Here is a 1,153,433-nt window from a genome sequence, read left to right on the forward strand (position 1 = left end):
TTCAGGTCAAAAAGAAACATTTTTTAAAAAAGGTAAAAATGATCTAAAGGTACCTTAAAGATCAACTTGCATCAATTAATTCTAATACCCTTGAATTTCTAATTAAGTTCGGTTTAAAATAGGTACATATACAAAAATATAGCTTGAAGATAAACTTGTATATTATGATAGCAAAATATAGTACATTTTCTTCCAGTTTTTCAAAGTCATTTCTTTTCTTTTCTTCAACTTTTATTTGAAGTTCAGGGTTAAATGTGCAGGATGTGCAGGTTTGTAACATAGGTAAATGTGTGCCATGGTGGTTTGCTGCACAGATCATCCCATCACCTAGGTATTAAGTGCAGCATCCATTAGGTATTCTTCCTAATGCTTTCCCTACCCCTGCCCCATGCCCCCAATAGGCCCCTGTGTGTGTTGTTCCCCACCACGTGTCCATGTGTTCTCATCATTCAGCTCCCACTTACAAATAAGAACATGCAGTGTTTGGTTTTTCTGTTCCTATGTTAGTTTGCTGAGGATAATGGCTTCCAACATCATCCACGTCCCTGCAAAGGACAAGATTTTGTTCTTTTTTTATGGCTGCACAGTATTCCACGGTGTATATGTACCAGATTTTCTTTATCCAGTCTTTCACTGATGGGCATTTAAGCTGATTCCATGTCTTTGCTATTGTGAATTGTGCTGCAATGAACCTATGTGTGCATGTATCTTTATAATAATTTATATTCCTTTGGGTATATACTCAGTAATGGGATTGCTGGGTCAAATGGTATTTCTGCCTCTAGGTCTTTGAGAAATTGCCACACCGTATTCAACAATGGTTGAACTAATTTACACTCTCACCAACAGTGTAAAAGCATTCCTTTTTCTCCACAACCTTGCCAGCATCTCTTGTTTTTTGACTTTTTAATAATAACCATTCTGAATGGCATGAGATGGTATTTCACTGTGGTTTTGATTTGCATTTCTCTAATGATCAATGATGTTGAGCTTTTTTACATATGTTTGTTGGCTGCATGTATGCCTTCTTTTGATAAGTGTCTGCTCATGTCCTTTGCCCACTTTTTAATGGGGTTATTTCCTGTAAATTTAAGTTCCTTGTAGAGTCTGTATATTAGGCCTTTGCCAGATGAATAGATTGCAAAAATTTTCTCCCATTCTGTAGGTTGTCTGTTTACTTTGTTGATAGTTTTTTTATTTTTTATTTTATTTTATTTTTCTGCTATGCTCTTTAGTTTAATTAGATCCCATTTGTCAATTTTTGCTTTTGGTATCTTTGTCATAAAATCTTTGCCCATGCCTATGCCCTGAATGATACGCCTAGGTTTTCTTCAAGGGTTTTTATAGTTTCGGGTTTTGCATTTAAGTCATTAATCCATCTTGAGTTAGTTTTTGTACACGGTATAAGGAAGGGGTCCAGTTTCAATTTTCTGCATATGGCTAGCCAGTTCTCCCAGGATCATTTATTAAATAGGGAATGCTTTCCACATTGCTTGTTTTTGTCAAAGATCAGATGGTTGTATGTGTGCAGTCTTATTTCTGAGTTCTCTGTTCAATTCCACTGGTCTATGTGTCTGTTCTTGTACCAGTCCCATGCTGTTTTGGTTACTGTGGTCTTGTAGTATAGTTGGAAGTTGTATAGCACAATGCCTCCAGCTTTGTTCTTTTTGCTTATGATTGTCTTGGCTCTTTGGCCTCTTTTTTGGTTCCATATGAATTTTTAAATAGTTTCTTCTAATTCTGTGAAGAATGTCAATGGTAGTTTAATGGGAATAGCATTGAATCTATAAATTACTTTGGGTAGTATGACCAGTTCATGATATTGATTCTTCCTATCCATGAGCACTGAATCTTTATCCATTTGTGTCCTCTGATTTCTTTGAGCAGTAGTTTCTAGTTCTTCTTGAAGAGATTCCTCACTTCCCTTGCTAGCTGTATTTCTAGGTATTTTATTCTTTTTGTAGCAATTGTGAATGGGAGTTCATTCAAGATTTAGCTCTCTGCTTGCCCGTTGTTGGTGTATAGGAATGTCAGCAATTTTTGCACACTGATTTTATATCCTAAGACTTTGCTGAAGTTGCTTATCAGCTTAAGAAGCTTTTGGGCTGAGATGATGGGGTTTTCTAGATATAGGATTATGTCATCTGCAAACAAAGATAATTTGACTTCTTCTCTTCCTATTTGAATACCCTTTAATTCTTTCTCTACCTGATTTCCCTGGCCAGAACTTTCAATACTATGTTGAACAGGAGTGGTGAGACAGGGCATCATTGTGTTATGCTGGTTTTTACAGGGAATGCTTCCAGCTTTTGCCCATTCAATATGATATTGGTTGTGGGTTTATCATGTATGACTCATTATTATTTTGAGGTATATTCCTTCAATACCTAGTTGATGGGAGTTTTCAACATGAAGAGATGTTGAATTTTATTGAAAGCCCCTTTTGTACCTATTGAGATAATCATGTGGTTTTGTCTTTAGTTCTGTTTATGTGATAAATCACATTTACTGATTTGTATGTGTTAAATCAAACTTGCATCCTGGGATGAAGCCAACTTGATCATGGTGGATAAACTTTTGATGTGCTGCTGGATTTGGGTTGCCAGTATTTAACTGAGGATTTTTGCATTGATGTTCATCAAGGATATTGGCCTGAGGTTTTTGTTGTTATTGTATCTCTGTCAGGTTTTGGTATCAGGATGACGCTGACCTCACAGAATGAGTTAGAAAGGAGACCCTCCTTTTCAATTTTTTGGAATAGTTTCAGCAGAAATGGTATCAGCTCTTCTTTGTACCTCTGGTAGAATTCAGCTGTGAATTCATCTGGACATGGGATTTTTTGGCTTGGTAGGCTACTTATTACTGCCTTAATTTCAAAACTCATTATTGGTCTATTCACAGAATCAATTTTTTTTCTGGTTCAGTTTTGGAAGGGTGTATGTGTTCAGGAATTTATCCATTTCTTCCAGATTTTCTAGTTTATGTTCATAGAGGTATTTATATTATTCTCTGATGGTTGTTTATATTTCTGTGGGGTGAGTGGTGATATCCCCCTTATCATTTCTGATTTTGTTTCATTCTTCTTTCTTTTCTTCTTTATTAGTCTAGCTAGTGATCTAAATATTTTACTAATTAAAAAAACATCTTCTAGATTCATTGATTTTTTTGAAGGGTTTTGTGTCTCTGTCTCCTTCAGTTAAGCTCTGATTTTAGTTATTTCTTGTCTTCTGCTAGCTTCGGGGTTTGTTTGCACTTGATTCTCTTTTTTTTTGTTGTTGTGATGTTAGGTTGTTAACCTGAGATCTTTCTAGCTTTTTGATGTAGGCATTTAGTGCTATAATATAAATTTCCGACAGGAACAGCTCCAGTCTACAGTTCCCAGTGTGAGCGACACAGAAGACGGGTGATTTCTGCATTTCCAACTGAGGTACCGGGTTCATCTCACTGGGGAGTGTTGGAAAGTGGGTGCAGGACAGTGGGTGCAGTGCACCGAGCGTGAGCTGAAGCAGGGTGAGGCATCGCCTCACCTGGGAAGCACAAGGGGTCAGGGAATTCCCTTTCATAGCCAAGCAAAGCTGTGACAGAAGGCACCTGGAAAATCGGGTCACTCCCACCCTAATACTGCGCTTTTCCAATGGTCTTAGCAAATGGCACACCAGGAGATTATATCCTGAGCGTGGCTCGGAGGGTCCCATGCCCACAGAGCCTCACTCATTGCTAGCACAGCAGTCTGAGATCAAACTGCAAGGCAGAAGAGAGGCTGGGGGAGGAGCGCCTGCCATTGCTGAGGCTTGAGTAGGTAAACAAAGCGGCCGGGAAGCTCGAACTGACTGGAGCCCACCACAGCTCAAGAAGGCCTGCCTGCCTCTGTAGACCCTACCTTTGGGGGAACGGCATAGCCAAACAAAAGGCAGCAGAAACCTCTGCAGACTTAAATGTCCCTGTCTGACAGCTTTGAAGAGAGTGGTGGTTCTCCCAGCATGGAGTTTGAGATCTGAAAACAGACAGACTGCCTCCTCAAGTGGGTCCCTGACCCCTGAGTAGCGTATCTGGGAGGCATGCCCCAGTAGGGGCAGACTGACACCTCACACCGCCGGGTACTCCTCTGAGACGAAACCTCCAGAGGAATGATCAGACAGCAACATTTGCTGTTCAGCAATATTCGCTGTTCTGCAGCCTCCACTGCTGATACCCAGGCAAACAAGGTCTGGAGTGGACCTCCAGCAAACTCCAACAGACCTGCAGCTGAGGGTCCTGACTGTTAAGAGGAAAATTAACAAACAGAAAGGACATCCACACCAAAACCCCATCTGTACGTCACCATCATAAAAGATCAAAGGCAGATAAAACCACAAAGATGGGGAAAAACCAGAGCAGAAAAACTGAAAATTCTAAAAATCAGACCGCCTCTCCTCCTCCAAAGGAATGCAGCTCCTCACCAGCAACGGAACAAAGCTGGATGGAGAATGACTTTGAAGAGTGGAGAGAAGAAGGCTTCAGAAGATCAAACTACTCTGAGCTAAAGGAGGAAGTTTGAACCCATCGCGAAGAAGTTAAAAACCTTGAAAAAAGATTACACGAATGGCTAACTAGAATAATCAATGAAGAGAAGTCCTTAAAGGACCTGATGGAGCTGAAAACCATGGCACAAGAACTACGTGACGAATGCACAACCTTCAGTAGCCGATTCGATCAACTGGAAGAAAGGGTATCAGTGATGGAAGATCAAATGAATGAAATGAAGTGAGAAGAGAAGTTTAGAGAAAAAAGAATGAAAAGAAATGAACAAAGCCTCCAAGAAATATGGGACTATGTGAAAAGACCAAATCTTCGTCTGATTGGTGTACCTGAAAGTGACGGGGAGAATGGAATCAAGTTGGAAAACAGTCTGCAGGATATTATCCAGGAGAACTTCCCCAGTCTAGCAAGGCAGGCCAACATTCAAATTCAGGAAATACAGAGAATGTCACAAAGACACTCCTTGAGAAGAGCAACTCCAAGACACATAATTGTCAGACTCACCAAAGTTGAAATGAAGGAAAAAATGTTAAGGGCAGCCAGAGAGAAAGGTTGGGTTACCCACAAGGGGAAGCACATCAGACTAACAGCTGATCTCTCGGCAGAAACTCTACAAGCCAGAAGAGAGTGGGGGCAGATATTCAACATTCTTAAAGAAAAGAATTTTCAACCCAGAATTTCATATCCAGCTAAACTAAACTTTATAAGTGAAGGAGAAATAAAATCCTTTAGAGACAAGCAAAGGCTGAGAGATTTTGTCACCACCAGGCCTGCCTTAAAAGAGCTCCTGAAGGAAGCACTAAACATGGAAAGGAACAACCGGTACCAGCCACTGCAAAAACATGCCAAATTGTAAAGACCATCCAGGCTAGGAAGAAACTGCATCAACTAACGAGCAAAATAACCAGCTAACATCATAATGTCAGGATCAAATACACACATAACAATATTAATCTTAAATGTAAATGGGCTAAATGCTCCAATGAAAAGACACAGACTGGAAAATTGGATAAAGAGTCAAAACCCATCAGGGCGCTATATTCAGGAAACCCATCTCATGTGCTGAGACACACATAGGCTCAAAATAAACGGATGGAGGAAGATCTACCAAGCAAATGGAAAACAAGAAAAGGCAGGGGTTGCAATCCTAGTCTCTGATAAAACAGACTTTAAACCAACAAAGATCAAAAGAGACAAAGAAGGCCATTACAGAATGGTAAAGGGATGCATTCAACAAGAAGAGCTAACTATCCTAAATATATATGCACCCAATACAGGAGCACCCAGATTCATAAAGCAAGTCCTTAGAGACCTTCAAAGAGACTTAGACTCCCCTACAATAATAATGGGAGACTTCAAAACCTCACTGTCAACATTAGATGGATCAACGAGACAGAAAGTTAACAAGGATATCCAGGAATTGAATTCAGCTCTGCACCAAGCAGAACTAACAGACATCTACAGAACTCTCCACCCCAAGTCAACAGAATATACATTCTTCTCAGCACCACACCACACCTATTCCAAAATTGACCACATAGTTGGAAGTAAAGCACTCCTCAGCAAATGTAAAAGAACAGAAATTATAACAAACTGTCTCTCAGACCACAGTGCAATCAAACTAGAACTCAGGATTAAGAAACTCACTCAAAACCGCTCAACCGCATGGAAACTGAACAACCTGCTTCTGAATGACTACTGGGTACATAACGAAATGAAGGCAGAAATAAAGATGTTCTTTGAAACCAACGAGAACAAAGACCCAACATACCAGAATCTCTGGGACACATTCAAAGCAGTGTGTAGAGGGAAATTTATAGCACTAAATGGCCACAAGAGAAAGCAGGAAAGATCTAAAATTGACACCCTAACATCACAATTAAAAGAGCTAGAGAAGCAACAGCAAACACATTCAAAAGCTAGCAGAAGGCAAGAAATAACTAAGATCAGAGCAGAACTGAAGGAAATAGAGACACAAAAAACCCTTCGAAAAAATCAATGAATCCAGGAGGTGGTTTTTTGAAAAGATCAACAAAATTGATAGACTGCTAGCAAGACTAATAAAGAAGAAAAGAGAGAAGAATCAAATAGACGCAATATTGATTTCGTATCCTGAGACTTTGCTGAAGTTGCTTATCAGCTTAAGGAGATTTTGGGCTGAGACAATGGGGTTTTCTAGATATACAATCATGTCGTCTGCAATCAGGGACAATTTGACTTCCTCTTTTGCTAATTGAATACCCTTTATTTCCTTCTCCTGTCTAATTGCCCTGGCCAGAACTTCCAACACTATGTTGAATAGGAGTGGTGAGAGAGGGCATCCCTGTCTTGTGCCAGTTTTCAAAGGGAATGCTTCCAGTTTTTGCCCATTCAGTATGATATTGGCTGTGGGTTTGTCATAGATAGCTCTTATTATTTTGAGATATGTCCCATCAATACCTAATTTATTGAGAGTTTTTAGCATGAAGGGTTGTTGAATTTTGTCAAAGGCCTGTTCTGCATCTATTGAGATAATCATGTGGCTTTTGTCTTTGATTCTGTTTATATGCTGGATTACATTTATTGATTTGCGTATATTGAAACAGCCTTGCATCCCAGGGATGAAGCCCACTTGATCATGGTGGATAAGCTTTTTGATGTGCTGCTGGATTCGGTTTGCCAGTATTTTATTGAGGATTTTTGCATCAATGTTCATCAAGGATATTGGTCTAAAATTCTCTTTTTTGGTTGTGTCTCTGCCTGGCTTTGGTATCAGGATGATGCTGGCCTCATAAAATGAGTTAGGGAGGATTTCCTCTTTTTCTATTGATTGGAATAGTTTCAGTGGAATGGTACCAGTTCCTCCTTGTACCTCTGGTAGAATTCGGCTGTGAATCCATCTGGTCCTGGGCTCTTTTTGGTTGGTAAGCTATTGATTATTGCCACAATTTCAGATCCTGTTATTGGTCTATTCAGAGATTCAACTTCTTGCCGGTTTAGTCTTGGGAGAGTGTATGTGTCCAGGAATTTATCGATTTCTTTTTGATTTTCTAGTTTATTTGCATAGAGGTGTTTGTAGTATTCTTTGATGGTGGTTTGTATTTCTGTGGGAACGGTGGTGATATCCCCTTTATCATTTTTTATTGCGTCTATTTGATTCTTCTCTCTTTTTTTCTTTATTAGTCTTGCTAGTGGTCTATCATTCTTATACACCAATAAAAGACAAACAGAGAGCCAAATCATGAGTGAACTCCCATTCACAATGGCTTCAAAGAGAATAAAATACCTAGGAATCCAACTTACAAGGGATGTGAAGGACCTCTTCAAAGAGAACTACAAACCACTGCTCAAGGAAATAAAAGAGGATACAAACAAATGGAAGAATATTCCATGCTCATGGGTAGGAAGAATCAATATCGTGAAAATGGCCATACTGTCCAAGGTAATTTATAGATTCAATGCCATCCCCATCAAGCTACCAATGACTTTCTTCACAGAATTGGAAAAAACTACTTTAAAGTTCATGTGGAACCAAAAAAGAGCCCGCATCGCCAAGTGAATCCGAAGCCAAAAGAACAAAGCTGGAGGCATCACACTACCTGACTTCAAACTATACTACAAGGCTACAGTAACCAAAACAGCATGCTACTGGTACCAAAACAGAGATATAGATCAATGGAACAGAACAGAGCCCTCAGAAATAACGCCACGTATCTACAACTATCTGATTTTTGACAAATCTGACAAAAACAAGCAATGGGGAAAGGATTCCCTATTTAATAAATGCTGTTGGGAAAACTGGCTAGCCATTGTAGAAAGCTGAAACTGGATCCCTTCCTTACACCTTACACAAAAATTAATTCAAGATGGATTAAAGACTTAAACGTTAGACCCAAAACCATAAAAACCCTAGAAGAAAACCTAGGCATTACCATTCAGGACACAGGCATGGGCAAGGACTTCATGTCTAAAACACCAAAAGCAATGGCAACAAAAGCCAAAACTGACGAATGGGATCTAATTAAACTAAAGAGCTTCTGCACAGCAAAAGAAACTACCATCAGAGTGAACAGGCAACCTACAAAATGGGAGAAAATTTTCGCAACCTACTCATCTGACAAAGGGCTAATATCCAGAATCTACAATGAACCCAAACAAATTTACAACAAAAAAACAAACAACCCCATCAAAAAGTGGGTGAAGGATATGAACAGACGCTTCTCAAAAGAAGACATTTATGCAGCCAAAAAACAGATGAAAGAATGCTCACCATCACTGGCCATCAGAGAAATGCAAATCAAAACCACAATGAAATACCATCTCACACCAGTTAGAATGGCAATCATTAAAAAGTCAGGAAACAACAGGTGCTGGAGAGGATGTGGAGAAATAGGAACACTTTTACACTATTGGTGGGACTGTAAACTAGTTCAACCATTGTGGAAGTCAGTGTGGCGATTCCTCAGGGATCTAGAACTAGAAATACCATTTGACCCAGCCATCCCATTACTGGGTATATACCCAAAGGATTATAAATCATGCTGCTATAAAGACACATGCACACATATGTTTATTGCGGCACTATTCACAATAGCAAAGACTTGGAACCAATCCAAATGTGCAACAATGATAGACTGGATTAAGAAAATGTGGCACATATACACCATGGAATACTATGCAGCCATAAAAAATGATGAGTTCATGTCCTTTATAGGGACACGGATGAAGCTGGAAACCATCATTCTCAGCAAACTATCACAAGGACGAAAAACCAAACACTGCATGTTCTCACTCATAGGTGGGAATCGAACAATGAGAACACTTGGACACAGGAAGGGGAACATCACACACTGGGGCCTGTTGTGGGGTGGGGGTAGCGGGGGGGGATAGCATTAGGAGTTACACCTAATGTAAATGACGAGTTAATGGGTGCAGCACAGCAACATGGCACATGCATACATATGTAACAAAGTTGCACGTTGTGCATATGTACCCTAGAACTTAAAGTATAATAAAAAATACATACATAAATAAATATATAAATTTCCCTCTTAACACTGTTTTTAGCTGCATCCCAGAGATTCTGATACATTGTCTCTTTGTTCTCATTAGTTTCAAAGAACTTCATTTCTGCCTTAATTTCATTATTATTATTATTGTTATTATTATTATTTGAGATGGAGTTTCACTCTGTAACCCAGGCTGGAGTGCAGTGGCGTGATCTCGACTCACTGCAACCTCTGCCTCCTGGATTCCAGCAATTCTCCTGCTTCAGCCTCCCGAGTAGCTGGGATTATAGGCATGTGCCACCACACCTGGCTAATTTTTGTGTTTTTAGTAGAAACAGAGTTTCATCATGTTGGCCAGGCTGGTCTCGAACTCCTAACTTCAGGTCATCTGCCTGCCTTGACCTCCCAAAGTGCTAGGATTACAGGTGTGAGTCACCATGTCCAGCCTAATTTCATTACTTATCCAAGAGTCATTCAGGAGCAGGTTGTGCAATATCCATGTAGTTTTGTGCGGTTTTGAGTAAATTTCTTAATCCCAAATTCTAATTTGATTGTGCTGTGGTTGGAGAGACTGTTTTTTATGACTTAGTTCTTTTGAATTTGCTGAGGGGTGTTTTACTTCCGATTATGTGATCAACTTTAGAGTAAGTGTTGTATGGTGATAAGATGTACATTCTGTTGTTTTTAGGTGAAGAGTTTTGTAGATATCTATCAAGTCCACTTAGTCCACAGCTGAGTTCAGGTCCTGGATATCATTGTTAATTTTCTGTCTCAGTGATCTGTGTAATATTGTCAGTGGGGTGTTAAAGTCTCCCACTATTATTGTGTGGGAGTCTGTCTCTCTGAGGTCTCTAATAAATTGCTTTATGAATCTGGATGCCCCTTTGTTGGGTGCATATATGTTTAGCAGTTAGATTTTCTCGTTGAATCAAGCCCTTTACCATTATGTAATGCCCTTCTTTGTGTTTTTTGATCTTTGTTGGTTTAAAGTCTGTTTTGTTAGAAACTAGGATTGCAACCCCTGAGTTTTTTGGTTTTCCATTTACTCGGTAAATTTTCCTCCATTCCTTTATTTTGAGCCTATTTGTGTTTTTGTAGGCGAGATGGATCTCTTGAAGACAGCACATTGATGGGTCTTGGCTGTTTGTCCAACTTGCCATTCTGTGTCTTTAAATTAGGGTATTTAGCCCATTTACATTTAAAGTTAGTATTGTTATGTATGAATTTGATCCTGTCATCATGAAGCTAGCTGGTTATTTTGCAGGCTTGTTTATGTGGTTGCTTCATAGTGTCACTAGTCTGTGTACTTCAGTGTGTTTTTGTAGTGGCTGGTAACAGTTTTTTCTTTCTGTATTTAATACATCCTTCAGGAGCTCTTGCAAGGCAAACCTGGTAATGACAAATTCCCTCAGGATGTGTTTGTCTGAAAAGAATCTTATTTCTCCTTTGCTTATGAAGCTTAGTTTGGCTGGATATAAAATTCTGGGTTGCAAATTCTTTTCTTTAAGAATGTTGAATATTCGCCCCAATCTCTTCTGGCTTGTGGGGTTTCTACTGAGAGGTCTGCTGTCAGTTTGATGGGTTTCCCTTTGTAGGTGACCTGGCCTTTCTCTCTGGCTGCCCTTGACATTTTTTCTTTCATTTTGAACTTCGAGAATCTGATGATTATGTGTCTTGGGATTGATCTTCTCATGGAGTATCTTACTGTGGTTCTCTGCATTTCCTGAATTTGAATGTTGGCCTGTCTTACTAGGTTGGGGAAGTTCTCCCGGAGGATATTCTGAAGTATATTTTCCACCTAGGTTCCATTCTCCCTGTCTTTTATGGGTACCCCGATCAATAGTTTGGTCTCTTAAGATAATTCCATAATTCTTGGAGGTTTTGTTCATTCCTTTTTATTCTTTTTTCTCTATTCTTATCTGCCTGTGTGATTTCAGAAAGATGGTCTTCAAACTCTGAGATTCTTTCCTCCGCTCAGTCTATTCTGCTATTGATACTTGTGATTGCATTGTGTAGTTCTCATGTTGTTTTTCAGCTCCATCAAGTTGGTTATGTTCCTCTCCAGAATGGCTATTCTGGCTATCAGCTCCTGTATTGTTTTTTCATTATTCTTAGAAATGAAAGAATATTTCATGCTCTTTTAGCTCAGTTAAGTTCACTATTACCCACCTTCTGAAGCCTACTTCTATTAATTCAGCTATCTCAGCCTCAGCCCAGTTCTGTGCCCTTGCTGGAGTGGTGTTGCAGTCATTTGGAGAAGAGGTCCTCTGGCATTTTTAGTTTTCAGTGTTTTTGCATTGATTCTTTCTCATCTTTGTGGGCTTATTTTCCTTTGATCTTTGAGGTTGCTGATGTTTGAATGGTGTTTTTATTGGGTCTTTTTTGTTGATGTTGTTTTTTCTGTTTGTTTTTCTTTTAACGGTCAGGCTACTCTTCCACAGAGCTGCTGTGGTTTGCTGGGGATCCACTCCAGACCCTAGTTGCCTCGTTTTTCTTGTGCCTGGAGGCATCACCAGTGAAGGCTGAGAAACAGTAAAGCTGTCAGCCTGCTCCTTCCTCTGAAAGCTCTGTCCCAGGGGGGTACTGACCTCTTGCTGTTCCAAACACGCTTGTAGGAGGTGGCTGGAGATCCCTTTTGGGAGGTCTCACCCAGTCAGTAGGAACAGGATCAGGGACCTGCTTAAAGAAGCAGCCTGGCTGCTTTTTGGCAGAGCAGGTGTGCTGCATTGGGGGGCACCCTTCCTCATCTGGACCATTTGTATTCTCCAAAGCCAGCAGGCTGGAATGGCTGAGTGGACCAAACTGCAGAGATGGTAGCTGCCCCTCCCCACAGGAACTCGGTCCCATCTCAGGCAGACTCCAGCCTGTTGCCATTGACTGGCTGGAATTCCAAGCCAGTGAGTCTTAACTTGTGAGGTGCTGTGGAAGTGGGGCCCTCAGAATGATGCTGCTTGGCTCCCTGGATTCACCCTCTTCCTAGGGATATGTATGGATGGATCTCTTGCTTTGCTGGAGATCCCGGGACCAGAATATGTATAATTCCTGGTTCTCTGTATGTGCCTGAGTGGCTGCTCTGCCAAGACTTCACACAGTTCTGTGTATCAGACGCAAGTCTCCGGTAGTGTGGGCTCACAAGGAGATCTCCTGATCTATGGGTTGCAAAGATCCATGAGAGAAGTGTGGTTTCCTGGGCAGGGCCACACAATCACTCACTGCTTCCCTTGGCTAGGGGTGGCAGTTCCTTTGGCTCCATGCTGCTCCTGGGTGGGCTGTTGTCCCACCCTGCTTTTCTTCGTTCTCTGTAGGTTGAGTTGTTTTCTTAGTCAGTCCCAATGCAAGAACCTGGATATTTCAGTTGAAGGTGCTAAATTCACTCAAAGCTTTCATTCCTCTCTGATAGTGCCACGGACTGCAGCTGCTTCTAATTGGCCATGTTGGCCCCTCCAAAGTGGTTTCTAAGTGGGTTTTAAACTGGATTTTCATATCAAAACATAGTGTTGTTATTATATGGGTTTTCATAATAAGAAGATTAGAAAAAATGTTCAATATTTTCCTGTAAAACTAGCCAATAATTTAGAGAATTTAGAAAACTAAGGTAATTAATTCATCTTCATCAGGTCTGTTTTTCTTTATAATTTTAAGAGGAGGTTCATTAATTCATGGGTTATCTGATTTTATTCTTTAAGATATCATCAAATGAGAACTCAGCTCTCTGTAGTAGTCCTGAACCTGGCTTTAATAACGATCAGTTCAAAGCTATTCTTTCTCATCTATACTTTCACCCACTTCTTCTTACACTCACTGTGATTGTATTGAAGCAAATTCCAGATTTCATAGCATTTCATCCATATATATTTCAGTAAGTAAAGCTAGGGAACTCTATTTCTTTTTGAATATACCTAGAATACCACTGTCACACTTAAAAATAATAATTCCTTAATATTATCAACTATCTAGTCAATGTTCACATAAATATTAGATGAAATACAACAAAATGTAAGATATCTTAACAAATAATACATTGCCAAGGCAAAACTCATATCTTATCTGTATTTGTGCCTTAATTCTTAAAATACATTTTTGTAATGAATTGAATATTGTTTTCATTTAAATTATTACCAGGTAAAGTTCTTAAATATCCAATATTATTTTATTTAAAATCCCTACTAAGCAATTCAGAATGATTTTGACTTTATGATTCCACATTCACCCATGAGTTATCTCTAGTATGTTCACTTTATTCTTAAATAATCACCCTAATGTATAGTTAGGGCGCATAGTTACATATACACACAAAGTAAAAAGAGATGATGTTGCTTCTATGAATACCACACAAAAGTCCATGATGTCTTTCTAGGTACATCATTGTCTTATTTCCTATTATATATTGCCTCATGATTCCGTAACTACTTTATAAATGTGGCAATGAATAGACTACTTTAGAAGATGATTCTTAGATAAATAATTTATCCTTTAACAAGTTTAAAGGCTAACTTAACAAATATTTATTGAGTGCCTACTAAATGTTGGATTTGGTGACATTGTATACACTGTACTGTTAGCAGTCAATAAGAGAAAAATAATCTCTCATTAACTTTATAATGTAGTCTTGTAGAAAAACTGTAAAAATATGCCAAACAAGGCCCAAGTAAATCTAATTAAAAATCAGGAAATATGATATTTAAAGCACTATGTAACATTTGTTTCACATGTGAAAATATGATTTTACTAGGAAAAAAATGAGGAAGGCAGGAAGCTTTGCACAAAGGAGGCCACTCAACTAACATCAGTGGGACTAAACTGATTGATCTAGGTTTTCTTTGGATAAGCATTTATTACCCTTCATGTTTAATAACAGTTATGTGTCTTTAAGGCAAGTTAAACAACTTGTAATTAAACCTGAAGTAGTCAATTAAGATAAGTTTGAAACATCAAGTCTATGTTTTATTAAAAAATGTCTTTCTTTTTCAGAAGTTTATGATTACCACTGATGATAAAGAGAAGCCAGACTAGAAAGAAAAAGGATTGGCAGGACATACATTAAGTTCAAAGAGGAAATGTGAATTGCTGATCCTAAATCCATTTAAAAATGTTCTCTGTCTTTAGAAAAATATTTGTTCCAAGCTGAAAGCCCCATTATACACAATAGAGCTGACCCTTAGTTTATAATCAGGCTTGGGTCAAAAGTCTTAACCAAAAAATTCAAAATATACATAAATATATGACCTGAATAAGGAAAGTCTCCAGTTAAGTGCAAGCTGGGTTTAAAAAGCTCTCAGGAAAGACTCAATTACTATCCCCTGTTCTTTTAGGAAACCATTCAGGAGAGACTTAAAAGGATGTTACAAAAAATGCTAGATTCCAAAAGGATTTTATATTCTCTCATTAGATCTTCAGTTAAATGACCAAATGACAGATATAAAATTGAATAAAAAAAGAGTAAAGTAGCATATGATATAATACATTGTATTTCCATGTTTGTGGACCACGGTTTAAATTATAAACAAAATAAGAAGTAGGTAACTGGACTCCATACTCTGTCTAACTGAATAACTTTATTCAGCTACAATGAAGGTAGAAAATTCTTTATTTATATATTAGGCCACAGTTAAAGAATGTGCAAAAAATATAAGCAAATACTAGTTCTTGTCTTAAACTGAATTTGAACTACCTTTGGACCTAATCCTGGGGAATTACTTTTAAAACACTGGGAATCATTTCTAAAATGACTTTAATCCTCTTTGCCTTTGGGAAACTATTAGAGAAGACAGCCATTTTGGGGAGGAAAATGTTTTTTATGGTTGACTAGGAAAAAATATGGCATATATGTTAAAATACAGAATACAATTAATCAAAGATGTTAAAATATGGAAAAAATAAAATCAGTAGAATATAGTATTATCATCCATATTTTATAGATGAGTGAACTAAGACAATAGAAGTTAGAAGATATGCCCAAAGTCACTCGACATGAAAGTGGAAGGCAGCCTCATTCACTTTCTATTTCTTGCTGCACACAGATAAAATTAATTTGTAAATTAACCTTGTATCCAGAAACCTTATCGATCTCAGTATTAATTCTAAGAACATCTCTGTAGATTTGTTTTTGCACTATTTATAGAGTCATAACTGCAAATAATGATAGTTTTATTTCTTCCTTTCCCTAATTTATACATTTATTTATTTTTCTTGCCCATTCCACTGGTTGAATACAAGCGGTCATTTCCATCATCTTTATTTTGTCTCTAAACTCAAATGAAAAGCTTTACCATCATTTTCCACCGAAGCATAATGTTTGTTGTTATCTATTGCACATGATTATGTGTGGTTGTCTGTATTATTCTGTTAATATGGTAAGGTAATTGACTAATTTTCATGTGTTAAGTTAATCTTGCATCCCTAGAATAACCTAATTTGGATATATTATTCATGTTATATATCACCAGATACTACTTGATAATTTTTTAAGATTTTTGAATCTATGTTCATGAATGAGACTGATTTATAATGTTCCTATTTCTTCCTGGCATGATCAGGTTTTATTATTTACAAGTATATTTTTAAAACTTAGAAACATGACTCTAATGCAAATATAGATTGAACATATATTCAACATCAGTAAAGATTGATCTCACCCACTGAGTAAAGCTGGTCCAAGACAATGTGAGAGAAGATATATATGTAATGAAATAACTCTAGAATAAGATTGATGAATTAATGCCCTACAGGGTGATAAAATTATAACTTTTGGGGTTATCTTTTCTACTTGACATAAAATATTTACATCCTTACTTGACAAAATCTATATATTCATAAGTAACTTCACAGAGTGTAGGCTATAATCAGTAAATAGTAAGTGAAATGAAAGTGCATCTCCTAGAGAATTAAATATTTGTTGAGTGGCCCTGTTCAACAATACTGTAGAATAACATTGAAAAGACATGCAGTCATCTTTTCCAAAACATTTCCAACAGAAATGCTGGTTATACTTAACAGAATCTAGATTATATAGGGACCTCATTGAGTCCCCCTTCTGTTTTCTGGGAGAAATGTCTACAAAACCAGCAATTTGCCCCTAAAATGTTTGGTAAAATGTGTAAGTGAAGTCATCTACTCTTGGAAGTGTGTGAAGGTACTTAGTAATAGATTTAACTTCTTTAATAAATATAGGACTATTCAGATTTATCATATTTTTTGATATTGCAGTGTTTTAGAAATTTTTCCATTTCACCTAAGTTTTCAAGTTTATTGGCAGAGAGTAGTTGGCAGTACTACCATCAGAAGGAATTACTTGATGTCTTTAATATTTCTTGTGCTGATTATTTTTACCTCCTCTCTTTATATCTCAATCAGTATTGCCAGAGGTTGAGGAAGTTTAGGTATTTTCAGGTACTGAATGTGGACTTCCATGACTTCTCTATTGTGTGTTTATATTCGACTTAATTTCTTATTTTAACCTTTTTATTTCCTTATCTGTTTCTTATTGTTAAATTGTTGTTGTTTACCTACCTTCTTAAGAGGAATGCTTAGGTCACTGATTTTCAGCCTTCCCGTTTATCCAGTGTATACATTTGAGGCTATAAATATCTAGTGCTTTAACATTACTTCAGAATTTTGATATGTGAATTTTTTCATTAGCTTATGAAAAAATGGTTCCAAAATTATTAATTTCTCTTTATATTTATTCCTTGTTCCATATATTTAGATATTTATTGCTTTTAATTCTCACATATTTTAAGATTTTCTAGCTAGCTTTTTTATTGTGGTAAAAAATGCACAATAAAATTTACCCTTTAAAAAAATTTTTTTTGTTACCCTCCCCTCTCAGGTGTCTTGTTATAGCATAAAATTTACAATCTTGAGTATTTTTAAGTGTACAGTACAGTACTATTAATTACAGGCATCTTGTTGTGCAACAAATCTTTAAAACTTCCTTTTGCAAAACTGAAACTCTAAACCCATTGAACTCTCCTTTTCCCCTTCCACACAGCCCCTGACAAACACTATTCTACTATATAGTTCTAAGGTTTTGACTACTATAGATACCACATATAATTGGAATCATTCCATATTTGTCTTTTTGTAACTGGCTTTTCACTTAGCATAATGTTCTCAAGGTTTATTCATGTTGTCATATATGACAGAATTGCCTGTTTGTTTGTTTGTAGAGATGGGGTGTCACTTTGTTGCTCAGGCTGGCTCAAACTCCCGGGTTTAAGTGATCCTCCTGCCTACGCCTCCCAAAGTGCTGGAATTATAAGTGTGAGCCACCACACCCAGGCTCCTTCTTTTTTTTTATGAAGACTGAATAACACTCCACTGTATGGATATACTATACTTTCTTTAACCATTCATCTGTTGATAGACATTTAGGTTGCTTCCACATCTTGGCTATTCTGAAAAATACTGCAATAAACTTGGAGTCCAAATATCTCTTCAATATCTGATTTCAATTCTTTTGGATACATACCCAGAAGTGGGATTGTGGTATAATATGGTAGCTGTAATTTGTTGAGGAACCGCCATACTATTTTCCATATTGGCTGTATTCCATATTGGTGAGAATGTAAAATGTATTTTACATTCTCACCAAAGTGCATGAGGGTTCCAATTTCTCCTCATCTTCAAGAACACTTGTTAGTTTTCTGTGTTTTTGTTGATTACCATCCCAATAGATATGAGGTAATATCATTGTTGTTTTGATTTGCATTTCCCTGATAATTAGTGATGTTGAGCATCTTTTTATATGTTTGTAGGCTGTTGTATTTCATCTTTGGAAAAATGTCTGTTCAAGTCCTTTGACCATTTTAAAATTAGATTATTATTATTTTCTTGGGTATTGAGTTATAGAAATTCTTGATATATTCTGGATATTAACCCCTTTACCAACATATAGTTTGCAAATACCTTCTGTATTTGGTTTCCCAAACTTTTCATTCTGTTGATTATTTCATTTGCTGCACCAAAGTTTTAAAGTTGGATGTAGTCCCATTCATCTATGTTTACTTTTGTTGTCTGTGCCTTTGTTGTCATGTCCAGTAAAACAAAGCCAAATCCAATGTCATGAACATTTCCTTCTATGTTTTCTACCAGAAGTTTTGTAGTTTAAAGTATTACATTTAGAAATTTAATCCATTTTTAATTACTTTTTGTATATGGTGTAAGAGTGGGTCCAACTTCATTGTTTTGCATGTGGATATCCAGCTTTCCCAACATCTTTTGTTGAAGAGACTATTTTCCATTGTGTACTTTTGACATCTTTGCTGAAAATCATTTCACCATACACATAAAGATTTCTCTGGGCTCTTTGTTCTGTTACACGGGCCTATAGGTCTATTTTTATGTTAGTATCATACCATTTTCACTACTGTATATTTGTAATATGTTTTGAAATCAGCAAGTGTGATATCTACAGCTTTGTTTTTGTTATTGAAATAGGAAGTTGAGATTTTTTGGCTAGTCATGGTCTTTTGAGATACCACATGAACTTTAGGATAGTCTTTTTTACTTCTGAAAAAAAGCCTTTGGAATTTTAATAGAGATTTCAAGGAATCTGTAGATTACAGTACAAATATTTTAACACTATTAAGTCTTTCAACCCATGATCACGGGATGTCTTTCCCTTTATTTGTGTCTTGTTTAATTTTTTTCAGCAATGTTTTAGAATTCTCAGTGTACACGTTTTTTTCCTCCTGGAGCAACTATAAGTATGCTATTCTTTTTGATATCATTGTAAATTATATTTGTTTTCTTAATAATTTCCTTTTCAGGTATTTCGCTGATAATGTACAGAAATGCAACTAATTTTTGTGTGTCAATTTTGTATCCTGAAATTTATGAATTCATTTACTAGTTTTAACAGTTTTTGGGTTTTGTGTATCACATCTCTAGGGTTTTCTATATATAAGATTATGTCATTTGTGAACAGAGTTAATTTTACTTCTTCCTTTCGGATTTAGATCTCTTTTATTTCTTTTTCTTGCCTAATTAATCTGGAATTCCAACACTACGTTGAATAGAAGTGGTGAGAGAGGGCATCCTTCCCTTGTTACCAATCTTAGAGGAAAAGCTTACAGTTTTTCACTTGTTACTGAGAAAAATAATAGCTATAAGCTTTTCATATATGGCCTTTACCATATTGAGGTAATTTCCTACTATTTCTAGTTTGTTTAGTAGTTTCATCATGAAAAGGTATTGCATTTTGTCAAATGCCTTCCTTGGCATCAATTGAGATTACTATGTGCATTGTTTGTTTTTTCGTTTTGTTTTGTTTTTTTGAGACAAGGTCTCCCCCTCTGTCACCCAGGCTGGAGTGCAGTGGAGTGATTTCGGCTTACTGCAACTTCTGCCTTCTGGGTTCAAGCAATTCTTGTGCCTCAGCCACTGGAGTAGCTATTACTGGCGTGTGTCACCACACCTGGCTAATTTTTGTTATTTTTAGTAGAGATAGGGTTTCACCATGTTGGCCAAGCTGGTCTTGAACTCCTGACCTCAAGTGATCTGCCCACCTCGGGCTCCCAAAGTACTGGAACTACAGGCATGAGCCACTGCCCCTGGCCTATGTGGTTTTTGTCCATTATTTTGTTAATGTGATGTCTTAATCTGATTTTCATATATTGAACCATCTTCTTGCATTCTAAAAGTAATTTGTGTAACTCTTAATGTGTTGTTGAATTAAGCGTGCTAGTGTTTTGCTGAAGATTTTTGCATCGACATTCATCAGGGATATTGGTTTGTAGTTTTCGTTTCTTAAAGTATCTGCCTGATTTTGGTATCAGGGTAATGCTGGACTTCTGAAATGAATTTGGAGGTTTGTTCTAAATTTTTTGCAAGAGTTTGAGAAGGATTTTTTTAGTTCTTTAAATGGTTGCAAGAATTCTTCAGTGAAGTCATTGGTCCTAAGCTTTCCTTTGTTGGGACCTGTTTGATTACAGATTATGTCTCCTTACTAGTTATTGGTCTACAAAGAATTTTTATTTCTTCATGAGTCAGGCTTGGTAAATTTCTAGGAATTTATCCATTGCTTCGAGGTTGTCAAATTTTATTATTATATAGTTGTTTCTAGAAATCTCTTGTGATCATTTGTATTTCTGTATCATCAGTTGCAATGTCTTCTTTCATTTCTGATTTTTATTATTGGAGTCTGGTTTCTTTTTTTCTTAGTCTAGCTAAGGGTTTGTTGCTTTTATTGATCTTTTCAAAAAACCAATTTAGTTTTGTTAATTTTTAAAATTGTTTTTATTCTCTGCTTCATTACTTTCTGCTCTAATATTTGTTATTTTCTTCCTTCTATTAACTTTGAGTTTAGTTTGTTCTGACTTTTGTAGTTCTTTGAGATATAATGTTAGCATTTTTATTTGACATATTTTCTCTTTTTAAAGGTAGGCATTTACTACTCCAAATTTCCCTCTTAGAACTGCTTTTGCTGCATCCAATAAGTTTGGCTATGTTCTGTTTTCATTTTCACTTGACCTAAGATATTTTCGCATTTCTCTTGTGATTTCTTCTTTGACTCATTCATCATTCAAGAGTGTATTAATTTCCACATATTTAGGAATTTTCAAGTGTTCCTTTTGCTATTGATTTCTAGTTTAATTCCACTGTGGTTAGAGAAGATAGATGGTATGATTTCAATTTTCTTAAATTTGTTAAGACCTGTTTTGTGGCCTAACATGTAATCTTTAGAAACATTCTGTGGGCATTTTAGAAGAATGTGTATTCTGCTGTTGTTGGGTGGAGTGCTCTGCATTTATCTATAAAGACCAATTTGTCTAGAGTGTTGTTCAAGTCTTCTATTTCTTTACTTATCTTTTCTCTGGCTGATCTATATGTTATTGAAATTGGAATATTAAAATCTCTATCATTATTGTGTTACTATCTAATTATCCCTGCAATTCTTTCAATTCTTCATGCTTGCTGTATATATTCACCTAATATATATAAAATTACATCTTTCTGGGAACTGACTTTTTAAATCCTTATATGTCCTTCTTTGCCTCTTGTGACAATTTTTGACTTAAAGTTTATTTTGACTGGTATATCAACCCCTGCTGTCATTTGGTTACCATTAGTATGACATTTATTTCTCATCCTTTCACTTTCAGTCTATGTGTGTTGTTAAATTTAAAGTGAGTCTCTCATAGATAGCATATAGTTGGATTGTGTTTTTTTTATTTTTCCATTTAGCCACTGTATATATTTTGACTTGGGAAATTAGTACAGTTATATTTAAAGTAATTATTGATAGGTTAGGACTTACTCTTGCCATTTGGTTAATTTTTTCTTTCTGTTTTGTTCTCTTGCTCCTCTCTTCTTCTCATGTTGACTTGTGATTTGATGATTTTTCACGGTGATGTGCTTTTATTATTTTCTCTCTATCTTTTGTGTATCCACTTTACATTATTTTTGTGGTTACCATGGAGATCACATAAAATATTTTATGGTTACATCAGTCTGTTTTAAGCTCATAACCACTGATCTTAGATTACACAAGTTACTCTATACTTTACTCCTCCCCAACACACATTTTATGTAATTGATGTCAGACTTTACTTCTTTTTTTTTTTTTTGAGAGACAAGGTGTCACTCTGTCACCCAGGTTGGAGTGCAGTGGTGCAATTATGGCTCACTGCAGCACTGAACTCTTGGGATCAAGGGATCCTCTCTACTTAACTTCCTGAGTAGCTAGGACCACTGGTGCTCACCAGCACACTTGGCTAATTAAAAAAATTAATAGAGATGAGCTTTCCCTATGTTGCCCATACTGGTCTCAAACTCCTGGGCTCAAGCAGTCCTCCCATCTCAGCCTCCCAAAGTGCTGGCATTATAGCTGTGAGTCACCTCACACAGCCAGATATTGTTTCTTTCTATATTATGTTTAAATTGAAAAATATTTGTGGATACGGTTATTCTGACTACTTCTGTTTTCTAATTTATGTAAGTATTAAATGTTAAGGTGTATGATTACAGTATTACAATTTTCTGAGTTTGTCTTTATGTTTAGCTTTCATACTACACTTTATACTTTCATATGCATTTGTATTATTGCTTAGCTTTTTTTTGTTTCAACTTTAAAACTCTTGTAAAGCAGTCCTAGTGATAATGAACTCCTTCAATTTTTTTTATTATACTTTAAGTTTTAGGGTACATGTGCACAACATGCAGGTTTGTTACATATGTATACATGTGCCATGTTGGTGTGCTGCACCCATTAACTCGACCTTTAACATTAGGTATACCTCCTAATGCTATCCCTCCCCACTACCCCCACCCCACAACAGGCCCCGGTGTGTGATGTTCCCCTTCCTGTGTCCATGTGTTCTCATTGTTCAATTCCCACCTATGAGTGAGAACATGTGATGTTTGGTTTTTTGTCCTTGTGATAGTTTGCTGAGAATGATGGTTTCCAGCTTCATCCGTGTCCCTACAGAGGACATGAACTCATCATTTTTTATGGCTGCATAGTATTCCATGGTGTATATGTGCTACATTTTCTTAATCCAGTCTATCATTGTTGCACATTTGGATTGGTTCCAAGTCTTTGCTATTGTGAATAGTGCCACAATAAACATATGTGTGCATGTGTCTTTATAGCAGCATGATTTATAATCCTTTGGGTATATACCCAGTAATGGGATGGCTGGGTCAAATGATATTTCTAGTTCTAGATTCCTGAGGAATCGCCACACTGACTTCCACAGTGGTTGAACTAGTTTACAGTCCCACCAATAGTGTAAAAGTGTTCCTATTTCTCCACATCCTCTCCAGCACCTGTTGTTTCCTGATTTTTCAATGATCGCCATTCTAACTGGTGTGAGATGGTATCTCATTGTGGTTTTGATTTGCATTTCTCTGATGGCCAGTGATGATGAGCAATTTTTCATGTCTTTTGGCTGCATAAATGTCTTCTTTTGAGAAGTCTCTGTTCATATCCTTTGCCCATTTTTTGATGGGGTTGTTTGTTTTTCTCTTGTAAATTTGTTTGAGTTCATTGTAGATTCTAGATATTAGCCCTTTGTCAGATGAGTACATTGCAAAAATTTTCTCCCATTCTGTAGGCTGCCTGTTTACTCTGATGGTAGTTTCTTGTGCTGTGCAGAAGCTCTTTAGTTTAATTAGATCCCATTTGTCAATTTTGGCTTTTGTTGCCATTGCTTTTGGTGTTTTAGACATGAAGTCCTTGCCCATGCCTATGTCCTGAATGGTATTGCCTAGGTTTTCTTCTAGGGTTTTTATGGTTTTAAGTCTAACATTCAAGTCTTTAATCCATCTTGAATTAATTTTTGTATAAGGTGTAAGGAAGGGATCCAGTTTCAGCTTTCTACATATGGCTAGCCAGTTTTCCCAGCACCATTTTTTAAATAGGGAATCCTTTCCCCATTTCTTGTTTTTATCAGATTTGTCAAAGATCAGATAGTTGTAGATATGTGGCATTATTTCTGAGGGCTCTGTTCTGTTCCATTGGTCTATATCTCTGTTTTGGTACCAGTAGCATGCTGTTTTGGTTACTGTAGCCTTGTAGTATAGTTTGAAGACAGGTAGCGTGATGCCTCCAGCTTTGTTCTTTTGGCTTCGGATTGACTTGGCGATGTGGGCTCTTTTTTGGTTCCATATGAACTTTAAAGTAGTTTTTTCCAACTCTGTGAAGAAAGTCATTGGTAGCTTGATGGGGATGGCATTGAATCTATAAATTACCTTGGGCAGTATAGCCATTTTCACGATATTGATTCTTCCTATCCATGAGCATGCAATGTTCTTCCATTTATTTGTGTCCTCTTTTATTTTGTTGAGGAGCGGTTTGTAGTTCTCCTTGAAGAGGTCCCTCACATCGCTTATAAGTTGGATTCCTAGGTATTTTATTCTGTTTGAAGCAATTGTGAATGGGAGTTCACTCATGATTTGGCTCTCTGTTTGTCTATTATTGGTGTACAAGAATGCTTGTGATTTTTGCACATTGATTTTGTATCCTGAGACTTTGCTGAAGTTGCTTATCAGCTTAAGGAGATTTTGGGCTGACACGATGGGGCTTCCTAGATATACAATCATGTCATCTGCAAACAGGGACAATTTGACTTCCTCTTTTCCTAATTGGATACCCTTTATTTCCTTCTCCTGCCTGATTGCCCTGGCCAGAACTTCCAACACTATGTCGAATAGGGGTGGTGAGAGAGAGCATCCCTGTCTTGTGCCAGTTTTCAAAGGGAATGCTTCCAGTTTTTGCCCATTCAGTATGATATTGGCTGTGGGTTTGTCATAGATAGCTCTTATTATTTTGAGATATGTTCCATCAATATGAAATTTATTGAGAGTTTTTAGCATGAAGCGTTGTTGAATTTTGTCAAAGGCCTTTTCTGCATCTATTGAGATAATCATGTGGTTTTTGTCTTTGGCTCTGTTTATATGCTGGAGTATGTTTATTGATTTGCCTATGTTGAACCAGCCTTGCATCCCAGGGATGAAGCCCACTTGATCATGGTGGATAAGCTTTTTGATGTGCTGCTGGATTCGGTTTGCCAGTATTTTATTTAGAATTTTTGCATTGATGTTCATCAGGGATATTGGTCTAAAATTCTTTTTTTTGTTGTGTCTCTGCAGGCTTTGCTATCAGGATAATGCTGGCCTCATAAAATAAGTTAGGGAGGATTTCCTCTTTTTCTATTGATTGGAATAGTTTCAGAAGGAATGGTACCAGCTCCTCCTTGTATCTCTGGTAGAATTTGGCTGTGAATCCGTCTTGTCCTGGACTTTTTTTGGTTGGTAAGCTATTGATTATTGCCTCAATTTCAGAGCCTGTTATTGGTCTATTCAGAGATTCAACGTCTTCCTGGTTTAGTCTTGGGAGAGTGTATGTGTCCAGGAATTTATCCATTTCTTCTAGATTTTCTAGTTTATTTGAGTAGAGTGTTTATAGTATTCTCTGATGGTAGTCTGTATTTCTGTGGGATCGGTGGTGATATCCCCTTTATCATTTTTTATTGTGTCTATTTGATTCTTCTTTCTTTTCTTCTTTATTAGTCTTGCTAGCGGTCTATCAATTTTGTTGATCTTTTCAAAAAACCACCTCCTGGATTCATCGATTTTTTTAAGGATTTTTTTGTGTCTCTATTTCCTTCAGTTCTGCTCTGATCTTAGTTATTTCTTGCCTTCTGCTAGCTTTTGAATGTGTTTGCTGTTGCTTCTCTAGTTCTTTTAATTGTGATGTTAGGGTGTCAATTTTAGATCTTTCCTACTTTCTCTTGTGGGCATTTAGTGGTATAAATTTCCCTCTATACACTGCTTTGAATGTGTCCCAGAGATTCTGGTATGTTGTGTCTTTGTTCTCATTGGTTTCAAAGAACGTCTTTATTTCTGCCTTCATTTTGTTATGTACCCAGTAGTCATTCAGGAGCAGGTTGTTCAGTTTCCATTTAGTTGAGTGGTTTTGAGTGAGTTTCTCAATCCTGAGTTCTAGTTTGATTGCACTGTGGTCTGAGAAACAGTTTGTTATAATTTCTGTTCTTTTACATTTGCTGAGGAGTGCTTTAATTCCAACGATGTGGTCAATTTTGGAATAGGTGTGGTGTGGTGTTGAGAAGAATGTATATTCTGTTGATTTGGGGTGGAGAGTTCTGTAGATGTCTATTAGGTCTGCTTGGTGCAGAGCTAAGTTCAATTCCTGGATATCCTTGTTAACTTTCTCTCTTGTTGATCTGTCTAATATTGACAGTGAGGTGTTAAAGTCTCCCATTATTATTGTGTGGGAATCTAAGTCTCTTCGTAGGTCTCTAAGGACTTGCTTTATGCATCTGGGTGCTCCTGTATTGGGTGCATACATATTTAGGATAGTTAGTTCTTCTTGTTGAATTGATCCCTTTACCATTACGTAATGGCCTTGTCTCCTTTGATATTTGTTGGTTTAAAGTCTGTTTTATCATAGACTAGGATTGCAACCCTTGCCGTTTTTTGTTTTCCATTTGCTTGGTAGATCTTCCTCCATCCGTTTATTTTGAGCCTATGTGTGTCTCTGCATGTGAGATGGGTTTCCTGAATACAGCACACTGATGGGTCTTGACTCTTTATCCAATTTGCCAGTCTGTGTCTTCTAATTGGAGCATTTAGCCCATTTACATTTAAGACTAATATTGTTATGTGTGAATTTGATCCTGTCATTATGATGTTAGGTAATAATTTTGCTCGTTATTTGATGCAGTTTCTTCCTAGCCTCGATGGTCTTTACAATTTGGCATTTTTTTTGCAGTGGCCAATACCGCTTGTTCCTTTCCATGTTTAGTGCTTCCTTCAGGAGCTCTTTTAGGGCAGGCCTGGTGGTGACAAAATCTCTCAGCCTTTGCTTGTCTCTAAAGGATTTTATTTCTCCTTCACTTATGAAGTTTAGTTTAGCTGGATATGAAATTCTGGGTTGAAAATTCTTTTCTTTAAGAATGTTGAATATCTGCCCCCACTCTCTTCTGGCTTGTAGAGTTTCTGTCGAGAGATCAGCTGTTAGTCTGATGCGCTTCCCCTTGTGGGTAACCCAACCTTTCTCTCTGGCTTCTCTTAACATTTTTTCCTTCATTTCAACTTTGGTGAGTCTGACGATTATGTGTCTTGGAGTTGCTCTTCTCAAGGAGTGTCTTTGTGGCATTCTCTGTATTTCCTGAATTTGAATGTTGGCCTGCCTTGCTAGATTGGGGAAGTTCTCCTGGATAATATCCTGCAGAGTGTTTTCCAACTTGGTTCCATTCTCCCCGTCACTTTCAGGTACACCAACCAGAGGTAGATTTGGTCTTTTCACATAGTCCCATATTTCTTGGAGGCTTTGTTCATTTCTTTTTATTCTTTTTTCTCTAAACTTCTTTTCTCACTTCATTTCATTCGTTTGATCTTCCATCACTGATACCCTTTCTTCCAGTTGATCGAATCGGTATTGAAGCTTGTGCATTCGTCACATAGTTCTCGTGCCATAGTTTTCAGCTCCATCAGGTCATTTAAGGATGTCTCTGCATTGGTTATTCTAGTTAGTCAGTCGTGTAATCTTTTCTCAAGGTTTTTAACGTCTTTGCCATGGGTTTGAACTTCCTCCCTTAGCTCGGAGTAGTTTGATCATCTGAAGACTTCTTCTCTCAACTTGTCAAAGTCATTCTCCGTCCAGCTTTGTCCTGTTGCTGGTCAGGAGCTGCATTCCTTTGGAGGAGGAGAGGTGCTTTGATTTTTAGAGTTTCCAGTTTTTCTCCTCTGGTTTTTCCCCAACTTTGTGGTTTTATCTACCTTTGGTCTTTGATGATGGTGACGTACAGATGGGTTTTTGGTGTGGATGTCCTTTCTTTTTGTTAGTTTTCCTTTTAACAGTCAGGACCCTCAGCTGCAGGTCTGTTGGAGTTTGCTGGAGGTCCACTCCAGACTCTGTTTGCCTGGGTATCAGCAGTGGAGCCTGCAGAGCAGCGGATATTGGTGAATGGCAAATGTTGCTGCCTGATCATTCCTCTGCAAGTTTTGTCTCAGAGGAGCACCTGGCCATGTGAGGTGTCAGTCTGCCCCTACTGTGAGGTGCCTCCCAGTTAGCCTACTCGGGGGTCAGGGACCCACTTGAGGAGGCAGTCTGTCCATTCTCAGATCTCAAGCTGCATGCTGGGAGAACCACTACTCTCTTCAAATCTGTCAGACAGGGACATTTCAATCTGCAGAGGTTTCTGCTGCCTTTTGTTTGGCTATGCCCTGCCCCCAGAGGTGGAGTCTACAGAGCCAGGCAGGCCTCCTTGAGCTGCAGTGGGCTCCACCCAGTTCGAGCTTCCCGGCCACTTTGTTTACCTACTCAAGCCTCGGCAATGGCGGGTGCCTCTCCCCCAGCCTCTCTGCCGCCTTGCAGTTTGATCTCAGACTGCTGTGCTAGCAATGAGCGAGGCTCCGTGGGCATAGGACTCTCCTAGCCATGTGCGGGATATAATCTCCTGGTGTGCCGTTTGCTAAGACTGTTGGAAAAGGGCAGTATTAGCGTGGGAGTGACCCAATTTTCTAGGTCCCGTCTATCACCGCTTTCTTTGACTAGCAAAGGGAATTCCCTGACCCCTTGTGCTTCCCAGGTGAGGCGATGCCTCGCCCTGCTTCAGCTCACACTCGGTGTGCTGCACCCACTGTCTTGCACCACTGTCCGACACTCCCAAGTGAGATGAACCCAGTATCCCAGCTGAATGCAGAAATCACCCATCTTCTGCGTTGCTCACACTGTGAGCTGTAGACTGGAGCTATTCCTATTTGGCCATCTTGGCTCCCTCTGTGTATTTTATTTTTGTTTTTGCTTTTTAACTTGTATTTTGTTTATAGGTTCTGTGTGATTTAGCATTAAAGAGGTTCTTTCTTGTTGTGTTTTCAGGATTTATTTCAAGATTGAAAGCTCCTTTTAGTTCTTGTAGTGGTGGCTTGGTAATGGTGAATTCTGTCAGCATTTGTTTGTCTGAAAATGACTGTATCTTTCCTTCATATATGATGCTTAGTTTCACTGGATACAAAATTCTTGGCTGATAATTGTTTTGTTTGAGGAGACCAAAGATATGGCCCCAATCACTTTTCGCTTGTAGAGTTTCTGCTGAGAAATCTGCTGTTAATCTGATAGGTTTATAGGTTTATACGTTACCTGGTGCTTCTGTCTCACAGCTCTTAAGATTCTTTCCTTTGTCTTAACTTTGGATGACCTGATGACAATGTGCATAGGTGAAGATCTCTTTGTGATGAATTTCCCAGGTGTTCTTTGTGATTCTTGTATTTGGATATCTGGGTCTCTAGCAAGGCTGAGGAAGCTTTCCTTGATTGTTCCCCCAAATATGTTTTCCAAGCTTTTAGAATTCTCTTCTTCCTCAGGAACATGAATTATTCTTAGGTTTGGTTGTTTAATGTAATCCCAGGCTTCTTGGAGGCTTTGTTCATATTATTCTTTTTTCTGTGTCTTTGTTGGATTGGTTGAATACTTTGTCTTTGAGCTCTGAATTTCTTTCTTCTACTTGTTCAATTATATTGCTGAGACTTTCCAGAGTATTTCACACTTCTAACAGTGTGTCTAAAGTTTTCTGAATTTTTGATTTTTTTTTCTTTAAGCTGTCTATTTCCTTGAATATTTCTCCCTTCATTTCTTGTATCATATTCTGGATTTCCTTGCATTGGGCTTTGCCTTTCTCTGGTCCCTCTGTGATTAGTTTAGTAACTAACCTCCTGAATTCTTTTAAGGTAAATCAGGGATTTCTTCTTCATTTGGAGCCATTGCTGGTTAAACTAGTATGATTTTTTTGGAGGCATTGAAGAGCCTTGTTTTGTCATATTACCAGGGTTGGTTTTCTGGTTGCTTCTCATTTGGGTAGCCTCTGTCAGAGGGAAGTTCTAGGGCTGAAGGCTGTTGTTCAGATTCTTTTGTCCCATGGGGTGTTCCTTTGATGTAGTACTCTCCCCCTTTTCCTATGGATGTAGCTTCCTGTGATCCAAACTGCGGTGATTGTTGTCTCTCTTCTGGGTCTTGCCACAAAGCAAGTCTACCTGGCTCTGGGCTGGTATTGGGGGTTGTCTGCACCGAGTCCTGTGATGTGAACCATCTATGGATCTCTCAGCCAGAGATACCAACACCTGTTCTGGTGGAGGTGGCGGGGGATGCAATAGACACCATGAGGATTCTTAGCTTTGGTGGTTTAATGTTCTATTTTTGTGTTGGTTGGCCTCCTGCCAGGAGGTGGCACTTTCCAGAGAGCATCAGCTGTGGTATTATGAGGAGGAACTGGTGGTGGGTAGGGCCCTAGAACTCCCAAGATTATATATCCTTTGTCTTCCGCTACCAGGTTGGGTAGGGAAGGACCATTAGGTGAGGGTGGGGCTAGGTGTGTGTGAGCCCAGACTCTCCTTGAGTGTGTCTTGCTGTGGCTGCTGTTGGGGATGGGGGTGAGATTCTCAGGTCACTGGAGTTGTGTACCTAGGAGGATTATCGCTGCCTCTGCTGAGTCATGCAGGTTGTCAGACAGGTGGGGGAAAGCTGGCAGTCACAGGCCTCACCCTGCTCCCAGCAAACCCAAGGGCCGGTCTCACTCCCACCATGTCCCCTCAACACCCCCCAGACTGTTTCTAGGCAGAGAGCAATACAGGCTTGAAAATCCACTGCAGGCTGTCTGACCCCAAGCTGCGAAAGAAAAGGGCTTGGTTCTTCCCCTGCCTGTGGAGTCTGCACACCAGATCTGCGCCCTTCCCCAAGTTCTGGACAGAAGGCTTCTCACTCTGTTCAAATTGTTACAAAGTTCAGCTAGAGATTTGCTTCTCCCTGTGTAGTTTTACTCCTTGCTTCTCTCCCATTGGATCCCTGTGGTGCCAGGCAGGAATGGCCTGCTAGAGGACCCAGTGAGCTCCCAGGGCCTTTCTGCTGCTTCCTCCACCCCTGTATTTTGCTTGGCTCTCCAAATTGACTCAGCTCCAGCTAAAGTCGGAAACTTCTCTCATAAACAGACCTTCAGTTTAGCCAGTGGGTGCATGTTTGGGAGAGGAAGGTCTCCCTTTGCCACTTCTGCAGTTGGGGCACTCACAGTTTTGGGCGGGGGGACTCCTGGGTCCTGCAGGAGCAGTCCACTTCCTTCAGAGGGTCTCATTGTGTCTGTTTTTGGAGTCATCTTCTAAGTTTTTCAGTTCAGCCATTGTATTCTTCAGTTCCAGGATTTCCATCTGGTTCTTTTTTTAAGGTTTCTATATTTTTTTCAAAATTAAACTAACCATTTTATTCATGTATTGTCTTCCTGGCTTCATTAGTTGTCTATCTTTGTCCTCTTATAGCTTATTAAACTTCTTTAAAATGGTTATTCTGAATTCTTTGTCAAGCAGTTCATGCATTTCCATTTCTTTAGGGCTGGTTATTGGAGCTTTATTCATTTCCTTTGGTTATGTTTGGTTGATTTTTTGCACCATTTAGCCTTGCATTGTTGTTCTATGCATCTGAAAGAGCAAACACCTTTTCCAGTCTTTACAGACTGATTTTTGCAGGTAAAAAACTTCTCCTGCTGGGTCCCCAGATTGATAGGGCTGCCTCCAAGATCACGATTAACTGGGGCTAGAGCTGTGTCACATGGATGCAGCTGGGTCTGTAGTCAGGTACACAGTTGAAGGGCCTGTTACTGCGGGCACAGGTGGGCACAATTCCTGCCTGGTACCAATCAGATGGGACTACCTCTGGAACCATGGTCAAGCAAGGTTGGAGGCGGGTCACAAGAGGACTTCTGGGTCTGCAGATGGCAGGCCCATTAGCAGGGTCTTAATAGGCATGGCTCCTACTAGACACCCATTAACCACAATAGATGGGGGATAGAGTCAAGTCACAGGGCTGCTTCAGCACTGAGGTAGGGTATGAGTTCAGCAGGCCTGTTACCAGGGCTACGGATAGATGTGTCTTTTGAAGGTAACATATGTGGGTAGCACTGCCCCCAGGCCACAGCAGAGTGGAAATGGAATTAAGTCACAGGACCAGTTCAAGGTCTATAGCCAGATACCTCAATGGTGTGCCTGCTATTGGGGGCATAGATGGGTGTATCTCCCAGAGGGTCCCTGGGATGGCAGGACTGTCTCTGGGCTAAGGTAGATTGGGGGCATAGATGGGTGTGTCTCCCAGAGGTCCCTGGGTTGGCAGGACTGTCTCTGGGCTATGGTAGATAGGGGCTAGAGCCCAGTTAAGGGCCACTTTAGTGTACACAATTGGGTGTGAGGTCAGCAGGCCTGCCACTGGAGGAATGAACAGGCATATCTCCTACCAGGTCCTTGGGTAGGCAGGACTTCTCCCTACAGCAAAGCAGGGCTGTAGCTGAGTCACAGGTCTCAGGATCCACAGCCGGGACTAAGTTTGTTGGCCTTCTAATGAAGGTATGAGCCAACCTGATTCCTCCCATGTGCCCTGACAAATGGGATCATGGGCAGAACAGAGACCATGCGTGTCCGGAACTGAGACTACGGGAGAATAGGGCTGTTATTGACATGCAGCTGAGGCCACTGTCAGCTAGCCTGCCACTGGGGCATAGGCTAGTCTTCTCAAAGTGGCCCTCCAAAGTCTTGGGCATCACTGAGGTTCTGCATCCTCCTACCTGGATCTCAATACTCCCACAAGAGCATTTTTGTCTGTGAATGTTTGCCAAGTTATTGTTAATATTGAGGGATATGAGCTGGGGAACCTCATTTTCCACCATCTTGCCTATGTCACTCTCTAACTTTCAACAGTTTGATTGTAATGTATCTCAGTGCAGGCCTTTTTAGGTTTGTCTTATTTTTAGTCCTTTGATCTTGAATTTGGATATCTACATCATTTCTCAGATTTGGGAAATTTTCAGCCATTCTTTAAATAACCTCTCTTTTTTTTCCCTCTCTTATCCTTCTTTTACCCTCATACTGTATAGATTGGTCTGCTTGATCATGTCCCATAAGTTCTTTAGGCTTTCTTCACTCTTCTTTCTTTTTTTCTCCCTTTTTTATACTCTGACTCAAAAAATTCAAATGACCTGACTTCAAGTTTCCTGATTCCTTCTTCTGCTTGATAAAATCTGCTGTTGAACCTCTCCAGTGAATTTTTTGGTTCAGTTATTATATTCTTTGGTTCCAGATTTTCTATTTCCTTTTCACAGTTTCTATTCCTTTGTTGGTTTTCTCATTTTGTTTATGCATCATTTTCCTGATTTCATTTAGTTGTTTATTTATGTTTTCTTACAGCACATTGAGCTTTGTAATGATTACTTTGAATTCTTTGTCAAGTAATTCATATTAATAGATTTTCATTTTTTCAGAGCCAGTTTCTGAAGATCTATTTTGGGCCTCCGATTGGGTCATGTTTCCCTGTTTCTTTATGTGTCTTATTTGTTACATTTTTTGCATATGAAAAAGCAAATGTCTTTTCCAATCTTTATAAAGTGGCTTCACACAGGGGAAGACCTTCACCAGTCAACCCAGTTAGAAATTTTGGGTCCTCTTAAAGCTTTTCTGGGGATGCCTCTTTCCTGGGTTTGTGCATGTAATTTCACAAGGAGAGAAGTTTGCCAGTTTCCTTTTCAGAAGCTTGTGATCTCTTACTCTGTAGAGTGTCTGTCTGCAGTGCTACAGGTTCTCTGGAACCATTACAAGCCACTGAGCTCTCTTTGCGGCTTTCTTTTCTGTTCTCTGTGGCCCTCAGGAATCCAAAACATGTCAGTTCTGTCAGCACTCCAAGTCAGGAGAGACAGTAACCAGACACTTGGGTAGCCATCTGAAAATCTGGAATACTGGACACATGTTCTGCCCTTCTCTTACCCTCCTGTGGGAGAAACCGAGTTGGTCACTTTAACCCAAATGTGGCAAGCTCTGCTGGCCTCCATCTTTATTATTGCCAGTTTTCTGGCATTGTAATAAGCTTCTAAACTCTCTTTTTTTCTTTGTAACTTGTAGGCATCCAACGTATGTCAGGACCCTGTCTGCACTCCAAGTCTGATGAGACACAAACCAGTCCCTTTAGTCATTGCCCCAAAGAGTTGGAATGTACCTTTAACATTCCACTATTCTTTTCTCCTCCCAAGGGAGAAGCCATGATCTTTCTGATCACACCGAGTTCTGCTGTTTTTGGGGAGGGGGCATCACAGTTGACACAAGATGGCTTTTCTTACCCAATGTGGTTGTTTTTGACTCTGAGATTGTCTGGGGTAGTGTGACTTTACTGGTTTCTAGAGTTCTCATAAAGGCTCTTTGAAGGATATACTGTTGTCCCCACGGGGAAATAGGGTCGGTCACTTCCCACTCTGCTATCTTACTAGTATATTTCTTTCTAGCCATCTTTTTTTTATTACTGATTTTTAGCATAATCTTATTGTAATATAACATTCCCTGTATACTTTCATTCCTATGACATTTGTAGACTTGTATAATGGCCCTGGGTATAACTAACTTTTGTATAATTTCTAGTTTCCTTGAAAATAATATGTGTACTGCACTTGTTGGGCATTGTGTTTCTATGTTTGTAGGGTCACGTTTGCTAATTGTGTTATTTTAATTTTCCATATCCTTGATGATTTTGCCTGTTTTTAAAATCAATACTTGAAAGAAGCATGCAAAAATCTTGAATTATGACTACAAATTTGTCATAAGGAAATCCCCTACTGTCAATTTCTGTTACATATTTTAAGATGGTAATTATATATATACACAAATTAAGAACTGTTATATCTTCCTGAAGAATTGACCATTTTAACATATTGCAGTGTACTTTACAATAATGCTTTTCATTTATTTTGTCTTCTATTAAAAGACATCTACATAAACTCTCTTTTGCCTAGCTTTTGCATGGCACATGTTTTCACACTCTTACTTTCATTCTTTCTGTGCCCTTATTTTTAGTGGTGTCTCTTTCAAAGAGCATAGACTTTGGGTTTGCCTTCTAGTCAATCTAATATTTTTTGTCTTTAAGTGAAACAGTGGTACAATTATATTTAATGTAATTATTGATATATTTGCACTTAAATATATAATCTTACCCCATGATTTGCTTCTGCTAGTTGCTCTATGTTTATTTTACCTTACTGTTTTGCCTTTTTTCTTTTTCTATTGCCTTTTAAAAATTATTTTTCATTATTCTATTTTTTCCTACTTCATTAGATTATATTATACTCATTTATATTATTTTAGTGGTTATCCTAGAATTTATGACATGTTATCTACATCTATGAGGGTTATTATGAATCTCAACATTTGCCTTTTTTTATACACAATGCAAAAACTTTAACCATTTAACTCCACTTCTCTAACACGCTTAGTTATGTGCACTGCTTTTCATTTAATTCTATGTAGATTTTAAACTCAGAGACATCATGTTATTCTTACATACAGTTAATATCTGCTTATATTTTCTCATGTTTACTCTTTTCATTTCTCGTTGATCTCTTTCCTGCATCTCTGATATTCTATCTGGAATAATTTCCTTCTGCCTTAATATCCTTTACTATCCTTTGGTGTGGATATTTTCTGGAAACAAATTTTCTCAGTTTTTGTTTGAAAAATCTTTAGTTTCATGTTTTTTCCCAACATTTTTTGAGGAAAAAATTTATATGTATGTGGAAAAGCCTAAAGGATTTTACAATGACCACCTATATATCCACTACCTACACTCTACAATTAGCACTTTGTTCTATTTATCACATACCTATCATTTGCCATCAATCCATTTCATATTTTTAATGCATTTCCCAGTAAGTTGCATACATTACTCTTTATTTAGACTGTGTCATGCATGTTATTAACTAGAGTTAAGTATTTATATCTTCAGAGAAAAATTACATACAGCAAAATGGATAAACCACAACTGAACTATTAAATAAATTTTGACAAACAGATTACTGTCATCCTGGAAATTCCTCCACTTTTATTCTTGAAGGATGTTATTGCTGGGTACAGAATTCTAGGATGGCATTTTCATTTAGCACTATAAAAATTTGATTTCATTGACTACTGTCTTCAATATTTCTATTCTAATTGTTGCTTCTTTGAAAGTAGCCTGTTTTTAACCCACTTTGGCTGTTTTCAATTTTTTTTTCTTTTTCTTTTGTTTCCAGCAGTTTTACCATCATGTGCCTGAATATCTACTTTTATTTTGTTTGGGGTTCATAAGACTTCTTGAATCTATACTTTGGTGTGTTTTGTTAATTTTGGGAGGCTCTTAGCTACTATGCTTTTAAACATTGCATCTTCCCCATTCTCCCTCTAGTCTTTCTGACACTCTAATTACATATATTTTTGAGCTTCTCACTATTTCTATGCCTCTTAATTATTTTATGTGTATTTTCTATCTTTGTTTCTCTTCATGTTTCATTCTGAATATTTTCTTCTGACCTTTTTCCAGTTCACTGAATTGCTCTTTGGCTATATCTACAAGATATTGGAAAGACCTTAACCCCTTTTCTCAAACACAACTCAAACAAAACTCACAGCTAACATCTGCCAATGTGACCAAAAGGACTGGTAATATGACCCTCAACCTGGGCTTAAATCTATCATTATAAGTACTTCAGGATTCCTAGATCACGCTTATTCCCTAAAACCCAATCACCAAATCCATGGTCAGTGAGGCAACTTTCTCATGAACACCTCTAATGTATTTTTATTTACTTTTCTATCTGTCTCACTCCATAGAATACAAGCTCCATGAAAGCAATATTTTTAAACTGTTCAGTTCACTATTGTACGCCCAATGTCTAAACAGTGCCATGCATATAAGAATAAGCAGTCAATAAATGTGTTCTGAATGAATAAATCGTATGAGGATTATCTTTTATTACAAATCACCAAACTGGAACTTTATGAAAACAGCAATCAGAAATTTTATTTCTTAAAACAACAACAACAGCAACAGTAAAAAGCTGAATTGGTTAGCATAACAACTAAGTAAATATAAAAGCTAAAAAAGACAGTCAATTGGAGTTTGGAAGCATTGATTGTTACTTTTATTATTATCCTCTCCCAAACTGATAAGTCTTCCATAGATTTAGGCTTCAAAAACACTCTTGCATTGCCAGTTTGATTCCCAACACAAATGATATCATCACGGTATGGCGTTGCTACTACCAAAGTCCATTTACTCGAGACAGAAATGAGTCAAGTAGTCCTTTAAATGCGGGTGAAACTGATCCTTGATTTATTAATCTGCTCCAGTGACCATTTATAGCAACAGTGACCCAGCAGTACCTACAGCCCAGCACCCATTCAAGCCCCAAGTTGTCTCCTTTAGTTTTACAGCATTAGGTTTTAGACTGGTAAATACCTTGCTCCATCTTGCCAAATCACTTTTCTGCTCCTTAGCCTAAGGGCAAAGGTGGGGAGAGACAGGGTAGGAAAGTTGTGCTGAACCAAATGTTGGCAAATAAAAGTCATCATTTATCTTCTTACTTTCTTTGTCCTATTTGTAAGGAAATATTTTGTAGGTTGTATAGAGGCAGTGGCAGCATACCTCCATGGATGGGATCCTTGAGTTGATACACGTTACTATGAGTGATGACAGCAAATTCCCGTGCACAACATACTCAAGAGGCCTACCATCCCAACACTTTTAGTCATCTTGTGTGTGTGTGTGTGTGTGTGTGTGTGTGTGTGTGTATACATATAAAATTTTCTGAAGGGGTCTTTTTTTAGACTTAACTATAGGATCAACTAGATTTCAATCCCCCATTGTGAGTAATGTTTTCACCTGAGTTCAATGGAAAGTTTTAAAGGCCCTACTGTCTCTTTCTACCAAGACTAGTGAAATGTTGAAGAATAACATTTAAGTGTTTATTTAGCACTGAAACTCACTATACTGCTCTCTCTTAATTTTCTTAATCAGATATTTAAAAAAATTAAAAATACATGCTCATTGTAAGAAGCCACAGATTACAGATATATAAAGAATTAAGCTTTTCTGTTTACTCCCTTCCTGCTCCCTTCCCCAAAGAATCCAATACGATCAGTCTGGTGATTATATGCCATCTCTTACTATCCTCATTCATACATAAATAAACATATAAGCTCCCGGCCTCCACCACCATTTTGAGAAAAACAGGATCATAACTCACACATCACCATTTACCATGAACCAACAACATATTATGGCCATAACATCAGTTCAGGTTAGCAAAACTAGAGTTATCTGTCAATGTAATCATAACATTGGGAATAATGATTACAGTGGTACCTTCATTTTAACATTAAGACTAGAATTACTCTGTAATTTACCTATATTTATAGTAGATTCCACGTCGACCTAGTAGTTTTTTAAACAGAGTAGATATTCAAGATACATGCTGGATAGAAGAGAAAAATAAAAACACAGAGATGGCTAAACATTATAAAGTTTTTCAAGGCATTTGATGATATATCTCAAATAAAGCAAAATAAAATGAAAGAGCCAAGAATGGGCTGTAAGACTGATGATGTTTTTAAAAGTGACAACTTTTAAAAGTGTGTGCTTTTATTATTATATAAAATACATAATTGTCCCAGGAAATTATTTCAACAAAAAATAAACAAGTGCTGATTATAGGATACATTAGTACTTAGGAAATTATTTTAACAAGAGCACAATTAAATACTAAGTGAAAGTAGGGAACATTAATAAAATTGAGGTTAAATTCCTGTGAACTTTGTCTTTCTATAAATACAATTGCTTTGCTAATAATTAATTTAAAATACTATTTTCCATAAAGCCGTTAGAAAATCTAAAACTACCTCATAAGGAAGAAAGAGCCTTCTGAGTAGTTGCAAGTAAAAGTCTGATTTTTCTGTTAAAGGTTATACATTTTAATATGATTTTCTGATTGATTTATGTAAAGCTTTGGATTTTTCATTTTCTCAAGCCTGTCACTGCAGTGATGCACGGTATATTTTACTATCAAGTTTGCCATAAGCAATAAAGTTGGGGCCCCAAAGAAATTTTAATATATTTCTCCGTTTTTATCTCACAGCTTTCTATTATTTGGTTATTTTGTTTAGAATCCCATGTTTAGTTGATATCATTTTTACACTCATATAAATAATTTAAAATTTTAACTTAAAGGTAAAATTTAAGTAGATTAATTATTTAATAGAAAAGTTTAAGGGTCATCATATGTAAAGTGAAAGTCTAAATGATAAACCAAAATTTACACTAACAACATTTTTAAATGTTTTATTTTACATTCTAGTTGCTTAAAGCATTTTTCTCTAACAAGATAAATGGAAAAAAAAATAGAACTCATTAAATGGCATATAATGTGAAATGGAGACACACCTGTAAGATTCTTTATGAAAAAAAATAAAATATGAAAATAACAACCAATTAAATTAAAAAGTTCTTATTAGAACTAATAGCTGTTACAGAATTTATGAAGATGAAAATGGAACAGTAGTCAAGACATCTGTATGTAACCTAGTAGAAAGAATAAGTCCTTAAACAACTAAACATAAAGCAGAATAAATAAGGTTATTTGCAACAAGAAAGGAAGAGAAACAAATTGACAGGGCAGTTCATCTCTTGTGCCTAAAGGTATAAGAGTATTTGAGTTCAATCTTGCATAGTCTGTAGGATTAAGTAGTTAAAAAGAGAAGAAGAAAGTAAAGCCGGTAAGACAGAATAAGGCAAGGAAGGAGAGAAGCAGAAGGCATAATCAGGGAGTGGCCATTGGTTCAGTATCACTAGAGCAAAGTGGACAGGCAGGGGAATCCTAGGAGCAAGACTGAAAAAGGATGCTATGGCCATATGTCAAATAGCCTTCCATTCATGGCTAATAATTTTATTCACTTAGAAAATAATGAAGTACTATTGTGGAATTTTGTGCAGGGAGTCATACACTAGAAAGAAAATCTATATGGCAGTGAAACTGACTATAGAGAATATGAAAGCAAGGATTCGAATTAGTTGTATCTTGTCCAAGAGTTGGGCAAGATATAAATTTAATGAGAGATAAGCATGGGGATGGAAATATGTGCATATTAGGACTAGAATATAAAAGATTGGATAATCAATTGAATATTCATAGTAAATGAGAGGATAGCTTAAGAGATGATTCCAAGATTCTGTGGTTGAGTTACTATTAGGAGAACAGTTGTGTTAAATAACAAAAATAGGGAATAAAGACACTTTGAGGGGAAAATGAGTTCAAGTTTTGTACATAATGAGAATGACATGTATTGGTAGCCATGTGCAGCAGCCAGTCAGAAATAAGAACCTAGAGTTAAGGAGAAAGTAGATGTCAGTAGAAAGACTAGAAAGAGAGTGACTTTAGAATCATCTGGATAAAGAGGTGAAAAGTAAACTTGTGGAAAATACATAATTCCAGAAAAAGAAAATATTGAAAAAGAAAAGAATGGACCTATAAAAAGAACTTGCAGCATATGTGCATGTTGAAGGTAAAAAGAAGAGAAGCTACTGAAGAAGATAGGAGAAATCTAAAGAAAGGCAGAAAAGTCAGACTAGTACAGAGGCATATGACCATTATAGGGGAAATTTTCAAAGAGATGGTGGCCAATATTATCAAGGAAAGGCATTAAGGATTATGAAGAATGAAAAAAGGCCAACAGCAGTTCATCAAAGTAATTAAGGTCAAGCTAGATTGCAAATGTGTTATAAAGCAAATGAAAACTGATGGAATTTAGAAAACAGATTGATTTTCAGAGTGGTATTCAGGGTACTACATTCTAGATATTACTAATATTTGGGGTGGAATGTTAATTCATTAAAATGCGTCTGAAATACAATGTGATTTTGATAAAATATGTAGAAGAGTACCTGACATTTTTGTTCTCCAGCATTTATTCATCTTTCTTTTGGTAATCATACTTCATTTTCTGTCTAAAGAATTCCTTCTCTACCATGTGGGTTAGTTTAGGAGTAAAGCTGGCAACATGTGAAAGTTTAGCCCTGGACCCTGTGACTGAGAGGCATATCAAATAACTCTGAATTCACACCAAGAATACCACCTTAAAGCCTGTTATATGAAAAAAAAAAAAAAGAAAAATCCCAGATAGTCCTAATTGAGCCAACATGTAACATATTAAGCTATAACAATGAAGAGAAAAAAGATGTCTAAACAAAATTCCAATGAATGAAATCAAAGAACTAAACAAAGAGATATTGCACGTTCATGGATAAAAAGACTCAATATCGTCATGATCTCAATTCTTCCCAAATTGATCTTCAATCCCAGTCAAAATCCAAGCAAGTTTTTTTGTGGATATGGAAAAACTGATTGTGAGGTTTTTATGAAGAGACAAAAAACCCAAAATGGTCAATACAATACGGAAGAGGAAAAAAGTTGGAAGACGAACACTATCTGACTTGAATATTTACTGCGAAGCTATAGTAATCAAGACTGTGGTATTTGCAAAAGAGACAAATCCATCAGTGGAACAGACTGGAGAGCCCAGAAATAGACCACACAAACATACAAAAGAACAAGGCAATATGATGGAGAAAAGATAGTCTTTTCAAGAAATGGTGCTGGAACAACTGAATAACTACATTTTTAAAAACGAATCCATATATAGATGTTATGTCCTTTACAAAAATGAATTCAGAATGTATCACAAACATAAACATAAAGCACAAAGCTATCAAACTTCAACAAGATAATCCAGATGACCTTGGATTTTGCAATGATTTTACAGATAGATATAACATTAAAAGCATAATACTAGAAAAAAAGAATTGATAAGCTGGAGTTCCTTAAAATTAAAAACTTGTGCTTTGTAAAAGACACTGTTAAGAGAATGAAAAGACAAAACATAGAATGGTAGAACATATTTGCAAATACATATCTGATAAAGAACTGTTATCCAAAATACGCAAAGAACTCTTAAAACTCAATAATAAGACAAAAACCCCAATTAAAAATAGTCAAAAGATTTGAAGAGACATCTCACCAAAGGAGATACACAGATGGCAAACAAACATGAAAAGATGTTCAACATTACATATCTTTAGGGAGTTGCAAACTAAAACAACAATGAGAGAACACTTCAGACCTACTAGAATGGCAAAAGTCCAAAATCCCTACAATGCTCAATGCTGGTCAGGAGGTGGAACAACAGAAACTCTCATTCATTGTTGGTGGGAATACAAAATAGTACAACTACTTTCGAAAACAGTGTGGCAGTTTTTTTTACAAAGCTAAACATAATCTTACCATATGATCCAGTAATTGTGCTCCTTGGTATTTATACACCTGAAAAAAACTTATCTTCACACAAAAACCTGTTCATGGATGTTTATAGTCACTTTATTCATAATCGCCAAAACATGGAAGCAACTGAGATATTCTTCAATAGGTGCATGGACAAATGAAATGTGGTAGAACCAGACAATAAAATTTTATTCTACACTAAAAAAAAAATGAGCTACATATACATGACAAGATATAGAGAAACCTAAATGCAAATTAATACATGAAAGAAGCCAATCTGAAAAGCTATATACTGTATGATTTCAACTACATTACATTCTGGTAAAAGCAAAACTATGTACACAGTGAAAGATCAGTTGCTAAGGGTTAAAGGAGAGGGAGGGATGAATAAGTAAAACACAGAGGATTTTTTAAGGCAGTGAAATTATTCTGTATAATACTATAACGGTTGACAAATGTCATTACACATTTGTCAAAACCCATATTATGTACAACACCAAGAGTGAACCCTCATGTAAACTATGGACTTTGGGTGATAATAATGTGTCAATGTAGGTTCATCAGTTGTAACAAATGTACCACTCTATTATAAGACATTGACGGTAGGGGAGGCTGTGAATGTGTGGAGGTAGAGGGTATATGGGAAATCTCTGCATTTTCTGTTCTATTTTTGCTGTGAACCTAAAACTGTTCTAAAACATAAAGTCTATTTTTTGTAAAAGTTTTCTAAGGTCAACATAGTTAATGCTGAAAAACAGCATTTTAAAAATCAGCTATAAAATAACTTGTAAGAGTTAAGGACATTCTTCCTAATTGTCCAATAATGTTGAAACACTTCAACCATGAATATATTTAAAATAAAAATGATAAATCGCTTTGGCGACACCCAGTAGAATAAGCTTGACTGGCTAAATAAAGTGACCATCTTTTCATCTTCATTTTCAAATGCCTCTGCATCATGACATTATTGGTAGGGATTGGAGCAAGAAAGAGAGAAGGAGGAAAAGAAACTAGTGTGATAAAAAAAGAAATGCTACAGAAATGGGGTTTATAGATGAAATAAAAGAAAAAAAAGGTCATAGGGAAGATGTGTTAACAAAAGAGAAAGAGTGAATTCCAAGAAAGTTGGCACTATTAATGAACATGCCGTTGACATTTTCCCAATTAATAAATGGTTCCACTAACCTCTTCTAATGAAAGTATGTTTCTCTAAAAAAAAAGAGTCATGAGAAAAAAATAAACTAGTCATAGTAACTGAGAAAATACTGTGCAATTTTTTTGTATAGAAATGGTGGTTTAATGAACAATGTTCCAAAACACTTTTCAAAAATTATATATATAATTAGATGTTCTGTAGTTGTCAGGCACTGAGGACACCTAAAAAAAAAAAAAGAAGGAAAATGCACCATATTTATTCAGTGTCAGTGAATATGACACTTCAAAGATGTAATACTGTTATCTGAAATACTGTTATCTTCACAGCCTATTTCAGGTAACAGTATTGCTTCTTTGAGGTGTCATACTGAAGACCAATCAAATACCAAAACAACGAGGTGAACAGTGAGCTATTCGGGTAGAGCTGAACATAGAATGGCTGGAGTGTCTACACATGAATTCAGTGCTTTTGACTTTGTGTGTGCGTACATGGTAGCAAAAGTAGCAGAAAACTACAAGTTAGGGGTTCAAGTAAATCTGAAAAACATTTGGATAGTGTAACTTAATTCTTGTGGGGGTTGCCAGCTTTTTGATAAAAGGTCACCAATAGTCATCATCCAGCCCAATTCCACAACCTATTTTTAATCCTGCCCATTGTCATTCTTCTGGAGAACTAGCACCAATAATTATCCTCACCTGTAGAAACCCTCTCATCTTGAGATTTTTGGCATTACCACTCTTTTCCTACTTTTGCCGAATTCTTGTTAATCCTCTTACTCCTTCAGATTTCCTATGATGTAAAATATGTAACTGTGGGTGTGCCTCAAGACTTGGGGGAAAGAACACTAAATATACATAAGACATTTTCTAATCCTTTTCTGTCACTACACTCATTTCTTCACATAATTTCAGCTATCATTTTTATGGTAACTAATATAAAGCAACATCTGAAGGATGAGACCTCTCAATCAAGGAATCTAATCCAGAACTTTATTCCACAAGATATCTTTAAATTAAAATTTTACCGTATCTTGACAGTGTATTTAAAATAAAACTCTTTATTGTAATTTTGCTTCACTTTCCATCTTCCATTTTTACTTCTTCTCTTTTCCTGGATATTTTTGTAAAGGTTTTATTTCTTCTTTTCCTCTCTTAAGCTTTGAATAATGACGATCCAATTTATTCTCAAACCCTTCCCTTAATGCTTATGTATAGTAACTTAAATGTGATCCTGCTAGATGATTTAATATTTGATTTTATATTGTCCTCTCATTGTTTAATGTATATACTATTCCCTTTTTAACTGACTTGCAAACTTTTCCTAAATGTAGTATCTTTTGTATCATATATAACTCAAAACTATAAGCATTTGTAAAATTCTTAGTTATTGACTGAGGAGCTGAAAAAAAACACTAATGATAAAAATCAATTTTCTTTTTCCTGTCATCTGTTGTTACAGAATTATATATGCAAAGCCAATGTATATATCTCAAATTTCTATTGAAATCACTGTGAATCTTAGATTTACTTGCCTTGTCCTCCAAGTGCAATTCTAAAAAGCGTAGATAAGCCACAGGTGCAAATGCATCAGCTGAATGTATGACTACTTCTGATGAATCCCTGAAATACAAAAATTTTACAATACATTTATATGCTACAAAAATTGTGACAAATCATTCCTCCTACTGACTAGAAGAGACTGAACATTCTTGTTTTATATTTATCTCTATTGGTATACAACATGTAGTGATTAATAAATATTTTTAATAACCCAGTATTTAATTGGGAAAAGGTTCAAGTATACTAAGCTTTTAAGAAAAAACAATGAGGCTTTCTATCTTCATAAGAACATAAGAGTTCAACTTTCAGGTTCACTCAAAGCTCTCTGAACAATTTTAAGACTTAAATTCCTGTTCAATTTCATTTTCACATATTTGCTTGGTATAGGCTAAGCATTAAACATTAGTGCTTTATCTTCATTATTCTTTTCATTTTCAAGAGGTAATTCATTCAATGTTTCACACAAAATCTCAATTATCCTTCACAAAAGCAGTACTGGTGATGATTTTAAGCTCTAGATGAACTCTTCACACTGCAGTATCATTGCTATTAAAATTGATTGTCTGACATAGTAATTACCACATTCAGGTAAAATGGTATGAACTGCATGCTGGCACCATATGGATACATGTAAATTAACTCAACTTTTATCAAAGATACCCTGTAAAGCACATATGAATAACTAAGATTATGTGTAAAGTTCTAATAATGAATTATTTTTTATTGTTTATTAAAAGAGTAATAATGTTTTGAATTTCAACTGAAAATTTAAAGATAGAAATTCCTCATATCATTTTAGTGCCTTGGGAAGTACTTCTATTGTTTATATTAATAGTTAGCATTTTGACCATTGTAGTACAGTAAAATAAATCCTGACACTGACATTTTGTCACTAATGTAAAAATATTTTTGAATCGACTTGTATCGTGCAAAGTTACTCGGTGGCAATAGAAGAAATCTCAAAATATTTGGCTCCAAATTATTAAACTTTCATAAGCAAAATGTTTACTTCCCACTTGAAAGATCAAGAAAAAAGTACGTTTGATGATTTAAAAACCCCAATTATCATTCATGAACCTTTAGTATCAAATATGTATCTTTCTAATGCTTAGAAAAAAATAACATTAAAAAGGCTTCCATGACATTAAAAGGAAAGCAACTTATAACAGACATAGAATCATTCAAGATTCAGCATCCTGATGGAAACATATAATTTGCCTTCACAGTCTACATCAACCAAAGATGCCACCAGGTATGATGAGGAGCAGCAGCAGAAAGAGAAAGTACAGAGGAGGCCCTCCTGCTTGCTACCACCTGTCCCTCTGGCTTGACCCCAACTTGGTTTGTTAGCCCTAATCTTACTGTTTTTCCATTTCCTCCACAGTTGCCTGCTCTGGTCCTATCTTGGCTCTTTAATCAAACCTCAATTCCTATTATACAATCTTACTCTTACATTAAATGTCAATATATCTGTTCCAGACTTTAGCCTTGGACACTGACCCTGAGCCTTAACTATGTCTAATTCAGGCAGCTTGGTTTTGATATTCTTGACAATGGGGTGCGCCAAAACTATAATTAACCTGAACTAATATTATCTCAGTAGAAAGGATTTTAGGTCCTCCCTTCTCATGTCAGTTATCCCCACTAGAAACAGAGGGATGACAGCAAATAGCTTAAATGATCTGAATCAAGATTATTATCCAGAGAGAATATATGACATTCTGAGCACTAAATGAAGAAGACTACAGTTTTTATAAATTCTATTAAATTCATAATTTCTAATTGACTAACATAATTTCATTCACTTATACAAAGGAAGAGTCAACTGGGAGAGACTAGATTTCAAATGAACAGCTTTTAGTTTCAAGCAGAATAATACCACTCACTATTGCTCTTCTCTCTCATATACTATCACAGTGACACTCAAATTTCAAGGAACTCTGGTCTCTGCTTCATGGATTTCTCTGAATCCTGAAAGCAGAATCTGTCAGAATATCCTCAGATTAATCCAGAAAACTAAGACAATTGTGCCACAGCAAAAATGCTCCCCAGCTGGCTGTCCTCCTTTCCTTTCTCCATTAATCAGTGTAGCAGTTACCACCTGTCATATAGCTAGGTCTTTTCCACAGCCAAGAGCATGCCCATGTTCTCTTTCATTACTACACTAGGCTCACCCCTACTTAACAACATCAAATGGGCAGCTGGGTTTGGTTTGGGCCTCTCTTCCTTGATACCAGCCTCCTGAGGTGTTGGGGTCAGGCCCTACCTCTCACCTCAAAAACAAAAAAAATGGTATTCCCTCTTGAGACTCAGCCATGGTGTTCGTCCCCACCTCTCCTCTAAAAGGACAACTACGCTAGGCTGGGACTGAACCAGTGTTTACCTCTCTTGCTCAAACATACGGTTTCTGTATTCACTAAAAGGTATACAGATATTCCCCACAGACTCACACTTATCTTCACAGACATCTCAAATGTTATTTCCATGAAGCCTTCCCTGACACCCTCAGACAGTACTAGTTTTCTCCTTTATGTGCTTCAGTATTACATTTATAGCCCTTTCATAACACATCCACTACATTATAATTATGTGTTTGTGTGCCTTTCTTCTGAGAGAGGAACCAGTTTTGTTCATCTTTGTCTGCCTGTCCCCGTTCTACCCCACCCTGAGCTCTGTATAAAGTACATTGCCTAATATTCATTAGATATTTGTTGAATAAATGAATGTACAGTTAAACTTTGTTAAGTATCCTCACAATTACACACTAATTAGTGAAACTATTAGAAACTCACAGTGATTTTTCAATTACCTATCTTCATGTGAATATAGTCACGTGCCACATTAATGCTATTTTTGGTTAAAGGCTGACTGGGTATTACGGTGGTGCCATAAGATCATAATGGAGCTGAAAAATTCCTATCACCTAGTGACATCATAGCTGTCATAATGTTGTAGCACAATTTTATTTTAAAAATGAATTTAGTGTAGCCTAAGTGTACAGTGCTTTTAAAGTCTACAGTAGTGTACAGTAATGTCCCAGGCCTTCCATTCACTCACCACTCACTCACCGACTCACCCAGAGCAACTTTCAGTCCTGTAAGCTTCATTCATGTTAAGTGCCCTGTACAGGTGTACCATTTAAAAAATTTTTTATATCACATTTTTACTGTACCTTTTCTATGCTTAGATACATTTAGATATATGAATATTTACCACTGTGTTACAGTTATTCAGTCTCCAGTACAGTAATATGGTGTCCAGGTTTATAGCCTAGGAGCATATAGCCTAGGTATGTAGTAGGCTATACCATCTATATTTGTATAAGTATACTCTGGTGCTTGCAAAATGACAAAATTGCCTAACAATGCATTTCTCAGAATGTTTCCACATTAAGTGACTCATGACTGTACACACTTTCTCATACACGCATATTGCATATATAAACATATTCATATATGCACATATATATACACCAATAACACTATATGATATCTCTACCATAATAAAAATAAAGATTAGTAGGTCTGAAAATTTAAATATAAGGAAAATAGCTCATAAATTTAAATAAATTCTCAGATGATACAGAATCAATGTAAGAAGGCAAATAAGATAAAGTACTTGCTTTATACTCATTTTGAAACACGGCATTACGGTGTTCTGTATTGAGTTATGCCTTAAGTGGGCAGAAAATATGAGTAGGTGGGGATGAAAATGAGGATAAAGTGTTTTAACCATAGGATTTGGTTCTTCCTTTCTTCTTTTTTCACTCTTATTCTTCCGTCCACCCATCCATCCATCCATCCATCCATCATCTATCCATCCCATATGTGGCAACTTTGTAGCAGTAATACAGTGATATTGATGATTAAAACAGAACTACAGAACTGTCTCAAATACTGACATAAAAATGTATACATGAAGAGAGAGAAGAAAATGACTACTTTCATTAACACTACCTTAAGATTTTAGTTATGAATATACATATATATGTAAAATAAGTAATAAGAGAGCAGGTTTCTAATTTGAGGACCTACAATTATCCTTTTCTCTTAAAAGCTAGGCTATAATTCTTCTCAGGAGGGCTTCTCAGGGAAAAAACTCATTTTCTCATCTCAAAATTTCTATCTAGAGGTGAACGACTTCATCTGTCAATAGACACGAAAAGTGAATTGTAAACTGTTCTAGGTAGAAATATAAAAAATTATTTCCAGACAAAGCCTGTTACACTAGTTTTTCCTAAAAACATTTTAAAATGTTAATTGGAATTTGGGCAAAAGGTATCTCATAATAAACTTCTACTTATTTATTATTTTTTATTATTGTTATTCATATTGTTTTTTTTTTTAGAGACAGGGTCTTGCAATGTTGCCCAGGTTGGAGTTCTGTGGTGCAATTATAGATGACTGCAGTCTCAAACTCCTGGCCTCAAGTGATCTTCTTGCCCTGCCCTCCCAAAGTGTTGTGATTACAGGCGTGAGCCACTGCACCTGGCATAATAAACTTCTAGAACCACACTGATCTCTCTAAATTACTTCATTATACAAAAAAGATTCAATCGTGGAATCTACAAAGAACTTAAAATTTACAAGAAAAAAACAAACAACCCCATCAAAAAGTGGGCAAAGGATATAAACAGACACTTCTCAAAAGAAGACATTTATGCAGCCAACAGACATATGAAAAAATGCTCATCATCACTTGTCATTAGAGAAATGCAAATCAAAACCACAATGAGATACCATCTCACACCAGTTAGACTGGCGATCATTAAAAAGTCAGGAAACAACACATGCTGGAGAGGATGTGGAGAAATAGGAACACTTTTACATTGTTGGTGGCAGTGTAAATTAGTTCAACCATTATGGAAGACAGTGTGGCGATTCCTCAAGGATCTAGACCTAGAAATACCATTTGACCCAGCAATCCCATTACTAGGTATATACCCAAAGGATTATAAATCACTCTACTATAAAGACACATGCACATGTATGTTTATTGTGGCACTATTCACACAGCAAAGACTTGGAACCAACCTAAATGTCCATCAACAATAGACTGGATAAAGAAAATGTGGCACATATACATCACGGAATACTATGCAGCCAGAAAAAAGGATGAGTTCATGTCCTTTCAGGGACAAGGATGAATCTGAAAATCATCATTCTCATCAAACTATCACAAAAACAGAAAACCAAACACTGCATGTTCTCACTCACAAGTGGGAGTTGAACAATAACACATGGACACAGGGAGGGGAACATCACGCACCGGGGCCTGTCAGGGGTGGGGGGCTGGGGGAAGCATAACATTAGGAGAAATACCTAATGTAGGTTATGGGTTGATGGTTGCAGCAAACCACCATGGCACATGTATACCTACGTAACAAACATGCACATTCTTCACATGTACCCTAGAACTTAAAAGTATAATTTAAAAACAAACAAACAAACAAACCCCCAAGGTATTGGTACAACTGCATTCTCTCTTGGGACTTTAGAGGAGAATCTGTTCCTTGCTTTTTCTAGCTTGTAGAAGCTTCCCACATTTCTTGGCTCATGGCTCCATGTCACTCTAGTCTACTTCCGTTGTTACATCCCGTTCTCTGACTCGGACCCTTCTGCCTCTTTCTTCTAAGGATCCTCATGATTACACTGGCCCACCTGGCCCCTCCCCCGCCTCAAAAAAGATATCTAATTATAATCAAATAAGTCTGCATGTAAAATTTATTTTTTCTCGCCTTAGAGGTAGTCTTCTTTTTTTGTAAAAAATAAAATGTCATTTGAATCAGACATTTAAAGTAGGATTCCTAATAAATGATTAGTGGCATGCTAATAGTGGCAGACAATTATTACATCAAATATAACAGAAGTTATAAAATCTGTCCCCAAAATGAATTCTAAATGATTGGATCCAGAATTATTAATACTCACTTGTTAAAAAACAGTTACAGGAACTAAGCTCATCTTTTAATTGTATTATATGGAAGATTATATCTAAATAATATAACTTTCATTTACATACAGTTTTAGAATGCACAAAACATGTTCACTCACATCTTCGCATTTATTGTATATCAGGCAGGTATGCTTAGGACATTTCAATTTTAAAGAGGAGGGGAGATTTTGTTTATATTAAGTGATATCCTTTTTCTGCCAAATGAGGATATTTCCCAACCTATAACTTCAAGTTATAACCTAACAAAGAAATACATAAAAGTATGTGAAACACCATATATAAACAAAAATAAACAACAACAAATTACAAATTAGTCCAACAGTATTTAGCAAATAGCCTAATGTATGCTCTGGTAAGTATGAGAACAAGCACTGGAGGCAATGGCAGCCAAAGCATATAAAAATGAAAGGTTTAGCAAAGTGGTCAGAAATGAGAAGGCAATCTAGAGAAAAGGTATCACAAAAGAAAGTATGAAGCTGAAGTGAGGCATAGCCTATGAAGAAAAAAAAAAAAGCAAAGAATATGCTTAAGCATCAGAATTAGATTGGTGATTAACTCATAAATGAGTAACAATGAAAAGACAGGGCTTCCTTTGTGTTTACAAGGTACATACCTGCGTGGTAGCACCTATCAGTTATTGTTGATTTGCCTGTCCATCTCTTTGGTTACAGGAAGAACTCCTACAGAGCAGGGCAGCAACTTGCAGAGTTCTACTCACACTTTGCACTGAACAGCTCATTTTAGCACTAGAGGGTTCTAACCACCTTCCCTGACATCTTCTCTTTAACAGCATGAGTAATTCCCTTCATGCCACTGTCTCTGTCAGGCTTAGGTTTCCTTGTCTACAAAATGAGGAGTTTGAAAAGGATTCACATTCTAGGTCTAAAATACTGTGATAAACATATCCTCTGGTTATGTAGAGTAAAGCAGTACATGTCTTGTAATTCCATGTTGTCCATAAAGACTTCCAGGTGCTCTGGGACCTCAATTTTTCTAGCAAATAGAGAAAGTATTATTCTTTGGCATGTTTTCCACTTATTGCTGTGCTTTTTTTTTCTAATTTGGTTAGTCCTATATTAATAAGTAAATATATCCTAAATTTTCTACTATAATTTCACACTAGCTTGCAAATGTTTTTCTTGAATAATATAACAGTATTATTTCATAGAAGTAATAACTTATCAATAGTTGACTCATTAATTGTTTTGGGATCATCATGGGCAAAAGAAATATGTCCTCTCCCATAAATAAACTTACGACTTATTTTTTACCACCTTTTATCGTAATTACACACAGATGTCTTTTTCTACCCCTTTGAAGGCAGAAACTATTTGAACATCAGTGGTGCCCAGAACACTTTGGATGTAATAGGTACTTGATGAGTATTTGTCAAATAAATAATGATTATGTTGATTATTAATGGAAAAGAAATTAGAAGAATATGAAAGCAAGACTGCATGAATATTGCATATGGTAATGGAAATGTCTTGTCATATTTTACAAAATAATTGCATTTTTTAAGAAAATCCACCTAGAGTTGTTGTCTTAATTTTCTTAGATCACTCCTTCCCTCATTATTAATATGCACAAACAGGTTAAGTCTTAGTGTTAGAAATATTGAAGCCTTCCATTCAATCAAGCATAACTCTGACAATCTTTTCCATGATGCATACAGGCTTAAGAAAAGCAGATAGTGTTCTCTTAGCATATAAAGAGAGCAACATAAATTAGAGCATGGATAATAAGGTAACAAACTGAAGAAAGTTTCTGTTTTTCACTACACTAATTTTAACAATTTATGGCAAAGAAATCACACTACTCACCATCAACTAAATTCATTTAAAAACAAAGTTTATGTGTAAAAATAACCCCAAATAACTGAAGAGAAATGTTTAGCATTACCATTCTGAGTTGTTAAAGCCAAGAAAACGAAAAAAGAGGAAGGAGTTAATGGAACCCACAGGCTACTGATGTGGCAGTTTATCAAATGTAGCTGTAATGAAAGATAAATAATACAGGCAATTCACACTTCATGAAAGGATAAAAGTGTCAGTGTGTAGGTACCAGTTTTACTGCAGGCCATAATCAGCAAGTAAACGAAAGTGCAATGTCTAAAAAGTTTATAGCCTTCTATGAAGGCCTCGTCTTGTCAGGTATTGATTTAGGTATTCAGATAACTTCACTGGTATTAAACAAATTGAGTGTTTGTGAACTTAGAGGACATGTTCTATTTTTCCCAACAAAAGTTGCCTCAAGCTTAATGTTCAGTTGCTTCCATCACTTAAATTTATGGGAAAAAAAGAAAATGCTGAAATGATATCTTACACAATTATTTTCTTCTTAAATAGAGGGCAATCCAAAGTGAAAGTTTCATACTCTCCACCTTCTCCACAAACATGTACTCCATACTTCTTAGAAAGCTGAAAATAGGAAAACACAAAAAACAAGAAAGAAGTTTAAAATTAGACAGCATAAATGCTCTCTTATCTTATCTGGTACCAAAAATTCCATACAAAAAACTTTAATTCCAAAATAGTTTGCAAGGTAAGGAAAACTAATTATATTTCTGCTTAAAACATGTTTAAAGCCATTTCAAAAATGTTATCATAAGGCATAGGATCCCTAAGAATGCCAAAACTCTTGAAAAAAAATAACATTAAGAGGCCAGGTGTGTTGGCTCACGCCTGTAATCCCAGCACTTTGGGAGACCGAGGTGGGCGGATCACAAGGTCAGGAGATCGAGACCATCCTGGCTAACATGGTGAAACACCGTCTCTACTAAAAATACAAAAAAATTAGCCGGGCATGGTGGTGGGCACCTGCAGTCCCAGCTACTCGGGAGGCTGAGGCGGAAGAATGGCGTAAACCCGGGAGACGGAGCTCAGCCGAGTTTGCAGTGAGCTGAGATCAGCCTGGGCGACAGAGCGAGACTCCGTCAAAAATAAAAACGAAAAACAAAACACACACACACACACACACACACACACACACACACACACACACACACACAATTAAGATTATTGTAAATTTGGGGAATGACACTAGCCTCAGATTCAAAGCTAGATTCAGTCACAATGTAATAAACAAAAATATATGCAGCCAAATTGGGCTCCCCCAACTCTTTGCCTTTAAGTGGAAGGCAATGAAAACGCTGTGTTTAGTGAATTTCTCAAGGATACAGAAAAAGCAATATAAGGCCTTTCCTTAGGCCCATGAACAAAAAGAAGTCACACACATGTTTATTATGCTTGCAGTCGTTATTAGGAAAGTTCCAAGGGCACTGAGAACTAGTAAAGTTCCAAAGCTGCAGACAAGCCTTAAGAAGGTCCAACTACAAGAAAGGTTGGGTAACTTACAAATTTGTCTAATCAAACCTGAAATTAAAAAAAAGAAAAAAAAAACCAAGCAGCAAAACACAAAAAAACCGATGATTTGCACTAAATATAAGCCATACCATTTAAATAGTCTTGATATTGAGAGTAAAAAATCTCCTATCTGGTTGGCATATGTCTGGCATCAGTGCTGGGGAGCACTCTCCTTTCTACTCTGTGCTATTCACCCTTTCTAACAACTTTCCACCAAATGAACTTTCTAATTACACCTTTATAACTTATGACCACTCTCTTTATGTGGGGAGTATACCTTATCATTTATTAGCATTCTTTTATTAGAAAATGTTTTACTGAAGTTCTGTGTAATTTCTGTAATCCACCACCAAAGAATAACTACATTTTTAAATTAAATTTGGCATGGTTATTCTCCTATAGAAGTGGTTCTCTTAGTCCCTAGTAAAATAATATAAGCTGCTATGTTAAACCAAAATATTACCATTATAAAAGACTCATATATTCAACAGGAGACTTTAAAATCTGAATGTACCCAGTGATATTTTCAATTCACATAAAATATTTCTATCACATTCATTCGTTCAGTCAGTTCTTCGACAAACACTTTTTGAAAAATAGTTATTAGCCAGGCCTTGCTAGATGATGAAGTTTCAAAAGTAAACAAGATAACGAGACAACCTTCTTGGTCTCTTGAAGCTTATCAAATATACTGTACTCTGTATTTTAACATCACACACTAATGACGCAACAGCGATATTGCCTCTATAAATGAATAGGCACAATGTCTTCTCCCTTTCTATTACTGATTCACCAGTATTGACACATAGGTTCCAAGTCAAGAAATTGGGATAAAGAACCCAGTGGTTTCTATGGCTGAGGAACCAGGAAATAGTATGACTAAATCCTTACAATATCTTCTGTGGCCTCTCTAAATTCTACAAGCTTCAAGCTCTAATAGACACAAGTACTCAGAGAAAAATTCAGCTTTGCTGGATTACTTTTAGCCAGCTCAAAGGCCCTTTGATGTCTTGAGAGAACCTCCTCAAGAAGTAGAGCCTATGCCAGCCACTTTCTTTAATGAATCTTCTAAGACACAGCACCTTATTAAAAAGCAGAATCTTTGTAGCACAAAAGCATGACGTATGCATGTGATAGAAAGGTCAGTTTAGGTATGTGAAGCATCCAGATGTGCACATTCCAGACACTTATTTATGGTGTACAACCTTTCTATTTACCTTTCTAAAAGTTAGTATTACTAATATTTACACTGTTCATAGAAAACAGCAACTTTATTCCTAACCTATCTCAGGTCTGTCTCTGGCTTCGACTCAAAATTGGGATTATTGTATCCTAGCACTTAATCATTCCAAATGCAATTTTTGCCATTCTCTTTGATAAGTTTCTCTATCAGTATCATTGTAATGAAAAATACTAAATCATTAATAGATTTTTGAAAAGTTTAATTTCTCAATGAATTTTCATGATTCTTTTCATAATTTAAGTACACAAAAATAACAAACTACATTGAAAAACACATAGTTTTCATGCCATCTATTCTTTCACTAAGTTATTCTTATACGGATGTATTTAAAGCTATGACATTTGATAAGTTCATTAAGAGAAGTATAGAGAGAACTTCAAGGCCGAGGCCAGGAACTAGATGCTAATAGCCTTCAAAGTCATGACAATCAAAAATGTCTGCAGACATTGCCAGGTGTCATTTGTGGAAAAAAAATCCCAGCTACTCAGGAGGCTGAGGCAGGAGAATCGCTTGAACCCAGGAGGCGGAGGTTGCAGTGAGCCGAGATCGCACCATTGCACTCCAGCCTGAGGGTCAAGAGTGAAACTCCGTCTCAAAAAAATAAAAACAAAAATAAAAAATCACCCCTCATTGAGAACCACTGGCATAGTTGTTACCACCCCTATGCATGCAGGGATGAGGAGAAGGAACAGCTACAAATGGGACCTAATTAAACTAGAGAGCTTCTGCACAGCAAAAGAAACTATCATCAGAGTGAACAGGCAACCTACAGAATGGGAGAAAATTTTTGCAAGTTACCCATCTGGCAAAGGGCTAATATCCAGAATCTACAAGGAACTTAAACAAATTTACAAGAAAAAAAACAAACAACCCCATCAAACAGTAGGTGAAGGATATGAACAGACACTTCACAAAAGAAGACATTTATGCGGCCAACAAACATATGAAAAAAAGCTCATCATCACTGGTCATTAGAGAAATGCAAATCAAAACTACAATGAGATACCATCTCATGCCAGTTAGATTGGCGATCATTAACAAGTCAGGAAACAACAGATGCTGGAGAGGATGTGGAAAAATAGGAACACTTTTACACTGTTGGTGGGAGTATAAATTAGTTCAACCATTGTGGAAGACAGTGTGGCGATTCCTCAAGGATCTATAACTAGAAATACCATTAGACCCAGCCATCCCATTACCGGATATATACCCAAAGGATTATAAATCATTCTACTATAAAGACACATGAACACGTATGTTTACTGCAGCACGGTCACAATAGCAAAGACTTGCAACCAACCCAAATGTCCATCAATAACAGACTGGATAAAGAAAATGTGGCACATATACAGCATGGAGTACTATGCAGCCATAAAAAAGGATGAGTTCATGGCCTTTGCAGGGACATGGATGAAGCTGGAAACCATTCTCAGCAAACTAACACAGGAACAGAAAACCAAACACTGCATGTTCTCACTCATAAGTGGGAGTTGAACAATGAGAACACATGGATACAGGGAGGGGAACATCATACACCAGAGCCTGTCAGGGGGTTGGGGGCTAGGGGAGGGATAGCATTAGGAGAAATACCTAATGTAGATAACAGGTTGATGGTTGCAGCAAACCACCATGGCACGTGTATACCTATGTAACAAACCTGCACATTCTGCACATGTATCCCAGAACTTAAAGTATAATAATAATAAAAAAGGCAATATGATTTCTTCAAAAACTTATTTTATATAATTTTCATTTGTATAAAAGTGTGTTTATTGTTTCACATTTTTTTTATTATTATACTTTAAGTTTTAGGGTACATGTGCACAACATGCAGGTTTGTTACATATGTATACATGTGCCATGTTGGTGTGCTGCACCCATTAACTCATTTAGCATTAGGTATATCTTCTAATGCTATCCCTCCCTGCTACCCCCACCCCACAACAGGCCCCAGTGTGTGATGTTCCCCTTCCTGTGTCCATGTGTTCTCTTTGTTCAATTCCCACCTATGGGGTGAGAACATATGGTGTTTGGTTTTTTGTCCTTGCGATAGTTTGCTGAGAATGATGGTTTCCAGCTTCATCCATGTCCCTACAAAGGACATGAACTCATCATTTTTTATGGCTGCATAGTATTCCATGGTGTATATATGCCACATTTTCTTAATCCAGTCTATCATTGTTGGACATCTGGGTTGGTTTCAAGTCTTTGCTATTGTGAATAGTGCTGCAATAAACATATGTGTGCATGTGTCTTTATAGCAGCATGATTTATAATCCTTTGGGTATATACCCAGTAATGGGATGGCTGGGTCAAATGGTATTTCTAGTTCTAGATCCCTGAGGAGTTGCCACACCAACTTCCACAATGGTTGAACTAGTTTACAGTCCCACCAATAGTGTAAAAGTGTTCCTATTTCTCCACATCCTCTCCAGCACCTGTTGTTTCCTGACTTTTTAATGATTGCCATTCCAACTGGTGTGAGATGGTATCTCATTGTGGTTTTGATTTGCATTTCTCTGATGGCCAGTGATGATGAGCATTTTTTCATGTGTTTTTTGACTGCATAAATGTCTTCTTTTGAGAAGTGTCTGTTCATATTCTTTGCCCATTTTTTGATGGGGTTGTTTTTTTCTTGTAAATTTGTTTGGGTTCATTGTAGATTCTGGATATTAGCCCTTTGTCAGATGAGTAGGTTGCGAAAATTTTCTCCCATTTTGTAGGTTGCCTGTTCACACTGATGGTGGTTTCTTTTGCTGTGCAGAAGCTCTTTAGTTTAATTAGATCCCATTTGTCAATTTTGGCTTTTGTTGCCATTGCTTTTGGTGTTTTAGACACGAAGTCCTTGCCCATGCCTATGTCCTGAATGGTATTGCCTAGGTTTTCTTCTAGGGTTTTTATGGTTTTAGGTCTAACATGTAAGTCTTTAATCCATCTTGAATTAATTTTTGTATAAGGTGTAAGGAAGGGATCCAGTTTCAGCTTTCTACATGTAGCTAGCCAGTTTTCCCAGCACCATTTATTAAATAGGGAATCCTTTCCCCATTGCTTGTTTTTGTCAGGTTTGTCAAAGATTGGATAGTTGTAGATATGCGGCATTATATCTGAAGGCTCTGTTTTGTTCCATTGGTCTATATCTCTGTTTTGGTACCAGTAGCATGCTGTTTTGGTTACTGTAGCCTTGTAGTATAGTTTGAAGTCAGGTAGCATGATGCCTCCAGCTTTGTTCTATTGGCTTAGGATTGACTTGGCGACGCGGGCTCTTTTTTGGTTCCATATGAACTTTAAAGTAGTTTTTTCCAATTCTGTGAAGAAAGTCACTGGTAGCTTGATGGGGATGGCACTGAATCTATAAATTACCTTGGGCACTATGGCCATTTTCACGATATTGATTCTGCCTACCCATGAGCATGGAATGTTCTTCCATTTGTTTGTATCCTCTTTTATTTCATTGAGCAGTGGTTTGTAGTTCTCCTTGAAAAGGTCCTTCACATCCCTTGTAAGTTGGATTCCTAGGTATTTTATTCTGTTTGAAGCAATTGTGAATGGGAGTTCACTCATGATTTGGCTCTCTGTTTGTCTGTTATTGGTGTATAAGAATGCTTGTGATTTTTGCACATTGATTTTGTATCCTGAGACTTTGCTGAAGTTGCTTATCAGCTTAAGGAGATTTTGGGCTGAAACGATGGGGTTTTCTAGATATACAATCACGTCGTCTGCAAACAGGGACAATCTGACTTCTTCTTTTCCTAATTGAATACCCTTTACTTCCTTCTCCTGCCTGATTGCCCTGGCCAGAACTTCCAACACTATGTTGAATAGGAGTGGTGAGAGAGGGCATCCCTGTCTTGTGCCAGTTTTCAAAGGGAATGCTTCCAGTTTTTGCCCATTCAGTATGATATTGGCTGTGGGTTTGTCACAGATAGCTCTTATTATTTTGAGATACGTCCCATCAATGCCTAATTTATTGAGAGTTTTTAGCATGAAGGGTTGTTGAATTTTGTCAAAGACCTTTTCTGCGTCTATTGAAATAATCATGTGCTTATTGTCTTTGGTTCTGTTTATATGCTGGATTACGTTTATTGATTTTCATATGTTGAACCAGCCTTGCATCCCAGGGATGAAGCCCACTTGATCATGGTGAATAAGCTTTTTGATGTGCTGCTGGATTCGGTTTGCCAGTATTTTATTGAGGATTTTTGCATCAGTGTTCATCAGGGATATTGGTCTAAAATTCTCTTTTTTTGTGGTGTCTCTGCCTGGCTTTGGTATCAGGATGATGCTGGCCTCATCAAATGAGTTACGGAGGATTTCCTCTTTTTCTATTGATTGGAATAGTTTCAGAAGGAATGGTATCAGCTCCTCCTTGTACCTCTGGTAGAATTCAGCTGTGAATCCATGTGGTCCTGGACTGTTTTTATTGGTAAGCTATTAATTATTGCCTCAATTTCAGATCCTGTTATTGGTCTATTCAGAGATTCAACTTGTTCCTGGTTTAGTCTTGGGAGAGTGTATGTGTCCAGGAATTTATCCATTTCTTCTAGATTTTCTAGTTTATTTGCATAGAGGTGTTTATAGTATTCTCTGATGGTAGTTTGTATTTCTGTGGGATCAGTGGTGATATCCCCTTTGTCATTTTTTATTGCATCTATTTGATTCTTCTCTCTTTTCTTCTTTATTCGTCTTGCTAGCAGTCTATCAATTTTGTTGATCTTTTCAAAAAACCACCTCCTGGATTCATTGATTTTTTCGAAGGGTTTTTTGTGTCTCTATTTCCTTCAGTTCTGCTCTGATCTTAGTTATTTCTTGCCTTCTGCTAGCTTTTGAATGTGTTTGCTGTTGCTTCTCTAGTTCTTTTAATTGTGATGTTAGGGTGTCAATTTTAGATCTTTCCTACTTTCTCTTGTGGGCATTTAGTGCTATAAATTTCCCTCTACACACTGCTTTGAATGTGTCCCAGAGATTCTGGTATGTTGGGTCTTTGTTCTCGTTGGTTTCAAAGAACATCTTTATTTCTGCCTTCATTTCGTTATGTACCCAGTAGACATTCAGGAGCAGGTTGTTCAGTTTCCATGTAGTTGAGCGGTTTTGAGTGAGTTTCTCAATCCTGAGTTCTAGTTTGATGGCACTGTGGTCTGAGAGACAGTTTGTTATAATTTCTGTTCTTTTACATTTGCTGAGGAGTGCTTTACTTCCAACTATGTGGTCAATTTTGGAATAGGTGTGGTGTGGTGCTGAAAAGAATGTATATTCTGTTGATTTGGGGTGCAGCGTTCTGTAGATGTCTATTAGGTCTGCTTGGTGCAGAGCTGAGTTCAATTCCTGGATATCCTTGTTAACTTTCTGTCTCATTGATCTGTCTAATGTTGACAGTGGGGTGTTAACGTCTCCCATTATTATTGTGTGGGAGTCTAAGTTTCTTTGTAGGTCACTAAGGACTTGCTTTATGAATCTGGGTGCTCCTGTATTGGGTGCATATGTATTTAGGATAGTTAGCTCTTCTGGTTGAATTCATCTGTTTACCATTCTCTAATGGCCTTCTTTGTGTCTTTTGATCTTTGTTGGTTTAAAGTCTGTTTTATCAGAGACTAGGATTGCAACCCCTGCCTTTTTTTGTTTTCCATTTGCTTGGTAGATCTTCCTCCATCCCTTTATTTTGAGCCTGTGTGTGTCTCTGCACGTGAGACTGGTTTCCTGAATACAGCACACTGATGGGTCTTGACTCTTTATCCAATTTGCCAGTCTGTGCCTTTTAATTGGAGCATTTAGCCCATTTACATTTAAGATTAGTGTTGTTATGTGTGAATTTTATCCTGTCATTATGATGTTAGCTGGTTATTTTGCTCATTATTTGATGCAGTTTCTTCCTATCCTCGATGGTCTTTACAATTTGTCATGTTTTTGCAGTGGCTAATACCGCTTGTTCCTTTCCATATTTAGTGCTTCCTTCAGGAGCTCTTTTAGGGCAGGCCTGGTGGTGACAAAAATCTCTCAGCATTTGGTTGTCTGTAAAGGATTTTATTTCTCCTTCACTTACGAAGCTTAGTTTGGCTGGATATGAAATTCTTGGTTGAAAATTCTTTTCTTTAAGAATGTTGAATATTGGTCCCCACTCTCTTCTGGCTTGTAGAATTCTGTCGAGATATCAGCTGCTAGTCTGATAGGCTTCCCTTTGTGGGTAACCCGAGCTTTCTCTCTGGCTGCCCTTGACATTTTTTCCTTCATTTCAACTTTGGTGAATCTGACAATTATGTGTCTTGGAGTTGCTCTTCTTGAGGAGTATCTTTGTGGTGTTCTCTGTATTTCCTTAATTTGAATGTTCACCTGCCTTGCTAGATTGGGGAAGTTCTCCTGGATAATATCCTGCAGAGTGTTTTCCAACTTGGTTCCATTCTCCCCAGGACTTTCAGGTACACCAATTAGACGTAGATTTGGTCTTTTCACATAGTCCCATATTTCTTGGAGGCTTTGTTCATTTCTTTTCATTCTTTTTTCTCTAAACTTCTCTTCTCACTTCATTTCATTCATTTCGTCTTCCATCGCTGATACCTTTTCTTCCAGTTGATCGCATCAGTTACTGAGGCTTGTGCATTCATCACGTAGTTCTCATGCCATAGTTTTCAGCTCCATCAGGTCCTTTAAGGACTTCTCTGCATTGGTTATTCTAGTTATCGATTTGTCTAATTTTTTTCAAAGTTTTTAACTTCTTTGCCATTGGTTCGAACTTCCTCCTTTAGCTCGGAGTAGTTTGATCTTCTGAAGCCTTCCTCTCTCAGCTCATCAAAGTGATTCTCCGTCCAGCTTTGTTCCATTGCTGGTGAGGAGCTGTGTTCCTTTGGAGGAGGAGAGGCACTCTGATTTTTAGAGTTTCCAGTTTTTCTGCTCTGTTTTCTCCCCATCTTTGTGGTTTTGTCTACCTTTGGTCTTTGATGATGGTGATGTACAGATGGGCTTTTGGTGTGGATGTCCTTTCTTTTTGTTAGTTTTCCTTCTAATAGTCAGGACCCTCAGCTGCAGGTCTGTTGGACTTTACTGGAGGTCCACTCCAGACCCTATTTGCCTGGGTATCAGCAGCGGAGGCTGCAGAACAGTGGATATTGGTGAGCCGCAAATGCTGCTGCCTGATCGGTCCTCTGGAAGTTTTTTCTCAGAGGAGTACCCGGCCGTCCAAGGTGTCAGTCCGCCCCTACTCGGGGTGCCTCCCAGTTAGGCTACTCGGGGGTCAGGGACCCACTTGAGGAGGCAGTCTGTCCATTCTCAGATCTCAAGCTGCGTGCTGGGAGAACCACTACTCTCTTCAAAGCTGTCAGACAGGGACATTTAAGTCTGCAGAGGTTATTGCTGTCTTTTGTTTGTCTGTGCCCTGCCCCCAGAGGTGGAGCCTACAGAGGCAGGCAGGCCTCCTGGAGCTGTGGTGGGCTCCACTCAGTTCGAGCTTCCTAGCTGCTTTGTTTACCTACTCAAGCCTGAGCAATGGCGGGCGCCCCTCCCCCAGCCTTGCTGCCACCTTGCAGTTTGATCTCAGACTGCTGTGCTAGCAGTGAGCGAGGCTCCGTGGGCGTAGGACCCTCCGAACCAGGTGTGGGATATAATCTCCTGGTGTGCAGTTTGTTAAGCCTGTTGGAAAAGCGCAGTATTAGGGTGGGAGTGACCCGATTTTCCAGGTGCCGTCTGTCACCCCTTTCTTTGACTAGGAAAGGGAATTCCCTGACCCCTTGCGCTTCCCAGGTGAGGCAATGCCTCGCCCTGCTTTGGCTCATGCACGGTGCACTGCACCCACTGTCCTGCACCCACTGTCCGGCACTCCCCAGTGAGAGGAACCCGGTACCTCATTTGGAAATGCAGAAATCACCCGTCTTCTGCGTCACTGACACTGGGAGCTGTAGGCTGGAGCTGTTCCTATTCAGCCATCTTGATCCCAACCACAATCTCACATATAGCTAAAGTGTGCTGTGTTCTCTTTTAGAGAAGGTGAAAATTGGGTTGCCATCTAATTACTGTTAGGGTAAGCTTTTGAAAACATTTGAACAGATGTGGCTAACTTGGGTGATTTCATGGTTTGTAAGAATGCCTTGGAGTTTCAGCATTTTAAAAATGAATTCCTAGTAAATTAAAAAGAAATTACTTACATGAATCTATTTTCTTTCTGGCACACTTATTTATATAGATAAATATTCATATTCATGGTAGCTCCATTGGAATACTGCTGATTATTGAACTGAATGGCTAAGGGCGTCATGATTTCCCTAAGATTGTAATAATCATAATTGTTGAATTTCTTATTAAATCAAACTTTTTCTTCTTTTAAATCAGTCTCACTTATCTGTTAGTCATTTTAAAATGGAAAAAAAAAAAAAAAAGCCAAACTCATACTTCTTCACCTTCCACATCCACCTAGAGGAAACAATGAGGTTTACAAAAATCACAATTTCATTTTATAAACGGCATTCTTAACATAGAAGATAATTCATTCATAACACTTATTAAGGATGTATTTACTGAATATCTACTCTAGGTTTAGTATTGTTTTAGGTACTAGGGATAAAAATGGGAGCAGCCATGTATCCTGCATAAAACAGCTTATTGTCTTGTATAGACCAAAAGTTAAATAAGCAATTACAATATAGGGTAGTGATTATTTTGGCAGATGCATGAAATGCTGTGACAGTATAAAGCAGGGTACCAATCTAAAAGGAAGCTAAAAGTCTTCTCAAAGTAAATAAAACTTAAGCTGAGTTCTAAAGGATTAAGTTAACCCCAAAAGATGGAAGGGGGAAGAGAGAAGGTAAGAGAGAAGGAACGAGTATTCTAGAAGAAACTGCATGTGTTAAATCCCAGAGCACATGATAGGTACTAGAAATTTAAATGAGTTTGGCATAGCTGGGGCATAACTGGATGAGTAATGGCAGTGAGACAAGGCTGAAAGTCTAGACAGAGGACAGGTCTTACACGGCTTCATAAGCCATGCTAAGTCATTATCCTAAGGTCAGAGAGAACCCACGGAGAGGTTTTAAGCAAAAAACTGACCTGACTGCATCTGCATTTTAGAAACATCATTTTGGATGAATGATGGAGAAGGGGCCTGGATGTAAGTCTAGAAGCAAAAAGAACTGAGCAGTTGCTGGAGGAATCTAGGCAGGAGGTGAAGGTTTCCCAAGCTGGCAAGTAGCAATGGGGATGGAGAGGAGAGAGTAGATATTTTGAGAGATTTTCTTTGGAGGCTGAAACTGTAGGAGAGAAAATGTAGTATCTCTTCCTCTTCCATCATAAGGTTCATGGTTGAGGAACTTATGACAAACAATGAATTAGAAAAGAAAAGCAGAAAAGCATACAAATTTATTTAATAAGTTTTATATGACATGAGAAGACTTCATAATGGAATGAAGATCCAAAGAAACAGGAAATGGTTTTTTTGTTTGTTTGTTTTTAGAGTTGTGCAGAAGTATGAATGGAGGACGAAAGGGTATGATCTAATGGCAATAAACTGGGGTGGAACTCAGCAAGGCCAATTAGTTCAGATTCTTTTCTGTATCCTTGTGTAACATTCCTTTCCTCTGGGTGTAGAGAGGATGGCTCCCGAATGAAGGTCTTATGACTTTAAGGGAAAGTCAAAGGATTCTTTTATGGCCCACTTCAGGGCCATAAAAAGAATGGAGGGAGGTCAGAAAGTGACCTTCCTGCTTCTGCTGTTTTCTCGAATGTCAAGGTGGCATATTTTGGGGTAGTGTCCTGAACTCCATCAAAATTAACAATTAATTGAATGGAGGATTGAGGAAAGTTAAAAAAGAAATTTAGGAAAATTCTCAACTTTCTGCATTTGGAAAGTGGATAGATGGTAGTTCTGTTTACTGATATAGAGAACTTAGTATGAGTAGTAGTTTTCTGGGAGAGTCCAGAGGCCTTATCCTTTTCCAATTTATGTGGCATATAATACCACTTACGTCTCAAATCTTTCGATTATCTTCCTCAGGCTTCCACATTACTATATTTTCTAAGTTACTGTTACGCTTCTCTGACTCCTTTCCTTCCTGCTGTTCCTAAGTTATAAATATCCCTCACTGTTTTCTCTAGAATATGTTCTTCTCTCTTAATGCATTCCCTATAACAGCACCATGCACTCCATGGCTTCAACCATCACCTTTATGCTATTCTGCTGCTGCTAATACTATCACTACTAATTAAAGACTATTTGGTTTATGACTTAAGGTTAAGATAATTATATTATCATCTTATTTAATACTCAAAATGACTTTTAAAAATAAAAAAGAGCACAGGCTTGAAATCAGATAAACTTAACCATAAATTCCAGTTTTGCTACTTCCCAGCTGGGCAATGGAAATACTCACCCCATGAGTGATTCCTCATTGTAAATAATAGTACTGATCTCATAGATGATTAAATAAAATAATGCATAAAAAGCACTTAGCACAGTGTACAGCACTTAGTAAGCACTTAATAAAAACACAACTTAATTCTAAGAGTGGGTACAGTGCATGTTGTAATGAGGCACAGTGAAAGCAGCATTGCATCATCAGTTAAAAGCACTGGCTTTGGAGACAGACAGTTCTTGGTTCATTCAAATCCTGGCTGTCACTTTCTAGCTACATGATCTTAGGTTATGTAAGTGCTTTCTCTGAGCCTTGAACTTGTGATCTGTAAAATGGAGATGACAATAGTACCAACCTCATAGTATAACTGTTTTCAGGAATAAAACCACATGAATGGAATGCCAAAAGTGCCGTCCAGCACATAACATATACTCAATAAAGGGGCTGCTAATTTTATTTTTTACTCTTTTCCAGAGGTAAAAACTAGCTTGATTTGCAAAAGTTATCAGCTTAGAACCAAACAAAACCAGGACTTAAAGTTATGTTTGACTCTTTGTAATATCCTGATAGATAACAAACCTTAGTCTTTAGCCTGAACATGTCAATTGTGCTCCAATCTGATAGGTTAAAAGACATATGCCTTTGGTTTATATGTTATAATCTAAAATTAAATATGTGTAAGGTCAAGCTTATCATGTTCTTTCTCAACCCTGTTCTCTGCAGAAATAAATGCTTCCAGTTCTCCCAATCATTATGTGTGGATTAATCTTCAATTTTTTCTTTTCTAGCTCCTGGCAATTTGGTACTAATTTCTTTTTCAATCTTCCATAAAAATCTTTCTTTCAGCTTTGTTCCATCTCTCCATCCCTACTGTCAATGGTTAAATACTGTGAGCTCTCACACCTGTTTCCCATAACAGCATCTTACACTCCTTTTCATTTCCATCTTCTACTCCTAACCCATGAATACTGCTGCCAGATTAAATCTCCTGAGATTTCTTTCAGTAATATAAATTTTGGTTGGAGAGAATTCTAAATTTTATTTCTTACCCCAAATCACTTGGCCTATCTCTCAAGCCTCTTCACGAATGGGCCTTACATTCCCACATAACGTATTCTTACTGATCTACCAACACCAGCTCTTAGTTTCATTTAGACCAAATTTCTTTGTTGTCCTTGAATGCCTTCTTGCCAAAGAGTCTTCATTCATATTGATTCACTTTGTTGCCACCACCCATGTAGATTTCACCCATCCTTCAAATCAGTTCTAACCCTTTCCTCAGCTACTCCAGGTCATGTGGGCATCTTCCATCTTTTAGCTCCCAAGTGCTTTTATAGTAAGTATCAGTTTGACTTTACCTAGTTAAATTTATTAGGGATTTACCCCCCTCACGTTCGATACTCTACATTCCATGGCAAATGCCAAGTCTTTGATTTATTTTGTAGTTCTTATAGCAGTTAGCATAGAACTGGACACAGAAGTCCTTACACATAGCAGTTAGCATAGAACTGGGTATAGAAGTTCTTACACATACTTATCATTCAATTCTATCAGTACCACATGACATTATCAACTAACAGCTCATCTACAACATGCTTTCAGAGAAATGTGAGGGTCATATTGGAATAGCCACTAACTGCCGAGGACCCACACCTCTTTTTGTCAAATACCACTAAAAATCTCAATAGATACTACTGCCAGTTACACTACTTAAAACACACCTTTGAGAATCCCACTCTCTTCCTTTAAAACCTTCATTTACTCCTCATTGTTTACATAATTGAATCCTCCTCCAGTCTTCAAAATCTCTCACAATATGGCTGCAAATTCCTTTGTCAGCTTTATCAATTTATATATACTTATCACAATGCAAGAATTCCTCTGGCCGCTCCTACCATCATGACCTCTGGCCATAATATGATTTATCTCCACGCTGGCAGAAACTAACCAAGCCCCATTCGACCTAACAGAAAGGGAAGCAGTTAGTCTTGGGCTTTAACGTTGAATATGCTGCAGGCCCATTTGCCCTTCAATACTCAAAATATATTCTAAATAAGTGAGACTAACTTCTGAAAATACATTGTGTTTCCCCTTCCCCATGTGTTGATACAAACTGTTCTCTTACCTATAACAATCCTGCCAGTCAAAAATCCTATCTATCCTTCAAGCTCATTAGGACTATCAATTTATCTCTGAAGTTGCTCTGAATTCTCTCACGACATGTAATTTTTTTCCTTGAAATTCTGTGATACATGATTTTTACTCTCATTTTAATATATTTTATAATTTTTATTTATAATAGCCATTGGATGTCTCAATCATAAAGTTATACGAAGTTCTATATATCCTTCAAACTTGGTTATGTTCAAAATTCAAAATCTTCTTTCAAAGATGTTCCAAACCCTTTTGACTTCCAAGGTCAGTTAAAGGCATTTTTTTCCATAAAGTCACTCTGCAGGGAACAAGTCTTAAAATTCTGTCTTTCTCACCCACAACATCAAATCAATTTTCATGAACTTTTCTTTCCATTTTGTTTTTTAAGTAATAGGTAACTGGGACTGCAAGTTGTGCTTTTGTCAAACCTATAAGGAAGACAAGTTAACTTCTATAGAAAAGTGAGAAGAAAATTTGTCAATTAACAAGAACTGGATCTAATCTTTTATGAGGTAGGGAATAATTTAGGAAAGGAAGTCTGTATTTTTAAATATGTGTCTTTCTTGTTAAAAATGAATACATGCCCTAACAACCTTTAAGCTTGAAATCTAAGTTGCATTTATCCAGGTTTAGCTCTTACAGCACCCAGCAGAGTGGTACGCTTCTTAAGTAGTCAATACATTTCTGTTTACCTTTGACTCAAGGCTGGAGGCCAGATTTCCCAATTCTTTTACAGCTGGCTTAGAAAGAGCAACTAAACCTATACACTCACAATTTTTAAAAATATAATTTTGCTCTTCCATCTAGCACATGACTTTTACTTAGATGATCATAAGAAATCTCAAAGAATAACTGCTACTGGTAAAGATGGTAGATTGAACCTATGCATCTACTTCCACTCCCTTTTAAAATGTTACTGGGAAATATTTCATAAAATGGCATAAACCCACAGAGATGGAGAACACAGGAGAGGAGGTGACATCATTAACCAATTTATCAGGACCAAGAACACTGAGCCTGTGGCCAGCAATGGGGAATGCTGAGGACCAATCTGATTTACACAATAGAATAACCAAAAGGGTAAGGAGCTAGTGACACCAGGTACCTCTGGAAGTGAGAGGGAAAGAAAAAGGGCACTAATTAACAAGCAGTCAGATTCTTAGGTCCCTCTCTAGGCTGGCTACTGCTTCTCTTCTACCCTGGCAGAATGCTGGAGGTTTATTCCCTATAGCAGATAAACAGAGGAACTGGCCTGGGAGAAATGAGACATAGTTAAGGACACAGGTATATAATAAAAATAGATGGAATCAATTTATACACACACACACACACACACACACACACACACACAAGATTCTGAGACCTCTAGCTATTTTTCCCAATCAACTCCTAGAAAAAAGCAAATTAGAGCATGCTACCACCTTCAAGACAGGAGAATGGAGAATCCTTTGCTTTGGAATATGAACAGCTCAGATTAAGTAGTCTTGCTATACTTTCTGTGATACTGTGAAATGGTAAGAAATAAATACCTGTTCTCTGCCCCTGGTTCCCAAGATGGAGCTCCTAATACTCTTGTAGATAGGAGTGCCAGGAGAATCTTTTGTTCTAACATTTGGTCTTTGACCCCAGTTCCAGAGACAGAGCTCCTAAGACCTTTGTAATTTCCTGAGTGACAGAAACATTTTTTGTTCTAATGAGGTGACCCTTGGTGGGCTCCTGGATAGCCTTGGGATGGGCAATGGTTGCCAGGGAAACCAGCCTTGTGATTAGAGGGTTGGAACTTATAGCCCTATCCCCTAGCTACTTGGAAATGGAAAAGTGCTGAAAGTTTAGTTGCTCACCAATGGCCAATGACATAATCAATCACACCTACATAATGAAGCCTCCATGAAAACCCGAACGGACAGGTTCAGAGAGCTTCCAGATCGCTGATCACATGGAGCCGCCTGGAGGATGGTGCGCTGAGAGACAGCCTGGAAGCTCTGTGCCGCCTTCCTACATACATTGCCCTATGCATCTCTGCATCTGGCTGTTCATCTGTATCCTAAACTATATCCTTTATGAATAAACCAGTAAATGTAAGTAAAGTGTTTCCCAGAGTCTGTGAGCTGTTCTAGCAAATTAACAGAACCCAAGAAAAAGGTCGTGGGAATGCTTGATTTATGGCCAGTTAGTCAGAAGTATAGGTAACAACCTACTACTTGTGGTTGGCATCTGAAGTGGTGGCAGTCTTGTGGGACTGAACCTTTAATCTGTGGTATCAGAATTAAATTGAATAGTAAGACAGACAGTTGGTGTCTGCTGGAGAACTGCTTGGTGTGTGGGAAAAACCTCACACATCTGGTGTCACAAGTGTTGTGTTGAGTGGTGTGCAAGCATAGAGAAAAAAATAGTTTATTTTTTCTTCAGATTCCCCTATAGTAAAACTCAGGGTCAAAAAGCCCCATCCACATACCTAGTGCTTACAATCAAATTCTTAGGCTCCCTGCTCTTAAATATTAGCATAATAACACAGATTACAAGAAATCTGAGGAACATTTCTAAAATGAAAGTTAGAGACCAAAACAAACAGTGAGGAAAATAGACTATGCATGGGAGAAGAAAATCAAAACAAACAAAAGCTATCAATATTCTTAGGGAGATTAGAGAATATATTACATTAAGGATGGGGTATTATAGCTTTAAATAAAAACATTTAAAGAACAAAAAAAAGCTTTTAAACATTAAAAATGACATAAAAACAAGATTAGAAGCAAAATTGAGAAATTCTAGAAAGAACAAAATGAATTAAATCAAAATGAGGAGACAAAAGTTAAAAGTTAAGGAACATTTAAATAACAGAAATAAAGAAGAATTTACAGAATAACAGAAATTCTAAAAGCAAAGCCAGAGGGGAGGTACACTAATCAAATAATTCAAGACAACTTTCCACAACTCAAATTTCCAAACTGAATATTATTCCTGTTCCAGCACAGTGGATACAAACATACACACCCAAGATACACCTAAGAGTCACAATTCTAGGGGCAAAAAGAATATCCTATACACTTCCAAAGAAGAAATGGAGACATATGGAGAAAGTCATCACATACATTTAGTCAGGAATCAGAATGGCTTTGGGCTTTTCAACAGTACACCAAGCTACAAGGCAATGAAGCAATACTATCAACATCCAGAAGGAAAATCATTCCCAAAACAGAATTCTATGACCAGTTACAGAATCAATCAAATGTGAGGAAAGATTGAAGACATTTTCAGGTATGCAGAGTCTTCAAAAATTTATGCCCATGGGTTCTTTCTTAGAAATCTCTTGGAGAATGTGCTTCACAAAAATAAGAGTTAACAAAGGAAAACACTGGATCCAGGCAACAAGGACTCCCAACACAGAAAGAAGGTAAAGGGAACCCCAGTATTATGAGCACATGCTCGAATGTTAGCCTTATGATAGGCATAGCGAGAACCTGGTTCAGATTAGATCAAGTCAGAAGGCTCTGGAAAATACTTCTTCAGGAGGAAACTGATAAAATACTTCATAGGTCTGAACATCTGGTTAAGAGATTAGAAAACTGGCAATGAGTGTAGCGCTGAATTTGTGATAAGTACAGAGACTACTAAATAAATGAAACAAGACAATTATTCACTCGAGAAAAAATAAAAGTTGTACAGGAAAAGAAAGGTTTATTACCAGAGTTTATTACCTGACTTAGCTGTGTATTGGGTTTTTACAGTTATTATAATATAAACACTGGATATTGATCCAATCAGAATTGCAATATAACAATATAGGAAGATGGAAGGAGGGAAAGAGAACATATATGTAATGGAGGGAAAGGGAGTAAACACAGTGAAATCTGCATATTCCAGAGTGGAAAGTCAATAAATAATGCAAATATTAGTGGTGGTGGCAGTGAATCATGAAGTAGTAATGCAAACATACAATCAGAGACATAGAGGTAAATATTAAAAACAACATGGAAGGCTGTTTCTGCGTCAAAGACTGAAGAACCATTTGAGAATATAAACCCTGACTAACATTTAAAAATATTACAAAATTAGCCTTTCTGCCAGTGGATGCCACCGAGGAAGCATCATTAAAGTCTCTCTTCCCCCTGCCATCATGTCTAAGTCAGAGTCTCCAATAGGGCCTGAACAGCTGAGGAAGCTCTTATTGGAGGGTTGAGCTTGGAAACAACCGATGAGAGCCCAAGGATCCATTCTGAGCAATGGGGAATGCTCACGGACTGTGTGATAAATGAGAGATCCAAACACCAAACATTCCAGGGGCTTTGGGTTTGTCTCATATGCCACTGTGGAGGAGGTGGATGCAGCCATGAATGCAAGGCCACACAAGGTGGATGAAGAGTTGTGGAACCAAAGAGAGCTGTCTAAGAAGATTCTCAAAGACCAGGTGCCCACTCAACTGTGAAAAAGACATTTGTTGCCGGCATTAAAGAAGACACAGAAGAACATCACCTAAGAAATTATTTTCAACAGTACAGAAAAATTGAAGGGGCTTTGCCTTTGTAACCTTTGATGACCGTGACTTTGTGGATAAGACCGTCATTCAGAAACACCATACTGTGAATGGCCACAACTGTGAAGTTAGGAAAGCCCTGTCAAAGCAAGAGATGGCTAGTGCTTCATCCAGCCAAAGAGGACAAAGTGGTTCTGGAAACTTTGGTGGTGGTTGTGGAGACAGTTTCGGTGGGAATGACAACTTTGGTAGTGGAGGAAACTTCAGTGATCATGGTGGCTTTGGTGGCAGCTGTGGTGCTGATGGGTATGGCGGCAGTGGGAATGGCTATAATGGATTTGGTAATGATGGTGGTTATGGAGGAAGCAGCCCTGGTTACTCTGGAGGAAGCAGGGGCTATGGAAGTGGTGGACAGGGTTATGGAAACCAGGGCAGTGGCTATGGCAGGAGTGACAGCTATGACAGCTATAACAATGGAGGCAGAGGTGGCTTTGGTGGTGGTAGTGGAAGCAATTTTGGAGGTGGTGGAAGCTACAATGATTTTGGCAATTACAACAATCAATCTTCGAATTTTGGAACCATGAAGGTAGGAAACTTTGGAGGCAGAAACTCTGGCTCCTATGGTGTTGGAAGCCAATACTTTGCCAAACCACGACACCAAGGTGGCTATGGTGGTTCCAGTAGCAGCAGTAGCTACGACAGTGGCAGAAGATATTAATTACTGCCAGGAAACAAAGCTTACAGGAGAGGAGAGCCAGAGAAGTTGACAGGGAAACTACAGGTTATAACAGATTTGTGAACTCAGTCAAGCACAGTGGTGGCAGGGCCTAGCTACTACAAAGAAGACATGCTTTAGACAAATACTCATGTGTATGGGCAAAAGACTCAAGGACTGTATTTGTGATGAGTTTTATAACAGGTCATTTTAGTTTCTCTTCTGTGGAAAGTGTAAAGCATTCCAACAAAGGGTATTAATGTAGATTTTTTTTTTGTGCCCATGCTGTTGATTGCTAAATGTAATAGTCTAATTGTCACGCTGAATAAATGTGTCTTTTTAAAAAACGTGTTGTGTAGTTAGTCTACTCTGAAGCCATCTTGGTAAATTTCCCCAACAGTGTGAAGTTAGAATTCCTTCAGGGTGATGCCAGGTTCTATTTGGAATTTATATACAACCTGCTTGTGTGGAGAAGCCATTGTCTTCAGAAACCTTTGTGTAGTTGAACTGATAGTTACTGTTGTGACCTGAAGTTCACCATGAAAAGGGATTACCCAAGCAAAATCATGGAATTATTGGTTATAAAAATGATTGTTGGCACATCCTATGCAATATACCTAAATTGAATAATGGTACCAGATAAAATTATAGATGGGACTGAAGCTTGTATATCATCCATTATCATGTGTAATCAATAAACTAATTCTCTTGAAAAAAATTACACAATTAGAATACTATTAATAAACAAGGAAGCTGTTCAAAGAATAGTTCTAAAGCTTTAATAGTGCAATTTGTATTAAAATTTACCTTCTCTTTGGAAAATGAGAAAATGGTCTTAGGACATAAAGCCCCACAAAACATAAAACCATTATATAATCCATTATTCACTTATAAGATTATAATTTAAAAATTCTACAGAAGTTTAAGAAACAATGGCTAAAATTATTTCATGGAGTAGTTAGTGTATAAGCTTTAAAGTTTTGTATTCTTTAACCCAGAAATTATATTCCTAGGAACTTAAGAAAACAATAACCAGAAATGTGCATGAAGATTTATTAGAAAAGATGACAATCATAATGTTATTTTTAATGATTTAGAAAAACCAATCTTTCCAACAACAGATAACTTACAATATCTTATATAATTATTTCATTATGCATATATCATAAGTAAATAATGATACCTTCATATGTAAAATACAAATATGATTAAAATCTACCCAGCCACTAATTAATGTCTTTTCAAAGTATACTTAATTATGTAGGAAAATGAACATGGCATGTTAGAAGAAAAAGGAGGCAAAATTGTATGTATAGTTGAATCCCATTATGTAAATAAAATATACACAAGTGTTTAACTACATAACCTTGTATATAAAACAAATTCTCAGGAAATAAATCATGAGGGAATATACCAATATGTGGATCATGTACACCATGGGGCAAGAAAGGTACGGTTTTTACTTGCTTTCTTACACTTTATTATATTTTGAATTTTCAGCAATAGCTATTTTTATTTTTCTGCTGTTTTGTTTTTAAATTTTGCATTAAAAATTGTTTAATTTTATGGGTACATAGTAGGTATATATATATTTATGGAGTATCAGTATCCATCTGCTCAAGTATTTATCCTTTATGTTAGAATCAGTCCAATTACACTTTTTTAGTTATTTAAAAATGTAAAATTAAATTATTATTGACTATAGGCCCCCTGTTGTGCTATCAAACACTAGGTCTTATTCATCCTTTCTTTATTTTTATTTTTTTGAGACAGGGTCTTACTCTGTCACCCAGGGTGGAGTATGGTGACACAATCATGGCTCATGGCAGCCTCGACTTCCTGGACTCAGGTGATCCTCCCACCTCAGCCTCCTAAGTAGCTGGGATAGGCATGTGCCACCATGCTTGGCTAGTTTTTTCATATTTTTTGTAGTCGACAGTTTGCCACATTGCCCAGGCTGGTCTTGAACTCCTGGACTGAAGTGATTCACTCACCTTGGCCTCTCAAAAGTGCTGACATTAAAGGCATAAGCCATCCTGCTCAGCTTATTCATTCATTCCTTTTTTTTCTTTTTGTACCCATTAACCATCTCCAACTCCCTGGTGGTCCCCCACTACCATTTCCAGCCTCTGGTAACCATCCTTTTAGTTTCTATTTCCATGAATTCAATTGTTTTGATTTTTAGATCCCACAAATAAGTGACAATGTGTGATGTTTGTATTTCTGTGCCTGGCTTATTTCACTTAACATAATCACCTCCAGTTCCATCCATGTTGTTGCAAATGACAGAATCTCATTCTTTTTAATGGCTGAACAGTACTCCATAGTGTGTAAGTAGCACATTTTCTTTATCCATTCATATGTTGATGGACACTTGGGTTGCTTCCAAATCTTGGCTATTGTGAACAGTGTTGCAACAAACATGGGAGTGCAGATATACCTTTGATACCCTGATTTCCTTTCTTTTGGGTATATATCTAGCAGTGAGATTGCTGGATCATATAGTAGCTCTATTTTTTAGTTTTTTGAGGAGCCTCCAAACACTTCTCCAGAGTAGTTGTACTAATTTACATTCCCATAGACAGCATATGAGGGTTCCCTTTTCTCCACATCCTCATCAATATTTATTGCCTATCTTTTGGATAAAAGCCATTTTAACTGGTGTGAGAGATATCTCATTGTAGTTTTGATTTGCATTTCTCTGGTGATCAATGATGTTGAACACCTTTTCCTATGTCTGACATTTGTATGTCTTCTTTTGAGAACTGTCCATTCAATTCTTTTGCCCATTTTTGAATTGGATCATTAGATTTTTTTCCTATAGAGTTGTATAAGCTCCTTCTATATTCTAGCTATAAATCTTTTATCAGATGTGTAGTCTGCAAATATTTTGTCCCATTCTGTGGGTTGTCTCTGCACTTTTTTTATTGTTTCCTTCGCTGTGCAGCGTTTTAACTTGATGCAATCCCATCTGTCCACTTTTGCTTTGGTTGCCTGGTTGCGGGGTGGTATTACTCAAGAAGTCTTTGCCCAGACCCGTGTCCTGGAGAAGTTCCCCAATGTGTTCTTATAGGAGTTTCGTAATTTGAGGTGTTAGATTTAAGTCTTTAATCCATTTTGATTTGACTGTTGTATAAGGTGAGAGAGAGGGATCAAGTTTTATTTTTCTGCATATAGATGTCTAGTTTTCCCTACATAATTTATTGAAGAGATTGTTTTTCCCCAATGTATGTTCTTGGCATCTTTGTCAAAAATGAATTTGTTACAGGTGTGTGGATTTGTTTCTGGGTTCTCTATCCTGTTCCATTGGTCTGTGTGTCTGTTTTTAGGCCAGTACCATGCTATTTTGGTTACTATAGCTCTGTAGCAGAGTTTGAAGTCAGGTAATGCAATTCCTCCAGTTTTGTTCTTTTTGCTATTTTGGGTCTTTTGGGATTCCATATAAATTTTAGGATTTTTTTTTTTTTACTATTTTTGTGAAAAATGTCATTGGTATTTTGATAGAGATTGCAGTGAATCTGCAGATTGCTTTAGGTAGTATGGACATTTTAATAACATTGATTCTTCCAATCCATGAACATAGAATGTCTTCATTTTTTAATGTCCACTTCAATTTTTTCATCAGTGTTTTATAGTTTTCTTTGTAGACATCTTTCATTTCTTTGGTCAATTCCTAGGTATTTAATTTTATTTGTGGCTATTGTAAATGGGGTTACTTTTTTGATTTCTTTTTCAGATTGTTCACTGTTGGCATGCTATTGATTTTTGTTTGTTGATTTTCTGTCCCACAACTTTACTGAACTTGTTTATCAGTTCTAATAGTTTTTTGTTGGTCTCTTTAGGTTTTTTGAAATATAAAATCATATCCTAAGCAAGCAAGGATAATTTGACTTCTTCTTTTCCAATTTGGATGCTCTATATCTTTCTCTTGTCTGATTGCTCTAGCTAAGACTTCCAGTACTATGTTGAATAACAGTGGTGAAATGGGCATCTTTGTCATGTTCCAGATCTAAGAGGAAAAGCTTTCAGTTTTTCCCCATTCAGTATGATACTCGCTGTGGATCTGTCATATAAGGCTTTTATTATGTTGAGGTATGTTCTTTCTATACCCAGTTTTTTGAGGGTTTTTATCATGAAGGGATGTTGAACTTTATCAAATGTTGAGGTATGTTCTTTCTATACTAGGAGCTTGGTGTCACTGGAAGACTTTTCATTATTTTATTGTGTTGAATTTACTTTTCACGTATCGCATGTTTTAATTTTATATTTAATACACACTATTTAAAAGAAAAAATAGTATGATAAATATTACATGCCATGAGGCAAGAGAAAAATGGCAGCTCAAAGAAAGCTTATTTAAGCAAGAAAACCTTACAGTAGTGAGCTTTGAATTGAGATTTTAAAGAGAGATTTAGCTGAGTGACAAAGGGATAATGCATGCAGAGAGGGAAGGATAACATGGAGGTAGGAGGAGATATTCACTCTAGGGAAACCATCGATAGTTCAAAATTGATGAAGCATAGGGAGTACTCCATTGACTACCTATCTTATAAGCCTCATTTTCCCCCAAGGACAGATTGTGTCAGGGTAAGCAGTTTAAATTTTATTTTGAAGCATGGGGAGCAACTCCAAAGTTCACAAGGAAAGTGTAATATGATATGATTAGCTTTGCATTTCACATATATCATGATGGTACTGTGGACAATTGACTGACAAGGGGCAAGTCAGGGAGGAGATACTTGTGCTAGACGACTGCTGCAATAATCTACAGCAGATGCTAATGTGGTGACTGTGAGGATAAAAGGGAGGAAATAGTAAGATATTAAGAAGGTAGAACTAAAAGGACTTAGGTTCTTAGGAACAAAGGAGTATATGAAATTATTTATTACAATTCATTTTTTTGGCTTGAACAACTGAGCAGACAATGGGGCCAGCCCTTCAGTGTCAGGAAACATAAAAATGGCACAGATAAGTTAAGAAAGAAATGCTTAGTTCTGCTGTTGAGGTTGAGGGGCTTGGGGACATTTAATAGATGACAGTGTGGAGGTACAGCTGAATACATATACATGTCTGAAACACAGGAAAATGTTGGAGAAATAGACTTAGTTGTTACAAGAATAAAACTGGTAGTTGAAGTCGTGGGACTATTTCAGATCACCACAGGAGGAAGGCTATGGAGGGAACCACAATATATAAAAGGCGGAGTATACGTGGAAAGCCCCAAAGGAAAGCTAAGGAAGTACTCAGAAAGATTTCAGGAGTGAGTAGCCTCACAGAAGCCAATGGATGACAGTTTCAAGAAGCAACACACTCTTTCAGAGAAATCTAGAAAGACAGGAGCTGAAACGTGTCAGTGGTATTGAGAAACTAGAAGATTACATACTATATTAATGTGACAGAATTACCTCGTGCTTGTTTAAAGGTCAGATTTCTGGTCCCTCTGAGCGGAAATTTGTGGGGATGGAAAAAGAATTTATGCATTTTTTTAAAGAAGGTTTCCAGTGAATTTCACCCTCAGGTCTGAAAACAACTATAGCAAATTGTAAACTCTTCAAGAACAAGTACCTTGTTTGTTTAACTCATCATGTATACTTAGTGTTCACCATAGCATCTGTCACATAATAGACCCTCAACAAATATTCAATAATTTAAAAATGAGATGAATGAATAGATGGAGAGATGAAAAGCTACTGAATGAAAGAACTAAAGAACTAACATCTGCCAAAATCTTGGCAAGATTATTGGAGCTTACATTGTAATGGTACAGGGTAGGTAATACACATGTAAACAGATGAACAAATAAAATAATTTGCAGAGATCTGCTTTAGCTAGGGTAGTCAGGGAAAGCTTCTTTGAGGAGGTAGCATTTGAGTTATCATTTAAATAATGAGAAGGTATTAACCAGTGATAGACTGTGGACAAAACATTTCAGGCAGGGGAAGGTCCTAATGAGAAAAAGGGAGAATAAAGTGTATTTAAGTAATAAAGAGACCTACGTGGCTACAGCTAAGGGAATGAGACAGAGAATAGGAGAACGGTAGAAGATGAGCCTGAAAAGGTGGATAGGATGCTGATCGTACAGGGTCTCACAAGTTGTGACCTCATAGCTGTTTGGATGTTATTCTAATTGCAACAAGAACCCACTTACATTTTAAACAAAGTAGGGGTATGATAGGATTTACACTTTAAAAATACCATTCTGACATCTATATAAATAACGGATCATGGCAGGGCAATGGTGGAAGTAAGCAGACCAGTTAGGGGTTGAGGTAGTATTCCAGACAAAAGGTGATTATGGTATGGTGGTAGTAGTAGAGACAGTGAGAAGTGCTTGGATTTATAATAGAATATATTCTGGAAATAGAGCAGACAAGATCATGTTAATGAGTTAGATATAGTAGGTGAGGCAAAGAGGAGTCTAAAGAATTCGGATTTTTGCCTGTAGGCAATGAGGACTCAAAGTTTTGACTGGGTGACACAAATACAGTAGAATATATTAGCATAATTATCTTGAGGCAAGAAGCAAAAGGAATTCTTTGGGAAATAAAATAGAAGGTAGAGGCAAATTTGGAGGTGTCAGTAATATTCTAGGCCTGAAGTAACACACATCTGAATTAAGGTGATGGCAAAGAGAATGGCAAAAAATGATGGATATCAAGGCTACCATCGAGTAAGTAGAGATTGAATTTGTGGTATCTGTGGGCACTGAAGCTTAGCTGATAAATATGGACCAGAAAGACTTGGGAGTCATCAGAATATAGCTAATAGTTAAAGTCAAGTGAGCGACTGAGATTACCTAGAAAAAGTTTCTAGAGGGAAAATGGAGCCTAAACTAGGAGTCAGAAAAAGAGTAGGACTATCCAGAATGAAAGGAGAAAAACTAGGAGAGTGTGGTTCCATGAATGTAAGTAGAAACATTTCAAGAAGATGTGTTTGTAACTGGTAAATAAGGACTAAGAAGTATCTATTGTGTTTGGTAAAATGGGTATCGTGAGTGATTTTGGTCAGCACTGTATCCGTTTAGAGGCAGAATGAGAAGACATATTCCAGGTACTTGAGGCATCTCAGACATGAAGTAGTACTGACAACGAATACAGATAACACTTCTAAATATTTTGGTTTTGAAGCAAAGAAGAAAGAGAGGTAGTTAGAGAAAAACTAGGGTGGAGAAAGGGGGTCTTTAGGATGGGACAGTCTGTATTATGTTTTGATATTGATATGAAGGAGACAAAGAGAGCGAGAATAAAGACAGTCGAGGGGGTAGGTTGACTGCAAGATCTCTGAGAAGGCAGGTGTGAATGAGATCCAAGCACAGGTAGGGCCTTAGCCATATAAAGAGGAAAGAACACTTCTCCCAGTTACAGTAAGCAAGGATAGGTGTAGGTAGAGGGAAATTAGTAGGGGTGGTGCTGGGGTTGGGAGGGAGGCAGGGCGATTTCCTATATCATGGCTTCTATTTCCTCTGTGAAGGAAGATGCATCATCCACTTAAAGTAAGGGGGAAGGTGAAGGGATTTTAAATTTGAGGAGAATGGAGAAGGAATAAAATTACCATTATGGAAAATGGGAGGAAAATAATTCTAGGGAAATATAAGATTGCCAGACCAAGTTGAGGAACTTGCTGAAGAATCATTGAATAAAATGATTTCTGCATTTTGTGTTTAAACATCCTATGATAATACCCAGGTTAACTCATAATCAACATCGTGGTGCTTCTCAAAACCTTACTTGCCTTTTCTACAAATAGCAACACACTTAAAATCTAAACTTATGACTTCAAATTTCGGAAATAGCTCTTTTGGCCAATAACTTTGGCTAATGCCATAGTCTCTCACTTCTGAATTTCTCTTTCATTTCCATAAATTTATACAATGTTTTGGTAGAAGCTAAATTTAGTCTGATGGCAGTGAACAGATGTAAACATGATATAATGGAGCTACAGAACAAGTCGCTGTGAGAAAAGTCCTATCACATAAGCATAGAAAGCAACCATGTTCCATAAATTGACTTAAATAAATGACATCAAATTATCTAGAAACCAAATATAATTTGTCACAATTACATAATCATTTCATTTTTCTTTTAATCTTTACTATCTGCCTGGAATATACTAGATGCTTAATAATAATTATTAAGGAATTAACACTATGAAAAAAATAACATTTCAGAGATTTCTAGGCATTTGGTACATATTGATTCATAAACCATAAAATAATCAATTACAAATAACTCCCCAAAAAAGGTAAAACCCATGAAGTTATTGAAAAGTGTAACTGCTAAGAGTTCATATCACAGCAATGGTATTAACAAAGCCTAGAGACAATACTGATGAATTAAGAGCATGGGACAAGAAAATGATGACTTGTTAAAAGAGATAGGTTCTTTCATAGGAGATTTTCTTTTTTCCATCATCATGGTAGAATATAAATACTCCACATAGTGTAATAATTAAACATTCTAGTTAATGATGCATTGCCAGACTAAACATAACATTTGTTCTAAAACTCTAATAAAATATAGTACATTTAATAGAAAGAGTAAATGAAAACAACTGAATAATGTTTAGAACATGTTTAGGGTTTCACAATGAGAAGTTAAGTAGAGTAATTTGAAATCTTGGGATAATTTTTTTTACTATGCTGCAAGTTAATTTCCTAATTGGTAAAAGAGAAGGGGTTACATTAATCTCTAAAGAAAGTTTCTACTCCTGTTTCTGATGGCAAAGCATGTGATCACAGAAACTATCAGATACTTTAATAGTATAGCACATTTTATATAGAATACAGTGCTCATTTTAATAAAAATAGACTTTATGACAGACTAATTTCTTCTTAGGTATAACTGTGTCATATTTGGGTTAACAAGTTGGTAATTAATTTTTATAATTTTAAACATTTTCATTTCCATTTGAAGTTTAATTTTTTCACAAATATATTATGAATGTATTTGATTTTTACTAAAATAAAAGAAATTTTTTAATCATTGTATCACAGCATTATTTTGTTTTCTCCTTTAGATGGCTACATTTTGAGATCTAGCATAAATTCTTACCTCTATGAGATAAGGCTCCATTTGATCCAGGGTTTTCCCAAGATGCTTATCAGGATCTAAGCCTGCCAAGAAAGGTTACATTTTTTAAAGATAACTATCAGATAGGAACTTTAAAGACACATTCCCCTTCCCTTGGCCCCTCCTCGCCTAGAAAAGCAGTGTGTATATATTTTGAATTGCTTTGATCATAAAGTAAAATGTACTTTGCTAGTATTTACTTTTCTATTCCCCTTGGGTAACTGGTTTTATTGCTTCTGAAAAGTAAGTTTCCACTTATTTCAATTGCACTGTGTCAACTACCAGATGCACTGTTTCAATTCCTTTATCCATTTTGAGGAGCAGTAATTAGGATAGAAAAAAAGTATCATTTCAATTACATGAAATTTTAATTCTTTATATTTTAATGGTTATGATTTATTTTACTGATGGACAACAGCATTAATTTTCTGATTTATCCCTGTTTTATTTAAACTTCAAACTTCTTAGACAATAAGAGTAGAAAATAGCAGTAGACTGTTATGCTTATGTAATTAATTCACTTAACAGTGGCATATGGGCACAAATAATTGCATTATTAAATTAAATGACATTTCATTTCAATGACTCCTTCGCAACACTGTATTTTTCAAGTAAAGATAGAGACAACTCTGAAAAATCATTACTGTGCCAATAGCGTGTGCATAACCTTTAATAAAGATTCAACTGACATAACAGTAGAGTTTATATAGGTAATGGGGTGTGGGAGACAAGTGTGAGCAATATGAATGCTTTCCATACACCAAGACTAACCAGCTAGGAAAAAAAAATCACATGTCACAAGTGGGCTATGAAATAAATGAATTCATTTTGGATATTTACATTCATATTTACATATATTGGCATAGTTTCATTTACAAAAGTTAATGTAATGAAAGGCAATACTATAGAGCAAAGACAGTTTTGTCAACAAATGGTGTGAAATAACTGGATATCCACATGCAAAAAAATGGATCTAGACACAGACTTTACACTCTTCACAAAATTAACTTAAAACAGATTGTAGACATAAAGGTAAAATGCAAAATTATACAACTCCTATAACAGGAAAAAAATCTAGATGGCCCTGGGTATGGTGATGACTTCTAAGATACCTCACCAAAAGCACAATCCATTAAGGAAACAATTAATAAGCTGACTTCATTAAAATTAAAAAACCTCTGCTCTGTGAAAGATAATGTAAAGAGAGTAAGAAGAAAAGCCACAGACTGGGAGAAAATATGTGCAAAGAACATCTGATAAAGGACTATTATCTAATATATACAAAGAACTCTTAAAACTCAACAATAAGCAAACAACAATCCAATTTAAAAATGGGCAAAAGACCTTAACAGACACCTCGCTGAAGACATATATATAAGCATATGAAAAGATCCTCCACATCATATGTCACCAGAGAAATGCAAAAAAACAAGAAGAAGATACCACTACACACCTATTATAGTGGCCAAAATCTGGAGAACTTACAACACCAAAAGCTGGCAAGGATGTAGAGCAATACTATTGCTGATTGGAATGCAAAATGGTACAGTCACTTTGTAAGACAGTTGGGAGGTTCTTACAAAACTGAACATATTCTTACTATACGATCCAACTGTGGTGTTCCTTGGTGTTTACCCAAAGGTATTAAAAACACTTTTCTGCACAAAAACCTGCACATGGATATTTATAGCAGTTTTATTCATAATTGTCAAAATCTGGAGCACCAAAATGTATTTCAGTAGGTGAACGACTAAGTAAATTGTGTATATCCAGACAATGAAATATTATTCAGTGCTAAAAAGAAAGCAGCTATCAAGCCATGAAAATACATGGAGGAAATGTAAATGTATATTACTAACTGACAAAAGCCAATTTGAAAACGCTACATATGGTATGATTCCAACTATATGATATTCTGGAAAAGATAAAACTATGAAGATAGTAGAAAGGCCAGTGATTGCCAGGGGTTTTGGGTAGGGGGCAGACAAGGTTAAATAGGCAGAACACAGAAGATTTGTAGGGTAGAAAAATACTCTGCATGATACTATAATGATGAATACATGTTATTATACATTTGTCGAAACCCATAGAATGTACATCACCAGCAGTGAACCTTAATGTAAACTATGAACTTTGGGTGATTATGATGTGTCATTGTAAGTTCAACAATTTTAACAAATGTACTACTCTAGCAGGGGAGGTTGATAATGGGGGAGGTCATGCGGTATGGGGTCAGGGTAAATGGAAAATCTCTGTACATTTCTCTTAATTTGCTGTGAACCTATAACTGCTTTAACAAAATAAAATAAAAAAAATTTGGTAAAGTTTCCTTGTGGTCTAAAGCATGATCAAATTTCATAAATGCTCCATTTCTGCTCGAATGAAAGTATGTTTTCTATCTGTTGAAAGCAAGATTATGTACCTAAACACATAAAATCATGATCATACTTGTTAATTTTGTTGTTCAAATCTTTTATGGCCTTAAAAATTTTTGATCTCCATGAACCATCAGTTTCTAATAATAAGATTTAAAAAACACCCATTATAATTTTGGTTTTAATAATCTCTTCTTACAATTCTGTCATTTTTCCTTAATATATTTGAAAGCTATGTTGTTATATGTGCACAAACTCATAATTTCTATAACTTTTTGATGGAATTATTCTGCTTATCAAGAAGTAGTGATTATTTCATCTCCATCAGATTTTTATCTTGTAATCTATGTGTCTTCTATGAACACTGTGACACCAGCTTTCTTTTGCTAATATCTTTCTTATATATATTTTCCATTATTTATTCTCAAATTTTTTGTATTGTTTTTGTTTTAGATGCCCACATATAATTGGATTTCTTTTGTTCCACCCAATCTTATAAATATGACTCCAAAGAATTGAGTTTAATCATTTTATATTATATGGCTGGACCTGTTTCTACCATCTGAGTATAAATTTTCTGTACATTAAGCTTTATATATTTTTCTTTTATTTTTTTCTGCCTCATACTGAATTGAAAATTATTTTAATGTTTTACTCTGCTGATTAGAATGCTATAGAGTGAATTTCTACTTTTCGGATAATCATCTGTGATTTTTTACATACATTCAAAACCATATTTTTAAAGTCTTAATGTATTAAGTATCTTTAGCATCCTTTAGACCAGAACTTAGTATGTTTTAACTAGGCACTAAACAGGCTTCATCATTACTATTATTATTGTGTTGAATTTTTGTTCCATTATTTTTAGCAAGAAAAATTAAGGTTATCAACATATTTTACAATGTTTATGCTCACTATTGTTTCTCATTCATTTCTCCTTGAATCAAACTATTTCTAACTGAAATTTGTTCTTTATTCTTTCACTGACGATCTGTGAGTGGTATACTCTCCCAGTTTTTATAGGTCTCATAATGTCTCTATGTTACTCTCACAATAGTTTAGTTGCAATATATTACTTTTGGCATTTGTTGTTCCTAATGAAAATTATGATGTCAGTCTGATAGTGGCTCCCATATAAGGAATCTTTATTTTCTATATGCTAGACTGTACAATTTTCATTGTACCTATGACACAATTTTCAACATACTTAGTACATTTTGCAATCTTAATTCAATATGTCTAGGCACACGTTTATTTTAATTAGTACTGGACAGCATCTAATGCGTACTTTTAATCCAAAAACTCATGTCTTTCTTCAAATCTAGAGCATTTTCAGCTATTACATCTGCTTTTCTGCCTTCTATTTTTTCCTTGAAACACCTATCATACAAATATTTCAATTTCCCAATCTAGCCTCCATGTTCATGTTTTAATTGCATTTTCTATTTTTTTCCTCTCTCTGTGGCTTTTTCTATTTTTTTCCTCTCTCTATGCCTTCTTGGTGAATTACTTTTTCTCTTTTTTTTCTGCTGCACTCATTCTCCCTTTGACGTGACTAGCATTTATTCTGCCCACTGAGGTTTTTTTTCATGACTATGTTTCATTTCTAAAATTTCTAATTGGTTTTCACATCACTCTGTTACTGTTTCATTCCAGGCAATTTATTTTTCTAATAATTACTTTTTTAAACAAATAGATTTTATATTTTTCTTGATCTCTTTGAGGTTCTCCCTCTTGTAGGGCACTTCCCATTTCTGTTTCCCAACAGGACATGATCTTCCAACTGCTTTTGCCTGCTTCCTGGATCCCTACATTACAGCACACAACTTCAGTCCTGTTCACTACTTTTTGTCTTTTCATTTCTAGCTAACAGAGATGTTTACAATGTTTTCCAGTACAATTACGTTTTTCACATTTTTCCTTCTTATATTCATCTATGACTGCCATGGGTTTGGGAAATATGTTAAAATCCAAAGCATGACTATACAAGGTCAGCATGGCTGGAAGTCACTTTTTAGCATTCCCTCCAACTGTGTGTGTGTGTGTGTGTGTGTGTGTGTGTGTGTAACAACACATACATATAACACAGTCAGCATTAGGGCATCATTTAAAAAGTCTCCCATGATTGAATCTGAGAATTTGTGTTTTGCATTCTATGTACGAGGCTGGAAGTAAATATATGCAAATATATGCCTATAAGGCATGAAAGGGAATTTAAAAGCACAGAGCTTTACACAGGTAGGCACCATAAGATCTCATTTTTCTTGCAGTCTTTTAATTCATTGCAGAGTATCAAGCCCCAGTTCAGAATTGTTAGAATATAGAAACAGCAGTTACATCTCATTTCAGAGATGGCTGTATTCCACAGTGGATAAAGTCATTTGGGTTGCCTTTAAATATGAGTCAGTAAATAATGTAAATATAAAACACACTGGGCACACTTTCCATATGAACCTGTGATCTTCACACAGGTATACCTTGGTAAAAATTAGTTGGCCATTTAAACACTTTTCTGTATTCATGAAAGTATTTTCAATTTAGTTATTCTTGGGCTAAGCACTAAAAATTCTATGAAGCTAAAATCACTGAAGTAAATAACATTTAAAACATTAGAGAATAATTTTCAACCATTTTCCTGAGACATATTAGAGATCATTTCACTACAAAAGGAGATTATTGTAAAACTAGAAAATACCTAAAATATTTAAGAGCCAAATTTCTTTTCTCTCAGAGTTAATAATAAAATAAGCTTCATGTGTACCTACAGGTTTGGTAATGGGGTCTGTGTAAAGTTTAGTGAGGGTGTATATGCTGCTATGATTCATGGGCCTGATGTTTTAGACCATGGGTATCCAATCTTTTGGCTCCCCTGGGCCACACTGGAAGAAGAATTGTCTTGGGCCACATATGAAATATACTCACACTAACGATAGCTTATTAGCTGGAAAAAAATCAAAAAAATCTCATAGTGTTAGAGAGTTTATAAATTTGCGTTGGGCCGCATTCAAAGCCGTCCTGGGTCGCAGGTTGAATAAGCTTGTTTCAGACATTTCACACAGGGCAGAACAATAGAATCAACATTTCACATACATGAAAGATGGTTTCAAAGGATATCTAAAACCGAGGAACTAGCAGGATGTAAGAAATAAACAATTTTAAAACATATTTTTCAGAGGTTATGTCAGGTGATTTAGGTAGGGTTTTTTTGGCATGAACAATGATTTAGGTGTTCCTACATCATGAGGTGATACTATTTAAACAGACTATAATTCTTTTCCATAAAATGTCCAGGTTTTAGTAATGAAACTACTTGTTTAAATTCAATATAATAGCCTGCAGACTCTTCTGAATGGATTTTTATACTTTAATTCAACACAGCATATAATATTTACTTCTATCAGGCTAACATGTTCCACTGTACTTGATTATAATAACTACATATGTCTTTATCTCCTGATGCCTTGCTGGTTACTTTATCTGAATATCTGAATACTTTATCTGAGCACAGTCTGCCTTTGCTTCAATTTTTCTGTTCATTAGAAAGTGACAAGTCATTGGGGACCTCATGATCACTGTCCATATGCCATGTACTGCAGACTGTTCATAGAATATATTTTCTTGGATAAAATCCAGAGATTTCTAGCAATTCCAGCTACCATCCTTGCAAAAGCAATGGCCTGCCTGATCTTTGAGATCTCTTCTAAATCATCTGAAACTATTATGCACTGGGTGATATTAGGGATGTTAGGGATGTTGTAGGAAGATTATTCATCCTACTCCAGAATATATTCAGATACAGAAGTTTCCTCAAGAAATTCTTTAATGCTTAGCATACCAATGATTCCATAAATATCAAACTATTAATACATGAAAACAAAACTCATAGTAATTGTTTTTGTAAGTATAATTAAAGATTGAATACTTAATTTTCTTACACTTCCACATGTTCCACAAGTTTCCTCATTTACTAACATCTAAGCATTGTATGTACAGCGTTTATAATATTTACTTTCATTTCCCTAAATGGAATAAGGTAATTATTAAAATAATTTTAAAACAAAGGTCTGAAAAAACAGATCTTCTTAGTGTGAAAAATTGTTAGGTTATCTATAATTATGAAGCTCTAAGATTTTAGTTTTTTATTTTATGTATTTTGGTTTTAGTATTTTCTAACTAGATGATAACACACAAAGATTTCTGAATGATCCTTCTTAATTGAGAATGGAAGGTCAGGGTCATATTAGCATCAATAAAATATATTTCTCAATAGACTTACTTTAGATTTTTGTTTTAAATGGTTCAGAGAGAAACATTTAAAAAAAGTCAATGTCTGAGTTAAATTTTCACACAAAAGCTAGACATCACAGCATCTCTATTTACTTTACCAACAAGAAGAACCCACTTATGTTTCTAAGCACAACTGAAGAATGATGCTAATATACCAATATATTTGCACTGAAATAATTCTATCCTATAAAATCATTTTAAAGTATATGAATATATAATAATATCTCAGTAAATTTAAAATCCATCTTACATATCCATTCCATTTTCAATTTCTAAGCAGTAGCCATTTAACTGGTAAATGCAGCTGGTCCAAAAGGCACAATTTTCTTTTTCTTTAAATAAACCCTAGTATCTAGGCCCAATACAATTTCAGTATGCTTTAAAAATCTCTCTCTTAATCTTTGTAATATCATCATTCTCATTTTATTTTACATAAAACTGCATTACATTAAAACCTTTGGAGGAGCTATTAAAAGCCTCTGAAAAAGCCACAACAGCTCATGGGCTTTTTCAATGCAATTCAACTTTATCTAAAAGCTTCAATTTACGTCAGTCCTTGGAAAAGATTTTTCTTTTTTAAATTTATTCAATTTAGGTGTCTCTTTTCTAGTAAAGCTTCGGTCATGAACAGACACAAACTGTGCTTCACCAGAATCCCAGCGGTCAGTACAATTTACCTCTTGAGCCAGTTAATTATGGAATGTGAGTCTTTATGTATATATCTCCCTATAAAAACCTTTATAATCACTGAGACAATTACATTAGTTAATGTTGACATAAATATCAATATCAAGAAATATCAATATTAATGAAGATTATAATCCATAGGATCCATGATGATGTTAAAGTACATTTTAACTCTAATACATGAATATATATATTACTTTGAGTTACTAACGATATTTTTGCCAAAGTGCAGAAAAAATTTACTGTAAACTCTGACACCTAGCCATTTCATAATGTCATACAGACATTCCTTGATGGAAGCTGGGTGGATGAATAAACTCACAACAAGACCTAGGCACTGATAACTCCATGCAGAATTAAGAAATTAATTAGGAGGAAGAACCATAATTTGCAGAGCTGACATCTATTTTACTTTACTTGCATGTATCAATGGGAAGCAATTACAATTCAATTAAAATATTCAATTTTATTACTTTACTTACTGACCTTGAAGTTAATGCCTGTTTTATTTAATTGCATCATCTATGAATAAATGTTAACCCTACAATGTTATGCTCCATTATTTTCAATGCATTTTTAAACTTCTCAGCTGAATTATATCAATTTATTATCTATGTCATGAAAGCAAGTGGAGGTTTATCTCTTCAGTACAGCCCAATATATGAAGAGAGAGACATCACAAAATGGTTGACAATGCTATTTTTAAGAGTCAAGCAAAGTGAATTGTGTTCTCATCTCAACCTTTGTAGCCTAGAGTTTTACTGTAATATCAGTAGGTGATATTAGAAAAGGTATAATCACTCTGAGAAGCCATTTCTAGTCTGTCTATAATTCTTGATAAATCCATTGAATACAAGAACTGAATACCTCATGTACCTTTCAAACTAAAATACACACACACACACACACACACACACTCTTGAAATCTCTTCCTATCTCTACCAGGCTTACTGGCTAACAGAACAAGTAGATACCATTTTTAAAACTTGAATTGTTTTGTGCGTAAATATAATTTTTATTTGTTCCCAGATTCCCACTGAACACACCATTATTCTATAATTATTTTTAGAAATAAAATGACAGAATTTTTATTTAAAAGAACAGATAAGAAGACTGGTCATATAATCTCTAAAAAAATGAACTTACATATATGAAAGTGACTATCTCAGGAAGGACCTTATTTCAATTTTTCAGATTTTCCATTTCTACAGTTAGACTTAAATGCTTACAGCTCTTAGAGGTTGTGTTATGAGTTATCTCAACACGTGACTTCTTTGCTTTGAAGGTAAATGTTTTAAATTCTCCAATCAAAAATATAGAGAGGCAGAATGGATGAAAAAGTGAGCACCAAACTATATGCTGCCTACAAGAGACTCAGTTCACCTTAAAACACCCTTATAGACTAAAGGAATAATAATAATAAAAAAGATATTCCATGCAAATAGAAACAAAAAGAGCAAAGATAGCTATACTAACCTTAGACAGAATAGGTTTTAGGTCTAAAACTGTAAAAAGGACAATAAAGGTCATAATATAGTGATTAAGAATCCAATTCATCAAGAGGATAAAACAATGGTAAATATATATGCACCCAACATTGCAGCACATAAATACATAAAGCAAACAAGTCTGAAGAGGCATAGACTGCAACACAATAATAGCAGGAAATTCAATACCCCACTATCAACATTGGATAAAACTTCCAGACAGAAAATCAATAAGGAAACATTGGGCTTGAACTACTTTAGGCCAAAGGAACCTAATAGATATTTACAGAACATTCCTTTCGACAGCAACAGAAGAGAAATTCTTCTCAAGTGCACGTGAAACATTCTCCAGGATAGATCATATGTTTGGCCACAAAAAAGTCTTAACACATTTAAGGTTAAAATCATGTCAAGTATCTTTTTCAACCACAATGCTATGAAAACTAGGTATCAATAAAAGGAAGAATCATGGAAAATTAAGAAGTGTGTGAAAATTAAACAATATGCTCCTGAAGGAGCATATGACCCTATCTTACTGGGTCAAAGAAGAAATTAAAGGAGAAATTAAAAAACATCTTGAGACAAAAAAAATGGGAACACAATATCCCAAAATTTATGGGATGCAGCAAAAGCAGTTCTAAGAGGGAAGTTTGTAGCAATAAATGCCTACATCAAAAAGGAAGAAGGATCTCAAATAAACAACCTAACATTATAGCTCAAAGGATTAGAAAAAGAAGACAAGCCCAAAGATAGCAGAATAAAGGACATAACAAAGATTAGGGGATAAATAAATAAAATTGAGCCTGGCAAAACAATGCAAAAATCAATAAAACAGAGTTTTATTTTATTTTAATTATTTTATTTTTTAGACAGTCTCGCTCTGTTGCCTGGGCTGGAGTGCAGTGGCACGACCTCAGCCCACTGCAACCTCCGCCTCCTGGGATCAAGCATTCTCCTGCCTCAGCATCCTGAGTAGCCAGGACTACAGGCATGTGTCACTATGCCTGGCTAATTTTTCTATTTTTTAATAGAGACAGGGTTTCACCGTATTGGCCAGGCTGGTCGCGAACTCCTAACCTTGTGATCTGCCAACCTCGGCCTCCCAAAGTGCTGGGATTACAGCGTGAGCCACCATGCCTGGCCTAAAACTGAGCTGTTTTGAAAAGCTAAACAAAACTGTCAAACCCTTAGCTAGACTAAGAAAAACAGGGACAGGACTCAAATAAATAAAATCAGAAATGGAAGGGGAGACATTATAACTGGTAACACGGAAATACAAAGGATCATAAGACACTACTTATAAACAACTGTATTATTAACAACAGTTAAATACAGTTAAACTGTATTTAACAACAAATTGGGCAATCTAGACAAAATGGATACATTCCTAGAAACCTATAACCTACCAAGACTGAATCACAAAGAAGCTGGAAATCTGAACAAACCAATAATAACTATTGAGATTGAATCAGTCATTAAAAGTCTCCCATCAGACAAATGCCCAGGATCAGACAGCTTCATGGCTGAATTCTACCAAAAATTTAAAGAGCTAATAGCAATGTTTCTCAAACTCTTTCAAGAAAACTAACATTGAAGAAGAGGGAATACTTCTAAACTAATTTTACAAGGCCAGAAACATTCTAAAATCTATGAGCTGATATTTTACTTCTGTGTAACACAAAGTAGACTTAGATATTTTATAGATTCACTTTTAAGATCAATGGCATACATGAAATAAATGACCAATAAATAATATTAAGTATAGTTATGCAGTTAATGATAATAACTGCTGGTGATAGCTCAAATACCCCTTTTTTGTACATTAAAAATTACTATAAAGTTTTTGGGGTGTACAGAACAAATAATAAGTGAAAGATGTGTGGAACACAGAGAATTTTTTTTAGAAGAAGCGATTTGAAATATTTATTCCTGAAACATTTTCCTAATCTTTCTTATCAGTTTTCAAGATGATGAGTACTGGAAACTGAAAGAAGCTCGAGTAGAGAGTGTCTGAAGGTGGAAGAGTTGAAGCTAAAAATGTAAACAAAAGCCAGGTCCTATATAGCCTTCTGTTTCATTTTAAGGAGTTTATGCTTGAAAGTAAGGTCACAAAGAATACTGAGAAATTCAAACAAAACAATGATATGATCCAATTTGACTTCTGAAAAGATCATTCCAGCTTCAGTCAAGTTCCTTGGTAGAAAATAAGACTGAAGGTAAGAAGGCAAATAAACAAGGTGCTGCAATAGACTAGATGAGAGAGGATATAATAGACAAAGCATTAGTATAGAAGAGAACAGATTTTAGAGCAGCATATGGTAGGTAAGATATATCATACCGCTGAATTGGATGTGGGGAATACAGGAGACAGAAAAGGGAAGAATGAGTCTCAGGTTTTTGGCTTTGAGCAAATTAAAAAATGGTGGCACCAAGTGTTATTCCTTCAAATATATATATATATAAATCAAATAGATGAAGGTTTGGGAAGGACAATAAAGGGTGAATTCAATATTAATTGTGTTAAAATTGACATGTATTTAAGTTTCCCATGAATCATCAGAGAAGAGTTATCTAATCAGATTTTGGTATATAGAAACAGAAGCCATGAAGTGAAATCTCAAGGAGAATAGATGAAATGAGAAGAGAAGATACAGGAAAAAACCTTGAGGAATACCAAATTCTAATGAACTTATAGTAATAATGAAATGTTCAAAATGCAAATCTGGTCTAGTCATTTTCTTTCCCCATTAGCTTTATTGAGATATAGTTGAGAATTAAAAATTGTACATATTTAAGGTGTATAACTTGATGACTTTATATATGTAAACACTGTAAAATAATCACCACAATCAAGCAAATTAACACACCCATCTCCTCACACAGTTACCATTTGTGTGTGTGTTGTGAGAACACTTAAGATCCTCTTAGCAAATTTCAAGTATACAACACAATGTTGTTAACTATAGACACACTGTTGTACATTAGATCTCCAGAACTTGTTTATCTTGCATAACTAACTCTGTACCCCTTAACGAACATCTTCCCAAATCCTCCTCTCCATCCTCTGGTAACTACCGTTCTATTCTTTATTTCTTAAGTTTGACATTTTTAGATCACACATATAAGTGATACGATGCAGTATTTGTCTTTCTGTATCTGGCTTATTTTACATAGTATAAGGTCCTCCAGGTTCATCCGTGTTGTTGCAAATGGTTAGATTTCCTTTTTAAAGGTTGAATAATACTTCATTGTATAAATATACCACATTTTCTTTAGCCATTCATCTATTGACATACATTTAGGCTGTTTTCGTATCTTAGTGATTGTGAATAATGCTAAAATAAACATGTGAGTGCAGATATCTCTTGGAGATATTGATTTAATTTCCCTTGGATATATACTCAGAAGTGTGATTGCCGGATCATACAGTAGTTATATTTTTAAAATTTTGAGGAATCTCCATACTGTTTTCCATAATGGCTGTACCAATTTACATTCCCACCAACAGTATACAAGGGTTCCCTTTTCTCCAACACTTATCTTTCACTTTTCTGATACTCATTCTAACAGGTGTGACGTGATACCTCATTGTGGTTTTGATTGGCATTTCCCTGATGATTAGTGAAATTTAGTACTTTTTCTTATACCTGTTTGTCATTTGTATGTCTCATGTGGAGAAATGTCCATTCAAGTCCTTTGCCCTTTTTTAAATAAAGTTATTTGTCTTTTTGCTATGAAGTTGCCTGAGTTCCTTATATATTTTAAATGTTAACTCCTTAACAGATATAGGATTTGTAAATATTGTTTTTCACTCCCAGGTTGCCTTTTCACTCTGCTCTTTCCTTTGCTGTGCAGAAGCTTTTTAGTTTGATGTAATCCTATATGTCTATTTTAGCTTTTCTTGCCTGTGTTTTTGGTGTCATATAAAAAAAAATCATTGTCCAGTCCAATGACAAGATTTTTTCCTTTGTTTTCTTCAAGTAGTTTTACATTTTTGGGTCTTGCATTAAAGTTTTAAATCCATTTTGAATTGAATATGGTGTGAGATAAGGGTCCACTTCTTCCACATATAGATATGGATAATTTTCCTGGCACCATTTATTGAAAAGACTATCCATTCCCATTGTATGTTTTGGCACCCCTGTGGAAGATCAGTTGACCATAGATGTGTACATTTATTTCTAGGCTCTCTATTCTATTCCATTGGTCTCTATACTTGTTTTTATGCCAGTGCCATTCTGTTTTCATTACCCTAGCTTTATAATATGTTTAGAAATCAGAAACTGATTCCTTTGTTCTTCTTCCTGAAGATTAATTTGGCTACTTGTGGTCTTTTGTGGTTCCATACGAATTTTGGGATTTTTTTTCTATTTTTATAAAGAATGCCATTGAGAATTTGATAAGGATTACATTGAATCTGTAGATCACTTGGGGTAATATGAACATTTTAACATATTAATTCTTTCAATCCAAGAATATGGCTGTATTTCCATTAATGTTTGACTTTTTAAATTTCCTTCAGCAATATTTTACAATTTTCAGTGTGCAAGACTTTCACTTCTTGGTTAAGATTATTCCTAATTATTTTATTCTTCTTGTTGCTATTGTGAATGTGACTGTTTTCTTGATTTCCTTTTCAGATAGTTTGTTATTTGCATATAGAAATGCTACTGATTGTTGTATGCTGATTTTATATTCTGCAACTTTACTGAATTTATGTATTAGTTCTAACAGGATTTTTTTTTTTGCCAAGTCTTTAGGATTTTCAATATGTATGATATTATCTGTAAGTAGAAATAATTTTGCTTTCTTCTAATTTGAATGTCTTTTGTTTCTTTTTCTTGCTTAATTTCTCTGGCTAGGATTTCTAGTACAATGTTTAATATAAGTGGCAAGAGTGGGCATCCTTGCCTCGTACTGTAATCTGATAATTTTCTATTTCAAAATACTTCAATAATACTTCTGGGCAAGATGGTTATATAAGCACTGGCATCTAATTCTTTCCTTTTCTTCTCTTCCCCATTGAAAACACCACTGAAAAGATTACTGAATAAAGGAGAAGAATGTATCAGGACTGAAAAACTGGGAAAGAATACTATGAATATACCTAGGACTTGAACTTAATTCTGCTTGAGTGAAGATGGAATCAAATTAATAGAAAAAGCTGTCCTATGACTTCTCCAGTACAAGAATAACTTGCTAGAAAAGAAAGTACAGGAAACTTTGGAGAACCCTGATTACAACCTCCTTCAGACCCTGTGTTGTGAGATAGAATTCCTTATCTGGTTCTCAAGTAAAATTAAACTGAATGTGACCTACGTACATTTCTGCAAATGTACTCACATATAGTTGAGACAGCAACCAATACAAGTAGTATTTTCTATAAGACAATTCACTGGAGGACAAGCCCTGCAAATGTTATAACATACCCTTGCTCCAAGAAGTTTTAATACATAAATGTTGGGCTCTCAGCTAAGATAGTATGTCTCACTTTCCAATCATGCCAAATAAGAAATGGTATTTGTATTAAGGTACAAATATCCTCCTGGACAGTACAGCCATTAAATATTCTGACTACTACATAGAGAAACAGAAAAACACTTGCTGGTTTACCTTTTCAGAAGGAGTTTTTAATTAACTGTTACATATTATCATGAAAGCTATTATAGTGTAAGCTGCCTGACAGAGCCATATGTTTTACTACAGACGGTTAACTTTCATACTAGCATTCATTAAAATAGAATCTTCTCCTATTTATTTGTAAATATTACAATTAACGTATTTTTTATTTTTAAAGATCAGAAGAAATTGGAGCCATTGGTTGAGATACAGGTGGAAAGACAAATTTTAGAATTACGATATAGCACATATTTCTTGGCAGGTAATATATATGTATAAAACATACCTATATACATATGTAATGTACATACATATCCATATATAAGATATATATGGAAGTGTGTGTGTGTGTGTGTGTGTATGGGTGTGTGTACAAAGTAGCTTTGGGATGGATAGACTCAATCTATTCCAAAATTCAAGAAAGACATCCTTTCCATATATATCATATCATATATATATATATCATATATCCATATATATCCTATCCATATAACCAGCACCAAAAAGTTATATGCCTAAGTTACTTTTAGGACAGCCTGCCTTACCCAGTGAAGAAAATGATATGCTAGCAATAAAATAAGCAAAATCAGCATTTCCTTCCCCTGCTGTTATAATCTGTTACTCCCCTTTATAAACTGAGCAAATAGAGACTCTCTTCAGGTGGCTGTGTGACTAGTGGTATTTGTATTTGAAACTTAAGGAAAGACTGTATCACATATACAGTACTTGAAATTTGTATTTAACTCTTTTATTTTCTTAAGTTGAAAATGGTAGATAATTTACAACACATTTTGGAAGTTTTGAAAGTTTCAACTTTCGATGTTTCAATACTTCAGTTATAAAACTCAAAAATTCTCTGCTAAAGTACTTTGCATAAAGGTAGAAATATATTCAAATCACAATTAACTCTACTTGAAAGCACATTAAGTAACCTTTTTTAAACAAAATAATTATTTGAACAAAGTTCAGGTGTAAAAATGTTATGTTAACTATAGAATATAAAAGAATAATACAAATTGCTTTTAACCTTTACTGTTCAGCATTCTTTTCTAAGAAGGTTATTGCAATGAATGATTTTAATTATGTCCATTATTAGCCAAATAAATGACAGAAGAACACGATGTGTAGAAGCATTAATTAACATACCTTATCTTGGCTTATTGGGGCAGGTATGAAAAAGGAATAAGATTAATGTAAAATATAGGAATTACCACAGGTGAGTATGTGTAGGAGTAGAACTCAGAAATTGGGAAGGCTGCACAATTAAAGCTCATGTTCTAATTGGTATGGGCATCTCTTAATGTTAACCCAAAAGGTGAGACTTCAAAAAGTATACGTTAAAAATATGAAGAAAAAATCTGGTTAGCAGCCCTCTGAGAGAAAAGTAAAAAGTTTAAAAAACCATCCAGGTTTCTAGGAAGACATATAAGGACACTGGCCATGAGAGATATATATACTGTGACATTATCTGAAAGGTCAAAAGAGAAATTTGTGGATGGTCTAAAAAAAAAAAAAACAACCTGGAAACAATTCCATAGAGACATTTATGAACACGTTGAAAATATCTAAAACATCTTATAACATGACATTTTTCCCCCTGAATTAAATACCAAAAATGTACTGTCAGGGGAAGAAAGAATCTAAAAAAAAAAAAAGATAAAAAAAAGACAAAAGGAAACACAAGGACTAAATAGACACCATGAGTGGTAGGACTAATGGCTGAGATTCTCCTCTGGTAATGAGGACAGCAAGTAAAGAGGATGTGAAGTTTAGAGGATGTAAGAAGCAGAGAAGTTTAGTTTAGTTTTATTTTGCATTGACCTCTGCTGTACAGGATAGTGAGGAAACGACTATTCCAAGGGCACTTTCTGAGAAAAATAGTGGGGTAGTAGTAGAGAGCAATCTCCTAGGAGGAAATAATAGAGCAACTTGAGAAATTCCACAGCAATAAATCACCATGACCAGAGGGTATTCAACTGAGAGTTTCTGAAGGAAATAAAGTGTGAAATGGCTGAGCTACAGATGAGGATACGCAATGTATTTGGAAAACAAGCAAGTATTTCCAAATATTGCGATTTTGCTAATATGAAGCTTTTCTTTCAGAAAGAAAAATAATCGAATTAAGATTTATGGAATTACAGACCAGAGGCTCTCTTGGTGATAATGGAGAAATTGATAGAGTCTAATTAAGAATAGCTTCCTTCAACATCAGGATAAGGTTAACCTGCTAAGGTCAAATTGCCCACTGAGTCTATAAAGAGAACACTGTTTCTCTCCATCCTATTAAACTTATCTGGAAATGTCAATAAAATACTAGATAGAAGTAAACCAGTAAATGTAATTTATTTGGGAATTACATGAAGCTTTTAACAAGGTCACATGAGAGTATTGGGGAAAATAAATAAGCACAGTCTTTGGAAGGAAAGGCCACAGGAGAAACTTCTGTCATTAATTGTAAAACTTGCTAAGTAATGAAAACAAAGTTTCAGGGAAAATTTCTCTTTCTTTTCTTCCCTACAATGGGGTTACCTCTTCCAGAAGCATAGATCACCTTCAAATTAAAAAAAAGAAAAAACACACAAAAAAGGAATTTCACTACAGACAAGAGGCAGCCTAAGAATATGGAAGGGAAGATGAGCTCCCAAACCAAGAAGGAAAGTAGACCAGGAGGCAATGGCATAATAAGCATGCAGCAAGATTTTTATGTATCAAATAGAATCGGAAAGCCACACATGAGTTTAATTTTCTCATCACTGTCTGTGTAAGCATCAAATTTTAATGAAAACTAACAAGTGATAAAGTAATAAGACAGATTTTTTTATGTATTTAAATGAGGGCTGTCTCCTTTGAAGTTGTCACCTTTGAATACTATATGCTTATCCAATAGTATATAGCTTATCCAATAGTTTGATGCCCTGGATCAAACTACTTCTAAAAATTTTTCTATAAAACTGTCTTCAGAGCCAGTTGCATATTGTTCTGAAATTATCTAATGGAGGCAAATCTTCATCCTTTAAGGGTGGAGCCAGAAGCCATCAAGGAAGAATGGAATTTCTCTCCAAAAAGCAAACTTAGTCTATAGCTAAAACAGTTCTACACACTCCAATTAACTCTTCTGTCAAAGAAGCAGTATTATACAGGAAAAAAACAAGGGACATGCAGTAGAATCTTGAAGAAATCTACCCATGGGCCTGGGGCAATCTCCTGGGTCACGATTTGGGAGCTCCAAATGTTAGAAAGTTCCTATGCCACACACGCTAAGACCTGTTTCACTGTATAACTTCCACTTGCTCTTTGAATTGTCCTCTGAAGCCAAAGAAAGTACCAGTGGACTTTCAAACATTGTGAATTGCTATAAAAATCCTCATTCTCCTTGGCCCAGTAACCTGCTGCCTTTACTTCAGGCTAAATATATAGCTCCTTTAAATAGCCCTCATATGGCACCACTGCTTGTCCTTTCATTGTTCTGGTCACTCTCTACTCACCGAATTACATTTGTTTCTGTGTCCCACTTTTATGCAATCTTTCCCTTTTACAAAAAGCAATTTCTGTTAATTGTAGGAAATATAGAAAAACATAAAAAAGCAAATTTAAGTTTTTCATATTAAAAAATTTCTGAAGATATGTTGCTAATACATTATCATTTTAGTTTTCAAGATTTTTTCTATGAATGCCTTTTGCACAGAATTGAGATCCAATTGTTTACAGAATACTGCCTTTTCCTTAAATTACTACAGCCACAACCTTCTTAAATGAAGGTACCTATAACAAAACACAATGTTCCACATTAACTCTGTTAATAGAACCCCTTAGATCTCCTTAGCTGCTTTGGCAGCCACAATGTACCATGGACACATACTAAGCATACTGTCATAAAACCTCTATGACTTTTCTCTTCAGTGCTATTGTTTAGTAATATCTCTCCCATTTGATTTTACAATGTTGGTTTTAGGGACTGAAATTCAGAACTGTTTATATTTACCTCTATTTTGTTTTACCTGGTCATTTTTAGTCCCTAATTCCAATCATTTAATATGAATCTGAATTCTGATTCTATTATTCAAAGTATTAGCTATTTCAGTAACAACTGTGTCACTTGCAAATTTCATCAGCATGCCCTTCAAGTGCTCATTCAAATAGCTGTTTAAAAGAGTGAAAAGTGTTGAATAAAGAAATAATGATATAATACGTCAGTAGGGTCCTTTTCCCATGTTGATACTGACCTACTATCAACTTCATATTAGGTCCATTTGTTTAAGTAATTATGGGTTAATTATTAAGTCATTTGTTTTATCTTACCGCCCTTACATACACACATTTTTATAGATATACAGAATATGATATCTTTCCTCAAGAGATGTGTCTCTGAAAAACTATATAAGGGAATTAAATTACATTTTAAATATCAAACAGAATTCAATATTGAAAGGATATCTGTAATGAAAAAATCTGTTCCTAATATCAACAATATTTTGTTAACGCTGTTTTATCTTAGCTGTTACTTTGGTGTGTAATATTTACGAGTTAGAGTTGCAAAATCAAAACACTGATTGAACAGAAGCTGGATCCTAGAAGATTGTGGATAGAAGACCGAAATCCAGTCTGTGGGGGAAAAGAACAAGAAAAAAATTCATTTGTTAATGTGGATCTGGATCTTGCAGTAAGTTAACCTTGCTAATTTATTTGTAAAGGCTGAATTTAAAAAGAAATCATCAAAAATGATATTGACCTGTTCAAATATATGTTAAGTGAACCTTAAAGTTTTCCAGTGAAAGTAAATTGAATGAAGGGGAAAAAGGACAGAAGCAGTTTGAAGTCATGTGAATGCTAATGAAGGAGGGACACAGAAATAATAATTGCACACTATCAGCAGCATTTTCTTCTCCTGACTGGAGTTTATTATTTGTTAATGCATTCATTGCTACTCAGTTTATAAAGTACCTATGGTTATTTAACTGAAAGATAAATAGGCAACTTGTACTTTAACTTTTTTTTTTGCCACTTGATATGTTAAACAACCTTCATACTGAAAAAAAAAATGCAATTATTGAAGCACAGCTGAATGGCCCCAGAGCACACAGGCTCCATTAAATTTGCTTACATCTAATGACTCCTGCCCAAGGCAGGTGAGAAATTTATTCTGATAAGATCTTTTCTTTATCCTGTAGCCAAAAAAATAAAATGAAATAAAACCAGTGATTTTTAATCTAATCATTATCTAAAACTATTTGTGGTATTTGTTCTTTAAGACCCTATAAAGCTGGGCTTTGTGTAATAACCATTATAATTATGTTTTCAACTGCTTAATACAAACATTTCCTTCCAGAAAAATTAGTGTAAGTCATCATCAATGTCAACTATAAATGCATTTCCTGTAATTTTCAAGTTAAATGTTTTAAGGTCAGTTAAAAAAATTATTATTTAGAAATTGTGACACTGCTCCAGTTTCCTAAAACCCATAGCTATATCTTATCTGAAATATCTTTAATGTGACAAAGCAAATAAAAATGTGAAATTACAAGTACAGTATAGGAAGCCAAAAGACCCAAGATTTACACAGTTTAGACAGTGACTTTTATGAGCCTGTCAAAAACAAAAACAAAAACAAAACCTCCTACTTCCAGTTCCATTGAAAACCATAGACTTTACTTTTCTTGCCTATATTCCATCTGTTGTGTGAAAAACTCTCAATAATTTTTAAAGGTGGAGAAAAGAAAGAGAGGTAATTGAATTTATGTTGCAGCACAGTTATATAACACCCAAGATTCTTCTTTGTCAAACAGAAAAACAAAGCGGCAAACGAAGGATATGAAAAAAGCTTAACCAATGAATTCACTTGTTCACATATGTCAAAAGTCATTCATAATTACCCCTATACCTATCTAGCAGTAATAATGTGTGTAATATGTTAAACTGTTCAAGAAACTTTTGTACATATGGCCCAATTTTAGTAGTAAATCTTCAGGATAAGTGGTAAAACAATTGTTTTACTGATAAAAGGGAGGTTATGAAAATGGAGGCTCTGGGGTGAAGTGAATTCTCCAGGTTTCAAGGTTAACGAGTGATTACATCAGGAAAAAAAATGTACAGATTTTGACTTTGAGTCCAGTACTCTTTCCTGAAAATCAAGTTAAGCCATAATCAAATAAAGAAGTGCTCCTTAAGCTAAGGCACATAAACAGCAGGGTGCCAGAGGCTATAAAGACCCAAATTAACTAGGTATACTTTCCTGGAACAACAATTTTGTTACAAGAATTAGAGGAAAAAATCCATAAGAAAGGAATCCATAAGAAAGAAATATAATGGGGACAAGCATGTTGATGTTAGACATAAATTGAAAAGTCTAAGGAGAAATCACAGTTAATTATCATAAAAAGCAGAGAGTAGTCCTAAATCTTGGCTGCCCCTTAGAACTAATCACTTGGCAAAGTTTTTTTTTTTTGGAGATGGAGTCTCGCTCTGTCGCCCAGGCTGGAGTGCAGTGACGCAATCTCGGCTCACTGCAAGCTCCGCATCCCAGGTTCACACCATTCTCCTGCCTCAGCCTCTGGAGTAGCGGGGACTACAGGCGCCGGCCACAACACCCAGCTAATTTCACTTGGCAAACTTTTGACAAATACCAATCAATACTTACTATGACTCATCCCAGAATGACCAAATCCAACTATGTGGGATTGGGGCTGCATATAATAAATATGTATTCAAAGGCTCCTCAGGAGATTCTAATGTGCAGCCATGGTAGAGAACCACTGATGTAATGCTATAAAGGTGGATGAAGAAAATATGGATAAGAGTCTTCCAGATAAACATAAAGCGTAGAGGTATATGAAATTAGAGGAATATAAAAGAAGAAAAAAATCTATATGATGTTTAAAATGGGTAAAAATGTGAACTATTTCATGGAAGAGTACATTATTGCTTTACACTCCTGAAAGAGGTGCTAGTCTTCCTCTTTGGTAGTGTTTGCTGCAGTGGGGTTTTCTGTCATCATTCACTATCCTCCTGGATACGTTTTTTAGATTCACATCTGTAATAGAGTTCTTAGCCATGCACAGTTCCTACCAGAAATTAACCCAATGAGCACAACCAGAAAAAGAAAGAAGAGCTTTATTATGGCAGTTGGGATGACAGAAATATCAAACTGAAAGCATTTCCTACATCCCAGGGAGGGCAGAAACAGGTATATTCATAGAAAACAGAATTATCAACAACAAAAAAATACACACATAAGACAAACAAAGAAGTTTTCAGGCAAATTACTTACAAAAGGGGAAAACTCAAATTATCCATCAATGTGTTAGCTTTCTTATGTTAACACAAAAGAAAGATAATTGGGGCTGAGAGGAAGAAATGAAAATATATACAATTCTTGAGAAAGGTACTGAAGACATATTCCACCTGAATGAATTAAGAAGAAAATAAAGGGTTCAATAGGGAAGTCATATTGCGTACACATGGACACAAAGAGGGGAACAATAGAAACTGAGGCCTACTTGAGGGTAGAGGTTAGGAGGAGGGTGAGGGTCAAAAAACTGTCAGGTACTGAGCTCACTATCTGGGCGTAAATGACTAATGACTAAATCATTTAAACACCAAACCCAAGTGACATAAAATTTACCCATGTAACAAACCTGCACATGTACCCACTAAACCTAAAATAAAAGTTGAAAAAAAAGAATAGGGAAGTTGTGACATAGTGGCAAATGCCAAAACCCAGTCACATATATAATTGTGTCAAAGAAGTTTTGCAAATCAAAGTATTAAATACAAATGTCAAATTCATTGTTTAAAGAGAAGCAATATATATAACTAATAATAATTAACTATAAAGTCAGTAATAATATGGGTTCAAACTTCACAAATCAGAAAAGGTAGAAAAATGGATTGGAAAAATTAAAGGATGATAGCAATTGATATACACACCAACAAGTATAGGCAAGGATACAAACTTGCTTTCGTTTGTTAGAATAAACAAAAAACTTAACTTTATGAAGATAGCTTTTCAAAGCAGGAGAAGTAGTGGCATTCTCTTAGCAGAAAGCCAAGACTCCAGGCCTTAAAATTCCCTTGAAGACATCTGGCTAATAATGAAACTGCAGAGTTATAGTAAAAATCCCGTTGAGTCTCTCTACACTGGGGTTGGCAAGTATGTTCCATAAAAGGTAAATATTTTAGGTTTTGTGGGCAAAATTGGTTCTTTCACAATTATTAAATTCTTCCATTGTAGCATGAAAACAGCCATAGACAATAATAAATATACATGTTGTGTTCCTATAAAACTCTATTTCCATATATAGGCAGTGAATCAGATTTCACCCTAGTTTAATGACTTCTGCACTAGATCAGTAGTTCTCTTCCTTGGATTCATATTAAAATCAATTAATATTGAAGCTCTAAAAAACTGCATGTATCTGGGTCCCATCCCCAGATATTCTAATTTAATTGGTCTGGAGTGCAGTTTGGTCACTGAGATGTTTAAAAGCTCAACAGGCTACAATGATGTGCAGCCACAGTTGAAAACCATTGTTCTAAGAACTTGATTTGGGCCCTTAATATATGTGTCTGTGGAAAAGAGAAGGGAGGTAGAGACGTCTTTATGTGGTTGTGACATTCCCAAATGTACTGTACAAGGCTGCCCTCTACAATATATAAATCAACTGTCAGGGTACCAAAGCATCTTGCCGTGAAAATGTTTATATCCATCTCTACTATCAGCTTATAAACTAGTACAAATCAGACCCAAAACAGCAGATACATTTCTGAAAAAAATACAGCAGGCCAGTTTGAGTCAAAGGTCAGTCGTTTCTATCTCTGGGAGGTAAGGATACCTAATAGGACTAGGTCTCTGGTCCACTTATAGGCCTAGTCTCTTCAATTCCTTATATTGATTAGGAAGTGATAAAAAGGGACTATTACAACTTTGATGTTGATATTTTAAAAATTATAATTAAAAAACACCTTTGAAAAGATTAAAGCTAATTATTAATAGAATGCATTACTGCCAAAACAACAGAGGGCACTAAAATATTCCATATAGCAAAACGTAGAAAATAAAGGGAAAAGCAGTAAAACAAAAAATTGATGACATAAAATGAATAAGTAGAAAAATTAAGAAATAATTAATTGATTATATCAGTAAAAACAGTTAAACTTTTTAAGACAAAGATTGGGTCAATAATAAAATCCAATGTTACGCCAATTATAAAACCCATCTAAAAGTATATGCACGCACACACACATAGAAAAGTTAAAATGAAAGAACAGGCAACAATGTATCAGGCAAATGTAAAGAAAGGTTGCAGTGGTCCTATCATTAACATCAAAACAAAATTCAAAGCAATAAAGATGAAAAAAGATATAATTAAGAAACATAAATTACTACTAAGGCTTTTTTTGTTTGTTTGTTTTGTTTTCTTTTTCAGACAGAGTCTCACTCTTGTCGCCCAGGCTGGAGTGCAGTGGCATGATCTCGGCTCACTGCAACCTCCGGCTCCCAGGCTCAAGTGATCCTCCAACTGCAGCCTCCCAGGTAGCTGGGACTACAGGTATATGCCACCATGCCCAGCTATTTTTTTTTTGCACAGACAGGGTTTCACCATGTTGCCCAAGCTGATCTTGAACTCCTAAGCTCAAGCCATTTGCCCACCTGAGCCTCCCAAAGAACTGGAATTACAGGTGTGAGCCACTATGCCTGGTCACTAATGAGTTTTGGTGAGTTAAGTAATACCGTATTGTTAGAAATAAAGTAAAAAACTTCCTTCCCCAGTAGAATGGTCGATTATCTACATGACCCTTCCACAAAAATACACCTGGGTGGTGCATAACATTAAATCAAGTTTAGTCTAAAGCTGCCTCCTTACATATTTTAAGTTTGACCTAAAGGTTTCTCTGTACATTGTGAAATACAACAAGTAGAGGTGTAAACACACCATAGCCTACACTTGTGACAATTACTGAGTTTTGGACAATCAAATGTAGACAACTGTTCGAACTGGCTTCAAAAAAGGCAAACATTGAGCAGTAATTGATAGATGCAGGAGGCAGAAAAGGGAACCTGCACAGGGTTTTGGCTGGGCATGCCTGCAACAGACTGGGGGTCTGCATGAGCACTGGGAGAATGGGGTGGAGCCACCAGGAATTCATGCCTAATGCAGGGGGAGGAGTCAGGCCTCTTCAGCTCATGTGTGGTGGCCTGGTATTCAATCTGTGACGTGGGTGCATGTTGGCAGGACCCCCTCTTTCTTTTCTGAGAGCATTCTTTTTGCCTAATAAATCTGTCCTCCTCACCCTTCCATGTGTCTGTATGCCTAATTTTTCTTGGTTGTGAGACAAGAACCCAGATTTTAGCTGAAGGAGCAAAAAATCTTGCATCATTTTGGTGGTCCATACGGGCATATGAGGAGGGGTGAGTAAAATGTGGACCAAAAAATCTCTTTTCCTTTTGTTTCTGAGCCTTCTTGTCCTTGGACTTCTTCTGAGGGTAGAGGAAACTGTGGTCCCTTCATCGCTCTCGGGGTTTGGGAATGTCAGCCTTGGTCCAAACCAGCCTTTTCTATGGCATTTTCCTTCTTTTTTTTGGGACCGTAATGGCACCTATCTTTTCTTTTACTATAGCAGTCATCCACCTCCACCCCAATGGCTGTAGGTGCACATATGGCCATAGCTGCTGCCCTGGCCCCAGGGCAGTCTCAGAGGCCAGAGGCCCTGCACGTCCAGCTGAGCAGCATACCTCGCGACACCTCCATGGAGTCCCCTCATTCCCTGGCCGAGGGGTCTAGCTCAGTCTGACAGCAATTGAAGCTTCTCTCCTGCTGGGCGCGGTGGCTCACGCCTGTAATCCCAGCACTTTGGGAGGCCGAGGTGGGCGGATCACGAGGTCAGGAGATCAAGACCATCTTGGCTAACATGGTGAAACCCCGTCTCTACTAAAAATACAAAAAATTAGCCGGGCGTGGTGGTGGGCGCCTGTACTCCCAGCTACTCGGAAGGCTGAGGCAGGAGAATGGCGTGAACCAGGGAGGTAGAGCTTGCAATGAGCCGAGATGGCACCACTGCGCTCCAGCCTGGGAGACAGAGTGAGACTCCGTCTCAAAGAAAAAAAAAAAAAAAAAAAAGGTTCTCTCCCTGTTCGTCACTGCACTCCAGCCTGGGTGACAGAAAGAGACTCCATCTCATAAAAGAAAAAGTTTCTCTCCTGTTGGAGAAATCCATTTGCATAAGAATAAGAGGTGTCTTGCTCAGGCATCTTTTTCTTTCCTCCACCCTGTCAGCAGTGAATACAGCTTTGCATTTAAGTTTTTTTTGTTTTTCTCCATCCTGTCTCAGTTAACACAGCCCTGCCTTTAAGTTTTTTTTTTTTTTTTCTTTTCTCCACCAGGTCAGGAGTTAACTTTTATGCAAGAGGCTTTTTTTTCCTCCCCCTTTTAGAGGACATTTTACTAGGCCAGGACACCCTTTTCTCTCCCTTGTTGGAGGACTCAATTCCACAGCTTCTCCTTAGCATTTGGCTGATGATAAGGAGTCCATGCAACCCCCGAGACACATTTTTGTCCCAAACTCAATTCCAAGTTTCGGAGCTCGAAGGCTACTAACAGCAGGGGAGACAGGGTGTACGTGGGTAACAGCAGATAATCCCACTCCCTAGGCACCCATGTTTACATGGGTGAAAGCCACTTTGACGCCCATGGTGGCACCCTGTCACAGTTGCTGGGCCTCAGGGATACTCAGACAAAAGAAAGAGGGATGCCTCACTTTCTCTCCCTCACATATCCACGGTATTCACTAGGAAGAAAATGGAACCAGGAACACCTTGCTCCCCTCTTTCTAGATGAGTAGCCATTCATCTTCATTGTGAACCTCTTTTGAATGCACCCTGAGTCCTGGGGCTCCTTTGAAAAAAATATCTTCTTTTTCTTTTTTCCTCCTCTGTCCTTTCTTCACAGGTGAGTAATTGGGTCCCCCTACAGGACAGTCCTCTTGGATGTATGCTCCAAACTGGGAAAGGTTAACTTCCCAAACCTTAAACTGGTTGGCTTGGGACTGAGCTTGGAGGAAGGGAACCCCGGAGCCTGACATGCAGGCAAAAGAGTAAACTTTTTTCTTACCAGTTGGGCTTTTGGCCTCCCTCTCCTGGTGCAAACCGGTAAAGGGAATGGTAAGGATCACTGTTTATATTTTCTGTAAAGTTTTAACTATGAAAAAGGATTTATGAGGCTGGTCTTAAGCTATAGCCAAACTGGTGTGCTTTGCATGTCACTCTGCACTGTTCTGTCAGAAAGAGGGGTACCTTAGGATGGGATACAGGCCTAGTACTCCACAGGCCTGTTGTTCAACCCAGGCCAGCAAACCAGTCAGTGGCAAACTTTGCTGCAGGCCTCTATCTTGTTTTATGTCCTTGGAAGCATGACCTGTAACCATGTGGCAGTGCTTTGTTCTAGCCTCTGCCATTTTACAATGGCAGCCTAGGTTCAGTCCTGGCTTAGGGAATGAGTTCTTTCTGGTTTGATATTTGCATGACCTTTACCATTTGTTGATTCTCTTCCCCTCCACGAATCACCTTGAATTTTCCTTCCTCTGAGTCCCTGGGAGGTTACCTTGGTAAAGTTTGAAAGCCAAAATACTGGCCACTTGGCATGGTTAAAGTTGGATAATAAGGGATTTAAATGGATTTTCATAAACAGCGCTGAGCTAAATTAAAAATGGATACCCAAGTCATAGGTATATTTAAAGGCCTTTATATTTTTCTCTTCTTGTATCTTGTTTTTCTGGAAAAAGTTTTTTTCTCAGTTGACTAAATTCTTTTCTCCATTTTGTCTTGCCACCCTTAATACACACATGAGAGGCCCTAAGATCATTTCTTTTCTTTCTTTTTTTTTTTTTTTGAGATGGAGTCTCTCTCTTTCGTCCAGGCTGGAGTGCAGTGGTGCGATCTCAGCTTACTGCAACCTCCATGTCCCTGGTTCAAGTGATGGCCTGTGATTACTTGGGAAAAACAGAAAAGGTGCCACAGATTCCATTTTGGGAGAAGCCTCCGTTTTCCTCGTGGAGCCCCAGGAATTAGAGGCGGATGTATCTTTCTCAAAATTTGTTTTTGTCTTCCAGCTTTACCTGTTTATTAGGTCCTAGAAACTGCATGCTTTCCTAGCCCTACTCTTAAAGGGCCCCATTTGGAGGCCAATAGCTCAGTTAGGAGATTGGCAAACAGAATATCCTATAACTATTGGATCTGCTTCTGTTTGTCTGTGTGGTTATATATGTGTTGTGTGTGATGTCTAAAAAAAGAGAGCTCTTATTAATTGGCCTAAAGGAAAATAAGCACCTAGATCAAATATCTTTTAAAGGGAAGATAAAAAGTGTGGTGCCCCTTTTAGTTCATGTGACTTTAGTCTTTGAGAAATGGAAACAGCCTTGGAGATTACTGGTAAAATGCAAATGCCATCAAAATGTAATTTTTTACCTAGGTTTATAGGATTATTTTAAATTAGGTAAAATAAAGCCAAAGGTTTAAACAAGTTGTGGAAGGTTTCTAAAAATTAATCTTGCAAAAGAAATTCTGTGTGTGAACACTGACTAGATTCAAAAGGGTATTATATGGTTTTTCTGTAAATTGAGCATTGAAATAAAAGCACAACAAAGTTTTCCTAAGGTACTAATCTGCTTTTTAGCAAAATTTATAAAGAGTTATAAAAAGTTTATAACGATCTCACCTCATGGTCAAACTGGTTAAGATTGGATAGAATTGTCTTTAAGATTTCATTAGAAAATTAGGGTTGATATTAATAGCTGAAATGTTGATGAATATCAAACAGAACACGAGTTAATGGAATGGACTGAACTAATGAAAAACTGAGCAAGCTTTTTAAACTTTTCTTTAAAACACTGCTGATACTTATTTTGTTTTCAGAGTCAAGGCAACTTATTTTGAGCTATTTATAGCCTTTAATAGAGTGGGGTATACTCCTGTGAACAAAATTTGGAGCATATTTGTTTCTCTCTGCCTGGCTTCTCTAGTATTTGGACACTGTCAGCATTCTTAACTTATGACAATATGGTTATTTGCATCAGTGCAATAAGAATCCATTTTCTCTTGCAACAGGATGCAATCGGAGAAACTGGTTGTTTTATCAAGGCTTTGACTGGAAGGGTATGCTTCCTTTTAAGGAATCAAGCTCAACTTGCAGATCCAATAAAAACCACTTGGGAAAACTGTCTATAGTAGATACCCTGTCTACATAGTCCCTGTACAAAGTTCCTAACCTGTGGTGAGTAAAGAATGTCACTTTCTAACAGGTCCAGGAGCCCATGTTCTTGGGACCTCAAGAAGAGAGGAGTTCACCCAACTCATAGTCATTAAAGTATACAAACCCATGGCGGGGCTTGGCTTTAAAAAAGGAAAAAAAAAAAAGTACTATCTGAGATTCCTTGTGGAATAGAGTTCCATCAAATCCAATTTAAAAAGCCAATGTAGAAATAATTATTCTTGCTCCACATTACGCAAATAATCAGGCCAAGTATGAGACTAAAGTTATTTTGCAAACAACTCAGTCCTATTATGCTTTGTTTTTAACAAAAATGAGGACTGGAGAGAAATTATGTTTCAAAACTTACATATTTATCATTAAATTCCAGACTGATTAGTTGTTTTTTAAGTTCTTGCCTACATTTTAGGCTTACACTGCTTATTCCTGTGAACCAACCAGCAATCTCTGGCTGCAGCTCAGAAGGAACAAAAGGGATGAGTAATGTAAAAATCTGGTTCAATATTTTAATTCTGAGCAATTATCCTGAAAATCCTGCCAGGTGATGGTAGTAAATAAGGTGCCCATAACCTGGAGGTTTCCTTTTTGGGAAAATAAGACAAAGAGGGCTAACCAAAGCCAAGCCCCATGCACCCAAATCTTAGCAACCCTGACTATAGTCACCAGTTATCTAGGCATGTCAACAGCCTTGGGATTTAAAAACTGTCCTTACCCACCCCTTTTTGTTTCGTTTTGACATGTTTTCTAATAACCAGGTTTGTCTCCTCCTGCCTTCAGGCCATCGAACTCCAAACAGTCATGCAACTGGAGCCTCAAACAATGGCCCCCTTTAAGCGGGGAACCTTAAATAGGCCTCTGAGGGAGATCTGATTCTGTCTTCCCAAAACAGTACCCCCTCTGTCAGCAGTATGCAGTAAAGATCAGTCTTTATCCTTATCCCTATCCTTATCCTAATGGCAGTTATATGTCCTTCTTTAGAAGGGGGAATGATAGAGGCAGGAGGCAGATAAGGGAACCCGCACAGGGTCTTGCCTGGGCATGCCTGCAACAGACTGGGGGTCTGCATGCGCACTGGGAGAATGGGGAGGAGCCACCAGGAATATGTGCCTTATGCACCAAAAGCAATGGCAACAAAAGCCAACATTGACAAATGGGATCTAATTAAACTAAAGAGCTTCTGCACAGCAAAAGAAACTATCATCAGAGTGAACAGGCAACCTACAGAATGGGAGAAAATTTTTGCAATCTATCCATCTGACAAAGGACAAATATCCAGAATCTACAAGGAACTTAAACAAATTTACAAGAAAAAACAAACAACCCAATCAAAAAGTGGGTGAAGGATATGAACAGACACTTCTCAAAAGAAGACATTTATGCGGCCAACAAACATATATATGAAAAAAAGCTCATCATCACTGGTCATTAGAGAAATGCAAATCAAAACCACAATGAGATACCATCTCATGCCAGTTAGAATGGTGATCTTTAAAAAGTCTGGAATCAACAGTTGCTGGAGAGGATGTGAAGAAATAGGAATGCTTTTACACTGTTGGTGGGAGTGTAAATTAGTTCAACCATGGTGGAAGACAATGTGGCAATTCCTCAAGGATCTAGAACCAGAAATACCATTTGACCCAGCAATCCCATTACTAGGTATATACCCAAAGGATTATAAATCATTCTACTATAAAGACACATGCACATGTATGTTTACTGCAGCACTATTCACAGTAACAAAGACTTGGAATCAATCCAAATGTCCATCAAAGATAGATTGGATAAAGAAAATGTGGCACATATACAGCATGGAGTACTATGCAGCCATAAAAAAGGATGAGTTCATGGCCTTTGCAGGGACATGGATGAAGCTGGAAACCATCATCCTCAGCAAACTAACACAGCAACAGAAAATCAAATACCACATGTTCTCACTCATAAGTGGGAGCTGAACAATGAGAACACTTGGATACAGGGAGGGGAACATCACACACCAGGCCCTGCTGGCGGGTTGGGGGCTAGGGGAGGGATAACATTAGGAGAAATATCTAATGTAGATGATGGGTTGATGGGTGCAGCAAACCACCATGGTACATGTATACCTATTTAATAAACCTGCATGTTCTGCATGTGTATCCAAGAACTTAAAGTATAATTTAAAAAAATGATGAGCTCATATATGTACGTGTGTGTGTATACATATATATACAAACACAGTGGGAGAAGGACAGAACCAGGAAATCACATACCTAAATGTAAGAGCTAAAAGTATAAAACTCTTAGAAGAAAACACAGGAGTAAATCTCATGACATCAAGTTAGGCAATGATTTCTTAGAAATAACATCAAAAGAACATGTAATCAAAACAAAAAATGATAAATTGGACTACGTCAAAACTAAAAATGCTTATGCTTCAAAGGACACCACCCAGAAGTAAAGAAAAAACCCACAAAATGGGAGAAAATATTTAAAATCACACATTTGATAAGAGACTTATACTCAGAATATATATTAAAGAAAACCTACAATGCACTAAAGACAAATAACTCAATTAAAATATAGGCAAAGGATTTTAATTGACATTTCTCTAAAGAAGATATACAAAGGGCCAATAAATGCATGAGAAGATGGTCAACATCATTAGCCATTAGAGAAATGCAAAATAAAACCACAATGAGATACAACTTTACATTCACCACGATAGCTATAAGAAAGACAGAAAATAATTAACTGTTGGCTAGGATGTGAAAACCTGGAACCCTCATTCATTGCTAGTGGGAATGTAAAGTGGTACAGCCACTTTAGAAATCAGTTTGGTGGTTGCTCAAAATGTTAAACATAGAATTATCATATGACACAGAAATTCCACTCCTAGGTATATACCCAAGAGAAATGAATACATAGGTCCAAAGAAAAACTTGTACACAAATGTTCATAGAAGCATTATTCATAATAAACAAAAAATGGAAATGACTCAAATGTCCATGGACTGATGAATGGCTAAATAAACGTATCTTTGTAACAGAATATTATATGGCAACAAAAAGAACTCAATTATATATGCTATAATTTGGATGATTCTTGAAAACATTATTCTAAGTGAAAGAAGCCAGTCACAGTGACCACATATTGTAGGATTCCAATTACATGAAATATCCAGAATAGGCAAATCTATAAAGATATGAAGACACAAAGTCCTCATGGTGCTTAAAACTGGGAGCAGTGGGGCAGGGATTGGAGGCAACTTGAGAATGATTACTAATGAGCATGGGATTCCTTTTTGGGGAACACAAATTCTAAAACTAGACTGTGGTGATGATTGCACAACCTGTGAATACACTAAAAAAATTGAATTGTACATTTTAAGTGGGTGACATGCATAGTGTATTAATTACATTTCCATAAAACTTAAAAATAAGGAATGTATAGTCATAGTAGCTATATGCTCAGACAATACAGATAAAAAGATCTCTTAAAAATGAGAGGGGAAATTCATAAAAGCACATACAAAAAATTTTTTTAACTGTTCTCAGAAATTATATCATCAGTAGTGGTATTAGCATTGTTATTCTGAAATTGTCTCATATATTGTTACCATTTTAATATAATATCTATATCTATTGGTATGCTGAGTCCCAACAAGAGTTCCCTGGAGCAGAACACATTATTATTTTTATTACTTACAAAGAATAAGTAAATAATACTGTTCTGACTTTTCTCTGCCCCAGCTCTTACTCCAGGAGCAAGGTGATGAGAAAGAGATATAATCTTGCAAGTAATTTCATCTACCACAGGCAAGGGGTCTGGAAAAATAAATCTGAGTACTGATTTAGGAAAAAAGAGGCAGCTGTTGTCCCTTCCCTTCTGAGAGTTTCCTTGGAAAAGTAAAGGGAAGGATATGTGCTTTCACACTTTGGAATGTAAATAAATCTTCCTGAGGGGAAAAACTAGTGTCTCCAGCTTTACTACCCAAGAGATGTCTCCAAGGTCCTGGTCTAAACCCTTCCTTTGAAATGTAAACAGATACCTCTAGAAAGGTAAGTCTCTCTGGAGTTTTCGCTTATCTGTTCAGTCATAAATTAAGTTCTAAAGCTCGTCTTTTAGCCTAGGTCTCAAGTTTCTGTAAAATTTGCTCAGAAAGTCCTAACTGAGCAGAAACATAAGGATATGTTCTCTACAGCCCCACATACAATGTGATATTTATTTTATAGTGTAATACAAAATAAATATGAAGTTGAGTTAAACCAAGGTAATAGCTTGTCAAATCAGACTCAAACAAATTGGACACCTTACCCAGTTTCAACCTTTTCTGATAATTTCAAGAAGAGAAGTAATCAGGCAGCCTAACAAATAAGGTAGAGTTCCAAGACCATAAGAACAGCTCTCCAGGTCCTTCACTGCTATACTCTGGCCCAGATTAGCACATGAGGTCAACTAGAATCACAGTACCATTCTCTGTTTCTTCCCAACAAAAACAACCTTTTTAAATGCACATTCATAGTCACAGTGACTAGGTTAGTGACTAGAGATTATCGTTCCATAAATTCGGGATTCCATTTGGCTTGAGGATATAATTATATATAGCATAGTATAGGTTTTAAAAGTTATTGGCTTCCAGATGTCATTATGCAACAAGCTCCCTTCAGGATAACATAATGTCATTCCTTTATCCTTCCAATTCTAATCAGTGTAGCATGAGAAAGACAAATTCCCTTTTTATCTGTGATACTTAGGCCATTGGAGAACAAATATAAAGGCCACACTGTTCAGCAATGTCCCACAATTTAGGCTAACCATAGTGTTCCCATAAGTGGGCATCCTTAGCTTGGCTACTAGAACTGCTGGTCATTGATCTTTAAAAACAACTTCCATAGCAATTGGAATATTCAAGAGTCTTTCTTCAATATTAGCTTGGCTACTAGAACTGCTGGCAATGAATCTTTAAAAACAACAACTTCCATAGCAATTGGAATATTTAAAAGTCTTTCCTACATAAGAGTATAAGCCCTCTTCTTGCACTGTTGACCAATATGATGTTCCATTAAATACTCTATGAGTCCAGTCATTTAAAGCTTTCTTGTCCCTCTAGGGCCATTTCCAGATGCAGCCAGTCTCCTGGAAGAGAGCTCCCTCTAGTGTCTCTATTTGGATTAGCAAATCCTTTTCATCACGAGCTTTCAGGAACATTATTTTGGTCTGATTTGGTATGATATTAGTAATGGTCCTCAACACCATTACAAAAATGCCTTCAGAATATCAAGACAGCAGAGACAATACTCATCAAGCAACAACATGGGTTATTACTGTGGTACATCAGTAAAATTTGTACAATTTAGAAAAATAGTTTGCACACACACAAAAAAGTCCCATGAGATTGTCATTTGGTATATTATGTATCAAATACAGCTCTCTCTGGGTGTGTCATAGGCTTTTCACAAACATACTCTGCGTAACTCCAGAGAGGAGTTGTTAGTAACATTTATTCATTACATTACATCCAAATCCATCTCCCTCAAGGTGGTCTTCCAATTCCCTTAAATGAATTCCATTCACATTCACATATTCTATATTAGAAGGAAATCAAGCTGTAACAGGCAGTAGAAATCTGCTCTCCATTATACCTAGGTAGATGTCTTAGCAACATATTGTCTTGATTTATGTCCACAAGGAGTGCAAAAGTCCTACTGTTCCGAATCCTCCATCTGTGTACTTTAATTAGTAATAGTCAAATCATCATCATCAAAAAAAAAAAAAAAAAAAAGAGATCTGCATGGTAAATAGTTGACCCTTGAACATCATGAATATGAACTCCCTGGATCCACTTATATATGGATTTTTTTTTCAATACGTATATTTGGAGAGATGTGTGACAATTTGAAAAAACTCAACATATGAACCATGTAGCCTAGAAATACTGAAAAAATTAAGAGAAAGGTATGTCATGCATGCATGAAATACATGTAGCTGTTCATGTATTTTATCATTTACTACCATAAAATATATACAAATCTATTATAAAAGGTTGAAATTTATCAAAACACGCACATATCATTCACAGGTGAGAGAAAGGTAAACAAAGATGCAGCATTAAATCATAACTGCATAAAATTCACTATTATTATCTATTGTTACTACTGTATTAATTTTGTAGCCAACTTACGTTGCCATTGCGGTGAGCTCAAGTGTTGCTAGTGTCTGCTTAAAATACTATGTGATGCTAATCATCTCTGCATGAGCAGAGCAGTTTCTGTCTCCAGTAAATTGTGTATCACAGTAAAAAGTGATCTCTAGTGGTTCTTGCATATATTTCATTGTGTTTAGCATAAATACTGTAAACCTCGAGTAACAACATGGGACCCATACGAACTGCCACTAGTGATGCCGGATGTGTTCTCAAGACGCAGAGAAAAGTCATGACATTATAAGAAAAAGTTGATGTTCTGTAGATCAAGATCTGCAGCTGTGGTTGCCTGCAATTTCAGACAATGATTCATTTTGTAAACAGATGACATAAATTTACAGTATTGATAAATACAGTACAGTACTATAAGTCTATTTTCCCTTATTTTTTTTTTCCTTTTTTTTTTTTCTGAGACAGGGTCTTGCTCTTCACCCAGGTTGGAGTGCAGAGGTGCAAAGACAGCTCACTGAGGCCTTGACTTCCCAGGCTCAAGTGATTTTCCCGCCTCAGCCTCCCAAGTAGCTGGGATTACAGGCACACACCACCATGCCCAGCTAATTTTTAAACTTTTTATAGGCATAGGTCTCCCTATGTTGCCCAGGCTGGTCTCACTCCTGATTCAAGTGATCCTGGGCTCCTAAAGTCCTGGGAATACAGGCATGAGCCACTGTACCTGGCCTCTCTTCCTTATAATTGTCTTAGTAACATTTTCTTTTCTCCAGCTTATTTTATTGTAAGAATATAGTATGTAATACATACAACATGAAAAAGGGGTTAATGGACTGTTAAGTTTTTGGTAAGGCTTCTGGTCAACAGCAGGCTATTAGTAGTTAAATTTTTGGGGTGTCAAAAGTTTTACGTGGCTTTTTAACTGTGCAGGGGGTTGGTGCTCCTAACCACCTTGTAGTTCAAGGGACAACTGGATAGCCTATAAACCAAGAAATGAGTGGTAACTGTAGTGAACTGCTCCTACATTGAGTCATCAAGGGGCACTCTGCCATTTTATTCCTCTAGATTACATAGGTGGAATCTTTTTTTTTTTTTTTTTCTGAGACGGAGTCTTGCTCTGTCGCCCAGGCTGGAGTGCAGTGGCGTGATCTCGGCTCATTGCAACCTCTGCCTCCTGGGTTCATGCCACTCTCCTGCCTCAGCCTCCTGAGTAGCTGGGACTACAGGCACCTACCACCACGCATGGCTAATTTTTTTGTATTTTCAGTAGAGATGGGGTTTCACCGTGTTAGCCACAATGGTCTCGATCTCCGGACCTCGTGATCCACCCGCCTCGGCCTCCCAAAGTGCTGGGATTACAGGCCATAGGTGGAATCTTTAAGTAGAGCTATACATCACCAATTTCCCTTCTCTCCAGAAAACACATCCAGAGCGTTCTCTCAACACCAGTCAGGTTAGCATCAAATTTGAGAGAGATATCCAAGACAACAACTCAACTTCAGCAAGAATGGAGTAGCTTGGTATTTACCAAGGAGAGATACCAAATACCTTATTATTTTCTAGCCCTGAGGCTCTGCCATTGAAGGTCACATGGTTACATCTCTCCACAGAACTTGAACTCACTTATAATGCCTTTCTATCTCTTATACGTTCCCCCCCGCCATTTCCATCTATTTTACCTGTTTTGACCCACACCCTTTTCCCCATGATTGGGCTAACTGGCTCAACGGTTGTATTATAAACCCACAGGGACAGTAAAACAGCATCCTTGTTAGCACTTCTCCTTGGCAGATATTACAGGATTTGACAGATAAGAATCACAAGACACTTGGCTTGTGTTTATGGACAGGCCCTAATTTGCCTACACAGAGTGAAGTTATCCATACCCCTAAAGGCCTTTAAGAATATGCACTGCCAATGTAATGTATTGATATTGTGTTTTGTGCATTGACAACACTTTCCTTTGTTATGTGCAACTTTAAACTCGGGCCTAGGACCATTGGATCAGGCAAAACTAACAAAAAAAAAATCTATGAAATGGGAAAGATATATAGTTGTGTACTTGCCTCCTCCCCCATCATCTCATTCCTATATCACAGTCCTAGAAACCTTATAAGTAGAGTCCCAGCATTATTTCCTTTCATAGTCAATGTTACTACACCATCATTTAACTGAACAAACTAAGCCTTAAACCAGTATAGTTTTTCTAGTGATCAATTTAGTTACTTTGCAAACAAATATATCTTTCAAGAAACACGAGGTTTTCCAGTAATAGGTAAAAGTGGTCTCATGTTTTTCCTTTATTTCTCTCTCTTTTTTAGCAACTAGATGTATCCTGCTAAAAGCAGTCCAAAGATACTCTTCCCCTCTAGTAAATACCATTAGTGATTTTTTGTTTCTTTGTGTGTTTTTTGCCATGAGGTCTATAATTATATGTTTATAGAAAGATTATAGAAGTTCTTTCTTCTTTCTTTCCAGGAAGCCTACCCCAGTTACTGGAAAGAATGGATAATAGATCTGCTATTTGGTCTTTTTGTTCCCAAAAATTATGGGATTTTCTAATAAATAATATCTCTTGTGACCTTGATAATCAAGATTCACTGTGGAAGAAAGAGGGCAGTGATGGAATACAGAATTATGATAATCCTTATGTTATCTTGAATTTGATTGTGAAATATCATGAACTCATGAGTCATTAGATATACCACATACAGACATATATCATTTCACATTCAAAGAAATCAGGGCTTCCTGAAAAAAAGGATGTTCTAGGTCTGGGACAGAAAATGTGTAAGATGACCACTTCGTGGCAGCACTGTTTATCACAGTGCCAAACTGGATACTACCTATATGTCATCAATAATAGAATGTACAATTAAATTGTGGTGTTAATTAAATTTAATTAAATTACAGTCTCCCACAAGGGAACACTATACTACAATAAAAATAAATACACTATTGCTTCATTCAATAATATGGATGAGTCCCTTAAAACATTATAATGAAACAAAGAAGCCAGAAATTTTATGAGTTCATTGATGCCTACAAGACATAAAGGTTACGTACCATAATTATAAAAAATATATTTGTATGCATTCATGTAGAACTGACCTTTTTCTATTATAAGACCATTTCATAGAAAAATGGTCCACAAAATTTTACTGATCCCTCTCCCCCAGAGAAAGGTCTTATTGTCTCATTTTTTTTTTTTTTTGCTTAAATCCAAAAAAAGTCCCTTTTTTTTGGGCTTAAATCCATTTAAAATTGTTCTGACAATTTTAAATGGGAGGAAAAAGGCTTAGCAACCTATATTGCATCATTTATATGTTTCTATGTCTTCAGAAGTACTGTGCCATTTAATAAACCTTTCTTTAATATTATTCTAAAGAATAACTTTCATCTTTGCACACCTATAGGCAGTCAGCACACAGGCAGTGCTGTAAATGTTAAAATCAGATCTATATTTTCGTTACTGAGATGCCAAAGACAAATCAGCTCAGTTTTTACATTTTACCCAAAGGCTTGATAAAGCTAATTCCCCATCTCTAATCCCTACAGAGAGGCACAGATAGAAATGAAAGAACACACAATATCGGTTATATACTATTAAAAGATGGCAATAAGGTCAAATTCTTTGACTATCTTTTCAATAAGGGAGGTCTCTCTGGGTCCTAATCCAGTCTTTTATCTATCGGGCAGTAAAAGGAATAGTATGTGTACCTTTCAGTGAGATGTCACGTGAACTTCATTATGGAATTATGTAATCTTAGAAAATTCAAAGAGAGAGTGAGAGACAAAGAAAAAGCAAGAGGGAATACTCTGTACAGAGTCACATAGAAATTCATATGACAAATATAACAACGTTAATCATGAGAGCTGCTCAGCAACCTTTTCTCAGAAATAAAAACATAATATCACTCAATCTTTCTTGTTTTAACAGCTAAGGAGATCAACTACAGATTCACTAAATAAAGGCTTCAACTGAAGACAACACCTCAACTTCAGAAAGAATAGAGTAGCTTGGTATTTACCATGGAGAAACATTATGGGGTCTGTACTATTTCTCTTAATTTTATTTAAAAACTGAATGTATCTGTAAAATCTTCTACAGCTCAAGACCTTGTTATTTCAGAGATCCGCAAGGTAAACACTCTCAAATGAGGTACATGATTTAGGCTTTGGGAACTCTCAGGCTTCAGGGCATTTTCTATCACAGGTTCACGAAATGAACAGACTGGGCTCAAACCCTACGGTTTCTCAAAAATGAATATAATTATAGAAATTCCAAATAAATTAAATGTGTTCATATGTAATGTCCATACTTGAATCAGATTACCACCTGCCTGCTGTGTCTATGCTAACTAATCAGATAACATTTTCTCAAACATGATTTTCTCACCATCCCCAACAAAAACCAGTACCCTATTTATTTTTTATAACAAAAACAAAACCATCATTCTATTTTAGCATTATTCAAAATATGTTAAAAAATACAAGGAAAATATGTTTTGTGTCAAATACATATTATAAGAAGCTTCCAAAAAACCTCAAAACAAAACAAAAATAACCCTTGTATTTCCTGTTTCCTACAAGCCTAAATTCCAAACGCTAAAAAAAAAAGAACTTAAAATGAAGGACTATATAATACAATATCAGTTTTAGAACCTGTTATATGTTAAAAAAAAAAAAAAAGCCTTACTAGTAATCACTTCGGCAAATGGTCAAAAGACCACTTTAAAACTTCCCTTTCTTTATGCAAGGAAGGTGCTTACTCAATTTCTTCAGCGGTGACTCCACATTTTTATATTCTAAATCAGTTTTCTTTGTTCATTTTAACTACTTATTAGTGAACTGAGATCATCTATGTGGCAACAAACAGCTCCCTTGATAGTTTGGCTGCATACCCAAAGCTGCTACTTTGATGATCATTGCTTGAATGTTAGATGATATCATCTCTCTGAGCAAATCTTCCTGGTTTCTCTGCCAAAGGTAAGCTAAAGGCTGGAGATTAAGCCTTTTACACCTACAAAAGAAAAAGAAAAAGAAAGTCAGATGATCTCTTAATGTTTTATACTTGGATCCACAGCAATTACTTTGATTTGAAACATAATGCTTCGTTCAAGGATTTTAGCATTGAAAATGCTTTTAAAAACATATTTTGCATAATGTTTATATATACAACATAAACATATTTAATTTCCACGGGTTATGCATAAACTGATAAAAATGAAATTTCCAGGCACACTAGAAATATTAATTTTAGTAAGACTCTTAGTTTAGAAATCTATGTAAAAGAGTTTACAAATGCCAGTATACTCTCATTTTTAAAACTTTCATGGGTATCAAAATTTTGAAGCATATGTAAAGTGGGCCAATAATTTATCCTAATAAAATAGCCACATATTTATTAAATTAACAATAGCTACAGTTATGTGAACTATTCTTATCTACTAACTGAATTTTTTTTTAAAGAATTTGAATAAAAAGAAAATAGTAAGAAAAAAAGTACAATGCTGCAGGCACTGTACTAGATATTTTCCATTATTGGTAAAGTAGAAAAAATATAGGTTTTGGAGTGAAGACACATCTGAATTTAAAACCTCATTTTGTACTCTAGCTGCATGGCTTTTGAAGTCAAGTAAAATCTAAGTCCTTGTGCTTAGTTTCCTAGTTCATAAGTAAGGGCAAAAATAGTTCCTTTCAAAGTTCTTAAGAGGATTAAAAAATGTGAAATGAAATCATCCTTTCCTTTTCTTCGCATTCCACATCCAATCTACCACAATGCAGAATGTGATCATTCCTCACTAATACCACTGCTAACAACCTCGTTTGAGCCACCATTCTCTCTCATGTCTACATCCTAATTTCCTTCCCTGCTTCCACCCTCACCCTTTTAAAATCCATTTTCAACACAGCAGCCAATGTGATCCTTTTAAGACATAAAATAGGACAGGCGCAGTGACTCACGACTGTAATCCCAGCACTTTGGAAGGCCAAGGCGGGTGGATCAGGAGGTCAAGAAATCGAGACCATCCTGGCTAACACGGTGAAACCCCGTCTCTACTAAAAATACAAAAAATTAGCCGGGCGTGGTGGCGGGCGCCTGTAGTCCCAGCTACTCGGGAGGCTGAGGCAGGAGAATGGCGTGAACCTGGGAGGCGGAGCTTGCCGTAAGCCGAGATTGCGCCACTGCACTCCAGCCTGGGTGACAGAGCAAGACTCTGTCTCAAAAAAAAAAAAAAAAAGAAGACATAAAATAGATCATAGGATTCCTCTGCTCAAAACCCTCCAGTGGCTCCCCATCACTCCATGGATCTCACCCTGTTTAGTTCCTGCACTTTATTTCCTACTACTTATTCTCTTCTCACTCCATCCTACCACTGCTGCCTGCTCATTCTTGCCTATTACACTAGTTTCATGCCTTTGCTTAAATGTCACTTTCTCAGAGAGGACTATAATTGTTTAATGAATTAAAGGTAATATAGATAATGTAGTACAATGCCTGGATAAAATAGGTATTCAATAAATGATAGTCAAAGCCAAGTGACTTGCCCAAGTCATACACTAACTGGCTGAGATCAGATTTCAAACCAAGAATATAGCTCTAAAACCCAGTGTCTATAAGGTTTATAAGTAAAACCCAGCGTCCCTAGCATCTGTAAGGCTGCTTGGCCGACTACTCTGGCCTATACTGATCTCTCTCTCTCTCTCTCTCTCAGAGATCCCAATACTTATTAAATGTACCATGTTTGGTCATTTACTCATACATGGCCTTAAAAATATCACTATTTTTTTTCATTTACATATACCCTGACTTTCAAAAAACCAAAACCTTCCTCATTGCAGAGATTGTTGCATGTAATTTTCCCTTTTAAAATGTCTCAGAACATCTAAAGCAATGCTGAAGCAGTTAATAAATACAAAAATAATAAAATGTGAGCTACCCATGTAATACAAACATAATTGCAGAATGTAAAGTGTTTAATAGATGTCACAAGTTCAAATCAGCAGTGATTTACAGAGTAAGTTTATTTGAGCCATGATATTTTGAACTGTTAAAGAACTTAAATAGGTTAAAAAATTTTACTTAAGTCTATAGTCAAGAGATTTTGAGGAATTTCAAAGCAACAACCACGATTTTTACGATAAGGACAGGAAGAAAAAACTTTTTGTCCATAAAAAAATAAATCTTAGTTTAAAAAGGTAGAGAGGCTGTTTTGATTAGTAGGCATTAAACACTGGGTGAGAGGACAGCAAGAACTAGTAATAAAACAACACAAACTAAAATTTGGGCATAGGCTAATTCAAAATTGAGTTTGTGGACCAATGGACTCCCAGTAACATTACTTTTGAAGTTTCAAGGATAAAATAATTGCAGATATGCTTTATAATATAAAGTCTGTTCATCTGTTCAACCGTGTGTTGAAGTGTACCAGTGACTGTGTTTTGAGAAAGTCTCTACCCATGGGCATGACATGTGCCCTTCTTCCATATATATATACACATATATGTAATGGGCAGCCTCCTAATCAGGAGCACATTTTTATTTGGCTTTTTAACTTTCATAAACAGATGTCATCCCTATCTCCAGTTTGGCTACCCATTAAAGCCTGTGGGTTTGAACTTCTTAAAAAACACTAATTTTTAAACTAAATAATTCTCAGAGAATATGATCTAAAACTTGATGACAATACTATTATTTCTAATATCTGGCTTAAGGGATATGCAATTCATCTCCATCTGCAGATCAGTTGTTCTCAACGGTAGATCTACATCTAGGTAGAATGTAAGGAAAAGTTTCTCAAAATACACATGACCTCCTTCCCCACTCCACCATCATCATCCATCGTCCAGAGATTCTGATACACCTCTAAAATGTAAGATCATATTTCTCTTCACTTAACTATGCTTTACCTTGCTTTCCCTTCATTCACTCTTAAAATTCTGTATTTTTTTAACTGCCCTAAATCCACCATGGAATTAGAGAGAAAATAAATAAAATAAAAATGAAACTTAAGTTTTCAAATCTATTAATATGTAGGTTTTAAATGAGATAGTAAATAGGAATGTTTCTTTATCAAGAATACAAAAATATTATATAAATACAGCCATTATCTTATTCTATTTATCCTTTTGACTAGCAAAATCACTTATTTGTAGGTCAAATTGTGCTTAAGAAAAATAATGCAGTCCAATTTTTTTGTTAATATAATTATGCCCAGAATCTCTATAAAATATTATATTTATCTAGATAAATTAAAAATGAAAAGTAAATTCATTCAGGTGGTGTCTTGCCAGGCGAACATTAAATAACCAATATTATCATTTAACCTCATGATTTTTGAATAGATCAATAGAATTGACCGTTTTGGTATGTGCAGTTACAGACTAAATGCTTCACTAGTGCTCCCTCCCTTAGGGGAGTAGAGAGGGGCTAGGACGAGGGGAGGAACATCCTAAAAATTCCCTGAAAGTTGAATGGCTTTATATGTAAGTATTTCAATCATATAAATATTTTTAGACAAGAACTGAATTATATGAACCAAAGAGGAGAGGACTCCTTAGTAAACATTTTTTCTTTAAAATATTACTGTATTCCTTTTATTATCTCTTGATTTTTATTACAAATGATGAGTTAAAAGAGATTAACAGGATATACTAAAGCAAATAAGAAAAAAGTGAAGAGAATACTTCTCACTAAAAAATCTGTCTCAATTCTATTATAGATTATTTTTCCTTACACTAAATAAGTTAAGTTTCCTCATGTGAGATATAAGGATAGAAAAAAGGAAAAGCATGACTTTTGTTACATAGGTAAATACACACATTTAGTTCCATGGAGCACGTAGACTACCATACCTATTTATAATTTGAATACGATTATTGATTTTTCACTTATTCACATTCTTAAAACACATACACTTTTAAAACTAACAAATTAATGTTTTCTTACACATTTTCCACTCGAATACGCTGATAGTCAGAAAGTATAGCACCTACTGATATCCCCTCTACTTCTTCTTTTTCCTGAAAATAAAGAAAAAAACCATAACTTTAAAAATAAAGTAACAAATGGCTCCACATCATGCTCTGAAAATTATAAATGAACTATGTCTCATCTAGAAAACTACCTCAAACCAGAGTAATTTACTGAAAATATAATCGACATTCAGAAAAATTTGCATATATTTAAATCATTCTCTCAGCTGTGAGAAAAATAATTATGGTTTTACTTAAAATTTAAATAACTGAGATCCCTTTCCATGGAGAAAGCAAAGACTTAGGCAGCACTTCCAAAATGTTTCACACTTAACGTATTTTTAAAGACTCACTGATGTTCGATGGAAACTTTTGAGAAATTGCTATTTAAGGACAATATTTTCCCAGATTGAGTAACTTCTTTTAAAAATTAAGCAATGGCATAAATAGATAAGGGAGCACAATAATTTTTCTGTAAATCTTAGAAAAAAAATGATTGAAATAGGAGTATCCAGAAAGCAGAGATGGTAGAGGCATTGCCTGGATAACAGTATAGCACTGTAGATAAAGAATTCTGTCATGGGAAGGAAGCAATGAATTATTATCAACATAGTTGCAACTGAGAGCATCCAGCAGTATATACAGCATGGTCCCACAGGAATGACAACTATCCTGTCTAGCATACTCATTAATGAGCTGGAGGAGAATGTAAATTCAAGTATGATCAAGTTTGCAGAGGATACAAAGCTAGAATGGATTAAAAAGAAAACAAAACAAGATCAATCAAGTACATGGATGGATTATGGACAACTTGGGGATTTGAAAGGACAGGTCCAAGATGAGATTTAATGTAAAGAGTATAAGATAATACACTTAGGGAAGAATAATACACAATATGGGTGTAAACTAGGGAACTGTTATCTAGAAAACAGATATGAAGAAAGTGACTAGGGGGTGATTACTAATAACAAACTGAATAGAAATTCTCTGAATAGATGTAAAAGAAATCCATCCTAGCCTGTGGATGTACAAAAGAAACTACTTCAGAGAGATCGCTTCATCATGAATACTCTGGTCTGGCCAAACTTGGACAACTAGAAAGAAAAACAAGTGTTTCACATCAAACAAAAGTTAATATTTCAAATCATACTGAAATAACCCTGTGTACTTAAAAGGATGACATAATAAATAAACAAAAATGCAAAAAAGGAATTTTTTATGTCTTTAAAGTCGATTTAAAATTTGCCCTCCAAAATGATAGAGAAATACCTGCCCAAATCACCCCAAAATAAAACGATTATTTTTATCAGATAAGGTGTCAGGAAAAGAGCTATTTCCTTTACTTTCCTATTTCAGCAACTTTGTGAGAACATTTGCTTATAACCTTTCCCTAACCTTCCTAGCCATTTTTGTTTTCATGAAAGTCTTTGTATTCATTAGAAAAAGTCATGACATAGAGTTCCTTATTAAATGTAAATACAGTATAGATCAGAGTTGTTGAATAATGTTATCAAAATTTTAGTTACATTCCTATATCATATAGATGTTTACCTGAAGTTCTGCTATAAAAATAATGAAGTACTAAATATTATAGATATATAGGAGTGTGTGTATTTCTCTAGAGATCATGGAAACAAAGACAAAAGCCACTGGTGTTTTCTTCCTTAACTAAGTCAAATTACCATATATATATATATATATTTATTTATTTATTTATTTATTTATTTATTTTTGAGATGGAGTTTTGCTCTGCCACCCAGGCTGGAGTGCAGTGGCACGATCTCAGCTCACTGCAACCTCCGCCTCCAGGGTTCAAGCGATTCTTCTGCCTCAGCCTCCCGACTAGCTGGGACTACAGGTGTGTGCCACCACGCCCAGCTAAGTTTTGTATTTTTAGTAGAGACGGGGTTTCACCACATTGGCCAGGCTGGTCTCGAACTCCTAACCTGGTGATCCACCTGCCTCGGCCTCCCAAAGTGCTGGGATTACAGGCGTGAGCCACTGCGCCTGGCTGTCAAATTACTATTAAAATAATAATTGGAATTTATTATCCATTTGCCATTCACTAGTGTGCTATGATTTTTAGTTAATGCTCATCACAACCCTAAAACAATTTCTTCTTTGTATACATGCATTCTCTGGAATTATCTTCTACTCCCATCTATTTCATTTTATTTCATGTATTTTTAATTTTTATTTATTTACTTATTTAGAGACAGAGTCTCACTCCCTCTGCTGCCCAGGGTGGAGTGCAGTGGGATGATCTCAGCTCCAGGGTTCAAGCGATTCTTCTGCCTCAGCCTCCAGAGTAACTGGGACTACAGACGTGTACCACCATGCCGAGCTATTTTTTTCTATTTTTAGTAGAGATGGGGTTTCACTGTGTTGCCCAGGCTGGTCTCGAACTCCTGGACTCAACTGATCTGCCCGCCTTGGCCTCCCAAAGTGCTGGGATGACAAGCTTGAGCCACCGTGCCTGGCCCCATTTATTTTATTTTTTATTTGATAACACTTAACTCTAAGTAAACTCTGACTATTCTTCAACACTGAGCCTATATACAGACCATTAGTTGTATTTGTTCAATAATTTTTTTTTGAGGCCTCCTGGGTTCAAGTGATTCTTGTGCCTCAGCCTCCTGAGGAGCTGGGATTACAGGCATGTGTTGTGTCAGCAAGCCCAGCTAATTTTTGTATTTTAGTAGAGACAAGATTTTGCCATGTTGCCCAGGCTGGTCTTGAACTCCTGACCTTAAGTGATCTGCCTGCCTTGGCCTCCCAAATTGCTGAGATTACAGGTGTGAGCCACCACACCTGGCCCAATAACTGTAATTACTACTGCCTGGTAGAAATCCAGCCCTGTTACTAGCTCTGTGATTTTGAATGTTACTGAATTTCTCTGTGTCTGTTTCCTCATCTATAAAGTGAGGATAAAAAATATCAATTCCTATTTTCCAAGGTTACTGTGGAGATTGAATAAAATAATTCAGGTAAATAACACAGTATCCAGCACCTGGTAAGCATTCAGCAAATATTTTCTTCTTTCATTATTATGATCTTTACTATTCCTATTACTTCTATAACTACCTGTGTTACTACTTCTACTATTACTACTACTGACTACTACTACAGTCATCTCTCATTATCAGTGGGGGATTGTTTCCAGAAATCCCCCTCAAATCAAAATCCACAGATTCTCAAGTCCATTAATATAAGATAGTATAGTATTTGCATATAACCAATGCATATCCTTGCATAAACTTTAGTCTCCAGATTACTTATAATACCCAAATACAAGGTAAATGCTACGTAAATAGCTGCCATACTGTATTTTTAAAATTTGTATTTTTATTTTTGTATTCTTATTTTTTATTGGTTCTTCCTCATAATATTTTTTATCTACAGTGGGTTGAATCTGTGGATGTGAATCTGTGGATACAGAGGGCTGACCGTACTGCTACTACTGGATAAAAACCTAACTCTTTCATTTTGATGGACAAAGCCCTTCACTCATGGGTTTTAACACTCTTTCTCATTACGACTTCTCAAGACTAGCCTACTGACCCTTGACACGCAACTCTGGGTAGAGTTGCAACACAGTTTTCCAGCACAGTGAGACCTGAATAACCCAGGGATAAGAATGACTTCTGCTGATTCCTTAATCATTTTGAACGCAACTGCAAACTTCAAATAAAGGGCAAAATAGATATTTAAAAGATAAAGATCTACCACATAGTCAATTTACGCCTTAGAAAAGACATAGCTAGGTTCAGGTCCTGATCCCTGACCCATATCATTTGGGAGAAAAAGTCAGTAAATAAACAATAGCAATGGAAGTGTCAGCAGAGAAAAAAAGAGAATGGCTACTACCATAAAAGATGTACTGAGACAGCACAAAGACAGCCAAATGAATCACCTTGTGTCATAGCTGAAATAAAACCAAGGATGCTACAGGAAATTAGTAATATAGACTCTGGGACCCTATCCTTACAAATTTTTTAAACCAACTCAACTGAGGTATAATCATGTACAATCAACTGCATACAGTTAGAATACATAATGCAATCATTTTGGATCGAAACCAGTGAAACTGGTACCGTAATCAAGATAGACATCATTTCAGTTATTCCCAAACAGTTCCTGTGCCCCTTGCAGCCCAATTCTCCCTTCAAACCTGGAGAGAGATAAGGAGAGAACCTAAAGAATGGGACCAATGTTTCTACCTTAAATGACTATTAACTGAGAAAGAAAATATATACATGTTTTAAAAGAAAATACTCTATTTAGTTTTGCATATGTTGTATTCAATTTGTTTGCTAGGTATCTTTGTGCGGCTCATACTGTCACAACAAAATACCATGTAGACTGGGTTGCTTAAACAACAGAAATTTACTTTCTCACAGTTATGGAGGCCAGAAGTTTAAGCTCAAGATGCCAGCATGAATTCTCTGGTACTCTCTTAAGGCTTCTCTTCCTGCCTTGTAGATGGTCGTCATCTTGCTGTGTCTTCACATGGTTCCAGGGGTGGCAGGGAGAAAGTGCAAACTCCTTTCTGGTGTCTTTTCTTACAAGGATACTAATTCTATCATGAGGGCCTCACTTTCATAACCTCATCTAAACCTAATTATCTCCCAAAGGAGATCCAAATACCATCCAAATACATCTCCAAATACCATCACATGTGAGGCTAGGGCTTCAATATATGAATTTGGGTTGGGGGGCATAATTAGTTTATAGCACTATCCAAATAGATAAGACTGTTAGGTACACTGAATACAACTCTGGTGCTCAAGACAGTATAGGAATATATGTGGGTGTTGTCAGTATATACTTGAAGCCACAGGAGCAAACAAGAACCTCAAGAAATAGGATATAGGGTAAGAAGAGGGCTGAGTGGAAGACGCCGGGGGTACACCAACATATAAGGAGAGGTAAGAGAAGGAAAACCCAGTGAAGACGTTCGAAAAGAGTGGTCATAATGACAGAAGATATAATCAGGATAAAGTAACTGTGTGCACAAATATACAGAAAATTTTGATGAAAAGGCAAGGACAAAGTAACAACATTACCAAGTACCCAGTAGGCACTAAGATTTATGTTAGGTACTTTGTATATCTTATTTCAGTTATTCCTCATAACAATCCAAAATACTATTAAACTGATTTCATATGTGAAAAAACCAAGGTGATTAACCCATTCAAGTTAACAAAGCTGGTAAATAAAACACCAAGCCTTTAAATTAAGGACCATCTACCAACCACAGCTGTGCTCTTTCTTACTGACATAGTACCATATGCTATAGAAACTTCAACAAAACCATTGTATTTTACCATTAGGGGGTTGATTATGACCATTTAGGAGAAAGCTGCAGTCATGATTAACAGAAAAAAGAATAAACATTTGAAGGAAAGACACATACACTGCCAGTTCTTCAAAGAATGAATTTCAGATCCTCAGAGGAAAAAAAAGTATAATTAATCAGTGAATGAATATCTATTACTAAATTTAATAGAATTTGGAGATTTTAATTCATATTAAATTACATTCTTGTCATGAAGATAACCAAAAGCTAATCAAGTAGTAGAGACCAAACGGGAAGAAAATAGAAATTAAAGATAATAATGCTAGTAACTGAGAAGTTAGAGACAAAGACTGGACCCTAAATAGGCTGGCACATTGCTAAACCACAGGGGCTCTCCGACACAAGTGAAACTATTCCGCTTAGGCCATTATCACTATAAATGATGATATATAAGTTCATCTCAGGAAATAAAGTCAGCAGTAGCATCACTGAGTATTAGAAACAGCAGTGCATAATGTCATTAAACATTTATATTAGTTACTACTCTCAACAACGCTCTGAGGTAGATTATCATTATCTTCCTCACTTTGTAAATATGGGACATTAACAGATTCTTACAAAGTTAACTATGACCAAATTAGACAAGCAGGCATCACAGGCCCATTTGTTGCTTAGAATACTTCTCCTCTCCAATCTCTGTCAATATGAATCACACCTGCAGGATTACTGGGAAGCTAGTCCAGGCAGCTGTCTGATCTATGTCGACAATTTTAACAATAGAGACGGCACTTCCTAAAGCAAAGAGATACTCACAAACTGGTAAAAAAAAAAAAAAAAAAAAAAAAAAAAAAAGGTTCATTACTAGAACTATTTCCACACCTATCTGTAGGCAAAAGAACGGTTATACCAAGAATTTATTCAGAAAGAGCCAATAAATATATCAATACAATGTTTAAGAATCCAAGAGCTGAATCTAGATGATCAACCATGGTTCTCAGAATAATTATTTATTTATTCATTTATTTATTTATTTGAGATGGAGTCTCGCTCTGTCGCCCAGGCTGGAATGCAGTGGCGTGATCTTGGCTCACTGCAACCTCCGCCTGCCGGGTTCAAGCAATTCTCCTGCCTCAGCCTTCGAATAGCTGGGACTACAGGCGCGTGCCACCATACCCTTAATTTTTTTGTACTTTTAGTAGAGATGGGGTTTCACCATGCTGGCCTCAAACTCCAGACCTTGTGATCCTCCTGCCTTGGCCTCCCAAAGTGCTGGGATTACAGGCATGAGCTACTGTACCCAGCCAGAATACATTTTTGTTAATGTACAAAGAAAAGCCACAGCAATCTTCAAGTTCCTCCACTGAGGCTGGGAAGCACTATGTAGTAAACACTTGATTTTTGCAACTGGGAGTGCATGGGAGTATGCATGCACATGCACATACATGCTGTATATGTATCAGTCAAGTGCAGCCTGTGGTCTGTTAAATACAATGAAAGAAATTCTTAGTTGTGATCTTTTTTTTTTTTTAAGGAAAGAAGGACCAAGTCTTCTTTTGGAAGTATACATGGCACACTGCTAATAATGATGATACCCTGGAGAGTGGGAATGGGTGGAGAATGAAGGATGGGGGTACGGACTTCCACTTTTTACTTTATATACTCTTGTATTTCTTAAACATTTCTTTAAACCAAGAATATGTCAAAGGAAGCTTTAAAAAATTTAGGTTGAAAAAGAAAAAACAGGGTAATGTTCTTCAAAGAACCACTTACTCTCTTCTATGTAGAAGGAAAGCTATATTTTCCCCCTAAAATTCCAGCATTTGGATATCCTAGGTAAAACACTTTTGAATTCTGAGTTAGGCTGCAGATTCAACAAAGCTCTTGATCCAGCACATATATCCATCCCACACAGAAATCCTCCCTATTGCTCCTCATTTTAGGAAATGGCACAACATGTATATTGTTATTCAGGCCAAAAACTTCAGATTCACTCATGATTTCTCTTTTCTTTATGACATGCATCCTATCAATCAGTAGTTCTGTTAGCTTCACCTTCCAAAAATATCCCAGATTCCAACCACTTCTCATCACCTCCACTACTACCACTCTAGTCCTAATGACCACCACCCCTTAATTTGACTATTACCATAGCTTCCTAACTGGCCTCCCTAAGTCCACTCTTCCTCCCTACAGTCTATCTCCACAAACAGAGTGATCTTTCTAAACACAAGCCATGGCATGAAGCTTCCCCAATTCAAAATCCTTCAGTGACTTCCCATTCTATTTAAGAACAAAATCCAAGCTCCTTGCAGATAGCCTTAAAGGTATTTATGCCTGGACTCTGCCAACCTCTCTGACATCACCACCAACTACTGCACTCCCAAGTATACTCCACTGATGTGCACTGCAGTCCTTACTGCTCCTCAAACACCTATGCTTGTTTCCACCTCAAGGTCTCTGGGCTTACCTTTGCCTGTGCCTGTAAAACACCTTCCCTAGAATTTATGTGGCTTATTCCCTCACTTCTTCCAGGTCTCTGTGAAAATATCTCAGAGAGGACTTCTCTTTCTAAAATATCCCTCCTATCCTTTCACCATCACTTTCTATATCCTTGCTCTGGCTTTATTTTCTTCACAGTACTACCTAAAATTATATCATTTTTTAAAAATTAAATATTTATGTTTAAAATGTCTGTCTCAGCTCCATGATGGTACCTGGTCCCATTCCCACTGTAATCTCAGCTCTAGAAAAGTACCTGGTACAATATTAAATAAATATTTATAACTGAATGATGTGGACTACATAAAATTACAGTATTTCTGTACTTAAACAATGACCTAAAACAAAGGCAATAAATAGAAATAAAATTACCATTTGGTAATATACATAACAAAGGGTATCTCTGTCTTTCAAATCAATATGGGATGAATTAACACACCAGTAGTAAAAATGAGGAAAGGATATTAATAGGCAATTTTTAAGAGAATAAATACAAATAACTAATTTCAACCTGTTAAAAAAACAAAGAAAATATAAGCTAAAATTAGATACTTTTTGTCAAACAGGTATATACGAGTATGTGTGTGTGTGTGTAAAATTTGATAAATACTCAGATTAAAAGTTGATGAGTGTATGGGGAATTGCATAATCTCATATGCCACCAATGGGGCTGTTATCAGTGCATCCTTTCTGAAAAATAATTTTGTAGTATGTATCATGAACCTTCATGATGTTTATTCTCATAGTCCCAGAAATTTCAAATTTATATCCAGAAATGCAGTCTATAAAAATAATTGTAAATGTGCACAAGTTTATAAGTAAAAATATTTATCATATTTATATTCTACATGTAAGTGAAATAAAAATTAGAAAACCCTAAAATCCTAAACAAAAGGATGATTCAATGAACTGTGGTACATTTGGAAGAGGGAAAACAAAGCAGTCATTAAAAGACATATTTTCAAAGGACATGAAATACAAGGAACTACTAATGATATAAGGCTAAGCGAAGCAAATGTTCACAAAGTACATACTAAAATATGTATTTTCTGAAATAGCCCTAAGTGTAGAAAGAGGACCAAAAATAGACCAAAGTGTAATAATTCTTATTTTTGAGTAGTATTTCATTTTTGCTATTTTATTTCCAACTTTATATTTTAAGTATTTTTACAGCCCATGTATTACTTTCTTAATTAGAGGGAAATGATATTAAAAATATACCTATGGATATATATATATATATATATACATTCCTCTCTTATCCCATGTGCTGGTAAGCTGTCAGACACAATCATTCATATATTTATCAAACAGTAATTTTAAAAGCCCCACTTTGTGACAGGTTCTATACTAGGAAAGTTAAAACACATTAGAAAACAGCACAGTCGATGTTCTTAAAAAATTAAAATCTAGTGATAAGAAATGCAGAGGAATGGACACATAAAGAAATAAGTCAAATGGCTGGGCATGGTGGCTCACACATGTAATCTCAGCACTTTGGGAGGCCGAGGCAGGCGGATCACAAGGTCAGGAGTTCGAGACCATCCTGGCCAACATAGTAAAACCCCGTCTCTACTAAAAATACAAAAATTATCTGGGCTTGGTGGCACGTGCCTGTAATCCCAGCTACTTGGGAGGCTGAGGCAGGAGAATCACTTGAACCAGGGAGTCAGAGGTTGCAGTGAGCCGAGATCGTGCTACAGTACTCCAGCCTGGCAATAGGGCAAGACTTTGTCTCAAAAAAAAAAAAAAAAAAAAGAAAAAGAAATAAGGCAAATATGTGACATAAGTCTATATACATTATAACAGACCACAAGGGAGACAATTCTCACCTATAGGATAACATTAGGAAATACTTTTTAAAAAAATTATACTCCAGATACTAAACAGTCAGAAATGCTGATTCTTTGTCCTTCTAGATGATAAGAAAATAGATTCATGGCAGATAACAGCTCCTACTGATGTCTTCCGACATCTTCCCTAACATAGCATTTATGTATAAAATCTGACAAATATTTTTTTCAAAGAAACAAATCTGGTTCTAAAAAGAAATATAAATAATTTATCTGTCAACAAATCCTCACAATCCTAACTGTTGGTCTCCATTTGGTAGCTGACTGTGTGCTTGAATCTTCTATTAAACAACCCATCAATAAGGGCCTAATATGTCATAGTCCTATTCTAATCACCAAAACGTAAACCTGTCTGTAAGAGTTTATAACCTAGTCCTAAAGATTTGTTAATGACTACTCTCAAAACCAGTGCACTAAGATGTCAAGAGCATACACACATGAGGATGGAAATGGACTTCTACTATAAAATGTACCCCATGTTGTGTTATTCATATGCAAATTTCTACTATATTACATACAGCTAAAAGGCAACCAATACAGAGTTTGAGATGAGGAAGACATTCAGCCATATGGTCATAGTGATGATCACAAGTTTAGCAGAAGGAATTAAAGGTAGAAATCTAGACACAAATTAGACTGTTGACTCAATATCCACTTGTCTCAATACTGAAATGTTGGCTCACAGAGCCAACAAGGTAAATTGAAAACAAGCGGTCCTTTCTTATAAATGAAAACTCAGCCTACTTATTACAAAGATAAGAAGATATGCAGCTTGCATTTATCGGGGATATAATTTTCTTTGAAAAATGCCTCAGTTACCAGTTTTATTCTGTTAATGAGTTCCTGCCTGTTGAGAAAAAAAAGATCTTCTGAATTCAAAGTGTTTTTCATCTGAAAGGCATTCTAACATTTTTAATACGAACCAGTCATTGAAGCACACTTGCATTATAGCTCTGAGTGGCAATATTTGGACTTCTGGTAACACAACATTATTAAATAAACATTTGTGAATGCCAACGATGTTCTAGGGCCTGGATAACTAAGCGAGAAATTTATATGGCAAGTATAGCATTAGATGCTTTTTCCTTAAACTTCAAATTTTTCACTTTGGTAGAATTACACAAGTCTAGGCTAATAAAAATAACCAGAGAAATGAGTATTATCTTAAATAAAATGATTCTGAAAGTGACACTTAGAATTCCAAGCAATATATTCAGGAATCTAATTAAAATATTGCTGGACTAGTTAAAAAATCTTTTGTTTTTTTCTTAAAATCATCAATATAAAAAAATTTCTAAAATGGAAAATGATCACCATCTGGAGCTCCCCCATTAAACAGTGAGCTCATGACAGAATATTAGGTCACTAATTTGTAGTATTATTATCTCCCATCGTGGGCTTTCATTAAATAGGGGAAAAAGTTGTTAAGGCTGAAAATAAAATGACAAAGAAATTGCAGAAGAGCATAATAATTTGTCAGTTATATCCATTTAAAACAGTGTTATTTTACTTCTAAGTCTCCATCTTAGTTGCAACAGTATGAAGTCATCCCAGATCAAATTCAACCTACATGTGAAACTAAATGGAAGTCTAGCACTACAGTTGTTTATTTTCCTTGAGTTTCTGAAGCAATCTTTTTGCTAAAAAGATAAGGTGGGGCCAGGCATGGTGGCTCACACCTTTACACCCAGCTACTCTGGAGGCTGTGGTGGTAGGACTGCCTGAGCCTGGGAGACTGAGGCTGTTCAGTGATCCTGCCACTGGACCTCCAACCTGGGCAACAGAACAAGGTTCTGTCTCAAAAAAATAAAAATTAATTAAAAATAATTAAATACATAAAATATAAGGTGATATTCTGAGGACTTCTGTGAAATGCCTAAACAACAGCAAGCAACAAAAATAAATAAAGAAAAAAGTATATGGTTCAATCCTTTATTCTCCTAATTGCTTATTGGGAGAATAAAATAACACATTCAAGAAATATTCATTTCTAAGCACCTCAGTTTGGTAGGGTTTAACCTGTTCAGAAGCTGCTTTCTGAACTCATTCTCTAAGCTGTCCTTTGATTAGTTTGAGATAACTAAAATGAAACTTACATAAACAGGAGTATAATATTCTAAAATCTACACTTAAACCACTACTACCAAGAAAAAAATCATTTATGTAAAATTTCATTTGCAGTAATAGGACCATATTGAAATGTATACAGTTGTAAGATATTTAACAATGGGCATACATTCTAAGGAATGAGTCATTATGCAGTTTCATCATATGAACATCATAGAGTGTATTTATATAAATGTAGACGGTAATAGCCTACTACATACCTCAGCTATATGGTATAGCCTATCGCTCCTAGGCTATAAACCTGTATAGCATATTACTATACTGAATACTGTAGGGAATTGTAACAATGCTAAATATTTGGGTATCTAAACATATCTAACCATAGAAAAAGTACAGTAAAAATACAATTAAAAAGATACAAATGATACACCTTTAAAGTGCACTTAGCATGGTTGGAGCTTACAGGACTGGAAGTTGTTTTGGGTGAATCAGTGAGTGAATGTTGAGTGAATACGAAGGCCTAGGACATTACTGTACACTACTGTACATTATAAACGTGGTATGTTTTAGCTGTACTAAATTTATAAAAAAAATTCTTCCTTAAATAATAAATTAAACAGCTTACTGTAACTTTTTTACTTTATTACTAATTAACTTTTTAATCTGTTTTTTACTCTTTGTAATAACACTTGGATTAAAACATAAATAAATTGTACAAAATATTTTCTTTATGTCCTTATTCTGTAAACTTTTTTCTATTTTCAAAACATTTTATTTTTTACTATTTAAGCTTTTTTGTTAAAAACTAAGACCCAAGACTGGATGTGGTGGCTCATGCCTGTAATCCCAGCACTTTGGGAGGCCAAGGCAGGCAGATCACTTGAGGTCAGGAGTTTGAGACCAGCCTGGCCAACATGGTGAAACCCCCATCTCTACTAAAAATACAAAAATTAGCTGGGCATGGTGGTGCGTGCCTGTAATCCCAGCTACTCGGGAGGCTGAGGCAGGAGAATCGCCTGAACCTGGGAGGCGGAGGTTGCAGTGAGCTGAGATCGCACCACGGCACTCCAGCCTTGGCAACAGGGTGAGACTCCATCTCGAACAAACAAAGAAACAAAACAAACAAAAAAAACTAAGACACAAGCACATGCATTAGCCTAACAGGGTCAAGGTTATCAGTAACACTGTCTTCCTCCTCTACATATCATCCCACCAGAAGGTCTTCAGGAGTAATGACTGGCATGGAGCTGTCATTCCTATAATAACAAGGCCTTCTTGCGGAATACCTCGGAGGGACTGGCCTGAGGCTGTTTTACACTTAATCTTTTTTTATAAGTAGGAGTACACTCAAAAATAACAATAAACAGTCATTGTAGCAGATTTGTTTACACCAGTATCACCACAAACACATGAGTAAAATGTTGTGCTATGACATTAAGATGGCTGTGATGTCAATAGGAGATTGGAATTTTTCAGTTCCATTATAATCTTAACGGAAACAACACCGTATACGTGGTCCTTTGTTAACCAAAACATTGTTAAGTGGCACAGGCTGTCTAAATAAATATCAAATAAATTTCATAGTTCATAAAACTGAATTTCTTGAAGAATATTTCATTGGATACAAGTAAGGCTATTTCTCAAATTTCAATCTGCTTCAACATTCACTCACCCAAACTGAATCTACCAAGAAACTATCTGCAAAGCATTGTGCTTATCTCTTTACTCTATGCATTATCTCATTTTATCATCCTAACGATCCTTCAAGAGAGCTTTTATTAATTTCATTTTACAGAAGAGAAAGAGGTGAAGAATAGCTGCATAACTTGCCCCAGATTTCTCAATAATAAATGAGATGTAGAATTAAACACCAGGTGAATATCTGTGCAGGGAACAATCACTGAGCTGTCTATCCACTCCAAGTGAGTCACAGACCGTCCCAGCCTCTGCCTCATAGTGCTTCTTCCATGTTCTTAAGCTAACTGTCTTGCCTGCTCAAAACCCTCTAAGTCATATCTCACTCAAAATAAGACAGATACCCCATTATCTCTCTATCCTCATCTACCATTCTCCCTTTCACGGTAGGAGCAAGGGAAATCTCTGGGGTGGGGGTCAAAACTAAGGAGCTAAACCTGAACATAGTCATAAACAAAGAGACTTAAGAGACCAAATCTGTAACCCCAATGGACAGGATTATCAGAGGTTATGGGGCACGTAACAGAAAAAGCAAGAAGGGGAAAAAAACCTGGTAAGAATGATGGGAAGTTTAAGGGTGGTGAAAAGGGGACAGTTAGCAGGAGATGAGACTAAAAGGCCAGGCAGAGGCTGGGCACGGTGGCTCATGCCAGTAATCCCAGCACTTTGGGAGGCTGAGGCAGGTGGATCAACAGGTGTTAGGAGTTCAAGACAAACCTGGCCAACATGGTGAAACCCTGTCTCTACTAAAAGTACAAAATTTAGCTGGGCATGATGGCAGGTGCCTGTAATCCCAGTTACTTGGGAGGCAGAGTCAGGAGAATCGCTTGAATCCGGGAGGCGGAGGTTGCAGTGAGCCAAGACCCCACACCATTGCACTCCAGCCTGGGCAACAAGAGCAAAACTCTGCTTCAAAACAACAGCAACAACAACAACAACAACAAGAAGCCAGGCAGAAACCACAGCATGAACAGCATTATGTACCACACTTTGTAGGCCACGGTAAAGAATTTAGATTACATTCTGACAAGGAAGGAAAGGAAGATTTACTGAGACAAGCATGATAACATAAATATTGGATTTACTTTTCTTATTGCTAAAATATACATAACATAATATTTACAATTTTAACCATTTTTAAGTGTAAAGTTCAGTGGCATTAAGTATATTGACATTGTTGTATAGCTGAACTCATATTTTTAAAAGGTTGTACAGGAGTAGTGATCAGAAAAGTTAAAAGCAAGTTAAAGTCAAAAGCAAGGAACCCTAAAGAAATCTAAGTAAGAAATGATAAAGGTCTAAACTAAGGCAGTAGTTATGACAAGAAGAGGGCAGATTCATAAGTTTATAAGGAATGAGTAATAGATTCTGGTGTTATATGGCCGAGAAAGGAACCCAGAATGCTCCCAAGTGTTTGGCTTGGTCACTTGATAGAGAGCAATCACACTGACTGATAGGAAATGCACAGACATGGGGAAGATGTTGAGTGCCAATTGGACACTGAATCTTACGTGCCTTTAGGTCATTCAATGCAAGGTATCCAGTAGACAGTTGGTTATGGAGTTCAAAAAACAGGTATAATCAGGTAACATAAATGTGTATACCAGTGGTAGCTGAAGCCATGTGAAGAGATATGATAAAACAGTGAAAACATATAAACTGAAAGAAGAGGGTGAAGAATGAAGCCCCGAGAACATACATTTACAAAGTGGGCAGGGAAAGAAGAGTCTTAAAAGAAAACTAGGCCAGGCATAAAACTAGGCTCACACCTGTAATCACAGCACTTTGGGAGGCTGAGGAGGGCAGATCACCTGAGGTCAGGAGTTTGAGACCAGCCTGGCCAACATGGCGAAACCCTGTCTCTACTAAAAATACAAAAATTAGCCAGGCATGGTGGTGTGTGCCTGTAATCCCAGCTACTCAGGAGGCTGAGGCAGGAGAATTGCTTGAACCCGGGAGGCAGAGGTTGCAGTGAGCCGAGATCGCACCACTACACTTCCAGCCTGGGTGAGAAAGCAAGACTGTGTCTCAAAAAAACTAAATAAGTAAATAAATAACAAACAAATAAATAAAAACTAAGAAGAGAGGGATAGACAGAAAAGCCAAAAGAAAGGGCTATCACAGACGCCAAGGTCAAAGAGGTTTTAAAGGGCAGAGTCTATAGTGCCAAGTATCACAAAGAGGTCGAGGAATGAAAAAAATGGGGATTTAAAAAAAATAAAAAAGTTCACTGGATTTGGTCATTACTGACCTTGACAAGAGAAGTTTTAATAAATTGATGTTGATGGGAACTGAACTGAAACAGGATAAGAAAAGGGGAGATGAGAAAGAAAATAAGTATTTCAAAAAGACTTGTGAAGAGATGGTGCAATTGCTAGAAAAGAACGTGGGATCAAGGAGAAAGGTAACACGTTTGGTCCTAAGTCAAAAGTAAGTAGCGTGACTTACACAGGTTCACAAAACGCGTTGGCAGCACCACTATGGACAGAATTTGATAGGCCATTTCCCAATCCAGTCTTACTTCTGCTAACAAAGAGAAACATTATCCACTTCAAGAATAACAAAGCCATGAGAAAATGTATCCGGCTTCATAGTCTTTAAAAGTATGGAGTGAACTTAGAACAAAACAAAACAAAAACTCCTATCTTTAATTATACATACTAACTGTACTTTTTAAAGAAAAACTTTTTAAAAACTGTATAACTTGTCTTCAAAAATACCTCCAAAATTAAATGTATCTTAATTACTATAGGAGATGTAATTTGTGGTCACAAGAATACATAACTTAAAGTGAATTATTAGAAAAAAAAATAGAGAAATAGAAGACCTGAGTTAAAAAGCTCAGCTTTACAACATACACATTAACAAAATCTTGTACGAATTTCTTAACTCTCATCAACTCAGTTCCCTCATAAAATACAGATAATATCTAGTTCATAGGGTTGTGTGAGGCAACTAATGTAACATGTGAAGGTGCTCAATCATAAAGAGCAATACAAATACTATTTATTTCTCCCTTACCCTTCTGTGCTTCCTCATTTCTCTATTTCTGCCACTAGCATCACCCAGGCTTAAGATGTACAGGTAACATAAGACTCTCTCCACTCTCTCTGGGTGCTTATCTGATGCCAGAGAGATGTTGGAACTACAGATTCCCCAAATCCTGTCACAAAGTACTAAAAATCAAGCATTTTCACTGCAGTGCTCCTAAATCAGATCCTCTCAGCTCTCCCTAGAATAATGTCAACGAAGCCATCACTGCTTTCTCCACTTCTAATTACTTCTCCCTCCAATTGATACAACTATTAGATTTACCTTCTCAAAATCAATCCCTCCACACCTCCCTACCTACCAGATAAATTTTTCTCTCTAATCTACCTTTATTTTCATTAAATCCTTTTCATTACCATCTACTATTTGGCTGAACACACTAATTTCTTACTTTGTTCTTACTCTTCGTTCAACCCTTTGTTCTTACTCTTCTCTCCATTTGGAATTTTCTATCCATCTTCTGCAACCAATTTCCACCTACTGTAATCCTACTCATTCTTCACAACCTATGAAACCATATTTGATCTTACTGATCAGAAGTAAGCTCTCTCTCACTTAAATCCTTTGTATCTCTTACTCTGTACATTTCTTGATATACTTTACACATGTTATTTTCTATACATGTTCTAAGTTCTATTAGATTCTGTCAGCATCCACATAGTGTGCAGTATAATGCCTTATCTTCAATGAAAAAAAGTGCATGAGAAGAATTCAGTTCTTTGTGTGGGCCCTACAATAATAAATGTAAAGCATGACCATTTATTTTAATTTATCATTTTGTGAAAACAACGTTGTGCTTTAGCTGCGTTGTGCTACAATCATGCCCGTGAATAGCCACTGCACTCCAGCCTGGGCAACATAGCGAGTCCTTATCTCTAAAAAATAGATAAATAAAAAAAAATAAAGTTGAACTTTATAAGATTAGGACTTCAATGACTATATCAATCAGGGTCCAACAGAAAAATAAAATACTCTAAATATTTTCTTAAAGGACAGGGAATTGATTACACAGGTGACAGAACTGAGAAACCAAAGAGGGACAGTGAAGGAACACACGGATTAATAATAGCAGAAGCAGTTACTATCCTTTGCCTGCTGGGACAAAGAGTTTACTAGAACCCAGGAACCAGGTACCATTGTAGAAGGAAGCTCAGTGGACCTGTCCAATAGGAGCTGGAGAAAGTGGCAGGTCAGCAACAGCAATGACTCTACCCAGGCAGAGAGAGAGGGAAGAACCAGTTTTCCCCTCCTTGTGCCCTCCAATCTCCCCAGTACCTCCAACTGGCCAAATCCATAGCCAGCTAATGACAGTACAGACATTTAAGCTGACTAAGCCCTCCTGGACACCAAACAGTACCTGCAAGGGGCTAACAATGAGTATGAAGGCAAAAAGGTGGCAAAAAGGCCCAAGATGAGCATAAAAACTTTAACAGTATGTAATCATTTAAGGAAAATTGAAAGATAAAATAAAATAGACAAAATTAGCCAAGGTAAAATGTCTAAAAATCAGCAAGAGACAAGTCCCAACAGACTATTTTTTCACTCAGCAAATTATTCAACAAATATTTGAGTTCCTATATGCTCTGCATTCCAGATAGAGCAAAACACAGGAGACATCATCCCTACCTTCATGGAGCTTAACACCTAGCAAAGACGTTCCAGAATACATAATCCTTAACAAACAAGATGTAGTTTAAAAAAAAAAAAAGATGTAGTAAATACATCATAAAATTCAGTGGTATCCAGTATCACCACATGCAGGGTTAGTAATTGAGGGCTACCACCTCAACTTAAAAGTTTCTTTTGATTCTCTTAGGAATAAATCTGGAAAGTAATAGAAGCAACTTCAATGCCTATACTCAATATGAAAACTCAGTGGGAGCAATCTCTAAGATGCTCGGTTTCAAACTATGAAACACTTTGCTAGGAGCCAGGGATAACAACAGAATCCAAGTTTATATAAACCTAATTAACAAATGCTATGGATATTATTCAATAAATAGGAATTGTCTCATTTTTATATAAAGCCCACAACGATCCCGGGAAAGAAAAAAAGTTCTGGTACCAGCTTTAAAGATGAAGCAAGTACTGTGATTTGCATTCATTTACCAAATAAATCAGAGGCATCATTATTAGGAAAAGGACTCCAATCCACATCATTCAATTATGTGTTCCTTTCATTAAGGGAATGAAAGTAAAAGCCTAGATCAGAAATAACATAACTATGTTAAAACCTATCCAGCTTCATTCTCCTTATAAACATAAATATCTCTTCAAAAAACTGCCCAATTATCTCAATAATTTTAAAAAATTCATTAATTTCATGAAAAACCAGACTGTCCTTTTCACAGAGCATTAAGGAGGGTAGAAAGGTATATATATTGGTACGCATATACCAATATGTGTACCTGGACTAGGGTTATCACAATTATTTATTAAAATTGCAAATGCTACTCTCTTAGGCCCAGAAATTCCACCTAAAAACTTATAGATATATTCACACACATGAAACAAAATATGTACCAGGATATTCAGGGTAATAGCAAAAGATTGGGTACAACCTAAATGCTCCTCAGTAGGGCAGTGGTTAAATAAATAATATATACATATAATGGACTACACAACAATTAAAAATGAGAAAGCTCTTTATTAAAAATGAAATGACCTTCAGGATACATTATACAAAAAAGGCAAGGGATAGCACACTGTGCACAGTGTGTGCGTGTGTGTGTGTGTGTGTGTGTGTGCGCGCGCGCGCGCGAGCTTTTGTAGACATAAAGTATTTCTAGAAGGATACATAAGAAATTGACAATATTGGTTGGGTTGGAGGGGGAAGGAAACTGAGTAGGATAGGAAGAGGATATACCTATGAACATTGTGAATTTTGAACCAAGTGACTGTGTTGCCCATTCAATAAACAAAAATTAACATCAACATCAACAATGGCAAAATCCTCTAAATCTTTGCCCTTAGCAAGTTTGGCAGGAAACTGCTTTCTAAACCAAGTTAAATTTTTCCCCTCTTTAAGAGAGAGGAAAAATACAAGAGAAAAATTCTAATTAGCCCTGATCTACATATTACTGCCTGAAGTGCTGTTATAACTAGAATCACGAGGTTTCAAAACTAGCAAAATACTGCCACATAAACATATGGAATTACACAAAAGAGAAACAAATACTGAGGACCAGTTACATTCTTCACTCTTTTTTGCCCTTGATAAACTTAAATAAAAAACACCAATAGCCATAACAGCAAGTTTAAAGGCAGACTCTAGTTTCCAGAATTCTTTTAAGGGTAACCTGCACATGGTTAGGTTAATCAAGTTAAAAAACAGATCTATTTGCCAGTTTTTCTTCATAGATCATCTTTTGGCTATTCATTTTAGGAACCATGAGAAAAAGAAATTGCTGACCAACAGCATGTCTTTCAAAGTATATTTAAACACTACGTAAATGTAAAAAATTAAAAGAAGAATTTTAAAAATGTTTATTAGTCATCAATAAGTCAGCATTACTTAGTAAGTATCAGCCCCACAACTGCTCTGAAAAGTAGTAAATACATGAAATGTGTACATTCAGAAGATCTTTAATATTAAGAGTTGGGATATAAAAGCCAGTCCTAGGAAGGAAATAGTTAGAATACCGTACCTTGTGCTACCTGCAAAGTATCACACCTGGGAGATAATTTTAAAAGTCATTAATTTAAGAAATCAATAATAAAAAACTTGGATACAATCACATTTGGGATTAAGAAAAAAAAAAAAAGAAAAAACTGTTGGAAAAAAAAGCTTAAACAACTACCACTATTCTTGATTTGATCCCTCCTCAGACTTCACCCCTGCATCTGAATAATGAAGCACTGAACCACCGCAGACATAGTAAAGTATATTTAATTGAAATACACAGCTTTCCGGGTTCCAGGTGATAAACATTAAATATTTTCTTAAATAGAGAGAGGAAGGAGAGTAAGAGTTAAACAACACATGGAGATGGTCTTTTATAGGTCTTACTTATTTCCATGTATTAAACTGCATGTATATCCAAGAGATTGCTGATGTGATTTTCTAGTTTAATGGTCACATATCAGCTGTAAGGCAGATCTAGAAATAAATGCAAACACCAGAAGTGGTTTTGAAATCTGTAGACATCAATGTTTATTTAGCTTCTCTGAACTATCTCTACAATCAAAATCTGAAATCATAAAATTGAGAACCTAATCAGAGCCAGGATTCTAAATTTGCTAAAGTCTTTCCAGATGAAGCATGGAATAAGATGACCGACCAACTATCCGGTGACCATTAAAGAAACTGCTATGCTATTGTGGAAACATTGGTTAAAATGAATTATATATTTCTTTGGTCATGGATTTAATATTTTATGGTCAATTACAGAAAAGTAGACTTTTCTGATGTTGTTGCTAAAGAAATTGAAAATTATGATGTTACTCTGAAATATTTCCTATTCTGATAGTTGTATTACATTAATAGTTTAATATCCTTAATTTCCCAATTTAAAGCACCAGAGGGACCGGAAAGTAACGTTAAAAAGAATGAATTAAAAAAAGCAGTCAAGCAAAGAGGTAAGAGTGGCCGAGCAAAAATAATAATAGTAAATATAAACAAAAAATTAAACTGAGAAGAATATTAAAAAGCGATATAAGCCACAGTCTCTGCCCTCAAGAAGCTTATATATAGCTGGAGAAAAGATACATGAATAGAGAATTAATAATACAAAACAGTAAATGAAAAGAACAAAAATATTTTTACAGAACAAAACATTAAGACATCACTCTGAGTAGCTCTACAAACAGTACAGAAGAAAAGAAAATATTTTGGAAAGAGAAGGCTAATTTATAAAAATTTTTAAAAATGTATGGCCATTTCAAATTATAAAAACCATTTGTTGATCTATACAAGTAAGAAATATTCCTAGCTGATCGAGATCTCATCATAAAAAATGCATCTTACTAGGCATGTATTTCTAACAATGACTAGCTGTGGGATTTTAAACAAGATTCCTAATTTCTCTGGATCTCAGTTCCCTCATTAGTAAATAAGAGATTGAGACTTCTTTGCATGCCTATTTTTCCAAAACTGAGCTCTTGGGATGTGGCTGTGCCTAAAGTTAGGATAATGGAAAAACAGAAGAACTGAGAAGGTTCAGTTTGACTCCATCCTGCTGTGTTAAATAAATGAAATATGGTCTCACTTTTTATAAAGTAGGTTATTAAAGAAATCACTATAAATAAAAGCTAGAAATGACCTTTAATTCTGAAATACCAGAAAATTAGAAAACTATCAGTTAAACATAAAGTTTTTAAAAAATCCACACAAAAGCACAAATATTCTATTTTTTTCTTCTTGACCATTTTAGTTTGTTGCTGCTACATTATAGTCAATGTACAGAAGAAAAAAAAATTACACTGAAACTTCATGATTACAAACTCATCAAGATCTATTCTGACATTAGTTAGAGGTGAAACTTCCTTAAAAAAAGGTCCTATGATTAATTAGGTGCAAGACAAAGTGACTTGAGATTGAATTCCACTTGCCAGTAACAAAGTGTATTATAAATAACAATGCATTTATTCAGTTGTCAAACATTCATCAAATACAAAGTTATAGAATAGTAAATGTTAAGAAAAATAATCTATGAAAAATAGGCAGTAAAACACTGGCTTTTCTTTTCATTTTTATAATATTTTCTTTCCGTGGAAACCACTAACATTTTCTGCTCTAAAAATGAATACAACATGAGACTTTCAAAAATAAAACAAAAACAAATACATTGGCAAATTATGACAATAGACATTTAGCAGTAGCATACTTTATTATATCTACAAAGACAAGACTTCTTAATTATGGGTTTTATTTTTCATACAAGCTGAAATGATTATTTTAGTTTTTACTATACCCTATGCATATCATTAATGAAAGTGGAGGGAAAAAACCCTAGAGGTTTACTGCTAGATTAAAATGTACAATTAATACAATAACTATATATCAAAGTATAACATTTATTATCTGAATTACATAAAATTTCAAATAAATCATTTTTTAGATTTTTTTGCTGTTGTTTTCTTAATGAATATTTGAGGGGAGTGGATTTTCTCTTAAATATTAACTTGGAGTTGTTGCACTTTGTTATACAACATGAAATATTTTTTGAAGTAAAAAAATGAATTATAATACAAAGTGTTAAGAGGTATACTACAAACATAGGTACTGCAAAGCCTGCATGGTATCAGTGTACTCCATCAACACAGCATATTCATTCATTAGAGTGGTGCCATCATACACATGGATAGTATGATGCATTGGTTCCTGGTAGATGTATTACTTTTATAGGTCAGACCAGTGTAATATCTTAAAAACCTACAGTACCCAGTGATTTCATTCATTTACAGATTTCATTTCCTTGTCACAGCCTAAAATTAGTTCTTCTAAACATGCATAGTGATTCATTTTCTATCTCTAAAATGTTTTCACTGGCCAACTAACCGTTTCAATTGGTGTGACTACATGGATTTTCTTCAATTTCACATTCTCACTTCTTATCCAGCCATCGTAGGGTTCAGCAAGAAGAAAATTAGTGATAATGCTTTCAATTTAATTAGTATATTACATGCACTGTAATTATTAGCGGGAAATGTTATATTAATGAATGTAAAAGTTAGCAGTAAATTACCTTGTAGCTATTATCAATTTCCCAAGCTACTGCTCCTTAAGATAACCCTCTCCCTATGGTCCTTCCGGTAATTTTTCTTTGCCTGATAAACATGATGATTAAATAGCACACAGAGCAAACCTCTGATACTTTTAAAATTAAATCCATGCCCAGCCTAAGGGCTGTGTCTGATTTCAACTAAATGTGTCAGTTAATCAGATAAAAAATTATCAGTAACTCAAAGAAACAGCAGCCTTAGGCTTCATCAGTGCCACAGAAAGCTGAACAAAATAAGACATTCAGACAGTATCACATTATGTGTAAAGGTTACTGATAAGCCTATAACTAAACACAACTGCTTACCACTGTAACAATGTTTAGGAAGAAATGCTATATTCAACATTCGAATTACCTTTAAAATTTTAAAGAAAAAAATGTAAAGAAAACACTAGGAATACTTTACCCATACACACATACCCACACATACACACACACACACACATAAAGATTGTAAAAATATGCAGTGGATTTGGGAAATGGAATTCTTAAAGCTATATTCTCAGTGAGGTTTTATTGAAAAGAACTTAATACTATCAACACTATTTCTAATAGAATACTTCAACAATTATATAAAGTAAGCCATATATTTAATGGTTTGTTAAGAGAAGGTATGTATGAATTCAATATCATTAATCTGCACAGTCCTACCTAGGGTCTCAGAGGAACTCAATGCAATTTCATCCGTTAAAACAAAATCTGGGGTAGTCTAAAACTATAACAAGATACTAAATTAATTAAGAAAGGAGATCATTTTTAACCTGCAACAATGAGCACCAATAGTCATTTGCAATATTACCAGTTAACATAATACATATTATCAAGTGCCTGATTATTTTAATAAGAGGATTTAAAAGCTCCTACAATTATTAGATAGATAGGCTGGCAACCCCTTAAACTTTAAGAGCATATTATGATTTTCAAAGCATTCTCAGATTCCTAATTAAGATTGCTTTAACTACAGAAGAAGGCTATTTTATAAACTGATATATTAGTAACAACTGCAAGAAAGAAACTAAATCTGAAAAGAACAGAAAATTATCTTTGAAAGACATAATGGGCAGTAGCTATGAAAAATCCATTTATAAAGCAGAACAGGAGTCTCAAACCTTCTGACAAAGAAAATTTCAAATTAACACTCCATCATCTTTATTCTTCTCTTCTACTGTGACCAGATAATGTATTCAACTGTAACAAGATTCTCATTCTTTTTCACTGAGTGCAACTTTTCAATAAGTAGACCTGTGTGACCAGAGGAAAACTGGGCCAATTCTATACGAATATAAGCTAAATATCACAGACCCATATAAATTAAAGGAGTCCAACAATTTAAAATTTACTGTCTACCTAAGAGTATAGGATCATCCCACTGAATCTTAAAGTTTTGATTCTCGACACATTGAAAAGTGTATTGTAGACCCTCTGAAATAACTATTTTTAGTCAAGAATTAATCTGAAGTGCAGAGAAGTGGTTTTGCTTTTCCAGCTTGCTACAAGCAGCAACATGTACCTTTTAGGAAATGCTTTTGATGATAAGAATCCATCAAGCACTAACCCTGGTTAAAGTTAGGTTAAGACTCCTCCTCCAAGACTTCTACAAATTTCAGAGTTCACCAAAGAGCAACTACAAAATATCATAGGGTTACAGGATGAAATTCAAACTGGTCACCAAGAGGTGACTTAATCTAGCTGCCTCTTGCGATCCCCAGGGCTTTCTGGTCTCCTCTCACATCACAGGGTTTAATTGTTAATGCCTGCTCCCTTTGACCCCTACAGGTCTCATGTTAATGATCACTACACACTCTCTCTTAACTCTTTACAACTTCAAATCTATGCAAGACTGTTAACAGATTATTTAAATAAAAAGCATGATTTACACATATTAAAAATTCTAATTGAAAAGAACATTATCAAAAGCATTTCGATTAGACAGTATAATTACAATACTAGGACCCATTCTCTAGGTTAACTAAAAAGAAAACAAGAATGTAAGTTATTTGTTTAAAAATATATTTATTATTGAATTACAATTACAATTTACTATATTTTCAAGTGTATCTTTCTGAGTAGTGAAAACATTATGCTTTGTTTAAAAAAGTACTATAATAATACAATTTATTTTGGCATGCATTAACTGAAGTAAGTCAATATTAAACTTTGAAAAAAAACAAAATACAAGTTTATATTGAAAAACTTTCTGATTTTATAGTACTAATCTAATTTTTCCCCTGGGATGGGTTTGAGACACAAGAAAACTTTATAATCACAACAGTTAAATAAAAATTCTAACATTAGGTAGATGATTATTTGCAGCCAAATATATAAGCACTTTACAAGCTCAAATATTTATAAAACAGTTGCCTACAGACAATTCTTTAGGAAAATCCTATGTAAGGATGACCTTCATCAGAGACCTGATGATGATTTTTAAAACTGAATTTGACCAAAACAAGCTTTCCAATATTTAATAAACTAATGTTAGCTCTCATGCAGTGATGAAGTATAAACATCCACAATTAAATCTTAAGGCTATGTAGGTTTCTATCCCATACCAGCTATATAAATAGGAATTAGATTTGTGGGCTTTTACACAGAATGGCCTTTAAAACACAGTAGTTTAACATTTTTATCCATGAATAAAATGTTTGCTATTTAAAACAAGCTCAATAATATTTTACATAAAGCATACTAATATTTAATTTAATAATTCCACTAACATAATTTAGTAGCAGAAATTAAATCATCTTATTATAATTAAGGTTGGGTATATAGTCTTTAAAAATATAATTTTTAAGTAAGAAAAGAATTAAGAATTTATCCTGTCTTTCTCATATAAACTTATTTTGGGTAACCACTGAGTAACCAGATAATAGGAAGAGCATCTCTTTTTATGGAATATTTCAGCTAATAAATGAAACAGGAATGATAGAATTGTAATATCACCATTTACAAAAAAGATAATCAGAAATATAAATAGTATATGTCTCCTGATGGAAGAACATACAACCATATGTGGGGTATTCTTTAAAAAAAAAATCAAACCTGAATTTGATCAAACTTCCAGATCTGTGTTGTCCAACAGAACTTTTTGTAATGATGGAAATGCTCTATCTGTGTTATGTAACAAGATAACTACTACCCACATGTGACTACTGAACATTTGAAATGTGGCTAGTTAGACTGAGGAACTAATTTTTAAATGTTATTTAATTTTAACAAATTAGAATTTAAATTTATATAACAGTATGTGGCTAGTGGCTACCGCATTCTACAGCAGAGCTTTAGATCCAACTACCAAGTTACAGGAAATCATAAAGAACAAAGCAACACATTGCCCTGCACTGTGGGGATTTCAACAGTCTGTCAAAAACTCTACTGGACAAGTAACCTGTTTTATTGAAAAAGGATTTTAGAAGAAGGAAAGAGGAAGAGAAAAGATTACAGAAGATTATAGATTACAAAAGACTTGAAAGACATATTAACCAACTGCAATACATGAAACTTCTTTGGATCTTGATTCAAACAAAAAAATTGTAAAAACAAAAACAAACAAAACAATGTGAGACATCTCTAAAACAATTTAAAATTTGAATATTGACTGGATATGTAATGAAGAGATTACTGTAAATTGTTTTAATGCATGATTATGGTGTAATTATTATGTAAAAAAAGGAAATCTTATCACTTAGAGATAGATGCTGAAATATTTGCAAATGAAATATAAGACCTGGGATTTGCTTCGAAAGAATAATAGAAGGAGGGAAGTAAATGGATACATATATGAAACAAGATGGGTTATAACTTAATTGTCGCTGGCTAATAAGTACGTGGGGGCTATTTTATTAACCTTCTTTTAAAAATGTTTATAACTTTTTAAAATACTAAAATCAAATAATAAAAGGCTATAAAAGAAAATAAGGCAGGATTTCAATACGGTAGATTTATTATTTGGCAAATCCTAAATTCCCTAAAGCAATGATAAACCTGGATAAACAACTATCTCAAGGATCTGGAAACTGACCAAAGGTATAAACCAAATTAAGAAGTTATTAATGAAAAATGACTGAGCTTTGAGAGTCTGTGGCATCCTTGCCTGGAGCCACTCCCATAACAAGGTGGAGCAAGCTGTGAAAAATAGCAGTTTTACTGCCAGAGAGGGTTGACTAGATTTGAAGTGGGACCAGAAAAATCCCCACACCCAGCAGCGTTGTCTGTAACAACTGTGATCTCCTGGCAAACGAACTGAAAAAACCAGTGACTCAGCTAGCCTGAGTCTGCAGTACTAGCTGGGTGAAGCAATATATCTTCAGACTATACAAGAATTTAACAGGTAGGCTGAAAAATGAGATAGCATAAAATAAGTTGATAACCACCACATACATTATGTTGGAGTCACCAGAAAGGTCAAGCTAGCCTCAAATCCTCCCTGACCTGAGGCTGTGCAGAGAAGACACAAGAGAGTAAAGTGGGAAAACTTATACTACTTGATTAATAAACATTCTAAATTTACTATAAAACCACAATAATAAAAATAGTAGTACTGAAGTAAGACTAGGCATATAAGTCAATAAGACAGAATTTAAAGTCTAGAAATAAATCTAGAAATAAAGTATTTACATTTATGGCCAATTGATTTTGACAAAGGTTCCAAGGCAATTCAATGGGGAAAGGATAGTTTTTCAACAAAAGTATAGATACAACTGAGTATTCAGATGCAAAATGATAAATTTAAACCCTTACCTCACACCACATACAAAAAATAACTAAAAAATTGTAGACGTAAAGGTAAGAGCTAAAACTACAACATATTTAGAACACACTGTTAGTAGTCCCAGCTTAGAAACACCAAAAGCACGAACCATAAAAGAAAAAAACGGACAAATTAGACTTCATCAAAATTTTAAAATTTTGCGCTTTAAAAAACATCATCAAGAAAATGAAAAGATAAGCCATGAACTGAAACAGTTTGCAAATCATACATCTGATAAAATGCTTTTTTACACAGGATATAATAAAAATTAAATATTATTTAAAATTTTAAAATTATAAAATTACCTATTAATTGTATATTCAAATTTCTAACAACTGAATAATAAGAATCTAAATCACTAAAAATGAGCAAAAGATTTCACTAGACGCTCCACCAAAAAATACAGATGAATGGCCAATAAGTACATAAAAAGATGCTCAGCATCTTTAGTAATCAGGAAATGGAAATTAAAACCACAATGAGGCTGGGTGCGGTGGTTCATGCCTGTAATCCCAGCACTTTGGAGTACTGAGGCGGGTGGATCATGAGGTCAGGAGTTCGAGACCAGCCTAACCAACATGGTGAAACCCCGTCTCTACTAAAAATACAAAGATTGGCCGAGTGTGGTGGTGTGCACCTGTAATCCCAGCTACTCAAGAGGCTGAAGCAGGAGAATTGCTTAAACCCAGGAGGCAGAGGTTGCAGTGAGCTGAGATCGCACCATTGCATTCCAGCCTGGGCAACAGAGCGAGACTCTGTCTCAAAAAAAACCAAAAAAACAAAACCAAAAAAACCATAATGAGATACCAATATAAACTCACTAGAATGTGTATAATCAAAAAGGTAGACAATAACGAATAGTGAAGATAATGGGAAGAAACATTTATCCATTGCAGGTGGAAATTTAATATGGTACAGTCATGTTTGAAAACAGCTTGGTAGTTTGAAAGTACAAATTAAACACACAACCCAGCAACTTCATTTCTGATATCTACTCATGAGAAATGAAAACACATGTCCACATAACTTATATGTGAACATTCACAGCAGCATTACATATACTAGCCAAAAATGGAAACAATTCAATTTTCGATTAATTTGTGAATAAGCAAAATATAACATATTGGTATAATAGAATACTATTCAGCAATAAAAAGAAATGAAGTACTGATGTGTACAACGTCAATGAACCTCAAAAACATGTTAAATGAATGCAGCCAGCTAAACAGACTACATATTGGATGATTTCATTTACATGAAATGTTCAAAAGAGGCAAATCTACAGACTTATAGAAAGCAGATTAGTGGCTGGCTGGCATTGAGATACGTGAACAAGAGTGACTGCAAATTGGCAATGTGACGGTGATTGAGGACATGATGGCACAACTCTAAAAACTAAATTATTGAATTGTACACTTATAATAGGTGAATTTTAGAGCATGCTTCAAAGTATGCCTCAGTGAATCTATAAAAATAAATAACAATGAATAAGAGGTAGGGAAATAGTGATGGAACAAGTTTAGCAATATATTGATAATTTTTACATCTGAGTATATTAGCAACCTATTGCTGCATAAGAAACTACGCTAAAATGTATTAGCTTTAAACAAATACTTATTAATTCACAGATTCTGTGCTTTAGGAATCCAAGTGCAGTGTAGCTGGATATCTCTGGTGCAAGACTCTCATGAAGTTGCAGTCATGCTGTCAGCCAGGGCAATGATCTCATCTGAAGATTCAACTGGGATAAGATGCACTTCTAATGTCATTTATACGGCCGTTGGCAGAATTCAGTTCCTTGTGGTCTGTTGGAATGAGGATGCTCAGTGGCAGTTAGCCAGAGGTCTCCCTCAGTTTCTTGCCATGTGGACCCCTCCGTCGGGAAGCTTACAATATGGCAGCTATTTCCCTCAAGGTGAGTGGGCAAGAGAGCAGGAGAGAATGCATGCAAGACAAAGAAACACTTTTTTGTAACCTAATCTCAGAGTGGAATTTCATCACATCTGCTGTAAGTCTCGGGTCTAGCCCACATGCAAAGGGAAATTACAAAAGGGCATGAATACCAGGAAGCAGAGATCACTAGGGACCAACTTAGAAGCCACCTATCACAACTGGATTAGTTATATTATTCCTTCCACTTTTGTGTATATTTGAAACCTTTCATAATAAAATGTTTAAATAGAAAGAGAAAATACTATTCTATTTGCAGAAACTAAAAGCAAGAAAGCATTTCTTACATTTAACAAAATTTAGCAAGCTTTTTTAGAAAGCAGCAAAATAATAAAAATGTCATTAAATGAAAAAAAAATTAACATTTATTGACTACTTATCACATCCCAGATACTGTTCTAAACATTTAACATGTTTAATTAATGTAATTTAATTCTTCCAACAATTATCTGTGGTAGATACCACTATTATCCTAATTTTAAAAATGAGAAAACTGAGGCATGGATAGGTAAAATTGTCCAGGATCACACAGCTAGTAAATAGCAGAGCCAAAAAGTTCCATGGGTGGTAGAGAGAGAAGTGAGAGTTAGAAGACACATGGGGAATACATCAGAAATTTAGAATGAGAAAACCTTTGTGAAGGTGATTGAGATCTTTTGTGTTGCCATGTGTTGTTTTATTAATGTTTAAATCATTACTACACAAATTGTATGTGAGGATATGTTATCATGTCAAAATAACTAAATTGACTCACTTTCCTTTGCCAAGATAGGGTCATTAGAAAGTCAAGTTTATTCTACGGTTCACCCCTTGCTCAAAACATCAGCATGGATTAGCTTCTGATATGAGCAATCTTTAACAGCTAATCTAATTTTCTCATTGATATATATCATAAATGTAGCCAGCTGTTTGTTTCAATTATCCATTGTTCTTCCACCAAATCACATGCCTTCATTAGTCGCTGATCAGTTGGCAAGGTAAAACTTCCTTGCCCATGCTTTATTTTCCCTGTGTCAAAGTTAAATGCTGAAAAATAACTTGTTTGGATATAATACTTTGAGTTTATATTCTCACATACATTACCTCATTTGCTCCTTCCCACAATGAGCCTGTGACAAGCTTGACAGTTTACCATTGTATGCAATATTTGGATTATGGTGATATGATGAGTATGCGGTAAACTCAAAGCTCACACCCAAACTTCTGCTTCTTAATCCAGGACTCTTCCTTCCCTGTACCCACTATCTTCCTCCAAATGGGTTCTGGACTTTAGAATGCCAGAAATTACTAACTAGCTTAAGTAGTTGTATTAGTCCATTTTCACACTGCTATAAAGAACTACCTGAGATTGGGTGTATTAGTCCATTCTCATGCTGCTATAAAGAAATACCTGAGACTTGGTAATTTATAAAGGAAAGAGGTTTAATTGACTTACAGTTCCACTTTGTTGGGAAAGCCTCAGGAAACCTACAATTATGGCAGAAGGCAAAGGAGAAGCAGGCAGGATGGAATGAGTGCAAGCAGGGGAAATGCCAGACACTTATAAAACCATCAGACCTCATGAGACTCGCTATCACAAGAACAGCATGGGGGAAACCTCTCCCATGATCCAATTATCTCCACCTGATCCCGCCCTTGACACATGGGGATTATGGAGATTACAAATCAAGGTGAGATTTTGGGTGGCGACACAGCCAACCCATATCACTGGGTGATTTATGAAGAAAAAAGGTTTAACTGATTCACAGTTCTGCATGGCTGGGTAGGCCTCAGAAAACTTACAAACATGGCAGAAGGCAAAGGGGAAGCAAGGCACATCTTACATGGCAGCAGACAGAAAGCAAGAAGGGAAGTGCCACACTTTTAAACCATCAGATCTCAAGAGAACTCATGTACTATCATGAGAACAGCATGGGGAGAAATTGTCCCCATGATACAATTACCTCCCACCAAGTCCCTCTCCTGACACATGGGGATTATAATTCCAGATGAGATTTGGGTGGGGACACAGAGCCAAACAATATCATTCTGCCCCTGACCCTCCCAAATCTCATGTCCTTCTCACATTTCAAAACCAATCATGCATTTCCAACAGTTCCCCAAAGTCTTAACTAATTAACCCAAAAGTCCAAGTCCAAAGTCTCATCTGAGACAAAGCAAGTCCCTTCTGCCTATGAGCCTGTAAAATAAAATACAAATTAGTTACTTACAAGATACAATGGGGATACAGGCATTGGGTAAATGCTCCCATTCGGAATGGGAGAAATTGGCGCAAACCAAGGGCCTACAAGCCCCATGCAAGTCTGAAACCCGGCAGGGCAGCCATTAAATCTTGAAACTCCAAAATCTCCTTTGACTCCACGTCTTACATGCAGGGCACGCTGATGCAAGACATGGGCTCCCAAGGCCTTGGGCAGCTCTACCCCTATGGATCTGTAGGGTTAAAGCTCCTGCAGCTGCTTTCATGGGCTGGTGTTGAGTGCCTGTGGCTTTTCCAGGCACACAGTGCAAGCTCCCAGGGGATCTACCATTCTGGGGTTTCGAGAATGGTGGCCCTCTTCTCACAGCTCCACTAGGCAGTGCCCCAGCGGGAACTCTGGGTGGGGGTTTCAACCCCACATTTCCCCTCTGCATTGCCCTAGCAGAGGTTCTTCATGAGGGCTCTGCCCCCGCAGCAGACTTCTGCCTGGACATCGAGGCATTTCCATACATCCTTTGAAATCTAGGTGGAGGTTCCCAAAGCTCAACTCTTGTCTTCTTTGCACCTGCAGGCCCAACACCATGTGGAAGCCACCAAGGCTTGGGGCTCATACCCTCTGAAGCAATAGCCTGAGCTGTACCTTGGCCCCTTTTAGCCATGACTGGAGCTGAAGCAGCTGGGATGCAGGATGCCATGTTGTGAGGCTGCACAGAGCAGTGGGGCAGTAGGCCTGGCCCACAAAACCATTTTTCCCTCCTCGGCCTCCAGGCCTGTGATGGGAGGGGCTGCTGTGAAGATCTCTGACATGCCCTGGAAACATTTTCCCCATTGTTTTGGCATTAACATTCAGCTTCTCCTTACTTATGCAAATTTCTGCAGCTGGCAGCTTGAATTTCTCCCCAGAAAGTGGGTTTTTATTTTCTATCACATGGTGAGACTGCAAATTTTCCCAACCTTTACACTCTGCTTCCCTTTTAAACATAAGTTTCAATTTCAGACTATCTCTGTGAACACATATGAGCATACAATTTTAGAAACAGCCAGGTCACATCTTGAATGCTTTGTTGCTTAGAAATTTCTTCTGCCAGATACCCTCAATCATCTCTCTCAAGTTCAATGTTCCACAGATTTCTAGGGCAGGGGCAAAATGCTGCCGGTCTCTTTGTAAAGCATAGTAAGAATGACCTTTGCTCCAGTTCCCAGTAAGGTCCTCATCTCCATCTCAGACCACCTCAGCCCAGACTTCATTGTCCATATCACTATTTTTGATCATATCAGCATTTTGATCAAAACCATTCAAAATGTCTCTAGAAAGTTCCAAACTTTCCCACATCTTCCTGTCTTCTTCTGAGCTCTCCAAATTGTTCCAACCTCTGCCCATTATCCAGTTCCAAGCTACTTCCACATTTTCAGTTATCTTTCTAGCAGTGCCCCAAACTCCAGGTACCCATTTTCTCTATTTGTCTGTTTTCACACTGCTATGAAAAACTACATAAGACATAGTAATTTATGAAGAAAAAAGGTTTAACTGACTCTCATTTCCACTTGGCTGGGAGGTCTCAAAACTTAGAATCACAGTGGAAGGCAAAGGAGAAGCAAGGCACATCTTACATGGCAGCAGGAGAGCGAGTGAGCAAGAAATGCCACACTTTTAAACCATCAGATCTCATGAGAACTCACTCAGTATTACGAGAATAGCATGGGGGAAATCACCCCCATGATCCAAACACCTCCCACCAGGTCCCTCCTCTGACACATGGGGATTACAATTTGAGATGAGATTTGGGTGGGGACAGAGACAAACCATATCAGTAGTTAAATATAATTTTGAAAAAGAAAACAGGAATTGTACATTATGTAAAATAAAGTTCTATGAGGCTATAAAAGAGACAAAAATGATGAGGAAAGGAAATTATAATCAGTAAAACAGAATTATGAAATATGACTGAGAGATATAGACACTGTAATTCAGAGATAAAGAGACTTGTATTTTACTAAGTTCCCCCAAAATACACAATTAATACTGCAAGTTTGTGCACAGCAAACCATAAAGTCACCTAGAAGCTTTCACTTTCAGTCAATGAATGTAGTAAATACATTTTTGCCAGGAAAAAAAAATGCTGAACAGATAACTCCTTATCTATTTACCAATCACCATCTATGTGGCACCCAGAGACTTTTTTTGTAAGATGATGTCCCTCTGTCAATAACTAATTGGTTTAATACTGGGTGCCCCAAGCTGGTTCAATAGTGGGTATTCTGTTTCTCAGAAATTTGAAATTGGAACTAAAGGATTTCAATTTCAGGCTAAAATGGACACTTCAACAGACAGATATAATCTTGGAAACCACAGAGCAGCCATATTTTTTACCATGTGATCTGGGGATCTGAGAAAACCTGTCTATTCAAAGAAAATGGAAAGGATAAGCCAAGAGAAGCAGTGATGAGAAATAAGAATTTTTTGAAAGTGCTCCAATCCCTGGTCCCAGTTTCATTAAATTTTTTTCTGTCCTTGAAACTTTTTGAATCTTAAACTAGCTTAACTTTGTTTCTGTCATTTGTAGCCCAAGACTCAATTAATATATTACTCGAAGGCATATTAGGCATATAATAAATATGAACTAGAATTATAGCCAGAACTTATTTTCATAATCTTTGGCAGGGATGAGTCTATATCTTTCTCATGTTTAAATTTTTCTGAATAATCATAAAAAATACCTACCCAAGAGCAAATATTTAGAAAGTTCTCTGCAACATAACGTTAAGTAAAAAAATACCCTAAGGCATACAACAGTGTATACAGAATAAGATCTCTTTTGTCTAATAATAAAAGATTAGATATTAAACCATTTTTTCTGGAACAGTATACAGAAACTATAAAGTATTTTGCTTTAGGAGGATAGAGAACAAAATTCTCTACCTTCATGTGCCGTTTTATTTGTCTAATAACGTACTTTTAAAAGGAATATTAATAAGAGTTACCTGGATTATACATTTTTTAATGTTTTATACATTTTTCTGTACTAAAAATCTATAATGATTACTTTTTAAAAGTATCAAAAAGAAACTATTTTTAACAAACAGCTAAACAAAACTATTTAATATGCATAAGTCCAGAAGAAAACCCTTTATGTAGAAGAGGCACCCAAATGTAAAGAAAACACCCCAAGGCTACAAGACTATTTGAGCAATTATCTTCTTACTTGGCCTAATCTCTTCCAGGCTCACTAGCTCTTTTTCAACTGCACTTCAATCATTGGGTTAATTTGTACTTCACTTACACAGTACTCAGACAGTAAAGTCTGAGATTCCTGTGGCTCTTTCTTACTCTTTCTAAAGGAAGAAAGGAAGGAAGGAAAGAAAAGAAAGAAAAACAAATAAGACAGGCTGAATTGTCAGTCATAAAGAGAGGTTTGTAGTAGACCAAATGAATGTGAGTAACTAATACATGAACTATACTCCACCAATATAAAACATAATACCTTCAGTCTATTTGACCAAAAAATGAACAGTTATGAATTGCTATGTTTTTAAGCCATATGTGTGTGACCACATAAAGCCATATAATGACAGCAATCTGCTGTGCCAAATTTCTTTAGGTCCATGATTATACAAAAGAATATTTTCTTGCAGTAAATTCATGTGTGCGATTCATTCATGCTATTTTACTTAGAATTTCTCTTTTCTGAGATAGCCTCCTGGGACATGCATCTCATTTTCATGAGGGTCCCTGAGAGACTTGAGCATACAGTATTTACTTCACTACAATATCAACAACATATTGCAGAACATTTCATCTAAAATAATAATAGAAAATGTTGAGCCATCTTTCCGTTTGGAAAATTATATCTGGAAGAATGTGATGTCTGACGAAAGCCACATTGCTTAAACACATTGTGCCATCTCAGCTTGCTTTGGGAATTGTCTTAGTCCGTTTTCTGCTGCTATAAGAGAATATCACAGACTGGGTAATTTATAAAGAACAGAAGTTTATTCAGCTCAAGGTTCTGGAGTCTGAGAAGTCCAAGAGCATGGTGCTGGAATCTGGTGAGGGTCATCTCATGGCAGAAGACACCACGTGGCAAGGAAATACATGAGAAACAGAGAGAAAATGGGGACTAAACTTACCCTTTTATCACAAGTCTATTCCCATGATAATAGCATTAATCCATTCTTGAGGGCAGAGCCCTCACGATATAATCACCTCTTAAAGGCCTCACCTCCCAATATCATTACATTGGCAATTAAACCTCAACATGAGTTTTGGAGAGGACATTCAAACACTAGCAGAAATTTAAAGAGAAATACACACACACACACACACACACACACACACATATAACATAAATAATGTTAAATAATGGATGGAAGGATAAAGACAAGTAAAAAATTATACAATAAGGACAAAAAAGTTAATGAACACCTACATACAGTACCTGGCACAGAGTAAACACGAGCACCATCAAGTTAGCTGGCAACCTGGCTTGGCCAACAATAAAACGACTGGATTTGTATATAAGGAAAAATTTTCTACAATGGAGACTGTTAGTGAAATCACTGTCATAAACCAAATTCTGTTAAGTTCTTCTCATAAATACTTCCTTAGTGGCACTGTCGGTTAATCATCTGACCTGCCATGGTTAACACAAATATAAGGTTATATTATTCAGGTTCTCCAGAGAATCAGAACCAATAGGTGTACACACACACACACACACACACACACACACACACATTCTCTCTCTCGATATATATATCGATATATAGATTTGTCTATATAGATCTCATATATAGATCTATAGATCTAAAAAGAGATTTATGTGTATGTATATACACACATATAAATATCTTTATATATGTAGATATATATTATATCTAGCTATATTAATTTATATGTATGTATACACATATAAATATCTTTAGACATATTTTTATATATAACTGTCTATTTATATGTGTGTATAAAGATATATGTATCTATATATCATATATTACTATAAATCTATTTATATGTATATGTGTGTGTATATATATACACGTACATATATATATCTCTTATATGTATCTATAGATCTATAGCTCTAAAAAGAAACAGAGAGAGAGAGGAAGAGATTTATTATAAGGTATTGGCTCATGTAATTATGAAAGCTGAGAAGTCCCATAATCTGCTGTCTGCAAGCTGGAGACCCAAGAAAGCAAGTGGATTAGTTTGAAGGCTTAAGAGCCAGAGAGCCAGTGGTGTAGATTCCAGTCCAAGTCTCAATGCCTGAGAATTAGGAGTGCTGAGGGCAGGAGAAGATTTATGTTCCAGCTCCAGCAGACAGGCAGAGAGGAGGAATTCTGCTTTCACATTTTTGTTCTATTAAGGCCTCCAACACATTGTGGGGAGGGCGATGTGCTTTACTCTGTTTACAAATTCAAATGCTAATCTCTTCTGGAAACACTCTCACGGACACACCCAGAAATAATGTTTAACTAGATATACGGGCATGAAATTCACTATCACAGAGGACAATGAAGGAAGATTATTCATTTACCTGTTATGTGATTCATGTTTTTCATTCAGCCATGAGAATATCTACCAGCTAACAGATGAAAACTATATATCATATAAGTGCTAGAAGGTAATCCATAAAGCTTCACTGGTAATTGGTAATAATAATCTATAGGAATAAGAGTGTCTAAAATTCAGAAACATTTTCCTTTCCCAAAGGATTATTTTCACTGGCCACCACGGACTGAGATTTTCAAGTTTGGAAGCATTATAACCATGATTGAGCTGTTAAATAAATGCATGCTCTCTGCCAGGTATTTAACATGTTTATCTTATTTAATCTTCACTATAACTTCATAAGGTATGCTTTTCTATTTTTTATTCCTATTTTGATTTTTGATTTTACAAATAAGAAATCTTGAGTACAGAGAGATTAAATAACTTGTTCAAGAACACAGAACTACTAAGTGCCATATGGCACCAGGGTCAGAACTCTGGCAGGTTAGCTCCAGAGTCTGGGCTTGTAACTGCTACACTAAAACATCAGAGCAAAGGTATAGAAAAAAAAAGAAAAATAAGTTCCACTATTTTGGTTTACTAGACACAAGACAGAATGTTACAAATATACAGCCAAATGTACAAATTACTTTGATTTGATTTTTATTGCTATCTTTTACATTTAAAAAAGATAGTGCCATTTCCTACCATAAAAAGGCCACTATCTTTAAACTATTTGTCCAAGGGTAGTACATTCATGCTAATCCGCCAACATTCTCTCATTTGCAATCAAAATAAAGCACATTTGAGATGGTTCTCCTTGGTCAGAAATTGAATTTATAGTCACAAACAAAAGCTAATTGGATCATTTATTGTTTCTAAATAAGTTAAACTGTCACAAATATTAAATGAGTGTATTGTATGAAGTGTGTAAGCAAACGTCCACCCACAAAAGAATTATACTTTCACAAATCTATTACAACTGATGGTTAGATTCCGTAGGCTAACTACTGAGCTAGTGAGATACCTTTACATATGCTTGTAATGAAAAAGAGCAGAAAGCAGTAGTTAAAATCTTAGTAATGAAACAACAATAACAAAAATAATTGCATTTAAAATGAGCAGAAAAAGCTTTTATCTCAAATACATAATACTTGAAGAAAAAGAGGTTTAACAGGAGAAAGATGAGGAAGTAGAATGGGACATTCAGAGATACCAGAATGGTCATTTCAGGCATTTTTAAGAATCTTGAAGATTAGGTTCAACCATTCTGTAATTTTAGAGATTAACGAATTCAACTCTGTTTATTAATATGGAAACTGAGGGTCATGATTCTTCATTATATCTAATTTCACTTCCAAACAATGTGTTGCTATCAAGAGCATGTGAACTGGTTTGGTGTAGGAAGAGGATTGTTGGGATGGGGGTCAGAATAATGGTTTAGGAATGACAGCAGGGAGAGCGACTATGCACCTAGCATATAAACGGGGGCAAATAACAAAGTCATATTGTGGAAAACTAATTTTTGTTGCTCCTGCTGTATTTTTTGAGTCTGGGATAAAAATGTACTATTCTTCATTTAATCTTCTATTTTAAAATTAAAGACTTATATCCCAGCACGTACAATATAGCCTTCCAGAGCAGACTCTGGAACCAACTCCCCAGACTCAAATCATGATTCCACCATTTATTAGCTATGTGGCCTTTATCTTCCTAGTTATCTTTCTGTATCTTACTTAGTCTCCTTATCTGTAAAAGAGTGGGATAAAATAGTATTATGAGAATTATTTTAAGGACTGTGTTAACACATATAAATCACTTGCAATAGCACCTACAATATTTTAATTGCTTAAAAAATTGCCTTTAGTTATTATTACTATTTAATATTACTGCCATTAATACTACCATATGACTAGTCCTAACCATCTATCATCTGAGACATACTTTCTAATGATTCTGAATAGCTCCAAATAACACTTTGTGTAATCCACAGTTTAACTTTTTGTACATACTCACTGTTTTCAAGTATCAAACTTCAAAATATCAAAGCAAAGTATCTAGAGGAGTTATTTCTATTATTAACTGAAAACAAATTAGACAACAATAACCTGCCTACTTGGCAAAAATTAAAGAAATAAAGATTACATTAAAATTACTCAAGTGCTGATGATTATAAACACCTGGATCTTTAGAATATTAGGTGGCTGAATTTTTTACTTTTTCAATGAAATTCACCCTTCAAAGTAATTTTCCCAGTTTTCTCTAAATCATTCCTTTCAAATTTCATAGAAACTAAGAAACAACACAAAACTTTAATTTCCTATGAACAAAATTTTTATTTTCCACTATTTACTATATCAAAACTATCAATCAATACATCCTATCAACTTTTCTCCATGGTTAACACTTAAACTGTGTGTGAATTTCAAAGTCTACTCATGATTTTTTTAAAAAAAAAAAAACTGCTTAACAAATGAACAATAAATGAGTTACCTCAATTTGGAAAAAGGGTTTATAAAAAGCCTACAGCAAGTACCATACTTATTGGTAAAATATTACAGGCTTTCACCCTAAAATCAGGAAAAAAAAGTCATTATTCACTGGTGATGTGATCATGTGTGTAGAAAAGCCAAAACAATTAATAGATACACTTTTAAAAGTAATAAGTGAAGTAGCAAGGCCACTGTATACAAGGTCAAGATTCAAAATTAAAATTGTATTCCTATATGTCACCAATATAATTTGATAGTATTATGTTACAGGTTCTACTGTGTCCCCTCAAAATTCATATGTTGAAGTTCTAAACTCCAGTACCTCAGATGGTGACTGTATTTGGAGATAAGACTTTTAAGGGGTATTTATGTAAAATTAAGTCACATGTGTGGGCTCTTATCCAATATGTCTGGTATCCTTATAATTATGAAGAGGAGATTATAACACAGACATGTTCACAGATACAAAGGAACACTGTTTAAAGACTTAGGGAGAAGAGGGTTATCTACAAGTTAAGAAGAGAGGCCTCAGAATGAAACCAATCCTACAGAAAACTTGATCTTGGACCCTCCAGAAGTGTGAGGAAATAAATTTGTTATCTGAGCCACTCAGCTTGTGGTACTTTGTTATGGTAGCCCTAGCAAATAACACATACCGGCACTAGCATCAAAAAACACTCAGACATAATTTTAAAGACACATGTGCATGACTTCTACACAGGAAATGCCAAAATATTATACAAAGGAAATAAAGAAGGCCCAAATAAATGGAGGAATGTACTAGATTCACAGACAGAAGACTCAATATTCTGATGATGTCAATTCTCAAATGAATCTATAGATTCAGTATAATCCCGCTCAAAATCCCAGCAGATTATTTTTGTAGAAACTGGCAACTTGATCCTAATAGTTATGGCACTCTTAAAAAGGAATTAAATTGGAGAAATTATACTACCAGACAGCAAGATTTATTATAAAGCTGCACTAATTTAAAAAGTTTTCTAATGGCCCAAGAAGAAACAAATTAACTTATGGAATAGAATAAAGAGTTCAGAAACAGATCCACACATATATAGTAACTTGATTTATGACAAAGATGAGAACATGGTATAGTGGAATCTCTTCAATATATGATACTGAGACAAATGGATATCCCTATGGGGAAAAAAATGAATCCTTACTCTTAACTCACATCATACACAAATCAATTTCAAGTATATATCAAATGTGTAAGTAAACAATAGCTTCTAAAAGATAGTACAGGAGAGTATCTTCATGACTTTGTGATACAAAAAGATTCCTTAAACACGGTATAAAATGCCTTATCTAATTACTTAGAAAAAATTGATAACTTGAATTTATTTTTCTAACCAAAATAAAAGATATTTACAATACACGTATCTGAAAAAGGACTTGTATTAAAAACATAAAAATCTGGCCAGGCATAGTGACTAACGCCTATAATCCCAGCACTTTGGGAGGCTGAGGCGGGTGAATCACCTGAGGTCAGGAGTTTGAGGCCAGCTTGACCAACATGGTGGAACCTGTTTCTACTAAAAATAGAAAAAATTAGCCAGGCATGGTGGCGGGCACCTGCAATCCCAGCTACTTGGGAGGTTGAGGCAGGAGAATCACTAGAACCCGGGAGGCGGAGGTTGCAGTGAGCTGAAATTGGGCTATTGCACTCTGGCCTAGGCAACAAGACCAAAGTTCCATCTCAAAAAAAAAATATATATATATATTTATATATATACACACATATATATATATACACACATATATATATATACACACATATATATATACACACACACACACACACATATATATATATATATCCTCTACCAATGAATATGAGAGAGATAAAGAGAACCAAATACAAAAATGAGCAACAGACTTGACCAGGGATGACTCAGAAAAAATATGAAAATGGTCAGTAAACATGTGAAAAAAATTTTCAATCTCATCAGAGAAATGCAACTTAAAACCACAATGCATAACAGTACATAACACCAGAAGGACTTACTTCCTACTTCTCCAGCCATTCACATAACCACTCTCAACTTTTACTCTGGGCACTGCAGCAACACTGGCTTTCTCTCAGCCTAATACTACCCACCAAGCTGCTCTCCCACCTGCCAGAGGTCTTTGCTTATGACTGTCTCTCAGACTGAAACTCTTTCTGGAACTTATTCAGATGCTGCCTGTTTGGAGAAACCTCTTACACTGCAGCCCCTCTTTAAGAAAGGCTTTCCTAATCTTTAATCAGTTTAAATTCATTGTCATGGCCTCCTGTACTTTTCCTTTAGAGCATATTTCATAGCTGCAATTTTATGTTTTAGATAGTTTATTTGATTAATGTCTGTAGATACTAATAGCTAATTATATAATTAATTAGTAATTATCAGACTAATTACTACGCTCCAAGCAGATGCTCACAAACAGTGCATCTCTTTTTGCTCCCCATTACATTCTTAGAAATGGTCATTGGGCCTGTCAAACAATAAGTAGTCAACAAATATTTGTTAAATAAATTAATATGAGAAATGGATATTAGTGAACTTATTTTTAAAGTGAAATTTTTATTTGTCATATTGCTCAAGAATAAATTCCTAACTAGTTACCCATTCTGGAAACCAGCTTTAACACCAACATATAAAGTTATACAGCAGAGTTAGAATTGGCTCTGTTCTCTAAAATGTGTTCCTTTTTCATACAACAAGTTTCCTTGCCCTAAAAGGGTTAACCATAAGTTTTTTAAAATAGCCATATCCATAGTCGGAAGTTGAGAAAGCAAGAGTTCTATAACATGGTTGATTCACGACAAGTAAAAATATACCCTCTTTTAATCAGTCTCTGTATTATTGGGGAAGAAAAGGAAAAGAAAAAGACCACTTACTCTGTGAATCAATAAAAATTTCAAACAACCCTCAGGAAAATGGAGAGAAAAGAGGATGGTCCAAAATCATAGCTAAAAGTAATAAAACCAAGACACAAAAATAATCTAATTCAAATTTGTTTAGTTATTATCCAATGTCATTCCAAAACCATCTCCTAAAAGCAACAGATACTTACAAGACAATATTCTACTAACATTATCCAACAGTGTAAAAATAATGTAAGTACAAAAGTTTAGAAACACCAAATACATGAATTGATGATAACAAACCGAAAGATTCCATCTGTTAAAATAGTCGGTTATTGTTGACTCTTATTGAGCTACACTCTTCTTTTTTCAATACTAGAAGGAAGACTATGCAATATTAGTTAATCTGCAAGCCATCCCCTTTACTTTCAATAGGTTGAGCAGACTATTATGCACAGCACTATGCAAGTTCATATTTTAATAGTTGGCACCTTCTCTCCATTGAGTATAGAGACTTCCGTCAGTTCTGAAATTAAAAAACCCACAACCTTAATACTATCTCAAATGTTTCTCACCATGTCCCTGAGTGCCAGCCCTCAGAAAGGCTTGCCGTTAAACAGATCTAGAATGATAAAATGCTTAAAAACAACAACAGTATAATATTTCAGGTCCCTTGTTTATAACAAGTCATCAGCTTATACTGGTACTAGTTCTTACTCCCCTATCTCTCCTTCACTGTTTCCTCCTTACTGTCAGTTTTAAAATTTAAATCACTTCTTGGGACAGAAAAATAAAGAATTCTCTTGTTCCTTTATTACCATAAAAAACAGATTTTTGCACAGATCATCATGTGGTTATCAAAGCATAATGTTAAGGATATCCAGGATTCTTCCACCTCTTCCCCTCAGCCCATCCCACACACCTCCCCCACTTCTCAGGAAGTTAAGAAATGGCCACCAGTGAGAAGTGTACATGCGTCCTTGTTGATGGGAATGGGAATAGACATATGATCCTTACTGATTCAAATATAATTCTAAACAACAGTCATGACCTTATATATTGTAACTTCTGCACAATGCCAAGTCTAATTACATTTTACCAATCCAAATAATGCAGCCCAAGTTATAAGTATTTCCTTTTAGTCTCTATTCATATAGCTTTTTTTACGTAGATGCCGTCAAAGTGTATATATAATTTTGTATCTTAAACCGGGTGCAGCTGCTCAAGTCTGTAATCCCAGCTACTTGGGAGGCTGAGGTAGGAGAATTACTTGATGCCAGGACTTCGAGAACAGCCTGAGCAACAGAGCAAGGCCTCATCTCTTAAAAAAAAAAAAAAAAAAAAAAGTATCCCGTTATATATGCTAATATATAGGCTTTAGAATGTACTTAAGACTCCACAAGATTCCTTTTAATGGGATAATTAGCCATTCCCACCATACCGCAACCTCCTAGAGTAGTGAGTTCCAGTAGCTGTTACTCCTTGAGAAAGCCAGTCTATACTTTTCCATTTTTCTAAATTTGTCTCTTGACTGGTCTAGAACACCAGATATTAAATAAACTTGTCCCTACTACTTATGTTTCTTTCCACTTCCCTTTGCTCTTGACAAAGTTTCACTTGAGAATTTATGACTAGAACCAAATACATTATTCTAAGGTCAGGACTTTCAGAGCTTCAGAAAGGAAGGATTCTTCCTTCCTTCTTTCCCCCCAGGTTCTTTTTCTGATGATTATGAGAGTTAATTAATCTTTTGGTTACAAATGCATTATTGGGCTGGTATTTGTATCTCCTCTGTCCCAGTCTACCAAATTTGGGGCAAGTACGAATTTTATTCATCACACAGAATACAGAAATATCTCCATTCCCTATCCCACTCCTATGGAAATCTGGGGAAAGGTTTAGGCATGAAACAGGAATTTTTCCACTGTGTGTTGGGGAAAGGAGGAAGATAATGAGGGAAGAATTAAGAAAGATGGTTCCCTAGCTATTGCTATAGAGGGTCCAAGCCCCTAATGTCAACAGCATGCTTGTTATAACCAAAATCATTAGCACACCAACAAATAAACTTAAGTATTAAGGGAAATACTAGTTCCAGCAGCTACGAGAAATAAGATTCATGGATCTATCAGACACTTACTTTATCACTTTCTGGCCACTGTGTTTGGCAGGTCTGCCAGTTGGGAATAGGTAGAGGTATCATGCTGGCAAGCTTCCCATTTAACTCAGGAAGTAACTTGCTAATAGTGCAGCCAGGCCAGTAGAAGCAAGAATGAGGTTCCTGGCAGTACCATTCCCGTAACAACCAGTTTGCTAAAGAAATCATCCAGTCTTCCAGGTGTCGACACAGACTGTGTTGATGTGGTTTTTCACAGTGCAAAGAGGTCAAGAAGTTGATGAGGTAAGAGGTGCAGCTTATCATCTTAAAGGAGGTGTCATATTTTTCTAAGTTTACTCCTATCATGAATGAGGAATATTTTGGTCCAAACCTTTAAGTAAGCCCTCCATTTATCCAAGATAATAAATATATCAGTCCATGCTACAATATAATCAGTATCATAATCACTCTATATAATATTGATAGGATCTCACTTCAGGGAAATAGTGATGGGCTCTCCTTTGATCAGAAGCTTCCTGTTCTAAGTCTTGAACCTTATACTTTTCACAAGCGGAATCATGCTGATACAGTCAATGAATGGGTTGTTGATGACTATACTCTCGCCTTGCAAATGTTTTCAGCAGACTAACAAGGAGCTCAATATGATCCAAGTCAATTTAATTTGACATTCACTACCTTTTCTCAGAACTGCATCTGCCTGGTGATCAAGGAGAATGAGAGCAGTAGGGCTATTTTTAAAAACAAGTATACATTGACTCAAGAATCCTTTTTGTGATTTAAATAATAACACAACCTATATTTCTACAAGCAGTATGGGTTATTTTACCATATACTTGTTGACATGAAAGCTAAACTACTTTTTTGTTCACTGGCATTTATTTATTCATTTAACAAATAACAGGGCTACCCAAATATGGGCAAGACAACATGGCCACTCACGTGATATCTTTCATAATTTTGTTTCTATTAGAAACAAACTACAAGTCAGCAGATTTTAGTATGTGTTCCCTTTTTGTGATAATTATTCTGTTTTGTTGCTGCTGTTGTTGTTTTTGAGATAGAATCTCACTCTGTCGCAGTGGCATGATCTTGGCTCACTGCAACCTCCGCCTCCCGGGTTCTCCCTCCTGAGTAGCTGGGATTACAGGCACCTGCCACCACGCCCAGCTAATTTTTGTATTTTTAGTAGAGATGGGGTTTCACCATGTTGGCTAGGCTGGTCTTGAATTCCTGACCTCAGATGATCTACCCACCTCAGCCTCCCAAAGTGCTGGGACTACAGGCGTGAGCCACCGTGCCCAGCCAATAATTAATTTTTAACATTAAAAGAATGGAACTATTTGATTACATATTTTATGAATTTCTCATTTCAGAAGATTGTTCATTTACTTCTTCCCTTTCTCCCATCTCATCGAACTTTCTCTTTTCACAATATATTTCCCCTAATATCATAATGACAATCAGTAATAATAATAAGATAAAGAAAAACATTAGAGACTTACTTTCACATTTATAGCACTTTCTATTAAAAATAATCTCTCTTATTAATATCTTGTTTCTTTCCTCTTTAGCAAAGTGATGCTCATGAATACCAGAGCAGTCCTCTTGTTAGATGAGTTTAGCTTAGTCAGACATTCAAGTAGTTCCCCAGACTGCCGACATGGGATCAACTTCTGACAAGTATAACTTTTTCTAGGAATCTTCATTATGTTTCCATAAAAGATGAAAACCACAGAAAAACTAATTGCATATTACAACTTTTCTTCAACTTCCTGGTAATAAAGGCTTGGTCTCTGTTATACAAAGAACTTAAAGAAAAATTTTAGGAGTCATTGAGTTTATTTGAGTATTGGAAAGTCAGTATAGTTATTTGTTTCTTTGTTTTTTAATAAGTAGGGCAAATATGTTACTAAAAAGTTAACCATAAAACAAAAATCTGGTCATATTTTTGTTCATTAAGAAACTTCAGAAACTTAAAATATGATATTTAATAATTATTACCTTTCTAGAGAAAATGTAGAGGGTCATTCTGATTTTCATTTTGTTCATGTACTTTTAAGTGTGGCTATATTTTAAAATGGTTCCCACAGTTTTTCTAAGCAGGGTAAAAACGACTACTTAATGGATCAGAGCAGTTCTCAACCCTGATCTTAACTCATCCAATTTAAGTTTAGGACATACCATTCCCAAGGGAAGTTCAATTTTTATCACCTAGGTAGTAGATGTAAGCAACTTGACTTAAATCTCTGTGATAAATGACCTAGAATTATGATGCTTTAGTTTTCCTAACTGGAAAACAATAAAATTGATGGCTTAAAAATGCTCAGAATATGGGGAAAAATAAAACTTATTTCTTCAACATCTGTATATACAAGTTGATCCTTAATTTTTACTGCTATTCTGGACTTCTCTATATTTATAATTAAGATGTGGCCATTATTACATCGGCACCCAGACATCACAGGAATATGTACATTGTAAATGAAGTACTCTGAGTTGAAAATTTTTGAAGTTGGGAGATGGCTACTGAGGATTCATAATGCTATTCTCCTTTTATAAGTGTTAAAATTTTCTCAAAGGCTAAAAAAAGAAAAACGAAAGAAAGAAAAAATAAGCAAAGTGAGATAAAACAAAACAAAATACCACAAGAATCACTACATTACTACTGCCAACCACTGTTGCCCCATTGACAAATAATCTCCCATTCAGAGTTGTTTGTTTTATATTGATGAATCTAAACTATAAGCATTCCACTTCTCATCAATTAAAGAATAGTAAGTAGTTAACACTGGAGCATTTATTAATGCTTTGTAATATATATTAACATGAACCAAGTAGTAGTATTTTAAAGATTATTCTTAATAATTAAAACAGAAAATAGCTTTTTAAATTACATACAGAAAAACACTTAAAGAGGAATATTTGAAAAATCTAAAAAAGCTAACTGGAGTAATTCTTGAAGCAACTTACATGCAATAAAGAAAAATTGCAACAATATGTTACACAGTTATTTAACTTATTTGTTAAGATCTCACTTTGTTTTCAATCCATTTAAGTAGGAATCTAGATGCTTACTTCTACTTAGCACAATTATTAATACTAGAGTGGGAGGACTATTGGATTCTATGTATTGTTTTCTGGCATGATATTTTTTCATCACTGATTATATATATTTATATACAATTATATATATAAATATATATATACACACACACATACACACACACCAGTGTGCCTGGCCTCACTGATATATTTAAGTGACCATCATAAAGTGACTGCATCATTTGTTATTTCTTGTCCAGAAAAAATAGTCCTTGAACAGCTGTATTTATTTAAATTCATATTAATTTTGTGTCCTCCCCTCTGAAATATGGAAGGTTAGTTCTTACAGAAATTTAATTTAGCAACTGTTGCCTGCTATGATTCCTAGAATGCTTTATTTATATATTCCATAATAAAATATACTGTTATATACCTTTGTTATAAGTAAATAGGTAATCTGCTTCCTAAAAAGTGATCTCACCTACCAAACATAATTACTTTACATTTCAATTTAACTGAAGTTAAATTTTAAAAAGACCATCCCCTTTTCACATTTCTGATTTCTAACCACACCTGGACTCAGGGCAGTTTGACAATCCTCAGTCCCCTTTTCCTTGCTCTTAAAAGAGCAGTCTGAATATTTAAAATTCTCCTCAAAGCACTTCATTACTTCCCTCACCTCCAAACATATGACGCAAATGATCTTGCCTCCAAGACCACGGAGAAAAACAGCAGCTGTAAGATTAACAGTCCTTTATCATTCCATTTCTCATTTTTAAACATACCCATATTCTTCTATTCAGAGCTGACCTACTGTGCTCTTCATCCCATCATTTCCAAATCTTCCTGGATCTTGTTCAATTGATTGTTCCTTTTCTAACCTGTATCTTCAATAACTTTTTCTATTTCTTAATTTATACACATATCTAAATGTCTCTCATCTTGAAACACTATATGACAAGAACACTAAATTGACTCATTCAATCTCACAGCAATTCTACGAGGTAGGCTATTTTTATCTCCATTTTATAGAAGAGGAAACAAAGGCACAGAGAGGTAAAGTAACTTGTCCAAAGTTACAAAGCTAGTAAGTGGCAGCTGGGGAACCAGGTGCCAGAAAGCAAGTTATTTTCCACTACGAAATACTTAATCCCCAGGAAAGCTTTTCACACGACTTTGATTATTAATTATATGCTGATGATCTCTACCATCAATTTATCCAGTCTTGATTTAACCCTTTTTAGTGTCACTATCTTCTATTCTGAGATAACTTAATCTCAAGATCTCAAAAGACCTAGCCCCATCTCTCCTCTCTCTGTACCTCCTATACAGTACTACAAAATACAAATCTATCCATTTTGCTTCTTTACTTTCAAACCTTCAAAAACTCCCCATTACTTACAGAATGGGGTCTCCAAACTCCTCAGCAAGGCACACAAGGCTCTTCACAACCTGCCCCCAAATTACCTTCTCACTCCTACCTCCTGCCACTACTTATATATATCATCTAGTCACACCAAATTATGAGAGGTATGTGCCATGTTTTGTCCCATCAATATATTCCATATAGAATGTTCTCTCAGTTTGGAAAGTCATCTTCTCACTCTTGATGAATCATCATTCATCTGTTTCTACAACTGCCCATCCTGCTCCATCCCCAGGTAAAACTGATCTCTTTCTCTTCTTCTATATTTTCACAACATTTGTTTAAAAAAAAAAACCTCTATCATAACAATATAATACTGTACTGTTACTCATAATCTAGACTATGAGCTCTAATAAATCTGGGTCATTCTTTTATTGATAGTTATATCCCATACCCAGAACAGGGCACTGACTCAGAACACATTTGATGAATGAATGGATGCAGCTCTTCTTTAATATTCAAAATCAACATGCCCTGGAAATGGAAAGATAAATTAATGCATCACAGGAGACATCATAATCTTAATTAATCACTGTTTGCCTATGAAATGCCTCAACACTTAGCAATATACAAAGATATTTCTGTTTAAATATTAGTACAAGTATAGATCCTCTTTCTTGAAGTGCCAGTGAACAAAGAACTCTAGCCTACACAAGCAATCTTTGAGGAAATAATAAAACATACCAAAGTAAAAAAAGGTCCGAAATATTAGGCCTACTACCAAGCCACAAGACTTAAGCATGAATAGCCATCAAATTATAAATATTACCAGGTATCCACATGAACCAAACAGTGAAGTGCCAATCTGAATAGTTTCCCCAGCTACATTAATTCCTACATGTATAAAATATTTGGCACTGGTATGACATAGCCATTTACCAAATGGTTTATCAAATTACATTTACAAAGCACAAAGGCATCAGCTTGCATGTTCAACTGCGTATAAGTGTTAGGTGGATTGAAGCTGTTTCAGCTTCAAGTGTGGGAAGTGCATTGCTCAGTTTTGCTTGTAAGTGTAAAGATAAACTGGATTAACTAGATCTTTAAAGAAAAATGCAACCAGAAAGCAGTGTGATTTCTACTATGCTTTAAATGGTTGTTTCCTTTGCAGGCACTTCCTCTTAACTCTATTGAGAAAAAAAAAAAATACACACGTTACAAAATAAGATGAGAGGAATGCAAAGCAGCACAGAAGAGAGTAATGATGAAATACCCCAGCAGTTTGGTTACTTAAGCTACAATAAGGTCAATTAAATTTGTCTTATTTCTTTAAAAACTGTTGAATGTCTCATTGAAAGTTTTTTTTCTAATTTATATTAAACTCCTCATATCAACATTCTCTGGTTGCATTTAATAATGTGAGTGGCCTTGAGTGATTCTGATCCTGAAGTTACCGCCTTGCTCATACTCTAAGTTCACACACGGGCTGGTCTAAAGTTCAGGGTTGAAAATAATTCAACTTTTAATACGTGTAATGAAAAATTACACCTAAGTCAGTCACCAGAACACAAAAGCAACATTAATATTGCTGTTGTAGACTAAACAAAAGCAGGAGTCATCAGTCTTTAAAACTTTTACTGTTTTTCTAGCCTCAAACAGGAAAAGCATTTTGGAAATATAGGGCTCATTAAAGAAGCCCTTTAAACTACTGTTGAAAATCAAGATTTTTTGCCTTATAGGTGGAACTCTAAGCAGAGAGATTTAATGACCATTTTTATTTACACTTGTCAGTATTTTAAAATTTTATACTCTAAAGAGAACAGCTGACATCTGACATTGCAAAGTTTGACACTGCAAAGTTCACACACAGTATGTCAAATCACTGGCAAGCCCAAGACACAAAAAGAGAAATGAAACTTTGATTTGTTAAGGAAAAAACTTATCATGTAAAGTTTACTTTTCTTCCTGCATCATCAAGTTTATATCTTTATCTTATTTAGGAACCATGGCCTAAAACTAAAATGAATTAAAACTAATTAATTAAAAATAACACAAATATTAAATCACCAAAATAGATAAACAAAAGCAAATCTCTAGGAATGTTTTTTTAAAAAAAACTCTGGAGCTTGAAAAAGAGCTATTTACATGCTTTCCTGCATTAACAAGAGGGCAGTAATAATGATGGCTTGTATGACAATATTGTCTTTGTTAGTTTTGCCCCAACAGAACTAAAGATTTCCTGATTACAACTTTGTAATTTAAGTCAACTGTAAAGATTTCTGGGGAAAGGAAACAAAGAAGAGTCTGAGTGCCAGCATTTAAGTGGACTACATTACCTGAGTTTACTCTTCGGCATGGGACAGTGTAAATAAGAGGGGTTCCTACTTCTACAGCCCACGCTAGGTCACGACCTGAACTCACTGTACTGGTATAAAAGAGAAAGTTGTGCTGGAATCTCCAATTTACATGCTTCTCTGCTTCACCTTCAGGATCCTATAATCACATAGGGCCTTACAATGAAGTGTTCACTCTGTACTGTAGCTCATTGTCATGATTTTTAAACAGTTGCTTTTTTATTGTAATGAACCAATTATGAGCCAGTCACTCAAGCAGTCATTAACAATAGATTTTTTAAATTGCATTTTTAATGAATTTTATTTTGGATAAAAGCCCTTAAAAGTACCTATGGCAAAGGGTAATCATACATTGAATTAACAGCAAAATCTGTTTAATAATGACTTGTCTTTTATTTACTACAACAAAATAAATTCTAGTGACAGTGTTAAAAAATATGACAGTGTCAGAGAAAAAAAAGGTTGGGGTGGGAGAAACTTGTATCCTACACTGCTAAAATAATTTAAATGAAAACATACCTTTTTTGCATTTAGTCATCTCCTTGCTTTTCTTAATTTTAAAGTACAAACAAAATACTTTCTTATGAATATAGACTTTGATCTATATTTAGAAAATAATCAGACAGTAATATCTATATTTAGAAAATAATCAGACACTAATATTTGATCTATAAGCTATTAATAATGTCAAATATAATAAAACAAGCTAAACTGAAAAGAGAAAACACACAAATTTAATGCATTCATTCTAAAGATGAATATACAAGATATGTTAAAAGTATTTTTTAAGCAAAATACTATAATATAAAAATTTTATTTCTCTCACAATAATTTCTATGTATGTATGAATAGAAATGTCCTTGCTGAAAATAAACAGTAATTTTAATGAAAATTTGAATGAGCATAGTTGTGATTAGTCAGATATATAAATGTATCTTTTCTAGTTGACTGTTGAAACCTCATATATTTATAAGTGCAGGTTTGAATTTTAAGTGTATGTGAATATTTCCAATAACAGTGAAATAAAAATTAACATTAAAATTTTACCCCATAAACAAAACAATTTTTCATTAAAATTTCAAAGTAAAAAGAACTAAATTAAAACACGTATCTGTTAATACAGTACAATTCTGAACTGCCTAAATTAATTTGCTACTATTAAATCATAATTAAGAACTTGCTATCCAGCGTGATTTAGTAAATCATTAATTAGAAATATTAAAGAATGCACAATGATACTAGAAAAATTCTCTCTGGAGGTTAGACTGTCATACTCTGGTTGGGTTTTCAACTCTTTAATCTGTTAAAATCACTCACTCATGCAAAGATAAAAATTATATACATATATATTCATACAAACATATATATAACCCATATATATACAACTATATATACATATACATGTATATGTATAGACATAGGTATGTGTGAGAGCAAGACTATTCCTAGAAAATTGTCAGTATACACTCTGATTTTGTTAAGAGAAAAAACTTTTTTGAATGTTCCAGGCTTTTAAACCCTTGTATTTTCTGCCTCAAGAATGCACTGACTGAAAGTAAGAGGCTCGGCAGGAGGACTGTGCAGCCCCTGGTTAATTAATCTGCCGGCTGAATGACAGTGTGCCTAGGGGCATGGTGCTGGCATCTCACACCAGGTCCCAATATGCTTTAAGCCTTGGATAGCTACATTCTGCACGCCAAGACTTTGCCCAACAAATAGCAAAAAGGCCTTCAGAGCCTTCTTTCTTCTGCCTGAGACATTCCATTTAATTAATGTAACCCCTTTTTATCTTAAAGTTTTAATAAATTTTGATGCAGAGGCATAATAAACACATCTATGCCCCTGAATGCAGTAACTAGTTGCTCTAACGATTTTCTTATATATCCAAAAGGCTTCTTTATGAGGCATAAAGAAAATGAATGCAAAACATGTTACAACATGTTCAGAAATTCTCAAACATGCTACTTCATCTATTCAAAAGACCATATTTGTACAACCTGATGTTTAATGACTCTGGCAATTTCCATTTCACTGGGCTTAAAGTTTTCTTATATCATAAAAATACAAATCATATGCCTACCCCAAAACACTTTAAAAATTACTAATACCTAATCTTGAGCAAGGTAAGGCTATTTTTTAGCAATAGGATACACATGACATTCTCCTAATCCCTTTTACTGCCGAACAAAACATCTTTCAAATCAAGATAAAATCGCTAAATCATGAATGTTAATATCATTCTGAGAAAAATAATACCTTATGACTAGAAAAGACCATCCCTTTAGGGAGAAATATTGTGTTAAAGTAGATTATTCTTTTAGTAGTGTAACAGAATGGCTTCTACCCAGTCCCAGATGGAAAATCAAAATCTGCATTTAAATGGAAATATTTTTAAACATATAGGACAAAAGGCTAAAAACCATAAGGAATATCTACTTCCTTTCATTTTAAAAATTCAAAACCCCATGTGAGAACTTTTAGGGAAGGCTTTGGCTTTCAGATTTTGTTTGTATGTTTGTTTCATTTTTATGAAGAGCTTGCTACACAATGTAATTTCACAGTTTTGTGATTAACACATAGTATTTGTGCCTATTATATCAAATTCACAAGTCAGATAAAAAAGCTGTGCTATACAATTTTTACTATTACAAGAAACAGATTTATGATTTAGGCTTAGGAAGAGTTAAGAATGAGTCCTCTATTTTCTTCCCATTTTTAACCATCCTGTTTTATATGTAATTCTTACAAGGCAAGAGCAGTTTGTTGAAATAAAATAAAACCTAAATTTCTTCAGCATTGACTCAAATCACCACTATGGTTAGAGAAAAAAGAAAGCAAAATGCTCGGCAATATTATAACTACTGCTCTTTGCGACCTGAAAGATTATTTTCAGTTCTTCAATAGTTAGAGCAATTTTCTTAAATCCTGAAGGAGCCTGACAGCACTGCACATTTCTTAATGCTTGCATTTACTTTTACATTATAAAACAATAAAACAGCAGGATAATGTTCATGCAGTTTAGAGACTTGTAACATTATCACAAATAATTCTACTGTATTATGGCAAAACATAAGCTTTTTAAACGTAGGCTGACTAAAGAAAGGGCAATCTGTATTTATTGAAAGTACACAGACAAATAAGATTGGAAATATAACTTAAATGTTGTACCTAGATTTAAAATAATGTTTGAAAAGGTTTGAAAAAACAAAATCTATGCTTAATATTTTTTTGTCCTAAATTAAAATACAATTAATTTTCAAGCATAGTGCTTAAGCTAGGGGAAAGCCTTCTCACTTATCTTTCTTTGGAGTATGTGACTTCTTTTGCTACCTCAGGAACCAGCCACATTAGGTAATTTAATCATTTTTCCTCAGCAATGTTGTAAACCAAGAAACTTTACAACTACCAGCTTTAAAGATTCAGGTAGCTGGGCATGGAGGCTCATCCCTATTGTCCCAGCACTTTGGGATGCCAAGGCAGGAGGACTGCTTGAGGCCACAAGTTTGAGACCAGCCTGAGCAACATAGCACGACCCTGTCTCTACAAAAAATTAAAAAATTAGCTGGGAATGGTTACGTGTTCCTGTAGTACCAGCTACTCAGGATGCTGTGGTGGGAGGATCTGAGCTCAGTAGGTTGAGGCTGCAGTGAACTGTGATGGTGCCACCACACTCCAGCCTAGGTAACAGAAGGAAATCCTGACTCTAAAAACAAAAACAAAAAACAGGTGTTTTGATGACGGTCACATTTGACTACTGTATTACAAATAATGGGCCAGCCTGCAGAACTTTGTCGTATCATCTCCTTTCTGAAACCAGTCCACCTTCTAATCACTATGCAGGTTCTGACATACATCTTTATTGCTGGAAGCTCTGTCCATTTTTGTATAGGAAATTGTGGATTTCTTTATTTAAAAGACATAAAAGACATCTTATTTAAAAGCATAACTGGAACAACTCCTGCATACGTATCAGGTAATTTTCCTACATTCAATAAGTAATTCATTTCAATTCAGTTGTCCATGATTCTTCTAGTGGTAACCATAGGGATGAGGAAGGATAAAAGCATTTTGATGCAGTAACCTGTTTCTCAGATTTATCCTGGGTACTCCATCCCTGCTCCCAACTCCCCACCCTTCACCTTGAACTCCAAAATTCCCAGCAGAAAATTTTTTGAACCATCATTTGGAGATAATATACCATAAAATTAAATCACCAAAAACCCTGATACATGTAATCATTAGTCTACACTAAGTAGCAAACTAAATTAGGGAAGCTATATGTGAGACCATCACAGAAGATCCCAAACTCACAAATCTTTTAAACTCTTATGCCTTAAAATTGCCTAAATCAAAGAAAAGTGAGGAAACATGACAAATTAGGTTTTAAAAGAAAATATATGTCCCATGCTTGTGTATACTGGACTCAGAGCTAATGTATGAAGAAACTGACTTTGAATCCCAAATATTCCTGTTCTAAATAAATGATACTCTTTTGCAAGAAACCAGAGTCTAAAACCTGACTACTCAAAATGCAACCTCAGACCAGCCGCCTCAGCATCACCTGGGTACTTGTTAGAAAAATCTCAGGCTCCATCCAGACCAACTATATCAGAACCTGAATTTTTAATAAGATCCCCAAATGATCTGTTTGCATATTCAAGTTTAAGACTTTCTAATCTAAGAGTTTATCTGGTTTCACAGCTTATTTTTCACCAAGAGACATAAAACAGTGAAGGGACAGAACAACCAGTGCTCATAAAAAGACATAAATATTACAGATGACCATAATCTAATGAAGGAGGGAAAAAAAGAGAAAATTTAACTTAAGCGTTTAAATTGGATCTAGATCTCTGTCTGCAATCTTTGTTTTTAACACCTGAAAATTCATTTACATGTGTATGTGCATGCATACACACATGTGAGATGAAAGAGAAAAAGGAGAGGAAAAAGGTAGAATGCGAATGAGAGGAAAAAGAATAGGGGGAGAATGGAACCATGAAACTGTACATAGTGTGAATATGTACATGTGTTTATAGCTGAAAAGTAGAAGAAACAAAGTAACCCAGCAGCTTGGAAAAGAGCAGCGATACTCCTCTCAACAACACTTGCACACACTCCTACTTATCCCCATGCTCAAGTCGGTGTAATAGCAGCGTTTTCATATCACTGACAAGAAACTACCAAGAGATTACCATTAAAAAAAAAAAAGTGTCACAGAAGGAAATATTCCCTAACTGCATCAAAAGTACAAACAAAAATAGAGAGAATTAGGTCTAAGAAACTAAAATGACCAAAAGAGAAAGGTATCATAATTCCAAGATGGTGATATATTATTTTGCAAAGTCTAAATAATGATTTAGTAATAATTACCACAAAATAAACATTATTTTATTCTTACAAATGAGCTATTATAATATTTAATCCAGTAACTAGGTTTAAAATAGTAGCACTATAGTTTTGTTTTGTTTTTAATGCCATAATAGAAATTGTCAACATTAATAATAAAAGTTCATAAAAAAGGGGAAGCATAAAGTATTTTCTATGGGATATTTAGTGAACATAAAGTATTTTCTATGGGATATTAATAGGATAAAGTAGTGGTTTAAACCTGCAGTAATAATTTGTATAAAGTGAAATATACCTAAAATCTTACATGTTTCATATAAAAAATATGCCCAAAATGATTAAACTATTTTTACTAAGCCAATATTCTACCACCATTGATTCACTCACAGAAAATCAGAAATCATTTTTAAATGTTGCCAAACTTAATGATGCCAATAGAAAATAAGTCACTTAATACCCAGGAGCAGAAGAGTGTGGCTAGTTGGAAAACAGAACCTAGTAGAAAAAACAAGTTAAAATTAGCATTACATCTGTAACTGTTTAAAAAATAACATCTATGAATGTCTATACCTATATCTGTGTTCATCCACATGGCACATTTTTAGTATAAAGTATACTAAAATCTAGCACACGAGGCCACTGGTCATCGATCTACTTTAGCCCCCTTAAATCCCTGGAAACCGACTTCTCACAATAAGGGGAAAAAGTCACCTTATGCCTTGTATTACATGACTGAATTGCCCTAACATATATTTCTTTGGTTTTGTTCCAAGAAGAAAATGCAGTCAAAAGATGGGCAGAATGCTATTCCCACCTTGAGTTCACGAAATGCCAGGAATTATAAAAACAATTCCAAGTCAAGGTTTCAGATACATTAAAAAAGACTTTGAATTTTAAAATATAAATAATGAATTCAGAAGCAGGTGTATTATTTATAGAAATCAACTAGCCAATATGTTTCAATGGCCTTAAAAATAATCATATACTTTGATCCATTAATTCTGCATCTGGAAATGCATCCTAAGGAATTAACTTTTTAAAATGTAGACAATAATTTATGGATCACATCAAAGTGCTATTATTTACAGTTAAAATTAGGTTCTACCTAATTTACAAAATTAGAGAATCATTAAAAAATTATTATACAGGCACATGATAGAATATTAAGTAATCATTAAATTATCTTACTGAAGAGATTTTCACGGCATAGAAAAATGTTTCTGATAACTTTAAGTTTAAAAAAAGGAATGTACAAAGTACAGCAATACCACACACAGGTGTGTGCATCTATGTGTGTGTTAAATATATGTGCATGTATAAAAATACATCAAAATGTTAACTTGAAATGGTTGAATTTTGAGCAACATCTTCATATTTTTATACTTTTGTGTATTTTTTAAATTTAAAACATAATTTTTCTAAGTATCAAAGAAAATTAACAAAGAATTTAGACTATAAAAAACAAGGCAGGAAGAACATGGGTGAGTACCCTGTAAGGTTACCAAGATACAATTCCACTGAATAAAGGAAGCATGTGCACCTATAAGAGGAGTACTAAAAACCCAGTTCCAGAAGAAAGAGCCAACTCTCTAAGAGGTAGAAGACAGATGAACATCAAAAATTAAAATAAAATAATGTAGGGAAGTCAGCTCTATTATAGTAACTAGAAAGCAAAAAGGATATCATCTAATGCCAATGTTATTTTTACTATGCAAAAGTATCAAATACCTGCGGTAAATAATTTAAGAAAATAAATTACAACACCACTTAGTCTTAGGAGGCTTATTCCAAATCTTAACTATAAGGAAAGAAACTGGTTACTTTATCAAATCATAACAAAACAAACTTTATAGATCCTAACTTTGTTTTCTACAAAGTTGACAGATACAGAGACTACTATTTTCTCTTCCCAAACATAATTAAAGCATATCTTTAAAATGTCCAGATAATGAACATTATAACACTCGAATATATATATAATTGACAAGCTAAAAATCTTTTTATAAAACAATATTTTAGTTATTACGTTAATAAGTAACTTATAACTTACATTTTTCCCTTAAATTTTCATAAAAGTCTTTTTCTTGGTTGCTAATGCTTCATAATCATTTCCATTTCAGACTGCTTGACTGATCAATTGATTCTAAGTCAATAACAACACGGAGTAAAGGGTTGGAAACTTTATAGTCACACTAAATTTGTTATATAAAACCAGGAATCCAGCTAATAGCTGTGATTTGCATACATAGTAGGGACTCAGTAATTCTCAATTAACCATAAAGAAGAAAGCATCGATATAAGTTTGGCATCTTATAACTATGTAAATAAAATCTTATAACTATGTAGAATCCTCACAAAGTTAGTTTTACCTATTATATAACATTGTTTTATTTAAAATATTTGCAAGTAACAGTTTGAGAAGATGTATCACGCAAAATAGCATAAAGGAGCCATTTAAAGCTAAAGACAAAATTTCTACATAAGTATAAATGCTCAAGAACATCTGAAAACAAGCCCCTTGATATTAGCCTAAAATTAAAATTTACAGAATGTTATCTAATCTTTGACAGAACCTAGTCAATGATAGCCCTAAAGAATATCTGATAAATAAGATGATGCTTCCTTAAATAAGGAGGGATGTCTCACTTTCCAAAGCAATTAATTTAAAAGAGGAAATAGTTTCTGATCCATGATCTCAGGATACATTGAATTGGAAGTTTGATTTAATTTTAGTTCTGAATCATACGACTTCACTATGGCAAATACCATATAGTGTTACTTTGGTGGAAGCACTAAAAAAAACTATGTTTATATGTAATTATCTGCTCTCTATTGGGGAAGACCAGGGGAGAGAAACTTATCTCTGAAAAAATCCTATAAACTCTAACCCTGAACTGATAAACTGATAAATTATTTCAAGATATTAATCAAAATTATAAGCTAAGTGAAGAATTATAAGTCCCCAACAGGCCCAGAAAGAGCAATACTGAGCCTTCAAAAAGACAGCATTTTTTGGAGAAACTTAGTAATACTGGCCAGACAAAGAAGGGCAGATGCCAAGTCATGAACAAGTAAGAAAAATATAGGGAATGTGGAATATTTTCAGAAAAGCAAAGAATTCATCAAAAATAATTATGACTAATACATAGCAGTAACTTCCTGCCCTAAAACTCAGTGTTAAGTCTTTAAGACAGACACTGTGCTTTAATCACCTACATCTGTTGCCTTCATCAGCTACATCTTTAGCACTTAGAAAAATGCCTGAAACACACTAAGGTTAAAAAAAAAAAAAAAAGCTAATGTATCTTAACATTCTACAACTTACACAGCATGTGTAAACATTATAAATAATAGTTATATATTATAGCATGTGACTTCTTTTCCTCTCTTTCATTCATCATTTTACTGACGCTCAAAGGAAAAAGCATATAGAACAAAATCATCTGAAAAAGTTCATAGGGGCTGGGTATGGCGGGTCATACCTATAATTCCAGAACTTTGGGTGGCTGTGGTGGGAGGACTCCTTGAGGCCAGAGGTTCGTGACCAGCCTGGGTAACACAGCAAGATGCCCATCTTTACAAAAATTAAGGCCGGGTGCGGTGGCTCACGCCTGTAATCCCAGCACTTTGGGAGGCTGAGGTGGGTGGATCACAAGGTCAGGAGATCAAGACCATCATGGCTAACATGGTGAAACCCCATCTCTACTAAAAATATAAAAAATTAGCCGGGCACGGTGGCGGGCGCCTGTAGTCCCAGCTACTCAGGAGGCTGAGGCAGGAGAATGGCGTGAACCCGGAAGGCAGAGCTTGCAGTGAGCCGAGATCGTGCCACTGCACTCTGGCCTGGGCGACAGAGCGAGACTCCGTCTCAGAAGAAAAAAAAAAAAAAAAAAAAAAATTAGCCAGGTTGTGGTGGCACTCACCTGCAGTTCCAGCTACTCAAGAAGCTGAAGGCGGAAGATCGTTTGAGCTCAGAATTTTGAGGCTGCAGTGAATTATGCTTGTAGCACTGCACTCCAACCTGGACAACAAAGTGAGACCTTGTTTTCTCATACAAACTTTTTAAATTCTTGGTGATACGTCCATTTTGTGCCCACAAAACTTTCCTAGTTAAGAAGTTTTTAATAGGTGGTCACTCAAAAGACCCTTTAGAAAAATTAAGCCCTGGAAAATATTTAATTAATTCTTACCTCGTATCAAGCTAAAGCAAAGCCCAAAGCAGACATACTGAAATGCACAAACTTTGAGATCATATTCATCACTGCCAAAGCAGCTGATACATTAAGTACTAAAAAGAAACACAATTAAAGACAAAACAAGGAGTAGTAGAATTTCCACCACACAATACCCCTAAAGAGACAGAGGAGCACAGCTAAATTCTCTAAGAACCAGATCAACAGAGAAACCATGACAGATAACAATGATCTTATGAAGTTAGTTAAATATGAGCAATGCTCTATGGCCCCAATGAAAGAGAAAGTGTTTTTCTAGTGACAAATAAGTATGTAATAGTTAATATTTATTGATGCTTCCTATATGATCTATTCTACATGGATTATCCCATTAAATGTTCATAATGACCCTATGTTGTAGGTACTACTACTAGTCTTACTTTACAAATATGAAAGCCAAGGTACAGAGAAGTTAACTAAACTAAGATCATACCATGCAGTGGAACCTAGAACAAAGTGGAGTCGAACCCTAGAGTCCCCACTTATCCCTCAAAGGCAAAAAACCCACCAACATTTCTTGGTAAACATAATATTGGTTTTCTAAACTCTATTTAATTATGAATATATCATTGATCATCATTAAAGGATAAAAACATACAGTGTAACAGATTTTCAACCACTTTTTTGGTCTCCAGGCAATCATTTTTTTGGTCTCACTCACTCACATGCCACATAGTAACCCTAATCACAACTCAGTGACGGAGATGAAGAGGAAATAGCATGGAGCTGATTCTAATATACTCCTAGGAGGTGTCTGCCTCACCTTAAGAATTCCAGAGCATACATACCTACACCTTTATTTGTAAGCAGTACTACTACTGACTCCTCCCAAATTTTGCTTGTGGTTCCAAAAGATTTTTTTTAATGTATATTATTCAAGGATTTTGCCACACATTTCTTTCATGCAAGACTCACATGAAAAAATATACAGACATCATCACATACTTCAATATTAACTCATAATAAAGAAAACAGAATTAATAAAATATAATAGCTTGCTATTTTTTTCAGGTTTAATCTGTTTCATTCAGCAGCAGTAATGATCTCATCTCATATTCTACCACCTTGGAAAAATTTAAAGAAGAATTTTTTTTGAAGGACTGCTAATAAAATTATCATTGACATTTTAATTAAAAAAAGAAATGTATGTAGAATAAACAGGATGCTTCCTGAACAGTCTGCAGTGGCTGCTCCATTGCTTCTTTGTACAGTCTTGGTAAATTATGCAGGCTCTCAGTAGATAGAGCAGCTGTATTTCACTGTCTTCGGTAATGTAATCTACATTTATCACTATTTTAATTAAGTGGATTCTTAATTTGGTATTCTCATTGCAAAGAAAAAATACCTTATTCCATTTTTTTCTTTGGTAGACAGCATCTTGTCAGTCTTGTAAGCCAGAATGTAATTTTAAACATATTTCTTACTGTAACTGGTCATTATTTTAAGAGGAACTACCATATTTGGTTATTGAGAATTTGTACCTTTTCATTTTATCAGCTTAAAATATTGGTTCCTTCTTTATAGTGATAAAAGGATACTTTCACAGTTCTCAGTTTTAACCCAAGTGATATACAAAAAACAATAGGTGGTTTATTATAATATTATGTTCAAGATTACTCAAAAGCAATACAAAACATAAATAAGAACTTTACAAGAAAAACAACAACTTACTGAATATTGAGAACATTCAATTCCAAAGTTCATTGTGTAAGATTATTTTTTATCATCAGGTCATTTGAAATGTCTGAATCTAAACCAATCATTGTGGTATATAACAGCTTTTAATTATACTGAAGACACATTCTGAATACTTCTTATTCATTTCCTATAATTATTTGTAATTAAAACAATGTTTTACTTTAAAAAAATTAAATTGATGAATTATGCCAGAAGTATGTTTGTTTTAATTGGTTCACAGAGAAACAATTACTTTACTATTAGATGGCTTCATAAAGTTGCACTTTTATGCATGAGGTGTTTGAAATCAATAAGGGAAGGCCTGGTGTTCAAAGAATTCTGTATTCAGCACACATTAACTGAACATCTTTTATGTGCCAGGTACAGAATTAGGCACTACGAATTCAAACCAAAGTAAGACAAAGCCCTTACACAAAAGGAGTGTATGTACACACACGTACATAAACTGTAAGGACCAAGTGGCTTTTAAACTCTGTTGCTTTGAAAGAGAGGGACTCTAGGTCCCCATCTCCATTTCAACCAAAAAAGCTCCATTTTCATCTATTTTACACACCAGTCTTCTTCGTAGCTGGTGGAGAAAACAAAAGCTGTATAGCTAGAAAACACAAATAAGGGCTCTAGACTATTATTACTAAGAACCCAGATAATTGAAAAAGTATCCTAAGTATTTTCAGATACACTAAAGGGGAAAAATTTTAAACTCCTGTTTTGTTTTGTTTTTTTGAGTTTTATCATCAGTTTTCACACATTGCTAAATACTGGTTTGTGGGTAAATTTCTACTAAAATAAAGATTCCAAAGACAGCTTATTTTAAAAGTTTGGGAATGAGGTGTGTAGGGAGTTGAGACTGAATGCACATCTCATTATGTTAGTTCACATTACCAAGAAATGCTATCCCAACTTTCAGATTCACATAAATCCAGAAACTGCCAGATAGGACTTTTAAAATCCAAAGTGCATTAAATGTGTTCTAGATTCTACATTAAAAACTTCCTCAGATAAAAGCCATTTACTTTCCCACTGTGGTTCTGGAAATAAAGTTACCATTTGAGCATCTCTAATGACCTGGCCAACTTAAATATATTATCTCTAACACCTCACAAAAACATCAAAGGATAAGGTGTTTTTACTCCCATTTTATAGAAGAGAAAGCAGCTGCAGGGGTTAAGACGTGTTCAATACTACATAGTGAATACATGAAGAAACCAGGACTTGGGCCCGTGATCTTTTTATTAAAACACTTTCAGAAGCAAAATAAACTTAATCCATAACATTTTTCTCTTCTAATCATATCTAAATATGATTCCTGCTTTTATTATCCATAACTTCACATCTAGTTGCATTTTACAATGAAAAACTTAGCTATCAATATATACAATCAAAAAGGTAACCAAAAAGAGAGAAAAGGAAATCTAAAATTTAAATCAATGCTAATGAATGACAAACACTTTAGTCACTGTGTAACTCCCTTGGTTTGAATTTAAATAATGTCATATATAACGACTGGGTTTCACAATTCAGGAATAAATAGAAGTCAAATTTTAGGCAGCCCACTCAGATTCTAATTAAATAGAAAAAACAAGTACAAAGGAACTAAATTATTTTTTAAAAATACTCCTATCAGAGTTCAACTTCAAAAAGATATTTCATGAACAGACAGTACAGCCTGTAAGATTCCATCTTTCTCAAATTACTCTGATGAATGTCTGATAAAACTTGAGATTTACCAAGGGATAAAAAGAAGCAGCAGCCAATAATTCTAAATGAAAACTCAGAATGATCTTTTGTTCTCTTTGTTTAAAGTAAAGCCACTAGTGAAAAACAAGAATGTCTACTTAGGAAAAAGGGGTCTCTTGTTTGAACAAAAATTAAATTTAAATGTCCTGTTTCTTACCTGAACATTTGAAACCATCTACATCTGTCTAATGTTCACTAAAAGACTATAGAGGGCACTGTTGCATCAGCTTTGAAGCTTTACAATAGAGGCTGAGAAAAAGAAAACTGTCTATAACGTGTAATTTCTCTAAAGGGTCAAATGCATGGAAATCTACTAAGCCTGATATAAAGGGGAAAAAACTAAAATGTATGTTTTTCTAAAATAGGCCAGACTTCAATGGGGGAAAAAACTTAACAAAAACAACTGTCAAATACAGAAGACTGCACTGCACACATTTTGCATTTCCCTTTGTAGTGCTTTCATGAGAAAGGTAACTAATCATAGCACCTCCTTATCCATTGGAAACAGCACCCCACTGCAGAATCCTCTTTACAATCAATAGGAAACTGAATGTGGCACCTCATGCAATCCTTCCATAATTCTATCAACAGAAAGAATGCAGTCTGTTTGCATACTTTTGTCTAAAAGGCCAATTCCATTTGTCCCTTCTTGGATAAAATGACAGCTACAGATCAATCACTCTCACGTGAAAGTAAACATGCTACAAAAAAAAAAAAAAAAGAAGAAGAAGAATCAAAACTGAAATCCTCGCCTATTTTAAGCATAATTTTATTACACATAAAAACTCAAAGCAAAATAGAAAAAGCAAGTTTTTCCTCATAGACATGCATTTTGTGCTATTATACAACAGTATCAGGATGTAAAATAAATAAGTTACATCAAACAATAGTCATGAATCTTACCTTTACATATGGACAGCACTTAATTAAGTTCCATATATTTTCTATTCTCTCACATCATTCCTGTTACAATTCTTTGAAATTAAATCCAATTAAGTAGAGTGTCAAAGGTACTTTCAGTACATATATACAATAAGACTAGTATACACAGCATAAAGCTTCTTATAATACTACCATTTAATTTTTTTCCACTAAAAATAATGCAAAAGTAAAAGGGAGTTAAATTATCTCATTTTGGTAATTTGAAAATAATATCCTGAATTGCTGAACCTCTGTAGAAACATGGACATTAGCTGTGAGAATTATAATATCATGATCAAACCAAGTAGAATATGTACAATGAAAAAAAAATCCTCCATTAATGTATATCTAATCACACCACCATATCACATATTGGATAAATCCACATTAATACAGGTACCATAATAAAACTATGGCCTCTAATAAAGGAACCCAAATTCCCTGGAAAAACAGTATACAACTCATTTTGTCACTCTCAAAATTCCAGAGAGATTAGCACCTTCTCTGAAATCAAAGTGCAGAACTGTGAAAGTGTTACAAATTCTCCAGTAATATGTCAACCTACTCATAAATCAAAAGGAGGGGAAGGGGCTTTAGATGGTATGTAGATTTCATTTTATTACAAAAGCTCCAGTTTAACAAGTTATTTTCAGCCAATAAAAGTCAAAAAGTAAAGCATTGTTAAAGTGGCTAGTACTGACTCTGAGGCTTTACTTTTTAACTGAAATGCTACTTTGAGTATTGCTCCCTTAAATTATTAATTTATGGGTTTTGCTTAGTTTCCTCCTAAGGCAAGGCAGTTCTAGTCACAGGTACATTGAATGCATGTAAATAAACAGAAAGCTTTTATAATGGTCCTGTAATTCACTAAACATAATAAACAACCCTTTTTAATGAATGTTGAATGTACAATCCTATGAACCAACTTTATATAAATAGACTATATCATTTAAAGAATCTGTAAGATCCTCTAGGAAATAAATGAACAAATTCAGAAAAATTAAACATAGGCTGATTACTTTTCATTGATCTAACAAAATTAATGCTTACAACAGAATCAAAGTGCTGACAGGACTATGAAGAGTTGTGTTCAATTTTGAAGAAATCTAAGAGAAAGTGTCATGAACTGTGAGAAAATGTATTTGCAATATTGCTTTTCATCTACTACAGGATGACTACAAAAAAAATCAGGTAATGTATTTTTAATATGCAGGATATTTAACTAGATATTTTAGTTTACTATTGAAGAAGAGCAGCATATTAAAATCAATTTTAGTCAACTTTAATTTATGCAAAGCTTGATTGTGAGCAATAGCTGCTAAAAGGATGCAACATTGTTGATTCATATACAAGCATTTTACTTAACTACATTGGATAATAGCAGTGCTCCTAAAGGAGTATAAAAAGCAAAGTGATTAGCAGTCATTAATGTTAATTAGTGTTCACATTACATTCCTTGGGATGAATCTCCTTTAAGTTGAATACATGGAAAGTTTATTTTTGAAGGTTTGCCAAATCTTGCCTAGGTAAGTACTGAACTAAGCCGTCAACTACCAGCAAGCAGAATGAAAAACAGGGACAGATCAGCATCCAATTAGTATGTCTAAGTTTTTAAACAGGAAAAGGGTTGAGGGGAATGAGTAAAACTGGAAACTCATACTTCACATTTTGCAATCTCACTGATAAAAGGAGGAAATGTGTGTTTATCAAACTTGCTGTGAGTGCACAGTTCATTTGGAGTCCTGTAAACAATCGCCTGGCTGCCCACTTCCAAATGCATGTGAAAATCTTGGAGATTCAGAGCATCATATTCAGCAAGCAAGGTCATTCTAGTGATGCCCTGGAAATGGGAAATTAGGAAAACGTGGCAATCAGAGGTTTAGGATTGACCAGAAAAAGCCCTGAGGCTGGATTACCATCTTTCACCACCAGTCAGGCTGTCTCTGCTTATGCAGTATTAATACAACAGGACTGCAAGTGAATGAAAATAACTCAATGCACCTAACTGGGACACTGGCTTTCTCGTTTAGAAAACAATAGACATTTGTCACAGCAAAAAAATTAAGTAAAATAAAATAAAATAATAAAATCTCTCACATACAAGCTTTCAAGAACCAACCCTGAAAGAAAAACAGGCTCCTCATGAACCTTCAAAAAAGGACCTGGGGAATGGCTGACATCCTGTTGATTTGATAATCAATAGGAAATATTTCCTTTCCCCCAATACCATTCAGTGCATTTTTAAGTAGATGCCAAATCTTCAACAAGGAAGCTTCAAAAGCAATATATCCTCATTAGAGAAAAACACCGAAAAATTAAATGTGCAAAAATTATACTCTTAATTCTGCCCACAGACTTAAAATATATCCTACAGATAATTTTTCTATGCATGTACTTACACAAATGCATTGTAGAAAAATGTTATTATACCATACAGAGCATTCCCTAATCTGTTTCCTTCTCTTAAAAATATATACAGATGTATTTCTGCAAGTTCATTTTTAATGCTATACAGCATCCCACTGTATAGATATGTCATAATTTACATTGTCAATGATTTCTAAATTTTCAACTATATTTTAAATTATATCCTTAGTTATAAATTCCCCAAAGTGGAATTGCTTATTACAGGAGTGTATTTTTTTGTGTTTGATGAGTTTTGCCAAATTACCATCCAGAAATATTGAACCAATTTACAGGGCTGCTAGCAGTACATAAGGGTATCTGTTTCTTCAAAACCATTATTATTTCTTATTTGTGTCAAAGTGTAGCTGCATTTTTGAGTTAGTGAAGTTACACTTTTTTTTTTTTTTTTTTTTTGGTCATTTGAATGTACTTCTCTGTGAAATGCCTGTTCATATCCTTAGCCCATATCTCTATTTGGAGACATGCTTTTTATAATAATATCCAAAAATTAGTGAGGAATTCCCCATTGAATACTAATCCCACCAATAAGAGATTATTTTAAAGAAGAGATGTTTACTGTATGGACATTAAAAGATCCTATTAAGGTTGGTAGCTTTACATGAACCTATTTTATAACATTATATTATAGAACAAGACTTCCCAACTTATCCAAAAAGAAAAAGAAAAATTAAAAACTGAACAGGGATTGCAAATATATCTCTGAAGCTACCCTTTGCTTTCCATAAATGGAAAAACTTATGATACTAAGCTGGCATCATCAGCAATGTTCTGTTGTTCTTTTTACTGTTCTGTTATTCCAAGGAACAATTATAAGCATACTAAAATTGGAATCACTTTATTAGCTACTATGATAAGTCAAGAAAGGAGACTATAACTATGGATGACAGACAAGTTCCTCATGCTATTATCTTGAATCAAGAATTTAATTAAAATGTGTCACTTTTGAGAAAAGCACTAAGTGTAAGACAAAAATGAAAAATGTCCCCCTCCACCCATCCAAATCAATTCAATTTAGGGCCTCTTCTCACAGAACCATGAAAGCGGCCAATACCCAAATTACTAATTCCTAATACATCTTCAGAAACAGGCTTAGATTAAAATGCAATTTCAAACCACAGATCGTGTTTTTTTTTTCTTTTTCAAACAAACCAGTTTAAAAACTTGCAAAGCTATTACCTAAAACAGTGCTTCTCAAACTGTGTTATAAACCACTTTTTTTTTTACATTTCCAACCCTTCAAAGATAGAAACTTGTAAAATACAACAAAATGAATTAAAAGATTAAAATTTTTAAAAGATACAAAATACAAGGTCAAATTTTTATTATTAGATTCAAAAGAAACAAAATTACTCTTTCATATTACTATAAAAGTTTCTAAATGCTTATTTTCAATTTCTCTGTATATCTTGTCCTGAGCAAAACACTTCATGGACTAGCACCAGGCTAATCCCTAGACCACACTTTGAGTAGTAATTATTTAAAATTATTCTGAGAGCTCTGAAACAAGATCAGACACAGACAGATCACTTTGATCCCTGACTTAATAACCCTAACCCCTTATCAAACCATATGCCTTCCCCTCCGCCTCATTGTCAATTTACACATACCTTATTGGTTTATGTATGCACTATATATGTACTGTAATATAGTAATATCTGCATGAATTAACACAAATGCAATTCTGGGAGGCAGTAGAACATAGTGAATAAAAGTACATGTTCTACCACTTTTTAGCTGTGTAACCTTGGATGAGTTACTTAACCTCTCTGTATCTCAGTTTACTTATCTGCAAAGGGTTGATGTAAGGATTAAATTAGAATATATGTGTATAGAGCTTATAGCAGTATCTAGAAGATAGTGCTACATAAATTGCAATTATAATTACAATAAGTCACAGAAAACTGAAAGAAAATCACATGGCTCTGGGTTTTCCAGCAATCAATATAAAGAGGAAACTTTAAGTTGCATGATTTACAGCGTTCATGCAATAAAAACTATCAAATAGTTATGTTAAGGCTAAACTATTACACATACTACGTCCTGAGAGAAATTTCTTCCTTGGATTGCCATAAAGTTGACTATTTGATATAAAAATCCTTCACATAATCCCTGGAGGAAATACACAACAAAAAATTTGAATACTTCTTATGGACAGGGCACCATGATGAGCACTGAAGAGTATCCAAATTTGAAAAACATTCAGTTCCTACCCTCATGAGGTTATAAACTAACAGGGAGAATATATTACAAATGCAAATAATTATATAAAACAAGTCATAATAAGTACCCACAAAAGTAAATAATGCAATAGAAATTTTTAAAACAAAAGCTACACTTGAGGAAATCAAGAGCAATGCCTTGATTACATCCCTATTCTTCTCTCCTTCAACATAAAATCCAAAGGCTATTTAGAACAAGCCATGTCCCCAAGCCTATTGTCCCATCCCTGGCCCCCATCACTTCTTACCTGAAATTTAAGATGCTTTATACTCCCTTCTCTTTTAGATCTTAATGTCTTCCTTGAGAAATGCACAGCATACTCGTCTGCTCTCAGGATCTACCTCATGTGACTCTTCACTCTTTGGAAGCCCCAGAAGACCCAACTGATCTCATAGCACATAGCATAGCATGTGTTACAAGCTCAGGGGACAATTAATTATTGAGTATTCATGAATACTCCCAGGCTACAAGGCTTTCTGAAAGTGATGGTTAAAATAGTAGCTGTTAAACTTTTGAAAAGAACATAGTAAGACTATGACAAAAATTTGGCCACCCTGGGCAACATGGTGAAACCTCACCTCTACAAAAAAATACAAAAATTAGCCAGCCATGGTTGCATGCACCTGTAGTCCCAGATATGTAGGACGCTGAGGCAGGAAGATGAACTGAGCCTGGGAGTTCAAGGGTGCAGTGAGCCACGATAGCTCCACTGCACCCCAGCCTGGGTGACAGAATAAGACCCTATCTCAAAAAACATTTTTCCTCTCCCAGAAAAATTTACACCTACAAAACATTTGCATAAAATTTCAGAGTTCAAGAATACCTCTCCCTTCCAGATTAATAAATCCTATCTTAAAGTAGTGCATTATCCTAGATGAAATCTACTAGTCTGATCCTTATTATAATGCTTTCTGTAATCACGTCCAGGATATATGACCACTGAAAATCAGAAGAACTTGGATAAGGGTTAAAGATGTCACAAAAAATGGCTATCAGGCCAATAAAAATGTTTTAAAGAGATAAACCATGAAAGGCTCAAAGGGAAGATCATGGGTTATTTATCAAATGATCATTGTTCTCCCTCCCTTCCCACCTCCCTGCAAAATTACTACCTAGCAAAGAATCCGTAAGAGAACTGGTCTTAAAATAGACCATGGGGCATTTCAATGGCTCCAAAACCAATCTTATAGTAGGGAGCACAGAAGAATCAGCAAATTCTGCACAAGAAAGACAAATAAATGTCTGATAGTGTCTGCCTTTTCTGATTGTCAATGTCTTTTGAAAGATATCTATGGGGATCAATATTAGCATAATTTTGTCAAAGTTAGATAGGCTTAATTTTGGTAAGTTTAACAATTGCTCATCGAGCATCCACTGTGTACGAGTACACAAAGTGACCACATGGCTCAGCACTGTATACAAATAAGTATGGCATAATTCTGCTGGTGTTGAGAGTTAATTGCTTTTACATAAAGGAGCACAAGTGATGGCCCCATTCTACTGCCTCTGAAGAAAGAACTGTTTTTTAAATCTTTTAATTCATATACTCCAAAAAGTCTGAATTTTCTAAACTTGGTTCACCTAACTTTCACACTTAAGTCCTTGCTTGAGGCTTTCTACAAATGAGTTCATACAAAATATACTGCTTAGATTTTAAAGACAAGCATGGAGTTAAATTCTAAAAGAACATGCCAAAATAAATTTTAATGGAAAAAAATCACCTATTAGAACCACTGATATCTTTAGGTTAACCCTCTTTATCTCCTTTTGAAATGGCCCATGCCTCAGTTAACTCACATAGGAAACTACAAAGCATTAATTCTACATGTCTCTTGGAAGGCTGAATTATCTGACTGAAGAAGTCTAAAACAGGCTAAGGATAGCCCAAAATTATAGGCACCAAATGTAGAAGGATCAATTCAATCCAATCTATAATATAAATTTACCCCCACTAAAACCTCTTTCACAATTGAACGTTTATCATTCGTTTTCTTCTCTGCATTAACTTACTAATAAAGTCAAGAAAATTACACTCATCTCAATGCCCACTTGTAGCTACCACTTAATATTAATATACTAATGGAATGCTGTATGCAATGAAAAAAAATGACTTTACTAGATTATTCTGGAAGCTAGAGAATGAAGGAGAAGACCTGAGGCTAAAATGAGGATGACAGGCTCTCAAATATATTCTCATTTGTTTTCAAAACAGATAAATAAGAAAAGAAGAAAGAGATACCCACATTTTATAGATGGAGCAACTGAATTCCAGAGGAGTAGAGTTTAACACAATGCCTATTATAGTCTAGGAGCTGTATGGAGTCTCATAGGAAATAAAAATAATGAAATATAATCCCTATTCCTCAAGTTACTTACAATCTTTAAACAAAACAAAACCCACAAGATAGATTTTCTTAAAATCTTAGCTTTGTGTATTAAACTAGACTAAGTACTACAAGAGAGTTAAAATGTGACATGAGGGTTTAAGGAAGGAAGATATTATATTCAGTGGGGTGAACTGAGGAGGACATCAGGAAAGAGATATCATGCAAAAGAAGGAGTTGGAAAGGAGAAGTTATTTCTGACTAAAACGCAGCACTATTCAGGAAAGGCATGGACCGTATGGGGAAGAATGAGTTCTGACAATAGTCTAGTTTAGATGGCATGTAGCTTACATGTAGGAGAATCTGAGAAAAGACAAAAAATAAACTGAAGTCATACTGCAGTGCACCTAGCAGAACGATGCTAAGCAATGAATGTCTGATGGAAAGAGAAATGTGATTAAATCTACACTTTAGAAAGATTCCTCTCTCACAGGAGTTTAAAGGATAAATTATAGGGGATGAGAGACTGGAGAAAGACCAGAAGTAAACTTTAAGGGGTCAATTAATTTATAGGCCTAAAGCCAGGTTCAATCTGTTATGATGCCCAAAAGGCTATAGAATCTATTAAGACTATATTTTGCTTGATTTACTGGCATATGTGTAATCGCATATCAAAAATAATGCAATAATTTGAATTTCATCTATATAAATTATTTAAAAAGATACTAATATCATCGTTTTGCTTACTTCTGTGAATCCACACTAGGTGCTTTTAAGAAATAAGGATAAACTATTTCAGTTGATACAACCAAGACCAAAATATATTAAGAATTGATTCTGATTAAATGAACCCATATTGATATGAAGCATCTTCTATTCAATCCTTTACCAGATTAAAGAGATGACAATGACAGGATGCTATAAAATATAGGATCATAATATTTATAATATATAGCTATCATAATTCATTTTGATTACCAATATCGCTCAGTAAAACTATATAAATTAGCTGTGGAATTGTCAGTTTACAAGGTACCTTATATAGACTTTTTGTCACTATTTATTTAAATACCATTATCAAGTCCAATCAATCTCTCTAGAATGTCCCCTTTTCACCTCTCCCCTTGGCATTCCCCAAGTTCAGGCTCTCAAAACCTTTCAGATACCTAGTATCTTAGTTTTTAATTTGAACTCACCTACAGAGTTGCCTATCTCTAATCCATTTCTTGTATTATATTAGTAGTTCACCCTGATGACCACAAGAATTTGTTGAACAGTAAGAAATATACAATGTAATAGCCTAGCATACACATATGTGCCTGTACATATCTATCACATTACATAAAACAATAATTAACCTATTACAATGCACATTGATATTATCTATTATATTCTAGGCTCTTGCATTTTTTATAAAAATAGTTGTCACTCATTAAATTGAGTTTAGAAAATACCACCTCAGGGGCTTTCCACCATCTGAACAATCCTTGACCTAAAATTTAAGACACTCTCTTTTTTGGTATTAATCAACCTTTACAGACTTATTTTCCACCACTCCTCAAACTTTAAACCCTAAATCAAACTGAACCACTCTATTTCCCTAATACATTTCATAATTTCCTGCTTACAAGACTTTGGCTAAGAACTTCCGGTAATTTTTAACATTCTCTTAGCCAACCTCCAATGTCTGTCATCTGTCAAAATCCAAATAATCTTCAAGGATATTGTATTAGTCTGTTCTCGCACTGCTACCTGAGGCTGGGTAGTTTTTAAAGAAAAGAGGTTTAATCAGCTCAGGTTTGCAGGCTGTACAGGCTTCTGCTTCTAGGGAGGCCTCAGGAAACTTACAATCATGGCAGAAGTCGAAAGAAAAGCAAGTACATCTTCACATGGCCAGCAGGAGAGAGTGAAGAGTGAGGTGCTAAACACTTTCAAACAACAAGATCTCAGGAGAACTCTATCATGAGAACAGCAAGGGGGAATCCCACCCCACGATTTGATCACCTCTCACCAGGCCCCTACTCCAACACTGGGAATCACAACTTGACATGAGATATGGGTGGGGACACAGAGCCAAACCCTATCAGATATCAAATGTAACTTGCCCATAAGGCCCTTCTGATCCCCCAAATGGGATTTTTTCACCCTCTGAACTCCCATAACCCTTTAATTGCATGCTCTAATGGCAACTGTACCTTGCATTAATTTCTCTGTATAAGTGTCTTATCCTTTCAGGGTCTGTGAGGGCAAAGACTATGTCTCATACATGTTTTTACTTTCCAATACTGGTACATTATAAGCATTGAATTAATTTTTGACAAATGAAAGAATAAGAGGATTAAGAAAAATAGTAGTAGCATACATTAAAATCAACACGAATGTCAAGGTCAACTAAGACATTTATTCAACTCCTCTTTATTCACTCAATATTTTCCCACATCAGCACATCACAGAACAAGCTCCTATTAAACCATTTCTTACCAAAAATAAAAAATAAAAAAAACCACTAAGTATTTATCGATAATATCATTTTTTTTTGACGATTTAATGATTTAGGCACGACAAATATGCTGACTGAAGATGTTCCCAATTTAAAAGGTAAAGTTGTTATAAAAAAATCAGTTCAGGACCTATTATTGTGTGACCACAAATAAAGTCATGTGCTTAAAAAATATACAACAATAAAGAAATAAAGCAATTTATGCTTATCAATCTGGATAATGTATTCTCAGTCATTTAATAAGAATATGGCAAAGACAAGATAAACTACAGGCCTAGAAATGAAGTAGAAGACTATAGGACAGAGACCTACACCTAGCATCCCAGACAACACAACTCCAGAAGGAGACATCTACAAAAGGTTTCTTTAAAAATAAATGGTAGCATAGGAAAAACAAAACAAAAACAAACAAACAAAAAAACCCAACCAGTCAACAGGATACAGACACTAGAGATTGAAAATATAAAGAAAGATATTTGAAAGAAAAGTCAAAAATACTCAACACAATGTAAGATATATAGAGTAGACGATAAGACAGGAAGAAATCCATAGTTTGTAGAAGAAAGGAATATAGGATATAAAAATAAGTCAGTTGATAAATTTATAGAGAGGCACTGACTCTGGGAAAAGATAAATACAAAGGGTATATATGTGCATGTGGAATATATACACACAATCACTGATACCAAGTGGAGAAAAGTTCAAGGTTGAAGAGACAGAATGATGCCAAAATGAGGGAGTCACATTTTCTAGGCTTTAGGGGGAATTTGTAGATGAAGGCTTTGAACCTGTGATAAGTTTAGGAACTATAGTAATTGACAAATATGGTACAACATTTTATTTCCAGACAGATCTTCCTTCATGTACTTCCTCATGCACGCTTGACTTTATCATCTGAAATGACCAGATGTGGCACAGCCTCAATAAAGCTGCACCTGGGAGTGAAAATGACACTGGTCTGTTCCAATGCCAATTCTTCCTGTTTAGAGTCCAGAGTCAATACTAGAAAAGCATTTCTTATGCCAAGGGACCAGGTTTAATATTCAAAATCCTGGGAACTGAAAGGGCTTGAGGCAAGCTGTGCAATTCTGAGGAGCCAGGAGCAATTTGTACAGGGCTGTGTGCCTGTTTAACTAATGCTATGTCTGCATCCTCCCTGAAAATCTTAAGTCCATCTTATATGTTTCTCCCACTCCAAACCCTTCAGATTTGCCTCAGAGCCACCCAACAATCTCAGGTTTTTCCCTCATGAAGTGAAGTGAAAAGAGATTCACAAAGTAATTTTCCACCATAATCAGGTTTTCTAAAATGCATATACTAAAACTAATTAGAAAGAGTTTCTGTTCAGCATTTTCATAAAGTAGTGTGCAGAAGGAAACTATTCTTGGTACAGTTAGTGGTTACACTGATAGGATGCCTTAGTTTGAAAACTTCCACTATGATGCCCATTCCATTTAAGCTTCTAAATAGGAAAACAAAAGACAAAATGAATTTGCCAATGGTTTTATATCACATATCATAGTAACATGGCTCCCCTGTATTAGATAATTACATTAAAAATTTTTTTTTTGAGGCAGAGTCTCACTCTGTCGCCCAGGCTGTGGAGTATAGTGGTGTGATCTCAGCTCACTGCAACCTCTGCCTTCCAAGTTCAAACAATTCTCTCACCTCAGCCTCCTGAATAGCTGGGATTACAGGCACGCACCACCACTCCCAGCTAATTTTTGTATTTTAGTACAGACGAGGTTTCAATATGTTGGCCAGGCTGGTCTTGAACTCCTGAAAGTGGTCTGCCCGCCTTGGCCTCCTAAAGTGCTGATATTACAAGGCAGGAGCCACTGTGCCCAGCCTAGGTTGGAATAATTTGATACATTTTTTTACTAAACTTATTCTTTTAATATTCAATATTCTTTTAAGAGCCTCCATATGTCAGGAACTCTGCTAGGACAGATACAAAAATGAACAGCACTATCGTGTTTTTGAGGTCTCACAATCTAGCAAAAGCGACAGCCACAAAAACAAGCCTAATAATGCAATGAGACCCACAGTAGAGTTATAGACAAGCTGCCATGGAACAGAAAGGAGGAAGGTAAATTAGGGCAGGTTTCACAAAAGAATATGAGGTGAGAAGAGGTTCTTCAGGAGGACAAAGAGATAAGCATAAAGAAAAGCACAGCCGAAGACTCAGACATGAAAAGCAATCTCCTAGAAACTAATTAGTTCATTATAACTTGATCCCAGAGGTGCTTGTGTGGGAATAGCAGGATCAGACTAGTAGGATTGCCAGGCCCTCTTCTTAAAGAGCCTTCTGTGTTAGCCTAATGTGTTTGGACTATATCTTAATCATGGGTCATTTAAGCATTTATACAGATCAGCTGCCAACAACTTTGTAGAAGAGGTGGATGGAGCATAGGGCAATACTGAAGGCAAGTTGATTAGGAGGCTCTCGCATAGTACAGATGAAAAACCAGTAGTGGTGAGAATGAAGTCAAGGGGTCAGATTTTAGAAGTCATACCAGCGTTATCAATAGGTGCTGGAGCTATAATGGTGATGGTTGAGGGGGATGGAGTGGAGAAAGGGACTGAGAAAAAATGGAAGTCTCACAGTAGGGCCTAGGTTTTGACTTAGATGATGAGGTAAATGATGATGCTTTTAATTAAGGAAATTCAGAATATGGAACAAGTTTGTGTAGGAAGATAACAAACAAGTTTTGAATTTGTTTAGTTTACCATGCCAGTGGAATATTAAGGTGGAAATATCATGAGCAACTGAATATACAGGTCCTTAACTATAAGCTCACTGCTTTAGCCCCAGTGTCCAACTGTTTTTTAAAGAGGAGGAGAAAGGAAAAAAGGGAAGAAGGGAGGGAGGGAAGAGAGAAGAGATTAAAAAAGAAGAATTGGCTGGGCACGGTGGCTCACACTTGTAGTCTCAGCACTTTGGGAGGCCGAGGCAGGCAGATCACCTGAAGTCAGGAGTTTGAGAACAGCCTGGTCAACATGGCAAAACCCCGTCTCTACTAAAAAGACAAAAAAAATTAGCCAGGTGTGATTGCGGGCAACTGTAATCCCAGCTACTCAGGAGGCTGAAGCAGGAGAACTGCTCGAACCTAGGAGGCGGAGGTTGCAGTGAGCTGAGATCGTGCCATTGCGCTCCAGCCTGGGTGACAAGAGCGACACTCGGTCTCGAAAAAAAAAAAATCATCTAGGATGGCTTCCAAGTTGAAACCCACACATTTTTAGAAAACGTGTTACTCTTTGTCCCCACTGCCACAGTTCACCCTTCTACCAGCAACAGCCTGATTTATATTTGGAGATTCACCCTTCCTTTACTCCTAGTAAACATATTCCCAGTAGTCATGATTCCATCTCTTAGTTTAGGATGACAAACAATGTAGGCCTACCAAATGAAAGTCATCTTCTCCCAACCACAACTGACTCATGAATATGTACACGTCAGATCAATTAAGATTCCCCTTTAAGCTATTTGAAATGAAAACTGGAGCTTTTCCTACTGCATTTTAACCAAGAAGAATACAACTGGGAGCCATCCTCTAATTACAAGGTCCTGACTGAGAAGAGAGTCTACAGAAAGTAGAGGTAAGAGAGAAACAGAAAACAAAACAAAACAAAAAAATCTTGACTTTGATTATAAAATTTGGGTCCTATATCTAGTTATCTTGAATCTAGTTATCTTTAGATTGCTGTCAATAATAAAAAATAATTTTTGTTATTTTTATTATTAAATTTATTATTTATGTATTTAATATTTATTATTAAAATTTTAATCCCTCAATTATTACTGTCAATAATAATAAACAGAAGGAAAGAACCAATGAAAAAAGGATTTCAATTAATTTATTAAGTTAGAAAGCAGATAAAGAAGGAACCATGACTGATCAGTCAGCACAGACAGCCATAATCTACTGTTTGCATGGAAGAGAACAGAGCCAAGAAAGGAACCAAACTAGGCCACACTATCCTGAACTCCAGGAATAACAAGTGTGAGATGTGAGGTTGGGAAAATTCTAGAGTCAAAAGCATTCATAGTCAGCTTTCCTCTTGTATTATTCTTGGATATGAAAAGGCAACCAAAACATCAGAGAAAAGCTTATAACATGAAAGAGAAGAAAACTAAGAAAAAAAAAATCTCAAAGAAAACACCAATATTGGCCGGGAGCGGTGGCTCACGCCTGTAATCCCAACACTTAGGGAGGCCGAGGTGGACAGAGCACCTGAGGTTGGGAGTTTGAGACCAGCCTGACCAACATGGAGAAACCCCGTCTCAACTAAAAATACAAAATTAGCCGGGCATGGTGGCGCATGCCTGTAATCCCAGCTACTCAGGAGGCTGAGGCAGGAGAACTGCTTGAACCCTGGAGGCAGAGGTTGTGGTGAGCCAAGATTGTGCCATTGCTCTCCAGCCTGGGCAACAAGAGCGTAACTCTGTCTCAAAAAAAAAAAAAAAAAAAAAAAACAAAAAGAAAAGAAAACACCAGTATTTCAGGAAACGAAAGACAATGTTTAAAATCTCTGTATTTTAAGAGGATATAGGGATGTTACATCTATAGAAAGAAAAATAAGTTGTTATTAAAAAACAATGGACAAACAAGAAAAGTTCTTGACTACTGAAAACATGATGGTTAAAATTTAGAAAAATTTAACAAGAAAGTAGGGAAATTTAAAAAGGAAATCTCACAGAATATACAACAAAAAGACACTGAGATAGAAAATACATTTTAAAAAAAAGATACATGAAGAGTCAGTCTAGAAGGTTTCATATGTGACTAGTGAGAGTGTCAGCAAAAGGGAACAGAGAAAATCAAAAGGAACAAATTATCAAACAACTAGTGGAAGAACCATCCTTACACTGCAATTCTATTGGCTTTGCAATATTTTGTGTATCAGATTTGACATCAAGTTTTCTCCCGTCAAAAGAATAAAAATGGCTATGGCAGTTTTAGGTCTCACATCCACACATCTCTCTGCACAGAAGGAGAAGAGCTTATCTTCTGCCAACTACCCAACATTCTAGGCTTCATTCTATTAGGACAAACATAGGTTAACAAAACCATCTCTGATCCAATCACTATGGCCAGAATAATGCCACGTTCTGACTGGCTATCACCTGGATTACATGCCTATCCCCAAACCATCAATCGGAGAAAGAGGACGAGGGATGTGTCACTACTCAACAGGAATTTAGGGAAGCGATGCAGGAGAAACAACACTCAATACAGCATTACTGTGACATTTCAGTACACCAAGCATAAAGACACATCGTAAAAGTTAACAGAGAAGAAAAACAGGCCACCTAAAAAGGAACAACAATCACACCAGTATCAGCAAAAGGCTAGAGAACCATGGAGCAATGCTGTCAATGATCTGAGGAAAAATGACTTTCAATTTAAAGTCCTAAATTCAACCAAATCAATAAAATATGAGAGCAGAATAGGAACATTTTCAAAATGGAAAGATTCCAAAGTCCCCTAAGGCAGTTTCTTAAATATAGATTATACTGAAACTAAGGAATAAACCAAGAAAAAGGAAGACATCAGATCCAGAAAGTAGTTCCAACCCAGCAGAACAGAGAGAATATAATCCCTACATATATTTCCTATAGAGATATAGTGCTTATATGTATCTTTCTGTAACTATGACACTGCTCATGTGACTTAAAAAGAAAACAAACAATTGGAAATTACTGTATTTTCAGGAAATAATACAGTTATCCATTAAACTAAACTAGATAAGAACAGAAGTTACATTTTAACAGTAAAGAAATTCTAAAGAATAAAAGATTAGCCACATGAAAAATCTTTTGCAAACAGCTTGAGATACATACCTCTAGCTGTCAGAGTCACCTGCTAATTTATGAGACAAAGGCTTATTACATTTCTATTAGGTGTCATAATTTCTACAAAATAGTTATGAAACTTATAACTCTACAAGTTCCTCCAAGTCTTTCCTACTTCTTTTCAGCAATTAGTAAATTAAACTCTTTGCAAAAAGGAACATCTATTCAAAAATTAGTTTTAATATTTGTGGGGAAAATGTTACAAAAACAAGACTTATGTGTGAAAGTTGCAAAGCTGTAACCTGTTATAAATAAATGTTTATAGTGAAAATAAATCTAAATGCTTTCCATACTCCATTAATACTCAAAGGATTAAAAAATGCAGTTCTTTCTTTTTCTTAGAACAAGTAAAGACTAACTTGAAAAATTATAGCTTTTCTAGATTCGTTTTTTTTCGTAATTACTCAGTTATTCATTAGAATATGTAAGACCTCCACTGGAATCTTTGCACCAGTGTTTCATAAATGAATTTAACTATAAAAGCCTAGTTATACAATCACTTCCATAAAAGCAATATATTTCTGATATTTATGTCCTTAAAATATCCTATAGTAAAATTAATATTTCTACACAGGAAAAGAAGGAACTATTTAGTCCCAGACAACTTGATAACATATCTTTCAACTATAATTATCATGTACAAACTTCCAAAGCATAAGTTGTCAAGAATTTAACATTAGCATTAATTTATGTCATAACTGATGGTTAGCATAAAGATAATAATGGCAAAGCATCCATTTCTCCAAAGACAGCATGGATGGAAAAGAAAATTTCTTCTTAATTATTGCTAATCTGCCCATTTTTAATTAAATTTATTATTAATTGTAATTTATTATCTCTCTTTCTTGGAGGGCTGTTATTATCATGGAGTTTTTCCAAAGTGATCAAGTTTGTGATTTTTAAGCAACCCACAATGATGAGTGTGAGTCTCACACAAATGATGAATGTGAGTCTCATCATTTTATAATATTGGTTTATATAAAAACTTAACGCCCAAATTCTTTGTACCATGAGAAAGAAATTTTGAAAATGCAGGATTTACACTCAGTATTTCACACTTCAAAGTGAAAACTGTCAAGATCATAACTGCACCCTTTTGGAGATATGACCACTAAAAGTAGGATTCTTTTAAGCCTTCTACCTTGTTTGATAATCAAAATGTTTATTAGCATGTATCTTCCCAGAGGGAAGAAAGCAGGTCCTTGTGATTTCCTTTCAAAAGTATCTACTTCTTATGCTATCTATAACTAAGCAGAAAATTTTGGAACTACTCTAAGGGTTTTTCTTATCAGTTTCTTTTTAGAATAAAATAAAATGTTCTGACATACAAAATAAGAACTATTTTAGTCAAACAAATTTTAAAAGAATTTCAGTGCTTCATATATTTTTCAAATCAAAATCCTTAATTAACTTTTGATTTGTATGAAACTCAAAGTATGTCATTTAAGTAGCTACTTGAAACTAGAAAATTTTCATGACAGAAGTTCATGAGGTAACTTCTGAAAAAACTGAACTTCTCTGAAGAGTGAGAAAGTGAAATGCAATGTCCCTTTGTAGAGGAAGGGACAGAAATCTTCTTTCCTTCCCCTTGTGAAAAATGGCAAGACATCAAGAAATACTGGCTTGAATTCCCCACTTCATCAAATCTGCCTTATATGAATCGATTGTAACGGACTGAATAAAAATTCATACTTAGAAGAATAACTGAACTGTATTCAAATAGTTGGCTATCAATAAAAATGAAAAGATAATTGCTTAATATAAAATCATCCTTATTAATTACCATTTACTGAGTATAGTAACTATTAGATATATGAGCCCAAATATACGCTCCTAGAAATTAATCAGTGCAAAATGGCTGCCAAACTCTTACATTCTGTGACTTATGCATTAAATTCATACCTATTCCAACAGATTTAAGCAAGGCTCAGTCTCTCATTTTCTTTACATCTACTTGTTACCTTATCAGAAATGTCTTGCTTGACAACCATACATAGCACCACCTCCACAGCTATGCCCTGCCATCATGTGCAATCTGATTCTGCTTCATTTTTCCTCATAGTACTCTTCACTATCAAGCATGCTATTTATTGTTTATTGTCTGTCCTCTTCCACTAGAAAGTGAGCTCCATTAGAATAAGCCTTTAACGTATGCGTCCACCATTCTATCCCGTGTCTAGCACTATATGCCAGGCATATAGTAGGCATTCAAAAAATATTTGTTAATAAAGAGATTAAATGGCCATCAGCTCTAATCTTTCTTTTCCTTAGGAACAGAAAATTTATTTTAATATCATTTGATAATCCTGGAGGCCAAACTATACAAAACGTCTTATTTTTAAATATCATTTAATATAAAGGCATACTAATCATTTGCAGTTTTTTTCTAACCAAAAAAAGACAAAATCCTTTTAAAGAATAGTTGGGCTACTAACAATTGCAAATTACGGATTACTAAATAATTCGGCAAATGTAATTTGTTAAATTACACACTAAATCCAATATACTTAATTGGTTACTCTGCATACCTTAACAAGTTTCAAAAGCTCATAGAGATCTTCAACCTCATCACCTTCACATTTGGTGTACACTTGTCTTGTATCCAAGCTCCTTCCTCTTATGGTTCGGCGATAGAGGGGAAGAGCCATTGCTTCTGCATACAAGTCAATGGCATGGTGCCCCACTGTCTGATACATGTAGCTATCCAGTTCATCAGACCCCACTGCAACAATTAAAATGGAAATAATTATCAAAAGAGAGTGAAAAAGAAAGCAGATTTGAAAGCCCATCCAGGTTTTACTGCTTGAATAGTCGACACAGAACTTGAAAGCTTGCTATACTATGTTTCTCTGCATTTATGTAGTAAAATAAAAACATAAGAATTGCACATTTGTCTGTAGTTGCATCTAGTTCATATCACCCCTAATAATCTCTACTACTAATTACAAATACAAATGTATTAATACATAAATTTGTTGTACCATATATGGCAAACATTTAAAGAGAAGAGTAATGTATCCAATAAATTTTGATTAGTTTATTCAGTTAAATATTTTTATTACATAAATGTTTTTACAAATCATTCAAGGTTATTCATGAAGTCATCTAGACTTGTAGAAAAAAAACCTTTCTTAATTAAAGATCTACCTAGTTAATAAGAGACAAATATTGGTAAGAAAAATTTCAGATCATTTTGGTATATTTAATATTCAGATATTCAGGACCTTATAATAAAACATGTAAATAGATATAAATTCAATATTGTTAGAGCATTAGAGCAGTTACAAATGTGCACAGAAATATGATATCTTAAGCTAATCAATAATATAATCAGTGGTTGTCACAAGATTCCACAAATATCAATATGGGTAAAATATACAAAACAGATGAGTCACATCAGAGCTCTGGGTGATATAAATGAACTTAGAAATATACTGGAATAGACCTTTAGATCTCGTAACCTTACTTTTTAGAAAAAGAATCATGAATATATACAAAGATTATTTGCAAAGATACTTATCATATTATTTATAATACACTAGAAATTATAGTATATTCATATAATAAAGTACTATGCAGCCATTAATATAATGTTGAAGAACATTTTCTAAAGTATGTTCTGTGGAATACAAATCCCATAAGACATTAATAGGTATGGGATGATAAAAAGATTTAAGGTTAAAGAAGTTTATAAAACATGGGGATAAAAAGTGTTAAATGGATGTCTGTGGTGTAAATCTTCCTAAGCTAATATGCTTTCAGGTACTCCAATAAGAGCAGAGAATATGAACTATCTCTCAAATTTATCTACCCACAGAACACTTAAATTTAATGGGGGTATTTGTGTTCTAAAGACATATGGGAAATGCTATCGTAGAATAATATTTAATGACATGGAAAATGTTCACAAAATGCTATTAAAAAATTACAAAATAGTTATTTTGACATATACCTATGTGTGTATGTATGAATAGAAGCCAAACAGGTCCAGGCTTTCCATTAAATGTGAAAACTTCCTATCAAAAGGAATGAAAAGTGATAGTGCAACGGCCCCTTCAACAGTCAAAATCATCAAAATCTGCTACCCCATTTTGGCTCACAGGTTTCTGAACTCACACATTATTAGATTGGCTTCCTTCAGAATATTACTCACATTGTTACTATAAATGTTTCCACTCCTGGTCCCAGTAGGAAGTAGAGAACACAGCCAAAGTTACCTAAAAACCTTTCTGCCTTCTCTCGTCTCAAAATTAGACTGGATCTTTAAATATATTCATTTTAAAGGATATTGATACAATCAAACCAATTTACTCAAAGAAATTTGGGCTTCTTGGCAAGAAACATTCTGATGTTAGCATAATAAGTAAAACATCTCACTGGCTTCAAAAACCTAGAAGATAATTTTCTTTAAGGCTCCATTTAGTCCTAACCACATTGTAACTTTGATTAATGGAAGCTACAGAGCAACAATAGTGTGAGATCAAATAAAACCAAAGGCTCCCCTGTTGCCTGAAGCAACTCAATTAACATGCCACAAAAGTTCCTACTACAAATCTAAAGAGACGGTTTTGTGAATTTTATGACAAGTTTGCATCATCCTCATTGATGGGAATAAATTCCTTTTCAGACCACCCATTGAAAACACGTAACTTTGCTAGACATTGGAGTCATCTCTACCAGTCATTCCTCACTAAGGTTTCTTTCATAACACTTGTAGGAAAATAAGTCATTCAGCGAATTGTTCAATAATTCCCAGTGTCCTGCTGATTTTCATCAAGATGAGCTAAACCATCTCCACGTACCAACCCACAGCCATCTGTTTTCTTCTACAATTACTATTGTTTTGACTGCCTTTTCCAGGCTTTTTACTTCAGAATATTCTAATTCCATTTACTATCAAATTTTTTCTCACTAACAATATTCTAAATAAGTGTCTCTATTCTACTGAGAGGTATAATTTAAAAATATACTTTGCTTGTCATTTTACCACCCTGCTGGTGAACCATGAACACAAGGAAGATTATATATTAATGGTTCTGTACTAGGTAAGTAAAATAATTCATGTGAAAGCTGAAAACAAGATAGAAACTCCAGTGATGAAATTATAATATACCATGTATGTATTATATACTATATAAACATCTGCTTTTTAACTTCACAAGATAGCGTGAAAGTCCCAGTTGCCTCCCCCTGGCCACAAGGGATAAGGGAGTTTCTCTCTTTTGGTAAACCTAACAGGAGATTCTGCTGCTTCTTTTATAATACAGAAGTTAGAGTGCAGTTCCTACTCATCCTCAAAGAATTTTCTCTTTCTTAAAGTTGGAACTCTTTCAAAAAACATCACTTCTAAAAAACCATCTGTTACTCATCAATTGCAGCACAAAATCCAAACATGTGCATTTACCTCTGACTCTCTGTGGGACCTTTCCATTTCTTCCTATAAAATATTTCTAAACTCTGTCTTTCCACACGACATCCAGCATTACTTACATCTTAATCACAGAAGGAAAGAAGATTCAAATATCTGACTGAAATAACTGCTCACTATTCCAGGGCTAATCCAAATTAGTTCGTTATACACCTGTCCACCAATCAACCTTGCGTGAACTACTACCAGAGGCATAGAGCCGGCCCAAGTGATGAGGAGCAATAAAAGGAAGATAGAAGATATGATCTCTCTTCTCAAGAAGCTTATAATCAATCTATTTAAAGATATAAAACAAGTATTTAGCTAGATTCCAATTCAGCTACATTTACAGAATGCCTACTTCATGACAGGAACTACGACCGATGTTCTCACATATACCACTCATTTAATTAGTCTTAAAATAACAGTGCAAAAACATGGAGCCTGGAAAGAAGTAAAAGAGAGAATAAAAAGATCTTACTAGAAAAGTCCTGTGAGAAGCAGTAATACAAAAGTCACAAAAGTGCTAATCTTTTTTCCCTCTTACATTTTAGCAGTTAATATCTGTAGTTTCACAGGTATAACACAATAGCATTAAAAAGCAAATTGGTGAATATATTTCTTTTTTCAAAAGCTATAATTGGGGATATTTCATTGGAGAAAAAAATGAAAAAAGTAGCCAATATGAGTCTGTGAATTATATGTGGATGCCCTTGTTACTACAGACAAATGAAAAGTGGGAATGCATTGCTTTATGCTTCTCTCAAGTCTCACATTTCTGGCTTACATCTAAAATAGGTAAACCGTATCCTTTTAATAATAAAATTAATATATCGTTTATCAATATGTGTCTTACTTCTCAAGCTCCTTGAGGCCTGAGACTGTATGTTATCTACCTCTATGCTGCCTACAGTACTTTGGAATGTGGCGGGGTAAAATGGTAGCGTACTTTGAAGTAAGAAGGTTCAAGTCTTAACTCTACAAGTTTGTGCTAGTTTACTTCAGACAAACTCTAAGCTTCAGGATCCCTGTCTATTAAGATTAATAGTGCATCTCTATAGAAGTTGGTTATGAGAATTAAAAAATAAGTAAGTGAAAACACTCAATGCTAAGTTCTAGGTGGAAACTAGCATCTAATGGGTGCTTAATATATATTGGTTCTTTTTTTCTTCATCTTTGTACGGTATACCTGTACAATGTAATAATGAAGTTGGAATTTCATTCATTTAGGCAACTTCCCAATAAAGGCATGTACTTACCTTGGTTTTCAGCTGGTCTTAGATTTGCTAAAGCAACGATCTGATGCCCAGCAGCAATGCACTGCATCATATTATAGCAGCTGTCCTTCCCACCACTAAACAATAAATCAAGAGAGAGACAAATATCATGGTACTGACCATTATTCAACATAAAATCACTAGATATCAAAACAGAACATATCATTTACTTGACTCTTCAGAATATATTACAATGCAAAAAAACCCATTAATTTCTAAATCATAAACAAACTGAGCAACCGAATCTGAATGTCTAGGGCTGCTACTCACAGGAGCTTAAGAAACTATATATATATAAGAATATTCTAAACAAAATATGGTAACTTTTTGCTTTGTGATAGCAAATATATTTGAAGTGATTTGCAAATAGAAAATGATTTCAATTTACATCCCAGCTAAACATTTATTATATAATTATATATGAAATATATATATTCTACCTAAGGAATATATATAATAATATATATTATTCCACTTAGAGAATATATATATAAAATAATTTCATAGAAATTATTGAAAAAGTAAAAAAAAAACTATTCTCCATGAGAAAGTAAAAAAAAAACAAATTCTGCTCCACCATAAGAAATCTAACAAATGGCTACCATCAGCAATTAAAGGATCAAATTAAAGATTTGAGTACCCAGCTAATGACAAAGTTTGACACACTTGGTGGGTTCAAATTCTGCAGAGATAAAAAACAAGATGCTGACTTACACTGATGATGTGAAACATCAGCACTATCAGCACTTCCGCCATCACCACACATACATACAGTATACACACACACATTATATATATATATATATATATATATATATATATATATATGATGGCAGCAGAACTAGGCTTGAGCTATAAATGTAGTAACACATTGAAAGGAACTTCTAAATTCTGGTTCTAAATCTACCTAAGGCAGACGCATATCACTTAGTAAAGACAAGCAGTAGCTCATCTATAATATGGCTGAATGGCAATCTATATGCTATTGTGATTTAATATTCTCCTAATTCCCACTATCATTTATCATTGCCTCTCTCCCTTTTACATTTCTTTTTCCTCCTGCTTCCCTTCTTTCCAATATTTGCTTAAGGCCTGCAAATCCCCAGGCAATGTTTAGACCTCTTCATAGCTCAAGAAACTGAGCACCTCAGAAACTGGACTTGTTGCCTTTTATCTTAGTTTTCAACATTTCTGCCTCTTCCACCCTCCCATCAATAACAACTCTCATTCCAAAACTTCTCAAGTGGAAGGAGAGCGCAAGGGCCAAAGTGAAGTTTTAAAAAGTCCATTCTTCCTCTCTTAAGGTTCGGTATCCCCATAAGTAGGTCTTCCACAACTTCCCGTATCGAACCTTACTGCTCTGATTCCCCAGGATAAAAAGATATGACTAATTGTTTCAGATATTAAAGACTGAAGGGTGTGCATCCAGAATCAGAACTGAGTCTGACAATTTATTTTGAAATATGCCAACATTTCAAATATGGTTTTAAGCAGTATTTACCAAACTGTGTTCTGTGGAACACTGGTGTCCAACAAAATACTAACCAATTACTCTAACAAAAGGTTTTGAATATCAGACAAGCTTGGGAAATGCAGAGTACCTTACTGTCCTCTTAGAACTCCATTAAGTACACATGTATGTTAGGTGAGAGGTCTCACAGCTCTATTTTAGTTTCCAACTCTGGGATACTAAGCTAAGTTATTCAATGTGCTTGGGTTTGCATACTTCATTGCAAATTAATGAATGGTCTGCCTGGATGATCCTCAAAATAACATTCAACTATAAAATTCAAAGACTCATTTATTTTTTAGAAAAATAATGCTCTATGAGAGCATATGGACACAGGGAGGGAAACATCACACACTGGGGCCTGTGGGGGTTTGGGGGTTAGGGGAGGGATAACATTAGGAGAAATACCTAATGTAGGTGATGGATTGATGGGTGCAGCAAACCACCGTGGCACGTGTATACCTATGTAAAAAAACTGCACGTTCTGCACATGTAACCCAGAACTTAAAGTATAATGAAAAAAAATAAATTTAAAAAAGGAAAATAATCTTCTTAGAAAGATATGTAAGAATCCCAGTTTCACTTATTCACTTATAATACATAATTATATATAATGCATATATATAGAATACATAGGCATCTGTATCATAAGCATACAGGTAAATGCTTATGTATTCATACTTACAGCATATGTCCTTTCAGCTCTTACGCTTCAGCAAGAATTTTCCAACATTGCTTTTTTAGCAAAATTTTTTTATTATAAAGCAACATATGCACATTACAGGTTATTTAGTGTAACTGACTCTACCAATCTTCTCTCCTCCCCTCCAATACTTCTAAGTCTTTGTTTGTTGTGCTTTACTTTAATCGTTAAACTTTTGGCAAGCGATGTAAATTTGAATTATTCACTTCCTGGGGTACTTTTAATTCTTAAAATAAGACACAACGGTTAAAGCTTAATCATTCATGTTACAGAGGACATTTACTGAACAACAATAGTTATTGTGACATCATGGTCTAGTCTCCTAAAAATGACATTGAAGGAAAGGGAACAGGAATATTCCAGACACTACGGTAGGTCTGAAATGTCATATCAAGTCCTTAATAGGTCAATACTTACAGCCAGTATCAATTACCTAAGGGACTTAACGAAAACGTTTATGAAATCTTCAATTGGATTACAAAAGCAAGCACATCGTTGCACTGTATCTAAGACACTCTACAGGGCAAAATCTCATGAAACAAGTATTTAAGTAGTCTAACTTTTTAATGTTGCTAGTGTGTTCCCTTCTGCCTCAGTTTATAGATTGAGTATGGAAATATTTAAGCAGGTTTGTTTTTGGTTTGTCAGTCACAGGACTTATTTAGACACTTAAATTTATGATTTGGTTACTACAGACATCAAACTCCTTTTGGAATACGGAGTATAGGGTAAGGTCACTCTAAAGCAATGATGAGAGTCCGAAGCAACAGCAACTGGATCTAGCATAAGACTAGTACAATTCGGTCTCTACCACGAAGAGAGATCTCTGTACTTGAGTGCCCAAAGGCAGAAACACACACATGCCATAAGCAATCCACATCTGTGAAGATGAGGGAGGGGTGGACTTCTTGGGATGGGCGGAACCAGTTACAACTAGGGAGGAAGCCAGGCTGCGGAGGACCCAGCTGACCAAAGGAACTACAGAAGAGGACGAAGAAAGCGAGGGGGAAAGGGCGAGGGTTATTAACTGAGTTGATGGAATAAGGTAGTGGCTCCAAACTTAACGGCTCATTAGAGCTTGAAAAAAAAAAATCAGACGCCGGGCCGCACAGAAGTAATTAAACCAATCCCTCTGGCGGTGGGGCCCAGGCGTCGGTATTTTTTTTTAATTTCCCAGTTGAATCCAATGGGAATCCAAGTTTAAGGGCTAGAAGACCAGAGAGCGACAGACAGGGAGGAGGTGCGCCAGCCAGGGGCCGAGGCACAGGCGGGCCGGCAACAGCGAAGGCTCCGCCTCTTCCTGTGGCTCGGAGGAGCCGCGGAACCCCCAACGCGCGGCTCAGACGGAGACACCCACATTTTCGGCGCTAGCGGCTGCTGGAAGGGACAAGAGCCTGGCCTGGGATGAGGGAGGCGGCTCCAGGACCGCATTACCTGATCAGAGCCGCGACCCTCATGCTGGGCGCAGTGCGCGTGCGTGCGGCGAGCGCGGGCGGGAACCAGGAGGTCGCGCCGCAGCTCGCGTGACGCACCGCGGGGCCTCGCCCGGGTGTTCGCTCCGCCGCCTGTCCGCGGATCGGCGCTGCGAGCCCCGCGGCTGCCTGCGGGACACCTGAGCGCGGAGGGTGCGGCACGGTGGCACCTTGACCCTGTGGCAGGGACATCTCGGCCCAGGAAAGAATGAGGTTTAGGCACGGCCTAACCACCTAAGTGAGGGCACTGAAGCTGCAGGGGGAAGGGCAAGGTCCGCGTTGCAGAGCCCAAGCCCAGTGGCGCAGGATTTGTTTTGGTAAGAGGGCATTTAGCGTCCCAATTGCTGCAAATTGACACAGTTGCGGACGTGCAAGCGCAGAAGAAATTTGTCCTTCCTCACCCCACAGAACAGAAACAACTGTACACTTTTGCGTTTTAACTTACATCTCCTCTGTCCTCCAAACCTGTGTGTCCAGATGTGAAACTGAGATCCCTAGGGGCTGTGGTAATTTTTAAATCTGGGGCTAGCCCCCCCCGCCCCCCCACCTCTAGGCCCTCTGTGGCTTTGGCTCTTGGTCAAGCTTGTGTATTTGACAAGGCCAGGCCAGGCTCTTCACCAAAGAGCAATGGCCTTGCAGAAAGAAAATCTAGCTTCTAAGTTTATTTGTCAAGTATGTATTGAGTGCCTTTCGTGTACCAGGCACTGTTTTAGACTCTGTGGATACAACCGTAAATAAAACAAAAACCCGGCATTCCGGGCATAGAGCTTAAATGGGGATGGAGAGAACAGACAATACATATCTTAAAGGTAAATAGTATGTTGAAGAGTGAAAAGTGCTATTGGAAAGGGGCGGGGTGGGGTGGGGGAGAGTCAGGAGAGAGGTGGAGAGGCAAATTGAAGAATTAAATAGTGTCTATGTTGGCCTTATTGGTAAGATGAGTGTTGAGCCAATTTAAATAAGGAGAGTTCGCTGTGTATATGATTGGGGTGTGCTCCAGACAAGAAAAAAAAAATCGAAGGCTCTAGGTGCGTTGTGTGTTTGTGGAAGATTAAGGCAGATCCATGTTGCTGGAGCAGATTGAGCAAAGCAGAGAGTAGTGGAGAGCAGGTTAAGGTGATGGAGGGGAAGGATTATATAGGGTCTTGTAGGTAATTGCAGACTTTTGAAGGGTGTGACTTAAAATTTTAAAAGGATTGCAGTGTTGAGAATACACCTATTAGGAAGCTGTTACAGTGTTGCAGTAGAGAGATGGCGGAGCCTAGAATCAGCATGGTGAATTTGGTGAGAAGTAAGAGGATTCCAGCTCTATTTTGAAGATAGAGCCAATAGAATCAAATTAGATATGCGATATAAGAGAAAGAAAGTCATGAGGGATGATGCCAAAGGCATGAATTAAGTAAGTTAATATATGTAGGGAACTTAAAATTATGCCAGGTACATAGTAAGCATTCAATGTTATTTTGACATTCTCAACTCTAATAGTAGGGGTGACTAGAGCAGTGACAGTCTACATATCAGTTTTAGTGTCTAGAATCATACAGCTTTAAGATTTTGCAGTTATGAATATTTACCAAATGAGTCAAGTATTTAAGAAGTTTGCAGTCTAATTGGAGGAGATAAATACATGAAACACACACTTAAAATGATACAGCTCCAATGAGTGGAAGAACCACCAGGGCTCTCGTCTCACGCCGAATTGGGTAAAATGACACAGACACACATGGAGTGGTTTTAAGGGGTGGAGAATTTAATAGGCAAGAAAGAAGGGTGAAGAAAGGAAGAAGCTCCCCTGTAGAGACACATGGAGGTGGGCTCCAAAGCCTAGAGAGGAAACCCCCAGTGCTGGGGTTAACAGGCAGTTATATGAGGAGGCTGGAAGAGGCGGTGTCAGATTTGCATAGGGCTCAGGGGATTGGTTTGACCAGGCATGTCATTCACATAGCCCACGAAAAACCTGGCTCTCCCACCCTAGCCTTTTAATATGCAAATGCAGGTCGCCTTGATGTTCTACACATGTGGCGATATGTGGGGGTGGCCATGTTGCCAGGCACATACAGGGGCAAGGGCAAGAGGACAGCCGTGGCTATCGCCATGTTTGTGTGGACCCAGTTTCTAATGGCCTGCATTTGCATATCAAAGGTCGCCAGCCGGGCTCTAAGAGCAGGGGCTTTCCTGCTAGACAAGAAACATTTCTGGAGCTGCTTTAAAAGAGACAAAAACTTTCCAAGGACCCCTTTTCCTCTCTATCTGCCTAAAATTATTTTTTTAATAAATCCTATAACAGTAATCCAAGATAACATATTTTGAAAGTAACAAGTTATGTAATGTATATGGCAAGAGTGCCATGAGTCAAACTCACAGGGTAATGGCTGGAATGAGGATGGGACTTGAAAGATGAGTAGAATTGAACAGGAATGGGCGGAACTTCCAAACAAAGCAAGGCAAGAATGAGCGTGGTGTGTTGAACAACGGGGTAGACTAGCTTGACTAATTTGGAAGGTATATGGGAAAGAAGAAAAAATAAGTTGAATAAATAGGATGAGGCCAGTTTATCCAGGGTCATGGAAAACCAAAATGAGGAATTTCAAAATAAGGTAGGTTACTGTGGCTACTTGACATCATTTTTCAGGAGATTGTGTGAAATAGCAGTAATGAACATGATGAGTGATTTTGATAAAACAGGCACTCCCAAAGATGCCAATGGATTATCTTTGCCACCAAGGGATATCTTTTCCTTGCCACTTCCCAGGAGGGATAAAGAGAGAAGATTCTAAGGCTACCTTCCTAAAACTACATCTTTAGGATTATATTTTTGTTTCTCTTTGCGCTCTGTAGGCTTCATTTTAAGACATCCTCAACAAACAGGTTTATTACAGTGTGTATATCCTGGCATTAAACTGTATGTTAGGAAATATGTTGAGGCCGTTCTCCAAGGTCACCCAGTTTTTAGCTTGATGGTGTTGCTTTCCCCACTCGATTCTTCCTAGCACCTGTAGTATCTCTCCTCCAGGTCCTTTTCACCCCTTGAACAAAATTTCTCTCAGCACCTATTCCCTCCTTTTAAAACTTTCTACCAGAATTCTTTAAATTAATGAATGTTTCTGGTTGCCTAATGTAACACTGCAACATGTGTTTTCTTAAAAATTTTTATATTTCCTCACATTAGTGCCTTTCTGTCAGCATTACCACACAAGGCTCTGTGCTTGAATGTCCTATCAAGGCCACCATAAAAACAGTAGGTTCAATTCATTTTGGTTCAATAGACATATTGGTATTTCCAAAATTAATATATGTCAGATTGGTCTTGACCCAGCCATCAAAGTTATTCTTAGAGTCATACATATTTTTGAAGTTCTTTTTTTTTTTTATAGCTAACTGAACAAAACCAGATTAATTATTGACCCCTGAAAAACTTGTTAAAAACTAGAGATTAGGCCATGCTCTAACTTTTCCCATTGAGAATCTTTCTTAATTCATTGTAGTCACCTTTGTGGGTGTCATTTTCTTTTGCCGAAATTTAAAAACAACACCCAGTTTGTCAGTTACAGGTTTCTGAGAAGCAGATGCCAAGATGGGATTACATGTGCAGGAGATAAGAGAAAATGCCTGTGAAGGACAAAGGGAGACCAGCAAGAGAAGGCAGGGAGACTCCGATTGGAATGCAGGGGAGTCAAAATCTGAAAAAGCAGAATGGGAAGGAAGAATAGGTTGAAAGAACCTGTTTGTAATGTCATTCTGAGAGACTCAGCCAGGTCAATGGGGAGTCCTAAGCCAAAGTTGTTCATTAGAGGAATTCCAAATTGGTCAGGAATTGCCCAGTTCTAGTATCTCTGCTGTGCTCAGTAACTGTCTGAGAGCAGTGCAGGAAAAACTTAGTCCGGTGCAAACTCAGTGGTGAATCCAAAAGTGCAGTAGGTGGAGACTGTAAATCAATTCATAATAACATTCATGGTGTCGCTTCATGATTTCTGTAAACCTCTCTAGGATAAACTTAGGAAAGGGAAGTTAATAGGACAAACTATCATCACAGGTGGTCTGGGACCACACTAGTACTTACCCTGTCCTACACTATCCACTCTATATTCCCATCACTCTCAGCTCTCACTTCAGCAGATCTTGTTGACTTGCTTGGTGGCATGACCTAAACATTCACTCCTAAGTGGTTTTGGGCTTTTGTCATCATACTCTTCTCAGTCCGTGACTGCAGTTTGTGTCCATTCACAGTTAGAATTAGGTAAGGGCATACCAAGAGGCACCCAAGTGGATCATCTGAGTTTCACATGTGTATTTCTCCGTGTCCCCAAGGTGTAAAGGTGGCCCCACCTCCTCATACTAATCAATTATCCTTGCTTGCTGGCCCCTGGCTGCAAAGAGCCAAAAGTGTCATGCTCTACATAGCTTATAGTTCAATGGATTCCCGCTCTACCCCTTTGCAAGAGAGAAAACCTGTAATTCTACGCAACCCAGAGTTGGGGAAAGTGAAGCACAGAGTTCTCCGTAGGTTATTAGGAGTGATTTTAAATAAAGCCATTTGTGATTTCACCTTTTGGTTCCTAGATCCATGTATTTGCTGTACTAGAGACACAGTGCCATGTAGAAATCTCTGATTAGTGCCTATACTAAATACTGAGAGATGTCATGCCATCCTTGCAGATTATTGTCTCTGAGCTGCTGATTTCGCTGTGACTTAAGTAGGCTTTTCCAGTACTCTATGAGGCCAACTTCACCTAAATAGTGCAGTATATGATAAAACAATTAGACCTCATGGACATGGCCTACTCCTGTACCTCCTTTTCTATAAAGTAAGTTTTCTTGTGGATGCTCTGCTAGGTGGGATTCTGTGACGAGAGAGGCATTCTGCTAGTGGTGCCAGCTAAATCTTTGCAGACAGGAAAGGCCAGGTTCTAGTACCTGCTCAATCAAAGCCTGGAAGCAGCCAGGGGAAGCGTGGCTTGTCACGAACTCCACAGTGGATCCAAAGGTGTGGCAGCTGAAGGCTGTCAGTCAGCTGCGCTCTCCACAGCAGGTGCTTTTGAGGAGAGATCTGAGTGGAACACTTGTAAGGCTGCCAGAGCAAGACAGTGACTCTCACAAAATCATATGAGGAGCGGGAACATTTGCAGCGCCCTGCTGGAGTAAGAAATGTAGAATAAACAGTTATTCAAACTTAGAATAGTACTTGAAGGAGAACCTACCTAAATTTGTGAAAGTCTAAATTATAAACAATACTGTTTTTAACGAAATGCCTAAATTTACTTCCAAACAAATATTCTAATCTTGAGCATACTAACATACTGATATTGAATCCTGGCTAAGGGTTTTACTATAAGTTAATAGAGGAAACATTTTTAACTAGTAGTATTTATTTGCCTACATGTAATTTGCTCAAATTTTAAGGACAGTTCATTTACCAAGACCCCTACATTCGTAATTTTCCACATGGATAGTGTAAAGGCAACTTCAGCCCAGTAAATGTCAATAAATTAAAAGACTTTTTTCTTTTGATTAGTGCAGTCTAAAGTAATTCTTTTTGCAATATATTAAAATGACTTGCTCAAGATTCACTTTTCAAAGGCATTGTGAGCTTACTTCCTACAGTCTGAGACTGTTACATATGAGTAACTATGGATTAGCTTGTAGGGCCAGCAAAATAGGTGAACAGAAAATCAGCCTCAAAAAACCTCCATCCTTTGCCAGTTTACTTAAGGAAAACTCTCCATAGCCAAACACTGTTGCTGGTAATAAAAGCTGCAAGCTGTCACTGAATTCTGCTTTCTTGGCAGCACATCTCGATATACTGATTGATAAAGACTCGGATAATCAAATCAAGAATGCTACAGGTGGTTACTCCTCAGAAACCTTGAAAGGATTTAAATTCATTCTGCTTAAAGTCATGCCATACAGGAAGCCATCAGAAGTTGCCTGGTAAGGATTTAAGAAAAAAGGAATTAAGTGATTATTTGGGTCATAAATTTTAGGGCATCAGGGTATGAGTATCTGATGTATTTATATTAATAATTACAGCTTACCATGGGCCAGTCACTCTTTTAAATGCCACAGCAAATTTATGAAGTAGGATATATTATTATCCTCATTTGCACATGAGGAAACTGTGCACAAAGACGTTAAACGGACTGCCAAAAATCCTAAAGCTAGTAAGCGCCAGTACCAGTATTCAAACCTAGGCAGTCTAGCTCTTCACCGCTATACTATATCTTCCATTGAAATGGACAGCTGGTTATTTTGACTAAATATCCTAAGATATGTTTGGAAGGGAATTACCATCACTGACCTCTTGAATCTCCTTTTTCTGTACTTCCAAGCTGATCAACTCTTTTTTTCTGAAAGACTCAAATTGTTGTGTTGTATTACATGAATCGATATATGGGATAATTGCTAAACATTATAGACCTGAGAGTCATTCTATCTCCTTTAGAAATCTTTTTCTTTATTCCATAATGGATAGTGACAAATTCAAAAGCTTTAGGAAGTAGGCAGATAACATAAGTGAGGGAGATGGCTTGGTATAAGACAATTTGAAATGGCGAGAACTGTGGCAAACCACTACTCACTCGTCACTTGGCTCCAGCTGCTCTGTGCAAATGTGGATCCAATGTTATCAGATATTTTAAGGCCAGGAATGGTGGCTTATGCCTATAATCCCAGCACTTTGGGAGGCCAAGGTGGGAGGATTGCTTGAGCCTAGGAGTTTGAGACCAGCCTGGGCAACACAATGAGACCCTGTCTCTACCGAAAAAAAAAAAAAAAAAAATTAGCCACGTGTGGTGGCATGTGCCTGTAGTTCCAGCTACTTGGGAGGGTGAAGTGGGAAGATTGCTTGAGTTCAGGAGGTCAAGGCTGCAGTGAGCTATGGTTGTGCCACAGCACTCCAGCCTGGGTGACAAAGCAAGACTCTGTCTCAAAAAAAAAAAAAAAAAAAAAAGATATTTGAAGCTTTACCTTAAGGGTAAGTTATTACCTCTGCAAATAGCTCATTTCTTCATCGTCTGTTTTACTCTATTCAGTTTCAGAGAGAGACCACAGTCTTGACTTTATTTTCAAGTTCTGTGAATCCATTATGTTTAGAGCTTTTACCTCTTTACAGTCTCCATGTATATATTCAATAATGTAAAATATGTTAACAGTTCATTGTTTGGACTGTGTCCTTTTTACAGACAATTGACTATATAAAAGGCTGAAGGGTTATTCCAGTATATCCCTAGTACTACAAAGTACGTTTTGGAGTCAGACAAATCTGAGTTTGAATTCTGTTTCTGAGACATTAACTTGTAATTTCAGCAAGATGTTTTTTCTTCATCTGTACAATAGGGTTGCTTATACCTCCTAATTAGATGAGGATTAAATATATATAAATACACTGATCATAGCAGCTGTCATATGCAAATTCTGAAGCAAACAAAAAATTAAAAAACAATGAGTTATCATTAATAAGTCATAAAGGAAATAAAGGAAAGATTATATGGAATCGTATAAAAATACTCAAAAAGGGCCAGGCATGGTGGCTCATGCCTGTAATCCCAGTACTTTGGGAGGCCAAAGTGGGTGGATCACCTGAAGTCATGGGTTCAAGATCAGCCTGGCCAACATGGGTAAACCCCGTCTCTACTAAAAATACAAAAATTAGCCAGGCATGGTGGCATGTGCCTGTAAACCCAGCTACTCAGGAGGCTGAGGCAGGAAGAACTGCTTGAACCCAGGTTGCAGTGAGCCGAGATCGTGCCACTGAACTCCAGCCTGGGTGACAGAGCAAGACCCTGTCTCAGAAATAAATAAATAAAAATGAAAATACTCAAAAAGGACATTTATATGTAACTATATCAAAATCAAAAAGGAGATTTATATGGAATCATATAAAAATAGCCTAAAAGAAGTCAGAAAAAAAGAGGAAGAAAAACGGAGACAAAAAACAAATACCAAGATGATAGATTTAAACCCAACATCAATAATCGCATTAAATGTAAATATCTTAACACTTAAAATTCATATTGAAACACTGAACAAGAAAGCAAGTCCCAACCATACCCTGTCTATAAGAAACTCACTTTAAATATCAAGACACAGGCAGATTAAAAGTAAAAGGATAGAAAAAAAGATAAATACTATGCAAATACTACTCAAAAGAAAGCTAGAGTGGCTATATACATATCAGACAATGTAGATTTCAGAGCAAGGAATAAAATTAGTCTTTTCCCTCCTTAGAACTTCAGTCCCCCAGGTCTCTTCCTGTGAGGCAGCACATTACCCATTTTTCTGTATCTTTCCAGGATGAGTTTATGAATATATAAGCATATATCACTTTTATTTTCCACCAAGGGGAGCATACTATATTCACTGTTCTGTACTTTGTTTTTCCACATATATCTAGGACATTATTCTGTAGTACCACTCCATATAGATTTATCTCATTCAGTTTAACTATTGTATAGTGAAGAATATACATTTTTTGAAGTCTTTATTAAACATATTAGGGTCTCTAAATTCTAGCTAACATGGTAAAGCACCTCCAAAATATGACTGTAATATAACTTAAAGAACACTGGACACAGGCCTGTCCAATGCATTCAAAACTGAGGTCAATATCTCATCATGCCACCTTCCTGCCCTTGTCACCCCAATTCATTCTTCCACCAATTTCTTGTTTTTTAAGGACATCACCCTCCACCAATCTGGTCTCTAAAGTAATCGTTAACTTTCCTTCGTTCACTTTCTTCCCCCAATTAGTAGCCAGAGTCTTATACATTCTACTGTTAAGGTGTCTCAATAGTTTGGAGATGGATGATGAAGATCTTTTTGAATTTCATTATCACTTAGTGTATTGAATATAAGACTTTTTGCATCGAATTCCAGTTTCCATTGCCAGATATCTTTTCTATAGTATTGCATCGTAGAATAACTTTAGAGTATTTAAAAATGATAAATTGATATTTTTAGTATTCCTACCTGAAAAGTTTTTTTCTAGAGTCTTTTAAAATAATTTCACTCACTGTTCATCTGATTTAAGAAGATGTCTGAGGTCTGGTGGGATATATAGTGTTGTGTAATTGTAAGTTGGATTTATAGATCATTCTTTTTTTGAAAAGCTACCAGTGCTTTAACAAGTTTTGTTTTGTTTTTCCTAATATTCCTGTGAAGTAGATTGAAGAAAATATTTTCTTTTCAATTTACAAATGAAAGAACAGAAACACAGATATATCAGTTAATTAGTGCTTGGCTACACAGGATGTTCGTAGCAGCACTGGGACTAGAACCCAGGTTTCCTGACATTCAAGCTGGATTATAAATTTCAGGATCATAAAACTGTCTACCCTGCAATTTTTAAAAAGAAATGGCATATGCTCTCACATTCTGAATTTCTAGCACTGTAATAATAATCCATTAAAAAAGAAAAAAAAGCCTTCCTTTGAGAATCTCGTTGGAAAAGAACATTTTGCAAGAAAAGTAGGGAATACATACATACATATTCAACCACTGATTCTCTTCATCAAGAACTTCTCTGTAAAATGAGCTTAAAATATGATGACATCAGGCCCAATGTTACACCTATTTTTATTCCTCAAATATTGTCCAAACATATAAATGTTCTGGACTCTAAATCAATCATTTGAAACTGGTCGGCTACAGCTTTGAAAATATTGGAAGCATCATGAACATCATGCCCATCTGTCATTTTTTTTCATCATAGAACATATATAGCCTGCAATCATTCATAGCAATATCTCATGGCTCTGGTAAAAGCTCATGAATAGCCTTCTCTATTCATTCTCTCTTTAGCCTTCTCTACTCAGCTGCTATTTCTGAGTAATTAGATGTATTCAAAAGTCCAACAAACTAAATTCTAAGTGGCAACTCAATGGCAACAGGAATAGTTGAATAAATTACTTTATTTAAGTGGAAAACCCATTTTCCTCTGAAGTAGAGCAATTTGCAAGAAGAACTTAAAAAACCAGCCTATAAAAAGAGAATTTAAACTTTGAAAATTTTATTGCAATTATAGTAATATGTTAGAATTTGATTAAACATTTTAATTACAATCTCTTTGAGCTTTCATTTCATCAGTAAAATTTCTATTCATTGGCTTTGCCTTTTTGGTGGAACCAGATAGATTAAAATTTTATTGTGTTTAGCAGTTATACAAAAGTAAACCTTTTTTGTTGCAAACCACTGAGACTTTAGAGGTCGCTGAGTTATCTCAGGGACTAAAGAGTCTTGCCAGTTTGTATGGGCAGCAACCTAGCAAGCATGTGTAGAAGTGGCTTCTAAGGGTGTTAGGAGAGAATTAACTGTGAAATTGAATTAGGCAAACTGTAAAGGAGAATTAACTGTAAAATTGAATTAGGCAAAATTTACCTTATCCTCACAGATAAAATACATTGCACATTTTTTCTTTTTAATGTTTTAGTTCACAGACTTCTTGATGCAAAGACACAGAGGACCCTATTTGCCAAAACATAAATAAACACATACTTGCCTCTCTACTTTCAGATGTATAATCATTAACATCTCACACAACAAACTTTCTTCAGTTATCTCAGGCTGGGTAAGATACCCTTTTGTCTGGTCCCATAGCACGTTACACTTTGTGGTCATAATTTATTAAATGTCTGTATTCTTGAGTATATTGTCAGTTTCATGAAAGCAAAGAATGTCCAGTTCTATTGTACCAGTCAGTCTAGTCGCAGGAGACAGATTTGAAAGATATTGAATGAAGGGACTTTTCATAGTGCTGTGGGAAACTTTAAGGAATTATCAGGAATGTTGAAATTTCCACGAACTAGCAACATAGGAAAGCAATAGCATCAATAGGTCTGAATAAGCAGGGAGAGAAAATGGTATCATTAGATCTTTTCGGAGGCTGGGGTAATAGAAAATGGGGTCAGTCAATAGGAGCTCTAGTAATTGGGGGAATACAGCCACCACCACAATAGTGCACCAAGAAAGGGAAATCACAAGTGAAGAAATAGACTCATCTCTTCTTCATCCACCCTGCCATCTCCTGCCAGTGCGTCCCGCTGGCTGAATCCCACACAAAGTTAGACGGTAAGGGAGCTTTTTAATGCAGTTTACAGAGATCAGCCCTTGGGGCAGAGAACAAGGCAGAGGATGAAGGATGGGTCTTGGGAGGGCAAACAGAATAACCTACACACCTACTTATTACTATATGGCCAGTTCTTGTTTGTTTACCTGGTACATAGAAAATGTTTAAAGATATTTGTTGGGTATAAGAATGAATAGCATAGACATTAAATGTAATTAATGTAAGCAAGATTAGGCTGCATTTCTTATTCTTTCAGGAAATTATTTTACTTCAACAACTTGTCTTGTTGCTGAATATGATTGTGAGAGTCTTTTAGCTATTTATATTAAATGTTTCAGAAACCACATTTTGAATTCCTGTGAAGAACACTAAGAAGTATAGTAATTGGGGATGCAATTGTGAGAGAGATCATATTGGTATGAAAGAAAAAATGAGGTGACTCATTTGAACATGTTTGTTGGATAGATAAGTGAAGAAGATGAGTCACAAATTGTAATTCATGACACGCAGTTACAACACGATGACTCAGCTTATCACTGGCATTGGTATTGGGTGGAGTGTCAGCTGGGGCAAAACAGTAGGAGATCATGTGGCTATGGTATTCATTACGATGGCGATGATGATGACAAAGATTGTGAGGTGGGCTGACCATCTCTGTGTTGTAAAACTTATTTAAAAAAAGATAAGCTTGGTACTCTTAAAACAAAGCATGGAGAGACTATCAGAAAGTTCTAATGAACATTTTAAGCAAGACTTCTTAACGTAGGGTCCACAATCAGGATACAGATTGGCTGGCCGTGGTGTCTCACACCTGTTATCCCAGCATCTGGGGAGGCCGAGATGGGATGACAGCTTGAGCCCATGAGTTTGAGACCAGCCTAGGCAACATAGCAAGACTCCCATCTCTACAAAAACATAAAATATAAAAAAATAGCCAGGTATGGTGGCATCTGTGGTCCCAGCTACTCGAGATGCTGACGTGGGAGGATCGCTTGAGCCCAGGAGGTTGAGGCAGCAGTGAGCCGTGATTATACCACTGTACTCCAGGTTGGGTGAGGGGAAAATCTGTCTCAAAAACAAATAAATAAATAAAAATTAAAAAATAGTATACATGCTAAGGTAGGAGCACTTATGTTTTGTCTGAAACAAGAATGGATAAAAGACTTAAGTGATCTCTAAGGAAAAGTGGTAGTTTTAGAGAAGTAATATTTTTTCTTCTAAAGAGAAGGAAAAAATAGTCTTGCTTAAATCAAGATACTGAGTCTATAGGAGTTTAAGAGTTTTTAGAGGATTACCAAGTTAATGCATACCAAATTGGCTTAATATTAATCATAACCAGAGGTGTGGTTATTTTTATATTATTCCTAAAAATTAAGATAATCTCAACCAAATGTGTCATGAAAAACTTTTACCAGTGATTTAAAAATCTATGTTAATCATTAAGAGCAAATAAACTGATGTTTGAAAGCATTTAAGAGTTTCAGGCATAAAATACTTCACAACAAACTATGCTGTTATTTTTAAAATAATGTACAGTAAGTAACGGGCTCTGACCCACTGAAGAAAGACAACTAAAAGCATTTACTAAGTTAGATGATTCTATCCTGCAAGATGTAATATCGTGGAAATCTGGCATTTTCACAATTTACTTTGTCGGGGGAAAGTACCATATTCTCTGAGATGCTGGCTTGGGTCCCTCTGCCATCATAGTAAAAAATACCCTTAGTGTTCTGGGTTATAATTTCCCTGTCAATATAATGCAAATCCTAAAGACCATCTGTTTTCATTCTGCAAAGTGTGTTATAGCAGTCTTGCAAATAATTTTCAAAAATTGAATTGCTCAGTATTTTCCCTACCTGCCCTCACCTCAGGATGTATATATTTGGACAGTAAATTTATAGTTGTTATTATTCCTGATGCCCACATGGTTCCTTGCAGTGACAAGTGAATACGGAAATATTTGTAAGGCTTGTGTAGAGACTATAAGGAAGAACAAAATGTTTACATGGAATCCAGTCTGTTCAAAAGCATTTCATTAATGAGGAATTTATTTTTAATGTATTTTTATATAGGCCAATTACTTGTCTAATTTATGTTTAAAAATTCTCTAGAAATACCTTTTCTTGTTTTAATTGGCAGTTTTATTGGGATTGCATTGACAACAGCCCTCATTAATATAACATTCATTGCTCTGAAAGAAACCTAAGATGATATGCTGCAGGGCATAAAAATACCTCAAACAACTCTGCACTTTCTTCCCAACATTCACAATCAGTAAAATCAAAAATTTGAGAGAGAAATTAATAAGTTGACCAGCCAATAACATTCAAAAAGAAACTCTACTACTAAAAACCTTGACCTCTTAATTAGGTCCTCTCTTCCATTTTAAACATAAACATGCACAGGCCTATGTACATCTTTATATCAATGTATTTAAAGGACATACATGCTTTCGCAGACAAACTACCTTACAGATCCTCAAAGAGGCAAAAGATCTAGGAAACTGTTCAGTTAATAGAGAACCAATAATTATTTTAATTAAAAATATTTGTAATCGACATCCCAGTGATTACTAAAATATGTGAAAGAATGTGAAACAAGCAAAAGAGAAAAAATCACAAATCCATTTATTTCTCGAAAATCAAAACATTATATTGGGATATCTGTTACTTACTCACCTGCCAAGTTTTAAGATTAGAAATCTTTGTTTTCACTGCAACAGTTGATGCTACTGAAAACTGCTATGTCACTTGAGGAACCTGCTTCCTGTTCTGTTTCAGATGTTTCTTCTTCATTAACTTTTTAATTAAAAAGCTTTACAGATCACCCTAAACTTAGAAAATAAGAATAATGCTCTCAGTTTTTTTCTCTCTTTTGTGTGTGTATATATAATCTGTAATTCTCCAGCTCTATTAAAATAAGTACCTTCCTGCAAGCTGAAATAAGCCTAAAGTATAATGTGTCTTGGTTCTTTAATTATCTCATGGATTTCTACCATTGTATTAATTCATCTCTAAACTTCATGGATCTGTTGACTTTACTGGCTCTCAATATCATCTGCTTTCAGTGTTGTTCATAGTTAAAAAAAATTAAATCAACCTTTTCCTATAGGTTTCATTTGAACATGACTTGACCAATCACCACAGCCAATTAGTTACCATTTTATTAAGGTGTTATTTCTTGGCTATCTCCTGTATGCATAACATTACCATGATATATTTATGTCTTTGAGACTGAGAGAAATGTAATAAACCACTAACAGTATCATGGGTCGAAAGGCCAGAGTCTGCTGATAACCCTTCTTTTGTAAAGCATATAAACTCTCCCTAGTAGGGTCATTCCATTTAGTTAAGTTCAAGGGCCCAGAACAATTCTATAACTTGATATAACCTGATAATGTTAGAAGGAAATAATTCAGTGATACAACAAATTGTGCATGCTTGAGGGAATTTGAAATCTATCCATAAACAATATAAAACCCATAATCTCTGCCAATGGATTTGGGACCAAACTTAACTTTTTGTTGCATCTTCAAATTCTACAACTTTCCTATGATTTAAGATGTCTTCTTCAGAGCTCCGGAATAATTTTTTTTTTAATAAAAGGATCTTCTCTTTCCCCATACACCATCATATAACAGATTTAGAGAAAGCTCCAAAGATTAAGGAATGTGTGTAAAAGATCTTAAACAACAGAGCTGTTTTTGTTCACTCTCCTGTCTCTGGGACAAAGAAAAACGAGGACATAGATGACATATATGGATAAAGGAAACAGATTTCCATTGGTAAGCCTTTATGGTACCATTGAAAACAAGAGTGTGAAAAGAAGTTTTAAAAGTTACGAGGAGCACATTCAGAGAAGACCAAATGAAAGCAAGCAATTATTGGGTAACAAAAACGGAGCATATGCCAAGGCCTGCTATCTCTCTCATGCCTCTTTTGTAAGAGAAATTGCTTTCTATTACTATGTAACTCTATCCTGAACTTTGCAGCCTTTGGAGGAAAGAAAGGTGCTCAGGAAGTAAAATTAGGACTATCATTACTGGTAGAGGAATGAGACACTAGTGGGTTTATTGTTTAGAAACCATCCCAAGTAAGGATACCAAAGCAAGGAAAGTAAATTTTGTCTGAAAATAACTTTGATACAAAGAACATGTTGCTGCTGTAAGTCCATAAACTACATACTGTACCAAAATAATCTCATGGACAATATGAAATGACATTTACAAATTTTTTTTTATTCCAGAAGAAGAAATGTTTGGTAATTTATGCAAATGTTTAATCTGGATAATTTAGAGAAGTAGTTGTGACCTTGGATAAATTAGTAATCTCACTTTGTGTGCCTCAGTTTCCCCATCCATAAAATGGGAATAACAGCCTATCTCATAATTTGTTTTGTCGCTATTCACCTGTACAATGTATGTGAAACAGAGTTGTGCCTGTCACAGAGTAAACAATAAACATTATTACCATGCCCTTAAAAATATCCAGACATTTGCTTAAAATATCTGGATAACTGCTTCAATTGTCCAGTATATCCTAATACAGATAGACTCTTTATGAATGCTTGGAACCAGCTGAATAATGTCTTTCAAATATATCCAGGTAGGTCCTAACCCCTGGAACCTGTGAATATTACTTTATATGGCAGAAGGAACTTTGCAGATGTGATTAAATTGAGGATCTTGAAATGGAGAGATTATCCTGAATTATCTAGGTGGGCCTTAAATGCAATCACAAGTGTCCTTATGAGAGAGCAGCAGAGGGAGATTTAACTGCAGAACAGAATAGAAGGCAAGGTGATGACTGAAGCAAGATGATGCTTTGTTGCTGGCTTGGAGGATGGAGGAAAGGGCCACAAGTCAATGAATACAAGGAATTCAGCTCTAGAAGCTGGAAAGGGCAAGGAAACAGACACATTCTTCACTAGACCCTCCAAAGAGGAAGTCCTGCTGACACCTTGAATTTTGCCCAGTTAAACTTGAGTTTGGACATCTGCCCTCTAGAACTATAAGACAATGAATTTCTGTTGTTTTATGCCAGTAGATTTGTGGTTATTTGTTCCAGCAACCATAGAAAACTAATACAATGTTGTATCATCTTTTCTTTAGTTACCAAATTAATTAGTTACTTGACTAATTATTTACCTAATAGTTACCTAATTAAATATATATACTAAGCATATGCTATGGAATGAAATGGGTGTGGGAAGTTGTGATTATCTAGTTTACACAGTCAAAATACTGATCTATTTTCTTGGATTTTACAAATTGATTTGGTTTTCCCCATCTCCACAAATATTTTATTTCAACTGTTTAGACAGAGCTATGGGCTTTTAGTGGAAGGCTCTTTAATTTTCTGCCTATGCTTCATTTACCACCTCAATCATGTACTCTTTATTTATCTGAGGTCTGATAATATTACTCTTTAGATGGCAATCTTAAATATAGGCATAGAAACCTGCCAAATTTTACAAAACAAGAAGTGAATGAGTCAGGCAGAGAAACACCTGATATTGTGGAAAAAGTACTGGCTTTGGAGCCAGCTAAATCCAGGTTTGAATACTAGGCTACTATGAACTTTGAGACCTTTATCATCTTTGAGTTGTAATTTCCTCCTGGGTAAAATAGGAATTTATAAAAAGTCCCATATGTCATAAAAATCAATCCTCGTTTATATTTATAACCAGGTTACAATGCTCCAAACACACATTCCTTTTAGTAGGAGGAATTCTAGTCTTTTTACCAGACATTTCCCTTATAGTAAGAATGGATTCTTCAGGTGAGTGGGTAGAGATTGGAAGATGTCCTTCCTTCTATGTTGCAGTACCCAGGATATGTCCTATAGCAGGTAGCTGGAACCCAAAGCAGCATTACAGAGATTTTACACTTCAGCTCTTTTGATTCTTCCACCTTCGGTTATTTTCCCCTGGGCATAATCCCCAGTACTGAACTGAATGAATCCAGAAGGATGGTAATCCAGAATTTAGATAAATTAACAGTTGACAAAGCCATCAAGTGTTAGTTGAGAAGGAGATATCAGCTCTATCAGGAGAGCTTCTCAATCTTTTGCAGATGATATTATGAAAGAACTGTGACCTCCTAGGAACTATCCCACAGTGTCACCCACTAAAACACAGTACTTGGCCCCAGTTTGATATCTACTCTCAGACTCTTCTTAGCGTAGAATATGATTCACCAGATTTGTAGATGTTTTCCTTAAGACCTACTATATTGCAGATTCTTCAGAATTTATGTGATTCTCATGGATCTGGAGGCGACAGGCCTTTAAGCTGTCTTAGCAACATTTGCTTACCAGAACAAAATGATTTATCTGGTTTTCTGACAAAAATTTCAAGTCTCATGACTTTTTTCACTGAGTCAGACATCTTACTGTGGAACAGCCAGTTCATTCATTAATAATATCTCATTGTCCATTTAAATCTACTAGTTAAAACATATAGCATTTGATTTTATTTCCATCAGGGAACAATCTCTATTGCCTACTAACTGGTCAAATAGAAACAGTCACCTGAGCTTTAAGTGGTTCTTAACTTTTGGGATGACATACTTCTCATTACAATGAATATATGCAAAGCCCACAAAATGTGACATATAATAAATACCAAAAGGTCTATGGACTCTATATTAAGAACTCCTGAGATACAAAGAACCTTAAATATGGAGCAAGATTTTCAGACTGTATCTGTGTGACAATACAGATAAGGGTTCAGACTGGATGTTTGTTTTACCATGAGAATGAGTTACATACAGTCAGTTGGATTGTGTATCTTCAATCCACTTGGGTAGTAGATTTGGCCAAAATAAATACTGTCTTTGATTTGGTGTCACAAATAGTTTTTTTTTTGAATCCGTATTTATATTGCATAATATATTAGTTTTCTAGAGCTGTCATAACAAAATACCACAGACTGGGAGGCTTAAACAACAGAAATTCTATTCCAGTTCCAGAGGCTAGAAATTCAAGATCAAGGTGCTAGTAGGGTTGATTTCCTCTAAGTCCTTTCTCCTTGGCTTGCAGACGGCTACCCTCTTGCTATCTCTCAATGTGGTCATCTCTCTGTGCTTCACAATCCCAGGGTCTCTTTGTGTATCCACATTTTCTCTTCTTATAAAGATGTCAGTCAGATAGGATTAGGGCCCATTCATATGAATTCATTTTAGCTGAATGACTTCTTTAAAGGCCTTATCTCCAAATATAGTCACATTCTGAGATATTAGAGATTAGGGCTTAAAAATGTGAATTTTGGGGGGACACAATTTAGCCATAAAATACAGTATCTTAATTTAATTGCCTTTATTTACATCCCAAAGTATTATCTCTTCTGTCCACATTTTCTTTTTTTTTTTTTTTTTTGAGACGGAGTCTTGCTCTGTCACCCAGGCTGGAGTACAGGGGTGTGATCTCGGCTCACTGCAAGCTCCGCCTCCTGGGTTCACGCCATTCTCCTGCCTCAGCCTCCCAAGTAGCTGGGACCACAGGTGCCCGCCACCACGCCTGGCTAATTTTTTATATTTTTAGTAGAGACGGGGTTTCACCGTGTTAGCCAGAATGGTCTCGATCTCCTGACCTCGTGATCCACCTGCCTCGGCCTCCCAAAGTGCTGGGATTACAGGCATGAGCCACCACAACCAGCCTTCTGTCCACATTTTCACAGTTGAGTTATCTCATGGGTTTATTACCTGATACAGAAATAGCTCTTCATTTTCTTAGGTTAACCTGATGTCAGTAAAACTGGCAATGGTCAGTTTGTGGCCTAAAGAAACAACCATAGACAAAAGGCTTTATAAAGTTAAAATAGTGATAACTGGAGTTTGAAGCGCTTTTCTTGATTGTAAATGTCATCATGGAACAAATAATGTAAATCATATCCGATTTTTGAAAAGATTTATAATGTTTATTTAATTGCCGTGTTTGCTTTTTATGCAGAAGAACTGGTATACAGGTTGTTCTTGAGAATGCAAAAACTATACAAATGATATTTTAGTCCTCACCATGGCTACTGATTTTGCTATGTTACAAACATATCAATAATATATTTGAAAATCTGCCAGCTGAGAATAAATTTGCAAGGGAAAAAGAATTGCTACGTTTATATTACAATAGGCTAAAAGATCAAACATTAGACATTTATTTAGAAATAGCACATTTATTGTTAACTTTCACTATTAAACTAACCTTCTCAAATAAAACATCTTATATTGGTGTGCATGCAGAAATGACAAAAGGTGAATACAAAGAGGGGAAAAATTATACGGCTGAAGCACAGACACAAATCCACAGCAAATAAAATTAATATTGGATGTTAAGATGGTAAATATTTAGGCAGTAAATCTTGGGATATCAAGGTTATCAGAAGGTCAATTTCCACGTTTGTGAAAAAGGTACCAAAAAGAAATCAGCGTAGTTAGTTCTTCTCCCTTACCAAAATTATTTTTATAACGAGGGAATAAGTATATTGTGAGGATTGAACTTTTTTCATTTTCCAGTGTTCAACCGGTTTTAAGCAATATTAAAGGCATTTAAACTCAAAATATACAAGATATCAACAAAATTTTAACCCTATTGCACAGTGCATCAGATGAACAACAGAAATAATTGCTGTCAGTTTGTACTTTTTTGACCAATAATTCTCTGTATTTCCTGCAACTACCTTGAGTGATGCAAATGACCTTATTTTTACAGCATGCTTTTATTAAATAGTTTATTATTTTGGCAGACTAATAAAGATTTTGGTATTTGCTTTTATTTGCAATAATATTACCACCACATAAAAAAGGATTTTATGTTCTTTTTGAGGAACAAGGAGGATAAAAGTGGTGATGGATAGCGCAACTGAGGCATCAGCAATGAGCTGGAAATGAGACACATAAATATGAAAGCAGAGCTAAGATAATAGAACTGCACCCTTGGCCTTTCTTAAAAGAACATGCACACTTCATGGTTCATTCACACTGTTACAGAAACTCCTTTTGTTTCCAATGAATCAGAGAATGCACGTAAACTCTGAAATACTATTTTTACTCATAGCCGACTGACTCCTATTTAATTAGATTCATTCTAGGAAAATACCTTCAAGCTTTCTGAAGATGTTTTGATTTGAGGAAAAAAATAATAAATTGACTGAAAAGTTGGTGGACATAAGGGCTGAAGGGGACTCAAAACAGATTTACTATTTTCACCATTACTTAGCACAGAACACAGAAAGGAAATCATTCCACACAGTAGCATCTTTAGGGTCAAATGTGTAATTGTGGAGTATTTAAGGATACTCAAAGTAGGTGGACAGGCAATTGAATGTTTTTAAGGACAAATAATATTCAATATGTAGGTACATATATATAAACATTATATGGAGACTTTGGGAATTATAGCATTATATTTTGCCAGTAATGGCATGTGTTTATTCAAAAATTATGAGCATTTACATGTTACATATTTTCGGATCTAATGGCAGTATGTAAATTTTACATATAGAATATTATGTTTATTTTTAGCAGAGTATGTTTAGCATTAATTTTATCTGCTGTTAATAACTTGTTTCTTCATCGTAGCATTTAATTGTTACCACAAATAAAAGCAGATTGTGATGAAAGAACCAAAGGGAAGGTAAGTTTCCTATTCAGGGCTAGAACCTCGATTGGCACACAGTAGCTCTTAGCTTAGTAATATTCAGACGTGCAGCTATTTTTCTTTTCGCAAGAAAGTGCAGCCGATAGATGAAAGTAGAAAGTAATATATTGTGAGCCGAGAAATCCACTGCTTCATTATCGACATAATTCGGATCTTACAGAGGGAGAGAACTCTACCATTTGGACTCTTGTCGCAAAGGCTTACAATAGACATGATTCTGACAAGAGGTTGGTGGTAGCAGAACAGACTTAACAATTAATGGTATGCCAAGGCTGAGTTCAGAGAATTGCTTTACCCAATGCCAATCATTCATTCCTGGCAGTAGCACTTCACATCTTTCCTGGGATGCCATCCAACCACAGTGGCATCTAAAATATATCAAGCAGTGTTGTTACAGTTGGAGGTGAAATTGAAATTTGCGCCAAACAGAAGTGACAAATTCACATGGCTGAGTGTTGCCTAGCAATCAGGTCCAAGGGGGACGTGGCAATTCTGCCTTTACCCATGAGTATGTTGCAAGGGGGGAGAGAAACATTTACATTAGAGCTTAGGTGGTCCCACAAGTAGAACCAGGTATATGAGATTTTATTTTACTACCAGGGTGTAAGGAGATAAGCTATTAGAGTGGTACAGGGAAAGGAGAAAGTAGCTGAAGTTGGTAGGGTAAGCTTTCAAGGCTGCGGTTCTTAGCAATTAACCTGGGGGAGGGGGAGAGCAGCAAGATGCCAAGATGCCATGATGCCAGACTTGCTGCAGAAATTGATGGCAATTGGCCATCCTGCTGCCTTTTCACTGCAGGCCTCTTGATACACCTCTGTTCAGCTGGCACTTGGCAGCTGGTTGGCCCCAGGGTATAGCAAGCAAATGGTGGCTTTCTCTTCTCAGAAATCCACCTGAGAGCAAAGCTCCCGATGGGCAGTCAAACTCAAGAGATTAGTGCAAGGAATGGAATGTTCAAGCTGAAATTCTTATCTTATGCCTTTATTTGTTGTTTCTTTTTTGGGTTCCGTATTCCATCTGTGTTACATTGGTTTTTTCTTATCTTGGGGATACCACTCAAACTCCTCCTACCCCATCCTCTAAGGTGTGAAGTGACTATAAAATCAATAATTAACCTATAAGAAAGTGAGTGGATATATCAAAACACCAGTTGTGGGGAAGGAGGCACAGTGTTTGCCTTATAAAATCTCTCAGGTCTCAACCTGACAAATTTTGTACAAATAATTTTGTTTCTGGGTTTTTTTCACCACTCCTTATTTGGAAGCATAGACCCGGAAATATCTACGGTAGATTTCCCTGCTTGATGGAGGAACTTATGGAAGTATTACAGCCACCATAGTTCCTTTCCCCCTTTACCCACTTTTGTTGTTGTTATTGTTTGAACTGTTGGGGTCTCATTAACCTCTTGAGTCTAGTCTTCACAACCCTATATGAAAGAATAACTCAATCTAGGCTGAGATGGCAGACACTTTATCATTCCCTGCTTTGGTGCTCCTAATTCCAGAGACTCATACTTAATGAATTAAGCCTGAGTGAGTGCCCATCCACAATATTACAAAATTTCAATACCATGTCTATGGTGTTTGAATTTGTACGTAATTTGTTTTCTTCGAGGAGACTCTAAGACCTAATAGCAGGAACTATTTCATCTAAGTAGGATCAGGCAAGATAAAGTTATGGAAATGCAAATGGTGCCACACAATGGTAAGACATTTTTGTTATTCCTGTTATTGTAGTATGCTGTTCATTTTGCAATAGATGTTCCAAAAATGCTGGTGAATAAATGGATGGACTGAATTAATAGATGAATTGGTAATGACTGATGAATGTATAAAACCACATATAAACAAGAAACTGTATAGATCATAAAGTTGACTATAGCAACTAAAATATATTCACAACTCATTATATGTTGTCCAATTTTTTTATTATTGTGGTAAAAAGAAGATCTATTCTCTAAACAGATTATAAGTGTACAGTACAGAATTGTTACTACAAGTGCAATGTTGTGAAACAGATCTCTAGAACTTTTTTATCTTGTATGACTGACACTGTATACTTGTTGAATAGCAACTCCCCATTTCCCCCTTCTTCCAGCCTCTGGCAATCACCATTCTACTTCCTGTTTTCGTGAGTTTAACTACTTTAGATACCTCGTGTAAGTACAATAATGCAGTAGTTGTCCTTCTTTGATTGGCTTATTTCAATTAAGCATAATGTCTTCAGGGTACATTCATGTTATAGCATATGGCAGAATTTCTTTTTATGGCTGGATAATATTTCATTATATGTATATATCACATTTTTTCTATCCATTCATTTCTTAATGGGCATTTGGATTATTTCTATTTCTAGGCTATTGTGCATAATGTTGCAGTGAATGTTAGAATGCAAATATATCTTCTAGATAATGATTTAACTACTTTTGGATAAATACCCAGAAGTGGGATTATTGGGTCATATGTGAATTCTATTTTAATTCTTTTTGAGGAAGGTTTTTACTGTTTTTCATAGCCGTTAACCCATTTTACATTCCCACTCTGAGTGCATAAGAGTTCCAACTTGTCTACATCCTTGTCAACACTTCTCATTTTCTCTCCCTCTCTCTCTTTCTCTCTCTCTCTCTCTCTCTCTCTCTCTCTCTCTCTCTCTCTCTCTCTCTGTGTGTGTGTGTGTGTGTGTGTGTGTGTGTGTGTGAATAATAACCATCCTAACAGGTGTAAGATGATACCTTATTGAGGTTCTGATTTGCATTTCCTTAATGATTAGTGATGCTGAGAATCTTTTCATATACTTGTTGGTCATTTGTGTATCTTCTTTGAAGAAATGTCTTTTCAAATCCTAAGCCCATTTTAAAAATCAGGTTATTGTTATTATTTTCTGGTGTGTTGTAGGTGTTTCTCTTTTATTTTGGATGTTAACTCTTGATCAGATATATGGTTTGCAAATATTGTCTTCCATTCTGTAGTTTCCCTTTTCATTCTGTTTATTGCTTTCTTGTTGTACAGAAAGTTTTTAGTTGGATGTAGTCCCAACTTGTCTATTTTTGCTTTTGTTCCCTGTGTTTTTGGTGTTATTTCTGAGAAATCATTGCAAAGACCAATGTTATGTAGCTTTTAAAAATGTCCTTCATGTTTTTTTCTAAGAGTTTTATAATTGTAGGTATTACATTTATGTCTTTCATTCACTTTGAACTGATTTTTGTGTATGTAAGAGTTCAGTTTTATTCTTTAGCCTGTAGACATCTAGTTTTCCCAACTCTACTTATTGAAGAGACTGTTCTTTTTCCACTGTGTAGTCTTGGTGCTCTTATCAAAGGTTATTTGCCTATATATGTGTAGGTTTGTTTCTGGGCTCTTTCTTCTCTTCCATTGGTTTATGTGCCAATCTTTATTCTAGTATCATATTGTTTTGGCTACTGTAATTTTGTTAAATGTTTTGAAATTAGGAAGTGTAGACTTTCCACTTTGTTTTTCTTTCTCAAGATTGTTTTTGCTCTTTGGGGTCCTTTGCGGTTCTATGTGAACTTTAGGATTGTTTTTTCTATTTCTGTAAAACATGCCATGGGGATTTTAATAGAGATTGCATTGAATCTATACATTATTTTGGGTAATATGGACATTTTAACAATATTAAATGTTCCAATCCATGAACATGGAATGTTTTTCCTTTTATTTGCATCTTCTTTAATTTCTTTCAGTAATGTTTTCTTGTTTTCTGTGTACAAGTTTACTCCTTGGTTAAGTGGATTCCTAAGTATTTTATTCTCTTAAATACTATTGTAAATTGATTGTTTTAATTTCCTTTTTGGATTACTCATTGTTAGTGTATAGAAACACAACTGATTTTTGAATGTTGATTTTGTATCCTGCAACTTTACTGGATTTATTTCTAACAGTAGTTTTTGTGTGGGATATTTAGGATTTTCTACATGTAAGAGCATGTCATCTGTGAACAGAGACATTTTACTTCTTTTCCAATTTGGATGCCTTCCTAAATTTTTTACGTACATAATTTATTTAATTCTGACAACAATATGAAGTAGATATTATGATTCTCAATTAAAATGAGGAAATTATTACACAGAAAGGTTAATCAATTTTCCCAAATTGTTAGTAAGTGGGAGGAACTGTTTTCTAATTGGACTTTAGAAGTAATCTTCATTCATGACATTAATTAATTACCCGTATTTATGACAATGCAAAATTTGGATCTCTTATATTTGAGTTCTGTAAGCATGAAAAGCTAAAGAAAAATGAAATTGGTACTGTACATTCTTATGGTAGGCAAAATAATGGCCCTCCCAAAATGACCACATTCTAATCCTGGAACCCCCGAATATTAGGTTACATGACTTTAGGTTACAAACTCATTAAGGTTGCAAATGGAATGAAGATTGCTAATTAGGTGACCTTGAGTTGGGAGAGCTTATGCTGGATTATGCCAGTGGGTCCAGTGTAATCATAAGGATCCTTAAATGTGGAAATTGGATGCAGACGACTCAGTATCAAATAAATACAATATGAGAAAGACTTGACTGGACATTGCTGGTCTTGACAATGGAAACAAACCATGAGCCAAGGAATGTATATAGTCTCTAGATGCTGGAAAAGGCAAGAAAATGGATTATTTCCTGGGTCCTCCAGAAAATAATACAGCCCTGAAAACACCTTAATTTTTAGCCCAGTGAGAATCATTTCAAACTTCTGACCTCCAGAACAGTAGGATAATAAATGCATGTTGTTTGAAGCCATTACCTGTGGTAATTTGTTACAGCAGCAACAGGGAACTAATAGCTTTCAAATTCCAAGGTTACAGAATGAATTTTGATTTCTTGTTAATCCAACTAGAATTTAGAAAAATAATTTTCGAAGAGTTGGAATTAAAAGTGTTGGCCTTATTTAGATTCACTATTAATTTCATCTTTATTTGAACTATTACAAGGAAAAATCTGTCTACATATCTTTCTATAATTCCTAAAGACATCTTTTCCCTAAAGCAAGCAATATATATTTTTATTCTATTTTAAACATACTAAGATATTTAAAATTATAAACAGTTTCCAAAAGTTACCCAGAAAAGAGAGACACCAAGTCCTGTAGTACATCCTTCAAACTTTTCTGCCCTGTAGCTTCACCTTCCTCACTCTGTCTTTGCTCTTGTCCGTCTATCTCCACCTATCCTTTGCTTAATTCTCCTCAAACCTGATACTCTTCTGGCTAAAGATCCATATATTTCCATTCCTCTTTTTTTCCTCTTTAATAATTAGAATAATAGATGAAATTTATTAAGAACTCACTATTGCCAATATTATTATACATGCTTTATATACATAATATCATTTAATCTTCATAAAACTTTAGGAGGCAAGTACTATTATTATTGCAGCTTTTCAGATAAGAACATTGAGGCATTGAGAAGGTTAGAAACTTGCCCTAAGTCCCTTAACTCAAAAGTGGAAGAGCTAGGATTTAAATCCAAAGACCAGTCCAATTTATGTTGAGTGATTTTAATTTAATAAAGTGTTGCCTTCTTGTTTAGTGTAACCCTGGGAGAGACTGCTCTCAGGCAGCTCCCAGATTCCCTGGCAGATGAGAAATGCCTACATTATGCCATAAGAAAATATAAAAGTTCTTAAGTGGTCTGCCCTAGGGAGAACCCTAGGTGGTCAAGAAAATAAACAGAATAAATTTGGGGTGGTTCAGTGAGAAATCCAGTCAGGTATTATTGTGCACTCAAAAGGCAAGGCTAGTCATATCAGAAATTAAACTCTTAGCATACTAAGGAAGGACCCATGGCTTATTTATTTTCACATTTTCAGCACTTAGCACCAAGATCAGTGCCTTGTAGGTATTTAATCCGTGATTCTCAGCCCAGGCTTGCTGGACTACCACGGCTGTGATGATAATGTTGGGGAATCCATGAGTTTTACAGTCAACATTCCTAAACTTTAAAGGAAATTATCCATCACAATGATAAGGCTGCATAGACTATTTAAACAGGTCTCTTGACTGTTGGCTATAATTCTACCAGTTGAGCAAGATTACATACTAGTTCTTCATAATGAATGGAGGTTTTAATTAACAGACGTGTATGTGTAATAAAACAGGAAGCTTAATACTGCTTTAAATGAATTTGTTTGATAAGCAAAATATTTCCAAAATGGGTGCTATGGAATATAATGAACTATAAAAGCTTTACTTAATGGTAAAAAAAAGTTCAGAACTACAATGCATACTTAAACATTCACTAAAAGTTGAGTGAGTTCAAGTCTGTGTCTCCAAATATCCCCACTTACAACCTAATCCTGTCAACCTATTAATGGGTTATATATATGGTGTGTGTGTGTGTGTGTGTGTGTGTGTGTGTGTATCTCAATCTCATAGACTACCACTTAGCCATAATAAAGAATGAAATCATGTCTTTTTTAATAATGTGGATGGAATTGGAGACCATTGTCCTAAGTGAAATAGCAGAAACAGAAAGTCAAATACATAATGTTCTCACTTATAAGTGAGAGCTAAGCAATGGGTACTCATGGACATACAGAGTAGAAAAATGGACACTGGAGACTACAAAATGCAAGAGGGTAGAACTGCGGTGAGGACTGAAAAATTACCTACTGGGTCCAGGTGCGGTGGCTCATGTCTGTAATCCCAGCACTTTGAGAGGCCGAGGCGGGTGCATCACCTGAGGTCAGGAGTTTGAGACCACCACCCTGGCCAACGTGGTGAAACTCTGTCTTTACTAAGAATACAAAAATTAGCCGGGCATGGTGACAGGTGCCTGTAATCCCAGCTATTCAGGAGGCTGAGGCCGGAGAATCACTTGAACCCAGGAGGTGGAGGTTGCAGTGAGCTGAGATTGCGCCATTGCACTACAGCCTGGATGACAGTGCAAAACTCTGTCTCCAAAAAAACGAAAAGAAAAATTACCTATTGTATACAATGTTCACTGTTTGAACGATGGTGCACTAAAAGCCCAGGCTTCACCAGTAAGCAATACATGCACGTAAGAGTCTGGATTGTACCTTCTACATATGTGAAAGTTAATTTTTTTAAAAGAGCAATTAGTAAATGATTTCTGAGTCTCCAAAAGACTGTGCCATAAAAAACACAATTTTTTATCTTTGTCTTCAAGGGGAAATGGGACTTAAAAAGGCTGGCACTGGGGTGTTTTGCCTAAGCATATGAAAACATAGTGACATAAAATAAATTCCAGTTTCATCCAACAATGCAGTAGATAACATAACAAAAAATTTAACCGTGTACAGGAAATGATGGAAAGTTTGCGGGAGGGAGCTATCATTATGGCCTGGAATCAAGCCAGTGTGCTGGGGTCTGGAGGGGCATCCGTCTAACTCACCCTGGGTTCCTAGACATGTACCACACTGGGTTACTCTTACTAAAATACAGTTTTTCCACTCTCTCTTCTCCTAATGAATAAATGAGGGCAGGGGAAGTTGAAGGGATCCCTTTTTCTTCTCCTGTCGGCTCTAAGATCCTCAACCTAGCTGGCAAATTCTTTGTAATAATCTCCTACCATTTTGTTTCCCATCCTGTCCCAAACATCACCTGTCTCTTTGAGTAGCCTCCTCGCTCTTTTGTAAAAATATCCCCCACAGTTCGCCGCTGTGCCTTGCTTGGGATGCCTCTGTCTCTTGTCTGACAGCTCCTGCCCAGGAGGTCTCTGCCTTCCCTATATGAACTTTGGCAGTGCATTGAGTGTACCCCACATTTTAGCACTTATTTATTCAACCATTTAACAAATATTTGTGGAGAGCCTGGTCTGTGCCAAGCATGGATCTATATGCACTAAATTATATCCTTTCTTATATTATTTATTAATTGTTTTACGTGGCCTATGTGGTAGATAAAAGTGTTGGATTTAGAGTCTGGAAACTGAGGTTATAATCTCAATCCTGTTACTTTGTTAATTGTATAATTTTGGGGAAAATCCCTTTAGTAAGCCACAGCTTCCACATATTTCGATGAGTTTTTGAGTGGACTGTACAAGATAATGTGTATCTATATTTTCCCAAAAGATGAATATGCTAATGAAATGTAAGAATATAGTTACTATGTAACCCATATGCCCCTCAGGAGTATTTGTGCCCCAAACTCTGTGCTCTCATATATAGATATAGATATAGATATGAGATAATAATGGATTGAGGTATAATAAATATATCAGGTACCAAAAATTACTAAAAAGGAATTCCAAACTTTATGTCTATTTATGAAGAACACTAAAGATATGAAATTTTTAACCCATAGCCACACTTCACTAAAGGTCTTTTCTCTCTCCCTGATGGTCTTACACCTCAAAGCTGAATTGGAGCTCTCACCACCAACTCCCTCCAAAAAACTTTTCTGAAAATCTCAGTTCTCCCTACTTTCTGTGCTTTGTGTCCAACCCACTTCTCTCCACTGACCAAGCCTGTCTTTTTCTCCCTGTTTTCTCAATTCTGTATCACACGCTTGGGAACTGGGCTGGCAAAGACAGAGGTTTCCATAGAAAATGGAGAGGCAAAAAGGTGAATATATCCCACCTGTTAATATTTATCTGGCTATCTTTAACAATATTTTTCTTTATTTCATGTGGATAGGACCATGTTTTACACTTTTTCTGTTTTCCCTGTAGCACTAATCAGGGTGCTGGGCCTATGGAAGCCACTCAATAAATGCCTGTTAGTTGAATTATAAAACATAAAAATTAAGTTGGAGAAAGTCCCATTAAATGGGCACTCTACCACTTCCTAGAAGTATGAGCTTAAGTTAGTTACATATTGAATTTTATTTTCTTAATCTGTATAATGGGCCTGCTAACTCTCACAGCATAAGGTTGTAATTAGCATTAACTGAAATAACACATGAATGTATCTGATACCTATTAAACACCAAATGTTGGCTACAAACTTGAAAGGCTATCTTATGGCTATAAACAGATGGAGCCTGACACCTGTAGTTGAGGGAAGTTGTGTGGTATTTAGAAATTGGGTTCCAGTGGGCCTTGATTTTCTTATCTACAAAATGAAAGCATCTACCCAGTGGATTTGGAAGGTCACTGAAATTCTAATGATCTCTATTTCTGAGAAGCAAGATACTGGTGCATCATTCTAATCAGATATTTTCTAGTCCTGAAAACTCTAATACAACTTTGCAAAGAATAATGGGAAACTCACCAGTAACTGAAAAAAGTCTCTCTGCTCATTCGGAATATGCTTTTAATGTGTATCAGTTGGTACTAACCAGTGAAGATATTTCCACTGGGCTGGCAAAAACAAGAAAGACAAAGTATTGGGAATTGTATTAAGTCAAATTTATTCAATTTAATAAGATACTGCATTTTATTCAGTGATTCTTCCTACTACTTCATTGTCAAATTGTCTTTTCATGATATTAAAGTGATAAAATGTAGTGATTATGTATTAAAATTATCATGTGAGAAAATGAAAAGAGGGAATATAAAAAGTTGGCAACTCTGTCAATTTCCTCATTTTTTACATTGTTAATTAATATTCAGGTTCATAAAATTTGAAAGTTTAGAAATCACTGATTTATAGCATAACAATATTGAGACTAAACTTTCTGAAGAGGAATATCTGATTTTTTTGTTGAAAAATACCAAGTCTTAGAGTTTAACTGGTTTTTCTCAGCATCAAAGCCTTAAAAAAATTTTTTTTTAAATCCTTTTTCTCCCTCTAACGAGAAAAAAAGATGTGAAACGAAAGAAGGGCAAGAGTCAGATTTTTTTTCCCTGCTCCTGTGGGATCCTACTGACTAAAATATTTACAAGTGTGGAAATGGCACAGAGGAAGCCCACCACTTAATGCTAGAGAAGGAAGGTTGGAATGGGCTTGCAGCATTCTAAGCCTCAGTGAGCTGGCTTAGAAGCCTTCTCTGCCCTGACCTAGCTCCAGGCATATAGCTACCAGGCCTGTTTGGGGTAAATGATACAAAGAGGATAAAACATCAACAACAGTTTTAATTTCAGAGCTGCTACTTGAATTGCCAAGCCCTCAGCAGAATAACATAGCCAGATTTGGAGGAAACAAAATTTTAACAGATATATTAGAAAAACTGAGGGTGAATAAACCAATAAAATGTAAAAGTCCATGCATAGGGTAGATTTTAATTCCACAGTAAAGGCTTGGTTTTGATAACCTTTTGACTAACTTTTGAAGACATTTATATTGTCAATTAATATACAAACTTTATAATGACTGGAGGCATTTTGTGATTAAAGAACTCAATCATGATTATTATGTATTACATGTCTATATCAAAACAGCTCATGTGCCCTATAAATACACCTACTATGTACCCACAAAAATTAAAATAACAAAATTTTAAAAAAGAACTCAATCATGAAATTGCAAATTTAGAAATCATTTGTTAAGTGTTAAAAACTGCTATGGTTGTTACCATTTGTCTTATTTATCAACAATATTTTATGTATTCTTATAATTTTCTCTCTGGGAAATCTAATGTGAAAAATAATCTTTATTCATATATGTGAACCTTGAGTGTTATGGTGAGTTATCTTAGACCTATTGTTCAGACGTATCAACACAGAAAGTAAAGGGAAACAAAGAGGACCTAGGCACCGACTCTTAGACCTCAAGGTATTAATCTGCTATCAGAACAAGGGTATAATACTTAGAAATTTTGTTTGCTGAATCTATATCAGACCCCATCGGTAGTCTAGATACTTACTTCATCTAGGCATAGATTCATATATGAGGGAACGTGCAAAACCAACTCATGTCATCTAAGGACAGGGATGGTTGCAATACTAGCCTCAACAATAGCAATGATAATATAATAAAATGCATATTCCCTAGAGAAACATTCTCCAACACGAGGCATTATCTGATCCTCAGTTAGGATTTGATATTTTTCTGCTCAGCGAAAATATCCCACCCACCCTTTTACCTCTTCTTCTGAGTTGAGAATTATTAACTGCTTATGTTGTGATTCTAGTTATTAATAATTCAATTTAATGAGTTTATTTGTTAGAGAAGATAGGAACAAGTCTCACCTTTTTCCCATTTTTCTGCATCATTTGTGACTGGATAAACTACATTGAAGTGATTAAGAGTTACATTAGAACACCATGGATGTGGCCAGGTGCGGTGGCACACACCTGTAGTTCCAGCACTTTAAGAGGCCATGGCAGGCGGATCACCTTAGGTCAGGAGTTCGAGACCAGCCTGGCCAACATGGTGAAACCCCATCTCTACTAAAAATACAAAAATTAGCCAGATGTGGTGGTGGGCGCTTGTAATCCCAGCTACTCGGGAGGCTGAGACAGGAGAATCGCTTGAACCTGGGAGGAGAAGGTTGCAGTGAGCTGAGATTGCATCATTGCACTGCAGCCTGGGTGACAAGAGTGAAACTCTGTATCAAAAACAAAACAAAAGAAAACAAAAAAACCATGGCTGCATCCACCAATCTTCTTCAGGTTTATCTGGAGAGTGTGTGTGTGTGTCTGTGTGTGTTTACGTGTTTGGTAGTACTAAAAGGAAAGATAACAAATATAATCATGTATATTTTGACCAAACACTTGTCATGAAGCAAAAGGTAGTATTTTTCTCTTTTAAGCCAATTAAAGACTATACATTTAATGAAGCTATTATAAATGTAATTGAATTAAAAATGTTTTAACTGCTTTCTTTAACTGTTTTTATATTTTTACTTTGAAAAGTATTTTTAGACTCTTCATCTATCCTCATATGCCTGTAATTTTTAAAGATAACTCATCAGTAAAAGTGGATCTCCAGGTGTGCATATGTGAAGGTGGGAAAAGTGGCACACACACCCATAACATCTCTCCTGCCTTTAGAGTTACCACAAAGTCCTTTAAAGGACACAATATTATGTTTTAATCATATTATCAACATAATTAAAAAGACATTTTTTCAAGGTTGTTTTGATATTAAAGCATTATGGTCTAAATGATATTTATGACCTAATGTTACCTCAAGAATAGGACAGGCATAGTTTTCAAGTGTGGCTTCCTGGTCAAGTCATGCAGGGTAGAGTTTTTACTTCTAGACGTTCAGAGGAGAAGTTTTAGAGAAGGAACATTTTATTTCTAAATTAATTTCCTTTAGAAACAATATGTACTATTCTGGTAAAGTAGAGGCATATATAGACTACATTAATCTCCAGAATATAGACCATTCTAAGAACAAACTATAATATATATATATATACACATATATACACACACACACAAACACATAAATATGTACATATATATTTAGGTGTGCATGTATGTGTGTTTACATGCATGTTTAATGAGAAAGAGCCCATAGGCCTATATTCAAATGTAAGTGCACATATTCATATTTGATGCTCAAGTACAATTCTGACACCATCTATGCTTTGTATTGGAGTAGGACAAGCTAGTGTCACCAAACAAGAAAATTAATTCACTCAATCCTTAGTATGCTGATGGAAGCCATACAATTTATTATAAGCATATTGCCAATACAAAGACAAACAAACAGCATGTGTATCCTATTAGATCTAAATCATAGCAGGGAGCCGAGCTGGTAGGAAAATATAGTGCATCCAGCCTTATGCATTCTGAGTTGTATTCATAAATGACTTACTGTATACTTGGGTTCCACTCCAGTTTCTTATAATTTACACAAGATTATTATATTATATGTTGTGCCCCTTCCCAAATTGACTATTTCCGTAAGAGGCCCATCCATTATGGATCCAGGGGAACTCTCAGGACCAGTCCAAGAATGCTGTGTCCACAGGGGAAAAAGCAAGTTAAAATCAGTCTCTACTTAAATTCACAAAGAATGCTCATCCCTAAACGTTAGACACTCCTAAAATCCCACCAAGAAGAGTCAAAAAGTATGCGACTGGCAGTTTGGAATAGATGATTTAAGCTGGCATGAAGCTGGGGAGCTTAGATGGTTACATCTTTTGCAAGCTTGTTGCTTCTTAGAATACTTCCCACAGTGTCTAATACACAAACATGCCTTTTATTGAGCATCAGGAAGGGCTGTCTTCTATCCATCACTTGACTTTATTCAGATAAATAAAAGAATGCAAAGGGAAACAGTAAAACTGTAGATGTCTAAAAACTTCATTACTCAGATAAGATTTTTTTTTAATTGGGTATTGCAGCATTCATTCATGGACCTCCTGCTTTTAAATTTCAATGCACCTTTAGTGATATTTTTCACTTTAGAAATTCTATTCTTCAATCTATGTAGAACAGATGCTTTATATTCCGTATGATACCAGGCTAAACAGTTGAAAAGAAATATTCAGTCAACATCACAACAATCAATGGGCATATTTCTTAGAATACAAGATTTTTTTGAAAGTTAGAGATAAGCTCTAATAATGGAAGAATTCTATATATTTTGTGGCTGGAATGTAGTAGGCACTGAATAAATATCTGTTAAATGGGAGATAGAAATCAATGTTTCGTGGCATGTCAGAGAGAGAACACAGGTCTGAACAGGTGATGAGTTTATCACAGTAGAGTTTATTTCTTTATGTGTGTATGCTCAGAAATTCACAGGATAAGACTTGAAGCAAATTTTAATAAATTCCATCCTAATATCTGTTTTTATGTGATATTTGTGTAGGGTCAGAACAGGATCAAAGGGAACCTGTTAGGGATGCTTTTGGCTGCAACTAACAGAAAACTGCCCCAGTGACCCTAACAGGCAGGGCTTTGGTTCCTGTAGCAAGAAGTTTGGGAGTAGGTTGTACAGACTAGGTGTGGCAGCTCAATCATGCCACCAGGAACCTAAATTCTTCCATGTTTCTGTTCTGCCAGACGTAGTTTGTAGGCTTTTGCCCTCAATCTTGGCATCTTGTGATTGCAAGAAAGATGCTTGCCCGCCATGTCTTATGCTAATATTTTAGCAAACAAAAATGAAAGATAAAGGAGTGAAGAGGGAGGCGGGAATGGATGGTGACTATATCAGGAAAGCAACAGCTTTCTCATCAATCCCAGCAGATGTCTGCTTACATTTCTTAGAGCAGGACTGTGCCACCTGATTAGGATGCAAGGGAGTCTGGGAAAACAAGTATTTTTAGCTGGACAGATTGCTGCCTCTCCAAAAAGTCAGGGTCCTATTGAAAAACAAAAGTTAGGAAAGATATTGGATAGGCAACTAGCTATGTTTGCTCTAGGACTGAAGAGAGGAAATTAGTTTAATTACCAGGACATAAAATCTGAGCAGGGCTCTTTCGATTTCACCCTTCTGAAATATAAATTCAGAATCAGAGTAGTTCTATGGGGTAACAATATAAATGGACATTTTTGTCATGGTTGAGTTAATTCAGACCTTGCAGTTTTCACAATTTGACAAATAGGTGAAGATTCCTTGATAGATTCTCATCTTGCATTTTTGGCTTAGGGGAAAAAAAAGTTATTGCCTTCATACTGCCCTGAACTTAGTATCTTCTATTCTCTGGATAAATTTTTAATTTATTTCTCTTTTGAAAAGCATTTTCTATAAATAGTTCCCTGAGAAGTATCACAATGAAATTTGTATCAAAATGTGAATGGTTGACAATATTTTTCTATGTTGTCCTATTTGGGGACTATTTACAGTTTAATGGGATAATTGCCAAAAAGTCGATCTCTGCTTTCAGCAGTTACTGAAAGAGTGATTAAAAGAGATATTTTTGAGTCGAGGACTCTTAACCTCAGTTATTTCGTCACTCATGTGCACAGCTCTCTTTCTTATCTAAGTGTAGGACCTTGTTTTTGTTTACCAAGAGTGGCATAAAAGTAATAATAATCTTTCCTTAATACTTGACAATGTGCTGATGGAACAATAACTGTTTTAGCAAATGAGCTATATGAATTATGTGGTTCTGTGGTTTTATGTTCATAGAAATGTAAGTCAATAATGGTCAGGAGTTGGAGACATTCAAATCTTCAATAAGTTTCTGGCTGTTTCTTGAATTCATTGGTTCTTCATTTTGACAAACATTTTATTAATATAATGTCAGGAGATATTTGGCAGAAAGGTATAATTTAAACTGATCTGTTATAAATTTAAGAAACTAGCAAAGGAGGATGAAATAAGTTGTTTCTGAATGAAACAATGGAGACCTTTTGTCAGGTGTTCGTGAGTGTTGTATGTACACCCAGAAAGTCTTTATAATCTTTAAAACAATTTGTGTTCAACTGCAAACCACACAGCCTTATCATGTATTTACTGCTCACCACCCTACTTTCTCCTATAATTTTGCTTCTCTGCCTGCAGGCTTAACATTCTTGGCAAAACAGAAGGCTTATGGGAAATATTCATTGACTTCTTCTTGTAGCAATGTTATTTCTGCATAGTAGTCAGGCTAAGGATGCCAGAACAACTTCCTTGATTTTATAAGAAGGGCTCTAAGGGACCCTTATACCTCAATATATGAGCAGAAACTCTCATTCTAATATTTCACAGAAATGCATAGAATCCTCCCTTTACTTGTGTTGTTGGAAGATATTACTTTTACAGAATCAGAGCCTAGGCTCTAGGCATATCTAGACAGGAGGTATCTGAAGGAGCATTGTCTCTGTTGTTACTTGGTCTAGAACACTCACTTGTCCCCATCCTATTATCTTCCATGCAAGTCCCATTCTAAGGCTGTGTGAAGCCTTTCTCTCTATTGAACTGCGTAACAGCCCCAGACTTTCTGCCCTGGGATGGGAGTGGGGAATGAGGATGTATTGGATGAATGTAAATAGTTCTTTTTCAATAATTGTCAAGGGACAAGGAATGTCAGAGAAGGATTTATTTGCCCACACATGGAGCACGTTGTCCCTGACTGTCCAAAATAATCCTCTTAGTCCCAGAGAATCCTATCCCTCAGGAATGCCACAGGAATATCCCCAATTAGCAGAATGTAATTACTTGAGTGGGAATCATGTACTAAATGATGAACCTCTCCTCCCAAATGGCATGAGCCTTTGAATAATTTAGGAGGCGAGAACAATTAAATACAAGAGGACCATCCTGACAGTAAGGAGATGTTTGTGCTGCACTCATGAACATACATGCTATAAGGAAGGCTAGAACTAGAGAAGTGTAACTAGCTTTAAAGTGGAATAGAGTTAATATTTTCAATCTATATAAAGCTCATTTAAATACGCAGAATGACCTGAAAATCTTAGATAGACAAATGAACAAAGGATGTGAAAAGGCAACTTATCCAGGAGAAAATAAAACCAGTAGACAAGGAAAATATTCACTCTTATAAGGAATCCAAGATGTTCAGATTTAAACAACAATAAGGGCCCATTTCATGTCTTTTAAAGTAAGTAAAACTTTAAACAATGATAGTGTGATACAATGATACTGATGAGATTGTGGGGAAGCCATTATCTATTGCTGGCTACATTGTAAAACTTTTGGAAATAAATTTGATAATTATAGCAAAATCATTGAGAAATGTTTTTAACCAGTAATCCTAAGAAATAACTCAATAAAATAATAAAAACCACATGAACTGAGAATAATTGTTATATTATCTATAGCTGCAAAGTTTAGAAACAAATATTTAAAAATAGGATAATAGTTACAAATTATGAATTATAAAACAATGAAATGTAATTTGTCTTTTACAATGGATGGTCATAATATGCTAGCTAGAATATGATACAGAAAATAAAACATGACAAAATTTAAATTACGGTATGGATATAACTATGTAAAACATATAACTATACATATGTGCAAACCCTAAAAAGAAATTTATGAAAATGATATCAATGTGTTAGTGTGGTATGATTTTCAGGGAGTTATTTCATTCTAAAATGTATTTTAATATGATAAAATGTTTAAAGATCTGTAATGAGTTCACTGAGGAGCCTTAACTTGTTGAGGGATAAACATGAAATAGATCTATTTTTCTGATAACTTTGTGCAATGCTGACCTCTCTGATTTTTGCTGAGGTGCTACCTTCAATTCCAAGACTTTCCAATCACTTATCAGAACAGTCTCTCTGGTTTTTTAAACTCAGTGTTGTGTGTTTTGCAGGTTTCATTTTACATTCAATTCAAAACCTTCCCCTTTCCCTCTATATTCAGTTATATTTATGGCTCATTTTCCTTCCCTCTTTCCTGCTCTTCTCTGGTGGACATAGCTTCCTTTCCTACCTGTTTCCCTTCAAGAGGCTGTTCTCTATTTATGCTTACTGGCCATCATTCTTCTCTGCTTTCTTGGAGGGCCTGGTAATGCCCTCTCCATAATCTCCTGGAATGAGAGCTTCAGGCTGGTGTTAATCTTTTTCCCTCTCACAGCCACATACTGTATAGTTTCTTACTGGTGGGGTCCCCTTGGTTTGTACAACAGGCTTAGAGAGTTGATACTGGCAAGAGAGGTCAAGCCCAGCCATTTAACTCATGGTCTACATAGAAAATCATGGATCATGGTCCATATTTAACAGTGAATTATAGGCTGTCTCACTGCCTTTTCTCATACACCACATTCCTCTTGCCCTTTCTTCACACTCAGCATCAGCTGAGTAGCCTGGAAAGTAGCCTGGAAACTTTTAAATAAATTATCAGCAGTTGACAACTTAGTGGCGGGCAGGACTATTCCAGCAATCATTGAGAATAATTCTACTGGGCCCTTCCTCTACTTTGGCAAGAAGAACTATGCCATCAGCCCTACTCCATGGGAAAGCAATTGCCTTCATTTTCAACTTTCCCATATCAAGTCTTTCTTTTGTATTGATTAAGGTGGTTGTGTTGGTGGTCTTTATGGTTACATTAGAAGAGTGTCTCTCTGTAAGTCCTAGAAGGAATATGCTGGCTCTAATTACTGGTGTTTCTTTGAACTTAGAACATCAAGTATTTAGATGCCAGTTCTAGTTCTCACCTTACCATGTAAAAACAGAATTATCATTAAAGATAGTTTAAGTGTGTTTAGTTTATAGGACCAGGGGAATAAACAAGGTGCACTCTTACTACAAAATATACTAAACATCATCAATATTTGTTGTCTGGTTGATTAAGTGTTTTTTGAAAAAGACCCCAAAACAATAACTGAAAATTGTAGAAAGCATCTTAAAAGCATCTTAACCTAGTCACACATATGATTTATTTTCAGAGTTACCGTCATTAAGTCCATCTGCTGAAAATCCTCCCTCTCTCCAAAACAACTGCCTTGCATATATCCTCTTCTACTTGGGCTAAAATTGTCACTATTATGGGTTGGGGAGGGAGGTTGGAAGAGAAGAGAAAGAGAACAAGAGTAATGGAGTAGTTGGGAAGACAGGGCATCCAAAAAAAAACTTTACTTACTTCACATTTTACCAGGGCCCAGCAATATTGCTCACATGACAATCAGTAGGAATTTTGTTTCCTTTTCAAATTGATTAATGAGTACTTATTAACTCACAGGCAATTAAAGGGCCAGTGGGCACAAATTCTCTGTATTTTCAGTAAATGCCGTTATTGCCTAACACTAAATAATACAGAGGCTACTATTTTTAATCTTTACCACTAATTAGAAGACAATGGCACAACTTCAAATCAATCAGTTCTTCACAGCTAAAAATGGAAGTACTTGTTAGAGTAAAAGCCGATGAAGGAGAGAGAGAGTGATAGAAAGAGAGAGATTTTCTTTTGTTGTTCCTGTTTATGAACTTCTAAAAGTTAGAAATATTTCACCTAAATCTTTTTATTTTAACTCAAAATGTTATTCTATTGGGGTTATTTATCTAGATTCCAACAAACACTGTCAATTTTTTCTTATGGATTTTGTTTGAGACGTATATCACAGGTAGATATGTTTTTAAGTTGATCAGTTTGACATATTAGCTTAAAATACAGCCTGTCCCTTAAGACTCAATGTCTTTGAAAATAGGAAGCTTGAGGTTGAAATCACTTAAGGCTGAGTTAGAAAAATGGCCTATATTAAAGTCAGTAAGCTTGTTTTTCTTTTGATCATGTGTAAACAGAAAATCATGTCTCACAGGTGAAATTGTGTATTATCAACCTGCCTTTCCATTGTTCTTACATTCTGAAATGAAAGCCGCTAATGATGATTCTTTATTTAGAGCTATGTGTTCGTTTTACTAGACTGTCTTTAAAATAATATATAATTGGATTCAGTAGATTCAGTAAAACATGAAAAAATACATGCTAGACAAATCTATAGTAGCTGCAGAAATCTATAGCAAATACAAAAATCTAGAGTAAATTGACACTGGAAAGACAAGAGCTAAAGGGTCTGTTGACTGTAAATTTTGATATGTACACAATGCCTACTTCCAGAAACAATAGCCAAACAGCATAATGAAACATAAGCTTCAAATGAGCCAAGTGAACAAGCATTTGACTTTTCTTGAAAATGATATAGGCTCAGTTATCTGTTTAATCACCATTAATTTTGCATTTAACTGCCAACTGCCTTGTTTTCTATTTAAGTTTAAACATACATAAAGCTTTTCTTTTCCATTATATTTCTTTTCTATTTCTACAGTGATCATTTTGCATCACAAAAGGAATTTAAAGAGTAATGCAAGGTATGCCTCCTAAGCCACAAGGTCAGTCTCTTCTGATGGTGTTCTGTTTATTTCTGTCGTACCCTGAATTCCATGTCGTCTTAAACACTTTTCTCCTTCTGTAAACTTATGATGTCTCATTACAACTTTGCTGAACTTGTGGCACTTAGACATGACTTCTTTCCTAGCTTTAGTTCAATTGTTCGCCTCATGACTTGGAGTAACAAGTAACAAATTAGTAGCTTATTTAATAGGGATAAAGACTGATAGTCTCACTCATGCTCTTTTTACTGGGAGTCAGTAGGCAGGAAGCTAAAATTAGCTCAGTTTTGTCAAACTGATTTGAGTTCATCCATGGTAAAATGAAATCTAATATTTTCCTTCCTCCTACATGGTTAGAAATTTTGGTTCTCAGCAGGTGTTGAATTTAAATAGTAAGAACAAATGGAAGCCACAGCTATGGCTCTGAGAACAATTATATAGGTCCTTGAAAATCCATTTCCAATCTATATTAAAAAAGAAATGTTATTTTGCAGCAATGAGGAATTAAAGTCTGCTGAAATTATTTTTTTTTCTGCTTCAAGAAATCAGTCCAGAAATCCCAAACTTTTGTAAGTCATGGTCTTCTTTGAAACCACATTTCCCATATGTTTCACATTGTCATTGCATGAATTCTGTTACTTTGATGTCCTCAATAATTTATTACTTTTTGCATTTTCTTATGACACGGACCACAGAGCTATAAGAAACTGACCATTGCATTTCACGTGACTTGGGCTTAAAATATGATAAAGGAAAAGAGTAAAAATTGTCATGGTATCTTATATTAAAAAAGTATTCTATGTAACAAAGCTTATTCAATTCAATGAGCTTCTCTGTAAAATAATGATCTTTTTATAACAAATTTTATATAATGAATATTTTTCTGCAATGAAATTCTACTTGTTTCTCTCTTATAATCACTATCACTAAGCAACAGACTTATTTGCTGCTTGCAATAATGAGATACAGATGAATTCATTATAATTGTTTCATCCCACCATCCAACAACAGTTACAAATAAACTCTCCTAAAGTTTTTGCTCTTTAATTACCAAAAAAAGTTCAGCCAGAAAAAAGACTCAAATACCTAAAGTTTGATTTCACTGACCCCGAACAATTACAGTAACTAAAACTAAAAATGGCAGATACTACGCAACATCTTCCACTTTTCCTGGCAGAAAACCTTCTTTTCCTCACAAGCTAATTCAAAGTATGAATCCTATAAGATTCTTTTCATCTTTACCACTTGCTGATGGCAAACTGAATTTTAAGTAAGACTCCCTTATGGAGCAATTGTGATGCCTCATGCAGTTTGTTATACTTTTGAACTATAGCAACCTGGTAACATAGGCGAAAGCCCATAATGATTGTGAGCATGTGTGTGTGTGTGTGTGCGATTTTATGATGCATGGGTTTTTATTGTTCCCATCTTTGTGTCACTGTGTACCCAAAGATACTGTCACTGTTCTTCTCCCCACCAGAAGTTACAAGCATAACACCTCTTTGTAATCTTAAAAACAGTCATACTTTCTATAAATATTCAAAATACAGTCACTTACCTGGATTAATAGAAAATATTTTAAAAGACTCCAAAATTGGAAACTAGGTCAGTCCCTATTCTCTTTCAAATTTTGGAAAATAAATGAGATTGGAAAAACACCAAGGCACACAGAAAAATTCGTATTCTATCAAGGTCAAGCACAACCACCTACTTGGAGCTCAGCATGATTCTATCACTCCTGAGCCTTTTCTCCTACTTCTAATATTTTCCTTTTTTTTGAGATGGAGTCTAGATCTGTCACCCAGGCTAGAGTGCAGTGGCATGGTCTCAGCTGACTGCAACCTCTGCCTCCCGGGTTCAAGCAATTCTTGTGCCTCAGCCTCCCGAGTAGATGGGATTACAGGCATGTGCCACCATGCTGACTAATTTTTGTATTTTTAGTAGAGATGGGGTTTCCTCTTGTTGGCCAAGCTGGTGTTGAACTCCTGGCCTCAAGTGATCTGCTTACCTCAGCTTCCCAAAGTGCTGGGATTACAGGTCTGAGCCCCTGTGGCTGGCACCATCTTCTAATATTTTCTAATACTGAAATCCTAAGCAATGGAAAGCAACATGATAGGGGACTTCACATTCTTTAAGGGCCCTTGATCATTCTGTCTCATTTGTTATGGATTTCAAATTTTTATTTTGCCTGTTGAACATCAATTATTAGTTATAATTAGTTTTCTATGGCCAATAGTTATTTTTCTTTACTAGAATTTTATGGGCTTTTGTTCTCACACATTTTGTGGCACATATATTCCTTTGGGTTCACTTTCCTCTTTGATAAAGTACCTCCTTTAATTTTATGGGGAGGGTCTGTGTGTGGTAAATTCTAAGTCTTGGTAGATCCAATAATATGCAGATTTTGCCTCATTCTGAAGTAATAGTTTAAGCAGATATAAAATTCTAAGTTGACATCTTTTTTCCTCAGTGCTTTCAAGATATTGTTGTATTGTTTTCTGGATTTTATTGCTTTAGATGTGAAATCTTTGTGAATCTATTTTTATTCCTTTGCAGTTAAAATATTTTCCAAGGTAGGTTTTAAGATGGCTTGTTAAAAATCCTCAGTATTTTGCAGTTTAGCATGAGTTTTGGTGAGGACTTATTTTTATTATCCAGTAATTAGGAATGCATTCTCTATTTCATGTCTTTCTTCCATTTAAAAAAATTATTAACAATGATCTCTAAAAATAATGCTTCTCATCCATTTCCTCTGTTTTATTCTTCTCAGACTTTTATTAGAAGAATGTGTAAATTGCTCATTTTGTCTTACATTTCAAAATTGCTCGTCCTATTTTAAAAGCCTCATTGTCTCTGGCTTATTGGGTGCATTTTTTTTTCTTACTCCTTTTCCTACTGTCCAGTAATTCTGTTTTCAATTACATCTAATTTAGTTTCATCTACCCATTGCATTTTTTATTTCAATAGCTATATTTCTAATTGATCCATTTTGATATAAATTTTTATTTCTTCTGTTTTTTAATTTCCAAGTAGAAGTTATTTGGTTATGTCTATGAAGATGCAAAATACACTTATTTTAAAGTCTGGCAATCTTTTCTATGAGATTAATTTCATACAAAGCAATTCATGTTCTAATTGTTTTTTGTTTTTTTTTTTTTTGTGACGGAGTTTCGCTCTGTCGCCCAGGCTGGAGTGCAGTGGTGCCATCTCGGCTTACTGCAAGCTCCGCCTCCTGGATTCCCACTATTCTCCTGCCTCAGCTTCCCAAGTAGCTGGGACTTCAGGCGCCTGCCACCACGCCCGGCTAATTTTTTTTATTTTTTATTTTTAGTAGAGACGGGGTTTCACCGTGTTAGCCAGAATGGTCTAATTGTTGTTTATGATTTCTTTCTTATTGGTACGTTACTTCTTATGTTTTGAAACATTAGTTTGCAGCTTATTTTGCACAAGAAGGTGGTTGTTTTCCCTCTCACTCTGGACTTATTCACTTCTCTAGAAAATCTGAAGATTCATCCACCGGGATACTGCTTAGCAAATATTCATGTACTTTCTTATGTTTTCCACTCTTGTATTTATTTTAGGATTATGTGACTAGTTCTAGCCAAAAGGCTATGAGTGGAAGTAACATGTATCACTCTGAGTCCAAAAAACAGTTAAGTGTTTATGTGAAATAGTCATGTTTTCTTTTCTTTTTAAATATTCTTTATTTATTTATTTTAGAATAAGGGGGTACATGTGCAGGTTTGTTAGATGAATATATTGCATGATGCGGAGGTTTGGGATTTTCTTGATCATGTAGCCCAAGTAGTGAACATAGAACCCAATGGGTAGTTTTTTCAATATTCCCCTCCCCCTCCCTTTCAGAATTCCCAGTTTTTATTTCTCCTATCTTTGTATCCCTGTGTACCCAATGTTTAGCTCCTGCTTTTAAGTGAGAATATGCAGTATTTTGTTTTTCGTTTCCACATTAATTCACTTAGGATAATGGCCTCTAGCTGCATTCATGCTGCTGCAAAGGACATGATTTTGTTATTTTTATAGCTGCATAGTATTTTATGGTGTATACATACTACATTTTCTTTGTTGAGTCCACCGTTGATGGCCACCAGAGTTGATTCCATATCTTTGTTATTGTGAATAGTGCTGTGATAAACATACATGTGCCGGTTTCTTTTTGGCGGAATGATTTCTTTCCTTTTGAATATATATCTAGTAATGAGATTGTTGGGTGGAATGGTAATTCCATTTTTAGTTCTTTGAGAAATCTCCAAACTGTTTTCCACAGAGGCTAAACTAATTTGCATTCCTACCAACTTTTTTTCTGCAACCTCGCCAACATCTATTTTTTTGACTTTTGAATAATAGTCATTCTAACTGGTGTGAGATGATATAAGATAGCCATGTTTTCTATCTCATCAATGAATGTAAAGAACACTGCCTTAACTGATGACATTATCGTGTGAAATTCCTTCTCCTGGCTCATCCTGGCTCAAAAGTTCCCCTACTGAGCACCTTGTGACCCCCACTCCTGCCCGCCAGAGAACAACCCCCTTTGACTATAATTTTGTTTTACCTACCCAAATCTTATAAAACGGCCCCACCCCTATCTCCCTTCGCTGACTCTCAGCCCGCCTGCACCTAGGTGAAATAAACAGCCTTGTTGCTCAAAAAAAAAAAAAAGAACACTGAATTGGCAGAGGTACTATATCAAATCATCTCAGACTCCCAAGTCACTGCTGGATGACAGTTGCCAAGGAGAATCATCTGACCTGCATTAGAGTGTGCTGTGAATGTCGAATAAAACTTTGTTGTGTAAATCTGTTGATATTTTGGGTAGATTTGGTACTGTCACTTGCCCTAACTAGTATACTACCTGCCACCTCATCTAATGGGAGTGTATTAGGGTAAGTGGCAGTACCAACTTATGTAACTAAGTATCATATTATAACTTGGTTCACCATCCCCATGCGGAACTGAGTTATAAAATGATGATTCAAAGTTCTACCTTAATGATATTTGGGATACTGAAGATTCATTCACTAAGCCAAAAGGCAAGTTTTTCAGTTACTATAAGGCTGATGTCATCCCAATTCCCTGGGCCTAATGCCTTTTTAAATTCCAAGCATCAATCAGCAGAAATTCCCTTAACCTTTGCCTACAAGTTGTGAAGCTTGCCCTTCATCTGGAGTACCTTAGGCTTCTGAAATGGAACTGCCTGCTGCCAGTGTGCTTCTGGACCTGATGCCCAGCAAGCCAGGGGCTTCAGCTCTACTTACCACTATGAATTTTTGGTCCACATAGATGCTTATTTAAAAAAATATATAGCTATGTATTTTTTTTCTTTTTATACTTGCTATGCATTTAGAGTAGAGGGGTATGCCAAATCATGAATTTACTTCACTAGCTTGATTTGAAGACATTCTAAGTGCAATGCTCCAATGTGGAGTTTGGAGATTGGTATTCATGAAAAACTATGGTGGTTCATGTACACCTTCTCAGATATCTGTGGGGGTGGAAGAATATGCAATTGTTGCTGGTCATTACTTCTGAAATCATTTATAAATGGGCTTTATGAAGTTCTTGGCTTTCGTTATGTATTTACTATCAGTTGTCCATTTCACACTCTGACAACTTTTATGATGCTTTTTAGAGATGTTTTGGAACCTCTGTTGGAAACAATAAGCTAGGCTAGTGTATTAGTCCATTTTCACACTGCCAATAAAGACATACCCAAGACTAGGCAATTTACAAAAGAAAGAGGTTTATTGGACTTACAGTTCCATGTGGCTGGGAAGGCCTCACAATCATGGTGGAAGGTGAAAGGCAAGGAGGAGCAAGTCATGTCTTACATGGATGGCAGCAGGCAAAGAGAGAGCTTGTGTAGGGAACTCCTGTTTTAAAACCATCAGATCTTGTTAGACTTATTCACTATCACGAGAACAGTGCAGGAAAGACCCACTCACATAATTCAATTACCTCCCACTGGGTTCCTTCCACAACACGTGGGAATTGTGGAAGTTACAATTCAAGATGAGATTTGGGTGGGAAGACAGCAAAACCATATGAGCTAGTGATTATCAAACTTGACTGATATATGGCCTGGTGGAAAAATGTCAAGAATGCTTAATGTTGATTTAAATTATTTTTATTATCATTAATTTACTTAAATATGTACAAACATAAAACTAGCATCTTATGATTAGAACTCAGATACAACTATAAAGCCAAAACAAATTTATATATTAAATACAAATAAAACTATAAAACTGATATGATTCAAAGTAACACATTTATTTTAATGTGACAGATGATACTGCTTTGCTAGAACCAAATTGATACTTGAAATATAAACATATTAATGACTATTGAGGTTCATTGTATTAGATAGATCATGGCAGAAAATGAATGGCATTTCAGTACTTAAAGAGGATTTAAAAAAGGAAATATGTACAAAGGTACAGACTGGCTTAGAAGAAACTAAAGAGGGTTGAGAAACAGCAACAGTGAAGAGCCATTATCATCTGTAAGGCTGTAGAAGCAAATGAAGAAACAATGATCAGAACATAGAGAGTGTGGCTGCAGGGATAGAGGAAAAACTTAGAAAATCTGTGATTTTTGTAAAAGGGACATAATTAACTTATAGGAACACAGCCAAGAGGAAACCAGCAAAATAAACACCCTGACCTCACTGTTGTCACTCTTCAGCCTCCTGCTATAGATCCCCATTTACTGAACCTAACCAAAAAAGAAAAACAAAACAGAGTATGAGAAAGCCTCTTGATGAAGATCATGGGCACATAATAGAAAGAGTAGGATAGAGGAAGTAGTCTGGAGAGGTAAGGGAAAACATTCATTCAAGTTCATTCAGTATTCATTCATTCAATATGTGCTACAAGGTACTCTGTGATGACACGATTCTCCCGCAACTTAAAAAAAATTAAAATAAGTATAAAAATGTTTGCTCTTCCCTAGGTATGAATACAAATTTACATTTAAAGTCTCTTTTATTTTTCCTTATTAGTCCATGACAATTTAAATTGTAATTGATATCAATACAGTGATAAAACAGAAGGAAGGCTAGAGCACTGAAATTTGTGGTAATATCCAATTATAATATGGTTATCTAGCTGATCCTAAATATGCATTTTAAAAATATCACCAAATGAATACAAAACATTTTCTAAATGTTAAAACAAAACAAGCAAACAACATCAACAGAATCTTCAAGGAGAACTTTAAATTGTGCCAATATATTCACCCCCCCTGAGTTCATGGAGCTGATTTGAGAATACTTGAACTAAGCCTTTTATGCTTCAATATGGATAAATTTTCTGTGCTCTGAAACAACCGGCATGTAGCTGCTAGAGAAATCTACCTAAAGCTCTGCTGTGATTCTGTAATTCTTTTCATTAAAGCAATCTTCCATGGCTCCCCATTTCCTACAGATTTAAGTATAAAATTTGCATCCTGAAATTCAAAGTCCTTAGCTTAGTTTTTGAGCTTTATCATCTATTACACTTCCCTTAGACATGTTGTATACTCCAGCCAAACTAGGAGGTGTATAATGGTCTGAATAAACTCTGGTTTTCTACTTTCTTATCCCTGTTCCTATTTTTTTCCTCTCCTTGGAATGCCAGCTTCTTTATCTCTGCCTTTTAAAATCCTGCACACCTTTTGAAGCTCATTTCAAGTCTACCTCCTCTGTGAAGATTGAGCTAACACCAAGGATCAGGTTGTCAAATCGCTCACACAAATGAGAGACCTTTCTCAGTATCAAGCTTCACAACTAATTCCAAGGATACAAGCATTCAAGACACAGGCAAGCAGAGAAAAGGCTGGGACATTCCACAAGGCTTCCCACATCCTTGTTGTTGTGGACATGTACTCTCCAACCCAGAATAATAGGTGAGGTCTCTAATGAGGGCTGCAGGTCACCTCACACAGTGGACAGCATTGAAGTTAGGAAACATCTCCACTTCATGCTCCGGAGAGTTGTATAGCTTATGTCACATTCTCTAGGGAGCCATGCATCATAAATCCATACATTGTAGGCTTGTTTACCCTAAGCAATCCTAAACCAGAGACATCCTGCATCATTATTCAATTTGCCCAGAAGTCCAGTTTTTATATTTGCAAGGATATTAGACTGAAGCATTGTCTTCTTTTTCTAGAACCATCTTCAGGAAGAAATGGATCACAGATCAATTTCTTTAACTCCTTTCCCCACCGACACTTACGATTACTCCAGTCTTACGTAATCTTTTCCTTCTATCACTCTGTGCCTCTATCGTAGCACTATTTTTCTGCTTATTTAAATTATCTTCTCTCCTGCAACCTGGTAGAAGGGATATGATATATTCATTTTGAGACTGTGATAGTACTTTGCAAAGTGCCTTGCATATAACAGTTATTTAATAAACGTTGAAATGAATTAGGAGAAAGTAAGAATTTTCTCTTCTCATTATTTCCCACAGATAACACTGTTGAGTCCTGGACAGTGGAGAGAAATCAGATAGTCCAAGTTCAAGTGGGTTTAAATATTAGCTTGTATAGATAACTTAATAAAAACTACACAGAATTTATGCTAAATCATGCAAAATTAAGTAAAGTTGAGTTCATGGACTTTCCTTCTCATTCTTGAACACCATTTTCCTCTCTCCTCAGGTGACTATATCTAGATCTTATTTGCAGGGATGAATGTTGCTCAAGGGAGTTGCTGGCTAAGAGACTTCACTATTACCAGGACAAGTCCTAGAGAATGTTATCTAGACACTCATCATTGAAGTATCAGAATCAGTGGTAGGAAAGATAAAAGCAATAAAGCCATGCTTCTAGGTGGGAAATTGGAAAGTAGTCAGTCAATGTGTCAACTAAAAGGATAAGGCAGAGACATAACCAGGAAACACAATGAGGACAAGGAAACACCCTAGCTGTTGAAATGAATGGTTCAATATTCAGGTCTGAAAACCTAGTATATTCTTGGAGGTATTGGTTTCCTGTGTATTTAGAAAGCTTTCCTGGGTTAAAGTCATACTTATAAAAATAGAGCTGGCCTGACCAGCAGAGTTTGCATGGTCTTCCCCACTTCTCATATACAATTTAATTCTCAATATGTAAAAATCATTGGTAATAGTTTAAGATGTCTTCCTTCTTAGGAATATGTACATACACCCAGAATTCAGTCTTAGGCCACAATGATAAAGGGCTTATTTCTGGTTTTGGGTTGAGGAGAACTGGGGGCATAAGAACTTTCCTAACTATACTTAAATTGCCTGCTAGGATGTCGTGACATACCATCCTCTTACTTGGGTCCATAACATTGAGAATTTATAGATATTCCCATGCTTAAGCTCTCTAATTGCTAATAAAATAATAAATTTTATGCTATTTCTTTTTCCCTACAGAGAGAAGAAAAAACCCTGGAGCTATATATACTTGGTTAATGTTTTTGTTTGCATAACAGTGTTTCTTTCCTTATCTGTTTTAAACAGTGTGCTTCCTGGAAGTTGTATTTTTTTTTCTAAGACTACATAACAAATTACCACAAACTTAATGGCTTAGAAGAACACACATTTATTATTTTTCTCAGTTGCATGGGACAAGAGCCTAAATGTTGCTTAACTGGTTCCTCAAAATATGTTCTCATGAGACTGCAACCAAGGTGTTGGATAGGGCTGGGTTCTCACCAGAGGCTAGACCAGGGAAGGATCTGCTTCCACATTTCTTAGGTTATTAGCAGATTCATTTCCTAGCATCTTTAGGATGCATGGCAGCTTGTTTCTTCAAAGCCAACAACAGAAAGAAAGAAACTCCAGCACTTTGGGTGCTATAATAGTATGTATTGCATGTATGTAATCACTTACATCCCTTCACCTTTGCCATTTTCTACTGGTTGGGAACAAGTCACAGGGCCTTCCTACACTCTATGGGAGGGATTACATAAAGATGTGAATACCAGAAGGTAGGGACCAGGCTGGCCACCTTAGCGTGTGTCTGCCACAGAGGTAGATATAATGCTTTTTATATAAATTCAAAGTAAAATCAGTTTATATGCACATAGATTCTTCATGACTGTGTGCTGGTGATGACTCAAATGATAATGAAGATCATGGAAATGCAGAATCAGAATCAGTTGTTAGTGATTTGTCTAAGGGCTCTAAGTAAGAAAGAGTAGCTGAAGATGAGAGGTCTGCTCTGGCATTATTTAACTTGACATATGTCATGTATGCTGATGAAATGCTTTCTAACTAGGAGCCTAATTTCCATCCTATGCATCTCATAAGCTTGGAGAGTTCTTATTCCTTCAACAATGTTTTAGGTACCTATGGTTTCTATGTCTTCTGCTGTGATTTAGACATATAGGAAGTGGCTAAACTACTTACATTTTCTGAAATCATGGAAAGGAGAATACTACACTAGTAACTTGAGGCTGCTTTGGGTTTTGAAAATAACAAATCTACAATAAGAACACTGATGTTGCTTGCCAATGTTGAAGAATTTTATAACCAGCAAAGGACTTGTGTGGGAGAACAGACCCCCTTTTCCCACTGTATCAAGAGCTTTTTATTATTGTCTTGTTTACCCTAAACTTACTAAAAGTAAAAAAAATGTGAGGAGGAAGGGCATAGAAAAAACTCCCAATTTAGACATTTTCTGTGGGAATCATTTCAAAGATCTGCCTTTAAGACCTACTTCAAACAATGTGCTGTCACTACTAACTGCCAAGAAGAAATTACACCTATAGAAAGAGAGAGCACTTGAATTTCCAAATTACATGGCCTTAATTTTTCTTTCACTATTGCTACCTTTCACGTATTCTGTGACTGCCAAACAGGACCATCAAATGCTCTTTGAACATGAGCTACATTTTCCCGCCATTTCTTACCCTACTGAAAATGTTCTCTCTGCTTCTGTTGCTATTTGTCCTTTTGTATCTATTTCCGCATTTCAAATCTTCTTTTGTATTTGTCTCTGCATTTAAAATTTTAGCTCAAAAATTATCACACTTTTTAGTTTTCTGATTGCTCTATCATCCTTTATATTCTCATAGTGCCTGGCAACTCTCCTATGGCTCTTGTGGCCACATTGTATTCCATAGATTTTTTTTAAAATTCATATAGCATAAAATTGACCACTATAAAGTGCAAAATTCAATGGCTTTTAGTACACTCACGATGTTATGTAACTGTCACCCCTATTTTACTATCTTATTCCCAAGCACTTCTACCACCTCTCCCCCTCTCCCCTACCACACACACAAAACACCCTGTACCCATTAAGCTGTCAATCCTCATTTCTTCCAATCCTGGCAACCACTAGTATGCTTTGTGTCTCCTATGAATTTGCCTATTCTGGATATTTGAAATAAATAATACAATATGTGGCTTTATGTGTATGGTTTCCTTCACTTAGCATAGTGTTTTCAAGATTTATCCATGATGTAGTATATATTAATAATTTTTATGGCTGAATAATATTTCATTATGCAGATATAACACATTTTGTTCATCCATTTATAAGTTGATAGACATTTGGGTTGTTTCCACTTTTTGCACTTCTTAGTTTTTATGAATAATGCTACTGTGAACATTTATGTAGAAGTTTTTTTTTGAACACCTGTGTTCCATTCTGTTGAGTATACACCTAGAAATGTAATTGCTGGGTCATATGGTAGCTCTATGTTTAACATTTTGAGAAACTGCCATACTGTTTTCCAGAGCAGCTGCCTCATTTTGTATTCCCACCAACAAAGTATCTCGTTATTTTCTGTGTGTGTGTGTGTATGTGTGTATGTATGCCTGTTTTAATTCTAGCCATCTTATTGGGTATGAAGTGGTATCTTGTGGTTTTGAATTGCATTTCCGGGATGACTAATGATGTTGACTATCTTTTTATATGTTTGTTGGCTGTTGCATATCTTCTTTGGTGATAATCCATAGATTTTTATGTTGATTTCTTTTTTTAATACACAAATTAAATTTTTATTTAAATTATTATTAATTAGGAAACTGGAAAGATGTTGATAATCAATTCAAAGAATAATCCAAAGAGCAGACATTTATAGATTGGTAATGTTGAAAGGAAACCACGAGTGGAAGGAAATATTTTTTCCCATGCTATTCCCTCTTCCTGGGATTCTTAATCACTCTCTCATTCACTTTAAGTAGAAAGTTTCTCAACTTTCAGCTCTATCCTCAAACATCACCTCATCAAACTAAAGTGTGTTGTCATATTCCATACTATTTTTGATCTACCCTCATTTGGCCAAAACTAAATTGAATAGGAAAAAACAAACTGTTTTTCCTACTCTCACAAACTCCCTCAACACAGAACACTTATGATCACCAAAATGTGTGGAGATTTCTCCTCACCAACAACCAGTACTCAGCAGAAACTGCTAGGTATGCTTCAATTTAAATCAATTCTCACACTCTCTACCTGGAGTTAACATCAGATCCTACAGCTTTCGGCCTTAGTCCCACAAGACTGCCCTCCACTTCACATGCCAATCACAAGTCCCAAGTTGTGACCTGTACTTCTGACCAACTAACAATAAGTTAGGGGTTTCCTTGACACCACTCCTTGGCATATATTAATTAGCTAGAGTGGCTCACAGAATTCAAGGAAACTCCTTACTTACTATTATGACTGTATAACAAAGAGTATGTTAAAGTATAAAAATGAAGAAGCAGATGGAGAGATCCATAGAACAAGATTTGGAAGGGTCCTACGCGTAAGGGTTTCTGTCCCCATGGAGTTGAGGTACACTTCCCTCCCAGCAGTGGATGTTCATCAACCCAATCCAGGAGCTCATCAAATCAGGTTCTTTTAGGTTTTTCTGGAGGCCTCATTACATAGATACACTTGATTAAATTATTGATCATTGTTGATCAACTCAACCTTTATTTCCTTTTCTGTCCTTGATGGGCGGGTGGGGTTGAAAGTTGCTAACATCTAATTACACGATTTTTCCCCCTGTGAATTTGTGCCCATCATGAAGCTTTCCCTGGCCTGGTAGAAATTCCTTCTTGTTTTTCCTCTTTATACATTTGACATATTTGTTAGAAGTAAAATGGTTAAAATCAGAAAATAAGATACAAAACATAACCATTGGTGATGGATCAATGTAGATGTTGCACAGTGGGTATTCAGTTAGTGTGTGCTGAATGCTTTCTGTATACCAGTTTGGTGGTTATCAGAGGCTGGGAAGGGTAGGGGTTGGAGGTGATGAAGACAAGTTGATTAGTGGGTACAAAAATACAGGTAGGTAGATGAAATAAGACCTAGTCTTCATTAAATCAGTAGAGTGACTATAGTAAACAGCAATCTGTTGTTATTACAAAGCAGCTAGTAGACAATAATTTGAATGTTTCTAGCATAAAGAAAAGATAAATGTTCGAAGTGATGGATATCCCAATTACCTTGATTTGATTATTACACATTAATATAAATGTATCAAAATATCACATGTACCCCAAAATATGCATATCTATTATGAATCAATTTCAAAAGGGCAAACATTGTGTGATTTCATTTATATGAAGTTCCTTAAGGACAAGCTCATGGAGTTACTTTCTTATTTCTGTCCTGAGACTACAAGTTTCTTGAGGACAGGAAATATGTCACTAATCTTTGAACCGCTCAGGGGCTTTGTTAAATAGTTCAGGGCACACTAAGTGCTCAGCAAATACTTATTGATCTGAATTTAGAAGTCTCAACAAAATTTATTGCCTGAGTCAGCCCAGAAGTGAAGTCTTCACATGGTATTATTTTAGTATAAAACTATTCTTACTTAGAATATCAGCAGACTCTCTGTTAATATGTCCGTTGGCTTTCAGTGACATCTGAATTGTTGACTGCATGCTTCTTGAAACATTTTTCTGGCTTTAGGATGTCATACTTCCCTAGATTTACTTTCTACTTCTCCATTTACTGCTTTTCAGTCTCTTTGGTAGACTTTTCTTCTCTGATGAGCACTTAAAGATGAGCACTTAAAGATGAGCATTCCCTGGGTGTTTGTCCTTGGAAATCTGTTTACACTGGTACCAGTTCTTCCCAAATGCTTGTCCTCAAATAGTGTCATTTCATGATAGCCATTTTTTCAATGAAGGTCAGTGTAATGAGTCTTTTATCTACGTTAATTGGTTAATTGGGAGGACTGTCCTTCGTTTTAGGATTGTGTTATCCATACTTTTTTTGTGTCGAAATATCTGTCTTCTACTTCTATGAAACAGTAATAATAGTAATGGCTACTTATATAGACTTTTAATGTCCTTAACAAATTAAAAATTTAGCAACGCTCACAATCATTTAAGAATGTACCAATCAAGCAATGTAATGTACAGCATTTCCAGAATGAAGGATAAAAGCATATGACCATGTCAACTGATGCAGAAAAAGCATTTGACAAATTTCTACATCCTTTCATGATAAAAGCTGTCAACAAAATAGGTATAGAAGGAAACTTCCTCAATATGATAACTGCCATTTACAAATGCCCACAGCTAATATTATAATCAATGAGAAAAAACGTTTGTTTCCTCTAAGATCTGGTATAAGACAAGGATGCCCACTCTTCTGAATAGAAGTGGTGAGCACTTCTATTCAATATAGTTCTGGAAGTACTAGCTAGAGCAATTAGACAAGGAAAAGAAATAAAAGGCATCTAAATTGTAAAGGAAAAGTAAAATTATCCCCATTTGCAGATGACATGATCCTAGATGTAGCAAACCTTAAAGACTTCTCCCAAAAAACCTGTTAAAACTAATAAAGTCAGTAAACTAGCAGGATTAAAAAAATCAATATACAAAAATTGGTTGCATTTCTTTATACCAACAATGATGTATCTGAAACAGAAATCAGGAAAACAATCCCAGTTATGATAGCATCAACATGAATAAAATAACCATTTAATCAAGGAAATGAAAGATCTGTACACTGAAAATCAAAAAACACTGATGAAAGAAATTAAAGAAGATACAAATAAATAAAAAGATATATTATGTTTGTGGAGTGGAAGAATTAGTAGTGTCAAAATATCCTTAATACCTAAGGCGATGTGCAGATTCAGTGCAAATCCCTATCAAAATTTCCATGGCACTTTTCACAGAAATAGAAAAAAATAATAATTCTAAAATTTATATGGGACTACAGTAGACCCTGAATAGACAAACAACCTTGAGAAAGAAAAACAAAGTTGGAGGCTTCACACTAATTTCAAATTATATTGATATCCTGTTCTATACTTATTCTCTTGGTATCATAGTCAGGGTTCCTCAAAGGAATAGACCTAATAAGGACATATATACATATTTATATATATATAAAAGGGGATTTATTATGGGAATTGGCTCATGTAGTTATGGAGGCTGAGAAGTCCCATGAGGCCAGGCGTAGTGGCTGACATCTGTAATCCAACCACTTTGAGAGGCTGAGATAGGAGGATCACTTGAGTCCAGGAGCTCAAGACCAGCTTGGGCAACATAATGAGAACCTGTCTCTGCAAAAAACAAATAAAATAAAATAAAAAATTAACCAGGCATGGTATTGTGCACCTGTAGCCCCACCTATATAGGAGGCTGTGGTAAGAGGATTGCTTGAGTCCAGGGGTTTGAGGTTACAGTGAGCCGTGATTGCACCACTGCATTCCAGCATGGGTGACAAAATGAAATCCTGCCTCTAAACTATATGTGTGTGTTGGCCGGATGCAGTGGCTCACACCTGTAATCCCAGCACTTTGGGAGGCCCAGGTGGGTGGATCACCTGAGGTGGGGAGTTTGAGACCAGCCTGACCAACATGATGAAACCACATCTATACTAAAAATACAAAATTAGCTAGGTGTGGTGGTGCATGCCTGTAATCCCAGCTACTCGGGAGGCTGAGGTGGGAGAATCGCTTGAACCTGGGAGGCAGAGGTTGCGGTGAGCCGAGATTGTGCCATTGCACTCCAGCCTAGGCTACAAGAGTGAAACCCCATCTCAAAAAATAAAAAAAAAAATAAAATAAAATTGTGTGTGTGTGTGTGTGTGTGTGTGTGTGTATCTAAAAAAAGTAGAAAGAAGTTCCATGATATAGCATCATCTGCAAGCTGGATAATCAGGGAAGCTGGTGGTATAATTCAATCTAAGTCCAAAGTCATGAGAACCATGGGAGCCAATGGTATAACTCTCAGTCCAAAGTCAAAAGCCTGAACACCTGGTGTTCTGACATCCAAGGGCGATAGAAGAAGGATGTTCCAGTCCCAGAGGAGAAAGTGAATTCACCTGTCCTCTGCTTTTTTGTTCTATCTGGGTCCTCAACAGATTGGATGAAATTGGTGAAGGTAGATCTTCCTTACTTAATCTGCAGATTCAAGTGCTGAACTCTTCTGGAAACACCTCCACAGACATATCCAGAGATTTTACTTTAGCAGCTATGTGAGTATCCCTTAACCCAAGTTGACACCTAAAATTAACCATCACATTGGTAATCTCATTCATTGACATAACTTCAATTATGATACACATGATGATGACTTCCAAGTCACAAATGTCTCTATTCAACTCAAATATGTATATCCAATTTCTTATCAAATAATTCTCCCTCCATGTTCCATGATAGTTTTTGATTTAGCACATATAATCTTGATCTCATTGACCGTGCACCCACCTACCTCCCTCTCTCTCATATTTCCTATCTCATTGAATGGCATCATCTGGTCTCTTAAGTCAGAAGCTGGGAAACCCCTTTAGGTTCCCTCTTCTTCAACATATTTTCCACACCTTGTTACAAACTATTTGTATTTTTATTTTTATAATATTCCTACAGACAATCCACTTCACTCAATTTCTCATTTTCTTCGTGCTACCTTATTTCAGACTACTGTCAACAATTCATCATCCATTCAATATACATTTTTAATCTCTGTTGTGTTTCAAGCACTGGAGGTACAACGTGAAAACAATATGAGAGCCTATTTTGAGGGAACAATTTTAAAGTTACTGGGCCTTTTGGGCATTAAAACATAGTTTAGGTTATGATTTATTTTAAAATCATGAGTATTTGGAGATTTTTTTTGCTGTGCTTAGTGGGTACTGTGTGTATTTTAGAGACTGACATTGAAAACCTCTTGGTTTGGGGAGTTTTAAAGTAAATGACTCATGTTGAGGAAAGAGGTTATTACCTAAATCTGGACTGTGGCCTAAGGAAATTCCCTTAACCTCTATTCTGGTTTCCTATTTCAAAATGGTTGTGTAGGAGGCTAATGGAAGTTAGTTGGTTGCTATGATCCAAAAACTCTATGGGTGAAAATTTAAAGTACAGATTTCTTATTTAATCGTTAAACAGCTTTAGTTGTGAGTTCTATGTCCTGGTATAATAGATCATGATTATTAATGCATTAAATATGCATTCAGTGAATTCAAATGTTGCTAATTATTCTTTTACCAATCAAAGAAAACTCAAAGCATGGGATTAAGAGGGGTTGGCCAAAAGTATTTGGACCAGGTTGCATACCAGGACCATGAAGAAATTGAGAACAGAGCCTACATCTTTTATACTATGGTTCAAAGCAAGGGCTGTTGGAATGTGCTGCTTCTCCAAAGTAGGACTTATGAAAAATGAGGGTCCCAGCATAGGGGAAGCATCAATGTCCTGAAGAAAAAGGAGAAGCTTCTGGCTGGGTTCCAGGGAGACAAGCAGAAAAGAAGCAGAACTATCTGGAATGGATGATTACACCATCTGCTTTTGCAGTCTTACCTTGGGCAGTGTCCAGTACTTGATGTTTTAGGAGGAAAAAAAAATCTACCACTTTTTATATTTTTCACTTGGTAAATCATTAAAATCTGGAAACTATCCTCTGTAATACATTTTTTTGGCTAGGTTTTTCCCTTTGAGTCTTGATTGAGTTTTTACACTGATACAGAGCTTAAAAATATTAATGAAAATATTTCTTCTGTCAAAAGGCTGGAATGCATGAGTATTGTCAGCTTGCAGGTAATACGGCTATTTTGCAAAAATTCAGTATGATGGAGGGTGCCTAGACAGTCTAGGAAATTTTTCAGAAAGGGTACAAATACTTCACGTGTCCTAATCATCTTGAGATTTACCACTCGGATTTATATTTTTAGTAGTGGCTTGATTTTTGTTAGCTATTTCAGTTTTATTCTGGGTCAAAAAATGAACAGAAGAAATTTAGAGGAGGAACAAAATAAATATATGGAACAACTTTCTTTATAATCCTTAACTCTCAGGGTGAGTACATGGAGATTGCCATCATTAAAACTAAAATATTACAGATTCAGAAAGTTACTGTTGGTTATAGCATTTGTTTAGGGTCCCCAAGGGTATGTTTTACTTCTGAGTTGATGGTCTAGGACATGATGTTTTTGAACAATGTTCCCTAATCAGAAATGAAAGGATAGAATTCATTGACAATAACTGCGAGGACATTTCCAGTTATCCTCTTCCTTGACTTTGGGGCCATTTTATAGAATCATAGCAGTTTGGGAGTCAAAGGGACTATCATAATAAAATCAAACTTTTTCAGTTTTGAGTCCAATCTTTGGCCTCAGAATCTTCAATTTCGTAACTTTTTCATGATCATTAAGTTGTCAGTGGTGCAACTGTGACTAGAACTGGATCCCCACTCCTTGTCCAGAGTTCTTTCCTCTCACCTGATTGCCAGTATTCTCCTTTCTTTGTTGATAATTTTCTTCAAAATCTTCTTTGAAGCAAATGAACAAAAACAGTTTCAAATGGCTGCCTTGCCAACTATTTCCTCACGTGAACTCCATTTTTATTCTTTCACTAAGTTCTTTTGATAAAGAGAATCATAGACTATTAGACATGGAAAGGATATTCATGGATTCTAATCTCCTTATTTAACAAATACGAAAACCAAGACCTAGGCAGTCAACTTGCCTGAGGCCACAGATAATGGTAACATTAGAATATGAACTAAGGATTCCTGTGAATTTAGTGATTTTTTTTTTTTTTGCTTTCACTACCTTGAAAGAACCATCTCTTTTTCTAAGTCATGTACGTACCAGTTAAACACACTATGACTATTAATTAAACAAAAACCTCAGGACTTCAGATTCTATGAGACACAGAATATCATGTCTCTTAGAGAATGTGTGAGAAAAGAAAAGAGCAAAAATTTAAAGAAACAAAATGATAAATAAAATCAATATTTAAAGGGGAGCTTAAATGAAATCCCAGAGATGAATGATTCGTGCTTTTAACAATTTATGGGCTAATTAATTAGCAGCTTTCCTGATGTTAAACATTGGTGTCCGATATTTTTTCCTCTAGAAAATACAAGGATACCAGCTTGTTCTAAGGCTCCAAGCCATTCCCCGTGGACTGTTCTTGGCCTCTGCCTTCACAGACCATAACTTGAAAAAGAAAATTGACAGACAGAAAGAAAAACCCTTAACAGCTGGAGCTTTAATTTACCTACATGAGTAAAAATATTTCAGTGTCTGAGATTTCTCCTGGGTTGCCCTATATGGAAGTAGAACAAGAAGCCAGAGGAAAAATCACACAAAAAGCTTTTACAAGAAACATTATAAAAAGAGCAAATCCTGAGAATTGTGTTTAATAACAGCAATGATGAATTTCCTGGCAGTCAGTACCAAGCAGTTAAAGACCAACCATCATGTGAGAGAGGCTGGATTAGTTAGAATGGTCTACAGCAGCCTAATAAAGAGCGCCAGAAGATTTATTCTCTTATACATATAATTTTGAGATATGAATGATTCTATATTTAAGAAATGATTCACATTAATTTATACTAAGAGATTCTAGTTTGACTTAAAGCAGGGCCTGAAAAATTGAAGAATAATGCTTTGAACCACCAAGTTAGTGCCCCACAGAATATTTTAAAATTATTTAACACACATCATCTCAGTGTCAACAACTCATCACAGATAAACTATCTAATTAACAGAACCCTTCATAGTATTTGATAACTGAGTCTTGGCTCGGTTTTTATACCAGAAGGGCAATCCTTGATAAGCAGAAATTATAAAAGCAGATTTTTAAAGGCATTAATTCAAAAATAGAATCAAACTGATTTCAAATTAACCCCCTGTTGGTATTTAAACTTATTTAAAACCACTTGGCTTAAAGATAACACTTGGAGAGGCTGCTTTCGACCAGAGTCAGGCTTTGTCTAGACCGTCAGCCTCTGTATTTTGATTTCCTTTGTTGTGTACCAGCCTCCTCATACCCAGGGTAATTGATATGGGTCTTGTGCTAGGGACAGATGAGTGTATCCTGTCATTGAAGCCCTTCACAAGATGCCTTAATTATTGGAGCGAATTTGAAGATTTGTGCTCTGTGGTCTACTTAGGAAGCTCAATTGTTTTCTTTTCCCAATTCCGTGTTGGCAACACTTCCAATAACAAATCCAATAAAGAATTAGTATTTGGCTCCCTGTGGTCATGGAAAAAGGACAGCAAGAATAAGCAACAATAATAATTCCTTTTTGTATAGATTTTTTTTAATGTGACCAAGTTATTGCTTCAGTTTTGGGACAAAGACTCATGAAAAAGTAGAAGTGGAATCTTAATAATTTCTATAAGGGATTGTAACACGATTCTTTGATCTCTGCTGCTGATTAATATCCATTTTGCAATGAAATAAAATGTTGTAGTTTCTAATTGAGAGAATTCGGGATAAAGAAAAGGGAAGGCAGTTCCATTGAAAATGACGTTTAGATTACAAAATGACAAGCAAGATGAAACACAATTAAATAATCAATGTTGCAATTAGGTAAATCAAGTTACCAAACTCTCAATATAGAGAATTGGTGGATGTGAACCCTGGTCAGGAATCTACTCTTATATTTCTTTGTGACCATAAATTTCACTAACGTTTGCTGAATCTTATTCTACATAATAGCTGGAAAATTAGAGATAGCTACATATTAACAGAAGAATGCACCTTTCAGGATCACAAACAATATATACTAGATGCTTCCATTTTGGTGTTACGGATGTGTCAGTGCACAGATGGTTGATACATAAGTATCAATTGCAATTATCTTTGGGTGGCAAAACTATAAATAATTTTTTATGTGTGTGTTTAGCTGTATTTTCTAAAATGAGTATGCATCACTTTTATCATAGTAAAATAGTTAATATTTGTAAAGTGCCTGCTTTGTGATATTCTTTCAGATATGTACATCCTGACTTTCAACATTCAGTTGGGGGAAATTAGGGTAGATAATATAAATAAAATTTCAGCTATTTCATTCTTTCTACGATGCTGGTTTCTGGGGTTGATTATTATTTAGATATTTACCTTATGTCTAAAAACTATTATTCAGACACCAAGCAGACAGACGTGGAACATCTCTTGGGACCTTGTGTCTGATACACATACATTCAAACAGTTTTAAAACTCTTCCACATCTTCCTCTTACCTACTACTGTTTGCTAATAAGTAGACTGAGAAAAGGGAAACTATAGCAGTGCAGTTTTTCAATTTTACATTAACACAGTAAAACTTTGCAAGGGGACAGAAGGATATAGATTGTGTTTATGGAGGGATTTTCTTGATGCCCAACTTGTGAATTGGCTCTTCTTGGCAAATGGACTTTGATGTCACTATTGCCAGATTCACAGAATGACTTCTCAAGTAATTATCTAGGAGAGAAACTTCAGTTCTGCAGATTACCTTCTTGTGGTTAAGATCATGTCTTTTAACGAGGAATAACTTACCTTAATGAACATTTGAGAAGATTCCAGTATCTCATTTGAAACCTAATATCAAGAACTATTTTTTTTTTAGTCACTATGCAGTGACTCTGTGCCAAGGTCACTGCACAGTGATTATTCATGTATTTGCAAGCCAGTATTTATCAATCTCTTAGTTTTTTTCTTCTCTAGATCTAATTTTCTCATTTACTGTAGAAAATATCTGTCTTCTATTTCTCCCTGTGAGTCTTCTTTGGTCCTATGCGGAGGCCATCAATATGGTACTATATAATGAAATTCTCAAATTTTAATTTGAGAACCGAGGCAATAATTCTTAACAGTTATGGTTCAAAATGACATGTGGAACCCCATTCCTGGAGATACTGATTTTGTAGGTCTAGAGTGAGACCCAAGCTTTCCCTTATATTTTCTCAACAGTGTTTTTTGAAGAAGAAAAATTTTAAGATTTTAACAAAGTATGATTTATCAATTTTTTATAGTCTATAAAATTTGAGTACTATTTAGTAAATTTTGCTTGATCTAAGGTGACTAAAAGATTCCCTTATATTTTCTTCTAGAAATTTTATAGCTTTAGCAAATTTTAAATTTGAGTCTATAATCCATTTCAAGTTAAATCTTTGTATATAAAAAGTAAGGGTCCAGGGTTGTAGTCTTTCTCTCTCTGTGTGTGTGTGTGTGTGAATATTTAATTCCCAGTTGTTCCAACACATTGGAATTTAACTTTTCACACTGGATTGACTTGGCACTTTTACCAAATATCATTGATCATATACGTTTGGCTCTATTTCTGAACTTCTGTTCCATTAATCTATTTTTTATGCTAACATCTTAGTGATTATAGCTTTATAGTAAGTCTTACAATCAGGTAGTGTAAGTTCTTCAACTTTTTTCTTTGTTTTCAAAATTGTTTTGAACATTCCAGGCCCTTTGAATTTCCATATATATTTTAGAATTGATTTGTCGATTTCTGAAAAAAGCCTGTTGAATTTTGAATGTGATTGCACTGACTCGATAGATTAGTTTGGTGGGGAACTGACATCTTAACAATATGTATTCTTTTGATACATGAGCATGGAACATAAGTATTTATTTAAAGCACCTCTAATTTCTTTTAATACTGTTTTGTAGTTTTCAGTGTAAAGGTCTTATACATATTTTGTTAAATTTATGACTATTTCATATTTTAATGCAACTTTTAATTGAATTATTTTCTTTATTGTTCTATATCCCACAGTTACTTATTTCATACATTTATTGAACTATTATTGCAGTATAATAAACTACATATGTAATATGTATTTTGATAGGTTTTTATTTGTTTATACAACCATCATCACAGTCGAGAAAAAGAATATTTACATCAAACTTCAAAATTTCCTCATGCCTTTTGCAGTTGATCACTTTCTCCACATCTAGCTCCAAATACCTGTTAACCTACTTTCCATTATTATATATTAGTTTGTATGTGTATGCCCTAGAATTTTATGGAGACTGTATAATCCAATATTATCCTTATTTCAGGCTTTTTTCACAAAACATAATGATTTCAAAATTTATCCATGTTGTTGAGTTATGAATAATTCATTTAATTTTATCCCTGAGTAGTGTTTTATTGCATGGATACACCAGGATTTTCTCTCCTTTCACCCATTGATAGACATTGGGTTGTTTCTCATTTATGACTATTACAAATAAAGCTCTTATGAACATTTGTGTACAAGTCTTTGTGTGGAAATATACTTTTGTTTCTCTTGAGTAAATACCTGTAAATGGAATGGCTGTGTTTTGTTTCTCTTGAGTAAATACCTGTAAATGGAATGGCATGTGAATCTTTAACTTTTTAAGAAATTGCCCACTGTATTTTTGTGATTTTAGTTCCTGATTATTCAATGCTAGTATAGGGAAATACAATTGCATATTGCTTTGTATCTTGTGACTTTGCTAAATTTGCTTACTAACTCCATAGCTTCTTTGTAGATTCATTAGGGCTTTCAATAAAAGTAGCCATACTATCTGCAAATGTAGACAGCTTTACTTCTTTTTCAATTTGTATGCCTTTTATTTCTTTTTCTTGCTCTATTGCTCTGGGTAGAATCTCTACTGCAATATTGCATTAAAGTAGTAAAGGTAGACATTCTTGTAATTTCTTTTTCTGGTTTTTGTATCATTGAATTGGAAAGAACTCTTTTCTACCTTTGGGAAGAGATTGTATAGAATTGGTTGTATTTCCTTCTTACATGTTTGGTAGAATTTATTAGTAAAGTCACCTGGGCCTGAGATTTTCTTTATAGGAAGTTTTTAAACTACAAATTCAATTTCTCTAACAGATACAGGAATATTCAGCTTATCTAATTCCACTTGAGTGGGTTTTGGTAGATTGTATCATTCAAATAAATTTTCCATTTTATCTTAGTTATCAAATTTGTTGGCATCTAGTTGTTTATTAAAATACTTTATTAGTCTTTTGATGCCTATGGAACCTGTAGTGATGTTTGTTCTCTTACTTATGACATTGGTAATTTGTGTTTTCTCTTTTTTGCCTTATCAGTCTGGTTAGAGTGTTAGGAGTTTTATGGTTCTTTTAGAAGAAGCAGCTTTTGATACTGTCTGTTGTTTTCTGTTCCTTGATTTTCTCTTGTGATTTTTCTTGCTTTTCCTCTCAAGTTTTACTTGTGCTATAAATTTGATGATATTATTTCTTCTTACTTCAGTTTAGTTTGCTCATTTTTCTAATTTCTTAAGGTAGAAGCCTAGATGACTGATTTTCTTCCTTCCTTTTCTACCTAATATACATATTTAATGTCATAGATTTTTCTCTAAGCACTGCTTTATCTGCATTTCACAATATTTTTGTTGCATTTCTATTTTTGTGCAGCTAAAAATATTTTCTCATTTACTTTGTGATTTTGTTCTGTGACCTAGGATTTACTTAGTTATGTGTCATTTAACTTCAAGTATTCAATGATTTTCCAAGTATCATTAAAAAAATTGATTTCTAATTAAAATCAGTGTGGTTGAAGAACACACTTTGTATGTTTTCAATCTTTAAAATTTTATTGTGTCTTGTTTTATGGCACAAAATGGTCTATCTTCCTAAGCATTTCGTGTGCACTTGAAAAGAATATGTATTTTGCTACTGCTTGGTAGAGTGTTCTATAAATATATACTTGATTAAATTGATTAGTAATGTTGTCCAAGTCTTCTATGGCCATACTGATAGCTTCTCAAATTTGTTTATCAGTTATTGAGAGTGGGATATTGAAATCTCTAATTATGGATTTGCCTATTTTTGCTTTTAGTTTTATCAGGTTTTGGTCATATACTTTGAATCTCTGTTATTAAGTTCAGCGATAAATATAAGTACACATATAGAATTGATAATACTTCATGATAAATTGACCCCACAATCATTAGAAATTGACCCTCTCTATCCCTGGTAGTATTCATTGTTCTGAAGTTTACATTGTCTAATATAAGTATAACTACTTCTGCTTTCTTTTGATTAATGTTTTCATGATGTATCTTTTCTGTATCCTTTATCTTTTAATATATCTCTATCTTTATATGTCTAGTGAGTTTCTTTTAGACTATGTGGCTCTAAAGAGTTTGGCACTGTTTATTTTTTCAAGTATCTTAATGATACATGCCTTTTACTTGGGCTATTTAGAAATAATACATATTTTGTGGCCATTTTAAATTGAATTTTCTTTTCTATCTTTGGTTACTTTACAAACTCATTAAGACATAATTGAAACACAAACTGTACATATTTAATGTATACAATCTGATCAGTTTTGACTCATATACACAGTGATGAAATCATTTCCACAATAACAATACTGACCATTTCCATCACTGAATGATAGTATTGTATGGGTTTAAATCATTGGATAATTATTGATATGTAAATCTATCATCTTGCTATTTGGACTTTATTTGTTCTTTGTTTCTTTTTTCTCTTTTACTTTTTCTTATCAGATTACTTTTAAAAAATAATTATGTTTTATCCCCATGATTAGCATGTTAGTTATACTTCACTTTATTTTAATATGATTGTTATAGGGTTTACATTATGTACTTTTAGTTTATCATAGCCTATCTTAAAATAATATTATATCATTTTACATATGATGTAAGACATTTGCAATCTTGTATTTCTATTTTTCTCCTCTTAGTCTTTGTGCTATTTTTATAATAAATTTCACTTCCACATTTACAAGCCCCATAATCTATGATTATTACTTTTGGTTTAAAGAGATAAAAGATGAAAAAATGTCTTTCATATTTTGTCACATACTTATCTTGCCTATAATCTTCATTTCTTTGAGTAGATGCATATTTCCATCTAGTTTTATTTTTCTTCTGCCTAAAGGACTTCCTTTAATCTTTACTGTAGTTCCTGTCTGCTGGTGATGAATTCTCTCAGCTTTACTAAATCAGAGTAAGTCTTTATTTAATCCTCATTAAAAAAAAAATATATATATATATACTTTATGGGTATGATATTCTAGGTTGGCAGATATATGTTTTTGTACTTTAAAGATGTTTTTTGTTTTCTTGTGGCTTGCATTGTTTCTTAAGAAAAGCATGCTACATTCTTTTTGCAATTTATGCATTGTGAATCTGACTTCTCTGTCTGCTTTTAAGATTTCTCCCCTAGTTTACGTTAATTTTATTATCACATCCCTTTGTATAGTTTTTTAAAATTTTTCTTCTGCTTCAGTTTTCTTGAGTTTCTTAGATTTTTGGCTGATTAGTATTTATGAAATTGAAATCTTTTCATGTTATTTTAAATATTTTTTTCTGTCCCACCCGCGCCCTCCCCACCACCTTTATAAGACTTCAATTTTTCTTATGTTAGACTTGTTAATATTTTCCCAAAACCCACTGATGTTCTATTGATTTTTATTTTACCATTTTCTCTGTGTGTTTCATTTTGTATAGTTTATATTGCTTTGTTTTCAAGTCCACTAATCTTTTTTCTGAAAGGCTTATTCTTTTCTGTAAGGCTCTTAATACTCTTTGGTATAATTTTTATTTTATATATTTTATTTTTCACCTTTAGAATTTTTTTCCTTTTTTGTCTTCCATTCTCTCCCAACATGTTCATACTTTCCTCTGCCTTCTTTAACATATAGAGTATATTCATTTTAGCTATTTTAGTATTACTTTGAACTAATTCTATTATACGTATATTTTTAATATGTTTCTAATAATTGGTGTTTCTGATAGGTTATATTTTTCTGTTTGTTTGCATGCTTGGTAATTTTTGATTGGATGCTAGCACATATGAATTTTATGTTATAGTTTTCTGGATTTGGCAGGGGAGGCAGTTCTTTAAATATTTCAGATCTTGGTTCTCAGATACAATTAAATTACTTGGATTCAATTTTATCCTTTAGGATTTCTTTTTAAGCTTTGGTAGCAAGGGTTCAGACATTCTTTAGTCTAGGCTAATGTGCTGTCTTTATAAAGGCAACACCCCATGCCCATGTATTAGGATGTCTTTCTACATTGATTGGTGAGATTAGAACCTATTATTGGCTAATGTGGCCTTCCAGGATTGATCTTTCTCTTCTCTAATGGTTCCTTTTCTGGCCTCACCCTCATGTGCAGATCAGTATTCAGCCAAGAACTCAAGGGGGAATCTTTCTGTAGCTCCCCAGCTTTCTCTATTCTTTCTCTTGTAAGCAACCTCCTCTCCTCTCGGGTACTTTGCTTTTAAAATTTTAGGCACCTTGGCTTCTCAAAACTCTGAATTCTGTCCCTTAAACTCTGCAAGACTACAGTCTTTGTTTTGAATTCCTTCCGTGTGCTATGGCCTAAAAAATCTCTTCAATTAGTGAGCTCAAGAACTTATAGAGTTCAAAACATTTATTCCCATTGTCTCAGGGATTACTGACCAGTCCTTTCTATTGTCTGATGTCCACTCCATTTAATTTCCTTTGTCTGGTTTTCTAATTGTCTAAAAAAGTAGAGTAAATCCAATTACCTATCACTTTATCATGACAGGACATAACATACTTTAAGTGCCAAAATAAGTAAGTAAATAAATAAATAAATAAATAAATAAATAAGGACGTAAGATAACACTCAAGGGCAGGAATACAACCAAACTTTAGGAATAAGGAATTTATATTCATTGGCCACCTAGGCAATACTTCCTTTTCCTCTGCATCTGTTTCTAATCTCTGCATCTGTTTGTCAATATCTGTGGAATGACTTATTCTGTTTCTCCAGTATGCATAGTTAAACGTGCTTACTCCACATCTACCAGGTTTACATATTATTGTTGCAATCACTTACAGAAACTCCTTTCTGGAGGTATCTATTTGCAAAGTTCGAGACTATCAGACAATACATTATTTTAATGACATTCTTTTAGTTATTTTTAATAATATGCTTATTGCTATTAAATCTTGAGGAAGGCCAGGCAGAATGGTTCATTCCTGTAATCTTATCACGTTGGGACGCTGAGGTGGAGAACTGATTAAGCCCCAGAGTTTGAGACCAGCCTGGGCAACAAAGCGAGACCTCATCTCTATTTGAAAAAATTTAAAAATTAGCCAAGTGTGGTGGCATGCACCCGTAGTCCCAACTACTTGGGAGGCTGAGATGGGAGGATCACTTGAGCCCAGGAGTCTGAGCTTGCATTGAGCTATGATTGCACCACTGTGCTCCAACCTGGGTGACAGAGTAAGACTTTGTCTTAAAAAATAAAATAAAATAAATAAAATAAAATAATCTTGATGAAATTAGTCCTTAGTAGGTAAGAATACCAGCTTGATTTTAGTATTTACCATGCAATATACTTAATATAAAAATGAATATAAAAATATTCCAATATTTTCCACATTGTTATTTTATTCTTGCATAGTAGAAAGCATAATTCACTTTTAAAAACAATTTTTATAGTTATGTTGGCCTACTCATAATATTTTTGTTTGTTCTTGAGTGATTTAAAATAATTTAGAATTCTAAACAGAATTCTAAACAGAAATATTATTATGAGTAGGCCAACATAACTATAAAAACTGTTTTTAAAAGTGATACTTTATTTTAAAATGCCTCTACAAATTATTTAAAAATTTCCTGGCATTGTATATTACTTTACATTCATCTGCACTCAATTTTATGTTTTATTCCATTGTCCACTTATATTATCTAGCATTCTTAAGGCTATTCTGGAAGCCATAATTCTTCTCAACTTCATCTCAACTAAATTGTTTGGTGCTGTCAATAATTTTTACATTAGAGCAGTTGTAAATTACTACATCATTTGACAACTACTACTGACATTTTTCCACCATAAAACTAGATGATATTCCTTAATTTTTAACAAATTGAGAACTGATTTGGAAGAAAAATTGGAAGTTTATAATTTTACATCTTTTGAAGACCGTACTATGATATAGAAGAATTATCACATCACTGGTTGAAGAGTCAGTGTAAACTTGCATCATTAGGATTTTTGAATGAAAGTGAGTGAGAGCTCATAAGTGGGAGTTGAACAATGATAACGCATGGACACGGTGGGTGGGGCATCACACACCGGGGCCTGTCGGGGGCGTGGGGGGCTAGGGGAGGGATAGGTTTAGGAGAAATACCTGATGTAGATGACGGGTTGATGGGTGCAGCAAACCACCGTGGCACTTTCTGTAGTTCCTATCCAACAAACCTGCACGTTCTGCACATGTACCCCAGAACTTAAAGTATAATAAAAAATAAATAAATAAAGGGAGTGAGAGATGTTCAGAATATTGGTTAAACAAATAAATGAATAAATATTCATTTAAAATATGCAATGTAAGCTATCCCCATTTCTAAAATAACCATGAATCTCATTGAATTGGGAGGAAATAGGTCATTTGCAAATATTCTTCAATAAAATACTTAATTATATTTACTATTATACCTCCTAGTTGTCGTTCCTAACTTTTCTTAGTTTGCAAAGTGAAGCTTGCTGCTGTTTGATTTTAAAAATTATTTGCAGTTGTCCTCTGAAAACACATAGTATTTATTTTATAATCAATAGATTATTTGAGTTTTAGACTTTTGAATTTTATTTTTGCTATATGCATGTATTTCTTTCTAAGACATAAAATGTAATTCTTATCAAGAGGACCTTATCAAAATGTTAAACTTTTGCTCTGTCAAAGACTCTATTAAGAAGATGAAAACACAAGCTACAAACTGAGAAAAAATATTTTCAAACTATATATTTGACAGAAAACTTGTATTAGAATCTGGAAATAAATCTCAAAACCCAGCTGTAAAAAAACAAATGATCTAATTAGAAAATGGGCAAAAACGTGAATACACATTTCACTGAAAAGGATACATACAAATGGCAAAGAAGCACATGAAAAGATGCTCAACATTATTAGCTGTTAGGAAAGGGCAAATTAAAACAATAAGATATCATGCATCCCTAACAGAATGGCTAAAATAAAAAATAGTGATCACACCAAACCCTGGCGATTGTGCAGAGAAACTGGATTACTGTTCGTTGCTGTGGAAATGTAAAATGGCACAGCTAATCTGGTAAAGAGTGACAATTTCTTGCAAAGCTGAACATGTGCTTACCATATGATCCAGCAAACGCATTTATTCCAGACACAAAAATGCATGTCCACACAAAAACCTGTATGAGAATATTCAGCATAGCTTTAACTTATCCTGAAACTGAAAGTAGCCCAAATGTCTTTCAGTGAATGAATGTTTAAACAAACTGTGGTACATCCTTTCCATGGAACACTACTATTGATACCGGCAATAACTTAGATATGGATCTCAAGGGATTTCTACTGAGTGAGGAAAGCCACTCTCAAAAGGTTATATGCTGCATGATTTCATTTATATAACATTCTTGAAATGATAACATTATAGAAATGGAGAACAGATAAATGATTTTAAAGGGATAGAGGAGTTTGGAGGGAGGTTGCTGTGGCTACAAAAGGTAGCATCAAGAATTCTCATAATGGAACTGTTCTGTATCTTGACTGTTGTGGTGGTCATGAGAACCTACACATGTGATACAATTGCCTGGAGTTACATACAAACAGAAACACAATTGAGTGCATATAATACTAGTGAGATTTGAATAATATCAGTGGGTTATATTTATGTCAGTTTCCTGGTTGTGATGCTGTGTTATAGTTACACAAGATGTTGCCATTGGAGAAAACTGAGTAAACAGGTATATAGGTTCTCTCTATATTATTTCTTGCAACTGCAGGTGAATCTATGATTGTCTCAAAATAAAAATTTAGAAAATGATTACTTACTGCAATTATGAATTCACTGCCGAAGTCTGTATTCATCATTTCTATAGACACTAATCTGAAGAGTGATATTAAGTGGCTGATTGGATCAGGTCTGAAAGAGTTGGAGACTCTCCTAAAAAGAGTGATTTACTGTGAATCCTGAAGGGGATACCAAGATCAGAGACTGGAGTGTCTGGTCCAATTGGAAGACATGGTCAAATGCTAGCTTTCATGTCATAGGTCCAGGGTGGGCAGAAGGGCACTGACAGAAACTTGGGTGTAGACTGGGTCTTCTGGAAGCAAACTATGAATGGAATTTGTGGTGTTTATTGGAGATCGACATTTATGAAAGAAAGGTGAAGAACTGAGCATAATAGAGCTCTGGAGAAAATATTCCTTCTTAGAGTGACCCTGAACTGTCTTCAGTGGCCTTGCTCGGTTACCCAGTGACATGACCTCAGGTAAAGTATGTCTCTTTAGCTAAGGTGGATCTTGAAAAAGAGGACAGCTGAAGGCCGTCTCCTAACTGGATTCCATACAGTTGTGCAGCAAGTCCTGCCTGAAAGAAAGATCGTAGCAGTGCATCTCTGTGTTGGCATACGTAGACCCAGGACAGTGACTGAGTTAATATTGGACTCAAGCAAATAATTTAAAAAACGGAGTCTGGAGACAGAGGCTGGGGACAGGTGTGCAGGTCTCCTTAACAACACACTTGGAAGTACCTGTTAATAGGACTGCTGCTGGGAGACAATGGCGTCTCACTGCAAGTTGATGAAGATATGCAGTGAATTGGCATATGATTTGGTCTATTAGAAATTGCCCTTTAAAATTTATTTATATTCCATTTTAGATAATGTTTTTAATCACTGGATTAATGCCAGCTGCAATGATGCACAGGTTTTTATTATTAGAATGGATGTTTTGGCTTTGCAGAAGTTTCAACTTGTTCACTTTCTGATCTAAGGGGCAGACTGCTACCTATCCGTCAGTTGCAGAAAATGTTGACTAAGTCTCACTAGCTGAACTGATTTCACCCTCCGTTTGAGCAACTTGATATTTTACAGATATAGAAAACTGCTGTTTATTCTCCACTTAGACTCTCCCAATGCATTTATAAGGAGATAGTTAGAACTGGCATGTACCACAGGAAGGCTCTTCAAAGGGAACATGTTAACACATCCTTATTCCTGCTGAGTGGAACTTGAAAAAAGCTATTGTTACATTTCTTATGGAGTTCCTCAACGCCTCTTATAAATGAGCCATATTTAGTTTTAAACAAATTTCCTGAAGTAAACAGTATATTTCCCTGATTTTCATCTCTCTTGGAAAGCTTCCAAAAAACTTGGAAGTGAATTAGTGTGCAATTTGCATCCAAGTCTTAGCCAAGGGGATGTGGTTTATTATAATACATGGTCCTCCTAATTATTGAACAGCCCAAGAAAACTCGGTCCAGTGTGCATCTGCTGTTGCTTGACCACATTGCCAAACACAATTTGGCAAGCACAGAAATGTACATTGAGCAGACCTACAGTCTAATTTGCATTAGAGTTTGTGGTAATTAGATGAAAGCTATAACTGAATGAGCTTGTCCTCTCTTTTTAGATCACTTCATTTCTAAAAAATAAACAAGAAGCAAACCTCCCAAAGAATTTCCCTTTTTATGTGTCCTTGAGGTTTCTCAATGTGATTTAATTATTGCCCAACTGTTAGTTCTGCTTATATGTGAAGAGAAAACTTCTTTCCCACATATTTCATGTGGACTTTCTTTTATAATTCTTGATATCTGTGGGTTGATTGTGCATGTTTCAATACATAGTTGATATCATTGTTCAAAAGAGTGAATATGAATACTGCTGATTAGATGTCTGCATTCTTTGGGAATTTGCATCCAAGAATAAAAAAATAGGTCCATCCACATTTTTTTCTTTTATTTTTAACTTTTATTTTAAGTTCAGGGGTACATGTGCAGGTTTGTTATATAGGTAAACTTGTGTCATGGAAGTTTTTTTGTGAAGATTATTTCATCACCCAGGTATTAAGCCTAGTATTTCTTAGTTTTTTTTCCTGATCTTTTCCCTCCTCTTACCCTCCACCCTCCAATAGGCCCCAGTGTGTGTTATTCCGCTCTATGTGTCCATGTGTTCTCATCATTTAGCTCTCACTTGTAAGCGAGAACATGGTTTTCTGTTCCTTGTTACTTTGCTAAGGATAATGGCCTCCAGCTCCATCCATGTCCTTGCAAAGGACATGAACTTGTTCTTTTTTTATGGTTGCATACTATTCCATGGTGTATATATACACCACATTTTCTTTATCTAGTCTATCATTGATAGGCATTTAGCTTGTTTCCATGTATTTGCTATTGTGAATAGTGCTTCAATGAACATACACATGCATGTGTTTTTATAATAGAATGATTTATATATGCCCAGAAATGGGATTTCAGGGTTGAGTGGTATTTCTGTCCTTAAGTCTTTGAGGACTGTCTTCCACAATAGCTGAAATGATTTATATTCCTACCAACAGTGTATAAACGTTCCTTTTTCTCCACAACCTTGCCAGCATCTGTTATTTTTTGACTTTTTAATAGTAGCCATTCTGACTGGTGTGAGATGGTATCTCATTGTGGTTTTGATTTGCATTTCTCTAATGATCAGTGATGTTGAGCTTTTTTTTCATATGATTGTTGGCTGCATGTATGACAGAGTCTTGCTCTGTCACCCAGATTGATGTGCAGTGGTGTGATCACAGCTCACTGCCACCTTGACCTCCTGGGCTAAAGTGATCCTCCCACCTCCACCTCCACCTCCCAAGTAGCTGGGACCATAGGCATGCACCACCATGTCCAGCTAGTTAAAAAAAATTTTTTTAGAGACAGGGTCTCACTATGTTGCACTGGAACAGAATTCCAGTCTGTCCTGGAATTCCTGGGCTTAAGGAGTCTTCCTGCCTTGGCCTCCCAAAATGCTGGGATTACAAACATGAGCCACCACACCCAGCCTGTCCTCTGATTGATTTAAAGGATAATAAGAAAGCACAGAAAGAGCCATAAAGAAATCACAAAGTTCCCATTGAATAAACCACCTTGAATAAACTGCTAAATTTTTCTGAGTCTCGATTTTCTTATTTATAAAACGGGGAAATTGATGCCTCCTTTATCTACCTCATATAGTTGATGTAAGAGCCAACTGGAAAAAAACAGGATTTAAAACTGTTTGCGGAAAACATATAGATGGCAAAGTTGTTTTAAAATGATAAGTTTATTAGGTACATACCAATACATACACAGAGAGTCTAGTGAATAATTCTGTGGTATACTGCACAAACTACCCTCAGAGACCACCAGGGAATCTGATGCTCCAGCCATGGTAGGCGCTCTGGGAGTTGAGGGTGATCATGGTCCAAGGGCTATTGAGCTACACTGTCCAATATGGTAGCCACTAGCCACATGTAGCTGTGGGACACTTGAAATGTAGCTTGTCCAAGATGAGACATGCTGTTAAGTGTTCAATATATAGCAAATTTCAGACTTAGTGTAAAAAGAATGTAAAATATCTCATTAAGATTTTTATAATGATTGTTTTCAGTATATTGAGTTAAAGACAATATATCACAAATTTTATTGTCTCTGTTTCTTTTCATTTTTTGAGTGTGGCCAATATGAAATTACATATGTGGCTCACATTTTATTTCTATTAGACAGTACTACTTGAAAGCATGAAGCTATGGGATTGCTAATTATATTTAGGGCTGAAGCTAGAGTTAGGAACTAAGCAGAACATTGACACATAAAGTGGGTACAAAGCAACAGGGTACTGACTAGGACACCAAGCTAGAGCTAGTGGTTTTTGAAGGGTGGGTAGGAAATGGAGCTTAGAGATATTTTCTGGAACATGTATTAGAACTGTGGTTATAGAAAGCCCTTGGCTTTGTTTGTGGGTAGAAAGGGAGCTGTTAAGGGCGCCAGCCAGTTCAGACATACCAGTATTATTCTTCAAAAACAATTATGTTTAATAAAATCACAATAGTCTAGAGCCCACAGGGAATGCGTACTTTTTTGTGTGTTTGGGTATTCTGGTTATTTTAGTGTTTATCCTTTAAATATCAAAACTAAGATGATATTTGAAGCATTTCATGTGGCAAATTTTTTAATATTAGAAACTTGTTTTACCTTCTTATACAGAATAAGAATATACTCAACAAAATTTTTGTGGCATCCTATTTACACAAGGTAATCATTGTGGATGTAAATTATAGTTTTCCATAATATATTAATGATCCACGTAATATTGTGTGGTTTGATTTGTGAGTGGCTGCTTGCTCCAATGCTAAATGGCCCCAGGTGGGAGTATAGTTAGAGTTTTGTCTGTTTTTACATCTCTCCACGTTTCCTCTTGCTATCAGACCACCAACCAGCACATTGTAGAGCTCTCAGTGTGCCCACAAATAACAAATAACTAATTAATTTGTCGCATCTAATCTGCTGTGGGACTGGAAATTGTAAAAACAGATTCTTTTGGACTAGAGAAAAATCAAGTATAAATATGTTCTGAGAGTTCAGCCCTTATGCATAAGTTATGATGATGAATTTTGTGACATTTTGTTTAATCACAGCCATTTTTTTGTTGCTGTTTCAATGTTATGAGCTATGATCTACTTGTGCTTGCCAGAGAACCAAAGTTTCAAATATCTGAGACTTCAATGTGATAAATGTCCTGTGACCGAGTCAGAAATGATGAACGTGCTCTAGCTTGCCAAATAATAGAAATACATCCCTTTGGTTTGGGAAGGAACATAAGGCTTTTTTTTTCTTTTAGCTCATTGAGATCCAACAGTAAACTATCTCTTTTAGAGTGCCAAACTCTTGTATCAGTTTAAAATCAGGTGTCTTCTGTTATTTCACATGCCATTTCTCAACACGGCATTGTGTGCAAAGTAATTGAGAGGGAGATGGGGAAAGAAATAGTGGCAAAAGAGCTCTGCCAAGTGCTTAGTAATGTCACATTATAAACTTATTTAGACAATAGCTTCTGTTCAGCATAGTCATGTGAACTACTTGAAAGGCCCCAATTAATTATGTATTGGTAAATTTAAAAGTAGAATGTGAGATTTCTGGTGAGGTTCGTGCACATCAATGAATATTTTTTATATATATCATTATGTTTTTTATCATTAATGTTATGTTTAGTGAGCATAAAGGTATTTTATCTAAACTTTATAATTACCAAAAAATACAACAAGTTCCACTAATCCATATAAATGGAAATGTGTGCAAAGAATGTATCAATGGTCTACTTTCTCTCTGTAAAACTTGAAGTTGTGGAGCTGCACATGCCACAGATTTGCAATCACTAATTGTTGGATCTGAAAGGGCAGCCAGTTTGTTGCCTCTGGGAGATGTCCATTATAGCTCAACTACACAAGGCTATTATCCATGTGAGGTAACAGTATAGACATAATCCCAAGAGGATGTGCCACTGGGGTTAAGGGCATGAGAGACTGGAGCTAATCTTGGCATGGCCCCGTAATAGCTATATGATTCATCTCTTCTGTTCTACACCCCTTCCTACTTAACTCCCGCATAGAGATGGTATTAATACCTACTTCTTGGCAACTGGTTAGAGTAACTATTGTCATTGTGTTTAGGCTTAGTAGAGGGCTTCTAAACAAAATTGAGGAAATGAATATATATATTTCTCTATAGTTTTTGCTTCTGTCACAGAGCAGCATATTTGTAATATTTGCTATTAAGTTTTGGAGTGATTCAACCAATGATGGGGTGACCAACTTTACAGAAAGACATGTCATGGCCTGTGAAGAAAGGCAGTGACAACATACGTAATGAGAAACCCACAAAGAGGTGATGTGATAACATTTTACACCAAAAAACAGGCTATGATAAGGCCAATATGGAAAACCACATATTCATGTGCCAACAAATACACATGTAGGTAGAAGAATATGATGTATGTAGAAACAATCCAACACTTTTTAGCCAGGCGTGGCAGTGTGCGCCTATAGTTCCAGCTACTGGGGAGGCTGAGGCAGGAGAATCGCTTGAAGTAGGGAAGCAGAGGTTGCAGTGAGCTGAGATCGCGCCACTGCACTCCAGTCTGGGCAACAGAGCGCGACTGTATTTCAAAAAAAAAAAAAAAAGATACAATCCAGCATTTTTTAAAGGAATATCATTTGATTCGATGAGGAGAGATGATCAGAAACTTTCTTCCACCATTCTTCATCTTTCCCCAATGTTACCATCAACACTAAATAAACAGGGGTTCCAAAATTGAAAAGGAAAATTTTCACTACAAATTCAGTGGAACAGTTATTGAATTTTAAAAAATACATTATTAGGATTATTTCTGAAATTAAAACTTACCGTTGTTGGCATTATTAGTTTAATATGTGCTGTGTGGCTTCTACCAATTTTTTTTGGTTTAATCTTTATAGTTTCTCTTTTATTTTTTATTATTTATTTATTTTTTATTTTTTATTTTTTTTGAGACAGAGTCTCGCTCTGTCTCCCAGGCTGGAGTTCAGTGGCTCAATCTCTGCTTACTGCAACCTCTGCTTCTTGGGTTCAAGCGATTCTCCTGCCTCAGCCTCCCGAGTAGCTGGGGTTATAGGCACCCGCCATCATGCCTGGCTAATTTTTGTATTTTTTTGTAGAGATGGTGTCTCTAGCAAATTTGTAAAGTGTTAGCATTCTTCGAGGATGTGTGCTATGCTCAGGGAGGCACATTTTGTGTGGGTCTAGGGGAAAAAAATTCTGGTAAAACTGGTCTTGAACTCCTGACCTCGGGTGATCCACCCACCTCGGCCTCCCAAAGTGCTAGGATTACAGGCTTGAGCCACCACACCCGGCTCATGCCTGTAATTTGTCTACCTTGTAATCAAAACATTATTATTATTGTTTTATAAGCTAATATTCATTTGGATTCACCCTTTCCATTACTCATAGTTCCTCTTTTATTATCCCCATTTTACAGATGAAGAAATTAAGATACAGAAGGGATAATTAAATTGTTTAAGGTTTTCTAGCTAGTAAGAGGCAGAAACAATACTTCAACCCAGGCTTGTTACTATTAATTATTAATCCAAAGAGGGCAGAATTATTCTGACAGCTACGTTAGCTTAAAAAATTAGCGGGAATCAGTTTATATGACAAAGACTCAGAAGTGATAATCGTGTTAATTGCTCTGCTTTATAGAACACATAGACTGTCTTAATCAACTTAACCCAAGTTATGCTTAAAATGTTTCTCAAAGCCATGAAATACCTACATATAGAAGAATATAAATCATTTTTATATTGTTATTGCTATTCATATAAATTATATCCCAAAATAAACATGGGGCCCAAATCTTACCTAGAGAGCCAGGGTACTTCCTGAAGAATCTTTGTCTTTTGGATGAATTCTCTATGGGGTCCACCCAAGCCAGATCTTTCTCTTAGATTGAATATAACTATCATTCATACATCTTCCCTCACATGCACATCCTAATCGTCCCATCAGATTACCAAATTGTTTCACATTATCAAAGAAAATCACTTATGTGAAGTCATTTTGAAAACGAGCACTATACAATTAGTTAGAAGTTATTATTTTGAACCCCTATTTTCCTTGGCCACATGATCCATAGGCGAAGGTGGCTGAGTTTTAATTTAAGGTTTTCATACTTGTTCACTTAGACTCTCTGAGTCTCCGGCTCCATCAGATCCCTATTAAGACATGTTTATCTTTCTGTTCAGTGAGGCATATAGTTATGCAACCAGATGGCATGCGCTCCGATGGTGGTGAGAGGGCCTGAGATCTCAAGGGAGCAAGAGGGATTCTTGCTTAATACTCTGCACATTTTGATAAAGCTTTGTAAGAGTAAGGAATAAGGTCTTATTTAACTATGTATCCCCAGCATCAAGCCAATGTGGGCACAGTAAATGTCTGTAGAATTGAATTCCTTGTGGTGATTCCATTGGTGTGGTGGTGACAAGAAGGAAGAGAAGCTGTGCGTCAAACATTGTGTCTCAGCGTGGCCACGGCCCTAGCTTTAATTCTTATATACTGCACAGGGTACAGGCTAAGGGATTCTGGTTTTGCTCAGAATAAGGTGTTTATGCTCCAAAAGGGTGCTATAAAATGTCTGTAACTCACTATCTGAATGCAAGTAACTTGGGTCAGAGGTCTTGGTAAACTCTTCCAATTGTTTTTTACATGTAATTATTCAGATTTCTCCCACCCATGACCCTCAGCATCATATGGGGCAAAGGAACATCAAGCCATATTGAGTCCCAAAGAATATCAAGTAAGCATCTTATGGTTGTACAAGATAAATGTGAATAATAAAATCTCAATTTGTGCTATTATTTTTCCTTTCAACAATAATTCTTTTCATTTTATCTTTTTGAATTTATATTAACGATGTATACGTTTAAATTCATAGGAGTTCTGGTTATTCATGATATATTAATATGCTCCCTGCAACACCATTTTGGTATTTTCTCCTTGTCTTATATATGCACTATTTTATACTGCTATAAAATTCACACTGGAGAGACACTGTGAAGTCTAAATTACTTAAGGTCAAATTCTATTCTTAGCCCTATGAGTGTTTAGAAAATTGAGATAAAAGAGGCAGAAATTTTTGATTTGAGATCACTCATCAATACTCTGCAATGAAATCAGCTTTCCTTTGTGAAGTCCAAAAGTAAACACTAATGTCTGAATCATATACAGAATCTAATATCAAAGTAATAATTAGGCTGGGCTTGAGGCTTGAGGATAGGGAGAAAGAAAACTCTTATTTTTACACAGACTGTAACACTCTAGCATTTCACATATTTCTAGGAAGACTTATTTAATCCACCTTGTCATGTGCTGACATTTAATAAACACCTCATTCCTCTGTAGGTATTTTAAACAATGAGCTGCAGAATACTAAATCCCTGGCCAGTTAACAGTATTGAAATGACCAAACATTTATATAGCTTCTTTTTTGAAAAATAAGGTTAATGGAAATAATTTCTATTTTAATATGACTTTCTTCATTCTGTGAACTGTATACATATGCATACCTGCAATGTATATTACTGGCTGTGAAGGGACCATCCTTATTTGTGATGGTTATGATGCTTTTACAATATCATGCATATGGTTCCATTTGAAAGACATGTAATTCATTACCTTCTTCTGTTGGTTAATAGTTTTATGAGAATTTTTTCCCCTAGACCCACACAAAATGTGCCTCCCTGAGCATAGCACACATCCTCAAAGAATGCTAACACTTTACAAATTTGCTAGGTAATGTGTAATCTGCAGAGGATATCTCCTTTATCTGACAAACATCATCTCAGCTCAGGAAGCCGTGTACAATCCGTCTATCAGATCTGACATTGGTGGTATCTACGCAGCCCTTCCCAGCACACACCCTGCCTTTAAAGGTCTTCCCATCCCTGTTATTGGTCTCACAGATGATAGAGTATGACACTCCATAAACAATGAGCTAGGCCTTTTGTAGGCTGCTTTGCTTTTCTTGGCTTCAAACTGCCACTGAATGTCAAATCAATTTGGCTCTCATTAGAACAGCTTTATATGTGCAAATGTATTTGGGTCTGGTTGCCACTTTTTTCCGTATTTTTTTCTCCTTTCCATTCCTCCTCTTCTCTTTGAGATGATGTAATTTTTCTCTAATCCATGCCAACACCTGTTTCTTTAAAAGAGAGAGAGAGAGGAGAGAAAAAAGAAGAGAGGAGAGTGAGAGAAAATGCTCGAGTGTGTGGCTCTTTATCACAATCAGCATGAACACCAGTCTGGCACATTATGGCTCAAGTTTCCCCAGAACAAAGAGAAAATGCCTCGTTGCCATGATATTGTACATCACAGAGCCCAGATAAAGTCGAGAGAGTCTTTGTAAACCTTGGTTCCTGATGTCTGGAGAAACGGCTGTCGAGATAGAGCAAGGTGTGTAAGTCGGTTTTATTGATAAGTGATGAAGCTAGCAATAAATCTGGTGCAGTGCTTAAGGAAGTCTGAGCCACAGCACCATGTTTGATGGGAGACTGTTTTCCTCTTGAGTTGGGAGAAATAAAGCGCTACACCTAAGAGAATAGCACAGACTTAAAGAGGCAGCAGGAAACTCAATAATGAACAGACAGATGAAAAAACAAAGTAGAGTCTGGATGGCCTTTTTATGTTGATCTCTATATACTTTTCAGTTTATGTGAGAGATTTTCCCCCTGATACATGAACTTTGAGGTTTCTAATTCAAATAAGTCAATTTATTATAAAATAAAATGCATATGATATCTAACGGCCTTTTGAAGACGTGTGCAGCTGGATCTTTGACTATTCTTGTTGGATTTTTTTCATGCAAAAGAAATATGAAGTCATGTGGATAGAATCTAAATTCATAAACCAGATAATTATAATTCTTATTATTGTTTTGTGCTCCTCCTCCTGAGAAATTCAGATGTTTGAGAGCACACAAATATATATGTGCTTACATGTGTAGCTATTCATTTATTGAGTACCTATTATTTACATTGTTTTATATGCTTCGGATATGTTCACGTGCAAAATTTAAAACAATTCCTGCCCTTGCACAACTTACTTCCAGTGCAGGATACAGATAATGAATAGTGAGCTTAAGAGGTAATTAAAATATAAAGTATGTTAGAAATTGATAAATATTACCAAAAAAAGCTTAACAGGGTAAAGGAGATTAAGAACTCTTGCTTATGTTTGGTTACAATTTTAAATGGGAGGATGAGGGCAGATATCACTGAGGAGGTGACTTTCAAAGAAAGACTTGAAGGAGGAAAGGGAGTGAGCTATCTGTGTAGTTGGTGAAGAATGCAGCATGTAGGAGGAACAGTCAATGCAAAGGCCCTGATGTGGGAGCAAGACTGAAACTCATGGAAGGAAGCGTGGCCAGAGAACCATGAGCCAGGGAGAAAATAGTAGGAGGGACCATCAGAAAAGTAATGGAGGAGGGCCCAGATACTACAATGCCTTATAGGCCGTTGGAAAGCCAAAGATTTTTTGCTTTGAAGAAAATGGTGATTTATTGGAAGGTTTTGAGCAGAAGAATTACATGATGTTTATGTCATGCATTTGTTTCTATGAAAGATTGTAATCAGTTTAGGGTTTAGAGAATTTTTTAGGAAGTCTGATCTATAGAGTTAGATTGGGACACTTTCAGACTTTTTATGAACTTCTGCGAAGGACTGGGAATAAGGATGAAAACCAAACCTGTATCAGAAGAGCTCTTTTAGGATGTCAGAGCCAAAAACCTTGCTGGGTAAGCTACTAGAGAAGTAACTGAGAGTTTAGAAGTAATGACTTGTTTGTGATCTTAGAAGTAGGAGCATACGGCTGGTGTAGACTCAAGGAAATTAAAGTAAAATTAGTCTGCCTGTGCAATAGACATTGCAGCCAGATAGATTGAGGATTATATTCCAGCTATGTCACAATCTGTATAGGGTTAGGCTAGCTAATTAATATTTCTGAGTCTTTATTCCCTCATTTTGAAATGGGAATAATGATAACAGTTCCCTTGCACAGTTGTTTTGAGGGTTAAGTTATATAGTTCATGTGTGGTTGGCATAAAGTGTATGATAAACACATTGCAGTTTTCTTCCTCTGTATCCTCCATGAAGTTCATACGCAACAAATATTTTTAAATTATTTGCAAGATATTAATAACCGATTTGAACATGGAGGAGAAAAGTACAATGAAAGAAAAGATACCTAATTAAATCTGGCTCCAATAGTTGCCTGGGCTGATGCTGCATAAAGATGGACTTACCTATACATTTCTAGGCATTCCAAACTCTCAAAGTCACAGTGCAAATCAAGGATATTAGGGTTCCATAAACAAGGGGGTGTTCTTTTGGTGTACATCTATCTAGCCAGTTCACAGACTGCTACAGATTCAACTTAGCAAATATTTGTTAAATATGGCTGTGTGGGCCCTGAAGTAGCATAAAACATTATCCCTGCCTTTCAGAAACTTGGTTTGGTGGAGGAATTCCCAATCAGATATGATATCTGATTATTTTTCCTCATAAAGTTCCAACTCATTTTTTTGTATTCTGATTAAAATATTATTGTCTACCCCTTCTAGAAATACTCCTTTTGTTCACTTGATTGGTTGATAGGTAGTCACTGTTTTGTAAACGAACAGTTATGAAGGGATGGGAATAAGCATGTTTGTTGCTATCTCATTGCACAATTGCAGAATTCATCATTCTCCAAAACATTATTTATTCAAGGCTAGTGTAGTTATACTCAAGGGGAGGTGTTTGAATGTTAGGGGAAAGGGTTAAGAGAATTATTCTGTCACTGACAATAAAGAAGAAAACACTTTAAATTCACTATTTTTTTTTTCTGGCAGATACAAGCTAAAACCCTTCTAGAATTGCATTAATAAAACTGAAAAGGAAAAATGAAATAAAACTTTTAAGCCCTGAAGAATCTTAAAAATAGTCTTTAAAGGATAGAAAAAAAGAACAGAAAAATTCCTTTAAATTCCTGGGTCCTACAAATGAGATTTTAGTAGTGGCAAGTAAAACATATTGATTGGCACCAAAGTATAAGATCTTTGTCACCATCTGTTTCCTGATTGTGTCAGCAAGTATTTTTTCCCCACGAGAGTGTGAGAATACACCATAGCCTAAAAGTATCAAAGTGTCAATTATGCACCACATTTAAAAGTTGGAAGCCCAGTTCATGAAAGTCAGTGACAAAAGTCCTGATTCCTGTTTCTTACTGAAGTGAAATCCTTGCACTTCATTCGTTTTGTGAACTACAAAAAGAATGGTGGCTCCATGGGTTAGTGGGGCGGGGAGCTGTGGCAAAAGAGGGAGAAAAGTAATCTTAAATGAATATTTATCAAAAGTGCCCCCCCCATGTAAGTCATTTTGCTACAAAATGAAGTTATTATGAATACTATATGCAAATAACGATTTTAACAAGTATGGGGTGACAGGGAGGAGAAAGGGAAAAGAAGGGAAAGAGGATACAGAAAAAGAGAAGTAAAAAAAGAAGGAGGATGGATTAACAGGGAAGCATTTGGGAGTCTGGGCTGGAAAACTGAAAACAGGAGACACTGGTAGGACTGTTGAAACATGAGGCCATGAACAATGGAAGCTGGAAAGGCTGCATTTTCAGAATGAAATCAAGATTATTCTCATCCCTCTTCCCTTTTATCTAGCCATTTTTTTTGTTGTTTACATTTAACTTGAGATATCCTTTTTCTATTTTTCTCTCTGTTGTGATCACTGCTATTGTTAAAGATGGCTAGTGATTAACTACCCTGATTTTCTTTGAGTTCCTGTGCATGTCACTCTGGGTTCTGCTTAGAGAGAAGCACCCTCTTCCTCTTTAGCTGCCCCAATTATTTTTTGATGTGTTGCCTTTCTAGCCGAGTTGGTGGAGCTGCCAGTTTTGACACATTCTCTTGCCTAAGAGTGTTGCAATAATGTGTTGAGGTCATTCTTGTGCTGTTGGAGGAATGACTTATGCTCAGGCCAGGTAGTCACAGATGCCATCTGTCTGCTCAAGTTTCATTCTTTTGTAGTAAGCCTTGGGAAGTTGTTCCTCTGGGTTGACATGAATCCTTTCTTTATTTTGGAAATGAGAGACTCAGGTTCCTATAGCACACTCAGTGTCTAATGTTAAGAGTCAATATCAAAAATACAAAGACTTGTGTTCTAACCAAGGGTGTATGGATTATAGAGACATATGCCTGGCTAGAACAATAGAAAACTTGTAACAAACAGAAAAAAAGCATGCCACATTGCCTTTCTTTACTCATCTAGGTTAACCTATTAAGTGGCAGGAAATCCCTACCTGGTGGAAGGACCAGTTCTGCACATCAGGCAGCCAGGCTCTCAACAAAAACCTTCCAGCCTGGAACTTCACGTGCACCAAGAGAGTAAATAGCCAAGTCCTTTGTTCAAGTTTGATTAAATAGAATAGTAGAGGCTGTCAGGTGAGTCTCTTGGCACATTCTCAAATCACGTATAACCATAATTAAAGTTAAATCTGTGTGAGTCTGGAAGCCTGGGACATTGTAGGTTTGATCTGAGTTTGAATACACTGTATGAGAGGAGGAGAAAGTGAAGTGTGCTTAGTCTTTTGTCAGAGAAATATCAGATAAAGTGTCAGAACCATTGGAAAACATGACCACTCATTCATTCATATATTCAACATATTTAAATTGAGCACCTACTATTTGGAAGATGCTATAAAATTCACTAAATGCATAGTATTAAATAGGTCATTTGAGAACTTACATGTCACTGAGGGAGAGAAATAAGATAGAAATTAATAAAAAACAACATCATATTATAATAATGCTATGAAGGGAAAAAAAGCAGGAAGCCTTGATAGAGTGAGAAGTAGGGTCAGTGATGTGATGTAAAGGGGTAAAGGTAAATATACCTCAACTGATAAACTGAGACATGAAAGATATAATATTTCTATTATTTTTTTCCAATATTTTTAATGGTAAGCTATTGCTTTCCCAATACCCTGCATAGATTGGGAATCCATGATCTGACAATACCCTACCTTCCCATTTTAATCTTTCACTACTTGTACATATATTGTACTTGGAATGAGCGGAACTACTCATTGTTTCCTACACACACCTTGTGCTTTCCTGACTTAGTGTCTTCACTCATCCTTTCCTCTGCCTGGAACTTCTTTTGGACTTTGGGATGCCGCATTCCTGCTACACTTTAAGGTCCTGCTCCACTGTCAGCTCCTTTAGTCCTTCTATCCTGGTCCTCTGAGCTCCTTCTTTGTGCCTCTCACGTTTACAACTTTTTTATTACTCCTATTTTACACATTCTAATACGTGTGTGTGTGTATTTAATTTTCAGCTCTTGTTTCTCTTTGTAATCTAAGAATTCCAAAGATGCAGGGGCATGCATAATGTAAAATTGCTGCTGTCTATGAATATTCTTTGAATAAAAATAAATCACATCCAATCAGCAGGAAGCCTGGAAAGTTGAAATCACAAAAAAATTGCGTATGAGACGCAGACACTGTGTTAAATTATTTTGCCCCAAACAAATACTCTGATAAATTAGACACAAGGAATTTATTTTGAAGGTTACTTCAGGAAGCATTGTGAGGGAGTGAGGAAGTGAGGGATGGAAGGGAAAGCCAGTGAATCATATATTAATGTGTGGGTTTCCTCTGTGGGCAATGGAGGCTCAGTCTTGTCACGGCACCTCTGGGAGACTGTATAAAATATGCTTCAGAATTTTCCCTCTAGAGGGTAAGGAATCATCCCTCATTAGTTGGAGATCCCTCTTGGGATGCTGAGCAATATGTTTACTCTAATTTTGTCTCTTGGATATTGTTTCTCTTCCATTGCTATTGTGCTAATTCTCCAACAGGGAGGCTAGGGAGGTGCTACCTGGCAATTTAGGGGTGTACTTTGCCATGAGCAATGGGGCATTAAGAATAATCTCAAAGTTGTGCAAAGCCTGGTACTCTCTGGCTTAGCTTTTTTGCTTTATGACAATTCTCTAATAGGGTTATATAGCCTGCCAGTGGTAACAGAGCCAACTGTAATACCTAATGGGTAGTTAAGAAAACTACCAAGAGTAAACTCCTGGAGGTAGTTAAATAAACCTTCCTCAACGTCCTCAGAGCTTTTTGAGAAAATGGTTTTGGGACAGTGCCCATATGAATGCGGAAATACTGCTTGAGGTAGAGGCGAGAGTTAGTATTGATATGCTGGGCCTTTGAGTGGCTCCTTGACGTGATGGTTGTCAAGCCCAAAGCCTTGAAACAAGGCATTCTACAGGCAAAAAAGCTCTCCTCTGATTGAACCCAGTGTCTGTAAAAGAGACTATATTCAGGCCTTTTTTTGTTCCTGGGAAGGAAGCATTTGAACCTTGAATAGCAAGCCTGGATGAGATGCTTCAAGAGGAGCAAGTGCCCATCACATAATATCTGAGGTGTCCCACAGAGAGCCTGGGGCCATTGCTTGATCCGGCCTTCCTCAAGGAGGAGTACTTCAAGGTTCTGAAGAGATCACTGGGAGCTTCGAGAGTGGCAAGGCTATCATGGTGCTGATTACATTTCAATAAGAAAATCTCCAACTGTGAGTGGCAATAAAAGAAATGGTTGCAGATAACCTTAGCAAAGGGGACTGCCTCTAGTTTTAAAACATATTGATCATGCCTTGGGTTAGAAAAGTTCTGCCTAACAAAAAGTTGTGGAAGTTCTAGCTGCCTGCAAAGAAGGCAATGTCCCTGAGGTGGTAACTTTTGATTGAAGAAGATTATAGGAGACTTGTAAAAGACTGAAGACTGAAGGTTTTTGGTAAAGCTCACCCCAAGTCAGGCACTTAACCATTAATGTAACATCAGAGGGGGAATTACAGATAATATATTCCCCTCACCCCCCACCAGACCCCAAACTGCAGAAGGAGAAAAATTTGTAATTCAGAGACATGACAATGTTGTCAAAAAGTACATGAAGTCAGCTGCATAAATTGTGAAACAAGTCACTGTTTTATTTGTTCTGTGGCAGTGTAAAAATATAATTGCTTCTATCAAGATAAGAAATAAAGTCACAGGCCAGGTGTGGTGGCTCATGCCTGTAATCCTGGCGCTTTGGGAGGCCAATGCAAGTGGATTGCTCGGACTCAGGAGTTTGAGAACAGCCTGGGCAATATGGCAAAACTCCGTCTCTACAAAAAATAGAAAAAATTAGCCAGGCGTAGTGGCATGTGCCTATAGTCCTAGCTATTTTGGGGGCTGAGGTGGGAGGATCTCTTGAGCACAGGAGTTTGGAAGCTGCAGTGAACCAAAATTGGGACTGCACTCCAGCCTGTGTGACAAAGTGAGACCCTGTCTCAAAACAGAAACAAAAACAAACAAACAAGAACCCCCTCCCACCACCCAACCCCAAAACACAGATAGGCTATAGAATCTTGGTGAAATCAGACTCTACCAATTATTAATGACCTAGGGTTAAGAGGAAGAATTGTGACCTGAGATGCCTCCTAAGTTCTATCACCTTCAGAGTTGATACTGGATGCCTTTCTCTTAACTTTTAGCTTTCTTTTTACAGTCATGGTCACTCATAACTACAATCTATGAGAGGATATTTTGGGAGGATTGCTTTTGCCTATTTGCTAAATTGGCCAAGTGGCACTTATTGTAAAACTCTAATTTACTTCATGCTTTTTTTTCACAGTTATGGCCTATATACGCGTGCCCACACCCTCATTGTGGAGCCATACAGAACCCAGAAGATAAGTCCCACATTTAAAAACTTTATCCACAGACCAGCTCTAGTCTTTAACGAGCCTCCTTTATTATTCCAAAGTTTTCAAAATGAAAAAAAGAGATGAAAACATTATCCAGAGCCCTAACTCCTTTTAAAATTTTATTTTTCAAATGATCACACAGTAAAGTTGACTTTTTAGATGTAAAGTTCTATGAATTTTAACACATGAATAGATTTGTATAATGACCTCCACAATCAGGATTCAGAACAGTTCTATCACCCCTAAAAGCCCCTTGTGCTATCCCTTCATAGTCATAGTCTCCCCCCAACCCTTGGCAGCCACTGATCTGTTCTTTATCGCTGTAGCTTTGTTTTTGTGAAAATATCATATGAATGGGATCATGCAATGTGTTATATTTTGAGACTGATGATCTAGATAAACTAGATAATAAAAGGTAATGATTGTGTGGCGTAGAAAAGTGGTAGAAACGTTTAATGAGGCCATATCATTGTTGGACTAGGATTTATCAAGACATGCTTCATGGAAGAGGTCAACTGTGGAGGATGGGTCTCAGAGAAGTCCATAATTTGTATTAATGGCAAAAACAGGGATAATATTTCAGGAGCAGAGAATGATAATAACATGTAATTAAGGAAATGAGAACAATGTGATTAGAAGAAATGAATCCAGGCATATGTGTTATCTCTTAAAAATGGAGAACAACATGAACAAAGCAGTGGTTTTTGAAGATTAATAGGCAGAGATGTACAAGATTTGTTAACTGCCATATAATATTTGGAAGATAAAGATGGTGATTGCACCCTCAAGAATAGATAAATTTTCTGAAGGAGAAAAGTCAGAGGGCAGTTAGAGTAGGGTCAAAAACTAAAGCATGAATGACAGCAGGTGGGTGGGAGGGAAAAAGACCTTTAGAAGATTTAAATAAGGAAGAGAGGAAACAATTGTAGAGGTTAGATAAGAACCAGTTCTTAAAAGGGAGGCAGGAGATCAAAACATTTAATGTCATCCAGAGTGTAAAAGAGTGTGATGCAGAAGAAACCACTGGTAAGCTTGGAGAAATTTGATTACAGTGTAATTATGGGGATAAAGGCCAGATTGCAAACGGGTTAAAAGTTATACTGAAGATGAAGGTGAAATCAAAGCAGACTTGGTTGTAAATTGGCTCCAAACATAGAAGGAATTGCAGGATGAAGTGAGTGGGTTCACAAGCTGACAGGTAAACATAAGCATTGAAGGTAGAGATGAGCTGTAGTAACTAAAAACAATGGAAACAAGAAATTTCCCATAAGATCCAGAGTTTATGAGGAGGTACTTTAGTCAAATTAGCCTTTGTGCATATTCTATCTGGTCAGGATCAAGAGTTAAATAAACTTCAAATAGTTTCTATCTGTATTTCTCGTCACCACAAAAAGCTGTCCTATTATAATTGTTCTCTGTTACTTAAGTTTTTCAGTTGTCACAAAATAGACTCTAACCTACCACAAGCTGTTATTGACTTAAAAAAAGATTCCACTAATTCTACTAATTCTTAGAGACTAAATTAATGTTGTAGTAAACGGATAGCAACTATTTACAAATGTAAATGCTTTAAAGTTTATAAAGTACTTTCATAAACATTTTAATTTCACCTACTAGTAATATTTACAGTGATAGTAGAAACTATGGTGTAGCAGTATGGGAAGATTTTTCTCAACCTCATTACAAAGACACCACATTTCTCTCCTGGAACTCAACCATGTCAGTCACACAGTAGTATCCCAAAGCATTTGCCTCCAATTTTCTTGAATCGAAGAATCTCTCATAGTTGTTAGTATCTAGCAAGCTGAAATTTTAAACAAGGCTTTGCTTGCAACCAAAATTGATTTCTGTAATTCTCTCCAGCATGGCTTTTCTGACAAGGCTATTTCTAGATTACCCAGTGTTTGGGCTCAGCTCGTGTTGCTTATGCAACTTTAATTCTTGCCTCTAAGCTGCAACCTGGTCCCTCTGCCAATCACTGCTGGAAGCATCCTCCCATGTTATGGACCTTTTCATCAACTGGGCTCTACCAATCACTACTATCGACCCTCTACTCCTCATAAAATAAAAACAGAGACTTCGAGGGCTTCTTGACATTTTGCTCTGGTTCCCTGAAGACCCATCCAGGACACCTCCATGGATCTGCTTTACTCTGTAAGGATGATCTATTTCACAAAGACCCTACCATAACTCAAAGTAATCTTTAAAATAAACCTTGCAGGACAGGCTGGGGCATATTGATTACCTCTCCTCTACATTCTTGTCCTGGATAGAAGCCAGCCAGACTCCTGTGAATTCTGGATACTTATAACTTTCTATTAAAGAAGGATGGTGGTATTGTACAGCTGGCACCTGGAGTCCAACCAGAATTTAAAACTGTTAATCCCTGAGACTGTTCAGATGCCACTATGTCTTAGGCTGAAGGGCATGTAAATTTATTTGCAAGGGGCAAGGGTTTTGCAAAACTCTATAAATTTGTATTGTATTCTACCTGGAATTCATATCCTTTCCATTTTAGTTTATGTTCTTAAATTTATTGAACAATCAAAATGTGGCAGAGTTAATAATTAGGAGCTATGTTAGCCAATTCTTCATAGTTGATTATTGTCTGCATTCCAAAAATCCCAAGGTGTATGATAAGTGTCACTGGGCTCTGTTTTTATTTCAGTAGAGAGGTAATGAGAAATAGGAAATGAGCTGCCTTTGCCTGATAGGAGATGCAAGCTTCCTAGAATATGGATGTGTCTATAGAGAAAGTGAAACAAGGACTTGTTTAAATTGGGCTCTTGGTCAGACCTACATGAGGATGCAGAAATCAGTCACCTATGTGGTACAATTTGCAAGTTACCTCTGCTTTCAATTTATTTCCTGAAACATGTCACAGAGCCTGGATTTCCCAGTGAAAGTAATATATTTGAATTAAATATTACCTTCTTCTATCAGGTTCTCTTGTGAGCGGTATCACTGTAAGTTATTAGCATATGAGTAAACATCAGCTAACAGATTTATCTTTTGCCATGTTAAGAGTGATCTTGAGTATGTGATAGCATTGGGTTTGAGGGAATGGCACACAGACAAAGGGAAAATTGTGCTCATTCAGAGAGGAGGTAAGTGGGAGTCAAACAAGTCAACAGCTTGAAAAAATATGCTTTTGGTTGCTTTTGCTACGCTTATGGTGATTCTGTGTTAAAATATCATTGACCCTCTTTACAGGTAGGCAAGTGAAGTGCTGTGAGGGATGTTTCAGTGAGGAATTGTAAAGGGAACAACACCCCCCTATATAAGGACAGGAAAGGGAGAACAGAACTTCAAGATTGTTAGCACTTTTTTGCTTTTTGTAAAGGAAAAAAAAAAGAATTATAAAATTCACCAAATTAAATTATCCTACAATTTATTATCATGGTGACAGAACCTACATTTATTACACAGTAATAACTTAGTATTTCTTAAAAAGTGAAATAACTACTGGGAAAGTATCTAATATTTCAAGAAATGAGGAAAGCTGTCGTCATAAAAACCTACTTAAACTAGGTCACCATTTTTTGGCAGCAAAGAGGTTGGTAGAGAATAATGTCAAGAGAAAAACTGTATACTCTATACTGAAATCTGAAGGGACTGTTAAGCAGGGAATAGCTACAGGGCTTTAATGCTCAAACTGAATTGAAGAATAAAGAATCATGCATGGATGCCAAGGAAAAAGGTCAAGTGAGGCAGGAGAAAATGAAGGATTTACCAAAAGGCCAAGAGTATCTCTGAGAACTAAGAGGGAACAGGCATTTAAAAAATGAATTAGACCAGATGTCAGTGAAAAATAAAGTAGTAATGGTACAGGAAGAGATTTGTTCTAGCAACATAGGTAGGAATATAAGGCAAGAAAAGGTGAAAGGTTGGGAAAGTTGAATTCAAGGCTGCTCACCAAAGGACCCCAAAAGAGATGGTTAACTATTGCAAAACCATCTGCTGGTATGAAATTGCTAATAACAGAGAGGAAGAGGGGAGACAGCTAAGTAATTTACTGTTGACGTATAGATCTCAAGTGAATTAATCTTTTCAATGAAAATTAGCCAAAAATAAAAGAAAAGGTACATGATCCAGGATTGATATAGAGAGTGGGGTAAATTAATTTGAGTGGGATCTGGAAACCAAAGGTAGAGGGAGTAGAGTCAGATGTGAATGTGGGTGACCAAAAGGAGCTTGGTTTCAGTTATGCTTTGTATAGGAAAAACAAGAAAGCACTGGCCTTCTGCTAGGAGCAAATGGAGTAAGAATAACCGATAAAGCAGAACTACTTAATCCCAATTTATTTCTTCTCATTAAGAAGAAAAAGGCTAGCCAGGCACAGTGGCTCACGCCTGTAATCCTAGCACTTTGGGAGGCAAAGGTGGGTGGATTGCCTGAGCTCAGGAGTTCAAGACCAGACTGAGCAACATGGTGAAACCCCATCTCTACTAAAATACAAAAAATTAGCGAGGCGTGGTGGCATGTGCCTGTAGTGCCAGCTACCTGGGAGGCTGAGGTAGCAGAATTGCTTGAACCTGGGAAGCAGAGGTTGCAGTGAACCGATATCATGACACTGCACTCCAGCCTGGGTGACAGAGCAAGACTCCGTCTCCATAAAAGGAAGAAGAAGAAGGAGGAGGAGGAGGAGGAAGAAGAAAAAGAAGAAGAAGAAGAAGTAGGCCTAGCAGAGTCAAGAGAGAAATTTGTCTGTAAAAATTGTTAGGTAATACTCATATGCTCTCAAAATCTACCCAGCATCCTTAAGAAGAGATGTGTATAATCATCTGATTCTCCAAGGTCAAAATGAAAGAAAAAACTGTTAAAGGCAGCTAGATAGAAAGGACAGGTCACCTGCAAAGGGAAGCCCATCAGACTAACAGCAGATGTCTCAGCAGAAAGCTAGAAGAGATTGGGGGCCAATATTAAACATTCTTAAAGAAAAGAAATTCCAACCAAGATTTCATATCTGGCCAAACTAAGCTTCATTAGTGAAGGAGAAATAAAATCCTTTTAAGACAAGCAAATGCTGAGGGGATTTGTTACCTGGAGACTTGCCTTACAAGAGTTCCTGAAGGAAGCACTAAATATGGAAAGGAAAGATAAATACCAGCCACTACAAAAACAACTTTAAATACACTGACCAGTGACACTATAAAGCAACCACACAAACAAATCTGCATAATAACCAGCTAACATGGATCAAATCTACACCTATCAGTATGAAACTTGAATGTAAATAGGCTAAATTCCCCAATTAAAAGGCACAAAGTGGCAAGCTGCATAAAGAATCAGGATAGATTGGTATGCTGTCTTCAAGAGACTCATCTCACATGCAGTGACAATGACACCCATAAGCTCAAAATAAAGGGATCGAGGAAAACCTACCAAGCAAATGGAAAACAGACAAAAAGCCGACAATATATTCCTAATTTCAGACAAAACAGACTTTAAGCTAACAAAGATAAAAAAAAAAAAAACAACAAAGAAGGGCATTACATAATGGTAAAGGGTTCAATTCAACAAGAAGACCTAACTATTCTAAATATATACACACCCAACACAGGAGCACCCAGATTCATAAAGCAAGTTCTTAGAAACTTTCAGAGACTTAGACTCCCACTCAATGATGGTGGGAGACTTCAAAACTCCACTGACAGTATTAGACAGATCATCAAGGCAGAAAGTTAACAAAGATATTCAAGACCCGAACTCATCACTGGATCAAATGGACCTGATAGTCATCTACAGAACTCTCCACCCCAAAACAACAGAATATACATTCTTCTCATTGCCACATGTCACATACTCTAAAATCAACCACATTATTGGACACAAAACACTCCTATGCAAATGCAAAATAGATGAAATCATAATAATCACTCTCTTGGACTACAGTAGAATAAAATTAGAGGTCAAGACTAAGAAAATCACTTAAAACTATACAATTACATGGAAATTGAATAATTTGCTTCTGAATGACTTTTGGGTAAGTAATAAAATTAAGGCAGAAATCAAGAAGTTTTGTGAAACTAGTGAGAATAAAGATACAACGTACCAGAATATCTGGGACACAGCTAGGGCAGTATTAAGAGGGAAATTGACAGCACTAAATGTCCACATCAAAAAGTTAGAAAGATCTCAATGTAACAACCTAGTATCACAACTAAAATAACTAGAGAATCAAAACAAACAAACACCAAAGCTAGCAGAAGACAACAAATAACCAGAATCAGAGCTGAGCTGAAGGAGATCGAGACATGAAAAACATTCAAAAGATCAACAAATCCAGGAGTTGGTTTGTTGAAAAAAATTATTAAATAGATCACTAGTTAGACTAATAAAGAAAAAAAGAGAAGATCCAAATAAACACAATTGTAATTACAAAAGGGATATTATCACTGATTCCACAAAACTACAAATAATCATCAGAGAATGTTATGAATACCTTTATGGACACAAACTAGAAAACCCAGAAGAAGTGGATAAAATCCTGGACACATACACTCTCCCAAGACTGAACCAGGAAGAAATTGAATCCCTGAACAGACTGAAAATACGCTCTGAAATTGAATCAGTAATAAACAGCCTACCAACCACTAAAAGCCCAGAACCAGATGGATTAATAACCCAGTTCTACCAGACGTACAAAAAAGAGCTTGTACCATTCCTACTGAAACTATTCCAAAAAAATTGAGGAGGTGGACTCATCCCTAACTCATTCTATGAGGTCAGCATCATCTGGATACCAAAACTTGGCAGAGACACAACAAAAAAAGAAAACTTCAGGCCAACATCTTTGATGAACTTCGATACAAAAATTCTCAACAAAATACTGGCAAACCAAATCCAATAGTACATCATAAAGCTTATCCACCATAATCAAGTAGGCTTTGTTCCTGGGATGCAAGGTTAGTTCAACACATGCAAATCAATAAATGCAATTCATCACATAACAGAAATAAAGACAAAAAACACATGATTATCTCAATAGATGCAGAAAAGACCTTTAATAAAATTCAACATCCCTTCATGTTAAAAATTCTCAATAAACTAGGTATTGAAGAAACATACCTCAAAATAATAAAAGCCATCTATGACAAACCCACAGCCAACATCATACTGAATGGGCAAGAGCAGGAAGTATTTCCCTTGAAAACTGGCACAAGACAAAGATGCCCTCTCTCACCACTCCTATTCAACATAACATTGGAAGTCCCACCAGAGTGATAAGGCAGGAGAAAAAAAATAAAGTTATGAAAAATAGGAAGAGAAGAAATAAAACTACCCTATTTGCAGATGAGATAATCCTATTTCTAAAAGGCCCATAGTCTAGGCCCAAAAGCTCTTTAAGCTGATAAACAACTTCGTAAAATTTCACTGTGCATAATCAATGTTCAAAATTCACTAGCATTCCTATAGACCAACAGTTGTTAAGCTGAGAGCCAAATCAGGTATACAATTTTATTCACAATAGCCAGAAAAAGAATAAAATACCTAGAATACAGCTAACCAGGGAGATGAAAGATATTTACAACAAGAATTGTAAAATGCCACTCAAAGAAATCAGAGATGACACAAACAAATGGAAAAACATTCCATGCTCATAGATAGGAAGAATCAATATTGTTAAAATGGCCTTACTGCCCAAAGCAATTTATAGATTCAGTACTATTCCTATCAAATTACCAATGACATTCCTCACAGAATTAGAAAAAACTATTTTAAAATTCATGTGCAATGAAAAGAGAGCCCAAATAGCCAAGACAATCCTAAGCAAAAAGAACAAAGCTGGAGGCATCACGCTACCTACTTCCAACTATACTAACAACATGGTACTGGTACAAAAATAGACATACAGATCAATGGAAGAGAATAGACAGCCCAGAAATGAAGCTATACACCTACAACCATCTGATCTTCAACCAAGATGACAAAAATAAGTAATGGAGAAAGGACTCCTTATTCAATAAATGGTGCTGGGATAACTGGCTAGCCGTATGCAGAAGATTGAAACTGGACTCCTTCCTTTTAACATACACAAAAATCAACTCAAGATAGATTAAAGACTTAAATGTAAACTCCAAAACTATAAAAACCCTGGAAGACAACCTAGGCAACAGCATTCTGGAGATAGGAGTGGGCAAAGATTTGATGATGAAGACACCAAAAGCAATTGCATCAACAACAAAAATGGATGAATGGGACCTAATTGAATTAAAGAGCATCTGCACAGCACAAGAAACAGAGTAAACAGACAACCTACAGAATGGGATAAAATATTTGCAAACCATGCCTCTGACAAAGATCTACTATCTAGCATCTATAAGGAACTTAAACAAAGTTACAAGAGAAAAAAAACCCCATTAAAAAGTGGGCAAAGGACATGAACAGGCACTTTTCAAAAGAAGACATACATGCAGCCAAAAAGCATATGAGAGAAAGCTCAACATTATTGTCATTAGAGAAATGCAAATCAAAACCACAATGAGATACCATCTCACACCAGTCAGAATGGCTACTATTAAAAGGTCAAAAAATGACAGGTGCTGGAGAGGTTGTGAGGAAAAATTAACACTTATACACTGTAGATGGGAGTATACATTAGTTAAATTATTGTGAAAAACAGTGTGGTGATTCTTCAAAGACCTAAAGACAGAAATACCATTTGACCCAGCATTCCTGTTACTGGGCATATACCCAAAGAAATATAAATCATTTTATCATAAAGACAGATACACACATATGGTCATTGCAGCACTATTCACAATAGCAAAGACATGGAATCAACCTAAATGCCCATCAATGGTAGACTGAATTAAAAAAAATGTGGTATAGATACACCATGGAATACTATGCAGCCATAAAATAGAACAAGATCATGTCCTTTGCAGGAAAATGGGTGAAGCTGGAGGTCATTATCCTGAGCAAACTAACACAGGAACAGAAAACTAAATACCACATTTTCTTGCTTATAAGTGGGAGCTAAATCATTAGAATACATGGATACATAGATGAGAACAACATACACTGGGGCCTATTAGATGGTGGAGGGTGGGAGGATAGAGAGGATCAGGTAAAATAACTAATGAGTACTAGGCTTAATACCTGGGTGATGAAATAATCTGAACAACAAACCCCCAAGACAAAAGTTTACCTATACAATGAACTTTCACATGTACTCCTCAATTTAAAATAAAAGTTAAAAAAAGAAGAAAGAAGAAATGTGTATTTGTGGATGTGATTTGATAGTATAATTTACATAGAATAGTATTAACCATTTTCTTATTTTGATATGACTATTGAAGGTATGCGTATTCTTTACTATGTCTCTAGATCAGTGATTTTCAAACTTCTTGGCCCTGACCTATAGTAAAAAATAATTTTATATTGCATCTCTATACATATACACACATAATTAAAACAAAATTTCCATAAATATCTGCCTTTAATACTTGAATTATTCTATTGTATTCTTTTTCTAAAAAACACAGTCTGTTACCCACTAACTTGATGTCATGGCTCACCAATTGGGTGGTATCACACTATTTGAAAACCACTGCTCTGCCTTATGGATAGGACATTGATTAAATGAATTTAGTCCTGTCAGTCATTCATTTGTTACTCCAATACATTTGGCCATATTCTTCAAATTATTGAAAATAATTGTTAGTGTTTTTTTTTCTTGAATAAAAAATAAGTAGCTTCATGAGACTCAATGTCATCATCCTTGATCACAAATATGTAAGCTAAATCTCTCAACTCCCAGCAACGTACTTACCTACTTTGGGAATTAATTGAACATAAAGTAGAATAATGTTGCTAGGGATAAACTTTGCAACCAAGTGCTTTTCAAATCACTTTTAAGAGTCTCAGATTGAAATATTTAAACAGAGGACCATATTTAAATGCACCAAGAAAAAAATATATAAAGGAAACCATTACTGAATATGCTTATGAATTGAACAACTACTTCAATGATTCGATTTTCGTGTGTTTATTCAGTTTTTAAAAAACAAGCTTTCTAAACAGAAACAAAAAAATCTACATGCATCCAATTATGTATGCCCATTTCCTCTCCAATAAAAGGCACAGAGTGGCAAGTTGGATAAAGCTGCAAGACCCAACTGTATGCTGCCTTCAAGACACACATCTCACATGCAATGACACCTATAGTCTCAAAGTAAAGGGATGGAGAAAAATCTACCAAGGAAATGGAAAAGAGAAAAATGCAGGAGTTGCTATTCTAATTTCAGACAAAACAGGCTTTAAACCAACAGTGATCAAAAAAGACAAAGATGGACATTACATAATGTTAAAGAGTTCAAGTCAACAAGAATATCTAACTATTATATGTGTGTGTGTGTGTGTGTGTGTGTGTATGTATACACAACACAGGAGTACCCAAATCCATAAAACAAGTTCTTAGAGACATTAAAAGAGACTTAGATAACCACATATTAATAATGAGAGACTTCAACACCTTATTAATAATATTAGTCAGATCATTGAGGCAGAAAACTGAAAACTGAAAAGATATTTGGGACCTGAACTCTTGATCAAATGGACGTAACAGACATATATACAACTCTCCACTAAAAAACAACAAAATACACATTTTCTGCTATGCACATGACACACACTCAAATCCACCACCCAACTGGCCACAGAATAATTCTAAGCAAATTCAAAAAATGAAAATCATACCAACCACACTCTCAGACCACAGAACAATAAAAATGAAATCAATACTAAAAAAATCACTCAAAACCATAAAATTACGTGGAAATTAAGCAACCTGAGTGACTTTTGTGTAAACAATAAAATTAAGACAGAAATCAATAAATTCTTTGAAGCTAATGATAAAAAAGATACAATGTATCAGAATCTCTGGGACACAGCAAAAGCAGTTTTAGAAGGGAAGTATATAGAGCTAACCGCCCACATCAGAAAGTTAGAAATATTCAAATTAACAACCTAACATCACACCTGGAGGAACTAGAACAAGAACAAACCAATCCCAAAGCCAGTAGAAGACAAGAAATACCAAAACAAGAGTTGAACTGAAGGAAATTGAGAGGTGAAAAGCCATACAAAAGATAAACAAATCTAGGAGTTGGTGTTTTGAAAGAATAAGTAAGATAGACCACTAGCTTGACGAATTACAAAAAGAGAGAAAAGAAATAAAAACAGATAGTGGTGTGGTTGCTGGGAAATGGAATGCTTACACACTGCTGGTAGTTCAGCCATTGTGGAAAGCAGTCAGGCAATTTCTCAAAGAATTTATAACAAAATTACTATTTGACCCAACAATCCCATTATTGAGCATATATCCAAAGGAATATAAGTCATTCTACCACGAAGACACATGCATGCATATGTTCAATGCAGCACTACTCACAATAGCAAAGACATGGAATCAACCTAAATGCCCATCAATGGTAGACTTGATAAAGAAAACAGGGTACATATACATAATGGAATACTACACAGTCGTAAAAAAAACAAGATTATGTTCTTTGCAGCAGCATGGTTGGAGCTGGAGGCCATTATCCTATGTGAACTAAATACAGGAACAAAAAATGAAATACTGAATGTTCTCACTTACAAGTGGGAGCTAAACATTGAATACACGTGAACACAAAGAAGGGAACAGACACCGGGCCTACTTGAGGACAGAAAGTAGGAGAAGGATGAGAACTGAAAAACTACCTATTAGGTACTATGCTTATTACCTGGGTGACAAAATAATCTGTATGCCAAACCCCTGTATCATGCAATTTACCTATATAATAAACCTGCTCATGTACCCCGAACCTAAAATAAAAGTTTAAAAAATTAAATACAATTTAAAAAGAAATGTTTTTTAACATAATCATAAGTTATACAGATATATAAATTATTTCCTTAAATAATTAGACAATATATACTGTTTGACTAATGCACCCAACTTAGTTGTATCTTTATTTCACCTTTGAGTTATTCATCCTTCATAGACATAGACAAATAACTCTCAAAAGTGGCCAAAATTTGCTGTATCAATTTTATGGTTTATACCCCTTAGTCCATATAGATTTTTAATTCCCATAATGTTGGGCAGTTATTTTACACTGGTTTAGTACAAGACTACACTTTCTTTGTACTTATCCTGTTTTATTTTGATGCAGGACTTAGCCTAACCATCTAGAACAGGCTGGCTTGACAATAGCAATAGGAATCAACATTACCTCTGCAACCTCTATATCGTTACTCCTCTGTTCAAAATATTTATATGGAGCAGATAACCATTTAAGCTTAAATTATTGACTCTTTTTCTCCAAATTTCTCTCATAATAACTTTCTTACAACTGTGTTCTTATCTAAGCAAGTCATTTGACCTACTGATTCTCACATACACTTTGCCTTTACCTGCTTATATGTCTTTGATCGCAAAGTTCTCTACTATGTATCACCTTTCTCTGTGTTCAAATATTTACTGTTTCTCTGCCAACTTCCAGCACCATAAAAAAAAAAAAAACATTTTTACTTTGCAGTCTAAGGTGGTTGCTCCCATCTCTTAAGTACCTATTATCTGTACAACTTGCCAGTTAAGGGCAATGTGAAATGGTATAGTGTGTGTCTTTCTTGTATTTTAAGTGACTGTTAACTTCTACATATGTTGGTATTTGTATAAATCATTAGCCCCACTACATCATTTATTGTTTGCTATATTCCACAAAAACTTATTGAGTGCCTGCTGTGTATCAGATATTGTGCTAGAAATTAGTTTGCAGGTGGACATTAGTATTTTACATGTATTGTGAAATATGAAGTGATATGACAGTCTGGGGTTTGTTCTTATTTTTCCTAGAAGACTGTGTCAGAGAATGTTAGTATGCCAGAAAAATTCATGCACTCCTCAATATTTCACAGATCCCATGCATCTGGGTGGGGTGTGACTAATTCTCACTAATAGAATATGAGCAGAAATACTGCATCACTTTGGGTGGAGGCAGGAGAGAGTAAGAGAGACATTAAATCTCTATATGGCTGGAAATGAAAAGCTTTGGGTTGACAGAGTTTTAAGCTGGAAGAAGCCTGAGTCTCTGGGGTCCTCACTTGGAGAGGCCAGCACAGAGAGGCCAAGATACCTGCATCAGATTGTGACATGAGTGAGAAATACAGCTTCACTGTGTTAAGGCTCTGAGATTTGGGGGTTTATTTGTTACTGATGCATAGCTTATTCCATCATGATTATTACAGAGTAATGATTTTATTTGTGTATGTTGATGAGATCATTAAAGATGTTCGAATGATGTGAACTCTGACTCAATTATCAGATCCTTGAGAGTAGAGACTTTGCATTCATGTGTAGCCTTCTCAGTGTCCAGGCCAGTGCTAGGAATATAGTAGGCTCTCAGCAGATATTTGTTGAATGGATAAGTTAACAAACTAGGGTTAGCTAAAAGAAGAAATCATTAGGGTACAACCAGAAGAAATAACATGTGACAAAATCCAAAAGAATCTTAAGATACAAATCTGGAGTCAGAAACAGAATTTAGCAATGAGAAAGAGATTAAGGTTTAACAAATGTAAATGTCTATTGAGCCAGCAGAGTTTCTACATTTCAGGTTCCCTTATGAGTATCCAGTAGTAAACTGACTTCTGTGATTTATTAAGATCAGGAGATAGGTGTGGGCTAATAAGAAAATTCTGTAAGTCCTTTAAACACATCAGTAGTTACTCTCTGAACTGCTAGACCCTTTCCATTGAAGAATGAACAGGAGTTTCAGCTTCTCAGTCAAAGCTCATTGGGAAACTCCTGTCTGGCTGATATTTCCTGGCTCTAAGGGAATCTTCTCCATAGAATTGATAGAAAAATAATCTCTACTTTTTCAATAGGGAGAATGCTTCCCTTACTTATACTTGGTTTATTATTATCCTAATTATTATTGCCTTCCATAGTCTGTCATGTGACATGGGCCAATTCTTTTTGTTTGCTCTAGGGTAAACCAGGATTCCAGATCCTGGGTGGAGGTTGGAAATTGTGGCTGAATATCCAGCTATGGCACCAGACTGGGGAATATATGAATACATAAATTAACTGGTTTCGTTTTAAGAAGGTAAAAATGAGAGGAGGTTTCTAAATCTATGTAGATTTAGACAGAAACCTCCTGCCTTTGCCTTTGTGCTCTTAATTAATCTTGATATTATCAGGCAGAATAATTAAGGATAGTACAGTGACATAACAGAATAGGCATATATAATGTCTATATAGGCATTTATAATGTCCTAGTATATACATAGATCATCCAGAAAATTAAAGACAGAAAATCTTTGAGTAAAAATTGACTACAAGAGGAATTTATTATTGAGAGTTGTACTTCTTGTATAAGTATGAATAAACCAGACACAAAAATGTATCAGAGTTGAGAAAGCAAATCCAGCCTCAAAACAATTTCCTCCTCTGCTATTTGCATAGTCGATTTACTACAAAATGTTATTTGTTTTAACTTTTTCAGCAACCTCAGTGAGACAGAGAGGTGGATTTTATTGTCTTTAGGTTACAGGTGAGGAAACTTCACCCTAAAGGTATGATATTGCTTGCTCAGCGCCCCTCATCTCCTCTGTGGTCAGGCTGGCTGGAGCTCAGTTCTGCTGACTCTTAGTCTGGGGCTCTTTCAACTCTATCACATTTTAAGAGGTATAACGATTGTTACTCTAAAGCCAGGCATTGATATGACAGCTCAGTGCAGGGGAGGGGCGGGGGAAGCAGCAGACTTTGCCACTGAGTTCACCGATAGCTTGAGATGCCCTAATGTCTCATTCAGGGCCAAGCACACTTGAGACACAAAGAAACACGGCTCGGCTCCATCCATTTGATTTCTTTGGGCACAGCCCTCTCAGACAATCAGGTACAGCACCCTCCCTTGCATAGTTGATGGCCTTTCCTGACGGCTATCAAACATATCTGCTGAGACTGCACTAAATAAAATGGCTGTCACCAAGCCATCTGGTGCATTTGTGCTTTTTCCCCCCTCTAAGATGCAAGTTTTCAGTTTGCACAGCACTTCAAATTCTTAATACACTTGACTAAGTCATTAATATTTCACTTTCATTACCATGTATTAATAACATGAGAATTTAGAATGATCTTGTTCATCTAACTCCTGGAAAACAAATAATTACATTCGTGCATATTGATTGTCAGATAACTAAAGATGTTTAGCCTGGGGCTGTGAGAAATCCACCAGCAGGCCCAGTTTTGGTTCTTAGCCATGTTCAAAGTATATCAAGCTGATGTCTATGAAACACCAGAGACAGCAGTAGTGTAGTTCTGGGAGTTAGAAGGGGTGGCCTTAAATGGACCCCATACAGGTCTCCATAATTGTTTAGCATGAGGTTTCTTCAGAAGAGAGTTGAAAGTCCTGAAGTATGCTCAAGGGAGAGACTAAGAATATGAAACTTTGTTCTCTGATGTTTGGTCTAGTTTTATTTTGTAGTAGGTGGCGCTGGAGGCTTCTTATCTTCCCTTTCCTCCTCTTTATCTTGATTAAGGATGGTAGATTCTAATGGTGGAAAGTGCCGTAGACATTGTTCAGTGAGTCAACATTTGCTTTTTTAAAAAAAAAAAAAAAAAGAGTAAGTATGTGTCTACCAAAAGCTTGTTGCTAAGCTAGGTCATTAGCAATTTAGCATGGACAGAACAGTGTTGTTTTCTCCTTACTAGTGGGAGAGACAGACAATACACAAGTGAGCAAATTGATAAACAAGGAGGCTGTTCTGATATGCACGGGTAAGGAGAGAGAGCACTTCTTTAGATGGGGGTCGAGAAAGTCTATTCCAAGAGAGGATGTTTGAGTTAAAAAGAAGGAAGAGAAGACAGGTGTATGACGAACTAGGGCAAGTGCATAATGGACATAAGGAATGGCTGTGCAAAGACCACAAGGCAGAACAGTGCTTAGCTGGCTCTAGAAACTGAAAGAAGTTCAGAGGGATAGAGAAAAAGGGAAAACGGCATGAGATAAGATTCAAGAAATAGTCAAGGGCCAGATTACGTAAGCCTTTGTAGGCCATGATCAGAGGTCTGGATTTTTTTCTAAGTGCAGTGGGCATGCATTGAAACCTTGAGGAGGGTAGCACAAGGGTGTAACATTAGGGGCTGAGAGAAAGGTAGGAATCTAGTTTCTGGCTTTAGACACTTGGTGGGTGGTGATACTGACCTCTAAGTCAAGGAGGGGTTGGGAAGGGAGAAGACAGGCAAGAAGAGAGATTAGATAAGAGTGATCAGATAGGAGAGGAAGTTTAAATCTAGTTGTCTTAAGTAGAGTGATCATTTGTCCAAGTGTGTGCTGAACTGTCTAATTTATGGCTGTTGTCCTACAATTTTTTTTGTTGTTGTTGTGATAGGTCTTGCTCTGTCTCCAGGCTGGAGTGCAGTGGCACGATCTCCACTCACTGCAATCTTCGCCTCCCAGTTTCAAGCGATTCTCCTGCCTCAGCCTCCTGAGTAGCTGGGATTACAAACACATGCCACCACACCCAGCTAATTTTTGTATTTTTAGTAGAGATGGGGTTTCACGATGTTGGCCAGGGTGGTCTTGATCTCCCGACCTCGTGATCTGCCTGTCTCAGCCTCCCAAAGTGCTGGGATTACAGGCGTGAGCCACCGCACCCGGCCATCCTACAATTGTTAATTGTGTCTCCTTTTACTCTCAAAAACATATCAGTATCTGGACATATTAACTAACTACATTTCTCCAGTTCCTTTCCTGGCTTTATAATGTCCTTGGCATAGGGAAGAGAACTGTTGCATACAAGCAGTTTGCTTTTCCTGCCATTTTCTGGCCACTTCTCTCTTTGCAGAGTGGGATGTTGGTGGTTCAGTCCACAAGAGGTGTGTTTCCCTCTCCTGCTAACTGATGCTCCTCACCATTGCCCACTCCCCACTCCCTGTTACTATAGTAACTCCCTATTAAGTTACAAAGTTTCTTTCAAATATCAGTTGGCACCTGCTTGCCTGGGGAAAAGCTCATTACTCTAACCTAGGAAACTTTCTTTCTCAACCCATCCTTTTCTAGGAGATACAGAGAGAGTTTGTGGACAGCAGCTGTGGTTTAGGTGGAGAAACCTCCACAAAACTGATGATAGCTGAGGTTTTTCAGGACTCCTGTGCTCTTAGACACACAACCTCAAACATGGACTTTGTGCCAAGATTATTCTCCTTGAATCTCTAAAGCAAGGCAGGTGCAACAACTATTATTGCCCTTTCTTAGTCTCTTGAAATCTTGCCCCCTCAAACCAGAGGTATCAAAATTTAAACTCAGGATTTACCAGCCAAATCAGTCTTAAATAGGGGTTACATTTTTATGCTCAAGACTTCATCTTCCTCCAGTTCTCTTTCGTTTGTTTCATGCTTTTGCTTTATAGATTCCCTAAGCTTTAAAAATACCGAGCAATTCGTACTACTGTAGATCACATGCTCTTACATTAGGCCTTTGCACATGGAGTTCTTTCAGCTTGTAGCCCAGTAACCTTCATCTGCCTGACCAATGGCTCTTCAACTTTCAAGGTGAAGTGCATTGTTTTCAGTGAAATCTACATCTCATTATCATAACATCTGCATTGCCGAGATTGGGCGCAGGAGCAAAGAAGGAAAATAAAGCACCTGGATCTATTGGATTAGGTGGTGGTGATATAGTGGAGACAGGACCATTAAGCTTTATCCCTTCACTACGGGGGCAGAAAAAGCACAGCTTCAGGCATTTGGGTATGTGACATCTCTCTTTCTCAGGATTCACACAAGCACCTTCCACTCCTTCTACAAAGCCCCTGTAGATCCTCAAACCTTCTTATTTGGACTTGAAGATCATAGCCTTTTCTCTTTCCCCTAAATCTGTGAAACTAGCAGAGGACGCTTCATGAAAAAAGCTGGCTTAGAAGGGAAGAGAACACTCTTTTTAATAAGCAGATGGTCTCTATAGATGAGGGAGTGTTAACATTAAAAACATATGCTTGGTACCAGGGAGGGAGAAACACAAAAGAGGATCGCGATGCACATGGTCTCTGTAAACAAGTAGTCTTTGTGGAAGTTCCCCATGTGAGGGAAACAGCTTTACAGGGTGGTATGAAGAAACTTGCCTGAATAATTCTGACTTCATCTGCAAGACTGTTTACCTGACATGAATTATAATAGCACATTACCAAGAAACAACATCTGCAGAGATGATAGCTAAATGAGCTTGTGTTTATTTGTTTGGTTTTGTTTTACCAATTCATTGGTGAAATAAAAGCATTAGAAAATAGTCACCATGATCTTGCACTCAATCTTTGTGTTTGTAGCAGAGAAATAAAACTGACTTTGTGTCAGCATTTGGTACCTGCTATGTAAATATATAACATTTATAGACGAAAACAGAAATAGGTATAAAGAAAGTCCATACCTATTACTCCAATGATGCAATTTCTAATGTGCTACTTTGATTTTAGAGCAGAAATCTCTATCAAAAATGGAGAGAAGTGAGTAGACAACAAAACATACCCATGTCAAGAATATTTAATTGCTTACAGATTAAATTTAGCCTGAATGGAAGTTGATATAGAGGCATAACTTGTATTTTGAGATTAATCTATTTTCCCTTTTTTTTACATTAAAAGAAAAACATTTCTAGTGATGAGAAAGATGAACTGAACTAAATCTATAGTATAATGAAATGAGCACTGGATAAGGAGTTAATAGATCTGGGTTCTGCCCCTAACTAGCTGGGTGACCTTGGTTAAGGTCATTTTATTACCATTGGCTTCATTTCTTTGATTATAAAAAACAAGTTAATATAAGTCAAGGATCACAAACTCAAATTTCTATGTGGCCCTGACTGGTGTCATACATGAGTAAATCTGCCTGGGGGTAAGACTGTAGAGGGTGGTAGGGCTTGTGATTAAATGGAGAGAGCATGCCTCCTTTAAATGGGCAGCTGCTGCCAAGCAGCAGCCAAATGTTGCTATGAGAGTTATGGAGGAACATGTTTCCAGAGCTTCTAATTTTTCAGTTTTTTAAGGTAGAAATCCTGATTTTGTGCAAAGTAGCTCAGTGTTCAAAGTGAGCAATTCATTTAAATAAAAAAAGAGAGAAAAAAATAATGTAAGGGTCAAATGATTATGAGGCTCCACGAGCTAAAAGGTGGGAACTATAGTCTAAATGATCTCTGGGGTCTTTTCTAGTTTTAAAATTCAGTGATTCTAGGGTAGAAATTGCAGCAAGAAGGAATTTACTTCTGCTTAAAACAGATCGTGTCATTTTTTTTAGTGCTCTGAAAAGAAAAAGGCTGCCAGATATGTGCTGTGTTAATTCAAGGATGGAGGTACTAAAAGAGTGGGGGCTGGATGGCCATTGCTTTGCTGGGGATGTGGTAGAGGAGATATCCCTATTTGAGGTGTGTATTTGTAAGTGTGTATGTGCATGCATGGAAGTGTGTGTATTTGTGTGTGCAGATATGTGTATTGGTAAAAATGGGGGAACTAAACCAAATTATTCTGTCAGTTCTTTCTGACCCTGTGAGTGTATGATTCTAGCTTTGTACTCATTCTCACTTCTCTTTCTTTCCCTTTTGCTCTCCTCTTCTTGCCCTTATTCTTATTATTTCTCTGATTTTTCAAGTAAGGGGTCTGGATATTTAAAAATCTGGATAGGAATGAAAGACGTGACAATGAGTTTGAAGGAAAGTGTAGAGAAATAGAGGAGGGAAATAAAGGGAGGTGAATCACCTGCAGATACTGTAGTTAGGAAAGTCTGTTATTTCAAGCTTGACTTATCTTTACTGTGGACATAAAATATGATCAGGGAGTGTGATGTCAGTGCATCCACTTTCAATAATTGATATGATGAATAATCTCAACCTTCCAACACCTTCTGTATCTCCCCACATCTCAAGAAACTTCATTCATCAGCCACGTTTGAAATGTTTAAGTAATCTCAGTGATGTATGGAATCCTGACACTCCCTTGTTAGAAATTTGTGCTACTAACATTCTATCAAATTAAAAAGCCACTGAGCTCTTGTGCATAAAATTATCATAAATTACCTTCTGAAGGTTCACTGCTGTTTGGAATGTTTAATTGCTCACTCAGCTGAACTTTAACAGCTCAGGATTAGTAATCAACTTGTCAAAAGGTTTTTCATTATGTAGTCTCTAGATGGAATTGGGCAAGGTACAAACTTGTGCTTAAGTTGGTCTGATTGTAGCAAATTGCCAATAAATCTTGATAGAGTTTGGCATCTTTTGTTCACTTATTTTGATATTTTTACAAAGGATTCATAGGGAAACTGGCTTATCCTACAGTTTTCAATAGACTAAATGAATTCCCGTTTAAAGCAGAGAATTGTTCTGACCATCTAAGGGCCGATGAAGGCAGGTAGATGTATGACACTCTACTTACAAGTGACCTTATACACTCTTCTTTGAATGATGAAAAGAATGAGGGATAAACTTCAAAATGTTATTTATATTTCCATTATGACCTCTAATGTTATTTTATAGTAATCTGCTTATAAACAGTGTATGAAGGAATAGGATGTTTTAATTTAATATTGTTCAGTGTACTCTTATAGTGAAGCCAGGGCTGTCTTATTTTCCAATGAGTGGGTTCACCTTAGTTAGCAAAGCCATATCACAGTCTAAAGATTATTACTGAGTTCTCATTTCTTCAACTATCAACCCTAAAAACAATTATTTAAAACTCAATGCTCATGGTCACTACTTTCATAAGCTCAGGAGTAAGAAAAGTCTTCAATGAAAATGAAAATAACCTAACATTTTACACTGTACATAATTATTCCCTGTTCTCTATTTTTCTCTCTGTAATTTTTTGAATTGTACAAATACCTGAAAATATTAGCATGGAAAATCATGTTTTTCTATTAGCTATATATTTTCACATTTATAAAGTAAATTTGTTTCTGGAAACCCAAGAAATAAATAATGTCCGCCAAAGAAAATTATTACTACAGCAATTGGTGGTGGCTGTGGTAAGGTAGTGGTGGTGTTAAGAAGGGTAGTATTCTGAGCCTCCTGATAACATTGGAACGTATAAGATATTTGTGAATGCCTTCCTCCTATGGCCACAAAAGCAAAAACTGGAATCTCATGATGCTGTCACTGGAACTGAAGCTGTAGGGCCACCCAAGGGATGACTAATCTTATTAAAAAGACGGTTGGTACTGAAAACTAATCCTTCTTGGTTGGGAAATAAACTGCCTTTGCCAGAAATTACTTGAAAAAAATATCTTGAGTGAGGTTTCAGTATTTGCTTCATTACTTTTCATGTGGCAAAGAATGAAAATAAGATACCCACGGAAAAAACAATTTAGATGCCACTGGATCCTGAGATGACTAAAGATTCTTCTCCCTGCCTGCATCCCTCTCCACCCACCCACCCAAAGCCAGCATGACATAATTTTCTCCCAAATCTCTATGAGTAACATGTGATAATGTTAAAACCAAGACTCTATTAGTTACTCTATGACTTCTGTCTTGCCATCACTGCATTTATCATTTCCTTCCCTCTTTCAAACAGAATAGAGTGGTGCAGTTAAGGAGGAAAAAGAACATATAGTTTGAGAAAGACTCTGCATTAATTAAATGAACATAAATGGATAACAGTGCACTGCTGACTGAACATTTGCATTAAGAAGGGAAGACTGGTGCTGGAATGCACATCTTTTGTAGAAATGACACAGTGAATATTTCTTCATCATGATTGTGGTATCACTTAAGATTGATTGGGCTTCAAGTAACAGAAAACCCAACAAGTAGTGACTTCATCAGGGTTTCATTCTCCCCATATAACAAGGATTTTGGAGATGTGCTATTGCTGCTGTTGATTTAGTTATTCAAAGATGCTACTTAGAACCCAAGCTGTTTTTCTTGTCTACTGTCTTTACTGTGCTGACTTTTTGTTTACTTGCTTGTGACCTCGTGGTTGGGAATGGTGGTTTTAGTCAATTAACTGTGTCAGCCACAAATTAATCAATTTTATTTAGCATGAATAAGATGAAATGTCACTGGTGAAGACTCTACTAATTTTTATTCGATTAGTTAAATTTTCACTCTAACTCCTCTAATATTTAACAGAAAGATTTAAAACATGCATGAAAGCTTAGAAAATACAATCTAATGACAGATTAAAACAAGCTTATTAAAGAAAAGTTGAGTCTTTTCTCTTCTCCAAGCATAGAAAAGATGACTAGGAAGATTTTGGCCAGCTGCTTTATTTTTCCAATACACAGCAAATTAAAAAAAATCCTATTATTACATGTGAAAGAATTTACTACAAACGAGGATTTTGGAGTCCTGGAATGGGTGACTTCTTCAGAAAACTGTAAGAGAATCTTAGAGAAGAATGTATTTGAATTAATTTAGGCAACTTTTTTGAGTAAGGTTACATGACATGATCTCTTGAGGTCCCATTCAATTCGATGACTCTCTGGTTATGTGATGCTAAATTTTGGAATGATTGACTAGAATGCCTTAAGACTAAATTCTACTCATTTATTTCAGTATCACTTATGAAAAAAAATAGCCCTAGAAATTACCACTTTATGCACTGGTTATAGCAGCCAGCATTTCCCCCAAGCTTTGTAGTGATGCATTTTGGAGACTAGAGTGGGACTTATAGTGTAAATTTTCTTTAGTGCATGGATTATTGATTTAATAGATCACGACAATCTATTTTGTCAGACCTGCTACCACATGGGTTCTGAGTCAGCAGGCAGACAAGCCTTATAAAATATTTGCTGTTTTAAAAAAGCTGCTGCATAAGATGAAATGAAAGCTCAATAGTGTTATAGTCAGTTATTTGATAAGCAAGGTGATCACAACCCAAGAGCCAGAATCATTAGAGGAAAAACGAAGTAGTCATTTTGATGTTTGCTTTTGCTTCTGTCACCAGAATGGTAAATTTTAACCTAAAGGAAGAAAACAACAAATTTTGGGTCTTTTAAGGATGTATAATATAAAGTATGAAATAATATCCAGTTGGATTCTTGGTTATCAAAGGTGGGGTTGTCAGAATCTGGAAAACAGGCTCTAATTTGGCTATTTGGTTGCAGACAGTTTATTGAGTAGCAATGGAAAGCAGGATGGGCAAAGAGAAAGCCAAACTGTGATGCAGCCCCAACAGTAGTTTCAAGCAATTCGCAGGGAGTATGGGATATTCCTTTAGAGATATCCCAAATGGAGGCAAGGGGATTAAATTTTTGTCCCCTTACATTGCTCAATCATTGGATGTGATCTTTCCCTAGAGAGGGAACATAAACTTGGTCAAGCAGGTTCCTTTGGCCAAGGGTAATTCTTGGGGAGGATCAGAGTTGAAGAGATAAATAGCTTGGCCCTGAGGGAGATGTGGAGGCACTCCACAGCATCTAGTACAGCGCACTCCTTCTGCCACTTGAATTCATTTGTTTCATGCAGTAAATTCACCCTATCTGGGAAGACATACTCTCTGTACTTGCTTTCTTTTCTTGGGGAAACCCTAAAGAAAAAGGTTAGAGGTACAACAGCCCTAGGCAGTACAGCTTGTACCTGATACTCATCAATGCTCTGCTCAGGTATGCATTCCAGACTTCCCCTCACCATCGTTGATTAACTCTGCTGGGCCAGGCAACTTACTTGGAAGGGTCACCAAACTCTCAACTATGATCTCAAGGTCACTGTGATCTTCTCAGGCCATGGCTTAGGTACTTGTCCATTTATTATTAAAATTGGCAACTGGAGTGCCAAGATATGCCCCAGTGGATCACCTAGGCACCAAACAACAACAACAACAACAACAACAACTACCTCTTCTTCTTCTTCTTCCTCTTCCTCTTCCTCTTCCTCTCCTTCTCCTTCTCCTTCTTCTTCTTCTTCTTCTTCTTCTTCATCTTTTTTGAGGCTAGGTCTGACTGTATTACCCAGGTTGGAGTGCAGTGGTGCGATCATAGCTCACTGTAGCCTCAAACTCCTAGGCTTCAGCGTTGCTCCCATCTCAGCTTCCAAAAGGACTGAGATTACAGGTATTCATCACCCTGCCTAGCCCCTTGACCTGTGTGTGTAAAAACAGATGAGCTTCCTCCTAATTTTCAAGGTAAATTGTCTCTGTTAGGATGGTGACTTTTCTCCTTACCTGCTGGTCTGAGGAGCACAAAGTGACCAAGAGGCACCTGAAACTTAAAGTTTAATGGGTCGCTCAGTGGGTTCCAAGAGTCAAAATCCCATTTTAGATTCTGCCCCATATGACTCTGGTACCAAGTGTCACAGTTCAGGGTCTTGGGGGAACAGACTTTACTGAGACGTAGAGATTAGAATGCAGGAGTTTTATGGAGGTGCCCTCTCAGGATCAACACCTGTGAGGAAGCAAGGGTCACGTGATTCGGCAGCTGAAGATGTTGAACTACAATGTGGTTGTAGTAGCAGCCTCTGATGATCCCACAGGGAGTATTGAAGCTAGGGTTATCCTTTAGAGATATCCTAAATTGTGGGAAAGGGCTTGGTGACCTTGCATTGACCAGTCACTGGATACAAGCTGTCCCCCAAAGAAAACACAAACTTAGGCAGTTTTTGTTGACCAAGGGCAATTTCTGGAGAGAGACACAGCTGTAATCTGTGTTGAGAGAAAGAATCTGTGTTGAGAGAAAGAATCCCTGAGTCCTGAAGGGTAATCTGGAGGTATATGGCAGCATCTTCCACCTTGATTCTAAATTTACTATCTGTACAGCTTGGATAAAACCCTCATTTAGAGTCAGATGATTTTTATTCCTTCCTTCCTTCATTATGAGTATTTGATAAATCACTTTTGAATACATGAATGATTCAAATGTTTGAGTGTTTAGCATGTCCTCACACTCTGCGATGTATGTCCTGGTGATACAAATAGAGGAGTCAAGCACAGTCTGCCATTAAATTTGATGTGTGACATTCCTCTCTCTGCCCCTTACTAAAAAAAAGATGTATTCAGGCAAGTTATTTAAAATCATGTGCCACTGTTTTCTTACCTGTAAACTTGGACAAACAATGCTTTTTCTGTTCACCTCAAGATTATGAGAATCAAAGCAGTCTGTAGAGGTTCTTGGAAGATATAAAGTGTTTTATGACTTTTATATAGAATCATTCTTATACAAGTTGTTAATATTTAACATATAATGGACAAATAAGTACTTCATTTTATATTGACTGAATTTGTGCCAAAGTAGACCTTGAATGTTATTTGAACATTTTTGGAAGGATGTTGTTACAGGTATTGGTTTGGGAATAGAAGTCCCAGTGAAATATCTATTATTTGCACTTTACTATGTTTCATTTCAATGTTATTACTGTACTGAAACAATGCGTCAAAATACACATTTGGACAATCTAAACACTTGAATAAAATATATAATTAGCAACATTTAATGGCATCACATTTTTGGGTCATTTTGACAGTTAATATCTGTCTTTTGCTTTTCTAATAGTAATAATTTCTCCTTTTCTCTTCATTTTCTTTCTAAATAAAATTAACTTTTTTCAAATTTTGCAAAATACAAATGAGTTCTTAAATCAGTATGATAAATGTTAGTTGAGAATTTCATCTGAAAACTGAAGTCTCAACACTTAGACAGAGAGAACGTGTAGTTAGAGAGGTTTGTCAGAGCCATTTCATACCACACCTGTTTCCATATCACAGGCTGACAAAACATAAAGTCAATAACAATTACTGGACACCTAAAACATGCAAAGCTCTGGGCCAGTTGGCGTGAAGACAAATAAAGATGAATAAAACTTAAAAAGACATATAAGCCCCATGGTCTTCAGGGGCTTATATTGTAGTGAAATATGTTCACCTTCGGTTAGGCACAGATAAGAAAAATGCCTTTACCCAGATCAACTTAGAGGAAGGAGGATGGAAGTAAATGGCTTATAATTCTGACTAGAATAACGAGGTCAAGGAAACATCAAAGCATTTTGACTTTTTCTCCTTCAACTTTTAATCTTCCTAGGAAGAACTGACCTCCTAAGACTTTATTTTACATCTCTTTCTCTCTCTATCTAATATCTCTATTTATCTACCTATCTATCTATCTATCTATCTATCTATCTATCTATCTATCTATCTATCTATCTCCTAGAATATTAATTGGCACTAAGTATAGACTAAAACAGAAGAATAAAATCAGAGCCTATCATTTACCCTTTGAATCACAAAATGGCCTTCATCCCTAAAAGCCAACTGCCACAAAGGCTCAACTGTTTGGGAGAAGGTTGATGGGCCATAGCCTTTTGACCTGAATATAACAGCCACCCTGGTGCAGATAACTCGCAAAAGTCTGTTTTGGGAAAAAGCATACTTTGCCCTTATTTTTTTTTTAAACCAGCTATATCAGACAGGCAGAAGGTCTCTATAGCTTGGAGGATAGTTTGGTTTTTAAGCCACTTTGTCTGCTGAAGATTTGCCTGTGCCCTGATATTGAGGGTGTTGCACATAGCCCAAGGCCAAACACAGTGGTAGCAGCCAGACTGCCAAGCTTACCCTCACCATATACAGTAATAGGTGATTAACAGGTTTCTTTCAATTTCATAGATCTTATAAGGTTTGAAAAAAATTGTTTCACAGGTGGTGAGAAATAAGTTAGTGCCTTGGTGAAGGATATGCCTGTCATGAATGCACGGCTCTCAGAGGACTAAGCAATATTCAATCCTTGTCCTTAAGTAAGTCTTATAAAAGTCAAAAGGCAATAAGGTAAAAACCCAGAAGCAAAGTCTTGGTCATCCATGCCATTCATATTTCCCAGTATTTCTACGAAGTAGTTTATTGGCATCTATTAGGCTGACAAAGAATAGGTTTGATTTTACCAGGCAGAAAAATGTTCTAAGGATATCAGCAATGAAACATGTATTGCAAAGTTAAATAGCTTCAAATGAGCAGTTGGAGGGCAATGTAGAACACCTGGTAGACAGGTAAATCAGTGTGTAAAGATGTGGAAGGAATCTTAAGCATCTGCTTTACCAAGCAAATCCAAAACCTGGACTGGAAGAAGAACTTAAGGATGAAACTCTGAGGTAGTTCATGGGCTGTGCAGATAAGTATATTCGATTTCTTAATAAAATACAACATTTATAGAACTAAGCATTGGTTGCAGTTTATTGGCACTGCATATTATTTAGCATTTATAAATGAGAACCTGTCAGCTCCAAATTGCCCACATGCATAAAAGGAAGCCAAAGCATTGACAATTTCAGACAACTGATATTTAGAAAATCATACTTAATTTCAACAAGTACTTATTGCATGCTTACTTTGTTGAAGGCACTATGCTGCTCTATCAGGTTCTTTCTTCAGGCAGTAGGATAAGACAATGTCAATCAGCTAGCATTACATGTACAAGGTATATGTAATAAGTGCTTAAAGAGGTGCAGAGGAGGGAGGGAGTATATCCAGGAGGGCAGATTATGAAAGACGTTGTGGAGGAGACAGCAGTGGCATTTTGACAGCAAGTTATGGGTCCAAGGAGAATGTTTCTGAATGAGAAAATAAGAGTAAAACCAAGACTGGTAAGATAGGAAGTGAGAGGCATGTTTGGGACATCAAAATGGTCATTTTTGCTTGGTTGCTACAAGAGCAGTTGTAGGGAGATAGGAATTTAGTCTGAAAAGGAAGTTGGGCAATATTGTAAAGTGCTTTCAATTTTAGGGCAAGAGATCTACTTCATGCTGTATAACAAGGCTCCTCAACCTTGGCACTGTGGATATTTCAAATCAGATAATTCCTTGTTGTGAGGGGCTGTCTGGTGCATCATCCCTGGCTTAGTGGCATTTCTGCCTTCCTTATCCCCTCCTCTTCTGACAATGAAAAATATCTCCAGATTACCATATTCCCTGGGGGGCAAAATAACCCCCAGTTGAAATCTACTGGTGTAAATAATGGGAATCAGGGAAGTTTGGGAGCTATAATCAGATATGCCTCTCCTTACTTTCCACATCTAATCCATCACCAAGTAATCAAAACTGTTTCTAAATATCTCTTGTATTCTTTTCTTGCATCACTGTTGCCACTGACTTAGGAAACACCTTCCATCATTTCCACAGAGATTCCTGCAATCGCCTATGAGCAGCTCCCTGTTCTAGACCTTTTCACCTACAAACCATTTTTTCATACCCTTTTTCAAAATACAAATCTGATCATGTCATCACTTTACATAAAATGCTTCAGACTCTCCATTGCTTTCATGGTAGAATTCAAATCTTTAACACAGTCCTTCCTATCTGCACAACCTCATAATTCCTTCCATAGGATCACGTGTCTCAGCCATATACCGGACTATTGAACTTTCTTTAAAGTGTCACACTTTTTTATATTGCCACATGTTTTCACATGGTGTTCCTTCTGTCTAGAACTCTACTCTCCCTGCTTGATGGGTAATGCTTATTCAACTTAAAACTCATTTCAGTAGGAATCTCATCTAAGCACAAGAAAACCCCTCCTGCCTTTGTCATCCATAACCCTACATACTTCTGGAGCCACTCCACTTTGTGTTATTGTGTCCTAGTGCCAATCAACTTCTATTACTATCTGTACAATTTTGTCTCTTCCACTGGAATGTACTTATCTTGAAGGCAAAAACTAGTTTTGCCTTTTTTGTATATCCACAGTATATGTTGTATATCCACAGGATCTGTATATCCGCAGTAGTCATTGTCACCTTAAAGCTGTGGCCTGTATATTTCCCAAAAGGGAAGTGATGCAGTTTTGACTGATGGTCCTTAGCAACCAATATACTCTCCAAGGTGTTGGTCTTTTGTAGAGGACTTATACATAAGGGCTTGCTGGCCTCTGGAATAATCTCTGCTTTTTCCTACTTCCTCGAACAAGAAGAATCAACCAAACCCCAGCAGCTGCTAAAATACATAGCTCATTGGTATTTCTGTTTTGTGGAGGGACTATATTCCAACTTACAAATAAAAATATCCTCTGCTAGCTATATATGATTATTTCAGTCTTCATTTAGATGACAGTCATTAACCTGAAGCCCTTGGAACTCTAAGTGTGCCAGGTAAGGTTTGTGATCCCACACAATTGTTTTCTAAGAAAGAATATATAATACTTTTAAAATGTATAATAGATTTTTTAAAGAAGTCAGCATTCTAAAAAGGTTAGGAGTAATTTTCTTAAAGTCCCTTTACAGAGAACACTAAATCAAAATTTGAAACCTTTGCCTTGTATAGAATCCATTTATTAAATATCCAAAGATTATTTGACCACAAACACAAAACAAAGATCCAAGTGTGGTAAAAAATAAAAATTCAAAATTAAAGTACTAGCTTAAAAATAAGCACAAAAGGCCCTAGGTTCTTTTCTCTCTTAATAAAAGAAAAGGAACAATAAGATAAGTTGGACGCTGAATTTTCTGGAAACAATTTCAGCATCTGTAAAAGGTCTAAACAGTTTTCGAATGCTGGCTACTCCCAGGTCTGACGTGTGCCACCTTAATCAACACTTTGGCGCGGGCGTAATGGAAAACATGTTTTCTCTGCCATAACTCTAGCGCAAGTTTATGACATCAGCCAAATGGGACAGACAGTCTGAATCCTGCGATAGACAGGCCTTCTGACAGCTAAATAGAGGACACCCTGCTCATGAAAGATAGCCTTTATAGATACGACAGCTTCCAAGTGGAAAACTCTCTCTTGGAATAGAGAAATTTGGCAAAACTTTTCCCAGAAACTATGCCAAAGATCTTTAATACTAGAGGCAGTTCTCATAATCATAAACTCTATTGGTTAGTCTACTGACACAAGTGCTTAGTGCTTTTTCATCTAATCAGACTTGAGTGTGGAAACAGCCCAAGGTTTCCTCGGGTGTTTATATTATTTCAATGGCACTTCCTTTGATTTACCTAAGGGATGTTTTGTTTTAATTAAAGTTTATGACCAAAGATCAGCCGAAAAAGTATTGACGTGGATGTACATTGTTTATGGGTTTTGAATACAATTATATCAACCATAAAAATAGACCAAACAATTTTGCTTGTCCGCCAAAAATCAATTCTTGATCACAGGATTTCAGGTCTTCATTTTGTTTTCATTTACATTAATAAAAAGTACTTGCTGATCATTAACTGGAGAAAACTGTAAAGTCAGTAAATCTGGAAACTAACATTTATTAAGTTTCAATGGAAAGTGTAATGAGGAGATCTGATGTTGGTTAAATTATGGACTCTTTCCAATTAGTTGGCTGTCCCTCCAAAGCAAATGTACTAAAAATAAAATGACTTCCTTTTTGATGTCAATTATAAAGTGTGTATTTTGTTTGTCTCTTTTTGTCTTTTAGGTTTTGATAAGATTTGGCAAGATAGTACCTATGAACCTATCTGACACCTGCCTCAGAAATCATGCCAAATGTCATAAGGTCGCCATCTATTTCCTTCACACTCTCTTAGCTTTTATGTACCAAGTTCTAAAATTAGAAGCAAGAGAAATGATGTACTGAAGAATGCATCTTTATTGAGAACTTTTATTAAAACCAAACAAGTTCTCATAGGCAAAATATTAGATTAAAATGGCTTCCAAAGCATACCCATCAACTTCTTGACAGGTCATAATAGCATCTGAGTACAGAACCTTGATTCTTAGAACAAGATTTACAACTACTGATGCTTTCCTCTGTGTTTGCAAAGATATTGAGAAACACAACAGCTAGGGCCCCTGCTTCAAGATGACCAAATATCTGTGGTCTCAGGTCTGCCGCTGCTCTGTGCCCTCCTCACATTCAGCAACTAGAGCAGTATGAGCCTTGGATTGTGGTCCTCAAAGACCCTCCTTGGTCACATATGTGTTTCTAAGAAGACATCAGCATGGTGACAAGATTGCTGTTTTATTTTACCTCGCTTAAGGCATTTATACCACAAAAATGAGTTTTTAAGTGGGACTTTGGAAACAAAGGTACTATTTCAGAATGTACAAATCACATAATGAAGATTTAATTTAATAAACCCCCCAAATTTTCATTTTAACCAAGAGGAGGGCATTTAAAGTAGTAGGAGATCTAGATTCCATTTTTGTTTTCACTTTTTATTATTGCATGTTCTGAGCCAAGTCATTTGACAGCTATGAAACAGGGATACTAATACTTCTTTTTTAAAAACTTTGTGTATATATATATATATATATATATAATTTATGGATACATAGTATGTATATATAATATTTATGGGGTACATGAGGTATTTTGATACAGGCATGCAATGCATAATAATCACATTAGGGTAAATGGGATATCCATCACCTCAAGCATTTATCCTTTGTCTTACAAACAACCCAGTTATAATCTTTTAATTATTTTAAAATGTGCAATTAAATTATGTTGACTATAGTCACCCTGTTATGCTATCAAATACTAAGGTCTTATTTATTCTTTCTAACTAATATTTTATACCCACTAACCATCCCCTAGGGATATTAATACTTCTCTGTAGGAGAAATTGAGGGCTTCTTTTCCAGAGGAATGCTGCTATCAATTGTTTGGGTTCATGCTGTTGTCACAGTGCCAAGGGCTGTGACAGGTTAAAGGCTGGCTCACATACATATGTGGCCCTTTTAAATTGCTCCCCCACCCCCACTCCATGAGCTTAGATAAGTCCTTTTAGGGGTAATAGGCCATCTCTCTTGCTAACATATGACTGGTGAAGTGAGAGCGACTTGGAAGAGGTCATCAGTGGCCAGGCTGAAATCTAGGGCAGCTACTCCCTTGCTTTTGCAATTTCTACTACTTCCCACTGGCATATGCATTCTGCTTTGGTTTTTTCTTTCATTAGAATGGCTAGATCTGATATTCAGTTTTGGATTGTGGTGGTAGGAGGCAATATAAGCCCTGAGAACTGCTTTCACTTTCCTCTACTTGAGTTTACTTTGTTAGGGTGAAGGAAATCTTCCACACGGCTCATACCAGAATTTTAGAGTCTTATGTCAGTGTTGGGGTCAAAGCCCCAATTACTGTAGTAATAAATAGTTTTTTGCTCCCTTGAACTTTTTTTTTGTTTTTTAATTCAGGGAACTTGTAGAGGGTTGACTGGTCTAGGACCACATTCAGGTATTTAGAATCTTATTCTTGGTCATTTATCTCTCAATAGATACATATCTACTGGCATTCCATTTTGACATGATTTACATTTATCTCACAGGTGGTTTACAAGATCAGTTGGAATAATATATGTCAAAATATATGCTTCAGGCACTATAAATTATTGTACAAATGTTTGTTATGTATTATTATTTCTTGCAGGTGTATTGTACAGGTGTATTTCTACTTTTTATTATTTATTATAGCATGTTGTACTAGGGAGTTGACGATTGTTTATTAGTCACAGGTCAGTTCTTCAGCTTCTTCCTTCACTTGACTGTGTTCATGTTTTTGCTTCTGTGCAGATCACGTATATATTTCGGGGGCTTTCATATTCTCTTTATACTTACACAATGGCCAGCTATTATGTTTCAGGGGCTGTGTGGTCACAACTATAAAAAGGTCTCTGGACTATGTTTTTCGCTGTGGTCCCCTGAGGCAAGATAATGTCTTTTCTCACTCTCTTTTTACCTTTTTGGTTCTTTTCACATTGCTGCAGATATCTACCCCTTCTTGTCTCTGCCTTTTAACTCAGCTTGCCCTCCCAGTATCACACTTCCTGGGAAGGTAACAACGAATTGTAAACAATGCCAAGAATTTGCTCAGCACAGCCCTTTCCTATTGCTCTCCCTGCTGCTGTCATGGCCATGCCTTGATTTTCATTAGCTGCTTCTGATTCCCTTGGTTCAGGATCTCATTCATATTTTTTGGTGGGCTGGTGGGGGGAGTTACAGCGCTTTCATCACTTGCTAGGCTAACCTCTGCTGTCCCATTTGTTCTCCATTCAGGAGTGGAGAATTCACCACATTTTGAAGGTTACGCACATCCCTCAAGGGCCAGTTGAAAGATTCTCTCAACATCAATGTTAATTTCTCTTTTTATCCTCTTACGTCTTCTTGTTTGACTCTTCTTATGTCAGCTACTCCCATTTTTCTTGCATTTATGTATGGGTTTGCCTCTCCCACTGGATTGAGAGTTCCTGAATGGGGTGGCTTTACCTTACTCATCTTTGTTGACTCAGAACACTAGCATCATCCTTTGCATATGAGTAGCCTGTGGGTAGAGATGTATGGAATTGATTTATATTGAAATGCTCCTTCTGGCCAGGTATCCTGGTGCGTGCCTGTAATCCCTGCTACCCAAGAGGCTGAGGTGGGAGACCAGGCGTTTGAGGCTATAGTGCTGCTATGATGATTGTACCTGTGAATAAACACTGCACTCCAGCCTGGGCAACATAGCCAGATCCCATCTCTAAAATAAATACTCCTTCCTGTCTTCGCACCCACACTGCTGTCTATCTCTGCAGGGTACTTCATACACCTTTTATCTACATAATACTTATTTATCCTTCTCCTTTCTGTGTAAATGCTGCTTCCTCAGATATCCCATAGACTAGGTTAAGGGTTCTTGAGAGATACTGTTAGCACGTGTACTTAACTCTAAAGAAGATTAGACAGACTTAAAATTACATATTCAGTATCTATATTCTCTGTTAGACAGTGAGCTCCATGTTGACAAAAATAAGACACAGCTACCTCGTTCACACTCTATACCTACCATGGCACAACTATCTGTTGATTTATTAAATTCACTGGTTTCTATTCTTCTAATTGTTATTCTTTTTTTGTCAGAAGTTATCCCTTAATATTTGCACATGGAAGCTGGAGCCAAACTGTAAGTTCGTGTATCACAGCTCCGTCACCTACAAGTGGTACACTCTTAAGCTCTCTGTTCCTCAAATTCTTTATGCTTAAGATGGGAATCATAACAACATTTACAGTGAGGAATGTGGTATTAGGAGAGATAATGTGGCTCGCTCAGCAAAGCACCTACGTAAGGAACGTATTCAATAAGCATTAGTTATTACCACCCTCCAGCCATCCTTATGGAAGGAAGAAAAGATAAAGATAATATGAGAAATTATTAAAACGACTCTTCTCTCGAGCTCTGGAATCTCATCTTCCCAACTCAAACTGACAATCCACTCAGAAGTATGTGCTCATTCATATGTGCCACCCATTACTCCCAAGAGGGTCAGTATTCTAATGAGATGTATTTGTGGAATTGGGGCCATGTGTTTGTGTGTGTGTGTGTGCATGTGTGTGTGTGTGTGCATGTGTATGTGTGTGTGTGCATGTGTATGTGTGTGTGTGCATGCAGGAGCATCCCTAAGACTAAGGTCTGGTGATGGAGCTGCTGAGTATCCCTATTCCCCTACCCTGCACCTTCACTCTGAGATCAGGGCACCCTTAGGAAGCACCGAACTAAAATTGGCCCCAGCGCTTCTTTGCTTCCAGGGATAAATATTAGAGCTGATGAGCAGCATCTTTAGGCATATAACTGTAGAATAGATGTTTAAGTTTCTATTCTTTTAAAAGTGCTTTTTGAGAACTTTCATACAAGTTATACTGGGTTGTTTTTATGGCTGCAGCCAATACCATTTCCCCTTTCTTCGTTTTCTTGACATTTTATCCAATCAATTAGAAAGTAAATTGCTCTTTGCTCTCAAAATGGCACGGCTTGCTTTCTTTTGAACCAGCTTATGAAAATGTCAGAAATCATTAAAGAAAGTGAAGAAACAAAAAGCCACAAGACAAGCAATGTGGATTTTATGTTTAATTGGCATACAGCCTGTCTTTTAGCTCTAGTGTTTTTAAATTGTGTTTGTAAAGAGTAAGAGAAATTTCATGTTAATTACTCACACACCTTTTCTCATTTGGCCCACATAATTGCCCTGTCAGGGGGGAGGGTAAATTAGTTTTAGACCCATGTTAGAGAGGAGGAACCTGTGACTCAGTGACTCACTCAAGGTCCTGACTACATTTTAGAGTGATGAAATTCAGGTTCCCTGATTCCTATAGGCCCAGCCTCACCATTTACTAGTTCTATGACTGTGACCAAGTTACTTAGTCTTGTTGTCTCAGCTTCTTCATCTGTGAAAATGGTGATACACTTCCATCTCAGGGTTTCTGTTAGGATTATTTAATTAGTTCTTTTAGAATAGTGCCCTTTACATGGTAAACATGCAGTAAGTATCAGATATTAACATAATACTTCAAAATAATAATATCTGCCTTTTAGAGTTGTAGAGAGGTTTCAATAAGATAATTCATGTAGACTCTTAGAACATTTCCTGGCACAAAATAAACACTTAATGAGTGTTTGGGATATTTTTAATATTATTTTTATGATTATTCTATTTGATCATGATGATGAAATATCTAATCAACTGAATCATTGGTTGGGGGTTGGAAGACTGAGTTTTAGTCCCTCCCTCACTAGAATTCTGGTGACAACACCCAAAATACTTTTTACCTTCCTTTACTATTTTATATTTTTTAAAATAAATTTTTATGTGTGGTTTAGATATGTAAAAACTCATCAGTTGGATAAATTGATAAAAGGTAATCATTTGGCCATGAATACTATTTACCAGTTCCGCAACTGCCATAAAGGAATGCCAGTGTTTATTCTTGTCTGCCATTGTTAGGTATCATTTTATATGTGGAAGTTTTGAGTTTGGGAGAGCATTTGAGGACATATGAGGCAAGAGGCAGCTAAGGATAAACTTCATGCTTGGCAGCACTGCTTTCAACTAATAGCCTTCTTGTGCCTGTTATACACCTCTGAGACTTAGCTGCAGCGGCATATCTTGATACTAGGTTTGCCCAGGAAGTAAAATGTTTTAAACCAAATGGAATTATTGACAACAGTATTCAATGAGCTTTTTAACTTTGCCCATTATAAACCACCAAATTCTAAGAAACTAATTCCATGGAAGGATGCAAAACCTGCTTAGAAATATTTTTTTTCAGATTTGGGTTAGGCTTTCAGAGCTTAGTTTTGTGTTTGTTGAATATCCGTAAGTTATTCTTATGAGAAAATGTAGCCCACACTCACAAGGTTGTTTGACCATGAGGCTTAAGCTTTCAGTATTTCAGAAAGAAATTTGAAAAGCCACACTGCCTTTGCTTGAGGTGTGAGATGTGATTAGCTAGTAAAACAACTTACCTTTCCAGGTCTTACCACCTAGTTCAAAAATGAATAGTGATTTTGAAAATCTCTAGTAAGAAGTTGCTTGGATGAGCAAAGTAGATTTAGCTGCTGCTTTGGTGTGCAACCCTAAGATCCTCTGCCTCTCTAGGTGTAAACTTCTATATCTTTAAACTCCTAGGTTGGAAGACAATAGTATAATAACAGGTCAAGTTCTGCAGTATAGCTAGAGAAGAGACCTTTCTGACCTATGACATAATTTTAAATACTTTAGATTTGGATCTGAAACATCTAGTGCAGTTGTCCTTAGAGGCCAAATTCTTCAGGTAATTGCAAAGCACAGGGGTTCCTTGTGGTGTGTAGATACAGTTACCAATACAATGTCACCATATTTAGAGGGCATCTTCAATACCTTCACCCATGTTAATGTCAGCCTATTTGTCTGAAAATCCAGCTGTTGAGTGGAAGTTTACTTTGGTCTTCTCCCCAAGGGCTTTCAGAGTAGTCAGTATAAAGTCCGGAAAAAAAAAAAGAAGGGTAGATTGTTCTTAGCATGCAGGAAGGAAGTTGTCAGGCGGAAAGAGGATATGGGTCTGTTTGCATGCGAGGGTCAGTATTTGCTAGCTAGATATTTCCGCTGTGTCCACACGACAAGAAAATCCTTAGTTTCCTGTGCTGGACAAATAGCAGGAAAGGGTGTGAGGGTTATTGAATGACATTATCATGTTATAGCCTCATGGGTGAGGAAAGCCTGCTTATCAAAACTGATAGCAGCACAGGACTTGTTTGGGGAGGAGCCCCAAGGTGCTGGAGTCACTTGGGGCGTTTTTCCTCTTGGGTGCTCTGGATCACTTGGCTTTTGCAGACCCGACATTCTTCCTCTCAGATAGAAGGGACTGTTCTTACTCACTGGAAAGTTACTATCAGTTTCATTATTTGCCATCTCCTATCTGGCAAACAGTTCAGGTGGAAAGGAAATAAGAAACATTCAGCCTGATTGGCAAAGTAGAAGATATCATGTCCTGAAACTTGCAACCATCCCCAACCCACCCCAACCGTCTAAGGTCTAGCCATACATAATCATGCTGCACACTCAGCTTTACTCAAATGTGAATTTTGTTTAGTGCAAAGCCCATTTCTAATAACTGCTGGTGCAATAGCTTAAATGAATGTGAGAGTGAAAAGTACAATTCACTCTGCCACTTTAAAGGTTCCAGGTGTGAAAGTTGTTTCTTAATTTCTAGCTTTTCCAGTTGGAGAAATACACAGGTAGTGTCTACACTCCTGACCTGTGAATCTATTTAGATTGTGATTGAGAAGTGTAATTGGGCATTAATTAATATTTTTCTACAATTCTTCAGTATTTACTACTTTTAGCAATGACTACAATCCAGAATCAAGCAATTTGGTAAATAATGAGTAATTGTAGGTGCTTTCTTATTAGCAACTTACTTCTTCTAATAAGCAGTTTAGCATTCTGGAAGCTTTCAAAATTTTGGAAAATACTATGAGCAAAAAAATGGTTAAAGTAATGATATCCATATTCAATAAAATGAATTTTGTTTTAATTTAAATTCATCTGCAAACTCCCTGCTTCCCAACCAGAAATATTTAAGTTCAATCAAAAAGGAAAGGATCAGGGCTTATTCTCAAGGAGTCATCTTATTCTAAAGATAAGTAATAGGAACAATTAATCTTCGGAGAAGCATATCAAAAACTATTGAATTAAATCCTTAAAGGAAATAATAAAATGAGTAACAGAAAACATTGCCGCATACTAAAATGTTGGTAGAAGAGACTTTTAAAAATGGATCAAGAGACTGAAAAATATATCAAGTCTTTAATGACACACTGTGGATGAGGATTGTAGTTCCTCTTGAAGTCAGAAAATCATTTATTCTCTTATGTTAATCTGGAGGTACCGTTTCCTCATATAGATTCATCAAGTAAATATTCTACCTGTGCTATACATATCTACAAAAAACTCACAGCTAAGTTATATAGGTTTTTTTTAAAAACTATGAAAAAAAAAGCATGAAGAGTAAATCATGACTGTAAATAGATTTTTAAGGTAAAATTACCTGTATTAAGTAGCACTGTATTTCACCACTGAAAACAATGATTTTTTTTTTACATGTACTACTGGTATGAAAAGTAATCTCAACATTATTATATTTATATATACTCTTAATCAGTGATAAATGTATTAATAAACAGTATGTAAACTTAATATATAAACAATCATTTGAAGCAACCAAAAGACAGATGAATGTCTTCAGATTCCTCATCCTAATTTTATTGGCTAAAGATGCTTTAGAAGAGGCATAAAATGCTCTGGGAGAAAAAAGGCTTCTACTGGCCTAGGTTTGTGAGCATTCAGTAACTAGTTCCAGAGGTTGTTTAGGGTTTCTCGAGCTCAGAGTCACTGTCATCATTTTTTTGTTTGGCTTGATTCCCAGTCTCCCAGGCGCTCTCCACTTCAAACATTTTCTGCACACTTCTCAGAATTATTTTGCTTCCTGAAAGCTCTGACCATGTCTTTCTGCTTCTCACAGGCCCCTGGAGGCTTCTCCTCACTCTTCAGCTTGCATGCTGACTGCCGCCTTCAAAACTCTCTGACACTGTTCCCACATTACCTATCTGTCCTTGTTTCCCTAAAGTCACAACAATATGTTGTATGAAATGGCTAAAAGGATTCAGGGAAGAAGGCGCTTGTGGTGCACGTCTTTGTTAACCTGGCTGTGTTGGCCCAGCTTGTTTTCAGCAATTCCCCAGGTAGTTGCAAGGTAAACGAGGAGCTCTGAGTTAGTGCTTGCTCGGGCTAGAGGCCTGCATGTGATCGGAGCCTTTGTACACAAGTAGTAGGAATATATACATTCGATAGACATTTTCATAAGCAATTTTTCTCTTTTTTAACTTTAATGTCTTCCCATATTGCATTCATCTGCATAACAGTAAACACATGCCCCGACAGAAAGTTGCAGGCAGGGATATTTATTTATAACAGATGGCACAGAGCAGGAGCATGATGAATTGGTGTGTGGCTCCTGAACTAGCAGGCCCATAAATAAAGTATCCTCAAAGCTACTTTGGGGATCTTGCTTGCTCAGAAGGAAGAAAGGAAAGATGATGCTCACAATTTTGTTGCCTTATATAATATAATCCCAAACATGTGCAATTTAACGACAAGCAACCAAAATTTTATAACTGAGTTTTTTCATTGAAAAAATTTATTCATAGATAGCTTTTCAGACCTATGAAACAATTACAGCAATTACAGTTTTCTTTCCTTAGTTCCTTTTATGTTTATTGATCTAATGACTCAATGCATTCTAAAAAGCATAAAATTGCAAACTAATAATGGTCAAAACAAGACATAGACCAATAATATTTACATAACCCTTTGTGTAAAACCTTATGACAGAGAGAATAATCAGTTTATTTCCAAGAATATAGTTATTAATGACACAAATGCAATTCCTTGAAATTTGAAAAATTTTGTTGCTTTCTCAATATACAAAGCACACCAGGATAGTAAATATAAAAGCCAAATTTGGCTGATCTTGTATATGTGAATCATTTATTTAAAGGATTCAGAGACAAAACATGTTTTTTTTTCCCATCAACTTTGGGGTTTTATTGGCCTTGTTACTATTTTCAAGGGGTCCTGAAGTTGAAATTTAACAGTATTATCGATTCTGGCACAGGTGTAGTGAGCCAAACATTTTCATAGAAATACGCGTGTGAGTGTAAGTGTGTATATGTGTATGTGAGGGGGGTTTATGTTTATATATTGTTTAACCTTATAAAAACCTCTGCCATTATTATTATTATTATGATTTGAGACAGAGTTTTGCTCTGTTGCCCAGGCTGGAGTCCAGTGGCACGATCTCAGCTCACTGCAACCTCTGCCTCCCGGGTTCAACCAATTCTCCTACCTCAGCCTCCTGAGTAGCTGGGATTACAGGCATGCACCACCACACCTGGCAAATTTTTGTATTTTTAGTAGAGACAGATTTCGCCATGTTGGCCAGGCTGGTCTCAAGCTCCTGGCCTCAAGTGATCTGCCCCCCTCGGCCTCCCAAAGTGCCTGGATTACAGGCAGGAGCCACTGAGCCCAGTCTTCTGCCATTATTTTGATGTTGGAAAAACACCAACTGGTATAGAGAGGTCTTAGCCTATGGGGAATTATTTTTCACATTTCAAATATATAATCTGGACATAGACTGTGCTTCAATCACTGTTTTGTTTGAATTGGCAATTCCTTAAGTGAAACAAGTAGTTTGACTCAACATCAAATTTACTATTTTGACTCCTTTTTGTTTAATGAGGTGAAGGAAAGTCAGAGGCTCATCATCCTTATAAATTAAACAAAATAGGCTAACATCCTGGTAGTGCACCAGTCCTCATAATCACAAAGTCAAATTGCTCTAAGCCCTTTGCATATTTTTCAGAAATTTTGCTAGAGGCAAAAATATAGAGGACAATATAACTTAATGAAACAACTGAAGGCAAAGAGCAGAGTTATTACAGGAAAAAAGTTAAAGATGATATTTAAAAGTTTTATTTGTTTACTGCACAAATATGTATTGAGTAGTTGCAATGTTATATGAAGTATGCTAGGTGCACCCAAACAAAGGTGCGTAAGAAAATCCTGTGTGGGGCCGGGCACAGTGGCTCACGCCTGTAATCCCAGCACTTTGGGAGGCCGAGGCGGGCGGATCATGAGGTCAGGAGATCAAGACCATCCTGGCTAACACGGTGAAACCCTGTCTCTACTAAAAGTACAGAAAAATTAGCCGGGCGTGGTGGCGGGCGCCAGTAGTCCCAGCTACTCAGGAGGCTGAGGCAGGAGAATGATGGGAACCTGGGAGGCGGAGCTTGCGGTGAGCCGAGATCTCGCCACTGCACTCCAGCCTGGGCGACAGTGCAAGACTCCATCTCAAAAAAAAAAAAAAAAGAAAAAAGAAAATCCTGTGGGGGAGATAGGCAGATTCTAACTGCAATAGAATGTGGCAAAACGTCTGGTGGAGATATCCAAACGGCATATGGGAGCAAAGGAGTGGTACTAAACCCTACTTGATGGGCTGGGTGAAAGAAAGAATGCCCTCTTTTTCAAATGTGGCTACAATGCCTCTTACTGATGTCTCTTGGAAAAAAAATTGACTTTAAAAAATGTCTGAGAATTATTTGTACTTTAAATTTGAATTTGGTAACTATATAAGAATAATTTACATGTGCTTTTGAAATGTATCGTTTAGAAAAATCTTGAGGATGATTTTAAAAGGCTAGGGCTTTGATGAGATAATGCTTACAAAACCCTTAGTATACTAGCAGTACATGGCAAATGCTATAAATCTAAGCTGCTGTATTATTACTATACTTGTTATTACTGACACTACTGCTATGACTAATACTTCAGTATTAGTATAGTATAGTATAGTATAGTATAGTATAGTATAGTATAGTATAGTATAGTATAGTATATATAGCATAGTATAAACTGCACGGGTTAGTGGTTAGAAACAATGAGAACAGTTCATGGGAAAGTGCCCTTGTTAAACTTTGTAAAAAAAAGAAGACTTTTTTTTTTTTTTTTTTTTTTGAGATGGAGTCTCGCTCTTTCGCCCAGGCCATACTGCAGTGGCGCAATCTCGGCTCGCTGCAAGCTCTGCCTCCCGGGTTCACCCATTCTTCTGCCTCAGCCTCCCGAGTAGCTGGGACTACAGGCGCCCGCCACCATGCCCGGCTAATTTTTTGTATTTTTAGTGGAGACGGGGTTTCACCGTGTTAGCCAGGATGGTCTCGATCTCCTGACCTCATGATCCGCCTGCCTTGGCCTCCCAAAGTGCTGGGATTACAGGCGTGAGCCACCGCGCCCGGTGGACATTTTTATTAATAGTAGTTAGGGGTGTGTTCAGTTGTAAAAATCAGAATAAACAATAGCTGAAAAAAGATGCTTATTGGTTTTTTTGTTATTGCATACAAAAGAGGCCAGAAATGGGTTGCTTTTGGCAATGACATTGCAGCTTAACAATATCAGGGCCCACCTCTCTGGGGTTGTCATGTTTTACTTGCTGTGTTGATTCATTAGTGTAAGGAGACTATTAAGCTTTCATCCATTCTGTATGTCTTCCAAGCAAGAAAAGGGGAAGCTATTATCTTGTAATGCTTTGCCTTTTTATTCTGGAAGGGAAGACTTTTCAGCAGAATTCATCCTATCTGTTAGTATGAAGAACTGTGCCACATGACCATCTTAGTTATAATAGGGGCCAGGAAATTGAATATTTAACTTACCAATTTTTAGAGTAGAGGGAGGAAAGGAAGAAACTTTTTGGGAATAAATTTTGAGTGGACTAACCTACACTGTATTGTCTCATTTTATAATTAATACTGTGATGAATCAAAAATGACAGTTTATATTTTCATAGCCATAACTCAAGTCCAATGTCTGAAATAACTGCATTAATTCTGATGAAATCTCTACAAGGTTTCCTTTGTGTTTGTGACTTCTTTGTTAGATCAGTGAACTGAACTCTTGAACAAACTGTAATCTTTTTGATATGCCTTATTTTTAAAGAAAAACTGTTAATAAAATAAATTCATAGATTTCTTTTTCACAAAAGAAACTAAATTCATGTGTAGCATGCATTTATGGCAATCTGTTGTCACTTCTTAATCTGCCTCTGTATATGAGATTGCTGATGCTCAGCCTGACAGCCTCAAGTCTTTACAAAATCCTGAATGAAAGATTCAATGGAGATCATCTACCTCAAATCTGGAAACATGTCATGTCTTGTGCAAATATACTTACAGAAGTAGTGAGGCCAAATATTTGAAATGGGAGCTGTCCCAGAAAACTGAATATCCATGGTTACTATAACTACGCTTACTAGAATAACAAAGGTCCAAAAACATATTTTAGAAAGTTTTTAAACAATAAAAGTGTGTGTTGCTTCTCCATCTCCTCTTCCACCAAGCTAAACACATATGAATTGAAAAAATAAAACTAATTGCAACTCATGCTAATCACTTAATGGTGCTGGTTAATCAACGTTTTTGCTTAGTAGTTTACATTTGCCAGTCATTTGTCATACCTGACAAATCATTCCAAATGTGTAGATGTTCCCTCTCAGACTAGATGAGAAACTCTGTGATTTCTCTCTCTTTGTTCCTCCCACACATACTTGACTGATGATCTTGGCCCTCCTTAACCATTCCACATGCTTTTTGCTCTTCATTTATTTTCATTGTCCCACTGTACTTTAGCTCAAGGTTAGCTTAATATAGAAATAGCAAATAGAAAGGTGCCAAGGATCCCAGGATATACTTTCCTAGGAAAAGCAAGCTGGTGTTTTTAGTTCTTTGCTGAGTCTCATTTGCATTCCCTCACATCAGAAAATGGCATAGTTTGTATAGACAATTGCCATTTATAAATATTTAGCAGGGGCTCATCTTCTCTATGCAGTAAAAGAGAGTATTGAAGTGATTAGCTATTCACAACTAACTGGCCCAAAGAATGTGATTTATTGCCAAAGATTCAAGTCAATGCATTGACACTTATTCTCTTTTATCCCTTCAGCATATAAGTATTTATCTCTTATCTGGAGCTAAATTAAAGAAATTCTCAACTGAGTAGCATCATTGTAACATCTTCTGATCAGACAGTAGGTTATTTTGTCTCCAGCCACATGTGCCTCTGTTACTAAGGAACCAAAATCAATAATTATCAGAGAATACACAAATATCCAACACAGATAACCAGTTTCCTTTTTTTCTTTGCCTCAGACTTCAGAAATCTAAGAAGAGACCTAGTTTCAGGTGTATCTTATACTTTGTAAATTCAGCAATCAAAATTCAGGACTTGGGGAGAATTCTAAGGGATGGAGTTAAATTTGTAATACAATGGTCCTCAGGTCAAAGATGACTAGAAGGAACAGGTTTGTTGTTCTTTTTTTGCTAATAACAGAGACATTAAATTCTAATGTATGACCCTAGTTAAGTCACTTTACTTTTTTGGATCTCTGTTTTCCTATCTAATGTGGAATATTTTTGTATTTCCTTTGCTATTCCAAAAGTCTCTTTGGAAAACGAAAATGGAAATCCTTTTTAAATATGAATACTCTGAAAGAACTTCGGTTAAAGTCCCACATTTCACCTTCTAAAATATTGTATTTCAAGTGTTTGTCTTAATCTTTCAGATTATTTCTTCTAGTACAGTTATTTGCCCAACAGATTGTGTATGTTTTTAGAAATGTAATAAAGACAACTATCTTTGTGGCTTCTTTCTGGTGGTCCACATGTTATTCTTCTATACCTCAGTGGGTTAAATACTTAGGATTTCAGTCTAATTTGGCTTGCTCAGCTGTTGTTGACCTTTTTCTCAGAAACCATTTAGTCAATCCAATGCTCTGATGATCTGTAAGAGCATTACTTTTATGGAACCCCCTAGGCATAACTACTTAGAAAATTTGCCTGCATGCTCTGTAATTGTCAGTGAAATTGGGAAGATTAAATTCAAACGCAGCAAGAAAGTATGATAATAACAAGTTCAGAACAGTTGAAATGCTTCTGATTTTGAGAACTGTTTTGATGGAGGGAAACACATCATACCTCTGGAATGCATGTGCTGCTGCTGTTTGGGGTACATGACTGAGGGTAGGACATATATTACAAAACAGAGATTTTACAGGTGGTTGTAATTGTGTGGTGGGGGTGGAAAAAGGACATTTTCATAGTCTAAAAGTCCATGCATGCAGGCTATTTCAGGGGGAAAATACCATGTCTCCACCCAGTCCACCCCCACCATTGTTTTCTCTGTGTTTATCTTTGCTAATTTTGCTTTGGATTTTTCTGATGTCTACTAATTTATTGCATTTTTAATCAGTTTTGACTTCTCTTCTTTTCCAGAAACAATGTATTACCACTGACTTCCTGATATCTGTAGTTTTGAATATAGAGCACAGACACCCATCAAGGTCCACTAATTCCAAATTTCGTTAGGAAATTACTATGATCATATTCATTGTTATATCCAAGAATCTAGCATAGTGATTGGCACACAATTAACACGTTAAATAAATGAAGTGAATCTTTATATAATGAAGTCTTTGTTAGCTCTTATTGAGGGCTATTTCAATATGAAAATAATACAAACCTGGAGTCATTAGAATCACTCCAAGGGACGTATTGGAAGGATCTGTATGTAGTACACAAACATGCCTTGTATTGTTTCTCCTGAGTACAAGTTTCAACAACTAGACTGCTCTTGAATGCATATATATGGATGCATGTACATTTATATTTGAAGTTTTCCTATTAGAATTATTTTCCAAAATCACATTCTAATTTATCATTTCCCCCTTTCCTCTGAATTGTTTATTTTTAAGTACATATGTAATTTATGCGTACATTTACAATGTTAAAATATTCAAACAGTGAATACGTGGTCTAAAAATTGAACAACTCTTTTCACCCTGTTCTTCTCAATTCCATTTCCCCATATTTAACAGATATTTAAAGTACTGCTTTATCAATACCCTTAAATGTTGATGTGTGGCATATTCATTGTTCTTCACATCAAAATATTTTGCTAATTCCCATGACAGTTTCAATTTTATCTATTATCCTGTGCATTTTATATTTCCAAACTGAAGGGTCTTTTATGGGGGCGTGGGAGTGGGTACCACCTTTTTCATTGAGGTACTAGCTATATTTTTCATATATATTTGTGACTTTTCTCTTTTTGTGACATGTGGTGAGAGATATAATATGGTTGGCATGATACAAAGTTTTTGGTACTCATTGAGACTTTGTTTTGGGCCAAATACATGGTCAGTTTTGTAAATGTTCCAATATAAGCATAAAAGTACTGTGTATATATTAAATTTTAGATGCAGAGTTCTATACAGTTTCCTTAGATTGTGATTATATTGCTATTTACATCTTGTATATCCTCATTAATTATAAATTTTTATTTTTTTATTAACTTGTGTGGTTCCTTAATATCTCTCAGTATAATTGTAAACTTGTAAATTTTTTCACTTTAATTCAGTCAAAACCCAAATTATTTAGGGTTTTTTTTGTTAGGTAGATATAGGTTTGATATTATTATAGCTTCCTGATGATATGTTCATTTTTCATAATATGTATTGACTCTTGTATTATTGCTCTTAATCTTAAAATCTATTTAATCTGATATTATAATGATATTAACTTTATTTTTGTTAGTATTTTCTGAGTGTGGTATTTTGATTGTATTGATCATCCCAATTAATGTCCTCCACAGACATCTATGCTCTTGGCTGTCACTTGGTAGCACCTCTCATAAAGAGATGAAGTCACTTTTACCATTTCTTGAAAATGAATTTGTCTTGTGACTTGCTTTGGCCAATAGAGTAAAGTAGAAATACCAGTGTGCCTCTTAGAAGCTTAGACTTCGAGGGGCCTTTTGTGTTTCTCTTCTCTCTTAGAATCCTGTCACTGCTCACGCTAGCCGGTTGGATAATGAGAGACATGCAACCCACTCACAGTACTCTTCCTTGCCTCAGTCAGGAGCTAGCATCCAAATGAAGCCATCCTGGACTAGCAGTCCTGCCAACCCCCTAGTTGTCTGCAGATGCAAGTGAGCCCAGTCAAATTTAGCTGATCCTGGCCCATATCCCTACTAGTTCCCAATTGACCTGACTCATGTGAAATTATAAAAGTTATGTTTTTAACCCACTGAACTCTGGGGTGGTTTGTTGTATAGCAATAGCTAATTGTTGAATAGGAATGGCTAAACAATATGAATTTGTGTAACTGTTCGATGGTTTCTTTCATTTTTAAATTACTGATAATATTCATTTTAAAACATGCCATTTTACTATTTTTCTTATCTATGCTATATTTTTGAGTCTTTTTAAAATATCATATAACTAGGAGAGAGGGGAGCAAGGGTTGAAAAAACACGTATTGGGTACTATGTCTACTACTTAGGCAATGGGATCATCAGAAGCCCAAACCTCAGCATCATGCAGTGTACCCATGTAGCAAACCTGTACATGTATCCCTTGAATCTAAAATAGAAAAAAAAAATTCTGAAGTTGCAAAATAAATAAAATAAAATATCATATGGCTAGTTTCCAAAAATCCAGTCTGAAAGTTTCTTGGTCCATTTATTATCACGGTAAGTACTGATGTGTATGTATGTGCACAGCCCCTTTTGTGATTTTTTTTTTGTTTGCCTTTTGTTGTTGTTCATTGTTTCTATTTCTCTGCTTTACATTGGGTTGATAAAGTTTTCTTTATTTTCCTATTTTCTCTTTACTGGTTTAGTAGAAATACTTTCCATTTTTGTTAGTAGTTATCCTGACATTTTTAATATGCATGCTTTTCTCAACAATGTTTAAAATGATCATTATATTTATCTTCCCCTCAAGCAATACAAGATCAAGATCATTAGACTATTTTAACTTGTATTACCATCTCTATTTACATGCTAGTATTATCTAGGATTTTAGAACAACCTTGGTTTTAGTTCCTCCTTCTAGATAAGTGACCATTACTTTTTATAGTCAATGTTTCTTCAGGGTTTTTTTTTTACATATTTAATCTGTTACTTTGATCATTGTTGCTTCCTACATTCCATTTATTTCTTCCGTAATTTTCTTCTTTATAAAGTCCAATTTTTGATAGTTCTTTTAAATATAGTCTGTAAATGGAGAGTCTCTCAGTTTTTGTTCATCTGAGGAACATTTTTAGTTTGCCTTGAGTAATAGTTTAGCTGGGCATAGAATTCAGGGTTGGCGATTATTTTCTCCTAACACTTTGAAGATATTATTTAGTATCTATTGGTACTATTGAGAGAAGTCTGCTGTGCTTGAAATGATTTGCCTTATATAGGCATTCCCTTGTTAGGCAATGCTAAGCCATTTCTATCTTTGAATATTGTCTGTATTAGTAAGTTCTTGCTAATTTATAAGATTGTAATTTATAAGAAAAGGGGTTTAATTGGCTCATGGTTCTGCAGGCTGTACAGGAATCATGGAAGAGTCTGCTTCTGGGGATGCCTCAGAGTGCTTTTACTTAAGGCAGAAGGCAAGGCAAGAGCAGGCAGTTCAAATGGCAAAAGCAGGAGCAAGAGACGGGTGGGGAGTGCTACACACTTTTAAACAACCACTCACTGAGAACTCACTCACCATCATGAGAACAGTACTAAGGGGATGGTGGATTTCATGAGAAATCCACCCCGTGATCCAGTCACCTCCCTCCGGACCCCACCTCCAACACTGGAGATTACAATTCAACATGCAATTTGTGTGGGCACACAGACCAAACCATATCATTTTCTCTATTCCAATTCTTTAAAATCATCTTTTAGAGATATATTTGCCCTTTTTTGTCTATCCCTTATAGCTCTTATTCTCATTTTCATGGTTTTTTTTTTTTTTTTGGTCTCTTTTAATTTGTATTCCCTGTGCTGTATTCTTTGGTAGTTTTCCAAGATTTATGCCTTTGTTCATTAATTGACTCTCAGTATCTGTATCTCATCTTCTGTTTAACCCATTTACTGAAGTTTCAGTGATTGCAGTTGTTTATTCTCTAAGTTTTTTTCATTTCTCTTCTAAATCTGCCTTTTCTTTTGGCACAGGTTTTGTTCTTTACCTATGTTTTTATTCCTTCTTTCATGTCTTTAACACTTTTAAATATTAAATATTTTATATTCTTATTCGAATTATTATTCTATTATTTTATTATTTCTAATGTCTACGGAAGTCAACCTTCAGAAGATTCAAGTGCAGGTGGTTTATTTGGGAGGTGAAGGAAGCATGTGGGAAATAGCATAGAACACATGCTTCAGAGTTAATCGCATGTCCCTCCTCTACCTAGGAGTAAGGGAGCTGGGGTGTTTATATCTTAGTCATTGATTGAGTGTTAACTCCTTGGAACATGTAGCCAGCTGTATGCAAGGCTTATGCTGCTGCTTTAGAAGCAGTCCTCAGGTAAAGATGTACAGATACCTACAGGTGAAAGTTGACAAGAAACATGAAATGGTATACTCCAAGGTCCAAGGCATGCTAGGAGGGTAATGAATATTTGCTACAAGAAGTTAATCCTCCCACTCATTTTGTTACTGGCTCTTGCTTATGTGTGTTTTGTAACTTTTAACTATGAGAATATCTTTAGAGGTGGTGTGTGTGTGTGCATGGGAATGTGTGTGTGTGTGTGTGCATGGGAATGTGTGTGTATGTGTGTGTGTGTAAATTATCTGCTTTCTGTACTTAAGTATCTCTCCATAGTGGTTTTACTTTTACTTCTGCCTTGTGTCCCTAAGGCCAATTTTTTTTTATTAGTTTGTCATTTGAGGAACCCTGAACAATGAAGGTTATATAAATTCCATCTAGTCTTAAGTCTGTGCATGTTACAGGCTTGGGATTTTAATTAATCATTTTCTTTTCCCTGGAGCTGATAGACAAGCTTCCTTGACATATCCCTTGTGTGGTGGTCTATTTTCTTCCTATTCTCCTTTTCTCTGAAGGTGTGGCTTTGAAGGTCCTGACTTTGTGCTCAGTTTTAATTCTAAATCTTTGCATCATATAAGGCCCAAGCTCTTATTTCCTGTTCTTGAATATGCTTTGCAATCCTAAGCCCCTGGCTGTTGCCAAATTTGAGGACCCTACCCAAAGGCTGCTGCAGAGTCACCTTATGTGCTTACAATTAGGGCTTTCAGTTCCCTTGTTTCTGCCTACCTGGGATTTCCCTTTTTTCTTTCAAACTTAGATATGCATTAAAAATTCTGTTGTGTTTTTAGATTATTATTTCTAGATGTTGATAGCAGAATAGTTTCAGCTTTATCTATGTCTGCTTTTTTTCTGGAATTGACCATATAGATTTTTAAATATTTTAAACATGCATAGGGTATTTAAAAATAACATAAATATGCATGCCTTTAGTAAGATATTACACTGTTTAAGTTAAAAAAATCCCTGGGAGTCTGGACAGTGTTCCTTCCTAATCGGGAATCTTCTATTAATGAGCTGTGCCTTAGACAAGCTATTTAAACATTTTATGACTCAGTTTAATCACATAAAAAAGAAAGTAGATACTTGCTAAGGTCCCTTCCAGGAATAAAATTCCACCAACTAGTTTACAATCTAGCACTCAGTGCTGATGCAGCCAATTTAAGATGGTTAATGTAATTAATAAATTAAGTCTACTTGCCTACCCTCTTTACTAGACTATGAGTATCTTATGGGGCAGGACTGGATGGAGTCTTACATTTTTGTATACCCAGTGCCTGAGCCTACTTTTAACAAAGCATGCTAGGAAATTTTGAGAGTGCTTTATACATGGATTTAGTGGTACAAAATCACTGTCTTTGTGTTTTCTCCCTCCCTGTTGCTTCCTCATCAAAGCCAAAACCACCAAATTTCTCTCTTAATAACAAAACACACTGTTGGGAGTTTGCATATTTTTTCTGCTATTGTCCTATCTCCTTTCTTACTGGACAAGCTATATGAAATAATCATTTTACGTCTCCCTCTTCCAAACTCTTCTCCATTTTCATTCATAACTCTGATCTCTCCTGGCCTACTTCCACCCGTGTAGCTTTTCTTTCTTCATTCTCTTCTAATTCTGCACCTAAAATCTTAAAATTATTTGGGAATTTTGCTTCTTCTAATTCAACATGCTCTCCCCGAGTCACATCATCTATTGCCAAAGCTTCAATTACTACTTGCATACTGATAATTTTCAAACCTGAAATAACGTGTTAGTATGTTTATTTATCGTATTTGTCAGTCTGTCTCTTCTAAATTTAAACTCCATGAGAGCAGGGACCATATCTACCTTGTTCACCGCTATAGCCCCCAAATCTGAAACCAATCTGGCATGTAGTAGATGCTCAATATATATTACTTAATAAATGACAAGTTTTAGGACGTATGGCCTTACTAAAGCACAGTATTTGATTTTTGCCAACAGAGTAATCAGTGTATGCCTGACAAAAATAATTTCAAAAACTCAAAAAAATCTCAGAAAAATCTCAACTAGGGATTTTGGGAAGATAGGGGCAGCAGTGGCAGCATAGTTTTTGGAACTTTCCAAGTCTGTATGAAAACAGACAAAGAATAGCAAAATCAACAACCCATAGACAACATTTTACATAAAACTGGGTGATAAGATATCTGCACGAACTTCAAAAGACAAGGCCGAGTGCAGAGGCTCATGCCTATAATCCCGGCACTTTGGGAGGCCAAGGCAGGCAGATCACTTGAGGTCAGGAGTTTGAGATCAGCCTGACCAACATAGTGAAACCCTGTCTCTATTGAAAATACAAAAATTAGCTGAGCAAGGTGACGGGCGCCTGTAATCCCAGCTACCTTGGAGGCTGAGGCAGGAGAATCACTTGAATCCGGGAGGTGAACGTTGCAGTGAGCCAAGATCATGCCAGTGCACTCCAGCCTGGGCAACAGAGTGACACTCCATCTCAGGAAAGAAAAAAAAGACAAGTGAATGAGGAAAAACCATTTACAGACACAAGAGCTGCATGCTATTGATATCAGTGAGGGAGAAAGTAGGGAGAAGCAATGGGGTGAGAAGAGTAGAGGCCCCAGATAGTCAACAGGTATTCCCTGGAAATGTGGAAGTCCAGTTTCATAGCAGTGACTAAAATGTGGGAGTTTGCTCACTCTAAGAACAGAAAAGTTCAAGGGTTTCATGGTTCTTGTTTAGCTCCCATAAGCTCTCAAAACTGATGCTCCTTTCTAGGACAGGGCCCCTCTACGACAAGGAAAGATCGCTGGAAATAAGATTAAAATTTAACAGAAAAAGAGGACAGTTAAATGGAAGGGGTGAAAAACAGAGCAAAGAAGTTTTAGAAGGCAAGCCACCATACTGATTTTGAATAGTGTTATTGAGGTATAATTAACATACACTATATTATACATATTTAATGTATAGAATTTGACACATTTTGACATGTGAAACCAAGATCACTCTCAAGAGGGTGAATGTGTCCATCACCCTATAAAGCTTCTTTGTGCCTCTTTGTGAACCCTCTCTCCTGCCCATCTCTGCTCCTTTTCCGGCAATTATTGTCTGCTTTCTGTGACTGCAGATTCATTTGCAGTTTTCTAGAGTTTTATCTAAATTAAGACATCAATTTTGTATGCTTTTTTTCCTGGCTTTTAAAAAAATTCAGTGTAATTGTTTTAAGATTTGTCTGTTGTTGCATGTGCATATTATCAATTTGCTCTTTTTTAATGATAAGTATAATTCCATTGCACAGAAATGTCACAATTTGTTTATCTATTCACCTGTTGATGGACATTTATGTTGTTCCCAGTTTGGGGCTATTACAAATAGAGCTGCTATGAACATTTGTATATAAGTCTTTGTATGACTATATGCTTTCATGTCTCTTGAGTAAATATCAAGGAGTAAAATGGCTAGATCATTAGGTAGGTGTATGTTTAAATTTTAAATAAAATGTCAAACTGTTTTCCAAAGTGCTTGTACCATTATGCATTTCCACCAGCAGTGTATGAGAATTCCAGTTCCTACACATCTTTAGCAATACTTGGCATAGTCATTTAATTTTAGCCATTCTAATAGGTTGTCATGGTATCTTATGGCTCCAGTTTGTATTTCTCTAATGACTAATGCTATTGAGCATCCTTTCATATGCTACTTTACCATCAGTACTTTCTTTGGTGAAGTATCTGTTCAGTCCTTTGACATTTTAAATTTGGGTTGCTTGTTTTTTCTTTTCTTTTTCTTTTTTTTTGTTCTTTGAGACAAAGTCTGGCTGTATCACCCAGACAGGATGGAGTTCAGTGGTGCGATCTGGGATCACTGGAACCTCTGCCTCCCAGGCTCAGGCAACTCAAGCAGTTCTCCCACCTCAGCCTTGTGAGTAGTTGGGACCACAGGAACACACCACCACGCCTGGCTAATTGTTGAATATCTATCTATCTATCTATCTATCTATCTATCTATCTATCTATCTATCTATCATCTATCTATCTATCTATCTATCTATCTATCTATCTATCTATCTATCTATCAAGACAGGGTTTTGCCATGTTGCCCAGGCTGGTCTCAAACTTGTGAGCTCAAGCAATCTGCCTACCTCGGCCTCCCAGAGTTCTAGGATTATAGGTGTGAGCCACTGTGCCTAGCCCTTGTTGTTTCTTAGTGTGGAGTTTTAGGAGTTCATTAAAATTCCTGATGCAAGTCTTTTATCATATATTTTTACCATACACAAAAATAATATAAGAGAATGTTCTGTGGAGGTAGAGAAACTATGGAAGTATATTAACATGAGTAACATAAAAGTTAAATTCACATTTTATACAAAGTTGCTGAAAGAAAAAGAAGATTAAGGAGCTGCTAGAACCCTGCCTGATACACCTGACAAACCTCTGTCCTAAAATTATAGGTGTTTGCCATTATTATAAAATCAGAAAATAACTCAAAAGTCCTGTTGCTGAAGCCTGAGTTTCCATCAGTTGATATTTATTTCTTTGCCTTAATAGTATTTATTGAAAGGCATGTACTAGCAAAAGGATGATATATTAACTTACCAACACCTCAATGAACATAATTGTTTGTGATCTTTTGAAATATGATAGAGAACTGAGAGGAACTTCTCAGGGAAATTATCCACTTAATAGATGGTTAAGTAGAGGGAAAATAGAGAGGTCCATTTATCATGTGAAAAAATTTTAGAAAAGATTATCTTTGGATGGGAGTGTTGGACTCTGCATAGTGGGAGTGTTGAAAGCAGCAAAAAATCTAGTTTCCTTCAGGACAGTGAAAGATAGGTCTTAAATGGGAGGAGGTAGGGCAATAATTGCTCATAATTCTACTTGATACAATCATGATTTAACTCTTCAGGTGGAAAAATAAATAAGATAAAACAAATGTTTGGCTCTGAGGAAGGTCAGAAATAGCAAAAACTCTGACTGATAAAATGTTTATGACTCAGGAAAAAAAAAATACAAGGAAGAACGCAGATGGAGAAATGGAAGCCAAAAATGGTATGTAGAGGGTCGGGGGAAGGGATGGCCAGAAAGAGAGGAGGGAAGAAAAAAGCAACACAGATGATTAAAACAATCTTTTAAAGGTTTGCTCCCTCTTTTTGAAAAATTTAAAAATATTTTCAGCAAACAATATTGCATCTCTCCTGGTTCTGTTTTGTTCAGCCTTCCTTTCTGCACTGTTGTCTGCTCTTTGTTTTGTATCCTAGTTTTGCAGGGGGAATTCTGCCTAACCAGACACCAGGGGAACTGCCAGCGATGTCAATCAGCTGTCATAACTAGGGCCAGGGACCAAAAAAGAACAGCATAAGCCAAAGAGGAAGAAAAAAATAAAAAAGAGCCAGAGATAGTGTGTGGGAGTATGTTGGTTGGTGGGGGAGTACAGGAGGAGCTTGCTGGGCTGGGAAAACACATTTTCCCCATTTCTCCTGAGTCACTTCGGCTATACTTTTTTCAACTCTGTGGGAAATCAAGAGTAAAGGCTTGGCTTATCAGTGATTTCACTGAGCCAGGATTCAGAATGCTGAAGGGACATCCTGTACCAAGCTCTGAAACACTGACCTCAATAGAATCCCCACCCCACAGAAAAATATTTGCCTCTTTGTGTGGTAGCCCTGTAAGATATGTAGACTAGCGCACGGAGTAGGAAATATTTAGAATCAAATACTGACTTTAAATAAAAGAATGGAAAAAGTAGTGGACCTATTTCTTGCCTGAAATGTGGTATGCCAAAGACTTTACCAAGTCCAGTCATTCGTTTGTGTTTGGATTAGTCTTGGAAAGGATCATTAGACCTGCATTTCTGCCAAACACAGCTAGGATTTGCTCATGCCAATGCCCAAATACAGACCTTGAGTTCAGTGTTGTGTCTACCGGGTGCCTTGTCTAATCCAGAATGGGCTTGCTTGTCGTGCTATTTCCAGACATAACATAAACCACTGGGACAACTGTAATTAACATGCAGAATACTGAATAACCTTCAGCTAGAGCTATTTTGCCTCAACTGTTTGAGGTCACTAGAATAAGACATCTAGTTTCATAACCCTAGCAGAGGTCTGATGCCCTCTGTGACATAACTTTTTAAAAACCAAATGAGTTATATGTTCAAGAGCCCCAGATTGCGTAAGTAGAATGTTTTCAGGTTTGTTCTGTTTATGTATAATTGTTCCAGATACTGGCTCCAGTTTGATTCATCCATTATGATTTTGTGATGTGATATTAACCTAGATTTCAGAATGCCAAGGTTTGATGAAGAATAAAAACTACTATACATGAATTCATAATTATATCATTTTAATAGCTGATATACTAAAGATGATTCAATTCAGCTAAATAAGAAATTGGACTACATGATCCTTTTATTACTGCTCATAGACATTGGAACTACAATACATATTCTTTGGGTAATCAATGCATTAGAATCAATTATACATTAACACTTATGAGGTAAGAGGGTCTTGAGGCCCTCACAAACATGAATGCTATTTCTGATGCCCAATTTGTCTTTAAAGACTTTGACTTAAGTGAAATATAGATAATAAATTCAATAGCCATATGCCTATCTGTACATCATTATTGAAGAACACTCATTTCAACAGAGGTTGGCAGTTACACTCCTTAATGTGTCTCCAGAGCCACATCCTTCACATACTTTATCTGAAATATTTTTATCTATTTCTGGACAAAACCGCTTTTGATCCAAATAAAATCTTTTTTTAATTTGTGGCCTCTCATGGGAAAATTCATGTCTATTTGTGATTATTAGGTTTAGGGCAAGGTTTTTTTTTTAAAACAGCTGCTTTCAGAGAATTCAAAATCAAGCTAGAACAGATCACAAGGCAAGATGTTTCTCTTAATATACAGTTCATTTTGAACAAAGTTGCAGTCAATATAGGCACCATAACAGGAAATTGTGTGCATGCAATAATATTTTTACAGTGAGTAACATCTTGTCATTTGTCAACACATTTGTCTTTTATATCCCCCTGCAGCTAAATTTGGTGGAAAAAGCCTATATAAAAAGACATCTATGTATTCCTGTATTTCTAGTGCTCATCTCTGAAAGGCCAAAGCACTTGACAAGCTGGCTATTTTAACACAAAATGATACAAAGGGATAAGGAGCAGATACAAAGGGAGAATATCAGCTTTTTTGTTACACTCCAGGCTTCTCTGAAACTGTAAATTTGTCAGCAGACCAGGTCAAGGGTCAATATGAAAAAGCGTAGCCTGCAGAGTTACAGTGATGTCCAAGATTCATCACTTTACTCCAACTTTTGAATTGTATGTCTTAAGGTGAATATATTTTTTAATAAATCATATTCACTTTCTTTGCAAGAATGCAATGCATGTTTGATATTCAGAACCCAATTCTGTTACTTGGTGTGCTGAATTCACAAAGTAGACACACAAAAAAGGGTAGGGAGTGGTGGTCAGGAAAAATTATCATAGAAAATATATGGAAGCAGGAAAGTAGAGAAATTCCTTATTGAGTGATAGATCCTTACTCTGTAGTAAGGTCACACAGAAGTAACAGATAAAATTAACTGAACCCATAACTTAAATTTGGATAAAAATATTTGGATAAAAAAAGAAAAAACATAACTGTTTAAGATTTGAATTATTTTTAGCACTCACCAATTAAAGCACATAGACACGTATATTTGTGCCTGTGTGAACACATACACACACACCCCATTAACTTTTATATGCCTAAAGTTATAAAAATTCTGTGCCTTAATAATTTTGCCATATTTCTCCAAGGTTGAATTTTTTACCTCTCTTGTCATTCCATAAAATATCTGGAAGATTTTCCACAAGCCTTCCCGGAGACCAGATAAAAATGCCCTTTTGCTGTTCCCTATCACCTTCCCATTTCCTGTGCACACCTACTTCTTGGACAGCTGCATTTAATGTTAGGTTCATGTCCTGACTCAAAGAACTATGACTTACAAAGAGAGGAAAGTTTTGAAGTGAGAGCTTTTATCTGCGCTCTTAGACAAGAAAAGTCTTTTTCTTTGGAGTGTTGAGTAAGATGCTGGCAGGTCAGCCTCCAACTGCAGAATGGGAGAATATGATTCACTCTTAAATTTCTTTGCATGTTTTTGGAGTGAACATTTAAAGAACATTCTTTTCAGAAATGCATTCCCTCCATATGAACAGAAATTAGGAAGAAAAACAATGTTTTTACCTTATTCTAAGAGACAAATTAACAACAGCATCTTTGATGAATGTTCAGAATATCCCTAGCATATTTGACCTTAAAATTTCTGGGATTTTCCGTAAGATAATATTGATCGAAGGGGCCTATATGTTAAAATTTTAGCATTTCCCCGTAACACTTGTCATTTCCAGTTGAGTATGTTCTCCAGAGGTGGAAGTTCTTGGAATAAGTTAAATTCAACCTAGCAACCAAACTATGTGACAGGGTCAGTGTGTTGTGTGGCGAGGGTGGGGGGAACTCTGTTTAGAGCCACTCGAAGTTTTCCAGTTTTCCCTAGCTTAACTGTTATCTTCATTTCTCTTCAGCTGTCTCTTGGGCTTTGATGTTCTATGTTATATTGCCTCTTGAGTACATACAGCAGGACCTGAAGTTCATGGTTAATATTAACAAGGTGAACACTCTGTTGGCAAGGCACTCCACAGTAAATTCCTTGAGTCCATAGAGACAAATGGCATTCAAAGGACAGTTCTGTAGATAGAAGGTCAGTTTCTGCTCAGCCACCTAATCAAGCATAGGAAATTATTCAGATACTTGCTTATGTTCTTTAGGCCACAACTTGTAAGTAATTCGTGAGGTTCTTCATAACTTTTTCTCATTTATTTGTGGGAAAATTTCTGAAAGACAAGTAAAAAGCATGTTTGTCTCTTTTCCATAGCAGTTAAAGAAATATTGTTGCTCATATTGTGGGTTTATCATTAGTAGAATAATCTATTATAAAATTCCACATTAGAGTGTAGTTTTTTAAATTTAGAAAATACTAGTTATATTTGTGTCTTTTATAACTGATGCAGTGCTTTGTGTACAATAGGTGCTCAGTACATTTTTTTTAAAAAACCTTAATAGTACATATTAAGTTTTCTCTGACAGTTTTCCTAGAAGGCTCTCAAAGTATTTTAACACAACAGAATGTTACCAAAAACTCTATGAATAATAGATCAATAGTAACCCCATTTAACGGGGGAGGAAATTGAGATACAGTATGTCCAAATGATTTCAACAGGGCCATAATACAGAAAGAAACTAATAAATTCTAGATGTATTACATGATTTTTACCTAGAGCCACATATAGTTTGACTAATGTAGCCTCATCTGGCATGACCATATGGATATGCGGGAAAGAAGAGGAGAGATAGGTGAAAGACATTGAGAAAAACCTAGAATAACTAATCTAATTTAATTATCTTCAGGAATTCAATCCAGATTTATATTTGGCAGCTACTACAAGATCTGTACCCCATTGCATTTTATAGGATATGCAAAAAAGGGTTAAAACATATTCTGGGCCTTCTGAAATTTAATAAACATTGTCTCCAGAAGCTGTCTTCAAATGTAAACCTAATTAGCCAAAGGAGGTAGTGAATTAACGTATCAGAACGGTCTAAATACTTACCATTTTATCAGCAGACACCAAGGTCCTAAGGTAAAAGGACTTGGAAAGGTAAATAATGGTGGTGGAAAATGGTGAAGTCAAAAGCACTGGGCACTGTCCAGGAAAAAAGTGCTGAGGGTGGAGATGGGGGGAATGAAAGGGAGGATTCCTGGTCTGAAGAGGTAGCATGGGGATTCTGAGAACCTACCTTTGGAGAGGACACTGAAACAGAACTCGGCTTCACAATGTAGCCTAGATTTGGTCCTGGGCAGTGTTATGATAATGATGGAGGATTGATGGGAGGACTGGTACCCAGGCATGGGAGGGGGAATGTGATGCTTCAGAGTCTCTGTGACCTTCTTGAAGAAACAGGAAATTAGTGATTCTTCAGAAAATAATCTGTTTGCAAGAACCAAAGTCTCTAAAAGTGTTATTCTTGACATGTTCACCTGACTACGGACAGTGTGTGTTGACTGACCAGTGAAAATTTTCAGTCTTCAAATAGATGTGCTCCTCTTTTCAAACCTGAACATGACATTAGCAAAATCAATTCTAACCATAGCCAGTCCATTCTCCAATTAGATTTACTTAGGAATCTCATTATAAAGCCAAACTTCTTTTGTATATGTTTTATTTTAAATCATAGCACCATACTATTGTATAAGCATATATTTATTTAACTGATTTTTTAAGCAAACTACCATATTAAATATACAAATGTAAGAGTGTAAAGGCATGGAATAACAATATTATTTCAAGTTATATTTAAAGTGAGATTGCTCTGATAAGTCAATACACTAGGAGCTAGGCTGTATTGGAGACCCTGATGATTACTTCTTTATATTCAATTACTGCATGTTTGAAAAGCTGCTAAGAGTAATCTGATTTTAGTTAACTGTTCTTAAATGTGGTTTGAACTTGGCCTTGCTAGTCCTTTGACAGATCTGTGGGGTGAAAAGAATAATGGACTAGTTTGAACTTAATGCTTGGGTTTGGGTGGTTCTAGAATCAGACAGATGGCCAGATGGAATTAATGGGAAAATATTCAAGCCCAGGATGTGAGTTTTAATTGAAAAGCTTTGGTTTTCAGTAACAGAAAACAACTCAAGCTACTTAAGTAAATATTGAGAATTTATTATAGGAATATAGAGATATTGATGGGTACCCTGAGGGCAGGAGTGTAGCTAGCCCTTGGAAAAGATTGAAATAGTCCTAGGAAAGTCAGGAAAGCCAGAAAGTACTCTTTCTCTAATTCTTTCTGCTTCCGGTACACATGGCTGGCATTCAGGTCTCTGAGGCACTTGATATACTTCCATTTATTTCATTTTATTTTTTGAGACAGAGTCTCACTCTACTACCCAGGCTGGAGTGCAGTGGTGCAATCATAGCTCACTGCAACCTGAAACTCCTGGGCTCAAGTGATCCTCCTGCCCCTGCCTCCCGAGTAGCTGAGACTACAGGTATCCACCGTGTCTGGCGGATTTTTTGATTGCAGAGGTGAGGGCTTACTATGTTGCCCAGGCTGGTCTCGTCTCAAACCCCTGAGCTATAAGTTTCCTCCTGCTTTGGACTCCCAAAGTGCTAGGATTAGAGGTGTGAGCCACTGCACCCAGCCCCATACTTCCAATTGAATGTAAAAACTAATGGAACTCTGTTATCATTGAATTTCAAATTCCTAGAAGTGGATGACCTTAAAGTGGATCAGCTTTTCATCCTTGATCTAATCACCTGTTTGCAGTGGAGTTGGGTAGGGTGAGTGGAGAAGTGAGGTGGAGAAGCCAGCTGGGGAGCTACTCCTATGAGCAATTCCAGAGAGATGAGTCAGTGAGTTGAGCAGACATCTGAGAGTAGTCCTATAGAGTTTGAAATGGGGCTCCCAGAGTTGATGCAACAGAGTAGGAAACAACGAGAAGACAAGTTAAAAATAAAAATGAAAATGGCAGTAGAGATAAAAATTGATAAAATTTTGTATCAACAAGAATTGGAGTCAGCCACTCTTAAACTCCTGGGCACGAGTATTTCCTCCCCTTTGCCGGCGTGGAAGAGGGAGCACTATGGGAATTTCACCTCCTCCCTAAGGCATTTCCTGACTAGTTACTTCTCACTGATGCCCTTAAACTATAAACCTCTACATTACTTGAAACTTGTACCTCACTGAGCTCTTGCTAGTATACTAGCTTTACTTTTTCTGGTGTTGTGTTATACAGATAAATGATAAAAATATGCATATACATATAGCTCTTTCAGCTTAGGCTTCATGTTTTTTGTTACTTTATAGCCCACCTGCTTCCAAGAGTATATGGGGCAGCAATTCATCTGAAGATTGGGCTACTCAAAGGCTATATATGCCTCTTTTTCACTCTTCAGCATCTATTATTATTTGCAAAATTAGAAAATTGTGCTGGATGAGCTCTCAAATGCCTTCTAGCCCGAACAGTCTCTGATCCCATGGTCTAAGATATAAACTATTCCCAGTAAATGTAAAACTTTGTGACAAATCACAACCATGGGGAGTTTGTGACAGTTTTAGCCTGCAGGTGTTGCTGTGGTGTAAGAAGAATTAGGAGATGGTAAGGAACCCATCAAACAATAGCGATAAAAAAGATGTTTTTAAGGATTCTGTTTACATCCCACATGCAGGAGCAGGTTTTCCCTGCTCCAGCACCTCTCTGTGAAAGGACTGGGGTTGGTTTCCCGAACAGGGCAAAAAGCAGAGGGTGTGTGTTCTCGCCAGCTGGACCTCGATATCTGAAAGGATGTCCTGTTTACATTTGGCACCAGAGCTTAGTGATTGCACTGCCTGAGTGCCCAGAGAATGAGATAAAACTCAAAATAAATTTTCACACAAGTTTAAAAAATAACACTCTGCTGACCCTGTCATCATACCACCTGGGATTAGTTTACCAAAGGCCTGTGTTTCAGAAGAATGCTTACTAAGGAGGGTGAGGCCGTGGTATCCACGGAATGCATTTTTTTTTTTTTTTTTTTTTTTTTGGTGGCTAGGAGGATTTTCTTCATCCTTTCTCTTTTTCTTCCCCTTATTTTTTCTTCCCCAACACCCATCTTTTTTTTTTTTTTTTTTTAAACATAGAGAAAAGGGAGAGGCAGAAGCTTGGCTGAGAGCCAGACTCATTTCATGAAGTGACCTGTGTAGGTAACTGAACGCTACACCATATACTAAGCATTCAGTATAAAGAAAATTAAGCAAGTCTATTTTAAAGCCTGAAAAGTTTATTTTTTCTTTTTTTAATGAAATAATTTCATTTATGAGGAGGTGTAGGATGTGGTGGCGAGGATCCAGAACAAAGAAGAGAAAGGAATGGGAAACTGGAAAATAAAATTTACAGGTGAAAAATCATCATGGGAGACAAAAACTCTTAAACACCAGAGTTTGTTAGTCTCGGCAGCTGGAGTGCTGTGAGAGTTGGACTACTGGTTCACTGCAGATTTTTGTTAAGCAAACATTCTCTTATGATGCCTACTCAAATGCCTCTTGTCCTTTCTGACAGCTCGCCTCTCTGACCCCCTGAACTGGTTACAGTTAACACTAAATATTGCCATCTTTTATTGTTGGCTACCATTCTGCCTTAAATTCTTCCAGGCATGAAATGTATAGGGAACTATATATACGGAGATGGCTTCAAGTGTATAAATTGTCTCCCCAATGAAATTGGAAGCTTCCTCAAGGTAAGTCACCACAGAATTCCATATTTTAGGCATTATGGTACCTACACAGAAATTAATCAAGGAAGACCAAAACAACCTAGAAGTTTCTAACTTTTAGTCTTCCTCCTCCCCCCAAAATGTGTACATTTTATGATTTCTTTGTTTATTCTACACTGCATGTACAAAACAAGCTTTGGATACCAAATTGTGTGTATTTCAGGATGCCAGCATTGCTTTTGCAATAAGTGGAACCAGAATTAGCAATTGAATAGCCAAGTAAATGAAGACCAGGTACTCATAACCCACCATTTATCATGGGTTTGCAAGACAACTGCGTTTATTTCACTCTACGTGTGAGAGAACATGCCTAGCAATCAGGTCAGCACTATGAACATTGCACTGTATTTATCTTTAGTCCTTAAACATTGTGTGTAATCAAGGAAGTGAGATGGAGTAATAAAAAACCATTATAGAGTTCTGAAAGCCCTCAATTTCATATTTACATCTTGGAACCAGCTCATTCTGACTTCATAACTCCTTAATTAGAGGCACAGTCGTTTTCTTTTCTGTAGGGCATTTTTTTCACCCTCACAATACAAGCATACATTTGGTAACTAATACCAGCAATTAGCCTCATCTGCTATGTAAATGAGTGTAATTGCAATTAAATACTTTAGTAGGCCCAAAGGGAAAACATGCAATCATTACAAAGTAGAAGAGCATGGTTAAGGGACATTTTGAAGTGTTAGCAGAAGTGCTTTTCCCTGTGGTGTCAGGAGCCTTCTCTATGGTGAATTATTTCACTGGGAGCCCTGGAAGTTGACTTGCATTTCTTGTTCTATTTTCCTACAGAGATCAGAAGAAAACTGCCCTTTTCAGCATTTCTAAGGGTTGATTGGTTTTGGTAACAATTGGTTTGGAGAATTGGTTTCTCTTCATTGTAGATCCAGGGCTTAAAATTGTTAGCTTTCAGCTGTGTTTGGTGTACAAGTTGGAGAAACAATACTATTCACCAAAAAGATATTTTTTAGTATCAATAATTGCTGATTAGTAGATCTTGAGGTAGAGAACTGTTGGAAGAACATAATACACATAAGAGAGAGAGATGCCCTACTAGGGAGTCAAGCAGTACTGGTACTGTTACCAGAAAGGGCTCTAGATCTAGACCCCAAGAGACGGTTCTTGGATCTTGCACAAGAAAGAATTCGGGGTGAGTCCATAAAGTGAAAGCAAGTTTGTTAAGAAAGTAAAGGAATGAAAGAATGGCTACTCCATAGGCAGAACAGTAGCATGGGCCGCTGGTTGCCTTTTTTGTTGTTGTTGTTATTTCTTGATTATATGCTAAACAAGGGGTGCATTTTTCATGAGTTTTCTGGGAAGGAGATGGCAATTCCTGGAACTGAGGGTTCCTCCCCTTGTTATACCATATAGGGTAAATTCCTGATGTTGCCATGGCATTTGTAAACTGTCATGGTGCTGTTGGGAGTGTAGCAGTGAGGACGACCGGAGGTCACTCTCATTGCCATCTTGGTTATGGTAGGTTTTAGCCAGTGTCTTTACCGCAACCTGTTTTATCAGCAAGGTCTTTATGACCTGTACCTTGTGTTGACCTCCCATCTCATCCTGTGACTTAGAATGCCTAATCATCTAGGAATGCAGCCCCGTAGGTTTCAGCCTCATTTTCTCCAGCCCCTATTCAAGATGGAGCTGCTCTGGTGCTCTGGTTCAAACACCTCTGACAGTACTGGCCAGTGGCACATAGTGGCTTAGAGCTCAGACTTCGGAGCTAGCCCTCAATAGCTGCACGCACCTGGGCAAGTCATGTATCTATTTTCCCCATTTGTAAAATGGGAAGACATAGTATATATCTCATAGTGTTGCCTTAAGGATGAATTTTGTTCATGCACATGAAGCATTGAGAATACAGTCTGGCAAAAAGTAAATACTTGATAAATGTATGTTTCAAGAGCTCTACACCTTTCATTTCTTCATGCAGATTTCCTCTCTGAATAATCCAAACTTCAAAGCAATGCACCTAAATGGAATCCTTTTGGTATCTAGGAAGCTTACTATAGATTATGCCATAAGACTTCTTCGAGGAGCATGATCCCTATGATATTCACTATTATAGACATACATTTACCTAGGGATAAGTCACATGGTAATGCAGGAACTTCTTACTGAGAATCCAGATAAAAACTGATTCGTTTTTATCAATGGATAGCGAATATGTAAGAAATCATTTTTCTTTCTTTGCCTTGGCTGCTAGGAATCTCAGAGGTAAACTTGTAGCCAACATATCTCTAGTTATCTATACAGGACTCTAGTGCATTTGGGATAATATCACAGGCTTTTGTTTCTCCTTCCTTTCATAAACAACTATTTCCTTATTTGTAAAAATACTGTGCTATATGCATCTTGTGAATCCCCTCAAATACTCTTATGTAACTGTGTCTCATTGAATGAGTCCCTTTGCCTCTTTGAGACAGAGTTCCTTCATCTGTAAAATGTAAAGTTAGGTCTGTGACCTTTACAATTTCTTCCAGCTTCATAAATAAGTTTTTGTTGTTGTTGGAAATGATAGCCTGGTTTAATGAAGGGAAGAATTGCCAGAAAACAAATGATGCATAATCTCATTATCAGAGCCAAAGGATGTAGAAGAATCTTTCAGACCTCCTCACTTTGGGTATTTCTACTTTTTCTTTCACTATAAATTACCTCAAATACTTTCGGCCAATATAAGCATTTAAAGACATGATCATGAATATTGGTTCCTTCCAAGCAGTGAATGAAAAGGCAGAAGGCTTAGTTCCTGGCCAGTGGAGGTGGGCAAAGCATTTTAGTAGTTTCCGCATAGTTTCTCCTATATCCTATTCAAGGAAAAGGGAACAGTGGAACCTCCAAGAATAAAAATAATAAGGAAAGACCATAAACCTCTTTTGCCACTTTTGATAGAAGGGAAAAATCTAGAGTTCTTATCTTCCTGTCTTGTTCACCTACCACTTAAGAGTTAGAAGGGGAGCTTCAAAGGCTTAGCACTGTCCACCCTATTGAACTATGTTATCAGAGAAAAGGCTGCCAGATGTTTAGCAATCAAACTTGGTGCAGAACATAACTTTAATGGAAAACAGAAGGGTGTTCTGTTTCCCTCCCACTGTGCTATCTGTCTGAGAGACTTTCAGGAGCCCCCTTTTCTTACCCTCTTTGAAAAGCATACGTATGCTTTCCGAAGTGCTATAATTTGACCCAATTGATATAATAATAAGATGAATCTTTACATACACTCCGGAAACAAGTAACTTTGCATCCTTGGGTATGAAGTTTATAAAGCCTGCATTTTCTAGAGTTAAAAACCACCTTGAGAGCAATTAATCAAACACAAATAGGAACATTTGGTATTAAAACTGCCCCAAAGGAGTCAAATCCTGTTTTCTCTATTTATATCTGGTCAGTTCCCATGGGACCTCAGATTCAACGTTATTTTTTTTTTTCTTTTTGTAAAAATGTAGTAACTTTCTAATGGGCTAAGGGGGGTAAGCGTGTAGGAAATATATTTCTTAGGAAAAAAGACAAATTTAATTCTCTTTTCATTAAGATGACTTTAAAAAATAAAAAGAAATACCCATTCTTTTTAGACAAGATTGGAAAAGAGATGGTTTTAATAGACAATCACTTTGGATCACTTTGACAATGAGGATGAAACTGTCTCAAGCTCTAAGATACCTCAAATGATTATTAAAGGCTCCTTATGGCTCCAGAGAACAGAGGTGTTTATTCAAAACATGTATTTGCTTAAGGTGGGACTGCCTTATTTTTAAAGAGTTTGTTCCATACCCAAAAATTTATTCTTACAAACTTATCTCATGGTAAAGTGCTCATCTGTAGGTTGTAAAGATCCCTATGACATCTGGCTCCAGTGGGGCCATGAATAAGGGTAATGAAAGTTTGATTTTAGTGGCTACTTCCTCTAGAAGCTATCCATTCTGACCCTCTCTTAAAAAAAATAACAACAAAAAGACAAAATACAGTAAATGAAAATTCAAATGTAAAATAGATTTGTAGATTTTCTGTTTCTTTTTATTTTGTTAAAATTTAATCTTCAATTCCAGTGAAGCCAGAAAGTAGAAATTCTGATATAATTGCAGTTAGTAGAATAGTTTGGTTGAGTCAATGTTATTCTATTATTTGAGACATAGTTTCTGCCTCATCTTAGGTCTTTTGATGCTATCTTTCATCACCCTGCCTTTCTTATTTTCCATTAAATTCCCAGTGTTTGGTATGCAGAAGATACTCAAAAATAGGCCATGGATTCGGGGTTGGATGCTACACAATTATCTATCGGGAAGTTTTCTTTCCTGGCCCTGCAAGCATCCTCTGCATGCCCAAACTTGATTGACAAATGGTGTTTAGAAAGGGAAATTGTTCAGAAGGTAATAAAAATATCTTTGTTTATAGTCTGACTGCAAAACAAAGTGAGAAAACTCTAGGCCCAATTTCTAGTTCTCTGGTCCAGAGACAGTGCTGAGCCTCACTTGGTTTCCAGTTTGCCCCTCAAGAGACAAGTTTAGGCTCTTGAGAGGAGGCTCACTATCCAGATGATTTGGGCCTCCTTTCCTCTCCATTTCCTTTGATAACAATGCATTTCCCTTGATCCATGGACTGCAAGGGCCGTTAGAACAGGAGCAGGATCTGGGTAAATAAACCTTGGCCTGATCTCTTTTCCCAAATTCATGGCCATGTTCCCAATTAAACAAAAGATCCTAGATCAGATTCCAGTGGGTATCCCCTATTTTAGACACTCAAAGAAGGACTTAAATTTTGGAGATAATGTTTAATATTAAATATGTTTGTTACTTTCGAATGATTACTTTCAAATATTATACCTGCTTATTTTTCTTACTCACGTAAAAAATCATGGCAAATTCCTGAAATCAGTTATATTTTAAAAGAGAAGCAACTTATAGGGTGGAGTTGGGGGGTTGGGAAGAAGATTGGAATCTTGTTTGTTTCATTTTAAGAAGATAATTATTATGTGTATATATTTAAAATCATTTTAGGAAAAAAATGAGTCTAGGATGGTATGAAAATGAGTTAATAGAGCTGATCACTAAATTGAGATTTTGTCTGATGAAAGAATATATTTTGAATCACCTCAAGTATATACTCTGAGATATGTTAATTTATAGGATATACTTTTATTTTTGGTAGAAACAGTTTACATGTCTGAAAGTCTGAATTAATTTATGACTGCTGACTGCTGCTGAAGCACTTCCTGTTTATCAGGCATAGAAACAAAGACCAAACATAGAAAAAGAGAAAAATTTTACAAAATTTGTAAAAAATTTCTAAGTGTACAAACCATGCCTTTAGGATTACAAACACACATCTTGTTTCTTTGTTTGCTTTTTTGGCTACTATAACAGAAATGCTTGATGTATGGCTACCAGGAAACTGGAGGTAAACCAAACTGGAATTTGAGAACTTAGGGACACAGCCAACTGAAATATCACTTTTCATGAATTTTAATGGCCCACAAAAAGTATGCGTGAAGAGTATAAACTCATCACCAGTATGATAAAAGAAAATTGAAAGTATCTTCCTCACTGAAGAGCAGGAAGCATTATGTTTGTGCACCAAACCAATAGAAACAGGTGTTTAGTATTTAAAAGAAAGGAGGTTGGGGTAATAGTGCTGACAGAGTCAATGCAGAGTAGAAGGTCTTTTTGTGTAGCAGCTCACCAAAAGGGTGATTCTCAAAGATCATGTCTGACCCAAAAACAATTAAAAGGTTAAAGCAAAGCAATACATACAAATATTTCATTTGTTATATCCCTCATATCCTACCATTCTTCAACAATTCAGTAGTTGCTGCTTGAATGCCCACTGTGTGCACATTATCATATGCAATCACAGAGCTTGTCTTTCAGATCTGTTGCCTCCAGAGACCTTTTCTGATGTTTACGAAAGGCCTTTGCTGTTCCTGGAATATATTTGTTCAATGAGTGAGTGGGGAAAAAATAATGCAAAGATCTGTAACATGAAGTCTCTGCCACAAGGAACCTATTGATTGTAAAAGCATTCATAGAGTGCTTCAGAGTTCACAAAATCTATTGACCTACATTATTATCTATAGTAGTCAGTGGTTCCAACTCTGATTTGTATTGGAACCACCTGGGCAGGCTACTTGTTTTTTAATGTGTAGATGCTTGCAACCCAACCTGCCTTCGGAAATAGAATCTTGCTGGGAAGTGGTAGAGAAGGTGGAGGAAATGGGGATCAGCATTCCTCAAGTGATTCTGGCACCTGGTCATATTGTGACAGAGAATGTCATAGTGAGGAGAACTTCAAAGACGGCTGGCTTTGAAGTCAGACTGGGTTTGAAACCTGCCTCTAGCCATTTCTGGTTTTTTAACTTTAAGATTAATCACCCTAAGGCTCAGTTTTCTCATCCATAAAATGGGGAGAATAACAGTAGCTAACGACAGTAATAACTAGTCCTTATAGAACTGGTGGAGGGGTTCAAGGAGCTGATCCACATAAAGGGCCCATCTTAGGGCTTGTGCGGACTTGGCACACAGTAAAAGTAAACTTTATTAGCAATTGTTAACCATTAGGGCCTGTGACTTCTTTCATTTTTAGTAGTAGACCTAGACCAAATAACCACATTCGTTGTCTCTTTTGGGAGAGGCTGTCCTGTCATTTTCTCTCATCTGTTCAGCCACAAGACGGTTAGGGAAGCTCACTCCTCCTGAATTCCAGCCAGTACCAACTAGACCTTTGGTAAGGTCAGGATAGAAGAGACTGTGGCATTTCTGATCCCCTCTGGACTTCCCTCTAGAATGAACATGCTTATGTTGTTTCAGGATTTCCAGTGAGGCCTGGCCTGGAAACCAGAAGTTAAAGTTATCTAAAAGTGATAAGCTCAGGAACTACATGAAGCATTGATTTGAATCTAGTTTCCAAGGTCACCAAAGGTTCAGAAGCTGAGAAAGAGATGGCACTTTAAGGGTTAGTGGGAGAGGGTCCAGCATTTTACCCACGGAAGAAAATTTTTCTGTAGAAAGAAAAACAAGTTTTTACTGAAGTAAGTGGCCAAGAAAGTAGGTAAAGTTAAATGAATGATAAACTATCATTTCAGTCTCTAAGATAAACAAAATAAGCAGCTGTAATAGCATGAAGTTTATCAGAGTGTGATAGGAAGGTCAGGCATGACAAATTGGGAGACTGGGACATTGAGGTGGCGCATGACAATTATGTAACTCACATTGCTGCTAAATTTAAACACAAGCAGCCTTCTCTGGAGGTGTGTGGGTGGAGAGGTGAAGGAGCAGATTGAAAACAATGGCCTTTATTTTCATAAGGTACTTTAATTTTAGGCCAGCATTGGATGTGAACTTTCAGCTAACTGTGCTTTTTGGTAGTTCTGTATTTTTTGAACTGAGATTACCCTTAGCCCCATGAAACACCCCTGTTTTTCTGTCAAACTACTATATCGAGTGCAGTTTTCTCTGGCCTCCCTGGAAGTGGAAATGTCTGGGCCTTTCCCCTGCAGAACACAAAACGTAAACATAAGGGCATTAAAATGGAAACAGGATCTTGGTTCTCACTGTTTCACCAGGCTCCTTAGCACTGACCTCTGACCCTCATTTAAGATCCCATGGAAAGTCTGGGCATCTGGGGTGTGTAGCTCACTGTGGGAATTTTTTTGTTGTTATGATTGTTGTTTTCCTCCTCCTGGATTATTTTGGCTTAACCTGAGGCTATGATGTAAAATAAGCCACTTTCAAGAGCTTTCCCTGACCTTGTTTGGGGATGAGGTTAGAAGATGGGATTTGACTACTGGCACTGTCAATTCAAGAATCCATTTTCAAGTTGTTATCTAAAATTCGTGTGAGAAAATAAAAAATAGCATTTCTTCCATTCTATCACATTGATGACAGGTAAATTTTGATTTTTGAAAACCCATGTAGAATTGTTGAGGATATTGAGTCTTCATGATTTTCTACTCACATGTTACTTTTTAAAAAAGTAGGCCTCCAGATCAGATAACTTCTTCCACATTTTCTTGGGCTACACTGTATGACATTATACTTTCATTAAAGAAGTCACCTTTCCTGATCAGTCTATGGGAAAGACCTCAGAGAAGTTAGTTTTTCTTTGAAGGAATTCTATTTGTTCTTCTTGAACAGTTTGAGAGGCTAAAGTCCAGAAATATAATTGGAAGGCAATTTTATTTTGTTTATTTTTATTTATTTACTTTTTAGGCTGTCTTACCCTGTCACCCAGGCTGGAGTGCAGTGACACGATATCGGCTCACTGCAACCTCTGCTTCCTGGGTGCAAGCAATTCTCCTGCCTCAGCTTCCTGAGTAGCTGGGATTACAGGCATGTGCCACCATGCCTGGCTAATTTTTGTACTTTTAGTGAAGTTGGAATTTTGCCATATTGGCCAGGCTGGTCTCGAACTCCTGGCCTCAAGTGATCCGCCCGCCTCAGCCTCCCGAAGTGTGCAGATTACAGGAATGAACCACCATGACCAGCCTGGAAGGCAATTTTAAATATTCTTGTTGAGTGGCTAATTTATATGTACATTTAGGAATAATTAGTAGAGGATGTAGAAAATTTTCAATAAAAGCTGAAGAGCAGTCTTCCACGATGAGGTGGAGTAATCCTCCTCTCCTTTGTTGGATTGCATTGCATGTCTCAGGGACAGAGTCTTCTGTTTCTCAAGGGCTGAGTCTCATTTTCAGCCTGTCTCATCCATAGTGGACTTTCTCATGGCTCAGTTCCAGTTAATATAGAAAAGAGTAAGTGTTGTGAAAATTTTGTACTCAAAGGGTGAAAAGTTTTCTTACAAATATTTTGAATTTTTTAAAGAGAATCTTAACAGCAGCAAATAATTCATCTTTATGAATTCATCTTTTTTCCCTCACAAGAATTCAATGTGCTATATGAAGAACATATGAAATTCTTATTTTGAGTGGAAGAACTGAGACTTGGCTCGGTAAGTGACTTGCCTAAGGTCACTCAGCAAGTCTCACTGCATGTAACACTCACATTCTCAGACTCTAGTGCTGTACTGTTGTATCTATAATAAAAAGAAAAAAGAAAACCTTGCTCTACCTCTGCAAAGAAAAAGGAACAGCTAGGAATGCACATATGTGTCCTTTTAAACTCTCTACATAAAAATCCATCTTTTCCAGGAAGCCCTCTCTTATTGGATGTGCATATGTGGAAGATTCTAAAATCTTTCTAATAAGAGTCCATTTTTGCTTTAATTTTATTTTAGGACTTATGCTTCTAGAAAGCAGATATATATATATATATATATATATATATATATATATATATATATACATATATATATTTGATCTCTGCAGTACTAAAGCTATAGTTATTTATTGGACAGATGTCTGGAGGAGAAGCAAGGGGAGAATATATGACCGCAAGACTAAACAGGCCAGTGAAGGAAGCCATGAAATAGGTTCTTGCTGTACCATACCATTATTTTTCCCTGAAAATACCTTTACCCCTTGTACTCTGCTACTCTAGGCCTAGGACCTTTTAACAAGTTTCTTCCTCAACAACACCTCCTTTATTGATACAGTTTAGTAATCTATGAACATCTAGATAGCTTCCTTTGACTTGATATTTTTTCTAAGCATTATCTTGTTCGTGTGTCCGCTCAGTACTTTTAATTCAATGATATATCTTTCTTCATTAATTTTTTTGAAATTCTACAAGGCTTAACATGCCATTCCACACAGAGCAGGTAGTCAACATTAGTTTGTTGATTGACTGTAATATGATATAAATCATGGGCACAATAAATTACTTGGCTACACAGAGAATTCTTACAACTCTGTCTTCTGTGTGGAGATGGGATAGAACCAGAAGGGTATGTCTGTGTAGGCCGCATGTCCTGGTTCAGGGAGTCCTACATGATGAACATGGTCTTACATGGTAAAATTGAGTTACCTTTAGTAATAACAGCAACTTATATATGTATAGCTCCTGGGATTTCAAATATTTATACCTATTAACTCACTTGATTTGGGAGTCAATATATATTAACTTCATGTTATGACTGAGGAAACTAAAGCTCATAGGAATTTGGTGATTTGTTCTTGTTTGCATCTTGCACGTTGCTGTATCTCAAAACCAGTATTTTGTTTGTTTTTTTCTTTTACCTCTTGGTCTGATGCTCTTTCTAACCTACCAGGTTAGCTTCCTTAAAGCTAATGCTGCAATGGTCACAGTTTGTGAATCATCTTGGAATACCATCCCTGCCTTAATTGATTTTTGCAAATACTATGAACAAAGAGAGGCACACCACTACTATATGCCCTGCATCTCCTAGCATAATAAACTTGTATCCTGAAATAAGTCTTAAAGAACCACATGTAGCTCAAACATTGCACTCTGAACATATTGAGCTCTTGTGCATCATTTGCCCAGTATGAATCAGAAGGAAGTTTAGTATAAGCTTCTGGACCAACTGACCTACCAGAAGGAAGATTAGAACATACTTTTCCTTTTTCTTGGAATTGGGAGGGTACATTTTGTAGCAACTTTCTGAAGGAGCAGAAAGTCCAATATCTATGAAATTGTCAAAATGATTAGCTAGTAATACAAAATAGTCATTACCATACTGTGCTTTCAGAGCAACATGCAATCATAAGGTATTTTTAAAAAACTCCAAATAAGCCACATAGAATTCTTGGTGGGCTAACTTCTCATCTACCCTCAATGACACCACCACCACCATACCATTTGTGGTACTTCGTGTTTTGTTTTGTTTTTAAGGGTTGGTTTAATTTCAGCTAGGGTAGACTTCATAGTCTCAAATCTCTTATGGAGCAAGATCTGAATTAGATCCTTCCATTGAGCCCTGTTACATTGCCTGCTCTTCACTGTACAGACCCAGTCTTGCAGATTTAGTAGAGATCATTACCAACCATAAATTTTATGTGCATTAAAGGTAGTTTTCCTCTCTTGTAATCATTATTAATATTTGATGGCCAAGGTATTATTCTTTATCGATAATTTTATACATCATAGTTAATTTAGAATGAAAAAAATCAGAACCGTAATGCAAAGTAGTGCAGCTCTACTTTAAAAAGTGACCTTGTCAAAGAGACGCATTTTTACTTCAATTAAATTCAAAGTCAGTCAGTCCCATAGGTAACGTTAGCAATTATAAGAATACTTTGCAAAAGTAGTTAAAAAACACTCAGAGAACTTTTATGTGTTGCTAGTTTTTAAAGCAAGAATGACTTTCTTCCAAAACTTCAATTCTTTATGAGATCATTTTGGAGTGTACTGTTACATAAAACATGAGGTCAGTAACTAAGGCTAATTAAATTTTAGTAGGAGCAAAAGTCACCAAAAGGTTTTTGCATTCATCCTACCAATTCTAAAACAGTGATACAATACACCATTAATAGCCTTAGAATTGCTAATTATTTCAACATGAATAGCGATATCAACGCTGTCAGTTTAATTTAATACACTCAGGAGAATTCCTGCAGAATGCATGATTTCTCTATTATTTCCTGGTTTTCACAACCATTAAAAGCTATAAATTCTCTTCTTCAGAAAGAGAGAGAGATTAGTAGTCTAGAGTCTTCTCACTTTTTTGAGAATGTTGAAGTTGTTATTTTTAAAAGAAATGGGAAGCAAAAACAGAATAGAAATTAAAGAATGAGAGTACCCCAGGCTTTATTCTGTGATCTAGTATGAGGTAAATGTTCATAACTCCAAAAGAATTAAAACACTCATGCCTTCTATTAGTTCCAGTGGAGTTCCCACTTAGGGGATAACCTTAGACTTGGGGTTGAAAGTGTCTTTTTTCTGGAGGGAAACTAAAATTAATGCCTGGAGGAGTGAAAGTTAAAAGAAGTCGATGAAATAAACAAGCAGGTTTTATTTACTAGAAACTTTAGTAAGTTAAAAGGAAGAAGTGAGTCACTCATTTCATAACGTACTTTATTTAGAAGATAATAGGAAGCAACTACAGCTTTTTTCATGGAAGAAAGGTGAGTTAAAATGGATTCTACAAAACATTAATTTGATAGTAGCAAACTAAAAACTACTGGACTCTGAGGGTTAGTCAAAACCTTCAAGATAAGCTAAGTTTCTATTGGATATGTTTCCTCTACAACATCCCTTATTGACCAATCTTGGTTTGCGTATCTCTAGTGAAACGTAGTACCTCATTTTCAGAATATTCTAATTGTTTGAAAATTTTCTTCACACCAAATACTGTCATCCTTGAATATTCACTTATTTGCTGATTTAGTGTCTCCGTAATGTGGTCTTTGACATGCTTTTAGGTGACAAACAGGAAGGTATCTTTTAATTTTAATGGTAATATATATTTCAACAGACATTCACAAATACACTAGTGAACCCAACTCATTATTTCACAGATGATGATTGCTAAGAATGAAGTTAAGTAGAAAAAAAATGAGTCCATGTGAAGCTCAGTTGAGAAAACTATTACATAAATGTTAAAATGTATGTGAATATGAATATGACTGAAGCCATGAAGGTGATTACATAAAAGGCCAAGCATGAAAAATAGTCCTATAGGTCTACACTGTGGGCACCAGAGCAGACACCATACTCCTGCCTAATGGCGGAAGAGCTGTGCTGTCATGAGATTAGTCAGGAAGGGTAGATGAATGGAGGCCAGGAGGAGAGGTAGAAGGCTGCTGTCATAAAGGAACAGGCATAGTGATGGCTTGCACTACAGTGGAGGCAGCAGAAATGTTGAGAAATAAGTCTATCAGTGAGGTGTCACAGAAAGACCACTGTCCTGCATGTCAGAGGACTTAGATGTTGGTCCAAACACTCTTCCAATTAAACCTCCCCTTATTCCTACAGGTCTCAGTTTGCTTCATCTCTGGAATGGAGATGGTTTCCTATGTGATCATGAAAATTTCTCCCAGCTCTGAAGACCTTTTATTTTGTAAGAATCATTGTGAAGGTATGGGCTTGGCAAATGAATGGAAAGATGAGCAATGGGAGAGGAAAGAATTGAAGAGGGCTGTGAGGTTTGAAGAATGGGTAAGTAGCATCATTCACAGAAATGAGAGGGACAAGGGGTCAGAATAATTGGGAATCAGTGGCGAAGAAAGACTGGTTTGGATCTGTTGCAATGGAGAGGCCAATGACATTTATTTGTGATGTCTAACAGGTCCGTGGACACAGGGAAAGGTGAGACTTTGTTTACTTGTCTGTAAAATAGGGATGAGGTGATACATAGAGATGTCGGGATCGCTTACTTAGAGATAGCTTGTGAAACCATGGAAATGACAAAAACTCAGTAAGGAAAGGGAGGATTAAAAAAATTGCAGTTAAGCGAGATAACATTTATTGTGAAGCTACTATGTGCTACGCACATTATCTATGTTATGTCATTTAAACCTCACGAAAATCTTGTGGACTATGTGTAATTCCCTCCATTTTATGTATTAGAAAAAAATGATGCTCAGCAAGGTCCCAGATTGCATAAGAATTAACATATCACTCAGATTTGAACCAGTCTCTCTGACTCCAAAATCTATATGGTGCTGTTCCAATGTGAAACATAGACAATGAGAAGGGATGAGGACACAGCATAGCAGTTCTCAGAGCGGGTGGAAGAAGAGCCCTTGAAACTTTGATAGTGCAAGGTCAGTTCAGCCAAAGCTGGACAGAGGGGAAGGAGGGGAAAATCATTTTCAATGTTGCAGAGAAGTCAAGGGGAATAAGAACTATAAAAAAAATTGAGTCGGTGGGGGGATCCAAGGAGGCAAATTATGCCACCTCAGAGGTTTCTATTGATTGGGGTGAACCTGAGAAGGAAGGGTGCAGATTATGAAAGTGGTAATTATAATACTAAATATATACCGAGCACTTACTATATGCCAGACACTTTTCTAAGCGACTTATATGTATTAACTTTCAATCCCAACAACCGGCTTATTGAATGGTCTAGGCTCAGTAGGGTTCAAGGCAGGAAACAATTTTATCCTCTGCTGATATAGCTTTTCAATCACATCCCATCATTTCTCCATGACTACCTCTGGACGATATATTGGACATATCTCCTAACTTGTTTTGATCCTTTTCAGGTACTGTATTAGAAACTAACATCCATACATTAATATAATGGACACCATGTTGTGGCAAGAAATGATGTTCTTTATATATTGACACAAAACGTTAAGGGGGAAAAAGAGCAGGAGAGTGAATACCATAAACTATATATAATAAAAGGGAGAGCGTATATATTCATATTTAATTACGTGTGCATTAAATATCACTTGGAATATCACCAAGGAAGTAATACAAATATTTGCTGATGGGAAGGAGTTGTTGGCTCGAATAACTGTAGAGGGAGGGAAACTTTTCACTGAATATCTTTTTAGTCTCCTTGACTTTTAATCTATGTGAATGTATTACTATTGATTTCAGTCAGCTATTGCTACAATAATGATGTACAACAACCATCCTCAAACTCAGGCAATAAGCTTTGTTTCTCATGCTCATGGGCAAGTGGTTCAGCTGAGTGGCTCTGCATCAGGCTGCAGTTGTTCAGTTGCCTGTAGTAGTTTGCAAGGGACTGAATGTGTCACCCCTCCCCCATTCATATGTTGAAAGCCTAACCTTCAATGTGGTGCTATTAAGAGGTGAGGCCTTTGGGAGGCAAGTAGGTCATGAAGGTGGCGCCTTCATGAATGAGTAAAGGGGACCCTAGAGAGCTCACCCTCTTTTGCCCATGTGAGGATACAATGAGAAGATGACAGTTTGCCACCTGGAAGAGGGCCTTGATTATAAGGGCACCCTGATCCCAGATTTCAATCCTCTAGAAAAGTGAGAAATAAATTTCCATTGTTTATAAACCACCCAGTCTAAGATATTTTGTTATTGCAGCCCAAACTGACTAAGATATAGCTCTACTCCATTTGTCTCATTATGAGGTCCCAGCTGGAGAGGCAGAGTTTCTGGGGCATGTTCTTCTCTTAGTGAAGTCAGGAATTCCCGGAGGGTGTCAGAAAACACTCATGCTTTCAACTGCAGGCCTGGGCTTGGAATGTTCACGTACTCACCTCCAACCCAATGCTTAAATAAGCAGGGCAGCATACTCCTCCAGAGTTAAAGGGGAGTGAGTCATTGCTGAACAATAGTCTACCCGCCTCTTTAGAAGATATTTTAAATCCACTTGAGCCTAAGATCAAAATTTTAATCTCTCATCCAATCTCAGATTTCTCCCTTCCCCACTGTGGCTCAGCAGTTCAGGCTTGACCCATATTTAGAAATTTATGGTAGGTGCCGGGTGTGGTGGTTCATGCCTGTAATCCCAGCACTTTGGGAAGCTGAAGTGGGCGGCTCACCTGAGGTCAGGACTTCAAGACCAGCCTGGCCAACATGGCAAAACCCTGTCTCTACTAAAAATACAAAAATTAACTGGTGTGGTGGTGCGCGCCTGTAGTCCCAGCTACTCAGGAAGCTGAGGCAGGAGAATCACTTGAACCAGGGAGGCGGGGGTTGCAATGGGCAGAGATTACAGCCACTGCACTCCAGCCTGGGCAACAGAGCAATACTCTGTCTAAAAAAAAAAAAAAAAGAAAGAAAAAAAAAGAAGTTTATAGTAGTGAAAGGGACTATGCTAAGTTTCTTTCCTTCTCTCCCTCCCTCCCTCCTTTCCTTCCCCCCTTGTTTTTATTCCTTCACTTTACCTACTTTCTAACTTTAAGATACTATTAAAATTTCACTTTTTAAAAGTTGGGTACAAGAAAGAGGTATAATGAGAAGGGAAAGAAATATTTCTTTTTTTTTTAAATGCTACTTTAAAAAAAATTTTACTTTAAGTTCTGGGATACATGTGCAGAACATGCAGGTTTGTTACATAGGTATACACATGCCATGGTGGTTTGCTTTACCTATCAACTCGTCGTCTAGGTTTTAAGCCCTGCATGCATTAGGTAATTGTCCTAATGCTATCCCTCCCCTTGCTCCCCATCCCCTGACAGGCCCCAGTGTGTGTTGTTCCCCTCCCTGTGTCCATGTGTTCTCATTGTTCAGCTCCCACTTATGAGTGACAACATGTGGTGTTTGGTTTTCTGTTCCTATGTTAGTTTGCTGAGGATGATGGCGTCCAGCTTCATCCATGTTCCTGCAAAGGACATGATCTCATTCTTTTTTATGGCTGCATAGTATTCCATGGTGTATATGTACCACATTTTCTTTTTCTCAGTCTATCATTGATGGTCTGGGTTGGTTCCATGTCTTTGCTATCATAAATAGTGCTGCAATAAACATACATGTGTCTTTATAGTAGAATGATTTATATTCCTTTGGGTATATACTCAGTAATGGGATTGCTGGATCAAATGGTATTTCTGATTCTAGATCCCTGAGGAATCACCACACTGTCCTCCACAATGGTGGAACCAATCTACATTCCCATCAACAGTGCAAAAGCATTTCTATTTCTTCACAGCCTCACCAGCATCTATTTTTCTTGACTTTTTAATAATCACCATTCTGACTGGTATGAGATGGTATCTCATTGTGGTTTTGATTTGCATTTCTCTAATGATCAGTGATGACCTCTTTTTCATATGTTTCTTGGCCGCATAAATGTTTTCTTCCAAGAAGTGTCTGTCCATATCCTTTGCCCACTTTTTGATGGGGTTGTTTTTTTCTTGTAAATTTGTTTAAGTTCCTTGTAGGTTCTGGATATTGGACCTTTGTCAGATGGGTAGATTGCAAAAATTTTCTCCCATTCAGTGGGTTGTCTGTTCACTCTGATGCTAGTTTCTTTTGCTGTGCAGAAGCTCTTTAGTTTAATTAGATACCAGTTGTCATTTTTGGCTTTTGTTGCAATTGCTTTTGGTGCTTTCGTCATGAAGTCTTTGCCCATGCCTATGTCCTGAATGGTATTGCCTAGGTTGTCTTCTAGGATATTTATGGTTTTGGGTTTTACATTTAAGTCTTTAATCCATTGTGAGTTAATTTTTGTATAAGGTATAAGGAAGGGGTCCAGTTTCAGTTTTCTGCATATGGCTAGCCAGTTTTCCCAACACCATTTATTAAATAGGGTATCTTTTCCCCATTGCTTGTTTCTGTCAGGTTTGTCAAAGATCAGATGGTTGTAGATGTGTGGTGTTATTTCTGAGGCCTCTGTTCTGTTCCATTGATCTATATGCCTGTTTTGGTACTAGTACCATGCTGTTTTGGTTACTGTAGGCTTATAGTATAGTTTGAAGTTAGGTAGTGCGATGCCTCCAGCCTTTTTCTTTTTGCTTAGGATAGTCTTGGCTATAAGTGCTCTTTTTTAGGTTCCATTTGAAATTTAAAGTAGTTTTTTCTAATTCTGTGAAGAATGTCAATGGCAGTTTGATGGGAATAGCATTGAATCTATAAATTACTTTGGGCAGTATGGCCATTTTCATGATACTGATTCTTCCTATTCATGAGGATGGAATGTTTTCCATTTCTTTGTGTCCTCTCTTATTTCCTTGAGCAGTGGTTTGTAGTTCTCCTTGAAGAGGTTGGGAAGAGCAAGTGCTAATGCCATTGGGGTCCTATGTGTGGCCCAGGGAAAGGTACTGGTTCTGTGTTTCATGAAAGACCTTGTGGGTTCTTTTCAGATTCATGGCAGAGACCTCATGCCACATCATGCCTTGTTACAGGTGATGCACCTCTGAATAACCACACCTGACTCCTGTTTCTGGTCTGCTTCTCCTGCCTTTACAGAGACTTTTAGTCTATTCCGTCTATTGGGTGGGAAGTTTTCAAATACTGAAGACCTGCTGCTGTATTCCACCTATGGGAAATAAGTACCCTTACCTGTTGTTGATCAAAGGGTGGCTTGTATCCATTGTGCTTCTTTTCACTGTGTTCATAGAGGGAACTCAAGCCACTCACTCATCATTAAACTTTTCTAGGTGAAAGTCAGGTACCAGTTTCAGCATTCCTAAGGTTTTATTGAATCATTTTCCCAATGTGGCATGATAGTAAGGAAGCACACCATCCCTTCAAATGCTCAGCTCTAACCATCCTTTTCCAAACAAATTCTCATCTCTCTTTCCTCAGTTTGTATCAAGCCTTTTATTGCACAGGTTGGAGATGGATAATGGATTAAGGGAGTGGATGATACCGAGAAGCATGGATTCCAGACACAGCTCTGCCACTAACTATATAAGTGACATGAATAAGAATCTAGTACACCATTCTTCTAAAGAAGAGGAAACTGAGGCTCATACACTTTTCATAATTTGTCCTCTTTAATCTGATAGTGGCAAAGCTCTGCCTTAGAATCTGTGTTTCCTGAACCCCATAGTACAATGTTTGTTTCTACTGAATCAAAGTAGCAAGTCTTTCCTTATGTTTAAACAATCCTGTTTTTGTGATTTAAGATCCTTTCTTCTTCTGGTTTTGGCAAAGACCAGATCAGGAGAACAGCTGGCTACCATTTTTTATTTGTGAACATTATAAATAAAAAGCCTTCCAAACCTTCCCCAAGAGTTAGAATTTCTTTGGAGTCTTGAGCCTCAGAGACTCATTTTAAGTCCATTCAAACTACAATGTATTTTGGTTCTGAAGATCTTCTTCTGAAAGACCCCAATAAAGATCTCTCCTTACAGCCCATTCTTCAATTAGTCCCTCTGTGGGGCTGGAGGGAGATCTGCGGAGCCAGTTGGACTTTGAACTTGTGATTCCTAAGGGAAGGTATATTTCAACCCTGATACTTAGATTCCAGGCTCTTTTCTCTGTTAGGAGTTGTATTATTGAAGTAAAATAACATTCTTAGCTCTGAGTGTGGAGTTCTTAAATGAGAACATACATCTTATTTTTTCTATTTTTGGAAATTTAACATTCATTAAGTTGTTAACCTTTGAAAACTTCTATCCTCCCACTTCCTTGTCTGTCAGCCTAAACCTCCCCTCCTCTCTGTCACAGCCTCTTTCCTTAGAAGGATATGTTCTGCTTCTTTAGAGCTTAATTTCTCATGCTTCTCAACATTCCCTACATTGCCCTTCCTATGCTTTCTTTGAGGGTTCCCGGATATGAATTCGCATACCCCACATTCACACGCCCAATTCAGATAAAACAACAAAGTCTATTGTCTTCTGAGAAAAATTCTAACTCTCTTCAGGTACTGTAGATGTCTCATTTCATATTCCTGCTTGAAAATATAAGAGGAGCCCTGAATCATGATCTTGCATTATGGCTCAGAGCAGGCCTTCTTAAAAGTACAATTCCTTCCCCAAAGGAAATGAGAGAGCTATTTAAAACAAGCAATCAATCCATTTAGAACTCTTCACAATCTGAAGAACATTTCTTATAGTTATGAATAGAAGGAAGAGAGGCAACGAATTTTTAAAAAATGGATTTGAAAGGAGACTTTTGGGCCCATCAGCATTCACTGAGTCCAAACATAGAAATTCAATTCAATTTATCACGTAGAGAAAAGATTAATCACTTGCAGGAATCTTGAAATTCGTATGTTGCCTTCAAAGTTGTTAAATGAGAACCATTTCTAATTACCACTATCTGCTCAGTGTTAAACTTTTCTACATAATTTGATTGTCTTGCTGCAGCATGAGTCATCTTAAGTTCCATTTTCTTTCAATCCCCCAAATCCAAGTCCAAAGATACCTACAACAATTTTTCAGAGGGTTCAAGTTAATCTCTTCTTCTCTTGAAAAACCAGCACTTTATAGGCCATAACTGTGTCACATGGGTGCCTAGTAGTGTAGTTATCTACTGCTTTCATCTTTTTTAAATGTTTTATAACCTATATATAAGAGTAAGTTTAATCTTCTATAAACGTTATTTAGGGAATGCCAATTCTATGTGCTTTCTACCTACTACATCTTCTAGCTATTTTGTAAGCCAAATCTAAATGCCCTGCAGGACTACATTTCTGTTGCTTGGTTTTGGTGTACCTTTTCTTTCTTTCTTTTTTTTTTACTACTCAACATTCGTTTCTCTGGGTGACATCATCTCAATTTGGGTACAGGGGAATCTGCTTGTTCTATTGCGTGATCTACTGGGACTGTCTACCAAGGTGTCTTGCCCTTGCTATAGCCTATGCTGAAGTCTATGATTCAGTCCTTTTCTCTGGAATTTGACAAGTGCAGAGTGACAGGAAGCCTGAAAGTGGCAACAAGAAAGAGGCAGAAACTCACTTATCCCTGAGGAGGTTGTCCATCTTTCCCTGCACTCTGGACTTCCAATTTTGCTTTGATTCATCCTTGTTGAGACTATTCCTTTAGATTTCTTACAATGTTGTCAGCTATTCACTATCCTTCAAATAAACTTTGTTTTCTGTTTAAATTAGAGTTGGCTTTTATTGATTACAATCAAAGGTGTCTGATGGCACTGGCCTCAAATATCCATAGGTGGTTTTCCCACCTATGGTCAAGACCAGGGTGGGCCCTTTTGTGGCTATAAATTTGCTCTTTAGTCTTCCTAAAATTTCTTCCTTCTTCTTTCTACTAAGTCTACCCTTTTCATCCTTTATGACATTTCTTTAAGCTTCAAACTTTTTCTTGAAAACTAACATGGTTTGACTTTCTCCATTAACATTCCTCCAGAATTTGTTTAGTATTTATTTGTTATTTGCCAGACCCCAAAGTTGCCTTTTCCTGCACAGAGAAGTTTGCTCAGTTTTGCATCAGGATAAGCTGCCAAATGTTCAGCCAATTAAAAATTGAGCCACAATGCATCTACTCTTGACTTTTTGGTAAAATAAACCAAAGAAAACTTACTGATTAGACCAATCGTGAATCATTGTTATAAATGTAAATTATTCACAGGAAAATCATTACCAACGTTTCTCCCATCAAAAAGCAGGACATAAAGTGTAGCAGAGACAGGGGTGAATCTAAGCAGATGTTTAGTGCACAGAGTTTATTTTTTGATCTATAACAGCAGAATAAAGCTAGCAAATGATCTTAGTATCTCAGTGACTTAACACAACAAAGGTTATTTGTTACTGATGCTCCATGTCTAATGTGAGTTAGCAAAGATTTTCTGTACATCATAACCTGTCAAAGACCCAAGTTGGTGGAGGTATCCTGTTGATTAACAGTACTTCGGCTTACATTTTGTTGCAAAGTAAATAATATGGCCACACTATCATTAAATTGGGCAGGGAAATGAAATCCCTCCATGTGCATGGAAAAGGCATACTATACATATTTGATGAATACTACTAATGAGGGACTACCCTAGATGCCTTACCCCTTATTCATAGTCTTTTCTCCTCATCATGCTCAGCATTCTTCACCTTAGAACTGCTCACCTCATTCCAGGCATTTTTTTCTAGGTCTCAGAGTTGATGTAACTAAGCTATTACTTAATCATCACCAAGATATTAACTGAAAATGATAACACATTGAATGGACAGAGCCTCTATAGTTTACACAGCATTCCTCTATAAATGATCTCCTTTGACCTTCACAACCATCCAGGAACACGGGTGGGGCAGAGTGTATTAATTCCATTTTATATAGATGACTAAACTGGAGCAGAAGGAAACAATGTGCCTGACCCAAATTCACACTGATAGAGCTGGGAATAAAACAACGTATCTTTCCACACTAAACCTGTTGCTGTGTTTCTGTGTGTATTTTGCCACACTGCACTTACACAGTTAACAAAGAAGACATGTGGCCGCTATTCATTTTATTGTCTTATAAAAGTGGAAGCAAAGAAGATAGAAATTCCCTCCAGAACTAAAGAAATGAAGCTGTAATGATAACCAGGACAGCCCCTCTAGCATATTATGACTAGTGGAGGGAGGTCTTGTCCCTGTCCTTGTACATATCACAGGGGTGGCTGCCTGCTTTTCCACCTCCTTCCATGAGTAGTCTGAGTAGGGGTACACCGGTGTATGAGTGTGAGTCTCATTGTTAATTGACTAAATATATGAGAGAGGGCCATGTAGGTGAGAACTGTTTTAAAGGAAAGCAAGTAATTACTCTGATGTTACTAGAAAAATGAGTGGCTAAACTAACTCCTGTGCCTGGTAACAGTTTCTACCTTTTACATCCAAAGAATGGCAAGGCATACATTTTTAACAACTACTTTTCAGGTTAGAAATCTGACTGAATGTAGGTCAGTTTAATTCTGGAGTCACTAGGAGATAGTTTGTTGTAAAAAATTATGGTAATTCTCTGTCCTGGAATTTCCTGTTTCAGACAGGTGTCAGTGTATCTCAATTTCTGAATTTGAACATGGAGTCTCTGTCACCAGGGGAAAGGGAAACAGTGTGTCTGTGGCCCAGGACTTGGTTGCTTTATGTCATTCACTTTCCTTGTCAACCTCTCAAAGGTATGAATTGTATGAACACATTGTGGATAGTACAGAAACTTCAAGGTGACAGGGAAAGAACAGTTGCTGTATAATTGAAAATTTCACTAAAAAAGCCTATAAGACAGATAAAAATGTGAAATTGTCTAGCAACATTTGCCCCTGAATATCAATCACTGTCAATCACTAATAAACTTTTCCAATAACTCAGGCTCATTTTGATTATTTTCCTGGGAGGGGCTGTGGGTCTCTCAGGCATGCAGCACACCTGCAGGCAGGCCTCTTCTGGTGTTTGCCTACAGGAAAGTCATTAAAAGGCAGTGCAATGTAGGGCAGCTCCCCCAGCAGCAGCAATTAACCTTCAGGAACCTGGCAGACATAGGTGTATTTTAGAACTGCAGAAACCATTAACCTTCTCATTATTTAAAGGAGTGAATAGTAGGAGAAAAAACTAAGATCTTCTCTATCTCTCGCTTCACTTCTTCATCTCTCCCCTGTGCCATTCCCTCCTGTTTCGTTCATCCTATGGCTGTCTTTGAGATGTGGGGACTGCCCTACTCACACTGCAAACACTGTTGGGGGATGGTGGCAGTTGTAACTTGCTGCCACCTTAATGCCATGGGAGGGGACTGGCACGTGGTTAAGAGAGGTCTTTTCTGCTCTGGTTCCACCCTGAGGAGTCCAGTCTAGGAGGACTTGGTGCTGGTCCTAACGCCTCCTGGCCTGGTTCCATGTGGTGGCAGGTGCCACCGATGCTTGTTACACATACAGTGCCCCTGTGGGTGCCTTATGAGTGCTCATCCATCTCCTTGCCATCCTTGTCTCCCCGGCTCTCTGGAAAAGAAGGAAGCCCGCCCTCTCTGCAGGGGAGAGCAAACAGCAAGTTGGCTCATCCGTCATTGTTTATGTCATGTCCAAGTTGTGGGTGAATGTTCAGAGACTGACACAGCCTTGGTCAGAACTGACATAACAATAGTTCTTTTCCCTGTTAGCTAGGAATTTCTGATTGGGAACAAAATAATATCTACATCATTAAAAATGTTAACACTCCAGAAATAGCATCATATTTTAAATATCTGTTCTTCTGATGTCTATTAGCTGAGATAACTTACATTTGAATCTTAATGTACAAAAAAGTATCTTTGGGGCTTAATTTCACTTTCAATTAATGATGTTTTCTTCTAGAAAAGCAGTAGTGAACATAAAAACACGGGGCAATTGTTCTTGAATCTCTTTTACCAAATTCCATTGAGGTATATCATTTAAGATGGAGAGAAAAAATCCAAAATGGTTTAAAAAACTAGGTGCTGTTATTGTAGTTATAAAATAATCCCTAGGTTGTTAGGCAACAATATGAAAATCAAAACTGGCAACATGTTTGTGACTGTCACAAGAAGACACCTATGAAATTATTCTAAGGAGACAAGTGATTCAGGATGTGATGTGGGTTCTGGCAAAGGGAAGAGATGCCAGGATTGCCCCAGCCTCTGAGGAAGCCTCTTTAATTTAAATGTGCATGCTGCGATGCAGCTGTGCTGATGAATGCATATTTATTGGACCTGGATAGGAGGCAAATGCGTAACTAATTAAACTATCCTGGCATCAACCACTCTGGCCAAAAACCCCTTTTTAAAAAGCGTCACTGTTTAAAATGCATTCTGAAAGCAAAAAGTTACCACTCAGAACTGGTTTGCAAATAACATCTCTGAAGGAATGCGATGGTAATTTTACTTAGTTTAGAAAAATAATGTTTAGAAGTGCGTTTAATTTAGAGGTGACTTTATGAAAGTTTTTGCCCTCTAGCTGAGACTATTTTCTTATTTTAAGAGATAAAAAGGACAAACTGTCTAGAAAAATTATAGAATGGCATGTTAGAGCTCGTCTAGTCCACTTGTTCCATTTGCAGCTATGGCAATGGAGCACAGAGAAATGCCTAGGATATGAACGAAGTAAGCTTCTCTGTTTCCCAACTTTCATTGCATTATACTAGCCAAAGAAGAACTTTATAATGCTGATCTTTAAAAAAAAATACAACTGTTTAACAAAAAAGTTCTTGAAATTTGTTTCTTTACAAAATCTGGACAAGCTGTAAGTGGCGCTGGCCAAAAACGACACAAATGGATGAGGATGGACAGCAGTGGGATGCTGGAGCCTTGTTATTGCCTATACTTTGCAACATGCTAAATGGTTCAACCTAGGCATTTATTTCATCTGTACTACTCACACTTTGGATTTTTCATTATCTAATGATGAAGTAGGCATTTATATATCGAGGTTGAGGAGGAAATTCAAGTTTTGGGGGTTTCTGAGGCAGAACAATAAATAACTCTTCTCTTTCATGCCCAGATTCCGAAGTAATCAAGAAATACATCAGCAGTGAGCTAATGGAGTCCTGAAAGATCATCTTTACTACTGATAAAATGCAAACAATATATTCCCGAGTACTTTATTTGAATGGGCTGGCGGAGCTGACTCCCAGGACCCGGTGGGCTTAGTCATTAGCCACAAGCAACTGTGACTTGTGGTGAATGGGCCTATGGAAGGCCGGCCTGCTCCCTAGAAGTAAGAGGAGAGGCAGAGTCCCATCAAATTTTCTAATGTGAAAAGTAACTTCATTTGCTCCTTATGCCTTCACCCCTGCTGGTGAAATGAAAGGCTCTGTAGGCTGAGGAAACTATCTGCCTCTGGGTAAGGGTGGAAAGAGGAAGCATTAAGACTCTAATTAGAGAAGTGATACATGGTGAAAAAAAGAATTAACATCCAGATTCTGATATTCAAATAAAGATTTTTGCAGTCTTGACAAATAAACTTGAACTAGGTGAGAAGAAGAGAGTGAGAAAGAGAGCGAAAGAATTTTCCTTTGTTAGCATGGCAAGAGCCAATCCTTGCACATTCATTTACCCACAAATATTTATTGCATGCCAGCTATGCATTAGAGACTGTTGTAGGCACTGGGAATATAGCAGTAAGTAAAATCTACTGGTAAAATTCTGCCTTTGCTGAATTCATATTCTAGTTGAGATGGTTGAGATCCAGTGGGCCTACCGTGCTGTCTGCTGTGGTGAAGTAAACCAAAGCAGCAGTTAAGTGCGGGACACCTGTGTCAAGTCAACATTAAGGGTCAAGGTGAATCAGGGGTCACCTCCAGGCCACAGTCAAGTGGGAATGAGCCATACATTAACTCATCAATGAGCCATACACCAGCTACTGACTTCAGACCTAAATGCCTTCAGAGAAAGTAGCAACCAGGTGAGAAGGAGACATGACAGCAGAGATCAGAGAAGCTAGAGTCACTGTCAGGTCTGAGGGCTCCTTCCATCCCCTGCCACAAAGACCTGATAAGCCCCTGCCTCCAACATACACCCAAATATCATTTTGATAAGAGAAGGGAAAAGGTATCAAAATCTGCAAGTGGCTAAATTTCCAAAAGAGAATACTTAAGACAATCCTGATGGAGAGTGAATTATCAGTGAGCTAAATGTTTAAACTAAAATATTTTTATTTGGATTAAGTTTAATTCCTTTTCCATGATATCTACTGGTATGAAGGTCATGAGGACAGATAAAACTTCTACAAAAAATAAAAACTGCATCTTCTCTGCCAGAGTGGGGTGTGGCATGTGCTGTTATGTAAATGATGTCACAGCTGTAGAATGAATGTTTGTGTCTCCCTAAAACTCATATGTTAAGACCTAACCCCCAGTGTGGTGGCATCAGGAGGTGAGGCCTTTAGGAGGTTATTAGATCATGAGGGTGGAACCCTCATGAATGGGATTAGTTACCTTATAAGAAGAGACACTAGAGAGCATGCTTCCTTTTCTGCTCTCTGCCATGTGAGGCCACAAGGAGAAAATGGCCACCTGCAAATCAGAAAGAATATCTTTTTTTTTTTTTTTTTTTTTAGACAGAATCCCACTCTGTCGCCCAGGCTGGAGTGCAGTGGTGCCATCTGGGCTCACTGCAAGCTCCACCTCCCAGGTTCACGCCATTCTCCTGCCTCAGCCTCCCGAGCAGCTGGGACTACAGGCGCCCACCACTACACCCGGCTAATTTTTTGTATTTTTAGTAGAGATGGGGTTTCACCGTGTTAGCCGGGATGGTCTTGATTTCCTGACCTTGTGATCTACCCGCCTTGGCCTCCCAAAGTGCTGGGATTACAGGCGTGAGCCACTGCACCCGGCCCAGAAAGAGTATCTTTAACAAGAACTTAGCTATGCCAGCATCCTGATTACAGACTTCCAGAACTGTGAGAAATAAATGTCTGTTGTTTAAGTCACCCCATCTATGGTATTTTGTTATGGCCATGCAAACAGATTAGGACAGTCATATAATCATAACTTATTTGAATGACTCACTGCTAACTTTCATTCCCAGATATGTTTTGAGATAAAAGAGAGCCATTTTCCTTCCTCTCTCTGAAGTTGGTTCTTAGTAAACTCTATCTACCAGAGAGGGGTGAATTGTCAATGATTCACTGTGTATACTCACAATGTATACTCTATCCTAAGGGCACCAGGAACGGTAGTATAGTCGTGGCGTCAGGAAATAGGACTACACATTGTTTAAGGTAATGAAATTTGGGCTTCTTTCTAGGGAAGTGAAGAAGCCACTCAATGGAGGAGAAATGAAGTTTCTCAGTTTGTACTGGGGCTGGACCCAGGACTGCCATACATTTATGTTTATTTGGTCCAATTGGCCTCTTTAATATTCTTATGATGTCTTCACCTCTTTCCCTTCCTATTCTGAGTCAACAGCCAATTTTATCACTCAAACTGCTTTTCCCTTCCTATTCTGACTGAGTCCACAGCCAATTTTATCGCTCAAACTGCTTTTCCAAATGTCAGCAAAGACCTTCAAATCTCGAGTCCATTGGCCCCTTCCAACAACTCATCTATCACCTTCACATTGCATTCTTGTTTATGGGGCTCACTGCTGAGACTCTGTTTCTTCCAGACTCTGAGAATGCAATGCTGGCTCTTCCTATCTTTTTAAAAATTCCCTATTGGTCTCTGTTATGGGCTGAATTGTGTTGCCCCCACAAAATCATATATTGAAGTCCTAACCCACAGTACTTCAGAATGTGATTACATTTGGAGATCAGGTCTTTAAAGAGGAATTCAATTAAAATGAGGTTATCAGAGTGGGCCCTAATGCAATATTGCTGGTGTCATTATAAGAAGGGGAAATTAGGGCATAGACATGTAGAGAAGGAAGACCACATGAAGACACAGGGAGAAGACAGCCATCTACATGCCAAGGACAGAGGCCTCAGAAGAAACTGTCTCTGCTGACACCTTGATCTCTGACTTGCAGCCTCTAGAACTGTGAGAAATAGATTTTTATTATAATCTACCCAGTCTGCGGTACTTCATTATGGCAATCCTAACAAACCAACACAGACTCCTTTATTTCACCTTCTCTGCTTATTCCCTAAATGTGGACATTTCCCAACCTCAGTCTTCATGCTTAGCTTTGCTAGTCTCATGTACCTTCGTATGTCCAATTATCATCTCCATTAAACCAGTCTTCAAATTTAACAGGTTGAACCATATGAAATGGCCATCTTTGTAGGTTAAAAGTGGTTGACTCTTGGCAGTTTCATATGGTTCAACCTAATATGCCTCTACTCTAAACATTCTTTGATGCTCTATACGTGCATGTCCCTCTGCCTTTTACAAATATCCTTAAGATTACACCATTGGTTTCTTCCAAATATCACATCCAAAATAGAACTCACCAACTTCTTAAGAATACTCTAGGCTTAAAGCATCAGCTGTACTTTGGGTCATCCTTTTCTCTCACTGTCTTATACCCTGGTCGCCACTTGTGTGCTGTTGCCTGCCTTCCACATCCACTTCCATAGTACAAGCCCTTTTGGGGAAACTGCTGGGGAGCCTCCTAGTACTTTTAATTTAAATGTGGTTTCTGAACCTGCAGCATTCCCACTGCCTTTAAGCTTGTTGGAAATAAAGACTCAGTCCCCACCTGGACTTACTTATTCAATCAGAACATGAGTTTCTAAAAAGATCCCCAGGTGATTCTAGTACACATTAAAGTTTAAGAACTGCCTTAGAATATGATGGTGGCCACAGGAATTTTAACTTTCCAGAAAGATCATGTCAATGTATTTTCTCATTGGCAGCAGGAGAGTATAAGAAAACCCAAATCACCATAATTTCACCAGTACAGAGTAACACCCGTGATTTTTAAATGCTGCATTTTTGATAGGTGAAAAATTATATTTTGATAATGTTGATATTTATTCCTCTTTAATGACTGGTAAAGGTCTATATTCATATTTGTCCATGAACTCTCTGTTCATAGCTTTTGGTAGTAGTTGTTTTTCTAATTGAATTATTTGGGACTTTTCTGAATTTTATGATTATACTTACCTTTGTTATTGCAATGTGGACAACTCTCAGGACGTTGCGTTAGTTAACCTGCTGAATGTGAACCGAAGATTCTCAATATTCCTGACAGTCATGTCTTTACACTATGCATAGTTTGAGGAGTAAATTGTTTTCTTCCCAGGTGGTTATAGCTGGCTATGCAAGTCACAAATCTTTGCTTAATTCATGAGCCCAATTTGAGGAAATTAATGGATAATGATGATTTTACAGTGAGTGCTGTAGTGTTTGCTCTACAGTAGAAACACGGGATGATTCTGAACTGAGTTGCAGAGCAGAAAATACAATAAAGCATGGCACCATTCAGCAGCCTCCTCTCTAAACCTAGTAGCTGTAACACGCGCGTGCGCGCGCACACACACACGAAGAGTGCTTCTGGGGAGCCAAGATAGATACTGACACACTGATCACTAAAAAACTCATGCTCCTTCTTATCATTCAGAATGATTAGTCTGCTGGTTGTGGCGATCTGGGCAACCTGGGAGGTGGCTTGACAAGGTTACTTAGGTCAGAGCAGGATAACAAGCAGCAGAAGAAAGAGCTATACACTATTTGAAAATAAATAAACAGCCCTGATCATGCTGCTAAAGCCAGCAGCTTCACTTTGCGGTTGAGTAAGCTGTACCTGTCTTCCTTGTTTCTCTTTGTTTATGAGGATTTCTAAGTCCCTGCTGGTTGGTGGTGTAATTTGCTTAGCCAGACAAGCAGGTACTGTACACAATAAGTTCTTCTAAATAAAAGGGGTGATTAATCAAGGAAAATCAAACTGTGAGCCCTAGTACCACTCCTTCCTGGCTGGTCCCAGACTCCCAGCTTGTTTATTTAGTGTCACCCATAGTCTGTCATGGCTGACCTAAAACTATCAGGAACAGCCACAATGGCAGCCAAGCATAAACAAAAACCTGAACCGAAGGTGCAGAGGGACTGCCATTCCACAGATAAGATCTATTGCTGTAATAGCCCTTGATTATGAAGACCAAAGGAGAAAAAACACCAAATATACAGACACTTTTCTGTTTATTTATACATGAAGAAGGAGGGGGAAGCAAATCATTTACAAAGAGGAGGGGAAAAACAGGAATAAGGTTTCATTACATGTCAGTGTTTCTCAGTTTATAAAACAAGATTCTGTGATAGCAGGGGGTTGCTTCTGGTCTCCTTTGTTTGTGTATTGACATTTTGCAATGCTTTAAAAAAAAGATCACATGCTGGGGCCAGAGATAGCAGAGAAAAAGAGGAATTGAGCCGGGAAAACCTACTAGACTGTTACCTGGAAAAAGCATGCTTTTTTTCTTCCATATAACTATTCCAACAGAGCACTAGGTTAGGTCAAAAATGAGTAGGCTGTTAGGTGATCTTTCGCATCAAATGATGTGTTATGAGATTATGCTTTTCAGGGGAACAGGATCCCTTCTTATTGCAGATGTGCGTGATGCATTTTTAACATGCAAGGAGCAGTTTTTGGCGAAATCATCACTTCTCTGTTGGCCATGATATTCTTTCTGTGGTTATACCTTCTGACGTTTTTCATCAGATTATTTAATTTTATAAAGTTTAGGAGTTACTTGGAAAGAAAGTTAGCTGGAGATGTCTAGTGCCAGAATGTGACGAATGTAGGCACCAGCTTCAGAGCCAATCTGGTCACTGCCTCAAGATAGAACGTGAAAAGATTACTTTTGCCCTTAAAGAGGCCCACACGTTCTGGGAAGCAATGGAAATGGATCTCTTCATTGTTGTTTGTAGGTGCTGTGCTGCTGTTGTTCATGTCGAAGGGGTCAAATTTATCCATTTAATGGAGAAGTGTGCTTGTCCTACTAGCATTCCAATTTATAAGATGTGTAAGAGGAAGGGCAAGATGCTTCCAGTAGGATATTGGTATTGAGGAATACTGCTTTATTGTTCTCTATTGGTCAATTACTGGGACAAATGGCTGCAAGAAGTTCTCTCCAATCTATTTTTTGCAGCCCATGCAGCATTACATTTCACTCCAAAGAGTAAAGCTCTAATGCTTTATCACATTCCAGTGCTCGAAAGGGAAATTGCTAGTAAGGTACTCAACACTAAATGCATCCATTTTGGTATACTGACATTGCCTGGGACTACAGATAAATTTCAACAAATCACACGCCTACTCTAAGGAATTGGGATCTCATTCTCTGAGGCAGTCTTGGAGATAGAAGGCTCTGACTAGAGAAGGCACAAAATGAGTATTGGCATTATCAAGACACTGTACTGAAAAGGTGCAATGTTCTAGCAGCTACTGGAAAAATCCCAACAGCGTTCACTTGCATCATTGGCTGAAAATTCATTTTCTTTCTTCTCTTGAATATTTTGTGGTACAGAAAATTTTGGGGAAAGGCTGGCGTTAGAACTAACACAAGGGACACAAATAGGTCGCACAAATGTCATGGCTACTGGGACTCAGCTGAGTGGTTAGCACTAAACTAATATCAAAATTTGTATGGATACTTCAGTTCGTTTTCCACAAGCTGTTCTAAGTTCCTATTTCTACTTTAGCAGTCTTCTAGTGATTACAGATTCAAAGCCCCAAAAATGTTTCCAAAGTAAAATACTATTTTTTTCTGTGCCTACTTGAAGCCCAGTGTGGCATTCTCTTTCTTTGGATTCCTCCCAGTGCTTTAAAATGTGGCTCCCACTTTTCCCTGGAGGTATTATTTATGCATGGCGAATATCTGTGAGGGGATGCTTCTGTATACACAGATTATTCATTGCATTCATGCCATTTTTTGATAAAATATGATGCACAGAATCAAGTTATTTATTATCACGTGCATTGGTGATGTTCTATCCAAATTTTCCTTGTCTGAAAAAACTTTATTCTCATATAATTTTTAAGTTGAGATATAATTCACAGACCATAAAATTCCCCCTTTAGAAGTGTACAGTTCAGTTGTTTTTAGGATATTCACACAGGTATGTAACCATTATCACTACCGAATTCTAAAACATATTCATTATCTCTCTAAAAAATGCTATACCCATTAACAGTCAATCCCTATTGTCCCCTCTTCCCAGCCCCTGGCAAACACTAGTCTATTTTCTGTCTCTATGGATTTGCCTATTCTGGACAATTCATGTAAATGGAATCATAGTAAATGTGGCCTTTTGTGTCCAGCTTCTTTCGTTTAACATAACATTTTAAAGGTTCATCCATGCTGCAGCATGTATCAGTATTTCATTCCTTTTATGGCTAAATAATATTCCATTGTATGGGTATATCACACTGGGTTTATTCATTCATCAGTTGATGGACATTTGGGTTTTTCCCACTTTTCGGCTACTGTGAATAATACTGCTATGAACATTCATGTACAAGTTTTTGTTTGAATGCCAGTTATCAATTCTCTTGGGTATGTACCTTGAAGTTTAATTACACCTAGAAGTATAATCATGTGGTAACTCTATGTTTAACTTTTTGAGGAGCTTTCACGCTGCATTACACAGCAGCTAAAATACATGTTTTTATAACTTGTTAATTAGTAATTCATATTCAACATGTTTTCTTATAACTTAAAGTGTTATATACTAAATATTCTTTTATTAAAGCTACATTTTCCATATGGGATGATGAAGTTGAATTTAGTTTAGCTTATGTGCCCATGCTTATATTCATTCAACTTTTTCTTATTCAAAATTTTTACCATGCTGTTGCAGTTAGTATCAAAGCTAAACTCAAAATATAATTACACTGGTAATTGATAAGTAGAATTAGAAATGACAGTCAACATTATAAATTGTGTATTAATAACTATTAGTAAGAAAATTACTTTAAAAACATTTATTCTCATTCTTTTTGCTTCGTTTTGTAATTTTTTATTTAAATAATACTGTTTTTTGAAATCAAATGTCAGTTTTGAAAAGATTACCTGAGCCCATATTCCTGCTGTGAAATGTTCTATTTCATTTAAACATATTTATAAAAATCAAATACATCTTAATCTACAGTAGAGACAGAGCCTTTAGAACAAAACAGAATACATCATAATTAAAAGCAAGCAATTATTAACTTTGGCAGTAGAATAGTAAATTAATCACTTTGCTAATTGTTTTCTAGGCTATTAAGAAATGATTAGCTAATTGATTGATTATTTCAAGTGTTAGATTGAACTATGTTGCTGGGACCAGTAAAAATTTGTAGGCTAAATATCTCTTACAACATCTGATAATATCCAAAAATTTTTTCAGGAATAAGTACAAATACTGGGAAAAAAAAACCTTACTATTTGTGTTTCTAGAAAAGGAGAAATTACTCTTTATTCTGAGTCTTGATTGTATAGTCATGTTATTTTTAATAAATTAAGAATGGGCTGAGGGCACATTTAAGAATTGGCTGGATTGTGTGCTAAACTTAGGAAACTGGCTCCCTGCTATCCCTATATTTTGGTTCCATTTACCCAGCTCCTCAAATTTATAGTTAGTTTTGTTGCTCTGTTCCTGTATGCTGTTTAGTGATGAGAATGAGGTTAAAAACCCACAAGAAATTGAATGGAGAAAAAAATCCTCTGGGAGAGAATACCAAGTCCATTTTAGAAAATCTGAACTTTCAAAAACATCAGTAACAGAACATTTCTAAAGGTAAATAATATTAGACAGGAAGCAAACAAGCACCATTATGGTCAGTGGTCAGATTAGAGACATAGTCTCTAGTAAGGACTTTGTGGCACCAGGGAAACCAACACAGACTCTGTTAAGATGTTGCAATTGTTATGCATTTACCAGAGTGTCGCAGATAAAAGATGTACTAGAGTGTTTGAGACCACATACCCTCCTTAGATAGAGAGTTACTTGCAGGTCTAAAACGCTTGATTGTTATATGAAAGGCTGATGCGCTTTTAGAGAGTTGCAGATCAATTTGCCTGTAGCAAATTAGCGGTATAGACCTACATAGCAAGCTTAGGACAGGTAACAAAGCCTTTTTGGGAAGAGCTTGCACATTTTTTATGTACAAATAATTAACAGTTTATTCTAACTTTAAAAAGGTATTCAGGCTGGGTGTGGTGGCTCACGCCTGTAATCCCAGCACTCTGGGAGGCTGAGGCGGGCGGATCACGAGGTCAGGAGATCAAGACCATCCTGGCTAACACGGTGAAACCCCGTCTCTACTAAAAATACAAAAAAATTAGCCAGACGCGGTGGCAGGCGCCTGTAGTTCCAGCTACTTGGGAGGCTGAGACAGGAGAATGGTGAACCTGGGAGGCAGAGATTACAGTGAACCGAGATCGCGCCACTGCGCTCCAGCCTGGGCAATACAGCGAGACTCCATCTCAAAAAAAAAAAAAAAGGGTATTCATTTTTCTGTTTGTCTGCTGTTGAGATTTGTAATAATAATGTCATCATTATTCTTATTTCAGAGATGAACTCTGTAAACAGCTGCATTAGAATATTCCTTGTTTTTGCTGTCATAGTAGCAGGTAACAGAACACAACTCTAATAAGCTTAAGTAGGCAAGGGGAATTCATTATAAGAATAAAGGGATGTCTAATAGGAACCCAGTAATATGAAGAAACTTGGGCTTAGAAAGGAGTTGAAACCAGGAAAGCTACTTTTTTCTCTCTCTCTGAAAACTGATTTTTTTTCCCCTGCACGACAAAGGGAAATTTCCTTTCCATATTTCTAAGCCTACATCTCACAGATCCAGACACCCCAAAAAGGACTACCTTTCAGTTCAAAATCCAATTTCCAAGAGAAGGGACTTTGTTTGTTTGAGATTGAGGCAGGTGCACACTCTTGGTCTAATCAACTATGGCCAAGAGTATGGGTTTATAAATACAGTGGCTGCTGCTATGTCCACCACCACAGATGGGGTGGCATTAGATGTAGGGCACCTGGCAATGTAACGTAGTATGTTGTATGTGAGGTGGACAGAAGTTGATATTAGCTAGAACTAATTTCATGTAAATCACATAGAAGGAGAATGTGAGCAGAAAACTATTTTTCCTACTCCCAAACAACAGTAGCAATATTGTACTACTGTCCCAGGAAACACTGTATATGGTTACTATAAAAAGAAAACAAATCTTGACTTATGTGTATTTATTTTTCTTCAAAGAACAAATCAAAGGATGCATTCTTAAGGGAAAGCATGGTAGATATTGTTTACCAATCTTTTGAATACATAGTTCAACCAGGGGAAAATCAATTGCTTTTTAGCTGTCTTTATTAAAGTCTTGTGAGGTCTTCAACAAAGAGCTGTCAGTTCAAGAAATTTCAGAGCCAAGCAACTATTTATTCAAGGGCAATGTATAAAAGTGCAATTGAACACAGCAATTGGGAGGTTGTTGGAGTGACTGCTAAAATACTTACATGTACAATGTTGTCTTTTTCTCACACCCTTGAGGAATAAAACTCATATAGACTTTGTTCTTAACATAGATGTTTTAGAAGTATTCAGTGTTCTATAAATACCTAAATAAAAAGCCTTAATCTGTTTTATAGATAAGTTCTGCTTTAGGATTTTTATATTTATGAAAAACAGAAGAGAAGTTCTAGTTTTTTCTCTCTTAGTCCATTTTCTCCTTTTTGTTATATGTATGTGTTTAGCAGTATGGTAAGAGGTGATTGTTGCTAATCAGACAGTATTTTTTACTATAGCAGGGAGAGGTTTCAAAGGAGGGAGAAAGCGATCACTTTAATTTAGTGAGCAGAAAATCAGGAAATGTCTTAATGAAGGAGTGTACATTTAAATTGTAAGGAGAAGAAGTTACGGAGTATAAAAATATTATGATCAAAGTCACTAAGCCAGGAAGGAGTGGTGGAAAAAAGTTAGCTAATAGTATATGTCAGAAATACTGCTAAGAGATATACAAATATTTTAAATTGGTGGTATAGTGAGTATTTAGACTGAAATGTGGACTATAGAAAATAGAGTACAGGCTGTTGTAGCTTTGGATAGAGAGGTGGGATCACAGAATTGGCATTGAAACCATGCAAAGTGGGCTTAATAATCAATGGGAAAAATCATAATTGTTCGGTGACTTTAAACTTCTTTCTTTCTTTCTTTCTTTCTTTTTTGAGACGGAGTCTTGCTCTGTCGCCCAGGCTGGAGTGCAGTGGCGCGATCTCGGCTCACTACAAGCTCCGCCTCCCGGGTTCACGCCATTCTCCTGCCTCAGCCTCCCGAGTAGCTGGGACTACAGGCGCCCGCCACCATGCCCGGCTAATTTTTTGTATTTTTAGTAGAGACGGGGTTTCACCGTGTTAGCCAGGATGGTCTCGATCTCCTGACCTCTGATCCGCCCGCCTCGGCCTCCCAGAGTGCTGGGATTACAGGCGTGTGCCACTGCGCCCGGCCCGGTGACTTTAAATTCTTTTGTCAGAAGGGTAAAAACTGTCTTACTGTCAATTATAAATATATAAGTAAATGAAAAAAATAATTTAGTATACATGAGAAACATTAAGAATTAAAGTACAGCTGACCCTTGAACAACATAGGTTTGATCTGCGTGAGTCCACTTACATGTGGATTTTTTCCTACCTCTGCCAGGCCTGAGACAGCAAAACCAGTCCTTCCTCTTCCTTCTCCTCCTCAGCATATATATTATATATCTTTCTTACAATTTTCTTAATAACATTTTTTCTCTAGCTTACTTTATTGTAAGAATATAGTATATAATTATATATAACATACAAAATATGTGTTAGTTGACTGTTTATATTATCCATTAGGCTTCTAGTCAGCAGTAGGCTATTAGCAATTAAGTTTAGGGGGAGTCAAAAGTTATATGGGAATTTTAGGGGGTTAGCACTTCTAATCCACAAATGTTCAAGGGTCAACTGCACAACTTTTTTTTTTTTTTTTTGGTAAAAACTTACAATAGTAGTTCTAACAGTGTTTGTTGTATAATTTACATGGGGAAGTGAGCATTTTTTCTATGCATTGGCATATTGTCATACTGCTTTCTAAGTTTTAATCAGCTTCCGACATTTTATCCTTTGAGCTTTCAATGCCATAAAATATCTCTGAGAGTTTCTTTAATGTGAAGTTGTTTGCTGGCGTCACTGCCTCTGGAATATCTTCATCCGTTTTCATCAAAACTGCTTCTTCATCTATGTTGATAACTTCATCTTCACTAAGTTCTTCTGGTGGTTTATCCTGAGTCTCTCAAAAGGGAGCCATATTGTTTGTGTCACCTGCAACCCCCAAATTCAGATCTTGACATCCTGGCCCCAAGTGTGATGGTATTAAGAGGTGGGGCCTCTGGAAAGTAATTAGGTCCTGAGGGTGTAGTCCTCATGAATGGGATTAGTTCCCGTATGAAAGGCACCCTAGAGAGCTCCCTCACCCTCTTTCTGCCAATGAGGACATGAGGAGTCAGCCATCTGCAGCCTGGAAGAGGAGTCTCATCAGAACCTGACCATGCTTGCACCCTGATCTAAGACTTTCAGCCTCCAGAACTGTGAGAAATAAATTTCTGTTGTTTCGAAGCCATCCAGTCTATGGTATTCTGTTATAGTAGCCCCATCTGATTAAGACACTGTGCTAACAATCTCATGGTCAACTATTTCTTTCACAACTCCATTTACATTAGATTAGAATTTCACTTTGATGTTATCACTTTTCATTTCCTTATTTTCATCTTTATTGGCCAATTCTTTCTTTCAGTGTTCCAGTTTTATAAAACATCATATAGATTTATCACTGGAAGACTGTAAGGCAACCCAACTATATTCACTGTCTGGGCAGGAACTGAATAACAGAAGTGCAGTGACCAGTCACTGGCAGACTTTCAGAAGTGATGCAGTTGGTCACTGATTACGATGCATATCTGTTATTTACATAGTGATTTGTGGACTAACGCATTAGTTGTGAAGCTTGTTCTTTACACAGTTATTCACAGTTAATACACTGTGATAACTAAAATTGAGCCATTTTGGGGAGGACTGGTGTAATCTGACTTAACTGTGGTAACTGAAGTTTGTGCCAGTATCGTGCACAGTAAGGACTCCCCATATAAAACAGGGATACCTTTTCTGGAGAAGACGAAATTAAAGAGAGAAAAGGGCCATTTTTTAGTTCTCTTTTTTTATTACTTGAAGTGAAATTCATATAACATTAAATTAACCATTTTAAAGTATACCAGTTCAGTGGCACTGACTATATCCACGATGTTGTGAAACCACCACCTCTCTCTACTTTCAGAACTTTTTCATAACCCCAGAAAAGTACCCCATACCCATGAAGTAATCATTCCTCATTTCCCCTGCCCCTGCCCCATGGTAACCATCAATTTGTTTTTTGTCTGCATGGATTTGCCTATTCTGAACACAGCGTATAAAATGAATCATACAATATGTGACCTTTGTGTCTGGTTTCTTTCACTGAGCATAATGGATTCAAGGTTCACCCAAGTTGTAGTATGTGTATTGCATTTATTTTAAATGACTGAATAATATACTATTGTATAGATATACCTTAATTTGTTCTTTCATTCATCTATGGGCATTTGGGTTTTTTCCACCTTTTGGCTGTTCCTACCTTTTGTATAATGCTGACATAAACATTGCAAACAAATTTCTATGTGGACGTATATGTTTTCATTTCTCTTGGAGTGGAATTGCTAGGTCGTATGGTAATTCTATGTTTAGTTTTTTAAGGATCTGCCATGTATATATCTTGTGATACACACATATATAATTGTTTTTTAGGTGGAATGTCTAGGTCTTAGGATTTGTATACGTTTAGCTTTAGTAGATCCTGCTAGTTTTCTGAAGCAATTGTACCAATTTACATCCCAGTAAAAGCATAGGAAAGCTCCAGTTGCTCCATATCCTTGTCAAGTCTTGGCATTGTCAGGGTTTCTAATTTCAGCAATTTTGGGTGGGTATGTTGTGGTATATTGTGATTCGACTTTGCCTCTCCCTGATTACTAAGGAGGATGAACACCTTTTCATATGGTCATTTTGTATTTTGGATATCCTCTTGTGAAGAGCCTATTCAAATCTCTTTCTATTTTTACTACTGAGTTATCTCGGTTTTAAAAAATTGATTTATAGGAATTCTTTATATATTTTGGATATGAGTCATTTATTGGGTATGCATATTGTGAATTATTTACACCCACTCTGTGGCTTGCCTTTTCTCTCCTTAACTGGTGTCTTTAATGAAAAGAAGTTTCTAATTTTAATGTCTTCCAAGTCATCAATCATTTCCTTTATGATAGTGCTCTTTGTGTCCTGTTTAAGAAATGTTTGTCCTCCTCCAATCTCATGATGTTATTTCCTGTGCTATCTTCTAGAGGCTTAATTGGTTTTTCTTTTAGATTTAGAGCTACAATCCACCTTCAATTGATTTTAGTGTATAATATGAGGTATAGAGATCAAGATTAGCTTTTTTTTTTCTTCTGAATGGATTTCCATTAGACTCTGAGACCACTTTTTTTTCTCACCACACTTCAGTGCCACCTTTGTCATAAAGCAGGTGTCTATATATGCATGGATCTGTTTCTGGTTGCTTTTGTCCATTGGTGTTTTTGGTTATTGTGCCGATAACACTGTCTTAATGCGATAGCTTTATGATAAATTTACGTATAGTATAAATCCTTCAGCTTAGTTCTTTAAGACTTTCTTGGATATTTTTGACCCCTTCCATGTTCATACACATTTTTAGGATTAGTTTGTTATTTTGTTAACACACATACACCATTCTCCTCTGCAAAACACCACGATCACCACCACCACCAAGAACACCTCATCTGATGTGATTCTGATTGACCCTATAAATCAATTTGAGAAGAATTAAGATCTTTAGAGAGCTGGGCACAGTGGATCTCACCTGAAAACCCAGCACTTTGGAAGGCTGAGGAAGTAGGATTGCTTGAGACCAGCTTGGGCAATGTAAGGAGGCACCATCTCTACAAAAGTAAAATAAAATAATTAGCCAGGCATGGTGGTGTGCATCTGTGGGCCCAGCTACTCAGGAGGCGGAGGTGGAAAGATTGCTTGAGTCAGGGAGTTTGAGGCTGCAGTGAGTCATGATTGTGCTACCACATTCCAGCCTGGGTGACAAAAAAAAGCCCTGTCTCAACAACAACAACAACGAAAAAAAAAGTAAGAAAAAAGATCTTTAGAGCATTGAGTCTTCCAATTCACAACCATTATATATTCCTCCATTGTTGAGGTCTCAGTATTATTTTATAATTTTCTGTGTAGACAGCTCACACAACATTTTGTTACATTTATTCCTTGGTATTAAATGTTTCTGATGATATTTTACATGGTTTTAAACATTTTTATTTTTAATTGTTTTTGCTGATATATAATTAATTTTGTACATTGCCCTTGTATCTTGTGACTTGGCTAAGATTTTAATTCTAGGAGTGTATGTAGATTATTTAACCAAAGTCATTTCATCAACAAATAAAGAGCTTTATTTCTTTCAATTTTTATAAACTTTTTGGTTGGTTGTTCTTTCCTGTTTGCACTGCCTTAGACCTCCAATATAGTATTGACTAGAAGTGAGAGTTGCAGACCTAATTGCCTTGTGCCGCATTTCACGGGAAATGGAGTGGGGAAGTCTAAACAAGGGAGGTGGGGACCGAGTGCTCTCAGTGTTCCCCTTTCATGCACTTTTTCTTTCTTTTTCTTTTTTCTCTTTTTTTTTCTCTCTTTTTTGTTTTTTTTTTTTTTTTTTTTTGTGGCGGAGTCTCGCTCTGTTGCCCAGGCTGTCGTGCAGTGGTGCGATTTCGGCTCACTGCAAGCTCCGCCTCCCGGGTTCACACCATTATCCTGCCTCAGCCTCCCGAGTAGCTGGGACTACAGGCTAAAAAATTAGCCACCACGCCCGGCTAATTTTTTGTATTTTTAATAGAGACGGGGTTTCACCATGTTAGCCAGGATGATCTCCCTCGATCTCCTGACCTCGTGATCCTCCAGCCTCGGCCTGCCAAAGTGCTAGTATTACAGGCGTGAGCCACCATGCCCGGCCCCTTTCATGCACTTTTAAGGCACACAGTCACACAGAATGCTAGTGTATTAGTCAATTTTCATGGTGCTGATAAAGACATGCCTGAGACTGGGCAATTTACAAAAGAAAGAGGTTTAATGGAATGGACTTACAGTACCGTGTGGCTGGAAAGGCCTCGCAATCATGGCAGAAGGCGAAAGACACTTCTCACATGGTGGTAGACAAGAGTGAGAGCCAAGTGAAAGAGGTTTCCCCTTATAAAACCATCTGATCTTGTGAGACTTATTCACTACCACTAGAAAAGTATGAGGGAAACCACCCCCATGATACAATTATCTCCCACTGGGTCCCTCCCACAACATGAAGCAATTATGGGAGCTACAATTCAAGATGAGATTTGGGTGGGAACACAGCCAAACCATATCAGCTAGTCAGAGTAGGGTGATGATATTTAAAGCAGTAGGTTGTCTTCTCATGTAACATGGAGCTGTTATTTAAAAAACAAAAGAATACTCTCCAATTAGGGAGGAGAAAGTGATGGCTCAAGCAGTCAGTCCATAGGTCAGTGGAAGGGAGGGAGAGAAGAAAAGCTGGGCCCAATTGCTGTTACCACAAGGTGCTCCTATACAAACATGAGGGATCACTAGCTTTACATGGGTGTGAGCTCTATTCTTTTGAGAGTAGCATCTTGTGAGAACTATCAGGTTGAGTGATGTGTATGAAATATGTAATATTTCCACTGTCTGTAGGTTGGAAGCTCTTTCCTAGCTTCATCATTCTTGCATACTTTACTGGCTATCACCAGCTTCCCTTCCAACAGGGATACTCCTACATCCCATCAGTTCCCAAGCATGGAGGAAACTCCCAGGATGCCTTACCACACTTGGCTGCTTCGCCCTTGCTTACCTTGAAGATTCCATAAAATTGCTGACTTTGTGGGCTACAATCAGAGGCTAGACCAGAGTGCCCAGAGGGGAAAGACAGGTAGAGAAGGGCCATTTTGTAAAGGGTCTTAACTGCTAGTCTGAGACCACTGGACTGAATTGAGTATACAGTGGAGAACCACTGAAGGCTTTTGATCAGATGAATGAAATGATCAAAGTTATATTTTAGAAAAATCAATCCCACAGTAGTATAAAAGCTGCTTTGGAAGAGGAGAGATCTGTTAGAAAACTATCTTGAGAATCCAGCTGAGAATTAATGATCCATGATTGTGAGCATGGGTAGGAAAACAGGGGCAGGTAGAAGAAACATTGTCCCAAACCCTAGCCCAATCCCCTTCTCATAGTGGCTGCTCATTAATTTTTGAGGTGTCAGATAGATCCAGGACAATATCTCAATTTATAACTCTGTTTCCAGTAGTAAAAGAGTGCTTATTAGATGATCTCATCTCTATTCTCCATCCTACTAGGAAGCCATATGCAGCTGGTGCATTCTTGGCAATTTCACAGGACAGAGTCACTGCATTGCATACGTCTGTATCCAATACAGACTGCAGATGCTTTTTTATTTTCATTTCCTTGTATAGGGTTCTTGACACTTTCTCCCCAGCTCTTCCTACCCAAGATCCTCCCATTCAATTTTTAGAGTTTGTCTGAAGGAAGTGTCAAGACTAGAGGGAGAAATCCTAGAAGAGATAATGTGGGAACACCAAATTATAAAACTAAAAGATCGTTGACAGTGGCTAAGTTTTCTGTTACAGGATGCACTCCATTGCACTTTAGGAAAAAGTGTCATGCTGAGCTACTCTTGTAGAAACTCAGTGCTTACCTGCTGTCAGTCCTCTCAGCCAAATTCTAATGGTTTCATAAAGAATAAAACAGGTGCAACTGAAAGCACCCAGGCTTTCTAATATTTAGACTCCCTCTGAAATCTTCCTGCCAAAGGGAAATACTAAAGAAGTGGGTCACAAGTCAAAGTAAGGTGAATCTTTGGCCTGGCAAGCTACTCAGTGCAAGAAGAGTGAAGGGAAACTGTGTAATGATAACAGGCCTATGTGGATCAGATGCCAAGCATCTGGAAGACTCAGACAGTCTACAGTGTATGAAGTGATATTATCTCGTTGGGAAGTGTCAGTAATGAAAATGTAAACGTTGCTACTGCAGCAACCCTGGAGATTACAGAACCAGCAGCTGTGAGCTCTTATATGAGCCAGGTCTCCACACCTCAGGCTGTTAGGGGGCAAAGAGATCAGTTAAATTGGAGGAGGGTAAGGAGAAAAAATGTGATATGTGTTAAGTGAAAAAATTTTAGAGCACTTTGTAGTATCATGGCATTGGGAAGGCATACAGATGTTCAATGAACATTGCTGATTGTTGGAATGACAAGATAAACTGTCAAGCTTTGCCTTAGTACTACTCCACATAAAGGCCTTGCTGTTACCGTGGGTTGACAAGAGTTAGAATGAATTCTTGCTTGCAATACTTCTGTACATTTAGAGGTATTTTAAAAGTCTAGGTAAGTAACTAGTTGTTTTCTTCTTTAATTTCCTTGACTTTGTAAATTATTTCAGTTATTCAATCCTATTTCAACATGGCTTGAGATCTTTCTATCCAGTCACCATCTCGAATTTCCTGGGTTCTGTGGTGACAGGATATAGATAAGGAAACATCTTTAAGATAAACTATTAGCATTTAGACTTAACACTTTAGTCACAAGGCTTTCCTGATGAGGTTTCCACTGGACCTCATTTTGGATTATAATAACTAACTTAATCCACATAAATGACATCTGTGGCAAAGATTGCTGGTGTGTTATTTTGCCTATGAAAAAAGTAAGAATTTATGAATTTTAGAACTTTCTTGAGCTCATTTGGCCACTGAGTGATTTAGCCCTGCTCATATGACTCCAAATCCTTGCTTTTTCGATTTTGCTATCACATTATGAGAATTCACTATTTACCTTTTTTCTTTCATTCTTGATTTTATTGCTTTGGAACCTTTTGAGTTTATTTTGTCACCAACAGCGGGGGTTTTTGTATTTTTTCTGTTGATGTCATTGTATGCCTCTTCTGAATAAGAGTAATGCTTTATACTTTTTTTTTTTAACTTCTATTTTAAGTTCGGCATACATTTGCAGGTTTGTTATATAGGTAAACTTGTGTCATGGGGGTTTGTTGTACAGATTATTTTGTTATCCAGGTATTAAGCCTAGCAGCCATTAGTTATTTTTCTTGATCCTCTCCACTCACCCTCTGCCCTGCAGTAGGCCCCAGTGTCTGTTGTTCCCCTCTATGTGTCCATGTGTTCTTATAATTTAGCTCTAACTTGTAAGTGAGAACATGTGGTATTTAGCTTTCTGTTCCTGCATTAGTTTGACAAGGATAATAGCCTGCAGCTCCATCCATGTTCTTACAAAGAACATGATCTCATTCTTTTTTATGGCTGCCTAGTATTCCATGGTGTATATGTTCCATATTTTCTGTAAGAACATGATCTCATTCTTTTTTATGGCTGCGTAGTATTCCACGGTGTATATGTTCCACATTTTCTATAAGAACATGATCTCATTCTTTTTATGGCTGCTTGGTATTTAATGGTGTATATGTTCCACCTTTCCTGTAAGTCTGACTTATAAAAAATGGTATGTTGTCTCTAAGAGTTTAGCCAAACTTTTTAGGAGGCTGTGCTAGCTCTTCTATTTCCTCCATTCCTTCACTACTTCTTTCTTTTTAGTCAATCAGTACTCATTTATTCGATGACTGTCACATTCTTTGTTTATTTTTAAATCACAAATCAATTGACTTCTGGTGTATGAGACTGTTATCTTGAAACTGGCCTAAGGATACAAAGGATTGTTTTCATAGCCATTGTAAGTGATACACACATTTAATTCAGATATATATGTAGCCTTGCCAACCAGTTCATACTTGTGGCCATGGTCCTTCAATACAGTGCAGGAGAAAAAGGGAACAAACATAAGGGGAGGAAAACCACATGAACTTGTTATTGATGGATTTTTCTAAAAAAAAAAAGAGCCTGCTAGAATCATATTTTATCTATGTCAGCATTTTCTCTTGAGTCCAGAAGCCAATCTTTCAGGTAGCTTGATGGCTTTTGGCTCCTTTGTGACTGTGAACTCCATGGTTTGCTGACTTTTGATGTGCAGAGCAGTGAAATCAAGAGTACGGACTCTCTTACTTACTTTGACTAGCTGTGGGGCCATCCTTTCCCTCAGTGTCTCCTTTGTAAAATAGGAATAGTACTAACACAGCTCACAGGATTGTTTCATAGCCTACTAAAAAAAGAGTGCCAAATATTAGCAAGACTGGATGGCACACATCAATGAAATTATGAGAGGCAGAGAACTAGCACTTTATATGCTTACCATACCTGTGTACTTCAGGCCACAGCTTCTGATGTGTATTTCCTATTGGATTTTACTCTGCCATTATATTTACATGTGGTATGAATGTATATGCTTACGTTTTTCATGTGTAGCATACTAGAAACTAGAAAAAAGATTTATTGAATATATTATTATCATTTTTTTTTGGCTGACACTTTTCATCACTACTCTCCACATTTAGGGGTTTACAATTAGCTTATAAAAAATTTGATCCAGGCTGAAACTCAGCAGATGAGGTCTCAGTCAGTTTTGAAGTATGAGTTTAGTATACATTTTCAAAAGCAAGAGAGAGCTGTATTTAATATAAATGATATCTAAATTACATTAAAATCTAGTTTAACATAACATGCTTTAACATTAACAAGTTATGGCAAGATCTCTTCAAATATATTCAAATGGGTAGGTGGCAGATAACATTTCTTCTACTAGGAGGGTCTGGTGGACTTTACAACCATGTGGAGTTCTATTCAGTTATTCAGGTATATCTCCATTCTTCAGCTTTATCTATGCCTAAATGGCTTCATTATAAATAAACACATATATTTACCTGAGGTGCAGAAAAGGAACCACTTCATTTTATTGTTTTTTAAGAGACAATACATCGTTAGAAATCATGTCTCCTTTCTTGAAGGGGTTGAAGGACACTAGGAATCCTAGAACACTCTATATACTATTTTTGCTATGTGAAAAATGAGTCAGGTTAATATTGGTAGAGCCTACTTTTTATTTTCTTTGGTTTAGGGTGAAAATCACACCTTTCTCCAGGTTAATGAGACACTTTTCTGAGAATCTCCTGATGCTTGAAGGCATTGCTATCAAGGGAGTCACTCTTTGCCATTTTACAGGAGAGAGAAGAAATAAGATCTAAAGATTTAAGAAGTCACTTGACCAAAAGGAATTGTTTAAATGCCAGTGTTCATAATCAGGTATGAGAACATATGTCCCTCTGTGTATATGTTTACTTGTTTAATGTCATCTTTTCACAAGCCATCTTCATTCATTCTAAAAATGACTGAGACAGCAGTAGGAATAAAAACCTTTCCTCTCTCTCCAGGGAAAGGTGGTCGCAGATTGGGGATTTGGCTCTTACTACTGCAGAGAGGGCAAATACGTTACATGTTGCTGAATGCTGGGGTCCTTGCTGACAGTCTCTTACAGATGGGATATTAAGTTCCATGGGGAGAAAATAAGTAGGAGGAAGGCTTTTCTGGATGAAAGACAAAGGGTAGAGAAGGTGGAAATAAAGAGAGGAAACTTGAGAAGGAACAGGGAGAGTGGGGGCAGGAGGTTTGGACATGAGTCCTCCATTCCTGAACATTATTCACCAGGCAGCCTATGGTCAAAAGGCACTGTGGCTAGTAACCTGGGAGAAGAACTGATATGAGGCTAAACACTCAAGTACTCAGGAGCTGTGTAGACCAGAGAACCAGAATCTGCCCCAAAATGGAGGCCAGAGAGGATTTGTCCTACCGGCATTACTGCACAGTCATTACAAAGAGGGAATGAGTACCATTTAGGGGCTGAATCTATGCTTGCCATATCTTTGGACCCTTGAGGAATACACTTGTTTGTGTCCCAGGAGACTTAGAATCCCTAATGGGCCCAGTGGGCCCAGTAGTGTGGAAGAAGAGAAGCTCCTGTCCCTGTGCTTTACACCTGGACTCAGGTACTTTAAGCCATCTGGAGTGAGCAGGAAGTGGACATCCTTGGTTACATTTCTTAATTAAAAAATATAGAAATGTTGTAAATGAAATTTCTAGTTTATTTTGTTGATTTTTACATTAATGTATGCTTTTCCTTTGTCCGTGTTTCATTTGGCTATGTATTAAGGTTACTATTGAAATTCAGTTATGTTCACAACAATTACATTAATGTTGGTGGTCTCTCCTTTTTTACAACATTATATTATAATTGGAAACATTAATCATTCAATTCTCATAATCATCTATGTCAAGTATAACATTGACTATGGTATTCTATTTTACCTGAGAAATTATCAACAAATGGTTATTTTATTTTTTATGCAAGAATGTTAAGAACGATTTACATCCAAAGTAATGTCTTTGTTGTCATTTAGTTGCATTCTTAATCTTTGCTAGGTATTCTAAATCTTTGCTTACTAGACATTAACAAATTTAGAATTAGAGCTGATAGATTCTTGTTTCATAAACAATATTAGTAGAAGAATGAAGATGAATATAATGGCTACCTTTGTCATAAAGATAAAATATCACTGAAAAGTGATTTTTAATTTTCAAATAATTTGATATCTAGTAGAGGATCAATCTTCAAGTCAACTGTGGCATCATTTCATTTCATCTTAGAGCCAAGAGACACCCAAGGTACTTTCCGTTCTCCTGCTTTGTTCTTCTAACCACAGTTTTTCCACAATCACTGTCATTCTCCCACTCCCACACAGGCTTCCTCCTCCAGCTCCAGTACCATGGTTCATACCCTCAGGTCCCCCTCAGCAACAGTGACTAACACACAGCTGCTAGTGACATCAGCTGAGCTCTACTCCTCCTCTCTGTCCCACATACCCCTGGTGCACAGGAACTGTGAAGTAGAAATGGAAGAGTAAAAAGCTGCAGCATAATCTTCTTTTAATTAAATGCAGTGAAAGCCTTATCAATCCATGAGTTCTTTCTTACATTTAGGGCTGGAAATTCCTAACAAAATTGTTTTTGGCTTCTTTAGAAAACAAGAATAAGAAAAGGAAGAATTAAACGTTCATCATCATTCATGGGCTGTTATTTGCATCTCATAGTGGTGCCTTCTAATCTAGGCAGGATATCTGCTAAAGTGATATTTGTTTCTGTTCGTAGGTCAACCTTTATTTAAATTGCCCCTCAGTGGAGAAATACTAGACCTGAAACAGACCTAAATGTGTTACCAGAAACTTAGGGTCTGGCTCAGGGTTATTAAATGCATCCAATTTGAATTTGTTGTCCTACCTCCAGGTCTACTAACTCCTCCCTCCCCACCATCTCGGGCAAAAAAATAAATAAAAAAAAAATCTAGAAATAATTCTTAATTTCTCACTTTTCTTCCTTTTCACATTTAATTCATCAGCAAATTGAAATTATATTACAAGTCCATCAGTTTCTCCTCTATTGCCAATACTGCCACCCTACTCCAAGCCAAAACCATTTCTTACTTGGATTTCTGAATTGGTCTTCTAATCTGTCTTGCTTCTGCTCTTGCTATTCTTCAATCTACTCTTCAAACAGCAATAACCAGCATGATCTTCTGATCCTGCTCAGAATTTTCCAGAAGTTTTCTATTAAATTTTGAATAAAGCTCCCAGCTTTTTACAGTGGTCAAAAAATCCATAGACGATTTGACCTCTGTGTACTACTCCAATCCTTTCAGCTTAATTAAATGTCTGCTATGTGCTAGGCACTGTTCTAAGTGATGGAGACACAGTGACTAAGACAGTGTAGATTCCTCCTCAAAAAGCTTATGTCCAGGAGATGCAGATATGCCATACACAGAGAGTTAAAAGGAGTGTATATGATGTGCTATAGTGAGTAGATTTCACTTGGGGATTAAGCCATGAGGGAAGGACTCATTTAGAAGGTGGCATTTAAGTGAAAATCCAAAAGACAAGATGGAACCCATCCTGCAGATACCAGAAAGAAGTACAGATAAACTATTAGAGGGCTTTATATAGGGTAGTTTTGTGAACTGTTTCACATTGTCAAAAGATGACTCTGGCTGCTGTGAGGAGAATTGAAGAAGCCCATTTGGAAGCAGGCAGTCCAGTTAGGGAGCTAGAGCCGTAGTCTGGGCAAAACATCATAATAAGTTGGACTAGGATGGTGAATAGAAAGGAGTGGACAGATTCAGGATAACATGTCCAAACTAAAACCTGTTATTGACTGAATGTTGGTGTGAAGGCCAAGAGAAATTGATGAAGGTAATAGACTGTGAAGGAAAAATGGGGAGTGGGTGTGAAAACAAAGAGCCTGCATTTTGCACCTGTTAACTTACCATGTGCGTTTCTGGTAAATGCTACACTTTAGTTTCTCCAGCCTCAAGGCATTTGCACATGGTGTTTCCTTTAGACTAGAATACTCGTCCTATTGATACAACTCTGATGACTGGAGGAACACCAGGGTCCTTGGTCTCGTGCCGATGGGATTAATGACACGGACACACATGAAATGGTTTTAAGGAGTGAAGTTTAATGGGCAAGAAAGAAGAAAACAGCTCCCCTGTACAGAGGCAAGGGGGAGGAGGGCTTGGAACAGAGAGGAATGCCATGTGTGCACAGGGCCCAGGGGATTGGTTTGACCAGGTGTGTCATTCACGTAGCCCGTGAAAAACCTGGCCTTCCTACCTTACCCCCTTAATATGCAAGTGCAGGTTGCCATGATGTTCTGAGCACATGGTGTTATCTGGAAGTGGCCATGACACTTGGCACACCTGGTGACAAGGAGAAGGTGGGAATGGCCATATTGGGTAGACTCTGTTTCTAATTGCCAGCATTTGCATATCAAAGCTTGCCAGCCTGGCTCTTTAAGCTGCCTTTCTGTTGGTTTCCGCCAAGAACTTTTACCCTATCTAGCTGCCTAAAAATATTTCTTAATAACTCTGGTATTACTGTGTCCTAGGATGGCAATTCCTTAAGGTCCTAGTTTAAGTGTCACCTATTCAGAAACATCTTCAGACCACTTGCCCAAATTACATTATTCTCTATTTAGTTTGATTTTTTAATTATTTTATTTGTAGACTTTAAAAATTGTTTGGTTTTCCCCACTACTGTAAAAGCTCATTGAGGGCAAAGATACCTTCATTTTGCCAAGCACTGAATTCACACCATCTAGCAGAGAGTGGTACTTAAGTATCAATAAACACTTTTTGAATGATTGCATTATGTAGATCACTGTGCCAGCTTATTAGTTCCATATGAGTACCCATACATTGTTTAATTTCAATTGAATAGGCTTGCAACAAATCAAATTTTATTTGTCCCCCTTGGTTTATATACTGATAGAAAGTTTTAATGAATAGATTATTGGTTTCTTCAGTAAATAGCCCTTCAGCCCACCTCTGATTGCTCAGTGCCTGGCTCAGAGTGACCATTGAGAAGGCACTTTTCTTTCCAAGCCTCAGTTTCATAGTCTGTAAGACTGATATAAATATGATCTCTGCTTTAAAGAGTTATTGTGAAATTAAATGGGTTAATCCATATAAAATACATAGCACAGTTCCTAGTATATTGTAAGCATTTAATCAATGTGACCATCATGATTGTTATTATTATTGATATTAATTGCTGAAAGAACAGAATGTTTTTGACACCAAAGGACCTTACAGATGAGTGAACATACTGCTATTCATTCTTGTTGTCCACAAATAAAAATTGCTAAGTTATTGTTCAAATTTTTATTCCAAACAATATTTTACAATTGTATGTTCTTCCGAGGTAATTCTCAGAACTTGCATTTAAGTGATTTAACATCATGATTCTTTCTATGATTTGAACGATTTAATTAAAGGCCATTCTTCTTAAGCTTAGCGCTTAAAAAAGTCTTAGTAGAATTAGGCTTTTAGAAATTCTAAAAATATGAAAGAGAAAAACATTTGACTCTCCAGATATGTGCAAGCAACAGCAAACCATCAGATCAACTGAACAGATTAAAAGTACCATTTAACATTAGCTAAATATCCTTTTATTTTCAATATAAAAAACATAGTAGAATTCCAGTGGTAACTAATGTAAATAATTTATTTTTCCTCATTTAATGGCTATAGTTCTAATGATATCGTGTCATCATGAGGTAAAATGTCAAAATGCTTAAGGACTCAGTACTCTAAAATATATTTTTAATATTTAAAAGGTTTGTGCGATTTTGAATAAGGCAGTGCCACCCAATATCATAGCATGCTTCATGAGAAAAAGATGCTAAATTTCCTTGACCTAGTTTCATCTTCATGTTTAGGAAACAGTGTCTAAGAAGTAAACAAAGTAGTTGTGCCTCATGTAGGAGATGATTATTGTTTGAATTTATGATTCATGCCTTGAGCAAAATTTTGTTTGTGGCCTCATTTGCAACCATAATTTACAACTTTACCAGGGATATGCTGTGTATTTGGAAGGTAATATATCAGACTTGCTTTGTACTGGAACAGTTTTCTAGCTCTGGGTATAGTATTTTCTGTGTTTCTGTTAGCTATAAAATTTCTAGGCATAACATTTATTGTAGCAAATATGGAAATTAAAAAAAATTGCATTCCCCTTAGGAATGTCTTATTGTATTTATATTCTGATTATGGTTAAATCCAACGATTGTTTAAAGGAGTTGTTAATCCTGCAAATATCTGGTTGCAAAAGTAGGAAGATTTAACTTTTTCAAATTTTTAAAAAAGTAAAGATTGCATCATTTTTGCATTGTGTGTAACTCTCATCTAAGAAACTAATAAGTAACATGTGACTCCAATATAATGTTTGTGTGTGCCCTTAAAATTCAGAATTTTTTTTCTGTTGCAAATAATAAGTAGACTATAATACTGTAAAATGAGTTTTGCCTGTTATCTTTCATCTATAAGTTAGTAAAGAATTTCCCACAGTATTTATTGGAAGTTCCATTGTCCATTCTAATTTCAATTGTCTTAATACATATGGAAATACCGGGGATTTTATAATCAATCAATCAGTCTACTCCAAGTTGTAGAGATCCTCAACTAAATGTAATGTATTTTCTAGCATTGACATTTATTTATTTGCATCTTTGTACTGCAGTTTTTATTAGGATGCTCTTTTATTAAGGGTAATACTTATTCCTCCAACTAAACATTTAAAAATTAACTCTAAGCTTCCACTAGTTTGAAAAATTTCTGGTAGCTTGATTTGAAAATGTAATTTTAATAAATATGATTAACAAATATGATCCCATGCTATAATTTTAAAATACTGAAATTATTATTCTGTATCCGATTATATACGTTTAAAAACACAGTTAAAAATAGAAAATATTGCTGTTTTTCTTGTTTTCTGATATAATTAATAAGAAAAAAGCTAAAAGCCCAAGGGAAGTTTAAAAGTGTAGAAAAAACCTGACAATGAACATTTGCCTAATATGCTTGGTGCTACATGTACTTACATCGTAAAAAATAGATCAACCTAGAATCAGACTCTTCCAGAAATTCTTTCCATCATCCAGTTCTTAGCAGAGTTTCTTCTGACATAAAGGTAAGTAGATGAATAGTCTAGTGAGAAAGAAAGCGATCACTTTTTCTGGCAGTTACAGTAGAGAAGAGAGAAGTAGGATAATGCCTTTAGTCACAATGCTGGGACTTCAAAACAGAATTAAAACTCTGTTTAGGAGAATGTAGGCTCAAGAATCATTTCGACACTATTACATATTTCTTTTCTTCCCCCAGTAATTATTCATTCAGCTATTATAACTAACCACAGTAATTTTCTTAGAACAAAGGAGAGCATGGCAACAATAGCTTTAAAAATGACGAAGTTTAAATGCCCAAGGTCAGAGTGTAACGTTTTGATTTCCATAAGTATTTCAAATGCTACAGGCTTTATGTAATAATTTTAATGTGAAAAATATGCAGGCCACGCTTCACTGCTCTTTGCATATACTGCAAAGAGGAAAAAAAAACCTTAAAAATTGCTTAGCTTTAATTGAGCAAAGGGATTCACATGTGATCTGAACTTGTGGCTCATAATTCCTCTAGACAGCTTCGGTTGCCGTGTGATGATCCTAATTAAATTATGTAACGGCACTGAACTAGCTAAGCTAAAGGGCCTGTTCTTTCACATCACCTGGTGACTTAACTCTTTACAGGACTCTGGGTTTGGGGCTTTGGTCTTCTACCACAATCTTGTGTGTTTTTCATTGTTAAGGGAAGGAAAACACAGTATTGATGGAATCCGCTTTAGAAGTTTCGGCCTGTAGGTGGCAGCATTGTAAGGTTTTGGAAGTCGTGAGCTCCCAGGTCTCTGCTTGCCTTTCCCCCAAGCCTCATCCACCCGTGACGCCACATCAGGGGAGCTAACATCACTATACGCTCACGTCAGGTAAAACTAAAATGGAGAGAAATATAGTAGTCAAAAAATTAGGCTTTGTTCACTCCCGTTTGTGTTTCATTATATTTCTGATGATATGGTACATTTCTAATTCTGACCTGAGATTCAGCTAAAGGATTTTTCTCAGTAGTCAGGCGTCAACCCATGGCAAACCATACTTTTTCAAGATAGGCATTTTACCAAGTAAAGAAAGGAAATTATTCTGGGGGAATAATTGTTTAACTTAGGCATGCCTATTTTAATCACTTGGGAACAAGTTAGATGGCTTCGTGGGGCCATATAGAAATCACCTACGGAGGTCACCTCACAGTAATCTCAGTGTCCCTATAAAGGTTGGCTTCCCTCTCTTCCTCCCTCCTTTTCTCCCTCCCTCGCTCCCTCTTTTTCTTCCTTTCTGCTTTCCTTTCTCCCTCTCCTTCTCCCTCCCTCCCTTCCTCCCTTCCTCCCTTCTTTCCTTCTTTCCCTCCCTGCCTCCCTCCCTCTTTTCCTTTCCTTTTCTCCATGTGCGGTCACCTTTCACTCAAGATCTGAGATTACTTTTCTGATTTGGCAAGGGTAGAAAAGAAACAAAGGTTTACCAAATAGAAAAGAAATAAAAACTTCACCAAATTTGATATATTTAATTTACAAGTCATGATTCATGTAGCTTTTAATGATGTATTGTTTTATGCAATATGAATTTCTCAGATTATATCACTATAATACATAATAAATGCATATATGTGGATGCTAGCATGGATTTTATTGACTGTGATGTTTTCCTTAGACCCACAGAGATCTTGCAGTCTTACCTCACACACTTCTCTCTGAAAGTTGTGCTTCAAAAACTTCCCTAGGTGATAATGGCAACAGTGTAGTGTAAGGACACTGGTTTCAGGCCTTGTATGAAGTCTTTGGTTAACTGAATCCTTGGGGAAAATCATTTCTGAGGTCAAGATTGACAAAATTGTTTAAGTATTATTGAAAATATAAAACAAAATTGTTTCCTCAATAAATATAATTAGCTGCATATACTGCAGTTTCAAGAGCAAGCACTGATGTTAGGACCAGCTCTTTAAATAAAATAGGACCTCTGTGGTCTCTGGAGGGAACATGCATAAAGCAAAGTAAATGATTTTCTGTCAACACTAAGTAGACAGGTGCTTACATTGAACAGCATTCTAATATGTCTCTGAATATTTATGTCTTCTTTTTCAAATGCATTGCCCATGAATGTCACAGCTGTCAAACGTCTGTACACAAGAAGATAAAAAATGAAATTAATAAAAGGCAGATCAACATTTCGTTTGTTTGGAACACTTTTCCCCATTGCTGCTTTCTTTTTTCTTTCTTCTTTTTCTTCTTCTTCTTTTTTTTTTTTTTTTAATTTTTAACTCAGCTGTGTTTTAGGATTTTGGTACATCTGCATGTTCTAAAAGGCCAACGGAAATGTAAGTTGACTAGTTGTATTTGGGCTGGCACCAGGGCCTGTCTCAGTATTTAAACACCAAAATAATCAATGGAATTAATGGCCAAGAGGAACAGGGTCTGAGGATTTTTCTAGCCATTTCCGCTGTCCATGCGCTTGGCTTGCTTGGGTGCCACAAACAAGATTCTGACAGGTTGTCACTGCCCTGACCTGAAACTCAAGTTTGTGAGGTGAGAGGCTCTTAAATCTTTTGGCTTCTGTAGCCCAGAGTTTTAGCTGTGCAGAGTTAGTGCCAAAACAAGCCATCATGTGCCCTCAGAGTTATAAAGGAATTTGGTTTTCAGAGCAGAGATGACTAAATAGAATTGGTGGTAGATCAAAGCAGTGAATAAAAAGGTCTATTTAGTCATCAGATCCCTGCCTCTCCGCTTCTCATGGTACTGGGAGAGCCAGTGTGTATAAAGAGCATGTGTTAAGATGAACTCAGCAGTCACCTGACAAGCATTTATTCATTAAGAAGCCGCACATTTTGAGGTACCTGGTTGTTCTTATTAGTAAGTAACCCCCAGCAAAAATATCCCCCCAGATGTTTTCATATTTAGTTTGCAATGTCCGAATGAATCATTTGGCAACAAAGGAAACTACAGTTTAAAGATTGAACCAGGAATTTAAGCTCAGGAACTCTTTGTACTTTGTTTTGCCCTTGATGAGAATTTTTCTAAATTAAAAACTCTCCAAATTGTCAAATCGGTGTTGCAAAAACCTCAGTTTAGTAAGATTTAGCATTTGGTTTCCAAATTTTGGTCATGTAATTGGTGTTTTATTGATAACCACATATATGAACCAGATGTAATCAATATTGGTTTAGCTCAGATTTGATTTGGAGAACATACTGGTTGCTTTGATTTTTTGTTGTAATTATAAAAAGTTAAAGAAAAACCCCACATAGATTCAGTTCTGATTTGAAGAGGGTCACTGGACATTTTTTTTTCTTTTAAGAAAATTTTAGTTCGTTGGCAGTCTGATTAAACAAATATTTGAGTATATTTATATTGGGAGTTGCACAAAAGTAGTTTGTAATATGGCTCAGTTCAAGTTGCTTTGATTTGTACTGTGCTATTGATATGGATCACTTCAACAAAATATCAGCCTCTTTCAAATCAGTAATTTAACCTCTTATCGGTAAAATTAGGGGTGATCAAATTGGCATGGACCGTGAGGATTTTTTAGAGGTAGATGCTGATGCTCTTGTGGCTGGAACCTAGAATTTCTCTCCATCTCTGCCCATTGAAATCCTACTCCTTCTTCAAGATCCAACACAAATGCTACATTTTCCATCAAGCCCTCTCTGATTCTCCCTAGACGAAAGTATTTTTTTCTCTTCTTTTTTTACATAACACTTTGTAAGTACTTTAATGAAAGTGATTATCATATTCTGCTTCAAGTTATAAATAGTGGTTGATGTGTTTACTTCTTTCAATATATCATAAACTGTTTGAGAGCAGAGGCTTTGTCTGTTTTAAAATTTGTATTACTGCAGTTCTAGTACTCTTGTTTGCAGATTACTTATAAGTGTTGTGGCTTTCAATGCTGGTTGAATCTTTGTTGCTGTTGCTTATTTTTTGTTTTGTTTGTCAGTTTGTTTTGGTTGGAATGGCTCATTTGGCAGGAAAAACATTGCAGCTATAAAATATAATCCAAATGCTTATTATTGCAAACCTTCTAGGGCATTTCATAACATATACATAGAGTATCTAAAAAATATGCAACCATTACTAGCAGTTCACTGAAGTTCACATTTCAAATAGGTTGCATCTGTTTCTAATCAGGTAACTGAATGATTAGCAGGAGAAAACATATGATTAGAAAGCATACAACCCTTGCTGATACGTATTATTTTAAAGCTCTCCAAACTAAGGTCAATAAAGGAATAGTACATGCAGCAAGAAGAGCTAGATTAGAGGAAGAGTTTCACCAGTAAACCCTTTTGTGAGCTGTTGTAGAAACAGAACTAATTTAACTGATGGGTTAAGGCATTTTGGGCTGACATGCAAACTGAGGAATGTAAAAATAGATGAGAAGAATGGTGACTAGGAAAATTATGAGAGTTGTAGTTGAAGAAAATAAAAAATGTTTACTGAGTAGAAAGTCAATGAGCAGATGATTTCATCCCTTTTTATAGGGCTATACTTTTAACTCAAAGAAAGCTAGTAAGAATAATGGAGAAAAGCCCTATGTTTGATAAAAGAAAATAAACAGACACTATTACAAATAAGAAATGTTGGAATGCTCTTTGTTTACTGTCATTACTAATGGGGAAGATAAAATGACTTTCTTGAGGTAGTATATCATTTTAAGATCATACTTATCTCTTAACTTAATTCATCAACTGAGCTACTTCATTTTTGAACAGTTTTTACACCATTGAGCTTGAAGTTCACAGAGGGAAAGAACAAAAAGCTCTGTTCTCTACTATGATTTGAACCAGACACAATTTACTTCAAAACTGCATGCTGTTCTTCAGTTAATTACTCTCCCTCTGAATTCTATCAGATGTCCCTTTTTCTGCAATTTGGACAGTCTGCAACAGAAGAAAGACATAGGGAAACTTGCTCTTGGTTTTATGTTGGTGACATGCTTTATGAATTGACTTGATATACTTTTCCAGGATTTATTACAGAAACTGGCTACACTTTTCTGTAGACCATCCCTACTCAGTATAGTCAAGGCTCACTGGCTTAACAGAACGTTATGTCTGACAACACCAGTGTGCCTACAAAGCTGTTCTAAAAAGAATGAAAATTTGGTTTGATGTAAAAGTCTACTGTTCATACAATGCCTTGTAACACTGTATTTCATTAATACTATTATTATTTTTAAACTGCAACGTGAGACCCAAGTGTGAGACAAAGAATTTCAAGTTCAAAGTAACTTGAAGCCACAGGGCCCTCAGCTTGGGAAATTCTTGGAAATTTTGGAGGTCATGGACCTTCCAAAAAATACAGAGAAGGGAACTTGAGCTAATTTTAGCTAAATGTAAAGGACAGAATGACCTTACCTGACACAGGATTTACTTTTTGCCATTATTTTTTTATCTTCTGGTTATTTATAAACCAACAGCTTAACTAAACTACATGCTGTGGTTAACACAATTTAAGCAATTATAGCTCATAGTGATAGTTTTCCTGAAGGTTATACTTCTGATCAAATTCAAAGTCTTGATTGCCAAAGTTTACATAAATTGTTAATACAAAATTTAAGTATGTGTCTATATTCCATATGAAATACTGCTATGACATTTGTAGAATCCTAGCATCTAATTTTTAAAAACCTTAAGAACAGAAACTTATTGATTCTTACAATTTTCATCCCAAATTATTTCTGTTGCAACTTCTGCCAATTTAAGCTCCATGTTCATGTGCAAATAGAAGAGCTGGTTGCCCCTGTTGCATAATAATTTTCACAGGCCTGAAGACCTTGTTATATTATGCCTCAGCCTTCCTTGCTCCAGCACAAATTATTACACGTTCTTGGATCTTTTCCCAGGGATCTTATTTTCTATAACTGGTCACAAAGTCTCTGAAGATGTAAAATCTTATAATCCAGAATAAGTTATGCAAATATTATTTTATTTTACTTTATTTCTTCTCCTTTTCTTACTGGTTTGAATAAAGAGACTAAGAAATGCTCCTTCAAAAGTCATAGTAAAACAGAGCATGTAGATTTTTACTTTTGCTACTGAAGTTGTGGGTTTCCCTTATAGTTTATCTTTTGCTTAAGACATTCTATAAAACCTCTTTTCTAAAATCCAGACTTTAAATTTATGTCAATCAATTTACACCCTGGAAAACAGACCAGCTCAACACTCAGATCAACTTCTAAGCACATAGGAATCCAGGCAACAAGCACTTGTCTTTATAGAGCAACTTAGTTTAAGCAATTAACAATCAAGCCCTATACACATAAACACACTATAATTAACTGTTTAATAGTGGAAGCTTGCTTTTCAATTTTTTCCCTTTGAGTGTAGTCAAGGTGAATTACTTGATTTTTCCATCACTAAATGCTGCAACAGCTCGTTCTTTTGCAAGTCTCCCGTCTCCACATATTTTCCTATACTCACTATATTTGACAGTAAAACTGCCAAGCTCCATTATTTCCAACTGGCAGCAATTTAATACATAGTTGAGTCAGTTACTTAACTAAATAAATTGCTTAAAGTTAACTCTATTTGTAAGACCACAAGGTGTTTCTAAAATGTGCTGCCCTTTTATATCATAAACCTGGATTAGGTTTACAACCCCATTTCCCCTCAGCAGTTTATAAATCAAACAAAGAACATAGAACAATGCATAAAAATCCCTGTGAAACCACCCTCAGAGTTTTTGTTAATGACAAAAGCATACTGGGAGCTGGATTTACTCTGTACAGGGGAGGAAAAAAAAGTTTGGTTTAAATCAGCAGAGTTTGTAAGAGTTATCCAAGCTCCTTTAAGAGCGATCAACTTTGAAACTAGAATTTTGTGAAGCCACAGCCATCTGTTCAATGCTTTCTGTATAAAAATGGCAGGGCATGCTAAAAAGCTTTGGGCATGCTCTTCCATCTCCTTTGCTCCTGCGCCTTAACAAATAACCTGCCAAATGTTCTTAAAAGCACATGGGAGAATAAATATTGACTTACTTATGATGTCTCTCCACAGGTGCTCATTAAACATAAATGAACAAATACACATACACACAAACACACAAAAATACACGATGCCCAAAGTGAGCACCATGTAATCTGGCCCAGCTGTAACATTTTCCTTTGCTGGTTACTAGGGATAGGTTTCTGAATCAGATTAAATGTAGCCACTGTCTCCATAGAAAATATATTTAAAAGAGTAGAAGGAAGCTGAAGATAGGGACATTTTCTGTAAGAGACCAATGACTAACTCTCTTGTAAAAGGTGAACATACTTTGTTTTTATGACTTAGTTGAAGATCTGTGTTTAGAGAGGAGAAAAAAAAAAAAACCCCAGAAATGCTTCAATCTGCAAAGAGTAGAAAAACAAACAACAACAAAAACCGTAAAAGCCACAATTACTTTTGCACCAACTTAATACATTGTTTTGTTTAGATTTAGAAATCTCACCAAGACAGTGATTTTAGGAAATGACTTTTATTTGCTTAGTGAAGTCTTTAGTGCTTTTAGAGCAGAGCCTGGCATTTCTGGTCTAGCTATTTTCTGAGAGGGTAAGGAGTACAAGAGTAGATATCTCTGGCTAGTAAGATACTGTAAACTTCTCCAGACCTGCACTAATAGAAGGGAGACAATCCCCTAAGCATTTGTATTTGTCTCTGGAAGGGCATTTTAATATTCATTTATATTTGGATTTAAGCGCATTGTACTCATGAGAGAACTGAAAGCACTCACCCTGTCTGTACTCACCAGGGCCTAGAAAGTCTAACACTTTCTCAGCTTGCCTGCCTTCCACCTCACTTCCCCACCTTGTTCCACTTCATGAAGGGGTAGACTAGTGTCTGGGAGTCTGAGCTCTAGTTTAAAAAGACCAGTGGAGTTTTTTTCTTGAATTCAAAATCAGGAGCACAGACTTTCAAAAAATGAAGATTGCTTGTGCAAAAATTGTTGGTGTAGAGGCAGGACAAATGTCTCAATGGAAACAAAGTATGGAAGTCCAAGATCCAGCTGTTGTTTTCTAGAATGTTGCAAACCCTTCTGTTCTGTTGCAGCCCAGGACTGGTAATTGAGTTTTTTAAGTGTGTCAAAAGACATGATGAAAATTCACTGGAGAGGTTAAGAAAAAAGTACCTCTTAAGTTGCTTCAGTTTCAGCTTTCACTGGTGAGAGCTGAAACATTTGCAGAAGACATCAACAAATCAGAAAAAAGATCCACAGCTAATCAAGGTTGTGCAGACAGGAGACAAAGGTAATTATTTAAGGGGCCAACCTTTAGTTATAGGAGGGAAAGAAAATAAAAAGAAGATTAATAATGAAAATACACAAAATACCAAAAATCTGGGTTAATTAATGATCTTAATCTTTTAATATACTTACCAAACTGCCAATAAGCAAGCCATATAGAGAAGTCTGTGATTTATACTCTTTTGCCTACTTTAATTCTTCATGGTGAGTTTAAAAAGTGTGAAATTGCTAGAAATCAAGAAAACAAGAAACAGTAGCAATCTGAAGAATCTATAAATTTACTGAACAAAAGAAAACTTAAGTGTAATGCTTAAGACAAAAAAAAAAAAAGTAAACAAAAAACTCTCCAAAGTAATAGCACTCAAATGTATAAAGATTTTGATATGAGTTATCTCTATGAATCATCTTTTTGCCTAAAGAGGATAAAGTTTGCAAAGGAGAGAAATGTCACATAAAGCAGGACATGTTAAAAAGATAAATTCAACTGAAATAACTGGACATATCACACAAAGATATACTGATGTGTTTTGGATCTCAGAATAGTTAGATCACAGTTCTATTGTTAAGGCTTATTAAAACTAAAGTGTGTAATATTCTTTTGTGTTTTATATTTTTGAGACAGAGTCTCACTCTGTTGTCCAGGCTGGAGTGCAGTGGTGTGATCTCGGCTCACTGCAACCTCTGCCTCCCAGGTTCAAACGATTCTCCTTCCTCAGCCTCCCAAGTAGCTGGTACTACAGGCGTGTACCACCACACCTGGCTGATTTTTGCATTTTTAGTAGAGATAGGGTTTCACCATGCTGGCCAGGCTGATCACGAACTCCTGACCTCAGGCGATCCACCCACCTTGGCCTCCCAAAGTTCTGGGATTACACGTGTGAGCCACTGCACCCGGCTGTGTGTAATATTCTTATATAATAGGCTGATCCTCTTGGAAGATGCATGTGAAAATCTTAACTAGTAGTTGTAGCAAGAGGTGACTACATCTTGCTCCTGATCTGAGTTCTGCTCCTCTGTGGTCTCCTACCTCCAAATCGCTTGTGGACTCTTACCTGTTAAGCCACTCTCCATCACTACCTGTGTTGTTCCATGTCACACCTATGACTTTTTTTTGTACTTGTAGTGGTGTACCAATTGCATGGAATTCTCCATCTTTGTAATTGTTTGGAGTTCACAGTTTACAGCAAAATAACTTCAGGGTTTGCATTTATTTCCATAGGTCAGTTACTTTAAGTTTGAATTTGCTGTCGCACAAATTCTTACAGATATTGCAACTCCAAAAGTTGTTAAAATTCTCTAATTTCTGTAAATATACCTACCAATATTGTCCTTAAATACTTTATCCTCTCTGTGTGCTGCTCTGGTGGGAAGGGATTGATATATATTTCTGCCTCCTGCAGAAAGCAGAAACTCTCCAGAAAGGACTCTTTAGTTAAAAGCCCTTTAGATCATATTTACCACAGTATAAGTTTCCTTCTTTTTCCCCTGTGCTGTGGTTTTGGTTTAAATTGCTTGTCATTTAACTATTTCATGGACTTTTATGAGTGTATCACAGTGACTTTTTATTCATTTAATAAATATTTATTAAGAACCAACTACTAGTGATAGGGCCAAACCATAAACCCAGGTTTTCTGACTCTGAAGCCATCCATTAGACTACAAGTCTTGCTTGTCATGGATTTAAAATCTGAAGTGTAGAATACACATTCCATTTGAAATAGAAAATAGTTCTTCATAGAACCAGTTTCCCCTATTTAACAGATTCTGGGCATTTTAATTTCATAGCCAAGACCCATCAATTTGCTGGCACATATGCTACAGGGAAGTCAATGCTGAAACAGGGAAGTTTGTTTTAAAAGGTGACATTAGTTTTGAGAATGAGTTGATATTTGTTTTATTGTTTGTTTGTCTTGCTGATCACTTTCGTGGCATGTTTTGATTTAATTGTGTTAAGAATTTCTTTTTTTTAAAGTCTGCCTAAGGGCAGTGGGGATGGGTTCATTGAGAGATACAAATAGAAAATTAATAAATTCAGAGCGTATTTGGTTTGTTACTGCCCTTTGGAAAATAGCTGAAAGAATGTCTTGCTTTACTCATGTCATTTACATGCCAGAATGACATCTATCTATAGAAGCAAATAGTCTATACACTGGAGTTTTCATGGATGGAAGAGATAACTACGCATAGACTTAGAGGTTCTATAATACTGAAAATACTGAAGTACTAAGACCTCAATGGCTTTTACAAATGGGACTTTTGATGTTCTTTACTTGGCTACATACACATAATCCTGAAGTTTGCTGCCAATCCAAGGTTGTCTCTGCCTCATCTGGAACCAGCTTGAATCTTTCTCAACAATTTGCAATCTCTTGCTACAATAAATATATATTTCTTTAAATTTTGCACTGGAGACCTTTTGTTGCACTGATTCAGAGTTTGAATTCTTGCCTAGAATTTCTGGTAAATTTTCTATTATTTATTAGGTTGAGGAAAGACATTCTTGGAGTGAGGAGGACGAGATTGTTAATTAGCACTTACTATAGGCCTGGCATATGCTAAGCAGTTTACATGTATTATCCCGTGTAGTCTGTACGATTGCCTTTTCCTTTTTCAATGAATGGAAACTTAAAAACAGTACATTTGCTATCATGTGGGATATTTGCAAATATTTTTGATCTTCAAAAAAATGTGTCAGACTTGAAAACTTTGGGAAGTCACAATCTTATTCATGCTCACTTATCTCATGAGCTTACAAAACTGCTAGATGGTTGACAGTATAATATGTTTGTAAGAGTCCCATCCTCCAGGTGAAATTAATTAGGTTTTTCACCTCTAATCTTGTTTATCGTCATGCCAGGATTTAGTTGGCTGAGCTAGAGTTCAAGCTACTTCACTGTTCAAAATTTGTAACTCATAAACAAATGATAAAATAATTCTGTCTGTAATAATATATATGCAATGATTCTCAAGATGTGGCTCAGGGCCTCCAAAGGTTCTTTGAGATCCTTTTAGGATGTTGCAAAAAGAAAGCTATTTTCATAATAATATATAATAATAATTCAATATTTGCGTTTTCTCCTCCATTCTGTCATGAGTGTACAGTAAAGCTTTCCAGATGCCACATAACTTGTGCTGGTGTTAGTGATCTGACAACCAGTAGATTTTTTGTTGTCGTAGGTGGTGAATTCTTGTGTTCAATGAAATTTTCTAAAAGAGTGGTTTGAGGGTATAAATATATGTGTGGTTTTAGATATGAACTGTTGGTTTTCAATCACTTCTATGGTGTTTACATGAGTTATTTGTGATTATGCCATCTGTAATCTCTGCAACTCATTATTGTTCAATAAATTTTTTATTTTTAAGTGATGAAACTTTTTCTGCACCTATACAGGGATACAAGAAGTATAGTTTGTGTCTTCTCTTGCAATAATATTAAGAAAAAGATTTTTAAATATTTTATAAATGTTAAAATTTATTTTAACTGTATTTAGTATTTAGAGATATTTCTTCTAAAATTTTTTAAAAAATGATCAATTTGAGATATTAGTCCAAGGGTAGAGTTTCAGTTATGTGCGATGAGTAAGTTCTGCACATCTAAAATACAGCAAGGTGACTATAGTGAATAATATTGTATTGTATACTTGAGATTTGCTGATAGAGAAAATCTTACATGTTCTTATCCTAAAAAAAGGTAATTATGTTAATTACCTTGATAGTGGTAATGATTTCACAATGTACACATATATCAAAACATGTATACTTTAAACGTATATGATTTTTCTAGTTATATCTCAAGAAAGCCTGGAAATTAAAAAAATAAGTAATATATTTTTGCATTTAAAGTTTGATTATTGCTTTACAGAAAGGAGATAAGAAGGCTTGTCTTCCCAAGTAGTTGTGTGTTTTGTCTAAAATTTCTGAAAAAGATGAAATCTCATGGAAGAATAATTTACACCAAATAAATTGGAAAAAAAATGTAAAAGAGGAAGGAAAATATGATGAAAGCTATCTTATCCTTGTCTTTATACATACCAGAAATCACGTCATTGTATCTTATGCACTAGAATATTTTTGAATATTATTAGGGTATCAGCTACGTTGCAGCATCATTGAGACATTCATGTAGACATGATAAGCTCATTAAAAAGCAAAAAAGTTTATTACAATTTTTCAAACTAGAAATGAAAAATGCATCATTTTGCAGGGTAAGTTATTACACTGCCTTGGCTGGAGAAGCTCATACAATAGCTTGTACAGTAGACATTGCTGTATGCCTGCTGGATTAAAAATCAGTAAAAAAGAAAAAAATGACAGTGCCAACTGACTCATTTTATTAAAGATTTAGCTATAAACTGGAAGGCTGAGTTAATATTTCATGGATAGTGTTGTACTTTTGTCTCTCAAAAGGGGGGCTCTACAGCCATGGATGGACTTGCTGTTTTGCTTATGTTTGCTTTATGTTTTGCTTATGATACCAGGAGGTCTTACCACCAACTAATCACCCAAAGATAATTATTTTTTTTGTGAATGTTTGTCAAACAAACAAGTGGTTGAAATATTCAAAGCATTGGAGTTACTCAAGTATTGAATCATTGTTTTGAATCTGATGGTTTGTCCTGGTCAATATTTTCTTTTCTTGTTATTTGCAGTTATGGCACCAAAACATTGTTGGATAAAACTGCTAGTGCCTTGTAGGAATGTGGCACCAAATTGTACTAGTGGTCATTATATTTATCACCACCATGCACTCACAGTAAAATAAATATGTTTCATTTAATAATGTCTTTGTGAAGCAAAAATGATTAGTTTTATTAAATCTTAATCCTTGAGTACTTTTTTAGTAATTTATGGAAAATATGCATAAAACACTGCTGTATATCAAAGTACAATGGCTATCTTGAGGAAAAGCTCTTGTGTGATTTGGGGAAATTCGTTTTCTCCACAATGAGCTTAACTGCTTTCTAGTACGTACATACATACATACTGTCTTACGAGATTGGTGGTTACATAGTCAAATATGATTTTTGATATTGTACAAAAAATATATCAACATTTTAAAGATCTGTATTATTTGGTAAAGCAATATTTTCTAAATGACCAGTTTGTAATATTACAAAATTATGCATGGATAAAAGATTCATGTAAATGTGAGATAGATCAGTGGGTTTTAATGTAACAGAATATGAAAAGCTTATTGATATGTTTCAGATTCCACGCCACCAGCTTTTAAGAAACTACTAATTGTTGATGTATTGTCAAAGAAGAATAATTATCTGAAAAGATTACTATATTTTTCTTTCCTTTTCCATTTACATATCTGTGTGATGCTAGATTTTCTTCATGTACTGCAACCAAAACAATTTATAATGGGTTGAATGCGGAAGTGGATGTATATCTGTCTTTATTAAGCCAGATATAGAAAAAAAATAGGCCTGCCAACCCAGGTGTAATAGAATAAGAAGGATGCAATTATGGCAAGAAGTCCTTACATAGAGGTCAAGTAGACTGTGGTCACTTTACTATGTGTGGACGTGACCACTTGTAGAAAGGGAATTGAGTCCCTGGGCATCGGTTTCTCATTTTTGGCAGTTTCTCACTGTCTGTGGTCCCTATTGATCACTGAACTTTAGGGACATCTCTGTGAGGAGTTAGAGAGGCACTGGGGAGCTGTGTACCTTTGCTCATCTTCTTAGTTTATATATCCTTTATAGTACTTCCTTGCTGGTTCAGTTATGAACCAGAGTAAAGGCAAAATTAGTCCTAGTCTGAATTGTCTTTCATGATGATCCTCAGGCACAGAACACACTGTGGGTCTGTCGTAGATCAGTCACCAGTGATGTTAGGTACAGACTTGGTTTGAAAGTGTTTTCGAGACTGGTCTCTGGGAAAGGAAATTGCTGTGAATAAGAAGTACTGACAATCTCTTATAAAATTGAACATAAAGTCTTTTAATAAATTTGGCAAAAACCAGTCTTGTGACTCAGGAGCAGTTTGCCTATTTACCTTTGACAAACAGTGGAAACACGGCATTATTTGCATGAATTTCAAACCAAAGTCCACTGTAAATAACATTGATTTTGAGTGAAGAAAGAACAAGTGGGAAAGCATGTGAGAGCAGCGGGAATGCTGATTATAACTTTTTCTCATTAGCAAATATGTTTTTTTACTTACCTAATATTCCTGCTACAAAGCAAAATCCTCCCTAGACTTTAAAAAATGGACAACTTGTTGTAAAGGGTTAATGATACTAAGATTTCAAGGAAGCATGCTTTTAACCTGATAATAAAAAAAGTGTATTGGTGAAGAATCTGCTCCTCTCTGCTCATGAAAATAAATAAAATTACCGATTTTGAGTAAACTTTCATTCCTTAATGCATTGCGAATAAACAAAAGTTGCATTTTCAATTGCCGCTTTTTACTTGGGAAAGAAACACATTATTGGAATGAAAATGATGCCATTGCTTTTGTCTTTGTGATACTGTGATTTTTAATGTCAGAGGTTACTGATCTTCTGAAACCTCTGCCTTTCTTTTTCATAGATAAAAATATTCTTTATTAATGAGATTTGTTTTGTTTTGTTTGGCGGAACACATGTTCTGTTTCCTCTGAGAATTTGGTGCTTAAGTAAAAAGCTGGCATTAATAGGGAGAAGCATATCTCCTTTATAGATTCATCTTCTATTTTGAGAAACACAGCAGGCCTGTAGAAAGAAGCAGGTCACGTCATTTTGTGGTGATGAATAAAAATAATAGAAATTATTTATACAACCCAAAAAAAGAATGCAACAGGAATGAGCAGAAGTTAATTAGTAAACCGTGAGAATTTAATAGAATCTAGATATCTTCTTATGTACAAAAGTACATAAGTCAGTAAAGTACCATGCCAATGAAAGGCACAAACCCTAACTAGAGTGGCCACCCAAGCTGGAAGAAAGACTTCAAGGCTGATAGATAACCATCTCAAATAATGATTTGTAAGAGACCTGGTTTATGCTAGGATGAAAGGTAAGACAGGCAAAGTTTGTCTCCTGATACGAAAGAAACTGCATGTGATGATACTTTATAAACCATTTGGGAATCGTAAGAAACTCTTACTGGTGTTTGAACGACACTCAGTGGGAACTTTCATGACAGGAATGCAGATGGTCTTCCTATGTTATGCAGATTTCATAAGTCTCGCAGAAGTTTTGGATGGTTAGACTTTACCCAAGTGTCTAGTTTGTTAGCTCTAAACATTGCATCTCAGACCTCATAAAAAATGCTTCAAATCTTTTTTTATGGTTACAAAGACTTTTTAAAACTTGATAAACTAACAGAACTTATTTTGACGGCCCTCATAGGTAATTTAAAATTTCTATTTCCATGATGCATTTCTAAAGGTGGAAGTAATTGAAGAAATGACAAGGGCAACATTCTAGATTGTAAATATTTCCCTTTCATTTGTGGCTTACTTCTCTCTTCTCTCCAATTAAGTCAGCTTAAAGGTATTTCTGCTGCTAACAGTTAACTATGTAGGACAAAGTAAATTATAAGCATATCATTTTTCTCCTTACTAAGGTTAAGAATCATGCATTTGATGGGCTAATAAACCATAATAAATAATATTGATTAGTTAAATAAAACATCGTTTAAAAAAACTGCCAAAGTAGAATTAGTCTGCTAAGTTGATGTTGGATATTCACTAGTTGAAAAATATTGGTCATAGCAAATACCATAGACTTTTAAGACTATATTTTAAGTAGATGTTTTATAGAAATTTACAGCCCTTAAGTTGGGAAAAAAGGGGAGCACTAATTAAGGTCATAAAACCATTTCGTTGTGCCTGAAAAATATCTTAAGCTAAAAAATGTAGAAACTGTTATAGTAATGGCAAACACTCTGAGTAATTCTTATGTGGCAGTCACTAAGCAGACAGATTAACTCCTTTAGTCGTCATAACAATATTTTTGGATAGGGATTAATGTTATAATTTTCACTTAGAGATGAGATACCCTTGGCCTACAGTATGAAGTCTCTTGTCTAAGGATAAACAGTAAGTGGCAGAGCTGGGATTTGAACCCAGACAGTATAGCCTTGAAGCCCAGTTTCCCAGCCATTAGGCTAAGATTATTAGAAGACATGAGTAACCAAAAACAGGTATGAACACATCCCAATTCTGCTAATTTGTAGAAAGTTAGACCAAGTGAAGTTTAGAAAAGTAAATTCTAGACATTTTAGATACATATTAGAAGGTCACTATTAATTGCAGACCTTCTTATGGCCTGGAAAAAATCAAGATAAGGAAGATAGGAGAGAAAGGCAAGTAAATAAGGAGGGGGTGCCATAGCCAAGAAGATACTGCTAAGTATGAAAACATCATTCCTCATCTCAGTGTTTCAACTTAATTACTTGTGAGACTTTTTTCCTATAGAAAAGTCATGGAAAGCAATGGAAAAATAAAAGTTGTGTAAGTTTGCTTAAGTGATATTTACTTAGTAGCCCTCTTCTCTTCCGTAATACATCAACTAAGCATTAATTCTGCTTACATTTATGTACGTGTTTCAGTAGTAAGAATATATTTACAACTGGGCAGTGCAATTTGAATATTTAATATGTTTAAGAATAAGAATAGATGAGACTGTTGCTGAGAAAAATGCCTAATTATCAAAGACCACGATGAAGTTCAACTTTAAATAATCTTTGTTGCCTGTGATACAATCCTTCAGTTTCTCACAAGGAATATAAATTATTATAATAATAGTATAAATGATTATTAATGATAAGAATAATAGTTACTGTAATGTTTATGGTGTATCTGCTAGTCTTAACTATGGTCTGTGATTTACATAAATGTTTATGTACAACTTACAAAGACCACATGTGTTAAGTATCCAAATCATTTTACAGGTGAGGAAATGGAGGCTCAATAAAGAAACTAACTTGTCCAAAGAATGTATGGAAATACAGGGTGGTTGAGTGGCCATTTATGCATCAAACCTGTATCATTTGCCTTCCATCTTTGTACTTGAGCAACACTGTTGAATTTATTGTCCTCAGATATTTCAGAGATGTGTAATGAAGTCATTATAGTGATACGCAGGTTTTTTTTTTTTTTTTTTTGACAGAGTCTTGCTCTGTCACCAGGCTGGAGTGCAATGACGTGATCTCGGCTCACTGCAACCTCCACCTCCCAGGTTCAAGCGATTCTCCTGCCTCAGCCTCCCAAGTAGCTGAGACTACAGGTGCACACCACCATACCCAGCTAATTTTTCTATTTTTAGTAGAGATGGGGTTTCACCAAGTTGGCCAGGATGGTCTCCATCTACTGACCTTGTGGTCTGCCCGCCTTAGCCTCCCGAAGTGCTGGGATTACAGGCGTGAACCACCATGCCTGGCCGTAGTTTTTAATTTCAAAGCAGTATTTACTGAGGTCAAGTAAAGTAAAATGAATTATAATTGTTCTCAGAAAATTACTTAGGATAGTCAGTGGTGATATGGTAAAATTACATTCTCCACCAAAGAGATATATTTGACCAACTTTGCCTTTACAATGGCCTAATTACTGGTGCATACAGAAAAACTATGGTCTGTATTTTTCTTTTTCTCTAGGTTCTTGCTATAGATGGAAAAGGAAGGACTCCTTTTTATTGAGCTACTGAAGCTCAAAAGTACATTATTGGTCAAAAATATCAGTTTGTTAAAGGAGAAATGAACAATAGGATTTTTAAAAATTAGTTTCTTATCAATACACTGAACTGCTGTCCATAAGTGAGTGTTCCCTCAATACATAGAAACGACAGAAACCACTTTTAATAAGGCAGCACTTAAGCACAAACACACATACTATTTTTCTTACTCCTTTGACTCATCAGCAGGTGATTTGACATGCTGTGTTAAAGGGCTGATGTTTTTCTTGTGGGTGGAGACCCAGCCAGCTTTGATTGGGGTTGTGGGTGGAGAGCAGCATGCTTGGCCTTCTGTGAATGTTGATAACTTAACATTGACAAATGATCACATTATCATTAATCAGAGTGTTTGATTGAGGACCTGCATATTCATCATGTAGACACTGGCTTTAAACTTGAAGCATTCCTAAATAATCATATATATCAGGTTTAGAGGAGGGGTAGAAATGACATGGATATATGGACAATAAATTTGAATTACTCTTCTAACTTGAAAATCACTTCATTGATTTGGAAAGAAGACCACAAACTCCATCCAGTTATTCATGAGCTGAAATGGAATAATGAGAATGGGAATGAAGAAGTACCCTTATTCCCCCAATGCCCCATGTCTGGCTGCGTGGTGTCATTAATATTTATAGTTTTTGAAAAGAAAAGTACCCTTATTCCAAGGACTTTCACTACTTACTGAACATATTTAAGATCTCAGCTAGCCCTTACGTATGCAGCTGTGGGCTACATGGAATTACCAAATCAAATAATTAAATGATAGCTCTTTTTGTGTTGCCCAAATTCATTGATGGCTCTGGTGTACTCAGAGCATATATAGATGGTGTGGAATAATGTCAAGAGCATGGAGTAGACTGCCTGTATTTGTAGCCTGGAGCTCCTACTAACTGGGCCTGAGACCTTGGCCAGTACCTACGTCATAGGGTTTCATGAGGCTTAAACAAGTTAACACATGTCAACCCTTGTGCCTGGCATGTAGTAAGGACTTAGAAAAAATAACCTATTTTATTTTATATACCTCTTCATGTTAGTCTTAATTGAGCAGTCCTTTGGAATAAGTAGGATGATGTCTTTTTCATGTCCACATCTCTAATATCTAATTCCCAACCAACTAAGGTATGCAGTCATGTTTGTAGTTATAATATAATTACCCTGCATCCTTCTACTGGATGAAATGCCAAATAGAGTGTCCTATGTACGGTGGATTTAAGGTGAAGTATTTTTACGAAAGGCACTTTAGTAGCATGAAGACGTCCCCAAACCTTTTTTATTTATGAGGAGCTACACTCCTCTTCATTTGAAGCCTGGTGGACAGCTGGTATTGGGATGACAAGGTGTGTTATCAATGTATTCATCCAGGACAGAATTATTGAACACTAACTATGTGCTAGGCACATTTCTAGGCATTGGGGACATGCAGGTGAACAAGACACATGAAGACCCTGTTCTTGTGGACACTGGGGTTGGAAAGGATAGATAATAAAGAATGAGTAAATAAGAAAAATGCCACCTGGAAGATAATTCTCTGTTATCAAAAATGAAAGAATGTGTGGAAATACTGGGTGGTTGAGTGACCATTTATGTCAGGTGATCGGGAAAGGTCTTTCTGAGGGAGCAGCACTTGAGCTGAGCTTTGAGTGAAAAGAAAGACCGAGGCAAATGAAGAGGGAGGAAAGGGTATTCCCAGAAAAAAGGCCAGCTTGTGCAAAGACCATGATTAAGGAATTTAAAGAGGACAGGGGGAAAAGGGAGAGTGGAGCAGGGTGGGGTTAAAGAAGAAGGCAGAGGCTTTGTTAGCCATCTTAAGGAGTTTGGATTTTATTTCAGATGCAGTAGAAAACCATCAGAGAATTCTAATAAAGCAGAGAGATGTTTAAAAAATGCCACCCTGCCTGCTATGTGGAAATAGATCTTGGAGGGCAAGAGTGTCTGACTCTTGTAGTTAAACTTTGAGCTGGCTTGGGTGAAAGAGGATCTACTTATTAATGGAAACCCAGAAAGAATTGAAGATTGAACCCACAGAAAGACCAGAGATGTGGCTGGTTTCAGGTACAACTGTAAACCAGAGTCCTGGATACTATGAGGACTCTGTCACTCAATCTTTTTATTCCACCTCTTCTGTATAGACTTTATTTTCTCAATCCAGGTGGTACTACTTCTTTCTTGTGAGGCAACATGGCTACAGACAAATCCTAAATTTTATCTCTTCATTGCTTCTACCACCAGAATGGATTAAATCTATCTTTCAGTAACAGACTGAAATATCTCAGAGGAGGACTCTGATTGGCTACTCCTGAACGAAACCACCATTGTCATGGAATGGGCTCATGAGCTCACCATAAAGATATTGAGGGATTAGAGGTACCAATGTAGATCCAATGGGAAGTAAAAGGGAGGGGACCAGGCAGGCAATCCCCTACTATCATGTCCAAAGTAAAGTGTTCTTAAGAAAGGGGGACAGGGAAAGGGGATTACTAAAGTTCACAGGAGTGTCAGTCCTCCTAGGTGCTGGGAATATAGCAGCAAACAAAACAGATGAAAATTCCTGTCCTCATGGAAGTAGCATTTTAAGGTCCAAGGTTTAAAAAGTGCTATGTATAGCACCGTATCACAGTGCAAAATGCTGTTTCAGCATCTGAAAACACACTGAGAAAGCAAAATAGTGCGTCTCTGCCCTCTGCCTTTATGGAATTTAAAGTGCACTGTGAAGTATAAAAGGAGAGGAAGAAGAAAAGGAACAGGTTTAGGGCACCCCTGCCATGTACCGCTCTCAGGGATGAAGATTAAGAGGAAAGAGATTCCAGAACTTTGTTCATCTCCCTGTTCTCCCCAGACCCTCATCATCATTGTAAATAATGCAGCATGAGGAAGGTTCCCTGGCAGAAGCTGCATGGCTGTGGCCCCCTCCCTGTGCCTTGGTAGCATACACCAGGCTAAGGCCTCACCAGCTTTACTGCCAGCCTCTCCTTTACAGGCTGTACATTCCAAGTGTCATGATGTAGGGAACCATTGTGCTAGCAGTGAGGGCAGCACCCTTTCTGACTGATCACAGTCAGCCTGTGGTGAATCCCTTCGTTTAGTCTAAGTGATGCATTTTGTAAAACCACACATTCTGGGTTTATCGCACTGGGGTTTTCACTGCCACATCCGTCAATCAGTTTCAATCACTTGCCAATCAGGTTAACAGAACCAGAAGCCAAGAATCTGCCCAACGCAGGCAAAGACCTAATGGGTTTGTCTGTCAAATGCATCCTAATCCTGTGTTTCAGTGAAATGTTTTGAGCCAACTAACAACCACAGAATGAGTGACTCAACTTTTTTCTCTTATTTTAAAAACAGAAAACTATTAGAGACAGAAATGCACTCTGGTGACTAAAGGGCAGGACATTAAATTGGCAGAACTTCATAGTCTAGGTATGCTTATTTAGACTAATTGAAGGATTAGACAATTGGGCCTAAGGCTGTATTTGTTCTGGTCAAGAAAATTGTGTGTTAAGAGCCTTAGTAATGTTTTGATTAAGCCTAGATGGAAACCAGAATGAACCAACTAATGTTTTTAAATGTATTTTTTTCCTTCCCAGCAAAAAGTAAATAGAGAAGTGTCTGTGAGGTCAGATTTGTGGATTTGAGTTTGATATGAGCCAAGGATTTTACCACATCTCGGTGCCACTAGCCTTAGCTACTTGTGCCAGTTATCAATGAATTGTCCCTCAGCTCCAAATTCACTTATTACTGACTGATCTGCAAAATATAGGTGAGCATTTTAAATATTTTTTCCTTTTCTTGCTTGCACCATGATAAGCTATGTTTATTGAGGGTACCGGGAAGACACTGCAGGAGGAAGGACTTTTCCTTCCTGGTTCCTGTTCGCTTCTATTGGCAGACCCCTATGGCAGAGATGGCATCTCAAGCATCTGGCTCCTATAGCACGAGTGTCTTCTCCAGTGCCCAGTTTCTACACCCAGGACCACCTTCATGGGCATGCAGCCTGTGCAGTCACTCAAGGCCCTATGATTGCTTAGTGCTCTGCTGTTGCTGTCTTGTACTAGGCCCTGCAATTATCTAGCCAGTTCTGCCTTTATCTCAAGGCAGCTTCTCCAATGCCATGCTCTGTGACATGGGCTGCTTCTCCAGCACCTGCTTCCAACAGGGTACTGTGGTCAGCAGCAACCAGTGTCCAACAACTTTCCCAGTACGCCTCCCTGTGAATAGCTTTCTCTATCACACAGCAATTGAGGCATTTTCTGGTCCCTTTCTGCTCTGACCTTAGTTTCACTTGAGAAAATTGAGCCCTCTTTCAGCATTGGGCTTTACAAACCAGATGGCAGCACTCCTCATGGGTTTACTCAGAGGCAGGGGGTCCTGAGGACTGCGATGTGCATCCAGCAGTCCTGCAAAGGAAGGCAGAACACTAAATTGGAGAACAAAGGAAGGAAGCAGACAGTGCTATGGCAATCAGAAGCAGTCAATAATCTATAGTAGTAGTAGTAGTAGCAGTAGTATAGTAGGGAAGGCTGGGGGAAGCCATTAAGGGCTGAAGTGAGGGAATATCGGATCCCACTTACGGTGATGTCAGCTGTTGATATGGCTTCATATCCTAACTTTAAGGTACAGGACAAGTCCATCACCTGTTTCAGCTACACATTCACATACTGACACCAGAATAGATGCTGCTGGCTTGTCCTGTCCTTCTTCCTGTCCATCTTCCCTTACTCCATGTCCTGGGGCAGAAGGTAATTATGCTGCTCATCTGCCTTCGTAGGTAGGCAGCAACATCACATCAAATCCCTAGACCCTCAACTGCGCTGAAATAAACTGCTAATTGCTGAGGAACTAATCACTTTCTATAATTTAGGATTCCCTCAACCCATGTATGTTGATTTATGGTTTATACTTGTATTAACTGAGTTTTATGATCTTATTAAAAAATAGATACAAATATTAATCCCTGCTAGCTAGTTTTCTCTCCATAAAAATTGTGTGAGGATGTTGCACAAACATTGGAAGCATCTTAAGAGCTTTAGCAAATAATATTGTTTGGCAGTAAGAGTGATCAATTTTCTATCCTATCTCCATCATAGACTGTAGCTGTGAAAATTAGTTTTACCTTGTATTTTGTTGTCTTAAATGTCAGTGTGTGTTATAGACTCTCTGGGATTTAAAGTTTGCAACATCAACAAAGTTCTATGCTAAATACATTGAAAATTGGGATAAGTATCTAAAATGGGTCTCTACTTTCAAATGACTTTCATGTTCTCTTTAAAAAGTGGTCATAAAGACAATTCAACCAATTAAATAGAAAAAATTTTAAAAAAGTAAAAAATAAAATTGAACACATGTAAAGTATATTCAGCGATGGGCTAGAAGGATTACATAAGCAATTTCTCATTTATTATTCATGACTTTTCTATTGTTGGAACATTTTAAAACTCTTCAAAATAATGCTAATTTTGAAAAATATAGTACTATACACAGTTTAGTTTTCCAACCCTTGATGTTTTTAACTGTACTGCACCTGTCTGTCTTCAAACCTGGAATATTCTCCAGCATTGCCTTTTTAATTTCATTTCTCTGCCATTCCACCAATTTCTTTTGCTGGAATTTGTATTAAATGTACATTGGGTCTTCATAAGTTAACTTTGTTGTCTAAACTACTATTTCATATTATTTAATTTATTAATCTTTTGGTGCTGCATTCTGGAGCAATTTTTCAGTCAGACACGGGCCAGGCAGTCTCAGGGCAGTTTGATGGCACTGTAGTTGATGGGGGAGGCCTGCAGCTTGGGGGATGCAGGGCTGTTCAGGAGGGTGGGTTGTGCTTGGGCTTGCATGCCTCTGACCTCCATGCCCTCCTCCATCCCTGCAGCTGAGGGCACCCGGTGCACAGACCCACCTGCAGGCAAGCCTGCCATGGTGGCCAATCGCAAGGGCGGCCTGAAGCTGAATGCCATCTATGCCAAGCTCCAGGTGGTGTTGGAGAAGCGAGCTCAGGCTGGCTCCCACGCTGGGGACGGCCTGCCCTCCAACTTACCCATTCTATATTTAACAATATGAAGTTTAAGTTTAATTTGTGAGATTTAAATTTTCAATTATTTTATATAGTTTTCCATTTTCTGGATTTCTAATTGTTTCTTTTTCACATCCACCTAACATTGTTTACTTCTGTTTTCTTTTATGATATCTTTTCTTTTTGAACATTTAGGATTGGGGTTAGTTTTTCAAAAATTCTTTGAGTCCTAACCATAATCTTTTTTGGAAAAGAAATTTGTAGATTATGCTACTATTTTCATTTTATCTGTAGTGAATTAATCTTCCAGCTATGAATTTTGTTGGCTGTGTCTGGCCCACCCGCCTTCTTTCCTTTCTTACTCTTTCCTTCTCTTGCTTCCTCCCTTTATTCCTTTCTTCTTTCTCTAGCTCATTCTCTTTTTCACTTGCCTTATGGTTGTCTCCACTTTATCTCCTAGGTCCTGAAGTTCAAATCCAGGTCTTACACTAGCAACTCAGGGCAGATATTCCACAGCTCCATTAGATGCTAGATTAGATATTAGATCTCACCACTAAGCTAGTAGGTGAGTAGGGCCAGGTTTAGGCAGCATGACTCTGTCTGCTCTCTCTCACTCCCTATAAAATGTAGCCCTTGGTTGCAGTCAATAGAAGCATTATTCAGACTCTTGAGTGGAGATTCGGTCATGTGGGAGGTAAGAGAAGAAAAGAGTCCTACTTAGTACTTGTTCTTATGCAGTCAGCCTTGTTTTCATCTCCTGGGAGGGCAATTAGTTTCTGTTTCTCTATAGAAGTTAAACTAAACTCTGTGTCTGAGGGGTGCCTCAAACATGGATTTGAATGATGGTCTTGACCAGTAGTCTCAAGGTCTTTGTGTGTGTGTGTGTGTATGTGTGTGTGTGTGTGCATGCGCGTGTGTGCACATGTGGATATTTTTCATCCCAGGTTGGGATTAAGTGGTATATTTTGTTAATGACTCTACAATAGAATTTCATCTACAAGTAAGTAATCCAATCACTGAAGGAACATTTAGTCAGTGAACACTATGGACTAAGTAGAACACTAGGTCCTATGGGTACGGAGAATGATGTTGAGCTTCTCTTCAATGCTTGTCTAGGGCAGTGGCAGAGGCAGCATAGACAACCTTCCTTCTCCCTGACTTTGCTGCAAGTTTAACCTATGCTGTTTCTACTTTTGAGATTTTAGGAATTACTATGGTTTAGGTGGTTCAGCAAATACATGCATTATATTGGACATACATGAAACAGTCTCACCAGGTCTGCAGTGTCACTTACCTACAAACATGAAAGGGTAAGGCCATGTGTGCATGTCAAATGACTGCATAGATCTGGTCAATGTTCTGTGGTCTGCTCCAAATATAGCAGCACAGTTTTTGATATACTTATGAAAATAACTGAAACTTTGAAACTTTAGTTTTTATTTAAAGAAATCAGACCTAGCCAGGATTAGTAAGCAGTGCCCAGATTAGCTGTATTAGCAATAAATAGTGAGTCAGAAGGGAGAAGCACCATCAGGACGACCAGAAGCTATGCCTGAGATGTGTTGTTTTTACCCATTTTTATCTTTGACTTATATTATTTTGATAAAGTAAGGAGACAAGCAAGAAGGAAAAGACAGAAGAAAGAACCCAAAAGGCCCAAAAGAAGGAGAATGGTTGCAGAGAAAGGAATTATTCCACAAAACAAAGAGCAGCAAGGCTTGTTTAAGATAAGAAAGTAAATGATGAGACAGGGGTTAGGAAGAAAATAAAATCAGAATGGGGACAAACGAGTTGTCCTTTCCTTCACATGAATAAAGTATAAAATATACTTCAATATAAATATAAAATATACAATTTAAAATTTCCTATTGTAACTCACTAGTCACCATCCTATATTTTCAGGGGTAAAATTACCATTAAAATATCTACTTACTTTCAATACAAGTAGGAGGATAGCTCCCAAATAAACTCATGTCTCATTCTCTCTGTTCTGGCAAGTCTTAAACGGATTCATTCTCCTAGGAATAGGAATTATGGAATCTAAGAGTAAGACAATAATCTGGAAAAAGAGAAAGGAGAGAAAGGGCAAAATTTTCTTTTGTTTGCAAATCTAGTGTATTAATTGCATTCCTGGGAGACTTTCTGGACAGAGCCTCTGGTAAACAAATTAGATATAAACCGAAGGCGAGGGCACCAAGGTCACGGTGGTGAGGGAACATCAAGTGACAGGCGCTGGGACCCCCGATGCATGGCTTGCAGAGCAGATGTTCGCAAGGATGCAGTGATTATTGAACTGGTAATAAAAAAGCATCAGCTTACAGGCAGCCACGATGGATGCTGGTAATTATAAAGCATCCCCTGGGAGGAAAATGACACAAGTCAGCCACAACTCCGCAATCACCGGGGCATAATTAAAGCTCCAGTAACAGTTGTTAATAGGGTGCAAATAAAACAGGGGGAAAATTTGAACACAACCTTTTCTTTCTTTCTTTTTTTTTTTAAGAGACGACAAAGGGCAATGTAATTACAGGGACAGCAGATTTTATAATTTTGCTCCACATCATAAAACAAAGGGTTGGGGCTGTTAGGTGGACATAGATATTAAAGTATGGAAACCCAGATATACCTACATATATATGTATACACACACACACACACACATCAAAGGGAAAAAGTGTGTTTGCTCTTTGAATATGTAGTATGTGGGGGAGAACAGATTTTTAAACAGAATGTTTATATTCTAATTTTCAAAATGGTAGAAATACAAATATGTAAAGAAAACGGAATGCATGTAAATATTTGGCCATTTCATCCTTTCCGGAAGATCTGTAGTGGTATAATGTGCCAAGCTATATGATACTGTTGGTTAAAATGGTTTAGATATTGTTAAATAAAGTCAGTAAATCACTTACAGTGTTGAAAGTGTCACTTTTTCACAGAATGCTGCCAGCCACTCCCTAACCTAAAACATTAAGCAAAACACAGCTCGTTTTCCACAGGCTAAATCACTGAAGCTATTTGCCAGCAGATATCCTAAGAAAAATACATCTACACCCATTGCGACCTGGTTGCTTGGGCAATTGGGCAACTAACTATGCATCTGCATGTGCATTACCAATTAGGCCTACATAAAGATCTATTTTAAGAGGCACGTGTGTAGTGGGATAAGAAAAGGAACCCTGTTAAGTTTCTGTCTAGCCAGCTTTTCATTAATGGATTTTCAGAAGATTGAGTTTAAAGGGGTGACAAATGTAGAAAACACACTGTACTTATTTGCACTAAAATTTGTGTAAGAAGAACATGAATACCCATATGTGTCAGTTTCAATAAACTGTAGGAAACAAGAGGAAATGAAATAGCAAATTTTAGTAAAACTTCTACTTCTGGAGTTTAATATGATTACAGTTAGCTACCGGAGAGCTTTCTCCTGCTTTCTTTGGGTATTTGGAAAGCTGGCCAATTAAAGCATAACTAAATACTGATGTATTTGGTGTGCATTCAAAATGAAATGCATTTGAGATAGGATGCATGAAAAGTAAGTTATATTTCAAATATGAACTTAGATTTCCTAGTTCTGGAAAGGACCTGAGAGGCCATATCCCTCATTACCCTTGAATGCCTACTGTGTGCAGTGCACTGGTAAACATTATGAAATGTGCTAAAAGACAGTATCTGTCCCCACAGAAGACTTGACATAGACACAGGAAGTGTTAACTAATGATAAAAGGTGAAGTTCCTGACTTCTCTTGGGCCCTCGGGCCATGGAAAAATAATAAAAACTTCATGAGAAGCTTCCACTACTCCAAGAAGGAGTCAGAGGCACAAGATATATTATCCCAAGACAAAGATATTAAGAAATATGAATATTTTGGCTTTGGAGGCAGGGAGAAGTCTTTCTTTAATTGGGAATTAGGTCCTAAAGGAGTATAGAATGCACAACTATAGGACTGTTCTTGAAAAAAGAACAACAAAAAAGGGTGAGAGAGGAAAAGGGAAATTCTATCCTCACCTTAGGGGTAGAATAGGAACAGTGTTCTGTAGGTGGCTCAGGATTCTGTAGAAAAAAGGCAGGTTAGAATCCAATAAGTGGGAAATGCTGTTTATTGCATCCCCCTCTTGGAAATTCACAATCACACTAGCCTATTAAATGCTCTGATAAGATCCTGCAGGGAGACTATATATCAGACTGGTTAAATATATTGCTTGGCTTTGGAGTTAGATAATCCTAGTTTGAACTCTAGCCCTGCCCAAAACTAGGCAAGCTACTTAACCAATCAAACTAATAATTAAGACAGTTCTACCCTTGGTTTCCTCAACTATAAAATAGGGAGAATAGTAGTATCTACTTCCCTAGGTTGTCATGAAGATTAAAGAAAATATTTTATGTAAAGCATTTAGCATAGTTCCAGGTGCACAGGAAATGCTCAAAATATCTTAGATACAATAAGAATTATTATCTTATCATGTAATAAATAAACCAACCTGTTTAACTTTGCTCCCTTCAGTATTTTTTACCCTTTGCCTCTGGAACTATCTTTTCAAGAACACCTACAAACATTTGAAAATATATTAGTGTTTTGAGATAAACAGATTATGAAGCATTGACCTTGTGAGAATCACACAGTCCAAGGCAGGTGCTTATGACTTGCTCCTCTCACCACTCTGAAGTTATTCAACTTTAATGTGGGCAGTGGGGCTTGGAATGGGAAGGGCTGTAGCTTTGATGTGTCAGAGGATGACTAGAAGAAGGTCAGTGGTGGAAGAAAAGGCAAGAGAGCTGTTCATCTATTTTTGTTTTTGTAATATTTGGCAATAATTGAGTAACAATTATCCTAATGGATTAATGTTTATTTGGAAAGTTACCACTATCTGTTTATGTTTGCCTCTTAAAATTTCATCACCACATTGTCTAAAGACATTTCATTACTTATCCTTATAGTCTTAACAACTTCCCCAAGACTTCAAATAAGGCTTTGAGTCTCCTACCGAACATGGGAGAAGTAAGACACTATTCTGCCATTTTCCTTCAATCTGCTGTTGTACGCCAGGAATATTCACTTCTTCTCTTATATGTCTGTTAACAGCAGATTTCAAGCGTTATATAAATCAGCGCCTAACAATATCAATTTTAGATTTAAAATAGTCCTAGAATAAAATGTATTGATTTTAGAGAAGGCTTTGTGTAAATTATTATATTTATAGTTTCTCCTGAAAAATGGACAATTCTATACACTTACTTTGTTTCCATAATAGTGGAAAAGTAAAGCAGACTATTATGATCAGAGAAAAAGAAGGGAAAATATAGATCAAATTGTTATCAATTTTTTAAAGTGTTTCAAGGTGTGGTCTATATGATTTTTTGCTCTCATTGCCTATAACTTTAACCACTCATTGTGCTTAGAATTCTTGCCAAAAAATTTAGCCAAATTTGTTTTGGATTTCTGATGGGACATCTTTTTCTTTCTTTCTTTCTTTTTTTTAAAAGCAAGCTAACATAGGAACAGAAAACCAAATACTGCATGTTCTCACTTATAAGTGGGAGCCAAATAATAAGAACACGTGGACACATACAGGGGATCAACAGACACAGGGGCCTCCCTGAGGGTGGAGGGTGGGAGAAGGGAGAGGATCAGGAAAAATAACTGTTGGGTACTAGGACATCTTTACAGTAGATTTATTTTTAATTCTTCCTTTAGGGGCTTTGTGCTCTATTTAAAAAACTATATGTACCTCATTGGAATGTTATTAATCTACGAGTTTATACTATGAGAAATTCTTCACTGGTTTTTGAACAAAGCTAAAAGAAAATAAAGGATTCTGCTTGACACTGGTGAATCTTTAAATTACATATACACACATATTTAATTAATGGGGGTAACGAATGCTCATTCATTCATTTTGGCTAACAAAGGACTTAATGGGGATATAATAATAATTAAAACAGTCCTATGGTCAAGAAGTTTCCAGTCTGCTAACATGCTAAAAAAGCCACCCATATGTGTCATTTGCACTATTGCAAAAGTCTGTACAGGATGCTATGGGAGAACAGAGAGTAGAGAAGTCTTCCTAGAAAAGCTGCTATTTGAGACTTGAAGGATAAATGGGAAATACAGAAGGAGAGGGTTGTCTGTAAAAATTATGAGTTTCTGGCTCCTTCTTTGGTTCTTTTCTTTTTTCTAGGTATTCTCACTTCCTAAGTCTTCTCTGATAGTTACATGGCTGTCAATTCCATTTATATTAATGTGCTTATGATATTTATTTAGCTCTGACATTTCCCCTGAATTCTAGAATCATATCTAACTGCCTATCTAATATTGCAACTAGGTATTTAATATCACATTTTATATATTTAAAACAGAAAACTTTAAAAACTGCTTGCCCACCAATTTGATCTTTTTCTAGTGTTCCCTGTGTTATAAAATTGCACTGCTATTTATCTAGCTCTTAGATTTCTCTCTTGCTCCCTATATCCAATCCATCAGTACATTTTATTGGCTTTACCTTCAAATTATATGCTGCTTGTTACTATTTGCTGCTACTGCTCTGCCCAAGTCATCTCTCCTCAGGATCATTGCAAGAGATGACAAAAGAGTCTCCCTGCTTCTCCACATGCCTTGCACCTGCAGCGGGCAGAATGCTTCTTTTGAATCATAAGCCACATCATGTCACACCCTGGCTCACACCCTCCAGTGGCTTCCTATTAAGGAATAAAATCCAAAGTCGTGAGCATGGCTTTTAAACTTCCACATGGTCTCCCTGGATACCTCTCTAACTCTCCTCCTCACTCATCCTCTCCAGCTACACTGTCTTTACAGCTGTCTCCTTATACCTTAGGACCTTTGCACTTATTGTTCTCTGTCTGAAATGGACTTTCCTCCTCTAGCCCACTTGCCTTGTTTCCTCTATTCAAGTCTCAGCTGAAAAGTCACCTCCCTGCATTAGCAAAATTAGTAAACGCTCTTCCTCAAGCAGCCTCTACTCTGTTTCTGAATTAATTCTTTACATATTTTACTATGTGACTTTTATCATATAGATATGTAAGCTCTGTGATGCAACAGCTCATTCTGTTTTATTCACTGCTGTATCTCTAATGCTCAGAAGATGAGTTAGGATATAGTAGGTGTCCAGTAAAAGTTGGATGAATTAAATATACATTTCTCATTTTCTTGGGATAATCAGGTAGAGATGTTTAGTTGTGTATATGGAAATAGGAAATTAGAAAGAAAGACCTAGTTTGGAATAAAAAAGTATTCTACATAGAGTAAGTTACTGCATTCAGAGAGATGAATACAGGCAGTATAGCCAAATTCCTAAAAAGTGAGAAGGGGAGAAATGCATAGAAGCCCACCTTCCTCATTTAATGGGTAGTTGGCTTAAAAGCAAAGGTTGCACTAACAAAATTTTAAAATTCCTTGCAGCCTCTCTGGTGAGAATTCTCCTTCCTTTCTTCTTTTCCTCCCTCTATCCCTATTCCCCTCATATCCTTCCTTAGGCATAGTTTGGATGTGCTTCATTTTAGTGTATCTAATTCATCTAGCATAGCAGAATCCTCCACTTCAGCAGCTCATGTTCAAGTATGGAAGCTTTAAAAATATATTTATACTAATATTTGTATTTACATATTAATATGGTTTGGCTCTGTGTCCCCACCCAAATCTCATCTTGAATTGTAATCTCCATAATCCCCACATGTCGAGGGAGGGACCAGGTGGGAGGTGATTGGATCATGAGGGTAGTTTCCCCCATGCTGTTCTCGTGATAGTGAGTTCTCAAGAGATATGGTGGTTTTGTAAGACAGTTTTTTTTTACCTGCTTTTGCTTGCTCTCTCTTGCCAGCTCCTGTGTAAGACATGCTTCTTCCCCTTCTGACATGATTGTAAGTTTCCTGAGGCCTCCTCAGCTGTGCAGAACTGAGTCAATTAAACCTCTTTTCTTCATAAATTACCCAGTCCAGAGTATTTCTTTATAACAGTATAAAAATGGACTAATACACATATATAGTGTGTGTATATGTGCATAAGTATATTACACATGTGTATATTCATGTATACATACACACATATAATGTTAATACAACTTAGAAAGTACTACATATCCTTATAGTCATGATCAAATGCTATGAGAATTTGGAGGATGAATCTAAGCTGAAGGTTCAAGACAGGCAAAAGGCATTCAAGCTGGATTCTTGATAGGCAGGATTTAGTGAGGTAGAGGAGAAAGGCATGGACAAATGCCTGGAAAAATGCATTTGGGAAAACATCATCTCAGCTGGCCAAATCATAATCTAAGAGTTCTTATTTTGATCATTGAAGTTATATTTATAGAGCATACTTTGCTCTTGTTCACATTTCCTTTGCATGTCAAAGAAAGTCAAATATGAGTAATTTTTATGATATCTTATGTCATCACTATGTGGCCAAAGGCTATGATTTTATTTATTCAATATGTGTTTGAAAATCAGTGTTACAAATCTACAAGCTAAGTGATCAGGACAAATGTAAATCTTGTTTTACTCTTCTTCCTTGATTTCAAGGACCATTCACAATCTGTGCTGAAGGAGTCATACTAGCCATAGTTTATTAATAACATTGTCTATCTCACCCAGACCCAAGGCCATACATACTCAAGATAGTGACTTCTGGTATGATCTGAAAAGTGCCAAAGATCTCATTCACAAAATACCTCCCCCCAATTACTCTTGAAATTCTAGAGGCCAGCCTTTTGAGTTATCAGTGTTTTCTTTGACAATGATTCCTTATGTCATTGATTTTCCAAATTTTGTGCCATAGCAGTCACCTAGGGGAAATGGTTTGATAGGTAGCATTTCTGATTGATCCAGTGGGTCCAGATTGTGAGTGTTTAGCATGGTACATGGATCCAGAGACCATACTTTGAGAAACACTGTTTTAGATAGCAAACAATTTACAAGGGTAGTGATTCATATGTTAGTGTGAATTCATTTAATTTAATGGCTTCCTTTCTAATAGTAATTTCAGGTAAACTAGAATTTAATAAATAAAGTTAAAAGGTGACGTATAAGGTTTTGTCCCAAGTAGGTGTGCACTGGTGGAGTAAAAACCTGAATGCGAATACTGGGCACCTGTAAACAGAAGCATATACGGAATATTTTTTGTTAGTAAATGGGAGAGGGATGGGCAGAGGTGGAAAAAAAAAACCACTGAATATGCTTTCACTATATTTTATGGCTATTACTTTTTGCTAATTTCTGCCAACATTTCTGTTTGAACTATTTCATATTAGTTCCATCCTCTTTCCACTAGGCATTCCTTACATACAGCTTAAACCATTTCAGAACATGCTGAGGAAGTATTTGTTTGAAAATTGAGTGACCATGTTTTGGTATGAGAAAAACTATAATGTGGAAATATTTCTCTTTAGTCTACCAAGATTCAGGTGGATTTGGAAAAGAAAATCATGTTTCTGTACAATAATTTTTCTGGCCAGTTCTCTGCAATTTGTTGGAAAATTTTTTTAAAACACCATCTTCTATTTTTTATCTTTTATAATGTTGCTATTTCTCTCTGCTTGGGACTTATCAATTACATAAACACATGCATGCTTCTTAAGACCCAGTTGTTACTCTCTGGCAGCCCTGCTTGTCAAAAAGACTTATTCACTAGTTTCCATCAGTTTAAGCATTAAGAATAATGTCTTTGGCTTGACCAGCAAGCTATTTTATTGTCTAATTAAATGTTTAATCTCTGCAGAAGCTCTTCATAACTCCCACTTCATAGCAGCGCTAGTGACACTTCTTATTTTAACAGTGTCAAATTATGCCCAATTTATTTTGTTTGATTTCCTTGTTGTGAACTGTTATGTGTTCTCTAAACCTTCTTTCTGGAAGTTAACCCACAGCAGGGAGACACTTGTCACAAGGTGACTTTACTAGCAGTACTTTCTCCTCGGTGATAGAATTGGCTCACCTGCCAGCTTCAAATGGCTTCCCCCAAACACATAATGGCTGCCTCCCACTGAGATCTGAAGCAACCCCCTACATCTTGGAACCTGGCCAAAATGACACTGCTGAGATACACAAGTAGGAACTTTGTTATGTTTTCTGATGTGGAAATGGGGCCGTTGAACAGTGAACAAATCTCCTTAATTTAAGATTCTCCTTCTTGGTGGATACATGTTATAATCTTAAATTTTAAATAGAAAAAAATCTACATTTAATTTAGTGTTTAAAAATGGGGACACGATTTTGTAAAACGACATTTGAAAAAATGAGCAGTTAATTTATAGAGATATGAATAGAGGTCTTCAAAATATATAACACTCTTACCAACTAGTACCTTGCTATTTTTGTAGCACTGACATTTTTCTTCGGTTGTACTCCAAAATATTGAGCTATTTCTATTGTAGTTGAATAAAGGTAATTTATTTAGGAAGATACCATGCCCTACAAATAAAATATCTATAAGTATTATATTTTGACTTATTATAGTTTATTATGTGAAATCATGACAGATTAACTTTCTGTAACTGGAATTTTGAGAGAAAAGATTCTAGAATCTGAGTTTTGGGGAGTCAGTTCCTCTGGTTGCTGCCTTGCTTCTCATCTCAACAGTGATGATTTTCAGTTTGTTTGGGGACGAATTATAGTGAAATGCATGCACAGTTCCCATTAGTGTCAATAGGAATTATGCACAGTGACGGAAGAATAGACCCCATATGTTTATGAGAAATGAATGATTTGAAGCATCTGTGAAACATTCTTAAAGGCATCTCTATCACTGCATGCAATCCCAGCAAGGTTTAAAAAAAACACAAGAATTGTATCTCATTATGTAGACTTTAAGGAGCATATCAGCACAACAACAAACACACATGTTAGTTTTAAACAATACACTGCATTGAACATTTCTATAAGTGTAAAAGTAACTTTAGAGTATAAGCATCCTGTTCCAAAAAATAACATTTCTTTCTGTGCAATTCCAGTGTGTGTATATGTTCATATGATTTAATAAAGTATTAGCATTTTTATTATATAAAATCCCACTCAGATATTATAGAGTCATGCTTGGCAGATATTTTTAAAATCTTTTAATTTTGCAATAATTTTAGATTTATAGAAAATTGCAAAGATAGTACATAGAATTCCTGTGTACTCTCCATTTAATTTCCCCTAATGCTGACACCTTACATAAGCATGGTACATGTGTGAAAATTAAGAAATTTACATAGGAACAATATAATTAATAGACTTTTTTCAGAATTCAGCATGTCCTTTCCCTATCTTATCATCAAATCCAGTGTACCACAATATATTTAATCTTTGTCTATTTAATCCCTCTGGCAATTCCCCCCCACACTCTTTTTTTTTTTTTTTAACCACATTGACAGTTATTGGGAGTACTGGTCAGGAATTTTTTTTGAATATTCTTCAATTTGGATTTGTCTGATTATTTTCTCATGATTAGGCTGGGGTTATGGGTTTTTGGAAGAATACTACAGAGATGAAATACCCTTCTTATCACATAAGGAAGTATATGAGACCAACATCACTTACCAATATTGATGTTAACCTTAATCACTTAGTTAAGGTGATGTCTGCTCAATTTCTCCATTGTAAAAGTACTAATATTTTTTCCTACACGAATCATTGGCAATTAGTCACTGAGTCCAATTTATTGTCAAGGGGAAGGAAATTAAACTCTATCTCTTGGAGGGAGGAATATCTACAGATATTATTTGAATCTCTTCTGTAATGATTTGTCATTTCTTAATTAATTGATTAATTCATGTCTTTATATCAGTATTGACCCAAGAGTATTTATTTCACTCTTTTGGTTATAACACAGTACTATTTTTGTTAATTTTGATACTCAAACAACAGCTTTGACCAGTGGGAGCTTTTTTAGGCTCCTATATCCTTTATTTATTGATACATAATAGTTGTACATATTTATGGGGTACTGTGAAATTTGTTACATGCATAGAATGTGTAATGATCAAGTCAAGGTATTTAGGGATCCATCACCTCGAATGTTTATCATTTCTATGTTTTAGAAGCATTTCAAGTCATCTCTTTTAGCTATTTTGAAATGTATAATACATTGTTGTTAACTAGTCACCCTATTCTGCTATAGAACATTAGGACTTACCTTTTTTTAATCTGTGTGTTTGTACCCATTAACCAACCTCTTTTTATTTCCCCTGCCCACCTACTCACCCTTTCCAGCCTCGGGTATTTTTCATTCTCCCCTCCACCTCCATGAGATCGACTTTTTTAGCTTCCACATATGAAGGAGAACATGGAATATTTGTCTTTCTGTGCCTGGCTTATTACACTTAACACAATGACCTCCAGTTCCATTTATGGTTGCCACGCATAACATGATTTCCTTCTTTTTTATGGCCAAATAGTACTCAATTGTGTATATATGCCACAGCTGCTTCATTCATTTGTCATTGATGGACACTAAGATTGATTCCACTTCTTTGCTATTGTGAATAGTGCTATAATAAATATGAGGGTGCAAGTATCCCTTTGATATACTGATTTCCTTTCCTTTGAATCAATACCCAGTGGTGGAATTGCTTGATAGTATGGTGGTTCTATTTTTAGCTTTTTGAAAAATCTGCATGCTGTTTTCCGTAGTGGCTGTACTAATTTACATTCATGCCAAGAGTTCATTATATTTTTTGGGTATTAGTTTCTTGCCAGATGAATAGTTTGCAAATATTTTCTCCCATTTAACAGGCTGTATCTTTATTCTGTTGATTGTTTCCTTTGCTGTGTAGAAGATTTTTAGTTTAAAACAGTCCCATTTGTCTCTTTTTGTTTTGGTTGCCTGTGCTTTTGAAGTCTTAACCATAAAAATCTTTGCATAGACTTATGTCCTTTTCCCCTACGTTTTCTTCTAGTTGTTTTATAATTTTGGGTCTTATGTTTAAGTCTTTAATCCACATTGAGTTGGGTTTTGTGGAGGTAAGGATAGGGGTCCAGTTTCATTCTTCTGCACATGGATATCCAATTTTCCTAGTACCATTTATTGAAGAGGGTGTCCTTTCCCCAATGTATGCTCTTGGCATCTTCGTTGAAAATCAGTTGCCTGTAAATACGTGGATTTTCCTGGGTTCTTTATTCTGCTTTATTGTTTCATGTGTCTGTTTTTATACCAATACTATGCTTTTTTGGTTGCTATAGCCTTGTAATATATTTGGAAGTCAGGTAATGTGATGCCTTGAGCTTTATTCTTTTTGCTTAGGATTGCTTTGGCTATTTGGGTACTAATTTGGTTCCATATACATTTTAGGATTTTTAAAATATTTCTGTGAAAAATGGTATTGATATTTGATAGAGATTGCATGAAGTCTGTAAATTGCATTGAGTAATATGGTCATTTCAATGATTTTAATTCTCTCAATCCATAAGCATGAGATGTCATTTTATTTGTTTGTATCCTCCTCAATTTATCTTATCAGTGTTTTGTAGTTTTCCTCATAAAAGTCTTTCACTTCCTTGGTTAAATTTATTCTTAGTTTTTTTAGCTATTGTAAATGGGATTGCTTTATTGATTTCTTTCTCTGCTAGTTCTTTTTTGGTATATAGAAACACTATTTTTGTATGTTGATTTTGTATCCTGCAATTTTACTGAATTTGTCAGATATATGAAATTTTTTGGCTCAGTCTTTAGGTCTTTCTAGATATAAGATCATGTCATCTGCAAAGGGGGACAATTTAACTTCTTCTTTCCACCTCGGATGCTATTTATTTCTCTCTCCTGCCTGATTTCTTTGTCTAAGACTTCCAGTATTATATTGAATAGGTGTAGTGAAAGTGTGCATCCTTGTCTTCAACCAGTTCTTCAAGAAAAGGCTTTCTGCTTTTCCCCATTCAGTATGATGTTAGCTGTGGGTGTGTGATATATATGACCTTTATTATGTTGTGGCATGTTCTTTCTGTGCCTAGTTTGTTGAGAGTTTTTATCATGAAGGGATGTTGAAGTTTTTCAAATGCTTTTACTGTGCCTACTGAGATGATAATTTGATTTTTGTCCTTTATTCTGTTATGTGATATGTCATGTTTATTGATTTGCATATGTGGAACGATCCTTACATCCATGGGATAAATCCCACTTGATCATGGTGTATAATATTTTTAATGCGCTGTTGGATTCAGTTTGCTAATATTTTGTTGAGGATTTTTGTGTCTGTGTTCATCAGGGATATTTGCCTGTAGTTTTCTTTTTTGTTCCACCCTTGTCTGGTTTGGGAATCAGAGTAATGCTGTTATTGTGGAATAAGTTAGGAAGAATTATCTCCTCTTCAATTTTTTGAAATACCTTAAGGAGAATTGGTGTCAGTTCTTCTTTGTAAGTTTGGTAGAATTCAGCAGTAAAGCCATCTGGTCTTGGAATTTTCTTTGTTGAGAGACTTTGTATTACTGATTCAATTTCATTACTTGTTATTTGTCTGTTCATATTTTCTATTTTTTTCTGATTCAATCTTGGTAGGTTATATGTGTCCAGAATTTTATCCATTTCCTGTAGGTTTTCAAGTTTTTTAGTGTATGGTTGTTTATAATAGTCTCCAATAATCTCTTGTATTCCTGTGGTATTAATTCTGATTGCTTATTTGGATCTTCTCTTTCTTTTCCCTTGGTTAGTCTAGCTAGCAGCTTAATGATTTTGTTTATCTTTTCAAAAAAACAATTTATTTGTTTAGTTGATCCTTTGTATTTTTTTTAGTTTCTATTTTATTTAGTTCTGCTCAGGTCTTTATTATTTCTTTCTTTCCACGTACTAACTTCAGGTTTGGTTTGTTTTTGCCTTTCTAGTTCCTTGAGATGCGTTGTTAGATTGTTTATTTGAAATCTTTCTACTTTCTTGACATAGGCATTTATTGCTATAAACTTCCCTCTTAGCACTGCTTTTGCTGTATTGCATAGATTTTGATATGTTGTGTTTCCATTTTTATTTGTTTCAGAAATATTTTGATTTCTTTCTAAATTTCTTTCTTGGCCCACTGATCATTTAGGAACATTCTGTTTAATTTTTCATGCATTTATACAGTTTCCAAAGTTCTTCTTGTTATTGATTTCTAGTTTTACATTGTGGTCTGAGAAAATACTTGATATGATTTTGATTTTTAAAAATTTGTTGAGACATGTTTTGTGTCCCAACATATTGTCTAAATTGGAAAACGTTCTAAGTGCTGATGAGAAGAATGTGTATTCTGTGGCTGTTTAATGAAATGTTCTGTAAATGTCTGTAAGGTCCATTTGGTATAAAATGCAGTTTAATCCACTGTTTCTATGTTAATTTTCTGCCTAGATGATGTGTTTAATTCTGAGGGTGGAGTATTGAAGTCCCCAAGTATTATAGTATTGGAGCCTATCTCTCCCTTTAGATCTAATGTTTGCTTTATATATCTGGGTGCTGTGGTGTTGAGTGCATATATGCTTAGAAGTATTATATCCTTTTACTAAATTGAGCCCTTTATCATTATGTAATGATCTTTTCTGCTTTTTTTTTTACTAAATTTGTTTAATCTGATATGAGTATAGCTATACCTGTTCACTTTTTGTTTCCGTTTGTATGGAATATCTTTCCATTCCTTTACTTTCAGTTTATATGTGTCTTTACAGGTAAACTGCATTTATTGGAGGGAGCATATGGTTGGGTCATGTTTTTTGATCCATTCAGGTAGTCTATATCTTTTAAGAGAAAAGTTTAATTCATTTATATTTAAGGTTATTATTGACATGTGAAGGCTTATTTGTGTTATTTTCTCAATTAATTTCTGGTTATTTTGTATACCCTTTATTCCTTTCTCTCTTACTGTTCAGTTAACATTGTCGTTTGGTGGTTTTCTGTAGTGGTAACATTTGAGTCCTTTCTTTTCTTTATTTGTGTGTTTACTCTACCAGTGGGTTTATACTTTAATGGGTTTTCATGATAATAGATTTTGTCCCTTTGCTTCCAGGTTTAAGACTCCCTTAAACATTTCTTATAGGATGAGTCCAATGGTGATGAATTTCCTCAGCTTTTGCTTGTCTGGGAGAGACTTTATTTCTCTTTCATTTATGAAGGAAAACCTTCCAGGATATAATGTTCTTAGCTAGCAATTTTTTTCCAACCCTTTGAATATATCATCCCATTTTCTTTTGGTCTTTAAGGTTTCTTCTTTTTAATTTTTAATTTTTGTGCATACATAGCACATATATATATTTATAAGGTCCATTTGATATTTTGACACTGGCATACAATGCATAATTATCACATCAAGGGATACTATTACCTCAACATTTATCCTTTTTTGTGTTACAAACAATCCAATTATACTTTTAGTTATTTTTAAATGTACAACAAATTATTGTTGATTATGATACATATACACAATGGAGTACTATTCAGCCATGGAAAAGAATGAGATCCTGTCATTTGAAACAACATAGATAGAGCTGGGAGTCATTATGTTAAGTGAAATAAGCCAGGCCTAAGAAGACAAACTTTGCATTTTCTCACTTATTTGTGAGATCTAAAAATTAAAACAATTGAACTCATGGAGCTAGAGTAGAAAAATGGGTAACAGAGGCCGGAAAGGATAGTCGGGTTGGGGGAGTGGAGTTGGTTAATGGGTACAAAAATATAGTTAGATACCTTGGATAACATCTGGCCTGTAAGGTTTCTACTAGGAAACCCACTATTAATCTGAAGGTGGTTTGCTTATAAATGAGTATATGCTTTTCTCTTGCTATTTTTAGAATTCTCTCTTTGTCTTTGACTTTTGGCAGTTTCACTATAATGTGCAAATGGAGAAGATCTTTTCAAATTGCATTTATTTGGGGATTGCTGAGCTTCCTTTATCTGGATATCTAAATCTCTTGCTAGACTTCAGAAGTTTTCAGTTATTATTTTGTTAAGTAAGTTTTCTATTCTTTTTGTTTTCTGTTTGCCTTCTGACACACCTGAGATTTAAATATTTGGTTACTTTATGATGTTCCATGTGTCATATAGGCTTTTAAAATTCATTCTTTTAAAAAAAAATTTTGTCTGACTGGGTTATTTCAAAAGAGTTGTTTTCAAGTTCTAAAATTCTTCTTTCTGTTTGATCTAGTCTATTACTTAAGCTTTTAAATGTACTTTTTATTTCATTCAATAAATTATTGGTTTCCAGAATTTTCGTTTGGTTACTTTTTTTTTAAATGACATCTATGTCGTTGGTAACTTCTCATTCATATCCTCAATTGGTTTTCTGATTTTTTTGTATTATTTACCTGCATTATCTTGCATCTCATTGAGCTTCTTTAATATTATTATTCTGAATTCTTTTCGGGGGATTTTATAAATTTTTGTTTCATTGGAATCTATTGATAGGAAATTATTTTTTTTCCTTTGGAAGTGTCATATTTCCCTGCTTTTTCATATTTCCTGTGTCCTTACATTGACATCCACACATCTGTTGTAACAGTTGCTTCTTCCAATTTTTTAAGTTTGCTTTCATAGGGGAGGATTTTTTCTAAAGATGAATCAATGGTGTTGGTTGGGTAGGGTACTTTGGCTTTGACTCTGGGTATGTGCAGTAGTGTTTTCTCTGTATGATCTTTGGCTGTAAACAGTGTCAGTGTTGTCTATAATTTTCTCAGTGGCTTATGGTGTGGTTGTTAGTGGAGGCTACCGTGAATTTTTGCTGATGATAGGGATGCCAGGTGGGCCAGTCCTTGGGCTCCAGTGGTGGTAGCAATGATCTGAGCCTGTCTTTCTTGGGTCACAGGATGACATACGATAAGGACAATGTTAGCGGATTCAGGCAGATTGATTGTTAGGTCTTCAGGCATCTTGCTCAAGTGCTGGCAGTGGCCGCAGTGGGCCAGGTAAGTGAGCAGGTCCTCGGACCCCTGGGCAGTGGGTGTGGTGTGGGCTATGGCAGTAGCAGTGGCAGGAAAACCTTTTAGATTACAAGCTGCCTGTGCTGGTATTGGCAGTGGCTGTGATGAGCTGGGTAAGCCAGTCTCCTGCAGGTGGCATGTTGGGGTGGGTGCCAGCTGTGATGGCAGCAGCAGGTTGAGTGGGCCCATCCTCAGGCCTTCAGGAGGAGTGTTCAGGTGTACGTTAGCTCCTATACTTTTTTGACATGTCTCTATCCTCTCTTATTTTTAGGTTTTTGAATACTTACTTCCTTTTTGACACTACAAGATGCTCCAGATTGATCCTGTATTTTTCTTGTTCCAATTGTAAAATCACCCATTTCTCTACAGAGCCCTGGATTTTCTTATTGAAGAATTATATTTAGAAATCAAAATCTAGGTGCTAGGTATGCTCATTATAACGGGGGTTCACTGTGTCTAGACCCTCTCAGTGAATAGTGCTAGGGAATATTTTATGCATACTAACATACACATTTACATTTGTGTATCTTTCTAGTGATATGTTAAAAGAAACATGAATTTATACTGATATTTGTAATTCTAATGCAGCATAACATGGTTCACTCAAATCTCCCCCTCTGCTTTGTTTATTTGTAGTCTCTTCCTGCTATAATGAGAAACCTGGCTCCCATTATCTATAAATTATTTATTTGTTCATATAAGTAAATACATTCAAATAAGCAAGGTATATGACATATGTATAATTTTAGAATTGCTAACCCATTCCCGGTGTGAAAAATGGTTAGAGAACAATGGCTGTGTGCAGTTCTTTTTATCTTTAGCTTTGCCATATCAAGTAAAATTACCATTTCCACAGTTGCTTAGGTCAGCTCCCCGCCTCCTGCCCCAATCCCCCAACCCTGCACCTTAGTGAGTTTATATCATAGACATGTGTGATACAATTAGACTAATTTTTTACAGTCTGCATTCCATCCTGAATCCCTCGACATCCTAGTTGAGTTTTTAAAAAGCATTTTAGTAAAATGGTGCGCAATTCTATATTTTTCTGCCCTCTGCTTGCATTAATATTATCAGTTACTCACTTTAAATCTTTTCTAATATGAGCATTTATTTCTACAAATTTTCCTCTAAATGCTGTGTTAGCTGCATCCACAAACTTTGACTTGTATTTTTATTTTCTTTTAGTTCACACACTTTTTTTTGGATGGACTCTTATTCTGTCACCCAGGCTGGAGTGCAATGGCACAATCTCAGCTCACTGCACCTCCACCTCCTGGGTTCAAGCAATTCTTGTGTCTCAGCCTCCTGAGAAGCTAAGATTACAGGTGCATGCCACCAAGCCTGGCTAATTTTTGTGTTTTTAGTAGAGATGAGGTTTCACCATGTTGGCCAGGCTGGTCTTGAACTCTTGACCTCAGGTGATCCACCTGCCTCGGCCTCCCAAAGTGCTGGGATTACAGGCGTGAGCCACCATGCTTGGCCTAGTTCACAATATTTTTAATTGTTTTGAGCCTTCTGTGTCTCACAGATTATTTTAAAGCATGCTGTTTAATTTCCAAATATTTGGTCATTTCCAGGTATCTTTCCATTATTTATTTTTTGTTTAATCAATTATAGTCTGAGACCACATTTTGTACAGTTTCTATTCCTTCAAGTTTATTTTCTTGTTTCATGCCCCCACCCCCGACCCAAAAACAAAAAGCAAAATCTATCTTGGTGACTGTTTCACATGCACTTGGGAAGAATGTGTATTCTGCTGTTGTTGGGTGGCATATTTTATAAATATCTGTTAGGTTAAGTTGGCTGATGGTGTTGGTTAAGTCTCCAATTTCCTTACTGATTTTCTGCCTACTTATTCTATTAATTACTGAGAGAAAAATGTTGAAGTTCCTAACTCTAGTTGTGAGCTCATCTATTGTCTATTTCTTTTTTCCCCATCTCTTAGTACTTGCCTCATGTACTTTGAAGTTCTATTGTTAATACACATTTACAATTTGTGTCCTTCGTAGAATTGATTTCATTATTATCTAGTGTCTCTCCTTATCCTTAATAATATCCCTTGTTCTGAAGTTTATCTGAAATTAATATAGTCATTCCGGGTCACTTTTAGTTAGTGGTTGCATGCTATAATTTTTACCATCCTTTTACTTTATCTAATCTGTGTCTTTACATTTAAAGTATGTTGCTTTGAGATAGCATATTGCTTTTTGTTGCATTTTTTGTTCATTCTGACAGCCATAGGTGTGTTTAGATCATTCAGATTTAAAGTGATTATTGATATAGCTGGATTAAAATCTACCAACTTGCTAGGTTTTTCCTATTTTGTTTTATTAATTCTTTGCTTTCTTCTCCTCTTTTTTGTATTCCGGGGTTTAATTAAATTTTTTTTTATGATTTCACTTTATGTCCTCTGTTTATTTACTATTTATACTTCTTTAAAAAACTTGGCCTGGCGCGGTGGCTCACGCCTGTAATCCCAGCACTTTGGGAGGCCGAGGCGGGCGGATCACGAGGTTAGGAGATCGAGACCATCCTGGCTAACATGGTGAAACCCCGTTTCTACTAAAAAAAAAAAAAATTAGCCTGGCGTGGTGGCGGGCGCCTGTAGTCCCAGCTACTCGGGAGGCTGAGGCAGGAGAATGGCGTGAACCCGGGAGGCGGAGCTTGCAGTGAGCCGAGATCGCGCCATCCAGCCTGGGCAACAAACAGAGCAAGACTCCGTCTCAAAAACAAACAAACAAACAACAACAAAAAATCTTTTTAGTTGTTTTAATAGGGTTTGTAATATAAGTTTGATATGGTTTGGCTCTGTGTCCCCACCTAAATCTCACCTTGAATTGTAATTTCCATAATCCCGTGTCAAGGGCAGGACCAGCTGGAAGTAATTGAATCATGGGGGCAGTTTTTCCCCCATGCTGTTCTTGTCATAATGAGTGAGTCTCACTAGATCTGATGGTTTTATAAGCGTCTGGCATTTCCGCTGCTTGCATTCATTCTCTCTCCCACTGCCCTGTGAAGAGGTGTCTTCCACCATGATTGTAAGTTTCCTAAGGCATCCTCAGCCATGTGGAACTGTGAGTCAATTAAACCTCTTTTCTTTATAAATTACCCAGTCTCAGGTATTTCTTCCTAGCAGCGTGAGAATGGACTAATATGAAGTTTTAATTTAGATAAGTCCATCTTCAAATAATACTATAGTCCTTCATGTTTATTGCTAGAACCTCATGCCAGTGTTTTCCCAATTCCTCCTTCCCACCCCTTGTGCCATTGTTGTTATACACTTTACTCTTACATATGATACAAATACATAAACATTGTCACTATTAGTTATTTAACTTTTATAGCAACTAGAAGAAATTTTAAAAACTATTTTATTACTGATGTTTTAAAAATTTATTTATGGCCGGGCGCGGTGGCTCACGCCTGTAATCCCAGCAACTTTGGGAGGCCGAGGCAGGCAGATCATGAGGTCAGGAGATCGAGACCATCCTGGCTAACACGGTGAAACCCCGTCTCTACTAAAAATACAAAAAATTAGCCGGGCGAGGTGGCGGGCGCCTGTAGTCCCAGCTACGCAGGAGGCTGAGGCAGGAGAAGGCCAGAACACCGGGGGGCGGAGCCTGCAGTGAGCCGAGATCGCGCCACTGCACTACAGCCTGAGTGAAAGAGCGAGACTCCGTCTCAAAAAAAAAAAATAAATAAAAATAAAAATTTATTTGTGTATATCTAAGTTTCTGTCCTATATGATATTCTTTTAAAACTTTTTTATTAAAAACTTTCCTTATCATGCTGCAGTGATGTATTCTTTCTGCCTAAACTATTTCCTTTAAAATTTCTGGAGAAGGTCTGATGCAAATGGATTCCTCAGTGTTTTGCTTTGTTTTCTGAGAAATTCTTTAGTTACTCTTAGTTTTTTAAAAGATATTTTTACTGACTATAAAATAATGGCTTGACAGTTTTTTAAATGTAAAACTTCATTGTCTCCTTTCTTATTTTCTGATGTTTATTGTAATAATTATCTTGTTACTTTATGGCTAATGTTCTTTCTCCCTATGACTGCTCTTAAGATTTTCTCTTTGTCTTTCATTAAATATGACATGACAGGTATGTTTTCATTTAAATTTTTTTTATCCTGCTCGATATCCTCTGAGCTTTTTAAATCGGTGAGTTTGACATCAGTTGTTAAATTTGGACCATTCTTGGTCATTATATCTTTATATTTTTTCATTGTCCCATTAATGCCCTTGCTACTTCTTCCTTCTGGATTCTAAATATGCATATGTTAGACCATTTGAAATCATCCAATAGACCTTGCATTCACAGTTTTGTTTGTTCCCTGTTCTTTTTTTCTATTTGTGTTTCTGTTCGGGTAATTTCTACTGACATATCTTCAAGCTCACTCATTCTTTCACTGGCTGTGTCAAGTCTACTTATGAAGCCATCAAAGAAATTCTTCATTTCTATGACCATGTATTTGATTTCTAGAGTGTTTTTAGCACTGGAATTTTTCTAATAGTTTTCATCTTTGTGCTGCAATTACCTATCCAATTTTGTATGTCATCCATCTTTTCCATTAGAGCTGTTAACATATTAGTTATAGATATTTTATATTCCTTGTCCAATATTTGGTCATATTTAAGTCTGGTTCTGATGATTGCAATGTCTCTTTTGTTTTTCCTTGTCTTTTAAATTTTTTATGTTTTATAATTTTTTGTTGAAAACTAAACATGTTGAATAGGGCAATAATACTTAGGTAATCTTTTTAATATAGAGATAAACATGGCTTTCCTTTCGCTAGGACTTTAGTGTGGGTGTTTGTGTTAATCTAGTCAAGATTTAGATTGGATATGAAGTTTGTTATGGCTGTGGTTATCCTCAGTGCATCAAATTTCCCTGTGTGATTTCTTGCTTATCCCTTTGGGTTTGGAACTTCCCTGTATGCTGCTTGTCAGGGACAGTCTGTTTCTTGCAGCTGTCTCAGTTATATTTCATTGTTATTTTTCTTCAATATGTGGTGGTGGGTGGTATGGAGGGACAATCTCTGATGTTTCAATTAAACTTCAGTATTAGGGAGTCCTAGATGTAATGCTAGACCTAGCATATCTTCATACACATTCCTCAAGAAGAGAATTTTTCCTCTGCTCCTTCTTCTACTTCAGTTGTAGTAGATTTCTATCATTGTCTTTATGTTACAATTTTGATGGCCTTCCTATTGCATATTGAGGCTTCTCTTCCTTAGGGGTGATGGTTTTGGGAAGGTTTAATAGTGGTTTCTGTTCTTCTCCCACAAACAGCACCATAGGACAAGATTTCTCAGAACTTTTCTTAACTTTCCTTATGAGTTTCCTAGAGAAAAAATTTGCAAGAAGGTACAAGCTCCTTTATGTTGGTGATCCTTTTTGGGATTTTGCACTCACACACTAGGTCACACTAAGCCCTCAGCATTTGTTAGAAATGTTCTAGCCTAATCTGTTTACCAGCTTATATAGTGTTTGGGAATGTCTTTCCCAGGTAAACAAGACTCTGTTCCTGTTTCTTCCTGTAAGCACATGTTTCTCTCTAGATTTGTAGTTAGTCCTTTGTCTGTCAACCTGAGTGCTATGATGAGTTCAATAAAAGTCATTTTTTTCACTTCTTTTTTTTTTTTTTTTGAGACAGAGTCTTACTTTGTTGCCCAGGCTGGAGTTCAGTGGTACAAACTTGGCTCACTGCACCTCCGCCTTCCAGGTTCAAGCAATTCTCTTGCCTCAGCCTTCTGAGTAGCTGGGATTACAGGCGCATGCCACCATGCCCAGCTAATTTTTGTATTTTAGTAGACACAGGGTTTCACCATGTTGGCCAGGCTGGTCTTGAACTCCTGACCTCAGGTGATCTGGTACGAACTTGGCTCACTGCACCTCTGCCTTCCAGGTTCAAGCAATTCTTTTGCCTCAGCCTCCCGAGTAGTTGGGATTACAGGCGCATGCCACCATGCCCAGCTAATTTTTGTATTTTAGTAGAGACGGGGTTTCACCATGTTGGCCAGGCTGGTCTTGAACTCCTGACCTCAGGTGATCTGCCCTCCTTGGCCTCCCAAAGTGTTGGAATTATAGGCGTTAGCCACCACACCCGGACTTTTTTTTTTTTTTTCCAGCTTTTATCATGTTGTAAAGTTGGAAATAACTCTCTTTCCAGCTTTCTACATCCCTTATTTAAAACTGGAAGCCTTATGTGTTTTTGAAATGCTATTTACATGCATCAAATGATTTTGAATGATTGAATCAATCCAAAAGAGTCAAGCTGGTTTTTTGATAGACTAGACTCTTTCTTTGATTTGGTAGTTCATATCCAGTTAGTCAAACAATATTGTGCATTTACTCAGAACTGGAGTATGGGGCAAATATACAATATATAGATAGAGTCTTTAGTCCCTACAGTCAATGAGTCGGGTGCTGTATGAGCTCTTTTTAATTGCCTACTTCTTTTAACTTCTTGCCTTCACCCCACTTCTTTTTATTATACACAATATTGAGAACAGAAAATGTAGAGAAGAATACCATGAGGGTTTGGGTGGAATCAAGCTAGCCTACTACAGATTCCCAAAGGTAGTGTCAGTGATGCAGGCTGGTAAAGGAGACAAGAACCATTGCCTGGCTTATCTGGTGGAGATAGAGGCCTACCAGCATTATCAAGGATTGGTCACATTGTTAGGAAGGGATTAGAGGGCGTTGAACTGGTCAAAAGAGCAGGCAACACCCTGTCTTGAACGTGAGTACAAACTGAGATATTTTGTCTCTCCTTCTTTGGTATACTGCAAAGATTTTTGGGTTCCTCTTCACCTAAAAGTGCCAGCAAAACCCCAAGTTTCTATTTAAGTTCTGGGCTTTCTTCAGAGATCCCCACCATATCCTGGTGAAAATAGACTGTTATGGGGTGCATAGTCATGCTGATCCATTTCTGTAGTTCTTGATGGTTTCTTCTGTCAGGAGAACAACCTATCCATACCTGATTTTTACAGTGATACCAGATGAGTATATTTTCCAGATCCATTGGTCCCATATTTTTGGACCTTGGGCCAGATTCTGAGATCCAAATTCTCCTTAAACTTTAGAAGTTTCACCAGGAACTTTTTGGAAGAGTGAATTTTTTTTTTAACCTTTAAGAAAGTTGGACAATGACTGCTTCAGTTGTCCTTGATCTTCTTTGTATCAACTGTTGCTAAGGAAATATATCTCACATTGATATATTTGTTTAAAATGTGGACATAAAACTAATGGTACTAAACATCTGTGTATATCCTTTTCCTTGGCTCCTGTCTTAACTGATCTTATAGACAGTAACCAGGGTCTTTCATTATGTTATTAATATAAAATTTGAACCTCAATGCAACACAGAGGCGGTTCTTTTTAGTGCTTAAGTGTCTTCTGGAGCTGGTTTTTGGTTTCTTTGGAGGTGTTGGTGGTAACTATCCTCACCTGCACAGTGGAATCTGGATGGTTTACTTATTGTTCATGGTAGAGTTGCTCCTATTGGTTTATTTGGTCATGGAAAGTGGATCTGAAAAGTTGAACACATAGCAGCAGAGGGTAGAATGGTACTTACCAGGGCTGCGGAGGTGGGTCAGGAGATGTTGGTTAAAAGATACAAAATTTCAGTTAGATAGGATGTATAAGTTCAAGAGATCTACTGTACAACATGAACACTACAGTTAATAACAATGTATTATATACTTGAAAATTGATAACAGAGTAGATTTTAAGTGTTCTCAAGACAAATAAATGGTAGGTATAGTGAAGTAATGCATATTTAATTGACTTAATTTAGTCACCCACAATGTATACATATTTCAAAACATCATGTTATACATCATAAATATATACAATTTTAATTTGTCAGTTAAAATAAATAAAGAAGAAACAAATGAGATTTTTGTCTGGGGAACTAATTTGTAGGAAAAATAAAACAAAAGAAAGTACACTTGTTGCTTCTCTTTGGATCTCCATTTTACCATTCTCCAGGCACTATTTTGTGCTATTTCAGTTACATCTTGCAAGTTACAGTGCAGAACTTTGATGTCTTGCTTGATAGAAGATTCATTGCCTTTTTTGGCAAAGACTGCTAGCTGCTTACCAAATCGATGTGTTTTTCTTCTTTCAGTCACATAAGCAGAATACATTTCGTATCTTCCTTTGTAGTTAGGTGAAGCCATTTGTCTGGGTTCTAGTAAGTGAAAAGTTAGATGAAATAATCTGTGCCATTTTTGGGCCAAGGCTTTTGAGAAGCAGGCATGTAGTCTTCATGCCCTCCTTCCCCTTTCTGCTGGCTAAATGCAAATAGCCAGAAAGATTTAGAAGACTGTGGAGCCGCAAAGTGGAAGGCACCATTTTTCCTGAATTATCACGTGGTAGGGAGCCACGAGCTAAGAAGAAATAGACCTGCCTTAAACTGTCTGGTTATTAAGAAATAATCTACTATTTTATATGAGCCATTTGTCTTTTATTTGTTTTTCTCCCCCTACCTTCACGTATATCCTTGAGTCTTTGCTGCTTGGTTGATCATACTCTTGTGCTTCTTCCAGCCAGAGTTTTTAGAGATGCTGCTCTAAGATAACTCTGTCCAATATTCCAAGCATTGGGGGGAAAATACCAGACTAAAATAGCTCCATTTTTACTTGGTGGCAGGTAGCATGGGGATTTGGATTTCCTTGTTTTTGGTGCTGAATTGCTTCCACTTTTATTCAATGTACATGTCCATATTGATCTCCTTCTTCTTCTTCCTCTTCTTCTTCTTCTTTCTTTTCTTCTTCTTCTTCTTCCTTCTCCTTCTCCTTCTTCTTCTTCCTTCTTCTCCTTCTCCTTCTTCTTCTTCTTCCGCTTCTTTCTTCTTCTTCTCTTTTTCTTTGGAGACAGAATCTTGTTCTGTCACCCAGGTTGAAGTGCAATGGCGCGATCTCAGCTCACTGCAATCTCCACCTCCCGGGTTCAAGCAATTTTCCTGCCTCAGCCTCCCGAGTAGCTGGGATTACAGGTGTCTGCCACCATGCCTGGCTGATTTTTTTGTTGTATTTTTAGTAGAGACGGGGTTTCACCATGTTGTCCAGGCTGGTCTCAAACTCCTGACCTCTGGTATTCTACCCTTCTCAGCCTCCCAAAGTGTTGGGATTACAGGCGTGAGCCACCACACCCAGCCCATATTGATTTTTAAATTGTGTGTTTGCTCACACCTATTCCCATATTTCCTTTCAGACCATCCCAGCAAAAAAATCAAATATGGAGTACTAAACACTTCCCATACCTTTCCAAGTCATTTTTACCAGGCCTAAAAAAGAGCAACAAAATTTAAAACTCAAAAGTGGCGTTGTGGTAGTTCTTAAAAGAAGAAAGTCTTAAAAGATCCAAGAAATTGATCAAAAGAAAACAACCTGAGCACTACCACAGACATTGCAGTTTCATACTTAGAGGACTGCATTGGGCAATTGTCACTCCTCATCCCCCAAATCAGGAAATTCCACAGTTCACTTGCCTTTGCTCCACAAAAGTAATCAAATAATTTTGGGAAATGCTAAATTATACATTCCCAGGTATATAAACCAGGTACTTTGGCTAGGTTCCGAGAGAGACATCTTGAACCTAAAATATGCTTAACTTTAGTTAGCCCATTCCCATACTAATGTGAACAAAAGCTAAGTGTATTACAACTATTCAAGTACTTAAATTCCAGCATATCTCATAATAATATTGCCATTACTACTTGTCGTAGTTCATTTGTGCTGCTATAATAGAATATCTGAGACTGGGTAATTTATAAGAAGGAAATCTATTTTCTTACAATTCTGGAGGCTGGGAAGTCCGAGATAAAAGTGCTGGCAGGTTCAGTTGCCTAGTGAGGGTTGCATCCTCCATAGGGTAGGAATCCTGTGTCCTCACATAGCAGAAGGTGGAAGGACAAGCTAGCCAAACGCTGCATGGAGCCTGTTTTATAAGAGCCTTAATCCCATTAATGAAGGAGGAGCCCTTATGGCCTAATTACCTCCTAAAGGTCCTGCCTCTTAATACCATCACATTGGCAACACTTGACTTTTGGAGGGGACATATTTAAACCACAGCACTATTTATTTTTTGGTTTGCACTTGCCTCATGTCTCTTTTCAATTTTTCTTTTTAAATTTAAGTATATTTCTTATTAACTACGTAGAACCGATTTTGTTTTGTAGATCCAATTTGGTAGTTTTTATCTTTTAATTGGTGATTTTGTCTATTTATTGTAATGACCAATTTGATTTATTTTATGCCTTTCATTTTACTTTATGTATTAATTTAACCTGTTTTCCCCCTCATTTTCTTCTATCTTATTTTCATTGATTCAATTAAGTTGTTATTTATTCTCTTTGCTCATCATGGTTAATTTTGAAATTCTTCTGATTTTCCATGTAATTTATGGTCCCCTTCCCAGCTCTCATGTTCAGGCACATATTTTTCTACTGTTGTTTGAAAACAAGATACCATTTCATTCAGCAAGATACCGTATTTTTCTTTAATTTCTCACCTCTCCAAATAGTGAAACTGTTGGGATAATTTTACTTCTCTCATCCTCCCCACAGCCCCACACCTGCAGCCCCAATCAAGTTTTAGAACATTTATGTCTTCTTCTTACTTCTTACTTAACCCAATTTCTAAGTTTCAATAGATACTTTAGTGGGTTTTTTGGTTCTGGACTGTATTTTTTTGTTCTGTTTTCAGTTTTAAATGACATAAAAACATTCATATAACATATTTCTGTTATCTTTCAGTGTCTATGTCTATCTATCTATCATTTGACATGTATGTCATGCTCCCTTCTCCTCTTCATCATTCATCATTATGAAGTCTGATTTTTGGCTCATTTATATTCGGTTAGTCCTTATTTATTTATTTATTTATTTTTGACACAGAGTGACTGTGTGTTTCCTCTCTGGTTTTTTTTTAGTCTAAAATGATTTTCCTTCCTGATATATGACTAATTTTTTTCCATCAGTAATCTCTTTTTGACATCTAGCATTTTGTAACTTCAGACGTTGCAAATGAGAAGTCTGATTTTTCTTTGTGTGATTAAGTGTTGTTTATTTGTAATCTCTTTTCTGTCTCAAAATGTGATTTCTGTATTTATATGTCAGTTTCAGTATTTTTAATGAACATTTCAAAACTTTTCAATTTAAAAAGGCAACAAAATGGTAAGATACCTAGCAGTAAATAAAACAATAAATATGTAAGATTGATATAAAGGAAACGAACGACATGTTACTAAGTGGAAATGCTAATATGCTATAACTAGAAAGGAATTTTTCAATATTACATAGACTCAATACTACAGGTATCAATTGTTACTAAAATAATCGATACATTTAATGGCATCCAAATGGTTTCTTGGCAACTAGACAAGCTGATGTAAAAGACATTTTTGAAGAATAAATATACATAAATAAGTCAGGGAAATACTAAAGTAGAAAAGTCATCAGGAGATTTGTGCTTTCCTAGATATTGAAACTTATAATGCTACAATAACTAAAACTCTTAGGCATTGAAATGAGCATACACACAGAGAAATGAAACAGAACCAACGTTCATGAATGGATAGAAATAAAACAGATATTTAATAACTGTGAAATTCCATATCCATGAGGAAAATGTGGGTTATTCAATAAGAGGTATTGGGACAATGAAATTAAACATCTTTAAAAATTATCCATGCTCTACTTACCTCGTTTCTTTCAAAAAAATATATTTTAGATAGATCAAACATTTAAATGAAAAAGTTGAAGCCATTAAGTTACTAGAAGAAAATAGAGACTTAAAAATTCTCAGAGTGGGGAATGGCTTTTTAAATGTGAGATAACTTAGAAATCTAAAAAACTTGAAAAATTTGCCATAAAGTGTACATGAGAAAAGCATCATAAACATACACAAAAAATAAATAAACTCTGAAAAAATAATTGGTAAACATATACTATAGAACAAAGGCTAATGTCCTTAATATGTAAGAAATTTATCAAATTAATCGAATAGTACAAAGTGAATGGAATATGAACAAATGGCTTACGGAAAAGATAATCCAAATAGTGCTTAAAAGATTTTTAAAAAGCTTAATCTTATTCATAATGATAGAAATACTCTTAAACTTATAATAAGATACCATATATAAAGTTTTATACATCCCAGTGTTAATGAGAATGTGAGGAAATAGCCACTCTCACATATTGTTTTTGTGTAAGTCTAAATTACTGTAATTTCTATGGTAGGCATTTGGCAATTTGTTATAAATTTTAAATACACATATCTTTTGCTCTGCGATTCTACTTCTAGAAATATCTTCTACAAATATATTCATACAAATGTGACCACATGTGCAATATCCACTGTACTCTGTGTTATAATAACGACATATTGGAATCAATCTAAATATCCGTTAATAGAGAAATAGTTAAATAAATGATAGTACATTAATACAAGGGAACATTATGTATCCATGAAATAATACCTTTTGATATGAAATGATCATACAAATAGATTACTAGGTGAAAATGGAAGACACAGAACAGAATGTATAGTATTACATATGCATGTGTCTTATATTTGCCTGTATATTGCATAAAATCTCCTTGGAATAATACTTAAAGTCATAAAAGTTGTTGCCTCCAGCCAATTATGTGGCTGAGGAATGGTGGTGAAATGATGTGTTAGTTTTCCAGGGCTGCCACGACAAAGTACAACAGATATGGCTTAAACAACATATATTTATTTTCTCACAAGTTCTGGATACTGGAAGTCCAAGATCAAGTTGTCAACAAGGTTTGGTTTCTTCTGAGGTCTCTCCTTGGCTTATAGATGGCCACCTTCTCGCTGGGTCTTCACATGGTCATTCCTCTGTGCACAGGTGTTTCTAGTATCTCTTTTGTAGGTTCAAATTTCCTCTTTTTTATAAGAACACCAGTAAGATTGGATTAGGATCCACCCTAAAGCCCTCATTTCAATTTACTACCTCCAAATAGTCATGTTCTGAGGTACTGGGGGTTTGGCCTTCAACATATAAATTTTGGAAGGGACAAAATCCAGCCTGTAACAAAGAATGACTTAATTTTCACTCTATTCCATTTGTCCTTTTTGAATTTTGTATTATACAATGTTATACTTTGTAAAAAATAAATAACTTTATTTTGTTATTTTGTTATTTTTTATTTTTCTGAGACAGAGTTTCGCTCTTGTTGCCTAGGCTGGAGTGCAATGACATGATCTCGGCTTGCTGCAACCTCCACCTCCCAGGTTCAAGCGATTCTCCTGCCTCAGCCTCCCAAATAGCTGGGATTACATGCCCAGCTAATTTTTTTTTTTTTTTGTATTTTTATCACAGACAGGGTTTCTCCATGTTGGTCAGGCTGGTCTCAAACTCACGACCTCAGATGATCCGCCTGCCTCCGCCTCCCGAAGTGCTGGGATTACAGGCATGAGCCACCGCATCCGGCCGTAAATAACTTTAAAAACAATCCTGTAATAAAAAAATCAGGCTGAAAATTTGCGCTGTGCACAGGTATCTCTAGTATCCCTTTTGTAGGTCCAAATTTGACTTTCTCATGGCCCAGTAGAAAAGGGATCAATACAATTTGGTGTGACAGTTAATTTGAATATGAAAATAAACTTGAATACAGGTGAGTATCACTTTAGGCAAATATATGCTTGAATTCATAAAAATATTTATTAAAGTATTTCCTACATGGGTCCTTTAAACAGCTTTCAATATGATTCACTTTATAGGCATTTTCAGTATTTCACTGTGTAAGGAGAATTACACCCGAACATCTTTATTAATTTAGCGGTCTAATACTGCCAAAGTAATAGAACAAGATTTTCATGTAGAACAATTTTCATTCTTTGAAATTCTATTCTTCTTTGAGTTTCATAGGTTATACATCTGTTTAACAGTGAATTCACACTTACATATGAACAGAATTTAAAATGGAATGAGCAAAAATACTCTTAATGCAGTAGCCATAAAAAAGGCAGTTGTATTATTACTCACAGATATTGCATAGTTACCATGATAATCTAAGGACTATATGCTTCCTCTGAGGTTTTAAAAAACAGGATGAACAGCTAGCTTTCTGGGTTAAGTGTAGTCTTGTCTCTAGACAGGAGGATGTGCAGGTAGTTCTCAAAATCATATTCAGCCTTGTGATTACTGTAGCAACAGTTATAAAAAGAACACAGAAGCTATGCCTTTTATAAGCCTTGATATATAATTTGGAATTTTGATAAAGATGGATATCAAACATGTTTCATCTACTTAAATGATTTACTCTTAAAGGTCAATATACGACTACACTAAGTGTTAATGTAAATAGTGCATAATCAGAATATGATCCATTAACTGCTGAGTTTCCACAATAGTTCTTTAAAATCTAGAATATTCATTACTATGTGAAAAAATTAGAGAGATGTCTGTGTTACCTAGCGTGGGTGTTATGAACTAATACAGCACTTTTCACTAAAAAAAATGTGGTTAGCGATGGGGTAACTTGTTCTGAAGGAGACTGTGGCTTTTGAGTGATGACAGTCTTACAGAGATCCTTCACCAGCACATAAATACATGACCCTCTCCTCTAACTCCATTGCCTCCTCATACTCACAAGTACATTTGTGTATACCATAGTGCAAAGCTAGATTAAGTATTGTGACAGTGACATAAATTTGCACTTAACTCGATTAGCTAGAAAAGGCTGCAAGAATTTTAGACTTAAGAAAGAAATATTAAGTACAAGGAAGATCACAAATAATGATGCTTTTAGTATATGTTTATTCTAACATGGAATGTCTAGTGACAGATTCTTTTGGGGAGACTAAATATCCTTCTCCAAAGCCTGAGCAATCTTATTAAATATCAAGAACCCAACTGAAATGACAAATTTCAAGTTTCATTAAATGACACCACCACCAGCACATTATTGTAGCTATTTTGCAATATGTAGCTGTTTTACTACATATTCTAACCATGCATTGACTATGTCTATTTTGGAATAAAGTCTGTCATATTAGATATAGGTCACATTTCTGGCATTCTACAAGTGAAAATAATTTATAAGGTCCAACACTTCAAAGTGGTGTGCCTGATCATTGGTGCAACAGAGATGAGGTCCAAACTAACATGTCCAGGTACAACAAATACTCACATTGCTATACGGTAATTTCTGATGTGTGTCCACCACCCCAAGTAATAGGGAAGCTATATTTCTGAGTTAATATATGCCATAAATTAGGTGGTAACCATTTGTTCCTTCAAAAGTAATATTTTTCCATCTGCTGACAAACAGCTTATGAATACAAACAACAGATTTCCCAAATGCCTGTTTAAAAATTTCGGTACAGTATTTGTTGTGTCATTTTACCTCACCTATAAAGACTGTTCTCTGAAGTTTCCTGTTGCAGCAAGAAAGGCAAAACTGGAGGTACCATCCTATCAGCTCGCGCGTGTGTGTATGTGTGTGTATATGCTAGAGAGAGAGCGAGAGAGAGAGGGAGACAGAGAGGAAAAGAGACAGAGAGAACTAGTTTTCTTCTTTTTTGTGTCCATTTATCTTTAATTCTTTTCCCTGGCTTGCTTCTTAACTCCCTGGAAGCCGTGACTTCCCTTCACTTGCCTTCCTGTCTCTTGCGTCCAGCTTAGGCATTCAGCTTTCAGCCATGTACACAACCTTTGCTGGTTATTGGTCTTATATTGGGGCTTGTCTATATCCCCTTCTCTCCTACCAACATGTGAGTTGGACCTCCTTGATTGCCTGAGGACAGTTCTGACTCTAGGCATAGCCATATATCCATGGAGTCTACCATAACTCAGTCCTGATCAGCAAAAGGTGACAGTCATTTAATCCTATAAAGACTTTTGAAGGATGAAAAAATGTAAAAGTTTGAAAAATCATTAGCATACTCTCTCTGAAAAAGCAAGAAAAACATAGTCTTCCCAGGAGCCCCCATGACTGTGGGTATGGTTGGGAGAACCCTGAAGGTTTGCTTTCTTGAAAGCCTTGTGGTTGATGTGATCTTCAGCACACTTTTCTCATGACAACTGGCATAATATTGCAAATATAAAGGAGGTGGGCAAGCATATAGTTGGTGCAAACCTACTGATAATATATTTCTATTCTCTGGCCCTGTGCTCTTTACAGGCATCATCTTATCTCACCCATATAACCATCCTGGGACTTACATTTCAGGTTATTCTTGCTAATAAGGAAACAGGCTCATAGAGTTTGTGTGACATATCTAAAGTCATAGTTATTAAGTGACAGCTCATGAGTTCCAACCCAGGTCTGGGTTTGTATCCACATATCTTTTCTGTTACATTAAAGCTGGTTCTGAGGATGCAAAAGAAAAGCTTAAACAAAACAAACAATAACAACAAAACTAACTTACAGATACTGAAAAGTGCCTAAGATATGAACAATTTAGTACTTTTTGAGGAAGACTATTCCAAAGATGCACCTGTCAAAAAGACTGTTTGATATTACACTTATTTCACTGTCTGTGAAAGCATGTTTTAGGTTTTCCTGTATTTCAAGATAACAGGCTGCTATTCAAATAATTCTTTCTTCTTGTGTCAAGTTCCGGGCAAGAAGCTACACTCAGCTGCTGCTGCATTCGTCAAAGGACTAGTGGTTACAACAACAGCGGGACTGTTTATTTTTTTGAAACTGGTCTCACCGCTTCCATCCAGTGAGGTAAAATTGGCTCACTCTTAAGGTATCAATATTCCACTGAATACTCTCAGAGCTCAGCATGCAAAGAAACACTTTGGGGTTGAATTGTCTGAGTCTGGCCTACATAAGTCTCAATGAAGTTGACTTTCTCAGTCATAACAAGAGTTTAAGAAAAATAATCCTTTGAGCTGGGCTAATTTGGTACTTTTATTCCTGAGATATTTTTATTAAGGAAGATAGTAAACTTGGACTTTTCCTCTACCCCTTATACCATCAGCTGTGTTTGAAGTAGATTTTAATGTTTTTACTGAGGGTCTACCTTCAGAGAGCAGCTTTCATCACCAGGCTGGAGTTCTTGTTCAGCAGTTTTGGAGCAGTCAGGGGCGAGGCCTTCCTGCTCCCACAGTCCCATTAATAAACAGAGATCTGGCTCTGCAGCCACCGGCTACGGCTCCCAGCGCAGCCACCCATCCCAGCACAGCAGTAAATCAGCCCTGCCTGTTTTCCTAATTTTAGGTTTGGTCTGACTTAATCCATCTAATAGGAAAAACATCTGGTCTAGTTTTACTTTTAATCTGTTCTTTACATCAGGAACTTTATCGCCCTGGGACCAGTAGTAACAAGAGGTTGGTTCTTGTACCTAGGCATGACTATGCGTGGGCCAATGCCTAATAAGGGCCTGCTTTCCATTTATGCTTTCCAGTCCTTTATCGGCCTTAATTTGCAATAAAGCATTGACATCACAATCAGCTTGGGGTTGTAAATTCCCCAATTAGTGAAGTCTATGTTGTGACACATTTTGGGTCAAGGGGAGCTGGGTATATCTGTGGGCAGGTTTAAAGTTATTTTTCACTATTAAATTTGCAAAGATCTGGGTATTTAACAGCCTTTTTTTATTAATAATAAATATTCTACAGCATAGTATTTTAGTTCAGTTTTACCTTTATATGGTTGTATGAAAGTGTACAAAGCATTATTTTAAAAGATGTATGGAAATAGTTTAGAGGAAATAATAAAATATTGTCATATGGAGTCAGTTTAGTTTTAGTTTGGATTGGGCATGCAAGATAGCATAGACTATTTAATCCTTTAGGAAAGGGCCATAAACTGACTCTACTTTAACATTTTTGACCACAGTTGGAAGTAGTTTGGGTTTTAGAAATCCTTTCAATGAAAAGAGGCCAGTCATTTGGTTTCCCAAATAGCATTCTCCACTTTTTCTCTTGACATTCGTCTCCAACTATTTTTCCTCTTCTAGCTCTCCTCCTCCCTGATGCCCTCCCTTCCAGAGCCCTTTCTCTCTCTTGTTTTTGAGAGAGCTTTTGGTCTAGTCCAAACATGTATTTTCTGAGTGAGGTGAGATCAATTGTTGCAAAAGCGTCTCGCTTTCCACTCAGCTTTCTACTTCTCTGAAGTGGTTAGGAAATCATGGACAACGTGAGGTAACAGGGGACCTTATAGGAATTAACTTCAAATAGCCCCAGGCCTAAAAGCTCTTCCCAAATCTACAGTATGTTGGGGGACTTTAGCTCCCCAAAGTAATGTAGCTGTTTATGCACTCCTGCCACTGAATTCCTTTTAACTGGGGCCTGAGGAGAAGTGCATAAGCAACATTACTTCAGCAAGCAAGAATTAATTATTGAAATCAATTATTGTGTCTTTCCGACGACTGCAGTCAGTCCTCAGTGAGTTGACATAAAAAAATACTTGTCTCAATGGTTGTCTCTGTGAAAAGAGATTGAAATAAATGAAAAAGAAAAGGGACTGACTTTTGACTTGGTTCCATTTCATCTCTTAGGATTTCTAAGAAATTTTACTGGTTGCGAGTTAGAGAAAGAAAATATTTTAACTCTTTAATTCCGTGGATGAAAACTTGTTTCCTGCATAGTAAAATAACTTTTCTCATAATGCACAGCTTTTGGAATTTCTGACATGGGTAACTGTTAAAACTGTTTTAAAGGTGGCTCTAGACTTGCCCTTGTTGGTTCTGTCTGAAGGCTAAACCAGCATCTCTTGAACATGCTGCCCATGTTCTTTGCCTCTTATCTTTGCCAGGAATGTCCTCTTCCATTCTCATTTTTTTATGTCGGAAATATTGAAGATTTACTTGGCAGGCACTTTCTAATGGGAAAGGTAGAAAGACACACAAATATACTATTAACAGACTTTTCAATGTACGGGAATCATGATCGTAAACATTCAAAGGGAGTATTTCGTGGGCCTTTCTGGGAACAGTCAATCACCTTATGAGTAAGAACAGTTAAATAGGAACACACTTCTATAATGTCAAGCTGGACCATCAACTTTTTAAAATTGGAGATGACAAGAACTCACCACCTCTGAGAAATACTGATTTGTAAGAGCTTTTCTAATTGGAGATATTAGAAGACACATTACTTATGTCTTAGTAAATTCAGGTTGCTGTAATAAAATATCATAAACTGGGTGGCTTATATACAACAGAAATTTGTTAACCATAGTCCTGGAGGCTGGGAAGTTCAAGAAGATGTCAGTAGATTAAATGTTCTGTGATGGCCCATTTCTTATAGATGCACCTTCTTACTGTGCCGTCACAGTAAGGAGTGAGGGTCTCTCTGAGGTTTCACTTATAGGCCACTCATTCCATTCATAAGGACTCGGCCATGACCTAATCACCTTGCAAAGGCCCAGCCTCCTAATACCATAACATCAAGGGCTATGATTTCAACATATGAATTTTGGGAAGACACTAACATTCAGACCACAGCACGTGATTCTTAGAAAAGAAATAAAGATAGAGCCCAAGAGCAAAATATACACTTACTCCCCTATGAAAATCTGCCACTGGATGGCAGACAAAATTTGAGACCCCCGACAAGCTTGAGACCCTACAGACACCTGAAACTACAAGATAAAGGGAGTGCTTTTGTGGCAAGCATTAAGAAAAAAGGGAAAGATTTTTTCCTGAAACTAGAAAACATTCCCCTGGACCAGGAGAAGGAGAAGAGATACAGATTAGTGATGAGAGTGGAGAGGGCAGTAAGCTCTTGAGAAAGGGGTGCTACAGCCTGCACAGTTGGCATGACCTCAAAGAGGGAATGGCTGAAACATGCATCTAGGCAGCCCCATAGAAATGCACAGGAAAGGCCTTGCAAGCAGGCTGCTGGTCCAAGGAGCTGGGTGGACAGGAACAAGAGACGAGTCACCCACCAACTGTGACTACCAGCCATGGCTCTCTTCCTACTCACAAGGTCTTTTCAAAATACCCCGCCCTATGCAGATCTCCTCGAACACTAACTAACCTTGCGGAAGAAGAGGGGAAGCCTCCCCAAATAGAAAGATTAAATCTTCTGCTAACTAGGCAGAATCAAGGATAAAGCTTGAAAGAGAAATGAAGTTGGCTTATGGAAAAATAAGAAAATGTCTGTTTCTTATACCTGGAATTTTTGGACTGTGGTTTCTACCTGTTGTAAATTCTATCCTTCATTCATATCCATTCAAATTGTCTCCAAATCTCTGCAGCTCTGGACTGTTCTATGTCTTGTCTCCTTTCTGCTGTCCACAGGGTACCACTTCTTTTGCAGCTTACTATTAGTAGAGATTGTGGCACCTGAAAATTATTGCTATGTAATCTAGATTCTTAATAGAAATTCCAGGAAGCTCAGTTCTGGGAAGCATATGTGAACCGAAGGGAAATAAATATTCTTTTTTGAGGTCAAGAGGAGTCATGAGTAATTTCATATTGGCATCCCTCCTCTTCTCTAGCTCTCTCTGGAGCCGGTGACAATGATTAGGAACAGGTCTCTGTCTCTTCCCGTAGAACTTATATGGAAATGTCTGACTTCCCATTCTTTTCTCTCTAGCTGTGTAGTTACTGAGTGGACATCTCTTTTCCTGCTTTCTCTTTTATACCTCAGTTATTAGCTCATGTAGTGAAATGAATAGATTGGACAGATATTTAATAACTTCTATGGTCTAAGGTACTGCTCAAGTCCTTGCCCTGGAAGTGATAGATATAATAATATAAAATAGTGAATAGAGCAGGATAGAGGCTGAGTGAAGGGGGAAGTTGAATGATCAGTATGGGCTGAGTTTGGAAATAAACTTCAGCAAAGCCACTGCTGGAACTTTGGCCTTAGTGGGTGGCAAGAGGCCAGATATCAAGGCTAGAACTCACAGCAGGTTAAAATTTCTAGAGCTGGAAATATGAATTCTTATGTATGAAATTATTCCATTGATTGCCATGGTTTCATTTTATTATACTAACATTTTTCGAAAACTGCCTACTAAAACAAAAACAAAATAAAATTAATGCTAACATATTCTTTGTTACAAAAGAGCATGAGAAGTATATCTTTTTCTTGTGTTTGAAAGTTCCAGCACTTGCTTGATATTTTGTTCAGATTCTTTAGAAGCAGAGCCTGAGAGAAGAATTTGGGTGTATATTGTTTATTAAGTGAATAGTCATCAGAGAAAGGTAGAGGGGAATTAGGATATGGTAGGAAAAGGATCTAAACAAGGATGTTTCTGGTTTCAACCTGATTCCACAGGGAATACTGGAGCAAATACCATAGATAGAGCCTCTTATAATTAGGTAAGTACTTGGCCTTACCTAAGTATTTGAATCAGTTATTGGCTGTAAGCTGTTCATTCCACCTTGTGTCTTGTGTGTGTGTATGTGTGTGCACACACACATGTGTATGTAAGATTTTCCCAGTAAGGTGGCTGGGAATGTCAAGGTTAATCCTCCAACATTCATGACAACTCACACCGACCCAGTCTGTGGTCAAGGCACCAATGGCATTCAGCTTATTTGAGATTTTTTCACTGTTAACATTGTTAATCACTAGCATTCCTCTACACCAACAACAATCAAGCCTAGAGCCAAATCAGGAATGAACTCCCATTCACAACTGCCGTAAAAATAATAAATACCTAGGAATATAGCTAACTAGGGAAGTGAAAGATCTCTACACGGGGAACTAATTTTTTTAAATTCTAAATTTAAAATGTTCAATTTAAAATTAAACAAATATTTTTAACATCTCTGATAATTTTAAAGTCTTTCACATTTAATGTATGAAATATGACATTTCATATTCTAATACTTTGTTAGCGCTAACTCATTTATTCAATAAACTATTTTTCATAAGTGTTGGAGTTTGGAGTGCTGTTACACCATATGAGTATTAATACATTCTAATGTTGTGTTACCTTATAGAAAAGGATGCGAGAAATAAGGTACATATCTATAATATTTTAGAGATTCTTTCCCAATATCCATTCACTTCAAAATTATTAATAAGATATGTGCTTTCAAGAAAAGAAATTATTTTGATTTATCCAAACTTTGCTAGAGAGTAAAGTAATAATCCTAATAAATAAAGTAATAGGAAAAATATTCAGGACAAAGTAGAATTGGCATTTAGAAAATAATAGAGTAGTGATAGTATTATAGTATCTGGAACTTCCTTTTTACATTTGGAGATTAATACCGAGATTTATAAATGGCTCAGTAGCTTCAAATGTCTTATGAGGGTCATCACTGGGTACTAACCAACAGGTATGGAGAATATGCATATTGGTGAAGTGAGTGGTTGTTTATTTATTTCTTAAAAGAACAAATCAGAATCACATTCAATCTAACAGTCAGCATTAAGAAGGGAAAATATTGATTATAACAGATTGTAAATCGTTATGAATTCCTGACTTAGTTCTCTATTCTCACTTTAATTGGCTATTTGGATTTATACAGGAAGGTACAAAGCTCTTGAGACTGAAATTTATCAGTTTTCCCTATCAATGATGACCATGTATATTAGATGTCTTTGTACATCAGATACTGTTACTAAGAATTTAAACCTTTTGTAAATTTGCAGAAGAATTTATTCCACATTGTGAGGGTTAATGCTTCCTTCCTGGCTGACTAGGAACCATTTGAAGAGTTTGAAACTTGTTATTTTCACATTGGTACTGTACATATGTCTCCAGAGTGTGGGAGCTTCATAAACAACACATTTTGATCTGAGCAGATGTACTGCATCTCTAGAGGTTAGGAAGTTCATTATTACAGACAGCCCACCTAACATCCATTTGGTAAGACTCCATTAGGTATATTAAAATACAATGCAAGATGTCTGAATGAAAAGTGTATTTGGTGAGCCGTGGGGTATTCACATGTCCTCCAGAGTAGGAAAAGTTTAGTTTCAATAGCAGCGGCCACATTCAAGTGATATATATTTGTAATATTGACTACTATGTGGGTACTACTGACAGCTTTTACTGGTTTCTAAAATAAACGTCTTCTAGCAGCATGTAATAGACATGATCTTATCCATTTTTATATTCCGGGGAGGGACTAATGTTATTGTCCTTATAGGGTAGAAAGGAAATATGGAAGCAGACAAGGGGGATACATGCTTTTCTTATATGCTTTTGATTCATCTTTTATCTACATGGTCACTTCTTTAGCAGAAGTGACCCTGTTCTTCCAGAAGAAAAAGAAAACTACTTTAGGATTAGCTGGACAGCAAATGGCAACCCTTAAAGCAAAGGACTTAGAGAGGAAATTATGAAATATATTAAATTTATCTTAAATGAAATATGACTTCTAGAATGGCGATCAATTTTTAGTTGAGAGGTAGTGAATGGAGGTTAAATCATGAATTCACACTTCCCCTTGTGATCCTCAAATCAGCACTCTTAAATTATCTTCTTTAAGGCTCAAAGTCACTTGTTGTTTTATGCTTCTTCCATGTCCCGGGTGCTAGCATATTAATGGTCTTTGCCATTTGTAGAGTAGCAAGCCGCCAGATCAATAAGCGTGCTTAGCTGCTTGCCATTAAAATTGATCTGTACTATCCTTCCGATTGACGTCATATCCAGCTGTAAATATCATCAAGTAAGCTGTCAACTCATTTTCATTATGAGTGTTTTTCATCTCAAAAGATGGACTTCAGTTGGACAGCACATTAGGATTTTTCTTCATTATTTCTGACAGTTCCCCAATAACATCTAGAGGATCTTTTTAAAGGAAAATCAGGATTGGCCAGTAACTTTTAAAATGGAGGGGGAATTAATAACAGCAGCAACAACCACAAATACAAGACACAACAAAAAAAATCTTTGCAAGCCAGAATGTTAGAAATTAATATGAAAATCGAGAAAAGCAAGATTTGGATGTTCTCTTTCACATGTGAACCAGGCCCCGGAGATCTTTGTGAGTATATGGGTTTATGTAAAGAAAATTCTAGTGTTATACTCTTGAAGACACATTTCCAATGGATTTGTCATTGGGACTTCAAAGGAGCATTTGTTTACGTGATCGTTGATCCAAACTTCCTGCTGAAGATTACAAAAGGTGGCAGGGAGGGTGGGATGGGAAGTGAGGGTTGAAAAATTGACTACTGGGTCTAATGTTCTCTATTCAGGTGAACATTAAAAGCCCAGACTTCACCACTATGCAATATACGCATGTAGAAAATCTGCACTTGTATCCCCTAAATCTATAAACATAAAAATAATAAATAAAGTGCCATGCAACTATTTTAAAAATTCTGAGAAAAATTCTGGGTCCGCAAGCCATCTTGGTGAGTGTACCTACCTGGATGTCCATCTAAGTGAAAATCCTGGAGAGGTCACACATTTTCTAATAGAATGTCACCCTAACCTCATTAGTTTGGTTTCTAAAAAATATTCTTCTGCTCTCATCCAACAGTACAGAACACCATTTCTTAGCCTTTGTCTGCCATTCAGCTCCCATTGAAAATCTGAGAAGAGAAGCCATACTTCCTGTGGATGATTTAAAACCCGTTCATTGCTCTAGGAATTCTAAAATGGTATATAGTACCATATATGTGTATATATGTACATATATAATGTATAAATAAACAAGGATAAAAGATATAAAAATGCACACATACATTGGTGAGCATTTTTGGATTTTCAAGCAACATTATTATTACCTATTTGTGTTAGTTATGTTTGCCATAGAATTATCACTATTCAATTAGTTTTTACATTAGGATTCCATTTTCACATGAAAGGTCATGCAAGAAAACATTTGTATGATATTCATATCTAAATTTGTTGCAAAAATATTGAGGTTATAGTCTGCATCACTCTCTATATATTCTATGAAGCCTCTACTAAGATATATCTTTTAGAGTTCAATGTTAAACAAAGTTTGCTTTTGGTGAGCAACCAGAATCTTCTTCTTTATTGATAATGAGAATTGTTTTTTACTGATTATATTTCTCTTTAGTTTTGGATACCAGGGCACTCTGAATTAAATATGAAATGACCAAATAGAAAAATAGGTTATGATAGCATATATGTTCTACATATATGCATTCTTGATTTTCTATGTTTATTACTACCACTTTATAAAATCTCCATTTAAGCTGTCTCAAATCCTTTGTGAAAAGAAACAGGATATAAGTAATTATAAACAAAGTATTGTTTGTCAAAGTATCAGTTATATTGGCATACAAACTTGTCAACTACCAATAAAAGTAGCAACCATGAATGATTCATTTCTAGCTAGTCTGTAGTCTTTGAGAGAAGGTAAAGAATTCATAGCACTAATAATAAGACTTATACTTCTGTGAATGTCTACTTAGTAACAGATGCTAGAAGATTTAATATATGTTTGCTAATCTTCACTGCCACCTTGCAAATAGAGAAAGTATGTCCCATTTTTCTGAAGATCAGAGTGTTTGTGTAACTTATTTAAGGTCACCTACCTGGTAGGGGATTGAGCCACTGCTCAAATTCCCCACAGGAAGTGGAAAAATAAACTCTGTAGAATATTTATTGCAGGGTCTGGTGTGCTTTAAATTGTAGGAATGATAAGTTCTATGTTTTGTCTATCTTTGTTTTCTTGGGTGCTAGTGGCTGGCAAACAGTAAATGCTAAAGAATATTGGATACATAATTGAAATAAGACATAGAACAAATGAGCAAATGAATTTTGAGTAATATAAATAGCAGAAGTCATAATATATAATATGGTGAATAATATTATAAAATTAATATAATATCTAATCGTGAAATTATTTGCATCTATGTTAATATTTATATTATTTGCATTACTGTATTTAAAGTGATAAGTACCTATTCTTTCACAAGCATTTCACAGGTGATTCTACATAAATCATTTCATTGAATTTTCACAGAAGATCTGTGAGGTTGACATCTAGGAAACTAGGTTGAGATACCATGAAGTAACTAGCTGAAGATGATGAGTGGTGATGTTGGGATTTGAGTTCCTATCTAACTCTAGAGATTAGGATCATATGAAACTATGTCGATAAAGAATCTTTAGTTAATTACTGCCATAATCCTAATGAGTGGGTTCTGCATTCTGTAAATTTACTCCATTAACCTCCAGCAACATGTCAACATAGTGGATAACATCTTCCTGAGATTTTTGTGTGTGTGTGTGTGTGTGGCAGGATCTCACTCTGTCTCCCAGGCTGGAGTGCAGTGGTGCAATCATAACTCACTGCAGCCTCAATGTCTCCAGGCTCAGATGATCCTCCCACCTCAGTCCCCCAAGTAACTGGAACTATAGGCATGTGTCACCATGCCTGGCTAATTTGTGTGTGTGTGTGTGTATATGTGTGTGTGTGTGTGTGTGTATGTATGTGTGTATATATATATGTATATATATATATGTATGTATATATATATGTATATATATGTATGTATATATATATATGTATATATATATATATATGTATATATATATATATATATATATGTATGTTTTTTTTTTTGGTAGAGACAGGGTTTCACCATGTTGTCCAGGCTGGTCTCGAACTCCTGGGCTCAAGCGATCCTTCTGCCTCAGCCCCCCAAAGTGCTGGGATTACAGGCATAAACCGCTGTTCCTGGCTTTTTTTGAGTTTCTTTCTTCACTTGGCTTTCAGGACCCCATCTTCTCTTAGGTTTCTTCCTACCTCACTGGTCAATCCTTCTGTCTCTTTTATTGATTCTTCCTCTTTCCCCCAAGGGGTAGAATATAGGTGTGTCCCAGTGCTTAGACCTTGGTCCTCTTTACTCTCTTTCAATGCTCCCTGCCTTGGTGATCTCATCCAGTGTCATGGCATCAAAAATAATTTTACATCCAGACTATAAATTTCTATATGTAGCCCAGATCTCTTTTCTAACCTCCAGATTCATAAAATCAAGAGTCTACCCTATATTTCTACTTGGATATCTATTAGGCATCTCAAACTCTAAGTATCTAAATCTTAATAGCATTATCTTTCCTCCTAAACTTGCTCTCAGTTTTCCCCATCAGTTGAAGGCAATACCATCCTCCCAAGTACTGAGGCCAAAACCCTTGGTATCATCCTTGGTTGTCTCTCTCTCTTCCTCCCTCTTTCATATTCAATATCCACTATATTAGCAAATCCTGTTGGCTCTACCATATAAATATAACTAGAATTGGATCACTAGATGAATTATTATTGCCTTTGCTACTACCCAGGCTTGAGCCTCCATCATTTTTCTTTTGGATTATCACAGTACCCTTCTAATTGGCCTTTCTGCTTCTACCCTTTTCCCTTATGATCAGTAGAGTAACCATGGCAATCCTTTTGAGACATAAGTAACATCATGTAATAATATAACACCACATCAATTTTCTATTCAAAAACATTTAATCATTCTCGATTTCACTCAAGGAAAAGTCAGTCTTGACAGTGGTCTACAAGGCTCCACATATCCTGGCTCTTCGTTTCCTCAGCCTCTTTGCTGGTCCTTGAATATGCAAGTCGGGTGTCCATTTTAGGGCTTTTCTCCATCTCTTCTCTCTGGAATAAGAACATTCTAAATGTGACATTCTCCATGAGGCCTACCCTGACTGCCCTATTTAATATTGTACCTTTTCTCCTAATCCCCATAGTCTGATTTCCTTTTCCTTTTTATTTCCACAGAATTTATTTCTAATATGAAACATTACTTATTATTTTTACTTTTATTTTTTGTTTCTGTGTCAGCCAACTAGAATGTAAATTCTACAAGGTCAGAAATATTTGTCTATTTTGTTTATCAACATATCCCAGGCTTCCAGAATAGCGCACAAGTCATAGTATGTGCACAATAAGTAGTCGTTAAATTAAGAAACTTATTTCAAATGTAAGAATTTCTAGTGTCTTTTTGTGGTTACTATAGGCTTAGTGTGAACTGTTATAGGACAGATTGCAGCTGACTTTGTGTGAGTAGAGGCAGTTACTCTATCTAGGCAAGGCCATATCATAGTCTGCCTTAAAGGTTAAGTCAGAGAAGTCTGTGCTGTAATGCAGCATACTCATTTGACCAAATAGTCCCTAAACGTGTGAAGTGCACATACAAGCATGCCCTCTTCTCACCACCTCAAATTTCGGCACTCTGTTAATTAATTCTCTAACAAAGACCTAATAAAGTGTAGCACTGCTTATTACAATTGGTTTCAACTTACGTTTTAGCAGAGGCAACAGTCTGGTTACAGACAAAATATGGCCAGGGTAAACAGGATTTTTCTTTTAAGCATTCATTTTCAATGCCTTGCTTCTGGAAAAGCATTGTGAAAAGTGATGACTATCTGGAACATGTATTTGTTAGAAAGCAGAGTCTCATGCACATATGACTTTAATTTTCACTTTGTGATATTTTATCTCAATCCTAATAATTGACACATCATCTTTCTTTGCCCATTGTCTCATAATGATTTTCTCTTTTTTATAGACATAGAAATATTAAAGATATTTTAAGTAAAAACATCACCCCATAGCAGAAATATACGTTATCAGATCTTCCCACCTATATCTTTGTTTTTCATAGTTGAATTTGTAATGTTTAATTTTTTTTCCAAACATAACCTTTTCTTGTTAGTCGACTATCCATTTTGCTCAGTTTGGAAGCATTGAGTTTCATAAACAATGGATTCCAGTAACTAGAGAGAAACCCATAAAAAAAGCAGGGCACAACTCTCTCTATATAACAGAACTTTACTTCAATTTAATGTATTCATTTCGTTTCAAGCATTTGAGAATGTTTCCTCTTTAGCTATGAACAGAAAATAAAGTGACTAATTTGTGATGAGTGTTAAGAGTGTTAAATACTACAAATCATCTTTCCAGGTCTGTAGCATAAACTGGCAAAATCTTAGCATTTTTTTGGAATTTTATATACTATTTTAAGGAAAATGTTTGAATTTAATTCGTGGCTTTTATTGTTATTACCTTGCTTTCTGAAAAACAACACGTACTCTCTTTTAATGAGTTGCTTAATTTTCTCCCGTCTTGATTAACAATTTAGATTGCCTTGGGTTTTCAATCTGTTTTGTGAGTTTAATTCCCCCTTCCCAAGTTCTATATTCATTTTCCTAGGTTGATTTGATTCATTTTCAATTAATTAATTTACAATTAATTAATTAATCCCCCCTTGACAACTGCCTTAGTGGCATCACAACTCATATTAATGGTGTAGTGCCTGTTCTAATTAAAATCAATATGTAGTTCCTAATGACACAGCCTTATCTACTAGAAATAGTGAAACACTAGATAGAATACAATCTCTTTTTAGACCAAGGTCCATATGACCATTTGATAGTACAATTGCAATAAAAATACTTATTTTGTATTTTATAATATGACTAAGATTCTTTATATACTAGTTACTATACATCCTAGTAACCAACACATTGATTAGAAATTAAAATGATGTCATTCTTTTAATCAGATAAGTCATTCTCTCTCCACATGTGTTATCCACTTTAGATTTCAGGGATATATAATACATTTATTCAAATGTTGTCTAATTTGTTAGACTTCACCATGATATAAATTCTAAATTTGTTGCAATTATTGGTAAATTTGTAGAGTAAGGGTTTCATCTTAACAGACTTTTTACTTCCATTTGTAAATTTGACACTGACTTGAAATAACATATTAGGAGAAGATAATATTACTTTTGTATTTATCCCTACTGGAGCAGCACTGATAAAATTTTATAGTGGTCTGATATAAGGACTAAGTTACAATCCCCTCCCAGTTAACAAACTCTCCATTTATGTTATGGCAGAGAAAGCAGAGAGTTAATGTGATATTAGTTGAAACTCGACATGCAATTCTGTATAGTGTGGCTTTGTCCAAATAAAAGTGGTGGATATAATTCTAAAAAGATATTTAGGATCATATGCATTAAGCTGAAGAGAAGCTATGACTTCTTGAGACAACTGAAAAGTCTAAAAAGTGCTCTCAGTGGCCCTGTTTTCTGAAAACCTGTTTGTTTGTTTCTCTGACCTACTTTCTTTGGTCAGCCTTATTTCTTCTTTTTATCTTTGACTATGCATCAAAATAAAACAATCAATATTAATATTAAATCAGTCCTTAATCTATGCAAAGCTCTGTGTCGAAAGGTGTGTAAAATCTGAAGAAGTCCCTGCTCTGAAGGAGCTAACACCTCTGTTTACTTCCCATTTTCTATTTCTCCCTTCTAACCAGAGATCAATGGTCAATTTTGATCTTTATTTTTAAAGTACCCTACTTTTCTTGCTTTTATTTCATTTGGATCCTTTCATTTAGCCTTCTTTTTCAATTTTTTTTCTTATTACATCTGTATTAACTCTTGCCACAATATTTTGCTCCCAAATTTAGAAGGTTATTTTAAACAACTTAAGTGCTTTAGTTTATTCTCTTTAATGAACTGTTGAGCAACATAACCCTCGTCTCATATATAGAGTAGTTAAGTTATCTCTTATGTGGAATAGTGAAATCTTACTTCAATACAAAAGCAAAACAAACAAACACTAATTCTGTAATGCCTCTATGAGACAGAATTCAAATTATTTATCCCTTGAGAACCACTGGTTATACCATATAGAGAAAAGCACCTTTCAAGAGAATAACCTACCATAGGCATTTCTCCTTATCAATGGCAATATCATTCTTCATTGAAGCCTACATGGAGGGTAATTCTCCTAGTAAATCTGATGACTAGGGTAGTTTGTACATTCAATTACATGTACTAAAATAGCAAATCAACTTTTTAGGTTTAGAAGACTCTTGGGCTTTCTTTTTTTAATCAGACTATTGATTATCTTACCCAATTGCTGCTACCACCAAACACAGTCATACAACTCTGGCATATACGATTTATTATCAAAACTAGCCACTAACATTGATGTTTCCCTGTATACTCTGAAACACTCTGCGATCTATTTTCAGGTGCCAAGAGTGGTCATAGAGATCACTGATCTGGCATTATCCTATATGATAAAAGCAATATTCATAAGCTAATGTGACCATTCCTTTGTCTTCTTCATTGTTTTTACTTAGTTCCATCGATAATAATGTTTTACATTTTAGAGACTTAAAAATGGACGGACAGAATAAACATAAAATTATATATTGTATAGAGTTGTACATGAGGTGCCTCCCACCCTTAGTTCTTCTTCCCAAAGGCAACCACAACCAGTGTTCTTAGTTTCTTATACACCCTTCCATATTCATAACATAGACTTTTATATATCTACATTTACATCTGTATCTATCACTATCATTTTTTCGGAAATACATATAGTCACAGATTTTATATATTACATTATTACTAAATGAATTTTGTACACTAAAAAAAGTATTTGTTGAAGAATTTCAACTAATTTATGTGTATATTCCTTCCTCAAGAATGTAGAACATAAACTCCCCACTGTAAGTGTGGGCTGCTCATAGGGACTCTGTTCTAAAGAGGACAGTATGGAAAAGCATCTCACTTACACCTGAATGTAATATAGAGTTTTATGTTTCATGAGTAAATATATTTACTCTGTCCATCTATTTTTAAGTCTTTAAATATAAAACATTTTTACTTATGGGACCAGGGAAAAACAGCTTAAAAAAGGAAGATTTATATTGGCTTATGCATATTGTTTTTATGATATAGGACAGTAACTATACAGTAGAGAAAACTGAGACATACTACTTCAGGCAGGTGATCAAGTGTGATGAGTCCTGTTGATGAGTCATCAGTGATCACATTTATAGCTTATATCCTTGATATCGTGTGATGAAAATAGCAATTTACCTCTGTGCTCTTCCTCCCCAAATCTCTCCAAACCCTTGTCTAGCTGTGAGAAAAACATCAGACAAACCTAAATTAAAGGACATTGTACAGAATGTTTGACCTGCACCCCTCAAAATGCCAAGGTTATCAAAACACAAGAGAAGTTGGGGAAACTGTCACAATCTAGAGGAGCCTAAGAAGGCTTTATAACTAAATGTAAGGTGGCATCCTCGATGGGATTCTAGAGCCATAAGAGAACACTTGGAAAAAGCAAGGATGTCTAAATGAAGAATAGACTTTAGTTATTAATAATGTATTACTATTCATATTAGTTGTGACAAAGTTCTATAATAATTTGGGTATGAAGTATATGGGAGCTCTATAACATGCTTGCTTTTTTCTGTAGTTCCAAATTATTCTAAGATAAAGTTTATTAGATGTTTTTAAAAAGTATCCTTTGTGTATGACTGCATACGGGACAGAATAATTTGACCTCAAATCAACAATACAAAATAGCTTACAATAAGCTGCAAGTGTGGGATGTGTAACTGTTGAACTAACATCACCTAACATGTCCAGGGTGAGGGAGAAGAGGTTTCTGAACAGAAGTGCAGAGTTTATCATGCTGATCAGACAGGGACAGAGGTGGCCCTGGAAACCAGACCTGCCCAAGGAACTTGCAGAAGTGGGAGGATGCATAGCGTGGCAGGTGGAAAATAGTATCCAGAGAGAGGAAGAGGATCAGGGTTGGGGAGACTCAGCAAGAAATAACTTAGAAGTTTTTTAAGTGAGTAGCAGATGACATAGAAGCAATAGAAATGTCAACCTGTGGACCATTTTCCAGGACTACCTGTTTTCATATTTCTGTGCCCTTATAAATGCTGCTCCTTCTACCTGGAACACACTTCTTTTCCCTTTTCATGAGCTCTCTTTCTCTCTTTACAATTCAGTTCTGATATTACCTCTTTGGGGAATGGTTCCTAAATCTCCCAGTTGAGCTAGGTGCTCCTCCAATGCCTCTCTATGATCCTCTGAACTTCCTATCTATTAGAGCAACAGCTCTGTTGATCTGAACTATCTGTTCGGGTCTGTTTATCTGTGTGTCTTCTAAACTAATTTGTGAATTCCTTGCTGGCATGGACTCCGCCTTTTTTTGTTTGAAGCTCTGTATGCTCCATGTGTGGTACGATGTGCAGTTACAGTAAACACTCTTTGTGCTTGTAGAATAGAGAGGCTGGAAAAATGACACAGGGAACCCATCTTGGAGCCATTCAAGCATATGACAGGTTTTCAACAGAGAAGGACCTAGACTCTAATATTTTCGGATTCAGTACAGACACCATGGGCCATGAGGCAATTCTCAATTAACATCTTGCATTATTCAGATCCTAAAGCTTCATCTACACACAATCTGCAAACACACAACCAAAAGCAGATCTTAGGAAACTGTAAGAAACTAGTGACACAAAGATGAAAAATTGTAGGAAAATAAGACTTCAGGAAAACTGTATCGAGATTCCCCAAGGATTTAAAAATAGAACTGCCATTCAATGCAGGAATCCAACTACTGGGTATCTATCTACCCGAAGGAAAAGAAATCATTTTATCAAAAAGACACCTGTACTCATATACTCACATGTTTATCACAGCACTGTTCACAATAGCAAAGTCATGGAATCAGCCTGTGTTCATCAACAGTGGGTTGGATAAAGAGAATGTGGTGTGTGTGTGTGTGTGTGTGTGTGTGTGTATCTACATACACCACGGAATACTACATGTCCATAAAAAGAATGAAATTATGTCATTAGCAGCTACATGGATACAGCTGGAGGCCATTATCCTAAGTGAAATAACTCAGAAACAGAAAATCAAATACCGCACATTCTTACTTATAAGTGGGAGCCAAACACCGAGTATACATGGACATAAAGATGGAGACAACAGACAGTAGGGGAGGGCTACTCCAAAAGTGGGGAGGGCAAGAGGGTGGGAAAGCTACCTACTGAGTTCTGTGTTCACTATGTGGGTGATGGGCTCTGTAGAAGCTCAAGCCCTAGCATTATGCATTATACCCATGTAACAAACCTGCACATATATCCCTTCCCTTGAATCTATAATTTATAAGAGACTTCAGAAGAAAAGATAAAGAAGTTGGTACTTTGTTTCTTTAGAAGTCTAGAGGAGAGGACAATTTTATAAAAATCTAGGCTAGGCAAGGAATTTCCATCTGCCCTGAAAACAGAAGAGACAATGAACTCAAGCTTGTCTACATGGAAAAATTATCCATCAGTTACAACTGCTTATCTTTAGGATACATTTAGGGAAGTGGTCATACAACTAAATTCACGATAGATTTTTATCTACTGGGGTTAGGTCCGGTATGCTTAATCCTGTATGAAGTTAAGTCAGGGAGCTAAATGACTGCTGCAAACTGCTTTGTCCAGCCCTAAGATTCAATGATTCCATTGGTGAGAGTCCATTCCTACTTAAAACATCCATCCTGGAGATGTGTGATTCTGAAAGTAAACTTTAAGATAAAGCATTACAGTTTGGATCTTCCCAAATGATCTCCTCTAAGTTGTTCTACACGCTTGAGCCTCTGATGGTCATGAATCACTGCTAATCTCTTAGAAACATATTTCTCCAGATAACATCAGTTCCTCTCAGAATACAAAGAGGAGAGGATTGCATTTCTTTTATGCTTCTGCTGAGAAAAAATGTAGACATTTCCTTGAGACAGAAGAAGTTAAGATCACTTGGGGTTGATACCTGGCTCATAAACAGGCAGTTCTTTGTGTATAAACCCAACTGACCCAAAGCAGCATATGGCTTGTTCCTTGTAGTAATTGTGTGTTAAGACAAAACTTCCCATATTTTTCCTTTACTCACATTTGCCAGTCACCACTAAACTGAACAAAATCTATCTCCTTTGACAGAGTGGTAACTTATTCTTTGATGATAGTTTATAGCAATCTCTGAAGATATGATACATAATAATGCTAATACTATGAGAATATTTATCCCAGGTGTTATTTAACTAGTTATGAAAGCACTTGAAGTTTTACAACAGCCAAATAAATTCTGTTATTATGCCATTTCAAGGATTGTGAAGTCTGTTCTACGTAACAGCAGAAGGGGAGCCCCCCTTCGTTTTTCCTGTTTATTTCTCCATTTAGATCTCTTGAAGAAAAAGCAATTCAGACAACCTAAAAACAAAAGGCAAGATGAGCACATTCTCGTTTCCTTTTGACCTTGTAGTTCTGATATGCAAGTAGCAAATTGTCACTTGAAAAATAAACCCTCACAACTACCAACCCCCAACCTTTTATAAGGAAAAAAAAAAGCCTGAGGCAAACATACTCAACTATTCTAGGAAAAATTTAAAATATGTATGCAGCCATAGGGAATTCCAGTATTTGAGAGGAAATACACAGTTCCAACTGCAAGCTGCTGTTAGGGTTACCGTGCTCTGACCACTTAGGCTGAAAGTGAAAGAGGCATTAATTAAGTAATAACGATCAAGGTATGGGGCATTTCCTGGGGATTAATGACCAGCTGGGGGAGTTGATAGCCCACAGTGCAGCCAAGGGCCATTAACCCCAGCTGGTCATCAATTCCTGGGCCCTGTGTTATAGTCATTATTGCTATCATAAGCCAAAAAATGAAAAGCAAATGGGTCTATGGATTACTTTTATGGATGATGCAGTTTCAATTGGTATCTACAGGGCATTCCTGGAGAATGGATGCTCCGTCCCTGAGCCAATCAGGTGCTTCGACATTCCATTCTACTTAGGCTGCTGCCTGGGAGGAATGGAGGGTGAATGAGGTAGGCAGCCAACGGTTGAAGAGTTTCAGGTCTCTGTTGACACTTGAGAGCTATCAAAACCATAAAGATCACATGGAGGAAGATTTGGGGAAAGAAAAGAGAATGTGCTATATAGTTAGGTGGGTGTGTTTTCCTGTGGTTGCCCCAGTTTAGTGCCTTTTACTGTGAAGTGGAGAAAAATCATTGGATGGTAATGAGCCTCCTAGAAGACAGAAAGTGCCAATTTGCAGGAGGAGAGAGGGAGATGAAAGGACGGTGTACTCTATTGAAAAAAAGAAAATACATTAAAAATAAGGAATACTGAGGGACTGTCAGCCTACAGTGATCAGGTTGGACAGATAGAAATTAATTATATTTGGTTTAAGAAGCTGCTTCCGCAGCCTTGGTCAATTTTAAAAAGCACATTAGAAGATATCTCAAACTGACTTTCCAATTACCATGGATGACAGCAAAGTGCGTAGAAACAAAACTCATTTTAAATGGGTAAATGCATTCAATGCTGACTGACAATACTTTCAAAATTCATAAATTTCATCCCTGGTCAAGCTACGATGAAGGAGATTCTGAGGAGAGTTGACCTCTGCTAAAGAAGAACAATATTAATGGGAGCCCTCCCCCGTCAAATTAATAATCTCAAATGCAGTGGGACAGTGAATATCTATGCACACGTTGGAGGATGCTGGGAGCAAAGAAATATTAAATTGAAAAATGATTTTGTACCAGAATTTTAATTGTAGAAAAAAATGGATAGAAAACAATATCCAAATCCAGCTTTTCCTAGTACTTCACAGTGACTTAGAGATGAGTTTTCTAACAGAGAGTTGGAAAAAGTGAAGAAATTGAGCTTCAGGTAGTTATTTCCTACTATAAACAAACGTTTGAAATCAGACTTTTTTGGTGGAGAGGAGCTATTTGCAAAACAAAACAAAGTACACTGTGTGTTTGTGTGTATACACACTCTCACAGAGTTAAAGCTGAGTTCAAGACACACTAATCAAAGTCAATGACAAAATAATAAATAGAACCTTAGTGTTTCTGTGGCTCAAGGGTAAATGTTAAAGCATATTTTATTAAATACAAACGGCATCACTGGCATAAGTTTTTTCTGGTTGTGTTTTTATTAGCACCATTTAAAAAAATCTGTGATGGGAAAATATTTAAGGGAAGGAAGGTGATTCATTTTGTTGATGGGCATTGTCTTAGTTTATTGACTGTTGCTATAAAGGAATGCCTGAGGTTGGGTAATTTATAAAGAAAGAGATTTATTTGGCTTATAGTTTTGCAGACTGTACAAGAAGCATGGCACAAACATCTGTATCTGGTGAGGGCTTCAGGGTGCTTCCACTCTTGGTGGAAAGTGAAGCAGAGCCCGCAGCTGCACAGATCATATGGCAAGAGAAGAAGCAAGAGAGAGAGGGGAGGCGCCAGGGTCCTTATAACAACCAGCTCTAGGGCAACCTCTTGCAGGAACTAATAGATTAAGAACTTACCAACCTTCCCTCCTCCGGGGAGGCATCAATCTATTCATGAGAGATCTGCACCCATGACCAAAACACTTTCACCTCTAACACCGATGATCCAATTTCAACATGAGATTTGGAGGGTCAAACAAACCAAACTCTAGCAGACATCGTTTTAAACTCAGAGCATACGGTATAATCTGGATTCAGTTATGTTTCTTTGACTCCTCATTATGCAGGCAAGAATCAGCCTATGGGTGGCAATCCCTGAATGTTTCAACTTCTCCTCAATTCCTCTGGTATTATTCTTAAATGTTTCCTGATCATTAAGATGGATAAGAAGAATTTAAAAAGTAATATGTTTGCATTCTCCACCTACGATCCAGTAGTATGAGAGATGTAAGCAAAACAAATCATGTTGAGTTAATTATTTTTAACTTCATCTTTCATCACTTCCAAAACCTTGTCCGCTCTCAGGGTTTCAGATACACATCCAAGTGGATGACTTCCAAATCTCCATTTTCAGCTCTGATCTCTCACCCAAACTTTCATCTTGAATTTACAATAGGCTTTGAGACCTTTATAACTTACGGTCCTGCCAACTCCTGATATTCAATAGCCCCCAAGCGAGAATCAGCACATTTCCACTCATCTCTCTCCTTTTTTCAAAAATCACACTCTGTTTCTGGAATCACATTTTCTGCATTAACTCAGGCTAAAGACCTTGAAATGATCTTTGATTCTGCCTTTACATCAATCTCCATAACTGGAGTGTCACTGGGTTCTAACATGCTTTCATGTGCAGAGCATGTCACATTTTTCTTTAAGCTCCTTTCTTCATCTTATCCTCACTATCTCCATTGTCACCAGATGAGTGGAATGATGTAAACATGAGGGAGCTGGCTGAGGTGTCCTCTTCAACATTTCAATCAACAACTTAGATAAAACATATGAGTCACTATCAAATAGAAGTTAGAGAGAAGAAGTCTGAAAAGAGTAATAAATAATTTGCTTGATAGAATCAGGAACCACAAAACACAGACTCCCCATACCCTTGCTTTGTAACCTGTTGATGGTTCTCCATTGCCTTCAGCCTAGAGTCCATGTTTCTCAGCCTGGAGCAGCAGTCTTTGTTTCTTGCCATTATGTTCCATGCACTCTGTGCTGTCCAACAATTTCTTCATGTGTCCTGCCTTTTCACAGCTTAAAACTTTCCTCAAGGGGCTCCATCACCTGGAAATAACCTCCTCCTCCGTGTCTTCTTGATTCCAAAAAAATTACTACCCATCTTTCAAGGCCTAGCTTGAATGACATATTCTCTCTGTAGCATTCCTCAATGCCCCCGATCCTCCAACCAGTGTAAAAATATGTCTTCCTCTTTGTTCCAAAGGCATTTTTTCATAAGCATTCCATCAGAGTGTATATCATTTTGTGGTTTCTTTTATTTCTTTGTGTCCTTGAAGTTTGTGTGAGCTGTCTGATGGCAGGGAACTTTATCTGTAAATTCTTAGCACCCAGAGGGAGGAGGTGCACCCAATGGGTGCATCTTAACTCCAAGGTTTGTTGCATTTTGTTAATTGGAGTAAGGGGCCAGCCCTAACTAGGTGAAACTGAACATAAAAAGTATTTTGTGTTCAATGATTCAAGCATAGAGTAGGCTATGTAGCTTACCAGCCATATAAATAAAGGTGATCTGGATGGTTTAGTTCAAAGTAACCACTCTGAAGTAATATAATTTTAGGTGGCACAAATAGGAGCAAATAAGGTATGTAACATATGGAATGTGATAATTCTGTGTCCTTCTGCACTAGTTTGGAAATACTTGCAATATTGTATCCTATAAAATGTCGAGAACCACATTTTAGAAGGAATCCACACAGAATGGAACGTTACATTTTTTTCAGAGCTGACCTACAAGCATGGTGAGAGAACCTTAGAAGAAAGCCCTATGAGGCTGGGCGCGGTGGCTCACACCTATAATCCCAGCACTTTGGGAGGCCGAGGCGGGCGGATCACGAGGTCAGGAGATCAAGACCATCCTGGCTACGGTGAAACCCTGTCTCTACTAAAAAAAAAATACAAAAAATTAGCTGGGAATGGTGGAGAGTGCCTCTAGTCGCCGCTACTTGGGAGGCTGAGGCAGGAAAATGGCGTGAACCCGGGAGGCAGAGCTTGCAGTGAGCCGAGATCGCGCCACTGCACTCCAGCCTGGGCAACAGAGCAAGACTCCATCTCAACAAAAAAAAAAAAAAAAAAAAAAAAGAAAGCCCTAGGAGGGCATTTAGAGGTAGACAAGAACACTGAGTTTGATGATCTCGTTCTGAGTGTCCTCTTGAAACATGTGCTTTTTTTTTTTTAATTCCCTCACTATCCTTGTATTGTAGTTCACCTTTGAAAACATGTTCCATTCCATCTGGTTTTATTTTAAAATGTGGTTCGCACATTTTATAGGATACAATATTATAGGTATTTTCACACCAGTGCAGGGGAACATAGGACTATCCCCTCCGTTATTCGTCACATCTTATTGACTCCTATTGATGACGCCTAAAATCGGATTCCCTTGAAATTTCTAAGATCTGAGTGGAATTAGCTTAGTTCTAAATGGCTTCAAGGATGAAATTAGCAAGGACATGTGTGAGCTTCAAGGAAGCAGATTTTGCTTTCATAGAAGAATAGTTTCTGATCATCAAAGTAGTACGTAGGCGGCATGGTTCACCTCAAGAGGCAGTGACACTTGGGGTATTCAAGCATAGGTTGGACATATACTTGTCAGGAATAGTTTAGATTGGATCAGTTAAATATTCTCATAGAGGTATTTTTTTTGTTTGATTGACCCATTGATTACCATCAAGAATTAAAGAAAAAGCTTATTTATGTTTTATTATTTTATTGTCCTATAATTATTTGCTGCACATATTTATGTTTTTACCTGCCTGGACTTTGAAGACTTTTGATTTGCAAACTCTGGTTTGGAACATCGAATTGCAAGGCTTAAAACTTCACTTCCTCAAATTCTTCTCTCTATCTGCACAGTCCGGTGTCTTAAGATCTATTGTAGTTTTCCAGACCTGTGACATCTCTTCTTCTCCCATTCTGTGCCTTTAAAGTGATGTCATAAGGCCTATATTCTACAGGAACTCACCCTTATTTTGAGTCCCAAACCATTAGAGAATATTGTCCAAGGGGGGTCACCAATAAACAGCACTTTTCTCTCCCAGTGTGGAACTAAAGAATTTGAGGAATAAGACAAAGAAGAAAGACTATGTTGAAAGAACTGGCTTAGTATCAAAATAAATTGTGCTTTGTAACTGGTGCTCCAAATCAGACAGGATTATTTACTTTATCTTAAGCAGTAAGACTTAGGGCATGTAGGTGCAGAGAACTTGAGCTTTCTTTAGTTATGAGTGCTCATAAGGAGAACAGAACAGAACTACACATGCCCAGTTACTTTTTCCAAACTAAACTCTACCTTCCCAGGGGCAGAGTAAAGACTGGGGTTACTTTGTTTTTGGAATTTTTATCATAAAAAGGAAACATCAAGAATGGGGCAAATATTTCCCATTAATTAATTTTTCTTATGATATGTGTAGGCCTAATTTCTCCCTCTTAATAGAAAGATGTTTGAAAGCAGGCACTTACTGTATTTTTTCTTTGTATAACCTAATTTACTCAGCACTTAGTATAATAATAAATACTAAATGCCATCACACACTATAAAAAACCACAAATGAGAAATCTGGAGACTTGAGTTATAGTTGTGGCTCTGTCGTTGTGAAATCCTCATATCTTCAGACCTCAGTTTGTCATCTGTGTAATGGGGGAACTGGAAGAGACTCCCAAGAAAGAGTTGTAGGCCTGACCTACAAATATAATTGAAATAGAATACATGAATAGATTACAGGAATCTATTCTGATGTTAAAGTGGAATCAAGTATAGTTTATCACTGATCTTGCATAACTGATTGCCACAATTGTATTTAATATAAGTGAAAGAGACTGATTATCTACATAAGCATATTATAATGACATAAATATCTTTCCTGCACAGTTAGTTCTCATGCACAGGTGCCCAGAGCTGCTTCCCAGGCTTCCTTTTCCTGGACAGGGTCATATATTCCATAATTATCTTTTTATATCCTATTTTGTCTTTAAAATATTAATGTCCTGATCTTGGCAAATTGTGCTAGAGAAGAAGGACCTGGTAACCTAATTTCACACAAAGGTGAGAGGTTCATATTAAGGTATTCATTTACAGCAGCATCTTAGGAAAGTGTTACACACTAGGTGGGGAGATATTTTTGACATGGAGTCTTTTTTCCGGCATCTCTCATGCCATATTACATAGGCATCTGTTCAGTCTATGCACACCCATAAAGCCGACTCAGCCTGTGTTTGAGAGGGATGATGATTGTGCACGTGCATGTTTGTATCATGCACCATAAAGGCAGGCTGACAGGGAGGTCCACAGCTAGCTGCTCCACATGCAGCTGGATTATCCTGTGAAATATCTTGAAGTATATAAATCTGCTTGGATTCCCAAGAGGTGGACTAGATAACTTAGTAGGTATTTTTGTCTGTCTCTATTTCCTGAGATCTTTTCTACAAAAAACATTTTTGGGTCTCACATGTTGGAACAATTATCCAAGAATATTTCATCCCTGAGAAAAATATAACCCTTGAGTTGCTGCCAAAGTCAGTGAGATCTATGGCAGCTTGCCTTCTGCACACAGACCTTGCACATTAACACTTTAGGGACTCCAGCCGAGAGCACGTTTCACTGTCTCCTACAGCTCACTGATGAATGAGGGAGATTGACTAGGACCTCTAGGAAGCTGACCTAGGGCACCTGAGGAAATTTTTGTCATAAAGTATGTACTAAATGGCCCTTCTATTTTTAGAGTTGCCATTCACATGCTGTAAACACTATTTCTTTTCACTTAACTGACAACTTGAATAAAACATTTGAAAGGCATTTTGCAAAGACAAAGAATATTGTAACACAGACTACCCTCTGATCTCCTACCCATTTCCTCCACTTCCTGGACACAAAGCCAAACTCCATTTCCCAGCCTCCTTTGCAGCTAGATGAGGCTGTGAAACTGAGTTCTAGCCAATGGAATGTGATCAGAAATGACATAGCCCACTTCTGGGCTTCATCTATAAAATCTTCTCCACTTATTACCCTTCGTGTTATTTTCCCCTTCCAGTTACCTGGGAGGGAGTCAACTCGCAGGGGAATAGTGGGAGTCACATGTTCAAGATAGTGGAGCATCTGATTAATCTCTTCAAGGAGATCTATCCAACTAGAAACTCCCATATTGGACTATTACGAGAACAAGAAAAAAGCTTTTGCAATGTTAAGCCACTAAACTAGGGAGGTTTAACTATTGAAATTTTTAGCATTGCCTTAACTATACCATTATGACTACATTAATTTTCTTTAAAGCCATTGTTTACACTAAATGTTTTTTAATTAGAACAACATGCTATTATGGCACGTCAAATTATGTCTGATGGGAAATTACAGTTTTTGATTTGGGGTTTTTTTTTTCTTCTACATCTGGTTCATAATATCTCAACATTTTCTGATTCTGCCTCACCTCATCTAAGCTACTACTGATGCCCATTTGCTGTCTCCTTTTATTCTTTCCTCCTTTGTTTCTTCCTTTTAAAACACATTCTACTCCCTTTTAAAATGTGACACATTAACTCATTTAAGTAGTATTTGCTGTGTTCCTATTATGTGTCACGTTTGCTCGGTACTGAGTTGATAGTGGTAAATGAAACAGCCTTGGCTCTGAGCTCCTCTCAGGTTTTGGTCTGGTGTGGGAGACAGATGATAAACAAGAAAACAGCAAGGAAAAAAACACAGATTTATAGTAGGAGATCATGATGACTACTAGGAATGAAATGAATAGGGTCCTGGAATGGACAATAATAACAATGGACTACAGAGAACCCCTCTTACAAATCTTATCATAGCAGGTTGTGAGAGGGTGATGTTTCCATTGTGAACCAAGAAAAGAAGAAAACTGAACCATGGAAAGGATAGGGGAAGAGCATTCCAGGTTGTGCAGTAGCACTGAGGCAGGAAACTATTTTGCAGGTTTGAAGAATTGGAAGGAGACCACTGTGACTACAGCTCTATGGATGATGAAGAGAACTGCACATAAAAGATGAAATTAGAGGATAGATGCAGTTATTCAGGGATTCCAATCTCATGAGAAAAAGTTTCACTTATAATGGAAGTGCAATGAGAAGTCATTGTAACATTTTAAATAGGAAAGTAAAGTCATTCAATTAATGTTTTAAAAATATGCTAGCTTTTGTCTGGAAACTAGATGGTAGAAGCACAGGGTTGGAAGGATGATCAGGAAGGAGAATTTCACATCTGTTTAGGTGCAACATGATAGCAGTTTGGACTGGAGAGGAGGGAGTGGGCATTAAGAAACATGAATGTATTTGTGGGATAATTTTAAATGCCTGTGTGACATCTAAGCTGAGACGTGGAACTGGCAGTTAAATAGATACATAAGTCTGAAGCTCAGAGGAGCAGTCTGTGCTTTAAATATATATTTGGAAGTTGTGTCAGTGTATAGTATTTAAGCCATGGACCAGAGTAAAAGACCAAAGGCCTCTACTTCGGCTCACTGTGCCTTTTGAATTAAAAAGAAAAAAAAAATCTTAGAGCAAGAAACAGGGAGCTAGAGTACCAATCGAACATGGTTATAAGGTGAACAATTTACTAATCAATCCACAGCAATGTGAAATATATTTCAAGCTGATTCTCAGAAAAGGAGATGGGCTCCATCAAGCCATTTTTTTCCCTTTCAATTGCCATTGTAACTAAAAATGAAAAACTTTACAAAAGAAGAGTTGACCTTGAGGTTTAAACATTCATGCTGGTAGATTGCCTGGCTTTCCTTCCTCTACCCCAGGAACCTTAGTATTTTAATCTCCAGATTACTTAAGTAATTCTGAGAGTTAAGTTTTTAAGACTAACTTTTGGACAAACCTATATGAACTAAGGATTGTTCTATGATAATCATTTTGGTTTATCTTTATATCTCAGCTTGTCAGTGACTGATTTTTTGAGTTTATTTTTATGTTTTTGAAGTCTTCATTGAAAGTACAAAAATCTACGTAGAAAAGTACACAAATCCCAAGTATACAGTTCAAGGAACTTTCCTCAAATGAACACACCCAAGTAACTAATATTGCAGACCACATGAATGAATTTTACATTGCAACCACCTTCTCTCAGTTCTATATCTTAGTCTCATGTTTTGTTTTTTTCTTTCTCTTTCTTTCAACAGACATTTACTAGAACTACTATTTGCCAGACCTTATTCTAAGCACTAGAATATATCAGTGTACAAGAATAAAAAAACTGCTACCCTTCTGGCACTCTCTACTAGTCATAATCAGATTCCTGAATTTTTATCCCTAGTTTTTCAGAGGCTAGATTGCTCAAGTGACCTCCTAGTTCCCCAATAGCAGGATTTCCACCCTCCTAAAGTCTAGTCCTAATTAAGTGTTTAAAATCTACTTTCAGACCTCCTAGACTTTATCTGCACAGGTCTTGGCATATATCAGGTCTTCTAGTGTCCGTAGAATGAATGAATATGGGGTTTCTCCATCCATTCCCTAGTAGTCTAATCACCTCCTGTCCTGCACTCATTGAAGAGACAGATTGAATCCTGGACTCCAGTTACCTTCTGGCAATGTGTTTGCGACCCCCCTTTCTGTTCTTCTTGAACTGGTATGATTTTAGAATGCTAGACTCATTTCCATGCCTTTGTGCTTTTGTGCAGCGGCCTGTGTCCTCCACCTGGCAACTAGTCCAGAACTTCTCCTGTCTGGTCCATCCTACCATCTGATTTTGATGCTTGTAGAACTTCCCTCTATGAGAAGGTGTCAGGCCCACTTCACTCAACTCAGTCTTTAGCCATCTCAATGTCCTGTATCTGCTGACCTCAGTAAGTCTGCTCAATATCCGATAACACTACTATCAAAAGCAATTTCTACTAATGTAGACATAAAGGCACCTTTAGAGTGATTGGATCACGCAATCTCATTTTTAACCTCCTCTCTGCTCTTTGCTCTAAGGGAAGCCATAATGAGAAGGGAAATGGGATTGGATACTGAAGGAAGGAGGTAGGAATCAGGAAGCCACTTGGTGGGAAGCCTGAGCTGAACTTTGCAGGACTTGGTCTATGCAGTGATTAAGTCAGCTCCACCTCCATGCTAGCCAAGAATGGTTCCTGAGTGAGACCTCTTCCTAGGTGATATTCTGCTTTAGTGCAAAGTCTTAGGTGTGTGGCTCCACCTAAGACTTTGCACTAAAGTCCAAGATGGTTGGACTTAGACTCGCCTGAGACTCACCCTAGGAAGTGCTCTGAGATAAAGACATCCAGTGGAAGGAGTACGTTTAGCTAAAATGTGAACCAAACCCTCTCCTTTTTTAGGCAATTAAAGAGCTTCATTGCACGCTTGGAGACAGTGTTCACACAGGCGATTCTTCTGCTATTAGAGAAGCAGATTGACTCCATTTTGATCATCCTGCCCTCGTCTGCTTGGCAAGTGCAGTGTGATGTCCATATGCTCTATTGTTCCCGTCAGCAGGGCGCTAACGTTTCTTTTGCTGCTGCTCTCACTTCTGTGGGGGATGTTTTTTTAGCCCCCTTTTCAATGTTGCCAACACATACATATATATTTTTAAAACATAGCACTTATTCTGGAGCTGCAGAAGGTGTGAGAGCTGTGTCCCCTAGCCATGGGACTGCATTTTCATTCAAACTCTGCTTCCTGCCTTTAAATGCAGCATAGATTAGTTTTCCAAAGAGGTACAGATCACCAGTAAGTGGCAGTAGCCTGGCTTAAAGACAGGCTGCACTTACACTTCAGAGGCGACTGCCTGGAACTGGGAAAGGGTTGCAGCCAAACGGAATTTATTAGCGGGATCTATAGAATGTGTTTGAAGAGCTACAGTGGTGTGAGCCGGCAGGCACACAGGTTGGCCCACCATCACACAAAGTCAAACAGGCCAACTGCTCAGGGGATTCAGCCTGGCACGCCTTGTCAGCATTTCTTTATTTCTTCCTGCAGAGAAACGCAAATGGAACAAATTTTCAGTCCCAGGGACTTAGGCTTCTTGTGCTTTTTTCCCTTTTCCTTTAGAGCTTCCTTCCATGTTCTCAGCCTCCATTCTCTAGTTTTTCTTCCCCAGATGGTGTTAAGGAAGCAATTGCTTCTTTAGTGGTTCCAGCTGATTCCCTCCCTGCCAGTACCTGGATTTCCTGTGGTGCTGGACTTTTAGCTGGGGAAAATTTTCTCAGTTCTTCAAGTAGGGATTTTAAACTCCATATTCAATGAGAGGTCTGTGGAATTTGGCTTCTTTACAAGAACTAATCAATGTAAAGTGTGGGCCTATGCTGCACCTGATCCTGAGAAACCCCCGCAGGAGGGGGAAAGATCATTTATTCTTCTTGGTGGTAGGGAACATTCAAAACCCATTTCAGAATGTTGATTTAGTTCTTCCAGATGATCTTTGTGGAATGCTTGGCCTAGTAGGGATCCCCTAAACACCCTTGAAGACAGCACAATACAGTGGGAAGGGGATGGCCTTTGCAGCCAGACACATGTGGACTTAAATGCCAGCCCCATCTTTGCTGGCTGTGTGAAGTTGGGAGAGCCTGCCTCAGTTTCTCTCCCAGCAGATGGGGATACAGGCCCCAGATGGGTGGGAAAGGGGTGAGAGAACAATTGGCCATTGTTGTGATGGGCCTTCCTATGAGATGACATTTGTAGTTTTTCATACTTCTTAGTTTCTGTCATGAAGTCTCGCGATTTTGACAGCAGCAGAACAGACTTATAATTTGTTTTCACACAACTAATTTCACGCTAACTCATTTCATGATCTATTTCATTTTTGACAGAATTCCGAATTCTCTATCCTAGGACCTTGGACTGAGCTGCTGGGTGGGGCATGTTCTAAACTGTGTATATAGTGGAGATCAGAGAATTTCTCCTTCAATTCTCACCTCCCCACTCTCTAACCTCTCAGTCCTCAGCGTTAGGATTAAATGAGGTAATGTTTGTAACACACCTGGGAATCAACTGGAACTATTTGATGCTCAGGTGACAGAACTGACTTATTATCTCAATTTCCATCCACAGCCTTATTTTTGAATACCAGACTCTCAAAAGCAGCCTAAACCTTCTCATTTCTGCAACAGAGAGATTGTAATTATCTGTAGTTACTCTGAAACTGCTTCTGTTAGTGTTGTTGACAGAACATCCACTTAATTGTAATGGGATTTTTTTTTCTTCTTCTCTTTCATAATTTGGGTGAATTTTATCTGAGTGTGAAGAAGCTCACAACAGTAGTTTAAAAGACAAACACAATGATGTCTAGTCCGTTCTTACCAGACTGATCTCTGCCACATGAATATTCAGGGGAGCCCTGAAGAGTCCATTAAAAACAAAGTTGAACTCTACCTGTTTATAGATTACTTCTCTTCGTAATTACACTATGTTTCAGCAACTAATGGGAATGAAACTTCTTAACAAAAACAACTGCCTTTCCATAACATGAATTAAAGGAGAAATTAAGATCAATTCTGTTTCAAATAACTGTCTCAAAAGGAAAAAATCTCTTCATTTATCAAAAGCATCCAGATCTACTTCCCCCTATTAATCCAGGTATATAGAAGCTCCTAACACTTGTAACCAATCTCTGTCTGCTCTAATGGATATTTGGAACCTTTATTGATTTGGGTAAATTTGCTTCTTCTAAGGTCAATAATGATAAATGAGTCATGTTCTGCATGAAGTGACTTGGTACTTTGAATTAAATGATTGTAATTATCTGTAGTTATTCTGTAACTGCTACTGTTACTGCTGTTGACAGAACATCCATGTAATAGTGATGAGAATTTTTTTCTTTGCTTTAATAGTTTGGGTGAATTTTATCTGCATGTGAAAAGGCTAATGTTAGTGGCTTAAAAGGCAGACAGGGCAGTGTCAGGCACCTTCCCTTATGCTTCTATCGTCATGGGCTGCATTCCCACTGAGCTTGCTCTGGGTTGACGTTGATCACACCTGATGGGCGTTAGGAGGAAGGGGAAGCCTCGTGCTGCCACTCAGTGCCATTTTAGTGGAAGTAAGTCAGGCTCAGAACCCAGAGATGAAACGTTAATCACCCACTGTGTTTCCTAGGCCACCCTAATAGGGTATCTGTTTGGAAGTCATCCTCAACCCTGTGGTGTTCTCATTGTCTCACTGGTGATGAGAAAATCCTGGCTGCCCACAAGCCCTTGCTGTGCTTCCATCTGCAGCTGCATTTTGAAGTAAGCCCTCTATGTACAAAGCCCTGTGTTCTGTCTCCATGATGCAGGGCTCCCAAAATCATGGCAGGTGCAAATGAGATTGTACTTTCAACTGGCCTCTGGCACAGATGGATGGAGTTGCCCATCAGAGCTTCAGCCTCCAGGTGAGGACAGTCTCAAGGCAATTTAGCACGAACTTAAAAGGGGGGGGGGGCGGGGGAAGAGCTACTTTGTTTTCTCCAGCTACATGCTTTTTCTCAGAAACCTAGAGCTGAGAGATTTTCATTTTAAGGCAGATCTTTTAAAAATGTTTTAAGAGAAAGGCAGGAAGTTGGACGTAATATATCTTTCTGAATCTCAAATTTCATTCCAGAAAAATGAAGCTGATAGAAATTCCTTTTTAAGACCTCTGGTTGCTCTAAGTGGGACAATAGGACTTTTATAGAGAGGACAAAGAAATTACCTTTGAATGCATATGTGTATTAGGAATAGTTTTTATTACAGACCCTCCCCACTGGCATCCAGTAATTTATTGAGAATTACAGTTAGTTGTTTTTGTGCTGCAAAACTAGACAGAAAGAGATGGAGTCAAACCTTGCTGGGATGAGAAAGCAATTTTCTAGATGTGAAAAAGAAGAGAGGAAAAACGAACTCACTAGGTCAGGTCCCTCCCATACCACTAGACGTGGCTCAAGAAATGAGTTATAAATAGCAACTTAGGGCAGACTACTAAGTAGCAGAGTAGGACAAGACCTATGCTTCCAGAAAACAGAAGGGCCAAAGGATAGCAGTTTTCTAAATGGTGGAGTGGAAGAGGAAAAGTTGGCAAGTAGGAGGAAGGGAAAGAGATGAAAGGAGAAGCAGCTTAGAACACATAGAAGAAGCCATTTAATGTTGAGAGTTTTTGCAAAAGTAGAGCTTCGTAACCTGATTCCAGTTGTACCACTAGATGTGAGTAGAGCAGGAACTGGATGCCACCTTCCAACGACGATACTCTCATACTGCTGTGCTGACTGTGGAGCTTGCCCCTGTTCAGGAGGAGCAGCTGTAGGGGGACAGTAGAACATTTTGGGCTGGGTACCTCACTTCCTCAATGGCATTTCAAAATGAAAAAGCAAACTGTGAGGTAACATCAATAGGTTTGAGCTCAGAACCTCTCATTCTTGCCAATTTTCTCTCTTCTCCCACCTCTCCTAACCTCTTAAGCATAGGGATTCCCAGCTGAGATCCATTCCCTTGCTTTTCTCTCTGTTTGGGGAGTGATTCTTAAGCCACTTTTTACATTTCTCATTTTCTGCATCAGCCTAAAACCTCAAATTTGGGATTTTTATCTCCCTGAGACTAGGATAGTAGGCCTTCTCCCTCACCGCCCCCCAGCTAATGAAAAAAAACTCTCTGAAGTCACCTGCAAGTGCCTCTGGCTCCCTCAGATGAGTAAGGCATTTGTGGCCACCTCCCTTGGTCTCACTCCTGCAGGTCATAAGGCAGAAGCCAGAGAGCAGCTGCTCTGGGTCACAGTAGAGAAGTAGCAGGCTCGTAAGGCAGCAAAATGAGAAAAGCCACTGAGGAAAAGGATAGCACACCACGACAGGGCCACGGCGCCCTTCTCCATCTTTCACTGAGTAAACTGCTGAAATGCCAACACAGCTGTAAAGCCAGCAAAAAATAGATGAACTTTTGTAGCAGGTGTTAGCACTTGTAGCTATCTAATTTCAGCTTTAACTTCCCAGTCCCCGGAGAATGTAGTTTTGGAGACTGGGGAAAGTGAGAGCATTCGTGTTTAAAGTCTGGAATCGGAGGTGTCAGCTAAAGGCCAAAACCTTTGGCTCTACTAACTCCTTTCTGAATCAAGAGAACATCAAGAAGAGACTGGATCTAGTATATTTTACAGATAAACCAAGTGGAGGGTCTGGGTCAAATAGTGAACCTGTTTAAGAAAGGAGAGAATTAGCACTAATAGACTGTTCTTTTTCTTTCTGCAAATGAACTGTATCAAATATAGTCTCATTCCAACATCTGTGTAACAATGTGCACAGCTGTATAAAGGGCATTATTTGTCTGTGAACAGAATATCACATGCTAGATGCAGTGTCCTTCGGATGAATTGAAATCTGTTAGGGAAAGCAGCAAACATACACTTGTGTTCCAGCTCAGCCCTTATTATAATTTATGAGTGCTGTGCCTCACTGAAGAGTACAAAATTTCCTGTAGAGAAACAGAATAGTGGATTGGGTTTGAGGGAAGCCAGTTCACTCGCTTATCAGGGAGATTGCTCTTCATTAGCTTTCGCTGGAACAAAGTACTACTGCCGAGGCATCATCTGTGTGCTGGATGTCCTGCAAAGATTCCAGGTTGAGGAGTGCAGGAGGAACCAGTCTGCTGTGGCCTTGATAGACATCAAGCTTAATGTCAAACAAGGAGGTGATGCTGAACAGAAAACAGCAACTGCTCAACGTTGTTATCTCCCTGCCTTATTATTTAGAGACACTTAGTAGACAATTGGGACTTGCTGGCTTCTTGGTTTTAACTTTTCTTCCCAATAACTCATGGGGGTCTCTTCTGCTCCTTCCTTTGCCTTTACCTCCCTTCCCTACCCAGTTCTTTAATCCTAAGATAGGAAAAAAAAATAGTAATTTTTACAGTTCTCCTAAAGAGAAGGAACAGAAAATGAGATCGGATATTTGCAAATGGTAACTGGGAAAAGTACATGTTGCTGAGTAGACCCACAGAAAAATAAAGCATGTTTTCTGCTATCAACCCACAGTAGACAGCCACACATACTCCCAAGAAATGCTTAATTGAGCCTAGTTGGTCCTCTCCACTCAACAGTAGTTCTGTAGTAAAATAATGTGTAATAACGAGACTTCCTTCTTGAAAAGGACGTATCTTCAGGTTAGGGACAGGGGTTTAAGGAGGGCAGAGCTCGGGACTCCTGTTGCAACTGCATATCCTAACTGAGCCAAGCTGAGAAGAGCCTGGGAGACGGGGGAAGGACATTTCACAGCCAGTGTCGTAGTCAAACTATAAGAAGCCAGCTGCCCTTTATTACTGTCAGTAAACAACAAAGGAGAGAATAAAAAGCTAGGCAAAGTGGAGGAGCAACAACTGTATAAACAGTGGGGGCCCTGAAACATCTCATGGAAATACTTAAAACGTCTTGTATTTCTGTGTGGTGGTTTGTAACTTTTCATTAAAAAATTCCATGAGAACAGTGCACAGGTATCTTACGAGCTGTGAAGCAGCCTTTCCTATCACCCAAAGACAGAGGCCACTCTGGAACAGCTTTCTTTTTGATGAAGTCGTCAGAAAGCTCTAGTTATACCAATCAAGCCAAAGAAAATGGATCATCTCTACAGCAAATACTAAAGAGAACTAAATTTGGAAAACATGGGATCCTACATTTCTTATCTGCCGCGAACTGCAGTTTCCCTTTAAGGAACTGGGGCATGAGCCACTATTTATCATTGGTACAATTATCATTCATATTCCTCAGAAATCATACATGCCTGGTTGGCTTAGAAGTACTAGGATCTACAGTGTCCTTCTCTCCTTTCCTGAGCACTGATAAGGAAGAGGACTGTTAAGAAAAGTTATCCTCAGCAAATTATCAATTGCTGAATCATAAAATTAGAGAAATTGGATGCAGCTTTGGCTCTAGGTCTGTTTCTTCTTTCCCACACCAAAATGGAATCTTGAGTGAAAAATTGCAGCATCTCTACTCTGTAATGAAATGTGCAGAAGAAATGAAAAAATGCATTACTTTACCCCATGTGTATGTACTACATCATTACACCACTGAGAATGTTTCACTAATGATACAGAACATATGGGGGCTCTTACATAATGAACTACAATGAGGTACATTAAAAATATAGATGAGTTTAATTTTATATATTTATTTGATAAAAAAACTTTTATAAGGCAGTTTCATAATACTTCTACAGATGGTAATTATTCCCATTGGTGGAGTCCAGGCTGTGTGTTATTACGAAGTTTGCCCCATCATAACTAGGAAGGGATCTGATTAGCCAAAATGAAGGATATCCTAAGTTCCAAACTCGTTTTGATAATTTGGGCTGTGGACTTATTTTCTTCATGTCTTCTGTGTGTTTGCTGCAAAGCTGTGAAAGAAGATTCTTTCATTCAGTGTAATATGTTTGCATTAGTGATAACCACTTCCATTTCTTCCAGAGGTTGTTGCTCTCTCCTTTCCTTCCCTCCTACAAAAAAGAAACATGGGACATTTTTTTTTAAAAGTTACCATCCTAGTGCCACAGAGATATGAAAATACAATTTGACAGAGAATCTGAATACTTTCTAATACAGCACATAATTGGATTTTACAGTCTTCAAGAAGAGCTAATTTGGCTTATAGTTAGTATTTTATGATCAATGTATCGAATTTTAGATGACAGTTTTCCACTGGATCTATATCAAAATTGTTTGTTCAGTATAACCTCAGTTTTTAGTATTTTCAGAGAGTAAAACTTTAAGATTTCAAAGAGGAAGAAAAAGCTTATTTTGCCCAATTCTGATTTTTGTAGACTGGTGTCCACATCCAGCAACAGGCTGCAACAATTTAGAAACTCCCATTGTAGCTTAAAACTCAGAGTAAAATCCGATTTTCTGTTAGGATAATTTTATATAACCCTTGTTACATCTCAATTTAAGGAAATAATTAGAGCAAATTGATCACAGGAAAGTTTAACTAGCCAGTGGTAGTTTTGAATTAAAGTTCATTTTCTGTGAAAATTAGAAAAGGCTGAGAATTTGGTTCATTATGTGATAATTTAGCATCATACATCAATAGCATCCTGGGAAAGTGACTGTATGCAGTGGTCTAGAGGGTGGTGTGCTCAGTGACCTGGAACCAGAGATGGTGCCATGAAAGCTTAATACTCAGGGGCAGATGATAGCACATGGAGACCCAACTATTTCCAGTGCGTTAAATTCCAGGTTATAACTTCCTAATCTTGATTTTGCACTTGTGATTTTCACTTGAGGAGTTCATTAAACAGCTATGGTTTAAAAAAAAAAATCTTACATACCGTATTTGCTGGAAGCCTTAAGATATTGTAACTTGAAGATTCTATCTGATACATACGTGAGGCAGTGACTTTTCTGGTTTTAAATATTTTCACTGTTGTGCTATAATTTATAATTTTTGTCACAATCATATTAAAGAGCGTTCCACAAATACAATGTGCACAGCATGTGGCTTAATATTTACTTTGTATACATATAGAGGATTTGGCAAATCTTTTACTGATAATTAATGCCTTTAATTAAAATTTATTTAGTCATGGTGACTTAATTCGGATTAAAGTCAGTAATTAAGCTCTACCTTTAAAGCCTGGCTCAAATCTCCACTCTTTCAAAAAGTCTCCATGAACCCTCATCCAGTTAGTTTCCCCCATTCTCTTGCAATGCCCTTTCTAGTCAGCCTTCAATGAAGGTTATTTATGCATACTTCTCACCCTACTGTAAGTCAAAGATTCCTGTCATTCATCTTTGCACTTGCCACAGCACTTGGCACAGGGTTTTGCCTATAATAGGTGTTCAATAAATATTTATTTTACTGATCATTAATGTGAGGAGGTATGTACTATTCAGACCATGTGGGTTTGAAACACATCTATGTGCAGTGAAAACGTGAATTTCTTCTTTCAGTGAGCAGCTCAGTGTCCACATGATCACCGCCACCCATCTCCTCTGACATATCTATCCATCTCAATTCAGACCAATGAATCCAGTGGGGAAAGCAGGAATCACACCAGCCAAAATCATGTTACGTCAGTATTTTGTATCATAAGTAGAAAGCCTTCAAACATTGAATTTAGCAGATTATACAGATCAACCATGAAATTGAATTTGACTTCTGCTGAATACAATGAGTCATATCAGAACCTTCTGCACAGGGGAGTTCAAATAAACCCAGTAAAAAATTTCCACAGAACTAATTGGAAGCATTTGTACATGTATTACTCTCAAGTTAATAATATGAATCTTTTGATTGCAATTTTACCATGTAGATATTTTTCTATATGTCTTTCCATTGGTTCCCATCAAAACACATACATTTTGTGTTATCTAAGGACCAATATCTAATTTTGGAGAACAGCTAATATTAATTTCATATTGATATTTAACTAATAAAAATGTCTATAATATTTACAATAATAGAGGCTATGTTATAACTGATCACACTTTTATCCAACATGAGACAATGAAGGTAGAGAGAACTGGCCAAGGCTCACATAGCAGAGCAGAGGGCATATAGGGTTAGATACCTGTCCGTCCTTTTCTTCTCTTGTTAGCATGTTGAGCTATACCATCTGTATTGTGAGTCTATTACCTAAAACTGGTTTACCTATTCTAATGTCTGAAGCAGGACCCTGAATATCCCTCACATAAATTTTGCTTCTGAAATCTTTTTAGACTTATATTTAAGCATGGTGTCTGATATCACGGGAATTTGAAGTATTCCAAATAAAACAACACACATTGAGAAAATATGACTTAAGTGGCCTTATCAATTTTTTTACCATTTAGTAAGGAGAATTTATGGTCTAAATAACCCTTTCAATTTACCTAAATTGAGGATTTTGACTAAAATATCATTGAATTGTACTCTAAATGGATGAATTTTATGGTATTTAAATTACATCTCAATAAGTGGTTTTTTAAAAAAGTACATTTCCTGAATAACTGCTGGCTACCTAAGTAACTATGAATGGTTTGGAAATTCACCCAGATTTAACTATTCAGAGTAAGTGTCATTTTAGACCAAAGATTGAGAGCTAGACTCTATAACTTTTCTAATCACAAAAACTAGAGTCCCAGATAGGCTGAATGATTTGTCCATTATTTCATAGTAAGTTAAAGGCAAAGACAGGTTTTGAAGTCCATTCTCCTAAGTACCTGAAAGCAAAACTGGCTACTTGAAGTTCTCTTGAGTTAATTGTGTTGCACCCTGTCTCTTAGGGTCTATACTTTTTCTAAGATTTGCGCTCTCTCAGGTAATACGTAGTGTTATGCTTAAAGGAGTCAGATCACTTGGTACTAGCCCCAGAACTTAAAAGTATCTAAATGTAAGAAAGTTGGATTTAAATAAACATATTTGGGGAAAGGAAAAATGCTTCTTTCTCATTTTCTTGGTTCTTAATTAACCTTATCATACATATCTTTCATTTTAAGGTATTTAAAATTATTTCTGGAAAGGAGTACGAGCAAATGTGAAATTTCTTTTTTTTTTTTATTTTTTTTATTTTTTTATTTTTTATTATACTTTAAGTTTTAGGGTACATGTGCACATTGTGCAGGTTAGTTACATATGTATACATGTGCCATGCTGGTGGTATATCTCCCAATGCTATCCCTCCCCCGAAATTTCAAACATAAAAAATAGGAGTCATAACTTTGTTACATTGTCTACCCTGTTGATCGTCTCTGAAAACAAAAGCTCTGTATCTTTAATACTATTAAGTCTGCCTGTGAGCTATAAGCCATTTCTTAATTAAAACTTCTTGAATTTTTATCTATAAACCAAAACAGACCACTATACTTGCAGCAAATATCCATTTCATTGTACCACATTGTGGTTGAATTCACCATGGAAAAAAAAAAAACCTTTATTTTTAGCTTTTGTTCTAATTTCATTTTAAGAAATATGTGCTTCATATTTGCAGCCAAATGAACTTCATATTTGTAACAATAAGAAAGATGTGTTTTATTATTTGAAACAATAACCCCTGTTTTTCTGAGATGTATAAAAGAAAACTGATATTAATGGGGAGATATCATGTTCCAATATGGAGAAAAATTTTTCAAAAACTAGCTTCTTCCTAATTTCTAGGTTTAATTTAGTTTTATTCCAAATTAACAGATTTTTTTTCTTAAATTTTACAACTGTTTTAAAATTGATCTTAAAAAAAAAAAAAAGGATAAGACCAGATAAGAAAATAAAAGGGAGGGGAGCAGAAACTGAAGACAAATTGATGTAGAATTTTAAACATAGTAAAAGCTATCATAATAAAATCTATGGTACTGACATATGGATCAATGAAAATAAAAATGGAAGCTAGGGGGAAAAAGACTAATATATATGTACTAGAATTTAAATGAAATGGAAAGATTTTTAAAAGCTACATCCTCTGGAGTTTGCTATGGGTAGCGAAGATATATTATTATATCTCTTTCAGACCTTGCCAAACATCTAATCCCTTCCTGCTTATAGAGGCTGTTTTGATGGGGGAGAGGGCTGAATTAATTCAACCAAGGGACTTAATCCACCAAATTTGAAGCATTATACAGGAAAAAATGTGATGCCAAAGTTGTCTGTTCTTTGTAAAGTTAAACTTAGAGGGCTAGACTGCCCTTTTAGCCATGAATGCTATCTTAGAAAGCAGGCCCTGAGATAAATATTTTTCCACAAGCAGTTGATTAGTGATCCCAGGAAATATTGGCAGGGGAGCAGAGAAGTAAGACAGGGAGGGAAGGCGGCCCAGATAGTTTTTAGCAAGCACCTTACCGCTGTAGGCAAGGGGAGCCTGATCTTGCTGGGGAAATGTGAGCACTGGTGTAAAACATACACTTAGACTCATCCACTCCAACCGAAGATGAGACCACTCGCGTATTTACACAGCACATTCTCTCAGTTACTGGTCTAGGGGTGCTGGACTGGGGAGAAGGATAGGTGTTACTCTCTAGGCACTTAAAACCTGCTGCTCCTGTAGACAAAACAAAATTTGGTGGCCAGATAAAGCCTCAGGTAAGTAAATGGAGGTGCTGTTAGTTGGAAGTCAGACCGGCAAGCTCTGAAGTGCTAAGAGCCAGGGGAAAGAGATGAGGAAAAAACTAGCGCTATCTGACACAAAGGCCAATACTCTAGGAGCTTACTTTACACAGTAAAAGAAATAAGGATTTTTGGTGTTTCTGTGATAACCTGAACTGAAAAAAGAAAGGACGGGGAAGGAAGGCTGACAATTGTTGAGCTCAGGAAAGACGTAATGGGGAAGATAAATCAGTATGGAGAAATCAGCCTAGCATCTGGCCAATCTAAGGAGGAATCACTGTGACCATGATCTGGGGGTTGACCAGTGAAGAATTTTAGATGCAGTGATGTTTCACAATGAATCTTGGGGTGTTTCCCCGTCTGTGTTGTACTCTCCCTCAATTACCTCCAAACTTTCAGTAAAAATTTAAGTGTTAACAGCCTTGCGTTAGCAGTGCCTTGGGAAATAAAGACAAAGGGACTGTGTCCCTGCTAAGAATGAAGCTGTTCAGAGTGGTGATGTGATGGTCACAAGTGTTTGACAGTTGAGCAAGGGTTTGGCATGAGATGTAAGTACTCTGAGGAACGTAAGTCCTACAGGTATCCCTGGAAATATTAGGGAGACTGCTAGCACTCATGTTACTTTGTATAGATTTGATTTTAAAGAATGACACCAGAAGGCTACAGGACTTGATTCTGAATTTTCTTAAAATTTTAATGTATTGCTTATGTGAAATTTTTGCATTAGTTTTGATTTTTCAAATATTGTATTGTAATATTATTTATATTGATTACTGAAGGTTTTTTTTGTGCCCCCTTTAAATTTTTCCCAGAGGGAAGTTCCTTACTCATTTGACCCAAATGCTCATCTTCACATAGGGATATTTGGGCTCCACCATATAAAAAAGTGTAAGTTACTGGGCAAAGGGAATGGTGATGGGAATTGATTAACTATTTAGGGTGGTGGGGGGGGAAAGAGGTTCTAAGCTCATTCTTTGTAGCAAATGCATTTTTGTTTGATTAATGTGTTAAAAAATTAAAATATTAGATTTCCAGATACAGAAGGGACTTCTAAGCATAAAACAAAGGAAAAAACTACAAAGAAAAATATGCATAAATTTGACTGCATAAAAATTAAAGCTATTCATTTCAATAAACATGAAACAGACAAGAATCTGCAACAAATATTTGTAAAAACTAAGTTATTAATTAACATTTTTGAAAAGTAATTTTTAAGTTAGAATAAAGATCCTTAAAGCTATCTGTACTTAATACAGGAATCTCATTGCTAAAAACTTATCCTTATAAAATAGAGATGTGGCCAAAGATTTGTGTGTATCTGTAGTGTTTTATAGCTTACAAGTAATAACAAAAATTCTTGAAAGAATCTAAATGTCAAATTATAGGAATAAAGAAATTATGACATAACCATTGGATGGAACATTATACCCATATAAAAAGTATGCTTTCAAAGATTATTTAAACTGGCCTTGAGCAACAGCAGTGGGTCTACATGACTGAAGGGACAACAGGAACATGCGTTTGAGTTGACCATGATTATTGTAATGGAGACTACACTTGACTGAAGGACAATTTGGAAGATCCTTCTTCCAAAGTTTTTTGGATTGTGTAAGTTCTATGGTTCCTTTAAGAACCGTAGAACTTAAGATCATAAAGGAGAGGAAATAAAAAAATGACTTAAGTTGGATTTCCTAGAGGGTTGGGTCCTAAGCCAAATGTGGTTTGATTTAGAAAAATAAATATATATCATGCAGGAAATATAATTTCACAGTGATGGGATTATGGGTGATTTTCATTTTCCTGTTTGTATTATGTTCTTCAGCATTATATTTAAGAATGTATTCCTGGAGCAAAGGATTTCTTCTCTCCAGCTTATCACTTTCGTATATCTTCCAGATGTTTTAAAGAAACTTCTTTCAAATAAATGTGATAATTTTGAGCTGTAGGAAAAGGCCTACAGCTTGAAAGTGGAATTATTTTTCCCAGTAACTTTCATATTTTAATATAAAGCCAGGCTTAGGAAGCATATGTGGAAAAGGAATGAGATAGCAGAAGTGTGTAATGTATGTTTCAGCAAACAAATGTCAGAAGATGCTCTTTAAGATGAAGTTATAAGACAATTCTTCTAAAAGGTCCTGGCTGGTGAAGGATCATTTTATCAATTGCTGAGATGTTCATTGTTCACTCATTCTGTGTGAAGTCACAGGTTGTAACAATAGGAACACTAAACTGAGCATCTTGGGGCTGAGTCTCCAGTGTCTCTTCTAACACTCTCCATCCAGGAGAGCTTAGCTTCCATTCACCTGCCAGAACTTCCTTGTTGTCTGTAAAAGGAAGAACTTTCTGTAAATCTTTATTGAATTTTCAGTTGCATCTCTTTGAAGTATTTGCAAATATGAATACATATTGATTTAATAAAATCTTAAGTGGAATTCATCATTAGAATTGCCTACTTGGAGCTTACAAAATACATGCCAACCAGTGATTGCATTTTATGCAATTCCTTATATCTTTAAAGCTAGGCATAAAAGTTCATAAGAGACTCAAACCCAGAATCTGAGAAAGCAATCCTTTTAATCTGGTCAAATAACAAGGAATCTCCCATTAGAAGATACATAGAGAGATAAAAAGAAAGATATATATGATATACAAATATATCATTATATATGATACATATTTAAAATTATGATATCTATGACATACAATGCACCTTAGAACAAACTTGTCATGTAAATTTGGCAATTTTTGATTGATGGCATTTTAAGGTACATCTTTACTTTAGGGATCCTGATGCCTCAAAAATGGACAGTGAATGTACTTTAATAATAACAATCTGAAGTACGGTACCATCATGTTTGCTCAATGGAAATATCCAATGCTGTACCACAAATGTTAAATTGTTCTTCCTTAAAGAGAGTGACATCATGCAGGAAATTCAAATCAAGTATCAAATAATTCTTTTTTAATTACAAAGGAAGCATCCCCTCTCTGCTTTCTCCTCTGTGGTCTGCTTTTTATTTTGTCTCTGACTCAATGACCTCAGTGAATCTCACTGGGTACAGTTTGCTATCCAACTTGAAAGATATATTGACTGGCAGGCTCATTTATTTACCCCCCCCCCCCAAAAAAAGGAAGAAAGAAATCTTTTAAAAACTCATTGAGACTCCCTATTTTGTTTGAGCGCAAAGAGGAACATCTTAGATGAAGTGTGAGCTAAGGAGAAGGGGAGTAGCCAGGATGGCATATTTTGAATATGATGCCACCTCTCAGATGGCTTTCATTTTCATGCCCGGGAGCATCTTAAAAAAAAAAAAAGCTGGATATTGCATATAAAGTTTAGAGAATTGAGTATTGTCTACTAAAGCAACAAGATTTACGAGAAACGTCTGGCTCAATTGCATTAAGAAAAAAAATGATTTCAAAAAAATCACTTCCCCGCCTTTTAAAATGAAAACCATCTGCAATGAAAAATTTAAAATGATAAATCTTCTCCTTTCACACTGCTACTGATAAATGGATAGTTTTCCTCCTCTTTTTGGAGGGAGCGGAAAAGGGATTTAGAAATATGTGATATTCATGCATGCAGACTTTTGGTTAAATATCTATATACTCTTCCTGGAATTTTGAATAAGATTCTAAGTTTGTATTATTATAATCATCATATGATATTACGAGAGCTATTACATGGAGACTCCAGGCTGTAACTTTTTGGAGTTGAGGTTCAATAACATTTCACCTTTCTTAGCTATGAAAAAAACTTGTGTTTCAATAAATATAGTGATTTCAAATTCATGGAATATATTTAGGTCAAGATCTACTCAATGTAAAACATTTTAAATTAGCCAGTTTATACAAGCTTATGTTTATATTTGATGTTAAATATTTAATAATGTTTTTTATAGTGAAACCTCTTAATTTTGATTAAACAATCTATGGATTCTAATATTTATTCAGAACATAAAAGAAGAGGAATAAATCCATAATCATTGTTTTTTTTTCTTCTCCAATTCATGTGCTCACAGACACACAAAGAAAGCGGGTAGTGATTAAAGTAATAATGCTACATGCTAGTGTCTTTTGTTTGTTCTATACTATAAAAGCCTTTAGGCAAGTGTCTAGTGTTTCATTTTACCCAGATCTTAACAAATAGTGAGATCCTAAATGGCAATGACTGAAGAATTCACATAATCATTCTCCATATTCTGTCGCCCCCAGTTTATGAATCTAGAGGGTACTAATTTACACGTGGCTTACTCTGAAGCAGGAGTGAGTAGAACTGTCCCTAATGGGGGCATCTGTTCCTTTCCTGAAAAACAGGGTCACCCAGGCTCCTTTGGAAACATGCGAGTTTAATTGGAAATTCTGGTGCCTACTTTACTAGTCATAAACTAAGTAATTGTTTCCTAATGCAAGCTGGCAGTGCCACTGAGGGCAGATTATACAGACCTGCCATCCTGAGGTGTTCTAAACAAGTGACAAATCATTAACAGCAAGTCTCTGGATCTCTGTGAGTGAGCTCTGTGGATGCTACTGGAGGGAAACAAGACTAGAGAGGAGCGAGGGAGATCTGAGCAGGCAGAAGCTGCTGCATTAATGACTGGCATTGTCAGCACTGTGCGCTGGGGATGACTGCAGCATCTTCACTTTCACCTTCTTCTCAGGGGTGTTGCTATGGGTACCATCTCAGAGGTGTCATAGAAAAAAAGAGAGCAGGAGGTAGACTGATGAACAACATAAGGAAGTAAAGGATATGCAATGGCATAACAATATGAAGACATTCTTCCCATACGAACGAGTGTGTTGCATACTTCGATAGGGACCTATTAAATATGGAGGATGGCAGACAGGAGAATTGGTTGAATTGTCAACAAATGACAAATAAAAGGTGCTTTGGAACTATTTTATGGCCCCAATTATCCATAAAGATAATCGTAGTACTGGACCTTTATCACTTGGGTACAATCTTTTGTCACTAAATTAATTTATGAGCCCCTGGGAATTGTATGCATGCGTGGTGTATGGGTGTTTTTGCAGTATGGCAAGACTTGGGAAAGCTGTTCATTATTTTTAAAGGCTGTGGTTTTTTTTTGCACTCTTTTCAAACTCCTGCTCTCTCCCCTGATCAGAGATTCTGTGAAGGTGCCAACTCCCTAGCACTTTGACTTTGAAATTAATCATGGTAGCCTTCCTTCTCTGTAATATGTTAATCATCATTAGCCCGATTCTCTTGCTCTCTCTCTGTCATACTTTAGCCTTTGGATAAAAGTCAGAAAAAATTATTAGGAGCATTTTAACAAATTGCAGCATTTCAGTGATTATGTAGCAGTTGTCAGATTCCTTCCTGGCAGAGTTGGAAAAGTGACATTTTCTTAGTTTCCCAAGTTTATTCAACTTATTAAAATAGCATAAACAATGTTGAGGTAGAAAACAGGTTTTGCTACCCACCTTTATTATATATAGTGTTATAATCATAGAGTCCAATCATATATATATTTATAGAGGAGATTATTAAAAACACTCTGGTGAGAACACAGAGCAACTTCCCCTCCTCATTTGATTGAAAACTGAAAGTTCATATTTTATGGGTCATGTGGCATTCAGCCTTTCCAAACTGGCTTGAGTAGTTGCTGTAAAATATGTAGCTGGAAGTTTTGGTTCTTTTGTTTCAGTTTTCTTCTTCTTTCTCTTATTTACTTATTTTCTTTTTTACTTTTTTTTTTCTGTTTTAAAATCATGGTAGTTGCTGGGAATGTCAACCAAAATAACATTCATAACCTGAAACCCCTACCCATTATTTTCACACATATATCATATAACTGTCACTGGAAACCAAATTGTGGGGTGAGTTGACCAAACTCTTGGGAGGCTATTGCAGATACTTTTCTATAAAAAATGTTTTTACTAAAATCACACCAAAGGACCCTCAGTCCTGACCCTACTGCATATTTATTTTTTGTAGGCATCAGTTTACTCAGGAAAAGAAACAGGAGAAGTTCTTAGAAAGGGATGAGGTCCTGACTTGCAGACACTTTTCTTTTTCTGGCTATAACTTAAGGTGTAGATCATTGTTAGAGCTAGAAGTAGATATTTATGGGAAAATGAAATTGGATTTGACTAAGCAGTGAGAGCTAAGACAGATTTGAAAATATAGAGAGGACCTGATCTTTATTCATTAATTTGTTCATCAATTCAATATTTATGGAACAGCTTCCATGCATCAGGTACTGTACTTGATATTAGGGAAACAAAGATGAATAAGATACAGGCCTCTCCCAAGGAGCTTGCAGTCTAGAAGACATGGTCTTTATTTTATTTTTATTAAAAAAGATGAGGTCTCACTCTTGCCCAGGCTGGAGAGCAGTGGTGCCATCATGGCTCACTGCATCCTCAAACTCCTGGGCTCTAGGGCTCCTCCTGCCTCAGCATCCTGAGTACCTGGGACTACGGGAACACCCCACCATGCCTAGCTAATTAAAAAAAAATTCTTTTTTTGTAGAGATGATGTTTCCCTATGTTGCCTAAGCTGGTTTCGAACTCCTGGGCTCAGGTAATTCTCCCACCTTGGCCTCCCAAATTGCTGGGATTATAGGCATGAGTCTTCGTGCCTGGCTGAAGACATAGTCTTTAAATAGCTTATTATATAATGCTATGAGTAGCATGCATGCATAATAGTGTGATCTGAGACATCTAAAAATGAGGGCAGTAGTGAGGTTATAATTCACTAAGTGGTTTCCAGAGTATAAAATAAAATGAATGCTTTAATTTCCAAAGGCTCTTTAGGTAGGAAAAACAACTTGAATTATTAAAAACAAGAGAAGTACATTGAAGGTGGTATTACAAACTCCTTGCTAGACAAGGGTAAGATGAGAGCCAACTCGAGGGATATAGTTGGGAGAACCATAGAATAGACCTCAAAATTTGGGACTTAATTACCTATATGTTACTGTATCTACCTTGAAAAGAAAATGCTGTTTGCTGAATTAAAAGTCGTTAATTATTTCTGTAAACTGTGCCCTAATGGCAAGTAAGAATTAAAAGTTTCTTATAGTCATTCTTGGGTTTGAGCTATATATAACCAGGGCATTTGTTTTTTGTAATGGAGTTTCTTAAAATCGATTATTATCTTTTATTAAAGGCTTCAAAATAATTGCTCTTCTATGTCAAGTTATATCTAGTCCAGCAAGAGTAGTATTGTGAAGAAATAATTTCTATCGCAAGTCAGTCATTATTCAATTAACTAGTTCTATCACTAAATTTGGCTTTTTGTTTTGAATTTCTCTTATTTTCCCAGATTTGAAAGTTGTTTACAGATACTAGAAATATCCAGCGTAGTATGTGCAGTTTATAATGTTACTAGCTCAGCACTGGTACTTACTCAACAATTGATAATGCCACCTGTCTATTAGTAACAATAAAAAGTAGCACACATTAAATCTTGCAAGATAACCAGAGGCCATCAAGTCATCCTCCTTAATACTACAAATTTTAGTAAATTTTATAAAATTATCCAGCTGATTTAAAAGTTGGATTTAATATATTTACAACCTCCAAATATATTACAACATGATTATAAACTGCTCTGGGATTTTTTTATACTCAAAAAGGTCAGCTTGTACTACAATGTAAAATTTAGAGCCCTTATTGAAATATGTCTTCCAGAAAGCTGTGAGGAAGTTTTATGCAACCATTAAATATATAAACACTTGTAAAGGACAGTGTATCTATATATACATACATATGTATATATGTGTATATGTGTGTGTATTTATTCATATTTACATAAAGCATGTGTGAATATACATTCTCATATTTATCTGTACATATGTCTGCCCCTGCATCTGGAAGAATATATTTGTGTTTGTAGAGAGTTGGTCCAGTGTTCATATCCAAATGCAAATTTTGACTCTTAGAAGCATATTTTCATATTTGTATCTCTTCCTTTCTCAGTAGTTTTGCCAGTTGGTGTATTTCTTTGCTTATTTCCACTTTTTCTTCCTCTGCAGCATCCCCCATGAAGTGGCGCTGAAAGATCACGTTAGCACAGTTCCATGATGTGAAATACCACAAGTCTGCAATTTTTCGGTCTTGAGAGTGTCGCTGGGCTGAGAGGATGGAAATCTTTCAGTAATTATACCAGTTTGTATTCGTCTCACATTTGGGACCAAATACAAATCCGATCCACTCTTTCTCCCTGTGAATATTCATAAAAAACAAAGTGCCAATTCTGGTCTAATCATGTATGGAACCAAATATGTTGATGAGTCCTAAGTATATACTGTATGTATGTATACATATGAATATATATATTTGTACACACTAATTTTGCTTGTGTCCTCCTCTGTGCAATTTGTTTGTTTAGTATAGGGGTTGCTGTTATAATGTGTTAATAAGCTGCTGAAAGCTTGGCACCTATTACTTGAAATGACAGCTATGTTAGAAGCCTATTAACACTCCATAGCAGCAGCTCTGCAGCTACTAGAAATGAATTTCAAAGAAGGTAAATGAACAAAAGCGATTCATATCTCTAAGGAAAGCAAATACCATGCCTAGAACCATATATACTTTGGAAATGTACAGTGTATAAAATGAAAAACCTCTTCCAGTTAAAGAAACAGCGGAAGGGAATATTTGGAGAAAGGAAGACTGCCTAAAAGATTTCCAAACAACCTTGAAGATGTAAATGTAAAGGATACCAAACATAACTTCCTCTCTTTGTTTCTATTGTATTTAAACCAGATCCATGTCAAACTTATAAGAACAGAATATAGTACAGGTAGAGGAAATTCACTTTTCATGAGCAAAAGTTAAATCATCTGGATTTAGCTCAAACTTTTTCTTCATTTCTGAGCTTAGAAGGACACCCTTTGCTATTGTTCTCGGAAGCAGGGCTCTTTATGAGTCAGCTTGCTCTGCTTTTGAACTACTTTACTTACTTTTGACTGTCATTGGAATTTGCAAGATGGTTGAAAGTCCTGGGTAAACCTTAACCATGATAATAAAAATGTGGTAAGTTAAGTTCAGTGTAGGCGTTTTTCTTTCTCTCTTTTGTGATACAGTATGTGTTGGGGGCATGTATATGGCAAGGTGGGGGGGTGGGTTATATGCTGAGAGTACAGTTCCATAATTCTAGGTTAAATTAAAATTTAACTGTATTAACTTTTTAAGGCCCTTACTTTTGAAATCAGCTGTAATGAAAAACAAATACTTTTGCATTTCAACTTATGCACAGAAATTAAAAATTGCTTTCAGAGTTTGTGTAAAACTAGCAGTGAAAAGTTATAATAGGCAGTTTCATCTGTAGAATAATTTATATTACCGCTTTAATATCAGGACAGTAACACGTAGTAGCATTATCTTTGCATTCACAGTACCATAATATCTATTATATAGAATGTGTTTTATATACCATGCTAGTCATGATATTTCTGTGAATGGCTACTATGACTTCTAAAAAGAAAAGCTTGAAAGGTCTTGGAAGAGAAAGAAAACAGGCGTAGACTCTAAAAATCTGCATAAATATAAGCCAAACACTCTTTGTGTACATGCATGTGTGCATGCACTAATAAGGCTTTACAAATTAGATTGGGATAGGTTGTCATGGAGGAGGAAAGAGGTGAAAATAAAGGCAATCCTCTTATCACTGAGACTCAATACAAAATGTGTTTTGAACATTGTTTAAATGAAACTCCAATTTCCCAGGTAAGCTGACACTACCCTTGCCCTTTGGGACACTAACTAGAAATGCTCTTAGGTGAAATCCTGTCCACCAAAACTTAGCTTCCCCAGCCCTTCTGTACACTAATAGTACATTGACAATTGATGCTCATTATGACTTTAAAGGTACTCAAATGAGGTAATTTTGTGTTTGTTGAATCACTAACAGTTTATGCTCAGTATTGTTTGTACAAAATGATTTTCAAAAATGGATTCTAACATTTTTAAAATGGATTCTAACATTTTAAAAATGGATTCTAACATCTTAAAAATGTGTAACCCATTGTATGTATGATATAGATAGTAACTCTATTATTCAGAGTAGTTGATTAACTCAAATGCCCTACTTCATATCTAGCAGAGAACAGGCTAAATTTAAATTAAGCAGCATTTTATTAGAATTTTTGAAGACTTGTATTGAGAAATGCCAATTACCAGTTGTTTGCGAGTTGCCAAAATATTATAATGTTCTGAATTTACAGAATGGAATATGATCATTCAAACAATAAAGCAACAAAACCAAAACTATATAACATTAGTATTCCCTAAATTGGTAAACATTAAAGTAATTTTATTTCCTTGCTCTTAAAAGATTAAAATCAAATAATTATTTCAATTTAAAACATAACATATATATGGAATAATTCATGAAGCAAAAATGTGTAGTTCAATAACTTCCCATGAAAAAGAAACACCCAAGTGGCCACCACTTGCCAGCATCTTAGAATATTTTTTCCAGTCACGGCCCACTCTTTCTTTTCCACTAAAGTAACCACCATCTTTGCTTTCTCGCTCTTCTTTATAGTTTTACAACCTAAATGTGAAATTTCATTTATCTGCTTTTTCAACTTACATAGATAGAATCATGCAGTGTGCATTCTTTCGTATCTGAGTGTTAGTCTTCATGTCTCTACCTTTTTACCATCATTAGTTATTTTTAATGTTTTACAGTAATCATTGTGGTTGTGTCTCATAATAGACTTTAGAGCAGTTTTAGCTTCACGGTAAACCTGAGAGGACGGTACAGATATTTCCCATTTACCCCTGGCCCCACACATGCATAGCCTCCCCAGTTACTATTATCTCCTACCAGAATAGTATATTTGTTACAGTTGATGGACCTAAATTGACACATTATTATCACTTGGAGTTCATAGTTTACATTAGGGTTCACTGTCAGTGTTGTGCATTCTAAGAGTGTGACAAATGTATACTGACTTGTATCCACCATTATAGTATCATACAGAGTATTTTCACTGCCTTAAAAATACTCTGTGCTCTGCCTGTATCTCTCCTCCTTCCCTCATTCCTGACATCTCCTGATCTTTGACACCCCTGTCTCCATAGATTTGCCTTTTCCAGAATATCATATAGTTTGAATTATATAGTATGTGGGCTTTTCAGATTGGCTTCTTTTACTCAGTAATATGCATTTAAAGTTTCTCCATGTATTTTCAAGGCTTGATAGCTCATATTTTAGTGCCGAATAATATTCCATTGTCTAGATGTACCAAAGGTCATCCATTCACCTACTGAAGGGCATGTTGGTTGCTTCCAAGTTTGGGTGATTACGAATAACGTTGCTATCAACGTTTGTGTGCAGGTTTTTGTGGACCTATATCTTCAACTATCTGGGTAAATACTAAGGAGCACTATTGTTGGATCATATGGTAAAATTGTGTTTAGTTTTCCAAAAAACTGCCAAACTGTCTTCCAAAGTGTCTACACCATTTTGCATTTCCACCAGCAACTGTATTGTTCCATGTCCTCACTAGCATTTGGTGTTATCAGTGTTCCAGATTTTGGCCATTCTAATAGGTATGTAGTGGTATCTTATTGTTTTAGTTTACACTTCTATGATGACATACGATGTGGAGCATCTTTTCATATGTTTATTTGCCATCTGTATGTCTTCTCTGGTGAGGTGTCAAATTCTTTGGCTCATTTGTTAATCAGGCTGCTTGTTTTCTTGTCGTTGAGTTTTAAGAAACCTTTGTATAATTTGGATTAATAGTCCTTTATCAGATAGGTCTTTCGCAAATATTTTCTTAGTCTGTGGCTTGTGTTTTTATTCTTTGACAGTGTCCAAAAATTTTTAATTTTAATGAAGTCCAGTTTATCAATTATTTTATAGATTGTACCTTTGGTATCATATCTAAAAAGTCATCACCAGTCCCAAGGTCATCTAGATTTTATCCTATGTTACTTTCTGGGAATTTTTACTAGGAATTTTATAAATTTGTATTTTACATTTAGGTCTGTAATCTCTTTTGTAACCCCCCACTTTTTTTTTTTTTTGCATCTGCATATAGATGTTCAGTTCCAGCAACATTTATTGAAAAGACTGTCTTTTCTCCATTGTATTGCCTTTGACCCTTCATCAAAGATCAGTTGACTCTTCACTGTGGCTTTAATTTTCTTTTCCCTTATTACTAATGGACTTGAACACCCTTTCATATGTTTACTGCCTATCTTTAATAAGTAGCTATCTTTTCCTTATTGATTTGTCAAAGTTTTACATTTTTAAAATGTCCATGTGAAGGAGTCCTTTATGAGTTACATATGTTTCAGATATTCCACTGTGTGGTTTGTATTTTAACCCTCTTATCAGTGTATTGTGATGGACAGATGATTTATTCAAAATTTTATTGTTTGCTTAGTTTTAAGTTGAATTTTTCTAGAAATTTTAATCTAGATTTTTAAATTTATTGGTGTAACATTAATATCTGCAGGATCTAGAGTGATGTTTCTTTTTCACATTGATATTGGTTACTAATGAATTTTTTTAAAATTTTGTCAGTTTTATCAGGAATTTAACTTTGTTAATCTTTAAAAATTTAAATTAGTTTGATTTTGTTGATGTTATCTATTGAATACTTATTTTTAGATTTCTTTATGTATTTCCATCTATCCTCTGTCTTAAATATCTATTCTTTTTCTAATTTTTAAAGACGCAAGCTTTGAGTTTGTCTTCCTTCTTTGTTGAATACATACATTTAAAGCTATAACCCCCTTGACAAATAATTTTAGCAGCATTCCACAAGTTTTAATAGGTCATATTTCCATTATCATTTAGTTTCACATGTTATCTAAAACTATTTAAATTTTTCTTTGATCCTTGCCTTTAGAAGTATATTGCCTAATTTTCAAAAATATGGGGATTTACCAGTTATAGTTTTACTGATTTCTATCTTATTTCCATTGAGATCTGAAAATCATATAATATGAAGTCATATTATATATTCGTTTGAAATTTTATGAAATTGTTTTATTGCCCAATATATGGTCAACTTGGAAAAAATGTAATATATCCTTAAGAACGTATATTCTGAAATTGGTGGCCACTTTGTTTCATATATTTCAATTACATTTCTTTTTGATCATATCATTAAATTTTTCTATGTAGCTTCCAAGTTTTTATGTTTTATCACTTACTAAAAAAGATGTGTTAACTCTTTATTGAAATTGTTCATTTGTCTAATTCTTTAGTTCTGTCAGTTTTTACTTTATATATATTTGAGGGTATGTTAACTGCAATACATTTAGAATTATATCTTCCTGGTGAATTATATCTCATCATTATTAAGTGTTCCTTTTACCTCTAGCAATCCTTTTAACTTTAAATTCTAATGTGAATAATATTAAAATGAGCTTTTGTTGTTTATTTCTAAAACTTTTGAATCCTTGTATTTTAGATAGATATCTGAAGCAATATTTACTTGGGTTTTATTATTTATAATTGTCTGGCAATCTTTTTGTCTTTAATTGAAGCATTCTATTTATGTTTAATTTATTGATTGATACATTTGGCTTAAGTCTACTATCTGTTCACCTGGTTTCTTCCATTTACTCTTTGTTCTTTTTTTTAAACCTTGCTTGTTTTCTGTTAGAGTAATTATTTTTCATAATTTTACTTATTCTGTTAGGTTGGAAATTATAAGTTCATTTACTGTCCTTTTGATTATACTAGAGCTAACAGCATGCATTCTTGACTTACATATGTTTAATACTAATTAGTACTCTTATCCTCTTGTAGAACGCAAAGACCTTACAATAATTTTATTTCATTTATCCCTACCTTCCTTTTAGAACAGACATGCATGCACACACACATACACATACATTCATAAAACAATTATTACTTTTGTGCAGTCAATATTGGTTAAGATTTACTCTAATGTTTACACAGTTTGTTGGTTTTCACTCTTTTTTAAATTTCTAGTCTTCTATCGGAGACATTCTCGTGGAGAGTTAGTAATGCATATTATTAACTATAATCAAAAATGAAAGTACTTTCCATACATTTGTCCTAAATCTTTCCCAGTCTAACATGAATTTGAGTATTTTGTTGATTACAGTAGTTATTTATATAAAGTAAGCTGGAGCATGTAAGTTATTTTACATCTTGTTGATCTAAGTCTTACCATGACCTGTGTCTTAGGTTGGGTTCCTCAGAGGGTTCCAAGAATCTTCTCTGATGAAGATTCTTGTGAAAGTGATTTATTTAGGAAGTGTTCCTGGGAAAAACTGGTAGGGACTTAGAAGAGAAGGATGCAAGATCTAAGAATGGTAACTTTGGCTCAGCCACACAAAGGTGCTCTGAGGACCACGTTGGTCACAACTTAGAGGTATTCCAATCAATCAGTGGCAAAAGAAGTTAAGATTATTTAGACCCCTGTACTGGCTAGTCATTGTTTAAGGGATGCCCCCAAAGTAACATAAAGCCCCCTACTCCCTGCCATCCATTTGTAGATGCAGAGGCTGGGTATTTGCAATACAAGCACACTGGGAACTAGTATACTTCATGAGAAACCCGATGGGATACAGGCAGACAAGTGACTGTGTCTGTTACAATCTATATGACCCTGTCTTGATCAAGGTTCATGGATACAATTCAGGGCATCCAGGAATTTCAATGGGAAGAAAAAAATATGTTTTTGCTGACATCTAATGAAATTTAGCATTTTTCAAAATTATGGAAGTTGTAATACTACAGTACCTGTAAAGTATGTGTTCCTAAGTAGCACAGGACTTAGCATGTAGTAAATTACTCAATATATTTCATTTTTGAAAAATGTGTGAAAAAGCACTGAAATTAGCTACAAATTAATATCTGTTCTAGCCATATTTCCAAAGTAAACATCCTAGAATTTGACTAGAAAGTGAACATGTTGCTACAATCTCTGCATTCACTACACTGCAAATAATAACCATTTTAGAAGTATAAAAATGACCTGCTTCACTAGTCAAAGATATGAGGAGGATTAATTCTAGTAGATAGCCCCTGCCCAAAGTTTTGACTAATGTTAAAAAAACAGCAACCAAAAAACTCAGTTAATAATGGACATTTTTCTAAAATCCGTATCTATAAAAGGAAAGGGTGTTTCCCAAAGCAAAATTGGGCAGGTGTGTTGTCCAGAACCAGAGAGTTTAAAAAATAATCTGAAATTTCCTTGTCTCAGATGAAATAAATCTGTAACCAAGAATCAGAGATAATGAATTCTTTTGAGTCTTATTTTAATATTACTTGTGGGAATATAGTTTTGTATCAGGAAAGCTATCTTGGATCCCACCTAAGGAAATTTCAATACTGAAGAGCCCAACAATAACATTACAGGCCAGTCAGGTAGTTGTGGTGGTTTGGCTCCATGGGAAACCTACGTAAATAGACTATAATGTATATTGGTTTATCCTATTTCCTTCTTGGTACTAAATATTCTCACCCAACCTAAGAAAACTTTTTTTTCTTTTTCTTTTTTTTTTTTTTAAAAGGAAAAAAAAAAGCTGTGTCCAGCTTGATGGTCTTCTGAATATTGTGGAAAGCTTCAGAGAGTCCTGTGAAGGCCTTTCCCTACTGATTGTTGCCTCAAGTTCATTTTTATGTGGGGCTAAAATATACCTTCTTCTTAGAAAGACTGTTCAACTCCAAATTTCCTGAATTTAATAACTAAATCTCAATTACATTCCTAGCAGCCTCATTTCTTCCTGGGCTTTGTGCATTCTTTGGGCCAGAAGCTCCCTTGTATATCAAAGGCAGCTCCTTGTAGAGAAAGGGGACGTGAAGGGGCACAGGAGCCCGGAACCTGACCCCATGTTACTGCCTGTGCTTGAGAAAGCAGAGAAGTTAAAAATGCTCACTAAATAATTCCCTTTAAATCAGAAGAAAAATGATTTTTTACAGTTAACAGTTAGATGCATGATGATTAATGTTTTCAACCTTGAGGGCAAACTCTGCCTGTTTAGTATAAATTTTTTATTTCTGTGTTTCAAGTGAAAAATATCCTGGGGTCCTTTTGAATTTCAAACAATTAGTCCAGATTCAAAATGTATTAGGTTAATTGTGTATTTTTAATTTAATTTTAATATTATTTGAGTCTGAAATTGATAAGCTAGCATTTATTTGCTCTTGAAATCTTTCAAAGTTTATGACAATCTTTTATCCTTTTTAAGTAGTATTAATGCTTAATGATAAAAGCCTGGCCTAAGGAGGAGATAACATTTAAGAACTATATGAACCCATGGGGCCGGAGCATCAACCACCTATCTGGTCTATTCCCTTCCCATGAGTATGTATTGTGTATTATGGAATTTAGTGTGGGGCTTCCTCCTCTGGGGGACAGTTGACTTAGACATAAATGGTAGACTAGGCAGAGGTGAATGTCATCATTAGCTGTACCACTGGATTTCACAGAAAGACAAAGGGACCAATTTATATGGTCTTTGTATGAGGGAATAAGAGGTAACTGCCTATTTTTGTCCATACGAACATAAGAGAAAAACCTCAGTTAGGATCCCTGCTCATCTGTTTATACTCTGGGCAAGTATAAATTTCCTCAGATGTTAAATATAGAAGGTAAAATCTACCTTAATCAGTGGACATAATAAAAACAACCCAAAGCTTCTGGAAGGTAATAACCTTAGGGAGGTACAGCTATGTATAGGAAATGTTATGTGTCTTTTATCTTAGATTTTTTAAATTTTTTATAGCAAGAAATAGTGAAATTATAGGATTACTTTGAGGTTTTTTGTGTTCTCAATTTAAAAAAATCAGTAGAGGTCCTTTTTGGAAAGAAATCTTTCATGAAACTTCAGTACATAAACAGATGAAAGTGGAGCCACTCCGCTTAAGTGAAAGTGAGAATGCAAAGCCCCAGCACCTTGGTTTTCTCTTCCCTCCTCAGTGACCCCCCACCCCACCCCAGGCATCTCTAAGAGGCTCTGGGCTCCAGGGAATAGTGATTGAAGCCACTTCAATAGGGGTTAGTGTGGACCATAAAAGTAAACAGCCTAGAACTGTGCCAGTTGTGCAGCATTTTCTCAAGTAATGCTAACTATTAACATTATTGTCACTGGTTGTTCTTCAACTTTATTCTGGAAGAGTGGGATCATTTATAAGAGTAAAAATGAAATAGCATTTTCTTTCCTAAAAAAGCATTTATCAATTCAGTTTCTGTCATGGAATCAGTAGTCCATGCTGCTAATCAAGATATTCTGTGTTGAGCCTGAACTGGCTAGTCAGCTAGTGTTGGTGGCTAAGGATTACATGGATTCACTTTTTCTGATCCAAACTATGCAGGTATGGGGACAGCTGTAGGGGAGTCAGCCCAGATTTTCTCAGGCTTGCTCATTTAGTTTTAGTGGGACTACCTGATTGCCCATTTTAAAAGCTCAGCCTTGTCTAGTTTTTTAAGATCAAACTTGACTTTTGGCAGGAGGAATGAAGAAGCTCTAGCTTAGCACTTGGGGATTCAGCATTGAAATTCTAACTCCTTGCCTGTCTGAACCTTTTGACTACATTTTGAAAACCAGGCTTCCAGGTATAATGGAGTTGACTTATACCAGCTCATGAGAGCCAATTGTTAATTTCTCAGGAATTCCAGCTAGATGATGTCACATAAGTAGCTTACAGTCGGCCACATTGAGAGCATTTATACTACAGAAACTCACAGACCCTGAAAATCGGATCTTTCCCCTGGAGCATACCACTAGCTTAGGAACTAGCCACCAATTTATGCTCCACTTCTTATGACTAGATCTCCATTATTCCCTAGACCTGAGTTCCTGTGGTGATATTGTAAAAATATTTGTACCCTTCTTTCTCGTCAGACTTTCTCTCCAATGTCAGGAGTTTGATTTTGTATCTTACCTCTAGGCTGGGCCCCTTTTCCCTATTACCTGCTCATAGATCTCTGCCAGTGCTTATCTAGCTAAGATGATAAATACCTCACCATTACCTAGATTGTCTTATCTCGTTGATTATAGGTCTTGAACCATCATCCTGTATTCTGCATTAGGTTATGTAAGACTCCTGAATGCCTGTTTAAATGCTCATTTATTGAATTTCCCTTCACCAGATGTGTATTGTCTCAAAGTCTGCAATTCATTCCCTTCATTTTGTGGTTCCTAGTTTGCTTTATCCTCTTACTAATGTCTTTTGTTCTGTCCCAATTAACTGAAATAACTCAATAGTCTTTCAAAAGTTGTGAATATACCCCTCCTAGAAATCTTTTTCCATATTATTAGGCTTTAAATTATTTAAATGTAATTTGTTAGCAGCTTTAATTTTAAAACCTAATTTAGGGTTTTAATAAATAATAACATTTAATATCCATAATGAAGTTTCACCATATATAAAGTATTTAATTTCTTAACACAGCATCTATATTTTCTCATAAAATAACTAACATTAATTGTTTCTGTCCATGTCCCAAACATTGTTCCATGTGCTTCACATGCATTAATTCACTTAGTCCTACAGAATTCCTGTGAGACATGTACTCCTACCAGCACCATGACTGTTTAAAGATGCCATGCCAATGTCAGGAAGTTACCCTATATGGTCTATAAAGGGGAGGCATAAATAATCCAAACCTTGTTTAGCATATAATCAAGAAATAACCATAAAAATGGGCAAACAGCAGCCCTCAAGGCTGCTCCATCTATGGAGTAGCCGTTATTTATTCCTTTGCTTTCTTAATAAACTTGCTTTCACTTTACTCTGTGGACTCACCCTGAATTCTTTCTTGGGGAAGATTTAAGAACCCTCTCTTGGGGTATGGATCAGGGGGACCCCTTTCTGGTAACATTGCTTCGATTTTAGCAGAATTCATGTTTTTCTGATAGGGACTCTTTTCAAACTGATGTCTTAGCCTTCTCAATGCCTCAAGCTAGATCTTGTTCAGACATGTTTTAACAAGTTAATATGAGTTTATTTTGATGTAAAAAATTTTGAAATCCATGCATAGTTTTTTCATAATACACATTTTCCATAAAATTTTGACTCCTTGTATATAACGTATAGACATGTTTTATTATAATGCTTGCACAATTTGGTAAAACTGAGGTTCTAGAGTATTATTAAGGATATAATAATTCTGAAAAAGTTTCTTTAATGATATCTTGCCATTTACCTTCAGAAAACAACACCAAATCCTATCTATTCAGGTCTTGAGATTTGGCATATTGAGTAGAAAATGATAAAATTGAATTGCAACATACAAGGATGAAGAGGAAATATGTAGTTCTTAATCTTTAAGTCTAGAGTATTTTCTGGAAAGCTCACAGGAAAAATAACTGGACATATTGAAAGACCTCAGGAATCATCTGTGTTAAATTGTTTTTCCTCCAGTTGCTTCCTATAAACCTTGTAATTTAAGAATGACTCTACAGAGGGGCAGGCCACCATTCTAGCAAAGAACAGAGTGATTCACTGAATAGCCCTGATTTCAATTCTTAGCGTGGAATCAATTCTGAGTAGAATCGGAAAAAGCAGAAAAGGGTGGAAAGTAAAGGAACATTTGTAAATGTCAGTTCATGTTGTAGGGGTTGTATCTTCCTTGGGGTTCTCATCACAATTGCCCATCAATTGAATTTGTAGAAAGAAACATGTGACGCCCATGGGAAGACATTAGACAGGTAACTGGAACCTCTAAAATGTGGTTTTCACTTTGGATCCTCTAAACAGGAGACAGACCTAGAATAATGAGCCTGGCCTGCTTTAGGATGGATGCCACCTTTGTCACAAGTTAACTTACAGGTTAACATAATTTATCTTCTGTTATTGCCGGAAAATTGTGGAAAGGGATCTGTTGCTGCTTCTCCTATGATATTATTTAAAAAGTAAATGGTTGGACCTCTGAGATCTGTACTTAGATCTGTTCTGCCTATCCCTACAGATACTACTATCATCAGTTTCCAGGTGAAGAAACTGAGGCTCAGAGAGTGTAAGTGATGTGAGCCTATAGCTAATAAATGGTGGATCTGAACTACCAACAAGGTCTACAAACCAAGTAGGTGGTTCCTAGTGTTAGAGGAGCCTTTCAGGTCATGTTTCATATTTTTATGAGTAAAAAATAAATGTCTGTGATATCAATTTCAGTGGAATCAAATGTGAATGCGGGAAAGACCTTGCCAAGCAATTGTGGCACAGACAAATAATTTGTGTTTTTCCTTTTTGTCTTTGGTTGGCACTTTCTCTTTGTTGCTCTCCTACCTAGTTCCCAGGACTACTACCTGTCTTCTAGATGCACAAGGCCTTCTGCTTTGATATTCTACCTGTTTTACTCAGCACCTACCAGAACCCCTCCCCCATCTGTGCTTTGACTTTCTCTTCCCTTCATATGATAATGTACTACTCCTCTTTCCTTGACTCTTAAAACCCCAAATCCTGGTGTGTGATGGTCTGATAAGCCAACTCTTGCTGCTGTCTATCTAAGAAAGTATGAACCAATATCTTAACCAAGTCAAATTCAACATTTTTAAAGAAAGTACTTCTAGGGCTGGAGTACTACCTGATAGGAGTTCCATTTCCAGCCAAGGATGCTTTGGTGTGTTTAAGTCAAATAGGTAGAGGCCTAACCCACTTATATATAAAGCCAGCCCTGAACATTGGCATTTATTTAAATACCGTTTAGGGACACTCAAGTCTTCAATACTGCACACACGCAGATTCAAATCAAACACACGCACTGACATTTCCCCACTCCTTCCCTAGATGCTCATAATCTTTAAGGCCAAGCTGATGTCGGGAGAACCCCAGAGAATGGAGATGTTCCTATGGGAGTTTGCCTAATGGAGCCACTGGCATTTCTTAGTCAGCCAGAGGAGTGCTGAAAGTGATGCCTTTACAAAGTCTCCAGGGATTTTAGTTAGCATGGAACTCAGTATAGCAGTCTGCTCAGACCAGATCCAAACTACCTAAGAAATAGTGTATGGAAGACTGGACTCTCTTTTCTCTCTTTCATCTCCCAGCTGCAAATTGGTATCTGCTATGCAAGGGGCATTACAAAATTATAAAATCAAGAATAACTGCTACCACTAATATTTAGCATCAAAAAAATTTTCATATGCCTGCCCTCTTTTGATCCCCAGAAATATTTTTTTCTTTTCTTTTTTTTTTTTTTTTAGATCTAAAATTTTGATGAGGCTTAGAGGTACTGGCACTTTTTTTTTTTTTTTTTTTTTTTAACTGGGACTTTTCCAAGGCCACCTAGCTGGAGGTTGACAGAATATTTTGTTGAGATTTTAACTTGTGTTTTGTTCTCATTTTTCCAACCCCACCTTGAGGTGGTAACCTCACCTTTTTGTTCTGGGACCCTTTGTGATGGAGTTAAAATAAAAATAACCCAAGGACAGGTTCCTTTTCTGCTTTGTTTTCTAACCTGAACTCTTTGAGGGGATTATCCCAAGGAAATGGAGAGAAGTGAGAGCCTTGGAGGAAAAGGAAAGGGCGATTTCCCCATGAGGCAAAGCAGCAGTGGTTAGGGTACCTTGGGGTGGGTGCTTCCCCTTCCTCACAGGGCCTAAGGGTGGGAAGACAGGATTTCAAAGGGAAATGACTTAGGTGTGATTCACCTAAGAAGGCTGGGCTACAGCTACCAAGGTACCAAATTCCACAAAGATATACTGCTGAAGAAGATAGACACAAGCCTGCCTCTCAGGGACCACATGGGCTTGAAGATAGTCAGTGGTGGTAATCACAGACCAGAAAGACCACTGTAAATGTCTGCTTTGCATGAAATCACAGAATACTGATGTCATCCTGAAGTGGGGTGAGAGACCCTATAGTGACTGTGATTAGTTTGGTGGGACAGGACTACTGACAGTTTTAATATGGTTTGAAGACCTGAGTTTGTTGAGTAAAGTGTAAACCTATTGATCTGGGGAGTCTGGCACTGCAAATTTGGTTGTCTTTCTATAGCACTTGCTGCTCACGGAGTTTACATTTAGATGGAGAGTGGGAAAGATCCAGCAGTCATTGTTCTGTACGCCTGTAGCAAAAGAGAAATCCATGCCCTGTCTCTTATTAAATTACACAGGATTTAATTCTGTGGCCATGTATCACATGGTGCTTCTGGATGGCTATATCACTCGGCTAGTATCAGAGGTCTGGGATGGCCGTATGGGCAGGGCTGAATAAATGGATCTCAGGAAACATGAAGTTGATAGCTTTCTGTAGTGGGAGTGTAATGGCTTATAAAACACATTGGAGGGGACTGCAGGAATTGTTTAAGAATCAAATTGCTTATTAGATTTTCCAACTCCTTGAACAACTTCTAATATTTTCTAGACAGAGCCATCTACTTATCCCTTCTGCCTTTTGATGATGAAACATAACGATTTTATTGTTATATTGCTTCAGAGCTGAAAAATTTTCATGATTCTGTGTTTCAGGAAAAATCTTTGATCCCCAACTTAAATTAAGCTGACGCTAAGAAATAGCCTACACATTTACATGTCGTATTTGGTCATTACACTAAAAAAACAAAAAAGGGGGAGGGGTTAAGCAAAAAAAAAAAAATCTCTTTTCTTAATCCCTTATCTCCTCCGTCTCTTCCTCCTTGTCTTCTCTTTTCAGTACGTAGACCTCAGAGAAACACAGAACCACAAATTACTATGGGGTGAAACTCCTACTTAATAATGACGTCCCTTAAGTTGGCAAAAATCTGCCAACATCTGCAAGCTCCTCTAGAGTTGTGAGCCAAAGTTTAAAATCATGTGTGACAGTGTTGTGGAAAATACAGTTGATTCCAGTCTGATTGTGTCAGTTCCAAACAGAGACAATATTGATGATGCTGAACAGTAATCTTATTGGGCTTGGACCCAACTGAACACTGGTCTTTATCAACTCATTATTCCTCTATCAGAGGGATCTCCACAGATTGATCTTGCCAGCACCTCTTGATATGTCTCACAAATCACTATTCTCCTGTTGGCAGGCAGATTTGAGTACTGCACAGTAATTGCTGGGGCTTGTTTCCCCTTTTTTCTGCCTCACTCCCTGCCAGAAGACAGTGACTACCTATTGCAAGTCATTGTCATATGAAAGACCAAAAAAGTCCTAACACGATAGAGTAGGTAAGTGTACAGTCCTTGTTGATGCCAAGAGTTATGGCTATACCATCTGATGCTTTTGGATTGGCAAAATAAAGTATTAAAGCCTCTATTTACCTTTGATATTATTAATTCGAGGGGTCCCTGAACTTTTCAGAAGTCTGCAGCATTGCCTATAGGAAAGTTCTGCTCTGCAGTAGAAAGGTCTAGTTTGGATGATTAGCGTTGTCTCCTCATTTTTAGCAAGTTTATTCATTTATTTTGAGACGGAGTCCTGCTCTGTCGCCCAGGCTGGAATTCAGTGGCCTGATCTCGGCTCACGGCAAGCTCCGCCTCCCAGGTTCATGCCATTCTCCTGCCTCAGCCTCCCGAGTAGCTGGGACTACAGGCGCCTGCCACCGCGCGGGCTAATTTTTTGTATTTTTAGTAGAGACGGGGTTTCACTGTGTTAGCCAGGATGGTCTCAATCTCCTGACCTCGTGATCTACCCGCCTTGATCTCCCAAAGTGCTGAGATTACAGGCGTGAGCCACCACGCCGGGCCCATTTTTAGCAAGTTTAAAGTGTACTGTCTCATAAGTAATGGTGAGTGGGAGGCGCAAGACATTGCACATAACATTTTGGACTAAAGACACTGTCTTCTGTGATTTGAACTTCCCTTCCTCAGGGCTAATTTGACATTCCCTAGAGACATAAAAGCCTTCAGATATCAAAATGAATTCAGTATAAGATATCAAAATGTAAATGAATTTCAGGTGAATTAGTCAGGATAAAGTCAAGTCTTTATTATGGTGCTAGTGTTAGTTTTCTTCCTGGACGAGATCCTTTGCCAGGCAGCATGTATTTTTGTCTTTGTTGGATTACCTGGCTAATTGGAAGGGAGCAGCACCAAGGATAATCCAGTATCATGTGGCTTCACAATGTATGTTCTGTGAATTTGTAGCACTTTTAGCAAGTTAAGTTGTTAACTTCTAAGCGGTCATTGCAGAAAGGGCCAAAACCCTATGGCATCAGTGGTTTAAACAGCAGGGGCTACTTGCCTGGTATTTCCACATATGGGAAATGGACATTGAGGCCTCTGGCTGAGACTCCTTCTTTCCTTCTGATTCTCTTTAGCTCTTTAGCTTTTCCCACTCAGACCAGTATCCTATGAAGAATTACAATGGCTGAAATAAGTGATCTTCAGCAAAAAGAGGTCATCTACGAGCTTAATACAAGTGAAAATCACGTGCAAAAAAATTGTATATGTGTCTTGGAAGTTTCTGATAATAATGCTTGTGAAACTAGTAGAATCTTAGATATTGTGACTTCCTTCTTGCTTTCTGTTGCTTCTGAAGTGAGCAGTGTGTTCTTGGCAGGAGCCAAGCCTGAACAACAAACTCCATCAGGAAGCCATTTGGTGATGCACTGATGTCAGTCAGAGAAGCTGAAAGTTGTGAAACCTCTCTACTGTACTCCTTAAATGCTGAGTCACTCCCTCCACCTGACTCTATCCCAAGGATAATAGGTTCACATGATGAATCAGCCAAAATAGAACTCACTGCTGCTGCCTTGATTTGACTATATTTAGTTGTCACACATTTCCTGGGTTGGTGAAGGTAGATGACTGAGTTTTGAAGGGCCTCCTGCTGGGTGGCAGGCTGCATGGGAAGGCAAAAATAAACAAAAGATAGTTAGCTGTACCCACATATATCAAGCTCAATTATCCCAGCAGAACTTGAAAACAAGATTTATAGCAGAAGATTGACAGTGCAGATAATGGAGAGCTGACTGTTCAAAATCCGTTTGACATCATGATCAGAGTGTTGCCAGAGGTGGGTACCAAGGCAACATCTCACTGTCTCCTCCCCCTCCTTCAGGAACACTTTATGTGGGTGAAAACAGCACAACTTGGTCATCATGGTCAGCCTTGAAGACACACAGAGTGACCCAGTAGGAAGATGAGGGGGGTCATCTCAAGGATTTCTGGTTAATCTTGGTTTTTTAGGTGAGAGTATTCCTGAGCTGACTGGATTTGTGAAGGGGAGCCTGATTGAGAAATTGTGTTTTATTTTTTATTATTGACTCAACATGAAAGAGCAAAATACCTTTCTGTCTTCAAAAATTGGCAGACATTGTCACATCAAGGAAGTTTGATCATTGTAAACAGAGATCACTATAATTATGGGAATATATTGTATGACAGTGTTCAGTGGTTTGAATGTTCAAGAAATAATCATGTATCATCACTAAAAGAAAACCAGAAAGTAAATGAAGGTTTTACTTAGTAAAAACAAAAAGTTCATACCTAAAAATGCTGTTTCTTTTTTCTCATGTTATTTTATTTTGAGGAGTTGTTTATTATATTGTTTCTGGTAATTTCTCATGCTTTCTTTGGAACGTCTACCATAAATGAGTAATATATATTTACATAGAATTTTTCAAGCTGAGAAAATCTGGGATCAGGGGAAGCAAGGGAGAGGTCTTAGTACCATTCTCTTAGGCATGGTATTTATTGTTATTATGACCACAGGTGCAGTTGAAGCTGTTGGATGACTTAGCAGTTGCTCCTGGCCTTCAAAGTTCTAAGAAATAGGATACAGGAGACTTCTCACACTTAAATAAATTTAAGCCTATCTTTAATCCTACTCCAAGATGACTATTTTAAATAGGAAACTGAATGACAATACACAGATTCTATAGTTTTCAAAATACTCAATTCAGAAAGCACTGCTAGATACATTTCTTGAATTCACCAACATGAGTAGTCTCTCAGTCCCCTCTTTCCAGATACAAGATGTCCTGTAGCTGTTTTGCCCAAATACCAAAAAAGATGCCACAAAATTCTTTGAGACCTACACTCCTTATATCAAGAATCAGGGCCAGCTTCATTGATAAAATGTCACCTGTACAGTCACACAGGGCCATGTGTTTGCTTAATCTCTGCTTCTGCCACCTTGAAATTCTTAAACTTCTGAGCAAAGTGTCCCACACTTTTATTTTGTAAAGCGCCCCACACACTGTGTAGTCAGTCCTGTCAGGAACCTCTGATTTGCTATCACATTAACTCTCTCTATTCCTACTTCTGTCTCTTATGGTAGAGATTTGTAGGTGGACACATAGATGAGGAGTTGTTTGCCTCTTAGGTATGTCTCATGGCACGGTCTTATGTCCAGCATCCAGATAAACACAGCATCATATTCCAGTCACCTACATAGGGCCATTAAGCCCTCCCCAGTGCTGTTGGTAAGAATCTTCCAGCCGGGCATGGTGGCTCACGCCTGTAATCCCTGCACTCTGGGAGGCCAAGGCTCGTGGATCACCTGAGGTCAGGAGGTCAAGACCAGCCAGGCCAACATGGTAAAACCAATGTCTACTAAAAATACAAAAATTAGCCAGATGTGGTGGCATATCCCTGTCATCCCAGCTACTCGGGAGGCTGAGACAGGAGAATCACTTGAACCCGGGAGGCGGAGGTTGCACTGAGCCGAGATCACACCACTGTACTCCAGCCTGTGTGACAGAGCGAGACTCTGTCTCAAAAAAAATTAAAAAAAAAAAAATTCTTCCAATAGGACCAGTCAACTTCCTCATCCTTTAATGTAACAATAATTACATCTCATTTTAAGTTAGACTTTCTTTTAGTATGTTAAATATCTTACAAAAAATAAAGGATAGTGCCTCTTCTTCCTTAAACTATAAAACAAAATAAATCAGAAGCCTCATAAAAGCATGCCTTAAATACAGCAGGGAAGAACATTGCCAGAGCAAATAGCCACCTGATACCAAAGTGCCAGTTCTAATTTTTAAATCCTGTCTACCACAGTGCCACTTGCAGATGTTTAAGAAAAATTATTTCAACTCTAATAATACTTGGCAATATGACTGTCAAAACTCAATTCCTAAGGGAACATACCCAGGATGCTTTTGGTAGTTACCAGTCTGTAAGATTGGCGTTCTGTCCTGGCTGTCTTCGGCCAAAGGAGTTGTCGTTTGGAGTTCTCCTCCAACATTCCTATCTGCGGTGGTGTGCAGTAGCTCACTGCTGAGGCTCCAAACAATTACTGTTCCTGCTTTGCAAATATTTGCATGAATAATTTTTCCTGATGTGTGTATTTCCAACCATGAGTACAAACAGCTTTTCATTTCAAACAAGTGAGGAGGCACCCTGAGGGGCAAGATCATACATTTTTATGAAGTTGCTGCTGTGGAAACTTATAATTTTTATAGAGAATTTCACTTTTTCTGGGGCAAAATGAAAATTTAATACCTGTAAAAAGTACCTTTCATTTTCATAAAATAAAGTGACAGCAAGAATAAAATATATTGAGAGTCTTACAATCTTGGGAAGTGGTGGTACCCTGTTCTCTTTACATTTCCATAGCACCTTTCCTTACAGTAGGAAGTGCTTATTATTTTGAGATTTGTGTGTACTTCTGTTCCTACAAGGGAGAAACCTTGGGAGCTTTCCAAGTTATAAACATAATAAATCAAGGAAATAAAGCCTAGGTTATTAAACACTTTGAGAAAAATTCCCTGATGTGAGAAACCAATGTCAAATTTCTGTGATAATGGGGAAATCATAAAGACTTAGAAAGCATTTGCTTTTTTAATAATAAAGGAAGAAAATTTTCCATTTGCCAGGTTCTAGTACAACAAATTTTGTCATTTGAGTTTATATTTTCAGTCATCAATAGAATTTAATAGTCTGTGAACTTTTAATCCAAGAGTTGTTTACCATCTAATTCATTTTGGAGTTTTAACCTGGATGATCCATCTAAATGTGTAGAGACAGTGTTTTCCAAGGTGCAGTCCTTACGTACCACCTTCTAGAGGAACTGGATGATTTTAGGTGCTACAAGGATGATTATTTTTTTGTTTTAACTATGCACATATCTTAATGAGTAGTTGAAAATATGTGTATATGTTCATGTGTAATCTCAACTAGCACATCAACCTCAAGTTTTAGTAAATCCTCTTATCACTACTTTAAAAGTATCCAAATATCATGCCAACTCACCATCTTTACACTATACTCGTAACTCATCAACCATCATGTTGCTGATAAATTAGGAACATGGTCTCCTAACTGACCTCTGTGCTTCTACCATTGCTTCCCTAAAATTAGTCTTCCTTACAGAAATGAGAAGGTTTAAAAAACAAAGTTAAGATGGAGTCATTCCTCTGTTCACGATCCTCCAATGGTGTTCTGTCTCACTCATCATTAAAGCCAATATCCCTGCCAGGGTCCACAAGCCCTGCATGGTCTTTCCTTGGATGTTCATTTGACCTCCTGCTCCCTTTCTCATCTCCTGCCACACTCTTCCTCTCTCCCTGCTCTGCCTTCCTTGCTGTCTCTTAATCACACCAAATACAAGATGGCTTCATGGCATTTGGAGTCACTTTTCTTCGCCGCCCCCATCTGGAATTCTCTTTCCCAACTATGCACATAGCTTTCTACCTCACTTGATTCATATCTCTGCTCAAATGTCACCTGATTTGGCTCCTTCCCTGATGCCTTCACTTTCTTCCTTTTTAAAAAAAATTTATGGGATACCTGTACAGAATATGCAGGTTTGTTACACAGGTATACATGTGCCATGGTGGTTTGTTGCACCCATCAACCCATCATCTACTTTAGGTATTTCTCCTAATGCTATCCCTCCCCTAGACCCCCACCCCCTGACTAGCCCCAGTGTGTGATATTCTCTTCCCTGTGTCCATGTGTTCTCATTGTTCAGCTCCCACTTATGAGTGAGAACATGTGGTGTTTTGTTTTCTGTTCCTTTGTTAGTTTGCTGAGAATGATGGTTTTCAGCTTCATCCATGTCCCTGCAAAGGACATGAACTCATCTTTTTTATGGCTGCATAATATTCTATGGTATATATGTGCCACATTTTTTTTATCCAGTCTATTATTGATGAGCATTTGGGTTGGTTCGAAGTCTTTGCTATTGTGAACAGTGCTGCCACAAACTTACGTGTGCATGTGTCTTTAGAGTAGAATGATTTATAATCCTTTGGGTATATACCCAGTAATCGGATTCCTGGGTCAAATGGTATTTCTGGTTCTAGATCCTTAAGGAATCGCCACACTGTCTTCCACAATGGTTGAACTAATTGACACTCCCACCAGCAGTGTAAAAGCATTCCTATTTCTCCACATCCTCTCTAGCATCTGTTGTTTCCTGACTTTTTAACGATTGCCATTCTAACTGTCATGAGATGGTATCTCATTATGGTTTTGATTTGCATTTCTCTAATTACCAGTGATGATGAGCTTTTTTTCATATGTTTGTTGGCCACATAAATTTCCTCTTTTGAGAAGTGTGTTCATATCCTTTGGCCACTTTTTGATGGGGTCGTTTGTTTTTTTCTTGTACATTTGTTTAAGTTGTTTATAGATTCTGGATATTAACCCTTTGTCAGATAGGTAGATTGCAAAAATATTTTTCCCATTCTGCAGGTTGCCTGTTCACTCTGATGATGGTTTCTTTTGTTGGGCAGAAGCTCTTTAGTTAATTAGATCCTATTTGTCGATTTTGGCTACTGTTGCCATTGCTTTTGTTGTTTTAGTTATGAAGTGTTTGCCCATGCCTATGTCCTGAATGATACTGCCTAGGTTTTCTTCTAGGGTTTTTATGGTTTTAGGTCTTATGTTTAAGTCTAATCCATCTTGAGTTAGTTTTTGTATTATATTTAAGGAACGGGTCCAGTTTCAGTTTTCTGCATATGGCTATCCAGTTTTCCCAACACCTTTTATTAAACAGGGAATCCTTTCCCCATTGTTTTTCTCAGGTTTGTCAAAGATCAAATGTCTGTAGATGTGTGGCATTATTTCTGAGGGCTCTGTTCTGTTCCATTGATCTATATATCTATTTTGGTACCAGTACCATGCTATTTTGGTTACTGTAGCCCAGTATCATCCTGATACCAAAACCTGGCGGAAACACAACAACAACAAAAATTTCAGGCCAATATCCCTGATGAACATCGATGCGAAAATCCTCAATAAAATACTGGCAAACCGAATCCAGCAGCACATCAAAAAGCTTATCCACCATGATCAAGTGGGCTTCATCCCTGGGATGCAAGACTGGTTCAATATACGCAAATCAATAAATGTAATCCATCACATGAACAGAACCAATGACAAAAATCACATGGTTATCTCAATAGATGCAGAAAAAGCCTTCAATAAAATTCAACACCCCTTCATGCTAAAAACTCTCAATAAACTAGGCATTAATGGAATGTATCTCAAAATAATAGCCATTTATGATAAACCCACAGCCAATATAATGCCGAATGGGCAAAAACTGGAAGTATTCCCTTTGAAAACCAGCACAAGACAAGGATGCCCTCTCTTACCACTCCTATTCAACATAGTAATGGAAGTTCTGGCCAGGGCAATCAGGCAAGAGAAAGAAATAAAGAGTATTCGAATAGGAAGAAAGGAAGTCAAATTGTCTTTGTTTGCAGATGATATGATTGTATATTTGGAAAACCCCATCGTCTCAGCCCAAAATCTCCTTAAGCTGATAAGCAACTTCAGCAAAGTCTCAGGATACAAAATCAATGTGCAAAAATCACAAGCATTCCTATACACCAATAACAAACAGCCAAATCATGAGTGAACTCCCATTCACAATTGCTACAAAGAGAATAAAATACCTAGGAATACAACTTACAGGGATGTGAAGGACCTCTTCAAGGACACCTACAAACCACTGCTCAAGGAAATAAGAGAGGACACAAACAAATGGAAAAATATTCCATGCTCATGGATAGGAAGAATCAATATTGTGAAAATGACCATACTGCCTAAAGTAATTTATAGATTCAATGCTATCCCCATCAAGCTACCATTGACTTTCTTCACAGAATTCGAAAAACCTACTTTAAATTTAATGTGGAACCATAAAAGAGCCTGCATAGCCAAGACAATCCTAAGCAAAAAGAACAAAGCTGGAGGCATCATGCTACCTGATGCCTTCACTTTCTATCCCTTTCCCCTGCTTGGTGTTTCTCTATAGTAGTTATGCCCAGTGGTAGATTGAAGTAATGGATCCGATTAGTCATCCCATCCTGTACCCACACTCTATGCTATGCGATTTGTAATCTCCCGACTCCCATGACAAGCTCGGCCATGTGAACTTGGTTGGTCAATGGGATGTTGGCAGATGCAACACATGCACAGGCTTGAGAGCCTGTGCTTATTTTTGTTTGACTGTTACTCTTCTGCAATTTCCATGAAAATATGCTGGAGGATGAGAGTCACAGAGCAGGACTAAATCACCCCAGCCATCCCAGCCTATGCATCCTAGATCAGCAGTAGCCAGCTGACTTTTGGCTATATGAGCAAATTCAGCCGAGATCAGAAGAGCTGGACAGCCAAGCCCTAAATAAATGACCCACAGACTCATGGAGGAAATAAATGCTTATATTTTTAAGGCACTCAGTACAGGCATGCTTTGTTATGCTGCATTATTATGAAAAAATATAGCTGTTATATTCCTTTATGACATATTACATTTTAAAACTTTGTCTATTCCAGATGATAAGTTCTCAAGAAGAAATGCTTGGTCAGGTGTAGTAACTAGCAGATATTTTGGCCCATAGAAAATACTTATTAAATAAAACTTTGTCAAACTCAATGCATTTTATGGAAAATCATGCTTAAGTTAAGTGAAAGCAGGCAGTGCCATGGCAATCCACTGAGGCCATATGGACTGCAAGTGCAGTCATAAGATACTCCAGGATTTTGGGGATTTAGCAATCATGATGTTCCATTAGTGATAATGGTGGTAAACACTGTCTTGAGGTACTGGGGTACTATGTCCTGTCGTGCTTTACACCATCTAAATAGTTAAGCAGAAGTAGAGATTTATAGATGGTTTTTATGGAACTTCCACTAACATTTACCATAACCCTAAAATATATCTGATAAGCAACTTGTACACAGGATCTCCCGAGTTTCCTAATTAACTCAGGAAGATGCTGTGTGCATTTCTGAGAATGTTATCAATCACAAAGAACTTTTACTACTCCTCCCAAATATTATGGAATGGGTAGCCAGAAGTTAGTTGCTCTTTGGTCCATTGACATTCATTGTTGAATATGACTAGATATTGAGCACGTAGGATAATATCTAGCTTTGATCTAGGGACTGGGAATACAAAACTAAAACAGACATGGTTTGTTTATTTTAAAAATTAAGTGAGTCACACTTTCTGAAAAAGCACTCAAAACAATTAATAACAAGAACTAACCTGGGGAATAGGGATTTCAAAAATAAAAATATCTCTCACCAGCTAGTCAGGAAACTGAAAGAGTCTGCTTTTATATCTCATTCATTGAAGTATTAGCCCCAGGACCCTCAGTCACTCACCATTGAACATTTATCTAATAATTTGTAATTTGTGGAAATGCTTGTGTCATTGTCAACAATGTATTCAGTTTTCAGAAATAAAGAAGATAATTGAAGATATCCAAATAGCACACTTAATTGCAACAACAGAGCTTAAATGCAAGACTTCCTTCATGAAATTTATAAGAGAGAAGAAGAAGTGACTTTCTTAATGTTTACCGCTATGATTGGGACTATTCTGTACTTGCTTTGCAGAACATAATTATTTAAGTTTATATGATGTTGATTATGGCCCCACATACATTTGTGCTAGATGATGAATTTGTATTTCATGTGATTGCCCAACTAATCCAGGTGTGCAAAGATGACTTGACCTCTTGTCACATACTCGGTCTCTCCCACATATATGTGTAGTGTATATAACTATAGTACATGAAACTCCCCTTTGACATTTCCCTTCCAGATTTTATTACTGTTTTAAAGATTTTACTAACTCAGAAATTTATTTTAGGCATTAAATAGAATGTTTTAAAGCCAAAAAAGGCTACTAAACTCTATGATTTATGTATTCCTTGAATGCCATAGAATGACCATATTACCAATAAAATATGTACCAATCAAATAATTATATGTAAATCAGATTTATGTTTTATGAAATTCTCCCTTCTCGATTTTATTCGTAACAAAGGTAGTAAATATTTTTTAATTTCAAGTGTCTTAGCCGCCTGGCAACTTTTTCCTTTCTGGAACTAGAATAAAACCACAGTTTAAACCCTTAATGTTAACATGCATGGTGAATATCTATGAGGGAGATTGTATGCTTTCCAAATATATTTCAACTCAGAAGTTGTCCCTCTATGGTACATCTAACTGAATATTTTATAAAATGTGCTCTGGTAAATTCTACCTAATGTGTACTTATGTGGATCATAGCTTTGTGCCTGACCAGAAATAGTATTTCACCATTTGGTTAACTAACTAATTCACCATTTACTGAGCCCCTACTGTATTTCCAACTCTCTGCTGGGTTGAGGAGGTAGATCCAACATGGTCTTGATACTCTTTATAATTTATTTTTAGTAGATAGACTAGTTCTTAGTAGGTAGTACTGACCAAAAGCAATGATAAAACCAAGGAATGCATTTAAATTTATAAATCAAATAGTAAAGATAATGAAATTTGTAATGGGGCAGTCACTGAACTCTATAACACATGGATAGGCAGAAACTGGAAATATTTCTCCATTTCTCATCTTTCTTCTCTTCTCTTTTCATTTCTTGCATTTCTCCTTTGACCATTATCTTTTCTCATTTCAAATTTGTGTGGTGATATATTGTCAAAGTGCATATATGTGTATCTTCTCACCATCTCTTAAATTGATATCTCATTAAGTATTGTACTGTTAACCTGGTTATCTTTACATGGCATTTTGCCAACTGGGCTCTGGGCTCGTTGGGGGCAGGCATTGTATTTTTCACTTCTTTGTAACCTTCAGGACACCTTACCTTGCACAAACCAGTTGTTTGGTAGTTCTTTGGTAATTTGACTTGATTAAGTTGTTAATTTCTGTCTACTAGTATTTCTTATGACAATGAAGATAACTATTCCCTTTGGTGGCCCTCAGGTAAATGTTGCTGCACTAACACAGAGAGTAGGATTCAGTTCCCACTGGGGAGGATCTATGTTTTTATTGATACATAATCTTTTACGTACTCATGCAGTACATGTGATATTTTGTTACATGCATAGAATGTGTAAGTATTTATCATTTCTGTGTGTTGGGAACATTTCAAGTTCTCTCTTCTACACACTTTGAAATATACAATATATTGTGGCTAACTATAGTTACCATACTCTGCTATGGAACATTAGAACTTATAACTTCTATTTAACTGTATGTTTGTACCCAGTGGCCAACCTCTCTTCATCTCTCCTTCAACCCACACACCCTTCGCGGCCTCTGGTAACTTATCACTTCACTCTCTACCTCCATGAGATCAACTTTTTTTCAGCTCTCATACAAGTGAAAACTAATGCATTTCCAAACTGGCAGCCTGGCTGGAGAGAAGGTATTCTTTGAGCTTGAGCTGAGATGACATATTTGAACATATGTACTCCTCTCTATTTCTCAAGCATCTGTATCAAAGATTTTGCCATGATTTAAATCTGATTCAGGTGGTGAAGCATCTGGAAATCATGATGGCATTTACCGAACATCATAAATTGTTGACATATAAAGCTTAAAATTATGTAATGTACCATTTTGTGCTAAATCAGATGCCATCTTATGCTAGATTCTCCCATAGACGAAGAGTGGCAGATGCCAAATGTACAAGAAAAAACCACGAGAGCAATAGTTTAAATAAATATGACTTTTACAAATTAATGAATATGGGAAAATTTGCATTATTCTGTCTTGGTTGTGAAACTTCTAAATACATCTATCAGAACCATGGTTTAAATAGCCTAACTGTGTCCGCAACTTAAATTTGACTTTTTAGTTTAAGAGTAACTCTATAGTATTATATTGCATGGGCTGAAAGATGGCAGTACTAATCTGGATAAAATTATTTCCCTCTTTTTAAACTTAAAAGGAAAATTGGTTACAGCCCTGTCACTGCAGTTAGAGAATTAGAAGAATTTGGGTGAGTTTGAATCTTTTGTTTTGCACATTTCTAATCCATCTTGGTATTTTGGGGAAAAAAAGTTATAAGGAGAACATCTGTTGCTACTCATGTCATTTTTCATGCACATCAAGATCCATAATAGGTTAGAAGGGCCTCTCTCTATATCTTTTAAAAATTGTAGCCCTTAACCAAAATTCTAAGGAGTTTGCATTACTTATTTCATTAAAATTACCAACAAAACAGTGTTGTTTCCCTCATTTTTTCCTATCTCCATTAATAAAACTCTATTTTCTTCCCTCCCACTCCTCCCAGGTAAGGGCTTAGCCCCCTCTTCCTTACCCATCTCTCCAAAGCCCCTCTGTTTATGCTGTTACATTTTCTGCTTTCCAGTTTACCTAGGTTTATACTTTCATACCTACTGCCTCCCTGCACCCCATCCTTCATTATCCAATTCAACTTTAAATTTCTTTTTCTGTCCCTCTGCTATCAAACATGGTAACTGTGAAATTTAATTAAACAAATAAATACTTAATACAAAACCTTTTTCCTTTTCATTCACGACATCCATTGAGCACCTATTATACCAAGGCCAGGCACTGTTCTACATATGGAGGATATGGTCGGGGAACAAGATAGATGAGGTTCCTGAGCAGATGGAATATATATTCCAGTATGTGGGGGGTGGGGTGGGCAGGGCTGAAGCAGTTAGACATTAACAAAAATCAGGTAAATGTGTATATAGGATTGCCAGATTTGGCAAAGAAAAGTATCACATGCCCCAATTTCAGATAAAAAATATTTCTTAATACAAGTATGTTCCATGCAATATTTGGGATTAAATTATAATGTAATAGTGATTAGGATGCTATTTGAAACAGTTTCACAGCTATCCCTTCATCAAAGATATATATGTGCAATTTTTACCCATGTGCATAATCAGTGTATTTCTGGTGTACCATCTCCAACTCCTATACTCCAATCTCAGCTGATAAAGATTTTGCTCATTCTCAAGTTCCACCTTCTTTAAACATTCTGTTCTAACAGTGCCAGCTCACTGTACTCTCATCTTTCATAAATCACCTTTACAGTTATACCCACATTACACAATTGGCATAAAAAAAACATGACCTGGGGTAATCTCTCTATTCTAGAAGTTGGTATTTTAATGGATCCACAGTACTCTACTGCCATGTTCATGAACTTTTCTATGTGCGCATTTCTTATATCTTCAATTTATAAGTGCAGAAATTGAGAATGAAAGGTCTAGAATTAAACAGTCCAGGACTCAGGATCTTGGTTCTGCTACTGACTGGCTATGGGACCTACTCACTATGGGACCTCACACAGGTTACTTGCTGTGCCTCAGTTTCCTCATTTGTAAAAAGAAGAAAATATCTGCCTCAAAAAGTTTGTATAAATATTAAATATGATTACATATGTGAACTACTCATACAAAGTGCATTCATTCTCCTTCTTCTCCTCTTTCTCATTGTTATCATCATTACCTGCATACAATTTCTGGAATTTGGTGGACTATCAGCCAATATGAAACTTCAGTATTAAGTGATCACTGAAATGAACAATGGCTTCTATAGCTTTGCTAAATTTTTATATGTATCTCACTCTCTTTTTGGTCATGATGTGCAGTCAGGAACAATGTACATTGTATTGTTTTAAAAGAGAAAGAACTTATTGATTATATAAACTGGGAAATGAAAAAAAAGAAACATTTTTTAAAGCAACGCTCTGGAAAACCCCAAAATTATAATTTGTGAATTAAATGCTATTTGTGCCTATTCTCTCATCCATTTTGGAAAGTAAATTTATAAAAGGCAGAATCAGTTCTTCTGGAAGAGACCATTCTCTTAAATGCATAAACTTTGGGTCTCTGGTAAAAGTATTTAGTGACAATCATGATGATAGCCCCCAGATGATCTGTTCAAGAAAAATTAGACTATATGGCAGATTTCCAAAGCTTCCATTCAGCAGGAAATGACTCATTTTATATTATGCTTTTGTAACTGATGTTTTTAGTATTATATTATTTGTTGTAGTTATGTATGTAGCCAAGTTTGTAAATTGAATTCTATCATATATCTCCTAATGTTAGGAGAAATAGAACATTTTGGGTTAAAATGGTGTAGTTTGGTCTTGCCAGAATATAGGGGAATCATAGTATTAAAAAAAAAAGTCATCCTGGCCAAGCACAGTGGCTCACGTCTATAATCCCAGCACTTCTGGAGGCCAAGGCAGGCAGATCACCTGAGGTCAGGAAGTTCAAGACCAGCCTGGCCATCATGGTGAAAAACTGTCTCAACTAAACATACAAAAATTAGCCAGGCGTGGTGGTGAAAGCCTGTAATTCCAGATACTCAGGAGGCTGAGGCAGGAGAATCACTTGAACCTGGGAGGTGGAGGTTGCAGTGACCTGAGATCATGCCTCTACACTCCAGCCTGGGCAATAGAGAAAGACTCCATCTCAAAACAAGAAAAAAAAAGGCCTGTCTGCATGAGAAATTAGTGAAACTGTAAAAAAGCTTATTGCTGTAAATCTATAGTATCTTTATGTTAATATAAGTCTATAGTATACTTTTATGATATGAGAATAATAAGAGAAATACCTCTAAAATAACTCCCTAAACTATAGTTGGTGTAGTAGAAGCTGAAAACTCCATTAGAATGAAAGTCAACGTTATTCTAGACATGGTACTCTTTATATAAAAAAAAGTCTTTGGGATAAGTAAGAGCAGGTTATAATTAAAAGGGTTAGAAATGGTTAAAATGGATAGAAAAGGAGATGGGAATAAACTCTTCTCCTACCCAAAAATGACTTTAAAAAGTTCCTGCTTTGCCTCAGATTATATGAACACTCTAAATTGCATTTAGAAGCAAAATGTCTTCTAGAGAGGTCTGTGAACAATATTGCTCCCTTACCCAGAATAAGGGGATTTGAGTTTAAAATGGCCACAAGAATTTTGATTGTTGTTACAGCAAAAAACACAATACAATTTCAACTTCCAATATTCCTATACTCACATTAGGGATTTAATTACTACATGTGACTGAATCCAATCTTTTAATTTCTTTAAACTGAATTATAATTTTGTATTGTCTTCCATATTCAAGATGTCTTATTTACTTTCAATTGATAGTAATTCTTTATAATTTACTTCCTTTTTTATTTTGAATTCTAGATTGTAAGGAAATGTAGGGTGAATGTGTGTTTGTCAGCTATATATTACTTAGCATTACATTTATTTATTTATATATATATTTTTATTATACTTTAAGTTCTAGGGTACATGTGTACAACGTGCAGGTTTGTTACATATGTATGCATGTGCCATTAGCATGATATTTAAATGCATTCTATTTTTAGATAATTTCCCCACTTCTGCTTTGTGTAATAAGGATCTATACTGGGTGATATAAACAGAAAGAAAAGGCTTTACTTTTCCCAAATATATGCCTGGATGCAGTATTTGCTCTCTTAAATGCCTGGATGTGGCATTTGCTCCTCCTTTCCTAGGTGAAATTCTGGCTATTAGAATAATTTGAGGGATAAACAGAGGCCTCAGGAATAATGATAGTCTCTCTAGAAAACAGGTATGCATGATTCCAGGGAAAAACATATGAACACCTCGTGTGTGCGTGTGTGGTGTGTGTGTGTGTGTGGTGTGTGTGTGTGTGTGTGTGTGTGTGTGTGTGTGTGTAGGGTGCTGGTTAAAGTTAGACGTTTACTTAAAAGCTCCCTGATCTCCGTAATGTCCTGCTACTTTCAGAACAACTAGCTGTCGAACAGCAAAGCACATGTGACCTAACGGATTTAGGATTTAGGAAACTCTCAAATGAGGGGGACACAGAAGGGGTAACAGAAGAATTCCATAAGAAAAACATAGCAGATGGAAATGAGAGAAAAATAAAATAAAAAGTTCTGATTTCATACATCCTGTGTGTGAAAAAGGAGAAAATGAGGCTTGGAGAAGCTAAATAATTTGGCTAAGGTGCTACAAATTGGCAATGGGCCAAACCGATATTTGAACTTGGCTTAAATAACACTAGACAGGTTTTTAATATAATTCCTGAACCAGTCCAAAAATTAATCTCCATTCTGTTACTAAAAAAAAGGATCTACTTGAGAGTTGACTTACAGTTTATTTTAAAGTCCTCAGTTTGAATTACCAGGGGATGAGAAAAAGCTCCATTTCCTCTGCCAGCAAGAGACAGGCACAAACGGCAGGCGCCACAGTCCTTAGTGAGCACTGGCTGGTCTCCTCACTAAGTCTTGAGCAGCCTGCAGTGACCTGCCCTTGAAGTGGTGGTTTAACAACCTTTGCCCAAGCACTCTCTGGCTCTTTGTACATCTTTAATAGTTTCCTTGACGGACTATGAAGAACTGCCAGATGACAGTTCTATTTCATTTTTGTCACTGCCTGGTGCTCCTTTTTTCTCTCAGGCTTTTTCTCAAGGGCATGATTCTATAAGTCAATGTGGCAATGTTCACGATGGGTATTGCTCTTTCAACCACTGTATATTGATGCAGTGTGAGCAAGTCATGGACATGTCAAGATTTCAGGCCTTCAAAAAAGTAATCAAGGAGTATTTTATAAACTCTAATGTCCTTTCCATTGGAAGCAAATTGAAACTGGGGATTGGGATCTGATATTAAGGGTTTACTTTAAAACACTGCTGCCAGAGGCATATAAAAGCCCCTTTGATTAATATACCATAGGATTTTGTTCGCTTGGAAAAAAGCACAAGTGATGTGCTTTTGTTCCCCAAGTTTTAAATAAAACGTTTGTCATTCTTGCACACTGTTTATTACTAATTGCACAATTATTTTATTATATGGCACAGGAAAATTATGATTTAAGTTTCCTCCTGCATATTCTGTGTTTTAAGTAAATAATCGCTTCAGTCAAAAATTATTTATTAAATTACATGATTCTTTGCTAAACATAACTGAGATGTCAAGACTTTTTTATTAGTGCTGCATAATGAAATAATTGAGGAATTAGTAATAAATTTTGCCTCTTGTAATTTAGAATAAATAAAAAACAATTGCTAGGGTTTTCTTTAAGAATGTGGGGTTCTTAAAGTTATCTCTCATAAAAACTATGCTGATGAATAGCATATGTTTCCTCAGCCAAAAAAAAATGAGGTGGCTTTTCCTTGACATCTCTGCAAAATCAGGGTAGCTATCACACATTGTATGGATGTGCAGATTTCTCTATGTATTGTTGTTTTTTGATTTTGCAGTATGGAGAGGGCAACTTACTCTCAAATATGAGTACCCTGGTACATTGGAAAACACTTTTATAATGGTCATTAACTTTCACATACTGTCAATTCTCAACTTCCATACCAACAGCAAAAAATATCGTTAAAAGATAAGTAGTGCCTTTTTGTGGCTTCATGATCCACAAACATTCACTATGACACCTACTGTAAGGCATCTCAGCCAAAATGAGGGGCATGAAGGAGGAGATATGGACCTTGCTTTCAAGAAGCTCACCATCTAGCAAGGGGGATAATGAACTTACATAGATTATTGGAGTGCCAAATTAAAAGTAGACACTGACAAATTGATATGGATTCTTAGAAGGGAAGGAGAGATGGATTTTTAGCTTGGGAGGGAGAGATGTGGGGAATATGAAAGGGAGATTATTAAGGGATTGGCATTGGAGCTGGAAGGATGAGTATTAATAGCAATAGCTAACATGTATTGAGCTCTTATGTGAACAGACCTTCACCTACTCCACAGGCCATTTGCTTAACCACTAAACCATAAGATGTAGGTATGAAGGGACTCAGGGAGTGGATATTCTGGGCAAAGAAAACTGATGGCCGGGCCTGGTGGCTCACGCCTGTAATCCCTGCACTTTGGGTGGCTGAGGCCAGTGGATCACCTGAGATTAGGAGTTCGAGACCAGCCTGGCCGACGTGGTGAAACCCCATCACTACTAAAAACACAAAAATGTAGCCGGGTGTGGTGGTGCATGCCTGCAATCCCAGCTACTCGGAAGGCTGAGGCAGGAGAATTACTTGAACCTGGGAGGCAGAGGTTGCAGTGAGCCGAGATCGCGCCATTGCACTCCAGCCTGGGCAACAAGAAGCAAACTTCATCTCAAAAGAAAAACAACAACAACAACAACAATAAAATAACAAACAAACAAAAATTCTGTGAGCAAAGGCATGAAGGGGACTAGGTTCTGTCTTCTAAGTCATTCCTTCACAGTAACACAGATACTCCTGCATTAGATAGATAGATCCACACACTTAGATTCCTATAGTAAAGCCTAGTTATGGCACTTGTAGCTTGCAATGAATGCCAACAGCAATGTGTAGCCCAAAAATAATTAGACACAGCTACATTTCACTATAGATTGTTTTGGCCATGCAGTTACATGTTTATTAATATAATGTCACTCTCTGTTCTTCCAACTGGGAAATCTTGGTATTAAGCACCAAATATAAAATAGAAATCAGAGAGAGGGCACTCAGGGTCCTTCTTAGTTGGACCTCAATTTACCTATTCAGCCTAATTTTCCCCTTTATACACCTTATGCTTCAGCCAATAAAATGACTGATTCCTGCATGTGCCCAGTCCTATCCCACAACCCACCACGCTGTGTGTCTGTGGACCCATAGGACTGGCTCAGCCTAGAAAGACTTCCTCGTGGCAGCAAGAGCTCCTGAAACCACATCGGGTTTTGAATCAGGAGTGGACTACATCCTGATCTCCTGGAGGGTAACATCTCATGCCTTTTGCAGGTGTTTGATTTTTTATTATATTTCTGGGATTGGTCCTGAATCCCAATAAGCATATTGGCTCAGGACCAATTTGGAAAGGCTGTGCAGTTACAAGTTAACTGAGCGTCAGCTCTTCTCCTCAGTCCCTTTCAAGGGCCATACCCCTCTAGTTTATCTTAGAAAATAGAATCATTTATTTTACCCAACACTGGAGCTGTTCTTTTTCCAGTATTCCACACCAATTCCCTCACCATTCCTGTTTTGCAGGCATCACTGTTCACTTTCCTGCTTTTCATTGTTTGGCTCTCTTATTTTCTAACTCTGGGAAGGTACTTATTTCTTTACATTGTTACCATGTAATTCATCATCCACTATTTAGGAAAGCCCCCTGGACCATTCCACTCCTATGAATTTATGCAAGAGAAATGAAAATACATGTCTATACAAATAGTTGTAACAAATACCAAATGCCACTGTTTTCCACAGTGGCTTAATCATTTTGCATTTCCACCAGCCATGTGTATGAGTTTGTTGCCAACACTAAGCGGTGTCAGTATTTGTAATTTTAGCTCTTCTACTGAGGTGTGTAGTAGCATCTCCTTGTGGCTTTAGTTTGCATTTCCCTAATGACTAACAATATTGAGTATTTTTGCATGTGCTAATTTGGAATCCCTATGTGTTGGTTAGTCAAATTCTATTTATATTTGTGCCTATTTTTTATTGAATTATTTGTCTTATTGAGTTGGCTACTTCTACCATTTGGCAATTATAAATAAAGCTGCTTTAGGATTTTGTGTAAATGTAATTTTTCAGTTCAGTTGGGTAAATACCTAGGATTGCAATTGCTGAGTCGTAGAGTGGATCTATATTTAACATTGTAACAAACTTCCAAAGAGGCTATACTATTTTGTATTTCTACCAGTAATACATGAAAATTTCTATTGGAATTTTGATTTAAATTGTGTTGAAGCTATACATCATTTTGTAGGTGATTAACATACTAACACTAGTGAGTTTTCCAATCAATGATGATGACATATCTGTACCTGTATTAATCATCTTTGATTTCTCTCAACAATATTTTATAGTTATCAGTGTACAAGTCTCATATATCTTTTATCAAATTTATCTATAAGTATTTCACATTTTTATGATATCATAGTTTTAAGCTAAAATTTCTAATGGTCAGTATATGTAAATACAATTATTTATATTAACCTTCTAACAGCTGATCTTACTAAATTCATTTATTAATTGTAGTATCTTTTTTACAGACTTACTAGGATGTTCTACACAGATGATCATGTTGCTTGCAAATAAAGTTTTATTTATTTCTAGCCTGTCTGCCATTTATTTCTTACTTTGTTTCTTATTGGCAAGGACAGTCAGTATAATGTTGAATAGAAGTGGTGGAAGAGGGAATCCTTTCCTTGTTCTTGATCATACAAGGTCTTTCACCAATAAGTAAATGCAAGCTGCAAGTTTTTCAAATATGCCCTTTCGCAAATTGAGGAAGTTCTTTTCTATTCTTAATTTCATAGTCATTCTTCTCAAGAATTAGTATTTTGTCACATTTATTAATGCATCTATTAAGATTGTCCTATAATTTCCGTTTTAATATGTTAATAGGGTGAATTATATTGATTGCTTTTCAATTGTTTAACCAACATTGTACTGCTGGGATAAACCCTATTTGATTATGGTGCATTATCTTTTTATAGGCAGGTTCTATAGACAGGTTCTGCGATAGTCAGAGATATCGCAGGCTTGGTGCTAGACAACTGGAATAAAGCAAATATTGCAATAAAGTCAGTCACATAATTTTTTTGATTTCCCAGTGCATACAAAAGTTGTATTTACATTATATTGTCATCTGTTAAGTGTCCAATAGTATTATGTTAAAAAAATCAAGTAGATTCCTTAGTTAAAAATACTTTATTGCTAAAAAAATGTGAATGATCATCTGAGCCTTCAGCGAGTGATAATCTTCTTGCTGGTAGAAGGTCTTGCATCAGTATTGATAGCTGCTTACTGATAAGGGTAGTGATTGCTGAAGGTTGGGGTGTCTGTGGCAATTTCTTAAAATAGGACAACAAAATTTGCGATGTTGATTTTCTCTTCCTTTCACAAAGGATTTCTCTGTAGCATGCAGTGCTATTTGACGGCATTTAACCCACAGTAGAACATCTGTGAAAATTGGAGCCAATCCTCTTAAACCTTGTCACTGCTTTATCTACAATGTTTATGTAATACTCTAAATCCTTTGTTGTCATTTCAACAGTGTTCACAGCATCTTTACTAGAAATCAATTACATCTCAAGAAATCACTTTCTTTGTTCATTCATAAAAAACATTATCCTTATCCTTATGTTTTATCGTAAGATTGCAGCAATTCAGTTCCATCTTCAGGTTCCACTTTGAATTCCAGTTTTCTTCTAACTTGCACCATATCTGAAGTTACTTCCTCCATTGACATCTTGAACCCATGAATATCAGTCACTCATAAGGTTTGGAATCGGCTTCTTCCAAATTCCTGTTAGTGCTAACATTTTGACCTCTTTCCATGAATCATGAATTCATTAATGACATGATAAATGGTGAGTCCTTTCTGCAGGTTTTCAATTTACTTTACCCAGATCCATCAGACGAATCACAATCTACGGCAGCTATAACCTTACAAAATGCATTACTTTATTTTTATTTATTTTATTATTTATTTTTTTAGAGATAGGGGTCTCACTATGTTGCCTACACTGGTCTTGAACTCCTGGCCTCAAGCTATCCTTCTGCCTCAATTTCCCAAAGTGCTGAGATTATAGGTGTGAGCCACCACCCTTGGTCACAAAATATATTTCTTAAATAATAAGACTTGAAAGTAGAAATTACTCTTGATCCATGGGCTGCAGAATGGGTGTTGCGTTAGCAGACATGAAAACAACATTCATCTTCTTGTACATCTCCATCAGAGCCCCCATCAGAGCTCCTAGGTGACTAGGTGCATGGTCAATAAGCAGTAATATTTTGAAAGAAATCTTTTTTTTTCTGAGCAGTAAGTCTTAACAGTGGGCTTAAAATACTGAGCAAACTATGCTGTAAACAGATGTGCTGACATCCAGGCTTTGCTGTTTCATTTAGAGAGCACTGGCAGAATAGATTTAGCATAATTCTTAAGGCCCCTGGGATTTTCAGAATGGCAAATGAACATTGGCTTTAACTTAAAGTCATCAGCTGCATTACCCCTAACAAGAAAGTCAGACTGTCCTTTGAAGCTTTGATATCAGGCATTGACTTACCCTCTATAGCTATGAAAGTCCTAGAGGGCATCTTTTCCAATAGAAAGCTGTTTCATCTATATTGAAAATCTGTTAGTGTAGCCACCTTCATCAATGATCTTAACTAGGTCTTCTGGGTCACTTTCTACAGCTTTTACATCAGCACTTGGTGTTTCACTTGCCCTTTTGTGTTATGGAGATGGCTTCTTTCCCTATCCCTCATAAACCAAACCCTGCTAGCTTCCAGCTTTTCTTCCTCAACTCTTTCAGCATCATAAAATCGAAGAGAGTTAGGGCCTTGCTCTGGATTAGGTTCTGGCTTAAGGGAATGTTGTGGTGGGTTTGATTTTCTATGCAGACCACTAAAACTTTCCTCGTGCAGCAATAAGACTCTTTCACTTTCTTACCATTTGGGAGTTTACTGGAGTAGTACTTATAACTTTCTTCAAAAACATTTTCCTTGGATTCACAACTTGGCTGTTTGGTGCAAAAGCCCTAGCTTTGAGCCTATATGCCATCTTTCTCCATGCCTTCCTCATGAAGACTAATCATTTCTAGATTTTGATTTAAACTGAGAGACATGTGACTCGTCCTTTCACTTGAACACTTAGTAGCCATTGTAGGGTAATTAATTGGCTTACTTTTAATATTGTGTCTCAGGGAACACGGAGGCCCTAGGAAAGGGAGAGAGATGGGGGCCAGGCGGTAGAACAGTCAGAACACACACAACATTTACCAGTTGAGTTCATAGTTTCATACGGGTGGAGGTCATGGTACCCCAAAACAATTACAACAGTAACATCAAAGATCATTGCTCACTGATAACTGTAACAAATGTAATAACAATGGAAAAATTTGAAAAATTGTGAGAATTACCAAAATGTGACACAGAGACATTAAGTTAGCACGTGTTAGAAAAATGGTAACTATAGACTTTCTTGGTGCAGGGTTGCCACAAATCTTCAATGTAAAAAACACAGTATATGTGAAGCACATTAAAGTGTAATAAAACAACATATGCCTGTATTGTCAGATTCAATCTGCTAAAAAATTAGCACTTACTGTGCCTGTGTTCATGAGGGATAATGGTCTCTAGTTTTTTTTTTTCTCATTTTTTTTTCCTTCCATTTACTTCCTAATGTCTTTGTCTAGTTTTGGTATCAGGTCAATTCTAGCCTTATAGAATAAAATTGATGTGTTCTCTTCTATTTTTTGGAAGAGTTTGTGTAAAGTTGGTATTTACTCCTTAAGCATTTGATAGAATTCACTAGTGAAGCTATTAGAGCTTTGAGTATTCTTTGTGAGAAGGTTTTAAACTATAAATTCAATTTATTTAAAACAGGATTATTCAGGTTTTCTTTTTCTTCTTGAATGAACTTTGGAAGTTTGTGTTCTTTAGCAACTTTGTTATTTTACCTAAGCTCTTAAATTTATTAGCATAAAGTTGTTCAAAATATTTTATCATATTATTGCATGTAGTATCTTTAATCATGAACCACTTATCATTCTAGAGCTTGGTAATTATTTCTCTTTGCATTTTTTCCAATTTACATTTGCTAGAGTTTTATCAAAGGACAGCTTTTGCTTTCATTGATGTATCTCTCCTTTTATTTTCATTGCTTTCATTGATATATCTTTTTATTTATTAATGTTTACTCTTATTTTTACTTCCTTTTTTGGTTCTTTGGCTTGGTTTTAATTTTTCTTTTTCAAGTTTCCTAAAGTGTAAGTTGAGACTTGATTTGAAATTTTTCATGTTTTTGATTATAAGTAATTTATGCTGCACATCTCCCTCTAAGGCATGTTTGACTACATTCTGCACATTTGATATGTTGTATTTTCATTTTCACTCAGTACAAAGTACTTTATAATTTCTCTTGTGATTCTTTTTGACCCATGATATAGAAATGTGCTGCATAATTTCCAAATTTTTGGAGATTTTCCAGATATCTTTTAATTATTGTTTTCTGCTATGATTGTGTTGTGGTCAGAGAATATGCATCTTACAATTTCAGTCTCTTTGTATTTATTAATATTTTTTACATGGGCTAGCTTGGTAAATATTCAATGCCCATTTTCTAATGTGTATTTTGCCATTTTGGGGTGTAGTGTTCTACAAATGTTGGTGAGGTCTAGCATGTGGTGGTGTTCAAGTCTTCTTAGTTATTTCTAGTCTACTCATTCTGTTAATTATAGAGAAGGGAATTTTGGTATTTCCAAGTATACTTATGAATTTGTCCATTTCTCTTTTCAGTTCTAAAAACTTTTGCTTATATTTTGAAGTTCTGTTATTAGGTACAGATACATTTAGATTTGTTATGTTTTATTGGTATATTGTCTTCTTTTTTATTGTGATGTTTGTCCTTATAAGAGTTTTTACTTTGAAATCTACTTTGTTTGATACTAATATGGCTACCCCAACTTTATTTTTGATTAGATGTAGTATGATATATCTTTTTCCATTCTTTTACTTTTAACCTTCCTGTGCTTTATATTCAAGGCATGTTTCCTATAGACAGCATATAGTTAGATTTTAGTTTTTTATTTATTTGACAATATGCTCTTTATATTTAGACTATTTACATTTAATGAAATGATCGTTGTCTTTTGGTTGGGTTTAATTGTGCTATCTCCATCTTTTATGTTCCTTTTTTTCCTCTTTTTATGTGTTTGTTTTTTATCTTATTTTGGATCAATTAATATTTATTATTTCATTTCAACTTCATATTGGTTTATTAGCAGTACCTCTTTTTTAGTTGGTTGCTCCTCTTTTTACATATTAAATAAAGTAAGCCTTAAAATGGTTAACCACTTGCCGAAAATTGCATAATAATGAAGCCAAAGTCCTTAAAATGGCTTACAAGGCCCTACGTTTTTTGGCCTTTATTACATCTCTGACATCATCTTTTTCTACCCTCTTTGTTATTCCCTCTGCTGTAGCCATACTGGCCACTCTGTTGCTTCTCAGACATGGAAGATACTTCGCAACTTGCACTGACTATTTGCTCTTTCTAGAAGCATCTTTTCCCAGATGCCCACATGTCTAACTAATCTCTTGCAAGTGTTTGCTCAAATGTCACCATGCAAGTATTGCTACCCCAGCTACATTATCTTACATTTTATCTTTCTTCCCAGTCTTGACGCTTAAGCTCTCTTACCCTGCTTTATTATTTTAAAAAATAGCATATACCATTTTCTTAGGTATTATATTTATTGTGTACATTTTTCTGCCCTTCAATAGAATGTAAGCTCCATGAACTCAGGAATTTTATCTGTTTGTTCAAAGATATATTTCCAACACTTAGAACAGTACCTGGCACATAGTAGGTACTTAAGTATTTTTTAAATGAATGAACACATTAGGAAGTGGAATGCAAAGAAACTAAATTTACTGTTTGCAACAATTAAAATCTAGCAATGTAAAAATGTTTGCAAAATCTGTGCTTAGATGGAATTACATATGGATTTTATTGAAATGCCATTTAATGCTGTTTAAACTCTGTTTTTATGAAAGAATTATAATTTAGACAAAGTGAAGTGATTTCACATAGCAAGAGGCTATGTACAAAAAATAAATGAAAAACAGTAGAATATGAGGCTGCCGGTCTGGGTGTGATTCAAGCAGCTTTGAGCATTTCCACTTTCCATTCCCTCCATTATCTGAGTATAAAATTCCACCATTAGAGAGTTGCACCTTTTAACTTCATGGGATTTTCAGAAAGTCTTTAGGCATTGTTATTAAAATGTAAATACTCCTGAAAGGGGAGGAATATACTTTAGTATAAATGTACACTTAGGGATGTGTTGACATCATGCTTAAAGCAGGTGGTTCTGAGAATAAAAACTGTGTGCTAGAAAACAAAGCCTTCTCATGACTAACTTGACCAGCTTTATAACTCATGCTGGGAAAAACTCTTAAACTGGCCAGTGTAGCCATTGTATATGTACTATTGTTTATGCATCCTAATGAGAAGGGGATGCAGAGGGACTTTTTGATGGGCAGATATTTTTGGAGTATTAAAAACTAGATCATTTTGTATCCTGTATATAATTCAATATTTTACATATCATCTTTGATAGGAAAATTTAGTATTAAAATATAAATATAGGCAATGGCTTTGATTAACCCATAAATTTTTTTAAAAAGATGCACCTTGGTGGGCAATGGCAGAAGCAAGGTTGTGTGCTAGTTTTTCCATTAACAGCACAATGAAACCTTTAAATCCAAGGCTTGTCATGAGTCTATGAATTTATTTGTACAAAGAAATCAGAAATGATGGAGGCAAATCTTGGTAACTGCAACCTATCTAGAAGACAAAACATGGGAAGGTTGGGTGAGGTATAGTAAATTCAGAGGTGAGATTATGTTTATGTGGTTCATCCAAAGCTACGGGAAATTATAGGAGTTTCTTCATTTTGTAAAGTGAAAAATAGTCTTGAAATAAAGCTTTGCAACATTTCCCCTGACACCCTGCATGGCCCTGATTGTAAATGAATGGTTAGTTGACAATATTTCAGCAACTTAAAATTTCTCAAAAGGATATATTTGAAAGATGAGAAAAGGGATGAATGCCAAGGAATGTTAGCAATTTTTAAAAAGCAGATAATTATCCAATGAAATATTCAATTATTTCTATTCACATCTCTTATCTCCTCCAATATTTTTAAATGGCCTCTCTGAGCCTTAGTAATATTGCATGCATGCTTTTATACCTTAAGGGTCTTTACTATTGAAATATAAATGACCTTGTGAGGACTATGCAGTAAGCTTTCAAAAGTGGACTAGATGACATCACCTTGAAAGCAATACAAGGCTTTTCGTAGTAGGCAATATTGTTCATTTTCGCTTGTAGGTTAAGAGAGAAAATCACTTAGGATTTGTATTTTTTTCTACCTTATATTCTGACTCTTATATTATTCTATGGTTGACTCTTGAAGCAAAATGAGAGACTGGTAATCTGGCTAATCTATGATTTAGTCATTTCTTTTTAGATCTAGAATTATTCAGGTTAATTACAGGTCAATATTCTATTTAAGCATCCAATAATTATCTGACTTCTCTTTGACCATAGAAATCCCTGGTGACTTAGTATTTGTCATGTAGAAGATAATAACAGTTGACATTTATTAAGTACATTGCATGAGGTAGAGATCATGCTACCTACTTTTTAAAAAGTAGACTTTTAATTTTAGAACAGTTTGATATAGAAAGATTAAGATAGTACAGGGTTCGCCTATACCTGGCACTCAGTTTCAAATACTTTTAATTAAAGCCAGGTGCAGTAGCTCACACCTGTAATCCCAGCCCTTTGGGAGGCTGAGGCAGGCAGCTTGTTTGAGCTCAGAAATTCAATACCAGCCTGAGCGACATGGCAAAACCTTGTCTCTACAAAAAAATACAAAAATTAGCTGGGCATGGTGGTGCAAGCCTGTGGTCCCAGCTACTTGGGAGGCTGAAGTTGGGGAATTGCTTGAGCCCAGGAGGTCAAGGCTGCAGTAAGTCCTGATTGCAACACTGCACTTTAGCCTGGGTGACAGAGTGAGACCCTGACTGAAATAATTATTATAGGTACATTATTATGGTACATTTGCACAATTAATATTGATACATTATTAACTAAAATCCATAATTTATTGATTTTTTAGGTTTTACCTAGTGTCCTTTTTCTATTCCAGGATCCTATCCTGAATACATTACATTTAGTCATCACGTTGTCTTAGGCTCCTCTTGGCTGTGATAGTTTCTCAGCCTTTTCTTGTTTTTTGATGATCTTGACAGTCTTACGGAGTCTGGTATATATTGCAGAATGTTCCTCTATTGGTATTCTTCTGATGTTTTTCTCATGATTAGACTGGGATTATAGATTTTGGGGAGGAAGAAAACAGAGGTAAAGTGTCATTCTCATCACATCATATCAAGGGTACATACTCTCAAAATGACATCACTGTTGATGTGCTAACCTTGATATCCTGGCTAAGGTGATGTGTGTCAGTTCTCTCGGCTATAAAAGTTACTATTCCCCCTTCCCTTTCTATACTGTACTCTTTGGAAGGAAGTCACTATATATACCCCACTATAAGAAGTAGTGAGTTATGTTCTGCCCTCTTGAGGATGGTATATCTACATAAATTGCTTAGAATTCTCCTACATGGGGCATTTGTTTATTCTCCCTAATTTATTTATTTACATTACAATATAATAATACTTTACTTTCTGGTTTGAATTATTCCAGCTTTGACCACTGGGAGCTGTTTCAGTTGGCTCCTGTGTCCCTTGACCATGCCCTGTTGTAGGGTGTGTGTGTGTGTGTGTGTGTGTGAGAGAGAGAGAGAGAGAGAGAGAGAATTCACTGTCATGCTATCCACATACTATTTGATACTATAAGATGCTTCACACTTATCTTGTACATCTTCTGCTCTAGTCTAAGACTCAACCACTTCTCTAAGATCCCTGATTCCCTTTATTGGAGGATTGGAAACCAAGATCTGGATACTGGGCATGCTCATTGTAACCAAGTGCTACAACTTTTGGTCCTTTCAGTTGACAAAGCAAGGAAATGAGTGTGTATACTAACCTGTGCATGTAAACATATTTATACATATTTCTATATGTAACCATCAGTATCTTTATTAGGGTATACACGAATTAATACTGATGTCCCCTATTCTAATCCACTGTATCATGGATCATTCTAGCCTCAATCTCTTGCCTATTTGTAACTTCCCCTCCAAAGTAAGAAACCTGGCTCCCAACATCAGCCATCTATTTATTTTTTAAATTCCAGTATACATGTATTGTGGTAGCAGAATTGTTAACTCATACCCTCACGGGACACAACTTAATCAATTGAGCACAGTATTATGTACAGTTTCTGTTGTCTTTAGTTTTGCAAGCTCCTCTCATTTTCAAAGTTGCACTAGTAAGCACTGTTTCCCCTCACCTCCTCCAGTGAGATTGTTTTATATATTTATAATACAGTGAGATTATTTTGTCACATTCCACATTACATCCTGGAAACCCGCAGGCTCCTAAATAATTTTTTAAAAATTTATATGTTAAGGAAGGTTCACTTTTGTGTTGCATTGGGTGGTAGAAATGGAGATAAATGGGACTTCAGTCTGAGGATTAAGTCAGTCTAGTGGTTGGACTGTGTTTAATGTATGCTGTACCTGTAGGTGCCAAAGACTTCAAATTTCTCTAGTGTTAAAGCTTTTGTCTCCTTTCTTAATTTTGGGCTTCCCGAGATACTCCCCAGAGAAAGTCTGCATCTTGCAGCTCTTTAGCTGTAATCCGCTATCATCATACACCAGTGGAAGTTCTGTTGGTGTTGTCATCAGGTATGGGGAAGGGAGACATTCTATTGTCTTATGATTAAATCTCTGTCTTTCCATGGGCCTGTGTCTCTGGACCTTCCCAAGTTTTTATTTCTCCATGGCATAACTTTCTCACTCCTATCCTCAGCCCTCACCATGACTTCAGAATGTCCAATCTATTTTCTTGAATCCCTTACTCATATGGTTTGGCTGTGTCTCCACCCAAATTTCACCTTGAATTATAATAATCCCCATGTGTCAAGGGTGGAGCCAGGTGGAGATAATTGAATCATAGGGACAGTTTCCCCCATACTGTTCACATGGTAGTGAATAAGTGTCATGAGATTCGATGGTTTTATGAATGGGAGTTCCCCTGTACAAGCTGTCTTTGCCTCCTGCCATGTAAGATGTGACTTTGCTCCTCCTTTGCCTTCCACCATGATTGTGAGGCCTCCCCAGCCATGTGAATCTGTGAGTCAATTAATCCTCTTTCCTTTATAAATTACCCAGTCTAGGGTATGTCTTTATTAGCAGCATGAGAATGGATTAATACTTACTCTATTGACTTTTTAACCTTAGATGAGACAGGAAGGCTGCAGAGAGGAGGAGAGGGCTGATGCTAGAGGTATGTGGGCTGGTGGTGTGGGAGGAGCTAGCTAAGACTCTGCCATGCTTTCTTCCAAAGTTACGTAGCTTTTCCATTCCTATTAGCCTTGTAATTTTTGTTGAAACCAGTTATGTTGTATTGAGTGATAGGAACTGAGGTAAACAGAGTATTCCTTGGCAAAGTTTTCTCTCTTGGAGAATAGGTCTTTGTTATAAAGAACGAAGCTCTAGGCTTGTTTCATATTGATGACTGCATTTCCCCATCCCTTGCCAGAGCCAGAGATGTAAGAGGGAAATCTTTCTCTGATCTTTATCATAAGAACTTTGTGGGATTCCTGGAAGTAAAACCCATGAAAATATGGGGACCCTCCTAACATTGAAACTCTCAGAATTTCCTTACTCTCATGCTTTGCCTTCAGCACTTCACCAAAATTATCATATAAGTGTTCCTATCACTTACGTTTCTAGTTGTGTATGTTCCAGGTAGGCAGATCTTGGCTGTGTCTCTCTAGTTGTGTCTGTCTCTCTAGATTGTGGAGTGCTTATTTGCCTTATGACCTCAGTTTTAATAATGGGTCCAAAAAAGTGTTTTGGTTGTAGTTTGTCCAGGCTTTTCTGTTGTAAGGGCAGGGTTGACAATTTACAAGCTTTTTCTATGTTGGAGCTGAAACCAGAAGTCTTCTATGTCAGGCTTTTTATTTGATTTAATTTGCATAACAAGAAAATTAAGTAGTTACTGTTACTGCCCCTATTTTATATATGAGAAAAAAACTGATTGACCCATTGAATCTTAAATTTAGTAAGGTTTAGTAAGAATGAGATAAAAACTAAGATCAAAATGCTTGGAAATGTTACAGGGAAAACAAAGATATTTTTTAGGAAAATGCAACTTCTCAAAATGTTGCCTGTATCTGGTGTTGCCAAAACGTGCTTGATCATCACCTTATAGTGGATGGCCTCTTTTAAGAATCATCATTGAATGAATTAAAAAAGAAGTTCCTGGCCGGCACGGTGGCTCTCGCCTGTAATCCCAGCACTTTGGGAGGCCGAGGTGGGCAGATCACGAGGTCAGGAGATTGAGACCATCCTGGCTAACACAGTGAAACCCCGTCTCTACTAAAAAGACAAAAAATTAGCCGGGCGTGGTGGCGGGCGCCTGTAGTCCCAGCTACTCGGGAGGCTGAGGCAGGAGAATGGCGTGAACCCGGGAGGGGCAGCTTGCGATGAGCCGAGATCGCGCCACTGCACTCCAGCCTGGGCGACAGAGCGAGACTCTGCCTCAAACAAACAAACAAAAAAGAAGTTCCTTTTTAGCAGAGCATAGTTTTAATACTAGATCGTTTTTCATTAATTTCTGCCTAGAATAAACTCCTATATGGTTACCTTGCATTATCGTTTCATTTTCATGCTAATGTTTCTACATATGCCTGAAGATTGAATTATTGAAAAAACTCAATTGAGATGAGGTTCTTTTAGTAATTTTTATGTAATGAAATACTTTGGAATGGATTCAACATGGACCAAAAATGCCAAATTGCGTAGCTAGTTGTATTTTAGTAAGCTTCGGAATCATTCTTAATGTATGGCATTGGCAATTTTTCCATATTGGAATATATATTTTCACTTTATCAGAGGCAATATAAAAGTACATATTCATAGCAAAAAATAAAAACTGCTACTATTTCTGTTCATTCATATCTGTAAGTATATAGCCAATGAAAGATGAATTGAAGAGGTTAAGTGACGTTCTTGCAGATTCTCTATGATGTGTGAGATAAAAGAGAACCATTAAATTGTATATCTTATTTATGGGGGGAACAGAAGTGGGCCCTATGGATTGTCAAATACTGTGTGAAATATAACTGAGCCTAGTAATGCATTTTTACTAATCATTCTACTGTTTGTCCAAGCCTCAGCAGTAAGGTAGTTTGCTCAGTAGTGGCTCAGTAGTTTATTTATTTTCATGGCATTTGGGGGACGGTTTTCATAATTAGTGTTTAAATTACGCTAACAATGGCTCACAGACTGGCTTTAGAGAAGGACTTTGGTCACATGACACAGAGAACTGCCACCATACCAAGTCTAGGAAAGTTCATATAATGTCAATAGCATTAAAGAACCTGGAGGGACACAGAAAGACAGGTGTGATGTTGTGCTCAGGTGATCAAAGTGAGGCCACTTCATGGCCAGTTGAATCTTGGATGGGCCTTTGGTTTGGAGATTGTATTTCCATAGTGGCTTTGGACAGTCATCAGATACAGTTTCTGAGATATGAATACAGGGAAAATGGGGAAAATGGTATAACACACACCTTTCAAGTGTAGTCACCAAAAAGGGGTTCCTGCTGCTGGTCTTCGCAAATCAACTATGTCCAGAGACATTACAAAATGAAGAAGCACCATTAGAGAGAAGGTAAACAGTTGTTGTATCTTAGAAAAAAGTAACACATTCAGAAGTGCAAACAAAAAAGCCAGAGCAAATAGTGTAGATTACAATCCTATAGTAAAGAAACATTTAACATTCCTTGTTGCAAGCATTCTTAATCTAAGATTCATGCAGGGCCTTGGGAGGAAAAAGGAAGTTTTCACAACCCTTTTGAAGTTATTGGCAAAATTGGGCATGTTTGTCCATTCCAATAGGAAGAAAGACAAGTACTTTAATTAGATTCTTCAAGCTATTCACTAACCAAAAAAGTGTAAGAAGGATTAAAAAACAAAAGATTTAAAAACAGTGACTTAGTTATATCTTTGAGTAGATCCTAGAAAAAAATGTGTTTATATCACTTAAACTGAAAATTCGCTAAAATATCACTGTGAGGATCAGTAGACTTTGATTTTAACACCAGCTCTACTGCCTCAAATGACCTTGGGCAAATTAAAATTCTTTTTAAAATAAGTATGCATAATGATACCTACTTCTCGAGTTATAATTTTCTAGATGAGGTATGTTAAGTATAATTATAAAACACCTAGCAGACTGCCTGGCATATAGTGGGTGTTCAATAAATGTTATTTCCAAGGCAGGATTCCAGGGTTGTTATGGTATCTACAATATACTTTAAAATACTTTTTCAAAAAAATTAAGTAGTGTGTGTATATGTGGGTACTGCTTAGTTTAAGTAACATGCTATATACTGTTCTAATCAGAAATTTGGTTTTCAGAGTTGGCCAGATGAGATGTTTTCAGAAGGTCCATGCCCTAAATGTGCCTATTATAAGTGCTTTTGGTTATATTATCTTTGATTAGCACCAGATGTTAGAGTGAAAGCTAAAAAGGAGTTTTCATTGGTGAAATTCGTGGTTCATTAGTTTGGCATAATAAACTTTAAAAGTAGGCTTTTACTGGCGAAATGAGTGGTATTTGTGGTATATGGAATGGATAGAGTATTTTAAAAACATTCCCCACCCTTTCGTAAATAGAAATTACGAATCTAGCAGACCTTCTGTAGCCTGTACCCTCAAGGATGGTGCCTGTGGCTCTATCCTGTATCTAGCCATTCATGCCAATGTAGGTTATCAGGGACATGAAATTCTGCTTCTGATATTGATTCATCTGCCTCTAGTGAATCTCCTATGCAAGATAAGGTAGGCATCTTTAAAAGGACAGAGAACTAGGATTTCATTGAACTTACAAAACAAGTTGTATAAACTGTTCTGTGCCTATTTGCTATTAAAAATGTGTTTCATAAATGTCACCATATCTTGGAGAATGTAGAAACTTGCTCACGTTGGAGAGGCTATGGCTATAATTCTATATAGTGGCTATAATTATCTACCAAAAGGTCATAATTGGTGTGACCAAATTGCTTAGGTCATTTTTCTTTCTTTCTTTTTTTTTGAGACGGAGTCTCGCCTTGTCGCCCAAGCTGCAGTGCGGTGGAGTGATCTTGGCTCACTGCAAGCTCCGCCTCCCGGGTTCAAGCAATTCTCCTGCCTCAGCCTCCCGAGTAGCTGGGACTACAGGCGCCCACCACCATGCCCAGATAATTTTTGTATTTTTAGTAGAGACGGAGTTTCTTCATGTTAGTCAGGATGGTCTCGATCTCCTGACCTCGTGATCCACCTGCCTCGGCCTCCCAAAGTGCTGGGATTACAGGCGTGAGCCACCGTGCCCGGCCAGCTTAGGCCACTTTTCAAGAAGAGTCAAAATAAAACCTTCAGTATGAACAAAGTAAGGAAGTCAGAGTCCATGCACTAATGAAAAAGAAACATAAAAACAAGTTCATCAGGCAGATGACAAGCAAGGAAGGCACAACTCAGAGATTAAAGGAGGTGTAAAAAGGTCTTAAATGTAGGCAAACAGGAATCAGGAAAGCTGATAAATCTGAAAAGGCAGGAGAAAGAAAACCGGTAAACAGCCTCCAAACACTTTGATAATCTAAGGCAGACCTTTGCCTTAGCCAAGGAGATGGATGCTACTCTTTTTAGGGTAGTACCCATCTTTGAACATCTGTAGGCAGAAACAAGTGAGGTAGATGAGAGAGAAGGGCAGCTACTAGGAGGTAGTTTTCAACACTGGAAGATCCTGTAAAGGGGTTTATATTATACTAAACTCTCTGTCTCCTCTTGTTATTGTTTTCTATCTTCCTTTCAGAAGTTACTTTGAGGACATAGGCCAACTAAAACCCTCTACAGTACTGGTGGGAATGTACAATGATAAATTCACTTTGGAAAACAGTTTGGATATTTCCTATAAAGTCAAACATACACTTACCATTTGACCCAGCAATGTCATTTCTTGGCATTTATCCAGGAAATATGAAAGCATGTGTTCGTGAAAAGACTTAAATGTGAATGTCCATACCAGGTTTATTCATAATAGTACAAAGTGGAAAAACCCAAATAGTCATCAAGTGGTGAATGGATGTATAACATTTGGAACACACACACAGTGAGACGCTACTCAAAAATAAAAGAACAAACTATTAGTAATCAGGTATATTATTTTACCAAATATTATGTTGTCAACTTTGCTGCATTGTTGGCAGCAGGAAGTAGTAGACTTCTTTTTTTAAAATTTTTATTTATTTATTTTTTTGAGATGGAGTTTTGCTCTTGTTGCCCAGACTGGAGTGCAATGGTGCAATCTTGGCTCACTGCAACCTCTGCTTCCCGGGTTCAAGTCATTCTCCTGCCTCAGCCTCCTGAGTAGCTGGGATTACAGGCATTCGCCACCACACCCAGCTAATTTTCCATTTTTAGTAGACAGGGTTTCTCCCTGTTGGTCAGGCTGGTCTCGAACTCCTGACTTCAGGTGATCCGCCTGCCTCGGCCTCCCAAAGTGCTGGGATTACAGGCGTGTGCCACTGCGCCTGGCCTAAGGAAGTAGTAGAATTCTTATAAGGAATGCAGAGGCACAGAAAAAGAATGTAACTAGTAGGGATTTCAGGTATGGAGGCAAGCTGGTGAATAAAACAGTTTTAGTTTGGAGGCTATTCTGAAAGTTCTCCAGGCAAGCCACAGAGGTATCTACTCCATTTGTGAAAGGTATCAACTTTGGACGTTCAAATGACATCGAAACAAGGCATTTTGTTTTTCTCTGGACACCACTCCCTTAAGAATTGGAAACCAAGCAATATTTATAATTTTTTTCACTAGCTTCTTTTCATTTAGAAAAATAACACTGGTTTCTTTCTCCTTGGAAAATAACTAATGCTAAGACCACCTAAAATATAAGCTGCCATTTCAATTTTTAGAGTAGGAATGGAATTTCCTTTGCGATCTCTTCCTTGCTGTACATAAAACCAAGAAAAAAGCAGAAGGGAAAGAGATCTTCTTTTGGAATCTGTAATGGAACCCCCACATTTGTATGAATATTTTTGTACATATAGAAATCTGTTGGGAGAAATTCTCCAAAGACCAAGAATATAGTCCTATGGCATTTGAAAGCTGAAATTTATAGGCAGGCTAATAATCAGTGGAAAGGTTTTCTGCTTAAGAAAACTTTTCTATTTAGTCAGAGGATAGTTGATTTTTAAGACTTTAAAAGAAATGAATTTGTTTCTTTACATATAGACCTTTATGTCAATAAATGACGTATGTATTTCACTAATACCCAATAAAAATGAGCAGTAGACTTTTCTTTAGTTATAGGTGAAGTTTCTACCGGAACTAGTTCTAACTTTAGTGTGTGTCCTCCTAGTGAAAATTCACTTTAACTATATTTTTTCCCTGAATGTCCCTCCCTTTCTCAAGCATGGAAAGGCATGGCACAGAAATGCCAAAGGAAAGAATCTCTAGCAGTAGAATAAGAAACTTTTAAGATAATACAAAAGATATAAAATAAACTGTACCTTGCTTATAGGTAATAGTCTCTAACCTGTCGCCTGAAACAGAGGTATATGCAGAACCTTTGGTTAACCACTAGGCAATTTTTGGAAGTCAGTACACATATTCCATTCTTTGGGGTGAATGGATCTCTACTGACTTTCTACGTATTTAGCTGGCACCTACCTTATGACTCCAAAGGTAATGCAATAAGAGATAGCAACTACAGCCAATAAGTATTTTGCCTAGAATTCTATAATTACAATCATGTATTGCTTAGTGAGGGAGACATGTTCTGAGAAATGTGTCATTAGGCATTTTGAACATTATACAGTGTACTTACACAAACCTAGATAGTGTAGCCTATGACACACCTAGGCTATATGGTGTAGCCTATTGTTCCTGGACTATAAACCTGTACAGCAGGTTACTGTACTGAACACAGTAAGCAATTGTAACACAATGGTAAGAATTTGTGTATCTAAACATATCTAAACATAAAAAGGTACAGTAAAAAATACCATATATTAATCTTATGGGACCACCGTTGTATATGTGGTTTATCATCCAGATATATTTTAAACATTTTCTCTCTATATAATTGTATTCATAAAGAATATAGTATTGTTCCATGTACTTTTAAAATTTGCATAAATAGTGTCATACTTCATATACATCTTTTAGCTTGCTATTTCCCACTCAAAATTGTTTGAGATATATCTAGGTTGATTTATGTAAATGAAAGTAATTAACTCATGTATGCTGATGTATGATTTGTAGTAAGAATAAACCAATTTATTTACTCATTCCTTTCCTTCAGACAATGTTATTCTTTGAAAAACTGCCACAGTGAAAACCCCTGTGTGTGTTTCTGTCTAGCCATATGAGACAGTTTCTATAAAGCATATAACTACATATGGCCTTGATGGGTTATAGGGTATATGTAGGTTCAATTTTATTAGGTGGAGCAGAAACTGCTGGTTGCCAACCCTAAAACCCATTCTCACTTGATTTTTCAAATTGGACACATGGATATCTGGAAGAGACATTTCTTATCCTCCCTTGCTTCTAAGTGTGACCATTTAACTAAAGTCTGGCTAATGATATTTAAGTGGAAGTGTATGTGTGGCAGTTTTCAGAATATTTCCTTAAATGCAAGCTTGCATATATCCATTGTCCCTTCTTTCTCTTTGTTCTTTTCTTCTTTACTGGTATCGGCAATATAGATATGAGGACTGGAGGTCTAGGGGCCATCTTGGACTGTGAGAATAGAGATGCCAATGTGGGGATGTCAGACTAGAAGAAATTTGGGTACCTTCTTGGAGCTACCTTACCAGCAACAAACTTCATTTCTTGACACTTTATTGGAGAAATATGAACATATTTTATATGAAAGCACCTGTTGTTTTGGATTTTCTGTCACAGACAGCCAGGTGTAATTCTAATTGATGCGGTAATACTACAAATTAGTTTTCAAATGGTTATACCTTTTAATACCCCAGCAAAAAATAAATGACTTTGTAATTATTGTATATTATTTTATAATTGTTAAAAGCATTTTAATAACCACATCTCACTTTTATACAGTGTGAGAAACAACAACAAGTATATGAGATCCCCACTCTGCAGCTCAGAGGGGTGGAGCCCACGGAGGTTCAATGAATTGACCAAGGTCCCAGTAATTTAGTGCAAGGTAATAAATAAAGGTTATCAAGGATAAATATGGTGTCTCACAGACAAATGCCACATGCACCTGTGGGCTCTAAGCAAAGGGGTATTGTCTTGAGTGTGATCTAGTTACTCTGACAAATCTTACCTGTTCTATTCTCAATTAATTTGTATAACATTGTGATTAAAGTCTCTCTTTAGCTGTCCTTTTGCTAAGGAGGAGCATATTGAGTTGCATGCTAGAATTCCCATTTTGGGCATTGGCTCAGACTGGGGAGAGTCATGCCAGCACAAGAAGCTAATTGGTTTACAGAGAAGGGAGGGGGAAGTATACATTTATCAGAGGGCACCGGCCAATTGCCTGGTCTCTTGGCAATGCTTGCCAGCCAATTTCCATACTGAAGTTGGCATTGGATCTGAAAAGTCACTGATATCCATGCACAGCTGGAGGGTACTGGGCTAAAGAAGCAGAATTTGAAAAGGAGGAGAAAGCTGAGACCTAATCTTAATTTTTTTTCATCTTTTTTTTTAATATTGGGTGACTTTGAGAAAATGGAATGGTATTAGAATATTCAGACGCTGGGCAGGGTGGGAGAGGCTGTGCTGAGGGAGCTTCTAAAGATGGAAGGAAGTTTCCTGGGAAAAGTCCAGAAGTGGTTGTGGAGTGGCACTTGAAATGGACTGAATTGTGCTCCTGCCTGCTGTGCCTCCAGAAGGCTCTGTAAGATCATCTGAGTGTATACACGCATCAGAGGGCACTTTGGGGTTTAGCTGATGTCAAGGCTGAGGGATTCCATCTCCTGCGAATAAGATGTTTACCACTATCACCTTCTTTTGTCACTCCTCATGTCAGTGCACAAAGGGCCCTTGAGTAGAGAAGCATGTTTGGTCTAGATACATGAAAAGAGGGGACTGTGAAGGAAGAAGAGAGACAGACAATTCAGTGTATTTTGGCATCCTATGAACTGAACCCCAAGTCAGGCAATTTTAAGAATATTCTCTTTAAAAACTTCTCTTCTACCAAATGTGTTTTCAGCTAATGTGGGAAATTAAACTGCTAAATTCTAAATCTATTCTCAACATCACTAAAAATTATAAATAGGGGAGAATAACCTATACAAACTAAGCTATCTGTGCTAGAGGATACAATGCAGTTCATATGTGCCCAACAAATGCCAGCAAATTTTCCAAACCAGAATTTAACTATCTGTGCTTGATGTGGGAGGGCAACATATATACTTAATAAAAATTTAAAATCCAGGCCTCAGGGCTCAACAAAATTCAGTTCCTGCCTACTGAATTTCTCATTGAAAATAATATACTGCATGAAAATAGAAAGCTCAAGGAACTGGAATTTCTACTGAAATTAGATAGAAGGCTCTTACTCCATTTAATCAACTGATATGAAATGCTTGGCTCTGGGTGACCCCATAAAGGCTCTGTTTTTATTTGATTCTGCTGCCTCCTACTGATGAAGAGCCCATGTGGAAAGACAGGGGACTGTGCCGTGAGAAGCATGGTTCATGCCGTCATTATTCTCACTAGCTAGGGATTCTGGATACCTAATTTCTAGTTACTGTATTGCCTCTAACTAGTTCTGAAATTGTGGGTGACCTTTTCGCCTCAGTCCCTTCTGGTGCAAAATCAGAGAATGGAAGATGTTCTCTAATCAAGTCCAGCTTTAGTGGTCTGTGATTATCTCACAGTTCTCTCCACTGATTCAAGTTGCTCCTGACAAAAGGATAATATAACAGTGTGGTAAAGACTTTTAGCACTTAGACATGTCTGGTTCTCTGCTCCTTCCTGGATCCATTGCAGTTAGGTAGGGTCGTGTGGCTCTCTCTGATCAATGGACAATAAGCGTAATGTCAGTCTGGGCCAAAGAGAAGAACAGTGAGATTTCCATGGTTTGTGTCCCCTGCCATAGCAACCTTGCAAGTTAAATGTTGAGACAGCAGAGTCTTAAGATGGAAATGATAGACTCCCTGACTGGAAAGCATGCTGCTGTGGCAAGCCATCAGATTTGCAAGGAACTTAGGAGGGTAAAAATGGGTGCAGCACACCAACATGGCACATGTATACATATGTAACAAACCTGCACATTGTGCACATGTACCCTAGAACTTAAAGTATAATGAAAAAAAATTTAAAAAAAAAGAAAAACTAACTTAAATGTTTAACTGCAACACTTCCCGGTCTATGTACAACAAATACATAGCATTGCTGCAAATACAGGTGGCTCACCCAGAAGAACCCATTTATTCCTCTGCAATGATTATTCACAGGCAAAGTCACACAATACATAACAAAGAGAGCAAGTGTTCCTGTGTGTACCATTAAAAGAAGACCCAAGGAAGAAACACAGACTAGAGATGTTTAACAGAGTACACAGTAATCACTCAACAAATGCTTGTTTCATGAAATCATAATATAAAGTTTCCCCACTGGTGTATTTGGATGGGAAAAGGGTATGTGGGGAGGGTGAACTTGTTGAAAGCATCTCTATATTCTGAGTACTGTAGCACATGGTAGTACTCAAGAAGTGTTTGTTAAATTCAGATGAATTGAGTGAACACTTACGTGGTGACGCATATAGCTGACTTTGAAACTGACAATATAGAAATGGATGTTGGTCTCATTCCTGACTCATAGCTTACACTTAAAAGTAGAAAATATCTAAATCTATACACGTATATAATTGCCATCTACCATTTATTCATTCAGTAAATATTTATTGAGTACCTGCTTCGCCCAAAGTGTTATGTTAAACACTGGAAGACTGGATCAATCCTCATTGAGTTTACATGCTGGGGCATGAGGGCTGGGTAATGGCAGGAACAGAGGGGTGGTGGACACTACATAATTATTTAAATAAAATCGTGGTATGTATGATGGAGAATTACAGGATGATTTGAGAGTATGTGACTAGAGGACCCAATTTCAACTAGTGGTCAGGGAGGGCTTTCAGTTTTAACACAACTCCTTGTTCCTATTAGGATAATTGGGTAACTCAAAGACTTGGCTGGATTCTTTAGCCCACATGTGAAATCTTGCAACTGTGGCACTGCTTTCAACCATAGTGGTAGCCAATGTGAAGGGAAGGCAGATGTTTTTGTCAGCATTGCTTGAATTTTGATGCAGCAACATTAGTCAGGTACCCTAGATATTGCAGGACTTTGGCTTTGAAAAATAGAAAAGGGAAGGAAAGTAATTCTGTCCTTTTTTTTAAAATCTGTGCCAAGTTTTGTAAGTGGTTTTAACACTCTGTAATGTGGACTCCCTCCTTAGAGGGGAGAAACTATTATTTTGCAGATGAGAAAGCTGAGACATGGTGGGGTAAGCAACATACCCAGTCACAGTTAATGAATCCTCGGGCAAAAATATTGAAGCCAATCAATTTGGCTCCAGAATGACAGCATTTAACTCCTGCTTTACACTGCACTGCCTCTCCAAATGCTGGATGCTACCAGAGCAGAGCCACCTAAGTAGGGGATCAGGTTCCAAGGTTGATGTACAACCCGTTAACAGAATTACTTTGGAAGATTCTTAAGAAAGTCTCTAAATAAATATAATGTGGTATTTTTTTTTTCTGACGGCTTGGAACATGTTGCTAAAGAGCAGTTCTGTGGGCAGCCTTGGACTGATCCAATTTTTCCTCTTTTTTGCTTATAGTTCTCAGAATAACTCTAGAATGTTGTGAGAATGCAATGTCCTGAGATAGGAAGAGACCAGCCAGATAGCCTGGACTCTGTTCTAGTCCCCTCTCCTCTAAGAAACAGAATGTCCTTTACAATACTTTAGCCCAGTGAATCACATGGACCCAGGGTATAAAACCCAGAGTGGGCTGCATTCTGTGGTCCTTCAGCTGCTGTGCAAGTGGGGCACCTGCAGACAAGAAATCTGTTCTGGATAATGTTTTCCTGAGTCTTGGGTGACCGACTCACCCTGAATCCTAAGCTTCTGTTGTCTCTTGATGTCTATCTGTAAGTAATAAACTCACTTTGTGCTGTTTGTTGTATATGTGTGTGATCTGTCTTGCTGGACTCAGACAAGTTAGTACCCAGCGCACAGTGAACCTGCTTCACAGAAGCTTATAGGGGAATACTGCTATGGTGAATTACAGGCCCTTTTAAAGGAAAGCAAAATATATCCATGAAGGTTGTTTCTCTCTTTTTATATATTATCTAAATTATTTTATCTGCTATGGAAAATGATAAACCGATTAAGGTATTTGAAATTGTTAGGAATATGACATGGCCTAAAGAATATTTTTTTTTCTCTTCTACACATTGACTTCTCAGTTACTGATATCATATGTCTGTCTGTCTGTCTATCTCTCTATCTGGCTAGCTATCTACCTCCCTACCTACCTATCTGTTTTGGTGTGTTTTAGGATACAGTTGTTGTTTAAGATGTCCTGCTGACTGTAGCAGCAGCTTTTATGCAGTCTCTTATTTATCACCCTCTTACCTACTGGCTGTGCCTAAGTTCTAGGTTTTGACTGAGTTTGACTAACCTACCTCTACTGGCTTGTAATGGTCTACTTAATTTTTAATTTGTAACTTTGGGGAAAATGTCCGAATTATCTCACTGGGATTTATTTCACCAAATAGTGTCCTTTGATAGAGAAGGTATTCACATCACTGTTGTTAGTTTCCTCTAACTATGGAGACCAACCTGACATGGCCAAAGGTCTACACAATAGGAGATAAGAGGAAAATATCCTCATAGATAGTTAGACATATTGGGAGTTAAAGACATCCGGTATTATTACTTATTTTCTGACTGATGTTAAGTCTTTTGTTTAGTTAAAAATTTCCCTCCAAATCATTTCTCTGTGGGAACCAACTTGACATGGCAAAAGGGTTGAACCACCAGAGATAAAAAGAAAAAATCTTCATTGATAAAGATATTGGGAGAGAAAGCAAACAGACAGAATATGTGAAAATATTTACTAAGATATGTACTAAAATGTTACTGTAATTCTGATTCACGTTCATTCTGGAAACAATGAAGGCAAAAAAATGTAAATAAAATACCAGCTATTATTTGGAGGCAAAAAGTAACAATTCAAATGGTATTTGAAAGAAAAAATGATACTGCTGTGGCAAGAAAAACCAAGAGGAAGGATAATTTTTGATTTGGAAGTAGATGGCATCCTAGGTGGCAGCTCTACTAAACCAGAGACAGAGCCAGTAAAAGAAATCCACCCAGGATTCTAATGCTAGACAGATAAGTACACACTTGCAGCTGTATCTGAAGATGGGGTACAACATGCCACACTTTGAACTTCATCACCACTTATTCCCCAAAACTGAAGGGATATTTGAAATGCTAAGCAATTTACCCTGTATATCAAGGATTACTATCCTACTCAAACTATATATGCCAAAAACATTGACACATGGCCCAGTCAATGCAAACAACCTATTACTTTCTGACTGACATGTTAACTCTTTTGCTTAGTTAAAAATTTCCCTCGAAATCATTTTAACGATTATGCTTCTGACTCCTCACACGTGAAAGGAAGAGTATTCACAATTCCATGATTACTTTTCCAAGTCAAATTTTTAGCAATTTATTCTAGATTCAAAAAAATAATTGCTATTTTCATTCTGTCTCTTCTCAGGGAGAAAAAAAAACACACACACCTTCAAGGGCTGCCATGCCTTCCTCTCATGATGTAGCTGGGAAATGTATAACTCAGGGCTGCTAATGCATGGAATAAATGGACAGTCTTGCTAACTCCTATTATCATCATTGTGTCTAGAGTCTATGTCAGTTCAAAACTAAAATGTCCTCCTTTGCATCCACAGCACTTTAAATAACCCAACAGCATCTGCATTTATATAATGCCCATCTGCAGGATATGATATCATCTTGACAAATATTCCATATTTCTATCTTTTCTGTGTGTGTGTGGCTCAGAAAAACTGAAGGGTTATACAAGAAGAACTTTTTTGGGTTTTACGCATGTCCAAAAGTTGTAGTCCTCACCGATAGTAAAGGTCATGTAACTTGGAGAAAACATGGGCAAAAATGGATCCATGTAGATCAGAAATGATTAGTTAGCTCCATTTTCTTTCCTACCACACCATTTTACATCATTAATTTTAAATGCAAGGGACTGGAAAGAATTGACTTCTATTTAATGAGGTTTGATTTATTCAACCTTGTGTTATTAGTGAAAATAGAATAACTTGTTAGCTGGAAAATACATTTAAAATAATGCACTTCTCTGAATAAATTATCAGATTGATGAGTATATAACAATAATATTGAGATCACTTTACATTTGCACATAATGTGGCAGTTTAGAAAGCACATTCATAAGCATCACTTTGCTCAATCTTCATAATCCTCTGGGTATTATTGTTCATATTTTATAGATGGGATCCCACAACTCAGAGAGGTTAAGTGACAGCTAATAAGGGAATAGCAAGGTTTAGTCTCTGGTATTCTGTCTCCCCACACCCTTTTCAGCAGTCACTTTTACCAGAAATAACCAAACAAAAAGATGGCCCTCATTATCTTTTGCCTATGCTTTTTCTATGGCTTTTTATCTATTATCTCTGGCACCAATCTTCCCTACCACCCTCTCTTATTCTCAGAAGCAATTCACATCAGCACTTTCCTGATGGACCCTTCTGAAAATGTCTTTGCCTACAAGTTAAATTTAACTATTACTTTGTCATCCAGTGTCCTTCACAATCAGACTTCAATCTGGCCTCACCCTAGTTCTTCATTCTCTGGTTCCTGCCTCGCAGCCTACGTTACAGCCACACTGACCTCATGATTCCCTCAGTCTACTGTGCTATTCCACCTCTTGTGTCTTTGTACCTGTTGTTTCTTTCCCTTAGGATGCCTTTCCTTGATCCTCTACCTAGTAAATTTCTACTTATAACTTGAGAATCAGCTCAAAAGTAACCTCCCCTATGAAGCCTTTCTCTTCTTTCTTAGGACTCACATGCACTCAATGAATGTTTATACATCATGAAGTTGAAATCTTGTGAGTGAGCTTTCCAAAAGTAGGGACCACATCCTATTGATCTTTACATTCCCAGTGTCTAGTATCAGGTCTGACATTCAATAACTGACTATAATATTAATAAAGCATCAGTGATTTCTTTAATAGTGTGAAAATATCTATAACTATTAGATATCAAACTCTTTTGCAGCCATTTCACTTCTAGGTATATATCCCCCCAAATTGAAAGCAAGGTCTCAGATATATATAGCACATGGCAAATGCTGATGTTCATGGCAGCGTTATTCACAATAGCTGAAAGGTGAAAGCAACCTAAGTGTCTATCAATGGACGAATGGATAAGCAAAATGTTTATCCTACAATGGAATATTATTCAGTCTTGAAAAGGAAGGGTTTTCCAACACATGCTACAATATGGATAAAGCTTTAGGATATTATGCTAAGTGAAATAAGCCAGTCACAAAATGACAAATGCTGCATGATTCCACTTATGAGGCATCTACAGTAGTCAAGCTCAAAGAAACAGTAAAATAGGAATTACCAGGGACTGGGGGAAGGAAGAAGGGGGAGCTTTTAATGGGTACGGAGTTTCAGTTTTGTAAAATAGAAGAGTTCTGGAGATTAGTAGCACAACAAAGTGAATATACTTAACACTACTGAACTGTACGCTGAAAAATGGCTAAAATGGTAAATTTTATGTTATTTGTATCCAGAAAGAGAAATATTACATACTGTCACTCATACGAGGGAGCTAAAAAAAAATTGATCTCATGGAGGTAGTGACTAGAATGGTGGTTATCGGAGGCTGGGGAGGGTAGTGGGGAGGGGGGATGAAGAGAGAATGGTTAATAGGTATAAAAATACAGTTAGAAGGAGTAAGGTCTAGTGTTTAATAGCACACTAATGTGACATAGCTAACAATGTTTTATGGTATATTTTGAAATAGCTAGAAGATTTGGAATTTTCTCAACACAAAGAAATAATAAAGAGGTTTTACTCAGATTGGATCATTATACATTATATACTTATATCAAAATATCACATATACCTTTGTACAACTATTCTGTATTGATAAAAATTTTTAAAAATATTAGGTTAAAGGTATCTTTTAGTGACATTGACTTCTTAAATGAATGAACTAAGGAAATTGTTTTGAACTTTAAAGTATGTGTGTGTGTCGTAAAGATAAGGAAATAGAGTAGGCAAGAAACAAAAGAGAAATATATTTCTGCTCTCGAGCTGGTTTTCTAATTGGGGAGATAGACATCAGATATATAAAATGATATGATTTCAAAACAATAAATCTCTGTAAAAATACTTTAATCATTACTCAAGTCCTGAGGTAAGATTGAAATTGGCATTAAATAGAATTAATCTTGGAGCTCTTCCAGGAGGAGGTAGATAGGTAGCCTGGTTTTAATGCTTTAGTTGGGCAGGTTTTGACAAAGACACAGGCAGTGGGCTCTAGAAAGACAAAGAGATAGAAATGAATGTGAAACCCCGTCTCTATTAAAAATACAAAAAATTAGCCAGGCGTGGTGGCGGGCACCTGTATTCCCAGCTACTCGGGAGGCTGAGGCAGGAAAATGGTGTGAACCCGGGAGGTGGAGCTTGCAGTGAGCCAAGATGGCGCCACTGCACTCCAGCCTGGGCGACAGAGGGAGACTCCGTCTCAAAAAAAAAAAAAAGGAATGAATGAGCTATTTGTAAGGTGGCAGTGGGGGAGTGGGCTACATTTGCTTTACGAGCGTTAGCTTATTTAATTCTATGATAGTTATATAAAATAACTTCCATTGTAGCCTTTCTTTTATTTGAGTAAACGAAGACACAGAGAGGTTAGGTAACGTATCCAAGGAGAATATGTGGGTAGATAGCAGAGTGAGGTTTTAAACCGCAGCCCCCTGGCTTCAATATCCATGTAACTGCCCAATACACTGTGCTCCGTTCTCTAGTCAGTTCCATCATGAAGCAGTTATCAGTGTCTCATTTCTTCATACCCTTCCCAAGCCCATTGATAATTTTCAGGAACATAACATGTTACCATAGGAGAGCTTGGGATCCAGCTGACTGAATGTTTACAGATGACTTGATGAGGTAAAATAGATTTAAGCAACAATATGAGCAATTCAGTTTAGAGAAAAGTTTTTTCTGACATGGGTTCAGTCAATTTGACATAAAGATTGAGGTTAGGAAAACTATTTCTTTGGAAAACAGTCTCTGTCACCATGCTTTAGTGCCCTGACTCTATACGTCTATGGCTGTTCTTCACATAACTCTTTTATGGGTTATCATTTCATGAAATTTTCTTTGCATGTTGCGCAGTATTTTCAAGTGTATCAGGCTGCAGACTGTTATCAGCATATCTGACTTTCAGCGGAATTTACATTTTTTAATTTTTATTTTTTGCAACACTGGAACAGGATTGCAACAGACGTGTTCAATTATTTTCAAAGAAAAATCATAAATTGTAAGTAGGGACTGGATATGTATGATTGTGGTTGAAGGAGTGGTCAGAAAAAGCCAACTCTTCCATATTAAATCTATGTATTAATATTTAATATGGGAAAAGACACATCATGGTTTTGGATGCTGCTAGCAGAAAAAGAGACTGTTAATCTACATTAATTTATTTAGAGTCAAATAGTGAAAAGAACAAGAAGATGATTATTTAATCTTTATTCTGATACAAACTGGGACATGCTTTTTTATATTCAGGTTTCTTTTTTCTGTTTTAGCATCAAAGAAAACTGTATAATTTAGTAAGATTTTGTTAAGTATTTGAAGACTATATTCAAATAAATAATCAGCTCATAAATACTTTGATAAAGAGTGAGAAACAAGAGTACACATTTTACTAGGCTTTAAGCTGAAAAGAATCACTTACTATTTGAGCTTCACTAGTTATAAAGTAAGTATTTGGATTCAGATCAATGGGGACATGAAGACAAGGGGTAAAGAAACTTAATTCAATAACCTCAAAAACGTCTTTAGACAGCAGACTACTGACAAAATATTTCACCTCATTTAGTATAAATCAATTAGAGACTTGTGGGTTGCCTTTTGCCCAGAATAGGCAGAGGCTTAAAATATAAGAGACATTAACTTTTGGCAAATCCTATTTGGTATTTTACTGAACCTAAACCATTTTTGCCAAAAGTTTACTTTTGTGGCTGAGTTTGGAGTAGAATGCAAAAATACAAAAAGAACACATTGACTTACATAGATGTATGGGGGTTTAAGCTGAAAAATGTATTGAGGTCAATGACAGTTTAAGATTCTTCTAGGAACAGACAGAATCATGCCAAAAGTAATGAATACTTCCATTGTCTTCTGGCTCCCATCTGAGTGGGCCAGAAAATTTCAAATTATGCCTTATAAAATGTAAAGACATGATGTAAGCCTGAGATGTAAATATGCTTCAGAAAACACCCCTTTTTAACAAAATGTGAATTTCACATTTTTGTGCCTTCAACTCTGATCTGGCTACAGTTGTGACACATATGTGTCTCCTATGCAGGGTCAGCAAACAGCAGGTAGGCTGGTAGGCCATGTGTGTGTAATTGCTTGGCTCTTAATTGTGTTAAGGTTAATGCAGCTGCCCTGACTCAGACTCTTCTCTATTATAGGTTTATGTTAGAAAAATAGTTATTTTAACAATTTATTTACATTTCACTGTATTTTTTTTAAAGCAGCAGAACTTCCTTTATTATTGTTGCTGTTTTATTTGGGCTGCTAAACAGGATCTGGGAAGATTTGAATTCTAAACACATCATAGTGGCAGACCAGTAGGGAGCCTATGATTATCTTGAGTTTTGTCTACCAATGTCATGGCAACTAGTTAAGTTGGAGTATGGGGAGTAGATAGGGAAGACCAGGTAGACTGTTAACTTGGTATCAGGTAGAGCCCTTTGATTAGCAGATTCTCTTCTCATATATCCCCTGCCCCTCTCCTTAGTAAAGCATAACTACATACATACATACATTTATATATAAATATATCAGCAAAACAAAGTAAAAATGTTTATGTATTATTAATATTGTCATCATGAAGATACCACATCAGGATGAGATATTGTGGAGGAGTAAACTTAAAATTCCTTAGTATCGACAATATTTGTCATAAATTATTCTATTCATGGTTACTACATCAGTGGTATTACTATCCCCCCAAAATGATACAGCAATTTACTAGTATTTCCTTGGAATTTTAAGATCAAAAGCTCTAGAGACGCATCTTTCTATTTTACCCGTGAAACTTAAGACAGCAAAAAGAATAACAAAACCAAAGGGTGACAGGCAAAGTTGGAAGCCTCAATGACAACTTTTATAATTTTTAGTTATATCTCAGGAGAGAGATGGAACTTCTGCAAGATGGTATTTATAGATGAGAAGGCCAGGATATTTGTATTAGTAAGCTCAGAAAAGTATAGAAATATTCTAGAAGTCCCCTCTCTTCATCTGTCTGCTCATTACTTTACTTATTTTAGAAATAACAAATATCTATGATTTTAGCTGTGTAAATAAATGAGTAAGGGTTTGAAATCATGTGATCCCAATATTTTTCACAATCCATTTGCACTATTTCAGGTAATTCCTTTCTTTATGTACAAGCAACCTCCACCACCGTGCCCTAAGGCACAATACGGTATAGCCATTCACACATGCATGGTCAACCTGGTTTCAGCCTATCAGAGCAAGATCAGGCAGGATTAGACAAATTTAGTTGTATACACTTACACAGGTTCAAAGCCAGTCTTATGCAGAACTGGATAGGCAATTACCTATATGATGACATTTTATGTTACTACAGGACACAATGTCCAGGAAACAAAGGAATAGGAATTCTGTTTTTTTGTTACTGCCTTGGTTGAACATTAAAATTAGCATTGTTCTGTGCACTACCTTTGTTAATAAAAGTCCTAAGGAAGTTGTAATCATGGACATGTAGGACATTTGGGAAGTTTTGTGTAATGCAATAACTGAATGATTAGGGCAGGAGAAGGAATAATTACCAAATCCTTAATTTCTAGGCTGGTGGTAGCCTTGATTTTACTTTTTGCAATTATATGTTTCAGAGAACATTGTTTAAACCGTAGTGTTAAGATTTCTGTATTAAGATAAAAAAAGGGAAATTACATTTAGATGAGAATTGCAAGTAAGCATTAACTGTGAGTTATCATTTTCCTTACATTATCTCATTTGACTACTCAAACAATCTTACGAGAATAGGTATTATCTCCATTGTTCAGATGAAAAGGTAAAGTCATAGAGATTAAATATTTATTAAAAGTCACACAACTAGTAAGCAGAAGTTGTGTGAACCTAGCTCTGTGGATGCAAAATAATGTACTGCTTTGCTAGACCTGTAGCATAATTTACTTATGTTCTATATGTGGGTAAAATTGTTACATTATCACTGGTAAAATACAAAACCAAATATAAAGAATAATTGAATTTTGATTTTTGGACCTGCCAAGACATACATCCTCAAACTCTTTTGCATCAGAAATGCCTGGGAGAATTGTTTTGTTTGTTTTGTAATTACAATTCACCCTATTGTCTCTTCTTCCTTGATGACTGCCAAAAATTATAGTTTAAAAATACAACGAGGTGATATGAACATGTTTGAATGTTACCATTATATTTTTATTACAGGTAAACAATACATCGTGTTTCCAAAATAATATACTCTAGAAAGTAAATTTTTCTTTCTTCTTTCCCATAAGTGACATCCTTCTGATATGGAGAGACTTTTAACTTGGGTACCAAACCATAATGGTACAAACAGAGGTATTTCAAGAAGTTGCTAAAATTGTTACATTGTAGAGCAGAATCTGATTTTGTGTACATATTCCTATAGAAAATTCAGAACACATCTTAACCCCGTTATTCTTATTGTGTCACTTTAAAAGTTAGAGAATTGGTTTAGTAACAAACCTAGAAGTTTCCATCATATCCTCTTAAGCATCTGTGGTTCTTGCACTCAGCCATCTCAGCATGCTCATGCCAAAGCTCAATACACGAGATCCTTCCAAATATGAAGAGTAAAATGAGGCTTATCACCTTCGTAAAGATTAATTATTTTTCAACCAATAAAACAGACTTTTTCTTTATCTAATGGGCTTCATCCATCATAGTACATGATAGATAGTTAATACTTTACTTTCAGGGAAACTGCAGCTTAGAGCAGTTTTACTAGTTCAGTTCAGACAGTGGTTTACCTCTAAACTTCTATAGCTAGGGCTAATAGTGTCTGATGAGCTCATCTGCCTGGAGAAAGAAAGAACAGACATAAGAAAGTGCTACCCCAAATACTTAAAATTGCCTTGCTGTGGATTTGAAACAACACAGGTTGTAAAAGCACAAAGTGCCAGACAGCTTACATACATCTTTTAGCATGTTTCAAAGACAAAACAACATGTGCGGAATCAAATGCAGGAAAATCATTATGTAAAATATCACCTTTCCCCAGTAAATGTTTTCTATTGAACTGCTGAAAATTCTTCTCAGTAAGGAGGATAGAAAGCCAGGGCAACCCCTCTGCAGGCACAGCAGAGTGAGGTCCACCCAAAAATTCTCCATTGCCATGGGCTGCAACCTTAAGACCCTGCATGACTTGTTAGAAATTTAGATTTATCTGGCTCTCTAGTGTTTTATTGCATAATTTCCATTACTTTATTACCCACCATTCGCCCTTCAGTAGTTCTTTTCATGTATTTTTTGTTGTGGCTTTGCTTATGTGGGACAGTCCATGTTACAAGTTTTCTCTATTATTTATATATGAAAGTCTCCTCATGAAAACACCATCATATATAGGAAAGCAAACTATATTAGAATTCCATGATAACATGGCTTTGTATAAATTCTGATACCCTCTTGCTCATAGTTATTCATAGGTCAAACGAAACAATGAACTAATTACACATTGATATACTAGACTGAGGCTGTGTTTCAACCAGGTTGACCTTGTCTGGGGAATACATGAAATCAGGGGCATGTAAGTCCCTTCTGAAATACAACTGAAGATGGTATGATCACCAATGATTGGAAAGGTAGGATCACTGGGAGAAGTCAAGGTTGAGTCTTGGATGTTACAACTAATGTCTATAATTTCCATAGTTCAGAATAAGAACCAAGGATAGCGTATCAATCAGGACAACAATAGCCACTCCAGATAGGAGGAATTTTAATAGAGGGAGGTGCTGAGAAGCCAAACAAATGATAATAAGGCAACCCAGACATTACAGTAGCAAAAAGCCACTATCATCCCTATGTTTGAGAGTTAAAGGGAAAAGACTGTTATTGGATTCCCTGGCTCTGGGGCCACAGGCAGAAGCCAAAACCATTTCAGGTCTGCCTGTCAGTAGCTTGAACCAGTAAGCAAAGGACACCTATCCGGATTTGCAGCCATAGAAGAGGTTGAAACCTGAGACTATCTGGTTCAAATTAACCTTTCTTGTTACTGGCAGCTACTAATAGATTGCACTTAATCAACTATCGCATCTCTCATAGAGAAGGAGTCATGACCATGTTTTCCTTATTTATTATGCCATCGTGCAGCGTGAGAGTGACCCAGAGGATTATTCTTCTTATGTGACAAGACTGATGAAATCAATCTCACACCATTTTACACTTCTATCTATTGTAATTTTTATACATATTAAAATAAATACCACTCACCTGAATTAGGGTAAATGGCTTGCTTATTCGTCCTCTGAGGTGGGCTTTTGTTCTTCCTTACTAGAAAGTCTGAGCATGTTTCGTTTCTCATATTTGTTTAAATAGAAAAGAAATTTTAATGATGCCATGAATCCTCATGATCAGGGAAGAACGATGTGTCAGTTCACCTGATGACCTCACCAGCAAGTAACAGAAAACAAGCAAAATGACTCATACAATGAGGGCTTTGTTATCTTTATTGTCTGACAAGTCCTGTTGTATGTTCCAAGATCACTGAATTCAAGGGCTCAATGAATGGCTCAGGGGCCCATTCCATTTCCACATTTTGTTCTGCCATCTTTGGAATGTTCGTGTTTGTCCTTACATGGCCCCTCACATCCCCAAGTTACTCCAACCTTATATCCTCAACAATAACTTCCAGAGGTGAGAAGATAGACCATCTCTTCCTTATGTTCTTTCATAAAAGTCAGAAAAACTGTACTAGAAATCCACTCCAGACTTCCCCTCACATTTTACTGGACAGAACGACATTACATCATGGACAAGAGAATGGAATTTACATGAGTCATTTCAACCAGAGTTGATATGCACCTTCAGCTGAGAAGGGACTTAGTCTCCTTTGAAGGATATGGCCTACCAAGACTTGAACAAAATCAACTCTTACACAGCACTTACAACAAGGGAGGCACTATTCTAAGAGTTATTAAACATACATAAAGAGATATAGAAATGTGTATTAAATCATTTAATACAAAAATTATATGAGGTGGTTATTATCTATAACTTATCAAGATATTAAATAACTTAAGGGCCGGGCATGGTGGCTCATGCCTATAATCCCAGTACTTTGGGAGGCAGTGGTGGGAAGATGGGTTGAGGCCAGGAGTTTGAGACCATCCTGGGCAACATAGTGAAACCCCATATCTACAAAAAAAATTAAAAATTAACCAGGTGTGATTGTGTGGACCTGTAGTTCTAGCTACTCAAGAGGCTGAACCTGGAGGATCCTTCGAACCCAAGAGTTTGAGGGTGCAGTGAGCTATGGACATGCCAAAGCACTTCACCCTTGGTGAGACAGCAAGATAACCTTGTATTAAATAAATAAATAAATAAATAAATTAATTAAGGTCACACTGTTATTCAGTAGTGACAGCAGGGTTGCAACTCAGGTGATCTGGCCCCAGAGTTGTTGCCTTTAAGATGAATACCAGGTTGCCTCTGTGGAATAGTGTGTATGTGAGGGAGTAGGATGTATGGTTGTTAGATAGACAACTACAATCTTTTCTCACAACAGACAGAGCCTGTCATTAAGTAGGCACTCAGAAATGTTCATGGAATAAGCAAAAAAAAAAAAAAAAAAAAAGAATGAATGAATGAATATACCCTTTGATAGCCTCCAATACAGTGTCTTGTATGTAATAGTCATTCAGTGGTTACTTAGTTGATGGTGTCCCATTGTGTGTCTATTGCAGCACAATTTAAGTAGAGAATTTAGGATATGCTACAAACTGGTCTATCATTTTCCTTAAGATAAATGAGGGGTAATGCTCAGAGAGAGGGCAGTTACCCATGACTGAAGTGGGAGAGACTGACATTCAGGAGTTTGATTTGGGAAACCCTAAAATTCTAGGAAGTGATTGCTGTTTATAAAAATGCAGATTGGTCCTATTTAAACTTGTCATTATAGAAAAACCTAGCAAGGCTCATATCCTATGCTAAACTCCTCTACAATCTCTATCCAGAAGATGTCTGACCATTTTATATTGTTTTCCAACCCTTTCTTGGTTTGTTCGCTGGAGAGAATCCATCTCATTTACCACAACTCCAAAATCCCCTTGCACTTGTGTGGAACACAGGACATATCTATGTCCTGCTCACATTGTTTTCTTGAGAGCAGAGAGATGTCAAGTGGCTTGGTCCTCTTTTATATGCAATTAGATACAGCTATCATATATTACCTTGTGACAGATATGCATTGTCTCATTCAATATTAAGTAGGGATCCACATGTAGCCATCCACAGTTGTAGACCTGGATATATCTTGTTTCTACTTGGAGAAATTCAATGAATGGCAATATGGATTTACAAACCAATATTAAGAGGTAATTATTCTGCTTACAAATAAATTTGTCAGCTTCCAAATCTGTTAGCAGGTCAGAGATTATTTGAGTTCACATTAGAGTGAAATACATAGAAAAGAAACTTAGTTTGTATATTATAGAAGATCATTAGGAAATGCCTTCCTTTGACTCTAGAGCCAAAGGACTAATCTAACAATCAATGTCATCAATAACTTTCCCTACAGTATTTAATGTCAATTATTGATTCCCAGAAAAGCAAACCCTGTTCAAAATGTGTTATTTTGATTTATAAGCAATTCATTCACCATATTATTCTCCCTGACCCACAGCAAGCAAATAGGCATGAAGCTCATGGTTTCCTAGTTATTAAGAATGAAAATGTCTCTTACAGATCATCCAATCCAGACCTCTTGTTATATAGACACAGTTAGAAGGCCCAGTTACTATCCCAAGGCTACATAGCTAATAAAATATACAGCCAGAAGGAGAATTTTGGTCTAGAGCTCTTTCCTGTCCTCACAATTAAATAATCAATTTCTTTACATGTCAAAGTCACTACAACTTACAGTTCAGTGCTTACATGACTTTATACCATGCCTTAAATAATATTCCCAAAATACTTATTTGTATTCTTTATATCTGCTTTGATTCCAGAGTACAGAGAGCTCTTGGAGGATGTGATAGATTATATTTCCCAAAGATGGTCACAATATAATTTGCTACTTTACAAACTCTTCTTCATTGTGATTTTGTCCTCACACCATTAGAAGTTTATTTTTCCAACCACTTTGAATCTGAGTAGGCCATTTGATTGCTCTATTCAATAATATACAACTGAGGTTCTGCATATGGCCCTTAAGTAGCCCAGCAACTCCTGATCCCTACATTTTGGAATATTTGCTCATAGGACATTTCTTCCAAGAACCCAGTCTCTGCAGTGAGAAGCAGGAACCATACAACAAAGCCATGATTAGCTGCTCCAGCCTAGCTAAGCTTTCAAAAACTGACAGCTAGCTAGTATCAACTACCAGACATGTAAGCGTACCATATTGAACTTCTAGCCCAGCTGAGCTTTTGGGTGACTGCAGGCCTAGATGACAGCTGCCTGTAAGTGCTTGAGAGACCTCAGGTGAAAACCAACCAGTTGGGCACAATCAACCCCCTGACCTTAAGAAATATTAAATAAGTTTTGTCTTAATTGCCTAAGTTTTAAAGTGGTTTGTTAGACAGCAGTAGACAACTGGAACATAGCACTAGACAGGAGTTAGCAGTTGTGACTGCCCACAGATTCATGACATCGAGCCTCAGATGCACTCTCACCTCTGCCAAGCAAGCCTCTACTTCAAGCCTCACTGACTCTCATACATACTGCTTACCTTGACAGATCCAGCTCTCCCACTCTTCCTATTAGCAAAACCTGTCAGGTTTGAAACTGATGTCTGGGTATGTGGAATTTTCAACAGAAATTCTAGGAAACTTCAACACTTCTTAACATAGAAAGAGAATGCTGTGTTTTTCCATATGGGTATCTCCCTTAGGTAACAAGGCTCAACAGAGGTCATAAAGCACAAGAGCAAGTTAGATATAATGTTGACCTTTCCAGAAAGCACAGAGCTAAATTTAATACTCAACCTGGTAACTATTTCAGCCTGGAGGGACATTATATTTGCTTCCTCTTCTGCAGGGTTCTGATATTTATACATTTTTTACTTTAACAGTCTTACTGTATACATGTGATAATTTCTAAATCTTCTTGGAAGCAGGCAGGGTCTAAACTACAAACAAATAATATTAAATCCCTTTCCCAGACCCTGCTGGTCTGGTCCTCTCCAAAATATGTGAGAGATATTTTGCTCTTTTCATTTAGCATAGCGTCCCCAAAGCACAGAAGTTGTCCCAGTGGCAGAACATGAGAAGATTTAAGGTAGACCAGGGGTTATTAAATTTTTAATTTTCATAGTTATGTGTTTATTTTAGTATATATTAGAAAATATAAAACTAGTATATCACATATATTGTAATACAGGGTAAGGCTAATTTAAATAAAAATGTTAAATTAATAATACTTTGTGGATATGAACCAAACCATAAAAGTAATAGACAAATAATTGAGAAACACTAATTTGAAATTTCTGAAAAGCCCTCAGGGTTCTGGGTTCCCTTCTCTTTCTAGTGGATCGTTGTTGGGTAGTTGCGACTTTCTGGCTGATTGATTTTCTGCCTTCTTTTTGAGTCAGCAAGCTATTCCTTGCCACAGTTGAAACTCATATAACATGTGTCTTTCTATATCTCATTTCATCAGCAAACCTAATTCACATATTTTCCCATGATCATAGGTGCTTACCAAGGCCATTTCAGCAAATCTCCATGAACTAAAGAGCTGCCTTCTGAAGATGCTGATGGTGGTCAGATGTTTCCCAGAGCTTGGCAGCATAGGGTTGGGTTTCCAGACTGTGCTCAGCCAAACAGAGAACTCTACCTGATACAGAGGCATTGCTCTCTTCTCCCATCCCTTTGCCTCCTCAGCTATAGTTTCATCTTCACATTCTGCAAATGACCCAGTGATTATACATACCAGTCCCCTGACTCCACTGCTAGGTAGTAACCACCATCGTTTTCTTTGTTGCTACATCTTCATCTACCACTGACCCCTTCACCTTACAAATTTTATGGTAGAGTTCTAAATAGTATACTAACACTTCCTGCAAAGCTACTATTTGTGTGACTTACATAAATAAATTTCGATTGAAAATGAGTCTGGAGACATCTCTAAAAAGATAGCTTTTTCTGTCTTTTGATCAATGGGGAAATGGACTGTTTCCATTTCTGAACTTCAAGTACTGCTTAGGAAGGTGTGCCTCTTCAATCTTAACATCAAATAAGCTATGCCCCATATGCCAGATCAAGATCCACGGGCACATGCCCCGGTCTTGGATGCTTCACAGACTTCCTCATTTAAGACCTTTGAATTTACCGCCTGCTCTGGAGACACAGTTCTCATCAATTCCCATTTATTAGTAGGTGCGTAAAAGGAGGCACATTCTGACATGCAATAAAAAGCAAACCTAATGAGCAAATGGCAGTGAACTTGAGGGGCACTTTAAGAGAAGGTCTATCAGTATTCATAACTCTGACACACCATAAAAGACACTTTAGTGCAACAAAAATGTGTCAGAAAAGATATTGAGTTAACTGAAGGGGGAATTTTCTGGTAAAACACATAAGAGCACCCATTTCAACTGATCTGAACTATTAATATATTTTCTTCTTTACTGACAACTCATTTACCAAGTGTCAGATGAATGGTATTGGAGACAGCACTGATATTAACTCCCAAATGAAGTTCTATAACAATGAAAGGTACATAAGTATTCCACCCTAGCATCTTCTCTATAATTAATGCCCTTGGCCTTGCCTAGACAGCTAATGCCACTCAAAAATTAGAAGAATCATCTTTGGAAATAATTCTTATCATTATATAAATGGCACATTATAGTTTCTTTATTTTTCATCCAACTCATTTTTTACATGATACAGACAAAAGTTAGAGGACATCTTCAGATTCTTAAGGCAACTTAATCTCAATATTTCAAAGCAATACATAAACATAAAATTTGTTGTTTAAGCGTTCTTCCTCAAAGGAGTCTCTTAAATTCAACTAAACAAAAAACCCAAACCCAATGAATGAAGTCAAGGCAAAACCTCTGCATCTGACACCATGGAGGGAGAAATGTATAATCACATTATACTTATTAATACAGTGATAAGCATGGTCAATAAATGTAAGCTTTCCCTAAATCATATTGGTATGCTATTTATATAAAATAATGGGGGAGCTATCTTTTTATCTTCTTTTTTAATAATGGAATTCCAATAAACATTTTTGTCCTTGATTTATACATCTATATTTTTATGTTACCCTTTAAAACCATATATACATGAAGGCTGCACATTATAAAAGTTAATGGTAATATTCAAAGAACAGAATATAGTTTTCGAAGGCAACATAAAGAACAAACCTAATAAGTACATACCGTGAGTTTTACTGCCACAGCATCAGACTCCATTCTTAATAGCTTTCCTGTAAGATTTCCACAGGTGGCAATATGGATTATGGAAGAGCAGCATATTTCTAAGACTATTATCTCTTTTCAACTCTGTCATTTAAATGAAAATACAGTTAATGAAGGTAATGTGATTAAACAGTGGGCTTTGTCAAGTGAAATATAGAGGGAAGAAAAGCAAATGGGGGAAAGTAAATAATTCTACAGCCATTGGCCAGGGTCCAAGACATCCTTAAACTCTCTTTACTGCAGAAACACAAGAGACGACAATTTTTCCTGCATTATATTTTTACATTCACTATCAATTTTCTGTGACAGTCATGAGGCCACTTTATCCAAAAAGTTGCAAAATATTGACATAAGAGTTTCACTGGATAATTTCAGGTCAAACTAAGTTAGTTTATTTGCTTTCTCACTAGCTTAGTAGTGGAGACATGTTTTAAGTGATCACAAATCTGTGACTTTTCATCTGTAAGCTATAATATTAAATGCTCCAGTAAAAATATGCAAAACTCAAAGTACGTAAGAAAACATTGTCATTACTTCCAATATTCTTTGTGATATTACTTCATTTATTCATTCATCCATTCATGCATTCATTCATTGTTCAGTAATAATTTATTGAGCACCTAACATGGGTCTGTTCCTCTGCCAGGACCCTGGGACTCCAAAGATTAAGATTAAGATGTGCCTCCTGTCCTTGGGCATTTTATATTCTATAGGGGAAATTGAGCAGTAAAAGATGTTCTTAATACAATGTGGTAAGTACAAGGTTAGTGCCTGGCCAGGGTGCTGAGCTGGCGTGTGCGGATATGCCTTAGTCAGTTTGAGTTACTGTAACAGAATACCATAGACAGGATGGCTTGAACAAGAGACATTTATTTCTCACAGTTCTGGAGGCTGAAGTCTGCGATGAGCATGTCAGCATGATTGAGTTCTTGGTTAGGGCCCTCCTCCTGGTTCATAGATGGCTGCCTGCTCTCTGAATCAACACACAGCAGAGAGAAAGAGCTCTGTTCCTCTCACTGCCTTATCAGGGATCTAATTTCATCACCGGGTCTCCACCATCATGACCTTATCTGATTCTAATTACCTCCCACAGGCTCCATTTCCAAATACCATCACACTGGGAATTAAGGTTTTAACATGAATTTTGGGGAGACAGAAACATTCAGTCTGTAGCAGGATATGTGGGAGTGGAGCAGTAGGGTAAGGGGAGTCAGCAGTGAAGGACTATGGAGGAGAGGTCTGAACACAGCTTACAAGGATAAGCAGGAAATATCGTCATATAATGGACATTCAGAAGAGGAATACCATCCAGCAAGAGACTGCAAATGAGTACTTATGTAGGTGGAATAAAAAGCAAAGTAGAGATTGAAGTCAGGGAAAGAACAAATGTTGAGTGTAGGGAATTTTATCCCTATTTCATAGGAAAAGATAGCAAGGACCCAGTGCACTTTCTTAACAGATAATTTGTAGAACTGGGGTTTGAGCTTGTGAGTGAAATGGTGAGTTTGGTTGTGGATCTCTCTCTCAGACAGCAGTGGGCAGCCATATGATGAGATATCAAATGTCTAGTTAAAATTATGTGTCTGAGAAATGTAGATTTAATTCCTTATTTGCTTATTCATTTATTTTCCAGGCACACAAACTGTTCTAGAGGTTACATCAATAGACACAGAACACAGATCCAAATCCTTGTGCTCACGGAGTTTGTATTCCAGTGGTGATAGGGTAAAGCGGGGTAGAATACATTAAACAGGTGATCATTTAAAATATTAAAAGTGTGAATGGTTGTCAGTGTTATTGAGAAACTGAAGCAGATGACAGGGATGGTGGCACTACAGTTTTGAATTGGTGGCCTGTAAAGGCCTTAATGAGACGACACTTGTATGAAGAAGATAAAGTGAGTCATGTGAATATCTAAGGAAAAGTGTGGTAGAAGGAATGAACAGCATGTGAAAAGGCCCTGAAGCCGGAAAATGCCCGGCACGTTTGAGAAAGAGAAGAAGAGCAGTGAGGTTAGAGCAGAATGAGGAAGAAATTAGCAGGACATGAAGAGTGAGCCAGATCATACAGGGCCTTGTTGGCTATTGTGAATGCTTTGGCTTTGATTCTGACTGAGATGGGAAACCATTATAGAGTTTTGAGCAGAGGTATAATATGATCTCTCATATTTTTGCTGGATCATGTTGTAGGCCATGTTGGAACAGCCTGAATGAGGAAAGGACAGAAGTAGAAAAATCAGTGGGGAGGCCATCCTGATAATCCTGGAGAGAGATGATGGTGGTTGAACAAGGTAGTACAGGTAGAAGAAGGAAGAAGCGATTAGATTCAAGATGTATTTGAAGAAGAACCGACAAAATTTGCTAATGAATTAGATGTGGCATGCGACCACAATGAAAGAGGTGACAATGACTCCAAGGTTTTTGGCATGGAGCAAATGGAAAGCTAGAGTTTTTACTAACTGAGATGGAGTGAGGGGTTTAAGAAGATAAGAAACTTGGTTTTGACATCATGTGTTCTCATAAATGGGACCTAAGCTATGAGGGCCCCAAAGCACAGGAATGATATAATGGACTTTGGGGACTCAGGGAGAAGGGTGTGAGGGGGTGAGTGATAAAAGACTACACATTGGGTACAGGTTACACTGCTCGGGTGACAGGTGCACCAAAATCTCAGAAGTCACCACTAAAGAACTTACCTATGTAACCAAAAACCACCTGTTTCCAAAAAACTGTTGAAATTTAAAAAAAAATTAAGTCAACAACAACAGAAAAGAAACTTGTTTTGAAAATGTGAGACTGAGATCAATATTGGACCCAAGTGGAGTCCAATATCTGTAATAGTTGGCATATGAGTCTAAAGTTCAGATAACAGTGTTTAGGTGATACTTAATCATTGTTATAGAACGAGATCCCCAAAAGTAGAGTTGATATGAAAGAGACAAAGTTCACTGAGTGAGCCCTCAGATGCTTAACAGTTAAGAAAGCTGGGAGGTGAAAAAGGACCTGGAAAGGAGGCTGAGAAGAAACAACTAAAGCAGTGGGAGGAAACCCAGGAGAGTATAACCTCCCAAAACAGAGGGAAGTATTCCAAGAAAGAGGAAGTGGTTCTTTGTCAAATGCTGATAGGTTAAGAAAGATGAAAAATTACTGACCTGTGGATTTATCAAGTGAGGTCCTTTGGGAGTCATTAGTAGATGAGTGATGCCAGAAGCCAGTTTGAAAATTAGTCCGAAAATTAGATAGTTTCAAATGATTGGTAGAAGCAGAAATCAGTTTATAGGGAATTGAGTGAAAAGGTGGCAAGAAATTAGCAGACGTAGACTATTCTTTCCAGAAGGTTGATTATAAGGCAAATAAAAATATAGACAGAAATCCTTGAGATTAGTAGGACACCAATGTGTCAAGAAGAAAATACATTTCTTTTTTCAAAGACAGGCAGGCTAGACTTGAGTATTCCTCTGGGCTGACAAGAGGAAGAAGCTAGGAGATAAGGGAAGGTTGAAGCATTAGAGGAAAGTGTGATGGACAAAGGTTCCTGAGTGATTTTAGAGCTCCTTCAGTTCTTTGCCAGTGAATTGTCACGTTAGCAAATTCTTCAGGATTCTGATATGGACAGACAATTGTCATGGTGTCACGGTCCCTGTGCTCATCAATAAATGTGATGAAAGGGTATATGTATATGTATCTATACACATTTGAATAAATACATCATCCAGTATGTATGTGTGCATATATAATGTATTTATGTTTACAAAAAGCTATATATTATAGCATATGTATGTATACTATAAAAATATTATTTATTTTCTTTTTCGCAACTATTACTCTTGAGTGAAGAGTATAAGAACATTCACACTGATTGTTTTCGCTAGGAAAGGGATCTGTGAAACATATCCATAAAATAATATCTGGCTAAGCCTGGGACCCACTAAAACTCTATGGTTCTCAAATGAAAGCTAATCTGAATTGTTAATAATTCAGTTTATATATTTAGTGAAGTGTAATACCAACACAGGTAGCACTAGCTTCCTATTATGGACGTCTTCAGAGACAGCAAACATACCTCTAATAACATTGTAGTAAATTCAGATTTTATGATAAGAAATAGATTACAGTTTATCACATAAAATAAAGAATGGAATATACTGGGCTTTATTTAGCTAAAATAATTAAAATCTAGAATTAAATGTGTCTCATCTTTTTTCACATGGACAGAAAGTCAATCACAAGCGACTGGTATGACGCATGGTGGAAGTAATTTGAGTTTCATTTCTGAATATCTCATCTGCTTCAAACAGCATTTATTAGATCAAAAAAGAACAGCGCCCCCCCCCCCACCACCCGTCCTTCCCCCAAAAAACTTTAACATCTTAGATGAAAGTTTATTTTTCTTTTGGATCATACCTACCAATGCCCCAAAGTACTGCAATAAAATGAAAATAAAACAAACAGCATTGTCAGAAATAATCACATAGCAGGCCAGCCCTCCCACTTCCATTCAACTCCTCCACAAAGAAGCCACAGTGCTTCACTGAACAGCCCTTAAATCTTTATTGTATTTTGCCTCTGGGGCTTGCTCATCACTGCAGGTCTAAAGTGTCTGTTATGGTCAGAAATAGCTTTAAAAAAATATTGCACCACTGAGCCAATGAGTGGTTCAAATGGCTCCAAAATTGTAAACTTGTAAAATGCAAGGTAGAGTAAGCACTTCAGCATTTGGAATAAACTGACTGCTTCACTATGTCATTCTTGGCACTCTTGCTTTATGAAGACCAGAAATACTGAGTTGAAGCAAGAGTATCTGTAAAACCCCTGAAGGTACTTGAGAATTTTCTTTCCTTCCTAGCCACAAAGATGAATAGCCGACTGGACTCTAGCTGGAAACTGTTCTTAGAATCTGCGGTTGCTCCCATTACAGAATGCTTTCTACAAGCCTGGGTAGAAAATGGCCTGGTAAAAATATTTTCAACTGATATTCAGAAACCTGTGTTTTTAGACCTACCCACATGCATGAGGCTTTCTGATACAATTAAGACAATTCATTGAGTTCCTCCTGGCAATTATGAAAAGATTATTCATGATTTTAAGTTTTCATATTACTGACGTCGTTGGGCCATTTGGTTATTGTCCTGCCATTAGATTAGTATCTAAGTGATGTAAATTTTGCTTTAAGAATGAGGTTGCAGAGAATGGAAGTAGATGGTTTTGTCTGCAGGTGAAATTTTTATTAAAATAATTTACACACATTTCAAGAGCAATGTACCTCTTCAAGTTCATTGGTCGTAATATTTGGAAGTTGTGATCAATCCAAATAAGGAAAAATGAATACTGAGAGCTTAGCATAACAAAGCAAAGGTTACCTTTCTTAATGATTTAAATTAATTTTTATTACTTATGACATAGTTTTGACATATGCATCGATGATGGTGTTCATTATCATTTAAAGTGACTCTGGCTGCTTATGTTTGAACCAAACTAAGAAGTATTCTATATAAAATACATATATGTATAAATGTTTTCTATGTGCATATGTACACATATATGCACATACATACAGATAAAGCAAGTGGGAGCACAGGTCTTGGGGTAGCATTACTTTGAACCTTTTGCCTTTAGCCCACAGGGTCAAAACTTATTAGGAAGTATGTGTTTGTCACCAAGGAAAATTTCTGGTAAACCTAGAAGCACAACACACTTCTAAATAGACATGATTAAAATTAAGCTGCCATATATTGGGCATTTATGCAGGAAGATATGCTTGTACAATGCTGGGAGATTGCATAGGAGTTGGCAGGCAACTGTGTTATTATCCAATTCAGAAATCATGAAATCTATGCCTCCAGGGTTTAATGGCCAGGCCATGACACTGTGTTTACAGGATCAGATCCTAAAGTACAGCTTATACTACACTGGACCAGTTTAATCTAGCTCTATAACTCCTCATACTCTTCTCTTTCTTTTAGACCCAAGAATGTGGCCCTTATGCCCGTGGAAGCTTTTAATTGCCTCTTTTAGAAACTAGTTGTGATTCTTCATAATCACGTCTGTTTGAGGACACAGACGATCAATGTAAGGACATTCAGAACCTTCTAACTGTCAATACATTTTAACTGTTTTATGTTTTCTCCAACATCAAAATCATAAAGCTTCTTTAACAATGATTTATTCAGCGTATACTATATGTCAGGCATTGTGTTAGGAGGTTTAGAAAACATTATTTCATTTGATTGCTACCGTTTTGTGAAATGAACACAATTATCACCTCTTCCATAGATGAGAAAAGTACATTTAAATTTAAATACAAAGTAATGTAAACATTTTGTTTGAAATCTCAAGTTTTATACAATCAGGATTCAAAGCCAGAGTTTCCTACTTCCAAAACATATTCTTTTTAAAAAACATTTTAAACAATACACAGTCATGGTATTCTTAGATGGTTTCAGATGAAAAATTACAAAGAGTATGGAAATTTTGTACATCATTTCCCAGCTTCTCCTAAAGTTATTATTTCACATAAACATAGAACAATTATTGAAACAAAAGTAACCTTCATGCAAAACTGTTTATTAATCTACAGGCCTTATTTAAATTTTGCCCATTTTCACACTAATATCCCTTTTCTAGATCATTAACTAATTCAGGTTGTCACATTTCGTTAATCTCCCCTAGTATGTGACACTTCCTCAATCTTCTTGTCTTTTAATACCTTGATTTTTTTTAAGGAGTACTGATGATTTGTTTTGTAACGTGTCCTTAAAACTTCACCCATTTTCTAAACTATGACGTTCAGTTTGGGTTTGTCTGATATTGTCTCATGATTCGACTAAAGTTATACACGTTTGGCAAGAATATTTCATCAGTGATGTGTCCTTCTTAATGCATCTATCATTATATTGGGTATATTAATTGATATGTATTGCAAAGTAGAAATTTATTTTCCTATATTATCTTTGTCTTTTAGTTGTGTGATGATATGAACAAACTATAATACAGCATTAAAATCTGAGAAAGATTAAACAGTTCGAAATATGTCATATTATATCATTTAGTAGAAATCACATTGGCTACTGACTAGCCATGATTAATTAGAATATGCCTAAATCCTTAACTGAATTAGCACTCTGTGTGTGTGCGTGTGTGTGTATGCAGAAAAATGCTAGTAAATGTTTAATAATCAGCTCTCGGGGAAAGAAAAAGCCCTTATTTGGAGTGCTTGCCAATTTTGTGGTGTAAATACTCCCACCACGGCCCATTTCAAGCTACCAACATTGTCAACGAACTCAGAGCTAAGAGGAAAGGAACACAAAATGAAGTCTCAGGAGCTGGTACAAGCCAGCCCCTAGCACGCCACTGAAATAATATATATTTATACACAGCATTTTCTGGACTCGAGGATGCAATTTATAGAACCAAGAGAAACAAACATAAAGACAAGACAAACATTTTATAATACCCAAGAGTAGAATTACCTTAAAAGACAAATACAGAAATTCCTAGAGTGTCATAATTAAGAACGAAAGTGAAACTTAAAACGAAAAAATTTTCATTGCCTTAAGTCTTTAGAGAGTGAAGTTATTTGATTCCAAGTCTTAAAAACATGTAATTTTAAGCTTCCTAATTGCTAGGTGTTATTGAAAATAACTTTAAAGGCTGGGCGCGGTGGCTCACGCCTGTAATCCCAGCACTTTGGAAGGCCGAGGCGGGTAGATCTCAAGGTCAGGAGATCGAGACCATCCTGGCTAACACAGTGAAACACCGTCTCTACTAAAAATCCAAAAAAATTAGCCGGGCGTGGTGGTGGGCCTCTGCAGTCCCAGCTACTCGGGAGGCTGAGGCAGGAGAATGGCGTGAACCCAGGAGGCGGAGCTTGCAGTGAGCCGAGATCGCGCCACTGCACTCCAGCCTGGGCGACAGAGCGAGACTCCGTCTAAAAAAAAAAAGAAAATAACTTTAAATACATGGTATGAGACAGTGCTGGAACAAGAGGCCAAAATCATCCTGTGCCTTATCTCAATTAATATGGATAGCACGACATTTCCTTAACTCCTTATTCACTGGAACACCATTACAGTGGAAACCAGTTTAACAATACATATTTGCCTTCGTTACTGCTCATGTTACTAATGAGGTCACAGCTGATCGTTGTAGTAACTGTTAGCAAGAGACTCATAAATGCCAATTTTAATGGAAAACTTTGTTTCGAACATATTCCGCAGTGCACATTCAGCCTAAAACACTTTTTCACAATTTAAATTTCCGTATGCTGCTCCGTAAGGGAAAACACACACTCCCACATTGGAGAGCTGCTTTCAGCTGAAATATACTGTATATTTGATTAGTAAATCAAATCAAAACAACTTCCAGGTAGTATTATCATGTCATACCCTTCCTACACAGATCACAATATTCGTATAAAGAAATCAATTCTACATAAGACTATTGTTTTAAAAAATGTCATTATCTCAATGTTTATTTAAAAGTTACAATGTTTTATGCATACAGTAGTGGGTAGAATGACCTCCCAAGGATGTCCACGTTCTAACCCCCAAGATCTACATGGCAAAAGGGACTTTGTGGATTTAATTAGTTAAGGATCTTGAGGAAGGAGGATTATCCTGGATTATGCATGGACCCATTATAATCACAAGTGCCCTTATAAATTATAGTCGGGGGGTTTAGAGTCAGATAAAAGGATGCGATAGTGGAAGAAAAGGCTGGAGTGATTGGCCATGAACCAAAGAATGCAGGTGGCCTCTAGAAGCTAGCGTAGGTGGGGGCAGGGATTCTTCCTCAGAGCCTCCAAAGAAACACAGCTATTCCAACACCTTGATTTTAGTTCCTCCATAAGACCCAATGCAGACTTTGACCTCCTAAGTTGCAAGGTAATATATTTATGCTGTTTCAAGCCAAGTCTGTGGTAATTAGGTACAGCCTCAATCAGAAACCAGTACTCCATAAAAACTACTTTTTAGGGGGTTAACTTTATTCCTTTTATGATTCATTTTAGCTTCGATCTTCCTCATCTTTCTCACCTTCCTCACTGAACATCTAAGATCATTCAGAATCAAAGACAAGCACAATATATTTATGGCCTTGGTGTTTAAAGTGGAGCTGAAGATTACTGCAGGTATCTAAAATAAATATTTCATCTTCAAGTATATTAAAGTATATTTTCAAAATATTTGCAACCATTATTTTAATGAGAGAGAAGCCCTTAGAAAAATTGAAGTCCTTTCATACGATGAAAAACTCTTTACGTCAAAAAGTGCAAGCATTTAAAATGTTTCTGGGTCAGGCATGGAAGCTCACACTTGTAATTCCAGCACTTTGGGAGGTTGAGACAGGAGGACTGCTTGAGGCCACGAGTTTCTTACCAGCCTGGGCAACACAGTGAAACCCCATCTCTAAAAAATAAAACAAAACAAACAAAAAAACATTAAAAAGCAAAACAAAAAAAATGGTTTTAAAAACATTAAAAAGCAAAACTAAAAAAATTTAACCAGGTGTGGTGATGTATGCTTGTGGTCCCAGCTACTTAGGAGGCTGAGGTGGGAGGATCACTTGAGGCTGGGTGGTTGAGGCTGTAGTGAGCTGTGATTATACCACTGTACTCCAGCCTGGGCAACAGAGGGAGATCTTGTCTCAAGCTTTAAAAACTAACATGTTTCTGCTCTGAAAAAATTATCTTACTACTTTGTGGTTTATTCACGTGGATGCAGCCAGAGGTCATGCCATGTAGAAAAGAAGGTGCTTTGATGTACTGTTCCATTGCAAATCTCTTGGCTCACACTATCTCTGTGAAACAGTAAAAATTAATGGAAAAATTACAACTCTAAAGTACTATAAGATTTTGAAGTGCCCTTTGGATTAAAGTTTAAATTCTCTCGTGATGTTGAATGTATTTTTTCCAGGTTTAAATTCTTAGAAATTGGAAACCAGAAAGTAAAATTAATCAGAATATTCCTTTCTCTCTTCACACCAGATCAAATAGAGTATGATAGAATATATTAAACTTTGTTTCTGTTTAAAGGATTAAAGCTTAATTTTCACTGTAGGTATTACATGTCTGGTCTAATATTTAGGTAAGCATGGTAGAAAGAACCATGAGCTAGGAATTGGATCTGGGTTCAAGGCCCCAGTCAGTAGATGACCTTGAAAATCATTTAATATTCCCCAGTTTCATTCCATTTCTAACATTACTTGCCCTAGCTACCTTGAAGAAAATAAGTGAAATATAATAATTTTAAAAATACGTTGTAGACTATAAATTGCTATTTGAAAGATACAACTAAGGAAGGATTCGGAAATATCCCATAGAACACAGAATTATAATACATGAAAATAAAATGTCCCCAAAAAGGATTCTTTTATTCTCAGCTGGAATTATACAAGCACACGTGTGTGTGTGTATCCCAGGCTGCTCATCACTGGCTAACAAATCTCACAAGACATACAGATTTCCACAATGACTATAGGTATTGAATTTTAGATAAATTACTTAAGCCTGTTATTAACATTTCAAAGTTAAGGAGTAATAAAGATTTGTTTATTTCATTGTTGACATCTAGAAATAAAAAAAATAAGCAAAATTATTGTAAGCCTCTGAAGAGTTTGTTGTGCCTAGAGTTAAGGTTCAGGTTGATCTTTTTAATATTGCAACAACCTCACACACCATTGATCACTTAGAAGTGGCCCCAGGCCATGGTAAATGGATGGCCTAATAAATCAGACACGATGTTTGCTATTTCCAAATTATTGTCAATAAGCAGAGTGAGAAGGTGACAATTCAATAACTAATGCTTATAAACTGGGCTTTTTTTTTTTAATTTTAATCAAGAATCTGAGGAGGAAGGTGAACCAGCCTAAGACATATAATTATAGACATGTGTACAAAGAAAACAACAATTATGGTAAAAGATGTATTCATTGAAAACATCCCACAATTATTATGTATGAATTTCTCTATGGTTAGAGATATATCTTCTGGTTATCTTAACTGTGTGTATATAAAAAAAAAGTGGGATCCAAAGTCTTTTTCATGCTTATGGATGAGAAAATATTGAGGTTGGGGCATATGGAGATCTGAAGATGAGGATTGAGCAAAATGGACTGCCATGGGGCAATGCACATGTGAAAATAGAAACGTTAATGAAATATAGGGAAATATAGTGAATGAAATATATGGAAAAATGTATGGAAAATAGTGGCGTTGGGGCAGGGAAGGCAAGAGGTTGAGAGGAAAGGAGAAGGGGCTATAGTTAATGCAACCTAGTTGGGTAGTGAAAGAGAATATAAAACCAAGGCCCTTACAAAATAACCAGATGCAGAAAATATAGGAGTACTGTGGTTTGGCACCAATCAATATACCAAGATGCAGAATGAACTGGAGAAAATTATAATGCAGTTTATCAGCAGGAAGGACGGTCTACATTCTTAGAAGCCTGGTCTCCTACTGCTGTAGGTACTATAGGAAAAGCTGGGCAAAGATGGGAGAACACAATAAAATGAAAAGCGGACATTAGCATTGTCCCCTAAAACTTTCTGATACTCAAAAAAAAAAACAACAAAAAATGAGGGCTTCTTACAAAATAGAGTGGTGACGAGTCTTGGGTAGGCTTGGGTAAGAATGGGCTGAGGAAGACAGAGAGAAAAGGAAACCACATGACAAGATAGAGATCATGGCAACTTTTTGATATTCTTAAACTTCTATCAGGACAGTAAGGTAAGATGGAATTTGTGCCCTTATTGAGAACAAAATATATGAATTCAAACTTCAATTTTGATCTTGGAGTGATTGGTATGGCTAGTTGACAAAAGCTTTGGTTTTGGAGTGGGGGAAAAAAAAAAAACCCAAAAAACCATGTTTAAATCCCAGCCCAATCACATATGAGCTAAGTAAGGTCCTTTACAACATGAGTTGTTAAAAGGCTAACATTTTTATTGGTTTCTTTATGTGTAAAAATGAGGATATTAATAGTTCCTACCTTGGTGTTGTTGTGAGATGTAAAAGAGAAAAATCCATGTAAAAATCCTATTACTTACATTGGTGGTAATGCTAGCTACACCATTATTAATATTGACTACAAAGATTTAAGAAAATCCTTGAATCTCTGCACACCTTACTTACCTAATCTATGAAATGCGAGTAATGATCATACATTTATGGTCTGGAGTGTAGGCTTGAATGAGATCATGTATGCAAGATACCTGGCACACAATAGGCTTACAGTAAGTAGTAGCTGTTGTTACTAAAAAATGCACTGGTTTCAAAATAATCCAAGTTCCAATTTGTCCTGATGACAAAAACATATTTGGAGTGCTTGATATATATGTATGTGTATTTTAGTTTATCTACTCAGTACATTTTCATCAAGGGTAAGGGATCCCACGTGGATTTATAGTAATACTTTTCTTAGGAAAAGCACTATCAAAATTCTGTTTATCAAAATCTATCAAATTAGCTTGAAACCTGCCTCCAATTTTCCAAATTTCACGCACTGCCTCTTTACCATTATCATGTCTTCTGCTAGTAACAAGACATAAGTAGTCACCTCTGGGAAATACAGAGGTTTTTTTTCTTCCTTTTTTTCTTTTTGATACACTAAGATTTGTTCTCTGAAAGAGAAGATGGTGAGACAACCAAATTACAGCAAGTTTTTTCAAAAAAAATTGCGTGATTTCCATGAGTTTTTATTTCGTTTATATCACCACCATTCCTTTATATGCTAGACAGCTTCTAGCACCATGCTGGGTGCATAGAAACTATGAAGTAAGTAGTTACTCATTTGGGTCCTTAGAAACAGAAGACTAAGTTTTCCTCACAATATTTCCTATAATCAAAGACCCATATCAACCATGTTTCTATAAACAGAGATTTATAGTAGATGCTTAACTGGAAGCAATATTATTATAATTGATTTCCAGACTAAACACACACACACACACACACACACACACACACACACACACACTTAAAACTTAAAATGGTTATAATTAGAGCACAGTACAACCCAGTCTTCTTTATTGGGGATCCACATTGCTGTCATTATAAGTGTCGCTTTTCAGCACCATGTCCCTTACCAAACAGAGCTCATTTTGAAATGCCAGTTTTTGTGAAAAATTCTATCCATTTTCGACATGGTATTTGGACAAGAGAAGTTTTTCTCTTTGGGTTCATTTTCGGGTTGTTAGCCTAATCTAAAATAGAGCTTCTTTAAAAGTCTGCCCGAATGTTTAGTTAAAACAGAGAAGGAACAGCTGAGTGTTGAGTGGTAGTGTTACATTGAGTGAAGACACGACTGTAAATAACCCTGCAATTTGGAAATGAATGATGCTTTTGACAGAGACAATTATGTCTCTATTGACAACATTGATGTCAAACGCCAAGTGAAAATATGAGATTGACTATCAGCAGTTTCCACCAGTTAAAGTAGCTTCACTGAGATAAAGGAACAAGAACAAATGCATTCCTCTCACTCCTCTACTCACACTCTTTTCATTCTCTCAGAGCTGGCTTAGTCCAGTTCCACTTTGGGGGAAAGGATCAAGTGTTCACACTTCATCAAAAGAAGATCAAATACTCTTAGCTGTTTCTTTTTAAGTTAATCATTTCCAGGGTATCATTAGTCACTTTTCCCACCTCAAAGAAGGGAAGCTGAAATACTCAAGGAAAGAAGTCGAGCCCTGAACTTCTATCAAAGTAATTACAATTTCCGAGTTAGACATGACGTATCTGAAATAAGGTCTTTGCTGTGAAAACCTCACACAGAGATCTTACCAGCCTTCAAAGTTGTTTTTCTTATAATTGCTAAATACTGGCTTATATTTCTGGGGTGGAGAATATTCTGCGTGGCAAGTTTTCCAGTTTGAAAAAACGTTCTACATTGGAGAGCCTTGATGGAGAAATAATTTCTTCCATATATATCTCTCCATTTTAGTCAATTGTATTACCGAGGCTCTTTGACTAGTATTTTTATTATAAAGAAATTATGTTCCCTTTAATATGTACTAAAAGCACTTGCATTCTTTAATATTCATATTTAAATATGTAATGTAAACATTTATTAAAACCAGGGTACAGCATAAAAATTAGGCCATATTCATATTCTGGAGTCAGACAAATAATATGCTGTGTGTAAGATCTGGATTTGTGGAGGAATTCCTGAGGGCATAGAATGTCGGTAGAGAAAACATTTGGCCTCCGAGTCTCAGGAGTTGCAATGGGACATCTCTCGGCGTAGAGCAGTGTTACATATGCCATTGTGCTCATCTCGCCTTTCTTGCTGCTGTATGGCAGTGATGGGTCCTCTATGGGGGGCATTCTTCTTATTGTAATATGACTTTCCTATTTGGGGTAGAGAGATGGATAGGTGACGTGTTTTGTTTTGAAAAACAAATGGTGTGAGCTTTCTATAAAGGAATATGTGATTTTAACATGCAAAGAAAGCATCCAGTATATGATGCTAGAATTAAACTCTTTAAAGTAACTACCCCTCTGTGAAATATGTGTTTTTGAAGACTTAAAATTTAGTAAGGGACTGTGAGTTCACTGTTAGAATAACTTACATAAAGACATGTCATAAAGTGAAAAATAAAATTCATTAAAAGGAAGAAACCCAATAAAGAACAATTTTTGTTAAAGAAAATAAGGTAATTTGTTAACTATATGACAATATAGTTGTTATTTTATTTCATTGAAAAAGCTACTTTATTTTGGCCGGGCATGGTGGCTCACACCTGTAATCCCTGAACTTTGGGAGGCCAAGGAGGGTGGATCACCTGAGGTCAGGAGTTCAAGACCAGTCTGGCCAACATGATGAAACCCTATCTCTACTAAAAATACAAAAAATTAGCTGGACGTGGTGGCAGGCGCCTGTAATTCCAGCTACTCGAGAGCCTGAGGCAGAAGAATCACTTGAACCCAGGAGGTGGAGGTTGCAGTGAGCCAAGATGGTGCTACTGCACTCCAGCCTGGGCAGCAAGAGCAAAACTCTTGAAGTATAATTGAATAATTTACCTTTGCAAATGGATGCTATAGATATAAATGTGTATTTTTTAATCACAACATTTTAATCTCAGTTATGAGACTGATGGGGTATAGAAGATAGTTCTTAGTATAAGAGATTATTTAAAGGCTAACTTCTTATAGACCTTGTGTGTTTATTTTTATTTCTAAAGTTGTACCTGTTTGCTACATTTTGTATGAATCACTAGTAAAGTAACAAATATTTTTGCCATAGACCTGTCTGATTATGCAAAAGCAGGAGATCTTTTCTTACTGTTGACTTTATAACTTTACCTCAGCTCCCTGGGCCTCAGCCTCCTTCTCTGCAAGATTATAGAACTGAACTAGCATATGGCCAGGGTCCTTCTGGCTCTAAAATTTTATCCATCTATCATCCTTAATCAGAGAATAATTTGATATATATTTCTATATGCTTTTTTTGTTCTAAGCTATTGTTTTCATTAAGTATTGTATCTATTTAATTTACTGTTTTAAAAACGCTAGTAAAGTCTCCTTTTTTACCAAAGCATTTAAAAATATTGTCTCTGGGATTTGTTTCTTTTTCCATTAAATTTAGATAACTGTTCATTTTCATAAAGTTCTAGAAAATTTCATGTTTGTCTTCTGTGTTCGGTTTTCTATGAACATCTTCATTGCACTTCAGTAGGTCAGAGTAATAAGAGGTTTTCTGTTTATCCGGATTTATAAAATGAGCGTATTAAAAGGCCTTGATTTGTATTTCTCTGTCGTCTCTTCTCTACTGTTTCAAGAATACTAGAGAACACACATAATGTGACTCAGCGCTGTTTTAGCAGTAATATATATTACTAAATGGAGGATACGTTTTTTGTCCTCATGGAGCCTACTATATAGAGGGGAAAATACGTATTAACAAATGAATGCACAAATATGTTTATCAGTGCATTAAGAATGAAAAGACGATACTAAACAATGTCCCAATGGAAATGATGTATGTAACAGAACTGAGAAATGCCTGTTTTAGAAGGTGGCCTTAAGCAAATTTTTTAAGACAGAGTAGGAGTTGGCCAGGAGGAGGGCTCACAGAGGGTGTATTGTACTCAGGGGGGCAGAAAGTACAAAGACCTTGAACCTGTAAATTGCTGGTACTTTCAAAGTGGCTAGAGTGTAATAACATGAGATGAGTTAGGAGTGGTTCTTATAGAAATCTTGTATTTTATTTTAAGGGTGGCATGACCATGTAATTTATTGTCAAAAACAGGACACTTTGGAGAACTAAAGTGGACGTTGGTGATAATTAAGCTGCAGCAATAGGTGTAAACCAGGACTTGCCCCAAGAAAACTAGTACAAATTGTTACCTACTTAAATCATATATGAAGATAATTAAATCCTTGAATCAGGAGAGTCAGAAAATTCAATTAATGGTTTTGAAATATTACACCAAGTACTGTGTGCAGAGTGGTTTATAAGAGAACAACAATGGAAACAGACTCTTGCCCGGGTCTAGATGAGGAATAAGATGAAAAACAAAAAAAAGAGGCAGATTTGAAAGTCAGTTTAGATGTAGAATTGCTAGAACTTGGTGATGGATTGGATGGAGGTAGGAAGAAGAAATGATTTTCAAAATGATTCCCAGGTTTCTATTTGTAGAACTGCCTGAATGGACATGCCATTTATTAATATTTGGAAAATTAAAGAACAGGTTTGGGGCAGGATTGGTGAAAGGCCAAGAGATTAGTTTGGGGATCCTAAATATGAGATGCCTGACAAACTTCCAAATGGAGATGTCATGGAGAAAGCTAAGTTTCATCTTGAATAGCAATCTCTGTGGTTGATAAAAGTTTAAAGGTTGTAAACATTTATATGCCATTTAAAGCAAGAAAATGTCTGAAATTACTGAGGATGAATATTAAAGTGATTTTTTAAAAGTTGGCCCAGGTCTGAGTCTTAAGGAGCACAAAAATTAACTGATGGGTTAAAAAGGAAGAAACGGCAAAGTCTTTTGGGCCATTATAGGGAAGAATTCTATATACTTCTCAGAAGGCCACAAAGGAACTAATCTCTTTATTCCTCTTGACCAACATGTTGACCTTCATAACACACTTTTATTCCTTCATCCTCCTTGCCTATCTCACTCTCTGAAGTCCCTAACACCTGTCCCCTTGAGTCACCTCTTACATCAACTACTTGCACACAAATATTCATCTCAGGCTCTACTTTGGGCCTGAGAGAGAAGAAACAAGGGAATAGAAATACGACCAGGACAGTGTGTTACTGCAGAAGTAAAGAGGTTATGTCCAGAAGGAAGGAGTGGGAAAAAAACTTTTGAATGCTGCTGAGAGGTTAAGACAAGAACTGGTTTGGTGATGTAGAAATCATTGGCAATACCCATTAGAATAGTGAGTGTGTTTGCTGAGAATGATGGTTTCCTGCTTCATCCATGTCCCTGCAAAGGACATGAACTCATCCTTTGTTATGGCTGCATAATATTCCATAGTGTATGTGTGCCACATTTTCTTTATGCAGTCTATCATTGATGGTCATTTGGGTTGGTTCCAAGACTTTGCTATTGTGAACAGTGCCGCAATAAACATAAGTATGCATGTGTCTTTATAGTAGAATGATTTTTAATCCTTTGGGTATATACCCAGTAATGAGATTGCTGGGTCAAATGGTATTTCTGGTTCTAGATCCTTGAGGAATCTCTACGCTGTCTTCCACAATAGTCGAACTAATTTACACTCCCACCAACAATGTAAGGGAAAACCAAACACTGCATGTTCTCACTCATAAGCGGGAGTTGAATAATGAGAACGCATGGACACAGGAAGGGGAACATCACACACTGGGGCCTGTCATGGGGATGGGGTGATAGCGGAGGGATAGCATTCGGAGAAATACCTAATGTAGATGATGGGTTGATGGGTGCAGCAAACCACCATGACACAAGGATCACAAGGTCAGGAGATTGAGACCATCCTGGCTAACACGGTGAAATCCCGGCTGTACTAAAAATACAAAAAATTAGCCAGGCATGGTGGCAGGCGCCTGTAGTCCTAGGTACTTGGGAGGGTGAGGCAGGAGAATGGGGTGAACCCAGGAGGCGGAGCTTGCAGTGAGCCGAGATCGCGCCGCTTCACTCCAGCCTGGGTGACAGAGCAAGACTCCATCTCAAAAAAAAAAAAAAAAAAAAAAAGTGTGATATATTAGAGCATATATGAATGCTGATGGTAATGATCCACTAAAGAGAAGATCAGGTTATCTGCTGGGAAAAAACGGAGGTGGATAGTTGGAGGTACAGGAAGAAAGCAGTAGACAGTCACTGTGATGGTGAGTGAGAGATCACTTTGGTCTCTAGGTGTTAAATCATTGTTTGAGGCTGGTGACCATTAATTACCTATGATCTCAATCTGCTCTGTTAGGAAATTTTCGTCCAGCAGATCTCAGTTTCACCGACGCTGGCCCAGAGACAACGCTTTTGTTGGATGCATCATTGGAATTTGCAAGGTGAATTAATGGAAGAAGAAAGGCCCCAGGGAATTGAGGGCATTTACAAAAGATTCATTATAAATAGGGGCTGTGGAACATGATCTATTGAAGGGAGAATTGAATTCCTGAGGGGCTTGGTAGATAGAAATGAAGTGATAAGGATAACAGATTGCACTCCTCTGTGAGGTCAAAGGATTGTTACAGTGAGAGTGCTCCAGAAGGATGCAAAGGTGGTAAGAAAGTAGGATCTTTGAAAGAATGAATTTTCTTGTGGTGTAGTTTTTGGTGATGAACTCTGTTGGTATTTCAGTTCTCTAAATTTCTACAAATTCAGTTCTATGCTGTGATAGGGCTATGAAGGGATAACATGCATTTTGTGCCTCTACCTTTTTCCTGTTTGTCAATGGTATCCCTTTTAAATGGGCTTGAGTTGCCACATTACTTGATTTTGGAAGGCATTGAGAATCCAATGTAGTGTTCTACAATTCTGGCAGCCCTACCTGCCCCCTTCTGCATTACCATGGTGCTTCAAGGACATGCTAAGTTGAAGAAATCCTGATCCTGAAAAAAAAAGTCTTTACTGCCTCACAGGAATTTACAATGTCAATTTTAGTGATACATAAACAGGCATCTTACATTCTCTATATACCAAAGTATTGACAGGTATGTAACTATCTCCTGTGGGTTTTTTTTTCCCTTCTGAGCCTTTGTATACACCTGTGACTGATGTAACGTTCTTATATTATCTCATATTCTTCCTTCAAAGAGTGTTCAAACATTATCTTCTATGTGATACCCAACTTGACCATTTCTGACCTTCTTTTCAGTCCTGTCAGTTCATCCATCCTCTGGGCCCAAATGAAATTGTATACTTTATTTTTTGTTTTACTCTATTATAATTATTTGCATGGCTGTCTCTTTACTTGACTGTGTTTTTTTGAAGCCAGAGAACATGTTTGTTCATCTTTGTATTCTTTATGCCAGCCCAATTGCTGGCATATTTTAAGTGTTAAGCAAATATTTGTTTAAAAAATTAAGATAGGAATGAATGAATTCTATTTACCTTTTAATAAATCATGCACCAATCAGTAGCAACCATCATGCTATTAAATGGCATAAGCAATTATAAGTTTGTTTACTGAATCTTACGTTATTGGCTATCAGAAAAAAAGTGCCACCAAACACATTTTTATAATGAAGTAGATCTATAATCTGGCTTTTGTAACTCCTGAACTGTTGTGGATTGCATGCGGCTTAGGAGTTGGAGAGAAAGGGGGAGGCAATGTAGTACTTCCCAATTTATGAGGGGACCTAGGAGCAGAGATTAAAATGCAGAATGGCAATCAGATTAAAAGGGTTGACGAGATCCTGAAAACATCCTTCAGGCCACAGGGGAGCCTGGGGGAGAAATCTTGGGAGAACTGCAGGCCATTGAGGGGAGGGGAAAACTAGGCCTCCCACCACTAAATAATAAGAGATAAAATGAAACCACTTATCTGATTTTAGAATTTTATCTGGACATGGAAACCTTCCAATTATTTATTTATACATAATGATATCAAGCTCTATCTACTGCCACTCCAAAGAGAACTCTTAAATAATCAAATAAAATGTTAAGATTTTCTATCCAAAGTATTCAAAGGAAGGAAGAAAAAAAAACACACAAAGGGTTTTGAAGTACTCTTTTTCTGATAACAATTTAAATGGAACAACAAGAGTTATTAGCTATTTTATTTTATTTAATATAGAAAAGGCTCACTTTTTACTTCACATATTTATATACATTAAATCAATATATTTTTGGTTTTACTCAAGCCTAAGTAGAAACACTTCTTTTCACCCTTTATGTTGTATAAAATAAGATATTTGCTAAATGACAAAATTCCTCAAAGAGTCAATTTTCACTCAAAGGCAGGGTTTAAATGTTTATATGTTCTTATTCATAATTTACAATAAAAACTCATTTTAAATCATTTTAACCACTTAGGTTTAGCATACATTGTAGATACTTGCATAAGATGTTTTCAATAATGCCACTATTATAGTAATACCATCTTTATTTTGACTTTAAAAATGTATTTCCTTTGTAACACAGTAGCTCAAACTATTAAATCTGTTAACAGACTCAGGAGAATGATGGGGTAAGTGATGGATATTTTCCCACATATGGAAACTGAGGGAGCCAGTTTGAATAATCAGAGGCCCTTGACAAAACTTGCAAAGTAAGTAACTAAATTTGGTTTTATAAGACACAAAGGCAAATTAATGATACAAATTAATGAGAACATATACAAAATTGATGATACAGATTTGGGTTCCCTAGTGCCCAAATAAGTCAATTTTTATTTATGTGTTTTTGTTTTTGAGAAGATACTAGGTTTGGATATAAAGGAATGGGGCATCTGTGTGGTTTCAGAATATTAAAACAAACGTTAGATTTAAATAGGGAACAAGAGAGGAAATAAAAGAGAAAGACAAAAGGACATGAGAAATAGTATGTTAGGGGGAAGAAAAAAGAAGGAAGAGTAGAAGGGAAAAATCTGTACAGAGTTGGAATTTCTAGGGTTCTAACCATCGCATCCACAACCAGCATGGCCCCTGTTCACATGGCCCCATTTTAGATGGAAGGCAAATAGAACATCTCCTACTGACAATAAAATAAGCACATTCAGAATCTGTTTATCTTGCATGTCACCGAACAACGACAGTATCTATCTATATAGACAGAACCCAGGAGTTACATGAGATGGGAGCTGACGTGAACATTAGCCAAGTATTCCAGGCTGAGAGGCAGAAAGTAAACCTCAGATTTTGGTCTATGCACTGGAGGAGAAAGGAAAATAAAAGCAAAACCAAATACCTTGAATAGTCTCTCCTGATGCCTACATTTCCAAAAAGAATAGTTTGTTCTATTCTAGAGAATTAAATAGTCAACTTCCTAATTTCAAGTTGTCACTCCCTGAGCACTGATTTTTCTGCATATATTTGGAAATTCCTGTCCTTCTGTGACTGCCATGCCATTAGATTACACTGTTTTCTTTGCTTCATCGTTGCTGCTTCAGTCACCAAGGCAGTGAGCGAAGAATTAAGACATCTCCTAGAATTTTTATATTAATTATATTAATCATCCTGAATGTTTTCCACATTCTTGTGGATAACACATCTAACACCCTCCTTAACTTCTTCTACTCCAATGCTATTCAGCTTCCTTCCTCTTCATTCACTCAGTTTATGGTTAGAAGTGGTGTTCAACCAGTATATACTGCCTGTGCAAATAGTAAAGTATGTTTGTGCTGGTTACTAAACACTTACACCTGGGTGCTCCCTCCCTCTGCATGAACCTTCGCTCCCTGGGAACCCCTCCAGCATTCCCCATACTCCAGCAACGATAGGGTTGACTCCCGGTCCTGTGTAGAGGAGCACCAAGGCATGGCTTCAGTCCTGGGGCAGCAGTGTTTGAGCCATCTACACTACCCATTAAATGTTTTAATGTCAGCCCTGTCCATTGACACACAATATTTTATTGACGTGTGAGACTACTTCATGTTGGAAATTATATGCCCCTAATTTATACTCTAATCCCTCAATTCTGTCTACTGTTTTTCTTATTTTTTAAGTCTTCTTGTTCTTCTGCCTTATTGAGCTCCATACTCCCTGGATCCCTGAATTTTCTGTCTATCAGCTTTTCTGTACCTTCACTTTCTTCTCTTCTAAATCTTGGTTTATTATTTTAACTTCATTCTCTCTAACACCATCCTGTCTTTTATTGCCTTGTCCTTCTATCACATCTGCTCTAGAAAATGTAACTAAATTAAATCCATTATCCATCTCTGATCTTACAACCACTCAAGCTTTAGAGAAAGCTAGGGAAAGTCAAGTAAGCATACAGACTATTATGTGTCTCATTGCTGCCTGGTGACTTTTACAAGTTGTTGGCCAACTCCCTTGTCCCTTATTACTTATTCCAAATTCTTAATTCTCTCCTCCAGTACCTGCCTCGCCTCCCAGTACATCCCCTTCACCTTCACCAGAGATTTTACTCCAATTTTGGAGAGGAACTTGATATTCTCTGGCAGGAATACACTCAGCTTTATATTCTACCATGGCAGGCTAATGAAATTGGACCAATCTTTGATGTTTTTCCCTTCAGAGCCAAAGAAGTAGTTCCCTTCACTGACAGGTCAGGACCAATCCATGGTATTCTTTTCTTTCTTCTCTTTTGAGATGGAGTCTCGCTCTGTTGCCCAGGCTGGAGTGCAGTGGCACAGTCTTGGCTCCCTGCAACCTCCACTTCCCAGGTTCAAGCAATTCTCCTGTCTCACCCTTCTGGGTAGCTGGGATTACAGATGTACACCCGGCTACTTTTTTCTATTTCTAGTAGAGATGGGGTTTTGCCACATTGGTGAGGCTGGTCTCAGCCTCCTGACCTCAAGTGATCCACCCACCTCAGCCTCCCAAAGTGTGGGGATTACAGGCTTGAGCCACCGGCCTGGCCCGTGGTATTATTTTCTAATACATTTTTTCCTTCTCCTCTCAGATTGTCCTCCATCAATGATTTTGTCTTTTTGTCTTTCTCTTCTCCACTGGATCATTTCTTCAAGTTTGAACATGTGCTTATGGCCCTTATTAAAAAAGAGAACCCAATATTTTTCCACCTGCTGACTCTTCTTGCTTGTCATATAGTTTCTGTCATTACAGAGTTAATTTAGGTATCCCCCAAGTTCCCATTTACTTTTACCTCCTGAGAAGAGTCTTCTTCCAAAATCGTTGAAGCCATGCTGGTTAACGTCACCAAAGTCTTTCCATTTGTCAAACACAATAGACATTTTTTGGCTTTTATTTTACCTCACCTTTCTAAAGCATATGACACTGTTAACAACTTTCCCATTCTTAAGCTATTCTACACACTTGACCTACAGTACTTCTGCTTTTCTTTCTTTCTGACCACTCCTCAGCTTCACTGAGTTCATCTATCAGTGGAAGCATTTGCATTTCCCTGGATTCTATCAGTCCTGGTCTCTTCAAATGTTTCTCTCTCTCTGGATGACCTTATCTGTAATAAAGTTTTAACATTCATCTGCGTGATATTTTCATCTGTCTTTGGAATACCTCCAGCTAGCTAATGACAATGATGTTAAAATTAATAGCAATCATGAATATTATTAACATTTTTAAAGCACCTCCTTTCAAGCACTATGCTGAGTTTTTAACTTCTCTACTCACCAAAATTTCTGATTCCCCCTATTTTATATTTGAGTGGGGAAGCAACTTGCCTATGTCACACAGAAATTAAGTGGCAGAGTTAGGCTTTAAACGCAGCGTATCTGACCCAAAGGCCATGCTTTAAGCCAGTTTACTAAATGTTACGTGTCCAAAATGTAATTCCTATCCCCCCAAATTATTCATCTTCCTATATATAATCTGTTTCAACAAATATATAATTATCTACAGCAAAACCCAAAACAGAAAACTTGAAGTCATCTAAGATTCTTCCCTTCTCTAAGCAGTAAATCACCAAGTCCTGCTTGTTATATCTCTTCCCTTTTATTCTTGTCCCATGGCTATTTCCTTAGTTCAGTGGCCCCATAATTTCTCTCCTGTCCCATTGAAAAAGCTTCTCAGTTTGATTATGCACCTCCTTCTCATCTTGGTACCTTCCAATTTATCCTCCAGCAGCTATTCATCTTCTTATACCGTATATCTGATTATATCCCTCCTCTGATAAATCCCTAATGACTGACTTCCCATATCCTGCAGCAGTCTTTCTCAAAGTGAGTTTTGTGTAGCACCTTCCATCAAAATCACCTAGAAAGCTTGTTAGCAGATGCTAAGGAACCACACCAGAAATTCTTAATTAGAATTAGTGGTAGCAGGACCTAGACTCTGTATTGTTAACAAGCTCCCTATGTGATTCTTTTTCACACTAAAATTTGAGAGCTTCTGGTCTCCAGATTAAGTGCAAACACTTCAGAATTGCTGATAAGCACCATCTGACTGGCTCTGGCTGATCTCCCTCCTTCCCCCCTTTTTTCCACTCCCCCAACTACACTCTGCTTTCCAATCACACCAAAGTTTTGCAGGTGTCCCTAATACCAAGCTTTCTTAAGTGTTGGAGACTTTGCATGTGTTTTGTCTTTTACCTGGATGCCCTTACTCTCTATCATCTAGCAAGTTGCTGAGTGTTTATGTGAATATGTGTGTTGCATACTTCGAGTCCTCAATAAACTGAAAATTTCTCCCAGGACAGTGCTAGCTACGTAGTCATGCGGTATCACCCTTAAAAAAATACTATTCCTAGTTCAGGATGTGTGCAAAACCAAGTGATGGCTGAGAAAAATGTAACGAATGTGAACTTAGCAGGTATTTCGTGTGGAGGTCCTAGAGTCCCTTCAGTAATTTCTCTGTGGCTCATGACTGATTATTTGGTTAACACTTCATATAAGCCTTTCAGTGGGCAATTTTACGTTTGCTGGCATCTCTACCAATGAGCACACAATGGAAATGACATTCCAAAAAGCTATTTTGGTCACCTACTGTAAGCGCTAATCAGATAAAAGTTAGAAGGAGTAATTAAATTGAAGTCTCTATATGGTCTGTTTAATGTAGGGAAGGGAGAGATGCACGTAGTCACGTCTACATGTTAGATGTTGAACTAAGCATTACCCTTCACAACAAATTTGTTTGTAAATTTATAATAATCCTCCCTTTATAGACAAGAGAACTGTACTCACAGATACCCAAGAGATTTGGGAAAGTCACCCAGCTAATAGGTGGCAAATCTGAAATTTCAATGTAGGTGTCTTTATATCCTTTCATCTATTATACCTATGTTGTCTGATTTTCGAGTACATATGTATGGAGATTTTTGTCTTTATAAGCAAAAGTCACTTCAGACATTTCTTTTTCTGTGAAGAGTAGAAACATTTTATTGCATTTTTCCAATAAAAGACAATGTTACCCACTGCATAAATTAGTTTGTTTCTCTCACTATCCGAGTTTTAGAAAACAACATTAAGGAAAATGTGTTTTTAAATCTTCCTAGTGATCCTTTAGGCCTTCAATAGCACAGAGAAGAGTAATACATTGCCTACCACTTAGTGGGGGAGTTATTTAATGCTAGTATCTATTTGTCAGATGGGTGCCCTTACCAATGGTGATACAAGGGGAAAACAAAATCTGGGGGTTAAAAGCAAGGATTTCCCTAAACCCTTGCTTCCCCCTCCTTTCCACTACCCACTCTTTTCCCATGCCCCACTTCCAGGAAACTGGGACAGCTGGTTATCCATCTCATTTCCCTAACAGTTGCATGCTGACTCTGTCACCAAGCTGTGCATTTGCTAGAACAGTCGCTTTTCTTCATAAGACTGATGAAAAGAAAGCAGAAGTACTATGCATTGTTTTTCTTAAGGTTCATCATGCTGGGTGTGTGTGTGTGTGTGTGTGTGTGTCCCCTAAGTCGGGGGAAACTATTAGGAGACAGCCAGATTTCTTTAATGAGCCTAGAGGTAATGCAAAATTCATGTGCTTTCACCTGCAGCTGGGTAAAGCCTGGTGCACAAACAGAAAAGGGGGTGGCAGGAAGGGTCTGTTATTTATGATTTTGTTGAAACAGGTACCCTGGCTGCTACTGGGCATCCTGACCCACTTGTTCATTTTTTAGGAAGAAGTAGATACTTTCAGTGGGAGCGACTCAAGCATCAGATTTGCTCCTTGGAGCATTAATAAAAGGGCTCAGTTAGCTTCATCTCATTATTTTACTATGAGTATTGACTTTGGCCTAGAGTCATGTATAGATAAAATGGTGCAAGGGCTTGTCCTAAGTGATTACTCAGAATTACAAATCATTTCACGTGTAACTGAATACTGCAGTCTAGCTGGCACCCTGCCCCTTGCTTCTCTCCCTCCCCTTTCTCTAATAGGAGCGCAAATCCAGCTTTGTCTGAAGAGGCAATTAATCTTATTCACTGAAAGCTGAATTTTAATTCAGCAGCATGTGGAGGACATATTTGCCTATCACACAGAATTAGTTTAACAGGGAATTTAGAAAAAAAATATTGGAGGTCTTGGCATTCTTGGACAGGGAAAATATCTCATAGACATTCCTTTATTAGCCATCTACATACTTGCATATGAGCTTCTTTTTGTAAAAATAACTCTATTAGGGTAAACTGGATTTATTTTGTAAGTGGCTGATTACATTTTGTTTTATGTTGAAAACACAAGATATGTGTGTTTTGGAGAAAAATGAACATAAGGTAAGAAAGATAAATTTTAGTTTTCTAGTGATTCTAAAAGGCTATTATTTTTAAGGGCACAGCTTAGAGATGATCAGAAAAATAAAGGGACACATAAAAATCCTAGACAGCCCACATATATCCAAATCAAATCATAGAGAAGGGTAAGTGTTCAGGTACAAAGTTGACAGGTCTACCAGTTCTGCATTGCAGACTATCATGTGAAATCTGTTAGGCAAATACTATGTTTCCCTAGTGTTTCTGCTGTGCTGTATTTTAACAATTTTCCCCTGAGCAAGACCCCAGCATTTTGTCTGAGGTTTGTTTCACATGTAGACAAAGTGTAAAAAAAAAAAAAAAAAAAAAAAACACTTCCTCAAGCAGTTTCTTAGTTCAAGAGATTTGGATAAGAATATGATTTAATGCATGTCCATGCTTAGTTAGATATCAAATTCTCATAAGGTCAGAAAATACATTTCCTCCTGTTTCATGCTTGTATTTAACACAGCACTCCTCAAAGGCTACATTATAGTACAGGCAGATATCAAACCATGTAACTGTGTCCTTTCCAGTGACAGAGAGAATTTAATAAAAAACAAGAGTGCAGATGATCTTGTATGCCAAGTAATTATTAGTGCAGCATAAATCTTAAGAGTTACTCTAAGAGAGTTAAAAGGTGCTGTTAGCTTTTCTGTGGCTCCTTCTCCAGTCATGATTGTCTAATACTCCTGGAATTAACCCTCAAACATGATTGCTTCCTTTGCTTCTTCCAGGAATGCACGATTGAATACTTAATAATGAGATGAGGACACAGGGAACCATGGAATGTTTTTCAAAATTTGTCCCAACGTTCTGAGAGTCTTTTTGCTGTTTATAGGTGTGGAATGTGAGTGGGGGTATGTGGGGGAATCTATCAGATTAAATGTGCCTAATGGTCACCAAATGTCATGGCGTAACAGTTTAAGCACAGGGCTATAAAGTCACAAAGCTTTATTGCCTTGTCAAACCATTTGCAGTGCTAAATCTGGCAATTATTATTAAAGGAAACAATTTAAAAATTCAAGTTTTCATATTATTACCAAGAAAAAAATCACTGTGTTTAGTGTTGGTGCCCTAAAGATACATTTTTGGAGTCTCTGTGTAAACTTCACATTAACTATATAATATTTGCAATTTAAATTGCACAGAATTGGAATTTGGATATGTGAAAGCCCGGGAACACATATTTGCAAATACACACTTGCAAATGTCCCAAGATATGAGTGAGGCATTGAAATGTATGGCAATGTTCACCCATTATTTATTTACTTAATTTTTGTAAGCTCCACCACTATATGAGGTGCCTGTGTATATTTTGAGAGAAAATGGCTTTTGTGATTTGTTTGCCTATTTTATAGTCAGATTTTCAGTGCTATTACCATTTGACCTGGAAAAAAAAATCAAAGGTAAGGGGAAACAGATGAAAAGGCAGAGCTTTCAATGTTTTTTGTTGTTGTTGTTGCTTCTCAAGGCATGAGAAATGTTCTATCTCCATTCTTCTTCTCAGACATCACATTAAACACACACCATGTAGTGGAGATGTTGGATGATATTCAACCAGCTCCTCTCTCTCTCAGCTATTCAGGTTCATCAGTGCTGTCCTTTCTATTACAAAAGTGAAGAAGCCCTTCATCAGTACCTGAATTTGCATGGAGGGCAAGTTTGTCCTATAACCTAAGAATCCAGTTTTCCTTCAAAAGATGTGAGATTCTGCTCAGAATTCTTGATGAGGCCCCAAATAAACAGGTATATTTTCATATAGAATTATTCTTTCCAAGCCTCTAAGATTTTGTCTGAATTGTCCTGATCATTCCCAGAGTCTGTCTATTGGTGGTCTGCTTGTCAAGGTAAAATTAATTGAGGTTTTTATGAATGCAAAATAAGGTCACCACAATCATGGCTATGCTCCAAGCACAATCTTGTGTGGCAGATCCTTTTATATCCATTTAAAGCTGAGAAACAGAGGCCCTATTTTATGTATGTTATATAATGGGTTCAATATAGAGGAGATATGATTTGAACAAAAACCTTTTGACTTCAGAGCCTATGCTTTAAACTACTTTGCTATTTTGCCTTTTTATATGCTACAAAGAAAAACCATTTCCATGGTTTAAGAAATTAAAGTGACCAAAATGGAAAGCATAAAGAGAACTAAAGTCGGGAGAGGGATTTGTTTCCATGTCTTAAAATAAAAATCTCTAGATCTCATCTTTGTTATAGTAGATGTAACAAAGTAGCCTTCCTGTCAAGCAGTCCTAGGAGTACCTTTTCAGGGCCTAAGACTGGTATCAGCCTTTTGCAGAATCAAACCAGATTCCTGGGTTCACAGGTGTGGAGCAGGAAGTGCTTGTTAAATTTGTTTTGAGAAATGTTAGGATGTTTTAGGTTGCAATTAATTAGAAGACTAAAAATATCCCAAACAGTATGTGTTGTTTTAATTTTTTTTTGTGTCACATAATAAGAAGTTTGAAGGTCAGTATCTCAGGGTTGAATAATGCCATATTTCAACTGCATCGCCTAAGGTCTAAATTCTATTCCTTTTCCCGTTCTGCCGTTCTCAACATGACAACTATTATTGTTGTTGGTCTTGAAAAGGCCACTCAGCTCCAGGTATCACATCTCCATATGCCAACACTAGAGACAGAAACTGCAACTGCTTTTATCTTGTGTATTTTTGCTAAATAAAAAAATCTTTCCTAGAAGTTAATTGTCTCTAGAATATTTCTCTTCACATATCATATATTGTCATCCCAAACTTGATCACATGTTTATCCTGAGACCAACCACTGGTAAGGGGAATGGGAAAATGAGGCAAGGGCAGAGAAATTATTTTCCCTAGAAAAATTGCTTGAAAAATAATGATGAACTTAGACACATTAATGATGATTTACCAGAGTCTGATTGGCTGGGTAGGCCCCATAACAAAACCACATCTCTGCTATCACGGTACTCACAGGGGATGAGCTCCACTTGGTGTCCCACACACCATCCCAGTGCTGCAGAAACAGGAAGAAACAAAGCACATGGGAGGCAGGAGCAGAGCCCCTTTCCTTTTCCAGTGTCCCTCCAGCATCCTCTACTAACAAAGATTAACCTCATGTCCACTGGCAAGGAAGGAATGTTCCAGGATCACAAGCAGGCAATGAAGAGTGGCTTCGGAGATGAAAGGCAATAAGTTGATAATTGGCACGGTTGGCTTGCCTGTCAAATCCTAACTCTTTAGTGAGAACCTTCTGAGATGCTGACAACATAAGCATCCAAGAAGGCTCTATGAAAAGAAAGCCTAACATACAAAAATTTAACCAGAGAATGTATTTTAGATGTTATGTTGCGGGTACTGAGAGCAATAGCAATTTTTTGAACTCGAAGAAATAGATTACAAGCCACTATGTTATTTAGATACATTTAAATAGTTTTTATTTAGAAAAAAAGAATATTAGATGAGAAAATGGGGCAAGGGCGGAGGAATTATTTCCCCTAGAAAAATTGCTTGAAAAATAAATTGGAGAAAGGAAAAGAGGGAATATCATCGCATTCTGGGTATTTCCTTTGAGAGTCTATATCCTAAGGAGTATCCCAACTCTTATTCCCTTGTAGTGCATCTGTGAAGATAGGAAGAGTGGACAATAAGCTAGGGTTTGCCATCTATTCCTTCATTCATCTACTTAGCAAATATTTATCAGATGCTTTCATATGTCATGAGCTGTGGTGGGCGTAGGAATGAGAGTGAGGAAAGAATAGCAGTAAACAAGTCATGAAAATGAATAAGATTCTACATAAACTTGTAGGTCTTTGTCCTGGACAAGTCAGGAAGGCTCTCCCAAGATCAGTGAACTGTAATGCACTAATATATATGACTTTTTTAGGAGATCCAACTGGAAATAGAGGAAAGGGATTCATGTTGTCTGCTAACATTCCAGGGTCCATAACTGAATGTCATTAGGGAGGAGCTGCCTAGGGGGAAAAGGCCCCCATCATTTTTACTTTCTACCCTTTCTTAGAAGATCTTCAATCCATAAAAGGATTGCAGAGACAGTTCCCTTTTTAGGTGCCTACGACTGTTATCAGTCATATGGAAACTCAATCATGGAAGGAAGGCAAATCCTGCTAGATTATCTGAGCAGAATCATATTTCTATCTGAAAGACTTAATGTTAAAAATATTTCCATGTAATAAACTTCTGACTTCTGATGAGGACCAGTAAAGCTACTGTTTATCCAATCAATTCTCTGAACCATTTAAAAATATAAAACACCCAAATTTATATATCCAAATGAGTATTGAAAAAATATTTTCATAGGCCCTGAAGACTTCAGAGAATTTCCCAATTTTTTTTTGAGTAGTAACTGTATTGTTGGAATAAGAAGAATGCCTCCTTGCAGGATTATTTTAAATACTCCTCTGTATAATTACTTAAAAAGTGACTGACTTGATTTACACGTTAGAATGATATCTCATATAAAAGAATTCATTTCCCTCTATATCAGTACCTGCTTAATGATCCAGTAGACAGTGGTTAGAATAAAACTTGGATGCTCAGCAATTTGAGGAAATCTGGAGAAACACAAAATCTACCCTGCTGCCATTTGCAGTTCACAAAAATCAAAAGGAAAGTGCGAAGAGAGAACGGGAGAAAAATGGGGGAGAGGAGTAAAAGAGATGAAGACGAAGAAGCAGAAGCAGAAAAAAATGAAAAGGAACATATATTATTTTGGAAATCTCAACGGGTCACTATAAAAGTTATGAAGATAACTACAGAAGAAAAGTCTAGATATCAGTATGAAGAGATAAGATATCGATATGAATAGATAATGCACTAGGCACCCTTGAACTGGAACTGCTGACAATAGGATTTAGAATGACATCGTACCCATTGGGAAATTGCATTGCTTCTACTTACTTCATAAAATATATGCCTTTGGGGATTCTGGTTAACACAGTTTGGTTGATGATTATGTTGTTTTAACATCCTGTGGTGAAAGCAATCTGGCAAAGTTGCCACACTAAAGGACAGGTCCTAACGGAAATTTACCGGAAGAAAGAAAGCTGTCTACTCTCTACTCATTTCTACCTGGTGGCTGTCTTAGTCTGGTTGGGCTGCTATAACAAAATACCATGAACAGCGTGGCTTATAAACACCAGAAATTCATTTCTCACAGTTCTAGAGGCTGAGAAGTCTAAGATCCAGGCACCAGCACAGTAAATGTCTAGTGAGAGTCCACATTCTGGTTAATAAATGGTGTATCTCGCTGTACTCTCACCAAATAGAAGAGACCAGGGGTCTGTCTCAGGCCTCTTTTATGAAGGCACTAGTCCATTCATGAGGGCTCCATCCTCATGGCCTAATTGCCTGCAAAGGCCCCACCTCCTACTACCATCACCTTGGGGATAGAATTCTAACATATAAAATTTAGTAGGGGGTGTTAGGTGGGTACAAATATTCAGACCATGACAGTGGTCCTATTGAGAACATGAGTGGAAACACTTCAAGAGCTTATCATGTGTTAATATCTGTTGAAATGCACTGAACATTCAACTAAATGATGCTTAATGCTTATTATTAATTTTAAATATCATTATGGAGCTCTGATTACTAGGTTAGATATACTGAATAATGCAAAGATGAACAAGATATAAAACCTACTTCCAAGGATCTTATATTCTGGTATGTCAAATAAATAGGTTTCCATAAAAGGGGAAAAAAATCAAAAGCTATGTTTCTATGATTATTAGATAGTCAGTGGGTCTTGGAGATTATTCTTCTTTTAATTTAAAATTTTGACTACAGCTTATAACTTACCAATATGTGATTTACTAATATGACTTACTAACTCAAGCCCATAGAATTTCTTGAGTTTTTTTGGCACTCGTTATAACATAGTCTCAACTAAGACTGGGGTAACAAGAAGTTGGGGGTAGATATGGGAAAGAGTCACAATGCAAAAGGGATTTTTATTTTTTTTGAGATGGAGTCTCGCTCTGTGACACAGGCTGGAGTGCAGTGGCACAATCTCGGCTCACTGCAACCTCCGCCTCCCAGGTTCAAGTGATTCTCCTACCTTGGCCTCCCAAGCAGCTGGGACTACAGGCGTGTGCCACTGCACCCAGCTAATTTTTTGTATTTTTAGTAGAGACTGGGTTTCACCATGTTAGCCACGATGGTCTCGATCTCCTGACCTCATGATCCGCCTGCGTCGGCCTCCCAAAGTGCTGGGATTACAGGCGGCCTAAGGGATATTTTTTAAGCAATTCAATTTGACATTTTTTTTAGCCTTATCCATTAAGTACTAGTACTAAATCAGGAGTGTTAGTCATGCTAACCAGTGAATCATGAGATATTGGTGATAGGTATTTTGAAGGATTCTTGGGTGAAAATGTGCACCCAGATGATCTGAATTAGACCATGTAGCTATGGATCCTATTGTCCAGGAGGGTATCACCTACCTTTTTCTTTGGCTCAGGTTATGAACTCATGAGAGCTCTGATTCCTAGAAGCAGAGGGAAAAAACAAGCAACCCTTAAAAAGAATTAAAAGAGTTATTGAAGATGACTTCTTTATAGCTCTTTGAGATGGGAGAATGCATATCCACAAGTTGCTTGTAAATGCATTTTTAAACACGTTAGAAAATCTGACATAAATAGCAGATCCCTAGTAATGCATCTATTCAGCGTTTTTGAACAATGGCATTTTCTTTAATATTAGTTTGGAATATCAAATACAAATGATATAGGTATTGGGCGTTAATTCTGAACCCTGAACATTGTATAGTTCTAGTGATGAGAAAAATTATTAACTATATTCAGAAGGGGGAAATCTACGTAAACAAATTTCAAATAACGCATAGAAAAACACAAAAGTGTTATCAACAAAAGTTTAAAGAAAATAGTAAAATACAAAGCACCTCCAAATAATCTGTCTCTGTTTTGTTTTTTCTCTTTGCCTTTCTCCATTTCCTTAGGACAAGGTCCAGTGTGATTTAAACCCCGAGTACATTTCCTCTTGTTTTTGTAGGTTATAAACATAGATTAATATGGTATGTTTAGCAAATATAGCTGATTTTGGTTAATTTTATAGTTCTACTTTTTAAGGAGATTGTATTTTGTGGTAATTTCTGGTCTTTAAGAATATTGATTGAAGATGAGCCTTTATGAGGAAATCAATATTTCTTTCATTCATATGAAATGAATGGGATTCAAGCATAGGATATACCTGCGGATGGTCTATAGTAATTATCTCATTAGTGTATATTGAATTAATTAAGTCATAATAAAAACAAAACAAAGCTCAATCCAAATAAAGAATTGTCTACTTGATAAAGGAAATATAAGCTTTTATGTAAGTGGCTGTTCCTCAGTTATGTAGATGAGTCCAAATCTGTTCTGTAACGCAGGAACTAGACAATGTAAAAGCATGTTTCTTTTCTTTTGTATTTGACATTTTGAGTTAATTAGCCCCACCTGGCTGAATTATAGCTAAATGAAAGGGAATTCTGAAAATTTTCTGTTAGTTTCATGTTTGAAGTAAACACCCTGAACCTTTTAAAAATGTTATGATTTTCTCTTAAAAGCTCACTAATATAACTACAACTAATAAAAGCATAATGTATATTACTAGGTCTGAACTCTTGGCCATGGGTATCTGTGCATTTTAGAGATGGTGTCTGCACAAGTGTCATAAATGACCATTTTATAGATAGATAATGTTCTTAATCCATAATTCTTTATTGCTGATGGTTATTGCATTAGATGATGACCCTCAGCTATTAAGAGTCAGTTTTTAATATCACAACCATTTAGAAAGGTTAATGGACTCGGTTTTGCGACTTAACCTTTGGATGCTGCAGGTTGAGAGGTTATATTTGTGCACTACACTGCCAGAAAATACTTATTTTCATTTATCTATGCACTTTGAGTAGTGTGGTTTTGTACAGTAACTGTTATTTACAAAGCAAAGGGAAAGAAACAGTGTGTCCACATAACAAGTTTCTAGAGCAGTGAGATTCTTCTAAAATATACATTTCATATTTGGCTTCTATTATTTTTCATTTAGACATAAGAATTGAAATGTGAACAGATGTAACCTAAATCAGTTGAGGAATATTTATTATGGCTGCTTTAAAAAAATAGACCAAGATTATAATTCATAGTTTTCTTGGCTTGTTTGGAAAGTTCACACGCATTGTAATGAGACACTGGTCATTTAGGAAAGACACAAATTCCTTACAGATGATACCTGTCTGCACTCCAGAGTTTTCCAAGGAATAAAAATAGGGTCTCTCTGGTTTCAGTTAATCCCATTTCAGAAATCTAATTAAGGTTCCATGGTGGCTATTTGTCATTTATTTGGCCACCCATTATCCATTATTCTTCCAAATATCACCTTATTCTCTTTTATTCCATTCATTCATTTTGAATAGGTTTTAGGGGAGAAAAATTCCAGGCACTTCCCCTTTGTTATGGAAGCTAGAAGCCGAGTGTTTAAATATAATGACCCCCAGTGAATCATGGCTTCTGTAACCATGCTGTTGTGGCTCCCCTGTACATTGACTCTGGGCTTGACTGTGTGACTTGTTTTGGCTGACGGGACATAAGCAAACACGATGTGAGCAGAGGCTTGAAAAGAGCTTGCACATTGGGGTTGCCCTCTGTTGCTGGCTGCTTTTAGAACCCAGCTAACCATGTGAAAATACCTAGGCCATGAGGCATGATGAGAGACCCATAACCCAGTGGCTTTCCTGTATATCTAATCATCAGACATGGGAATGAGGCCATCCAGCCCCAGTCAGTCCTCTGCTGATCTACTGGTCTCCATTTCCCATTATCTAACCTCTCATTGACTCTCCCAGCTTCTTGACAGTTTTTCAAGAAATAGCCTTTTACTAATTTAGGTAGAATTGGTCTCTAATGCAAGCAAGAACCCTAAATAATATAGATTCCTAAATTGAAAATGCAAAGGAATTACTTAAGAATAACACAGACCAGCATGAACATGCTTACACAAGGGGGAAGTCAAATCATGAATGGATTATATGAAGATTGATTTAGTTTGGTTATCAAATATCCTTTGCCATGGAGTGATTGATGGAACCTGTTATGAGCCAGAGGGTGAAATCAACTTAGCCACCACTGGGTAGGGATCTGAGTTTCCATCTCTCATCGACTTATATGTATTTCATGAAGCTCAATCTAGAAGTTACGCAAAGAGCAGTGTCCTCAATTAAAGACTTCATGTACTGTGCAGCATTCTCCTTTTACTTCTGTGTTCTCTTGTCCTTTTTTTGTGTTCATTTTATCCTCTCACCCCCATGTTTCTACCTTCTGTGCCCCACAGTGTCATGAGATTCTGCTCCTGAAAATTGCAACATCCCAAGTGCCTCCCAACGTTGTCTCTAAGGTTTCTGAATGCTGTTGCTTTCTTCTCACACCTCTGAGCTCATTACCTGCTTTGCGCTATTGAAAATTTCCCCTAGGCCGGGCGCGGTGGCTCATGCCTGTAATGCCAGCACTTTGGAAGGCCGAGGCGGGTGGACCACGAGGTCAGGAGTTCGAAACCAGCCTGGCCAATATGGTGAAACCCTGTCTCTACTAATAATACAAAAAAGCCGGGCGTGGTGGCGGGTGCCTGTAGTCCCAGGTACTCGGGAGACTGAGGCAGAAGAATCGCTTGAACCCGGGAGGCAGACGTTGCAGTGAGCCGAGATCACGCTACTGCACTCCAGCCTGGGTGACAGAGCGAGACTGCATCTAAAAAAAGAAAAGAAAAAGAAAAAGAAAAGAAAATTTCCCCTAAGTGCCACACACCCTCCACTTTTTTCCTAACGGATTTGTCCTGGTGAAGGCTCTGTTTATTCTCCTTCCAGCAAGGGCAAGGGCTTCTTTTCAGGCAAAATACTAGCAAGACAACCCTTCACTTCAAAACAGTTCTGGTAACTTAGATTTAAAGAATCACCCAAATGAAACCAAAACTCAGAGTTTGAGGTTATCAAAGTACCCAACCCCAGAGTCACAGTGTTTTTATTAGTATTAACTCATCACTGATACAATGTGTGAATTACCCTAAAAGATATTGTGCTTTTTATTTCAGCCATAGCTCTTTTCACAGGCTGAACTGCACAATAATTATTGGTAAATGTTTCTGTTTTCACCACTTTAAGTTCAGAGGCCATATCTTATCACTGCACTCTTCAATTTTTTTTTTTTTTTTTTGAGACAGAGTCTTACTCTGTCGCCCAGGCTGGAGTGCAGTGGCGCAATCTCGGCTCACTGCAAGCTCCGCCTTCTGGGTTCATGGCATTCTTCTGCCTCAGCCTCCCGAGTAGCTGGGACTACAGGCGCCCGCCACCACGCTCGGCTAATTTTTTGCATTTTTAGTAGAGACGGGGTTTCACCGTGTTAGCCAGGATGGTCTCGATCTCCTGACCTTGTGATCCGCCCGCCTTGGCCTCCCAAAGTGCTGGGATTACAGGCGTAAGCCACCGCGCCTGGCCACTGCTTCAATTCTTTAGTTATAACCTGGTGTTGCTGGGCTGCCAACCTGTGGCATGCATGGGTGTATGTATTTCATAATGAGAAGATCGTGGCTCTCAAAGACATCTATTGCCACAAAGAGGTAATCATGACACAGGGGATGTTCAATCAATGTTCATTGACTTGAAGTTAAAGTAATTCTCCAAGATTGGAGAATTGCTGTTCATTCTAGAACAAAGAAACCTACAGTTTGTGATAGCATATAACCACTTCTGTAGTAAAAGAAAAAGAGTGAATTTCCCTTTTGATAAACAGACTTTCAGTCACAAGAGATGAGGGGCCATGAGATGACATAGAAGTGGGATATGAAATCTAAAGTCCAAGAGAAAAAGGGGCCTTGGAGGTTAAGTAACATTTCCCTTTTTTCCCCCAGCATCACTCCACCAAAGCTATCACAATCTATTCCAAGAGTGTAAATTTGGTATTTTGTACATTAGAAGGTACATGCAACTGACAATACTAGGAAATCCATTTTTACAACTTAACAATTTCTGTCAACATTTAAAAAATGTTTTCAGTATCCATTTCCTGGGAGACTCATAAAGTTGTCTTTCCGGAGTGTTCTTGGTTTCTGCTGTTTGTTCATTCTTTAACTATTTTTTCCTTCCATTTCAAGGAAGACTGTTGGCCATTTTCTCACCCTCTTTGGCTTTGGCTGTGATGTTAGGTGATTCAATATAATTAGGTGAGATGTTTATAGGCCCTCAAAGGCTAACAAAATAATAAATGTGGCAGTTCAAATAGTGGCAATCATAGCAGGTCAAGCAAAAAAAAAAAAAAAAATCCTTTGGACTGGGATTGACAAACTCTAACGTTATCAGAGCTTGGAAATGCGTCACATTTTCTTTCTTTCTCTCTTGTTTTTGGCTTTCTTGCTTGCTTTTCTGTATTGCATGGGGATATTTGCATTCTGTCTCACCTGTTACTGATTTTTTAAAATTTTCAGTGCACAGATTCTGCTTACTATGAAATACTCACATATTATTGCAAAATGAATCCTTGTCTTTGAGATTATATTCATTCTAGACTTTCAAAAATATATCCATTTCTGATTACTCTTTTATAAACCAAGTCATCACAAATTTCTTTGATATGCTTTTTTCTTCTGATTTTAAAAGTAATATTAAATATTTATTGTAGAAAATTAGGAAACTACAGAAAAGCCCAAATAAGACAAAATTTTTTCTCATCCATTCTTTATTTTCCTAGTGATAACACTGCTACCCTTTTGTTTTCTATCCTTCCAGTCTTTTTCTTAATGACTAGATATATACATGTATATGACATTTATACAACTGGAATCATGCTTTTCTGAATAAATAATATGAAATACAAATTTCTTGACAATGAAAATAAGGATTTACAACAATTCAAGTAGTAAGATTTCAAGAGTAATCCTTTTTATAATTAAAATGTGACAGAAATCCATGAAATTTTGATAGTGTGGATCGAAGAACAAATGCTCTTCAGGTATGAATAGCTCTCACAAATTTGATAGGTGGGAACTATAAAAAATGTAACTACAACATATATTAAAATAAGAAGGATTTCAGATGGCCCCATGAGGAATGTCCTACAGTGAATTTTGATATTTGGTTATTTTCCAGGTGGCTTTTGGGCTGCTCTTTTCTCAGTGCTCTTCTAGCATTCTGTCCATCATGAAACTCAGTTGTTACATACAACTGGTCGAAGTAAGCAGGATAAAAAAAGCTCGCATCATTTTCCTTTTATTTCTTTTTCCTTTTTTAAAAGCACAGTTTTATTCATTTTTCCCATCAACACTTGGAAATGTGGCTTCTGAAAGATAATGAGGCATGGTCCGTAGCATGCCGTAACCTCTCTTTTTCTCCCCGGTCACTGCTAACTCTTTTGTTTGTACAATATTCTTTTATTCTGAGCAATATAACATTTTAGTTCTCGTAATAAATGCCTTCATGTGAAGCAGTTCAGCTAAGAGAATGTTATTAGACTGTGCTCCCAGGCAGCACACCTCCTCACGATCAATACAAAGCTGGGCCTCAGCTCATTCCCTCTTTGCTTAAATTCCCTGCAAATGTGCAAGAGAAGCAGCAGTGGGTGTCATCAATCACAGGCCACTGTGACATATGCTGAAACCTGACCAGGGCCGAGATGTTTTAATAAGGCATCCATTAAAACCCTCAAATAAATTGCAATTTGAAAACAGAACATAATACCAGCCAAGTTTTCCTCATCCATCTTGTGGCATGTCATGTAATGTAATTGCGTTGTTAATTTATCCAAGAACTTTCTCAGTACAGTGTTTCGTTGGCACTGCTTAATTTCCCTGTAGACTATTTGTGTGTGTGTGTGTGTGTGTGTGTGTGTGTGTGTGTGTGTGTGTATGCGCATGCGTGAGAGAGGGGGGGGAAAAGAGAAAGAGTCTGTGTTTATTTCTGTATGTTTGTGTGTCCGTTTGTTCCTTGGGGGAAATAGTCATGTTCTGCTTAGCATGGCATTAGCCAGAGAGCTAGTCAGAAATTTGAAATGTTTGACATTTTATCGATGGCCCCTGAGCATCTCAATGTTGCCTCACCAAGCCTGGCCTACAGCAGGACCACCTCCTCTCCCTGCTCAACTTGCCATTGGTTTATGCCTCTCCAGAGTGGGATCACTCAGAGTGCCTGTGGATCCCATCAATAAATATTGACAAAAGTGTTTAGGGGTCATTTAAGATCACCACATAATGACACTCAAAACAGGTCAGTACTGATTTTGGTTCCCTAGCTCTTGGGTCATATGTGAGAAGTTTTGACAAGGGTAAGAAAAGTAAGAAGTTATAAATCAATAGGAGAGAATGAAAAAGTATTTCTCTGGAATAATGTCAAAGTGATTAAATTGAAGAATATATATATATATATTTAAAAGCTTGGTGGGAAGATACAGGCAGGCAAGGGCTCATATAGATTTTTTTGTCTTCTAAGCATAAATCTAAAAATAACTAATGCAATTCTTCACATGGGGCTGCCTCAGCAGATTCTTCACCTTTATTTATTCTTCTGTGTTTTCTTGATCAATCTGTTCTCTTGTTTTCTATAGAAGAAGCCAATGGGAGGCAGAGGGTAAATCTACCCACACGTTCCATCTCTATCTAGGATGTCACAGTAACCATGATGCCAATTAAATATTGGTTTAAACCTGTCAAATGTATTTTCTAGGTCTACTCTTTTGAAATAATAGTCTGTTGAATGAATGGCAGAGGAGAGAAGACAGCATGACAAAAGAGAAAAATCTATCATAAATCTATTTGTGTTGCTACCATTTTATTAATTAAGAGCAGAAATTATTATTTGGGATCTAGCAAAAAAAGACAATTAAATGCAAAGTGTACTAGTCAATAAATTAACAGCCACTCTCTCGGTAGGTCCTTATGTCTAAAATATGTTATAAATTGGCTGGAAGAACTTGGTGACATTCTAATGTGCCACCTGCATACAAACCATTCTTGTCTAAGGCTCCCACTTAACTCTATGCAAACTATTAGATGATCGCGGAGTATAAAAGGTGCCAGGGAAAGCCAAATTAGTTTCTGCTTTCTGCTAATGGATGACCTTTGTGATTTGGATCAGGTGCTGAAATTCACTTAGTCGGAAAGGCAGGAGAGTGGGGGAAACTTCTAAAATAATTTTCTCTCCCTACAGAGAAGACGCCTGGCTACCACCTGCCCAATAAATGTCAATTGGGTTACTTTTAAAAAAATAAAGAGCCTGATTCAGAAGTATTAGAAGCTGGGTTGAGAGGTGCAATGGAGAAGGAGTGAATTCACCAAGAATATAAAGCCAAAAAAGACAAAACTAAAAACCATTGAAAATTAGATATAAGAATGGTTAGTGCTTTCCTAGGAGAGTTTTGTTAACACCTCTCTATTCTACATAGACTCTTGAAGATTTATTGAAATTTGAGCTGACTTAGGCTTAGTAGAAATCATGTTTGATTTCTTATCATTGAAAATATTTTGAGGTTTAGCTGAAATTTGTTTGGAATTGGGAGTGTAATACCCCAAGCAACATTCAAGGGATCAGAACCAACAGGAACTGGAATATACAAAAACACTGTTTCTCTAGCTCCACGTGAGCCTGAGTTGCCAGCTTTCACATGTTTCTAATGTTAGCTCAAGCTTTCTGGCAGTCCCATTGTGAGCTCCATCTCCCAAGCATTCTCAGCTATTTTGGCATTTTTATGTTGGCCTTGCTTCTTTTTATTTCCTTGTCCAGAAATATAGTTATTTAAAAAACAGTATAATTATTATTGGATGTGTGTGTTTTTTTTTAAGTTTCAGCTTGAGATGAATTCTTTCTTGCATTGATATTTAGCTACTATCCTTGAAATGCATGGAAGGAATAGGACATTAAAGACAGAGGACATGGACCTTTAATTCCTCTTGTGTATTGCAAGGGCAAGAATGAAATGTCAGTTCCCAAGGTGATTATATAGTGAATGTTGGCAAGAATGAAATAATTGTGTCCTACCCAGGGTGTGAGAAATGTATACATGGGGAGATAAAATTGTAAGGGGACGGACAATATAGGGTGAGCACATGTAGAGCACAAAAGAATTCAATTGGGTGGATGACACAGGTCTTCGGCCTTTGTGGAAATCAATGAACTGCTGTTTCTGTGTCTTTTTCAAAGCACAGGGACGTTGAAAGGATAAAAAGCCTTGACTCTCTGATCCACTGAGGCTGGCTCAAGTTAACCGTAGGATATTTTTAAGAAAGTTGATTTGTTTTCCTTTTGATTTCCTTTTTCTCTCAGCTTGCTTGAGCTGATTTACAAGTCCTGCATCTATTGCTGCCTTTAGCTATGTGCACCGTTATTCTGCCACCCTTTTTGTAATTAAATTCTGCTTGAAATGCTTATAGGCCTAACCTCCCTCCTTAACTTCAATCTGTGATCTCCTCTTTCTAAGTTAGTAAAATTGTATCATGCACACCATGAATAACCTTTCCTGGATGCTAAAATACCTGGGTTTTAATTCTATTTGAGTTTCATCTTCGTACAAAATTCCCTGCAAACTTGCATGTGAATTTAAAGCCTGATCCATAAAAATCTTCTAGCAATATGATTCTCATTTCAGAAGCCTGGCGAGATGAAGCCATGTGTTATGTTATAAACACCCCAACAAAAGAACTGTGATCTTACCATGTTATTTTTTTTTCCCAACGTAGTTTTGTAAATGTTGTTGATTCTGCCTCACCATTTGGAGTCTCTTGCATGTGTTACTCTTCCAAATTCTGGGGTTTAAACTTCCCTAGAGCCTCATAAGTTCTGGGTTTCTTAAAGCAATAGGTTACCCTCACCCCTACCCGACACTCTCCCCACTCTTCCAAAAACAATCCCCATACAAAGGTGCCAATAAACTAACTCAGCCACATACAATGATATTGTCAAGAAAATCTCAGGAGAAAACCATTTAAATTTCATGGCATAAATCTGAGCTCTTGGCCAAACTTCCCCTAACAAGTGGAGAGCACAAGTCTCATGCTAATTCTCCACCAAACCTCCAGTTTTATGAAAGCTACATTTTATCTGTTTGGTTATTTGCAGTCACTCGAGAGCTGGAAAAGGAATATTAGCACTACTCACATTTTATTGTGAAAGTCACAGTACTTGGTTGACCCCCTTTTCAGGCCGTATTGAATTTCCTATACAAAGGAAATGAAAATGTTTTATATTTAATACAGCAGCACATAACGAGAGGCTTAGTTATTACACAGAGAGCTACAATTTTCTGCTTTTGTTTCAGCTATTGCTGTAGAGCTGAAATTTCCAAGCACATTTTTTATGATTTGTTTATTGCTGGCTTTAGAGATGACAGTGAGAGGGAATGCCACCTTTATGCTACCTACTCTGCAGAAAGAGGCTTTCTGTTTCTTCTTATTTATCCTGCAAAAGCGTGGTCCAGCTTTTTACTGATGTCCCAGTTTCTTGCAGAGAAATTTAAAAAATCCTAAAGAAAAAAGTAACCCAGCGGAAATCATAGAGTGAACATACAGCTAGCCGTTTCCTGAATTTACTCTCAGGTCCTCTGATATTACAATGGTCAAAGAGAGCTCTGGGCTCTTAGCATGTGCCAGTCACTGGGGCTAAATATGTTACCTTTATTATTTAATCATTACAACAATGACAGTTAAATAACACCTAGCTATTCTTGTTACTGTTATTATTACCCTGTTTCTATAGATGAGAAAACTGAGGCTTAGAGAGAGATTCTCTAATTTGCCCAATGTTCCCTAGCTAATAAACAGGTGATCCAACTTAGATTAGAACCAAATTCTGTCTGATTCTGGAACCTGCTCCTCCACCTTTTTTTGACAATAATAGTCATTACCACAATATTCTGTGTTAATTATTTTTCAATGTACTTTTCTTGCTTCTTCTTTATTCTAAACTTAAATTTATTTTCTTTTTAAAAGTAGCACAACAAACGCATATATACCCTTCAGCTAGATTCATCAATTTTGTTGTGTTTTCCTTTCTGTTTCTCTATACACACACATACACATACACATGTTCATGTATATATATATATGATGAATAGATATGTACTCATCTATGTGTGTCTGTATGTGTATCTATTTTTCAAATTATTTTTGCTAAGCCATCTAAAAGTAAGTTATAGCCTTTATAATGATATACCCCTAAAAATAAGAGGATTCTCACATTTAACCACAATCCATTGCTATAACATACCATAAAAATAAGCATTCATTCATGTGGTCATCTAAGATACAGTCCATATGCAAATTTCCCAGGTGGCTCCCAAAATGACGTTCATAAGTTTTATTAATTTATTTTTGATTCAGGATCCATCCAGGAAAGAGCCTGCCCACTTGACTTTTCTACCTGTAGCCTCTCCAGAATACTGGATGTAAAGGGAGATAAGACACAGGTTAAAAGAGTTAAGTAAAAACCTTGTGCCTATGTGAAGGTATTATATTGATTTACATAACACTGTAGAAGGTCTATACATGCTAAACCTCTTTTCATTGTGACATTCTTGGAGCCTGTTATTCTTTTACTTCAGCTATCTAAAGAATGGAATCGTGGAATAGTTCTGTGATTTTCTAAGCCATTCTACAGTTACTTAGTCTTGGAATTAGTAATGGCTATCGCATTCAGCCTGATTCTATCTTCCTGCTGCTGAAGTGAGTCTAAACTGGCCTCAGCAAATAGGTTCTTGAACAGGTATCTCCTGACACTGTAGAATTCAAAAAGCCATTTTTGAGGGAGGGAGAAGAAAAGGGGAGAGAAACAGGATTAAGAAACCAGAAACAGCAAAGAACTGGAGAGAGGATGTGAGGGCGAAGAGAAAGAAGTGTTAGAATCTGCTTAAATTTATAATCACAGCAACATAGTAACAACAGCCAGAATATATTGGGTGCTTAGCATGCCTTATTAAATAATGAGGGTTTTAAATGTATTTTTTTCTGTTAATCCTTACAACAGTTTTCCAAAATAGGTAAATATTACCCCCTCCCCATTTTATAAAAGAATTATTGAGTCTTATACAGGATAAGTATCCTGTCCATGGTTGCCTAGCAGCCATGCTCAAACCCAAGCTATAGGAGGGAGGAAAGGAGTAGAGCTAAGGATGGTGAGTGGCCATCCTCTGCTCCTAGTGCGCCCCTTTCTTCCCACAAGTTATTAGTCACCATGCCAGTCGTCAAGGATCTTCTTTGTTCTCCATGTTCACTACCACTGCTTTGGTTTAAGCCAACTCCATCTCTAAGCGAGATGCCTGCAATATCTTTTCACAGATCTTTCTGCCACCAGCCTCTCCCTCTTCCAGTCTCTACACAGTGGTCTTTCTAAACATGCTACCCCCTTGTTTGAAATACTTGGATGACTGTCCACGACTTACACCACGGCTTCTTAACCCTGCCTGCCCATGAAAAACACCTGGAGAGCTTTCCAAAACACAGGTGGCCAGGCCCCACCTCAGAGATTCTATTCCCTTGTTCTGATGGAATAGGGTGGCCAGAAAAAAATACAGGATATCCAGTTAAATTTGGATTTCAAAGAAATGATAAATACTTTGTATTGTAAGTATGTCCCAAATATTGCACTGGGCATACTTGACTAAAATAATTGTTTATCTAAAATTCAAATTTAACTGTGTGTCCTATATTTGCATTTGCAAAATCTGTCTATGTGTTGGTATGTGTTGCAGGGAGATGATCATGAGTATTTTCTAAATCTCCCCAGGTAACTCATGTGTACATCTAGAGTTGAAACCACTGATTGTAGGAAAAATGATAAATGACATAGACTCTAAACTCCTTATCATGGCATAAAAGGACCTTCAGAGTTTGGCTTCTGCCCCCTTTTCAATCTCGCCTTCCCTTTCTCTCCACACCCTAAACTACCTGCTATGCATTTTACACTTTCTTATGTCCTTGTCTTTGCATATGCTTTCTCCCAAGCCTGAGATGTCCTTTCTGGTCTGTTGGATGAACTGCCACTCATCCTTTAAGACCCAGATACATTGGCTATCTGCTTTTTCTAGCAATTTATTAGGCCCTTTACATTAAATATTTCAAATTCTTGTTATTAAGGTGTAATCACTTGCTAATTTGTTAATTCAAATTAATAACAACTAAGTTTGTTAGTTGTATTAAAATAGAAACTTTCCAACAAATGTCAAACACAAATTTTGAACAAATCAATATGTATTACATTTTTAACTTTAGCATGTATTAAAATCTTAATATATATTAAATACAGCATATACTAAAATTGATTTTTATATTTTTGCCATTATTTTTTTCTCTTCCTCTTACCCATGAACCAGTTGAACAAAATAAAAGAAAGCAGAACAAAATAGCTAAGACAAACACTTGCCTCCATGAGTTTAACGTCTAAACAGATGTTTATATTTTTAATCTGTTACAACTTTCTACACTACAGTTTTTCTCATATTTCAGATGCGTCCTGTATTAATTTATGTGAAGCTCTGTTAAATCCAATTAAAATGTTGCCATATTTCGTATTATGCATTTTTATATAATTTCTTTATATCTAGGCCAGGCATGGTGGTTCATGCCTGTAATCCCAGCAACTTGGGAGACCGAGGCAGGAGGATCGCTTGAGTCTAGGAGTTTGAATCCAGCCTGGGCAATATAGCAAGACCCTGTCTCCACGAAAAAATAAATAAATAAATAAATAAATAATTTCTTCATTTCTAACAATGTTAACATGTCTTATTGTAAAAGTCCATTAATTCGGAGTCTATGGATGGTAGTAGGTTATGATTTGGTTGGAGATTATGTTGAGGCTACTTTTCATTCTCAGTGTTTGTCTTAGTCTGTTTGAGCTGCTCTAACAAAATACCATAAACTGAATGACTTATAAGCAACATAAGTTTATTTCTTACAGTTCTACAGGCTAGGAAGTCCAAGATCAAGGCACCAGTGTTAGAGGCGTTCAAACCAGAGTGACTCCATCTTGAGTGAGGGCTAGGAAAATGAGGCTGGGACTTGCTAGGCTGCACTCCCAGAAAGGTATTCCTAGCCTCCAGATGTTTACAGTTAAGGAAACAGATTGATAATGCTTACTAAACAGACCCAGACTTGGGAATGTCCTAATATCCCAATATCTTGAGAACAAAGGCATTTCTAATTTTGCTTTAAAGGTAATAATAATGATTCTTGCCAAATATAGTAATTAAGAAAATTAATCCTTTATTACAAACCCTTGGAGCAGAGCACATCGCTTCATGATCTTTTTTTATCCAGAATATAAACAAGTATTGTACGTAGGGTGGACACATTCTTCCTCGTACTTTCAGGATTACCCTGCTCTGTCTGTGGAGTAGCTGTGCTTTCACCACTTTACTTTCTTAATAAACTTGCTTTTGCTTTGCACTGCGGACTCGTCCTGAATTCTTTCTTGTGCGAGATCCAAGAACTTTCTCTTGGGGTCTAGATTGGGACCCCTTTCCTGTAACATTTGCAGATTCCGTGTTTGGTGAGGGTTCGGTCTCTGCTTCATAAATGGCACTTTCTAGTTGAGTTGTGGTGGAAGGGTAACAAGCTTCTTAGGGCCCCTTTTATAAGGACACTAATTCCAGTCATGAGGGCTATGCCTTCATGACCTAATAACCTCCCAAATTCTCCACCTCTTAATATTGTTGTATTAGGGATTAGGTTTTAACATAGGAATATGAAGTGGTGGAGGACACAAACAAACCATAATAGTGTTCATTTTTATCAATGACCTCTTCTGCAGTTGGAAACAGAATGAGAAAGAGAGAAATGTCTCTGCTATTGATAATCCCTAGGTCAAAATCTGCAAGAGTTCCAGTTGAGAAATGAGAAAAATGTCTCCTAAGGTAGGAGGGAGGTCAGGTGGTCACAGTCACCCCAAATGTGTTGTTCATGTTTATATTTTCCATTTTGAAGGTAGATGGAATGCTCGGTGCAAGATGGCAACTTTTCCTAGTTGAGCTCTAGGCTTTAGAGAAGCTGCTGATAAAAATCATTGGTTTTGATCAATATTTTGTGAACTACCCTACGACCTCATGACATTTGTTATCACTTTACAAAGCAACCCCAAGTTTACAATGTGCCCCAAAGTTTTGTCTGTATAGGCAAAACTTTGTATTCCACTTTCTTGTAGCACCAGGGATAACTTCCTGCTTCATTAAGCTTTTCCCCTGTCCTGTTTCTCTTTATCATCTGGTAGTGGATGCATGGCCACTCTTACGCAGTGTCAGGTTTCTCCTGTTCTATGTTAAGTCTTTTTAAACTGCAACTGTTGGTTTAAATGCCTGCTTCCCCACTAGGTTGTGACCTCCCTAAAGACAGAAATTCTCCCATTTACCTTATCCCAGTGCCAAGTACTGTGCTTGCCACAAACTGGGTTTTCAGTATGTTAATTTGTTCAAAATTATTTTTTGACATTTCCTGGAAAGGTTCTATTTTCATGCAGCCAACAAAGCTAGCTGTTATGAACTTGAATGAACAGATTAACAAATGATTACACCTTAATCACTAACATTTGAGATATTCAATGTAAAGGGCTTAATAAATTGCTTAGCAAAAAGCGGACAGCCAAGGCATATAATTTTTAGCAGGAATAATTAGAACGGTAGGCATGCAGCCAGGCGCGGTGGCTCATGCCTGTAATCCTGGAACTTTGGGAGGCTGAGGCTGGCAGATTGCCTGAGCTCAGGAGTTCAAGACCAGCCTGGGGAACACGGTGAAACCCCATCTCTACTGAAATACAAAAAATTAGCCGGGGGTGGCAGCGTGTGCCTGTATTCCCAGCTACTTGGGAGGCTGAGGCAGGAGAATTGCTTGAACCCGGGAGGTGGAGGTTGCAGAGAGCTGAGATTGCACCACTGCACTCCAGCCAGGGCGACAGAGCGAGACTCCATCTCCAAAAAAAAGGTACAGTAGGCCTGCATGCCAAACCCTGCAGGAGTATGCAGTAGAGAGAACCATACAATTCACTTTGCCTTGGGAAGTCAGATTTGTGTCTTAAAGGTTGAGTGGCAGTTCATCCAACAAACCCGAAAGGAAATCCCAGGCTTGGGAGACAGCATGTACAAAGACATAGATGTAAGAAGGTATAAAGCTTTCAGGAGGGTTAGTCTAGCGTGTGAAGAGAGAGAGAAGGTGAGATTGAAAAGGAAGGAGAGGCCAAACTCTGAAGGTCCTTCTATGATGATAAGAAGTTTAGATTTATCTTATTTATAATTTTTTCCTATAAGCCAGAAGTTGTAAGCCTGGATGCACATGTGACTTACTTGTCTTTGTTCAGTAAATGATTACACACAGATCTTTTTCTAGACCCAGAGAGTTTATTTTCATATGACTCATCTGCCTAACATTCTAATTTCTTTAAAGATGAACTTGTTAGAATAATGATGATAAATGTCATTTCCATTTGCATAGTACTTCATACCTTTCAGAACAAATAGTTTTCAAGGAAAACATAAGTAATTTATTAAGTAATTTATTTTGATCCTCACAACAACTTTGTGAACTTGATAGGGAAGGTGTTATACTCACAAAGGAAAAATACAGGGAAGTTATCATCTTCTGATTCTATATAGCAATGAAGAGTACTAAAAAGTGACCATCTCCTGCCTCATTGCTTACTCGTATTACCTACTTAACATGGAATTATAATGCAAACAACATAAATAATATTTGATCATCTTAGCAGTAGGCCTAACAATTCCTTGAAGTGGGAAGCCCACATTTGTTGGAACATTTCCATGAGGAGCTCCTTGAAATGAGCATGAGACCCTTAAAGAGCATGCTAAAGACACAATAAGTAGCTTCTAAATGGTTTTGAAGAGTAATAGTAGGGTCCGACTTTGTCATAGCTTTGATTTGAATGAATAAAAGGTATGCAGTTTGGGGACAGAATTTTGACCTTAATGAGTTTCTTTACTAGAGGAGAGAGGCATTTGAGGTTGGAAATCATGATGTCCAGGAAGAGAAGGAAAAGAGCCAACAGAACTAGAACACATGGGAAGAAGAGACTGTTACACCTCAGGCCAAAAAGAGACTAAGAACAAGAGCCATGCCTGAGGTTGATAGCTGTAGAATGTGTGATGCTAACTCTCTTGCATCTCCCTAAATCATCTTCACTTTAATATAGTCCTCACTAATAATTGTGTGTGGAAGCAAAACAATGAGAATGGAAAGATATCTGGTATTTGTGTAACATGGCCTAGTCTTACCGATTAAGACAATTTACATATAGTATAAAGACTACAGACATTGAAACCAGGAAAACATACTAGCTGTGTAACAGAGAACACTTCTGTTTCCTAAAATAGGATGATAATACCTAACACATGGAATCCTTTCAAGGTTTAACACAGTAATAAAATATCTATACAACCTAGACTGATGTTGGGACTCTGTAACACACAATTGCTGTCTGTTGCTGTATGTTAGCCCACAATAAACTGTGGATATGATTATTCATGCAGTTAAGCTCATCCGCATTTATGGATCATAGAAACTCACAGATAGATGTCAAGAGTCCCTTGGACCTAGAAGCCACAGCACATAATGATCCTTAAACAAAATGAAGCAGTCTGGGTCCGGTAATCCCTTTTTATGCCATTATCTCCTTCTACCTCCTTCAATCTTTATACTTGTCCCACTCTCATGTTTTCAGACAAGGATCAAAATCTCATTCACACTTGTAAAGTACAAGTGTAAGGTGCAAAGTTATAAGGATACATGATTCAAAGACTTTTTCCCCAGGGATTGAAAAAGCACTTTTATAGGTGATAAAGGTAAAATGAATCTTTAGTAGTGGAATTTCAGGCATCAAAAGCTGGGGCAGTGGGGTTTACAGAGAAGCTCCTCAAGCCCTTAAAATCATATCAAGTAGGTAGTCCCTTTTCCTACCTAAGCATGAGATATGCACTAGTTCCATTGCTAAGATCACATGCAGAGGTACTTAGAGTCCTATAATCTAGCAGTCTTCACATGGGATACATGTACTCGGGCTGTATGCCATTCTAAGGTCTTTGTGGCAGCAATAGTTGTAAGGAAATCAATTTGCTGGTTTCCAATATCCACATGAACTTTTGTCTGGTAATAGGCCTGTGGCTGAGACACAATGCTCGTTCTCCTCTTCTGCCTCCTCTTTAATAATTGTCCTCCTTCTCCTGCTTTTCAAAAGAAAGTTTTCCCATTCACTCGTCTGGCCCTATGGTATAAAACGCTCCAGCATGCCAAAAGAAGGAATAATGTTAAATATTGTTATCTGTTAAACCACTTGTAATCAAAGCACTATAAATTTTAAGGTCATTCTCTTTCTTAAGCATATGTCTGTTAAGAAGGAAGAATGGGATTCTTACAAGAATCTTGCCCTTTTCCTCTGCCAAATATTATCAAGCAATGAATGGTTCCCACTGGGGAGCCCCTTGAAAGCAAAGCAAAGAGAGAGCCTGCAGAAATAGGAAGGGTCAGGTAGCCTAATTTCTTCAAGGTGACAAATTTAAGGCAAATCTCCATGCCTGATCTATCTTTATAACTAGCTACCTACTTACTGCTGACTTATCTACATAATGTATCTTAGAACTAGAACTCATAAGTAAGATGCTGTCACAGGGGTATGTAATAACATATTTGTGAACTGAAAAATAACATCAGACTTTTTTTAATATCAAAAATTTAGTTTGATTTGATTGATTGGTTTTAGACAATGAGAACCGACATTACCATGTAGGTTAAATGGTGAATATTTTCCCAAAATGGAATGAACTGAATTTTCAGCTCCAAGTTTTGACAAAATATGTTCAAAGTATGTGATAAGATGAAAGGATTTTTATTTTAAAATATATTCACAGGTGTATTGAAACTAACAATATTTTTATTTTTCCAACCTTCTTTTGAGTGAATCAGGGCTAAATAAAATGCTTCAAAACGAATGAGTAGCAAGAACAATGAATGGCTATCTGATAGGTCTTGGTAAAGCCTAGTTGGTATACTTCCCAGAAATCAAGGCAGTGAATGACTGTCACGACTGGGTGACAAAGACTTTTGCAAGACAGGTTGTATATATTTCTTTTCTTTCAGTAAAACTGAAGGAGTATCTATTCAAGTTGTTAGATGTAGAGCACTAAAAATAATTTTTGATGATATATTAGGATGTGATATTTTGGCATATAGCTCACAGGACTACCAAGAATTGAGATGGCATGCTGTTAGGAAACCTTAATTTCCATCTCTCTATTTGTGTGAACAAATTTTTTCAGTTCTAATAACAATAAATGAGAAAATAAATATAATTGATATGGAACTGTTTCATTCTGGCAATAAAGTTCATCTGTAAACACACAAATCAATTAAAAATGAAGCCAGACACATCAATGTCATTAAGAAATACATGTCCAATGAAATAATGAAATTTATTGTACATAATTTTTGTTATTGAGGTTAATAACTTATTTCTGCTGTTTTCATAATTTGTTTACCAATAAAATTAATAATGGTAACCAAATCCAAAATATTTTTACTGTAGAGCCTAATACCAAATAAAAATAAATAAGATTTTAATTTACACACATTTTTACTACAGAGAAGTAACATGGTAATCAATAAAAGACCTTTAAGGATACTAACATATGTATTAAAACAAAATTTAGTAGAAAAATTGGAATAAACATACAATTTGAGGATAAAAGGGAAAGCTGTAACAGTGTCAATTGTTGAAGATAATCTCTTTTATGTGTTTTTCAAGTAGATTGTGCTAAATTGAAATCCCAATAATATTTAGAAAATCTGTTTTTCAAATGTCAATAGTCACAGCAAGTCTGAAATTATATAATTTAACTCACTAAGGAACATTTTATCTAACTTAAAAGTAGATTTTCATAATTATTTTAGGGATTAGGAGAACAAAAAGGTTGAACATTCAAATACTGTAATGGGGAATAAACAGTTGTGAAGCTTTGAATCATCTTCGTCTGTCCAATAAGTGAGGTTTTCTAGCTTTGGTCAGCTCTGCACCTAACTGTGCTTGTAAAAGCATCTGCCATGCACCTCCTGCTATGAGAATGTGCAAAAAAAATGCACCTGGATAGCTATATACTAGCACATTCTAAAAGGCACTGAAGTTGGACTAAAACCAAAATGCTTCCTGATGCAATTATTTTACATTAAGATACAAATATTCCTAACATAGAAGCTCAGTTCCCAAATGCTCATTGTTTAGAAAACAAAATACACATTGAGCTCTAATAAAAATGCTTCCCTCCCTCGTTCTTTTATCATTCTTTTCCAGCAGAATCCAATGAACATGATTAATATACAATTTAGTGGGGATTTGGCCACAGTCCAAATATACACTAACCAGGGGGAACCAGGGACATGATACTGTGCTGACTCCACAGAAATCCCCTTTGCTCCTATTAAGAAGAGTTGAATAAGGAGTTAAGGATGAGCAGCTAAATGTTTTCCAGATGTATTAGGAAATAGCATGTTCGTGAATACAAATACACCTGGAAGTGCTCACCTATAAAGTTCTTAAAGACTACATTCATGTGCAGCCTTGACTAAAGGCAGACTAATGAACCGGATGACTATGATTGTTGGCATTCTTCAAAAGCCATCATAGCCAGCAGTTTGAGGCTTACAATGTGCTGTCTAAGTGCTTTCCAAACACAGTTCTGAATGCATTCCCCACATTAACTAAGGTAAGCCTCACAACAAACCCATCCATTAGACTAACATCACCCCCATTTTACAGATGGAGAATCCAAGGCACAGAGGAGTTAAGCACTCTTCCAAAAGTCACTCAGCCATGAAGTGGCAGAGCTGGGGGTTGAATTCAGTCAGTTTGGTTCTAGGGCCTTGAACTTAACCCCCGCATTACACATTACTCTGTGGAAACTTTGCTGCTGTAGACAAAGAAATGTATACTTCTTGAAGGTGGGTTTTTAAAAATATGGCAAGGGCAGATGGAGGAGGTGGTTTGGGATAGTTTGGCCTTCTGCCTAGAATTAAACATTCGCTAATTTTCTTTTGCTCTCTCCTGTTTCTAAGTAAATTGCTCTACACACTTATTTTATTATCATTATTTCTATCTGACATGCTGTGCAAGAACATCATGATTTAAAATATCTTAATAACAACCCAAAGAAAGGGACTTAAAAGTAATGTTCAGAGAGAAAACAGATGGCCACCAAGTGCAAATTCTGAATTCTTTTATTTTTATAAGAGGAGTAGATGTGGTTGGTAAAAGGTTATGCTAATAAGCAAAATGTTCTTGTATTGTTATGAGCTTATTATTTAAAAATCATTCTGAGATTTTTAAAGTGTTAAAATAGTAACCAAAGTAGATACTGGCAAACTAAACTCCAATTCTTCCTGAAGAAAATAATCTGATTTAAGCAGATTCTTGAGAATCAGTTTAAAACCCAAAGATTAAATGTCAGGATCTACAGGATGGAACAAGTTCTATTCATTTAAGGTAGATGCTATTAGCTTATATGTGAAGATATCAACACACTGTGTAAACCTGGACCCCACACTGGAGCTATTTTTAAATCCCTAACTTCCTGGGGAAAAGCTCAGTAAATAGGGCCAGGAAACTTGAATCCAGGATCCAAACACTAAAGGCCTTTCTTGGACACCTTTGAACTCTGTCTTGCAATATTCCCAAGTCTGTAATTGCTGGCTGGACTCTCAACTTCATAGAAGGTCATGTCCTAGTTCCAGCGCCCCACTGTCCTTTTCTTCACCCTTTTCTGAATGACAACTGTTTCCTTCCGTTTTGGCTGTGGAAATAGTGGTTTGGGATTTTAAAAAAAGATAAGCAATCTCTAAAATCCCCTACACAATTCTACCATCAGGATTCATTCCTATTCCTGGTCTGGCCTTGTTGGTGTTATCCTCCTAATCCAGCTGTGGTGATGTATTGTACTGGCTGCCTGCCACACGCAAAAGCCTACCTCGGGACATCCTGCTAGAGGCAAAAGGCCAATCTGGCCTGTTTCTCAGTAGTTGGATTGACAAGCTGATACCCCGAGGACAATGATAATAGTCTATGTGTTTATATTTAGAAACACACATACTCTACACATGTGCTTATATTGTGTGCATGTATATACATATACACACGTCTGTGCCATATACGCTGTCAGCTCCATCTGTGTGTGTGTATACATACATATACATGTGCTCAGATTCCAGATGTGCTATAAACTTCCTTTTTTAGTCTAATGTGAAATTCATCTGCCTGCAGCCTGCTTTCTGTCCCTCTCAGTCTAAAAAGATGTTGTTCAATCTTCAGTGTACTCTCAGCACTACTCTGCCCTTCTTTATTGCATTGACATGTTTTCACTTTAAGAATCCTTAAAGTACTAACACACCTTCTAATGTGCAAGTGGCAAGCATAGTAATGTTAAACATTATGCTTTGTGTTTCTCGGTTACCTATTCACACATCATTTTACTTTTATAAGCAAGTAGAGGAAATACCATTCCAAATAGATATCAACATAAACCTTAAACTTCCAGACCTTGAGGTTTAGCATGGATTTGCCTCTACTCTATAAATCACTGTCCTAGATTCTACTAAATCTAGCTAAGCAAGCTATATCAATATTTTGTCTGACAACACAGACACAGTTTGGAAACAAGTGAAGGAAAAAAAAGGTTACAAGTCCTGGAGATTCTTGGACGTTTCTCTAAATCTCCTATGCAATTAGAGAAAGCAAATTTGGATGGATTTTAACAGATTAAAAAGAGAATTGTAATGAAGCCAGGATTTCCTCTTGAAGAATTTTTATTCAAAAAGTGTCTGGGATAACTGTGCACTAAGACAGCAATGTGTGCTTTAAATAAAAAAAAAAAAATAGTTAAAGCAAAGGTTAGGGCCGGAAAATGAACTAACATCTAAAGTAGATCTTTTTTGATAAAGAGGAGATTATTTAAAGTCATAAATAGGTACTGTAAATATTTTAAATATCAAAATAAGTCAATTAAATAACTTTAAACATATTATCTGTTCCAAGAAATCTGTGCAGTCCAACATGTAGGCTTTCCTCTTTATTGTCTTATTTTAGTGCTTTAAATTTCCCAACTGTTTCTATTTGAGACTGTAATCTGATAATGAGTCCTTTTGTTCTGGATCTTTTCATGTAGAAAACATGTACAACAGAATTTTGGCTCCACTAAGCCACCATGTTTGAATCTCATCCATGTGCCATTTTTCATTTCAGTGACAAAATGATACATACAGGTTATTATGAATGGAATTTCATTCAAATAGCATTTAAGGTCACTGTGCACAAAATAGGCCTTAGTTTGAGATGGAGTCAGAATAAGAAATTCTATTTTAGCAAGAAAAACTGAAAGCAATTTGAGGACAATTAAAAATGAACGTACAAATAAGCCCCTATTTTTGAGTACAATAGAAGCACAAAATACAGGAATGATCAAAAGAGTGAGTTGGGGGAACTTGGAGAATGTGAGATTTTTGATTTAGGCATTATATCCTAGTGATCTCCATTCTCTGCTATGGTAATTATCTGTAAAATAGGAAGGCCTCTCATTTAATTTTATACAGTGAACTAAAATTCACACTTCCAATGCCAATTCAGATGTTATCTTCTCTGAAATGCCTTTCTGACCCTCCAGTGGAGAAAATCATTCCCTCCTTGGTGCTATTTCTGTGCTTGATGTATGCATCCATGTTTGCACTAATGGTTAGTCGTCATTTTGCTGCTGTTGTTTTACTCTTCTTAATTGTGAACACTTTGAGGTTAGAAACTATCTGAGTACAGAACCCTGTACTGTGTCTTACTCAAAATAAATGTTTTATGACTTGGTGAGTGATGAATGGCTGGTTGATAGGTAACAATATTAAACAGAATGCTTGACACTAAATGTGAGAATACTGTGTTAAGACATTTCTTATCAGCTCTTCCACTATGGCTTCACTTAATTCCCCTTTCCCGTCAAGTGGCATTAGGAATAATTCTGAATAACACTTCTTTAAAAAGTTTCTTTTTCCCTCCAAGTGGAATTAAGAATAAGGAAGGATTCTGAGTGACATTTTTAATGTTTTTTTAAAAATACGTCACATAAGGCATTATTAAATAACTGAAAAGATTTCATCCTCTTGAAAGTAAATCTCTGCTGTGAAATAGGGACCCACCTGGGAATGTTAATGGCCAGGTGAGAACTCTCCAGGATCTGCTGAATAGAGAACTTTGATAAGTTGAATAGGTGCTGTGAAATCTAAACTATATCAGTGATGTTTAGAATATATCAAGTCTGAAATATATCAAGTTTTCCCTAGCCCAAATTAATAGTTTATTCATGACATCTGCCATAGCCAAAAACTTCCAGCTGATCTCTAATCAAAACTGGTCCCCCACCAAAAAAAATCACTAATTTGGGGTCTGATTTTTGAAGTGGTATATAGAGCTTTAACAGGGTTAAATAACCTGATTTTGACTTTTTTTTTTCCTAAGAGACTAAAGGTTTTGAGAGTATTTACAATATCCATGTATATATATTTAAAATACAGTTTATAAAATATTCTTATCCAATATATTTGCTGCAATTTGGAAAAATATTGTGAGCATTTTACTTGTGGTATTCTGGAATTTCACTACCATTGCAATTGCCACTGATCAAAACAAATATTTCACTCCCATTTATCAAAGAACTGCATTTCACCCAATGTTGTACAGGAGTTAGCTGAAAAACTAACTAGACGCTAAGTCTTCCTTCCAACAAAACACTCCATTATAGGACATTTGATCTTCTGCTATGGTTGGTCATCTTACAGCTACAAGAAATTAATCTGTGATGGAATATTTTGAAATTGTTTCCAAATAGAAAAAAAATTAAAAAAAAATTGGGGAATCAACTTTATTAGGTTCTCAACACTGCCTGCCAGCTCAATCTTTTTTCTTTATAACTATCTCAAGTTTCCACTACTTTCTTCAAGCCTATACTCCACAACCTCTCTTTGCAAAAAATATGTGAAAAAATTCTGCCAAATTTACAGACATCCTGTTCCTTTCACCTCTTTTAACTTGATGTAAGAAGACTGCATCCTCTTACTCAAGGCACAGATGGCTAACTACCCTGCACATTCCAAGCCTAGCCCTACCCTCCTCCTCAGTTCCCTCAAAGACTTCTATCAGAGTCCAGATTGGATTTATCTTCAGCTTCATCCTCTTCCCCATATTGATGTCTTCATGTCTTTCAAACTTTAAAAATCTACCTACTGCACAACCACTCCACTATCTTCACAGTTAACGTATTTGAAAGAATGGTGTCTATCACTGCTCCTACCTTACCACCTAATTTTTCCTGAAACACATTACACTATGATTTCTCATACCAGTAATCAAAAAAAAAATCACTGCCTTGCCACCCGATAAATACAATGGAGGCTTTTCAATTATCTCGTCTGATTGTAATTGAATTAGATAAAATTAATCACTCAGTTCTTCCTGAAGACTGTACTTCCATTGGCTTTCGTGGCCATGTTGCCACTTTTTCCCAGCTCTTCTCCCACATTTCCAGCTACTTCTCCATGTGTCTTGTGAACTACTTTTCTGCTTGCCTTTTATAGGCTGCTCCATCCATGTTTATTTCTTCTTCTCTTCTCTTCTCACTCTACAAGTCATTCTTCAATGAACAGATCCAGTTCAGTGGCTTAGTGAACCAGTTGATTCCACAAATATATTTGCTGAACATTCTGTATGTGTTAATGAACTCCATATATGCAACTTTATTCCTGAACTCTTTTCTGATCTCTAATCCATATTCATATCATAGTCAGCCTATTTCATAACACCATAAGAAGGACCCACAGGCACCTCAGGTTGGTGAGCTCTTGATAAACGTAGGCACAGAATAAAGAACCAATGACTGACTAGTGAAAAATCAGTGAATTTCTCCTGAATCTGCCCAGAAATTTCAGAAACAAGTGCTTTTTCTAAAACTCAGAATCAAAAGAGAATCCATACATCTGAAAAAGAGAAAGGCAAAGTATATATGTAAATGTTTAGTTGTGATTAAGCAAGCACTCAAATGAACACTTAGTATGCATATTCCATAGCCTGTCAGTTCCCTATGCCATCTCTTGCCAGTTAGGTGATCATGGATAAAGGTCTTCATGTATTTATCCAACAGTATTTGTTGAATGTTTATTATATGCCTGGCATTGTTTTAATGCTGGGGGACATATTATTGAACAAAATTCCCATTATCATATTCAACTTCAGTTGCTTATTTGTAAAAAATAAATAATATCTACTTCATAGAGTTTTGTGACTATAAAATGAGAAATAGTATGTGAGGTTCACCTAACACAATGATGGTAATTAAGCAGGTTCTCAGTAAATGGTATCTTGATTACAACTAGATTTCACCTATGCAATTTTAATAACTTTGACCTTAGACAACAAAAAGAATCCTAACGTCACCAGGGTTTTAAGAGCTTCAGAATTGAATAACAAGTATCAGGCTTTTGGGGACAGCTGGTTGGATGGACACACGGAAGTGTAGTGGAGAGAGAAATATCACTGGATTTTGGTGTTTATTTAAGAAACTCAAGACTTCTTCTCTGTACTTTCTATTTCTAGCCTAGAATTTTAAGTAATAGTTATAATAATTATAGTAATAATGCCTTCTACTTATTATTCATATTTGATATGTCTTACCTTTTTTTAGATTGTCTCTCATACATGATAGAACCTATAAGGAATTAGTACTCTTACTGATTATTACTATTTTACATGAGAGAAAATCAGGTTCAAAGAGGTTGATCAATGAATGAATGCCACATTTAATCCATGCAGGGGTAGGACTGGAGTCTGGCTGCTCTGCCTCAGAGTCTGTGTTTTTCTATGACTCTCACACATCTCTCACACATCTTTATTTGGTTTGAGGGCCCAATTCTGATACACTCTGTTGTTAATTGTTTTATGGTGTGTGTGTGCTAATGGGCCACAACCAGGAGGCCAAGGTTCAGGCAGGCCAAGGCCTAGTGAGCTCGCTTACCTCTAGTCTAATCTGTTTCCAAGCCCTCCTGATAAGCCAGTCCTGGATTGTTCCATTTGCTTTAATGTTCTATTAAAAACCTTCTGAATCTTGTGCCCTGGTGGCTCGGATTAACTAGGTCATGGAAGTTCTAGGAAAGAGCCCTTCACCTTTTATCTTATGGCCAGTTTCAACCTTTTCAATAATAGTAAGCACCATCCAAGAGGCTGATTCAGGGTTATGATGTTAGTCTCTGTTCTGGGTGAGGGCTGGTACAATAGCCTAGCCCCTAGCTCCAAACAGCGTTCTTAGACCTCACTTCCTTGAAATTCTCCAGGGCATGTTTCTCCAGGTCCCCTGCTTTCTGTACTCTTGGTATCCCTGAACTTTGACTCCACTAGGCCTTGACCTACGTGAACCTTGGAGTCCTGAACCTACTTCCTCACTATCGTGTACCAGCGTGCACAGCTTAACCCTTTCATTCGTAATCCATCACTCTTTGCAAACATGGGTCACAAATCTGACAGCTGAAACATCTCACTCAGAGTTTTGATTCTTTCATGGTTTAGAAATTTTTGTTAAGGTGTAATTTCTTTTGTATGTTGACTTGAGAAATGATGTATTAAAAAGGACAAACCAAATTAACACATATTTATTTTTATAAGGTAAGTTATACATGTTGGATATGCATTTTCAACATTTATGGTAACTAAAGTAGAATATAATAACTGCTAGCATTTTTCTATGAGAAATCTCGCAGACATCTGAGACCGAAGTTCATAAGGCATTTATTTACAAAATGCTCCATTAGTAGTCCCTTTTGTGTAAATTTAATAAATAGATTTGAAAAGTTAATAAAACCATTATTTTAATAAACATATTTTATAATATAGAACTTGCTGTAATATGTTGTTTTAAAATGTAGCTTCTTTAGATGTTGTAGGTAGGAAGACTCTAAGAGAAGAGATAAAGTCTAAGAGATCTGAATGTTTGTTAAGCTACCTCCTGAGAAATTCCTGGGTTACAGAAATTTGATGAGAAATAGTGGAAAATATATGTTTTAGTCACAATCAACAACTACTTATGTTTAAGAATTTTCATTAATGTTTATAGAAAATAGTCTAAATGTCCAATAATTGGAACATTTTGTGTTTTCAATGGAAATTTCATATCAATGACTTTTTTTCTTCTATGTTTTTTGCATTTTTAAAATTTTTATTTATCTATTTTTGTAGAGATAGGGTCTCACTCTGCTGCCCAGGATGGTCCCAAACTCTTAAAATCTTCCCACCTTAGCTTCCCAAAGTGCTAGGATTACAGATATGACGAAACTTGCCCAGCCATTTTTTGCATTTTTGAAATTTTCTGCAGAGCAGACAAAACACTGTGGGTAGATATTAAAGCATAGTGCCCAGCAATGAATGTTTCTTTGCTTAGTAATTTGAAGGATTTTTCAGTGTGGGGGATAAGGGATAGAAGGAGGCCAATAGGTATGATCTTATTTATGTAGGAAGACAAAAGAAAACAGAATCTATTTAAGCAAAGATTAGGTGCTTGTTAAAAGCATCTCCATTTGTTCAACAGATTTTCATATAAAATTTATCTATCTTCATGTTTCAGCCATAGCTAGTTATCTGGAATTAACATAAAGTCAGCCAAGACTTAGAGAAAAGGTCTGAGATTGTCTCAGCTGGGTGACAAAATGGGCAAATTAGGATGAGACTTAAAAGAAGCAGAAGGATAAGAAAAGTACAGAAGGAGAGAACAGGATGAGTTATGGAAAAGTGAAAAAAAATAACCAGATGGTGTGGAGGTTGGCAGAATTCATTTGTTTTAAGTACAATGTATAGCCTGAACTTTCATTGGCTTTGGTGAGCTCCATATTGCCAATGCAATGTTTGCTTGCGTTTATGAAGTTTCCTTTTCTATTGATTCCAGAAATGAATATGAGATTAAATACCAATAATGTTGCAAACTTCAAACCATAGGTAAGCTGTAGATTTTTATAAGTAATGTAATTCACTGAAAGAATGCATATTACTAAGAAGCTTCAATCTTAAAATAAAAAGTAAACAATAAAGAAAAAATAGAACCTTTTTAAAAATCATTTATGTTCATTTTTATAGAGGATCATGAGTTTTGCTTCCTTTTAGGGTCTAAATCATTATAATCCTCCCTTTGCTTTAGAGTAGATATGACATTGTGCAACATTTTATACAGCATCCTGGTTGAATAAAGTTCATAGGATTCAAATCTCAGCAACTATTTGTCTTAAATGCCTATTGCCTATAGCATAATGTGCTTATGTCTGTTTTACACACATGAAAGATATTAGCACATTTGGAGCACATATTTTCATCTGGAAATTCAATAGGCTTCAAGAGGAATCTAGGTGTATAAGACAAACACAGAATGGATAGAGGAAGGGAGAAAGAGTTGAGAGGTAAGAATGAACATATTTTTTTTTCCAGGAATTTTCACATGGAGGGTATAATATTATTTTCCTGCTGAGATCTTGTCATCTTGTCTTTTTATTTCATAAACTCTTCAGTCTGTTCTAGTTGAATTTTTCTTGGAAGGCCACCCAGAAGCTCTAACCTGACTGGCAATGGAGAGAACAGCTGATTTAAAGATGGTCTCAGAGAACTCTAAAACAACATAGTTTATACTACAGCATGAGGGATTTAGGTCATTTAAATGGTAGAGATTACCACCCAGAGGCCTGGAGTGTAAATAAGCTTTCAGACCTTCATTTGCCTTTCAGCTCACCTACACTCTTTATATTAGTATTAATGAGATGCCACTCCTAATGCAGAGAAATGTTTTTAATGGCTCGGTATGAGTTGATATGTTCCTTGATTTATTTTTCTGAACATGATGATAGGAGCAGAATTGAGTAATGCTTTAAAGTACAGCCTCGGGCTAGACACCTGGGTTCAAATCCTGGCTTGACCACTTAGCTGTGCTTGGACAAAAAAAATTAGCCTGTGTATGCCTTAGTTTAACTTACGAAAATGGACATCATCAGGATAGTACATATTTAACAAGGGTATTGTGCACGTGAGCTATTAAATGTAAAATACTTGGAACAGTGAAGGATACATAGAGAATGCTCAGTAAACACTGGCTATTATCATGTTATTGTGTTTTCCATTCTCTCTCCTGTTTACTTTCATGAACATATCATTCACGAGAGCTAGAAATGCAATCTGTGATCACAAGAGTTTGACCCTCCTAGAAAGCACATTTCAGTGAGCACTTTCTCTTCATGATTGAGCTGAGCACCAGACAACCTGAGAATAAATATCTCAAGCTAGTTTGCTTTACCCAAAGGTAGTTGGATAGAAATATTTGAAATTGGATAGAATCTTTGAAAACAAACAAACAATTGAGCACTTGATTAGGTCAGAATGTCCCAAGGAAGTAAGACATTTGTCTTGCATATGGCTTCAGAGGAAGCTGGCAGCCATTTTGAAGCCAGGCCCAATTTTTCCAGATGGCTCCAGGTCTCAGGGAAGTTGCTGCCATGAGCACGTGACTGGCTGCACTGGGAAACCTCTTTACTGGCTCAGGCCTGTAAGACTAACCGTTACAGCCAGCAGTCCACCAATTTTGATTAAGAAAAGTGGATTTTAAATGTATCTGCTTTGGAGTATCTAATACATTTCAGTTTTTTATGACATAATATGATCATTTTATTTATCTGTCCTAGAATTTATTTTGTGGCATCTTGTCTATCATTGACTGAGAGCAATAATAAAATAAAATGATCTGTGTCACAATCTCAGAGAATAGAATACTATTTCTAGAATGTTTGATACTGCAAAAGACAGATGAAGAGACAAAAGCTAATATTTGTTGAGGGGTAATTATGTGCCATCTATCTCATTTAATCTTCATAATAACTCTATGAGAACTAACTGAGGGTGGGAGAGATGAACTGACTGCCTAACTGGTCAAGTAAGTCTGGTTCAGTAGGACACTTAATTTTCTGTTTTCATCTTTCGTTTCCCACACCATCCAACCCATCATCATGTTCTGAGTCCTGGATCTTCAAAAATCACAAACCTAACCACCTTTCACCACCCCACCACCACTACACTGGTCTAAGCCCCCACCATCTCTTGCTTGGATTATTACAAGAAGCTTTTGGCTGCTCTCTCTGCTTCTACTATTGCCCCAGCACCACCCCCAACTGCCCTCCCCTGCCACCCCAACCACCACTACAGTCCATTCAGCACAGAGCACTGGAAGAAACTCATCTCAGTCAAAGCACAAAGTCTTGACATTAACCTGAAAGATCCTACATGACCCAACTCCCCTAAGTCCTTGACCTCATTCCCTACAACTCTGTCTCACAAATGGCTGCCCTGATTGTCTTAATTCTAACATATTCCTTTTTATAAATAATATTTAGATTTTTCAGCCTATGGAAATAAAAGGCTAAATCTATGAAAAATGTCAAAGATTCCATTTCTGATATTAGACGAAGACAAGAGGGGGAAGTAAATGAGATCCTTTTTGGAGTAGAAGAAGAGAGAAACAATTTCCCTATACCTTAAAAGAAATAGAGCGGTATTCTTTGAGCTTTATACTATAATAAGCTGTCACTCTTTTTAATAATTTAGTATATTGACTTATTATGAGAGTGGTATATATAAGAAAATTTTCAAAAGTCTCTTTTGCAGTAAAAAATACTATCTTTTTAAATATTGTTTAAATTCGGAGGCCCTACTTCAATATTGCACCACTACTTAGAGTACTTTCATCCTAGAATATGTCACAGAAGAATAAACTAGAAAATCCATGGCTCACCCAAAAAGTATTTTCCTAAGAAAACATTAATGTAAACGATGTATAATATCATGACCTGTCTATAATGGCCAAGAGGATATGGAAGAGGATATAGGATTGAATGAATGAATGAATGAATGAATTATTGGTCTAGGTTTTCCCTCTAAGACAGTAAGTTAGTTTGGCTACCACCATCATTACCATTGTCATCTGTCATCATCATTATCAATATAATCACTACTATTTTTTGAATACTTGTTCATCACTGGGCATTGCACTAGATACTTAACAGGCATTTTAATCTTTAATCTTCACAATAATCCTACAATCTCAGAAACCAAGGGTCAGAGAGGACATGTTACACAGCTAGCAAGTGACAGAAATGTATTCAGATTTAATTATTTGGCTCTAAAGACTTGATGCATCCCATGATTTCATAAGATAAAAAACATTTCATCTTATATATTCTCCAAAGCACCCCAGTGCTAGCTATATTATAAATTAGTGGTCCCCAACCTTTTTGGGCACCAGGGACAAGTTTCATGGAAGACAATTTTTCTGTGAATTGGGGAGGGGGTCGATGGTTGGGGGATGAAACTGGTCCACCTCAAACTCAGATCATCAGGCATTAGATTCTCATAAAGAGCACTTGTGAAAAGTAAATTAGAGGTTCCTCTTCAAAGAGACTTTCCTTCCTGTCTAATTAGGAATAAATAGTAACTTCTCTTAAAAACAAAATTTATTCAAAGACCTGTGCTAACATTCTTTTTTTTGTTCTAAGACAGAGTTTTGCTCTTGTTACCCAGGCTGGAGTGCAATGGTGTGATCTCAGCTCACTGCAACCTCTGCCTCCTGGGTTGAAGCAATTCTCCTGCCTCAGCCTCCCAAGTAGCTGGTACTACAGGCACCCACCACCATACCCGGCTAATTTTTATATTTTTAGTAGAGGCAGGGTTTCCCCACGTTGGCCACACTGGTGTCAAACTCCTAACCTCAGGTGATCTGCCCACCACGGCCTCCCAAAGTGCTGGATTGCAGGCGTGAGCCACCGTGCCTGGCCAACATTCTTAAATATCTACTAGCCATAATAAAAAAATTAATATACTTTATGTTCTTAACTCCCACGATTTAGCCTAAATATTTGCCCTAACATACTTATACTAGTCCAAACAAACATTAAGTCATAGCCTGTTCCCCTTCCTTATTTAGAGGTATTTTTACCTTTCTCAACATTCCACAAGTTACTTCCTCCTTCCTTTGTTCTCCTCTGCCTTTGCCTCTCTTAAAAAAGTTCTAAGTTACTAGCCAATCTAGACACATACAAAACATAAAGTCTTGTTCCAGCCAATAAAAACTGGACACAGCAGTAGGGTAGCTGCGTCAGGTCATAAATAAATTGTCTCCTTTGTTCAGTATACTCTCATAACAAAACTGTTGACAAGTATACCGTTTCTACAAAAAATTAAAAATAGCCTTGCTAAAAAAATTAAATTTATGTTCAAGTGCTATTTCTTTACGGCACTAGGGAACAAGCATTTCAAACACATGCAACCTAGATCCCTCGCATGTGCAGTTCATAATAGGGTTCGTACTCTTATGAGAATCTAAATGCCGAGTTAATCTGACAGGAGGCGGAGCTTAGGCGATAATTCTCTCCCGGCTCTCACCTCCTGCTGTGCAGCCCGGTTCCTAACAGGCTGTGGACCAGTACCAGTCCGAGGCGCAGGAGTTGGGGACCTCTGCTACAGATATTTAAAAATACTCAGAATAAAACTTAGAGTTGGACAAAACTTTAGAGGTAATCTTTCTAATCTTCCAGGGGGGAATCTAAGACTGACATTTTAGAATACAACTTTAAAAACTATCTTCTTTCTTAGAAGCAAAGCCAGACAGAGAACTCAAACCTCTGAATCACAGGTTGTTCTACTCCCTCAAAGTCCTTTTCTGTTGACCGGTATGAATGTAATGCTTATAAACATGTTAAATCATATATATAATTGTTTACATAGGATTACATATTGAGCTTGTAAATCATTTTTATTTAATAGAATTCCAATTCAAATCCTTTTCTCTTACAGATTAACCAAGTAAGTTGAAGCTTGGTCTGAATCAGAAGGAAAAAAAAAAAACTAAACTAAAAAACTATAAAAGTATACCCTCATCTCATAAATCTACCCTTCTAATGTGTCAAATTGCTGGCAAATCTATTTATGTGTTGTATATGTATTTGCACGTATGTTATACATAGGCGTACCCATATAATCTGGCAATACTTCCTATGTGATGTAAGGATTATGTAAATCAGAATGGTGAATAAGCCCACTTAAATCCTTAGGTAGTTAACATTGAGGGAAAATTGTGGTGACATTCATAAGTTCATGTTTGCTTTCGAAAAATAATCATCCTGTAGACTGTAAAAAACACTGGCCCTAACCAAAAGATTATATACCAGGTAAGGATGCCAAATGCAGTTCACGCAAAGCAATTACAGTAAAAGCTGTGAGTTTTACTACTGCTCGGGGAATACTTTACACATTTACCTTACCTCTATGAAAGAAACTTGTGCTGAGAAACCACTGCCTTCTCTATGCAAGTGGAAAATGTGGGCTACCTGAGGAAAGGGTAAAAATGCAGTTTAATTTCTATGTAAACCTTGGCGAATAATTTAAGAAGTCAAACTGATGTGAGGAAGAAGTAAAATAAAAGGCTTCTCATTCCTGAACTGGCTCTCCTTAGCATTTTCTTCCTTGGGTATAATCTGATTCAGAGCAGGAACATACAGTACAGTTAGCATTCAACTTTAATTGCAATGAGGTGACAACATACTGGGTAATGAGTTGTTTATGAGTTGTAGATGTGTTTACAATGAGTTGACAATGTGTTGGATAAAGTGTTCTTCCAAAGTTGTAGATCTATTTACAGTAAGCGGTGGGGGATGTTCATTAGTTGTCGATTTGTTTGTTTACATTGTTTTCGATTTGCAATTGCTATGAAACAAATTGCACACTGATGAAGGATGATTGTTTGTGTGCCTTAATGATTTACTGTAGTAGCTTGTCTGAAAAAGTACTTAACTCTGCCTCATCTGTCAGTTTCTACTGCAAAAGCTCCCAGTCACAATAGTTTTATTAGCATAGCATGGACCATTTGTAAGAACATTACGCATCTAAGAAATCTCAGGACTTTGCTATTCAGCCCATTGTATTTGAGCCAGCAGACCTGAACAGAATTCTTTCTGCTTGGTACACGTTTATATCTTTTTAAGTTAGAACATGATTAATAGTTTTCAAACTCCCAGCTACAGAAAGAATTCAAGTCCTTTGTAACTCAAGGTACTGTTAATTTTCCACCTTATCTTTGACCCACTAACTTCTCTGAAAAGGCTTTTTTAAAAAAAATCGGACTAATTTGAGTGTTATAATAGTTTTACTAAATACGTGTTTTTAATATATTGGAGGATAAAAGGATAGTATGGGCCCTATATTTTAAAATTTACAATAAGCCAGTTTGATCTGCATTAATATGTATTACTTCTATATCTTATGTATTTAATAAATTTTTTTGATAGAAGGGAAGAAATGAGAAAAAGAAACGGAACACCCACACCCTCAGCATCTCACAATTCACTATGTCCCCTATATGTAACAGACCCACATGTATTCACATAAGGGAGCTTATACCCTTATACACTGTGCCTCATTCATAGTCCATTAATACATCATGATAAATAAAGCCACCTTGTATTAATTTAACCGTACAAAGATATGATTCAGAATTCATAGGCCATGCCTAAAAAACCTGTAGTCTTTAAGGCATGAAAAATTAAACACTGAAATATTTAAATTCCTGAAATCAAAAGTACAAAAAAACCCCCAAACCTAAGAGAATTAAAAGGGACGAGCCAGTAAAAGCAAGTATAATGTGAGTTTAATAAATAATAACAAATACCATTAATTTAAAATTTCCAAAGCTTATAACATACAATATCTTATTTAATCGGTCCCAAAATGCTTGGGACCAGAAGTGTTTTAGATTTCATATTTTTTTTATTTGGAATATTTGCATTATATACTTATTGGTTGAACATTCCTAATTTGAAATCTGAAATGCTCCAAAATCCGAAACTTTCTGAGCAATGACATGATGCTCAAAGGAAATGCTCACTGGAGCATTTCGGATTTGGGATTTTTAGATTAGGGAATACCCACCCTGTATAGAGATGCAAAGTGGTACTTTTATCCCCATTATACATGTGAAACAACTGACACCGCGGAAGCCAAGGGCTTTTTTGAGGTCATGCAATTAGGAAGGACAGAACTGGAACGTAACCTATAGGTTTTGATTTAAATCTGGTGTTAATCTTATCAGTTTCTGTTCTATTTTGTTTTTATTATGACAGAAGTAAAATCCCAAAATACTAACACTTACACTAATGCACTAACACTTTTCCCTTTAGTTTGCCGAAGTCATAGAAGAGATCTACTGATTTTTTTTCTCCTACTAGTATACTGTTATTTTCCATAACACACTTACCTCCATTTGAGATTTCTAACTCATAGAAAAACAAGGAAACTTGATAAAAATCACACAAAATTAGTGTTCTCCTAAAGAAGCACCCTGAACGGAAAGATTTCTATTATTCATAAGTCTGGTTTCCATGTTTGTCCCTGGGGAACATGTTTGACCTCCAAACCTGAAGTCAGCTTCATAGGCATTTATTTTTCAGGCTAAGGAAAAGAAAGACATTTTAATTGTCTAAAAAATTTAATAGATATACGAAACAAGTATGTCTAAAGATATAATCTAATAGGTCCTAAATGCTAAATTGGGCTTTTGAAGATCACATAGGGGCTTTCACTTACTAACATCAATGGTGCCAAAGCAAACAAGAAAGAGATTACATTTTCCTCTCTTGATGTGCCACTGTGAGCTTGAAAAAATCAATTCTTCGCGCTTTCCAACATGCTGACCCTAAAACAAATCTGTCATTGGAATCTCAAGAAAAGGCACTGGATGAAGTGCTGAGGTGTTGCTTCCTGAGAGTCACGTTAGCATATTCATGTTGGAAAGGATTTCATCTTGGAGGCTTCTGTTCATCTAACCAGATACTTTGCAAGTAAAAATGCATGAAATTTAAACCAGCTTTCACATGGCCATTTTTTATGGCAGACCATTTCAGCAGTCTAACAGGGGTAGACACCTATAAATGTATAATGTGATGAATTCAATTGTAATGCAGCCTGGATACATATGGACGTAGTGTTTGCCCTTCAGTGCAAATCCATTTTTATGTCAAAAGGAATCCATTGAAATTAATAGGGCATTATCCAAGCAATAAGTAACTCTATACATACAATGCAAATATTTCTAGCAGGAAGACACATTTTCTCTAAATAATGTAAAAAATAACCATGCTAAGAAATTGTACGGTAAATTAATGCACTCAGAAGTGGTAACATTTCTTATATTTTTAAAAAGAAAACAGGTGGATAGATGACTAAGATCTTTAATCTTTATTGGGATAATATCAAGTAGCAAAATAAAATGTATTACTTTCTAAAACCGCATTTATTTTGGATGCAGGCACACAGGTATTTTTTTTTTTTTGGACAAAATTAGCTGATGCACCAATGTCACTGTACATATTTCAGCTATATAATGCAGTTTAGTTTGCTATCCAATAAATTATTTCATTCATTCATTTGTGCATTCATTTAAAGAGTATTTTGGGTTTCTACCATGTCCTAAAAAACCAAGTTGAACGGAGGACACAGTAATAAACACAATAGACATGATCATTGTCTTCATTGTGTTAAAGGGTGAACTTTCCAGTCTCTGAATCTGAGATTTCTAAACTTTCCTCTGCAGCACTATTTTTTAATATTGAATTACTCTTTATACGTCCCTTGACTATTTTCATATTTCACATTCTTGTGCCCAGTGCTTTCTTAAAATGATGATATGCTCTCATACTTTGTACTTAAAGTAATTTTTATCATATCTAGTTTTTACTGTTGTATATGCTCAATTTTTCTTCTCTCATCCCCAAGAAGCATTTTCTGGCTATAAGAAAGATAAAATGTCTATTCCTCAGCAGGTACTCAATACATATTACTTTCACCACCCCACCTGTAATATAAAATACTGATCTCTTCACTCCTCATGTGCTTTACAGAATTCAATGAAGAACCATTAAAGGGGGTTGGGAACAGAGTTTATAGTCACATGCAATCAATATTCTTTATCTTTGCTGTCAGTACTAAGTCGTGGTAGGCACTGGCCAGATAGATCTGGAAGACCAGATACAGAAGTCGTTTGATTAGGGGAACCTGGCCAATGGTATTTATCTTGTGGCAGGTACTCAAGAAGAAAAGGAGTACGGACATGTAAGAGTGGGCAGGGCCAGTAGCTGCAGCTGAGTACCGAATCTAGCTTTCAGTGGCACTGAAATGGGCCAGCAGAAAGTACAGGCCACATCAGGTTCCAAAGCAAATGAGGGAAAACAAAACACATGAATTGGTACAAACCAGTAAGTTGGTATAAGACCCAGGGCCTGAAGGAGCAGTCAAAGAAAAGATAAGTTCTCCCAATGTAGGTTGATAGGATATCCTGTGTTGCAGAGATAGTGGAGAATGGGGAAGGAGGGGCAGTCAAATGTAGCACCCTTCAAAAAATAGATTCTGAGCAGTAGGACCATAAGTTATGGCTGAAGCTCAATAAACACTTCTTCCTTTAAATAAATTATACAGGCTGCTAAGTGTTATCTGAGGATAGAGAGATGTGCCTCACTGCCTTTCTCAAAGCTGGGTAAGGGCTCTTGCATGAGATGTGTGAGGTGACCACCACTTGAGCCTTACATGTACAAGGATCTTATTGGCTTGAGCCTTGGCCTCTCCATCAACCTCCAAGGCAGGTGCATGGAAATGAGGAGACTTGATATGAACATATTCCAGCCTCATTAACCTTCTGCAATTTGCTTGACCTACAATCTATTTTCAGCTATTGTGTTGTGGGGAGATTGCTTTCTGGAACCTTTATTGCAAAATTTGTGCAACAAAATGTCGGGTATTTATTTAGAATCAATAAAACTGATTATGTACCAGGTAAAGTATGAAATAGATACAGCCTTCTTTGAAAGGACAATTATGTCACCTGCACTCCTGTGATTGTAGCCACTGACTGAACAATGGGACCACTGGCTGGTTCAACCAATTAGTGCTCAGAAATGCCCTGCTCTTGCTCTGCTCACATACAGAGCCATGCATTTTCTCCAGCTCTCCAGCTTCTCTAATGAGGCTGTAAAAGAAGTTTATGTGGCACTTCATAAGCTGCATAGGGCAACTGAAAGAAATAATTATCCACTCATAATGAAATGATGATATTATGCCCATCTCCAAAATGTCCATGAGCAGGATACAATGTACAAGAGCAGATCATTTGCAACAGGCTGGACAAAAAGTTGAGGATGGGTCATTTTGGAAGAAGGCAACTTTTTTTTTTTTTTTTTGTCTTAAAGTGTAAGCAATAGAAGTGACTTTCCTGCTGAAAGAGAATATGGCAAGTTTAATATGTGTGGAAGAAGCAAGGCAGGATCTGGCTCAAAGTTCTCCAGATAATCAAAATAATTCTTCATGGCCTAGATCAGTAGTTTTCAAAGGTATGCTCAAAAATTACCCAGAGAGCCTGTAAAAATGAGGAGTCCTTGGCTCCATCTTCAAAGGTTCTGAATCAGTTGATGTGGACTTTGACTCAGGTATCTGCAGTTTTTAAGAAGCATGTCAATTGCTGTTTTAAGATAGGTAGTTTGCAAATCATGGGAAAAACATGATCCTAGAGTTTTGGTGGAGTAGACCTTGACTTCCACCCATGAGCAATGTGGTGTGTACTCCTCAGTGGTTTGAAGAAATCTCCTAAAAGACTCATTTATAACTACTGGGATAGAAATCTCTAGACCTCTCTTAGGAAAGAAGCCATACAGATCTTCCCAATGAGTCAACTGTTAAATTTCTTATTGAAAATGCAGAATGAGGCTTCGAGTGATAGCAAAATCTGGTTTAGGAAGGAAAAGATATATCATCTTCCCCTTACAATACTAGAAACTTCAACAAGTAGAATAAAAAGACCAAGTAGACTATCAGGGATTTTACTGTGAGAAGAGAAGAGATACCTAAAAGTAGAACAAGCTACTTATTTGAATTTTCCTATACCCTTTAAATATCAGCTTTCTCAATGTTACTTTTCAGAGACTATAACCTTTTAAGAAGTGAAAAGTCACCAAAATGCTATACATTATATTGAAGCAGTTTATCAAAATGTCACCCAGCAGTTGATGCCAATTGCTAACAAGATATTGTGTTTCCTTATTTAATTGGCCGGCTTACCTAATTATGGCTGCCTTTGGATATCTATTAATGGTATCTTTCAAAGGAATAGAAAGCAGCATTTGAGGCAATTTTATATAAATGTATGAAAAGGGAGTTAAAGTAAGGGGATATTCCCCAATGAGAATTATTCTTAGATAATAAAATTTACCTGTTTGCATGGGTCCTTAATTTGTAGAAACACCTCCATAACATATCCAAAACAAACCTGGATAATTGCCAATTACCCATGCTGTTATACTGTCCAGAAGTTATCTTGGCATACAGCTCAGTAGAAAATAGGAAGTACCCTGGAAATTACTCATAAAATGTGAATACCACATGTCAGAGTTGGTGAGCTTTGGATGAACTATAAAGGGTTTTCATTATTTAGGTCTATGAAAGCAAAGGAAACAGAAATATATCCAATAATGTAAGGCAGCGGAACTAGGAAATTTATAAGGATTAATCTGTGGATTTAATTTAAAATATTGGGCCCTGTTCAAACTGTGACATTAAAAACATTATCCCTGGCTGTGGTAGTGATCACTCAGAGGTCAGGAAAAATAGGATGTCAAACATCCCAAGGTTTTTAGACAAAGGACATTTAATGAATCACTTTCCTTCCAGCTTTCCTTTCTTTCCTCTCATGTGGACATGAAAGACAAAATCTTAACACATTCTGTAATCAATGGAGAGGCTTCCCAGTGCCACTTACCTTAAATACTATATTAATCTTATTTATTACCCCTAGGCTGAAGCTATAGTTAATTAAGTGGGCCTAGGCCAATCCATTTTAAGAATGCTATCTCTAAAAATTTCCAAATCACAGAGAATTAGACAGGATAACGCCAAAACTCACTGCCCTCGATGCTATCACCAAAGTATTGCTCAGCTTTGGGAGAGACAGATAATATCAGAGGGTAGAATAATATTGGGTTCTCTACAGTATTCATTAAGTTTGGAGAAAAAATAGAACTGTCTCAATCTAGAGTTCCTGGAGAGGAAGTCTGGACATGCTTAGCCTGGCTAAGTCCCAGTGATTGTCAGGGCATTCACACCCAGGGCTTGTGGGTGCAGCTGTGCAGAGTGCACTGCTCAACTCCAGAAGCTAAGACGCATATGTGCTGCCACATGAATGGTGCCCTATTGAGCAGAGCAATCCCAGAAACCCAGTTTATTTCACTTCTGAAATATCTGTGGAGCTGAACACAGAAAGAAAATTAAATGAGGTGAACAAAGCCAGTTAAAATTGTTTAGGGTGTTAAATTAACTATTTTGTAATGAAAATAGCACCTGCCTGGGCATTTCCTGAGAGAGCACAGGCATGACACTGAGGCCTGACACCCCTGTACAGCCTAAAATGTCTTCTCTCATCTGGAAGGCATCAGAGACTCTTAAGAGCTCGCACTGACTTTTGCCTAAAACTACCTGAAAATGCTAATTGCTACATTGGAGATCGACATTTCACTTAAACTTCTCACTCTTTTCTTATTTTCCCCCATGAGAATGGCTGCATTAAGGGTTCATTGTAAGGAAGAGAAACATTATGTATTTATGCATTTATTTATAAAATAATTCATTAAACCTGAAGCGGTTTAGTGATACTATTATAATGGGATGATCATATATATAATTTTGGTTCTAAAAATGGCGACTTTATTCAACCTAGTTCTTTGAACTTGGCCTGGGTGGAAATGACAATTCTGTCTAATTAAAATATGTAGTAAGATTCTGTATGGAATTGCTTCCTTTCTGAGTATGTTGAAAAGTTTATGTGGTGCATTTGATCACTTTCAAATTTCTAAATTAATCATAAGAGAAGCTAAAGGAGTAGCTATTAGGGAGAAAGTGTAATATGATAAGATGAAGAATAACAATACAGTTAATCTGGCTAGCCACTAGAATTCCAGCCTCCTGAGGACCCCAGAGGTGTGAATGAAACGAATGCTATGATCATATATATAATTTTGGTTCTAAAAATGCTGACTTTATTCAACCTGGTTCTTTGAATTTGGCCTGGGTGCAAAATGACAATTCTGGGTGTGGGGCCATGTTATGAGCTGAATTCTTCCAACCTCCCACATTAATATGTTGAATCCCTAACCCAGAATGTAACTATATTTGAAGATAGGGCCTTTAAGGAGGTAGTTAAGATTAAATGAGGATATAAAAGCAGGGCCTCAATTCAGGAGTGCTGTTGTCCCTAGAAGAAGATAAACAAATACCCAGCATGTAGGCAAACAGAGGAAAGGCCATGAGAGCACACAGTGAGAAGATGGCCATCTGCAAGCCGAGAAGAGAGGCCTCAAGAGAAACCAAACCTGCCAATACTTTCATCTTGGACTTCTAGCATCAGAGCTGTAAGAAAATAAACTTCTGTTATATAAGCCACCCAGTCTGTGGTATTTGTAATGGCAACTCTAGCAGGCTAGGACAAGAGGGGTCCCATGGATAACTCCCATGCACTCACAAATGACCATGTTTTCCTCCTTTAGCCTATACATGATTCTTTATTGTCATAGTCCCAAGGTATGGCTGGTATGCATTTGTGTGGACATTTCATAGCAGCTACTACTCCTGTCTTGTCCTATGGTGTCCCCACATTGTCTATTTGAATCCCAAACTTGGGAGGCTACTGTGATGACCTGGGCTGTTTCTTTAGCGGTCACTCAGCTGATATGAAAAAAAAAATATTCTAACTTATGGGCTACACTTTGTACCAGCCTACAGTGAGTCTTCCTGGTGCTCTCAATTTATTTGTTTGAGATACTCTGAAGATAGCAGTTTTTATTTGTATTTTTTTATTATACCCCACCTTTCCCTTGAAGTACGCTTCCAAAATCTGAATAAAACTGGAATTTTCCAACTTAAGATCCATCTTAGCTTAGTGTTGCAACTAAGCAAAATACCAATCCAAAGTGTAGAAAAATATTGTAAGTCTTATTGAAATTTCCTGATAAAGAAATGAAAACAAAGGAGGAAAATTGCATCACAAAATGTACAAAAAAACTTCGTAAGAATCTATTTTATTCAGCTGTGTCCCAGAGTTCAATACAGTGTGACAAGTGCCCTGTCCAGAAAAGAGTTAACATAGCAGGCCTGAGACTGCTATCCTTATAAAGGCCTGCATGCAAGGTTGACTGATATCTGTAACCTTGGATTTCAACAGAGTTCTCACCACTGTAATTGATAAGAATTGCTAACTATGCCTAAACTGTTTGCATAAACCATGAGGTTTACATTGAACACCTGCTTTCCCTCTGGGAGTCTAGAATTTTGTTATGTGCCAGGAAGAGGGTGCCTATGTAACAAGCTACCAGTAAAATCCCTGGACACTGAATGAGCTTCCCTGGTAAATAACATATTGCACATATTATCACAATTTGTTGCTGGAGGACTTGAGTGCAATCTATGTGACTCCACTCAGAGAAAACTCCTGAAAGCTTACACCTGGTTTCCTCCAGACTTGTCCCCATGAACCTTTATTTTTTGCTGATTTTGCTTTGTATCTATTAACCACAAAAAATCATAGCTGTGAGCACAACTGTTTGCTGAGTCCTATGAATCCTCCTAGTAAATCATGGAACCTAGGTGTGGTCTTGGGGATCCCTGGCACATGTTCTAATCACTCTTTTCTCATTTTCCTGTTAAAATTCTAGCTATGCCTTTCCAATTCTACAGGACTTAGAAAATATAAATCAATTATATGAAAATATAAATAGAAAATAGAAAACATGAATCAATTTATATTTGACATTAGCAAAAATGATAGGGGTAGTGAACTCCAAACTATTTACTTTCACAAAGCAATGACTAAGCTAGCAAAAACTGTCAACATCAATTTTTTTAGGTCTCTGGAATCTAATCAAAAAGTTACCACAACCAGAGAAATGCCTAATAAATAAATAACAGTTTGATTTCAGTAAAAGAGCTCTGTTTTATTTTACTAGGCTTGCTACCATCCTGTACTTCCTAGCTCTGCCTTGAAGATGGCAGATTGCATTGCTACTATAGGTTGCTGATACCAGGAAGTGCAATATGGGATAAACTCAGGGAAATCCATATTGAGCCAAATTCAAAAGCCAAAAAAAAAAAAAAAAAAAAAAAAATCTTGAAAGCAGAAACAGGAAAAAACAATTTGTCATGTACAAGGACACCACAATAAGATTAACAGCCAATTTCTCATCAGGAAATACGAAAGCTAGAAAGCAGTGGGAGGCTATATTAAAATGTAAACCAAGACTCCTATATCTAGGAAAATTACCCCTCAAAAATGAAAGAGAGATTAAGACATTCCCAGGTAAACAAAAGCTGAAGGAGTTCATTGCTTTTAGTCCTTGCTAATGAGAAATGCTAAAGGAAGTTCCTCAGACTGAAATGAAAGGACACTAGACAGTGACCCAATATCGTATGAAGAAGTAAATAACAACTGTAAAAGTATACATAGGTAAATATAAAAGCCATTATTATTATATTTTGGATTTGTAATACCTCTTTTTATTTCTATGTGACTTAAAAGATAAATGAATAAAACAATAATAATGAAGCTACATTAATGGGTTCATAGTGTGTAAAAATGTAATTTATTATGGTAACGACATGAGGGTGGAGCACAGATATGTTGGAGTAAAGTTTCTCTATACAGGCATATCTCAAATATACTGCAGGTTTGGTTTCAGACCACTGCAGTGAAGCAAATATAATAAAGTGAGTTGCGCAAATTTTTTGGTTTTCTGGTGCACGTGAAATTATGCTTACACTCTACTATAGTCAATCAAGTGTACAATAGAAGTATATCTAGAAAACAATATGTATACTTAATTTTAAAATACTTTATTGTTAAAAAATGCTAGCAATCAGCTGAGATTTCAGCTAGTTATAATTTTTTGCTGGTTGAGGGTCTTGCCTCAATGTTGATGGCTGCTGACTAATCACTAACCAGGATGGTGGTTGCTGAAGGCTGGGGTGGCCGTGGCAATTTCTTAAAATAAGACAATGATGTTGCTGCATCAATTGACTCTTCCTTTCATGGAAGATTTCATGAGATGCTGTTTGATAGCATTTTACCCATAGTAGAACTTTTTTCAAAATCAGAGCCGATCCTCTCAAACCCTGCCACTGCTTTATCAACTAAGTTTATGTAATGTTGTAAATACTTCATTGTCATTTCAATAATGACAACAAAGAATTCATACCATCTTCACTAGGAATAGATTCCACTGAAGAAATTACTTTCTTTGTTCATCCATAAGAAGCAATTCCTGATCCATTCAACTTTTATTATAAGATTGTAGCAGTTCTGTTAAATCCTCAGGCTCTGTTTTAATTCTAGTTCTCCTGCTATTTCTATCATCTTCAATTACTTCCTCCACTGAATTCTTGAAGTCCTCAAAGTCATCCATGAAGGTTGTAATCAACTTCTCCTAAATTCCTGTCAATGTTGATATTTTGACCTCCCCCTGTAAATCATAATTTTTTTTTTTTGAGATGGAGTTTCACTCTTGTCACCCAAGCTGGAGTGCAATGGTGCGATCTTGGCTCATTGCAACCTCCACCTCCCAGGTTCAAGCAATTCTCCTGCCTCAGCCTCCTGAGTAGCTGGGAATTACAGGTGCCTGCCACCACACCTAGCTAATTTTCGTATTTTTAGTAGAGATGGGGTTTCACCATATTGGCTAGGCTGGTCTTGAACTCCTGACCTCAGGTGATCTACCTGCCTTGGCCTCTCAAAGTGCTGGGACTACAGGCATGAGCCTCTGTGCCTAGCCAATTATAACTTTCTTAATGACATCTAGAATGGTGAACCCTTTCCAGAAGGTTTTCAGTTTACTTTGCCCATTTCTATCAGAAAAATCACTATGAATGGCAGCTACAGGCTTATTAAATGTATTTCTTAAATAATAAGACTTCAAAGTACAAATTACTGCTTTATCCATGGGCTGCAGAATGGATATTGTGTTAGCCAGCATGAAAACAACATTAATCTTCTTGTACATCTCCATCAGAGCTCTTGGGTGACCAGGTGCATTGTCAGTAAATGGTAATATTTTGAAAGGAATCTCTTTTTCTAAACAGTAGGTCTCAGCAGTGGGCTTATAATATTCAGTAAACCATGCTGTAAACAGATGTGCTGTCATCCAGGCTTTGTTGTTTCATTTAGGGAGTACAGGCAACATAGATTTTGCATAATTCTTAAGGGCCCTAGGATTTTCAGAATGGTAAACGACATTGGCTTTAACTTAAAGTCACCAGCTGCATTAGTCCCTAATAAGAGAGTCAGCCTGTCCTTTGAATCTTTGAAGCCAGGCATTGACTTCCTCTTGCTAGCTATGAAAGCTTGAGATGACGTCTTCTTCCAATAGAAGGCTGTTTCACCTACACTGAAAATATGTTGTCTAATGTAGCCACTTTCATTAATTATCTTAGCTGGATCTTCCAGATAATTTGCTGTAGCTTCTACACCAGCACTTGCTGCATCCATCTTGCACTTTTGTGTTACAGAGATGGCTTTTTGCCCTAAACCTCATAAACCAACCTTTTCTAGCTTCAAACTTTTCCTCTGAAACTTCCCTCTCTCAGCCTCCATAGACTTGAAAAGAGGCCTTGCTGTGGATTAGGCTTTGGCTGAATGGAATATTGTGGCTAGTTTGATCTTCTATCCAGAATACTAAAATTTTCTCCAATACAAGCAATAAGGCTATGTACTTTCTTATTTGTGTATTTACTAGACTAACACTTTTAATTTCCTTCAAGAACTTTTTCTTTGCCTTCAAAACCTGGCTAACTATTTGGCACAAGAAGCCTATCTCAGCTTTCAACATATTTTCCTCACTAAACCTAATCATTTCTAGGTTTTTGATTTAAAGTGAGAGACATGTGACTCTTCTTTTCATTTGAATACTGAGAGGCTATTGTAGGCTTATTAATTAGCCTAACTTTAATATTGTTCTGTCTCAGCAAATAGGGATGCCTAAGGAGAGGGAGAGAGATGGGGACATTGGCCAGTCAGTGGAGCAGTCAGAACATACAGAACATTTATTAAGTTTGCTGTTTTATTTGAGCATGTTTTGTACACCCCAAAACAATTACAATAGTAATATCAATGATCACTGATCACACACCACCATAACAGATATGATAATAATCAAAAAGTTTGAATGAAATATTGTGAGAATTATCAAAATGTGACTCAAACATGAAGTGAGTACATGCTGTTGGAAAATGGCACCAATATATTGCTTGATGCAGGGTTGCTACAAACCTTTGATTTGAAAAAAAAAAAACTGCAATATCTGCAAAGCACAGCAAAGCAAAGCACAATGTAACAAGGTATGCCTGTACTATTGAGTTGCTATTAATTTAAACTAGATTATTATAGGTTAATATGATAATTGTATTCCCCAGAGTAACCACTAAGAAAATGACTACAAAATATGCAGTAAAAAAGTGAGAATCCAAATGGTAATTAGTTAAACAGAAAAGGAGGCAGTAATGGAGGAACTGCAGAATAAAAAAGATAAAAGACATGTAGAAAATAAATATCAAAATGGCAGCAGTAAGTTCTTTCTTATCAATAATTATATTTGATGTAAATGAATTAACCTCTCCAATTAAAAGGCAAAGATTGGCAGAATGGACTAAAAACATGATCTAACTGTATGGTATATATAAGAGATTCACATTAAATCCGAAGACACAAGAGAGTTGAAAGTAAAAGAATGGAAAAAACACAATAGCCAAAATATAATCTACTTATTCTGCTGCACCACTATATTCAATTTTTTTAGATGATGCTGACATTTGGGCAGAAAAAACTCAGATATTCATCTACTGATTAATGGATAAACAGAATATTGTGTATAAAATATTATTCAGTCATAACTTAGGAATGAAGTACTGACATATACTACAACGTGAATAAACCTTGAAAACATGACACTAAGTGAAATAAGCTAGACAAAAAGACCACATATTGTAAAACTCCATTTAAAATAAATATACATAATTAGACATATTCATAAAGATAGAAAGCAGATTAGTGATTGCCAGGGGCTGAGAATGGGGACTGACTGCTTAAAAGACATGGGTTTTCATTTTGGAGTGTGGAGAGAGTTCTGGAACTAGACAATTGTAATGGTTGAACAACACTGTAGATATACTAAAAGCCACTGAATTATACATTTAAAATGGTGAAAATGGTGAATTTTATGTATAAGAATGTTACCCCAATCCAAGTAATTATAAATCAACAGCCGCTGTTAACTTCTTTCAGTTCTTCTCTTCTTCTAATCCATTACTTCAGTCATCACCATAAAGTTCTGGAAAGCAGTAATAAAAATAGCTAATATTTTGGGGTACTTCTGTGCCATGCACTCTTTTATTTTAATCCAATGCCAACAACTCTAAGAAATACGTAATAACATCATCCCCACTTTGTAAATAGATAGTAGCATTGAGGCAAGGTCAGGTAGTAAGTAAGCACCAGAAATGGAATACAAACTAAGGCAAAATTGCATTCTAAACCATTGTCTATAATACTATCTTACTGGGTAAAGGGGATAGTGGTGAAACTGTGAATGTGTATATTTTAATATCTTTCACACCATCAGGCTATACGTTTTTAATGTTTGGATTAGAGAATAATTTAAGGGGTAGATGCAGAGATTTGTTAAAAGTTTTCACTCTCTTCCAACACCAAACCATCTTTGGAGCAAGTGTGTGTCCAAAAAGTCTGTCACCTCTTAGAGTGAGCTCTTTCCTTTGGTATATACCCTTGAGGGTGGGGTAGGTAGCCTTTCCCCACTGGTCTTAGTCTAGGGGACTATGATGGGGAGGATTAAAGTTATCTTCCATCAATCTTATTGTTTTTCCATGAGGTTCCTGGAGTCACCAGCTAGGATTTCCAAAATTTGTATTAAGTACACAGAAACTCCTACCACATGCAAAACAGACATGTATATCAGAGACAAAAAGTGCTGGGATAGAGAGATGGGGTAGGCAGAGAGAAAAGTTGGACCTTTGTATTTAAAAGAAAAAAAATCCAACACGCTTTCTGTATAAATAAATTATTCTGTTTTTAAACATAAATGATCAAATCAGGAAAATACCAGGGCACAGTGGAAAGCAAACAGGATATAGAGGCTGGTGAGCCTGGGATAGAGACCAGGCTTAGACACTTATGAGCTGCATGACCTTGAGTAACTGATTAATTTCTAAGATTCTTTATTTGTAAACATGAAAGATCACCAACTCTTAGGGGTGTGAAGATTAGAAATAACAGACTTACAGATCTAAACACAATGCCATGCAAAGAAAATACAGTCCTTAGGACTGTACATTACATAAATCAAATTTAAAAGGAGGTATCATTAACCTATCCCCAGGTTAGAGTCTTTCTCAGAACTTGAGGAGCTAAGCAGGATACCCTGTTATGAATGCTTGTTGCCATGTGAGACACAATAATACAGCTTGAGAGACACCTTATAAACATTTGCAAAAGTTACTGGTATTAAGAGAAATGTAAAACATATACCAGATAACTTATGTACCCAAAAGGTACTTTCAGAAAAAGATATTACTTGTAGCTGAAGAATCAGGAAAGACCTTTTGGTAGAAGAAAACTCAGATTGGCCCCAGGTGGTGAGTGTTGCAGCTGGGGCAGCAATTTGAACAAATAATAAGAGGTTGAAAAGCGAGAGGCCTGAGCAGTTGAGTTTAGAGCTGAAAATTCATACTTGGAAGATAAAGAGGCAAAGAGGAAATGCATTTGAGTAAAAAGCTCTGGAAAGATTTGCCTGCTAGGTACGTAAGTGTTCAAGCTTTATCCAAAAAGCAGCATTGAGAAGTTAAGCCTCAGGTAGTGGGAAGTTTAGAGAAATGGTAGTGAAATGGACTAAGGCCAGTGCACACAGAATACCCTTTCATAAACTCAGGGTTCGTACATCTGGCCCTTCCCCATCATGAATCAAATTTCTCCAGGTCACAGGATTTTTTTTTTAAATTTTGCAATTCTTGACTAAATGCATACTCAGATTGGAATTCAAAACATAGATTGGGGGATGAGTTAGACAGTACTAAACTGTCTGGACATAGAAATAGTCTCCTCCCTTTCTGAGATTCTTTTTTCTAGCAAGCAAATCTTCATAATTGATTGCTCCTTATTTTTATTCATGAGTCACACTTGACACCCATCTGAAACTCTTGCAGTGTCCCTGTCACTCTTCATAATGCAGCTGAAGTGAAACAATGACTTTGTAAAAATCTGTTGTTAGCCTCTCCTCACTGCTCTGCTTCCTAAAAGTGTGCCCAGGGTGGGAAAGTGTTGCTCCCAGGGGCCGAATGAAAATATCTGACCATGTAAAAAAGAACTAAATTACTCCTTCTTGGTTCTCTTCTCTGTAGATTTCCTGTCCATGCATCCTTCTTCACTTGTCCTGGCTGTCCTCACCATTACTAATCTAGCTTCTGTAATCCTTCCACAGGTTTGCTCTCATCGACACCGTTCATAAACCAACTCTCCTGTTTCCATGCCTGTGAGGAAAAAGCAGTATAAATAATCCAAAGGCCATTTGCTTTCAATTTTGGAATGCCACCTTTGGTTAAAAGCAGACTCACCACTTAATTTTATTTGTTTAGTAGCATATCAACATTATTTAGCATTGCCTGAAAAACATTGGCTGGACAGTGGGACAGTGGAACAAGGAAATAATGTCATCTGCTGTGAGGCAAGGTGGACTAAGCTATAAATAAGCCACTAAGTAGATAAGCAGATATTTAAAGGCAGATTGAAAATTTGAATACAAGGAAAATATGTTAACATGAAATCATTTGGAGGATTATTTTTTCTTTTTCAAATCAAGTTGTTAAAATACCTTTGGCTTTCCCCACTTTAAAAGGAACACAATAGACTTCCAGTTCTGAACCATCACACGTAGGCCAGGACTGAGGAAGGTGCATCCATATGCATCTTCCCAACTGCTCCAGAGGCACTTTGACATTATCTCATTATCTCAAAAATCATCTTGTCTTAAACTGAGCACAGCATTTTCCCCTGGAAGCTACTGGCAATCTCAATGTTCCAAACTTCATATCACTTATTCGTTTTCCTCTTTAGTAATCTGTGTTGAGGGGGGACCCCATATGCCCAGGTGACTTTAGAGTCAGCAAATGCCACACAGTAAAATATAAATAATTGAACAATATAAATAGATGAGATTATTCATTTGTAAATATATGGACAGATACCCAAATGAGAACATTTAAGTGACACTATTCTATATGTAACTGATACAAAACAATTTATAACTTTGAAAAGGTGATGGTCAATCTGTAAGAAGCCAAAGAAATGAAAGTCAAATAATAAGAATTAAGTATTACTTTTCCATTGCACTGTACATAATCTTCATGAACGTCTCTGTTTAGTGCTATATCCTCAGTACATGGAGCAGTGTCTGACATAGAGGAAACATTTATAAATTGCTGTCTGACTGATTAAATGAATACATGAATGAATAATTCACTTTCTGGTGAAAGCACACCAGACCTGTTCGTCCAGTTATCAGAGTTGATGACAGTACCTCTTAAAATGGGGATTGAGAATCTAGAGACCTAATAGTAACATTCATGAGGAGACCTAGTAGGTTCTGTAGTGAATTAGAGCATGTATCATCTTGAGGTAACAACTATTCTCCAGCTCAGGATGACTATTACTTTCTGTGTTGAGGGTATGGAGGGTATGGTGTTACCAGATCTTCTGAATTATCAGTCAGATTAGAGAATTGTTTTTATCAGGTCTAGACAGGCCATCAAAACGCACATTTTTGGCCATTATTTGAAGGACAGTATTCCCATAACAGATCTAAAAGTGATTCAATAGTGTTAAGAGTATGCTGAGATAATCTGAAATAAAAATCATATTTCAATATAATACTCCAGTAATTATTTTCCAGAATAGAGACCAGATTTCATCCAATCCATCATAAACTTCCACTATTAGATTACAACCTAAGCTGGCTTCTGGCTTCCAAGGCTTAGACTTAGACATTTTCTTAGAAAATTCTTAAATTACATAAGATTCCTGTGCCTAGTTCTGACTTAGCCTGAGGCTCCATGAGGCCCACTGTACTCATATTCAGGTTTGTCAGTGCACCTAAAGTAGGATACAGTCAAAGAAGATTTGCATAAGCCAAGCCATTTACAGACTGATTTTTAAGTTAAAATTAAAGCCTTTTTGGTTTTGAGATAGAGTCTTGCTCTGTTGCCCAGGCTGGAGCGCAGTGGCGCGATCTTGGCTCACTGCAAACTCTGCCTCCTGGGTTCAAACGATTGTCCTGCCTCAGCCTCCCAAGTAGTTGAGACTACAGGTGTGCACCACCACACCTGGCTAATTTTTGTATTTTTGGTAAAGACAGGGTACCACCATGTTGGCCAGGTTGGTCTCGAACCCCTGACCTCAGATGATCCGCCTGCCTCTGCCTCCCGAAGTACTAGAATTACAAGCGTGAGCCACTGTGCCCCACCAAAGCCATTCCTTTAATAATGAGGAAGACAAACACATACACATGCACATTATGCACACACACACACACACACACACACACAACTATTAACCAGAATGTTCTTTTTATACCCCATTTCAGGATCATATATCAGAAGAAGCTAAAAACAATAAGTGATTACAGTGTGTATCAGTCAGGGTCCCAGGAAGAGGGAGATGGCACATAGAAAGTAGAAATCAAAGAGCATGGTGGTTATAAGTCTGCTTAGACAATTAGGATCAGGATTTAGGGATGATGATGGAATAAAGAAGCACCCAAGAAATTTCAGCACAATAGCATAAAGGCAAGTATTCCCAGTGTTTGGCCTGAAAGGCCAAGGGGAGAGAACTGTGACTGGAACCTGATGAGAGCTGTAGTCCTAGAAAAGAGGCCACCTGACAGCAGCTGCAGTTGTAGGTAGAGGAAATCAGCCTGACTTCTCCTTCTGCCCTCCAACCTTCTGCTAGGGCATTCCAACCTCTACCACATTGGCCAAGAGCAAGTAAAAGCTTTAGTTAAGGGAGCGCTAACATACAGTCTGAGGAGGGCAGCCTCCTAGGGCACAGAGCAAGGCAGAGAAGGGTGGAGAGTAGCTCTGGACAGGCGAATAGAAACTATTTAGCCCATAGAGTCAGAGCCGGCAGAAATCCTAAGCAATGTTTTATCAATGCTATGGAAGAATGAAGAGATGATTCCTTCCTCAGAAGGCTCCTATCCTCCTAAATTCAGAATCCCTCTCCCTTTGACAGTGCTGACAAAAGTTCACATTCTCCAACTCGTCTTTTTATTTATTATTCTTATTGTTATTATTTGAGACAGGGTCTCACTTTCTCACCCAGGTTAGAGTGCAGTGGCACAATTATAGCATGCTGCAGCCTCAAACTCCTGGGCTCAAGGGATCCTTCTGTCTCTGCCTCCTGTGTAAGCTAGTACTACAGGCACATGCTGCTACTATGCCCAACTATTTTTTTTTTTTTATTTTTTGTAGAGATGGGGTCTTGGTGTATTGCTTTGGCTTGAGGCCAGGTCTTGAACTCCTGGCCTCAAACAATTCGCCCACCTTGACCTCCCAAAGTCCTGGGATTACAGGGATGAGCCACTATGCCTAGCCTAACTCATCCTTTATGACGTGGTACAAGCCAACTCATTTCTGCTAACACCTCTCTTTAGACACATTTTTACCTAAGTGACTCCTTACTGGTTTCCAAAGTCATTCTATTTCTGAGCTAAAGTTGAGATTGGACTCTCCATTATCTAGATCAGGCTTGGGCATTCTTAAGGTTTCTCAGTCACATATCACAGTTCTGAGGTGATTGTCTGCAGAGAGCTGCCATAAACATTTGAATTTTTTCTCATTTCACTCTCAGGTCTCCATGTTCTTACGGGGGAAGTGGAGCCCACTGTAGCTTTTAATATTTTTCTGATGTTATCTGTGGCATTTTTCAAAACCTCCCTTTCTCCCTTTAAAATAACAGGGCACGGCATGATTTTGTCAACAATAGTTTTGATTGAATAAAGAGCAGGTGAATCTTATTCATAAAGCTTCATTCTATGTTTGTGAGAGAGATCTATGGGAGTTAACAGTCCAGTTAGGAAGTTTCCATTTACAAAGGCACATAAAGCTGAATGTCACTTAACGAAGTCCAAAGCAAGGGTGAAACGGGGTTAAGTAGATTGGATTTGAGAATAGAAGGCACATATTTGGAAAAAAAGAAGACAATTTCATTTGCAAAAGAAGCACACAAACTGTATGAATTGGGCAACAAAACTTAACCTGAAAGAGAGTGAAACAACAATTTGGCAAGGCCAAACTAAGTAATTTATATTCGATATTACAACCACCAAGAAGTCCATGGAGTAAGGCATTTAAGGAAGCTTTTCTAAAGTTAAAAGCTGTATGATTCTCTATGTTTGGAAGCAAGAGGTGAAACCAGGTGGACTTCCTGGGTTAAGTGGGGACTTGGAGAACATTTCTGTCTTACAAGAGGATTGTAAAATGCACCAATCAGCACTCTGTAGCTAGCATTGTAAAATGCACCAATCAGTGCTTTGTATCTAGCTAGAGGTTTGTAAAATGCACCAATCAGTGCTCTGTAAAATGGACCAATCAGCACCCTGTAAAATGGACCAATCAGCACTCTGTAAAATGGGCCAATCAGCAGGACATGGGCGGGGACAAATAAAGGGATAAAAGTTGGCCACCCCAGCCGGCCCCCGCAACCCACTTGGGTCATTTTCTACCATATGGAACGTTTGTTCTTTGACTCTTCAGAATAAGTCTTGCTGCTGCTCACTGTCTGTGTCCGTGCCACCTTTAACAGCTATAACACTCACTGCGAAGGTCCGTGGCTCCTTTCATGAAGTCAGCAAGACCACGAACCCGCCGGAGGGAAACAATTCCAGACACAGAAGTGTAATGGTAATGGTTGGGGCCTAACTTACGGTGGCCAGTCTGGAGATGGAAAGAAGGTGTGGGTCTTTTTGTAATGTCTAGTGCACAGATGATGTTAAGGATGAGATAATAGAAAATAACTGCATGGTTCCAAGAGGAAACAAAGTTGCTAATGACTTGAAAAAAAAAATGGAAAATTAAGAAAAAAGCATCAAGTTGTAGAGCAGAAAAATTGCCAACTTTAGTTTCTGACTTGTCTGTCCACTTTTAGGTTTTTATAGTTAATCTAAGTGAACTTTTCAGTAGAAAACTGAAGCTTCCTAACCACGAGAGGATATTAAGGCTGAGAGAAGACAAAATAAAACTGGTAAAATGTTTCTTCTGAGTAGATGATTTCCCTAAAGCAAAAAAGAGAAGCAATTCCATAAATATGTTAGGAGTTACCAACTCTCATGGCAAAAAGTAATCAGAGAATAGCAGTCGAGAATTAAGGTCAGGAGCATAATATATCAAGGAAGTCAGGAGTTGAATACAATGTCAAATGGCCAGAAAAAAAAATCATTGGTTTCCAAACAACAGACTATAAATGTAAGTTCCATTTCTGAAGACTCTGTTCTGTTTCCTAAACTAAATACAATAATAAGATTTACTAAATATGTTGCATACACATAAAAGAGGCACACCCAATAATTACTTAGCTGATAAATCTGTTATCACAATATTCAATATGTATTTTACATCGCAAAGCCTGTAGCAGTAATCAGATTATCTTGGATTCTGCTAAGTTAATACATTTGCTTTTTCTAAATGAATTAACAATTTTGATATGTTATAATCTGAGGACTATTAATATAATTATTATAAATATGAGGTATATAACTTGGATAATTTTTTCTGCTGTGGTAATTATTTAGAATACCTCATATTTCAGCTTTCGCTAAAGCAATTTTGTCTACAATTTGTGTATGTTTTGAAAGTGAGATGTGAGTTTGTGTGTGTGTGTGTGTGTGCTAGATCATAAAATGGAATATGTTAGGATTTCTCTTATTGGCAAAAAGGTCTTGAAAATAAACAGTTCAGATTCTTTTCCCAGTCCTTTTTCAAAGAATGTTTTGTGTTAAAGGTTTTGATGTGTATGTTCCATAAATAGTAATACAGTTGTAAATGGGTTCAAACTTCATTTGAGAACATCAAAGACCCTATCAGGAAGCCAGGAGATGTCAGATTATTATTCAGCCTGCTAAATAAACACCCATTGTAAAATACAGTACATTAACTGGAATTGCTACTTCAATGAAAGCAAGTATGGGAAAGTTAATGAGTATCACTGTCTTCATTCAGTATTGAAAATAGTCTAAACATAGGCTGAAATAAAACTTATTTCTAGTCAGGTTGAATTAAGGGTGGATATATGTACCTAAATATAAGTTATATAATTATGAGGGCAAGCCCAGATACATGCTTCTGAATTTATTAGCTGGCAAATGTCAATCTTCTACTATTCTCAAAAATAGATTTGGAAACGTTAAGGCACAAGCTATTAAGGAAGGAGAGCATCACATAAAATATTATTTTTCCCGTATTTTCTACAGTTTAACGTATAGCTACAATTCTTTACCTAAAGTCATGTATTCTATTTGACAGATATTTCAATTCTTTGTTACATATTTATTAGATTGATTTTTTCTTTTTCTTTTGTAAATTCAAGATAAAACACACAAAATTGTCATCTGGAAGACTAAGAGGATACTTATTTTTATCTTGAAAAGAATGTGTTTTAAATTTTCTGGAATAAAAGTTCATCTACAATGCTCTGTACTCAGATTTTATTGGTATTTTCCACTTTTATTTGTCCTGTCCATAATGAAAGTAGCAATTTTCATTTATAAATTTTTATTTATAAAGCTATCTTTCTGTTAATAATGTATTTTGATATGGCTAGTTGGTAAAGCAATTTGGCAATATATCACGGGCCTTAATAATGTTAATTTTCCTTGACTCTGGAATTCTAATGGAACTAATCCTTGAGGATTCTAAGAAAATAATTTCAACATGCAAATTTATTTATATGCTGATGTTTATTACAGATGTACGGCTGTGAAAAACTCTAGAAATAGCATCAATTGCCAACAATAGGAAAATGATTTAAAAAGCTGGTATATATGGACTTGATGGATTTGTGTTATTCATTACTCTGAGTTTGAATACTAGGTAATAGATTGGAAATACTATGATTTTGTAATATTAAAATATATAACAATACAAACCAGCACCAAAACTAGTGTCTCTGTAGATATTTCTTAAGTAAATGAATGAATAAGTGGATAAATCGATTGTGGTGGTCATATCTGATACACTATTATTTTTTCTAGGCCCTTCTTCTGTCTGTAGAATTAGAAAAAATAAGCACTAATTTGCTGCATGACAGTTGGGGATAACTACCAAAACAAAATTTGCACAAAAAGATAAGACAGTCAAATACATCACATTTCTTCAGACTCTAATACAATTTTAGAACTAATTGTCATTGTTGATGTAGAATTTTTAAAACATTAAGAAGCTTTAATATACTCCATAATCGACAAAGAGAAAGGCAATCAATAGTAATAATACGATGATGAATTATTAATAGACACATTTAAAAATATTTTCCAGGATATTTTCAAAATACATCACTCACACATTTTTGCCTGCAAGTCAGGCAAGTAGTAAAATAAGTATATGTATATATCACCTAGTGACCGACTGAAATAATGTTTCAGTTGAAGTCATTTCAGCCTCACAACTGTTCTATGCGTTCTGTAAACACTAGGTTAGATGGACTGTAGAGATCATAGGTATAGAAGTATGATGTTCCCTTACAAACATTCTCCATCAATGACTTTTGTGCTCATGATATTTTTTCTTCAGTTATCTATGCCTGTTAAAAGCTCTGCTCCTTACCAGATGACACTTTTGTTGGCCTGTTGTGAATAACACCTTGTCCAGCTGATTCTCACTCTTCTGTGAGAAACAAGAACACATTTGGAAAACTGTCAAGTAGTCTAGGGATTCAAACAATGCCTGAATATTCTAGATCATATCAATATTATGTCTGAATGGAAATTGAAGTGATGCAGTTTCTACCACTAGTCATTTTTGCTTATTGGCATGTCAATATTCTCTCAGAGCAGCCTCAAGAAATGATTATGCATATGAGTAACCTAGAGCTTCTTTTTTTTGCATTATAATTAGAATGACCATATTATTTGTCAACCAAACTAGAATATTTTTGAGTGAAAAACTATTAATAGTTATTTGGGGATAATAAACATAAAATGGGAATGTTGCGGGCAAACAAGGACATTTGGTCGTCTGTATTATAATGATCAATAAGAATATCTTTGTAGAAACTTGTGTTAGCTTGGTTATTTAAAAACTTTTTTGTTGTGCTGATTAAGCTGCAATGAAAATGGAGCCTTAAAGTGCAATCCTTTTCTAAGCATCTCTGTGATCTAATTGCTTATTGTTATTATTTGTTGATGTTACTATTATGATTACATAACATGCTCTATGACGGTCCCGAAGTACACTTATAAGCTAATCAAATTGTTCAAATCATGATAATACAATCTCGTAGAAATCAAATAAAATATCTTAGAGCTCATCTAGCCTCATCTTTTTATTTTACAGGTAAGAAAAGTAGTATCCAGGAAGGCAAAGTAACTTGACCAGTGCTATACAGTCAGTTAATTTCAGAGCCAGAGATATAGCACAGGTGCCCTAGTTCCCAGTTAACACCTATCAAATTGAACACACTACTTCAATGATTTAATATCTGTTTCTTTCCTTTTAATATGATATTTAAGACAACTGCTTAGAAGTAGGATAGAATAGCATGTAGCACACCAACCTTCTCATTGAGCACCATTAGAAAAGTCATACATTAAAAAAAACACCACTTTAAAAGCATCAGAGTGCTGCTGAAGCAACAAGGGCAATAAGGAAAAATGTTTACAGAGCAGAGGAACTGTGAAAAGATGAGCTTACCTTTGGTAACCATTTTCCTTTGGGGGCATTTGTTTATTCTAGGGCACAGGGTAAAAAGTTGAGAATCTAGATTTTGTGTGGATTGAGAGCCATTGATGGGGCACAGAGAAATAAGCAGTTGTAAGACTACAGAGACAAAATTGGAAACTGGAGTTTTAAGATCACAATGGGAGGAAAAAGATAAGAAATGGGGCCTGATACACAGCTGGTTTCCCCCTCAGGATATTTGCTGCATTCTGAAGCTACAGGGGAAAGGAGCATATGAAACTAAGCGGAACACTTCTAAAACTCAGAGGGGGATTTCAGGGTGTTTTGTTTTGTTTTGTTTTTTTCAGTCTCACCTTACCGAAGAGACAGTGTTGAGCATAGGAGTCCCTCAGAGGGTGTTCTGATGAACATACCACATCTTAAAATGAAAAACATGTAGATCTATACCCTAAAAACAAGAGTAAAACTAGAGGGGTGGCCTGAGCTTTACTAAACCTGCAGTCTTGTCTTGGCTCAGTTCAATATTTGATTGGGATTATGGTGAAAAGACTTTACTCTGTTTGCCTAGTAGAAGAAAGTACTCTCTCTGAAAGAAGATACTATCAGCTGGAGTCCCTATGACTTTTTAGATATACAATATCTACCATTCAGTCAAAAATAATTAGTCATGCCAAAGAAGAGGGGCATACAACAGCAGCAAAAGGCAAAACAACCAGGTGATCCAGGTATTTGAGTTAGCAAAGACTTTAAAATCAACTATTAATGATACATTCAAAAAATAGAGAAAAAGATGGATGAAATAGATATAAAATGGAGGCTTTCACCAGAAAATTGAACTATGGAATAGAATTAAATGGAAATACAAGGATTGAAAAATACAACTGAAACTAAGTACTAAATAGATGGATTTAACAGCAGATTCAACACAGCAGAAGTCGACATTAGAGACTTGGTAGATAGATAAATAGGAAATATCCAAGCTGAAGCACAAAGAGAAGCAATAATGAAAAATAATAAAAGAGCATGAGAGACTTGTAGGACACAGTGAAAAATAACATAATACACTACAAATTGGAGCCCCAGAAAAATAAGAGAATAGGGTGTGAACAATATTTGAAGAAATAGCTGAGACATTAAAAAATTATTTTTTGATAATTATTTTTTATAAACATTGACATCAGTCTGTATCTATGTGTGAACAAAGCAATAGAGCACACTGCAGGAGATTAACTCTAACTATGGACTGCTAAACGATATTATCCCTTCCCATGCCAGAGCTTCCTTCCTGAAGTCCGTTGCTGCTTTTGAGAACTGTTCACCAGGCCATTTCTGCTCGAGTGACCCATGGCAATCCACGCTCACCACTACCTATATCTGGACCCACGTGTGTAAAGGTTGTATCCAGTGATGTGATTTCAAAGGTCCAACAAATATCCCTTTCCTCTCAGGGTACTTTAAACATTCACTATCAAACTAACTCACTTGTGAGTTAAAGCACTGTTTCTGAAGGCCCTTCTTAAGAAGCAACAAGAATAACAAGTTAATCTCTCCACATCCAAAAATATCTTAGCCAGTTACATTCTTTTTACTTCTAGATTGACCCACCCTCCCTTCCCTACTCTGCTGTGTTTCCCAGTGTGTTCACAGATTGCAGCAACAGGCTCCTCAGACGAAGACTGTCCACAATATGGCACCAACGTAAGCAGCCGTAATTCCCACAAACTCCACACGTCCTCTACGATATGCCAGTTCTATGCCTCTACACGCTCTTTTCTCTCTGTATATAGTGCCTGTGTTAGTCATAGCTATCTGCCAAAATCCATTCTACTTCAGGAATTTATCTCATTTACCACCTTTCTCATGAAGTTTTTTCTTTCTGCCTAAATGTAATTTTTCCCTTCTACATTCTTCTTGAGAAGAAATATGTCATAAAAAAACATGATCTCTGGAATTATATATTGACTCAGTTTGAACCATAACTCTACCATTTACAAACTGTATGTCTGTAATAAATGCTGTGACAACCAAGGCACAGGGTACCCAGGAAGAGTACCCAACATATCCTTGGGAGGAGACAGGGTCAAAGGTTTCCTGGAGGCTGTGATATTGAAACTGATCATAATAGATCAAATTGGAAATAATAGATCAAATTGGATTTGTCAAGGAAGGGGAGAAATGGAGTGGATATTCATCCGTAAGCTGATTCCTCAGTAAATGTTTAAGGTGATTGTAATGTAGAAAGTAAATGAATTCAGTAACCTAGAGAGAACTGTAAACATGTACATGAAACCATTCCACTTTCAAGAAGATTTTATCTAATAAAGAAGGAAAACAGGTAATTTCCTGGGGTACTAGGAGGCATGTGATAACTACTGCACAATTGGCTCAGACAAAATACTCTAAGAACTCAAACACCAGAGGCCTCATCTCTGTCTGGGACTCACTTTTTAGGACAAGCATGGAATGGAGGCATCTGAGCTGAATATTGGAATAAGAATAACTGAATTATGTGTTTTTTTTAAAGATTAGATTGTAGAGTATAAAATAAATAGGAGGGAAAGGGGGAAACAAACAATTAGGCAGTTATTGGAATAGCTATGGATAAGGGATTTGAAACTGAACTTCTTTGAATTCTTACAACCAGAACTTGGAGTGACTTAAGAACAATGTAGACATTTAGCATGTTAGAAAGGAACACTCTAATCAAGCTAGAGAAAAAAGATAAGAATTAGATTCCTGTGTTGATTTTTCTTCTACATCCCATCCCGTTCATGAATCCAGTCTGTATCCTCCTCTGTCTCGCTCTGTAACCAGTTGGCTGATGCCTAAAGACTGCTCTTGGACGACTTCTGTCTGGGTTCAACCCATGGGAGACACTGGCGGGAGGAGATTATGTTTCGGGTATTTCTTCTCTGCTCCCTCTCTGCTTTGTCTCCTCCAGAGATAGCCAACTTCTTCCCTGCCTCCTGCTGTCTCTCTGAGCTCCAGTGATCCCATTTTCTCACTTTCTCCTTTAGCCTCAGGGGTGTTAATGGTTTCTTCTGTTGCTGGTTTCTAAACTCCTCACCATTCTTTAATTGTTCCTTAAATGCTGCCCACACATCCTTTCATAAAAGTCTCTTCCTTTTGAACGATCTGTGGAAAATTCTGTTTTGTATTGTGAATCAGACTTATACAATGAAACAGCGACAGATAATCTAAAGAGTTCTAGAAAAGAAAACAAATTATCATCGAATAAATGCTTATTTATTTATTCTTAAACATAACAATACTATTTTTTTCAAGACAAACACCTTAGGCAGTCATCTTGGCCAGCCCTCAATTTTAGGTATAAGGACTGCACCTGAGACTGAAGGAGGCTTATATACCTTACACCTAAAATGAGAGTTGGCCAACATGACTGCTGTCAAGAAGAACAGATCTGGACAAGAGCATGGAGGGCCGGGGGGAAGAGCAGGAGCAGGCATTCAAGGCAAACTTTTGCCTATTTCAGATTTTCCTTCAGTGCCAGCTTTGGCCCTGAGCTTGTGCTGCTGATTTTAGAAGAGACTGTGAGAGGGAAAAGCAGAAACATCCATGAGCCTGTGGTTGTCAGCCCTGGGCATCTGTGGCTGGAGTGATGGGCTCATGACCACCTGTCTCTCTGGGGATGCATTGCTTGGTTATTCACAAAGCTGAAGATCCTATTTGACAACGCAGCACACAGCCCAACTCCCTTACACCATTGTGATTTCTGGGATGCATCTTTCTTGTCGTGACGATTAGTAACTTATCATTAGGTAGGGACTCAATAGTTCTATAAATTTTCCAAAGTGCCCTGTTTCAGCTTGTTGTATAACCTAGTCATGGCTTTCCTAGTCATACAGCTTGAGGACCTGGTGGCAGTTTTTTGTCTTTATTTAATGCTTGTCTATGTTTCCCACTCTCTGGCTACTTTCTGCACTTGAGAAACCTATTCAGCAATTCAGACTATGATTAGCAAAGGCTCAGGATCCTGGTTCCAATCTTGCTACTGAGAGAGGCCACTTGTACTTCCCAGACCATCTGGGAAGTATAGAAACTCCTGATGGAAGCAGTACAGATTACTCCAAAACACACTGGAATAAGATTACGGGCCCTAGAATCTTCTTCTGGGCAAAGGGTAAATTCCTGCTCAAGGCCTCTCTAATACAAACCTGAAGCTCTGAGCACATCTCATGCTCCCAGGAACCTCTGGAGCTGTCTCTGGGCTCATAATGTAGCCCTAGGAGCAAAAGCTGTCCTGCAGTGACTGAATGAAAAGCACTCATGTATCCTTCATTACCCGGTTCTGCTTCAAACCGGGAATGGACAAGCTGCCCTTGCTTCAAACTCTCTAGTGGCTCTATGGGTGTGGATTTCTTTTTTCATGATCAGCATGATTTGATAAAATCTGAAAACCCCCCATAATGTATGCCAAGCACATTCAGATTCATTTGCATATAAATAATCACAGATGACGCTTTATAAAGATTTCTAAGATGCCTCTTAATAAGCATTTTCAAGCCTCTTTTATTTTTCTGTAAACATTCTCTTTAATCTCAAGCTCTGGAAGGTTTGAATTTGGTTTGAAATGTCAAGCCCAAGAATTTTGAGCAGATTCTGACAGGCCCAAGCTCTCCCAGTCCTACTTCTCATCCATCAGCGATTGACTCAGAATCCCTCGGCCAGACGGATGAAGAGTCCCAGCTGTCAACTCACGTCTCCTACTGGTACTTTATACTCGTTGGCTTTAAAAACGAGAGTGTTTTCATGTTTTAAATGCTCATTTACAAACCATTTCTCATCTCCTGAGTCTCTGCAATGTTCCCTCTGAGGCCTCGATGCTCCCAGGGGAATTTTCCCTGGTTTAGGAAGAAATAGAAAGGAGTGGGTGGGAAGAACAACTCCCTTCTGATAAGCTGTCCCAGCTGACAAGCCCTTCCCCTCAGACCCATCCACTTAGATCAATGAACATTTCACAGGCTGAGCCAGTTACCTTCATGAAAAGACAAGGCAGTTATGTAGCCACACATACAAAGAGGTACATAACATTAAAAATGCTTCCCACAGATTCCAAGTCAGAAAAAAATGCGAGTTTCCTACCTAATGCGACCCCATGGAACTACCTTTCTCCTGTCACTCAGTTGCTCTTTAAACCAGTCATTCCTTTTCTTATTTTCTTATGGCCTTTTTGCTAAAACACATCCCATTAGCCTTCTCCTAAGCTATATCCTCATTTGTTCTCTACATTTTTCTATATTCATATGTTCTCTATATACAAACACGGATCAAGAAATGTGCAACTGAGAAATTTTCCCTTTAGTGATACGTACATTTCAGTGCCTTGTGTGAATATTCATCTGAATTTGAACACATATATTAATACAATTTGAATCAGTTTTTGCAGGATCACTGTTACATTGACCTGCGATACATCCTCTGCCAGAGCTTTCCGCATATTGACCACAAATATATGTTGAATGAATAAATGCAGCATTTAAACATCCTGTTGTCTGATTATTAAAGTATATTTAAAATACTAGCAGACATGTTATTTCAAGTCTCTGAGCAGGCTAAAACACAAATATTATTACATTATGTCAGTAAAATGATGATATAACTAACACTTTGTGGTACACAGAGTTCTTATATGTACAGGCTATTTCCACATTCAACCTCATTTTTTTTGTCTTGAGATATTGGTTCAGTTTATTTGCAAGCTGTATTAGCCCTAATGCTAAAGGTGTCCAGTCACCTTTTGTTGTTATTTCAGTGATGTAATTGTGAAAGTATTTCCTTCCAAACATCTCCCACCAAAATATAGAAGAAAATTGATTGAGTTCATTGATTTACTACTTTTTCTGGTACATAATAAAATACATACTGAATGTCTACTCTCTTTTCAACCGTAGTATTTTAATTGGAGTACAGGTCAAAATGCTGTCATAAAGATATTCAAAAATAGAGTGGGGCAAAAACACTAGAAGCCTATTTTCCTCTCAGGTAACAATTCAGAGATGGGCAGTCCAAAGCTGGTGGCTCTGCTTCCTCCATGGGATCTGTAAAGCCCAGACCCTGGTCCTCTCTGCCATCCCTGACATGTGGCTCCCATCTCTGGGCCCAAGGCAGCTGAGCCAGCTCTTGTCATTCCCTGAAGGGGTAATGAGAGAGAGTGGATTGTATATAAGTCAACCTTAAATGGTCACTTCTTGTTCATCACCGTACAAGAATTTAGTAACCAAGTCACCTCTCACCAGAAGGGAGGCTGGGGAATATAGTGTCTAGCTGATTTACCATGTCTTGCTGAGATTTAGGGGTAAATTGGTGGAGAGTTTCTGTTACTAAAGTAAAGGAGCAAACACACAATGGAAAAAAATCATCAGTGTCTGCCACAACTAGACAAAGCTGTATCTGTATCCTGGGTGTATGGGTCCATGATGGGGAAGTGGGATGAGCAGAGGAGGTGACGAAAAGAAATTGTCCTGAGAGGAAGCCAAGGGCAAAACTTTACTCTTGTAGCCTTTACTCCATAGTCAAAGGGAAGGAACAGTGTGAGGATAACATGGAATTGGCCACTTTTCTATCTCAGCCCCTGTGCACATGAATCTGAGTCACCGGGAATGAGAAAGGAGACATTTTTCAACAAACACTTTTTCACCCAAAGGCTCTGGGATATGATGGGGAAAGAGCTATGCAGAGTAGTGAGTACAACCTTTTAGCATCTCTAGAAGAGGCAGTATTGTGGAAGCAGTTCCAATGGTAACTATCTGAATGGTGCCAGGACAGTGTAAATAGCATTAGGACCAGTATTGGGTTAGAGCTGGCATTAGCAGACGTGAGGACACACAAGCAGGCTGGAGGACCAACTTCAGTGGACGAGAGGAATAGGAGACAATGAAAGGCATTGACAGTGAGAAGACACTGTAAGCCCTGCCCCAATCCCCAGAGCCATAGTGTCAGAAGATGGTTGTTTGGAAGGGGTCCTCAGGAGGGAAAGTTGACCTCAACTCTAAATGAGACTGCAAAGTTATGTGATGTCATTGGAAAAGTTCATTTTTGAAAACTATACAAACAGTAAAACAAATTTCCCTTTCTGTTTCTCTCCCCACTAAAAATGTTGACATGTGGCATAGTGTCTGCTTATCTTATGCCCAGACATTAGTTTTGTAGATTCAGTAGTCTACGATGATTAGGTACAGAAAAGTTGAAATAAAACAGCATTTACTGAAATGACTATTTACATTATTTAATGAACAAGTATAAGATAATCCAAACGGCAAATCCTAAAATACATTCATCAGCAGTTTTTCTCTAAATTAACAAATATAGAACTCAAAATTGTCCTCTTCTAAGATCATTAGAAAAGCCAAACAATATAAAAGCGACTTCCCTCTTTGTATAAAAGGTCCATCCATTTTTGTCTCTCAATACACAGTAACCCTATCTTCAAAGTGACAAAAGAAGCATCTTTATGTAAATGCTTTGAACTGCATGTAGTGCAGACTTTACATAAGAGTCAAGTTAAAATTCATTCCACGTGTTCTGAAAGTATAGTATTCTACCAGATGAGTTTGGGTGGATGCAGAACAGTTCAGCACATTTGATTTTCCATTGACTTGATGTTTATGTTGGGTGTTCAATTGTTTTAAAGCATGACTAAAGAGTGTAAAATGCTATAGAAATTCATGGGTCCAGAAGAATTCTCTGCTCGGCTGAATTCCCTATGCTACATCTATTTGTATTTTCTGGACCTATTATTTTTTTTTTTTCCAAACCTTTCGAGTGTTTGGGAATTGCAGTGTTTGAGAAAAGTGGTCATCATAAATAACAATTTTCTATTTAAAAACCTTTCTGCAAATAAGGTTTTTTTTTTCCTCTCTCATAAAGGTGGAGAATTCCTTAAAAATTTCAAGAAGAAGAAAGTGAAGAAGAAAGGGTAATTTTCTACAGGGCAATGAGATGTCTCAGGGATATGTTAGTTGACTTTTATATTTTTATATCTCTCTCTTCATGCCAAGGAAGATTTCTAAATGTTGACAGAACATGGGGTGGGTAGGAGGGGAGGGAGTAATGTTGTCAATGTGGGATAGATTGTTAGAAGTAATTGGCCTTACTTATGATTTAACTCTAAGGGAAAACGCTGTAGGAAGCTCAAATTTTTATTGCCGTGTTTTATTATTTTTATTTAGTATTAGCTTTTCCTTTAAAACATCTGGCCTCCTTCACTTGCCCTGATCTTCTCCACAAGTAAATGAATGCTGCCGATCATGTGGTCATCCCTGGATGAGACTCTCCCTTCCACCTCCCCCTTGACTATGAGGTTGTCACATTATAATTCAAGATTTCTTTCTCTTTCCTTTTTTTTCTTTTTTGCTGGCAAAACCTGCTTTTCACTTGTATTAAAACTGTCAAAACTGCCCAAAGGGAAAAAGTATATGTTTTCCCCTTGGTACTGAAAAGAGTGAAGAAGCATATTTTGGCAGTTTCAGTGTAGGTGTGAAATTTTTCACACAGCTCTACTAGGGAGGTACACAAGTCTGGCCCTGTTGAAGCATCTGATATTTCATGGATGGCATTTTCTTTAAAAGGTATGGCCTAGGGCTAAATTAAAAGATGGGGATTTAAACTAGAAATGATAGCATTCCGTTGAAACAATTGTCAATTACGTGAAAGATACTGTTGCATATTTAGAAAACAAATGGTGCCCCTTAAATTTTCCCCATGGCAAGTTTTATTGTAAAGTAAAGATCTAGAGTTATACATCAAAAATATATTTTGGCTTACAGAACCCACAACATAACAATGCAAAATATATTAGACTTTGAGGTATTGACTTTACGTGAAAGCTTATCAGTTAGTGAAATGCAGAAACCAATGAAGCATCACCATGGCTGGGTAGGAGATCTGTTGATGCAATTTATGTTTACATTTAAACCAGTTACTGGCTTTTCTGCATTTAAAAGGCATGGCATATATTCTTAGAAGTTTTTTTTATTCAATCAAATTGATTGCATTGATTTCATATTCCATATTAAACTACAGTCTTACTTTAGATTTGACACATTTTGATGACCATTATGAAAGTACCAAAGCTTGGCTAAATTTTATGGACTTTTTTTCCCCTTGAAGATTTGGCTGCCCACACATGAATATAAATATTGATTTCATTTTATACACAATTTATAGACTGGTCTGTTGGTGAGTTTACCCCACATTTGTTTAATAACAGTGGAAACTTACTGAGCTAAAATGTCTACAGTCCGTGCCCTGATTTCATCACTTTTAGAATATCAGGCTAGTAATATATCAGATTCATAGAAAAGAGAATTGTGATTTTTAAATCTAATAATATTCATATAACCAATCCTTTAGACTTAACCAGCAAAGATGTCTCAATACAATGAAGTTTTATTTTAGTGCATTTAGAATACTTAAAAACTCATGATGCATACAAGAACTACTGATTTCTACTCCCAATAGAAAGTATCTGGGATATGCTTTGGATTTACAATCTCTTTTCAGTCCTCACACATTTAGTAATGTTGATTTTCTTCTCAGATATTGTGTGTCCATAACTTTAATTTTTATTCTAGAATCAGTTTTAGGGATATGAGGAAACTTCTCTAATGAAGAAATCTCTCCTAATTTATCACTCGTCTTTGCTTAAACATTGTTTTTCTTTTTCAGGAAACACCATTATATTTTATAACCACTCAAACTTTAAAGGTGAATTCTCATGATAAAATGAAATCCCCTTCCCCATGATTTCCACTTAAATTAATTTTCTCTGGGGCCATAGAGAATAAATCCACTCATGATTACAGTTCAGATATTAATGGATGTTTTTCATACTTTCCTTTGGCTCTCATTTCTTCGGGTTTAAAGCCCTCAGTCCCCTTCAGTCCATTGGCAGTAAGTTTGTAATCTCTTACATGGGACATTCATGAACTCTCCCCTTACCTTTTTGAGTTTCATCCCAATGTTTATGTTTCTACCTTAGTAGTCTTTTAAACTACTTTTTAACACATGTATTCTGATCAAGATAAAATTGTAGCGTAGAAATTTGACATTTGCATGAATCACAATTTGGGTTCCCAGAACACCAAGTTTCCAGAACACTGTGTACATATATCCTTTAGTCATTGTGCATCTCAGCATTCACCCCATGCAACCATCAAACCAGCAGCCTAAGAAACAGGCAGGGAATTTCTCAAATGCTCCAAATAGCTGCACATCACTACAGATTATGACTGCTTGGATTTAGGGAACATTTTTTTGGCTGGGGAAACATTCCAATGGGATAGATTAATCTATGTAAACCACATAGCTCAGCTGAAACTGCTGTTCGGCATTCTAAATTGCCAGCTCTGTCGCCTTTCTGCACAAAAATGCACATTCTTCCTATAATAAAGATATTTTATAATAGCAATAAGGCAACTCCAGGGTATGTGGTTATCACGAGATAATCGTACCCTAGAGGGATTACAGACACTTGGCTGTGCTTCATAACACCCCATGTGTGTGTTTATCTCATGATAACCACACTCGCTTTTGTATCTTATTGCCTAATTATCCTCTTCTAATGCAAAATACTAATTTTTTGTCTGAAACAATATGTGCAAGGATGCATTGCTAACAATCACAGGAGGACATTGACAAACAATGCTGCTATTACTGTAGATTCACTTCCCAGAAGAAAATTGATGTACAAGAAAAAACTTGTAAGAGTGATATGTGACAATTCAGTCCATCTTTGAATGAGCTGCTTCTTCAAAGAACTATATAGAGGTCTCTGTTTTACCCACTAATGTTATAAGATAAATTACCCAGACATTTTCTCTCTCTTTTACGATAAGATTTTTCATTTATAATTGAAAACTAAAGAATGAGCAGAAATTTCAAGCCTGAAAAAGTAAAGACACTAACTTCATTTGCTTCCAAAAAGTTAATGACAGAAATTGATTTTGATTTATTGTTATCTAATTTTAAAAGAATATTTGTATGCTGCTTAGTCACTCCTCTACATATATTTCCCCTGTCGACCTTTCAAGTTGAAAAATATGTATTAAATTTTGTACCTTACAGTAATGTGATTTAAACAAGTTCATCAATCTCAAATCATTTTACTAATTTTTATGGAGTGGAATTATTGCCTACATAATTATCTCAATTCTGCATAGTAATATTTATTATTTTTATCTTATATTATTATATAACAAAGCCAATTGTGATTATAAGTACAGATTTCCTATGAATCTGATCTCAAAAATGAAGATATTCAAGTTTATTTTCTAATGTTGTATTTGTAAATCTTTAAGTATAGTTAAGTCCCTGCAAAGATCATTAAGGACTTTCTGGTATTTCATTACTTCAATTAAATTATTTCAAGCAAAAATAAAATCTAGCTTTTCAAGACTTTTATGAAAAAATGATATATTATTGAAGTTCATTTTATACATATATCTAGAGAGACACTTACACACCTATATACATACACATAATACATGTGTATATGTATGTGTGTAGGTGTCTCTCTATATATAGTGCATATACTGTGGGTATATATAGAGAGTGCACATATATACTCTATTCTCATTTTTCTATATTCTCATCAAAATGGCTTGTGAAAAATTATATTTATATATATTAATATATATAAAATATTTCACAAGTCATTTCGATGGCTCAAGAAAACTATTCTTTTGTAAGTCCTAAATTACAAAGCTCAGAATTTTCCTGCAACTTGCACCCAAATACCACCTGTATTTTTCATAAATAGTACTTCAGTGCTTGTTTTCACAGACCATGACTATTATTCTCAAGGCCACTCTTTGTATTTTCTTAACCTTACAAACTTAGTTTCCTTTTCCTGAATTCTGCCTTCATAAATATCCTTGGTTCAAATTTGCTTCAATTCAATAAACTGGTCTTTCTGAACTGTCTGGTTATGGGCTGCAAGACGAGCTGTTCTTCTATCCCAGGAGTCCTGTTCCAAGGGTACATTCTTGAACTTTGATTTTAGGAATGGAGTATCCATCTGCATTTACTAACAGAGACTGCACTAAATCTCAATCTATAAACGGCAGGTAGATACAGCAACAATTATTGGTGACTTGTGGGCAGCATTAGGTTGTTATTAAGAACTAAAGGGTAAAAAAAAAGTACTTTAGAAGTTGCTACTCCACTAACAGGAAAAATGCAATGTTTACTGAAGTCTCAATTATTCTCTGGCAGGTAATTCATGGGAAACACTATTTTCTTGTTTTTAGACACGAGTATATTTTCTTAGAACTGAAAGGCATCTTAGAGCTCATCTATTCCAATCACCTCTTTATATAGTCAAGAAAATTTGAGAACACCATCTATTTATCTTTATGTAAGAGCTGAAAAGGAAGATCCTTTAAATCAATACACATAATTATCTACACCAGAGGTAGTGTGAGCCTGAAATTAAGCAAACTTAGCTAAAGTAAACTTTTTTAGACTAATGCTATGTATTATTCAATCCTTTCTTAGTATGCAATTGGGGAACAATACAGAGTAGAATAGCCTGAATAGGTGAAAATATTGTGCAGCATTTCAAACTTTTGAATGCCCTGTATTTTCATTTGACTTGAATAAATTTCTACATGTAGTTGGAGAACCCTGTTAGAATTCACTAGATATCAAGCAGATACTACGAAGAGCACCACTACTAGAAAACATCTAGATCCTGGATACACTTGCACAAATACGATTTAATGCATTGCTGAAATCACATGAAAGAAAGGGAAATTTTCTCAGAACGAATACATACATAAAGAAATAAAAAGGAACAGTGACCTGAAAGCAGAGTAAGAGTGGCAAGATGTGAGTAAATAGGAAAGAAAATGCTGCTTTTGGGGTAAATGGGAATGCTAGTCCTGGGACAGGAAAACTATGCCTTAGGCCCATGCTTTTTTTTTTTTTTTGGTTACGGCAATCCAAGTTGTGGAGAAATTAATAACAAAATTTTTTAAATACTTTGGAAACTAAAAACTACAGTTTAAAGTAACATGGTATAGATAAGAAAACAATGGAATTTGGAGAAAAAACACAATTGAATGATAATTAAGATACTATAAAACAAACTTTGTACAATGCTGCAAAAGTGACACATTTAAGGGATATTTACAGCCTCAAATTATATTAGAAAAAAATTTTAAAATGATAACTTAAGCATCTAATATAAGAAATTATAAAAGGAACAACGAATACTTAAATATTGTAGATAACCTAAAGCAATAGCCACATTTATGGAAAAATATAACTTCTTATAAATGCCTTGAAAAGGCATTGAAAATGTATATATTATATAGTTATTAGAGTATTTGAAAACGAGGACCACATGGTTTTACCAGCGAAGTCTAAAACCTTTCAAGGAGCACACCATTTCAATCTTACATAAATTCTGCCAGAGGACATAAAAATAGGGGGCACTACGAGTCATACTATGAGACTAGTATAACTCTGAAATCAAAACCAGAGAAAGGGTATACAAGGTAAGAAAACTCCAAGTCCATTTCATGCATGATTTTATATGCAAAAATTTCTCAAAACACATCCAATTTTAGAAAAAAAGTAACAAATATCAACTTACATTTATTATAGAAATATTCAAGTGTGATTTAATGCCAGGAAACATAACTGTGATTCACCAAATCTGCAGCTTAAAGAAGAAAACTCAAATTATTTTCTCAACAGATACAGAAAAATCATTTTATAAAACTGAATATCCACTAATATATTTGTATAAAACAAACAAACACAAATCTCTTATAGTGCACTAGGTCTTGAAGGGAGTATTCTTTAACTGATAATCTACCCAACACTGGTATAGACCAATGGAATAGACTACAGAGCCCAGAAATAAGGCCACACATATACAACCATCTGACGTTGGACAAAGCTCACAAAAAACAAGGAGGAAAGGACTCCGTATTTAATAAGTAGTGCTGGGATAACTGGCTAGCCATATGCTGAAGATTGATACTAGACCCCTTCCTTACGCCATATACAAAAATCAACTCAAGATGGATTAAAGACTTAAATTCAAAACTCAAAACTATAAAAACTCTGGGAGACAACCTAGGCAATACCATTTTGGACATAGGAATGGGCAAAGAGTTCATGATGAAGACACCAAAGGCAATTGCAACAAAAGCAAAAACTGACAAATGGGATCTAATTAAACTAAAGAGCTTCTGCACAGCACAAGAAACTATCAACAGAATCAACAAATAGCCTGAAGAATGGAAGGAAATATTTGCAAACTATGCATCTGACAAAGGTCTAATAACCCCATTTATAAGGAACCTAAACAAATTTATAAGAAAAAAAAACATTAAAAAGTGGGCAAAGGAAACGAACAGACACATTTCAAAAGAAGACGTACGTGCAGCCAACAAGCATGTGAAACAAAGTATCACTGATCATTAGAGAAAAATTCGGATCAAAGCCACAGTGACATACCATCTCACACCAGTCAGAATAGCTATTATCAAAGTAAAAAAAATAACAGATGCTGGCAAGGTTGCAGAGAAAAGGGAACATTTATAAGCTGTTGGCAGGAATGCAAATTAGTTCAACCATTTTGGAAAACAGTGTGGCAATTCCTCAAAGAGCTAAAAACAAAACTACCACTAGACCCAGAAATCCCATTACTGGATATATACCCAAAGAAATATAAATCATTCTGCCATGAAGACACATAAACACCTATGTTCTTTGCAGCCCCATTCACAACAGCAAAGACATGGAATCAACATAAATGCACATCAGCGGTAGACTGGATAAAGAAAAGGTGGTGAATATATACTGTGGAATACTATGCAGCCATAAAAGAGAATTAGATTATGTCTTTTGCTGGAACATGGATGGAACTGAGGGCCATTATCCTTCACAAACTAATGCAGGAACAGAAAACCAAATACCACATATTCTCACTTATAAGTGGGAGCTAAATGATGAGAAGGCATAGACACAAAGAGGGGAACAACAGACACTGGGCTCTACCTGAGCATGGAGGATGGGAGGAGAGAGAAGAGCAGAAAAAAAATAACTAGTGGGTACTAGGCTTAGTACCTGGGTGATAAAATAATCTGTAAAACAAAGCCCCATGACACAAATTTACCTATAGAACAAACCTGCACGTGTACTTCTGAACCTAAAATGAAAGGGTTTTTTTAAGTATCTACCCAAACACCTACAGCAAACAACATTCTTAATGGTAAAACATTAGAATCATAGCTATTAATATCAGGAAGGAGGTACACTAAAACTAATTGTTGCCAACATTCTTCTGAAGTTTCTAGCCCCTACAATAAAAGGAACAAAACATTTACATGATTTGGAAAGGAAGAAACGTAACTCGTATTTGTTGATAAAATATTTCTCAATATAGACAATCACAAAGAATGTTATGGAACAATATTTGGAAAATTAGATCGATAAGTAAGGTTACTAGACATATAAGATGATACAAACCATTATATTTGTAAACAACAGCAATAAATGATTTGAAAAATTAAAGTAACAATGTACAATAACAACAAATAGATGATTCCTAAAAATCTAAGAAAAACATGCAAGACTTTTATAAAAAATACACACAGAAAAACAATAAAGAAAATCTCAAAAAGCAATACTATATTCATGGATTAAAAAAACACCCCGAATCACTGAAAAGTTTCAACGCAATTTCGATCCAAACCCCAATGGAAATTTTTAAATGAACTTGACAAACAGACTCTGAAATGTATAGAAAAGACATAAGGCATAAGAAAAATTAAGCCACTCCTAAAGAATAATAAAATGGGGAGTTTACTCTGCCAGATATCAAAACTCATCACGCAGCTGTGGTTTAAGACAGTATGGTGCCGGTGCAGGGATGGACACAGAGCTCAATGGAATGGAAAAGAACAGCTATAAACAGATACAGGCATCTCTGGAAATTTGATATATGACAAAGGTGGTGTATAGTCTGTGGAAAAATATCATGATACAGATTAAATGCTGCTGAAACAATTGTTAATCCATATAGAAAAATCACTTAGAACCTTACATTATACAAGAAAATAAACTTAAATAGATTAGAATTAAATCTGTAAGTCAAGATTTTAAAACTTTTAGATTACAATTTAGGAGAATGTCTTTCAGAACTCAGAATTGGAAAGATTTTCTTTGGCAAGACACACACATGCACACACATTAATCAAATAAGAATAAATGTTGAGAAATATTTTGTAATTTTAAATTTGTTTTATATGAAGAGGTGTAAGAAGATAACAAACTTGAAGAATATGTAATCAGCAAGCATTAATAACAGAATATCAAAACAGTTACTACAAATTAAAAAAAAAACCTGATAGAAAATATTATGTTTTAGATTGCTAAAACCCATAACCCCTGTCTAATTATGAGAAAAACCCTAGACAAAGAACAATAGAGGAGCTTAGTGCAAAATACCTGACCAATACACAAAACTGCCAAGGTCGGCCAGCCATAGTGGCTCACACCTGTAATCCCAGCACTTTGAGAGGCAGATGCAGAAATATTCCTTGAGCACAGGAGTTCGAGACCAGCCTGGGCAACATAGTGAGACCTTATCTCTACTAAAAATCAGAAGAAAAAAAAACTAGCTGGGTGTGGTGGCACATGCCTCTGATCCCAGCTACTTGGGAGGCTGAGGTGGGAGGATCACTTGAGCCCGCAAAGTTGAAGCTGGAGTGCAGTGGTGTGATCACAGCTTACTGCTGCAAGACTGTCTCAAAAAACCAAAACAAAACGTGCCAAGGTCATCAAAAACAAGGAAATTTGAGAAAATGTCACAGCCAAGAGGACCCTAAGGAGACATGAGGGCCATATATAATATGGCAGCTTAGATGGGATCCTAGAATGAAAAAAGAACATTAGGCTAATGCTAAGGAAATCTAAACAAAATGGAGATTTTATTTAATAATAATGTGTCAAAATTGGTCCAATTGTAACAAATGTACCACATTTTAAAAAAGATGCTAAACTAGGGGAAACTGAAGGATATATGGAAATCTCTGCACTCTCTTCTCAATTTTTCTGTAAATCCTAGCACTTTGGGAGGCTGAGGTAGGCAGATTGCTTGAGCCCAGGAGTTTGAGACTACCTGGGCAACATGGTGAAACCCCATCTCTACAAAAAGAAATACCAAAAAAAATTAGTGTGATGGTGCACGCCTGTAATCCCAGCTCTTTGGGAGGCTGAGGTGGGAGGATTGTTTGAGCCTAGGAGGCCAAGGTTGTGGTGAGCCAAGATCACATCACTGTACTGGGCAGCAGAGTGAGATTCTGTCTCAAAAAAAGATACAGTATATTTTAAAAATGCATATATGTATATACACACACACAATATGTAGATATACACATTATTACATATATAGTATGCATACGTACATAATATGCATGTATGCATATATAATATGTGTATATCTAATATGTATGTGTGTATATTCTATATACACACATACGTATATATTCATATGTATATATGCATTTTAGAGAATAGGAAACATTCTCTAAATACGAAAAACTCTCAATCTTTTTGGTAATCAGGGATAACCTAGTGAGATGAGGGACAAATGAAAACTCATATTGTACTGTTGAGAGTGCAAACTAATACAATCACTGTAGAAAATAATTTGGCATTATTTTGTAAATTTAAATACCCTACATCCTATGACCAGCAATTCTATTCCTAGGTATTTAATAAAAACAAGAACAATAATAAGAACAACAACAACAAACTATTGCATATACATATGCAAGAGGTATGCACACAATGTACATAGCAGCATAATTTATAAGTGCAAAAAACTAGAACTATGACCATAAATGAAGAAAATGACAATAAATTGAGGTGTATTCGTACACAGAATATCACAAAGTAATAACACTGCAAATACTATAACATGGATTAATTTGTTTTTAACTTTTATTTTTATTTATTTATTTATTTATTTATTTATTTATTTATTTTGAGATGGAGTCTTGCTCTGTCACCCAGGCTGGAGTGCAATGGTGTGATCTCAGCTCACTGCAACCTCTGCCTCCTCCCAGATTCAAGTGATTCTCGTGCCTCAGCCTCCCGAGTAGCTGGGATTACAGGCACCTGCCACTACACCTGGCTAATTTTTGCGTTTTTAGTAGAGATGGGGTTTCACTGTGTTGGCCAGGCTGATCTCAAACTCCTGGCCTTGAGTGATCCGCCCCCCGTCAGCCTCCCAAAGTGCTGGGATTACAGGCATGAGCCACTGCGCCGGCTGACGTGGATAAATTTTGGAAACATGGCATTGACTTGAAAAGCGACTACATACAGTATGATAATATTTCACAGCTTAAAAGGAAGTGAATATAAGCAGCATTTTCTTTAGGGATGCATACACATGTGACAAAACATCTAAAGGTGAGAAAATGAAAAACACAAAATTCAGAATAGTGTTTTCCTCTGGGAGGAAGCAAAAGATGGAGCAGGAAAGGAATGTTGCAGTAAATGCAAACCTGTGGTTTATACTCTAGATCATAAATGTGGTGGATTTAAAGGTATTCATATTACTATTGTCTCTCAAAACATACATGTATTCTCATATCTGTATTAAACATATTGAATAATAAAAGCATTTAAAACTGAAGAAGACTTCATGCCTGGGTGATTGGGAGAATTCAGTAAAATTCACCAAAATGAGTAAGTTCAGCGGGAAGATTACATTTAAAGGGGAAATGAAGTTTTCAGACCTGCTGAGCTTCAAGATTATGGCAGAATATGAATCAATCTGACCAACCAACAGCAAATTGGTTGCGGTGATGAAGGGTGTGGGAGGAAACATTTGCCTGGCCTGGTGAACTGGTGGAGGGGTTCCTGGAGCTGAACAGAAGTTGAACCAGTCTTCATCCTGCCTTCTGGTTCAGAGATTACAGCTGTGCCCCCGACTCCATACCCCCTATCTTGTGCCACTTTCTGCGGGATAAACTGACTTGCTTTTTATTGGCCTTGCTTTCCCCCATCCCTTGTGGATAATAAGAGTTCAACTTTAATTTGTAAATTTATTTGGATTGCTAAGTGTAATGTACACCTTTCTCAACTGCTGTCTTTATCTCTCCCATTGTCTTTGTCCTTATGAGCTTGTGATGGTTTTTATTCTCTGTGGTTGATTTGGTGTGGGGTAAAGATAAATTCGTATGTCCAATAGACCATGATTTACTTGGAATGTCTACCAGAAAGTTACCTTTAAATTTTCAGCATCTCCTCTCAGCTGAGTATATTGGTTCCCTGAGTCCCAATCTGTGTGTTATAGAAAGCCGTATTCTCTGTGTGTGAATTTCGGCTCCAGCACTTCCTAGCTGCATTGGGCGGGATAAGCAATTGAATCTCTTCACTGCCATTTTCCTATCTACAAAACGAGGCTTTTTATTGTGTACCCCACAAAAGTGTTTGAAGAATGAAATAATGTAAGTAGAGACCAGGCAGTGGCTCACACCTGTAATCCCAGCACTTTCGGAGGCCAAGGTGGGCAGATCACTTGAGGTCAGGAGGAGTTGGAGACCAGCCTGAGCAACATGGTGAAACCCCGTCTCTACTAATACTACAAAAATTAGCCGGGTGCGTTGGCAGGCACCTGTAATCCCAGCTACTCGGGAGGCTAAGGCAGGAGAATGGCTTGAACCCAGGAGGCAGAGGTTGCAGTGAGCCAAGATTGTGCCACTGCACTCAAGCCTGGGTGACAGAGCAAGACCCTGTCTCAAAAGAAAGAAAGAGAGAGAGAGAGAGAGAAAGCAAGAAAGAAAGAAAGTAGAATTCTGGGTTGTGCTGCACATGGGCACCATGTAGCTCTCCTCCCCTGGTAGAATAGTATTAATGCCCACAGTAGGGACTGGATCCTTGACTGTAGCCCAGAAGTATGCTTTTTCTGACTTTCCTAGGTTGCTTTCAGCTAGAGGATGAAGGTCCTTCCCTGACGGTCATTATCGAAGGATTTCCATTTGGGTTGAAACACTGGACTGAGTGATCATTGAAGCATTTTCCTCTTGAAATTCTGATTTCACCTTTTCCTTTTGTTTTTTCCTTCACTTGGAGAGGGTTAGCAGCAGTGTCAGTTAGTGTAACTGAGAAACCTCAATTCAAATAAAACTGGTTACCAATCTATTCTCCCGACTTCCTCTTGGGGACCGCCATAGAACATCCTACTGAATTTGACACTGTGGCTTGGATGCCCAACAGATTGGTGATCTGATCTCTTCTGTTCTCTAATCTAAACATTATAATCTTAACCCCAGCTCACTGCTTTAGTTTTTTGGGTTTTTTTGTTTTGTTTTGTTTTGTCTTGTTTTTGTAGGGAAAAGGAAGGGGAGAGCTTGGCCAAGGTTTGGTCCAGCCTTCAATGAATATAAAACCTTAGTGAGGAGGCCAGGCTTATAGTGAGAATATAATGCTGGCATTAATCCACTTAGAATTGCACAGTGCTCCCACCCCACTACCTATAATGTGGATTGGTTTAACACCCTTTGTTGGTGTTATTTGACCATTCCCTTCAAATGCTAATGACCAGCTAGTTTAACACCCTTTATTGGTGTTATTCGGACAGTCCCTTCAAATGTGAATGAATAGCTTGCTTTGTTTCCATAGACAGGAGAGCCAAATAACTTCGGGGCCTAGAAGCAAATTATTTCTCTGGTATAGACCCACCCTGAATGATGAATTGGGCTCTATGGTGGCTGTTTCACTGAAGACTGGGATTTCGCTACCCATCGCAAACCAGGCCAAAAAGGAGCTAAACCATTTTCTCCTCATTATCACCTCATTAAGCTCCCCAAGCCAGTGCAGGGCTGGGGTAGAGGCCTGCTACAGGTAGCTTAATGAGTTTCTTATTTATAGGCCCCAGTGTTGTTATGCAAAAGCTTGTTATTCCCAGGCCTGGAGTATAGCGTTTTCTAAAGGGAATTGAGAAATGCAATTATCAAGCATCTTAGTATGGGCCTCACACCGCTTTTTGGCCACTTGATCGACGATAAATAAATACATTTGTTAGATTTGTAGAATTTCATATTGTGCTGTGGCATTTACCCCAATTTTGTTGTTTTCTTCTAACAACACAGAACAGATGCTGCCCCAGATGTGAAAGATGCAGATGTTTGACAGCTTTAGGATAACTCTAAGTTCATAGCTGTGCAAGGCATTGTGCAGATTCCTCAGTGTGATTTTGGGGGGGAAATTGCCTTCCCCAAATGTTATTTAAATATTTTTCCTGCTTTATGTGTGACTTGGAGATCATGTGTAACTGAGAAGTGGAAAGCAATCCCGCTTTTAGTTCCCACATACAGATATTAAAAATTGCTGTAATTCATGTACACATATACAAGACTGATCAGTGCTCCACATTTTGAGTTTTCAAAAAATATAATAATTTACTGAAAATGGATACTAAACATAAAGCACTGACTATGCATCCAGCATTGAGTAATGTACTGACAGGACACAAAAAGTTAAACACACAAATCATTGTCATGGATTCCAAGAAATGTTTCATCTCACAAAATCCTAGTAGTCAGAACATAGACATATATAGAGATATACATATGTTTAAGTGTGTGTGTATGAATATGTATGTATGTATATACATTTCTCCATAAAGATGCAGTACATATTAAGGAAGTATATAATAACTTTAAAACAAAATAAATTTGATCAGTAGAGAAGAGGTCAAATAATAGACACAATGCAATGTCTTTGTGAAATGAAAATATAAATAATTACTGGTTTATAATGTCAGGACAAAAACCAAATAAAATGGACCAGATTAAAAATGGAGAGAATCTAGCTTGACTCCTACTACTATAAAAAATTTAGTTAAGTGGATGCAAATAGTTCATATATTTGAATGCCTTTGTTAGGTTATATGGAATATACAGAAATGATTGTTATAAAGATTCTCTTCACCTTGTTTATAAACTAGAAATGAAGGGTAAGGTCGGTACATAAAACAATATAATACTATAATGGAAAATAGCTCCTTAGAGAAGTTAATAAAATGCAATAGAAGTGCTTGGAGAAATTCTTTCAATTTAAAGAATAAAAGAAAGTTAAATGGGTGTGTTAGAATTTGAGTTCAGACTGAATAGCACAGGAAGGTATCAAAAGAGTGGTTGCTTTAAATATATCCATATGAGGCAGACTTACCTATGACAATGTTACTGTCAGGGGCTCCAAAGATAGAGCCTTTCCTTGAAGTTGTATTTTCAATACCGGTCCTCCGTTTTTTGTTGGTTTGGTTGGTTGGTTGTTTTTTGAGACGGAGTCTGGCTCTCTGTCACCCAGGCTGGAATGCAGTGGTGCAACCTCGGCTCACTGCAAGCTCCGCCTCCAGGGTTCACGCCATTCTCCTGCCTCAGCCTCCCGAGTAGCTGGGACTACAGGTGCCCGCCGCCACACCTGGTTAATTTTTGTTATTTTTAGTAGAGATGGGGTTTCACCATGTTAGCCAGGATGGTCTCGATCTGCTGACCTCGTGATCTGCCCGCCTCAGCCTCCCAACAGTCCTCCCGTTTTCACCTGGGTTTTATGTATTTAGTGGGCAAACTGGCCAGCAGGCAAGGATAAGAAAGTGGTCCAATCTGCCCCTACTCTGTGCTATTTCTGGCACAAAAACTTGTCAAAGGTGTAAGGTAGGGAATTGCAAGTTACAGTCAGAAAATATGGGGTAATTTTTATTGATAAAAACAGATTATATGCATAAGAATAGTAGCAGATATAGATTAAAAAAATAGGTTAGAGAAAGAAGGAATAGGTGAAGATGAGAGAAAAGGTGGATCAATAAAATGAGGTTAGGAATTTGGGGCTTTGTTGTCCAGGTAGTAGGGAGCATATTTTTCTTGTTTGGTTTTCCCAAGCAGAAGGATGGAATGATGAGATGGTTGGTGTAGACGTGGTATGATGGACGGACTAGCAAAGTGAAAGACTAGAAGTGGGGAGATGGGTTAGGGGTCTATTCAGCAGTCCAAGTTAAGGTGAAGAAAATGAATTTGCAGAAAAAGTAGGAGAAGAAAATAAATTCAAGTGATAGTTTAGAGTTAGAACACTAAATTTAACAACTTAGAGTGAGAATACTTTCACAGTGAGAGGTTTGTAACATTGAGGGCTAAGACTTCCAGCCTAGATAACTAGGTGACTAGCAATACCATTGGCGGAAACGTGAATGTCTGTGAGAGCTTCTGCTTTTAAATTTGGTAGTGGGAGAGACAATAAAAATTATATTTGGAATGTCACATTTAAAGTTCAGACAACTTTTACAAGAATGTCCAGCAGAAACAGCAAATTTGGAACTGAAGATAATCACTGCCATAGAGTAACTAAATACTAAGATGTTGAAGATTTGCATTTCTCTAATGATCAGTGATGTTGAGCTTTTTTTCATATGTTTGTTGGCAGCATGTATGTCTTCTTTTGAGAAGTGTCTGTTGATGCCCTTTGCCCACTTTTTAGTGGGATTGTTTGTTTTTTTTCTTGTAAATTTGTTTAAGTTCCTTATAGATGCTGGATATTAGACCTTTGTCAGATGGATAGATTGCAAAAATTTTCTTCCATTCTGTAGGTTGTCTGTTTACTCTATTGATAGTTTCTTTGGCTGTGCAGGAGCTCTTTAGTTTAATTAGATTCCATTCACACCAGTCAAAGTGACTATTACTAAAAAGTCAGAAAATAACAGATGCTGGTGAGGTTGTAGAGAAAAAGGAATGCTTTTACACTGTTGGTGGGAGTGTAAATTAGTTTAGCCATTGTGGAAGACAGTGTGGCAATTCCTCAAAGACCTAGAGGCTGAAATACCATTCAACCCAGCAATCCCATTGCTGGGTATATACCCAAAGAAGATAAATTATTCTATTAAAAAGATACATGCACACATATGTTTATTGCAGCACTATTCACAATAGCAAAGACATGGAACCAACCCAAATGCCCATCAATGATAAACTGGATAAAGAAAATGTGGTGCATATACACCATGGAATACTACACAGCCATAAAAAGGAATAGATCATGTCCTTTGCAGGGACATAGATGAAGCTGGAAGCCATCATCCTCAGCAAACTAACACAGAAATAGAAAACCAAATGCTGTGTGTTCTCACATATAATTGGGAGCTGAATGATGAGAACACATGGACACATTGAGGGAACGACACACACTGGAACCTGTCAGAGGGTCGGGGGAGGGTGGGAGAAGGAAGAACATCAGGAAGAATAGTTACCAGATGCTGGGTTTAATACCTGGGTGATAGGATGATCTGTGAGGCAACCCACCCTGGCATACATTTACCTATGTAACAAACTTGCACATCCTGCACATGTACCCCTGGACTTAAAGTTTGAAAAAACAAAGACATTGTAGAAAGAAAATCAAGACTTGAAAAATCCATTATGTGTATGTTATACGAGAGGAAGAGAAATCTGAGGAGAAAATAAAGAGCAATCAGGGATGCGAGCTGTAAGAGCAAAAGTAGGCTAGTTCAGTTTCGTGCAGTTTGTGTAAGAGAAATGTTCGTCCATGTCTGGTGGCTCACGCCTGTAATCCCAGCACTTTGGGAGGCCGAGACGGGCGGATCACCTGAGGTCAGGAGTTCGAGACCAGTCTGGCCAACATGGCGAAACCCTGTCTCTACTAAAAATACAAAAAAATTAGCCAGGCATAGTGGCATATGCCTGTAGTCCTAGCTACTTAAGAGGCTGAGGCAGGAGAATCACTTGAACCCCGGAGAAGGAGGTTGCAGTGAGCCGAGATTGTGCCACTGCACTCCAGGCTGGGTGACAGAGTAAGACTCTCTCTCTCAAAAAAAAAAAAAAAATATATATATATATATATAAAAGAAGAAAGAGAAACGTTCAAGAAGAAATGGATGGTAAACTGTGTCAGACATGCTAGAAAAGTCAAGTTCAATAAGTGAGAAAGTGTTACTGGATTTGTTGAATATTAATGACAGCTGAATATTAATCTATAAGAATTTCTAAACTAATGTCAGCAGAATTACCACTGTGTTAACTACAGTGTACCTAATCTTCATGTTGGTTTGAGAGATACTGTCATACCATTTTACAGTTAAGAAAGAAACAGTAATTTTAACTCACATTAAGGTAAATTTTCTATTTTCCAAAACACTGATGAATTCAAAATATTCTCAAAAATGAAATCAACTTTGACTGAAATCATTTCAATTTTCATTGTTGAATAAATTAACATTTTGATTATCACATTACTTAATTACATTTTAATTTGTGCACTATTAAAATATTAAAATAACTATATAGAGATTATAAACATAACTAAAATGATATATTTTGCAAAATCTTATGTAAATATCTGTATTCTCATTTGAACCTCAAAGTGTTAAACTTATTTACCTCCAGGGAATGTCTAAGAGCTCGAATCTTTCTAAATATATGATTTTCACACATAGCACCATCTTGAAAACATCTGGACTTCACAGAAACCACAGGGTAACCAATAATCCTTCAAGACCTAAAACAACCACATTCCTATCAGGGTAAAATAACTTAGAAATTTCTAATTTCTAAGAAAATGTTAGATACTTTTGTATCTACAACTAAAATATAAAAATATGTAGGCTTATTTCTAATATGTCTATCTGATCTTTGTATACTTCTGGGGCAAGGTCAGGCAAACATTCTCTCTGAAGATCCAAAAACTTGTTTTTATGCTGTAGCAGAATCTCAGGGAGCATTTGGTGGGCTGACAAAAAAGACAACATTTTGCTATCATGTAGACAGCTGAATATCAGTGGAAATTTAGAAAGGAGAACTGAATTATTTTTGCCTATGCTTTACAATCAGTATCCTAGTACCTCTCAGTAAAAGTGGGATAAGCTTGAATGTTACTCAGCCAATAAACATATTAATGTAAGACAGAAACAAGGAGGGTGAGGAGCCTGTATGATTATGATTAAAAAATCAACACAAGGAAGGAAACACACCGAGGCCTATCGGGGGTTGGGGGGCGGAAAGGGAGGGAGAGCATTAGGACGAATAATGCCTGCTGGGCTTAAAACCTAGATGACAGGTTGATAGGTATACATGTGCCATGGTGGTTTGCTGCACCTATGTAACAAACCTGCACGTTGAGCACATGTATCCCAGAACTTAAAGTGAAATGTAAAAAAAACTCCACCGATTAAAAAAAAAAAAAATCAAGGAATTTTAAAAACATGAAAAGTCAATGTAATTGTCAGAAATAATATTTTAGACCCTAATTTTAGTAAGTTTCACAAAAAGCTTGAAATCAAACGATGTGGGACATTGCTTCTGTAAGCAGCTTCTGAATTTGCTTTGCCTTGGCCTATAGTGACGTCACAAGCTCACATCATAAGGAAAACGTGTTGCGCATCTCTAGTTTGATATGAGCTTTAGTATCTCCCCACTGCAGTGCGAGAAAAGTCAGGACAAAGGATTGAAAAGAAATTCACAACAAAAAAGTTTGAAGACAAGCAAACCTGAAACAGATGCAGGGTAGTAGATCTCAAGGGTGCATTGCTCACTCCAGGGCCTGCTGCCACCCAGATGGCTGGCAAACACCAGGACTCCCCACGCAACAGGATTCAGGGATTCAGACAGGAGTCTTGCTCTACCAATTATTATAGGATCTTAGGTAAGCCACTTTCTTGCTAAACCTTAGTTTCCTTAAATCCAAAGTCAGGGTAAAACACCTGACATAATTACCTTAGGGGATGGTTCTGAAACAATAAGATAAAGATGTAGGAGCACTCCTTGCATTCTGACTTCTTTATAAATATACTTTTTATCTTTATCTTTGTACACGTTTAAAAGAATCACAGCACTAGGGAGATTGGTTTTGCTATGGGAAGGAACATGAACTGGAAGTCAGAAAATGTGGGTTTGAAACCTAATTCAACTAGTAACTTCTACTATAGGCCAATTGGTGTAATAGCCACTTAGGAGGCAGAGATGGAAAAATCACTGGGGCTTCTTCATTTTTACAACGAAAAATGTGTCTAGGTAATGTCCACTAATATCCAGAGTCACTCAATGCAAGAGTTTTATAAACTCCTGCCCTGTGGAACTAGAGCTGAGTCATGTGGTTCGCTTTGGACTATAAACATGGGTGGAGGTGATATTGAGAGGTGACAGCGTGCTGGCAGTCCTCAGAGCCCTCGCTTGCTCTCCGCACCTCCTCTGCCTGGGCTCCCACTTTGGCGGCATTTGAGGAGCCCTTCAGCCCACCACTGCACTGTGGGAGCCCCTTTCTGGGCTGGCCAAGGCTGGAGCCCACTCCCTCAGCTTGCAGGGAGGTGTGGAGGGAGAGGCGCGAGCGGGAACTGGGGCTGCGTGCTGTCCCTTGCGGGCCAGCTGGAGTTCCGGGTGGGCGTGGGCTTGGCGGGCCCCGCACTCAGAGCGGCCGGCCGGCCCTGACGGCCCCGGGCAGTGAGGGGCTTAGCACCCGGGCCAGCCGCTGCGGAGAGTGTACTGGGTCCCCCAGCAGTGCCATTCCACCGGTGCTGCGCTCGATTTCTCGCCGGGCTTTAGCTGCCTTCCCGCGGGGCAGGCCTCGGGACTGCAGCCCGCCATGCCTGAGCCTTCCCTCGCCTCCATGGGTTCCTGTGCAGCCTGAGCCTCCCCGACGAATGTCGCCCCCTGCTCCACGGCCCCAGTCCCATCGACTGCCCAAGGGCTGAGGAGTACGAGCGCATAGCACGGACTAGCAGGCAGCTCCACCTGCAGCCCCGGTGCGGGATCCACTGGGTGAAGCCAGCTGGGCTCCTGAGTCTGGTGGGGACATGGAGAGTCTTTATATCCAGCTCAGGGATTGTAAACGCACCAATCAGCACCCTGTCAAAACAGACCACTTCGCTCTACCAATCAGCAGGATGTGGGTGGGGCCAGATAAGAGAATAAAAGCAGGCTGCCCCAGCCAGCAGTAGCAACTTGCTCGGGTCCCCTTCCAGGCTGGGGAAGCTTTGTTCTTTCGCTCTTTGCAAAAAATCTTGCTACTGCTCACTCTTTGGGTCCACACTGCTTTTATGAGCTGTAACACTCATCGGGAAGATCTGTAGCTTCACTCCTGAAGCCACCGAGACTACGAGCCCAACAGGAGGAACAAACAACTCCAGACGCCTTAAGAGCTGTAACACTCACCACGAAGGTCTGCAGCTTCACTCCTGAGCCAGCGAGACCATGAATCCACCAGAAGGAAAAAACTCTGAACACATCTGAACATCAGCGGGGACAAACTCCAGACGTGCCACCTTAAGAGTTGTAACACTCACCGCGAGGGTCCGCGGCTTGGTTCTTGAAGTCAGTGAGACCAAGAACCCACCAATTCCGGACACAATATGTGTTCCTTCCACGGAGAAATGTTAAGTTACAATGTGTGGGCTGCCTTGCTGTTTTACTTTTTCAGGCTTCTCATCGTTGGGGGAGAACATATCAATCCCTCAAAAAACAACCAGAAAACCGAAAAAGTCAGTATACATGTGGCTTGAACAAAGAATGCATTTTTTTTGTTTTATAAGCTCTCAGGTTTTAGGGTATTTTTTTCTGCAGAATAATCAAGTTTATCTTGACCGATACAACAATGAAATTAGTGATTTGATAAAGCTAAACATTCAATTTAAAGGACTTCACTTACTCTGAGTTTATATACTTCCTACATTTTAATGTTGTGATAAAGTATCCTATTTTGAAATAATAATTATGCTGTTAGGGATAGTATTCCAAAATGTTGGAATTACACAAATATAAGAGGTTATATGATTACAGTGAGAGTGTACCACATGACTAGCGCCTTAGGAGAAAATAATTATCTCTAATAACTGTTAAAATGTGCCTCCAAAAGATTTACCAATCAAGCCTTATTCCCTAGCAATTCCAACTTTCTGTGTGAAAATACAAGTCAAGTTTTGGGTTTCACATTGGTAACCAAATTGTGATAGCTTTGATCATGAACTTTGAAATACAATAATACATCTCTGAATATCGCATTGTATGATGGAGTAAAGATGAAGTATACTAGGCAGCTGCCCTTAGTACATTAAGGTGTTTTATGGCCATATTGCAAGTTACTTTTTTCAAACATCTGCTCAAGCATTTAAAATGGTGTGAACACTGGTCTGTAGTTCCTGTATAATTTAAAGGCTTCTGATCCAACACCGAATAGTCCAGGACTCAAGCCTGTTTGAGTTTTCTAGTCTAAAACCTTTTTCGATGTTTAGAAAAATAAAGTAAATTTCTAGAACTGACATCCAGGACTAGTATGGAATGAGCAGTTTCATTTAATGAGTGGATTGGATTGAAGCTGAGGAACAGAGAGGGAGTGGAGAAGAGGTTAAAAATTCTTAAACTGGGTTCAAGTTGGCATTTGCCAATTCAGAATTATGAAGGCCTCCCTGAAGCCCTGATGTGCCTTTGCACTGCTAATTCCTTCTGTTTTGTTTTTCTTTTAGATGCCTTTCCAGTAAAGCTAACAAAAAACAAAACAAAATAAAACCATATTCAAAATACTAAACAGCTGTCTCCAAGATCAGAAGGCATCAGAAAAGACCCTCAAGAGTTGTCTAATCCCAGAGGAAGATCTTGTTTAAGTGGGGAAGTGCTCACAGCAGAAACCTTGGAAATTTCAGGGAGTGAAATTTTATTGTCAGAACTTTCAATAAAAGTGTAGCCACAGATCCTGGGAGCATTAAATAAAAATTACCAACAAGCTGTCTTACCTGTGTGCACTCCACTGAAAGGAAGGGCAAACATGAGCAAGGAGCTCTTGTACATCAGTCAAAATTCTGACAGCTACCCTGTGAAGTTTGACGGGCTGCCATGTGCTAGACTACCTAAGATACTCTTAACTGAACCATAAAAAGACAAATAAATTAGTAATTGTATCCCTCCTGTCAATGTCCTTTTTCGTGAACTTCTCAAGGTGTTGGTTAACATTGTCTGGAATGATTTATCAATATATTCTTAGCTTTCTTAGGAAAGACAGATAGACTTGATTTTTTCCAAATTGTTTCTTGAATTGATTTAAGAAAATGATACAGATATTGCCAATTGCTGGGCCTCTCTTTTTCACTCCCTGCTCTGCTTCCTCCGATTATTAAATCAAACCAATAAGATTAACATAATCTTTCTTAGAATTGACTGTTCTTTTTAAATAGATCCCATGATAGACATGTGTAAAAATCAATAACAGGCTCCTCATTTGTCAAAGCTAATGACTAAACTCATTTTGAAGTTCAATAGTGGTTACTGGAGAGTGGCCACACATTATATATCCAATCCTGTATGTCTCGACACTTATTCTGCAGAACAGAGAAAAAGGCTTTGTTGCTTGAGGCACAGTATAAAAGCTGGTGTCTCCATTGTATTTGTACATGTTCACATTTCCTCCAAACTATGACAATTGTTGATTTTCCAAGCTAATACATTAAAGGAAATAAAAGGAAAAATAAATCTGGTAAATTTGTAACACTCCCCACCCCACCTTTTAACCAATTCAATTAATTGTAAGTTCCTTCAATTATATGCTTAACTCCTTGAGGTTGCAAAATATGTCTTACATATTTTTAATATCCCCAGACACACTAACATAGCGATTGGGTCACAGGTTAGCATGAAATAAAGATTTGGTTGAATTACACAGAATTATATCATCCAATACTTTGGACCATGGCATAGCAGTTATTTTAGACCACACACTTATATCCAGTGTAAAGTGCAAAAGATGCAGCTTTCCTGCAGACTTCTCTTTGATAGATGCTCTGCATCACAGGGTGGTTTAAGTAGTGTTTGCTTCTGAGGTGTTCCTGCTGCCTTCCACAGAGCCTTTTCCAGGCACTGCAAAAGTGTGAGAGCTAACAGCTTTTGGTATAATACCCTCTTCCTTTTCAAATATCCTCTGATTATAGATATAAGCCAGCAACAGAGCATCTTAAAATCCAGAATAGATATTTGGATGAAATATAGGCATGAGATGTAGCCCTGAACTAATTGAGATTACATTTAAAATTATTAATGGAAACACTATCTTATATCTGCATAATGCTTTATGCTTTACAAAGGTTCTTCATATACCCCATCTCATTTTCTCATTTTCTCACCCCAAGTCAGAACAGTTAATAAATATTTCTTTCATTTCCCTAAAAATTCCAGATTGTTGTTTACTGTTCTGTCCTCCTTCCTTCATCAGCAAGTTGCCTTCTTCTGGGCTCCAGGTTGTATACTGTATTGCATGCCCATCGAGCACGGCCATCTCTTGGAATCAATAGGTCAGATACAATTTGAAACTCCCTAGGTAATGGATTTTAAAAACTGCTTGAGGGTGGGGGAGAGAGAGGAGGAAAAGGAATCCACAGGAACAATAACTGAAGTGGAGTGATATATTCCTGATGGGAGCTGGAGAACTGTTCTTTATAATAGCTTCTCAGGGGAGAAGCCGCCCTTTTCCAGCAGGAGGTGTCCTGGGAATAGCAGAGCCACTGCCATTCCATTCTTTTGATGAACAGAAACCTTATCAGTGTAATTCCCCTTGAGAGCTGAAGGGAGAAGGAAGGAGTTTAAAGATTTGAAAAATTTGGGTTGTGAGGGGTGGAAAGCCCAGACTCCAGCTTGTTCATTTGGAATATTTCTTGTGAGGGGGAAGGTATTCTGCCACATTTAGGGTCCTTTCAGAGCTCACAGATTCTGACAGCTGATCTAAGTTCAGTGCATGAGTTTATCCTTGCCAGGGGAGAGAGGGAGCAGTAAGTGAAAAGAACGTTTTATGAATTAAATGCAAAATATAAAAACCAAAATGCTTGCCTCCAATATATCACAATATGCTAATATTTTCAGTTGCAGCTATGCAATGAGGATGTCAAAGCATTAGTCATTAAATCATAAGTCGCATCAATAATTTTGACTTTAGAATAAAACACAGATACCTTTGATTTGCACCTCGTTTGACTTTTTAATTATTTTTAGAAGCTCGAAATATCTCTTGGCTTTTTCTCTCTCATTGTGACAAGACTATGAGGTTGGAAAAATCAAGGAAGCAGGTGAAATGTACTCTCTCATATCATGGTTGTGTGGTATCTATGAGGCAAAAGATTCTTTTTTTTCTATCCATAAAATTGCCAAAGCCTTAATTATTTGGTGACATAAGATGAGTAATCTAAAGCCAGTCCAGGTTCAATATTAGGCTGTTTGGGGATACAAAAAAATCTGGGTTATAATGAAAAGCACTGTCATTTCATGAATACCTCTCACATGAATTGCACATGTATATTTTTTTCATTTATGTTGTTTTCTCCAATGGCTTTATCCAACAACAGTTTGTTTCATGACCATGTCACGTGTTCAGTGCAGGTCCGTATGGTGGTTCTGCTCATTGTAGTCACAAAGACACCCAGACTGATGGAAGTATTGATGTTATACTTATTCCCATGACCACTGAGTCAGGGAAAAGAGAAAATGACTCACAGCATGACTATTAATGTTTTCACCTGTAAGAGACGCATGTTCACTTCACACACTTTTCAGTTATCAAAGCATGTTCATATCTACTATTTTTTTCCTAAAACCCTTATTGATGTGTCATTATGTACACATTTTACGAATGGAATAATTTTAGTAAGTTTATAGAATTGTGCAACTATCATTTTAACCCAATTTTAGAGCATTTTATCACCCCCAAAAGATCCCGCATGTCCACTTGCCATCTATCCCTATTCCCATCCCAGACCAAGGCAACCAGTAATTTGCATTCTGTCTCTATAAGGTTTGCTTCGCTTTTTCTGGGCATTTAGGATAAATAGAATAATAAAGCATATGGAGTTTTTCATCTGGCTTCTTTCACTTAGCTTGATGTCTTTGAGATTCATTCATGTTGCAGCACATATCAGTAGTTGTTTCTGTTTATTGCTAAGTAGTATTCCATTGCATTGATATATCACATTTTGTTTTTTCTTTCACCAGTAGATAAACATTTGAAATGTTTTCACTTCTTAGTTATGATGAATGCTATATATTTGCATACAAGTTGTATTAGTCCATTTTCACTTGCTATACAGAACTACCTGAGACTGGTTAATTTATGATGAAAAGAGGTTTAATTGACTCACAGTTCCACAGGCTGTACAGGAAGCATGACTGGGAGGCCTCAGGAAACTTACAATCATGGCAGAAGGTAAAGGGGAAGCAAGAAGCTTCTCCACGTGGTGGCAGGAGAGAGACAGCAAAGGGAGAAGTGCCATACACTTTGAAACCATCAGATCTCATGAGAAAGAATTCACTATCATGAGAACAGCAAGGGGGAAATCCACCCCCATGATCCAATCACCTCCCAGAAGGCCCCTCCTCCAATTTGACATGAGATTTGTGCAGGGACACAAATCCAAACTATATCATAAGTTATTGTGTGAAAATATTCACTTTTTAAAAAGAGGTACCGTCTAATGTAATGACATGGAGACATATTTATTCTCCACTAATTCCTTTTGAGGACGCCATTACCTTTGAGAGGTGTATAAATAAGTGTTAAGGTAGAAGTTTCTGCACACTCCCCATCCCTCACCTTAAGTTCTTTGCTACCTAGTATTGAGGCTTCCCACAAAGTAAAAGGAGTCAGAAGGCCTAGATATTTTCTTTAGGAAGTTTGAGTGACATAATACTAGATAAGGGAGGGTTGATAAAAATATTGGGATAGGGAGGCAATCATAACTGAGATGGAATTTTATTATAAAATATGCATTGTAATATGCATATTACACCAATACCTCTGTGTTGCTTAGATAAACTTTGGTAACACCTACAATTTTCATTAGAGCTCTGTGTGTGGATAGATTGTTTGGAAGGAACTCCAATGGGAAGCGACTTTTACATCTAGGTGGATGTAGTGGATATTTTGGGTTATGTACAAAGCATTTATGTCTTGTTCTCCTTTCTTAATGATACCCAGATTTTCATGTGGAAGTTTGCGCCTTCAATCACAGTTCTTGCACTTGAGGAAAGATAGCCCCACCCACCTAGTATGTTGTTTTCCTGTCCAAAGCCATAGTTTCAGTGGTGGCCATAACTTTACCTGTATAAAGATCCAATTTAGAAATTTTGCTGGAAATTTGAAAGGAAAACCTTCTCTCATATAGACTTGAATGAAGACAAATGCAGCCTTGGTTGCATCCTATGGCCACAAGTGAGCCAACCTTAGATGAAGCTTACAGTGTGAACAGTAGAACTCAGAGATAGCAATGATGTAAACTTGAATTAACCAATCCTTACCCTACGATTTCATTTTCCAGTTAGGTAAGTCAGTAAAGCCCCTTTAATGTTTAATCCCCTTATTGTTTGAGTCAGAATTTTTATTCCTTAAAGCATAAAGATTCCAAACTGACACAATCATACTTGGAGTAAAACTAAAGGCAGTACAAGGTTGTAGGAGGCAGAAGTCCTGGGGATGCTGAGATTGTAAATTTCAAAAATTAGCAGCTATCATAGGCTGTGGAATTGTCTAGAGTCTGGGCCAATTATACCCTGAAATCCAAAGGGCAAGAAGGTCCCAGCTGATATATAGGTTACATTCAATTCTTTTCTACAGTGTTTTTGTAACTAATATGTAGTGGACAATAAAGAGCTGAAAGTACTTTGACCTATCTCTGTGATACCTGGGGAGATGTGACCTTTGACCCTGTAGAGCAGTAGAGACCTTTTAAATGGAGAAAATCAGAATGTGCCGTAATGACAGGATTTGTTTTGTTTCCCTTCCCAACTGCCTCACTAAATAGATCTCCTTTTCCTCTGCTTGTTGGAGAATCCTATTCACATGTCTATGATAGCATTTAATACACTGTGCACATCATATGTTTATTTGCTTACCACTCAAATGGCCTGGGAAGTCTTTAAGGACAAAGATAGTGCTGTTACTCTTTACATATTTAGTGTTCAGTACTGCACTGGGACACTAATGTGGTACCCCGTAAACTTGTTTTACAAAATCAGTCAACATGCTTATATTTTTTCTTTCAACACCATAGGCTTTCTTACTAGAGAAAGCCTCGTTTTGTAGTAGAAAGAAACAACACAAAAATCTGTGATTGCTAAAGTTAATGTAGTTCTACTCTGGCTAGTAACTACAAAGTCTGGGTAAAATATGAAAAACATCTGCTTGTAGTCATCAGAGAGTTTCTGAGAAGGTCATAACTTTGAGGGACCAAAATCCTGCAGAGGGAGAAATTCTCAGCGGTGATCCCAACATTCTACTTGCTATTTCTCTCCTTAAGACATAGGCCAGTTTCTTAAGCAGGGCAGGCAAAGGGCTGAGAAGCCAGGAAACAGTAGCTGCTAGGAGAAGAAATATAAGCAAACTTTTGGTGATCTCACAGAACTAAGGAGACAAAAATTAGAGTTTAGGTCTTCTGAGATAACTAGGATTTGAGAGACCAAGGTTCTGGAGAGAAGAACAGTTACAGAGGTGCAAGCCTGACACTCCACATTCCTTTTTCTTTTGAATAATTTGCCAGTTCCTAAGCTTTATGATATAAGAGTCAGGTGAAAAGCTTAATGGAGTGCGCTTTAATGACAAAAATGTGAATTCAGGACCTAGGGAAAAAAAAAAAAAAGGCCCACGTAAACATCCTAGGCTCTCATTTGGATATCCTGGAGTCTCTACCCTAGGAGCTGAGGTGAAATAGGGTTAGGAATAATGTAATGAGCTGTGAAACTCAGTCTGAAATCAAATCGATTCCTCATTGGATTTAGGTGTCTACTTCTCCTTTAGTAGCTTACCAGGAAAAAAGGTGAACCTTTGGTGAAAAGAGATCACAACCTCCCATTGCCTATAATTTCTAATTTGTGAAAGTCTGGCATTTAACAAATATTATTCAATATAAAAGGAAGATGACTCAAAGGAAAACTAGACAATAGAAACAGGCCCACAGCTGACCAAGACACCAATTTAAAATAACATTGATGAATATGTCCAAAAAAAAAAATGCATGAAATGATAATGAATTTCACCAGACAAATAAAAGACATAAAAAGAATTTAGTGAACACTTTGAAAGTGAAAAATGCAATTACTGAAACTAAAAACTTAGTATTTGAGTTTAATATCAGATTGGGCAAAGAAAAAGTTGAGTATAACTATTAATTGAAGCATAAATAATAAAAAAGAGAAGGTACAGAAAATAACAATAGAGACTTTTGGGATCTTCAAAAAAGGTCTAACATATATGAAATTATAGTCCTAGAATGGTAGGAGAAAGGGAATGGGCAGAAGCAATTTTTGAAGAGATAATGGCTAAGTATTTTTCAAAATTAACAAAAGACATTAAGCTAATTCCATTAAGCACAATTCCATTAAGCTAAAGATTCAAGAAGAGATATAACCCCAAGAAGGATAAAATACATAGAAAAACATTCCTATCAATGTCTTAGTAGAACTAGTGAAAAGCAAAGACAAAGACTTAAAAGCAGTTAAAGGGGGGTTGGGGGGAAGCACATTGCTTTCAAAAGAGCAATATTAAGACACAGTCGATTTCTCAACAGACATGATGAAAACTTCCAGAAGACAACAGAATGGTTTCTAAAAATTACTGGAAAACATAAAAACTGCAAATTTAGAATTTTCTATCAGATAATAATAAACTCCAAACATAAAGCAAAAAGACATTTCTAGGTAAAAAAAAGAAGTACAGAGATATTTTGATATCAGTATGGCCACTTTTAAGTAAATACTAAATAGAGTATTTAGGTCAAAAGAAAATGATCCTAAATTGAAATCCAAAAATGCAGGAAGAAATAAAAACCATCAGAAAGTGTAAATATGTGGTACAATGGCTGTACAAAACAATCATGATGCCTTATGGAATTTAAAATATATTTAGAATTAAAGGACTGACACCAAAAAGAACAGAAGCTAAAGTATTGTAAAGCTCTGGCATTGCCTGAAAAAACTGTCAAAAAAATACAAATTTATACATAAAGTGAGGCACACAGAAAATTAATGTGATAGATAAAATATCACTAATTGTTTTCAGTGTAACTGGACAATAATTGCTGAAGTGGATTAAAAGAAACAACTAATATATAGCATATATATATATGCAAGAGACACACCTTAAATACAAGGATAAAAATAGAAAGTTAAAAATGGAAATACCATGAAAACACTAAATAAAAGAAGCTGGTGAAGGCTAAGTAGACCATAGACAAGATACATCACTAAAATTTAAAAAAGGAATATTCCATAATAATTAAAAGGTCAGTCTATGGGGACTAGAAAGCAATTCTGAATGTTTATGTATCTAATAACATAGTTTCAAAATACATATAATTAAAAGGAAGAAATAGAAAAATCTGCAATCACACTGGAAGATGATCAGTAATTGATAAAATAAGCAAAGAATCCATATGAAACAACAAAACAAACAAAATTTACCTTATTGATATACATAGGACATGGTCCTGAAGAATGGCAAAATATATATTATTTTCAAGTGCACATGGATTATCTACCAAAACTGCAAAACTGACCATATACTGGGCCATAAAACAGGTCTCCAACAATTTCTTTTTCTTTTCTTTTTCTTTTTCTTTTTTGAGATGGAGTCTTGCTTTGTCTCCCAGGATGGAGTGCAGTGGCGCAATCTTGGCTCACTGCGACCTCCACCTCCCGGGTTCAAGCAATTCTCCTGCCTCAGCCTCACGAGTAGCTGAGACTACAGGCCTGCACCACAATGCCTGGCTAATTTTTGTATTTTTAGTAGAGACACGGTTTTACCATGTTGGCCAGGCTGGTCTCAAACTCCTGACCTCAGGTGATCCACTGCCGCGGCCTCCCAAAGTGTTGGGATTACAGGCATGAGCCAGGGCGCCTGGTGTCTTCAATAATTTCAAAGAATTAGAATTATACAGAGCATGTTTTCCAACCACAGGACAATATCTGGGATTGCTTCTGGAGGGAACTCAGTTGGATCCCCCTCAGAGTTGGTCACCACAGCAGTGGCTGTGCATGCAAGTATTGTTAAGTGTTGGAGTGAATATTTATATTTCAGACTGCTAATTAAAAAATGTAGTATAGCTGGACTAACCTCAAAAACATAAAATACATGCATATACTCAAATACACACATACCAACACACACACACACGTCCTTAAAATACTTGTAGAGCAGGTGGAGTTTGGAAAGGCCCACCAAACCACATGGATTCTTCCAGGCAGGTTAACCTTTTGTTTCTCTGCTTGTGTCCACTTGAGTGACCATATAAAGGAGACTCTAGTAGCTAAGCTATGCTTAACATAATTAGAACTGGTGCTAAGTAGTATTATTCCTCTTGCCCTTTTTACTTAAATCATGGTTTCTCACTCTCTCTCCTGGTGGCTTGGAAAATATTTTTTAAAAGATAGAAAAAAAGTTTAAATGTTACTAGTTCTTGGACAGACTGTGAGTCTTTCATCCCAGTTACATCTAATAAAAAAATTTAGTGTTAATTTGCAGGGACCTAACCTTCTCACACAGCTCATGTGACTCTGCTCTCCAAGTATCAGATATAAAATGAAGAAGACACAATATGAAAGGGCTATAATAAAATTATATTTAATATGATGAAAAACAGAGAAGCTGAGAGATTCTTTGGAGGGCAAGGGGGAATCAGGGAAAATATCATTTCAACGGAGCGAATGATTAGGACATTTGCAGATGGATCTGGCCATGTAAATGGAAAGAAGTTGCCCACAAGCAAGGGCACAGAGGTTGGACATACACAGCGCACACAAGGAGTTGGTGAGCTGTCTGCTGTGAGTACAGGGTAGAATGAAAGGAAGAGAATACTGGGTTCAAGTGTGGAAAGACATGGTTAACATGTTCACATGCTTGGATGTTCTATTGCAAGCAGAGGGAAGGAAATACAGTTTTTTGAGTGGAGAAGAATCATGATTGAATCAAAGTTTTCCAACAATAGTTCCAATAATTTGTCACATTGAGAATAGAGTGAGGAAAAATTAGATTTATGGTTTATGGGTAGATTTCAGCAAAGACATAGGGGTTTAAATCTGAGCAGTGACAGTGGGAATGAACAGAATGGGCGATATTGACTATCCAAGGCATTTTGAAGGTAGAATAAGAAACTTGGTAATTGCATATGATGAATGGGGGAAAAGAGTCAAGAATAGTGCTAAAGTTTCTAATGTGTCCTGCGGAGTAGATGGAGATACTGTTATCTAATGTGGAGAATCCAAGAGAAGGGTGAAGCCAGAAAAGGGGTATCATAAAACGATCTTGTGTCACAAAAGCTACATGGTGATAACCAAGAATTTTTTAGAGAGTAATGGAATGACCTCTTCTAGATAAATTTTTCTCCAAAACTTAATCAGCAATCATTAGAATGTTATTAATATCAGATGAGGTGTATATGGAGATATACATGAAGTTTTGAAAAGGTCCAGAAGTGGCAATAGGATCAGGATGGTAGAGTGAAAAAGCCATTACATTATAAATCAGAAGTCATAGGTTACATTAGCTACCTGGTTGACTATCCATAAACAACTTGACTGTTTAGCTCTTCATTTCGTACTTTGTAAAACACAGGGCAACAGTGTTTCTCTTCCTCCCAATGTGTGTGAGGGTCAAGTGAGATGATGCATTTTTAGGCATAGTGAAAAATGCAAAGTGCAGCATGAGTGATTTGGGTAGCATTTTAATATGTCATTGGTTAGTTTGATAATTAAAAATTCTTGATTTGAAAATAATATCCTAAAATATATTCAAGGAAAGGATTTAAATTCTAAGAGGTTTAGTTACAGTGGAGGTTTTATCTCTCCTTTTTTATTTTTCAATTCCTGAATACAACAAATCTTGCCCTTGCCCAAATATTAAATCTATGAGGCTATAAATGTAACATTACACATGGTATGCATTATAAAAACAAACCCTGAAACATTTGTCTGGGGCAAAATAAAAGAAACTGAAAAATTGAAGATGTGAAGCATTTTTACTTAATGCAAGCTATTCCCATTATTTCTTTTCCTTTTAATAAAGTTCACACTTAGTTGCTCTCTTGAAAACCAATTCTTCCTAAAGCTTCTCTCTTCATCTTTAATATGACTCTTCTCTGAAGCTCTCATTTCTATCCAGGCAGCATTATTACATATCTTACAAAATCGAGCATTAGAGATTAATTACATGTGAAGTACATCTGATGGCTCTGGGGTTTCTTCGGGGAGTAGTGAAGGCTACCCACTAGTGTAATAAAAGCAGCATAAATTTAATTAAAATGTAGTTATTTCATTGGGTCTACTATGCAAGTAGGGCCTCTGGTTTTCTGTAAAATCATAAAAATGATCTATAAAAACTTACAAAGTTAAAGTGAAAGGGAAAAAATACTCTGAAGTGAGTGATAGGCTGCCAGAGTGGCCCAAGACACAGGATGGAGAATGCTAACAGAGAAGAAAAAGGCTACCTATGTCCTCCCAATGCCTCCAGGCTCCTTTCTAAGCACTTTGAGGCAGAGAAAAAAACAAGTTTACTTTTCTGCCCTCTCTTGGCTATTTACCCAGGAAACCTCAGGGGGTTCTAAGCAAATACTAGGCTATACCATGGTGATTTATTGGCATTTTATTCTCCGAAATAGCTAAATGAGTCTTTCCACCCTTACTTCTCCCTGGTGCTACCCCAATGTTCAATAAACTTGTACAGCAGAATGCTCAAGTTCTACATCAAAAGTCAGATCTGGGAACGCATCCACAGCTGATAAGCCTCATTGCATACCTGTTTGAGAAATAAGCCAGGGGCTTTCGATTGTACAGAGAGGTAAGTTTCTGTGAAAGCCCCAGTAAGCTAGTTTGTCTCATTTTTATTTTGGCTACTGGTAGTAAGTGGCCACAAGGTGAACTGAAATTGGAAAGCAGACATTCTACAAAATAACTTCTATACAGGTAGCATAGGACCTATGCTAATCCACCTGGACACAGTGTGAAGTAACAGTAATAATAATTGCACAATACAGAATAAACACTGATTTCATCCTGTGTGCCAGGAGATACACATGTATCATTTCCAGCCCTCACACCAATCCTACAAAGAGCATACCACCATGCTATGGTACAAAAAGCACAAATTTTAAAGAAAGACAAAAACGGTTTGAATCCTGGCTCAGCTACTCTGATTTTCTGATTCCCAGTGTCTTTACCTATAAGATAACACTGTATTTGGCTGGTAGGTTATAAATGATACTTAGAGTGTATATACATAAGACCCTAACACATTGTCTGCCGCACGGTGGGAGTTTAAAAGTGTTGCTCCATCTTAGTCTTCAGTAAGATTGTGAGGCTCAATATTATTTTTCAAAAATTTTCTGAGGATGAGGACTTGGTAATTACTCACTTGTAGTGGCTTCTAATAGTGTTTAATTAATTTTATAAAATAAAGTTTCATTCTATGCAAAGTAAAAATATTCATGATATGAAAGAAACAGTTGTTCTATGTTAGATGAGTCAGTGTTTATTTTCTTTTACTTGACATGTATAAAGAGATACAGGCTTACTATGCATCAGAATATCTATTTATTCTAGTGACCTTGCTGCATGTGAGTAACATATGGAGAAGGTAGGAGGAAATATATTTTAATATTTACTTAGGTCCTACTATGAGATTATCTTATGACCAGAATTAGCTTTGTCCGGGATATTTTGCTCCTTTGTTCTTACAGCTATTAAATTCAATCCTGGGAAGTCTGTACAGCCTCTCTTTGTGCTTAATCTATAGCTTTTAGACATAGAGGTCCTGATGAACTCTCATTCCACATAAGTCTGCGGGCTTCCCAAACTTTGAATGGTTTTGAATTGAAAGCAGAGGGGTGTGGGCAAGGTTAGAAAGAGGACATGGGGTAGATTTCCTTTGTTTTTACTATAGCTGTTGGCATACTTGTGGAAAAGGGTAAAGTCCTTAGAATTATTCTCTGTAGTTCTTAATTCTCTATCCTTGGATATTTCATTTTCAACTTTTTAATAATCTCATTTACTCTTTGGGGATAATTTCTAAGTGATCTATTATATCTCAAAAATTGGACAAGTTATTTTTAGAACATCTTAGTTAACAGTGAATCAAGAGCTTTGATTTATTTTTAAATGTCACATTTAGACCACAGAAAGGTTACAGATACAGTTTTCTCTAAATGAAATTTTAAAAATTCACATTGAGACGCTCTTAGTGCAACTTAGTGTTTGTAAACGGCTACAAAAAGGCAGATCTTCCTCTCTGCCCAAAATGTCACATATGGAAAAAATTAATTACATTTTTCTATTTAAAATAGAAAGGTAAAAAATTTCCAGACAACATGGCACGGTAAAATCACAATTTGTAATACTCCCTCTGCCCAAACACATCAATGATAGGTAAAATATACAAATAGAAGACCAAAAAACAGCCAAGCTTAAACAAAAAAAAAAAAAAAAGAAAAAGAAATAACTTTTCAAAGTGAAAATCAAAATAAATGCAAAGTAGTGAAAGAGTCTTAACCCACAATTTTGTTGTCCTCCAAGTTAAGAAGTAGGTTGACAGTGAACACAAGTAACATTCTGCTACCTGGTAAACAAGACTGCTTAAACCAATGCTTTCTAGATTACAAAATAACGCTGAAAACAAGTTGCTAAGTATTGCCAAAGGCTATGGCTTTTAACAAGTTGTAGGCTGGGAGTCAAATATGGACATATTCTTGCAACAAAGAAGTGGTCAAAGTAACCTAGCAGTGCACTGACTGGATCAATATTACCCCCAGCACTGTCAAGGGACAGCGGCCCGGGAAGGTCATTGTATGCTCTTGGTTTGGGATTCGGGACCTTAAGGCTGGATAAACACTATGCTAAAACATCTAAATCATACATAAAATGAGAGAACAAAGAAACAAGTGAAATTCCTATTACAAATCAGCCAAAACATGGAAGCAGCTAATGCTGTAACAAATACTGTCCTTATCTCCTTGCACTCAGCACTTCAGTGCATGACATTGGTTTGACTTCTAACTACTGCCTTTGTCTTTGTTTTCCTATGGCCACTGAAGCCTGCTTTGTCCACTGGTCTGGCATGCTACAAGTGATGGAGAATTAATGCCCTTTGGAAGCAGCCTCAAACTGACTAAAGGAAATTGGTACATAAAGATTCCCTTGACCCTTGGGTAGGATGAGTCTGAGAGATCTGCTCTACACAGGCTCCCAGAGTTTTCCTTGTGAGTTTCACCTCTAGTTTTACACAAGAGTAACTGGCCTGGTGATCCACCTTTTATTGGCCGCTTTCCTTCCTTGTCTCCCCTCTCCATTCTCCTACTGGTGCTTTTGTTGCCTTCCAAATAAACTACCTGAACTCAGATTCTTTACCCAGGATCTGCTTAATAAAGAGCCCAGTGTAATACTGAGAAAGACAGACAAGAAAATCCGCAGATGGAACACAAATTTTCTCAGGGAGAAATTAACGGGATGAAACAGTCTGACAAATCTTTAATATAAATGTATTTAGTGCCCAAATAAAAATGAAGAATAAGTTCTATTAAAGAAAAGCAAGGACTAATGGAACAAAAATAGGCAGAAATGAAGCAAGACCAGGAAGATATGAAACAAATCCAATTAGAAATCTTGGAAAGGACATACACAGTCTTTGAAATTCAAACACTCAAGAAAATGTAGTTTACTTGGTATTGGACAAAGTTGAAGAATAAGTCAGTGACATAAAAGAGGGATTGACCTGGTATATAGCATGCCAGATTAAAAAAAAAAAAAGTGAGAGGAGGGGATATAATGAAGCAATGGAAAATAGACTGTGGGCTCTGCAGACTACCTTTTATCATGTGATAGTTCCTAAAGAACAGAATAGAGGAAATGGTGCAGAATAAATATTTGAAGAAATCTGAACTTTCCAAGTATCCTAAGATCAAAAGTGGACTCAAAGCATCAAGGACAGCGAATAAGAAAATAGGAATAAAAACAAAAATATATTTAGATACAGCTAAGTTAAACTATGAGACTATGTAAAAGAAATTATTTTAGAAGCTAATAGAAAGGATGAGTAACCCATACAAAAAAAGGTATTTGGTCTGACAGCAAACTTCTCATCAGAAATAATAGATGCCAGATGATAATGGAGAGATATCAAAATGCTGAGAGTGCTAAGTATCATTAAAGACAGTAAAAGATAAAAGTCCTGTAAAGTCCATGAGTGCAAAACACTAACCAGAAATGGTATAGGCATAGTTTACAGGAAAATATTTATAAGCCAAGAGTCATAAGTAAATATTTTCTCCCCAAAGCCCATTATTCCATAAATTGTCTGACCTAAGAAGCACCAGGAAGCAAGGTCCTGTCTCTTAACTTTTGCACATTTCTTAGGAGTTGGAGATAGGAAATATGGCAAGAAATATCCAGTCAACTCTGTAAAAATAGGCACTTCCTTCTTGGGAAAAGCCTTGTAAGAGAGGGTCATTTGCATTTTATTCAGACCCTGTCTTCTTGCTCTGTTGTGTCAGCTCTGCTAAGCTAACTCATTGCAAAGCAGCACAAGGGGAAATAGAAAGAGCCACTAAAGCCATACATGTAATCCATTATTTGTGTCCCCTAAAAAAATGAAAAGATCTTTGAAGAATATAAAGACAAAGAAAGTTGCCATGACTAATATCCCCACTGCAGCATGTCAAGCCAAACACCCTGATTTACTCTCCTCCTGATATTCACTCATCTAAACATACTGATAATTGTATTAGTCTTTTAAATGCACTGAAGCTGGTGAGAATCCTTAGAGGCCACAAGTAAGTACAATATCTACTCACAGAGGTAGGTAAAGCCCAGGAGCCCACCTTTACTCTGAGGGATTATTAACCCTGGGATATCATGAGCTTCAGTTTCCAATGTCCTTTTGGTTCCTGAAGAATAGGAAACAAAACTTGTCTCAGATGAAAAGTATTATAGGAGACATCCCACACATATAGATCTGAGACAATGAAGGGCTACATTTTCAATGTAAAAGATAATAGGAAATAAACTACTTTAACCCAACACCACGTGGAGACAAATCATTAAAAAGTTGGGAATGGATGCTAAGTGCTAACCTTTTAGCTACTCAGAAACCATGCTCAAACTTTTACCTTTATTTAACTTCCAAATGATAGTGAAAAACAACATGCTATCTATGTTATGAAACTAGATCTTGTATCATAGAAATCCCCTTTACCCTATTCTAAAAAAGCAGAGGTTCGGCCGAGGCGGGTGGATCACAAGGTCAGAAGATCGAGACCATCCTGGCTAACATGGTGAAACCCCGTCTCTACTAAAGCTACAAAGAAAAATTAGCCCGGCGTGGTGGCGGGCGCCCGTAGTACCAGCTACTCGGGAGGCTGAGGCAGGAGAATGACGTGAACCAGGGAGGCGGAGCTTGCAGTGAGCCGAGATCGCGTCACTGCACTCCAGGCTGGGCAATTGAGGAAGACTCCGTCTCAAAAAAAAAAGTCCCAAGTTGCTGGGTCCACCTTGGGGAATGTGTTTGCCTTTTCCAGTTTAGTAATTATTCCATCATTTCATCCTTTATCTTACAGACAAATTTATAATTTAGTTTCTAAAAGCACTTCTATAAAACATAAGGGAATGAAAGGTTGAGAATTTTAAAAAATTGACTAGCCTGCTCACAACACACATGCTCACAAATATATCTCGCAAAGCAAGGAAAAATGCATTCGGACTTGCAATTATTTTGAGACTAAAATTTTTGATACCTTCTTCCATTGCTCATTTCCTGTTTCATTTTTCCTCTTTAAGGATTGTAGTTGAACATGATTCTTTACCTACTGAGGTAACACAAACTTTTATTTCTCTTGGGTCGGAGCCCTTGGTAGTCTTGCCTGTATTGGGCCATTGCCGTTTTGATAACTTTTGTCACTTGATGGGATAGTATTGTGAGTTGCCACAGGGTAACCCCTGGGTTGCAAAAACACTCATTATGCCCCTGTTGTTACAACCAACCTATTTTCCCTTGATAATCAGTATTAATCACATCAGCCATTAAAGTGAGAAAAAAAATAAATGGCTAAAAATACGTGGTAAATACGTGGGTAAATCCAAATGAACATTGATTTTTTTAAAAATAATAATTTCCTTAGTTTAAAAAAATATATAGAGAGAATTGTAGTGCTGATAATAAACTGGGAAATGATAAATATAGATAAAGCGTTTTAAGGTTCCTGCATTATCTGGGAAATGGGTAAATTTTAACTTATGCATTCTAAAATTGTAGAAAATGGATTGCATAAATCAGTTTCCTAAAATTGGGGGTCAAAAAAGTGGAATAATAAAAAAAAGAATCCAAAAGAAAAGTGGAATAGTAAAAAATAATCAATCCAAAAGAAGACACGAAGAAAAAAAAGAAAAAAGAGAAATGCAATAGAAAACCCAAACGAATGAAAACTATTATAATTACTATAAAATGTGATAACATTTAATTTAGTTAAATTCATTGATTTTCAAACTGTACTAAAATAATAAAAAGCTATATATTATTTACCAAAAGTAAATCTAAAATATAAGGATATAAATGTTTAATATGAAAGCATCAAAAAATACAGAAGGCATGTAATAATCCAGAGAAAGCTTTTGTAACTATGCTAGTCAGACAAAACAGCTTTTAAGGCAAAAGCAGTATAAATGATAAAAGTTGAATTTAGCAGAAACATATAACAATTTAAACTTTATGAATGGGGTAACAAAAAGAAAAATATGTAATGCAAAATTTGTCAGAACCATAGAGAGAATCTGATAAATCTACCATCAGAGTAACATATTTTTTAACATACATTTCTCAGTAATTAGTAGATAAAGTAGATCACAAAAAATCAGATATAAGTATAGAAGATTTGAACAAACCAAACCAATTTGATTTAATACATATATAAAGAATTTTTCATCACTCCAGTAGTGAGTAAATATTCCTTCCAAGCATATGTAAAACATTTACAAACTGATGACAAATACAGACATAAAGAAAGGCTTAACATATTTATTTGACTATACACAAGAAAATTGAAACACATAAGAAAATGTTACTAATGAAACAAAATCCAATCAAATCCACACCAAACATTTGGAAATTAAGAAGCATATTTCTCAATACTTCATAGGTTAAAAAGATATCACAGTGGAAGTTAAAAACATCTAGAACTGAATGATACTATTGTCTCAGGACCCTTAGGGTGTGGCTTTTCCAGCTGGAACCCTTTGTGGCTGGTGAGGCCTTTGCCTGAGTTTTGTTTGGGCTTGCTGGGCTCATTGCATCCACCCAACCTGGCAGGATGTGCTCAGCTTGCACTATCTGCCCAGATCCCATGCCTGCCAAGCACGATCCAGGCTCAGAACAGCAAGGGGTGTGTGAGCAAGCAAGCACAAGGTCCAGCCACTGTGCACAGCCAGGCATGCCGGCTGCTGCAATGGGTCAGGCAGCTTCAAGGGCCAGCACAAGTGCTGGCTCCATGCAAGCCTGTGGCTGGATAAGATGCACCACAAGTAGTTTCTGCTGTGGATACTCTTGTCTAGAGGAGGGGAACACTGTGGTGCCCAGAAGCTTGGAGATGCCATTAACTGCAGAGCCCCAAAGAGGGTGTCACAGCCCTGGCTCAGGGAGTCCCTAGGTCTGGGCTCCCTGAAGGGCCACAGCTCTTTTCTCCTTCTCTTTGCCTGTAATGGTGTAAGGGGTGAGGAGGTGTTTAGCCCTGTTTGTGTTACAACTCTTTCAGTCCTGCCATTTGGCCGGCACCGAGTTCTTGTCTCACATCCAGGAAGAACGAGGTACAACTGGAGCGTAAGCAAGGCAGAGAAGAGCTCTACTGAGCGACAGAATAGCTCTCAGAGACCGAAGTGGGTAGCTTCTTTCTGCAGGCAGGTCATCATGATGAGTGTTCAGCTTTCAGTGAAGAGGAGACCAGGAGTGAGTAGTAGCACCTTTCAGCAGCTAATAGTCCCCATATCTGTGTGTGAGTCGGCTGGCGTGGGGGGTGGCGGGGGGGAGGTTATGGCTCAGCAGAGACGAAGTGCGTGCTGATTGGTCCATGCGTGGCCATGGGCCCACCCAGAAAAAGTAACGTAAGTCATCACTCCAGGCTGCAGACTCCACCCAGAACTGACAGCCTTGGGCCCAGGCTTCAGACCATCCCTGGCTTGAAAGCGGGGCTTCACCCCGGGCCTGCCCCTTTCCACCCAGAAGCCTGTCTGCCTCCTGCTGCCATCGACATGTTGTCCATGGGACCCAGGCTGTTTGTGCCAAGGGGCAACTGCAGGCCCGCCCCGAGCCACCCTCAGCCCCACGTTGGCCTTCCTCCCGTGCTCATCTGCGCCCAAAGTCTGGAGGGCGTTGAGAAGGCAGGGGGCTGGCGTGTCAGTGCTACTCTGAGCACGCACATACCCAGCTGGGTTGTGACAGCACCCAGGCTTGGCCACAACTTTGCTTTGCTCTGGAGCAGGCACCGGGAGTAGGGAGAGGCCAGGCAGCGGGAGCAGGCACTTTCAAGCCTGCAGGGGCAAGAGGCTTCCTGGGCACCCGAGAGTGCATTTTCCGAAGCTCATTTTCTCCTAATGCTAAGTTGCCAAATATTAAGATAAGTATTCAGTCAAAGCCAGATAAAATTGTCACAGAATGAATTTTGGGATACAACATTAAACATAAAATTTATTTAAAATATTTGTTTAAAAATAGCAATTATATTTTTAAAAATTTTGGCAAATCATATAAATTTGACATAATTTTGCAAGAACAGTAATCTTTTCAGTGTCAGCTGCTGTTTCTCCTATAGCTATGTAATGTAAAGTTGTGATACCAAATATACTCCTTTCAACTGGTATATTTAATAATGTCACTAGCCTCTTTATGGCTGGCTGAATATAATAAAAGAAAAAGGTTTTCATAAAATATTTTCTATTAGAAAATTTGTATTTGGGACTCAAACTTGGATAAATCTAAAAAAAAAGACCCTTGTATTTTTAGCAACTAAAATTAGTTTTGAGTCCCTAGCCGTTATTTTCACAGGTGATGTTTGCATTTTTAGCTTTCATAAACTAAAAGCTCTATGAATTATCTTAAGTATTATTGCAAGTGCATTTTAAAAGTCTGATTAGCAAGAAGAAAATGTCTCTAGCACATTATTTTCTTCATCATATGCCCTATACATTTAATTACCAAAGCTATGCAAACTTCTCGGCCTTCCAAGATTTGTGTCTATTTCTATAACTATCTCTAATATTTTTCCCACCAGCCTGATTGAATGCCAACATTCACAGATAATGATTGTTAGCATATAAGTCTCAAAGTAATGTACGATTTATTAGCATTTAAATTTGTCTATAGTACATTTCCTAAATACCAAATAAATTTCATTTCTGTACATAAGTTGCAAAGAATTAAAAAATGAAATTGACAAAACAGTACTTACAGTAGCATAACAATGTAAATTACTTAAGAATAAATATACAAAGCCTGTGTAAGCCCCCTATGGAGAAAAATATAAACTTTATTGAAAGAAGGTATAAAGATGAAGAGAGATATCATGTTCTGAGATCACAACACTCAATATTGTGAAGATGTCGATTCTCTCCAAATTGATCTATGGATTCAATTTAATCCCAGTGAAAACGCCAACAGGGTGTGTGTGTGGGTGTGTGTATGTGTTTGTGTGTGCACACGCGTGTGTGTGAGAAAGAGAGAACGCCGAGAGAGAATGCAAGAGAAAGAGACTTGGACATACTTAAAAACTGATCTAAAGTTTATGAGGACGAGTAAAGGAACAAAAATAGCACATTCCTCCTGAAGAAAAAGACTTGATAGAGGAGGTAGTCTTAGCAGATATCCAACCTTAAACTAATATTGTACTCTTTAAACAATGTACTAATTATGCAGGGACATATCAATTTAACAGAGTAGAAAATCTTAAAATGAAATAGAGATGTAATCATTTCATTTATGGTCCAGTTATTATTGCAGGAGAGTGGGGGACGTACAGACTTTTCAGTAAATGGCATTGAGACAACTGGTTATCCATGTTGAAAAAAAGAAATTTGATCTCCATATTATCAGATAGCTGAAAATCAACACCAGGTGAATTAAACGTTAAATTTTGAAGGCAAAACTATGAAAATTTTAGAGGACAATAAGGGAGAATATATTTCTGTCCTCAGGGTAAAGAAAGATTTCTTAAGCAAGATGTAAAAACTGCTAAATAAAAGGGAAAATGACATTTTCAACCATATGAAAACAGAAACTTCTGGGTCATCAGTGTATGCCAGTAAAAAGACTTGGAGAAAATATTTGCGGCATGGTAACAATCAAATGAATAGAATCCAGAATATTTAAAGAATTCTAATTCATTATAAATTCATTAGCATCATCATGAGAAAGACAATCAAATAAAAAATGTACAAAAAACCTGAATAGACACTTCCCTAAACAACAACAAAGAAAACAGAAAGCCAACACACTTCATAAGTAACTAGAAAAATATAAGTTAAAAGCACACTCTCTAGACTGACAAAAATTAGCTTAACAAAAATGTTGGCTCTAACGTGGTTAATGAAAATTTCTATATACTGCTATTAGAAGTATAAATTTTAAAAATTGAGGAAAAAGATAAAAAACTTAATAGACAAATAAGCAAAAATATAGAGACAATTTTAAAAGTATGTATTTAAATAGCCTTTAAGTATATTGAAAGATAGTCAATCACACTCATAAGACAAAGCAATTAAAATCATAGAGACACCATTTTCCATTTATCAGAGGAATAAAAATTAAAAAGTATAACAACACATTCCATTAGACAGGCTGTGGGGAAAACAGACACTCTTAAAATTTTCTGGTGGGAATATTAATATCCATTATGAAGAGGAATATGGCAATAGCTATCAAAACTTACTATATCTGATCCAGCAATGCCACTTCTAGAAATTTAGCCAAAAGATATACCTCTACATATACATAAACACATATACACAGACTACTTATTGAATATTGTTTGTAGTTTGAAAATATTTATAAACAATGTGAATGTTATACATAGGATAGTAGCTGAATCAATAATTGCAGCATTTCCATGGAATACTCTATGTAACTGTATCAAAGAATGAGTAATAGCTATATTATTTTATCTTATTATATTATGATAAGCAAATTTAAAAACCAACAAAAAAGGAATGCAAGAAAAAAAGTGAAATAAAATAATACGCAAAAGGAACAGCAAGTTAAAAACTAACGATATGGTGTATTTCCATGGGCAGATGGATATGAGCAGTATTGGCATGGAAAAAAATGAGAAAGTTGACAGGCCCCTCTCTGAATATGCTTAATGAAATAGTTCTAACTTGTGGAACCACGTGAAAAATATCTCATTAAAAATCATCAAAAAGAATGGGGGAAATTCCCTAAAATAAAATATAAATAGAACCAAATGAAACAAACTTGATTTCAATTGAATAGCATAACTACAGTGAACAGGAGGGAGTGGACTAACATGTTATTTTTGCAATGGCATTTGGATTAAATATGCTCAAGCTAAAGACAAAAAGAATTGTAAACAAATGTTGAATTCTGCTTGTAGTTTTCTTTTCCCCCACAAAGGTAACAGTAAGCAATTTTGAAATTACTTTCTGTGTAATCTAGGATTTAGTAAAATAAGTGTATATATTGTGCATAATAAGAAACAGATTTCCCATTGTCCAAAAGAAATTTACAGATTTGGAAAGCAGGAAGACTAGAATGAGCCCTGTGGAACTGGATTGGAATTGGAGTTATCAGAATGAACTCATGATTACACTTATATGTATATACATGTATGTATGTGTATGTGTTAATATACATGTATATACATATACATGTCTATTCAATATATGCATGTATAAACACTTGTCCACATACATATATATGCATATATATCCACCAACACACATCTGTATTTCTCTATCAATCTACATATATTCTACCCGTTTATTGATCAATCGATCTATTACACATGTAGATTGACATAGACATAGATATAGATATGTGTGGGTGGATACACATATAGAGAGGTGTATAGGTGGGTATATATTTGTGTATGTATGTGTGTATGTGTATACATACATATATTCCTAGCTCTGTTCACTGAGGCATACACAGCAGCAATCAGTACCAATAAGCATACTCCATGCCCAGATTTTGGTTTCTAAGTATCATCCTCCATTTAAGGAAGAGGTTCTCCTTGGGAAAATGGCTGATTCCAAAGCTGAGCAATTACAAAATGAGTGTGAAATATCTTATGTTATAGAATAAGGAAGTGCTCAAAAATGGTGGAGACATATCAGAAAAGCATATATGTGTCACAGTTGAGACACATTAAGTTTTCAGCATTTTAAAAATGGTTTAGCTATAAAAATTTCAGATTTTGAAGTATCATAAATCCAGAATATTCCCATTGTAATTCCTTCCACCTCTTAACAGTGGGGTATTGCCATGGGTCTGAGATTGGCAGAAGAACTGATGTGATTAACCCAGTAGAAATAGTTTCATTACCCAAATTTTGAAAACCAGAATTATGATTTTAGCATTGTCGGAGATAAGCTAGGAAATCATCCTTCCAAACTGATATACAAAATTACTGATGCCTCAGAATCTGGGGAATTGGTTGGTTGGTTGGTTGGTTTTCATACAGATCCCATCCTTGAAATTCCTAGCATTCTTCACTAATGGCAATAACTCTCATTGCCCACCTTCCCCCTACACACATGCACATACACATTTCATAGGAAATGAGATTTAAGGAAGTTACTATAGCTGTCTAAGTTTACATAACTAATCCATGTCAGAGCCATAAGCATCAGGAAAATCTGTAGAAAGTGAGAAAGTATTGCTTCCCTCGCTTGAAGCTATTACCCTGAGACTTACTAGGTCACCACTGCTAACAACACTTCTTCTTTTGTTTTGTCACTCATATCCCAATAGAGAAAGCTACCAAGGGTGAAGAAGGAGATGAGAATGAGCTGATAGAGAAAGGAATTTGGAGATGACTGTGTCTTGGGCACATAACTTTTATCTCACACATAAATTCATAATATGGGAAACCCTGAGAAACAGGCCACTTTCCCCTTTATAGTTGCGTGCCCTTGAGCAGTTATTTGACTTCCCTTAAGCCCACTTCCATGGTCTGAAAGGATGTTTAGTAACACCCATCTCACCCCCTCAAAGTCATAAAGTGACTAACATTTAGTAGGTGCTTAGAAAAAAAGTGAATTTTCTCTTTACTTTCCACTACCCTACTCCAATAACTTTATGTAAATGTGAGTTTTGAAGAGTGGTGTTTTGAAGAGTGTCTAAAACTAAAGCATCAAGAACTTAGCATAAAATTTAAAATACTGAACATCTCCTCCAGATTTCAAAAGTTTCTGTTTTGTCTCCATGTCTCTTACCATTTCCCTAAACCAGAATCTTTTTGGCATTTGAAAGCCAACAAATACATGAATATGCCCACAGTATTACTCTTATAAATTGTAATATGTACTATGTTCCTTGAGTATGGACAAAAAAGGGGGTTATTACATTACATAAGCACCACTATTTGTATTTCCCTGAAACCTAAGAAATTCTGATTTTTCTGAGACCTCCTTAATTTATATAGGTCATTACTATGTGGCTGGGAGCACCAGAAAAAAAAAAAAAAGAAAAAAAAAGAAAAAACCTAAAAAAAATTTACAGTCAGAGATTCAAAGTGTTTATTACAGAAACTTCTCAGGAAAGAATCATTTACAAAAAGACAGCACTACCTTAGTCCTCTTTACGATAATAAGATTATTTCCCTCAGCCAAGCTAATAAGTTAATACCATCAATATTTCCCCCTGTTCACATTAGATTAAAGTATCCTTATCTTCCAATTAACCTGCAATTATGTGCCTTAATATCTGACATTCTCCCGGATTTTGGCTAATCCATACAATGCCAATATTTAAAGATAAGGTCCCCAGGTCAATCAGCTAGAAACCATTCCCAGAAGTTGATGCTAATCAAATTTGTTCATGCAGTTCAGTGAGTATATTGCTATGATAAGTTTTAGAACAGATGTTTGACATTGAAGAAAGCTCTTTATGGTAGAATTTAAATCCCTTTTGTTCACTAATGACAAAGGTTATTAAAATATACTTTTTGGGGGTGACAATTAAGGCCCATCAAAAACAATCAAAACAGCAGCCTCCTCATAGCCTTCTTAAGTATGACATTTCTTAGCCTCTCAACGTAGCTCCTGATGAAAGCACAGCATGAGGAATGGATAAAATTATGATCTTGCCTGAGAAATTAGCCTTAAGCACTGGTTAATAAAGGCAAATAGAATTTTACAAACCAACGTATAAACTTGACGAGGTTATTTTATTGCTTTTTGCACCAAAGTAAAGTAGATTGATATAATTACCTCCCTTACATTCTTATTTAATTCATTTTAAAAAATCTCGGTTGATGATGGGAGATCTAAAAATTAGAACAGATTGAATGTCGCTATTCTTTTAGCTCGAAGCTGCTTGATCTTTGATTAAACAGGTTTGTTTCCTGAAAGATTTCCAAATACCTTGTACTCCCCACTCCCATGATTTTGCACACTAAAAAAAAAAATTGATTTCTCCAGAATGTTTCTATTTTTAAATGAATGCTACACAATACACAGACACACACATACATGAATACACACACACGTGCACCTGCAGGTGCACACCCACATGGACTTCTTTCCTTAATGTCCAAAAGTCATCATTCCTATTGAACTAGTCATTTGAATTGTTTAAAGTAGCCATTGAAATATTAAGCACAAAACAGTTGGATTTAAGTGTTTATCTTACTTAATTAAAAACTGGAAAACTAAGAAACACAAAATAATTGTCTGGAAAAGCATCTTTCCACAAAGCTTGTGTTTGCTCTAAAATATTTTCAAAATGAAGCTTTTGATTAAATTATTAATTTTTTTATTTAAAGAATTTTCCCATTCCATTCTTATTTCACAATAACCAATACTGCTAAACATATAAACCACTATGATGATGCTCAAGTAGGCATAGTCCTTTGGCCTCTGTAGCCTAAACCTTTTGAATGTATTTAGAGAATTATCTCATATTTAAATATTGTGTTTGTTAAGCAGAAAGTTTTCTGATAGTTATTTTTCATCATCATTTTTAATGTGATATAATTATGTAAATCTTGACTGCATAGTAGATCACCATAAAATTATTAACAGGCTATAATCAAAGCTCCTTTTAACATCCACTAATACAAATCATGGTATTGTCCCTTGCAGTCTATCCCTTCAGACCACATGCGAACTAAAGTTTCCCTGTGTGATTCATCTCCTTTCAACTAGGTCTGAAATGCTATAATAAAGGACTATTTCAGTAGCAATTTTCACTACGACTCCCCATGGTGAAAATCAAATCCAACTTTCCACTAAACAAGAACTCTTTACCCCTTTACTCTCTCCTTTACAGATCCTGAGCCAAAACTACTTAACTGAAGTTGTCAGAATGTATCTTAAAGTGCTGTTCCAATAGGACATCTGTGAAAAGTTAAAATAGGCTGTATCAATTAAAAACTCATGACCACAGGTCACAATATTTTACTTACAGGTAGAGTTAAAGCTGATCTTTCCTGTTAAGTCTATTAATGTTAAAAGGCTTTCCTTTTAATGATGCAAGTGCCTATCTCTACACCAGGCAAATTTACTGCTAGCTTATGTGTTAAGGAAATCTCAGAATAAGGGTGAAATTTACATCATTAGTAAAAACAAATCTTGTAAAACACAATCTTGCAAAGGAGCTGTAGCTTTAAAAACATACCATTGCCTATTCCAAAAAAGGACCTTCCCGAGATCAGAGGCCTATTAAAAACCAGAAATGTTAGACATCTGTTGCTGTGTTGCATGAAGGCAAAGACAGAGATATATTAGTACCATATGTGAAGGAATATGATTCCAAAATCCAGCTTCGCTGGTATTTCCCAAAATAAGTTGCCAGGTTTTTAGAATAAATAAAATCAAAGATAAGTGACTTAAAAAAAGAAACCTCATCTTAAAAATTAAGCAATCCTTTATCAAAAAAATATATATCTTGGTATATATAACATGTTAGAGCAATTGTTTTCGAGTGGCTCCTTGAAAGAGATCACAATTATAGGGATAGTACAACCTATATTCAAAGAAAAACGTGACAGAAAACTCTTTCAGGAAAAAGTAATTCCTAGATCAAATGTTTGAGGGTGAGGGGAGTTGAGAACCAAAGCTGAAATTGTATCTCATTTTGTTTGTTATTATACTAGCAGTGTCTGATATTTTTAAAGTTCAAGGGTGATCAACATTTGCCCTGTTATGGTTCAACAGATGGAGTACCATTAACAAGCTATAGGGTGGACTGTGACTGAGAGTCTGGTGGCAGGGTACGGGGTGGGGGAAGACCAAAGGAAAGCCCAGAGGTCTGAGGACTAGGGTCCATTCTTTTAACAGAATAACTACATTGTCAGTTCTTTCAGGACGGAGCTGGAAAAATATCAACCTTCCCAAATCACAAATGAAGGTGGATTGGTCGGGGTGGGAGTCACATTTAGTAATAAGAATTGGATTTTTAGGAAAAAAAAAGCAACAATACTTGAATTAGTTTGGCAGTGCTCAAAATGAGGAAGTAGCTAAGGCACTATCTAATTTAGGAGAGCTCACTAACCTTGTAAAGCATTGATTAATCTAGCTAATCTTGTGTAATCACATTGTTTCTGAAGTAATAACTAAGCCTATCTTTAAGAGAAGAGAGGGTGGCTTCCTTAATCAGTTTATAGCTATAATTTCCAAGCAGGAGAATAGTCTTAAGGGGCAGACATCTCAGCAACTAGATACAGTAACTAGATCTAGAGTCAGTAGAAGCAAGAAGTCTATACTCATGAAATTAAAGCCAATATATTACGAAAGGACCCTCTTCTGAAGATGAGAAACAAAATGAAGAACATCTGTGTTCCTGGGTGGTGTGCATAAAGTCTCCCAGAAGAGAAAGTGAAGGTCTCTTGAGGAAGCTTATGTCCTCAGGACTTTATAACTATCCCAAGTATTCCTAAGAATGTGGAAAACGTTTCTACTGTCATTGGAAAACTTGTAAGAGAAACTACTTGCAAAGAATTTACAAAAGAGTTACAGATACAATGTTTAATGCTGATTCCCCATGTTTATGAGATTACCATCTTCTAATGCCTAAGTTTCCATTCATTCACATAGGAAAAGAAAAATAAACTTTAATTAGAGTTCAGTGTGGCCATATATCTCTGGAAGGTAACAATGATGAGAGAGAAGAGATGGACCTACTCTCTTTGATTAATTTTATGTAGGTTTTCTTGGCATGTTACATGGTGTACAAGTCAGCTTTCTAGGTTACATTGAGGCAACAAAATCTTCAAATCTCAGAGGCTTACAACAACAACAGTTTAACAATTGCTTAAGTTGAATATTGGCTGGAAAGACAGCTGACTATTTCAGCTGAACTGTTCTGCTTAGAGGTTTATTTTCTTTCCCAGTCCTGCTGAAGGAGCACCTTCTCTCTGAAAAATGCCTTCTTTTGCTAGAGGACTACCAGAACCATGCATTGGCTCTTAAGGTTTCTGCTGACACGTCATTGTCTAGGTAAGTCATATGGCCAATCCTGATATCCGGTGAGAAATACGCTACCCAACCCCCTATCCCCTGCAATAGGCACTGTGGATTACCTGGAAATGGACAAGATGGATACTATTTTCACAGGAAGTATAGAGAAGGTTTGGGGATAATAATGCAATCTACCAGAGGTGGAAATGTTGGATGGGATCAAGAAAGGTTAATCTTGACTTTCTTAACAATTAGTCAAAGAAATTTCTAAGACAGATGACTCTTACATACACTAAAGATAAATAGAATTGTTTATTGGACATAATCTACTAAATATTTTAATTGTGGGTATATATGGGTTGGGTAAAAAAACAATAAAGATATAATGAACAACTTTTGTTCTTCATGTTGTAAAAGAAAGAAAACACCTAAGGAATCAACAAATAAATTGTTCTTGCTCTTGAAAATATGCCATTCAAATGGTGGCTCTGGAACTGGAGATGCACGGAAGAAACATCAGATAAGTTTCAGTCACCAAGCCAGGCTACTGACTTAATCTAGTCATACTGCCTAGTGATACAAACTCTGCCCAGTAGGTTAGGATAATATTAAGATATTAAAATATATAATCAAAACCTAACTACTTAGAATCTGAGTTGATACATCAAATAAACCATTACATTTTACTCCAAATTTCAGGGAAAAAATAAACAAAAAAATAATAAAACAAAGATGTTGAAATGGCTGGCATATTTTCTTAGTTTACTATAGTTTCACCTAAATCTCTTCTACCTACACTGAACTAGATGGTGACCTAGAGGTGCTAAAAAAATTCCCCAAAGATGAAAAAAATCACATGTTGAATCTCTATTATTTTTACAAAGGAAATTAAGTATGGCTCTGTTTTAGAAAATTTGAAACCAAAATTTAAATTAAGAATTGTTTTTAATAGTTAATCAGAAAATTCAGTAAACTACTTCGTTTCCTGATTTCTAATCAACTTGATTGTCTGTTTATAAAATATATCATGAAGAAGTTAGCTTATATTCAAACAAATATGAAAGGGATTTTATTTATTTCTATCAGTCATTTGGCCATTCCTTATTACAAAGCTCTTTGAGAGTTGCCTAACCTGTTAGTCTCAGTTTCCTCTTGTAAATAAAGGATTATAATGTACTTATGAACATTAAATAAAATAGTTATACAAAGATTTAGGGTAGTACCTAGCACCAAGCAAATGCTTAATAAATGGTGGTTATTATTTCATAATTTATTTCTCCTTTCACCAAATATTACAAATGGGTTCTGTAGTCAACCAGGCCAGTGGTTGGGAGTAGGATGTGCACAGTGGAATAAACAGAGAACTTGAGTCAAGTATAAGAGAACTTTTGATTCTCCTTGAAATTATCTTTTCTAAAGCCTCCTTCTTAATGGCATATCGTTTCTTAATTTTGGCAACTCATCTTTTCTCAATCTTAGCTAAAATGTAAAAATGAAAGAAAAATTATTAGAAAAATATGATAAATAGTTCTAAGTAAAAACTAAACCTATTGTATAAATACCACTTTAAAATAATCCCTTAGCCCCCTCCTGAGTAGATAACTGTTTCTAAACTACACTATTTCAAGATATGTTTATTTTCATTATGAGAGATAAAGTAAACACAAGCATTGAAATGCAAATACATTTAACCAAAATTTTAAGAAGCATATTTTTATGTCTGAAGTGATTCTTCTCTAATCTATATTAATTGATGGCCTAAGTTAAGTACCTACCTGCTTTTGTTGGAGGTGTAGCCAGAGAAATTCAGAATGGATACGGAATCAGTCTTTCCTTTAGAAGGCTGACAATCTAGTCAAAGGGTTAACTTTGGTATATAATTTGCTAACTAGAGTATAACATTAAGCCACTTGTAATTCTCTGAACCTCTCATGCACTTTTACAGCCAGTGATGTCCTGGTTCGCTGGCTCTCTGAAAATAAACAAAACAGCCCTGATTTATAGTATTTGCCAATGTCCGTGGTGTAAATTCTCCCAGCATGGTTGATTTCAAGTTATCAACAGTCTTAACAACTGGATCTTAAAATTCTTGAATATTTCTTTAATGATCCTTTCCTGTAAAGCAACACAACCCAGTTCAGCAGCCCAGTGTTCCACCACTATGGCCTTGGCATTTAACCTATTTTAAAGTGACATTTTTCTTCCGACCCTGCTAAATTCTACACAAATTTTAAGCTCCAACTTATGCCATTTGCTTCAGGAAGTCTTTCTCAAATCACTGAGTCTGAGAATTTGCTTTTCATCCTTTCTTATTCCCCACCCCCTGCAAGGAATTTGGACTTACCACAATACTTATCACACTATGTGATGGGCACCTGTGTGCTTATTCACTTCTACTGGGAAGTTATGAGCAAGTTAAGTCAGAATCTGTGACTTATCTCTATTTCCTTATTGTTTGACACAAGTCCTTGTTGTAAAGACAAAAATCAGCACATGCATGAAAACAAATGCCATAACAGAGGTGCTACATACCCTGAGAGTTCAAATGAGAGAGAGAAAAATGTTTATTAAGAAACCGGTTAGATGATTTGTAGTGGCATGTGAGGATAAGCTTGAAAATGGGTGGATTTTCAACCAGGAGAAACTGGAAGGTGGGGAGAATATTCCATGTGGAGAAAATAGTATAAACACAAAGTTCAGGAACAAAAGTATAGAGCATGTTCAGTGGAAAAATGGATCATGCAGTAAGGAAGGAATGTCAGTTACCGGCTGAAAAAAACAGTGGGAAGTTAGTCTGGTCAAGGATGTAGAGCTGAGGATTCTGAAGGCCTGCATGAAGAACCTGCGTTTAATTTGGTAAGCCATGGAGAATTATTGAAGGTATAGAAAAACTCAAATTTTCCCTCTGAAGGTTTTAGTCTAAGTCTGTTGAAATGAATTGAAAATAGGCAAACTAGCAGGGAAAAAAAGCATGCAATTTAATTAAAGTGCATTAGCATGGGAGAATTACAGAAGACTGATAACCCAATAACCCAACAAGGTTTAGATGCTTATATACCCTTCTTCATAGGGGAGCAGGGAAATGGAAACTGTAAGCAATTCTTTTGAGGAGTAATATATGATTATTAGAGAAAATGAATGGACATGAAAGAAAGTAACATGTAAATGATTCTCTTTGGAGTTTAATTGAGTCCAAGAAGCAGACATTGTCCTGTTAAAAAGTCTATCTGTGTGCGTTCTTCAGTCTTCTTTTCCTCTCTAGATAATGAAATTTCAAGGAGGGAATAAAAGGCAATTGTGTTCTTTTTGGCATTTCTAGTCTTAAGATAGATAAGGGAATATCAGACTACAATCTCTTCCAGTTCCTTCTGAACCTCAAGGGCCTTTAATTTAAAACAATCAGAAGAAGAATAATGGGTCAGCACTGGCTCAGGCCAGTGCTCAGGCCAAACAAGCAGCCTTGTGCCCATATACTGGGCCTGGGAAACGCCCCATGGACCATCCCCAGCAGACTCACCTCCAGGCCAGCCAAGCAACTTCCACCCGCTTCTCAGGCCTTAGAAGCAGCTCCATAGGCTACTCATTAGGCATGCCACCAGGCTGGAGGAGCAGCATTGTATCTGCATCCTGGACCTGAGAAATAGCCTCATAGGCTACCTCTGGCAAACATGCCCCCAGACTGGCTGAGCAGCTCGTACACATTCCCTGGGCCTGAGAAACAGCCCTGTTGGCCACTCCTGGCAGGCACGTCCAGAGTATCCAAGCAACTATGTGTATGTGTACTTGGCCAGAGTAACAGTGTCATGGGCCCAACCCCAGCAAGCCACACACCAAGTTAGCCAACCCACTGTGTGCATGAATGCACTCCTGACTTGAGAAACAGCCCAGCAAAGCTATGCTACCACCACTGCAAATTCTCAGCTTGGCCACTGAGACACTTGCAAATGTCACTATTGTGAATTACAGCTGAAGAAACTATACTACTATATCCAAGTAGAACAAAGGCCAACACATCCCAACATATTGATATTCCAAGACCCATTCATGTGAATAAGGCTTTCCCTATGAAACCTATTCTATGAAATTGAAAGAGGTAGCCTTTCCACCAGTTGCATAGAAATTAGAGACATATTAAACATTGAAAAGGAAGGAAACATGACACCTTCAAAGGAAAACAATAATTTTCTCATAACAGACCCCAATCACAATATATATGAAATGTCAGAAAAAGGATACAAAAAATAGTCTTCAGGAAACTCAGTGAGACACAAGAGAATCCAGATAGACAATCCAATGAAATCAGGAAAATAATTCACGATTTGAGTGAGAAATTGAACAAAGAAATAGATATTATAAAAAAGAACCAAACAGAAATCCTAGGCCTGAAGAATTCAATGAATCAAATAAAAAATACAATTAACGGTTTTCACAACAGACTAGACCAAGCAGAAGAAATAATTTCAGAACTTGAAGATAAGTCTTTTGAAATAACACAGGCAGACAATAAATAATAAATATAAAAGAAAAGAAAAAGAAAGAATAAGAATGAAGAAAACCCTCAGGATTTATGGGACACCATTAAAAGAATGAATATTCATATTATGAGTGTCTAGAAGGAGAAGAGAAAAGGTGTACAAAACATATTTAATGAAATAACAGCTGAAAACTTCACAAATTTTGGGAGAGAGATGAACATCCAAGTCCAGGAATTTAAAAGAATTCCAAATAGATTCAACCCAAACAAGTCCTCTCAAGGTAAACTATAGTCAAATTGTCAAAAGTAAATGACAAAGAATTCTAAAAGCAGCAAGAGAAAACATCAAATCATATATAAGGGAATCCCCATTAGACTAATAGAGGATTTATCAGCAGAAACCTCATAGACCAGAAGTAAACGGTTTAATGTATTTGAAGTACTGAAAGAAAAACTACTGGCAGCCAAGAATGTTATACCCAGCAAATGAAAGAGAAATAAAATCTTTTACCAGCAAAAACTAAGGGAATTTGTCACTACTAGACCACTTTACAAGAAATGCTCAAGGGATTCTTACGTCTAAAAGTGAAATGATGATCACCACCACCTTTAAAACATTCAAAACTATGAAACTCACCAGTAGACCTGATGGAGAAAGAAGGAGACCTGAAGGAGAAAGAGAGAGGAATAAAACCTCATCACTAGAGAAAACCACCCAACAATAAAATTAAACAATAAGAGAGGAAGTAAGGAATAAAGGATATATAAAACAAACAAAAAATTGTCAATAAAATGACAGGAGTAAATCCTCACCTACCAATAATAACCTTGAATGTAAACATTCCCCATTTAAAGATATAGACTGGCTGAATGGATTACAAAACAAGACCCAACTATATGCTGTCTACAAGAACTCACTTCAAGTAAAGATACACATATACTGAAAGTGAAGGGATGAAAAAAGATGTTTTATGCAAACAGAAACCAAAAGTGAACAGTATCAGCTAGAAAGATATCAGACACAACAGACTTCAAGTTAAAAATACGTAAAAAAGAGACAAAGAAGGGCTTATATAATAAAACCAATTCAGCAAGATAATATCACAAATGTAAATATATATGCACCCAGCACAAGAGCATCCAGTTGTATAAAGCAAATGTTGTTTGGGAGACATAGACTTCAATACAGTAATACTTGGAGACTTTGACATACCATTCTCAGCATTGGGCAGATCATCTAGATAGACAATCAACCAAGAGACATCAGATTTAAACTGTACTATAACCAAATAGACCTAACATACATTTACAGAACATTTTACCCAACGGCCACAGAATAAACAGTCTTCTCATCAGCAAATGGAACATTCTTCAGTATTAACCATATGTTAGGACACAAAACAAATTTCAAAAATTTTTTTACAATTTGAAATTATATCAAGTATCTCATCTGACCATAAGAAAAAAAAACTAAACATTAATAACAAGAAAAACAATCAAAACAATTCAAATACATAGTAATTAAACAACATGTTCCTGAATGACCAACAACTGAAGAAATAAACTAATAATAAAATCTAGAAAATGCCTGTAACAAATGAAAATGGAAACACAACATACCAAAACCTATAGGACACAGCAAAAGCAGTATTAAGAGGCAAGTTTATACAAACAAAAGCCTACAACAGAAAACTAGAAAACTAGAAGGATTCCATATAACCTAATGATGCATCTCAAGGAATCAGAAAAACAAGAACAAAACAACCCAAAATTAGTAAAAGGAAGGAATTAATGCAAAACAGAGCAGAAATAAAGAACATTTAGACTAAAATACCAATACAAAAGATAAATGAGGCTGGGTGCAGTGCGTCATGCCTGTAATTCCAAAACTTTAGGAGGCTGAGGCAAGAGAATAGCTTGAGCCCAGGAGTTTGAGACCAGCGTGGCCAACATAGGGAGACTTTGTCTCTACAAAAAAATTACAAAATAAAAATATTAGCTAGGCATGGCAGTGTGTGCCTGTAGTCCCACCTAGTTGTGATGCTGAGGTGGGAGGATCACTTGACCCAAGGATGTCGAGGTTGCAGTGAGCTGTGATTGTGCCACTGCACTCCAGCCAGGGCAACAAAGTGCAACTGTCTGAAAAAAAAAAAAAATGAAACAAAAAGGATTTTTTACAAAGATAAAATCGGCACACCATTAGGTAGATTAACTGAGAAATAAAGAAAGACCTAACTAAATAAAACCAGAATGTGACAATGTATACCACAAAAATACAAAGTACAAAGGATTATTAGAGGCTACTATAAACAACTGCACACCAATAAATTCAAAAACCTAGAAGAAATCAGTAAGTGCCTGGACAAGTACAACTTACCAACACTGAACCAAGAAGAAATAGAAAACCTGAACAAACCAATAAGTAGTAATAAGATTGAATCAGTAATACCATCTCCCAGAAAACAAATTACAGGACCAGATTGCTTCACTTCCAAATTCTACTGAACCTTTAAAGATGAATTCATATAAATTCTTCTCAAACTATTCAAAAAATAGGAACAAAGGGAATTCTTCCTAACTCATTCTGTAAGACCAGTAGAACCCTGATATCAAATCAAACAAGGACACACACACACACACACACACACACACACACACACACACACAGGCACACCCATGAATGCACAAACATGCACAAGAAAACTATAGGCCAGTGTCCCTGATGAACAGTTGTACAAATCTTCAAAAAAAAAAAAATACTGGCAAACCAATTTCAACAATACATCAAAAAGATAACACATCATGATTAACTCTGATTTATCACAGAAATACAAGAATGTTTCAATATATGCAAATCAATACATTACATATGTCATACAAATAGAATGAAGGACAAAAAACATATAATCATCTCAAGAGGTACAGAAGCAGCATTTGATAAAATTCAGTATCCCTTCATGATAAAAATTCTCAAGAAATTATATATATAAGAGTCTCAATACTTTTCTTCTGTATATAAAATAATAAAGGACAGATATGACAAACCCACAGCTAACAGTGGTCTAAATGTGGAAAAGCTGAAAATGTTTTCTTTAAGAACTGGAACAAGACAAGGATGCTTACCCTCTGCACTCTTACTAAGCATAGCACTAGAAGTCCTAGCCAGAGCAATTAGGCAAGAGAAAGAAATGAAGAGCATCAAAATTGGAAAGAAGGAAGTCAAATTGTTCCTGTTTGCAGATGCCATGATCTCACATATAGAAAAACCTGAAGAGTCTACCAAAAAACTCTTAGAACTGATAAGTTCAGCAAGTTTGCAGGATATAAAATCAATATATAAAAATCAGTAGCACTTTTATAAAGAACAACAAATTAGCTAAAAAAGAAATTAAGAAGGCAATTCCATTTACAATAACTACCAAAAATAAAATTCCTAGGAATAAATTTAACCAAGTAGGTGCAAGACCTCTACAAGGAAAATTACAAAACACTGATGAAATATATTGAAGAGGATACAAACAAAAGGAAAGACATCCCACACTAATGAATTGGAAGAATGGATGTTATTAAAATGACCATGGTACCCAAAATAATTTACAGATTCAGTGCAATCCCTTTCAAAATACCAAGGACTTTCTTCACAGAAATAGAAAAAAAAAAAGTCCTAAAATTTATTTGGAACCACAAAAGATCCCAAAGAGCCAAGGCAGTCCTGAGGAAAAGAAGCAAAGCTGGAGGCATCACACTATCAGACTTTGAAATATACTGCAAAGCGGTAGTAACCAAAACAGCATAATATTGGCATAAAAACAGACACACAGACCAATGAAACAGAGTTTAATTATCCATGTTTCTAAAGTCAACGAACTGTTACAAAGATGCCAAGAACAGTCTTTGGATAAAGGACAGTCTTTTTAATAAATGGTGCTGGGAAAACTGGGTATCTATACGCAGAAGAATTAAACTAGACTTCTACCTCTTATCCTATTAAAAAATCAATTCAAAATGGATCAAAGACCTACATATAAGACCTGAAACTATAAAACTACTAGAAAAAAACATAGAGGAAACACTTCAGGACAGTGGCCTGGGAAAAGATTTTATGAATAATACCTGAAAAGCATAGGCAACAAAAGCAAAAATAAACTAATGGAATCAAATGATAAAGCTTCTGCACAGCAAAGGAAACAATCAGCAGAGTGAAAAGCTGACCTAAAGAATGGGAGAAAATATTTTCAAACTGTTCACCTGATGGGGGATTAATATCTAGAATTTACAAGGAACTCAAATAACAGCAAAAAAGGGAATTATTCAATTTTTTAAAATGGACAATTATCTTAGCAGATATTCCTGAAAAGAAGACATCCAAATACCCAACAAATATGTGAAATATTTGAAAAACAACAAATACGTGAAAAAAATGTGTTCAACATCACTAATCATCAGGGAATTGCAAACCAAATTACAATGAGGTATCTCATCCCAGTTATTATGGCTACTATAAAAAAGACAAACTGTTAGACTAAGTAGTTAGGCAGACCTGAGCAGGGCAGGAAGAAACACCCCCTCCTCCACACCTGCCACACCACCCACCCAGGAATGTCAGGTGATCATCAGGAGATGGTCAGGTTGTAAACTGTCTCTCTAAAGTGACAATTTGTCACAGCCAGCACCAGAGAAGACAGTGTCCCAATAGATACAAAATACCTGGAGCTGGTGATAAACAGTTTCCCCATAAAATCTCAGGAGTTGGGTGACAGGGCTCAAGCATGCACACTAAAAGGCAAAATGGTGGCATTTAACCAGTATAAGACTTTCCTCTAGGAACGCTTGACAGGTAAGGGAGAAATGCCTCAAATGAGCATGTGCACTTCAGTAAACACTGCACATGCAGCCCCTTCCAAGTGCTGGCAGGCCACCGCACATACAGACAACCTGCTCCAAGGGAAGAATCAAGGGAGATGAAATGCAAACTCCGGAACCATACCAATGTATAAAACCCCAAGTCAAGGGCTGGATGGGGCACTGGGATCTCTCAAGTCGCACGTTTGGCCCTCTTCCAAGTGTACTTTGCTTCCTTTCTTTCCTACTCTAAAACTTCTAAATATACTTTCACTCCGGCTCTACAACTTGCCTTGGTCTCTCCCTCTGCCTTAAACTTTCTTCTGCCCCTCAGTGGAATTCTTTCCTTCGAGGAGGCAAGGATGGAGTTGCTGCAGACCTGTACAAATTTGCCTCTGGTAACAAAACAATAACAAATGCTGGTTAGGCTGCAGAGAAAAGAGAATTTTTATATGCTATTGATGGGTATATAAACTAGCACAACCACTGTGGAGAATTGCATGGTAATCCCTCAAAAAATTACAAATAGAACTACCATATGATCCAGCAATCCCACCACTGGGCATTTATCCAAAGGAAAGAAAAATCAGTATATTGAACAGACATCTGCACTCCCAGGTTTATTGCAACACTATTCACAATAGCCAAGATATGGAATCAACCTAGGTGTCCAACAACAGACAAATGGATAAAGAAAATGTGTTATACACAATGGATTACTGTTCAGCCATAAAGAGGAATGAAATCCTGTTATTCATGGCAACATGGATGGAAACGGAGGACATTATGTTAAGTGGAATAAGCCAGGAACAGAAAGCTAAACACTACATGTTGTCATTCATATGTGGAAGCAAAAAAATAAGTTGATCTTGTAGTATTAAAATGAACAGAGGCTACTGGCAGCTGGGAAAGGTATGGGGAAAGGAAGGATAGAAAGAATTGTGGAAAGATATGAAGTTACGCCAAGATTGAAAGACTAAGTTCTAGGGTTCTGAAGTACTGTAGGATGACTGTAGTTAATATACTATACAGTTCCAAATAGCTAGAAGGAGGATATTGAATGTTTCCAAGGCAAAGAAATGATAAATGTTTGAGATGATGGATTTGCTAATTTCCCTGATGTGATCACTGTGCATGGAAACACTATGTACTCCATAAATACATACAATTATTATGCACCAATTTTAAAAAGATAAAATAAAGAATAAACACACAATTGTGCCATATTTTGGGGTGAAATTCCCTGGGATCCTTGAAAGGTTTTTGAGGCAGGGAATTATAAATTTAGATCTAAGTTTTAGAAGGATTATTCGGACAGGAGAATGAAAGAGGCTGTTCTAAGGAGAGATTTTTACAAAAAAAAAAAAATAGAAGATATAAACTAAGGAGTTGTAGGGTGTAAATAGAAGGTGATAAATTTAAGAGATAAAATATAGCTAGAAATTTTACAGCAGTTATATATTAGCTGCATTTTTAAATCTTCAAATAAATAGCAAGCAAGCAAGTCAAACAACAGAACAGCAAACTTATGTACATGCTTGTCCTTCACATCATCTTCCTCTCTTCTTCTGTCTCTGTTTCTTTCCCTCTTCCTTTCTTTTAATTTTGACAAACGTTTAGCTCTGCATCAGAAATGAAACATTCTTTCTCTAGTACAGGAATGATAGTAATAGTCCATATCACTCCGTTTACTTTCAATATTTCTGCCAAATAACTTTTTTATGTTTTTATTAGTTTTTTAATTTCTTATTAACAGAGGGTTTTTATATTAAAAGTGGTATATATATAGCCATCATGTTTTGCATGTTCCAAATACTGTGGGATAAATTTTTCCATCAGCTCTTTAAAAGTATTATGTGAAATAATGTATCATTATATACGGGTGAATCTAAACATAAGTTGGTAAAAAAAAAAATCAGAATTATGTAACCAACCCCAGGTTATAAAAGCCAGATGACATAAGTAGTAATTCTCTGGTAGCATACCATGTAATTACAAACAAATTCTCCCTTGATTTGATCATAAGCTGGCTCTTCAAAGCAAATTTATATGCTTTGTTTAAATTTTTTTAAAATTATACTTAAAGTTCTGGGATACATGCGCAGTCGTGCAGGTTTGTAACATAGGTATACACATGCCATGGTGGTTAGCTGCACCCATTGACTCATCATCTACATTAGGTATTTCTCCTAATCCTATCTCTCCACTAGCCCCCCACCCCATGACAGGCCCCAGTGTGTGATGTTCCCCTCCCTGTGTCCATGTGTTCTCATTGTTCAACGCTCACTTATGAGTGAGAACATGCGGTGTTTGGTTTTCGGTTCCTGTGTTAGTTTGCTGAGAATGATGGTTTCCAGCTTCATCCATGTCCCTGCAAAGGACATGAACTCATCCTTTTTTATGGCTGCGTAGTATTCCATGGTGTATATGTGCCACATTTTCTTTATCCAGTCTATCATTGATGGGCATTTGGGTTGGTTCCAAGTCTTTGCTATTGTGAACAGTGCCACAGTAAACATACATGTGCATGTGTCTTTATAATAGAATGATTTATAATCCTTTGGGTATATACCCAGTAATGTGATTGCTGGTCAAATGGTATTTCTGGTTCTAGATCCTTGAGAAATCGCCACTGTCTTCCACAATGGTTGAACTAATTTACACTCCCACCAACAGTATAAAAGCATTCCTATTTCTCCACATCCTCTCCAGCATCTGTTGTTTCCTGACTTTTTAATGATCACCATTCTAACTGGCGTGAGATGGTGTCTCATTGTGGTTTTGATTTGCATTTCTCTAATGACCAGTGATGATGAGCTTTTTTTCATGTTTGTTGGCCACATAAATGTCTTCTTTTGAGAAGCGTCTGTTCATCTGTTCATATCCTTCATCCACTTGTTGATGGGGTTGTTTGTTTTTTTCTTGTAAATTTGTTTAAGTTCCTTGTAGATTCTGGATATTAGCCCTTTGACAGATGGATAGATTGCAAAAATTTTTCCCCATTCTGTAGGTTGTCTGTCCACTCTGATGATAGTTTCTTTTGCTGTGCAGAAGCTCTTTAGTTTGATTAGATCCCATTTGTCAATTTTGGCTTTTGTTGCCATTGGTTTTAATTTTGTAATGAGTAGGTCACCTCTGAATTACAAAAATCCTAAACAAGATGTGTTCTATTTCAATTCTCATCACATGGCATCTTTAGTTTGGAGACAATCAACATAGATAGGGTGTCTTTCACAATACTTTCTCTTGTCATTTACTATTTTAATTTTTCAAGTTCAGGGTTATGGAGAGCTCACAGGCAGCTCATGGATAAATTTATGATGTCATAATATCACATGAATTTTGGGGTTAAAGCTACATATGAACTAAAAGAACTTTAATAAACCATGAATACCTAAAACCTTTACACAAAGCACACAACACTGGATAAACAAATAAACAACTAAAGCCTGTTGGTACTAGGCCGCAGTTAAATTTCTATCAGCGTATCTTTATTTCCATAGTGGAAAGACAATGAGAATCGTCACAGAGTATCTCCTGGTTTAAGCCTTCCCCAGCTTTGTTTTCTCTGTGAATTCTTCCTTATTTTGCCTACCTTGGAACTATATTAATATTTATAAAAATGTTTATTATCCTATGTATCCTATTGTATTGAAATGATTTTTCTACTATTTTCCCTCAAAAACAAAGGCATTTTCTTTCATCTTCATATACCTCTATGCCTTGAACAATGCAGAGCCTAGCACATAGTAGGCCCTCTATTAATGCTGGTTGAAATGAACTAGTGGGAACTCACATTGAATTTTTGCTGTTATCACACGTATGCATGTGTAAAACACAGCCACTTTTATAGCCCATTTAAGCACATTTTCTAGAGAAGAAATATTGACCTTTTCATTATGAAACCACAAGAGCTTGTTAGTAGATGAAGGACACTTAAAATACAAAACACAATGTGAAGTGTGGCAATAAACAGACATCATTTTCTTAATGCATAGCTTAAGTGTAGAATTTTTGAGGTTAACACTGGATTCCTTTTATTGCATATGGATCAAATGTCAATGGGCAGGAAATGTGCCAATATTTTTAAAAATGCAATTAAAACATAATTATGTTAAATTGCTACAGCAAGCTAATGCTAGATAAATATGAAAGTTTCAGCCCAATATTAGCCTATCAAAGGATAGGGCCTAATGTGAGGGCAATCGTGAGGGCTGTGCTTTTAATTACAATAGATTGTGGTGAAGGGCTGTTTCTCAGTTAGCGAGATAAAAGTGTAACTCTTCTCAACAGGGATGTTTACTATAAAGCCATAGAAGAAACCCAAGGAATGAATTGGACAGTTAATTCAGTTAATGCACACATGCTGAAAAGATGAGTAGCCATAAGGTAAGATGAAGTGTATAAAGATATCACCTCCTAAATGGGTTTTGAGGTTTCCAGTAGGTAATACAGTAGATAATATGTCCTCTACAATTTAAGCCAGCAGCACAACTGATCATCCTATTCAAAAGGCAACCATGTTATCCAATTGTTATCATTCAAGGGGAGACTAGAGAGGAAAAGATCCTTCTGGGTACAGCTTCTATATGAAACATAGTTTGTGTGAGACATACTCATTCACTTAAGGCTAGTATTCAAATCACCATCCTTAATTATAATTGTTGGCTGCAATGAATAATCTGTGGATGGTTTTGAGTTGCTGCCAAAGATAATATATCTCTGGGAGTAGAGGGGGAGGAAAAATAAGCTTTATGGGAAGAGAAACTCTTTTCCCATAAATGATGAATCAATCCATTATATTTGTGATAATCAATGCCCTGGATCCTCTTCATGTCAAGGTTGGGGGAGGGAAAACCTTAGTGAAGTAGCCAATCATTATTAATTCATTCACTGCACTATTATTAATCATGAGGACCAATGTGACATTAATGTGACTATAATGTAGGCTTCAATAAGAATTTCACTCTAGAATAGAAACATGGTATAGATTTTGTTTTCTATCTTAGTTACCCAACAAGTGCTTATTAAAGATTTTAAGGGAAGAAGGGAACATTTTACATGCTTTATACTTGGGTATGGAACCAAAGGGAATTATATTGAGGGCTTACTTGTAAATTTCCTGTTTGGCCCAAGGGTTGTCTGAGAGACAGTCAGCACTTCTGATGGCAAAGTGTTCTTCCAGGAAATATGTATCCCCGAGGCTGCTGGGACAGGGGTGGCAGTAGAGGCAGAGGTTTCTGGGAAGGGAATCTCTAATGGTGTCTGTCATTTCTTAAAAGAAATTTGAGGGAGATAGATGAACAAGTCAATCCATAAAGCCTGACTACTGATCTTGAATTTGAGAATTTTTCTGAAATGGCCTTAATCCAATCTTTTCAAATGTAATGAGAACTCACTTCTGAAGGCTTTGAGGCAAAAGCCATCTCAATTCAACAGATCCAGTGCTTCAACTATCAAGGGAAAAGTGCTCAGTGTCCATTCCTGCTGCTGTGGCCCTAGTTCAGGACACCATCTTGCTGCAACAACCCAACAGCTGGGTAATCTGGCAAGTGCTTGAGGCTACAGAAGCCAACAAGTTCCTCATGATTTTCCCTTCATGTATACTGTCAACTCAACTCTTGCTGTTCATGTCAAACCAAGCAGCTCAGAATTCAGAATTCCTCTTGAGAACCACTGTGTTTCCCATTTCCCTGCCTTGTTTATGTCAACTTCTCTGCTGGCATCTCCTTTCTCTGCACCCTTAGACCAGCTTTCCTCTTGTGCTTTAAAGTTTAAGTCAAGCATCACTTCTTTCAGGAAGCCCTTCCTATCATTCATTTCTGTACTCTCTGAAGTTTCTGGACACATATCTATTGAAATGGTTCCCACACAGTTCAAATGACCATTTTGTCTTTCTCCCACCAAACCATGACTTTCTCAGCACTTAATAATATTTCTATTTCATCTTTGCATCCTCAGCACTTAGTTGAATACCAGCCACATATTAGAGAATGAAAAAATGTTAAATATATAAAAAACTGAACACATGAACAAATATCCTAGCAGCATATTTGAATGTAGGCCTTATTTTAAATTCTCTTTGGTTTTAGTAGGCTTATCAGTAGCACCTACTTAATTTTTCTTAGTATACTTATATAATTTCTTGGCTGTTTTACAATGTATTCATCCTTTTTTTTCCTTGTTAATCACCAATGTTGTCATTTTATGATTCAGTCAATTCTCTGCTGCCCAGTCTAAGGATATACTACCATTAATTTTATCTTTCCCAAAAAAGTATTTCTTCTGTTGATTATATTTGCATATATTTGAAAGAAAAACTCTGCTGTTGTAGCTTACTGTCATAATCCATGATTTCTCCATCTCTAAAACTGAAAAGCTAATAATAATTAGGTCTACATCTTGGGATTTGAAATGACATGATAGGTAGAAGATGTTTTCATAAAGCTGTACTAATAAATGTCAGGCCTCTTCATTTTTTATGTCTCATACAGATTTTGATATACCTTGGAGTGAAGATAGGGATAAAATACGTTTCTCCTCTGGGTCAGTGCTCTTCTAATTTCCAAGTATATATGCATCTGACTTACCACAACTTATTTTTCATGGATCTTCTTCAAGCTCCTCAAATTTGATATGTCTAAACAAAACTGGAAATCTTCAAACATATTTCTCCCTTTCCCTTTGTAAGTCAATCATACTAGCACTCTCAGTGGCTAAAGGCTAGAAACCATGTGGTCATCAGTGATGGCTTCCTTTCAGTCCCTTATTTGGTCAGTCACCTAGTGCCGTCACTTCTACCTCCAAATACCTCTTCAGCATTCCCCTTCTTTCGCACCTCTAGGGCCTCTCTCGTAGGCCCTTATCATCTTGTGTTCAGCTTGTGCGGAAGCTCCAACTGGCCTCCTGCCTTCCAGGCTCTCCTCCCTCCAGTATGTCCTGTCCTCCCTGTTCTAAAACAAGTATTTAATCATATAAACCCCCTGTTCAACAGCCTTAAATGATACTTTATTCTTTACAGGACTAAGTTTGTAGTTCTTAGGCTGGAACATAAGGCCTTTTCTAATCTGTCCCCTAAAGACACTTCCATCTTCATTTCCTGTGTTGGAAACATGTTCTCTTTCCTCTGGTCACACACAAGGTTAGAACAGAGTACATTTGTACTGATGATGGCCTGGGAAGGTAGGGAAAATTACCTGTAAAAGGCCAATGGTTAGGCTGGGATTTTATGTATGTCATCTCCTTTCACCCTCACAAGAACTCCATGAGGAGGCTGTAAGTACCCCTATTTCAAAAAGAGAACAACAAAAACAGTAAAGCTTGGTCCAAAGGTGTTCCATGCCTAATGGTAGAATAGGCATTCAAACTGAGATCTATCTGCCTCAAAGATCTTATGGTGTTTCTCAAAAGTGCTGTTTATTCACACTGTGTGCTCTTTCAAGGGGAGTTTTTTTCTTTCTGAAACACTCTTGTCTCCTCTAATCTATTCCACCTGGTAATCTTTTCTGCTTGGTTTTTGTTGCCCAAATTTGATACAATTTCTTCTATGAAATTTGTTCTATCTCCTTTTCTGTCTTAATGCTTCACACATTAGCCTCTATTGCTTATTGCATCTAATTGCAATCATAATTACCAAACTGTGAAGCCTTCAAATGGCAAAGAGAGTATTTTACACATATTTGTAATCCCAGCACTTTATATAATGTCTGGCACATAATAGGAGTTTTAAACATACTTCTTAAGAGATTGAATTAATGTATTTCTAGAATGAGGGTATTAGGTATATACCTTCTTAGAAAATTCAGGTGTAAAATACACGTTTTACTCATCATCATTTTAAATCAAAATTTTAAGCAAATTACTCCAAATTTCCATCCTACTGAGCTGACGGTAAATTTAATGTTGGGAGATCTCAAATCTGGGAAACTTATGTGATGCTCAAAAAATGGCAACCAGGGTAAGGGCCTGGGTTTTAACTCCACTATGTTCACCCTATACTTTTCTGTTATCCAACCTACATGCCCTCATTGTCAGATGGTTCTACGGTTTGTGTCAATGTGATCTTTGCTGAGGCAGAGAGACTAATGCTGGGTCCTGTGTTCTTTCTTTTTCTTTGTTTTTTTTTTTTTTGAGACAGAGTCTTGCTCTGTTGCCCAGTCTGGAGTGCAGTGGTGTGATCTCGGCTCACTGCAATCTCTGCCTCCTGGGTTCCAGCAATTCTCCTGCCTCAGCTTCCCAAGTAGCTGGGATTACTCACCACTCACCACCATGCCCAGCTAATTTTTGTAGTTTTCGTAGAGATGATGGTTCACCATGTTGGCCAGGCTGGTCTCGAACTCCTGACCTCAAGTGATTCACCTGCTTAGCCTCCCAAAATGCTGGGATTGTGGGCATGAACCACCACACCCGGAATACCCTCACTCCTTGCTGGTCCAGACCTCATTAGCTAAGTCTGGACAAAAAAAGTAGCACAAGAATTGCTTCAAATTAGAAAGTATTTTAAACGGAATAAAAATGAAAGCATGATTTTATCAAAATTTGTAGGTGTCATTTAAGCAGCACTGGGAAGGGTAATGTATAGCACTAAATGCCTACATTCTAAAAGAAGAAAGAGCTCAAGTCAATGACTACATATACTACTTTAAGAAAACAGGGAAAAAGAAAGAAAATTAAGCTGAAGTAAGAAGAAAAAAGAAATCATAAAGGCTAAATAAGAAGTCAAATAGAAAATAACAATAGAGAAAATTAATAAAACCAAAATCTCTAACTGTAGGATCAATAAAATTGATAAACCTTGAGTTAGACACATCAAGAACAAAAAAGAGAAGAAAAAATTACCAGTATGAAGTGTGAGAGAGGTGTCTTCATTACAGATTTGACAGATATTAAAAGGATAAAAAGATATCATGAACAATTCTATGCCAAAAATTTGACAACTTAAAGGAAATAGACAAATTTTTTGAGAAACACAAATGATCAAAGCTCATACAAGAAAAAATAGGTAATCTGAATAGCTATATACCTGTAAAGAAATTATATTTTCTCTTAAAGAGAACCCTTCCCTCAAGAAAACACTGTGTCCAAATGCCTTCACTGGTGAATTCTACCAAGTATTTAAGAAAGAGAAAATACCATTTTTATACAAACTCTTCCAGAAAATTGAAGGACATTGAATACTTTTCAACTTATTCCATGACTCCAGCACTGCCCTAATATCAAAACCAGAAAAAGACATTATATGAAAAAAACTCCAGATACCAATATTTCACATTTATATAACGTGTTTAGAATCACATAGATTTAAACTATACATACATATTAAAATGTTCTGTACACTATTTTAATAACTTGAATCCAACAGTATATAAAGAAGATAATTCAAAATATCTAGTATGACTTAGTTCAGGAATGTAGGAGTAGTTTAACAATAAAAAATCAAGACTGAGTGCAGTGGTTCACATCTAAAATCCCAGCACTTTGGGAGGCCAAAGCAGGAGGATGGCTTCAGCCGAGGAGTTCAAGATTGGCCTTGGCAATGTAGCAACACCCCACGTCTACAAAATAATAATAATCATAACAATAAAAACTAGCTGAGTGGGGTAGCACATGCCTGTCGTCCCAGCTACACAAGAGGCTGAGGTGGGAAGATCACTTGAGCCCAGGAGGTTGAGGCCTGGGTGACAGAGCAAGATCTTGTCTCAAAAAACAAAACAAAATTTAAAAAATCAATATAATTCACCATATTAGCAAATTGACTGTCTTAGTCCATTTGGGATGCTATAACAAAACACCATAAACTAGAAATTGATTTCTTACAGTTCTGAAAGCTGTAAAGTTCCAGATCAGGGTGACAGCAGTTTTGGCCACATGAGGGCCTCTCATAAATAGCCCCTCTTGCTGTGTCTTCACATGCTGGAAATAACTAGCTAGCTTTCTGGGGGTCTATTTTATAAGGATATAAATTCCATTTGTAATAACCTCCCACAGAGCCCACTTCCTAGTACCATCATCTTAGGGATTAGGATTTTTAACATACAAGTTTTGTGGGGGAAATGAACATTCAGAGCATAACACAGACTAAAAATTAAAAACAAGATGGTAACCTCATTAGACAGAAAAAGCATTTGATAAAATCTAACACTCATTCATAAATAATAAAAAAAACTCTCATCAAACTAGGAGGAGAAAGGATCTTTCTCAAACTGATAAAGGACATCTACAAAAACCTACAGCTAATGTCATACTTAATGGTGAGAAGCTACATGCTTTCCTCCCAAGTTCAAGAACAAGACAGGGATGTCCCTACCACTTCTATTAAACATTAGGCAAGAAAAAGAAATAAAAAGCATCAAGAGTGGAAAGCTAGATGTAAAACTGTCTCTATTCACAGATGACATGACTATGTAGACAATCCAATGAAATCTATTAAAAAGGTATAACTAAAAATGGATTTAGTGAAGTTACTATTTACAAGATTAATATGCAAAAATCACATGTATTCCACATCTTTGCAACTAAAATTGAATGTTTGAATTTTTAAAATACCATAACTCAAAAATATTGATGTTATTTACAATAACATTGAGAATATGAAATATTTCGGAATTTTCGGAATAACTGACAAAAGACATGTATGACTTGTAGTTTGAAAATTACAAAACACTGCAGAGACAAATTAAAGATGACCTAAATAATTAGAGAAATATACCTTATTCAAGGATAAGAAGATTCAGCAACATTGAGGTGTCAGTTATCCCCAAATTGATCCACAGATTTTTGGAGGATGATTATATTAACTATTTTTACCAGGGTGCTTATTTTATAAGTATGCACATATGTCAAAATTTATCAAATTGTATACTTCAAATATGTAAGTTTTTTTGTATGTCAATTGTACTTTAATAAAGCTGTTTAAAAAACAAACAAACAAACAAAACCTCCTTGATAGGTCTTCATAGCTTTCATGTGATAAAGTTGCATGTTTTTAATGGAAAAACAAGGGCTTTAAGATTTTCCTATCCACTTAATTACTTCAGGAAAATCACTTCACCTCTGTTAAGTGTGGATTCCTCCATCGAACAGGGACAATAAAGTTTGGCCAAAACAGTTGTTGTTAGAAACAATAAAACATTTTATTTAAAGTGGCTAGGATAGTGCCTGTCACCTTGTGTATGAAATGCCTTAAACTGGAGGTAAGCAATTTATTAGCTGTTGCCTTAGAGATTACTCACTACTTAAAAGGAAGAGAGTAGCACATAAAAGAACTATTTCCCTTAGTTCACATTTTGCTTAGGGCTTATCCTGACTTGATGTCACAAAATAATTTATAGAACCTTATGTCATACAATTTAAAATCTTACAGATGTTCACAATGGACATTATGATTTGTTACCATTGCCTGAATTTTGCTACATTTTTGTTTGCAATACTTCATTTATACAATCACAGCCTTACTATATTGAGAGGTAACTCTGTTTCCATTGACTTTTTAAAAATTAATGAATTTCAACCTAAAGCAAATATTGATAAACCATATATGCCATTTGAAATGTACAGTTTTCTTTCCTCCAAAGCAAATGCAGCAAAAACTTACATTTATCTATGAACTTTAGTAGTGAGTGTTACTAGCTTTATGACCATGGCCAAGTCAATAACATTCCTAGATACAAGTTTCTTAGTTTTTATACAGTAAGGTCTGGATCACATGACTTCCAAGATCACTGTCTGCTTCAAAATTGTATTGCTGAAATAGTATATAATTATTTGAATTTTTTGAGTGCTATCAAATAAACAATCTTTGATATTTCAAAGCATGTTGTTGAATATTTAAAATAATTATATAACTATTGTTAGCATGTATGTATGTCTTAACATAACACCATGATTGTACATGTATAGAGATTTTTATTGGATAATTTGTATCAGCAGACAATTCAGAGTTTTCAAATTTGTAGAAAGAACTGATTAGAACTAATTGTATAACATTTAAAGAATACCATCACTCTAAAATAAATGTCAGTGAAAGGGGCATGAGTTGGATCATTAATTATTACCTTAAAGTTTTTATTTTATCAGTGTGCACAAAGATTTCATTTTTCTGATTTGGTATACATGGAATATTTACTTAGAATACTCAGTTTCATTCTATTTTAGAAGGTGATAGGATAAAAATGTACTCATATTGTACCTGGACTTCTCAGTAGGCCATATTTTATTTTGGGTTACAAAACAGAAAAATGAAAGAGAATATAGGCAAGTAGGATTTATTCGTATAAGTGTGCACATGTACACATGTGGGTGCTATTGCTAAGTCTTAAAAAATTATAATAAATGGTAGGCAGTTTTGTTGTTTATTTGCCTCAGTATTAAAACTGTATCTTTAAACAATAAAAAGTACTATTCTTTGTCTACTTGCCTAATTCATGTTTGTATACATGTTTGTAAATCCATACAAATATGCTTTGATGAATACAATATTGTAGAATTCACAGTAGAAAATTTAAACTTAATTGTGTCTTTAATTTCTTAAGAATCAGATGAGGGATAATGAACTCATGTATTAGTAAATAAAAACACTCATGTACATTTATATATGCACATTTGTGTATAAATGTATGTGTGTGTATACATATATACAGAGAGAAAGAGAATGGGAGAGAAGGAGAGAGAGAGAGAGGTACATACAGATGTATTCATAAGAATTTAAGAATATGTTAAAAGAAACTGATCAAAATCACAATAGAAGTTGAAGACAGCACTCACAAAATCTGCAAACTTCTACATGATACCCAGAATAACTTTTTTTAGAAAGGGAAAAATAATTATAAAATATATTGTGTTAATAAATCAGAAAAGGCGCTTGAAATAATCTCATAAAATGTTATAGCTTAAATAATGCCCTTCATCAGTATTCTTTGTTTAACATTTTATGTTTATTGATAAATGAAGATGCATTTAAATAATTCAAAGAAAACATTAGCTGCAAGCAAGGAATTAATAATTGATAGGACTGGAAGGACTCTTTTCACTTGGGAAATAGATAATATTAGCTTAATGTGGGGCTGTAGGAACAGAGGAAATGTAATGGATCTGCTTGCTTTAAACTGATGATGATTATTGTGGTCTAAAAGTTGCTACAAAGGCAAAAGTGGGGCAGCTCCGCAAGTGCAATAGATTTCACTCATAGGAGCTGACAGTGCACATTGTGGTCTGATGTGCCAGATTTATACATGGGAGGAGACCTAGTGATTATGACATAGACTAAAGAGATGAAAAATAATAATAGATGCAATTTAACTGTAATTGGAAAATGATAAGAAAAACCCTTTGAACATACCAAGAGGATAAAAATAAAGAGATTTTACTTTTCTCCTTCCTTGTACTTGAGGACGGAGGCCAGTGAGAACATGGCTACCTTGCTTTTGACAAGAAACACCCCTCATGAGGTTATAGCTATATTCTCACTGCAGTTTAGTCAGCAGCTTCAGCTGCATGTGTGACAAAGCCAACACCTTCAGGGAGTCATGAGGGACGAACACCTCCAGAAAGAAGAGACACACACGTTGGCTATTTTGATCTCACCTGTATTTGTCCTTCTCCAAATATTACAGAAAATTAAGTTATGCACATCTGGGAGTTCCAGAGGTCATTAATTTTGTCCTGCTTTCTCAGTCTCCTTCTCCTGTCCCTTCACTCCCCAGGCAAGAGCGTTATTCTTGAGAGTGCCCAGGGAAGGTTCAAACTGCTCCCTGGTAAATGCATCTTTGCCATTGGGAAGGGCTCTATAATTTCTAATCTGGCATAATTTAAATATATGTCTTTAATAGTTATATTTAATTCATCCTGGTCAAAACGAACCTCTAAATACTCATAGCCATTTCATAAATCATCTCTCAAATTTGTCACTTTTGCCTTAGAAACATTAATTTTCAAAACTCTAGAAGTGGATTAGTTTCAGAAAAATTACCTCTTTATGAAAATTTCAGCCATTTGCAAAGTCTACAGATTCTATATCCTACCCTCCTGGGCTGACATGAAATCTTAAATTCTTGTATACATTCCACTCAAAGGAAACAATAATGTATCTCACCATTTCTGTTTTAAATTGTGTTCTTAAATGTTATTAATTTTTTATTGTGGCAAAATAATATAAAACTTACCATCTTCATCATTTTAAGTGTACTGTTCATAATGTTGTACAACCATCACCATCTATCTCCATAACTCTTTTCACCTCATAAAACTAAAACTCTCTACCCATTATACAGTAACTCCCCACTACGCTCACCCCCCAGCCCCTGGCAACCACCATTCGGCTCTCTGTCTCTATGATTTTGACTACTCTAAGTACCTTATATAAGTGGAGTCATATAATATTTGTCTTTTCATGTCTGGCTTATTTCACTAAGCATAATGTCGTCAAGACTTATCCATTTTGTAGCATGTGTCTGCATTTCCTACTTTTTTAAGGTCGAATAATATTCCACTGTATGTCTATAACATATTGTATCACTCTGTTCTCATATTGCTAATAAAGACATACCCAAGACTGGGTAATTTATAAAGAAAAGGGGTTTACTTGGCTCACAGTTCCACAGGGCTGGGGAGGCCTCAGGAAATTTGCAATAATGGCAGAAGGAGAAGCAAACACGTCCTTTTTCACATGGCGGCAGGAAGGAGAAGAATGAGCAAAAGGGGGAAAACCCCTTATAAAACCATCGGATCTTGTGGGAACTCACTATCATGAGAACAGCATGAGGGTCACAACCCGCATGATTAAATTACCTTCCACTGGGTCCTTCCCACATGTGGGGATTATGGAAACTACAATTTAACATGAGATTTGGGTGGGGACACAGCCAAACCATATCACATATTGTGTGTATCCATTCACTCACCGGTGGCTATTTGGGTCATCGTTTCTTTTGGTTAAATATTACAGGTCAAGTCCTTCTGCTCTCACCCCAGCTCTTCACACAAAACTCAGAAGAGCACATACAATAAGAGAGAGAGAAAAAAAAAAGAATCTCTATTTCTCCCAAGTTTCTGTTTCCTTATTTGAAGAAACAAGAACTAAAATGGAGTCAGGATATCAAAGGCCTCCTGAGATGCAGGCAGGGAAAATAAACAGGTGTGGTGCGCTAGGTGAAGGGGGAAACCAAAGTGAAGAAAATGTGACCAACTCTGGTACTTATGAGCTCTAGATCATTGCAGCCATGCAAAAATGTGAATTAGGCATTGCCATAGATTCAATTTTCAAGAGAAACCAGAAATATGGTTCTTATTTTGTGTGTGGCGTTTCACAAGCTTTAAATGTCAGACCAAATTCAAAGAAACAAGTTTTGCTCGAATTAATCCATGTTGTGCAGTCCAAATAAATGTGTCTGTATGACCATAGGCCAGGGGAGTGACTCTATCCAGAAACCCTGAGTGCATCCTGAGCTCCCCGCTTGCCCTCCCCACAAATGCATGAACTGACTTCCACTATGAAGTCTCTCATTCACCTAATATCATTTTGATCATTCCTTTTACTTTGGAAGTCACTCTTCACATAGTCACTAGTATTTTGCTATTTAGAGCTTAATGAAATTTTGCGTTTTTAAAAGTATTCTTAAAATTAACTTTTTAACTGATCAAGAAAAACATGGATTATTGTAAAAACTATAGAAATTGCCCATAATTTCACCACCTCAAAGCAATTAGTGTTACTAGTTTAATGTATTGCATTCTCTTTTATTTTCCTATCCATGTACATTTTATATTGGATAGTAACTAAAATCATAGTGTATATTTAATTTTGTTGAGATGCTATTTTTAATTTGTTATGAGTTCTCTTGTGCAGACTTAAAGCAGTTTTAGAGAGAGGAATTACTCTTTACATAGCTTTTAAAAATGTTTTTCTCCTAAATTCTGGACCTGATATCTTACTAATTGTCTTTATTGAGGGCAAAGATTGTGTGCTAGTTAACAAAGAGGCAAGTTAAAATTAGTTTAGGTCACGGATGGTATGTTAAGGTCAACCAACTTACAGATGTACAGGAAAATTTCAAGGCCAACTAGTAGATTGCTAGTAATCAGCTACTAACCTCTATTCTGAGTTTTCCAATTTCTTGACAAGATGTTTTTTAATTCATTCATTTATTCATCCACTTATTTCTTCATTTATTTAACTTTATTTTTAATCTTGCTGTTGGTGTTCTGGGCTTTGTGCCACATGCTGGCAATACACAGACAAATGTAACACAAACTCAACCTCCTACCAACTTTTCCTCGTAGCAGAAGAGTTAAGTAAATGTATAACTAAATCCCGCAAAAGCACTAGGACATACTAGAGAGGCTTAAAGATCTGAGTTCCAAAACATGAATAGATAAATAATGCCTAAGTGGCATTATATATATATATATATAATGTATATGTATATATATGATATATATATATAGTATGTATGTATATGTAATGTCCACTTATAATGCCTAAGTGGACCACAGCACATTAATAGAACTCCCTCATGACTTCCACTTCTTTTGTTGTCCACTTGGGACATTTGGATGGTTTGTGTGTAACTTATTCTTCCACATGTTATTTTAAGTATATTTATAGCTTATTTTTCACTCTTAATTTCTTGCTTTTTCTCACCTGGGATGATTTTCATTATTTTTTCCTTTGATATATCTTTTCCACTTTGTAAATGCAATTCAATAATCCTCTTTTCTAGCTATTTGTCTTGAAATCTACCACTTACCTCTTGATTACACATTCATTATATCAAGCATTAAAAAGCAGTTACATGTGCCAGTTTATATGACTATGTAAAACTTGTAAAATATCCATAGTGCTCAAAGAAGTGGCATTTTAGGTGAGATGCTGAATAATACTAAGTATGAGGTTGACTCCTTTAAACTCTTAGAATTTCTAAACCAGTCTTGAGTGTACTATAAAAGACAGAATCAAATGCCCAATTTATGCAGTTAGATAACATATTGAGCTTTTCAGCCTAGTTAAGTATTTTAGCTGGTACTGATTGAAGAGAGGACTGCATCTGTTCCAGCAGGGAGCAGACACGCGTGAGAGTTTGATAAAAGCTTCTTGCTGTAGAATTGTCCCACTATCAATTATCCAATAAAATAGGATATCAAATGTCATCTGTAGGTATAAATTTGAGAAGCCTAAAAATTCAAGGCAACCACTTATTTATGAAGCAGGCATAGCATTTTGTAAGAACAACAGTTACAATATGTTATAAGAGCCTCTATTGATATGTAAGAAATTAGAAATTAAAATAGCTTATGTTAAAGTGTTGTGAATGAAGGATAATAAATACAAAGCCCCTATCTTTCTTTCATCTTCCAACTCACTAATTGAAAAAGACACAAATAGTGAAACAATTGGAAAACAATACAGGTCAAGAAAAAAAATCACATCATTAATGTCCATTACATATTTCTACTCATTTAACTTCTCTGTTCCAGAAAAATTTTATGCATAAAATAAAACAAAAACTTTTGTTCTAGCTTGGCCACAGTAAACAACTGAGTGTGATCAAGTTGTGAGAACAGTCTAACCTCAGCTCATGATTCCCAGAAGCTTCTAAACTGATTGAAAATGGCCTGTTCAACATTTAATGAAATTCACATTTCTGAGACTCATTAGTTTGGATCTCTGGCTTTGCCTGATGGGTTAAATCAGAACATTTTATGTTAGTTAACTATTGCTGGCAAAGAGGAGAGAAAGAGGTAGGATAATACACTAAACTAAACAGCAGAATTCAAAGTGATTTCAGGAGTAACGGATCAATGGGAACCCAGTGAACCAAACCTGGATTTGAATCTCCTACAGACCTAAAGATTCCCCATGCTGCACATAACAGACGCTGGGCTGGGGTTAACAGTAGTCTCCTTGGCTTGAACCTCCACATCACTAACATTCTTTCCACAGTTGTTCATCACCACTTCTATGTCCTTCTATAGATATGTTCCTAATGTTGGACTTTAGGAACTGCAGTGGCAGACAGCAACTTTTATTTTCCCCAGCCACCATAGCCCCACTCAATATGACATTTAGACAGATGAGCCAGCAATACAGTAGTTACATGTGTCTGGGATTTGATTTTTAAATTATATGTACCGCTTTTAATAGCATGATTACAGCTGTTCAGTAAGTGATGCCTCTAGACTGAAGAGGACCGAAATGAGAAGCAGGCCAGCTAAGAGGGCTGGGAGCAGCACGTTCCCCTTGTTATTGCCAGCTAGTGGGGAGAGAACATATGGCCACTTTACAAAGGTGAGTTACCAGCAAACAAGCAGGAATCCCAGCCAAATAGCTCCTAGCCTGATTTCTTAGTTTACATTCATTTATGTTCTCCTCTGTCAATTTTTCTTCTCTCTTATGTTGGATTACCTTTTTTTTAAAAAAAAAGAATTGGGGCTGAGAATATATAAAGAGCAACTTTTGCAAGCAGGAAAATAACTTAGGAAAGAAATTATCAGGGTGACACACTACCTGCAACTTATAAATAATGAAGAACTGGTTGGTGCAATTAAAGAATGTTATATTTGACACTAGAACAGGCAGAACTTATCTGAAATTTTCGTTCTAATGCTTGGTAGCTAAGGGGTCTTGTACAGGTCATGGAACCTCACTTTGTCTAAGAATCTCTAGCTACAAAAGGAGCAAGGGCCATGTTCAAGTTTGCCGTAGGAATTAAGTAAAATAGCGGATGTAGCCAGGTCAGCATTATACCTACAGATAGCATGTAGTAGGTACTCAAGGAATTACTATTATTGTTATTAATCTTCCAATGGCATTATTTTGCTTTCCTAGAAATAACATAGAACCAGGGAGAAATTTGATTGAAGCTAAGAGGCCGAAAATGACCGCAAATTATAGTTTTCTCATGTCTAAAATGGGGATATCTGTGAGGATTACACAAAATAATCTATGCAAAAAAAAAACCCAGTAAAATTCCTGTTTCAAAGAGGTATTCAGCAAACAGATACAAATATTGCAACAAGATTTTGCAAAGTAAGTTTTACTATGTGTGAATGCATGATGTAGAAAAGGGAAAAGGAATTTTGAGTAAAATCATAATGTGGAGAACCTTGCTAAGAAGAATTTAACTGTATTTTCTTCATTTCCTCTAATCATTTTCAAGAAAAGGAAAAGATAAATATTGTATCTAGTATCTTCCCTTGTTATTTAGGATTCTGGCTTCCTTTCAGATTTTAAAAAAACCTCATAGGCAAAAAAATAAAAAATAAAAATATTGTATTTATTATATCATTCAGGATTGCTTCCAAGTACACACATGCACACACATACACAAGGTTGCTGCCAAGTACACACACCACATGCACACACATTACAAGGTAAAATATAAAAAGCGGTGAAGAAGTCAGAGTAAAAGAAAAATTAGAGTAGAAAAAATATGACATGACCAAAAGTGAAATTAACTGATGAAATGCACTCTGTAAAGTTTTGTAAACTGGCTAGAGGGAGGCCATGGGTTTCATACTAGGCTTGCATTATAATGAAGTCAGCTAGATTTTTAACTATTCGGAGTGATTCTTGCCTCTTGCATGCTTGCTATCCCTAGAGTTTGAGTTTATACTGGAAGCACTAAAACAAATATCAGTATCTTTCCAATACAGGACACAATCTACAGAATTTCTGTTCATTTGGTTGAAATCTTCATGGTGCTTAGTTAAAACTATTCTGCATCCATTAGAAAAGTGAGGCTGAAATGCATATTCAGATGATGATCATAGTCAGAATGGGAGACACAGGGGACCAGCTGAGCATGGCTGGCTAGAGACGATACCCCATCTGCTGCTCTGCTCCAGCCAGTCTCAGGAGCCTTAGGGGAGCCTGGGCTGGTGTGGCCAGCGTTTATTCATCAATCTCTTTATTTCTGGGGATTACTCAATTTAGCTTCTCAGATCTACTTCTTTTACTGGGGAATGGGTGTAATAAAAGTATATATGTAAGTAGATACATGAGATGATGACAAACATCCCAAACAGAAGAACAAACTGGTAGTTCTGCATAAAAAAGAGATGCTAGATAAAAACAGTTTTCAAGGATGCTCCCTCATTTGACAAAATTACCATTGAGACTGCTATGAAGAGCATGCATTCGTAGACAGCTTTTAAGTTTTAAAATGCTTTCATTTATGGGGATTACCAAACTTTTCCAGTTAAGAATCACAAACAGCAGACAAGAATGAATGATTAATGCTGGAGTTCCTGGAGTATGGGCCAAAGAAGTTCCCCCAAAGTAAGATTTTTTTTTGAAATTTTACATTTTATCTTAATGATTCACACAAAATCCATGATATAACTATCTTTATTTTAATAAAAAAGCCTAATTAAAAACTATTTTGACTATCTTACACAATCTTATAGTAAAATTGATGCTCTAGGAAGATGCAATGTTGGTATCCCATGGTTTCAAGGACCTTGCAACCAGGAGTATGTGTACTTCATTGGAGGGGCAGGGAGCTACACATATTCCTCCAAATCTCATTATAGCCTTTAAGTGGAAGATGAATAACGAATATTCTTGTTCTTATTTAGCAGATACAGAAGATTAAGCTCAAAGAAATAAAGTGCCTAATTCCCACTTCTAGTTAGTGAGGTCCTTGGGACTAAAATCAGCTCCATTTAACTTCCTGGCTTTGCCCCATTTGGAATCTCCAAATTCAGCTTCTATGAATCTTCAGTTCAGACTTTGTGTGAATGTTTTTAGAACTTTAGGTCATCTTCCAAATTTTGGAGATGAAAAATGCATCTAAAGAATCTCAAGATGTGAGATAGTTTTGCTGATGCTGATTACGTTTTACATTGTTTTATTTGTTTCTGATTGAGGGTAACCAACCTATTGCATGTCATGAATTTGATGTGCTAAGTTCTGCCTCACCATATATTTGCTTTCTGATGATTATGTTCACAAACATCTATGCAAAGGAATAACGTTCTTTCTCTTTCATGTTGCAGTGACTGTGTTATAGATGGTTGACAATAGGGGATGAAAATTGCCCCTACTCTTTGAGATGACTGCTATTGAATGGAGCAGTCTTTGAAAGGCACCAACCCTTCCTAACTGATGGTGGTCTCTTGAAAGAGGCTTTTCCAAATTTGTCTTCTGAAAGTGTTGTGGTTGGGGACAGTTCATAACCCTTTCTAATAGAGAAGATGGATTAGTTTTGACTCACTCTGTGTAAGAAGCTTGGTTGTGGTCCAGCTGGCAAGGTCATAAAGCAAAGTAATTACTTGAAAGTAAAAGGAAAAGATAAATATTGTATCTAGTATCCTCCCTTGTTATTTAGGATTCTGGCTTTCTCTTGGATTAAAAAAAAAAAACTCATCTTTTTAGGGTCAAGAAAAAATTTCCATGATATCCCAATGGAAAAATCCCACTTAACAGTGATTGTGGTATTAATAGTGGTATTCTTTATTTTCTTTGGAACGCCTTTATCTGAATCATATTAATTAACTTAGTGCCAGAGTCCCAGAATCCACAAGGAATAGTAAGACAAGTTAAAACATGTAACTATGCAAAATGTGAAGCACAGTTCATTTCTTAAGACAACTGCTATTTAAATCATATGATATATCATCTCTATATCTTCTATGGTGATGAACGGCTAGAGAATATGTCACTGGCAAATAAATGTACATAAGTAGAATAAGTATACAAAAGATTGAGTTGACATTGTAGTATGCAATATTTTTATGGTTTTCAAAGGAGCAGAAGGGCAAAAGAATAGCTCAAATCTAAAAACACATTAGTTACATGACCTAATTCTTTTTGTAAATGTTCTGAGATTAGGGACTAAATAAAAATTTATAACTATCAGAAGTGAGCCAAAAGGTTTCATGACTTGTTTAAAACACTCATCATAGGTTTATCTAACAAATAATGTTATAATAGGCTTCGTCATACACTGCTGAGAAGTTTAGAATTTGGTGAAACTAAGAGAAGTTAGAAAAATGTAGGGCACTAATGCTAAAATGCTTTTAATGTATCAATTTTCCTCTCAATGATTAATCTTCTCCTAGTTTTTTAGGATTAAAAATTAAGAATCATCATCATATGTGAAATAACTCATCCAAACTATATAGTTCCAACAAAAATGCTTCCTAGAAAAACAGACCTCTAGGAAAATACACATCTCCATTTTTAAATTGCTCTTAGTAATTCACTGTAATTCAGCCTATGAAAACCTTTTCAGTGGTGGGCTCTACTTAGCAGGCACAAAGCTGGAGAAGGACACCGCTTCACCCACAGGTGTTAGGCAAAGGGATTGATTGCTGGGTCAGAGCTACTCAAAGTAGGATTTTAGAGGGCATAAACCTGTATGTATTTGACAGTTTAACAACATGGCAGTTAGCTATACTTCTGCATAGAACTTAGAATCTGGGATAGAAATATATATTTTCTATACAGTTCTACACCTTTGCTACTCAGTTTTAAAAGTTTGTGATCTTTCAGAAATCAAGCAAGGACGGTCCCTCACTGAGGATGGTACAACTTATGATTTTTCACCTCCATGATGGTGCAGAAATGATGTGCGTTCAGTAGAAATCTACTTTGAGTACCCACACAACCATTCCATTTTTTACTTTCAGTACAATATTCAATAAATTGCATGAGATATTCAACATATTATAAAATAGGGTTGGTATTAGATAATTTTGCCCCATTGTAGGCTAATGAAAGTCTTCTGAGCGCATTTAACATAATGTAGGCTGAGCTATGATGTTTAGCAGGTTAGGAGTATTAAGTGCATTTTGATGTATGGTATTTTCAACTTAGGATGGGTTTATTAGGATGTAACCCCATCATAAGTCAAGAATCATCTGTATATGTCCCACAGTTAACATACCTTCTAGTACAATAATACTATAGGAAGAGCATGCTGGGGATTATATGGAAACTATTTGGCAATGGACACAGCATAGGCAGTGACCAATGATGAAAAATGCCTTTTGCGGTTCAAGTCCAGGCAGCCCTTTGCTGGTCCAAGCTTCAGTCCTTTAGTTTCTGGATTTTCTCATGGGAGACATGCTGGTCTTAAACAGAAAAGGCTGTGAGGGTTTCAGGCAAGGCAGTGGCTAATTTTTGAGTATACAATAATATTTCAATATTTTAACTTCTAGTACAGTTGTATCACTTCACGCCATGGAATATTACCCGTGGTATTATGTAGTAATATCACTGAGAGGTTAATTTGGTTTCTGTAGCTGCTGTGGAATCTAATTTTAAGTTTTCCTGGAGAAAAGCATTCTGAGTTCTTTTTCCTATTTATAACTTTTATTTTACTATTACAAATCAGTTTGAAACACAAACTGATTTTTACTTTGGACACCATCTGTGATATGATATTATACTGCCACCTGTGATTTATGCAAGAGATGCATTTCTTTCTCTAACCTGAGGCAATAGAAAGGAAATACATTTTGGTTAATAATAATAATCTTTCTCAAGCTCTTCACCTAGCTAAATAATAACTGTCTACATAGCTTCTTAGACATGACTTCTCTACTTCACAAGCTTTAAAAATGAAGCATACATCTAGCTATTTAAGGTTTTCAAATTCCAGAGTCCACTCTAGCTTATGAAATTCTACTTAAATAAATAAGGCAAATATGTGGCTATGGTAGGAAAGGTCTGACCAAATGCAGAAGATGATCAGCAAAAGGTCTTGCAAGATTGGCCACATTCTCCTACCTTTATTCAGGACCACATGTCTAACGTTTAGCAATTGGCATTGCCTAGACCTGAACTGTCCAACACAATAGCCACTAGCCACATGTAGGGATTTAAATTCAAACGCATACTTGATAAGATTAAGCAAAATTAAAAGTATAGTTCCTCAGTCACATATTTCAAGTGCTCACTTAGCAACCTATGGCTGGTGGCTAACATATCGGACAGCAGGGTAAAAGTTCTATTTTATTACAGACAGTCCTATTGGACACTCCTGGTCCAGAGGTTCATTACATCTAATTTTTATTTCTCTTAATAAAGATAAAAATATCTCATCTTTTCCTATCTCCAGAGGAGTGAGAAACAGGTTGGCGTATCATTTCAAAGTTATGTTTAGGTTTCTAAAAATGGTTATTGTCATGTTTTTCACTTGTGTGCTTTTTCTTCTTCTTTTTTTTTCCCCCTGGTTGAGATGGAGTCTTGCTCTGTTGCCCAGGCTGGAGTGCAGTGACACGATCTTGGCTCACTGCAACCTCTGCCTCCTGGGTTCAAGCAATTCTCCTGCCTCAGCCTCTGGAGTAGCTGGGACTACAGGCGCCTGCCACCACGCCCGGCTACTTTTTTTATTATTATTTTTAGTAGAAACGGGGTTTCACCATGTTGGCCAGGCTGGTCTCGAACTCCTGACCTCAAGTGATCTGCCCACCTCTGCCTCTGTAACATGGATTTAATATTGAATATGTCATAATGTGGCACTAAAAATTCATTTAGATACATTTCTATTAAAAATCATAAGACACTGACTTTTTAATCACTCTCCTCGCTCCCTCCCCACCCTCAAATTAAGATTTGTCTTTATTCTTCTTAATTCTTTTTATTCTGGATAAAAACTAATATTCAGATAATTTTCTTATGTTGCCCAAATGTAGACTCACCTAGAACAAGGGATAGGCTTTCAAACTAAATTCAAGTTTTCCTCCACGGCATTCAGGAAAACTGGTTTGCAGGGGTAGACACCTGCAACATTCTCCTAGACAATACCTGAATGCTGAATAATTTGTTCTTGCCTCAGTTATCCTTGACTACACCACTCTGATGAAAAATAGGGAGAAAATTTCACCCACTGTTTGAGCTACATGAGGCCCTGCTCAGGTGAGATCAGATGCTTCCTTGGATTGACTGATTCTTTTGGCATCATCTATTGATCTGTGAAGGAATGCTATTTGAACACCAGCCATATCTTAATTCTCCTATTGGGATCACCAGACAACACAAGTAGAACAGAGTCCTCCTTTTGCAATGATTTTATCAGCGCCCTCTGGTTCTATCACCTGCCATGAAAGGCAGTGCCTCTTAAGAAAAATTTCCAGGGTGTAAATTTAATCCATGTGAGTTTAGACTCTGGCAGACAGAACTGTAGATTAGGGTATGTCTTTAGAGTTTTGCCCTTGGCTGCGATAGGAATTTGCTGGAACTGGGCTGGGGATGTTGTTGAAAGGATGTTTTCTCCCAACTGGCTGACATTCAGTGTGCCTGCATGGTATTGATACAGTATTGGCATTGACAATGTCACTTCTAGCAGTCTCATTTTTTAGATGTTGATATTAAGGGTGCAAATTTTGTTTATTTTTGCAGTGTTAGAGGAAAAGAATAAAAATTTCTTGATGCTTACAGTATACAGGATTTGGTATGCCAGGACAAATTCCTTAAGCTAATTTCCCCTTGAACATTTTGGAGTACTAATTTAAAAAATGGGTGTTGTAGATTTTTGTTGTTTGCATTAAGTTATATTTAAAATAAATATGCAAAGGTAAGAGAGAAATTGTATCAATTGTACTGACTCAATTTCTGGAATGTAACTAGTCCAGATAATCCAGGCATTTTAATTCTATTGTGCTTTGTGAGTTTAAATTTAAAAAAATTATCATCTTCAAAGCTTTTTTGAATTCCCAGAAAATCTTTATTTTAGTCCTTCAGTTTTCTTTTTGAGCCAAGGATCATAGCCTCCCCTTACTGTTCCTGAAATATATCCATCAAGTCGTTTTTAGTATAATTGTGTTTACAGACAATGGTGAAGACAACTATTTAATCACATTTTCTCATGTTTTAAAAAGCAGATAAATTTAGCTTGTTAGACTCAAAAGGATAAACCACTGCCAACACATATATGTCAACAAATCAAATGCCCAATTCTGATGATCTCTCCTGCTGAAATTCTCACTTATAAATCTGTTTTCTATTCTTGCACTATCTTTTTCCTGGACCATTATGATAATCTTGTAAAAATTCTCTCTATGTTCCTATATTCATTTGTCTATGAAATTCATCTGCCTAAAATATAATTCTAATTATATTGCAACAGAGGTCCCTGTCTGAAAGTTTAAATGGTTAAGTATTGTGCAAATCTCTTAGTCTGGAGGTCAGAATCAAAGCTCCCCATGGTCTGTCCTCAAATAGCTTTTCTTGTCTTATCTCTCCCTGCTCCTTGAGGGTAGGCCTGCATTTTATCCAGCCTTAATTCACTAGTGCCACATAACATTGCCTGGCACAGAGGTGGTGCTCAAGAAAACATGTTGAAATTTCATGTGCTACCTATAGCTATTGATTGAAAAAGATCCCAACAGCCTCCCCTCCCATTCTCATATCTTTGCTTACATTGCCCTCCTTACCTAAAATGACATTTTTCCTCCATCTCCTCTTTCCATCTTACAACTCACTCTTTTAAGACACATTTTAAATGTTTTCTTTTCCAGAAATCTTCTCTGATATTAAAACTGAATATGCTCTCTCCTCAGAATCTGATATCCTTTTTAGAACACTTATTGCACATACCACATTCTGCATTATGTTATAGCTACTTGTCGATGTGTCTTAATTACCCTACTAGATTCTAAGTATTTTGGGGACCAGAAATTGTGTTATAATCATTTTCTGCCTTATCCACAGTGTCTAATATAACATTATTAATCAGGCAGTAAGCAAACTCTGTCCCATTTTGAGCACAAATTGTGTAAGTCATTTATTATGTAATAGATAACCTAAAAACATCAAAAGAAACCATATCTTGCACACATAGATAGTGTCTTTCAAACATTTATGCCCACATCACAATATTTCTGGTTTAATAATACCTTAAATCAAGCCATTTATAAAGATATTAAATACATACAAATTAGCTTAGATGAACCAAAATGACAAATTGTTTTTCATATAAAAATTGATCAAATTCAACCTAAGAAAATAATCTATACCCAATTAATTCCTGATAATGTAGGTAGAAATTTCATTTAATCATTAATTGTTCCTTGCTGAGAAATGATGTTTTTCCTCCAGTTACTCAGAGTCAGGCTCTCTCCACCTCCGTGTCCTTTCTGGGGGTTACATTCTTGACCTCCCTGACTAGTGGTGGGTCTTTCCTATGCCCTCGGGGTTTACTTATCAGCCAACTGATGTTCTGCATGGACTTTTTGTTCTTAACTTTATAACATGTGAATTTGTAGCTTCTCTTTGTCACAGGTTTTGGCTATTTCTCTTCACAATGAACAACTCATGGATTAACAACCTTACTTTTGAGAAGAGTTAAATTCCAGACATTCTATTTGGAGGGAAGGCAATTCCAGAGAATAAACTCTCCTTCCTCTATTGTATTAACCCATCTTCCACTTAATACCAGATATACAAAGTGATGAGTGACTATGTAACACACTGCCCTTATGGTTGAGAACTCAGGGGCTGTAGTCAGGTGGCACTGGATTCAAATGCCGATTCTGCCACATACTGGCCGCAGGACTTTGGTCGCATTACTTAACTTCTCAGAGCTTTACAGGTGGGAATAAGAGTACCTGAGGTCATGTATGTAAAACACTTAACTCCATACCTGGCAGGGAGTAGACATTCAATAAATGGTAGTTATTTGCTATTATATGTATAAAGTTGGGTTTGCAGCAAGGGGGAAAGAACATTCCAGATCAGGAACCAAAAGCTACAGAGATTAAAGGGACCAGAATGCAAATAAGGATGAACAGAGTCTAGTCAACCTGAACTTTGCCTCCCAGGGGACTATCGGCAATGTCTAGAGACATTTTTTGGTTGTCACAAGAGAGAGAGTGCCACTGGCCTCTGTTGGGTAGAAGCCAGATTCTGCTAAACATTCTGCAACGCACAAGACAGCCCCCGACAACAAAGAATGACTCAAAGTGTCAATAGTACCAACACTGAGAAACTCTGAATTAGATGGATTTTCAAGGAATATACAGTTGGTTATGTCTTATACTTATTTGTACACTCAAAGATTTATACAAAGTAAATATGTATTCATTCATTGTTGATTTATTGATATGGAAAAATTAGATCAGCATAAGATGTATTTTCCCTCAAGATTTTTCCAGGGTATGTATGCATTGGCAGCATTTACTCTGCTCCTGGTTCTGGAAATTGGCAATTTTGAAAAAAAAGACCACGTCAGTAGCCCTTTTTCTCCCTTAAGTGCAAAACCAAATTGTTACTCTAATTTATTCAACAGATTTACATTAAAAAAAATCTTAATTTTAGGTATCTTACAAAGAATGCCATGATCTTAATTGCATTGATGAAAAGCAAAAAAAAAAAAAAATAGATTCAGAATGTCAGTTTGCCCTTAAGTGATGTATTAGCTACAAGAAATCTCATTACAATTTGATGCCTGAATCCCTTGAAGGAAAGATCTTATATTGTGAAGGTAGCATATGTGTCATGTGATGTAAGTACTTACTTTTATTGAATAGGTAAGTATATAATAGCTAAAAGCCCCATAAATCAGCTAAATGTTCTCTCAATTTACAGAGAATATTTGATCAGAGAACATTGCTGTCTGGTGAACGACGGGGAGGAAAAGGAGATACGAAATGCAATAGAGATGGATATGAGGACTAATTCCTTTCGATTCAGAGTATCAGATTTCAAGTCACAGATGGACAACCTGCACTGTACTGTCCATAGACTGCCCAGGCAATTTAAAAAATTTAAGACTTGCATGTTAGATGTGGTGAATGGGGAGTTACATGCATATAGCCAAATCACTCCAGAGGGACATCCAAAAATAACGGGAGAGGATAGATGCTGCGTAGATATATTCAAGGAAGTCATTTTTCATTGGACTTTTTATTTAAGCAAATTGAATGGTGATGAAAGAAAAAAGCAACTATATGGTCAATATCTGTCAGAGAGCCTTGTTCATCAGCAAGGCAAGGAAATACTCTGTCTGGTAGCTAGGAATGAAGGATAAATTTAAATGGCCCAGAAGGTAACCCGGTATTTGCCTAGAGGTCAGAAGCATGACTGGGATTATTTTCCTTTTTTTCATAGAAAAAGGAAGGCAGCAATTTCCTCCCAACCACGGACATTCTTCAGTCCCTTTCTCTGCATCTTTTTACTTTCTAACATTGACAGGTTCTCATGCATTGAAATGTTCATCCTTTGACCTTATTTCCTTTAATAATTAGCACCTTACTTCTTTTCTATTTTCTGCTGCCAAATACTTGAATGAGAAATCTAAAGCTACTGCCTTCATTTCCTCATCAACCTCCTAACCCCTCTGCAATCTGGCTTTTATCCCCACACGGATACCACTTTCTTAGGCGCAAGAAATCTTTTTTGGGGCAGTAGAAGTGTGCATTGTGGATAAAAACCTTGCACCTGGCATGAGATTTTAGTTTAAATCCTTGCTTTTTTGCTTACTAGGATGTTACTTAAACATACCATGCCTCAGTTTCCTCACCTGAGTGGGACTAACAATGGGACCAACCTCATAGGTTGGTATCAAGATTAACAGACAAATTGTGTGTAAATTCCATATCATGCTGTATTAGTCAGGGTTCTCCAGAGAAACAGAACCAATAGGATGTGTGCATGTGTGTGTGTTTGCATGTGGATTTGTATGGGGCAAGGGGAGAGAAAGTAAGGAAATGGCTCAAATGATTATGGAGGCTGGCAAGTCCCAAAGTGAGACAGCAATCTGGAAACCCAGGAGGGCTGATGGTGTAGTTATAGTCTGCAGGAAAGTAGGCTTGAGTCCTCAAAAAAAGCTGATGTTTCAGTTTGAGACCAAAGGCAGGAACTAGGGGAAGGGCAGCCTTTTAGTTCTATTCAGGTCTTTAACCCACTGGATAAAACCCAACCTCTTGAAGTCAAATTGTCCCTGTTTGCAGACGACATGATTGTATATCTAGAAAACCCCATTGTCTCAGCCCAAAATCTCCTTAAGCTGATAAGCAACTTCAGCAAAGTCTCAGGATACAAAATCAATGTACAAAAATCACAAGCATTCTTATACACCAACAACAGACAAACAGAGAGCCAAATCATGAGTGAACTCCCATTCACAATTGCTTCAAAGAGAATAAAATACCTAGGAATCCAACTTACAAGGGTTGTGAAGGACCTCCTCAAGGAGAACTACAAACCACTGCTCAAGGAAATAAAAGAGGACACAAACAAATGGAAGAACATTCCATGCTCATGGGTAGGAAGAATCAATATCATGAAAATGGCCATACTGCCCAAGGTAATTTACAGATTCAATGCCATCCCCATCAAGCTACCAATGACTTTCTTCACAGAATTGGAAAAAACTACTTTAAAGTTCATATGGAACCAAAAAAGAGCCCGCATTGCCAAGTCAATCCTAAGCCAAAAGAACAAAGCTGGAGGCATCACACTACCTGACTTCAAACTATACTACAAGGCTACAGTAACCAAAACAGCATGGTACTGGTACAAAAACAGAGATATAGATCAATGGAACAGAACAGAGCCCTCAGAAATAACGCCACATATCTACAACTATCTGATCTTTGACAAACCTGAGAAAAACAAGCAATGGGGAAAGGATTCCCTATTTAATAAATGGTGCTGGGAAAACTGGCTAGCCATATGTAGAAAGCTGAAACTGGATCCCTTCCTTACACCTTACACAAAAATCAATTCAAGATGGATTAAAGACTTAAACGTTCGACCTAACACCACAAAAATCCTAGAAGAAAACCTAGGCATTACCATTCAGGACACAGGCATGGGCAAGGACTTCATGTCTAAAACACCAAAAGCAATGGCAACAAAAGACAAAATTGACAAATGGGATCTAATTAAACTAAAGAGCTTATGCACAGCAAAAGAAACTACCATCAGAGGGAACAGGCAACCTACAAAATGGGAGAAAATTTTCTCAACCTACTCATCTGACAAAGGGCTAATATCCAGAATCTACAATGAACTCAAACAAATTTACAAGAAAAAAACAAACAACCCCATCAAAAAGTGGGCAAAGGACATGAACAGACACTTCTCAAAAGAAGACATTTATGCAGCCAAAAAACACATGAAAAAATGCTCATCATCACTGGCCATCAGAGAAATGCAAATCAAAACCACAATGAGATACCATCTCACACCAGTCAGAATGGCAATCATTAAAAAGTCAGGAAACAACAGGTGCTGGAGAGGATGTGGAGAAATAGGAACACTTTTACACTGTTGGTGGGACTGTAAACTGGTTCAACCATTGTGGAAGTCAGTGTGGCGATTCCTCAGGGATCTAGGACTGGAAATATCATTTGACCCAGCCATCCCATTACTGGGTATATACCCAAAGGACTATAAATCATGCTGCTATAAAGACAAATGTACACGTGTGTTTATTGCGGCATTATTCACAATAGCAAAGACTTGGAACCAACTCAAATGTCCAACAATGATAGACTGGATTAAGAAAATGTGGCACATATACACCATGGAATACTATGCAGCCATAAAAAATGATGAGTTCATGTCCTTTGTAGGGACATGGATGAAATTGGAAATCATCATTCTCAGCAAACTATCGCAAGAACAAAAAACCAAACACCACATATTCTCACTCATAGGTGGGAATTGAACAATGAGATCACATGGACCCAGGAAAGGGAATATCACACTCTGGGGACTGTTGTGGGGTGGGGGGAGGGGGGAGGGATAGCATCAGGAGATATACCTAATGCTAGATGACGAGTTAGTAGGTGCAGCGCACCAGCATGGCACATGTATACATATGTAACTAACCTGCACAATGTGCACATGTACCCTAAAACTTAAAGTATAATAAAAAAAAAACCCACCCTCTTTAGGGTGAGCAATCTGCTTTGCTCTGTCTACAGATTCAAATGTTAATCTCATCCAAAAATACTCTCACAGACACACCCAGAATAATGTTTGACCAAACGTCTGAGCATCTGTGGCCAAGACAAGCTGATACATAAAAATCACACTAGGTGTTCAATACTTAGTAAATGTTCAGTAAATATTCACTATTACCCAGAGGCCTTAAACTGATGTTTCATTAGCTAAACCCATCTTCCAGAAGTACTTGCTTAGACAGCAATGTTTTGCTTTTTATTACTTTTAAAATTGTGAATTGAGTGCTTGTAAATAGGGAGGCACTCACCAGTGGGCCTTAGGCAAGATCACTCCTGATAGCTCTGTATCAGGCTGCTTGTCACTTCTACGTCGCATGCTTCTTTGAGCACTTCAGTTTACAATTCCAACTAACTCTACCCAAAGGCAGTTGTCTTTTCTTATTCTTCATCTTATAGACCACTCTGAAAAACTGAATAGTACAGAAAATTCTCCTAGTTCTCCTAATTACTCAAACACTTCTTTCTCTTGCTCTAGTTTTTTTTTTTTTTTTGACTTCCTGACCCCAACTATACTTTGGAATTTATCCTTTGTCATCTCCTAACTAATTTAGGCTTTCAGCTGATGTACTTACCCTCAAGCAGTTTATGATCTAATTAGGAAGACAAAACCACTATGTGAAGCAAAAACACAAATCTAATGCAAAATCTCCAGCAACTCTCATAGCCTTTCACATAACAAAATCTAGTAAAGGTTTGATGGATGGGTGGATGTTTTGATGAATGAATAAAATAATAAATGAGTGACTAATTACAGAGAAGGAGCCAAATTAGGACTAGAAAAATCAGAGAAGATTGTAGGAAAGTGCATGAAAGATTTACATTAGTCTTGAAGAGAGCATAGAATAGAGCAGCAAGTTGAAGAGGAGAAAACCTTCCAGGCAAAGGCAACAGAGTAAATTTAGACTTGGAAATAAAAATAAGACGTTGTTTTTGATGCTCTCCCATATACAGTTTTCTTATCTGTACAATGAGCTTGATAACAGAAACACTTTATATGATTGCAAAATTTGAGTAGTTAATATTTTAAAGTGTTTCTTCCAAAGAATAAGCATTCAATAAATGTTCAATTATAATGATTACATTTATAGAAAATAGTACATAAAATATCTATTTACAAGAAAACATGCCAAGCAGCTATTCACTAATATTAAAGTGTACATTGTTTTATTATTTACTATGCTGAGGAGTATTTGAAAAGTGCTAAACCATTTTCGGAAACAAGAGGATACTTAAAAATACCATGTTCTTACCTGTTGCTGCTTACCTTCAATAATTTAGAGTATATATTATCTAAAACTGCTGCCCTTGTAGTAACCTATAGTATGATAAATTTGGGTATTAGCTGCTTCTGAACTTTTGAACCTGTTGTGGGATTGAATCTACAACCAATACAGAAATGTTTCTTGTCATTTTACAATTCATGAAGTTAAATACCTTCTGCTTGCTATGATTATTGAGGGAAAAGGTATTGAACTGGTAGGTCTGAACTCCAAATGGATCTTTCACATACCGAGAAAATGTTGATTTGTGAAAACTCTGTTGTACATCTCCTTGGGTTTATCACCTGGTAAGATTTATACTGTGGCAAAAATTGCAATGCAGCCCAGGCCTGCCCTCTCATTCTGAGGCTTCAGCTGTTTGCTGGGGCCAAGTTTTCTCCTCTTATTTATTTTTCCCCAGATATGTCTTAATTGATGTAACACATTCACATCCAAATCTTTAAAAATTACATTTCCTCAATTCATTTTTTTTAAGTTCTAAAACTTTCTGAAATCTCATTTAGCCTTAATTTATCCATTGGACACATACTCTTTTAACAGGCCTGGTGCTAAGTGGTAGAAACATAAACACAACCATAACAAGACCCCTCATTTCAAGGATACACTTTTTCGTGTCGTGGAGACAGAGAGGTAAATTATACGACATGGTGAAATGCTAGGGCACAGAAGCTGGAATCACTCACACTGGGGGAGCCAGGGAAGACACCATGGAGGGGCTGGCATTTAAGCAGAGGCTAAAGGGTGGCAGGGATAGAAGGACATGTGCGCAAAAGACTGGTGGGGAATGGTGATGTTTTTGGTGAGGTCTGCAGGAAAGTGGAAGGAAATAAGGTTGAACCAATGAGTAGAGTCTGGGGGAGGGTTAGGCACATCGTAAAGAACCTACCATGTCTAGCCAAGAAATTTTGAATTTTATAAAACATTTGTTACATTTTTTCCCAAACTGATTCTGTGTATACATGAAACTTTTATAATTCCATCACTCCACTCAGTGTACTCATTCTTTAGTTCATATCAGGTACTCCATAAGTTGCATACAGCACAAATGTGTATTTTGTTTGTTTGCTGATGTTTTTATTTATTCAATTTTTATCTTTTAAGAGATTTTAATCAGCAAAATGTGGTCAAAATTGAAAGTTGCTTAATTACTGTTTTGGACAATATTCTATTTCCTTCATGACCTATTAGAACAATTGTGTTGTTCTAATTCAACTTGACCTTCACTTAAGCATGGAATGTTATTAGAGCCAGAAAAAAAATCTGTTTGTAAGTAAAAGGCAGAGATTCTGTCAACTTATCTTCACAAACATTCTCACCACCATCTCTATTTAAGGTTTATGGCTCTTTCTATCCAGCCGGACAATATTTTTTTCAATTCTGGTGTTCTTTATTATTCCTGTTTCCTAATTCAGTGTCAGACTTTCTATTCAGCCATTTGAACTGGGCTCACTAGCTTATTAATATATAATTTATGGAATACTTGCTGTGGTAGTTACAGCTAAGTTATGGAGTACTAAGTTCAATGAGACATTGTCCTACCTTCAAGTAGCTTATGGTTCAGTGTGAGAAGTAGATGTCAAAGAGTAAACTCAGGGGAGTGTGACACAGGCCTACACACAGGGCGAGGCATAGTGATGATAAAACTTGTCATGGTAGTAGGAGACATATTAGCTGAGCTTTAAAGGATGTGTTGGCTTAAAAATTGCTGGGGGTGCAGGTGATAGATGTACACTGCTCAATAGACCCTATGAGAAGGACCTGAGTCCTTCTGCATTAGCCTCTAAGTGTTTGATTATACACAGAACAAATACAGCTAGAAGAACAAAGACTCATGTCAAAATTCTAAGTTAACTTTAAAGTAATGTCTTAACTTTTAAAGCTTTCTATCCAATGAGTAGTATCCTCAGATTCCCAAAGGAACAAAAAAGAGAAAAAATCCAAAATAATATTAATGGTCATGGTGCAATATCACCTGTTTCTATTGTGTCCACAGCAATTTGTCTACCAGATTCCGATTCAATGAACAAGTAAGGGGGAGGTAGGTTAGAAGAAATAGAATGATGCTCCCTAAAGGAAACGGTCTGTTTTCATCTGCTATCTCACTGCCGTGAGATCAGGTGTGTGAGGACTGTGAGGTTCCATGGTATAATGGTTAGCATGCTGGATTCGGAACCCAGTAAGTGTGTCAGGGAAGGGGTAGAATACATAGTTAAGTCAAAAGGGCTCTTTCAGTTTTGGCTTGCTGTCTTCTAGATTTCCCTCTCTCCATCATCTACCTCTTCTAAATTTCTCTTAAAGGGGGAAACATCTAGAGAGAAATATTCTACAAAATGACTTTAAAATAATTCAGTAATTCTTTAAATAAAAAGACAGTTTCACACAGCCAGAACCACTGTGCTGCGAGCTTATGGCAGAAAGAAAACTGGATTTTAATTTTTGTATGTTTTACGTAGATCGAAAGGAAACAGAGACATTTGATCATATTTAATCAAAGAACTATAACGTTTACATGGCCCAGGAAAGTTTTTCACCCTCTAGTATTCTTGAGCATTTATTGTATTCCAGGTCTTAGGCTAAATTCCTTTACATACAAAATCTCATTCAATCTGCACAATAATTTTATCAAGTAGATAGTGATAATATTCCTAATGAGGAAACTGAGGCTCACTTAGGTCTAGATCTTGGCCAACAGTACATGACCAGTAAGTGGCAAAGTTGGGATTTCTGCTTGAGAGTATTATTTTAAAACACCTTTTCTTCAACCCTAGCCAACTCCCTTTACTTGTAGCACTGGCCATATTCTATATGTATTTCCATTTTTAACTTACCATTTTTGCTCATACCTGCAAACTTCACCATCTAAAGAACAAAATTTACAAAATCAAAACTTGATTATTTTATTATCTTGAGCCATCAACTATTTTTTAGGACTTTTTGTGATTTTATTTATACATTGAAAATGAATAGCTGTAATGAAATAGAATCTCTTTCTAATGGTGAAAATTTACTTAAGATTTCTATTCATTATTTTTTTGGGGGGGTGGGAAGCTGTACTTTATTTATTTATTTATTTATATTTTAAGTTCCAGGACACATGTGCAGAATGTGCAGCTTTGTTACATAGGTATACATGTGCCATGGTGGTTTGCTGCGTCTATCGACCTGCCATCTGAGTGTTAAGCCCTGTGTGCATCAGGTATTCGCCCTACTGCTCTCCCTCTCCTTGCCCCTGACCCCCTGACAGACCCTGTTGTGTATTGTTTTTTTCCCTGCGTCCATGTTTTCTCATTGTTCAACTCCCACTTATGGAGTGAGAACATGCGGTGTTTGGTTTTCTGTTCCTGTGTTAGTTTGCTGAGAATGGAGCCATCGATTATTTAAGAGGTAAGTTTATTTTAGATAACTAAGTAAAAGGATTCCATACGCATACAATATCACACATACATATATAGAATAAAAGTAGTAAGGAATTCCTTTAATAACAAAGGAAGCAGTCTTCAAATTACTTGGAGCCTGAAGAAGGAAAAAGTGATGAAAGACAAGACTGCCTCCCACCAAACTCCGTGGGGCATCCAGGTGATGAACCCTGTTTGCTCCTACGTGAATGCCATCATTTTGGCAGGAAGTGGGGCTTTACAAGTGAATTCTGAAGCACCATGTTTTGTTGGGAAGCCCACACTTTGCATTTCTTAACATACGCTTCAACTACCTATAGCTGCAAAAATATATTTCGATCATACTGAGACTGAGTGTTTTGGGTAATGCTGTGTTTGTTTTCCATGGCTAAGTGCTATGTGCAAATAAGAACGTGTGTGTTGAAAGGATCTGTTGTAGGATGTAGCAAGGGAATGAAAGGCAGTGACATGGATCCAGGGTTCAGTGCCTGGTTGTAAGGAAATATTTTGTGTGAATCTAAGAAAATCTATATTTTTTAAAAAAGAAATTCACAAAAGACGTTGAAGAAGAGTGATCATTTGCATTACAAGACAGATAAACAGCTAAGGTGCTCTTTTGATACTTGCCCCCTCTTTCAGCTATTCTGCTATTGGTGGGCCCCAACTCTCTTCTCTGCTTTGCGATGCTGAGAATGGGATTCTAAAAACTGTATTTCTCATTTGTATGTTTAGTTAGTAAGGGACACCAGAGAAAGGTCTGCAGGCAGCAGGATAAGGGAAGGGATTTGATTCTTTCTGTTTTACTTATTAGACTTGTCTGAGTTGCCTGAACAATGGCCCTTCATTCTGGCACACTGAGCTTCAGAACCAGCTCCACTGCACGTGCTCAGAGGCACCAGCTCCACTGGGCAACTTCTGCAGAGGTCGAGCTCTGGCTCTATAAACCCCTCCTGTAAGCTCCTCCTAAAACCAGTATATTGGAGTCCCATATTAAATCTCTCTGATGAAATCTCTAGAGTTACTTCTATTTTTCTGATTAGTTACTGACTGATATACATCCTTAGTGAGTTTAGAAGAAAATTTTCTGTATCCAAAATTCAATGCATTAAAACTATTCAGAAATCCCATTCCATGTTAGATTTGATAAATCTCAAAGATAAACATAGCCTTGAGATAACTGGTGTTAGCCTGTATATTATCTACATCAATAGTACATACAGAGAGAAAGATATATATATTAATTAATTTATCATTAATATATTATATATAATTATATAATCATATTGTTATATAATTATATTTATTATATATTATATATAAATTAATCTTAAATTCTATATATACTGTACTTAAATTAACTAATTCATATTTGCCTAGTGCTTTACAACTGGTAGAGAGTCTCTTTTTAATACCTGCTGTAGTTGAAATATTTCAATAAAACCCTTTCATATTTGGAATCTGTAATTATTATTTTATAATTTAGAGTAAAAGTTAAACTTCCTAGGAATATTAATTTATTTCTGACAACATTTCTTCTATATTTAAAAATGACATATCCACAAATTTCTGAACATTAACTTACTTTACAAAATACTACATAGGGGAGTTTTGAATAAATGAAGATAACATATATGGACTGTGTTCTCTTTAAATTGCATATTAATTGAGAAGTAAAAGAATAAAAATTGCCACTGCCAAAATACATTTTAGGTTTCACCAAAATTCAATAGAATAGGGGTGATGAGTTGGGTTCACTGAAGTGGTTATGAGAAAATAAATCACACATGAGCCTAAATTTCTCTAATGACTTCTTTAGACCTATTCTTCCTGTCATCCTCCGAAAGAATAAAATAAATAATGAGCAGTTTAGATAATCTATCAGGTACGATCTGTTGGCAAGGATTCCGTAACAGTAGAAGAGAACAGATGTTTACCTCCAATCGACCTCACTACTAGGGCAAGCTCTCTGCAGGCAGGCTTTACCATTGGCTCTGTCCTCAATGTGTCCATGTATTGTGAAATGAATTAACATACTCCAGTAGGATTTGGCAATGTAGCTAAAGAAAACTACATATTGCTTCCTTGTCACTCAATTAAAAAGGATTTTTAATTTAATTTAATCTTTTAATAAGTAAAAGGTTTCTTTTTTCAAATATGGCTAAATGTTCATTAAATTTCCAAGTGCAACAACAATAAAAAAGGGTTTCCCTTCCAATATTACAATTCTAGCAGAAGGTTTTGTCAGTAAATTCATGGAGAGCAATATAAGATTTACATCTTTCAAAATGAGCAATGTATTTCTTTAGCCTTTTATAAGCCACTAATCATCTGTTTTTTGATACACTTCTTTAAACAAAATCATAAAATATTACTATTAAGATCTGATAGCAGTAATATTAGTGTTTAGATTAGTAAATACTGAATAACTTTTACAGTGGGGATGATCTTGATGATGAGGCCAGAAAAATAAAAATATAGAAATGGTTATATACCATTGCAAACATCTTAAAGTAAAATGGCCAATAAAATGAAAAAATGATAAAGCAGCTAATATTCCAAATTGATGTCAACTTCATATACTATACTAGATTTTTCTACTTGAGTTTCCTAAAGCAAATTCCAAAATTAAATGACCTAACAGAAATTATTAGATATTAGCTTGATAAAGGATTTCCTGAACTTTGATTTTGAGCTGATATCCCCAAATGGTCCTGGTTACCCTATAGCCAACCTTACGGGATCCTTTGTTCTCAGATCAAATCCGTAACTTGTGTGCTTTTGACAGGAAATGATACGAAAATGGCAAAAGGAAATGTTGTTCTAAAAATAATTTTCTAGGAAGTCTATTTTTCTCAGGGCCAAATATGGTCAAGAGGGTAAAGAGGATGAGATTCCTCAAGTATATGGCAGTAACTGCTGTACTCAACTATGCACTGTACTCAAATACGCAGCTGACCTTTGAACAATGTAGGTTTGAACTGCGTGGGTCCACTCATACATGGACTTTCTTCTGCCTCTGCCACCTCCGAGACAGCAAGACCTACCCCCCTTTTTCCTCTATTCATTTGTTCATTTTACAAAATGTTAGTGAACATCTTCCATGGAGTGTGAATGGCTTTCTTTCTGTGAGCATTGTTTATTGAACACTTTCTATGTGCCAGACACCTTTCTACAAAATGGTGCACGATGAAAAGGCTAATGTGTCTTGCTTGCAAAGAAGTCACAGTCTGATAAAATTTCCCCCATCACCTGTTAATTTTGCCTTTTGTCCCCTCTACCACAAAGAGGTACCATTACATTAAAGCAGGCCATTGATCTCATTATTTCATTATCTGAAATGCTCTGAAGAAGGCAGCTTAGATTTAACAGCCAACACTAGACCAACATAGCTGGACTTGTACCCCACCAAATTGGGATCAACAGGCAAATGCTGAGAATCTAATAGGTATTCAATAAATACTTATAGACTGCTTAAGAGTTCTACTATTTGATTGTACAGTAGTTACCAACAATTTATTGTATCATTCAAAATCGCTTGAAGAAAGATTAAGAATTTTCCCAACACAAAGCAATTATCAATGTTAGAGATAATGGATATCCCAATTGCCCTGATTTTATTACTACACATTGCATGAATGCATCAAAATATCACATATACACAGAAATGTGTGTAATCATTAGGTAGCAACTAAAACTTTACAAAAAAGAAAGAAGTACAGCATTTATGAGGACATACTACTTAGCCTGGAAGAAAGAGACTAAAAGAGGTAAAGAGGCAAAAAATGGAAAAAGACTTTAAAAAGAAAGATGAAAAAAAAAAAGAAAACAGTGAAAAAGTATAACTGAAAGGGTAACGCAGGTAAATTTTATATACTCAGGCTGGGAATGATATTAAAGCCCTTGGCAAAAGAATTGAAAGACCATTCTACCTTAGCCCATCATATGTCAAGTTCTACTTACCCACAGGCATAAAAAAACAAGTATTACTTTCTTTCCATCATGAAAAACCTAAGATAGCTGCTGTATTATATGATTCTCATCAGTCACTGCCATGGCCCTCCAGTAAATAATGATCTACTCTGGTGTGGTGCTGCCACCAGTAATGAGCATATAATAGTGATATATTAACATGTTAAATAATGACATGCAAAGTTACGGTATATGTGTTGATGCCATGTCACTGCTAACCTGCTACTTGCACTAAATTTGTCATTCTCAACCTCATTTGTTGTTTCAGATGGAAATTTTAATTTTTTCTCCCTTCCTTCACTCACTTCCAGATCTGGATAATCACAAGCCTCTTTGGTTTCCCCCCTTTCTCCCTATCTTTGCCACCTCCTTTAATCACACTATCACCAAGGAAACCAGATGCTAGCTGGCAATGGACACACAGATGGACAAAGAAAAAGCTTCTCCTGGAGACCTCACACTTACTTTGAAGTCTGCTCACCTGGGAGAAATCCAGGTCCAGAACCATATTGATATTTGTTATGCAGGCAAGGCAGCAAAAGAATTTAGAGTGCAGGGATGAGAAACATATGGGAAGGCTGGTCATTCTGGGTCCCCGGTGGGGTGGCGAGGCATCTCTGATGGAAAGAGCTTTCAAAGTCATCAGGAACTACAACACAAGCAGTGTACTACATGGCACCATCTGGAAAAAGGCCATCAAAATTCAAAAGAAAGGAAAACAACTTAGCATTCAATCTACAACTAAAGTTCAGATGATCATGGAAAGTTACATGCTTAAGATTAACTATTGTGTGATCAAAACTGCTATGTTGAGCTTTTCATAGAAAGAAAGAGCTCTAGGGCTAAAAGCCCTTGTTCAGCATATGCTGATTAAAGTGGATGAGTGGGGTCTTTTGATTCTTATTTGAAAACAATATTGTTTTTCAGCCTATTATTTTATTTCATCCTTGCAACATTACCTGATTTGAGGTGAACCTTTCCTATTCAGTTAGAGATGAGAAAAATGAAGGTAAGCAATGTGCCCAATGTCACACAGTTATTGAAAGGAGATGCAAATATCCTGTTTCTTGATTCAATTTTTTTTCTGCAAAATTTGATCTTGCTACTTTAGAAATGAAAGGAAGCATAGGCAATTGTAAATAAAGCAAGAGCATTTGCATGATAGTGTTTATTAAAACTAGATTTTATGTATATCCTCACAGAGTGTACAAGGTCCTTCCCTCTCTGGGCAAAACGACCTGCACTAAACAGTTAATAAAATGAATTAGAGCAATTCTTTTTCTTATGATCTCAAGTCACATAGGCACTGTTTTCAATAACACAGCTGGAATGCATCACCAAAAGAAAGAATGTTTTTCTGTATATTTTGGACTCAGAGAGCTAGTCATGTCCAGAATCAAGAGTTGGTGTCTCCCAAAATGTGAGAGGTGTACAATACCAGTAAAATAGGTAGTAATTGTCATTATTTTAGCAGTCATGCAGACTTGGTATTAAATAGTGTTGGTTATTGTAGCAACACATTATTTTCTATTTCTTTTTCAGTCCTTCACATCATGTCAAAGTTTCAGTTTAGTAATATTTTCACATGTCTCTACATGTTCAAGACTCCCTTTATAATGAAGAGAGATGCCAATGGGCAAAGTCATCTGGCTAGAATTTATATTGTCTTTATCTTTATATGTCACTCTTTTTGAGTAATACTAATATCGACTTACAATAATAATATAAAGTTTCTTTATAAAATATATTCATTTAATTTTAAAGTAAATTGATTGAAAATATTAAGTAATTATATACTATGGCATGGAATGAAGTTTGGGTAATCGCAGTGTCGGTAAAATTTTGACTGGAATTTTCCTTGAAATAACTTTGAGAATGAGAAGCTGAGAGAGAAAAGCAAACCTTGACAGGCAGGACCTGGCCTGCCACTATCAGTTAGGTCCTGGTAATGTAAGGAGCTAGCCTGGCACTCACAGTCCATGGTGTTTTCCTGTTTAACACAGCAAACTGAATTTCACAAAGCACTAATATCATACAAGGCTGCTCTGTGACCGTGATGGGTCAAGACAGGAAGAAGACTTCTCCCAAAAGACTCAACCACAAAAATGGCCAAATATCTTTCTATCCTGGCTGCTATGAATGACTGCTGCTTTAGGCTTGCTTTATTCCTTTCACCTTCTATAATCAGATTTATTAAGATACGCAATCATAGAAGTATTCTTCCTTCCTGGCAGCATCCAATCCAGTGCAAAGCCCTGCTTTCTTGAACCTACCCTCAATCACCTAACACAAGCTCAAGTCCCAGAGTCTTTTGCTAACACCATCATTCTCAGAGGCCCAAGGGTCTCCATTTTCCTTCATTGCAATGAGCTCATAAACCCAACTTTGTTCAAGTAGAATTATCTTCCTAGTGTTCTTCAGCTGGAGGGCACTGACACATTGTAGCAATTGTGTTCCATCATGGGGATTGAAATATTAGTCCTTCTCAAAAATGAATCACAATTTGAAATTATCTCTAAACAGTCCGGGCATGATGGCTCACACCTGTAATCCCAGCACTTTGGGAGGCTGATGCAGATGGATCACGAGGTCAGCAGTTCAAGACCAGCCTGGCCAATATGGTGAAACCCTGTCTCTACTAAAAATACAAAAATTAGCTGGGCGTGGTGGTGCATGCCTGTAATCCCAGCTACTTGGGAGGCTGAAGCAGAAGAATCGCTTGAACCCGGGAAGCAGAGGTTGCAGTGAGCCAAGATCGCACCACTGCACTCCAGGCTGTGTGACAGAGCGAGACTCTGTCTCAAAGAAAAAATAAATTCTCTAAACAGAAAAATAATATCTAACATTTATACCTATTTGTAGAAGCACTTTTTAGTCCACCCAGTAAACCAGTTGCTACTTCATACAACAGCTTCAGTGTTCACCCTCACTCATGAGCAGCCTATATTAGTCCCTTCTCCTGCTCAAAGCATTTCCAGTGAAAATATGAATGATGTCACAGCAGCTAAAGAAATAATAAGATAACAATAATGCCAACTATACTGACCCGTATTTTATTCCTAATATATCAAAGTGTGGTAGATACATTTTCTCCTATCTTATCTCACCTAATTAGTACTACAACTCTCTGAAGTAGGTATTATCATCTCCACTGAGCAGACAAGGAACTGAGATGATGAAGATTATGTGACTTGCCCCAAAGCACTCACCTAATAAGGTGGCAGAGCAAGATTTGATCCAAGATCTGAATGTTCTCAAGGTTTATGCTGATCCATTCCCTTTGCTTTCTCATAGTGAGGAAAGTCAAGCTCAAACTCCAAAGCTGACTAAGGGTAGAAAACGCTATTACATTTTGACCTAAATTCTTAGGATTGTTCATACTGTATTTTAAAAAAATGTTTAATAAAAGGAGATTTAAAAGCCAGGAGATTAGACACCTGTAAATAAAAGAGTATGTGAACTGGTTTTCAGATGAAATTTATTGCTTATATTTAGTAGAAACATTAGTGAAAAAATTACCCAGGCCAAAACATAATAATTGATGGCAGAGGATCAGATCCATTGACTAGTGAAAGACTTTGCCTCTTTCACCCTCTCACACACTTATTTTGTGATCCTTCCCCAGTGGGTCTTATTAATTTCAGGAAGCTATCAAGTAACCTGAATTATATGTCATCTATTCTCTACATATGATACTGCTCTTCCCAAGAATTGTCCTATCTTAACAGAGAAATCATAAACAGCAACTATAAAACACTCTTTTAGGACTCAAAAGAATCAGTCTTAAAATATAAAACATTACTTTGTTTCCATAAACATGTATAGAGTAATTCTTATATTCCAGGTCTCTTCTGGTTCACATGTATGATTTATTTTATCTTCCCCAAATACCCGTGATAGAGGTAATATGATACCCATTACAGAGCTTCAGAACCTTAAGTAATCTACCCAAGTTCATACAGCTAGTAGATGATAAAGCCAGGATTCGAAACTAAAATTTCAGATATCACGAGAGAAGCCATTGGGTAGAGAAGTGAAGAAGGTTTCGAAAGGCAATCCTCTACTTCCTTTGTTTTTTAGGGTGGTCCTGACCAAATGATGTGCAGAGAGCACATGAGAGGAAATCAAAACCTGTTCTTATTAGATTTTATTTACCTTATATCCTCCACTGTACTTGAAGTGGTATGGTTGATGTGAGCAGAGTAAACCTAAGGGGAGGGTCTACATGAAAATATATAGCACAAAGCTCAATGGAAATGCTCAAGAAGATCTAGTTTTCTTAACCCTGGCATATGGGAACTATATGTCTTAGTGCTGACTCGCCAATCTGTCTCAATGCCAGGAAACCTGAAATGTACATCCCAGAATGTGTTTGGATGCATTGCAAACAAATGTCAGAGCAGGCATTATACCCCCTCACTAATGTACATTTGCAGGTCAAGAGGGTGATGCTGGAAAAGATTAATCCCTTGCTGAGTAGTATCCATCAGAATGCTTTTAAATGTTGGCATATAAGCAGCTAATAGATTATATACCATAAACACAGCTGTTGGAAGAAAAGCTGCATTCCACAAGTCATACAATTAACATCTCTAATCTCCAAAAGTACTAAAATAAGAAGCGGGGAGGAACAAGGAAGGATGAAGACAGAGATTCCTTTCCCGGAAAGGGCAATCTGTCTCCTCGATGGTACACTTCTTTGATTCCTGTGAGTACAAGGCATTCTTACTGATCTCAGAGTGAAGGAGCCCAGAAAAAACCGCCTTTGTAGGAGTGATATGTGGTGAACAGTAGATGGATTGGGAAGAAAAGGAAAAAGAAAATGTTATTTCAAACATTTTTTTCCTTAAAATATGTACATTGCGCTTGCTAGCATATACACATGTATCAGCACCAGTAACAACAACAAAAAAAGGTTTCCATACTGTATATTTTTATTGTCATATGTAATTATTATAAAGAATTGTGAAGAAATATCAATAATGTAATTCTGTACCTGAGGAAAAAACACATCTAATGATTTGGTATATGTCTTTCAATGCTTTTTTCTAAGTATTTGTACATATATACATGTTTTCCCACAAAATTTTAATCTTATATACTGACCTATATAATACTATACTTTATTGCTGCAGAGTATTTGCTTGAATACAGCAAAATTTATGTTATAAATTTTTTTCATTGTTCTATATTTCTGGAATTTCCTAATTTTCAAAATTAAAAACAAATATTATCTTTGCATGTAAATTCATGGGTACATCTCTAATTATTTAAGATACATTCATAGAATAGAATTGCTAGGGAAAAAGAATAAATATTTAAAACATATGTTTATTTAAAATTATATTAATAATGGAAGTAGCCTCAGAATTATTATTAATGGACACTCATGTTGAAATATTAAATAAGATAAAAAGTATGGAAACTAAATTAGAAGTCATCTTAAATTCTATCACTATTGTGTTCAATATTACAATTTTGTTCATTATTTTTCTAGACTTCAGATGGTGAAACTTTCTGTGTGTGCAGAAGGTGTAGAAGATCATACTACACATTCATTCTTAACCTGCTTTTTCACTCCACAATTTGTCATAGAGATCTTTCCATATTGTTAAATAGAGATGTGCCACATGTTTAATGGATGAAGACAACTCTATTTTATTAATGAAGAATAATTTATTTAACCACTCTCAACTGATGAACTTTAGTTTATTTCTAGTTTTTCTCTATTTACATAATGCTGCATGGATACATACGCTGTGTGTGTGCATGTGTGAGTGTGTGTGTGTGGGTGTATAATGTATAATACTGAGTATGTGACCAATTATGTACTGAAATAAATTTTTTATGATTTACTGAGCTAAAGAATATATATGTGTATGTGTGTTTGTGTCTGTGTGTGCATTTACTGAGCTAAAGAATATATATATACTATATAATATATACCATCTATTTTTATAACATATATAATTTATATTTTGTTAGATGGAAAATATCTCCTGCGTATTAAAGTGCCACTTGCAAAAAATTTTGCCAATACTTTATATTATCAATATTTACAACTTATACTAGTTTAAAGGCTTTAAAAAAGTGGTAACTTTTAGTCTTTTACAGTTGTTGGAGTTTGTATGATGCTAAAAAATGCTTTCACACTAAGATTTTAAAATATATTCACCATTATTTTCTTCCAATACTTTTTTAATATTAAACACTGATAAAGTTGTAATTAAACTTAGTATGAGAAAGGTAAATACCCGATTCGTTTATCCAAATGACCAGCTAGTTATTTCAACACCATTTATTGATAGTCCATTTTCCCCCACCTGTATTAGTGCTTTCAGAACAAAGTACCACGAATTGGCTGACCTAAATAACAGAAATGTATTGCCTTTCAGTTCTGGATGCTAGAAGCCCAAGATCAAGGTACTAGCAGGATGGTTTCTTCTGAGGGCTGTAAGGAAGAACTTATTCTATTCCTTTCCCCCAACTTCTGGTGGTTTGCTGTAGTTTTCTGTGTTCCTTGGCTGTAGAAGTGTCACTTCTGTTGTTTTAGTTTATTTTGTACTGCCATATAACATGGGACGTGAGACTGAGTAAATTATAAAAAACAGAAATATATTTCTCACTATTCTAGAGACTGGGAAGTCCAAAATCAAGGTGCTGGCAGGTTCAGTATCAGGTGAGGGCTGCTGTTTGCTTCCAAGATGGCATTTTAAACATTGCATTCTCTGGAGGGTGGGAACACTGTGCCTTACATAGCAGAAGACAGAAAGGCAAAAAGAGAACTCCCTTTATCAAGCCCTTTTATAAGTGTACTTAATCCCATTCATGGAGAAGAAGCCCTCACGACTCAATGACTTGTTGAAGCCACAACTCCCTATACTGTTGCACCGAAGATTAAATTTCAACATGATCTTGAGAGGAGACAGAAACATTCAAACCATAGAACTGAGCTCTGGCTTCATCTTCACATGACAGTCTCCCTGTGTGCATATCTATGTCCAAATTTCCCTTTCTTATAAGGACACCAGTCATATTGGATTAGGGGCCCACACTACTCTAGTACTCATCTTAACTTAGCTAATTACAACTGCAATGATTCTATTTCCAAATAAGGTCACATTCTAAGGGGCTGGAGGTTAAAACTTCAACAAATAAATTTTGGGAAGACACAATTCAATCCCTAACAGCAACCAATCTATAATACCACAAGTCTATATTCTTTCAATGACTATAATTTTGTAATATATCTTAATATTTGATAGAGCAATTCCTTCTGTTACACTTCTAAATACTTTTTCCATGTTTACTCTACATATGAATACCAGAATTATTTAGTCAAGTTCCTAAAACATTATGTCACTGAAATCTTTAAAAATATTGTTGAAATTTTTGGTTAATTTAGGATCAGTTAGATATTGATAATGCTGATTCTTATACCAACAAAAAGATATTTCTTTACATTTATTCAAGTTTTTGTTCATGTCCAATTGAGTTACAGCTTTCCTCATATAAATTCTGTACATGTCTTAAGTTTATTTCTATGTATTTTGTTGTTGTGATTGTAAAAGGGGTTCTTCATTTTATTTTCTAGATGGTTATTGCTGGTATATTAAAAACATTCTTTTTTAATATTGACATTCTTATTGGTTTTATAATGAAATCTCTTATGGATTTTCTTTGATTTTCCAGATATATTATCATACCATTTACATTAATATATATTTCATATTAATTTTTAGTTTTATTTTTGCCTTACAGTCTCTGGCAACCTAAATCTCTAGCTTGACCTTTTTGTGCTTTGTTTTTGTTAATGAATCAGCTTTTTATGTAGAAGACAATCCTGAGTAATCTTTCAAGAAACAGTTTGTAAATATTAAAATGTCTAAGTCCTTAGACATCAAAAAGCATGTTCATTCTTCATACACACTTGAACGTTAGTTTGTCTAGTATAGAATTCTAAGTTTACCATTTCTTGCATTACTGATGGAATATCTAATGTTAATCTATTTTGCTTTTTTGAGGTATAAAAACTCTTTGGGAACTTTTAGAATTTTCACTTTTGTCTTTAATGTACTGAACTATGATCAAAATATGTGTGGATGTGTGGGTCAATTTAATTCATTCTGTTTTATATTCAGTGGACCATTTCAACCTAAAGATGAGTGAATTTTTCATCCACAGAATTTTGTACTGTTTATTCATTGAGCATATTTTTTAAAAATTTGAGATCCCTTTATCTTAGTTGTCTTCACCATATAATGTCTAAGTAAACATTAAATGTGAATATTGTATCTAGGGTCTTTGGCAAATTAAAGCTTTTTTTAATTTCCAAATTTAAGTTCAGGGGTACATGTGCAGGATGTGCAGGTTTGTTACATAGGGAAATGTGTGCCATGGTGGTTTGCTGCACAAATCATCCCATCACCCAGGTATTAAGCCTGACATCATTAGCTACTCTTCCTGATCCTCTCCCTCCTCCCACCCCCAACCCTCTGACAGGCCCCAGTATGTGTTGTTCCCCCAGTGTGTTCGTGTGTTCTCATTTACCTCTCACTTATAAGTGAGAAAATGTGGTATTTGGTTTTCTGTTCTTGCATTAGTTTGCTAAGGTTAATGGCCTCCAGCTCCATCCATGTCCCGGCCAAGGACATGATCTCATTCCTTTTTGTGTCTACATAGTATTCCATGGTATATATGTACCATATTTTCTTTATCCACCGCATAATTGATGGACATGTAGGTTGATTCTATGTCTTTGCTATTGTGAATAGTGTTACAATAAACATACACATGCATTGGTTGGGCGCAGTGGCTCATGCCTGTAATCCCAGGACTTTGGGAGGCTGAGGTGGGCAGATCATGAGGTCAGGAGATCGAGACCATCCTGGCTAACACAGTGAAACCCCATCTCTACTAAAAATACAAAAAAAATTAGCCAGGTGCGGTGGCAGGCGCCTGTAGTCCCAGCTACTTGGGAGGCTGAGGCAGAAGAATGGTGTGAACCTGGGAGGTGGAGCTTGCAAGATTGCACCACTGCACTTCAGCCTGGGTGACAGCAAGACTCTGTCAAAACAAAAACAAAACCAAAAACAAAACAAACAAAAAAACATACACATGCATGTGTCTTTATAACAGAACAATTTATATTCCTTTGACAGTAATGAGAATGCTCGGTTGAATGGTATTTCTGCCTCTTGGTCTTTAAGGAATTGCCACACTGTCTTCCACAATGGTTGAACTAACATACACTCTCACCAACAGTGTAAAAGCATTCCTTTTTCTCCAGAAGTTCACCAACACTTGTTGTTTTTTGATTTTTTAATAGTAGCTATCCTGACTAGTGTGAGATTGTATCTCGATGTGGTTTTGATATGCATTTCTCTAATGATTAGTGATACTGAGCTTTTTTTCATATGTTTGCTGGCCACAGATATGTCTTCTTTTGAGAATTGTTCATGTCCTTTGCCCACTTTTTAATGGGGTTGTTTCTTGTAAAGTTTTTCCTTGTAAATTTAAGTTCCTTATAGATGCTGAATATTAGACCTTTGTCAAATGCATAGATTGCAAAAATTTTCTCCCGTTCTCTGGGTTGTCTATTTACTCTGTTGATAGTTTCTTTTGCTGTGCAGAAGTTATTTAGTTTAATTAGAACACGTTTGTCAATTTTTGCTTTTGTTTGAAATTGCTTTTAGCATTTTTGTCATGAAATATTTGCCTGTGCCTATGTCCTGAATGGTATTGCCTAGGTTTTCTTCCAGGGTTTTTTATAGTTTTGGGTTTTACATTTAAGTCTTTAATCCATCTCGAGTTGATTTTAGTATATGGTTTAAGGAAGAAGTCCAGTTTCCATTTTCTGCATATGGCTAGCCAGTTCTCTCAGCACCATTTATTAAATAGGAAATCCTTTCCCCATAATCAGGTTTGTCGAATGTCAAACAGTTATAGGTGTGTGGTCTTATTTCTGGTTCTCTATTCTGTTCCATCCATCTATGTGTCTGTGTTTGCGCCAGTACCATGCTGTTTTGGTTACTGTAGCCTTGCAGTATAGTTTGAAGTCAGGTAGCATGATGCCTCCAGCTTTGTTCTTTCTGCTTAAGATTGCCTTGGCTTTTCGGGCTCTTTTTTGTTTCCATATGAATTTTAAAATACTTTTTTTTCTAATTCTGTGAAGAATGTCAATGGTAGTTTAGTGGAAATAGCATTAAATCTATAAACTGCTTGGCCAGTATGGCCATTTTCACAATATTGATTCTTCCTATCCACGAGCATGGAATGTTTTTGCATTTGTTTGTATCATTCCTGATTTCTTTGAACAGTGGTTTGTAGTTCTCTTTGAAAAGGTTCTTCACTTTCCTTGTTAGCTGTATTCCTGGGTATTTTATTCTTTTTGTGGCAATTATGAATGACAGTTCATTCATGATTTGGCTCTCAGCTTGCCTGTTGTTTGTGTACAGGAATGCTGGCAATTTTTGCACAATTGATTTTTTATCCTGAGACTTTGCTGAAGTTGCTTGTCAACTTAAGAAACTTTTGGGCTGAGATGATGGAGATTTCTAGATATAGGACCATGTCATCTGCAAACAAAAATAGTTTGATTTCCTCTCTTTCTGTTTGGATACCCTTTATTTCTTTCTCTTGCCTGATTGCCCTGGCCAGAACACTATGGGGCAGAATACTATGTTAATGGTAGTATGCGGTGAAAGAGGGCACCTTTTACTTGTTCCAGTTTTCAAGAAGAATGCTTCCAGCTTTTTCCCTTTCATTTTGCCCCATTGGCTGTGGGTTAGTCATAGACGGCTCTTATTATTTTGAGATATGTTCCTTCAATACCTAGTTTATTGGGAGTTTTTTTTAACATGAAGGGATGTTGAATTTTATCAAAGATGTTTTCTGCATCTATTGAGATACTCATGTTGTTTTTGCATTGACCATATATTATATTCACATTATATATGTGTATATATCTATAAATGTTGAATATATGTATTTTTGTTATATTGAAGTTTAACTCAATACAGTTAAATACATAGATATTAAGTGTAAGTGTAATAAGCTTTGAAAAATGTGTGCTAGCAAGATGTACAAAATTTCTATCACCTAGAAATTTCCTCATGTTTTCGTCCCCCCACAGACAACTTCTATCTCCAAAATGTACAGCCATACTCTGATTTCTTTCCCCATCAATTAATTTTTCTTATTATAAACTTCTTATAGATAAAACCATAGATTATATATGTTTTATAATTGATTTATTTTGCTCAGTATGTTATTTTGGGATTTATCTATATTGTTTCATGTGTCAGTGGTTTATTCCTTTTCATTGTCAAGTAGTATTCCATTCTATATAACTATTGTTTACATTTGGGAACTTTTATGAATGAAGTTGCTAACAGTATTCTCATACAAAGATTTTTATGAAAATATGTCATTAATTCTTATGGGCAAATTGATAAAATTATAGAACTACTGGGTCATAGAGAAGTTTCATTTTTTCAATAAGAAACTAAAAACTATTTTCCAAAGTGGCTATACCATTTTACATTATCACCAGACACGTATGAGAGTTCCAGTAGCCCTACATCCTTATCCACATTTGGTGATGTCTTTTTAATTTTAACTCTATTGTGGGTGTGTAGTAGTAACTCACTGTGGTTTTGTTTTTAATTTTCTTGAAATGTAATAATTTTAAACACTTTTAAATGTACTTATAGAATATTTATAAATTTACCTTTGTGATATATCTCTTCAAGTCTATTGTCATTGCGTACTGGTTGTGTCTTTGAGTTACTGAGTTGTTGTATTTCTTTATATAATCTAAACATTGTTCTCTGTCTCATTTTTTTATTGTAAAGATTTTCTTCCAGTCCATGGTGTGTTTACGCATTTTCAAAATGCTGTTTATAAATGAGCAGATTTTTATTTTGATGAAATTCAAATTTTTATGATTAGTGCTTCTTTGTCATATCTTATACATCTTTGCTACTCTAAGATGATGAAAATATATTTTGATATATTCTTTTATAAGCTTCATTATTTCAGCTTTTATATTTATTTATGATTCATCTCAAATTAATTTTGAGTATAATGTGTAGGACATTCAGAGGTATTTTTTTTTTAAATAGGAGTATCTAGATAATCCAAATTCATTTGTTGAACATATTTTCTTTCCCATTGAAATTCTTTGGCATTTTTGTTGATAAGCAGTTGACTACATAAGTATGGGTATATTTCTGAATTCTCTACTCTGTTCTATTGACTTATCAGTCTTTATACCAATACATTATGTCAACATGGTTTTGTAATAAACCTTGAAATTAGACACTGTGAGTCCTTCAAAATTGTCCTTTATATCAAGAGTTATATATATGTACACACACACACACACACACACACACACACGTGGAAGAGCAGGTGGATGAGGATATGGAGGAAGAGGGGGAGTTAAGGCAGAGGAAGGAGGAGAAAGGAGGAAGAAAGAGGAGGAAGGGGAAGGAAAAGGAAGATTATCACAGACAAAAATTCTTCATGAAAATGGATGCAAAATTCCTTAACAAAACTGAAACAAATCTAACCTAGCATATATAAATTATACATTCTAAATGAAAGGCACAGTCAGAATGTACTTATTTTGAATCCATGTTTTAGGTATAATTATATCACTAAATGTAGAAGTATTGTGAGCACTTATCATGCATAAGACACTGTCAATTCAAAGATAAAATTGCCAATCCATCCTTGAATAACTCACAGCACTTGTTTTTACTTTTGAAAAGACAATACATAGGTATATAAATTAAAGACACAGGATAGAGAGCCCAGAGATTGGCCCACACAAATATAGTCAACTGGTCTTTAACAAAGGATCAAAGGCAATACAATGGAGCATAAATAATCTTTTCAACAAATAGTGCTGGAACAACTTGGCATCCAGATACAAAAAAGAAATGAATCTAGACACAGACCTTATATTCTTCACAAATATTTACTCAAAATAGATCATATATTTAAATGTTAAATACAAAACTATAAAACTCCTAGAAGATAACAAGAGAAAATCTAGATGACCTTGGGTTTGGCAGTAGCTTTTTAGATACAATATCAAAGACATGATCTATGAAAAAAATAATTGATCAGTTAGGCTTTATTAAAATTAAGAACTTCTGCTCTGCAAAATACCCTTTCAAGGGAATGAGAAGACAAGCCACAGACCAGGAGAAAATATTTGCAAAAGACATATATGGTAAAGGACTCTTATCCAAAATATACAAAGAACTTTAAAAACACAACAATAAAATGAACAACCCAATTAAAAAATGGAATGGGCAAAAGATCTGAACAGACACCTCACCAAAGAAGATACACAGATGGTAAATAAGCATATGAAAAGATGCTTAACATAATTGTGAATTAAAACTACAATGTGATACCGCTATAACCCTATTAGAATTGCCAAAATTCAATATACTGACAATACCAAATGTTCTTGAAGATGTGTAGCAACAGGAACTCTTACTCATTGCTGGTGGGAACGCAAAATTGTATAGCTAAGTTGGAAGAAATTTTGACAGTTTCTTTCAAAACTAAACATATCCTTACCATACGACCCACCAATTGTGCACAAAAGAGTTGAAAACATGTCCACACAGAAACCTGCATATGAGTGTTGATAGCAGTTTTATTCATAATTGTCAAAACTTGGAAGCAACCAAGATGTCCTTCAGTAGGTGAATGGGTAAATAAACTGTGGTACATCCAGACAATGGAATATTATCCAGCACTAAAAAGAAATGAGCCATAAAGCTGTGGAAAAATATGGAAGCAACTTAAATAAATAAATGCATATTACTACATGAAAGAATCCAATCTGAAAACTTGCTGTGTGATTCCAACTATATGACATTCCAGAAAAGATAAAACTATAAAGACAATATTAACAATCAGTGTTGCCAGGAGTTATGGGTGATAGAGGGATGAATAGACAGAGAGTGGAGGATTTTTAGGGCAACAAAACTATTCTGTACTTTACTAAATTGGTGATACATGTCATTATATATTTTTTCAAAACCATAGAATGTGCAAAACCAAGTGAACCTTAGTGTATACTATGGACGTGGGTGATGCTATATCAATGTAGGTTCATCAATTATAACAAATGTACCACTCTGATATGGGATGTTGATCATGAGGGAGGTTGTGTTTGTATGGGGCAGGTGGTATTTGTGAATTATCTGTACCTTCTACTCAATTTTACTGTGATTCTAAAATTGCTCTAAAAAATAAAATCTGTGAAAAAATAAAGACAATGCATATTCACTGGCCATTGAGATAGAAGTACAACCAAGGTATTCCCAATTTAACATGACATGGAATTATTAATGGATAATATGAGCTTATAATTGAGTAACACAAGAACGTGTTAATTTTGTTTGAAAAACAAATTTCTTGATATATATGAAGCAATTAAATGATGACACAAATGATGATACACTTGTAATGAAATATGTACATTATTTGCTAAATGCTTTATGAGTTCATAAAAATATGAAATAAATGGGCAGAAAGACTTGTAGCAGCTAAACACTTAGAGAGTATGTGGATAGATAAAGAAAAAGGAGTATCTCAAGAATTTAGGAGAGGATTATAGTCTCATCTCCAGGCTTTTGACTTATGAATTTAAACAGGTATTGACACCTGTTTTCTATCAAGAGAAAGAAATGGCCCTTTATTCTCTTGCTTTGCTGTGGTACATTCTGAACCATTTTGCAGACTTCTCTTAATAGAATGTTTATTTATTATTTCTATTTTTAAAAAGAATTTTCTATGAATTGACTTTAAAATATCTCTAGAAAAATCTCCTAAGATCTGTGCTGAGATTTGCATAAGAAGTCAATCAGTTCTAATTCAGAAGAATTAATGTTTTGAGTAAATACATGACATACTTAATTATGTTGTAATGTTTTATTTCATTATATAGATTCCTACAATTAAGAAGTAAAAAGGGAAATTCAATATATTCTCCCAATATGCAGTTTGCGGAGTCTCAGCTGCCAAAACAAAGACTGACTCAATCCCTTGGATCAACCACCATGAAACTTGTTTAATAGGAATTGCTACGGTCTCATGATTTGTGGATTTTGAACACCTTCTCACTCAACCTATTTCTTCCTCTGGCTGGAGTAGCTCACAGCAAAATGCCTCATGTTTTATATTCTTTAGGCTTTTTTTTTTTTTTTTTTTTTTTTTTTGGCTCTTGTGTCCTTTATTCCCTCTTTCTCACTTACTTAGGAAACTGGAAAGGGACGAGAAAAAAATGTAACATCATGCTTTCTTTATTCTTTAAATCCTATTTCCTTGGCCAGTCTGAGGTGTCAAAAATCAGTTTACACAGAATTGATGTACATCTTCAGTGGCGCACTCACATCCTTTCCTTCTTTAACCATGTTAATATTAGGATTCTTAAATGAACTGTTCTGGATTCTGATACAGTTAGAAAAGATTTGTGTCCTGCTCAAGGTCTAGAGACTTATATGTCAGCTTTCAGATTCCTCCTTCATCTTGCTTTAGATTTTATAGCATTTTGCTGATATGTTCCAATTTTGTGGTTTGGGATTGTGGTAGTTCTCTTGTTATTTCTGTTGTTTTCAGGGGATTTCAAAAAGATGTATAGTGTAAAAATGCCATTACTTCATGTTTAATGATATCTCCAAACTTTCAGTTTATTTTAATTTTATTTTTTTTCAGGCAGAGTCTTGCTTTGTCGCCCAGGCTGGAGTGCAGTAGAGTGATCTTGTCTCACTGCAACCTCCGTCTCCTGGGTTCAAGCAATTCACCTGCCTCAGCCTCCTGAGTAGCTGGGATTGCATGTGTGTGCCACCACACCTGGCTAATTTTTTGTATTTTTAGTAGAGTCAGGGTTTTGCCACATTGGCCAGGCTGATCTTGAATTCCTGACCTCAGGTGATCCACCCGCCTCAGCCTCCCAAAGTGCTGGGATTACAGGCATGAGCCATCATGCCTGGCCATTTCAGTTTATTTTTTGAGCAGTAAAGTCAGCTATGCCAACAGAGATTGCAGCAAATGTTTGAACATTACTTTATTCAGATATTATGCATATTCTATTCTTGTGAGAATGTTGCATGTGTCCTCATATGCCATTGATATTTTGTAAATCCTTCTGTTTTCTTATCCTTGAACATAAAGCTTCTCCCACTAGTGTTTTCCTTATTTTATTCTAATATAAATTAGTACATGCCTCCAAATTTGGAACGTCTCTTGAAAGATCAATAAAGACCAATACTTAGCAATGTAAAAGCAACATTATAGGATTCTGGGAATATAGTGGAGAAGGAAGAACCAGGAATCTATCTTTCCACTGAGACAACACTTCACTGACAGAATATATCTAATATAAGTAGTTTGGAACTCTTGGGTCTATTAAAGGCTTGAAACTTCCATGGTAATGCTTGGACAGTAAATTATAGTTAATTTCAATCAACGTCAGCTATAACAGTTACCCATCCCCTACCTCTATCCCTATGGCAGCCAGCTGTGCACACATTCCTAAAGCAACCTGCACACAGCTTGTAAGAGCCATGGTCCAGGAGGTGATGGTGAAACAAAAAGGACTGTGTCCTCCAAATATCAGGGATATGTGCTGTGATCACTGATTGTTGCTTCTGATCACAGAGCTGTAGACAAAGAGAAAGGCAATCATTGTTGTTGCATCTCCTACCATTGTTGCAAGCCCCTTCTCTTGCTAAAGTAGATTCCGTAAGATTTAAGGGTTCAGTGTCCTTTCCTTTCTCCTCTTTTCTTTTTCTCCTTTTGAGAGACATTAAAGACTAGGATAGTCGAAAGTAGTTGCATCTACTGGAAAACAATAAAAATGACCATGCATACCTAGGGAAAGATGTAGGCTCAGAAAAGTACTGAGAAGAACTTACGCTTATACTTCAGGCTTATCCTTGGCACAGAGACAGCCTATAGTTATCAAAACAAAGACAAAAACAAGGAAAAACAAAAACAAAAACAAAACCTCACAGCAAACCCTGAGAAACAGGGAGAATTTCCAGAATTATCACATATTTAAATTAAATGTTCAGTTTTCAACAACAACAAAAAAATCACAAGGCATACAAAGCAACTGGAAATTATGGTCCATTAAAAAGAAAGAAAGAAATCAAATGAAACATTCCCTGAAAAAAGACCCGATGGCAAATCTACTAGATAAAGGCTTTAAAGCTTTTATCTTAAAGGTGCTCAAAGAACTAAAGAAAGATGTGAATAAAGTCAAGAAAACAATGAATAGGTAAAAGTAAAATATTGATAAAGAGGTAGAAAAGCTAAAATGAAACCAATAAGAAATTCTGGTGCTCAAAAATATAATAACTGAAATAGAAAATTTACTAGAGGAATTCAAAGGTAGATTTAAACAGGCAGAAGAAAGAATCAGTTAACTTGAACATAAGACAAGGAAAACTATCACACCTGAGGAATAGAAAGAGAAAAATAAAGAAAAGTGAACAAAGCCTAAAGGAATTCTGGGATACCATCAAGCTGACCAAAATATACACTGTGGAAGTCCAAGATGGAGAAGAGAAAGAGAAAAGGTCAGAGAGAATATTTGAAGAAATAATAGCTGAAAATTCCTCAAATTTAATGAAAGATATGAATATAAACATACAGGAATCTCAATGAATTCCAAGTTAGATGAAATCATAGAGACCCACATCAAGACATAATATAATCAAACTTATAAAAGCCAAAGTGAAAGAGAATGTTAAAAGAAGCAAGAGAGAACTGACTCATTACATACAAGAATGCTCAATAAGATTATCAGCAGATTTCTCATCAGAAACATTGAAGGTCAGAAAACAGTGAATTAATATACTTAAAGTACAAAAAGAAAAAAGCCCTGTCAACCAAGAACACTACATCTGGCAAACCTGTCTTTCAAATGTGAGGGAGAAATTACGACATTCCCAGATAAACAAAAGCTGAAAGAGTTCATCACCACAGGACCTGCCCTGAAAGAAATGCTCAAGGGAATCCTGCAGGGTGAAATGAAAAGACACTATGTAGTAACTCAAAGCTGTATGAAAAATTAAAGTTTTCAATAAGGATAAATACATGGGCAAGTATAAAAGCTATTACTATTATAACAATGGTTTGTAATTCTTTTTGTTTTCCTACATGACTTAGGAGACTAATACATTAAAAAAAAATTCTAAGAGCTAGTATTACTGTAACTTTGGTTTGTAATTCCACATTTTTTTCTACATAATTTAAGAGACTAATGTATTACAAATTATTAGTTCATGTTTTGGGGCACATAATATATAAAGATGTAATTTTGTGACAATGACCAAAAGGAGTGGGGACAGAACTGTTGAAGAAGCAGAGATTTTGTATTTTATTGATGTTTATCTTGCATAAATTCAAATTAGAGTGTTATAACTTTAGGATGTTAAATGTGATCCCCATGGTAACCACACAGAAAATAACTATAGAATATACAAAAAAAAGGAAATGAGAAAGGAATTTAAGTGTTTACTACAAAAAATCAACTAAACATAAAAGAAGACAATAAATGCAGAAAATGAGAGACAAAATGCTATAAAACAAATTGCAAAATGACAGAAGTAACTTCCTCCTTATCAGTTATTTGTTTAAATGTAAATAAATTAATTTCTTTAATGAAAGAATTGACATTGACAGAAGGGACTAAAAGAACATGCTGTAACTATATGTTGTCTATAGGAGACTCTACAACCAAGGATGCAAATACACTAAAACTGAAAGAATGGAAAGAGATATTCTGTGCAAATAGTAACCAAAAAAGAGCAGCATGCTAATATCAGACAAAGTTCATTTTTGTTTTTTGAGACAAGGTCTCTCTCTGCTGCCCAGGCTGGAGGACAGTGGCATGATCATAGCTCCTAGGCTTAAATGATCCTGTTTCCTCGGCTTCCTCAGTAACTAGAATTATAGGCTCATGCTATCTTGCCTAGCTATTTTTTAAATTTTTTGTAGAGATGGGTTCTCATTATATTGCCCGGGTTGGTCTCAAACAATTCTCTCATCTCAGCCTCCCAAGGTGCTGAGATTACAGGCATAAGTCACAGTGCTTGACCTCAAAATAGATTTTAAATAAAAAAGAAAGACATCATATATTAATAAAAGTTTCAATAGAGCAAGGAGATAAAGCAATTATTTACTTTTACACACCTGATAACAGAACATTAAAATATATGAAGAAAAATAGAATTGAAGAAAGAAGTAGACAGCTCTACAAATAGTTGAAGAAATCAGTACCCTACAATCAATAACAGATAGAAAAACCTGACAGAAGATAAGAAAATAGAGGACTTACACAACACGATAAGCTAATTAAATCTAATGAACATATACACAATGCTCTACCCGACAACAACAGCATACATCTCAAATTTGCATGGGACATTTTCCAATATAGAACATATGTTAGACCAAATATTAAGTCTGAATAGATTGAAAAAGATACATAACATCCAAAATATCTTCTCTGATGACATGGGATGAAGTTGTATATTAATAACAGAAATAAAAATGGACAATTCACAAATTTGTGGAAATTAATCAACACACCCTTAAACAACCAATGGATCAAAGAAGATATCACAAGGGAAATGAGAAAATGCTTAGAGATAAATGAAAACAAAAGCACGACACACCAAAACTTATCGGACATGGTGAAAGCAATAGTTAAGAGAAAATACATAGCTATAAATACTTACATTAAAAAACAAAAATATCTCAAGTCAACAACTTAGCTTTATAATTTTTAGAACTAGTAAAAGAAGAACAAACTAAACCCATAGCTAGCAGTTGGAAAGAAATGATAATAATTACAGCATAGACAAAAAAATAGAGGATAGGAAATCAGTAGAGAAAGTTAATCAAGCCAAAAGTTCAGTCTTTGAAAAGATCAACATTAACAACATGTAGTTAGATTGACTAATAAAAATCGAGGACTCAAATTATTAAAATCAGAGATGAAAGTGGAGATAATATTACCAATTCTACAGAAATAAGATTATAATGGAGTACTGTGAACAATTATACACCAAGAAATTCAATAACCTAAATGAAATAGTCAAATTCCTAGAAATACAAATAAGTTAGCAAGAGATGGAAAATCTCAATAAACCTAAAATTAGTGAGGAGATTGAATCTGTAATAAAAAATCTCCTAACCAAGAAAAGCCCTGAACCCAATGGCTTCACTTGTGAATTCTACCAAACATTTAAATAAGAACTAACACCAATATTTCCCAAATTTTTTCAAAAAATTGAAGAGCAGGGAATACTTCCTAACTTATTCTATAAGGTGAGCATGATCCTGATACCAAAGCCAGATAAGACTACAAGAAAAACAAACTATAGACCAAAATTTTTAATTAACATTGATGCAAAATTCTCAACAAAATACTAGCAAGCCAAATTCAGCAGCATATTGAAATAATTATACAATATAATTAAGCAGAATTATTCCTGGAATGCATGGATGGTTCATCATATAAAAATAGATCAATGTAATACACTATATTAACATACTAAAGGGTGAAAACATGATCATCTCAGTTGATGAAGAAAAGGCATTTGATAAAGTTCAGCACCATTTAATGATAAAAACACTTAAAAAACTAAGAATAGAAGGAAGCTACCTCAACATAATAAAAGCCATATGTGAAAAACTCACAGCAAATATCATATTCAGTGGTGAAAAAAGCTTTTCCTCTAAGATAAGGAGCAAGACAAGGATACCCAATTTTGCCACTTCTATTCAACATAGTACTGGAAGTTCAGCTAAAGGAATTGGGCTGAATAATAATAATAATAGAATGCATACAAATTGGAAAGGAAGAAGTAAAATTGTCTCTGTAGATGATATGATCTTACATATAGAAAATCCTAAAAATTCCACAAAAACTCTGTTGAAATTAATAAATAAATTCAGCAAAGTAGCAAGATACAAAGTCAATACATAAAAATCAATTGCATTTCTGTACACTTAACAATAAACACTCTGAAAAGGAAATTACAAAAACAATTTCATTTACAATAGCATCAAAAATAATAAAATACTTAGGAATTAACCAAGGAAGTGAAAGACTTGTACACTGAAAAGTATGAAACATTGCTAAAATAAATTAAAGAATAAAATAAATGAAAATGCATCTCAAGTTAGTGGATTGGAAGACTTAACATTGTTGAGATAAAAATACTACTCAAATCAATCCATCAATTCAATGCAATCCCCATCAAAATTCCAATGACTTTTTTTGCAGAAATAAAATAATCTTAAAAATCATACAAATTCTTAAGAAACCAAAATTGCCAAAACAATCTTGAAACAGGACATAATTGGAGAACTCACAATTTCTGATTTCAAGCTTACTACCCAGCCACAGTAATCAAAACAGTGTGGCAGTGGTATAGGAACAATTATAGCCCCATGAAATAGAATGTAAAGACCAGAAATAAACTTTTGTATGGTCAAATGATTTTTGACAAGAGTGTCAAGTTCATTCAATGGGTAGCAGACAGGCAGTCTTTTTAACAATGATGCTGGAAAACTGGATATCCACATACAAAAGAATGAAGTTGGACCATTACCTAATACCATATAAAAATTCACTTAAATTGGTTCAAAGACCTAGATGTAAGACCTAAAACTATAAAACTTTTACAAGAAAACAGGTCAAAAACTTCAGGGTGTTAAATTTGGTAGTAATTTATTTAATATGACAGCAAAGCATAGGCAACAAGAGAAAAAACAGACAAATTGGGCTTCATGAAAATTGTAAAAATTCCTGCATTGAGATGATATTGATAAAGTATAAAGGCAAACATAAAATGAGAAACAAAATCTGCAAATCATACATCTGATAAGGAATTAAAATCTATAGTATAGAGAGAACTCCTAAAACATAACAACAAAATAAACAACCAGATTTAAAAATGGACAGAGAACTTGAATAAACATTTCTTCAAAGAAGATATACAAATGGCCAATACACACATAAAAATGTTCAAAATCTGTAATCATAAAAGAAATGCAAATAAAAACTATAATGAGATACTGCTTCACAACCATTACAACGGCTACCTTCAAAAACCATAGAAAATAACAAGCGTTGATTAGCATGCAGAAAAACTGAAACCCCTGTGCATTGCTGCAGGGAATATAAAATGGTACAGCTGCTCTTGAAAACAGTATGAAAGTTTCTCAAAATTATTTAAATGGAATTACCATATGATCTCGCAACATTACTTCTGGGTATATACCCAAAAGAATTGAAAGCAGGATCTTAAAGAGATATTTGTAAAACCATGTTCATCGCAGCATTATTCACAATAGCTAAAATGTGGAAGCAACCTAAGTATCCACTGATGGATGAAAAGATAAGCAAAATTTACATTTTGCATATACAGACAATGGAGTGTTGACTTTGAAAGGAAGAAAATTCTCACATATGCTACAATATGAATGAACTTTGTGTATGCTAAGTGACATAAACAAGTCACAAAAATACAAATACTATATGATTCCACTTATATGAGGTACTTAGAGCAGTCAAAATGGATACAAAAAAATAGAATGGTGATTGCCAGGGTCTGGAGAGAAGAAAGGGGCAGGGAGTTATTGTTGGACAGGTACACAGTTTCAGTTTCACAAGATGGAAAGGGTTATGTGGATGGAAGGTGGTGGTGGTTGCACAACATTATAAATGTATTTAATACTTCTGAACTGTACACTTAAAATGGTTAGGATGGTAAATTTTGTGTTATGTTTCTTTTACCATAATAACTTTTAAAAAAGAGCCAGGTGCTGTGGCTCATACCTGTAATCCCAGCTACTCAGGTGTCTGAGGTAGAAGGATTCCTTGAGGCCAGGAATTTAAGACCAGCCTGGGCAGCATAGCAAGATGCCATCTCTTAAAAAAAAAAAAAAAAAAAACAGAGAGACCTTTACTAGCAACTAACTTGCTAGAAAACTCCTCCAAAGAAATAAAGGTCACAGGGGAGATGGGTGAAGATGGGTCTTTTCAGTTCAATCAAAATAGCTTGAATAGAATATTTTCTTCTATAAATCTATATAAATATAAACAAACCCCAAATTTGACTAAAATAGATCTTTAAAATTATGATTGATTTAGCCATTCAAAACAATACCTCATGACAACTCATGTTTACAAACAACCTGAGTGTTTTCAAAAGTAAAAGAAATATTATTTGAAAAGCTTGGAAATAACCTTTGTAGACTCTTTTTTCATTAATTAGGTACTAGACTCTCTTGGCAGTGTCTTACTCAAAAAAGAATAAAGAGAAAAATATAAATAAATGGACAAACTGCAAAAGCATAACAAAAAGGCATATAGCAAATCCAGATGAATAAAATCACCCACATATATTAGAGATAATTGAGATGAAAGACATGGAAATGTGTATAAAAGTCTAATACATTCGTGATTTTTCCTCCATTTCTGATCATGAAAACATTAATAAAATAAGGGAAAGTATTTGAGAAGGGAACAGGGATGAAGAACTCCTTTAAAAATGTGTCAATTTTATTTCTGCTTCAATCTCCAAAGGCCTTTTAAGATCTCCTAATATTCATTGTCAGAATCAATAGCATAGATGAATTTCTACAGTTTCCAATAAATGGAAAACATATGTGAATGAAAACAGAACATTCATATTTGGTCTTTTCCCAGAGAGCACTGAATTGGTTTCTTGTTTGTTTTTAACAGTCATCTGCAACCAATGCAATTGAAAACTAAGCAAAAACCCAAAAGGCTTTGCTTCATATGTAGAAGAGTGCTCCATGTCTAAAGCTTCATACTGAAGCAAGAGCTAAGTTTGTTGATGAAGTGTACATTCAGTTTATATTTCTCAAAGCTGGGAAATCTGGCCAGGTCCTAACTTCAAGTCAGCTATTTTTGTGATCTAAGCTCAGGATCTACTGGACTTCACACAGGCCACCTCTGCTAATTCAATCTTGCAAGTTGAAAGGATTTGCCCCAGTCAAGCCCTAACCTTCAATGTGGGCTTGCTTCTATTATGGATTCTCAGTATTCAGATAAAAGATGCAGGTGATTGAAAGCACAACAGATTTAGTGGCAGAAAGAAAATGTATTTGAGAAGATAACAATAAGAAAGAAAGAAAGTTCATTTGTCCCAACTGTAAACTAAGAAGGCTGTTGTTATGACTGGTTTAAGGCACTATTCTGAATTATCTACTGTTTTGATTTACATAGTAAATCGTTCAGTACTATGGAGAGCATGGCTTAAGCCCTATGCCCAGCTTTCTGTACCTTTCTGCGCAGGAATACAGGTGCCTTAAAACTCTTCAATATCATTCACCTGTATACCACACCTGAGTTGTCCTCTCAGCCATATTTCACACTCTAAACCTCTCTCAGCAACCTCATTCTTACAGTGTCCTTAACCATTCAACAACCAATAGAAACTTATTTTGCTAAGACTGTAACACACTGAACTAAACGCTAAAAATACTCCTATGAGGAAGACATAAGTGATGTTAAGGAATTGGCCATCTGTTAGAGGAAAAAATATATACACAGAGTAATGATGGCCAAGATAGTCTGACCACCACCTGGAATGGTTGTTTAAAATGCAGTTTTCTAAGCAGTACTCTGAGAAATTCTAATTCATTACTTTGGGTGAGGGTGAGGCGGTTGGAGGAGGTGAAAACTGAAAATCTCTAGATTAGTGGGGTTCTCGACCCCAGCTATATAGGAAATCAACAACATTTTTAAATAGATCAATTCTTGGGCTCTACCCCAGACCAATAAAATCAGGATGTTTGGGAATATAGGCATTGAAATTTACATGCATCTTGTCTTGAATCCTGGCTCCACCATTTAACAATAGTGTCATTAAACATGTTCTTCAACTTCTGTAAGTTATAGTTTTGCTTTGTTTTAATTCTGAAATCGACATAGTAGTATCTATTTCATTGTGTGGTTGTGAGGTTAAATGAGATAAGGTATGTAAGGTATAATGCCTGATGATGCATAGTAAATAGGTGATAATGGTAGCTAACATTTATTGAATATTTACTATTATGTGATACTTTGCTAAGCACTTTACATGAACTAAAACAACCATTATATTTTTATCTTCATTTTTTCAGTGAAGGCCTGAGACATAAAATAGTAAAGTGATTGCCCACAGTACACAATTAGCAAGCAGCAGAGCTAGGGTCTAGTACTTGTGACTATTGTACTACATATTTTAGTATATAGTAGCTATTCTTATTGAAACATAACTGATACTCTTAGTTCAGGCTGCTGTAATAAAATACAACAGATTGGGTGGCTTAACCCACAAATGTGTTTCTTGCTGTTCTGGAAGCTGGGAATCTGAGATCAGGATGCCAACATGGTCAGCGTCTTCATGAGGGCCCTACCTGTGGTTTGAATGTAGCCCCCAAAATTCATGTCAGAAACTTGATACCGAGTGCAGTCGTATTGGGAAGCAGGACCTTGTGGGACATGTTTAGATCATAAGGGTTCTCTCTTCATGAATGGATTAATGCTGCTATTAAAAGTGCGTAGTGGAGTGGTTTCACCTTGTATTCTGCCATTTGAAGACACAACACTCATTCCTTTTCGCTCTTTCTCTTCTGAAGGCCCTCAACAGATGCCAGCACCTTGATCTTGGACTTCCCAGCCTCCAGAAATATAAGAAATAAATTTTTGTTTTTATAAATTACTCAGTCTCTGGTATTCCATAATAGCAGAATAAATGATAAATAAGTGCCCTTATATAAAACAGATGAGACACAAGATTAATCTTGTATTCTTGTGAATTAAGACAGCCCTTTTCCTTTTATGTCCTCACATGGCCTTTCCTTGGTATATACAGGCAGATTAGTCTTGTGTCTCTTCCATTTTATATAAGGGCATTAATCCCATTATGGGGTTCTGTTCTCATGACTTCATCTAACCCTAATTACCTCCCAAAGGTCCCACCTCCAAATACAGTCACAATGGGGATAAGGGTTTCAACATATGAATTTTGGGGTAACATAAACAGTCATTGCATACTATTAATTAAGAATCAGACAATCCATAGTAAATGTCAAATGAATGGAGTTGAGAATAATTATGAGGTGAATTCTGAGTTTTATGAGTTTAGATGGGTTTTATGAAAATGTCTTTTTCTTCCAGGCTTTGTCATATGAAACCTCTTAAAGTCAAACTTTCTGATAAAGAACGGCTATTTTTTCCAATAATTTTCAGATAAAGCAGCTGAGGCCTAAAAAGAAAAGGAAATTAACTTAGGTTACATAACTAGGAAGTAGTAGAAGGTGGGATTTGAGCTCATGTTTGTCCAATTGAACATGTTCCTTTAGATGAAGAGCAGTTTCTAAGAGAAGGTGATGCAAATCTGGCGAATGTGTTTGTTATTTTCCAGAAGGTGGTTTGGGCAGCTATCAAAGCATTTTGAAGAAGAAAGGAGCACGAATGAAATTCACATGATCATTTCACCACATTTACTCTGTTATGGCATTTAATCTGTTATTAGTGTCTGACACGAATCATCATCACTTGATGGTGTATGTAGATTTCTTTTCTTTCTTTCTTTCTTTCTTTTTTCTTTTTTTTTTGAGATGGAGTCTTGCTCTGTCTCTGTCGCCCAGACTGGTGTGCAGTGGTGCTATCTCAGCTCACTGCAACCTCCGCCTCCTGGGTTCAAGCAACTCTCCTGTCTCAGCCTCCCAAGTAGCTGAGATTACAGGTGCACACCACCACGTCCAGCTAATGTTTGTATTTTTAGTAGAGATAAGGTTTCACTGTATTGGTCAGGCTGGTCTTGAACTCCTGACTTCAGGTGATCCACCCACCTCAGCCTCCCAAAGTGCTGGGATTACAGGTGAGAGCCACCACGCCTGGCCAGCTGGATTTCTTTTCTACTTACAAGCAAAACTCAGAATTGAACTTCAGCTAGACTGGGCACGGTGGCTCACGCCTGTAATCCCAGTACTTTGGGAGGCTGAGGCAGGCAGATCACCTAAGGTCAGGAGTTTGAGACTAGCCTGACCAACATGGAGAAACCCCATCTGTACTAAATACACAAAATTAGCCAGGCGTAGTGGCACATACCCATAATTCCAGCTACTAGGGAGGCTGAGGCAGGAGAATCACTTGAACCCAGGAGGCAGAGGTTCCAGTGAGCCGAGATTGCACCACTGCACTCCAGACTGGGCAACAAGAGTGAAACTCCATCTCAAAAAAAAAAAAAAAGAAAAACAACAAAACAAAACAAAAAAACAAAACTTCAGCTATACATTTCTTCCTTCCTTCAAGGTTACATTTCTTTATCTCACATGCACTCTGGACTCCTCGGTTTGCATGATCAAAGATAAGATCATTTGCAGAAGAGCCTCATGTCAAGATTCATTTCAATCAGGGATTAAATCTAGTCATTCATTCACTCATTCCACAAATTTAAATCAAAACACTAAACTAGCTTCAGTAATTGATAGAAAGATGTGGCTCCTATCCTCAGAAGCTCATGCTCTAGAGAAACAAGAACAATGTGCACTCCTTGATGGACCCTCCCTGACATTCTTAACAAACCTATGAAGTCCAGTCAACAGACTGCACAACTTTGTGGAATGTTGCTTATTTTTGCTTAATAGCAAAATCAAGGCTGAGTTGCCAGATGGAGCTTGGCAACATTTAATGACCAAGTAGCCCAAAGGTTCTCTCTAGAACAAAATATGGACTTTGCATTTCCTTTAACAATTTTTTCTTAACATCTTCTCTAGCCTTACAAACAGAAACACATGCCTCTGCCAGTCCCCACATGGGATCCCAGATGAGAAACCTCTCAAGGAGAATAACAAAATGCAGTTGGAATCAAAGTGTATGAAGCCTCCCAGACACACCCAGCAGGAGTCACCAGGAAGCAGCTGGGAAGAGGCTGACAGCCCACCAGCAATGAGACCACAGGAGCTGCTGCTCCCGGGAGGGAGTCTGCTGTCATCCTCCACTTGCTAGACTTCTCCCTCCTCTCTGCTTGTTACACACTGCTTCCCTGCTCTAGAGCTTGCTCCAGAGATGACTTCAACAGACCAGAGTGGCTCTTCCTTACTTGAAACACAGATCCATTGTACCTGTGGCTTTGGCTCTGGATTGTCTTTCTACTTAGAGGAGAACAAGGGTGTGACTGAGCCACAAGATGGAAAGTAAAGGTACAACCAAAAATTGTGGCGTTTCCTCTTGTTTATAACATTAAATTTCCCTCAGCCTCTACCCTCATGCTGCCTGCTTCTCTAAGGCTGCTCCCAGGGAACAAGTTAATAATCTCAAATACAGTAATCTTTGCCCCTTTCAGAGGTAAGAGTTTAACAGGGGACAAAGGATGAATTTTACATCATGGCATTTCAAACATCAGTAAAATGGTGATTATTTTTCAGCACTCTTGATATTATATGTGAGTAGCTCTTGTAGAAATTAATGCAAGCTGTGTTTTCACTGCAATGTGCCCTTACTGTATTCACATGCAGTGAGAGGTTATGCTGACGGAACTTGGCCATGATTTGTGATATTGTTTATTTACATGTATTAATATAAAATAAAATGCAACTTGCTAAGTAACATTTAAGCCCTCAATAACCTATTCCTGAACTATTTTTCCAACTCCATTGATCCCTACTCCTTGTGATTCAGCCAGTACCTCAACTGTTTGTTTCTATGCTTGTTCAAGGTTTGTAATCCTTAGTCCTTTGCTCAAAATGAGAGTCAGCCTGGCATAAGGGAAAGAGCACTCAACTCAGACGAGCCTGAGTGGGAAACATGACTTAAATAAGTTAGCAACTTATGCAATATCATTTATATAACTTTGAGCCTTTAGCATAATCATCTGTAAAATGAAGCTTCCCACTGTGGGATGTTCTTGAAAAGGGTGTTATAGGATATGGAAGCACTATGCACAGATGAGGCTCTCAGTAAAGTTGTTCCATCATTTCTGAGTACGCAAATTTTATTCATCCTTTAAGTTGCAGCCCAGATAGCACCTTTTGCATAAAGTGTCTACTGATTGCCTCCACTGGGATGCAATCTTTCCCTCTTCTCAACTCCTATCTCTCTTTGCCTTTATCAATCATATAGTAAGTGCGTCTTTTTATTTTGTATCACAGGGTCTCAAACTGAGACTCTGAATGTGGCTTGTGCAGAGTGCTTCCTGGGATTCTGTGTTTATGGGTTACTCTGCCTGGAGCCTCCCGTTGCCAACCAAAAAAGGACTAAGCTTGGCTCCTTTCCAATTCTCTGTACATAATTTTGTATTCATATTATGTTCTTTTTCTTGAAGAAGGCCCTGATTTTATAGGTGTCAGTCCCCCCAAATCCTGATTAGCACCTGGGGAGGAGGGAGATGAGGGTATGGAACTACTGGCATGGTGTCTGTCCATATCCGCAGAGCTGAAGGAGTTGTATGGATGAAAGACATAATGGTATTGGAAACAAGTGTGCTCTTTGGGGTCTGGATAACAAAGTATGGCAAAAGTTGAGGAGTTGAGGGAATATCTGCAATCCAAAAGTTGAGGATTAGCAATGACAGAACCACAATATCCACAATACCCTGGATATGCAATTGGCATTCTCTTCATGGATGCTAACATTGGTAGCAACTTCTCATCAAGTCAAATGCCTCCTCTTCAGAGAGTCTTGCTCACTTTTTGTAACCCCTTTCACCACCCTCTGTGTCATCTACCCTATTTGTCACTTTTTTTTAAGAGGCAGGATCTTGCTCTTGCTCTATCACCCAGGCTGGAGTGCAGTGGTGCAATTATAACTCACTGTAGCCTCAACTTCTGGGCTTAAGTAGTACTCTCACCTCCACTTTCTGAGTAGCTAAGACTACAGGCATGTATCACTATGCCTGCTCCCTTATTTGTCACTATCTGAAATCATCTGATTTGCCTTTCCTTAACCCTTCCCCCAACCACATATACACAAAGTGCCAAGAGTCAGGGACTTTTCCCAAAGTATTTATTACTTACCTCTAGAAGAAAGGGGTGCCTGTCTTACAGGAAGTACTCATGAATTATCTGAGGGGTGAATAAATGTGAAGACTGTTCAAGTGGCTTTATAAGAAGAAGACGAAAATAAAGGAAGCCAATATAGAAGAAGAAAGGCAGGATCAATACCTCATAGTAACAGGAGCTGACAACCTGGTTTGTGAACATATGGAAAGCACTCCTTAGGATCTCCCAGAAATGTTTGACGGGGATGCTTCCTGTGTGCAGTTCCTATTAGAGCAGGTGGGATATTTCAGTCCTCATTGGCTAGGGAGACCTGGGGGCAATTAGGTTATATGCATACTTGAGTTTTTTTCATGGATCTTATCTTCTCTATTAAACTCTTAGGAGAAGGTAGGACAATCCTCAAATTGCCCAAAGGACCTAATATATGGTCTTGCAAAAGTGTCTGTTGATAATATAAGTGTCCATCAACAGTTGACTGGATAAATAAATTGTGGTGTATATATATATATATATATATATATATGTGTGTGTGTGTGTGTATATATGTATGTGTGTATATGTGTATATATACGTGTGTGTGTATATATATGTGTGTATATATATATATGTATACACACCATGGAATACTATGCATCCATAAAAAGCATGAAATCATGTCCTTTATAGCAACGTGGATGGAGCTGGAGGACATTATCCTAAGTGAACTAATTCAGAAACAGTAAACCAAATACCATATGTTCTCACTTACAAGTGGGAGCTAAGCAATGGGTATACATGGACATAAAAATAAGATAAATGACACTGGGGACTCCAGAAGAAGAAAGGGCAGGAAGGGCTAAGGGTTGAAAAATTACCTATTGAGTACAGTGTTCACTAATGAGTACACCAGAAACCCAATCCCCACCAGTATGCAATATACCCATGTAATAAAGATGCACGTGTACCCTCTGAATCTAAAACAAAATAATTTTTAAAAGTATGTTGAAATAAAGAACGAATGAATGAGAGTAGAAGAGAATATCTTGTTCTATATAAACAGTCTGTGTTAGAAAAAGCAATATAATAAACCAGAAGTGTTCAGTTGTGAAAAGCGTTGAAATTTTTCAACATAAATACGTTACATAAAAGATTTCTATTAGAAACTCCTTAGAAGGCATCTATTAGAAGGTAGTGTCCCTTGGCTGTGAAGTCTAAAACTCTCCTTTGCCACAAAATGACATTGTACACAAATGTAAATAAGTATAACTGGTTACTTAGCAACCACAAATATTTACAAATATGGAAGTCAGGCTCCATCAAAATGTCAGGGTAATTATTGGCAAACTGTATATCATGCAAATGTTTTGCAGCCATGCAAAATGAACATTCTTGTAGGGTGCTGCCACAATTGCTCTTCACTGCTGCCTAGAAGTGTCACTTAGTCTCTTGGGTTTTGTTATGTTGAATTAATGGGACATAAAATTATTTTACAGAACAAGTGGATATGTAATTTACCATATGCTTTTCCACAGGGGTCTTCCACTTAGTTGTCATGGGGTTTAATCTAGTTAAAATGCTGCAGAATTCAGCATTATTTACTAGACCATCTTCCTCAAAAAGCAGTCAATTTTTTTTTTCTAAAAAAGACAGGGAGACTAGAAATTTTGTGGTTTAAATTTTTTTTCAAAATTTATTCTTTTATGAATTATATTTGTAGAAGGAATCTTTTATTACTTACATTTAACAGTCTTCAGAACTAGTTTCAAAGATTCTCTTAAGGTATGCATGTGCTTTTTTAAAAAAAGAAAGAGAGATGGAGAGCAGGAAAGAACAAGGAAGGACAGGAGGGGTAGAGAAAGATGGAAGGAAAGAAGGAAGGAAGGATGGTGGGAGGGAGGGAAAGAAGGAAGGAAGGGAGGGAGGGAAAGAAAATGAAAGAAAAAGAAAATGAAGGAAGGAAGAGAAAATGAAAGAAAAAGAAAGAAAGAAAAAGGGAAGGAAGTAAGGAAAGAAGGAAAGAAGGAAGGAAGGAAAGAAGGAAAGAAGGAAAAAGGAAAGAAAAGAAAGAAAGAAAGAGAAAGAAAAAGAAAGAAAGAAAGAAAGAAAGAAAGAAAGAAAGAAAGAAAGAAAGAAAGAAAAGGAAAGAAAAGAGAAAGGTTGAGCAGATGGGCATGATGAGTAAGAGCTGATGGAAAAATTAATACTAAATTAATACTAAACTACATGTCCTTTATTTTGTAAATCTGAATGATGCCAAAATGGATAAGCAAAATAACTGCATGATGTGCCAATTAATACTTGAACTACAGACAGAGGGATTAACTGAGTTTCTTACCCAACTGATTGGGGTGTCTGTGGGGGGGGGGGGGGACCTCAAATAACATTATAATTACACTTAAACACAATTTTACACTCCCTATATCTTGTAAAAATTAATTTCATCTCAAGAAGATCTCAAAAATAAGATGTATTCTAATTCTCCTGTGGTCTTACATCTCCTCTACGATAGAGCTTACAGTTGGAGCCAATTTATTTAGCTTTTCTCAGTATTTCAAATTCTCGTAGAGAAGAAGCTTTTTCTGCCAAGATTCACACCAAAGCAACTTGACAGTCTTGTCCAAGAAGGATCAAATGTGAAACTAGACAACAATGAAAATTGTGCAATGTACCCGTCTCTCTGCAGCCAGTCAAGTGCAAAGAAATCTGGGTCGTTGCTCTTGGGAGGCTTTTCAAATGGTCAGAGAAAACAGTTGAGCACAGGGCTTCTGGCCTGCAGTGTTGCCTCACTAACTGTTTGTTTTCTCCTCTAAAACTCTAGGGGGAGAATGAAAAGGCAAACACAGCCATCCCACCCCTCCTTTTCAAATGGGGTAGCCATGCCAGATATTGAGTAACTTATTCAGCCCAAGGCTAATAAGCTGAACAACTTGTTTTGGCTAGACATTCCTCATCTCCATATGGAACTGCTTGTGTGAGTTTGGGGACTATTATGTGGTCAAAGGGAGGATGTTAAACCAAGAAAACAAAAAATCCCAGCACTTTCCTTTTCTCTCTTATAAATCCACTTTCAAGGCTGAAGTAAAGTGCACGGATTGCCCAAATCCTTAGGCGGAAGACATCACAGACTATCACATAAGCACCATCTTTAATAGGTTTGAAGACATGCCTCTTACATTGGGCTAAATTTACCAATAAATCCACCATATCTAACCTTGCCTACTTTGAACCTAGCCTTGGGGCCTTCTTTAGAAAGAAGGCATATTTTCACTGAACCAAAGTAAATCTTAATTACGTATTTGCTTACCATGGAAAGCCTTTTTGCTTCTGAATGGGAATCTATAACCGATAAAAGGTAGAAAGTGGGTTGATTTGGTATGTTTTTACAGAAATCTATCAGAAGTTGTATTTGAAAAGGGGAAAAAAAGACATTCTCAAAGTTTTAGATAATTGTGAGGTTAGTAGAGTTGGTTATTTAGTGTCCTTTATGTAGCATTTCAGGGGAATGACTTAGAATATTCTCTGATGCCTTCTTAAAACACCAGGTAGGGTCCTACCTCAGCAGACTGATTCAGTAGTTCTTAGATGAGTCTCAGTTTCCTCGTGACTTTCAAAGGTTCATAGATTATTTTAAAAATTACTCCCAAGTCCAAAGAGTTGAGGGTTATTATTCCTTAAAATTTATTTATAGTTTTCCATTAAGGAATTATTCCAGGGAAGTCAACTGGTTTTCCAGGCTCTGCAGTGAGGTGGTAGGCTTCAGTGAGAGGTGCTGTTAATTCATTCACTTCTTCATTAATTTAGTCGTTCATTCAGAAAACATGCACTGAGCAGTTTTTATCTGCTAATCAATGAGTTATAGTGCTGAGGATATAAATAGGCATGACTACTATAATCATAGCACCATAAAGTCTATTCCCATTGTGTGGCTGCTTTGACAAGTCAGACTGAGTAACTGCCCATGATGCCAACTTCCTAGAGAGATTTGATAGTCAAAGGCCAGTGCTATACATTTCATCTTCCATCTCAAAGGTTAGGAAAAGTACACATGACTGCATAATTATGGGGTAAGTGCCCAAATATTTCTGTTTTGTGCTTTGCTTTTCAAATTATGTTTATATGAAATATAACCTACATACAGAAAAGACACAATAATATTTGTGCTAAATAATTTTCAAGCAAACACCCATTAACTCCACTTAGGTTGAGATAGAATGTTACAAGCTCCATAAAAAAACCCTTCACCAAAGTGTCCCTTTAAATCAAAACCCCTTTCTTCCTCAGAAGTAGCCACTCTTCCGACTTCTGAACTTTATTTGAATACAGTTATACTGTATGGTTTCTTTGGCATCTTGACACTCGCACTTAACATTGTATTTTTAAGATTAATCCATGCTGTCGCATGTAGTTCTAGTTTGCTTATTTTCATTGCTATATAATATTCCATTGTATGAACTTGCTGCAATTTATCTAGCCATTCTCTTGATGGGCATTTGGGGTGCTTCTAGATTTTGGCTACTACAAATGTTGCTGCTTACAGTGGAATTGTTGGACTATAGGGCATGTTTACAGTCAACTTTCACACATACTGCCAAACAATATTTCATACTGGATAAATCAAATTTACACTCTGATGAGCGGCTTGAGAATTCCTATTGCTTCACATGCTTGCCAACATTAATGTTGTTGAAGTTTAGAACTCTTAACCAATCTGAAGACTGCAAGTTGTTCTACTATAGCACCTTTCTGAGGTTGTTTAGCTTTGTCATTCATATTTAACTATTTATTCCATTGGGAATGTATTTTTGACTATGATGCAAGAGCGAGCCTAATTCTGTTTTTGTTTGTTGTGTGTGTGTGTGTTTTGAGACGGAGTCTTGCTCTCTCTCCCAGTCTGGAGTGCAGTGGCGCCATCTCAGCTTACTGCAAGCTCCGCTTCCCGGGTTCTCGCCATTCTGCCTCAGCCTCCCGAGTAACTGGGAGTACAGGCGCCCGCCACCATGCCCGGCTAATTTTTTGTATTTTTTAGTAGAGACGGGGCTTCACCGTGTTAGCCAGGATGGTCTTGATCTCCTGGCCTCATGATCCACCCGCCTGGGCCTCCCAAAGTGCTAGGATTACAGGCGTGAGCCACTGCGCCCAGCCCTGTTTTTTATATAGATGCTCAATTTCTGGTTTTTCCATTGATTGAAAGGCCTTTATTTCTCCACTGATATACTGTGTCACATCTGTCATACAGCAAGTGTCAATACTCCCACATACACATTTCTTCATTTCGCCTCTCTTTTTCTATCTCCATGTCAATTCACGCTGTCTTGGTTAGAATAGCTTTAAGTCTGGTATCTAGAATTTCAGAGCTGCTACCTTGTTTTCCTTCTTCAACAACATCTTAGCTACTCGTATTACTTTATATTTCCATACATATTTCAGAATTAGCTGTCAAGTACTTTAAAAATCCTTTTGGGATTTAATTCATATTACATTGAATTTATAAAACAGTTTGAGGAGAATTGACCCAAATTTAGTATTTCCATCCTTCAATTTATATATTTCTCCATTTTTAGGTCTTTTTAATATTGCTCAGTAAAGTTTTATAACTTTCTTCATATATTTTGCACATCTTTTGTTAAATTTATCACTAGTTTCTTAGTGTCTGGATGCTATTTGAAATAGTATATATCTATTTTTATTGAGGTATAATTTACATAAAAAATTATTTTTAAATATATGATTTTAACTAACAAATATAGTCAGAGCTGTCACCATCAAGATAAAGTATTTCTGTTGCTTCCTAAAATTGACCTGTGATACTTTGTGATATCATTTCCCCTCCTAGTCTCTAGTTGATCTAAATTCTGTCCCCAACATTTTGTCTTTTCCAAAATATCATATAAATGATATACAGAATGTAGTTTTTTGTGTGTTTGGCTTTTAAAATTAACATAATGCTTTTTAAATTCATCATACTGTTGTATATATCACAATTCATTTCTTATTATTGCTAAATAGTATTCCATTGTATAAAGGTACCACAATTTATTTATCCATTCCTCAGGTGATAGACATCTGGATTGTTTCCATATTTCAGTGATTAAAAATACAGCTGCTATAAACATTTGCAAATGGTCCTCTCTGTGAACATAAGATTTCAGTTCTCTTGTGTAAACCTAAGGGTTGAGTTATGGGGTCATATATTAAGGTGATGCTTAACCACCTTACAAACTGCCGAACTGTTTTCCAAAGAAACTATAGCTATTTGCTTGCTCAACAGCAACATATGAGAGTTCCAGTTGCTCTGCATCTTTGACTTGGCATTGTCGGTTTGCTTAATTTTGGTCATTTTAGTAAGTATGTAAATCTCATTTATTCTTTTAGTGTTCAATTCTCTTATGATTAATAGTGTTGAGCATGTTTTTATGTGCTTATGCATATCTCTTTTTGGTGAAGTGTCTACTCAAATCTTTTGCTTCTTTTGATTGGGTTGTTTATTGTTATATTATATAATTGTGAGAGTTCTTTATGTAATCTAGATACCAGACGTCACAAATAGGTGTTTTGCAAATATTTTCTCCTAGTTTTTACCTTGTATTTTAATTTTCTTAACAATGTATTGCGAACAGCAGAAGATTTTTATTTTGATGAAGAGTAATCTTTTGTGGTTTTTTTATTGTTGTGTGGGTATGTGTGTGCCCTATTTATGAAACCAATACTTCTCACAAGATCATAAAGATTTTCTTCTAGAAATTTCACATGATTAGGTTTTACATTTAAGTCTACTTCAAATTAAGTTTTGTATGTGGTGTGGAGTACAGACTGGTTCAGTTTTGCATGTGGATGTGTATTAGTCCGTTTTCATGCTGCTGATAAAGACATACCCAAGACTGGGCAATTTACAAAAGAAAGAGGTTTAATGGACTCATTCATAGTTCCACGTGGCTGGGGTGGCCTCACAATCATGGTGGAAGGTGAAAGTCATGTCTCACATGGCGGCAGACAAGAGAAGAGAACTTGTGCAGGGAAACTCCTTTTATAAAATCACCAGATATCAAGAGACTTATTCACCCTCATGAGATTAGCATGCAAAAGACCTGCCCCCATGATTCAATTACCTCTAACTAGGCCCCTCCCACAATATGTGGGAACGGTGGGAGCTACAATTCAAGATGAGATTTGGGTGGCAACACAGCCAAACCATATCAGGATGTCCAAGAGTTCCTGCAAGATTTGTTGACAAAACTATTCTTTGTTCATTGAATTATCTTGACACTTTTTCAAAAATCAATTGAGCATCTGTATGTAGATTTATTTCTGTACCTTATCCTTTTCTGTTGAATTACGTTATTCTTCCTCTAGTGCTACACTGTCTAGGCCACAGAAATTTTAAGTCTTTAACTCAGGTAGTATGAGTCCTCCAAACCTTTCTCTTTCTCTCAAAGTTGTTTTATTTTATTCTATTCTATTATATTCCTTTATATTTCCATATAAAAGTGAGAATTATCTTGTCAATGTATATAAGAAGCCTGCTGTGATTTTAGTTGGGATTGCATTGAATTGCTAGATTAAAATGAAAATGAATGTTTTTAAAATATTGACTCTCCAAATACATGAACATGGTTTATGTCTCCACTTATTTATCTTTTCCTTGATCTATCCAAATTTTTTAGTTTTCAGCATATAAGTGATGTACATATTTTGTTGGATTCATCCCTTAATATTTTTATGATTTGAAGCCATTGTAAAAGGTATTATTTCTTTAAACTTCAGTTACTCATGTCTAGAATGCAGATATTCAGCTAATGCATGTGTATTGGTCTTGTATACTGTGAACTTGCTAAATCTACTCACTTTTTTTGAATTTTTAAAAATTTTCTTGGGGATATTTTTCTTAGATAATCATGTTACATGCCTATAAAGATAGTTTTATTTCTTCCTCTCTGGTCTGTATGCCTTTTATTTCTTTTTTTGGATTCTATTACCAATGGTATATACTTTAAAATATCATTTTTATTAATTGCTACTTGTATAGAGAAATTTTTGTAAATCTATATTTATTTACCTTGCTAAGCTCTTTTATTCTAATAATTTGTCTGTAAATGTTTAGCTGCTTTACACAGACAATTATGTTATCTGCAAATAATAATGATTGCACTCTTCCCTTTCTAGAACTTATTTTATTTATTCTTGCCTTGCTCATGGGCTAAGAACCCCAGTATAATGTTAAATATAATAGTAATAAAATGCAAACTTGTTTTGCTTTTTATCTTAAAAGAAAATCTTTAAAATATTTACCATTAAGTAGGATGTTCATTTTAGATTTTTTTGTAAAACTCTTTTAACAATTTAAGAACATTTTCTTTGGCTCCTAATTATTTGCCGAGAGCTTGGAACAAAGATTTTCCAATATTTCAAAAAGGATGTTATAAAAATATTGCCAATAAATTTATCATTATATAAATTTGACAAATTGGTAGTCATGAACTTAATAAAACTGACACACAAAAATACATAATCTGAACAGCTCTATATAATCTTCTAATGATTATATATGTATAATTTAAAACCTTCTCAATTAGAAAACTCCAAACTCTGATGGCATCACTGGTGAAATCCACCAAATATGTGAACAAAGAATAATATCAATATTATGCAAATTTTTCAAGAGAACAATGAAAGAATACTCCCAACTGGTTTCACGAAGCCAACAAAACTTGACACCAAAGCCTGACTAAAACATTAGAGGAGAGGAAAAGTGTAACCAATCACAAATGTGAAAATGGATGCAAAATTTCTACATAGAATATTAGCAATCTAATTCAGCAATATATAAAATGATAATGCATTTGTTGGGGGGCAATTCTCAGTGAGTCTCTTCCATTTATGCATGTCTTATGAATAGAAGTACTGACTGACATTTTTTCCAGGCTATCTTGGCAAGAGAAAAATTTTGAACACAGAATTGGTATCTCCTCCTGATACCAATTTTGCTGCTGAGCAAAGGCAAACATGCAGGACAAGTGTGGTTCTGACCATTATAAAAGATTTAAATTCCTTACGATCAAGGTTTCTCTCCTGTAATATAGCGATATAAATGATATTACAATAGGCAATAGGATCAAGTAGGTCCCAAGATTCAAAATGGATTGCTCCCACTCTTAGTATATGTGCATTTCTGCCACAATAGTAACTACCTCCAACACACCTAGACTCCTGGGAGTTTTCTGTGACTAGACCACGTGTGAAGGGTTGCGGCCAACAAGTTTGGGGAAGACCTCTCAGAATAAGCTTAAAGTATGAGCATATATACATCCCATGAAAATTCTCACCAGAAGGCCTCTAGTACAGTGGTTCTTCATAACCAGATAGATAAAAGATGGTATGCCCTAGGAGTATGAATTAAAGCACCAGGAAATAAAGGAAAGTTTATTCATGGATCCAACAACATGGATTAATTCTTATGTTCTGTACTCTAAAGACTTTGTTGATGGAACTATGTAAAGGCCCAGTCCCTGTGTCCCCATTTCAAGACAAAATTGCAGGGCCATTCCAGATTTAGAACTCCCTATAGGGGCTGGCCAAGGACTTTGCGTGATTGTTTCACAACTTCCTTCCAGTTCTCATCCTTTCACCCATCCAGAGCTGATGGTTCCTAGAGCACCCTTCAATGAACATCCTATACACAAACTTATCTCCAAGTCTACTTTTCAAGGAATCTAATTTATGACACAGGTTAGACACAAGCTGGATTTGAGTTTTATTTCTCTATCTGTCATGCTATATATAACTCTACAATCTGTGGTGTTTCTGAAAACTTCATCGTGGAATCTTATGCAATATTGCTCCTGAACAAGGAGCAGACTTTCGGTAAAATAAGATGTACAATGGGCTAAATTTCATGGGATTCACTAACTTTATCATCTATCTTACTGCAAAGTAAGCCGCTTAGAATAACAATGTATGCTCCAAACCAGAAACAACAAATAATATTGTTTCTTTTATAGCCATATCCCAAGCATCTGGAAACCAAGCAGTTGACATAAGAGTGAAAAAATGAACAGAACTATCATGCCAAAATATTTTTGTAATGCGTACCTTCTCTGCTCAAATATTTCAGAGCCACTTTCCAAATTTACTTGCTTGTTCAAGTAATAACCCATTAATAACTTTTTACTCCATCTTTTTAACTTTTGGTTCTATTGGTTTGGAGGTTTTGTACCTGTGAGATTTATGCTTCCACGATGGAGCAATGCCAACTTAATGATAAATTGAGACTGCAGTTTGGGGGTCTTTGTGCCAAAAGGTAAATGGCAAAAATTAATATTTACAATATTGGCTGGGGGATAATCCTGATTATCCAGAAAAACATTTTGTAACTGTCATACAATGGGAGGTGTTTCAATGGAACCAGCAGATATCTCAAACGCCTCTTGATATTACTGCATCCAGTAATAAAAATTAAAAATTACTACAACTCTAAATGAACAGCAATATCATGCCACAATATCTTTGTAAGTCATACTTTCTCTGCTCCAATAATTCAGGGCAACTTTCAAAATTTACTTCTTTCCTCACAATGATACATATTTCTAAGTGAATTCCAACATACCACCTTCTCTCTTTCGTTTTTTTTCATAAATTTACCACAACTTCACCTTTCTAACTTCCTCTCATACACCTTTATCTGGTAATTAGAGTGTACATTAGTATAACAGAGTGTCTTTAAATGGTAAATATGTCAGCAGCTGAATATAAGCAACTAAAATCTTCATTTTTTTTTCCTAGTGGTAAAGATTTGCTCAATATTTGCTGAAACATGTGGATATTAGATAACTGTCTCAAGCCCAATAATCATCAGCAATAGAGGAGATTATCCCTGTGCTAATCATTCTATTCCCAGCCAAATGGTTTGTTAATTTACCTGATGGCCAGGATTCTGATTGTGATCTCCTAACATATGCTTGAATTCAGTGAAATGCTAATCACTGTTACACATTAGATGGTTAATTTACTAAGCATGCTGTTATAAAAATCCCCATTCTAAAATTCTATTTTCATATTGGCAGGCCATAGGTTCAAGGTCTGATATTGGTAGCAGATATTCTCAATTTAAACCAAATTGACAAACTAAATGTTGATAAATTTCCAGGACCAAGTGACCTCCACCTAACAACTTCTGGGGGAAGAAAACTCACAGTGAAATTACCCAAGTTATGGCTAAATCTATAACCTGTTGTTCTAAAATCTCTGGTCCAGAGGTCAGTCAGATCGCTAATGTAACTCACACTTTTCCGTGCATTCCAGAATCGCTTACTTGTTAGAACTAACAATCAGTTTTATTAATGGGACTATTTATGAAGTAAATACATAAAAATCAAGCAGTCTTCTATTTATATTATCAATAAGCACTTATTTTATTTAATGAGGGAAAATTATCAACAATAGCAACCTCCTAAAAATAAAACAAACAAAAAACCTAATGATCTAGGGGATTAATAGTAAAACTGTGAAGTTATAGTAATAAAGTTCTAGAAATTCCCTAGAAAATAAATATCATAGTTCAGAAAAGAAAACAATATTCTTAGAAATCAGTTATAAAATTAATATATAAATATAGTCCAATTTCTAACAAAACTGATAATTTTTATTAACTTGGTAGAATAATTCTTTTAAAATGACAACATTACTGAATTGTATTTTACATATCATAAAAATCACTCCTTTCCAGTGCAATAAAATAAATTTTGGTAACCTTACTGCAGGTCTAGCCAAAATCCTAAATTAGTTTTACAGCATTTCATCCCTACAAATAAGATCCCTTATTGCCATTTACAGTTATTTCCAGTTTCCATCGCTAGTCTCGTGTAACAACTAATCGACTTTCTGTCTCTATAAATTTGCCTTTTCCAGGCATTTCATATAACTCAAATCATATATTATTAGATCTCTCGTGTCTAGCTCTTTCAATGAATATAATGTTTTAGAGGCTCATCGATGGTGTAGCTGTGTCAGTAGTTTGTTCCTTTTTATTGCTTACTAGTATTCCATTGTATGGATATAATTGCCAAAATAACTGTGAGGATAACAATGTAATAAATATGTTTAAAAAGCCAAAATATTTTGAAATTGTAAAAGACAGGAAAATCTCATCCAAGTGACAATACGAAGTATGATAAAATAAATTATGTGATATTGTTGCAGGAAATGCCAGACATATCAATTGAGAAAATTATAATATTTACACCTAGAGTCATTTATAAGAACTTAATATATGATTTGAAATGGTACCTCAAATTGATTACTCAGTTAGTGGTGTTTAGACAACTAGCCAAACACAAAAATAATCTTAAATCCATACTACACACCTGATACCCTACAATGAAATTAACTCCAAGTGTTTAAAGATTCAAACATAAAAAGTGAAACCATAAACATACTAGGTGAATATTTATACAGTCCTTAATGCCATAAAGAAAAATGCTTAATACTTCAAATTTTTGAAATGTATGCACGACTGAAATTATTATAAAGTAAATTGCAAATGACAAAAAGAGGAAATATTTACAGAATATAAATGTCTAACAAGTGGCTCATATTTCAACACATAACATTAAAAGCATGCTTGCCACACACTAAGAGAAATTCAGCCCCAAAACAAAAATATATCAAATAAGCATATAAGTAAACGACCAGGGAATGACAGAGTCAATAGAAGTAAATCCAATCTTACCATAAAAATACAAAGTAGGACCCTAAAGAAGTATGTATGAAATAAAATTTGATTTTAAAAGGATTTTTAATGCTAATCTCTAGCATTAGCCATGGTGAGGGACAATAACCCCTCTCATATTCTTCTGTTGATCATGTACATTAAGTATAACCTCTATGGAAGACAATCAGGAAAAACATCACAGAAGTCACAAAAACATAGTGCATATTCTGACTCAACAATTGACTTCTAGGATTCTAAGGGCAGCCATGGACACTTGTTTATAATAGTAAAATCTAAAAGCACTAAAATTTTATCTAACAGTAAAGGATTATTCAATCAATTATAATAAATTCCTACAATTGAATTATCTTTTGCCAATAAAGTGTTGAGACATATTTATAGGAATGACATGAAAAGAAATATTGGTAAGAAATATTGTTTTAAAATGCAGATTTTATAATAGTTGTGGCTATGTGATCCTGTATTTCAAAAAAAGCAATGTACATTTTCAAAATATAGAAAAGAGAGAGACTGATTCAGTGGTGGCCATGATCATCATAATTCCTACTGATGGAAAGATAATGAGTATATTTAGAATGAACTTAAAATACAAAATTATTTGGCTCATCTGTATTTTCCAAATTATTTACAATTAACATGTATTAGTTTTGTCAGTAATGTTATTTATAATACAAGATTGTTTAAAGGAATATTAACTGTCTTGGAAAAGTGAGTGAAAACATAATAAGCTTAATGAGAACTGGATTAGAAGTCTAAGCAAAGCATTCCACTAGATAACACATAGAATTTCAACATGTACATAAAAAGGGGAAATTTATTTAAATTTTCAAAAAGATGTACAGAATTGTACATCAGTTATCCCGCATTCATTTCTTTTTGCTTATTTCTGTACCTGCCTTCTACCTTTCTTATATTTTTACTATAAGAGCATTCCTCTTTGTCATTTATCTTATTTATGCATGATGGTGGACTCAACGTCTTCTGAACGAAACAAGCAGAAAGAAAACCTTCCCTCAACCCTAATTTCCCCCAGATTACCCTTCCCTTTCTTGTCCTTTTCATCAACCTCTTGGAAGAACATGTCATATATTCTGCTCACTTCCATTGGTTGTGTTCATTCTCACTCCACTGCAGTCTGGCTTTAGTCCCAAATATTCTAATGCAACTTTTGTCAGTAAGTGTACAAATACTCTTCCAAATGCCAAATACATTAAACAAGCTCTTTATAGGCCTTTAGGGTAGACACTTTGTCTTACTCATTTCAGATTCACCTTAAGCCCCAAATACAGTATTTTCCTTCTTATTAAATCCACTTCTGGCACTTAGAACAGTGCCTGGTTCTAATACCAGAGACACAAATCAGTAACAGAATAGGAAACAGAAAGCATTCTTGTTCCCAGGTAGTTTCTATCACACAATCACAACATTTATTTTGCTGTATTGTAGTTGCTTTTACCTATCACTCCTGTGGTTGCAAGGATTAAATAAGATATTGTATACAAAGAGCTTGGCACACAGATTCTAATTCACACTCAGAGCTCAATAAATGGTAGCTAATATTTAAATTCTGTATGTTCAGTAGATGTTATTTTCCAGGGTGAATTTCCTTCTCAGAAATTGAAAGTATGCATTTGCATTTCAAAAATATGCTTTTTGCATTTGGAATCACACTTTGCTGCCACCTTCATGACTGACCCTCATCTCTGTTTTAGGTCCTATTTATTCAAGGCTTTCCTACAGTTCAGCATAGTGTTAGGGACTGAAGCTATAAAGATAAATAATACATAATCCTGGTCCTCAAGAAGCTCACTGTCTTGTTGATGGTACAAGTAGAGATATAATACAGCATTAGGTATGATTACAAGGTTATTCATCTTAAAACATGAGCTGATGCTTTGGCTTTTAAAATCAAATGAACCCACAAGCACATCCACAGAGAAGCCACGGTGTCTACCTAAATAGATATAGGCATAATGTGAGCTAAAGATTGTTCTTAGCCCAGCATCCTCAAATACTACTTGGAAGAATCCAAAGTATAAACAAATATACTTCTCAAATATTTGAGAAATATTTGAGTAGGACTTCAAATGTACTTCTCAATAAATTTGTCACTTAATTGAACAAAAGAAATTTTTATCCAGAACATTGGGTCACCAGTAATAACAAGAGATAATTTAATTCTAAATTGCAATTCAGAAGGTATACACAAAATGACTATGAGAATCACAAAATACCAAAGAGGACATCTGTGGGATTTGAGATATTGGTTTCTTCTCCTATTGGTTGTACAGAAGAATTGGGAGTGGGATTCTGTGTGCCACGCCTGCATTCAGAGAAGGACGTAATGGCTTATTAGCATCTACAATTAAAGTTTATTGTTGAGTACTGAATAGTTTAAGAAAACTGAGATTTTACCCAACTTACTAGGCTCAATACAGTTTATTCTAAAAGCATAAAAAAATTATTTCTGTCATCCTCATTACTGTTTTGTATCTGGTCAGAGAAATCTCAGTGACTCTCTGGGCCTCAGGCTGAAAATAAGTGTTTCTTCATACTCCGACCACCAGATTCCAAGTAGACAGGCAAGGTCATTATTTGGCACATGAAATACTTTGTCAACCTGTATATGTGTGAAAGTGTATGTGAATATGTATGTGTGAGCACAGGCAAATGTGCCCTAAGGAGGTCTCAAGGATAGAGGCTCAATCTTGTTTCTCCTTTCATCCTCACAATATTTCTCATAGCAGATACTTAGTAAAAGTGAATCAATGAATCAACAAATGAACGGACGAAACATACAACTGGAGTATGTGGTGAGTAAGATATAGTGTTCCATCACCCTGATATTAAAATAACCATAAAGTAATTAAACTACATGTAGGTTTATCAGTAAAATCCATAGGCCAAAATAAAAAAAAAAAGTCTGAATATCTATATTGCCTCCAGGAGTTTCTTCCAGCTTAAAAAACCGGTTAAACCAAGTCCTTGTCTTTCATACAGTAGGTTACAATCTTGGGATCTTGGGATGACTCTCAATCTACTTTAAATATGAGTGTCATCATTGCTTTCCACAAGTACAATATTTAAAATAAGCAAGCATTTTTGTTGAATAGATTTTATTTTTTATTATAGTATTCTTTCCACATTTTTGAACCTTTCTCTCTGTTCCACATTCCTAACTCTGCAGAGATGGGCACAAACATTTACAAATAGATTAAAATAAATTTTAAAAAATTATTTGCAGTCATCAGCATAAATTAAAATATTTTAAAAACAATTCATTGAGCACTCAGCTTCACAATGTCTACTGAAGTTAGTCTCAACTTCATCATCACTGACGTAGAAGAGCACATTCTAGAAACAAGGGCTGAGAGAAAGGAGGAGAAGGAAGACTGTGAACAAGAAAAAAGTGGAAATGCCTGGAACATTATTCAGTGTGCATCTGCGTAGAATGGCTAAATTATATGCATGAAAACGTGTGGCTCATTGGATCATTAACAAGGAAACATACCTCATTCTTAGTCTATGTAGTAGCTCTTTAAAATTCCAGCCATAAACAATATGGAAGAGCCTCTGTGTATCTTTCAGTGATTATTATCACAAATGATGACACTCTTAAAAACTCAGCTATCGCTGGGGATTTATGAGATTTATTTGAGAAGCATGAGCAGAGGGGTAGCAGGTTTACAATTACTCCAAATCCAGTGAGTTTAAGTTTATTAAGTTCTGTACACTCTATCTACAAAGGTAGCTTGCAGCACTGTTTCTGACCTTCTGAAGACTACAGCTGTTGCAAAGCTCCCATGACATGTCATTGTCTTCTGTTATCATTCTTGCTCTACAGCCTGTGTCCCTGTATTAGAAACAAGCTCCTCAGCTTGCCAGCTCAGCCTTCAAAAGAGGCGTTGTTGCTTTAGTATCACATTTGAACCAAAGTGAGAGAGCAAAACAAACCCTTATACATGAATGTTCTGGCTTAGACACAAGATACCAGCTCAAATAAAATGTCACTGCAGATAGCACAAATTATTGTAAACAATACTGCCTCCACGCCTGGTGTAAAACATCCACAGATAAGACTATCAAATGCTTCTTTGGGGCATGCTTTTGTCTCCTTCATCTTTAAGCTCAGAGCTCAATCCAATTATCCACCAATTTCTGTTCTGTTTGTGATTTATGTGAACCAGGGTTGGAGGACTGTTATTTTAAAAATATTTTTGGTATGACAAGTTGAAATTTTTAGGTCATAAGCTAAGATTACCTCAAAAAAATATATTAAATAAAATAAATAAGATATGAATGCAAGGACTCTGGGCATACAAGGAAGTTAAAATATAATTTTTCATAAGGAATTGACATTTTTCATAAGATTCTTTACATTTTCTCTCTCATCATTTATTTTGAGAATATCCAATTTGTGCATTTTTCATCAACTTATACTGTTAAGTGTAAAGTATTTCCCCAGAAAAAGGATTCCTGAAAGATTCTTGAAATTGCCTTCTGTAGTTTCCTTCCTCACTGTAGCTAACTATAAAATTCTACACTGTGTAACTAAAATGCTAGATTCTTTCCATAATTCATATTGATTTTTGCATAAAATGCCTATTCTGAGCTCAGAACTACATAATCAAACACAACCATCAGTTTCTGATGCTAAACAAAATTATTCCTTTGGGGGGATTTACTCACACCTTCTCCAGAGATAAAGGAGAAAATAATCATCTAACTTCCTGAAACGTTACAGTTTTATATTAGATAAAATAGACACCTCTATCTAGAGTCAATTTCCATGTCAGGTAAATCAAATAGTCATAGCTCCCCAGTAAAGAACTAAATTTCATCTGTAAGTCAAATCTGTAGACAGTTCCTGAGGCTTTTACGCCTTTAAACACTCGGAAAAGGAGGTGGTCATGAAGGCGCTTATAAAAAGAGATATTTTTACAGGGAATTTTTATCTAGTATCAGCCAGGTGCTTTCCCCTTCATGTTTGTCCCTCTCCTAAACAAATCAAGGCTACCCCAGTAATCTTCAGAAGAATTTCTGTTCTTGAAGGTGTAATCCTAAAATCTATCACTTCTTTCCTTTCACGTCTAAAGTTGTTTGGGTAGCAACACCAGCACCAGCTTTCCTCCTCTTCTTGGTACCTAGCAAAGGGCTCAAATACTTGCTGCTGTTCCCTTTTCTTGAAAAGTTTTATCCCCATACATTTAACGGGGGCTGTGTCACAATATGCAGGTATGAGCTCAAATGTCTCCCTTTCAAAGACACATTCACTGACCACCCAAACCAGTGACTTCATGCTTTATCCCTTTATTTTACTGACTTAGTAATATTTATCCTGATCTGAAATGAATCTGCCTATTTATTTTCTTGATTACTATCTGTCCTCCCAATTCCCATGGAATAGAAATTCTATGAGAATCGAGCTTTTTTCCTGCCTTCTGTTGTATTCTAGAGCGCAGTCAATGCACAGTGTATATTTAACACCAGAGACAGGGCAGATTCCACTGTGACTGAGGGAAAAATATCATATCCTTAAAATCAGAAGTCTCCTTCTCCCTAGGCTCTTGGCTTCCTCCCCTATCAGGAATTTTTGTCTATTTTATTAGCTGAATTACCCGAATATCCTCAAAACACCTGACTTTGATTTAGTTCCATGAAATGAATACTGGGTCCCAACTATGCATTCCATCACTTTTTTACCAAATAGATATTCCCAGATTTTCTAAGGCATTTTCCTTCCTTTCAAGAAGCACACAGTGCCTGCAAGGTTACTAAACATCAATGCAAGCATCACTGCTGAGGACTTCCAAATATGGCATCAAAACAGCCACGGAGACTTGTCTAAATAATATCATATCTCCCAGCAGCTGGATTTTAGTTTGTTAACTTTAAAATGCAAGGCAGGCTTAAAGATTAACAATTTGCTTGGATAAAGGAAAAGGGAAAAATATAATTAATCATTTGCCTGTCCCCCAACACTAGTTTACAAAACCATGGTGCAACTTTATTGAGCTCAAAATTGAAGGGTGGCAAGGTTAATATGTAGCTTTAGACCTCACAGTTTCATTAACAAACACATTACAGGCTGTAAAGCTGAACTGACATTAATGCTAGGCCCAAACAAAGTAAATAATTACTGGCTTGGCAAATGAGGAAGTACTTGCAGAGTTTGTTTACACTGGGTTTTTGGAAAATTCATGTTGGCAACAAGTCAAATACAGTTTGACTAGTAATTGTGACAATTGCTCACAGATGCTGCTGGAAGAACAACAAAAGAAAGGAATTATGGCTTTTCTCTCCCCCTGCATTTTCCCCCTTTGTTACCATTTTTTTTTTCTTTACCATTTTGGATCAATAAAGAACTTGCAGCCACAAAGATAAGTGGGTTACATGGCAGATGGGCCTTGGAATGTTTAAAAATCTCATGTTGCATTTTGTCTCTTGGCCCTAGATTGGAAAAGACACAGCTGCACTCAAGCTGCAGTCATAAAATCCACACTCCTTGAAAATGCCTATGGGTCCTCTCAATAGAACAGAGTTGAGATGAAGCCCGCTTAGAAATGTTCCAACAGACAAACTGGTTTGCTTTGTGTTAGTGCACAATTAACAAACCTCTGAGTTTGTAAGACTTCAGGAGAGAATTCTAGCTGAATAGGATCCATCTCATTTTCCCTAGCTGGACTGGAAAGTACAAACAGGAATCAAGGAAAAAGGTACCTCACCAAACTGGAAAATAGTTGTGTAGGGCAACTGATGTCTATTACATATAATTTGAAAGAATTTTGGTTTCCCTCATCAAAGATCAGTATTTTACCAACTAAAAGCTGATACTTCACACACACAGACACACACACACATATCACAGGCCTTCTAAACACTTGAATCTAAATCTCTTTATTCTTGGAAGATAAAATTTCAATGATTTTGAGTATAAATCCAAAACCTGAATCTCTCTAATACCATTTCTACTAACTTTGAGTGATAAGAGCCAGAATATCCTGAGACTTCATAGTGCTTCATTGAATCACTCAGCATGACAATCTGAAGCCTTCATTATTATTTAAGTGCCTTATCTAGATCCATAATATTTGTAATATTAAAGCCATATCCATTGTGTGTTTCAGAAGGTTGTTCTATCATTCTCTAAATCACGTTTCTCTTAACACTCCTTTGGGTGATCATTGCACAAAACTGAATAAAAGTAGACCATTATCCACAACAGAAAGGAATCTATGCCAAAAATAGGACTTCTTTTAACCACTTGAATACTGTGTCCATCTATCAATAAAATACTTGATACACATCTTCCAGGTTTTCAGATTTTTCTTATGTGTAACCTTAAAACCCCAAATATTCCTTAGAGGAGACATTTACTCTGAAACTTATCAGATTTTAGGTGAATAAAATATCCTGACTTTTGACTTTCTCATTGCCTAGACTATTGTGACCATGAAATTTGGAAGCCAAGCATAGGATACCAGGAGAGGTTGGATAGAAGCAAGATTTATCAGAATTAGCCTTGGAATCTCTGCTCAAGTCTGGACTATCAACAGCCATTAGCACCAGACAAAATGCAGCCACTGACAAATCTTCTGGGATGCCGCTAAGTACACTTGACCTAACAACTACCAGTAAAACTTTCTGACATGTACTTTGATTCTAGATTATCAACTAAGAATTCAGGGAAACATTCTACTAAATAACGTGTCCTATGTAAGTGAGATAATTATAACAGCCTCCTCACTAGGTTATGGGCCCCCAAATTTGTACTTTTCACATCTTTCTTCCACGTTGCAGTCAGACACAGATTTGATCACGCCACACCATTGCTCAGAACTCTTTGGAGGCAACTTACTGCCTATAGGATGAAGACCACACTCAGGCATTTCCTTGAATGCTGACACAATCCTACCCCAACCTATCTCACGATCTTCCTACTGCATGCATGCTCCCTTCAGATCTAATTGGCTTTTTTTCACTAATGCCTGCACTTGACCTAAGTGAAGATTCTGAAGCAGGAGAGAAACTGGTTTTCTAGCTTAGCTTGAGTCTCTTTTATCATTGACCATCTTTCGCTACCACAAAAGAATCATATTCTATTGCACAAGACCTAGTAGGCCTCATTTAAGATTTTGAACATTATTCCAACAAAATTCCTAAAATTTTAAGTTTGTACTTATATCATAAAGCTAGACCTTGCATTTTAAACTCACCTTTAGAAAACTTGCTTTAAAAAAACAAAAACAAGTACTTTTGATGAATTTGGAAATTCTGTGACTTAATCTTATCTGTTATCTGAGTAAGAGATTAAGCAACAATGACACTGGAAAATAAAATGATATTTATGTATAAAACAATGATAATATTATAGAATGTCATCTTTCAGGGTAACATTTGTTGAGTTACAGAACTGACTCATTGATTGCACTAAAGTTATACCATTGAATAACTTGCATGGAGGGAAACCAGAATTATAACCACAGGTAAAAATGGATATATTAGAGGTGAATTTTGGAAGAAATAAAAATGTAGAAGGCAATTATAAGGGGAGCACTTAAATTAGGTATGAATGGTTTATGCTATTGATTAAAGCATTTTAAAAATCAATAAAAGAACACTTTGTACCAAGTAGCTTTCAGAAACTTTCAGGGAAGACCATTTGATTCAGTTCAAAAGTCAGAAGCCTCTGCCCTAACAGGCAAAAAGCGTGGTTCCATCTCTTTTTTAAAAATAAACCAAATAACTACAATTTAGAGTCTAAAATCAAGCATTAATGATATGCTCCAGCCATTTTTTAAAGAAGCAAGCTATATTAAAAATTTTGATACTTAATGTGAAAATTATAATATTTTTATTTATATTTTACTACATGCTGTTATCTTCTAATAACAATTCATGCCTAATTTATGTGCTCCCCTTCTAACTGCTTCCTATTTTTTTGCTTCTTCCAAAATTCATCCCTAATGTATCCATTTTTACCTGTGGTTGTAATTCTGATGTCCCTTCTTGCAAGCTATTGCACAGTATAAATTTTATTATCATTTTTAAAATTTTTTTATAGGTTGATATTAGATGTTTATATTTGTGAAGTACATGAGATGTTTTGATACAGCATGCCATGTGAAATAAACACACCATGGAGAATGGGGTATCCATCCCCTCAAGCATTTATCAACAGTCTAACTGTCATGCAATTATAAACTTCTTAGGAGAAGGATCTCTTGTGTTATATAAATTATAAAATTTAATGCCATATCCTTGTACAAGGTAGGCTAACAATGCCTACTTTAAATTGTACTATATTCATTCAAGAAGCTTTTTAAATCTCAGGCTTTCTGACTCTTTGTTCTGCATTTCTCCCCTTTCAACTAAAGAATATGTTTTATAGGTGAGCTACAGGTGGTTGTATGTATGCATCTGTCAGTCTTATTCCTAGGAACCCATTCATGATAGCTCTGCCACATCCATTTGACAATAAACGACTCAAGTTCAAGAACGCTAACTGCTTTCTTGTCAACTTCTCTGAAAGTATGTTTAAAACACATTTTCCTGACTCATACATTTAGCTTAGCCAGGTCACCACCAGGCCCGGCCTTGAAAGCAGCAGATGTTGACGGGTTAATAAAAAAAAGAGTATCATGAGAAGTGGTGACCAAAGCCCTCTGCTCAAAATCTATCCTAAAAACTATGGCTGACATACTTGTGAAGTATATTAAATGAGAACCTTTCTCGCTATCTAATTTTGGCTGAAATTCCAGAGCCAAGAACTCTAAGTACCCTCACATTCTAAAATGAGTTGCAGAGTCCTTGCAGGCATTCACAGAAGGAGACCCCAAACAGCCTTGGTGACTCCTAGGTATCACCTACCCTAGGAAAAACCTACACTGCCAGAGTTTGGTGCAGCAGGACAATGGGTGGTTCCTTTGGAAAGGGTGACCTCAAAGAAGACTTTGGTTCTCTTGGACTTTGCATGAAAGTAACAGCCACAGGACAATGTGAATCCAACAAATAACATCTGTGGAAGTGGACTTCCAGAATTCAGGCATCAAGTCATAAGCAACTGGCCAAAAGAGGCAGCACCTATGTTGGAAAAAGTCAGTGAGAAGTCTCAGGAAATGTGTAACAGTGTGTGCATGTGTGTGTGAGTCTCCAAAAACTTCCCCAAAGATTCAGGGAAGAAGGCGATGATTTGAATATTCAATGAAACCCAAAGGTCACTTCTGTCTCATAAATCTCTCTCTGAACCTGTTTCCAACTTTGGAGAAGCCAGTGGCCCAGGATGTTGGAAAAAAAAAGTGTGGGAAAAGTGAGTGGGGACATTGGTAAAAGTTGAACTGTGTCTTTCCTAAGATAGGGAAGCAAAGAAATCAGAAATGTTCATTCGAATGAGAGTTTGGGTGTGGAATATTAAACAGAACTACTCTTTCTATTAACTAAAATATGTTACTGTTTATTCATACCTGAGAGTGACTGGAAAAGCTAGAGGACCTGCAAGAGATAACTCATGGGTAGAGAAAAATGAACAAACAGCTCCAAATGATAAAGAAAAAAGAAATAAAGCACTTTTGGAATTTTGTCTCTAATAGACCAGTTTGTTCCATAAATTTGTTGTATTTATTTCTTAGTTTTGTCTAATGCTTGGAAGGCACTGTTAAAAAAAATTATCTATGCTGAGCCATCATACCTGAACTATCAGAACTCCTTCAGTTGCAAAACAAAACAAAAAACAACTCAAACTAGATTTAAAAATAGACAAATGTCTTGGTCCACATAACTTAAATGGCTTCGTGCACAATTGAATCCAGTGGCTAAAGTAAACCATTAGGATTTTCTTACTCTGTTTATCATCTCTGTTGGCTCTCTTTATGTTTCCTATGGATGCTTTCCTCTCTGTGATTTTGCATCTGTTATTCCTCAGCAACAAATATAAACTATTAGAGAACTTTCTTGGATCATGTGCCTATCACTAATGCAATCACTGGAAACAAGAGAAGGGGGTCTCTGATTGGCCACCTGGTCCTATGCCCACCTCTGTGATGATGTTGGTACTGGTGGCACCATGACTGATGTTCTCACCAAACCCACATGGAGTTGTGGAAAAGTGGATGGCTGGAACTCAAAAGAAAAGTGAATTGCTGTAACCAGAGAGGAAGGTAGGCAAAAACAACAGATATTCCCTACAATTACCTAAGCTTGTTGTACATTACAGTGCATAGCTAGCCAGCTGGGAGTCTAGGATTAAGCTTGGATTTCTGCCCTCAATGAGTAAAAATATCTGGGTAGAAAACAGAAGATTGCAGCAAAATTTCCCAGATTATGTTCTATGATGTTTTAAGAATAGATTCACAATTTCTTTTACACTCTTCCCTTCCAACAGAGGACCATTATTCTGTCCTCTTGAGGGTGGGCTGGACCTCATGACTCACTTTTAATAAACAGAACGTTGTCAGCATGATACTATTTGACTTCTGAGGCTAAGTCATTAAAAAAAGGATAGCTTCTGCTTGTCTCTCTCCTATCACTTGCTTTGAGAGAAGCCGGTTATCATGTCATGAGGACTCAAGCATCTTGTGGCCAGATCCACATGTAAATCTTTCTAAACTGAAATCTTTTGCCAAAAGTCAGCATCAACTTGCCAGTTACCTTGGAAGTCACCTTGGAAGCTGCTCCTCCTGCCCCAATCGAGGTTTCAGATGACTACAGTCATGGTGAGCATCATGGCTGAACCTTATGAGAGAGCCCATGCTAAAATTATCCAGTAAAACTGCTTCTAAATTCTTGATCCACAGAAACTGTAAGAATAGTAAATACTGATTGCCATTTTAAATCACTACATTTTAGGGTCATCTGTTGTGCAGTAATAGTTAAATAATACATGGGTATCCCCCAAGATGATAACAGATGCTCTATGAAACAAGTCAGGTAAGTGTGGTTAAGCATGTTTTAGCAGCTATCTTTATCATGGGACTTCTCAGAACCTTAAAAGGTAATATAATTGCCAGTTTCCAGAGAGAGAGAAAGAGAGAGACACAGAGAAAGAGAGACAGATGTAATATGCAATTTCTTAAACTTCTTTGACAAAAAAATGCCTTTATTTTTCATGGAACACCTATTAATATCTCTGAAATTCTAGTGTTTCTAGGACATTCGAAAAACTCTAGACTAGATACATGTATTGGAGAAGATTACCCGGGACATTTTTGCTTCTTAAAGAGCAACATCATATCTTAGGCAAAAATCCGAATAACAGATTAACAGGTCCAGGATTAGGATGACACAAGTGAGGTACTCATCTCAGTAACCACATTTAAAGAAATGACAAAAAGCTCAGTAGTCAAAATAAAAATACTGTATTGCAACATTTTTTTAAAACCAAAATTTATGTATGAAAATCCATGATGAACCAAATATCAAAATTTTAAATAAAGGCTAATTTAAAATCAGTCAAATGTTATTTCATTGGTTTGTCTTATGATCCTGCATTAGTATGCAATGAAAACAGTTATTTCTGATCAGTCCTGATTCCTTGTCCACATCGTGATCACATTCCACTCCAGTCAGGTTAACTTAACAATAGTGTGCAAAGAGATTGGCAATACAGTGTTTTCCATATACTCACTTTTAGAAATGTAGTTTCTATTAACTTTTGCACTTGGTTCAAATTATGAAAAAAATATTTTGGTAAGTGGATAGAAGCGCGTATTTTCCCTTTTGCTTAGGTTCCAACAGGGCTCAGAAGGGAATCATAGGCCAGTAACCTTTCCAGTCAAGGTACATTATATGATATAGGTATCTTGTATTCTGTGGGAGTAGGAGTAGGAGTTTTCAGGTTTTCTCGTAAAGTTGACGCCACAGATGGGCTTTTATTTCTGAAGTTTCTTAAGCAGGATCCATGACATCATCCTGAAGCTTTGAGTGAATGTAACACAGGGCAGAGAGTTCTGATGAAAAAGAAATATCTAGAACCAATAAGGAGATCAAGCCTGATCAGCAGCACCATAGACACGCAAAAGCATCTTGCACACAGCACTGTGGATTAAATTTTATGGTCTTCCATGCAAATTCATTGCACAACAAAAATAGTTTCTCATTTGTCTGTTTGTTAATTCACAAATGAAAAATTACCACATAGACATTTTTAACATTGAAATGATGCCTTTTTTGTCTTTTTCTTTCTTTCTTCAATTTCCTTTGTGGGGGCCCAACATGTTTCACACACATTAAAAATAGAGGTTTGCTTGGTTTCTCTTTTGTTTTCCAGATTAAAAGCAAAAACAAAAACAAACCTCTTATAATATAAAAGGATCTTTTTAAATCACCACAAAGATATGAATTACATCTGCACGATCAGCCTCCTGTTGCTACGTATTTGATAAAACAGAAACTAATTTCACTACAAATGGTGGTTTCTCTTCAGGTGTTATTTCACTGCTCCTAAAGCAGTGTGGTATATATGAAAGTTATTTTAATTTTTTTGAATCTCTTTAGTCAGCTCTTTAAAATCTCCTCTTTGGTGAATACTACATAGTGAAATATAGGATTTTCTTTGGCTTGCCTTATTTTCAAACTTAAGGTGGAGGAGAGGGGTCTGAACATCGTGACAAAAAGAGCTTTAATGTAATGCATAAATAACATTACATATACTACTGCAAAATTGCCTACTCCTCTGCAGCAATTCAGCACTGTGGCATCTAGTTTTTTAGCCTTACCATATGGAACTAATCTTTTCTCAAGCAAATGTCAAATCTATAATAATTAGGTCAGCGCTGTTCATTTTTCCTCCCAACCAGTACTCACCTCCTGCTGAGAAGGTTGAGAACTAGCTCTGCTCTGATTACAGGTGTTCATGAAAGTTTCTCTCACCTTTTCTTATTCCCTTCAACTCTCTCTGACTTGTTTCTTATCCCCAAAATGCATAGTAGAAATAGTCCTGTCACTCAGGGGTTAATAAACTTCCTAAAGAGTTAGATAGTAGAAATTTTAGGCTTTGTGGTCATATGACCTCAGTAGCAACTACTTGGCTCTGCCATTATACCGCTAAAGTAAACAGATAACACAAAATGAATGGGTGTGGCTATGTTCCAATAAAACTTTATTTATAAACTTTGAACTTTGCTGAACTTACTTTATGCCTCTATCTTTGCTAAAATGGAGCAGTCCACAGAAGAATTAACTCTTTAACTACCAATCAGTATTATTCATTATAGAGAACTGAATTTAACAAGATGACCATTCAGGAGGTACTGGACATTGAAGGAAGAGTTTGTTTTTGTTTTGTTTTTATCTTTTCTTTAAATGAAAGCTCTATAATTTGCCTGAAGTGAGTTGTCTACAAGTAAATTTTTACCTGCTATTTCTTAATATGCTACTTTCTGGTTTTCTGAGTGAGAATAGTAAGCCACAGGTAGAAAAAATATTTGAAACATTAAATTCAAAATTCAAAATGATTGACAAACTGTCTAATTAAATAGTAAGATGTACTAACAAAGACATAAGATCTAGAGATTTGAAGATGAGTTATTCTCTACTAGATACAGTATTCATTCTTGAGTATCCAGGATTTGAGTATCACTGACAAAAGAGATTTAGAGGACAGGAAGGAAGTTGAGTAATTTGCAATAATATTGTGTGAGGAAGTCAAAGAAAACAGGGTTGTATGGTCATGGGGGAAATAATACTTTATATATTTGTTGGGCCACATTTAGAACAGGAATTATACTTTCTTGATATGATTTCAGAGGTAAAAATCAGACAGGAAAATTTTAAAGAAAATCTCAGTGAATTTTTTTTTTTTTAAAAAGTCTTCTTTAAAAAATTGCCTGACAATGGAAAGGACTATATTAAGAAGTGGTAGAATTTCTTAATCATAATATGCTGGGCATATTGTGGAGAGAATTTCAGTAACAAAAGGGTCATCAGATTAGGTCAATGGTTCCCAGACATAAATTTCATAGACCAGGAATGTTTTTCAATTGGAAACTGAAAAAAATGCTTACTAAGATTTTATAATGCCCAGTAAAGACTTTCAAACATATCAATGTCCAGAATCATTTCATAAAATAAACATATTTTAAAGAAAAATATAGGAAGTTGAATACTGAATACTGAATATTGAAATTAAGGGCAGTCTTGCAAAAAAAATAAAAAACAGTTTCTAACTTTGCCAAGTAAATATCTAGCTAACTAAATCAAGAGATGACACAGGTTTTATTTTTCTCAGTTTGGTATAGAACAGCAAAATCTGTTATGGATTAGTATGAGTTGCTTGATCATCATGTGAGAATTATTGAACCTTTAAAGTCTCTTTCAATTCTAAGACTCTGAAGCACTGAGTGAACATGACAATAACAAAGTGTGAATGGGTCCATCTTCCAGGTATGCAATAATGATTGGACAAAGGTAAAAGTTATCTTCAAAATGCTCTGTCAAATAAATTCTTTATTTTAAATAACCTCATTTACATGCAAGTAGCAGTTGAAACTAAAACACAAAGCACTGTAACTTCTTAAATACTAGTTATTTAGTAACTAGTTATAGGCTAAATTATGCTGCACCCCTGCCCCCAATAAAAGGCCTAGAAAACTAATACAGTCCTTTCACTGTATCTGTGGGGGTCTGGTTCCAGGACCCCTTGAGGATACCAGAATCCATGGATGGCTCAAGTTCCTGATATAAAATGATATAGTATTTGCAAATAACCCTATGCACATCCTCTCATATACTTTAAATTATTTATAGATTACTTACATTAGATACAATGTAAAAGCTATGTAAACAGTTCTTTTGACATAATGTTTTCAATTTGTATTATTTTTATTGTGTGTTTTTCCCTTTTTTTGAGACAGGTCTCTGTCACTCAGGCTGGAATACAGTAACAATGATCATAGCTCATTGTGGCCTCAAATTCCTGGGCTCAAGCAATCCTCCCACCTTAGCTTCCTGAGTAGCTGAGACTATAGGCAAATGCTCCCATGCCTGGTTTTTTTTATTTGTTTGTTTTTGTTTTTTGTAGAGATGAGGCCTTGCTGCACTGCCCAGGCTGGTCTTGAGCTGCTGGCTTCAAGCAGCCTCTCACCTCAACCTCCCAAAGCTCTGGGATTACAGGCATATGCCACCATAACCAGCCCCCAAATATTTTAAATCTGTGGTCAGTTGAATGGGCAGAGCTGGAACACATGGATATGGAGGGCCAACTGTGTATTAATTTTGGTAATTTCAGAGGCAAAAAAGAAAAATCCAATGGCAATAGCAAAGGAACAGTGGGCTTATTCAAGAAATCTTCTAATACTGTAACACTTAGAATTTCAAGATAATTAAATCATATTATCAACTAAAATTTCAACTGAAGAAAAGTTTAAAAATAATGTTCAGAAAGTTGGGTCCATTGTAAAACTCAAAATCAAGTGATTTTGCCCCCTTCCTCCAATTTTCCTTTGGACATATATTGTAAGACTGTTTGTATAAATGATTTTGAGAAAGATTTTTGTGAATTCAATGCACAGCTTGGAATAGTGAGGGGGGCAAACACTATACCAGCTCCTACCCACTGCTATGTCAATGCACATAAATTCTAATTTGTAACACCCCTGCAGTTCCATTGTATGGCTCCATTAGTCTATGCATGAATTATTCACACATGATACATCATAATGGCATCAGAACCATTTATGATATCAATTCATACTATTATAGAACAGGTAATCTTCAGCTGTCCAACACAACATGTGTTAATTAGATCTCCAAGAAACTTTGCTAGTCAATCACCTTCACAAAACCCAGCTCCTGCCCCACCTCCTCCAATAAGCCTTCCAATCACTCCACCCTGCATCAGTATCTTTCATTTTAGACTACCCATGGAATACCTGAGATAATTTAGTAGTTTAAACTATATTTCTTTGTGTTATTCTCTTCATTGCTTTGCAGATTTAACTCTTATATCCCTGAGTAGATTGTTTGATTCTTGAGGGATGAAACCAAGGCATACGTTTCCTTTGTAACTTCCACGGTTCTTAGAAATGTCTGACACCTAGTAAATTTTCAATAAATTCTAAATGCCTTAAGTGCCTGGAAAAAGATGCAATTCACAAATTTTTAAATGCTAGGCTACTTGGTTTAGTAGCTTTCAACCTTTTGAATAGTCATACAGCTTCTGTGTGGTGTGGTTTATTATTTTGTTATAAAATATTTGTTTTATTTTGTCTTATTTTCTTTAAAATTTTTGTCCTCTTTACTTTCTTTATTGTCTTACTTTATTTAAAGTTAACTTTCAGATAACTTTATCTGATGAAACAAACTGCTTTTGTGTAATATTATTAAAAGCAGAATTGTTATGAGATTTGGAGAGAGATATATAAAATCTCACAGTATGGCGACTGACATAATGTCATTGCCATTATTTCTCAGCACTTCAGTTTTCAGTACATGTAACAATTGGCAGTTACTAGCAGAGTACCTATAATTAAAAAGCAATTTATAAAGGAGAATTGCATAGTTCAGTCTTGTGTTTTCAGTGCGTACATAATAATTTGTAAGCAAACTATTGAAAAATAACTGACATACAGAAATATGCAGGTACCTCCAGTGCACAGCTCAATGAATGATCACTAAGTAAACCCATCTGTGGTCAGCAACCAGATGAGGTAACAGAGTATCAGCACCTAAAAAGCCGCTCTTGTACACCCCTATCAATATAACCCAGTATCCTGACTTCTTATAGCATTGATAATTTTTACCTGTTTTTGAACTTTACATAAATGGAATCATATCATAAGTACTCTTTCAGGATTGGCTCCTTTCATTCAAGTATTTGTGATATTAATGCATAATTTTGCATGTAACCGTGGGCTTGTTTTTTGCATTCATACGGTTGTATATTATTCCACTTTATGCATATAGCACAATTTATGTATCCATTCTATAGATATTTGGATTGTCATGAATAGAGTTGTTTTGAATATTATTAAACATGTTTTTGGGTGAATACACACACACAAATATACACACACATACACACTTCTACTGAATATAAGCATGGGAGAGGAATTGGTGAATTATTATGTTTATATTTACTACTTAATGTAATTTCGTATGTTTAGTTTTACAAGAAAAAGGTTTTAAATTGCTTTTGCCAATTTACATTCCCACTAGTAGTGAACGAGAATTGCAATTTCTCCATGTTGTCATCAATCCCTAATATTATCTTTTTTTTTTTTTTTGAGACGGAGTCTTGCTCTGTCGCCTAGGCTGGAGTGCAGTGGCACTATCTCGGCTCACTGCAAGCTCCGCCTCTTGAGTTCATGCCATTCTCCTGCCTCAGCCTCCTGAGAAGCTGGGACTACAGGTGCCCGCCACCACGCCTGGCTAATTTTTTGTATTTTTAGTAGAGACAGGGTTTCATCGTGTTAGCCAGGATGGTCTCAATCTCCTGACCTCGTGATCCACCCACCTTGGTCTCCCAAAGTGCTGGGATTACAGACGTAAGCCACCGAGCCCAGCCTTACCTGTCTTTTTCATACTTTAGCCATTCATATAGTATGTGTAATGGTATCTCAATGTACTTGTCATTTGCATTTCCATAATGACTAATGAAATTGAGAACTTCTTATGTCTCTTCAACATTTGTTAATTCTCTTTTGTGAAGTGCCTACTTGAACATTTTGCTCATTTGCCTACTGGGTTGTTTTCCCTTTTCTTAGAGAGTTATAGATATTATTTGTGTATAATGTAATCACTGATATATTTAGAGTTATTTCTTCCATTCTGTTACTTGTCTTCTATTTGACCTACCTGTCCTATGTTTTTTTCTCTTCTCTTGTCTTCCTTTGGATTAATCAATTTTTTCTTATTCATCCTGCAATATTAATTTGTTTGCTATGTATTTTTAATTACCATTTTAGTGATGATATTAAAGATTGTAATGTTTTAACATATTCTTGACCTACTACAAAATATTGCAAATTATTACTTTTACCTCTGTCTGCAAATGCTAGAACTTTAGAATATATTACATTTATTTATCTCCTTCCTGCCTTTCGCATTTTTATGTTTACATCTGAGACAATTTTTTTCTAGTCAAAGAATTTCCTTTAGTAGTTGTTTTTAGTAAAGTTTACCGGTGAAAATATCTCTGAATTTTTGTTTTCTTGAGAAAACATGTCATTAATGATAAGAAGACCTTTTCAACTATAATTTTACATTTTACTTTCACAATTGATAGATCTTGTATTACATTTATTCTATTTTTACTTCTGATGAAGGATTTGGCAGTTTTTTCTCAGCACTTTCCATTTCTATCAGCTTTCATAGATCATGTTGAGAAGTCAACTATAAGCTTGTTATTTATATGTAATGTCTTTTTTCTCTGCATATTTTAAAGAATATTATCTTTATTTTTGGTCTCAAACAATTTAATTGTAACATTCCTGAGTTGGGCTCTCTTTGCATTTATTTTGCTTGCAGTTTTGCTGGGCTTCTTGAATTTGTGGGTCATTATGTTTAGTATGTTTTGAAATATTTTCCACCATTAGCTCTTCAGATAATGCTTCTGCCTCATTCTCTCCCTCCTTACCTTAAGGTACTGTCATTACATGTGTACTGGAGTTTTGGAAATTGTCCTAATGTCTCTCATGCTCTTTTCCATATTCTCAATTATTTGTCTTTCTATGCTCCAATTTGGATATTTTCTATTAAATTATCTTTCAGTTTACAAATCCTGCCTTCTGCTGTGTTGAATATGCAGCTAAATATAACTGTTGAGTTCATTTCAGATACTGTGATTTCATATTTAGAATATCTATTTATTTTATTTCATATATTCTAAATTCTCTCATAAAATTCCCTTTCTTTTAATCCATATTTCTTCATTGTTTTGTTGATGTCCTTGAAACTGTTAATCTTTGCTAACTTTAAAGTTCATATCTGCTAACATCAATAGATAGATTGCTTTTTGGTTATGTTTCTTATATTCTGATTATTCTCTTGATTTCTAGTCTCATGATTTCATCTTTTAACAGGCCTAATGACTTTTGATTTAATGCCATACATTTTTCATAAAGACACTGCAAAGGCTATGGATGAGCTCATCCTTCAGAGTGGTTTCACCCTCTCCTCAGCTAGGCAGTGTGAAGACTTACCACCTTGGGAGTTAACTGAATTCAGTCTAATTTTCATTCACTTCTTTACATGGCATAGCTCTCCAGGGCTTTCAAATGAGAGTCATGTTCCCTGGCAGGACATGAAGTCCTTATCTCTTTGCCAGGAGATTGAAGAAAACTCTACTGTTTTCCCATTTTATTCTGATTTTCTCACACCCCCAAATTTCAGAATTCAGCAAATATCTTTAGAGGAAAAATAACCATAAATTTAAGGTCTCTCAAGTGTCAAATTTTGTTAATGTGGTCCTGCAAGACTGTCAAATGTTTTGGTTGACTTCTCCATTTAGCAGCTGCTGATTTCTGCATGGGCAAAGTCCAGAAATTTGACTTCTTGCTCATACCCAGAGTTTGCAAATATAACTATAGAAAAGAAACTGCAAAATGCCAGCCTACTTCTCTATGACCCTCTTCTCCCCATATTCCTTAGCTCCCTTATTCTTATCATTTCAACAGCTCTCTCTGATGCTGTTAAACATGTGATATTTTAATGAATCTATTTTTTCTAGTTGTTTTTGGTGGAAGCTTTGGTATGGCAACACCTATTCCACTTATTCGTATATGGAAGCCCATACAATAATGTTTTTGAATGAATTAAAATACCTTTTCATTAAAATATAAAATTTTATTTGAAAACTTGGCAGATAATGCCTGTCCATATGAAAATAAAATATTGATGTGGAATGTACAGTGGTAGTAAAATATTTTCTTTTTTTAACTCAAAAGTAATGAGCTTTTAAAAAGTAAATATTAAACAAAAATGTAAAGAAGTCAAGAACTGTCATTCTTTTTCATTCTACTTTGTCACTCACTTACAGAGCAGCAGCAAAAGCATTTGCAGAAGTAAAGGCTTATTTTGTGAGAATATCATCTTATATTCTGAATATGTGTTAGCAGTTTAGGTTTCCTAGGTGCTAACTAAGCTATGGGGTCAGGTGGACTAAACATTCTTAAGCAATAATTGAATGGGCGCACATTCATGGCATTTTTCAGAATTAGATATGTAAGCAGGAGTCCAGATGTAAGATGACTAAACAAATTCATTATTATTACATTTGGAAACACAGCCATGGATCAATGTCGTTTAACTACGTGTGGAGCTTCAGTCAAATTAAGCTTGAACATATGACAAAAATGTTGAGATCTCAATCATGTGGCAAGACATTTGGCCAATGACATGATGGTGGTAGCTGGCAATTGGTTAGACCTTATTAGAATACTATGTCAAACCAGCTAAATAAATAAGCAACATATTACTTATTTATTTTCCTAGAAATCTTAGCCAGACTGTGTTCTACAAGTTAAATATTTAAGATACAGTAAGTAACTCAAATGTGACTGTTGAATCCCGTGGATTCTCAGCTAGATTCAAAGTTCAATTGTTGATCAACTCTTCCTTAGATTCCATAAACCCAACAAATTCTTTTCACAAAATTGAATTTGCTTTGATTTTCTGTCATTTATAAAACAAATAGCCAAAACCAGTGGTCATCAAGTCATACATGAAAAATTAAGTGGTCATATATGAAAAATACAGTGGTCATATGTAAAAAATAAAGATGAAATAATCAATGGGGAAAGAAAACATGTATCAGAACCTGTATTACTCTGTTCTCACACTGCTAATAGAGACATACCCAAGACTGGATAATTTATAAAGGAAAGAGGTTTAATGGGCTCACAGGTCCACATGGCTGGGGAGGCCTCACAATCATGGCGGAAGGCAAAGGAGAAGCAAAGGCGTGTCTTACATGGCACAGGCAAGATAGCTTGTGTAGGAAAACACCCCTTTATAAAACCATCAAATCTCATGAAATTTATTCTCTATCACGACAACAGCATGGGAAAGACCCACCCCCATGATTCAGAATCCCTCCCATGACATGTGGGGATTATGGGAGCTACAACTCAAGATGAGATTTGGGTGAGGACACAGCCAAACCATATCAAAGCACAAGAACCAATCATTAATAAGTGGGACAAAGCTGCTGAGAACTTCCAGAAATAAGAACTTAGACAAGTAGATAAATAGTGCTTGTCTGTGATTGAAAGCAGGGCTGTGGCCTTTTGAGGTATGGATTCAGGGACTGCTGGCTGTTCCATTCCTTTCTTCAAGGGACCTTTACCCTCCCTGAACTGAGAATCCCTCTGCCTTTGACAAGAATTTATTCAGAGGACATTTTTCCTAGCTATTAATTCAGGGTTTTGTTTTTTTTGTTTTTTGTTTTTTTGGTGGCATTTGCTGCATCTGGTAATCTTCCCAACTTTAGCCGGCTTGATTGTTAGCAGAGAAATCTAGATGGGTGGGGAATAGGAAGAGGACTAGACACACTGAGAATCAACATTTTGTTGACAACATTTTGGCACTCTTAAAGACCGCCAAATCATTGGTTCTACTGTTTTCACTTTCTGTCTCAAAATATTATTCTGTAACAGCTACATAGATATAAGATGCAAAGAAAGACAAAAATATTAAAGGCAAACACTTTCATTGAGTTATTAAGATTATTTTGATTTACTCTTAAAACACTAAAAAAGTAAGAATTTTTAAAAACAGTTAATATTTTTTTAAGGCTCTTAATTGAGCTTTTTCTGGAATTCGCAGTGAAAATTTAGGCTTGGAAGACTCACTTCCAATGATCCTCTAAAAACTCTTTTCCCATAAAAGAATTTGCCGACCAAAGTCTTCATTTTTTTATTACATTAATATATTTATTAACCCATCATTTCTTAATCACTTTTGTTGGAAGAAGTAGAAGACACTTATTTTTACTACAGACTCTCCAAGAATGTACACAATAAAAAGAGAAAGGAATATACTAAGGTATAAAGATCACTATTCTTTCTACTTTTGGTCTGCCAGAAATTAGACCTATGACCTAGGGAAAGTTATTTATTCCATCCTAGTATCCTCTTCTGATTAACAACAAACCCCTGCGACGAGTTTACCTGCATCATAAGCCTGCATATGTATCCCCAAACCTAAAATAGTTTAAAAAGTTAAAAAAATCAAATTTTAAAAATAAAATTAGGAAAAAAAAAATGATACGGCTCTGAAGTGTTATTTTAAAGATTGAGATAACAGTTTTATAATGTTAATACAAGACTACACATAATACCTGTTCAATTAAACTTATTCCCTTTTTCAAAAACGCACTCAGATATCATTCTAGCATGACAATCTATTAGAAAAGCCCTGCAAATGTGTGTTTTATTACCCTTTAGATGACAAATTTATATTTTTAAAATCTTACCATATTGGAAGAGCCAAGATGGCCGAATAGGAACAGCTCCAGTCTACAGCTCCCAGCGTGAGCGACGCAGAAGACGGGTGATTTCTGCATTTCCATCTGAGGTACCGGGTTCATCTCACTAGGGAGTGCCAGACAGCGGGCGCAGGTCAGTGGGTGCGCGAACCATGCGCGAGCCGAAGCAGGGTGAGGCACTGCCTCACTCGGGAAGCGCAAGGGGTCAGGGAGTTCCCTTTCCTAGTCAAAGAAAGGGGTGACGGACGGCACCTGGAAAATCGGGTCACTCCCACCTGAATACTGCGCTTTTCCGACGGGCTTAAAACACGGCGCACCACAAGATTATATCCTGCACCTGGCTCGGAGGGTCCTACGCCCACGGAGTCTCGCTGATTGCCAGCACAGCAGTCTGAGATCAAACTGCAAGGCGGCAGCGAGGCTGGGGGAGGGGCGCCCGCCATTGCCCAGGCTTGATTAGGTAAACAAAGCAGCTGGGAAGCTCGAACTGGGTGGAGCCCACCACAGCTCAAGGAGGCCTGCCTGCCTCTGCAGGCTCCGCCTCTGGGGGCAGTGCACAAACAAAAAGACAGCAGTAACCTCTGCAGACTTAAATGTCCCTGTCTGACAGCTTTGAAGAGACCAGTGGTTCTCCCAGCACGCAGCTGGAGATCTGAGAACGGGCAGACTGCCTCCTCAAGTGGGTCCCTGACCCCTGACCACCCAGCAACCTAACTGGGAGGCACCCCCCAGCAGGGGCACACTGACACCTCACACGGCAGGGTATTCCAACAGACCTGCAGCTGAGGGTCCTGTCTGTTAGAAGGAAAACTAACAAACAGAAAGGACATCTACACTGAAAACCCATCTGTACATCACCATCATCAAAGACCAAAAGTAGATAAAACCACAAAGATGGGGAAAAAACAGAACAGAAAAACTGGAAACTCTAAAAAGCAGAGCGCCTCTCGTCCTCCAAAGGAACGCAGCTCCCCACCAGCAACGGAACAAAGCTGGATGGAGAATGACTTTGACAAGTTGAGAGAAGAAGGCTTCAGACGATCAAATTACTCTGAGCTATGGGAGGACATTCAAACCAAAGGCAAAGAAGTTGAAAACTTTGAAAAAAATTTAGAAGAATGTATAACTAGAATAACCAATACAGAGAAGTGCTTAAAGGAGCTGATGGAGCTGAAACCCAAGGCTCGAGAACTACGTGAATGCAGAAGCCTCAGGAGCCGATGCGATCAACTGGAAGAAAGGGTATCAGCAATGGAAGATGAAATGAATGAAATGAAGCGAGAAGGGAAGTGTAGAGAAAAAAGAATAAAAAGAAATGAGCAAAGCCTCCAAGAAATATGGGACCATGTGAAAAGACCAAATCTACGTCTGATTGGTGTACCTGAAAGTGATGGGGAGAATGGAACCAAGTTGGAAAACACGCTGCAGGATATTATCCAGGAGAACTTCCCCAATCTAGCAAGGCAGGCCAACGTTCAGATTCAGGAAATACAGAGAACTCCACAAAGATACTCCTCAAGAAGAGCAACTCCAAGACACATAATTGTCAGATTCACCAAAGTTGAAATGAAGGAAAAAATGTTAAGGGCAGCCAGAGAGAAAGGTCGGGTTACCCTCAAAGGGAAGCCCATCAGACTAACAGCAGATCTCTCAGCAGAAACCCTACAAGCCAGAAGAGAGTGGGGGCCAATATTCAACATTCTTAAAGAAAAGAATTTTCAACCCAGAATTCCATATCCAGCCAAACTAAGCTTCATAAGCGAAGGAGAAATAAAATACTTTACAGACAAGCAAATGCTGAGAGATTTTGTCACCACCAGGCCTGCCCTAAAAGAGCTCCTGAAGGAAGTGCTAAATATGGAAAGGAACAACCAGTACCAGCAGCTGCAAAATCATGCCAAAATGTAAAGACCATCGAGACTAGGAAGAAACTGCATCAACTAATGAGCAAAATCACCAGCTAACATCATAATGACAGGATCAAATTCACACATAACAATATTAACTTTAAACATAAATGGACTAAATTCTCCAATTAAAAGACACAGACTGGCAAATTGGATAAAGAGTCAAGACCCATCAGTGTGCTGTATTCAGGAAACCCATCTCATGTGCAGAGACACACATAGGCTCAAAATAAAAGGATGGAGGAAGATCTACCAAGCAAATGGAAAACAAAAGAAGGCAGGGGTTGCAATCCTAGTCTCTGATAAAACAGACTTTAAACCAACAAAGATCAAAAGACACAAAGAAGGCCATTAGATAATGGTAAAGGGATCAATTAAACAAGAAGAGCTAACTATCCTAAATATATATGCACCCAATACCAGAGCACCCAGATTCATAAAGCAAGTCCTGAGTGGCCTACAAAGAGACTTAGACTCCCACACATTAATAATGGGAAACTTTAACACCCCACTGTCAACATTAGACAGATCAATGAGACAGAAAGTCAACAAGGATACCCAGGAATTGAACTCAGCTCTGCACCAAGTGGACCTAATAGACATCTACAGAACTCTCCACCCCAAGTCAACAGAATATACATTTTTTTCAGCACCACACCACACCTATTCCAAAATTGACCACATACTTGGAAGTAAAGCTCTCCTCAGCAAATGTAAAAGAACAGAAATTATAACAAACTATCTTTCAGACCACAGTGCAATCAAACTAGAACTCAGGATTAAGAAACTCACTCAAAACCGCTCAACTACATGGAAACTGAACAACCTGCCCCTGAATGACTACTGGGTGCATAACGAAATGAAGGCAGAAATAAAGATGTTCTTTGAAACCAACGAGAACAAAGACACAACATACCAGAATCTCTGGGACGCATTCAAAGCAGTGTGTAGAGGGAAATTTATAGCACTAAATGCCCACAAGAGAAAGCAGGAAAGATCCAAAATTGACACCCTAACATCACAATTAAAAGAACTAGAAAAGCAAGAGCAAACACATTCAAAAGCTAGCAGAAGGCAAGAAATAACTAAAATCAGAGCAGAACTGAAGGAATAGAGACACAAAAAACCCTTCAAAAAATTAATGAATCCAGGAGCTGGTTTTTTGAAAGGATCAACAAAATTGATAGACTGCTAGCAAGACTAATAAAGAAAAAAAGAGAGAGGAATCAAATAGATGCAATAAAAAATGATAAAGGGGATATCACCACCGATCCCACAGAAATACAAACTACCATCAGAGAATACTACAAACACCTCTACGCAAATAAACTAGAAAATCTAGAAGAAATGGATAAATTCCTTGACACATACACTCTCCCAAGACTAGACCAGGAAGAAGTTGAATCTCTGAATAGACCAATAACAGGAGCTGAAATTGTGGCAATAATCAATAGCTTACCAACCAAAAAGAGTCCAGGACCAGATGGATTCACAGCCGAATTCTACCAGAGGTACAAGCAGGAACTGGTACCATTCCTTCTGAAACTATTCCAATCAATAGAAAAAGAGGGAATCCTCACTAACTCATTTTATGAGGTCAGCATCATTCTGATACCAAAGCCTGGCAGAGACACAACAAAAAAAGAGAATTTTAGACCAATATCCTTGATGAACATTGATGCAAAAATCCTCAATAAAATACTGGCAAACTGAATCCAGCAGCACATCAAAAAGCTTATCCACCATGATCAAGTGGGCTTCATCCCTGGGATGCAAGGCTGGTTCAATATATGCAAATCAATAAATGTAATCCAGCATATAAACAGAACCAAACACAAAAACCACATGATTATCTCAATAGATGCAGAAAAAGCCTTTGACAAAATTCAACAACCCTTCATGCTAAAAACTCTCAATAAATTAGGTATTGATGGGACGTATTTCAAAATAATAAGAGCTATCTATGACATACCCACAGCCAATATCATACTGAATGGGCAAAAACTGGAAGCATTCCCTTTGAAAACTGGCACAAGACAGGGATGCCCTCTCTCACCACTCCTATTCAACATAGTGTTGGAAGTTCTGGCCGGGGCAATTAGGCAGGAGAAGGAAATAAAGGGTATTCAATTAGGAAAAGAGGAAGTCAAATTGTCCCTGTTTGCAGATGACATGATTGTATATCTAGAAAACCCCATTGTCTCAGCCCAAAATCTCCTTAAGCTGATAAGCAACTTCAGCAAAGTCTCAGGATACAAAATCAATGTACAAAAATCACAAGCATTCTTATACACCAACAACAGACAAACAGAGAGCCAAATCATGAGTGAACTCCCATTCACAATTGCTTCAAAGAGAATAAAATACCTAGGAATCCAACTTACAAGGGATGTGAAGGACCTCTTCAAGGAGAACTACAAACCACTGCTCAAGGAAATAAAAGAGGATACAAACAAATGGAAGAACATTCCATGCTCATGGGTAGGAAGAATCAATATCATGAAAATGGCCATACTGCCCAAGGTAATTTACAGATTCAATGCCATCCCCAACAAGCTACCAATGCCTTTCTTCACAGAATTGGAAAAAAATACTTTAAAGTTCATATGGAACCAAAAAAGAGCCCGCGTCGCCAAGTCAATCCTAAGCCAAAAGAACAAAGCTGGAGGCATCACACTACCTGACTTCAAACTATACTACAAGGCTACAGTAACCAAAACAGCATGGTACTGGTACAAAAACAGAGATATAGATCAATGGAACAGAACAGAGCCCTCAGAAATAACGCCACATATCTACAACTATCTGATCTTTGACAAACCTGAGAAAAACAAGCAATGGGGAAAGGATTCCCTATTTAATAAATGGTGCTGGGAAAACTGGCTAGCCATATGTAGACAGCTGAAACTGGATCCCTTCCTTACACCTTACACAAAAATCAATTCAAGATGGATTAAAGACTTAAACGTTAGACCTAACACCATAAAAACCCTAGAAGAAAACCTAGGCATTACCATTCAGGACACAGGCATGGGCAAGGACTTCATGTCTAAAACACCAAAAGCAATGGCAACAAAAGACAAAATTGACAAATGGGATCTAATTAAACTAAAGAGCTTATGCACAGTGAAAGACACTACCATCAGAGGGAACAGGCAACCTACAAAATGGGAGAAAATTTTCTCAACCTACTCATCTGACAAAGGGCTAATATCCAGAATCTACAATGAACTCAAACAAATTTACAAGAAAAAAACAAACAACCCCATCAAAAAGTGGGTGAAGGACATGAACAGACACTTCTCAAAAGAAGACATTTATGCAGCCAAAAAACACATGAAAAAATGCTCATCATCACTGGCCATCAGAGAAATGCAAATCAAAACCACAATGAGATACCATCTCACACCAGTCAGAATGGCAATCATTAAAAAGTCAGGAAACAACAGGTGCTGGAGAGGATGTGGAGAAATAGGAACACTTTTACACTGTTGGTGGGACTGTAAACTAGTTCAACCAGTGTGGAAGTCAGTGTGGCAATTCCTCAGGGATCTAGAACTGGAAATACCATTTGACCCAGCCATCCCATTACTGGGTATATACCCAAAGGACTATAAATCATGCTGCTATAAAGACACATGCACACGTATGTTTATTGCGGCATTATTCACGATAGCAGACTTGGAACCAACCCAAATGTCCAACAATGATAGACTGGATTAAGAAAATGTGGCACATATACACCATGGAATACTACGCAGCCATAAAAAATGATGAGTTCATGTCCTTTGTAGGGACATGGATGAAATTGGAAATCATCATTCTCAGTAAACTATCGCAAGAACAAAAAACCAAACACCGCATATTCTCATTCATAGGTGGGAATTGAACAATGAGATCACATGGACACAGGAAGGGGAATATCACACTCTGGGGACTGTTGTGGGGTGGGGGCAGAGGGGAGGGATAGCACTGGGAGATATACCTAATGCTAGATGACGAGTCAGTGGGTGCAGTGCACCAGCATGGCACATGTATACATATGTAACTAACCTGCACAATGTGCACATGTACCCTAAAACTTAAAGTATAATAATAATAAATAAATAAATAAATAAATAAATAATATTAAAAAATAAATAAATAAAATAAAATAAAATTAAGCTATGGACAGAAAAAAAAATTCCAATCTCTGAAATTCTCTACATAAAAAAAAAAAATCTTACCATATTATCTAGCAAAGCAGCAATTATGACACAGGGTAAAAAAGACTTGGTAAATAAGAAAAGACAATTTCTAAAAACAATCTAGCCATCGGGAGGCCTATAGGTGCCATATGAATGTCATATGACATGCATATCTATGACTTAAAATTCTGACAACAAAAGTTGATGCTTATTTTGTACCAAACACTATGCTATGTGCTTTAGTTATATTTGCTTATCTAATATTTAAATTAATGCTCCTGGGACAGTACTGTTACTTATCCTCATATTACAAATGAAAAAAATGAGCCTCAGAGATGGAAATTAATTTGCCCAAGATCACATAGCCAGTAAGTGCCAGAGCTTGGGTTCAAATCCAGGCAGTCTGCTTTCTGAACTAGTCCTCTTCACATTATGCTGCTTCCCATAGACAGGAAACCCTAGTTGCCACCAGTTCCATGTATTTGCTTCTCTTTGTTAGCTGCATGAACCATGTAGGAGCCTGTAGATCCTCTCTGAAAAGAAGGTCTTAGGAGATATCAGCAGAAAAATGAGAGCCTTGGATGATGAAGGGGACAAAAAGTAGTACAAAACAAGAGTGAAAGGGTGGAAGATGCAGTCAGTGCCCCACAGCATCATGCCAGTTTCGAGTGAAAGGAATAGCTTTCCAGTTATTGGTGTCTTCTTCAATTTCTTTCATTAATATTTTGATATTTTTAGTAGACAGATTTTACACCTCCCTGGTTAAATTTATTCCTAATTATTTAATGCTTACAAATGGGGTAGGTTTTTTTTTTTTTTTTAATTTGGGAGGAGACAGTAGTTTGTTGTTAATGTACAGAAACACAAGTGATTTTTACATGTTAACTTTTTTTTTTTTTTTTTGAGACAGAGTTTCGCTCTTGTTGCCCAGGCTGGGTGCAGTGGCGTGATCTTGGCTCACTGCAACCTCCGCCTCCCGGGTTTAAGCTATTCTCCTGCCTCAGCCTCCTGAGTAGCTGGGATTGCAGGCATGTGCCACCACGCCCGGCTAATTTTGTATTTTTAGTAGAGACGAGGTTTCTCCATGTTGGTCAGGCTGGTCTCGAACTCTAACCTCAGGTGATCCACCTGCCTCTGCCTCCCAGAATGTTGGGATTATAGGCGTGAGCCACCGCACCCGGCCTACATGTTAACTTTTTATCTTGCAACTTTAATTAATTAGTTTATTAGTTCTGGCAATTTTTGTATAATCTTTAGGATTTTCTAAACATAAAATAACATCATCTGCAAACAGATAATTTTATTTCTTCCTTTTTAATTTGGATGTCTTTTTGTTTCTGGCCTAATTGTTCTGACTAGGACTTCTTATACTATATTGAACAGAAGTGGAGAGAGTGGGCATCCTTGTTTTGCTCCTGATCTTAGAGGAAAAGCTTTCAGCTTTTCACCATTTTCACCACTAAGTATGATGTTAGCTGTGGGCTTGTCACTATTGCCTTTATTATGTTGAGGTACATTTCCCATATATCTAATTTGTGAGAGTTTTTAATCATGAAAGTTTGTTGGATTTTGTCAAATACTTACTCTATGTTTATTGAAATGATCATAAAACTTTTTATCCTTCATTGTTATGGTGTATCACAATTCTTGGTTTGCATATGTTGAAACATACTTGCATCCAAGGGATAAATCTTACTTGATTATGGTGTATGATCATTTTAATGTGCTGTTGAATTTGAATTGCTAGTATTTTGTTGAGTATTTTTTGTAGTTATGTTCATCAGGGATATTGGCCTATAATTTTCTTTTCTTGTAATGTCCTTGTTTGCCTTTGGTATCAGGGTGATGCCTCATAAAATAAGTTTGGACGTGTTTCTACTTCTTCAATTTTTTGGAAGAGTTTGAGAAGAATTGGATTATTTCTTCCTTAAATGTTTGGCAGAATTTACCAGTAAAACCATCAGTTCCTGGGATTTTCTTTGTAGAAAAATTTTTTTATTATTGATTCAATTTCCTTACTCATTATTGTTCTGTTCATATTTTCTATTTCTACATTATTCAGTCTTGGTAGGTTGAAATTTTCTAAGAATTTATGCACTTAATATTATTAAAATTTCCATACTATCCAAATGATCTATGGATTCAATGCAGCCCCTATAAAAATTTCAATGAAATTTTTCAAAAAAATGGGAAAAAAATCTTAAAATTCATATAGAACCACAAAAGATGCATAATAGCCAAAGCAATCTTGAACAAGAAGAACAAAATTAGAGGTATCACACCACCTAATTTAAACACATACTATGATGATATAGTAATGAAAACATCATGATACTAGCATTAAAACAGACATATAGACCAATGGAACAGAATAGAGAGCCTAGAAATAAATCCACACATTTATGATCAATTGATCTTCAACAAAGATGCCAAGAACATACAGTGGGGAAAGGACGGTCTCTTCAATAAATGTTTTTGAAAAACTGAATATCCACTTGTAGAAGAATGAAATTGGACCTTTGTCTCACATCATATACAAAAGTCAACTCCAGATGATTTAAGACTTAAATGTAAGACCTAAAAAGGCAAAACTACTAGAAAAAAAAATAAGGAAAAACTTATTAGTATTGATCTGGGCAATGATTACTTTGGATATGATCCCAAAAGCATACACAACAAAAGCAAAAATAGACAGATTAGATTCCATCAAACTAAAAACTTATGCACAGCAAAGGATAGAATCAAGAGACTGAAAAGACAACCTACAAAATAGGGAAAAAAATGTTTGCAAACCACACATCTGATGAGGGGTTAATATCCAAAATGTGTAAGGAATTCAAACAACTCAATCACAAGAAAACAAAAACTCAATTTAAAAAAGTGCAAGGGGTCTAACAAAACTTTCCCAAAGAAGGCATACAACTGGCCAATAGGTATATGAAAAAACTGTTCAACATCACTAATCACTAGGCAAATGCCAATTGAAAACTCAGTAAGACACCACTTCATGCCTGGTAGAATAGCTATTAGAAAACAGACAAAAGCTAACAAGTGTTGGTGAGTATGTAGAGAAAGGGAACCCTGTACACTATTAATGAGAATGTAAATTAGTACAGCCAATATAGAAAACAGTATGGAGGTTCCTCAAAAAATTTAAAACAGTACTACCATATGATCCAGCAATCCTACTTCTGGATTTATAGCCAAAGGAAACTAAATCAGCATATGGAAAAGATATCTGCACTCCCATGTTCATTGCAGCATTATTCACAATGGCCAAGGTACAGAATCAACCTAAGTGTCCATCAGTGGATGACTGGATGAAGAAAATGTGATATATATACACAATACAATATTATTTAGCTTTAAGAAAGGAAAATCCTGTCATTTTGACAACTTGGATGAAACTAGAGGATATTATGCTAAGTGAAATAAGTGAGGCACAGAAAGACAAATATTGCATGATCACAGCTACATGTGAAATCTAAAGAAATGGAACTTACAGAAGTAGAGAATATGAAGGTGATTAATAGAAGCTGGGTTGGGGAAAGGAGGAGATGTTGGTCAAAAGGCACAAAGTTGTATGGGATGAATAAATTCTGGACATGTAATGTATAGCATAGTGACTATAGTTAATAACATTGTATTATATACTTGAAATTTGCCAAGAGAGTAGATCTTAGATGTTGTCACCACAAAAAAAAGCATTTTGTCATGTGGCAGATATGTTAATTATCTTGATAATGGTAATCATTTCATGATGTATGTGTATATCAAAATATCACATTGTCTACTTTAAATATATACATAAAATTGCTACTTGCCTATTATACCTCAATAAAATCTGGCAATAATATTGAGAGGCCCAGAGACATTAGAAATAACACCCAAAGTCACAATGCTCAATTTGAATAAGAAATAACATCTATCAGTCTGGTATGTTGCATTTGGAGGCCATAATATAGACAGATCCTTGCAGGAGAGAAGAATGTGTCTTGAGACCAAGAGAATACATGGCTTTCTAAGATGAACACTATTCCAGTAAATTAACGGATTGTAATTATTTGAATGACAGAAAAAAGCCTAACAAGTTTTCCAAAACTTTCAGGATAGATAAAAACCAGCTGAAGGAAAGCAGAAGCAGGTTTTAACTACAAGAAGTAAGTTTTAAACACAGTTTGAGAATATTGGTTTGGGACCTGAGTGAAGGAAAGGGTGATCAGTGGTGCATTTAACAAGGTTCTTAGACTCTCTTTGTGGTGAACTAGAGAATTGATGAGGATTTATGATAGAAACTGATTAACTAAACATAGTAACAATACTAGGCCTGTAGAATAAATAAGAATTTTAAAAAAACATATGGGTACAAGTAAACCTGGGGAAATCCAAATAAGATCATGAGAATGTATTAATGTCAGTATCCTGGTTGTGATATTGTATAATAATTTTGCAAGATATTATCATTAGGAGAAACTGGGAAAAGAGGAAACAGAATTTCTCTTCATTATTTCCTATAACTTGCATATAGATCCATGTTTCAAAATAAAATGTTTAATCTTTAAAAATAGGTTCCTTATTGAAGTGTAAGATGCCAATACCTACAACAGTGATAAATATTGTGGAATTAATTAATTAATGACATTGTCAGGTCATTATGTGTTAATTTAAGGTGCTATATTGAATGTTTGTGTCCCTCCAAAATTCATATGTTAAATCCTAAGGCCCAATGTGATATTTGGAGGTGGGGCTTTTGGTAGGGAATTAGGTCATGAAGAGCCCTTATGAGTGGGATTAGTGTCCTTATGAAAGAGGCCCCAGAGAACTCACTTGCTGCTTCTGCCATGTAAGCTACAGCAAGAAGACAGTTGTCTATGAACCAGGAAGCTTGCCCTCACCAGATACTGAGTCTTCTGGAGCTTTGTTCTTGGACTTCCCAGCCTCCAGAACTGTGAGAAACAGTTTTCCATTGTGTATAAGCCACCCAGTCTATGGTATTCTGTTATAGCAGGTTCAACAAACTAAGAAGTAGGTCACCCTATATCATTTCTTTTTATCTTCCTATTATAGTAGTCCCCCTTTATGTGTTAGGAATACATTCCAAGACCCTAGTGAATGCCTGAAATCAAGGATAGTACCAAACCCTATACAGTCTTCTCTCAGTATCCTGGGGAGGGGACTGGTTCTAGGACCCCCCCACTGCAGATACCAAAATACAAAACAGCTCAAGTCTCTTATATAAAATGGCATATTACTTACATATAGCCTAGGGTACATCTTCCCAAATACTTGAAATAATCTCTAGATTACTTATAATACCTAATGCAAAGTAAATGCTATGTAAATTGTTGTTATACTGTATTATTTATTTGTATGATTTTTATTGCTGAATTTTTTTAAAAAATATTTTTTATTTGCAGTTGGTTGAATCTGCAGATGTAGGACCCACAGATACAAAGAGTTGACTGTTTATATTATGTTTTTTCCAATACACATATACCTATAGAAAGTTTAATTTAGGCACAATAAAAAATTAACAATAACTAATCATGAAACAGTACAATGATAACAACGTCCTGTAATGAAATTCATTGCCTCTCTCTCTCTCTGAAAATATCTTATTCTGCTGTAGTCACTTGTTTTCAGACTGTGGTTGACTAAGGGTAACTGAAAACACAGGAAGCGAAACCATGGATAAGGGGGGCTACTGTAATATCATTTCTGGGCTATTGTAATAGTATTTAACTTGGTCTTATTGTTCGCAATGTCCACTTTGCACAAGACTCCCAGACTTCTTTCCTAAAACACAACTTCGATGACCCTTCCAATCTTAAAAAGCACCAATAATTCCTCATTGTGTACAGAATAAAATCAAATAATTTTAATGTAGCATTCAGGGTTTCAATCTTACTAAGCCCCTACCTCAATATTCCTTATGAAATCTCCCCTCCAGACAAGTAAATTGACTTCCTGTTGCCAGTGTGTGCCTTAAGCTCACTTGCTTCTGTAAGCCATCTCTTTAGACACACCTGGACACGTTCCTCATCTTGACTCTTATCTGCTAAGTAACCTCAGGGAAGTCCCTTGTTCTCCTAGTCTTAGTTTATTCATCGGAAAAGTGAATATAATTAGAATGACTTCCACAGCTTTATGAAGAATGGGATAACATGTTCAAAATTTCTTACACAATTCCTGGTACATAATAGGATTTTGGTAAATAGTCATTTTCTTCCTACCTTTTACCTTACAACCAAACTAATTGGTGCCCTTTTCTACCCACTGTGGTCCTTTCACAATGTATTTTATACCTACCAGCCTCCAATAGATTGTCTAAATCACTTTCATCTTTAATAATCACTTATTTAGGAAAAAACTGTTAAGAGAAAACAATGATTTTTCTTAAAGCACTCCAGTCCCATCATCATTTGCAGTAAAGCTTTGTATGGCTCAGTCTCACATCCATACAACGTCAATCCATAAAGTCAAAAGTTGTAACCCCTCATTGAATGGGCATCTGATGGGAATAGGAAACACATATTTGTGTGTTTATTAAAGCAGGTTATGTTTGCTGAATGAATAACATTGAATAAACACTGAGTGAGATGCTCAGCTTTCTAGTATTACCACTCAGCCTGCTTTAGGGCTATTTCAAAGATAATAAGGAGATATGACCTGCATAAATCTAAAGAACAGTTCAGACGTAAATGGTGCCTGAGTGAATGAAGGAATTGATGTCTCCTAGTGCAGAAGCTGTAAATCTAGATAAGTAAAATAACATTCAATTGTCCTCTTACTAAAACAGGACAAAAAGACAGACAGTCCTCCTCCCTGTTCCCCTTTCCAGGCCACTAGTTCCCATACCTTCTCCTCTCCTGAGGGAAATGGACAAAGAAGTTGACTGTTGCCGATCCTTTCTCAACCTAGGCAACTTGCTTTTTCAGGAGGTGAGAGGCAAGAGGAGTGATGAGAGGCATGGAGGAACAAAGATGCCTGCAGGGAGGTTTATGTTTTTTTAAATGCCATTTAAAATGTCTGTAGCCCAGGGGCAGAAATATGAACTGTGCTTCTAGAAGGTGCATTTTGCAGGAAAATAATATTTGACCATGGGTTGAGAGGCAGGTTTTGTTACTGGCTTTGCTATTGACTGATTCCATGGCTCTAGATGTTTCACGTCTCTCTGGGTCTCAGTTTCTTCACTTGTAGAATCAGGGAATTGGACCGGGTCATCTCAAGGCCTTGTAGCAATGACTTTATCTGCCTTAAATCTTGGCCCCTTGAGTTGAGCTGTGTCATTTAAAGGGTCCATTCTATTTCATATGGGAAGAAAATAAAGAATTTCTCATAATCTTAGTTACAAATGTATTAGTTGAAATGAAAAGACTAAGACTAAAAAGAGATACACAGTAAAGGTGGAATAGATGTGGAGCAGAACAGAAAGGAATAAAATCAGTTAGACATTTATATATGAGGAATATGTGCTCCTCTCTGGAACCTCTTTGATGGGAATGTAAGACAGACAGAGGCACCCTGTTTGCTGGCTTGGAGAAGACTGGCTTTCCTCCTGAAGCATTAGAATGTGACTGGGGTGAGAGATGGCCCTGAGCCCGGGGGTGAATGAAGCAAAGTTCAACAGTGAGCAAAGAGGAACTAGGTAATTTTTCCCTCCTGTGTTACCCAGAAAAAAGTTGACTCTACAGACTGCTCGTGGTCTTGGTCACATTTTTTAATGTTTCTCCTCCATGGAGGTATTTGGAAAAAGAAGATAAGTCATGTTTGATTCCTTTATGATAGTTGAGGCAGTGCTTGCTCAAAATTAACAAACTCCCCTTCCTTGCAAAGGATTTAATTTTATTGTCAGGTTTTTCTTCAAAACATGTTGGTGAGAACTGTGGGGAAAAGATTATTCAAAGAAACAGTGGATGGCAGTATTGGTTTGCTGCTCTAAAGCAGAAAGCAATGGAAAGTACAATTTTTTAAAGAAGAAAAGTAACATATACTCGATCTTCTGAAAGAGCCTCACACAGACATGGGTCTAAAATCATGAAAAGTTCATATTTGCAGTTTCAAAACCAAATAAGGGAACTATGTCAGATGATTTGAGAATATTGCATTAAAAAATGTGAAGGGAAAATGTTGACCTAGAAGAAACAATGGCCTCTTTTAATTCAGTTTTACATATCATCTTCACACAGGTAAGTGTTGGTTAACATATAAAAATAGCCAGTCAAGAGACTACAACCAAAGTAAATGGCATTCTAAAGCATAATAGCAATTGCATGTCTTTTGTAGAGGTGGAAGATTTTAGATTAAAAGGGAGGTGAAGATAGAGAGGGAAGAAGGATGGGATACATACAGTCAACTAATTATGAATGTCATTTTTAGCTATGAATATACATGTTTCACTACTTAAATAGCACTTATCACCTTAAAAATTGCAGGTCATTTTTGCCTAATTATTCCCCTTTTTGTGTCCCTCACATCTCCCTTGGTATACTCATTCAAAGAGTGACTTATTTGTACATGTTATCCCCCATTAATTCAATAGATATTTCTGAGCATATATGAAATGCAAGGTACTAGGGATACAGAGACCCTGGCTAGGGAAATAGACACGTAAGTAAAAAAACATCATACAGTGTGGTTAAGTGATAACTAGATAGTTTCTTCAATTGTCTCAGAATGGTGGGGTGAAAGTACAGTTTTTTGTCTTTATCATTGCTCCTCGCACTGTGTCAAGTTTCCCTATCTTGTGGACCTATGCTAAATCACATCTTGGGCAGATTTCAAAATCTCCCAAGCACTTCCAGTTATTAAAGTTACAATTCTTCATTTTCAGTTTAAAACTTCTTTTTTTCTACCACATTTAAAGAGATCCACTGCAGCCCAGCTGTATGGCTGCAGAGACCTGAAGAAGGAAAGCTTAAGTCCCCCTTTTGATCTTGTTTCTGGGGCTATGATATGCTCAGAGACACAGCTCCACCCACAAACACATCCTGCACCTTCCCTTTTCAAGGCCTAATTCTATATACATCTCTTGGGGCTGCTGGTCTCTGTTCCTCTGGCTGTTGTGAATCTCTGTGTACAGACACCAAGCAGCTCCATCTCAATGTCTTCCAAATCTTTTAGCTCCTGCCCCCATCAAATTATCACAGTCCCTTTGTGAGTCATTTGCTCTAGCCTCCAGGCCTCTGTGATGCCCCTTGACCCAAAGAGAACTCATGCACTTTCGTGATGGCTGCTCTGCCACTCTTCTTTTGCTCTGTGCTGTCATCTCTTTCTCTCAAATTACTTTTGCTCTGCCCAGGTAGATGCAGGGCAAATGAACAAGTCAGCTGCCTGGCCAAATGACCAGCTGAGAAAAGAGATGCCAACATCCCTCCCACAAGCATCTTCAATCTTTTGGAACTCCCTTTACACAGCTTAACTCTATAAAGATTACATCTCTGGAAGTGAGGGAAGGATATGAATTGAAATGGGAATGTACAAGCCAAGGCTGTGGCAATGGGGATGCTGACCCATTGGAAGATGAATAGGAAAGGAGAGGCTGAGGGTGCTGCCAAAATTTCTAGCAGCAAAGACTGTGGATAATGATATTATTATCTAAGAAAAAAAGAAATGTTGGGGTAGTCTGAAAAAATTAAAAAGAAAATGAGCTGTTTTCATCTGCTTTCACACCACAAAAATCATCACAAAAGACTTCTGAATGCAGGGGTTTCTCCCCATACACCAAGCAAGCCATCAGTTCTGCAGCACACCCAGCTGCTTGTCCTCCAATTCAATTCCAACACTATCTACCTGGAGATAGTGTCAGATCCCATAGGTTGAGGGCTCAGTCCTGCAAGACTGTCCTCTACCTCACTTCCTACCAGTTGCATGTACCAGTTGCATTCTCCAGAACTGACTGACCTACTTCTAGTTGAGGTTCCCATGACCCCACCTTGGGGTTCAATTAATTTGCTAGAGCAGCTCACAGAACTCAGGAAAACACTTATGCTTACTGGCTTATTACAAAGTATACACATGAAGAGATGCATGGGGTGAGGTATGAGAGAAGGGACACAGAGCTTTTATGCACCTGGGCACACCACACTCCAGGACCTTTTATGGAGACTTCATTGGATAGGCATGACTGACCACTGCGTAGAAATGACTGAACAAAAAGGGTATGATCTAATGTTCTTAGGCTGAGTGGGGAAACCCAGCAAGTTCTGTCCAGATTCTTCTTGGCCTCTCTATGCAGCATTTCTTCCTCCGGGACATGGGAAGGACCCTTTCTGAAATGAGGGTCTTATTACTGACAATCAGAAAGTCAGAGAAAGATTAGAGTCCTGCTTTGGGCAAGCAAAAGGAGGGCAGCAAAAGTTTAGAGAGAGAGAGGTTATGTTTTCGAAGGCCTCCTTCTGGGGCCTAAAGTGCCCCCAACATTACAACAGACTGTAACAAGGGCTATGGAAGTTATGAGCCAGGAACCGTGGATGAAAACCAATATCTATAACCATATGTCATGGGTGGGAAGGGAATACATTTAGTTCTGGACATAAGGTAGTGGACATCCAGACATAAATGGACTAAATGGAATGTTATTTAAACCTAAGAAATAAATAAGAATTACAATGTAAGTTGGAAGAGATTCCAAATCTGAAGAGAGAATTTAGGCCTTGATGAATATGCAATAAAGAAAATGCAAAAAGAATAGGGTGAGCAGAATGCTGATTTCAGAAAGATCTTCTCAGGATGACCATGGACAAAATAGAACATTATGAGATCAAGCAAACAAGATCAAAGTCTAACATAAGGCATTCCAAACTCGGAGAGATCAGGAAACAAAAAATTTTTTAAATGTGTTTTCAATTTAGCAGTCCAAAAATAATAGGAGAAAAAAATGGGGTCAAACAATAAAAGAAGTAAGAAAAGGATTAATTCCAAAATCGCTCATATTCAGACTTTTTAAAATTCACTTTAAAAAAGGCAACAAACACAAGAATGGGCAATCAGAAAATGGTAAGGACTACACAAAATTAGCTTCGAGTAACCACGAGCTCATCTGAAAGCTTGGGAAATGCTTACGAAAATACACAACTCATACATTACTAGCAGTTAAGAAAATTTGAGATTTGAAAGTATTTACAAATTGAACTCAATCTCTTCAACATCAAACTCACATCCCAGGCAGTGTAAATGAATTTCATAGCTAGCGAGGAGCAGAGGCACAGGAGAAGCCAAATGTCCCATGCCCAGGACCAGCTCTCCTCCACTAGCCATCAGCGTCACTTTTACTAACCAATTTAAAATGCCACCGAAAGTCACTCTTGGAAAGTCATTAGGTGTCTTTGAGAAGAATGGGTGACACGGCCTTCTTTTGAAAGAAAATGTGAAATCATCTAGGTAATCTTCCCCACCATACCCACCCTGGATTCCCATGACATTAGTAATCCCTCAACATTTTCACCCATCGGCTGACTCAATTATATGGAGAAACACATTAAAGACTACAGTCCTTTGGAGTACATACAGACACCTTTTGAAAGCTTGGTTTGTACATTATGACCAGTATCTATTCCTACTATTTCTGAGAAAAATGAAGAGTTTTAATAATACATAAATAACCAGTAGATGCAGTCATATTTTCCTTGTCTGTATCAGGATTATTTAATAAAAGAGAGAACTTTCTGTAATTCTTGATGAGACTGTGACATGGAAAGGAAGGTAGCAGCTATGGTCTGGGACCTTAAGATCACTACATATTCTGGCAAAATCTGCTGTCTTTAAATATCAAATAAAAGAATAAAATATTTAAGAATGCTGTAAGTGGCTGCCTCCCATGATTTTTTTTTAATGTCTGTTCGATAATTCAATTCCACGATGTAAATAGCTGGCAGCAGCAGTGTTGTGTGCTAAATATCTCATTACAAAATGCTAGAAAACTAGAGAATTACTGACAATTAAGGGTTGGTACACACAAGTGGCCAAAATTGCAGTTTACAAAAGAATGATAATTGCTCAAGAAGATAGAATTGATGCATATAATTGGATTTGGTCATTTTACTTTTATCATGAGTTTGCATTACCTCAAATGGATGAATGCAGTTGCTATATGAATTAACATGCACCATTTCTATCCCAGCTTTCCTTTCTACACCATTGCCCCCTAACCCTCAGCCACAACTACACTGAGAGTTTTTACTTTCTATTTTGATTTCTGTATCAGTGCTTTCTTTTCTTTGTGCATTCTGGGATAGCATTGGCAATCTAGTTAGACAGCAAATTTCAAAATGCAATAAAGTTACAAATATTTGAATTAACATATGTAATGGAACATGATTGATTGATTGTATTCAATTACTGGTGAATTGCAAAAACAAATTTCAAAGTGTAGTGTGAGGACCACAGGTTATATTAATGTTTGTAGTATTTGCAATGCTCACCCTTTTATGAGTGTCACCAATAAAATATTGCACTATTCATTCGATTCAAAAGCACCATTGTTCTTAATACTTACTCTGGTGAGTAGACTCATGATTTTCAAGAAGAAACATAAATAAATTTGTTCATGTGGCAAATTTAAGGGGTGTGATAGTATACTACTGCAGAGGTTTAACAAAACAAAAATTGTTGACGAAGGCAAAGAATATCAGGACAAGACAATGATTGATCTTTCAAAAAAGTTGATCCTCATAATTTTTTCTTGCTTCCATTTCCTACCAAGATGAAAAAGTTTCAATGTTAAGACTGTTAGGGAAACAAAGAATCCTTACTCAAACATACTTGCCAATTTGCATAACTGGTTTTGTGTTAGTCTGTTTTCATACTGCTGATAAAGGCATACCTGAGACTGGGCAATTTACAAAAGAAAGAGGTTTATTGGCCTTACAGTTCCACATGGCTGGGGAGGCCTCACAATCATGGTAGAAAGCAAGGAGGAGCAAGTCACATCTTAACGTGCGTGGCAGCAGGCAAAGAGAGGGTGTGTGCAGAGAAACTCCTGTTTTTAAAAACATCAGATCTTGTAACACCCATCCACTATCAAGAGAACAGCATGGGAAAGACCCGCCCCATGATTCAATCATCTCCCACTGGGTCCCTCTCACAACATGTGAGAATTATGGAAGCTACAAGATGAGATTTGGGTGGGGACACAGAGCCAAACCATATCAGGTTTCATGTACTGAAATCAGTTCTACACATTTCTGACAATTGCAGACATCTTTTTCATTATATATATATAACTTTGGACATTTAGGAGACAATTGAAACTTGGGTGGCTGAGGTGGGCTGACCCCAAGTGATGGTTAAAATTTGTGTATCAACTTAACTGAATGCCCAAAGAACTGTTAAACTTGATTTCTGGGCATGTTCATAAGAGTGTTTCTAGAAAAGATTAGCATTTGAATTGGTAGACTGAATAAAGAAGACTGTCCTCACCAATACAGCTGGACATTATCCAATCCACTGAAGGCCTGAACAAAACGCAGAGGAAGGGCAAGTTTGCTCTCTGAGCTAATGCATTCATCCTCTCTTGCCCTTAGACATTGGCTCTCCAGGTTCTTGGGCCTTTGGGTTTGGTCTAAAACTCTACCATCCACTTTCCTGGGCATCCAGCTTGCAGATGGCACATTATGGGACTTCTCAGCCTCCAGAATCACATGAGCCAGTTCCTAATAATAAATATCTTTGGGTGTATATATACATATATGTGTGTGTATGTGTGTGTGTGTGTATGTGTGTGTGTGTGTACAAAAGCACACATACACACAAAAAGATATACGTGTGTATATATACATATACACGTATACACAAACATACACACACACATATATATCCCATTGGTTCTTTCTCGAGAGAACCCTAACTAATACAAGCCACCCCCAACCACACTGTAATTATCTATATAATTATCTACATAAATAACATTTTGTTTAAAGGTATTTTCTGTATACTTGAAGTCTTTCTATCTTCAAAATGTTTTAAAATTTGAACTTTCCCACAAAGGATAAAACTTCAATCTCTTAAAAGCCAGCTCCAAATACATGTAAAAAGAAGAAACTGCTGAGAAGGAGGAAAGAATGCTGAAAGATATCAAGCGGGTGGGAGGTTGTTGGCTTGGGATTCGGGATAGCATTAAGTGGACCTCCTCTGGGTCTCTTGTCCTTTGCAAACACTGATTTCAGTGTTCTAAGACCTCGCTCCTAAGTAAAGGGCATTTTCTCCTCCAAACTACTATTAAAGACTTTGTTCTTACCTTTTCTCCTCCTCACACCCTCACCTGTCTTCCATCACTCCTTTTATTCCAGCAGCACCACCAGCCTTCTTACCTAGAAGTAAAAGAAAATCAATTTTGAATACTATCTTTGTCATTTCAGTCCAAGGTTCTATTAACACAAAATAATGACAATTTAAGTCATTTATTGTGTGTTTTTTTGTTTTGTTTTGTTTTGTTTTGTTTTTTGAGACGGAGTCTCGCTCTGTCGCCCAGGCTGGAGTGCAGTGGCGCATCTTGGCTAACTGCAAGCTCCACCTCCCGGGTTCACCCGAGTTCACGCCATTGTCCTGCCTCAGCCTCCTGCGTAGCTGGGACTACAGGCGCCCGGAACCACGCCCGGCTGTTTTTTTTTTTTTTTTTTTTGTATTTTTCTAGTAGAGACGGGGTTTCACCGTGTTAGCCAGGATGGTCTCGATCTCCTGACCTCGTGATGCACCCGCCTCGGCCTCCCAAAGTGCTGGGATTACAGGCGTGAGCCACTGCGCCCGGCCATTTATTGTTTTATTGTAAGCCTGTGCACCCAAAGACAGTGTTAGTTCTTCCGTTTTCCATTAAGTGTATTGTATTTTTGTTGTGATCATTTTTGTAATTTAAATATAATTGAAATGGTTACAAAGCTTGTGAAAAATAGCAGCTCAAAGGCAAATAACATGTAATTCTCATTCTATTTGGCAAACCCGGCATCATCACGAAAAGTTGCACTTTTTGCACAACAAAGCTCACTTGAAATTTACACCAAAAATTCAAAGTCTTTGAATATTCAAAAGGAAGAGATGTAACAAATGGTTGACATTAAAAAGCATTCAGTATCTGATTTTCAGGAGTATGTTGTCTTAGGCTACAATGTGAGACATTCAGTGTTTACACTTTCTTCATACAACTTATAAGAGCATAATTAAAACATTCACTTCACAGCTCTACCTTCCACCAAAAAAATCAGTTTGATATAAGAAAAATAAATACCTTTGATTGGAGGAATTCAATCATAATGAAATCATAAAGGACTAAATGTAGCTTGAATGGGTGGACATTAAAGGAGTGTATGACTAGGCAACTAGTTTTTAAAAGAAATAAACACATAAGAAATGTAGCAGAGGGTGAATAATCGGGAATAATTGAATGAAATCGAGCAAGAGAATATTAAGTTGTATATTAAGAAGTATTTCCTAACACTGAGGTTTGTTGGAGTCTGGGAAAATCACCCTTTCAAAGGAAATGGTGGAAACTCTTTTTCTTACCTCATTTAAACTAGATTGGCTCAAGCTTCCCTCTGTGGGTATAGGCCTATTTGGACAACTGTAGGTAGATGATTCTAATAAATTGTTTTTACTCCTGATTTCTATGAACCAAACATTTTAAGTCACCTGGTCCTTGATTCTGAAAATAAATTATTCCCCTTCTAACCCTCTATCTCCTTTTTCTCCTACCATTTCTTTGACCTACTTTTAAAACAAACATCAGGAAAATGTACTATATCATTCTTTTGACAGAGTAAAATGAACTGAGTAAATAAGAGTATTTAAATGTGGTCCAGTTTTAGTTTGTAATATTCTTGGAATGGAAATTTGTATCTATTAAATAAGAACTAGCTGTTTGAGCCTTGTTAAGAAAATGTTTACTATGATTATTGTAACTCTAAAGTAATACAGAATTCAGTTCTAATTACAAAAGTGTTCTATTCAACCAACCACTCAGAACACCCTCCATTCAAATGCTCTTGTTATTCCATAAAATTTATGGTAAAACCTCAATTTTTATTTCACATATGTAGTAAAAAATATATTTATACAATTATACTTATAAATAATATGAATACATAAAATATATTTTTATTTTCTATAAGTACTATATATTATTTTACAATAATATATAACAATTTCCACATTTAATAAGCTAAAATTCTGTAAGTATAGTTGTTACAACAAATAGCATTATTTCCTTGGATTTATTAAAATTACATAGCTTTTCTATATAAACAATAAGAAGTTTCCAGAGACACAAGTTGGGAAATTTATTTGTTTGTAGTAGATGACAAATTTTGTATATTGAAATATAAATAGCAAGTAGAATTTTCACATTTTTCCTTCAACTTAAATGCCTGTGCTATGGTATATAGGAAAAGGAGATTTCTCAAATATGAGTCAGAAAAGGTTACCTTATTTTTTCCCCAGGTAAGACTAGTGATTTTGATGGGGTCAAAATTACCAAAAATGATTTAGGATGTAGAATGAAGGGCCACATCTTGTAACCAAACAACAATTGACTGAAGTTTCTCATCTATTCACGTTGCTGTTGGAGAAGCTGTTTGGGAAACCCCTTTCCATATCTTCTTGTTGACCAGTTTGAACCACGAACATTATTTGATCATTCTAGGCAAAGAGCAGTCTTGTTTCCATAAATGTTGTTTATAGAGCCGAGTACAATGGCGCAATTGGCCTCCTCTTTATAATGAATGAAACACTTGGTAATCTTGGGGGTTTCTAATCTGTTTATCAGATGGACTGATGAGCTGGATTTATTTAATTGTTATCACCAAGCTGACCTATGTCATAATGACAGATAACGTTTCAATGAACAAAAGTATCATCTGTCTCAGGTTTTTCTTTTCTATGAAAAGAGAAATTTATGTTCAAACATCCCACTTTTCCCACTTTTTAAATGTAAATATGTCAGAGATATATTAAAATGGCATTCAATATAGACTACTATTTTTAAAACAAAGTTGTCATTTGACTCCTGGTGAATTGCTCATAAATTCAGGACTGAATAAAGAGATCAGATTACATTAAATGCATTTTGGTATCTATAACTTTCTGCAATGAATTAAAACCGGCTGATCGTGTCTCCAGCGCATTTCATTTTCCGTTGATTCATGTACTGTAATATAACCTTCAAAATTCCCTTATGCCAACAAACTCACTGAGATATGCTGAGTGCAGGAGGAGATTAAAGTGGCTATAAGATTGAAAACTGTATGAAGGCATCAGATAATGCAGTAGAGGTATAATGAAAGTGTAAACAAAGCTGGCAAATGTAGAAATTACTGTTCATATAATCCACTGTTGAATTCAATGGAGAGTTTAGCTCACTGCCAAATATATATTAATATCCAACAAATTGGCAAGATCAATACACCAAGCCCGTTTCATTCTTATTAAAGTATTTTTTCTCTTTGAGGTTAAGCATAAGTAAGGCATGCCATTCTTCCTTGGAAAACGTAATATTTCCCCAATAGGAATTTAGCATTCAGGTATATGCAGACTCCTAACTCTGAGACACTCACATCAGAAGATTTTCTGCCACTCTTTAAAATTGAAGTTACTTATAGAAATAACCTCTCATATTTTCCTGAGCAGTAGCTTTTTGTTTCTGCGTTGTGAAAGCCAAACCATCCCTTAAAGTCTCTTTAAACTGGCCAAAAAAAATGGCATTATTACTGTGCTAGGAGCCTCTATTGTTTCGGTAGTAGCTAGAGCTATGGATGAATGCTTTCAACAGAAGTTAAAAGAGATAATGAGTCTTTAATGATAGAAAATCAGAGCCTTGTGTGCCTAGTGAAGCCTGACACAAGCTCCAGCTTGCAGCTAGCAAGGAGAGCTCATCCGCTATCTGTTTTATAGGATACCCACAAAGTGCCTTATTGGAAAATTATGTATCCCTTAAGATAGGATCAGTGGTATTTGTCTGTTAGGTTAAACTCTTCTGAGATGCAAAACAAAATAGGAAGGTAAGCCTATATTCTTTTCCCCTCCATATATCTCTTTGAAAGTTTAAGGTGAATACATCTCTACCCTCAAAGCAGCAGTTTCTATTTTATTCCAGAGTTTTTCAGTATCAATTTCCGTTTGTGTGCATATGATTCTCTTTTCTCTACTAAAAATGCAAACAAGAAACTCCGATGTCACCTGCCCGCACATACTTTCTGTTATGCTGACCAGAGAGTAGATTCCTTGGCTCAGTCGAAAGAGATTTTTGCCCATCAAGTATTAGGAAACTGGTTTGAATCTCAACTCTGTAAATGTGTTAAGTAGCAGCCAAAAACTTCTGGAGATCAGTCAGGGGAAATCTCCTCTGTGAGCACAAGCCAGGCTCCTTGATGTTAAATCAGATTTGCTTCTGAAAGGATTGGCATGTTTGATATGATTAGGAAGTGTCAGTTGTGCTGATTATAAATTAAAAAAAAAAAAAACAAATTGATCTGGAAAATAAGAAACATAAGGCCACATTGCTGTGCTCTACTTTTTGCAATGATGCTTTAAAAGTGATGGAAATGGGAATTATTTATTGTAGGAATACTAACTAGGTTATTGTATAAGGATTTGCGTGTTATCATCACTGTATTAAGGTGCCAAAATCAGTTACAGGAGTGAAGAGAGAAAAACATCAACATAACTTGACTTGGTGTGTATTTAGTATGCATTTTTCTTTTATTTTCAAAAATGATTAATGAGTGTGAGTGAATTTGGGGTCTTGGAGGAAGATCAAATTAGGTAGGCAAATAGCCCATAATTTGTTGAAAGGAATGAAATTATCCGTTTGTTTTTTTTTTTAAGAAAATGTGTTGTATTTTTGCCTCTCTTCTCATTTATTGTCCCTCATTCCTATTCCAGCCATTTACTTTCTCTCTTTTGGACACAGTGGTGCCAATGAGGGCTAATCATTAAAGTTGCCACTAGAGAAAGCAGATGTGGGGAATGTTTAGAAGAGCTAGAAGATAGGGGGTGCCAGGCGTGTTCACTCATGCCTGTAATCCTAGCACTTTGGGAGACTGATGTGGGTGGATCACTTGAGGGCAGGAGTTCAAGACCAGTGTGGCCAACATGGAGAAACCCCATCTCTACTAAAAATACAAAAATTAGCAGGCCCTGGTGTGTGATGTTCCCCTCCCTGTGTCCATGTGTTCTCATTCTTCAACTCCCACTTATGAGTGAGAACATGTGGTGTTTGGTTTTCTGTTCTTGTGTTAGTTTGCTGAGAATGATGGTTTCCAGCTTCATCCATGCCTCTGTAAAGGACATGAACTCATCCTTTTTATGGCTGCATAGTATTCTGTGGTGTATATGTGCCATATTTTCTTTATCCAGTCTATCATTGATGGGCATTTGGGTTGGTTGCAAGTCTTCACTATTGTGAATAGTGCTGCAATAAACATATGTGTGCACGTGCCTTTATAGTAGAATGATTTATAATCCTTTGGGTATATACCCAGTAATGGGATTGCTGGGTCAAATGGTATTTCTGGTTCTAGATCCTTAAGGAATTGCCACACTCTCTTCCACAATGGTTAAACTAATTTACACTTCCACCAACAGTGTAAGAGTGTTCCTATTTCTCCACATCCTCTCCAGTATCTGTTGTTTCCTGACTTTTTAATGATCACCATTCTAACTGGCATGAGTTAGCATCTCATTGTGGTTTTGATTTGCATTTCTCTAATGACCAGTGGTGATGAGCTTTTTTTCATATGTTTTTGGCCACATAAATGTCTTCTTTTTAGAAGTGTCTGTTCGTATCCTTTGCCCACTTTTTGATGGGGTTGTTTGTTTTTTCTTGTAAATTTGCTTACGTTCTTTGTAGATTCTGGACATTAGCCCTTTATCAGATGGATAGATTGCAAAAATTTTCTCCCATTCTGCAGGTTGCCTGTCCACTCTGATGATAGTTTCTTTTGCTGTGCAGAAGCTCTTTTGTTTAATTAGATCCCATTTGTCAATTTTGGCTTTTGTTGCCATTGCTTTTGGTGTTTTAGTCACGAAGTCATTGCCCATGCCTATGTCCTGAATGGTATTGCCTAGGTTTTCTTCTAGGGTTTTTATGGTTTTAGGTCTTACATTTAAGTCTTTAATCTATCTCAAGTTATTTTGTGTGTAAGGTATAAGGAAGGGGTCCAGTTTCAGTTTTCTGCATATAGCTAGCCAGTTTCCAAACACCATTTATTAAATAGGGAATCCCTTCCCCATTGCTTGTTTTTGTCAGGTTTGTCAAAGATCAGATGGTTGTAGATGTGTGGTGTTATTTCTGAGCCATAAATTTTAAAATTGAGACTATGGTTGGTCATTTTGTCATTCTATTTAGATACTTTCACTGTTATTGAGAGTGGCAGGAGGCAGTCAGATGCCTAGGCAGATAGGAACATCCCCAGAGAAACCCCACCTTGAAGCCAAAAACAGCCTGAATGCTGAAAGAGACCAGACTGCTGGTCCCAGATGAAACCTGCCACCCAGAGTGAGAACTTCTGTTACTGTTTGCCCACCCTTTCCCAGTTGATTCTTTCTGAATAATGCCTTCTAACCAATTGAATGTTGCCTTTTTCAATATTAACTATGGGCTACCCCTCCCCCATTCTGAGCCCATAAAAAGCCATGCACTCAGTCATGTTAAGGAGACTTTTACACCTTGAAGTAGGGGGACCACCCCTGCATCCTCTCTCCATGGAAAGCTGTTTCATCACCCAATAGAATTCTCCACCTTGCTCATGCTTTGATTGTCAGTGCATCCTCATTCTTCTTGGGCATGGGACAAGAACTTGGGAGCCAGTGCACAGGCCAGACTCAGACCAGGTGGGCCAAGTGAGTGGCCATCTCCTGCAGCAGGCAGCATGGCTGAGTGAGGCCCAGGTGAGGCATTGCCAGCCAGAGGTCCCTGGCTTGCAGTGACTGAGAAGAAAATCCTGTGTCATTATGACTTTTCTTTATGTTATATTGTTAATAATGCAAACAATATACAGGATATATTGATTCATATAATTTCCAATTGTTTGTAGTAAATAGAGTTATGTTGAAATATTGCAAATCATTTTGTATTATACTTAATAACAGCAATAAAATTTTAAAAGTTAATCAACAATTCAGTAAAATACATAATGAGACTTAAAATGCTCTTTGTTCAAGAATTAGACCATAACTTCCAGCAGAATTGCAGATTTGTTTCATTACCTGAATGTCAGTTTGACACACAATAAAAACTGTTGGTTTCATTGGATTACATAGAGAAGCAAACAAACTGATGAAAGATAAAAGAGAATAACACTTTCTATCAAAGCAAATAATTTACAACTATTTTTGCTTTGCTTTTCTACCACCAAATTTGATAATATATCCGTTTTAGTATTTTTGAGCAGTATGGATCCTATACTGCTCCTGTTTTCCTTCCTGTTTAACTAACATTTTTAAAAGCTTACATGTGCACTTTTACTAGAATATTATTTTTATCTTCATAATCCATTGCTAAATAAATAAAGGCACTTTTCTCTATAATCCAATGCCTTAATTTATAGTATTAATAAATTTTCTAGTAGATAAAATGAATATATATACACTCGTGTCTGTGTAATCAGAACTTGATTATTAATCAACATCAAAAAATGTTAATAAAGTGTACATTTAAAAGAGAACAGGCAATATCATTCTCATACACAAAATATGTATTTTTTCCTACTACAGTATATATCAGGTGCTTGTTCTGCTCTAAGAAAAAGATAAAAATGAATACTAAGTTCTTATTTTAAAGTTAACGCTATAATATATTGTTATATTAAGGAAGGAAGTGGCAGTAATAGCAGACTTTACTAAGGCCTTGGTAGCAGTAGCACTTGATCTTGAGTCCTCATTTTGACACCTACTATTTTTCTGACTTTTCTTTTGCTTCTTCGTTTATCAACTCTAAAAATTTAACCTTGGGATCCAGGCTGAGTGGACCAGCAAATGAACTCAGGAGAACTGTTATGGATCAGAACAGGGGAGAGTTGGGAAACTGGTGGTTCCCATAATGACAAAGAGCAATTGTAATTTAAAAAAAGGGATAAATTAGCCAAAAATTAAACATATATTAGCTTTTATTTTTTACTTTGTAGGCTCAATGCATCAATATTTGCATGTATATGAGTATCACATATTTTTAAAAACTTTTAAAAACTGAGAGAATATATTGATTTATTCATTAAAGTTTCCCTTAAATGATTCTCCTCTTACATCTTAATTTCCATGTCCTTCATCTCTAACTATAGTTGATTATCAAAGAGCACATGCTTCATACTCTACTGAAGGAACAACACAAGACAGAAGTAGTGGTATTTAGCATTCTTTAACATTTCATTGTTTTGAATTAATGTTCCATTACCTGAGACATCTTAGCACACATTTTATACCTGACCTCTATATAATGAAACATTCAATTATAATGGAAATTTCTTCTTCTCCAGACTTTACAAAGAACATCCACACCAAAGCTGAACCAAAGACAAAATTATTACACACTGGTATCCTGAAAACATCTACTATATCATAAGGTAGCCATTTCCAATGAAAACATTTGTCTTGTCAGAGAGCACCTAATAATACCTAGTAAAGATTACGTGATAAGCAAGTGTCCTAGTTTTCCATTCAGAAAGGGAATTTACATGGAATAGATTTAATGTTTTAGTTATGATTAGACACTTTCTTTAATACTTAAACTTGGCACAAAATTTCTTTATCTAATCTAATCTATTTTCATTTTAAAAATACATACACGAGGTTTCAATTTCACACAGTGAGTGTTCCTATGAGTTTATTTTAATAGTATAATCCATCGTAATTTTAAATAATTTTCTGTTTGCTATAATTTTCATTATTTTGGCTTTATTAAACATCTTTGTTCTGCTCCTTCTAGCATCCTGTAATGATACCTGATTATCCTTGATGTAAAATAATATTGTGCTGATAAATAACCATATTATTTTTCAGATTGTTTTAGTAGCAAGAAACAGAAATTCAATTAGAACCAACTAAAGCAAAAAGTACGAAAGTCACCAAATCAAGGGAAGGGCAGGAAAATATCAATACAGTCTGGCTCTCTGTTGCCTCTCATTCCCTCTGTGAATCAGCGTTAATCTCTTTTAGTCACTGGTATGATTATCTGAGCCCAGAATATAACTGTTCTATATAAAAATAAAGTATGGTTGTGCTTTAAATATATGTTGATATATTCCAGGAATAAGCATGCTTTCTTTTATTCACAGTTTTACCCAGAATTATTAACTATTTTAAAAATATTGCATCAGTAAAACAATTTGTGGTATTTGAGTCACAAATACAATAACATATCAGTCTGAATTGGAAACTGTCATATTTATAATTTTAAAGGTAAATAAAAATTATGACTTTAGATAGCAGAAATAAATCTTAACATAATAGTAATTGTAATGCATTTAAATGGATTAAACTCACCAATTAAAGCAGATTCTCCAGTTAGATCAACAAAACAACCAAGATCTAGCAATAGTTTCCCACAAAGGGGCTATACAAAGTACATGCAGAATAGTAACTGTCTGTAACCTATTTGTTACTAATCTGTGACAAAATAACTGTAGAAATTGAGTTAGAATGTGTTAAATGTTACAGAAATTTGACAAAGTAATTCCATGTCTGTCTAAGCTAATAATAACAAGTAGGCTTGTATTTTGAATGGCTTTATTTATTTTCTTTTTTAGAAAACATACTTATTGCATTTTACAAAAGGAAGATACAGAAATAGAATAGAAAATTTAGAAAACCTGGATTTTCCCCCAGTTGGTTTGAGAAGCACTGGTCTTTAAGGTACACACCTAAAGAATATCAAAAAGTTGACAACTTAAGACTGAAAATAATGTGTCGGGCAAACATAAGTCAACAGAAAGTTGGAGTAGTGAATATTTCTCACAAAATAGAATTCAAGGCAAAAAGGTATCATAAAGTACAAAATCTGTTACTTACTGGTCAAAGAAACAATGGAGTAAAAGTAACATACCTGCACCTCACAATATTGTTTTAGACTATGTAACGCAGTAATCTTATTTACAATAGCCACACTGCAAAAACCCTAGCAATACATCTAACCAAGATCTCTACAACGGAAACTACAAAACACTGTTGAAAGAAATCATAGATAACACAAACAAATGGAAAAAATATTCCATGCTCATGGATTGGAAGAATCAATGGCATTAAAACAGGCATAGTGCCCAAAGCAATCTACAAATTCAATGCTATCCCTATCAAACTACCATCATTTTTCACAGCATTAGGAAAAGTTATTCTAAAATTCATATGGAACCAAAAAAGGAGCCAGAATAGCCAAGGCATGCCTAAGCAAAAACAAAAGAGCCCCAGGCATCATGTTACCCAACTTTAAACTATACTATAAGGCTAAAGTAACGAAAACAGCATGGCACTGTACAAAAACAGACACATAGACCAATGGAACAGAATAGAGAACGCAGAAATAAAGCTGCACACCCACAGACACCTTATCTTCGATAAAGTCAACAAAAATAAGCAATAGGGAAAGAACTTCCTATTCAAAACATGCTGCTGGGATAGCTGGTTAGCCATGTGCAGAAGAATAAAACTGGACCACTATCTTTCACAATATACAGAAATTAACTCAAGATGAACTAAAGATTTAAATGTAAGACCTCAAACTATATGGATCCTAAAAGAAAACCTAGGAGGCACCATTCTGGATATTGGCTTTAGGAAAGAATTTATGACTAAGTCCTCAAAAGCAATTGCAACAAAAACAAAAATTGACAAGTGAGACCAAACGGCTTTCTGCACAGCAAAAGAAACTATCAGCAGAGGAAGCAGACAACCTACAGAATGGGAGAAAATATTTATGAACTATGCATCCAACAAAGGTCTAATATCCAAAATCTATAAGGAACTTAATTCAACAGCAAAAGACAAGTAACTCCATTAAAAAGAGGGCAAAAGACATGACTGAACACTTCTCAAAAGAAGACACACAAGCTGCCAACAAACATAGGAAAATGCTCAGCCTCATTAACCGTTAGAGAAATGCAAATCAAAACCATCTCACACAAGTTGGATTAGCTATTACTAAAAATTCAAAAAACAATAGATCCTGGCAAGGCTGTGGAGAAGAGAAATGCTTATACACTCTTAGTGAGAACGTAAATTAGCTCAGCCACCGGGGAAAGCAGTTTGGAGATATCACAAAGAACTTAAAACAGAACTACTACTCAACCCAACAATCCCATTACTGGGTATATGTCCAAAAGAAAATAAATCTTTCTGCCAAAAACACAAATGTACTTGTATGTTCATTGCAGCACTATTCACAATAGCAAAGACATGGAATCAACCAATGTGCTCATCAACAGTGAGTTGGATAAAGAAAATGTGGGACATATACACCATGGAATACTACATAGCCACAAAAAAGAACAAAATCACATCTTTTGCAGCAACATGGGTGTAGCTGTAGGCCATTATCCTAAGTGAATTAATGCAGGAACAGAAAACCAAATACCACAAGTTCTCACTTGTAAGTGGGAGCTAAGCAATGGGCGCACATAGATATAAAGGTGGCAACAGTAAACACTCGGGATACCAGAGGGCAGAGGGAGGGAGGAGAGCAAGGGTTGAAAACCTAACTATTGGGTACTATACTCACCATATGGGTGACAGGATCATTCATACCCCAAACCTCAGCATCACACAATATACCCAGGTAACAAACCTGCACATGTACCTCCTGAATCTAAAATAAAAGTTGAAATTACCAAAAAAAAAAATTAAAAACAAAATAAATTAGCAGAGAAACAAAAAGAATATGTAAATTTAAAAAATTATATACACGCAAACCAATAATTGTTATTGTTGATTTTAATGTATCCCTCTCAGAAAAAAATAGATAAATCCAAGAAAATACTAGGTGGGATATACACCACCTAAATAATTCAATTAATAACCTCAAAATATTATTTATTAAAATATTTTTACTTAAAAATATAGAATACACATTTTATTTTTGAGCAAACACAAAACATTACAAAAATTCGTTCTGAACTTGGCCACAAAAAAACTTCAATAAATTCCAGAGAAGGTCAGGCATAGTGGCTCAGGCCTCTAAACCCAACACTTTGGGAGACCAGGCGGGAGGAAGGCTTGAGACCAGGAGTTCAAGAGCAGCCTGAGCAACATAGCAAGACCCCCTCATTTCTACAGAAAAAGTAAAAAAATCAGCCAGGTGTGGTGGCATGTGCCTATAGTCCTCGCTACTTGGAAGGCTAAAGTGGATTGCTTGAGTCTAGGAGTTCAAGGCTACTTGATCATCCTAAACCTGTTTTGTTATTGTAAAAGACAGAAATAATGATGCCTACTCCATGATGTTTTTAATGATAATTAAATGAGGCGAGCTCTGATCTTGCCACTGCACTCCAGCCTGGGCACAGAATAAGACACTGTCTCTTAAAAAAAAAAAAAATTCCAGAGGATGAAATCATACAGTTTATGTTCTCTGAAGACAGTACTGTAGATCAATATAAAAAATCTAAGTAAAAGTCCCATATATATGACATATAAGTAATATACTTCTTTGCATTTAAAAGTAAATACTAAAGAAAAAATAAAATATTTAGAATTAAATAGTAAAAACCCTACAATCCACAATGTGTGTTACATATACAAAGTTGAAAGACTGGAAAGATAAAATAAAATGAAGCTAACCATTCAACTCAAAAAGATTAAATGATAGTCACAGAGAAAAACTAAAAATAGAAATGAAAGAAATAATAAAGATAAAAGAAAAATTAATAAATCCAGAACAAAAAACAGTAGAGAATATTTATAAAATAGAAAACTGAGACTTAAAGTTACTCACATGAACCTCTGGCAAGACAGATTCAACAAAAAATAAAAGAAGATGCAAATGAAAGAAATTCCAATTATATAAAAAAAAATTCCAGACCAAAAAGGTAGTTCTAAAATAATAAAAATAATATTATCAAAAACCCGTAGGCTAATAAGTTTGAAAACTGAGAGAAATAATATGCTTCTTACAGAAATAGTCCAAGAAGAAAAAAAATTTGGATCAGTGTTTATTAGCATAGACCAATAACCTCAAAACCTATATTCAATTGTTTTATAAGTAAATTCAATAAATCATTCAAGGAACAGATAATATGTAATTCCTATTTTATGCAAAGATGAAAAACTACCTATTAATATAATTTATGATGCTAATATATTAAGAAGATAAATTATGATTATCTCAATATATACACAACAGAAAAAAACTTAGCAAACCAGTAAAAGGAAAATTTCTCAGTGTGGAAACAGTCACATACCAAATAGATTGTGAGGTACAATATTCATTGCTCTAAGAATAAACTCTCCATTTATTCCAGTAATGGTTTGCCCTGTGTCACCTGCATTCTCACTTGGTTTTCATTACAACAAAAACAAACTGTGTGTGAGTGCATGTATGTATGTGTGTATGTGCCTATATCTATGTAACAAGCATGTATAATACATATACACATCATCTATATAAGTAACAACTCATAACACATTTATTAAGATTGTCTTGCATTCTGGTTTGACAAAATTGCTTTCTTCTCATGCTATGCAAGTTGCAAAATTGGCTGGGTGCCCTGAGATGCAATTTAAAGTGTCATATAAGTTATCATGCTCTGTTCTGTTATTTACAAAAAAATCCCTCCAAACAAAATTGACAAAAAAATGGGCTCTGCTATTTCTTTTGAAGCTGTCTTCTTGTCAATAAAGTTTACACATTTCAATGAATACTACTCTGTATAATTTTTAGATTATATTACACTTTTGCAGCTGGAGTAGATACTAAAAACCGCCATAAAGTATGCTCACTTTCTATGCCTAACAGCTGCTTGTAGAACCGTAATATCCTGCACACTTCCATTTTTTTTCTTGTTAAATATACGTTTATGAAGAGCTTTGGTTTTGAGAGGCCAGGATTCTTTCTTTGGATTGGGTGTGGGACAATAGTTATACAACTGGAAACAAAAAGACAGTATCCATCTGTGTCACTGCTCAGTGAATGCACAGGTTTAATATCATCATTGTTTAAGGTAATTTGGGCAGTAATTACATATGAAAGGCAGTACCAAATAATAACATAATTCCAGAAATGCAATAGATACTGATAATGACTATAAAGCTGTTCACAAAATGAGGCTTATAATCTCAAGGGTCTCAGAAAGCTAAGATTCATATATTCTTCATGACACTAAATTAACTATATGATCATGACTAAGCTACTTGATCATCCTAAACCTCAGTTTTGTTATTTGTAAAAAACGGAAATAATGATGCCTACTTCATGATGTTCTTAATGATAATTAAATATGATAATATAGAAGAATACCTAGTACAATGTAGTCACTTAAGAAGTTTGATGGATTTAAATTGCTATCTAATAAACCATTTATGTTATGCGTTATTAAAAGCACAGTTGTGAGGTGCATGCTTGCTGCACAAGTGAGTGAAGTGTGACATTCATAAAAAGCAACAGATGAAGGCCATCTTCAAACGTGAAATCCTGAGATGACTTCAGAAGATTCACGATCACCACAAACCTGGCCCAGGGAATCATTCCGTCATCAGTGGTTTTCAGGCATTTTCTCATGGTTCATTTCAACCACTGGGAAACTTGAAGAGAAAAGATGTTAGTTGATAATAATAATAGTAATCATTTTTACTGATGCTGTAATCTGAGTGGCCATGAGTTCTCCACCATTCTGAGTTCATCCTTTCCTTTGGTATCCAAAAATATTAAGTCACATCCACCTCTGGAAAACTGTAAGAAATCTAGTCTCCATACAAGTATTAATTGAGTGTCTCTAGGGGAGAAATTTTTTATTACTATTCATATTAAATATCTTCTCCTAGTTTTCTCCTTGGCAATCTTTGTTCATTTCATTATTGCCTCTATATGTTTCTGTAGCTTCTAATTCTAAATCAAGGATTTAGTTTTCCATAAATGTAATTAAAGATTGAATTTATTTATTCATAATTTATCCATTCAAAAATATTGTCTTGGAACTCTGCTGGTACAAGGGATACAACAGTGAACAAGACAGGCAGTCCCTAACCTCCTGGAGTTTATAGTCCATTGAAAAGATAGATATTAAACAAAGAATTACACAATAATGTAAATAATTAATGACAGTTGTGATACTTGCCAAAAAATATGTAGTGTTCTGTGAACACTTGCAATGAAGGAGACTTAATCTTGATCTGAAGACCCAAGAAGCCTTCACTGAAAAACTAGTAAGCTGCAAGTTTAAGTATGAACTAAAGTTACCCAGGGAAAGGAAGAATGTTATAGTCATAGGCAACTGCGCATGTGAAGGTTATGAAATGGGAAAAGATGCTTAAGGACTTAAGGAGGCCAGTATGGATACAGGTTATTGAATAAAAGGAACAGTGGAATTGACCGGAGCAGGAGTCAGGAGCAGATCATGGAATAACTCATTTGCCTGACTAAGGGTTTTGGTCTGTGTCCTAAAAAAATGAGGAGCAACTACGTTTATTTAGGTTGGGGTGTGACATCATCTAAAAGATCACTCAGTGATATTTTACAACAGCCAGCACTGTGAGTGGATTGATTTAATTGTACATACTCAACTGGAGGAAACATTCTTGGAATTTTGCCGTCGTACATTTTGTAGACAGTCTTTTGATTGGCTGGCAGAACCAAAACACCTTTGCTCTTTCAGAGGAATATTTATGTGGGAGGCAGAGTTCACTGTCCTGTTGTTAGAGAAGCCTGTTGAAAGGGAGGACTCTATACTGACCAAGTGACACGACAGTTTACTATATAATCATCAGGAATTATTTCAATGGATCCAAGAGTTCAATGAGGAACTTACAGTTTCAGTTCTGACATAGAAATAGCATGGCAGTCTTAATTCTGTCCTTAAAACAAAAAAGAGCTGGACAAATGAAAATGAATTATTTCTCATATCTATCAGAGAACTTAGGTCTCCATGTAAACAGCTGCAACAGAATCTGGAGGCATATCCAGGCAATCACAGCTGAGATCTGCTTACCCAGAACAGAAGCTGCTCGTGTCATTAACTGGTAGAAACAGTTAAATGGTAATTTTAACCTAGGAATAGAGGCTTAGTTTCAGGCTACTGTAAGAGTGAGAAACTTCTGGAAGCCACAGGTTTAAGGGTGCTCCCATGTTTTCATCAGCTTTATCTCCAGGGAGTCTAAAAGGTTTTTATGGTAAAGATCTGAGAAAGATGCCCTCCTGAATCTGGCAGAAAGAGAAGAGTAATCATCGTGAAATATGCCCACAGCTTTGTCATAACCAAGACCTGTATTCCAGAGGAAAAGACTTTGCTGGAGCATTCTCTCAGCTAGAAGAAAAGAATTTGTAGACAGTTTGTAGTTAATCGCCCTAAACCTCAGTTTTGTTATTTGTAAAAAATGGAAATAATGATGCCTACTCAATTAAGCTTTTAATGATAAGTAAATGGGATAATATATAAGAACACACCTAATACAATGTAGTCACTTGAGAGGTTTCCTGGATTTAAGTCTCTAATTAAACCATGTGTTATATTAAAAGCACATTTATATTATTAAAAGCACAGTTGTGAGGTACATGCTTGTGGCACAAGTGAATGAAGAGGGATGCTCATCAAAAGCAGCTGTCAAAGGCCATCTTCAAACATGACATCCTGAGATGACTTCAGAAGATTCAAGATCACCACAAACCTGGCCCAGGGAACCATTCCACCATCAGTGGTTTTCAGGCATTTTGTCATGGTTCATTTCAACCATTGGGAAACTTGAAGAGAGAAGATTAGTTAGTTGATAATAATGATAATTTTTACTGCTACTTTCTCCCTCTTCAAATTTCTATCTCACCTCAGCAGGAGGCAGAAAACTACTCAACTGTGGTCATGTATCTGAAGGATATAAAAAGGAAATACTGCCACCAAGAAAGAAGTAGGAGGCAGGGGGTAAAAGTTGTACCATCAAAAAAAAAAAATAGAATTAAAAAAAGATTGTGAAGGTCAGCCTTAAGACACAAGCCAACAAAAAGACTGAGTGTTAATTGGAATAGGATGCTCCCTCTCCCCCACAATTCACAACCACAATAGGGCTTCAGTAAAATAACAGTGGTTTACAGCTGAGCAAACTGCCAGACACACAATATCTCTGAAGAGGAATACTTAGGGAAGCCCTAAGAGGGAAGAGATAAACAAGGATACCAGGAGAATTCGAAGCCTCTAGCACCTACAGCTACAGCAAACATTAACACAACACAAGTCCTAGTCACATTAACATAACTCCTACAAGGGCTATTTACATTCGTCCCCATTACCTGAGTCCACGCGCCTGGCTTCCAATAAAAATTTGCAAAGTCTGTTAAAAGGTAAGAGAAAACACAGTCTGAAGAGAAAAGGCAAGCACCAGAGTCAGACTCAGACATGATACTGATATTAGGATAATCAGACAAGGAATTTAAAATACAACAATTAATATATTAAGGGCTCTAATGGAAACTGTAGACAATATGCAAGAACAGATAAGTAAAGGAAGAAGAAATAAGGAAACTTTAAGAAATAATTGAAAGGAAATTCTAGAAACAAAAAACACTATAATAGAAATAAAGAAAGCTTTCGATGAGTTCATCAATAAAATTGACAGCTTAGAAAAGAATTAGCGAACTTAAAAATAAGTAGATATTTCCCAAACTGAAATTCAAAGAGAAAAAATAATTAAAAATAGTGTACATACGTCCAAGAATTGTGGAACAACTTAATAAGTTATAATATGCATAATTGGAATATGTGAAATGAAAGAGCATGGAGCAGAATAAATATTTGAAGTAATAGTGGCTTAGAACTTTTCAAAATCAATCAATGACAGACAGAAGCCGTAGATCCAGGAAGTTCAGACAACACCAAGCAGGAAATATACCCAATACACACACACAAACTCACACACACATATGCATGCACACATAAGTGCACACACACTCACACACCTGGCCATGTAATATTCTAATTTCAGAAAGCCAAAGACAAAGAGAAAATCATGAAAAAAGTTGAGGATCAGAGAAAAGAAACACCTTACCTAGAGGAACAAGAATAACAATTATAGCAGACTTGCACATCATACAAAAGTCGATTACTGTCCTATGTAACAGCAATAAATAATTAAAATTTTAATTTTTAAAATTACCATTTACAACATTACCAAAAATTAAAGTATTCAGGAATAAATATAATAAAATATGGCTCTGCATTCAGACTACTTCAAAATGCTGAAGAAAGAAATCAAAGAATACCTAAATACATGGAGAGATATTCCATGTTCAGAGACTGGGATAATCTTAGGTTGTTAAGACATTGGTTCTTCCCAACTTTATTCATAGATTCAATGCAATCCTAAACAAAATCCCAGCAAGGTGCTTTGTGGTTATCAACAAGCCAATTCTAAAGTTTATATGGAAAGGCAAAAGACTGAGAATAGCCAACACAATACTAACAAAGTTGGAGGACTGACATCCCAAAACTTCAAGATTTACTATAAAGCTACAGTAATCCAGAGTGTGGTACTGATGAAAGAATAGACTCAATGGAACAGAATAGGAAGCCTGTAAACAGGCCCACACAAATTTAGTCAACTGATCATTGACAAAAGAGCAAAGGCAGTTCAATGGAGAAAGGATAGTCTTTACAAGAAATGGTGCTAGAAAACTGGAGGTTTATGTGCAAAAATAAAATGAATTTAGACATAGATTTTACATCTTTTGCAAAAATTAATGTGAAATGCATTATAAACCTAAATGTAAAACACAAAATATACAAATTCTAAAAGAAAACATAGGGGAAAATCTAGGTGACCTTGGGTTTGGTGATGAATTTTTAGATACAACACCAAAAGTATGATTCATGAAAGGAAAAATGGTCAGTTGGACTTTATTAAAATTAGATACCTCTGCTGTGTGAAAGATACTGTTAAAAGAATACAAATAAAAGCCAAAGACTGAAGAAAAACATTGCAAAACACATATCTGGTGTGTTTTAGATACAATATCTAAAATATGCAAAGAACTCTTAAAACTCAATAATACGAAAACAAACAATCCTATTTTTAAATGGGCAAAAGCTCTAAACAGACATCAATTCAAAGAAGATATCCAGATAGCAAATAAACATGTAAAAAGATGCTCAACCTCATTTGTCATCAGAGAATTGTTGGTTAAAACAACAGTCTGACACCACTGCACACCTATTAGAATGACTAAAATCCAAAAAATTGAAAATAACAAATGCTACAAGGATGAAACAACAGGATCTCTCATTCATTGCTGGTGGGAATGAGGTATGGTACAGCCATTTTGGAAAGCTGTTTGGCAGTTTCTTACAAAATTAAACATAGTCTTATTATTATTATATGATCCAGCAATTGCTCTCTTAGCTATTTGCTCAAATGAGTTGTAAATTTATGTCCACATAAAACCCCACAAGTAAAGGTTTACAGCAGCTTTATTCATAATCATCAAAGACTGGAAGTACCAAGATACCCTTCTATAGGTGAGTAGATGGACAAACTGTGATACACCCATATAATAATATATTATTCATCTATAAAGAGAAATGAACCATGAAACCACAAAAAGACATGGCAGAATATTAAATACAGGCATACTGCTAAGTGAAAGAAATGAGTCTAAAAGGCTACACAGTATATAATTCTAATTATATGACATTCTGGAGAAGGAAAACTATAGAGACAGTAAGAAGATTAGTGGGCCAACTCTGGACACATTGCCTATGGCTTAGCCCTGCTCTAGGAGAAGCGATTATTACAAATAACATTAAAATTAAAAAAGATGAGTGGTTATCAAGGAGGAAAAGGCAGGATGAATCAGTGAAGCACAAGGTAACTTTATGGTGGTGACACTATTCTGTGTGATACTGCAGGGACGAGTACATGATATTATGCACTTACCAAAACCTATAAAAGGCCAGGCATGGTGGCTCATGCCTGTAATCCCAGCACTTTGAGAGGCCAAGGCAGGAGAATTGCTTGAGCTCAGGATTCAAGACCAGCCTGGGCAACATAGTGAGACTCCACCTTTGCAAACAATAAAAAAATTATCTGGGAGTGGTGGTGCATGTCTGTGGTCTCAGCTACTCAGGAGATTGAGGCAGGAGGACTGCTTGAGCCTGGGAGGTCAAGGCTACAGTGAGCTGTGATCACACCACTGCACTCTAGCCTGTGTGACAGCGCAAGAATCTGCCTCAAAAAAAAAAAAAAAAAAAAAAAAGAAAAGAAAAAGAAAAAGAAAGAAAACCATGAAAACACATACAAAAACCAACAACATAAAACCTTATAACACCAGAAGTAAACATTAGTGTATATTTTTTTAAAAATCATTTAGAAGATCAGGGATTCCAGGAAGGAATGAAGACAACTGTGACAAGAGATTTCAAATGTATTACAAAGATAACAAAGAACCTCATTGAAGAAGGTGAGTGGAAAAGTTGTTGAAGTAAGTAATTTTGGAAATGAGCAGAATCTGTAAGACTAAAAAAAAGGAACTACATAGAAGCACTGTATTTGATAAATGTACAATAGGAAACGGGTTAAAAATTGATATTATTTTACATGTATATGAGAATCGAACAATTAAGTAACTGGATGGGTATGAGCCAGTTTTCTCACTGTTGCAGTCAGAATTTACAGATAAGCAAAGGGAGAAGGCTAGAAATATTTATGCAGTAATTGATTAGATTTGTTGGTATCAGAAAACTCAAGTTTACCATACTATAGTTATGGATGGTTACACAGATAAATATAACATATATAGATAAATGTACATATACAAGGGTTAGTTCATACACATATATTTTTCTGCTCTGTCAGCTGAGATACCCGAAAATAAATGATATCCCAGTAGCCATAAGCATATCTAGAATCCAAATCTTGGTTTCTAATGCCATTTTCTAATAAAAGTGACCAAGACTTATTGGAGAAGCAGCTGATTCTAGGGCGGGAGCAGGAAATAAATAAAATGACACAGAGCATTCTGTAGTGCCAAAAAGTAAGGAAGTGCTTAAAACACACACACATATTCACAGGGAGATGTCAAATGGACACAAGAGCCAACTGAAAGAGCTCCCAAAGCTGGAAAAATTTGAGTAATGAGGTAAAGAAAATAGTATTGTATTCATTCATTTTCATACTGTGATGAAGAAATACCCAAGACTGGGTAATTTATAAAGAAAAAGAGGTTTAATAGACTTACCATCCCACATGGCTGGGGAGGCCTCACAATCACGGCAGAAAGCAAAGAAGGAGAAAAGGCACATCTTACATGGTGACAGGCAAGAGAGTGTGTGCAGGGGAACTGCCCTTTATAAAACCATCATATCTCATGAGACTTATTCACTATCACAAGTACAGCATGGGAAAAACCTGTCCCCATGATTCAATTACCTCCCACCAGTTCCCTCCAATGACATGTAGGGATTATGGGAGCTACAATTCAAGATGAGATTCGGGTGGGGACACAGCCAAACCATATCAAGTATTGAGGCCAGGCATGGTGGCTCTCACCTGTAGTCCCAGCACTTTGGGAGGCCGAGGCTGGTGGATTGCTGGAGCCCAGGAATTTGAGACCAGCCTGGGCAATATAGTGAAACCCCGTATCTACCAAAAAATACAAAAATTAGCCGGGCATCGTGGCATGTGCCTGTAGTCCAATCCAACTTGGGAGGCTGAGGTGGGAAGATCACCTGAGCCCAGGGAGGTCAAGGCTGCAGTGAGCCATGATCAGACCACTGTACTCCAGCCTGGGTGAAGAGTAAGACTCTATCTCAAAAAAAAAAAAAAAAGAAAAAGAAAAAGAAAAGAAAAGAAAATAGCTTTAGGTAATAACCCAAAGAATAAAATAAATACCAATGAGTCCATATTGCTATAAATGAGTGATCAAACAACTTAATAAATTGGGCATGAGGGACAAATCCCCTGTGCAGAAGAGTGTCAAACAACATCTATAGATACTCCATTCTAAAGGAGAGCAATATGACTCCCTTTTCCTTAGGAAGACACTGCACATAGTGACTTCTTTCCATAAAGTATAAATGGGAAAGGGGGAAAATAATAACTTTACAGTGGAGAAAGCTGGCAAACACTAGCTTAGCCAGGTGATCAAGATTAACATCACAGTCTTAAACCATTTTGATAGTAGGTACCTTTGATATGTGATAAGAATAGCAATTTACGTCTGGGGTCTTCCTCTCAAAAACTGATAACCCCAGTCTAATCATGAGAAAAATCTCAGACAAATTCCAATAGGAGGGCATTCTACAATATACTCAACCACTACTTTTGAAAACTGTCAAGGTTATTAAAAGGAATATCTATGAAACTGTCACAGCTAAGAGAAGCCTAAAAAGATATCACAAATAAATATAAGGTATTATACTGGATGAGATCCTGTAACAGAAAAAGGGCATAAGTAGGAACTAAGGAAACCTGAGTAAGTGATAAACTTTAGCTAATTTGGATCAATATTGATTCATTGATTGTAACAAACACACCATATTAAAATAACATCTTAATAACAGGAGAAAGTGCAAGGACAGCATGGGAACTCTCTGTACTATCTCCTCAATTTTTCTGTAAATCTAAAACCATTCTAAAATAAAGTGTTTATTTTTAAAAAGAGAGAAGTTAGTGACATGGCCATGAATACCCAGTGGTTGCAGGGGCAGCAATGATAGCAACAAATATTCAATGATGCTGGCTCTGGTGTCTGGATGTGGGATTGTGGCTGTACCTTGCCTTGACTATTTCTCCAGCCTTTCTATGGATTCTGTGAGTTACCAGATAGCTATAAAGTCTTTTCCTGACTAACTTAATCACAGTCAGTTTTTGTTGTTCAGGAATACAATTCTTGACTACTAAGAGGAAATCAGATGCAGACAAGAGAACCTCAAGGAAATGAGGAGAACCTTGGACTGGTTATTGAGCCTAGTTGAACCTAAACACAGTTACAATCCAGAGTTCCTTGGGGACTCTTTTACCCTCTGCTGAGGGAGTTATCTATTAAGAAGAAATCAGTTCTTCTCTGCCCCACTCCCTCACCCATACCCCCCCTACACACACACACAAAATTCTCCATTACCATCTCCTAAACTATAAATTAAATCAGAACCCAGAAATCCTCAGAAAGAAATTACAAAGTCAAACCCAGAAAAAGAAGGCTTATACTCCAAGTAAGTTTTTGAGCGTCATGATTTTATTTGGAGGTATTTGAAATTTGAGGTTTGTGTGGAAATAGATTCAGAGCATGATAGAGAAAAGAACAGATTTTGAGTTTACCTTATTTTATAAGATAAATTTGCTTATTTGAGCTATTATAGATGTGTTAATTGGTTTATTAAGAATGGGGATAATTTCTAAAACAATAAACGCCTTTAAATTAAGACAAAATGCCATAAATCTCTTGGTTTAAAACAGAAGATGAGGCCAGGTGTGGTGGCTCATGCCTGTAATCCCAGCACTTCGGGAGGCTGAGGCGGGTGGACTACGAGGTCAGGAGTTTGAGACCAGCCTGGCCAACATGGTGAAATTCCGTCTCTACTAAAATACAAAAATTAGCCAAGCATGGTAGTGCGTGCCTGTAATCCCAACTACTCAGGAGGCTGAGGCAGGAGAATTGCTTAAACTAAGGAGGCAGAGATTGCAGTGAGCCGAGATCATGCCATTGCACTCCAGCCTGGGCAATAAGGAGAGATTCCATCTCAAAAAAACAAACAAAAAAACAGAAGATGAAATCCAAGGAACGAAAAAGATAGAAATATTGGAGTAGGTTTTTCATGTGTCATGTACCTTCCAAAAAGCTAATTATATCTCCCAAGAGAATCTATAGATGACTCTCAAAGAAATCTTGGTAAGATAACCTCAATAGAGATGGCAGGATCCCATGGACAAGCAGGAACATTTAACCACATGATTACTGTAATAAGCAGCAAGGCCATAGTGATGATTATAATGTTCCAAACTAGAGATACCTTTGGTGGTGATTAGTTACCATGAGATCCCTACAAATGAAATAGATGAGAAATTCACTCAGGTCCTACTTTCTTTGTATAATCAAAACTCCAGATCTAGTGAATAAAGTCTTAGTTCTAACTACCAAAATGCAAAGCAAGTTTTCCTCAACCTGTTCCCTTACTTGAGTCAATTCCCAGATCCAGAGAAGCTTTAGCAAATGAGAGGCCAGATACTATTAAGGAAAAGCTTTCAATAATAATACTATGAGTAAGCATTGTGATAGATCCCAAGAAAAACAACATAGACCTTTTGGGAATTATTAATATGCTTTCACTAGTTCCTGGGGACCCATAATGTCACTGGTCAGAGAAGGGGCCTTTAATACATCACTGTGTTCTTTCATCTTCTTTTCCCGTGTTTTTCCCCAGTCACTATTGCAGCAGCCTCATGGAGGTGTTATCTGACACTACAGCTATACCATGTCCATGTATTGTTCTTACTTTCTGGACTAGCATTAGTCTGGCAACATGGTGGAACACTTGTGTGAACTATTTTGACCTTCACACATACATGAACTGAAAGCACCAGGGACTTACCATGCCACACGGCAACCCAGATATTTGGAGAAGTGAACAAGTGCATAAATACTTTCTTAAAATATGTGGGTGGACATTTCTGAGGTACATTCTATAAAGCCACTTAGAAGGCCCTGGCAGAACTGAGTCCCATTGCCCACAATAGTGACCAACTAAATATTGTAAATATTTTATACATTCTTCTCTCATTCCCAACACCTATTCCCAAAGAGTTATGTCCCCCAGTAGATTACCTTTATCCAAGCCTTTGAATCAGCCTTTGAATCAGAGGCTTGCTTAAAGGTAATTTATTGGAGGACATAATTCCCAATTCAGCCTAAAATAAAAGATTTATGATAATCAGGCACCAAACAAAATTTTGAACCAAGTCTATCTTAGAGCAGAGGCAGTACAAACAGAACCATTCTGTAATTGTTTCCCATTTTCTGGAATACAGAGTTATGATAGATGAACTCAGCCACCAACATAATCCTCAGATTCGCTCCCTGGCTCACAGAATAGGGATAATACATTTAAAATGGTGAAATAAAAGTAATTATATCACCATTTCCTAAAAATTTAAAGCAAAATTACATCTCTGGGTTTATTCCAAGGATCTGTGTGCATCATCCAAGATTTGAAAGATGAAGGAGTGATGACTGTGGTCAGTTCCCTCATTTAATATTTCAGTATAGTTAAAGTAGATAACAAAGCTAATTTATATAGTCTATGTCATCTGGCATATAATAATTGATCTTTCAAGTGTTTTTGCCTCTCTATTCCAATAAATGATAGCACCAGATGCAATTTGCTTTTCTTATCAGGGACATCAATATACCTTCAAATCTTGCCTCAACATCACATTAGCCTCTTAATCTTTGGCTGAATTTTGTCTGATGGAACCTTTACTATGTCAACAAGCCACAGGATCTCACCCTGGTTCACTACATTGAAGACATAATGCAGATAGGACCTGAAGAGCAGTAAGTGGCAAGCAATCTGACACACTTAAGTGAAGCAGATAAATCCCATGAAAATCATGGACCCGCCACCTAAAGTTTTGGGGTTAAATAATGAAACATCCAATAATTGGAAGAACCAATAATTCTAAGAAATGTTCACTACCTGGAACGACCCTTCCAGAATGAAAAACATGTTGATAAATGATGAATTACATTCTGTATCACCAAGAAAGAGACAGAGTGCTTTGAATACTGTTGCAGCTTATGCAACATTTCGGTGCGTTGCCTTGTTTTATTATAGCAGGGACCTTAAAGGTTACCTCCTTTCTGTGGGGTCTGGAGAAAAAAGTCACTCCAGATGCTCCAGGTTGTATTGCCATTCATCCCCAATGATACAAAGACTAAATTATGCTCAAAGTATGTGTGGTAAATTGGAATCTGATATGGAACCAAGAGAAGGTAAAACCTCACCATCCAGTCCTTCATTGGAATGGCTACTCTTGCAAAGCAACTTTTGGTTAGGTCGTGAATTCTGTTAAGATGGTCCTCATGAGGATGGCACATGAGGTGATCATGTGACCCAAGCCACATATATGAAGTAGATGATATAGATTAGATGTAAATCAGTCATAAAGCCAGATATACACTTCAGAACTCCATCATCAGGTCAAAGTAATGTATATCTGACCAAGTGCAGGTAGTTCCTGAACCCGAATAAATTCCATGAGTAGTTTACACACAGTGCCACGTGCTGACACTTATAGAACTGCCAGTTCTCCCTTGACTCCTATCTATGACCTTACAAACAATTATCTATATCCTGTTGACTCAAAGAAATATATTTGAGCCTGGCACATAAATGACCTCACATGATTGGATGGTATCAGTCAGAAGTAGACTGTAATTGCCCGCTGAGAAGCCCCTGAAGGACAGTGGAGAAAAAAAAATTTCTCAGTATATGAAACTTTCAGTATTTTAAATGCAACTTTGTCTTGATGAATACTTATCCCTACACCAAGTTATAATAGATACTAGTTTGGCTGGCTAAGTAGAGAGACAAGATTGGAGGATTGGTGCCAATAATGTTTGAGAAACAGATATATGCACAGATACCTCAGAATAAACCCAGAATATAAAAACAATTTCATCCCATATGAGGACCTAAAGGCCTCAGTTTAAAGGGGTCTCATAACAATTAAAAGGACAAGAAAATCTGGCCATAAATAAATCTTCTTCTCAACTGGTCCAATGCCTGGTCAGTGAACCCTTGAAGAGGGCAAGGATGGATACCCAAAAACATGAACTTCCCTTACCAAGGCTAATTACCTATTAGCTAATTTTCATCACTGCTGAAGAAATCAATTTGCCAGAAACTATGACCAACCCAGAACCTTAATATATTGTCATACATCACGGGATACTAGTCAACTAACTACCTGGAAGGTGGCAAGTTAATTATATATATAGAACCTCTTCCAGTTCACTAAAATAGGTACGTATTTTGAGTTTGGAATTGCTTGCTTTGCCTTACACACACACACACACACACACACACACACATATATATATATATTTAATTTTATTTTAAGTTCTGGGACACATATGTAGGATGTGCAGGTTTGTTACACAGGTAAACGTGTGCTATGGTTTACCTAGCTATTAGGTAAACCATTACCTAGCTATTAAGCCCCGCAGGCATTAGCTATTTATCCTTATGCTCTCCCTCCCCTGGCACCCTCCAACAGGCCCCAGTGTGTATTGTTCCCCTCCCTATGTCCATGTATTCTCACTGTTCAGCTCCCACTTATAAGTGAGAACATGTGGTATTTGGTTTTCTGTTCCTGTGTTAGTTTGCTGAGGATAACGGCTTCTAGCTCCATTCATGTCCCTGCAAAGGACATTATTGTGTTCCTTTTCATGGCTGCATAGTATTCCATGGTGTATATGTACCACATTTTATTTATCCAGTCTATCATTGATGGGCATGTGTGTTGATTCCATGTCTTTGTTATTGTGAACAGGACTGCAAAGAATATATGCATGCATGTATCTTCATAATAGAATAATTTATATTCCTTTGTTCATATACCCAGTAATGGGATTGCTGGGTTAAATGGTATTTCTGGTTCTGGTCTTTGAGAAATCACCACACTGTCTTCTACAATGGTTGAACTAATTTACATTCCCACCAGCAGTGTAAGGGCATTCCTATTTCTCCACAGTCTTGCCAACATCTGTTGTTTCTTGACTTTTTAATAATCGCCATCCTGACTGGCGTGAGATGGTATCTCGTTGTGGATTTGATTTGCATTTCTCTAACGATCACTGATGGTGAACTTTTTTTCATGTGTTTGTTGATATCATAAATGTCTTCTTTTGAGAAGTGTCTATTCATGTTCTTTGCCCACTTTTTAATGTTTTTTTCTTGTAAATTTGTTTAGGTTCCTCGTAGATTCTGGATATTAGACCTTTGTCAGATGGATAGATTGCAAAAAAAATTCTCCCATTCTGTAGTTGTCTGTTTGCTCTGATTATAGCTTTTTCAAACTGTCTGTTTGCGATGACATGATCCTATATCTAGAAAACCCTATTATCTCAGCCAAAATGCTTCTTAAGCTGATAAGCAACTTCATCAAAGTCTCAGGATACAAAATCAATGTGCAAAAATTACAAGCACTCCTATATGCCAACAACAGACAAGCAGAGAGCCAAATCATGAATGAACTCCCATTCACAATTGCTACAAAGAAAATAAAATACATAGGAATACAGCTAACAAGGAACATGAAGGATCTTTTCAAGGAGAACTACAAATCACAGCTAAAGGAAATCAGAGAGGACACAAACAAATGGAAAAACATTCCATGCTCATGGACAGGAAGAATCAATATCGTGAAAATGGCCATACTGCCCGAAGTAATTTATAGATTCAATGTTATTCCCATTAAACTATCATTGACATTCTTCACAGAATTAGAAAAAAACTACTTTAAAATTCATATGGAAACAAAAAAGAGCCCATATAGCCAAGGCAATCCTAAGCAAAAAGAACAAAGCTGGAGGCATCACACTACCTGACTTCAAACTATACTACAAGGCTACAGTAACCAAAACAGCATGGTACTGGTACAAAAACAGACACATAGACCAATGGAACAGAATAGACAATCTAGAAATAAGTCCACACACCTACAACCATCTGATCATTGGCAAATCTGATACAAACAAGCAATGGGAAAAGGATTCCCTATTTAATAAATGGCATCAGAAAAACTGGCTATCCATATGTGGAAAATTAAAACTCGAAATTTTCCTTATACCTTATATAAAAATTAACTCAAGGTGAATTAAAAACTTAAATGTAAAGCCCAAAATGATAAAAACCCTAGAAGAAAATCTATGTAATACCATTCAGGATATAGGCACAAGCAAAGGTTTCAAAATGAAAATGTCAAACGCAATTGGAACAAAAGCAAAAATTGACAAATGGGATCTAATATGCTTTTAAAAGAAGGCCATCCATTTACTTATTGAATGCTTTATATCCTATCATTGTATCCTACAAGTATTACCTCTCATCAAAGATTCACTTTACATTGATAAAATGAGATGATGGGTGAGTACTCAATGGATTCACTGGTCTTGTCATGTTGCCTATCACCTAGAAGCAGCTGATCTTATAGACTGGGGAAATTACCCACCAAAGATTCAGATATGACAACCAACTGAGGAGCCACACCTTGGAAGGCTGAGGTTCTGTCCTGTAGGATGTAGTACATGCTCTTAACCATTAACCAACATATAGTGTCTTTTCTCCCATATTTAGAATTTGTTAAGTATAAGAATTAAAGGATAGAAGGAAGAGTAGCTCCTCTCATGATTATATTTAATGGTACACTTGCAAATTTTCATCTGCCAGTTGCCATGGCTCTGAGTATTAAAAGTTTTTAAGCTTGAAGTCCCAAGACATAACACACCAAGGGCACAAAAATGGTTCTATGAAATAATGCTCAACATCACTAATAATTAGAGTATTGCAAATCAAAACCACAGTGAGATACCATCTCACACCAGTCAGAATGGCTATCATATAAAGTCTGAAAATAGCAGATGCTGGTGAGGTTGTGGAGAAGCAGTGTATAAGAATACTTATACACCATGGTTGGTGGGAATGTAAATTAGTTCAGCCATTGTGGAAAGCAGTCTGGCAATTCCTCAAAGAACTTAGAACAGAATTACCACTTGCCCCAGCGATCCCTTTATTGGGTATATACCTAAAGGAATATAAATTATTCTATTATAAAGACACATGTATTTGTATGTTCACTGTAGCACTATTCACAATAGCAATGCCTTGGAATCACCTAAATTCCCATCAATGGTAGACTGGATAAAGAAAATGTGGTACATATACCCCATGGAATACTATGCAGACACAAGAAAAGAATGAGATTATGTCCTTTGCAGCAACATGGAGCTGGAGACCATTATCCTAAGCATACTAAAATGGAAACAGTAAACCAAACACCACATATTCTCATTTATCGGTGGGAGCTAAACATCAAGTACATATGCTGACAAAGAAAGGAACAAGAGACACTGGGGCTTACTTGTGGATGGAGGGTAGGAAGAGGGTGAGGATCAAGAAACTACCTATCAGGTACTATGCTTATTACTTGGGTGATAAAATAGTCTGTACACCAAACCCTGTCACACGAAATTTGCCTGTATAACAAACCTGCACATGTACTGCTAAATGTAAAATAAGTTAATAAATAAATATTAATTTGCCTAATTTTATAAAGCAAGGACATCAAACAGCCATCTATGAAGAAAATAAAGAACACAGAAAAACTGAAAGCAAAAAACTATCTGTTTTAATTACAAAATATTGGTGATCACTACTCAAATTAAAAATAAGGAGACCCTCAAAGGAAAATCTTCTTCCTTGTCCTTACCAACCCTTTCTGGACACTAATAGCTAATTTTGGAGAAGATAAGTAATATATATTCATTTAAAAGAATAACCTTGGCAAATAAATTGTAGGCCCCCCAAAAAGAGCATCGTAGAGCAAAGCACAACAGTGTCAATTGGATCAAAAGCTCCTGTACCACATAGATAGCTCCATATTGACTATAATTAATGTCCATTTTTTTCTTTCTAAATCTATTTGAATCTAAATCTATATTTGATCTTAACCAAAAGGCCAAAAAAATGAACCTAAATCTAATTGAATCTAAAACTATGGCTGCATAGCAAAATATATCATGAATAGTGGCTTAAAGCAATCAGCAATTCTTTGGATCACAATATTGTGGGGTACAGGATTAGGTTTGGCTCAGCTGGTGGTTCTTCTGGTCTAGGCTAGAGGCCCACTGAAATGTCTGATGAGACAATGTGGATAAATGGGCATTTGCATCTTGTCATCTAGAAGATTAGTCCAGGTATGTTCTCTCAGTAAAGGAAGAAGAGTAAGAAAAAGGGTGGATATGTATATAAGATCTTTAAAGGCTTAGACTCAGAACTGGACATTAGATGAACAGAAGTCACAGTTTAACAGGGCCAATCCAGATTCAAAATATCTCCACCTCTTGATGAGTGTATTCACAGGGACAGGTGAATATTTGGGGTCATTTCTGTGCTTAAGGTTACCTATGATTAGATTAAAAATTTACAACAAAAGAAGAAATGGGGGAAGGTATATGTCTATAAAGCAAAATGTTACAAAAAGTTAGCTTGTGTTATTACAGCATTGTAAGATCAGACACATAAGACATACAAGGTACAAAAGGTATGAAAACTGGATTAAGTCCACTAAAGATAATGGGTGGAAAATCTAATATCTTTTTTCATCTGAGTAAAAATAGTAATGGTGAATATGAGCAATGTTGTCTAAACTTGTAATGAAGGGTTTATGTACTTAAACAGTGAAATAATATGGTGAACAAGAGTAAAATATTTGTGCTTAATTAACTGTGAACTCACACTGAAAGTAAATATCATATTAAGAATAGAAAGAGAAATCACATTTCCATCATTGCTCAAGTGAAAAACTGTGATCAATAATATCAGAAAAAGATGAGGGGAGAAATATTTCTTTCTCTGTGAGTTATTTTTTTCCTTCTTCGTCTTTGTTTTCACAGAAGTTATTTTTTCAAGAAGACAATATAATTTACAAATTGTTATATATTTAAAAAAATACATTTAGGTATCACAAAAGAATACATTAACGTAATAGACCAAAAAATGACAACATGCAAAATTTAAATTTACAACAAGAAAAATATGAAAATTATTTTTTGCTATGAAATTTTATTTTTTCGATATTCCTATGCCACCTTTAAGGCAAAATGAAATTCCTCATCTAGAATCCAAATTTATAGGTAAACCCTAAAAATGCAGCAGAAGATAAAAGAAACGATGAATTGTTGTTTAGTTGCTTTCTCAATCCTCTGCAAAAATATGCCTCTATGATTGGTTGATTGTTACAAGCCTTTGAGGCTTTAGATTTCTTTTGCAATCAACTATAATATTGGATTTTCAAAGGAAATATACGACAAAATATGAAGATTCACTCACTGCAAAGATCATGATAACCACCAAATAAATACATTCTTTATTCATAAGGAGTTGGAATAAGAGCATAATGACCTCAGGATAACATGTCAACTGCAGTTGTTAGATCCAAACAAGAGACAAAATGTTAACACTCAGATCTTTGGTCTTCTGTTCTTAACCGGAAAATGTTCTGAATTAAGAATCCTGGCCAGGCACGGTGGCTCATGCCTGTGAGCACTTTGGGAGGCCGAGGCGGGTGCATCACTCAAGGTCAGGAATTTAAGAGCAGCCTGGCCAACATGGCGAAACCCCATCTCTACTAAAAATACAAAAATTAGCCAGGCATGGTGGTGCACGCTTGTAATCCCAGGTACTTGGGAGGCTGAGCTAGGAGAATTGCTTGAACATGGGAGGTAGAGGTTGCAGTGAGCAGAGACTGGGCCACTGCACTCCAGCCTGGGTGGCAGAGCAAGAACCCACTCAAAAAAAAAAAAGTCAAATTTTCATCTTATAACTTTTAACAAATAGTGAAGAAGCATATTTCACCAGAATCTAGAAAATAAGGAATAATAATGTAATATAATGCCTAAGACTTTATGTCTCAAAGAATATTTATGCTTATGCTTTTTATTTTTAATTTTATTTTCATACTCCAAGGGGCAATGGTATCGATTATCTGAGTGGAAATAAACTTTTTAGAAATGAGGTGTACAACACTGACCAACAGTCTTTAGAAAATAATCTTTCATCTTGGAATGATTCAATGCTAGAAGTGTTGATAATAAAAGCCTGGTTCGTGCTCATGGGTAAAGCATCCACTGGTGTCTATTCTCACTTTCAAAATCACCCACTAGAGTTTATGGATGGCAAAGACATAAATGAGAAACTTGCTCTCAGAGGCCTGGTGGATTTGTCATGAAGCTTTTCTATATAAATAAAAGAGACACCGAGAATGGAAATTACATTATTTTTAGTGCCGTGTTAAAGGAAAGGTCAAGTTAACCCCTTAAGAATTCAACGAGCAACATGATGTACTATGTGTCCAGCAAAGCAATCCCCGAATGGCCCTTATGGACATCTGGTGTAAATCATCCATCTTTTTTGCCCCATTAAAATCAGTGTCACCTCATTAAAACAGTTCAGCAGCTGAGTGCACACATTATTTGGTCTTCAAGGAGTTAACGGAAATAGCTGTAGGGATCAGGAAGGTTTCTGTCTTCAAGTGTTCATAGTCACCCAGACAAAGAAGCTAGTGGAAGCATTTCAGGAAGCTCTATTTCCCTGTCAAGGTGAGAAAGCTATAGCCATTTTTGAAATGGGATTAAAAAAAAAAATCTCTCTCTCCTACAGCCCCTTATATTGCTGGCAATTACATCTTTGGGGGTCTGATAATTCTCTGGTCAGTAACAGTGCTGTCATATGTACCTTAACCCTGATCTGAAAGAATCAGTGGGTTGCTAAGAGGATATTTCAGCCAAACCAGACAAGTATTTTGAAGTGTTACATTCTGGTGACCCCAATCACTCAGCCTTCAAGACAGGGAAGTTTGGTGCCTTGAAAGTCAGGACCTGCACACTTTCTTTGACCAAACAGGGTGACTTAGGGGCACAGTTGGGTAAAATCATTCAATGCTGCTTTGAACCTGCCTCTCCTTATCTTCCCTATCTTCTTCTGTATATTCTTCAATTCTTTTGCTAGGAATCCTTGAAAGCATGTCTACTCTGGCCTTTGAAAGAGAAATATGTCGGGTAACTAGATCATCTTTTTGAAAAAAACCTTTAAAAATGCCTTTAGTTGAATAGTAACAATAGTAGAAAATAACTCCAGATGAAATACAGGATGTTGCCTGTTTCATAGAATCCCATATTCATAAAAGTTCATACATACGTTATATTTTAGCAAGGTAAACCATACTGAACCCAGTTATGAACAATTGGTTGCTACAATATAGAGTACTCTATTTTCTTCTTCTCTACTACACTTCCTCTATGGGTTTAGTGTTCTATCTTTAAAAATAGGTAATATAGATAATAAATAAGTAAAAATACATTAAGCTATTTGTTCAACTAAAATGAACCACCAACTTATTTAATCCTGCAGTTCCATATAAACATGACCATAATTCAAAATTCTTTCAGCTTTAAGAGAAGAAATTCCTTATGCACACTGCTAGCTGCAACAGCTCTACTTCATGTCTACACATCTACATATGGAATGTAACTTACAGCTAGCCTTTTGTATCTATCATATTGACAAATTTCTAATAGTAATAATGATGTTTTCGTGAGTATAAGATGTTTTGTGAGTATAGGAACTCTCAGTCACTATACTTCATAGAAGTATAAATTGCTATATATATTCTGGAAGCCACATATATACAGTCAAGCATGACATCCTGACATTTTGGCCAACAATGGACAGTATATATGATAGTGATCCCATAAGATTATAATACCATATTTTACTATGTCTTAGATATTTCAGATGTACAAATACTTATCATTGTGATACAACTGACTAAGTATTCAGTACAGTAAAATGCTGTACAGATTTGTAGCCCAGGAGCAATAGGCTATAGCATATAGCATAAGAGTATAGTAGGCTACACCATCTAGGTTTGTGTAAGTATTCTCTATAATGTTTGCACAATCATGAAATTGCCCAATGATGCACTTCTCAGAATGTATCCCCAATGTAAAACGATGCATGATTGTATATCAATATCTTAAAAACATGCAAACCCATTAATCATCAAATTCACTTTTCAGAATTTTTCCTTTGAAAATATGTAAGAATATGTGCTGATATTTATGTACAAATATGTTCATCACAACATTGCTTATAGTAGTGAAAATAGTTACAATTTAGTTATTTAATGTAACATAATTAAATTAGAAATTGTCGGCCGGCGCGGTGGCTCAGGCCTGTAATCCCAGCCCTTTGGGAGGCCGAGGTGGGCGGATCACGAGGTCAGGAGATGGAGACCATCCTGGCTAACACAGTGAAACCCCGTCTCTACTAAAAATACAAAAAATTAGCCGGGCGTGGTGGCGAACGCCTGCTACTCCGTGTCCCAGCTACTCTGGAGGCTGAGGCAGGAGAATGGCATGAACCCGGGAGGCGGAGCTTGGAGTGAGCCGAGATCGCGCCACTGCACTCCAGCCTGGGCGACAGAGCAAGACTCCGTCTCAAAAAAAAAAAAAAAAAGAAAAAAGAAATTGTCTAACTAAATTACAGTATATATATATTATATATATAATCAATTATGAAACCACTAAAAATAACATTATAGTATAACGATATATTAAAAAACGACTATAATTTTAGTAAACAAGTTCACAAGCAATGCAATATCAAATCATTCCCATTTTAAAAATATTTCAATGTATACATGAACATACGCACAGAAATAGATGACTGGATATATGTATTCCAAAATATATGGTGGCTTATTGATTTAAAGATTATAAACTGAATGTATTTTTTTCTCCTTGCTTATTTCTAAATTTTTAATCATCAACAAGTGTATCATTAGTATCTTTAAAGTTTCATAAAACCCAATCAAAACTAGCTTATACAAAGAAAATACATTTAGGGGCACACATAACCAAAATGTCAGGTAAGGCTCTATTCAGACAAGTTTTCATCTTACTAACGAAGTTTTGCACATAGTGAAATAATATGGCAACCAAGAATAAAACTTCAGTGTGCTTGTTAACTGGCCAGTGCAGACCGAAAGTGACAGATTGTCCCACTGTCACCTTTCTATGCTCTGCTTTCGCGCTGTCGATCGCTTTATTCAGGCCTTTTCTACTCTGCCAATTTCAAAGCTCTCACTTCTTTTTTAAAGTCCGGAGGAGAAAAGAGAATCCATGCCCCAGCATTCCAAGCAAAGGTCTTGAGACGTTAAGAAGGTTTACAGGTTTTCAAGTGCCTGCTCCAAAATCATTCCCTGTTAAAAGATGTAATTCCATGGACCAATTGGCTTAGCTATTCAAGGTGCACCCCCAAGGAGCAGAGTGTAGCATCAATCTCATGCCCACTTGGCTGAGACCAGGAAAGGGAACAGATTTTTCTCTAAAGGACTTTAGGGGGTGCTGTCAGAAAAGATGGAAAGGATCCTGACAGAAAAAATATCAACATCCACTATAAGCACATAGGATAACTGTAATATTAGAAAAATAATAAAGTTACTACAATAAAATGTATTTTGTCTCACAATACCATCTGGATCTGAAGGATATAAGGTAATTTCCCACTTTGTTCAAGGCAGGCTGTCTCCTGGAGCCTGCTATCATTAAAAGGTGGAGTTGTTACAATTCACCTTTTAATTTCACCTAATATATCTCTCTACCTTTCATGCTTTAAGCTTTCCCTAAAGCTTTCTGCTAGCATGTGCCCCTCAGCCATGCCCAGCACAGATAATGCCTCATGTCTCCAACCTCTCTGTTTATGACACCCTAATTAACAACTCCAGAGATTTTCAATTTACCCCTCTGCATTAGTCCATTCTCATGCCGCTATAAAGAACTCCCGAGACTGGGTAGTTTATAAAGGAAGGAGGTTTAATTGACTCACAGTTCCACAGTGCTGGGGAGGCCTCAGGAAACTTACAATCACGGCAGAACGGGAAGCAAACATGTCCTTCTTCACATCGTTGCAGGAAGGAGGGTAAGTGCCAGCGGGAGAAAGGCCAGAGGCTTATAAAACCATCAGATCTCATGAGAACTCGCTCACTATCGCGAGAACAGAACGGGAGAAACCATGCCCATGATTCAATTACCTCCCACGGGATCCCTCCCACAAAACGTGGGGATTATGGGGCTTACAATTCAAGATGAGATTTGAGAGAGAATGCAGCCAAACCATATCACCCTCAAAGGACACATGTATTCAGCTACTCCAACTGATAATGCTGCTACCATTTTTTGCTTAAGCACAGAATTTTGTCAGGAGAAATTATATCCAATTCTAACAATGACCAGGTAGGTATTATTATCCTCCTTTATAGTTAAAGGAGAATAAAGAGGCTCAGAAAGTTTAAATTTTCTATGGTTAATGTTTTAGCAAATGGCACAGCCAAGATTCAATCCCAGCTCATTTGGAATCAGCATGCTATCACTCCAATGACACATTGCGCCACTGGGCACAAAGTAAGCCATGTACCCTGACCGAAAGCTCCCAAAGCAATATAGATAATCCTTGTTAGGGTAAGGGATAAGGGGACTTCTTCCTAATTTGTATTACCAGTCTGCCAAACTGAAAAATTAAGACATTTAAATATTTTTTAAGAAGTCTTTTCCTTTCAGAATCACTTAAATCTCTGTCCCTATTACTCTCTTCTAAAGTGTGCCTTTGGGTTTGGCTGTCTCTATAATAATTTGCTGCAAATTCATAATGAATACCTACACAAACCACATCTGGTTTCTGAGCTTTTAGTGCTCTTGCAGAGAATTTCTTTCTTTTATTTGAGGCGAGAGAAATGGAATAAATTATGCTTGGTGTTAAAATATGCAGTCCAGGCTCCAGATATGGAGGAAGGGGTATTGGAATCAGGATAATGATAGCAATACAAGCCAGGTCAATGAGGTTTCCAGCAAAAATTTATAATCAGAAAATAGGTATTTATAGAATGGTAGAACATTAGAGCCTAAAGTGACCACTATTAGAGATGGACATTGAGACTTAGAAGTTCAGTGCACGATCCATGTTCACAGTTCATAACAATGCTCCACTATAATCCAGGTCACCCAAATAATCAAATGACATTTTTCTATTAAACCACAATGCCTACTGTTAAAAGAAAAAAAAAACCCCTACATTTTCTTAGTCATTTAATATTGTTCCTTTCCAGAGAAATATATTAAAAACTAAAATGTTGCACAAAGATTTTTCGGTAAAAAAGATAAGGAATATGAATTTTACTTCTCATTCAGTCTTGTTATTACCTATAAAATCATTTAACACTAATAAAAATATCACATTGCTCTAAGATCCCATAATATGACAGTGCCTAATTATTTCTTCTAGCTAGAATATTTATTTTTTTCCAATTTCAATATATTTTTGAAAACTCAGGTAAGTTAGCGATTTCTTTAAAAAAAAAAACTTACTTCAAGATTTAAACACCTTCCTTAAGGAAGCAAAAAGACTACTCAGCCTTTCAAATTGCATCTTCTGTTTCTGGAAGCATCAATAAAGCTCTTATTCAAGACTGGCCCATTGTGAAGTTGCCTCGTCTCCTACTTTCCAGATAGAGTACATTCTTACGTCAGATACATAGTTGACCACTGATATGATTTTTCCAGAAAAAAAAAAAAACAACTTTAGAACTACTTTGCTTATTCATTATCGAAAAAAAGGGTTAGGGGTTGGGGAAAGATGCAAGAACTATGTGTCCAAAAGAAAGGCAACATTCGAAACAGAAGTCTGTAGCTTCCTCTTACCTTGATCTGACAACAAATAAATGTAAATTATGATCCTTGCTGTGCATTTCAGATTAAAGACATATGACACAAAAGTTGGCTTTAAAACCAAAGGGTCAGAATAGAAAGTGTAACTTTTAAGTAATTCATCTCTTGGATTGGTATCAGACTACTGTTATACTAGAGGAGGCACATGCAGAAAACCTGTGTTCTCTCCCATAAGGGCTTTGATGTGGATTCTTCTTTTTTTCCTTTTCATAAAAATGTAACTTGAAAGAAAAGAATACTCTACCTCTGAAAAACGATCCTGCCCTATTAAGAAGCAGACAAGGCAATAAGTTTAAAACAAAATTTAGGTGGGAAGGGTAGAAACAGCTGTAGGAGTTAACCTAAAAGTTCAGCAAACCCTGCCAAGACATGTGACAGTGCTTAACTTGCCAAGAGTAGGTACTCTCCTTAGAGACCTCTCCAAACATTATCAAAAGCATTTCCTTTGAAACAGACCAGCCTCTGATAATAATACAAGGGAATCAAACTCAGGCATCTCCCCATAATGGGATTCAGATTCCTCACAAACTTGGGAGTGTTGAAGGTTTAATTACCCAGTAAAACAAGAAAAATGCATTATACAGTAGAGATAAATGAATGGGAACACCAGGGAAACATGCTTCTCCGTAAGTCATTTGGTCACATGATTTCTTCCCCATTTCCTTTCCTTATTATTACAGCTATTTTATTACATTGCCCCTAAAGACAGAGGGCAAAAAGCAAAATACTCATAGCTTCCTCAAAGTACTTCCCAGATTAAATGTAATAGAGCATAAGTTTCTCAAGTGGCTTACAGCTTTATAAAGGTTTCTTTTTAGAGTCTCACAGAGATTAAAAAAAAAAAAAAAAGCTGACCACCACCAAGCACCAAGTATGATAAAACCATGTAGACACCAAGAAATGACAAGAAAAAGAGAAACAGTGGATTGAATATGTTTCTCTCTCTCTCTCTCTCTCCACCCCCTCTTACTCTCTCTCACCCCCACCCCCCACCTTCCCCACTCTCTGTTATCCTTTACTGGGACATTTGTGATTTCACTTTTACTCTTTCAAAGCTCTTTTAATTATTGAAAAATACTAAAATCAGTTACATTATAGGGCTCAGTAACGGGGAATAAAATCTAGATTACTCCTTTTCCAAGCCTTACCCAAGAGTTGATAGATTTTAAAAGAATACCTTCTCCTACTTTTTCACCATGAACCAGTCCTAGTCTCTCCTTCATAGTATCTGCTCCCCTTATACTCTACTTTCCTGGGCAACTCGAAGACTTACACTTATTGATGGATGTTAAACCAAGCTTCAAAATAAAAATTCAACATTGTGCAATCCAGATATAATAATAATGATGAACTGCAACATTTTTTATCCGTACTATTGTGGAGCATTGGAATATGTTGCCAAGGAAAATCATAACACAGATTTCAATGGCTATATAATATGCCACCAATAAGTTTTGGACAGAGATAACTAAAGTAAGAGAAAAGCAAAGTAGGAAAAAAAATCTTATAACACTGTTATATTTATAATTTCCTCCTAAACTATGAAAGAATAAAATAGAACAATAAATATTACTAAAAGTAAAATGGCATCACAAGCTCCAGAATTGATAACCATATAGAAATATACTCCCACGAAGTTGTTTATGATTTCTTTAGAGGGGCAATATATACAATAAAAATTGAAGACCAAGATATAAAAAAAGGGAAAATGCTGACTGTTTCTGTTACAAAGTAGAAAAATACTGAAATTTTACATGAATACTGATAAGTACATAAAAAATCTTAAAACAAATATAATTTGTAATTTAGAAAACCCTGAGAATGTATTTTAAATAAACATTATAATTCATTTCTCTAAAGTGGTGGTTCACTCTAAAGAATAAAATTCTTACAGAAAAACTACTTTTCTGTTCCCCATGACTATATATAATTCTTAGAAGTATCCCCAAGTCAACATCAAAGAGAAAAACATGATACACAGTTGAATCTAATTTGATATTCCCATAATTATTGTCACGTGAAGAGTCAATAACTGTAAATTGCTCAGCAAAGTAGAAGCTCTGATAACACTTCCAGTAAGATTTGTTTTCTCTTATCTCATCTCTTTTCTGTCTTTCTAACATGGCCTTCAGCAACATCCTGACAGTGCAGAATGAAGCCAAAATGCCTCAACAAAATAGTCTTTTTCTCTGGTAGCTGCCAAATCATAGCCATTTGGCTATAATTTTAGAAGTAATGGCAGGCCTAAGTCCTTTAGGCAAGAAAGTCTAAACTGGGATTTTGCTTGTACATGTGTAGCACTGAGTTAATTCACAGTGAGAACAGTCAGGAACCCTGAACAAGCTGTCTAATGTGCCCACTCCATTTCTGGTTGACTACAAGGTGCAGAGATTAGTACTTGTGCTGTGTCAGCAAGAGTGACAGGAGTTTGACCTTTCTCCATAACAGGAAGGAGGCTGAGCTCCCACAGCCTTTTCCTGCATGAGCTCTTTGCAGGGCATTGTAACATATCATTACTGTGGCATCACTGCCAAGGGTTGCCATTTTAGAGAAAACATACAAATGGCCCAATAATGGGTTTCTTCATGCGTCACTGGAAGCCTGTAAAAGGAGCTTTGTTTGTATCCTTATTGTCTGATGTATTGGAACTTGAGTGCCTTTTTGACCTTTGTATTGTCATTCACATCTTTCCAACACAATACAGCCAGACTAAGAGTTGAAGAAAAAAATGCTGAAATCAGAGGTAATGGTGTTGCTTCGTTTGACCAGTCTGAGACCAAATGTGCCTCCTCCTGTTCATTTAGATTCATTCCATTTAGATTGTCTTCCTTCATCTTGGTGCAGAGCTGAGTTCAATTCCTGGATATCCTTGTTAACTTTCTGTCTCGTTGATCTGTCTAATGCTGACAGTGGGGTGTTAAAGTCTCCCATTATTATTGTGTGGGAGTCTAAGTCTCTTTGTAGGTCTCTAAGGACTTGCTTTATGAATCTGGGTGCTCCTGTATTGGGTGTATATATATTTAAGATAGGTAGCTCTTCTTGTTGAATTGATCCCTTTACCATTATGTAATGGCCTTCTTGGTCTCTTTAGATCTTTGTTGGTTTAAAGTCTGTTTTATCAGAGACTAGGATTGCAGCACAAAGCGGACCTAATAGACATCTACAGAACTCTCCACCCCAAATCAACAGAATATACATTCTTCTCAGCACCACACTGCACTTATTCCAAAATTGACCACATAGTTGGAAGTAAAGCACTCCTCAGCAAACGTAAAAGAACAGAAATTATAACAAACTTTCTCTCAGACCACAGTGCAATCAAACTAGAACTCAGCATTAAGAAACTCACTCAAAACCGCTCAACTACATGGAAACTGAACAACCTGCTCCTGAATGACTAATGGGTGCATAATGAAATGAAGGCAGAAATAAAGATGTTCTTTGAAACCAATGAGAACAAAGACACAACATACCAGAATCGCTGGGACACATTCAAAGCAGTGTGCAGAGGGAAATTTATAGCACTAAATGCCCACAAGAGAAAGCAGGAAAGATCTAAAATTGACACCCTAACATCACAGTTAAAAGAACTAGAGAAGCAACAGCAAACACATTCAAAAGCTAGCAGAAGACAAGAAATAACTAAGATCAGAGCAGAACTGAAGGAGATAGAGACACAAAAAACCCTTCAAAAAATCAATGAATCCAGGAGCTGGTTTTTTGAAAAGATCAACAAAATTAATAGACCGCTAGCAAGACTAATAAAGAAGAAAAGAGAGAAGAATCAAACAGACACGATAAAAAGTGATAAAGGGGATGTCACCACCGATCCCACAGAAATACAAACTACCATCAGAGAATACTATAAACACCTCTATGAAAATAAACTAGAAAATCTAGAAGAAATGGATAAATTCCTCGACATATACACTCTTCCAAGACTAAACCAGGAAGAAGTTGAATCTCTGAATAGACCAATAACAGGCTCTGAAATTGAGGCAATAATAAATAGCTTACCAACCAAAAAAAGTCCAGGACCAGATGGATTCACAGCCGAATTCTACCAGAGGTACAAGCAGGAACTGGTACCATTCCTTCTGAAACTATTCCAATCAACAGAAAAAGAGGGAATCCTCACTAACTCATATTATGAGGCCAGCATCATCCTGATACCAAAGCCTGGCAGAGACACAACAAAAAAAGGGAATTTTAGACCAATATCCCTCATGAACATCGACGCAAAAATCCTCAATAAAATACTGGCAAACTGAATCCAGCAGCACATCAAAAAGCTTATCCACCATGATCAAGTGGGCTTCATCCCTGGGATGTAAGGCTGGTTCAACACACAAAAATCAATAAATGTAATCCAGCATATAAACAGAACCAATGATAAAAACCACGTGATTATCTCACTAGATGCAGAAAAGGCCTTTGACAAAATTCAACAGCCCTTCATGCTAAAAACTCTCAATAAATTAGGTATTGATGGGACGTATCTCAAAATAATAAGAGCTATTTATGACAAACCCACAGCCAATATCGTACTGAATGGGCAAAAACTGGAAGCATTCCCTTTGAAAACCGGCACAAGACAGAGATGCCCTCTCTCACCACTCCTATTCAACATAGTGTTGGAAGTTCTGGCCGGGGCAATCAGGCAGGAGAAAGAAATAAAGGGTATTCAATTAGGAAAAGAGGAAGTCAAATTGTCCCTGTTTGCAGATGACATGATTGTATACCCAGAAAACCCCATCGTCTCAGCCCAAAATCTCCTTAAGCTGATAGGCAACTTCAGCAAAGTCTCAGGATACAAAATCAGTGTACAAAAATCACAAACATTCTTATACACCAATAACAGACAAACAGAAAGCCAAATCATGAGTGAACACCCATTCACAATTGCTTCAAAGCGAATAAAATACCTAGGAATCCAACTTATAAGGGATGTGAAGGACCTCATCAAGGAGAACTACAAACCACTGCTCAATGAAATAAAAGAGGATACAAATGGAAGAACATTCCATGCTCATGGGTAGGAAGAATCAATATTGTGAAAATGGCCATACTGCCCAAGGTAATTTATAGATTCAGTGCCGTCCCCATCAAGCTACCAATGACTTTCTTCACAGAATTGGAAAAAACTACTTTAAAGTTCATACGGAACCAAAAAAGAGCCCGCATCGCCAAGTCAATCCTAAGCCAAAAGAACAAAGCTGGAGGCATCATGCTACCTGACTTCAAACTATATTACAAGGCTACAGTAACCAGAACAGCATGCTACTGGTACCAAAACAGAGATATAGACCAATGGAACAGAACAGAGCCCTCAGAAATAATATCACACATCTACAACTATCTGATCTTTGACAAACCTGAGAAAAACAAGAAATGGGGAAAGGATTCCGTATTTAACAAATGGTGCTGGGAAAACTGGCTAGCCATATGTAGAAAGCTGAAACTGGATCTCTTCCTTACACCTTATACAAAAATTAATTCAAGATGGATTAAAGACTTAAATGTTAGACCTAAAACCATAAAAACCCTAGAAGAAAACCTAGGCAATACCATTCAGGACATAGGCATGGGCAAGGACTTCATGTCCAAAACACCAAAAGCAATGGCAACAAAAGCCAAAATTGACAAATGGGATCTAATTAAGCTAAAGAGCTTCTGCACAGCAAAAGAAACTACCATCAGAGTGAACAGGCAACCTACAAAATAGGAGAAAATTTTTGCAATCTACTCATCTGACAAAGGGCTAATATCCAGAATCTACAAAGAACTCAAAGAAATTTACAAGAAAAAAACAAACAACTCCATCAACAAGTGGGTGAAGGATATGAACAGACACTTCTCAAAAGAAGACATTTATGCAGCCAACAGACACATGAAAAAATGCTCATCATCACTGGCCATCAGAGAAATGCAAATCAAAACCGCGATGAGATACCATCTGACACCAGTCAGAATGGCCATCGTTAAAAAGTCAGGAAACAACAGGTGCTGGAGAGGATGTGGAGAAATAGGAACACTTTTACACTGTTGGTGGGACTGTAAACTGGATCAATCATTGTGGAAGACAGTGTGGCAATTCCTCAGGGATCTAGAACTAGAAATACCATTTGACCCAGCCATCCCATTACTGGGTATATACCCAAAGGATTATAAATCATGCTGCTATAAAGACACATGCACTCGTATGTTTATTGCAGCACTATTCACAATAGCAAAGACCTGGAACCAACCCAAGTGTCCAACAATGATAAACTGGATTAAGAAAATGTGGCACATACATACCGTGGAATACTATGCAGCCATAAAAAATGATGAGTTCATGTCCTTTGTAGGGACATGGATGAAGCTGGAAACCATCATTCTCAGCAAACTATCGCAATGACAAAAAACCAAACATCGCATGTTCTCACTCATAGGTGGGAATTGAACAATGAGAACACTTGGACACAGGGTGGGGGACATCACACACCGGGGCCTGTTGTGGGGTGGGGGGAGGGGGGAGTGATAGCATTAGGAGATATACCTAATGTAAATGACGAGTTAATGGGTGCAGCACACCAACATGGCACATGTATACATATGTAACAAACCTGCACGTTGTGCACATGTACCCTAGAACTTAAAGTATAATTAAAAAAAAAAAAGATTGTCTTCCTTCATCAAAGTATATCAGCTTAGACTTCAGTACAAGGGGGGTTAATGATAACATCTCAGCCTCAGAGCCATTTACACAAAGAGCTGGTAGACAAGGAGATTGTGTTGTTAGCTCATGAATATACTTATACATAAATAATTTGAAAGTAGACTATTTCAACCTATAGGAGACCAGAGTTCTCTGACATTTTAAAGGATACATGTTAGAGAAAAGGGAAGGCCAGTCTAGAAGTGTGGTGGGCATCCATTCCCTCTTTTACGGGCAATAGCCTGGATTTAATTTTTGCCCTGCTAGTCTCCCACTCTCAGTCCAAATTCTTGAGTGAGGCACTACCACTATCTTGGCAGTGGAGTTTGCATCAAAGGCCTGAGCCAATCTGTGGATGGCCTTGTCCTGATTACAAAGACAGGAGGAAAAAATCAAAGGCATGCATGCTCATACAAGCATTTACAGATCTAGAGCTTCAACCCAGTTCAGTGATTTTGGTAGGCTTTTCACATGTTTGACTACTCCTCTCAGAAAAAGGGAACTAGATTTATAATTTTAAGTTTCTAAGTATATCTGCTAAAATTAATAGCTTAATGTCACAAACTGTCTAATATTAATACATTTTGATCAACAGCACGTAGGCTTATATATTCCTAACAATATTGAATAACAATCTAGACTGAGGTGCCCTTATAAAACTCAATTGCTAAATAATAGCTCTATGCAACACATTCAGTTTTATTATTCTGGAAGAATCCCAAGCAGAATCCTGGAGAGATACTTTAAAGCCAACTATGAGCAAAATTTATAATATCTTCAGTAATATGCCTTTTATTTTTCTCTAAAATTAAAGGTTATCCTTTAGCAGATAACCTGCTAAAGATGCTGTTTTTGTGACTGACCATATCACTTCTTTAATGCTAGGGAGAGAGCCAAGGCAAATTTTACAGTCAAGATCAGAACTGTGAGAAAATGCTATTTATTCGTGCTCCTATAAATTATGTATCATTTCATTTCAACTGGGCTGAAGTTGGTTTTTGTTCTAATTTTTTAACCTTTTTATTGTGAAGTACACTGTACATACAAAAAAAAGCTGTACAATGAAAAGATGTACAACTCAATGATTTTTCGTACACCAAACACCTGTGCACTGCATTGAGAATTAATACATTGTCTGTGCTCCACATGTGCACCCTTGTTTCCTTTCCCAATCACTACCACGTCCTTTTTCTCAAAGACAATCAGTGTCCTGAGTTTTACGGTCATTGCTTTTCTTGTATTTTTATACCTAAGCATGCATCCCCAAAAACAATAGTTTACTTTTGCTTGTTTTTTTCAAACTTTATATAAATGGAATTATACAGTATATCTTCTTTTGTGCCTGGATTTTTTTTCACTTCATATTGCCTTTGTGATATTCATCTATGTTTTTTCATATAGCTCTAGTTTCATATAGTTCTAGTATCTTTATCGACATACATATATATCCATTATTATTGAGTCACATTTTGCTTCTAGTTTTTGTCCATTGATAATTAAGTTGCCGTGAACATTCTTATACATGTCTTTTAGAACACTTAGACATGCACTTCCTTTGGGTATATACCAAAGGGTGGAATTGTTGGGTCTCTAGTAGGTGAAGTGGAAATCTAGGATCTCAGGCCCATGTTCCTTTAAATCCAAAACCAATGCAATGCACTAAATTCTATAATTGGCTACATTAAAATAATAGAAATAGAGATTAATAAAGTATACTCTGGTAACATTGTGTTTTTCAGTTGGTTTATCAAGACAACTCATTTTAAATAATAAATAATGATATGTAATGTCAGTTACTTTCTTTACTATTATTGAGGGCATAAGATCTAAGCATTGAGAAAAACCAGGGAAGTGATTTTCTTGGTTACTAATGTCAATCATATTAGAGAAATTTCTGAGGTTTTCATCTCTCCTGTTTTTCAGACAGGTAGATGCAGTGACCCAATGAGTGTTCAGCAATTTACATTTCAAGAGATCAGTACAACCAAAGTCTTATAGTTCTGTGTTTAAAGAAGCTACATCCCATAATCCCGAGATCTTGGCCATCTGCAGTGAACTAGGCCATATTGTTGTGGTTTCCAATTTAGCAGCTACAGAAAGTTTGCTTGCCTCATGAGATAACTAGTTAGTAAAGACAACTACTACACTGAACCCTAATCTTCTAGAACTGTCATCTGCAAGACTTTGAATCTATGACTTAGGATGTTCTGTGGGGTTTTTTTGTTTTTTCTTTTTTGTTTGTTTGTTTGTTTTTGTTTTTGTTTTTGTTTTTTTGTTTTTGAGATGGAGTCTCACTCTGTTGCCAGGCTGGAGTGCAGTGGCGCAATCTTGGCTCACTGCAACCTCCGCTTCCCGGGTTCAAGTAATTATCCTGCCTCAGCCTCCCAAGTAGCTAGGATTACAGGCATCCGCCATCATGCCCAGCTAATTTTTCTTTTTTTAGTAGAGACGGGGTTTCACCATGTTGGCCAGGATGGCCTTGATCTCCTGACTTCGTGATCTGCTCACCCTGGCCTCCCAAAGAGAATTCACACTGTTACCATTCAATGTATTGTCTGAATAGTTGCTTTATCCCCACAGGAAATCCAGGGTGAAGGTTGCCAGATAAAATACAGGACACACAATTAAATTTGAGTTTCAGAGAAACAATGGACATTTTTTTTGATGTGAGTATGGAATATTTTCATTTTCTAAGTCTGGCACCCCTACCTAGGCTTAAGCTTTTATAGGCTGATCTGCCCTTACATTCACTATATGCTTCTGTCTATCTCTTTGCAAGCAATAGAAAATATGATTTAATAAGTTCTGTTCTTCTCGGTATTATTGATTTAATAGAAACAATAACAAAACTGGCATTGAATATTGTCTCCTATAATAACTTTAATATTCATGTTAAAATATCTTCAAAAATGATAAGAAGAGTTTACTAATATATAAGCCAGATATCAGCTGGGGGCCTCTATGACTCTAAGAAATTGATGAACTTTACTCAACCATTCCCATCTCTTCCTTCTCCCAAAGAAATCGGAAATACAAGTTCCTTGCCAAGACTTCAGCACATTCCTGAGCACTTGATTTTCATGACTCCTTTTCCCCTGGGCTCCTGTTTCCATGTTTACCAACTCAAGTGCTGCCCAACAGGGACCTCAAAATGATACTTAACCTCTCTTCAACTTCTGTGAAAAACTCCATGCACACAGCTTTCACAAGTAGAGTAAATTTAACTTTATGTGAGATGGGTTTCTGTAACAGCAATGTAAACAATTTAAACAGTTATATTTTGTTTTAAGTAATGATATTCATGTACCCATGAAACTCCCAAACTCATGGGGTTTTACTGGCCATTCAACTAGTCCAGGACTCATCTTACCTGATTCAAGATGAAAATGTATTTTTTTCTCCTGTGTCTCACACAAAGCAGTAATCCCCCTCCACTTAAACGTTGGCCCAATATAACCCCTAAGCCCTCAGAGTACTTACCTTTTACCACAAACATGTATTAAAGTAATTTACCAAACAAAGGCAATTTTATTCTAAAGTAAATTTCTATCCTAGCTGTCAAAATATCAACCTTTTCTCCTTTTCATTATATAAAATTAATATACTTACACTCTTGTACGCTGCTTTTGGAAGAATAGTTTGCTATAATCTCTGGAAAATAATTTGAAGGTAAACGTAAATGAGAAAGCATACTTCCTATGGCCTAGAATATCTCCTTGTAGAAATGCATTTTAAAAAATAATCATGAACAGTTATGAAGATTTACTCCATGGATGTTTTTCCAACATTTTTTCTGACTGAAAAATCATAAACAACTTAAGTGTCCATTAATAGGAGATGACTAAATTAGTCATTTTCACCCATAAAGTGAAATATTGTAAAGCTACTAAAATGGTTATAGAGTAACATTTAATAATAGGGGAAGATATTTTTGATATACTATTAAATAGACAAAAGAAGCAGGTTCCAAATACTCGTAAAATGTAATACTAATGTTTTTTAGCATCATCTAAAACACTTGTATAAGGTATATGTCAAACTAACATGTCACTTCTGATGATGAAATAAAACATGATTTACATGTTCTTAGTGTTTTGCAATATTTTCTAAAATTGCTATCATATACATTTCTTCATTTTTTTAAAAAAATAATGATGATATTATGGCAGAGACACACCGCTTTTTAACAGTAATCAACTCTCAGATGTGTTTCCATTCTGTATTTATTTTTAACTAGTAACATTACTGTTGTGATTCCCTTTCTTTTTCAAAAAATGTCTATTTTTTCTAATGAAGAATGATAGTTTTATGGAAAAATCTCAAGTTATTGCTAGCAAAACACGTTATTTTTCATGATGTGAATTATCACTGTTGAAGGTTGAGTGTTAAGCCATCAACAAAACATATGAGTGGACAGGGACTTCACTTACTGGGAATGCATTATGAAGTATATGCTTATTTCCTAAATGATAAGATTTTCTTTAAGAATCTTTCATTTCCATCTGTCCATAATTTCATTCATTCAACAAAATGTTTTGAGCACCTGCTGTGCATCAAGCAAAGTTGTATAATTGACAGGTGTTATGCAGAGAAATAAAGCAGGAAGCAGGGTGAAGACGTCTACCGGGAAGAGATCTTGCTATTTTTTACAGAGTGATCAGAAAAAGCCTCTCTCATCAGATGACATTTGATCTGTAAACAGTAGGTACAAAGGCAGGAATATGCTTGTAGGTTCAAGGCATTGCAAGGAGTCCTGTTGATGCAGGATTGGGAAGCGAGAGATGAGTGTTTACATTTTTACAATAAACTCACTCTTTATATACTCTGAGTAACTTTAAAAGCTACTATTGTTCAATATCTCATGGTGAGCAATGTCTGTTTCCATTCTTTTCTATGACTCCTCTCTTAAAAATTATGGAGAGTTGTTTTCTCTTTCCATCCCACATGGCTATCATTTACCATAATCATAGTATCTTCTTTTAGTACCAAAAAGCATCCCCTCATAACAATATTTACTTTATATATTTGGCTTTGAATTTCCTAAGAGTAAATTATTCAAATAAACTACATAGAATTAAATAGGTCAAAATACATTAAACAAAAACAGCCGCTAGTAAGCATAATGATTTTTAAAATATTAGTGTAAAATCACATAGACTAAAAAAAAATAAATAAAAATAGAACCACACTAATAAAGGAGCCAAAAGCTTTTTCCTAAAGCTTTTTCCTAAAGCTTTTCTTGCAGAGTTCCTTATGATTGAGAAAAAGATTGGGTATGTTTTTTAGTAGAGATGCCAGGTTCCTTACAAGAAGATTATGTTTTCTGCTCTTCTTAGACTCCACAACATGAAAGTAAAGTAACAGATATATTTATTTGTAAACATGTATTTACATTTATATACATTATATTATTTTTATATTTATTAATGACTCCTTTCAGCTATGTAAGTATAATTTTGTCCACCAAAATTGTAAGATGACCCAATGCTTTATCAGCTATTTATGATGACCTTTTGAAGAAGTCCAAGAGGCTGGTTATGGTCAGGATAGTTTCCCTGTAATAAATCATTCTGAATGGAGTTTCATCACCACATGCAGTTTGATGTAAGTTCATTCTAAGTGGATTGTGTTTTTAAGGATATACTCATCTATATTGCCAATAAGAAAGCAGAATAATGACAAAACTACCATTTGGGTCCACTAGTTCGGTCATCCTGGTCAAATAAAGCTGGTATTTTGTAAGAACAAAAACAAAAATAAAAATCACTTAAAGGGGCTGAACCTGTATTATGGAATCAACTGTATATAAATTACTATTAATCTCAAGAAGAAAAAGCCAGAATGATTGTGAAGAGAAGTACAGATGGATAACTAAGTGGAGCATTTGGGTGAGCTATACACTAAGCTTTTGGTGTGAGCCTTCACCAGTATAGCAGAGAGCCATATGTCTATTCTATGATTGTGTGGAGTCTCTTCTTCCTTTTTCATAATTCTGTTTTAGATGTTTCTATATGTTGAGTAGCATTGGGACTGGTAAAGTTTTGGTAATTTCTTTTGGATATCTCAAAAACGCCTTTGAAAAACTTCTAATTACTACTCTGTGCACCTGTAGTGATAGAATTTTCCCTAGTGTCCAGAGAAAAAGAACATCTTCTGGACTAAAAGGCTGCATGAGATACTCTTTTCCATTTTCCAAGACACATGTGTTCTATAATTCTTACTGGCCACCTGGTCTTGTGCTTAGAATTAAAAGCAAGTCCCTTTAGTTAGCTTGAAACTTTAATAGAGTTTTGCATTTAGCTGTTTTATTTCTACTAAGTGAAGAGCTACAAAAGCATGAATGACATGTCTAGAGACGAATCTACACAAAGATTAATGAAGCAAAGATCTGGCAATGGTTCCAAGTTGAGACTATGCACAACAGCCTCTTGCTGACTCCTCATGAGCCAGAGTGGACCGCTGCATTAATTCACAATCCAGCCAAGATTCATATACGACCTTCGTTACTCTTCATTCATTGATTTAACGAAAACGTAAGTGCTTTCTATACAGTGGTCCCCACTTTAGGTTTTAAAGAAGACAGATATGGTTTCTGGCTTTGTGGAGCTTGCAGTCTATCTTGTGTGTTCATTGTATTTACTTGCATTGTCTAGAATGAGTGTAGACAGAAAACAAAACTTTGAAATCTAGAAGCAAAATGAGTAGGTAATGAGTAGTAGGTAATCAATGCTGTAAGATTTTCTTAGAGATAATCTAGTGTTATTTATAAAAGACAATCTAGTGTTATTTATAAAATGGTTTGTATGAGATTCATTTCAAGTTCTAGGTGTTTGTTCTTGTTCAAATGGCTGGAAATTTTTATTTATTATTTAGCTGGAAATATACCACTATTTTTACTTGTATTTGCTTGGTGAAGTGAAATGTTTTTATATCTCTAAACAAGTCTTGTAAACTATTTTTCAGTTTAAATAGTTCATGATATCAGCCTGTCAGAGGTTTAAATTTGCACAAAGAATCTTTCTAATGAGGCTTGACAGGGCATGTATCCAAGCAGAAGTTTGCCGTCTTTTATCTTAAGCTTTGTAGTGAGAGTTCACCATATCTTTTTAATGTGAGAGAATGTGAATTGGCAATACCTATTCCATATGTTATTTATTTATGAGACCTGCTTATCCAGAACTCACAGCCCAATTATTACTCTAGCCAGAGACCTTATTTCTAGATTCATGTTTTCTCTTGGTGTACAACTGTAAACCACAAGTGAAGTTTCTAATGTTGACAAGGTGTATCCATTAGTTCCACTAAAATGCTCTAACCACCGGAGCTCATTGATTTTTAGTTTCATATATCTTTAATGAGGAGATTAAATACTTGTTTAGGAAGCAGAGCCTAGCTTAAGTGGTGTTTGTTCCTACAGCATGTACAGTTGAAGACCTCCATAATCTCTCCCATAGGTCATGCCGTGGAATGAGCTTTTTCACACTAAAACACAAAGCTACAAATATTTCTATAAGTATACAAATATATGCATATTATAATTATTTTTTTACAAAGCATCAGAATAACCACAGGAGAGACAAAAATATTTCTACTTGTCTGGTATCTGGGTATATCTTCTAGAATGTTGATTATTAATTCTCCATAAATGCCTAGCAAAATACTATGTCCAGCTTTCAAGTGAAGATAAAATATATCTTGATCATGAATTGGTGTTGATTATGGGGTAAGAGAAATGACTAAGTCAAGGCCAAAAGCAGATGTCACCTAAGTTCCCCTGGGTCATCAAGAAAAATTAAAACCTGGTCAATGCCTAGAATATTTCTTAAACATTTGAGATAATTATAAAATAACTGCAGTGAGAGATTAGGCCAATTCACTGTTGGCAAACTAAACCAAAGTGAGATCAGAATAAAGAGTATCAAGCAACATTGCCTGGCTGATTACGCATGGTACCACTAAGTATGGGATGCTGCAAGTCCCTTAAAATAGGATCAAGCAGAGTGATATTAGCATTTTCTGCATGCAAAGCCTTTTGTGTGTGGTAAGCAAACCATACTCTAAGAAGAGCTGCTGCGAGTCCCTAGGTAATCTAACCAGACAGTGGGAAGAGAAGATCAATTGATTGCTCACCCTACTTTAAAGAAAGAAGTTTTCTCCTTCAGGGAAAAACAGAAAGAAAGTGGTGATGGGGTTGGGGGAGGGGTGTGGCAGAGGCACATGTAGGGAAAATAGAAGCATGAGCATCCAGGGAAGACTAAAGTAGTTGAAATGTATCTAGTTCTTTTAAAAAAAATCTATTATCATACCTTTAGCAATTTAAGGATCCGTTCTCCACAATACTGAGACAATTACTCATAAATTCTTAGGACAAAATTGTTTCTTATTTTAATAAAAATATACAGTTCTAAAGGAGGTCATTTAAACAGGTTCTTTTTTCAGATGCTATAGCAGCAGGGTAAGAATGTGATAGGAGATGCAACAAAATAGCACTTCTCAGCCTGGGGGAAGATATTTATAACAAATACAGAGAAAGGTAATATCCCCAATATGATGAGCTGTTTTTTAAAAAAAATCTCTAAAAATAACACAAACCTCCTCAAAATAATACTCAAATGACTGGAGTATGGACAAGGAACATGAAAAAAATCTAAAAGATAATAAGCATATTTTAAAACATCTAACTTCGCTAATGATTGTATAGATTATTTCTGAAAAACATTTGAATATATGGATATATTCAGAATCTTTAAAATAATCAGAACTTATGGCCCAATGATTCCAGTAACTGTTGCTTTTTTCTTGTTGTTTGAGACAGTGTCTTTCTCTGTCACTCAGGCTGGAGTACAGTGATTCAATCATAGTTCAAACTCCTGGGTTCAAACGATCCTCCTGCCCCAGCCTCCTGAGCAGCTGGGATTACAGGTGCATGCCACCACACCCAGCTACATTTTTTGTTTTTATTTTGTAGAGATGGGCTCTCACTTTGTTGCTCAGCCTGGTCTCTAACTCCTGGTTTCAAGCAATCCTCCTGCCTTGGTCTCCCAAAGTGCTGGGATCACATGTGTGAGCCACCACATCCGGCCCAACAACTATTTCTAACAAATAGAAACTATGTATCATGATGTTAAGAAAATTCTAAATATCTAATCAAAAACAGAAACATTGAAATAAATTAAGGTATATTCATAAATGAAATATTCTTCAGCCATGAAAATTACATTCAGTAACAATTTTAATGACAAAGAAAAATGTTCATGATATAGTCTACACAAGAAAGCATTTATTTATAGTATAGTTGTAATTATTGAAAAATATGTACAGCAAAAAGAAAAAGGAAAATCTCGACATTTGAACATTGGTTACATAAAGATTGTTGAATTTTATGTATAATTTTCATTTGATTCTTAATAACTGTTTTTTCTAAGTTTTCTAAAATGAACATGTATTTTTTTCAGAAAAAAAGGACAACAAAAATGTCTAAGAAATACAGTAATCCTCTAAGTCAAATGTATTTGGAAAGTACTTGTTTAATATCCCGAAATTTTTGTAAATATGAACATTTTACTTTAAAATATATCATTTGAGCTACTAGGAGAGAGTAAACATAATGAAAAATAGTAATATATTCTTGTATCATTTTGCAATGACACAAAATGAAAGATTTTGTTCACTTCACAGAAATTTTTCATATGTATAATATGAAGTATTTCCACATTAATTTCTGCTGGTCCCAGAGATCATTTTCAGTGGACACAGTAGCTCAGGACAACTTTATTCCTTCTATATCCAACGACAGAGCGGCTTAATCTCTTTTCTGGTGTTGAATTAGTGTGCAGAATTTGGCATAGAACTGTTAGGCATTGAAGGACCACTACAAATCACTACTTAATTTTCAAATACAATTTTTGGGTTATGTTTGAAGGCAATATACACTAACTGCAGTTCCTAAGGGTTAAAGTCTACAAAGCAATCTGGTATCAACTTGCTGCACAGCTAGTACAACACTCAGTATTCAAAATTCTCCATTCTAAAATGGCATGATTAATTCAGAGATTGGGCTGTACAGTGGTTCAATATTTATGTATAATCTTTGTACAAATTCTAAAATGGCCTTCATTTTGTTCTGATTTTCTGCTTTCTACTTATTGAGCTAACAATACTTTAGAAGACAACTCAGAAAATTGTCTTTTGCATGACCTAAAGGCATAACCATAATGCCCCTTTTACTGAGCCCTGACCCCTAATATTTTTCTAGGCAAGACCTTAAGAGAGGTAGAAAATTGAGAGGGTGAAGGGGAAAATCTTCAAAAGCAGCATGTCTCTAAATTGATACCATGTAAACCTCTCATAGTATTGGGAAACCACTGCTGGGGGTAAATGAAATGAATTCACTGGGGCATCTAATCCTATTCTTGGAACATTTAAACTGTTTAAATGCACTGACGAGCAAACAAACTTCAAAGCGATCATTACACCCCAGACACTGTTGCTTGTGTGGCTGAAATCTTTATGAGATTAGCCCCCCACAGAGAGAGAAGTTAAACACAGCCAGAACCACTTTGAAACTGTCGGGAGGATACCCATTTACCGGCTGAGGATCAGGGCAAATGTGCCTAATTCCCAATGTGGCTCTGCCCTAGACCCAAGAGTAACCTATTGAGCTTAAAACCCCACTTCACTCTCTGCAGCCTTCATTTCTAGCCTCTGCAACCTCAGCAGCACTGACAACCCTGGACCTGCACAAATATTCAAAGTTCCTAAGCACATCTTTGGCAAAGTATTCATTTCCCTGTCACTATTGTCTTCACCAAAGAATTAAATGATGGATAGCACATATCGAACAAATATTGTAAAACAGTACAACTAAGAAGTTGTTGTTGTCGTTGTTGTTTTCTTCTGTTTGGTTTCAAATATATGAAAAATAATTAGCAAAAATAGAAAAATGTACTGTCAAGATTTTTTTCTGTCAACTTTTACACTATTTTCCTCAAGTATCTCCCCAATTTTTATTCCTTCCTTATCTCAATCTTAAATTCATAATGCAACATCAATATTTCATTTGTTAACCAATTTAAGAATAAAATTTTAGTTATTCCTAAACTAGCAACGTGATTTTTACTTATATAGAAGGGGCTAAAAAAAAAACAACATTAATTTATTCAACCAGAATTGACTTGCCTATCATGAGATTCGTTCTAATTGCTGGAAAGACAAATCCAGCGGAATCATTCCATCATCAGGTGCCCGTTTAGAGGGTGAGGCAAGGTGGACAAATCTGAGGATCTGAGGAATGCAGAACAGATACATAAAGGAAGAATGAATGGCAATGGAGGCTTGGATATATTTTCTTCCCCTGATCTTTTTATTTCCATGGTTCTTAATTTCTGAAATTCTACATTTCTTAGATAAGTTCGTGCTACCAATTTTCAATCTCAAATTTCAGAGATGGAAGCTATTTCCATTTGATTCACTTTGTGGAGTCACACTGAAAAATTTGAGAACATAAATTAGTTTTTATTTATTCCATGACATGATACCGTCAAGTTAATTTGGTTCCCTCTGAACATCATGGCCAAGAAGAGCCTTTTCCATAACCTGGAAGAGTCTGAGGGAAATTTTGGCCATCCTGAGGTCACTTCTGTGGAATGCAGAATGGCCTTCTAGGTGTTCTTGTCAGGCGCCTCAATATTCATGGAAGTATGTTAATTTCACTCCCAGCAGGACTAAATATTGAAGCCTATGGCTTGGCCATAGGCCAGCTACTTTGTCCAGGTACCTAAAAATCTCAAGTTTAAAAGAAAAAAATAAGAGAGAATGAGAGAATTTAAATAGCCTAAAGAGAATATAGAGCTTATCTAGTCCATGGTATACTTTAAAATCTGTCTTTCATTATGCCACTATGGTGGGAAACATCACCCCTCAAACACATTCTATTAGTTCCCCAAAGATTTATTACTTCATTGCTTTGGGGTATAATTCTATCAGGCTATGTAGTAGAAAATTATATGTAAGCTCATTGTGAAAGCACTGTTAGAATATTGTTTCCCATGTTTCAACGTGCTCTCTCTCTCTCTCTCAGAATCCATGAGATAAATTTATATCTGGGCATAGAATGGGAAAAATTAGAATATTTATGAGCAATGACCTGGTTTGTTTTTTATCTCTTTAAACACTGTGAATCATAAAGCTGATCAGGTCTCCTTTAAGTTGGCTGCTCAAAACTTCAGTGTCACATCCATGGCTCAGTTCACTCAAGAATGAAAACTCCCAACATTTGATGCACACAGATTACTCTCAAGTCCAACTTATTATTAGTATTCTAATTTTCTTGCCCCTTTCCTTCATCTATTTTAAATGTTGATTCTGTCTTATTGGATTCTGTGTATTTTGTTGAGTAATCTTAAATCTTTTGCTGAGAATAACAATTTATACAAAAATAAAAACAAAAATTACATATCACCGTTCTCGGAGATGCCCCTTTCCCTCTTATACCTGGAAGACTCTAGCTTTTGTTTCTTATCTGACGTTGCTATTAATATTTGCCACTCCAGCAGAAAGTTTTACACAAATGAACTGGTATAATAGGATGTTAACCTATAATAAGAGTTTGTCACACCACAGTCACACTACAGGAGATCTGCCATTGATTTTTCAGTAAATATGGCAAATGGTGAAAAATACAGTGTGTGTTCCTCAGCACTAAATTTTTTAGTGACCATTTTTCTTTTTGGCTGTTTCCTATTCTGCTGTCTTCGGGTGATATTTAATAAAATGTTCTCTTTCCTCAGTGTTTGAACTTGTACTGACATGGCTAATGGGGCCTGTACTAAGGTTATCATTTGTTTCACCATTAATGCATTTGTAAAGTTTGCCTTCATTCTTTGATAAAGCATGAAAAACAAATTAGGTATGAAAAAAACCTACTGAGTCATGGAATTGAAGAGCAAACACGGACCATGGCTCTCTGGCTATTTAGGTTACTCAAATCCTTACAGGCCAAAGGACAATGTCTGAACATCATATAAAGCAAAGCTCAGAATATGATTTTTTTTTTTTTAAGTATGGCAATTGTTAAAAGATTCTTTTTTCCATTTAGCCTAAATTTTTCCTTCCAGAACTCAGGTACTTTGGCTTATTATTCTTTTCTTAACATAAGAAAAATGATCAATATTTCTAATTTGAACCCTTTGGAAAGGCAGGTGTGATGAGATCAAGGTGTCACTCACTCTTGAGGACTGCTCACTCTCACGGAAGATGGCATTTACCTTACAAAATGGTTCTAGTGCAGGGTCTGCTTCTCTGACTTGTGCAAGCCCAGAAACTTGAGTCTGTCAGCAAGGGGAGAATGGATATACCTATTACAGGATGATACAGATCAAGAAAGTTCACCGAGACTAACACATAGAAACAATTTCTCTTCTTGGTAGGATGAGTAGTCTTTTAGTAAATCTCTCTATTTCACAGGGCATCAGAAAGTTGGAATATGGGGAGCCTATTCCTCAGTTATTGTACAGATTTTGAACATCAAGTATGTAAAGACACATAAGATACCAAGTCAAATAAGACCTGTTCCCTGACCTCAAGAAATGTGTATTCCACTAGGCAGACACAGACAAATAAACACGATCAATGAAAGTCTACACCATGAACGTTCAAGACGTTAAATCAAGTCAGCCTCAATAATAGGAATATGCTTGCCTGTAGAAGAAGAATATTTTAAAACTACTGCCCAGGATTCCCTCTTCTACAGAAGGTGATGATTGATTGGAGATAATTCTTTGTATGATTATTTTATACTTTATCCATCAGACAGGAAACTTCTTTCCCTTACTGTCAGTTTTCCCACTTTTATCTATGTGCACACTCCCATTATGTAAAGCAGATAGTTTAAAGTCATGGTATGCATCTGCTCTTAGATAAATAACATAATTAAAAAATATATTTAATGGCTCTCTATATCCTTGAGAATAAAATCTAAATATGAATGTTTGGATACCACAAAAAGGCTATATTTCCTACCTTATGTTCTTCATCTCTTTTCCCCTTACTTTATGCTCCTTGTTAAGTGCAGTTTATCCCATTCATTCAGTCAGTCTGCAAACATTTATTAAACACTAACTATACCCAGGCACTGGCATATTTCTGATCATAAAAACATCACCAAACTTCTAAATAAAGACCCAAACCACTTCTTTTTAAATTGATACATAATAATTGTACATTTTATGGGGTATATATGACATTTGGATACACATATACAATGTGTAATTATAAAATCAGGGTAACTGGGATACTCATCACCTCAAACATTTATCATTTCTTTGCATTGGGAACATTTCAAATCTTCTCTTCTGGCTATTTTGAAATATACACCAAATTATTTTTAACTATAGTCACTCTACCATGCAGTTGACACTAGAACATACACCTTCTATCAAATTGTATATTTGTACCCATTAGCCAACCTATCCTCATCCCTCTCCCAACCTCTTCTTTTCCCAGCCTCTGGTAACCATCATTATACTCTCTACCTCCATGAGATCAACATTTTTAGCTACCACATATGGATAAGAACATGTGACACTGATCTTTCTTTGGCTGGCTTATTTCCTCTTACATATGATTTCCAGTTCCATCCACCAAAACTCTTCTAAAATTAAACATTGAAATAAATGTGGGCTATACAAACATTTAAAACAAATTAATTAATAAAAACAAGTAAGATAATCATTTCCTTGCTTATTCCAGTTCAGGATCACAGGTGGTTGGACCTTATGCTGGCAGCTCAGGGCACAAGGTGGGCACCAACCCTGGACAGGACACCATCCCATTGCAGGGCACACTCACATACACACTAACACTCACTCAGACTGGGAAAGCTTAAACACACCAATTAACCTAATGTGTACATCTTTGGGATGTGGCAAGAAACCAAAGAACCTGGAGAAAACCCACATAGATATGGAGAGAACATGCAAACTCTATATAGATAGTGGCTCCAGCCAATTTTTTTTCTTCTCATCAATGTCATAGCAAAGTCATGTTGAGTGAAACAATGTTATTCAAGGACCTGCTGTACCTAATTACATCCTGGTTGTCTTTGCCTTAACTTGTCAACCCATATGAAAGTCTCATGAGAAAAAGATTTGTACGTGATTCATCTTGGTATTCCCATGGCATTCCAGAGATTTTGGCATGTTGTATCTCTGTTTTCATTTATTTTATAGAATTTATTTTATTTCTGCCTTAATTTTTTGTTTACCCAAAAGTCATTCAAGAACAAGTTGTTTAATTTTCCTGCAATTGTGTGGTTTAGGGAGATCTTCCTGGAATTGATTTTTATTTTTATTTCACTGTGGTTGAAGAGAATGGTTGGTATAATTTTTTTTTCAGTATATTGAGACTTTCTTTACGAGCAAGCATGTGGTCGATCTTGGAGTATGTTCCGTGTGCAGATGAGAAGAATGTATATTCTGTTTTTGATGGGTAGAGTAGTCTGTAGATGTCTATTAGGTCCAATTAGCTAAGTGTCAAATTTAAGACCAGAATTTCTTAGTTTTCTGCCTCAATGATCTAACACTGTCAGTGGGGTGTTGAAGTCCTCCACTATTATTGTGTGGCTTTCTAAGTCTTTTCTTAGGTCTATAACTACTTGTTTTATGAATCTGGGTGCTCCAATGTTGGGTGCATATATATTCAGGATAATTATGTCTTCTTGTTGAATTGAGCCTTTTATCATTATTATCCTTTTTTACTGTGAGTTTAAAGTCTGTTTTATCTGATATAAGGATAGTGACCCCTGCTCTTTTTTCTTGTCTGTCTGTGTGATATATCTTTCTTCAACACTTTGATTTGAATCTGTGTGTGTTTTTATGTGTGAGATGGGTCTTTTGAAGACAGCAGATGGATGGATCTTGTGTTTTTATCCAACTTGCCACTCTGTGCCTTTTAAGTAGGGTATGTAAGTCATTCACATTCAAGGCTAATATTGATATATGAGGTTTTGATCCTATTGTGAAGTTGTTAGCTCATTTCTTTGTAGTTTTTAATTGTCTGGTTGTTTTATTGGGTCGGTGGGCTATATAATTAAGTGTGTTTTTGTGGTAGCAGATATTCTTTCAATTTCATGTATAGAACTCCTTTAAGGATCTCTTCTAAGGTTGGTCTAGTAACAAATTCTCTTAGAACTTGCTTGTCTGGTAAATATTTCTCCTTCACTTATGAGGTTAGTTTTGAAGGATATAAAATAATAAGTTAGAATTTCTTTTCTTTAAAACTGCCAAAAACAGGCCCCCAGTCTCTCCTGGCATATAAGGTTTCTGCTGTGAAGTCCACTGTTAGCTTGATGGGGTTCCCTTTGTATGTAATCTAACTTTTTCTCTGGCTGCCTTTAAGATTTTTTCCACAGTATTGACCTTGGATAGTCTGGTGACTATGTGCCTTGGTGAGGTTCATTTTGTAAAGTATCTCACATGTGTGCTCTAGATTTTTTTGATCTGAATGTCTACCTCTCTAGCAAGATTTGGAAAATTTTCCTGAATTATTTCCTCAAATATGTTTTACAGGTTTTTCATTTTTGTCCTTCTTTCTCAGGAATGCCAATAATTTATAGGTTTGGTCACTTTATATAATCCCATATTTCTCAAAGACTTTGTTCATTTTTTTACTATTATCCTTATTTTTGTCTGACTGGGTTAGTTTGAAAGACTCATCATAAAGCTCTGAAATTATTTATTCTGTTTGGTCCAGGCTATTGATAAAGCTTTCAATTGTATTTTGAAACTCCTTAAGCAAATTTTTTTCAATTCCAGAGGATTTTGTTGATTTCTTTTTAAGATGTTTATCTCTTCCTTCATTTCATGGATTGTCTTGAATTTCACGGAGCTCCCTTGCAATCCATGCTTTGAATTATTTATGTCATTTCTGAGTTTCCATTTTGGTTAGGGACCATTGCTGGAGAGCTAGTGTGATCCTTTGGTGGTGTCACTACATTCAGATTTTTCATGGTGCCAGAATTCTTGCATTGGTTCCTTCTTCTCTTGAGATACAGGCACTTCTTATCTTGTAATTATTTTCATGCAATTAGAATTTTTGTCTCTTTCTTTCCCTACTACATATATATTCTCATATATGTAATACATATATGTTATGTGTAATATGTATATATGTAACATATATATGATATATATGTTATATATAACATATGATATATCATATATATATCATATCATATATATCATATATATCATATCATATATCATATAGATCATATATATGATATATATGATCTATATCATATATATATATGAGATCTATATCATATATATATATTCTTTCCCATGTTCCCCACCACCTCCACCCAGGTAGTGTGACTGTAGAAAATGTGGATAGGGTGTTTTGGCTTTCTTTCTATAGCCCTATGCACTTCTGTTGGCAGGCTTTATATTGGGCCATGCAGTTTGACCTACAAGACAGTAGATGGCACTTACAGGTAAGAGTTGAATGCAGCCAACATGGCTGGGTATATACTTTATCTTTGTTTACTGGAGAAGCTATCAGTTGCCTCAGGCAATGGGCTGATTCATGGAGTGCACAGTGGTATGAGCCCCCTGCTCCCTCTGTGGGAAGAGGGTCACTATGGGAGGGGCTTTATGAGGCAGGTCTGCCTACAGGATCCCCTGACGGCAAACACAAGCACCAGCACCTAGGAAGAACATGGCAAATGGCCTAGTGCTCAGAAATGTGCCCAAGTGTGGAGCTGGAAAACCTCCTTGGCCCACATTCTCTGAACAGAGATGAGAGGTGGCCTAAACTCTCAATCCAAAATAGTGGGTACTTGGAATGCCTGGAGATGTGCCTGGGCATGGAATGGAGAGGGACTTGCTGCACCATGATCTATGTCCAGCAAAGGTAGGGCAGTTCTGGCTGTTGATCCAAATAAGTGAGTCCTCTGAATGCCTGGAGATCTGCCTGAGCATGAAGCAGAAAGGGCCTCCCCGTATCTGGATCTCTGAACAGAAAGAATGGGGCAGATCAGGCTGCTGATCCAAGTGAATAGGTGCTCCAGATACTTGGAGATCTTCCTGAGCATGAAGCAGAGAGGTCCCTCCTACACCAAGATCTCTGCACAAGAAACGTGGGGTGACTTAAGTGAGCTGGTTTTCCGAATGCTTAGAGATTTGCCGGGGCATGGAGCCAAGAGGGCATTGCTGTACCACAATCTATATCCAAGAAGAGTGGGGCAGTTCGGGCTGCTGAACCAAATAAGCGGTGCTCCAAATGTCTGGACATCTGCCTGGAGCCCCCCTGCACCAGGATCTCTGCACAGGAAGGATGGGGCAGCTCAGGCTACTGATCCAGCCAAGCTGTTGCTCCAAGTACCTGGAGATCTGCCTGGGTATGGAATGGAGAGGGCCCCTCTGCACCAAGATCTCTGCACAAGAAGTTTGGGGTGACTCAGGCTGCTGATGCATGCAAGCAGGTGCTCTAAATGTCTGGAGATCTGCCTTGGCATGAAACAAAGAGGGTCCTGCTGCATCACGTTTTATGTATAGGAAGGGTGGGGTGGTTCAGGCTGTTGACAGGTGAATGGGTGCTCCAGATGCCTGGATTTCTGCCTGGGGGGTGGAACAGAGAGGGACCCACTTCACTACAATCTATGTCCATCAAGGGTGGGGCAGCTCAGGTTCCCAGTCCAGGCAAGTGGGTGCTCCAAATGCCTGAATTACTACTTGGGGATGGAGCAGAGAGGGTCCCACTGCACCATAGCCTCAGAGAAGTAGGGTGGGACACCCAAGAATAGTATTTGCAGACTGATTCCAGGTCACCAAGCTGCCCCTGTCTGCAAGTCTCACTGCTCAGGGGTTATAGATGTTTAACTTGTTGAATTGTTTAAGTTCATCATAGATTCTGGATATTAGACCTTCTTTCATTGGATTCATAGCTTGCAAATATTTTCTCTTATTCTGTAGGTTGTCTGTTTACTCTGTTGATAGTTTTGTTTGCTGTGCAGGAGCTCTTTGGTTTAATTAGGTCCCAGTTGTCAATTTTTGTTTCTGTTGCAATTGCTCTTGAGGACGTTACATTCTTACATTCTTACATTTCACACACATAGTTGTGTGGCTTTAGGAAATGTATCATTGAATGGATTTACTTCCCTGTTTGCTATTGGCTTGAAAGAGTCCCAGGATATTCATTTCTGGATAGTTTTACACCATAAAGAAACAAAATAGAGTATCTTAATTTCAAGTTGACCCAAGAGAGAAAGAAAATATGAACTCCAAGGAATTGCCATTTAGGCATTTATGACCAGATCAATGTAAATTTTACATGACCACCTGTTTTTCTCTTTACGTCAGCATCTTGAAAGTGGCAAAGTTTTGCTGCTCAATGAACACCTTGGAAATATGTGCCTTAAATTAACCAGAAAACTCATATGAATGAGAGAGTCGGGACAGCATCTCCTCCGAACCTCTTTGTCAACGTTTTTTTTTTATTTTTGTAGAGGTAAATACTCTGTTTTCTGTGATTTCCCACAACCTGGCTACCCTCTTCCTTTCCTAAATTTTATATTTGACACCTCCATTGACAAAGGACTGCCTCTTTTCTTCTGCCAGATAAGCTACAAACTTGCCATTTTATTTTTTATTTATTTGAGACAGGGTCTCACTCTGTTGCCCAGGTTGAAGTGCAGTGGCATGATAGCCTGCCACAGCCTCAAACTCCTGGACTCAATAAATCCTCCCACCTCAGCCTCCCTAGTAGCTAGGACTACAGGTGTGCATCACCAAGCCCAGCTATTTTTTTTTTTTTTTGTATTTTTTGTAGAGTCAGGGTTTCACCATGATGCCAAGGCTGGTCTTGAACTCTTGGACTCAAGCAATCCATCTACCTCAGTCTCCTAAAGTGATAGGATTACAGGCATGAGCCACCACACCTGACTGAACTTGCCCTTTTAAATCCCAATTCCTAAGGCTTTCTTGCTCCAGTTCACAAGACCTAATTACCTCCACCTATTTACTAAGTGTTTTCCCTCAAATCAGTCCAGAAAAAATGGAATTCACGAGAACGTTCTTGGATTTTATGCCATTTTGGTATGAATGCCAGTAAGATGGTACTTTGAAAATATGGGATATCTACTTATTATCAACTACTATTATATTTTCTTTATACACTCAGTGACCCACTGCAGGCATGTTTTTAAATATCCTCATGATTATTTTTAATTCCAAAAAGAATTCAACTTGTCTGGTGTGCTTAGAAAAGTGCCTTGCTTTCCTCCAAAAACTTTACCAGTGAGGTTCATTGATGTTAGCATTATGCACCTAGAAAAGATATAGCTAGAAGGAAGTAGCCTTTAAATAAAAAAGAATTCTTTTCTCTTTTTTTTTAATTTTATTGAGACGGAGTCTTGCTCTGTTGCCCAGGCTGGAGTGCAGTGGTGTGATCTCGGCTCACTGCAACCTCGGCCTCCCGGGTTCAAGCGATTCTCCTACTTCAGGCTCCTGAGTAGCCGGGAGTACAGATGTGTGCTACCATGCCTGGCTAATTTTTTGTATTTTTAGTAGAGATGGGGTTTCACAGTCTTAGCCAAGATGGTATCAATCTCCTGACCTTGTGATCCGCCCCCTCGGCCTTCCAAAGTGCTGGGATTGCAGGTGTGAGCCACTGTGCCCGGCCTCTTTCTTTCTTTTTAAAAATTATGATAGGCATTTTCAGGAGCATGACTTTAAATATTAACTTAGCCCTTCTTTCTGAATTAGTTAATACTGAAAGGAAAAAGAATTGGCCTCTCATGGGGGGAAAAAGTTTGAATTCAGTGAGAATAGAGCAGGGATTTTTTGAAACAGTAACTCTAGTTCTAGTAGAATTTTATTACAAGAATTTGAACACTTGAGAGATTAAGACTAGATACCCCTATCCACAAACAGGAGCTGCCAATTTTCTGGCCAAGTTGAGCAATTAGTTATGTTTTGAATTTAACCAATTTAAAAAAATAATAATTCTAGCTTCAAACTCCTACCTTCTCCTCAATAGTGGATTACTTCCGTTAGAGACATCTGGTTAATTAATTCAGTTTTGCACTTCATTTTGCCTGTGTGGACAGAGGTTGAATGCCATGTCTGATTCAATCCCAGAGGCAAGGAAGCATTGGGAGGACATCACCTACATCAGTTTCTTAGAACGAAATTATAGTCCAGAGAATGAATCCAGAATGTACGAACTTGCAAATTCAAACAATTTTTGATTATTTAGGAAAATAAAGTTAAGCCTGGCATGGATTACCTTAAGCCATAGACATTTGACAGAGAATCACATTAGGCACCAAATCAACTGTTAGGAAAATTTCCATTTAAAAGGAGAATTGTGTTGAATATATTTGTGCATCAGCTCTGACATTTCTGTATATGATTTTAACATCTCAAAGCCCAGATGAAAGTATTATCATTGCTGAGAAATAGAAATATAATCAGCAAACGTAAGATCTTTTTATTATTCTTAGTAGTAGAAAAATAGATCCAAACATTTCAAAGTGTTGGCAAGACTGTAAATCAACATGTGAAAGCAATAACTACAAATTCCTCTCTTCTTGCCTCCTTTGCTCAGCCGAGATGTAAATTCAAATCATAAAATAGTAAAATAGTTAAAGAAATATTAACAAAGTTGAAAGGCAAAGGACTGAGTCAAGGAATAAACTAGATAATATATTTCTGAAAAAAAAATAGAAATTCTTCAAGAAGTTTTTAGGAAAAACCATAATATACAAGAAGAAAAACATACCAAAGTCTTTAAATAGCCATTTTTTTTTACAACAACCTACCCTATAATTTTCCCTCTTAAATTCATTAAAGGACAGAAAGCCCTTGAAAACCTTTAGTAATTCTATAAATGTAGGATTATAGTCATAAAGCAGTGGAATTCCTTTTCAAGGCTAGCCACTTATACCAACAAAAACCACAAAAGAGAGTGTAGTTTTTGTTTCTTCTTCAACAACCTTGCTGTATTTGGGTTACAATGTATAGATAGCCATAAAGATATTTTGGGATGTGGATATTAGAATGGAGAGTTGGCTTACCTGAGGCTAAATCACTCTTTGAAACAACAGCCCAAGTAATATTCAAATTTCCAACTTAGAAAATGAAAATTATAAATTGCCATAGATCTTTAGTGTGGAAACTGCTACAGAACTAGCTAGTAAAGAAAAAGGCACATACCACTCAACAATAAAGTTAATCTCACCTCAAACCAGCCAAGTTACATTAAATAAATGCCTTCTAGACTGCACATTTAGCTGGAGACTATGAACATCAAGTTATTTTCCAACATAAAACTTGAACAGTGTATCCTCACACCCCACCACATCCCCGCATTACTATAAAAAATATCAAAGAGATTATACACAGTCTGTTGGTTGGCAAGACCTGGCAAATTCTCTCCACTTTTAAGTATATGCAAACAAACAAAATACATAGATAATACATTTTACAAAAACCTGTAACATAAAGGAAAAATTGGTCTAATGAGGTGGAGGGAATCAAACCTAAAAAAGTGATTTTAAAATAAAACACATAAGAAAAACTATAATACATTTATTTCAGAATGCATCTACTTTCTGTTCTTAAGAAGATAATACAATCAAGATAAAGTGAAAGAGAGCTTTATTGAAAGAAAAATGTCATGAGAACCAGCTGCATTAGGAAAGAACATGGTGCCATTTCAGTTTTTCTTTTCATCTATCACTCACTTTAAAAAAATAAATAAAAAGATGAAAACAATAATCTCCATTATTATGAAACCAGGAGACAGTCACAACCCTAGGCTTCAAGTTATAAAAAAAAATAGCTGCCAAGCACATTGAATTTAGGATGAAATTGGAGAAGAACCATGAGAAAACACACAAAAGTCTACAGTTCTCTTACAAGATGCAGTTTCTTAAAGGTTCTAGATGCTAAGCGCAGAACACCTGACCAGCCGTCCTTTAGTTAGAACAGTTAGTCTGATGTTGTGGACAATATGTAAGTTGGTCATAATGATGATTTTTCACACTATAGAGCATGAAGTGGGGTCAAGGGGAAAAAGCCTTCAGATGAGCCATGTTTGGAGGAAGCTGGTGGAGAGAATGTCAGGGTGAAGGAGCAATCGACTTGGAGGCAGCTGATGAAAACTAAAGAAATATATGCTAATTTGTGATATGAAGCGCACTTATAAATCACATAGGTTCATTATGAATCACATTTACCTCCTTCTTACTCCAAAGAGGAGTAGAAACATGTCATATAGCACAGGGGTGATGCACAAGTTATTTAAACAGTAGAGTTTATGTATCAACCAATCAGAACAAACACTGGCCAATAAGAAGGAAAGGAAATACAGGAGATAAACATATTGGAAAGTGAGGGCAAAAGTATTCTTATATGCCAATGGTATGAATCCATACTTAGAAACCCCAAGAGAATCAACTGAAAAAACAAGTAGAGCATTACAGTAATTCAACAAGGTGGTCTATACAAAAATCAAAAGCTTACCCATATGCAAATAAGTTCGAAGAGATAAGAAAATTTGACATTTTAAGAAGTAACAAAGAAAACCAAAGTAGGTATAAGTATATCAAGAAATATGTAGATTTACTTAAAGAATAGTTTAAAATATTAAGGAACCTAATAAGAGAATATGTTAATAGAGACCATAGTTTATTATTTCCTCAAACTTGAGATTTCAGTCGTTCTAAAACATACCATTATTTTCAAATTCACTATTAAAAAACTGCTGCCAATTAAAATATTACATAATCCTTTCTAATCATTGATTGCAATGTGTATACCAATTTAAGAGATAATAAAATGAAAAATGTTCATCTTATAATTGAAATACTGTATATAAGAAATAGCTAATACCTAGAAATATCCTGGCAACATTATTGAATTTCAAGAGTAAACACAAAATTCTTTCAGGAACTAGGCAATAAAAAAAATTACAAAGAAATTAGATCAGCCTTAGCTTTTCTTAGATTGTTGAGTGCCAGAAGACACTAGACTCATCTTTGGATTTCTGAATAGAAAAGGATGAGATCCAAGAATTCTGTGGTCTGCCAAGACTTTTTTATGTACAAAGGCAATTAAAAAAATTCTCAGATAGAAGGCTCAGAAAATATATTACTATGTTCTAGAAAAATTTACTCAATAATCATGCATCTGATAGTCATGCAGTGAATTAAAGGAGAAACACAAATTATAGTATAAAGCACTGAAGTGATTATTAATTTTATAAAATCAGAATTAGATTTATAAATACATTAGGTTAAATTAAACATAAAGTAAATTATAGTGAAATATTTCATATATTAGAAATATTAATTTAAAAATAAGACCATAATAATCTTAACCTCTTCTGAGTATATATATCAGCCCCATAGAGAAGAGTTGGAGAGGCAGAAAGAACAAGTCACATTCACTATTTTATGTTAGTAAAATTGTCTAATTCACTTTTTTCACATTCTTTAAAATTAGTTTTTATGCCTAAGATTATAAAGTAGAAAATCTGACCCACAATGTCATCTCATAATATATATCTGTTAATATTTAAAATATTTTAAAATAAATGAATAAAATAATACCTGCTTAAGGTTTAAATTTTTGGATGGTACAGACAGGTATAAAATGCAAAGTAAAGCTAATTTAATGTTCTAGGCCTTCTTTCCATTGGTAACAATAGCTAAACAGTTTCTTATTTATCCCTTCCAAAGGGGAAAACACATACACACACACCCAAGGGGGAAAAAAATCTTTAGAAATATTTACACTAAAGGGATCATAATATAATAAATTATCTGTACTAGTACATTTAGATTATACTATTCAAAAGTTGTTTCTCCTCACCCGCCATCCTTTGTCTCTTTTGGTAACAAATACACTTTTCCCAATGGACAAGCAATTCCATGTGGTTTCAGAGGGTAAGGAATTGTGACCTGACCTTCCTCCATGCTGCAAGAATGATACTAAAATACAAAAAGCAACAACTCTACACCGTATTTGATTTGAGACCGCTGAAAGACAAAAGGAATCTCTCTTCATCTGAGATTGTGAATAATTGTGAATAAAAACCTTGGAGATGTTGGCCATCTTTTCTGGCATTTGTCAAAACCTTTCCTATATTATTTAGAGCAGGCTAGCTGCTGTAGCAAATAAATTAAAAAATAATAGCACAAACACAATAGAAGCTTATTCGTTGTTCACATAAATGTTGAATGTGCTTTCAGTTTGGAAAGGGTTGATGGGGAGAAGTCTAATCCAAATAGCAATTCAGGGACTCAGGCTGTTGGAAGTACTGCCCAGGAATATCTGGACATGGAACATGACATGTAGATGGGTTTGGGGGACATAGGCCTAGAATTACTTCCATTTCCATTCTATCGATTGGAGTGCAGTCAGAAAGGCCACACAAACTGCAAGGAAGACTGAGAAACATAATCCACCTATGTAATCAACAGAGGAAACAGGTTTTGATGAGCTGCTAACAGTCTCTGCCAAAGTCCTCCATTCAGGTTATCAACTGTATAACTGCCTACATTATTTCCCATTTCCATATGGATCTCCCTCCCCTAAAACAAGTACTGTATCCAGGAATACTTGTCCAGGATTCCTGGATGATGCATAGGCCTTTCCATCAGGTTCAGATGTGATTCCTCAGTCAGGTAACTCCCAACCCCAACCCAGTGTTCAATGAAAAAGCAAGAATAACTATCGTGTAAGAATGTAGCTGGAATTGTACGTATAGTTAGTTTCATGCGCGTCCGTGTGAAGAGACCACCAAACAGGCTTTGTGTGAGCAACATGGCTGTTTATTTCACCTGGGTGCAGGCGGGCTGAGTCTGAAAAGAGAGTCAGTGAAGGGAGATAAGGGTGGGGCCGTTTTATAGGATTTGGGTAGGTAAAGGAAAATTACAGTCAAAGGGGGTTTGTTCTCTGGCGGGCAGGAGTGGGGGTCACAAGGTGCTCAGTGGGGGTGGTTTTTGAGCCAGGATGAGCCAGGAAAAGGACTTTCACAAGGTAATGTCATCACTTAAGGCAAGGACCGGCCATTTACACTTCTTTTGTGGTGGAATGTCATCAGTTAAGGTGGGGCAGGGCCTTTTCACTTCTTTTGTGATTCTTCAGTTACTTCAGGCCATCTGGGCCTATACGTGCAAGTCACAGGGGATGCAATGGCTTGGCTTGGGCTCAGAGGCCTGACATTCCTGCCTTCTTATATTAATAAGAAAAATAAAACAAAATAGTGTTGAAGTGCTGGGGCGGCAAAAATTTTTGGGGGGTGGTATGGAGAGAGAATGGGCGATGTTTCTCAGGGCTGCTTCAAGCGGGATTGGGGTGGTGTGGGAACCTAGAGTGGGAGAGATTAAGCTGAAGGGAGATCTTGTGGTAAGGGGTGATATTGTGGGGATGTTAGAAGAAACGTGTCGTATAGAATGATTGGTGATGGCCTGGATATGGTTTTGTATGAATTGAAAAACTAAATGGAATAACAGAAGGAGAAAAACAGGTATAAAAGGTCTAAGAATTGGGATGACTCAGGATATCTGATTAGAGAGTGCCTAAGGAGATTCAGCATAGTCCTGCCAGCAAATATTATTTATTTACTTCAAGAGTTAAGAGTGGCAGTTTGGGGATAGCACCAGGAGATATCAGCTGTGATGGCTTGGAAAAACAGTGTAAACCGGCAGTGTAAACAAGAGCAGGGCATGTATGAGTAGTTGAGAACGGTGAATAGGAATATGACTAGACAGAAGATAGTAGGGATGACAAGTTTTTTGGGGCGCAGTCTAAGTTGGTCTGGTGTCTGGAATGAGACTGGGGCCTAATAAAAAGGAGCGTCTATACAGGAGCTTAAATGGGCTGTACCCTGTAGCATTCCGAGGACAGGCCTGAATTCTGAGAAGGGAAAGTGGTAAAAGTATTGTCCAGTCCTTTTTAAGTTGGTGGCTGAGCTTGGTGAGATGTGTTTTTAAAAGATCTTTAGTCCATTCTACTTTTCTTGAAGATAGAGGACCATAAGGGATATAAAGGTTTCGCTGAATACTAAGAGCCTGAGAAACTGCTTGGCTGATTTGACTAACAAAGGCTCGTCTGTTATCAGACTGTATTGAGGTGGGAAGGCTAAACTGAAGAATTATGTCTGACAGAACAGAAGAAATGACTGCGGTGGCCTTCTCAGACCCTGTAGGAAAGGCCTTTACTTATTCAGTGAAAGTGTCTATTTAGACTAAGAGGTATTTTAGTTTCCTGACTCGGGCATTTTGAGTAAAGCTAATTTGCCAGTCCTGGGTGGGGGCAAATCCTCGAGCTTGATGTGTAGGGAAGGGAGGGGGCCTGAATAATCCCTGAGGAGTAGTAGAATAGCAGATGGAACACTGAGAAATTATTTCCTTGAGGATAGATTTCCACAATGGAAAGGAAATGAGAGGTTCTAAGAGGTAGGCTAGTGGCTTGTGCTAGAGCATAGCCTGCCTTTGCTGGTGTGTGGTGATTAGGCCTGGTGGAACTGCCATCAATAAATCAAGCGTGATCAGGGTGAGGAACAGGAAAGAAGGAAATATGGGGAAATGGGGTGAATGTCAGGTGGATCAGAGAGGTACAGTCATGGGGGTCAGGTGTGTTATCAGGAATAATGTGGGAGGCCGGATTGAAGTCCGTGCCAGGAACAATGGTAATTGTGGGAGACTTAACAAAGAGTGAGTACAGCTGAAGGAGCCGGGGAGCAGAAAGTATATGCATCAGGTATAAGGAAGAAAATAGATTTCGGAAGTTATGAGAAATGTAGAGAGTGAGTTGAGCATAGTTTGTGATTTTTAGGGACTCTAAAATATTAGGGTGGCAGCAGCCGCTGCACGGAGACATGATGGCTAGTCTAAAACAGTAAGGTCAAGTTGTTTGCACAGAAAGGCTACAGGGTGCGGTGCTGGCTCTTGTGTAAGAATTCTGACTGCACTAACTATGCCTAGGAAGGAAAGGAGTTGTTTTGTAGAAGGGGTTGTGGTTTGGGAGATTAATCGGACACGATCAGCAGGGAAAGCACGTATGTTTTTATGAGAATTATGCCGAGATAGGTAACAGATGAGGAAGAAATTTGGGCTTGATTGAAGTAATGGGGGCTGTCTGTGAAGCTTTGCGGCAGTACAGCCTAGGTAATTTGCTGAGCTTGATGGGTGTCAGGGTCAGTCCAAGTGAAAGCGAAGAGAGGCTGGGATTAAGGGTGCAAAGGATTAGTAAAGAAAGCATGTTTGAGATCTAGAACAGAATAATGGGTTGTAGAGGCAGGTATTGAGGATAGGAGAGTATATGGGTTTGGCACCACGGGGTGGATAGGCAAAACAATTTGGTTGATGAGGTGCAGATCCTGAACTAACTTGTAAGGCTTGTCTGGTTTTAGGACAGGTGAAATGGGGGAATTGTAGGGAGAGTTTATAGGCTTTAAAAGGACATGCTGTAGCAGGTGAGTGATAACAGGCTTTAATCTTTTTAAAGCGTGCTGCGGGATGGGATATTGGCATTGAGTGGGGTAAGGGTGATTAAGTTTTAATGAGATGGTAAGGGGTGCATGATCGGTCGCCAAGGAGGGAGTAGAGGTATCTTATACTTGTGGGTTAAGTTGGGGGGATACAAGAGGAGGATGCAAAGGAGGCTTTGGATTGGGAAGAAGGGCAGCAATGAGATATAGCTGTAGTCCAGGAATAGTCAGGGAAGCAGATAATTTAGTTAAAGTGTCTCAGCCAGGGAAGCAGATAATTTAGTTAAAGTGTCTCAGCCTAATAAGGGAACTGGGCAGGTGGGGATAACTAAAAAGGAGTGCTTAAAAGAGTATTGTCTAAGTTGGCACCAGAGTTGGGGAGTTTTAAGAGGTTTAGAAGCCTGGCCGTCAAGACCCACAACAGTTATGGAGGCAAGGGAAACAGGCCTTGAAAAGAAGGTAATGTGGAGTGGGTAGCCTCCGTATTGATTAAGAAGGGGACGGGCTTACCTTCCACTGTGAGAGTTACCCGAAGCTCGGCGTCCGTGATGGTCTAGGGGGCTTCCGAGGCGATTGGGCAGTGTCAGTCTTCAGCCTCTAAGCCGAGAAGATCTGGGAAGGAGTCAGTCAGAGAGCCTTGGGCCAGAGTTCCAGGGGCTCTGGGAGTGGCTGCCAGGTGAGTTGAACAGTCCAATTTTCAGTGGCGTCCCACACAGATGGGACGCAGCTTAGGAGGAATCCTGGGCTGCGGGCATTCCTTGGCCCAGTGGCCAGATTTCCGGCACGTGTAGCAAGCTCCTGGGGGAGGAGGTTCTGGAGGAACACCTGGCTGCTGCGGTTCAGGCGTTTGGAAGTTCTTGTGTGCTGGAGATGTGGCTGGGGTTTGTCTCACAGTGGAGGCAAGGAATTGCAACTTTTTTCTGTTATTGTACACCTTGAAGGTGAGGTTAATTAAGTCCTGTTGTGGGGTTTGAGGGCCAGATTCCAATTTTTGGAGTTTTATTTAATGTCAGGAGCAGATTGGGTAATAGAATGTATATTGAGAATAAGACGGCCTGTTGACCTTTTAGGGTCTAGGGCTGTAAAGTGTCTCAGGGTTGCTGCCAAATGAGCCATGAACTGGGCTGAATTTTTATATTTGATGAAAAAGAGCCTAAACGCTATCTGATTTGGGATAAAGAAAAAGGAGCATTAACCTTGACTATGCCTTTGGCTCCAGCCACCTTTTTAAGAGTAAATTGCTGGGCAGGTGAGGCAGGGCTAGTCACGGAACGAAATTGTAAGCCGGGCCAGGTGTGAGGAGGGGAGGTGATAAAAAGATTATAGGGTGGAGGAGCAGAGGCTGAGGAAGAATTGGGACCTAGCTCAGCCTGGCTAGGAGCAGCCTGGGGAGGAAGGGAGAGGTCAGATGCGTCTGTAGAAAAGGAAGATTAGAAAGACTCAGCGACGCTTGCGGTTGGGACTGAGGGGACAGGCGGGAGGGAAAGAAGGAAGATTTGGGACGAGTTGCACTGGGCACAGAGACTAGGAAGGGACTGATGTGTAAAAGAATGCCTGGATGTCAGGCACCTCAGACCATTTGCCTATTTTACGACAAGAATTATTTAGATTTTGCAGGATGGAAAAATTCAAAGTGCCATTTTCTGGCTATTTGGAACTACTGTCGAGTTTCTACTGGGGTCAAGCGGCATTGCAGAAGAAAATAAGGCATTTAGGTTTTAGATCAGGTGTGAGTTGAAGAGGTTTTAAGTGTTTGAGAACACAGGCCAAGGGAGTAGAAGGAGGAATGGAGGGTGGAAGGTTGCCCATAGTGAAGGAAGCAAGCCTAGAGAAAAGAGAGAGTAGAGAAATGGAGGGAAGGGGTTTGGGGGTTCTTACCTTCCAGAAAAGTGGGAAAAGGGGTTGGGGCACAGAGATAAGAGGTCAGGGTGTGGAAATAAGGGATTGGGGCACAGAGATATAAGAGGTCGGGGCAAGGAAATAAGGGATTGGGGTGCAGAGATAAGAGGTTGGGGCATGGAAATAAGGGATTGGGGCGCAGAGATAAGAGGTTGGGGCATGGAAATAAGGGATTGGGGCACAGAGATAAGAGGTTGGGGCATGGAAATAAGGGATTGGGGCACAGAGATAAGAAGTTGGGGCGTGGAAATAAGGGATTGGGGGTTCTTGCCCCATAGAAAAGCGGCACTTGCTGCTAAGGGTGAAGGAGAAGGGGTTGAGGGGTACTTGCCCCTCTCCCAGAAAAGCAGGACTTGCTGCTAAGGGTGAAGGAGAAGGGGTTGAGGGGTACTTGCCCCTGTCCCAGAAAAGCAGAGAAGGGGTAGAGACAAGGAGAGAAGGGGTTGGGGTACTTGCCCTTTCCCCGGAAAAGCAGAGAAGGGGCAGAGACGAGGAGAGAAGGCGTTGGGGTACTTGCCCTTTCCCCGGAAAAGCAGAGAAGGGGTAGAGACAAGGAGAGAAGGCGTTGGGGTACTTGCCCTTTCCCCGGAAAAGCAGAGAAGGGGTAGAGACAAGGAGAGAAGGCGTTGGGGTACTTGCCCTGTCCCCGGAAAAGCAGAGAAGGGGTAGAGACAAGGAGAGAAGGGGTTGGGGTACTTGCCCCTTCCCCAGAAAAGCAGGACTTGCCGCTAAGGGTGAAGGACCAAGGCAGGCATCCCTGCGTGGTCTGAGACCCTTGAAACATGGGTGAATAATCAGAGAGGGATTATTCACAGCTGGAGGATCTTAATAGAGCTTTCCTTACATTTTCCTTTTCTGTCGGGCGGGGGGGTGTCTTTGTCTCATTTATTTTAGCTCCTGGCCGCAGTTCCACTGTGTCTCTTTTGGTGGAGGAGGAAGATAAACTCCTATGAAATTATGAATATTTTACCTTAATGCTTCATTTCTTCCTGATCAAGAAGAACCAATGGGAAATCCTAAATATTGCCTTCCTTTGCTAAGATCTTTTGCTGATAGGTAATAGTTTCTATGTGTGACTATCTACTCACTTCTCAGAACCCTTTCTCAAAGTCAGGACATTATCAGTGAGATTTCTCTGGATTTTAAACATTTATCTTGTTTTCCTAGTACTAAAGAGGAAAATGGACAGTGGTTTAGAGATAAACTGAACCCCACCAAATCTTTTTTTTCCTTAGTCCCCATGTTTTGAAGATTATGACAAGATATAGTGTCCTTTTCTTTATTTGATTGCTACCAGTATTTTTTTTTTCCTCCTCTTTCTTACAAATTGTTTTGGTTATTTTGTTTGGAACTGGAGAGGCAAATTTAGACTTGATGCCACTCAGTCTATTCAGATTGTATTCAGAGTGATTTTATTACTTTTTTATTGATTGATAGCTCGTTTAGGAGAGTGTTAAAGATATGGCTTTTGGGACCAGGACATTCATGTTTAGATGTAAGCAGGGCAACTTGCTAGCTGTGTGACCTGTAAAAGTTACTTATCCTTTCTGTGCCATCTGAATAATAGAATAATAACAGGGATTAACTTACAGGGTTGTGAGGATACATTAAGTAATATTTACAAAGCAATTGAAAAATTTCCTGGCACTTGGTCAGCTATGTGTTTGTTAAATAAATAAAATTAAAGAGCTTGCTTCAAGTTATTTTTTATTGTGACTCTTAAAGCTAACTACCAATAAAATTATCTTAATATATAGCTCCCCATCACTGGAACGTTTATAAATTGATGTGGATAGACACAAAGAAAACTTTAATAAATTAGAACCGTCAGAAGATATATATATATATATATATGTCATATCCACTTATTTAAACAGAAAATATTTAACACTTAGATATTTAAAAGCACATCCCAATATAACAAATCAAAGAGGATAAAATAATTTACAGATGATTATTAAATAATCAAAATGGTCATATACTAAAACTTTTGTAATGTGGACAAATGCAATATAAATTTTAGCCTTGAAGACTCTCATTTATGCTGCTGGTGGCCTACCCAAAAACCCCTTCTTTCTAAGAGAACCCCAAATTTGTCCATCAATCTAGCCCTTCATGACTGAGATGAAGGTAACCCTGTTGCCAGCTGTGGGCATAGATCCTGACAGGCTAATTGAATTATAACATTCCTTGCAAAATGCTGTTGAAATAGGGATGCTTCCATGATTTGTGCTGGTCTAATCAGATGAAAGAAAGGATCTGGAAGAGAAGCTTTCTATCTTCCTCTGAAAATGAACAAGAAAGTATGTAACCTGGCTACAACATGGCCACCTTGTGACCATGATGTTAACCTCTCTGAAATAGGACCTGATGTTAAGGAAGACAGAGAAGAGAGATGAAAAGTAACAGAGTCCTTAATAAAATCTTCAAGTACTCATCCGTAGCACCTACCCTACCTCTAGACTTACAGGGATACGAGATTAATATATATTTTTATTGTTAGACTCCTTGGAGTCAGCATTTATACCACCTGTAGTCAAAAAGAACATAACTGGTAGAATTTCAAAAAAATGAATAAATTTAAAATACAACTAAAAAATAACAATGAGAATAAAACAAACCACAAGTAAAGATAATAAAACTGAAAGCAGAAATGCATGAATTAGAAAGCAAACACTGAACCACAAAATGAACTAAGAAATTGTAGAGGTAGTTTCTTTCAAGCCTAATTATTACATTAAGACATTCAAAAAGTGTTCGTCACCAAAAGATACAACAGAATTTAAGATGTGTTGATTATGAGGAAATATATTGCAGAAATTTATTATAATAAATCTGAAAATACTCAGGACACAGAAACATTTTGGAAAACAAAATATCCAAATTGAACAAGGAAGAATTTAAAACATTGAAGAGTAATAAAACATTGAAGATGGTATAAAATTAACTAAATGATTATTTTTAATAAAGCCCCCAGGGCAAATTTGTATCAGTTCTGCGATATTCCTTTCCCACAGAACAATGTGAAGGTATTCAGGTGACACCTGGACAAGTGGATTGAGTTACAGGAGAGGAACCTGAGTTTAAGGAACCCTAACCTTTTCTCATGGGCACTAAGATCCTCTTTCCTATGCTTCCAATGGGGACACGATGTCTATTTTCCAGGGCTGTTTGCTGGACAAACATCCTTGAAAAGATAGTCCTAAAACAAAAAGCTGTTAGCGTCTCTGTTCACAAGATGTGCAGAAACAAAAAGATCCATGCAGAATTGTCTCCCAACATTCATAACTCCTCTACACCAGGAACAATTAAATACATAGGTCAATAAAACTTGAAATATAATACTTTCAATAACTGTGGTGCACAAAGTGCTGATAGATATCCTTGTTATGTAAAGAATTTTTAGAAATCAATATCAGAAGCACAAACAATTGAAAGAAAAAAGTGGCAAAGGGTATGATGAAGGGAGAACAATTCTCAAAGAAATAGTAAAAGTGTGAAGCAACGAATGTTTAACTACAAAACTTTGCTAGTTTATTCAGAACTCAATGGAAACAAAAAATAAAATAGCATTTATCAGCAAGTAACTTGTCTAACTTAAATTGGATAATAGTTCTAAACGTTTCTGAAAATGTGGGAAATAGACATTCTCATATACTGTTGGGGATGTAAACTTGAACAACTTCTCAAAGAAATATTTAGCTCTGTATCAAGAACTTTAAAAATATTCACACGCTGTGACCTAGTAAATTCCATGCGTAGTAATAAATTCTAAGGAAATAATTACAGATAAAATACTTTTACATTAAAGGAGACTCGAAGAATTCTTATTAACAAAACTAAAATCAAAAGAGCCTTACTCTCCAATAATAAGAGAATGGTTAATTTTTTTCTTAAATCCAATTTAAATTTCTTACATTTAAATTCTTTAAATTCTTAAATTTAAAAATTTCTTAAATTTTCTTAAATGAGAAGGAATGTCACGTAGCTAATTAAAAATATGCTGTCAAAGACTTTTATAACATGAAAAAAGATGTAATGCTATCTCTATTACATGATCTCCATTATTAAACCATGTTAAAGCCTGGAAGGAATTTAAACTAAATATCAAGCACAGTTACTCCTTAGTTTTATGCTTACTAATTTTTTTATTGTATTCCTTTTTACTTTACTATATTTCTCAAATTTTCTACACTTTATAACAAAAATATTCAAAACATAAACGAATACCAGCTATTTTTTTAGTTCCTTCTGGTTTAAAAAGTTATCGTGACTTAATTGATGGACTCTGCATAATTCTGAGGAAATAAGTGAAATAAGATAATCAGTTGATCTGTGGATAGACTGTGTTATTTTTAGTGCCCAAAGGGCTTTACCATGCTCAGTTTACACTTGTGTTATGGGGAAAGGGGAGGGAAAGAAAACGCAGCATGAAAGCAGTGTGAGGCATGTTCAAATCCATTGCTCACAGCAGGGAAAAACAATTGCTTCCTCCCCTGCTTCCAGTGACCTTGTGGTGAGGATCACAGTGTTGGAAAAAGAATCCAAAATTGGCTTCAGTGTGGCTTCCTTCTGTTATTATTATGTTAGCAAATGCCTACTCCAAGGGACCCTCTGAGAAACCTAAAGGCCTTGTACTAGCCTGGTCCTCTTGGTCTGGAAAGTTTTCAAATAGACACCTGCTTGTTTTATGAGATGGACGGGCTCAGGAGAACAGTCAAGGACCTCCATGACAACCTAACCCCCAAGAATGACTGAATCATTAATTTCTAAGGATACTACCACACTCTAAAATAATTCTCCGTGATTTTAAACCCCTGTGGATCGGGAGAACTCTTCAGTGAATACATATCCCTTCTTTGCAAAGAAAAAAATTTGCATATTATTCTTGCCCAATCACTTGTTTATTACTTCTATGAACTTCAATCATGAAAGCTTTCAGCATAGGTGCTGAGGACAAAGATGAAAATACGTGACTTTAAATGTTTGTTTATAAAGATGTTTGAAGGGATTAATTTTTATCTGGTTATTCAAATAGGATTAAAGGGATTAACTTGAATAATAAAGGTGCATTATAAATACGTATGTTGGCCGGGCGCGGTGGCTCACGCCTGTAATCCCAGCACTTTGGGAGGCCGAGGCGGGCGGATCACGAGGTCAGGAGATCGAGACCATCCTGGCTAACACGGTGAAACCCCGTCTCTACTAAAAATACAAAAAATTAGCCGGGCGTGGTAGTGGGCGCCTGTAGTCCCAGCTACTCGGGAGGCTGAGGCAGGAGAATGGCGTGAACCCGGGAGGTGGAGCTTGCAGTGAGCCGAGATCGCGCCACTGCACTCCAGCCTGGGCGACAAAGCAAGACTCCGTCTCAAAATAAATAAATAAATAAATAAAAATAAATAAATAAATACGTATGTTGTTTCTAATTAATAGGTTCAGATATGAATATAAGATATGTCAAATTATTACAGAATCACCTGTAATTATGTTATTTTTAAATAATGGAAAGGAAACTCATGAGTCATTATTAGCAAAGAGATGACTTTGGAATAAGGCAAGCTCATTCAGCTAATATAATGCTTTGCAAGACACACTTCCTATTTATATGTACAGTTAATAACATCTATTATGTAGTCTTAGTCCTAGAAGCCTGTGTTTGTTGCGAGAAATACTTTAAAGCAGAAGCTTAATTACATAGTGCTCAAGTTTCTCTGGCAACTTCAAAGTGAGAAAGTCATTTGTGCTTTAATGCAGATTTTGAAAGAGAAAAATAAGTTTTCAAGTTGAGAACCCCACAAGTTTGAGACAAGGAGAATGGAGGAGGAATAAAATGTTAGATTAGAATTTATTTTTCCTGTATATGACAACAAAAGCAGTAAGAGGGAAAAACTGTTTTTCTTCTTCTTCATCTTACTATTATTATTAATCGTAATAAAAGACTATAACCTTTTGATATTTGCTCCAAGGTTTTGTTCTCTGAGAATTACTTAGGCACATTAGAATTGGAAATATTCCTTTTCATTTGAATATACCGAAAGGGTTCCTTCAGTTCTCTTTACCCAGATTTCTCTCTAAACACTACAACAGCCACATTTTAAAGAAAATTACTAAAGAAACTTAGTGTCCTATTGCAAGGAGCCTGCAGGTGACAATAGTTTTTGCAAAATGGTTTTAACCTAACTCAGAATTGTGACCCAAAAATTCACAAATTCATATTATAAAATGTTTATCAATTTGTACATGCAGACAATAGGAAGTATAAACCTAGGGCTGTCCAATTTAATTTGGAGTTCATAGAACTGAATGGATGCGTTTTTGCATTTTATAAGGCAGAGAAATTTTAGATACCATTAACTGTCCCTCATTTAATAAAATAATTGGAAAGATGCTGACAGCTCTTAAGTGACAGCCAATCTCCTGCCTCTGGTTCCATGGGTGTTCCACTTACCAGTATTTTATCAAACAAAGAAACTCAACTAAATTTTGAAAGGAGTAGTATTTATCTTCAGTACTATTTGATAGAACTTACGAGAACTGTGTTCAAGGCCAGCATTAGACAAATCCAAGAACAAAATAAAAATTGGTCTTTGGCGTCTGTTTCCTCCTCTTTTGTGTCCCTCTTCCCCCTTGTATTGTCCCTTGTCTCAATGAGAACCCCCTATCTCGAGCCAAAGGATTCTCATGCCTCACCCACACCCATCATGTACACTATCATTGCAGAGTAAATTAATTTGCACAATACTGATAATATTCAATTCATTTTACCTTATTAAAGAGTATTCTCTTTTTAAACTTGGTATCTTGAAGGCACAATATTGTGCCTCAAAGGAATGAATTCTTCCTTTTGTCCTTCCATCTTTTCTCTCTTTCCTTTCTGTTTTCAACCAGGGAAGAAACCAAATAAATTGAAATAGTCAATTAACTTCTGTTGCATATCAGAAATTTCTATTATAAAAACATCATGAGTGCAAAAAAGCCAGATAACTATTTGCTTCTTAAGTTTAATGTAGAATAATCGTCAACTACCAACAGCATCATCTGTTACTTTAATGCAATTACACTTGTGAGAATTTTCTACAAACCACCTATCAATACCCACCTGAAATCTCCAGGATGCTGAAATCACCAGTAACTTTTTTTACTATGTCTAAACTATCGTAATGCCAAAAATAAAATGAGAACAACATTTCAACATTTTGCCTAATTCTTGCACCTCTTTAGTGTGTGGTGATTTGTCTATTTCCCCTAAAGTGATGACACCTCTGCCCTCCCAGGACATGGCTTTTAAAGTCATGGATTAAAACAAAATACTAGATGAAATGAAACATGAATGTCACAGTCATCCTTGTCTGGATTCCTAGTACTGTTTTCATACATGATGCTACACTTGAAGACCCCAAATATACCTCAGTTGTTGGAGCAGAAATCAAAAACTAGATCATCATTTAACTCTATGGCATTTGATTTTGAATTTCACATCTTGGGCTCTCATGGTTGCCTTATTTAAAGCCCTTCTTTTTGCCATCACTTCTTTTGAACTCTGAGAAATACATCCATCATGGTATGAAATTGGATCTGTAGCTAAAGGAAGTGGGATAATAATCAGAGGTATATATATAAACCGAAAGCCTCTGTATTTCCCCAAATCATCCTCTGTTGTAGGAATACTAAAGTAATGCTAATGCAAGAAAAGATATTCCAGTGTCATTTTAGATTTCAGACACTGCACATTTGTACCCATGATTATGTCAAAATATACACATAGGCATCATTTCAGAGAGAATTTATTATAAAAGAAAATATTTTTAAAAAACCAAAGCTAGCCTGACCTTGCTTTATTTTTTTTTAATTGTACTTGAACTGGGGTTGAATAAATTTGTCCAGCTTAACATGAAATTGTATTCATCTGAAAATAAAAAATAAAACTGGTAAACCTACTCATGTGGAGTGAAAAGAAGAGAACATAAAAGAAACATAAAACATCTCCCTTCTGGCATAAAAAATGCATTTTTTAAATCAAAAGAAACTTGCTTTTATATAAAAAATAAAGAAGTCTCAGAAGCAAGGACATTCACATTAAATGCCGGGGATATCTACCTAGGGGAAGAAAAGGGGAAAGCATAAAAATGATGATATTTGTAGGTTTGAATTTTCTTATTTTTTTAGGTCTGAGGGTCAGACACATCCAGACATGAATGCAAGAGAAAGGAATTAATGAATGTTTATCCTTTCAGGTTTTCATACTCCTGTGAAGTAAATAGCTTCTCTTATACCTGAACTTGTATACCTAGAAAAAATAAAATGACTTTTTTGGGGAGATTCATCAAATCATTTATCCTAAACCAAGCAGAGTTCAATTGATTCAAATTTGGCTTCCTGGACCCCAAGGATCAATAGGACTAAGGTAACACTTCTACTTAGCCTGTTCTTTGCCTTTGAAATGCAGTGTTCTATGAATTCAGCGTTCCCAGTTTCCCTCAACCAAAACTAAAAGAGATAGGCAAAAATTGCTTCTCCTTTGCTATTTTCTGTTACTTTTTAAACCTATTGCTTGCCATCATTAACAGATGCTCTTTGGATCAGACTGCTAGAGGTGTGGCATAAAGCTATGTGGGTTAGGGAAGCTCAGAAATAGCTAAATAATTAGCTACAAAAATGCACTAATTTTGAGAAAGGATTTCTAGTTATTTTATTCATCATTTTTCCTTAGAGCATAGTTGGTGAAATATTATAGTAAAGACAAGACTCTTACAAACTCCAAACCTCATTTATTTCTAAATAGTCCTTTAAGGCATATATCTAACATTTAAAACCTCAAAGTCTGTAAACTCAAAGTTCATTAGACACAATAGAGTTGAAACTAAAGGAAAATCCTCAGTCTAATTTTTCCCACATCAGGACCCTTTTAAGCTCAGCTGAACTTATCCTTCCTTTACAGAAGAGGAAAAAAATCCAACATGTAAAAAGATCAGATTGCAGTTTTCAAGTTTCAGCCTAGAAGGAATTTTTAGCCTTTAGTTATAAATTCCAGAAAATAGGAGTTTATAAGAGGAACAGTGACAGAATCTTAATTACGGCAAAGAAAAGAGCAATGCTACAATAAAAAGGAACTACTCCTGAGATGAAATGCTTCATGTTTGAGCGAGATGTGGCATAATAACTTAAAAGGAGAGTGGTGCGATGATTCAGGTCCTCACTTGTAGCAGGCTATTGTGTACCCTTCATGAAACTGACTGTCACCTTCACCTTCTTCCTTACAGACTAAACCTCACTTCACTCTGGACAAAGTCGGGAAAAACGTCATAAAGAACCAATTGTGGCAAGTTGCTTTTTGACAAAAGCTGTTTTCCAAAACATGTATCAGAGAATCAGTGACAGTGGGAAGGACAAGAAGGGCCCTCTGGTCCAAACTCCCTGTCTACAGCAGATAAAAGCTAAATCATCTGACAGAGCGGGAGGTGGGCCAACATTCACGTTTTCAAGTGAAGGAAAGTTCACATGCTCCCTTAAAAACTCTGTGCTGGCTCTAAAGTCAAGAAGTTTGTTATGAGAAGCTCAATTCTTAGTTGCCCCAGTTTTACCCACTTAGCCTCATGCTATTCTCTGTCATCATGAAGTGCCTTCTGTAAATATACCTCGACCACTTGGAAAAATTTTTGAAACCCATCCTTAGCTCTCTCTACTTGTCAAATAACTTCAAATTCCTTAATATTTATTGGTACAAACAAAGGTCAATGTCCTAATTTTTTGTATTAGTTTAGCTTTGCTTTCCCCTGGAATCTTTTTGGCATGTCTGCATTTCTCTTCCCATTACAATTCATCACTGTAACCCAAACATCTGGTACCGTGTCTAGCTCACAGTAGGCATCCAGTAATCATTTCTGAGAGAAAGAATAAATGTAAGGGACTACACAGTAGACACTTAAGTACACGTTAAACAACAAACCAATTAAAAAAAAAAGTATTTTCGTATTCCCAATAGTCATTTCCCAAGCTTCGGTTTTCTTGATTTAAATTGTATCTAAAATACAATGAATTCACTGTCTTTGTTGGTTTCGAAGTTACACTAATAATATGCAAAACATGGCATCTGTCTGGCAGCAGTATTATAACCCAGAGAAACCACATTTTATACCCAACAAACCAATGTTTTTAGAAAGCATATAAATTAGCAATGTTCATTGTTTGACCCATAGGAAAGCAAAGCGAACAGATGCAAAACAGTGCATTCGTTGGTAGGGATGGTATGTATGGTATCCCATTCTCACATAAATCAAAGTTCTAAAATTCTGAATATTTGCAGCAGGACTCCAAAGGCATGACTGAAATTGTTCTGGCTGCTCAGCTCCAGACACATATTGATCCCAAAATCTTACTAAAGAAATCTTGGAAGGACAAAGCCATAACCCACCATGTTTCAAATTCATACCTAGAAAATGAAATGATAAGAGAAAGCAGGAAATAGAGAAGCATGCAGGACACCATAGAAATGAAGACTTGCCCCTGATGGTTATTTCCCCCAAATAAAAGGAGACAACTCCTACACTTGTGATGTCTTGCAAAGGAAAGCTTCCGTCTGAGCCCACGGAGAGCTTTCTAACTAAGCACCAAAACTGAGCAACTCTCAAGAGTTTCTCCAGAAAAAAAATCTACTAGTGCTCTCCCAAGGGACAGATGTCTTCAGGCTAGCATTTGGGGAAACAAAAAGATATAAAGGTCACCTACAGTGTATCACCTATGGGTGCAACTCAGAAATGAAAGACACTGAATTCCCTTCCTATCTGAATCTGAGACAGTGAATAATTTTGGAAAGGAAAACACCACAAGGGTAATCTTGAGTTAGTTGACTACATGACTGCACACATCAACATGGCATTTTGCCTGATTCTACAGTTAGGAGCATTTGTTTTTATGTTCATGTCTCTCATATAGGATTTTACTTGGATATACTTTTATGTGATAGCTTTCAAATTTCCATTTGCATACTTTTTTGGAAACAGTGAAAGAAAGGGTAGTTTATTTCCAATTCTAGCCAAGCACTGACACTTGGAAGAAAAGAGAGAAGAAGGGAAGGAAAAAGAAAGGAAGGAAGGGAGGGATAGAGAAAAGAAGGGAAGAAGGAAGGAAGAAAGGGAGGGAGGGAGGAAGCTTTTAATTTTTAACAAAATGTCATAGACAAGCTATAAGTAGTCTTCCACTTGATTCTTTTATAGGGTAAAATGATTCTGACTGGAACAAATTAACAGATGTTTGACATGTTCAAATGAAGACAGATGAAAAAAATTCAGACTTTCCATAATTGATGTAAGCTAAAAGCCAGGATAAAATATGCCCAACTATTACTAAGGTAATCAACTTTCCAAGTTAGGTATAAAGATAGTGACAGACATGGAAACACACACACATATACATATATATGTATATGCGTAGAGATATCCATCTGTGTTTATGTATGAAACGTTTTCAGCAGGTGTACATTAAACAAGGCTTGCACCCAAAATACTGGATTCATCTCTGGTTAAAAAAATTTCAAATTTTGTAGGTTTTTTTAATATGCTTTGTACATTAAACTTATGATTTCCTGTAATAGACTTATTGTGCTATATAACACTGTATTTCAAAGTACAGCATGAAATCTTTCCATTTTGACCCAAAAGATATCAGCATTATATGGCCATTGATAAGAATAGAGGCTTTGTGAAAGAGAACCTCAATGATTATTCTATCTTTTTTTTTAACAAGAATATTAATGACCATTTGGAGACAACAGCTACGGTCACAAATAATACTACGCTAGAGCAGCTATATGGCTTAACTGAAAGCATACATAGTACTGAAAGCCTTGCTTTAAATAAAAATGAAGCATTGACCATATTATCTGACTTGATTAGAGCAATGATAGAATCCTCAGGATGAAACATGAAATCTGAGTGGGGTGTTGATAACATCATGTCCAGAAGCTTGAACCTGGATGAGATCTTGTAGACCAGCCACCTGCCATTCATGCTTCCAAACACCACTGTTCAAACTTGCTCAAAAGACTCTCATAGGCTTTAATCCTCAAAATCTTGAAAAGTAATCAGTGTGCCACAGGCATTAAAGCTATAAACTTCTTTTAACCTTTCCATTAAATACCAGGAACCTTAGTTTGATTCTGGCAGGTGACCTGGGTGAAGATTTTCATGTTCATTTGATGCACACACATTTTTGCGTTCCACTGCTCGTGCTTGTTCACTGTTGGTAAATGCCAAACGCATCTGGGGAGAAGAGTTTTGAAAACAATTAGACAGCCTGAAAAGTCCCAACAATAAAACAGAACTCTTTACATTGCAAAGCCAAACAAATGACTCGGGCAAGTATAATTGAATAAATCCTGGGCTTCAGTGCAGATGGCTGTTTTTACTGTCTGTCTATGTCAGGATCTGCTGAAGGTTCTTTAGTTCGTGTGTGTGTGCACGTGTGTGTGTGTGTGTGTGTGTGTGTGTAGAAGGCTTTTTTATATGAGATTTGGCATATTGCATGTGGCAGGCTGTTGAAAAATGAATAAAGACAGGGGAAAAAAGGCAATGCACATCCCATTGGTAATGAAGGAAAGCAGGTTGCTGACTGCCCATGTGCCAGTTCTCCAGGTTTGCCCAGGGGCTCCCAAGATCATTTCTTTGCCCCCAGATTTTCATGTTGAATTACCGCTCACAGCTTCTAAATGAACATGCCTCTTATTTTATTTAAGACACAGTGGGCACTTGTATTTGACTTCCTGCTAGGCAATACAATATTTAGCATTTGCTGCATACACAAAAGGCAAAAGATAAAAAATGGCCTTATAAGCATAATTTCAAATTTGTTTTGTTTTTTTCAAAGAGATATCTTTGCTCCAAGCTTTCAAGAGGCAGACATCAAGTGAAAAGCATTTGTTTTGTGCAGGTTTTGCCTGAGAAACTCTGACCAGAGAAGTCTATGAGGATTCATCAGGAGCTTTAGGCTATGGCCTCATGGCTTTGGCCTGAGGCAAAGCTGGGGGCTAAGGCCTTTTCATGTGGGGGGTAAAGAATAAAGAAGGAACACATCATCTCTCGACTCTTACTGCTGTTCTAACTGGTACCCAGAAGCCTCTCCTTCTAAAATGCAGCTCGCTGTTACCATGCTGCTGTTAAAATAGAAAGGAGCATCATCGTAACTTATTTGTGACCTACTTAGAAAAAATTCAAATTAGTCTACAATGGTCAAAAGGAATACACATTGAAAAGAACAAAAATGCTTTCCCTCAAAACGATACCTAAAAGGAGAGTAGAGAGTGAAATAAAGAAAAACGTTTTACTCTGAATATGTGAATGTCACACTTGGCATTGACCACCTATCTTTTTATGTGATCGTCTTTTTTCCTACCATTCATTTTAAATGTTTGGTCGAGAGGCAAGGCTTTGTATAATATAGTAATCATTTTTTGAATAAAAGATTGTCATATCTAGATAATAAAATCCTATCTTTTTTTTTTATATTTCTTTTGTTCCAACAAGAACTGCAAAAATAATCTGCAAGCCTGCTCATTTGTTAAGTGCTTCTTAACTCATCTCTGACCCAAAGGATGCTCTTGTCAAAATCCAGGCCTATCAATAATTAATGATGTTTTTAACTTTTGATCTCCAGCCACAACTTTTTTTATGTTATTTTTTTTAGGGCCCAATTATGATTCTCACCACCTGCAAAATAGAGGGAGAGGACACCTGACAAATTTTCAGAGAAGGCTGTGACCTGTGAAAGCAGTAACAGCATTCCTGGAATGTTTTTGTCTTTTTGTGTTTTTGCCCCTTTCTGACTGTCTTTGCCCCCATCCCCCAAGAGAAGAGTGGCTTTAATAACAGCGGGGTGAGAGAATGAAAGCATTTAAAACAATAACCACTCTAATATGTTATTTTCAAGAAACTATGTGCTTCATTTTAAAGCCCACTCTTTGGGGAGGGAAAGATAAATTCCTAGAAAGCAATTGCTGAGAAATAGCCCATTGCGGCTGTAAATATACTCAGCCAAAGATAGTGGTGAGGGTGGGTTAGGAAGCTCTCTCTCAGCAACCCTGAATCTGAATCTTAAGACATATGGTATCCCATACAACTTTATCACTTAAAATGTTTTTTTCTAGTAAGAAAACTTCAGGTGTTCTTTGCGATTATTTTAAGTGCTTCTAGATTTGTGGTAAATTAAGTATATAAACTTTAAATAGTGCAGTTGTCTAAAGCAGCAGTAATCAGCCTTTTTGGTACCAGGGACAGGTTTCGTGGAAGACAACTTTTCCATGGACTGAGTGGAGAGGGGTGCGGGGACTGTTCCCAGATGAAACTGTTCCTTGTTCCACCTCAGACCATGAGGAATCAGTTAGGATTCTCATAAGGAGCGCTCAACGTAGATCCCTCACATGCGCAGTTCTCAATAGGGTTCGTGCTCCTATGAGAAACTAATGCCGCCGCTGATCTGACAGGAGGCAGAGCCCAGGTGGGTGATGTGCATTCACCTCCTGCTGTGTGGCCCAGTTCCTAACAGGCCATGAACCTGTGCTGGTCAGCGGCCCGGGTGTTGGGGACCCCTGCTCTACAGCAATCACCTTCAGCAGGCAGGGAGATAATAAAATAAAAAAGGGTGAAGGTAGACGCACAATAGTGACCTGTTAACTATAGATTCAAACCTGAAGAGGCCACTGCTTTAAATGCTGCTAATATGGAACAATTAATATGTCTAATCTTAGGATTTTAGGTCTATAGCTCTAAATACTACGGGCAAGTTAGGCTAATTTTTAGTCTGCACACATATTCAGCTCAAATGCAATGAGGCCACTTTACCGTTAGCAATTCCCCATGTTAAAAACAGTACTCTGGGCATGCCAATCACGGAATGGGGGAGTCATTTACAGGTATCACTAAAGTAATTATTAACCACTCTTATGAGAGGTTATTTTTACTTACAATTCAAACATTGGTATACAGTTATGAAGTAGGATAGGATGTAGGGTTGGAACTGAAGAGAAGACTGCATTTAGGATCCTCCAATCATCTGTAATTTTTCCAAAAATTTACTTGTAACAACTGCCAAAAATACAGAAAAGTTGAAAGAACTATATAGTGTTCACCCAGTTCATTGCCAAGATTCTACAATTAACATTTTGCTGTTTTTGATGTATTACATATCTACCCATTCATCTATCCTTCTATTTATGTATCAATCTCTCATATATATTGATGTAATTTAGCTAGTTGCGGACATTAGTATATATCACCCCTAAACACTTCAGCATGCATATCATTAGCAGAGTTTAGTATAAGTTTAAGTTTCTTCTTTATTTCTAGGTAAAATTTACCTACTGTAAATAGCACAAATTTTAAATGTGTCATTCTATCAGTTTTGAAAATTTATATATCTGGATAATCCAAACTGCTGTCAATATATAGAAAATTAATATCACTCTAGAAATTTCTCTCATGTTCCTTCCCAATCTCCACTGCCAGCACCTCCAGAGGCAACAACTATGCTGATTGTTTTCATCATACATTTGTTTTGCCCATTCTAAAAATGCACATAGATGAATTACTCAATAGGTACTCTTTGTGGAAAACTTCCTTTACTCAGCACAATGTTTTCAAGGATTTACCCATGTTGGCACTTACATCAGTTGTCTGCTCCTTACATTGTTGATTAGTATCCCAATTGTTTGAATATGCCACTATTTTGTTTCTGTCCTCTTGATGAATACTGGACTGTTTCCATTTTTTTACTATTATGACTAAAGCTTTAATGAACTTTGTTATAAAAACTTATTGATGTATACTTTAACATTTCTTAGATTGATTACCAGTAGTGGAGTTTCTGGGTCATAGGGTAAATATATGTATAGTTTTATAATAAGTTGCTAGAAGTTTTCCCAAAGTGCTGTACCGTTTTAAACTCCCACCAACAAGTATATGATGGGATCTCTAACCATTCCTTTATTAAGATTTTCAGCCATTCCTGTGGGGGGAATATAATGAGATCTCATGGTGATTTTTATTTGTACTTTCCTAATGTCTAATGCTATTGAGCTCTTTTTCATGTGCTTATTGTTCCTTTGAGGAGGGTCTATTCTAATCTTGTGCCTGTTTTTAACCAGGTTGTTTGCATTTTTATTATTGAGTTGTAGGAGTTCTGTATATATTCTGAACAGAAATTCTTCATCAGAAATATGTTTTGCAAATATTTTTCCCCAGTCTTTGACTTGCCTATTTGTTTTCTCAATGATTACTTTTGATGAGTAGAAGATTTTAATTTTGATGAAGTCTAAATATGTTGTTTATTACCATTGCTTTTTGTGCTTGAAGATATTTGCCTATAAGCAAGATGCAAAGATTTTCATTTAATGGTTTTTTTATTTGTTTGTTGTTGAGACAGAGTCTTCCTCTGTTGCCCAGGTTGGAGTGCAGTGGAACAATCTCAGCTCACTGCAACCTCCACCTCCCAGGTTCAAGGGATTCTCCAGGTTCAACTGATTCTCCTGCCTCAGCCTCCCAAGTAGCTGGGATTACAGGCACATGCCACCACACCCAGCTGATTTCGTATGTTTAGTAGAGACGGGGTTTCACCATGTTGGCCAGGCGGGTCTCAAACTCCAGACCTCAAGTGATCCTCCCACTTTGGCCTCCCAAAGTGCTGGGATTACAGGCATGAGCCACCACACCCAGTCTAATTTAATGGTTGGTTTGTTTTTTTTTAAAAGAAACTTTATTATTTGAGCTTTTATGCCTAGGTCAGTGATCCAAATGATTAATTATTGTGTGTGATGAGAGATAAGGACAGAAGTTAGTCTCTCTATCTCTCTCCAAAACCATTTGTTGAAAAGGTAATCATTTCTCCACATATTGTCTTAGCCCCTTTGTGAAAATCTGTTGACCAGCTGACCACATATATGTGAGTTTTTTCCTGGACTTCATATTTTGTTTCACTGATATGAATGAATATATATATATATATATATATATATATATAGACAGAGAGAAAGAGATGTGGAAAAAATATATATATAAAACATATGTATATATATATCCTTATATATATCCTTCAACACCACACTGTCTTGATTACTATAACTTTATAGGTATTCTTGAAATTAGATAGGATAAATCTTCCAACTTGCTCTTTTTAAAAATGGCTTTGCTTATTATAAGGTTTTTAGTTGAATTCTCATACATTTTAGAATTAACTTGCCAATTTCCACAGGAATTTTGATTGAAATTGTTTTGAAACTTTAGGTCAATTTGGAAATAATTGATAACAATAGTAAGTCTTCCAATCCATGAATATATTATTTCTTTACATTTCTTTAGGCCTTTTATTTATCTTAGCAATGATGTATAACTTTCAATAAAGAGGATTTGCACATTTTGCTAAATTATTTCTAAGTATTTTATGTTTTGTCTACACTATCTTAATAGAAACTTTTAAAAAATTTCACCTTCTGATTGCTACTGGTATATGAAAATACTAATGATAATTGTATGTTGACATTGTATCCTATAATCTTGCTACATTTACTTTTAGTTCTAATACTTGTTTTGTACATACCTCGAATTTTTCTTAAGTAAATAATAAGGGCATCTGTAAATGCATATATTTTTTACCTTTTTTCAAATAATTATGTCCTTTATTTTATTTTCTTGCCATGTCACACTGGTGAGAACTTCATGCAGTGTTCAATGGGAATGTTGAGGGTGAAAATATTTATTTTGTTTCTAAACTTAGGTGCAAGCTATTTGGTTTAATGGTCTATAAATATCAAGTAGGTCAAGGAAGTGGCTAGTGTTTATATTATCTATGACCTTGCTGATTTTTTACCAATTGTTCTATCAATTGTTGAGAGAGGAGCATTAAAATCTTCAACAATTATTGTGGAATTATCTGTATCTTCCTTTAATTCTGTAAACTTTTTCTCATTGTATTTTGAAACTCTTATTAGACACATACACACTTATAACTATTATATATTTCTATGAATTAACTTTTTATCACTATGAAATATTTGTTCTTATTGCTGGCCTGATAGCTTTTGATATGTTAACTTGATTAGGCTTAGCTACAGTCATAAGACTTCTCTTTCCAGTAGATTTCCAGTTGGAAGTGTGGACTACAAGGATATTTCTTGGCTAGAGTTGGAGACTAGAAGGGAGGAAGAATACGTTTTAAAGCATATACACATCTTCGACTTTTTCAGTCAGACACTGATGTAGGTGCTACTATGAAGGGATTTTGCAGATGGAACTAAAGTGTCTACTTAGCTAATCTTAATCAAAATGGAGAGTATTCATTTGAGGTGGGCCTGACTTAATCAGTTGGAAGGCTTTTAACAAAGAGCTTAGGTCTTCCCTAAGGGGGAAATTTCAAACAGCCACTGGGTCTGCAGTTACTATTGTTTCCCATGGATATTTTCTTCTAGATTAGCTATGGACAACAAGCCTTATTCCATGCTGGTAAGATTTGAACTTGTTCATTATCTTCCCTTCCTGACTGCAACCTCTACAGACTTTGCATTTGATTAACCTGCTCCCAAAATTGAATAAGCCAATTTCTCATAATAAATATAAACATAAATATAATTATATAAATAAATACACATATACAGGTCCTACCGGTAAAACTCTTTTCTTGAATTCTACTTTAACATTGTTAACCTATCTGTACCACTATATTAAAAATTTATCTGTTATAAATAACATATAGTCTCCTTTTTATTTGGAGCATTAAGTCCATTTATATTAAATATAAATATTGATAATAGATTTTTATATATATATAATTTTACCATTTGTTCCATTTTTTGTTGTTCCTCTGTTTATTTTTCTTGAGTTTTGCTTATCTATCACAAGCATATTTTCCTTTGTGTTCTTGAGCATGGCTTTCATAGCTACTTCAAAATCTTGTTTGCTAATTTCAACACCCACCTAATTTGTGTCAGTCTTTACTGTTTGTTGTCTTGAGTATAGGTCATGTTTCCTGCTTTTTTATATGTATAGGAGTGTGGGATTTTGCATATCTTGTAGAGACTCTGGATTCTGTGATATTCCTCCAAAGATTGTTGAATATTTTATTTGTTTGTTTTAGTGGGCAGTTAACTCTCTGAATTCAAAGTCTAAATGTTATCGTCCCTGTGCTGGGCAACAGCTGAGATTTCTGTTCTGTTATTTTAGTCTTAGATGGGCTCCGTAGAACCTGCCTATGCATTCACAGTTTAAAGGGTTAGCCAGAAATTTGGGCAACGTTTACACAGAGTGTTTAGTTCTCCACCTCTTTGGTTCCTTCATTGTCAAGATTACTTCCTTCACTTTCCACCTACTATGCTAGCTCTGAACCCTGTCCTCTGGGACTTCAAGTCTATAAAACTACAGCATTCTGAGTCTTAGCCAGCATGCTCTTTCTGTGATTGAAGCCATCCACCCAGCAAACAGTGGTAAAATAAGAAATATTTAGTGTTATTTCCTTCTTTCAGAGGTCCACTTTTCTTCCATTTCCACCTATATTTGGTTGCTGTCTAGTACCTTTAAGTAGTTTTTCTTTTTTAATATCTTCTTCAGACTTTAACATTATTCTCTGCAGGATGTTAACTAAAGTATTTCACCTTCGCTTGTTGATTGTTCTTAATTCTGCCCATACCTTTGTAAATCCTTCTGTCTTTAAACATTCGATGAAATTCTTTACCTACTATCTTTAAGTGTGCCTTGAGAGATACACCAACTTTATATTTTTGCATATGCTGTATCTTTTACTAAAATGCTTCTCCCCTGAAACTTACAAGACTAGTTCCATTTTATCTTTCAGTTTCCACCTAAATATCTCTTCCTTGGAGGTGACCACGCTCTTGAATAGGTTCAACTCCTCTCACACTTTACCATATTCTCACTTCTCTGCTTCAACATTTTGTTTAATTCCTTTATAACTCATCAGAATTTTTTTTTTTTTTTTTTGAAACAGGATCTTGCTCTGTCACCCAGGCTGAAGTGCAGAGCACAATCCCAGCTCATTGCAATCTCCACCTCCCAGGCTCGAGTGATCCTCCCACCTCGGCCACCCTAGTAGCTAGGACTACAGAAACATGCCACCACGCCTGGCTAATCTGGAGGGCTTCTTTGGTGGGGGTGGGTTGGTTGGTTGTTTGTTTTTTGTTTGCAATAAGGTTTTGCCATGTTGCCCAGGCTGGTCTTGGACTCCTAGGCTCAAGCAATCTGCCTGCAGCAGCCTCCCACAGTACTGGGATTACAGGCATGAGGCACCACGCCTGACCGGAATTTCTTATTTATTTATCTGTTTATGTGTTTGTTATCAGTCTTATGAGCTAGATGGTGGATTTCATGAGCGCATGAATTATGTCTGTTTCATTCAACATTATATAATTGGTGAGTTTCAGAATGTTTAGCACATATAAGCCAATCAATAAGTATTCATTCATTTATTGCAAGGTATTGTCAGTATCTTTCATGAGAATTTTGGAAGATTTAATGCTGTTAGGTTTCATTGAATTGCTGTAGTATTAACTAAAGTCATCACTTTCAACAATGTAGAAGGTGGAAAAATATACATCAATTATCTTACTTCAAGGGACAACTGATTAATAAGGGAGATAGAACGTATTATGTAATAAAGGATACAAAATCCTTTCAAAAATCTTCAGATCATAAAAAATGCAGCCCTGTAAAGTAAAATGTTACAGTATGGTGCCACTAAACAAAAACTCCAGCAAGTGAATAACTTTTAAAAATAAAGGTGGATTAAAAATCTATATACACTAACTAGTTATTTTTTTCCCACTTTGCAATTTATTTTCCCATATTTAGAAAGAATAATTCTTCCTAAGTGATTTTGAGTGTTTAGAAAAATGCTTAGAATTCCTTAGGGAATTTAGGAAGCAACTAGGATGCCTTTTGAAGCTGTTATTATGCCCTCAAAAAGAGACTGAGACTGCACTTCTAATCTCAGGCCTTTGAAGAGAAGCTGCCCTTTTTAAGACCTCCCCTCTGGACTTTAATCATCTCCTAATAGGTCTTCTTACCTCTAGTTTTTCTTTTTCAAATTTTACTAATTATGCACTCCACTGCTTAATTCTTAAAATGTGAATATTCTTATGACATTTTCCTGTGAAAGAATCTGTAATTGTTTCTACTGTGTCTCAGATCAATTCTGATATCCAAAAATATTCATAAGATATTTAGTCTTCAACCAACTGATAAAATCAGCTTCATCACTACTCCATCATGTCCAAGATCAAATAAGTCAGTCATCTGCCATGCACCATGTACATTTTACACATTGCTGCCATTGTCCTTTTTAACACGGCATTCCATCACACTCTACCATACCCTTCCCTACTAGAATGCCCTTTTCTTTTCTTTACTTCTTTTCTTTTCAGCTTACTGAATTCTTATAATTCTTTCCAGATCATAACTCATAATTCATGAAGTCTTTTTTCAATTACTAAAAATACAATGATCTTCAAATTAGTTCAGTTTCCTGTAATAATTATCAATAAATTTGTACTGAGTGTCTATCATAAGCTGGGCCCTGGATATACAAACAGGTGGAAGATTCAGTGCCCAAACTCAGAGTTTCATGTTCATCTAACAAGATAAATAATAACGCAGAGGCAAAAAAAGGGCCTCATAGTTTACTACCCCACCATGCAATTCCTTAAAATCTGTCTTAAAATTGTTCTCAAGTATTTTCATATTATCTGTCTTCCCAAATTAAACTCTCAAAAGGTTAGATTTCATATCATTTTTATTTTATATATCTATCTTAAAGTTTGTTGAATTAAATAACAGCTAATGCTTACTGAGTGTTTACTATGTGATGGGTGCTATTTTTAATACTATAAATATATTAACTCATTTAATCTCCAGGAAAACCCTATGAAAAAGGATATTGTTACCATTTGATAGATAGGAAGACTGAGGCAAAGGAAGATTAAGCAACTTGCTCAGGATCACATAGCTACATTAGTGACAGCTACAATTTGGATGTAGGTATTCTACCTCTAGATGCTGTACTTTTTAATGTGGTGCCTTACTGCCATGTAGACTGCATGTCTATAGCACGCATGCATCAAACCATACTGCTAAAATAAAGAAGGATCTACTATGAAAGCAGAAAATCTGCCTGGGGACAACAGAGAAGCTGTCGAAACCTGAGAGAAGCAGAGCTGAACTTGAAGGTCAGGAGTTCTCCAGCCCCAGTCAAGTATTCTAAGGTTTGGAAATCATGTGGTTGCCACCTTCCTTACCACTGCTTTTCTGATAATGCTGCAGGGAGTTCTAATATGTCATGGTCATGTTCCTAGAGTCTTCCCCTCAAGGAGAAGCCTAGCAAGGAAACCCATTCCATTGACTATGCCGATCAACATAGGCCATCTCCTCCTTTTTCCTTGCTAAATGAACTCCGATTCTGTTTAGGAAAGCAATGTTCTCAGCTAAAAGACAATCAGGTTTCCTAGGTTTTTGGGAAACAATGGATAGCTATGAGTCATGGATCCAGCCAAAAAGATATAAACAGAAGTATGTTGGATATATATGTTGGGTATATATTATACTCTAGAAAAAGACATTGCCTTCCATTTTTGCCTACAAAAAATAGACTGATTCAGATGGTACAGGCATTTTGGCCCTCTGCTCTTCCCTTTCTACCTGCCTGGAAATGCAGACATAGTGCACATTGGTACAGCAGCCAACCTCCAACCCAGACGCCAAATATCACACACCCAGATCAATGAAATGGGAGGGAGAAAAAAAAAAACCGCCTCCTTGAGTTCTCCAGTCTCCCTCTTAGATACATAAAATTAACCCCTAATTTGACTAAGCTACTGTGTTTAGGATTCTGTTTACATGCAGCTTAATGCAATCCTAAATGATAACACTTATTATCAGGGGTTGATTCATAGGAACAAGTTCATTCAATTTTTGGGAAACTGGTGTTAATAAAACCCTCTACTATACTCAATCACTGTGTGTGGACTTTTGTATATTTTTGGAAAAAACCAATACAACTTCCATTTGATTTTTTTTCAAGAGGAATAAGTATTTTGTTACCATTATCATCAGGGTAAAATAAAATGGAAGACAATTAAATAGAGTCTTTCACCATATCTGAGCCAATATTTTGAAGCTCAATACACTTTTACTTCAGGAAGGAAAGTTCACATCAGTTATAGGGTGATTCATCCTTCCTTAATCAATGAAAAATTAATCTTCATTAGTATACCCAGGTAGTTTAAATGTGCAATGTGATGCTGGATCTTAGCAAGGAAGCCTCAAATACAATGGAAGTCATTAAAATTACATTACATTTAGCATTCTTGATGAGGCCAAGCTGGCACCAATTCCACAGTAATCATAAGCACTGAGGCTCATGGCTGAGTCATTCATAGACTATGGACAAATGTGTTCATTTAAGTATCATTACCTGCTCCCAAGGCCAAAGTATAAACTTCCTGTGACTCTAAGGGTCTAAGGATGGTTCCCTTAGTGATCCTTACACAGGTCACATTTTTGCCTCACTCACCTTTGTTCATACTTCAGGGCCCAGAACCAATGGGTTCTGATCCCATTAACTCTAAGGTGCCTTGCTCAACCACTCCAGCTTGTAGAGATATCCCTAATAGTCCAATTATTTTCTATCTGTCACTTAGGGGCATCATTATATCATTATTAGCATTATCATCACTGTTCTTATGTATTGAATGCTTATTATATACAAGGCCGTCTCATAGGAAATGCATCTTTGCCATTTCAGCCATAAGTTGATCGTCTTATTTTCACCTTACAGATATGAAAACTCAAGTTCTCATTAAAAAGTTTGCCCAAAATCAGGCTTCTCTGCTTCCAAAATGACACATTGGTCTTTCAGTCAGTTATAAGTTACATTCTCTTTTGTTGTTTTTGCCTCTTGCTAGCATACAATGCTGTCAGCTCCCTGAGGGCAGTGATCATGCCATATATTTCTAGATATCCTTAGACTTCAACACATAAAGGACACAGCAGGGTCTGGTAAAGCCTTGATAAGTGCAGTGGGTTTGACTCTAGTCCAATCCTACTAATTCTTGGTGTCTCATATCAACTTATTTGATACAAGAATTATCTGTAAACCCAGAAGTAATTTTTAAGACTGCATGGTTGGATTTGGTAGATAGCAAGCTCTTATATGCTGTTTATCCTTCTAATCGTACACATAAATAGAAGAGAAGCCAGAGTAAAGCCTTGAAAAGACCAAGTTGACTCATCAAGTATATGTCTCTATCAGTCTTGTGAAATAGACCGTCTTTTTTTTAAGACTTCAATTTAATTAGGATTCCTTCTTCCATTGAGATAACATCTTCAACTGGTTTAGTCCTTTCTTGTACCTTCTTGCATCCTGAGAGGTGGTAATGGTTTTCATTTTACTCTCTGGTCTTAAAGCATGATAAAGAGCTAGTGTCAGTTTTACTTCCCCTAACCTGGGCCTGCAGCAGTGGCAGTAGGGGAAGGTCAGGGAGCTGGCCTCCAGTCATCTGCAATGTTCCTCATCCTCACTCTCCACAGCTTCATCCCTTCTTTCCTGTGGGTCTTGATCCATCCTTTTACTCTCAAAGATTGTATGATCTGTGCCTAGAATTATAAAATAATTTCACATTTTACAGATGTATTTTATTAAAGACATTTATGAAATATCAAGCCTCTCCTTAAAATGCAGTTCAATCGCTTTTTACTTTACATGTCTTTGGTGTACCTCTGTTTTGTTTACTATGAAAAATAGCTGGAAAAGAAAGTTGGTTTTATAATTTTTGTTCTTAATTATGGTTATTAATGAAGACTCTAAGGTTTTAAAAAATAAATATGATAAGGCCAATAAACCAAGATTGCAGATTTTTTAACATCAATATATGCAACATTGAATTTCAACAGAGTAACACAAGTCCTATGATTACAGTCAACAAATGACCCATATACAAATCAGCATGTCATGAATTTTTTGGAGGGCTCAGTCTCTTGATTGGGGATGCATTTGGCAGAGCCAAAGACATGAAGAGTCAATGCCTGTAAATGATCCTTCAAATTTTACTTCCATTTTATCTAATGTGGTCGCCTAATTCCAACCGGTTCTAGGCTTTTCCCATCTGAGTCTGTTTCCAAGAAAGAAGATTTTCATTGGGATAATCTGGGGATATTTTTATCCAGGCATTCTGTATACCGGGAGGATTTTTGTTTTCCTTTTGAATAAAAATAAACTAGCCAGTTCCATTTTTCTTATATATTAATTTTTAAAATAATTTGCGACTGAGCACGTGGCTCACGCCTGTAATCCCAGCACTTTGGAAGGCCAAGGTGGGCAGATCACCTGAGGTCAGGGGATTGAGACCAGCCTGGCCAACATGGTGAAACCCCGTCTTTAGTAAAAATACAAAAAATTGCCAGGCATGGTGCCACGCACCTGTAGTGCCAGCTATTCAAGAGGCCGAGGCAGGGGAATCACTTAAACCCAGGAGGCAGAGGTTTCAGTGAGCTGAGATCGTGCCACTGCAATCCAGCCTGGGTGACAGAATGAGACTCCATCTCAAGAAAATAAAATAATAAAATAAAATAAAATAAAAAATTTGCTAGCAAAGAATAAAATGTGGCACACAAAAGTGCATTATTTTATGAATTTATTTATTTTAAGAGAAAAGAGGCAAATACACTCTCACTGACCTGTATAAAAACAAACCACTGACATCTGAATTCTTGCCTCTACTTATTTCTTAATCAAGTTGCCAAATACATTTTAATACACAACTCTATATTTAATACTTCTGTAATTTATAACATTTTAATATTCTGTTACATAAAATAAAAACAGACAAATTATATATTACTAATAAGCTACTTTATCTAAATAATTATTCTGTTCACTTGTATCTTAAACAGAGGACACAGGTTTTTGATTTAGAAATCTTAGGTCCAAATTTTCAAGTTTTGTGTACTTACATCATTTAATCTCCCTGAGCCTCAGTTTAACTATCTGTAAAATGGGGACAGTGATATCTACACCAAAAAAATTATCCTGGATGTCCAATAAGATTAGATAACACGCTGAGAGGTGGTCCAGGTCGGTAAAGAGTATGGAACCTGAGCCGGGCAACTTGCTTCACTTCTTTGTTTTTCGGTCTCTTTATCTGTACAATGAAAATGATGGTTATGGGGTCAGGTGTTAATATATGGAAAGTGTTTCAAATAATGTGAATTTCAGTAAGTCTGCTTAAGTATGGGTATTATTATTATTTCATGTGAAAGTACTTAGCAAACACCCTGGAACATAGTTCTACTTTCCTCTTGTCTTGTTATTAGCAAATTGGTTCCCCATTTAACTATTATCGTTTGACAATGGCGGCTACAGAATTTCTTTATGAGGGTGTCTGGGGGTGGGAGAAACCTTGTAGAAAAAAGAGTTGGTAGAAAAAAAGAAATTTGTCTTGAAACTATGTTTGCACACTCGTTTAAATATGATCAAGAAAATGTTATTTTCCAGAGGAAACTACTGAGAAAGGTAACTGCAGAAGGTAACCTACTGAACACTCTGGATCATGCAAATATTTCCAAGTAGCAGAATAGTGATGAAAATAATGAATTCTCAATTAATCAATCCAGTATTTTCCGTATTTTTCCATTGCTTAGCACAAAACAATAATGGGAACTTAAAATACATGAACTGATTGGTGTTTGGCCCATTAAGTAATCCAGAGAAATTTGTTCTACCCAAGACATTTTACCTAAGAGACATATAAAAATGGCACCCTCTTCATTTATTATTGATGTCAAAATTAAAAGCATTACAATTCATATAAGAAATTGTACCCCAATCTAAAATATCATGATTTACTTTTATATATGGGATCAATATGTTAGGTAACAAACTTTGATATCCTGAAAATGAATTGGTAAAAGTCAATGACATATTTATTTTATTTATAACACATACACACACACAGCACACACAAAGCAACACACACACACACACACACACACACATTTTCTACACAGCAAATATCTATGATAAGATCAACCCACCAGCAATGAGCACCCCAATACTCAGATTTTCCCTCCCATTACCATTTTCTATAAGAAGGAAAAAATAATATTTTAAGTGGTTGCTAATTCCAGATGTGAGACAAGAAATATACAAGATTATCCCAGCACAAGCAAGAAAGCTATCAAGGATACTCAGCAACCAACTTGAATAAACCCATTTTAATCCAAGATAGAACAACTGAGCATCAATAAAGATATATCTGCAACACACTGTGAAGCATTAAGTATGTTAAACCCAGGCACCTTTGATAATTCTTAGATAAAAATTAGTCATCTCTGGAAGATGCTAGGTTTCCACCTCTTCATTTAAACAATTGATAAACTAGCGGGGAAATAAACAATTGATTCTGTCTTTCCTACATGAGCTATACCACAGAGTAACTACATATGAGATAAGGGGAAAATTCACTTTTTTGATGTTTTAGGATAGCAAATTAAGACGAAATAATCAGTTGAAGTAACGTCAAAGTTTAGAGTTATATCAACAATAGCTGATGTAAGTGGATAATTGTTAAAACTGAAAGGTGGGTTCATGAATGTTACATTATTATGCTATTCAGTATCTTTTATATATGTTGATGTTTTCATAATGTGCAATTAAAGAGAAATAATAATATCCTGGTTACAAGTAGCTTGGTAGTAAGTCTTTAAGAAATGTAGCATGAATTCTCTAAATGTATTCTTTTTCAGGATTATATTGACTATTATTTTTTGTTTCCATATATATTTAGAATTAACTAAGCTATTTCTACAACACAGATCATTTTTATATCATTGAATCTGTAGATCATTTGAGCAGAACTCACATTTTAACACGTTTGAGTCTTCCAATCCATGAACAGCTCTTCATTTATTAAGTCTTCCGTGATTTTTTAAATATGGTTTATATTTTTTGGTGCTGCATTCTTGCACATATTTTGTTACACTTATCCATGAAGTTTGTCTTGTTTTTACTATTTAAATTGTATTTGAAATTTTAAATTTAATTTTTAATTTAATTTAATTTGTTTTCGTCAAATATATAAAACTACAACTAATATTTATTTGTATTTTGAGTTTGTATCCTGCAAATTTGACTTATCAGATTTGTACTTACCATGGCTAGTAATTAATTGCCTTGCAGATTCCTTAGCGTTTTTATGTGTCATAGAAATATCATACGTGCACACTTTCACATAGTGTGCAAATACAGACGGTTTTGCTTTTCCTTTCTAATTTTTATTGCTTTAATTGCTTTATATTGCCTTATTGCAAGTGCAATATTAAATAGAAGCGGTGGATGCAGGCAATTTTGCCTTTCTCCAATCTTGGGAAAATGTTCAATATTTCACCACTAAAACTGATGTTAGCTATAGAGCATAGCTATACATAAATGCTGTTTATCAGATTGAAGGAATTTTCTTTTATGCCTAGCTTCCTAGGGGTTTTAAAAAAATGTTTGCTGTTGTTGTTGTTATTTTTTAATTGTGGAGAAGAGGACAATGTTTTTGTCAGATTTTGGTATCCAGGTTATGCAAGCCTCATAAAATGAATTGAAAAGTTTTTCTTCCTCTATCTTCTGAAAGAATTTGGGTAATGCTGGCTTTTTTCTTTACTAAATATTTCATAAATTTCAGCATGAAAATTATCTGAGCCTGAGATTTTCTTTATGGAAAAGTTGTTTTAATTATAAATTTAATTCATTTAATATATTCATTATATATTTATTTAATAAACGTAGTTCTATTTTAATTCTGTATTTCCTTTTATGCCAATGTTGGTAAATTATTTTTTAAGGAATTTGTCTCTTTCATATAAATTGTTGACAGTATTGAAATAAGTTATTCATAATATTATCTTACTATCCTTTTAATATCTAGATCATATATAATGATGTTCCTTCTTTCAATCATATTTATTTCTCTAGTGTTTTTCCTTAAACAGTCTTGCTAGAAGTTTATTAGCTTTATTAATATTTTCAAAGAATTCACATTTTGCTCTATTCATTTCTCTATTGTTCATTTAATTTTTATTTCACTTGTTCTGCTTCTTTGTTATTTATTTCCTTCTACTTAACTTTGCATTTAATGTACTCTTTATCTAGTTTAAGAAGGCAGCTTAGGTCATTTATTTAAAATGTTTTATCTTTTCTAATAAAAAAACTATACATTTTTCTCCAAGCACTGTCTTAGCTGCATCATGTGTTTGGATGATAAATTGTAATTATTATTGCTCAAAATATCTTCTAATTTCCCTTGCAATTTATTCTGTAACCCATTGGTTACATAGAAAATATTCTTTAATTTCCAAATACCTAGAGTATTTCTAGATTTGTTATTGCTATTGATTTCTAATTTAATTCTAGAGGACATTCTCTATAAAATTTAATCTTTTAAAACGAGTTGAAACTTTTATCCCATTTATATGGTGTATCTCTTTAAATAATCAACGATTATTTGAAAAGAATGTGTAATCCTATAGTTATTAAACTAGTGTTCTATAAATTGTTAGGTCAACTTGGTTGCTAGTGTTACTGAAATCTATTGTCTCAATAATTTTTTTGTCTACTTTTTCTGCCAATTACTGAAAAAAGGTTAATACCTCCCATTATTATCGTAAATTTATCTGTTTCTTCTTTCTATTATGTAAATTTTGCCTATACATTTTGAGAATCTGTTATTTGATGCATATGCATTTATGATTGTTGTGTCTTCCTAATTAATTGCACCCTTCCTCATTACGAAATACCCCCTCTTTTTCTCTTGTAAACCTCCTTGCCTCTGACAATCCTTATGCCTTAAAAGACTACTTAATCTAGCCGGGTGCGGTGGCTCACGCCCATAATCTCAACACTTTGGGAGACTGAGGCTGGTGAATCACCTGAGATCAGGAGTTCGAGACCAGCCTGGCCAACATGGTGAAACCCTCTCTCTACTAAAAATTAAAAAATTAGCCTGGCATGGTGGTGCATGCCTGTGGTCCCAGCTACTTGGGAGGCTGAGGCAGGAGAATCACTTGAACCCTGGAGAAGGAGGTTGCAGTGAGCCAAGTTTATGCCACTGCACTCTAGCCTGGGTGACAGAACAAGACTCTGTTTCAAAAAAAAAAAAAAAACAAACAAAAAAAAAGAAAAGAAAAGAAAAGAAAAAGAAAAGACTACTTAATCTCATATCGACATAGCCACACCAGCTTCCTTGTACTTACTCTTTGCATAATATATTTTCCATACATTAACTTTCAATTTCTAATGCTTCGATATTAAGATATATCTCTTTAAATGTAATTCAATCTTGTTTTTATCCAGTCAGAACGTCTCTGAATTTTCATATTATTTAGTATATTTCCATTAATATAGTTACGATATGAGTGAGTTTAAATGTACCATCTTGTTACTTGTTTTCTATTTAGCCCATCGGATGTTTGTTCCTCTTTTCTTTACTTCTTTGGTGTCAATATAATATTTTTCAGTGTGCCATTCTATTTCCTTCTTAGACTTTTCTGTATACCTCTGTGTATTACTGTTTTACTATTACTAGTCTAGTTATCAAAATGCATAACTTATCAAAGTCTACTTTGAACTAATATTGTATCACTTCACATAAAATACAGGAATCTTATAACATTATAATTAATATAATGTCCATATATTCATCCCTCATCATGAGTATTCTTGTTGCTTATATTTTACTTCTAAATGTGTTTAAAATGTACAATAAAATGTTACTACTGTTGCATTAAACAGACCATAGTCTTTCAAAATTTCTAAGGGAAGTAGAAAGTTTCACACTTACCCACATATTTATCATTTCTAGTTCTTTTCATTTCTTGCTGTAGCTCTGATTTTCCATTCAGTATCATTTCCAAAGAACTTTCTTTAGCATATCTTATAGTCCCAGTCTTCTGGCAAAGAATTCTCTCAGATTTTTTTTACCCAAACTGCCTTTAATTTGCCTTCTTTTTTATTTTTAATTTTTGTAAGTATATAGTAGATATATACATTTATGGGATACATGAGATATTTTGATACAGGCATGTAATGCATAATAATCACATCAGGATAAATGGGGTATCTACCACCTCAAGCATTTATTACTTCTTTGTGTTATAAATAATCCAATTATTATATTTTAGTTATTTTTAAATGTACAATAAATTATTCTTGACTGTAGTAATTCTGTTGTGCTATCAAATAAGGCATCTTATTCATTCTAGCTAACTAAACTTTCGTGCCCATTAACCATCATCCTCTTTCTCCTTCCCCTCAACCCCCACTACCCTTCCCAGCCTCTGGTAACCATCATTCTACTCTCTATCTCCCTGAGTTCAATTGCTTTAATTTTTTTAGCTCCCACAAATAAGTGAGAATATGCAAGCTTTGTTTTTCTGTACCTTAATTTGCCTTCATTTTTGAAGAATGTTTTCTGGATGTCAAACTCTGGACTGAGTGTTTTATTTTCTTTTGGTACATTAAAAGTATTTTTCAATTGTCTTGTAAGCTTCCTGGTTTCTGATGAAAGGTCAGCCATAATTTGTATATTGTCATTTCCTTGTATGCAATGCTCTTTTTTCTATTATTAAGATAGCTTTTAATTTTTATTATTAAACACTTCGACTGTAATGTACCTAGGTTTTTTTTGTATATGTTTTTCCTGGGGATTACTGATCTTCTTAAAACTGTACTTTGATTATTTCACCAAAGTGTGAAATTCTAAGCCATTATTTCTTCAACTATTTTTGTTCTATTTTCCTTTTCCTCTTATAAACTCCAATTACAAATAACTGAGACCACTTGATATTGTCCCACAAGTCACTGAGCCTCTGATCATTTATTTTCAGTCTATTTTTACTCTGTTCTTCATATTTGATTATTACAAATGATCTCTCTTCAGGATTGCTAGCGATTTTTCCTGTAATATACAATATACTGGTAATGTGAATTTCTCATTTCAGATATTGTCTTTCTGAGTTCTAAGATTTCCATGTGGTTATTTTTTATAGATTACCTTTTTCTGCTTAGATTCCCCATCTATTCACTCATTCTGTCTTCTTTTCCTTCAAATCTTTGAACATACTTATAATGGTTGCTTTAAAGGCAATGTTTGCTAATTCCAACATCTGGGTCATTCCAGTCTCTGCTCCTAGTGACTAATTTTTGTTACTTGATCATCAGTCATATTTTCCTGCTTGTTTGCATGTCTGGTAATTTTTAAATTTACGTTGTAGAGAGCATAGATTATGTTTTCTGCTGTATTTATTTTCAGCAAGGCAATTAAATTACTGGAAGATCTTCTTAACCTTATTAAACTGTTTATGCTTAGTGAGGACTACTCTGTTTTAGATTTTGCTTTAGTCCTAGAATATGTTTCTTTCTCTAGGGCACGCTATTTATGGCTTAGGCATGGCCTTTCTCATGCCTCCATGTAATGCCAGAGGTACCCAGAAAGGTCTTTTCACTTTTGGTGGGTCAGAAACCCACCATGTTTCAGCCTTGCATGACCTCTGATAGCTTTGCTCACCTCTCAGCCCCAGAGCAAGCCATCTTCTCTAGACTTCAGAAAGTCTTGCCCTATTTATACACACCCTGGCACTTGGGAAACAACTCAAAGTAATTTCCCAAGCTGACTTATGGGCCCTCCCTTTACACAGGTCTCTCCTCTCAAATACCTTTTGCTTTAAAATCTAGTCACTTCAGCATCTCTAAATTTTGATCTCTGCCTTTTCATCAGCTAAACTGTGCTTGGACTCTACCTCCCACCATTGGGAAAGATGTTCTTAGCAGGAAGGTGAGGTAAATGCGGTTTGCCTTATGAATGTCCCTTCTTTCAAGGACCGTGGTTCTATGCAGCCTGTTGTTAGATGCTTGAGAACAGTTACCTCATACGCTTTTTGCCCAGGCCTATTGTTCTTTAGAAGAGACATGGTAAGTCTAATATCAGTTACTTTACCATGTCCAGAAGCAGAAGTTCTCATTTCATATTTTTAAAGGGAAGAGCCATCTAATCACATTTGCTCCTTTTGTATTTTAATCTGGCGCTGTTAGAGAGGTTGGATATGAAAAAGCAGGAAGACCTTTAAGAAGAATATTGCAGTAGTCCAGATGTCAGATAAGGATCGTGGTAGTAGAGATAGAGGAGAGACAAATCTGAGAAACACTTAGAATGTAAAACCAGCAGGAGATTAAGAAAATATAAAGGCTAGATTTGTAAGGTCAAACCTGGTGATGTCTTAAATGCTATGGCCTACCCCTTCAGTCTAAGTGTTTTTTTCCCAAGGCATTGTCTTTTAAGTAACATAAAATACTTTCTTTCGTTTAAATATAATATCAACAAACTTACCAATAATTGGTTTGCACAGTTCAATCCAAACCAGTTTGCATGTGTTTATAGCCCTCCTGTTCTTAGCCAGCATCCCAAAATTCAGAATGTCAGCATGACAATCTCAGACCTTAGAGTTTATCTTTTCATTCAAAAAGTTGATTGAGGTTTGTGTGAATAGTGAAAACCATTAATTTATTATTCTCATGTCCTATTCCAGGCTTATCTCAGGGAAGTACTACTATGAACATCCTGTGCAATGATGGGAGTGGGATAATTGTAAAACACAACATTCACTGAACACTTCTATGTGAACTGTGTTAAATGCTTTATTTAAATCATTTCATTTTATCCTTATAATAACTTGTGAAATGGGATCTATTATTATATTCCTTTTAAAGAGGAAAAGTCCTGTGGCATAGTAAGTAATTGGCATACCTGAAATACAAATTGTGGTCAGTTTGACTCCTAATATAGTTCCACAGCATCTCATTCAACCGCTGTGCTAGAAATAAGAGGTTTTGGTCAGGAGAGAAACATGGCAGAAATCCAAAACTGGTTTCTTGATTCAAAAGTTGGGTACTTTACTCATGAAAATGTCAGGCAGCATAAAATGTAAGTGGAGTAGACGCAATGAGTCAACATAGGCAGATCTGAGATGAAAGGCATTGGATTTGGCACACAGATGCTACTAGCACAAGGAGGACAGACACTTGTCCACATAGCCATTTTCTATCATTTTCTTCCCAGCAGGGTGCCAGTTTTGTATGGCCATTCTTCCCAGCAGCCACGTGCTGGGAAAAGGACCTCTCTCAGTTCCCAAAAATATATTTTGGATAGCCCAAGTCAGTCACAGTCATTCTGCCCTCCTTGCCAGTAATTAGCCATGAGTATGTGATGCAATTCTCTCTAGTGAAAAGTGAAGAAAAAAAAAACAAGTTTCCTCCAGGGTCAGTGTGGAGGTATAAAAAAACCATCCTTCCTTGTTAAGGAGTGACCTGTGAAGGAAGGGCCCCATTCCTCTGCCTGAGATGAGGTACATGAGGATGTGATGCCTGGGAAGGTAAGAGCCAGCCTAGGACCATGAATAGATGAGCCAACCTGCCAATGTGGCAGAGAAGAAAGGCTGAATGGACCTGGGTCTTTGATCATTTCTTTGAGGCATGTAATGAAGAAACCTTACACTTACTTTTCATGCTATAATACCTTTCTTCATTATTTAACCACTATTAGTTAAACATTCTGTTACTTAATACTGAAAGCACCTTAACAGATACTGCAAGTTTCCTGTTGGCTCAGACCAGAGGTTGACAAATGTACTCCGTAAAATGGTCAGATAATTAAGTATTTTCTGCTTTTTATGCCATACAGATTCTGTCACAAATACCTAACTCTACCATTATAGCATGAGAGCTGCAAAAAAAAATTATGTAAATGAATGTGTATGGCCGTATTACAATAAAACTTTATTTATAAAAACAGGAGGCTAGATTTGGCCCATGGGCTATAGACAGTCAACCGTTACTTAATAAATTCATATGAACCTAACTTAGTAAATTTAGACACAATCTCTTTGGTCAGCCCTAGGGTGAATAGACTTGAGGGTACACCTAACAGTCTCTATCACAGTACTTTTATCCAACAAACTAACCCATGAATGTCACAGAGCATTCAGGACCAACATTATTCCATACACTTACTCTGACAATAGGGTTCAGTCTTCTACTTAGTACTTCCTATTTAACAAGCATGAAGTTGTCTACATATTTTTGAAATAGTCATAGAACAATTGCCTTCCCTATATTTTTTCCAAGAGATTAGAGAGTAATCTGACACAGAAGGGATGTTAAATAAATATTTCATACATATGTAAATAATGAAGAAGTAGAGAAATAGACAAATGGGTGAATGAACAAAAAATGTGAGCAAAGATTGAACTGATAAAGACCTTAAGATAAAGTTCTATGACTAAGCAACAGGAAGAGAATTTGGAGGGATGGAAGAGCCGAATATATTAATGAGTTAGGCAGAATAATGGCTGCCCAAATATGTTCATGTCCTAATTTTCAGAAACCATGAATTTGTTCCCTTCCATGGAAAAAGGGACTTTGCAGAAGTGATTAAGATTACAGATTTTGAGCTAGGGAGATTATCCTGGATTATTCAGGCATGCTCAAAGTAATCAAATGAGCCATTAAGCATAGAATTTCTCCCAGTTGTGGTCAAAGAGCATGATGATGAAAGAAGAGTCAAAGAGGTGGGATGTTGCTTGCTTTGAAGATGAAGGGGTCATGAATCAAAGAAAGTGGGCAGCCTCTAGAAGCTGAAAACAGCAAGGAAAGGAACTCTGCCCTTGTGCCTCCTGAAACAAACATAGCTCTGCCAACATGTTGATTATAGCCCAGTGAGACCTGTATTGGATCTCTGACCCATAGAAATGTAAGATAATAAATTTGTGTTCTTTTAAGCCAACAATTGTGAAGCAATTTGTTAAAGCAGCAATTGAAAACTTACACAACTAATAGACCATATAATATCTCTAATTAACAGTTTCTTAGAGATCCGCTATGTTGATTGCCATTATTCCTCCTTATTCTCTTACTACTCTTCTGCCTACCCTATTCTTCACACACATACTGTAGCTCTATATTTCAACAATATTGTTGTCTGCTTTAATAACACCAAGACTAAATTTTTTAAATCTGAACAATATAATGGTTTAATTCATAAAAACTCAATAGATAGACCAGGCATGATTTCCAAATGGTCACCATAAAGAGACCAAGGGAGAAGGTTGCTATCCTTGATCCAGTGTAATTGGTCTGCCTAGATCTCACTTACTCTACTAGGAAGACAACAGGTTTGGTAGCTCTGCTACTCGGAGACATTGTGGGGAGCCTTCAGAAATAGTTTTCTCCCTGTGCTTCATTTCCCTGTTTAAAACTGTAAGTGAAACGAATAACTTTCATTCATCTCATCCCATCTCTCAAAGGTATTATATATCATTTAACAACTTGTAAGTATGCCACAGACAGGAATTGACAGGACAATGTCGATTTACAATAATAATATTAATAAACTTGTGAAACTGTATAGACTTAATAAACTTGTGAATCTGTGTAGATCTCAGGTTGATTCTTCCGCACTGCTGTTCTCTCTCTTCAGCTAGAATAAGCAGAGTCTGACATATAATGCCAAATTCATTTTCACCGAGAGCTCACTCTCCACAAGGACTTGGTCAGTTCAGAGTGACCAACTCAAAGACAGTGGGTCCCTGCCCTCCACTTTCATGCCTGTCTGCTCTGGGTGGCCAGGCTAGAACAGGATGAGCATTTCTACACATATAATGAAGGTATGGCCTTCACAGTGTTTCTCGTCTTAGCCATCTGTGCCACATCCACTGCTGCATGTATTTGAGTATTCTCCCACATCATTCCCCATTACATGAAGCTGGCTTCACTCAGTGCTGTGCAGAAGATAGGTTGTTAGCCTCAGCTAAGTCCCCACTTCTCCAAAGCAGTGGAATTCCCAAATAACCTCACTTCATATGCTGCTTGTTCAACTCTCTTATCCTTCCACCATGTTATTTTGCTGTAAGATGCCTGACAATCCAAAGAAAAATAAAATAATTTTTACTGATGTACAACACACATGAGGCCCATATTCATGACATGTGGAATGAGCTAGTGGCTAACTTGCACTGCTTATACTAAACACTGTCTAAGTTAACATTTGAACTCTGGTCTTTTCCCAAGCGTTTGTCAAATAATAAATAAAATATAAATTCATGATATTACCAAATATTAACCCATAATTCTCCAGCTTCCAGGGGATCTCCAGGCTTCAATCACCTATTTCAGTACCAATTTCCAGACTATTCCCAAAATACAAAAACAGCAATACAAAAACACTATTCAAATATTTTAAGAAGTCACCTTAAGGAAAATAACAGGTTCCTGGCTTGTCCAGGAAAGATGGTACTTGACATTTGTTAGTTTTCTGGACTAAGCTTTGGTTTTAGGTTGGGGGATTCTAGGGAGGCTTAGACAATAGGTTCTAGAGCCTGGTTCTAGAGCCTCCAGTTTGCAGGTTCTCACAGATTGGTCAGGGAAAGCTCCAGAAGTTCCTTTCTTGTGGACTATCAACAAGGTCACCTAAATGAAAAGGGAGATATTTTTTCACAGATTGCGCAGGCTAATTCCACAAAGAAGATGGAGACTCAGAGCACTGTTATGCTCATATAAGGTTAAAGGAAACAAGGAGAGTCATAGACTAGATTCTACTTACTGAATTGTTGCAAAGTTGAACTTCTGTGGCTCAGGATGTCTCATTTATTTATTTATTTATTTATTTATATTTTTTAAGACAGGGCCTCACTCTGTCACCCAGGCTGGAGTGCGGTGGCACAATCATGGCTCACTGCAGCCTTGACCTCCCAGGCTCAAGCCATCCTCTTGCCTCAGCCCCCCAAGTAGTTGGGACCACAGGCACATGCCACCACTCCCAGCTAATTTTTATTTCTTTTTTGTACAGACAGAGTCTCACTATGTTGCCCTGGCTGGTTTCAAATTCCTGGGCTCAAGCAGGCCAGCCAGGATACCTCTTTTGATGCATGAATTAAAAACAAAAGCAAAATGTGTTCTCAATACCAATATCTTATAGAAAAATGTCATGAAAAAGATGCAAGCTGCCATGTTAATACAGAAAACTAAATCACCCTTACCCTCATGTAATGCTTGGCTGCCTAAATCCTAATTTTAAAAAACTGACTAAATAAAAATAACAGCAACATCAGTTACATGCTATGAAATGAACATTCTAGTCAATTCACAAATGTTAATGTGTACATTGGCAGTGATTTTGATTCACCCAAAGAACAGTTTCAAAGGAGCCTGTGTCTCAAAGACTGAGTTTGACGTTCAATAAACTTTCCTATCTCAGTTTTCCTAACAATGAAAATCTAGGTTTAAATCATATAGAATTTCATAAAATGACCTAGACTATTTTGGAGGCAGGTATGGTTAAAATGTATTATATTTGTGCTGAATTTATCAAACTCTCTTCAAATGTTCTTTTTCCTTGGTAGTGGGCTAATCCTATATTTCCCTCTACAATTAATGATAGTTTCGATTGCTAGTGTTACAGGATTTTTTTGGTGCCAGTTTGCCAGCAAGAAATCTTTGCGCCTGCCATATCCTCTGCCTAAGGCCTTGCTCGGGCCTGCCACGCTTGCTCTGTCCACTCAGCCCAGCAGGCTGCACTCAACCCGTGTCCCAGCCCAGATCCCGCGGCAGAAAAGGGACTCTGCTTAGCCCACAGATGGACCAGGTGTGTCACGAGTAAATTTTGTGTTGGGCACCAGTGTCTAGACAAGGGGAACATGGTGGCGCTTGAAAACTCAGAGATGGCGGCAACCGCAGAGCCCCAAGGGGTGTCACAGCTCTCACCCAGGGATTGGTGAGGTCTCAGCCCCCAAGAAATGTTGTAGTTTTTGTAGTTCTGCAAGACAGCCAGGAGGGAATGGCGCCCAATGGCTTCACTTCTTCACACCCACAGCTAGGCCAACAGGGGCGTGTTATAGCTTTCTTCGCTCCCACCGCCTGTACCGTGGTAAACTGGGGGCCTGTTACAGCTCCATTTGCCCCTGCTGCCCACAGCTCAGAAAATGGGGGCGTGTTACAGCTCGTTTGTTCTCACCACCCACAGCTCAGCGAGTTCCAGGTTCTTGTACCACGACCAAGAGGAATAAAGTACACAGACACTGGAGAGTAAGGCAGAGAAGAATTTTACTGAGTGACAGAAAGAAAGCTCTCAATATCGAGAGGGGACCCTGAAAGCGGGTTGCCCTCAGCTGTGAGAAGCGGCCTGAAGGCAGGTAGGCCTCTGTGAGGCTGAGTCCAGAGTTTCTGTTGGCTCAGAATGGGGGAGTACGTGCTGATTGGTCCATGGGTAGGCTTTGGAAAAAGCACCATTCAATTGGTTAAAAGGCATCATCCAGAAGGAACCAACTGAGAGAGAGAGAGAGGGTAAGTCTCACTCCAGCTGTGGGCTCTATCCAGAACCACAGCTCAGTTTTCAGGCTTTAAACTATCTTTGGGTTGAAGGTTGGATTTCACTGGGGACCCATCCCTGTCTGCCTAGAGATATGTCTGCCTCTCGTAGCTAAAACTGGCACAGTCAAATTTAACCTGGTTTTAAAAAATTAATATATGCTCTGACATAAGACCAACCCTGAATATAAGATCATCCTTGATATTTCTGATAAAAATCCTGAAGTCATTTTTGGACAAATTGAATATATATAAAGATCTTAGGAGTGTAGATAAAATTGTCAAAAGTCTACTTACAGTATTTTGTTGATTTAGTTATACTTTCATATTAAAGTTGACTATATTAAATATATTACTGGGGAATATTGCTGTATCCACTCACATATTTTACAAAATAATCTCATTCATACTTTTCACATGCATGTGTAACATCATTATATTGATTTTCCCCAAGGCCGCTGAGTCATCTGACACAGCTTTCCAGGGTGCTCTCTCCATTCACATCTGCCTGAGTTCTTTGAGATACTGCCCTATGTCAACCCACATATAATGCTGACACTTGCTATTTTATCTCAAGCACCGATTCACGTAACGTTAAAGCTGATAATTTTTTTTTTGGGTAGTTGTATGCTCTTGATTCTTGATTTCTACAACTGAAGTGCTGTGCTACGATTTTTGTGTTTTGTTTTTTTGAGTCTCGCTTTGTCACCCAGGCTGGAGTGCAGTGGCGTGTTCTTGGCTCACTGCAACCTCCGCCTCCTGGGTTCAAGCAATTCTCCTGCCTCAGTCTCCTGAGTAGCTGGGATTACAGGCGCGCGCCACCACGCCTGGCTAATTTTTGTATTTTTAGTGGAGACAGGGTTTCACCATGTTGGTCAGGCTGGTCTCGATCTACTGACCTCGTGATCCACCTGCCTCGGCCTCCCAGAGTGCTGGGATTACAGGCGTGAGCCACCGCGCCCGGCCAGTGCTGTGTTTATTTAATGACATCAAACACTTGCAATTTTAAAGTCATGTTTCATGAAACCATTACTAAATCCGTGTTAAATTTCTTTGTCTCATTTTGGAACAATTGACTAAGGCACTCTCAGGCTAATGTGTCTTATGCTAATAACCATTCATATAAAAAAATAAAATAACAGAAAACACCACAGAAGATGAGATACTTTGCAAGGAATTGATTATAAAGAGTGTGTGTGTGTGTGTGTGTGTCTGTGTGTGTGTGTTTAAAAATCTCACCCTTATCTGTGTATATAGTAACATCATTTTTTCAAAACTAAGTTATAGTTCTTTAGTATATTCAGTTTTTCTTATATCCTGCTTATTAGTATGGCATAAATAGCAAACCAGAATTTTTATCAGGGACTAAATACAGGTGAATAAAAAAAATACTGCATTCAGCTCTGGATTCAGCTTGTTAACAAGTGAAGAGGGCTAATGAAAACCACAGATAATCCTCAAACCTCATTTCGGCCATTAGTTTCAATCTTGTCCCCTGCTCCTTCTTTTACCAGAATTGCTGACAAGGAGTAAAGTGGGGCTGACTAGGATTTCTCATCCCGCACACCTCTGGTAGAGGTGCTAATGAACAGCAGAACGGCCACAAGGCAGCATACCCAACGTAGCAAAGAGGCAAGGGAGTGAGGTAATCCTCCAGCTGAATATAAACCACTGATAATGCCAGCTTAATCTCCACTTCTGTCACCTATCCAGAGGCAGCAGTCTTACCCTTTTACTCAAAAATACTAAATAATTACAAAGACTTGGCATAAATGATACAATTCAGCCATTTTGTACTCAATAATAATTATTTACCTTAAAAGATTTAATTTAAAATGAGTGTTTTAACAGAACCTATAGCAAGGTGCATAGCGATTTCTCATTCATATTACCAATTAATAACAGAAGAATTCTCTGAAAACCGAAAACATTTTGTTCCTGCTAAAATCATCTGTTGGTTTAACCAAGCTGGCACAGACTGAGCTCGCGTTATGCTTATTAGAAGGATATGCTGCATCCAAGCTGTGTTTATTAAATATATACAGTGCCTACATTACCGGGACTTATAACACACATCAACAGATAAAAATTAAAGACTGTAACATATCCATTCATATTATAGTGCTTCAACAAAATTCAGCATAATTGTGAAATTTATTAAGCATCTGCAAAAATATCGATGGACTATAAAGCTTGACTTTTCTTATTTCAGGATAAACCCAAGCTCCATAAAATTCCATTCATTTTCCTATTTAAGTATTTTTAACCCCAAAGTTAAGTGTCCTCTGACAAAGTATTCAAGCCGTTACAAACCCTCATATGCCCTGAAATGTTTTCTTTCCATGACCGTAAGCTTGTTGAGAATATAGACAAAAATGCCAGGACCATGTAAGCCCCCAAAACAACATCATTCAGTGAGCTCATGGAAAATCAAAAGTGAAACTCATTAGAGACAGGCAAAGTATAAAAGAAACGATCCAAATTTAGCTTCATTACTCAAGCTGAGTGAAATGCAAAACACAAACAATGTAAGGAGGTACAGGTCCTTTGTATTTTAGCAATTCTTAAATTTTTTATGATTCTGGGTTTTTGTGGTTGCTTGGGAGAAATGTTTTAATGTAAGATTCATCTTGACAAGAAGGCCTATAACAATGGTACTGCTTAGAATAGCCCAATTAAAATGTTCACATTTGGTAACTTTGCATTATATAAAAAGTACACAATGGAATATGGATCATTATCACTTTTCTTTCCTGGAATCAAAATACTGAATGTTGCATGGCACCAAAATTGCCCCTCCCACCCCTGAAAAAGCCCCAAACCAAGTCTGAATATCAACCAAGTTAATTAAGTCCATATGGGGAGACAGGCGTCCTGGGGATTTTTTACTTCTTAAGAGAAAATATATTGATTGTAACCCACATATGTCAGCTTCTCTTATCTGTATCTTTGCCCAACTATTTTTAACTATATAATTATTTATTTTTATTGTCACCCCTCCCTCAAGATCGTACGTAGCATAAGTGTAAGGACTACATCTGGTTGTCATTTTTTAAAACTATTATAGGTCCAAATGCCTAGGGCAAAAATAAAGCAAAAAAATAGACTAGACATTGCTGAACTAGTTCTGGTTTATCTAAAAACTTGCATCAGTTCCTCACATCTCTTGGACACTAAGGAACCAGCTGGTAGGCTGATTCTCAGCCTCCTCTTCCCCAGCAATGACATCACTTGTGAAATTCCATTTAGGCTCCAGCACTTCCTTCTCTTACCATATACCCCTGAATTCCTAGATTCTAGACTAAACCGAGAGGTTTTCAGCCTGAAAGTGAGACCTGATGAGTAGAAGGCTATGTAAAAGAGTCAGCATTTTCTCATGTAAGTCATGCAAAGTGTTAGATTTCAAGGATGGAGGTGGCTTCTGAGGTAGCTGCCCTCCTAAATTGGTCATTGGGCATCATTTTACCATGGCCACTGGTTTCCTACCATTAACCTTCCTGTTACCACATAAGAAATCATTGTGGTGTAAATCAATTTCACTGTCTCATTGCACAAATAAGTAATTCAAGTCAGTGAGAAATCTATAGGACTTTCTTCACAACACTAAAGACCACCCTTGACATTCATGACCCATGAGCATCTGGTTACCATTTAAATCACAGAGAACAACCCTAGAAAATCTGAGCCATTGCTCTTACTCCTGCATACAAATATCCTCCAACTCAGGGGTCCTCAGCCTCCAGGCCATGGACCAGTACCAGTTGTGGGCTGTCAGTAACTGGGCTGCATGCCTGGAGGTGAATGGCAGGAAAGTAAGCCAAGTTTCATCTATATTTGCAGCCACTCCCCATTGCTTGCATTACCACCTGAGCTCTGCCTCCTGTCAGATTAATGGCAGCATTAGATTGTCATAGGAACCCAAACCCTATTGTGAACTGTGTTTGCGAGGGACCTAGGTTGTGTGCTTCTTATGAGAATCTAATCTGTGTCTGGAAGACAGTGATGATTTGTCACTGTCTCCCATCACCCCAAGATAGGACTGTCTAGCTGCAGGAAAACAAACTCAGGGCTCCCACTGATTCTACATTATGGTGAGTTGTATAATTATTTCATTATATATTACAATGTAATAATAGAAATAAAATACATGATAAATGTAATGCATTTGAATCATCCTGAAACGATCTCCCCACCCTGGTCTACGGAAAAATTTTCTTGCACAAAACCGGTCCCTGGTGCCAAAAAGGTTGGGGACCGCTGCTCCAACTCAAGGAACCCACAAAACTTCATGGAGATGCCAAAGATACAGGGCAATAGTAAAAAAAAAAAAAAGTTATTTTGATCTGTTTTGAACAGAAAATTGTACTTAACAGGGGGTTTTGATTGTGAAGAATGCTGTATGCCTGACAGCTCCTAGCATATTGTGGGAACGGAGTAAAGTCTTCAACCATGACTTCTGTTCCTTTGTAGTCCCCAGAACCTATTGCAAATCCAGACACAACTCTGATTGGTGATAAACAGGATTCCAAGAAAGAACAAAAGTTGAAATGAAATGTCTTTGGAAACTGCATCTAAATCTTTTCTCAATTTTCTGACTAAATTTGCATATTTTTATCAGATAGATGTGAATAATGCAACAAACATATTGTAATTATGATTTTTAAAAATGTCTTGTATGTCATCTTAAAACTCACAGAGTTCAAGGCTTACCAACCTAAAAATGTTGTCTGGGGAAAAAAAACTAAATGATATGCGTAAAAGTCCTCTCAAAATTTGATTTTGTTACCCTTTAAAACTCTCTCACATCCTCTTAAAAAATATTAACTAATACTTGAAACCACGGATGTGTGCTCTAACTGCCACCCTATAGGCTGCCTTCAAGTTAGATAGCATGCTTTAAGGATGATGCAACCACTGGATTTTGACTCCACTTAAGGGGTCAGTCTCAGACTGGAAACTGTTTTCCCTTTGGGAGAGAGGCTCCAACATGCCTCTTGCTTTGTACAGACTTCATTGTAATCTGCTTCAAGGAGCCACATCGTCTGGCAAAAGTTGAAGGAAATGTCTGTGTCTGACTTGACTTATTATCATCATGCCTCCGGTAGGAGTGTTAAAAAAGTACACTCCCTGAAATTTGGGTTGTGGTTATACTTGGGTCACTGCCTGCTGATAAAATGCCATCAGTGTTTGTTTCCTCCTTAGTTCTAACCTGAAAGGGTGTCATCTAAGATGGTTTGGGGTGGGGGTGGGGGTGAAATAACATGCACGAAGGGAAAATTGCTGCATAAAACCAATTCTGGCCCTGCAGGAACACATTGAACTGAATATCAAATTACATGGTTGGAGGCACTGGGGACTAACCCTCTTTGAGGTCCTCAGCTTCCAATCAATTAGAATAAAAGGTGCCAAATTAACACAAGTCAGACCAAAGCAGATTGCAAGATAAACATGGAAGTTTGGGGGGAAATAAACAGGATGTATGTATATTGTTAATTTTAATGGTAAAAGAAGAGAGGGGAAAATAAACATTGATATCAAACAAAGCTTTTACCTTTGAGAGATACTTATTTGCCAGTTTGCCAAGATATTTGAAGAAGTATCTATATATTTGTTAAATAAAACATTCATAAATTTAAAACATGGGATTTCCTTGTTGTTTATTCAAAGGAATGGCTTGAATCTGCCAGGCCTGCCATAACAATACACCACAGACCAGGTGGCTTAAATTAAAGAAATTTATTTTCCCACAGTGCTGGAGGCTGGAAGTCTAAGATAAAGGTGTTAGCAGGTTTGGTTTCTTCTGTAGCTTCTCTCTTTGGCCTTGTCACTGTATCCTCACATCCCCTTTCTCTGTGTCCCTGGTGTCTCTTCTTCTTCTTATAAGGATTTAGTCATACTGAGTTAGGGCTGCATTTTAATGGCTTCATTTTAACTTAATCACCTCTAAAGATATTATCTTCAAGTGCATTGTGAGGTACTGGGAGTTGGACCTTCAACATATGAATTTGGGAATGGAGACACAATTTAGTCCGTAACACTAGTGATTGGGATAAAGTATAAATTCCAACTTTAAAGTGAGATCCTCTGCCATAGTTACCTAGGAAACCAAATGGATCCGTTTTTAACAGTCACTCAGCAAATATTTATTAAGCACTTACTGTTCAAAAGTCATCCCTTTGTGGTTCTATGCTAGATATAAAATGAGTAACAAACAGTCCCTGTCATCTAAGTGTAGCTAAGAGACACCTATCCAAACACGTGTAATTCTTTGACTAGTTTAGTGGGCCTCTCTAGGTCATAAATGCTGCCCATTCATTAAGAAGAATGAAGAGCTTTTCCAAGTAAACACTTTGTACTTTGTAATTAACAAAGGAAAAAACACTCTTTTAGGGAACTTTGCCCTATTTCACCATTTTGCTGAGATTTGGGCATTCATTTCTTCATGTATGTGTTCTTTCTGTTCAACATTCAGGACATAAATGCTATTTTCCAGACACTAGACTTCTTAATGATGCCAATGTCATATATAATAATCAGAAAATATCAAACCAGTTGTAAAAAAGATAATGTTGATAGTCACTGTTTTTATATGTGCTGGTAATGTTACTCATTTGTTACAATGGATGAACCAACAATGACACATCATCACACAAGTCCATAGTTTACATTATTAGGTTTCGCTCTTGATATTGTACAATGTATGTATTTTTGCAAATGTATAATGACAGGTATCCACCATTATAGTATCATACAAACTAATGTTATGTCCTAAAAATCCTCTATGCTCTGCTTATTCATTTTTCCATCCCCTCCTAAACTGTAGCAAACACTGATCCTTTCTTATTGTCTCCTCTCAGATTTACCTTTTCCAGAGTGTCATATAGTTGAAATTTTGCAGCAGGTGGCCTTTTTAGATCGGCTTTTTTCACTGAGTAATGTGCATTTAAGGTTCTTCCATGTATCTTTATGGCTTGATCGATCATTTCTTTTTAGTGCTGAATAATATTCCACTCTGGATATACCACAGTTCATTTATCCATTCACTTTCTGAAGAACATCTTGGTTGCTTCCAAATTTTAGCCAATACGAATAAAATTGCTATAAATGTTTGAGTGCAGATTTTTGTATGGACATGAGTATTCAACTCATTTGGGAACATTCCAAGGAGTGTGATTGCTGTATTGTATGGTAAGAGTATGTTTAATTTTATAAGAAACTGCTAAACTGCCTTTTAAGGTGGCTGTACATTTTGCATTCCCACCAGCATTGAATAAGAGTTCCCATCACTCTACGTCCTCACCAACATTTGCTGTTGTTAGTGTGAACAACAATATTAGAATATTTGGCCATTCTAATAAATATGAATCTCATTGTTGAAATATCTCAACAATGTCCATTCTGATAAGTGGTATCTCATTGTGGTTTTAATTTGCAATTCCCTGATGATACGTGAAGTTGAACACTTTTTCATATGCTTATTTGCCATTAATATACCTTCTTTAGTGAGTGTGATGGTTAATATTTAGTGTCAACTTCATTGGATTGAAGGATGCAAAGTATTGATCCTGGGTGTGTCTGTGAGGGTGTTGCCAAAGGAGATTAATATTTGAGTCAGTGGGCCAATAAAGGCAGACCCACCCTTAATCTGGGTGGGCACCATCTAATCAGCTGCTAGCATGGCTAGAATATAAAGCAGGCAGAAAAACGTGAAAAGCCTAGACTGGCCTAGCCTGCCAGCCTATCTCTTTCTCCCCTGCTGGGTGCTTCCTGCCCTCAAACATCAGACTCCAAATTCTTCAGTTTGGGAACTTGAACTGGCTGTCCTTCCTCCTTAGCTTGCAGACGGCCTATTGTGGGACCTTGTGATCCTATGAGTTAATACTCAGACAGGTGACTGTCTGTTAAGGTCTTTGGCTTTTTTTTTTTTTTTTGAGACAGAGTTTCGCTCTGTCCCCCAGGCTGGAGTGCAGTGGCATGATCTTGGCTCACTGCAACCTCCACCTCCCAGGTTCAAGTGATTCTCCTGCCTCAGCCTCCCTAGTAACTGGGACTACAGGCACGTACTGCTACAGCTGGCTAATTTTTTATATTTTTAGTAGGGACAGGGTTTTGCCATGTTAGCCAGGCTGGTCTCAAACTCCTGACTTCAGGTGATCTGCCCACCTTGGCCTCCCAAAGTGCTGGGATTACAGGTGTGAGCCACCGCACCCAGCCTTTGGCCCATTTTTAAAATCAGGTTGTTTGTTTACTTGTTGAGTTTTGAGAGTTCTTTGTATATTTTGTATAAGAGTCCTTTATCAAATGTGTGTTTTGCAAATAATGTTTCCCAGTCTGTGGCTTTTCTTCTTAATCCTCTTGACACTGTCTTTCACAGAATAGATTTTTTTTTTATTTTAATGAGTCCAGCTTATCAATTATTACTTTCATAGATCATCCTTTTGGTGATCTATCTAAAAAGTCATCATTATACCCAAAGTTATCTAGGTTTTTTCTTCTGAGTTGTCTTCTAGGAGTTTTATAGTTTTGCATTTTACATTTATATCCATGATCCATTTGGAGCTAATTTTTGTGGGATATAACGTCTTTGTCTAGAATTATTTATTTATTTATTTATTTATTTATTTATTTATTTATTTATGTGAAAGTCCCGTTGTTCCAGCACCGTTTTTTGAAAAAGCTATCTTTTCTCTATTAAACTGCCTTTGCTCTGTCAAAGAACTGTCAAAGATTAGTTGACTATATTTGTGTGGGCCTATTTCTGGGTTCTTTATTCTCTTCCAATGATAAATGTGTCTTCTCTTTTATCAAAACCATATTCCTTTGATTATCATAGCTTTATGGTACATCTTGAGGTCCTGCTAAGTCGATCTTCCAACTTTGTTCTTCCTCTTTAGAATTATGTTGACTATTCTCCATCTTTTGCCTTTCCATGTAAACTTTAGAATCACCTCATTAATATCCACGAAATATCTTGCTGCAATTTATATTGGGATTGCATTAAGTCTATAAATCAAGTTAGAAAGAACTGGCATATTGATAATATTGTGTCTTCCTAATCACGAACATGGAATATTTCTCCATTTATATAGTTCTTCTTTTGTTTATCAGAGCATTGTAGCTTTTCTCATATAGATCTTGTACATATTTTGTTAGATTTATACCTAAGCATTTTATTTTTTTGGATGCTAAGGTAAATGATATTGTGTTTTTAATTTCACATTCCACTTGCTGATATGTGGGAAAGTGACTGACTTTTGTATATTGACCTTGAATCCTGCAACCTTGCTATAATTGCTTATTAATCCCAGGTGGGGTTTTTTAAATCAGTTCTTCCAGATTTTCTACATAGATTATCACGTCATCTTCAAACAAAGACAGCTTTATTTCTTCCTTCGTAATTTGTATACCTTTCATTTCTTTTTCTCATCTTATTGCACTAGCTAGAATTTCTAGTATAATGTTGAAAAGGAATGATGAGAGGAGACATCCTTGACTTATATCTGATCTTAGTGGGAAATCTTCCTGTTTCTCACTATGAAATATAATGTTAGCTTTCTTTGGATATTCCTTATCAAGTTGAGGAAGTTTTCCCTTATTCCTAGTTTGCTGATGATTTTTATTATGAATGAATTTTGGAACCTATCAAATGCTTTTTCTGCATCTATTGATACAATCATGTTATCTTTCTTTTTTAGCCTTTCATTTTTAGCCTGTTGATTTGATTGACTGCATTAAGTGATTTCAAAATTCTGAACCAGCCTTGCATACTTGGGATAAATCCCACTTGGTTACAGTGTATAATTATTTTTATATATTGTTTGATTTAATTTATTAATATTTTAGGATTTTTGCATTCATGTTCATGAGAGATATAAGTCTGTAGTTTTCTTTTCTTGTGATATCTTTGCCTGGTTTTGGTATCAGGGTAATTCAGACCTCATAGAATGAGTTAGGAAGTATTCGCTCTGCAACTATATTCTATCAAAGAGATGTAGAGAATTGGTATAAGTTTTTCTTTAAATGTTTCATAGAACTTATCAATAAATCCATCTGGGTCTGGTGTTTTCTGTTTTCAAAGGTTACTATTAATTGTTGATTCAGTTTCATTAACAGATATAGGTAGTCCTATTCAAACGGTTTATTTCTTCTTGTATTTTGGCAGAGTGTATCTTTCAAGAAATTGGTTTTCTTTATCTAGGTTACTGAATTTGTAAACATAGAGTTGTTTATATTTAAATATTATTCTTTGAAGTTCCATGGGATCTGTGGTGATGTTTCTTCTTTCATTTCTGATACTAGAAATTTATGTCTTCTTTCTTTTATCCTTAGTAAGTCTGGCTAGAGGCTTATCAATTTTGTTGATGTTTTCAAAGAACCAGGTTTGGTTTTGTTGATTTTCTTCATTGAGAGAATCAATAATTTCTGTTTTCAATTTATTTGATTTTTTTTTGCTCTAATTTTTATTATTTCTTTTTTTCTACTTTGGATTTAATTTGATTTTCTAGTTATTTTAAGGTGAAAGTTTAGATTACTGATTTCATATCTTTCTTCTCTTCTAATATATTCATTCAATACTATACATTTTTCTGTAAGCACTGCTTTCATTGCACGCCACAAATTTTTATAAGCTGTATTTTATTTTCATTTATTTTAAAATATTTTATCTTGAGATTTCTTCTTAGAACCATGTGTCATTTAGAAGTGTGCTGTTTAATATACAAATGTTTTGGAACTTGCCAGATATCTTTCTATTATTGATTTCTAGTTTAATTCCATTATGGTCGGAGAGCAGACATTTTATAATTTCTACTTTTTTAAGTTTGGTAAGGTGTGTTTTATGGCTCAGAATATGCTCTATCTTATCAAATGTTCCACGTGAGCTTGAGAAGAATGTGCATTCTGATGTTGTTAGATGAAGTAGTTTATAGATGTCAATTATTTCTAGTTGATTGATTGTCCTGTTGAGGTTAATTTTGCCCTTACTGATTTTTCTCCTTGCTAGACCTGTCCATTTCTGTTACAGAGTTGTTGAAGTCTCCAACTTTAATAGTGCATTCATCTATTCCTTCTTGTAGTTCTATCTGTTTTTGCCTCATGTATATTGATGCTCTGTTGTTAGGTACATACGCCTTAAAGAATGTTATGTCTCTCTGGAGAATTAGCTCTTTTATGATTACATAATGCCCTTCCTTATCCCTGCTAACTTTATATGTTCTGTCTGAAATTAATATAGCTACTTCTGCTTTATTTTGTTAGTTGTTAGCATGGTATATCTTTCTCTATTTCTTTACTTCTAAGTTATATGTGTCTTTATACTTACAGTTGGTTTCCTTTAGATAATATATAGTTGTGTCATGTTTTGTCAGCCACTCTGGTAATCTCTCTTATAATATTTAGACCAGTGATGTTGAGTAATCTGATAAATTTGGATTCATATTTACCATATATGTTACTGTTTTCTATTTATTGCTCTTGTTCTTTGTTCCTATTTTTTCTTCTACTTTCTTTCCGCCCTTTGTGGTTTTAATTGAGCATTTTATATGATTCAATTTTTCTTCATTTCTTAGCTTACTAGTTATACTTCCTTTTTATTTTTTCTTAGTGGTAGTCCTAGAGTTTGCAATATGCAATTACAGCTAAAGCAAGTTCATTTTTAAATAACTCTATACCACTTCACTGATAGTGCAAGTATCTTACAATCACAAAATATTCCTAATTCTTTTTTATTCCTTCTATCACTTAGCTTTCATTTCTTCCTTATACAAATATACATAGCATTGGTATATCTACAAAGCATACATAATCTAATATCGTGTTGCCATTATTATTTTGAACAAACTGTATCCTGTTAGGTCAATTAAGAAGAAAAAATTATAGTATATATTTTAACTTCACTCATTCTTATTCTGACGCTCTTCCTTTCTTTATGTAGATCTGAATTTCTGACCTATAACATTTTTCTTCCCTCTGAAGAACTTCTTTTAACATTTCTTACAAAGCATGTCCACTAGCAACAAATTTCCTCAGTTTTCATTTGTCCCAGAAAGTCTTTACTTTTCTTTCACTTTTGAAGGATAACTTTGCAGGGTACAGAATTTAAGGCTTACATTGCCCATCTGTTCTTGCATACTGTCTACTTTATCCCTTAGAGCCTTTAGCATATTAATCAGGGCTGTTTTAAATTTCTAATCTAATAATTTCAACACTTCTACCATATCTGAGTCTGGGTCTGATGATTTCTCTGTCTCCTCAAACTGTGCTTTTTGCCTTTTAGTATGTCTTGAAATTTTTCTTTCGAAAGCTAGACATGATGTACTAGGCAAAAGGAACTATCGCATTGAAATGCCAGCTGGCCCAAACAATAACAATAATAATAACAACAACAACAGCCAGCTCTCTCTATTTAAAGGACCAGGAAAGAGACAGCCTAGCAAGATATAAGGCTTTTAGACAAATATATACTCCAGGCAAATACCACAGAAAAAACTTATTCTTACCCATATCTATACCAGCAAAAGCTGATTGGAAGTCTATCCTTCCACCCTTGCCAGCCTGCCAGGATGGTGTCGGAAAGGCCATGTAGAAAGCAGAGTTTCATCCCCACTGAGTGGTGAGAAGATTTTCTCAATGGATATCATATGAAGAGTCAGAACTTCACCATGTCACCCCTCAATTTGGCAGTAAAGAAGTACCTGTCCCCTCTCAGCAGGGTAGTGTCAGAAGAAGCCTACTGGAGAGTCAGGACTTTCACCACCACTCAGTTGCCACAGGCCACCCCCATGGTGTCAATAGAGGATGAGTGGGGAGCTGGAAACCCCACTCCCACCCGGCAATAATGAGGTTCCCTCCCCTCCCCGACTTGAGTGTCAACAGATGCTGAGGGGGAACTGAAAGAAAAAAATAGATTAACCCACAATTATAGTTAGAAACTTCTCTACTCTTTTCTCAACAACTGATAGAGCAACTAGACAGAAAATCAGCAAAGATATAAAAGAACTCAATGAAAGCATCAATCAAAAGGATTTAATTGACTTTAATAGAACATGCTACCTAATAACAGCAAGATGTACATTATTTTTATACATATCCAAGATAGACTATATGCTGGGCCATAAAACCTCAACAAATTTAAAATAATCGAAGTCATGCAAAGTGTATTCTGCTTCCACCCACCAAGTCTTACATTAGCCCATTTGCACACTGCTATAAAGAATTACCTGAGACTGGGTAATTTATAAAGAAAACAGGTTTAATTGATTTACAGTTCCACATGGCTTGGAAGGCCTCAGAAAACTTACAATCATGGCAGAAGGCAAAGGGAAAGCAAGGCACGTTTTACATGGCAGCAGGAGACAGTGAAAGGGAAAAGCCATGCACTTATCAAAAAACCAGATCTTGTGAGAATTCTGTCATGAGAACAGCAAGGCAGAAGTCCGTCCCCATGATTCAATCACCTCCCACAAGGCCACTCTGCCAACACATGCAGATTACAATTCGAGATGGGATGTGGGTGGGGACACAGAACCAAACTATGTCAAATCTTTTCCATAGGCCTTCACCAAGTGTCCCCAGAAATACTGGAAGCAAGGCAGGAGAGCTGCAAATGGTCCCTCATATACACATACACACAGAGCCAGGCACAGGCATTGAATGCCTGGTAGTCTGAGGATGGAGAGGAGAAAGAGGAGAAGTGAGAGAAACTCTTCTGGCACTCTGTCTTACAGTGAGTGCAACCAGTGGGCTCCTATTGCTGGAAGTAGGTAAAAGAGCTCAAGAAGTTTCCCCATGTTAAGTATAGGTGTGTGGGACCTGCTGAGTGAAGAATGAAGGCAATGCAAGAGAACTGAGAAAATGACTCCAGACACACAATTCCAAAGCCCTGGGAAAGGGAATGCATTAAAACTACCTTTAATCATTTGAAGACTCTGCTGAATTAAATCTTGCTGGAGTAACAATATGGCCCAAACCTGGCTCAATTCAAAATAGTTTGACTCAGTGCCCACACTAGCAGTGTGACAGAAGAAGGGAAAAACACTCCTCTTGGCACAAATATTATTTATGTAGGTCTCTACATTTATCTTACACAGAATATACAGCATTCCGTCAAAACTATATGACATGCAAAGAAAAAAGACCCATCATTTAAAAAAAGAAAGAGTCAAAAGAACCAGATTCACATATGATCCAAATGTCAGAATAATCAGAAAATTTTTTAAAGTGAATAGTCACAATAAGACATTAAATGATCTAGCAGTGAAAGATACAGATGAGCAAATGGAAAATGTCATTAGTGCAATGGAAACTGTATAAAAGATCCAAGTGGAAATTCTAGAACTAAAACAGATAATAACAAAGTCCATCAGAATTCTTTCCATACACTTATCAGCAGACCAGACACAGAGGAAGAAAACACCAGTGAACTTAAAGACATGCCAATAAAATTATCCAAACTGTAATGCAAAGAGAAAAAAATCTGTGAAAAAAAATACAGCATCTAAAAATCTGAGGAGCAATATAAAATGGTTTAACAAAAACATAATTGGAGTTCCAAATAAATAAGAGAGAAAATGGAGCAAAAAAATTGATGAATAATGATTGAGAATTTTGCTAAATTGATAAACACATTTATCTGCAGTTCCAAGAAGCTCATTCAGCCCCAAGCAGGATAAATACAAAGAAAACCACACCGATATGCATCATAGACAAAGTGCTAAAAGTCAAATATAATCTTGAAAGCAGCCTGAAGAAAAAAGTCACACTTTATACTCAAGTGAACAACAATCAGAATGAAGTATGACTATTCATCAGAAACAGTGGAGAACAGAAGAAAACGAACTAACGTTTTCAAGTTCTAATAGAAAAAACTGTCAACCTAGATACTAAATCCAGTGAAAATATTCTTTATGAAGGAAGAAAAAATAAATTGTCATACGACGAAGGCTGAAAAAATGTGTCTCTATCTGACCTGTACCACAAGAAATGCTAAATGAAGTTCTTTAGTCTGAAAGGAAATACCAAAGTAAAATTTGTTTTGCAGGAGGGAACGAAGAACATCAAGTGAGAAATATATGTTGACAAATATAAAGGATTTTTCAAAAATTATTCTGATGTTATGTATATATGTATAATTTACACATACAAATATACACATAGAAAATTTTTAAATGTTTTAAATCCTATAAAATTATTTTAATTACATATAAAATGTATTTTATATCTCAAATATAGCTATACCTATACCTTTTTAAAAAGAGATAGATACATAGGCGTAGATATATGTAAAACTTTTAAAGAGCCATTATTGATTGATTAAAGTCTAAATTATATTATGGGGCTTATAGCCTGGGTCAAAATAGAATGTTTAACAACAAAAGCATGATGGGCAGACATGGCTAATAATTGGAAGTATAATGGTTTGAGATTCTTGCACTAATTATAAAGTAGTAGATTTTAAGTAGACTATAAAAAGTTAAAGATGAGTATTTTAATAACTAGACCAACCACCAAAAAATAATACCAAGAGGCATAATCTTAGAGTAGAAGAGATTTAACAGAATATTAAAATATACTCATTTCACCCAAGAAGGCAAGAAAGGAAAAGTAGATAAACAAAAAGCATATGGAACAAAAAGAAAACACACACCAAGATAGTAAGCTTAAATCCAAACATATCAAGAATTAAATTGAATGTAAATGGACTAATGCTGTGTTGTGGGGCTTAAAAGACTGCTCTGCAAGTCACAAGCCATAAATCTTGGCAGTGTCTGCATGGTGCTAGTTCTGCAGGCTCACTGAGTGCACAAGACGTGGAGGCATGCTTTCCTCCAACTAGATTTCAATGTTTTGGACAGCCTCAGGGCCCAGTCAGAGACTTGCTCCAGGTGCAGAACCACTGCAGAAAGCCTGCACTAGGGCAATGCTTAGATGAGCCATGGGAGCAGGGCCATCCCCTTGATGTCAGGCACCAGTATGCAATGTCAGCATGGAAAAGCTGCAGACACAAGACCCCAACTCATCAGATTGTGTGTGCTGTGTCCAGCAAATCCACAGGTGTCAGGCTTCCCAGAGCTGTGGGGACAAAGGCCCCACCCCAGTGTGTCCAGAAGATGAGACATTGACTCAAAGAAGATTATTTTCAAGATTTAAGATTTAATGTTGTTTGCCCCATTGGGTTTTGGATTTACTAGTGAATTGTTGCCTCTTTCTTCTTGCCTGTTTATCCCTTTTAGAATAGAAATGTATGTCTGTGCCTGTCCCAACATTGTATTTTGGAAGCATATACCTTGTGTTATTTCATAGGCTCACAGCTGGAGGAAAATTTGCCTCAGCATGAGTCATTCTTTGAGTCTCATCAATATCTAATTTAGGTGAGACTTTGGACTTTAGACTTCTGAGTTGACACTGAAACAAGTTAAGATGTTTGGAGCCATTGGCATTGAATGAATGTATTTTGTATATGAGAAGAACATGAATTTTGGAGAGGCAGAAACAGAATGCTATGGTTTGAATGTGTCCCCTTCAAAATTCAGGTGTTGCCAATGTGGTAGTATTAAGAGATGGGGCCTTTTACGGGTGATTAGACAGATCATGAGGGCTTCTCCCATGTGAATGGGATTAATGCCCTTATAAAATAAGCTTCACATAGTGTTAGGCTGTCTTGTCCTTCCATGTTCCATAATGTAAGGATGCTACAAGAAGGCCCTCACCAGATGCTGGCACCTTGATCTTGGACTTCCCAGCCAACAGAACTGTGAGATGTAAATTTCTGTTCTTTATAAATTACCCAATCTCAAGTATTCTGTTATAGCAGCACAAAACAAACTAATATATGCCCCAGTTAAAAGGCAAAAAAATGTCAGACTGGGGGAAGAAAATAAAGAAAATAAGAAAAAAAAGAAAATAAAAATGAGTCCTAACTACATATATGCTGCTTACCAGAACATGCTGAAAAGATTAAGACATAGACAGGCTAAAAGTAAAAAGACAGAAAAAGTAAATTATACGAACACTAAGTGTAAGAATGCAGATGTGGTATGTTAGTGTCAGAAAGACTTAAAAAAAGTATTGGCAGATAAAAAAAGGAGAATCATAATGAAAACATCAACTTATCAGTAAGTCATAATAATCTTAAATGCATATGAAACTAATAACAAAGTCCCTAAATATATAAATAAAAATTTTACAGACATAAATGAAGAAATGGACAAGTCCACAGTTGGAGATATAACATCCCTCTCTCAGTAACTGATGGAACAAGTATAAATTTGTAAGACTATAGAAGATTTGAACAATATCAACAATATGGCCTAAAATATTTTTAGAGAACACTATGCACAACAACAGCAAACTACACATTCTTTCCAAGTGCAAATGGGTCATTCACCAAGATAGATCATAAGTCATTTAGCAAGTCTTAGTGAACTGCAAAGGATCAAAATGATAGAGTATGTTCTGTGATCAGAACAGTATTAAGTTAGAATTAAATAACAATAAGATATCTAGAAAACCTCCAAATATTTCAAAATGAAATAACAGACTTCTAAATAACTCAAGGGTCAAAGAAGAAATCTCAAAGGAAATTAGAAGCCCATTAAGCCTCAACAGACTTTACATCTAAGTGGGAGTGAGATTATCAGATCATTTCAGAGAGCAGGTTTTAATTAGTGGAACATAAAGAAGTACTTGGAGGAGCTGTGCATGAGAGAAAAAGCACTAAACAGTTAGAGGACCTGATGCTGTTACATACAAGCCATGAGACATTTTAAAAACATCCTAGAGAATGTATTTCTCCATCTGAAAATAGGAATGAAAACACTTGCAACTTCATAACTTTGTGAAGTTTAAATACAATGCCTGCAAAAGCACCTTTCAAGCCCAGGGCTTGGCCCATTGCAGTAGATGTTCAACAAACATGAGTTGGATGAAAAAAAAGTAGCTGGGAGCTATTAAAATCAAGCCTTATAATGTTGCCTAGAGCTCAAACAAGCAAAAAAGAGAAATAAGTATATTAGTTACATGCGAGGATTTCAAGTCATAGCTAACTAGTCCATAAAAAATTATTTAAGGATAGCTTAGGGAAAAGAACATCTTTGGAGGGAGCTAGGGGTTGAGAAAAGAGATGCTGTGTTCATATTCTTTTATGCTTTCTCTTAACTGAACCAATGCATTCCAGCTCCTTAAACAAATAGTATTTCCACTTCGCTGCTATTTACAGCCATAGCCTAAAGCACAAAGATCAGACTCAGCGTCTGATTAAACTAAGTTTTATAAAGAATGACAAAATAATTGGTAAAAACATTTCAGCTTGGGTATGTAAAATAGAAAAAACAAAGTAGCAAATGTTCAAAGCACAATGGATTTTAGGGAACAACACTGTCTCTTCTCTTTGGCATTTCTCTAGGATTCATATCTTGGCTGGGTGACAAAAAGCTGTCCATCAGCTGCAAGCCTGAGCCTATCAGCCTTACAAATCAGAGTTAATAAAAGTCAGTCAGTGATGGTTTAACTTGCTTGCTACTGCCTGAAGCAGGATTCAGCCCCAGTGTCTGTCATCCACTTAGAAAACACTTTCTATGGCCATCTATAATTCTAAAAATTTACTCATCTGAATTTCTATAGCTGGGAAAATGTTGTTTATATAAAGATATACATGGTCAACACAGATGCATATAAACCCCCTACAGGTAAATGCACAGATATAAACTTAACCCTCTACAGTTATAGATGCCTAGAAAGATGCAGGTTTTTTAAACCAATTCTTAAAAATCAGCCTCTTTACTTCAGAGTTTTTTCCTACACATACATGTTTCTCACTATGAATGGCACTTAATGTCATAATTTCCTTTACATGTATGTTGGCTTATGACATTTCCAATAAATTAAATATGTGTTGCTGTATTCGTTGCCCAAATCCTGATGACAATGTCCACCAAGATTATGACAGTGGATCTGAAATTCGCAAACGACTAGAGCTGTTGTTCAGTCTTGTCAGATCCAAGTCTATGTACACAGGCAACAGCAGAACTTTCTACCTCAACCAGAGCAAATCACATGTGTATTCAATGCTCAAAAGGGCCAGATAGGAGAGATCAGGAGTAAATAAGCATCTGGGAGAGGCTGCAAGGACAGATATCAATCAGAGAAAAGTTCTCTTCTAACCACAAATCCCACAGTTTTCAAGACAAATTTAAAATCGGGAGGTCATGTCAAACAGAATCAAGGCAAAAAAATTTGTTCACTCACTCACTCAACAAACATTTACTGGGTGACAGCTATGTGTCTTTTATGTCTGTGCTTTTAACATTTATATTATGTGAGCCACATATGCATTTTTAAATATATATATAAAACAAATTAAATGTACGTATAATTTAAATATGAGAAGTTAAAAAAAGTGAAATTAATTTTTGTGATATATTTTAACCCAATATATCCAGATATAATCATTTTGACATGTCATGAAAATATTTTTTAACTGAGATATTTTACATCACGATTGCAACCAGCCACATTTCAAGTGCTCAGAGCCGCATGTGACTAGTGGCTACCACATTGAATGGTGCAGTTCTAGATTCTAAGGTAAAGCAGTGAACAAAACAAAATAATTGCCCTGGTGGAGATTAATCTTTGTGGAGAAGACAGAAAGTAAACAGATCAATGTAAGATGTCAGATTATTAACATGGTCTAAAAGCCCGTATGCAATCGGACCACATTCACCTCTCCAAACTCATCATCATCATCGCCCACTGCTCCCCTGCACTCACCAGGCTCCAGACACACAGCCCATCCTGCCCTTCCCAGAGCAAGCCTGCCAAACACATGACATCTCACGGTATTTCCATCCACCTGGAACATTCTTCCCCAAGTGTCTTTAAAAACTTTAAAGAACAATGTACATAATCCTAAACAGGCCCGGCACAGTGGTCACATCTGTAATCCCAGCACTTTAGGAGGCTGAGGTGTGGATGGCTTGAAACCAGGAGTTCAAGACCAGCCTGGGCAACATAGTGAGACCCTGTCTCTACAAAAAATACAAAAATTAGCAGGACGTGGTGGCACATGCCTGTAGTCCCAGCTACTCAGGAGCCTGAGGTGGGACAACCACTGGAGCCCAGGAAATCAAGGCTGCAGTGAGCTGAGATTGTGCCACTGCACTCCATCCTGGTCAAGAGAGTGAGACCCTGGCTCAAATAATAATAATAAATAATAATAATAATATGGCTATAGAGTGCTTACAATGCACACTACACTACATACATTTTCCTCAAACTCCACAACAAAATATCAAAATAGGTACTATTAATATGTATATTCTTTCAATAAGAAAACTGCACTTTACATAGATTATACTTATTTATTTAACCAATCCCTCAATTGTTAGATTTTTTTCGCTTTTTTTTTTTTTTTCCTAGACAGAGTCTCGCTCTGTGGCCCAGGCTGGAGCGCAGTGGCGCAATCTCGGCTCACTGCAAGCTCCGCCTCCCGGGTTCACGCCATTCTCCTGCCTCAGCCTCCTGAGTAGCTGGAACTACAGGCGCCCGCCACCTTGTCCGGCTAATTTTTTGCATTTTAAGTAGAGATGGGGTTTCACTGTGTTAGCCAGGATGGTCTCTATCTCCTGACCTCGTGATCCACCTGCTTTGGCTTCCCAAAGTGCTAGGATTACAGGCATGAGCCACTGTGCCCGGCCTTCACATTTTTAAACTTCATGCTAGGTTACTTTTGCCTTAGAATTGAGGTGGAGGTGCTGGATCAAAAACTAGAGCCACTTTGAGGCTTTAAGGATAGATTGTTAAATTACTCCCTAATAAATTTATACCAATAAAAGACTTGCCCAGTGATACTAGCAACAACCCATGTCTCTTTCAATTCAGTACATTTTTATTTTATTTTTGAGGTGGAGTCTCACTCTGTCACCCAGGCTGGAGTGCAGTGGCACGATCTTGGCTCACTGCAGCCTCTGCCTCCCGGGTTCAAGCAATTCTCCTGCCTCAGCCTCCCAAGTAGCTGGGATTACAAGTGTGTGCCACCACACCCAGCTAATTTTTGTATTTTTAGTAGAGATGAGGTTTCACCATGTTGGCCAGGTTGGTCTCAAACTCCTGGCCTCTAGCGATCTGCCCACCTTGGCCTCCCAAAGAGCTGGGATTACAGGCGTGAGCCACTGCACCCAGCCATTTTGATTGTTTTTAATCTTTAGTAGTTTGATACAAGAAAGATAGCTTTTCAAAAATGTTTTGAATTTTTTCATTTATTTGATTCTGTGTGAGAATAACGTTTTTCATGTTTATTGAAAAAATTGTATCTCTCCCTTTTAACATCCTTGTACCTCCTGTTATTTTTTTATTTATGTTTATCATTTTCTCATTGTTAACAACAGCAATGCTAGAAAAATATTAACACTTTGCTTATGTTTTTATGTTGCAAATATCTCTTCCTACTTTGTCCTTTTGTCTTTTAATTTTGTTTATGCTTTAAGTTTGTTCATGATTTTATGATTTTTCTCTTTGGTGGTATGCCTTCAAATCCTTTCCCCAAAATTTTAGAAATTCTTCTTTATCCTGTTCTCTCCAGCTGCCCTGCTGAGAATCCCCGGGCAATTGTGGAAAAATTGTCTTCTTAGGTTTGAGACACTGTTCACTTCCAGCGTATTGCAGAGGAAGGGCTTACCTGCTGATGTGCTTAATTCTCCCCTTTCTTCAACTCTTCCTGCCTGCCTGCCCACAACACCCATGGAGTCTTTGTGACAGAGCAACCCCATCGTGTGTCACTTGAGGATTTAGCTTCCCTCACCTTCCAGCAGCGCATTAGTCTCACACACTCACCTCAGGTCATTGAACATTTGCTAACTATCTGACAGATTTTTTGAGAAGTAATAGAGATGGAAACAAGCTTAGTATAGGACAGAGAGCATTAAATTGGAAGCCAAATCCCCACCTGCTAATTCAGCTTCTGCCGTTAACTACCTGGGTCCTGACCCTTAAGTTCTCTGGACCCATCATTTCTTATAAGATGAAAGGTTGGCACAATGACCTCAGCTGTATTCAAAGGCTGACATTTCTCACTTATTGCTATGATATTAGTCTTCTTTTTCATCTGACTTTGCAAGAAACATATTCCAAAGTACAGAAAGGACAATCTAATAAAATGACCCACATTATGGGAGTTTCTGGCATAAATAATCCTGAATGAGACTCCGTGGTCTAACTTTCTGCTTTTTAAGGTTATTTGTTGTATAATAATTCTAGGAAAATCAACTTCTCAACAGGCCAAAAAATACTTATCAGTGAGGAAAAGTAATCAAGGCTTGAAATTTCTATATATGGTGATCAATTCAAACAGGAAATTACTTCTAATTCAGAAATATTACAAGTAATAGAGAGTTGACTTTTTACCTGAATTAGAAATAACAAAATTTACTGGGCTTGGAATCATCAGTAAAATATTAAGCTTCTCTTTCATATCCTACCCGATGAATAATGAACTGCTTCACTGGACTTGAACTTATTTTGGATGTGAATTTATTGAATCATTTTCTGAGGGTAGAATTCCAGGGCAGAATTATATGTTAGTAGCTGAATACAAGAGTTGGCCTTCTTTATCTAGTGTAGAAACGGCCACCTCTTCTAAAATACAGAACAGATTTTCCAGTTCGTTTTGCAGAAATGGCTTTCATGGGATTTGACAACACAAGAGTCATTCATTAATCTAATTGTCTTCTGCCATGAAATTATGCTTAATGTTAGTAATGTGGAGACAGTAATATTATAAAATATGAACTGCTAAAAAGTAGCCAGGCATACCCTGACAATTTCCAACCACTTGATAGATTAATGTCAAATTTTGGTAAATTTTAGATATAGATTGATGGGGCCATTTAACAGCAAATGTAATTAGTTTTAAACTTTATTTACCATTAAGTTCCAGTTTATCCCCTAAATATTAATATAATAATATCTAAGAATGAGAAATTATCATCACAAATGACCATCTTTGAAATAAAGAGTCTTTGAAAAAGATTGAGCTGTTTAGACATCATTTATCTTAGCCTATAAAAATTTAAAGTCTGTGTGAAGTATCAGACACTTCCAACAAAGGTCTCAGCCCGCAAAATGCTAGGATGTCCATAATTGATACTTGTGTTTTTTTTCCCCTACTCTTTCGCTTTTTCAGAAGTGACCCAACAGAATATCTTGACATCAGCAGTACCAAAAACTAGTCGTAAATGAAAGAGAAATTCTTGTTTCTGTGGGCGTAAGTGAACAGAATTTGTCCTGGGTTTATTGTTCCCGTAGATCCTTCTAGTGGATGAGAGTGCCAGACGTTTTAGGATGATTCCACCAGCAGCATCTTCCCTGGCCCTTCAGCCCCTGAATATTCCCTCTAGTCAGAAACAAACCACAAAGTCAACGAGTATGAGCTGGAAAGGCTTTGCTAGGACAGAATTTTTATTATCTTCTCTCCTTCCCTGAAAGTTATTTTACTTACAAATTGATTTACTGGGGAAAATGGCACCTAGCTGTTAGATGTCGTGGGACTCAGGGCAACTGAAATCACTATACCCCAGTGTATCTTTCAAATCCTGCCATCACCTTGTCTTAAATGAATGCTTCACATAATATGTCATGCAAAGGTCCTCCCAGTCTAGCATAGACTAAATATAGCAAAGCCTGCCTGGTGGAGTACTGTTTTCCAAGATGGACAAACGCACGGAGGCAATAATGAGCGAGGTTCTAGAGTTCCCCTTGGATGCAGGGTGTTCTTAAGGAAGAAGTGGGCTCACTGCGCAGAGCCCCAGAGCTTGTTATTTTGTCACTTTCACCCTATCCTCGCCACCTGAAGAGTAACTATACATAATAATAATGGCCATAATATATCACTGGGGCTCACATTTATTTAGCGCTGAGTTAAGTGACTTACATGAGTTTTCTGATTATTCCTCACTACATCCCTACAAAGCTACCAATGAGAAAACTAGCTTTATCTAAGGTGATGCTATTAGTAAGAGATGAAACCAGAATTCAAACCAGGATTACCTGGCCCCAGGGTCCCAACTGGAAAACACAAGAGGAAAAAAAAATGAATCTTTCAAAACTATTATCCTACCCACAGGTGTTTACAAGGAAGTTGGCAAAGATAATCTCTCAACTGCACCCTGGAAAAATTTTCCCACTTACTTTGAAAACTACGAGTCATAATTTAATTTCTGAGAAGATGCAGTAAATGGAAGTAAAAAAACATGAGTGATACTAACTACTCAAATTTGTTGTGCACCTATTATATATTACATACTATGCTACATGCTTTCCGTTTATTCACTTGTATCTTCTTTTTCGGCAGTCCTTCAGGTAGGTACTGCTATTATCTCCATTTCGTGGGTGAAGAAACTGAGGCTTGAATATGTTTCTGAGTAAGCTCACACATATTAAAGGTATTTATAATTTGATATCTGAGAATAAAACTTTTACCTTTTATTTATCTTTATTAAAAATAATAAAAGGGGCCAGGCGCTATTATTATTACAGGCTCATGCCTGTAATCCCAGCACTTTGGGAGGCCGAGGCGGGTGGATCACCTGACGTCAGGAGTTCGAGATAAGCCTGGCCAACATGATGAAACCCCGTCTCTACTAAAAATACAAAAAATTAGCTGGGCATGGTGGCAGGCACCTGTAATCCCAGATATCCAGGAGGCTGAGGTGGGAGAATCTCTTGAACCCGGGAGGCGGAGATTGCAGTAAGCCCAGGTCGCGCCACTGCACTCCAGCCTGGACAACAAGAGCGAAACTCCATCTCAAATAATAATAATAATAATAATAATAATAATAATAATAATAATAATAGGTACAATTATTTAAGACCTAACTTCTTCCAGTGATCTTGTATTTTACCAATCCAGAATTCATGTTCCCACCGTGAATTTGGGAAATGTTTTAAATAATTTGTTCCTTGGTGAGTGTTCTAAGGAAGCAAGCGGGGAAGGAATAAAGACCCTACCTATCTCTCCACCCACCAGTCTCTTATGGGTGCTTCTTACTCGCAAAACCCAACCAGAAGCCAGAGGACAGAAGAAGACTTTGGGTGCTACATTCCAGAGCAGCAAAAGTAGGTGGGGAATGAACTGAGCAAATTGAGAATAGTGAACACAGCCACCCTCTCCCTGAAATAGAAATAAGATCCACTAAAACACATTTGATTTGCTGGGTGCGGTGGCTCACGCCTGTAATCCCAGCACTTTGGGAGGCCGAGGCCGGGGGATCACGAGGTCAGGAAATCAAGACCATCCTGGCTAACAACGGTGAAACCCCGTCTCTACTAAAAATACAAAAAAAGTAGCCGGGCGTGGTGGTGGGCGCCTGTAGTCCCACCTACTCGGGAGGCTGAGGCAGGAGAATGGCGTGAACCCGGGAGGCGGAGCTTGCAGTGAGCCGAGATCGCGCCACTGCGCTCCAGCCTGGGCGCCAGAGCAAGACTCAGTCTCAAAAAAAAAAACAAAACACACATTTGATTTGATGCTTAACGTCCACCTAGAAATAGCAAAAGTGACATGGGAAAATTTCCAGTCCCTGATCTGCAAAAGAGTAAAGTAAAATAATCATGTCAATATATAATTTTTAGACTGTTCTATACAATATGTATACTTACATATAACTAAATATACAAAATGTAGAATGGATTCTGATGCCAGGCCCTATTCCCTCTTGCTTGGGGAGTGACCTTGATTCAGTCTGGCTGAAGACATAGTTCTGAATCCTCTTCTGTGTCTCTCAGATGGAGTTCGTGTCACCTTGTTTGGGAAGACCAGCATTTTAAAGTTGGGATTAACCACAGTTGGTGGTATCGTTTCCTGTGCATGTTTAGGTTTGATCCTACTAATTTCAGTTAATATTGGTTTTACTTTTTCTATTATAAATTGTTAGATGCAGTGTCTTGTGTTAACCTAAGTACAAGATAATAGTGGTCACCATGCTCAATATTCTCTTAAGTACCAAATAAATGCTATTTAATTTTTATGACTCAAGAGCCTTAAAAAACTTTTTTTGCAGTAGTTTGGTCATATCTACGCAAATTGAGATTGAAGAGATTAAGATTTCAGCCCTGTGTTTGTTGTGAACATTTTGAGAAAGAGTTGCTTGGGGCCTGAAGTATCTGGGAAACTGTCAGATGTCTCCACCCCAGCTAACTATGAAGAGCTAGCCAAATTTTTCAAACCATAGCCTAACCTTTTCTATTATTTTGACGACAGGTATCTCTTAAGCCAGATCTACAAAGTCAAGGTTAACAGAGCTAAGAGATAATTATCTAGGCAGTTTCCACCTCCATTAGAATGATGATGGCTACAATTTTCCACTTTATTTTCAGTATGTAGACTGAGCACATGGAAGCCAGAGAAGTGATGCTTAAGTCAGATTTCCAAAAAGAAAATTATTCTTAATCATTCTAGTACAGAAGGTTTGGAGAAATTAGGATTCACATTTACTAGTGGTGGGAATATAAATTGGCAGTTTGGCAGTGTCTAGTAAAGTTGAAGATGTGCATTTCTGATGACCCAAAAATCTACACACCCCCTTTTTTTGTTTTTTTGGTATGTGCCCTAGGAGAAAAAAGCTCATAGCTGTGCACAAAGACACATCGCTAAGATTTACATATACTTATACAATTAAATACTGTGTTCCAGTTAAAATGATTGTGGCTTAGATCTCCCTGTGTTACCACTGGTAAATCCCAAACATATAATGTATATGAAACAAACAAGATACAAAAGAATGCATAGGGTGTAATATCATTTTCAAAAGGTTAAAAAAACCTTTAAAATAGCATATATGTTGTTCATAGTCATAAAAGTATGTAGTCAAAAAAATCAGAAAACATTTATATGCATGAACTCATGATAACCATTTTCTTTGAGGAGACAGAGAACAAATAACGATAGAAAAGGAATACATAGTAGTCCTCAACTGTATCTATGAGATTTATTTTCTTAAAGCACACATACACACACACACACACACACACACACACACCCCTAAAGTTCAATGTTAAGATTTGATAAAATTGTGTTATGGGTCCATGGATTTTTATTATATTATTCTCTAAAGTTGTCTACATGTTTGAAATATTTCATTATAAAATATATATTTTTAAATCATCCAAGCGCAAGAATATTTCTCAGAGGAATCACCAAAGCAAGGAAAAATAAAACATCCCACTCAACTTCTTTTCCCCATAAGAAACCATGAATTATGGAGCAAAGAATGCCTTGTATTTATGAGAGAGATTCTTCTAAAGGATGCCTCACATTTATAAGTGAATATCCCTGTAAAGATCACTGCTTATTCATCCTAAATTCCAGACAAGAATATCCTACATTGGATTTGGTACAAGCTTATGATCCCAAAAGCATTAAGGTTAGCTCTGCTTAACATTTTATTTCTTAGCAGAACACTTTAGGAATTCCGAGAGAGGATCACCCAGCTCGATCAGGGTGTTACACTGCCCTTGGAGCATTGGGAAGATAAGATAACTGTGGAAATAAATGATAGAATGGACTGAGCCCTTAGTGTTGCTGTGTTGTTTATCATACTTGTAAGACCGCAGCAATCGGAACATATGTATGCATTTTTCCCTTGAAACATCTTTTGAGTGGTAGTTGTGTGAAACAATGATCTGTTGAATTTAATTCACAGATCAAAGAGGAAGGAAATTAACCAACACAGTAAATTGATTATTTCATGGGTGACATAACCAAGGCAATGATTTATCTTAATAAAGGGCAACTTCCCTCTAGTTCTTAACTGAATTCCAGCCAACGCAATAATACTCGGCTGTTAATGACTTTGATGTTGATGTGGAAAAGTGAATGACTGCATAATCACTGAAATGGGACCTCATCACAGTTGGAAACGTTTAAGCCAAATCATTTTGGACTGTGAAAAGAGCCCTGAGTGGTGGATATTGGCTAGGTACCAGATCTTCAGTCTTAACTAAACAGGGCCTGAAAACTTTATCATATTGCACTGCTCTGGCTGGACCATAACTCTGACAGCTCACAGAGACTGGAGTTTAATATATATGTCTGTGGCCTCACAGAGGGAAGAAAGAATTCCAGGGCTTACAGCACCGATAATAAATACATGTCTATCAGCATTCAGCTGAAAGTGTAATTAGTTAAATCCGTCTTTGGGAGAGGGAACAGAAGAAAGGAAACAGAAGTCAACTTAAAAAAAATTGAACCAAAAGCTTATTTTTATACTCCACGTTACTAAATATGGCTTAAGAGCTTGCGAGACAGCGTTAGTCATAGATGGCAGCCTCCACCTCCTCCCCTCCTCCACTCTCCATCTCTAAATAATAAAATGAACTAAAATTAGAGCTGCATTCAAGTATGTTTGCTTGATTATTATTATTTGAGTTTGAGCTGAGAAGTCTATGAGGAGAGGTAGCACCCTTGGGAATATAAGGGACTCCCTGGTGTCCACATTTTTTACTTCTAAATGGAGAAAAGGAAACCAGCTTTGGTCACAGCCCAATTGTCATCACCCAACCCAGTAGATTTCCTCTTGGGCTAATCAGATGCTGGATAACATCAACTTCCTAGAGTTAAATTATTACATCCACGTATTATAATGCTAGTCTTCAGCAAGTCTCTCCAACCCACCCCCATTCTCCCCTAGTCTCCACCCTATTCACCCTCTTCACAACTTCTCACTGTCCCCAGATGCTCCTAAACATAAGTTTCAGGGACTTGTCCAAGTGAGCCTATACCAAGTTCTGCAGCCACAGCTTGGTGAACAGGACTTATAAGAAACACAGCCATAGGCACAGCTTGAGGGGCACCAGACACTTGCCTGTTTAAATACCACAGAGCCCCCAGGCTCAAGAAACTCAAGATGCCTGATTCTGATCATTTATTTTAAAAAAAAATCTGTCTTTAGGGGCAAGGATTGTTAAACTGCTCATCCAGGCCTGCAGCTGAGGTTGACTCAGAGCTCAAAGCTGGAAAATGCCCATGTGGCAAGATTAGAAACTCATTTGTGTGGTTTCTGTGGCCTTGCCGGGAGCCTCCTTCTTTTCTCTCCTCTCTCTTTAAATCCAAGCCTTCATCAGTTTATTATTTTAAAGGCACCCTTTTCCTGCTGAGTAAGTGACATGGCTGCATCCAGGCAGCTTTTCCCCAATGCATTAATGACCCTCGAAGATTTTATTCCTGTTCAGCAACCTACTTAGGTGAGGTCATCTGGGAAACTTTCAAATAGTCTATACCTTTTCTTTTTTTTTTCTGCTCTTCTCAAACTGTTCTCCTCCATGTGCAAGAAATTCTTTTCTTTTATTCCCTCTCCTCAAATTCAATCTGAATCCAAGTGCTTTTAATTTTTAGCTGCATTTTGCAAGCCTGGACTTTCAGGAATATATGTTACGAAAGCACTGAAAGAAAAGACTTTCTTGTCATCAAAACCATAATAATTATGTGTCAAAGATAATTACTGCTTGGTGTGTAATACATCTAATACCAAGTGACAGAGAAAGTAGTCTACCGGCAGACAAGAGTAACTGCCGGCTGGCTGAAATCTGATATAAAATTAACCACCAGGCTCAAGCTCTCTGCCCACTGGAATTTCACCAGATAAAGGCCACCTCCACCCCGCAAAATAATTCTTAGCAATGGTTAGCTTTTTTGTGTTCATTGTTGAGAACTTTTAAAAGAAATGCTTATATTGGTATATGTGTAAAAATTAGTTGTGTCTCTCATAAAGATATAAGACTGTATTCCAAATGCCCATGTTGCATATGCCATAGGGAGATTATCTGGAGAGTTGAATTGTTAATACAACAGCTAAGAACACAGTGAAACTCTGGGAAGTAAGAATGAGAAGCTTTCAGAGATTGCTAGTAGTTTGGCTCCATAACACCTGAATTTAGAATCTAATACTTATATAGAAAACCAATGCATTGAAAGCAAAGCATTTAAAGATGTGAAGATGGACCACAACACTGCTGGAACAAAGGGAGGTAAAGAGAATCCTGGGGATGCTACCAAAGTAAAACGTGATGGTCCTTGGGAAATTTCCCTGCGTTGGGCTGGGAAACAACTATTAAAAAAAAAAAATCAAGCATGAGAATTCTGCTCAAAGGTTCCTTTTGGGCAACTTTATAGCTGAAGATAAGGGCCAACTTCCTTTTTCGATCAGTGACGCCCCTGGCCTAGTTCACCACGAGCAAAATCAGCTATGCCAAGGAAAAGCTGGCTTGAGCCCAGCAAAGGCAAATGGTGGTTAACAGCAGTCAGGGTTGCATGGTTTACACATCACTTAGGATAGATCTAAATCTCACCTACGTCATCACAGCAAAAACTGTCTCCACAACAGCAGAAGGAGAGGCCAGAAACTTAGAAGAAGAACTGAGTTTTTGCGAACTGTTCCCTGATTAGCCAAAGTAGCAAACAGGCCTGCAGACTCTCATCAGCTGGCAATGAATGGACTTGGGTGCACTTGGTACACAGAGGCAAAAATACAGACATTGATAGAAGACTTTAGTGACCCTCTGAGGTTCCTCTTTGTGAAGACTAAGACTAATCCAGCACAGCATTATCTCTAAGCCTTCAAATGAATCCTGTGAGTGCTTATCTAGTTCAAACTCATCTCCACCAAAAACCCTCCTAGTGCTTAATTGAAATAGATCATTTTGATTTAGTGCTCAACAGCTTCTGTACCATTATAGCTGTTCTGCACCAGATAGGAATTCCTTTTTAACTTCAGGAGTTATGTTCTTTGAAAGTACTGAAATTGGAAAAACTACATTTGGCAAGGCTAAGAATCAGAAAATAATTAAACTGGTGTTAACTAGATATACCTAATAATAATGAATAAAGTTTCTAGAAGGCACCTGGATGCAGGAAATTAAATTAATTAGCATTAGAAATCTCCTGTTGATAACCATTTATTTGTTTATGAAATATAGCTTCATCATCCTGCCTAGCCGAGGTAGAGTGGCAAATTTTATGCAAGACACACTGTACCAACTCAAAAAATATTTTAACCACTTCTCACTGGATAAAAATTCGATGTTCTTTGCACTTAGGCCCTCATTTTTAGTTTCACTGTTTCTGTGAAATTCTCATGGAACAGTCTATCCTTTTCCTAAGCATCAGCCTGCTTAAGGGCATATGTTACTGGTGGTCCCTCTCGTCGATTTGAGAGGGTAGAGCATAAATAATTTCCCTCTGTGCCACTCTATAGACCCTAACACACGATCTGCTGGGGGGAATGGAGGGAGAGAGATGAACTGATTCGAACTGAACCTCGGGAGAAATATCGTTTTCTATATATTTGGTGTACAAATATAAAACTGTGCTGATCTCAAATCTAAAATTAGTAAAGGAGTACAAATTTACCTTTCCTCTTCATCTCTAAGATTTTGAGATAGAAACTAATGCTGTCTTCCAATTTGGCTGTTAGCAAGAGCAATTGAGGATGGTGAAAAATAAAATGATGAGACATAAAAAGAATGACATGAAGTGTTCTCAGAAAATAAGAAAAATATTCATATTATTACTTCCATGCTAATGTGTTTAGGAATTTCTTCACAAAACATAACAAGGTGTATTCCACTATACTCTCTCAGTACAAACTACAGTTCTGAACTCACACTGCTTTTCTGCAGAATATTTATGAAATAGTTTGGATTGTTTTAAATATCTGACCAAAAAGTATTATTTTTAACAAAAGAAAAAAATAAAATAGGCTTTTGAATATATGTATTGCATATATTTGTGAAAATATTAATATTATATAGACATTTTAAAAATCACATCATCCAATAGCATTCTTAGTAAGCCGTAATGTAACACAGAATTTTTGGTAGTGCTTAAAATGAAAGGTAATGGAGAAAATACACTATATAATTCAGAAACATAAACACACACAAGTAGAACAAAAATAATAAAATGACAGTAACTAAAATAAATTCTTGACTTTTTATCACATGGATTATTTAAAATCTTAACAAATAAAGAATAACCACCAGCATACCTTATTAATTTTGTTGTATAAGGTATCCATATAGAGTCACCATGGTTAAGCTTCTCTAAACTACATCACTATGAGCCACTAATAGTAGATTTCTCTCTGGCAGTTAAAATAGCATTTAAATATTTTTCCCAGACATACATTTTTATATAGTCTAGTTCTCAATATACCAAGTTATTAGATGCCAATTCTCAATTTGTCAAGCATAAGGTAATATCTCTGTTGGGAGGCCGTGGCATGCTTTAGTGTTCTAGCACTCTCCCACCTACCTCGAGTGTGGATCCCCCAACAGGCTTCAGTGATTCATCATTCCTGGCATCCACTTCCTTGAGACATCTGATTGGATTGAAATGATGTAAAGAGAAAGAGAAAATATACAAACTGGAGAAATTCACAAAAAATATACAACTGGGTTTCTCTTGTTCTCGATGTTACTAAAGAAGAGTTTTCAAATGAAACATATTTATCTTCAGCCACACACAAAAATAAATAACCTTGGAAAATTGTTAAAGAAAAGAAAAGCTGGCAAACAATGCAAAAATGACAAATGGTTAAGATACTTGTTTTTACAAATCGGTGTCACAACACAGTGCAATATCATGGCTAGCATGTTTTGTGAATCTATGCCTGTCAATACATCATTCAATAAAGAGCAGCAGGGTTTTGGTTAGTGTCTTTGTTTTATTTCCAAGAAAGCAACAGCAATAGTCCTTAGAAGAAAAGTGAGAAAGTGACCAAGGCTGATGGGTATTGATTTGTCCCCTGCATTGAATGTCTAGGGAAGAATTGTGGGTGGTCCCGAAGCATGACCTGGGCCACTCATTACTAAAGTGTCCTTTTAATGCTTTTCCTCTCTGACGTGAACTTTCAACTATCTGGTTTACCTACATTTAACTATCTCATGAGTTATAGGTAACCCTAGCATCTTCCTAAATTCCTTTAATTATTTTCAGGGATAAGAGGCTATACAGCTTGTGAAATACAAAAACTCCCTAAAGGTCAAAAAGGAGCTTTTAGTGTTAATAAAATCTTCTGGGTTTTTAGTAGGAAAGGGTAGCACAGAGTACCTACTTAAACGGTCTATTTTTACTACCACTTTTCAACTTCACTTGGAAATGCTTTTGTTTAGAGTGATGTGAAATATCATCTAACCAGACAGTGACAGGAGCATTGATCTGCTTATCCTTGCAGTGAAATGAACATAGTTCCTCCATTCTCACACCCAAAACCTGAGCCAAATGGGTGAATGGCTCTGACAGGGAAAAGTGGGAGCTTCCCTGACTAATAGCTAAGATGCAAAGTATTTGAAAAAGAAATTAGAAGAATGCATTATCTGGAGACATTTCCTGCCACCGAAACACTCCCTCTTAGGCCGATGACTGAGGAATCCCAGAAGGCATTCTCCCCTGGATGTGGCCTACATCAATGGCACATTTCTGAATTGTCAGGCTGAAAGCCCCATCAATAGTCGTAAGGAAAAGGATGTGTCCTCATTGGGGGTGTGTTGATGGATCTGATCCAGAACATGAGAGGTGATTCCTGGGTTACTTGGATGCTGGACGTATTTGGGTCTGGTGACGGTGCTTATGATTCTAAATCAAAACCATTCTCCCTGCTTCATTCAGTGCATTACATAATACGAGTCGGGCTGTCTACATGCATAATTATCACTGCTCATGAGAAACAGGCCCAAAAGAATTCTCTGACCTTGTGCTGATAAATTGTGCTGAAGGAACGAGGGGCTCAGAACTGCCAGTGTCAGTTACAGACTCTGAAAAATTAAGTTGGACTGAAGGAAAATCAAGCTTCTGCATGGCACATTTCTCAGTAGACTGATACTCTAATCTATTGAAGTCTATTTCTCAGGACCCCAGTTCAAGCCCCACCTCTGCTCATCAGTCAGCACATCATTCCCAGCACTAAACAACATGCTTGTAATTTCCAACCTGGCTGGAATTAGCTCCTGAGAGGAGCAAGGAGGAGGAGTTGAGAGGGAAGACAGTTAGAAAGAAATGGTTCAAAAAAGTACCCTTTCTAAACCAGAAACATCTGCTACAGTCATAAATGGCTTTAAGTAGAAATCTGCGACAAGGGGGTCCTCATAAAAGTAGAAAGAAATGAAGCCACCCCTCACTCAAAGTTCCCAGGTAACTGGAACAAGCGATATCACTATATATTAGAGCAAACCTTTGAACCTGTTTGGTGGCTGACACTTGGCATTTTGTATTTGGCTCCTATTACAAAAAGCCATGTAGTACTAAGGACCTTTGTGTGTAGTCCTGAATGCCTGAAATGCTGGGGTGTGACTTGGCAACTTTACACATACTTGTCATCCATTCATCTCAGTGAAGATCCCTCTTACTGTAATTCCTCAGAGAGCTTTTCTAGAAGAAGCAAGGAATGAACAGGATGCTCCTCTCCCTCAGCTCTGATAAATTCTCACTCTAACTTAGAAGATGTTCCTAAACATACAAAAAATTCGGAATGGACTATTACCAATATGAAAGAAATACCAGCTTTCTACCTCTTTGGTGTCTGTGTGTGTCTCTGTGTAGTTTAGAAAAGTCCTAACATGGACATTCTAGAAGGAAACTGTAAGATGCTCAACCTTACTTGTCTTCTGCGCACAGTCCTCCCAAACCTGCCTTGAGAAACCAAATAAAAAACTTTTTAATTAAAAAAAGCATCATGAATTCTAAACTAGTTTTGCTACCAGCACAGAAATGCTTTAGTGATATTTTTAATAAATTCAATCTTCAGACACACACATACACACACACACACACACAAACTCTCTTCCTGATTCACATTTTGATTGAAATTTAGAGATGAATAGGGTTTAACTAACACTGAACCAAACCTTTTATATGTATTTGCCTGAATGAACGTGCTCAAAGAAATAACGAAGGACCTCAAAAGCAGTTGGAAGTTTAGTAGTAAAAATAGACATGACTTTGCCACAATTTTTATTACTGTAACAAATGTGGAATTACTAGGGAGTAAAGAATAGGAAGAACAGAAAACTAAACCAAGCTTCATTCAATCCAACCCTGGAAGTCTGAATAAGGTGAGTATTGCTTTGCTGTAAAATAGCTAGAGGAAAGGAAAGAGGGTAATATAGTGAAATAAAGAGTTTCTTTAAAAGCAAACATCAGATTGCAACCACATCAATCATTCCTTGATCTTAAAAAAATAAATGAGTGCTTTTCTCCACAGTTGGAAATTTCATTACTTCTGTATGTTCTCTTCTTTGTTTATAAGCTGACTAAGAACTCCTGGAAGTTTTGCTTTCGTTTGGGAAGAGGGGTCAGATTTTTGATGGCCCCAAATGTACCCCAGGGATTCTGCCTCAAGACTAAAGTTTTACTTATTTTTCCTTCTCTTCTTGGCTTTTTCTTGTGGGGGAACAATAAATATATCTTTCAAATATACCATTATAAAGCAGGCTCCCTGCCGTGCTATAGTATCCAAAGAGTTACTCACTTTATGGGGTCCTAATGAAATACAGATCTTTCAAACTCACATCTAAAATGTCATTTGCACATGACTATTTTATTGCATAAGATGCAGTGGTGAGGCAAGCAAATGAGTTATTGTACTGAATTAAAAGACAGAAAAAAACAGATAATAATCTTTTTTATATTTTGCCAAAAAAAATACAAATTAACTATTGGCTGTTTCCCTTAAATATGCAGTCTCAGAAGCCAGAGGGAAGATTCAGAGAACAAAAATGATTAATGAAAATGGTGCTAGGATTCCATTAAAAAAAGATGAAAATTCTGGAACTAATTAGCTCTGAAAGGAATACAGTAAGAGAAGCATCACTTGGAAATGACTTTATAGCAAAAGTTCTTTCTAGAGAGCCCAGAGTGGAGGCAGAGAAAGAAAAAGGATAATAAATGATTCAGGTGAATGCAAGTCAGGTGTCTTTTCAGTGGTAACAAAACACATGTGGTAAAACTCGTGGGCTCTGAAACTCTTACTTTAGATACAGATGGGGTATCAGGAGACCTAAAATCAAGTTCCCTTCACATGAAATAACCTGCATGTACTGTATTTCTCTAAGACTATTTATGGTTGATGTTGACCTCTGAAATACTGTTCTACCGGGTTGTAGCACTCAATTCAGGAATACCTTCAAATAAAGCAAGTAAACTATTTTAGATAAAGTAAAAGGCATACATGCCCTAAACTGAATTAGGCTCTCAAGGAAACTCTATGTAAGTTAAGTATGCTCTAATTGTGTCTTGCTACACTGTGTGATTTGATTACAGAGGTAACTTGAAAAAAAAAACACAGTAATTTCACTACTAAGGGATTTCTTGTTCACTTTTCCATTTCTGGGAATTTGATATGAAGATAGTAGTTCAGTAGAAGAGGAAGGGCAGATCACTTTCATTCTCCTGACACCTCTCACTCTGAACTCATGTTCTCAGTTTGATCCTCTAGAATTTTGCCAGTCGTCTATTCCCTGGAGTTGTTCTCCTTCCTTACTCTGGTCTGCAAAAAGCATGAAGTTCTGTTTTCATGGAGTAAAATTTCATTAAGTTCTGCACAAAATGGAGAAGTACAATGCAGAATATAAGCAAGTTAAATTTTTTCTGCCACCCTTCCTCACAGAATTTGTCACTGGCCAACTTTCTCCTTAAGCCCATTGCTGTCTGTGTCTCTAGAACCCTTTCCCATGTCATTCTTCCAGAGCCTACAGCCTTCAATTTTTTGGTGGTCTTGTTATTTTTGTAATGTGTCAGATACTTTTGAAATACCTCCAAAACTTTCCCCTACATTTAGGCCATTCTTTCCTGTTTTTTTCTATCCCTGCCCATGAATAATACTTAGCAACAAGACTGAAGTTAGGAAAGAAGAGACTCGGATATAAGAGAAGTCACAGCTATGAGGTAAGAGGAAGTATTAAAAATAAAAGTCTTGCTTCATCCAGCCCCGGAGGGTTGTGAGAAGAAAAAGTGGGAGGGAGCAAGAGAAGCTGGGGGTGAGAAAAGTGAGATCTCAACCTGGAAAGAAGATGGTATATTTGAGAGCTTGATGAGAATATACAGCCGAAAGGACTCTGGGAGGAAACTGATGCACAGATCCCACTGCCCCAAGCACACAATGGGGTGGTCATACAAAGTTAACCTGACAGCGATTGCACAGTAATTAGGCAATGGGGTTGCAGAGTTTAACTTTACTGAGCCATTTCTGTTTCCTATACACTGTGGATGAAACATAGAAAGCTTTAGGACAGGGGTCTCAGACAACAGCTGAGATGACAGCCAGCCAGATTCTCCGTGAGGTTCATCATGGCAGTTGGCTACAGCAGAATGAGGCCAGGCAGAGACTCAGAGGGTTCTGCGGTGTCAATAGAAACTACATTGAAGCTGCAGTGAGGCCACATCAACCAGAAAGTCTCACTGGGTCCTGAACAACAGACCCCCAGACCCGCAGACCTGTGGAATGTCACTTTAGCCAAGAAAGCCAACTGGGCAAGCAGCCACCAGAGAAATGAACATTTTCAGAGACAGAGGAGCTGGAGGACATCATGGGTCCAAGGACCCCTTTCCCTCAAGAATATGTTAGTGAGGCCACTCATACATTCAGATGCCATCTTGGGAAAGTGGAGGAAAGAGATGTGAAGGATGGAAGATGTATCCAAATGAAATGAAGAGATTGGACCGAATTTAGTCCCCTCCCCTTCTCATCCATTCACCTGTTTAGCTAGCTGTGTGGAGGACAGGCAAAATAGATCAGCTAGCAATAAAATAAAGAATCTATGCTTCTCTCCATAGCTGTGTCTAGTATAAATAAGTTTTCATATCTTACCATTTGTTATACATAGAGTTTTGCATTCCCTACTTCCTTTTTAACAAATGTCCCCTTAAGAATTTTCTTAAACTAAACTGAAAACCTTTGAGGTTAGTGATGTCCCTTCCCCTCCCAATAACAGGGAAGCAAGATAGATATCTGTTACCTTTCTTTTCCTCCCTCTCCCCTTCCCTCTTTCCCTTCCTCCCTTCATTTCCCTTTCTTTCCCCTTTTCTCACTGTGCTTTTTTTCTTAAGCTATTTTTTTACTTGTATGTAGGATAGTCTTATCATAAAGGAAGTATTTCAGTATTTTCTGGTATGGATCAGCCTTACAAAGAGGATCCAGGGCAAAGCTAGCAAATATATTGAATTTCCTTGTTCATCACACAGCATACTTTCTTATTCATTTTTTAGTAGTGGCAAATACATTTTTGTAGGTATTTCATTTTTGTTATTTTAATACACAATAGGCATTTCAAAGACCAACATTAAATTAGTAACTAAGGAGACCCTTGAACTCTGTTCAGTTTATTAAAGCTATTCTATAAGATTCCTCTACTCTGTATCATTAATATACAAACATCCTATCGGCCCCTAAAAGGATAAAAGGATACAATGACCTATTTCTAGGAACTCTGATTTTAGAGAACCAATGGGAGAATCTAAAACCCATATATTGATTTTCCTATATATACAATTTTAAGATTTAATAATAAGATAATCAAACTTAAATATCATCAGAGTACCTCTGGCTGTCTTTCCTTTCTCTCCCCCACATTTTTACTTCTGCCCATATAGGACTGAAAGGCTTCAATGCTTCCTTTTCACTGTTTCATTAGGAAAGAACTCACCTGCCCTTGCTGCCTGTGACACAATAAAACTTTTGTTTCCAAATATTGGCAACTCAGCTAGACAAAGCCAGCATTATGTTCCCTAAATATCAATGCTTTTTGAAGGAAATTAGCTTCTGGGTTTTTATTTTGTTTTGTTTTGTTTTTACAACTACCTTATATTTACATCACACATTTCCCTGAATGCCACGAAGTGATTTACAGGTGTTAACTGATTCATACTTACAAAGAAGTTGGTGGAAGACACAATATTTTGGTCCCAACATTAGAAATAAAATTACAGAGAGGTCATCAGTTGCATGAAGTCAGAAAAGTGGCAGAAATAAAAATCTGAGGCTTGCATCACAAGTTGTCTTCATTCACTCACTCGCTAGCATGGCATGATATAGAAAAAGTAAGTGACCAAATTGTCAGATTTGGCACTAACTAACTTAGCTTTACTGGACCCCCGTTTCCTATTTCTGAGAAATTTTTCTGAAATTTTAAGTGCTGGAGTATTGAGTTTGGAAGCCCACTAAATTCAAAAGTGGCCATTATGTTTATTCAGCTAAGCATATATTTACATACATATATACATATACACATACACACATTTATTTAATTCCATTAAGGTGAAATTCTACTTTCTCTTTCTCTTTTAAAAACAAAGGCTATTTCGTCGTATTAAGAATCAGCACAGGCCGGGCGCGGTGGCTCACGCCTGTAATCTCAGCACTGTGGGAGGCCAAGGCGGGCGGATCACAAGGTCAGGAGATCGAGACCATCCTCGCTAAGGCGGTGAAACCCCGTCTCTACTAAAATACAAAAAATTAGCCGGGCATGGTGGCGGGTGCCTGTAGTCCCAGCTACTCGGGAGGCTGAGGCAGGAGAATAGTGTGAACCCGGGAGGCGGAGCTTGCAGTGAGCCCAGATTGCACCACTGCACTCCAGCCTGGGCGACAGAGCGAGACTCCGTCTCAAAAAAAAAAAAAAAAAAAAAAAAAAGAATCAGCACAAAAACATCACTTTATTTATTTCCTGAAAGAAATATGGCAAGGAGGCAATTACCTATACTACTTACAAGCTCAGTTTCTTCCATATATCTTTCTGTTCCACCCTTGCTCCCCCGAAATTGCAAACATTAGCAATATTGATGTCCTGCCAGCATTGATGTAAAAAGCAAAATATTTTGCAATTATGGTAGTTGTTAATATATATTTTTCCATACCTGGGATTTTGAGCACTTATAATTTTTAACATGCTCTCTCATATGTTCATTCTTTATTCAGGAAAAATGTGAAATTTGAGAATTTTCATGGCAGAATTTGTTGGTTTTACTTTTTACTGCTTTTTTGTTACTTTAGGTGATTCCTGTGTGTGTCTGTGAGTATGTGTGATTACAGAACCTGTGCTATTTCCTCTTCCGTCCCAGCCTTTCTCACTTGGTTCTGTAATAAGTGAACTTGTGCCTACAATTAACATCAAAACTACACAATGCACTGCTCTACTATTCCACAGTGATCACTCCCCTTCCCACCCTGCACCACAACACTATCATTGAGACATGAAAGAATCAATTAATGAGGGAAAACAACAAAAGACTTTGTTTCTTCTTACAAGACAGAGAAAGCTGAAGGAATATTATCCTTCCTAGGGCCATATTGAAAACGACGAAAATGTGTTGTGTTTGGTGTAGATGTCAAATGTTTAGGAAGGCACAGAACTAATTCAACTGTATACCTCCCACACACTTACACAAACTGTTTATATTAGCATGAATGGTTTGTTACATGCCCAAGAACGTTTGGGGCACCATTTACAATCAGGGATGAAACTAATCAGAGTAACGTACCACCTGGAGTTGCTTTTGGCAACGGTGTGGTAACTGAGACCAGAAATAATGAACAAATTTTTTTTGTTTTTTTTAATTGACGGTTTTAGTTTTGTGTATTTCTCTTTTCCCTTCCAGCAGCCTTATATTATACCAAAATGAGAACACAATCCTGTTCAACTTATGACTTATGAAGAATACTGAGAAAATCTAAATATGGTGAAAAACAAATGACTGTCACTGATAGCCAGGATAAAATATTTCAGCCTTGTTTTTTAGAGGATGAGGTTATTTTACATATCCCAAATTAACCTCAACAGGAAAACTGCCTTTTTTTTGGGGTAATTCAGGAAAACAGAATGAAATTTATGAATAGCAAGAATATACAGTCATTTAAGACAATGGACATTCTTTTTGAAAATTTTTTTTAAACATCAACCTGAATCCATTAATGAGAAACAGAGGTAGACAAAGCCCAACGGGATCTGTCTTTCCCAGGCATATGTATTCTTCCTGTTAGTAGGGTCAACATGGGGAGAATAAATAGCAGTGAGCAAATACTTCTTTTTAAAATGATACTATGCATTACAATTTATTACTAGAAGATAATTTGTCAAATGGAAATCCATTAGTAATTTTTCCTTTCCAGAATGATATAACTTTGAAAAATGAATATTATTAAATACAGGAAGTAACCTAATTCACAATGAATTCATCTTCATCATTACTGATAATGATAATCACTCACAAGACATATCCTGATGTCCTTTGCCTATTCATTCATTAACCAAACTGGTAAATCATCACTTAAATACATGGATTACCCATGAATATCAGTCATATGTCCCTGTAAGCTATCCAGCTATGTTCCACATTTTATCTAACGGGTAGGACATTGGTTGAGATTTTTGATATATTTGTAATTTGGGGGACAAAGCTTAAAGAATCATTATAACTTCTAAGCACTTAATTCTAAGTAATTCAGACTGAATTTCTCATAATGTTTGTCAGGCAAAAAAGAAAAAGCAACTTTGATATTTGGGAATTTCACAATTCTGAAATATGTGACACACAGTTCTTAAAGCAATGATTCATCCTCTAACAAATAATACAAATGAGTTTATCTATTATTTTAAGAGTCAACACATTCCTCCTGACATATATTTCTTCTCAAATAGCCTAAAGTTCCTTTCCAATATGTTAAACAACCATTATCCTCCAGATCTGAACTAAAAAAAAACAAGGAACACATCATTGAAAGGTCTTGCCATGAGTCATTTGACAATTATCTCAGAATAATTATCCTTGGAATCCTGACTCACAAATAATATAGCCGTTCAACCCACCTTCTTTGTGCAAAAGCTTAATGTGAAATGGGAACCAAGGAAATAAAATAAACATCTATCTCCAATATTCAGAACATCTGCATGAGTAAAAATTATTCAAAAAGATACCATGAATTTTTAAAATGAAATGCAGCATGTAAAAATTAAGCACCTGGTCTTTTTCTTTATATTTCATTTAAAAATTCTAAATAGACTATCACCAGCTGTACATTTTACTGCATTTTATATTGTGGCAGGCAGTCAAGGTAATACTGCATCCTTTCTCATCTGAAATCCACATAAAAATTAATTAAAAAAAGAAAGAAGAAAAGGGTGGATCATCCCTTTTGTCAGGTGCAACAAGGAATTTAAGGATGCCACACAAACTGAGGCGGCCATAAAAATGGTGCAAAAAGAAATTAAGAAATTTTATTTCAAATGAAGTCCTTGAGATAAAGGAAAAGAATATTGTTTCATTTATTGTTAATTCAAACTTCCTAAAAGAGTCATAGGAATTAGATAAGAAATTTCATTTAGCTTTGGAGAAATGATGTACTTAATTTATAAGTAAAATCTGGGAAAATAAATGAAGATGTCATCTTATTGGCTATTTTTACTCATATAACCTAATGAATCATCAACCAACCAAAAAGAATGTACATGCTATAGCCAGGAAGCAACACTTTGTAAACTTGATCGTTGATTGGCACATACTGTAGTACTGATACCAATCCAGTTTCCAGATTTTTAAGAGAAACAAGGGATAACTGGCAGAAAAAAAATCCTAAGATAAGCAAAAATCATTAAGTCTCAAATTGGCAGATAAACTTATATTGCAAGTGGCATTTCTAATTGTTTTGCACAAACCTTATTTAGAAAGATTTTTAAAGTTTGCCTCTTTAAAAATATTTTTTCTGTAACATTTTAAATATTTACTGATAAAATGCTTACTTTATAAAAATGCAGAAACTCAATTTTTTTTAATTTCTATTTGATCAGTTTTTTCTATGTCTATAATCATGTGATATGAACATCAGTCTCTTTGATATGACTGTTTAAAGATATAGAAATTCCTATATCTTTATAGTCCCTATCCTGGAATCACGTAACTCCAGTTTAAATCCAACTTTGTCATCCATGCCTCAGAATTTTTTTTTAATCACCAAGTGTGTACTGAGCACTAATGAGTGCCAAGTACTGCTGTTGGTGACAAGGATAAAAAGTGAGCAAAACAAATATGGCTCACACCCTTGGCTTCATCTCTAAAATGAAAAATAGCCTTGAGAATAACATCTTAATAAATGTTAGTCCCTATTCTAGTGTCTCTGCATCTGTTGTTAATGGAAAGTTGCAAGCTCATGCAGAATCAATACCAGATAGATAAGGTCCTTTAGGTGAGTGACAATATGCATGCGTTGTTTGGATTTTGGAAAATATTCACTGCCTCTAACAACAATTTTTTCTGTAGTCCTAGTAGTCCTAGTTACATAATAAGATATGAAAATAAGATGTTACTGTATTTCCACTTTTGAAAGAAAAGTTGAGTTTTTTTATTTTTTTATGGTTCTTGTTCTTTATGAGAAAGCTAGTTTATTATGGTAATTTTAGCCATTGCTTTAACCACAAAAAGATATATAAAACTTTTGTTCAAGAACACTCCTACATGATTTTAGCTCATATGCCCATCATCTGAAAAAATTAAAATTCTTTTTCTACTAAACAACTCAATTATCATTTAGAAGCTTTGAGACATGCAATAAATTATTGGCTAGAGGAAAAATGTTTATTTTTTAGAAATGCTTTGAAATACTAAATATCACCAAGGTATGAGTTCAAGCATACTGTGTATATTCCTTTAAGACACAATACTATGCTAAATTTCATGAAAATAACTTGAAAAGTCTATCATATTTGCCTTTAAACCATAATCCGAGAGGGGGAGAAATGAGAAATTGGATAAGGACTTACTTCTTTGATATTAGGCTATAGCTGATACCAAATTTGCAAAGGCGGGTAAAATCATGATGTTAATATTATAGAACTTAACCAAAAAACTAGAAAAATATAACTCCACATTGCATCCTATTGCCTATAAAATCCTCAGAAAGCAGAATATGATTGTCAGCATTATTGCTAGGAAAAATATAATAGTAATAGATAGTAGTCTCATTATTTCTTTTATTTACTACGAAAAAAGGATTAAATGTGATACCTTTCTAATAGCACATTATCTCACCTTAGAATATGGCCACATAAAAACTTATAAAATTGTGTGGGTTTTAAATTTCATTTAGGTTAGAATTTTTCCATGTGTTCGATTTTTTGAAATTTCTAACATTTGATATCCGTATGAGTGATCAATATTTTGTTTTCCTTCTTTGTTGTTCTTTTGATGACTCTTCCTCAACTTTTATTATATACAGCTTGAAAAAAATTCTTAATATTTAATAAATGTTAGGGTCCTTAAGAATAAATTTAGTTTTAATGAAAAGAGAATTTTAACATCCTATTTAATTTGTACTATAACTTCTCATTACTCTCCCCACTCCCAAAGAAGGGCAAAAACGTTTTCACAAAAAAAAAAAAAAAAAAAAAAAAGCTATTTTAGTGACCTTTTGTCCCACCCTAAGAGGAAGAGGTCTGACAGGTAGATATATGGAGAGTTTGTTATTGTAAATTCCAGATCTTGCGATTATCTCTGACTCAACTTCTGGGGTTTTATCTGGAATTCCTGTGAAGGGTCAACAAGTGTATTACTGCCTGTCTTCACCTTCTTGTGACCCTAATTTTAAGACGGCACCTTATAGGATTCAGAAAGTAGATTATAGTGCTGCATTTCAGCAGACTAATTTTAGAATGGGATGTGTCCAAAAATATATCATTAGCTCAAGCAACCAGAAATATACAACTTTTGATGTATTTATATCTATCTACTTTAGTTTACATTTAATTGTGGAACTTAAAGGAAAAAACCTAGTAACTTTTCGACTTCAATAATTCTCCAGAGTCAAATGTTCCATTGCACTATTTCTTTTTGGGTAAAACCTGTTTTTGTAGTATTGCTGTAGTTAAATAATCTCAAGTATGACTAAGTAGATGTAGATGTGTCTATAGTTATATAAATACACCTTAATAGATAAAAGCATAGCGGAGATTCATATTAAAATTTTGGGAAAATAAAAAAATATGTATTCAGCAACACATTCTTACGATATAACTCATCCATGTATGTTAGAAAAATAAAAAGAGCAATTTCTGAATCAATTTTAAGTATAAATTTAATAAGATCAATGGCCCCTACCCTCTAATTATTGCTCCACAATCCTTGAACACTGGTTAAGAATAACAGGAGTATTACTGTCATAGGATGGTGGAAATTGGTTTGATAAAAAGAACACTTGTTCAATGGAGAACAAATGTACAAGAAAAGAAATTAAAGAAGAATATTTAGAAAATATTCTGGAAGGAGGGACTACAGTGCAATGCTTACAGAAAGATGTGATTTCGATGTTCTATAACATGTTTCAGACAACTTACTAAATGCGTGGTCTTACATTATTTAACCTCTGTCACCCCATTTTTTTCCATCAGTAAAAAAGAGTATAAAATTTTGCCTATCTCATAGGTCTGATGTGAGAATTAAAAGTTAAATGCTTGACATAATAGCTGGCATAGCAGAGATTGTTGTGGTTGTTGTTGTGGTGTTCTGAATATATCCATTGTAAATTTAACAAACATAATAATTGAATGATAACAAATGTAAAAATTAGATGATAGGAAAATATAATAATCGGATGATAAAACTTTCCAAATAATATAGATTATTGAAAATGTTACTATAGCCTAAAATATTGAGACCCAATTAATGTCAAATGCAGTGTGGCATAAAATTAAATTCTTATTATGAGAAAAGGAAAAAAAATGTCAATAAAGAACCCAGCCATGAATTTGGTTCATTGTCTGAAGCAGAATAATACATGGAAATTCATAAGCTGTGGGTGCAACCGTCTTTTGTGTCATACTTTATTCCTTTGACATTGTTGAAGACTTATGACAAACCGAAAGTGGAGAACATTTGAAAATTAAAAGCACACACACACACAAAAATGCCTCTAAGAGTAATGATTATGTGAGATAAAGAAATCTAACATATTTGTATTTTTGCCAACAATTTCACCAACAATTTTCACTGTTCCTCTTAATTTCAGAAAAATTTCTGCCATGTTAAATATATTTTTGCAAACAAATAGAATCCTCATAGTCATTTAAAGACATAGAAGACTGAGACATAAAAATCTATGAGACAATTTCCAGTCATTATCACATCTGATGGAAGCTTTTCCTTTATATCAAGTGTTGATGGCAACTTTTGTCAAGCTTCAACTAAATATCCCATCATAATTCTAATTGTGCCTTCACACATACCTTTCCAGTCATTTTGGTAAAAATGCTTGTTAATGCCCTTGTAGTTTAAAAAATATCAATGTAATCAGTAGCTTTATGATTAAAAAAACTCATAAAGAGCTGATGTTTACATACATTTGACAGAGCAAGTTTGTCACTTGGTCAGTTCTGCTTGGTCTGAAATTATTATTATTATTTTTTTTACCTATTTTTGTGATCTCTCTTACATTGTTGCCTAAAACTATTTATTATCTTAACATTGATATTTTATATGTTTAATTCACCTTTCAAATATTTATCACCAGACCTTTTGCAGGTATCTTGATGAAGTAACCTAATTATCTACTTATCAGACAAAATCATGAGTAATCAGAAATATTTACATGAGATTTTGATTCATTATGTACTACTGATATTAAATATACTGCCCTATCAACATAAAAGAGAATCTTGATTATCACTTAATTAAGGCATTTTTCTATGTCAACTAGACCTCAACTAAGCTTAATATCTTCATTTTCTTTGTCTGTTCCTGTTTCATTGATTATTTCTTCTAATGCACCTTGATGTTCAACAAGAACATTGTTAAAGGCCAGACATGGTGGCTCATGCCTGTAATCCCAGCACTTTGGGAAGCTGAGGCAGGAGGATCACTTGATCGCAGGAGTTCGAAACCAGCCTGGGCTACAGAGTGAGACCTCATATCTACCAAAACACTTTAAAATGAGCTGGGTGTGGTGGTCCCAACTACTCAGGAGGCTAAACTGGGAAGACCCCTTGAGCCCTGGAGGGTCAAGGCTGCAGTGAGCCATGACTGTGCTACTGCACTCCAGCCAGGGGGACAGAGAAAAAAAAAAGGAACATTGTACATAGATCTCAAAACATTGCATAGATTACAATTTATATATTTCTTTTTTTATGTTAACCAAATTTTGTTATTACCTATTCATAAAGAAGAATATATGCAACATGCATGAATAGTTTATAAAATAATAATAAAATGAATATCAGTGTTCTCACCACTCAACTTATGTAACTGGAACCTTATGAATATCTCTGAAGCTTCCCATTTGTCATCCTTGCTTGGAAGTCCTATCTTCCTACCAGACATACCAATAAATTTTATATTATTCATTCTTTTCTTTATGAGTTTTGCTGTTCATAACTGTTCATAACTTTTTCACATCTTTTTCTCTGGCTTGTTGGGTTATTTGTCTATTTTGATTCACAGGAATAGACTATATGTGACATGTTATATATGATACTAATAATACATATGACTAATATTTTACAATATAAATTGATTCCATTTTAATTGTATTGTAGTTATATTATCTTATATAATGTATTATATATAGCATAATTATATAATATGTAATATATAATTATATGTAAACTATATGACACTAATCCTGTTTTTTGTCTTTTCACTTTTTTAATAAATAGAAGTTAATTTTAATGTAGGTTTTTGATATTAAATAATCACCTACTCCAATTTCATGAAGATTTTTTTAATTTTTAATGTTTATAGGTACATAGTAGGTGTATATATATGTGGAGTACATGAAATATTTTGACACGGACGTACAATACATGATAATCACTTCAGGGTAAATGCGGTATCCATCACCTCAAGCATTTATCCTTTCTTTGTGCTACAAACAATCCAGTTCTACTCTTTTAGTTATTTTAAAATATACAATAAATTATTGCCGACTCTAGTCACCCTGTTGTGATATCAAATACTAAGTCTTATCCATTTTTATCTAGCTATATTTTTGAACCTATTAACCATTCCCACTTCACCTATGCACTCCACTACCCTTCCCAGCTTATGGTAACCACCTTTCTACTCTATATCTCCATGAGCTCAATTGTTTTAATTTTTAGCTCCCACAAATAAGTGAGAATTTGTGAAGTTTGTCTTTCTGTGCCTGGCTTATGCCACTTAATGTCCTCCACTTCAGTGTTGTTGTAAATGACAGGATTTCATTCTCTTTTATGGCTGAAGAGTATTCCATTGTGTTTATGTGCCACACTTTGTTTATCTATTCGTCTGCTAATGGACACTTAGGTTACTTCCAAATCTTGATTATTGTGAACAGTGCTACAATTATCACAAGAGTGCAGATATCTCTTCAATATACTAATTTCCTTTCTTTGGGGTATAAACCTAGCAGTGGGACTGCTGGGTCACATTGTAGCTGTATTTTTAGTTTCTTGAGAAACCTCTAAACTGTTCTCCATAGTGCCTGTACTAATTTATATTCCCACCAACAGTGTATGAGGGTTCCCTTTTCTCTACATCCTCACCAGCATTTGCCATTGCTTGACTTTTGGATAAAGCCATTTTAACTGGGGTGAGATGATATCTCATTGCAGTTTTGATTTGCATTTATATGATGATCAATGATGTTGAGTACTTATTCATATACCCATTTACCATTTGTATGCCTTTTTTTGAGAAATGTCTATTCAGATTTTTTTACCATTTTTCAATTAGATTAGATTTTTTCCCTATAGAGTTGTTTGAGCCCTTTATATATTCTGATTATTAATCCTTTGTCAGATGGATGGTTTGCAAATATTTTCTCCTATTCTGTGGCTTGTCTCCTTATTTTGTTGACTGTTTCTTTTGCTGTGCAGAAGCTTTTTAATGTGATCCCTTTTGTCCTTTTTTGCTTTGATTGCCTGTGCTTGTGGAGTGTTACTCAATAAATCTTTGCCCAATGTCCTGGAAATGTTTCCAATGTCCTGGAAAGTTTCCTTGAATGTTTTCTTGTGGTAGTTTTATAGTTTGAAGTCTTAGGGTTAAGTCTTTAATCCATTTTGATTTGATTTTTGTATATGGCAAGAGATAGGGGTCTAGTTTCATTCTTCTACATATGGATATCCAGTTTTCCAAGTGCCATTTATTAAAAAGACTGTCCTTTCTCCAGTGTATGTTCTTGGCTCATTTGTCAAAAATGAGTTTACTATATGACATGATTTGGCTGTGTCCTCACCCAAATCTCATCTTGAATTGTAGTTCCCAAAATCCCCATGTGTCATGGGAGGGACCCTATGGGAGGTAATTGAATCATGGGGACAGTTACCCCCATGCTGCTATTCTCTTGACAGTGAGTGAGTTCTCATGAGATCTGATGGTTTTATAAGGGGCTTTGCTCGGCACTTCTCCTTGCTGCCACCATGTGAAGAAGAATGTGTTTCCTCTTCTGCCATGGTTGTAAGCTTCCTGAGGCCTCCTCAGCCATGCTGAACTGTGAGTCAATTAAACTTGTTTCCTTTATAAATTGCTCAGTGTTGAATATGTCTTCATTAGCAGTGTGAGAACAAACTAATACACTATAGATGTATGGATTTGTTTCTGAGTTCTCTATTCGGCTCCATTGGTCCATGTGTCTGTTTTTATACCAGTACCATGCCGTTTTGGATACTATAGCTCTGTAGGATAATTTGAAGTCAGGAAATGTGATTCCTCCAGTTTTGCTTTTCTTTTCTTTTTTTTTTTTTTCTGGCTCAGCATAGCTTTGGCTATTCTGGGTCTTTCGTGGTTCCATATACATTTTAGAATTGTTTTTTCTATTTCTGTGAAGAATGTCCTTGATATATTTATTGGGATTACATTTGAATCTATTAATTGCTTTGGATAGTATGAACATTTTAATGATATTGATTCTTCCAGTCCATGAACATGGAATATCTTTCCATTTTTTTTGCTTCCTCTTTAATTTCTTTCATCAATGTTTTATGGTTTTCATTGTAAAGCTCTTTCACTTCTTGGTTAATTCCCAGGTATTTTAAATTTTATGTGTAGCTATTGTAAATGGGATTACTTTCTTGATTTCTTTTTCAGATTGTTTGCTGATGGCATATAGAAATGCTACTAATTTTTATACATTGATTTTATATCCTAAAACTCTCCTGAATTTATTCGTTTTAATAGTTTTTTGGTGGAGTCTTTAGGTTTTTTCAAATATAAGATCAGATCATCTGCAAACAAAGATAATTTTACTTCTTCCTTTTCAATTTGGATGATCTTTGTTTCTTTCTCTTGTCTGATCAGCCAGAACTTCCTGCATAAAGATATTTTCTAATAATCTGTGCTAAAATTTTGAAGTGCTGGTTTTCAAAGCTAAGTTTTCATGCACCTAGAATTGATTTTTGTGGATAATGAGATGTGGATTTAATGATCTTTTACTTACTAAGCCATCATTTTGCCATTATCAACTTTAATCTGTATCAGATCTCAATATCCACACAGATCTGTTTCTGGGATCTCTATTCTAATTCACCAGTATGTACCATCCCTGCATACTACCAAGCTATCTTATTATAGATTTATGTTAAATATTAATATGTAGTAGAGCTTAAGTTTTTAAAAGCCTGATACATTGCTCAGATTTGGGAGGCAAAATGCTATCTTTATTATTTCTGGTGAAGTTTTTACTTTACCTTCTATTTTATTCTCTTTCAATACAGCTATAGACATATTTCATTTAGAATGTGACTTGTAGCTTTCTTTTTAACCTTTTACTTTGCATCTTTCTTTGTCTTTATATTTTAAAATGTACCTGAATTTCTTTTCATTTTCATTTGAAAAATATGTATATTTTGCTGAAGAATTTAGTCTATTTACAGTTATTGTGATGTCATTATAATATATTTGAAATTATTTTTATTAAATTTTTTCTATTTTTATTACAATTCTCCCTGCCAGTTTTTGAGCTATATTTCATATTTATTCATTTAGTGGTTACTCACCATATTTAATTTATATTTATTAAAAGGTTTAAGGTTAACAATATTATTAACTGGAAAAATAATAGCATATAAGTTGGGAGGGAACTGTTTAGAATACCACAAGTTTATGTCCTTGTATTCTATGAAGAGAAGGTAATATCTAGCAAACTCTACACAAGAAATACTTTATATTTATTTTTTTATTTTTTTGTGGAATCACATAGGTAAGATGACTTGGGGCCTCAAACTGGCAGGAGAAAAGGCTTGTTGTTAGGAATCCTTACAGGAAACTTTTTCCATCCACTCAAAAGTGAATTATCTAAACAACCCTCCTCTGCAGAGGATTGTTGATATTGTCTATTTTTCATTGTCTACTTTTTGTTGTTTTTGCTATGGTTCATCCACTAAACATTTCACCTTTGCAAGAATATCAGGCATGAGCTTCCAATTTTTGTGAAACCAACATTTTGTCTCCTCCTTGAGCAGTACATCTAGCCTGTCATACCTAAGTTCTTCTCAAATTACCTGAGATGAAGGATCAGGGTTTAGTTGTTATTAATTTCCAAACCTTTGTACACCAATACTTTGGTAAAATACATTAAAAATAGTAAACCTATGTCAAAGTATATGTGTGTAAACATGTAATCTCTTTCAAAGGTACTATTCCAAACCAAAAGATATTCTGTACAAATGAAATTTTTTAGATTTTTGTGTCTCATATTGCCAAAAATGGAAGGTTTGCATTTTTTTCTACTCTGGAAAATGTATTTTAGATAACTGTGCTAGGTTCTAAAGTTAACCTTAGAAATTACTTATTTCCTGAAAATATTGTACTGCTGATACCTGAAATTATTTTCATAACACCTTTATGTTATTTCCTAGTAAAGTAAATAGTAACTCTAAATTATACTCTTTACAAAGATTAAAATGTTTTTTTAACCAATGTACATGATAGTCAGAGGTAAAACTTTTATTTTTAGGGACAATACTTTTCAATGTTATAACTATATGAAAATATTGTATATTCACATGCAAACACAGAAATACAGGTTTATAAATTCAATTTGTCGAAAAATTATGTTAACTACTTAGTGAGTTAATTGTCCCTAAATTTGCTTCAATTTAATGTAAAGTCTTTTCTTATGTGCCATTTACTGTAAAATTTGTTTTTCATATATAATTAAATGGAAGGGGCAAAATAGAACATAGAACACAAGATTCATGATAAAAGAAAACCAGGCACAATGAACCCTGCATTCTAATTTATATGCACTCAGTAAGTGTTATATACAAAGTGTGATGCCAGTTAGATTATATCTTAGACTTTACTATATTTGGCATGTCGTTACAAAACACAAATCCAGACAAGAAATAATTTCCTACTGGCAATGTGCTTCACTGAAGAAATTAAAGAGCGATAATGTCATGCCTGCTGACAGAAGTGCAAAAATTCAATAGAAAAATTAACCTGTGAGACATGTTATCTGACAGTTAATACTGAACCTGTACTATGAAAGGTTAAAGATTTTTAAGCTTATTGCTGATAATGGAAGAAAACAAAACAGAGTTCATGAGTGATAATTTTCAAATATATGATGTGAAAATAGATCTCTGATTTGAAAGAATAATTTGCTAACCCATTTCCATCCTGTAAAGAATATTCAAACTTCTCAATCATTTTTCAGTATGTTTTGTTTCTTTTCTCTATTGATGTTCTGGCTATTTTGAAATTATATAATCATTATTTCACAGAGCAATGAAAATGAGCAATGTTGAAGGACTCATGTGATAGAATTCACATTGACTAATGTAGGAGCAGCTGGAGCAAATTTTTTCTGCCAAACATAATATTTAACCCAATGTTTTGGAAATCACTTCTAAGATTGACTAAAAAAAATTTACCCGCTAATGATGCATTTCCTCACCACCCTCTTCATGAGTGTTGTCAATTACAAATTTATTATTAGGTTGGAGAAATGAATACATTCCTACCAAAACATTTATATGTGGTCATTTTTGTTACATTCCCAAGATCATCATGATAAAACTTTAATGCATTTTAATAAGTAAAGGAGAATGAAAATTCATTATCTCCTACAAACTATATTTTATTTAATTTCTAAACGAACATAGTTTTAAATACACAATTTGAAATTGCTAATATCTGTTGAAACAGAATTTATAGGTGAGCAACTGTACCCTAAACCACTTATATTTTTGTTCAATAGCAGAGGAGAAACAGCATTGAAACATTTCTATGACTATTGATACCTTGTAGTAATCTTGAAATAAGTAATGAAGATATCTCAGCTCCTTTCCCAGAAACGCTTTTTTTTTTTTTTTAGACAAAGTCTCGCTCTTTCACCCAGGCTGGAGGGCAGTGGCATGATCTTGGCTCACTGCAACCTCCCAGGTTCAAGCGATTCTCCTGCCTCCTGAGTAGCTGGGATTACAGGCACGTGCCACCACGCCCGGCTAATTTTGTTATTTTTAGTAGAGACAGGGTTTTACCATTTTGGTGAGGCTGGTCTCGAACTCCTGACCTCGTGATCTGCGTGCCTCGGCCTCCCAAAGTGCTGGAATTACAGACGTGAGCCACCGCGCCTGGCCTCCTCAAACACTTTTATAATGATACGCTATTCCATTAAAAAATGTTTGTGTATTCATTCACATAAACTTCTAATAATATATTTGGTAAAATGTGCTTAGTTTACATATCAAATATTCTTCTATAAAATTTCATTCATCATCAAATATACAACTTCTACATTTTCTCTCTACATATGTTATGAAGGTAGTATTCCTTAATAGTACATTCTGTTATGAACTACATAAGAACTATACTGGTTAAAATTTGTTAATGTTTCAAAGGCTATTCCTGAAAGTAATAACTAAAAATGTTATATTCAAGAATTATTACAGTTAGAAACTTTACTACTCAATTATATTATGCTAAAGTTTTTGTGTGTATACTAATCCAGTATAGAATATATATAAAGTATTAAATATCAATCAAGTCATTTGTATTAATTATATGCAAACAATAAATTATGCAAAATGTCATCTGTTTAGATTGAGCTGCACCTAAATTTTAAACAAGAAGCTTTCAGAAAGTTGTTAAAGGCATTTATTAAAAAGAGAGAAATTATTAAAGTTGACTTTAATAGAATGTTTTTATTTTATTTATTTATTTATTTGAGACACAGTCTCACTCATGCCAGGCTGGAATGCAGCGGCATGATCTCGGCTCACTGCAACCTCTGACTCCCTGGTTCAAGCGATTCTCCTGCCTCAGCCTCTGGAGTAGCTGGGATTACAGGCAGGCACATACCACCACACCCAGCTAATTTTTGTATTTTTAGTAGAGACAGGGTTTTACCATGTTGGCCGGGCTGGTCTCGAACTTCTGACCTCAGGTGATACACCTGCCCCAGTCATAAGCTATAAGTTATCATAAGTTAATGTTTTCAGCTTTTTCTGCATCTTAGAACGCACACAGTGGCTCTCACCTGTAATCCCAGCACTTTGGGAGCCAGGCCTAAGAATATGTATTTATATAAAGCAATTATTTGTTGAACACTTTCAATGTGTTCAGTAGCTTAAATTCTATATTCGTTTTAACACACTTTACCTTACCTTCTCTAATTCCCCAGTGACAATTATATCGTCTTACTGGAATAATACTCTAAGTGCCATCCCCCCAAAAGATAAGTAGAGAATATGGTAAAATAGTATCTTTCCCAAGTATGAAGTATATCATGTAGGTAACATTGCATGAATTTCTCTCTGTATAATGCATTTTTGCATTCATAATTGCAGTTCAAGTTCCAAAGGAAAATTTCTCTTTTTAAAAAGAGAAATAATGATAAACACCTGTTGAGTAGGAAAAAAGTAACTGCATGAAATTTCTTAGTTGTGTCTTCATAGACATTTTGGCTTTGCAGAAAGTTAGCAAAATCTTTCATGCTGCTGAAGTCTCTCATTTTCTCGCTATCTTGGTGTCACCACATATTATGGAATCCGAGTGGTAATATCAGAAAAACTAAACTAAGTTTATTTGGGCATACTGGATTCAGGCATACACTAGCAATGTAGCAGCCTGATGTTTGAAAGAGGACAATTCATGTGTGCATGTCTCATGCCTGTCTGCTTTCCACATACTTCACAACATGATGATCGCTCCCAGCTATGTTGATATACGTCTATCCGCTTGGCTGGCTGTAGATAGGAGACAAATGATCTATCTCTTAACAGGTGATCTTCTTTGTAGGTGTCTCATTTAATCAGAGCAGGATATTGGCAAACATAAACAGGTGTGCTACTGTATCTAGTCCCACTATTACCTGCACTGCTTTCACTTGCCTTATATAAAAGATCATTGAAAATACCGCCGTAAAGTGGCCCAGGGAATGAGTCAACAACTTAGGGTCAACAGCTTGAAGGGTCAACAAGTTACCTGTGGCAATGAAGAATAGGAAAGCCCCTCTGGGAAGTATACTGCATGTCTTCATGGATAATCCAACTATAATGTTGCTTTAATTTCCTTCAGGAAAAGGAATATTTTTCATTACATACTAGATTAAATTATATGAAATTGCCAATATGGAAATATTTTTGCTCCCTATTAATGCTGATTTTTTAAATGGTTCAACCTAGTATATCTTAGGATCTAGTATAAAATTTAGAAAGCAACTGACATCTCCATTTTTCTTTCAGATTTGTTTTTATTAAAAAATATAGATTTCGGCCAGGTGCGGTGGCTCACACCTGTAATCCCAGCACCTTGGGAGGCCAAGGCAGGCGGATCACCTGAGGTCAGGAGTTGGAGACCAGCTTGGCCAACATGGCGAAACCCCATCTCTACTAAAAATACAAAAATCAGCCCAGCGTGGTGGCAGTCGCCTATAATCCCAGCTACTTGGGAGGCTGAGGCGGGAGAATCGCTGAACCTGGGAGGCAGAGGTTGCAGTGAGCCGAGATCGAGCCACTGCACTCCATCCTGGGCAACAGAGTGAGACTCCATCTCGAAAATACATGTGTATTTCTCTCTCCACCTGAATTTCCAGAAACATTTTTAAAATGATCGATATTGCCAGGTATGGTGGCTCACGCCTGTAATCCTAGCACTTTGGGAGGCCAAGGTGGGCGGATTGCCTGAGCTCAGGAGTTCGAGACCAGCCTGGGCAGCACAGTGAAACCCCGTCTCTACTACAATACAAAAAATTAGCTGGGCATGGTGGCTGGCGCCTATAGTCCCAGCTACTCGAGAGGCTGAGGCAGAATTGCTTGAACCCTGGAGGCAGAGGTTGCAGTGAGCCGAGATCATGCCACTGCACTCCAGCCTTGGTGACAGAGCGAGACTCCGTCTCAAAAATATAGATATAGATATAGATATAGATATATACGATCAATGTTTCAAAACTCTTATAGCATTTTCTATTAATTCCAGTGGTTTTTCCAAAGCGTAACATATGTCTTACATGGTAGGTAAGGTGAATTTGTTATTACACTGATGAACATGAGAGCTATTAGAAAATATTTTACTAGCATTTCAAACTAGTATGCATTTTTCTATAATATTTCTTAAAAGAGTTAAATTTCCCAAAGTTTTTTAAAAGTGGCTCATTGAAAAAATAATTAAATAGATAAAAGTATTCTGAGCCCTCATACAGATGTTCAGAGTATGAAAGCATTGGGCTACATAACTGCAACTTACCATGCATTACCATGTACTATACTGCATACGTTCCCAAGTTACTTCAGGGAAGACAAGAGAACTTATGTTTAGTTGGCCCTTATGAAATTGTCATTTTTGTTAATGAAAAACAGACAAATATTGGTAATATCATATGGTTTGGTCTTAATGTATCTCTGTGACCACACAGCATATAATGTATAAAAGGGATTAGTGAAAATTAAATTTTGATTGAGTGAAAAGATTCAACACAAAATTTCTAGGTCTCTGTCACCCAGGCTGGAGTGCAGTGGTGTGATCTTGGCTCACCACAACCTCCGCCTCCTGGGTTCAAGCGATTCTCCCGCCTCAGCCTCCCGAGTAGCTAGGACTACAGGAACATGCCACTTTGCCCAGCTAATTTTTGTATTTTTAGTAAAGACGGGATTTCACTATGTTGGCCAGGCTGGTCTCGAACTCCTCACCTCATGATCCACCCTCCTTGGACTCCCAAAGTGCTGGGATTACAGGCGTGAGCCACCGCACCCAGCCCACAATTTCAAGTTTTTCATAAGCAGGCCTCAATGTGCAGGCTATCAACAAGTTTAAGAGCTATATCAACAAGTTTAAGAAAACTTGCCTATAAACAAATGCCAACTGAAACATAAAGATACAAGTCAACATGCTTAACTCACGAGTAAATATTAGAGAAACATGAATTTTTTACACAACACTCTTCCCTGGATAGTATACAAAAATAAATGGTTATCACTCCTAGGAACTTACACCTTCGTTGACTGCAGTTCAAATTGGATCATGATCAAAGATGAATTAGCTTAAGATATGGAGTCTAGTGAATTAAGAAAAAATGCCAAGGTAAGAATTTTTTTAAAAAAGAATGAAAAAGAAAAACTCAGAAAACCTGTGTATCTTTTCCTCTAGAAAAACATGTAGTTAGAAACAAACTATTGAAATCCAACAATTTAAGAGGATTGAATCAAGCATTTTTTTGTTTTTTTAAAATGCCTCACTTTAGACAACTAAGCAAAAATAATGTCATGTCATAAAGTTTAACAAATTGACTTTTAAAAATAGCTTACTAAAACTTCATCAGAGCCTAAATATCCCAGCTTTTCTTAGCAGATCTTTTATTCATTCTTTTTTAAAATATAGAAAGACTGTGTATTAATAATATCTTCAATAAGCAGTAAGAAATCCACAACTTTTTGGACATCGTTTGCCATGCTGTGACTAGGAGTGAGGATTAGGAGCAGGAGGATAATATTTATGGGTGACCAAAGTAAGAAACATACATTGCTTTAACACACTTTTCACCATCATCTGATTTCTCCTCTTGTTCGCCCCACTCAATCCATACCCTATTAGCATACAAGTTCTAGCTATGATACCAAGGACACAGAAAGGAACTTAGGGAAAAGGCACGTTTATTTAGAAACTTATGTAGCCCAACAATATAAAAAGCACACTCTCTGCACATAAATAGATGTAAATATTCTTGTAAATTCTATATAACAAATGACTGTATACTTTAGAAAAACAGTACAAGTTTCAGTTTAACTGCAAGGAAGGATATCTGCTTTTTTATGCCTTTGAAGATATTATATTTCAAACCCAATGTCTGAATTTACTAGCCAGTATTCGTGCAACAAAGTTCAGAAGGTTTTAAATAATTTGGGTTGCCAGATAAAGAGTAGAATCGCCAGTTAAACTTTAACTTCTAATAAAAAAATAAATAACCTGGATGGGTGTGGTGGCTCACGCCTGTAATCCTAGCACTTTGGGAGGCCAAGATAGGCAGACTGCCTGAACTCAGGAGTTCGAGACGAGCCTGGGCAATATGGTGAAACCCTGTCTCTACTAAAATACAAAAAAAAAAAAAAAGTCAGCCAGGCCGGGTGGCGGGCACCTGTAATCCCAGCTACTCAGGAGGCTGAGGGAAGAGAATTGCTTGAAACCAGGAGGGAGAGGTTGCAGTGAGCTGAGATCATACCACTGCACTCCAGCCTGGGCAACGAAGCGAAATTCTATCTCAAAATAAATAAATAACTTTAAAGTATAAAAATACACAAAATATTGCATGGGAATACTGAACGGTAAAACATTACTCATAGTTTATCTGAAATTTACATTTAACTGGGCATCCTATGTTTTTATTTCCTAAATATAGTAACCGTAAAAACAATTCATGTGAAAAAAGAAAACTAGTCTTTTCATTAAACAATTCAAAGAACAAAGAGCATTCCTGGGTTGGTAGAGATGGTCAAAGAGTGGAAAGATTTAATTGTTCCCAAAGCTAAAAAAAGATCTCCAAAGCTTCCAACATCTCCACTAAGTCCACCACGTCTAGAAGTTCTTCGGTATCTCGTCTCTTCTAGTGTGCTTTCTTTGGTAGTGACTATAGATTTCGCTGGTTCTTTCTCAGAAGTAAAAAAAAAAAAAAATCATTATGAGTTTGCTTTCCAATATTTAGATATAAAATTATGTATAGATTTTTATATTACACGAAGGCAATGAAGACCAATATTTAAAAACACTACAACTAAACAAACTAATTAATTATAAGGTTAGAAGATAATATAATTTTGTTAATTACTCACAGCTTGGTGCCCATTTTTTTCACTGCAGCCAACAACTGCATGCTTTTAATCTCTGTAATAATAATGGCATACATCATTAACCTTATTTTATTCTTTTTTAATTTTTTATAATGCCAACAACAAAGATCATTAACCTATGTTCTGTTTAACATCTAATCAGCCATTTTAGTTAAATAAATATCATAGAAAACATTAAACATCACTTTGCTATGCTACAGTGGCCCTCAGGAGGGGAATTCTTCCTAATGCATTATATTAACATTAGTTTACTCCACAAGTGTCAAATCATGAGTGGCAACAAGGAAATAGATAAAGAATAATTGATGGTATTAATCAAATTAGTTCCAAAGTGTCTTTTTCCAAGTAGTTCTAAATCTTACTGGTATTATTGCATTTTGTTTGTGATGTTATTTTCTGAAGCTCTTAAAAGAACACAGATAGTCTGCTACTGAGATATCAGATAATTGTACATGAGAATGACAAGCTGGTGAAACCCAGTATGTTTATGAAGGGAATTTCTGGGAATAACTGCTCTCTGAAGCATGGGAACCCTGTGTGGGATTGCTGATGTTGGTATAACAGTTACTTTGAATCAAGATTCTCATTAAAGGCATGTGTCTGCTGGCTATAGCATGTCTATAAGTTTAGCAGCTGAACCACCATTTCATGCCATCAATGATGTCAAAAGAACTACAATAGTAAACAAGACTCATATCTAAAATATTTAGTAAAGCCCTGTCCTAGATTCCAAATAAATTGTTATTTCTCTGCACATGAGTTCTCATTACCACCCTGCCTCTAATGGGAATAAGCATATAGCTCAGGCAGTCCCATGCTACACAATCTACCTCCCCTATGAGGCGTGGTTAAGGAGACTGATGAAAGGAAGATGGATCAGAACCACAGATAAGGAGAAGGGGGTTGTGATAACATTATTAAAAATGTATACGTATTATTGACAGAGATACCAATTAGCAAAGAGGGCAGGGCAAACTCATGCTTACATCCTGATAAATAGTAGTATTTATAAAGTACTCCTATGCTTCTCCCAAATTTCTGGTCCCAAGATTACAAATTGGTACATTTTTTTGAAAAGCAAGCAAAGACTTTATGTCATACTAATTTGACAGCCAGAAGAAAAAAAAAAATACTGTCCTCTCCCAAGATACATTCTTGCACCTTATCTAACTTTCTAATATGAGCACATCTCAGAAACTGATGTAGATGGTTTTTCTAATCAAACACATTACATTATATATTTCGCAAATGAACATCGGTTCCAACTATGATGCATTTGTCCAACGTATCTCTTAGTCAGGGAGAGGACAATAGCTAAGGAAGAAAAGAAAGAGGCTTCTATAGGGCAGGAAATGAAAGGTGGCCTATTCCCAGCTTCCTATGCCACCCTGCTTGCATCACGGTCTGTACATATAACTATACATAGTAATACGGCTCTACCAACCCTCCATCTATTGACTCAGCATTAGTTAACACACTCTTTTCAAATACTGTCTTTGAGTTTTGGGTGCCACAGACACAATATAAAAAACACAGAAGTCAGAAAACAGAGATTCAGAAATGATTTGACCAGGAACAGCCTAAGAGGAAAAGCTAAAAGAGCTGGGGTTAGTTCTTACCAAAAAGAGTAAGCTAAAAGAAAACACAGCTATTATTTATGCTCTTTTGTCTGAGCACATTTAGGCTCTTCTATTGTTTCCCAAAGAAAAAGACACATGGCTTCATAATTAGAGTCTGGCTTCTTGTCTTTGACTTATGATTCTTGACAAATTCTCAGAGCCCATTCCGCAGCCAGCATCCGATGTTTCATTCCTTTTTTCCCCAGATGTACCAGACAGGTGGCCTGGGGCAATAGGATGCACACTGTGTAGGATGGTAAGTGGGACACAGGATTAGGAAACACCAGGCTGTAGCAGACACTGCCACCGTTTTTCTATCACTTTTTTGTATTCCATTTATTGCTGCCTTAATGTCAGTAACTGAATGGCTATTATTCTTCTTGAACCTGACCTCTCTACTGAAAATTATATTCTGTATGATATTACTTCCATTCCTACTGCCCTATATTTAGTTAGAAGTTCCTCTACTTTATGGGCATTCTTTAAAAACTGGTGGTAGGATGCTTCCAACAGTCTTTGATAAGGTACTCAATAAATGCAGGTCTTATCTTAACTAGCCATGGACCCAGATACCTACAAAACTGAGCGATGATGGCAAAAGAACTTTGAATTTTCTATACAATGATGTCAGAAAAAAAGGGACAAAGCCAAAAAAGGTCTTTCTGTGTTTTCATATATCTTATTTTGGCTAAAAATCCTGGTTTCCTTGCTCCCAGTGCAAAATACTGTTGATTTAAGACACTAAATGAGGTATACTGTCTTATAAGATTTGTTGACACTTCACACTGTCTTTAGAATAATTTACAACTAGCACACAGTTCAAGGAAAGAAATAATGATTAAAATTTAGCTTCCTATAAATTAAAAAATGATTGCTTTCTAATGTACGAGTATGTTAGAAATATGAGAACACAGTAACGATTTGTTTGTATTTTATAATATGAAGCATCGATGGTGAGCAATACCTTTCTGTAACTCCTGGGTATGATAGGATGGGCTTTGGTTTAAAAAGAAATACATTGTAGGTAAAAAGTGTCAACACATGGATGTATATTTATATCGCTATTATATACATCACAATAAGCATTTTGAATAGACAAACATATAGCTTCTAGTTCAAAGAAAAGCATTATTGCTCTACTGGTACCATTTTAGTGAGTTCTATTAACACTATTTAGCAATAATAAAAATAAACAATTTTAAGATTTGTATTATGAACCCTGTCCCTAATATCTGGTAAGTATTTTGATTTCAAAAAAATTAAAAGCAGTTATCTCAAGTGAAACGTTATCTACTATAGCCAGACTTAAAAGGTGAGAACTGATAAACTTTATCGTAAACTTCTAGAACATCTTGAATCTTCCACCATTAGTCAGGACTCAATCCACAAACCAAGCTTTTTCAGAAAGCTCTTCCAATATGGCAAAACTATTTTTCTTAAAGTATAACCTAAATTCTTCCTTAAACAAAGTAAAATTCTCCTTAATAAGGATTTCTTTAAAGAATACAAATGGTTTTGCTCTGCTATCCTTAATATTAGGAAAAACTGTATAAAATTTTATTTTTAAAGGTCAAAAGAGTAGTCAAATATTACTAATTTTATGTAGTTCAACATAATGTTATTCTAGACAGGTTTAATGTTCCTTATAAAAGTCATTTGTGAGACAAATATGTTGAAGTCAAAATCTCCTGGATTCCTTCATCAAGCTTAAAACAGAAAATACTCCTTCAATAACAAATGAAAGACAAAGATTTGGTGTTAGGCTATTTTCTAAAGGTGGAAGTTATATATTCCATGCTATAAAATGTTCTGAGACTATATTTGATATCTAAGCTTTTTACTAAACATATTCCTCTGGAAGCAGTTATAAAGAATCTTTAAAAATTTTTGTGAAACTATAAAAAACAATAAGACTATCCTAATTTTTTTGTTTTTGGGAAACATTTATTTTGGAATATTTAATTATTTGTTTGGGAAAATATGTTATTTATGTTAACTAAAATCAGTTTGTTAGTATTATTTTAAAATGAATTAATTAATAAATATTTTTAATTTCACAGTTTTAATATTTAGTGCAGTAAATATCAATAGATATAACCCACATAAGTCAAAGCTCTGTGGGGTTTTCAATAATTTTCAAGAGCATAAAATGTCTCTGGGACCAAAAAGTTAGAGAATCATTGGATTAATTAAAGAGATAAATCAGAAAAAGAGAAGGGACGTAACACACATAAGACATTTTGTAAATCATACTATTTATTTCGTCCTAAAGGAAACTAGCCTGGACCTCATCTCATTACTCACTTGGGGCGGGATGAGTACAGAGATTTCCACAGACATATTCCTAAGCCTGCTTCCATGTACTTTTTTACTGCTCACAAGTGCGACAGAAGAATTTCTGGGTGGGAACAACTCTACACATTAACATAGAGCAGCAACAGGTATTGTCTTACATGACTCATTGATTTTAGATATAATTTCAAGGGTCATCAGATTCTTTTTTTATCATAACAATCTTGAGAGATTAAGAAAAACAGAGGTGTTTTGTTCTCAGTTTACAGATAGGAAAACAAAGACAGACGGTTTCAGGGTTTCACCCTAAGGCACACGGATTGTGTTGGGGCAGGTTGTGGAATTTAAGGCACCTGCTTTCATGCACAATACTTTATCCACTAGGTCAGTGTCTTTAAAACTGCTTTTCAGCACTGGGAATTTTTCTCTCATGAAATCTTGCTCAGAAGACCCTCATAATGCACAAGAAAGAGAGCTGCTCCAGCTGGAGAGGGGCCAGCAATTGAGATCCACTCCCACCACTCCAGCCACCCCCCAGCTTGGGACACCAGTCTGCCCAAGACCCTCACTTGTTTATTTGCCTCTTTATGTTCAGCTCCTGCTTCTACTACCCTGCCTTCCTATGCACCCACTTAAACATGTTTACTATATTTCCTTAAATATGCACCTAGCCTTGTAAAATACATAGTACAGTTTTTTGTGCTTATATGTTTACATGACACAAAAGCTATTATGCTGTAAATTGCGTTCCACTTTTTACTTTTGTCCTATTAACACTGTTCTTAAAAATCTACCCAAATTTTATTTCTACATCCAGCTGGTTGCTTTTTGTGCACATATTGCTTTATAACATATATTAATAGACCATATCTTACTTATCCATTTCTCTGTTGATGAACCCAATTCCCCATCAACAAAGACGGAAGAATTGTTTTGACATATCACTCTGCAGTGAAAGGGAAGAATTTCTCCAGGATACTCACTGACTGTTGGGCAGAGGTAGACATAATCTTAACAAATGGTACCAAACTTCCCTATGAAAATTCCTCACTACTCACTAAAACTTGCCACTTTACTTTTCTGATATTTCATTTGTCCTTATGGAATGCATGTTGTTGGGTGTTAAGTCCATCTCATTATTTGTTGTTGTTGTTGTTGTTTTTGAGACAGAGTCTCACTGTCTCCCAGGCTGGAGTACAGTGGCGCGATCTCGGCTCACTGCAAACTCCGCCTCCCGGGTTCACGCCATTCTCCTGCCTCAGCCTCCCGAGTAGCTGGGACTACAGGCGCCCGCCACCGCGCCCGGCTAATTTTTTGTATTTTTAGTAGAGATGGGGTTTCACCATGTTAGCCAGGATGGTCTCGATCTCCTGACCTCGTGATCCGCCCGCCTTCGCCTCCCAAAGTGCTGGGATTACAGGCGTGAGCCATCGCACCCGGCCAAGTCCATCTCATTGTTGTCCTAATTAACATTTCTCTGATAACTATTGCTATAAATCATTTCTTCAAACATCTATTCGATTTCGAGTTTTTCTGTGAAGTTGTGTATAACTTTTGTACACTTTCCTTCCGTATTTTATGCTTTTTTCTTGGGAATTTTCCGTTTTCTTTTCTATTCTAGATACGAATTCCTTGTAAGTTTTAGACGTTTCAAATATCTCTTCTCAGTATGTGACTATGGTGCTTTTCATCCAGTAGGAATCCTTTATTTTGATATTGTCATATTTTTCTCTCTGTTTTAACCTTTGGCTTCTTATTTTTGAATCTTGCATGAGAAGTTGTTTTTGTTAATCTCTAGATCACTAAGATAGTCTCCTACATTTTATTCTTTGTGTTATGGTTGTACCATTCATTCACATTTAGGTCTTTAATTCATTTGGTATCTACCGGCACACATGGCATAAGATATGAATGCAGCTTTAAACTTCTGCACACACCTGGACAGCCTAGAACAAGGTTTTAGAGCCTAAGCAAGGGGGAGATTCTCAAGGAAGGCAGCCTGGCATGGAGTGTGAGAGTATACCCTGACAAAGGGCAGCTTGTTTGTGGCTATTTCATTATTGCTATAGATTTCATATCCAACACAAATATTATTTAAGGGTGTTTAAGTTATATTTTTCTTCATAGAGGGTATGCTTTGTGACGAAATTAGATTTTTGTCCTTGAAAGGATGAATATCAGTATCAGTTATGTACAGCTCTATTAACATCAGCTGTCTCTCTCTTTGTGATGCCAATTGAATTCATTTCTATGTTTGATTAGTGAATTGTGTCCATTTTCTGTTAAATCTTTCCTCATCTTTTTAATTATTATTTATTTATTTTTCTTCTTTTCCCTTTTCTCTTGATTAGTATGAATTTTCTTCTAACCTTAAGATCATGCATTCACTTTTTATTCTTCTGGTCATTACTCATTCACATTATGTTTATCTTTCTCTAATAATTGCTTAACTGTATCTGTATCCTTACCTCTCCTCAGTAAAGCAGGACGTGTACTTCAGCTCTTCCTTTAGCCCCACCCAGGTCATCATGTCTGAATTTTTAATTTTATATTGTCCAGTTCTTATTTTTGCTTGTTTTATTTTTCATGGCTTTTTAAAAAATACAACTAACACTTAGTAAGTTACACCCTCACTTTCCATTTACCTTATTACTACCTTCTGTATGTATTTCTCTTATTTTTGGAGTACAACCTCTAATACATTCAGCTCTTTAAAGATTGTCTTAGTGTGATATATTTTCTGATGCTTTGTATTATTTATGACACCCTCACATGTAAATGAGAGCTTAACGAGATTTTTTTAAATCTAGTCTTAAAATCATTTAACTTCAATACTTTGGAGAAAAAAAAAGGGATCCTTGCTTTTATGCCTTCTTTTCTGCTTTTTTCTATTACTTGCCACCAAAGTTCTATCTGACCCACAGACATACAGGAGAAAACAAAGGATAGGGAAGATTGAGATTAAAAGGGAAATTACATTTAGTGAAAGGAACACAGACTTCAGAGTTACAGAGAGATGAATTTGAACATGACAGAGCATACCCAGAAGAGAGATTAAAAAACCCACAAACTAGGGCAGTGACCTGTGTTTGTTAACTCAGGAAAAAATAAATCCCCCAGTATTTCAATATGTTATGTATTCATGAGTTGTAACCAAGAACCCACTTAAATTTCAGGAGCTGATGGCCAGATTCAGGTATTTCACATGACTTATTATACCTATGTATTTTTTGGCAAAAAGAAGTTGGAAAAATATATACATACGTATATAAGATTCTTCTATGGGTTCATTATTTTGTCAACCAATATAAATGTTAGTGTTTGATCGTATGGTACATAAATGTGGATATCAGATTCACACCGAAGATTGCACCATTGTCATTGTAAGATGCTTTGCATTTGATTCCATGTTGTCTGATGTTACTAAACCGCCTTCTGGTTTTTGTTTGCGTTTGCTTGTTATATCTTTGCTTATCCTTTTCCTTTCGACCTTTCTCAATCTCATGGTTACAGATGTGTCTCACATATCCATACGTCAAGAAACAGGTTGGAATCTGTGAATACAATCATGAGCCCATTGACACACCGCCCACCCTCATGGCACCTGTGTTCTTTCAGGGCAACAGACACAAAAGCAGGCACTATGTTTGTTTTACTTGCTACTTCATAGAACTAAGCACAGTCCCTGACATATACGAGGATAAGCATAAATATATATTGAGTAAATAAGCTTATTTTGTAAAAGCAATTACTTAATCAAAATGCATTGAAGGCTTTAGAGTAAAATTGCGCAGAGCTAGAGGAACATTTGAAAGAGAGACCTGACCCAGGGATGGGAAAGCTCCCCTGTGAAGTGACTCTTCAGCTCAGAGAGGCAGGACAATGAAGAATAGGAAAAGTATTCCAGAAAAGGAAACATAATTTTCTTCCAATTTTCATTTAGCTGTATTTTCTAGTTTTGTACAGAAAGTACCATTTATAAAGTACGTAAATATCTTGAACAGAGCAAGCACTAAAGAGAGCAATTTCTGGCCACTATCAGGGCTTATGATAAACAGGATAAGGCAAGGGAATCAGGAAAAGACTCCCCCAGAATTGCCAGTTGATGATTTGTTTATCTAAATATTAAATTGATAAATAAAACTTTATCAGTAAAGATATCTTTTCATCATCTCTAAAATAAGATTTCTGTCTTCAGAGTTGCTATGAAAATTAAAGAATAGTTAAAATAAGCTATCTTAAATCCAGTTTCAAACAAGGCAATACATAATCATGTAAAAATAAGTGAGGCTCCTAGTGAGGCCTACTACATACAGTCATGCATCACTTAATGACAGGGATACCTTCTAGGGAATGTGTTGTTAGGCGATTTCATCATTGTGCGAACCTCATGAGTGTATTTACACAATCCTAGATGGTGTAGCCTACTACACACCTAGGCTATCTGGTATAACCTATTGCTCCTAGGCTACAAATGTTTATAGTATGTTACTGTACTGAATACTGTAGGTGACTGTAATACAATGGTAACTATCTAAACATACTTAAACACAGAAAAGGGACAATAAAAATACAGTGTTATAATCTTATGGAACCACCATAGTGTGTACAGTTCATTGTTGACTGAAATGTAATTTTGTGGTTCATGACTGTATTAGGCATTCAATAAATGATTGTTATTGTTGTTATTATAAGTAGAAAAGTAAAATATAGTTTTTTCTTCTGTAAAATATATGTAATACTACTTATTTTATAGAATTATTTTGAAGATTAAATTAAATTTAGAAATGTATGTACAGTATATATTACTGTGTTTAGAATTTAGGAGGTATTGGCCAGGCACGGTGGATCATCTGAGGTCAGGCGTTTGAGACCAGCCAGGCCAACGTAGTGAAACCCCATCTCTACTAAAAAAAAAATACAAAAAATTAACTGGCCGTTGTGGCATGTGCCTGTAATCCCAGCTACTCGGGAGGCTGAAGCAGGAGAATCACTTGAACCTGGGAGGTGGAGGTTGCAGTGAGCTGAGATTATGCCACTGCACTCCAGCCTGGGCAACAAGAGTGAAACTCCGTCTCAAGAAAAAAAAAAAAAGATTTAAGAGATATCAAAATTACCAAGTTTAGATAAAGATACATGAATAGATAGGTAGATACCTAGACAGTCAAAGATATTGGTAGCATAACAAAATTTAATGTGATGAAGAAAATAATTCATAAGCATTTGGAAAAGGAAGGTGTGTATGGCAAAGTTTCTAGAAGAAAGGAGGATCTATGAAATGAGAAGAAATTGAATAAACAAATAAAGATGACTTGACTTTCCAGGGGAGGTTGCCATTCTGATGGAGCCACAGAGCTTCTTACCACTCAAAAATAAAAAAAAAGAGAGAGATACTGTAATTCTATATTGAAGCCAGAGAATTAGCAGAAATAAAGAAAAATTTAATGACCTATAATTTTATCCTTCTCGAGAAGGATCTCAAATTCATGAATAGAGCCAACTGCCCGATTTATGTAGCAACTGAAAACCCTGATTATATCTAGATTTAATCAAGAGATAATCAATTTGATCAAGATTTAATAAATATAATTAAATAATATATTTAATCAATATAATCTAGATTTAATCAAGATATAATCAATCAGGTTTGGCTGTGTCCCCACCCAAGTCTCATCCTGAATTGTACTTCTCATAATCCCCACATGTCATGGAGGGACCCAGTGAGAGATAATTGAATCATGGGGGCAGTTTCCCGTTTGCCATTCTAGTGATAGTAAGTTCTCACGGATCTGATGGTTTTATAAGGGGCTTCTTCCTTTGCTTGGTTCTCATTCTTTTTGCTGTCACCATGTGAAGAAGGACATGCTTGCTTACTCTTCTACCACGATTTTAAGTTTCCTGAGGCCTCCCCAGTCATGCTGGACTGTGAATCAATTAAACCTCTTTCCTTTATAAATTACCCAGTCTCGGGCATGTCTTTATTAGCAGCATGAGAATAGACTAATACATGTCTCCAGCCACAATTCATGAAAAAAGCTCTAAGTGTCGTTTTTCCAGTTTACACTGGAAAAATAAAGCAAAATCTCCATACCCTCTAAGCTTAGCCATTATTATCAAGACAAATAAAGAGTGTTTACAGCTCAAAATGATGCCTTTAAAAGTTTACAGTTAAAGGTAATGTATGGAGTCATCAAAGAAGAGAAAAATGAAATAATTAAGCTCCTGGCCTGAATTTCTTCTTAGTATTTTTATGAGGGTAAAGAGATTAGAAAAAAAACAGGGAAGAATAACCTACAACTGAAAGCCCTTGATAGATTTACTGGTGGGATAGGGAAAGGGTGAACCTAGAAAAAAGGAAAAAAAAAAAAACAACAACAGCATGTCTCAATAGAAGAGGTAGTGATCACCTCAGCTAAATGTTTCTGTAATCATTTATTAAAAAGGTAAATCAGTGACTCCAGATGTGGCTTGAATCATTGCCATGTTAAGTTAATGCAAAAGATCAGAGCAGTGCTACATTTGCGCAGGCGGTTTCTCTCCGGGCAGTAGTTTGCACTGATGATCACCTTTCACAGCATTTTCCCCAACCAGCACTTCACTTAGTCTTTTCTACACCCAGCACCTCCCCCTGGCACCCCCTGCAAGGCCACTATCACTTCCGACTTCCAACGTGGCATCCGTGAGATCTGTCCACATTAGGCAAAGCAGGAGAGCACTGAGTAGCAGGCTAGGTTTGGAAAGAGCGTGCCTCTGGAAACACAGCTTCCTGGGAATTGACATTAGGCCAGTCCTACAGTTACCAAGATGCACCCCAGGATTTCTTCATTTTCTAATAGATGTGGGAGTGCTCCATTTTCCCCAACAGCGAATTTCCCCTGAGAAACGATGCTAGACCCTGGGTTTGCCCACCTTGTAACTCTTCTTGTAACTCCTTTTCATCCCTAATTCCTCCTCCCCGTGGCGTGGAATTGATGCCCGTGCAGTACAATGCCAAGTAGCACCTTCTTTCAATTTATGTTTTATTTTGCTATGGTGGTGATTCTTTATTTGCTGGTTGCCTTTTCTCACACATCTTTCTCTCTCTCTCTCTCTTTCCTTCTGCTTTTTGTTTTTCTGCCCAGAAAAACCTGACTTCGATACCAAAAAAGATGAAACCACAGAAACTCAAATTTAAAAAAAACTTTAAAAAAAACAAAAAAAAATACTCAACAATTCTTTCAGCTTTATTAACATTTTCCATTGTTTCTTGTGACTTGTGTCTCGTTCTCTGTAGTATTGATGATGAACATTTGATAATGAACGTTCTTGCATATTCAGATAAAGAAAAAAACAAAAAAGCAGTATGAATTTAATAGTGTTTATAATAAACATTTTAAAAAATGACCCTCATAGCACGCAAAACAGGATGGGGAATTTCCCCTCTTCTTTCTGTGACAAAGTGCATCATTCCTGCATTAGTTTTTAACACCAAACTACCTACATTCATCATGTCCCTCATTTTTCTTTTATTTTCTTGCATTTGTGAATTAGTTCAAGAATGCTAGAAAAGTGTTGAGTTGTGCACATCGATTTCTTGTTTCACAATGTTTAAAAGTGACAGTAATTCATTTTGTAAACTGAAAAAAAAAAAAAGGTTGGAATAGAGAGCATAATAGGTACAACCTAACACATTATTATGTTTATTAACTTTGAGACCCAGAAATAAATTCTTTCCTTTTCTTTATTCTTGCTCTTAAAAATACAAAAAAAAAAAAAGTTTTTTTTGTGTTATTTTTGGTTTGTTTATTGGGGGGGCTTTTTTTAATTGTCAGGATTATGATCTTGCTGTATTTCTTCAATACGTATACAAGGTGATGTGAAAAGATGACATGGGCAGAATAGTAAGAACAAGTAGGCTTGTTCTACTTTGCTTCAGAATTCTGTTAATGTCAAAAGCAAAGATCACGCCCATGTTGATGTCTCGTTGCTCACCTGCATTTCCAGAGAGTGTGGCACTCATGCAGTCCCTGAGAAAAATAAAATCAGGGACATGCTTCTCCTTTTAGCCTTTTAAAAATTCAAAACATTTAGTCCAAGGGAACTTTTTATGCTATCAGGAAAGGTTTTTGCCATTTTTGATTGATTGTCAAACAGCTAAGTACTTTGTTTTCTTTCTCCCTAATTAATAACTACATTCCATGAGGCCTCTTCCAACTAGAGAGGCCTTTTCTTCCAGAAGAGTCCCGCAGAAGATGCTGGTATGATGGGCACCACTGGCTAAGTAAACTAGATGCAGAAAGCAGTCCTTGGGGCCAGTCTGCCAGCTGAGTCCTGGTTTTGGATGAAGAGTTGATGAGATATTGGGCCAGGCTCAATGCTGTAGTTTTAATGCTAAGAGGTTAAGTTTACTTCACAGAGTACACCTCTTAGTAACCTCTTACTTAGGCAGCTGCTTAAAGCAAATTGCAAAACTGGCTTGATTTGGAATGTTTTTATTAGAGGAAAAAGGAAAGCCATATTATCTGGAAAAAACTTCATTTTAAATATCCATTATTCAACAAATTATGTTCAGAAAGTGGTCAGAACTTAAGCAAGAAAAGTGAAGAAAGAATGCAGAATTGTGGAGCAACAATTCAGGAAATATTTCTACCTGAACACTTGTACTCTTGAAGTCATAACAAAATAACGATGAGCTTTTCACATCACCTTTATGGTTTCAATCCCTAGCTCAAAGCTTTCTGGAATCTTTTATTTTTTGTAAACTTTTTTTCTTTTGTTAAAATAAATAAAACATGCAATGTTTAAAAAAATAAAAAATGAAAATAAAAAGGTAAATCAGATGGGCTTACTGAAGTAAGCAATACATTTTCCCAAATGCACAAATATCATGGAATTATGAATAAAAATCTGAGTAGGAGTGTCTATTTTTGTTACAATATCTCTATGGGAGAAGCCGAGAGAGAAAGTGAAACTAGTTGTACCCCCATAAGCCTCTTAAATCATGGGCTTAGGGTTTGCTACATACATCCAGTGTGGAAATAAAATGCTTCTCGGATTTTACTGATTCCATCAATCTAGGATCATAAGTATGTAATCAGGTATGTTTCAGGATATTACATTTTAAAATAGCATTCTTATTTTATTTGTGTAATCTCTTGTTGTCTTCCAAATCGGTTATTTGGGCACTTGACTTGGGCAATAAATAACCTCATGTTTTCTTCTTGAGTTCTGTAAACAGCATAAAAAAGGAAGCAATTTGGTATCATCATCTAAATGATGATGCATTTCAAAAGTAAAGAGTTTTGTTCAACGCTCTCCAGATTATCTGACACAATCCCTCCCTGGATGCAGCATGTATTTTTAAAGCAAAAAAAAAAAAACATATAAAATTCAAAATAAGTTATATTAGACTGCTAAAACAATCATCAAGATCATTCAGGAATAAATCCCACTTTCACACAAGCCTCAGCATAATGCTCAGATGTAAGAACTTACTGAACCTGAATCGAGCACAACATCATCCCGATTCTCGATTTTACCCCAAGCACCAAAAACTTGGTAGGAAATGGATGATAAAAATGAAAGTATATGTTTATATTGCCATCTTATCTTGTGATGTGAAAGAGAGCTTCATGAACTTGATTACAGGTCTGGATTAAAAGAAAAATTGGTCACAAATCCCCAGCATTTACTTATGTTGCCTTTCATGATAATATTACTTACACTTTCCTTGTATAAAAAATTACATGTATTTAACAAGCGTTTTCAGAAGTGCCTCTTACTCCATGCTGGAGACTGTGATCCAAGCATTATAATAATAATACTAAGTAAAAATTTTGTTTCTAGATTTTACAAATATGTTACTTAGGAATTGCATACAGTTACTCATAACTGGTATACATACACAGGTGAGCAGCCCCAGGCTGGTATGGTGGCTTTTGAAGCCACCAAGGACCCAGACTTCTTTGATCTTTTCCCTTCATGATCTTTAATCCTCAAGGTCACAATCTGGCTGCTGGAGCTCTAGCAAGAAGGGGATTTTGGCAGAAAGAACACCCTTCCCCACCCCACATTCAGGGAACTTTCTTCTCTACCTCCCACAACTAAAAAGAACACTGGAGAGAACTTAGAAACAGGACCACACCTAATCACAAGGAAACTCGAGGATTTTTCATTAAAAAGGGGAAGATGAATAAGAGTTTCTGCCATAACTAGTGTAAAAATAATTAACAATACAATGTGATGAGTATGTTATGCTGGATTTTCAGGATAAGTTGTATTAGTGGTTGGCTGAGTACAGGAATCCTAGGCAAAATAATTAACGTATGCCTAAAGTATCAAGGAGCCAATTACATTTAGGGAATGGGAGGAATATTCATGTGGATGAAGGATAGCATGCTCAGGAAAACTGGTAGATGAGGTTAAGGTTAGGTATCTTTTTACAGCATACATAGAGGTTAAAGCTCAGACTCTGGATTCAAACTGACTGGATGACCTTGAGAAAGTTAGTTAACTACCTTGTGTCTCATATGTAAAATGGGGACAACAATTGCGCCTACTCCATTGGGTTGTTATGAGTATTAACTGAGATAAATTCAGAAGCGCCTAGAAAACTTACTAAAATATAATTGTCCAATAAACAGTATCTATTGCTGGTTGTCTATGAATGGCCTGCATGTGTTTGCATAAGGGACACAACAACGTCATTAACGAGGGATTGGGGGCCCACCAGGGAGCCTGGCATAATCAGGTTTATTTCTTGGGAAGAATTCTCTCTGGTGTGGTAAGATTTAAGCTGTTGTCAAGGAGATTAATTAGGAGGACGTTTCAACTGAGATGATGAAGTTCTGAACTAAATCAAGAAAATTGGCTACATTTTAGACTCTTGAAAATATTGTCAAATTTCTTGTTGGAATTCTAACAATTTCGACTACCACTGAGAGTATGAGTGATACCTCACAAAAACCTAACACACATGTTCATCTTTTTAAAATACCGCAAATTTGTTAAGTGAAAATGATGTTTTATTATTTCTTTAACTTGTAATTCTTTTTTAAGGTTGATTTTTTTTTAGTTTATTAGCTTTGTATTTCCTACTCATGTTTATATGTTTATATCCTTCTCCAGTTGTATTTTAGAAACAATGCTTTCCCTACTGTTTCTATGAACTGTTCATATATAAGTGATCTTGGCCATTTGCATGCCCTAATATTAGTTTCCATGATTAAAGGCTGCATGGAAAAAGGGTCAAAGGAGGACCTCCCTGATTTAATTATAGATTACCAAAAAAAGAGGCAGACAAGGGGAGACAATACTGAGGGAATGTTCTTGCGGAAAAAGCCATGTAAACCTTCCAGCCAAAAGTCAATGACATCTTTAGTAAATTCTACAGAGTTTCTGAATACTTTGAGGAGTATATTTCCTATGAAGAGAATATGAATACCCACTGAGTCCTGCTTTGAAGTCAGAATCAGTGGGAAGTAAAAACAGAATTTGCTCAAAGGGTAAACCAACCACGAGTTACTCTTGTTAAGATTATTCTCATGTATTTTATATAATCGATGTCATTATAAATTGAAAGATTTTTTTTTCCATTATGATTTCTAAGTTGTTGTTTCTGGCATGTAAGAAAGCAATTTCATATCATTTGAAGGAGTTCTTAGAAATCCTGACCTTTTCAGTTGATTGTCTTGAGTATTGATGATTTTAGTGATTATAATCCTTGATTATGCTAAATTAATAAGAGCAAGGTATTGTTTAACTGTATAAGAATCAAGGACAGAATAGCATTTTATCAGGAAATTAATAAAGTAGTATATCATACATTAAATATGTTTTTCTTCTTGAAATATTAATATGTCAACATCTTCATAACATTTTACTCACAATTTTTATTAAATTCATTAAGTATACAAAATATGTACAGATTGAAAAATCTTGTGTGATGAGGCTAAGAAAGGAGATCAAAAACATAAATAAAACTTAAAGATCATAAATTGAACCTTAATCAATAAGCCCTGCCCCGTTCTCATCCAATTGAATCTCACCTCCAGAAATAAATGGAAATGAAAATGGAAAACAGCAAAATTTAACAGAAATATGATTTAGCCAAAAAGAATAAGAATATGACATGCTATTACTTTTTAAAGTTAAACCATTTGAAAGAACTGTCTACATTTGTTGTTTAAAAGGAGGTTTCTCATTATATATGGTTGTGTGAAAGAAAACAAAAACCAAAAAAAGGTAACTAAACAGCATGTGTAATTCTAACCCTGTGTTTGTATGTTAATAGGAATTAGCCTTTAGAAAAGAGAGTCAGAGGTAATGGCCTTTTTTTCTTTTAGTTTAAACTTTTGACAATAAATATCTATACTTTTGATGTCAGAAAAATATTGTTAAAAGAAAACCTAAACACAATTCCTCTTTCTAGTTTCTTTAATAATTCCATATTTCAGAATGAATTTTTAGTAGATTTAAGATGAAGATAAGTTAAAATATCTACATGAGAATTTCTGATCAGAGAAGCACCACACATTTTGATAAAACATGAATATTATTATTATTTCACAAATATTAAAAAGTAAACCAAAAATTTGGAGAAAACAGATTTCTCATCAGAGCATCTTCATGTTCTTTATTGTCTTGACTCATACAAAATGTTCACCAGAGTTGTGTTTTTGAATTTTCTGGACAACTTATTGATAATTCAAGAAGGGGCCAAGAAAAATGAAGTCAAATATAGAGAATAACAGAAATTGTGTTTGTGTTCAAAAATTCTGGACAGAGATTATTTGGGTAAAAGACATGGTTTATCTCTTGCTTCATTTTAAATCTCTTTCTTTTCTGAAATCAGATTTCTTCCTGGGATTTTCAAATATCTTATCTCCATGTTTTTGTCTTTATGTCCAGCCTGAAGATTTATTTCAATTTCTCCATTTTCCTAGCAGGAAAATGCTACATGTACTTAAGTAAGTATAAAACTTTACTGATTGATATTCAGCTGTAGAAAAATGTCTCCTGTTATATCCAGAGTTTTGTGAACCTGAGGTTCAACTTTGGAAACATCCTTATTCTAGTCTCTCTTTTTCTTCTAAATATAGAGCTTCAAGTAATATGGATAATTGAACTCAACACAGAATAATTAAGTAAAAAAGGAAACCTCATTCACTGCATAACTATTTTGTTTCTCTGACTTCTTCCTTTGAATATATCCTGGATTCAGACACAGAAAGTCAACCATTTCTAGCATTCATTTTAGAATGTTGGTTTGTCCTTGCTGGGAATATCTGTATACCCAACAATTCTGGTGGGAAGTTCATTTTATATTCTGTCACTGCGTTTAACGGAAAGTGACTAAGCATTCAAGTCAAGATTTCTGGAAAATAAGACCATAGCATAACTGAAAAATGAACATTTGCTTCACAGGTAATAGTGCACTTGAACCACCCATATTAGCTACAGTGTAAGTTAATATGGCACTTTTAATAAAAGTGAACTTTAAAATACCGTAAAACAATGACACATTTTATTTTGGGTGATTGCAATGGTCAAAACTTCTTGGCTCTACAGGACATTTTAAATATTTTCTTTTCTTTCTCTCCACAAACATTCAATTCTCTGGGAAAGTTTGTCTGAATTGCTGGAGAATATGTTTTTGGCCCCCTCACTTCCTATGAGCACTGCATATTGAAGCCCTCTAGCTGGCATTTCAGAGCCACAAATATAATGTGACTGTATTGACAATTCTTCAATCCTGAGAGAGACAAAGACCCAGTGTTCTATCTTTATTATTCAAACATACTGTCCCCGTTTGGTGAACAGGGATTCATTTGCTCCAAATACAAAAGGTCCCTGAACTCCTTTAGAACACAAAAACAAATTATAATCACCTCAAGTCAATGGAATTCTGAGTTATCATAAGCTAATGTTTTGAGCTTTTTCTGCATCTTAGAACGCACACATCCTTGTTTAAGATTCAAACCTCTGGACACAATTATGGTTGACCAGTAGGCTTTTTAGCTGACAAATGACTGGCTGACTTGGAAACCAGTTCTTAAAGCCTCCAGAGAGCAACATGCTGATACTCCTGAGCTCTCAGCTCTTAGATTTTTCACATCGTTTTTACAAAAGAAACACCCCAGGTGTACCAAAGCTTTGTGTAATGAAATCTTTCAGAGCAGCCAGAAAAATATAACTCTTCCCCACCTGGATTCAGTTGTGGGTTAGAGCACATTTAATTTCAAGTCAATAGGTTCCCTGCACATCAGCACTTAAGGGATTAAAGACAAGTCTAGTTTCGTTGCCCTAAATGTACTGTTATTGTTATCAATTCGTGCAGCCTTGCAATAAGTTTTCAATAAATCTAAGATTAACTATTATTTTCTTGCCTATAAATAAAATATAATCATCTTAAAAATCAATGAAGGGAAAACCATCATATCCATTAACCTGGCTCAGAATCCCTCCAGGCTCTTGCTATGAAACACGGTGCTGTGGATCTTTCATTTTATTGAGCTATATCTCTTTGTATGGCAACCAGCAGGCAAAAGAAAAAAAATATCTAATCTAAAAACCAAAGACTAGGGGTTTTTTTGTTGTCGTTGTTCTAAAACCACTGAGGTAAGGGCTGAATATTCTTTTCTGCCTGGGGTTAATTTTTTTCCCTCTTTAATTTGCAATCATGCAATAAAAAAAAAAAAGGAGGGACATTGCCTCAAGTAGCTAGTGGCTTTATTACCATTTCTCCTGCCAGTCTCCACTTTTTATCACTTCCAAATCCTTTGTTTTTAAAGTCACCTGCACAACCCTGCAATGTTAGAAACACCTTCAGTTGTCTTCACCAACTGTCATTTTGTACCATCTGCTGTTAGAATCTCAAAAGCAGTAACGCATGGGGGTCAAGGCCACTTTCTCTCAGGAAACTAAAAAACAACAGAGCCAAGTCATTTAGTCTGGGTTTTTTTTTTTCCCCCTGTCAGCTTTACTACACCCTGGAGTGGACATTTTCCTTGCCTTTCAGTTGCAAATGTTCCTCAAAAGACATGAACTTCACAATAAGGTAACCACACAAAAACAAGGTTTTATAGACAACCCATTATCTACTAGCAGAAGGGGGTGATTAGTCATCTGCTTCACTTGAAATAGATCCAAAGAATTCAAGCCAGCACTGCAAAGAGAAAAATGCATTTATGTCAGGATTCCAGAAAGGGAGCCATCCTGCCTTAATGTCAGGGGCATCAGCACAACCTTTCAAAAGGCTGTAAGGAATCTCAGAAGTCAAGCAGCAAGGAGTTGACCCAAGATTCAGTATTATTTTTTTCACTCCCATACCACTTCAACCTGGATGATCCACTCTTCTGATCTTTCTTCGGACTAGAGACAAAAAGGGACCACCTTTTGTTTCTGCTTTTGTCAGCTACTAAAAATGGTCAGTTCGGCCAGGCGCAGTGTAATCCTAGCACTTTGGGCGCCTGTAATCCTAGCACTTTGGGAGGCTGAGGCGCGCAGATCACCTGAGGTCAGGAGCTCGAGACCAGCCTGGCTAACATGGTGAAACCCTGTCTCTATTAAAAGTACAAAATTAGCTGGGCGTGGTGGCGGAAACTTGTAATCTCAGCTACTCGGGAAGCTGAGGCAGGAGAATCACTTGAACCTGTGAGATGGAGGTTGCAGTGAGCTGAGATTACGCCATTGCACTCCAAACTGGGTGACAGAGCGAGACTCCATCTCAAATAAAAAATAATAATAATAATAATAACAAATAAATAAATTAATTAAATTAAATTAAAATGGTCAGTTCAATTAAACTAATTCAATCCCATATACCAGATAGGCTCTCTAAAGACATAATCCTTTCTTAAAATGAAACTGTTACTTATCATCATATTCCCCTTTCTATATGTTCTACAAATCATTACAAATTCACGTAAAATTCTTCAACCTGAAAGATGCCTAGTTTATTCTCAAGGCGGTTCACATACAAGTCTAAGTTTTTTGCCCCATAAATAAAATATAATCATCCTAAAAATCAATAGGAGAAAAGAATCAGAACCGTTAACCTATCTCAAAATCCTTTCATCCACTTGGATTAACCACACCGTGCTGAGTCTTTCATTTTATTGAGCTGTATAATTCTTTGTATGGCAAATGGCAAGGGGAAAAAAAATCAAAGACTCAGGTGTCGTGTTCCAAAAATCAGAGTGAAGTGGGAATGAGACGATAGATTTTGACCCTTTTTGATTATAGAAATAAATAGGTTTTGCAAACCCCAGAAACAATGGTTTTAAGCAACTGGAAAGAGGTTAGCTTGGTTTAGCTTCTCCCTTTGAAAATGCTTCCTCATGAGCAATTTATAAACCTGGGCATCAGTTTTGAAAATTGTCAGAAATTTTTCTTTAAGATTTAAGGGGAAAAAAAAGAAGAGGTAGAGGAAAAAAGATTGATTTTAAAAGTGGAAGTGTGAGTCAAATGCACTAAAAAGACAAGGCTGATTTAGGATAGGCCCTGCATGGTTGCGCACACCTGTAGTCCCAGCTATTCTGGAGGCTGAGGCAGGAGAATCGCTTGTGCCCAGGAGTTTGAAACCAGCCTAGGCAACATAGCAAGACCCTGTCTCAAAAAAAGAAAAGAAAAAAAAAAAAAGAAAGACTGATTTCGTCTTAAGTCTCAAGCTGTAATACATGAACTGAAATGAAGATACTCACATGAAGCTGGTTGCTATTTACCACTGCTCAATGGTCACTTCTTAATTCTCTTCTTTTCCACAGAAATTTGTTTTGTAAAGTTCAATAATAAGAAAATTTACAAACTATAACTGGACTTTTAAAATATAATTTCAACTCTTATTTTAGATAAGGGGGTACATGTGCAGGTTCATTACCTGGGTATTTTGCGGGATGCTAAGGTTTCGGGTATAATGATCCCAGTACCTAAGTCCTGAGCATATTACCCATAGTTGGCTTTTTAACCCTTGCTCCCCTTGCTCCCTACCCACTCTAGTAATCCCCAGAGTCTATTGCTGCCATCGTTATGTCTGTGAGTACCCATTGGTTAACTCCCACTTATAAGTGAGAACGTGCAGTATTTGATTTTCTGTTCCTGCATTAATTCTCTTAGGATAATGGTCTCCAATTGCATCCACGTTGCTGCAAAGGACATGATTTCATTCTTTTTCATTGCTGCATAATGTTCCATGCACCAAATTTTCTTTACCCATTCACCATTGATGGGCACCTAGGTTGATTCCATGTCTTTGCTATTGTGAATAACACTGCAATGAATGTAAGAGAACATGTGTCTTTTTGGCAGAATGATTATGACTGGACTTTGAACATCTAACTTCATTAATGTAAATAAAGTCTTATAATACATTATATCTCAGATACATTCTTTAAAAAAATAGCCTTCCTCTTCTTCCTTATACTCCCCTGCCCCTTTTAAAAAAAATGGAATACCTCTTCACTCAATACAAGGATAAAGTAAATAATTTTCCAGTGGTTTATCTAATGAGCCATGAGCATGTTAAAAATATAAATAAGGACATCATTTTAAGAGCCATACAAAAACAGTCCACTCTGCATGGGATGAGAAAAGGAGCAGCTTGGTAATTAGTCACTATAAAATTGAAAGAGAGTTTTTGGTAGGATTTTGACAAAAAAAAAAAATCTCACATTTTTGATATCTGGGTAACACTAAGTTTAAATGGTCATTTTGCTATATATCTCTAACACCCAGTTTAATAACTAAACATTTGGAGAAAGAAAACTATATATGGCTTCCTCAGTAAGAAGATATTAAAGAAATAACAGAATCTAAAGTAATAACAGAATCTAAAATCCAAATGCTATTTTCCATAACTAAACGCAAAAAAATAACATGTTTTGATCACTTCCAATTTTAAAGTTTTAAATTACATCCTATGCCAAACAATTAAAAGTAGTAAGCAAAAGAGAAGGAGAGATATTCTTTACTAGCACTTAGCATATGGCCAGATATTTAGCCCATTTGCATTTATTGGAATGATGGATTTTTTTTCTTTTAATCTCATTTTATGTTTAATATTTATTATAAGTTATTGTTTTTCTTCTATTCCATTTTCATAAATTTTGCTGCTTTAAGTTTCTGTTTATCTTCCCCTTTCTCTCCCTCCCCAGGTAATCTGGAAATTAAATTTTGCTTATTTATTTCACTAGTGATTCCTAATAATGATAATTTTAAAATATACTTCATTAGTATATCAACATTAGTTAATAACTGTCATGCTTGCTTGTTCACTGCTTCCTTACCTTTTATCTCAGCCACTAAAAGAGACTATTAGAGTCTCTTATTCCCCAACTCTCCATTTCCCCCCACTGAGAAGGGGCTTTTATAATGCTTCTTCTTGCCACGGAATTTTACTTAGGTAGGCTATAAGTTTTAATTTTAAGTTATTATTATGTTATCCCTTCTGGAGTTTCTCTATTGTTGAATTAATTCTTACTTTATGTAATAAATTCCCAGTTAATTTTTAACCACCTACTAAGTCTTAATTATTGCAAGATTTGTTACCACTTTTCCTCTTTTCTTTATTTCCCATTATCATGAAATAGATAATCCGATTCCATTAACAAAAAGTTGGAAGCCTCCCTCAAAATCTTTACTTAAGTAGGTGACTGAGTGGTATATTCTCCAATGCCTTGACTTTCTCTTACCCTGACAGATAAATATCTTAGATAGGTAAAGAATCTCTGTTTCGAAGTTCTTTTTTTTCTGTTTTCTTTAAAATTTATGATCTTTTCTTTATAAAAAAAATTAAGAATGTTTATAACAGACTAATTCTCTTTTCTTTACAATTTATTCTTAAAATTTCACAAGGATATATTTAGTTGTAGGTTTGTTTTCATTAATAGTCTTTGGAACTGAATGAATCCTTTCAATTTAAATATTAAAGTTTTTCTTCAGCTCAGGAAATTTTCCTCAATTATTTGTGGAATTATTTTGCATTAGTCATATTTTTGCTGTAAAGATGCTGCCTAACCTACAAAATCTTACTGACTTACAACAAGCCTGTTCAAGCCTGTAAGTTGGCTGCAGATCAGCTGGTCTTGACCTGTAGTAGGCAGCGCCTTTGGGAAGTAATTAGGTTTAGATGAGGTCATGAGGTTAGAGCCCCCATGATAAGATGGATGACTGCCCTTGTAAGAGAAGAAAGAGACACCAGAACTGCTTCTCTCCACCACGCGAGGATACAGAAAGAAGGTAACTCTCTGTAAACACGGAAGACTGCCTTCACCAAGAACCAAATCTGGTACCTTGATCTTGGACTTCTGAGCCTCCAGATCTGTGAGACATAAGTGTCTATTGTTTAAGCCACCTAGTCATGTATTTTGTCATAGCAGCCAAAGTTGACCAGGACAATTCTGAAAAATCCTTTTTCTATTCTAAATGTATCTCCTTGAGAGTCATTACTTTTTCCTTTAATTTCTCTCCATCTTTTTCATTAGTTCTAATTTGGTAGTACTCTTTCTATTCTAGTTTTTCAGTTTGGTCTTCTCCATCATGTGACTTAGTCTTGAAAAATTAGTTATGCTCTGTGTCTATACAGGGCTGTGTCTTCTTTCATTGTTACTATAGGTCAGGCTGTTTGTCTCTCTCACGGAGAGTTAATCTGACTAGTTCTAGTAGGAGAGAAGTTTCTGTTTTTGTGGACTAGCAGCATAAACTGGTAAAATATCCTTCTGCTGACACTTGAAAGGGTCCCCTCTACTCTCAGGGGCATCTTCATCGTCTTTTTTTTTTTTGTTTTTTGAGATGGAGTCTCACTCTGTAGCCCAGGCTGGAGTGTAGTGGCACAATCTTGGCTCACTGCAAGCTCTGCCTCCTGGGTTCAGGCCATTCTCCCGCCTCAGCCTCCTGAGTAGTTGGGACTACAGGTACTCACCACCACTCCCAGCTGATTTTTTTTTTTTTTTTTTTTTTTTTGTATTTTTAGTAGAGACGGGATTTCACCATGTTAGCCAGGATGGTCTCAATCTCCTGACCTCGTGATCCGCAGGCCTCGGCCTCCCAAAGTGCTGGGATTACAGGCGTGAGCCACCGCGCGCGTCATCATCCTCTAGCTGCAAGACCTAGAAATGCTTCAGCACACCGCCGTGGTACTCTCTCAAAAGTCCAAAATTAGCAGATCTAGGAGCTCTTCCAGGCTGAACACAGCAAGCCAGCAGATGTGCCCTTTGCAGAGACACCTTGAAGTCTAGGATCTTTCCCTAAATCCTGAACAAAGGCAAGCCTTCAACTTTTACACTGGTCCATAAGTTTTTTCTTTATGATACCATGAAGCCTCACCGATATGGTAGCCATTCGCTATGTATGCTCATCAAGCACCTGAAATACAGCTAGACTGGCGTGAGATGTCTTGTAAGCGTAAAATACACACCAAATTTTAAAGGCATAGTACAAAAGAAGTAAACTATCTTCTTCATGTTTTCATATTATGTGCTAAGATATTTTTGACATATTAAGCTAAGTAAACTTTATTTTTAAAATTATTTAAAAATTGAATAAATTACTAAAATTAATGTTCATTCTTTATTTTTACTTTTTTTTTTTTTTTTTTTTTGAGATGGAGTCTCATTCTGTCACCCAGGCTGGAGTGAAGTGGCATGATCTCGGCTCACTGCAACCTCTGCCTCCCGGGTTCAAGCAGTTCTCCTCCCTCAGCCTCCCTAGTAGCTGGGACTACAAGCGCACACTGCCACGCCCTGCTAATTTTTTGTGTTTTAGTAGAGATGGGGTTTCACTGTGTTGCCCAGGCTGGTCTTGAACTCCTGAGCTCAGGCAATCCACCCCCTCAGCCTCCCAAAGTGCTAGGATTACAGACATGAGCCACTGCGCCTGGCCTATTTTTACCTGTTTTAATGTGGATGCAGGAAAATTAAAAATTACGTATGTAGACTGCAGCACAGCTCACATTATCCTTGTATTGAACAACACTGCCACAGAGATTGAGGCCCTGTCTTGCTCAGCTTCCCCTAAGAGAATAGTTCAGTCTATCCTTCAGGTTTCACCGACATAAGGGGAAAAGGATGGAGAAGAGGTTGGGAAGTGTACTTAGACCACCTTCATCCAAATGGCCTTGTCTTAAATGAGAATAAATTTTGTTTTTATTCATGAGCTTTATTCTTACAACCTTTCATGATTTTTATTTTCTCAAATTGGCATTTTGCTTTCAAAAATAGGAATAATTCCTAGGAAAATAATACGAATTGAGAAATTCAGCTTTCAAAAATATGTCTAATTTAAGGATAATGAGTAAAATATATTCAATATTCAAATACACTTGAAATGTTAATAACAAATGGCTTAAAACTTTCAGAACATCCAACTTCTGCTTACACAGACTCGTAAAGGCATTTAACATTTCTGCAACTTTTAGGGTGAAATCTGTGTCCAGTTGTGGTTACAGGTATACTCTTAATTACTCGAGTGTTTGAGTAGTTCGCACTAGACCAGAGAATTGTCAAATTTTAGAAGACTGAATAATAGACATCGCAGTTTTGAGGGACTGAAATCATCAATAAAGGAATGTAAAATAACTGAGGGACTGGGTTTTCATTTAGTTTCTCATCACTTCACTCTTCCAAATTTACAGTACTTCTCAAATAAGAAAATTAGAGTTTCACACAAATTATTCATTCGGCTTTGAGCAGTCAGTGTTTACAAAGCTCAATCATCTCTAAGGTTCTAGTGATTACACATCACCGAAAACCCACAACAGTACTTACTGGTTAAGCACACAAACTGCTGAAGCAGAGGAAATGTATTACCGTATTTCCCTGCCACACCCTTTTTGACTAGCACTTGCAGTCTTGGTGATATCTTCCAGCTTTAGGGGTTTCTTCCCCTCTCATTCTTCAAGGGTCCCCCTTACTGTTACCTGTCCTGAAAGGACACCATCTCCTAAAACTTACCCTTTCTATCTTCTTCTCTAAAGTTTAGTATGCTTTCCCCCCACAAACTCATTTATGTTGCCTAAGTTAATAGGTTGGGAAATGTCAGAATTCAATGGTGACTCTTCTGTCACTACTGTGAAAATTTAAATATCTATGACTTATGTGACATACTCTATAGGAAACACCTGTAATTTGAGGCAACTATATTTTTTTGTAGCATTTTCAAGAGTTAGCCTAGACATGAACTAAAAGTTTAAAGACTTCCTATCTAAACTAATATTTTCATTAAAACATTAAAGCAGTCACTATAAACAATAGTCAACTCAAGGAAAGTTGACTTGGGGAAATTTAAAATAATAAGCACTTTAGACAAACCCATATGTCTAACACTCTGGTAAGCACACTCTCTCTTTTACTCACTTAGGTACTTAGCAGACTGCAAAATCTGAAACTGCAGCTATGTCAGAGAGTCACCAGAGCTCTCTTTAACTCATAACCCAGTTAGAGTGAAGGCTGAAGTTTTGCCTCTTAAGCTAACAAGGTCTTGATACGTGGCAGCATCTGTTTCTCTCTAGCTTTCAGTCTCCTTACTGACCATTAACCGGTCATTCAACCTAGTGACTCCAAGTTCTTCCTATAGTTGAAAATGTGAGGAAGCTTTCAGCATTCTTCTCTTGTTGCTGGATATTCTATTTTACTGAATGCTCCAATTTGGGCTTCGAATCCTAAGTCAGCAATTTGCTAGCTATGTGGCATTGAGCAAGCTACTTACCGTCTCTGTGCTTCAGTTTCCTTATCATCATAGTGAGGATAATAAACCCTATCACAGATTTCCGTGAAAAGTAAAGGAGTGTGTGAATCATGAAGAACACTGCCTGGCAACCAAATAAGTATGCAGTGAGAGCTAGCTCATGGGATGTCCTGTTTCAGAGATAGCTGCTTCTCAGTGTTGGAGGCATATTAGAAGCAAACACTGATGCCCAGGCCCCTACCCAAATTAATAAAATTAGAATATTTGGGTGTGGGTCCCAGGTTTATGTATGGTAAGATTCTAAGGCCAGAACATCCTCAAAAAAAAAAAAATAATAATCATATGTATGTATTTATTTATTTATTGAGTGTTTACTGTGAGCCAAGCTGTGTCTCTGATGGCTTTCTTTACGTGTTCTCCACCGAGCCAGGCTCTAGAGAGGATGAAAACACCCACAAGCCATATTTGAGATGTGAGCCTGAGAGTCCAGTCCGCCTTCGTGGAGCTTTCCCAGCCACCACAAGCCCTGACTGGAAGGTTGAAACTGAGAGTTTGGGAGGAAAGAGGAAGACACTGGTCACTGAATGAGGAAGGACCAGACTCTTCCTTGATTTCTTTTCCTACACTGCCCACACTTACCCCTTTTCCATCCTGGATAAATTTATAACATAAATTATATACTTCAGCTTTGTAAAATATATTTAAAAGCCCAAAAGAGTTACTCCCACTGTTAGTCTTTGCATAGTTATTAGTGTGGATGCTTTAGGAAAGAATATTAATTTTAATATCAACCTTAAGACACAACTAAAAAATTAATTTTCTGCAAAAAGTTAACATGTTCTATAATATAGTAGAAAATGTAATTGAATAGTCGATATGTTGTCAGTGAAAAAGCAAGATGTAGAACGATGTGAACATTACGATCCTATTTCTGCAAAAAAAATTTTCCTACTAATATTATATACAGATGTAATAATCTGTATTCACTCCAAAATAGTATCAGCCATTCATAAATATTCCAACTATGCCATTAACATTATTTTCAGTTTCTGTACATAAAATAACTCGAGAATAATTTTTAAGTCTCTAAATAAAGTATGATGCTGAAATGACCTCTTCATGACATAAAAAGTACAAAAACAAGGCTATCATAATGTTTTCAAGAGATTCCCAGACAAAAATGTTCATGTTATTTTGCAAGCTTCTTTATTTGCATAAAAGCATGCTTGTCACATTTCTATATTTTATTGAACTTCTATTAAGAATATATAATCCAGATGTTCCTTGATTTCAGAAAGCAATTTTTCTTGAATCTGAGCTTGTTTACATTACAAGAGATTCTTCTTTTTTAATAAAAGAATCAAAGTAATGTTACTTTAAGGCACAAATTCCTCTGTGATTTTATGATTTTATTAAAAATATAAGTTGCAACTTCTCAGGTGTACCCATCATGAAAATATATTAGGTGTTCACATTATTTGCTAGTAAAATATAGTAACTAGATTTATGTTCAAAAATTTGGGAGGCAGTCACGCCTTCAGTGTCCCAAGAGTGAGTAGCCTACCTGTACATTTTCTGTTGACCAAGGAAAAGAAATGCTATTCCAAGCAGTGCTTCTTCCATCATCCCTCAGACTCTCAAAAGTTGTAGCTTCTTATTCATAGTTTTTAGATGACATCTTTAGCTGTGGATTCAATCTCTGAATATCTCTTTCCTAATGAATTAACGTGGGTTTAACTTATGTAAAAATTCTTTATCAAATATGAAAATGGTTGAAATAGAAAATTAAAAGGAATAACGTTTTTGTTAATATTTGTGATGTGTTTTGGAAAGCTCACTCCAGTAGCCTTTGTTGGTGGCAGAGGCAGCGGGGAGATAATTCAAGAATTTATTAGTCTAGGCCAGACATAAAAGTCTTCAGTCCTGCAACAGCAAAGCAACTTGGAGGGAAAGTGGGGAAATGACAGACAGACATTTTCCCATTCTGCTTCCTTCCTGGAGGAGCCTGTCTCCACTGTGGAAGCCTAGAAAGCCAGATAGACAAGGAGTCTGAGTGACTGTGAGACCCAGTCCTTACCAAGGAACCTGCGGGGAGGGTGCTGATGGTAGTGGGAGGAAGGGTATCCCTAGGAAAGATTTTCCACCCTGATAGGAAGACTGAGGAATTCGAGAAAGAACCCTATCCTTTTGGCTTCTGGATTTTGTTAAGGGAGAAAGTGATGTTTATTGCTACATTGCTATATTGCTGAAGCAGAAGATCAAAGAAGCTGTAGAAAAGCCATCCCAGAGTTCTGATAGTTTCAACTGCTGAACTAACCCTGGAAACAGCCTAAGTCCAGAATCTTTTTTATGCATAATGGCAAGAGTCCTTGATATTTAAACAACTTTTAGTCAGGTTTGCTATTATTTGCCGCAGAAAGTATTGTAACCAAAACACAGTGGATGGATTAAAATACGATACCATTCAGTAGGTAGAATCTATAGTTCTTGATCATTGACAAATTATAGATGTTGAGGAAAAGAAAGAAGTCTAAGATGACTCCCAAGAAACTTAGGTCAAAGGGCTTAGGGTGATATGATTTACTAAATGGAGGAATACAAATACAGAAAAAGTAGAGAAGGCAGGAGAGAGGAGAATGACCAATAAAGTTTGGGATATTATTGGGATATGTCTGTATTTGTGTTTGTCTGGGACTTTCAGTTGACTGTGTAGTAGGTGCTGGGTTATAGTCCTAGAGCTCTGACATTAAATGAAAGAAGAGGCCAGTGCGGTGGCTCATACCTGTAATCCCAACACTTTGGGAGGCCCAGGCGGGCGGATCACGAGGTCAGGAGATCGAGACCATCCTGGCTAACATGGTGAAACCTCGTCTCTACTAAAAATATAAAAATTAGCTGGCGTGGTGGCGGGCGCCTGTAGTTCCAGCTATTAAAGAGGCTGAGGCAGGAGAATCACTTGAACCAGGGAGGCAGAGGTTGCAGTGAGCCAAGATCACGCCACTGCACTCCAGCCTGAGCGACAGAGTGGGACTCCATCTCAAAAAAAAAGGAATGAAGATACACAGTGTATAAGAAGACCAGCTTTGATATTCAGTTGGCTCCTAGAGTATTTTTGTATCTAAATTTCTAGCATAGACTTCTTGTTTAATCCTGACTCATATCTCTAAAGGCCTATAGTACAGTCTCTCCTTGAAAATGTCATAGGTACCTTAAATTCAACATGACCACACCTAAGCATCTAACTTCCCCCTCACCTACTGATCTCTTTTTATTCCCATATGTAATATATAAGATTATGCCAGTAGTACATATTTTCTGAGAAGGGCAGTGCGCCAGGACAAACCCCTGGGAAACACGGAGTTTTAAGGATAGACAGAGGAAGAGGTTCTCATGAAGAAACCCAGAAGGAACAGGAAAGATCAAAATTGATTCAGAAATGTTTAGTAGAAGCCAACAAATAGAGTTTCCCAGGAGAAATGGTCAATAGTGTGAAGTGTCATTTAAGAAGTTCAGTGAAATACAAGCTTACAAATCAGATTACAAAAAGGGTCAGCCACTGCCTCAGACAGAGGCACTCAGTCATTAAAGTCATTTTGGAAGAGATAATAGTCACAGAAAACTACTTTCTCATATGAAAACTATAAATGCATTATGCAAGCATGTATTTTGTGTTTTGATAATTAACTGAAATTAAAAAGATTTGAGAGGATTTTTGAGGAAAATGAGCAAAGTGAAATCAGAGTGCAGAATGTCTTTTCTCCAATATCCAACAAAGCGACCAATTATACTTTTTAAAGTGAATGGGGCAACCAACAAGAGCAACTAAATGTAAAAGTGTTCAACCCTTTACTGGAAAGATTTAACAGAAAAGGCAGAGCAAAATACCAAAAATTTCCTAGAGGGTTGTTGCCATTCTCAACCCCACTTGTACATCCTGGAGGTATTACCAGAAAAAGAAGGTGAGTCAAGGAAAACCTCACTAACAACTTCAAATTTGAAAAGGAAAAAAAGTAGCAAAGGAGTAAATAGGCAACTCTGGGAAACATCTGCGGATTCTCAAGATTAGAAGCTACCTCCAAAGATTCCAATATCTCAGCAGACACAGTGACCAGGGTCTTAGTATTTGGGGTCTCTTTATTTTGGTCTGTTCAGTCAGAAATCAAAGCAGATGAGCAGGGAAAGTGATTGTAAGCAAACAAAGCTGTTTACCCCCAGCAGCTAAACAGGGACTTAATAAAACTGATGGCAAAAGAGAAGATACATAAGACAAGATCCTGTGAGGATGAAGGGAGATGGAGGACCAGGGACAGTGGTGGGTGGAGACTCTCCTTAACTATGGAGTATTAACCACAGACTCAAGCCTATGACTGTTGATATATTTTCCTTCTTCTGTCCTGACTGGATGCTAGAACTAGAGTCTCACAAGAGACAGCTATAATTCAGGATTAAATTCAGGCTTCAGAGCTCAATGCCCAATTCCCTTGAACCTGAAGTTCTAGGTGGTCCTATATCCCCTTTTAGTCACCTCCAACCAATACAGATATACATCCACTATATGGAGAGAATTCTGGTGCAGGTCATTCAACAAGAGAGGCCCAACCTAATTTTAACCTTAATACACTCTAACCTTCACCCTGATCACCCTCACCCTCATCCTAATTCTAGCACAACATTAATTCTCTCACTTGTAAAATAAAAATTATTTTTGGAAAACATTAATTATACCAACTTCCTCCAGAGTCTTGCCTAAGAATTAAATAAGATAACTTATAGAAAACTATGAACTATGCAAACACCAGAGCACTGATACAAAAATTTGTTGTCGTTGTTGTTGTTGTTGTTATTTTGTATTCGGAAAATATGTTTATATCTTTTTCTAGGCTAACAGACCTATAAAAGTACAATATGCAGCTGAACTGCCCTCCCACACTGATTTCTCTTCACCTCATGAAGGTGTGTCAAAAAATGTCTAAAGCGACAGTACACTGGATACTCAAGATGCATCTGTGTTTTCACTGAGATTCTTTAGCTTTAAAAACACATTGTCTTATGCAATATTGTATTTTCAAATTGGTTTGTTAATAAAGTTTAATTTGACATTATGAGCTTCATCGTATTTTAACAAAACTTCAGTGCTGACTTTGCAATTGCTTCATTTTCTGTTAAATATAGCAAACGTATAATTTGTCCAGCTTACCTGGAAACAATATTGCCCTCAGCTGTTTGGTAATTGGGTAGATATTTATTGGAACATCTCATACTCTCTATGTAAACACTTGATATTACTAGCTATTCATAACTGCAGCTTGGCATGTTCATGAAATTAAACAAAGTAATTAATTTGGTTTCAGGCATAAAACAAGAAAATATGCAGGGCTGTTGGAACAACATGCACATGTGAAAACTCAGAATTATTATAATAACAGAGTGTGTGGCCTGCAGTAATAAAGCAATGTTTAAATTATTCTGTCAGAGAAAGACATTTAATTTATCATAAGTAGCCTTAAAGATACAAATTTTAATATTTTTTCCTTTCATTATCAGGTTACTTTCCATATTTATTGACTATAATCATTCTGTTAGTAGGATCCCAAACTTAGCTACTAAATGCAAGAAGCATCATTTTTTATGTGTGAAAATCTCCTTATTCCACCAGGATAAAACCTCTAATAAGATAGTACCATTCAAAATAACCTGTTATCTAGAGTGAACACCATGGGAGAAGAACAATGATGAATATAATCAAAGCTAAAGTGAGGGAGAGGAGAAATGAGGGGAAAAAATTCCTAGCTTCTCTATTCTCTAAACATAACCTGGCATAGGCACCTGGCTTGGTACCTTGGTCAATCCATCAGTAAAAAAAGGATGCCATCATTTGCAATGTGCTTTAAAATATTTATATGAAAAATACTGTCTAGCATGGAGGGACAATGGAGGATTCTAATCAACTTTTATGTAGTCATTATGAGAAGGGACTTCAAAAAGTTCGTGGAAAATGGAATTAAAAGACAAAAGTAAAATACATAAACTTTTTTTCTCAACAGAAGCTCAAGTTTAAAACACTTTTGTAAGTGATGATACCAGCCATTTAGTTCATCCCTAAAGAACTGAGGGTACTGGGGAATGGCTATCACTAAAAAGTCAGGAAACAACAGACGCTGAAGAAGATGTGGAGAAATAGGAACGCTTTTACACTGTTGGTGGGGGTGCAAATTAGTTCAACCATTGTGGAAGACAGTGTGGCGATTCCTCAAGGATCTAGAACTAGAAATACCATTTGACCCAGCCATCCCATTACTGGGTATATACCCAAACGATTATAAATCATTCTGCTATAAAGACACATGCACACGTATGTTTATTGCGGCACTATTCACAATAGCGAAGACTTGGAATCAACCCAAATGTCCATCAATGATAGACTGGATAAAGAAAATGTGACACATATATATCACGGAGTATATGTAGCCATAAAAAAGGATGAGTTCATGTCCTTCGCAGGGACATGGATGAAGCTGGAAACCATCATTCTCAGCAAACTAACACAGGAACAGAAACCCAAACACCACATGTTCTCACTCATAAGTGGGAGTTGAACAATGAGAACATAAGGGCACAGGGAAGGAAACATCACACACTGGGGCCTGTCAGGGGGTGGGGGGCAAGGGGAGGGATAGCACTAGGAGAAATATCTAATGTAGATGGCAGGTTGATGGGTGCAGCAAACCACCATGACATGTGTATACCTATGTAACAAACCTGCACATTCTGCACATATATCCCAGAACTTAAAGTATAATAATAAAACAAATTTTAAAAAATTGAAAAAGAACTGAGGGAAATGGGAATTTAACCATGTCGATGCAGTCTTTTTCACATGATTAACTGAAGAAAAATGAGTGCCTTTACACAGTTTTTAACATTAGGAAACAAAAAGAAGTCAGGAGGCGCCAAGCCAGGACTGTAAGATGAATGCCTAATGATTTCCCATCAAAACTATTGCAAAACTGCACTTGTTTGATGAGAAGAGTGAGCAGAGGCATTGTCATGGTGGAAGACTCTATAGTGAAGCACTCCTGCATGTTTTTCTGCTAAAGCTTTGCCTAACTTTCTCAAAACAGTGTCATAATAAGCAGATGTTATCATTCTTTGGCCCTCCAGAAAGCCAACAAACAAAATGTTTTCAGCAACTCAAAAACTACTGCCATGATCTCTGCTCTTGACCAGTCCACGTTTGCTTTAACTGGGCCACTTCCACCTCTTGGTAGCCATTGCTTTGATTGTACTTTGTCTTCAGGATTGTACTGATAAAGCTGTGTTTCATCTCCTGTTCCAAGTTTTCAAAGAAAGCCTTCAGGATCTTAATTCCACTTGTTTAAACTTTCCATCCAAAACTTTGTTCTTGTCTGCAACAGCTCTGGGCACAACAATTTGGGTACCTATCAAGTGGAAAGTTTGCTTAACTTTAACTTTTCAGTCAGAATTGTATACACTGAATCAAGTGGCTATTGTTCCTACCGGTAATTATCAGTCCTCTTCAATCAGGGCATGAAGAAGATTAATTTTTTTCCTCACAAACTGATGTTGACAGGCTGCTGCTGTGGACTTCATTTTCAACATCACCTCATCCCTTCTTAAAATGGGTTATATATTTGTAAACTGCTGATTTCTTTGGGGCATTATTCCCAGAAACTTTCTGTAGAGCATCAATGATTTCATCACTCCTCTACCCAACCTTCACCATAAATTTGATGTTTGTTCTTGCTTCAATTTTAGCAGAATTTATGTTGCTCTAATAGGTGCTCTTTCAATTGATGTCTTAATCTTCTCTGTACCTTAAACTAGATCCTGTTGGGACATGTTACAAGTTAGTACAAGTTTATTTTGGTGCAAAAAAAAATTGAAATCCATGCATTGTTTTTTATAACACACATTTTCCATGAACATTTTGAAGACCCCCTTTTATATGCTACTCTCTGATTTACAATTTTCAGATGATTACAATATAATAAATAATTGTAATACCATAACCACAGTGAATGTAAATTAATCTCTCACAATTCCACACATTCCTCAGAATCTTGAAATATAACCCTGCTATACTTTCTACACAAGAATCCCAGCTAAAGTGTATATATTGGTAAAAGGCTGGATAGCAGAACATTTAATACATGTTAAAACTAAAAAAGCCATTAGAACTCTACGTTAAGAAACAATTCCACACTGAGAAAATGAACAAGCAGAAAGTAAATGACTAACTTAAAATTTACACATCTACTGCTAAAATTGCATTTATTAATGAAGAAACAATTTATGCCTTCTATACTTTGTACATTTAAGAAACATTTTTTTGATAACGGGAAAGACAGAAAGAAAAAAGAAAGAAGGAAATAGAGAGAGAAAAAAGAGGCAATTCAGAGGTGAAATGGGTTATAGGAACCCATTTTGATCATATATTTTTTTCTATCATGCATCTTCAAAAAAATAATTTTTTGTCATCTTCAGTAAGGACTAGAGAGAGACCCTGTCTCAAAAAGAAAGTGAGAGAGAGAGAGAGATCAAAATATCTCCTAACACCCTACAAGTATTAATTCATAGAACACCAAAAAAGCTAGTCATCCTAAATGCTTTACTTAGCAAAGCTAAGAAAACAGAAAGGGGCCCTTGCTAAATATAACAATTGAAAGGAAGAAAGAAAACGCTGTGGAGGAATTAAAGTGGCTTTCACTTTGTAAACCTCCCTCTGGGAAGTACGTTTCCCCTGTCTCCACCTCAAAGAAGGTTAATATGTTTCTCCTTATTTTGGCATCTCACCTCACCAAACGTTTGTTCATTTAAAACTCAGACATTCTTGAGAGGTAGGAAGTGGGGCTGGTGATACAATTTCCATGCGAAAGGCCGTAAGAATGTTTTTGCCCCACTCTACGGAGTCCATCATTGTGAGCCCTGGGTGAGTTGCCCCACATTATTAACTAGATGCTGCTCCTCAGCCTCTGCTTTCATGGCTCTCTTCTCTCATTTCTGCTGGACTGAAGCTGCCAGATGAGGCAGGCAAATCCATGTTATAGTATCCTTTGACCCTGTCAATAGTGGACATGAAGTTTAGGGAAACCTACAGCTCAAAAATTGTTTACTGCTACTACCACCATTTCTAAACATACACACACACACACGTGCTCACCAGGGAGAATGAATGAATTTTTTAAATATGACAATCATAAATCCTTAGTAGCATTTCTACCTTCATAAAATTATTCTAGAGTTCTAAAGTTTGAAACGTCGGTTTGGTTTCCAATGACAGTCAAAAGCCGATTACTTTTTTGGAGTACGTTATGGCTGTTATTTTTGTTTGTTTGTTACTGTTAAAACCCCTATTGACAATAGAAAGCTAAATTCAACACCATTTCTTTTCCAACAATGTATTTTGTTATATTAATCTGACTGGGCTATTTGATTATCTCATTAGAATATTACCCATCTGTGTAATTCCATGGTGACACCTAGCCAAAATCAAGAGCCAAAATACATGGAAAATGTGGTGAGGGAAAGTTTCACTTATGCATTTTTTTTACCCCTATACCACAGTAAAGTTTGGGTAATGTTTATATCACATCTTCCCATAGACACTTTACCAAAGCCAAGGCACATTGTAAGCTTTCGGTAGGACCCAAGCCTGCTCAACTCATGTCACATTTGCAAAGCACTACTAAGTCCACTGAAGTTTGTCAAATTTCCACAAATAAAAGAATCAGAACTGCTACTGTAATTAGAATTCATCCAAATGTCTTCCTCACTTCATCCTCCATTAACATCAGCTCCAGATTTGGGTACTTAACAGCACTACATTCAGCCACATCAACGACAATCTAAAGAAGACTGCTGAAAAATTAAAACTAGCTTCATCCTACAGAATGGATTCTAACTTATTACCAAGAAAATAATTCTTATTCAGTTCTCAATAAACTTTATCAGAGACGGGGACTTGATATGAGAGAGTGGCCAATGGGAATCACCAAATGGTGAGTTACTCAAAAGAATTTTCTTATTTGCCTCATAATTTAAGCATATAATTTAACCTCTTCCTGCCTTTGTTCCCTAGATTATAAACTGCTTAAAACAGCTAGTTCCTCCCTAGCTATGATATGGTACGTAACTATGATACCTTGTTATGGTACAGGAAGCTATAAGAACAATTCAGACAACAAAGAATAATATTTTGATAAAATAGAGCAGTAAATAAGTCAATTAATCTAAATAATTTCCTATTTGAATTAATTTTTAAAGGTAGGTTTTGAGAGATTCTAATTAAAGATTTCTATTCTGCTAGTCTTTTCCTATACTCAGTGTTTATTTTGTTATTGAAATCTTGCTAAGAAAGTGATGAGTATATACATTTCTCAATCACAAACCAGAATTACTGCATATTTCCATTTATTTATATTCCATATCTTGGCCACAGTTGGGTAGTGGGGTGGGAAAAATAAATTAAGAGACGAAAAAGAATGGGGAGACATTTTGCAAGACATTAAAGGGATATCCAGGATAAAATTATTTCCTGATAAAGGAATATGTATAAATAAGTTGAAATGACATTGTTTCACAGAAGTAAAAATAAAACTTGATTTTCCTGAAAACAAATAAGGATATAAACGATACAGACTATTACATAATGTGTCTGTAACATGAGTATCTTACTACCCTATGTATTGCGTTAGTAAAAATGCATCAGAAACATAGAACAATCAGAAGCAGGTCTTGAATGGAGAAATGTCCTCTTTATCCCAGTTAAAATGAGAGCAGTCTTCAGGCATCACGTGACATTGTCCGACTATTTTGCATGACCATCTCTTAGGCTCTCCTTCTCTAATTGATTAGAGCAAATGTTTATAGGTAGCAGAGCTGTCTAAACCAGGTTCTTAACAGGAAAAGACACAAAATCCCTTTCTGATTGGAGACTCTGATTCCAGTGTATACGTAGTCTGTCTTATGTAGCTTGTCTATTTGAATGGTAGTGTCTTTCCTTAACTGCAATGAAACAAATAAGGTTCACGCACAGGTTTAATTTGGCATCAAGCTCCAACCTAGTCCCTTGTGCTTGTTTATTGCATGTCTGCAGCTGTTATTTTCCTGCTTCTTCCACAGTTAGGCAATAGAGCCAGGCTGTCGTCAGCCTTGCTTTGCCTTTATTTTGTGCTCCCCATTTTTATTGATGAGCTTATACTTGTCCTGCTGATTAAGTAAAAATATGTTTTCCTTATAATTTTTTTAAAGACTATGTTCCCAAAAAAGTCTCTGAGTTTTCCTTTTAATCATTATTTTTCCCTTTAAAAATGCATGAATAAATTTAAACCCATTCAAATGCCAATATGCCTAATGTACATATTAAGTCAATACGATTTTACTTAACTTTTTCTACTTACATTTTTTTTGCTATAGCTCAAGACTTACAACAAAATACTAAATGATGACTGATTCTCATAGTGTCTTGCTAGAAAAGTAGCAACTATTTCCTAAATGTTGGCGTGTCTAATTGCTCAAATTTTACAAGCTAAGAAGACTAGAAACAAAAATCTTTCAAACATTTAGGTTAGCTGTCAGTGGAGTCTCTGGAGGTAAGAGGTGAAGTCAAGTAGTACCATTCTTTCTTAATACTATCATTCTCAAATGATCAAATGTGATTTTTCACTCAACCAAAAATTTCTTTCTTCAAACTCCACTTCAACTGTTCACGTTTTTTAAATCTCATTTTCTTATGTATTTATTCTATTTATTCATTCATTTATTCCATAGTTATTCAATAGATATTTATTGAGCATTTGTTGGGTACCGGATACATAGAACTTCAAAAGAAAAGATTCTGATCTCTGAGATCATTCAGAGCTAAGCACCAGGCTAACTGCCCTCCTCACGCCAGTCTGTGTGTCAGCCTTACATATCTCCTGGAATGCATAATAGGAACAAGTAGATTTTTAGCACCTTGGGTTACCTGAGGGTGCAAAGAAATGAATCTCATAAAGCATGTGCCAGAGTGCCTGGGTTCAAATAATCGTTTTTCCACTTTTAGTGGTATGACCTCAGAAAACATGTTAACTCGGTAACTGTCTTTGTCTGTAAAATGAAAAAAGCAATAGTAGTTACCTCGTAAGTTTTTATCAACGGAGTCAACATCTGTAAGATACTAAGAACAGTGCCTGCTACAGAGCAACGCTGTATATATTTGTCAAATAAATGAAAACAATTAAATTATGCATGTTATGAAAATTAAATGAATTTGCACATATGTAAAATATTTAGATATGTGCTCAAGTGCTAAATAGAGGTTGCTGATAATTACTGTTACTGAATAGCCCCCTTCTGGGAAGCCCTGGCCTCTTCTGTAGAAGTTCTTACTCATATTCCACCCTTCAAGACGCTGCCTCCCAATCGTGATTGGCCCGACTGAAGAGAAAGCACTTCATCAAAAGCAGATGCTCCTCCATGAGTCACTGGACTAATCCAATTGTCCCTGTCTGGAATTTCCATTGAGGATATAATGAGTAAGTCTGCCAGGCAATAGGAGCTAGAGTGAATATTCACACAGAGAAACCAGCAGGGACTGGGAAAGTAGCTGAGTCATATTCCCTGCAGAAAATGGGAAGGGACCCCTGGACCTCAGTTGATGACACCCACATTACTGAATCCTGAGTCATCTTCCTATCTCTGAACTGTGATCCAGTTATCTGGACACTCAAGCATACTGTGGTTTCTGCTTGTCCCATAAGACATAGTGCCCTGCCTGCTCTTTTCAGTTTCCCTGAGTCATGGCCAAGTGGTTGAGCTTTCTCTCTTTCTTATATCCCTTATATGTTCACATAGACCACTGTAATGTATGGATATTTCTTGCAATTTAAAGAGCCTCCTCTGTATATCACAGGGAGATAATAGGTACAGAACAAGTTCAAATGATGACTCTCAATTTTGTCTTGACATCAGAATCCCCTGTACTGACTTTTCAAATGCAGGGCCTGGGCCCTACCACCCAGATGTGAATTCAATAGGCTGGAGCAAAGCCCAGGGATTACTAATGTACATCAAAGGCTGAAAACTATTGAAGGTAGTCAAAGAATGATGTAGGCCAGGCAAGGAGAAAAAGGAGAACAAAAGAGAAATGTTGTTCAGTGCTTAAGGATAAAACTATTCTGTGGTCTCCTCATTGATAATGTATGGATAAAACTATTCTGTGGTCTCCTCATTGATAATGTATGGATGGACACTTTTCTAGCATGTAAGATAATTTTTCTAGAAGATGTAGTACTCATTCAAAATCCTCAAGGACTCCCTGTTGGACCTAGAATGAAGCCCAAACTCTGTAACCCAGCATTCAGGCTCTCCATAAAGCACTTTGCTGCTCCACTGAAGAACTTCCTTCTATACCCTTACATCCCAGTCATAACTGCCTTTTGGTCATTCTCGAACATTCTGTATGTCATTATACTTCCATGCCTTTAATTCATGCTAGTCTCCCAAGCTAAATTGTCTTTCTCATTCTTTCTGTCCACCTGACACTAATAATTACAAGAGTAATAACAATTTACAGATCACAATATGCTTTTCTCAAACATTGTTACATCTGTTCCTCATAGCAGCAACTTTGAGAAACAGATAAGCTCTTTATTTCAACTTTCTGATCCAGAAACTGAAGCTCACACAAATTAGGTGACATACCCAGTGCCTGATATATAGTAGAATGTTGATTTAAAAATTGGCCAGAAGTAGGAAACTGAATCAAGTCTTTGAATATCAAAGTCCAAGTTTTACTTTGCTTATTTTGCTTTGTTTTAATTAATATATATCCAAATTCCAAAGGCTGGAACTTTAATCTTTCAAAACTCAGATCCAAAGACATGCCAACATACAGACACATAAACATCCAGGGTGCTTTAACTATGTAATAAATATCTAGCAAAGTTATTAATTTGAGTCTGACAAGAATGAGACAGGAATCATTGAGAACCAAATGCTCAGAAGAAGTAGATTTAATTTAACTGAATTTATCTCTACTTATCTTTATTGTCATTATGTCTCATCAAATTCATCTAGAACAAAATATTTCATGAAGGCTGTTGGATAGTCAGACATTCCTCTACCCTGCCTGCCTCATGAGGTTCAAATGAGATAAGGTATGGGAATTCACTTAGGAAAGTAGAAAATGTTGATAAATTTTTATCTTCCCCTCAGTTTATCGTGCTCTACAAGAGAGTCATGGAGACTGACAAGCATACTCCTAAGAAGATGCTCACCTCAAAATTTGGTTACTCTATTACTCAATGCTGTATATGTTTTCCCAAGCTGTGTAGTCTCCTGATCCACTTTATGCCTACCATAATTAGAGCAAATAATATGAAAAGTGAACGGATCCAGGAATTGCAATTTTCCAGACTACCAATGAATAAATTCTATTCTCATCCTTCTGAAACACATTTCTGCCATGCTTCTGACAGAAGTCACACTTGTTTCTGTATTTTTCGTTCTTGACGGGTTTTTTTGCCATTTGACTCATTGATACTGTTCAACCTTTCTTTACTCATCTTATTTACATTATTTTGACCTGTATCCCTTGATGATTTTCACTACTTCTAAACCTGTCTGGCTTACAGGTGGTTCTCATTGCAACCCATGTAAGAATATCAACAGTGGTTTAGCAGCAGTGACTCTGTTCACCCAAACAGCTTGTGACAGTCCATGCACAGATTTTTATCTCTTTACATAAAATTCCATCAATGTTGCAGGCTGAGACACAGAACTTTAAAACCATATGTTTCTGATATTTGAGGGTTTTTTCCCCTTAGGCTTTGTGAATAGAAGAGAGATATCACATCCTCCTCATTCTTTCACTGGCAAAAGGTTCATTCACACAACCTGAAGTCATTTGAGCATGAGTTTCCATGATGTCTTATTTTCAAGTATTGTTATCAATTCTGTCTAAATTTATAAAGATTGTAATACATGCTCACATACAAGGAACACTCAGTGAATCACTCTTGTCCAAGAATATTTAGTATTTTACATTTGTCCATTTTAATAACATTTCAGCTGCCACTGTTATAAAACATTTAAAACATTTAGAATATGGCCTCTCTGCAGTGTTTTCACTGGTGATAAACACCCAAGTCATTTTTTTAACCCAATGTGCTACGAATAGGGCATTTCAGTTGTATGAATCCCACTCAGATTTTCAGGGCTGCTTTACTCTAAATACTTTGTATTATAACTAACATGATCATATCAGCTGCCCTTTATTAGTTTCTGCATGTAACTTATTAGCTAAACAGTATTATGCGCACACTGAGCACCAGGACCTCTGCTATGCATGTTCCACATATAATCTCATTTCGTAGTAGATGGATACTGTTATTAATCTTCAACAGATGGAGAAATTGAGGCCTAGAGAGATTTTGCAAACCTTCCAAGGAACTCATTTAGTAACCGTGGGGCTGGGATTTGAACTCAGGTGTGTCTTGACTCCAAAACCCAAGGTTTTAACACGTGAGCCACTTCCAAAGATGTTGACTAATTTGCAATTCACAGGATGAACATTCAGTCCTAATCAGGTTCAGAGGACATTACTAACTGGGTTTTCTTTATCCACAACCCATGTAATAATCAAGCTAACCCATATTTGTGCACAACCTATGTTTGGTTTATGCACAACCCAGGTAATAGTCAAATGCCATTTAGCAACTACTGTATCTGACCTCCTTGCTTCTTGGGCCTCCCAATGAAATTGGAAAGAATCTGAGATCAGTGATATCCTGCTCCAATTAAATTATATTGAAAGGGTTTTCCAGAACGCACTCTCTGTAACCATCAGTTCAGTCTCTCCACTGCCTTCTTTTTAAATTGTTTTAGCCAAAGTACCCTGTAGCTATGCAGTAAAAAACTTCCCAGGCTTTAGGGTCCTTAAAAATATATTTCCATGTCAATTCTTTACCCTCTCTTTCCCCTATCCCACATAAAAAATACCTCCCAAATTCCTAATTCTCCTGGCCAGAGGAATAGGGAATTGCATAACAATTTGCAATATATCTTTCCAAGTGCCCTTTTCGGGGTCTTTGACATTTTGTGGAGTGACTATGTAAGAGCAAAGTCGAGTCTCTGAAACTGTTTTCTGCTATACAGTGACAGGTAATTTAAGATTTTAAAAAACTTTTGCCCTAGATAATACTTCAAAATCCAGCCTCATATAAAGACAGGCTTTCTCCCCTTTAAATCTGTTCTGGGGCCTCAGTTCCTTGTTTTCCAGCCTACATATGCTATCATATATAATGTCTGCAGAAACATATTGATTTAAAGATCAAGTCAGCAATGGCATTGGGCTTTTTGCAAGTTACCTTGGTTTAACTACTGAAAACCTGTGTAATTGCCTCTGAGACTTGAGTCACTGGAACTTTAATTCATTTGTGCTCTCACATGGTGGAACTTAACTGCTCACTCTAGGCTTCCACTCCTCCTAAGTACCTTTGGAAGGGAATGACAAACCAAGCAAACAGCCTATTTGTGGGTGTAAGGGGCAACTCCAGTAAAATCTTAGCCACAGAATAACATTCTGGATATTATCCATCTGTGAGACTGGTTGTTTGCCACAGCTGTCTTGGGAATCAGACCTCCTATGACAGTCATGAATTTTAAAAAGTATCCATTGACTTCTGACCTGTTGGTTTTGAGAAGGTGAGTAAGCAAACAGTAGGATGGTGACTCGAAGTTAAATACATTTCAAGGAAACCCTCAAGGAGAGGTCAGAGCAGTGAAACTTGAAGGCAAAGCAATGGCTTCTCTGGGAAGAACTATCATTTTCCCAGCGGGGCATATAGATTCTCCACACCTTTCTATGAAAACCATGTAGATTACATACGTAATATTTGTGTGTACATTGCCTTGAATTTAAAGGGCACTTTTCCACAAAAGTCTAAAACATTTTCTTGTTCAGAGAAGTAGTTTTTCTTTGCTCGTCTTCCAGATGGATATACCAAGGCACTGAAAAATTGTGTGTAGAATAACGCTACAACTAATTTTCTGGGCTTTCCATTGAACCCTTTCTTGATCAACTGTACTTTGTATGTATACACATGCATAACTATGTGCTTAAGATGTCAACATTATTCAAGGCAGTGTGGTAATGAGCTCCTTAAACTTTTCTCTTTTTTTTGAGACGAAGTGTCGCTCTGTCCCCAGGCTGGAGTGCAGTGGCGAGATCTTGGCTTACTGCAAGCTCTGCCTTCTGGATTCACGCCATTCTCCTGCTTCAGCCTCCTGAGTAGCTGGGACTACAGGCGCCCGCCACCACGCCCTGCTAATTTTTTGTATTTTACGGGGTTTCATCGTGTTAGGCAGGATGGTCTCGATCTCCTGACCTCATGATCTGCCCACCTTGGCCTCCCAAAGTGCTGGGATTACAGGCGTGAGCCACCGCGCCTGGCCCACCATGCCCAGCCTAAAGTTTTCATATGTATGTATACATTTCCTGTCTGGACAGTTAAGTGAGTTATCTCTGTCAGTTCATCAGCAAGAAACAATATAGAAAACAATTTCCCTTTCCTACTATTTGCATTGAAAACTAAAAGTGTAAAAAGAAAAAAGAAATACTAGCCACTCAAGCTTTTCACACTTCAATATTTTTTTCATAACTGAAACCCAATCCATAACTTTATAGTTCACTATTTGGTTTAGACCCATTTCAATCTATTACAATTCTTCTATGGTGTACTAAGATAGTCAAAGATATTCACTACTCTTAATAGCAACATTTATAAAAGACTAAAGAGATAAAAGTGTTATGAGTGGTCATATGCTACAAAGTAGTCAAAGCATATCATTTATCAAGCTATTTCTTTGTCTCCACAGTAGGTGTCTATAAAACAAAGTAGGAGCAATCCTCTTGTTGGCTAGTTAACTAATTAATATTAATTAATATTAACAAGGAAAGTTTCAGTAAAATATATGCCATCTTATATGATTTAGTCAGGTGAACAGATCTGCAGAGATTTTCTGCATCAGGAAGGACGATATGTTCAACCTACAAACATTTGGCCTCAGATCTTTTATGGGAGAAAAACAAAGCCAAAAAGCCCCCAAAATGATCATGAATATTCTCAAATAAAATTCCAAAATGGCAGAGCCAATTTTCACAAGTTCCTTTGCTTGCTAAAAAAGCACAAAGTACAAGCAGACAAGCAAATGTTTCAGAATTTGTGTTTTCCATAAATACAGAAATCTTGTAATTATCTCAAGAACCATACATTATTTATTTAGTTCCATGCCTTAATGAAGGAAGACTCAATGTTTATCATATTAAAATGGGAAGTTGAGGGGTAAGGTGGGGAGGAGAAAAAGCATGGTTCTTTTCCTAATGAATTTGGCCTTATGTTTCTTCTATTTTTTATCAGCAATTTTATGCTCTGCAGGTAGTAAACATAAATGGTGACAGCCAAACATGCATTCTGCATCATAACAAACCCGTTGGATCTGCAAACAGTTGTTTAAGGTGCTTCTTTCCATCGGGAAAAACAATAGCATTTATTAGCAGTGTTTCACTCCACTCACATGATTTGTGTGTTCTTCACTCTCAAAGTGTCAGCTGTCAAATGAAATGATGGGGACTGACAGTTCAGAATTTTAAAAGTTCAGCTCCTTTCAAATGCATTAAATGAACAAGAGCTGCCTAATTTGGGCTGAAGAAAAAGCAACAAAAATCCCCTGTAAGTATGCAAGGTTTTATTCTACTTTTGCATGCTTAGTATGCATAGAGAATGTTAAATACTTTTCAGCTGGATACACTGTTAATTCTATGAGTGAGAAAGATTTCATTAGGTGAGCTTCAGGCAAGAGTAGGCTACAAATGGAATTCCCTTTTATTTTCTGAAATTCACAGTATATGACCCATATCCAATGATAAATGGTCTATAAACTCTCTTGCTGTATTTAATTGCATAAACTTCCATTATATTCTACTATTAACACGGGAACACTTTGACACAAGATGTCAGAAAAGGGAAAACGAATTAAAAAAAAAAACCTTTACTCTTAAAATCAAAATAATCTTCATGTCCCACAGAATCATGTTCAACATACAAGTTCCAAGCACACAATTTTAAATATTTTTTCAACCAATTAGTTACTTTTAATTTTGGTAGTACAAAAATCCATTAATCACTATTTAATTATCTGGAGCTCTTGCCTGCCTAATTAGTGCTTTCCGTATTGCATCTGCAACTAAACTGGGGACCCTATCAACTCATTTATCTGATACGTATTTGGTGCACTGGTGAGTTAATTAATGAAAAAAGAAAAAAAATCTCATTTAAATGGTTCATTCAAAAAAAAAAAAAGCTTATTAAACACTTTGAACATTAAATAAGCCGACTGATTATATTGGGTTTTCATTGCCCTAAAAAGCATTATATAAATGCAAAATCCCATGTGACATTTCTTGGTAAATATACATTGTAGAAGGAATCAGAAGAAGCAGTGATCAGCTGAGTAACAATCCCTCTTAAGTACACCGCCCGAGGCAGTGGGCTTTTGAAATCTTTTGTACAAAAATGAGGACAATAATTAGATACAAGATTTTATTTGGAATTTTTTCATGTTAGGAACGCTAAACATAATTATAAATGAAATTACATTGTTCTATTCTAGGTAATGTAGTGTAAAATGGTCTATACTATAACTATGCTTATAATACTGAGGAAAACAAAGAGAAATTTCCTGAATCCAACCCATCCCTTTACGACATCTCCATGTTGCTCTTCCTTGCCAACAGGCTATGCACTTGTCCTCAGGCATCTAGCTAAGATAATGACACCCCCAGCGAGGCTTTCATAAGCATCCTCAGTCTAGGTTAGGGTCCCTTCCTAGATGTTCTCACAGTACCTAGACATAAACCTTTGTCTTTATATTCACTATGAAGCAGTGGGTGGTGGAGCACCATGGTAAAGAACATGGCTTTGGCCTCAGAAAAAGCTAGGTGCAAATCTAGTGTCAGCCACCAACCAGATTGTTAGAATAAAGGAAATGATCTAAGTAAGGCATCTAGTGTGGTCTCTGACACATAGTAAATGTATCATAGTAACTAGTCTTTAAAAAAATTTTTTAAAGGTCTCTGCTGTACTGTTTGCTCAGGACAGTAGAGAGTGATGTGTCTCCTACTAGATCCTGAGCTTTCTGCATGATCTAGCTCTATATCTCCAGGGCTTAGCACAGTGTCTGATGGACAGTGAGCACCCATATATGCATGTGTAATAGATGGATGGAACAACGAATCTGCAGCAAAAGAGTCTAAGCAATTTAAGAATAAAATAAGCAATCTGAAGCCAAAATGCCCCTCCTTCTTACATAGCACAGTGACAACTCCGAGGCACAAATGTTTAAATGCTTAGAACATAGTTCACTTTCAAAAACATATTAGCTATTTAGCTGTTATTAATCCCTGCATTGTTTTCTCTGGATCTTCAGTAGATTGTCAGATAGACACAGGTATCTGATCCCTCATCAAGAAATCCCCCATAGGAAATCAAAAGTTGTCATAGCATGAAAATATTCACTGGTGAACTGACCAATTGTAAAATTAGTAGCAACCCAAACTCTCCTCTGCAATTAATATAGCACCTACCTTAATCCACAAAATCAACATCTTGATCAGTTATAATCCTGCTAACAATCTGATAGTTACAACTTCCCATGTAAATAGAAAAAAAACCTAAAAAGTTAAACTGAAAATCTTTTCAAAATGCAGGACTTCATAAAATGTATTCAAGTGATATTGGAGACTTGCTCAAGTCACAGGCAAAGATTTTGTGGCTCTATCAAGGTCAGACAATTGAAAATAGGGAAAATGAAAAAGATAATGAGATTCAAAAGAGAACAAGCTAAAAACCAAATAATTAGGAAAACTCATTTGAAAATTTAAAAAGCCATGGAATATCTTTGCACAATTGATTCTTTTTATGAGCATGATCTTCAAGTCAAGTACCCAGTGGAGAATTTAATACCCTAAAATTATGCTGGGAAGATAATTGAAAAAATTAAGATTTGGCTAATTCTTCATTTGTTCTAAGGACTAGAGAATCGTTTTCATTGTAAGCATTTTTTAAAATTTTTTTCATTATGTTCTATTTTATTTTTAGATAAAGCTCAACCAAAGCTTTCCATTTTCCACTATTGTCCACAAAAGGTTGGCTTCAATTTTGAATAGATTCACTCTAACTGGCCTTTTCTGGTACCAGTCACACACTGATTTGAGAGAGAGGATTGTTCTTTGAGGTGGACACCACCAGCACTCCTCCTGCCAAATTCCACTGTCCTCTTATGGCTTCCAGAGGACCCTAAGAAGCTAATGAGCCATCTTCTATTCCAGTTCATGGGCAATTCATGTTTTAAGGAGAAAAGCAGGGGGAGTTGTGCACAGAGATGTTAGCGAGGCAACTCTCTTCTCAAGAAGAGTTCCTCGGCATATTACAGTCCCCTTTTCTGGGAGCCCTTTCTTTCCAGAGAAACAAGGTGATGGAAACATATTAACCCTTCTGCACTGAGTATGTAATACATAGTGACTCCATAACTAAATCACATTCAGGGCCAGATACTGCAATGCTCCAAAGAGTCAACAAGAACCATGTCTTTCTGGACATAATATGTAGACTATTCCAGAATGCTTTAAATCCTCTCCCCTCTTTTTCTCTCTCCTTACATAACCATTGGCTGGAAAAGAAAAGAGAAAATTTATAAAACATTTTTAATTCATATTTCTCTCATGTTGAAATTACAAAATCACAAAAAGGAGAAATGCATAATATCGAACAGTTTATATTTTATTATAATATATTCAAGTTCAATATTCTTTGAAATGATTCTATGGTCTGTATATTTTATCCAATGATATTTACTTTGTATCATTGGTAATTATGTACTACACATCCTGTGTTTTTCAGCTGTGACAAAGTAAGTACTTTTGTTTCTATTTTAGTGATGCCTTTAAAGAAAAATTCAAATACATTCATCAGAATACCAAAGGTAATTTTTTTTCTCAAGCTCCCTGTCAAGATAGTTCAGCTCTAATTCAGGCAAATTCCTCACAGATATCTGAGTTCTATTTACTGATTGTCTATTCTTCCCATTGGGATCATAAGATTTTAAGTGAAAAAATCTAAAAGATTTATTGCTAATGGCATTCTACAAATGTTATCTTTGTTCAGAGTAAAAGTAATATATGATCCTGGCTTTGTAGAGCATCTTTAATGTTCCTTTTTTGAATATGTATAACTCATTTAGAGACCAAGAATAGACAGTAACTCATCATTTTTCCTACCTGCCTTAAAATATCTGCATTTTGTCTGTTTGAAAATAATACAAACTTGTGATTTAATTGATGTCATAACTTCGATTCATCACCACATTCATTATAAACAAAGAGGCTCTGGATAATGAACAAAATGCTTATTGTTCACCAGAAGAAAGGTCATAACATGTTATATTTACATTTATGTCGTGTCTTATTACTAAGTCTGTATAAACCATCTCCCTTCATTATTTCTGAATGGGAGACTGATGATAAGTGCTGTTTTCAAGATTTTTTTAATCCTTTTTATTTGTCTAGCTAATTTGTGTGCTGAAGCATTGCAAAGCTAACTCTATGTTTTGCTCGTTAAGTTATTAGGGATTTGTAACTCCCGAAAATCAAGAATGAGTTCCTAAATGTAACATTTGCATGGGTCGACAGCTTCAGGGGAGAGAGGTCAGCTGCCCCAGTGAAGGAAGAAGAAATCTGTCTGTATGATCCTAATTTGCTTTGAATAATAGACATTGGGCTTGGAATTGGAATGATTTGTTGTTAGGTTAAGCAACAGGGAAGCTTATGGCTTATTATTTTTACTCCTGATACAACTGAAGCAATGGTTGAGTAATGAGACAGCCATAGATAATCATAATGATACTAGGCAATGAATTGTGTGTGCCTGGGCGATAGTGCAGGTTTATCAGACTATGATGGCCAATAAGCTATTACAAACTATAAATATTCAGATTAGTCAAATCTTTGTTACATCTTTCAATAGCTACTGGCATGTTTTTCCTCTCCCACTTTATAATTTTGGTGATTCTGCCTCCAAGCCTTATCTTACAATTGAAGGAAGTTTAAATTCAAAGAAATGTATTGCATTGTAATAGAAAAATAAAAACGTGCCCAGTGACACCTAACAGTCACATAATTAAAGCACAGACATTAACACTGGGTTTTTTGTTTCTGAGACACCTAGAAATGGATTCCTTACCTAGTACAAGTCTCTCAAATTTCCCCACTTCCCCTTCCCCATCCCTCCCTACCCATTCCAGTGAACTTAGCTCACCCAAGATTTCTCATTTGCTGTGCTCTGTTCCTTGTTTAAACTAAAGAGAATACAGGATCAGTCTCCTTTTTTCCTCTACTATAAAGTCTCCTCAGAATCTAATTCAATGAGATTGTATTTGTTACAATGAACGCAGATTGTTCAATGGAACAGATTTAAGAAATGCTGAAAAGAGTTCAGGGGTTTGTAGGGTGGGGGCTAGCCTTATAGTGGGGGGAGTGCAGTTTTGTACATCACCCCATGTTTGTTAAGGTCTAAAAGCACTGAAAAGGATTTGTTCTGTTTATGTAAAGGGCCTCCGTGCTCTGGGTCTCTAAGATGTCATGCCAAGCTTTTTACCACATGAGCTTTCTCTTGATCTTGGGCTTGACATGACCAAAATGCAAGAGCTCAGGCTCTCAGGGACTGACCCACATTGTTGCTACACGTCAGCCTCTAGGAGTGCGCTACCCAAACAATCAGCTTTCTGTAATTAACACATTATTATATTAATATGTGAACTTGGAAAATTGTTTCTACATATGGTATTATTTCAAATAACCATTTTGTTGACTGAATATTTTCAGTTATTAAACCAATAATTATTAAAAGATCTGAGATTGCCCAGGAGAATGAAGATCCTTCATCACATAATGTAAGCTAAGCAGTTAGTTATTAGAGTCATTTACAATATTAATAGCCCTGAGCAGAAGTACAAACCATAAGTCTGTATACTCTGCTGCTGAATTTGCCAGTTACAAACTGGGGTTCTATTGCTTGACTCCATCTTTGCCATATGTTCTGTTATTGGAAATTCCATATAATTTTATTTTGCTATCTTTTATGAAGCATAGACCAAAGAGCTTAAAGATATTTCATCAACCTAGAAAAAAATGCAATACTGTGAGAATATGTAGACACATGTATGTGTGTGCAGGTGAACAGGCTAATTTCAATGGGATATAACCAAGAATTTGTTTCCTTTTTCTCTACCACTATTTTAAGAAATTCTCTGTTAGACCTGCTTTCTGCTGTCTTGGAAAATACCTCAGGAAGTTTCCCTATAGCTTTTATATTGTCACTTTTGGGTATTAGAACAGTATTATTTTCAGATGTGAAAATATCCAATCCAATTTAAATCAAGACAAACCATTTCAAAGCACCTTTCCCTACCCCAGCATAAGCAACTGGCTTGCAACTAGAGAACCACAAATGGGTAAATGATTGCAGGGAGTGCTGTTTGTATCTGCTGTCTGCTTGCTACTTCTCCTCTTCTGTTTCTGGATCCTCCAAGGTTGGGGGCTGGTGGAGTACCCTGAGGAGGGTAGACAGAAAGGACAAAGTTTTTCTTGATTGGTGCTCATGCAAAAGTAAACTCTTTATCTCATGGACTGCTTTGAGGGATCTTTGGAGAGCTCCAGACTGGGACCTGTGCACTGTCCCCCACACTGCCTAAGTGACACATGCTCTGGCTAACTACTTTTGATTCTGCTTTAGCTTTTAAATTGGGGCTACATCCCTAGGGACTCCTGCCCCCATCAGGCATCACTCATGGGCAGGGCCTCTTCTAAAAGACTCTAGCCATCAAAAGTCAGATATCCACGTGGCCCCTAGGAAAGCTCATCACCAATGCCCCTCAAACTCTAAGAGTATACAAGCTGCTTTCACTGTGGCTGTCTCCTCAGGCTCTGCTTCCAATTCAGTGGCAGTCCTGGACCTGGGAGGTTCAGAAGGTCATAATATCCTAATTAGGGAATGATATGTCAGTCTTCTTTTCTCATGTCCATGCATTACAGCTATTTTACATGGCTGTGGGAAGCCAGGGAACCACCAGCTTTCTTTTATGACAAAGTGACAAATAACCCAATTTAAAAACTGGGCAAGAGATCTGAACAGACAGTTCTCCAAAGAAGACATACAAATGAATAATAAGTACATGAAAAGATTTATGACGTTAGCAGCCATCTTGAAAATGCAAATCAAAACCACAATGAGATAGCACTTTGCATTCAACAGAAGGGGTATCATCAATAGGACAAATAATAGCAAATGTTGACCAGGGTGTAGAACATGGGAATCTTCATACATTGATGGTGGGAGTGTAAAGTAATGCAGCCACTTTGGAAAACAGTCTGGGAGTTTCTCAAAAGGTTAAAGATAGAGTTACCACGTGATCAAAAAATTCCATGCCTAGACAGGGACCCCAGAGAAATGAAAACATACGTACACACAAAAACATGTACACAAATGTTCATAGCAGCAAGGTGATGGCTAAGGGGTGAGGAGCTTCTTTTCAGGGGTAATGAAATTGTTCTGAAATTGATTGTTGTGATTGTTGCACAACTGTGAATATATTAAAAGCCATTGAACCATGCACTATACATGGGTGAATTGTATAGTGTATAAATTGTATCTCAATCATGCTGTTAAAAATCATGTTCTCATTCTCTTCCTTTGAAAATTTGTAGAATTATTTTCTACAGACTAGAAGAGAAAAGCTAGTCTTACGCAGATGTCTTGCACCTTTCCTTAGAATGTGCAGCAGTTATCTCTGATTTCTTCAGCTTTTTGGTCCCCACCAAGACTGCAAGACAGAAAGAAAATCCCATTTAACAATCTGTTAAATTAACAAGAGTCTAAAACATTACTCAGAACATTTCATTTGTCTTTTCTTCATGCTCCAATTTCAGGGTAATGATTAAACATCCAAACTTTGCAGAATCGTACATATATTTCATAGGCTGCATTATCCTCCCAAGTGATTCAGTTTTCCATAACTCTCCTGGTTATGTATTTCAATTAAAAGAATAAGTATACTCTAATAATAAACTCAATAAAAATTTGATAACCACCCAACTGACTATTCTATTAAGAATATCATTTGTTATTTCAGGAATGCCTGCATACTTATTCTTAAACAGTCCTGGGAGGTAAGTATTGTTAAATAATCATTTTACAGATAAGGAAACTGAAGATCAGAATGGTTAAGAAATTTATGCAAAATAAATCAGTTAACTTGTGTCTGAAACAGCTTAAACAGCCTGTGTTCCACACACGAAACTTCAGGGCATTTCGCCACCTTGGGATTACCTTCTATAAAGATTAATCCACATGCAAGTCAAAGTCAATGTTGCTTCAAAGAAAATTAAAGTATGTTTTCTTTATAAATATGATTATTGAAACAAAAGTCATAATTGCTGTTTTTAAACAAATAATTTAACCTTCTACCTATTTCCTCATTTGTAAAATACAGTATTCTGCCTATAGTTTCAAGTCCACTTCAGTTCCAAGTAACCTGTGCCTACTGAGTTATTTGTTCTTTTAGAAGTGCTGCCTTCTTTTATCTTCCATCCTCCCATTCTGTTTCCTCCTGGACTTTACTAAGGAAAATATGACCAAATCATGGTATTAAAGTGTGTCATGGACTATGCAACTGCAGAGTGAATTAAATTAAATTAATGTACATCAATCAAATTAGCCCATCATTCACAAATATGAACGGATGATCAGGGAGCAACAAACATTTGGGGAAAGTCAATGGTGTAAAGGAGAAGGACGAAATTAACAAACAAAATTCTGACCTTTGAAGAAATGGTAAACTCACTTTTCTTTTTTCTTTTTGAGACAGGGTCTTGCTCTGTCACCCAGGCTAGAGTACAGCGGTGTGATCAGGGCTCACTGCAATCTTAACCTCTTGGGCTCAAACAATCCTCCCACCTCAGCTTCCTTAGTAGCTGGGACTACAGGTGCTCACCACCATGCCTGGCTGTTTTTTTAAAAATTTTTGTACATACAGAGTCTTACTGTGTTGCCTAGCCTGGTCTTGATCCCCTGGGCTCAGGTGATCCTCCCACCTAGGCCTCCCAAAGTACTGGGATTACAGGCATGAGCCACCATGCCCAGCCCAAAAAATACTTTTTAAAATTTCTAATTAATTTTCTCAGAGAGACTAAAGAAGCTAAGATATGCATAAAATTCAAATGGGCCACAATAAGAAAGGCGCAATAGAAGATATTGCATTATTGTAGACATTAAAAAGATTAAAAATATGAATGACAGACTAGAAACTTTAGCATCACACTAAATAATACAAGAATGCCAATAAAACAAATTGGTAATCGACAGTACAGAGTTGAGGGAATTTCCTAGACAAACAGCAAAAAAAAAAAAAAAAAAAAAAGAAAATATGAGTAAAATGTTAAGAGATGTAGACATCCAACATCTATCTAACAAGATCTAACAAGCAATTGAAAGGCAAAGAAGAGCAAAGCGGTGACTAAAATAACTTTTAAAAAGATAAGAATTTTAAAAACAAGAATTTTAAAGAGGAAGAATTAAAAAAAAAAAAAGATTAAAAGGCCAGGCTCAGTGGAGTGGCTCACGCCTGTAATCCCAGCACTTTGAGAGGCCGAGGGGGGCAGATCACTTGAGGTCAGGACTTCAAGACCAGCTTGGCCAATATGGTGAAACCCCATCTCTACTAAAAACACAAAAATTAGCTGGACTTGGTGGCGGGTGCCTGTAGTCCCAGCTACTCGGTACTACAGGAGGCAGGAGAATCACTTGAATCCAGGAGGTAGAGGTTGCAGTGAGTCCAGATCGCACGACTGCACTCCAGCCTGGGCAACAAAGAGAGACACCATATAAAAAATAAAAACAAAAACAAAACAAAAAAGCAAGATTAGCACAAAAGATAATAATTGAAATTACCTTTGAATGCTACAAAACAATGGAGCAATTCTTCCTCTAACAAACTGACAAGAAACCATTTGAACCTATACTTTTCAAGTGTAAAAGCAAAAACGTTATCAATCAGACAAGACTCAGAAAACTTATCACTCAAGCCACTCCCATAAAAACCATTCATTAAGAAGGATGTCCAAGAAAAATTAAAAGGAATACAAGCTAGATGATGACTTAAGATAAAAGGAAACACTATCAACTGAATACGAATGAGAGGAAGTGAAGAAAGTTCAAAAAATTTAAATAGATATCTGACATACCTTCATATATTATGCTAGGAAAATTTTCCTTAAAAGGGGTTTGGCAATTTCAGGTTCATTATACTTCTTCTTCTGTGGATCTATTTACACTATTTGATTCTGTAATAAATAACATTCACATAATCATAATATTATAAAGCCTATTTTATTAATTATAAAATTTTAGACTCAGAAACAAAATATGAAGTCTCAGTTACAGTTAATTTTAATTATATAATGGAATGTAAATGCCTTAAAACCTGAAAAGGTAAAGATAATAATATAACCAAAACATCAACAAAAATCACATATCATTAGATATTGCCTAAGGTTACTAAATCATAAAACACATTCTTTAATGTCATAAAGATAATATTATAATACAAATTAGCAGAAATCAAGCCTAGAGATAAAAATGTACTGATGAGAAGTCATAAGGTGTTTCTAAAGTTGATATAGCTAGAAAGAAATCAATAACATTTAGTATTTACATTTACAAGAGTAACTATCAGAATAATTGAAAAATAAAAACCGTTACAGCTGCTTATCTCAGTACAGAAAAGGGGATTTGTCCTTTCTGTTTTAAACCTTTCTACATGGGCTGAATTTTCATTAACTAGTCCAGATATTACTTTAAAATTTTAATACATTTAACATATTTCCATGCATAAAAATGTATAACAGACATACACTGAAATATTAATACCAATTCTCTCTGGGTAGGAGAAATTCCAGATGATTTTTTTCCTCATGTTTTCACATTTTGTTAGTTTTCAAATGTCCATGCACAATACTTTCTCATTCAAGCCATAAACTAAATTTTTAAGTATTTGATAGAGCCATCTAAAATAATTTTGAAAATGCAAAATAATTAAAACTTCATAATTTTAACCTGCATTTTAAAAGTCATAATGGGATGAAATCAGGATAAAATATACAATTCCTCCAAGAATTTACCTGTTTACCCATTTTCTAACTCTGCAGCAAGAGAAAATGTCTCTTTCCACTGTAGAAGTAATAACGCTAATAGCTAGTAACAGCCCTGACTGCTCAAGTTTTTCACTAAATGTCTGTGCTTGGTGATTCTTGTAAGTCCCAGTTCTTGTCCTCCACTTTTTATACTAAAAAATCAGATTTCCAAGCTCATTCAAAAGTGATAGCATTCTGAGTGGCCGATTTTCATGAACCTAGCCCTAGAAATTAAACGATTATCTAAAAGTTCACTAAAACACCCTCAGAAATAGAACCGGCAAGATTTCCATAAACAGAGCCAAGTACACTCTCCCTGAATAGTCTTGGAGACACCTTGATGAGGATAACAAAGGTAAGTCATTATTGAGTATCCTACATGCTTAAATTATGCATCAAATTCTTCTTTGCCTTTTAAAAATTTTATTCTTAATATCCCCTTTTCATTTATTATCTCCTCTCATTTTGTCAGTAATACTTCCTTGACATACTGTTAAAATTCAATTATCTAGTTTGTTTACTTTAGTCCTTATTACAACTAGTAAATCCCTGCTGGATTTAAGGAAAGTTTATGGGGGCAGGTGTAGTGAGTGGATGGAGGATACAACCAATTAAGATAAGAAGAGCACATGTACCCTAGAACTTAAAGTATAATAACTAAAAAAAAAAGAAGAGCACATTTCAGCATCACAGTATATATACGGTGTGTGCCCCACTTGCAAATTACTGACCGCAGCCATTTCATCTCAGTTCTTTTTCATTTGCATTACAAACAGATGCAATTTCAAATCTTGCCCTAAGAGTCTAGGTGTTCCTGAAACCTAGAGCTCAGACTGGCCTAACAGTGGCTATGAAAAACAATCAATGGATTTCCTGCCCCGAGACCAGAATGTATGTTTTGAAAAGTATAAGTGCTGTCCATCTGCAAGAATATTTTTGTTATTGTTGTTGTCATGTCCAATTGACTGTGATGGGAGAATCTAGTTCATTATTAAAAGCAGAAAAGAATCGCTTGCATGACTATGGATAGATCTGTCAGCTAAGAACAATGTGTGGTAGCCCTTTCTGCAGGGAGACTGACAGTAACTTCAGAAACATACACTGAATTATCTAATTGGGTTTTTCCATCCTTAAATTCCGTGAAAAGATATTAAATATCATTAATTCATTAAAGAAATGTCTGGTGGTTTTTATGAATGCTCATGAATATTTCATAAAGTGATTAAAACTGTTAATCTTGCTCCCAATTAATTTTCAGTAATTCTTAGAACACACATGTAAATAATAGGTAATTATAATGTCTTATTACGTGTCATTTATATAACTTAGGCCATTAAAATTGCATTTCTGATGTGATACATTTCTTAGGGCCCTATGTCTTTGTTTTTTTAAGCAAAATTCATTTTTCCTTTTTTTGAGACTGCATTAATTTTGAGGGGAATTTTGAGAGGAAATGTTGAGGATCCTCTAAGAAGAGGAAGAATAGGTTCTAAGAGTGCAAAGAGGGGCTCCTCTATGAAGTAGCATTACCGAAGTTCTAGATTTTTCTCTTCCACCAATCTGATGAGGTGGTATTCAGTATTTAATTAAGAAAACTATCACCTGTGGAATTAGATGCACGGGTAATTCTGCCCATTTTTCTTTCTTTCCTCATGCTTTAGCTTTTCATTATGCTTGACTACCAAATGGAGATAAAAAGGAACTTAAATTTGGAGGCAATTTAGAATAATGGAAAGTTCACAGAGTCAAAAAGAACCAGCTTGAAGGGATCATGACTCCCAAGCTGGGTTGTCTTGGGCAAATTACTTATCTGTCTGAATTTCAGTCCCTTTACCTGTAAAATTTTGAAAATAAAACTCTCCCTACCTACCTTACAATATTTTTTGAGAAATTAGTTAAATCATATATTAAAGATATTTTGTAAAATGCTCTGCAGATTATCCCAAGTATGCTAAGCAAATAGGTAATTCTGAGAAAGTTACTTCAACATTTTTATCCTGGGCCTTGGTTTCCTAATGCCTAAAGAGAAAATTAAAACTCCCTAATTTGAAACCAATTTATTTTTATGGTGATCTACTTACCTATTTCTGACCTCTTCTTTGTCTTTCAATTCATGGATAATTTCTTACAAGTTCAGATGGTCCAGGACTTGGAGACAAATAGGGGATGAGAAAGGTAGACCAAATGTCATGGCGTGTTCTGTGGCCTTTGTGTCTCATGGCATCTGGTAGAGTTTTCTGTACTTGGACATCCCCTGAAACACATTTTAAGCTCAGTCTTGAGCCACAGGGCTTACATCCTAAATACCCATCACTTCCAAAGAAATATTTTTGTCAGTAGCTTGACTGACTCTGAGGCGGATTGTTTCCATCATCAGTAGCCAAGTGAAGATCTGTTTTGCCTTTGCCTGTTGTGCTCTGTGAGCAAGAATTTCCAGTCTTTGACACAGGGAGGCATATTTATGACATTTGGCTTCTTTGTTCAACAGATTTTTCCTTTCTGTGTTTATGAGAGTTAGCATGAAACAGTGCTCTGATCTACTGAGTTCCTTTTCTTTGAAGCACTTTGTGTTCTTTGCATTTACTCTGGCCCTTGTTATGAGGAGCTAGAGGCATAGAAGCCCTGTTCTAGAGTTGCTTGACTGCTTTTATGTCCATTTATAAAAGCTTTCCAAATGAAGAGAATCATGTATTTGTTATTTATGGGTCCATTAAATATCCAAGTAATTAAAACTAGCCATTTTACCATTAATCAAGCATGGAAACCACAGTGTTTTGTGATGTACAGTCATTTCAACATCAGCCTACAGTTGCACAGGCCCATCTAATCACCTGCATGGCAATACAATGAAATAGGTGCTGAGATTATATTGCTAGGCATCCAAATGTCTCATATTGTTTGGAGATGCACATGCTCTGGCCAACCCATAATATATTAAAGTTTTAAAGTTGTGCAAAAGAAACTCTTAAAATCAGATAGTAATAGTTAGCATCTGAAAAAGTGTATAACCTGTACCCAGCGTTAACATAAACACAAAAGAAAGTTACATTTTAGACAGGTTCACAACACAGTCAGAAAGCAGGACCTGACATTGCATATTCTCAATTTGCAAATGCATTCCTTTCTAAAAAGCTGCAATTAATTACAAACTAGTTTTGATGCCGTTTCTTCTTTCCTTAAATATGGAGTGAATTCGCCCCATAAACTAATGAACAAAAGTGGAGCCAAATAGAGACCAGCTGGCTGGATAACTCAGTAATTTTATCCACATGATTGACTTTATGATTCTTTCACTGAAGTAACTAGTTTTTATTTTTGCAATCAGCACCAATGACAATTTGGGAGGGGGTGAGGAATTATTAAAATCTGGAGAAAGAAGAGGCACTGATTATTTGATGTGGAACAGCACATTCCTCCACACACTTCTCCAGTATTATAGGTGCCGGATTCCAGGTCTCTCTGGCTTCCAAAGTAACACACTTAGTTGCCACAGAGACATAACAAGCAACCAATGCCCAAATAATCATTACAGATACTCCATTAACAGCATCTAACTGTGTGGCTTTTAACCATACAAATTGTTTTTTGACAGCTTGTAACCTTTTCAAATACTTTCCTTTGGACATTATACTACACTCAGATCTAATTTTAACTTTTGCTTTGTCTATAATTTATGAGTTTCTTTGGAGCTGCATAATGTATTTGAGGAGAAAGGATACATTCAAATAAAAGCTAAAAACAAAATCAATTACTGTTTTAATCCATGAAATCTTTGCTCACTGGGAGATCACTACAATAGGATGAAACAAAAAGAAGGGAGGGAAGGACCTAAATGATCTAGAATTCCCTTAGAAGCTGTTTTAAAACAAGCAGGTTTAACCTATTTAAACAGGATCATAGCTGAACAGAAATGAAATATATCACTGGTACATGGAAAAGTTTCTCTTAACATGCATGAAATTTCACAACATACAAATTTTAAAATTATAAAATGGCTTAATGAGGCTGTCAGTGAAGAGCTAAAATATACAACACTCCTTTAGCAGCGAAAATCTCCAGGTTTGCAATTTCCAGATACTGGAATCCATCCACTCAAGAAAAAGGAAGCATATCATTCCAAAAGTTGGTCCAAAAAAAAAAAGGATTCATCTTAAAGATCATAGATCACAAATGGTTGGCACTAAAAGGAACTTTAGAAATCATCTGTTCAGGCTCAAACTGAAGCCTAGTGGCTGGCTTTGTTCTTAACTGTTCTCTCCTCTCACTCCCCACACCCAGACAATCAGCAAGTCCAGCCTGCTCTATCGCAGGAATCACATTCATCCCTAGCCACACCCTCAGCTCTTAAACACCTCTCACTGGGACTGCTGCCACAGAACATTAAAGCAGGGGACAGCAAACTGAAGCTCACAATCCAGCTTTGCTGCCTCTTTTTGTATGTCCTGAAAGCTAAGAATAGTTTTTACATTTTTTAATTATTATAAAAAACAAAGGAATAATATTTTATGGCATGTGAAATTATATGAAATTCAAATTCCAGTGTCCCTCAATAAAGTTTTACTGGAACACAGCCATGGTAAGTCTTTCATGTACTGCCTATGACTCAGCAGAACTGAGTCACTGAGACAGAGACTGCATGGCCCACAGAGCCTAACGTACTTACTCTCTGGCTCTTTACAGAAACTGCTTACTGACTTTTGTCTTATCAGTCCCCTATATCACACTTTCTGTGCCATAGTCATTTAAAGAAATGACACAGCATAGCAACCAGTGATCCTTTTCAAACAAATCAGCTCCCGTCATTTTGTGTTTAAAACTTTTATATGCTCTGCTGTCCAATATGGCAGCCACTAGCCACATGTTCCTGTTGAACACTTGAAAAGTGTCTAGCGCAACTGACCAGCTGGATTTTTATTTTTGTTTAATTTCAATTAATTAAGTTTTAAAAATGGATAATTCAATTATTGGAAAGCATTTGACTGTGTTTGGAATAACTTGGCTATGTGAATGTACTATATCAATTGAAGATTTTAGGAAGTCTCAGTGCAGGTCAAGTATTCCCAATGAAAATTTTGGATCCAAACTGGAATGCGCTACAAATGTAAAATACACACAGGGGTTTCAAGACTTAATCTAAAACACAGAGAATGTAAAATAGCCCACTAATAATTTTAATGGTGATTACAAGTTGAAATAAATAAGTTAAATGACATATCTTATTAAATCTAATTTATCTGTTGTTTGGGTTTTTTTTTTTTACTTTAATTGAGGCTACTAGACAATTTAAAATTACATGTGTGGCTTGCATTGTATTTCTGTTGAACAACAAATGCTGCTCTAATGAGTTTACATGGCAATAAGAATAAATTCAAAGTTTTCTTACAATGTCAACGAGGTCTTGTGTGGCCCCTGCCCACCTCTTTAATCACATCTCCTGCCACTCTCCTTTCGCTCTTCATAGCAGTCCCTCAAAGACACTAAACTAATTTTTGCCTTAGAATCTTTCTTTGCACCAACTCTGCCTTCTCTCTGGGAACAGCTGCCCTACATCCTCTTTCTCACCCTCCAGTACAGCTTAAACGTCAGCCTCCTCAGAGAGGCTTTCCCTAATCCACCCCCAGTCACTTTCTTGAATTCAACCTAAGTTTCTTCTCTCCATAACTATTATCAGTATCTAGAATTTTCTTCTGTATTAATTTACATTTCTCTTGACCATCTCCATTCCCTCCATACTCCCCACCCCAACACACAAAGAGCGGGAACCTTGCCAGTGTTGTTCACTGCCCCATCTCTAACACTTCGAACAATGCCTAGTGCTCAATAAATATTTCAGTGACTGGCCCTTTGTTTACAGATGTGAAAAACTAAGACACAGAGCAGTTAAAAGATCTAATGACAGAACTCAGAATGGAACACAGGTCTCCTACTTCTAGATTCATGTTTTTGAGGAGATCTGTGGATCAGCATCTCTCCTGGTCAGGACCACAGAGGCCTTCCACCCGCTGTGTGAAGCTTCGTTGGATGCCAGCTTCAAAAGCAAAAGGTCAGCTAACCCAACTGTTTATTTTACCCATGGGCACCTAAAAACTTCTCAGTAGCTTGATCTGCTCTCTAAATTCCTTGCCAGATTGTTAGCAGCTTTTGAGATTGCTTCTCAGATGACTTTTTCCTCTGGGCATGGGAAATAATCACCAAAATTAAAGAAGGAAATCAGTGGCATTTAGCCTCTCTCTCTCACCAAAGTGATAGTCACAAAACAGAAAGAACTGGGTCATAAGGATGGTAAAAAGGCGAATTAAATATTCTGAAGTAGCAGCACAACCACTACCAATGAAGCTGGGTGGAAAAGTAAACACTAGGGGTCAGGATGCCCTTCCTCTTTTATCTTTTTCATTTTCCCCTTTCGTTAATTAGCATTCAAACTATGTTCGTGTTCCTGCAAATTAAGCAACAGCCCAAAGGGTGATATTTGAAGGCAATGTGGAAAAATATTACACATTTCATTTCTCAGTTAAAGTCTAAAATGTCAGTCTTTGTAACACCATATATTTAGACTTTAATCCTTGCGTAATATCAGATACCTCTAATAGAAACATCATTGGTACCTTCATTTAAGTGAAAGATGTTAGGAGAAAAGAATGAGGGGAGGTGTTTGCCTTGTAGTTGTGCTTATGGGTAGACATATACTATGGTGAGCATATTGTAGTCAAAGGTAATAAACGTCCCAATAAAAGCCTTTTATTTAAATTCTCATTTACTACCAGTTAATGAGCTCAGATTTCTCTCCTCCTTTTCCTTTATTTTTTCACTCATCACTAGGGAAGAATGTTTTTATTACTTTGACCTTCATGTGCATTTATCAAGCATCTTTTGAGAATGTGTCATGTGAATTGTGCGATCAGGTGTGTTCAGCAACAGAAGCAGAGGCGTAGAGTTGGGGGTGAAGATAGTAAGATAGAGCTATCAGTGAGCAAACTGTCCTGGCGAAAGTGGAGGCTTTATTGTATGTCAAAGGAGAGGGATATATAACTAAATAGATGTGGTGAGCAGACTTTAAATGTCAGGTTGAGGTGTTGGAACTTTATTCTGTCAGTAACATGAAACTACTAGAAATTTTATTATATGAATAAAATATTATTCATTGCATGAAATGACATATTTAGGAGTATATTAATGACCAGCATTTATTCAGCACTATGTTCTAGATGCTATTTCTAAGCACTTTACATGCTTTTACATTGTTCAGTCCTCACAATTACCCTATAAAGTAGGTCAAACCTTTGTTATTCCTATTTTACAGATGAGGAAAATGAGATACAGATAAATAACTTGCCCACTGTCACACAGCTAGTGTGTGGCAAAGCCAGGGTTCAAACCCAGGCAGTCTGTGTCCAGAGCTCTTAAGAACAATGTCAGAGTAATATGGCAGAATGGCCAAAGGAATAGCTGCTACTAGGCTACCTGGAGTCTTTAACAATGTCAGAAAAGAAGCCACCTCTGGGTGACGTCAGCAAAAGTGTTGGTGATTGGATGGCCTGCTATCTTTGTATGTGTTTCAAAAGGTGACCCTTCCTCTGGGCAGACACAGCCTCCATCTTTGGCTTGGGGAACAACAAGGCTAGACTTCAGCCCTCATTTGTCCCCATCTTATAGATTGTTGAATATCTGATTTTCAATTAAATTGCTGAAATGGATTAAACCTTCATGTCCCCATACCATCAGTAAAGTCAGTTCTATACCACAAAGGGTTGTTTCAAAGTTGAATTTTTGTGAATCTGAGCATGAGTGTGTGTGTGTGCATGTTGTGCACATGCACAAAAGCAAAAAAGAAGAGTTAGAGTTCCACATTAGGACTGATGCCAGAACAAGATCAAAGAACAGCCACAAAGTCTTGGAGTTGAGAACATGAATCCCTGATGAAATCTTTCAGGAATTAACAAAAATCTTCATTAAAGATGAAAGGTCATCCAAGGTCCTCAGAAATTCTGCTGGGGATTCAAATTCATGTAGATCTTAGGAGGCAGGGAGATCTCAGCTGTAATCTCAGTCACATTACTAATAATTTTAATTGGGGTGGGGGAAGGGATCCAGAAGAGTTCCATGGAGTAAATGACCTTAAATCATGCTAGGATTTGCCTACTAAGATAGACAACTTCATTTAGGTACATATAAGCTGTATTAAGAAATCCATGTGCTTTTCCAAAACAGGACACCACACACTTTGGAGGCCCAGATTCGCATTGCTTTTCTATCCTTGCTAGATTTGCATACGTATTCCTGCCTTTCAGCTCAGGGCCTCTTGTCCCAGTCCTAGTGAAGAGTGCATGAAATTGCCTGGCTCCAAAGATCAAGGTTCAAGATCAAGTCAATCATGATGTCCATTGTTAGTTGTTCCCACCCATCTCCTCTTGACCCGACATTCTCTGACTCCATTGCCCAAAACTTGAGTGCCCAGGTTCTTAGAACCATCTCCTGCACCTCTGCAACCTCCAGCCAGACCTCGTTTACATGTAACCCCACCTGCCTTGATGACACACTGCTAAAGACCACTGCATACCTCCTTATTCTTTCCTACCTAATTCAAATTTCACTCATAAATCTGATCAGGAAAATCAGAATCTGCCTGCTCTTCATAATCTCTGGTTTTGTCTGAATTCTTTCACTCTGAGCCCTAAAAGTAATTTCCCATTAAAATTTTCTGCTTGCTTTAAAACTCTAGACTTCGAGCAGAAATAACTACTTAGACTTCACCCAAGGTTAGATCATAAACTGGCTAAAATTTAAAATTAAAGTATGACCCAAATAATTTATTTATTACGATATCAACGTACCTGTCCCCTGAATCCCTTAAGGAACCTAAGTTCAAGTTCACTGTGTTAACGTAGTCCAAACAAGAAAGCCACAAAGTTTTATTTATTTTTTTAAGTGAGAAAACTTTTCTTTAAAAATAAAAAAAGTGTTAAGGGGGTACAGTGCAGGTTTTGTTGCTTGATGCTGAGGTTTGGGCTTCTATTGATCCCATTGCCCAAGGAATGAACATAGCACCCAATAGGTAGTTTCCAACACTTGCATCTCTCCCCTGCTACCACCATTTAGAATTCCCAGTGTTCATTGTTCTCATCTTTGTGTTCATGTGTACCCAATGTTTAGCTCCCACTTATAAATGAGAACGTGCAGTATTTGGTTTTCTGTTTCTGCATTAATTTGCTTAATGTCCTCAGACTGCATCCATGTTGCTGCAAAGGACATAATTTCATTCTTTTTTATGGCTGTGTAGTATTCCATCGTGTAAGTGTACCACGTTTTATCTAATCCACCATTGATGGGTCACATGGGCTGGTTTCGTGTCTTTGAAAAGCCACAGAGTTTTAAAGAACAACAGGTTATTAACCTTAAGCAGCTCGTGAATGGACTTCAGGGGATCTATAAGCTGTCTGAGATAGTATAAAGTGTGTTTATGTGTATGTATGTCTATATGTACATTTTTCTGAAGAGGGAGTCTGTAGATTTTATCAAAATTTCAAAGGGGTCAGTGAGCCATAAAATTTTAAGGTACACTGTCTGGTCTATCAACTACAGTCCCTCCAGATAGTTGGTGCCCTAGTATATATCTTTGCCTCTACAGAAAAGCTAAAATACTTGGCAAGTTGCAAGTTTTCTGACTTTCTTATTATTTTTTAGTTTGTAATACTAAAAAGTACTTGAAAGAATTAACAAATTCCAAGTCACCATTGCTGACAGTCTTAAAACACCTAAATATGACTTTGAAAAGTTTGAAAATTTTTTTCGTAATTACACTAGACATTAATACTCTACTAGTAAAGAATTAAGAAAAATATTTAAATATATTTACACACATAATAGACTTGTTACTTAAAAATTGATAAAACTTTTAGATAACCATGCTTTTCTGTAATCTTATAGTTTTTAAATTAGATTCCATTCATAAACTACATACTGGGACATTGTTATGGTGTGAGAACGCAAGACAGGACTGTCATCTGCAACGTGGGCTAATCCTAGCAGGTTTTCACAGTATGCATTTGGTATATCTGAATCCAGATGATAAAATGCTCTTGGATAATAGGTCTTCTTTACCATTGCATCAAAAAATCCTACTGTTCCTCCACAAAGAATTCATTCTGGTTGAGATAATGTCAATATCTTAGGCATACATAGAAGCACTATTTATTCTATTAAATTGGAAAGGCTATTGGTCATGCAAACCTAGTCAAATCTCAACTTATATCCAATTTTGCCAACCCACTGGGGTTACCTGAATCACAGTCAGTCAGAACAAATACAAGGTTTTTGACAGCAAAACTACTCCCCAACCAATACTATATAATTGAGTCTTTTTCCACTGAGGTCGACTAGGTTATGATATTAACTGAGAAGTTTCTATCTCTCTCTCTATCATATATCTATCTACCTACCCATCTGTCTATCTATCTATCTGTCCCCACCCCCCTTCCTCCTTCCTACCACCAATTGCATCACTCTGACCCCCTCTTCTGCTTCTCTTCTCCACCCTTATAAGACCCTTTTGATTACTCTGGGCCTAGGGCCTAACTGGATAATCTTGCTATGTTAAGGTCAGCTGATTAATAACCTTAATTCCATTTGCACTTGTTTTTTTTCACCATATAAGGTAATATATTCACAGGTTGTGGGGACTACAGACATGGACATCTTTGGGGGCCATAATTCTGCCTGCCACACCTCCTGAGGCCTAGTCGTGTGTTCTGATATATTATCTATTTGTTCTTCAAAAGAAGACATAAACATATTGCTTACCTCACACCCCCTAAAAGAACGACATGCTGCTTCACCTCAGACTTGATTCCCTATGTAAGGGGACACAATTACTTCATTTGGAAACTGATTTTTTATTTCCGAGTACTTCAGAATCATAAAGCAGCTTTGAAGAAAAAAGAAAATCTGATAATTTAGAAGCAGAGTTAGGTATATTTTCATAAAAATAACATAGACCTGAAGAACATTTCCAAATATATGAGACTCAAAAGAGCAACTTAATTTGTTGCAGCCTTCCCTGGTTCCTAAGCAAATGCATCCATGTTGATGTTGTGAGTACAAGGGAAGTTATGGTTATGTTTTCTGGGTCCTATCATATGACTATGGTGTATATACACACCGCAAGCATGTGCAGACCCAGGTTGGAAGACGCATTTAGCACCTACCTTCTTTTAAGGGCATAGGTGAACTTTATGAATATTAATTTCAGTCAGGATCACTATTTGCAGAAGTTTTTCTCTTACCAAGTAGAGGCTGTCACTCAGTAAGTGCATTATTACTCAAATGAGCAGGCCAAGTAAAGTGCATTTGAGTTTCTATGAGAATACATCACCAAACAAAGCAGGGGCTGTACAAGCAGAAGGTGTGTGCAGCAAAGGCCTATTAAGGGGATACAATTTTCCCATGAACTCTTTGCCCATTATATAATAATCACAGCTGTATGCTGTTGGAAAAAAGATTCGGCTTCTCCATATAATAAAATTATACCTAGGCATGCAGCAAATCTCCTAAAATCACATAGAGGAAAAAAATATAACTTTCATTAAACATTAATGCCAACACTCAAGCATTAACCACAACAATTTGTTACACTAAAAATAAGGAAGTCAAAATGCTGAAAGTGGAAAATATAGTCCTGAGTCTTTGGCCACATTATCCAGCCGCTTCATTTTTGTTGCCATTAAAAAGTTAGGATTCCCAAAGCTTTATCAATTTCTAAATTTTACACAAACCTCAAACCACCTTAATATTCTAAATTTATTTCTGCGGTCTTTTACATTTTGGAAAACTTTTTCTAATCGCAAAGTTCAAGAACCACTTTCCTGACTCACTCACCTGCTATCACCTATATAGTTAGTATGGGATGACTCCCCTTTTTCATACACCTACTTAAAGGCACACACACACACACACACACACACACACGCATATGCATACAGGCATGGTAACTCCCTTCAGGACCTGCCTTGCAGAAGGAAAAACCGAACACATTACCTGGAATGAACTGAGACTGGAATTGTAAATTATGGAGACAAAATCATTGCTATTCAAAATGCTCCATTCTGACTTACTGCCTAAACTCCTCGAGGGTTCCAAGTGAGAGACAACATTGAGGTTTTAATTTTTTTTTTTTTTTTGAAACAGAGTTTCGCTCTGTCACCCAGGCTGGAGTGCAGTGGCGCTATCTCAGCTCACTGCAACCTCTGCCTCTCAGGCTCAAGCGATTCTTCTGCCTTAGTCTCCTGAGTAGTTGGGGTTACAGAGGCCTGCCACCACGCTTGGCTAATTTTTGTGTTTTTAGGAGAGATGGGGTTTTACCATGTTGTTCAGGCTGGTCTCAAACTCCTTACCTCAGGTGATCCACCCACCTTGGCCTCCCGTAGAGCTGATATCACAGGTGTGAGCCACCGTGTCTGGCCAAGGTCCTTTGTTCTTTTTTTTTTTTTGCATAAATAATTAACTCTCTAGAAAGCTATGTAGGCTTTCGTCTACATATATTTCCATTAATGTAATTGTTTGAACTTACATATGCATGATTTTTTTAGCAAAAAATGGAGTTTTAATTATTTTATTGGAACTATCAATCCCCAGAAAACTTCAAGAACCACCATTACAGCTGCATTTCAGATTATTCTTAATGTGCATACTGATTCAATAATAGAAGCTCACCTGAAAGTCTGATGGGTTGTGCTCTTGTTGATTTTGCCATTCCCACAATCTATTGGCTTCTTTATTTGACTAAGAGATTAGTTTAATGAATGTATTCTCATTAGGGATTTTTTTTTTTTTTTTACCATATCCACAGGGTATGAGTTAAGTTTGGAGAATGCTGATTGTTCACTTGTGGTGGAAGTTTGACTAGAAGGAGCCTGGGCATACACCAACCACAACACAAAGAAAAGATATTTCCCAAAGAGTTCAAGTAACCCCAAATTCTATTCAATGTTCTTCCTTACAGTAAATAGTTCATGATGAGGTTGATCAGAATTCATTAGGTAGCAACACTGTTCTCTTTTCATGTTACCCTCCTAATGTGGAAGCATCATTTGCAGCCACAGAACGTAAAGTAATGAGTTGTTTTACCAATAGCTAGAATGAATTTTTTCTTATTCTAATACACTGTCTAGCATAAATCTCTTTACAGACCAGTGGTATTTTCAAAACAGCTATCTATGGTTAGATGTAGATGGGATGCTAAATTAGCTTGCATGGGAACTCATATCAAAAAGTATTTTCATTAAGCTTAAGGAACAGAAACTCTTTAATGTAAAGGACATACTTCACCCAAGCTAAAGGAGAAAGTTGCCTTTGAGTCAGTTTGCTCGGGAATATAGAAGAGCAAACCACTCTGAGCAGAGTAAACATGCTTTTTCTTACTTAGTGATGCATTTGTGGCTGTCTGGAAAACCAGGAGCAGACTAGTGATACAGTATTTCTCAAACACACACAGGGAAGGACGCCTGAGGCTGCGCTGTGATCACCATGCAAACCAAGTCTGAGCAGATATAGGCCTTGGAAACGGAACACAATTCATTCAAAGAAATACTCCAATTCTAATGGCCTCATAGAAAGTATAAAATGCAGTTGAATCTTAAATCAGTTTTACATGATTCACAACTTATAGCTCTATCTCTAACCTGCCCCCTTCTCCAAGAACATGATTTTAAATAACAATTTCAGTTTAGATTTTAATATTCCTTCTGTTGGACTTTACCCTAATGAAATTTAAATTACTAAAAGCAAACAGACCCACCGTTTTTAGCCCTCATCCTTCTGGTGGTATTTTGTGTTTTAGGTTTATTTATTTTTCTGAAATCAATGGAATAGACCCATACTATATGATTTTCTCTTTGCCGTAAAAAAGAAACCAATATATGTTTCTCACACATAAATTAGACGCTGATCTTGGGATATGCAACTATTAGAAAATTCCACATCAACTAAACCAAATTATTCACAACAAGGAAAGTGATGGAGAAAAAGTTTTTTTAGATATGCCTCTGATACTTTCATGACTGACTAATTTATAAGAAAAATCCTACTCATAACAGCTAAAGAAAAATGATTTTATTATAAATAAAGTATACTATTACTTCAATATCGTATAGAGCTTACAATCTTTGATTTACAGTTTTTCTCAGAGTCTGTTTAAACTTTGAGCACCTGCAATGTTGGTCTCTCATTTTATTTTGTTAAAATCTATTCATTCTGTTATACCCCACAGGAAATTTCTCATCTTCCTTTGCATACACAGGTCCAAATATAATTCTGGCCCTTTCCATCATCTCAAATAAATAAATTACAACCTCATATGTAAATCTATTGCAGCTGAAAGAAGACTGGGGGCAGGGAAGAACAAAGCATACATACATCACGGAAAAAGACATTATAAATAAAAAGCAAATTAACAGTAGTGAGATATTTGTCCTTTACAACTAATGCATTTTGTTAAATTGAGGGCCTGTCAAAATATATAATATGACTTAAAAGAAAGTAAAATATTCCGATACATGGTGAACACATTTCTAAAACCTGTCTCTCAAGGAAATTCATGAAAACTAATGTTTAATTTTTCTTACAGTACCTTGTGACCCAAATTCCTTCACAAAAGAAGTCTGCCATACTTTCAGAATGGAAAGCAAGAACTTTTGTTTATTCCAGTTCTTCTCTAACCATGGCAAATATAAAGCATTGACTGAATTGTTATAGTATTTATTCCCTCAAAAGAAAAAAAAAGGAGGCTGGGCGCGGTGGCTCACGCCTGTAATCCCAGCACTTTGGGAGGCCGAGGCGGGCGGATCACGAGGTCAGGAGATCGAGACCATCATGGCTAACATGGTGAAACCCCGTCTCTACTAAAAGTACAAAAAAGTTAGCCGGGCGTAGTGGCGGCTGCCCGTAGTCCCAGCTACTCGGGAGGCTGAGGCAGGCGAATGGCGTGAGACCGGGAGGCGGAACTTGCAGTGAGCCGAGATGGCGCCACTGCACTCCAGCCTGGGCGACAGAGCGAGACTCCGTCTCAAAAAAAAAAAAAAAAGGAAATTACACTCTTTAGCAAGGCAAAAAAAAAAAAAGTCACAAGTGAATTTTAGACATTTTCTGTGGCTGAGGCTTACAAAGTGGCATCCAAGTGAATTTCCAAGTGACGTTCCTCTTTATGACTCTGTAGGTAAACAAAGTCCTTCTACCACACAAGTGAAAGCAGCAGCAGCATCTCTATTCATAGACTACCTTTAAGGAACTAAGAGGCCAGACTCCAGCCTACCTCAGTTGTTCCCCAAAACTGGTTGCACATGAGAGCCATCTGGGGAGATTTTATAAATGCACATGCCCTGGTCACACTCCCTAGCGATTCATATTTAATACAACTAGATTGGAGGCCCAGGAAGTTGAATTTTTTAAGGACGCAAATGAATTTGATCAACCAGGCTTGAAATCATCAATAGTACTAGATGAGCATACTATTCCACTTATTGACAAAGCAGCCATAATTGACACTAATTGGTTATGTCTACTCCTGCAAACTCTCTTTTATTTACATTTAAATTTTTATTTTTATGATTTTTTGGTATATTTTTATTTCAATAGCTTTTGGAGTACAAGTGGTTTTTGGTTACATGGATGAATTGTGTAGTGGTGAAGTCTAAGACTTTAGTTCACCTGTCACCCAAGTAGTATATGTTGTACTTACTATGCATTTTGTAATCCCTCACTTCCCTGTCACTCTCCCCACTTCTAGGTCGCCAAAGCCCATTACATCACTGCATGACTTTGTATACCTATAGCTTAGCTCCCACTTATAAGTGAGAACATACGGTATTTGGTTTTCCATTCCTGAGTTACTTCACTTAGAATAATGGCCTACAGCTCAATCCAAGTTGCTGCAAAAGACATTCTTTCATTTTTTTATGGCTGAGTAGTATTCCATGGTGTATACATGCCAAATTGTCTTTATCCGCTCATTGGTCAATGAGCACTTATGTTGATTCCCTATCTTTGCAATTGTGAATTGTGCTGCAATAAACACATGTGTGAAGGTGTCGTTTTGGTATAATGGCTTATTTTCCTTTAGGCAGATATGCAGTAGTGGGATTGCTGGATCAAATGGTAGATCTACTTTTAGTTCTTGGAGAAATCTCCACACTGTTTTCATAGAGGTTGTACTAATTTACATTCCCAGCAGCAGTATATAAGCATTCTCTTTTTACCATATCCATATCAACATCTATTTGATATCTACTTTGATCATCTACTTTTTAATAGTGGCCATTCTGGCAGGGGGAAGCTGTTATCTCATTGTGGTTTTAATTTGCATTTCCCTGATGATTCGTGATGTTGAGCATTTTTATATGTTTCTTGGCTATTTTTATGTCTTCTTTTGAGAAATATCTATTCATGTCATTTGCCCACTTTTTGATGGAATTATTTAGGGTTTATTTCCCGCTGATTTGTTTGAGTTCCTTGTAAATTCTGGATATTAGTGCTTTGTTGGATGCATAGTTTGCAGATACTTTCTCCCATTCTGTGAGTTGTCTGTTTAATGATTATTTCTTTTGCAGTGCAGAAGTTTTTTTGTTTAATTAGGTCCCATTTGTTTATTTATGCTTTTGTTGCATTTCCTTTTGGGGTCCTAGTCATAAATTATTTGCCTAGGCCAATATCCAGGAGACCAATAGCCTAGGAGTTTTTCCTAGGTTTTCTTCTAGAATTTTTATGATTTCAAGTCTTACATTTAAGTCTTTGACCCACCTTGAGTTGATTTTTGTATATGGTGAGAGATAAGGATCCAGTTGCATTCTTCTACATGTGGCTATCCAGTTTTCCCAGCACCATTTATTAAATAGGGTGTCCTTTCCCCAATTTATGTTTTGTATGCTTTGTCAATTGGTTGTAAGCATTTGGCTTGATTTCTGGGTTCTCTATTTCATCAGTCTATATATGTACTTTTAAACCAGAACTATGCTGCTTTGGTGACTATAGCTTTGTAGTATAATTTGAAGTCAGATAATGTGATGCTTGCAGATTTGCTCTTTTTGCTTAGAATTGCTTTGTCTATTTGGGCCCTTTTTTTGGTTTCATATGAATTTTAGGTTTGTTTTTTCTAATTCTGTGAAAAATAATGTCGGTATTTTGATGGAAATTGTATTGAATCTGTAGATTGCTTTTGTCAGTGTGGTCATTTTCATATTGAATCTTCCAATCCATGAGCATGGGATGTATTTCCATTTGTTCGTGTCATCTATTATTTCTTTCGGGAGTGTTTTATAGTTCTCCTTGTAGAGATCTTTCACCTCATTTGTTAAGTATATTCCTAGATATGTTAATTTTTTGCAACTACTATAAAAGAGATTGAGTTCTTGGTTTGATTCTCAGCTTGATCGTTGCTGGTGTATAGCAGTGCTATTGATTCATATACATTGATTTTGTAACCTGAGACTTTACTGAATTCATTTATCAAATCAAGAAGTCTTTTGGAGAAGACTAGGGTTTTCTGGGCATACAATCATATCATCAGCAAATAGAGGTAGTTTGACCTCCTCTTTTCCTGTCTGGATGCTTTTTATTTTTTTCTCTTGCCTGCTTGTTCTGGATAGGACTTTCAGTACTATGTTGAATAGAAGTGGTGAAAGTGGGCATGTTTGTCTTGTTACAGTTTTCAGGGGGAATGCTTTCAACTTTTCCTCATTCAGTATGATGTTGGCTTAGGGTTTGTCATATATGGCTTTTGTTATTTTGAGGTATCTTCCTTCTATGCTTAGTTTGTTGAGAGTTTTTATCATAAAATTGTGCTACATTTTATTGAATGCTTTTACTGCATCTATTGAGATGATCATATGGTTTTTGCTTTTAAATCTGTTTATGTGCTATATCACATTTATTGACTGTGTTTGTTAAATCATCTGCGTTCCTGGAATGAAACCCACTTGATCATGGTGTATTATCTTTTTGATGTCTTGTTGGATTTGGTTTGCTAATATTTTGTTGAGAAATTTTTTATCTATGTTCGTCAAGTTTATTGGTCTGTAATTTTCTTTTTTGTTGTTGTTATATTTTTTCCGGATTTTGGTATCAGGGTGATACTGGCTTCATAGAATGAGCTGCAGAGGATTCCCTCTTTCACTTTTGGAATAGTTTCAGTGGGATTGATGTCAATTCTTCTTTGAATGTCTGGTAGAATTCAGCTATGAATCTATCTGGCCCCAGCCTTTTTTGTTGTTGGCAATTTTTTTTTTGAGATGGAGTCTCACTATGTTGCCCAGGCTGGAGTGCAGTGGCATGATCTCAGCTCACCACAACCTCTGCCTCCCAGGTTCAAGTGATTCTCCTGCCTCAGCCTCCCGAGTAACTGGGACTATAGGTGTGCACCACCATGCCTGGCTAATTTTTGTATTTTTAGTAGAGGTGGGGTTTCACTATGTTGGTCAGGCTGGTCTCAAACTCCTGACCTCACAATCCACCCACCTCAGCCTCCCAAAGTGCTGGGATTACAGACATGAGCCACCGTGCCCGGCCTGGCAATTTTTTTTATTACTGATTCAATCTCACTGTTTGTTATTATTCTGTTCAGGATTTCTGTTTCTTCCTGATTCAGTCCAGAAGGGTTATGTATTTCCAGCAATTTATTCATTTCTTCTAGATTTTCTCATTTCTGTGCATATAGGTGTTCATGGGAGTCTTGAATGATATTTTGCATTTCTGTGGTGTGGTGTCTGTTGTAATATCTCCATTTTCATTTCCAATTGAACTTATTTGAATTTTCTCCCTCCTTTTGGTTAATGTAGCTAATGGTCTATAAATTTTGTTTATCTTTTCAAATAACCAACTTTTTGTTTCATTGTTCTCTGGGGATTTTTCAATTTCATTTAGTTCTGTTATGATCTTCATTATTGTTTTTCTTCTGCTAGTTTGGGGTTTGGTTTGTTCTTGTTTTTCTAATTCTATGAGGTATGACATAGGTTCTTAATTTGGGATCTTTCAGACTTTTTCTTAGCACTGCTTTTGCTATATTCCAGAGGTTTTAATAACTTGTGTCACTATTATCATTCATTTCAAAGAGTTTTTAAATTTCCTTCTTGACTTCACTGTTAACCCAAAAATCATTCAGGAGCAGATTTTTCAACTTCCATGCATTTGTATCATTTTGAGCATTCTTTTTGGAGTTGATTTCCAGTTTTAATGCACTGTGGTCTGAGAAGATACTTGATATGATTTTGATTTTTTAAAATTTATTGAGACCTATTTTGTAGCCTGTAATACGGTCTGTCTTGGAGACTATTCCATGTGCTTAAGAGAAGAATGTGTATTCTAAAGTTGTTGGGTAGAATGTTCTATGAATATCTGTTAGGTCCGTTTCTTCTAGAATGTAGTTTAAGTCCTCTGTTTCTTTATTGACTTTCTGCCTCAGTGATCTCTCTAGTGCTGTCAGTGGAGTATTGAAGTTCCCCACTTTTATTATACTCCTATTTCTTTCCTTTGGTCTAGTAGTAATTGTTTTATGAATCTGGAAGCTCCAGAGTTAGGTGCATACATATATTTAGGATTGTAATATTTTCTTGTTGGATTCTTGTATCATTATATAACGATCTTCTTTGTCTTTTTTTTTTTTACTGTTGTTGCTTTAAAGTCTGTTTTATCTTACATAAGAATAGCTATTCCTGCTAGCTTTTGGTTTCCATTTGCATGAATTATCTTTTTCCACCCCTTTATCTTGAGTTTATAAGAATCCTTATGTATTAAGTGAATATCTTAAAGGCAGTAGATACTTGGTTTTTGATTTTTTTTATCAATTCTGCCAATCTGTATCTTTTAACTGGAGTGTTTAGACCACTTATATTCCACATTAATGTTGAGATGTGAGGTACTGTTCCAGTCATCATGTTGGTTGTTACCTAGATACTTTATTTTTTTTCATTGTGTTATTGTTTTATAGGCCCTATGAGTTTTACGTTTTCAAGAGGTTCTATTTTGGTGCATATTGACCTTTGTTTTCAAGATTTAGAACTCCCTTTAGCATTTCTTGTAGGACTTGTCTTGTAGTTACAAATTCCCTCTGCATTTGTTTGTCTGAAAGACTTTATTTCTCCTACACTTATAAAACTTAATTTGGCCAGATACAAAATTCTTGGCTGACAGTTATTCTGTTTAAGGAGGCTAATGATAGAACCCCATCTTCTGGCTTATAAGGTTTCTGCTGAGAAGTCTGCTGTTAGTCTGATGGGTTTTCCTTTATAGGTTACCTGATGCTTTTGTCTCACTGCTTTTAGAGGACTTTCCTTCATGTTGACGTTAGGTAGTCTGATGACTATATCCCTTAGTGATGTCCTTTTTGCAATGAATCTCCCAGGAGTTCTCTGAGCTTCTTGTAATTGGATATCTAATTCTCTAGCAAGGCTAGAGGAGTTTTCTCAATTATTCCCTCAAATAAATTTTCCAAGCTTTTTGCTTTTGGTTCTCCCTCAGGAACACCATTGATCCTTAGGTTTGGCCATTTTATATAATCCCATATTTCTTGGAGACTTTGTTCATTTCTTTTGATTTTTTTTTCTTTATTTTTGTCTGTTTGGTTTAATTTGAAAACTTCATTTCTGAGCTCTGAGATATTTTCTTCTACTTGGTCTAGTCTATTGTTAAAACTTTTCATTGCATTTTGTAATTCTCTGAATTTGTCTTTCATTTCCAGAAGTTCTGATTGGATCGTCTTTAAAATATCTATCTCTTCAGAAAAATTTTAATTCATATCCTGAATTGTTCTTTTTAATTTCTTTATGTTGGTTTTCACCTTTCTCTTGTATCTCCTTGAATAGCTTAATAATCAACCTCTTGAATTCTTTATCTGGTATTTCAAAGATTTTATCTTATTTTGTAGCCATTGCTGGAGAGCTAGTGTGATCTTTTGGGAATGTTATGGCATCCTGTTTTGTCATATTGCCAGAATAATATTTCTGGTTCCTTCTCATTTCGGTAGACTATTTCTTCTAATTATTCTGGAGTTTACTTTCTACTCTACTGTGTTTTTTTTAATTTCTTCCCCTTTAAGAATGCAGCTTTAATGTTTATAGTTCATTGTAGCCTAATTTGTCTCTTGTTGCATTCAAGGATGAAGACTTTATACGAGTTCCTTAGTTATAGGCAGTCTTTGTATGATGGCTTTCTCAAAAGCTTGTTGTTGTAGCAATGTGCTCAGTGTGTCAGCAGGTTCACTGTCTGGTTTGGGGTTGGAATGACAGAGGTCCCTTGAAGCTTCCTTATACCCCAGTGGTCTGCATTGATTTATTTGTTTATTTTTCCCCAGTATTTTATTTACTAGTATGAATAGTTCAGGCTTCATGCCAGTAGTGGAGGTCTCCATGGGTAAAAATTGGTTGTGACTAAAGCAGGTGGCTAAATGCAATACTGATGGTAGGCCGAGGTCTCAGCCTTGACAGAGGTAGCTGGGGGAGCTCGCAGTGAAATGCACTGAAGTCTTACCAGAGATAAGGATGGGAACCACCTCAGCTGCCCTTCCAGGTCAGTAGAAAGGTGATCCACCTCTTAGTCACACTCCTGACCCAGTGTTCTGGCTATGCAGATCGAACAGGCACTTCTTTTCATTTGCAGGAATGTCAGTGTTCCATAAAGAGAGGATCGTGACTCTCCCCCTGTGCAAGTCTGGAGCTGGAGAGCACTCTTTCTGTGGGATGCAGTCACCCTGAAATGAAACTCTCTCTTTAGTAGCTTTTACTTGAGAAGATTCCAATATGCCCTACCTACTTATTGTCATGCCTTCATTATATTAAAAAAAAAAGTTGTGAAGTTAAAAAGAACAAGAAAACTGAGCTGTTCCATGATATTCTCCAAATTTCAAGATAGTATCTGCTCATCTTTCCTGAAGAGATCGTTTGAACTCTTAAATTATCTCACTTTATAAAAGACCATTTTATAAAAATGAATAGCATGGATCTGATCTTGGTGACATCACCCTCCCCAGCCAATCATGCATTGCTCTCTCAGATTATCCAAGGTTTTGTTTGGGCTCTGAAAATTAACCCAAACTTGTCTTATTGGTTTGTCCAGCTTGAATGGGCTATGTCCAGAGATTAGGAAAATAAATAACATTTTGCATGATACTACCTAACATTTAGCCAAATGAATTTGACCCTACCAACCTAAAGTCAAAACCAAAGTAAACAAAAAGCTACCTAATTCTCCAACAAACTTGGGTTTACCAGGCATCCAATTGGTGTAGTAGAAAGAGCTTGGTTGTGGGAATTAGGCTAACATAAGAATAAATCTTAGCTCCCCTGTTCTACATAACTCATGCCACTCTTGGTAGGTTTCTTAATTTTCTACCCTGAAATTTCCTTATCTGCATCATGGAAATTATGGAAATTATGATATTAACCTGACAGTGTTTTTTGGTTTCTTTTTTTTTTTTTTTTTGGAAGATTAAATGGGCTGGTTTAAGAAAACTTCTGTGGTCATAATAAATGCTCAATAATTATGAAGCAGACAGGCTTTGGTGCCAGGGAGACTTGGGATTTTATTCCAGCTCTGCCTGTAAGTAATTTCAGGCTTTGGGAAATTCCTTAAAAGTTCTACGTCTCAATGTCATCACCTACAAAATGTACATAATAATATTGTGCCTACTGCCTTTAACAATTGCAATGGGTAATACGCAGAGAGCATTTTAAGTAGTCTTCCATGTGCTGGCACTTAGCAGACATCATTTAATGCCATCTATGTTTTGCTCCCCAGTTTTCATTCTGAAGATTCAGAAGTGGCTTTGCAGAGAAGGAGGAGATCTCAATCCTCCTATCACAGATGAAGATACAAGCAGAAGAGGTTAGATGACTTGCTTAAAGTCACTGAGCTATTTAGTGACAGAGCTCAGTCGCTGACACTTACTCCAGTATTGTTCTTACTATATGACAATACTTCTCTAACATCCCTGAACAGAAATGAATGCTATCTGTGATGAACCCAAATCACTGACAAAATTATTATTTAATTATCCTCATGGCTAGAAAATGGGCCTTGATTCTTGATTAAAATGAAAGCAACCAGATCATTTATTTGTTATAAAATACTACTGTCAAAATACACCAACATAAGACTATAGCTCTTCATCACACAGCAAAGCCAAAGAATGACTAAATCTGGTGAAAAACTGGGAAGGGTATTGTGACATTTTTTTCCCAAATGGATATGAACATGAACTCTCTAGAACTCCCTGCTCGTTTTGGGGTTATTAGCTATATTGAAACAGAAAACAAACTCTCCTTATCTAACAACTGGATGACAACCCATGGAGTACAGTGAGCCCTTTCGGGGCGATCAATGACAGATATACAGTCAGAAGCTACTTTCTATGGTTCCAAGCTGAATAAAAGTGTACAGAGATGTCGACTCTCCCCAGTCTCCCCCCTCAAAAAAACTGCATAAAACTTGAAAGGGGGCAATGTATGTACTGGAGTCCCTTTGGACTTTCTCTTTCACTAACAGAGGATTGCAACCTAAGTGGTTTCTGGCCACAGCAGAAAGCAACAAAAGGCTGCATGGATGATTTTTCTTAAATGAAAAAAAGAGAAGTTGATGTGATTTGAATTGCATGATCCAGATGGTGTTTTCCATCTTTCATGCTCTTTTGGTTGTGGCCACATCTTGCCTATGGCTTTTGTGGCAGGACACACTCACCAGTCAGCAATTTCACCACTGCTTGGGTCCAAATGAGCTATGGAGAAAGAAATTAGAGTCAATGAAGAGGCCACAGCTGGGAGAGATCAGCCACACTCAACAAGCTTTCTCCCACATACATAAACAGACCAGACAGAGGGAAGGAGGGTGAAGAAACAACACACTGAGGTTTAGACGGTAGTACTTAGGGCCTGCAAAGTCTACCTAACCACATGACATGTGCCTGCATGTTCTAACCCGATTGTTGAAAATCCCCAAGTGTCTCTGAAAATGTGGCTATTAAATTTCTCACCTGAAACCTTCGAATGCTTTCTGATACCACAAAATATTTTTTCACAGACTCAAACTGTTCTGTAAATACTTAACTGAAAGGAGAGAATAATTTAGTAAGTTTATTCTCATGTAAGAAAGTGTCTCCTTTAATAATGGACTATGTTAGCTTGGTTTTGAGTTCCTGCTGTGGTTTTAAATTTCTATCTTCACTGCAGTTCTTAGTTGAAATTTTCTAGGATTCAAAAATTCACGTGGACTACGATCCTATCCTGTTTATTAGAAGAAACATTAAAGCCTGTAACATGTCTTTCATAGCATATTGCATTTGCACCTGAACTGTAAAAGGAAACTAATGCCTTTAGCAACGGATTATGGCTTTTTAAGTACCACTTTCCTTGCATAATACTGCAATAAAAAAAAGAAAACATCCAAATGAGATATCAGTATTTTTTTTCTAAAGAGTGGGGGAAATTTTTAACTCCGTATAGTGTTTTATGTTCTGCTACCTGCTATTGAAAAGCTAAGATTTTTTTTTCTTCTTTTGTCAAAAGCAAACTTCCATTCCTCTGTGTCACGAAGCATGCATGGCATCTCAGCCTCTGCTTAGAATGAACAAAATTGTGTGAATGAGCAAATCTTTACCACGATTTTTCCGGCCCATGATGCTTTTCCCCAGGAAAAAACACAGAATCTAAATTGTGGCCTGTATTAATAGCAAAGGCAAAGCTATATAAGCTCTGAGCAGCGTTCACAGTTTTAGAATAAATAGTTCTTGAAAATACTGGGCATTGCTTCTAAAATCCAATTAATAAAGTAGTCTACCCAGTCACTAGGCAGAGCTGCTACACGCAGGAGTTTCACTTTTCAATCTTTTTCTTCAATGCTATTTAAATGATGGGGGGAAAGTAAGAAGAAGAAATAAAAGAAAGCAAGCCACTCTCACATGTTTCTAATTGGAATATGCTGACTTTCTCAAAGATAAAATGTATCGAGAGACTTAATGTTGCTCCTACCTTTGGAACCAGTAATTCTATGCCTAAGAATTAATTTTAAATCAGAGAGTTAGGCAAAGATTTTTGCAAGTTTTTTTCATGTAATGGTGACACATAAGAAGCAGTATCAGCGTCCAAAAATAGGAAAAAAATCAAATCAAATATGGCATAGGATGATTTGAAGAATATTTATTAACACTGAAAAATACTGTGAAACAATGTTATGCTTTTCAAATGATACAAAACTATTTATAAATATTATCCTCATGTTTTAAGTATATTTTTATGTGTATGTGTTTACATATGTGCTGATTTATAAGCACATATACAAATAAAATCTAAGAATAGAAGGAAAAAACATGATTTTCATTTTCTTCAACATTGCCTGTAATTCCTAAATTATCTACAATGAACACAGATTGAAGTTAAAATTAGAAAAAGAACTTTTTTAAAGTATATTAAAGATAACAAGATCAAATATCCTGAGGAGTTTAAAAATCATACATCTTGGAGAAAAATAAATCCATCTGCACTAGATGGGTTTTCTTAAATTAATATTAAAAAGTTAATGTTTTAGTTTATAAAGGAATAGCTTATAAGTAGAAAAGATTCCATCTTTTTTTAATTGAAAAAAATGACAATTTACATTTACATAGCATAAGAAAATCTGAAAGTGCTATTTCAAAGACTGCTATTCACTCTCCATCACCTTGCAGGTTTCTTCTGGTTACCAAAGACCAGTTGTAAGAATTCAAATGAATAATAAAACTCACAAAATGATAGCATTGGAATTGGGGTGGGTCTCAGGAATCATTTGTTCGAGAGATTTCCAAACCATGTTCAATAAAAACCAGCCTAGCAGTTGTTCTTAGGATCCACCTCAGAGAAGCAAGAAGGTCACTGAGCATATGGGACTGCTTCGACCATTTTTAACCTGTTTTATATAGTGAATCTTGTCTTAGTGTAGGTTCCTCCAAAAGAAGACAAGATTTGGGTGCAAATATTTTATTTGAGAGGCAAATCCAAGAAGCACTGTGAGGGAAATGGAGAGGAAGGGGGAGAAGAAGGAAACCTAATAAAGGTATTACTAAGAGGATTACCACTGTGGACAAATGGCACTCCATCTGGCTGGGACCCTCTGAGAGACTGTGGAACATGCCTCTTACAACAGTTTCGCTGCAGGAGAGAAGGCGGAAATATTTATCTACCAACACTTGTCCCTTGCTGATGGAAGGGCCATTGAAGGTTAATTCGCTGACACTTGCTGACTACCCGGACTAAGCACTCTTCTGGAAACCATCCTGAGCTGCGAGACACAGGGAGGCTTCAACAAGCACATAGGAATTCCCTTTAAAAGTCCTGGCTCGGCCGGGCGCGGTGGCTCACGTCTGTAATCCCAGCACTTTGGGAGGCCGAGGCGGGCGGATCACGAGATCAGGAGATCGAGACCATCCTGGCTAACACGGTGAAACCCCGTCTCTACTAAAAATACAAAAAAAAAAAAAAAAAAAAATAGCCGGGCGCGGTGGCAGGCACCTGTGGTCCCAGCTACTCGGGAGGCTGAGGCAGGAGAATGGCGTGAACCCGGGAGGCGGAGCTTGCAGTGAGCCGAGATCGCGTCACTGCAATCCAGCCTGGGCCACAGAGCGAGATTCCGTCTCAAAAAAAAAAAAAAAAAAAAAAAAAGTCCTGGCTCACAAAAGATTTCAACACCACTGTCAATTTCATGTCTTTGTATTCCAAAAGGAAAGGAAATTGAGGTTCAAGGAAGTCAAATGACTTAGTCAAGGTCACATAGCCTGTTAGTGGCAGAAGTAAGACTAGATTAAGTCCTGGTTCCTGGCCCTTTCCAATTCTTAAACCACACACCTGAAATCATAGAGAGAACACAGGCTTTGAGGCAGATTAGACTTGACCGTGAATCCTGGCTCTGTCACCTGCAAAATATTGGGCAGACTATTCAATCTAACTGAAACTCAGTTTCCTCATTGAAAAAAGGAAAAATACTGTTGAGTGTTTAATATGGACACTTTCGTTAAATATTCCTTCCCTTGCGAATGCCTTAAAATATCAAGCAATTGTCCACTGTACTAGGTCACTAGCCAGCGTAGCTGCAAGCAAGAGTCTACCGTTTCTATCGTTTGAATAAAGCACAAAAATGTGTATTTTAAGATATGATCTATCATTTGCCCTTCATGGCATTCCAACTCTGAATACTTGTTATTCTATTATCTTTCTTGGTGAGCTCCTGTACCATTTAGAACTATTTTAGAGCAGTAGTTTTTGTGTTATAATAAAGTAACTAGATAAATATATGTGAATATTGTAACTTTTACATTTTATCGTAATAAGAATTAACAGCACAACTTTGGGTGCATAATATACTCCAAGCACCCTTTAAAGCAGATTTCACATGGATTATCTCAATAAATTGCAATAACCATCCTTAATAATGCTAACACTAGGATCAATTTGCTAATGAGAAAATTGAAACGTATTGAAGGTAAATAAACTGCCCAGGTCATGTAATTAGAATGCAACATAACTTGAGCCCCAACTTAGATCTGAATGACTCCAGGACTAGTGCCTTCATAAGTGCACCCTATTCCTTTCCACTTTGTTGACAAACTGGACAGATCATATGCATACAAGTGTACATGATCCGTCGAACCTCTTGCACAATAGGCTAGGGCAGCGCTCAAATGATCAATGGTGGTTTAGTAGAATTGCTCAACATTCTGCCTTAACAGATCACCATCACATCCCAGTCTCCTTTATTGATCTTTGGAGCCAGACAAATGTAGGTTCAAATTCTGGTTAGCACTTCATATCTGTATTGTGGGACAAATGACTTCATTTCCATGTGACTTAGTTCTCAACAATGTCTAACTTGCAGAATTAGAAAAATTAATGTGGCCAGGTGCAGTGGCTCATGCCTGTAATCCCAGTGCTTTGGCAGACCGAGCAGGATGATCACTTGAGGACAAGAATCTGAGACCAGCCTGGGCGACATAGCCAGACCCTGTCAAAAAAAAAAAAAAAAAAAAAAAAAGTAAATAAATAACAATTAGTGGCTAGGAACGGTGGCTCATGCCTGCAATCCCAGCACTTTGGGAGGCCAAAGCAGGTGGATCACCTGAGATCAGGAGTTTGAGACCGGCTGGACCAACATGGCAAAACCCCGTCTCTACTAAAAATATAAAAAATTAGATGGGCATGGTGGTGCATGCCTGTAATCCCAGCTACTCGGGAGGTTGAGGCAGGAGAATTACTTGAACCCAGGAGGTGGAGGTTGTGGTGAGCAGAGATCGCACCATTGCACTCCAGGCTGGGCAAAAGTGACACCCTGTCTCAAAATAAGTAAATAGATAAATAAAAATTAAACTTAAAACTAATGAAGCACAAAGGTGCATACCTGTACTCCTAACTACTTGGAAGGCCTGAGGCAGGAGGATCCCTGTAGCCCAAAAGTTCAAGGTTGCAGTGAGCTATGATTATGCCATTGTACTCCAGCCTGGGTGACAGAGTAAGACCTTAACTCTAACTTAAAATAAAACGAAGTTATATTTCAAGAATCAGAGATATAGTACATGTTCACAAAAACATAGCTAGAAATTACTACTTCCTAATTGCCAGTAAAGAATTTACTCCACGTACACTAACTATTTTGAATGCTCTGGACTCCAGATTGGCATTATAGATGTCCTATTGCTCAAAGTGTGTGAAAATGGAACTGCTGTATTAATCAAACTTCTCTACTGTTCTGAGTAGTGGTCATGACTAAAATCTTGTGTTAGACCTTGCACAATAAATAAAATTGGTTCTATATCCTCAAATAAATATCAGTTTGTAGGTTTATGTAGAATGTATACAGAGAAAGAATGAATAATATACACATACACATAATACCATTACATGTGTTTATACATTTGCATATATAAATAAAATAATAAACTCATTTCTGCTTTAGATAGATTGTGAAATAAAACATGCAAATTTTACTATTCCCACAGCATAATAAGTGTGTTGCCCATTTTGGTGAATGGTGTGATTGTAGCAAAGGGTTAAGAATCAGATAAAGGATGGAGGAAGTAAAATTTTACATTGAAAATCTATTTTGAAAATCCTATGATTGCCCATCAGTGAAGTCATTTTGGAAAAATAGCCTGTGGATGAAATTGTAAACACCATATGTTTTTGAATATTGTAGTGTTGTCTAAGAAAATTACTGAAAAAGACAATTTTAATGCCAAGAATATTTTGAATTGGCAGTTATATCTATAATATTAATAACCCTTTTCTTTTAACACCTTGCTGAAACTACAAATAATTATTTATATAACTAAAATGAAGGCTACAAAGAATTTCTTTATTGAATTTTACCGATACCATATTTGTTGGAAAAGAGCTTCTAGGGGAAAAAGAGCTTCTAGGGGAATAAAAGCTTGTCATTAATCGACAGATTTTTGTTGTTTTTGTTGCTGTTTCTATCACTCACACACTCTGACCTTTCTGTGTTTGAGATTTCTCACATAAATCCAGGCAAAATAATGCTATTTTTCCTCAAAGTTCATTGCAAAAATTGAATAAATAGAGTTAGACATTATAAAATTAAAACCACTGAGCACCTACAAACCATATTTTACATTTTTGGTTCCCTCAATTACTCTGAAAAGCAAATGTAGAAGACATCATAGAAAAATGCAAGCTTCAGGATCATTTTCTAGTGCAAATATTAAATCACAATAGAAAATATTAAGAATTCATTTTTTTGGCAATGACTTGGTCTAAAGGCAGTAGAAGGGAGATGGCTGGCATGCTCCATGCCAGCGTTTGAAGAGATAAACGTAATATTTGTAATAATGCATGGTCTAATAGTACACTCTGAGGAAGCCCCAGAAGAAGTAATAATGGAATCCAAAAGGCATTTTCACACAGTGTTGGTACATATATCAGTCAGCCATCACACGGCTTGGGAGTTGTATAAATGTTTATGCATCATTTTGAACAGGTTTATCAGTCTCAATGTTTTCAGGTGTTGAACACCAGATTTATCAAACTTATCCATGTGAAATTTAAAACTGGTTTACCACTAGTTAATACAGACTCACATAAACAATCATTTCCTGTGAGTGCCTATTAATTAGACAAACGGAGTGCTAACAAACAGAACTGCTGTGTCATTCGGGCAAGCCCTCCAACCACTCTGGGCTGCGGTAACTCCATCTGTAAAGCAGAGGGCATGGATTGGTTGATTGCCAGTTTCCTCTTAACACTAAAGCTTTATTTACTGTTATTTTGTGTAGTTCTTTTCATCAATTCTGTTTGGGAGAATTGTACCGAACTAGAAAGTTTTAAGATGGTGTAATATGTCTTGAAAAGCTTTAGAAATGTTTTCTTCCAAATTATTTCCAATCTTCCTCTCATATTTGCCCACTTACGTATTTACTAGCCATGTGATAAATAAGTCCATTTTCTCCTACCCCTTAACTTATGTATAATTATATATTCATATACTTCTTATTCTATTTCTATTTATATCTTTCCAATCTATTACAAAGTAATCTCTTGAGAACAAGATGTATGCCTGTGTTGTTTTTGTAGTTCTCAATGTACTTAGCGAAGTGTTTGCTCATATGATGCAGTCATTAAATACTTTTTAATAAACTCGTGCCTGAAGGTGTCCCTTGAGAGTGAACTTCAGCATATGCCCCTCCTCGCCATGGCCACACTCACTAAGGCTGTGGATGTGGCATCATCTGAAATCTGGATTAGAGAATTCCTCCATTCTTGCCTTCCCCCATTGCTCTAACCCATTGCAGAAATCCTCTGCTCTTGCTTTCTACCCTCTTGGCTCTGAGAATTGGTTCATCCTCCTTGTTTTGTTCCATTTAGTTTTGGCAACTGTTCCCAGACTGTTTGCCTTGTTTACTGACCTCAGAAACCCCAAAGACTTGTCTGTGCTAATTGCCTCCACCTTCTTTGGCTCCAAATTCCAAATCATTGCCCAGACCAAGCCTTTGAGACACCACCTGCCCCATCTTATGGAAAGGAGATCATATTTGATTTCTTTGGACAACATCCATCTTATCAGGTTCATCCAAAACTCAGATTTATTTGTAATGGACACTTGAAGCCCAGAATGAAGTAATGTTAAATAGTTTCTAGCTGTGAAGGTGAGTGGAACATTCATTCTGTTCCAATAACAAATGTCTACATTGAGAATAATGCAGTAAAGAAAAGGATGCACTTCTTAATATGAGATATGTGTGAGGAACATGGAAAATAATTAAGAATTAACGAAGATAAGATATAATTGAATTATGGAAAAAGCGTTAAAAAGAACTGCATAGCTTTAAACAAATAGAAGATCTAATAAAAATCCTCACTCGACGTAAATCCTTTATGAAATATTGCTGATACATGATCATTCAGATTCTGTATTATTTCCAGAAATAAAGGGCTAAGTAAGTCAATCTCTTAGGAATTTCATATTGAATGGAAATCTTCATTCAGTAGTTTCCACAATGTTTGTCCTAGTTCAGTCCTTTGAAATTGCCAGAAAAAAAAAAAGTTTTCTTTCTTTTCAGTAAGATAACTTTCTTTTTTCTTTTCTCTCTCTCTTTTTTTTTTTTTTTTTTTAGAGTCTCACTCTGATGCCCAGGCTGGAGTGCAGTGGTGCAATCATAGCTCACTGCAGCCTCAACCTCCTGGACTCTAGCCATCCTCCCTCCTCAGCCTCCCGAATAGCTAGGACTACAGGCTTGCACCACCATGCCCAGCTAATTTTTGTATTTTTTGTAGAAACAGGGTCCTGCTCTGTTGCCCAGGCTGGTCTCAAATTCCTGGGCTCAACTGATCCTCCCACTTCAGCATCCCAAAGTGTTGGGATTACAGTTGTGAGCAGTTGTGCCCTGCCAAAATAACACTTTAAATATTGTAAGATGATCCTGACAGCCCCTACTATTACCACCATCTTTGTATGTGTGTGTGTATGTGTGTGTGTACGTATACATACCAACATGTACAGCTAATCATAAAAGCTTTCTGCTTGTTAATACTAAGGCAAATACATTACATACATAATCTCCTTACTATAACTTGTAAAGTTATTTATTGGCCCCACTGAGCATTCATGTTTAACTTTTCAGAGCATGAGACTAATAATGTGGCCTTTAAGCTTGAATTTTAAAATGAGAATAATGTTGATACTTACCTCATATAGGTATTGTGAGGCTTAAGTTAATTAAAGTCTGTTACAAGGATTGAATGAGGTAAAGTACAGAAAGCACAAGATATTTAACAAACTGCAACATTCATTAGCCATTAATATTAACTGTTTTAAGCCAGGCATTCTCAATCTTTTTCCACTTGTTTAATTATATTCATAAAATTAAATAATTATATAATTATTTTTAGAAATATACGTTCAGTATAAAAATTAAAAAGAAGTAGAACTAAGAGATAACATGTAGCAAAAAAATAAAGATAACATTTGGGGTATATATGTTGAATTTTTCATTGACATATAATTGTTTACATAGATTAAGATTATCTAATATGTATTCTGGGTTTTTAGCATTAATCACAAGCATCTTACTATGTTGTTGGGTATTCTATTTATAAGTTACTTTTTGATGGATGCATATTTCATGAAGTGCATATATATATATGCATATTATATATGCACATAGTTTACATTTGGGATATGTGTATTTGTGTGTGTGTGTGTATGTGTGTGACTATTGAACGTCATTGTGTTGATTTTGTATTGATTTGATAGGTTCAATATTTTAATATAGTTCTCACAGTTCTGCAACTTCTACAAACATGATTTGTTTGCCTAAGTCTTTGTTCAAATTATTCATATAAACTATGAGGAAAAAATATCTAGGACAGATACTTCTGGCGTGTCACTGGAGACGCTACTCCAGTTTGATATTGATCCATTAATCAAAACTCTGTGACCATTGTTCAAACAGCTACAAATTCACTAGCTATACTATTATTTAGTCTACATGTCTCTATATTATTAATAACAAGATGGTAAAACTCCTTCCAAAATATGCCATCACAGGTAGATTCATTTTGCATAAGTTCAAATAATTACATAGAACTAGAAACTAGGTAAATTTTAGAAGCAACTATTTAAAAACAGCTATTAGTAGGTAATATGAATTAATAATTGATCTGTCTCATTTCCAGTAGACATTGATTCATACAATATTTAGAGACCACTTATTAGGGACCTTGTCCTACATCTCATGTTTCTAAACAAATATATATTTCTAAACAGAAAAAGAATAATGACTTTGGCTGAAAAATCAGGTTTATTGTTGTAGAAACAAAAGCACAGAAAAGTATTTTCAGGTAATTTGTTTTTTAAATATAAAAGCATGGGCAGTTGCATAGATGAATGGATGGATGGATGGAATATCATGTCCAAAAAATGTATAGGATGTTAAAGCTTTCATGGTCAATGGTACATTGTTCTGTGTTCAGTGAGTTTTACTTATGGGTTGAGAGGCAAGTCTTATCAAAGTATATGTTTGCTAGAAGAATCAGCTCTTATCTGTCAGTTTCGAGTACTATATAATGGCAGCATTGTTTTGTTCCACTGCTTAATAACTTAGATATTTCAATGGATAGATTGTATTCTTAGCAAATACAGTTCTTCACATACCAGAAAAAATGTCAAGTAAAATTAGACTTCAAATGTTAGCTTACCACTACAATATGATTTGTTATTTTTCATGGCACTACCCAAAAATAATTCTAAAAGAATTGCTCATCCTTTATTATGATGCATTAACAAGGTTGACAAAATTAAGGGAGAGCTTTCTTACCTTTCTGATATTTGGAAATAGCCTCCTTATCCGGCATGTTACAAAAACCATGCAATTTTTCTTACCACTATTTATAATTTTAATTTGTCTTTGTTCTAATTTTCCTTTAGTTTATTATCTAGAAGTTAAGATTTCTTACACATTTCTCCTACATAGTATATCATGAAAAGTATACTAAAAGGGAAAAAGGAAACTTGCAATGGGTAATCAGATGTTAAAGCTACTAATCAATGTTAAAGCTCATTTTTAATAGTTTTGTAAAATGAGAAAGTAGTTGAAAACCACTAGAAAACCGCTGGAGACATTATTTACAGATGCTATTTGTATGACAAGAAAGACTGTAAAGTTATGCAACACAAAGGCAGATTCCTTAGTTGTCATTTTCTTCCACTGTAATGACGTCCACTACATTGTTATTCATAACAGAGTAAACAAGCATTTACACATTGTAAAAACGCTGCATATGAAGAAAAGAAAAAAGTTAAGACAAAAAACTAACGTATATTGAGCACCTACTATGGGTCAGCATTTATATAATTTTCTTTACTTTTAATACTCACAAAGCTTTGTGAAGTGATCAGAATTAGAAGCTTAAAGGAGCTGAGCTACTTTACCAAGGCCTCACAGCTAGTTAGTGGCGCAGCCTAGCTCCACCTTCAAAATTCAAGCTCTTTCTCATCCACTGGCCACCTTTAGCTCCCTGTAGCTGACTGCCTTTCAGTCTTTCATGAAGCAAACAAAAAACCACTAAGATGTTGTGAAACATCTTAAGACATTTAAAAATATTTATAGTCATTCCTATTATCGCTGTGATTAAAACAAGCAATATTAATCTTAACGATGATGGTGCTTTCGAGGCTTTTTTTTTCTGAGACAGAGTGTCACTCTGTCATCCAGACTGAAGCCCAGTGGCACAATCATAGCTCCCTGCAGCCTCAAACCCCTCTGGGCTCAAGGGATTCTCCCACCTCAGCCTCCCAAGTAGCTGGGTGAGCACCAGCACAGATTTTGAGCGTTTTTGTTTTGTTTTGAAACAGAGTCTTACTCTGTCGCCCAGGCTGGAGTGCAGTGGCACGATCTCGGCTCGGTGCAACCTCCACCTCCCAGGTTCAAGCGATTTTCTGCCTCAGCCTCCCAAGTAGCTGGGATTACAGGCATCCACCACCATGCCCGGTTAATTTTTGTATTTTTAGTAGAGACGGGGTTTCACCATGTTGGCCAGGTTGGTCTTGAACTGCTGAACTTGTGATCCACCCACCTCGGCCTCCCAAAGTGCTGGGATTACAGGCGTGAGCCACTGTGCCCAGCCAGATTTTGAGTTTTAAGTTGCCTCTCTCAGAACCCTTAATAGTATCTAGAACACAATGACACTGAGTTTCTCTTCACAACCCAACAACTAACTTTTAGGGTCATGATATAACACATATTCGCACAGGATAGGGGAACATCAAGATTGACTTGCAGCCCTTCTCTAGGCTTTGAGAAACCCTACGTCTTTATTTGTTAGCACCAGATTAAGAGGAGAAATCAACTCCAAATTTCAGTGTAATTTATGAAAGCAATATTTAGACTTCTAATCAAACAAATCTCTCTTAAATCAAAACTATGGCAGCACCATGAGTGAAAGATCCAAATTATTTTTATTCTTCTTCTCTTCATTGTACTCTTTCTCTAATCCTTGCTTCTCATTTATTTAACAAACATTTATTATGCATTTACCATGTCCCTTGAATTTTGCTGGCACCATTTGTTAGTCTCTGGTAAGAAAAACTAGTAAAACTTAAATATTAGTAATACTAGAAAAAAATGTACTTTCAACACATTGATAAAATTTATCAGTCATGCTGAAGGATAATTTATTGACAACAAAGAAAAGTTTCTTAACAAATTAAATAATAATGAAGATAAACAGATGATGGATAGATATCAATCTTATACCTAAAAAAGAAATTATATTTAGAGTCGTTATCAATTAGACATGGCAAGAACAGTACCAAAATTATATCCGGTGTTTTTATTTGACATTGTTCTTGAAATTTTGAATTTCAAAAAGATATAAAGCAGTAATTATGTGTTATTATTAGGAAAGATAAGAGAAAATTATGATAATTTACAATTGATACTGTTGTGTACCTGGAACTTCACCATACAAAAAATCAGCACATAAATGTGAGAATAAGAGAGTTCAATAAAATGATGAAAGATGGGATCATTTTTTCAGCTGTTTATTTCAGAAACTTTTACATCTGTAAGAGCTGAAAGAGTAGTACAATGAACACTTGCATTTTTAACCATGATTCACCAACTGTTAAAATTTTGCTACATTGGCTTTTTTTCTCATTTGATTCATATTTCTATATGTTTGTGTATTTTACTCTCTCTTTTTTATTTTTTGGCTAAGGCATTTGAAAGGAAACTGAAGACATTGCAACACTTGATTTCTAAAACTCCAGCATGTATACAAAAGTATTTTAAAAGTTGATATCTTCT

At 36.4% G+C, this 1,153,433-nt stretch overlaps 1 protein-coding gene, 4 long non-coding RNA genes, 1 other non-coding gene and 1 pseudogene across 8 annotated transcripts; 5 read left to right on the forward strand and 2 right to left on the reverse strand.

Moving 5' to 3' along the window:
• Positions 1-42,201: 42,201 nt before the first annotated feature.
• Positions 42,202-217,721, reverse strand: DPH6 (diphthamine biosynthesis 6). Of its 3 annotated transcripts, XM_055363256.1 has the most exons (10): positions 217,373-217,721; positions 213,708-213,802; positions 209,570-209,763; positions 125,941-126,014; positions 121,892-122,010; positions 101,121-101,201; positions 82,127-82,188; positions 53,123-53,217; positions 44,815-44,902; positions 42,202-43,504 (listed from the first exon to the last, which is right to left on the reverse strand). In XM_055363256.1, the coding sequence occupies exons 1-10, from the start codon at positions 217,600-217,602 to the stop codon at positions 43,451-43,453; spliced, it is 1,092 nt and encodes a 363-aa protein (XP_055219231.1). In that variant the 5' UTR covers positions 217,603-217,721; the 3' UTR covers positions 42,202-43,450. The 3 variants fall into 3 exon arrangements, with proteins under 3 accessions (XP_055219231.1, XP_004055986.2, XP_004055987.1); XM_004055938.4 differs by lacking the exon at positions 101,121-101,201; XM_004055939.3 differs by lacking the exons at positions 42,202-43,504; positions 44,815-44,902; positions 53,123-53,217; ... (2 more) ...; positions 121,892-122,010; positions 125,941-126,014 and adding an exon at positions 190,268-193,553 and having other exon boundaries at positions 217,373-217,427.
• Positions 72,005-73,079, forward strand: LOC101154541 (heterogeneous nuclear ribonucleoprotein A1-like; annotated as a pseudogene).
• Positions 217,434-528,370, forward strand: LOC129527036 (uncharacterized). The gene is made up of 5 exons (XR_010130950.1): positions 217,434-217,727; positions 381,194-381,376; positions 520,170-520,245; positions 525,854-525,904; positions 527,361-528,370. It is a non-coding gene; the product is annotated as an uncharacterized lncRNA (long non-coding RNA).
• Positions 528,371-596,142: 67,772 nt separating this feature from the next.
• Positions 596,143-596,253, forward strand: MIR4510 (microRNA mir-4510). The gene has a single exon (NR_106322.1). It is a non-coding gene; the product is annotated as a microRNA mir-4510 (primary transcript).
• A 123,143-nt stretch (positions 596,254-719,396) lies between these two features.
• LOC101124695 (uncharacterized) lies at positions 719,397-722,897 on the forward strand. The gene is made up of 2 exons (XR_176331.4): positions 719,397-719,653; positions 722,466-722,897. It is a non-coding gene; the product is annotated as an uncharacterized lncRNA (long non-coding RNA).
• A 351,206-nt stretch (positions 722,898-1,074,103) lies between these two features.
• LOC134757326 (uncharacterized) lies at positions 1,074,104-1,080,196 on the forward strand. The gene is made up of 3 exons (XR_010131191.1): positions 1,074,104-1,074,236; positions 1,078,048-1,078,106; positions 1,080,117-1,080,196. It is a non-coding gene; the product is annotated as an uncharacterized lncRNA (long non-coding RNA).
• A 29,374-nt stretch (positions 1,080,197-1,109,570) lies between these two features.
• On the reverse strand, positions 1,109,571-1,119,766 carry LOC134757237 (uncharacterized). The gene is made up of 4 exons (XR_010130951.1): positions 1,119,205-1,119,766; positions 1,116,176-1,116,274; positions 1,113,681-1,113,756; positions 1,109,571-1,112,487 (listed from the first exon to the last, which is right to left on the reverse strand). It is a non-coding gene; the product is annotated as an uncharacterized lncRNA (long non-coding RNA).
• Positions 1,119,767-1,153,433: the final 33,667 nt, after the last annotated feature.

This window comes from Gorilla gorilla, chromosome 16, assembly GCF_029281585.2.
Source record: "Gorilla gorilla gorilla isolate KB3781 chromosome 16, NHGRI_mGorGor1-v2.1_pri, whole genome shotgun sequence".
Classification (NCBI taxonomy): Eukaryota; Metazoa; Chordata; class Mammalia; order Primates; family Hominidae; genus Gorilla; species Gorilla gorilla.

What these genes read in the sequence shown, in the direction of transcription:
- DPH6 (XM_055363256.1), bottom strand. Translation starts at nt 217,602, where the DNA reads ATGTCCCTGCCACAGGGTCAAGGTGCCACCGTGCCGCACCCTCCGCGC. An exon ending in AGCTTTTGAAACTTGTTAAG is followed by an intron (nt 126,015 to 209,569) that starts GTATGCAGAGTA and finishes CTTTATTTTCAG; the next exon opens with GAAAAAGAAGAAGTAGAGGG. An exon ending in AATTGCACTTGGAGGACAAG is followed by an intron (nt 43,505 to 44,814) that starts GCAAGTAAATCT and finishes TTTTTTTTTTAG; the next exon opens with GTGTCCTCAGTGCCTGACAA.